This window comes from Peromyscus leucopus, chromosome 2 (genome assembly GCF_004664715.2).
Source record: "Peromyscus leucopus breed LL Stock chromosome 2, UCI_PerLeu_2.1, whole genome shotgun sequence".
Lineage (NCBI taxonomy): Eukaryota > Metazoa > Chordata > Mammalia > Rodentia > Cricetidae > Peromyscus > Peromyscus leucopus.
This window is the reverse complement of record NC_051064.1, coordinates 31,833,616-32,882,603: the sequence shown is the minus strand read 5'-3', so window position 1 is coordinate 32,882,603 and position 1,048,988 is coordinate 31,833,616. Positions and strand designations below refer to the sequence as shown.

The following is a 1,048,988-nucleotide window of genomic DNA, read 5'->3' as shown; positions in this document are numbered from 1 at the left end:
GCTGATACATCTGGAGTAATATACACAGTAGAGTGCTTCATTTATATGCTCAAAACCTTGGGTTTGATCTGCAGTGTCACAAGAAGAAAGAGCAGATGTGTAATACATACATACATACATACATACATACATACATACTTACATACATACATATATATGGAAGATGGTGTAGTGGTTTCAATAGGAATGGCTCCCACAGACTTGTGTGAATACATGGCCCATGGAAACGGACACTGTAAGAAAGTGTGGCCTTGTTGGAATAGGTGTGGCCTTGTTGGAGGAAGTGTGTCATTGTGGAGGTGGACTTTGAGGTGTCATGCATTCAAGTTACGCCTAGTGTGGTTCACAGCCTCCTTAAATTGCCAGCAGATCAATATGTAGAATTCTCAGCTCCTTCTCCAGCACCATGTCTACCTGCATGCCACCATGACAATAATGTACTAAACTCTGAACTGTGACCCAGTCTCAATTAAATGTTTTCCTTTATAAGAGTTGCTTTGGTCATGGTGTCTCCTCACAGCAATAGAATCCCTAACTAAAACAGATGGCTCAGTGTTTAAGAGCATTTATGCTGTTGCCAGCATCCCATGGCAGCTCACAACTTTCTGTAACTACAGTCCCAGTGGATGCAACAACCACTCCTGACTCTGGGGTCACACAGGCATGTACATGGTGAGCAGACATACATGCAGGCAAAACACTCATACACATAAAATTAGATAAATCTAATAAAAGAAAAATCTTAAAGAAAAGAAACACTAAGAATATCTAACACAGTGGACTAAATAGAAATGTTCATGCTCTCTTCAAATGCTTGCTGACTACCACCATTACTGCACGTATGAAACACACACATATCTCTGTCTTCTGACAGACATCATTGGCAGCCCAACATTTGTGGCACAAATTCACTAAAAAGCCACATGTAGCCTTGAAGGCCCCACCCACTCCACCCCCCACCCCACCCCACCCTGGCTCAGAACCAAGCTGCACACAGCAGAGTTTCCACCCGACGTGGGCCAGACTCTCTTTGGCTTCTTCTCTTCTAGTGGGTGGTGGGATCTCTCTGGATCTCCATCTCAGGCTGATACCACATTAAGAAGCTGTCTTAAAAAACCTGCTTAAGCTTCTGCTGTTCTACACAGAGGAGTCAGCCTCACATCTGAATTGTCATTGTCAGCAAATTTTGTTGGTCAGTTAAAATATCTTTTTTTTTTTTTTTTTTTTTTTTTTAGTTTTTTTGAGACAGAGTTTCTCTGTGTAGCTTTGTGCCTTTCATAGCTCTTGCTCTGTAGACCAGGCTGGCCTCAAACTCACAGAGATCCACCTACCTCTGCCTCTGCCTCCCGAGTGCTGGGATTAAAGGTGTGTACCACCACCACCTGGCCAGTTAAGATATTAAAGGGAGAAATTAGTTAAAAGAGAAAATTTTCCCATATTAGAAAAATGGGACACATTTTTACAATGGAGGGAATTTGGTCTCTGTTTGATAACACACCCGGCAGTCTGAAAATGGAACAATTAAATGAGAGGATAACTAATGCTGATGGGATTTACATAATGTCAATTATGAATATTATTTGTTTGGTCATTTTTGTTTTAGCATTAAATAGGTTGGTAAATTTGAGTGCTAAGATAAAAATTTTAGAAAAACTTGTTAGAACAAATCATAGAGAAACTCAGACCCAAACAGAAGAATTTAAAGGTGAACCTATCTTAGCAATGAACTATACGGTTACAGAGAAACAGCCTAAGGTTTTCAAAGAGCCAACATTACTCTATCTGGTAACCTTATAGGAACTGCCAATTACTCAAGGCTGTGTATGAGTGAAATGGACTCCTGTAGAAATGTTACATTTGAGGAGATTTAAAGAAGCTATAGACTCCTATGGCATGCATTCTCCATTTGTAAAGCGGATATCAAACTCATAGTCACCTTATAATAAAATTATACCTCAAGACTGGAAATATTTCATTACAGCTGTCCTAGATGCTAGTCCACAGTTACAATGGAGAACCTGGTAGAAAGAGGAGACTAAGACTATAGAACAATGATGTAGGTCTAGAGGTGTGGAAATTTCCCAAGATCAACTTCTTGGAGTAGGCAATTATGCTGATATACAAAGACAATCTTTATATGATGACCACACCCTAATTCTATGCCACATGGCAGCCATGAATGCTTGGGACAGAATTGAAGAAGTAGGAAGGAAAATTGAGTCATTTACAAAAGTTATACAGGGCCCAAAAGAAACCTTCATGGAATTCTTACAAAGGCTGTCTTCAGCAGTAAATAGAATGATACCAAATTCAGAAGCTAGACGGATAATAATTGAATATCTGGCTTTTGAAAATGATAATGCAGCATTCAAAAGGATAATTAGACCATTAAAGGCAAGATCAGCACCCTTGGAAGAATGGATCTGAGAGACAATTAATATTAAATCTCATGACATGGTGATACTTGGACAGGAGAGGTGATTTCCAGAGGTTTGAAGAAAAATAATATTGTCAGATGCTTTAATTGCAGTAAACAAGGTCACCGAAAAAGGAATGTAAAATAGGGAATTCCTAGAAACAATGTTTCTTCAAGGAACAATGGCAACAGAATGCCACTCCTTCTGGATGATGCAGAAGGTGTACTAAAGGCAAACATTGGACTAACGAATGTAGATGAACAAGGGACAGGCAAGGTAATCCTTTGTCTTTACTGTCAGGAAACTCCCTGAGGGGACTCTCACAGGTCCCCATAGCAAACTCAAGTTCAGTCCTTTCTTGCATTGTAGAAGAAACCCCTTCCCAGAGCAATTAAATAACCAAATGCCTATTGAAAAAGCACACTGCTTAGGGTGATAGAAGAGCTGTAGTAGAAAGAACAAAAAATTCAGGAGAAGCCATAAAGTAAATATTTGCAAACTTCTATAAATGAACAAAACCAAAATTAAAATTACAAATAAATGACATTCTCATTGAGGGTCTTATAGACACAGGTGCAGACATAATAATAATTGCACCAGAATCTTGGCATCCAAATTGCCCTTTTAAGTGATAAATGTTCAGCTTTTAGGGATTGGAACATCTCAAGTGAAACAGAGTGCAAGATGGGTTGAATATATACGGCCAGAAGAACAGAGAGGAAAATTAAAACCATATGTGGCTAATATATGCTATGAATTTATGGGGCCCATGATCTATTACAATAATGAAATACCCAGAATAACAAATTCCTCCAACCTCAGAAACAAACATAAACTAACATATGGTTCTGAGAAAAATATTAGAAGGTGTTATAAAGAACAGTCACTAACCATTCATATTGTACAAGGACAGGGCACAACAGTTGCTGATCTTTCAAAGACACCAACAACTCTACCTTTAAAATGGTTAACAGACAAGCCCTATTGGCTCAGCAATGGTCTTTAACAACAGAGAAACTGTGGGCTTTAGAAGAGATGGTACAAGAGCAGTTAAATGTTCAGTATTTTGAAGAATCAACCAGCCCTTGGAATTCTCCTGTATTTGTTATTAAAAAGAAATCTGGTAATGGAGAATGGTAACAGACCTAAGAGCAATTAACAAGGTAATTCAGCCAATGGGCTCTCTACAATCTGGAATTCCTTTGCTATTCTGTTACCTAAAGGATGGCCTCTAATAGTTATCAATTTAAAAAGACTGTTTCTTCTCAATACCCTTACAAGAAAATACAGAAAAATTTGCCTCATGGTGCCTACTTATAATAATTCTCAGCCAGTTAAGAGATATCAATGGAGAGTTCTCCTACAGAGAATGTTAAATAGCCTAACTCTGTAGTCGGAAAGTTTTCTCTGGTCCCACCAGGCCCCCGCAGTCCCATGGCCCACTTATAAAATAATCACTCAGAAGCTTATGTTAATTATAACTGCTTGGCCATTAGCTCAGGCTTATTACTGACTCACTCTTACACTTAAATTAACCTATAATTCTTATCTATGTTTTAGCCACTTGGCTTGGTACTTTTTCTCAGTTCTGCCTTGACATCTTGCTCCCTCTGTGTCTGGTTGGTGACTTCTGACTCAGCCTTCCTTTTCTCCTCGTCTGCTTGCCCTGCATATATTTCCTGCCTGGCTACTGGCCAATCAGTGTTTCATTTATCATTAAATCAGAGCAACACATATTCACAGCATACAGAACAACATCTCACAGCACAACTCTGTGCCAATATTTTGTACAACAGCCATTGGAAGTAATACATAAACAATTTCCTAAATCTATTTTAACATGGTTGATAATTTTACTAGCTGATTCAAATGCAGATACCTTAGAAAGAATGTTCAAAGAAGTAAAGAAAATTTCTCCTTGTTGGAGATTACAAATTGCTCCTGAAAAGATACAAAGAGGAGATTCTATTAATTATTTAGGGTATAAAATAGATCTACAAAAACTTAAACCCCACGATGTGCAAATTAGGAGAGATTAATTATGGACTCTTAATGACTTTCAAAGATTATTCAGAGACATTTCTTACCTGTGGACTGCTGTTGGGATAAAAAATAATGAACTGAGTAATTATTTCAAAACTTTAGAGGATGACAAGGACTTAAATAGCCTAAGAGAATTATCAGCTGAAGATGAGAGAGATATGTCTGGACTGCAGGGGTGGGGAGTGTGAACAGGACCTGAGAAATTTGTTTGAAATGTTGTATCAACTGGGCATGCAGGACCCATAGGGAGGTGACCACTGAACTTTGAAAGGCAAGATGGCCTTTCAGGTTGCTGCTTTGGAGAAGAAACTGCCAGACATTCTAACAGGACACAGGGAAAAGCAACTAAAAACCTCAGGGCCTATAGACTGAGGATAGATGCCCAATGTTGCAGAGGAACTTTGGGCAACTATCCAGGCAGCTCTCTCTGCCATTCTAGATTTTTGGAAGTTGCTTACAATGCACTTCCTATTTACTTAGGTAATATTATATCTTTCTGGGGTCTTTGATGTAGTTGAAGACTAAATAGTTATAAATTATAATTCCCCTTGGTTATGATAAAAGATAAATTTGATATGAAACTTTGGACTCAAATATAGGATCAATGATAGAACATTTTCTTTAATTTTGCCAAATACAAATAAACTAGATATTATAACTGTAATTCTTGCTTGATAACTGTTCTATTATATGTAATTGTACTATGTTAAAGTTAAAACTTGCCTTTTTTATTAGATAGAAAAAAGGGAAGTGCTAGGCGATATCTTTCTGTACACTGTGATAATGTGTTGCTATGATTAGTTAATAAAGAAGCTTCCCTGGCCTATGGCAAGTCAGGTTATAGCCAGGCAGGAAAGCCAATGGAGAGACACGAAGAAGAAAGGCAGAGGCAGGAGAGACACCAGCCTGCCACCCAAGGAACAAGTGCCAGCAGACCAGTAAGCCACAGAACACATGGCAAAACATAGATAAATAGAAATGAGTTAATTTAAGATATAAAAGCTAGCTAGCAAGAGGCCTGCCATGGACCATACAGTTTGCAAATAATATTAAGCTCTGAGGGATTATTTTATAAGCAGCTGTGGGACCTCGGGGCAGGCTGGACTGGAGAAACCTTCTGACCACCAATCATGACTTCTCAAGATGAAGAGCAATAAGTAAATACAACTTTCTATATTCATCACACCAACACGGAAACTTTCTGTGAGTTTTTTAATTTGGGGTGATATAAAGTACTATTTCTTGTCTAATTGTGGGTTAGCTTACTTGCATCACTAAGTATTAAATGACAGCTTTTGCTGCTTAAAAAGTATTTTTGCTATAGCTGTTCATCTCTCCTTACCTCCATTTCCTGGCAACCACTGATTAGTTTTTATTATCTCCACAACTTTCATCTTTTCCAAAAGGCTGTATAGTTAGAATCATTGATAATGTGGAGTTTTCCAGATTGACCTTCCATTTAGAAATATGAATGGAGATTGCTTCATCTTTGTTTCACAACTTTGCCTCTAATTTCTCTATATTTCTAAGTATTACCAAATGTGTATATTATCACAGTTTATCTATTATCTACTTAAGGACACTTGCCTTTTTCCAACATTTGGACATTTATGAATAAAGCTACTTGCTATGGCTTGAAATGAGGTATCCCCCACAAAAGTTCATATATTGAGGCTTAGCTCTTAATGCCATGTTCAGAATTTGGGCTTTGGGGGGATTGACTGTAAGATCTGTGACCTAATCAATAGATCAGAAGATCAGTAGATCAATGGATTCATAAGATGATGTTACTAGGAAGTGAAGGAAACTAGGATGTGGTGCCCATTTGGAAGAAGTGGGTCACAGGGCATGACTTTGGAGGATTCCCTTGTTCCTGGCCCTTTCATCATGTTCTGATGCTTCCTGGATGCATGAGATGAGCAGCTTTCTTCCATCAATCCCTCTCCAAGATGTTTCTGCCTTGCATAGACCTGAAATCAATGGAACTCAATGAAATCAATGACCAGGAACTCCAAAACTATGAGCTACAATGTATTTCCCTCATTTGTTTGTTGATTTGTCACTGAGATTAAAGACCTGAGCCACCATGCCCACTCTAAATCCTTCCTTAATTGAGTTGTCTTTATCAACTAAAGCATTGACATAAACATTCAATATGGCTTTTTGAATGGTTGTAAGCTTTCAACTGAGTTGTTAAGTAACACGGAATAAGACAGATGGATCACACAGTAAGGATGTTTTTTTTTTTAAAAAAAAAGACCTAAATTATTGAAAAATGGCTGAGCCATTTTGGCAACTTGCTTCAGCAATGAATGGGTGTTCTAGATTTTGAGGTAATTAGTGTTCTTGTTTCTTGCAATGTGAGTAGATGGGTAGGGTTTTCTTGCTGTTTAAAGTGCTGTCCCAGGGTGGCATATGACACTGAGCTTCTGTCCATAAGAAGTTACCATGTTACCATCTAAGTGCCTTCCTTGGTAATAAGTCTTTTTAAGGCCTTTGCCATTTTTTTAATTGGGATATTTGTTTTCTTAATGTTGAACTTTTAAAAGTTTCTTTTGTAATTTAGGTCATCCCATTACCAGTATGTGTTTTGTAAAGATTATTTTCTCTAATTTTTGTTTGAGTTCTTTTTTCCTACAATACCATTCATAGAGAGAAAATTTAAATTCTAACAAAATTCAATTATATTTTTCTTTTTTAGGCAATGCTGCACAACTGTGCAGAGCTCACTGAGTTTTAGGAAACTGTATCATGTATAATGACCACTGGCCATATTTATCTTTTTTCTACTAGATATTTCCATTTCCATACTTCCCAAATAATACATATAAAAGTGCTAAGTAGCTCATTAGGGCAAAAAATTGGAAACTAGTACGAACATGGTAAGAAGCCCAAGACAGTATTTCACACAAGATACTAACCTAGATTTTAGTAGGGTATGTGCCTAGCACCCACAAGGCCCAAAGTTCAATCTCCAGATCCACAACACACACATACACATACACAGGCAATGCACGCACACACACACACACAAACACTACAGACACAAATGATGGAAAGATTGAGAAAGTAAACAGTAATTAAATAACATTCATAGATTAAATTCCAACTGGTAAAGCTTAATTTTGGTAAATAGAAAAGAAAATCCAGAAACGTGTATTTAAAAGTTACACGTAAAACAAATCTGGGAAGACTGAAAGAGGGAAGGCTCATGACCGTCTCTAAGGCAGCTCAGAGGACCAGAGTCACATGGCCATGCCAAGTCATGCTGTGAACACGAGACAGAAGGAATGCTACTGCCCACAAATCACTTTACTCTTGCTAAAGCAGGCCAGTTTTCTTGGGCTCCTTTCAATTTTGCTTAAGTCAGTCATAATTACATGAATATCCCTCATTATCTAATCTATCCCACTTCTGAGATGGGATTACAACTTTTGATGCCATTTTATTCAAGCCTCTTAGGTTTCATTATTTAGAGAGTGAATGTTTTGATAGGATGAATTTATTCCTTCCTTCTTTGGAAGGGGCATGAGAATGTGAAAGTTCTCTGAGTTCATTCTCCAACTCTACTTTTATATAATACCCTTAAATCAACTCAGATTGCTGCCTGTCCTATTTAAAACTTTCACAGACAGATCCATATCTTGCCAAGGAAATGATATACAGTCCTATCTGTAAGTGACTTCTCATTTCTAACCAAAAAAAAATTAAAATAAAGCATAATTTTGAAGAATTTTTTTTTCTAAGTAGCACTATATAACTTGACTTGGGGCCTTTAATGTTAGTTGCATAAAAACAATCAGCATTTGGTTGTGGAATTTCCATGGAGGGCCAGTTGCTGTAGAGTGTTTTATGTTAGCACTAGTATTTTATGTGACATAAACATCACTAGACACTGTACACATGGGAGTGAAGCATCATTACAATAATAAACCATTTGTTTTTATTTCCATGATCTCCTTTAACATTGCTCACCAGTTGCTACCTAACTTGAAGAAAAGTTTTTTAAAGTACTTGGGAAGTTATAGCAGGTATGGCTTCTATAAAAGCTTTTTTGATTGCTGGCTGACTTTTACAAATTTCTAGTATTCATATGCAAGTTGTGTAAAATAGATGACCTTAGCAGTTCTTATTGAGTATGCACATTTAATCTATACTTAACTTGAATATTTTTTTCATTTTTACTGTATTTAACCCCTATAACTATGAATGTCTTCCTTTATTTTTCCTTTTGTATTTTTATTATATTTAATTTCTCAAAATAAATCAAATTCATTAAGATTAAACCTTTTTCTCTAAGTTATATACAGCAAATTTAGTTATCTGTCATACTTTCTAACTACTTGTCATTGATGTACATAGTTGGTTTTTAAGAGAATTTTAAAAGGTTATAGCTTTTTAGAGTGAATGTCTCTTTTTTGTGTACACTTTTTTCATTTTCTATTACATAGCAAGACATTTAGTAAAGTTGACTTTCTAACATGTTGGCTTGCCCTTAATTCTCCTTTTAAGCAACAGTTTTGTTTTGTTTTTTTTAAGTTTCAATAAGATGAAGTTGCACTATATAGGGCAGTAGCAGAACACTTGCTTAGCATGTTTAAGGCCCAAGGTTGGTTCCCAGACTGGAAAAAAATAGGTCAACAAAATTGAATCTAATCATTCCTACTCAACCACACAAGTCATTTACTTAAAATCAAAGTGTTTGTAAAACAGAGTTAAGGGAACTATGACAGATTGGAAGTCACATCACCTGAGGCTCTTAACTGGGTTGAAATTTCAATTTCTAAAGATAGTGAAAGAAGAAATTAACAATTGGTATCCAAAGGGAGTATATGAAATTCAATGTAATAAATTTTATGAACGTGTATAACATAAATTTTTAGTACTATGGAAAAGAATGTTTCTAAACTGAATCTTGAGGGGAAATCCTATCCAAGTTTCAGAGTCAGTAAGTTTTGAGTGTTGGGATGTCACCACCTGCTGGAGGATCAGAACCAGGAGGTTTTCATTTTAGAAATCCTCAATAATAGCAAGCTTATTAACACAAGGCACCCTTTGATCCGCACTCTTTCAAGGTGTTGTTGTCCTCACTGCTTTCTGTCTGTACATAAGAAAACAGACACACAAAGATTAAGCAGGGCCTGATTAATCCCCCAAATCATAATACTAATTATGCATATCCATGTCATATCTGACTGAATTCATATAAGACTCTTCTGTCCCCCGGTTCTTCATGTCAGGACCTTTGTGTGTCAGTGTGCCCCTCAAGCATGTGGATACCACGTCAGATGTCAATGCCCAGTTTAACAATGGATATGGGTTTGCATCACAACACTATGGTGACAGTTTTTCCTGCTTCTCTCAGTTTCTCATTTATCTTGGGATAATTAAGAGCTAAATTTCTAGTGAATTTTCATGTTATCTCCTAAGGTTACCATTGGCTGAATCATTTAGTAAGAGCAGTCTATATTTCTCATCATCTCCCTCTTATTTTCTTACCCATAATGAAAGAAACAACCAAGATAAAAACATTTTCAACTATGACCGACAATTTAAAAACTGGTGGAGATGATGTAAGAGCAAATGCCTTTGTAAGCTCTGAGATGATAAATTGGTGCTAAAGTTTGCTAGTAAATCGAAAGCATCTCTCACAAAGATATACCACATAGCCTTTGACACAGCAATTCTACTTTGAGGATTTGTTCTACCCATTTTTTCATACATATTCAATGTAGTACTATTTGCAATAGCATAATAAACATCTATGGAAACAATGTGTTACTAATAGTCAGGTAAAATAAATTGTAGGAAAATTATGCAACAACACAGTAAAGAATGCTATGCAGCCTTTATTTGATTGTTTTACTTTACTTTTTATTTTGCTTTTCTTTGTGATAGAGGACTGGAGAATTGAGCCTCAAGGTGTTGTGAATGCTATGAAAATATTCTAACACTGAGTTACAACTATAGTAATCAATATAATTTTTAATATATGATGTTACATATGAAACAATGTATAAAATGGCTCCATATAATCTCCAACTGAGACTTTTGAAAAATGCTCGATCTCATTCTTCATTGGTACCATTTGATTTCTAAAAAAAACAACTTAATTTGCAATAGTATGTAATTTTTTAATTTTGGATTGGTTTAGTTTTTGGTTTTTCAGGGCAGAGTTTCCTGTGTAGCTAGCCCTAGCTGTCCTGAAACTCACTTCTGTATACCAGGCTGGCTTTGAATGCACAGAGATCTACTGCCTCTTCCTCCCAAGTGCTGGGATTAAAGCTGTGCACTATCACTGCCTGGCTAAATACATAGTTTTTTTAATTAAATTCTTTATAACTAAAACAACATTACCTATCAAAAAGACTATTTTTTCATTATCTTTTCCTTTTCTCTCATTGACAATATAAATTAAATTTTCTTTGATGATGCAAATAAACTCTAATATAATTAAGCATTTTTATATCAAGCATGTCATAATGTAACAGTTCCTCATACTGTCACCTCTCTGAACATGATAGTCTGGTGCTGCTGGAGCAGGGTGTAGGAACTGAACAAAGTCCTAAGTGAATGTGGTCTGTTAAAGTGTGTATGACCATGTCAAGAATCCCAGCACCTCAGACCTATGTATGCTGGCTACTTTTATGCCAACTTGACTAAAGCTAGAGTCATCAGAGAGGAAGAAGACTCAATTGAGTAAATACCTTTATAAGGGCAGACTGTAGGCAAACCTGTAGAGCATTTTCTTAATTAATGGTTGATATGGAAGGGCCCTGCCTATTATAGTAGGAGCCACAGCTGGGCTGGTGGTCAAAGGTTCTATAAGAAAGCAGGCTGAGCAAGCCATGTGGTGATAGCCTTACTGATGTATAGCAGAACCTCTCCACTGTCTCTGTATCAGTTCCTGCCTCCAGGTCCCTGCCGTGTTTGAGTTTCTATCTTGACTTCCTTCAATGATAAACAGTGATATGGAAGTGTAATAAATCCCTTCCTCCACAACTTGCCTTGGTCATGGTGTTTCATCAAAGCAATTTTGGGAAGTATAGTTGATTTTAGGGGGCCAAGAATAGAAGAACAAAAATGCATACCTCAATTCACAGCCGCCTTAGAATACCTGTACAGAAAAGGCTGCCTGAAAGGAACACAAACCAAAGCATGATGGTTTAAAGTTCTGCAGAATCTCACAACACAGGCAGATATACATCAGAAAAGTCTTGCTTCAGTGGCTAGGCCTTGGAATAAGCTAAGAGTATGTGATGTGAAACATGTGGTGTTCACTGATGTTTTCAGAAGCAGGCTGGAAAGCAGTGACTGAACAGGAATGTAAGGTGCTACTCACCTCACAAGGGTGAATCCCACATGCTGAGCAAACACTTCAGAAACAAGAAGAGCACGGTGCTGCACAGAAGCAGGAGGGGACTCCTGAGTGACAAAACACCATGCAGAGGAGAAATTACTACAGGGTCCATCTCACATCACAAGCTGGTCCTCAAGTGTGCATCTGGAGCTAATTCACTGTTGATTGACAAGTGCTCTATCAGGCATTTTTAAGGACCCATGTCAGCTTCAGCATTTTAACTGTTTTGTTGTAAAACCAGAGTTACAATGTAGAGTTATTCCTTGACCTCCCAGGCCCATTTCTTCTCTTTTTCCTGAGTTCAAAAGTTCAAGATTTTTAAATACATACAACTTCTTGCATAGCACAAGGCTCAATGTATTCACGTGGCCACTTGTCCTCTGGAAAGAATTCCTGACACCTCAGAAACGTTCATCTTTGTTCAGGTGTGGTCACTGGGGGGAACTCTCAAGACTGTCTTTGAAAGCCATTTTTTTAATTCTTGTTCCAGCTACTTGGACACATTTTGAATTTTAAAATCCACTGACTCAAGTTGTTGACAAATGGCATTCAGATGATGTAGTGGTTTAGATGAGATCGTCCCCCATAAGCTCCGATGTCTAAATAGTTTTGGTCCCCAGCTGCTGGGGCTGTTTGGATGGGTTTGTGATTTATGGCCTTTTGGAGAGAGTATGTAACTGAGAGCAAGCTTTGAGGAGCCAAAAGCCTCATGCCATTCCCAGTGCGCTCTCTCTCTCTCTCTCTCTCTCTCTCTCTCTCTCTCTCTCTCTCTCTCCATCCTGCTTGGACTTTGAGATGTAAACTCTCATCAGTTCCTACTGCTGCAGGCCTGCCATGTGGGACTCCTTCCCCTGAAACTATAAGCCCAAATAAATTCTTTCTTCCCAAGTTGCTTTTGATTTTCATCTTCCAGGTAAGAGTCTGTGACTGAGGGCAGTCAGGAACTCAAGTTGGGAACCTGGGGTCAGAAACTGAAGCAGGGAACATGGAGGAATGCTATTTTTTGGCTTGCTCATCTTGCTTGCTTAGACTGAATTCTTATAACCCTCATGACTACCTGCTCAGATGTGGCACTACTCACGGTGAGCTGGGCCCTCCCACATCAATAATTAATCAAGAAAATACCTTTACAGCCTATGGCCAATCTGATGAAAGTATTTTCTCAGTTGAGGTTCCTCTTCCCAGATAACTCTAGCTTGTTTGTGTCAAGTTGAAAAAACCTAACCCAGACAGGTACTATTAAGAAAGTTCTGCTGCAGTCCAGTCAGTTTCTATACTACGTCACTCCCTGCAGCAACTTTCCAGTGACTAGGCCAGTGCCTCTGGACCACTCAAGGCAGCTGCTAGCAAGCCTCATCAGCACCTCTGAACTTCCCTGTTAGCTGGAGGGCTATGGATCTATCCTCTTCAGTAACACTTGGGGAAGTGGGGAAAGGGTAATCTCCCTCAGGCTTAGGAAGCAGCTGCTCTCTGTATCTGCCATTTGGAATCCTTTTAAACCTTGGTAGTATTAATTCTCTGATATATGTTAATTCCATCTTCTGAATTTTTTCCAATCATATGTGAATTGCATGTTATAATCCTAGAATTTGGAAGGTAGATGCAAAAAGACTAAATTCTTGCCTGTAATCCTTAAAATATGTGTATATCGATTGTTTTAAGTATGTATAAACATTATATAGACATTTATTTATAAGACTAATAGAAGATATTCTTTAGAACAATTTACTGAAATAAAGAACAAATAATAATTTTCCTATTTATCTTAAGTGTTTGATGGACTTGGTATTTAAGTATCCTTAAAGTAAAGAACTCAAAAGATTTTTCCAGAGATAAACTATTTATTAACCCCTGATCTCCCTAGAGAACATCTCACAGTAGTTGATGTTTGAAAATTGATTCTCAATAGTGCCAACACTGTGTCTGGCACTTCCCAAACCATCCACTTACCATTGACTCTAAGACCTCAGGTAAAAGGCACACACCTACCACTTGCTTGTTTGAGGCCCTCACTCTTGGGGGTTGTGCCTGGTGAAGGCAGTCTTCAGAAGCTTTGCTGATGGCTAGAGAAGATGTGCTGTTCAGTTTTACTTGTTTGTTTTGTTTTTGTTTTTGTTAACTTAACTCAAGCTAGAGTCATCTGAGAAGAGGGAACCACAATTCAAAAAATATTTCCATAAAATTGGTCTGTAGGTATAGCAGGTTTTTTCTTTTGGGTCACCAACCAGCTCCCAAGTCAGGGCACAGAGACTTATTATTACTTATGAATGCTCAACCTTAGCTTAGGCTCATTTCTTGATAGGTCTTATAACTTAACCTGTTTCTCTTCATCTATGTTTGCCTCAGGGCTTTTTACCTTTCTTTCATTCTGTACATCCTACTCCATCTAGCCAGCTGGTGGCTGCCTGGATGGCTGGCCCCAGATGTCTCTCTCTCTCTCTCTCTCTCTCTCTCTCTCTCTCTCTCTCTCTCTCATTCTCTCTTCTTTTCTTAAGCCAAGATGCCTCCTCCTATTTATTCTCCCTGTCTGCCAGCTCTGCTTATCCCTCTACTGCCTAGCTATTGGCCATTCAGCTTTTTATTAGACCAATTAGATGCCTTAGGCAGGCAAGGTAAAACAAATGCAACACATGTTTACACAATTAAACAAATTTAGCACAGACAAATGTAACACATCTTTATATCATTAACAAAGGCAGCAGAAACAAACGTAACATTCCTTCACATAGTTAAAGTAATATTCCTCAGCATAAACAAATATAACACATCTTTGCCTAGTTAAAATAATATTCTACAGCATGTAGGCAAGCCTGTGGAGCATTTTTAAATTAGTGATTGAGTGAGAGGGGCCCATCCCACTGCAGGTGGTGCCATCCCTGGGCAGTTGCTTTTGTAGTATAAGAAAGCAAGCTGACCAAGGCAGTAAGCAGCACTCATCTATGGCCTCTGCTTCAGTTCCTTCCTCAAGATTCCTGCCTTGAGTTCCTACCCTGACTTCTTTCAAAAATGAACTATGATGTGGAAGTGTAAGCAAAATTCTTCATCCCTGTCTTACTTAGGGTTTCTATTGCTGTAAAAAGACAACATGACTATAGCAACCTTATAAAGGAAACATTTAATTGAGGTGGCAACTTACACTTTAAGAGGTTCAGTCAATTATCATCATGGTGGGGAACATGGCAGCTGGCAGGCATATGTGGTGCTGGAGCAGCTGAGAGTCCTACATCTTGTAGGCAACAGGAAGTTAACTGAGACACTGGGCAGTATCTTAAGCATAGGGAACCTCAAAGCCCACCCCCACAATGACACACTTCCTCCACCAAGACCATTTCCACTCCAACAAAGCCATACTTAGTGACACTCCCTGTGAGATTATGGGGGGTAATTTCAAACTACCACATTCCACTCCCTGACCCTAAAAGCTTATAATAATATCATAATGCAAAATGCATTTAGTCCAACTTCAAAAGTTCCCATAGTCTATCACAGTATCAACAATGATTTAAAGTCCAAAGTTCAGTCTTTTCTGAGATTCATGCAATTTCTTAACTGTAATCCCCCGTGAAATCCAAATAAAAAAACAGGTCACATATTTCCAACATATATTGGCACAGGATATACATTTCTATCCCAAAATGTAGGGATGGGAGAATAGTGAGGTAATACTGGATCAACAATGTTTAAAAGTTCAAAGTCTCTTCTGAGATTAACTCAATCTCTTAACTGTAATCCTCTGTAAAATCAAAATAAAAAAGCAGATCACATACTTGCACCATATAATGGCACAGTATACATTTTACCAAAAAGCAGGAAAGGGAGCACCTTTGGAAGATTGGAATAGAGACACAGTAAATGTTGAGACTCATGACCGTGACAATATGTGGGTAGGAGAAGCAATTTCAAAAGGTTTGAGGAATGTTAGATGTTTTGGATGTGGAAAGCAAGGACATTTGAAAAGGGACTGTAAACAGGTCATTCCTAGAAACAATGTTTCTTCAAGGAACAATGGCAACAGAATACCCCTTCCTTCTGGAGTATGCAGAAGGTATGGTAAGGGAAAACACTGGACCAAGGAATGTAGATCAACAAGGGACAGGCAAGGTAATCCTTTGCCTCAGTCTTCAGGAAACTCCTAGAGGGGCCTCATGCAGGCCCCCACAGTAAATCCAGTTCAAACCTTTCCTGCAGTTGTAGAGGAAACCCCTACTCAGAGCAATTAAATAACCAAATGCCTGTTGGAATAAATCATGCTGGTCAGGATGATGAAACAGACAGAATAGAAATTTCAGGAGATAACATTAAGAAAAATTTTTGGCAAACTTCTATTAATGAACAAAGACCAAAATTAACAATAAAAATAAATGGTGCTTTGTTATCTGGTCTGGTAGACACAGGTGCGGACATTACCATAATTGCACCAAACATAAGAGGCATCCAACTTGGCCTCTTCAGGAGGTAAACGTTCAACTGTTAGAAATTGGACATTATCTCAGGTGAAACAGAGTGCAAGATGGCTTGAATGTATAGGTCCAAAGGACAGAGAGGAAAATTAAAACCATATGTGGCTAACATAGCTATGAGCCTGTGGAGTACAGACTTGTTGCAACACTGGAATACTCAGATTAACATCCCTCCAATCTCAGAAACAAATCATAAACTAGCACATGTTACTGAAAGAAATATTAGAAGATATTTTCTAATGAGTGGTCACCAGCCATCCATATTATACAAGAACAGGGCACAACAACTGATGATCTTCCAAAGACACAACAGCTCTACCTTTAAAATGGTTAACAGACAAGCCTGTATGTGTCGAGCAATGGCCTTCAACAACAGAGAAACTCCAGCTTTAGAAGAGCTGGTAGAAGAACAGTTAAATGCTCAGCATATGGAAAAATCAACCAGCCCTTGGAATTCTCTTGTATTTGTTATTTAAAAAAAAACTGGTAAATGGAGAATGGTAACAGACCTTAGAGCAATTAACAAAGTAATTCAGGCAATGGGCTCTCTACAATCTAGGATGCCTAGGTCTACTCTGTTACAAAAAGGATGGCCTCTCATAGTTATTGATTTAAAAGACTGTTTCTTTCAATACCCTTACAAGAAAAAGACAGAGAAAGATTTGCTTTCACAGTGCCTACTTACAATAATTCTCAACCAGTTAAAAGATTTCAATGGAGGGTCCTCCAACAGGGAATGTTGAATAGCCCAAGTATGAGCTAATATTTTGTACAACCACCATTGGAAGTGATATGTAAAAAATTTCCTAAATCTATAATTTATCATTATATGGTATTTTACTAGCTGACTCAAAGGCAGATACTTTAGAAAGAATGTTTGAAGAAGTAAAGAAAATTTTGCCTTGATAGTGATTACAAACTGCTCCTGAAAAGATACAGAGAGGAGATTCTATTCATCATTTAGGATATAAAATAGAGCTACAAAAAAATTACACCCCAAAGGGTGCAAATTAGGACAGATAGACTACAGACTCTTAATGACTTTCAAAGATTATTTGGAGATATTTCTCATCTATGAACTATTGTTGGGGTAAAAAATGATGAACTCACTAATTTGTTCAAAACTGTAGAAGGTGACAAGGACTTAAATAGTCCAAGAGAATTATCACCCAAAGCTGAGAAGGAATTGGCCTTGGTAGAAAATAAAGTACATGAAGGGAACGTGGATCATATTGATCCAAAGCTGGACTGCATTTTGGTTATTTTACCTTCTAGGCATTCTCCTACTGGAATATTAATGCAGAGGGAAGATATTATTATGGAATGGATATTTTTACCAAATAAACCACTTATGTGGAAAAAATCTCTGACTTGATTTGGAAAGGAAAATTGAGACTTCGTCAATTAGCAGGAATAGACCCAGCATAAATTGTCATACCTTTAACTAAGGAGGACATTGCAAAATTATGGACAGAAAGTGAACCTTGGCAAAGTGCTTGCAGTAATTTTTTGGGAGAAATTAACAGCAAATATCCCAAAAGCGATAGAATTGATCTTATAAAGAGAACTGATTGGATCTTGCCTCGACTTGTACGGGAAAAACCCTTATCTGGAGTTTGTACATTTTATACAGATGCCAACAAACAAGGAAAGGCAGGTTACAAATCAGAAAATTTAAGTAAAGTGGTTCAAAGTCTGTATAATTCAGTTCAAAATCAGAATTGTATGCCATTTTGTTGGTACTAATGGATTTTTCAGAACCTCTCAACATAGTAACTGACTCTCAGTATGCTGAAAGAGTGGTATTACATATTGAGACTGCAGAATTTATCCCTGATGCTTCAGAATTAACTTCACTGTTTATTCAATTACAAGATACAATCAGGAAAAGGAGTCATCATTTATATATAACTCACATCTGATCCCATACTGGTCTGCCAGGCCCTCTAGCACAAGGCAATGATGAGATTGATAAAGTATTGATAGGAAATGTGCAGGAGGCCCCAGAATTTCATAAAAACCTCATGTTAATAGTAAAGGTTTAAAAAAGGATTTTTCAATAACCTGACAACAAGCCAAGAAAATAGTAAAGAAATGTCCTACTTGTTCCTTCTACAATCAAACGCTATTACCAGCAGGATGTAACCCAAAGGGTACTCAGAGGAATGAAATCTGGCAGATGGACATGTTTCACTTTGCAGAATTTGGAAAATTGAAATATATACACCATACCATTGATACTTATTCAGGATTTCAATGGGCAACTGCTTTGAGTTCTGAAAAACTGATTCTGTAATCACTCACTTGCTAGAAGTTATGGCCATCATGGGTATACCTGCACAAATCAAAACTGACAACGCTCCATCATATGTCTCTGTTAAAATGAAACAGTTGTTTGCTTATTATAGTATAAAGCATATTACAGGTATACCACATAATCCTATTGGTCAAGCAGTTATAGAAAGATCAAACTGAACCCTAAAGTATATGCTAAATTAACAGAAAGGGGTAACAAAAACTCACAGAAAAGTACTGCATAATGCTCTTCTATCTTTGAATTTTCTCAATGCCAATGAGAAAGGAACAACAACTGCAGAGAGACATTGGATATTAGAAAAAAATACAGAATTAAATCAGCCTATATACTTTAAGGATGTGCTGACCTCAGAATGGAAACCAGGGTGTGTATTGCGTTGGGGATGAGGTTTTGCTTTTGTTTCTACAGGAGAAGATAAACTGTGGGTACCATCAAAATTGATAAAGGTTCGATTTGAACAAGAGAGACCTCTTAATTAGAGGAGGTGATAGTTCATCAACCAGCATGAACATCCAATTTAAACTAACTCGTACCAGTAACACATGCCTTTTCATTTAATCAGATAATAACTTGCCAAAAAGGAACATCCCCAAAATTAGTCTTGGGGAAAGGTTTTTGTTTTTGTCTTTTAGGAGAGTGAAGGTTAAGGAATCTGAAGAACACTGGACAAATGAGACAAGTGAAGAAAAGAGATAAATCATGTATCCCAGGAAACAGAGTGAAATGGTGTATGGATATATATTATCTAAAAAATTTTATGTCTTCCTAAATGTTTTTCTGCTTTTCTCTAAAGATTTAACACTATTGGTCTTCTAATAGTCCCAGTTCAATTAAAATTTAAAGCTAACTTTGGAGTTGGAGAATGGCTCTCTCCTTCTTTAAACTCAAGCATGATGTTAAAAGGAAAATGCAAACTCCCTGTATCATGCCAGAATAAAAGAGCCATCTTCTGCTATGGTACAGGATAAAAGCAAAATTAATTAAGGGACTATTCTATTACTAATCTCAACTCTTTTGATTCTATTCTGATTCTTTAAACTTTTCTTAAAGTATAAATTTTATATCAAAATTTACAAGATTAATATATACATATACATTTTAAACTTTGTTAAGATATGAATGGTCATATAGAGTACTAACTAATTCTAGAAAATAGGCTTCAATTAGCTGCATATAGATATCTTTGTGTTCGAGTCACTTATCAGTTTTCTGCAGGAAATCACGGCCAGGCCTAACATCAACTGAAGTCTCCAGAAAGAAGATGGGGCCCCACAACAACAACAATTCCATGTGGACAATAATAATATCACTAAGCTGACAAATGTCATCTACAGACCCCCTTTGAACTACAAGGTGCTTAGAGCAATTTTGAGATGACTAGCTGAAATGATCCAATCTCAAAGACTACTTGAATAAGGACTTGAGCTAAACCCTGAACTTTGGCATAATACACAGACTGGATAATGAAGGATATAGTTACCTTTCCTAAAATTTGACAATTAACCTAAAATTTTTCTTTCAGGGTAAAGATAATTTCGCCCATACCCAGCAGGAAGCAATTTTAAGTATACGACACCCACATTCCCAAAGAAGTGGTGTGGGGTGGATGTTTTTTTGGTCTTTTTAATGGGTTTTGGGTCTGGGATAATTTTCATTCTTTAGGGGGGTTGGTTAGAAGTTGTTGTCAAGAGTTAGGAAAAAGTCTCAGCAAAGGAGGTTAGATTTTAGGTTCTTGTTAAAAAGAAAGAAAGAAAGAAAGAAAGAAAGAAAGAAAGAAAGAAAGAAAGAAAGAAAGAAAGAAAGAAAGAAAGAGAGAAAGGAAGGAAGGAAGGAAGGAAGGAAGGAAGGAAGGAAGGAAGGAAGAAAGAAAGAAGAAAAGAAAAAGACAATTACTAGTTTTAAATACTTTACATTGGATTGGATTGTTTTATATTGTATACAAATTTGAAATTGATATTGTTAGAAAATGCAATATGTATATTTCTAATTGTATTTATACCATTCATTTAACAATGTAATGCAATTTTCTGATCCCTGAATGATATTATTACCAATTATTAGGATATAAAGAAATGAAAGTTAGTAGTTAGACATTAGAATAGAACTTGTAGTCATATTAGATATGTTTTACAAATTGAGCAGATATATATTTTATACAGGTCATCTTCAAAACCTTCAGAGTTCTACAGAATATGGCATTTAAAATGTTTTAATAACAGAAAATTTTTCTTTTTTGAGACATGTCGGCTCCTGGCAGTACCCATCTACTTCGGAGAAAATATTGGCATTGAAGAAACTGCATATGTAGTCAACTTTCATTGTGGCAAAAGTTAGCCACTGTACTACAAAGTATCCTTGAATCAACAGGACAAAATGGATAGACAGAACACAAAACAAAGGACTACAGATTCTTGCCAAAAAAAAAAAAAAAAAAAAAAGGTGGCAAGGTGGCTATGGCTTTATCAAAAGGCATCTTCTGAGGCCAGGACAATATGACACCATCCCTGAAGTGGTCTTCAGAATCCAGAAAAGGTACAGTGCCCTTTTCTTCTAAGGCACCTGAACAGGCTATGGGCCGATGACCTCTGTTGTGCAATGGAACAGCAGCTGAAAGGCTCACGCCTCACAATAGTAGACTGGCATTTAATGTGGATGTGGAGAAGAAGGGGATGCTGAGATGAAGCCATATATACACAGCCAAGAAGAATGGACAGCTGAGTTCAAAAACTGTCAACAATTTCCAGAATTTAAAATTCTGAATTATGACAGGACACTAGTGGAATTAAGGTGTTTCTGGTACATTGACTGCTCTCACCCAATGTGAGGTTGAACTGTTGACCTTGTGTACATCCTACTTCACAAATGAGTCTGACTGATACGCTAAGCCTATAAGCTGAAGATGATGCCCCAACACTGTAGAGAAACTGCAGGTAACTGTCCAGGCAGCTGGCTGTTTCTGTCAACTCACAAACTTTTTGGAAGTTGCTTGCATGCATTTCCTGTTTCTATTTTTGTTAGCTAATATTATATCCTTCTTGGGTCTCTGAAGGAGTTGAAGATTAGTTAGTTATAGTTGAAGATTAGTTAGTTATAGTTGAAAATTAATTAGGATAGAAAGTGAATTAGATACATCTTGGATTTACCAAAATAGAATAGATAATGTAATTATTTTCTCTGAATTTGTCCAATACAAATGGACTAGACATTGTTTAGGTATTTATTACTTGTATATATTGTATATAGTTATTGTACTTTTGTATATAGTTTTTCTTATGTTGATTATAACCTTTTGCTTTTTTTATTAAAAAAGAAAAGGGGAAATGTGTTGGTATTCTAATTGTACTGAAATGTGATTTTGATTGTATGTTAATAAATAAAATTGCCTGGGGGTCAGAGCTATTAGAGCCATAGCAAGAGTGTGGCAGTGGTGCCACATGCCTTTAATCCCAGCACTTGGTAGAAGCGTTAGGTAGATCTCTGTGTGTTCAGGGATACAGCCAGCATTGGTGACATATGCCTTTAAGACCTGGGGGGCTGTACATACAGACAGTGACGAGGCAGTCATGTGTTTGGGTTTACAACCAATGAGAAGGCAGAACAAAAATACTATGAAAAGACGTACACACAGGAAGTAGCTCTCTTTTGGGAAGCTAGGAGCTTGCAGGAGGAAGGGTGAGATTTTTGCTCTGAGCTCTGACCTCTTGGCTTTCTCTTTTTCATTGGTTCTGTGTTTCTTATTTAATTAGACGGTTGGTTTCATCTACAAATATTTTTTAAACATATTTGTCAAAACATTGAAGATAGTAAAAATATTTCATTAAGATATACTTTTTATTGTGTCAATGAGTTGAAGACTTTTCTTCCCTTTCTCTTCTATCAGGTTCAGTGTATCTGGTTTTATATTGAGGTCTTTGTTTAATTTGTGTGTCTTTGATTCTTGTGCCTACTTTTGGGGACTCTTTTTGTTTATTTTGAGTTGCCTTGTCCAATCTTGATGTGATGCATTTGTCTTGTTTTTTATATTTTATTTTGTAATATTTGGTGAAGAAGAAGAGGAGGAGGCAGAGGTTGGAGGAGAGGAGGGGGCAGGGGAGGGGAAAGAAAAAGGAGGAGTGGTGGAAAAAGAAGTGTGAGAGAAACTGCAGTACAAGAATGGCTTATTACTTTATCCCTTCGTCCTAGGTAAACACTTCAGACCCAAGTTCTATGTCATTTATTCTTCTGAAAAATCAACCATGAGTTGATACTGTCTTTGGATGTTTCAAAGAATGCACAGTATAAGGTGGAAATCAGGAATGTGTTGGAAGAAAGGGATACAGGCAAGTCTTTTGTGTTCTCCAAATAGAAGTACCCATGTCAGAACTGGGGGGTGGGGGCTGTGCCATGCTTCATAGTTTCGTTCTGTGTTATTTGTAGCTCAGTGCATTCCTAAGTCAAATTTACAGATCTTACCCTCAATAGGTAAGAGGCCAAAAATCTGTAAGGGCTTGGGATTCTGGAAAACTCCCACTTCATGTTAGAGATAAGAATAATAGAATATGATTTTAATGAGTCTGTCTTGCATTGCCCACAGATAACCAGATTCACACTTTATATCATTTTAGTATATTAAATGACATTTAAATTATGAGTCTGTTAAAAAAACAAAGTTTCCCATTGAAGAATGCAGGTATCATATGAAATGTTTTTCTGATAACTTGACCTTTTTGAAATTAAAATTCTTACAGTTCAAAAAATTTTCTGTAGATATAAAATATATAAGCTATATGCTAAATATTTAATATACTAAAGAGAATTTCTTTTAAACTGTATAAACAAATGTTTTTAAATTTGATATGTATATATTATTATATAGTTACACAAAATTTTCTATAGATTATATTAGTGACTTATGACATGGATAAAAGAATTAAAATTTTAAGTATCCATTAATGTTCCACTTTATTACTGTTAAGTTGTGCCAGAATGGTTATAGGGTTATAGGGTTGAGGGTAGAACAAAAAATTACACTCACTATTATCCTTAAGAAAAGAAAAAGGGGAATGGATAGGTATAGGATATTAAGGTAGATTATTGTATATACTAGTAAACTAATTTAGCAAAATATCAGCTTTAGATAATTTGCATTGCTGTGGATTCTTGTATATTTTATATTCCTATTTAAGAAAATTTGTATATTGATACAAATACAAAACTATATTTCTTGTATTGTACATATATTTCCACTCCTATTTGAAATAAATTCATACAAATGTAAAATCATATTTGTCATAATGTGGGTATGTTCTACCTCTGTTTATGATATTTTGATTATTGATACATATTGTCATATTGCATGTTTCTACCTCTCTTTAAGATGTTTTATGTATTTTCACAATTTTGAGGACATTTTCCTTTTATTGTACATTTGCTTACAGACTCTTTACCTTGTTTATATGAAGGCTTAGTCCTTAGGTTATTTAGGTAGATAAGACTTAGAGATTTAAAGTCACCCATCAAGCTTGTCATCTCTATAATTATGTTAGTTAGGTTGTCCAGATTTACAGATACATAGTACAGATGGACAGGTAATCTTCAAACACTTAATAGAACTACAGAATATGACATTTAAATAACTTAGAATTCTGTTAATGTGAGACATGATTTCTCCTGGCAGCACCGATCTGATCCTGAGAGAATGGTGGCTTTTAAGACACTCCATTTGGATGTTTGTCTTCTTCCTGGCATAATGGTCTGTTGGCCAAAGAGCTGCCCTTACCTCAACTGCTGACAGTATGAATGCTGTCCTTTCTGGACTAGTGGGACACAAGGAAAAGTAACTACTGAACTCTGCCTAGACAGGGTAAGATTATCTTTCAAAATTTCTGCTTCTAAAAATGGTTTGTCAGACATTCTAGACCTGTAGCCAAATTGGATGCCCCTATGGTGCTGAGAAACTTTAAGTGACTGTCCAGGCTGCCAGCTGTCTCTGTCTATTCTTGAAAGACTTCCAAAAGTTGCTTGTGTGCATTTCACATTTTCATATTCCTTCTGAGGTCTTTGATGAGGTTTAATACTAATAATTACAGTTACAATCTTCTCATAACTTAATTAAAACATGCTAAGTACTAGATTCAGATTTTTCAGGATAGGACAGTTTTGGGAATAATCTCTCTAACATACCATTTATCTATGTTCTGGGCATCTCTATATTTCAGTATGTGTCTCTTGTTTTATGTTGTTCTTCTTAGTTGTATTTCCATTTTGCTTAGGTCATTAAATGTTATTTCTCCTGGGCAATACTTAATAATCATCCTATTATATATAGTTTTATGCTAGGTAAGAACTTACCTATTTAGAAAAAAGGGAGAGATATAGTTGGTGGTTGTTTGAGCCATGTTCTGAATTACTGTCCTTAGTGAGGTAGCAGGTAACTGTTATTCCTGCCTATGACCTTGAGGTACATGCCCCTGGGGCATGGCCACTGGGAGACCCTTAAGCCTTGGGATGCATGTACCTGCTCTCATTTCACTACTTTTTAGTTTGGAAGCTGAGATCTTGGACCAGGTAGATCAGCATGGGTCATAGCTCAACTTTCCTAAACTCTACAATAAATCTTCTGTGATTTTTAGTTAACTCCCAAATAAATTCCTTTGCTCATTAAATAGACTCTGGGGATTAATTCCATTATATAAGAACCAAATTAAGTTGTTCCAGAATATTCACTTTTAAGTTAACATACATGTGACTAGAAGAAGAAATTTGTGTCGCATATGGAGTTTTCACAGATTTTGTGAAGATATTTCATTTCTAATATTCAGACACCAAACCATATATCAACTATAAATTGTAAACTCACGGTTTGGCTTTATTTCTACATGTAATCTTAAGTCTACATTTCTAAATTTTTGGAAATGGTAAGTCCCAGACACAACATTCCTGTGTAAGGTACCAATTCTGTTACTTCTTCTGGAATTTTGTATAAGAATAGTTTCCATAGATTCATATATTTAAATGCTTGGTCTCCATTTGTTGAAAATTTTAGGAAAAGGTTAGGAGGTATATCCTTGTTGGAGTATGCGTACCTTGTTGAAGTATGTGTGGGAGTAGTTTGTGCCCTTGTTTGAGTATGTATACTTTGTTGAAAGAGTCTTGGGGGTGGACTTTGGTGTTTCAAAAGCACATATCATGCCCAGTCTCTCTTTCTCTGTCTGTCTCTCTTTCTCTCTTCATGGAAATTGTGGATCAGACATGAGGACTCAGCTCCTTATCTGTCTGTCACCGTGTTGCCAACCATGAAGATAATGGACACATAACCCCCTGAAATTGTAAGCAGTAAGAAAGCCCTCAATTAAATGCTGTCTTCTGTGAGTTGTATGGTCATAGTGTTTTTTCACAGCAACAGAACAGTAACTAAGGCAAAAGTTGGTACCAAGGATTATGGTATTACTGTAACAGACCTGACCATGCTGTTGTTTGATGTGTTATGGATGACTTTGGACTAAAAAAAGATTGAATACTTTAAGTAGAGCTTAATGAGTGATAATAGTAGGATCATGGAAGACAGTAGTATTGAAGGTGATTTGGAGTATGGAGGCCTGGCTCAAGAGGTTTCAGGGTGGAAAGAATATTTAGTACCTATAATAGAGAACATTCTTATGATATCTTGGCAAAGAATGTGACTGTTTTCTGCCTTAGTTTAAATTAAAAACTTTGAATTAATATTGTCAGGAGAAGAGATTTCAAGATAGTTCAGTATCTCAAGTGTTTATTAGTGATCGCTCTCATGCAGCTCTACAATGAAAAAGAAAAAAAAAGGCAATAAGAAATACAAAATGTAGCATTTGAGGGAAAAAAAGAGTACCGGGAACTGTAATTTCAGAGCCATATCCTGATTTCTATGATAGAAAATGTTTAAAGAAAGGCCTGAATCAAAATGGAATACAGAGAACAGTACTCTCAGACTAAGACCCACTTAGTTAATTTCCCAACTTGTGAAAAGGAATTAATGTAAATCATAAGCACTATAATTCAAGGAGAAGGGAGCAGGTTCCATAGTAATCAGGCAGATGAAATTGGCAGCTTTGGCTACAAAGTTTGAATTTAGAGTCAAGAAAGGTAGCAAAAAAGGGTTGCAGAATCTTCCTCTGATATTAAATAAGGGCACTGGTACCAGACTTGTAACAAAGGAGTTGTTTCATTGAAGCCAATGGAGGACACTGAAGTTGTTAAGGTGAAGCATGGATTTTGTTGGAGACCCTAAGATGTTGGCAATTCCAGAGCTGTGGGATATATGTCAAGTAGAGCTGTTAACAAGTTATAGAACCAGCCCAAGGAATAGAATTGTGTTTTAGTCAGGATATGAAGAGCTATCTAATAAGCCCTTTAGAAGAAGATATAGAATTATGAAATTTGGCACATATCCTTGTTGCTTTTGGTATTGCTTTGGTATAGTATTTCCTCACTATTCTCTACTCTGGCCTTTTGGTATAGTAACATATATTGTGTACCATTGTATGTTGGAAACATAGCTACTTTCCCCCAAATTCTCCTCTTTAATAAGTTAAAGCTCCCAAGGTCTTCTTCACTCTCACATATGTCTTTCTTCTTACTGTTATGTGGGGCATTTACCTACCAACCCCACAGTTTTTCAGAGTGTTCTTGAATACAAGCAGCAGAAAATATTAGCTAGAAGGATTTAGATTGTGGAGATAATCAGATAGAAAATAAAGGACAGCCTCGAGAGGGCCTGGAACCTATTCCAATGGGCCCTGATTGTCTCTGCCCTAAGGCATTTATAGAAATGCCAAGGGGTGGAGCGAAAGATCTCCCCCCACCAGAGCCAAGTGCACACCATTTCAGATACTTGCACTCAGGCCCATGATCCTAATCATCCTCTCTATGAGGACCTACTGGTTAAAGCCACACAGAACCAGAAAATGGGCTCCTACAGGTCCCCCTTTCTTTATATATATATATATACTCATCATTAGGAGTCACAGCAATATCCATAGCTGTTACACCTCCCAGTATGGGAGTAGAGGATGATAAAGATGGCATTTTCTTTTTTGGATTAGGTCCAAGGTTACTGCAATAGTCCTAGCTCCATCAAGCTCTTTCTAAACCAAAAACTTAATGTCATTGCAAACTTAAAGAATCCCTTAGCTTCATCATTACCATTAACAGGTTAACATAAATATTGTTTATACATAGTCACCATTCTCCCAATCTTACAGCTCAAAGCAAACTCTTAAAACAACCACTTGAATTAACATAAATGGTGCTATACATAGTTAACAATTTTCTCAGTCATACAGCTTTAACTCTTAATATAATTATTTGAATGTTCTTGCTAACAGAACATAGGAAAAACTTCTGATGTTTACACAAACTTAAATATTTCCTTAAGTTCAAACCAGGATGCATTAGTATCAATAAGTTAACATAATTTCTGCAAACATACATTCAACCTAAATTCACTCATAATTCTTCCTTTTCTTTATAATTTTTAAACAAAATCTCAAGCCTAGTTAGAAAACCCAAACTTTTGTTTAAACAGTTCCATTTGTGACACAAAACTAGTTCCATAAGTAATTCTATTTTTACATGAACTGTTTCTTAAAACAATTCCATTTTTAACACAGAACAATTCACGAATTACCAGCATATTCACACAATTAAGCATAGATTCAAACTCAACATTTACACTTTTTTACAAATTAACATATAACATGTATTTATATATTTCTTATTTACTTATATCCTTAAGGAAACTCTATAAGGCAACTCTATAAGACTACCTTAGCAAATATACTTCTTATATTCATTATATATTCTTATTTAAACTTACATTTACAACTAGCATCTTTACTTCTTACAAGCTTATTACTACATGTCTTAAGACTATCAGATACTTCTTACAAGCTTATATTCTTATATTTTATAGATATATTTTACCAACTTATATAGGGCTACCAATAGCATATATCTAACTTAACAAACACCTAAAAAATTAACACATAGAGATTTAACATTTTCTAACAAGACAGAATAATTTTCTACTTCTTACTCTTAATTATTATCACTATCTCTATTAAAAATTATCTTAACTAGACAGGAAGTACACAAATCTAAAGTTTGGAGCTTATAGACAGCTTTGATATTCTAAAAGATCTTGATAAATTGGAACAAGAGTAATTCTTTAATGGATTTCTCTTAACTCTGGGACTTAGTGACTTCTGTTTGCTAAACAGTACTTTATGTATTTCAGATCTTTTATAACAACTCTATTAAGAGCTACATCAGTTTACAAAAAATCCAAAAGAGAAGAAAAGAGATGAGAACAAAAACCTTGCAAGGAATATTCTGTTTCTGAATTGCTTAGCTAGTCATTCCATAACAGTCAATTTCCCAACAGGAGAAGATAGTTGTCTAAATTGGAGTTGGGTTCCAGACCTGCAGCTTTCAGCAGGTCTGAAAATATTGCTGAAACATATTCACAATTGTCTCAAACTCCTCAGCAGTCTGGAAGCCTCTTTATACTCCTACTATACTCAGACTGCAAGATGGAACCTGAATATCAAGAATATTGATTTAGTTGCTTTTTACATTCATACTCTGATATAATTTCCCCCTTGTTAATTTTTTAAAGCTGTATTTGCCATGAATTTAACATTCCTTAACAATAGTGATGTTTCTGATATATTTTTATTAGACCAATATTTTTACCATAACTGCTACTATTCAAAGGAGTCAAGAACATAGATGTTCTTTCATGAAATGTATCCTTTATTAGATTACTGAGAAAGCATTTTTTATCATTTCACTTCATTAGCTTCAACCCTGATGTTATTGTTAGCAGCTATGATATTTAGCATTGATTTTTTACAAGGAATTTTCAGGTGAAGCCACTATCTTTTAAGACAGATTTTATGAAGTTTATTCCCATCTATAAAGCAGTCATTTCTTTTTGAATGCCTGTTTTCTTGTCCCCTTAGATTTGCAAAGCAATCATTAAGCAGGTTGTTTGTTCAAAAGGCAAAAAACTTAATATCCCATAAATTTTTAAAACAGTGTACAGTGTATAAACTGCTTTCCCTTGTTTTATTTAAAGTGACTTTTTGACAAATGGTTTCTAGTTAGAAGCTGTCCTTTTACCCAAATTCATCACTTCAGGATGAGAGTGAAATTCCTGTTGAACTACTATAGTTCCTAGCTTTTTTTTTTTTTTTTTTTTTGCACAGCTATTAGGGAAAATAAGGTATTTTACCAATGGTGCCCCAAACCTCCAAGCTCCTAGTTCCATATCCTTTCAATTTTTTATTGGAAGTGACATTAAACAAACCCTAGATGATTTTTCTCCTTTTTCTTTTAAAAGCGGTATTTTAAGTTTAATATGAATGTCTTTTTGAGCTGAAAAGTTCTTCCAGGCACTGTCTCCAACGTTAGCAGAAAAACTACCTTTCCCCGAATGCATTTCTCTTATATCAGTAGTTGCAAGCTAGCTTTACAGATTCCATTTCCCATAGTTCTTTTTGGGTCTTAGAGTTAACTGGTTCTCTTTTACAGGGCTTACTTTCAAAGTTCTTGCTTTTGCAAAGGGAGATTTTAACCAAGCATTTCGAGTTTTCAATTACAGGACATCTGGAGATTTCTGTTCTCAGAGCTGGCATCTCTCTTTTATGGGACACAAGGTGTCTCTCCTTTATGGGACACACCAATCCTGGATCAGAATCACACCTGCCTCATTAGCATGCATTGAGGAAGGCATTTCTGATGGCAACTTTCCTCAGGGCTTGTGTTCGCCTTAGCCAGTCAGTGAAGAACAAAAGCATTTACAACAGAGCTTTTCCATAGCTCCTTCAGAGAGATTTTCTCCCACTGATCTTATTCTCATTTTGCTTTTTCCATTCCCCTCAGATGCAGAGCCTCAGATATCTCAAGATGCAAGCTCTGTTCCTCTGCTAGCTGTCTTCGGAGATAGGGGCTTTTTCTTCCCAAATCTGCCTCAAATTCTAGCAGCTTTTTCAGGTCATGCATTTTCTGGGGAGGAATCTGTCCCTTCTCCGTTTCTTCAGAGAGTCTTTCTCCCAGACAGTTCCCAGTTTGTTCTCAGTTTATCCCCTCTGTCCCAGAAACAGTCTCAGCCATTAAAGTGGCAGCTTTTCCTACTAGTGAAGGTAGGGGCTTTTTGTTTGTTTCTGTTTTTGAGTCTGTGAGGTTTGTCTTCATAAATCAAGCTTTTGCTTTTCTAACAAGGGAGGTTTTTGCCATCTGTAAACTCCCATTAGGACAGGTGTTTTGCCTTATCAGGCCTTTCACCTCACCCAGTTCCTCAGTAGGTTGTGTTTGTTTGTGCACTCAAGACAGAGCTTATGCCAGAGGCAATCACCCCTTAGGGCTACACTCCCTCATCTCACCAGGAGTCAGGTGAAACAAAGCTTTTCTCAAAAAGATGCTTTCTGATAGAAAAGAAAGCTTTTCTCCTGAATAGTTCTCCATGCTGGGCTCTTTCCCTAGACAGCATTCTGACTCAACTGTGCAACTGCTTCAGACACAGTTCAGCTTTACTGTTTTCTCAGAAATGTCCTTTCTCTTACAGGAAAGCTTTTCTCTGATATTTTTGCACCTGTGGACACTGCATAGTCCCACCTAACAACCCAGGACATGCCAGAAATCAGACAACTGTGCCGTTCCCATCAGGTTTAACTTTGTTCATTGGTAGCTTTTCCTCTGGGTCCTGCACCTTCCTGCCTCAGCTGTGCACTGCAGGAGTTCACAACTGCGGGAAACCTAGTATCCCTGAGATGCACTCAAACTCATAGGTACTGGTTGGTTGTTGGTCAGAAGCAAGGATACAATGCTAACAGTTTGCATCACTTCAGGGGATCTTTGCTTTAGGGCAATTAGGAACACCTTTTCACTGATGCTCACTCAGAAACAAAACCCTTGATGCCTCAGCTCAGCTGCAGCTAAAAAGCTTGGCTTTTTTCTTTTCCCACATAAACAGTTTTCTGCCCTATTGGGCTCTTTATGGCTCTTCACCCTTACTCTCCCAAGTGTTTCCCTCAGGGGACTTTGACCCACTATCTTTTACTAGCTTGAAGAGACAAAGCTTAGAGGTTTTTAGGAACACAATCCCTGCCTTCTGCATTGCAGGGAGGATATTTAAAGCTTGAAAGACAGAACTTAGAGAGGTTTTGCTGTCTTAAGAAGTTTGTTGTGTTCCCTTTGAGCTAATTACAGGTGGTCCCCATAATAATATCTTCAAGTGATTCTAATTTCTGTCCTACTGAGAGAGAATTCTGAAAGGCTTAAGTTTTGCAAGAGAGCTTTTTGTTATAGAAAGATTACGGCCTTTTAGAAAGATTTTTCCCCAAGATTTTTTTAAGAACAGCTTTTTAGTTTAAGAGAAAGATTATTTTTTCCCAAGAGAGAAAGACCAACTTTCCCCAAATCTTCTCAGCTTTAAACTTTTTGACTTCTTACACCCCCATTTTTGCCTCATGGAGAAATCACTTTCTCCTTCCACTTAGACTTAGGATTTCAGCTGTCCCTATGCCAAAAGCTTCCATATAAAATTTTTTTTTCTGCCTGATAAGCTCAAAGAAGAGTTTTTTTACTACACATAAAGCTCAAAGAAATATTTTTTCTTCATTTTGTGTTCATAGCCCCCAAAGTTAGAAAACTGAAGTTTTTCTGTCTAGTTGCCTTAATTTTTCTACACAATCTTACACTTCTAAGGTTTTTCTATACTATATTACTACACTATACCTTATACTTATTTTCCCAGATAGAAATTGAGAAAGAGATAGAAGATGGAAAATTTGATAGAAGAGATTTTTGTGCTGCAGCATCAGCATTCTTGCAGTCTGTTTTTTCCTTTACTATCAAGGATAAATCCTCTGCCCCTTAATATTCATATTCCACAACAACACCAGACATGTCCCTTTCTTTTTCCACTGGAAGAGTCTGACTCAATATTATTACTATTTTTTTTTTAATCTTTCATCCCCATTGCTTTGTCTTTAGTCCCTGTTTATTTGTCATTAGTCCTTTTTTTTTGTTCCTATTCATTTTTCTTTAGTCCCTGTTCATGGTGCCATTCTGCGGCGCATTTACCCACCAACCCCAAAGTTCCTCAGAGTGTTTTTGAGTGCGAGCAGCAGGAAATATTAGATAGAAGGATTTAGATTGTGGAGATAATCAGATAGAAAATAAAGGACAGCCTCGAGAGGGCCTGGAATCTATTCCAATGGGCCTTGATTGTCTCTGCCCTAAGGCATTTATAGAAATGCCAAGGGGTAGAGCAAAAGACCTCCCCTCCAGCACAGCCAAGTGCAGACCATCTCAGACACCTGCACTCAGGCCCATTGTCCTAATCATCCTCTCTATGAGCACCTGCTGGGTAAAGCCACAAGGAACCTGAAAACAGGCTCCCACACTGCTGTGTGTGAATTCTTTTCAAAAAGCTCTCAGGATATGGAAGTTAAGAAGATGCCACAGCAAGATCATTACAGCACTGTCCCCTGCCTCTTTGATATAGTTTACAGAGTGAATCAATAGTCACTATATTGTGGTAGTGATGTTTTGACAGTTAAGCTTTTCTTTGATGAGCTTCAGAAATATTTAATTCTGATGTTTCTTGGTGAGAAGCAAACAAGATTCTGCATAGGTCTTCCCTCCATTGCTTTGAAAAGTGCCTTGTGTGAAGTTTCTCCTAATGTGTGCAGTAAAATGGTAAGTAAATAGAATACTGCTAAGGAATACACTATACATAATGGAGAAAAAAGAAAATTACACTTTACCTGAGGCTAATAAGGATGGAAATTCAGGAAAAAAAATTCAAAAAGTCTTGAAAGTGTACTCTAGTGCTTTATTAAATGGCAAATGTGTTTATAACTTTAAACACCAAGGCAGTGGTAGAAATTGTGACTGGGGCTTAAAACTGTTGAGTTCTCAGGGTCTGAGTATGGTCTATCTGGGGGCATTTGAAGGGGGATGGGAGTTATTATTTTCAGGTCATCAGAAGATAACAATAACTCAAACTCTCAGAATTGGGGCTATCCACCGTTCAGCATCATCTTCAGATTAAAGATGTCATAGTAATTTTGATTTTAAAAAAAACTCAACAAATGGGTTAGAAAAATGGCTCAGTGGTTAAAAGCACTGACTGCTCTTCCAGAGGTCCTGAGTTCAGTTCCCAGCAACCACATGGTGGCTCACATACACCTTTTTGAGATCCGGTGCCATCTTTCTGGCCTGCAGGGACATATGCAAGCAGAACACTGTATACATAATAAATTAATAAATAAATAAATAAATAAATGCATAAATAAACCGTAAATTTAAGAAAATCTCAGCAAATGATACAGTTACCATTCAGGCACAATACTTTAAACATTCACAGCAGGAATAAGAATATTACAAAAAGACCCACCCACCCTCTGAGACTGCAACTCTTCCCCGAGACAGAGCCTGTCAGCACCCAACTGGACTAAGAGGTGAGTCTTTGTCCTCATACCAGAAGACCCTATCCCCTAGACTTTGGGCCCAAGGCACAACCCTGCACCCATATGCCTGCACCCATTGCAGCTCTGGTTTTAGGCCAGTTGGCAGGCAGACTTCCTGTACACAGGTCAGAGTACCACCATCCTCCATCAGACACGGTAACCCAAGCCCCACCTCCCCCAAAACTCACCCACCCTCTGACACTGCAACTGTTCCCTAAGACAGAGCCTGCCAGCACCCATCTGGACTAAGAGGTCAGCTGGCAGGCAGACCTTCTGCAGACAGGTCAGACTTCCACCATCTACCACATGCTAAGACTGCAGCTACTCCCTGAGACAGAGCCTATTAGTGCCAGTTGGACTAAAGCTGCTCCCTAGGACAAAAAGTCCATCACCATCAACTAGACCAAGAGCTCCCACTGGATCAAGAGTATCAATCAGACCAAGAGAAGCTCCCTCAGACATAGACACCTCTTGTACCAAGTGGAGAAAGAGATGGGTAGACGCCAGGGCAAAAATACAGTCACAACATAAAAACCAATATGGCACCATCAGAACCTACATCAGCAAGACCTGAACATCCCAACACAGAAGAAACAGAAGATATATATCATAAAAATGACTTTAAGAAGATACTAGAGATCTTAAAAGAGGAAATGAAAAATTCCCTTAAAGAAATCGAGGAAAAGTCAAACAAAAAATGGGAAGAAATCAGTAAATCCCTTGAAAACCAAGAGAAAGTAATTAAACAAGTGAGGGAAACAGTTCAATTTTCAAAACTGAAATGCAGTCAATAAAGGAGACATAAACTGAAGTAATGCTGGAAGTGGAAAATCTGAGTAAACGAACAGGAACTTCAGATGCAAGTATAACCAACAGAATGCAAGAGATGGAAGACAGGATATCAGGTGTTGAAGATACAGTAGAAGAAATGGATTCATCAGTCAAAGAAAACACTAAAGCCAACAAAGTCATGACCTAAAATATCCAGGAAATTTGGGACACCATGAAAAGATCAAACCTACAAATAATAGGGATAGAGGAAGGAGAAGAATACCAAATCAAAGGCACAGAAAAAATATTCAACAAAATCATAGAAGAAAACTTTCCCAACCTAAAGAAGGAAATGCCTATAAAAATACAAGGTTACAGAACACCAAATAGACTGGATCCCCAAAAAAAGTCCCCTCGCCATATAGTAATCAAACCACTAAAAATACAGAATAAAGAAAAAGAAAAAAATATTAAGAGCTGCAAAGGAAAAAGGCCAAGTAACATATAAAGGCAGGCCCATAAGAATAACTCCTGACTTCTCAATGGAGACTCTAAAAGCCAGAAGGTCCTGGACAGACGCTATGTAGATACTAAGAGACCATGGATGCCAACCCAGACTATTATACCCAGCAAAACTCTCAATCAACATAGATGGAGTAAACAAAATATTCTACAATAAAACCAGATTTAAACAATATCTCTCCACAAATCCAGCCCTACAGAAAGCACTTGAATGAAAATTCCAACCTAAGGAAGTTAGATACACCCATGGAAACACAGGCAATAGATAGTCCCATACCAACAAATACCAAAGAAGGGAAACATACAACACTACCACCAAAAAATACCAGGAATTAACAATAACTGGTCATTAATATCCATCAATATCAATGGTCTCAGTTTGCCTATAAAAAGACACAGGCTAACAGAATGGATATGAAAACAAGATCTATCCATTTGCAGCATACAAGAAACACACCTCAACTTTGACAGACACCACCTCAAAATAAAAGGCTTGGAAAAGACTTGCCAATCAAATGGATTTAAGAAGCAAGCTGGTGTAGCTATCCTAATATCTAATAAAATAGACTTCAAACTGAAATCAATTGAAAGAGATTGTGAAGGATACTACATATTTATGACAGGGAAAATTCAACAAGATGAAGTTTCAATTCTGAATATTTATGCCCCAAATACAAGGGAACTGACATTTGTAAAAGAAACATTACTAAAGCTTAAATCGCACATCAAAGCCCATACACTAGTTGTGGGAGACTTCAACACCTCACTCTCACCAATAGACAGGTCTGCCAGAGAGAAACTTGTAGATGTAACCAACTGTCTTATTAAATAAGAAACACAGAACCAATGCAAAGAAGAAAGCCAAGAAATCAGAGATCAGAGCCTTACCCTGCAGCTAGCCTCTTAATCCAAGAGACCTCTCCTAAAGAGACCTACTTCCTGTGTGCTTGTCTTTACATAGTCTTTCTGTTCTGCCTTCTCATTGGTTGTAAACCCAAACACATGAATGCCTTGTCACTACCTGTCTATAGTGACTTCCAGGTCTTCTATGGTTGGGATTGAGATTAAAGGCATGTGTCTCCAATGCTGGCTGCATCCTTGAACACACAGAGATCTACCTATCTCTGTCTACCAAGTGCTGCGATTAAAGGCGTGCGCTCCTGCTGCTGCTGCCGCTGCTGCCGCCGCCACCGCCACCGCCACCACCACGCTCTTGCTATGGCTCTAATAGCTCTGACCCCCGGGCAAATTTATTTATTAACATACAATTAAAATCACATTTCAGTACAAATAAAATATCACCATATTTCCCCTTTTCTATTTTAATAAAAAGAAAAAGGTTATAACTTACAAAAGAAAAACTATATACAAAAGTACAATAACTATATACAATATATACAAGTAATAAATAGCTAAACAATGTCTAGTCCATTTGTATTTGACAAATTCAGAGAAAATAATTACATTATCTATTTGGCAAGTCCAAAATGCATCTAATTCACTTTCTGTCTTAATTAATTTCCAACTATAACTAACTAACCTTCAACTATAACTAATTAATCTTCAACTCCCTCAGAGACCCAAGAAGGAAATAATACTAGCTAACAAAAATAAAAACAGGAAGTGCATGTAAGCAACTTCCAAAAAATTTGTGAATTGACAGAAACAGCCAGCTACCTGGACAGTCACCTGATGTTTCTCCACAGTGCTGGGCATCATCTTCAGCTTATAGGCTTAGCATATCTGACAGGCTCATTTGTGAAGTAGGATATACACAAGGTCAACAGTTCAACCTCACATTGGGTGAGAGCAGTTCCATGTACCAGAAACACGTGAATTCCACTAGTGTCATGTCATGATCAGGATTTTAAATTCTGGAAATTGTTGATTTTTTTTAAATCAGCTGTCCATTCTTCTTGGCTGTTTATATATGACTTCATTTCAGCATCCTGTTCTTCTCCACATCCCTCTATCAAATGCCAGTCTACTATTGAGAGGCGTGAGCTTAGTTACTCTTCAAGAATAACAGTATCAGCTGCTATTCCATTGCACATCAGAAGCCATCGGCCAACTGCCTGTTCAGCTGCCTTCTAAGAAAAGGACACTGTACCTTTTCCGAATTGCAAAGGCCACTTCAGGGATGGTGCCATATTGTCCTGGCCTCAGATGATGCCTTTTGATAAAGCCACTTGTTTGGCAAGAATCAGTAGTCCTTTGTTTCATGTCCTGTCTGTCCTGTTTGTCAGCAGTTGATTCGAGGATACTTTGTTGTCCAGTGGCTAACTTTTGCTACAGTGAAAGTTAACTCCATATGCAGTTTCTTCAATGCCCATATTTTCTCTGAAGTAGATTGGTACTGCCAGGAGCCAACATGTGTCAAAAAAGAAAAATTTCTAAGTTATTAAAACATTTTAAATGCCATATTCTATAGATTTCTGAAGGGTTTGAAGATGACCTGTCTAAAATATATATGCTCAATTTTTAAAATATAGCAAATATGACTACAAGTTCTTTTGTAATGTCTAACTACTAACTTTCATTTCCTTATATCCAAATAGTTGGTAATAATAACATTCAAGGATCAGAAAATTGCATTGTTAAATGAACAGTATAAGTACAATTAGAAATATACATATAGCATTTTCTAACAATATCAATTTCAATATATATGATTTGTATACAATATAAAACATTCCAAACCAATGTAAAGTATTTAAAACTAGTAATTGTCTTTTTCTTCTTTTCTTTTCTTTTCTTTTCTTTTCTTTTCTTTTCTTTTCCTTTCTTTTTTTAAAACAAGAACCTAAAATCTAATCTCCTTTGCTTTTGTTTCTACAGGAGAAGATTAGCTGTGGGTACCATCAAAATTGATAAAAGTTTGATTTGAACAAGGGAAACCTCTTAATTAGAGGAGGTGATAGTTCATCAACCATCATGAACATCCAATTTAAACTAACTTATGCCAGTAACACATGCCTTTTCATTTAATCAGATAATAACTTGCCACAAAGGAACATACCCAAAATTAGTCTTGGGGAAAGAATTTTGTCATTTTCTTTTAGGAGAATGAAGGTTAAGGAATCTGAAGAACAAAAGACAAATGAGACAACTGAAGAAATAGGACAAATCATCTATCCCAGGAAACAGAGTTAAACAATGTATGGGTATATATTATCTAAAAAATTTTATGTCTTCCTGAATGTTAATAGAGCATTATGCAGTCTATTTCTGGGGGTTTTTTGTTACCCCTTTCTGTTTATTTAGCATATACTTTAGGGTTCTGTTTCACCTTTCTATAACTGCTTGACCTGTAGAACTATGTGGTATGCCTGTAATATGCTTTATATTGTAATAAGCAAAAAACTGTTTCATTTTAACAGAGACATATGATGGAGCATTGTAAGTTTTGATTTGTGCAAGTATACCCATGATGGCCATAACTTCTAGCAAATGAGTGGTTATAAAATCAGCTTTTTCAGAACTCAAAGCAGTTGCCCATTGAAATCCTGAATAAGGATCAATGGTATGGTGTATATATTTCAATTTTCCAAATTCTGCCATGTAAAACACATCCATCTGACAGATTCCATTCCTTTGAGTACCCTTTGGGTTACATCCTGCTGGTAATAGCGTTTGATTGTAGAAGGAACAAGTGGGACATTTCTTTACTATTTCTTTTGCTTGTTGACAGGTTATGGAAAAATCCTTTTTTAAAACTTTACTATTAACATGATGTTTTTTATGAAATTCTGATGCCTCCTACACATTTTCTATCAATAACTTATCAATCTCATCATTGCCTTGTGCTAGAGGGCCTGGCAGACCAGTATGGGATCAGATGTGAGTTATATATAAAAGATGACTCCTTTTCCTGATTGTATGTTGTAATTGAATAAACAGTGAAGTTAATTCTGAAGCATCAGGGATAAATTCTGCAGTCTCAATATGTAATACCACTCTTTCAGCATACTGAGAGTCAGTTACTATGTTGAGAGGTTCTGAAAAATCCATTAGTACCAACAAAATGGCATACAATTCTGATTTTGAACTGAATTATACGGACTTTGAACCACTTTACTTAAATTTTCTGATTTGTAACCTGCCTTTCCTTGTTTGTCGGCATCTGTATAAAATGTACAAACTCCAGATAAGGGTTTTTCCCGTACAATTCAAGGCAAGATCCAATCAGTTCTCTTTATAAGATCAATTCTATTGCTTTTGGGATATTTGCTGTTAATTTCTCCCAAAAAATTACTGCAAGCACTTTGCCAAGGTTCACTTTCTGTCCATAATTTTGCAATGTCCTCCTTAGTTAAAGGTATGACAATTTATGCTGGGTCTATTCCTGCTAATTGACGAAGTCTCAATTTTCCTTTCCAAATCAAGTCAGAGATTTTTTTCCACATAAGTTTTTAACTTTTTATTTGGTTTATTTGGTAAAAATATCCATTCCAATATAATATCTTCCCTCTGCATTAATATTTCAGTAGGAAAACGCCTAGAAGGTAAAATAACCAAAATGCAATCCAACTTTGGATCAATATGATCCATGTGCCCTTCATGTACTTTATTTTCTACCAAGGCCAATTCCTTCTCAGCTTTGGGTGATAATTCTCTTGGACTATTTAAGTCCTTGTCACCTTCTACAGTTTTGAACAAATTAGTGAGTTCATCATTTTTTACCCCAACAATAGTTCATAGATGAGAAATATCTCCAAATAATCTTTGAAAGTCATTAAGAGTCTGTAGTCTATCTGTCCTAATTTGTACCTTTTGGGGTCTAATTTTTTGTAGCTCTATTTTATATCCTAAGTGATGAATAGAATCTCCTCTCTGTATTTTTTCAGGAGCAGTTTGTAATCCCTATCAAGGCAAAATTTTCTTTACTTCTTCAAACATTCTTTCTAAAGTATCTGCATTTGAGTCAGCTAGTGAAATATTGTCCATAAAATGATAAATTATAGATTTAGGAAATTTTTTACACATCACTTCTAATGGCTGTTGTACAAAATATTGACACAGAGTTGAGCTATTCAACATTCCCTGTTGGAGGACCCTCCATTAAAATCTTTTAACTGGTTGAGAATTATTGTAAGTAGGCACTGTGAAAGCAAATCTTTCTCTGTCTTTTTCTTGTAAGGGTATTGAAAAGAAACAGTCTTTTAAATCAATTACTATGAGAAGCCATCCTTTTTGTAACAGAGTAGGCAAAGGAATTCCAGATTATAGAGAGCCCATTGGCTGAATTACTTTGTTAATTGCTCTAAGGTCTGTTACCATTCTCCATTTACCAGATTTCTTTTTAATAACAAACACAGGAGAATTCCAAGGACTGGTTGATTCTTCAATATGCTGAGCATTTAACTGTTCTTCTACGAGCTCTTCTAAAGCCTGGAGTTTCTCTGTTGCTAAAGGCTATTGCTGGACCCATACAGGCTTGTCTGTTAACCATTTTAAAGGTATAGCTATGGAAGATCATCAGTTGTTGTGCCTTGTTCTTGTATAATATCGATGGCTGGTGACCACTCAGAATAATGCCTTCTAATATTTCTCTCAGAAACATGTGCTAGTTTATGATTTGTTTCTGAGATTGGAGCGATGTTAATCTGAGTATTCCAGTGTTGCAACAAGTCTCAACCCCACAGGTTCATGGCTATGTTAACCACATATGGTTTTAATTTTCCTCTCTGTCTTTCTGGACCTATACATTCCAGCCATCTTGCACTCTGTTTCACCTGAGATTATGTCTTAATTCCTAACAGTTGAAGGTTTACCTCCAGAAGAGGCCAAGTTGGATGCCAAAATTCTGGTGCAATTATGTTAACATCCACATCTGTGTCTAGCAGACCAGACAACACAACACCATTTATTTTTATCGTTAATTTTGGTCTTTGTTCATTAATAGAAGTTTGCCAAAAATTTTTCTTTATGTTTTCTCCTGAATTTTCTATTCTCTCTATTTCATCATCCTGACCAGCATGATTTATTCCAATAGACATTTAGTTATTTAATTGCTCTGAGCAGGGGTTTCCTCTATGGCTGCAGGAAAGGTTTGAACTGGATTTGCTATGGGGCCTGCATGTGGACCCTCTGGGTGTTTCCCAAAGACTGAGGCAAAGGATTACCCTGTCTATCCGTTGTTGATCTACATTTGTTTGTCCAGTGTTTTCCCTTACCACACTTTCTGCATATTCCAGAAGGAAGGGCATTCTGTTGCCATTGTTCCTTGAAGAAACATTGTTTCTAGGAATGACCTGTTTACATTCCCTTTTCAAATGTCCTTGCTTTCCACATCCAAAACATCTAACATTCCTCAAACCTTTTGAAATTGCTTCTCTTACCCACATATCATCATGCTCATGAGCCTACACATTAAAACCGTTTCTCTAATCCAATCTTCCAAAGGTGCAGATCTTGCCTTTAATGGCCTGATTATCCTTTTGCATGCTGCATTTGCATTCTCAGAGGACAAAGATTCAATTATTATCTTACTAGCTTCTGAATCTGGGACCATTCTCTTTACTGCTGAAGCCAGTCTTTGTTAAAAAAAAAAATCTGTGAAAGATCCTTTTGGGACTTGCATAACCTTTGTAAATGACTCAGTTTTTTTCCCCTGGTTCCTCACCTCTGTCCCATGCATTCAAGGCTGCTGTTTGATATAAAATTAGGATTTAGACATCATATAAACATTTTGTTTGTACTGAAGCATATTGGCCTTCTCCAATAAGCTGATCCTGGAAGACTTGTATTCCTTTATCCCTCCATTGTTTTTCTGTTTTTAGCTTCATCCTTAAACCAAGTTAGTCACTCAATCCTTTGACTGGGTTCAAGAACAGCTTGTGCCAGCTCCCGCCATTGCTGTGCTACAATCCTATTTTATGTTGACCAAGAGTTTAACATTTGCTTTACATATGTGAAATGCATGCCATAAGATATTATTGCCTCCTTAAACCTTCATAAATCTAAAATTTCAATTGGAGCCCAAATATTTTGTGTAGTCATTTGATTATGCAACTGCTGTATGATTCTGAATAAGTTAATGGTGACTGTGTGAAAACAGGGTTTCTTTCTGTAACCTTATGATCCAAACTTGAAACAACTTCACTGTTAATTTCTTCTGTCTGAATTTTTACAGGTTTAACAAGTTTTTCTAAAGCTGTCATCCTGGCACTTAAATCAACTATCTTTTTAAATAGTAAAATGAGGATAAGTATAGTCATAAACTGCATAGTTCCATCAACATTAATCTACTCGTATAGTTGTTCCATTGTCAGACTGCCTAAAATTTCAAAAAAAGCCCAATTTTCTTCCAATGTACACATAAAACCCATTTTTTTTAATGTGGAAAAAATTTCTCTTTTAAATAGTATACTTTAAAATATCTGATATGTTAAGTGACTTACCAAGTCTACATAGAACAGTAGAAATCCAAGGGAATTTCAAAACAGCCACCTAGTGTCTGAGGTGTGAATTGAGAGAAAGAGAGAGAGAGAGAATGCAAGAATGCATGGCCAGCTAAAGCTTAAATCCAGCCACGTGTTCCCTCTTGAACAGGCTTAAGGAAGCCTGAACTTGGCTCTGGCTTCCTTAAGCTCTGACAATGTGCATTGGCTTTACAGGCAGAGGCCTTGTTCGGCAGGGCAGGCCTGAGTTGTTTGTAGCACTGGTTTTAAGCAAGTAGCTCAAGGTTAGTCCGGCCTGAGGCCAAGCTGACCTGGACCCAGGCTAGCGAGCCAGGCGCCCAGACGGGAAACCGGACCTGCTGCTAAGCCAAGTTAAGCGGTTTTTAATGGATTCTTGTCACATTGGGCACCAAATGTAGATGTAACCAACTGTCTTATTAAATAAGAAACACAGAACCAATGCAAAGAAGAAAGCCAAGAGATCAGACCTAAGAGCCATACCCTATGGCCAGCCTCTTAAGCCAAGGGACCTCTCTGAAAGAGACCTACTTCCAGTGTGTTTGTCTTTATATAGTCTTTCTCTTCTGCCTTCTCATTGGTTGTAAACCCAAACACATGACTGCCTTGTCACTGCCTGTCTGTAGAGATTTCCAGGTCTTCTATGGTTGGGATTGAGATTAAAGGCATGTGTCTCCAATGCTGGCTATATCCTTGAACACACAGAGATCTACCTAGCTCTGTTTACCATGTGCTGGGATTAAAGGCATGCACCACCACTGCCATGCTCTTGCTATGGCTCTAATAGCTCTAACCCCCGGGCAACTTTATTTATTAACATACAATAAAAATCACATTTCAGTACAAATAAAATACCACCATAGAAACTTAACAGAGAAATAAGGGAACACAGACATTATGACTCAAATAGACATAATAGATATCTACAGAATATTCCACCCTAACCCATAAGAATATACCTTCTTTTCAGCACCCCATAGAACCATCTCCAAAATCAACCACATGCTTGGTCACAAAGCAAATATCAACAGATACAAAAAAAAAAATTGAAATAACCTGTGTCTATCAGACCACCATGATTTAAAGTTAGACTTCAACAGCAACAAAAATTACAGAGAGCCTACAATCTCATGGAAACTGAATAATGTCCAACTGAATCACCAATGGGTCAAAGAAGAAATAAAGAAATAAATTAAAGATTTCCTAGAATTCCATGGAAACAAGTGCACAACATACCCATACTTATGGGACAGCATGAAAGTAGTGCTAAGAGGAAAATGCATAGCTCTACATGCCCACATAAAGAAGTTGGAGAAATCTCACACTAATGACTTAATAGCACACCTGAAAGTCCTAGAACAAGAAGAAGCAACCTCACTCATGAGAAAGTGACACCAGGAAATAATCAAATTGATGGCTGAAATAAAGAAAATAGAAACAAAGAAAAAAATACAAAAAAATCAATGAAACAAAGAGTTGGTTCTTTGAGAAAATCAACAAGATAGATAAGCCCTGATCCAAATTAACTAAAGAGCAGAGAGAGAGCATTCAAATTAACAAAATCAGAAATCAAAAGGGGACATAACAACAGACAATGAGGAAATTCAGAGAACCATCAGTTCATACTTCAATAATGTCTACTCCACAAAACTGGAATATCTAAAAGAAATGGATGAATTTCTGGATAGGTACCCCAGACTAATGTTAAATCAAGATCAGATAAAATATTTAAATAGGCCAATAACCACTAAGGATGTAGAAATGATCATTTAAAAATCTCCCAACACCACCACCAACAACAAAAAAATCCCAGGACCAGATGGTTTCAGTGCAGAATTCTACCAGATTTTCAAAGAAGAGCTAATACCAATACTCTTCAAATTGTCCCACACCATAGAAACTGAAGGAACACTACCAAATTCTTTTTATGAGGCTACAGTTACTCTGATACCCAAACCACACAAAGATGCAACAAAGAAAGAGAATTACAGACCAATATCCCTCGTGAACATTGATGCAAAAATACTCAATAAAATACTGGCTAACCAAATTCAGGAACACATCAAAAAAATTATCCACCATGACTAAGTAGGCTTCATCCCAGGGATGCAAGAATGGTTCAACGTATGAAAATCTGTCAATGTAATAAACCATATAAACAAACAGAAAGAAAAAAAAAACACATGATCATCTCATTGGATGCTGAAAAAGCCTTTGACAAAATCCAACACCCCTTCATGATATAGAAGATAGAGAGATCAGGAATATAAGGGACATACCTAAACATAATAAAGGCAATTTACAGCAAGCCGATAGCCAATATCAAATTAAATGGAGAGAAACTCAAAACAATTCCACTAAAATCAGGAACAAGACAGGGCTTGTTCAATACTTATTCAATATAGTACTTGAAGTTCTCACTAGAGCAATAAGACAACAAAAGGAAATCAAGGGTATACAAATTAGGATATGATACTATACATAAGTGACCCAAAAAATTCTACATGAGAACTCCTACAGCTGATAAACTCCATTAGTAAGGTGGCAGGATACAAGATTAACTCAAAAAAATCAGCAGACCCCTATATACAAAGGAAAAAGGGCCAGAGAAAGAAATCAGTGAAACATCACCATTTACAATAGCCACAAATAATATAAAATACCATGGGGTAACTCTAACTAAGCAAGTGAAAGACCTGTATGATAAGAACTTTAAGTCTCTGAAGAAAGAAATTGAAGAAGGTATAAGAAAATGAAAAGATCTCCCATGCTGATCTCCCATGTTGGTAGGTAGAATCAACATAGTAAAAATGGCAATCTTACCTAAAGCAATCTACAGATTCAATGCAATCCCCATCAAAATACCAACACAATTCTTTATAGACTCAGAAAGAACAATACTTAGTTTATATGGAAAAACAAAAAACCTAGGATAGCTAAAAAGAATCCTGAATAATAAAGCAACCTCTGGAGGCATCATGATCCCTGACCTCAAGCTCTACTATAGAGCTATGGTAATAAAAACAGCTTGGTACTGGCATAAAAACCACCATGTGGACCAATGGAATTGAACAGAAGACCCTGACATTAACCCACACACCTCTGAACATATGATTTTTGACAAAGAAGCCAAAAGGGTACAGTGGAAAAAAGAAAGCATCTTCAACAAATGGTGCTGGCATAACTGGATGTCAACATGCAGAAGATTGCAAATAGATCCATATCTGTCACCATGCACAAAACTCAAGCCCAAGTGGATGAAAGACCTCAACATAAATCCAGTTACACTGAACTTGATAGAAGAGAAAGTTGTTGGTGGAGAGTTTCTCTCCAGGTTCCACCACGCCCAGCAGTCCCACAATCCACGTATAAAATAATCACTCAGACACTTATATTACTTATAAACTGTATGGTCATGGCAGGCTTCTTGCTAACTGTTCTTATAGCTTAAATTAATCCATTTCCATAAATCTATACCTTGCCACGTGGCTTGTGGCTTACCGGTGTCTTCACATGTGACTTGTCATGGTGGCAGCTGGCAGTTTCTCTGCCTCAGCCTTCTGCTTCCCAGAACTCTCCTCTCTCCTTGTCCCACCTACTTCCTGCCTGGCCACTGGCCAATCGGTGTTTTATTTATTGACCAATCAGAGCAATTTGACATACAGACCATCCCACAGCAGAAAGTAGGAAGTAGTCTGGAACAAATTGGCACAGGAGACCACTTCCTAAATATAACACCAGTAGCACAGACACTGAGAGTGACAATTAATAAATGGGACCTCCTAAAACTGAGAAGCTTTTTAGAGCAAAGGACATGGTCAATAAGACCAAATGACAGCCCACAGAATGGGAAAAGTTCTTCCCCAACCCCACATCTGACAGAGGGAATGGGAAAAGTTCTTCCCCAACCCCACATCTGACAGAGGGCTGATCTCCAAAATGTATAAAGAACTCAAAAAGCTAGACATCAAAATATTAATCAATCCAATTAAAAAATGGGCTACAGAGCTTAACAGAGAATTCTCAACAGAAGAATCTCAAATGGCTGAAAGGCATTTAAGGGAACTGCTCAACATCCTTAGATATCAATGCAAATCAAAACAACTCTGAGTTATCATCTTACACCTGTCAGAATGGCTAAGATCAAAAACACTGAAGACAGCGTATGTTGGAGAGGATGTGGAACAAGGGGAACACTCCTCCACTGTTGGTGGGAATGCAAACTTATACAGTTACTCTGGAAATCAGTATGGTAGTTTCTCAGAAACTTGGGAATAAGTCTCCCTCAAGAACCAGTTATACCACTCTTGGGCATATACCCAAGGAATGCTCAATGTTACCACAAGGACACAGGCTCAACTATGTTCATATCAGCATTAGTTGTAATAGCATACATAATTTAATACTACTGAACAGTAAAAATTTAATACTACTCAACAGTAAAAAACAATGATATTGTGAAATTTGCAAGCAAAGGGATGGAGCTAGAAAATATCATCTTGAGTGAGGTAACCCACACTCAGAAGGACAAACATAGTATGTACTCATTCAAATTGGATACAATTCCAGAGAGGGTAGCTAACAGGAAAAGACCCTAGGAGGGACACATGGATGACCCTGTGAAGGAGAAATGGATGAGATCTGCATGAGTGGACTGGGTGTCTGGGGGTAGCAGAGGGCAAGGAGTGGGGGATGAGAACATAGGGAAATGTGAGGGTCAAGCAAGAACAGGGACAGAGTGGGAGGGCAAGGAGGAAGATATCATGATAAATGAGGAATGGGATTAGGAAGAGGCAGGGTGCTGGGGAGGCTGTTAGGAATCCACAAGGTTGACCCCACCTTGGTCTGCTGGCAGTGGTCCAGCAGGTGTCTGGACTGGTCTACTCTGGTGACCAGCCTAGCAAATAACCTAGCTGTCATCATAGAGCCTTTGTCCAGTGAATGATGGAGGTAGATACAGAGATCCACGGCCAGGTACCAGGCGGAGCTCCAGGAATCCAACTGATGAGAGAGAGGAGAGATACTGCAGGCAAGGGACACCAAAATTATGAATCGAGGACATGCAGAGATTACCAGCCACACTAGTGGAAGCCCATGAACTGTGGATTGGTGACTGTGGAGCCCCCATGGGACTGGACTAGGCCCTATGGATATGGAAGATGGTTGTTTGGCTTGAACTGTTTGGGGGGCACCCAACAGGGGGACTGAGATCTGTCCCTGCTTTGTGGGTAGGCATCTGGAACCCGGTGCCTGTGGTGTGACACCTTGCAGAGCCTTGGTGCAGTGGGAAGGGGCTTGGACTTGCCTAGGCTCAGTGTGTTGAGCTCTGCTGACTCCCCATGGGAAACCTCAATTTGGGGAATGTGGAGATGTGGGGTGGCTTGAGAAAGAGAGCTTGGAGGTAGGAGGAGGGAGGAGGGAGGAGGGGGATCTGTGGATAGTATGTAAAGTGAGTAGAATATTTCTCAATAGAGAAAAATGGGGATAAAAGAAAATAAAAAATATTAGAAAAAGACACTGTGGCCTTGCTATTATGTATCTGACTATTAAAACAATGGTCCAAATGAAATGTAATTTTCCATGCTAAAAAGCAGGAAAAGAATAATGCTGTTGCTAGCCAGAGGAGAAATAAATTTCATACAATTCTGATAATTTGTAAGATTACCTTGCTGGAGATACTGGAACATAAACAATTGTTCTAGTATGATTTTCTGTTGCTATAATTAAATACAGACCCAAAACAACACTAGAAGAAAAGGGCTTATTTCAGCTTAAAGGTTATTGTTTATTGTTGAAAAGAATGCAAGTTGGATCCTAGAGACAGGGATTAAAGCAAAGGTCATGGAGGAGCACTTCATACTGGCTTATTCTCTGTGGCTTGCTCAGTTTCTTTTCTTCCACATTCCAGAACCACCTGCCAAGAGGTGGCACTGCCAATAGTGGGTTCACCTTCCCAGATCAAACATTAAGAAATTGTTCCCAAAGACATTCCCAGATGCCACTCTGATGAAGATTATTTCTCAGTTGAGTTTTCCTCATCCCAGACTACTCTAGTTGTATTAAGTTGACAAAAGTAACCAGATCAACAATGGTGTGTCAATAATTTGCACAGCCATACTTTGACCAGGAAAACTTAGTTTTACATAATTTCTTTCTCTTTATATTCAAACCTCTGATCATGACCTTGAAGGTTTTGTGTGTATGTATGGTGTGTGTGTGTGTGTGTGTGTGTGTGTGTTTGTGTGTTTCTCTTTGTGCATATGTGCATGTATATGTGTAAGTAGAGGGGGGATTTTACTGGATCTCTTTTTTCTTCTTCCCAATGTTACAATGTAGGTAGAGTTTTTCTGCCTTGTCCACAGTCAGGACAAATCTTTGTCTCCCACCAGTCCCACAGCCGCTCAGACCCAACCAAGTAAACAGAGACTTATATTGCTTCAAACTGTATAGCCATGGCAGGCTTCTTACTAACTGTTCCTATAGCTTAAATTAATCCATTTCTACAAATCTATACCTTGCCACATGGCTCATGGCTTACTTGCTTTTTCACATGGTGCTTGTCCTGGCAGGCGGCTGGCAGTGACTCTTTCTGCCTTCCTGTTCTTTTATTTCTCCTCTCTGTTAGTCCCACCTATACTTTCTGCCTAGCCACGGCCAATCAGATTTTATTTATTGACCAATCAGAGCAACACATTTGCCATACAGACCATCCCCCAGCACAGCCAAGTGCAGACCATCTCAGACACCTGCACTCAGGCCCATGGTCCTAATCATCCTCTATGCAGACCTGCTGGGTAAAGCCACAAGGAACCCGAACACAGGCTCCCACAGGACAAACAGAACATCCCACAGCATTACAACATCAAATACATCTGTTTTCTCTGTTTTAATTTCTTTTCTTTTAGTAGAAATATTGAGGACAGCTGACTGAACCTAAGTGTTGGGTCTTCTATTGTCCAAGCTTTGACCCTTCAACTCTGAAAACTCTTTTCCACTTTGGTTATTTTCCTTGACTAGTAAGTTTCCAAAAGATTCACTAAATAAATGTTGAATGAAATAATGAAAGAATCAAAGAAATGCTTAGCATACATTGGTTTTGCAGAGAAGAAAAATTTGCAGAGACATGAATCTCTCTCTGTGTAGCAGATGGCTCATTCAACAAATTAAGTTTGGCTCTGACAAAGTCACCAAATATTTCAGATAATACAAAACATCACAAAAATATTTTGCTTTGAACGTATAAATCTCGACACCCATCCGCCCAAGACCCTAGCCACTTCCTGAGACTTAGAGACCAGCCCCTAGCTATCATTCAGCCATGAACTCCCATCTGGACCAGATGTGAGTGCCTGGTCATACCCCAGCAGGCCTGCCCCTAGGTCCCATCCCTGGGCACCAGCCATTTTGGGGAAGACCTGCTCAACATGGCCCCAGGTTCTGGCCATCTGGCGGGACCCCCCCCAGGTTCCCCTTCACCAAGACCCCCTGGCACACCCTGAAATCTACACACCCTGCCCCCACAACCATCCACACGAGTCCCCCAGCACTTCCTGGGACTTAGAGACTAGCCCCCAGCTCCCATGCAGCCCTGAACTCCCATCCGACCAGAGGTGAGTACCTGGAGTCAAACTCAGGGGGGCCTGCCTCTAGGTCCCATCCCTGGGCACTAGCCATTCAGGAGAAAACCTGCCCAACTTGGCCCCAGGCTCTGGCCATCAGGCGGGATCTCGCCCCCCCCCAAGGTTTCCTATCTCCAAGACCCCAGCAGTCCCTGCAATCTACACACCCTGCCTCTACACCCATCCTCCCGAGACCCCAGCCACTTCCTGGGACTCAGAGACCAGCCCCCAATTCCCATCCGGCCCGGAGCTTTCATGTGGACAAGAGAGAGACATCCTGAATCTGTCAGGTCTGTCTGGATCAAGAGCACTGATAAGACTAAGAACCAATCCGTGAGGAGATGGGCATTTGTCAAGGAAGAAGTACATACAACAAAATAAAGAGCAATACAGCACCACTAGAACCTAGCCACCCTCCAACAGTTAGACCTGAATATCACAAAATGAAAGAAGAAGAAGAAGAAGAAGAAGAAGAAGAAGAAGAAGAAGAAGAAGAAAGCAACCTTAAGATTAACATCATGAAGATGCTAGAGGTTTATAAAGAAGAAACCAAATATGAAATTGAAGAAAAGACAAACAAAAAATGGGAAGAACACTATAAAAATCTAGATGAAAAGACAAATAAAGCAGAAGAAAACAATAAATCCCTGAAAGAAAGTCATGAAAAAGCAATAAAACAGATGAGGGAAACAGTTCAAGACCTGAAAAGGGAAATAGAAAAAATGAAGAAGACACAAACAGAGGGAATGCTGGAAATAGAAAATCTAAGTAAATGAACAGGAACTTCAGATGCAAGTATACCCAACAGAATGCAAGAGATAGAAGAGAGGATCGCTGGCATTGAAGATACGGTAGAAGAAATAGATTCATCAGTCAAATAAAACACTAAAGCCAACAAAGTCATGACCCAAAATGTCAAAGAAATTTGGGACACCATGAAAAGACCATACCTACAAATAATGGGGATAGAGGAAGGAAAAGAATGCCACCTCAAAGGCACGGAAAATATATTCAACAAAATCATAGAAGAAAACTTTCCCAACCTAAAGAAGGAAATGCCTATGAAGATACAAGAAGCCTATAGAACACCAAACAGACTAGACCCCCAAGAAAGTCCCCTTGCCCCATAATAATTAAATAAATAAATGTAAAGAATAAAGAAAGAATATTAAGAGCAGCAAAGGAAAAAGACCAAGTGACTTATAAAGACAAACCCATCAGAATAGGAACTGATTTCTCAATGGAGACTTTGAAAGCCATAAAGACCTGGACAGATGTAGTGCAGACACTAAGAGACCATGGATGCCAGCCTAGACTAATATATCCAGCAAAACTCAATCATCATAGATGGAGTGAATAAGACATTCCAAGACAAAGCCAGATTTAAACAATACTTATCCACAAACCCAGCCCTACAGAAAGTACTAGAAGGAAAATTCTAACCTAAGGAAGTCAGATACACCCTTGAAAACACAGGCAATAGATAACACCATAGCAATAAACCCCCAAAAAGAGAAGCACACACACACTACCACCAAAAAAAAAAAAAAAAAAAAAAAAAAAAACAGGAATGAACAATCATCATTAATATCCCTTAATACCAATGGACTTAATTCACCTATAAAAACACACAGCCTAACAGAATGGATATGAAAGCAGGCCCTATCTTTCTGCTGCATACAAGAAACACACCTCAAAATGAAAGATAGACACTACCTAAGAATAAAAGGCTGGGAAAAGACTTTCCAATCAAATGGTCTGAAGATGCAAGCGGGTGTAGCCATCCTAATATCCAGCAAAATAGACTTCAAACTAAAATAAATCAAAAGAGATCAAGAAGGGCATTACATACTCATCACAGGAAAGATCCACCAAGATGAAGTTTCCATTCTGAAGATTTATGCGCCAAACTCAAGCACACCCACATATGTAAAAGAAACATTTTACATACCCACATATGTAAAATCTTAAACCACATACAAAACCCCACACATTAATAGTGGGAGATCTCAACACCCCACTTTCACCACTGGACAGATCTCCCTAATCAAAACTAAACAAAGAAATAAAGGACATAGCTGATGTTATGACTCAAATGGACTTAATTGATATCTATAGAACATTCCATCCTAATAAAAGAGAATATACCTTCTTCTCAGAACCCCATGGAACTTTCTCTAAAATTGACCACATACTTGGCCACAAAGCAAATCTCAACAGATACAAAAAATTGGAATAACCTCCTGTGTTCTATCAGACCACCATGGTTTAAAGTTAGAGTTCAACAACAACAAAAACTACAGAAAACCTACAATCTCATGGAAACTGAATAATGCTCAATTGAATCACCAATGGGTTAAGGAAGAAATAAAGAAAAAAATTAAAGATTTCCTAGAGATCAAAGAAAATGAAGACACCACATACCCAAACTTATGGGACACTATGAAAGCAGTACTAAGAGGGAAACTCATATCACTAAATGTCCACATAAAGAAGTTGGAGAAATCTCACACTAGTGACTTAACAGCACACCTGAAAGCTCTAGAACAAGAAGAAGCAAAGTCTCCCAGGAAGAATAGATGCCAAGAAATTATCAAATTGAGAGCTGAAATCAATAAAATAGAAACAAATAGAACAATACAAAAAATTAATGAAACAAAAGGTTGGTTCTTTGAGAAAATCAACAAGGTTGACAAGCCCTTATCCAGACAAACCAAAAGACAGAGAGCATCTAAATCAACAAAATCAGAAATAAAAAGGGGGACATAACAACAGACAATGAGGAAATCCAGAGAACCATCAGGTCATACTTCAAAAACTTCTACTCCATAAAACTGGAATATCTAAAAGAAATGGATAATTTTTTGGATAGGTACCACATACCTAAGTTAAATCAAGACCAGATAAACTATTTAAATAGTCCAATAACCTCTAAGGAAATTGAATCAGTCATTAAAAGTCTCCCAACAACAACAACAACAAAAATCTCAGGACCTGATGGTTTCAGCGCAGAATTCTACCAGATATTCAAAGAAGAATTGTTACTAATAGTCTTTAAATTGTTCCACACAATAGAAACAGAAGGAACATTACTAAACTCCTTCTATGAGGCTACAATTACCCTGATTCCTAAACCAAACAAAGATGCAACAAAGAAAGAGAACTACAGACCGATGACCCTCATGAATATTGATGCAAAAATACTCAATAAAATACTGGCAAACAGACACTAAGAACACATCTAAACAATTATCCACCATGATCAAGTAGGCATCATCCCAGGGATGCAAGGATGAAAGTCTGCCAGTGTAATACGCCATATAAACAAACTCAAAGGGAAAAAAAAAACATGATCATCTCACTAGATGCAGAAAAGGCATTTGACAAAATCCAGCACCCCTTCATGATAAAGATCTTGGAGAGATCAGGAATTCAGGGAACATACCTAAACATAATAAAGGTAATTTACAGCTAGCCAACAGCCAACATTAATTAAATGGAGAGAAATCAAAGCAATTCCAATAAAATCAGGAAAAAGGCAAAGCTGTCCGCTCTCCCCATACTTATTCAATATAGTACTTGAAGTTCTAGCCAGAGCAATAAGACAACATAAGGAGATAAAAGGGATACAAATTGTAAAGGAAGAAGTCAAGATTTCCCTATTTGCGGATGACATGATAGTATACATGAGTGAACCCCAAAATTAAACCAAGGCTCCCCATTAGTCACTGAACTCTTAAAACTGGTATTGTAACATTATCACAATGTTTTGCGCCAATTTTATAAACTTTACAGTGCAATATGTGTTCCTTTTCCGAGGCAAACCAAAGGTATATTTCTCAAGGTTCTGCTGCTATCAGCAGCGTTGATGGAGGATTTTTTATACATTTGTAATAGATAGAAATAAACCAGAAAAAAATAAGAAAAAAAAAGTGGTGGAGGAAAAGGCGAACACTGCAAGAATACTCAAAAGGGCTGAGAGTTGCAAATGCCAAGAATGGCTTTGCATAGTAAATGGAATAGAACAGCTCTGAACTATAGCTTACTTTTCCTGGTTTGGTCTGACAGAATGATTGAATGCTTTTGTACAAAAATCAGAGCCTTAAAAACAAGGATTTGGTGAGATTGTAAAATGGTGTGCCACTTTGGCAAAACAGTTTGGTGGTTGGTCAAAATGCAAAACATTGTTACTCTGTTACTCAACAATTCTACCCTTAGGAATATATCCTCAAACTACTGAAAATGTGCACCTATGAAACATGTACATGAAGGTTTACAGCAGTGTGTTGCTAATAGTAAAAAAGCTAAAACAACTCAAATAGCTATCAAATACTGGAAAGAAATAAAATGTGGCTTATTCATACAATAGAATATTATTAAGACATAAAAATGAATGAGAAACTGACAGAATAAATGACTTTGGTGAACCTTCATAATTTCATTTGTAGATCTTTCCATTTCTAATTTATAAATACATTTGGGGTTATAAATTATAAATGTACTGCCTCCTGTCAACATTGTATACTTCTATTTGATGATTTCTGTGTCAAACATTATATAGAAATGTTTCCAAGTATTTTCTGTATTAACTGTGAATGAATAGAACAAAATAAATTGCCTGTGATGGAAAAAAAAATTAAACCAAGGAACTAATAGAACTTATAGACACCTTCAGCAACATAGCAGGATACACGATCAACTCAAAAAAATCAATAGCCCTCCTATATACAATTGACAAACAGGCTGAGTAGGAAATCAGAGATACATCACCCTTTACAATAGCCACAAATGATATAAAATACCTTTGGATAACTATAAGCAGGTGAAGGACCTACATGACAAGAACTTTAAGTCCCTGAAAAAAGAAATTGAAGAAGATGTCAGAAAATGGAAAGATCTCCCATGCTCATGGATAGGCAGGATTAAAATAGTAAAAATGGCAATCTTGCCAAAAAGCAATCTACTGAGAGAAACAATCAAATCAATGAGACCTCTTGAAACTGAGAAGCTTTTGAAGAGAAAAAGACATGGTCAACAAGACAAAGCGACAGCCTACAGTATGGGTAAAGGTCTTCGCCAACCTCACATCTGACAGCGGGCTGAACTCCAAAATATATAAAGAACTCAAGAAATTAGACATCAAAATGCCCAACAGTGCAATTAAGAAATGGGCTATAGAACTAAACAGAATTCTCAACAGAGAAAGCTCAATGGCTGAAAGACATTTAAGGAATTGCTCAACATCCTTAATCCTCAGGGAAATGCAAATCAAAACAACTCTGAGATACCACCTTACACCCCTCAGAATGGCTAAGATCAAATACACTGAAGACAGCTTGTAGCTAGAGTTTTCCTGTATTGCCCACAGTCAGGACAAATCTTTGTCACACACCAGTCCCACAGCCGCTCAGACCCAACCAAGTAAATACTGAGACTTATATTGCTTACAAACTGTCTGGCCATGGCAGGGTTCTTGCTAACTGTTCTTATAGCTTAAATTAATCCATTCCCATAAATCTATACCTTGCCACGTGGCTGGTGGCTTACTGGCATCTTCACATGCTGCTTGTCCTGGCGGTGGCTAGCAGTGACTCCTTCTGCCTTCCTGTTCTTTCTTTTCTCCTCTCTGTTAGTCCTGCCTATACTTCCTGCCTAGCCACTGGCCAATCAGTATTTTATTTATTGACCAATCAGAGCAACACATTTGCCATACAGAACATCCCACAGGAACAGCTTATGCTGGAGAAGATGTGGAACAAGTGGTACTCTCCTCCACTGTTGGTAGGAATGCAAGCTTGTACAGCCACTTTGGGAATCAATATGGTGCTTTCTTAGAAAATTGGGAATCAATCTCCCCCAAGACCCAGCTATACCACTCTTGGGCATATGCCCAAGGAATGCTCAATCATACCACAATGGCACATGCTCAGCTATGTTCATATCAGCATTGTTTGCAATAGTCAGAACCTGGAAACAACCGAGATGCCCTTCAACTGAAGAATGGATAAATAAAATGTGGTACATATACACAATGGAGTACTACTTAGCAGAGAAAAACAATGACATTATGAGGTTTGCAGGCAAATGGATGGATCTTGAAAAAATCATCCTGAGTGAGGTAACCCAGACTCAGAAAGACAAACATGGTATGTACTCACTCATAGGAGGATACTAGATGTAAAACAAAGATGACTAGACTGTTACTCACAACTCCAGGGAGGCTATTTAGAAAACAGGACCCTATGAAAGACACAGGGATCACCCAATTACAGAGAAATGGATGAGATTTACATGAGCAACCTGGACGTGAGTGGGGGTAATGAAAGGCAAGGTTCGAGGGAAAGAGAGCTTACGGGAGCGAGAGGTCCCAGATGTATCAAGAACAGAGAAGGAGAACAAGGAATAAGAGACCATGATAAATGAAGAACACATGGGAATAGGAAGAAGCAAAGTGTTAGGCCCACAGAAATCCACAAAGATACCTCCACAATAGACTACTGGCAAAGGTTGAGAGACAGTCGGGACTGACCTACTCTGGGATAGGATGGCCAAGCACCCTAACTGTTGTGCCAGAAATCTCATCCAGTGACTGATGGAAGCGGATGCAGATATCTATGGCCAGGCCCCAGGTGGAGCTCCAGGAGTCCAATTGGTGAGAAAGAGGAGGGATTGTATGAGCAAAAATTGTTGAGACCATGGTTGGAAAAAGCACAGGGACAAATAGCCAAACTAATGGAAACACATGAACTATGAACCAATAGCTGAGGAGCCCCCAAGTGGATCAGCCCCCGGGATAAGTGAGATAGTTGATCAGCTTGTACTGTTTGGAAGGCACCCAGGCAGTGGTACCAGGACCTGTCCTTAGTGCCTGAGCTGGCTGTTTGTAACCTGGGGCTTATGCAGGGACACTTTGCTCAGCCTGGGAGGAGGGGACTGGACCTGCCAGGACTGAATCTACCAGGTTGAGCTGAATCCCCAGGGGAGTCGTTGCCTTGGAGGAGATGGGAATGGGGGGGTGGGCTGGGCGAAAGGGTGGGCAGGAGGGGCAAGGACAGAGGAATCCGTGCCTGATATGTAAAATTAAATTAAATTATTAAATAATTTTTTTAAAGAAAGTATAAATCTCTATTTATAATAAAGTCTATGTTACATATGAAAGGGGGGCACATTTTTTTTATGTTTTCCAAACTCTCATAGGGTTTTAATCAGAAGAGGTACCTGTTCAAAAGGAAGATTACCAAAGAATGAGTCAATTTTAGTGACAGTTGCATGTGAGATACAAATGTATTTCCCTCTAACAAGTAATTTCCTCTCAAAGGAAGTCTGTCTTAGGTAGGATTATAACAAAGAGCAATCTATCTTAGAGTGACAGACAGAGGAAAAAAAGATGTTAGTCTCAGAGGGAATGTGCTGGAGTCCACTTTGTGTTCAACTGGCTATTGTGGCCTACCCTCCAAAACTTTCCATGGTGGGGGTATTTATCTCTTATGTAAGAAGGAATAGGGACAGATTTGAAAGGCCTTTTGTCACTATGAGACTCTGTTCAACTATCTTTTATTTAAGAGTGCTTAATTATTTTATTTATATTTTATTTTTGTTGTATTGAGGACAGAACCCATGGCCTTTCACATGCTAAGCATATACTTTTGTACTGAGATCCAGTCACAGTCCTACATTTTAGGGAAAGATACTTTGTTTTCATCATATATTTTTATAATTTGCCCTATAGAAAAAGAACTGGAAAAGGAACAGAGGGAAGAGAAAATAAGAAAAAAGGGAGGAGTAAAATATGAAGTCTAAGTAAAAACTGGTGAAAGAAAACCAAGAGTCTGGAGTAAACTTCACTTATTGCAAATGACAAACAAACATGGCAAATATTTATGCAGCCTGCTTATTGCAGCTTTAGGAATTAAGGAGTACAGAAGTATAAACATTTACTCAAGGAGACATAAAGGCTCTGTGTTAAAAATATTCTCCATTAAAATGTAAAAATTTTATATCTGTTGATTTGTAAAACTACAATATCTAAGTCTTACATGCCAAAACAAGTATTATTCTACATTGAAGTATATATCTGATCTTCAAGTGTGAGATTCTGAAGTGTAAGAAACTGCTTCCAGAGGGATAAAACTATTTCTGCATATTATGAGGGGTTTCTTTCAATGCTCTAATTGAAATTTCTTAAGTGCTAAACAAGCAGTGTTTCTGAGATTTACTAGGGACAGCATGGGGTCTCTGGGCCTTTAGGTAGCAGCATTTGTGATTTAATTGAGAAACTAGAAAGCTCTCAGCTGTGGGAATAGATTATAGGAATTGTTAGTGAATATAAGGAGTGTTACAGCCTGCTGCTTTCAAACAAGGAAGGAGATGGATGAATAAATTAGAGAAAAGAAGTCGATTCAGTAAAAATTAGTCCTGAAGCATATAGAAACTTTTTCTGATTCAAGTGTTTACTGTGGGTAGTGGTGTTACTGTGAAGCATGGAAATATGAAGGGCTTCTGTGGGACACAATGAATCATCATCAAACAATGGATATAAGATCTCTATCTTGAGCAGAACTCTTTTCTCCAGAGTGTTGTCCCCTTTACTTCTTTGGGAATGTCAACTAGGACCTAGGACATTGACTTCTGGGAGGGTATACACATTATATTTTCAGGAAAGTTTATTATTTTAAATGTCAATTCATATGACCTGAGGCAAAAAGAAGGTATTACCAAGAAGTATCAGTTTAAAATATAGAATTATGTGTTAAGGAAGGCAAAAGATGCTTATTCTCCCACCTTGCTACAGAGAGACAACAAATACATGCACACCCTTCAGAAAACTTCATTGAATATCTCTTATGAGTAATTGATGAGTCTGTGTCTGTACTTGAAATTCAAAGACCCTTAGATTCCAGCTGTCCTTCCATCATTCTTTAGTGAGCCCAATACACAAACAATAAATATTTTCCAGGTGGGTTTGATGAATCAGGATCTAGAGCTATTTTTGCCTGGTTATTTTATTAAATGTTTGGAAGAGCTAGCCAATTCAGAGACAGGTTGGAAAACATAGTGCCAATGTCTACATCAGACTTCAGGCCTAGTAGACCAAAATGCCTGAACCTGTTTTTTTGTTTGTTTTTCTGGAATTCTCATACAGTAATGTTAATGTGTTTCCCTATTTTCTTTTAAAAATGCCAACAAAGGTAAAGGAATGATAACTGATTAGGGAACATGTTATATGATCATGTATTTGGATTCATGCCCTCCACACATTTTATTAAATTTCTGTGCAGATAAAAATAAAAAAAAAAAGCAAGAGAAAGTAAGTATTCTCAAGTAGGTCATTGCTAAAGGATTTTTGGTGGGTCATGGAGATGACTTAGTAGGTAAAGGTGCCTGTCACCAAGACTGACAACCTGATTTCAATCCTTGGGATCCACATGGTAGAAGAAAAAGTGACTCCCATATGTTGTTGTTTGACCTCCGCACATGCTCCATGATGAATATGCCATCACACATGTGCACTGGCACATAGAATAAATAGATAAAATGTAACAAAAAATGCTTGAATGCTTTATGAGAAAGGTGGCATTTGAAGTCATTTGAAGTGTAAATATCCTAAAAACACTAAGTCTCATTCAGTTAATCCCAGATGGGCTTATGTTTGTGTCAGTAGTAAATTGGGGAGTTGGCTATGTAATAGCTTTCTTGGATAACTGGTTGGGAAAACAGAACATTACTCCTTATCATGACTCATCTTCTAGAAGGTTTTGTGCAAAGAGTTCTTTGGGAGAGTGAAACTGTTCAATGCCATTGATGCCCAGTCTTAGCACTACATCATCATTCTTGCTATATTGTAATAATAAAAGCAAATCCCAAAGCTACTCTGAGTCAAAAGGTAAAGAAGAAATAGAGCGGGGCTGGAGAGATGGCTCAGAGGTTAAGAGCACTGGCTGCTCTTGCAGAGGTCCTGAGTTCAATTCCCAGCAACCACATGGTGGCTCACAACCATCTGTAATGAAATCTGGTGCCCTCTTCTGGTGTGTAGTCATATATGTGGGCAGAACAGTGTATACATAATACATAAATAAATCTTTTTTTTTTTTAAAAAAAAAGAAGAAATAGGGCACAACTCTATGGAAAATGCAAAGATTCATTGCAGAATGCACACAAAGTCTATCATTAATTAATTTTTTAAAAAATTTTAATCACTCCACTAGATACCCAGATAGCCATGGTATACATAGAGAAGGGAACAGATAAGTAGTTTGTTTCACACATCTGTGTATCTTACTAGTAGACTTTGTCATGATGTGACACAATGACAAGTACAAACAGAATATATGTTGGGTCTCTTCAGAGAATTACTGCTTTCCATCTGTAGAGGCAGACAGGGTTGAGAATCAGCATTTATACAGGATGATATTTATACCATATGCAACAATTTTGAAATGTATCACAAATTTATATTTTTATATGTAGTACTCCACATACTAATTCCAATACTTCTAAAGAGATAAAAAAAAAACATTTAACTATGTCCTATCCCCTTTTGAAGGAGAGTGTATGTTCTATGATACTGTATGTTAGATTAATGTAGATTAAAATAAAAATAAGGATTCACAGTAATGAGATTGCCTTGTCTCGAAAGACATTTTGTGCTTTGAACAAAGTTGAGACTTTTAAAGACTATGGGGATTTAAAAGGTTAGATTGAATATATTTTTCATTAAAAAATCATGATAGGCCCATGAGAGCAGGAGTGGATACTGTAACTTGAATAGGAAATATTCATATAGGCCCCCTATAGGCCCGATGTATGAACATTTGGTCCTCAGCTGGAGGCACTGTTTCTGAAGGTTGAGAAATATTCAGGAGGTGAAACATCATTGGAGGAAGTGGGTCACTGGAGGTGGGAGTTTCTGTTCATTTTTTATTTCTTGAGTGTGGATGCAAAATGACCAGCCAGCTTCCCACTAAGCACCAAGCCTTACCTGCCTGCAGCCATTGTCGGCAATGACATGATAGAGACTATTTTCTTGGGACTATAAGCAAAAATATTTCACTTATCCATTGTTTCTTTTCTTATATCACAGTAATAGAAATGTAAGATACTGGGTGAATGAGGATAAGCATTGACATGGCTCATTGGTTGTGGGCATTAACCAGGTTAGTATGGAACGTTAATTAGATACAAACAATGGACATTATAGTACTTTTGCAATAAGGTAACCCAAAAAGTGTGGTATCAGATATCTCTTGTTTGTTTGCAAGCTTGGTAAACATTCAAATCAAATATTGAGGTGTCAAATACATAGCCTCCATATATTTGTAGCTCAAAAGCTTGGTCTGCTCCTTTATGTTGTTGTTTTGTTTTTCTTCTTTACAGATCAAGTTGTTAATGTATTTAAAAGCAATTTGAAAATGGGCCCTGGTAGTGTATATCTGTTATCTGTTTTGAATGCTGTTACCTCAGTATTCATGAAGTGGTCACAGGAGGATCAAAAGTTCAGAGTCATCCTTGGCTACATAGTGGTTTGTGATTTGAAAGCTAGCCTAGTATATGTGTGGCTACACCTCAGAAAACAAAACAATACAAAAGCAATGGAGTGGGAGCAAATGAGATAACTTTAGCCAGCAATGCAGACAAGTAAAAGTAGAGGTATAAGAAGCAATCCTGGACAAAACGATGTTGAGAGGCTGTGTCAATATATTTTCAGCATGACAGACAGAGGGAAACATTCTTGTGTGTGAAAAGAATCATCTCAGTAAAGACTGCTTCAGAGAGGAGGGAGTGACTGACATACAATCCAAGAGACCAGCTCCCAATCCATTCCAGGGTAGCAAAAAGAAGGACTCAGAGTAGTGAGGGTTTAGGAAAAAAATCTTATCTGAGTACTAGACCTTTTCTACCTGAGGGGGAAAATAAAGGAACACAAATGCTTCCTAATAGTAACTTTCTCTGTACTTATTCTTGAAAAAAATCTCTGAAAAATCTTTCTTCACAGCTTCCTAGTTAGCTCTTCATCTCTTCTCATTCTGTACTTATCAGCTTCTCTAATTCTCCTTCACTGCCTCCATCTCTCTCTCTCTGCACCTTTCCTCTGCTCTCTCTCTTTGTACCTCTGCTGCACTGCTCTCCTTTGCTGCTCCTCCTCAGGTCCTCTCTCTACATCACTCCTGCTCTACTCCCCAGCCCAAATCTGGACAATTACAAGTTACATTTTCAGAGCCCTACCCATTCTCAAAACACAGGATAAGTCACGTAGTTTCTCTTAGGCTAGTAATGTCACATTGACCCATGCACATAACTCTAAGTTGTTGAAGGGTTCCAGACATTAAACAACTGACTGAACCTTGAGCAGTTAAGATATGTGCAGAAAGGGAGCTACTGCAAGGACTATATCTTGATGTAAACAGTCTGACCTTGATTTACCAATAAATAACACCCAGGAATTAGTCTTAGTGTATTCTCTGTAGGGGTAGCTTAGTCTGTTTTGCACTTGATCTAAGGTCTTTTCAAAATGTGTGAAAGTCTATCTTTAAGACTGAGGATACTGTTACTTCCCTGTGTCAGTAAAGAATGTTCTGGTAATATTTCTGTACATCAGAATTATACAGCTTATACAGAAATCCACAACTAAATGTGTGCCCAGAGATGTAAAACATACTATCAAAGGGCGGTGGGAAGGACTCTACAGCTGTTCTTATTAGGGAGGCATAGCAGTGGCAACTGAGAAAGTTAGAGACAGAAAACAATCAGTTTTCAAAGCCAGTGACCGCACGGTTTTGCCAGGTGGGGCTCCCCATCAGGTGGGTCGACTCATCAAACACTAGTTGTCACCTGCTGCAGATTCCCATGGCCCTCTGCCATAGAGCTTAAAAGAAGGTTGTAATCAAGAAGGCTGCAGTGTACAGGATAGACAGAATAAGAGTGTAGCTAGAGTTTTCCTGCCTTGCCCACAGTCAGGACAAATCTTTGTCACTCGCCAGTCCCATAGCCGCTCAGACCCAACCAAGTAAACACAGAGACTTATATTGCTTACTAACTGTATGGTCATGTCAGGCTTCTTGCTAACTGTTCTTATAGATTAAATTAATCCATTTCCATAAATCTATATCTAGCCACATGGCTTGTGGCTTACTGGCATCTTCACATGCTGCTTGTCATGGTGGCAGCTGGCAGTGTCTCCCTTCCCCTCAGCCTTCTACTTTTCAGAATTCTCCTCTCTCCTTGTCCCACCTATACTTCCTGCCTGGCCACTGGCCAATCAGTGTTTTATTTATACAGAACGATATCCACAGCATAAGAGATAGTTTTTGAGACAGTGAACTCATTAGGGTCCTTGACAGAGAGGCCAGATTAGAATAGTCTAAGGAGGAAATGGTGTTGTGAGGAAAAATAAATAATACAAGACAGACTTTAGAAACCTTTTTCCAAGTTGTTTATTCCCCTTTGGAATAAATCACTGGAAATTACCTGGAAGCATATACCTAAATATACATGTGATATTCATTTATTTTTGTTTATATATATCTGCACACACATTCCATATGCATGCATTGACACACACATGTATACATGTACATGCACACTTTCAGACACACAAGAACATTTTTTTAAAGAAAGGAACTTTTAATAACAAATGATTGCTTATTAATACCACTTAATAGATATTTACTTTAGCTTGGTAAAATTGATAGTGTATACTTTTTTTGTCAATCATTGATAATTCATTGTTAATGAGCTATAAATGTATTTCCACATTTCTAAAATCAGTTATGTGTATGTCATTTATATCCATTTGTGCTTGGGGCTAAGGAATCAATATATGCATGGAGGCAAAGTTCCTGACAGAGATGTGTGGAGAAATGCAGCTATGCAGCAATTTCATCCACTATAAAACCTTACATCTTGGAGAAAAACTTCTCAGGGCACAGTGTTCTCTAGAGAAGGAAACATTCTATACTGCAAGAAAGATATTAATGATACAAGGTGTTCCAGTTTGGAGGTGACAGTCCTTCCTTTGAGGAGACACAAATAGTAAATAACTCAATGGCTTCAAGAAGTCCTGGAACTGACAAAATACAGTTGACCTCTCATTCTGCAAGACTATATAACAAGAAGGAATATTGAGAGACACTTTCAGATAAAATTCTCAGTCTACAAGACTCTCAGACAAGACAAGCTTCCTGGAAAAGTCAGATCATCTCAGTTGCCTAGAAGCAGCAGGGAATTCGCTGAGCTGCCTGGAAGAGGCTCAGACTAACAGATGTGCCTGGAAAACATCCTCTTCAACCTGATAAGATACTTACAAGTTAGGCAGTACATTCTGTTTTCAGCTTTTGTGAGTTGTTACTCATGGTGGATTCAGTCTTTGGTGATACAACTGTTTGTTTGTTAATCATTTCTGTTACTGTAAGTAACTCTTCATCCATATTCCTTTAATTAAACCCAATAAAGCTAATTGGTTTATCAGTTGGGACTTGGGTATTATTTATACTTTGGTCTGTTCTCAGTTCCTTGTTTGGGGTGAAGTAAACATTTGTTTATGTCTGCCCAGGAAGAGTGCTACATGTGCTAACTCTATGAAGTGGGTTTGGTTATTTCCATTTTAGAATAAAACACACAGCTGACAAAACTGATCAATCAGTAAAGTGCCCATCACAGAAGAATAAGGACCTGAAGTCTTAAGAGTCAGCACTTAAGTCAGAATTACTTAAGAGAAAACATAGATGTAAAGTAATATGCAATGGAATTTCATGGATTTTAATGGCAGCTATTGTCGCATGACTAATTTTCTTAGATTTACTGAACTCTACTTGTCACTTGCCCAACTTTACACACAAACAACATTAAGAAAATTAGACTGACTTTTCTACCTCAGTCAAGGAGAAGTCTTTGCCTTTATCTGAGACCAGCTGTGCTCACTGGTCCAAGTACAGAAGTCCTTAATGCTTACCTGGTGATTGTTCAATAAAGAGTATCTGAACTGATTAAAGGTAAAAAAAAAAAAAAAAAAAAAAAAAAAAACCCATGGCCAGTGCCTACATGGTAAAGAAGCAAAGAATATACCACATATCAACACTTTGTTACAAAACTCTCAGAAGAACACTTTAAAATAAATGTTTCATTTGAGAAATAATTACCTCTAGGTATTTTTAGTTGTATTTGATACTCTGGAACAAACAGAGTAGAATTAAAATGAAGTTTTTCAAACTGTAAATTGAACATGTTGCCAAAGTTGATGTTCCTGCAGCTTCAACTCTTAATATGAAGTGAACCCAGATATGGTGACACTCACTGCCAGGCATTGAGCAATATAGACCTAAGAAAGTTTAAAAATTCTGAAGCACAGAAATGGAGCCACACTGGGTTTCCTAGTCTTACAGTCCCATGCCAGCAGCAGCATAGAGACTTGCCTCCTGATAGCTGCCTGTGAGATGGAGTAGGTTGCCAGTCACCATGAGCTAAGCGACATGGCTGTGGATTCCCACCACAATACACAGAGGTGTCTCCAAGCTGCACATTGTGTTGTGTTGTGGATTTAACCTTTGCTAGTACAGACAGAAAAAAATAGGAAAGAAAGAAAAGGTTTTGGGGCTACACACTGCTGGATGGAAACAGACCCACCGCTTCACAGAGTCATCGATGAGCATGGTTCCCCCAGAGCTGAAGGTAAACTTAGTTCTGCCATGTTGGAAAGAAGAGGTAGGCAGAGCCAGCAGCCAAAGCTGCCATTTCAATCTGCTAATACTGAAGTTTAAAGCAATGGATTCACAATAAAACAGATTCAGATGAAATAAACCTCTAAATGGTTTAAAATATGTGTAAAAATATATGTTGGCTTCAAAGAGAGAGGAAAGGAAATATAGACAGCTATATAAAGAAATAGAAAAATATTAAAAAATAAAGTTTTTAAAGATAAAGTAAAAGTAATATAAAAAATAAGTCACATGAAGATGGCAATCACATAGAAAGTCTGGATTATATTGTCTTTGTTATTTTTAACTACAGAGAAACATTTGATTGTAAAGGCTGCTCAGTTAAACCAATATATATATACATACATATATATATATATATATATATATATGTGTGTGTGTGTGTGATATATATATGTATATGTATATATATATATACATATATATATATATATGTTGTATCTTGACTTCAAAATTTGGATCTAAGGATATGTTGCTTTGGAAAAGAGGCTCTCCTTTTGTTTCCATAGGAAGCAAGAGGCTATGGATTTGTTTCAGGTTAAGATGGATCAGATTTGATCAAGCCAGACCTCCTGAAACTTAACAGATGGTACCTATCAACAAAGGTTATAGCCAGTCTTCCCAGGACTTGAACATTATCTAGAATTTTCTCAAAATCCCCATAAGACTACCAGCACCTACAATCAGCAGGAAGTAGCCTAGAAAACTCTGACCACATTCCCAAAAACTGGACTATGGATATTTGTCTTTGTTTAGAAATTGGTTACAAATTGTTATTGGACATAGTCAATATCTTTCTAAAGAAAAAAGGAGAATAGGATATAGATATGATAGGATGAAAGGGTAGATTATTGAATCTACTTTTAAAGAGCAACAACTTGTGTAAATGTTTTTAAATTGCCATAGATTTTAGTTTATTACAAATTTAAAGTTAATTTTGATATATTGTAAGTATATTTCTACTTTTTTAAGGTATTATGTTTATGTAACTCATTTAAAATGGTAATGAATAATTAAGAAATACAGATTAATAATTAATCTTCTATGATAGTCAAACTTATTGTCATGTTACATTTTCTAGGTATACATAGACATAATTCAATTAGGTAGGTAATCTTCAAACACTTCAATGACTTACAGAATATGGCATTTAAAATGTTTTAAACCTTAGACTTTTCTGGACAGAGAGACACCTCTGCTCCTGCCAGCACCAATTTATTTCAAAGAGAAAGATGGGCATCAGAGATACCCCATAAGGAGTTTATCTTCTTCTTGGCAAAAATAGCTATTTGGGCAAGAAACTGCTCTTGCCTGGACTGCTGATAATACGTTGTATAAACTGGACAAGCTGGACCCATAGGAAGATGACCACTGAACTTTGTAAGACACAATGGTACTTCAAGTTCCTACTTCACAGAAGAGACTGCCAGAAATTCTACAGGATACAGGAAATAGAAACTAAGAGACTCTAGGCCTATAGGCTGAGGAAGGATGCTCCAATGTTGCAGAGGAACTTTGGGTGACTGACCAGACAGCCAGTTGTCTCTGTCATTCTAGATTTTTTAAAGTTGCTTAGAATACATTTTCTGTTTGTTTAGGTAATATTATAATCTTCTGCGGTCTTTGATGTAGATGAAGACTAGATAGCTATAATTATAATTTTCCTTGGTTATGATATATTAGATATTAAACTTTAAACCCACAAATATAGGATAGATGATAGAATATTTTCTTTAATTTTCCCAAATATTATATATATTATAGACTAGATATTATAATAGTAATTCTTGCTTGATAACTGTCTTGTTATATGTAATTTTACTATATTAAAGTTAAAACCTTCCTTTTTATTAGACAGATAATGCAAAATTCTGTGGCATAATGCCTTTGTACACTGGTTTAATAAAACACTGATTGGCCATTAGCAGAGAGGAAGTATAGGCAGGATAAGCACATGAGGAGAATTCTAAGAGGAGGGGTGGAGTCAGGAGTCACCAGCCAGACACAGAGGAAGCAAGATGTGAAGGCAGAACTGAGGAAAGGTACCATGTGGCTAAACATAAATATTAATTAAGGGTTACAGGGTTACATTAAGTGTAAGAGCTAGTCAAAAATAAGCCTGAGCCAATGGCCAAGCAATTATAATTAATATAAGCCTCTGTGTGATTATTTGGGTCTGAGCAGCTGCAGACAGGGCAGGACACAGAAAAACTTCCAACTACAATATGCTTGCAAGTGTTTGTTGATACAATTAATGTCTCTAAATTCCCTGTACTTGTAATCAACTATAGAAACAGCATGATAAGGACAAGTCAGAGATGATACTCTATTTTGTGGAAATATGCAAAGTATAAGAAGGGATTTTTTTGTTTTGGTTTTGTCCTTTTACAAACATTTGTAGCTCCATATGACCATAAAATAAAAACATCAGAAAAGTTCACCCTTTCATCCTTGTAACCAAGATGAATAAATGGTTGCTAGTGTTAGAAAACCTGTGCAGATATTAGCAAAGATTACAGTACTGTGTTCCATTTAACTCTCAGTTTGTACTGCTAAATACTCCCTGATATCAATTTCACAATGGTTCTAAAATGTGCCAAACTATTCTGTTTCCAAGATCATGGCCATGTGAAGAGTGTGCTGGGTGAGGCTGTGTTTAAGGTCAGTTAACTGAGGATTGACTAGTTGAGGGTTGTAGTCACTGTTCCTCACAGACTTCTCTACTGACTTACCATCTATATTTTATATATACACACATAAATGTGTGTGTATACATATACATATATATAGTATAGAAGGTAAGTTTCTTTTGTTTTACACACACACACACACACACACACACACACACACACACACACACGACCAATTAACAAACGAAAGTAACTTTTAAGAATAAAAATGGTCAGCCACAGTAGCCAGTCAGCAGGTAAGAGTCCTGCTGGCCGGCCACTCCACTACTGCCACCACCCATTGGATCCTGTAACCTACAAGACCAATTATGCCACCCAACCCAACCAAAGCCAGCATCCTCCCCTTGACCAACCATCCCCTGAAAAATCAGCAGCCCCTAGAGGCACATCAATCAGAAGCTGTATGGCTTTAGCTGTTGGCTCCCATTCAGCACTCTGGATCCCATAGGAAACACAGCTAGGGCCAGTTGCCACCCATGTACTCTGTAACCTAGAAGACCCACTCTGCTGCCCAAACCCATTGAACCCATCATCCTTCCCATGGCCAACCATACTCCATAAAATCATCAGCTCTTAGAAGGAAAAGCACTACAAGCACCAATTAGAAGAAGAACAGCCTCCCTGTAAGCAGCCCTCTCCATCAACATCAGCAGATCCTATAGGCACAAGCACCATGAATATCAGTTGGAAGAACTGGCACAGGAAACAGCTATACTAGTTGGAAGAACAGACTCCATAGGCATGGAAACAACCCATACCAGTTGGAGGAACAGACCCCATAGGCACAAGTAAGGACCACACTGGCAAGAAGAAATGGATGATACACTTTATCTAAGCATCCAAACTCCAAGAGACCTCACCTGAGACAATCTTACTTGACTTGACAAGCAGCCAATCACCAGAACCCTTGGCCATTCAGGTGAAAAGACAACAAAGGAAACAGACAATACAGGAACAGAAGACCCATCCCACAAAGACATCATAAGAATCAGTACCTGTTTCTATACTTATCCCAAACCCAGATGGGTAAATGGCAGTGTAAGAATACATTCAATAACATAAAGAGCAATATGGCACCACCAGAACCTCATTCTACAACAACAAGACCTGAACGTCTCATTGCAGTCGAATCATTAAAAATAAAAGACCTTAAAAATAACTTTATGAAGATGATAGAGGCCCTTAAAGAAGAAACAAAAAATTCCCTTAAACAAATCGAGGAAAACACACACAGAAAAAAATGGAAGAAATTATTAAATCCCTTAAAGAAAGCCCCCCCCCAAAAAAAAAATTCAAACAGATAAAGAAAATAGTTCAAGACTTGAAGATTGAAATCAAGGAAATAAAGAAATCAGAAACCCAGGAAATTCTGGAAATAGAAAATCTGGGTAAATGAACAAGAATGCAGATGCAAGTATAACCAATAGAATGCAAGAGATGGAAGGCCGAATCTTAGGCATAAAAGATACAATAGAGGAATTTGATTCATCAGTCAAAGAACACATTAAATCCAACAAACTATTAAGGCAAAATATCCAGGAAACCTGGGAAACCATGAAAAGCCAAAACATAAGTATAATAGCGAGAGAAGAAGAGTACAAGCTCAATGGCACAGAAAATTCATGCAACAAAAATATAGAATAAAACTACCTCAACCTAAAGAAGGACATGCCTATAAAGACATAAGAAGCTTATAGTATAACAAATAGACTGAATTCCAAAAAAAATGTCCCTTTGCTAAATAATAATCAAAACACTAAACCTACAGAATAAAGAAAGAGATGCAAATGAAAAATACCAAGCAACATGCAAAGGCAGATGTATGAAAATAACATCTGACTTCCCAATGGAGACTCTGAAAGCCAAAACATCCTGGACAGACATTCTGTAGAAACTCAGAGACCACAAAGGCCAGCCCAGACTACTATACCCAACAAATCTTTCAATCACCATAGACAAAGAAAACAAGATATTCCACAACAAAGCCACATTTAAACAATACCTATCCATAAACCCAACCCTACAAAAAGTACTGGAAAGAAAACTCCAACACAAGGAAGTTAGCTGCACCCACAAAACACAGGCAACAAATAATCTCTCACCAGCATACTCCAAAGAAGGGAAACACACACATACTACCACCACTGCCACAGGCTGCAGTTGAAATATGAAGCAGAAATTCAGCTGTTTATGATAAGCTAATACCTGGAAGAAACTAAGAGTCTTCCAGAGGAATAAGCCAAATCTCAGGGAGTATTTGGTGTTATTCAGCTTTTAATATATCAGCTGTTTCCTGCTATGAATTTCTCTCATGCTCTCATAATTTCCAAGAACTTATAATGGTGTGCATGAATCATCTCTTGGGCATACATATTAGATTCTTGAATAAAAGCACATAGGCAAGGTCCAGGCCCTCAGTTCCTTCTTTAGCATTTGAATTGGACGTCTGCCTTCTGCAATTCCCCTTTAGCAAGCATCCAAGGACAAGCTTAATAGGTGGCCAGATCACCTGTCAAGCACCTGAGGCCCCTGAATTAGCAAACACTTTTATGTAGACACCTCCTGGCCCTAAGCTAGAGCTAGGTGCATAGCTTTGCTTTTTATGCAAATCAAGCCCAGATCTCCCTTCCTCTCACACCCCTAGAGCAACTTCTTAGAACAAAAAAGTTTTCTTCATACCAGGTACTTCAAGCTGTGTGGCAAGCTACCTAGCTATTGAGTACTCCCCGCCGCCCCCTGCCCTGCCAGAAACAGTGGCATAGTAAAATAAGGCAGTGACTTATAGACTTCTTTACCTAACCACCTGTAAGATTGTAATTTGAGCACATTATGATAAGACTCATAACATTTCACCTAACCACTTATAAGAATATATTTTATGCACATAAATTCCCTTTCTGTTTTATTCCAGGCCTTATCTGACTCCACCACTATTCACTCCCCTTTGGGGTTGCAAATGAAGTTGACCATGGTGGCTCTGGTGGGGACCTTTAAAGTTTTTTTTATTGAATTTTAAACATAAAAGTGTTGCTGTTTTGGTGAGATATAGACTGGTTCCCTGAGAGGATGGGGCAGAATTATGGTGGCAGAGGAATAAAACACATGAACGAAACAGTACGATGTATGTAGATTGATTCTCCGTCTTAAGGATTAGACTTATCAGCTGGTTGTAGATTCTTCTTGGACCCTGGGAGAGAGCTTTTAAGGGGCTGGACCCTAAATTAGCTCTTGTTACACCACCACCACCACCAAAACAAACAAACAAAAAGCATGAATTAATAATCACTAGTCGTTAATATCTCTTAATATCAATGGACTCAATTCACCTATAAAAAAACACAAGCTAAAAGAATGGTTACAAATGTTGTGCCCAGATCGTGACCCCCAGAGACACCAACCACCAAAGATGAGCATGCCGGAATGCAAAAGCAGGGTTTAATTCTGGATATCCAAAAGCAATACAAGCCTAGGCAGGGACTTTGTCCAATACATCCAACACAGTGGAGGCTGGAGGAAGTGCCCACCTGTCTGCAAGCTCAGTTTTTAAAGGGAAAAGTCACAAGGTTACATCATTTAGGGGTGCTAGTACAGGTACAATTCTGATTGACTCACTTCTAGGGACTTCTAGAAATTACTTCTAAGGGAGTGGTTGCCCACCACCATTTCTCATTGGCTGCCCTCAGGTGGGGGCATTTCTGTGGTCAGTTACCCTGGAAACCAGGGAGAGGACATTCCATAGTCTGGCAGGCATTACCTCGTGACTATCTTGTGACTCTGTACTTTTACACTTCCTGGTTTCTGGAATCTGAACTGACTGGTTTCAGTAACTAATGGCCTATTCCTAAAAGGAGAAATCTTAGGCCTTAGTTTTTGGGTGAAAGCATTTTGGTCTTATTTCTAAGATGGCTCATTTTGGTCTCACATTTCCCCCTTCTCATGTGCCTAATGAAACCCAATCATGGGTTTTGGACAGTTAGCTCCTAACTATCCCTCTCTAATAATGGCCATGTATAGTTAGCCATCTTGTCTCTATGCCAGGGAGTTTCATTTTGACTCAGCATTTCAACCTTTTCTGAACAGGGAACATGGGTGATGTATTCTCTTCTGGAACTGCTTCAAGCTGGCATTGGGGCGCCACTGTCAGGGGCCCACAGAAGGCTGAAAAGCTAGTCAAAGACTGGGCAAGGGGGCATTTGTCAGAAGCATGTAGCTGCCTGACCCCATAAGGACAGGGAAGATCCATGTTAGCTGGGCTGGTCCACGTCAGCTTTTAGCAAGTCTGGAGCTCACAGTCGTCTGGAGCAGTGGAGTCAGCAACTGAAACCTGGAGGTGACTGCCAGCCAAATGGAAATCTGTTGAGACAAATTTAAACTAGGAACAGAAGTTAAAATTTATGAACTTATTTGGAACCCTTAGGTCCATACCCTTAGTAATGGGAAAAGCAGTAGTTCCGAGACCAGGAAAGAGGAAAAATACCATCTTTAGGAATACTTATCTGGGGTCCTTTTGACCTCTGTGAAGTGGGTCTAGATTTTTATAGCTCTTTTGATCCTTTGAGGCCTACTTACAAAATGACATAAAAGTTTTAGATACATTAGTATTACCAATCTGTACTGAAATCCATATTGTAGACAAAGCAGGTAATGGGTATCTTGTAAAACAGCAGAAGTGGACTCATACCTTTGAGTCCCAACAAGTTACATTTAAATATGACATCTAAAACAAATCCAAAATATTGAGCTTGTGACTGAACAGTAAGTAGTCATTGCTCTACCATCTCATCAGGACTCCTAAATGTTAAGCTCTGAACCATAGAACATGAGAGTAATCTGAAACTTATCTCATTTTAGACTCATATCTGAACCTTTATGACTTAAACTTTTATATCTTAGAACATTTTCCTAAAAGTGAGCTAACAAGAAAGCAATAGCCTTGCATGAGGATCTGGTTGATGCTGCCATGCTGACAAAGTTAGAGCTAGCCTGGCCATCAGTACTGTCAGAGATCTGAGAAGGATAAACTATATCTGAGTGCAGACCAAGAAGCTTCCAATCCCATAAATTACAGGGACCAATCCCTACCCAGGTCTCCATAGCGTTGGAGGCACCAGTCAGAACAGCATAAATCTTCTTCTGCTATCAGGTCCATAAGGCAGAGTATTTTTTTTCTGTGGAATAGGGACATGGAAGACTGACCTTGATCAGGCAAAAGGGTGCAATCAATTCCAGTGTCCTACTGCTCATCCACAGTCTGGGCTGGGTCTTGGTGGCAGGCGTTTCACTGGGGCATCTTGCCCTGTGGTCAGCATTGTCATATTTCAGGCAGAGACGTTGTGGTGCCTCGTATGTAATCTTCTTTGGAGACCTTGGGTCACTGCTAGAATCTGGAAGCCTGTCTGATATAGTAAGCTTTTAGATCAACATTTAAATGCCATATTCTGCAGATCTCTGAAGTATGAGGGCTGTCCAGATATATCTGAATAGACAAACTTTGTTTCTAATTACTTGTTTCAAGCTCACCCCTAAAAACATATGCAAGAGACTGAGTAAATGAGTAAACTTACATCAGTACTTACCCTGACTACAATTAAAAAACTTGATTACTTATGACTGACTATTTATGTTTTCTAACAGTCTACAAAAGTAGCCTAAAAACAATGCTTTTAAGTTGAAGCTCTTCTAGCATCAAATACAGGTTCAGTAAAGAAACCAAAACAAAATATCATTATACAACATTCTTAAGCCTGAACCTACCTTGGGTAAGAAGAAACATTTTTTTAAGCCATTGGTTTTTAACTATAAAAACTGTTCTTAAAAGACTGAGATCTCTCAAATGTCTTCCACCACTGCAACTAGACTCTTTTTGGAACTCTAGTCTTGCCATACATTTGCAAACCTCAGCTGTTTCCTATGATTCCTTTATGTTGCAAAGTTTGGCTGCCAGAGCAAGGTATATTCCTGTGTATAAAAGCATTGATGTGCAGCTTTAATATTAATCAAATGCCTTATTTATTAAACATATGTTGTCATCTATTTAAATTCTCTAGAAACTTGCTGTTGAACACTTGGTAAAGACATAAGTATTAGGTGTTAACCCGAGTAGATCTTTATAACTTTAGTAAAAGATGGCTGCCAGCCACATGGCTGCCTATGAGGTCACCAGCCAAGATGGAGGGAGCCACGTGGTTGCTGTTTAAAGCTCATTTTTCTAAACAATAATTACTTGCACACGTACACACAGTTGGATCCAAGTTACACACATACATACATACATACATACAGTTAAAGCTTGCTTTCATTTTTAAGTCACATACCTGTATACATACACACATAAGCAGTTTGCAGAATCATTAGCATTTTTAAGATGAAAACAAATAAGAATTAACTTTCAAATTCAGTATTTGCAGGTATAAGAAACCATAACAAACAGTTTACATCACATCCCCTCTGACCTTCTATAACCTTCCATGTACCCTCAGTCCGTTCCTTTGATCCCTCACACATTTACTCTAGACAAATTTTACTTTTTTCTTTTCCTTTAAAACAGAAACTCTTACCAAAGTCTTTCTTGTGATTTCCCTCGGTACTCTAGAATATATTGTAAAGTTACAATATTTTAAACAAGAACAGAAATACATGCACATACCATAACAAGAATAACTCAATTTGCATCAGCACTGTACCACAGACAAACTGTTGGTGACATTCCATTCTTGGAGCCAGACCTTGATTAGGTTTTAGCCCCAGGATAGGTCTTGGGAGCCCCACCCAACAGCATGGAAGAGAACGGGGAAGGCATGCACCATGGAGACAAAAGATTGCTGTTAACCTCAGACCCTCAAGTACATGAGAATGGCAGACTGAAAGTGACTCCATGCCCTGGCTGGGCCCACAGACCTGTAGACCACTCCTCACCTGTGACCCTGGAGGGGCAGTTAGTTCTCCACCAGCCCCCACACTGAGCTCCTTGAGGCTCCTGCTGGCTCCCGCCAGCTCTGCCCCATGTCCACACAGGAGCCCCGCCAGAACCTGCCGGCCATATCTGGGCCCCACAGTGCTCACAGCCCACTCTAGCACAAAGCCATGCCTAGTTCCCATGTAGCCAAGCCTCTACTCCACAGCTTTGTGAGCGAGGCTGGGACACTGAACCCGCTGCATCTAGGCCCCGTGATGCTCACAGGCCGCCTAGCCCTCTCAGCAGCACCCTGGGTCCCCAAAGTAGCAGCTGTGCAGCCGCTGCCTGCCGGACTCATTGCAAGCTTTCTGCTGCCTGCTGCCTGTGCTCTGGTCAGAGAGAGCAAGGAAGCAATGTTAGGTTAGTCTGTGCCAGTTCAACCACCGAAGGGGTCTCCATCCCTTTGGCTGGCAATCCGGCCCACAAGTCCCAATGCATACACAAGCTCAGGCATAAAACACTCACACATGTGGCCACAGTTCTCACACATTTATACATTTATGAAGGTATAACAAATAACACTGACGAACAAGATAGGCAGACAAAAAGAAAGAACAAGGGCCCTACAGATGGTCCAGGCAGACGAGAGTCCAGAGAGGGAGCCTCGATAATGCCAAAGACCTACGGATGGGACAGGGACAATTCAACAGAGTCTCTGGATCCCCAGACGGACCCCTCACAGGTGTCCAAACAGATGGACCCCTCACGGGCATCCTAACAGATGGACCCCTCTCGGGCGTCCTATGACGGGGGGACCTGTGAGGACCCCCGCGTCCTGATGAGGGGTTGGAACATCTTCCAACTCCTCCAGGGTCACCTTACAGGCGTGTCCACCAAGGTGAGCCTGTCAGATTCAACCGCCAGCTTCGGATAAGAAAATGAAAGTAAAAGGAAAACAAAGACAAGAAAATGAGAAAATGGAGCACTCTTACCGATCGGTGCAGATGGACCTCCGGAGCTCTTAGGGGTCCTGGCGGGGGTCTCTGGGGATCCCGGATGAGCTCCCAAATGTTGTGCCCAGATTGTGACCCCCAGAGAGACCACCAAAGACGAGCATGCCAGAATGCAAAAGCAGGGTTTAATTCTGGATATCCAAAAGCAATACAAGCCTAGGCAGGGACTTTGTCCAATACATCCAACACAGTGGAGGCTGGAGGAAGTGCCCACCTGTCTGCAAGCTCAGTTTTTAAAGGGAAAAGTCACAAGATTACATCATTTAGGGGTGCTAGTACAGGTGCAATTCTGATTGGCTCGCTTCTAGGGACTTCTAGAAATTACTTCTAAGGGAGTGGTTGCCCACCACCATTTCTCATTGGCTGCCCTCAGGTGGGGGCATTTCTGTGGTCAATTACCCTGGAAACCAGGGAGAGGACATTCCATAGTCTGGCAGGCATTACCTCGTGACTATCTTGTGACTCTGTACTTTTACACTTCCTGGTTTCTGGAATCTGAACTGACTGGTTTCAGTAACTAATGGCCTATTCCTAAAAGGAGAAATCTTAGGCCTTAGTTTTTGGGTGAAAGCATTTTGGTCTTATTTCTAAGATTGCTCATTTTGGTCTCACAACAAAAATAGGACCAATCCTTCTGCTACATACAAGAAACACACCTCAACTTCAAGGACAGACATTGCCTCAGAATAAAGGTTTGGGAAAACATTTTCTAATGAAATGGACCTAAGAAATAAGCTGGGGTAACTATCCTAACATCTAACAAAATAGACTTCAAACGAAAATTAATCAAAAGACATTGAGAAAGACATTTCATATTCATCATGAGGAAAATTCATTAAAATGAAGTCTCAATTCTGAATATTTACACCTCAAATACAAGGGCAACCACATTGTAAAAGAAACATTACTAAAACTTAAATCACACATCAAACCCCACACACTAATAGTGGGAGATTTCAATACCTCACTTCTCAATACCTTCTTCTCAGCACCTCAGGTAACCTTCTCTAAAATTGATGACATTCTAAGTCACAAAGCAAACTTCAACAGATACAAAAAAATTGGAATATTCCCTTGTATCTTATCAGATCGCCATGGCTTAAAGTTGGAATTCAACAACAACACAAATTACAGAAAGCCTACAAACTCATGGAAACTGAATAAGGCTCAAATGAATCACCACTGGGACAAGGGAGAAATAAAGAAAGAAATGAAAGACTTTCTAGAATTCAATGAAAATGAATGCACTACATACCCAAAGTTATTGAACACTATGAAAGCAGTGCTGAGAGTAAAGTTCATAGCACTAAGTGCCTATATCAAGAATTTGGAGAAATCCCTTATTAGCGATTTAACAGCATACCAGAAAGCTTTAGACCAAAAAGTAGCAAACCCATTCAGGAGGAGTAGATGAATGCAAATAATCAAACTGAGTGCTGAGACCAATAAAACAGAAACAAAGAGGACAATAGGAAGAAGCAATTGTAGACAGATTTCTAAACAGTCTTATTAAATAAGAAACACAGAGCCAAATACAGAGGCAATAGCCAAAGAGATCAGAGAACTAGAGAAGAGTCACGACTACCTTATTTTACCACCTCACCACAGTCGCTTGCCCAGAGAGAGTTTCTTCCCATTTAACTTGTGTTTTTAGTCCCTTCCTGTTCTGCCTTCTCATTGGCTCTAAGTCCAACCACATGACTTCCTCATCGCTGCTTGTGTATACAGACCCCCAGGTATCTACGGTTGGTACTGGGATTAAAGTCTCATGTCACCATACTTGGCTGTGTCCTTGACCACACCGAGACTCTGCCTGCTATGTGATTGGATTAAGGGTGTGTGTTATGGCTATGTGTCCTCTGATCTTCAGGCAAACTTTATTTATTAACATACAAATAAAATCACATTTCAGCACAATTAAAATATACCACAGTCAATGAAACAAAGATTTGTTTTTTGTTTTTTTTTTTTTTGAGAAAATAAACAAGAAAGACAAACTCTTTTTCAAACTAACCAAAAAGCAGAGAGAGAATATCCAGATTAACAAAATCAGAAATGGGAAGGAGGACATGACTAAAGACACTGAGAAAACCCAGAATAGCCAGGCAGTGGTGGTGGTACACGCCTTTAATCCCAGCACTCAGTAGGCAGAGCCAGGTGGATCTCTGTGAGTTCGAGGACAGCCTGGGCTACCAAGTGAGTTCCAGGAAAAGGTGCAAAGCTACACAGAGAAACCCTGTCTCAGAAAAGAAAAGAAAAAGAAAAAAAAACCCAAAATCCAGAATATCACTAGGTCATACTTCAAAAATTTGGATAGTATGAAAGAAATGGATTATTTTGTGGATAGACATCACTTAGAAAAAATAAATCAAAACCAGATAAACAATTTAAATAGCCCTATAACCCTTAAGAAAATAGAAGCAGTTATTAAAAGTCTCCCAACCCCAAAAAGTCCAGGGCCAGATGGTTTCAGGTGAGAATTCTACCAAAATTTTAAAGAAGAGCTAATACCAATACTCCTCAAATTGTTACACACAATAGAAACAGAAGGAACATTGCCAAACTCTTTTTATGAGGCTACAGTTACCCTAATAACCAAACCACACAAAGATGCAAAAAAGAAAGAGAATTACAGACCAATCTCCCTCATGAACATTGATGCAAAAATACTAAATAAAATATCCAACAACAGAATTCAAGAACACATCAAAAACAAACAAACAAACAAACAAACAAAAATCCATGATTGAGTAGGCTTTATCACAGAGATGTAGGGGTGGTTCAACATATGAAAATCTGTCAAAGTAATCCACAATATTAATAAACTGAAAGAAAAAAAAAACACATGATCATCTCTTTAGATGTTGAAAAAGCCTTTGAAAAAAATCCAACACCTCTTCATGATAAAGGTCTTGAAGAGAGCAGAGATACAAAGAACATACCTAAAAATAATAAAAGCAAGCCAACAGCAAACATTAAATTAAACAGAGAGAAATTGAAAGTGATTCCACTAAAATCAGGAACAAAACAAGGGCTCTCCACTCTCTCCATATCTATTTAATATAGTACTCAAATTTCTACCTAGAGCAATAAGACAACAAGGAGATCAAGGGGACACAAATTGGAAAAGAATAAGTCAACATTTTTCTATTTGTAGATGATATGATAGTATACATAAGTGACACCAGAAATTCTATCAGGGAGCTCCTACAGCTGATAAACACCTTATATTGTGACAGGATACAAAATTAACTTAAAAAGAATCAGTAGCCCTCCTATATACAAATTATAAACAGGCTGTGAAAGAAATCAGAGAAACAACACCCTGTACAATAGCCACAAATAATATTACATATGTTGGGGTAACTCTAACCAAACAAATGAAAGATGTTCTTTTGGAACCTATTCCCTATGGTGGGATGCCTTGTTCAGCCTTGATGCAGTGGGGAGGAACTTAGTCCTGCCTCAATTTGATATGACAAGCTTTGTTGACTCTCATGGGAGGATTTACCCTTTGTGAAGAGTGAATGGGGTAGAGGAGGCTATAAAGGAGTTTGGGAGGAACAGGACTAAGGAGGGAGGGGGAAACTGTGGTTTGTATGTAAAATAAATTTTAAACAAATTAATAAACAGAAGAAAAGAAGTAATTCCAAGACATAAAAGTAAGAAAAAAATAATAAAAATGATTGAAATTTTCTTTTTACAAATCTTATTCAACAGCAATTTTTTTAAAACTAGTTTTTCAATTCGCCTCAGCCTGTCTGTCCCTGTTTTATTATACTTTACATTCATTTGTAGCATTATATGATCCACTGCATTTGCTCTTCACCATCTTCATTCTACAATGCTTTGCACAGGTTAATGAGGAAAAACGTGCAACAGTTTTTCTTCTTCAAGAAAAGACATCAAAACTACTATAATCTGTTAGTTATGACAGCTTAAATTAATCAACCATTTCTTTTTACTTGGTGGCAGGGTTGAGAGAGAAGCTCTGTCTTAGCATTAATCTGTGCTCTACAAAGGGAAATCTGTCCCTGTGGTTGGATAATGAAGTGCATATGCTTTCAATTAGTGGCATCTCTGAGCTTTACGTATAGGTTTTTATTTGCTGCACTAATTTCCTGTGATGATTTATGTCTCTATATGTACAAAAAACAATTGAAACAATAACTTGAATCAGTTGAAATAACCATGTAACAGAGCAAAGGCAAGAAACAGCCTTTAAACAAGCTATTTTTATTCTCTGACAAAGATAGGGTACCTTCTGAAAAGTATTTGGGCAAACGTATTTGTTTACATGGATACAAGAAACTCTTGTTTACATTGGTGGTAGGAAGGGGGAGGGAGTAATTTACCATAATCCTTTCCCCAGAAACCGGAAAATAAAACAGTTCTTTAAAATTAGCTCCCAAACTATGTCTTTGTACATCATCAGCTTTGTCCTTTGGACTCCTGAGTTGTAAAGTGCCCCAGAGTTAGGTTCAGACCTGGAGTAAGTGAGTGCGGGCCTGGTCCCTAGCGCTTTTCCTGCGAGTGTATTTCTCTATACAGTGTCCTGAAATGAGGGAGGCACTTGCGTGGGCCTCGCGCAGCAGGAGCTGTGAAGAGCAGCAAGCAGGGAATGGTCACAAGCCAGGGAAAGCAGACCAGCGTTTGAGGAATAGTGTGCTCTGGACGTTTCCTCTCCGGTAGCCTACTAGTCCTTTTCTGTGCAGCCACCTCCCGTCCTCATCGTGCAGCCCGGGGAACCCCGCAAAATGCCTCCTGGTACCGAGCCCGCACTATTGCCTTCGAAGTGCTCCTGCGCTCTGCAGGCATCGTCCCTAGGACGGAACAAACTCCGGATACAGAAGTCTACGCTGCACAAGTTCTTTGGCTGGAGCTGGGAGAGGCCCAGGATCGAATCAGAGGGCCAAGGTCACTCAGAGCGCTGCAGGGGGGCGGTTTTAAGCAGCTGGCCCCATTTTCCATGCTGTGTATTTCAATTACCCAGTCTCGCTCTATTCGTGGCGGCACCACTTGCCAAGTGTGAGTGGAGAAGCCCTCAGAGGCCTCCTATAGAGCCACCAACGCAAACCGTGTCCAGCTCCACAGGAAGCTTCTCTGGTGGAGTGGGGTCTGCGCTGCACAGCCAGGAGTCGGAGTGCGGAGTTTAGAGGCCTGGGAGTCTCGGCCCTGTGCCTAGGTCTTGCCGGAGTCTTTTCCGGATGGCCTAGCAGCCCCGCTTACCTAATCCACTACCCTCTGTCTGTCTTTTGTTCTGCGAGACGCCCCCGGGAGCCCAGGCAATGGGCTGTGGGAGGGTCCATGCTAGAACGCAATCTCCTTGGCCTAGCCGCCAGCGCACACTTCTGCGGCCTTGGCTAGCTCTCCACCGCGCTACAGCTTCTCGGAAACAAAGGTATCCCATGTCTCTCCCTGTCCCTTCCATCTGTTTCCGCATTCTCTGTCTCGAAATTCCACTTAGGGCTGCAAAATACGAATATGTCTTCGCCCCGGCTGGGAAGCAAGATTTGCTGGGCTCTACCAAATAGCCCTTCTCATAATTAAAGACCCACGAGGTTTCCAAAGCACCTCTACAGTTTCCACAGTGCTCAGACCCCTCCTCCTCTCTTTTCTCTCTCCTCCTCTTCCCCCCCTCTCCTGTCTCCTCCCCCCCCCCAATCCTGTGCGCGCCTGTGCGCGCCCTTGTTCGTACGTTATTTTTCATTTCTACCATTAGGAACCCCACTCAGAGACACTGCGAACTCAGAAGAGGCTAGGGCCTTATTTCCCACGGATTCCCGTCTCTCCGGAAACACTGACAGCGTATACAATGAAGGATATTATACTGGAGAGACCAATAATCCCCACGAAATGAGAAATGGAGGAAAAACGGCAAAGGTGGGAGTCCTGGAAGAGGCCTTAACAGGGAAATAGGATCTGCGGCCGGCTACAGGGTCCTAGTCCCCTCGCTTCAGCACCGGAGGGGGATGGACAGCGTTTCCCAACAGGGCGGCAGCCTTGGGGACCTAGCTGTGCTGCTGTTGGCCGCCTCTACTGCTGTTCTTGAGGCCACTGTCATGAACAAGAGCTCTTGGCAGCTAAAAGGCGATGCCGCCGGTTCCCTTTGATGGATGAAAATCAGCCCTCTTCATTCTTCTGTCATTAATAGAAACCCGGCCTCACGGACTTAAACTCTGGGCAGCAACTTCAGAAATAATTTTATGTGCGGGACTGGAAGGAATGCAGGCGAAAGAGTGGAGTTGAATTTCTCAGAAACACCAAGGAACCATGAGCGTTGCAGTAGGAGTTGAAATACTCAAAGGCCCACAGTTCTTTAATTAACAACTTCCCTGACTGGATTGCAGCTGTTGTGGAGATAGCTTTTTGAGAGGTTGGAGATACTAAACCCCAATATTAGAGAAGCTGAAAAGACTTCAATTCCTCTGTTCAGCAGGTATGTGATAATAGTATTATGTTCATGTTTCAGCACACACTAATGACTCTGAAAGATTTAAAAGAAAACATACAATCATTATATGTTGAGGATTAAGGAAAATGAGTACTTCTGGTGGTTTAAAAATGATTATTCTTACATTAGTATCTTAGAAAAAAAGCTCTTCCTTGTAAATTGGTCTGGAATTTTGCTTTTCTAAACAATATGTAGGTGATTTACATTAGCGTAGCAAACTTTTACTTGGACATTTTCTTACTGCTTAACTAATACCTCTGGGGATCTGTTCATGTCTTACTTATTACTTATTATTTTCTTTAAAACTAATGTGTGCTGGTGTTTGGTGATCATGTACATTCAGTTAAAAGTGATTCTGGTTGTGTTATATTGCATCTGAAACTGAAAAAGTTGGAAATGGCACAATCACCTCTTCTAATATTTTAGATGGTGATAACTTGCTGAAATATTTACAGTCACAAAATATGTATACATCTATATTCTATTCCTTTTATATTCAGGGTCACCAAGTGTAGCCAGAATTGTAGACTTATCAACAGAAACCTCAAGCCTCCTCTGTCAACCTTGACTCTCTAGAAAGAAGGAAATGAGTAGCTTCCTTGTGTCTCTTTAAGAGAGTGACATTTTCCACACCCTTCTGACTGATTACTTCTAAAAAAACACTTTTCTTTGAAATCAAGTAAGTGATAGACACTAATCAGTTCTGAACAAACTATTTATTTTAAGATGATATTTTTTTCTTGATACTTCTATCTAGACTCTTCCTCTAAAGCTTTAAAATTACAGCTTTCACAATGACCTTGATAAGCATTGTGCTTTAATGGAAAGGTTTTCAGTGTAAAAGCAGTCACACAAATGTATAGTCCATGTATAGCATTTCAGAAAGAGCTCACCGAATTCCACTGAGCATATTCTGCTCAGTAAAGACCTTTGACTTACCGGAAGGATTCTCATAGTTGTGATGGTATATGCTTAACCAAGTCTGTGGAATGAGTTTGTCTCTTATAAAAACTGCAGGAATTTGGAAGTTTTTATTTCTTTTAACTTTTTAACCATGTATAGCTGAAAATAAAATACCTTTACATCAGAATCACACTAACTCTCACTTTCTCAATTTGAACACCTAATCCTCTGAGAAAGGGTGGTACTTGTTGGTGGACTAATGACTGCTATTTTATATTGACTAAGATTAAAAATTCTACTCCGATGAATTGTCATTTCTTAATTATACCCACCTCTCACCAAAAAGTTGCTTGCATCACAGACAGAAAGCAGAAACTCCTTGGGGGCAGAGTTGCCCCAGATAGGTCAGAAATGATTATCCGAGGACTAGAAGGCTGCATTAATTGATGTAGATTTCTCCAATGTACCCATTACAGAATTGTTTTCTTATTCTAGTCCAAGAAATGTTGAAGCAGATTGCTACATGGAAAATGTATTCACATTTTTGGAGAGTTGCAACATGTGACTAGACTATTATTTTGGTTACTAATTTATTAATGTAAATGGACTCCCCAAGTTAGTGGAACATAAAATAAAATATGGGAATGTGTTCTGGAATGAAGCCTGTGTGTCTTATGACTGCAGTTCCTTTCTTGGTGGTGGAGGGGGCATGTGGAACAGAAACTGAATAAAGTAAAAGTTACCTTTGCCTAATCTTTTTGCAGATTTGGTCACTGAAGTAAATAATTCTGATTCACCACTCCAATATTAAGAAAGTGTATTGAAGCTCTTACCAGTTGATGTCTCTTGAGAAATGTAACATTGAGATACAATTTTTCTAAGTCTATTTAGTAGCTGTTTAAAGGCTAATCTCTAATCACAAATAAATGAATAAGTGTATAAACAAATAAGTGAACCAATAAGGAGTAAGAGGGTTACTGAAAATCAGCCTTCATTTTGATTCCACTCACCTCTGAAAAGAAATTAACAGTTTACTGGAAAAAGTGTCTCCAATGCATGCAAGCAGTCCCTGCCTCGGTGGATGTTTTCTTTTATATTGGAAAAAAATGTCCAGGTTTTACAAGTATCAATGCAATTAGTATCTTAATTCTAGAGATGAGTTGAGTCCTGGAATCTGTTCTACTGTTTTCTTCTTTTTGTCTAGAGATGGAATGATAGCAGGTTGGGAAGGAATTCTGACTCAAATCTTTACATTATAAAGTATCATAAAAACAGGACATGTAAGCCAGGCAGTGGTGGCGCACGCCTTTAATCCCAGCACTCGGGAGGCAGAGCCAGGTGGATCTCTGTAAATTCGAGGCTAGCCTAGTCTACAGAGCGAGATCCAGGATAGGCACCAAAACTACACAGAGAAACCCTGTCTCGAAAAAACCAACCAACCAACCAAACAAACAAACAAAAAAACCAACCAAACAAAAAAACAGGACATGGATGCTTGATTGATAAATCAGACCTCTAATTGAAGCATTGTGGAGGCTGAAGCAGGAGAATTGTGGAAAGTTTGATACCCCTATGGATATACAGTGAGCTGCAAGTTAAGTTGGGCAAAATATTGAGATTCTGTTCCAAAAAATCTGAAACCCAAACACAAACACTAAACTTTTGTGTAGACTACCTAAATGTTAATTAACTCTCTAAAAGTAATTAGCATTAATTGTAGATCCCTTAAATTTGAATGTTCAGAGTTTATCTTTGAAGTTGTTCATTTACTTGACTTTTAATAAATTAAAAATATTTAAAATATGAGATTATTTTCAGATTTAATGAGATCCTTTGATAGTTGATATTATTTTACTATTTAAAAGCTATATTTATAGACAATGAATCTACTCACTGCAGTCTGACACATAAACAAAAGTCACTAATGAAGAAAATAATATTGTTAGCCAGAAATAGATCATTGTACCTCTCCCAGTACCTATACAGTGAGCAAGAGCAGAACACTCAGACAGATAGCACGTTTACTTAGTATTTTCTTCCTCTGTAGCTAAATGTGCTAAATATGGTATGCTGCAATGTCAAACATGCTATATATTATGTTGAAGAAAGCAAGTGCAGTTTGGCTGTAAAATCACCAGACTTCCTGAAATGGTGATGTGAACTGTAGGACAGGTCACTCAAATTACTGATGCTTGATCTTCTTCCTCCAAGTGGGGAAACTTTTACCAGCCAATAAGAGGTAGATCCTTTCATATAGCTACACCTATATTTCTTAAATGTTAGTTAACCAAATAAATGTTATGTATTTTATGGAAAATAGGAAGTGTGAGTATGGTGTTCTGTGAGTCACTTGGGAAACTCAGTACTGTATTTGTTAGGTCTTATGAGGAATTTCCAACAGCATTCTAACTCATGGAAAAGTTTCCTAAAAATTGTTGCATGTCAAGGATGCAGGTAAAAATTCTCTTGGTGAAAATATAAAAATTTCCTGATAATAGTGCTGTTTTCTCACCTCTGTTCTTGATATAAAAATTTCAAAATGGGCAGAATTTTATTTAAAATTATTTATCATTCAATATTAGAGCCATGTTTAATACCAGTTTGTCAAATTTAGGCCATGATGTTACTTTACTCTAACAACTTTCATTTTGACTTTTGAAAAAAAATTATTAACCGTTTTTGTGTCATGATTTTGTTTTCTATGAAGGATTAATATTCATCACTAATAGTGTGGACACACACTCAGGAAACTATATAGTCTTTGAAACTATTTAAAAACTCCTGAAGAAAGTGTTTAGTTTGATTATTGTCAATGGGGATGGAGTGAAATACAGACTCTGTGGCGCTGATTGTTGTGACTAAATGACAGGTATTGTGTCTTCATGTGGTCTGAAGCTTAGATTATGTTCACGTCTCTTCAGGAACTCTAAATTTTCATTGAATGTCACAATTTGATTTTGTCACATGGAATTTTCTATAATGTCATACATTAATATTATATTTGTATAGAATTTTAGGCTATCACTAAAATATGCTGGTAGTATGTTAAAGAAATAAAATTGTTTTTTGACACAATAGTCATTTTTAATATGTTTTATAGTCAAAATATTTGATGAATGGACCAGAGCATAAAAAATTTGTAATTATTTGGGTGTAGAATTTTTTATTGTGAGAACTGACTTGTTTCTTCTATAAAAGAGAAAGAATGGATGTTAAAGATTTGAGGAAAAGAATACAAAGATAATTTCTTTTGCCTGAGGACTTTGTCTTTTATCATTGTGAAGCTTGCTCAGAATTGTAAGTATTCAACAAATTAGAGATCATGATGTTTTTTAGTGATTTGACCTTCAACTTGCCAGCACAGCTAGAGTACTGAAATTTATTAAACAGTAAAATCTGTGTTGAATAATTGATTAAATATTTGATAATTATTTATCTAATTTACTGTACATACATTCTTACATTTAAAATAAAAAGTTGTAATGTAATTATAGGTTTTTATTATATAATTATTATACTTAGCAAATATATTATCATTCATTCAGAATTTTAGCTAAGGTTTTCCTTTTTTCTTAAAGATTATTTATTTATTTGTTTATTATGTATACAATGTTCTGTCTGCATGTGTGCCTGTAGGGCAGAAGAGGGCACCAGATCTCATTATAGATGGTTGTGAGCCACCATATGGTTGCTAGGAATTGAACTCAGGACCACTGGAAGAGCAGCCATTGCTCTTAACCTCTGAGCCATCTCTCCAGCCCCAGGTTTTCCTTTTTTCAAGGAATGAAAACTTGATTAATTGTTCACAATAAATGAATAAGAGGGCAATCTTTTAGAAAATTTACTGTATGTAATAATGTATCAAAAAGGTATAAAACTTGTAAAATGATTAAACAAATAAAAGAGGACAATACTTTTTATCCTCAAAAATATGTGATAAGGAATAAGTATCTAATATGAAGAAAATTTAATTATATAGGTGGGAAAATAGCTTTGCATGATGAAGATGAAAACTATGTCAGGTACATACAAGATCTGAGTCCCAACATGCTTTTCTTCCATTCATGATTATGTGGTGGTCTTGGTCTAAATTAGTTTATTTACTAGCTCATATATTTTTTTGATTATGTAATAACCTACTGTGCCCATAAGAAAATTATGTGAACATCTATAGTTTTATGTGAAGTCACAACTCTTCTTTGTGTTCTAGTATGCCCATGCTGGGCAGAACACAGGCTTAGGACTCATTGGTCCACCCATTGCTATGCTACACTGTGGAAAACTTGATTCTGGTGTAAAGATAGCACTTACACCTGCTCAACAGTCCTGTCTTTATTTTAAAGCAATGTTTACCTTCATGGCAAATGTGCTCCTTCTTGTTTCTTCCTCTCTCCCAGATTTTTCTTCTTTTACACCTCTTTGCCTTATACTCAGTCAACATCACTTTTGTTTAAAATTCATTTCTCTATTTTTGTTTTTGTTTTCTAACTATCTAAGCCAGGGCACTCGCATCCCAAGACTTAAGTGAGGAAGGCTCTTCTACCACACTGACTAAGAGGACCAGGTGATCTTTGACTGACTACCATGGTGCGCTTTTCAGGGAAAGAAAATATGAGATCTGAAAGAATTTTTCATTAAAATCCTGTTGATGACTCTAACAAGATTTCCAAGTTACTTATTTTCACTTATGATACTCAGCAAAAGCAACTTCATTTTTTTCCTTGCCATCAGAAGGTTTTCTGATTGTAGTGAATAGTTAAAGATGAAATCATCAGTGTGGCCTTCATTACATGAATCTTTTTGCTTCATTATTAAGCAACAACAATCAGAGGCACACAAATGAAAAACAAACAGTATGCATAAAATAATTTGTCTTGAGTATATTTTTGTCCTATGTTATTTTTGTTCAACATCAATTTAAAATAATATTACCTAATTTATGATATGTGAGACCTGCTGTGGGTTAGCCAGAATATTTATCCTTAGACTTCCCGGTCACTTTTAAATTTTGAAGTTAAACCCTAAGAACAGATTGGTACCTTTGCCTACATTTAACACCAAGGGTTAACACATAGATTGAATTTACAGTCAATGTAAGTCAGCTCATGTTATTGTGTTGCTGGAGGGCTTCTCTCCAGGTTCCCCAAGCCCCGCAGTCCCACAGTCCATGTATAAAATAATCACTCAGACGCTTATATCACTTATAAACTGTATGGCCATGGCAGGCTTCTTGCTAACTGTTCTTTTATCTTAAATTAACCCATTTTTATAAATCTATACCTTGCCACGTGGCTGGTGGATTACCGGCATCTTTACATGCTGCTTCTCCTGGTAGTGGCTGCAGTGTCTCTCCCCTCAGCCTTCCGCTTCCCAGAATTCTCCTCTCTCCTTGTCCCACCTACTTCCTGCCTGGCAACCTACTTCCTGCCTGGTCACTGGCCATCAGTGTTTTATTTATATAGAGTGATATCCACAGCATTATTGTAATTTAGTAATTATAAAATGTGGGGGCTGTTTTTTTCTCTCTCAGTACATAATTTTCACCAATTAAGGATCATTTTCATTACTTATAAAATGAAATTCTTGTACTGTCCACCTAATTAGTTTATTTTTAATTTGTATATTGCATTTTCATTCTAAGAGAATAAATTTCTGGTCAGTGGTTTGGAGTGAATGCATTTTCTTGAAATGTGAACACTTTATAGAATACAAAAATATAATCTAGGAAAGTTAACATTGTCTTTTGTTTCCATCTGCCAAATTATTTCACAGTATTTAGCACAATGTTAGTGACTTCTAGAGTCTTAGGGTGTAGCTTTTAAAGCAGGACTGTGAAGCTGACTTTCTTCACTAGTTTCAAATAGTATGAATTTGAGTACAGGTAAATTGTTCAAACACATAAGTCAATATTTTATAGTCTAAGGATGATTTTTCATGCTTTTCCACTTTCTACTTTTGGTATAGGAAGAATTCTCTCTTCCCTTACTACATTAGTCACTTTTAAAACTATTTATATTATTTTAATTTTGTGTATATGTTTGTGGGGGTGTTGTATATACATGGGAATGCAAACACTTATGAAGGTCAAAGCCATTAGATTCTTTTGGAATAGGAGTTACAGATGACCGAGCCACACTTTGTGGTTGATAGGAAACAAACTTAGATCCTTTGCAAGATAGTGCTCTTGACTGCTGCACCATCTCTCCAGATCACATGCTTCCCCTTTTCAGATTATGGTGATATTTTTTTTTAATGAATGAATACACTGACCAATATTATTGTAACTGTATTTTATTGAGTTTATATTTTATTGATGAAGATGCTAGAGATATTGAGATGTACAAATATCTTGAGAGGATCATATGCTATCCTGATTTTAACAGCATGATTAGATGTTGAAAGTCATAATTTAAGAGCTTCATTCAGTCATGGGGGGCCAAGAATAGTTCTGCTGCAGAGTCCAGGTCTGAGATGAGTACAACTGCATCTCATGGGGTGAAATTCAGAAGACTGTCAATCAAAACTGGATGAGTAGATGCCATCAGGTCACAAAAGAGAATCAAGAGTTAGAACCACCTGATACTGTGTATGCTTTGTACCTACTAGGTCAATGCTAACACTCTGTCCTTTTAAAAAATACTCTTCAGAAAGATTTTAAAAATTGGCAGAGATGGAAGTTGCATTTCATCAGAAAGGGAAAACCAAGACTTCCAGTACAGTTATCTGACTGGAGATATGGCTGGAGTTGTGAGACTAGGTAAGCTATTTGAGAGAATGAAAGAAAAACATGTGGATACATACATACATACACACACACACACACACATAATATACTGAATCATACATATGCAGAAGGGAATTTATTTGTTTAATCTGAGTTGTTATGTGTTCATTTTTAGGTAATCATGGAGAGAACAATAAAAATAAGTTTGCTTTAGTCATTTCAGTACTGACTTTACTAGTAGCATTCAACATGTTATTGACTTGAGAGGTTGAAAGAAATCTAGAAAAGTGATGTGTCTCATTTTCTTATTACACCTTTCCATTGTATATGCTATTATTTTTCTTTGTTTTTGATGTGAAAAATTCTGAATATACAGAATGAGCTCCAAGAGAGCTACATATTAATTTTATTTCCTACATTTTTGCTTGTTTACTTTAAAATTTTTATCACTCATTTTATTTATTATTTGTGTGGGTGAGGGGAGATGCACAAATCCATAAATGTGTGCATGCATTAATGGACACATGACACATGCTTCATTGGAGGTTAAGGAACAACTTAACATGCGGCAAGGGATTTTCTCCTGTCATTGGTGATCCCAGGGATTGAAATTTGATCATCAGGTATAGAAGTAAGCATATTTGCCCTGTGACTTAGAAGACCAAGAGAGGCTAATTTCATAGGGAATCCTAGGGTAGTTCAGGCAAAATGTTAATTTCTGTTTGTCTGATGCTTAGCTTCTTTTCTTGAACTACTTATATTCTCCATGTAACTGTCTGGCTTTATCAGGAGTATTACTTCAGGAGTAAGTTATCTATTTTTCTGGAGGCCAATTAAGTTTTATAAATTAACAATGTACCATTTAGCAAATTACCTTTCAAGCACACCAAAAGACTTCCTAGTAACCTAAAGAAGTTAATATACCACCAAACAGTGAGCAGTTTATTCCTTGTTTGCTGAGTGATCAGACAGCTGAATGCATTAATGGTATCTGTTGCAAAATATCACTGTGGAGCAATATATCATTGCCTAAGATGTGTAGACAATGAAGGTCCAGATCAATGTGAAAGGGGTGAGAGAGGTGGTATGAGATGCTGTTACTTATATTTGTCAGATCAACAGCCAGCCAGGTCACAGTGGCATCCCTACAGGTCACCTGTACGCACTAAGTATACAGGTAGAAACAGAAAAGTCAACAATATGTGGTCTCAAAGAATTATTTGGTTGTAGATTTACATTCAAGTGTTCCTTTTGAAATAATCAGCACTCTATAATGTAGTGGCAACTGGCCTCATTTGTGAAATTGAATAATTTATTCATTATGAATTAAAAATAATTACATGTAGATGACTTTACTAAATATAATCCTTTTGGGTATAACCTTTTTTTCTATAAAATTATTTAAAAATATAATGAGTCAGGTTTACCTTTTATTATTTACTACTGTTTTCTGTTGATATTTCTATTCTGCAAGAAAAATCTGGAAATTGAACTAAAAAAATAATTTTCAGTTATTTTACCTTTTAACTATAGTTCTTATTTTTTAAATGAACATAGTATCAGATACCTGACAAATTTTAAAACATTGTCAGAATTACAGAGCAGTGCTGAAAAAACCTAATTGTTTTATGACACAGGAGTTTCTCTTATACTCAAGGCCTCTTTCCAACAATGAAATTTCTTTGGAATCTTCTACTTTCACTTTGATTTGAAACTCCTTTGGGAGAGGATAAGGGTAAATAAAGTATAATAATAGAGTAAGAAATTAATTGATCTCTAGAAACAATATACATTAATTTTTCATGCTTGTGAAGCTTTGAACAGGGTATTTTTCATGCTACAAAATTAACAGAATTGCAAATCATATACTTTCCTTCTTTGGTATGGTGCCCCAGAGCATTTGAACAGGAGCTTCAGTTTAGTATGCTCAGCTAAGCCAATTGCTATCCATCTACATGTAGAACAATACTGCATTTTAAGAGGCTGAGCCTTAGGAACATCAAGGCACTCAGATAAATAAAATAAGCAAAAGTATTAGAGTATATCAAACTTATTCCTGTTGAATATGTACCTTGAACATTTGAACCATGGAAACTATACAGAAATTTAAAAAAAAGTTGGCACATGATGGATTACTTAGCATTTCTTTTTTTTAAATAATAAAATCTTCCTGGCTGGCAATGAAGGATTTGTGATCTGTATAGCAGTATTTAGAACAAGGTAATCTTTGTATTTAAGAAATGATTATGAGATGGAGCTGCAGGTTTTAATGGCTTTTCATAAAACATGTTATAAAATGCATTAGCAATAAATGTATGATAAATAAATGATGAGAACCAAGACACTATATAACATCATTAAACATACATATTGGTTTGTTAAATAACATGTGTTCCTATCCTGTAATATTAGTGAATTTGAACATTATTTTCAAGAAAATTTCAAAGCAAATAAATTTTGGCGATTAAGATTAATACAGAGTTGAAATCTGTTAAAAAAGCAGTAGAGTTTAAGATATATAACTGATAAAGGTTTGAAGCATTCAAATTTAAATATGTAGAATTGTAAAATAATTTTCATATGTAATACACCAAAATATGATACTTAAGCAGCTTTTGATTAATTAGTATTCCATTGAGAAAAATGGATATACTGCATAGGAGAAAGTAACTTACAAATAAATTCTATTCAACAATTGTCTTGTTTAGTTTATAACTCATGTTTTCAACATCAAGTGGCCAGAATACTAATGAGATGGCAAGAGCAACTTGTCATTCATGGACTTCTTTTTGTTTGTTATTTGTAGGTCACTGAGTAAAAACTAAGGTTAATCACCAATTTCAAGAAGATTAGAGTGTAATGAAGCATAGCAAAGTCAAAATGTTATTACCAAACTAGAAATGTGTTTATTGATTGTTATATCCAGTTGAATGTCAGAAAATATTCATTATTTGTTATGATTTTAAAGTTTTATTTGTGCCTGAGTTTAAACAGAACCAGTATTTTGTAATTATATTTGAAGAAAGGTGAGAGAAAGTTACCTATGGACATGTGATTTTAACTCTATCATAGGAAAGGGAAATGAGTGAAAGAGCTGGAGGAGAAGCAGTGCAGGGTTTAGTTTGTACTAAGCGAGACATACAAATATTGAATTTAGACAATTTCTGTGCTTTATGTTTTTAATTTGATATCATTATGAACTTTAAGGAAAATGTAGAGATAGTTTCTTGTGTGACCTCATCTGTCATACGCTGATGGAACATATTACAGAACTACAGTTTGGAGTTAAACGTAGGAAACAACATTTGTGCAATAAAATAGAATATAGCCTTACTTTTAGTTTCACCATTGTTCACTTGGACTCATTTGCATCTGTGCATATGTATTTCTGTATAATTTACTCCACATGGAGTTCTGTAGAACCACCTTCATAACCAAGAAACTCAGTGCTTTACCAACACAGTTTTCTCTTTGTACTATGGCTCAGTCTATACTTTTATGTTCTCTGTCTCTGTAATTTTGTTACTTTAAGATGAGTATATTAATGGGATATCTTTGTATTTAACATTACATATTTAATGTAGCATTGTCTTTGAGGCACAGGAATTTGCATAAGTAAGTAGTTTGTAATTTAGTAATGTAGAATCTTCCAATGTAGGGATTTGCTAGTTAGTTTGCCTGTTTACTAGTTGAAGGACATTTGCATTGCTTTTAGTTTGAGGTTAATACCTGTAAAGGTGTTAAAGACATTCATGTATGATAATGTATTATATAGTAGTATAACTAAATGTCCTTTTTCTCTTTCTAATAAAACTAAAAGCTTTTTCTTTTTTTCTGTATTTCTAACTGATATCCACAATTTAAAAAAATTTAGCAATGTATGTTAATTTTATTGCTGAGAACCCCTAGTTTATATTAGACCAGATGCCTTGCTAATTTTTTTAAGATAAACTATCTCAGTTAAGCAAGGACACATAACTGAGCTGTTTGGCTAGGTCATAAATACAAAAAAGTTTAATTATTGGTAGCTGGCAAATGATTACTTTCATGCACCCAATCCTGACTTCAATTTGTGAAAATATTCTGACTATAGTCAGGGCTACAAAAGATAATTTGACTCTGTAGCCCCAAATGAGGGCTGCAGGTTTCCTTGAATAGTCAGGAGTTACACATAGGGTAGGAAGTACACTTTAAGTTTTAGGTGTTGTGGTCATAATATCATGGAAAGTGCTTGCTGAGCTGATACTAAAGAAAATATGGTAAATTATTGAGCCTCAACCAATGACTCTGCAACACCTTTAGCACTCATCAGGCATCTCAGATAAGATTACCTCTCAAAATAGATAATATATATTGCATGAGCTTCTTTGGGATGTCTCTGTTTTTAGTCATATCTTTTCCATTGGAATGTGGTATTTTTATGACATTTGTTTTACCTGAGAGATTCTGTTTAAGTGTTTAAGCAGTACAGGGAAAGGGGAAAAAAGAGCAATAAGAGAGAACTACATAAGAGAACAGCATGATGTCTTTCCCTCAGATTGAGTCAAGCAGAGTCTAAGCATACACTTAAGAAAGAGGAATTCAGATTGCTGCTACTCTGCTGACTGACTTTCTTAGCTACTGCTGCTACTCTGCTGACTGACTTTCTTAGCTACTGGTTTCTAGACCAGGGAATTTTAGGCATAGAAACTTGGGACACAGTAGAAACAGATATTAAGAACTGGTATACAGAAAAAGGAAGAAATAACATGCCTCTTGCAGCATTTTCTATTTGGAGTGTGCTTAGATAGACACTGGCAAGTGAAAAAGAGACCCTTGCTCCCTCCCCTAATGGGGAAACTCTATTGTTATTTCAGTTGGTATCAAAGAAAGACTCAGCAAAATATTACAAGCCTATTTGGTTTTCCCTGCTTTGCCTAACTTTAAATTACTTCACAGGAACCCCTGAGAATGTAAAAAAGGGTACATGGAATTTGCTGCCCATGTAAACAGGCCCTTCAACAGGGTGATTCACTGGAAAAGGAAACAAAGGAGTTAACTTGCCAAATGCTTGTAGCTTGGATTACAGCTTGAAATTGCTTCCGGCTGCTCAATTTGAAACTAACAAAGCAAGTCTTACTGACACTGGCTGCACATTGGCTGCACATTAGCCGGGCCTCATAAACTAAATTGGAAATTCAAAAGATCATCTCCCACTCTCACTTTAATCCCAGCACTCAGGATAATTCTACTTTTTATTTCTCCAGCTGTTTCTTCCTTTTCTGCTCTGAGTACTTGTGTCCCCCCCCCTTTCTTAACTCTCCATGGTTAGTGTCACTATGGAGCTCTTTGTTTTGTTTACAATATTAGGCACTTTTCAGGAAGCTTCCTTTAGCCCCACATTGGGCCCTCATCACTTTCTTCTGTGATTTGGGAATTGCTATCTAACAAGTCTTTTAGTCCATCTGGAGATGTTCCATATTAAAAATTTTGTTATCAAAAACCCTATCCTCTGCTTTCTCATAATTCCTCTCAGTTTCCTCCTTAAACTCCCTTATCTCCCCCTAAAGACAGACTGCACTCTCCAATTCTCATCAAACCCTGAAAATCTTTCCCCTCTCACACTTGGAATAACTATTCTGGTTTCTTTAGTGCACTTATTTTCATTCATGGTGCACTATAAAAGAATTAATAAATTGCCAGTCTCCAACATTATTTATGACTAAAAGCTTTCATCTCAATACTAAAGAAACTTCAATTAAAGATCATTATTTTTAAGACTGAAACTAACAGGGATGAAACATAAGATCCTAATATTACAAACCTACTAACTCAAACTGTGAACTGTTAAAGTCAAGTTTACTTAAATTGTAACTATTAAAGATAATTAAGGAATACAAATTAATGATTAATCATTTTATAAATGATAAGATTCTCTAATGTGTTCAAAACTATATTTGTAATTATCAATTGCAAAATGTTTGCCCCCTAACATTTGAAATGTTTAAAATTCTCACAATATGTAATGATACATCATATGGGAGAGACCTTGGAAATTTGGAGGCGAGGTGCCTCACAGTGGGTGAGAGACAAATATCATGCAGGCAGGACATAGTGAATAGGTTTTTTTTTTTTTTTTTGCTTGTTTGTTTGTTTTTTGGTAGGGGAAAGAAAGAGAGAAGAGGGAAGAAGAGGAGTAGGGAAGAGAGGGGGTGAGGGTTCACATCTCAGGAATGAAGAGAGAGGTGGGGAGGGGGAGTTTCTTTTTTTAACTGGGAATTTACATCAGGATGCTGGGCAGGTGTCCAAGGGGCTGGTCAGAATACTAACATTCCTCCATTTTGATTACTATAAAATGGTGAGTTATGGATAGCAAATGAAGGGGAATGAGGGCACTGAATTCTTGAGACTGCTTCATGCTGACAAGGGGCAAAGTGGTGAGGAAGGAAGTTGGGAGTCAGGGTCACATGTGGCAGGAGAGCTCAGGCATGAGGGTCTCAAGTATCTTTTCCTTGAGGGAGCTGAAAAGATGAACATCAGGCTGCATCACTGATGTTCCAGGAGATTGGGGGAATGGCACACCAAATCAGGAATACAGAAGCCATGGCATCTGCTGTTTCTTTGGAGGTCAGGCAGGAGGAGTGAAATTGTAAAGCATGCTCAGAAAAATGGATGGTGTCACAAATAGGCTCTGGAGATGGTTAGTTTTCATCAGACCAGAGTTCTTGATATAGTAGTATAACTTTCCCCAGGAACCCGCAGGTATCTGTATGACATCTGGAACAATTTTAGCAGAAGGCTTATGGCTTTGGGTTAATAGGTGTTAACATTTCCTGGCTTTAGTCCAATGAAACATATCTCTAAACCTATAACCAGAGGTAATTTACTGAACAGAAGTGGTTGATTGGTGAAGGAGGAGGGAAACATCATCTTAAAAACATCTTAAACATCATCAGAGTGAACAGAAGTGAGACAGCTTTCCTGTCTTCATGTAAATAAACAGTAAAGCTGTTTCTTTTTATCTAATTCACCAGAAGCTACCAAGATAAGTATTAACTCCAAGAGAATGAGGCCTATAAATTTTACATGGAGAACTGAGAAAGCAGCTGAAGCAAAGCCTGGTTGTCAAATGGCATCAGAGATCTGAGAAGGATAAATCTTACCTGAGTTAGCAATTGAGAGTGATAGACACTTAACCTTCTGTCTATCCAGACAGACATCCCAGGGTCCTCCATGGTCATTGAAGGCAGAGATCTCAAGGCAACAACATCAGTCTTCGTCTGCCAGGCCTCAGAAGATATGATGGTTATGGGGTAGGAACTTGTGGAAAGGACCAACCTGTTTTGTCTGGCAATGGTTTACCAGAGTCCTGTTGTCCATGGTCTAAAGAAGGCCCTGGCAACAGTCAAGGTTCTTCTGTGCTAAGCCATTTTCTTTGGAGGAAATAAAGGTGCTGCTAGGAGCCAGCATGTCTTTCTATCATGAAAAGCTTTTTAATTAAACATTTTAAATGCCATATTCTGCGGATCCCTGAAGCATTTGAGGGCTGTCCAGTTATATCTGAATAGACAAACTTTGTTTCTATTAAAATTAATCTGAAATTTTAAAATATTAACATATAGAAGTGAAAAACAATTTGAATCATTTAAATAATCTATTTGAAAACTAATATGAAGCATTTAAATCTCTCAAATGTCTTCCTGTAATATAAAAAATAAAGTACGTTGCATTTTAAAATGATTTAAATTCTCTCAAGCATTAGTGCTGCTACACTAGCCTAGCACAGGAGTGTGATGCCTCCACTCATACCTGAGTCAGGAAGTGATTTCCCATTGCCCTTATTAAAGATGGCAATGAGCCCATATGGCCTGTCTGCCTTTGAGCTTATTTAAGATGGTGCCTGGCCACATGATTGCCCATATCAAATATGGCAACAGAGCCATATGGCCTATCCATTTTGACCTTAGTAAAGATGGCATCCACCTGACCACATGTGAAAAAGCAGGCTTGTTAAAGGTGGGAGGGAGCAGATCTGCCACAGGTGGAGGCAAGTAAATAGGTACCTTTTGGCAGGCCCTGCTAAGATATGCCACCAAGCAGGCATGCCACATGCAGCCCAGCTAGTGAAAAAGGTTTGATGGAAGAAAGGGAAAGAATGAAAGATCAAGTCAAAGTGGAGGCAGGCCCTAATCACTCACAGAACTCATACTTGTCCTGAAAATTCATGGTTCCCATGGATGAAAGGGGGAAAAGGAATCCCTACAACCTTTAGCCAGGTGGGCATCCCCAGGGCTAGAGGGGGGTGCAGAATGAGGACTAAGGCATTGAAGGGAGTCATAACCACACACAATGGATTTCAGCTTCCTGTGACTAAGCAGGAGTCTCAGCACCTACTACTAGGATTTTTGAGGAGCCAAGAACAAAAACTACCCTATGAGAGGTGTCTCATCCATGGGAAAAGGTCAAGGATCCTGTTTTGAAAGCTGGAAGGGCCTAAAGGAGTTGCGGGCAGCTCTGGAGAGGGAACAGCCCAGTTGGAACTTACTCAGTTGCTGCTGGTGGGTAGGGTGGTGAGAGTGGTGAGCCACAGCTTCTTGAGGGTTGGCTGGGTCCAGGATTCCAGCATTCAAGAAGCTGCAAGGAGGGCCTATCTGAGTCATGTACCTCCAATGTAATGATATGGTGCGTGGGAGGGACTTTGGTGGGTTTGGAGGCAAGGTGCCCCACAGCAGGTGAGAGACAGATGCCACATATGCAGGGCTCAGAGAATAGTTTTATTTTGGTAGGGGGAAGAAACAGGGGAGAGGGAAAGAGAGAATGGGAAGTAAGAGGGGACAAGGATGCACACCTCTTGGGAATGGAGAGAGAAAGTGGGGGCAGGGGGATTTTTCTTTTTAAAAGAGGACTTTACATTAGGATGCTGGGCCGGACTCCTAGGGGCAGGACAGTGTACTAGCACAATAAACAAAACTGTGCTGTGTCTTACTTGCTCTCAGGGATCTGTTTAAACTACACACATTTTGAGGTCAATCACTTTCCTTTGTCCGGTGAAAGTCAGGGTCAGTCCCCCAAGTTGCTTCTTTTCAGAGAAATCTGAGACCTAGACCTAACAGCCAAAGGCCTATACTGCTATTTAAGACAACTAAGGTCTACAGTCACTGCCCCCAATAAAACTATGGTTAAATGACCAACACCCTTCCTGAGGCTTCAGCTGCCTTCTCAGCTTTTCTCATTAAGTAAAATTCAGGCTACTGGCCTCACTTCCTAAGGCTAATGCCAGATCTGAAAACAATGTGCCTTGCTACCAGAATCCAAATAAAAAAAATAAGCTCACTAAATAGGTTTCAAAGTAATTTTTTACTACTCCTTTATTTAAAGGAAGTCACTCTACAATGGCTGCTCTCAGTAAATCTATCACCTATATCTCCTGATAAATTAAATAGAAAGAAGGTTTTGAGATGTAGAGCTTACCTAAGGATATAAAAGCTTAAGATATGAGGATCTAAGAATGTTTTAGGGTCCAAGAAAGTTACTTAATGTGTATAAATTCTAATTATTAAGGTCTGAGGATGAAAAAGCTTAAATGGTAATAAAAAATGATTTGAGGTGTATACCATAATGAAATGTTTCAGATTTCTTTATCTTGTTATGCTACTATTATATAAAGACTCCAAAAGTCCATAGTCTTAAACATTGATCAATGAAATTCTGATAAACTTTAATCTAGCTCTGACAGAATACCATTATTATCATAGACACAAATTCAGGATTTTAATTTCCCTTTGGTTGTTTTTTAACAACCAAAACATAAATAAGCAGATAACATTAAGCAGATAAAGACATCTGCTTAATATATATACACCCAATTTTTTAGATAAAAGAAAGAATGTTAATGCTTTTAACTAAAATCAGTTTTAGGTCCCCAAGCTTTTATTATGACTACAAAATACAAATCTACTGTCTCTTATACAAAATGAATTTTAATACAGACTACAAGCAATAGTAATGCTAACAAATCTGGAATTTTTACTTTTTACAGGGTTTCTCTGCGTAGTTTTTGCGCTTTTCCTGGAGCTCACTTGGTAGCCCAGGCTGGCCTCGAACTCACAGCGATTCACCTGGCTTTGCCTCCCGAGTGCTGGGATTAAAGGCGTGCGCCACCACCACACGGCGAATTTTTACTTTTTAAAGAAGGTTCTTTAAGTTTCAGGAGATCAACTTGGATCCACCAATGTTCACAGGTCAAAATGGACTACAGATAAGTATTATCAATCAGCAAGCAAGTTGTTTCCCCACTTGCCTATTGATTCAGAGTGTGGGACCTTCTTCCTCTCTCCCTGGTTGTGGGATACCTCTCTCCCATCTGGCAGAACTGTGGACCAGGAAATTCCAAATGTACACCTAAGAGAAAAATTTCCCCTTTAAAATTTCTTAACTTCATTTTCTGCCCATTAAGATAATTTTTTTTTCCAGCAGATTTCTAATCATTTAAGAGTTACAGACCACCCTGCTGCTATTGCCATCTTCTCAGCCATGTATTGCTGCAGCCCACTTCCCTGAGTCCTCAAGCTCCACCATGCAGCACACAATCCAGGGGTCCCCACTGCACTCCCCTCACCTCCTGGCATCTTCTGCTCCAAATGCTGCATGCATGTCCCTGGTCCCAGATGGTCCTACAAAGCCTGAACAACAAGTGAAACAGTCTGCTCTCTCTGGACTTAGTCAACATTCCAGCCTTTTGGGTCTCCAGCTACACCCCAATGTCAGCAGGAAATAACCATGGATGATTTCAACACCCCTTATCACTTACTCCATCCTCTACGTTGAACTCTCCAGCCCAGGGAATAGACAGCCTTTAAAAAATTTCTATTACTAATTGTATAAATTCTGCCCATGATCCTGATATGTATATTATATCAGTTTACATATGTGCCTTTGACACCCAAATGGCTCACAAATATTTGCACATAAAACCTTAGAAAGCTTAAAGAAAAATGATTCTAAACACACAAAAGAACAGAGTCAAGCATGATTTCTTGGTAGTAGCAGTTTTTTTTGGTTGGGCTCTGTTTGCTAGTGGTGAGCAGGGGCATGGCTCCTTTAAGACTTGGATGCCTGAACCATGCTAGCAGCATTGACAGCTCTTTTGGGAGGTCCTGCTACCAAATGCTTAAAAGGAGTTTATAAGTAGTGCATGGTATATTACTAGGTAGCAGCATGGACCCGGAAACTCCCCAGATTGGGGCAGTAAATGTGGCTCCTGTCAGTACTTCTGTCATAAAGTTAAGCTCTCCCAGACCAAGGAGCTGGGTGGAGCCAGCAATCAAAGCCTCCGCTTAGAAGTTTAGAGACTCATGTGGTCAGAAAAAGATAGCGATATGCAGTAGAGACAGATTAAGACAAAAAGAAAAAAGAAAAAAAAAGAACCTCTGAACAGTTTACAGTGTGTTTAAATACATACATAGGATTGGGAGAGTAAGTTACCCACTATATCTCCCCCTTTTGTCTAAATGTCTAAATAAGAAAGATCTAACCTAACAAAACTATATACAATAGGAATGATTATCAATTATTGTCTAAGAGAAATAAAGGGTAATGACCTAAGCAAAATGGAATTTTAATCAACAAGAACAAAATCAAATAAGAGATGCATACTAAAATTTAGAGATGTCCAGAACATAGGTAAATGGCATGTTACAGAGATTATTCCAAAAACTGTCCTATCCTGAAGAATGTGAATCTAGTAATTAGTATGTTCTAGTGAAGATATGAGAAGATTGTAACTGTAACTATTTGTCTTCAACTTTATCAAAGACCTGAGAAAGAATATAATAAATACCTGAAGAAATGGGAGAAGTACACAAGCAACTTTCAGAAATCTTGCAAGAATAGACAGAGACAGCTGGCAGCCTGGACAGTCACGTAAAGTTTCTCAGCACCATTGGGGCATCCAATTTGGCTACAGGCCTAGAATATCTGACAGACCACTTTCAGAAGCAGGAATTTTGAAAGACCATCTTACCCTGTCTAGGCAGAATTCAGTAGTTACTTTTCTTTGTGTCCTACTCATCCAGAAAGGACAGCATTCATACCATCAACAGTTGAGGCAAGGGTAGTTTTTTGCCCAGCAGACCATTTTGCAATAAAAAGAAGACAAACTTAGAAGCCCAGAATTCTCTCAGGATCAGATTGGTGCTGCCAGGAGCAATCATGTCTCACATCAACAGAATTCTAAGTTATTAAAAAATATAAATGCCATATTCTGTAGGTCTATAAAGTGTTTGAAAACTACCTATCCATGTGACCTATGTTTCTGTAAATCTGGACCTAACTAACATAGCTTTAGAAATGATAAGCATGGGTGACTACAAATCTATAAGTCTTATCTACCTAAATAACCTAAAGACTAAGGCTTCATATAAACAAGGTAAACAGTTTGTGAACATGTGCAGTAAAATGATAATGATCTCAAAATAGTGACAATGCACAAAATAGCCTAAACAGAGGTAAGAATATATAGATCAATATAACAACAATCCTAAATATGTATCACTATACAAAATATCCTAAACAGAGGTAGAACATACATACAGTATGACAAATAAAATTTTACATTCATATCAAGATACAAATCATCTTAAATAAGAAAGTAAAAATAGGGCCTGCAGTAGTAGCACACGCCTTTAATCCCAGCACTTGGGAGGCAGAGGCGGGCGGATCTCTGTGAGTTCGAGGCCAGCCTGGTCTACAAAGTGAGTTCCAGGGAAGGCGCAAAGCTACACAGAGAAACCGTCTTGAAAAACAAAAAAACAAAAACAAAACAAAACAAAAAGAATGTAAAAATAGTTCACAATTGTATCAATATACAAGAATCTATAGCAGTGCAAATTATCTAAGGCTGACATTTTACTAAATTAGTTTATTAGTATATACAATAATCTACTTTATTATCATATACCTATCCATTCCCCCTATTCCTTTCTTAAGGAGAATACTGAGTCTAATTGTGATTGTTCCACCCCCAACCCTATAACCATTATCCATAACTCAGAGAATAATGAAAGCTTTGGGAGAGAGGGTATTGTTTTCTTAAAACTGTTTCCTGCTGTCTAGTGGGCAATGCTATCTCTGTGGGTCTTGTAGGAAAGCTCAAATAGTTAGGTCTCAATTATCTGGCACCCTATAATGGGCCAAACATTGCTAGCAAACCACAGAGTCTGTTTAAAGGGCAAAGAAATTTATTAGAGAAGGAAAACTCATGTTACAGAACTGAGGAATTATTGCAGGGTCCTGGAAGGCTGGGCCACAGTACCATGCTGTTCTTTTGCTTGGTCTATCTCCAGCATCCAAAACCAAGAGGGAGCCAAGAGAGCACTGCACACATGCATCCCAGGTCTTTGGGGTCCTGAGCAGCCATGCCCCAGGAGCATGTACTTCATGGTCATAGGCAGGCATAAGAGGTATCTGCTACCTCATTAGGGGCAGTACTTCAAGGTCATAGCTAGAACAGCTATGCACTACATATAAAGCAAATGTGTCTTTGAAAGGATTAGATGAGTAAAATAGGGAGATTTCTCTTATAGCCCTTGAAAAGACAGAAGATCAGAACTGAGGTTTCCAGGAACATGTTGATATGCAGCTCAGGCCTATCTTTCTTTTTGCTCCTGTGACTATGTATTCCTCAAGACATAAGACAATTTTCCCCAAATTCTGGTACCTGAAAGAAGCTGAGATACACAACAGTGAAATACCTGGCATGATTGTTTCAAGTCTTATTCTTATTGCTATCTAGTCTTCATTTTCCCTGTTGTACTAATAAGTATGGCTGTGCCTTTTCTGCTTTCTAATTGCTACTATATTGTTTGTTATTTAACTGGGCAAACAGAACAACAGCCTTTGATATTTGCAATTCAGTGGAATTAATTGATGGTATAAAAGTGGTCCAATGCAAATCAATAAATGTTGAAACAACAGTATGTTCATAAATACTAAAAGGAATCATTACATAAAGGTATCACATAGACTTAGTTAACACTAGTTAACTCTTCAAAATGCAAGGAACCAGGGATCATTGCAAGCCAAGATTTAAGAACCTTAGCAGAAATAGGGATCATTATCAGGGTGAAAAAAATTTTCTCAGGTAACTGTATACATATTAGAAGTAAAATTAAACATTGATGTAGACCAAACACTATTTTTCTGTTTTCCACAAGGCTTATCTATTTCCTTGAAAATGCAGAACCATTATAACCAGGTTTTGTGGCATAAACTTGCAATTATAGCATTCAAGAGACCGAGGCAGAAGAATCACAAGTTTGTGGCTATTCTAAGCTACATAGGAGGATCCTGTCTGTAAAGAATCATTACAGCAGTTGTAATTTTAAAGAATTATAGAAATATCATTGGTATATATGATAATTAAACAAAAAATTCCTAACTTACTCATATAAACCGATAAAAATATCCTAAGAGAGTTTTAAAATAACAATAATATTCTTATAAATTTGGTAATATTTGTGACTTTTTTGAACATGCTCTATTTCCTATAACTTGCTTTGATAAAAAATGTAAAAATTTCCCCTTAGTCATTCCATATTTATACACAAATTCCTTTTTCTTTTCAATTCTAACTTTTGCTTTATAATCTTATATATACTTATTTGTAGACTAATATGTTTTATTAGTTTGGAAATGTAGTGTAATCATAGTGCAAGTATGAAACTGAGAAATGTTTAAACATGTTAATTATATCTTTACCATGGGGAAATTAAAATGGTTTTCAGTAAGTGTAGCATGAATCTTAAAGAATCTTATTAATAAAATCAAACCTAAAGCCAGGTATTGGGGTGAATGCTGGAAGATCAGAGGAGCAGAACAAGCCACAGCCACCTAGCCTCTCCAGTTCCTCAGCTGTTCCTGTTTCCTCAGACTGAAAGCTTCTGAGCCCTCATCTAAATGGATTTCAGCTGAACTGCTGCTTCAAAGCCTAAAAGCTTAACCACTAAAAGCTTCTAGTTCCTGGTCTTCATGCCTTGTATACCTTTCTGTTTTCTGCCATCACTCCCTGGGATTAAAGGCTCACTTTCTGGGGTTAAAGGTGTGTGTCACCATGCCTGTCTGTTTCCAATGTGGCCTTGAACTCACAGAGATCCAGATGGATTTCTGCCTCTGGAATGCTAGGATTAAAGGCATGAGTGCCACCATTTTCTGGCCTCTATATCTAGTGGCTGTTCTGTTCTCTGACCCCAGATAAGTTTATTAGGGTAAAGCAGCATTAATTTACACACACATATACAAACACACACACACACACACACACACACACACACACATACAAATTCAACACAACCACAGAGAATAGTGAGTCTCATGTTCAGTTTTCACCATTGCCATTGCCTCATCCTACTGTGGATTTATTGAAATGAATACACTGATATTAATGCATATTTTTTATGGAAGTTAAGAATGTATGAAAATTCCTCAGTTTTTAACTGTTGTGTTTTCTGTCCTAAAATCCTGTCTACAATGACTTATTAAAAATACTTTTTAGAGACTTTGAAAATGTATCTGATTTTCATGGTTCTTTATAAATGTCAGGTCTCCTGAAGGCCACCTCTTTTGGAATTTGTATGATGCCATTCCTGTGATTACACTGGGACTAAGTGGTATTTGTTCACACCCTATTACAGGTACTCATAGTCAATATGGCAATGTGGGTGCCAACTCTGTTCACCCAAATGCAGTACTATTTGTCAGCTTTCTCCACAGTAAGGTCTTTTTGTTACCTGTCCTTCCACTGGGTGGATTTACAAGAAATGAACTAGAGTAATGTAGAGTCTCTTTCTGAAAATGGAATGTTTGTATTTCCAGTTCATGAAAGATTTGAATTTTATTTACATTTGTTTATTTATTTTCCAATTGTATCAGAATTTCTCATGAATATTCTAATTTTTAATGTTTAAGTTACAATAGTATTTCATTTTAGTATTCAGTAAGTTTTATTTAAAAATGTTTAGCACTGCATTCCTAGCCTAGCTAGCTTTTGTCATACATCTCTTGGATTGTCCCAGCCTAGCGAATTCTGCAAATTTCACCCCCCAGTGCTCTGTCCATATACCTAGACTTAACCTAGGTTGCACACCTCACACAGCAACCCAGATTGGTGAGTGACACCGACTTGTGTCCTATCTCTATACTCCTAGCCTTAGCTGAGGATCTCTAGTTCATTCTGGTGAGTGTCCAATATCTCAGCTATCTCTGTGGCCTAACTCAGGTTATGCAGCTTGTAAAACAGGCCATGTAGACTTAGCCAGGGATCACATTTAGAGACTACAATTCTGTTAGAATCACCCCTATCCCTTCAATAAAACAATTAACATTAAGTATCTGAAGGATTGATCTACCAAGTCTTCATGTATGATCTGAAGTTAACTATGCTTAAGCAACAGCAAAATAGTACAGAATACAGAACTTCCATTTAAAAGATTCAAGTGCACAATCTTATATATAAGAACTTCAATCACTAAAAGACATCTTCTGACATACCCAGGTTACACTGCAAAACAGTTTGCCTCTCTCTAAAAATCCCACTAGTCCTAGAAAGGTTTTCTAGTGATAATTATACCTACATGTACCCACAGAACAGAATTAAAAACAAACATTATAAGGATTTAAAATCCAAGAAGATTAAAGAAGATACAAACAAATATCTCAATGAATAAAAAAAGAACAGGAATAAACTCTTGGGTAAAGCCCCTGGAAATGTAAATATGTTGCTGAGTGAAATGATAAAGACAATTTAGGGTTTGAAAACTGAATGTAGTAAAGATACAGATATACTGAAGAAAACTCATGCTGAAATGAAGATGGAATTGAAAAATTCAGAAACCTAAATAGAAATTTCACAGGAAAGCCTTACAAGTATCTGGTAGAATATCTGTACTTAAAGGAGAAGTAGAGAATTTAAAGTATGCAATCAAAGATAGATGATAGATTTTTTAAAAATATCTACATGAATTCAGATGCAGAAACACCACTAAAAGACCATGCGTTCAAGGTATAGGTACAGAGTATAGAGAAGAACCTTGTCAATGGCATAGACCAATGCTGAGACTGAATCACAGAGACCATCTTTCTCAATTTAAGAATGGGTCCATATATAAGAAGCACACAGCAAAACAATCTCATGGGACTGGTAAAGAAACTCTTCATTATTGCTGAAGCACTAAATATACTGTGCATAGAATAGGTTCTGTAAGTACAAAAAGAAACACAATTTACATATAAAGGAAAAATACCAGAAACAAAACTGGTTTCTCAATGGAAATTTCAAAGTCAGAGCAGTGCACCCCAATTCTAAAAGCAGATGAGCACCAGGCTCAACATAATAAAGACTGTATATGACAGATTTACAGCTCGCATCATAATAAATGGAGAATATCTCAAAGCAATCTCACTAAAATCAAGGAGACAGGACTATCCACTACCCCTTTCTTTTCAAATATACTGAAACCCTATCTTAATCACTGAGATAAGAAAAGAAAATTAAAGATATACAAATAGAATAAGAAGTCAAAGTATTCCTTTTGTAGATTATATGATTTCACACATAAAAAAATCTCAAAATTTCCATTGAAAAACTAAAAAATCATCAATAATTCCAGAAAAGTGACAAGGTGTAGTTGGGTTTTTCTTTGGGCTGCTGGCTCATTAAAAAATGACATGGAGATTTATTATTATGAAACCTTGGCATATAGATCAGGCTTGTTGCACTCACTTTTATAATTTAAATTAACAAATATATATTAATCTACAATTTGCCTCAAAAGTTTGTACCTCTCTTTTCATTTTGTTTCCTCTCAATGTCCTCTGGCATCTCTTCCAACTAGAATAATCTACTCATCCTCTCTCTCTGCTTGGAAGTCCCACCTAACCTGTTCTTGCTTGGCCATTCAGCTCTTTATTAAACTATAGAACAAATTGTTGGAAGGTGTTGTTATTAAAACAAACCTGGAGCCAGGTATTGGGGTGAATACTGGAAGATAAGAGAAAATGAACAAGTCACAGCCACCTCACCTTGCCAGTTCCTCAGCTGATCCTGTTTCCTCAGACTGGAAGCCTCTGTGTCCTCATCCAGAATGAATCTCAACTGAACTGCTGCTAAAAGCCTAAAAGCTTAACCAGACTCTTGTTCCTAGTTTTCCTGCCTTATATACCATTCTGCTTTCTGCCATCACTTCCTGGGATTAAAGGCTCACTTCCTGGGATTAAAGGCATGAGTCACCATGCCTGGCTGTTTACAGTGTGGCTTTAAACTCACAGAGATCCAGATGGATCTCTGCCTCCCAAGTGAAAGGATTAAAGGTGTGTGTGCCACCATTTTCTGGCCTCTATATCTAGTGGCTGTTCTGTTCTCTGACCCCAGATAAGTATATTAAGGTGCACAATATTTTGGGGAACACGATATCACCACATTAAACCAATCAGAAGGCACTTAGAAAAGATACACCTTCACAGTGTACAAAAAGATTAATCCACATTTTCTTCTTTTTGTCTAAATAAAAGGGAAAGGTTTTAACTTTAACACAGTAAAACTATATACAAAGAGAACAATTGTCAGAAAAGAATTATAGTTACAACGTATAGTCCATTTGCATTTGGCAAAGTTAGAGAAAACACTCTTATTTCTTCTTATTTATTTATCCTATCTTAGTTAGTCCAAAGTTTTATACTTAAATAATTTTTATCAGAGCTTTTATTATTAAACTAAAAATATCTTTTTAGACCTTAAAACATTTTCTTAGTTAAAAAATATGCCTAGCAACCTTATACATGTTACATCTTTTGGTAAGTTTCTTTTCTGAAATTGGTAACAAAGAAAACTGTAACTATAACTATCTTACCTTTAACTCCATTAGAGACACAAAAATGATAAAATGTTACATGAGTAAACTGGCAGTACAGAGCAAACAACTTCCACAACTAAGAAGTGACAGAGACAGTTGGCTGCCTCATCTTTCACTTCAAAGTTCCTCTGCAACTTTGGGTTATCCATCTTTGGCCTACAGCCCTAAAATATCTTGCAGATTTTTCTGTCAATCAGGAATTTTGAAGGACTGTCCTACCTTTTCTTGGCAAAGTTTTGCAGTTTTCTTTTGTGTTCTACTTGTCCAATTTAGACAATATTCTGTCAGTAGGTGAGGTAATGGCAGTTTCTTTGCCCACTGGCCAACCTTGCTGAAAATGAAAGTAAACTCTGTATAGAGGTTCTTTGATGACCATCATCCTCTTTTGAAGTAAATTTGTGTTGCCAGCAGCAGATATGTCTTACTGTGATGAAAAACCTTATGTTATTAAAATATTTTAAGTGCCATATTCTCTAGCTCTTGAAGTGCTTGGAGACTATTTATCTATTTAAAATATACCTCTGTTTGGCCTTGAAGACATACCTAACATGACTATAAGTTTGATTGGTATAGGTGACTACTAACCTGCCTTCGTTATCCTGAATAGCTTTCAAGAACCAAAACTTCACATTTTTTAAATGAACTGCATAAGTACAATGCTTTAAAAAGAGTAGAAACACATACACAGTATAACAAAAATAGCCTTAAATTAGTATCAATAAAGAAAAAATCCATACCAATGTAAAATACTTGAAATTAGTATTCGTTCAAAGTATAGTCAAGAATCCAACCTTTTATCCCATCACTTTTATATTATAACCTCCTTTTCCCTTTAGAAAGAGATCCCTGAATCTAATCTTTGTTTAGCTTTCTTCCTGACCACGACCAACAACAACTTGTAACCAACCTACTCAAATGACAAACATCCATAACCAACTCAATGACCAAAACCCACCCACCCCACCTCTTGGAAATGTGAATATCTTGTTTTCTAGACTGATTCCTGTCATCTTGGGGTAATGGAATCTTTAGAGGACACTGAGAAAATTGGGATAATGGTCAAGACCTCAGAGAAATAGCAGTATCATTTGTTGTCCAGTCTCTGTGTAATTGGAAACTGCAGAGCTTATCTGAAATCCTAGAGAGGGTAGTCCGTGAGGGTAGACCATCTCTGATATCAGCTTTGAAGATGTTCTGGATACAGAATTTTGAGGAAACTACAACAGAGACATTCCGGGGGCTGGATCACCTGGGCTACTTGTCTTTATTGGTATCTGGTCCTTTTTTTTTTCTGAAAATACACAAACATTTAAGGGTAACATATACATATACATACATACATACATACATACATACATACACACATCATATATATTCCATGTAAGTATGGAATGTGTAGTCTGTACAAGTCAGTTAAAGATTTTTTTTTGTTTGTTTGTTTGTTTTATATTTGAACAGGCAAAAGGCATCTTTTAACTTTATAAGTTTGTTTGGACTGTGTAACAAAATTGTAATACAAATCTCTATCAATGTCATATGAAAAGATGGCATGCAATAATAAGTCATGAGGAGTTTGTAGCCAACAAGATATGTCTTATCCAGTCTCTGAGTTGCTCTCATGTCAAAGGATCACTGTCATGAAGTTTATCATTTGTTCCTTTTTAACATCTTTCCAGCCAAGGTTTTCAGGTTTACCTCCATCAAATCTAATCTTGATTAACTTTGAAGGAAACTATAGCTTTTCACTTCCTGTGTAAACAAAAGCACCACCTCTTCTCTAATGCAATACATTTTTGACTTCTACTTTGTTTAATTTTATTTTTTAAAAAGATTTATTTACTTATTTATTATGTATACAGTGTTCTGTCGGCATGTATGACTGCAGGCCAGAAGAGGGCACCAGATCTTGTTACAGATGGTTGTGAGCCACCATGTGGTTGCTGGGAATTGAGCTCAGTACCTCTGGAAGAGCAGTCAGTGCTCTTAACTTTTAAGCCATCTCTCCAGCCCCCATTGACTTCCATTTTAAAGTTAAGGCATTCCTAAAGTATCTATGCTGGTTTCCTCCAGAAGTCCTTCTTACACTCTCCTGTCTCTCAGCAGCTGTCATTTCCTCATCAGCAGCAATCAAAAAATTTAAAGTCAATAAGTCAGCATACAGGATCCTGACTCCCTGTGTATTTCAACCTTTCTGTGGCTTATTGTTTTATATTATTTTATTTTCTCTTCAAAGACTTTATTTTATTATTTTAAACTGTTTTTTTAATTACTGTCTATACCCAATTTCTTTATCATCTAAGCACATTTTAAAACATAATATATTTGTTCAGAAGTTTTCTCAGTCTGAACCTAAGCATCTGAAGCATTCTCTAGTGCATGAGAAAACCTTAAACTGCTACACAGCTGTTGCATGGCTCTGGAAGCTTGCTTCCATCCCTTTCTGTTGTCTGAGGGCTTAGCCTCATGTTGATGTCACCAAGAGGGATTCACATTTAACACCCCAGCTCTGGGAATTTGCTGAGTCTGAGGTGCAGGTGTTTTTACCTAGTGTGCCAACTGCTCAAGTGCTCCACTGCCCAGCAGGGCTTTTTAAAAGAGCCAAGCCTCTGTACACTTTGAATAGTGGAGATTATTTACATGCCCCATGTTGGGTGCCATACAAACAGGTTTTTTTTGGGGGGGTGGGGCTACCAGCTCACAAAAAATAACATGGATACTTATTAATTATGAAAGTTTACCCTATAACTTAGGCTTGTTCTACTAGCTCTTATTAAATTAACCCATTTATATCAATATACATTTTGCCTCATAGATTTTTATCTTTCTTCCATCTTGCACCTCTGTTTCCTCTCTGTGTCCTCTGTTGTCTCTCTCACCTAGATTCATCTAATTTCTTCTCTCTTTCTCTGTGCAGAATTCCTGTCTAACCACTTCCTGCCTAGCTATTGGCTATTCAGCTCTTTATTAAACCAATCAGAAGGTACCTTTGCAAAGACACATCTTCACACTGTACAAAAAGATTGTTCCACTACAGCAAGATTTTGTAATTTGATATAAAATCAGTTTTTTAAAAAATCAATAACCTTGTTATCTGCCCATAAGAAACATGCTGAAAAGGAGATTATAGAAAAATTGCCATTCATAGTAGTCTCAAAATGTCTTTAAAAGGAGGTCAAATTGTGGTGGTATTGTGTTCCCCAAAATATTGTGCACCCTAATAAACTTATCTGAGGTCAGAGACAGAACAGCTCTAGATACAAAGGCTAGAAAATGGTGGCACTTACACCTTTAATCTTAGCACTTCAGAGGTAGAAATCCCTCTGGATCTCTTTGATTTCAAGGCCACATTGGAAACGGCCAGACATGGTGACTCACACCTTTAGTCCCAGAAAGGGAGCCTTTAATCCCAGGGAGTGGTGGTAGAAAGCAGAAAGGTATATAAGGTGTGAGGACCAGAAACTAGAAGCATATGACTGGTTAAGCTTTCAGACTTCTAGCAGCACAGTTCAGCTGAGAGCCATTCAGATATGAGGACACAGAGGCTTCCAGTCTGAGGAAACAAGACCAGATGAGAAGTTGGCCAGGTGAGGTTAGCTGTGGCTTGTTCTGTCTCTCTGATCTTCCAGTGTCACCCCAGTACTTGGCTCTGGGTTTGTTTTATTAATAAAACTCTAAGATTCCTGCTACATAAAATACTTAATTTTAAATTCGGAGGAGAAAGAGATTTAAGAAGGCAATAGCAGATGGGATGACCTCCCATACTCATGGATTAGCAAAGTTAAAAATGTGAAAATAACCATTATACTAATAGTAATTTACAAATTCAGGATAATCTCAAGCCAGATCCCTATAGGGTCTTCACAGAAATACAAAAACAAACAAACAAAAAACTAAAACCCATAGGAAGGCACCAAATACCCAATATAACCAATGCAATCCTGAACAAAAGAACAGTATTGGAAGGATCATTATGCCAGATTTCAAGATGTATTACAGATCCATAGTAATAAAGACTGACACAAAAACAGGCATGTAGATCAACTGTAGAAATCAAAAGTTCCAAACATGATTCTGTGCATTTCCAGCCATTTATATTTGATAGACATGCCCAAAGTATGCAGTCTAGGAAAAGCAGCATTTTCAATAAAAGGATCTGGAAAACTTGATGTGCATAGGTAAAAGATAAAAATTAGGACAGGGTATATAACCCTATTAAAACATCAACCACACATGGATCAGAGACCTAAAAATGATACTTAAAACACTAAACCTGCTAGAATAAAACATAGACAGTGCCTTAAAACATACAGCTGCAAGAATAAATTTTCTGAGTAGTACTTCATTCATATAGGAATTAAAGCCAACAATTGACAAATGGGACCTCATGAAATAAAAAGGGCTTTTGTACAGTGATCAAACAATCAGTTCAGTGAAGAGGAAGCCAGGAGAGTGGAACTGAATCTTAGCCAGTTAGGAATCCAATAGAGGATTGAGATCCAGAATATATAAAGAACTTAAAATACAAAAAAAAAAAAAAAAAAAAAAAAATCAAGAAGTTTTTGATTTTAGAGGGAGTGAGGCAAGTGGTTCCAGTTCTTAGGATTTCTTAGCGTAAGGATTTCTGTTTATAAGCTTGATGACATAAAATCAATTCTAATAATTCATATGGTTGTAGAAGAGAACAGACTCTTGCATATCGCTCACTAACCTCCACACCACACAGGTGTCATGGCACTCATTCACTTATACACAGTCACACACACACACACACACACACACACACACACACACACTGGATTACTATTGTTAAAATTTTTTAAATAAACGATATATGTCTACATTGGGAAATGAACTTTCTCATGCCTTTGTATAGTCCACTTGCATTTTCCACATTAATTTTAGTTCAATGAATATATTTCAGCAGTCACCTAAATTTAGATGCTTAAATTTTATGATCAAACCTACTTATTACTTTTCTGAAGGCCTAACATTTAAAATAAAAAAAAATAGTAAAATTATGTTGAGGCAAATAAATCAGTTATGATAATATCTAGAATTATAGAATATTATCTGCTGGTATCATCACGTGGGTATATACATAGTACTTTTAAAGATATATTTGTATGGGTGTGGGTATGTGCATAAGAGTTCTGGGATTACTCTGGAGTTAGAGATGTTTGTTTCCAGGTCCTGGTTATTATGAGTAAAGCAACTGTAACACAGTTGAGAAACTGTCCTTGTAGTAAGATGGTGTGTCTTTTGGGTATATGCCCAGAGATGGTATATCTGGGTCTTGAGGCAGATCCACTCCCAATTTTCAGAGAAACTACTTGAAACTCAACAAGGCAGACAAACTCTTATCCAAGCTAAGTGGAAAACAGAGAAAGAATATCCAAATTAACAAAATCAGAAAAGAAAAGAGAGACATAACAACAGCCACTGAAAAATTCCAAAGAATCATTAGGTTATATTTTCAAAACCTGTACTCCAAATATTAAAGAAATCTAAAAGAAATAGATGATTTTATTGATAGATAACACTTACCAAAGTTAAATCAAGATTAGAAAAACAATTTAAATAGACCTCTAACTCTTAAGGAAATAGAAATAGTCATTAAAATTCTCCCAAATAAAAAAGCCCAGGGCCAGAAATTTTCAGCACAGAATTCTACTAAACTTTTAAATTATTCTACAAAATATAAACAGAAGGAACATTGCTGGATTTATTCTATGAGGCCACAGTCATTCTGATACCCAAACCACATAAAGATTCAAGAAAGAAAGAGGATTGCGGACCAATTTCTCTGATGAACATCGATGGAAAAATATTCAAGAAAATACCTGCAAACAAAATTCAAAAACATAGTCACCATAATCAAGTAGGCCTCATCCCAGAGATACAGGGATAGTTCAATGTACAAAGGTCTGTCAATGTTATGCACAATATAAACAAAGTGAAAAAAATGCTCATCCCCTTGAATGTTATAAAGCCTTTGACAAAATCCAACACCCCTTCATGATAAAAGTATTGGAGAGAACACACTCAACTCTGAAAAGGTCATTTGCAACAAGCCTATAGCCAAAATCAAGTAAATGGAGAGAAAATCAAAACAATTCCACTAAAATCATAAACAAGACAAGGCTTTACACTCTTTCCATATCTATTCAATGTAGTAATTGAAGTTCTAGCTGTAGCAATAAGACAACTGAGGGAGATCAAGGGGATACAAATTGTAATGGAAGAAGTCAAAGTAGTTGTAGATGACACACAGTATACATAAGTGGTTTCCAAAATTTTACTAGCGAACATCTACAGTTGATAAACACCTTCAGAAAAATGCCTAGATAATAAGATTAACACACACAAAAAGTCAGTAACCCTCCTATATACAAATGCAAAATGGGATTAGAAAGAAGTCAGGGAAATAATACCCTTCACAATAGCCACAAATAATATAAAAATATCTTGGGGAAATTAACCAAGCAAATGAAAGACTTGTGTGACAAAAACTTCTAGTCTTGGAAGAAAGAAATGAAAGAAGATATCAGATGGAAATATCTCCCATGCTCGTGGATCAGTAGGACTTACTAACATGATAAAATTGGGCATCTTGCAAGAAACAATCTATAGATTCAATGCAACCCCCAAAAAAATTCTAATACACTTCTTTTGAGAAAATGAAAGAAAAATATTCAGCCTCATATGGAAAAACAAAAAAGCCCAGGATAGCTAAAATAATCCTGTACAATAAGTGAATTTCTGGGCTGTCACCATCTCTGATTTCAAGCTGTACTACAGAGCTAATAGTAATAAAAAAAAAAACATGGCATTGGCATAAAAATAGACAGATTGATTAATGGAATCCAATCAAAGACCTAGATGTAAATCCACATAGTTGTGGACTCCCAATTTTGGTAAAGGAGCCAGAAATATACGTTGGGAAAAGAAAACATCTTCAACAAATGGTGGCTGTCTGACTGGATGTCAACATGTAGAAAAAATGCAAATTGATCCATATCTATCACCTTCCACAAAGTTCAAGTCCAGATACATTCTACCTGATAGAAGAGAAGATGTGGAATAGCCTTGATTGCATTGGCACAGGAGACAACTTATTTAACACTACACCTATTTTTCAGATGCTAAGATCAACAATTAAAATATGGGAACCTATAAAACTGAAAAACTTCTGTAAGTCAAAGGACACAGTTAATAGGACATAATGACAGCCTACAGAATGGGAAATGACTTCCACACACTCTACATCTGACATAGGCTAATATCCAAAATATATTATGAACTACACATCAATATGTATAAACTAGACATCAACAAGCCAAATAATACAATTACAAATGGGGTACAGATCTAAACAGAATTTTCAAAAGAAAAATTCCCAATGGCCAAGAAAAGCTTAAAAAGTGTTCGACATCCTTAGCCATCATGGAAATGCAAATCAAAATGACTTCCATCTTTCATCTTTGAGAATGGCTGAGATAAAAAAAAAAAAAAAACAAAACAACAACAACAAAAAAAAAAAACACAAGTGAAGCTCAAGCTGGAGATGATGTGGAGCAAAGGGAACATTGCTCCATTTCTGGCAGGAGTGCAAACTTATACAGCCACCACTTTGTAGATCAGAATGGCACTATATGCTTAACTGCTGAACCATTTCTTCAGTTCCATATATAGGTAATATTTTAAAAGTGATCTTTTAGAATATCATCGCCAAGCTTATTCTATCAGTTACTATATCTTACATGTGCCTTCTGTCATTAGTTTAATTTGAACCTGAAGGCAGATTTTTCAAGCTTCCTCATTCCATTAGACATTTCATAGTAAAATATTTGTTCACATTTCACATCTCTCAGTAAAAAGGAACAGTGAAGGGCAATACATTACTTGGCTTGATGGAGCTTTCTGTGAATAAAGGACTGAGTTTAGAATTATACCTAAAGGATATATTAAGTTAGCTAGAATTTTTGACAAGTTAAGGGAAGGAGTAATCAGGGAAAATACCTGTGACAATTTTAGCATGTATTCTCAAGTTTCTAATCAGGATTATAACTTCATTTGTAATTTTTATAAAGTTCTACCATTGCAATCTAAATTTCATGGCTGAAATGGGTAGATCAGTGGAGAGGCCCCAGATTCAGTTCCCTGCATTCTATCATTCAGAGCAGCAACTGCTCAGCAGAATACCTGCTGCCATTTCCCTCTCCCCTGCTTGCATCTGCAGTGGATCACACAGATGTTCCCTTCTAAAACATTCCTCCTCAAATTCATTGCTTTATCTCAGCCCCCAACTCCATCATACAATCTGGAACTGCAAGGGCACTCTGACCAAAAAAGGAAGTAAGGTAGTTGCAGATCTTCACTGTTATTTATTATGCATCATTGTTTACCACGCAAGAGAAACACGAGGTACAATGAAACACGTAAGAGTTTATTAAGAAAAAGGAACAGAGGAAAAAGGTACATAGACCTATGGAAATTTTCAGTGTGGATAGGGGGTGGAGGAACAGGTAGAACCTGCTTTTATTGGTCCCCCCCAGCATGCACATAAGTGCCAATGAAGTTATGCCATGCATGCACAAAGGTTACATGGCCATGCTGCAAGAAAATTATGAGAATACATGGCACATGCATTAGGTAGGATGTAAGACTCTGGGATGACAAAGCATCTTGCCTGATTGCTGGACAATGCATGCATAGCCATGTGGCCAGGGAGTGGCTAGGAATTCTAACATTCACATCCCTGTCCATTCCTCCAAATTCACCCCCAAGTCTCATCCCCAGTTCTGTAGCAAACTTTGTACTGTGGCCTCTCCTCATGTTCTGCCACTATTTCCAGGGAACTAACAGGTTTTGGTGTAATACCCTGCTTTTCTCCTCCATACATACCTCTTCAGACACCCACAGCCCAAGCCCATTTCTTTCTTCATTATTGATTCTTTGTGGATTTCACATCATGCACCCCATCTCATTCATCTGGTCTTCCCCTCATTTCCACCCTTTGCCATTGCAACCTCCCTACCAAAACAAAATTTAGAAGTACCACTCCCCCCCACTCAAAAAAACAAAACAAAACAAAACAAAAGTAAAACAAACCAATAAATACATTAAAAAAAAATCTTGGCATAGAAGCTGTAGTGTGACACAGTGAGTCACACAGTATAACCCTTGAGTCCACACATCTTTACTTGTAAGTGTTCACTGCAATGAGTCAAATTGGTCATTTTCAAGGCCTCTTCCTTTGGCCACACCCTTGATACTGGGCTTTCCCCTGGACTCCTTTCGGATATCCTATTGTTGACTTCTGTCATGGAGATCCTGCAGCTTTGGATCTACAGGTCCAGCCCTTTCACGTGATACAGCAGTTCATATATGAGGTGGATGTTGGGGTAGGCTACCTTGTAGTCCTGGTTCTGGGCCTGGTGCATAGCTCGTTCGGTCATCCTGCCAGGTTTCCCTGATCAGCACCAGGCATGCTTTCCAGCACTGCCTTGGCTAGTTCACCCAATGTAGCCGACAGCAAGGAGCAGGGCCAGTTCTCCTGTTCTCACACCCTCGGGTCCAGCTCACCTGCAGTCACATCACCAAGGCCAGCTCTACTGTTTTGCCCAAGCCAGGTGCAGGGCCCACTCCCTGGATTACTGCACATGGTGAGGGGCAGGGTCAGCTCATCCATTCTGATATTCCTGAGGCTCCCTCAGATGGCCATGGGTAGGGGCAGGCCATATTTCCCTTACCCTTGACATTCCAGGGCATACCAGGAAGTGGGCAGGGGCAGCTCTCCTGTTCTCATGTATACAGGCCTGGCTTACCTGGTCCCCCACCAACAGGGTCAGCTCTAATGTAAGATTCTGTTCCTGCTATCCCATGTGCTGCAGCTAGTGAGGGGTAAGGCTGTTCTACTCTTGTGGCGGTAGTGCCAGCTTTCTCACCTGCTGAAGGTAGCAAGGACTGAGGGGAGGGAGGGCATTCCCTGCAGGCTCAGGGAAGATATGCAGGATGGCATGACATTCCACAGCCTTGATCAAAGGATGGGCTTAATGGTTCAGTTGGAGTGGACTGGTTTGGAGTCCCAAATACCCTTCCTGAGACATTTGCAGTGGAAAGGAGCAAATCAATTCCAGATATCACAGGGTACATTTATGTTAGATGCAGAGAAGGGCATAAAAGAAAGCATTTGCAAGCAGCTTCTGTTCTCTCTGTCTCCCTGTCTCTCTCCATGTCTCTGCCTCTGTTTCTGTCTCTCTCTCTCACACACACATGCACACACACACACTCTCTCACACACTGTCTCTCTGTGTCTCTCTCTCACACACACACTCTCACACACACACTGTCTCTCTCTCTCTGTCTCTCACACACACTGTCTCTCTGTCTTTCTCACACACACTGTCTCTCTGTCTCTCTCTCACACACACTGTCTCTGTCTCTCTCACACACACTGTCTCTGTCTCTCTCTCACACACACTGTCTCTCTGTCTCTCTGTCACACACACACACTGTCTCTCTGTCCCTCACTCTCTCTCTCTCTCTCTCTCTCTCTCTCTCTCTCTCTCTCTCTCTCTCTCACACACACACACACACACTCTCTCTCTCACACATACACACACACACTCTCTCTCTCTCACACACACACACTGTCTCTCTGTCTCTCTTTCTCTCACACACACTCTCTCTCACACACACATACTCTCTCTCTCTCACACACACACACTGTCTCTCTGTCTCTCTTTCTCTCACACACACACTCTCTCTCACACACACATACTCTCTCTCTCACACACACACACTGTCTCTCTCTTTCTCTGTCTCTGTCTCTGTCTCTCTCTCTCTCTCTCTCTCTCACACACACACACACACACACACACACACACACATACACACACACACACCTGCCATAGTTGTGTGGGTAAAAGAGTCAGGAAAGTGTAAGTGGATGGATAAATTGCCTAATTTCATGTTAGGAAACATCATTTTTCCCCAACCTTCAATTCTTCCCTATTTGGTACACACAACTCAAGACACATACCAACAGAGCAGCACACCTTGAACACCTTCCTGGAGCTTGAGTGACTCCTGGGAGAAAAATGAGTTAGAACTGAAGCTAAGGAATGCCCAATTCTTAGGTTCTTATCACAGCAGAGATGATTTGGGTTCTATTTTAGTTTCATATTTTAATATTTATTTATTCTTTAAAACATTTTAATTATTTGCATTGTGTGGAAGTGTATGGGTACATACTAACACAGTATATTTGGATGTCAGACAACTGGCCAGAGTTTTTTTTCTGTTTCTATCTTGTGAGTGCCAAGCAATAAACTCAGGTAGGCAGGCTTGATACTCACTGTATGGTCTTGCTGGTCCTCAGTGTTTATTTTAATGTTTCCATTTCATGATCTTGTTTTCACTCTTGGTTTGGAAAGACAAGAATTGTATTTTTTGTTTGTTTGTTTTGTTTTTTATTAAGAACATTTTTTTTCATTCATTTTATACACCGATCAAAGATCCCCCTCTTCCCTTCTCCTGTCCCCCCCCACCAGCTTACCTCCCAACCCATACCCACTTACCCCCACAAGAAGACAAGGCCTCCCATGAGGAAGCACATTCACTAGAGGCAAGTCAAAGACCTTCCCTCTGTCTCAAGGCTGCATGAGGTGTTCCATCATAGGTGGTGGGCTCCAAAAGCCCCCTCATGCACCAGGGATAGATTCTGATTCTACCACCAGGGGTCCCCCAAGCAGATCAAGCTACACAATTGTCTCCCCATATGCAGAGGGCCTAGTCCAGTCCCATGCAGGCTCCCCTGCCATTGATCCAACTTTCATGAGTTCCCACTAGTTTGGTTTGTCATTGTTTATTATTTGTTCCACTATACTGCACAACTGTTTATTGTTTATTATTTGTTCCACTATAAAAATCTATTTTATTGCTATAACCTTGATACATTGTCTGTGTTTATTTTTTTCTGACATACAAATTCACTTATTGTTTTTTTTTAGCATATATTAATTCATTATAATGTATGGACTTTGCTTAAGTTCCAAGGGGTAATTTCATCAGATGTAATTTCTGGATGTAGTCAGTCTACCTTTGCCAAGTTAGGGCAGATATGCTTAGTTCATCCCTTTCTGTGGAATATCCTTCATTTGAAGTGAGAATTGATAGGTATTAATTATCACTGGTAGCAAGAATAGATTTCCTAAATTTTCCATTCAGCAGAAAGAATCATTCTGTTGGCATTTTCCTGAAAGCTTCTAAGCAGATACTATAAAAATCCTTTATGACATTTTCCTATTAGTCTCTATGGTGGTTGGAAAGAAAATGTCCCCCATAGGCTGATAAAGAGTGGCACTATCACGAGATAAGGCATTGTTGGATGAAGTGTTTCTCTGGGATGGGCTTTGAGGTCTCACATGCTAAAGCCAGACCCAATGTGGCATTTTCCTGATTCCTGCTCTCTGGATATAGAAATCTCAGGTCCTTCTCCAATATCATGTAAGCCTGCATGCTAACATGCTTCCCACCATCATGGTCATAGACTAAACCTCTGAAACTGCAAGCCAGCCCCAATTAAATGTTATTTGTTATGGTTTGTTTGCTTTTTAGTAAGTTCCCATCATCATCTTGTCTCTTCACATCAATAGAAACTCTTTGTAAGACAGCCTCTGTAGTTTACAAAGCAATGATTAAATTCTGTTTTTCACAGTCACTTCTCTGTCATTATGTATGTGGGAGGGCATTTTTTTTTTTGCCTTTGGCTTTGCGCCACATGTGTCCTATAGCACACACCAAAGTCATCCAACTAATGGCCAAATTTCTTGATATTTTCTATCACTGGGAGAACATTCTTTATTTTTTATGTAAAGAAATAGCATGATACCTGTTCCATGTGTATTTTCTTTTTCTATCTGTAGCATTTTCTTTGGGAGCAAAAAATATCTTTGGCAGAAATAAATGGCTGATGTCCCTTCATTTTTACCTTATTTCTGTCTAAATCATATCTCACATATTCTCTTGACACTGAAGATTTGGGATTTATTATTAATATTGGTGACATTGACCAAAACATCATATGCTAACTTCTAGAATGTCAACACTATATTGTACCTAATTATCACAGAATAGAGGTTTTAACACCACCTTGTAACTCTTTTCTTTTGTAATTATTGTGTAACTTGACAATACAAGTAAAACACACACACACACACACACACACACACACACACACACACACACACATCCCAACCAAACAACCAAAACTAAAACTTCCCACCAGGAAATAAACATAATTGGTGAAATTACAAAAAATTTTAGTAACCAATTTTTCAAATGAAAATAATTTTAGTAGATAAATAATAAGAAATATAAAGCAAACTTTATGTTATTCATGTCTTATGAAAAATTATAAAGTAAAGCATTCAAGTTACTCCAACAGAAACCCTCTGTATATGACAAAACATATTTTGTGTGCTCTAATGCAAGTTGATGGACCAAGCAACAGTGAATCTAGATCTGGGAGAACAATGTATTATGTTTTCACATGAGACAAATTCCTACCACAAGAGAGCATCTTTATTCCTATAATTTATAAGAATTTCATTCTTAATTGACATTTATTGTGGGCAATGTAGTGTCAAGGCAGTTGAGCAAATCCAGGGTGCATGGGAAAGTGGAGAGCCTTGACTGCCAAGTGAAGGTGTTGGACAACTCTGTAGTAATGGCGTGTGGGAGAACATATATAGGATTCCAAATATCAGTTGGAATATCATTCTTCAAGTGAATGGAATCAGAATGAGAGACAAAATATGTGATAATTTGTCCATCCTGGTAACTAATGGAGTAGAGGCTTGGGTGGATGCTACTTAACTCAAAGTCATTATTATTTTTACTTTTCTCTGTAATGAGATGAACAATTTTTTTTACAAGATGTCCACTTTTTAATTTTCTCATTTTAATTATTTTTAAGTCTATATAACTCTTTGAGAAAAATTAATTAATTCATAGGAATTCTGGGATTGTTCAACCACAGGTTCCAGCAATTACAGTATGGGGATTTGAAGAACTTAGATACATTTTAAAACCAAATTTGTTTTAAATCATTTGGTTTTCCAAATTGCTTCTGCTGCATATGGTGCTAAGGCCTTTTATAAAGAAAGGAAGGCACTGTACTATAGAGACAGAGATGATACAGTGGTGTGGATTCAAGCTTTCCAAAACTGGAAAGTAACTTTTTATTCTGCATTTCTCCTTTATATCCACTCTCCTCATGCTGCCACTGAACTATCTGCTAAGTCATGTTTTACTATTTATTATAATCAAATTGTTATTACATTCACTGATTCTTGAGAACACTTGCAACAATTCTGGGAAGATTAGAGGATAGGAGTGGGTGGCATAATGCACCTTCTTATCTATATAATGTCAGACTACAAAAGAGTTCATGTTTTTAACAACTCCAGTAATCACAGCTCCATATCTCACTTTCTTGAAAATTTTCCCAGTGACTGTTTGTTGAGGAACAGAGTCTGTGTGGCCATTAGGCAATTGTGAGCACCAAGAAAGAATTTTAACCATGGTTTACATCAGTGGATTCTGTTGTAAAGTTTGGCATGTGGGATCCCTTAAAAAAAATTCACTTTCTGTTTCTCTCTTATGCTTTATTAAATATCTAAACCTTGTTTACTGTGTGTGATCTGAGCATTGATTCCCTCTCAGGACACATAAAGTTGTATGAGATGATTGTTTCTGTCCTTGGGCATATCAAATAACTATTATCAAATTGTCTATGTTATTAGAAACACAAACATTCACATTATTAATTTCCAAATGTACACAGTTCTTCCATTTCTCTAAAGAACATCTTCTGCCCCCGATTCTGCAGCTCATGAGCACTGAGAAGAGCTCATGCTTAGATGCTAGTGGCTCCTTCCTCCAACCTTGAACAACTGGCAGCTATGGTTAGAGTGGTGCCAAGGACAAGCAGATTTGATTTAAAGGAACAGCAGACCTGGGGAACCAGCAGCACTGTGAATGCAGGGAGGATTCCGCTTCTAGCTTGCTATAGAAGGAAACTGTGCTTTAGAGGAAAGAAAACTCCCTGCTTCATTTAGATGAGTCTCAAATCCACAAAAAACATCACCAATATACCATAAAGAATTCAAATAATGCAAGCAAGTTCTTAAAATGTACAAAAAGTACATTGGAAATATGAATGTTCTTTCAATGACTTAGCATTTATCATATCACTTGAATCAAAACTTTGGTAAATCAGAGGTACCAAAGGAACATTTATAGAAAATAAAAATGCAAGCACTATAATAATTCTGTCCCTATTTGATAAAGTATACAAGATTGCATATTATAGTTGCTTTAGCATCTACATTGGCTCTCAGTTTTTATTTGAAATATGAAAAGAATCTTGACATGTATACTGTTATCTGTAGCACCACTTAGAAGGACCTGACTTTCCGAGAGCCTGCTTGGCTGCTTCCAGTCTGGATTCACTAATTTTATCTTCCAGTTCAAGTTTTTATACTTACACTCATATGTCTGAAGTTCTCCAACCTTACTGAATGTGTGCTGAAAGTTCCAAATTGTCCTGCTTTTCTAATCTACAAGCACAACTCTATTACCAAGAAAAACAACTGTGGGTTGAGAATATCAATTACTAAAATTCATATATTTATTTTGTAAGGAGTGGAAGTCAGCAAATTACTACCTCCAAATTCTCAGTGAGTGGACGGTAATCTTTCCAAACAGGGCTGATATATTTTACTCACATCTTTGATCTTCTTAAGAATTTTGCAAAGTGGATAATAAAAATACATTAACTATACAGTAATTTGAAGAAATAATGTACCCAGATTAATATATTTAACAAGGAGTAAAATAATCCTCAGGTCTTTTGAGGTCAAATGCTATTATCTATTTCAACAATGATGACATGGGAAGTTAAAGGGCACAGCCCTACTGTGTCAGTTCAGCTCACTCAGCTTTGTGACCTTGTGGTTACCATTCAGTTGCAGAATGAACATTTTGAACCAAATTTTTAATTATTAGCAGCCATATGATTAAATAATTCTACTTAAAATTATGTTTCAGAAAATTGCAAATATATTATTAGAATGTTATGCTCAAAGTGTCTCACAATATATTTTGTAGACAATAGGTAAATATGTATTCATAAGTATTATGTGCATGAAAGTGATCTTAGGTCATGTGACTTTGGGAAATTTGGGGTAAAGAATGTAAGACCTGTCTCTCAATAAGATAACACATTCAGTAGGAAGATTCTGATATAAACATGTCATGTGTAGAGTAAATCTACAAAACGAGCAAGAGAACTAAACATGTGCAGGCATGCTTAGTGATGTACATCCAGGAATGATGGATCAGAAGAGGCACACTGGGAAAATCCACCTATGTCAGAATAGTCACTTGTGGTTTTCAGCTGACAAAGTCTCTTCCCTAACTAATTTTTAACGAAGTGTATTTAATGTTATGCTTGATGAAACACAATTTTTACCATATCTTCCTCATCCTCAGCCCTTTCAAATGTCCAGAATGTCAAGCAATATTCTAGAGAGATTTTTCATTAATCTTTATTTTCAATAGTATTTTCTGTGCACATTACTTTCAGGGAGTCTTCAAAAATGTGGCCATTTTTATAGTTTAAGTAGATTTGTTCTGACCAACCCTGTGGTTACAAAGAACTATGTAGAATGTAAATGCTCATTTGTTGTTACATAATTCGAACAGTTTCTGTCTTTCTGAAAAATTATTCAGTGGAAATTTTGTTACAGTACCTATATTTCTGCATTTCCTTATTTGAATGTGTTTGTTTATTGTTGATTAATTTCATGGAATATAGTTTTGTTTATTTTTCAACTAACTGCTTTTTAATAATCCATTCCTTCCTCATCAGTTATTTGTTCTTTGTATTTTTATTTTAAAATGTGGAAGGAAGGGAGTATGATAAAGAAAATCTACTAGCCTCTTTGACAGCTATTGATTTTTAAGATGAACATTCTAATTTGCTATAGAACAATTATTCAAATAGATATAACCTGCAATCACAGGCAACTTTAAATACATTTTCTATAATTTTTAATCAAGTATGACTTTCCTCAAAGGCACAGTGTGCAAATATTTACATAAAAATGTAGAGAGAAATAGGGGGAAAGTGGTTTTCGCTTTTGCTTTTAAAGGGAATTTTTGTATAAACTATTCTAACTGAGCCACTTTCATGAAGAGAGACAGATGGATGGCAAGGTGTACTGTCTGTGAATATGTGTTTACTTGTATTTCCCAGATATACATAAAGCACAGTTTATGACCGTTAAGGAGAATGAATAAGTCTTTTTTTCTTTCTGTGAAACATACATCCTATCATATAAAGTTGGATAGGTTGGATTAACCAGAAATAATCAGAGAGTTAGAATGCAGGTGATCCATGAGTATAGAGTAGGATGCAGAGAATTTATAAATATAAGGCAAAAAAGAAGTAACAAATTTGCTCAGGAAATCCTTATTTGAGGAAATGGATAAAAATTGTGATATAATTGACAGAACAAAGCATACATGTGAGGATTAGGGGAGGAATTAAGGAAGTATAGCACAGGTAATAAGCTGGTAGACAGTCTTCGGGTCAGAAGTACAGAAGAGACAATCAGGGCCATGATCATGTAGGGAACTGAAAGCCCAGAAAAGGAGCTTAACTTCAAGTCTGTGTATAAAAACCAAGCTACGATTGGGTGTTAAGATTAGTTGTATTCTACCATTTACTTTTATTTTTTTTTCCTTGCACATGTTTCCATTGAGTTTATAAAAATTAATTTTCAAAGTAATCCTACAAAGTGATGAGATTTTTGATAGGATTTTATAGACTTGTGTGCACATGTACATATTGTATTTGTTTTTTTCCCTCTTCCTCTGTCCTCCCCCACTTCTTTTCTTGGTTAATTTACTCATCCCATTCATTTCTCCTTTCCGTTTTATGTTACATGTGTTCATTATCCTCTCTTTTTCTCACTCCCCTTTGTCTCTTCCTCCTGCTCATTCTCTCCTCTCTGTTTTCATGCCTCTAAATTAGCACTCACATGTATACATAAATTTAAATGTGAATGTTACATAAGAGAAAGAATTATAATACTTGTGTTTCTGAATCTAGCTTGTTTTGTTTGACATAATGACCTCTAGTTCATGACTTTTCCAACAAATGGCATGATTTAATCCTTCTTTATGGCTGAAAACAATTCCATTGTATTCACCTAATTTTCATTACTGCATGCAAAAGGATCTTTGTAGAGAAAAGAAGGCTACTGATAGTGGTTGGGGCATATTGTGACCAGAGGATAGAACTTGCAGTTCACACTTCTTGCTGGCAAAGAAAAATGGACATATTTGTGTGTTTCATTTATTAATTTAATGATGAAATATGTAAAGATACACACCAATTTACTTTACCTACCGAAAAAGAAAAAAGAAACACTAGATCAATCTGACAGAGAAGGTAGAATAGAACTAAACAGATTAGATAGGCATGTGTTCTGGAAAGCATAGGTAAATATGAGCTTTAAAAAATCTTCAATAACGTATGTTAGACTAAAAAATACATAAATTGGGCATACATATACAAAACACTTGTGAAGACTTGCAATAAATCTTTAGAAATAGAAATATTCCTTAGAAATATGACATTGGGAAAAAATGCAAGGTTGACATCATGGCAGGAGCTTGTGGCAAAATTAATCTCCTTGTGATGAGAATAATAATGAGAAGAAGGAAGAAGACACTGCAAACAGAATAATCTGAAAACTTACTTATGGGGATTTTTCCTTTTGGTACATGGATATTTTTACACCCAAATACCATCCACAACACATGGATATAATGAAGCCAGGCTTCTAAGACTGAGGCCAATAGGATAATGGTAACATTTCCTCTTTCCAGACTGAATAATGTGTAGGTTAAATGAGAAAGTTTGGTTTGTTGTTTGCCTTTTTTGTTTTCTTCAAAAAGAAGCATTTGACAAGAAACCATCACAAGAAGACACTCTACAATTAAGAGGTTGGTCTGCTAGTGTGGGCACTGATGAGTACATAGGTCAAATGTCATTTTTATTTCACTAAAGAATAAAAATAAAGAGATACTCTTAAGTTCAGTATTTCTCTTTGAACTCTCTGCTCTTTCTGCTGGCAAACATTTCTGTTGGCACACAGCTCTTAGACCTGCATTCTCTCCTGTGTTGGGTATTCACATGTCACCTGTGTGACGCTATTGAGCCTCTACTGTCTGCAGATGTTCAGATTAGTATGTCTCTCATAGTACAGAAGGTTGGGTCATCTGTTCAGTGATAGGCTTGTCTGTGTTTTTTTTTTTTCCACATTAGTCTTCCTTGTTAGACAGCAGTCACTGAGGGCAGATATTTACATCTTAAAAACCCGGAAGATTGTCTAGGAAGAATGGCTGACACCATGTCACACCTCTGTCCCACTCAGATTGTTGTAAGTTTTAATACTTACTTTCATTATTCCTTCCCAATGTCTACTGTATTATAAGTTCAAGAACAAGATAAGAAATTTTTCATATGTACTATTAAAAGATAAAGTTAGAAGATGAAAAATACTCATAAGCTTTTGAGGAATGACAGTGATGACAGTTATGCTTTGCACCTAGAAGGTCCTAAATTTGCTTCCTAGCCAAGCTGCTTACTAGCATTTGGACCTGAATTCATTTAGAGCTCAATTTTTGTGTCTCCACTATGGAAAGTGATTGCTGATAGACTGCATCTTTGAGAGGTCCACCATACTGTTTGCATTAATGAAAGTAAGATGCATCCTTATCAGCTCAGTAACTACCACTGTATATATGCTGCTCTTTCCTTCATAGCATGTCTGCTTTCATTAAAGCAAGGGGAGAAAGGCTGGATAAACACTTAAACAGGTCAGCATATGTACAAGACCTTTTTTCTCCACAGCACATTGGCAGCTCCTTGGAATACTAGATACATTTTCTTTCCAAAAAATATGTATCTTCAAAATTGCACACACTTTTGGTTGTTTTATTTTCTCTTGGCCTGGGTCTTTTTCAAATTTTGTCCCTATACTTCACCTTTGAACTTTCTGGCTCTTTCTTCTGTGCCCATTTACTACTTTTCATCATACCTATTGCTTCAGATTCCCTCATTCTCTTGCTATTGGGGGACTAAGCATGTAACTTTTTTGATACTTCAACTTGACATGAGCTGAAGTCATCTGAGAGGAGGGAACCTCAATTAAGAAAATCCTTCCATAAAATCGTCTTGTAGGCAGGCTTGTAAGGCATTTTCTTAATTTCAGATTGATCGTGGAAGGCCTAGATCATTGTGAGTGGTGCCACTCTTATGCCAGTGATTCATTATATAATAAAGCAGGCTGATCTAGCCACAATAAGAAAGCCTGTAAGCAATCCTGCTCCATTCTGCTTTGGCTTTGACCTCTAAATTCCACCCCTGTTTGAGTTCCTGTCCTAACTTCCTTTGTTAATTAACAGCAATATGGCAGTTTAAGCCAAATAAACCCTTTCCTCCTAAAGTTGCTTTTAGTATTTCATTATAGCAATATAAACTCTTACTAAGACATACAATGTAAAGCAAATTTCATACTCAGGATTCTTAGGAAATATAAAATTTCTAAATATCATTATAGTGAAATAATAGTACCAAAAAATGAAATTCTACCTTTAAAGTATCTATATGGTTGTTATAATTGGTGTGTTTATTGCTGGGTTGTAGGAAGTATTTGCATTTTTACTACAGATCACTGTTAATAAATAATAAATTGCCATTATAATCATCAGAGGAAATAAAAGTTTCAGAAATAGTCCTTGAAAAATGTATTCCTTTAAAACACCTTGGTTCAATTAAAATACATTTCTTATAAAAATTAGACATGCAGATCGGTATGAAATAATTTATAGCAGCAAAGGCATATCTGTACTCAGAGTTATGTAATGAATATTTAGTGGTTTTAATTCTAACAAGTGTGAGTAAATTAAAACATCAAGTCCTTAATGCTTTTCAGCTGCTCAGCATTTGGCATTTGAATACTTCATTTTGAGGATTCAAAATATTTTATAGATTAAAATGAGTCAACTTTTTAGTATATATTTTTTAAATAGTTGCTTATTGCTAAGCCCCATTCTAAGTTTTATAAATATAAAAATACAAATTAAAACCTGGTTGTTATATAATATTAATGTTATTACTATATGCATGTAAATATTTTCTATTGAAAAATATTATGTACACATATTCACAATTATTGTTTGTGATTGTACATATAAAATTCTGTGTATGTTACCCCAGCCTCTATTTGCCTTCAGACCTTTGATAGCAAGTTTTAAATAATAATCAAATGTATATTCATCTGGAAACACCGTGCATGCAAGTTTCTCATAATTATTTAGATTCTGTTAGAATACTTCAGTCATTGTTAAATAGAAAGAAAGTAAAATACAATGGCATTGGCATGGTTTAATTTAACTGAGTTGGAATGATTTTAATTTAAAAGAAACCATTAAACACTATGTACCATTTGGTGCCATTTTGAAGACTGATATGGCTCACCAAAGGTGCTTCATAGGTGTAGATCCCTCTTCTTAGCTAGATAATGGGTCCAGAAAAGGATTTATGCTATGCTGTTTCATGGGCTATAAAGCCTTCAATAACTCCACAGCTCTGCCATCACTCTGAGGCCTGGCTACTGTCTGTGATGAATAATTTTCCTTTGTGGGAATTCAACTATAATTTGCAAGGAAAACATTTAAAGAAGAGAATCTGATTAATCTTTATAAAGAGAGGGTTAATTACACATCAAGTAAATTTCAGATGATCTCAATAAAATAAAATATTTGTATTATTTTAAAAGTGAAATAACCACACTACAAAATTATATTTATGGCGTGACTCCATATAGATGATACTACTTATTTTGTGTTTAGTTTTAAATATTGGACTCAGTCTTTAATAAATTGAGAATGAATTTTGATAAACTTAAAGATTCCTTTAAAATCCTGTTTTGGTTTTCTAATACTTCTAAAAGAGCCTTATTTACTTTTTGTACTAGAAATTTATCAGATATATGAACATAGTTAGTTTGAGGCTTTTATATGTTTGTAGGAAAGCAGCATAGAAAAAAGATGGAGTTACACACAATCCTTTCTTTGTCTGCTTCTGAAGAAAACAGCACACGTTGCTCTACAGAACACCACATCTCTATGTTTTATCTTATTCATCCAACTGTTTGTCACAGTTACATGAGGTATGACTGTGGTCTCATGGCCATGGTAGGGTTTAACTTTGGGGCACATGCAGTCTACTGCTTTGCTAGTTCTTTTCTAGTTTTTTTCTACTCTCTGTTTCTTCATGTTTCCAGTTTCCTTTGGGGGACATTTTATCTTCTAGATGGTAGATTGAAAAGCTAACTGTAACTAATGTCTAAAATCATGTACAAGGAAAACTAAGGCTGTGAGTAAAAATCATCCTTGCTTTCATTGTTTCTGCACAGTATTTTTCTTTTGGAGAGGAGGGAGATTAGATATGAATTATTTGCAATAATACCAAAGAAAGACTTAGATTGAAAGTCTCTGTAATGCCTCAGGTCTCAATGCATAGTCTTTATTATTCAGTTAATATAGTGGTCAGTTCCCTTATTTCAATAACCATGGAGACATTCCAACAGAAGTAAACTGAATAATGGATACTTTGTAACAGGGACACTTTCTCATTTTAGATAGAGAACAACGTGAAATTCCCACCTAACTTGTTTTATTAATTGAGTGGCAAATTTCTCATAAAACTCTATTAACAGTATTTGGCTGAAGGCATGTCACCAAAGTTTATTTGACTCTCTAGTCTTAACCTCTTTAGTGTCTACAGCTCCACGAAATCTTGCATACTATTAGAGTACATTTTTTGAAACCTTACTTTCTTATTTCCAAAATGGAAATTGTCACAATAGCAATTTTGATTGAGTTGTAACTAATGAGCTTTTCCTCTGATGCCCAGGATTAGATTTCCAAGAAAATTAAATGCCATAATAATGAATACAGAATGAAAATTGAAAAGGCACAGATAGATAGCTGGCGTAAATTCAACCCTGTATGAAAGTGGATGCAATCAGTGCTTTGTTCTGTTAACACAAACATTAATATAAAAATCATTACTTATAACTGAAGAAAAGAGAATTTTATCCTTACACTTAAAAGTTGAGTAGTTAACATCACAAAATATTTAATATATGTTATATAATAGGATAACATAATGAAAGAACACACTCAGAAATAGCCTTTTTTGACAAAATAAATCAACTATTTCCAATTGCCACAAGAAGGAGCACTGGTCTCCAATTCCCACTGACTTATCTCTCACAACAGGGGTCACATGTTCATGAGATTAGTTTCTAAACATTCTTACAGACAGCTCCCTATTTGACATTTTTCCTCTGAATATAATATTTGTGCCCATAAATCTGCATCAGTCTGTTACAAAAGTATGTATTTTGTCATAAAAATCTTACAAAATTCACTAAAGTTGTTCATTTAATAACAAGGACTTAATCCAAAAATTACATTTTTAATGTATTTAGGATCATTTACAGTCACTGAAGTGAATTTTAATTTGAGGTCTGGGAACATCCTGCTACTTTATGTTCTAAAATGCATCAAGAAGTTTCTAAACAACAGGTGTATTGATAGATATCTAGAAATATTTTTCTAGAATTACTGTTATGTAGGTATCTGTATCATTTGTACTACTGATCCCATTTCAGCGAAGAAATCTTTGTGTGATTATATATAGGTGTATTTATGTGTGTATGTGTATGTAAAATATGTATATAAATTAACCATTTGCTGATGAATAAACCAGTATGATTTTATTTTAAACAATCCTTTGTGTATATATAATTTTATTGTTTATTTAAAGTAAAAAAACCTAATATGATATGTATGTTTTTATTATTATACAATGACACATTTTAGCAGAATATTTGGTGCTTTGAGATACAGGTTATCTTCAACATTTTTCAGAATTGACTGAGATCTCTTTTTATAATCACCTATCCTAACAATGCCACTTCACACGAATATGTTGTAGGAAATGGTGGAAGCATATTCAGAGAAATTTCAGACATTATTTGAACTGGACATGGTATTATATGTCCTTAACCTGGGGTTAGGGCACAGAGACAGGCAGATTTCTGAGAGTTTGAGGCCAGTCTGATATGCCTGGTATGAGTAAATTATACATTGTGTATTTTTCAAAAGATCACAAGATATCAAAAATATTCATATTTTATGATTTTATATATCAATTAAAAGTAAATATAAATTTTGTAAATTTGAATAAGATCCCAAAAATTGAGCAGATCAGCTATGCTTAGGTTAATTATGCCACATGCATTCTATTGGATAAATTAAATCAGTATTGTCAGGTGAGGTTTAGGTCTATAATTCCAGAACTTATGACTTACCTTGTCAAAATTATGATTTTTAAAGACCAGACTGCATTATAATGAAGTCATATTTAAAAAAAAAATCTCTTATTTTTTTGGTTGTGAGCCTAGCCTTTAATGGCTGAGCCATCTCTCCAGCCCAGAAATCCACAAAGATACCCCCACAAAAGACTGCTGGCAATGGTCGAGAGACAGCCGGGACTGACCTACTCTGGTGATGGGATGGCCAAACACCCTAATAGTTGTGCCAGAATCCCCATTCAAGGACTGAGGAATCTGGATGCAGACATCCACGGCTAGGCCCCTGGTGGAGCGCTGGGAGTCTAATTAGCAAGAAAGAGGAGAGTTTATTAGAATGAGAATTGTTGAAACCAAGGTTGGATAAAGCACAGGGACAAATAGCCAAACGAATGGAAACACATGAACTATGAACCAAAGGCTGAGGGGCCCCCAAGTGGATCAGGCCCTCTGAATAGGTGAGACAGTTGATTGGCTCAATCTGTTTCCGAGGCATCTAGGCAGTGGTACCAGGTCCTGGGCTCGTTGCATGAGTTAGCTGTTTGAAACCTGGGACTTATGCATGGACGCTTGGCTCAGTCTGGGAGGAGGGGACTGGACCTGCCTGGACTGAGTCTACCAGGTTGATCTCAGTCTTTGGGGGAGGCCTCGATCTGGAGGAGGTGGGGATAGGGGGTGGGCTGTGGGGAAGGGGAGGGGGGCAGGAAGTGGGAGAACAAGGGAATCTGTGGCTGTTATGTAGAACTGAATAGTATTGTAAAATAAAATAAAATAAAAAATTAAAAAAAGGAAAAAAATCTCCCGCCGGGCGTGGTGGTGCACGCCTTTAATCCCAGCACTCGGGAGGCAGAGCCAGGCGGATCTCTGTGAGTTCGAGGCCAGCCTGGGCTACCAAGTGAGCTCCAGGAAAGGCGCAAAGCTACACAGAGAAACCCTGTCTTGAAAAAACCAAAAAAAAAAAAAAAAGAAAGAAAGAAAAAAAGAGAAAAAAAATCTCTACTGAAAGGTTTTCATCAGAAATATGGAAGTGGGTATATAGCACATACTAAAATATCCTACAATAAATGGTATCCAATTAGATTAAAAATAGAGAAAAAATATTTTGTCTTGAATATTGAAATAAAGATTCAAAATTTGTCCAGAATTGAAAAATGAATTAAGTAATTCCACTTGCCTTTAGCTTATAATGGGAAATCAGAAGTGGGTTAGGCTTAGGGAGACATAAACAATTATAACGAACATTGAACTTGAATCACATGCTGGTGTTGATGAAGAGATAGAGTTACACTGAAGTGATATATTTGACCCAGAAGAAGTTGAGTCATATCTATGCAGAGCAACTATATAGTTAGAAAATAAGATAGTGGAGTATATGATGAAAAAGCATGGGATGTATAAAATTTAGAATGTGTAAAGTCATGAGACTAAGAATGTTAGGACAATGAGTTCCAAATGGCACAATAAAATAATCATATAGGGGAAATAATGAAATAAACAATCAAAATAAATAAGAATATGAAATCACTGTAAATTATCCTAAATGGCATAAATCCAATGAAGAAAGATTTCAGAACTATGGCAGATCTTGACAACAAAATTGGGAGTCTACATTTGGGTTACAAACAACTACTCCACCAACTCACTATGGTATAACAAATGCTTTATCTTCCCTAGTGCAGCCAGGAATACAGAAATCACTTTCTAACTAGTTCCAAGTTGAGGCCACATATTCTTTTTTGGAGAATCAAACAAACAACATTTCTCATCTTCTGTAGCTCTTTTAGGTAGCATCTCCATTCCAGTAAAAAAAAAAAAAAAAAAAAAAAAAAAACTTCAGGGCTGGGCCTCACTTCTTCTATTCACCCATACAAGATGTGGGCTAGAAACTGCATGTATTGCTGGCCTCAAATACTGGGACACTGATTTCCTTATTCCCAGTGTATTAGTGGTTCAATGTTAGGAGAGGATAAGGTGAACACTTTTTGCAAAAACCCATAAGGCAGTGCAGAACAGGTACATATCAAAAAGTGACTAGTGTCTCCACCTACATTCTGGTCCAGTGGCATAAGGGATTTCCCAGGAAAACATGAAACCTTAAGATAGCAACCCATCAGATACTTTTAAAGAAAAACAATTTCACAGAACAAGAGAAACTTATGTTCTAAACTATTATTGAAAAGTATGAAGACACTAGTTGTAAGCAATTAAGTGGAGATTGGGAGATGTACAAGGACAGAAAGCTAGATCTTATGTCACTTAAAATGAAAAGAACTAAAGACTCAGAAGTGTAGCTGAAGTTATCCAGTTCCTGCCCTGCTCCCATGGCCCTCAGACCCAAGTAAACACACAGAGACTTACGTCATTTACAAACTGTATGGCCTAAAGGCTCAGGCTTCTTGCTAGCTGTTCTTATATCTTAAATTAACCAATTTCTATTAATCTATAAGTTACCATGTGGCTCATGGCTTACCAGTATCTTTACATGTTGCTTCTCATCATGGTGGCTGGCAGCATCTCCTTGCCTCAGCCTTCCACTTCCCAGCATTCCCCTCCCTCTTTGTCCTGCCTGTACTTCCTGCCTGGGTACTGGCCAATCAGCATTTTATTTATCAATCAATCATCCACAGCATTCCCCCCCCTTTTTTTTTCAAAAATGAAGGTTTTAACTTTAACATAGTAAAATTACATATAACAAAACAATTATGAAGCAAGAATTACAGTTACAATATTTATAATATCTAGTCTATTTGTATTTGGCAAAATTAAAGAAGATATCCTATATATCCTATACTTGTGAGTCTAAGGTTTTATATCTAACTTATCTTTTATTAGATAAGTTAAATTATAGGAAATTATAACTATCTGGTCTTCAACTACATCAAAGACCTTAGAGACTGAGAAATGGGAGAAGGACACAAGCAACTTTTGGGAATCTTGGGAGAGTAGACAGAGACAGCTGGCATCCTGGACAGTGATCCAAAGTTCTTTTTGTTTGTTTGTTTGTTTGTTTGTTTGTTTGTTTTTTTTTTTTTTTTTTTTTTTTTTGGTTTTCAAGCTATGTAGCTTTGCACCTTTCCTGGATCTCGTTCTGTAGACCAGGCTGGCCTCGAACTCACAAAGATCCACCTGCTTCTGCCTCCCAAGTGCTGGGACTAAAGGCATGTGCCACCACCGCCCAGCCAAAGTTCTTTTGTAAAGTTGGGACATCTGTCTTCAGCCCATAGGCCTAGAGTCTCTCAGTCACTTTTCCCTCTGTCCTGTAGAATGTCTGGCAGTTTTCTCTGCATAGCAGGAAACTGAAGGACCATTTTGCCAAGCAAAGTTCAGTGGTCACCTTCCTATGAGTCCTGCATATCCAGTCGATACATTTTTTTTTCAAGCAGCTCAGGCAAGTGCTGGACTTGTTTTTTGCCCAAATAGCTATTTTTGCCAAGAAGAAGATAAGCTCCATATATGTCTTCAATGTGCATCCTCCTCTCTGAAATAAATCAGTGCTGCCAGGAGCAGACATGTCTCACTGTCCAGAAAGTCTGAATTTTTAAAACATTTTAAATGCCATATTCTGTAGGTCTTTGAAGTGTTTGAAGAGTACCTATCTGTATGAAATATATCTATCTATACCTAGAAAACTAAACACAGAAGGACCTGCCTGGGTCATAACAATGTGGAAATATTTCCTAAAAATTTACTGCTGCTGATTTGTTCAAGGTAAGCATATGAAAATGTCACAATGAAATAAATTTATTTGTATAATTAATATATACCAAAAAAAATTATGCCTTTTCAAATTTAATTGGAACAAATGATGGAGCATTTGGTGCCTAGGGAATTTTTTTCTTTCTTTTTTTGCACATTAGAGTGATCAATCAAAGATGAAATGCTTTCTTTCATTAACTGCTTTGGTCATGGTGTTTTATCACAGCCATAGAAAAGTAAATAATAAGCCGGGCTATTGATGTATCCAACTGTCTTATTAAATAAGAAACACAGAAACAATGTAAAAGAGAAAGCCGAGAGGTCAGAGCTCAGAGCTAAAATCTCACCCTTCCTCCTGCTGTCCCAACTTCGCGAAAAAGAGACCTACTTCCTGTCGGTTCGTTTTTTTATAGTATGTTGTTCTGCCTTCTCATTGGTTGTAAACCCAAACACATGACTGCCTTGTCACTGTCTGAATGTACAGCCCCCTAGGTCTTAAAGGCATATGTCTCCAATGCTGACTATATCCCTGAACACACAGAGATCTTATGGGATTAAAGGCGTGTGCCACCACCGCCACACTCTTGCTATGGCTCTAATAGCTCTGACCCCCGGACAACTTTATTTATTAACATACAATCAAAATAATAATTCAGTACAATTAGATTACCACCACACCGGGCGGTGGTGGTGCATGCCTTTAATCCCAGCACTCAGGAGGCAGAGGCAGGCGGATCTTTGTGAGTTCGAGGCCAGCCTGGGCTACCAAGTGAGTTCCAGGAAAGGCGCAAAGCTACACAGAGAAACCCTGTCTCGAAAAACCAAAAAAAAAAAAAAAAAAAAAAAGTAAATAACAAATAAGTCAGAAGTTGGCATCAGAAGTAGGGTTTAATTTACAGTTTACAGTTTCAATGATGACAGAACACAGTCATTGAAGAAGAGATGAAAGCTCATAACTTGTTCTCCAAGTTGGAGGCAAGGAATGTATAATTGAGAATGATACAATTCTTTTGAAACTTCAAAACTCACCCTCAGTAATACATATCTCCCAACAAGGTGACATTTCCTAATGATTTCCAAAGAGTTTTACCAATTTGTAACCAAGTACTCAAATATTCAAACATGAGTTTATGAAAGCCCTTCTTATTCAAACCACCAAATGGGATCTACATTTTTCAAATGGCAAGGGGTGTTGTAGGAGTCATTTTATACTGTAGAGGCTAGTAACCTAGCCTCTTTGTTGTGTTTTTTCATCTTTGATGCCATGAATACCATTCCATAGCATGGTCACTTTTCAGATCTTCTTAACAAGAAAGTACCAAGGGGATGAAAAGAAAGAAAGACACATGGGTAAAGATGTAGCTCTCTCCAAATTGTTGAATGAAGCCCATTGGAACTTCAAGTAGAGAAGTGCTCTCCAAAATAGAGGGAGTCATTAGTATAAACAGGTATGGAAGGGTATAACCAAGTCACTGTCAGTAAAAGTGGTGGCCTGGAAATGTAGGTTCCTTAGTTTTCTCCACAGATAAGACTGGCCTGCAAGGACATAATTAAAAGAGACATCAGAATTATAGCCACTGCTGGACGGTGGTGATGCACATCTTTAATCCCAGCACTATGAGTTCAAGACCAGCCTGGTCCACAGAGTAAGAACCAGGACAGGCACCAAAAAGACACAGAGAAACCCTGTCTTAAACCCCCGCCCCCCCCAAAAAAAAACCAGAAAACCAAAAACCAAAACAAAAAAAAGAAAGAAAGATAAAAGAAAAGAAAAGAAAAAGAAATATAGCCACTGTGTTATGCATTGTTTATTTTATATCAGCTTAACACAGGCTAGAGTCATTTGTGAAGAGAGAGCTTAATTGAGAAAATGCCCTCAACACATTGGCTTATATACAAGCCTATGGTATATTTTGTCTTTTTTATATAATTTTTGAGATTATGATTTCATTACAATATTTCTCCCTTTCCTTTCTTCCTGTTATACCTTCTATATACCCCTCTGAACTCTCATTGAAATTAATGGCCTGACTTTTTATCAATTTTTATTGCTTGCATATATATATACCTAAATATAACCTGTTGAATCCATACAGTGTCACATGTGTGTGTGTGTTTTCAGGTCTGATCATTTGGCACTGGACAACAAATAGGTGTTCTTTTTCCTAGTGAAGGTCATCTCTCCCATTCCTAGCTTTTCTCAGTTGCCTATAGTTCTTTGTGTCAGACTGCAGCTTCATGGGCTATTCTTTGTCCAATTTGGTGTGTTTATTGTTGTTATCCTTGGTACATTTTCTTGATTGGAGATTGATGTCAGTGTAACCATCCCACAAAGGGAGTGATACCATCTCTGGGTAAGTGTTCCTGAATTATAAAAGAAAGCAGGCTGAGCAAACCATTGAGAACATGTCAATAAACAGCACTCTTCCATGGTAGGTCTCTGTTTCAGTTATTGACTCCATGTTCCTGCTTTGGTTCCTACCCTGACTTCTCTCAGTGAAAGAACTGTCACCTGAGAGTCGAAAGCTGAAATAAATCCTTTCCTCCCCAAGTTGCTTTATGGTCATGGTGCTTTACCATAGCAACGTAAACCCTAACTAAGGCATTTCTTAATCCAAAGCCTCATATCTTTTCCTCTGCCATTTGATTTGGAATCTGCGGATCAGGTCACTCAACCACGGGAAATCAGTTAAAACTATTAGTGTCTTCCCCAAAATCTCTTATTCTAAATGTGGTTAGCTGTAAATAAGTGAGTTTATTTTCCCTTAAATATCCTGACAGTCCAGACACAAGGAACAAATTGGCCATGAGTTGAGATACATTGTTTTCATTGCCACTTTCCTCAATGTTCAAATCCAGGGTATCAGGCAGGTATCCAAGGTATCAATTCAAGTTGCATTTCTATCTCTGCAGGTTCCAGGGGCACTGTGAGAACTATAGCTGTCCTTTTCTTCTTAATCACTGTAGTGATTGTCTATTTGAGACAAGGATTAGGTCTTTTATATTCTAGGGGAAAGAGGTTTTGAGACAGCATCCCTTTGGACCCAAGTTGACAGAGCCTTTTTGTGAGAAAATTGTTGCAAAGTTATAGAGTATTAGACTCAGTGGACCAAAAGTGAAAGTCAGAATTTGTTTGGGTCCTTCAGCCATTTATATATAATTAATTTTTCTTAGTTTTCTGACAAGCAGTCAAACTTCCTATCCTTTTTCTATTAACTGAGAGCTTGTCTCCTGACAATAGTCTAAGAACTGACAAAGCTGTAATATTTTTTTTCCTTATTTCTATGGTTCCTCAACCTCTCTTTCAGTGTGCTAATATATAACTACCACTCTCTTTCCCTAGATTCTGCTTGGCCCCATGGTTTTCACCAGAAGAATAGAAATATGAGAAACACTCCCTTACCTTTATTTAAGGACTTTTTTTGGGTGCATTCCCTTACCTAAGAACCAAACTTTATGCCCTTTCTTCTGGAAACCTCCTGAACAGTCAAAGAACTTAGGAAGCTGTGAAGTTTTATTTTTCTTCCATAGCTCCACAAAATATCCTCCAAATAACAAACATAACCCAATGCATAGGAACATTCTCTTCTTACTTTTACCTGCTTATTGCTGGGATGTCCACATGCTTGACCAATGCAAGTACTGTGTAATCAGCATCCTTGTTCAGGCAAGGATGCAAGCTTCACAGCTTTGGAATTGACCTGAATGTGGACTTGATCTGACTCAGGTGATGAGGAATGAAATATGACAGATACAAGCAACATAAAGCTGGTGTAGGGTGGGCCATGTGCTCAAATATACCAACAGTACCTCTGAAACACAGTGTATTTTCAGTGTCCAGTCTCTGTACAATAGCCATCTCATGCTATAATTGGTAGTTTCTGAATGTACTGTACTGGTTTTATCTATACATTAACTGTCAACATTCCTACTCAGATCATGGGAAGGCCTTGCCATCCTCATGGGTCTAATGCATTGGTATCCTTGATGTGACCACACTAATGTGAACAACAAACATTAACTCAGGACTTCATCCACACCAATTTTGGAAAATCAGAGGTTTTCAACATTCAGAGGAAATGCAGAAGTCAGCTCCCAATGGGTATTGAGCTGAGATTCTTTCAGAATTGATGAAATGTTCTTTGATCAAAGAATGCCATTCTTGACTACTCTATAATAAATTGCAGCATTTTAATTAGTGGTAATTGGGGTGCATGTGTGATTCTATTTTCTCATTTGCTTTGTTTTATGTAGATAGGGTCTTACCATATACTAGAGACTGGCCTTAAGTGATCAATCCTCCTGCTACTGTATCCTGAGTCTTGATGTATACACATCACACCTGGATCATTCTGTAAATTCTATTTGATTACAGCTGCAAAGAAATAAAGACGCTGAAAGGAGAATTCCCCTATTTTTTTCCCTTCTTTTCCTTCCATGCCTCTGCCTTATGTGCATTATTAGAGAACTACAGAAACACGGGAACACAATTTGAACACCCCCATAATTCCTACTCTAAGAATCCAGGAAAACAAATGATCAGAAATAATACTTTATTATGAAACAGAGTGTAAGAAATGAGGAAGCACAAGCATGACCCAGCACTGGATTTGAATGAGCTAGCCTAAAATAATGACTTTTAGTGGTTTTACATTTTAGAGCTTAATTTACATTTTAAGATTTGATGTATTTTTAAATTTATTTTATATCCGTACAGGTTGTGAGAGCACACAATGGCGCTGGATGCTAGATGAGGGTGTTGGATACCCTGGAACTGGAGTTACAGATGATTGTGAGCACTGTATGAATTCTGAGACTTGAACCCATGTCCTGTGGAAAATCAGCCACTGATGTTATATACTATGCCCTTTGATGTACTCTTGATTAAGAAAAATTTCTTGGATCAAATAGAGACTGAAAACTACTATTTTATTATATAGGATTGTCAATGAGGATTTGCAGAATACTTAACTTGAAGCCTGTTAAATTTTAGATTACTGGCCTCTTGCTAAGAAAATGATAGTCAAGAAGAAAGATCACAAAATTCAAGATATTTAGGCTGAGGAGCAAGTTTAAAGGGATACTTTGCAAGACTTTGTCCCAAAATACAAATAAAACATAGAGCACTTGTCTAACAAGTGTGGGACCCCTACTCTGAAGAACTGCAAAAGTATTGAGATTATTTGAGTCTGTTAACACTTAAGTAAATCTTAGGAAAAGACAGGAACTCACTCCACATGCCTGCACTGAGAAATGGTAATGTCAGGAGAAGCTTAAATTGGTTTCATGGAAGTACTTACTATCATAAGAAAAGTGGAATTCTAAGCATAAATTTTCTCTTGATTTCATTAGTTTTATTTTTTAAGCCCTGGGGGGATAAATATGGGTTTCATTGAGTCATAAGCCCCCTGAGAAAAGTTAAATTTTGTTTACTTCTACAGCCACTAATTTACATACACAATCCAAGGTTTAATTGTAAAACATATATTCTTAATGAATAAAACTCTCACAGAAATAGTTCATCCTGATTTATGTAAATGAAGCTGGTGATGTTTACATTATGGTTTTTTGCATTTACTCAATTTCCTGATCAGCTCTCAAACTACACACTGAGCTATTGAAAATGCAAAAATGTGCATGTGTAATATGTACATGTTAAAAATTCTGGATTCTTAAAAGAACTTTTCATTGCATGTATGCATATATGTATATATACATATACATATACACACACATATACACATATGTATATTGAAAATGAAGTGGGGTTTCTGCAAAAGTGCCCATGTATAATATTTATGTGTTAGGAATCTCTGTATTTCAGAAAAAACACTAGTCATTTGCATGTATGTGTGTGTGTGTGTGTGTGTGTGTGTGTGTGTTCACTTAAACTCCATAGCTGTAGCTTTTAACGAGACCAAAGAACATGAAGTGAGGAGCTTTTTTTGTTACTTTGAAGGTAAGAATGCTGATTTCTCCTTGGCTTTTGTTGAGGTGAGTGAATATGACTATAGGATAGAAAGATGGCTACAGGTAAGCCCCTGGTCCTATGAGAACCTGTGCATTTTCATACATAATGAGAAAATCTAAGGAAATTTACTTGTCTCCAATTGTCCTTTCTTCTATTAACATGCTAGATGTAAGGGCCCATTGACCATTCTGAAGCTTTCTGGGACTTACTACCTGTTTTTAGTGTTATCCAATAATCAACAGTTCTTTATGTGTGTGCCCATTTATTTGCATGCCTATTTGAATTATATAATATAAAACTACACTTTGTATACTTTCTCTTAGCATAATTAAGACACATTCAAAGTGTTTTTAGTTCATGAACAGACACCATGACCACAGCAACTTATAAAGAAAAACATTTAATTGGGGCTGGCTTACAGTTCAGAGGTTTGGTTCAATATCATGACAGAAAGCATGGTAGCATGCAGTCAGACATGGTGCTAGAGCAGGAGCTGAGTGTTCTACATCTTGATCCATAGGCAACAGAAAGAGAATCTTGAACAGTGTCCTGATTTGAGCATCTGAGACTTCAAACTTGTCCCCAGTGACAGACCTCTTCCAACAAAGCCTTATTCAAACAAGGCAACACCTCTCAATAGTTCCAGTCCTTATGGGCCTATGGAGCCAATTTTATTCAAATTATCACAAAAAGGTACTTTTAAATTGTCTGATTGTTATGCGTAAAATTCCTTTTCTTTCTAAGGAATATTATAAGGAAATATGTATTGAGTTGGGACAAGTCAGTGAAGTAAGCTACCTTCATCACTGAAAGAACTGTTAAGTTTTATCAGATGTGGATATTGTGGCACATTTTCTTCTTTTCTGAACCTAGGGAAGCTAGATTGTAGTTCAAGTTTTCCCATGTCCTGCCTGGACTGAAGTCAGAACAAATCTCTCATCCACAGTCCTGCAGTATTTTATAAAAATAATCACTCAGAAGCTTATATTAGTTATAACTGCTTGACCATTAGTTCAGGCTTAGTATTGACTGGCTCTTACATTTAAAGTCAGCCCATTTCTGTTAATCTATATGTTATCATGTTTTCCATGGCTTTACCTGTATTTACAGCCATTACATGCTGTTCCCTGGATGGCAGGCTGGCATCTCCTGACTCAGCCGTCCTCTTTCCAGAATTCTTTTTGTCTGTTTATTCCACCTATCTTTCCTGCCTTTCTACTGGTCAAACATCATTTTATTAAAAGAGTGTACAAAAGAATTATCCCATAAGATGAAAATGGCAATGTTTTATGATGAAAAAGACATTAATGTAAGACAAGGAATGGATGATCAGGGATCTGAAATGTTGGGTGTTAAAAATGATGGCTATATTTTCTTAAGTATATCACAAATATTAAAATTAAATATGTGATTATAAACTTGATGACTTTATGATTGTATAATTAAGAGGATGTTAAGTGCTACAAAGTACTATGATTTGCTATTAGCACTAAGATAATTCAATCTGATCTTTGTTTTAAGATGGATTAACCGAGAGATTCATAAAGGTCAATAAAATGAAAGAAATTAACACAATGAAAGAAGAAAAAAATGAATGGAAAGAAATGTAAAAAAGTTCTTCACTGAATGATGTCTATAATGCTCATGAGTTCTCCTTCAAAATAATTGGGAGCTAAAAAGGGGGGTGAAATCAGTACCTGTAAGCCCTTTGCTAGGTTTGGAACATCTGATGTTCGTATCATGTTTACATGACTTTTTAAAAATAAAAACTGGAAATAGGGTTATTTGACGAAAATAAGAATAACTGACATGGAAATAGAAAGTTGACTAATGTGGACCAAAAAGAGTTCTGACATAGTCTTGGATAGCTGACTGAGGACAATAGAGAAGGCTGGCACATGGTGGTGGGCTAACTAGAGACCTAGGTGCATTTAGAAACCCTGAGGTAATAGTATCACCAATTTGTGCTGTTGTTTGTTTCTTTTGTAGTGAAATAAGCATGATAATTTATTTTTTAACTATATGTAATTGTAAATACTCTTGAAACATGGATTTGTAAAGGGTTTTATGAAGTTTACATACTTGTAGATCAAAGAAGATTCAGAAATAAATGCATTTTCCAAGTACATTCCTACTTTCCCTTCTATCAGGTTCAGAGTAACTGGATTTGTGTTGAGATCTTTGATCCACTTGGACTTAAGTTTAGTGCACAGTGACAGATATGGATCTATTTGCAGCCTTCTACACATTGACATCCAGTTTTGCCAGCACCATTTGTTGAAGATGTTTTCTTTTTTCCATTGTACACTTTTGGCTTCTTTGTCAAAAATTATATGTTCATAAGTGTGCAGATTAATATCAGGGCTTTCAATTTGTTTCCATTGGTCGATGGAATTGACCAATGATTCCACATGTCAGTTTTTATGCCAGTACCAAGCTGTTTTTAGTACTGTAGCTCTATAGTAGAGCTTGAGGTCAGGGATCATGATGCCTCCAGAAGTTGTTTTATTGTACAGGATTCTTTTGGCTATCCTGGGTTTTTTGTTTTTCCATATGAAGTTGAGTATTATTCTTTCCAGGTCTGTGAAGAATTGTGTTGGTATTTTGATGCGGATTGCATTGAATCTGTAGATTGCTTTTGGTAAGATTGCCATTTTTACTATGTCGGTCCTGCCTATCCATGAGTATGAGAGATCTTTCCATTTTCTGACATCTTCAATTTCTTTTTTCAGGGACTTACAGTTCTTGTCATATAGGTCCTTCACTTGCTTAGTTAGATTTACCCCAAGGTATTTTATATCATTTGTGGCTATTGTAAGGGGTGATGTTTCTCTGATTTCCTTCTCAGCCTGTTTGTCAATTGTATATAGGAGGTCTACTGATTCTTTTATTTGATCTTGTATCCTGCTATTTGCTGAAGGTGTTTACAAGCTGTATCAGTTCCTTGGTTGAATCTTTGGGGTCACTCATGTATACTATCATGTCATCTGCAAATAGGGAAAGTTTGACTTCTTCCTTTCCAATTTGTATCCCCTTAATCTCCTTATGTTGTCTTATTGACCTGGTTAGAACTTCAAGTACTATATTGAATAAGTATGGGGAGAGCAGACAACCTTGTCTTGTTCCTGATTTTAGTGGAATTGCTTTTAGTTTCTCTACATTTAATTTGATGTTGGCTCTTGGCTTGCTGTAAATTGCCTTTATTATGTTTAGGTATGTTCCCTGTATTCTTGATTACTCCAAGACTTTTATCATGAAGGGGTGTTGAATTTTGTATATAGGAGGTCTATTGATTTTTTTGAGTTGATCTTGTATCCTGCTGTTTCAGTTCCTTGGTTGAATTTTTGGAGTCACTCATGAATACACTCATGTCATCTATAAATAGCAAAAATGTGCCTTCTTCCTTTCCAAATTATATCCCCTTAATGTCCTTATGTTGTCTTATTGCTCTGGCTAGAACTTCAAGTACTATATTGAATAAGTGTGGGGAGAGTGGACAGCCTTGCCTTGTTCCTGATTTTAGTGGAATCGCTTTGAGTTTCTCTCCTGATCGCTCCAAGACCTTTATCATGAAGAGGTATTGGATTTTGTCAAATGCCTTTTCAGCATCTAGTGAGATGACGTGTTGTTTTTTTTCTTTCTTTCAGTTTGCTTATATGTTGTATTACATTGACAGACTTTTATATGTTGAATCACACTTGCATCCCTGGGATGAAGCCTACTTGATCATGGTGGATAATTGTTTTGATGTGTTCTTGGAGTCTGTTTGCCAGTATCTTAATGAGTATTTTTGGGTCAATGTTCATGAGGGAGATTGGTCTGTAGTTCTCTTTCTTTGTTGCATCTTTGTTTGGTTTAGGAACCAGGGTAATTGTAGCTTTATAGAAGGAGTTTGGTAATGTTCCTTCTGTTTCTATTGTGTGGAACAATTTAAAGAGTATTTGTATCAACTCTTCTTTGAAGATCTGGTAGAATTCTGTGCTGAAACCATCCAGTCCTGGGCTTTTTTTGGTTGGGAGACTTTTAATGGCTGATTCTAATTCCTTAGGGGTATTGGACAATTTAAGTAGTTTATCTGGTCTTGATTTAACTTAGGTATATGGTACCTATCCAGGAAATTATCCATTTCCTTTACATATTCCAGTTTTGTGGAATAGATATTTTTGAAGTATGACCTGATAATTCTCTGGATTTCCTCAATGTCTGTTGTTATGTACCCCTCTTCATTTCTGATTTTGTTAATTTGGATGCACTCTCTCTCTGTCTTTTGGTTAGTTTGGATAAGGGTTTGTGTATCTTGTTGATTTTCTCAAAGAACCAACACTTTTTTTCATTAGTTTTTTTTGTATTATTCTCTTTGTTTCTATTTTATTGATTTCAGTTCTTAATTTGATTATTCCTGGTGTCTATTCTTCCTGGGTGAGTTTGCTTCTTCTTGTTCTAGAGCTTTCAGGTGTGCTGTTAAGTCACTAGTGTGAGATTTCTCCAATTGTGGGCATTTATTGCTATGAATTTCCCTCTTAGCACTGTTTTCAAAGTGTCCCATAAGTTTTATTCAGTTTCTATGAGATTGTAGGCTTCCTGCAGTTTTTGTTGTTGAAATATAAATTTAAGACATTGTGATCTGATAGAATGCAGGAGGTTTTTCCAATTGTTTTGTATCTGTTGAGATTTGCTTTGTGGTCAAGTATGTGGTCGATTTTAGAGAAGGTTCCATGGGGTCCTGAGAAGAAGGTATATTCTTTTTTGTTAGGATGGAATGCTCTGTAGATATCGATTAAGTCCATTTGAGTCATAACATCAGTTAAGTCCTTTATTTCTATGTTAAGTTTCAATTTGACAGATCTGTCCAGTGGTGAGAGTGGGGTGTTGAAGTCTCCCACTATTAACATGTGGGGTTTTATATGTGATTTAAGCTTTAGTATTGTTTTTTTTTACATATGTGGGTACCCTTGTGTTTGGGGCATGAATGTTCAGAATTGAAACTTCATCTTGGTGGATTTTTCCTGTGTTGAGTATGTAATGCCCTTCTTGATCTCTTTTGATTGATTTCAGTTTGAAATCTATTTTGCTGGATGGCTACACCCGCTTGCTTCTTAAGATCATTTGATTGGAAAGTCTTTTCCCACCCTATTATTCTTAGGTAGTGTCTATCTTTGAATTTGAGGTGTGTTTCTTGTATGCAGCAAAAATATGGGGCCTGCTTTCATATCCATTCTGTAAGCCTGTGTCTTTTTATAGGTGAATTAAGTCCATTGATATTAGGGGATATTAATGACCAGTGATTGTTCATTCCTGTGGGTTTTTTTTTTTTTTTTTTGGTGGTAGTGTGTGTGTACTTCTCTTCTTTTGGGTTTACTGCTGTAGTGTTATCTGCTACCTGTGTTTTTGAGGGTGTATCTGACTTTCTTAGGTTGGAATTTTTTTCTTGCTTTTTCTGTAGGGCTGGGTTTGTAGATAAATATTGTTTAAATCTGGCTTTGTCTTGGAATGGCTTGTACACTCCATCTATGATGATTGAATGTTTTGCTGGGTGTATTAGTCTAGGCTGACATACATGGTCTCTTAGTGTCTGCATTACATCTGTCCAGGTCCTTCTGGCTTTCAAAGTCTCCATTGAGAAATCAGGTGTTATTCTGATGGGTTTGCCTTTATAAGTCACTTGACTTTTTCCTTTGCTGCTCTTAATATCCTTAATTCTGTACATTTAGTTGTTTAATTATTATGTGGTCAGGGGACTTTTTTGAGGTCTAGTCTGTTTGGTGTTCTATAGGCTTCTTGTATCTTCATATATCTTCATAGGCATTTCCTTCTTTAAGTTGGGAAAGTTTTCTTCTATGATTTTGTTGAATATATTTTCTGTGCATTTGAGTTGGTATTCTTCTCCTTCCTCTATCCCTATTGCTCATAGGTTTGGTCTTTTCGTGGTGTCCCAAATTTCCAGGACATTTTGGGTCATGACTTTGTTGGCTTTAGTGTTTTCTTTGACTGATGAATTTTTTTCTTCTACTGTATCTTCAATGCCAGAGATCCTCTCTTCCATCTCTTGCAATCTGTTGGTTATACTTGCATCTGTATTTCCTGTTCGTTTACTTAGATTTTCTATTTCCAGCATTCCCTCTGTTTGTGTCTTCTTCATTTTTTCTATTTCCTTTTTCAGGTCTTGGACTGTTTTGCTCATCTGTTTCATTGCTTTTTCATGGTTTTCTTTCAGGGATTTATTGTTTTCTTCTGCTTTATTTGTCTTTTCTTCTAGTTTTTTTGTGCTGTTCTTCCCATTTTTTGTTTGTCTGTCCCTCAATTTCATTTTTGATTTCTTCTTTATATGCCTCTATCATCTTCATGATGTTATTCTTAAGGTTGCTTTCTTCTGCTTCTCTCATTTTGTGACGTTAAGGTCTTTATGTTGGGGGAGGGTTAGGTCCTAGTGTTGCTGTATTGCTCTTTATTTTGTTGTATGTACTTCTGCCCATCTCCTTATGGATTCGTTCTTATTCTTATAAGTGCTCTTGGTCCAGACAAAGATAACAGATTTGGTGTTTCAGGAAGCCTCTCTGGTCCAGATGTGCACTGGGGGCTGGTCTCCAATTCTCAGGAAGTGTGTGTGTGTGTATATATGCATGTGGGGGGCAGGGCATGTAGACTACAGGGTCTGCTGGGGGTCCTAGAGAAGTGGAACGCTCCCAGGGGCCCCACCCAATAGCCAGAAACTGTGGCCAAGTTAGGCAGATCTTCCTCGGAACAGCTGGTGCCCAGTGATGGGACCTAGGGGCAGGCCTGTCTGGGTATGACCCCAGGCACTCACCTCTGGTCCAGATGAGCACTGGGGACTGGTCTTTAATTCTCAGGAAGTGGGGGGAGGGGTCTCAGGTGGATGGGTGTGGGGGCATGGAGTGTAAACTGCAGGGTCTGCCAGGGGGATCTTGGAAAAGGTGAACCTTCCCAGGGGCCCAGCCAATGGCCAGAAACTGGGGCCAAGTTGGGCAGGTCTTCCCTGGAATGGCTGGTGCCCAGGGATGGACCCATGATCATTTTCAACAGCAACGTTGATGATGGGGCCAAAAAGATAATGGGGCCACACAATGATGATTCCATCAGGATGATGATAATACCAGTAAACTGAGAAATACCTCCCAAAGATCAGGTTTGGACTACAAACTGCCCAGGATAATTTTGAGACAGCTAGCAGAGATGATTCAGCCTCACAGACTACTCAAGAAAGGACTTGAGACAAGCCCTACATTTTTCCATTATGCACTGGACAACAAATGATACAGCTAACTCTCCCAGTACTTAGCAATTAACCTCAATTTTTCTTTTCTGCCTCTCCAGCCACACCATGACATACCATTCTCTTCTTATAGTGTATTAACTTTTTTCTTTTCCTTTTTGAGACAGGGTTTCTCTGTGTAGCTTTGCACCTTTCCTGGAACTTGCTTTGTAGACCAGGCTGGCCTCAGACTCACAGAGATCTGCCTACCTCTGCCTCCTGAGTGCTGAGATTAAAGGTGTGTGCCACCACTGCCCGCCCGTATTTTCTTCATTGCACTTAACATTATTTTGTACAGTAGCAATACTAAATATTTTCGTTAATTTTATCTGTAAGTCCCCCATTCAACAATGGGCTGTGTCTTATCCCATTAATCACCCATTAAGAAAAAATGACTTACAGCAGGATCGCTATGAAGGAATTTTCTCAAATAAGGCTCATTTTTTTTCCTCTGGTTACTCTAGTTTTTGTCAGATTAACATAAAACTAGCTATCAATGCTAGCAAATAGTTGTACCTTTGTTTTTGAAACAATGACAAAAATACATTTTTGTCCACATGCATTTGAAGTAAATTCATTTATATATATTTTTTAATCTTTGGTGGCCAAATCTATAAATACATTGTTTATAAAGCCCACTGTGTTTTGTTCTCAGTTGTATCCCAAGACCCATTCTATAGCTTGAATAAACATAATGAACTGATGTCTGGAAGCTATGGAAAAACTGTTGGTGGGTTGCATGAGGTTATACAGATGTACCAAAGTGATATATGACAAAAAGTGTTTTTAAAAGGTCTAACTTCAGCTCTTTTCTTCCTCCTCTGAACTTAGAACCGCAGTGACAGTTCTGTTAAGCATAAGTAGTCATTCTCTACCCTTCTCCTTTGTTTCTCCTGACTTCCTAACTATTTTGAGATCTGAACTATATAGGCTAAGTTTCTTTGTATGTTATGGCTATGGATTTACTTATATTTTACTTGCATTTTTAGGAGTAGTAATTTCTTTCCAAGATAATTTATATTAAAAATTTTTGATCATTAAATAGTCCTAGAGAGAAATTGCTACTCCTAAAAATGTAAGTAAAATATAAATAATTGTTGAATATAAATTATTTTGGTTTATAATTACAATATTGCCTATAAATTGGATAGAATTTGGGATGGTTTTTATAATAAGCATATAATACAACTTGATAATTCCATTCCTTGATTATATATCCAAGAAAATATATCCATATAAGAACTTTACAAAATCTTATAGAAATATATATTAACAGCTTAAGTCATAATAGTCATTGCAACTAATAAATGCCCATCAACATGCACAGCATAAGCAGATATAGTATGTAGTATATTTATCAAATGAGATATTATAAAGCCAAGAAAATGCAAGAAGTTGACATGCTACAGTACTTATAAACCTTAACATCAATATACTGAGTGGAAGAAGCAAATCATCAAGGAATACATGCCATAAAGTACATTTTTATTTAGTGCTAAGAATAGGCAAATCCAAGGATATTAGGTATGGATTTATGTTTTTGCTGTGCTGGAAAAATGGGAATATGGGATGGGACTGTGTACTGTTTGTGGATTATTATTGCTTTTGGGAGATGAAAATTTTCTTGGATTAAGTTGTAGTGATAGTTACATAATGTTGTGAATTTAATGGTATTTTAATTATAACTCTGACATTCAAAAAGATAGTTATGTTGTATTTCTGTTGTGGTGGTTTGAAAGAAAATGGCCCCCAAAGGGAGTGGTATGATTAGGAAGTATAGCTTTGTTGGAATAAGTATGATATTGTTGGAGGAAGTCAGTCACTGTGGAGGTGGGTCTTGAGGTCTCATATATGCTCAAGCCATGCCCAGTGTGCAGCTGTTGCCTGCACAAGATATAGGACTCTCAGCTTCTTCTCTAGTACCATTTCTTCCTGCACACCAGCATGTCCTGCCCTGATAATGGACTAAACCTCTGAAACTGTAGGCCACCCCAATGAAATGTTTGCCTTTACAAAAGTTGTCATGGTCTTGGTGTCTCTTCAGAGCAATGAAAACTCTAACCCAAGACATATATTTAAATGACAAGAAAATCACTGTTTGTTGTTATTTAAAATATAAATGAAAAATTTTAAATATAAATGAAAAATTTTAAATATAAATGAAAAATGAAAACACTGTACTTTATTCCAAGCAGATTTGTGGATCTTTTGGGAATTATATTTCAGAGTACCTCACAGAATCTACTCAATACTGATTTTTAATTAATTGCCCAAAACAAACATGTGCATTTTAGTTCAAGCATAAATTTTAAACTCGAGCATTAAATATAACTCAAACATTGATGTAACTACAAAAATATTTAATTTCACTTTAGTCAAGTTTTGTTGATCACATTTAATTTTTTGAAAGACAAGTTTATAGTATGAAATTAACATTTTCCCTAAAAAAGTCTCTGGAGAGAAAAATTCTATTTTGCTACATTAATTGATAGATCACTTTTTTTTTGCCAAGAGGAGTTGTCTCTGTACATATTTAAAGATTGTGCAAATTAATTTAGAGGGAATAAAGATGATTTTGTCATTTTCTTTCTGAAAAATGCCCAAATGAGAGCTGCTTGCTCATTTGGCATTAACATTTTTCCAAGTGTTTGATTTTTGCTGGAACCTGGCCAGGATCCAGAACCCAGGGAGTAGGTGTATGTTGGAGGGGTGACTTTCATTATGGTTAGCCTACAGTTATTGTTCCATCTCAGATGTTTTGCCAAGGAACCAAAATAAAATTTGGACTTTTGTTTTTATTTTGATCTTGGAGATTTGTACAATGATGGAGAGAACCTGGGTAAGCCTTGGGTACACCATGGTCAGGAAGAAGAGCTGATGTGTCATCATGGGCATGTTGCTCCATTGATGGATATACAATGAAGCTATTGGTACATATTTTTAAGGTCTAAATGGCAAAATGTAACAGAAGCCTGATCATCTATAGTACTGGGGGGTACAAAGACTTAGATTCTGTCTGTTCTTCTTCAGGGGCTTCTTACTTTTACTAGACTAATGAAGGAAGCCAAAGGGATCATGTTACAGTTTATTAAAAGCAAAATCAGTGTACTACCCTGACAAGACAGGACAAAGCTGCTACACCGTGGTAGCTGTCACTGTCTGCCACTGCTGGTCCAGTGGCTATGCCACCACCACTGCTGGTGCTGCTGGCTTATGTCAGAAGGGTTTAGGGAACCTAAAGCAAGCTGCCAGCCATGCATGCTTGTAGTGTGTGGCTGTTGGCATCATGCTTTCCTACAATCCACATTTTCTGTATTATGAGTTTCCTGTATCATGAGTTAACCCCACAATAAATTCTTTTAATCATTAAGCTATTTTCAAGGGTTATTAGCAATTTAAACTCATTATCTGGCACCCAACATGGGGCTTGAGCCCACTGTACTGAGATTAAGAGTCTCATGCTCTACTGACTGAGCTAGCTGGGCTTTTTTTTGGCAGCTTCTTCCAGTCCTTCTTCCTCAAAGCTGACAAGAAAGGGACAACTGTGGAGAGATATTGGACCACAGAAAAAACTTCTGAGCTACACCAACTGATTTACTTTAAAGATGTATTTTCCTTGGAATGGAAACCAGGATACATCCTATTTTGGGGAAGGTTTTGCTTTTGTTTCTACAGGAGAAAAAAAAAAGCTGTGGATACAAACAAAATTAATAAAATTTTGACTCAAACAAGAGAAACCCCTTGATGAAAAGTAAAAGCTCATCCACCAATATGACTATAGCTAGAAGTTTTCCTGTGTCCCACTTGGCCCACAGTCAGGACAGTCTTTCTCACCTGCTGGTCCCATAGTTACTTTGACCCAAGTAAACACACAAAGTTTTTGTTTTTGTTGTTGTTGTTGTTTGATTGTTTGTTTGTTTGTTTTAATGAACTGTATGGCCATTAGCTCAAGCTTATTACTAACTAGCTCTACACTTAAATTAGCCCATACTTCTTATTTATGTTTAGCCACATGGCTTGGTAACTTTTCTCAGTTCTGCCTACACATCTTGCTTCCTCTGTGTCCTCACTCAGCCTTCATTTTCCCAGAATTCTTCTTGTCTGCTTATCTTACCTATGATTCCTTCCTGGCTACTGGCCAATCAGCATTTTATTTATCAACCAATCAGAGCAAAACACTCACAGCATACAAAATAACATTCCACACCACTTCCCCTTTTTCTGTCTAATCAAAAAGGAAGGTATTAACTTTAATATAGTAAAATTACATATAATAGAAGAGATATCAAGCAAGAATTACAGTTAAAATATCTAATCTATTTTTATTTGACAAAATTAAAGAAAATATCGTATCTGTCTTATATTTGTGAGTAAAAAGATTCATATCTAATTTAACTTTTATTATAATCAAGGAAAATTATAACTATCTAGTCTTCAACTACATCAAAGACCCCAGAAGGGTATAATATTACCTAAGTAAACAGGAAGAGCATTGTAAACAACTTCCAAAAATCTAGAATAACAGAGACAGATGTCTGCTTGGACAGTCATCCAATGTTCCTCTACAACATTGGGGCATCCATCTTTAGCCCACAGGCCTAGAGTCTCTCAATAGCTTCTTTCTGTGTCCTGTAGAATGTCTTTTAGTATCTGCTGTGAAGTAGGAATCTGAAGGATTATTTTACCTTGTAAAACTAAGTGGTCATCTTCCTATGAATTCTGCATGTTCAATCAATATAACATTTTGTCAAGCAGTTCAGGCAAGAAAAGTTTCTTGCCTAAATGCCTATTTTTGACAAGAAGATAAAGTCCATATGGAGTGTCTCTGATGCCCATCTTTCTCTCTAAAGCAAATTGGTGCTGCCAGGAACAGAAGTGTCTCATTGTCCAGAAAAGTATAAGTTTTTGTAACATTTTAAAGGTCATATTCTGTAGGTCTTTAAAGTGCTTGAAGATTATCTAACTAATTGAATCATATCTATGTATATCTAGAAAACTTAACATGACTGTAAGTCTATCCTAGAAGACTATTTATTAATCTGTATTTGTTAATTATCCATTACAATTCAAATGAGTTACAGAAACATAATACCTTAAGCAAGAGTAGAAATATGCATACAGTATAACAAAATTAACTTTAAATTTGTATCAATAAACTAAAATCTATACTAATGTAAAAAAATTTTTAAAGTTGCTCATTAAAAGTAGGTTCAATAATCCACCCTTTTATGCTATTATATCTATATCCCTATTTCTTCTTTAGAAAGAGCTTGCATTTATAATCAACCCCCTTTAAATAAAAATAAATATTTATAAACAATATTTTGGGAATTTGGTCATAGCTTCTCATACTACTTCCTGCTGAATGGGGGCACAGGCAATCTTATGGGGATCCTGAGAAAATCAAGAATTATGGTCAAGTCCTGACTGAAATAGTCTGCGATGCTGTATTCTTTGATCCAGTTGCCTTGAAGCTGTTCTGGATGTTGGATCATCTGGGCCATGGTGTTATTGCAGACTTTGAAGGGGGTCTTGGCTGGTCAAACCATATTATCCTGGAAGTGATCCATAGGTTCTCATTTTCTGTGGAAACAAAAGCAGAACCTCTTTTCCAAAGCAACATATCCTTAGACATAAATTTTGAAATTGAGATATCTTTAAAATACACATATTGATTAAACTCAGAAGCTTTCACAATCAAATTTCTCTCTTCAGTTAAAAATCCCAAAGGCAATATAATCCAGACTCTGTGATTTCCATCTTTGTGTGACTTATTTTTAATATTACTTTTATTATCTCTTTAGAGACTTTATTTTTAAAACTATTTCTATATTTAAATGTTTATCTTACTTTTTCTTTTTCTTTCAAGTCTACATACTTTTTTTTTTACACACATTGTAAACTGTTTAAAGTCTTAAGTACCTTTTCCCCAGTTCTGCCTTCAAATCTTGCTTCTTGTGTGTCTGGCTGGTGACTCTTCACTCAGCCTTGCTCTTCCCAGAATTATCTTTGTCTGCTTATCCCACCTATACTTCCTTCCTGGCTACTGAAGAATCAGCATTTTATTTATCAACCAATCAGAGCAACACATTCACAGCATATAGAACAACATTCCACAGCATGTGACATCTCTACAAATTGTAAAAGAAATTTAACAAATAAGGGTTGGGGCAGGGTTCTGTTCTTACTTTTATAGGATAATAGAAATATTATCTTCCAGAAATCATAAGGCCTTGGATACAAAATATATACAGCAGAAGAAAAGAACCTATTGTTACTAATATAGTCTACAGGGTAATATCTCACTGCCCAATATCAGCATTTCTTAACTCTAGAATAGTCATGGTCCTGACTCAATTGTAAATCAAGCTGGCTTTGGAGTTGGAATGTGACTCTCTCCTTTTCTAAACCCAAGCATGTTGCTCTAAACCCAAATCCTGGCGGTGGCCAAAAAAAGGGGAAGTGCTGTGGATATTGCTCTATATAAATAATACACTGATGGCCAGTGACCAGGCAGGAAGTAGGTGGGACAAGGAGAGAGGAGAATTCTGGGAAGTGGAAGGCTGAGGGGAGAGACACTGCAGCCACCACCAGGACAAGCAGCATGTAAAGACTCTGGTAAGCCACCAGCCACGTGGCAAGGTATAGATTTATAGAAATGGGTTAATTTAAGATAAAAGAACAGTTAGCAAGAAGCCTGCCACGGCCATACAGTTTATAAGTGATATAAGCGCCTGAGTGATTATTTTATAAGTGGACTGCGGGACTGCAGGGCTTGGGTAACCTGGAGAGAAGCTCTCCAGCAACACCAAAACATGTTGCTGAAAGAGAAATTAGGAGATTCTGTCTCATATCAGAAGATCCAACTGGCGCGAGACAGAAGAAAGTCAATAATTTAGGGACCATTGTCATCTAGGTTCTATTTCTTTCTGTCGTTTTTATGCTCCAAATACAAAAGTACCCACATTCATAAAAGAAACACTACTAAAGTTTAAAACACACATCAAACCCCACACATTAGTAGTGGGAGATTTTTAACACATCAATCTCAGCAAAAGACAGATATACTAGACTGAAACTTAACAAAGAAATAAAGGACCTAACAGATGTTATGACTCAAATGGACTTAATAGATATCTACAGAACATTCCATCCTAACACAAAAGAATATACCTTCTTCTCAGCACCCCATGGAACCTTCTCAAAAATTGACCACATACTTGGACACAAAACAAACCTCAACAGATACAAAAAAATTGGAATAACCTCCTGTATCTTATCAGACCACCATGCCTTAAAGTTAGACCTCAACAACAAAAATTATAGAAAACCCACAAACTCATGGAAACTGAATAATGCCCACCTGAAACATCAATGGGTCAAGGAAGAAATAAAGAAAGAAATTAAAGATTTCCTAGAATTCAATGAAAATGAAAGTACAACATACCCAAACTTATGGGACACTATGAAAGCAGTGCTAAGAGGAAAATTCATAGCTCTAAATGCACACATAAAGAAGATGGAGCAATTCCATACCAATGAATTAACAGCACAACTGAAAGCTCTAGAACAAAATGAAACAAACTCACCCAGGAGAAATAGACGCCAGGAAATAATCAAATTGAGGGCTGCAATCAACAAAATAGAAAACAGGAGAACAATAAAAGAAATCAATTAAACAAAGAGTTGGTTCTTTGAAAAAATCAACAAGATAGACAAACCCCTAGGCAAATTAACCAAAAGGCAAAGAAAGAGCACCCAAATTAACAAAATCAGAAATGAAAAGGGTGACATAACAACAGACAACGAGGAAATCCAGAGAATCATCAGATCACACTTCAAAAACCTGTACTCCACAAAAATTGAAAACCAGGAAGAAATGGACAATTTTCTGGATAAATAGAAAACCCTATACATACCAAAATTAAATCAAGAACAGATAAACCATTTAAATAGACCAATAACCCCTAAAGAAATAGAAACAGACATTAAAAGTCTCCCAACCAAAAAAAGCCGAGGACTAGATGGTTTCAGTGCAGAATTCTACCAGACTCTCAAAGAAGAACTAATACCAATACTCTTAAAAGTGTTCCACACAATAGAAACAGACGGAACACTACCAAACTCTTTATATGAGGCTACAATTACCCTGATACCCAAACCACACAAAGATGCAACAAAGAGAGAGAACTACAGACCAATCTCCCTCATGAACATTGATGCAAAAATACTCAACCAAATATTGGCAAACCGAATCCAAGAATAAATCAAAACAATCATCCATCACGACCAAGTAGGATTCATCCCAGGGATGTAAGGATGGTTCAACATATGAAAATCAGTCAATGTAGTACACCATATAAACAAACTGAAAGAAAAAAACCACATGATCATCTCCTTAGATGCTGAAAAAGCCTTTGACAAAATCCAAAATCCAATACCCCTTCATGATAAAGGTCTTAGAAAGATCAGGAATACAAGGAACATTTCTAAACACAATAAAAGCAATTTAAAGCAAGCCAACAGGAAACATCAAATTAAATGGAGAGATACTCAAAGCCATACCACTAAATTCAGGAACAAGACAAGGCTGTCCACTTTCCCCATATTTATTCAATATAGTACTAGAAGTTCTAGCTAGAGCAATAAGACAACAAAAGGAGATCAAACAGATACAAATGGGCAGTAAGAAGTCAAACTTTCACTATTTGCAGATGATATGATAGTATAAATAAGTGACCCCAAAAACTCTACCAGGGAACTCCTACAGCTGATAAACTCTTTCAGTAAAGTGGCAGGATATAAGATCAACTCAAAAAAAATCAGTAGCCCTCCTATACACAAATGATAAAAGGGCTGAGAAAGAAGTCAGAGAAACATCACCCTTTAAATAGCCACAAATAATAAAAAATACCTTGGGATAACACTAACTAAACAAGTAAAGGATCTTTTTGATAAGAACTTTAAATCTCTAAAGAAAGAAATTGAAGAAGATATCAGAAAATGGAAGGATCTCCCATGCTCATGGATAGGTAGGATTAACATAGTAAAAATGGCAATCTTACCAAAAGCAATCTACAGATTCAATGCAATCCCCAATAAAATCCCAACACAATTCTTCACAGACTTGGAAAGAATAATACTCAACTTCATATGGAAAAACAAAAGACCCAGGATAGGTAAAAGAATCCTATATGATAAAGCAACTTTTGGAGGCATCACCATCCCTGACCTCAAACTCTACTATAGAGCTATAGTAATAAAAACAGGTTGGTACTGGTATAAAAATCGACATATGGACCAATGGAATCGAATTGAAGACCCTGACATTAATCCATGCACATATGAACACCTGGTTTTTGACAAAGGAGCCAAAACTATACAAAGGAAAAAAGAAAGTATCTTCAACAAATGGTGCTGGCATAACTGGATATCAATGTGTAGAAGGCTGCAAATAGATCCATATCTGTCACCATGCACAAAACTCAAGTCCAAGTGGAACAAAGACCTGAACATAAATCCAGTTACACTAAACTTAATAGAAAAGAAAGTAGGAAGCACTCCTGAATGCATTGGCACTGGAGACCATTTCCAAAATAAAACACCAACAGCACAGACCTTGAGCACAACAATTAATAAATGGGACCTCTCAAAATTGAGAAGCTTTGGCAGGGCAAAAGACATAGTCAAGAAGACAAAAAGACAGCCAACAGAATGGGAAAAGACCTTCACCAAGCCCACATCTGACAGAGGATTAATCTCCACAGTAACTCAAGAAACTAGACATCAAAATACTGAACAGTCCAATTAAAAAATGGGCTAAAGAGCTAAACAGAGAATTCACAAAACAAGAACTACAAATGGTTGAAAGGTATTTATAGAAATGCTCAACATACTTAATCATCAGAGAAATGCAAATCAAAACGACTCTGAGATACCTCCTTACATCTGTCATAATGGCTACGATCAAAAATACCAATGACAGCCAATGTTGGAGAGGATGTGGAGCAAAGGGAACACTCCTCCACTGTTGGTGGGAATGTAAACTTGTACAACCACTGTGGAAATCAGTATGGCGGTTTCTCAGAAAATTAGGAATTGAACTACCTCAAGACCCAGCCATCCCACTCTTGGGCATATACCCAAGGAATGCTGATTCATACCATAAAGATACATGCTCAGCTATGTTCATAGCAGCACTATTTGTAATAGCCAGAACCTGGAAACAACCTAGATGCCCATCAACAGAAGAATGGATGGAAAAAATGTGGTACATATACACAATGGAGTACTACTCAGCAGAGAAAAACAATGAAAGCATGAAATTTGCAGGCAAATGGATGGAACTAGAAAAAATCATCCTGAGTGAGGTAACCCAAACCCAGAAAGACAGTTATGGTATGTACTCACTCATAAGTGGATTCTAGATATAAAATAAAGAACAATCAGACCACAACCCATAGAACCATAGAGGCTATATATATAGTATGAAGGTCCCTAGGATGACTGTGGCTTATAATAAATTTTGGTTCTACTCAATTATTGAAAAAAAAAATAGCCAAATGAATGGAAACACATGAACTATGAACCAAAGGCTGAGGGGCCCCCAGCTGGATCAGGCCCTCTGAATAGGTGAGACAGTTGAATGGCTTGATCAGTTTGGGAGGCAACTAGGCACTGGGACCAAGTCCTGTGCTCATTGCATGAGTTGGCTGTTTGAAACCTGGAGCTTATGCAGGGACACTTGCCTCAGTCTGAGAGGAAGGGACTGGACTTGCCTGGACTGAGTCTACCAGGTTGATTGCAGTCCTCGGGGGAGGTTTTGCCCTGGAGGAGGTGGGAATGAGGGGTCGCCTGGGGGTAAGGGGAGGGTGTGGGAGGGGGGAGAATAGGCGAACCCATGGCTGATATGTAGAACTGAATGGTATTGTAAAATAAATAAATAAATAAATAAATAAATAAATATATAAATAAATAAATAAAAATGAAAAAAAAGAATAATGAATCAAATATTCACACACCATGGAAGAGGAAAACAGAGAACTGTATTTTTTTAGATAAAATGAATTTGATCTTTCGGCTCCCAAAGATGTGGGAAAAAAATAAACTTTTGAGAAATATACTTGAGTGTATGGTATCTTTTCTTTCTTTCTTTTTTTTATTTTAAATTTATTATTTTTTTTATTTTACAACACAATTCAGTTCCACATAATAGCCACAGATTCCCCTGTTCTCCCCCTCTCACCACCCTACCCCTCCCCCCAGCCCACCCCCCATTCCCACCTCCTCCAGATCAAGGTCTCCCCGGAGGACCGGGATCGACCTGATAGACTCAGTCCAGGCAGGTCCAGTCCCCCACTCCTGAACCAAGCCAAGCGTCCCTGCATAAGTCCCAGGATTCAAATAGCCAACTCATGCAAAGAGCCCAGGCCCCGGCACCACCGCACAGCTGCCTCCCAAACAGATCAAGCCAGATGACTGTCTCACCCATTTAGAGGGCCTGATCCAGTTGGGGGCCCCTCAGCCTTTGGTTCATAGTTCATGTGCTTCCATTCATTTGGTTATTTGTCCCTGTGCTTTATCCAACCTTGGCTTCAGCAATACTCGCTCATATAAACCCTCCTCTTTCTCACTAATTAGACTCCCAGTGCTCCACCAGGGGCCCAGCCGTGGATGTCGGCATCCAGATTCCTCAGTCCTTGGATGGGGTTTATGGCACAACTATTAGGGTGTTTGGCCATCCCATCACCAGAGTAGGTCAGTTCCTGCTGTCTCTCGACCATTGCCAGCAGTCTTTTGCGGGGGTATCATTGTGGATCTCTGTGTGCCTCCCTAGCTCTCTGCTTCCCCCCCTTCTCATATGGTCTTCATTTACCATGGTCTCCTATTCCTTGTTCTCCCTCTCTTTTCTTGATCCAGCTAGGATCTCCCACTCTCTTTCCCTCGACCCTCGCCCTTCATTGCTCCCACTCATGACCAGGCTGTTCATGTAGATCTCATCCATTTCTCTGTGTCTTTTTTGGGGTCCCGTTTTCCAGGTAGCCTCACTGGTGATGTGAGTAGCAGTCCAGTCATCCTTGTTCCACATCTAGCATATTCCTATGAGTGAGTACATACCATATTTGTCTTTCTGAATCTGGGTTACCTCACTCAGGATGATTTTTTCTAGATCCATCCATTTGCCTGCAAACCGCATGATGTCATTGTTTTTTTCTGCTGAGTAGTATTCCATTGTGTATATGTGCCACAATTTATTTATCCATTCTTCAGTTGAAGGGCATCTAGTTTGTTTCCAGGTTTTGGCTATTACAAACAATGCTGATATGAACATAGCTGAGCAAGTGCTCTTGTGGTATGATTGAGCATTTCTTGGGTATATGCCCAAGAGTGGTATAGCTGGATCTTGGGGGAGATTGATTCCCAATTTTCTAAGAAAGTGCCATATTGATTTCCAAAGTGGTTGTACAAGCTTGCATTCCCACCAGCAGTGGAGGAGAGTTCCCCTAGTTCCACATCCTCTCCAGCATAAAGTGTCTTCATTGTTTTTGATCTTAGCCACTCTGACAGGCGTAAGGTGGTATCTCAGAGTTGTTTTGATTTGCATTTCCCTGATGATTAGGGATGTTGAGCAATTCCTTAAATGTCTTTCAGCCATTTGAGTTTCCTCTGTTGAGAATTCTCTGTTTAGTTCTAAAGCCCATTTCTCAATTGGACTGTTGGTCATTTTGATGTCTAATTTCTTGAGTTCCTTATATATTCTGGATATCAGTCCTCTGTCACATGTGGGGTTGGTGAAGATCTTTTCCCATTCTGTAGGCTGTTGCTTTGCCTTGTTGACCGTATCCTTTGCTCTACAAAAGCTTCTCAGTTTCAAGAGTTCCCATTGATTGATTGTTTGTCTCAGTGTCTGCGCTACTGCTGTTATATTTAGGAAGTGATCTCCTATGCCAATGAGTTCAAGTCTACTTCCTACTTTCTCTTCTAGCAGGTTCAGAGTAGCTGGATTTATGTTGAGGTCTTTGATCCACTTGGACTTAAGTTTTGTGCACGGTGACAGATATGGATCTACTTGCAGCCTTCTACACGTTGATATCCAGTTATGCCAACACCATTTGTTGAAGATGCTTTCTTTTTTCCATTGTACACTTTTGGATTCTTTGTCAAAAATTATATGTCCATAGGTGTGTGGGTTAATGTCAGGGTCTTCAATTCGATTCCATTGGTCCACATGTCGGTTTTTATGCCAATACCAAGCTGTTTTTTATTACTGTAGCTCTATAGTAGAGCTTGAAGTCAGGGATTGTGATGCCTCCAGAAGTTGTTTTATTGTACAGGTTTATTTTAGCTATCCTGGTTTTTTTGTTGTTGTTGTTTTTCCATATGAAGTTGAGTATTATTCTTTCCAGGTCTGTGAAGAATTGTGTTGGTATTTTGATGGGGATTGCATTGTATCTGTAAATTGCTTTTGGTAAGATTGCCATTTTTACTATGTTGGTCCTGCCTATCCATGTGCATGAGAGATCTTTCCATTTTCTGACATCTTCAATTTCTTTTTTCAGGGACTTAAAGTTCTTGTCATATAGGTCCTTCACTTGCTTAGTTAGATTTACCCCAAGGTATTTTATGTCATTTGTGGCTATTGTAAAGGGTGATGTATCTCTAATTGCCTTCTCAGCTTCTTTGTCCATTGTATATAGGAGGGCTACTGATTTTTTTGAGTTGATCTTGTATCCTGCTATGTTCCTGAAGGTGTTTATAAGCTTTATAAATTCCTGGGTTGAATCTTTAGGGTCACTCAAGTATACTATCATGTCATCTGCAATAGGGAAAGCTTGACTTCTTCCTTTCCAATTTGTATCCCCTTAATCTCCTTATGTTGTCTTATTGCTCTGGCTAGAACTTCAAGTACTATATTGAATAAGTATGGGGAGAGTGGACAGCCTTGCCTCATTTCTGATTTTAGTGGAATTGCTTTGAGTTTCTCTCCATTTAATTTTATGTTGGCTGTTGGCTTGCTATATATTGCCTTTATTATGTTTAGGTATGTTCCCTGTATTCCTGATCGCTCCAAGACTTTTATCATGAAGGGGTGTTGGATTTTGTCAAATGCCTTTTCTGCATCTAGTGAGATGATCATGTGTTTTTTTTTCTTTGAGTTTGTTTATATGGTGTATTACATTGATGGACTTTCGTATGTTGAACCACCCTTTCATCCCTGGGATGAAGCCTACTTGATCATGGTGGATAATTGTTCTGATGTGTTCTTGGAGTCTGTTTGCCAGTATTTTATTGAGTATTTTTGCATCAATGTTCATGAGGGAGATGGGTCTGTAGTTCTCTTTCTTTGTTGCATCCTTGTTTGGTTTAGGAATCAGGGTAATTGTAGCCTCATAGAAGGAGTTTGGTATAGTCCCTTCTGTTTCTATTATGTGGAACAATTTAGAGAGTATTGGTATTAACTCTTCTTCGAAGATCTGGTAAAATTCTGCGCTGAAACCATCTGATCCTGGGCTTTTTTTTTTTTTTTTTTTTTGGTTGGGAGACTTTTAATGACTGCTTCTATTTCCTTAGGGGTTATTGAACTATTTAAATAGTTTATCTGGTCTTGATTTAACTTAGGTATGTGGTACCTATCCAGAAAAGTGTCCATTTCTTTTAGGTTTTCCAGTTTTGTGGAGTAGAGGTTTTTGAAATATGACCTTATAATTCTCTGGATTTCCTCAATGTCTGTTGTTATGTCCCCCTCTTCATTTCTGATTTTGTTGATTTGGATTCTGTCTCTGTGTCTTTTGGTTAGTTTGGATAAGGGCTTGTCTATCTTGTTCATTTTCTCAAAGAACCAACTCTTTGTTTCATTAATTTTTTGTATTATTCTCTTAGTTTCTAATTTATTAATTTCACCTCTCACTTTAATAATTTCCTGCCGTCTATTCTTCCTGGGAGACTTTGCTTCTTCTTGTTCTAGAGCTTTCAGGTGTGCTGTTAAGTCACTAGTGTGGGATTTCTCCAACTTCTTTATGTGGGCATTTAGTGCTATGAATTTCCCTCTTAACACTGCTTTCATAGTGTCCCATAAGTTTGGGTATGTGGTATCTTCATTTTCATTGGTCTCTAGGAAGTCTTTAATTTCTTTCCTTATTTCTTCCTTAACCCATTGGTGATTCAGTTGAGCATTATTCAGTTTCCATGAGATTGTAGGTTTTCTGTTGTTTTTGTTGTTGTTGAAATCTAACTTTAAACCATGGTGGTCTGATAGAACACAGGAGGTTATTCTAATTGTTTTGTATCTGTTGAGATTTGCTTTGTGGCCAAGTATGTGGTCGATTTTAGAGAAAGTTCCATGGGGTGCTGAGAAGAAGGTATATTCTTTCTTGTTAGGATGGAATGTTCGGTAGATATCTATTAGGTCCAATTGGGTCATGACATCAGTTAAGTCCTTTATTTCTCTGTTAAGTTTCGATTTGGGAGATCTGTCCAGTGGTAAAAGTGGGGTGTTGAGATCTCCCACTATTAATGTGTGGGGTATTATATGTGGTTTAAGCTTTAGTAATGTTTCTTTTACATATGTGGGTGCCCTTGTGTTGGGGGTATAAATGTTCAGAATTGAAACTTCATCTTGGTGGATCTTTCCTGTGATGAATATGTAATGTCCTTCTTGATCTCTTTTGATTGATTTTAGTTTGAAGTCTATTTTGTTGGATATCAGGATGGCTACCCCTGCTTGTTTCTTAAGACCATTTGATTGGAAAGTCTTTTCCCAGCCTTTTATTCTTAGGTAGTGTCTGTCTTTGAATTTGAGATGTGTTTCTTGTATGCAGCAGAAAGAAGGGTCCTGCTTTCGTATCCATTCTGTAAGTCTATGTCTTTTTATAGGTGAATTATATCCGTTGATATTAAGGGATATTAATGACCAGTGATTCTTCATCCCTGTTATTTTTGGTGGTAGTGTGTGTGTACTCTCTTCTTTGTGGTTTACTGTTGTGGCTTTATCTATTGCCTGTGTTTTCAGGTGTGTATCTGACTTCCCTTGGTTGGAATTTTCCTTCTAGTGCTTTCTGTAGGGCTGGGTTTGTGGATAGGTATTGTTTAAATCTGGCTTTGTCTTCGAATGTCTTGTTCCTTCCGTCTATGATGATTGAAAGTTTTGCTGGGTATATTAGTCTGGGCTGACATCCATGGTCTCTTAGTGTTTGCATTACATCTGTCCAGGTCCTTCTGGCTTTCAAAGTCTCCATTGAGAAATCAGGTGTTATTCTGATGGGTTTACCTTTATAGGTCACTTGGCCTTTTTCCTTGGCTGCTCTTAATATTCTTTCTTTATTCTGTACATTTAGTTGTTTAATTATTATGTGTCGAGGGGACTTTTTTGGGGGTCTAGTCTGTTTGGTGTTCTATAGGCTTCTTGTATCTTCATGGGCATTTCCTTCTTTAAGTTGGGAAAGTTTTCTTCTATAATTTTGTTGAATATATTTTCTGTGCCTTTGAGTTAGTATTCTTTACCTTCTTCTATCCCTATAATTCGTAGGTTTGGTCTTTTCATGGTGTCCCAAATTTCTTGGACATTTTGGTTCATGACTTTGTTGGCTTTAGTGTTTTCTTTGACTGATGAATCTATTTCTTCTGCTGTATCTTCAACACCAGAAATCCTCTCTTCCATCTCTTGCATTCTGTTGGTTATACTTGCATCTGAAGTTCCAGATCTTTTACTCAGGTTTTCTATTTCTAGCATTCCCTCTGTTTGCGTCTTCTTTATTTTTTCAATTTCCTTTTTTCACGTCTTGGACTGTTTCCTTTGTTTGTTTCATTGCTTTTTCATGATTTTCTTTCAGTACTTCATTGTTTTCTTCCAGTACTTTATTGTTTTCTTGTAGGACTTTGTTGCTTTCTTCCAGGATTTTATTGTTTTCTTGCAGGGCTTTATTGTTTTCTTCTAATTTGTTTGCCCTTTCCTCTAGCTGTTTACTGCGTTCTTCCAATTTTCTTGTCTTTTGCTCTACACAAGCCTCTACCTTCTTCATGATGTTACTCATAAGGCTACTTTCTTCTGCTTCTTCCAATCTTTTATGTTCAGTACTAGATGTTGGAGTTCGGCTAGGTTCTGGTGATGCTGTATTGCTCTTCATTTTGTTGTATGTACTTCTGCCTTGACATCTGCCCATCTCCTTGTGGTTCCTTCTTGGTCTTATCAGTGTACTTGTTTCAGAAAGAGCTGACAGATTCAGGAAGTCTCTCTCTCTTGTCCAAAAGGGAGTTCTCTTGTCCAAATGGGAACTCAGGAGCAGGATGGAAGCTCTTATCTGGACCGGAAGTCTCTGGTCCAGAAGGGAAGTCAGGAGCAGGATGGGAGTTGGGGGCCGGTCTCTAAGTCTCAGGAGGTGGCTGCGGTCTCAGGCAGATGGTCATGGTGGTCGGGTGTGGAGATTACAGGGGCTGCTGGCGGGCTTGGAGAAGGGGATCCCTCCCGGTGGGGCTAGAAGGGGACCTGCCCGGTGGCCAGAACCTGGGCCCAAGTTGGGCAGGTCTTCTCGGAGTGGCTGGTGCCCAGGGGTGGGGTCCTTGTTGGGCCCAGCTACTTTGGGAAGTTGGGGGCTGGTCTCTAAGTCTCAGGAAGTGGCTGGGGTCTTGGGCAGGTAGGCGTGGGGGCAGGGCACAGAGATTGCAGGGGCTGTGGGGGCGGGGAACTTGGAAAAGGGGATTCCTCCCAGTGGGGCTAGAAGAGGACCTGTCCGTTGGCCAGAACCTGGGCCTAAGTTGGGCAGGTCTTCCCGGAGTGGCTGCTGCCCAGGGATGGGGTCCGGGTTGGGCCCAGATACTCACCTCTGGTCCAGAAGGGAAGTTGGGGGCATGATGGGAGCTGGGGGCCGTTCTCTAAGTCTCAGGAAGTGGCTGGGGGTCTCGGGCAGATGGGCGTGGGGGCAGGGCGCAGAGATTGCAGGGACTGCGGGGGGGGGGGGGGGCTCTGGTCCAAAAGGGAAGTAGGGGGCAGGATCGAGTGCATGATATCTTAATCTTTTTGTTAATATCAGACTATTTAAAATAAAATGGATTGGTATTATAAAAAAAATCTAAAACTTTCCATCTTGATATTAAAATGTTCAAGTTTTCCACAGTAATATCTCTGGAGTCTCTAGAAGCAAGATGGGGCCCCACAACAATGATTCTACCCAGTCCAGAATGATGCCATTCTCATGAACATTGCTCAATAATCAACCTTGCACTGAAACTCTTCAGGACAGTTCCACAATGAGATGGTCCATCATACTATACTTCTAGCCAGAACCTCAGACAACCTTACCCATTACTCTGAGACAGGCTGCAGAATCTAGAGCAAGTCCAACTGAGACCTTACTATCTGAACACTCTTACAGGACCCCACAGAAATACCATTGCCCCCTAAACAGCAAAAAAACAATTCCATGAAAATGATGGCCTTTCTCCTAAAAGTTTCATGTTTCTCAGGATTATGGATGATGCAAAGGTGGAAAAATATTAAACTCAGTATTCTTCTTAAGAAAAGAAAAAAGTGAATATATAGGTATAGGATATGAAGGTAGATTATTATATATATTAGTAAACTAATTTAGAAAAATATCAGCTTTATATAATTTGTACTGTTATGGATTCTCATATATTCATACAAATGTAATGTATTTAAGATAATTTATATATTGATACAAATACAGAATTATATTTGTTGTACTGTACATATATTTCTAATTCTATTTAAAATATTTTGTATATTAATACAAATGTAAAATTATATTTATCATACTGTATGTACATTCTACCTTTGTTTAGGATATTTTATATATTGATACATATTTAGGATTGTTGTCATATTGCACTATATATTCCTACCTCCTACCTCTGTTTAAGCTATTTTGTGTATTGTCACAATTTTGAGGTTTGTCCTTTTATTGTACATCTGTTCACAGATGGTTTACCTGGTTTACATAAAGTTTCCATCCTTAGGGTTTTTAGGTAGATAAGACTAACAGATTTATAGTGATCTATGTTTTTCATTTCTATAGTTATGTTAGTTAGCTTGTTGATATTTACAGATATATAGGTCAGATGGACAGATAATTTTCAAAGACTTCATAGACCTATAGAATATGATATTATAACAACTCAGAATTTTGTTGACATGAGACATGATTGCTCCTTTCAGCACTGATTTGATCCCGAGAGAATGTTGGGCTGCTAAGGCATTTCTGTTTGGAAGTTTATCTTCTTCTTGGCTCAAAATGTCCTACTGGGAAGTACCCTTGCCTCAATTGATGACAGTATAAATGCTGTCTTTTCTGCATGAGTAGAACACAAAGAAAAGTGACTAGTGATCTCTGCCAAGACAGGATAAGATAGTCTTCCACAATTCCTGTTTCTAAAAATGGTCTGTCAGATACTCTAGACCTGTAGCCAATTTGAATGTATCAACAATGCTGAGAAACTTTAGGTGACTGTCCAGATTGCCAGCTGTCTCTGTTTAATCTTGAAAGATTTCCAAAAGTTACTTGTATGCATCTCCTATTTTCTTAGGTATTATTATATTCTTTCTTAGGTCTTTGATGGAATTGAAAACTAATGGTTACAGTTACAATCTTCTCATACATCAGCTAGGTATATATTTTATTCAGATTCTTCAAGAGAGGACACCTTTTGCAATAATCTTGGTAACATGCCATTTACCTATGTTCTAGACTTCTCTGGATTTTAGTATGCATCACTTGTTTGATGTTGCTTTTGTTGGTTGAAGTTCCATTTGGTTATGTCATTACCCTCTATTTCTCCTTGATAAACATTCCTATTGTATGTAGTCTTGTGTTAGGTTAGAACTTCTTTAATTAGACAAAAAGGGGAGATGTGGTGGGTAGCAGTTTTTGCCATGCCCTGATGGCATGCCCCTAGCAAAGTAGCAGTTAGCAATTAGGTACCTGCCGCTGGGGTGTAGCAACTTGGGAATTCAAAGGTCAGAGATGCACATATGTGCTGTTCTCTCTTCCTCATGGATGTTGGATGCTGAAATGGACCGGGGAAGAGGTCTTAGGTTAACAGCATTGCTACATGTCACACTTTTCCAGGATCCTACTGCAATCCCTATTTCTTTTATTGTGAGTTTTCCATATCATGAGTTAACTCTTCAATAAATTCCATTAATAATTAATCTATTTCCATGGATTGGTTGTAATTTAATTGCATAACAAGCTCTCATGTCTTGCAGCCAGTTTGTTCACCTTCCATGAACACAGGCATCTTGAAGCCCCAACTTTTATTTGGGCTATGTACCCACCAATTAAAACTCCACCCTTTAGATCAGCTGCTCCTTTCAATTGGCTAGTGGATTGATGACATGACAGAATTCCCATAACATTTCCCCCTTTTAGTCCAATTAAGAAGGAAGGTTCTAATCATAACATCATAAAACTATATACAATAAGGACTGTTATCAAGTATTGTGCAGAAGAAAGAAAGGTAATAACCTAAACAAAAATGAAACTACATACAACAAAACAATTATTAATTAAGAAATACATTCTAAGTATCAAGACAATAAGGAGTTGATGAATTGATAGAGATTGCTCTTAATAGCTGTCCTCTCCTGAAGAATCCAAAGTTTTGTGCCTAATATATCTTTAGCTAAGTTTTGGGAGGACCTGAAAAGGAAAATAATATCACCTGATTAAGCAGGAACTGCAAGGAATCAAATTACAAAAAATGTAAGAAATGGCAGAAGCAGCTGGATTCCTCTGCAATGTAGAGACATCCATCTTTGGCCAACAGGCCTAGTATATTTGACAGACTTTATTGTGAAACAGGGAATTTTGAAGGACTGTCTTACTTTATCTTGGCAAATTTCAACATTTGCCCTTTTGCCTTCTGCTTGTCCAGATTTGACAGTGTACTTACTATCAGCAGTTGAAGCAAGAACAGTTTCTTCTCCTATATGCCAGTTTGTGTCACAAAGATAGCAAACTTCATATAGAATGTCTTCAGTGCCCATCAACCTCTTTAGAATTAGATTTGTCCTTCCAGAAGCAGACTCATCTCATGTCAAAAAACAAATTCTAAGTTATTGAAACATTTTAATGCCAAATTCTGTAGGCCTTTCAAGTGTTTGAAGATTACCTATACATTGAAACATATCTCTGTATACCTAGAAAATGTAACTAATGTGACTATAAGTTTGATAATTATGGCTGACTGATAACCTGTATATCTTTATTATTTCATATTGCTTTTAAGGACTAATATTTCACATTACATAAATATACAGTAATTATACATAATATACATAAATATAAAAGATATGAGCTGTAAGGTAATAGCTTAAGCAAAATTAGAAACAGATGTACAGTATAAGGACCATAACCTCTAGTTTCTAACACTATTCAAAAATATCTTAAATGAGAGTAGAAACATATATATAGTAACTAAATAGCCTAAATTTGTATCAACATACAAACATATCTTAAAGAGAAATAGGAACTATATATATATATATATATATATATATATATATATATATATATAACAAAAATAGCCCCGAATTTGTGTCAGTGTACAAAACTCTTAAACAGAATAGAAACATATATACAGTATAACAAAATAACCTTGAATTTGTATCAATATACAAGAATTTATATCTGATAGTTAAAACTGATAATTGCGTTTTTAGTTTGTGAGTAGACTTAATAATCTATCTTTTCATCCTGTTATATCTATCCACCTTTCTTCTATTCCAAACAAGATGCCTGAGTCTTATCTCCTTTGTTCAGCCCCTTACCTTATAACAACTTATAACCAAACCTCTTTCATGATGACAATTATCCATAACCCTATGGTTAAAAAAACCTCCACCTCATCATTTGGGAAAGTAAGCATCATGTTCTTAGAATTACTTTCTGCTCTTTGGGGGCAACGGCAATGGTTAAATCTCAGGAGAACAAGATGCATCATTTGTTGCTAGCCTTTGAGTAATGGGAAAGTGTAGAGCTTGCCTGGAGTTCTGCCTGGAGTGGTGCATAAGGGTAGACCATCTGAGCTAGACAACTTGGAATTGTCCTGAGAAGTTTGTAGTCCGCAGATGATCTTTGGGTGATGATTATTGGCTTAATGGCATTACTAGGATTCAGGTAGAATTGTCATTGTGGGGTCCCATCATCTTTTTGGACAGGGATCACTGTTAAGAAAGTTTATTGTTCACTGTAGAAAACTTAAACATCAATATCAAAACAGAATGTTTAAATTTTGAGACATTACTATACATAAAGATAAGTTTTAAAGAGTCAAAATATTAAGGAGTAAGAGATTTGTGACAATAATCCCTAGATTTACGCTTTCTTCTGTCACATACCAGGTGACTTTTGTCATATGATACAGAAACTCTAAATTTCATTTTAAAAACATGCTTGGGTTTAGAGAAGGAGAGAGTCCACTCCAACTCCAAAGCTAGCTTCAGTTTTTAATTGAGTTGGGACTATAAATATGTTTAATGTAAACAAGCTTTTACTCTGTTGAAAGTATATCATACCACTAAGCTAGATTATTGCTTTTCTTGGAAAAATTTTTCTGAATAGTTCTTTCAATGCTTATTTGACCAAAAGTCTTTGAACCCTTCCAGATAGATGTTTTTATTTTCCTAGAAAGAGAAAAACATAATGCTGCCCCAACCCTAAATTGGTGAGTTTTTCCTTTTGACATGTTGAATCACCCCATTGGTTGATGAACTATCATCTCTCCTCATCAATATGTCTCTCACATTTGAATAGAATCTTTATTAATTTTTTTTATTTTATAAATTTAATTTAATTTTACATATCAGCCACAGATTCCTTTGTTCTCCCCCCTCCTGGCCCCCCTCCCACTTTCCCCCCAGTCCAACCCCCATTCCCATCTCCTCCAGGGCAAAGACTCCCCTGAGGATTGAGTTTAACCTGGTAGATTCAGAATCTTTATTAATTTTGATGGTACTGTACCTTTTCTTCTCCTATGGAAACAAAAGCTTTCTCCAACATAACTCATATCCTGATTTTTTATTCTGAGATCAACACATTTTTAAAGTATACAGACTGATTTAATTCAGTATTTTTCTACTGTCCAATGTCTCTCTGCAACTGTAATTCTTTTATCATTAGCATTTATGATTTTTAATGTTAATAAAGAATTATGTGATCTATCTCTGAGGGTCTTTATTATGCCCTTTTGATTTTATGCATTTCATCTAAAGTGTGATTACATCTTTCTACAACCCCTTGTTCTGTAGGATGTGTGGTATATTTGTAATGTGCTTTATATTGTAATATGAAAAGAACTGTTTCCTTTTACTTGAAACATATGCTGGAGCATTGTCAGTCTTAATTTGTACATGTATTCTCATGATGGCAAGGATTTCTAATCGATGTGTAGTAACAGAATCAGCCTTTTCAGAACTCAAAGCAGTTGCCCACTGGAATCCTGAATATGTATCTATGGTGTGGTGTACATATTATAATTTACCAAATTCTGTAAAATGAAAAAAGCATCCATTTTCCAACTTCCATTTCTTTAGCACCCTTTGAGTTACCTCCAGCAGGTACTTGAGTTTGGTTATACAAAGAACAAGTTGGACACTTTTTTTATAATTTCCTTGGCTATGGTCAAGTGACTGAACAAACCTTTTTCAAACCCTAATTATTGACATATTGACATGGTGTTTTTTTAATGAAATTCTGAGGCCTCCAACACAATTACTACTAATAACTGATAAATTTCATCATTACTTTCTGCCAGAGCGTCTGACAGATCCATATGGGATATTAACTATTTTCTGTAACTGTATAAATAATGAAGTTGATCCTGAATCATGAAGAATAAGTTTGGTGATTTCATTGTGTAAGAGAACTCTTTCTGAATAATGATAGTAGGTAACTATATTAAGACATTTTAAAAAATCCAATAATACCATGAGAATAACATATAATTCTGACTTTTGAATGAGAATAGCATATAATTCTGACTTTTAAACATAATCATAAGGGCTTTGAGCCACTTTTCTTAATTTTCCTGATTTATAACCTGACTTTCCTGATTTATTTGCATCAGTATAGAATATAGGGGCTTCAGATATTGATGTTCCCCATACAGTGTGAGGAAGAACACATTTTTTTTCATGAATTAAAGTCTTTTGCTTTTGAGATATTTGTTGTTAATATCTCCCCAAAATTACTTCAAGCTTCTTGTCAATGTTCATTTCCCAACCATAAAGACAAAATTTTAGCATTGGTAAAAGGTACTACAACTTTTGAGTCCATTCTTCTCAACTGATGAAGCCTTAGTTTTCCTTTTAGAATCAACTCAGATATCTTTTCTACCCAAGTCTTTAATTTTTTACTCTGTTTGTGTGGTTAAAATATTCATTCTAAGATAACATCTTCCCTCTGCATTTAAATGCATGTAAGGGAATGCATTTTGAACAAATGCTACTGGCTAGACTTTGCTGCACATACCAACAAAACTCAACTCCAAAATGAATCAAAGACCTTGACATAAAATCAGATACCCTCAACCTAATGGAAAAGAAAATTGGGAATAGCCTTGAATTTATTGGCATAGTAGAAGACTTTTCTGAACAGAAATCTGTTAGCATAGGCACTAAGAACAACAATTAATAAATGGGATCTCATGAAACTGAAATGATTTTGCATAGCAAAGAACACCATCATTTGGACAAAGTGGTAGCCTATAGCATGGTAAAAGATTTTTTGCCAACTTTTCTGATAGAGGACATTCAAAATATAATGAGAAATCAAAAAGTAGTATATCAAGAAAACAGGTAGCACAATTAAAAAAAAACAGCACATAATAGAGGAAAGCAAAATGGATAAGAAACCCTTAATGAAATGTTCAAAATTTTTAGCCATCATGGAAATGCAAATCAAAATCACTTTGAGATTTTTTTTTATTTTACCTGTCAGAATGGCTAAGATCAAGAAAATGAGTGCTAGCAATGTCCTGGAATAAGTGAAACTACCCACTATTGCTGGTGGGAGGAAACACTTGTATAGCCACTAGGGAAATAAGTGTGGCAATTCCTCAGGAAGATGGGTTGTCATCTACCCTAAGATCCAGTTATACTAATCTAGGTCATATACCCAAAAGATCCTTCATCCCACCACAAAGACATTTGATCAACTATGATTATTGCTGCTCTATTCATAATATCCAGAAATTGGAAAATTTCTAGATATCCTCCAGTGGAAGAACGAATAAGGAAAATGCAGTACATTTATACAATGGAGTGCTACTTAGCCTTTAAAAAGAAATGGCATCATGAATTTTGCAGATAATGAATGCAAAGAAAAAAATCACCCTTAATTAGGTATCCAGACCCAGAAAGAGAAATATGGTATGCATTCACTTATATGTGTGCATTAAATATTACACTTACACGAGACCGTTCAGCAATAAATGAAGTCAGTACAGGAACTCAAACAGGACAGAACCCAGGAGGTAGGAGCTGATGCAGAACGTGGAGGCATGTTCTTAAAAGCTAGCTCCTTGTAGCTTGCTCAGCCTGCTTTATTATATAACAAGGATGACCAGCCTGGTGATGGCAATGGACTGAGCCTTCTCCCAACCATCTCTAATTAAGAAAATGCCCTAGGGTTTACCTTCAGCCCAATTTTAGGGAGGCTTTTCTTAATTGAGGTTCCCTCCTCTCAAATGATTTTAGCTTTTGTCAACTTGACACCAAACCATCTAGCACAGCAACTGAAGTTGTTAATTCAAACTACCTATACTCAACCAAAAAGGGGTTGGGGACTAGGAATATGACTCAATGGTTAAGAGCACTTTTGCTTTTAGAGCAGACTCAGGTTTTGTTCCCCAGAACCCACTTGGTAAGTCCCAATCATCTGTACCTCCAGTTCCAGAGAATACAAAGTTTCTTCTGGCCTTCATAGGTACTATACACACACAGCACATGGGCACACATGCAAACAAAAAACTCATAGACATAAATTAAAAATAAATCAATCTTTAAAAAATAATAGGCATTGCGGGTATCCTCTACATGGAAATGAGGCTTTACTACACTAGTGCTCTCTCCCTTTCCTGTGGGTGGGCAAGGTAGACAAACCAAAGAAGCTGGACAGGAAGAGCTTTCAAAAATCTGCAGTTATATTTGCATAAAGGTTACTGTTTCAGATGGGCTAATTGTGGTCACCATCTCATGTTATTACAATGGCACTGAGTGTAATGAAACTGTTTTTTAAACTCACTGCAGTGGCAGCCTCTGCTTAAAAATGTATACATTTTATTATCATTAAGTTCTGGATAGGGCCAATAGTCCCCCAAACAGTTTTGGTTGAAAATTCAGTATGTTACTCACTGTTAGGACCCCAGTCAGAAGGATTGGGTTTGGTCAGGATGAAAGGGATCAAAGCTATGTGTCTGTAACTTCACTGAGATTTTTGCATGAAGGAGCATGGAAGGCTAGGCAAGTAGGGTCTGGGCCCACTTCTTTAGTCATGTCTATGGGCACTGAGCAGAAGGGCATTCACTGGAGTCTGGTATTGGGGCCTGGAAAATTAGAGTAGTTGAGTGACATTTCAGAGTATAAGTCCAGGAAGCAGGCAGTTGGTGGTAGAGCAATTGCTTTGTAAATGAGAAGTGGTGCAGATTGAAGTCCCTGTCCTGCCAGTAACTCCCAAATACTAAGCAGCTGCTTCCAAAATAATAACTTGGAGGCTTTATATTACTTATGAATGCTGGGCTTATAGCTCAGGCTCATTACTGACTACCTCTTACACTTAAATTAACCCCTAATTCTTATGTATGTTTAGTCACATGGCTTAGTACATCTTCTCAGTTTGTCATTCTCATCTTACTTCCTCTGCATCTGGATGGTGACTCCTGACTCTGCCCTTCCTCTTCCTAGCATTCTTAGTTTGGTTGCCCCACATACACTTCCTTCCCTTCTACTGGCCAATTAGCATTTTATTAAACCAATTTGGGTGACAAAACTTTACAGTATACAAGAGGATTATTTCACAGCAAAGGGGTATCTCATGAATGGGTTGTTTTTCATAGGTGAACCATGGGAGGAGCTGGGCAGTCATTTAAGCATTATTGAAAAGCCTCTGGCACCCTAGTATTCAACAGACACACTCAAACAATGTGTACCCAAGAAATTTACTCAGTAAGTGAATGCAAAATACATAAATGAATTTGGTTCATTACTCACTACATTATATTAAACATTATAAATGTTTAATCCTGGAAAAGAGGAATATCAATATTCTTTAGCAGAGCGATCAAGTATTCATTAAGTATTTAAATTGCAACTTTCAGTAAAAAGATTTTCCTTCTGTGAAGAAAACAGCAAATAGCAATTTGCAATTTGATTTCTCAGAACAGATTCTTTTTTTTTTTTAAAGGGCAAAGGGATTTATTAAGGAAGGAAAATTTACAAGATAGAACAGAGGAAGTGTCGCATGGTTCTGGAAAGATGAGGTACGGTCCCATACTGTTCTTTTGCCTGAGATTGTCCCAGCATCCACATCCCAAGAGGGAGCAAAGAGAGCAGTCTATGTGCATGTGTCAGAACAAATTCTTTAAAAACATCTTACTCATTTCTTTTTCAGTTTGTAAATTTTTGTTGTAGTAAATGTACAACTTTCAGAATATAATAAATAAGTGAATAGTTACAAATTTTGTGAAAATAATTCTCAAGAAAAGTCAAGTAAATGTAATTTCTTGTAGTAGTGCTTGTACTGAATTCTATAAAATATTCCAGGTGTTTGATATATGTTTCTGGAGAAATATGAGGAGAAAAGTGGACAGATTCATGACATCAAGAATTTTATGCATACACATGCTAGTTAGGACAGACATTGTATCTAAAAATGTTTCCTTGAATGGTGAGGGAGGAAGGGTATACCTTTTTTGGTTAGAATGAAAACATCAATGAGGTAATGGATGTTATAGTCAGATCATCCTCATGTCTGAAAATGCTTTGTGGATACTCTTCAGTTACTAAACTAATTCCAAAAGTCTTACCATCTCTGCATATGCCCCACCCCAATATAATTTAAACAAAATTACTCTGCATGAATGAACAATGAATGATGCTTTCAGAAAAAAAATGGGATATTAAAACTTCACTCTATGGCATGGGATACTGTCCTATGTGTTTTGGTCATGGAGCTTCCACAGATCTCCAAAATAAGATAGGCTATTGCCATTACCATTGATTACCCACTGCAACTACATGATTTGAACATTACTGAAGATAGCACACATTTTGGCTTCATGTTACAGAAAAATAGGTCTTAAACCCATTGGGAAACTTCTTCTTCTCTGGGTTCCACAGTGCTAAAGGTGCTGTGAGAAAAAAAAAAAAAAGATTTCAATGGTCATATTAAGTGCTTCAAACTATATGTAGGAGAAATATGCCATCTAGTGTAGTAATGGCCTGACTATTATGAACATAACCACTTTCTGATTGATTATGAAGCTAGCTCCACAGGAAAAATAGTATGTCTGATACTTTAATCCTGGTCAAAGACCTATATTTAGGGAGGTCATAGGCCCCAATTTATAAGTTTTTATTGTTATTTTCTTAAATAACCATATCAAAATATCAAGATAAATTATCAGAAGTGCTTCTAAACATTTACATTTATACCCATGCACATGATTTGCTCTTAGCCTTATTCAGAAAAGTTTTAGAGATTTTTTTTTAGCTATTTTTTTTTCTGATAATGGACAAGTTGAAGAATAGGTGTGTAACTTGTCAGAATTTTGAGAAAAAGGAGGTGGAATGCTTAGCCTTGAATAAAACATTCTTACTGTTACCTTCTCCACAAAGGCATGAGGAGTTGAAGAGGAAGAAGAGACAGCAAGAATGTTTACATAGAGGCTGGAGAGTAAGTTTGAAATTCTGTCTTCTGGGTATGACATTACTGTTTAACAAGCTCACAGTAGCTGTGATTACCTGCATAATACTGAAAAAAGATAAAAAATAATCAGAATTCCAGCATAGATGTGGGAACTATTTTTTAGGCCCCACCATGCTAGATGTAAAGCAAAAGATAACCAGACTACAACCCACAGCTAATGAGAAGCTAGCTAGCAAGGAGGACCATAAGAGGGATGCATGGATTGCCCTGCGAAGGAGAATTAGTTGAGATCTCCACAAGCAAACTGAGGGTGAGGGGGGCAATGGAGGGTAGGGGATGGGGGGGATAAGAACATAAGGGAACAGGATGTTTGAGCTGGAACTAGGACAGAGTGGGAGAGCAAGGAAGGAGACACCATGATAGAGGGAGACATCATGGGGATAGGGAAAAACAGGATGCTAGGGAATTTCCCAGGAATCTACAAGGATAACCCCACACTAGAGTACTAGCAATAGTAGAAAGGGAGGCTGAACTGTCCTACGCTGGTAATCAGATTGGTGAATACCCTAACTGTCACCATAAAGCCTTCATCCAATAACTGATGGAAACAGATGCAGAGATCCACAGCCAAGCACCAAGCCAAGCTCTAGAAGTCCAGTCAAAGGGAGAGAGAACAGGGATTTATGAGCAAAGGGCATCAAGATCATGATGGGAGAACATACAGAAACAACCAAACCAACCTAGTGGGAACGTACGAACTGTGGACCAATATCTGTGGAGCACCCATGGGCCTGGACAAGACCCTCTGTGTAGGTGAGACAGTAGTTTAACTTGAACTGTTTAAGGGACCCCTGGCAGTGGGATCAGGATTCATCCCTGGCACATGAGTGGGCTTTTTAGAGTCCATTGCCTTTGGTGGGACACATTACACAGCATTGGTGCAGGGGGTGGGGCTTGGACCTGCCTCAGTTGAATGTACCAGGCTCTACTGACTTCCCATGGGTGGCATTGCATTGGAGGAAGTGGGAATAGGGGGTGAGTTTGGGTTAAGTCTGGGAGGTGGGTGGAGGGAGGAGAGGGAGTTCTGTGGTTGGAATGTAAAATTAATAGAAAATTTCTTAATAATTAAAAAATAAAATCTATTGGAAAATTGATAACTGTTGAAGAAGGAAGAATCAGTCTTTTTTGAGTGTGTTCCAAGTGGCCATTTTCCATTGTTCCTGAATACTTTTTCTCTTAGCATCCTTCTCTTTTCTTTCATATCATATGTATTCTACTATAATATAACCGTATTTTTCAGTTAAGTTATGGCATAGTATTCTTCCCTAGAGTTTCCTATTCACCTTACCTTTGAATTGCCTCTCCTCCCCTAACCTGGTTTTCCCATATATTTGTACCTCTTCTTATTTACAGCTTTCCATCCTCTACCTTTTTATTTTCATTTTACCTATGATTATGTGATACCAAAAAGAGAGGGTGTAGCTAGAGTTTTCCTGCCTGGCCCACAGTCAGGACAAATCTCTGTCACCCACCAGTCCCACAGCGGCTCAGACCCAACCAAGTAAACACAGAGACTAATATTGTTTATAAACTGTATGGCCGTGACAGGCTTTTTGCTGGCTGTTCTTATATCTTAAATTAATCCATTTTTTTAAATCTATACCTTGCCATATGGCTGGGGGCTTGCTAGCGTCTTTACATGTTGCTTGTCATGGAGGTGGCTGGCAGTGACTCCTTCTGCCTTCCTGTTCTCTAAATTCTCCTCACTGTTAGTCCCGCCTATACTTTCTGCCTGGCCACTGGCCAATCAGTGTTTTATTTATTGACCAATCAGAGCACACATTTGACATTCAGGCCATCCCACAGCAAGAGGGTGGCAAGACTCACTTGTTATAATAACTTATAAAATCATACATACTAGATTCCTTTTAGTAAACTTTAATTTAACTGAGTGAAAAATACCTTCTTCTTATGAATTATACACTCTTATTACTCTTCCTTATGTTTCCCTTCCAAAGCCAGCACTGCATGTTACCTAACAAAGCAAGTTATATTTACTGAAATGTAATATTTCACAAATTTTTCTTTATAATATTATTAAATATTGTACAAATAATGGAAAAATCCAAACAGAAGTATTTTATGAGTATTTTAAAATATAAAAGCAGATTTATCCTTGACCTTCCTGGACATAAAACAGAAAACAATTTCACATTAAAGAAGGCATATTCATGTATTTCATCATTTTATTGTAATTTATTTTATCATCTATCTTAATCCTAATTCATATAAACTTCTAACTCTTAGGTATATTTTTTCAGTACTCTTTTGCTGTGCCATCGCCTATGTCTGTCAAGTTACTAATTTACTCAGAAATTAAATTTCTATTATCAAAATTGGTAGAAAGTAAAATATTTAGTTCGGTGCAATATTTAGTTCTGAGCAAGAAGTGAGTTTTACATTACTAATTATAATCACTCATATATTATATATTAACGCAGAGAACTATTAAATAAGGGTCTGTGAAGAAAGTAAGTGAGAAAATCCATGCCAGCATTAAGTCGTACAGCAAGATAAAGCTATCCTGATAGTTTTGAAGCTTTTAACAACAATTGAACCTTTTTAATAGTTTGGAAAACACTGTATCTTTGTAAATTATATCTGTTAAAAATATGCCAATTTTAGCATGGTTAAAGCAGTAAGTTCTTATTGGTGTTGTAGGAAGCAGCTTCCTAAGTGATATATGGCCCTCATTCCTGTTCATAGGTTCCATGTTGTGCTGGAAAAAGAGCATGTCACTGGCTACACTGTAGTCACTAACTCCATTTCACACATTGATAAAATGGTTGAATAGTGCTTATGTAAGTGAGCCTGCTGGCAGCCTGGATTCCTCCCCAGAACTCTGTATTTAGGTTCATGGCCCAGATTTTCTTAAAGTTTAGGCTGTTATATTTAGAGTAGAATACAAACAAGTTTCAGAATATAAATTGCCTAAAACTGAACTTATGTACTAAACTGTACCAAACATAGATAGGTGTTTATTCTCATATTTTACTTGATCCCTTCATTTCGTTTTCAGTTAACTTTAATTTTATTATGGGCTACTTAATTTAGAAGTTACACTACATTTTTCTATGTCTAATTTCTATATTTTGATAATGAATATTTTGTCAAGTGATTTTGTCTTATGTGTAGGATTTTTTTTTTTTTGGTTTTTCGAGACAGGGGTTCTCTGTGTAGCTTTGCGCCTTTCCTGGAACTCACTTGGTAGCCCAGGCTGGCCTTGAACTCACAGAGATCCGCCTGGCTCTGCCTCCCGAGTGCTGGGATTAAAGGCGTGCACCACCACCGCCCGGCATGTGTAGGATTTTTAAAGATGGTAAGTACAAAGGATTGTATTATTGATTTTCTGTCTCTTTCCTCTGGGGAGAAATTTTCTATTTTATTCTATAGTATATTAAACTACTTGTTATGTGTATGTACAAAAGAACCTGATGCATTTCCTTCTCTAATTGCACAATGATTGTCTGTCTCCTAAAACTTCACAACACATGTGGAGTTTGTGCCAGAGCTGACACTGGAACCCCTGAAACTGGAGATGGTTAAAAGATTAATGGGAATACCAGGAAATGAACTCAAGTCCTCTGGAAGAGCAGACGGTGCTTGCTCTTAACAGCTTATCCTTATTTCTAGCTCCTTCTCTCTCTGCTCAAAATTTATACCTGTCCTACTTTTTAAATTTCTCCCTTTATATCATTTATATACTGATTTTCCTCCATCTAATGATCCTGTTCTGCACCATGAATCCAGGCTTTTAAAGTATGACTTTGTGCATCTCTGAATTGCCTCAGTTTCTATTGACATGTCTCCTTTCCACCTCTAAGTTTATAAATTTGAGTCCTGTTTTTCCTCCAGGTTTTTCACTAAAGTTTTGTGAATCATGGTGACTTCTAAAAGAATCAGATCTTAACTTTATATCTTGTTTTTTGTTGTTGTTCTTGCTATTTATATTTCATTAATTTCATAACTGAATTTAATTACTTCCTTCTATCTACTCTTTTTGGATATTTCTTGTTCTTGTTTTTCTAAGGCTTTCAAGTGTAACACTGAATTATTAATATAAGATCTCTTCAGTTTTCTGGTGTAGGCATTTAGAGCTACTGCCATTCTTCTTAATACTGCCTTCATGATATCCTGGATATTTATGCATTTTGTGTATTCATTTTAATCCAATTTTAGTAAGTTTTTATCCCTGTCTTAATTTCTACCTTCACTCAGTTTTAGTTCAGACATGATTTTGTGTATTTTCTGCTGTTTATATTGTTGATATCTAGCTTCATTTCATTGTGATCAACAAGTCTCAACAAAAAATGGAAAATTGATTGTCTTAATTATACATTCAAAACACACAAAAATGGCACAAGAGAGTATGTTTTTGTAGTGGAAGGAACCAATAAAAGTCATTTTTGTAGTAAAGTCTAAGCTGATGCAGTACTATGTACTATCTATGCTTTTACCTGAACTCAGGGTTTTGTTTGCGTATTTCTCTAGCCATGATTTCTTCATTTCTTCTTCAGTTAGTAAGAAGGTATAGGCACTAGTCATATCCAGATACATCCTATATGTTTGTACTGGCTTCAATAGTGCCAAAGTTTTTGTCTACCTAGAATCTCCAAATTTTGCCCTATTCACATGGAAAGTTTACAGACAGATGTAGCTAGGCTGTAATGTTGTCTTATTGACCATGCCCTTTGCCTTATAAAAGCTTCTCAATTCCAGGAGGTCCCATTTATTAAGTATTGCTCTCAGTGTCTGTGCTACTGATGTTATATTTAAGAAGTGGTCTCCTGTGTTAATGTGTTCAAGACTACTTCCTATTTTTGCTTCTACCAAGTTCAGTGTAACTGGATTTATGTTGAGGTCTTTGATCCACTTGCACTTGAATTTTGTGCATGGTGACAGATATGGGTTTATTTGCAATCTTCTACATGTTGATTTCCAATTATGACAGCACCATTTGTTGAAGATGCTTTTTTTATACAGTTTCAGCATCTTTGTCAAAAATTAGGTGTTCATTAATTTATGGATTAATATCAGGGTCTTCAGTTCGATTCAATTTGTCCATATGTCAGTTCTTATGCTTGTACCAAGCTATTTTTATTTCTATAGTAGAGATTGAGGTCATAGATGGTGAAGCCTCCAGAGGTTACTTTATTATATAGGATTCTTTTAGCTGTCATGGAGTTTTTCATTTTCCATATGAAGCTGAATATTGTTCTTTCCAGGGATGTGAATAATTATGTTTGGATTTTAATGGGGATACCATTGAATCTGTAGATTGCTTTAGGTAAGATTGCCATTTTTACTATGTTAATCCTACCTATCCATGAGCAAAGGAGATCTTTCCATTTTCTGATATCTGTAGATGTAACCAACCATCTTATTATAAGAAACACAGAACCAATGTAAAAGTGAAAGCCAAGAGATCAGAGCTCAGAGCTAAACAATCTTACCCTTCCTCCTGTGGTGCTCCTACCTCTCCGAAAGACAGCTACTTCCTGTGTGTTTGTCTTTAATATAGTCTTTCTGTTCTGCCTTCTCATTGGTTGTAAACCCAAACACATGACTGCCTCGTCACTGCCTGTAAGTACAGCCCTCCATGTCTTAAAGGCATATGTCTCCAATGCTGGCTGTATCCCTGAACACACAGAGATCTACCTAGCTCTGTCTACCAAGTGCTGGGATTAAAGGCATGTGCCACCACCACCACCACCACCACCACACTCTTGCTATGGCTCTAATAGCTCTGACCCCGGGCAACTTTATTTATTAACATACAATTAAAATCACATTTCAGTACAAATAAAATACCACCATATTTCCCCTTCTCTATTTTAATAAAAAGAAAAAAAAGGTTATAACTAACATAAGAAAAACTATATACAAAAGCACAATAACTATATACAATATATACAAGTAATAAATACTTAATGTCTAGTCCATTTGTATTTGACAAGAGAAAATAATTCCATTATCTATCCTATTTTGGTAAGTCCAAAATGTATCTAATTCACTTTCTATCCTAATTAATCTTCAACTATAACTAACTAATCATCACTCCCTCAGAGACCCAAGAAGGAAATAATATTAACTAACAAAAATAAAAACAGGAAGTGCATGCAAGCAACTTCCAAAAAATCTGTGAATTGACAGAAACAGCCAGCTGCCTGGACAGTCACCTGATGTTTCTCAGCAGTGTTGGGGCATCATCTTCAGCCTATAGGCTTAGCTTATCCGAGAGGCTCAATTGTGAAGTAGGACATACACAAGGTCAACAGTTCAACCTCACATTGGGTGAGAGCAGTCCATGTACCAGAAACACCTGAATTCCACTAGTGTTATATCATGATTCAGGATTTTAAATTCTGGAAATTGTTGATGATTTTTGAATTCAGCTGTCCATTCTTCTTGGCTGTGTATATATGGCTTCATCTCAGCATTCCTTTCTTCTCCACATCCCTCTGTTAAATGCCAGTCTACTATTGAGAGGCGTGAGCTTTTAGCTGCTGTTCCATTACACAACAGAAGCCATTAGCCCACTGTCTATTAAGCAGCCTTCGAGAAAAAGGGCAGGCACTGTACCTTTTCCGAATTGTGAAGGCCAACTCAGGGATGGTGCCATATTGTCCTGGCCTCAGAAGGTGCCTTTTGATAAAGCCATATCCACACTTGTTTTGGCAAGAATCAGTAGTCCTGTGTTTAGTGTTCTGTCTGTTCATTCTGTCCTGTTGATTCGAGGATACTTTGTTGTCCAGTGGCTAACTTTTGCCAGAATGAAAGTTAACTCCATATGCAGTTTCTTCAAAGCCCATATTTTCTCTGAAGTAGATTGGTACTGCCAGGAGACAATATGTCTCAAAAAAAAATTCTAAGTTATTAAAACATTTTAAATGCCATATTCTATAGATCTCTGAAGGGTTTGAAGATGACCTATCTAAAATATATCTGCTCAATTTTTAAAACATATCTAATATTACTACAAGTTCTATTGTAATGAATGTCTAACTACTAACTTCCATTTCTTTATATCCTAATAGTTGGTAATAATAACATTCAAGGATCAGAAAAATGCATTACATTGTAAAAGAATGGTATAAATACAATTGGAAATATACATATAGCATTTTCTAACAATATCAATTTCAAATTTGTATACAATATAAAACAATCCAATCCAATGTAAAGTATTTAAGACTAGTAATTGTCTTTTTCTCTTCTTTTCTTTCTTTCTTCTTTTTTTTAAACAAGAACCTTAAATCTAATCTCCTTTGCTTAGCCTTTTTCCTAACCCTTGACAACAAACCTTTAACCAACCCCCCCCCTAATCAATGAAAATTATCCCAGACCCAAAACCCATTAAAAAGACCAAAAAACCACCCGCCTCACACCACATCCATGGGAATGTGGGCATCGAATTCTTAAAATTGCTTCCTGCTGGGTATGGGCAAAGTTATCTTTATCCTGAAAGAAAAAATTTAGGTTAATTGTCAAATTCTAGGAAAGGTAACTATATCCTTCATTATCCAGTCTGTGTGTAATGCCCAAGTTCAGGGTTTATCTCAAGTTCTTATTCAAGTAGTCTTTGAGACACGATCATCTCAGCTAGTCATCTCAAAATTGCTCTGAGCGACTTGTAGTTCAAAGTTGGTCTGTAGATGATGTTTGTTAGCTTAATATTATTATTGTCCATGTGGAATTGTTGTTTTTGTGGGGCTCCATCTTCTTTCTGGAGACTTCAGTTGATTTTAGGCCTGGCTGTGATTTCCTGCAGAAAACTGATAAGAGACTTGAACACAAAGACATATATATGCAGCTAATTGAAGCCTTTTTTCTAGAATTAGTTAGTACTCTATATGACCATTCATAACTTAACAAAGTTTAAAATGTATATATATATATATATATATATATATATATATATATATATATATATATTAATCTTGTAAATTTTGATATAAAATTCATACTTTAAGAAAAGTTTAAAGAATCAGAATAGAATCAAAGAGTTGAGATTATTAATAGACTAGTCTCTTAATTAACTTGGCTTTTGTCCTGTCCCATAGCAGAAGATGGCTCTTTTATTCTGGCATTATACAGGGAGTTTGCATTTTCCTTTTAACAACATACTTGAGTTTAAAGAAGGAGAGAGCAATTCTCCAACTAAAAGTCAGCTTTAAATTTTAACTGAACTGGGACTATTAGAAGACCAATAGTGTTAAATCTTTAGAGAAAAGCAGAAACAAACATTTAGGAAGACATAATTTTTTTTTAGATAATATATACCCATACATCGTTTAACTCTGTTTCCTGGGATAGATGATTTGTCCCATTTCTTCAGTTTTCTCATTTGTCTTGTGTTCTTCAGATTCCTTAACCTTTATTCTCCTAAAAGACAAAAACAAAAACCTTTCCCCAAGACTAATTTTGGGGATGTTCCTTTTTGGCAAGTTATTATCTGATTAAATGAAAAGACATGTGTTACTGGTACAAGTTAGTTTAAATTGGATGTTCATGCTAGTTGATGAACTGTCACCTCCTCTAATTAAGAGGTCTCTTTTGTTCAAATTGAACCTTTATCAATTTTGATGGTACCCACAGCTTGGCTTCTCCTGTAGAAACAAAAGCAAAACCTCATCCCCAACGTAATACATACCCTGGTTTCCATTCTGAGGTCAGCACATCCTTAAAGTACATAGGCTGATTTAATTCTGTAGTTTTTTCTAATATCCAATGTCTCTCTGCAGCTGTTGTTCCTTTCTCATTGGCATTGAGAAAATTCAAAGTTCATAGAGAATTATGCAGTCTATTTGTGGGGGTTTTTGTTATCCCTTTCTGTTTATTTAGCATATCCTTTAGGGTTCTGTTTGATGTTTCTATAACTGCTTGACCTGTAGGATTATGTGGTATACCTGTAATATGCTTTATATTATAATAAGCAAAAAAAAAAACTGTTTCATTTTAACAGAGACATATGATGGAGCATTGTCAGTTTCGATTTGTGCAGGTATACTCATGATGGCCATAACTTCTAGCAAATGAGTGATTACAGAATCAGCTTTTTCAGAACTTAAAGCAGTTGCCCATTGAAATCCTGAATAACTGTCAATGGTGTGGTGTACATATTTCAATTTTCCAAATTGAAACACGTCCATCTGCCAGATTTCATTCCTCTGAGTACCCTTTAGGTTACATCCTGCTGGTAATGGCATTTGATTGTAGAAGGAACAAGTAGGACATTTCTTTACTATTTCTTTGGCTTGTTGCCAGGTTATGGAAAAATCCTTTTTAAAATCTTTACTATTGACATGATGGTTTTTTTTTTATGAAATTCTGAGGCCTCCAGCACATTTCCTATCAATAATTTATCAATTTCATCATTACCTTGTGCTAGAGGGCCTGGCAGAGCAGTATGGGATCGAATGTGAGTTATATATAAAGGATGACTCCTTTTCCTGATTGTATCTTGTAATTGAATAATTAGTAAAATTAATTCTGAAGCATCAGGGATAAATTGTGCAGTCTCAATATGTAATACCACTCTTTCAGCATACTGAGAGTCAGTTACTATGTTGAGAGGTTCTGAAAAATCCATTAATACCAACAGAATAGCATACAATTCTGATTTTTAAACAGAATTATATGGACTTTGAACCACTTTACTAAAATTTTCTGATTTGTAACCTGCCTTTCCTTGTTTGTTGGCATCTGTATAAAATGTAAGAACTCCAGATATGGGTTTTTCCTGTACAGTTCGAGGCAAGATCCAATCAGCTCTCTTTATAAGATCAATTCTATCGCTTTTGGGATATTTGCTGTTAATTTCTCCCAAAAAATTACTGCAAGCTCTTTGCCAAGGTTCCCTTTCTGCCCATAATTTTGCAATGTCCTCCTTAGTTAAAGGTACGACAATTTCTGCTTGGTCTATTCTTGCTAAATGACGAAGTCTCAATTTTCCTTTCCAAATCAAGTCAGAGATTGTTTTCACATAAGTTTTTAATTTTTATTTGGTTTATTTGGTAAAAATATCCATTCCTATATAATATCTTCCCTCTGCATTAATATTCCAGTAGGGGAATGCCTAGAAAGTAAAATAACCAAAATGCAATCTAGTTTGGATCAATACGATCCACGTGCCCTTCATGCACTTTCTTTTCTACCAAGGCCTTCAGGTGATAATTCTACCAAGCTTCAGGTGATAATTCTCTTGGACTATTTAAGTCCTTGCTACCTTCTAAGGTTTTGAACAAATTATTCAGTTCATCATTTTTTACCCCTACAATAGTTCATAGATGAGAAATGTCTCCAAATAATCTTTGAAAGTCATTAAGAATCTGTAGTCTATCTGTCCTAATTTGCACCTTTTGGGGTCTAATTTTTTGTATTTCTATTTTACATCCTAAATGATGAATAGAATCTCCTCTTTGTATCTTTTCAGGAGCCATTTGTAATCCCCAGCAAGGCAAAATTTTCTTTACTTCTTCACATTCAGTGTGAAGAAGGAAAGTCAGCTAATAAAATATCATCCATATAATGACAAATTATAGATTTAGAAAACTTTTTATGTATCACTTCCAATGGCTGCTGTACAAAATATTGGCACAGAGCTGGGCTATTCAACATTCCCTGTTGGAGGACCCTCCATTGAAATCTTTTAACCGGTTGAGAATTATTATAAGTAGGCACTGTGAAAGCAAATCTTTCTCTGTCTTTTTCTTGTAAGGGTATTGAAAAGAAACAGTCTATTAAATCGATAACTATGAGAGGCCATCCTTTTTGTAACAGAGTAGTCAAAGGCATCCCAGATTGTAGAGAGCCCATTGGCTGAATTACTTTGTTAATTGCTCTAAGGTCTGTTACCATTCTCCATTTACCAGTTTTCTTTTTAATAACAAATACAGGAGAATTCCAAGGGCTGATTGATTCTTCAATATGATGAGCATTTAACTGTTCTTCTACCAGCTCTTCTAAAGCCTGGAGTTTCTCTGTTGTTAAAGGCCATTATTGAACCCATACAGGCTTGTCTGTTAACCATTTTAAAGGTAGAACTGTTGGTGTCTTTGGAAGATCGTCAGTTGTGCCCTATTCTTGTATACTATGGATGGCTGGTGACCACTTGTTAGAACAATATCTTCTAATATTTCTCTCAGAAATATGTGCTAGCTTATGATTTGTTTCTGAGATTGGAGGGATGTTAATCTGAGTATTCCATTGTTGCAACAAGTCTCTACCCCACAGGTTCATAGCTATGTTAGCCACATATGGTTTTAATTTTCCTCTCTGTCCTTCTGGACCTATACATTCGAGCCATCTTGAACCCTTTTTCACCTGAGATAATGTCCCAATTCCTAACAGTTGAATGTCTACCTGCTGAAGAGGCCAAGTTGGATGCCAAAATTCTGGTGCAGTTATGGTAACGTCCGCACCTGTGTCTACCAGACCAGACAACAAAACACCATTCATTTTTATCGTTAATTTTGGTCTTTGTTCATTAATAGAAGTTTGCCAAAAAATTTTCTTTATGTTTTCTCCTGAATTTTCTATTCTCTCTGTTTCATCATCCTGACCAGCATGATTTATTCCAATAGGCATTTGGTTATGTAATTGCTGTGAGCATGGGTTTCCTCTATGGCTGCAGGAAAGGTTTGAACTGGATTTGCTATGGGGGCCTGCATTTGGACCCTCCGGGAGTTTCCTAAAGTCTGAGGCAAAGGATTACGCTGTCTGTCCTTTGTTGATCTACATTCGTTTGTCCAGTGTTTTCCCTTATCACACCTTCTGCATACTCCAGAAGGAAGTGGCATTCTGTTGCCATTGTTCCTTGAAGAAACCTTGTTTCTAGGAATGACCTGTTTACAGTCCCTTTTCAAATGTCCTTGCTTTCCACATCCGAAACATTTAACACTCCTCAAACCTTTTGAAATTACTTCTCCTACCCATGTATCATCATGCTCATGAGCCTCAACATTAACTGTGTCTCTAATCTAATCTTCCAAAGGTGTAGATCTTGCCTTAATGGCCTGATTATTCTTTTGTATGCTGCATTCGCATTCTCGAAGGCCAAAGTTTCAATTATTACCTTACTAGCTTCTAAATCCGAGACCATTCTCTTTACTGCTGAAAAATGTGTAAAAATTTGTAAAAAATCTGTAAAAGATTCCTTTGGGCCTTGCATAACCTTTATAAATGATTCAGATTTTTTCTTGGTTCCTCAACTCTGTCCCATGCATTCAAGGCTGCTGTTCGACATAAAATTAGGGTTTGGACATCATATAAACATTGTGTTTGTACTGAAGCATATTGGCCTTCTCCAATAAGCTGATCCTGGCAAACTTGTATTCCTTTATCCATCCATTGTTTTTCTATGTTTTTAGCTTCATCCTTGAACCAAATTAGAAATTGAAGCCTCTGGCTGGGTTCAAGAACAGCTTGTGCAAGATCCCGCCAGTCCTGTCGTACAATCCTATTATATGTTGATCAAGAGTTTAACATTTGCTTTACATATGGGGAATGCATGCCATAAGATACCATTGCCTCCTTAAACCTTCATAAATCCAACATTTCAATTGGTGCCCAAATATTTTATGTAATCATTTGATCAGGCAACTGCTGTGTGGTTACAGGATACATTAAGGGTGACTGTGTAAAAACAGGCTTTCTTTCTGTAGCCTTATGATCCAAACTTGAAACAACTTCACTGTTAATTTCTTCTGTCTGAATTTTTACAGGTTTAACAAATTTTTCTAAAGGTGTCATCCTGGCACTTAATTTGACTATCTTTTTAAATAGTAAAATGAGGAGAAGCATAGTAATAAACTGCATAATTTGATCAATATTTAATCTTCCCATATAGTTGTTCCATTGTCAGACTGCCTACAATTTCAAACAAAACCCCTTCTTCCAATGTACACATAAAACCCATTTTTTTTAATGTGGACAAAAATTCTCTTTTAAATAGTATACTTTAAAATATCTGATATGTTGTGACTTATCAAATCTGCATAGAACAGTAGAAATCCAAGGGAATTTCAAAACAGCCACCTAGTGTCCAAAGTGTGAATCCAGAGAGAGAGAGAGAGAACGCAAGAAAGCGTAGCTGTCTAAAGCTTAAATCCAGCCCCATGTTCCGTCTTGAGTGGAGTCAAGGCTTGGCTCTGGCTTCCTTAAGCTCTGACCACGTGTATTGGCTTTACAGGTAGGTGCTCTGTTTGGCAGGCCTGGCCTGAATTGTTTGCAGCACCAGCTTTAAGCAAGTAGCTCATAGTTAGTCCGGCCTGAGGCCAAGTCGACCTGAGCCCAGGCTAGGGAGTCGAGTGCCTGGGCTAGGGAGCTGACCGCCTGGGCTAGGGAGCCAACCGCCCTTGCGGGAAACCAGACCTGCGGCCATGCCAAGCAGTTTTTAATGGATTCTTGTCACGTTGGGTGCCAGATGTAGATGTAACCAACTGTCTTATTAAATAAGAAACACAGAACCAATGTAAAAGAGAAAGCCAAGAGATCAGAGCTCAGAGCTAAACAATCTTACCCTTCCTCCTGTGGTGCTCCTACGTCTCCAAAAGACAGCTACTTCCTGTGTGTTTTTCTTTAATATAGTCTTTCTGTTTTGCCTTCTCATTGGTTATAAACCCAAACACATGACTGCCTTGTCACTCCCTGTAAGTACAGCCCTCCGGATCTTAAAGGCATATGTCTCCAATGCTGGCTGTATCCCTGAACACACAGAGATCTACCTAGCTCTGTCTACCAAGCACTGGGATTAAAGGCGTGTGCCACCACCACCACCACCACCACCACCACCACCACCACCACCACTACCACCACACTCTTGCTATGGCTCTAATAGCTCTGACCCCCGGGCAACTTTATTTATTAACATACAATTAAAATCACATTTCAGTAGAAATAAAATACCACCATAGAGATCTTCTTAAATTTCTTTCTTCAGAGACTTACATTCTTGTCATATAAGTCTTTTACTTGATTAGTTTGAGTTATGCCAAGGTATTTTATATTATTTGTGGCTATCATAAAGGGTGATGTTTCCCTGATTTCTTTCTCAGCATGTTTATCATTTGTATATTGCAGGGCTACTGATTTTTTTTTTTTGAGTTTATCTTGTATCCTCCCATATAACTGAAGGTGTTTATCAGCTGAAAGAGGTCCCTAATAATATTTTTAGGGTCACCGATGTATACTATCATATTGTCTTCAAATACTGTATGTTTGATTTTTTCCTTTCCAATTTGAATCTGCATGATCTTTTTTTGGTGTTTTATTGTTCTTGCTAGAACTTCAAGTACTATATTGAATAAATATGGGGAGATTGGACAGCCTTGTCTTCTTTCTCATTTTAGTGGAATTACTTTGAATTTCTCTCCATTTAATTTGATGTTGGCTGTCAGCTTGGAATAAATTGTCTTTGTTATCTTTAAGTATATTCCTTGTATTGATGATCTCTTAGAGACCTTTATCATGAAGGAATGTTGGAATTTATCAAATGAATTTTCAGCATCTAGTGAGATGATTGTGTGGCCTTTTTTCCTTCAGTCTGTTTATATGGTGTATTACATTGAAAGACTTTCATATGTTAAGCCATGTTTGCACCTCTGGGATGAAGGCTACTTGGTCATGGTGGATAATCTTTTGGATGTAGTCTTGGATTCAGTTTGCCAATATTTTATTTAGTATATTTGCATCAGTGTTTATAAGGCAGATTTGTCTGTAATTCTTCTTGTTTGTTGCATCTTTGTGTGGTTTGGGTATCAGGATAACTGTAGCCAACAGTTTGGTAATATTCCTTCTGTTTCTAATGTGTGGAACAATTTGAAGGGTATTGGGATTTGCTCTTCTTTGAAATCCCGGGTGAATTCAGCATTGAAACCATCTGGTTCTGAGCTTTGTTTGGTTGGGAAACTTTTAATGACCATTTCTATTTCCTTAGGGGTTATTGGTCTATTTAAATAGTTTATCTGGTCTTGATTTAGCTTTGGTATGTAGTACCTATCCAGGAAATTGTTCATTTCTTTTAGATTCTACAGTTTTGTGGAATAGATGTTTTTGAAGTATGACTTGATGATTCTCTGGATTTTCTTAGTCTCTGTTATACCTCCCTTTTAATTTCTGATTTTGTTAAATTGAATGTTCTCTCTCTGCCTTTTGACTAGCTTGGATAAGAACTTTTATATCTTTTTGATTTTCTCAAAGAAACAACTCTTCATTTCAATGATTTTTTGTATTGTTCTCTTTGTATCTATTTTATTGATTTCAGCTCTTAATTTGATTATTTCTTGGCATGTATTCCTCCTGAGTTAGTTTGCTTTTTTTGTTCTAGAGCTTTCATGTGTGATGTTAAGTTGCTACAGTGCTATGAATTTTCCTCTTAGCACTGCTTTCATAGTGTCCCATTAGTTTGCTTGTGTTGTACATTCATTTAATTGAATTCTAGGAAATCTTTAATTTCTTTCTTTATTCATTCTGAGACCCATTAATAATTCAGTTGAGCATTATTCAGTTTCCAAGAGTTTGTAGGGTTTTTTTAATTTGTGTTGTTGTTGAATTCTAACTTTAAAGCATGTTGTTCTGATAAAATATAGGAGGTTATTTCTATTTTTTTGTATCTGTTGAGATTTGCTTTATGACTGAGTATGTGGTCGATTTTAGAGAAGGTTCCATGGGGTGCTGAGAAGAAGGAATATTGTTTTTTTTTTGTTAGGGTGGAATATTTTGTAGATATCTATTATTTCCATTTGAGTCATAATATCTGTCATTTTCCTTATTTCTCTGTTAATTTTCTGTCTGGCAGACCTGTCCTTTGGTGAGAATGGGTTGATGAATTATCCCACTACTAGTGTGTTGGATTTGATGTATGATTTAAGCTTTAGTAATGTTTCTTTTACATATACAGATGCCCTTGCATTTGAGCATAAATGTTCAGAATTGAGACTTCATCTTGGTGGATTTTCCCTGTAATAAATATGTAATGTCCTTCCCAATCTCTCTTGATTGATTATGGCTTGAAGTCTATTTTGTTATATATTAAGATAGCTACACCAGCTTTCTTCGTGAGTCCATTTGATTGGAAAGTCTTTAACCAGTCTTTTACTCTGAGGTAGTGTCTGTCTTTAAAGTTTAGGTATGTTTCTTGTACTCAGCAGAAGGATAGATGCTGTTCTTGTATCCATTCGGTCATCCTATGTCATTTTATGGATAAATTGAATCAATTGACATTAAGGGATATTAATGACCAATGATTGTTAATTCCTCTTATGTTTGGGTGGTAGTGTGTGTTTCCCTTATTTGGCATTTGTTGGTGTGGGATTATCTATTGTTTGTGTTTTCATGTATGCATCTAAATTCCTTATGTTGGATTTTTCTTTGTAGTGCTTTCTGTTGGCTTGATTTTTTTGATAGGTATTCTTTAAATCTAGTTTTATCATGGAACATTTTCTTTTCTTTTTCCTTTTTTTTTTTACTCTGACTATGGTGATTGAAAGTTTTGCTGGGTATAATAGTCTGGGTTGGCATCCATTGTCTCTTAGTGTCTGCATAACATCTGTCCATGAACTTATGGTTTTAAGTGTCTCCATTGGGAAGTCAGATGTTATGTTGATGGGTCTGCCTTTATATGTTACTTGGCCTTTTTCCTTTGATTGCTTTTTCTTGATTTTCTTTAAGGGATTAATTGATTTCTTCCAATTTTTTGTTTGTCTTTTTTCTTGATTTCTTTAAGGGAATTTTTCATTTTCTTTAAAGACCTCTATCATCTTCTTAAGGTCATTTTTAAGGTCGTTTCCTTCTGCCACTTATGCATTGGGGTATTCAGGTCTTGCTGATGTAGAACAATTAAGTTCTGGTGGTGCCATATTACTCTTTATGTTCTTGAATGTATTATTGCACCAACATCTACCCATCTCTTCCTCCAATTGGTGCAAATGGTATCTTTGTCTGCTGGAGCCATTTTTGGTCCAATCCACACTCTTGGTCCAATAGGGGTTCTTGTTCCAATGGGAGCCTTTGGTCCAAACAAAGCTCTTGGCCCAGTTAGAGCTAGCACTCTAGCCGAGTCTGTGTTTCAAGAAGGAACTGCAATCTCAGAGGATGAGTGGGTTTGAGAGGTGGATTGGGGCTTTTAGGCTATAGGGTCCTCTTGATCCACTTGGAGCTAGTGGAGTCTGTGTCTCAGGGAACAGCTGTGTTCTCAGAGTATGGATGGGTTTGGGGGTTAGGGGTTGGCTTGTATGTTACAGGGTTTGACAAGGGAGGTGGTAGTCAGGCCTGCCTGCAGGAGTCCTGCCTGCTGGCCTGCAACTGGGATGGGGCTATGGGTGAAATAGTGGGAACTTTAAAGTGACTGTTTAGAGGTGAGGCATTAGTAATGATCTTCAAGGTGGGATACCCATCACTGAATTTTGTGGGATTTTAAGAAAAATAACGCCATATCAACACATACATTTTCAAATTCCTTGTCTCCTGCCATCTGAGGGCATGATGTCTGAGAACTTTGGCATCTAAAAGGTCATCATGAAATACAGCCCTTTGACAGGCTTTGGGAAATACAGTGCCTGCACCTTGCGCAGCTTTGGTACACTGTGAAGGGGCTTGGACCTGCATAGGGTCAGTATGCCAGACTCTGTTGACTCCCCATGGTAGACCTTGATTTGGGGGATGTAGGGATGTAGGGTGGCTTTGGGGAGAGGACTGATGGTGGGAGAAGGGTGGAGGTGGAATCTGTGGGTGGTATGTAGAGTGAGTAGTAATTATCTTAATAAAGAAAAATTAAAAAAATGAAAAAATAAAATAAAATAAAGAAAGAAAAAGAAATACAACCCTTTGAAATTAGATGTTAAAAGCCAGGTAGATTATAATTAGCAATGAAATAAATGACTTTAATGGAATATAATTTTCTTTCATGGTAAGCCACCAGTTTGTGGTCTTTGTGACAATAGACAAACATAGTTCTATATACTACTTCTCAAAAATAGAAAATTAAATTAATAATTTCCCTATTCTCTACTCTCCTAAATTATCCAATCACTTAACTAATCAATGTTACATGTTCTATGTTGTGGGAATTCATTTTGTTCAGCCAATGGCATTGGAGTAGAAAGCTTTAGGGCATGGTCTTGCCTGCATATGTGGTTACTTAAGAGCAGAGGGATGGGCTTGTGTACTTTGTTGGGTGGACAGAGCAGGATGGTTGGTTCCCATCACCCCTGGCCAAAATGGAGGACAACAACAGCTACAAAAATGGCAGCATCTACTTACTTTTTATGTATCAGTGAATGTATTTTCTCCATTTTTTACTTTAATAAATTCTTGAGATCCATGGGTTCTCATAACAGTTCTGCTTTGATATAAATGTAAAATAAGATAAATTTACAAAAACAGTTGATATGGCTCCCATAACTTTCCCTCTGTTTTGTTAATAGTTATAACTTAGAAATTCGGGTGTGAATTAACTCTATCAAATAGTCAATACATCTCATTATTCTTCTTTTCATTTTGGTAAGTCTAACTATATATGTCATTATATTGATATTTCCAAGAAAGAACTTTAATTTATCTTCTATTTTTTCTTTTCTTTTCTTTTTTCTATTTTTTTTACTGTTTTAGTTTTTTGTTTGTTTGTTTGTTTGTTTGTTTTTTTGCCAGTTCAGTGCCTGTTATACTCTTCTTCTGATTACTTGTTCCAAGAGCTTAGACCACGGGTTCGCTATGTTTTCCCTTTCGGAATTTAAACATTTAGGTACTATAAATTCCTATCCCAGCATTTCTTTGGCTGTGCCTCACAACTTTTATGCTAATGTTAGTTTTTCTTCAATGTAACCTCTGAATTATTTGAATTACATGTTTAATTTCTAAGTGTTTAAAGATTTTCTTTTTATCTTTCTGCTCTGAGTTTTTTTATTTTGAATCCAGCTTTATCATATAGCATACTGCCTTATATTGAAACACTTCTAAATTTATGATTTCTTAATTTTTAAATGTTGTTTATTTTGGTATATCATTCACAAGCCTTCAAAATGTCCATATTATGAGGGGGGTGGTAGATTCTACTACTCACATTGATCACATTCTGTGACTTGATGAGTTTGAGGAAAAGCTATGTGATTGTCTCCAAACATGGATATAATGAAAGTCTGTCTATCAGGCTAATTCTTAATATTCTTCAAAGCTTGTGCTTGATGCACACACAGAGAGAATGTCATCTGTTTCCTCTTTATGAAACTGTCATTGGCGATTATTTCTATCTGTTTGTATCATGGTTACCTCTGCTCTATTTTAATTCTGGCTTTGATGACATGTCTTTTGTAGAAAGCTCATAGTTTAGTAACTTTGTTGTTATCTTTAGTCATATAACCTAAATTTGGTTTAGTTTTTGGAGATGTAGTTTCATGTAATCCCAACTAGCTTCAAATTCACTATGTAGCTGGGATGAACTTGAACTAAACCTCTAACTTTCCCTTGTATTATTAAAATTAGAAAGTTTTTTTGTTATTGTTACTTCTTTAATTAGTTCCTTAAATGTCATGCATGGAAAAGATAAGAAGAAAGAAGGGAAATTATATTGTCAGCAACAATGGTGGAAATTTATTATATTCTTCCATTGCAGATGCCATAAACCAACAAAAACGTATAGTGAAATGTTTTCTTCTGCCCATTTAACAGACAGCATAGAAATCTCCAGTGGTCAGATACACCTCCTATTGTACCTGGACTCTGCAAAATATTACCACTAATTTTCTTTCCAATCCAAATAAATTCAGAAACTAGTTCTCACACATCTTGCCAGAACACTTAAACAACATGCTCACTATCATTCATTTGTCCAACTCCATTATAGACTAGCTTTTCTTCATTTTCTATGCCGTCTGCAGTAAATTGTTCTCAGAAAAGTTACAATCATCATCCTTGGAGTGTTTTCTGTGTCTGTCTAATCCCTGGAAGAGAAGTTACAGTGGGAGGGGAGAGATCATTGCTTAGGCATCTCCAGTTCACCACTCTTTGGGAATGCAATGCTATTGAAAATGGGGGGCATCTCTGAAGACACAGTATGTGTACATGTTTGTCATTATATGTACACAGGTTATACTAAAGCCTCTTTTCTTTAATCAAACTGGATTTTTGCCATGAGTTTAGAATTACCATGTTTTTTTTCTTCTCATGATGTGATATCATCTTTTATTTTTGTCTTAAATTGTGTTCTAACCATAGATTTTTGTTCACTAGCAGACAGATTATTAAGAGATCACACACTTATATAACACAAATTACAAAATAAACAAATTAAGTTAACTTTCAACTTTGGGTCACATGTATCTTTGTAAAGATGAGTGACACAAGTTCATAAGTTACTGGACACATAGAGTTTCTTCATTCTGCTCCCCTCAAAATAATCTTCACATATATCATTAAGGGATCAGATTCCACTTTAAAGTAAGTGCATATAATAATTAGCTATAATAACCATCATGTTTATTTTCTAAGTTTAGAAAATTACCAGCATTCTGTATATTTTCACAAATATAATTTAATTTAATTAGTTGACTAGTTGACAGCTTTTTAAAAAATTACTTTTGTAAAGGTGTGATTTTACTATAGAATATTTTTGAAGTACTTCCAGAATATCCTCTTGCTAGCCCTGTGTCTCACCCTTGGTTTCCTCTGTCTCCACCTCCCATTCCTTCACCTTCTCTCTCATTTTCTTCATCATTTCTTTTTCTCTGGAGATGTTTTGCTATGTAGATCTGGCTTTCCTTGAATTCACCATCCCTCTTCCTTTCCATCTCAACCCCAGGTGCTATAATTGAAGGTGTGTATTCAAAGGCCTTGCTCACTAATCTTCATCCACACAATGTTACAATCAAATAGAGAGCCTTGTACAAATGAGGCAACTATCCTATGACTGAGCCACAACCTCAGTCTCTAAAACTACTTTCAGTTTGTCAAGGAAGGAAAATAGGAACTAAATTTAAAATTGCCTTAGTATAATTAGTTAAAACCTGGGAGAACTTCTATGAGGGACTGCAGAATCTTGCTCTTTGAAAGAAGGCATATGACATGATGTACTCTGCATTTCCCTGCAAACAGTTTTGAGGAGATCCTAAAATATGTACAGGCCTCATATCCTGGGCAACACTATGAATGTGGCCAGAGACTGAATACTTTCTCTGTGCACTGTTCTGACAGTTAGAGCTATTGTTTTGCATAAGATAGTCACAGAAGTTAACTGAAACCTTGCTGTTGACTTTCACAATCTCATAGCTAAACAGTCATAGGAGAAGACACTAAGTGTGAGGATGAAGTCCAGGTGTGAAAAGCAGCTGCTGTATAAGTATGACTCTACCACCTGACAATGAATTCTGAATTCACAGCTAATTGGATACCCTCTTAACATAACAAATATTACAGTAGTGCTTTATGCTTATCTCAAGCCCACTAGACAAGACTGTCCTCTGAATATTTGATTTGGGTTAGTCACAGTGCTGGTCTCTCAACTAGCCTGATTATGACCTTTCAGGTTTCACAGAAGTCATGTGGAACCTGGTATAAGCATCCAAGTGCTCTTGGCAGATGAGAATATATGTTGACTTTGTAGCCTGAGTGCCATGGTTTCTTGGATTAGAAAAAGCTGTTAGATTTAAAGAAAATTTTTGCTATGAATTAAAATTGGCACACAGACAGGGGGGTCTAGTCTATTTGGTGTTCTATAGGCTTCTTGTATCTTCATAGGCATTTCCTTCTTTAAGTTGGGAAAGTTTTCTTCTATGATTTTGTTGAATATATTTTCTGTGCCTTTGAGTTGGTATTCTTCTCCTTCTTCTGTCCCTATTATTCATAGGTTTGGTCTTTTCATGGTGTCCCAAATTTCTTGGACATTTTGGTTCATGACTTTGTTGGCTTTAGTGTTTTCTTTGACTGATGAATCTATTTCTTCTGCTGTATCTTCAACACCAAAGATCCTCTCTTCCATCTCTTGCATTTTGTTGGTTATACTTGCATCTGAAGTTCTTGATCATTTACTCAGATTTTCTATTTCCAGCATTCCCTCTGTTTTTGTCTTCATTTTTTCTATTTCCCTTTTCAGGTCTTAGACTGTTTCTTTTATTTGTTTCATTGCTTTTTCATGATTTTCTTCCAGGAATTTATTGTTTTCTTCCAGGACTTTATTGTTTTCTTCTAATTTGTTTGCCCTTTCCTCTAGTTGTTTATAATGTTCTTCCAATTTTTTTTGTCTTTTTCTCTACAGAAGCCTCTACCTTCTTCATGATGTTATTCATAAGGCTGTTTTCTTCTGCTTCTTCCAATTTTTGATGTTCAGGTGTAGATGTTGGATGCAGGCTAGGTTCTGATGATGCTGTATTGCTCTTCATTTTGTTGTATATACTTCTGCCTTGATGTCTGCCCATCTCCTTGTGGTTTGTTCTTGGTCTTATCAGCACACTTGGTTCAGACAGAGCTGACAGATTCAGGAAGCTTCTCTCTCTTGTCCAGATGGGAGCTCTCTTGTCCAAATGGGAACTCCAGGGCAGGATGGGAGCTCTTGTCCAGACAGGAAGTCCAGGGCAGGATGGGCACTCTTGTCCAGAAAGGAAGTCTGGTGCAGGATGGGAGCTCTTGTCCAGAAGGGAAGTCTGGGGCAGGATGGGAGCCCTCTCTGGTTCAGAAGGGAAGTCCAGGGCAGGATGGGAGCTGGGGGCCAGTCTCTAAGTCTCAGGAAGTGGCTGGGGTCTTGGGCTGATGAGCATAGGGGCAGGGGTTGGAGATTGCAGGGTCTGCTGGGGGTCTTGGAGAAGGGGATCCTTCCAAGTGGTGCTAGAAAGGAACCAGCCCAGTGGCCAGAACCTGGGGCCAAGTTGGGCAGGTCTTCCCCAGAGTGGCTGGTGCCCAGGGATCACTTGTTTATTTTTTAATTATCTGTAATTTTCATTAATTAATAAAGTAGTCAATATATTCCTTATAAATCACACCAACTTCTGTCATTGTAGTCTCTTCTATACTTCAACAGAGAATACTTTTCTAATTTGTTTGCTTGAGTTTTATTTTAATTAGCTATGTTTTTGACATATGTTTTCTTTATACACACACACACACACACACACACACACACACACACACACACACTTTTGCTTGTACAAAGTGTGTGCAGGTACCAACAAAGACCAGACAAAGGTAATAGATCTCCTGTTGCTCAAGATTCAAGTGTTCACTGGCCAAACAACATGAGTACCAAGAACCTAATGAAAACCAAATTCTGGTACTGTGCTAGAGCAATAACTGCTATCATTTGATGTTCCATCTCTACAGCTCTGATGGTATATCTTTTGTACTGATGTGGACAGTGTACGTGTAACCAAAATGTCGAAATTAAATTCTTTAAAGAGACACTTGTGTTTCTCAATCTACTATCAGACCATTGAAACAATAGTCACGGGCTAAATTACAGGTTTCAAAGTCACAGTTCACAAAGCATCAATCTTGATTTTCTTTACAAATGAAAGGATAAAAGGTGAGTGTAGAGACTGGATGTGGCCTTCTCCTTTGCTGATAGCTTACAAAGTAAGGTCTTGGCATGCCAGTGAGGATGGACGCAAGTGGCAAGCACAGTGACTGTTAGGAGCCTCACAAAGAGCAGAGGAATGTGCAAAAATCTCTGAAAGAGCACCAATGCCTTCTGTGACAGCGACAGGTTCCCTAGCTGTCAGTATTGATATCCTAACCTTACCACATACAAGCAGTGCTTTACACCTTTGCTTGAGATGGCAACATGACAACAGGCTGCGATCCTTCACTTCAAACATTAAAGAATGTATTACTCCATGTATTTGTTTTCTGCAGAATGGTATTTGTTAAAAAGAAAAATTGTCATAAAAATTCCTAAAGTATATGTGTGTGTGTGTGTGTGTGTGCATGTGTGTGTGTATTTATATTATATACATTAGTAATAAGTCATTATCTTTCTTATTAATTAGCATAGGTTAGTATTACCATACAAGTTTTGATTTGATAAACATTAATTAAACTGTTGTAAACTTACAAAATAGAAATTATAATACTAGAGTGTTGTGTAGCTTACACAGAGATCCATGTGCTTCATCCAGGAAACATGTATTTTGAGTTCTACTACAAGACAAAAATCCATGATTTTTTAAATAAAACATGGCACACAATAAAGCGGAAAATTTGGCCTGCCTGATAGCTCACTTGACACTAAGTCTAATGAGCTAAGAAATGAAAACTATCTCCTGAAAGCTGTTTTCTGACCTCAAAATATTTCTTCTAAGCTTCCCTAGGAAAGTCCTGAACATACTACCCCTCCTGCTTTAAGGGAGATATCCTTATTTACTTGGAGGTCTTCCTTACTCCTTGGAGGTTGTGACGCACATAAAGATTCCAGAGATCTCTTTATGAGGCCCTGAAATATTTTTGAAACATCTGTTGCTGTACTGACTCAGGGACAAGATAATCAAAACAAATAAACTTGAAAAGGTCAATAAGATTTGGTGAGGTAGAGGAATTGGCAACTAATCAGATTAAAAGTCTCTTCCCACTATATACTCAGGGGATTATGTGGCAGTAATATGCCTCTAGATTCTTAATATTTGAGTTATGGGGTAGATGGATATAAGTGATTATAAAAGATAACTGTTTATTAATTGTAACATGAATCTTAAAAGGTCTTATAATAAAAACCAAGAGCCAGAATGGGGTAAAAGCTGAAAGATCAGAGAGGCAGAAAAGCCAACCACTAGCTTACCTCTATGAAATCCTCAGTCTCAAGAGAGCAAGTTACTGTTTCCACATGCCTTATACACCTTTCTGTGTCCTGTCATATTATTTCCTGGAATTAAAGGCATGTGTCACCACTGCCTGGATGTGTTTCTTTCATGTAGCCTGGTATGGCAATGAATTCACAGAGATCCAGATGGATCTCTGCCTCCTGAGTGATAGGAGCATGTGCCACCACTGTGTCTAATTTAATGCCTGGCTCTGTCATCTGATCCTCAGGAGCTTTATTAGGGGTACACAATGTATCACCACCTTTCCCTTTTTCTGTCTAAAATAATACAAGAAGGTCAAATCTAATATAAGAAAAACTATATATAGTAAGTATATACAGACAAAAAATATATCAACAATGACTAGTTCATTTACATTTGACAAATTCAGAGAAAATAGTCCATTATCTAGCCTATCTTTGTGAATCCAAAGGGTTAGATCTAATTCACCTTTTATCCTAATTTTTATTACCAACCCCAAACTATCTGTTCATTTATTTCAAACTTACACACTTTGCACCTCTTTAGTGAGTTTCTTTCCTGAATTTGTTAACAAGGAAAACTATAACTATAACTTTCTAATCTTCAACTCCTTCAGAGACCCAAGTAAGAAATAATAATAACTGAGTAAGCAAAAAAAGTCATTTCCAAAAAAAATTGAGAAATGGCAGCAACACTTGGCTTCCTGGAGAGTTACCCAAGGTTTCTCTGCAGCATTGGGGAATCCATGTTCAGCATAGAGGCCTAGCATACCTGACAGACTTTTCTGTGAAGCAGGATTGTCTGAAGGGCTGTCCTACTTGGTCTTGGCAATACATAACATTCCTTTCTTTTGTGTCCTGCTTGTTCATTTTTGACAGCATACTCTCAGCAGTCAATGTGAGGGCACTTTCTTGCCCAGTGGCTAACTGTTGCCACAAAGAAAGTAAACTCCATAAGGAGTTTCTTCAATGCCCATCATCTTTTCTGAAGTAGATTGGTACTGCCAAGAGCAGACACGTCTTATAGTCTTAAAAAAAACAGAATCCATGTTTTTAAAACATCTTAAATACTGTATTCTGTAGATCTCTGAAGTGTTTGAAGATGACCTGTATATCTAAAACATATTTCTGTTTGACCTTGAAAACATGCCTAACATGACTACAAGTTTGATTGTAATAGGTGACTATTAGCTTGCATTTCTTTATATCTTAATTAGTTGATAATAACTTTCAAGGACTAGCAATTTGCATTATATTGTGAAATGAGCTGTATGGGTACAATACCTTGAACAAGATTAGAAATATATGTACAGTATTTTATAACAGAAATCAATCTCAAATTTATATCAATATACATAATTTGTATACAATATACAAAAATCCAATCCAATATAAAATATTTAAAACTAGTAGTTGCTTTTTAAAAGTAGACTCAATTATCTGTGTTTTTATCTTATCATATCTGTAGTCTCTCTTTTTTTTCTTTTCAGAATAAATTCAATAATCTACTCTTTATCCATCATTTCTATTTTTAGAGTAGATTCAATAATCTACCATTTATCTTATATGTATAACCTCATTTTTCTGTTCAGAATAGATTCAATAATCAGCATTTTATCTTATATCTATATCATCTTTTTTTTTTCTTTTTTTTCAAAGAAGAACTCTAAATCTACTCTTCTTTGTTTAGCCTTTTTCCTAACCATTAACAATTGCCAACTTTTAACCAACCATCCTAAACAATGACAATTATCCATATTGAATGAGCAAAAGACTTCTTGGGAATGTGGGTGTTGTGTTCTTAAAATTACTTCCTGCTTTCTGGGGGCCAAGGCATCATGAGGGTATCTGGAAAGAAAAATGTGAATTAATTTCAAGTCATGGGAGAGTTAGCTGTATCATTTTTTCCAGTCTCTGAATAATGGGAAATTGCAGGGCGTGTCTTAAGTCCTTGCTCAAGTAGTCTGTGAGGCTGGATCATCTCAGGTAGCTATCTCAAAATTTTTTTGAGTAGCTTGTAGTCAAAAGCTGATTATTGGGTGGTGTTTGTCAGCTTATTGGTATTATCATTGTCCTGATGGAATTGTCATTGTGGGGCCTGTTAGGCATGGTCATGTTTCCCTGCAAAAATTTGACATAGACTCAAACCCAAAATCATGTGCAGGAAGCTCGATGAATCCTTTTTTCTAGAATTAGTTAGTAGTCTATATAATCATTAACATCATGAAAAAGGTAAATCATGAATTTTGATATAAAATTCATGCCTTGAGAAAAGTTTTAAAGAGTCAAAATAAAACCAAAGAACTATGAGATTAATGGCAGTTGAATATTCCCTTAATTTTGGTTTTTCTTCTGTCCCATATCAGGTAGCTCTTCTGACATGATACAGAGATTTTGCATTTTCTTTTAACAAGCATCCTTGAATTCAGAGAAGGAGAGAACCATGCTTCAACTCCAAAGCCAGCTTTAATTTTTTGATTGAACTAAGGCTATATACAGATCATTCATAATAGGTGTCTGTAGAGAACAGCAGAAACAAATATTTAGGAAGGCTTATGAAATTTTATCCTGTTAGATATGTGATATAGCAATAGGCCAATTTATCCTTTTTGTTGGGACATTTTTTTTCTGGATGATTAATCCTTTTTCTTCAGATGTCTCATTTGTCCAGTGTTCTTCAGATTCCTTCACTTTGATTCTCCTGAAAGATAAAAACAAAAACCCTAGAGGGAGAAGGCCCTGCTTATGTGACCTTATCCAAGTACTTTGAGCGTATATAACTGAGGAGGTTCATACACACCATTCTAGAGCAATTATGGCACAAAAAATTCATAGCAAGAAACTCCTGAATATTAAAGCTTAATAAAATCATTGATAAATAGCTGCCTCTTGAAGGAGTCCTTGTTCAATCAAGGTATAACTTATTATATACAGCTGGATTCCCCTATTTCACATTCTTGTGGCCTGTGACACAAAGTTACTGTCAAGGGGCTTTTTTGTGAATTTATGCCACAATTACTGGGCACCAGATGTAACATGAATATTAGATGTAACATGAATAAAATCTCAGAGGTAGATATTAGGGTGAAAGCTGAAAGATAAGAGAAGCAGAAAAGCAGCAACTAGTTTAATCTATGAAATCCTCAGCCTAAAGAGAGTGAGTTTCTGTTTTCTCATACCTCATATAACTTTTTGTGTCCTGCCATATTACTTCTTGGGATTAAAGGCATATATCACCACTGGCTGGCTCTGTTTCTCTCATGTAACCCTGTGTGGCCTTGAACTCACAGAGACCCAGATGGATCTCTGCCTCCAAGTATTAGTATGAAAAGTGCCTGACCTCTATGTCTAATCTAGTGTCTAGCTCTGTCCTCTGATCCCCAGGTAAGCTTTATTGATGTGCACAATATATCACCCCAAATTAATGATGATTAAACTTGAGGGAAAATGATTGTAAAAGGTAACTGTGTTCTGCTATTTTTTTTTTACCATTAATGACTATCCCTGCCTAATGAATAATGTAAAAATAAGGAAATACTTTCACTGCTAGTTAGTCAGTCTGCGAGATTCTCCCCACTACCATGTCCTCGCCTACTTCTTCCTTTGCCTACTCCTTGCCTCCTCTCTGGAGCCTCTCACTCACTTAGGCTTGCCCTGGCACTTGGCCTACAGTTTCAGAGGTTTAGTCTACTATCATCATAGTGAGAAGCATGGCAGCATGCAGGCAGATGCGATTTCAGAAAAGGAGCTGAGAGTTTTACATCTTGATCCACAGACAGCAGAATGAGTGTGTTATACTTGACATAGCTTGAGCATATATGAAAACCCACTTCCATAGTGACAGTCCCCTTACAACAAGGCCATACCTCCTTATAGTGCCACTCTCTATGAGACAAGCATTAAAAACCATAAGTAAATTGGAGTCATGTCTATTCAAACCATCACACATGCTCAGAATGAATTCATGAAGATTCTATTCAGGCAGAGGCTCTCAACATCTGCCAAGTCTAAGGAACAGAAACCATTTACCACAACTCTAGTTAATTTGCTCATCCTCTGGATGCTTCCCTGAGCACTGCCACCCCTATCTAACACTGAATAGTCCTTTTTAAAAGTCAATTTGAAAACTTGAGAAAGGACAAAGGAGGAAAAAGTCTGCACATCTCCCCAATTAGGGAAAGAAATGACTGTAAGATTAAATCAAATTCAGTGTTAATTTATTCAATTTCTTAAGTTTGAAATGAGTCTATCCATAAGCCTAAATAACCATATAATTTTAAAGCAAACAATAAGATAATTAATGAGACTGTCAAGAAGTAATAGCAATGCAATGATTTATATAGATATATTTTAGGAATAATTGATAATCTTCAATAATAAATGTGTATTGTAGACCATACTTTTAATCCCAGCTCTCATGAGGCAGAGGCCTGAAGATCTCTAAGAATTCCAGGCTCCCCCGGTCTAGATAGTGAATTCCAAACCCGCCAAGACTATCAAGTAAAAACCAGTCTTAAAAATAAAACCAAACAACAAACAAGCGAAAAAAAAAAAAAAGCAGTCATTACTTGTTTAGAGAGCATATAACAAAATTATATTGATATTCTCTAATGATAGACTGAGCTAACAAATACAACTTAGATACTAGACCCTGTGAGTTTTGCTGTTCTTTTGAGTACAGCCCTCGATGACCTCACACAGAATCACCCCATGATTCAGGGACTGTGGCAAGCAGTCTAGAACCTGTATGTCTTAATAGTTCTGAAATATACCAAATGCACTCCTAGCTAAGAAACATAGATTTATAAAAAGGTCTAGAATTAGAGTTTTGAGTTTTCTTCCATTGTAACAATAACTCTATCTTTATATTGATGATTTTTAAAATACAATTAACAAATTATTTCATCATGTTAAAACATTTGATATTATAAAGACATAAATGATTGTTGAATTTTCAAGATCATCTGTATATTAAAACTTAATAACTGGCTTTATGGCTATAAAAGACATTCATAATTGGTCAGTGGATTAAACAAGAGTATGCTTGTAAAAGAAAATGTTTTCCAAAACAGATAGTATTATACTGCTTCACTGACAAATTGTAGAAAATTACAAAGACACTAGATAGTCAGACAGACAGATAATAGAAAAGGGTAGAGAAATAGAGGATAAGATCTAGATTTCTGAAACAGTTCCTATAGATGGAGATCAAAGGTTCAGAAGTGTTGAACATGAGAAGGCATTGAAGTCATCTAGCCAAACCTCTTACCTAGGCTGAGACTTCTTTTCATTTTGAAGCTGTTTGTTTATTATGACTAGGGCAAAGAAAATGAAAATGAACACAGTGCACATTGTAATGATCAAATTAGGTAAATGACATACTTCACACAGTGGGCCATGCAATAGGATAAATAATGAGGAGGTTCCCACCTCAAAAATACCTTCTGTAACTAAGTTCCTTTGCTATATGATTTTGTCAGGACTAAAGAGATAAAGGTTTTATACAGTATAATAGAGATAGCCATATTGGCAAGGTTCTGACTCTAGTCTTGGTACCAATTGTTTGCCTGATGTTGTCCCCATGGGCATCCAGGCTGGCATGGCTTTGACTTCAGTCCTGGTAGGAATCATTTGCATGATGTGGGACAGCTCAACACATTTCTGAAATATGAGAAATTATGGAAAGCTTCACTCAAAGACCAAAGTATCCATGCTGTGGGTGCCACAGGATATTTGTTGCAGTCGCATTAACTTACCACTCCAGGGAAAAATAAATCAGCATCCTGGGGTTCAAAGAACTGCATATATGAATGCTGAAATTTATGCAATGTGTATTTTCATTAAATGGTTTCTTTCATGTGTTTGGCCTTTAATATATAAAAATGTAAAAAAAAATTAAAAAATACATAAAAATGAAAACAAAAAACCCTTTTTTCCCTTACAGGCCTTGGATAAAACAATCCACTCCATTTGAAGCTTAAGTTAACTGAAGTAGAGAATTCCTCTTGTGTTCTAAATGTGTTGTGATTCTACAATCATCTTGGTCTGTTTTCAGATTCTCATGACTACTTCAATATTTTACATAGCTGTCTGGTATTTGTATGAAAATCACCTGATAGTTTCCCAAGGGCAATAGGCATCCCAGAGATACATTTTTTTTCTATTTAACTCCTACATATTCATTAAATAACTAGTCCTCTTTCTTGAAAAAAATGTTCCATAGGCATGATCAAACTCATGACAGAGCAAATATCAAAGATCACTTAAACTTATGACTAAAGTAAATTTTCATGAAACAAATTCAAATAAACTGTCTTCTTTATCCATATGGCCTAGTTCCATACCACAGCCACCAGTCCACAGTTCATGGGCTTCCACTAGTGTGGCCAGTCATCTCTGTACGTTCTCCCATCATGATCTCAAAGTCCCTCGCCTTCAGGGACGTCCCTCTCTCATCAATTGGATTCCCAGAGCTCAGCTTGGTACCTGGCTGTGGATCTCAGTATCTGCCTCCATCAGTCACTGGATAAAGGCTTTATGATAACAGCTGGCTCTAACTGTTTGGGGGGCACCCAGGCAGGGGGATCGGGATCTGTCCCTGGTCTATGGGTAGGCTTCTGGAATCTGGTGCCTGTGGTGTAACACCTTGCATAGCCTTGGTGCAGTGAGAAGGGGCTTGGACCTGCCTATGCTCAGTGTGCTGGGCTTTGCTGACTCCCCATGGGAGACCTCGATTTGGGGGATGTGGGGATGTGGGGTGGCTTGGGACAGAGGGCTGGGGCATGGGAGGTCTGTGGATAGCATGTGGAGTGAGTAGAATATTTCTTAATAAAGATAAAAAAGATGCAAGATGATAAGAAAACAAAAACAAAAACAAACTCAAGTTCCAGGAAACAAAACAAAACAAATTCAAATAAATAGTTAACATTAAGACAATCCATATACACAAGTATCAAAAGTCAGAATCACAAGATTTCTTTCGTTTGAGTTTGGGTTTTTATGTAAGCAGTTGGAATGCCTTTTCATTTTCACAAATGATATTTTTTCAAGTGCATGTTGTTTTGAATTTTGTTTTATATATGATTTTGTTGATGTGTTTATTTCCTGTTTAGTTTATGTAAAATAAGTTTCTTTACTAATCAGAGTGTTATCTTTATATCATAATTTTCATAACAATTTACCCTTGCTAACTTGTGTGTGTGTGTATGTGCGTGTGTGTGCGTGTGTGTGTGTGTGTGTGTGTGTGTGTGTGTGTGTGTGTGTGAGCATGCATGTGTGTTTAGCTAGACTTGATTCTTTGTTCCAAAGAAACTTGGAGTTTCATTTATTTTAGAATAAGGAATTTGTATGTAATTTACTAAACCACAGTTTTTCTTCATTATAAAATTTATAGGCATTTCTTAGACTTTCGCATACTGCTAAAAGCAGTTCACAATAAATTCCTAAATCTAATATTTTTAGTTAGAATGCCAAATAATGGATTTCACTATGACACTCTCTCACATATTCATTGTTGGATTTTGCTCATGTTTACAGTTTTCCTTCTTTCCTCCAATTACTACTGAACTTGTATACTATACATATGTATAGTCAAAATCATGAGAATAATTTCTATTACTTTCTAAGTGACTATATACCTCTACACTATATGAATAGCTTCTGGTTTCAGTCAGCAAGATGGGTTCTCACGTACAGCACAGGCTGGACCCCAGCTCTCCATCTTCTTGCCTCTGAAATGCTGGTGTTGTAGATGTGTTTAATTGCTTTTCTTGGCTTTCTTTAAGGGATTTATTGATTTATTCCCATTTTTGATTTGTCTTTCCCTCAATTTTTTATGGGAATTTTTCATTTCCTTTTTAAAGGCTTCTATCATCTTCTTAAAGTCACTATAAGGTCTATTTCTTCTGTGTTGGGATGTTCAGGTCTTGCTGATGTAGAACATTAGGTTCTGATAGTGCCATATTTGTCTTTATGTTGTTTACTATATTTTTGCACTGATGTCTACCCATCTCTTTCTCCACTTGGTGCAATAGTATATGTGTCTGAGGGAGCCTCTCTTGGTCATATTGATACAATTGGTCCAATGGGAGCTCTTGGTCTAATTGGTGCTGAAGGACTATATGTCTCAGGGAGCAGCTCTTACTCCAACTGGCCCTGGCGGGCTCTGTCTCATGGGGAAGCTGCAGTCTTGGTGGGTGGGTGGGTTGTGGGAGAGATGGGGTTTGTGCATTATAGGGTTTGGTGGGGCTTGGTGGTAGTCTGACCTGTAGTTTGAGATTTCTCTAGTCTTGCTGTGCCACAGCCTCTCAGACCCAAGAAACACCCAGAGATATATATTACTTACAAACTGTATAGCCATGGGAGGCTTCTTGCTATCTTGTTTTTATATCTTAAATTAACCCATGTCTATAAATCAAAACCTTGCCATGTGGCTCGTGGCTTACTGCATTTTACATCTTCTCATGGCGGCGGCTGGCAGCATCCTGACTAAGCCTTCCACTTTGCAGAATTCTCCTCTCTCCTTAGCTCACCTGTACTATACTTCCTGCCTGGCTACTGGCCAATCAATGTTTTATTTATCAATCAATCACAGCAACACATTCACAGCATACAGATATTCACAGCACCGACCTGTCTGCAGGAGACTTGCCTGTTGGCCTGAAACTGGGACTGCAATGGGTAGTGGTGTGGTGGCACAGGGTTGTGCCCCTGGGCTAAAAGCCTAGAGGCTGGGGTATTGAGCTCTGAGGACAAAGACTCACCTCTTATTCCAATCATCACTGGCAGGCTCTGTCTCAGGGAGAGTTGCCGTCTCCTCAAATTCTTAATAAGCTGTGGACCCTGTGAACTGTAATAGTGCCATGTGTGGCAAGATATTCCCATGAGTGCAATAATGCAATGGATATTAAATGGTAATTAACTGCCTTCTAATGAGATTTAAGACCTGTTCCACATGTACACCATTGTAAATATAGTTAAGGACCTGTGGTGGAGGAGCTCACAGTCTCCATGGGTGACCCTACTGGTATTGTTTTGCTAAATGGATATAATAATAAACTGGTCCCTAAATTTGTATATCTATACCTGTATATAGTACATCTTACTTTATCAGAAAAATTTATTTGAGCAGGGGATAGTAATTAAGACAAAAGCTCACAGCTGTTAAAAGTGTACAGAATAAATGACTAAGCAGTGCTCAGAAACAAATAGAACATCAATGTAAAACTCCTTCAGCAAGACTCCTGGACCATTGTGAAGAAAGAAGTAGAAAAAGTGTCAAATCTAGAGGGCAAGAAGAACCAGAATGAAGCAGTGTCTTCTGAAATAAACTGGAACTTGACACTCAGAAAATCACAGCAACCATTATTGTCTGTATAACATTTGTAAAGAATGAAGCCAGTCAACATTCTGGCACAGAGAGGGAAGGATTTCATGTGCTCCTACCCCTCACTAAGTGCTGTGGTCAGCTGATGGCTTCTTGAGAAGGGAGATTCAGATTTCTTTAATGATGGGTCCTGGTAGATGGACCAAACTCGAGGATAGCCTTACACTAAAAATAAATATGGATAGTATAATTGGAGTCAATTAGTTTTCTAAAATGAACATTAAGCTGGGGGGGTAGGGAAACAGGAGAATATTGGGGGGAGGAATTAAGGAGAGGAAGTAGGGAATGAGTATGATCAAAATACATTGTATTAAATTCTTAAAGAATTATAAAAATATTTTTAAGTGGAGTCAAGGATTGTTATTTCATATTTTATGGAACAGATTTGTAAAATTATTATTTGTAATGCTTTATTAAATTCAAAAGTAAAAAATTTGTTTTAGAGATTTTGTCAAGGATAAATATAAATTTTTATTTCAATTTATTAATGATACTATTAATGACCCTAAAACTTTGATTCAGTTTTTACAATTTATACTTTTAAAAAAACTATCCATCTATTTTCACTTATCCAGTTTATGAGCATTAATTTTTGTTTTTCCATTATTATATTATTTATCAGCTCTGTATTCATTGTAATCAACACTGCTTCATTTCTGATTTTGGTCATTTGCGACATTTCTTAATTCTTTTCAGCTTTGTTAATAGTTAAGTTTTTTACTCTGTAATTAATTCTTTTGATTTATTTCATTGTTTTCCTGCTTGCAGTTGCATCTGTTTCCCATTTTGTCCTTGTTATTTCATGTGTTATATTTGATTTTTCATTGTCTTTGTTTATTTTTTATTTCTAACCTTTATGTTTGGAACTTAAACTATTAATTTGAGACCTTCATTCTAATTTAATCAGTATTGTAGCTGGAAGTTTTCCTGTGCCCCACCTAGCTGGTGGTCAGGACAAGTCTTTCCCACTGGAGTCCCTCAAGTAAACACACAGAGGCTTGTATTAATTATAACTGCTTGGCCACTAGTTCAGGCTTATTACTGACTATCTCTTACACTTAAATGAATCCATAATTCTTATCTATGTTTAGTTACATGGCTTGGTACCTTTTCTCAGTTCTGCCTTGTCATCTTGCTCCCTCTGTGTCTGGCTGGCCAATCCCAACTTAGCCCTTCCTCTTCCCAGAACTCTCATCATCCACTTGCCCCACCTATAGTTCCTGACTGACTACTAGTCAATCAGTATTTTATTTATCAACCAATGAGAGCAACACCTTCCCAGCATACAGAATGACATTCCACAGCACTTGCCCTTTTCTGTCTAACCAAAAAGGAAGGTTTTAACTTTAACATAGTAAAATTACATATAACAAAAGAGTTATCAAGCAAAAATTAGTTACAATACATAGTCTATTTGTATTTGACAAAATTAAAGACAATATTCTACCGTCTATCCTATTTTGTGAGTCTAAAGTTTCATATCTAATTTATATGTTATCAAAACCAAGAAAAATTATAGCTAGCTAGTCTTCAACTATATTACCTAAGTAAACTATATATTACCTAAGTAAACAGGAAATGTATTGTAAGCACTTCCAAAGTTCTGAAAATGACATAGATAGCTGCCTGCCTGGACAGTCATCCAAAGATTCTCTGCAATGTTGGGGCATCCATCTTCAGCCTATAGGCTTAGAGTCTCTTAGTCACTTCTCTCTGTATCCTATAGAATATCTGGCAGTCTCCTCTGTGAACCAGAAACCTGAAGAACCATCTTGCCTTGAAAAGTTCAGTGGTCACCTTCCTCTGGGTCCTTCATGTCCCTGTTGATAAAACATTTTGTCAAGCATTCCAGGCAAAAACAGTTTCTTGTCCAAATGGCTAACCTTTTCCATGAAGATGATAAAATTTATATGGGGTATCTTTGGTGCCCATCATCTTCCTTGATGTAATTGGTGCTGCCTGGAGCAGTAGTGTCTCATTGTCCAGAAAAGTATAAATTTTTAAAATATTTTGAATGCCATATCCTGTAGGTCTTTAAAGTGTTTGAAGATTACCTACCTAATTGAATTCTCTCTCTCTCCATATATATATATATATATATGTATATATATATATATATACATATATATATATATATATAAAACTTAACATGACTATAAGTTTGACTGTCATAGAAGACTAATTATTAATCTGTATTTCTTAATTATTCATTTTAATTTAAATAAATTACATAAATATAATACTTTAAATAAGAGTAGAAACATATATAAAGTATAACAAAATAATTTTAAATTTGTATCAATAAACTAAAATTCATAGCAATTTTTTAAATTATTTTTAAACAACTTATTGCTCATGAAAAGTAGCTTCAATATTCTACCCTTTCATCCTATCATATCTATATTCTATATTTCTATATCATATCCCCCTTTCTTCTTTTAGAAGACTATTGACTATGGCCAATAACAATGTGTAACCAATCTCTAACACAAACAAATATTCATAATCCATGTTTTGGGAATGTGGGTACAGTGTTCTAGGCTATTTCCTGCTGATAGGGGGTGCTGGTAGACTTATGGGGATTCTGAGAAAATTAATAATTATGGTCAAGTCCTGAGTGGAATAATCTGTGATGCTGTATTCTCTGAGCCAGTTGCCTTGGAAATGTTCTAGATGTTGGATCATCTGGGCTATGGTGTCATCGAATACCTTTCAGGGGTCTTGGCTGGTCAAACCGTATTAGACTGGAAGCAATCCACAGGTTCTTATCTTCTGTGGAAACAAAAGCAGAACCTACTTTCCAAAGCAACATAACTTTAGATCCAAGTTTCGAAGTCAAGATACTTTTAAAATATACATAATGGTTTAACTGAGTAGCTTTTTAAAACAAATATCTTTCTGCAGTTAAAAATCCCAAAGACAATATAATCCAGGCTCTGCATGTGATTTCCCCCCTTACATGGCTTATTTTTATATCATTTTTAATTTCTCTTTAAAGACATTACTTCTTTACATTTTCTATTTCATTCTTTTTCCTTTCTCTTCCAAGCCTATGTATGTTTTTATACATATTGTAAACCATTTAGAAGTTTATTTCATCTGAATCTGTTTTATTGTGAATATATTGCTTTAAATTGCAGTATTACTAGGATTGAAATGGCAGCTTTGGCTGCTGGCTCCACCCACCTCAGCTATCCAATGTGGCAGAACTACATTTACCACCAGGTCTGGGGGAACGATGCTCATTGTTGACTCTGTGAAGCAGTGGGTCTGTGCTCCCATCCAGCAGTGTGTAGCCCAAAAAACTTTTTTTTCTTTCCTTTTTTTTTCTGTCTGTAATAGCAAAGGCTAAATCCACCACACACCACAATGTGTGGTTTGGAGTTACCCCTGTGTACTGCAGCAGGAATTCACCATGCTGCAGGTCAAGCCCATGTGCCATGAACCTACCATACTGTAGCTCAAGTTGGTATGCCACAGTGTCTCTGTACCTTGGCATCTCTATATCTTGACCCACATGAGACATGAAGTAGAAAGCTATTTTTGGGTCCATTATTGCATGTTTAGAAACTCTTTTTACACTCTTTTAGACCTTACAGAAATTCAAGCGCCCCAGTTTGGTACTTCCTTTTGAATAGAAAGGAAAGGGAAAATGATGGGTAATGTCGTTCTGTATGCTGTGAATATGTGTTGCTCTGATTGGCTGATAAATAAAGCTGTTTGGCCAATGCTGAGGCACAATAGGCTTAGGTGGGAAATTCTAACTAGAGAGGAGGAAGGAGAAAGGCAGAACAGAGGAGCCACTGTCAGCCACTGCCATGAGAAGCAAGATGTAAAGATACCGGTAAACCAGGAGCTATGTGGCAAAGTATAGATTTATAGAAATGGGTTAATTTAAGATGTAAGAGCTAGCTAATGAAAAGCTTGAGCCATTAAACCATGCAGTTTGTAATTAATATAAGCCTCTGTTATGTTCATTTGGGTCTGAGCAGCTGCGGGACCATGGAGCTGCGGGAGCCAGGCTGAACCCAAGAAAACTTCAGCTACACAATATATTTTACTTCAGTTTTGCATTAATTTTTATTTGTATATATATATATATATATATATATATACTGTTCTTTTTCATTTATATGTTTTCAGTGTTTTTTTTCTGTCAGAGACTTTTGACTTACGTTTTATGGTTTTGGCTATATATTTTATTAGTGAAACTATCATGTTCTTTTATTAAGTTGTTGTAAATGTAATTATATTCTGTTGAAATGACATTCTAAAATGTCATTATGCATATTGTAGTATTGCACATTCTCTGTTTTGTGCTAATGATTTATTATTTGTTACCTATTTTATTTTTATTTTATATTATGAAAATGATGTTAGACAGAAAGAAAATGTAAGCTGTTTTTTTATTCAAGTTCAATATGGACAAACCAGTAACACATTTGGCTCAGTAACTGCTATTAAACTTACCTTTACTGGTGCTCAACAATGTTTTGCAAAGGAGATGAGGGCATTGAAGATAAAGAGCATGGGAGCTGGACATTTCCATTTGACATTAACCACTATAGAACAATTACTAAAGCTGAGTCTCTTTGAAGTTGTCAAGAAACACAGCATGAATCTGGCCCATCCAATTGTCATTTGGTATTTGCAGCAAATTGGATTTGGGGAAATGCTCAGTAAGTTGGTTCTTCTTGAGCCGAGTGAAAACTAAACAAACAAAAATAATCTTAATTTTTAACTGTTTCCTTCTTTTATTCTGCTTAGAAAAACCAAATCATCTTTATATCAGTTTGTAATGCATGATGCAAAGTTTCTTGTATGTTTATGATGAGTAGATGGACCAAAAGGAGGCTACCAAGTACTTCCCAGAGCCAAACTTCCACCAAAAGCAAGTCTATGATCACTGATTGCTAGTCTGCTCTTATCCAAATTTATTAGAGCTTTCTTATTCCCAGTCAAAATTCCACATCTCAGAAGTTTCTCAGAAAAATTGAGGAGATATTCTGAAAACTTCAAGACTCATAGCCACAAAATGGTCAGTTAAATGGCCCCAATTTTTCTCTACAATGTATGTTATACAACCCATACTTCAGAAACTGAACAAATGGTGACTTGAAGTTTTGTTTCATCTATCACATTCACTGGACCTTTTGCCCAGTAACAAACTCTTCTTCAAGCATCTTGAAAACTTTTCAGAAGCAAAATGTTTCACAACCAGGGCATTACAGATGATAATTTTCTAGAGTCTCTATCCTAAAATTGGATTTTCACACTTCAAGAGGGCACTTATGTATTGTCAATAGAGGAATTTATTGAATGTACGATTTTTATTTTGATTGAAGAAGTTGATTGGAGCATTTCCTTGTATTGTTTTATTAAATAAGACTCAGGAGTCAGATATTGTGTAGATAAATCCAAAGAGCAATGGAGAAAGGATCACCTGACCCTTTGTCTCCATGCTTCTCCAATCAAATCAAAAAGAGTCATGAATACATCTAAGCCCTCCCTACTACTTCCTGTATCTCTCCAGTAATCTCTGGGTCTTCCTGGGTTCTCCAAAACTTTTATGGCTAATTCCAGTTACCTAGTTCTAGCTCTGGCCTATATGACTTTACTCAGCATGCTCAATCTGTAAAGCATGAGACTCTTAATCTCAGGATCATGGTTTATATCCCAAGTTGGATGCCAGATGTAGCATGCATCTTAATTAGTCTTAATAAAAACCTGGAGCCAGATATCAGAGTAAATGCTGAAAGATCAAAGAGACAAAGAAAGAAGCCATAGCTACCTCTCACCTTGTCAAATCCTCAGTCAGAAAAGACTTAGCTCTTTTCTCCTCCTTCTTATATCCCTTCTCTCTACCCAGACATATCACTTCCTGTCTCAACCTCCCTAGTGCTGGGATTAAAGGTGTTTGTCACCACTGCCCAGGCTCTATGGCTAACTAGAGGCTGGCTTTGCCCTCTGCTCTTCAGGTAAACTTAATTTATTAGAGCATAGACAGAATATCACCATAGCTAGTCAATAACTCCACCCCCTTATTCAAAATTAAACTTTATTGTCAGTCTTTGAGTGTCAGTGCAAACAAATATCCCACAACATTCCCCTTTTTTTGTTAAGAAAAGGGAAAGGTTTTAACTCTAAAAGAGTAAAACTATATACAATGAGAAAAATGATCGGATAGTGTCTAAATAAAAAGGAAAGGTTTTAACTTTAACAAAGTAAAACTATATACAATAAAAACAATTCACATAAAAATTACACTCACAATGTCCAGTCAATTTATATTTAGCAAATTTGGAGAAAATATTCTATTATCTATCATATCTTGATGAGTCCAAAGTTTTGTATCTAATTCAATTTCTATTGTAATTTGTATTACCAACCTAAGAACATCTTTTTTTAGGCTTCTGGTTGCCTGGAAAGTCACCCAAGTTTCCTTGGTAATGTTGGGCATTCATCTTTGTCCTATAGGCCTAGAATATCTGACATGCTTTTCTGTGAAGTAGGAATTTTGAAGGACTGCCCAAGCCTGTCTTGGCAGTCTCAGCGTGTCAATGTGAACAAATATCCTACAGCATATGGATATGACCTTAATTATATTGATTTTAATTTCTTTGCCTGAAACAACAGTTTCTTTTGCTTAAAACTAATAAAAAAGAAAGAAAGAAAAAACTTCAGGCCATGTTAAACAAAGTAATGAGATCAATTTACATGATTGTGTTGTCTTCCTCTACCTATTGTCTATTCTCCAAGAAGCACTGAGGTATAACATGATGGTTGTGGATTCACCATAGTCTAAATTCAGTGACTCAAAATCTGTGATCTTAGACATTCAACTTTACCAGCAAAATTAGGAGTATCCACATGTTAGAGTGTGGACACAGTAGACAACCTTGGGATATGGACACATAAAAGCAGTAAATGATTATACTGAAGGTCTTTCAAGCATTCAGAATACTCATTGTAGCAAGGATACACACTTCATATGATTATATTAGGAGAAAAAATAGAATATTCAACAAAAGAAGAGGAGAGTAATTTATTTTTATTTTTTTTTTTTATTTTTTTTTTATTTATTTTTTTTTTTTTTTTTGGTTTTTCGAGACAGGGTTTCTCTGTGTAGCTTTGCGCCTTTCCTGGAGCTCACTTGGTAGCCCAGGCTGGCCTCGAACTCACAGAGATCCGCCTGGCTCTGCCTCCCAAGTGCTGGGATTAAAGGGGTGCGCCACCACCGCCCGGCCGAGGAGAGTAATTTATATGATTCAAGTGATAAATGTAATCAGCCTCAGGAGATGCGTGCAGGATTGAGATTGCTGGTCCACTTCTGTTACGGGTGATAACTTTCTCTGAGAGGGCAATACAGAGTTCATTGATGTCTCCTCTTCTTATTCTACATTATGAAGAAATTCCTTTCTACTTAGCCAGCTGATTTCTTTCTATATTTAAGATAGAAGTCATACCTGGCACTGTTAAGGAGACCAAGAACTAGTGGCTAGACATGTCATAAGTCCTCCTGGAGGACCTAATAATATTACTCTGCTAAATAATTTTTATATTAAAATAACTCTTAATGATTTACTGCTATAGATATATAGCATTAGTGCATTTCTTAATCTTGAACAGAGAAGCTCTAGGAAGGAGTTCAGTAGATGGTGATTAACACAGAGACCTCAACTGATGAAGTCAAGGTAACAAAAGCCTGTTGAGTACTCAGCACTAAATGGAGAATCTGTCTCATACCCATCCTCCTCAAGATTCAGCTATCTTAAAGGAAAAGGACGTGAGAAAAAGGTAAGAACCAGAGGAAATAAATGATTTCAGTGACACGGCATTTTGTAAATACAAAAGTAAATGTGCACATATGAGTTACTGTGGTTATGGTACAATCCAGACAAAAAATCTAGCATAGTTTTGGGAAGGGATGCAATTGTGAAGTCTCACCCGTAGCTGAGGATCTACTGGCTCTCTTAAGCTACTAGGAAAGGCACATTCAGTTTTCATTAATGGTGTGACCTCTGGTATATTGATCACCAGGTAGACAGGCCTTACTCCCAAGAGTAGTTGGCCAATACAAATTGAACTTGATGGGTTTAAAAGAAATATGGTTCAGTTGTTTAGTGCCCTTGCTATTATTCCAGGGGACATGAATTAACATGGCAGCTCAACTTCAATCCCAGGGGATCCAACTTTCTTTTGTCATCTGCAGGCACCAGACATGCACCTGGTATGCTGACATACATGCAGGCAAAGCACCCATGAAACATAAAACATTTAACATAGAAAGAGGGGGGAAAAACCTCAAACAAAAAGCTTCCAGGACAGCTATGGCTACACAAAGAAACCCTTTATCAACCAAAAGAACAAATTAAAACCAAATGAATCCAAGCAAAACAAAACCCAAAAAAGCATAAAGTTGAATGGGTAGGAACAAGGTAGTAGAGCAGTGGATCTCAGAGTAGATGGCAGAGAGAAAGTGAACAGAAACCATAAAAAGTGTTTTGAAAGTTAACAATATTTTCAATAAAAACACAATGACAACTGTAACAATAAGAGGTTTAAGTTTCTTTACATTACTCTACATTTGTGTTTATTTCCATGACTATAGTAATTGAAAGATGCTTAAATTTTCAAATGATTGAAGATCATTAAGCAAAAATCTGTTTTTTAATAGTCTAGCTCACTGTGATAAGAATGTAGAAGATGTGTGACCTTCCATGTCTAAAAGATTTGGAATTTTAGCAGAAATTTTCAAATTACATGATTTTTGTATATCTGAATGGGTGACTTTCTGTGGTTAAACCTGTCTAACTAAGTACCTATCTACTCCTGAATTCTAGCACTTGCTAATCTATTGGAAAACCCCAAGCAGAAGTAAAAAGCAGAAAAAAATTATGAATTCATGTAGAAAGATTCACTGGAAAAAATAGGAAATTGGAATTTGTTTATAGTGTGCCTGCATGTAGTGAATGGCACCAAGCAGCAGCAGTGTTCATGCCATTTATTTGCATGTCTAGTTTTTAATTTAGAGTCACTTTTGTCAGCTATGTGCACTTTGTACACTTGTCATTTTCCTTCAGATAAGCCTTCTCCAGAAAAATTCTCAGGGCCACTATACTTTGCAATCAATATTGTTCCTTTCTTTCTTTCATTTTGTTTCTGTTACGTTTCAGTGCTAGTCATTTGAAAAATGTTTCACTGAATTAAAAGCATTCCTAGTTTACATATACATGATCTTCACCAGTTTGTTTCAAAATCCAAATTAATAGCATTGCTTTAAAAATACAACTATTATTTTACACACTATTTAATTTCCAATTGCCTCTGAACCTAATTTAACTTTAAATTTACCTTTAGGCCATTAAGTAAATGAGATTAGAGGGAAGAGAATTGAAGTTCTAAGTCTCTCTATTTTGATGCAGAATCTTATTTCAAATAGTCTTGTTTACTTAGCTCAGTGTGAATGCAACCATTTTCTGAAACTACACTCCCAGCCCTTAAATTTTATTAAACCTTTTTAATCTCTTTAACAATTTGAAGTTTGCCTTCATTTGACTCTTTCTTAAAAGACATTTGCTTTTAAATCTTGACTCAGGTGCTGTAAAGTTTCCTCAGGTCCAATCTGCACATGACTAACTTTCTCTTTCTCTCAGAGCTCAAGAATTTGCACCTTGAGTTTATTGCATGTGTCACCATGCAATCTTGTACAGGTTCACTAACAATGTAGTGATTGATGACCTTAATCTGCACAATACTCAGAGTCCTCATATACCATTAACACTCAAAAACACCAGCCCATGGGGTTGCACAAGACAAGGTCTTAATCTCAAGTTAATGCTTGAAGGTTAGCTGGAATCACTCTAGAAATTGTTATCTTCTTCCCACATTTTATGGCTATGCACAACTAAATATTCCTGTCATAAAACAAAAGCCAATTTACATAGAAAACTATGTGGAACTAAATCTTGGGGTTTTGTGTGACTAAAAATTTAAAATGTTGAAAATGAAATTAAAGGATTCAAAGAAAAATAAAATGCTCAGTCATATCCCCAGATACATTGTCTGCTTGAGAGTATTTCTGTATACCAGTCACAGGATTGATACAATTTGCACTATGGTCTTCATGGGTCCAATGAATAGCATAGAGAGAGGTTCCATCTCATTCTTTTGTAATGGCCTAGCAGCAGCTGATGTCTGTTGCATCACTTCCGCCCTCCTCCATCACAGGTTCTCTTGACACTTGACTTGCAGCTTTTTCTCTTTAACAGGTACTGGAAGCCCAGACCACAGCAGTCACAGTCTTAAGCAGGACATTCCTTGCAAGTATGTCTTAGGAGTTTAGCACAGAGCAGTTCGGAGGACTTGGCTGTGGTTGTCAATCTAGTGTCCAGATGCTCAGAACCTACATCTTTCAGACAGAACAGTTTCTGGTCTCTTGCTTCTTAATTATGTTTTTCCAGAAGCACAGACACTTCTTAACATGCTCTATACTACTTCATCATTTTTGATAGCTACACTCTGTCCTAGAAATGTCTGATCATTTTAAAGTAGGTTCTCTGTAGTGTCTATAGAAACTGAAAGTGTAATAAGCCATGATTAGCAGCTTAGAAGTGAGTACTCTGCTCCTGAAAGGCTGGCTTTTGCTAATGGTCATTGGCCCCTTCCCTCACTCCTGCTTGCCTTTCCTGAATATATCCATAACATTCTGTTAGTTAATAAATGATATTTAAATTTATTCATTTTACAAAACCTTTGCTATTTTCCATGTTAAAAAAATCATAGTTATTGATAAAATAGAAATTAGAGCACATATCTTATTTACCTATAGTATACAATTTAATTTTTTCTTCCAATTGTTACCATGGCATATATCCATGTTTTCCTTGAAGCATCAATTTTTAAGAGGAAATCTTTGATGGAATATATAGGGAATGTTTGGAAAATAGGTTCCAATAAAAGAAACAAAGGTCTGCCTACCTTTAGAGCAGGCAATAGCCTCAATACTGCAGGGAATGACTTATAGTAGCTCAGAAGAGCCAACCCTGACACAGCATCCTCAATGAGTTCTCAGACTAATGGAACCACATTGTTATTAAAATTGAGGATCACAACCCAAGTCTTCAGTTATATCTGACCACTTATCCTCATTAAGTTGGTTAAAAAAAAAAAAGAGCCAAATTAATAGTGGAAAGAAGATAAAGATTTACATAATGTGGTCATGTTGAACAAAGAGATCCAACAAATGCCTCAAGTTCATTATGTAGTCCTAAAGTGAGATCAAATTTTGAATACAGGACTTTGTATGTATATACAGTTCCAGTCAAAGTTCAATCATACCCACCATTGATTCATTGCTATCCTGGCTTAAGTGTCTTTTAGAAGGTGATATGACAAGTTATTAAAACTGTTTGAAATCTGCTTCTGGAAGAAGCCTAGCAAATAACCTAGCTGTCATCATAGAGCCTTTGTCCAGTGACTAATACAAGCAGATACAGAGATCCATGGCCAGGCCCCAGGCTGAGCTCCAGGAATCCAACAGATGAGAGAGAGGAGAGATACTGCAGGCGAGGGACATCGAGATCATAATGGGAGGACGTGTAGAGATTGCCAGCCACACTAGTGGAATCCCATGAACTGTGGACTGGTGGTTGTGAAGGCCCCATGGGACTGGACTAGGCCCTCTAGATACAGAAGATTGTTGTTTGGCTCGAACTCTTTTGGGGGCACCCAGGCAGGGGGATCAGGATCTGTCCCTGGTCTATGGGCAGGCTTCTGGAATCCGGTGCCTGTGGTGTGACCCATTGTGCAGCCTTGGTGCAGTGGAAAGGGGCTTGGACCTGCCTAGGCTCAGTGTGCTGGGCTCTGCTGACTCCCCATGGGAGACCTCGATTTGGGGGATGTGGGGATGTGGGATGGCTTGGGAAAGAGGGCTATAGGGTGGGAGGAGGGAGAAGGGGGATCTGTGGATGGTATATGGAGTGAGTAGAAAATTTCTTAATAAAGAAAAATGAAAAAAGATTACCCATTGTAGTGATCAATTCACAAAATTTAGTGATTTTTGCATTGCTTTACAAAAGCATTCTTTAAATTAGATTTGAGATGAGTTCGATCATCTTCAATTTTACCTATGCCTATTCTGAGAGAGTCTGTACTCACAATGTCAAGCCTTTGATAAATGTCTAAGAATCTTCTCCTAGCTAAACACTGCAGTTGTTATTTGTTCTGTGTGAGTATGTATGTATGTTGTGTATGTGAATGCGTGTGTGTGTGTATGTGGTACTGTATGTATTTTTTACTTAAAATTTTATAAATTTAGCTCTTGTCTTTATTCTTATGATTTTTAAATTGATTATAATTTGTTTGTGTTGATTCTGAATATTATACATTTGCAACTCTCTCTCTCTCTCTCTCTCTCTCTGTGTGTGTGTGTGTGTGTGTGTGTGTGTGTGTGTGAGTGTGTGTGTGTGATTACTGAAGGACAAAATTTTTCATGAAATTGTCATGACACATTTGGCAAAACACATCTGAAAATGATGGAAAGAACATTGTTGAAGTCAATTCTGATTACAGATTTTCAGTTATAGAAGAGGCCACAGTCTCCACTTCTGACAGCAACAGCAAGCTTAAAGAATGGGGATATGCCTTCCATATTTATTCTCCTCAATATTGCTTTCAGGTGTTACTTCTTTGAATTCACATATAAGTTTTTAATCCACAGTGTCAATGTCTGTGGTGAGCACCTGTTGGGTTTCGGGTAGAAACTACATTGTTCTAAAGGGGCAGTTGCTGAGGAATGGACTGAGCAATACTTCATGAGCAGAAGAACATTTTATATTCATTTCAGTTTCCCTTAATTTGTCTCAGCAGTGTTTTGTGTATTTTAGTGTACACATAGCACATTTAATTTCCTGGTATTTTGTAATTTTGTCGCTATGATGAAAGATTGTTCTTCTATCCTTCTTCTTTAATACTCATCTCTGTTATTTGCAAAGTCAATTCACATTTATGGTGCTCTATGAAACTAAGACCTTACTAACAACATTTACCGTAGTTTTATTGTGAATTCCATGGCATTTCCTGTATTCTTATGTTACGCTAGCAAGTTAATAGTCATGAAATGTCCTATTTTTTCTTAATCTTAAATACTCATTTGATATGGATGAAACTGTTTCTGGTCTCTCACCTCTGTAACACTTTCCATCCTTTTGTGCTTGATCCTTAATCTGTTTATGTTCATTGATATAAACTGTATTTCTCCTTGGTGATGTCTAATCACATCTTGCTTTCCTGGTGGCAGCATCCAGTCTGTGAACAGGATCACCGATCCACTCAAACTTAATGTTGCTTTTAACATGTTTAAGTCTACAATTTGCTCCTTATTTTACAAAACCAAAACCTTATTTTTTCCCTAGTACCTCTGTTTCTCAATTTCTGCCTCATTTTCTACTAAGTCAGCACTTTCAGTGTGTCATTTTAATTTCTCTGCTTATAACTTGCATATGTTATTTTGACTTGTTTTGTTTAATGTCTGTGGAGAACTGACAAACATTTCTATAAAGAGAATGACAGTACAGAGGTTAAACATTGGAGTATCTGCTCATTTTTCCACTGATCAACGCTATGGCTGTGGTAGGAACAGGTCTCTAAAGAAGATAAGAGCAAGCCCTGCTACCTCTTACTGGTAAAATTTTCAAACAGGTTGCAGATCAGCTTGTTTTAAGAACCATGTCTTTCTCAAATAAGGAATTACTGCTGAATCATAACGGCTTAATTTGGGTTACATATACAAGCAATGCTTTGATGTGGCTGTTTTTTCTTCCACCTTATTTGGGGTAATACTGACATATGTGTTATATCTATATAATGTAAACTCCAAAATATGGGATTATAAGTATTGGCTTATACAACATTATGTATTTTAAACAAGTTAATGAAAATATAATACTGCACTTAATTTACATCAAAGAGCAAGTGTATTCTGTTTAACTTTCAACCTATGGTTTGTTTTAGAATTTTTATATTTACTATTAGCAACTTTTTTTTGCTTCTTAGACTTTGTTAGTTCTCTTGATTATAAAATTCTTCACTTGTGACTCTTTTCTCCTGCTAATTTAGGAGCACACTATTTTTAGTCTTATTGCAGATATCAAACATCAATCATTTTGTATATAATTACTGATCTATTTTTGCTGAGGCCTCTATCTCTCTTTCACATTTCAGAAACTCTACTATTGTGTGTGTGTGTTTGCATAATGTCTTCGTTTTAATTTTATTTAACCTATTGGGTTTTTCTATCTACAGCCAAAACATTATGGTGGGATTTTACAAATTTTCATCTTTTCACCTTTCCTGCCCTCTACGTATTCCCTCTCTCCTTAGCTGTTTCATGGTATTACAGTGCTTTATATTTTTCACATGTTGTGGAGCTCTGTTGGATTTTGCTTAAACTTTTTCCTGTTTCTGAGATTTATTTAGTGCTATTTTTGAAGTTTAGTGATGCAAATTTATGCTAACATCCCCTAAATTTAATTTATTTTCCCCATTATTTTCATCTGATTCTTTTAAACAAAATGTATAACTTTTGAGACTGCTGGATGAATCATTGTGATTTGCCACCTTTTAATTCCTTAGATGTGTCTTGTGTCTTTTATTCTCTTTGAAATAGGCCTTGCTCTCTTTGCCTTTTGAATTCCACATCTGTTGAGAGAGACAGTATTTGTGAATTTTATTTTTGTGAAGATCAATCATCCTTTCTTGTCTGCTTCTACAGTTTGGGATAAGGAACATTTTAATGAATAAATTCTGAATTCTGACTTCCTCTCTGAAGGTTGTCTCATTTATTGACTTGTCTAAAATATTACAAAGCATCTTTCTTTCTTCCTTCCTTCCTTTCTTCCTTCGTTTCTTTCTTTCTTTCTTTCTTTCTTTCTTTCTTTCTTTCTTTCTTCTCTTCCTTTCTCTTCCTTTCTCTCTCTCTCCTTGTTTGTCTTTCTCTCTCTTTCTTGTTTATTATTTTATATTATGTGTACATATATTATGTTTTGTTTGCATGTATATATGAGCAACACATTTTTTCAATACCCTTAGAGGTCATAAGAGGCCATTGGATCCCCTGGGATTGGATTTACAGATGGTTGTGAGCCACCATATCTATGCTGAGGTTCACCCCAGGTCCTCTGGAAGAGCAGAGTGACCAGTGCTCTTAACACTTGAGTGTAGCTTGAGTTTTTCTGCCTTGCCCACAGTCAGGACAAATCTCTGCCACCCGCCAGTCCCACAGCCGCTCAGACCCAACCAAGTAAACACAGAGACTTATATTGCTTACAAACTGTATGGCCGTGGCAGGCTTCTTGTTAACTGTTCTTATATCTTAAAGTAACGCATTTCTACAAATCTATACCTCGCCACGTGGCTGGTGGCTTATCAGCATCTTCACATGCTGCTGGTCATGGCGGCGGCTGCAGCCAGTCCTTCTGCCTTCCTGTCCTTTTATTTCTCCTCTCTGTTAGTCCCGCCTATCCTTCCTGCCTAGCCACAGCCGATCAGGTTTTATTTATTGATCAATCAGAACAACTTGACATACAGACCATCCCCCAGCACAGCCAAGTGCAGACCATCTCAAACACCTGCACTCAGGCCCATGGTCCTAATCATCCTCTATACGGACCTGCTGGGTACCGCCACAAAGAACCCAAGAAGGGCTCCCACAGGACATACAGATCATCCCACAGCACTTCCCCTTTTCTTTTTTTTAAAAATGAAGGTTTTAACTTTTACACATCTTTAAAGCCAGCTTGGTATATTTGGGAATTTGGGCGTAGCTTCTCTTACTACTTCCTGCTGGAGGGGGGCGCTGTATCTTATGGGAACACAAAGAATATTTAAGGATCATGGAGTAGTCCGTGAGGCTGTATCGTCTGAGCCAGTTGCCTTGAAACAATTCTGGATGTTGAATCATCTGGGCCATGGTGTCATCAGAGACCTTTCAGGTGGTCTTGGCTGGTCAAACCTGATGTATCTTAATCTGGAACAAATCCACAGCCTCTGGCTTTCTGTAGAAACAAAAGCAGAGTCTCCTTTCCAAAGCAAAACATCCTTTGAGAGAGACAATTAGGAAGCTGTTTTTAGCTCCATTTTAGAATCTTTTTACTCAGGTTTTAAGTGGAAACTCTTGCCCTCTCGTTGGGCGCCATTTGTAGCTTGAGTTTTTCTGCCTTGCCCACAGTCAGGACAAATCTCTGCCACCCGCCAGTCCCACAGCCGCTCAGACCCAACCAAGTAAACACAGAGACTTATATTGCTTACAAACTGTATGGCCGTGGCAGGCTTCTTGTTAACTGTTCTTATATCTTAAAGTAACGCATTTCTACAAATCTATACCTCGCCACGTGGCTGGTGGCTTATCGGCGTCTTCACATGCTGCTGGTCATGGCGGCGGCTGCAGCCAGTCCTTCTGCCTTCCTGTCCTTTTATTTCTCCTCTCTGTTAGTCCCGCCTATCCTTCCTGCCTAGCCACAGCTGATCAGTTTTATTTATTGATCAATCAGAACAACTTGACATACAGACCATCCCCCAGCACAGCCAAGTGCAGACCATCTCAAACACCTGCACTCAGGCCCATGGTCCTAATCATCCTCTATACGGACCTGCTGGGTACCGCCACAAAGAACCCAAGAAGGGCTCCCACAGGACATACAGATCATCCCACAGCACTTGAGGTTTTGCTTCAGTCTCACACAGACTTTCTTTATTATGATGGGAGTCTTATTGTTTGTCTAATCTGTCCAGGATTTTTGGAGAGGTTATAAATGCCAGTCCACAGTTTGCCCCTTAATGTCTTCTCTACACATGCAGTCAGGCTTCCTTTATCAGGGAACTTTGGATGTGTAGGCACTAATAGTTTCTGGTACGTAAATAAATCAAGGATACGTAGATTGCATAGCAGGTCCACTCAGGTAGCTTGTTTCTCTTAAATCTACACTGCTTCTGAAGTCAGCTGTTGCCTCACTAGGAGCTCCACTGCCAGTTGAATGAATATACATTCTCAAATCTGCTGAGATAACATCTTCTGTGACAGTGTTTAGAACCTAGGGTGACCAGCTCTCATTAGGTAGGGAATTTTGATTTCTCTGGCCTCTGTGAGCATGCATGCCCAACTGGGACAGAGCGCACAATAGAATAGGGGCTGTTCTCAGCTAAAGTCCAGAAAGCTACACAAAGTGGAACATTCTTTACTGCGTGATGACTGACCAACTCCAGACTCAGTATGCTGACTGTTAGTCCAGTTTTGTCACATAGTTTTGAGGAAAAGATTTGTTAAACTCCTCATGCCTTATGTCAGAACAAAATTTTAATATGAATGCTTATGTATATATAAAAAAAGACATTTAGATATCTTTCCAAATCCACTGCTTAACAACAGAAGGTAACTTTGTATCCACAAACCTATCAGTGATAGCTACAAGAAACAACCAAAGCCTCTTAATGAAAACAAAACAAACAAAATAGGTTTGTAATGAGGAGGAAAGGAAATTGGACATTTGTGCAATAGTCAGATATTAAGTTTGTGAATTTTACATAAATCAACAAGATACTTTGTAGCATTATGTTTATCAGAAATGTTATATATGTGTGCAAGCTATGACATACAAAGTGTTAACTTTGGCATTCATATTATTGACATGATAACATTCAGTTCTAGCCTGTGCATATCTGTGTCAGGATATATTAGTATTTGACAAATTCAGAGAAAATAATTCCATTATCTACCCTGTTTTGGTAAGTCCAAAATGTACCTGCTTTACTTTCTATCCTAACTTATATTACTAACAGAACTATCTTATAATGTCTTTCAAATTTATACATTTATACCTCTTTAGTGAGTTTCTTTTCTGAAATTCTTAACAAGGAAAACTATAACTATCTAATCTTCAACTATAACTATAACTATCTAATCTTCAACTATAACTATAACTATCTAATCTTCAACTCCCTCAGAGACCTGAGAAGGAAATAATATTACCTAAAATAATAAAAACATGAAGTGCATGCAAGTGGCTTCCAAAATAGTTGTGAGTTGACAGAAACAGCCAGCTGCCCAGACAGTCACCTGAGGTTTCTCGTCAGTGTTGGGACATCATCTTCAGCCTATGGGCTTAGTGTATCTGACAGACTCATTTGTGAAGTAGGATATACACAAGGCCAACAGTTTGACCTCACATTTGGTGAGAGTATTTCATGTACCAGAAATATCTGAATTCCACTACTCTCCTGTCATAATTCAGGATTTTAAATTCTGAAACTTATTGATTTTTTTTTTTAAATTCAGCTTTCCATTCTTCTTGGCTTGTGTGTGGTTTCATCTCAGCATCCCTTTCTCTCCGCATCCCATTCTTCTTGGCTTGTGGGTGGCTTCATCTCTTTTATTGAATGCCAATCTACCATTGAGAGGTTAGACTCCATCAGCTTAGTTACTCTTTCAAGAATAACTGTTTCAGCTGCTGTTCCACTGCACATCAGAAGCCAACAGTCCACTGTCAGTTCAGCTGCCTTTGAAGAAAAGGGCTCTATACCTTTTCTGGATTGCAAAGGCCACTTCAGGAATGATGCCATATTGTCCTGGCCTCAGAAGATGCCTGTTGTTAAAGCCACAACTACACTTGTCTTGGCAATAATCAGTAGTCCTTTGTTTCATGTCCTATCTGTCCATTTTGTCCTGTTTGTCAGCAGTTGATTTGAGGATACTTTGTTGTCCAGTGGCTAATGTTTGCCACAATGAAAGTTAACTCTATATGCAGTTTCTTCAATGCCCATATTTTCTCTGAAGTAGACTGGTACTGCTAGGAGCTGACATGTCTCATAGTCATAAAAAAACATTTTAAATGCCATATTTTGTAGATCTCTGAAGGGTTTGAAGATGACATATCTAAAATATATCTGCTCAATTTTGAAAACATACCTAATATGACTACAAGTTTGATTGTAATGTCTAACTATTAAATTTCATTTCTTTATATCCTAATAGTTGTTAATAATAACATTCAAGGATTAGCAAATTGCATTACATTGTTAAATGAACTGTGTAAATACAAAATCTTGAACAAGATTAGAGATATATGTATACCATTTTCTAACAATATCAATTACAATATATATAATTTGTATACAATATACAAATATTCAATCCAATGTAAAGTATTTAAAACTAGTAATTCTCTTTAAAAGTAGATTCAACAATCTACCTTTTATCTATATTGTATACCTTCTCTTTATTTTTCCAAGTAGATCCAATAATCTACCCTCTATTCTATCATTTCTATATATCTTTCTTTTTAAACAACAACCTTAAATCTAATCTCCTTGCTTAGTTCTTTTCCTAACTCTTAACAACACTTATAGCCAACCCTTCTAAACAATGAAAATTATCCCAGACCTAAAATCCATTAAAAGACCAAAAACCACACCACCTTTTTGGGAATGTGGGCATTGTGTTATTAAAATTGCTTCCTGCTGGATATGGGCAAAGGTATCCTTATTCTGAAAAGAAAAAAATTTGGTTTAATTGTCAAATTCTAGGAAAGGTAACTATATCCCTTTTTGTCCAGTCTATGCACGATGCCAAAGTTCAGGGCTTATCTCAAGTCCTTGTTCAAGTAGTCTGTGAAACTGGATCATCTCAGCTAGCCTTCTCAAAATTTCTCTGAGCACCTTGTAGTACAAAGCTTATTTGTAGATGATATTTGTCAGCTTAGTGGTGTTATTATTGTCCACATGGAACTTTTGTTATTGTGGTGTCCCATCTTCTTCCTGGAGACTTCAAATTTGATGATAGGCCTGGCCATGATTTCCTGCAGAAAACTGATAGAGACTTGAACACAAAGACATGTATAGGCAGCTAATTGAAGCCTTTTTTCTAGAATTAGTTAGTACTCTATATGACCATTAATATTGTAACAAAGTTTAATACATATATATATGTATATTAATCTTCTAAATTTTGATATAAATTCATACTCTAAGAAAAGTTTAAAGTATCAGAATAAAATCAAAGAATTGAGATAACTTTTTTTGTTGTTGTTCTCTGTTTTTTCTCCTGTCCCATATCAAAAGATGGCTCTTTCTTCTGGCATGATACAGGGAGTTTGATTTTTCTTTTAACAACATGCTTGGGATTAAAGAAGGAGAGAGCCATTCTCCAACTTCAAAACCAGCTTTAATTTTTAATTGAACTTGGACTACAAGAAGAGGATTAGCATTAAATGTCTTTAGAGAAGAGCAGAAACAAACATTTAGGAAGACATGAAATTTTATAGATGATATACTAATAGGCCAATTTACTCTTTTTCTTGGGATATTTTTTCTAGATGATTTGTCCTTTTTCTTCAGTTGTCTCATTTGTTCAGTGTTCTTCAGATTCCTTAGCCTTCATTCTCTTAAAAGACAAAAACAAAAACCTTTCCCCAAGACTAACTTTGGAGAGGTTCCCTTTTGGCAAGCTATATCTGATAAATTGAAAAGGCATGCATTAATGGTATAAGTTAGTTTAAATTGGATCATCATGCTGGTTGATGAACTATTACCTGTTCTAATTAAGAGGTCTCTCTTGTTCAAAGCGAAACTTTATCAATTTTGATGGTACCCAGAGCTTATCTTCTCCTGTGGAAACAAAAGCAAAACCTCGTCCCCAATGTAACACATATCCTGGTTTCCATTCTGAGGTCAGCACACCCTTAAGGTATATAGGCTGATTTAATTCAGTAGTTTTTTTTCTAGTATCCAATGGCTCTCTGTAGCTGCTGTTCCTTTCTCATTAGTATTGAGAATATTCAAAGTTAATAGAGCATTATGCAGTCTGTTTCTGGGGTTTTTTGTTACCCCTTTCTGTTTATTTAGCATATCCTTTAGAGTTCTGTTTGAACTTTCTAAGCTGCTTGGCCTGTAGGATTATGTGGTATACTGGTAATATGCTTTATATTCCTCAAGATATATCAGTCACTAAGAATATAGAACTCTTTTCCTTCTCCTCTCTTCACTTGGTCACACTTTCTCATTACTCAAGTCAAAAGCTGTGCAATATCAGATTAATCTAAGATATGAATCTTCACCTGTGGAAGTTACTACACAAATTTCTTGTTTGGTATTTGCTACAGAAATCAATATAACAGGGATTTGTGAGATAGTTTGGGTATTAAGATCACTGGCTGCTCTTCCAGAGGACCCAGGTTTGAATCTCAGCATCGACATTTCAGCTCACAACCTTCTCTAATGCCAGTCCCAGAGTGTTCTATGCCCTCTATACTACTCAGCCTCTATAAACTGGTAGTACACAGACATATATAAGGGGAAATACTCATACACATAAAGATAAAAATAAGAATTCTCCAATGTAGAGAATTTATAATTTCAATGCCAATTTTTCATGACCAAACAACTCTCCCAAATTTTGTGAGTCAAATGACAAACATCACAAAGACACAAATGCAGACTAACACCCTGAATGAAACATTTGTAGGTCAAATTTAGGACAAATTGCTAAATAGTCTTATTAATGAAAACCTGGAGTGAGATATTGGGGTTAAAACCAAGAGATCAGAAAAGCAGAAAGAGGCCAGCCACCTTCTTACCACGTGGTGGAGATCCTCAGCCAAAGAGAGTCTACATCCTGTATATCCATACTTATATGCTTTTCTGATTTGCATCTCACTTCCTATCTCTGCCCAGCTACATCACTTCTTATCTGTCTGTACAGACTTCCAGACTTTTGTGGTTAGCTAGTGTTGGAATTTAAGGCATGTGCCACTATGCCTGGCTCTGTTCTCAGTGTGGCCTTGAACTCAGAGATCTGGATGAATCTCTGCCTCCTGAATGCTAAGATTAAAAGTGTGTGCTACCATTGCCTGATATCTATGTTTAATATGGTGGCTGGCTTTTTCCTCTGATCATCAGATAAGCTTTATTGGGGTGCACAAATACAATATTACAAAAAACATTGGTAGTTGCAGTTGACTTGATATAAGTAAGTATCAAAGAGTTAATGGAAAAATTCCAAGCAGTTTGGCCAAACCAGAACTCCAGTGTCTATCCTACACTCAAACGTCAGTGTGGAAATAGTTGTAAGGTAGGGGACCATTGGGAAGCTGTGGGTGTAGATTTCAATAAAAAGGACAAGGCATTTAACTCAAACATTGGGAACAATTAAGAGGCAAGGTTATATTCAGGAGAGCTGCATAAGAACAATAATATATATTGTTGTTGCCCCTCCTCTGTGCACAAGGCTGGGCAAAGTGTCCTACCATTGGCACTAGGCTCCAAAAAACTGGTTCATGCACCAGGGATGAGTACTGATCCCACTGCCACTGGGCCCCATAAACAGTTCAAGCTAAACAACTGTCTCTCCTATCCAGAGGGCCTAGTCTAGTATATGGGGACTACTCAGCTATTGGACCACAGTTCAAGCAATTCCACTAGTTTGGCTGGTCGTCTCTGTACATTTTCCCATCATGATCTCTATGTCCCTTGCTCATAGAATCGCTCCTCTCTCTGGTCATTTGGACTACTGGGGCTCGGCCTGGCACCCAGCCTTGGAACTCTGCATCTGCTTCCATCAGTCACTGGCTGAGGGCTCTATGATGACAGTTAGGGCATTCAGCCACCTAATGACCACAGTAGGCCAGTTCATGTACCCTCTCTACTATTGCCAGTAGTCTAAGGTAGAGTAATTCTTGTAGATTCTTGGGAACTTTCCTAGCACTCTATTTCTCCCTATTCCCATGATATCTTCATTTATCATGGTATCTCTTTCCTTGCTCTCCCACACTGTCTCTGTTCCAACTTGAACCTCCCTTTTCCCTCTGTTCTCATTCCCCATCCCTTGCCCTCAATTACCTCCCCCACTCCCAGTTTGCTCATGGAGATCTCATCTATTTCTCTTTCACTGGGCTATTTATGTGTTTCTCTTAGGGTCCTCCCTGCTAGGTAGCTTCCATAGAGCTGTGGGTTGCAGTATGGTTATTCTTTACTTTGCATCTAATATCCACTTATGAGTGAGTACACACTATGTTCATCCTTCTGAGTCTGGGTAACCACACTCAGGATGATATTTTCTAGTTCCATCCATTTGCCTGCAAATTTTATGATATCATTGTTTTTCTCTCCAGAGTAGTACTCCACTGTGTTTATGCAGCACATTTTCTTAATGCATTTGTCAGTTGAGAGGCATCTAGGTGGTTTCAAGGTTCTGGCTATTATGAATAATGCTGCTATGAACATGGATGAGCAAGTGTTGTTAAGGTATGATTGAGCATTCCTTGGGTATATGCCCAAGAGTGATATAGCTGGGTCTTAACGAAGATTGATTTCCAATTTTCTGAAAAACTGTCAAACTGATTAGCAATGTGGCTCTACAAGTTTGCACTCCCACCAACAGTAAAGGAATGTTCCCCTGGCTCCACATACTCTCCAACTTAAGCTGTCTTCAGTGTTTTTGATCTTAGCCATTCTGACAGATGTAAGATGGTATCTCAGAGTCATTTTGATTTGCATTTCCCTGATGACTAAGGATGTTGAGCAATTCCTTAAATCTTTCAACTATTTGAGATTCTTCTGTTGAGAATTCCCTGTAATTCTGTTAAGCTCTGTAACCCATATTTATTTTGGATTGTTAGGTATTTTGATGTCTAATTTTTTGAGTTCTTTGTATGTTTTGGAGATCATCCCTCTGTCAGATGTGGGATTGGTCAATTTATTTTATTCACTCTGTCCTTTGCCCTACCAAAGCTTCTCAGTTTTCAGAGGTCCTATTTATTAATTGTTGCTCTCAGTGTCTGTGCTATTGGTGTTATATTTAGGAAGTGATCTCCTATGCCAATGCATTTAGACTACTTCCTACCTTCTCTTCTATCAGGTTCAGAGTAACTGGATTTATGTTGAGGTCTTTGATCCACTAGGACTTGAGTTTTGTGCATGGCAACAGATACAGATCTATTTGCAGCCCTCTACATGTTGACATCCAGTTATGCTAGCACTATTTGTTGAAGATGCTTTCTTTTTTCCATTGTAAAGTTTTGACTTCTTTCTCAAAAATCAGTTGCTTATGTTTAATCAGTGTGTTGATTAATGTCAGGGTCTTCAATTCAATTCCATATGTCTACCTGTTGGTTTTTATACCAGTACCAAGTTGTTTTTATTACTATAGCTCTACAGAAGAGCTTGAGGTCAGGGATCGTGATGCCTTCAGAAGTTGCTTTATTATACAGGATTCTTTTAGCTATTCTGGGTTTTTTGTTTTTCCATGTGAAGTTGAGTATTTTTCTTTCCAAGTATGTGAATAATTGTGTTGGGATTTTGATGGGTACTGCATTGAATCTCTAGATTGCTTTTGGTAAGATTGCCATTTTACTATGTTAATCCTACCTATCCATGAGCATGAAGGATCTTTCAGTTTTCTGATGTATTTTTCAACTTCTTTTTTTCCGAAACTTAAAGTTGTTATTATACAGGTCCTTCACTTGCTATTGACTAACTATTAGAGTTACCCCAATGTATTTTATATATTTGTGGCTATACTAAATGGTGATGCTTCTCTAATTTCTTTCTCAGCCCTTTTATCATTTGTACATAGGAGAGCTACTGATTCTTTTTTTGGAAATATTCTTGTATCCTGCAATATTACTGAAAGAGTTCATCATGTAGGATTTCCCTGGTAGAATTTTTGGAGTCACTTATGTACACTATCATATCATCTGCAAATGGTTTGACTTCTTCCTTTCCAATTTCTATCCCTTTGATTTTCTTTTGTTGTCTTATTGCTCTAGCTAGAACTTCATGTACTGTATTGAATAAGTATGGGAAGAATGGACAGCCTTGTGTTTTTGCTAATATTAGTAGAATCCCTTTGAGGTTCTCTCCATTTAATTTGATGTTGACTGTTGGCTCGCTGTAAAATGCCTTTATTATGTTTAGGTATGTTACTTGTATCCCTGATCTCTCTAGGACCTTTATCATGAAGGGGTGTTGGATATTGTTAAAGGCTTTTTCAGCATCTAGATTATGTGATTTGCTTATATGATGTATTACATTGACAGATTTTCATATGTGGAACCATACTTGCATCACTGGGATGAAGCCTACTAGGTCATTGAGGATAAGTTTTTGAGGTGCTCGTGGATTTGTTTTCCCAATAGTTTATTGAATAGTTTTGCAACCATGTTCATGAGTGAAATTGATCTGTAATTCTCTTTCTTTTTTGCATCTTTGTGTGATTTGGGTATCAGGGTAATTGTAGCCTCATAAAAAGAAGTTGTTAATGTTCCTTCTGTTTCTTTGGTGTAGAACAATTTGAAGAGTATTAGTTTTAGCTCTTCTTTAAAAATCTGGTAGAATTCTGCACTGAAACTTCCTGATCCTGGGACTTTTTTGCTTGGGAGACTTTTAATGACTATTTCTATTTCCTTAGTGTTTTTTTGGTCTATTTAAATAGTTTATCTGGTCTTGACTTAACTTTGGTATGTGGTACCTATACAGAAAATTGTCCATTTCTTTTAGATTTTCCAATTTTGTGCTGTACAGTTTTTTTGAAGTATGATCTGACGATTCTCTGGATTTCCTCATAGTCTGTTCTTATGTTACCTTTTTACTTCTGATTTTGTTAATTTGGATGCTCTCTCTCTCTGCCTTTTGGTTAATTTGGAGAAGGGCATGTCTAACTTGTTGATTTTTTCAATAACCAACTCTTTGTTCTATTGATTCTTTGTATTGTTCTCTTTGTTTCTATTTCATTGATTTTAGCCCTTAATTTGATTAATTCTAGGTGTCTATTCCTCCTGGGAGGGTTTGTTTCATTTTGTTCTAGAGCTTTCATGTGTGCTGTTAAGTTGCTAGGATGAGATCTCTTCATCGTCTTTGTGTAGGAATTTAGTACTATGAATTCTCTTATTAGCATTGCTTTCATAGTGTCCCATAAGTTTGGGTATGTTGTACTTTCATTTTTATTGATTTTTAGATAATCTTTAATTTCTTTCTTTATTTCTTTCTTGACCCACTGGTGTTTGATTTGGGCATTATTCAGTTTCTATGAGATTGTAGGCTTTTTAAAATTGTTGTTATTGAACTCTAACTTCAAGCCATGGTGGTCTGATAAAATACAGGATGTTATTCCAATTTTTTTGTATCTGTTGAAATTTGCTTTGTGACTGATTATGTGATCCCATGGGGTACTGAGAAGAAGGTATATTATTTTGTGTTAGGGTGGAATATTCTGTAGATATTTATTAAGTCCATATGAGTCATAATTTCTGCTAGGTCCCTTATTTCTCTGTTAAGTTTCAGTATGGTAGATCTGTCCTTAAGTGAGAGTAGGGTATTGAAATATCCCACTACTAGTGTGTGGGGTTTGATGTACAATTTAAGCTTTAGTAAAGTTTTCTTTGTGTCCCCATAAGATACAGTACCCCTCTCCAGCAGGAAGCAGTAAGGAAAGCTACACCCAAATTCCCAAATATACCAAGCTGGCTTTGGAGATGGAATTGGCTCACTCCTTCTCTAAACCCAGGCATATTGCTAAAAGAAAAGGTTAAGAGATTCTTGTGTCCTAAATCAGAACAGCCCTCTGGTGTGGGACAGAAAAAAACCAATATTTTTATTTAAATCAGGTTGATTATAAATGTGATCTCTTTCTAAAGAAGAAAAGGGGATATGATACAGATATGATAGAATGAAAGAGTAGATCAATGAACCTACTTTTAAAGAGCAACTTGTTTAAAATGTTTTACATTGCTATGGATTTTAGTTTATTGATACAAGTTTAAACTTAACTTTATACTGTTTATATATTTCCATTCTCATTTAAGGTATTATGTTTGTATAGCTCATTTAAAATTGTAATGGATAATGAAGAAATAGATTAATAATTAGTCTTCTATGATAGTCAAACTTGTAGCCATGTTATTTAAGTTTTGTAGGTATATGTAGATATATTTCAGATAGATAAGTAATCTTCAAACACTTCAAAGACATACAGAATATGGCATTTAAAATGTTTTAAAAAATTTGGACTTTCTGGACAATGAGACATGTCTGCTCCTGGCAGCACCGATTTACTTCAGAGAGGAGGATGGGCATCAAAGACACTCTATATGGAGTTTATCTTCACCTTGGCAAAAATAGCCATTTGAACAAGAAACTGTTCTTGCCTGGACTACTTGATCGACTACACATGCAGGACCCATAGGAATGTGACCACTGAACTTTGCTTGGCAAAATGGTCCTTCTGGTTCCTGCTTCACAGAGGAAACAGCCAGACATCCTACAGGACACAGAGAGAAGTAACTGAAAGACTCTAGACCTGTGGGCTGAAGACAGATGCCACAACTGTACAAAAGAACTTTGGATGACTGTCCAGGTTGCCAGCTGTCTCTATCTACTCTTGCAAGACTCACGAAAGTTGCTTGTGTCCTGCTCCCATTTCTCAGGTAATAGTATATCCTTCTGAGTTCTTTGATGTAGTTGAAGACTAGATAGTTACAATTTTCCTTAGTTATAATAAAAGATAAGTTAGATATGAAACCTTAGTCTCATAAATATAGGATAGATAGGATATCTTCTTTAATTTTGCCAAATACAAATAGACTGGATATTATAAATAGACTAGATATTGTAACTGTAATTCTTGCTTGACAATTGTTTTGTTATATGTAATTCATGTGAAAGTTAAAACTTTCCTTTTTGAAAAAAAAAAAAAGAAGAAAAGGGGAAGTGCTGTGGATATCGCTCTATATAAATAAAATGCTGATTGGCCAGTAGCCATGCAGGAACTATAGGCAGGACAAGCAGAGAAGAGAATTCTGGGAACAGGAAGGCTGAATCAGAGAGATGCTATTAGCCACCACCATGAGAAAATGTTAAGATACTGGTAAGCCACGAGCCACAAGGCAACTTATAAATTAATAGAAACAGGTTGACTTAAGATATAAGAACAGTTAGCAAGAATCCTGCCACGTCCATATAATTTGTAAGTAATATAAGTCTCTGTGTGTTTACTTGGTTGGGTCTGAGCAGCTATGGGATTGGCAGGTGAGAGACATTTGTCCTGACCTTGGGCCAGGCAGGAAAACTCTAGCTACACAGTGACATAGTGTGAACTTATACTCAGATAATGTGATCTATATATTATTGGTGTGAACATGCTATACTTTAAGCATTAGTTCAGGAATTATATGAATTAAGAAAGTTTTAACAAGAATATGTGCATTTCTTTATTCCTCAGTAAAATTGGACTTTGGAGCATCTGTGGAATAAAAATTTGATTTCTTTCAAAGTACAATGATGTTGTTTATAAACAATGTTATTTACACACAAGATGTTCATACATGATGTTATTTATACACAACACTGTCTAAACTACAATGATGTTCTTCTCAGGGGAGAGTGGTGTGCCACACACCTGTAGAATGAATGCCATCATTTGGAAGTTATGGAAGGTTTTCAGGGTTGTTGACATCCTATGCTGAGTTTAATAATCTAGGAAATGAACTCACAAAATAAAGGAGACTCAAATAAAATCTGCATTTCTCTCAAGGTAGAAGTCTAGATTCCTTGTTAACTTTAGCTGAAATTTATTTAGGAACAGCTAAACCTCCATACATGTTCTTCCATTAGCTGTATTATCTACTACACAAGGATATTTTCTACAGCTGGCATTTAAGAAAATTTTAGTTCAATAATTTCTAAATAGAATTCACTTATCCTTTTTCATTTTAGTAAATGTTTTATCTGAAACACACAGACACACAGTCATACACATACACACATGCATATACACATACACAAACATACACCCACATACACAAGACCTGATGTTCTCAGTTCGGTAAGTAATTGGTTTAAAAGACAGTCTTTAAAAGAGAAATGATCCCAAAATAAGAAGGTGATTTTCATCACACAATTGTAATCATATACTTAATCTTTTTCAATAATCTTTTTTTGAGTATGCCTAAATCATTTTTAAACATAAATCTTCTTATTTTAATTTAATTTAAATTTTAATTTAAATTTCTCTATTTTTTCCTTTTCTTGCAGACATGGTGTATGTCCTAAGGAATAGAGTTATAGTTTGAGGTTGGATTTATGTAAAAAACATAGATTATTATAAAGCATTCTGAATACTCTTTTGTGTGTGTGTGTTTTACTTAGTTTGATAACATCTGTGCTTGACATTGCATTGTGTCTTTTACTTTGTAATAAATATACTAATTAAAAATAAATTTCTCTCTATACCATTGTTAATAATTTTGGTGGTTTTGAATGTTGCATATATGGTAACTATAACAAGTTTTATAAGCATATAAAAGATTTAGCAACAAGTACAATATGCTAATTCTTTCCATTGAGTGAAAGTTTTATGATACACACTGGTAGAGTGAAAGGGTATCACTAACAGAAATCCTATAGGAATCCAACATATCCTTCAATAAAATTAAGACCACTTTAGAACTTTAAAATTTTCCCAATTAAAAGGATTTTAATTTAATTAAAATTAAATTACTCAATAACATTTAAAATTCAATTTATCTAAAATTTAAATTAATTTTATTAAATTATTCTTAATATATTCAGTTCCTTAACATCTTAAGGAGTGTTGTAATTTAAGTGTCCTTAACACTTAAGAGTGTTGTAAGCTTCCAAAACAAAATACATCTTGATTAAACTAAAAGTTACCTCTCCTTCATCTCTATTAGTATTATAGATAGGATCTTAGTGTCATGGAGAATTAGATGAAGACATAGCAATTGATTCATTTTGAAGCAGGGATATTAAAAGTTGGGCTTTTATAAGGTAAATTTATATAAATTATTTTAGTTTTCTTCATAAATTTTATCATTGATGCATAAATCACCTTGAAGATTATTTTGAAGTTTAAATAACATAAACTAAGGTCCATATTGTTTTTTCAATTTTAATTTTATTTTAAAGGAATAGAGGATCAGTTTCAAGCCTTTGCACATATTATACAAGTAGGTTACCCTAAGATACTTTCCCAGTCAAATAAAAGATTAATCTTTTGCATTAAAAATAACATGACAATAATGAAAAGGAAGTTGACTGGCTATTTCCATTGTATAATAGACAAAACAAGGAATCAAAAAGTTTACCTATCTCCATTAATTTTTTAATTATATAATTTGATTTAATTTTACATATCAGCCACGGATTCCCCTGTCCTCCCTCCTCCTGCCTCCCTCCCCAGCCCTCTCCCCAGCCCACCGCCCATTCCCATCTCCTCCAGAGCAAGGACTCCCCTGGGGATTCAGATCAGCCTGGTAGATTCAGTCCAGGGAGGTCCAGTCCCCTCCTCCCAGGCTGAGCAAAGTGTCCCTGCATAGGCCCCAGGTTCCAAACAGCCAGCTCATGCACTAAGGACAGGTCCTGGTCCCACTGCCTGGGTGCCTCCCAAACAGTTCAAGCTCGTCAGTTGTCTCACTTATCCAGAGGGCCTGATCCAGTTGGGGGCTCCTCGGCTATTTGTTCATAGCTCATGTGTTTCCATTAGTTTGGCTATTTGTCCCTGTGCTTTTTCCAATCGCAGTATCAAAAATTCTTGCTCATACAATCCCTCCTCTTTCTCGCTGACTGGATTCCTGGAGCTCCACTTGGGGACTGGCCGTGAATCTCCGCATCCACTTCCAGCAGTCATTGGATGAGATTTCTAGCATGACAGTTAGGGTGTTTGGTCATCCTATCACCACAGTAGGTTAGTTCGGGCTTTCTCTCGACCATTGCCAGTAGTCTATTGTGGAGGTATCTTTGTGGATTTCTGGGGACCTCTCTAGCACTTTGCTTTTTCCTATTCTCATGGGGTCTTCTTTTATCATGGTCTCTTTTTCCTTGTTCTCCTTCTTTGTTCTTGATCCAGCTGAGATCTCCCACTCCCCAAAGCTCTCTTTCCCTCGACCCTTACCCTTCATTACCTCCACTCAAGTCCAGTTTGCTCATGTAGATCTGAGTCATTTCTCTGTCATTGGGCAATCTCTGTGTCTTTCTCAGTGTCCTCTTTTCTAGGTGGCCTCCCTGGAGTTGTGAGTAGCAATCAGTCTAGTCATCTTTGTTTTACATCTAGTATCCTACTGTGAGTGAGTACATACCATGTTTGTCTTTCTGAGTCTGGGTTACCTCACTCAGGATGATTTTTTCTGGTTCCAGCCATGCAAACCTCATGATGTCATTGTTTTTCTCTGCTGAATAGTATTCCATTGTGTATATGTACCACATTTTATTTATCCATTCTTCAGTTGAAGGGCATCTAGGTTGTTTTCATGTTCTGGCTATTATAAACAATGTTGCTATGAACATAGCTGAGCATGTGCCCTTGTGGTATGATTGAGCATTCATTGGGTATATAGCCAAGAGTGATATAGCTAGGTCTTGGGGGAGACTGATTCCCAATTTTCTAAGAAAGCACCATAATGATTTTCAAAGTGATTGTACAAGCTTGCATTTCCACAAAGAGTGGAGGAGAGTTCTCCTTGCTCCACATCCTCTCCAGCATAAGATGTCTTCAGTGCTTTTGATCTTAGCCATTCTGATGGGTGTAAGGTCATTTTGATTTCCATTTCCCTGATGATTAGGGATGTTGAGCAATTCCTTAAATGTCTTTCAGCCATTTGAGCTTTCTCTGTTGAGAATACTCTGTTTAGCTCTATAGCCCATTTCTTAATTGGACTGTTGGGCATTTTGATGTCTAATTTCTTGAGCTCTTTATATATTCTGGATGTCAGCCCTCTGTCAGATGTGGGTTTGGTGAAGATCTTTTCCCATTCTGTAGGCTGTCACTTTGTCTTGTTGACCGTATCCTTTGCTCTACAAAAGCTTCTCAGTTTCAAGAGGTCCCATTGATTGACTGTAGGTCCATATTTTTAAAAGAAAATTGTAACTCAAATTTCCTAAAGGTCTTATAATAATTAACCTGATACCAGCTATTGGGTTAAATGTTGAAAGATCAGAGAGACAATGGAACAAGCCACTGCCATGCCTCTAGAAATCCTCAGCCTCAAAAGGTTTCAGTTCCTGTTTCCCCACACTTTATATACCTTTTTCTGTTAGCCATATCACTTCCTTCTTAGAGCTATGATTAAAGGCATATGTGCTTCCCAAGCAAAGGCATGGGATCTCAAGTGTTGGGATTAAAGGTTTGTGATTACCAAGTATTGGGATTAGAGGTGTGTGCTACCACTGCCTGGCTCATTTACTCTCCTTGTTTGAGTCAGTCTCCTGTAGTCCAGAAAGGCTTTGAATGTCTAAAGATGCAGATGGATCTCTGCCTTCTGAGTGCTAAGATTACAGGCATGTGCCACTACTGCCTGACATCTATGTTTAATCCAGTGTCTCTGATCTTCAGGAAGATTTTATTAGAGTATACAAATATCATCACAGAAAATATCACTAGAATCTAAACAAGCTGAATAAGAATATATAAATGTCAACATGACTCTAGTAAATTCCCTTAAAAACATTGGTTCCCTTGTATTTCCAATAAGTATTTTCCAAAGTCAGAATTCAAAAGTGCATCATTGCTCATGATATCAATAACATCATAAATAATTAAGATATTAACATTCAGTCTTAGCCACAGGTGAGCTTGCAGATTTGACAAACATCACCTAGGCCATGGCTTACACAAATATCTAGGTATCACCTCTGTTATAATTAGAGTAGCTATTGCTGTGATCAAACACCATGACCAAGAACAATTTGTTGGGGAATGGTTGATTTTATCTTGTAAATAATCTTGTAATTCATCATCCAGGTCAGTCAGGATAGAAACTCAGGCCTGGAGCCTAGAAGTAGGAACAGATACAGAGGCCATGGAAGAGTGCTGTTAAATGACTTGTTCTCCCAAACAGTTCAAGCTAATCAACTGTTTGGGAGGCCCCCAGGCAGTGGAGCTGGACCTGTCCTTGGGGCATGGGCTGGCTTTTGGGAGCCTGAGGCCTATGCTGGGGCACTTTGCTCAGCCTTGGTGTAGGGAGGAGGGGACTGGACCTGCCTGGCTGAGTCTACCAGGCTGGGCTGACTTCCCAGGGGAGACCTTGCCTTGGAGGAGGTGGGAATGGCAGGTGAACTGGGCGGGGCAGGGGGGGGGTTGGAAAAGGGAGGATGGGGAATTCGTGGCTTATATGTGAAATTAAGTTAATTATAAAATAAAAAAAATGACTTGTTCTTCCTGGCTTTTCAAGTCTGCATTACTAATCCAGGTGCCACATTGCCAAAGTGAGCTGGACCTTCCCACATTAATTTGCAAGAAAATGCACCATAGTTTTGCTCACAGACAAATCTGGTAGCAGTATTTACTCAATTGAAATTCCCCTTTTTCCCAATGACTCTGGCTTGTATCAAGTTGACATGAATGTAACCAGCAAGACCATTTTTTCACTAAGCACAACTCTTTTCAAGATGAATTGAAGCAGAATGGAGCATTAAAAAATTAGAAAAGAGCAAGAGTAAACAAACATATAGGTCACTGTCATTTATTGAATTTGACATGCTGAACAAAAATCATGTTTTCTTCAGCAGAATAAAGAGATTTAATAAAATAGAACTCAGGTATTCTGTCATTTTATAGGGCAGGTCAAAGGATGATCTTGGAAAAATGATATGCATTTAACATCGCTGACATTAAGTTCACATGTTATTTAGGATTGGATTGTATGTTGTATAAAGAAAAACAGTAAGACAAAAGAATGTATAAAGATTTTCAATGATATAAAATGACAAGTTTTTTTTTACAAAAAAAAAATCAAATTTAAGCTAAGATTGCTACCAAATAAATCATAGCAATGATTTTGTAGTTCCTTTCTTCTCGCAAAATAGTATGTGATGTATTCTATTTCAAGAGTTAGTTGGAGACCTGTGTGCCTGTACCATAGTTCATTATTTATGTGGCAAAGGCTTGTGACAGAGCAGAATAATCCACTTTTCTTCAGTGTTTCTGTATCCAACATTGTTCAGGAAATTATTACTTGAAGACTGAAAGAGACTTTATCTGATCAGCACCCTAGGACTTACCAAAGATTATAAATTACAGTATTGGATTACTTTTTGCAAACATGTGTTGTCCAGAAGAGAGTAAAGTAGAGTGGAAGGATAATCAACTTACAAAAGATAATTTGGAATGGTAAAACTGTCTGATTTGTAGATTCAGCTGTGACAGTCCAGCTGTTGATATCAGACACTCCCTAACCATTGTGTGTTGGGTAGCCCATATTTCTTCCCTAAAAATTGAAGAGAATCTGTTTGTGGTAACTCAGAGAAGTCAGGAGGAAGCCCTCCCACTTCAAATTCAGCTATCATTCTTTCCAAAAGGTTCAACAGTGTCAATGACTTCCGCATAAGCAGGTAAGCATTTTTATCTACAATTACAAATGGACAGCCATATCTAGTCAATGAGGATTTCTAAGCAGACACAATATTCATTTACCAGTTTCTGAACATTTCCCAAACCAGAAAAAAGGGAATCAGAAATAATGGCTCAGTGAAGAATATAAAGAATATAAAGCATGAAGGAACTGAATAGTGATCACTACTGAGGGTGGTTGTACTGGTGATCAGTTCAGTGTGGGAAGCCTCAAAGCATATTCTGCATTGTTTAAAGAATGCTCTTACATGAATTCACTGGGGTAATTTCTACACTTAAGGAATAAAATCTCCAGTGTAGTTACTTAAATATAAAAATTTTGAACTATCTCACACTCAGAATGTCAGGAATCATACCGCTGCCATCAATGACCAACATTATTCTCCAAGACTTGCTGTTTTCTTGTCTATTGAATTAAATTAGCATTTTGAAACAGGGTCACATGTTTTCCAAAAGTACAAGGTGGCTTTGAACTCTGTGTAGCTAAGGTAACTTTTGGACTCTAGAATGCCGAGATATCAGAAGTAGCCATCATTCCCAGGCAAACAAGAGCTTCCTCCTTGATGCAGAAAAATTATTTAATGCCCACACATATGGTTTCAGCTACACTTATAGATAATTGTCAGGTAATCTCAGATAAAGTCCTTTTCAAGTTTTAGTCTTTTATTATTTGGGTTCTTTGAACCCTCCTGCAGGCACACAAACCTAGTAGAGTGGCATTTAGGCTACTAAAACCTCCCTCACTACTGAGTAATGAGGCTTCCTGTCATTTAAACGTGGGATCTATAAACCATTTTTGGTTGTAATTGTCAAGTTCCAAAGAAACCTGGGATAAGTCTCACTCAGGACCTGTGACTCCTCCCAGCACTTCTTACCCTGTTACTTACCATAAACCTCTCCAACCTAGGTTATAAGCTTTACATCCCTTTTTCCAGCTTCTAATCCTATGTAACTGCCATTTAGACTACATGATCTCTTGGTTCTGCTCTTGGCTCCACTCCTACAACTCTCTTTATCCATTTGCCTTCTCTCTTCTCCTCCTCCTCCTCCTCCTCCTCCTTCCTCTTCTTCTCTCTCTCCCCCCCTCTCTCTCTCCCTCTTTCTCTCTCTTCTCTTCATCTCTCACTCTCACTTCTCCTTTCCTCTCAAGGCCCAGTACAGTCTTCTGGCCAGATTCGGTCTGGACCCTTCCACATGCATCTGACTGTTCTCTCCCGCATATCTACAATGAAAATCTTCTCTTCAACCATGCTTAGAAACAATTATGTCCTCAGCTTCACTTATCTGGTGGCAAAACCACTGGGTGGCATCTACAAGCTTCCTTCCAAGGGACTCAGCTTCTCAGAACCAAGATCCTTATTTGATTTTCTTAAAGTATGTCTGGGTCATTTATTTCTTCTGGCTTCTACCAACCACACATTTGACTTCTGATTATCTATAATTATATATTATGTCCACCTTGTCAGTTAGACACTTCTTCCTTCCACCTTCTCAAACCATCTGTTCCTGTTTCTCCTTGCCTACTCAGTTGTGTCCTCTCTCAGGCTTCTGGACTCTCCTATGCCCTCCAGGGCCCCACCACCTGGGCAAATCTCTGCTAAGACACTTGACTCCCTTCTCCTCCCTTTCATCTCAGCTTCTTCCTGTAGCTTCCTTGCCTTGCTCTAGGAGCCGCTGTCCCACAGCTTCTCTATTCTGTCATGACCTCTGTAGTAATTGAATCCTCCCTCTAGTGGGTTTCCTATTTGTGACTCTTGTCCCTCATGGCTACAATGTTCTTTGTCACTCAAATCTATCTGGGAGGTTATTGGAACCTCCCCTCTCATGGAGTTTGTTTTGTGACCCTTTCTCTTTTATTCCTCAGACTCAGAGACTTTATTAAAACCTCTATCTTATTGCAAATTGCTTGGCCTCAGTATAGCTCAATCAATGGCCATAAATTAGCATACTTGATTTTCAAATTCCCTCATGTGGTAACAACCTCTGCCACTAAACCAACAAACAAATTATCTCCAAGATCTTTTAGCTCCAAGATTTCTCTGCACTCTGTTCTCAAGAAATCTTTTAAGACTATTGAATAAAATGCTTTTTATCTCAGTAATTGTAAATTCATTGGGTATGGTTAAAGAATTTGTAAAATCTATAACAAAAATTAGCTTAAAACTTGTAACAAAAGGATGAAAATTAGCTATGTAATTCAACTCTTATTTAGAAAAATAGATCTACTATCGGGGACTAAGGGGGTCCAGCCCCTCGATAGTCCCCTCCCAGGGTCCGGGAAGAATCTACAACCAGCTGATAATTACTCTTTGATGAGAAGAAATGAATCTATATCCATGAAACTCCTTAGTTCATACCCTTTATTATTCTGTGATAATTCTCTCTCTACACAGCTTCTATTCTGCTCTCATGTTTAGCTCCTTCCTTGCCTGATTTCTCTATATTTGTCTGCTGTCCCCTCTAGGTTCTATCTTAATTCCTTCATCTAGTTCTGTCCCTTCTAGGTTCTCATCTATCTAGTTCTTTCCCCTATCAGCTCCTCTCCCGTCTCCTCCCTCATCTGGCTCTTCCTCATCTTCCATCTCGTTCCTCTTGTCCTCTCTTCTAGCCCTTCAATCTAGTTCTTCCCCATCTCAGTTTGTTCCTCTCAAGTTCTTACCCATCTAGTTCTTTCATTCTCTTTTCTCTTCTCTGTCCTCTTGTGCCCTGGGAGTCCTGGTATATATACACTTAACAAGCAGTATTCCCTTAGCAGTTCAAAACCAGGCTTCCAGGGGCAAATGGAGGAGTTATAAGAATCACATAGGGAGGCAATAACCATAAATTATCATTTGCAACCCTAAAAGGAAGTGACCAATGGGGAAATGAATTGACTAAAGGCTAAATTCAGGTAATATCTAAGAAGAGGGCTCTTATGTGTTCAACTATAATCTTAAACATGATTGGCATTTCCCTGATGATTAGGGATGTTGAACAATTCCTTAAATGTCTTTCAGCCATTTGAGTTTCCTCTGTTGAGAATTCTCTGTTTAGTTCTATAGCCCATTTCTTAATTGGACTTTTGGTCTTTTTGATGTCTAATTTCTTGAGTTCCTTATATATTCTGGATATCAGTCCTCTGCAAATCAAAACAACTCTGAGATACCACTTTATGCCTGTCAGAATGGCTAAGATCAAAAACACTGAGGACACTTTATGCTGGAGAGGATGTGGAACTCAGGGAACTCTCCTCCACTACTGGTGGGAATGCAAGCTTGTACAACCACTTTGAAAATCAATATGGCGCTTTCTTAGAAAATTGGGAATCAATCTCCCCCAAGATCCAGCTATACCACTCTTGGGCATATACCCAAGAAATGCTCAATCATACCACAAGAGCACTTGCTCAGCTATGTTTATATCAGCATTGTTTGTAATAGCCAAAACCTGGAAACAACCTAGATGCCCTTCAACTGAAGAATGGATAAATAAATTGTGGCACATGTACACAATGGAATACTACTCAGTAGAGAAAAACAATGACATCATGCGGTTTGCAGGCAAATGGATGGATCTAGAAAAAATCATCCTGAGTGAGGTAACCCAGACTCAGAAAGACAAATATGGTGTGTACTCACTCATAGGAGGATACTAGATGTGGAACAAGGATGACTGGACTGCTACTCACATCACCAGTGAGGCTACCTGGAAAACAGGACCCCAAGAAAGACACGGGGATCACCCAATGATGGAGAAATGGATGAGATCTACATGAACAGCCTGGACATGAGTGGGAGCAATAAACGGAGAGGGTCGAGGGAAAGAGAGTGGGAGATCCTAGCTGGATCAAGAACAGAGAGCGAGAACAAGGAATAGGAGACCATGGTAAATGAAGACCACATGAGAAAAGGAAGAAACAAAGTGCCAAAGAGGCCCACAGAAATCCACAAAGATACCCCCACAAAAGACTGCTGGCATTGGCTGAGAGATAGCCGGAACTGACCTACTCTGGTGATGGGATGGCCAAACACCCTAATAGTTGTGCCAGAAACCCCATCAAGGACTGAGGAATCTGGATGCAGACATCCATAGCTAGGCCCCTGGGTGGAGCTCTGGGAGTCTAATTAGTGAGAAAGAGGAGGGTTTATATGAGCGAGAATTGTTGAAACCAAGGTTGGATAAAGCACAGGGACAAATAGCCAAAAGAATGGAAACACATGAACTATGAACCAAAGGCTGAGGGGCCCCCAAGTGGATCAGGCCCTCTGAATAGGTGAGACAATTGATTGACTTGATCTGTTTGGGAGGCATCTAGGCAGTGGTACCAGGTCCTGGACTTGCTGCATGAGATAGCTGTTTGAAACCTGGGACTTATACAGGGATGCTTGGCTCAATCTGGGAGGAGGGGACTGGACCTGCCTGGACTGAGTCTATCAGGTCGATCTCAGTCCTCAGGGGTGGCCTTGATCTGGAGGTGGTGGGAATGGGGGGTGTGCTGGGGGAAGGGGAGGGGACCAGGAAGGGGGAGAACAAGGGAATCTGTGGCTGTTATGTAGAACTGAATAGTATTGTAAAAATAAAATAAAAAAAAAAAGAAAAAAAAAAAGAAGTAACATTACAGAAACTGAAAAAAAAAGTGATTGGTAGAAAGTGTTAAGAATCTGTAAGTTTCTAGGTCAATGGGAGAAAATAAAACTGTATTCTTTTTTTCCTGTGGCTCCTATCTGTCCAAGCTATCTGCCATTTTTCTGCAGGGTGGGGAAAGGTATGCTCAGTCGCTTGGCAACCTGTGTACAGCTAGATGCCTCTGGTGATAGTTAAAGAGAGATCTGGAACTAGAGGTAAGGTTTGGGAAAGGAGGAAGTAAGGCTTAATTGGCACATCTGCCAGGCCTTCTCAAACAGGTAGCCTGGATGCTTAAGTCTGTTCTTAGAGAGTACAGAGGTATCTCTGATAAAGTACTTTCCTCCATCTGGGACCTGGACCTGGCCGGATGCTGCTAATGATAATTACAAGGAGGCTTGAACTGGAGTTCTGGCTGAGCGTAGTTGTTAGCGCAGAAGGTTATCTAAATATTCCTAGAAGTGGTTAGGTAAGGAGTTAGTGGTCCATAAAGTTAGTAAGGCTGTAAGAAAGGAGGGTCCAAGCTGAATTGTGTAAAGCTATTACTTAACGTCCACCTGACCTAGGTGGTGTCTCCTTGTGGAATTTACCTTACATCAGGAGACTTGCATGTGGACTGTTATTACTGCTAGTCCTTGAAGTAGCCAAGGGAGATATCTGATTCCAGAGAAAGCCTTTCCTAAGGCAGTTCTCCAAATACCTGGAATGCGTATGTCCAGAGAGTGATCAGTCCACGCTGTTAGCCCTTCTTAGGGAAAAGTCAATTTGGAAAGCTATGAAGGCACACATGATTTTCATAACAGAATACAGCTGGTATATAACAAGCCAAGTAACACCAAAAGCTCCTTGGGATTTGGCTTCCTCTGCAGGAATTCCCTGATTACTCCAGGTAGTGACTTTGCCATAACTGTTGTGCCCAGATCATAACCCCCAGAGAGACCACCAAGGACAAGCATACCAGAATGCAAAAGCAAGGTTTATCTGCTACAAGTCATGACAGTGAACTCAACTCAAGCCATCTCAAGTGAGGCAGAGAAGAGTTACTCTTTCTTGGGGAAGTTAGTTTTTATAGACAAAACCCATAAAATTCCTTAGAGGGGAGGGGGTTAGTATGGGTCCATCCTTGATTGGTCCAGTTTTTCCCAGGCCTGGACCTTACTTATTCTAGCTTATCTGTTTGCCCTGTCAGGAGTTTTACAACTCCTCTCCGGGTCTGGTCATGTTATCTCCGGAGAGGGGCATCTAGTGGTTAATTGGTTACCATCAGACATCCTGACTCTGTTCTTTTGTTCCTGGGGCTGGCGCCATCATTTCTGGGGACTTGAAACTGGCCTGGGTCTATCTATATTGAGATATCTTTGTCTAAGGCCCCCTTTTTGAGACAATAGAGTGAGGGTCTTGTTGTGCCTAGATCACAATCTCAAAGCTGCCACTGGAGACTTTAGGTACAGAATGCAAAAGTAAGGTGTTTTCTAAGTTTACAAGCCTCCAGGGAGGCTCTTCCAAATCTCTCACAGCAGGGAGGTTGGAAGGACCGCTCCCCTTTCTTTGTGAGGCTAGTTCTTAAAGGCACAGACCATATAATTTATTTTAACCTGCCTCCCTTTTTAGTCTTTTGGTCGAATATCCTGACTGTGTTTTCCAAAGTCCCTGTAGCAGATACAGCCACCTGGGGAAAAGGGGTCTAAGTTCTTATCTACACTTAGGAATCCTGGTTTAAGCTTCTCTTTGTCTGTAGGGGATAGAGTGGGGGGTTTTACTGAGATATCACAATAACCAGCTGAGTTCTTATGATATTCCCGTGGCCCACAGCAAACTACTTACTGTTTATGTAACTTGAATTCAACTCTATTTAGAAAAATAGTTGTTTTTAAAATAGCAAACATGTGGCTTGCATCCATCTTGCCCAAAGATCTCATCAGAATGGAGGCAACCATGTGGCTGGCAACTATCTTTAGTAAGGTTAGAGAGCACTGTAACTTCACCGCCATCTTGAGTAAGATGATCACATGGTATAAACCAACTAAGGCAATAATCATAAAATTTCTTAGTCCTACTGAGCCTACTGAGTCCTATTGAGTCCTACTGAGTCCTTCTGAGCCTATTGAGTGAATTTATCACTGCAGCTCCTTTTAGACTAAGGAGACAGCAGCAGGTCTCAAATATTTTGAATTTTTATATGATGGAAAATTTGATAACTTCCTAACTTTATAAATGTCTGCTCAGATTAACAAAAACTGACTTAAAGGTTTATATCTAACTACTTTTTTTTCTTTGCTAACTTCTAATGTCAGGCTTCTGGAGAATTTCAGGTTATCAAAACATATATTTGAATAAGACATATTTCACGAATAAGTTTTATATTTCTAAAGGCATACTCAGCTTAATAGTAACTGACTTTCAGATATATGTCTCGCCTTTTTGTGTTTTCTAATTTTGTTAAGCTTTAGGTACTGGGATAAACTGAATCACAGAAGAGAAGAACAAAAACAACAACAATGAAAAAGCCCCTGATTTTCCACAATGGAATCCTCTGAAAGGATCAAAAAGTAAGATTTTCAGTCTCTATGTGAACTGTATTTATGGTCATATAAAGTTCTGTGTCTCTATTCATTACTTAAAATTGATTTTAATGCTAAAGGATCTTCAACTAAATCTTCAATGCAAATTTTAAGGCTCAAATGAAACAAATATTCAATTGTAAAATCATAATTTTGTAGAAGGTACTAACTCTCTGTAAATAATGACAAGCTTTATCTAGCCTCCTGCTGCTTCAAAGGTTAAGCCTAAAGAAAGTAATTTTGTAGCCATAGGCTTTTCTTTGTCCCACCCCATCCCAAGACTGCTTGTAAATAATCACTCATATGCTTAATATTAATTACAAACTGTTTGGCCTATTGCTCAGGCATTACTATTAACCCATTTTTATTAATCTATATATTGCCACATGGTTGTGGCATTACTAGACTGCTGGCATCTTGTTCTTTGGGCAGCTGGATGATGTCTGCCCTGCCTCTACCCTTCTTCTCCCTGTATCTCTGCTTGGATTTCATGCCTGGCTCTTATCCTGCCTTTTCATAGGACAAAGCAGCTTTATTCATTAACCAATGGAAGCAACATATATGCACAGCATACAAAAAGACATCCCACATCATAACTTAAGTAAAATTTGTTTGGAATAAGGATCTTCGGAGATCTGCTGAATATGGTATTTAAAATATTGAAAACAAAAGCTCCCTATGATAGACATTCCAGCTATTTCTTTAAATAAATGTTTTTATTTCATAATTAATTTAATTTTACATATCAGCAACAGATTCCCCTGTCCTCCCTCCTCCCATCCCCAGTTCTTCTCCCCCATTCCTACCTCCTCCAAGGCAAGGTCTTCCCTAGGGACTCAGCCTAGCCTGATAGATTGAGTTGAGGGAGGTCTAGTCCCTTCCTCCCTGCACCAAGGCTGAGCAAAGTGACTCAGCATAGACCCTAGGTTTCAAAAAGCCAGCTCATGCACCAAGGACAGATGGGGTATCTCACTTATCCAGAGGGCCTGGTCCAGTTCCATGGGGGCTCCTCAGCTATTGGTTCACAGTTCATGTGTTTCCACTGGTTTGGCTATTTGTCCCTGTGCTTTTTCCAATCATGGTCTTGATATCTCTTGCTCATATAATCCCTCCTCTTTCTTGCTGGTTGGACTCCTGGAGCTCCACCTGGGGTTTGGCCATGTATCTCTGCATCTGCTTCCATCAGTCACTGGATGAGAATCCTATCATGACAGGGTGTTTGGCCATCCAATCACCAGACTAGATCAGCTCAGGCATGCTCTTGACCACTATAGTGGTCTATAGTGGTGGTATCTTTGTGGATTTCTGGGGACCCCTCTAATGGGGACCCCTCTAGCACTCTGCTTCTTCCTATTCCCATGGGGTCTTCATTTATCATGGTATCTCTTTCCTTGTTCTCCCACTCTGTTCTTGATCCAGCTGGGACCTTCTGTTCCCCTAAGCTCTCTTTCCCCATATCATTGCCCTCCATTACCCCCCCTCAGTTTGCTCATGTAGATCTCATCCATTTCTCTGTCACTGGGTGATCCCTGTGTCTTTCTTAGGGTCCTCTTTACTAGGTACCCTCCCTGGAGTTGTGAGTTGCAGTCTGGTTATCCTTTGCTTTACATTTAGTATCCATATGCATGAATACATACCATGTGTTCTCAACATCCTTAATCACCAGGGAAATGCAAATCAAAACAACTCTGAGATACCATGTTACACCCATCAGAATGTCTGAGATCAAAAACACTGAAGACTGCTTATGCTGGAGAGGATGTGGAGCAAGGGGAACATTTCTATGCTGTTGGTGGGAATGCAAACTTGTACAGCCACTTTGGAAATCAATATGGCACTTTCTCAGAAAATTGGAATCAACTTCCCTTAAGACCCAGCTATACCACTCTTGGGCATATACCCAACGAATGCTCAATCATACCATAAGGACACATGCTCAACTATGTACATAGAAGCATTATTTGTAATAGTCAGAACCTAGAAACAACCTAGATGCCCTTCAGCTGAAGAATGGATAAATAAAATGTGGTACGTATACATAATGGAGTACTACTCAGCAGAGCAAAACAATGACATCATGAGGTTTGCATGACTGGAACTAGAAAATATCATCCTGAGTGAGGTAACACAGACTCAGAAAGACATTCCAGCTATTAACAGTGACACTAAAGTCTCCAAGAAAGTTAATGGGCCATGCATAACTCTAACTGTATTGTAGTTTCATTAACCACTGGGGGGAAAAAAAACTGCCCCATGTCTTGCCCACTGCCAGGCCCCCAGAAAAAAAAATGGGTACTTCTGTGTTGACTGCCATAATCTGCCTGGCCAAGGAGAGTCAATTCCCCAAGTTATCCTCCACAGAAAAATCTCTAAGAACTTCTGGGTTGGGTTAGCCAAAGACCTACACTGTCCTGTATAGCAGCTGAATATGTAATGTTATCTTGTGTGACATCAAAGACATACCACCACTATCCCTGATAAAGTCATTAAGACCACTGGATCCTAGAGTATTTGTCCAGTTTACAATAAGTCTTTGTCATTTTAGTTGATACCAAAGCCATTTGAATTATACTTCCTGCTATAATTTATCCTTCCCATATCTCTGACAATATTTTCTGCTAACTAGCTTTATGATAAGAGCAGCAAAAAAAAAAAAGTCCTCCAGCAAGGCTGCAGCTGCCAAGTTAACTCATTTTATATATAAAATCAGGAATCACAGTTTACTTTCCTGGTAGACTCTGAAAGAGATAAACTCACAGAAGAGTTTGCAGTATAACTTTTTACAACTCTTTTATTTGAAGGTACTTACTTTACAATGAAGGTTTTCAGTAATAAATCACTTGTTCTTCATGGTAAATGATTGGAAAGAAAACAAATGAAGTTTATGAAACTTCTGACTGTCTAAGGAAGTACTTTAAGGTATATAAATACAAGTTGTAAAGGAAGTGATTTAAGGTTTGTGAAAACTGAAAAATGTTTCAAAATTTTCCCTCTCTGTGCTATTGTTAGATTAATACTTCAAAATTCAAAGTTTTAATATTAATCAGCAAAGTTCTGCTAAGTTATAAATATGATAAGCTAATCCTAATAATGTACTGACTCCTATTATAGTTTACAAGCTCAACATTTTGAATTTCCTATATTGTCTTCTAAGTATAGACTTAAATGCTTCTCATTGTCCTAAAGACATCTCTGTCCAATCTATATATCCAGTCCTCTAGACAGAGAAAAAGAGCATTAATGCTTTTAACCCAGAATAAATTTTTGTGTCTCCAAGCTTTTATTATGACCCAAAGGTTTGAATATACTGCTTTTTCTTCAATGTGAATTTCAGTACAAATTAAAGACAATGGTAATGCCAAAATATGTAAAATCTTTATTTCTTTTGTGAACTTTACAAAAATCCTGTAACCTTCAGGGAGTTATGAGACTTGGATACACCTGGAATATGTCAAAATGACTCAAGATACTTACTCCTCTCAACCAACAGTATTAACCTAATCCAATACTGCCTGTCTCTGATGGTGGGCTCCTGCTTTTCCTGATCTTGAACCTCCTTCCCTCCCCCACCTACCAGAACCATGGGTCTAAATATTTCATGTGTACACAAGAAAAATTATACTCTAAGCAACTTAACTATATATCTTCTCTCCCTAGTCTTCATCTTTTCTAGCTGAATTCCAATCAATTGAAGACTGCAAACTACCCCAAATAAGCCTGCCCTGGGGGCTTTTGATGGGATTTCTGACCAGCCTAAAGCTCTGTATCCCAGTCTGCAACAAAGCAGCTAGCCCAAGATGATCCTTCAGAACCTGTGAAGTGAACAAAACATGTGTCCCCGAGTCTGCACTTCTCTCTTACTTTGACCAATATTTTAACCTTCTTGGCCCCAGTTAGAGTAGGAAATCATTACAAAACATATTATGTCACCTTTTATTATAAAAAGACTGGAATATCAGGTCCCAAGAAACAAAAAAACATATTTAATAATTATTCAAACCAATTTTCCTTGAAGATTTAGTTTACATTACTCAAAAATGAAGTCTTAAAAGTGTAAGTTTGGCCACTGTGCAGAGTTCCTTAACATCTAAAAAAAAACAGGGCTTTTATCTGAAATTTCAGATAGACAATATCAAGCTTTTAAGAGAAGTATTTGTCTCAAACAAATATTTTTGTTTATATAGAATTCAAACATAACTGGTCAGGTAAACTATCATCTATCTATCTATCTGTCTGTCTGTCTGTCTGTCTATCTAGCTATCATCTATCATCTATCATCTATCTATCTATCTATCTATCTATCATCTATCTATCTTCATCATCATCATCTGTCACCTTCATCATTTATCATCCATCTGTGTAACACATTGGGTCCAGTTACTATTGCTCTTATTTACATGTGTTCAGTACTGACCACTGAGGATTGGAATCTCATCCTTGACAAATAAAATAATCAAATCAATAAGCAAAAACTCACTCTTTCAGTAGCCAATGACTGTCTGTAACTCTTCATCTAGGAGTGAAAGCTTGGTTAAATTTTTATTTATTCATGTTGCCATGTCCAGCTGGTATAGTGTTTGCAGGTCTAAACAGTCAGTCATGTTGCTGAGAGTTCAAAGGAACAATATCCCTGTCCTTCCCAGGAGATACTACATCACAGAATTTATTATGTTTTTAAGCCTACTACAACTTTCCTAGCTCCTTTTCCACAATTGTCCCAAGCCATAGATATAAAGGGATAGTCCTGGCTATCCTATTTGGGGATGGACAACTAACAGTCTTTTATTTCCTACATTTTGTCCAACTATTGACCCAATAACTTAGTCTGCTATAAAAAGAAGTCTTCTGGTGAGATGAGAAAGTGGCAGATATCCTTGAGTATAAGGATAAGTATTTAGAGGGTATTTGGAATCTATATAATTTAGTAATAGTGGCACTTCTACCTCAGAGCTAGTTGTGGAAGAAGAAAAGCAGCTCTGTTAACTTGTCCTCTGTTCTCCACACTCCCCCACACACATATTTAACAAAAGTGAATTTTATAGGTTATGATCTTATTTCACAATAACAGTGAAAGACATTAGACCATTCCAAGCAAAAAACTTGAGAAATTAAAAACTATAAGTGAAATAAAGACTGGACAGAGAAGAAACAATATGGTCAGATAAAAGAAGTAAAAATGGAAAGCTAAAAAATATAAGGAACAAACGAAGTTATGAAAAAAAGTAAGTGCACATAGAAGGGAAAGTTTTTCAAAAGAAAATCAGATATAAGGGGTACTATAGTAATAAGTTTGAAAAGAAAAAATATTACAAGAAAATTATATTTATCAAAATATATTCATCTTAGAATCTCTTTTACTGCAACAAAACACCATGTTAAAAAAACACTTTGAAAGGAAAGAGTTTATTTGACTTAAACTTCCAAATCATAGTCCATCATTAGGGGAAGTCAGAACAGGAACTCAAGCAGGGCTGGAACCTTGAGACAGCAACTAATGCAGAGTCCATGGAGGGGGCTGCTTACTGGCTTGCTTTTCCTGGATTGCTCAGCCTTCTGTCTTATAGAACCCAGGACCATCAGCTCAGGAAAGGTACTACCCACAATGGGCTGGCTCCTTCCCATTGATCAGTAATTGACAAAATGGCTTACAACTGGATCTCATGGAGGCATTTCCATAACTGAGGCTCTTATCTCTCTGATGACTCTAGCTTTTGTCAAGTTAACACACAAAACCAGCCAGTACAACTGACCTCTGAAAACTTGACATAAAAACACATCACTATTAAGCTACAAGGATTTCTGTGAAGGGATACCATGACCATGGCAACTCTTATAACTGGAGAACATTTCATTGGAGTGGCTAACATTTTTAGATGTTTAGTTCATTATCATCATGATGAGACATGGTGGCATGCAGGCAGACATGGTTCTGGAGAAGTAGCCAAGTGACCTACATATTGATTTGCATAAAACAGGACATGGCCTGAGGCACTTGGTGTGGATTGAACATATATGAGACCTCAAAGCATGCCTCTACACTCTTTCTTCAACAATGACACACCCACTCCAATTAGGTCACACCTCCTAATAATGCATTTCCCTTTGGAAACCATTTTCTTTCAAACTGCCTCATTCTACTACCTGCCCCACAAAAACTTGCAACCACATCATAATGCAAAAATGGATTCAATCCAACTTCAAAAGTCACAATAGTCTATCACAGTTCCAATGATGTTTAAAAGTTGAAAATCCCTTCTGAGATGTATGCAATCTTTTAATCATAATCTGCTGTAAAATCAAAATTTAAAAGTAGATCACATACTTCCAACATATAATGGCATAGGATATACTTTACCATTCTAAAGTATAAGAAAGGGAGCAGATGGAGTAATTACTTGTGCAAAGCAAGTCTGAAAACCAGCTGGGAAAACTCCAAACTCTGCATCTCCATGTGTGATGTCAAAATGCTCTTCAGATCTCCAGCTCCTTTCAGCTTTGTTGACTGTAACATATTTCTCTCTCTTGGGCTGGTTCTATTCTCTGTTAGCAGCTTTCCTTGGCAGGTATTCCAGAGCTCTAGCATCTCCAACATCTTTTGGTCTCCAAGGCAATCCAGGCTTGAACTTTCCGGCTTGTCCAGTCTTCAATTCAGGGCACCCCTGAAACACACCTGGCTTCAGCAGCTTTTCTTAGTCACAGAGTACAATTTCATAACTCCTTCTTTCTATCTGTAACTCTGAAGTCAGAACCAAGGGGCTGAAGCTGCCAAATTCTGCTTCTTACTGGGGCTGCAACAAGGCCCTTGATTCAATTTTATCTTTATCAACTTTCTGTTTTCCCCAGTTTTATTCACTGCCTAAGCTAGATCTGTAGACTAGAGTGGTCATGAACTCAAAGATCTTTCAGTTACATCATGACAAGCTTTCTGTTTTTGATAATTACCTTCATTGCCTTAGTTTTGCTTTTCTGGAACTTGCTCTGTAGACCAGGCTAGCCTCACACTCTGCCTCAAAGGTCTCAAAGATCTCAAAGGCTGGCTTCAAAGATCTGCCAGCCTCTGCCTTCTCAGTGTTGGGATAAAAGAGTTCACCACCATACCTGACTCTAAGCTTTTCTTAAATTCCTTAAATTGGAAGCTTAGCTGGGTAGGATCATATCCAACTTCAAAAGTCACAATAGTCTATCACAATTCCAATGATGTTTAAAAGTTGAAAATCCCTTCTGAGATGTATGCAATCTTTTAATCATAATCTGCTGTAAAATCAAAATTTAAAAGTAGATCACATACTTCCAACATATAATGGCATAGGATATGCTTTACCATTCTAAAGTATGAGAACTCACCATTCCCTTTATTCCATTTCTTAATCTCTTTAATCTCCTTGAACACAGGAATTAGCTCCATTCCACTTTCTGGTGCTCATTTTCTTCACAAAATTTAAAGTCACACCTCCTAATAATGAACTCCCTATGGGCACCATGTTCTTTCAAACCATCACAATACCTAAGGGAAGAAATTGCTTAGGAAGAAGAAATGAAGTAGCTGGGTTAAGATAGCCAGTGAGAGGGCAGAACAGCAAGGCAATAAAGGCATGGGTAGACAGGAAGTAACTCCCATTAGAAGTTGCAAAGTTGGTGAGGCAAGGTTGGCTGGTGGCTTTCCCTATTTCCCTGATCTAAGGCTTTCACCCCTATACTTGGCTCTGTGTTTTTTATTTAATAAGACCATTTAGAAATTTGTCTACCTTTGCTGTGAGATTCAGTCTTTTAGAAGTGACAGAGAAGAACCTATGAACATGACTGCCTCAATAAGATCTGAAAAACACAAACAGTATATATGCTAATCTATTCATTTCTTTCCTCATTCTCTTCCTTTTACATTTTAAAATTTTTATTAAAATTTTTCATATGATATATTTTGATAATAGTCTTTCCTCTCACCAAAATCCTCATATATTTTCCCCAGTCAACTTATTGCTCTCCAAAAAAACCCATAGAACAAAAATTGAAAAATTACAATTGCATTTATATATATATATATATATATATATATATATATATATATATATACATATATATTTATATTTACTTAAAGAAAACTGATTTTCACTTTCCCAGTAGATATCAATTAACAAATAGTGTCTTGATCATAGGTAGGTCTTTATGTTCATTTCCCCTTCTCAGTGCTGGGAATTTTGTCTAGTTTGAGCCTATACAAGCCTTTTGTTCAGTCTCTATAATTTTCTATGTGTATCAGTATGTCTGAAAGATGATGTTTCCTGGCTCTTGCAATCTTCTCACCTCTTCTGCATAAATGACTAAGTCTTCAAGGGAGAACTTTATAATAACATTCCTTTTTTAACACCAAGTGCCCCAAAGTTTCTCAACTCCCTGCAAAATCTTCTATTCTATATCTCTGTGGCAATTCCCAGTTACTGTCACAAGAAGCTCCTTTGATGAGTAGTGAGTGATGCAATGAGTATAGCAATATGTTGTGTGATATTTTCATTGTGTTCTGACAAACAAAGCTTGGTTGAAGTCAGAGGGTGGAGTTAGTCACTAGCTAACCATAGAGGTTTGGAGGATTATAAAGAGAGGGACAATAAGTGGTAAAACGAGGCTGAGACAGGATCTTGGCCTTTTTGGATAGAGGAATGAAACAAATAGGAAATCACTGATGACTGTTTTCCTGCTTCTCTGATATTTCATAGTTTTACTCTGATATTTGACTCCTGGTTTTTAATTGATAAGATTAATTAAATTTACACACCAGCAATATATTAGTAGGAGTCATTTTATTGCTGTATTCTCTTGGAAGAATAATGGTAGTAGGTTTTCCCCTGGGCCCATGATCTATCTAGTGTTCAGTTCATTACACATCATGGAGTGGGCCTGGAATCCAATCAGGAAGTACTTGGCTCCTCCCATTACACTTCTACCAGTTTTACACTAGTGTATTTTTCAGACAGGACTCTGTTGTATGCCATAAGGCTTGTAACTGGCTAATATTGATGATTGTCTTCCTTCTCTGGTAATTTGCAAAAAATCCTTCAGAATCATGACACTAGTGAATAGGGTAAAGCTTCTAATTAGGCACCAGTTCAATTTCTCCATGTTTGACAATGTAAGTAAATTTTGTCTTCAGTAAAAGGGAGATGATTGTAGACAGTAATCAAAAGTTTTTGTGATAGTCTGTGCCATTTGGAGGAATCAATGAAACCACTTTGGTCAATGACTCAATGAGATATGACTCATTCCTGACACTGAATATTTTACTTAGAGGCATATGTTATCTTGTTGAGACTTTACCATTATAAAGTGATTCCATTTAAATTCTTTTCATATATGTATATATTTTAGGACATGTCTCCAGTAGTAGGTTTCCATGTGGATTTTCAATAGTCCTTTAAAGCTGGTTGTCCCATTCTATATTCTCTCTTTTACTGGCCCTCTCATTTCCTGACCCCTCTTAATCCTCCTCTAGGTTCCTCTTTATCTATCTTTTCTGAACACTGTGCTATATTTCCCCTTCTTTGTAAGATCCCATCCTCTTCTATAGTTCTTGACTAGTTCCTGACCAAACCTCTGAAGTTATTTGTGTTGGAACACACATAACGAAAACTTAAAAGCTAATATCCACACATAAGAGATACGTCACTCAGGATGATGATTTCTACCTGCAAATTTCATAGCTTCATTTTTCTTACTAGCTGAATTATATTCTATTGTGTAAGTATATCACATTTTTATTATCCACTCAATAATATCAAGACCATTTCTAATTTTTTGCCTGTTATGAATATAGCACTGATGATTAGAAATACATTGGTAATAGACATTCTAAGCACAGTATTCCTAAAGTCAGTAGCTAATACACTAAATGTTAAAAAACACTTCAATGATGCTATCAAAATTAGTTTAATTTCAGGCAGGAATTCTCAAAGATACTAGACACAAGGAGTATTCTGTTTCACTGATAACAGAGCCAAAACTGAGGCAGAGAGAAAAGTGAATGCCTGAAGTGAGCACTGAACACAACAGCTAAGAAGGAAGTGGCAGTCACTTCTCATTAAAACTTTTAGTCTTGCCCAAGTCAGGGAAGGAACAGACTGTTTTACTGGATTGATGGAGTCAGGTCCAGTAATTTTTCATTAGTCATCAGAATTTTTGTTTTTAAGAAATGCTGTGAATTAAGGGAATTTTTTTTTTATTTTTGAAAGTCATGGAATAGTGTCTGTTCATCCTTGGAAAGTGCATAACACTACCCTTACCTAAATTGTTTCCATCCTTGTGATAAAAGGAACAGGATATTGAAGAACATGTTTCATGTGTTGTTGATAAGACAAGGACTTTATTATATTTTTTTCTGCAACAGTTTTTTTTTAATCAGACCATTTAACTGTCTCTTTTGCCCATGTCTACTTTATATGAAGTATGGGAAAACAGTATGGATGACAACTAATGACAGTAACTCCTGAGTAACAAAAACAATACCACATTGAGGAAAAAGAACTGTTACTTTCTTCCATATAATTTTATACTTAGAAAAACAAAGGCTCAATCATAATTGTATTTGGTGATTTGTTAAAGTTTCTGTGAAGAACATAAATAATTAAAATCATTAACTTATACAAAGAGCAAGAAATAAAGTTAACTGGGACAAGGGGATGGTTTATCAGCTAAATGTGCTTGCCATTGCAAGCCTGACTATTAGAGTTCAATCTCTGAAACCTGGGGTAGAAAGAGAAAACCTATAGAATCTATACTTGTTCATGTAAAAACACAGTAATAATAATAATTAGAAATAAATTCAAAAGACTAAATGTGTTTATTTTTTCATAGGGAACAGTGAAAAATACATGGCATATATCCTTTTATTCTTCAAAATGACAATTATAAATTATTTAAAAAGCAAAGAAATTCTAGTATTTCAGAAAACACATAGCCCAAAGGAAATTGTGTTAAGTGAAATAAACCAGATACAGAGAGTATTTTATAACCTCACTTATGCTTGGAATCTTGAAAAGTTTCATAAAAGCAGTAGTTATCAGGATCCAGGATATAGAGAAGTGAAATGTTGGAGTTAATGTAGGGCAAGAGACAGATGTGTTACTTTTGTTAATATATTAACAAGGTGAATAATTTATAGGTTGAGTACATAAAATCTTTATAAATTTAATATTTCAAAATCAAACAGGTCAGCAAAGATAAAAATTAACAAAAGAATGATTTTTTGAAAATGTACCCTGACAATATTTGAGGTCTAGGTTTGAGATTTTGCATTTGAAGTGAAATCTGTCATATTATAGTCTGATTTTTTTTTCCCTGCAAAATTGGCATAGTCAGCTATGGGAACTGGAAAAATGTGATTGAGTTGCCCTGAGTGCATGGTTTTCCAGTGATGCAGTGTACAGACTCTTTGAGTCTTGTACAAAAGACTGGAGGAAAACCAGAAGTACAGAAGTGAATTGTAGCTTTATTAAAAGTAAGAAAACAGAGAGGCTTACACAAGGGAAGGACCAGCAAGCATATGTATGTATATCTATGACTTCTTATCCAGTTTATTTTTTATGGATCTATACAGAAGAAGAAACAAATCCTGGGACCAAGGATGGATGAATCCTTACTTCTTCCATAACTTTGGGTCATCTATATATCACATAATCTTAAGCATGTACACTCCTCATGATGCATAACTCTGAGACAGCAAAAAGAGGCTTCCTCAGAAAATTCATTTCAAGGACACATTGGCCTTAAATGCAAAGCTATACCAGTGGGAACTGAATTTCCCCCGTCTTTCTACCTGGGTGTGTCTGAACACTAGGTATAGACAAGAGAGGAAATGCTTGGTGTTGCTCTGGGGCAGAGGCAGGGGGAGGTGGGGAGAGAAGAACTCTAGAGAAGAGGCCTCATTTTGCTGTTTCTGTATCACAATGATCCACAATTTACTAAGAATTGAGGAAAAATGAAATCTGAGAGATAAGAAACATATAAGGATTTTGAATTTGCACCCTATGTAGGTACAGCGGATGCATCTGAAGTGTATGCTGTTTAAAATTTTTTTATTTTAAATTTTAGTCTGTGTTTTACTCTTATTGTGGAGTGTTAGGGTAATAGCATGCCAGGCTTTATTTTCACCTCAATCCCCCTTAGCATTTAACCAGAGGATTAATGTGACTGTTGCTCCTATCCCTATACAGATGCCAAAGTCATGTCTTAATATATCCAGAGCTCTAAGCAGCTCACTTTGGAAATTTACATTAGACTCTACTTGAGCACGCATTAGTAGAATCTCTCACAAAATTATAAAAAGCAGAATGATATTTTACTAACGTAAGTTATAAGCACTATCATATTTCATTTACAGAACACAGAAGCTTCTATACACTTGCTATTTCTTTTTCTACCTTAAGTCATTTTTTTAGTGGAAAGCAGATCAAGGAAGTCTGTGAAGAACATTGTAGTTTGTAACTTTATCATGAACGTCCATGTTATAAACCATCTTGTAGCAGTGGAGTCAGCACATTCTCATTCCATTCTAAATTTTCCTTCCTCAGCTGAATAAAAAATACTGCTTGTCAATGTTTCACAAAAGCACACCAATGTGCAAATGTCTCTTTGGACACTGTTTCTAGAACAGGAACACATCAATTAATTTGCTGTGATATAAAAACTTCTTACATTTACAATGGGTGTAATTATTTATTACCATTTCAGAGCTCACCATTGTATTACAGCATATAAAATAAACAGGCTAAAAGATGTTTTGATGTCATTGTTTGATCAAATGTATTTGATTCCCAAATTTGTAGGACATTCTAGCAAAGAAAGGTGGCTAACAGCACAACAAGCAGGGTTGTTTGCCATGTAAACTTACTTAACTGTGTTTGATCCCCAGAACCCATGTAAAGGTGAAAGGAGAATACCTACTCCAAAATGTTTTCCTATGTCCTTCACTTTTTTATATATATATTTTTATTTTATTTTATAATTTAATTTAATTTTACATATCAGCCACGGATTCCCTTGTTCTCTCCCTTCCCAACTCCCCCCCCAGCTTCCCCCTCGCACCCCTCGCCTCCCCCCAGCCAACGCCCCCCCATTCCCATCTCCTCCAGGGCAAAGAGTCCCCTGAGGATTGAGTTCAACCTGGTAGATTCAGTCCAGGCAGGTCCAGTCCCCTCCTCCCAGGCTGAATCAAGTGTCCCTGCATAATCCCCAGGTTCCAAACAGCCAACTCATGCACTGAGTACAGGTATGTCCTCCACTTGTACTGTGGCATACACACACACACACACACATACACACACACACACACACACACACACACACACACACACACACTCAGCAATTTTTAATCCAAAGAAGAATATTCCCCTCAGACTGACTTATTAAGTGATTATTTGGTTATTTTCACGATGTGTTTTACAAAGAGCACATAATGTAAACATTTAGCTGACAAAGAAAGTAATATCTTAAGACAAACCAAGTGGAAGCAAGTCATACCTTTAGGTCTTACAACTCTCAGAAAAGCCCTTGGCCTTGCAGTTCTATCTAAAACTTAAAATTTATTTGCTTTAAAATAATTTTTCCAAATACTTGAATTAACTAATACCATGCAATCCATTGTCATTGCATTTCTAGTGAAGACTTACATTGCTCTTTTGGGTCATCAAAGGCCTCTCCCTGCTAACCTATAACCATAAGTATTGTCAACAATGGAACTTTCTGGAAGGAAGAAGAAGGCAACATTTCCCTTATTTTTTAATTTTAATTTTAAATTGCCTGTGCGTGTGTGTGCATGTGTGCATGCACATGTGTATGTGTGTATGTGCCTGTGCCAATGTATGTACATATGCATGTACAATTACCGACAGAGTCTAGAAGGTGATATCAGAACCCTTTTAGCTGGAGTTACAGATGTTTGTGAAACATCTGATATGGCTGCTGAGATATGAACTTTGGTCCTCCTCACTAAGCAACAAGCACTCTTAAACATTGAGTTATTTCTTCAGCTCCCTTAGTTTCTGTTTTCATTTAACACGTGAAATCAGGTTATAGTTTGATTTCTTCCCACCTATCTCATGTGTTTATACATGCAGCTGGCAAAGCTTTGTTAGGACAAATGCATTGTAGGAGCTGTGGACCACCAAAGGTCCACTGCTTTTAAGATATTTCAGAGGTCTGCTGTAGTTTCAGGTTTTAATCCAAAGAAAATAGCTGCTTGATTCTCTAGTTTGCAAAGCTATGCTGTCAGACTTATTTGGGGGTGAGGACACGCATGTGCTGAAGGATCCTCATTTCTAATTCCCAATTATGTAAAACAGAAAAAAAGTGAAGCAACAAAAAAACTAAAATCACCCAGCCATCCATTTACTAGTCAAGTGTAAAACTGACTGCAAACAGAAATAAGATTCTAGTCTCTGGCCAATTGGGAATTGCTGACTTGCCCAAGCACTGGTGCTACCTGCACCCTGAGAGTCCAACAACAGTGGCTTGAGCCTAAACCAAGACTTGTGGCTTCATGACTGGAAAGGCAGTCTAGCTCCAAGAAGTAAGTTTGCTCTATTTCCTCGACATTTCAAAATCACATTTACTTCTAATAAACTGCAACAGAAACAAAATAAAAAAAAGAGACAAACAAAAATATAAAAACCAAAACTTAGGGAATTGATGGTAACCTGAATTATGAGGAATTTACTGTCAGGTAATCTTCTCAGGCAGGGAATGTTCCACATAGCATAGGCACATTGAGCATATACACTATCACCTTGAGAGAGATACTATTATTATCTCTATATTGTGCATAAAATAAGTTCAGCTATTTATACAAGGCCATGCAGCAAATAGATATGGCATGAGCTACTTAAAGTGTCTATTCTTCCTCTATTCCACACAGCTGCCTAGACACATAGGATGCATGGACAATAACCACTAGGATTTGAAAGCAAAAACAAGTTCGTTAAAAAGATAGTTTTTCAAATGGCAAAATAAGTCAGTTTTATACTAAATAATCATATATGGTTTAATACTACAGCTGTACTCATTTAAGAGAAATAAAAAAAGAGGACACAGAGGGAGAGCCATGCACTCTAGAACCCCTCTATATTCAATTCAAATACAGTCTCCTGTATTGTACTTGAGAGTTGAGTTCTACCTCCTGCTGTCTCAGAAAGAGTCCACATAGACTGGCTCACAAAAACTAATGAATGAGATTTCCTCAGACTGCTTGAAGTGGAGGGCTGTATACAACGAGGCTTCAAAAACAGTGATAATGGAAAGAAAAACCTACTAAAAGTCATTTTGCATTCATTTTTTCTATTTTTTTTCCTCTGAGATGTCCTTTTCTCTCTCTTACTGCCTTCTCAATGTAGAAAGATATAGCAACTGAAAAATATCCAACCTTACAATTGCTTCACTGCCACTACAGAAACAGGGTGGATCTCTTTTACAAGCAGAAAATTGGGAACATTTTTAAAGGATCTCAGACTGACAACTGAAGGTAGACTCTCAGATTAATCAAATGTTCTCCTAGGTCACACTGTGGGCAAAGAAGTTTCAGAGATGTGGTTGGCTCTCAGAAGCCTTGTACAGGAGTTGGATGTAATTGAATAGAGAGAAGCCAGGAAAGTCTGTCCTCTAAACTAGCATAGGTAAAATAATGCAACAGCCAAGAGCCTGGATTAAAGAGCTACTGAAATAGTAACTGAAATTCCCACCAAGCTAAAGACTCAGTGACAGTGTCAAGTTCCTGACCATCTCCTACTTCGGAGCTTCTTCACTAAACAAGGCAACCAAGAAAAAAGCAGTGACTAAAGCTTGTAGGTGAGTTAATAAGTTCCACAGACTTATGATGAGGAAGCTGCTCGAGGAATAGAGAAGTTAAACAACCCTCTGCAGGGTTCATATTTGATAATTGATCAGCTAAAATGGCATCTGTTCAAATATATAAATCCTTGAATAACATGAACTTGAGTAATCTTGAAAATACAATGCTCAGAGGGACTACATATTGCATGGCTCTGTGAGCAGGACTTAAGCTTGCCGAGATGCTTTCACCAGCCATCTAACCTATGCTGAATACCTACCTTGCAAAACAGAGAACATAAAAGGAGGCATTCAAAGCCATTATTTTGGTTACTGTAAATAAAAATGAATGGATACTTGTAAAGGTTTGAGTAGTACCTGGCCCTTAGTAAACTCTCAAGAATTAGGGTATGTTCATCAGGGCTTCTTCCCACCACTGACCCCACCTTTTACACTGACATCACATAGACAGCAATAAAGGCACAGATGCTCTGGGATGTCCTGTATGCTGTGAATATATGGTGCTATGATTGTTTGATAAATAAAACGTTGATTGGCCAGTATCCAGGAGGAAGGATATTGTAGGCAGGACAAGGGGAGAGGAGAATGCTGGATGGAAGAAGGCTGAGTCAAGAGATGCTGCCAGCCGCTACACTGAGTAACAAGCTGTAAGTTACCAGTAAGCCATGAGCCGTGTGGCAAGGTATAGATTAATAGAAAGGGGATGAGTTTAAGTGTAAGAGCTAGACAATGGTAGGCCTGATCTAATGGCTGAGCAGTTTAATTAATATGAGCTTCTGAGTGATTATTTTATAAGCAGTTGTGGGGTCTGTGGGGCTGGACAGGACTTGAGAAAACTCCAGCTAAACACAAAGGGAGACATAGTTCTATATTGTCACCCTCAGCAGTCTTAGCCTTACTCTTCTAAAGACCTTGACTCAGACCAATCTAGGATGCATGGCATTATGTCATTTTTTGGCTAACAATGGGTTTTATTAAAATGAGAAAGATATTCAGGAGAAAAATTAAAGGACACAACAGTACTTGGCTGTGGGCTATTCAAATAATTTTATAGTCTATTAAGACATTTTAAACATATATTTCAAACACAAAGGTTTAGAGAAAGACAGGTGTTTGGGGGAAAGAATAAGACATACGTGTGAATATGGCTTTCCAAGGGTGGTTTACAAATAATTGATACATAGCATTTGCTATATATAGTACTTTGTTATCTCTCAAGTTATATCCCAAAAGATTGCCAAGAAACCACTTTAATCTCTGCCTCTATCTCTGTCTCTCTTTCTCCTTCTCATAAAAGAGATTATAGGATGGTCCTGAAGATACACTGAGTGTGATTACAATCTGATAAGGCAAAACAAGGAGGCACCAGGGTTGCACCAGAGGTTTCTGGTGACATTCCGAGAGAATTTTAGGTTGAACGTTGGAAAGGGAGAAAGGCATTAAGCAAATGTGAGTTGTGTGCAAGAATTAGTGTTTCTCAACTCATGAGGGGCTTCAATTTGATTTCTGAGTGAAGATCCTCCCAAGTTCTTGTCATTTTCCCTGTCTCTTTCCTATGCCAACCATTACAAGTACTTCTACCACAAAAAATACTGTCCACAACTATTTGCTCTGCTCTAAATGATTCTCGGATCATTAGTCCTAACATTGGTACCATCACTACTGCCAGCACTACTGTCACTTCCATGTCCAACACCACTGATATCAGCAGCGCCACCATCACACTGATATGACGGCTTTTCCAACCAGCATTACCATCACACTGCTATGATAGCCTCTTCTTCCAGCATCACCACCACACTGCTTATGGCAGCCTGTCTTCCAAACTCACCACTGCATTTCTATGACAGCCTCTTCCTTCATTACTGCTAAATACTTCCTGACACTGTCTTCCATTGCAACTGCTTCTCTTACTCTATTTCCCTCATATCTACAATATTTCTGCTATGACCATCTCTCTTAATATAATGAGGGGCTTCCCTCGTTCTAATGAGGGTTTCATTTCTACATTCTGATTTTGTTTTTATCCCTGGAATTTCATGAAGTCTAAGAGTACATGTCAGTTTTGGACCTATTTCACAATGATAAAAAACAGTGAGAGATATGCTAAGTACACAGATTGCAATAATGATCACCAACTGTGTCTCTGGGCAGCTTTTGGTTTCATATGGATATATTGCAGGGCAATTTGACCTTTAGAAACACTGAGTTGTACCCTCATTCCTCACTACCTCCCTTCCTGGTTTTGTTTCATGAACATATCAGTCTCTAAATATTAAAACGACACTAACATTTTAGCTTACTATAATCCAATGATAGTAGATATCCTCTGACCTTATTGCATCTAGAATATATAAAAATTTTCCAATACTATTTTTTCATTTGAATATAATCCTAGTGTATGAGAAAAATATATGACTGAAAAGATCTTGGGGAAGAAAGGGTTTGTTTGGCTTGTATGTTATACTGCATCATGAGTATTAGAATTAAAATTTTATTGTGATGGATACTTCAACCTTCATTTTAACTTCAATGTACTATTTTTTGTGACCTTAAGAAGATTATAAGCTCCTAGTCTTAGTTTTAAATCTATGAGACAAAACACTTCAACTTGGTGTTCTTTAAAGCTCATTGCATTCTCTCCTAGTACTATATACAAAGCACAAAATATAATTAAGTAAATCATTCTTTTCTCCTAAATTTTTTCAGATAAAACTTGATAAAATTTTCACCAGTGAACTGAACAACTGAATGTTCTTTTCTGAATATTTATTAAACATCAACATGTATGTCTACAGTATAAACTGGCTTCTATTTAAATATAAATATATATGAGTATGCCAAATTAGCCTTATTTAAACAACTTAGGTGAAGAACAGTTTGCTTCAACTCACAGTTTCAGAGAGAATTCAATCTAATATGTAAGATTCCCTTCAAACCTGACATGATGCAGGAGCCAGTCTGTGGTGAAGTTTTCTAACATCATGGTGGAACAGGAATCAGAGTTCAGAGAAAGGAAAATGGGCTGAGTATAACTTTTGAATGCTGGACTCTAATGGACTACTTCCTGAAGCAATGTTTTACCTATTAAGGCTCCACAACTCCATTCCCCTAGCACACCTGAGCACTGTGTTAGAGGAAGAAACACTCAGAACAAGGTTTTTGTGTTGCATTTAATATCCAACTTATAACAGAGGCCTGCCAACATTTTTCTATTGTGTATAAATGTTAATATAAGTCATTGCTCAATAATTAAAAGTCATAGCCTCTTAAACATTTATCCAGAAATATTTGGAAATATCAGCATATCTCTTTAATTTTTTTTGCTCTGTTGCAATACTGTATTAAAAAAGAAAACAACATGAGGTTTGTAGCAACTTTGTTCAAGTGACTCTCTAAGGATAATTTTTCTGAAAGTGCCCTCACTTCCTGCCATGTGTCACATTTTGGTTAATCTCAGAGTACTGCAGGGTTGTCATTATTATTTTTGTGTCTCTCATAGTGATCTGGGATACTATTGTAATTCTTTTGAGGTATTGTGAATATGCCCAATGAAGATGTCCATAAATTTAATAAATAGTTGTGTTCTCCTCTATAAATATGCTATTCCCCTGAAATGTAGAAATTAATAACTCCATGTTAAGCCTCTATATTTTAAGAAAGAGAGTCACACATCTTTTACTTTAAAATAAAAGCTTGGAATGAGGTAGGTATATTAGGGAAGAGGAGCAGCACTCATAGTTCAAATGCTAGGCTCTTCAGACTAAACCAGTGTGACTCCAAATGGAACACACTTGAAGAGATTTATCAGTGCTCTACTATTTGATAGCACATTATCTGAAAGCAAATGGATGCCTTATCTCTGTTAGGAGACTTTCAGTGATCTAGGTAGAACCTCAAAGAAGCTACTACATTTCATTAGATTAAAACTTAATCCAAAGAAAAATCCTCACTCAGTTCTGTGAATCTGAAAGTCAGGAAAAACTTCATGTCAAATGACTGAATCCAACAAAGGCTGGATCTATGAGATTTAAAGAAGAAGATATTCCTATAACTTAAATTGACAAGTGAGTTAGTTAGAGGAGGCTGATAAAGAAGCTACAGAAGATCTAGGTAAGAGAACTGATGTGTGTGGCTGCACTAAAAATCATCTTTTCTTTAGTTATGAGATAGCCTTATATTGAAAGAATGATTTTAATCTCTGGAGGTGAAATGTTTACAATTGACTGCAAATCATCAAAGACAGGCTAGGTCTTATTAGGGGTAATGCAACTGGTGGCTCTGAGTTGAATCTCATGCTTACTTTACACTGAAGAAATTCTACAGTTTTTAAGAATTGGGAAATATATTAATGGTTGTGCTTTATAAATAGAACAATAAGCCCAAATGGCAGCATGTCAGTTTGTACCATGGTTTACTAAAAATTTTAAGTCTTCACTGACATGTGCATTGTTCAGGGAATGATTTATAAATGTTACTGCTCATTGACAATGCATCTCACTGCCCATGGTCTCCAATGGATATGCATTGTAAGATGAATTCTGCCTTCATGCATGTAGACACAAGATTCATTTTATCCCATGGGTCAGTGAATTCTTTTTCCACTCAAGTTTTATTTAAGGTACACTTTATAAAGTATTGTTACTGAAATAGACTAAGGAAGAGCTCACTGTCCTAGACAGCACTGGGAATGTCCATGATTCGTGGATGAAGTTAATATAATCACATTTGCAGGAGGTTAGAAAGTGATTCCTACTCACATGAGTGACATGGATTCCATGATTTAGGTGGAGAAAATAACTTCGCAAGCAGTTGAATAACAAAAAACGAAAATTAAGAGGATTATTAAAACAGTATAACAAAATTTCAAAACATGTGGAATTGACTCTCATGGTTGAACACAGGAATTCATCTCTGAGGTGGTCTCTCATGATTGAAGATGCTTTGAACATTGGTGAAAAGGATCTAGAAAATTATATAATCTCAACATATAGTGGCAAATTTTCAGATAATTAATTCTAAACTGGAAAGATATTGTACTGTGGGTAAAATCCTATGAAAACATATTACTGAGAAATCATTTCTATAAGAAAATTCCATTGTGGTTTCTTTTAAGAAATTGTTATAACCACCTGTACTGATTATTTTTTTTTGGTCATCCAAACTGGAGTCATGTGGGAAGAGGGAACTGTACTGAGTAATTGTCTCCATTGGATTGATCTGTGGGACATTTTCTTAATTAGTAATTGATGTTAAAGGGGCCAGTGTACAGTGGGCATTGACACCATTATGCCTGTAGGCCTAGACTGTTTAAGAAAAGTAGCTAAGCAATCCAGTAAGCAATGATCCTCCATAATCTCTGATTCAGTTCCTGCTTCTAGGCTGCTGACATGAATTTCTACCTTGTCTTCTATAAAAAAGTAGAGTGTAACTTGTAGCCAAATGGACCCTTTCCTGCCCTACAGTGGTTTCAGTTACTGTTTTATTAAAACAGTAGAAAAGTAACAAGAGCAGAAGTTGTTCTTGTTGCTGTAAACGACTTAACAATGTGACTTTTAAGCCTTGGACAGTTTTGTGGGAGGAAGGTGGAGAATTCTGGAGTGATCACCTGGAAAACTTTTGACATTTCAGTATTCTGAATTTATAAATACCTGGGGAAATGGAAGATAATGCTGAGAGTAATCCAGAGCATGGATGCAAGACTTTTGAAGCTACAGAGGCAAGCAAAGACACTATTTGTGCTCAAGGAAGTGAAATTTTGGCTTTAGCAGGAAAATTGGTGCTGGTTCACTGGAGCAAAAGAATCATATGTGGTTAATAAGCTAACATCATCATTGAGCTTAAATGTTCAGGAAAATATTTCCTCAGGATCAGTACACAGAATTGTGGGAGGGCATGTTGGAGCAGAATCTCTTACCTGGAGGCGGATAAAGGGGTAAGATAAAAAGGATCTACCAGAAGCCAATTCATCCCAAACCTGAACACCTCTCACTAGCCTCTACATCTTTAAAGATTCATAATTTCTCAATAGCATATGGCCTAGAAATCAGAACATTAATGCGAGCCTTTGGAAAAAATTCAAGATAGGAAAATATGACTAAGTAAATGTTGGTGATAGTAATCATTACCATAAAAGCACCCAACAGTTACTGGTATTCATTAAACATTTGTGTGTGTGTGTGTGTGTGTGTGTGTGTGTGTGTGTGTGTGTCTGTTATGTGTTCACATTGGTGCATAGTGGTATATGTCCATAAGTGCATGTGTGGATGCCAAAGGCTGAAACTGGATATCTTTCTCCATTTCCCTCTGCCTCATTTTAAGACAGGGTCTATCACATTATATCCATCAATTGGATACACAGACTAATTGTGAGCCCCCTCCTCAAGCTAGAATTACAGATACATGCTACTATATTCATGAGTTTTACATGATTTCTGGAAATCTGAACTTATATCCTAGTGCTTGTCCATTACTTTATTTATTGATCTATCATTCATTCTAACTACATTTTTCTTATATTATGTCATTAAGACTGACCAGAAATATTATTAAAATTGCAATTTATTAGGTATGCCATCAGGCTACCATGATGAAAAGTATAATTAGATGGCTTACAAACAATGCACATTAATTTTTGTGCTTCTGGAGACTGAAAAATCCAAGAACTAACTTAAGGTGCCATCAGATTTAAGGAGCCAATACTTCATCACTAGTATCTACTTACTGCCTCTTCATGCCGTAAAAGGGACAATGTTTAGGACATTGGCTCAATCTGAAACAGCAATGTGCTGAACTCAATTTCTTTCTTTCTTTTTTCTTTTTTTATTAGGAGATTTTCATTCATTTAATATACCAGACACAGATCACCCACTGTCATCCTTCCTCCTGCTCCCTACCCCAGACTTTCCCCCCAAACAATCCCCATCCCCTCCTCCAAAAAGGTAAGACCTCCCATGGGGAGTCAACAAAGCCAGTTATACTCTGTTGAGGGAGGTCCAAGTCCCTCCTTGCTGCACCATGGCTGTGCAAGATGTCCTACTATACTCCAAAAACCCAGTACATGCACCAGGGATAGAACCTGATCCCACTGCCAGGGGCCCTTTAAACAGGCCAAGCTACACAAGTGTCTCACTGATGCAGAGGGCCTAGTCCAGTTTTATGCAGGCTCCATAGCTGTTGATCTAAAGTTCATGAGTTCTTAATGGCTTGGTTCAGTTGTCTCTGTTAGATTTCCCCATCATGATTTTGATGCCCCTTGCTCACAGAATTCCTCTTCCTTCTCTTTGACTGAATTCCTGGAACTTGGCCTGATGCTTATCTGTGGATCACTGGATCTACTTCCATCAGTTACTAGATGAAGGCTATATGATGACAGGATATTCACTAATCTGATTATCAGGACAGGCCAGCTTAGGTACCCTCTCCACTATCAGTAGTAGTGTCTTTCTAGCACCACATTTCTCCCTATCCCCATGACGTCTCCCTCTATCAAGGTATCTCTTTCAATGCTCTCCCATTCTGTAACTATTCCAGCTCAACTATCCCATTCCTTATGATCTCCCACACACACACCCTACCCTCTACTCCCCCATCCTCAGTTTACTCAGGAGATCTCATCTATTTCCTCTTCCCAGGGAAGTCCATGCTTCCCTCTTGGGTCCTGCTTGTTAGCTAGCTTCTCTGGAGCTGTGGGTTATAGTCTGGTTATTCTTTGCTTTACATATAGTATCCACTTATGAGTGAATATATACCATGTTTATCTTTCTGAGTCTGGGTCACCTCATGACTTTTTTCTAGTTCCATCCATTTGCCTGCAAATTTTATGAGAAGCTTCTGTAAGGTAAAGGACACAGTAAATAAGACAAAATGGCAACCTACAGAATGGGAAAAGAGCTTCACTAACCCCACATCTGACAGAGGGCTGATCACCAAAATATAAAGAACTCAAGATGTTAGACAGTAAAATACCAAACAATCCAATTAAAATGGGCTACAGAGTTCAACAGAATTCTCAACAGAAGAATCTCAAATGGCTGAAAGACATTTAAGGAACTGCTCATCATCCTTAGCCATCAGGGAAATGCAAATCAAAACGACTATGAGATGCCATCTTGCACCTGTCAGAATGGCTAAGATCAAAAAATTGATGACAGCTTATGTTGGAGTGGATATGGAGCAAGGGGAACACCCCTACCTTGTTGGTGGGAGTGCAAACTTGTACAGCCATTTTGGAAATCAGTATGGCAGTTTCTCAGAAAATTGGAAATCAATCTTCCTCAAGAGCCAATGATACCACCCTTGGGCATACACCTCAATCATACCACAAGGACACATGGTCAAGTATGTTCATAGCAGCATTATTCATAATAGCCAGAATCTGGAAACAATCTAGATGCCCCTCAACCAAACAATGGATAAAGAAAATGTGGTACATATACAAAATGGAGTACTATTCAGCAATTAAAAATCAATTACCTTTCAAATGGCCCAGCTTCTATTGTCACTGCCTTTGGGGTAGGATTTAAGCATATGCATTTTAGAAACATAATTATTCAGAGAACTGCAACAATTTTACGCCCCCTGTTCTAACTTAAAGGCTATCTTTCTTACTATCTGACTATCTGACATCTTGTTTTATTTATGTTTTAGTGTGCTTAGGTACAGAAGGTTAAGAATAATATGTTCAAAGTATGGTACAATTCTTTATGAATATGATTGCTCAGAAGATGTGTGTGTGTGTGTGTGTGTGTGTGTGTGTGTGTGTGTGTGTCAAAGAGTTACCAACATGGCATTGATAAAGAAGAAAGCATCATGGTGAGAGTCAATTTTGGCTTGCCACATAACCTTTGCTACCATACTTTAAGAATTCTTGTGTGAATTAATGATAATATGTTCTATGTAAGCTGGCTTTGGTTAATACACCAGGGCACAACTGTACAAACACTATAGAAGAAAGAAGACTATCAATAACAGTAAAGGTTGGAATCTCCAAGGCAGTTCATCTATCTATATTACTAAGAAAAAATGATCTTAAGGTTGGGAAGGGCAAAGTGAGTAAATATTGATGACTAAGAAGCAATGTTTTTAGACTCACCCTGACCACATTGATTATCTGCAACAAACTATAATTTTATGAGGTGGTTTACAACAGGAATTGGAATACAAGAATGGAAGTAAAATAGAAGTTTTTTCTGCAATAATTCATTAAAATGTACATATTTTTAAAATAGTAGCAACTAATAAAATAATAGTAATTGTATTGGGATTTTATTTTTTAAAATTTGATATTGATGCAAAAAGGATGGGAATTAATAAGAGAGGATAATCATGGCATCTATTATGATATCTGTGTGTCACCTATACTCTCCCTCTCTATCCCCCCTCTCTCCCTTTAGAAGTCTCTTTTCCATCTATTCTGTACCCCATCTATCTATGTTTCACCTATATCTCTTTAATAGATAGCATTATTGATGGTAAGCAAGGGATTATTGTAGAAAAGGGTATATTATTGACATTATTAAAGTTTTAGAATAAATAACAGAAGTATCATGCTACATATAAAGTTGAGTGAAAACTAAAATATTCTTGGACTAGCAGGGCTGGAAAATATATAAATGCATGGTAAATGCAAAAGTCAGGCCCTCCAAGATGAGAGGAACTGCCAAAGATGATGTGTTTTTTAATTGATCACTCTATTTTGCATCATGAATGTGTGTTATGCCTCTGCATCAAGAAGATACTTTAAATATATAAATAGAACAATGAAGTTAGAAGATGTTGACACAAAAATACCAGAGTATGTGATACATCTTGATTTATCATATGACAAGTGTTTATAAGAGAATGAGAAAAATCCTGAGAAATATGAAAGGATACAAAATGGGAACAGAGGCTCAATCCCACTTCTCAGATCTATTCAACTGAAGCAATTTGTAAATCTTTTTAAGTTTTTTATTTTGTTTCCTCTTGCAGTACAGGTTAGAGGCAATTCATGAACTACTCATAGAAGTGTGTTCCTTCCTCAATCTTCCTAGAGCTTTAAGTGTATACCACTGTACCTGGCTTTGGCAATAATTTTAAATTTATTTATTTTATTACTTTCACTTTTTTTTTTTTTTTTTTTGCTTTTAGAGACAGGGTTTCTCTTCTTAGTTTTGGTGCCTGTCCTGATCTTGCTCTGTAGACAAGGCAGGCCTTGAATTCACAGCAATTTGACTATCTCTGTCTCCCAAGTGCTGGGATTAAAGTTGTGCGCCACCACTACCCCATCCTCTCTCCCAAGTGCAGAGGTCTGCTATTGTGGCCCACGACTAGACAGGGCAGCTTTCCCAGGGCAGTGAATGGTGAGACTGGCTTAGTATAGCCCTCTGATTTTATCTTGCATGATTCCAAAGGTCTATTGAGGTGACACTAGCCATAGACATCAACACAGACCCCAGCTACAGCTGGCCTGTGGACCTGGACATGGCGTGGCCCTGGGTACGTTGGTACGTTGAAAATAGTTCTAGCAGCCATGTCATCAGCAGACATCACCAAGGCCTCAGGTTGCAGCCCCAAGCCTGGGCCTCTGCATGACCATTGGTGGCAATGCAGGACAAAGACCTTAGGTCAGACCCCCAGCCATGGTAGCACCGTGGACCCCAACATGGTCTTTAGCAGCAGCTGGATCTGGATGTCACCACTGTCCCCAGTGGCAGCATGGCCCTGGGACACTAACTTTACCCTTGATCTTGGGTATCTGCCTGACCTTCAATGGCAGCAGGAACATTGGACATTAGCACAGACCCTGGCTACAGTGGGGCCACAAATTTTGTTTCTTTTTGTATATTTAATTTTTGCTTTTGAGCTGCAGAATTACATTTGGTTTTAAGCTTAAGAGTCTTACAACATATGAGTTAAATATTCTTTTTTAATGTAGTTTGAGGGATTTAAAAAACTGAACTATTCCTCTACCAGTAATGTATAGAACCTCAAATTTGCCAACATTATGCTTTATGTACATTATCTTTATGATTTAGTGCACTACATTTTGCTTTTCTGAGAGTCTTGCCTTAAGATTCTAGTTCAAAACTATCTATACTCTGAAATCTATCTTCAGATTGGACAATTTAAAGCTAGATTTTCTTCTGTTTTGCTATAAATCATTGGAATAGAAATTCATTCTGACATTTCCTACTTCTAACACAATGCCTGCTGCTGGATCAATCATATTCTACATTAAAGTAGCTATGTAAAATGTAACAATAATAAGAAGTATTTTAGTTTATTAATTTATCTGTTCCTAGCACCTATATATAGTATTTCGTACTTCATAATTGTATTAGTCAGGGTTCTATAGAGTTAAAGAAATTCTGTAATGACTCACAGGGTGCAGTCCAACAATGGCTAGGTTGTGATTGGAAAGTCTAATAATCTAGTAGTTGCTCAGTCCCATGAGACTGGGGTGTCCCATCTGGTCTGTATATGCTGGAATCTCAAAGCTGTAGGCTCCAAAAGATATGCTGGCAAGGGGAAGGCAAACAGGCTTCCAACAGAAGGTGTGGCCCCCATTAAAGGTGTGCTTTCCAGCCTCAAGATCCAGAACCAGTGTGCCCTCCACTTCTGGATTATAGTTCATTCCAGATATAGTGAAGCTGACAACCAATAGCCCTTACAATAATCACCATCATCATGTTACATGAATACAATTTTTAATGATTTCTATTTTATTACATAAAGTAGAAACATTTAGTTTGATAGATATAACTCATCTTCTTAAAAATTTGAGTGAAAATTTTCAAACTTACAACATGTTAAAAATAAAGCTTAGTTCCTTGACTAAGTGAATAGTGGCATTTGGTTACTGAGCAAAAGTATTTTAGGGGAAAAACTTCCACAGTCCTCATTTAATTTTCTTATTAGTATTAGTATAACTTCAGTATTGGAGAAATTATTTTTGCCACTCCACGTAGTTAAAAGGATATTTATTTAATGATGTAACTCACAAATTAATTGAAAGGTAGTTCGCAGGGTCTGGGGAAGGTGTATTGCAGTCCAGCGGTATTCTCCGGATCTCTGCACAGTCCAACTTCACCGTTCAGCGTCCAGGCACAGAGAGAGCACACAGAGAGAGAGCTGGACCATCCAGCTCTCGGGTCTCCAGGCGCCTCCCCTGGCCCTGCCTCATAGGCATGACAGTTGCCAGAGTCTCAATGGGGCTTGGAACTTCCAGATCCAAGCTGGAATGGCTACCCACTACATCTGCCCCTTTTTGTTTAAATAAGAAGGTTCTAAACTAGTACAAGACTATATACAAAGGAATGGTTATCAAATATTGTCCAGAAATAATGAGGGATAATGACCTAGATAAGATATAACTACAACCAATACAAACAATATCAAGCAAGAAACACATACTAAAATCCAGAGAAGTATAGAGCATAGGTAAATGGCATGTTATAAAGATCATTCAAAGGTGTCCTATCCTAAAGAAACTGAATCTAATACTTAATATGTTCTATCTAAGATATTATATATACTAAGTTGTAACTATAACTGATAGTCTTCAATCCCATCAAAGACCTGAGAAGGAACATAATGGTACCTGAGAAATGGTAGATGGATGCAAGCAACTTTTGGGAATCTTGCAAGAGTAGACCAAGACAGCTGGCAGCCTGGACAGTCACCTAATGTTTCTCAGCATTGTTGGTGCATTCAAATTGGCTACAGGCCTAGAGTATCTGACAGACCATTTTCAGAAGCAGGATTTCTGAAAGACCATCTTACCCTGTCTTGGCAGAGTACAGTGGTCATTTTCCTTGTGTCCTGCTTGTCCAAAAAGGACAGCATTGCATTTGTACTGTCAGCCATCAAGGCAAGGGCAGTTCTTTGCCCAGTAGGCCATTTTGTGCCAAAAAGACAAACTTCCAAATGAAAATGTCTTAGAAGCCCAACATTCTCTCGGGATCAATTGGTGCAGCCAGGAGCAATTGTGTCTCATGTCAACAGAATTCTAAGTTATTTAAATGCCATATTCTCTAGGTCTATGAAGTGTTTGAAGATTACCTGTCCATCTAACCTATGTATTTGTAAATCTGGAGAACCTAACTAATGTAACTATAGAGATGACAGGCATAGGCAACTATAAATCTGTAGGTCTTATCTACCGGAATAACCTAAGGACTAAGGCTTCACGTAAACAAGGCAAACAGTCTATATGCAAATGTATGGTGAAGAACAATGACTTCAAAATTGTGACAATACACAAGACATTAACAACAGAGGTAGGAATATATAGTGTGATATGCAATATGAAAGTAATCTTAAATATATATCAATATACTGAATTTCCTAAACAGAAGTAGAACATATATAAAGTATGACAGATATAAATTTACATTTGCATCAATATAAAAATATTTCAAATAAGAGTAGAAATATATGTACATTATAACAAATATAGTTCTGTATTTGTATCAATATACAAATTATCTTAAACAGGAGTATAAAAATAGTCTACATTTGTATCAACATATAAGAATCTATAACAGTACAAATTATAGTGCAAATTATCTAAGGTTGCTATTTACTAAATTTGTTTACTAGTATATACAATGATTTACCATCATATCTTATACCTATCCGTTCCATTTCTTCTCCCCCCCCCTTTTTTTTTACAATACTGAGTCTAATATTTTCTTCTACCCCCAACCCTATAACTGTCATCCATAACCCTGAGAATTATGAAACCTAAGGGAGAAGGGGCGTCATTTTCTTAGAATTGCTTCCTGCCGTTTAGGGGGTGATGTTATCTCTGTTGGGTACTATGAGAAAGCTCAGATAGTTAAATCTCAGTTAGATTAACTGTAGGTTCTGCAGCAAGTTTTAGAGTAATGGGTAAGATTGTCTGAAATTCTGGCAAGAAGTGTAGTATGGTGATGATTACTATGGCATCATTCTGGATTGGGTAGAGTTGTTGTTGTTGGGGCCCCATCTTCCTTCTGGAGATTTCCAAGATTGCTATTGGAAAAACTTATTTGTTATCAAAAATGGGAGGTTTGGATGTAAAGAGGACATAGCATGTAAGAAAGGATTCTGAGAAATCAAGAGTAAGCATGGAGAGAATTAGAATTTAGAAGACAATGGTCCCTTTTTATTGGTTTCCTTCTGTCTCACACCAGAGGGCTCTTCTGATACGGGACTGAAGAATCTCACAAACTTTTCTTTTAGCGATATGCTTGGGTTTAGAGAAGGAGTGAGCCAATTCCATCTCCAAAGCCAGCTTGGCTTATAATTGAATTGGAACCACAACTTTTCTAGATTGATAGAGAGATAGATGTTAGACAGTGAGATTTTACCATGTGTAGATTGGTACCAATAGATTCTTCCTTTCTGCTGTAAACACCCGGATATCCAAGGCCTTATGAGTTTTGGAAGATGGGTATTTCCATTATCCTGGAAAGACAAAAACAGAACCCTACCCCACCCTTGATTGTTAAATTTTTCTTACAACTTGTAGAGATGTCACATTGGTGGATGATCTTTTACTTCTCTTCATCAAGGGTTTTTCCCTGTTCGAATTGAATTTTTATTAATTTTGTTGGTATCCATAGCTTTTCTTCTCCTGCAGAAACAAAGGCAAAACCCCTTCCCCAATGTAGAACATATCCAGATTTCCATTCTGAGGTCAGCACATCCTTGAAATAAACTGGTTGGTTTAGCTCAGGAGTTTTGTCTGTCGTCCAGTGTCTCTCCGCAGCTGTTGTTCCTTTCTCATTAGCATTGAGAAAATTCAAGGTTAATAAAGCACTATGCAGTCTATTTCTAGGAGTCATTGTTACCTGTTGCTTTTTATTTAGCATATCCTTTAAAGTTCGATTGGATCTCTTTATGACTGCTTGGCCTGCGGGATTGTGTGGTATACCTGTAACATGCTTTATATTGTAATAAGCAAAGAACTGTCTCATTTTATTGAAGACATATGCTGGGGCACTGTCTGTCTTAATTTGTACAGGTATTCCCATGATGGCCATAACTTCTAATAGGTGTGTAATCACAGAATCAGCCTTTTCAGAACTCATAGGAGTTGCCCATTGAAATCCTGAATAGGTGTCAATGGTATGATGTACATACTTTAATCTTCCAAATTCTGCAAAATGAAACACATCCTTCTGCCAAATTTCATTTCTTTGTAAAACTTTCGGATTGCTCCCTGCAGGTAATGGAGTTTGGTCATAGATGGAACAAGTAGGACATTTTTTCACAATATCCTTAGCCTGTTGCCAAGTGATGGAAAAATCCTTCTTCAAACCTTTGCTATTTACATGGTATTTCTTATGACATTCTGAGGCTTCTAGCACATTACCTATTAGTAACTGATCAATCTCATCATTACCTTGTGCTAAAGGTCCTGGCAGACCTGGATGGGATCTGATATGTGTTATATATATAGAATGTTCCCTTTTTCTGATGATTTCCTGCAATTGTATGAATAATGAAGTTAATTCTGTATTATCAGGAATAAATTCAGCAGTTTCAATATGTAAAACGACTCTCTGCATATTGAGAGTCAGTGACTATACTGAGGGGTCCTGTGAAGTCCATCAGTACCATAATAATGGCATACAGTTCTGTACAGAGCTATATGGACTTTGTCCCACTTTACTTAAGTCTCCTGATGATTTATATCCTGCTTTCCCTGATTTATTTGCATCAGTATAGAATGTGAAGACTCCAGAAATTGGCTTTTGTTGTACAATGTGAGGAAGGACCCATTCAGTCTTCTTTATGAATTCTATTATCTTGCTTTTGGGATAGTGGTTATTAATCTCTCCCAAAAAGTTACTGCAGGCTCTCTGCCAGTATTCATTATCTTTCCATAGTAATGAAATTTCCTCATTAGTTAAAGGTACTACAATTTCTGCTGGGTCCATTCCTGTCAACTGACAAAGTTTTAATTTGCCCTTTTGAATCAAATCAGAGATCTTTTCTATATGTCTTTAATTTCTTATTTGTTTTACGTGGTAGGAATATCCATTCCAATATAATATCTTCCCTCTGCATCAAAATACCTGTTGGGGAATGTCTGGAGGGGAACATGACAAGAATGCATTTAAGTTCTGGATCCACATGTGCTTCTCGAATTGTCTTTTCTACTAGAGCCAATTCCTTCTCAGCTTTGGTTGATAATTCTCTTGGACTATTTAATTCTTTGTCCCCTTTTAGAGTAATAGCCAAATTTTGTAGTCCATCTTTGGGTATTCCCTAGATACCCAGTAAGTTGGAAATGCTTCCTAATAACTTTTGAAAATCATTAAGAGTCTTCAATCTATCTCTTCTTAGTTGTACCTTTTGGGGTCTATATTTTTGTAGCTCTATCTTATATCTTAAGTAATTAATAGAATCTCCTCTTTGTATTTTTTCAGGAGCAATTTGCAGTCCCCAGTGAGGCAAAACTTTTTTTTTACTTCTTCAAACATGCTTTCTAATGTATCTAACTTTGGATCAGCTAATAGGATATCATCCATCATCCATATAGTGATAAATTATGGATTGTGGAAACTTTACATGAATTATCTCTAATGGTTTCTGCACAAAGTATTGACATAAAATAGGGCTGTTTAACATTTCCTGGGGGAGGACCTTCCATTGATATCTCTTAACTGGCTGAGAATTATTATAATTAGGTACTGTGAAGGCAAATTTTTCTCTATCGTTTTCCTGTAAGGGTATGGTAAAGAAACAGTCTTTTAAGTCAATAACTATTATAGGCCATTCTTTGGGTAGCAGAGAGGTCAAGGGCATCCCAGTCTGTAGGGAGCCCATTGGCTGAATTACTTTATTAATAGCTCTCAGATCTGTCAGCATTCTCCAATTACCAGATTTTTTTTAATGACAAATACAGGAGAATTCCAAGGGCTAGTAGATTCTTCAATGTGTTGACCATTTAACTGCTCTTGAACCAGCTGTTCTAAAGCTTGTAGCTTCTCTTTTGTCAAAGGCCATTGTCCAACCCAGACAGGTTTATTAGTTAGCCATTTTAAAGGTAAGGCAGTTGGTACTTCTGAGAGTTCAACAACAGTCGTGCTCTGTTTGTGAACAGCCTGAATGGTTGGTGACTGATTTTTATAGCATGTTATGATATTATTCCTAGAAACATGCATTGGTCTGTATTCCTTTTCTGAAAGTGTAGGAATTTTAATCTGGGTATTCCACTGTTGTAACAGATCTCAGCCCCAAAGATTTACTGCTACATTTGCTACATATGGCTTCAGCCTTCCTATCTGTCCTTCTGGCCCTATGCATTCAACCCATCTCGAACTCTGTTTTATCTGAGATAGGGTGCCAATCTACCTCTTGAAGAGGCCAATTCAGATGCCATGATTTTGGTGTAATTATAGACACATCTGCACCTGTGTCTACCAGGCCCTCCAGAACCAGGTCATTAATTCGAATTCTAAGATTTGGTCTTTGTTCATTTATGGAAGTCTGCCAAAATATTTGTTTTATAGTGTTCTTTGCAAACTGTGATCCATCTATCAAAGCTGTTTTATCATCCATTGCAGTATCGGTTTTTACATTAGGCATTGGTTTATTCAGTTGTCCTGGAGAGGAATTTCTTCCACAGTGGCTGGGAATGTTCATACTACGTTTGGTTTGGGGCCCTGCGAGAGGCCCCCTGAGGCATTTTCTGCCAGTAAAGGGTTGCCTTGTATATCTATTTTTGATCTGCACTCACTGGTCCAATGTCGGCCTTTGCCACATCTTCTACATAATCCAGGAGGTGGTTGGGGTCTCCTGTTTAGGCTACTCCTAGAAGGAGTATTACTTCCAGGAGTACCCCATGTACAGTTTTTACTTATATGACCTGGTGTACCACATTTAAAACATTTGGTACTATGGGGCCTTCTTTTACCTCTGGGATTTGTCTCTCCTATCCAAGCCTCATTACTGTAGTTAAGAGACTGAACACCATTAGTATATTGAATCCATTCTTTCAAAGGAGCTGATCTGATCTTTAATGGTGTAAGTATTCTTTTGCATTCTGCATTAGCATTGTCGAATGCCAAGGACGCAGTTAATACTTTTCTTAATTCTTTGTCTAACACAGCTCTTGTTATAGCTGTGTTCAGTCTTTGTAAAAAATCAGTGAAGGGTTTGTGCGGTCCCTGAAATATCTTTGTGCATACCTCAGTTGGTTTTCCAGGTTCTGGAATTTTTTCCCAAGCATTTAGAGCTGCTGTATGGCATAGGGATATTGTATGCTCATCATAAGTGGCTTGTACATTCCTGTCAGTGAAAGATCACTCACGAAGTATTTGATCTTGTGAGATCACAAAACCTCTAATTTTACCTTGTTGTTCTAAATTTTTTGCCTCTTCTCTCAACCAGTTTTTCCACTGTAACTGCTGGCTATATTCTAGAACAGCTGGAATTAACTGATGCCAGTCATCTGGAATGATTCTATGTGAGGTAGACTACGAATTTAACATCTGTCTTACATATGTGGAGTGCATCCCATACGTAACTACTGCTTACTTTATATTTTTAAAGTCCCTTGTTGAAATTGGTTGTAATGTATATGTCATATATGGCTCGGGGTGTGTGTCATCTGCTGGCTTCTCATGGATGATAACAGGATAAGCCATTGTATGAGAGCCATTTGGAGATGTTACAACCTCTATGGTCTTGACCTTCTGCTTATTAGTTCCCTTGTCATGTGTACTGAGAGTTTCTTCTAGGGCTTGCAAACAAGCACCTAGGGTCTGTTCTAGGGAGTGAACCTCCTCTCTTGCAAGGGACTCCAGATTTCTCATGGAATCATAGAAATTTTTATGTTCCTCAAAAACACATGATTCCATGGACCTTATCCTATCAATTAACGATAATCTTTCTTCCTTATATACTGTCTGAGTAGCCACAACTTCACTCTAGAGAGTTAGTGTTCTATCCGTTAAATATTCATATTTATTATCAGTAAAATCAATTTTGGGTACAAGCCTGTTTCGTAAATCCTGATTAGCAGATTCTAGAGAAAGAATCTTTTTCTGTAAGTCTACATTGCTATCTTTGAAAGCCTGTAAATCCTGGTTAGCAGATTCCAGAGAGAGAATCTTTTTCTGTAAGCCTTCTTTGCTATCTTTAAAGGAGATTCCAGAAGGAGATTCTTTTTCTGTAAGCTTTCATTGCTATCTTTTAAAGCCTGTATCAGTCCCAATAATCTTTGTTCTTAAACCAGTGTTTGAACACTGCGTGAATTATTATGATGAATGCCAAAATGGTATAGCCCAGATATGCCTTAGGAATGTCGTATATTTCCAGGAAGATGTCATTCATTATACAGGCAAAAAGGTTTTTAAATTCTTGTGAGGTAATGTTGTCGGCCATATTACACGAATTACTCAAAATTTGTTAGTCAATTTTAAGGTGTAAAATTATCAAGTACTTTTACTTGAAACAATATGCTTACCTTTAGTGGGTTTTGCGGCATGTAGTAGCACTTTTCAGCCAGCAGGTGGCGTTGGTACAGCTCCCAAACAGGGCCTGCTGGCGATCTTGGCTGGAGTCAGAGATGGCAGAAATGACGGAGATGGAGGAAATGGGAGCTAGCACTCCCCTGCCTCTTTCGCTGGTCTGGGGCTAAGCTAGGGAATTGAGATCGGACTAGCTGCTCCCTTTTTCCAGAATGGAACCTTTTAGGTGTTCCCTGGTTATATGGAACTTTGCAGGCGGGTTTAGGTACCCGCCAGCTAGGGAGGAGAGGGCGGGATCCACCCAGGCCTTTGGAGTTTGCCCCACATGAGCACTAGATATTGGAGAAATTATTTTGGCCACTCCACATAGTTAAAAGGATATTTATTTAATGGCGTAACTCACAAATTAATTGAAAGGTAGGTCGCAGGGTCTGGGGAAGGTGTATGGCAGTCCAGCTGTGTTCTCCAGAGTTCTCCACAGTCCACCTTCACTGTTCAGCGTCCCGGCACAGAGAGAGTGCTGGCCCATCCAGCTCTCAGGTCTCCAGGTGCCTCCCCTGGCCCTGCCTTGTATGTGTGACAGTTGCCAGAGTCTCAATGGGGCTTGGAACTTCCAGATCCAAGCTGGAATGGCTACCCACTACACTTTAGTATGTGACAAACATCATCTCTAGATTTTAAGGTTTATGTTGCTACTCCAGTGTTACTTAATTAATTTTAAGGAAAAGTGTTGTAATTGTTCATCTTCTCCCCTTGAAACTGGAATGCTCAGTAGAAAAAATATAATACAACTTAATGCAACTGTATTTTAGCAATGTAACAGTTAATTTTGTGAGTAATTTCCAGTGCAGAGGCCAGTACCCAGCTGTGTGTCATGAAGTGTATCTACCAGCATATTCATATTACATTGGAACTGGCCCAGTCCCATTTTCTTTCTTTGTTCCTTTTTTTTTTTTTTTTTTTTGGTTTTTGGTTTTTTGAGACAGGGTTTTTCTGTGCCTGTCCTGGGTCTTGCTCTATAGACCATGCCATGCTGGCCTCGAACTCACAGAGATCTACATGGCTCTGCCTCATGAGTGCTGGGATTAAAGGTGTGTACCACTGCCACCCCAAAAAAAAGTACCCATTTGGGAAGCTGTTGAAGTAAAATTATAGATGGAAATCACTTATCAGGAGCATGTGAAAGTGATTTAGGAAAAGACATGACATTTTTTGGGTACACAACTCTTTGGTACACAGGATTTTGAGAATTAATTTTAGTGTAGCTTAAACAAGTACAGTCTTAAGTAAAAATTCCATTAAGGGTACTTTTTGCCTTGTTTATTATAAGACATAAACTTGAGGGATGATCTCATATAGTGGGAAAATATAGAGGTAGTCTCTGCTGCTGTTCAGCAATAACTACCAAAACAAAATCTTGTGTTCTCCTTAACAAGAGGTTACTGAAGTTCCCAGCAAAAATGTACTTCAATGGACTTATATCAATCATATGAAAAAGTTGGCCAGAAATGTTATCAATTGGACACAGTCTCACCTGCTGGTCTCCACACCCAGGCAGGAACATGAACTCAGGGCATTTTGACACACTGAATGAAAGTTCCACATCTGATGTAATTAAATAACACACCTCTTGGTGTACTGTGCAAGGCACACTTTTAACATTTGCAGTGATTTCTAATTTCCTGAGAAAACATCCATTTTAAACTATACTTTTAAAAGATGCATCATATGTATAGAGTACAAAGGAATGTCAAGGTGAAATACCAATTGAGGAGAAACTACATAAATAAGGAAAATAATTTCAGAAAAGAATAAAAATAGAGCTAAATGTTAGTGATAGGAAATAGGTCAGCTTTGCATAGGCTAGGATACTCAGTGTGACACCCCTGAGGTATTTGAAGTGATGTATGAGTGGTGAGGTTGAAGCAGTTATGCTTGTATTTTCAAGAAAGAATATTTTATGCATCAGGGAGCACTAAGTTAAAAAGTTGAAATAGGAATGTATAAAGTTATTTAGAAAAAAAGAACCAGAGAGAAGTAGTTTCTGCAGAGTTCAGGTGTTTGTGGTTGTTTAGATAAAGCAGAAATTTTTCACTATATATTCAATATGAAGACACCGGAGGAATTGAATTAGAGAGCATCCTAACCTGACTTACATTTTGATTATTGGTAATTGTATCATTATTCATTCAGTGGGATGAACTGCAGTGAGCAATAATGGACCAGGGAGCTCATTAGAGAAGTATTTTCAGAAATCCAAAAAAAGAAATGATGGTGGGCATCATTGTGATGGAAAAACTTAAGTACTCTCCACTTCTCCCAAAACCAGCAGATCAGAAGAAATGCACTGTAGCTAAGAGTGGTTCAAAAGTACATTTTACTTTGGGGGCTGAGCAGTGTGGGAGGGTTGTAGTTCTGTTTACCAACACACACACACACACACACACACACACACACACACACACACACACACACACACACATATTCTTTCATTTTATATGTTTAACCCATTTACCTGGCTAGCTACCCTATGAAGAGCAAAACAGAGTTTTTTCTATTATAAAGGAAAAGGGGACATGTGGTATTTGCATGGCGGTTTATGATTAACAGTCCTAATAATCTTGAAGAGGTCTCATTACTGTGGTAAACACTATGGCCAAAACAATTTGGAAATAAAAGAATTGATTTCATCTTATGGTTTATAGTCCATCATGAAGTGGGGCTGATGAGAAAGCTCAGCCTTTAAAGGCTAGAGCCCACAACCATCATGAAGGGAAGTCTATTGGTGAAATTATTAAGGCCACTCCACATAGTTAAAAGGGAGGTTTATTTTGTGGTGTAACTTACAAGTGAAGGGATAGTTTACAGGGTCTGGAAAAGGTGTGGCACAGTCCGGCGGTGTTCTCTGGAGAACTCTGTTCAGTCTACCTCCAGCGTCCAGGGACCAGGAACCAAGAGGGCTGGCCCATATGGATCTCAGGTCTTTAGGGTCCTCCCTTGGCTCCACCTTGTTGGCGTGACAGTTACCTAAGCTTCAATGGGGGTTAGAACTTTCAGATCAAAGCTGAAATGGCGACCCACCCACTACAGAAGTCAGTGCAAGAACACAAGGCAGAAAACTGGAGGCAGGAACTGAAGCAGAGGCCATTGAGAAGTCCTACTTATTGGCTTTTCCTCTTGGCCTATTCAACCTCCTTTCTTGTATAATTCAGAACCGTCTGCCAAGGGTTGGCAGCAGCCACATTTGGCTGGACCCTTCCATATCAATCACTAATTAAGCAAATGGCTGACACACTTGCCCACAGGGCAATCTTATGGAAGGGAAGCTCTTTGAGTTTCCCTCTTCCCAGATACCTTGTAGCTTGTGTCAAGTAGACATAAAATTAACCTGTACATGCACATAAGAACTATAGGCAACTCTCACAGAAATTTTTGACATAGATAAATATGAAATCTAGACATACATCTCACTTGAAATTATTGACCTTTGTTCTGTTTGTTTGCTATTTTATTTTGGAGAAAAAACCTGATAGCATTTTTAATATGCTAAAAAATTACTTCTACAGTAGTTCATTCATGGTTATTTATTATGCAAATAAATTAAACACAAAGCTAGTAAATACTTTTAAATCTTATTGAGGTCAAAGTTGAGCAAGAATGTGATAAATAATGTTGGAGCCCATTTGCACATTTACTGAAATTGAATATATAGGGGTGCAGCCTGAATACCTGTACTACATTAAAGTCATGAGATAAAGTGCAGTTTTAGAATTATATATAGAAGACAGTGCAATGCCACTCCAGATGAGTGTATGAAAAGAAAAGAAAAGAAAAATTAAAATATTCTTTATTTTAATTTTTGTTTATTGAAAATAGATTCTTTTCTCATACATAATATCTTTATTACAGTTTCCCCTCCGTGTATACCTCTCCTAGCCTCTTCTCTTCCCTTCCAGAATAACTCCTTTTCTGTCTCTCATTAAAAAAAACAGGTTTCTGGTAGATAACAAAGATGACAAAATAAAATATAATAAAAGAAAAGAAACACCATTGCACCAAAGGTACAGGAGGAAAACCAACAAAAGGAAAACAGCCCAAGACAAGGAACTAGAATCAGAAACCTGTTTGCTCAGAAACTCAGGATTCTCTTCAAAATACTGAACTGAAAGCAATATTACATATACAGAGGACTTGCTAATAACCCAGGCTGGCTCTGTGCTTGCTGCTTTAGTCTCTGTGAGTTCATATGAAGTTTTCTCCATCGATTTAGAAGACCTTGTTCTCCTGGTGTCTGCCAACTCCTCTAGATCTTATACTAGTTTCATCTCTTCTTCTTCTTCAAGAGTTCCTGATGGGCAGTGGTGGCAAACGCCTTTAATCTCAGGAGGCAGAGCCAGGTGGATCTCTGTGAGTTTCAGGCCAGCCTTGTCTCCAAAGCGAGTTCCAGGAAAGGCGTAAAGCTACACAGAGAAACCCTGTCTCAAAAAACCAAAAAAAAAAAAAAAAAAAAAAAGAGTTCCCTGAACTCTAACTCTAAGTTGCGGCACTTTATGGAGACCATTTAGAATTGTGTGTTTCAATATCTCTCTCTCTCTCTCTCTCTCTCTCTCTCTCTCTCTCTCTCTCTCTCTCTGTGTGTGTGTGTGTGTGTGTGTGTGTGTGTGTGTGTAATGTCTGGCAGTGGGTTTCTGTATATGATCCTATCTGCTGCATGAGGAAGGCATTCTGATGATGGCTAAATAAGGTACCAATCTATGAGTATAACAGAATATCATTAGGAGTCATTTTATTTATTTATTTATTTATTTATTTATTTATTTATTTATTTATTTATTTTCAGATTAGAAGTTTTTGTTTTTACCTTAAGTCTCTGGGCTATCTATTCTGATTCTTGATCGCCTGATTTCAGGTATGAGTTTTGTCTTGTGAAGAGGAAAATAGAATAGCCTAGGGGTGGGTAAAGGCATGAATGGGAGGATCAGGTGAGGATGGGGGAAGATAGGGTTGATGGAGGGCATGTGGGGAGATACAGAATTGATGGGCATTTGAAGGATGGTATTGAAACCCAGGTAAGTGGAAACTACCTAAAATATAAGAAGGAGATGCTAATGAAATCTTCTAATAGTGTGGGGTGACAGAGCCCCACCTGGACATCTCATCTTGTGTCATAAAACAAGTACTCCAGTACCAGGATTAGTTTGCATTTGTGGTGAAAATTTGTTTGTGATCTAACAAATAAAGCTTGCCTGAAGATCAGAATATGGAGCTAAGCCACTAGTTAGCCATAGAGGCTAGGCACTAGGTGCACACACTTTTAGTCTTAGCACTTCAGAAGAGGAAGCAGGAAGATCAGGAGTTCACAAGATTAATCCAGTTTAAAAGAGAAAAAGAGCCAGGCAGTGATATGGCTGAATGGAGAGTGGAATAAAAGATGGGAGGAGACAGGCTGAGTAGTTGACGAGGTAAAAGGTAGTAGCTGTTGCTTCTTCAGCTTCTCTGATCCCTCAGCATTTACCCCAATATCTTTTATTAAGAACAATTAGGATTTGTGCTACAATTGAGTTGTTGGCCAATGGGGTTCAATGGAAATACCCAAACAACCCAGGCTATTGCTAAGATAATGGGTTGCTCTCTGCAAACTGACTAAAGGCATCATTGCCAAGGACAACTGCTGTGGTTACATCTACAGCTGTGGGATGTCTTTCCTGTATGCTATGAATATGTGTGCTCCTATTGGATAATGAATAAAGCTATTTTGGTCTATGGCAAGAAAGCTGACAGCCAGGTAGGTAATCCAAGCAGATATACAGAGGGAAGAAGGTCAGAAGGGGAGAAACACCAATCTGTTATCCAAGGAGCAACATGTAATGGGACACAAGTAAAGCCATGGAATACATAGATTAATAGTAATGGATTGATTTAAGTTTTACAAGTTAGCTAGCAAGAAGTAAGAAGCCATAGCCATATAGTTGTAGTTAATAGTAAGCCTCTGAGTGATTGTTTTATAAACAGCAACAGGATGACAGGGCTGGGTGGGACTCGGGAAACTTCCAGCTACAAACAATAGTTACTCTACTCACTGAACATGGAAAAGTAGAGCTGGTGGCTACATAGAGCCTTCACTCTTTGGTTCTAGTGCCTTTGGTGTAGGAAAGTGTAACACAAATCTCAAAAGGTCTTGTAATAAAGAGCCAGATATTGGGGTGAAAGCTGAAATATCAGAGAAGAAGAATAGCCAGCCACTAGCTACCTCTACAAAATCCTCAGCCTCAAGAGAGTGAGTTCCTGTTTACTCATACTTTATATACTTTTCTGTGTCCTGCCATATTACTTCCTGGGATTAGAGGTGTGTATCACCACTACCTGGTTCTTTTTCTTTAATGTAGCCCAGTGTGGCATTGAACTCACAGAGATCCAGACAGATCTCTGTCTCTCAAGTGATAAAATTAAAGGTGTTGCCACTACTGCTTGACCTCTATAACTAATTAGTGGCTGGCCCTGTCCTCTGATCCCCAGGTAAGGTTTTTTTGGAGTACACATTATGTCACTACAGGAGGGTACTCTGTAGACTTCCAAAAGAGAAATGTAAGCACCAACCTAGTCATAAAACCTTTGACCTACAATATGTCCTGCCTGCAAAATATGCTAGGGCAATGATGCCACAGAAATATGGAAGTGACCAGACAATGTATGATTTGACTTCAAATACTATTTTCATTTGTCCATTTTAATTTAGAGAAAGAAAGGAAACGTAATTACTTGTTCAAAAATGATAAACCTCTATTGTTATTTGTATTTCTATATATTTTAAAAGTTGCAAAGAGGTTTTATTACTTAAATAATTTGAATGTATAAATTTAATTTACAATCAATATACAGAAAAATATACTAGTAATAAAAGTATCTTAAATTAACCCATTTCTATTGATCTATAAGTTGCCATGTGTATTGTGGCTTACCGGTGCATTACATATTACTTCTCATGGCAGTGGCTCCTGACACCACCTTCCACCTCCCAGAATTCTCCTCTCTCTTTGTCCTGCCTATATTTCCTGCCTGGTTACTGGCCAATTGGCACTTTATTTATTAACCAATCATAGCAACACATTTACTGCATACAGATATCCACAGTGACACACAGATGGAGAATCCCTATATTAGAGTTTAAAAGTCAGTTGTTCCTCCTATTCAAAAACACTATCAGACATTTTACAGCTTTATGGCTGAAGATGACACTGTGCAGAATGTCTAGTGACTAATAAACATAGAAAATTAGACATGATTACTGCATTCTCCTTTCTCTGTTCTCTATTATTATATTAGATCCATTACTATGTTAAATCATTTGTTTTTTTCTTTTTTCAGAGCATTTGTCTATTTAAATACTTTTCTCATTAAACTGTACTTTGCTGTAATTGTTTTCTATGGCTTTGTTGCTATCTTACATTCCATTTTGCTTGTTCAGTGTTTTCAGAAACATTAGTTTCTGCATTTTCTAGCTTTATGGGAATTGTGTGCTGTAGTCATTTTATTTCTGCTCTCTCCCAGCTGCGGGGTTATGGCAGATATCAGCATTCTTCAGATTTCTGGAAAAGTTTTTCATGAATCATCACAGTTTCAAGCTCCTAAATTTTATTCTACTATTTTATGTCCTTTAAAATTTCTTACTGTGTATCATTGGCATTTTGAACAATGATTAAAAGAACTATCGTACCATATTTAACTACAAAGCACTTAAACTGCTTAACAAACATAAAGTTTTGAGGAAATGGTAGCCAACCTAGCCACACTTGGGGGTTTGACCCCATTTGCATTGTACTTCTAGGACTTCTTCACGGACATTTGCTCCATCCCCCCTCATGTAATCCTGCTCATTGGACTTTCCCATGGCTTCTAAGACATACAAGGAGAAATCATAGCTCAAAACTTATTTATCCTGACCTGAGATACTGCTATTCAAGTAGGCTTCTTCATTCACTGAAAAATGTTTCCAATGACCTAAAATCAGAAATTTCCCAATCAGGACAAATCAGCTGGGAGCAATTTTAATGCAGAACAAGAACAATAATAATACAGACAACTAAGTGTTTGTCATTAATGAAGCACAGTATGTTGAATGACATATTTGTGGCTTTTTAATAACAAAAAGGCATGATCCTCTGTAAGACACTTAAATTTTTGCTGTAGTTTGCTCTAAGTCATTATAGAACATTCATTAATCTTTAAGCTTATGAGAACTGTTTCTAGATAATACTTATCTGGAGCCTTATGGAATTTAATGCATTTTTTACATATAAACATAGTTTCAGCAAATTGACTTCCAATAATATGTAAAATTTTTATGTAAAAGAAGTGACATAAAAATATCTTATCTAATGGAAAGCACAAATCTTTTGTTCACTTCTGAAACAGTGTTTCAAAGAGAAAAATATGAAAAAATTACCTCCTTTCCAGATGAAAATTTTTCTGATTTCCTTAAGAATCATAAAGATTACTCAGGATTAGCCCAACTTAAACAATTAGAGATTCTAATACAATTTTTTATGACACTTGAATTTTACATTGAAGACTAGAGTTCTACTTAGACTTTATATCTTATGGTATGTGGAATGTGAGTAAAATAGCATATCATTTTTATTCATAAAAAATGAAAGGTATGGTTGGTGATTTCTTTAATAACAGAATGACTGTCATATCTTCCTGACAAACAATACATGCAGTTCAGCACTGTTTCTAAGATATCTTATGTGTTGAAGTTAGCCTCACAAGTATATGTGACTTTACTTTCTTGACACTTATTGGGTTCCTATAGAAGTACAGACTAGACGAAGTGTTTCAGAAATATAGACTGAAAATGGGACATTCTGAGTTTCTGGTATAACTTTAAAAAACAAGTAGGTAGAAACTTAAATAAAGGAAAGAATGTTGGAGTTGAAGGCAAATAGGTCAGGTGGACACACCAAAACTGAAAAAAACAAAACAAAACAAAACAAAAACAAAAACAAACAAACAAACAAAAAAACTCCTGATGTTGACAGAGTTAATTTCTCTTAAGAACAGTAATGACCTCAGAAAATTAAAAACAGGAAAAGGTTATGAAGTTGAAAATTACAGTGATGTCTCATTGGGCTAATGCAATAGTGATGGTGTACCTACAACAAGAAAAAAGACACATGGTCACATTTATGAGGTTGTAAAAGTTTGTTGGTTAAAAAGACAACTTCAACACCAGGGTATAGACAGAATCAGGGTTTCTGTATTCAGCACCATATGATCCATATTTCCATTATGATGAAAATCTAAGCAATGTATAAGAAAATAGATTGAATTGTTACCAATTTCATATGAAGATTTAATAAATATGTAAATTTTAGAAGGTATAAGCACCAAAGTATTGTGGTTCTGTTGCTTAAATTATATTAGGCAAGAGATTTTATACCTCTAGCCCAAGGAAGAGATTTTAATGAAATTGATGACTTACTGTGTCAGTTGATAAGAAAAAAGCTCTGAAAGATATTCATAGCATGGAAGATGGACATAAGACAGTATTATTTATAGAGACTATATATGTGGAAGGGTGTGGGTTTGGGTTGGAGAACATTAACATATCTTTTTCTCATTGATTCTGAGAGCTTTCTCAAAAGGTCTGCCTAGAAACAGATTACATGACTATCTGGAATTGAGAAAATACTCTAGCCTAGAGATATTAGCCAGTGATAGATTGATAAATGATGAGGCAATACAGACTATTTATCTGAGGACTTGTAGAATAATAGATGAATTCTCAGTAAAGAGATATAGAAAGATGAGGAAAAAATGACTCAAAAAATTCTCAGTAGCAGCAATATTTAAATGATAGAGGCCAAGATCCAAATGAGAACATTGGAGATTTGTCTTTTCCAAAACCCAGTTCAGTCTCTCCATTATGCATTTGTAGAATGTATCATCTAAGATAGGTATTGCAAATCTTCATCTGCCTGGAAGAAGAGTCTTGGCAAACAAAATAAGAAGAAGTGAATGTAAGGGGAAAAGGAAGGGAAGAGAAGGAAGAAGATCAGGAAGAAGAAAAATTTACCTGAGTGGTTATTCTGAATTATGGAAGCAATATGCAGGTGGGGACAACTTAGATATTTAGGATATTTTAGGTCAGAGAGTCAGTAACTGTAGTTCTTAATGGGAAAGCTCAGTGAAGAACCTAATGGGGTGGAAAATGAGGCTTTCCTGAAATTACCCCTACTCATACTAGTTATTCAAAGCCACCGGTTCACTAGTAGAAATTTACCCCTGTCACTGGTCTTCTCTAAAGCGAGGTGAGGTAGCTGTGGCTTGTTCTGGTTCTCTGACCTTTCAGCATTAACCCAAATACTTGACTCCGGGTTTGTTTTATTAATAAGAATTCTTTAAGATTCATGCTACATCTGGCGCCCAACATTTGTGATACGAATTCATGAAAAAGCTACTTGTCTGTGGCCTTGTGGGCCCCAGCTCAGGCCTGAGCTATACTCGGCTGGTTGTGGTGGCACATGCTGGCAGGATTTACTGAAGAAGGCAGAGACAGGAGGATCCTGAGTTTGAGGCCGGCCTAGGAGGCTTGGGAGAAGCTTTGGCCTGGACCTAATCGCAAATAGTGGTGGGACCATGGAGGCAGTGACTGCTACTCTGAGTTGCTGGCTTCTTCTCATCATGTTGGTGACTGCGATGATGCTGCTACCTGGGACAAAGGGTTTACTGCTGTTTGTTCAGAGAAGAATTGCCAGGGCCATCATATTACAAGAAAGCATTGGCAAAGGTCAGTTTGGAAAAGGTTGGCAAGACAAATGGTGGGGAGAAATTGCTGTGAAGATTTTCTCTTCTAGGGAAGAACATCCATGGTTCCAAGAGACAAACATTTATCAGACTGTGCTTGGTCCAAACCACAGAGGAGGAAAAAAAAAAAAAAAAAAAAAAAAACCTCTAGGGAACCATGACCATGCCTAATAGCAACTTTGAAATCTTCAAAAACATGACAGAATTCCATAATGTTGATTCCACATGGACTATGATAAAGCCATTAAGCTGATTAACACCACAGAAAGATAGACTTTGCACTACAAACTGCTCAGGACAGTTTCGAGATGGCTAGCTGAGATGATCCAGCCTGACAGACTACTCGAACAAGGATTTGAAACAAGCCCTGCAATTTCTCAATATGCAGAGACTGAACAAATGATACAAGACTTGACAATTAACCCAAAAAAATTCTTTTCTAGATTCCCTAAAGATATCTTCACGCCTAGAAAGCAAAAAGAAAAAGAAAATATAGATATGAGATAGATCATGGAATCTACTCTGAGAAAAAAGATAAAGAAATAATAGGATAAATAGGTAGATCACAGAATCTACACTGACATGAAAAAGGAGACGATATAAAAATGACAAAAGGTAGACTACTGAATCTATTATGAAAAGAAAAAAGAGAGAATATGGATATGATAAGATAAAAAGAGAGATAATGGCATCTACTTTTAAAAAGGAACTACTTGTTTTAAGTAAGATAAGTAATGAAAATTTTTTGGTCTGAGTCTATCAGATGTTACTGGACTGGAAATTGTAAATATATATATATATATATATATATATATATATATATATATATATATATATATATAATGGAGTTTTTATCTAAATCTGTCAAATGTTAATGTTAATGGACTAGACATTGTTAATGTAATCTTGACTGTATATTGTATATACTTATTGGATATAATTTTTCTTGTATTAGTTGTGGGAGCCCATTCTCGGGTTCCTCATGGCTTTACCCAGCAGGTCTGAATAGAGGATGATCAGGACCACTGGCCTGAGTGTAGGTGTCTGAGATTGTCTGCACTTGGCTGTGCTGGGGGAGGAGGTCTTTTGCTCCACCCCTTGGTGTCTCTATAAAAACCCTGGGCCAGAGACAGTCGGGGCCCACTGGAATAGGTTCCAGGCCCTCTCGAGGCTATCCTTTATTTTCTATCTGTTTATCTGCGTGATATTCTCTGCAATAAATCCTTCTATCTAATATTTCCTGCTGATTGCACTCAAGAAAACTCTGGGAAGCTGTGGGGGTGGTGGGTAAACGCCCCACAGAATGGCACCCGAACAGGGACTAAAGAAAAAAGAAAAAAAAAGACTAAAGAAAAAAAGGGGAACAAAAAAAGGGGAGACTAAAGACAAATGAACAGGGACTAAAGATAAAGTAATAGGGAATAAAGATAAAGGAAAATAATAGTTTTATCACAGAGTTTTTGGTGAAAGTGCTGTCAGCCCTGCCAGTGGAAAGACATGCCCGTGTTATGAAAAAAATATATTTTATATATATTTTTGGGAGGCAGGGGTTTTATCCTCGAGAGAAAAGGAAAGCAGACTGGAAGGATGTCCGATGCTGCAGCAAAATTCTCTTCTATCAAAATTTTCTATCTTCTATCCCCTTCTCAATTTCTATCTGTGAAAAATAAGATAAGGTATAGGGTAGTAATATAGTTTAGAAAAAACTTAGAAGTGTAAGATTGTGTAGGAAAAAGTAAGGCAACTAGACAGAAAAACTCTTCAATTTCCTAACCTTGGGGACTATGAAAGCAAACTGGGGGAAAAAATCTATCTTTGGGCTTTCCAGGTAGTAAAAAAGCTCCTCTTTGAGCTTATGGGGAAGAAAAACTTTCCTATGGAAGCTTTTGTCCTGGGGACAGCTGAAATGCTAAATTCAAGCAGCAGGAGAAAGTGTTTTCTCCCTGAGGCAAAAATGGGGGTGTAAGAAGTCAAAGTTTAAAGTTGAAGTTTTGGGAAAAGTTGGTCTTTCTTTCTCCTGGGGGGAAAAAAATCTTTCTCTTAAACTGTAAAACTTTTCTTGGAAAATTTGGGAAAAAATCTCTCTAAAAAGCCTTAATCTTTCTCAAAAGCTCTTAAAAACAAACTAAAGCCTTTCAGAACTCTCTCAGAAGGGCAAAAATTATAATCACCTGAAGATGTTAGTATGGGGCCCACCTGTGATTAGCTCTAAGGGAAAACAAAACTCTTAAGACAACAGCAAAACCTCTCTAAGTTCTCTTTCAAGCTTTAAAAATCATCCTTGCAATGCAGGAGGCAAGGACAAGTTTCTAAAAACCCCTTCTAAGCTCTGTCTCTTCAAGCTAGTAAAAGACAGTGGGCCAGAGTACCCTGAGGGAAATACTTGGGGAGAGTGTGGGTGAAGAGCTACAGAGAGCCCAAAAGGGCAGGAAACTACCTGAGAAAGGCAAAAAAGTCAAGCTTCACAGCCGAGCTGAGGCCATCATCTCTGAGTTGGAGTGCATTTTGGGGATACTGGGGTTCCTGCAGTTGTAAACTTCCTGGAGCACAGAGCTGAGGCAGAAAGGTACAGGACACAGGGGAAAATTGCTAATGAACAAACAAAACTAAACCAGTGGGAACAGCACAGTTGTCCACTTTCCTACAAGTCCCAGGTTGATAGGTCCACAGCTGCAAAAAGAAATCTGAAAAAAGCTTTCCTATCAGAGAAAGGACCTTACTGGGAAAACAGTAAAGCTGAACTGTGTCTGAAGCAGTCATGCTGCTGTCTGGGGAAAGAGCCCAGCCAGGGCAAAACAGAACTGTCCAGGAGTAAAGCTTTCTTTTCTGCCAGAGAAAGCACCTCTTTGAGAAAAGCTTTGTTTCAACTGACTCCCGATGAGATGAGGGAGTGTAGCCCTGAGGGGTGATTGCCTCTGGCATAAGCTCTGTCCTTGAGCACCCAGACAAGCAAACACAACCGACTGGGGGACTGGGCCAGGTGAAGGCCTGATGAGGCAAAGCACCTGTTCTAATGGGAGTTTAGAAATGGCAAAAACCTCCCTTGTTAAATTTTTCAGTCTGTACGCAAACCACACAGACCCCCAAAACAGAAACGAACAAAAAGCCCCTACCTTCTGTAGCAGGGAAAGCCACCGCTCTAGTGTCGGAAACCGTTTCTGTGGTAGAGGGGATAAATTGAGACCAAACTGGGAACTTTCTGGAAGAAAGACTCTGAAGAAACAGAAGGGACAGATACCTCCCCAGAAAATGCACGACCTGACAAAGCTGCTAGAATTTGAGGCAGATTCACGGGGAGAAAAAAAGCCCCTACCTCCAAAGGCAGCTAGCAGAGGTACAGAGTGGCAGACAGATACATGAAGCTCTGCATCTGGGGGGGAAGGAACAAGCAAAATGAGAATAAGATCGGTGGAAGAAAATCTCTGTTGCAAATGATCTTGTTTTTCACTGACTGGCTAAAACAAACACAAGCCCCGAGGAAAGTTGCTATCAGAAATGCTGGCCTCCATGCCAGCTAAGGAGGCAGGTGCAGTTCTGATTTAGGGGCCAGTGTCTGATGAAGGAGAGACACCTGTTGAAGCCAACTGAGGAGAGAATAGAAACCTCCCAATGTCCCATAGCTGAAAATGTAAGATGCTTGTTCAAATCTCCCATTGCAAAGGCAAGAGACTTTGTTCAAACCTCCCAGGCAAGTCTAGTAAAAGAGAACCAGTTCACTCTCAGACCTGAAAAGAAATATGGAAATCATATAAGGGACTGATATAAGGGACTGATATTATGGACTGATATAAGGGAAATGCATTCTGGGAAAGGTAGTTTTTCCGCTCAAGATGGCGACATTGCCCTGAAACACTTTGTCAGCTCTAAAATTAAAACACAGCTTTTAAAAGAATAAGGAGAAAAATCGTCTAAGGGTTTAAGTGTCAGTTCCAATGAAAAATTGAAAGGATACAGAACTAGGTGCTTCGCGGTTTGGGGCTCCGTTGGAAAAATGCCTTATTTACCCTAATAGCTGTGCAAAATTTTTACGGTAGTGGGAAGACAAAAAACTACCTTTAAGAGCAAACAAGCCACTTTAAAATCCATAAAACAAGGGAAAGCAGTTTATACACTGAACCTTGTCTTAGATATGAAGAAACTTACGTTGAAATTAAAGTTCTTTGCCTTATTGAACAAACTACCTACAATGAGTAATTCCTTTGCAAATCAGGCATTCAAAAAAGAAATGACTGCTTTATAGATAAGAAACAAACTTCAGAAAATCTAGCTGTCTTACAAAAGAGTTGCTTTACCTGAAAGTTCCCTATAAGAAATCAATGCTAAATATCACCGCTGCTAATAACATCAGGAGTTAAAGCTAATGAAGTGAAAATTCTAAATCCTGAAACTCAAGTGAAATGGAAAGATCCCTGCTCAGGATTATGGAAGAGTCCCAATCCTGTGTTAATTTGGGGTTGAGGACATGTTTGTGTTTTTTCACAAGAGGAGAATGAAGCCCAGTGGTTACCGGAGCATTTGGTAAGGAGAGTGGAACTAAGGAAGGTCAGCTCCAATGAGGTTCCTATAAAGGAACCAGAATGAAAATGGTTCGATTAGTATTTGAGATTTTGTCACTGGTTTAATGCAAACAGTGAGGAAATGAGTTCTGAGCTGTGCTTTACTAGCTCCTTTAGAAAAATACCTTATATCACCTAATAGCTATGCAGTATTGGCGAAGAGCTTTACAGCAGCTAAATACGGTAATTTCACCCTCAGAGTGAAGTTCTTTCTGTAGAACAAACCAAAAGTGCTGCTGTAATAGAAACGTTTGTCTGAATTGAGGCATTTAGGGGAACTATTATGAATTTGGGTGAAGGGACAGGCTCTAGTTAAAAATTGTCTACTGCTGACAGTGCATCACTGCCAGTCCGGAACGGCTGAGAGAACCGGCAACTTTGGAGTGTGGCTTCATCCCGAGAATGTTACAGTCCCCTAGCAACAAATATCACAACTCTATAATGACAACACTCACTAAATCCCAGTGCTTTATAACAAAGCTGACTATAAACTCTAAACTTTAGAAATGATGTACGTACTTCCTGTCTTGTTAAGAGAATCTTTCTAATAGAGATGGTGATACTAATTAAGAGTAAGAAGTAGAAAGACGAAAATAAGATATGTGAGTTTGTAAAAATTCTGTCTTGTTAGATCTGTGTTAAGAAATCTTTAGGTGTTTGCTAAGTTAGATATATGCTAATCGTAGCCTATATAAGTTTGTAAAATAGATCTATAGAATTCCTTTAAGAATATAAGCTTGCAAGAAGTAGCTAAGGCAGTCTTAAGACATGTAGTAATAAGTTTGTAAGAAGTAAAGATACTAGTTGTGTATATGAAGTAATAAGAAATATATTTGCTAAAGTAGTTCTATAGTTTCCTTAAAGTATAAATAAGTAGATGTTAATATGTTATATGTGAGTTTGTAAAAATGTGTAAATGTTGAGTGAGTTTATGCTTAAGCACATGTTATGTGACTTTGTAAAAAAGTGTAAATGTTAAGTGTGAATCTATTCTTAATGTATATGGTGAAAGAACCCGAGACACAGAAGGTTAGTGTCCCAGTAGACTGCAAAGTAGGCTGTCTGAATGGTTTCAAAAGCTCCAGAGGACACTAAGAAACTAAAAATGGCAGACGCCAGAACCAGCACAACAAGGCATTCGCAGCTGAGATCTGTGGAAAATCGACACAACACAGAAAAACCTGAGCTAACATCAAAAATGGTGCGGTTTAGAATACTACTGTACCTAAAAATGTCTCTGGCTTGAGAATAAAAGTTCAGAGACGCTTGTTTGAACAAAAATTATTAACTGCAAAAAGTTTTGGTTGAAAAACATCTCTTCATATTTCGAAGTGAAAGCCTGATATCAGAATTTTTCTTGTTTGAACTTTTTGAACTTAAAAGTGAGATAAAATTACAAAAAGATTTTGGTTATGGATTTTTCATATTTGGAAGGCTAGTACCAGAATTTATCATTTGAATTTTAAGACTTAAATGAAATAAACAATAGAGATTTCATTGCAATGGGACAGTTTTGAGTAATGACCTAGGAACGGTTTTCTGGAATTGGGTTAAAAATGGAACTGTTTAAATGAAGAAATGTATTTCTACTTAGAATCAAGATGCAATTTTGTATATGCATATATGCTTTATTAACTGGTGATTTATGAATTGTTTTGTGGAACTGTTTATGTAAAAATGGAATTACTTATGGAACTGGTTTTGTGTTACAAATGGAACTGTTTAAACAGAAAAGTTTGGGTTTTCTAACTAGGCTTGAGATTTTTGCTTAAAATTATAAAGAAAAGGGAAAAAGTCTATTTAATTTAAATTGTTGTTTGAGTGGATTAATGTCATGTTTTATTAGTAAGAAATGCAAATGGGGTATACTAAGAGACTACTTTTAAAGTATGTAAAGAGTTTTATTAAGAAACTGCTTTTGAGCCGGGCGGTGGTGGCGCACGCCTTTAATCCCAGCACTCGGGAGGCAGAGGCAGGCGGATCTCTGTGAGTTCGAGGCCAGCCTGGACTACCAAGTGAGTCCCAGGAAAGGCGCAAAGCTACACAGAGAAACCCTGTCTCGAAAAACCAAAAAAAAAAAAACAAACAAACAAAAAAAAAAAAAACAAACAAGAAACTGCTTTTGGATGTTTTGCTAAAAGTTTTCAAAGTGTTAATGGCTAGATTAAAAATATTGCTTTTCAATATGAGTTTGTAGGAATTGTATAAGTTTGGGTTCCTCTAACTAGGTTTGAGTTTTTGTTTAAAAATTATAAAGAAAAGGAGGAGCTATGAGATTGAATTATGTTCGCAAAAACCTATTGATATTAATGCACCCTGGTTTTGTGGAGTTGAGGAAATGTTTAAGTTTGATGTGAATACATCAAAGTTTTTCCTATGTTCTGTTAACAAGAAAATTCAAATGACTGAGTTAAAGTTGTAAGATGGAGAAAATTGTTAACTATATATAGCACCATATATGATAATTCAAATGGTTCTGTTAAGAGTTTGCTTTGAGTTGTAAGACTGAGAGAATTGTGACTATGTATAGCAATATTTATGTTAACCTTTTAATGGTAATGATGAAGCTAAGGGATTCTTTAAGTTTGTAGTTGCCTTAAGAGTTTTTGGTTTAGAAAGGGCTTGAGGCAGCTAAGACTACTGTGGTCACCTTAGACCTAATTCAAAAGAGAAATGCCATCTATATCATCCTCTACTCCCATACTGGGAGGTGTAACAGTTATGGAGATTGCTGTAAGCCATTAATAGTTATTTTTTTTTATATATTAAGAAGGGGGGACCTGTGGGAGCCCGTTCTGGGGTTCCTCGTGGCTTTACCCATCAGGTCCGAATAGAGGATGATCAGGACCATGGGCCTGAGTGCAGGTGTCTGAGATGGTCTGCACTTGACTGTGCTGGGGGAGGAAGTCTTTTGCTCCACACCTTGGCGTCTCTATAAAAACCCTGGGCCAGAGACAGTCGGGGCCCATTGGAATAGGTTCTAGGCCCTCTCGAGGCTATCCTTTATTTTCTATCTGTTTATCTGCATGATATTCTCTGCAATAAATCCTTCTATCTAATATTTCCTGCTGATTGCACTCAAGAAAACTCTGGGAAGCTGTGAGGGTGGTGGGTAAACACCCCACAATTAGTTATAAGCTTTTTTAAAATTTTAGACAAAAAGGGGGAAATGTGGTGGTATTGTGTTCCCTAAAATATTGTGTACCCTAATAAAATTATCTGGGTTCAGAGACAGAACAGTCACTAGATACAAAGGCTAGAAAATGGTGGCACTCACACCTTTAATCCTAGCACTCCAGAGGTAGAAATCCCTCTGGATCTCTATGAGTTCAAGGTCACATTGGAAACGACCAGGCATAGTGACACAGGCCTTTAATCCCAGAAAGCGAGCCTTTAATCCCAGGGAGTTATGGTAAAAAGCAGAAAAATATATAAGGCGTGAGAACCAGAAACTAGAAACATTTGGTTGGTTAAGCATTTGGCTGGTTAAGCTTTCAGGCTTCTAGCAGCAGTTCAGCTGAGAGCCACTCAGATATGAGGACACAGAGACTTCCTTCCAGTCTGAGGAGACAAGACCAGCTGAGAAGTTGGCCAGGTGAGGTTAGCTATGGCTTATTCTGCTTCTCTGACCTTCCAGCATTCACCCCAATAACTGGCCTCAGCTTTGATTTTATTAATAAGTCTCTTTAAGATTCATGCTACATATGTTCAGTCTCTATTGTGTCTGGAAACCTAGGATGGAAACGACCATTGAACCCCCATTTGTGAAATTAATTCCTTGCAATATGATCAGATAAGTCAGGCCATTCCAGAATGTTTCAGCATATTCTGCCACCTTCCTTGCTTCCCCGGGAGAAGTTATAACTGCTACTCTCCCTTTTTTGCTAGATTTTGACAGCTCAAAAATAGTATCTTTCTCACATACTCCACTGTCAGGAATAGACATATTCTTCAAAAATTTGTGATGACTGATTCAAGAGGATGAGTAAAGGAAATATGACTGGGCTACTTTAGGTTCTTTCAACTCAGTCTCCATGTGAAATGAGGAGCAAGCTTATTCCAGATTCAACTGCAATATTTCTTATGACTCAGACCTCCTCCTTAGTATTCTGAAATTCCCTTCCTTGTGTCTCAGTTCTTGTTAGGTCAGATCAAGAATAACACTTTTTTCCTCAATGCAACCTTGTATGACCCCTCTGCTTGTATCACAGATTCATTTTGGACAGTAGACCCATAGTTTCTAGTTTTGCCTTCTAACGAGTATATGCCTAGTTATAAATTAGAGATTCTGGTTTCCAGGTCTTCTCTCTGTGTTTCTTCTTTTACTTACCAGGATTGCTAAGAATTTTTCTAAAACATGAATCTTAGTTTCTTGGAGATAATTGAGTATACACGTTTGTTTTTAGGTCTCCTTGTGTGTGCTAATTTTTTTTTTAATTTATTGTCTTTTTCCTCTTTTCCCTGTTTTCATGTTTTTGTTGACTTCAGAGGCTTTAATTTAGTCTTACAGATTTCTTACTGTATGTGATCACCAGCTTGCTGACTATCCTTAAATATCATCAAAAGAAAAAAAAAATTAACAGAAGGTTACTTTGTGAATATCAGCCTAATATCTAACACACTCAGATATTTTACATAGTTAATCCAAGGATATGTACCTTTGAAAAGAATGCCATTGCTTAGTTACATTTCCATTGACCCAACTTCTTTGTCTAAAGTAAACGTTTTCCTCAGCAAAAGGGCCATGTCTTCAAGTTTTTGAATGTAACCAAGGGCAATAACAATATCCTACAATATTTGGTGATTTCCTTGGATTTCCCTGATCAATAAATCAAATGTGGATATCCCATGTCAGAGATAAAGTTTTTGATCTTTGGGAAACACAGGGAGCTAGGTCTCTTAGTATCTGAATGTAATATGAAAACTGTAAGTGGAGAAAATCCATTAGTATTCTTACCTAAATGAAAAGCTTATGAACCATGACAAGGACTGAGCTGGTAAAATATTTCATATGATAGAATAGGTGCTTTTATCTTGGGGATAAACAAGAGCTAGCTAGTGGGATTTAAGACTCATTCACTCAACAGGAGGAAATTCATGCCTGATGTTATAAACCTACTCAACTACTCATGGCTAAGAAAAGCACAGACCCTAGAGAAGGGTCTACTGCCAGTTTCCTAAACAAATATAATTTCTAACTTTATTATATGTACTTATTTCATACTAACAGATAAGAACAGCTCTCATCCCTCTCCAAAGAAGCATCTTTTTACAACAGATGGAGCTGGTTATGGAAACCCACATTATATCAAATGCAAAAAAAAAAAATTGTGACTATGGGATCTACAAACCCAGTTAAAAGATCTACAGTGCCACCTCTACCCCTTAGGATGAGAGAAAATTAAACAAGAAATAGCTGAAAGGTTCTAAGAACCACAGGAACAAGATATTTGCTAGTAGGTAGTGTCTTCTTGATCTCAACAACATTGTTGCCTAAGCAAAAATCTATATAAGGACAATAACAGCTGACATAACCACATGGCTTGTGGAAATTGTGGCAGTTCCTATTCCTACATTAATAATTCCAGAAAGGATTAGTTTTTTCCAGGGAAAGGCTCCTAGATAGGTCATCTTATTCTTAGTGGTCAGACTTAAACTCAAGTACATGAACACAACAACAAATGGGCTCAGTAGATTCTGTGTGTAATTAAAGAAAAAAAAGTCAAAGGAAAGGACAAAGGAAGATCTGGAGGTGAGAGAACAATGAAAATGATCTAAATACAGTACTTGTATGAAACTCTCAAGAAAAATGAAAAATGTAAATAAAACAGAACTTTACACATGGAGATATCTGCTTCAGTGTCAAGATGTTAAACAGATGCCTGTCTATCATACATCCTGAATTGTAGTGATATTTTATTTCTGCTCTAACAAATAAAACTTGCCTGGAGATCAGAGGAAAAAGCCAGTCACTATATTAAACATAGAGGCCAAGCAGTGGTAGCATATGCCTTTAATCCTAGCATTCAGGAGGCAGAGATTCATCTGGCTCTCTGTGAGTTCAAGGCCACACTGGGAACAGAGCTAGGCATGGTGGCACATGCCTTTAATCCCAGCACTAGCTAACCATGGAAGTCTTTATGTCTATATAGACAGACAGGAAGTGATAGAGATGAGTGGAAAGAGGAAGTAATGGAGCTGGGCAGAAAGAGGAAGATGGCAGGGCACAGAAAGTTATATAAGGCATAAGTACACAGAAATTAGCTCTTTTGAGTTGGGAATTTTCTAGCAGTAAGAACTTGTAGCCAGCTTGTTGTATCCCTCTGATTATTTAACTTTCACCCAAATATCTGACTCCAGGTTTTTTATTAATAAGACTGTTTAGCAATTCATATTACATCTGGTGACCCAATGTTTGAGACAAGAATTCATGAAAAAGCCTCTTGTCTGGGGCTCATGCCCTAGCAGAACACAGCTAGAGTCTATACCTCATGTGGGCTGCAGTTTCTTTGGCTTCTTTTCTCTTGGTGGGTTGTGGATTTTCTTTGGATCCCCATTTCAGAATGCTACCACACTAAGTAGCTGCCTTGAAACTCCCTCAGTCTTCTACTGTACTATGCAGTCAGCATACTTGGTGAATCAATTAAGATATCTCAAAGGAAGAAATTAGTTAAAAGAGAACATTTTTCCACATTAAAAAATGACAAAATTTTTTGCAATGGAGGGAATTTGGTCTCAATTTGATAACACATTAGGCAGTCTGAAAATGGAACAATGAAATGAGAGGATAATTAATGTTGTCGGGATTTGCGTAACATCAATTATGAAAATTATTTGTTTGATTAGTTTTGTTTTATCATTAAAAAGGTTGGTTAATTTGAGTACCAAGATAAAAGTTGAGAAAAACTTGTTAAAACAAATCGTATTGAAATTCAGACCAAGACACATGAATTTAAAGGTGACTTGAATTATACAGTTACAGAGAATCAGCCTAAAGTTTTCAAACAGCCAACCTTAACCTATCTGGTAACCTTACAGGAACTGTCAAATGCTCAAGGCTGTGTATGAGCTAACTGGATGCCTCTGGAAATGATAGATTTGAGTAGATTTAAAGATGCTATAGTCTCCTATGGCATGCATTCTCCATTTGTAAAACTGATGTTAAACATGTGGTCAACTTGTAATAGAACTATTCCTCAAGACCGAAAAGATTTGGTTACAGCAGTTTTAGAAGCTGAAACCCAGTTACAATGGAAGAATTGGTGGAAAGAGGAGGACAAGATTATAGAACAATATAGGGCAAGGGATATGGAAATTTCTCAAGATCAACTTCTTGGAGAAAGTGATTATGCTGATATACAAAGACAATCTTTATATGATGGCCACATCTTAATTCTATTTCACATGGCAGCCTTAAATGTTTTAGACAGAATTGAAGGGGTAGGAAAGAAAATTGAGTCATTTACAAAAGAAACCTCCATGGATTTCTTACAAAGGCTGTCTTCAGTAGTAAATAGAATGATACCAAATTCAGAAGTTGGACAAATAATAATTGAATCTCCAGCTTTTGAAAATGCTAACACACAATGCAAAAGAGTAATTAGACCATTAAAGACAAGATCAGCATCCTTGGAGGAACAGATACAAGAAGTATTTTATATTGAATCTCACGACCTTGATAATATTTGGATAGGAGAGGTGATTTCCATAGTTTTGAAGAAGATAAAATAATAATGTCAGATGCTTTAATTGTGGTAAACAAGGTTACCCAAAAAGGGACTGTAAACAGGGCATTCCTAGAAACAAAGTTTTTTTTTTAAAGGAATGATGGCAACAGAACACCCCTGACTTCTGAATTATACAGAAGGTATGGTAAAAGCAAACATTGGATTAATGAATGTAGACCAACAAGGGACATGCAAGGTTTCCCAATGTCAAAGGCAAAGAATCCTTTGACATTGGGAAACTCCCTGAGAGGCCTCTTGCAGGTCCCCATGGAAAATTTCATTCAGTACTTTCCTACCATCATAGAAGAAACCCCTTCCCAGAGCAACAAAATAACCAAATGCGTATTGTAAAAAGCCATACTATATCAGAGAGAGCAACAAATTCAGGAGAAACCATGAAGCAAATTTTTGGGCAAACTTCTATAAATGAACAAGACCAAGATTAAAAATACAGATAAATGACGTTCTCACTGAAGGTCTTGTAGATACAGATGCAGACATAACAATAATTGCACCAGAATCTTGGCATTCAAGTTGGCTTCTTCAGGAGGTAAAAGTTCAGCTGTTAAGGATCAGAACATTATCTCAAGTGAAACAGAGCAAAAAATGGGTTGAATGCATAGGGCCAAGGATAGAGAGGAAAATTAAAATCATATGTGGCTAATATAGCTATGAATTTATGTGGCCATGATTTATTACAACAATGGAATACCCAGATAAACATTACTCAAATGTCAGAAACAAACCATAAACTAACATATATTTCTGAGAAAAAAATATTGGTAGGTACTATAAAGAACAGTCACTGACCATCCAGACTGTATAAGAAAAGGGCACAACAGCTGCTGATCTTTCAAAGACATCAATAGCTCTGCTTTTAAAATGGTTAACAGACAAGCTTGTCTGGGTTCAGCAATGGCCTTTAAAAACAGAGAAACACAGGCCTTTAAACAGCTGGGACAAGAGCAGTTAAATGCTCAGCATATTGAAGAATCAACCAGCCCTTGAAATTCCCCTACATTTAGTATTAAAAAGGAATCTGCTAAATGGAGAATGATAACAGATCTAACAGCAATTAATGAGATAATTCAGCCAATGGGCTCTCTACAATCTGGAATTCCCTTGCCTACTCTGTTATCTAAATGATGGCCTCTTATAGGTATCAATTTAAAAGACTTTTTCTTCTCAATACACTTACAAGAAAAAGAAACAGAAAAATTTACCTTCACAGTACACACTTATAATAGTTCCCAACCAGTTAAGAGATGTCGATGGAAGATTCTCACACAGGGAATGATAAATATCCCAACTCTGTAACAATATTTTGTACAACAACCATTGGAAGTAATACATAAATAATTTCCTAAATCTATAGTTTATCATTACATGGATGATATTTTACTAGCTGATTAAAAGGCAGATAACTTAGAAAGAATGTTTGAAGAAATAAAGAAAAATTTGCCTTGTGGGGGATTACAAATTGCTCCTGATCAGATAAAAGATGAAATTCTATTAACTATTTAGGATATAAAATAGGTCTACAAGAAATTAGACCCCAAAAGGTGCAAATAAGGAAAGATTAATTACAGTCTCTTAATGACTTTCAAAGATTATTCAGAGACATTTCCTATCTATGGACTGCTGATTGGGTAAGAAATGATAAACTGAGTAATTTGTTCAAAACTTTAGAGGGTGACAAGGACTTAAATAGTTCAAGAGAATTATCAGTTGAAGCAGAGAGAATTGGCTTTGGTGGAAAAGAAAATACAGGATGCACATGTGGATCTAAAGCTTGATTGCATTCTAGTTATTTCACCCTCTAAGCATTCTTTTACAGAAATTTTAATGCAGAGGAAAGATATTATTTTGGAATGGATATATCTAACAAATAAACAGACCAAAATATTAAACAATTATGTGGAAAATATCTCTGAGCTGATTTTAAAAGAAAAAATGAGCTATATCAATTAACAGAAATAGACCCAGCAGAAATTGTAGTATTTTTAACTAATGAAATTGGCAAATTAAGGGTAGAAAGTGAACCTTGGCAAAGAGCTTGCAGTAATTTGGGGGGGGGGGGATTACCAACAAATATTGCAAAAGCAATAGAATTAAACTTATAAAGAGAGATAACTGAATTCTGCCTCACATTTTATGGGAAACACTAAGATTTGGAGACCCTGAATTTTATACAGATGCAAACAAACAAAAAAGTCTGGTTGCAAATCAGAAAACTTAAGTAAAGTGGTTCAAAGTCCTTATAATTCTGTCCTAAAAATTGAAATTATATGCCATTCTGATGGTATTAATAGATTTTTGGAACTCTTCAACATAGTTACTGACTTTCAGTATGCTGAAAGAGTAGTGTTTCATATTGAAACCGCAGAATTTATACCTGATTTGTCAGAATTAACTTTGTTATTTATTCAGTTACAAGATATAACCAGGAATAGAAATCACCCCTTATATATAGCTCATATCTGATCTCATACAGGTCTGCCAAGCCCTCTAGCACAAGGTAATATTGATAGGATATGTACTGGATTCCTCACAATTTCATAAAAGACATCATGTCAATAGTAAGGGTTTAAAAAAGGATTTTTCCATAACCTGGCAACAAGCCAAAGAAATTATAAGAAAATGTCCTACTTGTTCTTTTTACAATCAAACTCCACTACCAGCAGGTTGTAACCCAAAGGGTACTCAGAGGAATGAAATCTGTCAGATGGACATGTTTCATTTTGTAGAATTTGGAGAATTGAAATATGTACACCACACCATTGATTCAGGATTTCAATGGGCAACTGCTCTGAGTTCTGAAAAGACTGATTCTGTAATCACACATTTGCTAGAAATCTTGGCCATTGTGGGTATACCTGTTCAAATTAAAACTGACAATGCTCCAGCATATATCTGTGGTGAAATAAAACATTTTTTTTGCTTATTACAATATAAAGCATATCACAAGTATATCACACAATCCTACATTCCTAGCAGTCATAGATAGATCAAATCAAAATTGAACAGATATGCTAAATAATCAGAAAGGGGTAACAAAGACCTGCAGAAATAGATTACATAATGCTCTATTAACTTTGAATTTTCTCAATGCTAATGAGAAAGAACAATAACTGCATAGAGACATTGGAAAATAGGAAAAAAAAAAGAATTAAACCAGCCTATATACATTTAAGGATGTGCTGACCTCAGAATGGAAACCAGGATATGTATTATATTGGGGATGATGTTTTGTTTTTGTTTCTACAGGAGAAGAAAAGCTATGGATACCATCAAAATTGATAAAGGTTTTATTTGAACAAGAAAGACCTCTTAATTACAAGAGGTGATTGTTCATCAACCAGCATGACCATTCAATTTAAATTAACTTATACCACTAACAAATGCTTTTTATTTGGTCAGATATAACTTGTCAAAAGGGAACCTTCCCAAAGTTAGGGTTGGGGAAGGGTTTTCGTTTTTTGTCTTTCAGGACAAAGAAGGCTAAAGTATCTGAAGAACCCTGGACAAATGAGACATCTGAGGAAAATGGACAAATCATCTAGAAGGAATGTCCCAAGAAAAAGAGTTAGTTGGCCTATTGGTATATCACATAACTAACAGTATAAAATTTCATAAATCTTTTTAAATGTTTGTTTCTGCTGTTCTCTACAGATATATAATGCAAATGGTCTTTATATAGTTCCAGTTCAATTGAAAATTAAAGCTGGCTTTGAAGTTGGAGCATGGCTCTCTCCTCTCTAAACCTAAGCATGCTTGTTAAAAGAAAATGTATGGGACAGAAGAAAAATCAAAATTAAGGGAATATTCTATTGCCACTAATCTCATAATTATTTTTTTAATTTTAACTCTTTAAAACTTTTTTTTGTGTGTGTGTTTTTCGAGACAGGGTTTCTCTGTGTAGCTTTGCGCCTTTCCTGGAACTCACTTGGTAGTCCAGGCTGGCCTCGAACTCACAGAGATCCGCCTGCCTCTGCCTCCCGAGTGCTGGGATTAAAGACCTGTGCCACCACCGCCCAGCTAAAACTTTTTTTAAGATATGAATTTTAAATCAAAATTTAAAATATATACTAAAACTTTTGTCATGATATTAATGGTCATGCAGAGTACTAACTAATCCTATAAAAAAGGCTTTGTCTAGTTTCCTGTACATGATTTTGGGTCTGAGTTTCTCAGTCTTCTGCATGGAACCATGACCACATCTAATAGCAACTTTGAAGTCTCCAAAAAGATGATGGGGCCCCACAATGGCAATTCCTTCAGGAAGATGCTGATACCACTGAGCTGACAAACACCACCCAAAAATCAGCTTTGGACTACAGACTGCTCAGGACAATTTCAAGATGGCTAGCTGAGATGATTGACCATCACAGACTACTTAAGCAAAAACTTGAAATAAGTCCTACATTTTTGCAGGACTGGACAACAACTGATACGGCTACTTCTCCCAGGACTTGACAGTTAACCCAAAAATTTTGCTTTTCAGGATCCTCTAAAGATGCATTTACCCTCAGACAGTAGGATGTAATTTTAAAAACATGACACCCATATTTCCAAGAGGTGGGGAGGGTGGTTTTAGGTCACTAAATGGGTTATGAATAATTGTCATTGTTTAGGGTGTTTTTTTTTTAAAGTTGTTAATTGTTAATGGTCAGGAAAAAAAGCTGAACATAGCTTTATGGTTCTTTTTGAAAAAAAGAAAAAAGAAGATAGAGATAAGAGGTAGATTATCGAATCTACTTTGGAAAAATATAAAGAGATATAGAAATAATAGGACAAAAGGATGGATTATTAAATGCACTCTGAAAAGATAAAAAGGGAATTTATAGATTTGATAAGAAAAAAGGTACAATACTGAATCTACTGTTTGTTTTTTTGTTTGTTTGGATGATTTTTTTTTTAGGCTACAGTCAAAAGATTTCCTGTGTCCCACCTGGCCCTCAGTTGGGATAAATCTCTCACCCACAGCCCCACAGCCTTTTATAAAATAATCACTCAGAAGCTTATATTAATTATAACTGCTTGACCCTTAGCTCAGGCTTATCACTGAGTAGCTCTTACCCTTAATTTAACCTATAATTCTTATCTATGTTCAGCCACATGGCTTGGTACCTTTTCTCAGTTCTGCCTTGTCATATTGCTTCCTCCATATCTGGCTGGCTAATTCTGATTCAGCCTTCCTGTTTCCAAAATTCTTCTCATCTGCTTGACCCACCTATACTTTTTGCCTGGCTACTGGCCAATCAGCATTTTATTAACCAATCAGAGCAACACACATTCACGGTATTCAAAACACCATAGCACCTCCCCTTTTCTGTCTAATCAAAAAGGAAGGTTTTATCTTTAACATCATAAAATTACATATAATAGAACTTTCATCTATAATAATTACAGTTGCAATATGTAGTCTATTTGTATTTGGCAAAGTTAGAGACAATATTTATCACCTATCCTATATTTGTGAGTCTAAAATTTCATACATAGCACAATATACCACAGCAAATGGCAACTACTAGTTTTAAATATTTTATATTGGATTGGCTTTTTGTATATTGCATACAAATTATATATATTGATACAAATATGAGATTGATTTTGTTAGAAAATGCTGTATACATATTTCTAATCTTGTTCAAGGTATTATACCCATACAGTTCATTTAACAATGTAATTCAATTTGCTATTCCTTGAAAGTTATTTTTACCAACTAATTAGGATATAAAGAAATGAAACCTAGTAGTTAGACATTATAATCAAACTTGTAGTTATACTAGATACGTTCTCAAGGTCAAGCAGAGATATATTTTAGATAGGTCATTTTCAAGCACTTCAGAGATCTGCAGAAAATGGCATTTAAGATGTTTTAATAACATAGAATTTTTTATTATTTTTTGCTTATGACTATGAGACATGTCTGCTCCTGGCAGCACCAATATACTTCAGAGAAGATGATGATCATTGAAGAAATTCCTTATGGAGTTTACTTTCTTCATGGCAAAAGTTAGCCACTGGGCAAATAAGTGCCCTTGTCTCAATTGTTGACAGTATGCTGCCCAAAAGGATAAGCAGAAAATAAAGGAAAGAACTGCTGATCCTTGCCAAGACAAGGTAGGAAGACTTTAGAAAATCCTGCTTCACAGATGGGTCTGTTAGATATACTAAGCCTACAGGCCGAAGATGAATGCATAAGGTCAGTGTTACAGAGAAATCTTGGGTGACTGTCCAGGCAGCCAGCTGTCTCTGTCATTCCTTACTTTTTTTTTTTTTTTTTTTTTTTGGAAGTCACTTGTTTACATTTCCTGTCTAACTAGGTAATATTATTTCTGAGGGAGTTGAAGATTAGATAGGTATAGTTATCATTTTCCTTATTAACAAATTCAGAAGCAACTCACTAAAGAGGTATAAAGTGTATAAGTTTGAAAGACATCAAAAGTTTTTGGTTGGTAATACAAGTTAGGATAGAAAGTGAGTTAGGTGCCTTTTGGACTCACCAAATAGGATAGATAATGGATCATTTTTACTGAATTTTTCAAATGCAAATGGACTTGACATTGTTGATGTATTTATTGCCTGTATATGTTGTATCTAGTTATACTTATTGTATATAGTTTTTCTTATATTAGTTACTTTTTTATTTTAGACAAAAAAGGAAGAAATGTGATATTTTATTTGTGCTCTAGCAAATAAAGCTTGTCTGGGGATCAGTGGAAAAAGCCAGCCAGTATTTTAAACATAGAGGTCAGGCAGTGGTAACACACATCTTTAAACCTAGCATTCAGGAGGCAGAGATTCATCAGGTTCTCTGTGAGTTCAAGGCCACACTGGAAACAGAGCCAGGCACAATGGCACATGCCTTTAATCTCAGCACTAGTTAACCATGGAGGTCTGGAGGTCTATACAAACAGACAGGAAGTGATAGAGTTAAGCAGAAAGAGGAAATGATGTAGCTGGGTGGAGAGAGGAAGTAAGATATCAGAGTACAAAAAGGTATATAAGGCATGAACATACAGGAAGTAGCTCTCTTGGGCTGGGATTTTCTATCAGTAAGAACTTGTGGCTGGTTTGTTCTATTTCTCTGATCTTTCAGCTTTCACCCCAATATCTGGCTTCAGTTTTTTATTTTTTTTAATAAGACCGTTTATCAATTCATGTTACACTGAATGGCAATCCACACTGGTAGGTGTCTGTCAGCATAAAGACATTTCTAGACATTAAGACACTTAAAACTGTGTTGTATTTGAACTGAACCACAATGATCACACATTAGTCACTAGGTGATATTTGGCAGTAATTTTCTTTATGGTATATCACATAACACATTATATGCCAGAAACTATTATATAATAGAAAAGGCCATTCAAAATACATAAACTGTTCATCTTTCATTCCTTGGCAGTATTAAAAGAATGACCATGTGACATTAGGGATATAATTCAATCTTCTGAGCTTTTACTCCAGCATTCTGACCAAACACTGAGTCTTCTTGCCTTCATGGGTTTTTAATTTGCCTAGGCCTCATTCATGTGTGCCAAGGATTAAGAAAGTAATGATTTTACCACCTACCAAAACTACACTCACTTTTAGCCAGGAAAAAAAAAAAAACAATCATTTCTGTATTTTTAATTATCTCTTAAACTCTGTTCAATAATAATATTTAGCAAAAACAAAAGAAAAAACCTGTTAAGTGTTGTGCTGAGGAGTTTTACAGTGCCAGCGTTTATGAAAAAGGAGGCAATTAGCTTAATATTGCTGATTCCATTAAGAGAAGTCAGTCTCACTTAAACATGAATGTATGTGCCCAGTCATGAACTTCTCTTCACAAGTTCCTACCAAACAGTACAAATCTCACAGCAACAGGAAGAAGGCCACAGTGATCGATGTGTAGCTGCTCAGGATACTCTTTTAAATACTTAGGAGTGCTTTTGCATTGACAGGTTGCACAAAAAAGCCCTTAGCTCAGGGGTGGTTTCCATCTGTAGCTTAGGAGCCCAGAATCAGCTTGGAAATGGCTGCAGTTTTGCATGATCCATTTTATTCTCCTTTGTTGGTCACTTAAAATTTATGGGTTTCAGAATGTAAAAGCAGCTCAGAATTGGAAAATCTCAGCATTTTCTGAAGAAACCAAGATGTACAATAATATGTTTTTGTTTTATTTTGTAACTAATAGGGCTTTGCAAGTTGAAATTCAAACAAAATTGTAATTCAGCAGCATCCTGTTATACAGAATTAGCTCTTTTTCAAATTCAGCAAAGGGAAAAGAATTAGAATTTTTTGCATGCTATTTATAGATCAAATTTGTAAAATACAACTTTTTTTCTTGTCATGTTCTTTAAGTCACACTTAAAGAACCACATAGTATTCACATGCAGCAGTCCTATTGTCTCAGGTATTATTTTAACTCTGAAAAATTAAAGGCAGCTTTTAATTTACTTATCAATTATAATTTACAAAGTGCTTAAAATTATTCTAGATATTATAAATAATGAAGGAATCTGAATTTAAGTCATAATTTGTTGTTATGTGGTTAACTTTTGTACTTCATTTCTCAGTATTAAAATGTAAAAATCTTAAATTTTCTAAAATTTATCATAAATTTAAACAAGTAAAATCATTTGTTAATGTATTTGCTAAAATATTCCCAACTTCCTCCAAATTCAATACATCTTTAGGAAGAGATTGTTCTAAAACACATAATCACCATTTATTGCTTCTCTGATAAATGCTCAGAAGTAACTACTTTCCACAGCTAAGTGTAAACAAGAACACCAAACTGTATTTAGTGTTAAGATCAAGCCACTCCAACATGGTGTGGGCCCTTGCAAAGGTTACTGAAACCTTAGCAAGTTGCTTCATTCCCATAGCCTTCCACGAGAGGTGTTGGGCAGCAGCCTCTTTTTTTATCACTTTTAAATATTACATTAGATTTTCGTTACAGTTGAAAAAAATGTTAATTTGAGGTCATAGTTCTGAAGTTTTCAGGATGTGATTCATTGACCTCATTGTTTTGGGGTTTGTAATGAAATGGTACAACAAGAAGAAATTTGTGGCAGAAGCTGCTGCCCCACACCTCTCGTGGAAGGCTATGGGAATGAAGCAATGTGCTAAGATCTCAGTAACCTTTGCCCGCAGTTTGCCATCTGATAAATCTTTTGGCTGCTTGGAGTTTAAGCAATCAAAACTAAAGTTGCATCATTTCTGAGTGAAAACATGTTTATCATCTGTGTGGGATAAACGCACAGGAGTGTACTGGGGAGGTCTTTTGTTTTGTTTTGGTTTGGTTTTTCGAGACAGGGTTTCTCTGTGTAGCTTTGAGCCTTTCCTGGAACTCGTTTTGTAGACCAGGCTGGCCTCGAACTCACAGAGATCCTCCTGTCTCTGCCTCCTGAGTGCTAGGACTAAAGGCGTGCACCACCACTGCCCGGCTCTGGGGAGGACTTATTCTAAGAATATTTTAATTTTCGAAGTCACTGTTTAAACAGTTGCCTGAGTGTCTATAACATTTACATTTCAGCCATATGGAGTGTACAAGCAACAGCCATTTTCATGAGAGTGCAGTGATTTTTCATTGTGATGCAATGTATTGTGTGATTATAGGATTCTTTATATGTTGTTGATACAAGTCCTTTTTAGGAGAGAGGACAGATAAATATTCATTCCCTCACAGAGTGTTAGTTGTTCATTCCTTTTATGAGGTTTTTGACAGAGGGAAACTAGTTATCAGTCTTTCATTTTATGGATTATACCTTTAATAAAAGCTGATAGCTGTCTTTTTACTTACAGATGTACAAAATAAAATGAACATATGAATTGTTTGAAAGGGCTTTCTCCCTTGAATTATATTAGCCCTTTTATCAAAATTACTTGGATATGTGTCTACAGATTTATTTAGTATTCTATTTCTTTCATCTATATTTTATATTTATACCTATTAAGTACTTCCTTGATTACTGACTTACAGTATATAGCATATACCATATAAGTAGAATATATTATACTATACTTTATCATATATCATTCAAATAAATATTACCACTTATAAAATAAGCAATTCTTTTTTTACTCTCCTTAAAAATTTTTTTCTCACTGTATGTCTTTTTAAAGATATTTATTTATTCTATATGTGATGTGTGTATATTCATAATATTCAGGATTTATTTTTTCTTTTGACACTGGGTCTTATATAGCTTAGGATGGCACCCAAATGCCGATTCTCCTGCCTCTACCATCCAAGTGTTAGGAATAGAGGCATATTCAACTACATCTGAATAATGGGTTGCTAAGCTTTAGATGTAGGCTTTCCTGCATGGAAAGCAGGAAGTCTGCTATGTAAGCTATGCCCCGCAACAGATGCTCTTTTATAAATAATTTTATTTCTATTTTATTGTTGTATATTATCTATAATTATATAAATATCATTTTTAGTTTGTTATTATTAGATTTCTAGTTTGTGGATAAATTTTTATCCTGTCTATCAAATTTTGTCAAATTATTTTCCAGTGTCTACTGATATAATGACCTTTTGCCTATTTATAGCTGGACAATGTTAACTGATACTCTGTTTTTCTTTTAATCATTTATTACAGCCATCATGCCAGACATGTTATCTCAAAGTGTTTTTTAATTTAAATATCTCTCCAACAAATATATTAGATTGATTTTCTTTTTTCCCTATTAATAAAAATAGATTCTTTTCTTATACAATATATCCTGATGATAATCGCCCCCACCCCCGGTACTCTTCCCAGTTCTTCCTCAAGTCCTAGTGTATCTGTATTCACTCCCCTTCTGTCTTTCATTAGAAAGGAACAGCCATCTAAGAGGTAACAACAAAACATAATAAACCAAAATAAAATATAATGAGCTATAACAAAAGCCAGGACATCAATGTTTAACAGCACGAATCAACAGAAGGAAAAGAGTGCAAGAGAAGGCGTAAGAATCAGAGACCAAGTTGTTTGCACGTTTAGGAGTCCCATAAAAATAGTATAGTGAAAGTTATAATATAATATATATTCAGAGGAACTAGTGCATACCTGTGTAGACCTCATGTTTGCTGCTTCAGTCTATGCAAATTCATAGGAACTTTGCTCAGCTGATTTAGAGGACCTTGTTCTCCTGGTGTCTGCTACCCTCTTTTGCTCTTCCACTCTTTTACCTGCTCTTCCACATAGTTTCCTAAACTCTGAGAGCTGGGATTTGATGGAGACATTTCATTTAGAGCAGTGTATTCCAAGGTCTCTCTCTCTCACTGTATAATGTCAGTCTGTATTTGTTCCCTATACTGCAAGAGGAAGGCTCTCTAATGAAGGCTGAATATGGCAGTCATCTATGAGTATTGCATAATATCATTAGGAGTCATTTTATTATTACTTTTTTTAGACCAGTAGTATTTGTTTTTACCATAGTTCTCTGGGCTACCTGATTTGTGGGTCTTGGTCACCCAAGCAGTGTCCATTGTGGGTCCCATCTCTTAGAAGGGGACTTATGTTAAATCAATTATTGGTTGATTATTCCCATAATCTTTGTACAACCATTACCTTAGCATATTATGCAGGCAGGACATAGTGTAGATTAAAAATTTTATGGCTGAGTTTTGTTTTTATGTTTCTTTTTTGGTAGCCTTTGAAGTACCTTCCCTTACCAAAGACACTAGAATGTAGGGGTATAGGTTTTAATTAGGCATAAGCTCATCCTCTCCATGTGCAGTGAGTATGTGTGTTATCTTCAGTAATGGGGTGTAGCTAAAAATTTTCCTGTGTCCTAGCAAGTGGTCAAGACAAATCTCTCCCATTCCTGCATTCCTGTCCCCTAAAAAAAAAAAAAAAAAAAAAAAAAAAAAAAAAAAAAAAAAAAAAAAAAAAAAAAAAAAAACCACAGAGGCTTTTATAATTATAATTACAAGTAATTATAATTACTTGGCCATTAGCTCAGGCTTACACTTAAATTAATGCATAATTCTTATCTATGTCTAGCCACATAGCTTGGTAACTTTTCTCAGTTCTGCCTTCACATCTTGCTTCCTCTGTGTCTGGCTTGCAACTCCTGACTCAGCCTTCCTCTTCCCAGAATTCTCATCTGTTTGTCCCGCCTATACTTCCTGTCTTGCTACTGGCCAATCATCATTTTATTAAACCAGTGTACAAAATGTTATTCCACAACATTTCCCCTTTTCTGTTTAATTAAAAGGGAAGTTTTAACTTTAACATAGTAAAGTTATATATAACAAAACTGTTATCAAGCAAGAATTAAAGTTACAATATCTAGTCTATTTGTATTTTGCAAAATTAAATATTTTATCATCTATCCTATCCAAGTCTAAAGCTTCATATCTAATTTATCTTTTATCATAACCAAGGAAAATTATAATTATAACAATTTATTCTTCAACTATATTAAAGACCCCAGAAGGATATAATATTACCTAAGTAAACAGGAAGAGAATTGTAAGTAGCTGAAACAGTTATTCTTGAAGGAGTAGCTAGGTTGATGGAGTCTAACCTCTCAATGGTAGACTAGCATTTAATAAAGGAGATGAGGCTACCCACAAGCTGAGAAGAATGGGAAGCTGAATTCCAAAAACACCAGCAATTTCAAGAATTTAAAATCCTGAATTTGAACAGGACTTTGGCTGAATTTAAGTTTATCTGATATGTGGAATACTCACACCAAATGTGAGGTCAAGCTGTAGGCCTTGTGTACGTCCTACTTCACAAATGAGTCTGTCAGGTACGTTAAGCCTGTAGGCTGAAGATGATGCTCCAATGTGCAGAGAAACCTTGGGTGACTGTCCAGGCAGCTGGCTGTTTCTGTTAACTCACATTTTTTTTGGAAGTCACTTGTTTGCACTTCCTGTTTTACTAGGTAATATTATTTCCTTCTCGGGTCTCTGAGGGACTTGAAGTTTACATAGCTATAGTTACAGTTTTCATTGTTAAGAAATTCAGAAAAGAAACTCACTAAGAGGTGTTAAGTGTATAAGTTTGACAGACATCATAAGATAGTTTTCTATTGGTAATATAAGTTAGGATAGAAAGTGAATTAGGTACATTTTAAACTCACCAAAATAGAATACATAATGGAATATTTTTTTTAATTTGTCAAATGCAAATGGACTATACGTTGTTGATGTATTTATTGCTTGTATATATTGTATATAGTTATTGTACATATTGTATATAGTTTTTCTTATATTAGTTATAACTTTTATTTTTTTATTAGACAAAAAAGGATAAATCTGGTGATATTTTACTTGTGTTGAAATGTGGTGATATTTTATTTGTGCTTTAATCAATAAAGCTTGCCTGGATATTAGAGGAAAAAGGCCAGCCATTATAAGTAAACAAAGAAGTCAGGTAGTGGTATCCCACACCCTTAATCCTATCACTTAGCAGGCAGGATCTCTGTGTGTTCAAGGTCACACTGGAAACAGAGCCAGATGTAGTAGCACACACCTTAATTCCAATACTAGCAAACCATGGAGGCCTGGAGGTCTGTACAGACAGACAGAAAGTGACAGAGCTGTGTAGGAAGAGGAAGTGATGTAGCTGGACAGAGAGTAAATCAGGTGGCAGAGCAGCAAGGCATATAGACGGGGTAGACAGGAAGTAACTCGCCTTTGGAAGCTACAGCTTTGGTGAGGTAATGTTGCCTTTTGTCTTTCCCTATTTCCCTGGTCTTTCTAAGTTTTTCACCCCTACATTTGGCTCCATGTTTTTTTATTTAATAAAACCGTTTAGAAATTCATCTAAAATGGGGACTTACTGTTAGTTTGTGGAAAGCAATCTATTCTCTTAGAAACAGCCTGGATAGTTTGGGGATTTCTGTGTGCCCTTTTGTTCAACAACTCAATTGATTTTCAAGTATAAAACTAACCTTGCCTGCCAGAGTTGTTACAATCAGTGAGTCACATAATTCTCTTTATACATTGTTAGACTAGATTTAAAATTTACTTATGAGGACTTTTTTAACTGAGACAGATACTGTTTCCATTCTCTCCCCTCCTTCCCTCTCTCTTTCTCCTTCTCTCTCTCTCCTACTCATTCCCTCCCTCCCTTCCCTCCTTCCTCCCTCCCTCCCCCTCTGCCTCCCTCTCTCCCTTCCTCCCTTTCCTGTGTGTGTGTGTGTGTGTGTGTGTGTGTGTGTGTGTGTGTGTGTGTGTGTGTGTGTGCTGAAGCAGTGGGGGGATCTGTTCTGGTGTGAAGGTAACACTGCCATTTTGAATTCTGTTAAGCTTATTGTCATGCAATTTATTTAGGTTATCTAAAGTACTCCCCTTAACTATTTGTCAAAGTTTCACAGTAAAATCACCTAGGCTTAATATCACATTCCAAAAATCTTAAACTTATAAATTTAAATGACTTCTTGGGTGTTGAAGTACTTAGCTTTCCCATATATTGTTAGCTAAGTTTGACAGTTGTTTAGAATAAAATATTTTTATTTTTATTTTTATTTTTTATTTTTTTGTTTTTTGAGACATGTAGTGCTTTTTTTGAGACATGTAGTTCCTCCATGTAGTGGTGCCTGTCCTGTATCTCATTCTGTAGACCAGGCTAGCCTCAAACTCACAGAGATCTGCCTGGCTCTACCTCCTGAGTGCTTCCATAGACTATATTATGTCATTCTTAGCTTTTGTATTGGAAACACCAGTAGTCTGCTAAGTTAATATCTAATTAATAATACTTATCAATAATAATTAATAATTCTAAGAGGCTTTATCTCTTATTCACAAAATATTAGTTCCAACACAGAGATGTGCAAGGAATGATTGTTCTAGAGTGCAAGAACTAGCCCAAGATAAGATAATTAGCCTTTGGACCGTCAACATTTGAAATTCACCATAGTATTGAAATTCTAATCAGCCATTCTCTGAAGACAGCTTCTTTATAGAGGTCTACATTCACAGGTATACACAACTCCTTTTCAGGAGTTTTTGTTCACATACCTATTTGGCAGGCCATCACATTTTGTGCACACTGGAGCCTTATATTATTTAATTTTTGACAAATAATAAGTGACTCCTACATGTACAAAATGTGATAAAGGCCCCGTCCTATCTAGGAATGCCCATTCTTAGCATCTGATGTAGATGAGGCTGAGTAGTGATCAGAGAAAATATGTTCATATGAGAAAAATAGCTAGTAAAGTTTATTAAGAAAGAAAGTCCTGGATCATAAAAAACTATTAGCTATCATGATATGTATATAATTTCTTTCTTTGCGCTCTTTGCATCTGATACAACATTTACATGGGATATAGAGTACTATATCTAAACTTAAATAATCAGTTTGTCTTAATGAAGTGAAAATTACAAATGATACAAACATTGAAAATAATCAAAATTTGAATATTATAACAAGAATGCAGTCTTTAATGTCATTTATTTTTCATTGATGAAAACCATCTGATTTTTATCCTTTGAAGAAAATTCTGCAACTAAATTTCAACTTTAGTTGTCATAGTTTACAATATTATGCATTATTTGTATACCTAAGAGACCAAATATTATAAACATATTTAAAATGCTAAAATTAAATTATTTTGGAAATGGTTATTTTAAAGGTAAATATGGTTGTAAGTAATATAAAAGTTATGAAATTTTTATAGATTAATTCAATACCCTGAAATTCAATGTTTGAATTTCTACAATATTTTCTTAATTATTGATTTTTTCTTTGATTCTCTTTCCTAAATATACATTTAAAACACATAACTAAATGTTTTCCCATTGTACCCAGCTTTTGCTTTTTAAATAGTCATTGCCTTAAGTATATAAACCAATTTCTGTTTAGAGAGAGATGCCTGCTTAGAATATTTCTATTAGATCATGTAATTTTTTAACTTGTTTAATTTTAGCATTATTATTGTTGCTACAAATTTTAGAAAACAATTTTAATGAGATCATTTTATTGACTCATCATATTTTTGCTGTGCAATTTGACTACTTCTCATGTGATAATTTTATGTTACTTTTTATTATTTTAGTAAATTTTATAAACAAAAATATCATATTTGGTTATGTAGAAAATATTATAGGTTTGACAAAAGAAATGCTATTATATAATCTATGGTATGGTTTTTGTTTTGGCAAATACCTGTGGCACACTAATTTTATGAAGAAAACATGTTACTCTTTTCATGCTTTGGAGGTTGAATATCACTTAATTTTAGGGAAGATCATGTCATGCTGTTCCATTATGCCAATAGCATGTATAAAGAATGAGCAAACAAATATCCAATTGAAATCTAAAGACTGAAGTCCTGGCAGAGTGCTTGGCTCTCCTTAACCTGTTGGCATGACACTCTTCTTTCACAGCATGAGACAAGACATTTCCACTTCTGTTTATTCTTATAAGTGATTCCACAAATCTAAATATTTTATGAATAATGTTTATAAGGCTAATGCTGTTACTATGTCTTCCCTTTCAGATTTCTTTAGTCAGTCATACATTTTATGGTTCTGGACTGGAGTCATTGCCCATTTGGTTCAATATTCTGAACAAATAGCAGGCTAGATATTTATCACTTCTCTGTTGCTGTGTAACAAATAAAATTAACACTACTATTAAGACTACACAGATTTTTCACATTACAGTTCCCAGGAGTCATACAGTTGGGAGCTAATTGGTTAGTTTGGATTTAATAACTCAAGCAGTGATAGTCATAGTTAGCTTTATATTTGCAGAGCTTCTTGCAAATTCCCATGAGTAGCTGTTAGCAAGATTATTTTCTCAATAGATCCGTTCTATAGACTACATTTACTTGCCAAATAGGCTGCAGTATAATGCCAATCCACTTCTCCATGTGAGCTGCATGTGACAAAGTATATAAATGGAAGAGATAGGAAAGATACCACAGGTTGAAGAAGTGTTGTTTTGTTGCTAAATCTATAAAGTACCATGCCATTGTGATTTATTCTACTTGATATTCTGTTTTAGCTCATTGATGCTGCTAACACTACCAAGTCATACAGACCATGTAATTCATAGTGAATAAAAGTTTACTTAAAATTCCATGTAAGACCATGTGAGGGCACTTTGTTGCCCAGGAGCTAACATTTGCCACAATGAAAGTTAACTCCATATGCAGTTTTCTTCAATGCCCATATCTTCTCTGAAGTAGATTCATGCTACAAGAAGCAGACATGTCTCATAGTCATAAAAAGAAAAAAATCTAAGTTATTAAAACATTTTAAATGCCATATTCTATAGGTCTCTGAAGTGTTTGAAGATGACCTCTCTATCTAAAATATATCTCTGCTTAACCTTGAAAACATATCTAGTATGACTACAAGTTCAACTGTAATGTCTAACTACTAACTTTCATTTCTTTATATCCTAATAGTTGGTAATAATAACATTCAAGGATTAGCAAATTGCATTACATTGTTAAATGAACTATATAAGTACAATATCCTGAATAAGATTAGAAATATACAAACAGCATTTTCTAACAATATCAATATATATAATATGTATACAATAGATCACCTCAGTTCTGAGGGGGAGGGACTTGATGGAGCCATCTCATTTAGGACTGTGTATTCCAAAGTCTCTCTGTCTCTGCATTACCAGTTCACCCATAAAATCTATTCTAGTCTGTTTTCCCCTCCCAGAGAGATCCATGTGTCCCTCCTAGTCATTTCCCTTTAACCTGACTTCTCTGAGTACTCTAAATTATAATTTTCTTATCATTTATTTCATGGCTATAAACAACATATAAGTGAATACATAGCAATATTTATCTTTCTGGGTATGGGTTATTTCACTCAGAATGATTTTTTTCTAGTACTGTCCATTTGCCTGCATTTTTCATGATGACATTTTTTAAGAGCTGAGTAATACTCCATTGTGTAAATGTATCATATTTTCTTTGTCCATTCTTCTGTTGTGGAATATATAGATTGTTTCTAGTTTCTGGCTATTATGAAAAGAGCAGCAATGAACATAATTGAGCAAGTGTGCTTTGCTAGGATAAATCACCCTTTGGGTGTATGTCCAAGAGTTATATAGCTGGATTTTGAGATCAATTTCCAACTTTCTGAGGAATCACCATATTGATTTCCAAAGTAGCTGTACAAGTTTCCATTCCCATCATCAATGGAGGAGTGCCCCCCTTGTTCTATATATTCACAAGCATGAGACATCACTTGTGTTGTTGGACTTATTTATTCTAACAGGTGTAAGATAAAATGTCTAAATAGTTTTCATTTGCATCTCCGTGATGGTTAAATTTGTTAAATGTTTTTTAAAATGTTCCTCAGCCTCTTGAGTTTCTTCTAATGAAAATTCTCTGTTTAAATCTGTACCCCGGTTTTCATTGGATTGTTTTTTGTTTTGATATGAAGTTTCTTGAGATGTTTGTGTGTTTTGAATATTATTCCCCTGTCAGATGTGGAGCTGGGGGTGAGACTGGGAGGACTGGGAATGAAGGAACAAAAGGAGTAGTGAATATCCACAGTCAACCTATCTGTTTATCTGGCAGGATTAGTCTAAGGTTTAATAGGACTACATGCTGAAATTTCAGTGTAGGTTAAAGCAAGGAGTGGGGAAGGAAGGACAGAAGGGGAGGTCATTGGATTCCTCAGGAGTTGGAAGTAAGGTAGAACGAAAGGCTGCAGCATATGTTGTGTTACAGAGCTGGAGGTGAAACTGAGGGGTGTGTGTGGAGGAAGAGAGTGGAAGAAGGAGATCTGTGGTCAGTCTACCCAGTTCCCTGGCAGGAGTCAAAGATAAGTTTTCATAATGTAACTAACAGGATGGAAGTAGACCGTTTAAATGAGCACACATTGGAAACACATCTATCATTGAATCAAGAAGCTAGTATCTGCTTGACAAAAGACAGCAGTCCCCTGTAACTCTTGACAAAGATGCATTAGTGAGGTTAGTGCCTGGAGTTGTGAGCTAGATTCTAATGAGATCATTTTAAATAAAAGCTACCAAAAGCACAGAAAGCCTGTGGTATCCTAGATATCCAATAGTAATAAACTTAGACAAAGTATGTTAATAGTCTTTGTTTACTTAACCAAATTTAAGTTGCTTGTTAAAGATTTAAGTTATTATAGAAGGTACCTTGAAATGTTTTTTTCCTTAATAAAACACACATTTAGTTTTTGTTGTTGTTGACCACATCAGCAAAAATATGGAGTGCTTCAAGAATGCGTATGTCATTCTTGCACAAGGGCCATGTTAATTTTCTGTTTCAGTCTAGTTTTTGTATATATGCTGCCAAAACAGGCACTCATTCATCACTTTTTAAAACTGAATTTCTTGCAGGGTATATATTTTCCTATGGGGTATGTTGAGCTATGAGAGCAAAAAAACTGCAAGAGTGAATCAACAGACTTCTGTCCCATGGGAAGAGTCCTTTGCTTAGAAGGATGCAGAATTCCCAGTGTCCTAAACAATAATTATTTGTTATCCCAGAGTCATTGCGTTAGAGGAAGGAGCTACAAATAATTCTTTACTCAGGGTCTCATTAGGCTATACTTTATGTATCACTACATTGTCACCTGGAGCTTGGGATCTTTCTCCAAGCTTATTTAAATTGCCAATTAAATATAGTTCTTTACTTTGTTCCTATGTGATGAAAAAGGTTTCTCTGAACCACCAGTCTCCAGCTTTTAGAATTCATGGGTATGTGGTCCTGTCTAGAACATCTGCTTATCCTCCAAGTCTGCAAAAGAGCATGTTTCATCCTTCTATTGGGAAGATTATTATCCAACTATCCATTATTGTGACCTATAAAAGGGTAGTTGCAAAATTAAATATGATTCAGACATTACCATGCTGTTTAAAATAATGTGTATTGCTAGACCTTCACATGAATCTGTTTGATAGTCCATATAAGAATGTATCTGACATCTTACAAATGTTTGTGCAAGCCATAGAAGCCGTTTCCATGCCACAAAAATAACAATCCAAACTGATGCTGAGTTCTATTGTGATATAGCCATCTCATATAACTATCATTTTATAAAGTATTAATTAGACTTCCATAAAACTATAATTGAGTTTAGGAAAGACAAAAAGTACGAATAGGAATATTAAAAATTAAGTGGCAAAAGCAGAAACACAGTTTTATCATCTGAAATGAGTAAGCTGTTGCCAATCCTTGAATTGCATTGCTTTGTGGTATCAACCCCTGTCCATAAGACTGAGTTAATACCTAAGTGTCATAGAAACAAAAATCAGAAATGGTTGGCAGTAAGTCAGTAAACCATTCCTCATAATGAACCTTTTAAAATATTACTGTTAATTTGAACTTGAACTTGGATAATCATTCTCAAGGTAGGCTGGCAGTTTAGATCCAAGGGCCTGTTACTGGAGAAGGAAAGTGTGAGCATGTTACAATATATTCACTTGTATTTTATTGAAAGGTAATTTCCCAAAATTATGTTCTATAGAGCTTAATCTTACAAAATTTTTTCATAGTTAAGGATACTATTGCTGTGGTGAAACACTGTGACCAAAAACAAGTTGGCGTAGAAAGGGTTCATTTGCCTTACACTTCCACATCACTGTTCATCACTGAAGGAAGTCAGGACAGGAACTCAAACAAGGGCAGGAATCTAAAGGCAGGAGCTGATTCAGAGGCCTTGGAGGGGTGCTGATAATTGGCTTGCCCAGCTCCCTTTCTTACATCACAGTACCACTAGCCTAGGGATTCTACCTGCTATGATGGACTGGCTCTCTCCCATCAATCACTAATTAAGAAAATTCCTTATAGCCTAATCTTATGGAGACATTTTCTTGATGGAGTTTCCTCCCTTTTAGATGATTATTGCTTGTGTCAAGTTAACATAATACTATCCAATATGCACTGAGATATTGAATATATACATATGATCACTGGGACTTGGAGTATGATTATGTGTACATCAATATGTATGCTAACCTCTGGGAAATGCCAGTATGTTCAATGCATAGATTTTTTGCTTCTACTTTGAATGCTCTTGAAGACTTCTTTATATTTATTTTATTTTTCTATTTCAGCTTCTAATCTGCTCTCCAGGATGTTGAGATTGCCTAAGAATTAACCCTGCAAAGGAAAAATACCACTATAGCTAAATTCAAGTAAGAAATCACTTGGCAATAAAATATCAGTAGTGAATTTGAATTAGTGAAAAGAATTACTATTTTCTATATCTCTGTAAAATGGTTATCACCTTGGATATCATACTTTTTGAAAGGTCATTTGCTGTTTTGGAAAAATTGGTGTTTTTTACCCTTGTTCTGGTGTGGGAAAAACAGCAGCATTATGAACATTCCCAGATTTTAATCATAATGCACAGCTGGATGGATCCTTTGAGAGAATGATATCGCTTATATTTTGTTCTTCCTACACATCATTCAGGGGAAGAGAAATATCTGCTAGTTCTATAGATGTGCATGTGTGTATGTAGCAGAGTTTCTCAACCTGTGAGTTGTAACCATTGTAAAACACATTTCCAATGGTCTTAGGAACTGAGACAGTGATCAGTAGCAAAATTATAGTTATGAAGTAACAATGGAAGTAATTTTATGGCTGGGGATCACCACAACATGAGGAACTGTACTAAAGGGTCAATGAATTAGGAAGTTGAGAAACGCTGGTATGTAGTATGTGTATGTACTATATATTTGTATTGAGTTTATATGCACAGTGCAAGACTGGGGTGTGTGTGTGTGTGTGTGTGTGTGTGTGTGTGTGTGTGTGTGTGTGTGTGCAAGTACCTGTTTTTGTAGAAGACAATAGTCAATGCTGGCTGTCTTCCTTAGTTTTTTCCACCTATATTTTTTATATGGGGTGTCTTTCTGAATCTGGAGATCACACATTTAGCTAAGTATACTTGACAGTCAGACAAGGAAAATCCACTATCTCTACCTCTCTAGTACTAAGATTACAGACACACACTATCATGTCCAGATTTCTTTTAACATGCACTGACAGGGGCTAACTCAGGTCCTTATGCGAATACAGAAAGCTCTTTACTGACTCGGGCAATTTGCTTTAAATTCAGCTAAACTCAGGATGTAATTAGATGCCTCAACCATGACATATATTGGAGTCCCATTTAGGAATGAGTTGAACTGTATTGAATAAGAGACATAAGTAGTGTCTTCTGGAAAGATATGGAAACCATTCTCAACATGTTCCATATCAAGGAAAATTATTTAGAATGAAAGATTCTAGTAGATGTTGATTGAAGACCAATGTGGTCGATGACCTTATGCCAGGACAAATGTCACACTGTTGAAGGACCACATGCTATTTGTTAGAACAGGTAGAACCTTAGGTCTAAAGTCAAACTAACCATTATGTTTATTTTCTTAATAAATCATGGAATACTCGAATTTTTACCTTGTGGACTATAAAGAACTGCTGTGTTGTATTAATGACAATTAATGCCCCATGTTATATTTCAAGATGGGGTAATAGTTAAAAGTGTGTTGTGTGTGTGAAGGTACATGATACTTCTTTAGGTATACAATTGGAATAATGTCTGAGTGTACGTCTTCATGTTATGGAAACCAGAGAAGCTTAGAAGATCATGCTTCAGGTATTTTATGAGTTCAGTGCCCAGCCTGGGCTTCCTCAGGTGATAGTCAAATTCAGAAGTGCATGAGATTAAAAGCTACCAGGCTTCAATCTGCTTTGCTTAGCATCCTGAAATACAGAGCTTGAAAGATACCAAGTATCTGTTGGATATGGAAGAGGTACTGGGGCATGAAATAGACTAGATTTTTATAACACTTCTTTAAAAAGGGTAGACGTTTTCCCTAATATATCATAATCTACATTTTTATTTACTATAATACTAGTTACCTAAAATTCATTGTATTTGAAATAATGCATTGTATATTCCAGAAATAAACAATAGGAGAATTTAAAAGGCATGACTTTCTGAGTGCAGTGTTGATATGTTTCCTTTCCTATGCCACTCATTTTGCTACTAAAGTGTTGCTAGCCTCAATGAAGAAGTTAAAAAAGCAAATTTTTGTTTTAATCTTCTGTGGGAGATGTAGAGATTTTGTTTCTTAGTCATTTGATAAACTGTCATTTGATGAGTTGCTACAATTTCCTATTCATTTGTGTCTACTTAATATCTCGACCATAAAAATAAGTTTATATTCTTTATTAGTAGTATTGCACGGTATATTTTAAAAATTGATTTTACCTAAATCATCAAGCTTATGAGATATTTTCAATGCATGTTCCCTGGTTATCCTTTGATCTAATGGAGTAATAAGCCTGCTTTATATTTAATATTAGATATTTCTTCTCTTTATCATTAAGTAGCCTGCCCACAGTGTCAATATGCTGGCTAGTTTTAGAGTCATTTTTGAAGAGGGAGCTCCATTTGAGAAAATGTTCCCACAACATTGGCTTGTGCGCAGGCCTCTGGTGCAATTTCTTATTTAGTAACTGAGGGAGTTCCCAGCCAAATATGGGTGCTGCTACTCCTGTGCAGGTGATGCCCAGGTATAAGAAAATAAACTGAGAAAGTCAATAAGCAGCAACTCCTCCATAGTATTTGCATTACTTCCTGCCTCTGTTTGGGTTCCCATCCTATTTGAGTTCTTGCCCTAACTTCCCTCAGTGATAGTCTGTGATGTGGAACTATAAAAATCCTTTGCCTCAAAGCTACTTTTGGCCATGATGTTTTATTACAACAGTAGAAGCTCTAAGACAATTATCAAATTGTTCATTTTTTTAAATGCATGTTGTTTATTTTATTTTATCTCTCATTTTCCTGTTTTCTACTCTACTGATTTTTCTCCAGCTTTTGTAACCACTTTTCTTAAGTGACTTGTCTTTCTGTTTTCCTTATGTGTATCTTTTTTTTTCTTACACGTGTTTTTTTGTTTTTCTTATGTGGCTTGTCTTTCTGTAATTTTCTCAGATGCACATTAGTCACCATTTTATGCCATTCTTTTCTAATCATTACATTTTAATGCTATCATTTTCCATTTAACAACTGCATTTCATTATCTTTATATTAAATACAGATAAGTTTCTTTTTTGCTACATATATTATTTTATAGTGTCTAGATGGAAAGGACAAAGGGAATTATTTGCCAAACACAGGAAAACGCATCATCTTTCTGTTACACAGATATTCCAATGTAATCTGAAGGCATGCTTTTAGTGTTTCCAAAATATGTGAAGAAAATTCTTTTTTTCCATGAGATGGTCTACTTCTGTGCATGTTCCACAGAAACTAGAATAGAGTGGATGCACTTTGCACTAGTACCATCCATATCAATGGCATTCTCCTTGTGTCAGACTTGTGGATTTCTAGTTGTGGAAAGAGGGTACAATTGTGAAAAGCAGTTTGTCTATTTGGATTTTTGAAGCTTTATAAATTTTCATATCACATATTTAATTTTGAAGAGCAAGGATGTTATTCAATAATTGGCCTTCAGAGAAGCCCTGCTTCTTTCTAATAATTTGATTTTTTAATGAGTGTTTGAATTTATTATATCCATGGCAGATTTCCTTTGATTCATAGCAATGAGGGCATTATTTAAACTTCTAATGATATCCTACCACATTACTTTATGTAAAGTGATATTTTTCATAATTTATCATTGAGTTTTTGTTTAACTACTTGAGTTTGATCTTCTCCATGTTTTTTGTTTACTTGAAATTTTTAGATCATACATAAAATGATCATTGACTGTCTTCAGTCATGTACATTGTCCTTATGGCAATTTGCTATCCATTGCTTTTGGGTCCTTTATTACTTTTTCTGACTTTTCAGGTTTTGGACACATGTTTTAAATGATTCATTTTTTCCCCTCTTCCCTAGTATACCAACAATATCATTTGTTTATAAAAGCTTAATGGATATGCTAGAGTTCCTAATTTATACTTGGAATAATTTCACAGGATGAAATACCATTGACTTGCAGATTTTGTATTGTACAGCAGTGTTGCCCTCCTCATACATGGCCCTCAAAGTCCATATTATTCATTTTACTTTTTTTTTTTTTGAGACAGGGTTTCTTTGTATAGCTTTGATGCCAGTCCTGGATCTCCCTTTGTAGACCAGGCTGGCCTCAAACTCACAGCGATCCGCCTGGCTCCATCTCCCGAGGGCTGGGATTAAAGATGTGAGCTACCATCACCAGGACATTTTACTTCTTTATATACTATTGTCTCTCACTGAATTGCTATTTTTTTTTTTTGACCTGGAATTACACTGGAATAGTTCAAGGGGTACCTAGTAAATGTAGTCCATCTCCATGCTTTGTTGGCTCTTTTTTTTCCTTATCTTGTTATTTTGCACACCTGATTCTCTTATCATACACTGTACAAAACAGATATGCCACACCCAATTTAGTCTCTCTTTTTCTGATTTGATTTTTGTACCCTTGCTTTTTAGCACTATGTTTGACTTTCACATTTGAAGTAAAAATTTTCTCTTTATAAACACACAAATTTACATTTTTTTCTTTAAAAAAATACATATTCCAGATGCCCATATTCATACACAGTTATGTGTGATAAACAAAACAAAACATAAATCCTTAATTTGTTCTTAATGACAAGGGCCTCCTGACAACTGTTTTCAAAACTTTCCCTTTGTTCAGCTTTTGGGATTTTAAACACTGTTTCAGTGTGAATTTCATTTTATCCTACTCTGTGTCTGCTGTGCATGTAACTGCAGCTCTGTGTATCAGTAACTGTGAACAGCTCCCAGATATTTGGCTCCGTTTTTTTTTTTTTATTTATTAAAAATCACTTGTTCTCTCAATAAGCGGTCATTGAAATATTTATTTGCAGGGTTTGGATTTGTCATGTCTTTTGATCACATCTTATATTTTTAGCTGTAAGCTTAGCCTTTAACAGATGGGCCAATATCTCTGGCACAATTTTTTTGTTTATTTTTTAAAGTTTGACTCTGTGTATCAAGTGCCCATCTGTACTCCCATGCTTTCCAGCTTCTCTCGAATAGTTGGGCCTTTGGTCTACCCAGTGTCTCCTCTAGTTGGGTTTACCTTACTTGTTCTCTATATCTGCCCATCTCTCCAATTTAAAGAGGCAAAAGCACTGACATCTCCTTTCTGAGATGGTCCAACAAGTCACTTATTCTAATGTGCTTCATTATTCTTGTAAGAATGGAAATGATTTCTAAACTTTATGCATGTCATAGCTAAGTAAAGAAGCTGTGATATTTCAATTATTTATTTACTTAGTAATATTTCATATAAATGCCTCCCAGACAAAGCATTAAGTGCTAATGTAATAAATTTATTTGTTTATATTATTTTTTATTTTAAACTTTTTGTCTTTTTAAAGTTTTAGTTACTTTTTAATTTTTCTTTTATTTTTGAGATTATATCCTTTCTTCCTTCTCTTTCTTCCATCCAAACAATCTCATATACCCTTCTTTGATCTCTTTCAAACACATAATCTATTTTTCATTAAATGTTGTTACATATATATGTACGCACACACACACACACACACACACACACACACACACACACACATACATGTAACCTTCTCAATATAAATAATGTCACTTGCATGTTTGTTTTCAGGAATGACCATTTGCTATTGGATAATCAATTGGTATCTTCTTCCCTGGGGAAGAATATCCTCCTGCCCTCAGCATTCTGTAGTAGCCTTTAGTTCTTTGTGTAGGGTTGAGGCCTCCTGAGCTTTACCTCTCCACATTAGCTTCTCTATTGATTTCTTCCTCATTAAGCTCATGTTTAGACAGTCATGCTGGTGAGACTTTATGAGCATAACTTCTGACATTACTGGCAGACAATCTCACAGCTTCTCTTTGCTCCTCTGGCTCTTGCAATATTTCTTCCCACTCTTCTTCAGTGTTCCCTGAGTTTAAGGGATGGGAGACTTTTGGAGATGTACTCTGTGGAACTGTGCTTCAGGCATCTGCATATTGACTGGTTGTGGTTCCCTGTAGTTGTAGTATTGAATGGTTGTGGTTCCCTCCATCTGTTTCTAAAGGATATTTCTTTGATGAGAATTACAATGATCTTTGGGTATAAGGACACATACTTATAATGTAATTAGGGATTATGCTGCTTAAGTAAAATGTCAGTTGGATTCTCCTCCAAGATCTATGACTTACCTAGCCTTACAAAGTTTGCTAGATTTCTAGGCCCAGACATCTTGTTGAATGTGTAGTAAGTCTAACTAGAGAGATATTGGTTCCTGCAAACATCACTAGTGCACCCATAGGACTATTTTGCCATGCTGGTCAATATTGTGGTTCATTGGCATCATAGCTGGGTAGGATATTGGTTGCCTCCCTCATTTGGAAGCTTGATTGTTTCCTTCTGGTATCATGAAGCTAATGCTCATGGAGGAAGCACTCAGGTCAGTTCCTGATCAGGTCCGCTGGGACCTGTACCATGTGCATGGTGTCTGCTGAACTAAAGAATTACCTTCAACATCTTGCAGGCAATCATGGAAAATAGCAGTAGGTTGTGTATGGTTTTGAAGTTTCTTGGACAGCTATGATAAATGTTACAAAAAAGGGATTCTTATGATTGATTTGGAATTTCTATTAGGTGGTCTTCAGTTATTGGAGGAAACACTGTCAGCCCAGTTGAGAATAGTTCATTTAAACTATATATGTATATTTATACATAGACTTGTGTGTTTTATAAGGGTTTTTTTTGTAGGTAAATAGTTGATAGTATGATTCCTTTCACCTTTCCAGATAGCCTTACCATTATTTTGTTTGTGCCATTTCCTCTGGATTAGAGGATGTAGAGAAAAATTGCTGGGCCCATACAGATTTGTGAAAAAAGATTGTAGTTGTTTGGGTTCTATCCAGGGACCAATACACAGGCAGAGAGGCTCTTCTAGGCCCCATCACCTCTGGTTGTGGTTTTCTGTAGTGCTCTCCATCTGTTATAATAGAAGTAAGGCTGATACTTACCTGTGGATATAATAAGGACAAATATTTGGAATGCAATTAAAGGTTATGGTCACTTAGTAAAGTGGTATTTGTAGGTTCTGTACCAAGATCTTTGACTTCACTATTCTTGAGTCGCTGGCTTGAGTGCCTAGGTTTCCAGTACCAAACATGATTTATCTCTTGTCTAGAAAATTTTCAGTCTAATTATAGAGCTATTAGGGAAAGCCCTGGAGGCCTTGTCCCTTCAAAAACTAGAGTCAAATCAGCATGGCTGAGAGTGGGAAAAATAGTCTTCTCTTGGGAAGAACACATCAATTTGTTAATCAGTACCAAATGAATTCAATGGTTAGTCCTGAAAACAATCCCATAACAATCAACTTATAAGGTTATACTTGCATATTTTGAAATATACAAACATGCATACACATACAAACACACACATATATATCATATGCATATTATTATATACATACACATATGCATAAAACACATATGAAATATATTATATATATATATGTTTTTTGGAATACATATGCACATGCAAACACACAACATATGTATATCAAAAATAATTAAAATAGAGACCATGAATTCAAAAGAGCAAAAAGACATATTGGAGAGTTTAGCCAGAAGTGGAAGAAAAGGGGAAAATGATGAAACTATATTATAGTCTCAAAAAGAAAATAAATAATTTTATAAAAGGAAAGCAGAACATTGTAGCACTTAAATATCATTCTTATACTATATCCCTTCATGAATATACCACCTGTAATTGGGCATATATTTAGAGTTGATACTGGTTTATAATATCCTGATGTTGAAGCGCTACTAAACCTGACATGCAAGATAAAAGTAAGAAGGATCAGTGAGGTTACTAATGTAGAAGAAAAATTGAAGATTATTTTACAAAACAATGTAAAAATATTACCTATGCAGACTAACCATTGAAAATTCAGTAATTGGTTGAAACAGAGGTCTCATTATTTGAAAATGATGACAAGTAGAGCCCCCTCTTCTGAGACTTAGAAACCATTGCTGGACAAACCTTCAAGAGAAATCATAGAAAGAGATTATTATCCTAAGGAAATGGGAATGGACCATGTAGGGAATATGAATTGATGTAAAAATTGCTGTAAGATTCTAGACTAACTGCAAAGCTAATTTCACTGATCAATTTCAAGTAGGCTATTCTTATTTGTAGTGAAAACACATTGGCAACATTCACTGACTATTATTAATAGAAACATTAAGAATTTAGTTTTATAGGATACTGAGACTTCATGCTCTTTCAAGATCATGATTCATATATATATTACTTTAAGATCAGTGTCTGGTTTTTGGCTGAGCAATGGCTAGGGGACCTGTCATCTAATGATTCCTTAGATACTTAGATAGATTTTTTGGTTTGGCTTCCTGGAATGATGTTCCTCTTTCGTTTCTTTCTTTGTTAAGGATTTTTCCATAATTGTAAAGAGACAGACACAATTTCAGATAATCCATGGTAATATATTTGGTATCTTTTTCATTATTTTATTTTATTTTAGCTCTCTTTGGCATTTAACTTGATTGAAACATATCACTTTTAGTCACATTTTTTCCTCATATGGACCTGGTGTCTTTCAAGGAAGACTGTATATTTTGTCAATGACCATCTATTGGGTTATTAATTTTTGGGTTTTTTGCATGGCTGATTATTTTAAGACATCTTATGTAATGCAAGATAGCTTTAAACTAGGTAACTGGAAGATGATCTTGGACTTCTGACATTCATCCTCTACATCTAGAATACTTGGATTACAGTCCTGTACCTAGCTCTATCAAATACACCACATCTTCAGTTTATTGATTAGTTTTTTTTTTTTTAATTTTTTTAGGAATAAAAAGTAAAGTCAATATATTCATACTTTTAAGACTTGCAAAAGACTAAGGGGTAAAGTGGCCAACATCTAATTTATATGTTCTCTTTAAATTACTAAGTCAAGACTGCTTTACAGATGTCCTCAAGTAATGAGTATTAGAACAAGGGATTAAAACTGTTTTAAGTCTAAGGTTTTATAATTTCATGTTTTTTGAAAACTCAGAAAATGCATGAGTGTGTATACACACACATATATGTACATACACGCACATACATAAATATATAAATGAATGAATCATAATATTGGAATTTATAGATTAAGAAACAAGCTTTACTGTGGTGATATTTTACTTGTGCACCCCAATAAAGCTTATCTGGGGAATCAAAGGAAAAAGCCAGTTATATTAAACATAGAGGTCTGGTAGTGGTAGCCCACGCCTTTAATCCTAGCATTCAGGAGGCAGAGGTACATCTGGATCTCTGTGAGTTCAAGGCCACACTGGAAACAGAGCCAGACATGGTGGTACATGCCTTTAATCTCAGCACTAGTTAATCATAGAGGTCTTGAGGTCTGGACAGACATACATGTCTGGCTCTGTTTCCAGCTAGGTGGAAAGAGGAAGGAATGTGGCTGGGTGGAGAGAGGAAGTAAGATGGCAAGATACAGAAAGGTATATAGGCATGAATACACAGGAGGTAGCTCTCTTAGGCTGAGGATTCCCTAGAAGTAAATCCTGGCTGGCTTGTTCTCTGATCTTTCAGTTTTCACCCTAATATTTGGTCCCAGGTTTTTTATTAATAAGACCGTTTAGCAATTCATCTTACACTTTAGTTTCCTAAAAGTCTGTTGAACAAGCCACAGAGGGTTTGTGAAAGGAGAATATATTAACTCTGACTAAAAATGAAAACCTGTGGATAATCTTAGTTTTTCTTACATGTTTCTAATTCAGTTGTATGTCAGCATAGCATTGGATTAGTTTCCATTGAAGGATCAATGTATCAGAGGTTGATCAGAACACCGAAGTCCCTGCTCACACTGATGAGGAGATAATTTAATATTGAGTATGGGGAAATCAACTCAAGGATAAGTGCGGGAAAATGTTTTAAATGTACTGATAACAAACAATAATAAAAAATAAAAAATAAATAAATATACTATTGCCAAAGACAAATTGTAATTTAAATCAGTGATTCAATTTAGGAGATATTTTAATTTCATGTAAGTAATACCACATCTTGCTATATTTATATATTTAAATATTATGAATTAAAGTATGACTAGTATATTTCTATGTTCTGTGACTTGCTTCATATTACTGAGAAAAAATAACAACAAATTTTTAATAAATCACATTACCCTGAGAAATAGAGTTTAAAAGGGAAACCATTATATTTTTAATCACTAAGAGGCCCAAAGGCTAAGTTATTATATGCTATATGTCTGAGTCAAATTTGAAAATACCACTTTCTGACATTTGTTATACACCCATAGTTTTGTCTATCTTGTTCTTACATGTATCCTCACAAGGATCCATGGGGGGAGGCACTCATCTAGTCCACATAATAAAAAGAAGTTAATTATAGATTTAATAGAAAACAGTGAAAGTACACAGGGATGATGTTGGTTTATTATTTAATCACAGGATCTAGTATAGACACATGATACCCAAAGTTTACACTGTGCAAAACTCTGGTTGCCTCAAATGGAAATGCACTCACCCTGAAAGCTCTAGGAATCCAGAAATTAAGACAATTGCCTGCTAGTCTTCTGATGAAGAGAGACAGGGAAGTTCTTAAGCTGTTCTGATATCCATCCCTGAAATGTGACTACATAACTGAACTGAAAGAAGAATTAAGAGTTGTGAGGATAAGCAAAGAAACAAGACTGCAGAAGAATTCCTCTTGAGCTTTGTAGAAAGAGTGCTGCTAGCCCAGTTGCTTAGCGTTTTTTTCTATTGTTGCTACTAACTGCTGCTCTGTGTGTGACATCAACTATCATAAACTTCAAACAACCTAAGACCATGAAATGCAAGTTTTTATGTGTTCAAACACAGAAGCATTATTTCAGCAGGAGACAATTCTTCATGAAGTTTGGGCATATTGCTGTTGTCATTTTTCCTAATTTCATTAAAAAATCAGTCTTCAAATATGAATGTCCTTTTATTAAATGAGAACAGTGTTTTTCATTGGTTAATGTAAATGGTACACTTAACTACATCCTTGAGAAATATAAAAATTGTAAGACAGTTGTAGCACACTACAGGAGTATGGATCTGAAAGGATAGGTAGGGTTGGGATTTTTACGTTCCCTATGAACATCCTTCATTGATTCTAGGTTCAAATGGGCCATTCCCATTCAACTATATTACAGCTCAGTACAGAAAAATAATCACATTGTAATAGTCACTCACATTTATATAATATTAATAAATATGGACAATGGCTATTATATGGCACATGTTGCAGAGACACAAATAATCTACTTTGTGGAGGAGACATTATCCAGAGGGAGATACAGTGACTCCAAGGGTGAAGAAGTAGTCAAATTGAAGGTTAATAAGATTATCTGTGGCTTTCTACTTCAAAGGGTTTCTCCAGGAAAACAGTGAGAGAAACTCTGGGTCCTCACTGAGTAATAAGTTATTATAAGAACTTCACAAAACAAACTCTAAAAGCCAATTTTTCTTAAGGAAATAACAAATTATAAAGTGAAGTAAGTTTCTGATGAGTAGTACAGGGAAAGATTTGTAGATATTCACTGCATGTGGAAGCCAGAAGGGACCAGCTTTATCTAAGTTTCTATGTGTATGCTGGCTATCCAGTAGCCTTTAGAGAACAATATACTCTTCCACTTTTCCCAAAAGAGACAAGGCTAGAATTTACTACATTTCTTTTGCTTATTTGTATCAAGAATATAAGAAACAGATTCGAGGAATCTATCACTAAAGCTAGAAAAACCCCATGGATAAGGTTTCATCACACATGATACACAACTGCAGTCAAAGGCGATTAGAACACTTAGCATCATTAGAAACTTTATGAAGAGACAATATCAACAAAGAAGGAGCAAAGACTCCTGGTAGACTAGTATGAGAAAGAAAGATAATAACAGAAAAGCAGCAAACTCATATTGCTAAAAGACGAAGGATAACCCAATGACTTTGTAGTGATCAGCCATTGAAGTTGAATTCACCAAGGGAAAATAACTTTCTTTTTGACTGAGAATCATATTCAGAGCCTTGCACATGTTGAGTAGTTAACTACTACAAGACTAGGATATATAACCTGCTATGTTAACTCTACTCTTACCTCAATACCTCCTAATTTTACATTCATGAAATCAGAAAGACAAGAACTACAAAGAGAAACAAATGTGTTTATTCATCTTTGGATTTTTTTTAGGTTCTTATCCTCAAAACTGATAAAACATATATGGAAATTTTGATTCATAAAAACTTCAGGAAAAAAGATGAAGGTCATATAGATGTTTCTGCTCTTAAACCTATGCATTTTTCTCTGTATGTGCTAATTTTGAAGGAATCCAACATCTTAAAGGAATGTAAGAGATTAGGTATTTGGAAGTAAGGCTTGCCAAGCACTAGGATCTTGAAATGTCACATATCAGAGTAACAACAAAGCTGGTATGGGCAGGTCCCCAAGGAAATAATACCCAGCCACAAAATGGTCTCTAAAGTCAAAATTAGTTTAAATGTTCCAGTATGCTGCTGGCCACAGATGTATAGACAGAAGCAAGCATGAATTGAGTAGAGAGTAAGGAGCACTGTAGATGTATCCAACCATCTAATTAAATAAGAAACACAGAACCAATGTAAAGAAGAAAGCCAAGAGGTCAGAGCTAAGAGCTAAAACCTTACCCTTCCTCCTGCGGTGGCCCTACCAGAGCTACTTCCTGTGTTAAAGTCTTTATATAGAGTTTCTGTTCTGCCTTCTCATTAGTTGTAAACCCAACCACATGACTGCCTCGTCATGGCCTGTCTGTATAGACCTCCAGGTCTTCTATGGTTGGTATTGAGGCATGTGTATCCAATGCTGGCTGTATCCCTGAACACACAGAGACTTACCTAGCTCTGCCTACCAAGTGCTGGGATTACAAGCATACACTACCACCGCCCTGCTTTCCTATGGCTTGCTAATAGCTCTGACCCCCGGGCAATTTTATTTATTACATACAAATAACATTTTAATATAAATAAAATATCACCATAGAGCACCATATAAGATTTTAAATTAAGTCTGTGGCATTCTTTTCTACTGTAATTTTCACTTCTCATAAAATAAGAGCAAGTAAACATCAATATGAAATGAAGAAAATAATAAATTTTCTATAGACTAGACCACCAAAAACAAACAACTCTGAAAAACTGTAGCATGCAGAAAGACCAAATATTGTCACTTCTCTGTTGTGTGAAAAGAAGCATCTTAAGGGGTGAGTGAAATTTGGTTCATACTTTGTGAAGATATCATCCATCACTGCAGGGAAGGAATGGCAGCAGGAAGATGGGTTAACTGTTCAAAATGCTGCCATAGTCAAGAAACAAAGTGATGCATACTAAAGCTCAACTTGCTTTCTCCTTTTTAAAAAGTCTGGGATTAAGATCACTGAATATTGCCCCAACTTTCATGCTGGTTATCCCTAATTCAATTGATCTAATTTTGAAAATACTTCAAAAACATGGCAAGAGACTTGCCTCTATTGATTCTAGAACCTGCCAAATTGACAGTCTTAATAGTCAAAGTAGACTTTTCATCACAACAAGCTCTCAGCTCTTGTCCACATAGGCTTATGGATATTTCATAATGTAAAATATATTTGATCTATCTGTAAAGGACCTCAGAGTCTGTAACAAGTCCAAGACTGATCAAAAGTGAAAATTCTAAGTTTCTTTTTAAATTTAGGACAATATCTTAAAGTGTGAGGTAGAAAATAAAAATCAAGTTACATAGTTCCAATATACAATGGCACTTCCAAAAGAGAAGAATGGGGTACCAGAAAGCAATGATTAAACCAAGGCAAAATCAAGTTCAACAAGACTAACAGGAAAACCTGCAGCTCCCTGCACGTATCTGGACTTGTGATGGAATCAGTTGTGATCCAAAGTCTTGAAAAGACTCTCCCTTCCAAGTCTGCTACCTGCAGCACACATAATCTGTCTCCTAGGCTGGCAGCACTTCATGTTAGGAGCTTTCATTCCTGGACCTCTAATGGTATTACAGACAGTATGGAATTTCTATTTCAACTTACACTTCACCTTATCAGCTTTATGTAATGACTCCTTGGATCTTCCTTCCACAGACTCCAACATTGTCATCTATTTCCTGCCTTCAGTATATTTCTTAAACCTTGGCATAAGCCTCTATTAAAAACCCCATTCTTACATTTTTCATGCCTATAAAACCAGAATGACATAACAATCCTTCCATGTTCTGCTGCCAGGTTGAGATGCAGCTTGACTCCCTTAGAGCACAGTTGCTGTGATGGCTTCTTTCCATAGAAGCAATTGTTTGGGAGACCTCTGCATGTCATTCTTATTTCAGCAACTCTCCTGTGAAATGAGTTTCCATTCCAATAAGCTAGGAGTTTCAGTAAGTACAATCTTGTACTCAGGGTACCACACCATAATGTCTTGTTTTGTTATCTGTGTTCTGCCAAACTTTAAACCTGCTCATATTCCATTCCTAACCAAATATCACATTTTTTGCATCATTTTGCTCTTTTACTATAGCATTTCATGACCTCAAAGCCATCTTTCCTTTAAATTTCTTCCAATGAAGAAACTAGTTCATTACTTTAAAAATTAGCATTTTGCAAATTCTCGGTAAGGGGGCAGAATAATACAACTTCAATGTAACTCAAGCACCCATCCTTTCATTTCTCTATAGGATCCCTCTTCTACTCAGAAATTCCATGAATCAGGACTTTAATATTTGTAGTTCTTCTGGCCTTCCAAACCCCAATAGAATGGACCATTTATCTCTCTTTACAGGACTGAAGGACTTATCTTTCCAAACTTCCATACACTTCCACAGTCCTCTCAAAAGTCAATTCCAAAGACATAGATACCAAAGGGACTGTTTTATCACAGTAACTCATCTTACTGCCAATTCCTATATGAATTACTTTTCTTATGGTTGTGTCCAAATAGCTGACAAAAGCAACTCAGGAGAGAAATGAGTTCTTTCAGCTTATAGTTTGAATCAATATAGTTGTCCATCATGGAGGGAAAGGCAACATGACAGAAAGATGAGAAAGAGTAATGAGTGTTCATGATTAGCAGCACCCTTTTCTCTCAGTAATCTGGAACACTAGCCAATGGAATGATACAGTCTGCTGATCCTTCAATCTTGTTTGATTGTTTGTTTGTTTTTCTCTCCTTTTATCTTTTATTTCTGGGTTTCCCTAAAAGTTCTTACAATCCGTACTTGCTTGGGAAAAAGGTTTTTATTACAGATATGAGAGAGAAAATACCTGTAAGCTTTTGGGAAATCCAAAGAGGTCACATCTACCTACCTCTCTGGGACAGAGAGGAAAGGGGCAGACTGGAAAGTGCCAGAGTTGTCTTTTTCAGGAACAGAAAGAAAAATTGGAGCAGAGAAAAAAATGGGTTATAAAGAAAAAAAGAAAACAAAAAAAAGGTAGCTGCAGGGTATGTGTGTGTGCGTGCGTGCGTGCGTGCGTGTGTGCGTGCGTGCGTGCGTGCGTGTGTGTGTGTGTGTGTGTGTGCGTGTGTGTGGTGGGGTGCAGGGAAATCCTGTGAACTGAGACAGGATGGAAATTTAGGATAGAGGACTTTGATATTACCTGTCAAAGAGGACTGGGGGAACCTGAAGTTTAGAATTTGCTTTTGTATGCACTTTAGGTACTTATCAATAGAGAGTCAGATGCCCCATTTGCCAGATAAATGAGAAGTGGCTCTTCCTGGCAGCCAGAAACCTGTGAAACAGGTTCCTGAAGAATGATGAAAGGAAGTGCTAGAAATTCTTCTGTTTATCATGACAGAATTCATGCTGAGCTGAGTTGGGCTGTCATCTTGAACACAGTGCACCTGTACCTTGGGGTGCTTTGGATTTTAGTTTAAACATAACAGTCTGAATCTTTGAAAATTCATGTTGACAGGAGGAAAAAAGCTTGAGAATCACGTGATTAATGTTTATAGCAGCCTGGGTTGATGTCTGTTCTTGGGCCTGCAAAAGAAATGTATTCCTTCTTTCGGTGATACACAATGAAAGCTAAAAGGCATTACATTGGGTGAATTGCATTTCCCAGTATCAGACAAAGTTCTAGAAAAGTTAATGCCTTTTAGAAGTCTCATTTAGAAAGATCATTAGACATTCTACAACATTTATTTACCATTTTGAACATACTTCAAAATGATACCTTCTTATTTCTCTTGTTACTGAAACAATGGTGAGAATTTATTGTTGTTGTTGTTGTTGTTATCATTATAATATCAAAACACAGGAGAGGTTTTGGCAGTAGAACCTATTGAGCCACACAGACCTGTCTGGGTTATGTACTCTTGCTACTAGAAGTCCATAAGTGGTCCTGAGCTGATTAAGCCAGGAGTTTATTAAACACACACACACACACACACACACACACACACACACACACACACATTCAGTATTTCCTGTAGTTGGGGTAGCTATTTGCAGGTATAGCAAAATATTAACATAATAATGGGGCATAGCAAACAGACATGGTGTCTGTGTTTGATGGGGAGCAGAATGCCTTGTTGTGGCAGTAGGAGAACAAAGCCATGTGGTTATAGAAGCTGAACAATGCAGGATAGCAAAGAACTTGTTCCTGTAAGTACCATACATGCCTGAGGGGCAAGCTGACATCAGATTTAGGCTTCGGTAGAGTCAGAATTTAGCAAATATGATTTTCTTTCCTCAATCCTACTTTCTGTAAACAGACTTTGCCTAGGGATTGAGTATTCTACAAATTTTACAGTGTTTTATTTCCATATTACATACTAAATGGTATCAAGAATATTGATACCAACTCTCACATGTCACCCTACTCTAAATCTTACTGGTACTTATTGGTGTTATGGAAACAAAATGTATACAAATTATTTTAACAAGTTTATTTGTATCCACTAATACATTAATTAGCATATTTCAATATTATTGATGATCATGGAAGTCACCCAGTCAGGATTTACACTAATAATCCAATTTACCCTATAAAGTTCTCTTTTCTCTGGACATTGCTCACTGTAACAATTCCAAAGCACAGAAAGTCACTTGGTCATTTCTAGGATGTAGCTCCTTGAAGTTGAAAATACTTTTGTTTTACTGGTCTGTATTTTCTTCTTTCTTTTTGCTTTAACCTTGCAGTGTACTTTAGCTTTCAAAAAACCTAATAGAAGGAGTTGTGCTTAATTAAAATGGAAATCTCTTCCAAAATCCTGAGTTTGAATTTGTTGTGAACCATTAACAATGGCTCTTAGATAAACAAATATATGCATATTGATTCATGCTTAAATAATTTAGGCTGTTATAGGTCACTTATTTGTCAAATACTGTGGCCCCTTTTAGTTTTCTATGGATTATAAGAGTGTTCTCAGAAATAAGTAATGAATGGCCCCCAAATCAAAAAGTCTCATGCATGAAGTGAAAATGATTCTGTGGGGAAAGGAAAAGAAAAAAATCTAGATGAGAAAAAGGTATAATTTTTTTAACCTATAAATTATATCAAGTAATAAATTTATGTTTGTAGGGGAAAAAAAGAGCAGATAGCTGTTTTCCTTAATCACCATGTCTTTAATGTTTTTCATCTAAAGCTGATTTGAAAAAAAAAATCTTTACTACTGGTAAGGACAGTTTAAAATTAGTTACTGCCATTTTCTGTTATACTATGTACAGGAAATATGTGTTGCCTTGTGGAAGTCCTCCTAAGGATCACTGCTGTCACTGAACCAAAGTCAAATAGAGACCCCAGGCACCTATACAGTTTAATGAAAGCTGGAGTTCAGATATTCCCTCAGAAATGGTTCTTTTTTTTTTTTTTTTTTTTTTTTGGTTTTTCAAGACAGGATTTCTCTGTGTAGTTTTGATGCCTGTCCTGGCTCTCGCTCTGTAGACCAGGCTGGCCTCCAACTCACAGAGATCTGCCTGGCTTTGCCTCTCCAGTGCTAGGATTAAAGTCATGTGCCACCACTGCCCAGCCAGAAATGGTTCTTATACAGCCAATCAGTATGTGTTTCCTGACACCTTACAGGCTTCATCGATTGACAGAAGAGCACCTTGATGACTTAAAGTGGGAGTACAATCATAAAATGATTTACTTATAAAATACTGAGTTTTCATAAAATAGTGAGCGAGTAAAGGAGGCCAAACAAAAGTACAAAATAAAAGATGTAGTATATAGCACTGAAGGAGCCCTTTAAAAGTTCTGATGTGTCCATTATGCTTCTTGCTACTAAAGATAAATGAAAAAAAAATAAGTAGGTTAAGAAATTTTGTAAATAGCAACTTAATAAAATTTACCCCAATAATTTTTTCCTGGAGCTGAGACCAAGCTTGTTAGGCAAGAACTCTAATGCTGAGCTAAATCTCCAACCCCAATAAGGTTTTATAAACTGCTATCAACAACAAACATTTATTTTCTTTTGATTTTGGAGGCTGACCAAGAGTTATTTCCTAATGGTTTCTTTGAGCTTGAAGATTGCTCCTTCCTGTCTTCATAATATCTTCCTATTGTACCTCTCAGTTTCCTGAACTTCTCTTCTTCTAAAGATACTTGTTCTCCTATGGATTATATTACATCCACAAGACCTTGTTTTAACTTAATTCCTGATTAACTTAATCCCTGCCATTGAAGGTGAGCACTTCCACAGGTGAATTTTAGAGGAAAAGAACTGAGCTTTTAATATTCAAATTGCATATTACATAAATTCTATGTTTTGTTTTTTGACTGTTTTTTGGTTTATTGTTGTTTTTGCTTGTATGTTTTGGGTTTTTTTAGACTGAAATTTATTATGTAGAATAGGCTTGCCTCCAACTCACAGAGATCTATCTACCTGCCAGCCTGCAGAGTGCTAGGATCAAAGGTGTGCACCACCATACCTGACTTATAAGTCCTAATACATAGAAAGTATTATTGAGATATTATGACCACAACAATGATAAATTCATGTGAATTTATGGAACCATATCTTCCATATTCTTAATAATATCTACTCTCTCTTTCAACCTCAAACACATGAAATAATGATTGAAAAATAATAGTGTAAATTTATTAATTCCTAAATCTAAGAAAGTTATAGTCCAACAGGAATATCTTAATCCTAAATGGCTTACTCTGGGGTGTATGGTGTGTTAGTTTATACTCTATAGATATAAGAAAAGTGCCTGGGATTCTTCTTGACACTTCAGGAAGGCAACGTTCGGAGAGAGGCAGAAACAAATGGGATAAAAGTTTGTAGAAAGAGATGGAGGAATTGACTCAAGTTCTCATATAGGCAACTAAGCCTTACATCTACTTTATCTCAAAACCACCAGTCAGGAGTATTGAAAAGAAGCTATGCCGCTTTATAAGTTTAAAGGCTGCTAACAAATGTAGGCAAGGGAGGAAAGTCAGCCTTTATTTCTATCCTTGCTGTAACATACTGACTAAGAACCACCCACATAATATCCTTTGTTAAAATACACATTTTTATGTTAATTTCCACTCAAAGCTTTCTCCTAGAACATTACTGAATTTATACATTACCGGGAATCTGAGCTTCATGTTTCAGCCAATTGGATTGATAAAATGAGCCAGTGTCATAATCTGTTTCCCCCTTACCTTGTAAGTATGAATCAATCTGAATGTGAGGTGGCAGCTATGCTGGTCAAGGCCATGTGGTACCTTTCTGAGGAGAGTCTTCAGAGCTCTACAAGGACTGCCCTTTGTTATCAGCAGGGAGATTTAACCAACCACCAGACCAGAACCCCGAAATATGTAGGACTGTCCAATAAAGAAAGAGCTAAAGCAGTCTCTGCCTTCAAAACAGTTTTAACACTTGCAAGTATTATTGAAGACTACCAATTTAGCTTAGTGATAGGGCCCCTATAGAGCATATGGCTTACTCTAAATTTAATTCTTAACGTGATAATGTATAAAAAAAAATAACAAGTAACAACTGTGTTCTCTAAGAGTGTATGTCTGTAGATGGGCATACAATACTAGCTTTGATAAACACAGAAGCAAAGGATGAGATTTCTGCTGCCAACTTCCATCTCAAGTTTCCAAAGATGCCAGCACTCCTAATTACTGAAAAACATTCTGTCATTGATCATTTTACTGTTTGCCTTGAGATATTTTTATACTTTAGTAAAGAACAAAAAAGCTTTTATTTAAAAAGAAAAATTTGATCTAAATTGAATAGTGTGCCACTGAAAGTTCTTGTGGCTGTTAAAATAAGAAGTCATTTCCTGGCAGGTGTTACAGATATAATCCGAGTCACCACTCTTTCCAAATCAGTTTACTGCTTTATGTAGCAGTTTAAAAGGAGAAAACATCACTCCCAATGAGTACTTTTATAGAGAAATAACATTTCTGGAGTTTAACTACTGTCATTGCTATAGATTTTCTTTAATTCCTAAATCTAGCATTTGTATAACTGCTTAAATGGCAATTTAGGAGAAATTTACAAACAAAAGTCCTGTGTAGAGAAGGAAGTTCCAAAGTCAAGGATGTGTTTGGACAGAAGGTTTCCCAGTTAGAAGCTAATTCTTTCCCAGGGAATTTGAGTCTTTTTTTTTTTTTTTTTTTTTTTTTTTTTTTTTTTTTTTTTTTTTTTTTTTTTTTTTTTGGTTTTTTGAGACAGAGTTTCTCTGTGTAGCTTTGTGCCTTTCCTGGAACTCGATTTCTCGATTTGTAGACCAGGCTGGCCTCAAACTCACAGGGATCTGCCTGCCTCTGCCTCCCAAGTGCTGAGATTAAAGCTGTGCACCACCACCACTTGGTGTGGGACATTGATTCTTAATGGCTGATAAAGCTGGGGTGGAAATATACTGCATCTGTGGTGGTTTTAAAGGATGAGTATCTCAGGTCCTAGATTGAGACATTTCACACCCAAAGATACTGAAAACTCAACTTGTTTTGTAGCAGTCTTGTATTCTTCAACTTACTTGAAGGAAAAAGACTAGGAATGGAAAGCAGAAGCTGCCACTTAACTGTGAAGCCCACAACATTTCTTCCAAGTACTTTACATTGTATTTCAGGAAATAAGACATTGCACTTCTATAGTAGCAACTTTAGAAGATTCTCCAATGATTCTCAGAGGATTCTTATGTGCCCTCTTATCTAATCACACAATTTGGAGTTGACTGTTTATTAGCTAGATTTAAGCTTCCTAAGAACATAGTCTTCCCAGCCACCCTGACTTTATTAGTACTAGTACTGAGCTGCAGCACATCTACATGGTCTTAACTTTGTATACAAAAATGGTTTGTTAAAGTGAAAACAAACACAAGGTATCAAATTTGTTGTCTTGGAAGAAACAATGAAAAAAGGATAAGACAGACTTTCTACACAAAAGGTTAGAAAAAATACACAGAAGGGGCTGAATGTTATTAGCACCCAGGGCAATTGACCCCTTATCAACTTGACCCACAAACATACCATAATTCAACTGTAGCCTTTACTTTCTTGTTTGTCCTCAAGATCTCATATTAATAATGATATTGCAATATCAAATATAGATATTGCAATATCAAATATAAACAACTCTAATAGTTCTACAATCTTTAAATTTTTCAAAACTTTAAAAGTATGAATGTTCAAACTGTGGACTTCTGTAATATCAAAAACAAGTTAAAAACTTTCTTACTTCAAGAGGGAAGATCCAAGACACAGTTACGATCAAATCAAAGTAAATTAAAATTCAATAGTATAAAAAGTTTAGTGCTTGATATTTGTGATTCATTATCTTCTAGGCTCCAAAGGGCTTTGGCAGCTCCACTATTCTGACTCTGCCATCCACATCACACACAAGCTTAAACCAGATATACTCTATAGCTGTTGCTGTCTTTGGTGGCCAGTCCATGCTAATGGTATATCATATATATATATATATATATATATATATATATATATATATATGTATATCCACTGTAACCAATGGCCTCTCTCTTTCTCCTCAGAGACTACAGCCCTTATACACAGTATCATGCCTTGACTGTTTTCCAGTGCCCCTTTGTGTCTTCACAACCAGCACTACCTAGGTGGTTCCTACATATTATGAAGTTCATCTTCCAGCATGAGATACAGCTTTGGTGTGATGACTCCAAGGAAATACTTTCAGACACTTTCCCCTCAATGATACTGGTCCCTTCATAATTACTGCAAGTTCTTAGATCCAGTTAACCAGTATCAGTCATTCCAGAACAGCAAAATTTTCACTTTAATGATACTGGTCTCTTATAGCTGAATCTTTAGTTTCTGCTGGCCAGTCACCATTGACTCTTAATACAAAATATCACACAAATGGCCCTTGTAGTGAGTCTTTGTAGTGCTCTGAAACTCCACAAGCTACACCTCCATTTTCTGCATATCTCTCAACATCATCTTCTAAGGTTTTACTGAATAGCCTATTGGGCTCTGAGCACTCAATGGCTTTTCCAGCCCAAAGTTCCAATGTCACCACAGTTCTTCCCCCCAAAAAACATGGGCAGATCTGTCATAGCAATCACCCCTGATTCTGATTTGAATTCTATCTTAGTTTGATTTCTATTCATGTAACAAAGACCATGGCTAATGAAACAGGTGGAAGAAAGTGTTTATTTAGCTTACATATCCCTGGGCACAGTACACCCAGGGAGGCTAAGTCAGGAACTCAAAGCAGGAATCTGGAGGCAAAGACCTGAAGCAGAGGCCATGTAGGAATCATATTTCCTGGCTTGCTTCCCATACCTTTCTCAGTATGATTTCTTATATAGTTCAGAACCTCCTTCCCAGGATGAATACCACTCACAGTGATCTGGACCTTCCCATATCTATCATTTATCCAAAAAAAAAAAAAATGCCATACAGAGTTCCTTACAGGCAAAATGATGGAGACACTTTCTCAACTGAGGTTCCTATTTCTAGATAATTCATCTTGTGCCAAGTTAATAAGAACAAAAATTTAATAAAGATAGTAAATAATATACTCCCTGTATCAACTGTTTGAGATGTTCTAAGTCATATTTTCACATATAATTGAAATTAATGAACTTACTAGAGTTATGGAGCATTTTTAAAATAAGCAAGTAAGTATGGTTCAGGCCAGTGAATATTATAAAAATATGAAGATTATAGTTATTTCAGAGCCACATGTAACACAAATTGCTAAATGGTTCTATTAATAAAATACACAGAGCCAGATATTGGGGTGAAAACTGAAAGATCAGAGAAACAGAACAAGCCACAGGGAACCTCGCCTCGCCAACTCCTCAGCTGATCCTGCCTCCACAAATCCTCAGACTGAAAGCCTCTGAGTCCTCACCCCTGAGGGTCTCATTTGAACTACAGCTTAGTTTCTGTCTCCTCATGCATTATATACCATTCTCCACCCAGCCATGTCACTTCCTGAGATTAAAGGTGTGTATGCTTCCTGAGCAAAGGTGTGAGATCTCAAGTGCTGGGATTAACGGTGTGGGCCACCACTGCCTGACTCTGTCCCAGTGTAGCCCTAACCACAGCGATCCAGATGGATCTCTGCATCCTGAGTGATAGGATTAAAGGTGTGTGCCACCACTGTCTGGCCTCTAGATCTAATCTAATGGTTGGCTCTGTCCTCTGATCCCCAGATAAGTTTATTAGGGCACACAATATATTGGGGTACACAAGATATCACCACTACCACATGAGTTGGGATAGCTCTTAGTGATTCAGTAAGAAGACAAAAGACCCTGGACCCTTTCAGGAGTTAAGGAGAGTTCATTATTGTAGTGCTCAAAGGGGAATGTTCTGTTTTTTTCCTTTATGATTTTGTTCATATTCAATAGCTGTTTGTGGAGTTGAACAACAATAAATTCCTAAATGGTCTCAAAATAGAAAAGTTTACATAACCAGAGTAAAAATAAGCAGATTTGTGAAATAGACAGCAAGAATTGAAAGAGACCTACTGAGGAAATGAGCTGAAGGAAAGGGTGAGGAATGTCTGTTTTTACTAAATTTATCTTGACTGCTTACATGAAGTCTTGTCACCCTTATCCATAGGAAACATATTTAAAGAGTCTCTCTCAATGATTACACACACACACACACACACACACACACACACACACACACACACACACACAAGTTTAATTTATAGGTTAATTACATTGAGATAAATAACAATTCCTCATAAAATAATACTCTTATTATGGGAATACTTGATTTCTGAAATTTTCCGCTTAACATTTTGAACTGAAATCAGCTGTGAGTAACTGAAATCATAGAAAAAGAATCATGTGTAGTGGGTAGCCATTCCAGCTTGGATCTGGAAGTTCCAACCCCCATTGAGACTCTGGCAACTGTCACACCTACGAGGCGGGGCCAGGGGAGGCGCCGGGGGACCCGAGAGCTGGATGGGCTAGCGCTCTCTCTGTGCGCTCTCTTGGTGCCGGAACGCTGAACGGTGGAGGTTGACTGTGCAGAGCTCCGGAGAACACCGCTGGATTGCGTTACACCTTCCCCAGACCCTGCGACCTACCCATTACTTAATTTGTGAGTTACGCCATTAAATAAATATCCTTTTAACTACGTGGAGTGGCCAAAATAATTTCTCCAATAATCATGGATAAAGGGAGATGAATGAACCACAGAATAAATGAGGATTGCAGCCATTCACAGCTTAGTCCTTCCCTTAGGCTACCAGTGAGTACTACAGAGAATGTGTGGCACATGAGCACATTGCACTGTATTGTCACAGCAGAGAGAGCAAAATTTTCTAATTAACAGGCAATGATGGTCAATCTCCTTAAAGGTCTCTTTCGAGTTCCAATGAACCTCAGTCTTAATGCTGTCCCTCGGCTCAACAGGTTTACATGTATCTGGACACTTCCAAGTTATAGATATTCCCAAATTTCAAGACATCATTCTTCTTTAAAATATAAACACCTAAAGAAACATCTACTCTAGTTTTGTGATGTTTGGGGTGGGAGATGTGATGACCTTTGACAATTTGACTATTTGTCTCCTGTATTAATGAGAGAATTTTATTACTCTCTTTGCTCAGAGAATAACCTGGACAAACCAAATGGCTGCACATGCTGCTCTTATGTGAGAGGAAGATGTGTATAGAAGGAGTGAAGTTAAGGGCTTTCTGTTTTTCGTTTTTGTTTTTTGTTTGTTGTTTTAAAATTTTCTTTTCTTTTTTTATTCCTGTGTGCCTGTATGAGTATTTATTTTGTGCTGACACCTGCAGGAGCAAAAAGAGAGGGCAAACTTCTTGGAGCTAGAGTTACAGGCAGGTGTGAGCTCTGCACATGGGTGTTGGAAACAAACTCAGGACTTTTGTACTCTTAATCACCAGCCACCACTCCTCCTCTCAGGTTTCCTCTCTTTATATAGAAAAGCTTATGTGTCAGAAATAAGGTATTTCTGAATAAGCTCTGAAGAAATCAGGGACATTTATTGTCACATAAAGCCTTCACTGTTTGGTTGATACTTTTACATCTTTTTAAAAAATTATATGAAAAATCTATTACTTTTTTGAGAATTTTAAATAATTTATTTTTATCATATCTGCCCAACTCCAACTCCTCTCAGTCCATTTTACTCCTTATCCACCCTACATTTTGTCTTTAAAATTGTATACCTGTTAAGTCAAATTTGTGCTGTCCATCTATCCTCAGATGTATGACCTTTCACTAAAGTGTGGTCAACTAATCAGGAGCTACACTGTTAAAGGGAACTGACTCCCTCTCTAGCAGCTATCAATGGAGAATAACTCCTTGGTTAAGGATGGAACTAAGTGCCCTTCTCCCCTCTCCATTTTGTGATTTGGTCTCATTGAATTTTCACAGGTCTTGTGTATGCTGTCACAACTGTTGTGAATTAATATATGCAGCTGACCTACTGCATCTGAAAAAGGAGTTCTCTTGTAGTCCTAGCAATAGTGCTAATCAAAAGAGTTGATAGAATTTTGTTTTAGAATATAAAAATTTCCAGCTGCATTTAAAACATATATTTTTAAGTAAAATATCACATTTCTTAAACTTGGGCACTGGAAAACTTCCTTCATATTAACTTTTCCTCCTCGTTATAGTTGTTTTTATTCTTGTTTTAGAAGAAACAGAAAAGATGTTTACATTGAGCATGTGGCACAAACTAGGACTTGGCAGGCATTTAGACTCTTAGGAAGTTTGGTAAAGAGGTAAAGATCCTTCAGAGGCTAGCCTAGCATCATATCAGTGTCAGAGAAAAATATGTGACCCATTTAAAAGTTTCTGATAGACACATTTAAAAATTAAAGACATAGGTGAAATTAATTTTAATAGTGCTTTAATTTTACTTAGTAGATCCAAAATATAACTTTAGTTTATATAAGCTTTACAAGCATCAAAAATGCTCCAGAATTTTGACTTGCTTTTTTTTTAAGTAATGTTATCTTTTCTGTCATTTACATAACTTATCATATTTTTATTTAATTATTTGAGGAGTGGTTTATAGTTAATAACAATAGGTATTGGAAGTCTGCTAAGGAAGTGCTAAACCCATAAATTATCAGGGACATTGTCTATTAGCTTTTTAGTTATTCTTACCCCTTTGTGGGCTATTCTTTTATTTTGGGTCCTATTTTAATTTTTGTTTTTAGAAATTTACACTTCTTTTGAGACTGAGCATTACTGTACAGCATGTACTAGTCATGATCTCTTTGTTCTCAATTCTTCCTCTTCTCTCAGCCTCCTAAGTGCTTGTGTATTTTTCACATATTTACTTATATAACACATTGGCACCATTATATTATACTGTCTCTCAATTTGCTGTTTTTGATTTTTTTATTATGGGTCTTGACTTTTTATTGAATCACATATACTAATTACATAGTTAGTTTTTCTGTAAACATGACTCCTTTACTCTTTTTGTTAATTTTATTTTATTTTTTCTTTTCACTCATGGCTATGTATTGATTTCTTGTGTGTTGTCCTAATCTTAAATGGTCTTATTAATACAAAACTCTGAGCCACATATTGGTGTAAAAGCTGAAAGTTCAGAGAAGCAGAGCAAGCCACAGCCAACCTCACTTTGCCAACTTCTCAGCCGATCCTGAAAGCCTCTGAGTACTAACCTGAAAGTCCTCAGCCAAAAAGAGCATTTAGTTCCTGTCTTCTTATGCCTTATATACTTTCCTTCACCCTACCATATTATTTCCCGGGATTAAATGCAGGCATGTGTGCATCCCAAGCAAAAGCATAAGATCTCACTTGATGAGGTTAAAGGTGTGTGCCACCACTGTCTGGCTCTGCTTCCCTTCTAGACTGAGTCAAACTCATGTAGTCCAGGGGGGCCTTGAACTCACAGAGATCCAGATGGATCTCTGTCTCCTGAGTGCTAGGATTAAAGTCATGTGCCACTACTGCCTGACCTCTATGTCCAATCTAGTGGCTAGCTCTGTCTTCTGATTCTCAGGCAAGTTTTATTAGGGTACATAATATATCACCACATTTCCTCTTTTTTTGTCTAAAATAATAAAGGAAGATTATAACTAATATAAGAAAAACTATATACAATAAATACAGTAAGTACCTACAATATATAGAGTCAAGAATTTCATTAACAATGCCCAGTCCATTAACATTTGAGAGATTCACAGAAAATACTCCATTTATTTATCCTATTTTGGTGAGTCCAAAATATTGTACTTAGTTCACTTTCTCTCCTAATTTGTATTACCAACTGAAAACTATCTTTTGATGTCTTTCAAACTTATACATTTTACACCTCTTTAGTGAGTTTCTTTTCTGAATTTGTTAACAAGAAAACTATAACTATCTAGTCTTCAACTCTGTCAGAGGCCCAAGAAGGAAATACTATTAACTGAGTAAGCAAAAAGTGTAAGCAAATGACTTCCAAAAATTGTCAGAAATGACAGAAACAACTGGCTATCAGAACAGTTACCCAAGGTGTTTAGGGCTAGCAAGTGGGTAGGGAATGAGGGGTCTGGGATCTCAAAATTTCTTCATACTGACTTTAGGGTTTTCAGGCATCTGGCCACATCCTATTTCACTTGGCTGTCTAGGCTCTTTGGAAATGGCATTACTTGGACCTGGAAAGATGCTGTTCTGGGTGAATCCAAGTTAACTCCGTGGAGCTCACAAGAATTTTGAGTTTATACAACCTCTGGAGGCATCACAATCCCTGACTTCAAGCTCTACTATAGAGCTACAGTAATAAAAACAGCTTGGTATTGGCATAAAAACCGACATGTGGACCAATGGAATCTAATCGAAGACCCTGACATTAACCCACACACCTATGAACATATATTTTTTGACAAAGAAGCCAAAAGGGTACAATGGAAAAAAGAAAGAATCCTCAACAAATGGTGCTGGCATAACTGGATATCAATGTGTAGAAGGCTGCAAATAGATCTCTATCTGTCACTGTGCACAAAACTTAAGTCCAAGTGGATCAAGGACCTCAACATAAATCCAGCTACTCTGAACCTGCTAGAAGAGAAAGTAGGAAGTAGACTTGAACGCATTGGCATAGGAGATCACTTCCTAAATATAACACTAGTAGCACAGACACTGAGAGAAACAATCAATCAATGGGACCTCTTGAAACTGAGAAGCTTTTGTAGAGCAAAGGATATCGTCAACAAGGCAAAGCGACAGCCTACAGAATGGGAAAAGATCTTCACCAACCCCACTTCTGACAGAGGACTGATATCCAGAATATATAAGGAACTCAAGAAATTAGACATCAAAACGACCAACAGTCCAATTGAGAAATGAGCTTTAGAACTAAACAGAGAATTCTCAACAGAGGAAACTCAAATGGCTGAAAGACATTTAAGGAATTACTCAACATCCCTAATCATCAGGAAAATGCAAATCAAAGCAACTCTGAGATACCACCTTACATCTGTCAGAATGGCTAAGATCAAAAACACTGAGGACACTTTATGCTGGAGAGGTTGTGGAACTAGGGGAACTCTCCTCCACTGCTGGTGGGAATGCAAGCTTGTACAACCACTTTGGAAATCAATATGGCACTTTCTTAGAAAATTGGGAATCAATCTCCCCAAAGATCCAGCTATACCACTCTTGGGCATATACCCAAGAAATGCTCAATCATACCACAAGAGCACTTGCTCAGCTATGTTCATATCAGCATTGTTTGTAATAGCCAAAACCTGGAAACAAACTAGATGCCCTTCAACTGAAGAATGGATAAATAAATTGTGGCACATATACACAATGGAATACTACTCAGCAGAGAAAAACAATGACATCAAGAGGTTTGCAGGCAAATGGATGGATCTAGAAAAAATCATCCTGAGTGAGGTAACCCAGACTCAGAAAGACAAATATGGTATGTACTCACTCATAGGAATATGCTAGATGTGGAACAAGGATGACTGGACTGCTACTCACATCACCAGTGAGGCTACCTGGAAAACAGGACCCCCAGAAAGACACAGAGAAATGGATGAGATCTACATGAACAGCCTGGACATGAGTGGGAGCAATGAAGGGCAAGGGTCTAGGGAAAGAGAGTGGGAGATCCTAGCTGGATCAAGAAAAGAGAGGGAGAACAAGGAATAGGAAACCATGGTAAATGAAGACTACATGAGAAAAGGAAGAAACAAAGAGCTAAAGAGGCCCACAGAAATCCACAAAGATACCCCCACAAAAGACTGCTGGCAATGGTCCAGAGACAGCCGGGACTGACCTACTCTGGTGATGGGATGGCTAAACACCCTAATAGTTGTGCCAGAAACCCCATCCAAGGACTGAGGAATCTGGATGCAGACATCCACGGCTAGGCCCCTGGTGGAGTGCTGGGACTCTAATTAGTGAGAAAGAGGAGGGTTTTTATGAGGGAGAATTATTGAAACCAAGGTTGGATAAAGCACAGGAACAAATAACCAAACGAATGGAAACACATGAACTATGAACCAAAGGCTGAGGGGCCCCCAACTGGATCAGGCCTTTTGAATAGGTGAGACAGCTGATTGCCTTGATCTGTTTGGGAGGCATCTAGGCAGTGGTACCAGGTCCTGGGCTCGTTGCATGAGTTAGCTGTTTGAAACCTGGGACTTATGCAGGGACGCTTGGCTCAATCTGGGAGGAGGGGACTGGACCTGCCTGGACTGAGTCTATCAAGTCAATCCCAGTCCTCGGGGGAGACCTTGATCTGGAGAAGGTGGGAATGGGGGGTGGGCTCGGGGGAAGGGGAGGGGACAGGAAGGGAGAGAACAAGGGAATCTGTGGCTGTTATACAGAACTAAATAGTATTGTAAAATAAAATTTAAAAAAAGAATTTTGAGTTTATAGAAAGAGATAAGTTTTTTATATAGCAAATAGCAAACAAAGAGAATTTAAAATCTTGAGATTGTGGCTATGATATTATAGTGGTAAAGTTTAGTGTTTCATATTCTTCTAGAGGTATATTAATAGCTTATCAGAATTCTATCAGTTAGTGTTAAAGTTATAGACAGCTTGAGAGAGAGGAATCTGGAATATTCTTTTTTTTTGTTGTTTTTTTCTTTTTCGAGACAGGGTTTCTCTGTGTAGCTTTGCGCCTCTCCTGGGACTCACTTGGTAGTCCAGGCTGGCCTCTAACTCACAGAGATCCACCTGGCTCTGCCTCCCAAGTGCTGGGATTAAAGGCGTGTGCCACCACCGCCCGGCTGGAATATTCTTTAGTCACTCCTTATTATCAACTAAGCTTCCCTATCTCTACCTAAACAAACATTAAAGCACCTGTTCCTTTTCCATCATCATGGTATCACCTTAACACTCAGGAGACAAAAGTGGTTGATTGCTGAGGGCAGTCAATAATAAAGAGTTGTATTGGAATCTGTTCTGTGAGTCTCCTTTTTGAGTCTGAGGTTGTGGATGTGTCTGAGGTGTCATTGTTTCTTACCATTCAGGAATGTTTGATAGTATTTGTTCCTCCAGTTCTGTGTCTAATGTAGTAGTCCTGTAATAGCTATTGGTTTAATTAGAAAATTTGAATATGTCATTGGACATATATAGAGAAGAAATTGATGGAATAGGTTGTTATTAGTAGAGATAGGAGAACATGGCGGGGAGTAGCTTATGGGGTTCCCAATCCATTGAATTATGTAGAGTTGAATATGGTTTTGGGGTGAAGCCTCATCTACAGGCCTAGAATACCTGACACACCATTTTCACAAGCAGGAATTTTGAAAGACCATCTTACCCTGTCTGGGCAGAGGTCAGTAGTCACTTTTTCTTGTGCCCTGCTTGTCCAGAAAGGATAGCACTCATACTGTCAGCAGTCAAGGCAAAGACAGTTCTTTGCCCAGTAGGGCATTATGCACCAAGAAGAAGATAAACTTCCATATGGATTGTCTTAGAAGACCAAAATTCTCTCAGGATCAGATCAGTGCTGCCAGGAGCTGCCAGGAGAAGACTGTCTCACATCAACAGTATTCTAAGTTATTTAAATGCCGTATTCTCCAGGTCTATGATGCATCTGAAGTTTACCTATCTGTCTGACCTATGTATCAGTTGATATGGACAACCTAAATAACATAACTATAGAAATGACAAGAAAGGGTGACTATAAATCTGTAAGTCTTATCTACCTAAATAACCTAATGACTTAGGTTTCACAAAACCAAGGTAAACAGTAGTTAAAAAATATACTGTAAGATGACATTGACCACAAATTTGTGACAATACACAAAATGTCTCAGAGGTAGAAATGTATAGTACAATATGCAATATGACAACAATTCTAAGTATGTATTAATATCTTAAACAGAGGCAGAACATACATATAGTATAACAAATATAATATTACGTTTGTATCAATGTACAAGATATTTCAAATAAGTAGGAATATATGTATAATACAACAAATGAAGTTTTGTATTTGTATCAATATACAAATTATCTTAAATGGGAGTATAATAATAGTTTACATTTGTATCAATATACAACAATCCATAATTGTGCAAATTATCTAAAGCTGATATTTTACCAAGTTAGTTTACAAGTATACACAATAATCTACCTTAATATCCTATGACTATTCATTCTCCTTTCTCTTTTCTTAAGGAGAATGATGAGCCTGCTTTTTATTGTTCCACCTCCAACTTTATAACCATTATCCATAACCTGAAAAAAATTGAAACCTTTGGGAGAGGGATATTGCTTTCTTTCTTTCTTTTTTTTTTTGGTTTTTCAAGACAGGGTTTTTCTGTGTAGCTTTGCGCCTTTCCTGGAACTCGCTTTGGAGACCAGGCTGGCCTCGAACTCATGGAGATCCACCTTCCTCTGCCTCCGGAGTGCTGGGATTAAAGGCGTGTGCCACTATCACCCAGCTGGGATATTGCTTTCTTAGAATTGCTTCATGCTGTTTAGCGGGGTGATGGTATCTCTGTTGGATCCTGTAAGAAAGCTCAGATACTTAGATCTCAATAGGGTTGGATATGGGTAGATTTTACAGCCAGTCTCATAGTAATGGGTAAGGTTGTCTGAGATTCTGGCTAGAAGTGTAGTATGATGAACCATCTTATCTTGGAACTGTCCTGGAGAGTTTTCAGTCCAAAGTTGATCATCAAATAATGTTCATAGGTACCATGGCATCATTTTGAACTCAGGAGAGTAATTGCTGTGGGGCCCCATCTTCCTTCTGGAGACTTCTATTGGAGTCTCTAATACAATCTCTAGTCTGGAGATTGCTATTGGAAACACTTTTTTTTTTACTGGGGAAAATTTGAACATTATTAATATCAAAATGGAAAGTTTGGATTTATTCTGGACAGAGAAAGGATCCTCCAAAAGCAAGGACAAGCACAGACAGAAATAGAATATTGATGACAATGGTCCCTTTTTTTATTCATTTTCTTCTGTTCCATACCAGGCAAGGCAGCTCTTCTGATATGAGACAGAATCTCTTTTTTTTTTCTTTTAGCAATATGCTTGGCTTTAGAGAAGGAGAGAGTGACATTCCAACTCCAAAGCTAGCTATATCTACAATTGAATTGGGACTATGACTTTTCTAGGGTAAAAGAGATATACATGTTAGGCAGTGAATATTACCCTGTGTAGATTGGTACCAATAGGTTCTTTTATTCTGCTGTAAACATCTGGATATCCAAGGCCTTATAATTTGTAGAAGATGGGTATTTCTATTATCCTATAAATCCAAAAATAGAACCCTGGCCTAACCTTTGTTTGTTGAGATTTTCTTACAACGTGTATAGTTGTCACATTGGTGGATGAGCTATTACTTCTTCTCCTCAAGAGGTTTCTTCTGTTAAAATTGAATTTTTATTAATTTTGTTGGTATCCATAGTTTTTCTTCTCCTGAAGAAACAAAAGCAAAACCCCTTCCCCAACATAGGACATATTCTGGTTTCCATTCCAAAATCAACACATTTTTTAAGTAAATTGTTTTGTTTAGCTCAGAAGTATTTTTTTTCTGTTGTCTGTCCAATATCTCTCTGCAGCTGTTGTCCTTTTCTCATCAGCATTGAAAAAATTCAAAGTTTCTAGGGGTTATTGTTACCTCTGTCTGTTCATTCAGCATATTTTTTAAAGTTCAACTACATTTTCTATAACTATTTGGCCTGTGGGATTGTGTGGTATACCTGTAATATGCTTTATATTATAATACACAAAAAATTGTCTCATTTTATTTGAGACATATGCTGGACCATTGTCACTCTTAATGGGTACTCCCATAATGGCCATAACTTCTAATAGATTTGTAATCACAAAGTCAGCCTTTTCAGAACTCATAGAAATTGCCCATTGAAATCCTGAATAGGTGTCAATGGTATGGTATACACATTTTAATCATCCAAATTCTATGAAATGAAACACATTCATACGTCAAATTTTTTTCTCTGTATATCTTTGGGATTCCGTCTTTCAGGTAATGGAGTTTGGTTATAGAAGGAACAAGTAGAACATTTTTTTACAATTACCTTGGTTTGTTGCCAAATGATGGAGAAATTCTTCTTCAAACTCTTATTATTTACATGGTGTTTCTTATGAAATTCTGAGGATTCTAGCAAATTACCTATTAATAACTGATCAATCTCATCATTACCTTGTGCTAGAGCACCTGGCAGACCCATATAGGATCTGATGTGGTATATATATCTTTTATATGTGATATATATGGATATATATCTCCCTATTTCTGATTATTTTCCATAATTGTATAAATAATGAAGTTAATTCTGTATTATCAGGAATAAATTTATCAGTTTCAATATGTAAAACAACTCTCTCTGCATTTTGAGAGTCAGTGAATACATTGAGTCCATTAGCATCATAAGAATGGCATACAGTTCTACATTTTATACAGAAATGTAGGGCCTTTGAACCACTTTACTTAAGTCTCCTGATTTATATACTGCCTTTCCTGAATATTTGCATCAGTATAGAGTATGGAGACTCCAGAAAGTGTTTTTTACCATACAATTTGAGGAAGGAACGATTCGGTTCCCTTTATGAATTCTATTCTCTTGCTTTTAGGATAACAATTGTTAATCTCTCCCAAAAAAATTATTGCATGCTCTTTGTCATTATTCATTATCTTCCATAAAAAGGAAATCTACTCATTAGTTAAGGGCACTACAATTTCTGCTGAGTCCATTCCTGTCAGCTGATGAAGTTTTAATTTTCCTTTTAGAATCAAATCAGAGATCTTTTCCACATCTGTTTTTAATTTCTTACTCGATTTATGTGGTAGAAATATCCATTCTAGTATAATAACTTCCCTCTGCATCAAAATTCTAGTGGGGGATTTTTTAGTAGGGAATATGACTAGAATGGAGTTAAGTTCTGAGTTTACATGACCACATATGCTTTTCATATTTTCTTTTCTACTAGAGCCAACTCCTTCTGAGATCCAGCTGATAATCCTTTTTGTCTGTTTTAGTCCAAATTTACTAACTCATCTTAAGGTGTTCCAATAATAGCAGTCAAGTGATCAATGTTCTCCTTGATGGCACTTCAGACATGGCCTAGGTGGCCCATGGGGATTAGGGCAATCCCATACCCAATGACCTTCCTGACCACATTTGAAGCAGAGACACAGTGGTCCTCAAGCCCCAGGGTTTGTCACCAAGTTACACCAAGTGAGCCCTGGTAATCACCAAGGCCAGTTGGATGGCCCTGGCCAGCATTTGATATTTTTGTTTATGAGCTTTCTCATCCCTCCCATGGTACACCTTAAAGGCCAGTGCTAAGACTTCTGCCTGTGGGGTTAGGGGACCTCTCGCCAGATGCTTAAGCTTGTCACTAATTTTGGGGAAGCTTTGGAAAAAGATATAGGTATAAGAAATTGTCTACCCTCTGGGTTTTTAGGGTCTAGAATAGTATACTGTAGGAGGGCTTTTGTAAGACCTTTTGGGAACTGACATTGATTTTCCTATTTGTCCTGAATGATTTCTTGGAGTTTTTCATAGTTAAGTGGCTTGTGGGCAGCCTTATGGAGACCTACCAGGAGGCAGGCTATAAACTGGTCTCTAGCTAGAGCAACCCCTGGGGTATTATAGTCCCATTGGAGGTTCTTGTCAGGGACCACCTTGGCCCCAGGGTGGATGTGTGCATTAGTTTGATGAATTTCATATGATTGTACTCTAGCCTTTTTGCTAAGCTTTACTGCACCCTCAGAAAGTAGGTTGTTAGCTAGAATCATATATACATCATGAAAGGAGAGACTGTAGATTGGGTAACGTATTGGAATTCTTTTATGAAAGAGGTAGAGTTAGATGTATAAGAATTCAGTTTCTTTTGTATTTGAAAGAGTTCTGCTAGTGAGTCGGCAACACATACCTCAACCAGTCCATCCACTCTGGCTACCTCTCACAAAGAACTGTGGCCAGGTTGGTTTGGGTAGAATGGAGTCCCCTAGTGGCATGAGAATGGTTAACAGGAGGGGTGAAATTGAGTACTAGAGTTGGACAGTTGGAAAGGCTCATTACTAGAGAGGAGGAATGGGCTAGAGGAGCTGAAGGAGCAATTTTATGTTGAAGTGGAATGGTGGGGGTTTGTTAGCAAGGTCTAGGGTAGTTTAGGCTTCTTATAGTTCAGACTGCATAGCTAGGAGGATATGAGAGGGTGATTAGGAAGCACAGAGAGAGGGTTTGGAGGTGAGGTAAAAGAAAGCTTGAACATAAAGCGACTCATTCCATCTATCCATCCGCTGGCAGAAGTTGGAAAGGTCCCTAAAATATTGAGGTCTAATTTGCTACTAAGTGGCCATTTTGACTGATTATCTAAGTGGTATTTGGGCCACGTCTGAAGACACAGGCAGATGAGTTTAGAAGCCTTTAAATATCCATTAAGCATAGAGGTTTGAGGTTTTCTAAAAACATTCCAGAGATGGAGGGCTTATATTGCTGGTAGGTGAGTGAGGCAGGGAAAAAAAAAGAGAGATCCAATGGCTTAAGTAAAGATCCATTGAGAAGGCAAAAGCTGCCTAGTGAATTGTCACAAAAATGTCAGGGACTGAGGAGCTCTGAGCCCAAAGGACATGTGGGTCTGATAGAAAAGTTGTCTGCTACCAGATGGAGCTGTGGTAGGGCTAAGAGGCAAGAAACCACAGTCAAGAAACAAGGTGTCACTCATGGGGAATGGCCAGAGGTGATTGTTGGCAAAAAAGGACCAGCTGTAGTCCTAAAGGCAGTGGTTGGGGTTTTCCCTATTTCCAAGGACACCAGTGGGGCACCAGATAGTCAGAGGTTGTTCCCATGGGTTCAGGGAAGCATTTACAGTGGCCAGGAGAAGGAAATTCAACAATCATAGTAAACGGTGTTGTGTGGAGGACCCAGTGTTCGATTCGTTGTACAGTTGGCTGTTGTACTGAATCAGATCCAGGGTCCCAGCATGCCTCAGTGTACTGTGAGGGCATTTTGAGACTCAGAACCAATGTTGTAGCTGGCAGTGGAGAGAATGGACCGCAAAATACAACGAAACCCACATTAGAAGTTTATTATGAGGGTGTGAAAAGAGAAAGAATTGGTTGAGACTGCTTCAGAAAGGGAGGTTGTATGGAAAGAGTGGGAGGATCAGCAGAGCTTGTTTTTAAAGGTGCCTTAGAGCATGTGTACAGAGATTTACGCAGTCATGCAGTGCATGCGCATAGATTATGTGGTAATGTATGGCTGGAAGACCCTGGGCTGATTAAGTATTTGCCTGAATACTGATAGCACATGTACAGCTGTAGGACTCTGGGTGTTGTCTAGGCATTTTGTCTGAATACTGACAGTGCATGTATGGTTGTAGGGCCCTAGGGCTGGCTAGATGATGCCAGAAATGCTAACAATATCATCAAAGGAAATAAGTATAATTTGTAACCATATTTATTAATGAGTATATTCAAAAAACAACATGAAATTAAAAGATAGGGCAAAATTATTCTGAGATTTATAGAAATATAAATAATAGATGTAATGCAAATTTTGTGTAATATTATTTTTCCTAAGTATGCAAAATATATAGTTAAGTATTTCAAAGAATTTACAAATCTAGAATGTATGAGTTTTATTTTTCTAAAATGTATTTTTCTTTTGTTAAATATACAAAAAAAATACTGTAAGTTACTGCTTCATGTTCCCAGGTGCTTTGAATACATATCAAATGGAGCAATTTCAAAATTAAAATATGTTTTTCTCATAAAAAGCACTTTTATTTTTGATAGTATAGTTTTCACCTATATTTTTCCTTTATAAAGGAGGCTTTAAAAAATAACCAAGCTGCCTTTCTCTAACACTGCTGCATGAACGGAGATACAATGAGTGACACTGTAATTATTCCAAAGAAATATGTTGTGGTTTTGTTTTGAAAGCTCCCCTGGGCTCTGTCTGTCCCATAGTATTATAAATTCTTCTCAATGAATGAGATAATCCTTTGGATTAACTATAATTATTTTACATAATGAAACTGACTTTCTTTGCAAAACATTGATTGTCAACAATATGAAATGACAATAAAGGGAAAATATACTAGATAAATACAAAGAGAAAGAGAAGGGCTCATACACTTGATATCTGACAAGATTTAAGATTGTACTTGTATTTAATATGATTTAAACAGTTCTTTTGTAGTGCTTTCAGTGATGTGTATTTTTCACCTGGGCCAAAGTCTGTCAAAGAGTTCAACTACTTTCTTTTATAAGTGGCCCTTTTAGCAATATTGGCAGTAATATATAGAAGACACTGTTGACAGTCACCACATCTTCTTACCCACTGTCCCCTCCATCCCTGCTTCCTTATGTCAGGCTTTTTCTCTAGCAATTGCAAGAAGTCCTCACGGGTACATGACACTCAGTTCTTATAAGCTCATTGCAATTGTTCATGACTTTTGTACTTCAATGGCGCTTGCATAGATCATATTTTACATAGTATCAAAAATGCATTACTCCCTTTTCTTTTGACACAAAGAACAGAAATTGGAAAGTAATACATGAGGGCATTTCAAATTTCTTTCTCATATAATTGACTTCAATTCTTCCTCATGCAATAAATGGGGTTTTGAACTTCCTTTGTCTAAAATCTAGTATTTTCACAAGAATATGCCATGATTGTAGATGTAACCAACCATCTTATTAAATAAGAAACACAGAGCCAATGTAAAAGAGAAAGCCAAGAGATCAGAGCTCAGAGCTAAAATCTCACCCTTGCTCCTACAGTGGTCTTAGCTTCCCGAAAAAGAGCTATTTCCCTGTGTGTAAGTGGTTTCATAGTCATTCTGCCTTCTCATTGGTTGTAAACCCAAACATGTGACTGCCTCGTCACTGTCTGTATGTACAGCCCCCCAGGTCTTAAAGGCATATGTCTCCAATGCTGGCTGTATCCCTGAACACACAGAGATCTATGGGGTTAAAGGCATGCGCCACCACCGCCACACTCTGTCTATGGCTCTAATAGTTCTGACCCCCGGGCAACTTTATTTATTAACATACAATCAAAATCACATTTCAGTACAATTAGAATACCATCACACATGATGTTGGTCACTTGGATTTCTTTGGCTGAGTTTGATATGTATAATTTTTTCCAGTTAATTTTAGGTTTACTCTTTTTGTTGTTTTTTTGGTTTTGAGACAAGATTTTTCTGTGTGACCATAGTTGTCTTGGAACTTTCCCTATAGGTAAGGCTGGCTTCAAACTTAGAGATAACACCTACCTCTGCCTCCTGAGTGCTGGGATTAAAGACAGGTGCTACCATGCCTGTCTACCTGGATATCTTGATCTCAGTGTGTTTATATGTGTACTGTGTATATTGTATATTGTGTGCTTTTCTCCACTACCACTCTTATATCCTGTGGAAAAGTATGAGTAAAGACAATTTTGCATGTTTGATATTTGTTATGTTCTTTCTCATATCTCTTAACAGTTATAAAAGAGTTGAAGTATAATATGCACATCAAACTGTAGATAGTGCACAGATCAATGAGATGAACATTCCAAAATAGGCAATATCTATCTATCTATCCATTATTATTTTTTATAAGTGTATGTATGTGTGGTATATGTTTATTGAATGAAGACACATGAAATGTTATATAGGTTGTGATGATATATTGTGTATTTTGTGATATATTGGAGTCAGAAGACATCCTTCAGAAGTTGGTTCTCTCTACTGTGGAATACAGAGATTAAGCTGTTACCAGGCTTGTGAGCTAAGTAGATTTACCCAGTAATTCATCCCTCTGCAAAGTGTGTACTACCTGGAGAAACCATATATTGCAATCCCATTACTAATGTCACTGAAAGGTAGCCACTTCAAAATTATAACTCCTTCTATTTATTGCACACCATAGCAGTATTTTCCAGTATATTTTTCTTTACTCACCTTATTTAGGCAGAACCATCTTCTTAAAACCACCATGTAGATGAATTTCTAAACGGTCTTATAAAAAAGAAACACAGAGCCAAATATAGGGGTGAAAGCCATCGAGATCAGAGAAATAGGAATAGCCACCAAGTGACCTTAGATCACCATGCCTCCATAGCTTCCCAAGAGAAACAGCTTCTTCCTGTCTAACCTGCACCTTCATTGCCTTGCTGTTCTGCCTTGTCATTGGTTCTTAGCCCAGCCACCTCACTTCCTTGTCATTGCCTGTCTATACAGACCTCCAGGTCTCTATCATTGGTACTGGGATTAAAGGTGTGTATCACAATACTTGGCAGTGTCCTTGAACACACAGGGACTCTGCTTGCCATGTAATCAGATTAAGGGTATGTGCTACCACCACCTGACTTTTGTTTATGGCTGACTATCTATGTCCTCTGATCTCCAGGCAAACTTTATTTATTAACATACAAATAAAATATCACCACATTTCAGCACAAATAAAGTATCACCATATCACCACATTGCATTTACTCAATAGTTTTTATTCAAATATATTATCTTCTTGAGTGAAGATTCCATTATTTAACTGTTTCTTGCACTGATAATTGAGAATAGAGCTCTTTGAGGTTCTTGAATAGGACCTTTCTGAACTACTAATATGCATGACTTACTCTTGGTTACTGAATGAATGTGCTATAGGTGGTAATTGGATTAAAATATTTAAGGCTATGGATATGTATAGGTTTAGCTACCTATACTTTTCCAAAGCCTTGAATCAAACAATATACATTCAGTTATTATTCAGCATGTTCATTATACCATTTTTGTTTCACTGCTACTGAGTATATGGAGTATTGAATAATTGTTTTTTAATTTATATTTTAAATTTTGCTTCCTGAAGGGTCATATGATCAGCTGCTTCAGACTGTAGCTAAAGCAAATTTTCCATTCTGAGTGATTCTCACCTCTCAAACTATGAAGTAAAAATGAACCATCCCTTCTTTTATTTGCTTTTACTCTGGTATTTTTGTTATAGCAACAACAACAAAACAAAAAAGGAATTAATGCCATCTCTTCCTTCTCCTTTCTGTTTAGATTTATAACATTTTAAGATTCATGTCTTGTTCTTGAAACCATTCCTGTTAACTTAATGGCATTTTCCTCTTTATTTTATGTTGGCTCTTTGTCATGCATTGTGCAGTGCCTTATGAAGCAGAAACTTCAATCCTTTCATAAGCATCCACATTTCAGCATACTGTTCTGCTCTTATAGTTGGACTTTATATGCTATTAGATTATTTTATTATTGTTGACTTTCTACCCTCATATTCTGTGCAAATATGTTTTCAAAAGTAGATAATTACACAAAGGGTGATATTTGTTTTTAATGGAGTGCATCTATTCATAAGCCATACCTTAGTCCTTTATAAATAGAAAACAATTGTTTTAATCTATGCATCAAATTTTTTGATCAATTTCATAGTAAGGGAAATGTGTATTTTTCCACTGTTTGCATACATGGTTATCTGTAAAGAGCTAGTACTAAAGAGCAATAAAAGTATCTTTTTCTAAAAATGATGTATGGCATCACCATGAGCCATCTCCAGTGGTGGATGGGTCCTGCAAAGGATATACAGAGTTGGCAGGGTAGGAAGTGAGCCACGCCATGGTAGTCAGGAGAATCTTGCAGCCTGACTGACTAGCAGCCAGAGTACTTCTTTATTTATACAGAATTTAGTTAGCAGGGGTACATTCATGATGTTCCAAGACATAGATCATATCATTTTTGGTTTTGTATATGTGTTTCCCTTCCTTTTGCTCATCTTTTAGTCATCATTAATAAACTATGACAGAACAGAGTTATCATTTCCAATCATTTACGCTCAAGTTTTGGCATCATTAATAAACAGAGTTATTATTCTTACTCTTAAACCCCATAAACCAATTTTTGAGAATCTAGAGGCACATGACAGCCTATGCTCAGGCTGGTTGCTTTGGTTGCTTCAAGGACACTAAACCAAAACAAAATCTTCAACCACCCTGGGCATTTTTCCATGACTCAAGCAATGTATTATTAGAGTTCTTAGTGGCCAGAGTGCCCAGGGAAAATCCTCAGGCTAAAGCTGCTGCAGTTATTATTCAAATTCTGACATAATACAATCAATGTTCTCATTTATATCCTTATAGAATTTGTCTATATGTCTAATCCTGGCATTCTGTTGTTCCTTGGTCATATGAAATTATAGTGGCTCTACATGAGCTAACTTGTAAGAGAGGGAAGTCTTAACACCTCATACTTTTATCATCTTTCCACTCCATACTTTGCTCATCAATTTGTCTCTATGTAGGGCAGAGTTGTATGCCATGTAATTGAATGTACAGTGGGAAGAGGCTTGTAATCTGAACTTCGGACAATTCCTCTAGCCCACCGAATCTTGTTGACCTTTTAAATTTTATTTGTTTTGAATATCTTGTTCCTGTGTAAGTAGAGGATGTTTCAAGAATGTGTCATAGCCTCATAAAGGAACCTCTGGCTTCTTCTTTATGTGTCACAACCTCCAAGTCATAAGGAAGACCTTCAAGTAGATAAGGATATCTCCCTCAAAGTGTGTGTGTGTGGGGGGGGATAGTATGTTCAGGACTTTCCAGCGTATGCTTAGAAGCAACATTCCTGGGAGAAGGCATAAATAATTCATAAGGAATTTTCCATCAACCCAATATCCCCAAATTGTACAAATATTAAAAGTACCTCTAGTATGTAACACGTAGAGATGAAACCTAAAGGTGGCATGGCAGCCATCATGCAGCTCAGCTTTGCTGGATCTTTGTCAAACAGCTGTGCTGGCTTTATGACTTCTGCCATTCCATTCAGATATGGCTGTGCCATGGCATTATTTGCCCTTTACTGAGCTTGATCAAGCTCAAGTTCAGGAGATGAAGAAAACCAAGTGCTTTTGGTTGTTGCCATATACTTGGAAGTTTCATAGTTTTAAGCTTCATTTGCCCCTTCTGTGTCCCTGTCTGCATTACAGCAGATAGTATATAATGATGAAATGGGAGAGCATATGCATTCTTAACTCATTTTTTAAAGGTTATAAATATTGAATGGGACATGCCTCATTTTCTTTAGTGAAAAAAAAAACTGTTCTGTAAAACTATACTTGTTCCAACATGAGAAACTTGGGAGGGCTTTAACTTTTATGCCCATGTAGGACATGGCAGAGCTACTGCCGGGGAGCAGAGGAATTTGAAGTTACCTCTACAGAGTGATATTTGGGCTTCAAGAATTTTGACATATGTACTGCACTCATTTATTCATTAATTCATTTAGGAAAATTGTGTTTGAGGATTTGGGGGAATATAAAAAAGCTACCCAGTTGATAGGGGACAATTAGAGCTAGAACAATTATTCTTCATCATCTCATAACACTGAGCATTTATTCTCAAGAAAGGCTTACATTGGCTCATAAAAGATTATCTTGGAATTTAAAGCAATTATAAGCTTAACACATTTAACAAAATATCTTCTCTAAAGCTTTAGAAGATAAGAGGCAAGGAAATTTAATAGTTCTTATCATATATAGTAAAACTTAAAAAAATCAATACCTTGCATGCATGAATTTATTGCCTATAAACTTTGTTTTATGTTCAAAACCCAAGAATTTGACGGGTTTTTACAAACAGTAATCTAGAATGGATAATTTAAAAAATATTTGTCTTATGTTATTGAAAAATGAAAAATCTGTGTAGCATGTGTGCAAGAAAACAGGGCATTCATTCGATGGGCTTCAGTGGAGCTCGATGGTGAATTTGCAGTTCACAGTGAAGGCCAATGAAAGTCAACCTCCAGGCATTCACACAGTGAAGGACTTAACTTGTTCATCATTTACTATATTGGCTGAACAATTAGGATTACAGGAGAAAAAAAAGACATTAATATAAAATACATGTTTCATGCATAAAATGAATGTGTACAGTATGTGTGTATGTGTAATAGATCTATGAATGTGTGGTGCATAGTGTCTGTGTTTGGGTGTGTTTTGTGACTGTGTGTGGGTATATGTGCTCACACAAATGCACAGTTGAGTCATGGGTCATGATAGATAAATAAGTCTTACAAATAATCAGTTACAACTCTCAGTTGTTACCTCTGACCTTTAGACAAAAGAACATGATCCTAATTACTGAAGGCTCAGAGCTAAGAATGCTCTAACTTGTGGTTCCTCATTTGCATGCCTGTGGTGATATTGTATTCCCCAAAATATTGTTCACCCTTATAAACTTATCTGGGGTCAGAGAACAGAACAGCCACTAGATATAGAGGCCAGAAAATGGTAGCACACACACCTTTAATCCTAGCATTCCAGGGGCAGAGATCTGCTTGGAGTTCAAGGCCACATTGGAAACAGCCAGCCATGGCAACAAGAGCCTTTAATCCCAGGAACTAATGGCAGGAAGCAGAAAAGTATTTAAGGCATGAGGACAAGGATCTAGAGCCTGGTTAAGCTTTTAGGCTTTTGAGCAGTAGTTCAGCTGAGATCCATTTTGAATGAGGACTCAGAGGCTTCCAGTCTGAGGAAACACGATCAGCTGAGGAACTGTCAAGGCTTGTTCTGCTTCTCTGATCTTCAGGCATTCACCCCAATATCTGGCTTCAGGTTTGATTTATTAATAAGACCTTTTAAGATTTGTGCTACACAGGCCAGTGTTACAGCTCTGCAGAGAAACGTATCCTGACTGCTCAGGAAGTCAGGCTGTACCTGGAGCTGTTTGCACAGCTCTAGAGCCACAATAGGACAGCTCAGCTCTGGAGGGTAAGATATTCTGACTGTTAGGGAAAATACCTAGAGCTTCAATAGGATGGCTCTAGAGGCTGAAACTGCAGTAGACAATTCAGCTCTGGAGGGAAAATTATTCTGACTGTTTGGGAAGTCCCGTGATACATGAAGCTGGGATGAAGTGGGGGATGGTCTCCCTGCAGGTTATAGTAATCCTGCTCCTGTCTTGGAGAGAGCCATTATAGCTGAGCTTTGCTCTGCCTTCCCCCCTTAAGGAGCTTCCCCACAGAGCTCTGCTACTTCTTCTCTCTGACCCAAGATGTTGCCTCTTCAGCTTCACTCTGCTCAATGGCAGACACTGCAGAAATGTAGCAATTTCCTCTCCAGCTCCGTGAAAAGTTGATACTTTTTTCTGCTCTCCTTGCTCTGTCCCTAAGGGAGGTCTCAGCAAGGCTCTTCTGTTCTATTCTTCTCCACCTTGCTCTCAGTCCCCCTAAGGGAACATTTCAGCAAGTTTTTCTCTGCTCAGTCCCCTAAGGTAAATCTCTGCAAGGTTCTTATGTTCTACACTGGGAAATGAACATCTTCAGCAAAGCATCTTCTGAGAAAGAGATTTATTTGGGAAGGAGGAATCCAGGAGAGGACGCCTCTTCCAGGGTGGGAAAGAACAGCCAACAACTGAACAGGTAGAGGGGTTTATATAGGGCTTCTTAGGGGCAGAGTTTGTCTAGGGAGAAGATTTTCTGCTCAGGGAATGGTTAGTTTTTCCTGCTCAGGAATTGGTTAGTTTTGTAGGTCAGAGCCTAACTGTATTTCTTTCACTGGCTTTTTTTAGCTGTTCTTTGGGCTCTAATTCTAATGCCAGGGCATATGTCTTTCAGTGACTCTGATTCTAGTGACAAAGTGTGTCTCTTTGGCAATGGTTTCAGAGTCACAGCATGTTTTTCCAGTGCTGGGTTAAGGGATAAAGTGTTTCTTTCACTTCTTCAGGTCTCAGATCCAGAGTGTGTTTTTTTTTTTTTTTTTTTTTTTTTTTTTTTTTTTTTTTTTTTTTTTTTTTACTAGCTCTGGTTTCAGGGCCAGGGTGGGCTTTCTTTGGCTAGCAACTTATCCCTTCATCATTCTGTTAAAGAATGCTTCTTTTCTAAAAGAACTTTTCATGAATTTACTATCACAACATCTCAATTTTATTAATTCACAGTCATCTATATTTGGTGAAAGCCAATGTATTTCTCTGACTTTGTAAGTGTATAGTTACATTTTATGCACTCTGTGTTCTCACTCACTGACTCCCCTGACACTGGCTTAGCCTTGCCTGACTAATTAGATACCAAAAGCCAACTTTTATTATCAGGGGCTGGCGGAGTCCAAGAGGTAAGCCACTTTAGCAAAGGTTATGATCCATTGTGGACAGCAGCATGTGTGCTGATTAGCCTTCCAAATTCTTGTTTTTATGTGGAGTCAAGTGTGAGACAATGTGTGCTTGTGTATAGCTGTTTGAATGAAAGTGAATTTAATCTTTTATTAACAGGGAGCTTTCAAGTAGTAATAGTGTGTAGGGTTCTTGACTAGAATTACAAATAATCTTTCCTGCTTAAATGTCATGTTTTAAAATGCATCTTTTTATATGTATAGTGAAAGTGAGAAATATTAATGGTTATTATCCAGGTGCCCTTCATAACCTAAAAATACACTCCATGGTCCAAAATTGCTATTCATGCAATTGAACCTATTCTCCTTGCAGAACTCTAAATGGAATTTATAAGGAAAACATTTTTATGAGTAAGCAAGAATTGAACATTGTTCACCTTAAGATTATTGCTTAAACTACGCTGTAGCACATGTGCTGAAATACACTTACATCTTTTGAATTACCCAAGAGTAATGTGTTCAATTAAGCAAGTTGCCAAGGTAACTAAATCCACACTTTAAACTTTATTTCTTTTGTTCAGTTATTTGACACTGTGCATCCTCTGTACTTTTGAGATCACCATGGAATTTGTGTTATCTTCACTAATAGAGAAAGCTGGAAATATTTTGTCTATAAAAATAGTGCTTTTGGAGCATATCGTATAATGAACCTGTCCTAACTGTATGGTAAGGTACACACTGTTTAATCCATGCAGCATCTCAGTCTGTCTCCAGTGTTCATATCCTGAAAATGTGCTCGTTTATTTCAATATCAATTGCAAAGTTATTATGATGTATACAATCTGTAATCTTAGTGTTATTGTGAAAATATTAAATGAACACAAATTCTATCTCCAGAATATATTTAATGATTATTTCAGAATAATTTAAGAAGATTACTTAATTAATTTTTCTGAAAAAATCTTAACAGATTTTTAGTATTATTTTCTAATAATCTGTATTAAATTATTTTTATTGTTTTTTGAACTCTAAAAACTTGCAATTCTAAACTAAATTTAGGACTCTAAAATATGATATCTGCTTATATGATCTAAAAATTGTTGATGCCTTAACATTTTTTTTTTTGCTCATAACAGACTTCACAAGTAAGGTGAATAAGAAAGTGATACAGAAATTAAATCAAGAATAGAGGGGCAGTGGTGGCATACACCTTTAATCCCAGTGCTCTGGAGGCAGAGGCAGGCAGAGCTCTGTGAGTATGAAGCCAGCCTGGTCTACAGAGTGAGTTCCAGGACAGGCTCCAAAGCTACACAGAGAAACTCTGTCTCAAACAACAACAACAACAAAAGACTAGAACCTGGCCTTGGCTGCCACTGTAGAACCAGAAAGGACCGTCTAGTTGCTTCCCAAGAGTTTGAGTTCAGAAGTATGGTGATTTATACCTGCAATATATATAAAAATAGAAAACATAGTTTAACATATGACCATAAGTTGTCACTAGCCAAAAGAGAAATATATTTGTGTTATATGGAACTTCTCCATTCTTAACAGTACATTCTGGATTGCTTTTTAAAATAGAACAAAAAGAAGAAAAAGGAACATACAATTTCTTCTATAAGTCTTTCACTAAATATATAAAAACTATAAAGACTTTAAAATATAGCTATCTTACCACAAAACAATGTCATCAATATCAATTTCAGATTTATGCATTTTAAATTTCAACTGTCATGTGTACTAATAAGATATCTAATTTGACACATAGAGCAATAAAAGGAGCAGAAATATTATACAAGCCAAAGAATCCTGACATCTGCTAAGAGATAGTATCTTTGATATATGACAAGAAGTTGTGCTCATGAAATCTTAACAGTGCATTATTCCATGAAGATTGACATGATGATGACACTAGTTGACATCCCAACATGGATGGGGGAAATCTCACAATGTCCAAGCTCTAATTAAAGATCTACAGGCAATTAATGGCTGCTAAGAGAAAGAGAATGATACTTATCTTGGATGAGGCCCTGATAGGTGTCCCTAATCACATATACACATGAACAGCATTAAAAGAACTCAGTATAGCCAGGCAGTGGTGGCACACGCCTTTAATTGCAGCACTCAAGTGGCAGAGGCAGGCAAGTCTGTGAGTTTTAAGCCAGCCTGGTCTACAAAGTGAGTTCCAGGAAAGACACAAAGCTACACAGAAAACCCTGTCTCAAAAAACCAAAAAAAAAAAAAAAGAAGAAGAACTCAGTATATGTTAACAATAATAGTTAAAGAAGAGGTCATCAAGTTGAGAAACAGTGGAAACAGTGGGAGAATAGGGGAAACTGGGAGGGAGAGTGTGGGGGTGAAATGAGGTATATACAATATTCATAAATGAAATTCTCTAAAAAGTAACATACATATTTGAAAAGACCCAGAGCTTCACAATAACAAATAATGGTACACATAATAGTGTATATAATGCCTTTTATGTAGCTATAAAGAAGAATTAAATTATCACATTCGCAAGATATGAATATAGCTTTATATATTTATGTTCAATATGAGTGCAACTCAGAAAGACAAATATCATATGTTTTCTGTCATATGTGGAATCTAGATATAATTTTATATATGTATGCCATGGAAACAAAAAGGTGACTGTAAGAAGACAGGAAGAGTTCCAAAGAGTAGAGATTGTGGAACTCAATGACAATGGACTATTTATGCCATAGAAACATGAATAATTATTTGGTACAGGTAAGGAACTAGAAAACCAGGAGGAGTAGAGAATGGGGGGAGGCAGTGAGGGTGGACAAATGGTAACATAGTATAACTATGAAAATATTATAGTGACACAAATTTCTTTCTATGCCTTCCAAAAGAATAATTGAAAAGGGTAGGGATAAAGGAATAGAGATTAAGAATAGGAATAGGATTAATAGAGTCGTTTTCTTGTATAAAAACAAGACTATTTGATTGTACTGGTTAGTGTGTCATCTTATACAAACTGAAATCACCTAAGAGAAGAGACCTCAGTTGAAGTATTGCCTCCACCAGATTAGTTTGTGTGAATTCCTATAGGACATAAAAATATTATTAAGGATTAATGTGAGATGACCCGGCCCACTTTGGGTGATATGACCTCTGGCAAGATGGTTCTGGTTGTATAAGAAAGCAAGCCAGTAATAGTATTACTCCATGGTCTGTGCTTTAGTTCCTGCTTTTGGTTTGCTCAATGATGGATTTTTATCTAGGAGTATAAGATGAAAGACTTTCACAGTCAAGAACCTTGTGGAGGCAGGCCTGCTCACATAGACCTGTGATCCCAGCTGTTTGAGGCAGGAAGATAATTAGTTCATGGATTGCCTTGGTGACAGAATGAATTTAAGTCCAACCTGGCAATTTTAGTCAAACCTTGTCCCAAACACAGAAAGCATTAGGAATGTACTTCAGAATTAGAATACTTGCCTAGCATATATAAGGTCCTGGGTTTAATACTGACACACACACACACACACACACACACACACACACAAAAAAAAAAAAAAAGAAAGAAAGAAAGAAAGAAAGAAAGAAAGAAAGAAAGAAAGAAAAAACCATGCACTCAACAAAGACAAGACCATATGTTAGCACATAGAATTACAATCCTCACAAACTAGAATGCCTAAACAACAGGGTAAAAGTACATTCAATAACAACCAGTACAGTATTACTTCACTAGAGCCCAAGAACTCTGTTACATCAGGCCCTGGATATTCCAACATAATTAAAACACAATTAAAAGACCTTAAAGCAGCCTTTATGCATCAGGCTAATGGGATGGAAAGGGCATTTCAAGCATATCAACCTAAGAAGCAAGCTTATGTGGTCGTGTTAATATCTGGCAAAACAGACTTTAAACCAAAACTAATAAAAATATAGAAGTAAGAATACTACATATTCATCAAAGGAAAGAAAAGCCAAGAGAACATTATAATTCTAAAGATCTATGCCCCAAATAAAGGCAGCCAAGTTTGTAATGGAAACACTTTAACATCTTTAACTACATATTGCCTCACACACTGATAGTGAGAGACTTCAATACCCCACTGTTGCCAAAAGAAAGCTCATTCAGAGAAAAACTGAACAGAGAAATGCTAGAGCTAACAAAGAATAGGAATCAAATGATCCTAATAGATATTTACAGACCATTTTACCCAACACAAAATAATATACTTTCTTCCTTACTGCCTCATGACATTTTTTTCAAAATTGGCCACATACCTAACACAAAGCAAGTATCAACAGATACAAGAAAATTGAAATAATATCATGTAACCTATCTGACCAACACAGATAAAAGCTGGTTATTAACAACAACAGAAATCTCACAAACTCTTGGGAACAGAAGAACTCTCTACTGGATGAAAAATGGGCCAAGAGAGAAATCAAAGGTTTTTTAGAATTGAATGAAAATGGTATTCATTTGTTGCATATACATTTGTTGTGTATGCATGTTGTGTATACAACATTCTCAAACTTACGGGACAAAATGGAGGCTGTTCTAAGAGGAAGTTCATAGTGCTAATTCCTGACATTAAAGAAAAAAAATGACTGATTTTATATTAGTGACTTAATAGCACACCTGAAAGCTCTAGGAAAAAAATAGAAGAAATCACTTCAAAAGGAGTAGAAGGAAAGATATAAACTCAGGGCTGCAAGCAATTAAATACAAACTAACAAAGCAATACAAAGAGACAATTAAAAAAAATAGTTGCTTCTTTGAGAAAAAAAAATTGTCAAGCCCTTAGCCAAATTAACCAAAACACAAAGGGAAAAGATGCTCACTGACAAAATTAGAGTACAAAAGGGGGGACTAATAACAGATACTAAGAAAATACAAATAATTATAAGGTCCAACTTTAACAGCCAGTACTACACCAAATAGTAATATCTAAGATAAATGGACAATCTCCTTGATAGGTAGCACTTTCCAAACTTAAGTCAACAGCAGATAAGCAATTTTAACAGGCCTGTATTGTTGCTGTTCTGGCTCTACTGACCCGGGTATCCTGGAGACAGGTGGTAAAAAGATGCAGAGCTAACAAGGCAGTCTCTAGGAGTTTTGCAAGCAGTCTTGTTTATTAAACAAAGGGCTGAGATATTTATGTGTGGGCTGTTTGGCAGGCTTTTGCTTCCAGTTATTATGGCATTTCTTGATTTGGCCCTGCATCTTATGTAGGCAGTTATCATCCTGAGAGTCCATTTTCAGGCTCCTCTGGGTCAAGGCACTAGCATGCATGTCACAGCATTTTAGTCTTTGAGGCTTAGTGCATTCATCTGGCATGTAGCCCTTATCTGTTTCATTTCACCCTTTTAAAATATTTTCAGACAAACAGTGGGAATTGGTATCCTTGGCTCCAATCTTCTTGTTTCCTCCTCAGGGGTCCCCCAACATGGTGGCTGTGTCTGTCTTAGGTGGGTCTACCCAATGGACTCTTATCTGTCTTTGACTAAGAGCCCTCAGAGGGTGGCACACCTGGAGTCTGCGATTGGTGTGCTGGACATATGATCCGTGTTGGATGCTAAAATTATGATCGTCCTATCAAACCTTTCCATATTTCTCAGGGCCATATCCCATGCCATTCTCTTTTGCATCAACAGCATTTAATTCTTTCTAAAAAATACAAGCTAACAAAACTTTAGCAATATCATCATACAGCATTCTAGTATTATAGTTAACCCCCTGGTTCCCTTGGTTGAATTCTTTGCTATCTCATATTTATGATCTGGACTTCAATTGCTGCATTCTTTTTCTAAATAAAAGTCATGGCTCTATTAAAGAGACATGGCCCAAATGCTAGAGCCAGAACTATGATAAGTGGTTGAAGCATTGTGGAAATTAGCATGGTCAGCCAGGGTGATGAATATAACAAGGACTCAAACCAACCCTGGTTCGCCTCTCTTTCTTTTTTTCTCTTGTTGAGTCCCTCTCTTACTTTTGCAATGGAATCTTTTACTATGCCAGCCAGAGTGATCTACATAGAAGCAGCATGCCTCCCCTAGGGCTGCACATAACCCCCCTTGTTGAAGGTGCACTAAATCCAACCCCTGCCTATTTTGTAAAACCATTTCCACAAGGGAGGAAAAGGATTCCTGAAGGTGGAAGATAGAACTCTCCAATCTTTCTATATCAATGCCAATAGCATCTCTTAGTTGGGTGTAGTGTAGGTTGGTTTTTAGTAATCAGTGAGGCTGCTCCTGTCCCAACTCTAGCCAGGCTGGATCCCAGCAAGATAGTGAGTAAAAGTGCTGTTAATGGTTCTCTTTCTACCCTGCTCCTTGAGAGCATGCTCCATCTAGTGAGAAATTCCTTATCCTAGTGACAGAGGAGTCTAGCCATACTAGCATGCAGAACCCTTTTTTGTTGAGCACTGTGGTGTGAGCACAAGGTGTCAATCATGTAGAATAGACCCACCAGGTACCATTGTGGGGAATAAGGTATTGTGAGCTATTGGACAGTGTGTAGGTCTGGTTGCAAATGTTTAGAATAGCAGAGGGAACATTACCTCACAAAGGCCTTTACCCAATACTTGCTGGAGCATGAGAGATGTTTCACAATTCCAGTGAAAAGAGTTTGCATCAGTACTACTTGGAAAGGAGCCCAGTGTTGCTATGCCCTCGTAATATAGTGGGCCCCTATTATAACAGAGCCAGTAAGAGGTGGTTATATTAGGCCTAGGGGAGCTTAAGACTCTATAGGCTCTCTCTACCAAAGCTACCCAAGGGTCAGTGTTAGGGGCTTCTGTGGAGATGCTCTCCAGGTTTGAGATTTCAGGGGTTGCTATGGTACAATGACAAGTGTCTCCACCTGTTATGTGGAAGACAATGATAGAATTCTTGCCTGATGTGGTTAAGGATGTGGTAGTAGTGCTTGGAGGGTGAGAGGTTGTTTGGTGGGAGGGCAAGGAAGGTGTTAGGTCTAATTGCTATTCTTATAGGCTCTTGGAGGTGTCTTATGGTAAACAATAGCTCAGGATTATACCCTGGGTAGTATAATCACAATTCCCACATTTTGCCTGCCAACCAGTTTTGCCTTTTCCCTATATCTGTGAATTTGATGACTAGTTGATTGCATCTTCCCTTTTGAGTGAGCAAAAGTTCCTTGTCATAGCAGGGGCCACAGTCCACTCAGTTCCTCCCCAACATGCAGGTGCCAGTACCCAGTGTTATCATATTTCCCACATATTGTACAGTAATGAGGTCCCTTTAATGGGGACATTCAAGCTATCCAGCCTGTAGACTCGCATCCTCACCCCTTGTAGAAATAGTCACTTAGATCACTGTGTTGTATCATTTTTCTTCAGTTTGTGTGTGCCCTGGACGTATATAGAACCCAAGACCTCTGGTTTTACTTCAACCCTTGGGGGGGGATTACAACTATACCCTGGGAATGGCTCCTGATTGGAGGGGTCTGAAACTTCTCCTACCAAGTCACATAGGTCTACACAGAGATCAGCGAACTAAGTTTCTCCAGGATGATTTAAAGAATTGGTTCTATTTGCTATGTCCCTTGTTTCTCTGTTGATGATGAGTCATGTCTGGTTGATTGGGGTATGGGGATTGCCCAAGGTTGTACCCATGACTGCATGAATTATGCCAAGAATATAGATGGTGAAGTGTCTTCCTGGTCCAGTCTATTCTCCTGGTCTGTGGCAGGTCTGATGTCTCAGGTACATACGCATATTGATTTGGTCTGATCCTGTGGAAAGACACAAGTGTAACCTCACCCACGTGTCAACAGGGGGATGGGTAGCTGCCATATATTGGTGAGGGAGTCCCTCCATCTTACTAGAGGGAGCAGGGTCTCCCTGGGGAGGGATTCCCAGTGCTTGTATGCCAGGCTAGGGCCTCCATCATCAAATGCCAAGAAGTTCTTTTGAAAAATGATCTCCACTAAGGCCAAATGTGGGTCTCTTTCAGATTTCAAGGGTAATTTAGATTGCTCCTCTTTAATTAAGCAGCTTGCTCTTTCCACAATTGCTTGGCCTTGTGGGTTATAGGGAATCCCCATCATGTGCTCAATCCCCCAATCATGCAGAAATTGCTTGAATGATTGGGAGGTATATGCATAGCTATTGTCTGTTTTAAGTGCCCAGGGCACTTCCATTACCATCATGACTGTTTTGTGAGCTTTGATGGCCTGCGATGTCTTTTCTCCCATTTGATCTATTGTATAAACAAAGGTGAAGCAGGTGTCAACAATCACATCCATGTACCTAAGACTGCAAAAAGGGAAAATAGTGAGTAATATCTGTTTGCCATAGCAATTAGGTACTAGGCCTCTGGAATTTACTCCCATTTTATTCAGGGGCCCCAAAGGCTTAGGGGACACAAGTTCATGATAGGTGCTTACAGCTTGATAGGGGCAAGTCAAGAAGAAGTTTGTGGAGGTTATGAGGTGAAAGATGGAATTGTTGGTGTAAACACTTGGCCTGCTCCAGTGCTGGCAGTTACACTGGCATGATCATTTTATCTACATGGTGGTTGCCGGTGGCCAGCATTGCTGGCAATCCCAAGTGTGACTGAATATGGGATACATACCAGGGGTGCTTTTTATTTTCTAATAGACCTTGAATTTACTTCATTGTGACAGAGATGGGGTCTCTGAGGGTCTTTAGTTTGGTGAAAGGTAACAGCTTACATACTTGGGTCACATAATGACTATCAGAAAAAAATAAGTATGGGATTTAGTGGACTTAGCACTTATAACTTAAGTATTGCTAAAAGTTCTCCTAGCTGCAATGAACCTTGGTTAGATTGGTTATTTCTTTAGCATTAGGCATGGTTATTATTAAGCCAAAATTAGTCTTATTGACATCTGTAAAGGCTATTGCTGCTTGAGGAAGAGGAAAATTCAAGGGATTAAAGTTAAATTGAGGAGTAGGAAGGCTGACAAATGTTCATCTTGGTGAAAGTGGTTATCCAAGGTCCCTGGAAAACCTGTCATCATTTTTTGGAAGGGGAGAGAATCTTCCTGTAAAGACTGGGTATTTTGGAGGGAGAAGAGAAGGACAATTTTATCTGGCTCATGGCCCATTACTCTTCTAACAGTTGTTCATGCCTTGATGCCTATTTCAAAATCAATGTCAAATTCTGAGGTGATTTGATGTAATTCAGAATGGAATAGGTGTATATAAATTAGAGGGCCTAATTACCATGATGTCCCCAGGATGCTATCCCTGGTCCAGAGGATGAGTGCTAACAGAGGAGCATCAGGATCATGCCACCCCAGAGAGGCATTATAGACAAGTTCACCAGCCTTTATTTTTTTTTTAGAAGAACCTTAATTTCTTTTGTTAATGTTATGGTCCCAGAGGGAGAGGAGTGTCTCTTCAGAGGGGAGAACAATTTTCTCATCTCCTTATTGGGAATTGGGAGAAATTGCTTGAGCCAACTGACAGTGCTACAAAATTCCAGAAGGTCTGTAAGGGAGTAGGACTTCTGTAAGCTTATAAAAGTATTAAGGGGTTGAACTGTTTGGCTTATCTGATAATTCAAAAAAGTAAAAGGAAGTAGCCAGTGTATCTCTTCCAGCGCCACTCTAAAGTGGAGAGCTTTTTAAAAGCTGGGGCAGCAAGCCCTGAATTTTCTCCCTGTCTGAATGAGCCAGCATGATATCATCCATATAATGGATCATCAATATTTCCTTGGGGATTCTCTTTAAAGCCTGATTAACATATAGCTGACAGATAACTAGACTATTCCTCATGATTTGTGGTAATACCTTCCAATGATAATGGGAGGTAGGTCTCTGAACATTAGGTTCACAGACAGTAAATGCAAACTGTTCTCTGTCCCCTGGGTCCAGTGGCATGGAGAAAAAACATCTATTACAAGAATATGCCACCCTGGTGGAATAACACCTGGGTGCAGTAGTGCTGCCTGAGAGGAGCCTATCTTTTCCATTTGTGCATTGATTTGTAGCAGGTGAATTTTTTCTGACTTTTTCTTAATTACAAAAATGGAGTGTTAAATCTACTGTGGTAAGGTTCAATATGGCCCAATCAATGACAAATGTTCTTCAACTAACTTTCTCAATGCTGATTAGTTTATGTTCTGTAACAGGCCACGGGTCTAACCATACAGAATTTTCTGATATCCATTTTAATGGTATAGGCTCCAGGATGTTTATGTCTGCATGGAGCACAGTGGAGTGAGGACTAGAAACTTTTCCTGATTGGCCTATTGCATCATGTGTTACTATATCCTCATAAAAGGCTTTGTCATCTGTAGTAAGCACCATTCCCATATCCTCCAATAGACCATACTCTCAGAATGTACAGAGTGCATCAGCTATGATGGGGCAGAATCGACCTTCATTACCATCTAGGTCCTTCCAATGAACTGGCTGGCCTATGGTTTTAGAGGGCTTAATGCCACCCATCACAGTGATGGTAGGGCCATCCTTAAGTTTCCAGTGAGGAAATGCCTGGGCATTATTAGTAGATATGACAGTTGTATCTGCACCAGTGTCTACCAGACATTTATGGGTCTACCATCCAGATAGATGGTCATCATGGGAGAATGGAGAAATATTGGAAGGGTCCAAAATACTCTGAAATTGGAGGGATACATTCTTAGTTTCTGGAATGAGGAGCACCCCTCCTCAAATTTAAAGGCATCTGGGGAGAGCTTCTACAATCATATGCTGAATGAAATCTTCTGACATTTAGGGCATTTGGTCTTGGCTTGAGCCTTAGGGCAGTCTTAAGGAAAGTGGGCTAACAGAACACAGCCTCAACAAGAACAGTCAGGTGGGTTGGAAGAAGATGACCCACTGTTGGTTAAGCGGAGGTGCTCGTGGCTGGCCACTGCCCATGGTGGCCATGCTGACGGAGGAGAGTGCTGGATGTATCGGTATCGGTGACAGAAGAGTCATGAGCCATGGTTACATTTCTGGAGCTTTATTGGGAGAGAAAGGGAGAGAGAGAGAGAGAGAGAGAGAGAGAGAGAGAGAGAGAGAGAGAGAGACTGCATGGAGGGGGAGAATACAGAAGGAGAGAGTGCAGAAAGAGAGAACACAGAAAGAGCATGCCCACTTTTTAGGCTGGGATGCCATCGCAGGCTGGTGACATAATTAAGGACATAATTCTTACATCCCAAACTTTCACTTACTATAAAAATAAAAAAAAAAACAGGTAGATGGGAAGAGGGACATCATTTCTCTCAAAAGCTGCTTCCAGCTGACCATTGGATGTTGGTTGGCTCTTGGAGGAATGGGGAAGTGGAGTATTCCGAGGTAGACAGGCGGCATTGTGGGATACTGTCTGCCATCCGTTTGCTCTGAGATATGTATCCCTCTTGGCTGTGGCTGGGAATCTTCTGTCTGTCAAGATGCTGGTGACATAGAAAAAAGCTTAGAGAGAAAAGAATCATTATTATTTTATGTTGATAGATCTGGCCTGTCCAGATGGATTTTGAAACATGTTAAGTTTTATCAGAGACAGATTATTTTAAAGCAACTGTTTCCTTTACTAGTTTGGCATCCAGAACACAGGTGATCAATTGTTAAAAGCATCTCACAGTACTAGATGATTACATTAAAGTCTTTTTTGTAGCACCCACACACTTTTGGGTCTGTGGGTGTAATTACCTTTTAGCTGTTATAGTTTTTTACTTGATGATCTTTGGACTCCAGTTCTGTGGTGGTCCTGTATCATTGGCTGAACAGTGAGTTAGAACAGGGAACTGGGAAGAGAAAAGCTTGTGGTGCATGAGAATTTATTTTTTTGGAATTGTGGACAAGGCAAAGATCAGGGCCATGTCTGTATATACATGAGAAACACAGGCAGTAGATCTGGAGTGAGACAATGAGCTCTTATCTTAGCTGGAAATCCTTTTTCATTAAGTAACTCTGAAAGTGCAATTAAATCTGGTGAGGTGGGTAAGGCTGTCCTCTGTACCCAATGATAGAGAAAGGAGAGGTGCCATCCCAAAACTCCCAGGACCAAGTCAGTGGTTCTGATGTCCAGAAGGAAAGAAATGGATTGCTTCTTTGCTGCGTTCTGGGTTTCTGGCCATGTCTGTAGCCAAGCCTACGTCTGCTGGAGGTCTTAGCTTGATGTACCCATGCATCTTGGAGCCTGGGGGCAGTCAGCTGACTGGTTATCTTTATAGGCAGAACTTTCAACAAGACTGTTGATGGCCTGGAAGGGCATTCCCTAGCCCATGGCCTCTTTTTCACTTAAAACAGGGACCCAACAGCTTTTGGGAGTCAGCAAGTGCCAGGACTTGGAAATTTTGTTTTCAGGCTTATATCTCTTTCCTGGAACACCTTAAATACCACAGATGACTCTTTTGCCTATGGGGTCAGGAGCCTTGTTCTCCAGATGGTTAAGTTTTAGTCGGGGAGGTCTGGGGAACAAGAGACAGATTTTATTCTGTGTTTTGAATTTTTTTCCTGATGATTGGTGGCTTAAGGACAGGTTTGGAAGATCTGTCAGGAGACAGACTATAAATTGGTTCTTTTGGAAGACTTGTCTGAGGCTAATTTTTGGCTTAGGAGCCATCCTGACTATTGTAAACTTATTTGTATGGATCTTAGCCACTTCTAGATCCATTTGTTTCTCCCAAGGCAGTTTGAGAATGAGTGGGTGGAGTTAAGGTGAGTTAGGATGAGAGTCCATAGAAGCCACCCAAATCCACCCATTTGAGCCCACCTACTGCTGACAGAAGTCAGACAGAAAAAGTTGCATGTGGCAGAGGCAGAAATGGAGAGGGAGAAGGGTTCAGAGCTTTAGCAGAAAGCTTGGGGATAAAGTAAGTCTTTTATTTGCCCATTCACTGGCAGAAGTTCCCACAAAGCTGTTATGTGACCAGATTTACCCGTACCTGCCCCCATCTGCCAATGTAAGTGGTAAATGTATCTGTCCCTTTGTCCCATGGCTGTAGCTGAGAGAAAAATAAAAAATTAAAATAACAAACCGGAATCAGACTCCAATCTTGGGTGTCCTCAAGAGTGAAGAGAGATCTATGAATCAGCTCAAGTTACCCATCCTCTTCGTCAAGGGATGGTAAGGGCTGCAGCTGTGCTGTAGTTGGTCCACGGTGGACCCGAGACAGCATTTACTCCCTAGTCAGGAGCAAAAATGTGCCTGCCATTGCCAGTACAGCCTGAGGACAACCCCCAGGGTGTCCATCACAGAGAATATAGATCAGACTACAGCTGCGAGAATGGCGAACTCACTCTCTGTGGAGAAGTATCATGGCAGTAGCAGTAGTGGTAGCTGTGTGTGGGTCTAGCAGAGGTGAGGGGCGCGTGCACTTGCGGTCTCACTGGATGAGGGAGGAGGAAGCAAGTGGCAGTGGTCACAGCAGGTCCTCAGTGGTCTATCTGAGTCATGGCATCAGATGTTGGTTAAGTGGCGGTGCTTGTGGCTGCATGCTGACAGAGGAGAGTACTGGATGTATCGGTGATGGAAGAGTCATAAGCCATGGTTACCTTTCTTGAGCTTTATTGGGAGAGAAAGGGAGGGAGGGTGGGAGAGACAGAGAGAGAGAGAGAGAGAGAGAGAGAGAGAGAGAGAGAGAGAGAATGCAGAGGGGGAGAATACAGGAGGAAAGAGTACAGAAAGAGAGAACACAGAGAGAGCACACCTGCTTTTTAGGCTGGGACGCCATCATTGCAGGCTAGTGACATAATTAATGACATAATCCTTACACTCACAATTACTATCTTTGGAAGCTAATACTGAATTTTGAGAGGCAGTGAGGGCTGCCATGGGCCCTGCCTAAAGGTCAAAATCATGAGTAGTAATCACCCTTTTATGGATTTCTTCATTAAGCACTGCTGCTACTGTATTTTGGTTAGGGGCATTAAGCCCTTCCCATGTTAATTATTTCATGAGCATATCCCTGGTTGGGTCAGGATCCACCCATTTCTCCACTGTGTAGTTGTAACCAACCATCTTATTAAATAAGAAACACAGAACCAATGCAAAGAAGAAAGCCAAGAGATCAGAGCTAAAAGCCTTACCTGTCTGCTGCAGCTAACCTCTTCAGCCAAGAGACCTCTCCAAAAGAGACCTAATTCCTGTCTGTTTGTCTTTATATAGACTTTCTGTTCTGCCTTCTCATTGGTTGTAAACCCAATAGTGTTGAGATAAAAGGCATGTGTCTCTAATGCTGGCTGTATCCTTGACCACACAGAGATATACCTAACTCTGCCTACCAAGTGCTGGGATTAAAGGCGTGTGCCACAAACACCCAGCTTTTGCTATGACTCTAATAGCTCTGACCCCCGGGCAACTTTATTTATTAACATACAATTAAAATCACATTTCAGTACAAATAAAATATCACCATACCACTGCCTCATTGACTTGGGCTAAGGATTCAGTAAACAATTCCCTGGGCTGCTGGATAAGATTACAAAAATATGCAACCAAATCTTGAGGGGTGCAGGATTTCAAGATTTTACAAGCAAGTTCAGAGAATGGCTGAAAATAGGCATGCAGACCAATTTGGGCTTGAGTTATAAAACTAACATATTGGTCCCTGTTGGTCAGCTTGTCTAGAGAAATAGCAATATTATATTGAATATTTAGGCATGCCTGCCCACCAATTAAGAAAAATGGCTGGCTTAAGTACTATTTTCATCAAGTGATATCAGTCATAGTAGATTTGTAAATGCATTGCCCATTGTCACAAGACTTGTTCAAAATGTGATGAGTCAGAACCTGATTCTTTAGTGGCTTTATGAATCAAGGACATGTCCATAAAAGGGGTATGCACTCGGGGCTGGTTGGCCCCATTAGGTCCCACATTGATTGGAAAGGCAAAAGGTCAGTAGTGTGATATTTAATTGTTGGGGCTTGCATAATAGGCTCAGGTACTAAGGCAGAATTTAGTCATAATAGGAGAGGTTGAGGGAAAAGCTTTAATTACTGAGGGGGCTTTGCCTTAAGGGAGTCACAGTGAGACTCTTCAGGGTAATAAGATGAAGGGAGTTCTGCTCAAGGATAGAGAATTCTCTCTGTTGGAGGTGGGGCTAGAGGGGATTGTATAGGAGGTTTCCTTGGCAGGTTGTCCTCATCCTCTGAAGCTGGCTCTACATATGGAGATGGGAAATCAAGTGAGAGGGAATTCATTTTCTGTGTCTTATAGTGGTAATTAAAAGCTCTAAGAACATCATCCATGGTACCTGATTTTATACAGGTGATAATGTCCAGAAGTATGGGTATAAACACTGCATGAAGGGGCTTCCCTTCTTGAACCTCCCTTTTCCTGGTCAAAAAAGAACTCTCATCCATAATGAGGTCTCCCAGATGTTCTCAGGAGAGATCCAGGGAGCTATAGCAGAGGTTTTGGCCTCAAAACTGACCAGGGGAGGGGGTTTGATGCAGATATCTCCAGTCTGTAAAAGACCTTTAAGTGCTAATAACTGAGACTACTTTGTGGAAGAAGGGAAGTTAATCATTATCTGTGAATGGGGTTAAGGTAAAAGTGTGCTCTCCTGGGAGTGCTCAGGTGCACTAGGGGTTTAGTGCTTGTGGAGGCTGACAGCAGGAGTAGAAATCTGTGGTAGCCCAGGATCCACATGCTCTCTTTCTCTCTCTCTCCTGATCACTGCCACAGCTGGGGAATGCTTGGAGACCAACTGAGAGGGAGCACACGGGTCTTGGGCTGCCCCATCTCTCCTCCAGGTGGCACTGAAGTCACTGACATAACAGGGTAATGAGGCTGGGGTGGGGGAAGGGGCACAGCATGTGTCTGCAGACTTTGTACTGAGTAGGTGTGGGGGTGGAGGCTCCATGCAGGACCACTGCCACCCAAGACTCAAACAGCAGGGAAGTGAGCTTGGCCCAGGATGGGCACCCACCAGTGTTCGAGCACAGGGGCTACAGTCAGCCAGTCATGCTGTACACTGAGCTGCACTGCATGGAAACCCTGAACAGCAGCAGGGACTACAGGTCCTTTAAAAACCTAAAAGGCAAGGCAAGACAGTAGGGACTGTGGGCAGCTGTAGGGGTGCAGGCAGGGGAGATAGGAGAAGACAAATAGACAATTGAACAGCAAAACTAATGAGAACTGGTGTCCCATGAGAGGAAGGTTCCCACATCCTGGGGTGGGAGCAAGGGATTCCTGTGGATAAATAACCAGAAGCCTCACTGTGAGTTTACTAGACTGGCCACTACCATATCAGCTTTTAACTGGTAGTCATGTAACCAGATTGAAGAATAGACTAGTAGACTAAATGCCTTCAATCACACCTGCAAGACTGTTGGGGTCCTCCCAGCAGACAGAGATCCCTTTAGTTTCTCCCAGAGAGCAGCCCTGGGCAAGATACTACAGTTAGTTCAGAGTCATGGAAGGTCCCTCACAAGGTCTCAGGCTGGGAATGAGAGGAAAGGCTTGTGTGTGGTACCAAGTATAAGTGCTTTGTGAGGGTCTTCCATGGTTCATTAGTCTGCTACTGCTTGCCCACACAGTGTCTCCAAAGAGAAAAGACCATAGGGGGAGTCAGTTCTTGATACCCTTTCCTTAAGGGCAAACCCTTATATGGAAATGCTGAGACAAATAAAAAGTAAACAAGATGTGCCCTAAGGACAAACAAGGGGAAAGGAATGAAGAGAGAGAGAGAGAGAGAGAGAGAGAGAGAGAGAGAGAGAGAGCCCAATACTCACCAATTGAGGGGAAAAATAGAGACCATGAAACAGGGTCAAATCACTGAAAACAGCCAAAGGGGGTGAGTCAGATCACTGGAGTGAGTTTGAGGTGTGGGCATCAGAACTGCCAGCAAAAGAGAAAGAAAAATGCCTAAAAGAGAAAGTTAAGGAGGACTCAGAGAGCGAGACACAGGAAAAGGTCAATACATACATTGGGCAACACAAATGTTGCTGTTCTCTCTGGGTACCCTGGGACACAGAATCAATGACACAGACTCTGGGAGGTTTGCAAGCATTCTCAAACTATTAAAAAAAGGACTGAGGTATTTATGTGTGGGTTGTTTGGCGGGCTTTTCATTCCAGTTATTATGGCATTCCTTGATTTGGCCCTGGGTCTAATGTCAGCAGTTGCCATCTTGGGGGTCCATTTTCAGGCTCCACTGGGTCAAATCACTACTATGCATGTCACTGCTTTTTTTTTTTTTTTTTTTTTTTTTACTTGAGGCTCAGCCCATTCATCTGGTGTGTGGACCCTCTCTGCCTCACTATATTGGGTATATTGGCAGTAGTTAGAAATCTCACAATCAAAAAAAAAAAAGCCCAGGGCCAGATAGCTTTAGCATAGAAATCTGCCAGATTTTCAAAGAAGAGTAATGCCAGTACTTATGAAATTATTGCATAATATAGTAACAGAAGGAACATCTGGTAAATTCTTTTTATGAAGTCTTAGTTACCCTGACACACAAAATGCATAAAGATGCAATGAATAGAATTACTGACTGATTTCCTTTATGAACATGTAAAAATATTTAAAAAAAAATACTTGCAAATCAAATCTAAGAATACACAAAAAAATATCATCAACATGATTTAGTAAGCTTATCCCAGAGATGCAAGAATAACTATTCAGCATGCATAAGCCAATAAATGTAATTAAAAAAAACCAAAAAAAAAGTACCTACATTATTACATCTTTAGATGCAGAGAAAGCTTTAGACAAAATCCAACACCCTTCATGAGAAGAGTTCTCTAGAGCCCCACCCATTGCAGGCTCAGCTGCAGGCCAGCAGTCAAGACCCCTGAAGGCAGGCATGGTCAACACCACCCCCATTGGACCCTGTAACCTATAAGCCCCACTATGTCCCACAAACCCATCCATTCCCCTAACCCATAGCTGCTCCCTGAGACACAGACTCCACAAGCTCCTATTGGAAAAAGAGGTGAATCACCATTCTCCCAGCTGGTCTCTCTAGACCCTAGACCTTTGGCCCAGGAGCAAACACATGCTCCCATACTCCCAACCATTGCAACCCCTATTTCAGGCCAGCAGGCAAGGCCCCTGCAAGCAGACCTGACCACCACCATTACCCCATCAGATCCTGTAATCTACAAGACCCACTCCATCCCCTAGATACACCCATGTCCCAAGACAGCAGCTGCTCCCTGAGACACAGACTCTGCCAGCTTCAGTTGGACTAAGAGTTAGGATTGAACCAAGAGCTCCCTGAGACACAAACACTGTCAGCACTTCCTATATTTTAATGAATGTAAATGTACAAGATACCCAAACTTATGGGAAACTCTGAAAGCAGTATCAAGAGGAAAGTGCATGGCTATAAATGCCTACATAAAATGGTTGGAGAAATCTCACACTGGTGACTTAACAGCACACCTGAAAGCTCTAGAAGAAAAAGAATCTAACTCATCCAAGAGAAGTGGATGCCAAGAAATAATCAAGTTGAGGGTTGAAATAAAAAAATAGAAACAATGAGGATAGTACAAAAAAACAATGAGACAAGAGTTGATTCTTTAAGAAAATCAACAAGAGCTGGGCGGTGGTGGCACACGCCTTTCATCCCAGCACTCAGGAGGCAGAGCCAGGCGGATCTCTGTGAGTTCGAGGCCAGCCTGGGCTACCAAGTGAGTTCCAGGAAAGGTGCAAAGCTACACAGAGAAACCCTGTCTCAAAAAACAAACAAAAAAAAAAGAAAGAAAATCAACAAGATAGAGAAATCCATATCCAAATTAACTAAAAGTCAGAGAAAGAAAAATCCAAATTAGCAAAATTAGAAATAAAAAGGTAGACATAACAACAGACAATGGAAAAATCCAGAGAATCAACAGGTCATACTTCAAAAACCTTGCTCCATAAAATTGGAAAATCTAAAATAAATGGATGATTTTATAGATAGGCATACCACATACCCAAATTAAATCAAGACCAGATAAACAATTTAACTAAACCTATAACACCCAAGAAAATAAAAGCACTCTTTAAAATTCTTCCAACATGTAGCTGGAGTTTTCCTATGTCCTGGCCAGCTGGCACTCAAGACAAATCTGTCTCACTCACATCCCTCAAGTAAATACACAAAGGCTTATATATAAATGCTCCACCATTAGCTCAGGCTTATTACTGATTAATAAAAACAGCTTGGTACTGGCATAAAAACTGACATGTGGACCAGTGGAAATGAATTGAAGACCCTGATGTTCATTCATACACCTATGAACATCTGATTTTTGACAAAGAAGCCAAAAATAAACAATGGAAAAAGAAAGCATCTTCAGGGTTGGGGATTTAGCTCAGTGATAGGATGCTTGCCTAGCAAGTGCAAGGCCCTGGGTTCAGTCCTCAGCTCCGAGGTTAAAAACAAAAAAAGAAAGCATCTTCAACAAATGGTTCTGGCATAACTGGATGTCAACATGTATAAGACTCCAAATAGATCCATATCTATCAGCATGCACAAAACTCAAGTCCTAGTGAATCAAAGACCTCAACATAAATCCAGCTACAGAGAACCTGGTAGAAGAGAAAGTTGGAAGGAGCATAGAACACATTGGCACAGCAGACCACTTTCAACATATAAGACCAGTAGCACAGACCCTGAGAACAGCAATTAATTAATGGGACCTCCTAAAGCTGAGAAGCTTCTATAAGTCAAAGGGCACAGTAAATAAGACAAAATGACAACCTACAGAGGAAGAACTTTACCAACCCCACATCTGACAGAGGGCTGATACCTAAAACAAATAAAAAGCTCAAGAAGCTAGACATCAAAATACCAAACAATGCAATTAAAAAATGGACTACAAATCTAAATAGAGAATTCACAACAGAAGAATCTCAAATGGCCGAAAGACATTTAAGGAATTGCTCAACTTCCTTAGTCATCAGAGAAATGTAAATCAAAATTACCTGAGATACCACCTTACAACTGTAAGAATGGCTAAGATCAAAAACACTGATGACAGCTTATGTTGGAGGGGATGTGGGGCAAGGGCAATACTCTTCCACTCTTGGTGGGAGTGCAAACTTGTACAGCCACTTTGGAAATTAGTATGGTGACTTGTCAGAAAATTGGGAATCAATCTACCTCAAGACCCAATGATACCACTCTTGGGTATATACCCAAAGAATATTCAATCATACCACAAGGAAACTTGCTCAACTATGTTCATAGCAACATTATTCATATCAGCCAGAAAGTGGAAACAACCTAGATGGCCCTCAACAGAAGAATGGATAAAGAAAATGTGGTACATACACACAATAGATTATTACTCAGCTGTAAAAACCGATGGCATCATGAAAATTTCAGGTGAATGGACTAAACTAGAAAATGTCATCCTGAGTGAGGTAATCCAGGCTCAGAAAGACAAACATGTGTGTACTCACTCATAAGGGGATACTAAATGTAAAGCAAAGGATAATCAGACTACAACCTACAGCTCCATAAAAGCTAGGAAACAAGGGGGACCCTAAGAGGATATGTGGATTGCCTTGGAAAGGGAAAACTGATGAGATCTTAATGAGTAAACTGGAGATGGAGGGGATAGGGGAAGGAATGGGGGATGATAACATGTGGGAATTATATGGTCAAGCTGGTGGAGAGAAGAAGCTGGAGAGTAATGAAAGGGATATCTTGATAGATGGAGATATGGCATAAAGGGTGCTAGGGAAATTCCCAGGAACCCACAAGGACTCCCCCAGATTAGACTACTAATAATAGTAGAAAGGGTGTCTGAACTGGCCAGATTGGTGAATACCCTAATTGTCATCATAGAACCTTCATCTAGTAACAGATGGGAACAGATGCAGATATCCACAAGCAAGCAACAGGCCAAGATCCAGTAGTCCAATCAAAGAAAGGGAAGAGGGTTTATATGAGCAATGGGGGGCGGGTTCAAGGTCATAGTGGGGAAATATACAGAGACATCTGATCCAAGCTTGTAGAAACTCATGAACTTTAGACTGTCTACTGTGGAACCTGCATGGGACTGGACTAGACCCTCTGCATATGGGACACAGTTGTATAGCTTGGTCTGTTTGTGGGGCCCCTGGCAGTGGGAACAGGATCTATCCCTGGTGCATGAACTGACTTTATGGAGCCTGTTGCCTATGATAGGATTCCTTATGCAACCTTGATTCAGAGAGTAGGGTCTTGGCCGTTTATTAAGTGAAAATACCAGGCTTTCCTGACTCCCCATGAGAGGCCTTACCCTTTTGGAGGAGCGGATTTGGGGTGGGATGGGGGAAGGCTGCAGAGGGAGGAGAAGGTGTGATGAGAGGGGGACTTGTATTTGGTCTATAAAATGAATAAACTGTTTTAATAAAAAAATTTAAAAAGTTCTCTAAAATGAAGAGGTTTTGGAGCTACATGCTGCTAGATAGAGGCATAGACCAACTGCTTTCCACAGTCTAGTGGTGAGCATGGCTCCCCCAGAGCTTGTGGTAAACATACCTCCAACATATTGGCAAGCTGAGGTGGGTGGAGTTAGCAGTCAAGGCTGTCACTTCAGTACTAGCTACTGCAGTGTAAAGCAATAGGTTCACAATAAGACAGATTCACATGAAATAAACACTAAGCAGTTTACCATGTGTGTAAAAATGTACATAGGCTTGGAAGAGAGAGGAAAAGGAATATAGACAGTTATATAAAGAAATAGAAAGTTTTAAAAAATAAAGTCTTGAAGGAGACAGTTAAAGTAATATAAAAAAAGAAGCCATGTAAAGATAGATATTACACAGGGGATCTGGATTGTGTTGTCTTTGGGATTTTTAACTGCAGAAAGACATTTGTGTCAAAGCTGCTGAGTTAAACCAATATGTATATTTTAAAGGTATCTTGACTTCAAAATTTGGATAAAAGTATATGTTGCTTTGGAAAGGAGACTCTGCTTTGTTTCCACAGGAAGTAAGAATCTATGGATTTGTTCTAGGTTAAGATGAATCAGATTTGCTCAATCCTGAACTTTAACAGAGGGTACATATCAACAAAGATTATAACCAGTCTTCCCAGGACTTGAACATTATCTCAAATATTCTCAGGATCCCCATAAGACTACCAGCACACCCTATCAGCAGGAATGCCCACATTCCCAAAACATAGATTAGAGATATTTGTCTTTGTTAGAGATTGGTTAGAAAATTGTTATTGGTCAAAGTCAATATCTTTCTAAAAGAAAAAAAAGGGGATATAGATATGATAGGATAAAGAGTAACAATCTGTGTAAAATGTTTTACATTGCTATGGATTTTAGCTTATGATACAAATTTAAAGTTAATTTTGTTATACTATATGTATATTTCTACTCTGGTTTAAGGTATTTTGGTTGTACAGCTCATTTGAAATTGTAATGTATAATTAAAAATACAGATTAATAATCAGTCATCCATGATAATCAAACTTATAGTCATGTTAGTTAAGATTTTAGGTATACATAGATATATTTAAATTAGATAGGTAATCTTCAAACACTTCAAAGACCAACAGATTATAGCATTTAAAATGTTTCAAAAACTTAGACTTTCCGGACAATGAGACATGTCTACTCCTAGAAGCACCAATTTATTTCAAAGTGGAAGATGGGCATCAAAAACATTCTGTATGCAGTTTATCTTCTTTTTGGCAAAAATAGCCATTTTGGGCAAAAAATTGTTCTTGCCTGGACCACTTGACAAGATGTTATATAAAGTAGACATATAGGACCCATAGAAAAATGACCACTGAGCTTTGCAAGATGAGATGGTTCTTCAGGTTCCTGCTTCTCAGAAGAAACTGCCAGACATTCAACAGGACACAGAGAAAAGTGACTGAAGAGACTCTAGGCCTATGGGCTGAAGATGGATGCCCCAACGTTACAGACGTATATTGCATTGTCTAGGCAGTCAGCTGTCTCTGTCATTCTAGATTTTTGGAAGTTGCTTACAATGTTCTTCCTGTTTACTTGAGTAATATTATATCTTTCTAGGGTCTTTGATGAAGGTGAAGACTAGATAATTATAATTATAATTTTCCTTGGTTATAATAAAAGATAAATTAGATATGAAAATTTAGAATCACAAAAATATGATAGATAAAATATTATCTTTAATTTTTTCCAAATACAAATAGACTAGATATTGTAACTTTTGGTCTTGCTTGATAACTGTTTTTGTTATATGTAATTTTACTATGTTGATGTTAAATACTTCCTTTTGAAAGGAAAGAAAAGGGTAAATTATGGGTGATGTCATTCTGTATGCTGTGAATATGTGTTGCTCTGATTGGTTGATGAATAAAGCTGTTTGGCCAATGATGAGTCAGAATAAGGTTAAATGAAACATTCCAACTAGAGAGAGAGGAAGGAGAAAGACAGAACTGAGAGACTCTGCTAGCCACCATCAGGAGAAGCAAGATATAAAAGTACTGGCAAGCCACAGCCATGTGGCTAAGTATAGATTTATAGAAATGGGTTAATTTATGATGTAAGTAATAGCTAGAAAAAATCCTGCCATGGCCATTGTTTAAAAATAATATAAGCTTCTGTGTGTTTATCTGGGTCTCATTGATTGCAGAACCAGGCAGGATACAGGAATTTTTATAAATGGCTCTAGGACCTTGGTGATGGGCGAGCACAAGAAAACTTTCAACTCTAATATCTAAACACTAAAAGCAGTTTATAGTAAGCCCACAGACAATATCATTTTAAATGAAAAGAAACTCAGAGCAATTTCACTAAAATCAATAACAAGACAAAACTGTACATTCTTTCTATATGTATTCACTATAGTACTTGAAGTCAATAAGACAACTGTAGGAGATAAATGGATACAAGTTGAAAAATAAGAACTCAAAATATCTTTATTTGCAAATGATATGATAGCATACATAAGCGACGCTAAAAATTCCACTGGGAAATCTCTATATCTGATAAACACTTTTGGTGAAGTAGCTGATGCAAAATGAACTCACAAAAATAAATAGTCCTCCTATAAACAAATAATAAATAATCTGAGAAAGAAATCAAGGAAACAACACTTTTCATAATAGCCTTTAACAATACAGATTATCATGGGGGTAACTTCAACCAAGTAAATATAAGACATGTATGATTAAAACTTCAAGAGACTAAAGAAAAAATGTAGAAGATATCAGAAGTTTGAAAGTTCCCACACTCAGCATCAGTAACAGTAAAAGAATAAACATGGATATGCTACCAAAAGTTATCTACAAATTCAAAGAAATCAGCATAAAAATTCTGATACAGTTCTTCACAGATCTTGAAATGACAACTCTCAGCTTCACATGGAAACACACACACACATGCAGCAAAAATCCAGAATAGGTAAAACAATCCTAAACAAAAGAATAAGTGCTTGAGTTATCACTATTCCATTTTTAAAGTTGTGCTACAATGATATATTAATAAAAACACCACAGTATTGGTACATAAACAGACATGTCCAGCAGAATTGAACTGAAAACCCAGACATAAGTCCAGATGCTTATGAATATCTTGTTTTTGAAAAAGAAGCCAGAAATGCACACTAGAAAAAAGACATCTTCAATGAATTGTGATACTTAAACTGCATGTAGAAGAATGCAAATGGGTCCAGACTTTTCAACCTGCACAAAACTCAAGTCCAAATGGACCTCAACATAAAACCAGATACATTGAACCTAAAAGAAGAGAAAGGGCTTTGAATGTAATGACACAGAAGATTTTCTGAACAGAACTCTGCAAGCTCATGCACTAAGATCAACCATTAATAAATGATACCCTATGAAACTGAAAAGCATCTGTAAAACAATGGACACTATCATTAAGACAAAGCAGTAGCCTACAAAATGAGAAATGTTTTTTAGCAATTCCATATCCAATAGATATAAAGAACTAAACAAACTAGATAACAAGTAAACAAATAACCCAGTTTGTAAATAGAGCACAGAACTAAACAGAATTATCAAAGGAGGGGCCTCAAATGGCTAAGAAATACTTAAACATCCTTAGCTATCAGTGAACTGTATATAAAACATACTTGGATATTTGATCTTATACCTGCCAGAATGCTTAAGATTAAAAGGACAACTAACAGCTATTGCTGAGTAGGATATAAAGTAAGAGGAACAGCCATGCATTGCTGGTGGGAGGGCAAACTCCTCCCCCAACTATGGAAATAAGTGTGGTTGTTTCTCAGGAAGATGGGATTTGATCTACCTCAATATCCAGCTATAGTGCTCTTAAGACTATATATACACAAAGGATGCTTCATTCTACCTCAGAGAACTTGCTCAACTATGTTCATTGCTGTTCTCTTCATAATAGACAGAAACTGACAACAATGTAGATGTCACTAAACTTACGAGTGGATAAAGAAAATGTGATATATAGATGTAACCAACCATCTTATTAAAATAAGAAACACAGAACCAATGTAAAAGAGAAAGCTGAGAGGTCAGAGCACTGCAGGAGGTAAGATTTTTAGCTCTGAGCTCTGACCTCTCAGCTTTTTCTTTTACACTGGTTCTGTGTTTCTTATTTTAATAAGACAGTTGGTTACATCTACATCGATATACTTAGACAATTGAATATTACTCAAGCATTAAAAAAATGACATGAAAATTTCAGGCTAATGAATGGAATTAGAAAAAAATCATTCAGGGTGAGGTAACCCAAACCCAAAGATAAATATCATATGTATTCATTTGCATGGGGATATTAGCTGCCAATTCAGTGATAACCAAGTGACAATCCATAGAACCAAAGAGGGTAGGTATAGAATAAGGGACTGGAGGTACAGATATATCTTCAAAAACAGAAATTAAAATGACAGAATGGGTGTAAGGAGAAGCAGGAATAGGGGGATCAAATTGGGGGGAGGTCATGTTTAGGAAAGAAATAGAGAGAGAGACAGCTAAAATTAATGGCCCTTTGAGGGGTAGTATGAAAATCTAATATAGTAGAAATGTATATATATATATATATATACATGTATATATACATGTATATATATATATATATACACATTTATATATGAAGGTAATCTAAATGAAACTGCCAAATAATGGAGGAAATAAAATCCCAACTGACCATCTCTTGTCACCAAACAAGACTTCTGGTACCAGAATTGGGTTGCATCTAACTGAAATGTTGGCCAAATGGCCCCATGGGAATCCCCAAGCAACACATGCTATTGGCAAGACAATAGTTGTTCTCCAGGAACTTTCGGTAATGTCCCATTGCTAAAGACAACAATGTCTACATTGAACATGGAGATATCTGTAGCACAAATCTTAAAAGGTCTTATTAATAAAAACAAATCTGGAGCCAGGTACTGGGGTGAACGCTGAAAGATCAGAGAAAAAGAACAGGCCACAGCTAACCTCATCTCGCCAATTCCTCAGCTGATCTGGTTTTCTCAAACTGGAAGTGTCTGTGTCCTTATCTGAATGGATCTGAGCTGTACAGCTGCTCAAAAGCCTAAAAGCTTAACCAGGGCTCTAGTCCCTGGTTTTCACAACTTATATACCTTTCTGCTTCTTGCCATCACTTCCTGGGATTAAAGGCATGTGTCACCATGCCTGGCTGTTTGCAGTGTGGCTTTGAACTCAGAGATCCAGACAGATCTCTGCCTCCAGAATGCTAGGATTAAAGGTATGTGTGTCAATGTTTTCTGGCCTCTATATCTATCTAGTGGCTGTTCTGTTCTCTGATCCCAGATATGTTTATTATGGTGCACAATATATTGGGGAACACAATATCACCACATTCCCTTTTTGTCTAAAATTAAAAAAAAACTTATAACTAATACAAGAAAAAATATATCCAATAAGTATATACAATATATACAGTCAAGAATTACATTAATAATGTCTAGTCCATTAATATTTGACAGATTCAGAAAAAACTCCATTATATATATTAACAATGTCCAGTCTATTAACATTTGACCAATTCAGACAAAAAAATTTTCATTACTTACCCTATTTAAAACATGAAGTTCCTTTTTATCTTCCCTTTTTTTTCAGAGTTGATTCAATGATCTGCCCTTTTCTACATCCTCTTTTTTCTTTTTCTTCTTTTTTTAAATGAGAACCCTGTATCGAATCTCCTTTGTTTAGCTTTTGTTTTTTACCATTAACAATTAACACCTTGTAACCAAACTTCATAAACCATAACAATTATCCATAAGCCACTGAATGACCAACCCCCACCCCCAATCTCTTGGGAATATGGGCATCATTTTCTTAAAATTACTTCCTGCTTTCTGGGGGTGAAGACATCTTTAGGGAATCCTGAAAAGAAAATTTTTGTGTTATTGTCAAATCTTGGGAGAGGTAACTGTATCATTTGTTGTGCAGTCTCTGCATAATAAGAAAATGTAGGGCTTGTCTCAAGTCCTTGCTTGAGTTGTCTGTGAATCTGGATCATCTCAGCTAGCCATCTTGAAATTGTCCTGAGCAGTTTCTAGTCCAAAGCCGATCTTTCTGTGGTGTTAATTAGCTTAATGGTTTTACCATAGTCCATGTGGAATCATTGTTGTGGGCTCCTGTAATTCTCTTGAAGATTTCAAAGTTGCTGTTAGGCATGTTCATGTCTCCCTACAGAATTTTTTTCCTTTGTGCCACCTCTGTGGTTTGGAGTAATCACAGTCTGATAAATGTGTGTCTCTCAGAGCCATGAACATTCTTCCCTAGAAGACAATATCTTCACAGCTAGTTCTCCCCACCATTTGTCTTGCCAAACTTTTCCAAACTGACCTTTGTCAGTGCTTCCTTGTAACACAATGGGCCTGGCAATTCTTCTCTGAACCAGCAGTAGTAAACCCTTCATCACAGGTAGCAGCATCACCGCAGTCACCAACATGATGAGAAGGAGCCAGCAACTCAGAGCAGCAGATGCTGCTTCCATTGTTCCACAGGCACCGTTTTTGGCTCAGCCCAGGCTGAAGCTTCACCTTAGCAAGCCTTCTAGGCCAGATTCAAACTTGGGATCCTCCTTCCTCTGCCTCCTTCAGTAAATCCTACCAGCGTGTGCCACCACAACTGGCTGAAGGTAGCTTGGGTCTGAGCTGGGGCCTGCAAGGCTACAGGCAAGTGGCTTTTTTGTGAATTCATACCACAAACATTGGGTGCCAGATGTAGCACAAATCTTAAAGGGTCTTGTTAATAAAAACAAACCCAGAGCCAGGTGTTGGGGTGAAAGTTGAAATATCAGAGAAACAGAACAGGCCACAGCTAACCTCACCACACCAATTCCTCAACTGATATCAAGTTGGTGCCTATATAGATCTTAACCTCTATGTTTCAGCATCTTAAGTATAGGAAGGTACAATGCACACTATCAAAAAAGAAATGTAAACACCTAGCCAGTCTCAAAATCTTCATCTACAATGGTGTCCTTACTCCAAGTTATGCTAGGGCTATTGTGGCACAGAGCTTGTGGGAACAAGCAGCAATAACTGGTTATACTTAAGGCCCACTCCATGAAATCAAACCCATACTTAACATTGTTTGGATGATCAAGGACTAGAGACTAGATAGTTCAGGGACTTAAGGCACTACCAAGTAATATTTGTGTAAAAAATGAAAAAAGCTACTGACTAAATGATTCCTAGTGATATTCTCCTATACGCACAGATTAGTGCTTTGTTCTCCTATGATTAGAGGTGCAACCTTCTGCAGCAGATGGATAGAAATATAGAGACCCATATCCAGACATGATGCAGAGAGTGAGAGATATTGGAACACTCAGCTATAAATCTGATGTCTCCAACAAATCCCTACCCTCAGAGCTCAGGGAACTCCACAGAAAAAGAAGTGAAGAGATTGTATGAGCCAGAATTGAAGGAGGATATCAAGAAAATAAGACCCTCTACATCACTATTTCTCAACCTTCCTAATGCTTCAAAACTTTAATACATTCCTCAGGTTGTAGTGACCCCCAACCATAAAATTACTTTTGTTGCTACTTCATCACTGTAATTTTTCTGCTTTTGTGAATCCTATTTTGTGAATCTGTGTTTTCCAATGGTTTTAGGTGATCTTTTGAAAGGGTCATTCAAATCCCCAAAGGGGCCTTGGCCCACAGGTTAAGGACCACTGCTCTAAGTCACCACATGCAAAACTTACCAAGACTGACAGCAGGCACAGAGCCTGCATGGGTCTGCACCAGGTCTTCTGAGTATATATTAGAGCTTCCAGTTTAGTATTTTTATGAGATTCCTGAGTGTGAAAATGAGTGGGTCTCTGATTCTTGTGACTTCTCTTGTGATCTTTCCTTCTATTGTTTTGTCCAACTTGGAAATGATTGTGATATATATATCATATATATATATATAAACATACGAACATATATAAATGGATGAGATAATGAAATCTTAGCCACTAGGGAAAGTTTAATGAATGAACTATAATTTATACCTGCTGGGAGAGAGAAAAGCAATTTTCATCAATATAATTATACAGGGATATCAACCACGCTAAGACAGGCCTCATCATCAGGATCAACATACACCAAACATGTCCCTTTTTTTTGTTTGTTTGTTTGTTTTGTTTTTTTGTGTGTGTATGTATGTGTGTATGTGTTTGTGTGTGTGTGTTTGTGCTCCTGTGTGTGCTCTTATTTGGTCACTCAAAGTTTGGTGTCTTGTTTTGTTTGTTTATTTCTTATTTTTTGGTGTGGTTTTATTTTGTTTTTTCTTGGTTTGGGGGTTTTGTTTTTATATTTGGCTTTTTTTTTTTGAGAAAGAACTTGAAGTTGGACGATTAGGGAATAAAAAGTATTTAGATTTGTATAGAGAAGAAGAATATGATCAAACTATATTTAAACTTTTTAAACTTAAAGATTGTTTTAAATAATATAAAAAGCAAGATATGATAAAACAGTAAAGTCAAATAGGTAGAGATACTGTTTAAATGTATGACATTGTTATGAAATAACATGTCTTAAGTTGCATATGCTTAAGTTATATTCAGTATAAGAAACTAAATATGAGGTTTGGTGTATATTATTGCTTAATATCTTCATGTCTGTATCAATCATCAATTATTAGTAGTAAAGGATTAATTTTAACATCTCATTTTTATTTATGTATTATGGTGTTCATGTTTGTTTTTGTGCACTTGCACTTCTTTATATGTATGTCTGTAGGCTAGAGGTCAATGCCAGGTTATTTTCTCAATTACTCTCTATCTTATTTTTTAAGACATGGTCCCAATCTGAAATTAGAGCTTACTGATTTGGCTGGACTGGCTTGCTAGTGCATGCTAGAGATCTACTTTGCCTTTTTCTTCACATGTGTATAATGTATTGAACTATTGAACTCAGGTCTGTGTGCTTCTCCTTCTGTTTTTTATAAGTAATACCAGTTTTCTTACTTTTGTAGAAAGGAAAACCTTTTTTTCATAAGGCTGCCTTTTAATGGCTAATGATTTGTTGTTGTGTAAGTGCATGGCAACAAGTCATCTTATGTACTTCAGTAAAAGTAAAATTAGGTTGACAATCCAGAAAACATATTCTGTATTGTTTATAAGTTCCACAAAATATTTAGTTTTTTTACTGGAAATGGCCAGTTTCAATTATGTGGGAGCCAAGCAATCAATGACAGTGAAGGCACAGTTTTCTGCACTTACTTAATCAAGTGTTCCTTGATGTCATATAACACACTGTGACACAGGAAGAAGGGCTTTATTATTTCAAAGACAGTACATTTTGAGTAGCAGAGAACTTTCTATTTGAAAATTATACATTTTCCCTAAAGTGTTCTCTGTGTAATTATTATGCTAAGCTGGACACTGTCTTGTTTTATTGTATAGAGATCCTTTCTTTTGTTGTTGTTGTTGTTTTTTTTTTCAATGCTTACCTTTCTTAGGGTCAACATATATTGTAAACAGAATGCTAAAAGTTTAAAATCATTATATCCACTTAAATCTATCTTCATCACTTAGCTATATAGTCATCTCTATGTGAAAATATTTGTTGGAAATTTTTATTTTCAATTATATTATCATTATGCAAATGGTGAATAACTTTCTTTATTGCCTCATACTGTTTCTGAATAAAAATTTAAGTTTCTGAGAGAATTATTCATGCATATAGCATTTCAATTACAAAGAGTAAGATTAATTAGCTTTTCATTCAAGAGATAAGCAGATGAAAGGCAATATTTATTTACATTTTTGAAGTTCTCCCTCTCAAAACCTGAGATTCCAAAACAAATGATACAACTGAGAAAAGAAGGTAATAACATGCCCAATTAGGATTGGAATTTTCTCCATTATACTGCATTATTGGGAGTTGTTCATACTTTAACAAAAGTTGAGGTGAATATTTTTAATGTCTTCTTTTTCCTATTGTTTTGTTGTTTATAGCTGGATATCAATGCTGTTTTCTCACAGCAGTACTTTGGTTTCTTGTGCTATTTTCTGTATTGACCTCCATGCTGCCTATGAATAACTCACTCTTTCTTTCTTTACAGACCACATCCTTCACAGTACCACAGCACATGGATTTCAGAACTACGTGTGAGGAGGTAGGCCAAAGATTTTCTGCTTGTTACAGATTGTAACCAGGAAACAACTGGCTGGACTTTATGAACATGAAACACCACTTTTCCTAGAGAAGGAATGAAGGGCTCATTTCCACCAAAGTACATTTTATTCCTTAAAGGTAGAAAACCAAGGTCAAGGCTGGGCAGTGGTGGCGCACACCTTTAATCCCAGCACTCGGGAGGCAGAGCCAGGCGAATCTCTGTGAGTTCGAGGCCAGCCTGGGCTACCAAGTGAGTTCCAGAAAAGGTGCAAATCTACACAGAGAAACCCTGTCTTGAAAAACCAAAAAAAAAAAAAAAACAAAAAACAAAAAAAAAAAAGAAAACCAAGGCCAAAGCTGGGAGGTGGTGGCACATGCCTTTTTTACCTTTAATCTCAGCAATTGGGAGGCAGAGGCAGGCAGATCTCTGTGAGTTCCAGGTCAGGCTGGTCTACATCTCAAGTTCCAGGAGAGGCAAGGCTATGCAGAAAATAACATGTTTCAAAAAATAAAAACCACAACCCCAAAAAAGAAAGAAAGAAAGGAAGGAAGGAAGAAAGGAAGGAAGGAAGGAAGGAAGGAAGGAAGGAAGGAAGGAAGGGAGAGCGAGGAGAGAGGGAGAGAGAGGGGGAAAGAAAGAAAGAAAGAAAGAAAGAAAGAAAGAAAGAAAGAAAGAAAGAAAGAAAGAAAGAAAGAAAGAAAGAAAGAAAGAAAGAAAGGAAGGAAGGAAGGAAGGAAGAAAGAAAGGAAGGAAGGCAAAAAAGAAAGAAAGAAGGAAGGAAGGAAAGAAAGGAAGGAAGGAAGGAAGGAAGGAAGGAAGGAAGGAAGGAAGGAAGGAAGAAAGATAAAGAGAACCAAGATCACTTGAGAGGCCTTTAATCTTAGAGCATGGCAGCATGACTGAACTGTTCTTTTCTATAAGCTATGCATTACATGATGGCACAGAAGGAAGATATTAAAAGGTTCTGTTGGCACATAAACAATTCTAACTTAAAAAGTATTTGTGCTTCTATCATTACTAATACTTTGAGATTTTGTGGTCTTAATCCTACGTAAGCTTTTTATGCAATTAGAATTCTGTGCAGCACTGCCCTTAAACTTGGTATGAGTTAAAATGATGCATATTCTTTTCAGGGTATGAGAGTTCTATCAAGTGTGTACTTCTATAATGCATGGACTTGGGCCTTAAGGAATATAATGCTGTATCTTAGTATAAAAGACTGTCTCTTTTTTCTTTCTATGATTCAGTAAAGCACTATTATTTTATAAAAATTCTCAGGAAAAAAATACAAATATTCATAGATAAAATATTTTGCATTTATCTAAAATTTTAAGTATTTTATTTTACAAAGAGAGCCCCACTGAAAACAAGAACAATTACAACTCAGTATCCATGTTAGTGCTAAAAACAAACAGAAAGTAAAATTCTTTACCTCTTATTTACTTTAGATTTGAAATGGAATGCATTGTAATCTCTTGCATGAGACTGTGGAAAGCAATTCCTTATTGTCCTACAAAGGAATTGTAAATGTGCCTGGTTGATAAAGTTCTGACAGATGGCTAAAAGTAAAATATACATGAGGTTTTTCTGAAAATGATAAATTGTTTTTATTATGAAATCTTTGTGTTTTGTTTTATTTTCAAAAATGAAAATAGGATGATAGATTATAAATATATTTGCCCTCTGACATTTCCAATTAAATATAGACATTTGCCTAAAATGCTTTACAAACAAGTTTAATTTGAGTCAGAGAAAACTCTAAGGTCAAAGTGTATGGTTTATTCAAGTTTTCAACTCAATAACTCCATGTCATAAATTTTACTTATTGAAGTAGTATTGAAAAAGATATATATCACATTCTATGATTTTCTTATTTTAGTTTTTAAATTGAAAATAGATTCTATTCTTATCATATCTCCTGATTACAGTTTATCCTTCCTTGATTCCTCTCAGTACTTCCCGACATCCCCTCTTCTCTAATCCAATCACTTTTTGTCTATCATTAGGAATGAATAGATTTCTAAGAGATAACAACCAAACATGACAAAATAAAATATGCGATAAACCAAAAACCATTACACTGAGGCCTGACCAAGCAACTCAATAGAAGGAACATAATCCCAAGAACAGTCAAAAGAATCAGAGACCTACTTGCTCACATACTCAGAACTCTCATAAAAATACAAAGCTAAAATACATAGGAAGAGGACTAGGTGCAGACCCACATAAGGCCTGTGATTGCTGCTTCAGTCCCTGTGAGTTCACCTTACACTTGCTCAGTTGATTTAAAAGGCCTGTTTTTCTAATGTTGTCCTCCACCTTTGACTCTTTCAGTGTATCTAATCTCTTCCATAAGGTTCCCTAAACTCAGGGGGGAGGGATTCAAAGGAGACACATTTAGGACGGTGTGTTCCAAGTACATTTCTGTCTCTGTCTCTGTCTAATGTCCAACTGTGAGTCTTTGCTTCTGTTCCTGTCTGCTAAAGAGGAAACTTCTCTGACGATATCTGAATAAGGCACTAATTTGTGATTATAGCAGAATATTATTAGATGTTAATGATTTTTTTTTTTTAAATCAAGTAGTGTTCTGATCTATACCAGGTTGCTGAGCTCTCTAGTCTCTGGTTCCTGGTTTCTCAAACACTGTTTGTGTGTGTTCCATCCTGTGGTGTGGTCCCTATGTCAAATCAGACATTAGTTGGCTACTCCTTTAACTTCTGGACCACCATTGCTGTAGCATAACTTGCAGGCAAAACACAACCTGTTGGTGTTTATGTTTCTCCTTTGGTAGGCTGCAGAGTACCTTCCCATAATAAAGATGTTCAATTTTTCCAATTACAATGACTTTGTGAGTCTGTTGTCCTCAGCAGAATGCCACCCATTGTAGCTAGAGTTTTCCTGCCTTGCCCATAGTCAGGACAAATCTTTGTCACCCGCCAGTCCCACAGCCGCTCAGACCCAACCAAGTAAACACAGAGACTTATATTGCATACAAACTGTATGGCCGTGGCAGGCTTCTTGCTCACTGTTCTTATAACTTAAATTAATCCATTTCCATACATCTATACCTTGCCACGTAGCTGGTGGCTTACCGGCATCTTCACATGTTGCTGGTCATGGCAGCAGCTGGCAGTGTCTCTCTGCCTCAGCCTTCTGCTTCCCAGAATTCTCCTCTCTCCTTGTCCCACCTACTTCCTGCCTGGCCACCTACTTCCTGCCTGGCCACTGACCAATCAGTGTTTTATTTATTGACCAATCAGAACAATTTGACATATAGACCATCCCACAGCAACCCGTTGTCTTGGCAACAATGATTGCTGTCTGAGGATTTCCATGAGACACCCTTAGCCAAAAACTCAATTGAATGCAATGCAGTACATAAGAAGGCCAGTTGAGACTCTGTCTCACTCATTATTAGGAGACATCATTAGACTAGCTTTTAAATATTTTAGAAACTTTCAACTCCACTACATTTCATACCATCTTTCAAGTGCCCCTCATTTCCAACCTCCCTTTCTACATTCTTTCATTCAATCCCATCTTTCTCACATTCCCCATCTTATCATTTCCATCTTGTCTCTGAACCATCCACCCATAAAAACTATTTTCCCCTCACATAGAGACCATGAATCCCTCCATAGTCTCTTTCTCTATACTAAACCTTTCTGGGTCTATATATTATAGATTGGTTATTTACTTAATGTTTAATATCCATATATATTAAATTTATGTTTATAGCTCAAGCTTACCTCACTCAGGATATTTTTTTTTTTACTAGTTCCATCCATTTACCTGAAAATTTCAGGATGTTCCTCTGACCCTATTTTAAAAAGCTGAGTAATAATACTTTTCATAAATGGACCATATTTTCTTTATCCATTCATCTCTTGAGGAATATCTATATTTTAACAATTCCTGACTATTATGAATAAATCAGAAATGAACATGATTTAGCAAGTATCTCTGAGATAGGATGAAGCATCCTTTGGGTGAGCATCTAAGAGTGGTACAAGTGTATCTTAAGGGAGATCAATTCAAAAATTTCTGAAGAACAACTATATTGATTTCCATACTGTCTGTATAAGTTTGCACTCTGACCAGCAATGGATAAGTGGGTTTTTTTGTTCCACTTCTTGACATTTTGACAGGTACAAGATAGACTCTTAATGTAGTTTTAATTTACATTCCCATGATGGGTAAGGTAATGGATGTTGAGCATTTCTTTAAGTATTTCACAACCATTTGAATTTCCTGTTTTGAGACTTCTCTGTTAACATCTATACACCATTTATTGTATTATTTGATGTTTTAATATCTAAATTCATGAATTCTTTATATATTTTAGATAATAGACCTCTATCAGAGGTAGTACTAGTAACAACATTCTCCCATTCTATAGGCTATTGATTTGTCCTAAGTATAGTGTCCTTTGCCTTACACAAGCTTTTCAGTTTCATGAGGTCCCATTTATTAATTGTTGATCTTGGTGCCTGAGCTTGCAGAGTTCTGTTCAGAAAGCTTTCCCCTGTGTCAATACATACAAAGCTATTCCTAACATCCTCTTCTATTATTTTCAATGTATCTGTTTTTATGTTGAGGCCCATTTGGAGTTGAGGTTTGTACAGGGTAATAAGTCTGGATCTATTTGTGTTCTTCCACATGCAGACATGCAGTTGAGCAGCACCATTTGTTGAAAATGCTCTTTTTTTGCAGAGTGTATTTCTGGTTTCTTTATAAAAAAAATTAGATGTTCATAGGTATCTAGACTTATATCTGTGCCTTCAGCTAAATTTCACTGGACACCATGTCTACTTTTGTACTAGTGCTATGGTGTTTTACTTTTTTTTTTCTAGACAGGGTTTCTCTGTGTAGGTTCGCACCTTTCCTGGATCTCACTCTGTAGACTAGGCTGGCCTTGAACTCACAAAGATCCGTGTGGCTCTGCCTCCCAAGTGCTGGGATTAAAGGTGTGTGCCACCACTGCCCGGCTGTTTTTCTTACCATAGCTTTGTAGTACAACTTTTAAAAAATTGGGTGATGATAACTCAGGCTGTTGTTTGTGATAGTTTTAGTTATCCTGGCATTTTTTGTGTTTCCATATGAATCTGAGAATTGTCATTTCAAGATTGTTATGAACTGTATTAGAAATTTGATGCTGATTACCTTGAATCTGAAGATTGCCTTTAGTAGGATGGCTGTCTTTGCTATATTAATACTATAGATTACCGAGCATGAGAAATCTTTTTATTAATCTTTTTCAAATTCTTTATTCAAATTCTTGAAGATTTTGCCATGCACATACCTCACTTGATTGGTCAAGGTTACCTCAAAATATTACATATTATTTGAGGCTATTGTGAAAGTGTTATTCCTCTGATTTCTTTCTTGGACTGTTTGTCATGTTTATATAAAGGGGTGGGGGGATCTACTGTTATTTTGTGAGTTGAAAGTGTTTAAATGTTGTAATAGTTCCCTAGTGAAGTTTTTAGAATCACTTATGTGAACAATCATATCATGTACAAAAATATGTTGATGTCTTTCTTTACAAATTATATTCCCATTGTCTCTTTCAGTTTTCTTATTGTTCTTGCTAAGACTTCAAATACTTCATTGGAGAAGTGTAGAGAGTAGAAACCAAGCCTCATTCCTGACTTTAGTGGAGTTGCTTTGAGTTTTTCTCCATTTAATTACATGTTGGCTATGGGCTTGTCTTTATTATGTTTATGTATATCCCACATATCCTTAATCTCTCCAGAACTTTTATCATGATGAGGTATTGAATTTTTACAGAGACCTTTTTATCCTTTATAAACAATCATATGGTTTTTCCTTTTAGTTTATTTATATAATGGATACATTGACTGATTTTTGTGTATTGATCTATCCCTGAATTTTTGGGATGAAATCTACTTGATCATGGTAGATGTTCTGCTGGGATGTCTTTCTTTATGCTGTGAATGTGTTGCTCTGATTGATTGATAAATAAAATACTGATTGGCCAGTAGCCCAGCAGGAAATATAGTATAGGCACGATAAGCAGGGAGGAGAAATCTGGGAAGGGGAAGGCTAAGTCAGGAGACACTGCCAGCTGCCGTGGCCACGAGAAGTAAGATATAAAGTACTGGTAAGCCACAAGCCATGTGGGAACTTATAGATGAATAGAAATTGGTTAATTTAAGATAAAAGAACTAGATGGCAAGAAACCTGCCACAACCATACAGTTCATAAGTAATATAAGTCTCTGTGTGTTTACTTGGGGGACACACGTGGGAGAGATCTGTCCAGACTGCCAGTAGGCAGGGACACACACACACACACACACACACACACACACACACACACACACACAAAAAAAAAAAAAAAAAAAAAAACTTTCAGTTACAATGTTCTATTTGATGTGTTCTGAGATTTGGTTTGCAATTATTTTATTGAGTATTTTTGCATATATTTTCACAAGGGAAACTATCTGTAATACTCTTTCTTTTTGGGGCCTTTCTATGGTATGTGATGAGGGTAACTGTGGCTTCATAAAATGAATTGTGTAATTTCTCTTCTGTTTTTATGTTGTAGAATAAATTTAGAAGTATTAATGTTAACTGTTCTTTGAAAGTCTGGTAGAATTTTATACTTAAACCAACTTATCTTAGGCTTTTATGGTTTGGAAACATGTAATGAGTGTTTTTAAAATTGGGGTAATGGGTTCCTTTAAATTGCTTAAATGAACTTGATTTAACTTGGTAAGTGCTATTTATCAAAAAACATATCCGTTTCTTTTAGGTTTTCCAATTTGGTGAATGTAGGTTTTTAAAGTATGCCCTACAGAGCCTCTGTATTCACTTGGTATCAATTGCTCTGTCCCCCATTTTGTTACTGATTTTGTTAATTTGGATATTCTCTCTCTGCATTTTAGTTTATTTTCATAAGGATATGTCTATCTTGTTTATTTTGTCAAAGAACTGGGGTATTCATACTTTCTTCTAACTTCTGTAGATAACAAGAACTCAAGTAATTCATAGATATACATGTATGAAGAACATTAATACACATAAATAAATAAAATTTAAAAAACACTGTTAAATGAACGTGAGTTCTCTTGCTTGTAATAAAACTGAAGAAACCTGATCAGTTTCCATTTAAAAACACTTTATGTAACTAATGCTTATTTCTCTTTTTTTCTTTTTGAGATTATGTTTTAGTTATGATATTTATCTTTTCTTTCCTCCCTTGAACCCTTCCTATAGGACCCTCCCCACTCTCTTTTACATTCATGACATCTTTTTGCACTAATTATTACTGCATATGCATATACATTCCTAAATATAACTGCAAAATTGCTTTAATGTTATTTGTATGTATGTTTTCATGGCTGACTTTTGACATTGGAAAATAAGTTGGTCTGATCTTTTCTGGGGAAGGCCACCTCTCCTGTTTCCAGCTTTATTCAGTCAACTGTATAGGATTGAAGCCTCCTAAGATTTTCTCCATGAAGTTTGGCATGTTTGTTGTTATCCTTGTTCGGTTAATGTTTTGATAGTTGTGGTGCTGGGACATTATGGGTATAGTTCTTCTGTTGCTAGGAGACACAGTTGCAATCTCACAGTGAAGTCCATGATCTTTTGGCTCTTACACAGTACTGATGCTTCCACAGTGTTCCCCATACCTTAGGTGTGAGAATGTTTTTTAGACTTATCAGTTTGGATTGGGCTTTAAAACTCTACATTTTGATGGTTGTGGTTTTCTGTACTGGTTTCCATCTGATGCAAAGGGAAGTTAACTTGATGAATGGTGACAACTACACTCATCTATAACTATAAGGACAAATGTTTATAGAGTGTTGCTAGGGATTATTGCTAATTTATTAATCTAGTGGTTAATTACTTCTCCTCCAAATAATCATGCCTTTGCTAACACTGAGTAGACAACTAGGTTTGCAGTCACAGACATGGACACTCTACCTCTTTTGAGTATATCTTAAGTCCAATTAAAGAGCTATTAGTTACCACCAAGGTATGTGTGTTACTACTATCCCCTTAGGGATATCATTCATAGACATCACTGAACAAGAATGACACACTTCTCATTGATAACTGTCAATGAAAATCAACTCAATTACTCAAAAAAGGCACAGAACAACAGATTAGTTTAGAAAATATGTTCCATAAAATGGAAACCATGCCTGACACTGTTCTGGTAGAACAAAACCTGAGGGTGGATCAGGCATGGGCCTAGGGGAAAACTAGATACTATCATTCTGCCAAGGAACATAGCAATAAATTTATTCCTAATGACAACCACTATACCTCTAGATCAGTGCCTCTTTCAGCTATTATCTGACAAGCTTCCTCTTGTAGTATATAGGAACTAACTCAGAGACCTACAACTGGACAATGTACAGAGTATAATACATTGGAACATTCAGTGTTAAATGGTATGTGAATCATCAAACCCTTCCCTCAGAGCTCATATATATATATATATATATATATATATATATATATATATATATATACTTTATATGTATTTTAAGTAAGCCTATAAAATGTTTCCCTATTGTTTTTCAAACATCCTTTGTGTTATATATCTCATTGTCTTTCCCTTTCCCCTGTGTAAACCTTTCTCCCCCTTCCCCAGTTAAAAGTCCCTCTTCCCATTTTCCCCATTATCCCTTCATACCATCTGTCTGCTATCATCCCCATCTCTAAAAATCCATATCACCATGGTCCCTTTTTACTATCCTAGCTTCTTAGGTTATTTCAGATTATATATTCACAGATTTAGATCTGTGATTCACAAATGAAAGACAACATGAGCCAATTTTCTTGGGGGTGTAGGTTACTTCACTCAGTATAATACATTCAATTCCATCATTTTTAGCAATAAAAAATATTTCATTTTTCTTGACACTGAATATTCTATGTTGTATATGTAATATATCTTCTTTACACATTCATGAGCTGAAAGGCATTTAGGTTGTTACAATTTTCTCTCCACTATGAATAAACGAGCAATAGACATGGCTATAGAATTATGTGTGAGATACAATATCATTTGGGGGGTATATACCCAGGAGTTTCATTGCTGGATCTTACAATAGACCTATTTTAAATCACAGTGATTAGCATAATGGTTCAACCAAGGAAGCAGAGCAACCAGAAGTCCACAGCTCTAAAGCCTGCGAACACAACACTGATTAGCTTAGCAAGATATCCCCAATGGTGTAATAATAGACTGCTTATTTTATAAATAATCATAAGCAGCATAATTGGATTCAAATCTAGCTTGATGAAAGGGAATTATTACTAATTCATTACTCATGACTGGAGACATTATAAGTGCTAAGTGTCTACTAAAGCAATTTTCCTAAACTAAAGTAGTTTCTAACTATATTTTAAATACTTCTTATTCCCTAAAATAAATGTATCTTTCACTCCACATCAAAAAAAGGAAGAAAGAAAGAAAAAAAGGAAAGAAAGAAAAGAGAAAATGTAGCCTTGAACTCTCAAGAATATGGTTCCCTCAGCACGGTCAGCATAAAATGACAAAACTGGTTGCCATGTCAACTCTCTTAGTCAGGATTTCTTTTGTTTCAATAAAAAACCATAACCAAAAAGTAAGTTGGGAGAAAGTGTTTATTTTCCTTATATTTCCACATTGTCATCCATCATTGAAGGAAGTCAGGACAGGAAATCAAACAGGATAGAAAATAGGAGGCAGAAGGTGATGCAGAGGCCATGAAGGGTACTGTTTACTGGCTTGCTCCCCATGGCTTTCTGAGCTTGCTTTGTTTTAGAAACCAGGACCACCACTTGTAAATGAAACCACCCAGAATGGACTGATACCTTCCCCATCAATCAGTAATTAAGAAAATGCCTTACAGCCAGATCTTATGAGGGCATTTTCTCAATTGAGATTTCATCCTTTCAGATAAGTCTAGTTTGTATGTCAAGTTGAGATAAGACAAGCCAGCACATCAACACATCATCACATTTTGGAATAATTCCATATTATTATGGGTGAGCTCACATATTAGTTTGCACAATCCTAAATGTTTAGACCTGGACACATGTATTATGAGTAAGGCTATTTAAATGCATTAGTTTTTACATGCAAAAGAGAGAATGCATTTCAGAAGAAGCAGTTTCAAGAAACCGATGTATGGTAGGGGTGGGAGTAACTTAGATACAGTGCTTATTTATGAAGTTGTCAAAAAACATGAAATTTTTAAAATAAATAAATTTAGCTGTGTGTTATAGTACACATTTTTAATCTCACCACTGAGGAGTCAGTGGCAGGTAAATGGATGTCTTAATTTAAGGCCGACCTGGTATACATGGTGGGTTCCTGGACATCCATGGCTGCACAGGGAAACCTTGTTTTAAAAAACAAATAAACAAAAGTTATATAAAAAAACATACTGCTTAACCTGTCATATCCTTATGATCCTAAAACCCTTGCCATATTCATCACACCAGGACCTGAAAGCCTGTTATCCTCTGTCCTCATCCTGTGGTCACTTGCTGGACCACACAGGCTCAGTATCTTGAATATCTTCTGTTATAATCTTCTTGTATCACATGAACTGTGCATTTAAACCTTCCATAACTTCTTGAACGTGTCTTCTATTCAGAATGACATAGCTCCTGTCTTTATGATACTTTCAATCAGCTATTATCTTCTGTCTTATTTACATATGCATATTAAAAATAAGTATGAATATGCTAATGAATTATTGTCTAATTTATGTCTTGTCTTATTAATGTTACTCAATATTTTCAAAAATAAATGTGTGTAAATTTAAATGCCTTGCCATACTTTGTGGCTAAATTCTCATGGTTCAATATTGGTACACTATAATCACTTCTAAATATGTTCTAGTTTGTGATTTGCCCCAAACACTTATCTGTTGATGTGTGAGTTGTGATCCATTCAAAAGTTCCATGATTTTTTTCAATTTCATACTTTCAGAGGTTAAAGTTTATTCAAGATCTGTGTTTTCTTTTATGCAGCTATGTAATAATTAAGGAAATTTTTGTACATTTCTTGAATCAGTGCTTACAATGTTCCACTGGAAATGACAATCACTCCTGGAAGATCTGAGTTCCTCATACTTTACCTGGCTTCTCCTTTAACTTTCACGTGAAATAGAAAACCCATTCTCTCATCTTTAAGTTGAAATGTGACTGTGATAATCAATTATTTTCTTACACAAGTGGAAATATTGGCATATAATACACATACATAAAAATATCACCAGATTCAGTCAATTTTGATCATTTGGTTTTGATTAGTAATTTTATATCCAAATCTCTCCATTTTCTCTAGAGTTTTTCACATTAACTGGCCAAGATCAAATTGTAAACATGAGAGGATTTTCCATATGAAAGTTTTGAAAAAAACTGTCTCATATGAAGTGAAAAATAATGAGGTGTTGAAGTATTTGTATGCTCTAGATCTGCTTATTTGAATAAGATTGTATGACAAATTAGTAGTCATGATTTAGTTAGGAGCTGATATGAGTGTTACTACTAGAAAGGAAGAAAGAAATCAAGGAAGTTTCCATTTTTCAAAAAAAATGGCAGAATTCTTATACAGTAGCAACAGAATAATTCTTTGTGACAAAAGATTTTAAGAAGTGTTCCTCAGCACATGAGACAGTAAAAATGGCCATCCTACCCAAAGCAATCTAGAGGTTCAATGAAATATATATCAAAATACCAGCATAAATCTAGTAAATTTGAAAGGACAAGCTTAAACTTCATATGAAAACACAAAAATCCAGGAGAGATAAAACATTGCTGAATAATAAAAGAAGCTGGATGTATCATGCCCAATCTCAAATTGTACTATAGAGGCACAGTAATAAAAGAAGCATGCACTGGCATAAAAATCAGACATGTTAATAAATAGAAATGAACTAGAGACACAGAGAAAAGTCTACATGCATATAGACACCTCGTTGATGAGAGAGAAGCCAAAAATACACACTGGAAAACAGACAGCATCTTTAACAATTGGTGCTGGCCAAATTTGATTACTACATAGAAGAATCCAAATAGATCTACATTTATGACATTGCAAAAAACTCAACTCCAATGTACCAAGGAACTCAACATATTAGATACACTGAATCTAATAGAAGAGTACCTGTGCAATAGTCTTGAACTCATTGGCACAGGGAAAGACTTTCTGAACAAGATACTGACAGGAAGGTCACTAAGAACAAGTAGTGGAACCTCCTAAAACTGAAAACAAACTATATGGTAGAGGATATCATTATTTGGACAAAGCAGGAAACTACAGAATGGGAAATGATCTTTACCAATTACATAGATAAAGATAGTTAATTTCTAAAATATATAAATAACAACAACAACAAAAACTGAACATAAAGAAAACACATAACCCAATTAAATAATGGAATATAGAACTAAATAGATAGATCTCAAAAGATGTAACACAAATGACTGAGAAACAAAAAAAGTGTTCAATGTCCTTAGTTTTCAGGAAGTGCAAATCAAAACTACTGTGATTTTTGTCATATATTAGTCAGAATGGCCAAGATCAATAAAACAAATGACAGCTAATGTGACAAGGATATGGGGAAAAGGTAATACTTACTCTAAGCTTGTGAGAATGCAAACTTGTATAGCCACTTTGGAGATTAGTGAGGCAGTTCCTCAGGAAGTAAGAAATAGATCTACCTCAAGATCCAGTTATCCTACTCTTGGACAAGTGCCACCAAACTATAAAACTTACTTGCTCATCTATATTAATTGCTGTTCTATTCATAATAGGAAGAATTTGGTAATAGCCTGGATGTCCATCAACAGATGAATGGGGAATGAGGTTGTGGTACATTTACACAGTGGAATAATATTCAGCTATTAAAAAGGAAATCATGATGTTTGTTGATAAATTTATGGAGCTAATAAGAAATTTATCCTCAGTAAGTTAACCCAGACCCCAAAAGACAATTATTTTATGCATTCACTTATATGTAGATGGTAGCTTTTAACCATTGGTATATATATCCAACAAGGTTAGGTATAGGTATATAGCAAGAGACTAGCAAAAAAGAGAATATCTCTCAAGTAATGGGAGGGAGAATCTATAGTTATAGAGAGATTGGAAGAGGGAATAAGAGCATAAGTAATAAATGAGGAAGGAGAGAAAGAGAGTGTAAGAGAAGGAGTATGAGGAGAGACAACTAACTCTGAGACATTTGTAAAGTCATACAGAAACCTATGAGCTTCTTAAATTTAAGGTTCTTTAAATATATGCATGTCTGAAAAAAGTATAAATGGAGTCAGAAAATAATTGCAGAGACAATTCTCCAACTAGGCATCTTTCATTTACAAGTTAAATATACAGTGTCAGGATTGGTTTACAGAGTTATTGGCTATAGGGGTCCAATGGATATCTCTAACAACTTAGGCAATTAGTTCCTCTCCATTAACTGAAGGTAAGACCCTATTTCTAAAGAGGATACTTATATATCTTATTGAATATAGTGGAGAGATATTGAGCTGGTGCTTAATTAGAGCCTTCATCCATTCTGACTAGTATTCCTTGAACTAGAAGGTAATTTGCACATTACCACAGGAGAAAACTAGCCATCACTCTACCTACATACTTTTCAATCTATGAAAATGACCTGCCTGCATGATAAAGTGGTACAAATTTTGCAGGTGTAACTATGCACTCTCTGATTGGATTTAAAGCCCACTCCAGAAGATGAAACCCATGCCCAACACTGCTTTGGTTGTCAAGAAACTCAGACTAGTTGTCCCTTGGGCCTAGGGGAAACTAAATACTGTTGTTCTGCTGAAGGAACATAGCAATACAATGATTCCTAATGATATTCTACTATACCTATAGATCAATGCCTCCCTCAACCATTATCAGAGAAGATTTATCTTGTAACAGATGGGAACTAATACAGAGACCCAGGACTAGACAAGGTACAGAGAATGAGAAAGTTTAAGACACTCAGTCCTGAATGGATTTCTTCATCAAACTTCTCTTCTCAAGGATCAAGGATCTATGTGGAAAGGGAACTGGAAAGATTGTAAGAGTAAGAGCAGATAGATGACTTCAAGGAAAGAGTGACTTCCAGACATAAGGGGACTAATGAACATATGACTTCACAGAAACTTTGTAAAGGTCTTGTACAGATTTATCCTAATGGTGTCCCAGAGCTGAGAGGGGAAAGAGGACCTTAGCTCCCATTCCTAATAAGGTATCTCCAATTTACAACTACTTGCAAAAAAAAATCATTTTCTCTAATGATGTCTGAATGGACATATAAATCACACTTTGGGGTTAGGCCAATGCCCAATAGTAATGGTCAACACAAAACAAACTGAGTATCACTTCTGTAGATTTTACTTGTTTTCTTTTTTAATCTCATATTGATTTATTTGGGCTTTAAAAATCTTACTGGTACTTTGTGCATTATGGTTTCATAGTCTATATGTTTATGTTTTGTTTGTGTGTGTTTGTATGTCTATATCTCTGTGTGCATGTTTCTTTTTTATTCTCTTTTTTCTGGCATTATTTCTAAAGAGACAGAGAAAGAAGGTATAGAGGTGTGGAGTTGAACAGCTCGGGAAGTGGGAAAGATCTGGGAAGAAAAATGTAACCAGAATATACTCTATGATAAAAAAAATTATTTTCAATAATAATAATATGGTTCAATTTTGCAGAATACTGATCTCCACTCAAAGGAGAAACAAGAGGTTTGTGAACCCCTGGCAAACAAAAATCAATTCCATATCAAATATATATATATATAATCTGAGGGGTTTCTGGCAGTCTGCTTTGGGGTTGCTTTGTGAAACTTTGCTGAAGACTTGGTTCTGACATATAACAGGAAAATTTTGCACTACATATATTATCATATCACAAGAAGCCAATGCACACTGACTGAAAATTTTATCTCATATTCCAGGTACTGTATGTTATGAACTGTTATGCTTTTACTGCACATACAAAGTTATCTTTGATAAGCTTTTTTTTTTTTTCCACCCTGATAAACCTCTCTGCTGACATAGCAATCCAAATCAGAACAAATTAGAAAAAGCACTGATTTAATGGGTAAAGTGTTCCTGGGTGATTCTCTGGCTTCACAGAGAGGAAACGGGGACGAGAGATTGGAAAACCACGTTTCTGTTTTCTGAGATGCAGTTTATAACTCCTTTGGGAGTGGTCTTGTGCCTCTCTGGGAGAGGAGCTGTGTTTAGAGGGTTTTGAAGGGGTGGGTTCAAGGAAAGAGATGGGGGAGGAAATTTGAGGTAGATCTTCTACCAGAACATTCAGACTCTTTGGCTATATGGATGCCAGGGTGCCAGGGGTTGAGGTGGAGATCCCACTCAAACAATCTGTTCCTAAAAAAACACAAAGCTTTAATTTTAGGAAACAAGGTGCTTTAATATTTTATGCTGCCATTTGCTGTGGATACCACTCTATATAAATAAAACACTGATGGCCAGTGACCAGGCAGGAAGTATAGGCGAGACAAAGAGAGAGGAGAATTGGGGAAACAGGAAGAAGGAGGAGAGACACTGCAGCCACCACCAGGACAAGCAGCATGTGAAGACGCTGGTAAGCCACCAGCCACATGGCAAGGTATAGATTTATAGAAATGGGTTAATTTAAGATAAAAGAACAGTTAACAAGAAGCCTGCCATGGCCATACAGTTTATAAGTGATATAAGCGTCTGAGTGATTATTTTATAAGTGGATTGTGGGACTGCGGGGCTTGGGGAACCTGGAGAGAAGCTCTCCAGCAACAAATGGTGCCCAACGGCTCGAGTTTCCACCTTAAACCTGAGAATATTTAATAACCAATTCTAAACAGAGCCAAAACCAGGTTCCTGCTTCTTGTCTCATATGAGCAGCTAGACGCTGCAAAATGCAGGTTTGAACACTGGCGGGTTCCTGGCGTGTGTGTTTGACCGGCAGTATGGCGGGAATGAGGGGCCTGCCAGAGGCACATTATGCTGTGTAGTAGAATTAGTCTTTACTAGTATTTTTTTAAAAAAAAGGTTTCTGGGCTACACGCTGCTTTGATAAAAGCTTAGACCCACTATTTCTGAGACTTGATGACTCCCAGAGCTGGCGGAAAACGTACCACTGCCATGTTGGGAAGCTGAAGTGGGTGGAGCCAGCAGCCTCAGCGCTGTTTCAGGCTTAGAAGGATGCAGTTTAAAGCAATAGGCTCACAAAAAGACTGATTCAGGTAACATCGTTTACAATGTGTGTAAAATATACGTATGCTTGAAAGAGACAAAAAAATTAATGTAAAAAGCCACATAAAGATGAATATTACACAGACAATCTGGATTGTGTTGTCTTTGGGATTTTTAACTGCAAAAAAACATTTGATCAAAAAAGATGTTGAATTAAACCAATATGTATATTTTAAAGGTAACTTGACTTCAAAATTTGGATTTAAGGATATGTTGCTTTGGAAAAGAGGTTCTGCTTTTGTTTCCACAGAAAGCCAGAGGCTATGGATTTGTTCCATATTAAGATACATCAGGTTTGACCAGCCAAGACCCCCTGAAAGATATCCGATGACACCATGGCCCAGATGATCCAACATCCAGAACGGTTTCAAGGCAACTGGCTCCCACAATACAGCCTCAAGGACTACCCCATAGGCCTAAAATTTTCTTTTGCGTCCCCATAAGATACAGCGCCCTACTCCAGCAGGAAGTAGTAAGAGAGGCTACGCCCAAATTCCCAAATATACCAAGCTGGCTTTAGAGGTGGAATTGGCTCATTCCCCCTCTAAACCCAGACATATTGCTTAAAAAAAAAAATGGTTAAGAGATTCTTGTGTCCCAAATCAGAAGAGCCCTCTGGTGTGGGACAGAAAAAAACCAATATTTTTATTTAAAACAGGTTGATTATAAATGTGATCTCTTTCTAAAAAAGAAAAAGGGGGTATGATTAGATATATAGGAGGATATGGAGATGATAAGATAAAAGGGTAGATTAATAAACCTACTTTTAAAGAAAAACTTGTTTAAAATGTTTTACATTGGTATAGATTTTAGTTTATGTTTAAAATGTTTTACATTGGTATAAATTTTAGTTTATTGATACAAACTTGAAGTTAATTTTGTTATACTGTATATATATATTTCTATTCTTGTTTGAGGTATTATGTTTATGTAACTCATTTAAAATTGTAATGGATAATTAAAAATAGATTAATAATTATTCATCTATGATAATCATATTTGTAGCCATGTTAGTTAAGTCTTCTAGGTATACATAGATATATTTCAGATAGATAGGTAATCTTCAAACACTTCATAGATCTAGAGAATATGGCATTTAAATAACTTAAAATTCTGTTGACGTGAGACACAATTGCTCCTGGCTGCACCAATTGATCCCGAGAGAATGTTGGGCTTCTAAGACATTTCCATTTGGAAGTTTGTCTTTTTGGCACAAAATGGCCTACTGGGCAAAGAACTGCCCTTGCCTCGATGGCTGACAGCACAAATGCAATGCTGTCCTTTCTGGACAAGCGGGACACAAGGAAAGCGACCACTGTACTCTGCCAAGACAGGGTAAGATGGTCTTTCAGAAATCCTGCTTCTGAAAGTGGTCTGTCAGATACTCTAGGCCTGTAGCCAATTTGAATACACCAACAATGCTGAGAAACATTAGGTGACTGTCCAGGCTGCCAGCTGTCTTGGTCTACTCTTGCAAGATTCCCGAAAGTTGCTTGCATCCATCTACCATTTCTCAGGTACCATTATGTTCCTTCTCAGGTCTTTGATGTGGTTAAAGACTAGAAAGTTGTAATTTCCTTAGTTATGATAAAAGATAAGTTAGATATAAAACTTTAAACTCACAAATATAAGATAGATAGGACATCTTCTTTAATATTGTAACTGTAATTCTTGCTCAATAATTGTTTTATTATATGTAAAGTTAAAACCTTCCTTTTAAAAAAAAAAGAAAAGGGAAGTGCTGTGGATACCACTCTATATAAATAAAACACTGATGGCCAGTGACCAGGCAGGAAGTATAGGCGAGACAAAGAGAGAGGAGAATTGGGGAAACAGGAAGAAGGAGGAGAGACACTGCAGCCACCACCAGGACAAGCAGCATGTGAAGATGCTGGTAAGCCACCAGCCACGTGGCAAGGTATAGATTTATAGAAATGGGTTAATTTAAGATAAAAGAACAGTTAACAAGAAGTCTGCCATGGCCATACAGTTTATAAGTGATATAAGCGTCTGAGTGATTATTTTATAAGTGGATTGTGGGACTGTGGGGCTTGGGGAACCTGGAGAGAAGCTCTCCAGCAACAACCATTCTTTAGTTTATAAATATAAAATTAATAAACATTTGAATTTTGTATGTTAGGATAGTTAATTTTAAAAATTACTATCTGAATTACTGGATTCAATTAAAAAAATATGGAGTGAATTTCAACCTGGGATTAGGACAAAATCTGTAACAGTTTTGAAATGTCTATAAATATTCTTCTGTCATTGGTTGTTATGAAATATGAACAAACTCCAAAAAACTTTGAAGGTGCTCTGTATCCTGAATAACAAATATCTGGCTAAAATTTAATTGTTTGTGTGAAAATAAACACATCCATGTGATTACCATGCCCCACACAAAAGAGTAATACTGGAAGGACCAATATTAAATGCTAAATGTATTTGTATAAACACTATAGGATTGTCTAGGGATACAGACCAGACAATGTCCATGTATACTCTTATTCCTAGATGAAGCTTGGCAATATTTATTTAAGTACATACTCTCCTTAAATATGATGAATATACACACTTGTGTATTAATCCATCAAGCCAAGTATGACTCAGAAATTATTAAAGAAAATGATCATTCTTTGAAGTAGTCTTTGTTCCTGTTGACTTCTTGATTCATGATAAGATTAGGAAGAACAAATTTAGAAGTCCTCAGTCTGTTCACACAATTCCCAAAAATGCGTCAAGCAAAAACATGAACTTGCAATAAAAATATTCTAATTTATAATATCTAATTTATAATTATAATATAATATATAATAATATAATTTATAATATCTAAATATTTATGTTAATTCTTGTAGTTTGCAAACCAACCCTCATTTTCATCTTTTTATACATATAAAGTTGTTTGTTGACTTGTTTGTGTATGTGTGGTATATGTGCTCACAACTAGAGGTGATAACATAGTGAAAATCTAAGAAATCCCTAAGCATGTATTTTCAGTTTTGAATTTTATGCCAGAGACAGAAAGTGGCTTAATGTTCACTGAAGCAAGGATGAGTCACAGAGACCAGATTTTCAGGATTTTTCTTTCTTATTCTTCTTTTGGAGTAATCATAGTTCCTTGAAACTGATAATACATGTGGTGCACTGTCCACAAACATTAAAAGGTTGAATTCCATGCAATGTAAAATTGGGTCTCAATGTACCTATTCCTTTCATATTTTAAGTATTAATATTTTCTTTTTTGTTTGTTTCTGTGGCTTTACTTTACTTTTTATTTAAATAACATTTTTTCATTTATTTTAAAGACCTCAGGTTCCCCTCCACCCTCTCCTGTCCATCCTCCCCACTTCCAATCTACTCCCCTCCCCTTCCACTCGTCCTCCATCTCCTTTCATAAAGAGGCAGACCTCAAATGGGCTTGAACAAAGCATGTCACATCATGTTGAGTCAGGGCTATTGGTGAAATTATTTTGGCCACTCCACGTATTTAAAAGGATATTTATTTAATGGCGTAACTCACAAATTAAGTGAAAGGTAGGTCGCAGGGTCTGGGGAAGGTGTATTGCAATCCAGTGGTGTTCTCTGGAGCTCTGCACAATCCACCTTCACCGTTCAGCGAAAAGGCACAGACAGCGCACCCAGAGAGCGCTCACCCATCCAGCTCTCGGGTCTCCAGGCGCCTCCCCTCGCCCCGCTTCGTAGGCGTGACAGTTGCCAGAGTCTCAATGGGGGTTGGAACTTCCAGATCCAAGCTGGAATGGCTACCCACTACACAGAGCCAAAGTTCTACCCTGGCATCAAGGCCAGGCAAGGTAATCCAACATGGGGAACAGATTCCAAAAGCCAGTTAAGCTCCAGGGACAGGTCCTGATCTCACTGATAGGAGCCTTATAAACAGTCCAAGCCACACAACTGTCACACGTATGCAGAGGTCCTAGGTAGGTCTCATGAAGGCTCCCTTAGCGTTGGTCAAGAGTTCATAAGCCCCCACAAGCTCAGATCAGCTGTCTCTTGACTCCCCTGGCTCCTACAATCCTTCCTCTCTTTATTCAGCAAGATGCCCAGAGCGCAGCCCAGTGCTTGGCTATGGATCTCTGCATCTGCTTTTATCAGTTACTGCATATAGTAATTCTGGTGACAATTAAGATAATCACCAATCTGATTACAGTAGTTTCAATAGATGACAAGTTCAGGCACCCTCTAAATTATTGCTAGGAGTCTTTTTTTTTTTTCCTGAGACAGGGGTTCTGTGTTGTTTTGGTGCCTGTCCTGGATCTTGCTCTATAGACCAGGCTGGCCTTGAACTCACAGAGATCTGTCTGGCTCTGCCTCCCGAGTGCTGGGATTAAAGTGTGTGCCACCAACACCTGGCTTGCTAGGAGTCTTAACCGGGGTTATCCTTGTGGAATCCTGGGGCTTTTCATGGCACAAGGGTTCTCCCTCACCCCAAAATGGCTACCCCTATCAAGAAGTCTCTTTCTTTACTTTCCTTCTCTGTCCCATCCTCAAAATTCCTCCCATACCCAGCCCACCCAACCTGCTCCTTCAAGTTCCCATACCTCTATCCTCCCTCCTCTGCCCCTAGTTTACTCAGGGGATCTCTTCTATTTCCCCTTCCCAAAGAACTCCAAATATCCTTCTTATGACCTAGGCTCTCTGGAACTGTGAATTATAGCTGGATTATTCTATAGTTTATTCCTAATATCCACTTAAGAGTGAGTACATGCCATGCTTGTTTTCTGTGTCTGAGTTAACTCACTCAGAGTGATATTTTTCTTGATCCATTTATTTGCATGAAATTTTTATGAGGTCATTTTTTTTTTTTACAGCTGAGTAACACTCCATTTTGTGAATATACATTTTCCTTATCCATTTTTTTTTGGGGGGGGGTTGAGGGACATCTAGGTTTCCATGTCTGACTATTGAGAATAATGCTGTTATGAACATAGTTGAGGTGTCCTTGTGGTATGTTTTAGCATCATTTTGGTATAGCTGGGTCCTGAGGGGGATTGATTTCCAATTTTCTGAGAAATGACCATACTGGTTTCCAAAGTAGCTCTGCAACTTTGCTTTCTACTAGCATCCTTACTCCACATCCTCTCCAGCATAGGCCTTCATTAGTGTTTCTAATCTTAGCCATTCTGGCAGGTGTAAGATGGTATCTCAGTTGTTTTGCTTTGCATTTCCCTGATGGCTAAGGATGTTGAACAATTCCTAAAATGTCTTCTGTTTTGAGATTCTTTTGTTGAAAATTTTCTGTTTAGATTTGTACCTGATTTTTAATTGGATGATTTAGTATTATGATGTCTAGTTTCTTACATTTTTTATATATTTTGAACATCTGCCCTCTGTCAGATGTGGGGTTGGTGAAGATATTTTCCCATTATGTAGGCTTCCATTTTGTCTTATTTACTGTTTTCTTTACCTTATAGAAGCTTTTCAGTTTCAGGAGGTCTCAATTATTAATTGTCAGTCTCAATGTCTGTGCTACTGGTGTTATATTCAGGAAGTAGTCACCTGTGCCAATGAGTTCAAGTGTATTTCCCCCTTTCTCTTCTATCAGGCTCAGTGTAATTGGACTTATATTGAGGTCTTTGATCCAGTTGAGGTCTTGAGTTTTGTACAGGGCAATAGATTTGGAACTATGTGCATTCTTCTATGTGATGACATCCAGTTATGCCAGCACTGTTTAGTGAAGATTCTTTCTTTTTTCCCATTGTGTAATTTTGGCTTCTTTGTCAAGAAACAGGTATTCAAGGACATGTGGATTTATGTCAGGGTTTTTAATTTGGTTCTTGAACCACATATCTGTGTTTATGTCCAAATCAAACTGTATTACTATAGTTCTATAGTAGAACTTGAAGTGTGGGATGATGATATCTCTAGGTGTTCCTTTATTGTACAAGATTGTTTTAACTATCCTGTTTTTTTTTCTTTTCCATATTAAGTTGAGTATTGTTCTTCTGAGATCTGTGAAGAATTGTATTGGGATTTTGGTGGAGATTACACTGAATTTGTAGATTGTTTTTTAGTAAAACTGCAGTTTTTACTATGTTAATCCTACCAATCAAGGAGAAAGGGAGATCTTCCTATTTTCTAATATATTGCTCAATTTCTTTCCTTACAGACTGAAATTTCTTGTCATACAGTTTTTTTTTTCACTTGTTTGGTTAGAGTTACCACAAGATATTTTCTATTATTTGTGGTACTGTAAAATGGTGATGTTTCTCTGATTTTTTTCTCAGCCTGTTTATTATTTGTATATAGGAAGGCTACTGATTTTTCTGAGTTAATCGTGTATCCTGCCACATTACAGAGGGTGTTTGTCAGCTGTAGGAGTTCCCTGGTAGAATTATTAGGGTCACTGACGCATAATTATGATATCATCTGCAAATAGCAAAAATTTGACTTATTTCTTTCAAATTTGTATCCCCTTGATCTCCTTTTGTTGTCTTATTGCTCTAGCTAGAACAACTTGTAGTACTATATTGAATAGATAGGGAGAAAGTGGACAGCCTTGTCTTATTCCTAATTTTAATGGAATCATTTAGAGTTTCTTTTCACTTACTTTGATGCCAGCTGTTGGCTTGCTGTATATTTCCTTTATTATGTTTCAGTATGTTGCTTGTATACCTGATCTCTCCAAAACTTTTACCATGAAGGGATGATGGGTTTTGTCAAAGGCTCTTCAGCATATAATGAAGTGATCGTGTGTTTTTTATTTCAATTTGTTTATATGGTGAATTAAAATGACAGATTTTTCTTTTATTGAACCATCCCTCCATCTCTGAGATGAAACCTACTTGGTTATGTTGTATGATTCTTTTTCAATGTGTTCTTGGATTGAGTTGGTATTTTATTGAGTATTTTTGCATCAATATTTATGAGGGAGATTGGTTGTAATTCTCTTTCTTTGTTGTACCTTTTTGTGGTTTAGGTATTAGGGTAACTATAGCCTCATAGAAAGAATTTGATAATGTTCCTTCTGTTTCTATTGTGTGGAACAATTTGAGTACTGTTGGTATTAGCTCTTCTGTGAAATCCTGTACTGAAACCATCTAACCCTTGGCTTTTTTTTTTTTTTTTTTTTTTTTTTTTTTTTTTTTGGTTAGGAAAGTTTTAATAACTGCTTCTATTTCATTAGTTGTCATAGATCTATTTAAGTTGTTTATCTGGTCTTGAATTAATTTTGGTATGTGGTACCTAAGAAGAAAATTATTCATTTCTCTTAGATTTCCTAATTTTGTGGAATACAGGTTTTTTCAAGTATGACCTGATGATTGTCTGCATTTCCTCAGTGTCTGTTGTTACATCTCACTTTTCATTTCTGATTTTGTTAATTTGGATATTCTCTCTCTGCTTTTGGTTAGTTTGAATAAGTGTTTGTCTGTCTTGTTGATTTTTTTCAAAGAATCAACTTTTTGTTTCATTGTTTGCATTGTTCTCTTTGTTTCTGTTTTGTTGATTTCAGCACTGAGTTTGATTACTTCTTGCCATCTATTCTACCTGGGTGAGGTATTTTTCTTCTTGTTATAGATCTTACAGGTGTGTTGTTAAGTCACTAGCGTGACATTTCTCCAAATTCTTTTCTTAGACACTTAGTACTATGAACTTTCCTCTTAGCACTGTTTTCATAGTGTCACATAAGTTTGGGTATGTTGTGCTTTCATTTTCATTGAATTCTAGGAAGTCTTTAAATTCTTTGTTTCTTCCTTGACCCACTGGTAATTCTGTTGAGAGATGGTTACTTCCCATGAATTTGTAAGCTTTCTGTAGTTAGTGTTGTTGTTAAATTCTAATGTTGTCCCATGGTGATCTAATAAGATACACAGGGTTATTCTGATTTTTTTGTATCTGTTGAGATTTGCTTTGTGACTGAGTATGTGGTATGTTTTAGAGAAGGTTCCATGAGGTGCTGAGAAGAAGGTATATTCTTTTGTGTTTGGGTGAAATATTTTGTAAATACCTGTTAAGTTCATTTGAGTCATAAAATCTGTTAGTTCCCTTACTTCCCTGTTAAGTTTTTGTCTGGCTGACATGTCCATTGGTGAGAGTAGGGTCTGAAAGTCTTCCTTTATTAATGTGTAGAGTATGATGTATGATTTTTGGGGGAGGGTGTTTTTTTGTATTGAGAAATATTTTATTCATTTTCTATACCAACCCTCTCATCTCTCCTCCTGCTCTCCCCAAGATTCCCATCTTGCTCACCCTCCATCTCCTCCTCCAAAAAGGCAAGATGTCCCATGGGGAGTTAGCAAAGCCTGGTACATTCAGTTCAGCCAGGTCTAAGCCCCTTCCCTTCCATCAAGGCTGTGCATTACCATAAGTAATGAGCTCCAAAAAGCCAGTTCATGCACCAGAGATAGATCCTATTCCCACTTCCAGGGGCCCCTTCAGCCAACCAAACTATACAACTGTTTCATTTATGCAGAGGGCCTACCTAGACCAGTCCCATGGAGGCTCCACCATTGTTGGTCTAAAGTTCATGAGTTCCCACTAGATTGGTTCAGTTGTATCTGTTAAATTTCCCTGTCCATGATCTTGATTCCCCTTGCTCATATAATCCCTCTTCTCTTCAACTGGACTTCTGAAGATCAATCAGCCTGGTTCTTGGGTGCAGATCTTTGCATCTGTTTCCATAAGTTACTGGATGAAGGCTCTATAATGACAGGATATTCACCAATCTGATTATTGAAGTAGGCCAGGTTAGTTGCTAGTAGTCTAAACTGGGATCATCCTTGTGAATTCCTGGTAACTTCCCTAGCACCATGGTTTTTCCTATCCCCATCATGTCTCCCTATATCAAGATATCTCTTTCATTGCTCTCCCACTCTGTCCCTGTTTCAGTTCAACCATCCCATCCTCTTATGTTCTGATCTCTCACGACCTACTCTCTATTGCCCCCCTCACTCCCAGTTTACTCATGGAGATCTCATATATTTCCCCTTCCCAGGGTGATTCATATTTCCCTCATAGGGTCCTCCTTGTTACCTAGCTTCCTTGGAGCTGTGTTTTTAGTGCTGTTATCCTTTGCTGTACATCTAGTAGCCTCTTATGAGTGAGTACATACCATGTTTGTCTTTCTGAATCTGGGTTACCTTACTCAGGATGATGTTTTCTATTTCCATCCATTTGCCTGCAAATTTCATGAGGTCATTGTTTTTTTACCGCTGAGTAGTACACCATTGTGTTTATGTACCACATTTTATTTATCCTTTCTTCAGTTGAGGGGCATCTAGGTTGTTTCCAGGTTCTTGCTATTATGAATAATGCTGCTATGAACATAGTTGAGCATGTATTCTTGTGGTATGATTGAGGTATATGCCCAAGAGTGGTACCACTGGGGTCTTGAGGAAGATTTATTTCCAATTTTCTGAGAAACTGCCATATTGATTTCCAAAATGGCTGTACAAGTTCGCACTCCCACCAACAGGGGAGGAGTATTCCACTTGTTCCACATCTGCTCCAACATAAGCTGTCTTCAGTGTTTTTGATCTTAGCTATTCTGACAGGTATAAGATGGTATCTCAGAGTTGTTTTGATTTGCATTTCCCTGAGGACTAAGGATATTGAGAGATTCCTAAATGTCTTTTGGCTATTTGAGAATTCTCTGTTTAGCTCTGTAGCCCACTTTTTAATTGGATTGTTTGGTATTTTAATGTCATGTTTCTTGAGTTCTTTATATATTTTGGATATCAGCCCTTTGACAGATGTGGGGTTAGTGAAGATCTTTTTCCATTCTGTAGGCTGTCATTTTGTCTTATTTTCCATGCCCTTTGCCTCACAAAGGCTTCTCAGATTCAGGAGGTCCCATTTATTAATTGTTACTCTCAGTGTTCTGGTATTGGTGTTATAAATAAGAAGTGGTCTCCTGTGCCAATATATTCAAGGCTAATTCCTGCCTTCTTATCTATCAGGTTCAGTGAAACTATGATGTTTGATTTAAGATATAGTACTGTTTCTTTTACAACTTGGGTGCCCTTGTATCTTGAAAATTATTATGGTCCAGCCTTAACAATCTTCTTCCCAGGGGTCCAGAAGAGAATTTATGAATGGCACAAATTATTATAAAAAAGAATCTAAGCTCTTTTGTCCATCTACTTTATTCTTCTGGGATAAAATTCTATCTACATAGTTTTGGTTCTATTCCCATGCCTATCTCCTTTCTTGCCTGATTCTTCTCTACCTTTATCTGCTCTCCCCTCTAAGTTCTATCTTCATTCTCTCATCTTAATTCTGCTACATCTTGGTCTTTCTCATCTCATTTTACCAATCTCATTCTTCTCCATCTGGCTTTTCCTCATGTTTCATCTCATTCTTCTTTTTCTCCATCTAGTACTCTAGTCAAAATCCCCTCTTAGCTTCTGAGGTTTACAGTTATATACCCATGCAATAGTAGTCCTCTAGCTAAAGCAAGATCACCAGGCTTGAATTCTTACAGGGTCATAAAGGCATACAAAAATTTTCCTCAGGCAGTGACCATCAGGCTTTCTTTTACAAACCCAAAGGGAAAGTGGTAAAGTAGGAGGCCAGCTAAGAGATTAAAATCAACTAATATATCAGAAATACTGAATTTATGTGCTTAAACTACATTTTTAGGTGGTTAGATAAATGTTAGGAGTCTATAATGTTAGTGTGAATACCAGTAAGACTGTATAAGAAAGGAGGTTCTGAGATGAATTTATCTTAATTCAGGAGATCATTTGGCCTTAGATGCTTGATAGCTATTTCAGATAAAATGTGCACTGTTAGTAGTTCTTGGAAGCATACATAGCATATTAGAAAATCATTACAGGAATCAGCTAATATACATACAAAAGCTAAACTATCACCAAGAATTCTTAAGCCATGGCTTGACCTACAGAAAAATCCTTGGCTTTTTTAAGTGATAGCTTTTGTGATAGTAGCTGAATTTCATTACATTTTCCTGTGGCTTGCAGCACTTGTATTTGGGGCATAAATGTTCAGAACTGAGGCTTAATATGTAGACGATCAGCCCCCATGCTTATTTACCAGAGTAACTTTTGAGAAATGAAGAATAAAAGACTTAATTAGAAATACAGAGGGGAGAGAACACAGGATAGACTCAGGTGGGCCTGAATCCTTATCCACAGGCCCAGAACTTTATTCCAAAGATCTATTTATAACAATGCCAAGGGGTGGAGCAAAAGACCTCCCTTTGGTAGTTACAGTCACCTGGTACCCAGGCCCATGGTCCAATCAACCTCTTATGTACTCCTGCTGGGTACAGCCACTAGGAAACCTAGTGGGCTACAACAGGTCACTCTTCTTTTTATTTAAAAAAAAAAGAAAAAACCTTGATGCAACTGCATCAAACTTAATATAATAATTCTAGTATAAACAGAACAATACAAAATTATAATTCTTACAAACCTACTCTCAACATACAAACTTACATTCAACAACAATTTCTTAATAGAACTATACAAAACATAACATTATTTCACTCATGTAACACAAAGTATTTTTTAAACGAAATACTGAGGAATATTAACTATCCCTTTTCTTTATATTTTAAATCTCAAGCCTAGTTAGAAAAACCTAAATTTCTCTATAAGCAGTTCCATTTTTCCATGAACAGTTTATAAGTAATCACCATTGATAGAGTCTATATGCATAAGCAAATTAAAACTTGTCCCATTATAATGAAATCATAACTGTCCATTTCATTTCTTAAGTTCAAAAGTTCAAAAAGCCTTCTGGTACCATTCCTAAAAGTTCCTCTGAGCATTTGTAGTCAGGGCCTGGCTTGTCAGCTGCCCTTAAGTCTGTGTATAGCTGTCAGAGTCGTTAATGACTCTGAAGCAAACAGTTTCAAATACATTAAGTCCCAAAACTTTTCAGTTCAAGCAAGTCTCTTTGAAACTTTTGCTTTCAGCTACCGCTGCACTTTGCAGTCCGTAGCCTTCAGGAACTGTTCTAAAGGCTAGAGAGCTTTACCTCATAGCCACATGGGCTCAAGGCTACTTCAACTGCCATAAACTGAGACTTTAGCCTTCCCAAAGCAACCCTGGCTTTGGAAGGAAAACCCATCTCCTGCACTGTTGACAGGCCAAGCGCTCAGGTAACTGGGTCCCAGAATCCTCCATACACTGTCCTGTTGTATGACGAATGTAGCCTCAGGGCAACTCCATGATTGCAGTCACATCCTGCTGCTGGGATCTCGGGCTGCAGTTAGTCTCAGCAGTTTCCACAGCGTCTCAAGCTGGCTGTTCAGCCTAGAGTACAGTTCTCACCTCCACAGCTTCCTGCTGTCTCAGCTACTTATCTGGCACTGACATCATTGTGCTCTCGCCTCCAAAAGCAGTCTGGACTCTGCCATCTCTGCTGTTCACCACAGCTCTGCTCGGTGTGGTGTTCATCTTTCCCGAGGCAACACAAACTGCTGGGCTTTCTCCGCCATTTGCCTTTTTCATGGTGTAACATCTCAAAAGGTTGCACAACCTTACTGTTCACCTTTCCCGCAGCGCAGCATCTCTACAGGGCTTTCCAAATGCTGCTTTCTGTTAGCCTCTCTCATAGTTTATCTTCACAGCCTGCGGACCCTGGCAGCTAGTGCTGGCTCTTTCGCTGGCTCTTGGTGTCTGCTGTTTGAGAAGCTATGATGCTTTATGGGTTTTAGCAGTGGACATTACTTTCTGCTGCTACTTTTTGAAGTTATCAGTTTCTGGAGCTGCTTTTTGCTATTATTGGTGGTTTCTGGAACTGCCAAGTCTGCTATGGATATTGTGTTTCCAGGTTGGGAAAACCTACTCTTCATATCCTTAGACCTAAAGCCTACATATTTTAAACCTACATTTTTTAAAAACTAAATCCATGACCTATTTAAACCTATATTCTCTAGGACTACTTTATCTATAGGTCTACTTTATAAACCTTACCTAAGTCTTACTTACATTCTATAGGACTACTACATGTCTAAGGAGAGATTTCTTAACTATTATCACTTTACATATAACAGGACTAACTTAACATTAAAACAACATCTATAAGAAATTTCTTAACACCTAGACTTCTTATACTACCTTAGCAAATATATTTCTTATCTTATTTAAATCTACATTTATATAGATCTATTTAAATACCTAAAGATTTTTTAATACCTAGAGGATATTTAGAAAAGATAGCTAACATGGCCATTTATTACACAAATCATTTAGCCAGCCTTGGTATTATTCTAAAAGTTTTTGAGAGTTTGAAACAAGATTTGTCAATGGCTCTTTCAATGCTGGGATTTAATGAATACTGTCACTATGGAGTTGTAACATTTGTTGCTAGGGGTCTGTAACATTTTCAGAAAAGTTACACCCCAAAGTTGCCTTCCATGCCACTGAATTTTCTCAGCCATTCAGGCATAGATGCACTCAGCAGCAAACAGTTCCTAATTAGAGGCTGTCCCTTTACCCAAATTTATAAAAGCTTCCCTGTGCCATAATTCAGACAAATGTTTCTGTTACAGCAGGATTTTCAGTTTGTTTTACTGAAAGCTTTGCTTCAGGCCGAGGCTTAAATTATTGTTTTGAACTACCATAAAATTCTTAGCGAAAATTCTATGTGCAGCTATTAGACCATATAAGGCACTGTTTCAAACCTGCATTGATACTATATTTCCCAGAAAGCATTTTGGATATGCTAGCAAACTTACCGGTTCCCTTTACAGGGTTTTGGTTTTTTGTTGTTTTCTGTTTTTGCTTTGTTTTTTTTAACAGATTTTTCTTTCTTGAGCTTGCTTTAGGTTGCCTATGCCACTGTTTAACAGGTATACATCTCTAGTTAGATCTTTTTTTCTGACCCATTTCCTGAGCAGTTCTGTGTCCATTTGTCTCAGCGCTCTGACTGAGGCTTATTGCTTAATGCAAAACCCTTAGGGCTTCACTCTGGGTCAGTGAGGCAACCTGAATGCATTTTCTTTCCCAGAAAGGTCTTTTCTCTGATTGAAAAGAAAACTTTAATCTTGGACAGCTCCCTGTGCTCTCCTGCAGGCTCCTTCCACAGCTAGTGTCCCTGACATGCAGCATAGCCACAGCCAGGAGGCTGGGCCTCAATGCTTTACCTAGCAGCCTGTCTCTGCAGATGGATTTCTAACTGCTTTTTCTCCTGGATTGAAAAGACAGAGCTTCGGAGAGAGATTTTTGGTAACTCAAATCCTGCCTCCTTCATTGAAGGGAGGATATTTCTGGCTTGAAAGAAGGACAGAACTTAGAGAGGTTTTGCTGTTCTAAGAGGTTTGTCACAGGTGATATCCCATACTAATTCTCTCCAGGTAATTCTTGTTTTTGTCTTTAACAGAAAGAAAACAGAGAAAAGGTTCTGAAAGGTTTTTTAGAGATAGATTAAGTTTTTCCCAAAAGAGAGAAAGTTTACCAAGCTTTCACAAAACTTCTGTTCTTTACACTTTTTGGCTTCATGGCCTGGAGGAAACTAATTCCGAGGGTAAGGTGTTGCACTGCTGATGGAGCAGAGGATTTTTGTTTCCATCTGTACCCGCTGAAAGGGAAATTTCTTTCCTCCACTACTTTTTTAGCATTTTAGCTGTCCCCAGGACAAAAGCTTCCATAGGAACCTTTTTTAAACATGATAAGCTCAAAGAAGAGCTTTTATCTCCACATAAAGCTCAAAGAGGGTAGATTCTTCCCAGTTTGTGTTCATAGCCCCATTTCTGTCTAATTGTTTATCTCTGTGCTAAATGTTCTTCCTAAAATTTCTACTTTACCCTAAGCTTTTTCTTTTCTATATTCCTACTAACTCTAAATTTCTTCCTGCACTATATTACCCATTCTACCTTCCTTATTTTTTATAGACAGAAGAGAGAGGGAGATAGAGAGTTGAGCCATCTCTCCAGCCCCTGAGAGTTATATTAGGTAGAGAGAAATTTATAGAGAGAAATCTAACACTGCAGCCTCACAGTGTTTCACTGCCTACCTATATACACAAGAATAAAATACCATTGCCTTCATTTTCAATCCCTTATCAGCATGCCTGTACTCACAACACCTTCTATACTCCTTTCACCAAGCCCAATGGTGACTTTTTTGTTTTTATCTTTCTTTGTCCTGTTTCGGCACCATCTATAGAACACCAGCCCCCACATTTATTTACCCCAATAACTCTTGAGAATGAGGGATAAGAGACTGAATTAGAAATACAGAGGGGAGAGAAAACACAGGATAGACTCAAGTGGGCCTGAATCCTTATCCACTGGCCCAGAACTTTATTCCAAAGGTCTATTTATAACAATGCTAAGGGGTGGAGCAAAAGACCTCCCCCTTACTAGTACAGTCACCTGGTACCCAGGTCCATGGTCCAATCAACCTGCCATGCAGTCCTGCTGGGTACAGCCACTAGGAAACCTAGTGGGCTACATTAATATTGATGGATTTTTCCTGTGATTAATATAAAATATCCATCTTCTCTTCTGATTAACTTTAGTTTGAGGTTGATTTTGTTAGGTATTAGAATAGCTATACCAGTTTGCTTCTTTTGTTTGTGTGGTTGGAAAATCTTTTTCTAACCCTTTACCTCGTGGTTATGCCTGTCTTTGAAGTTCAGGTGTGTTTCTTGTATGCAGCAGAAGGATTGATCCTGCTTTTTTTGTTTGTTTGGTTGGTTTTTTTTTTGTTTTTGTTTTTGTTTTTTTGAGACAGGGTTTCTCTGTATAGCTTTGCACGTCTCCTGGAACTCGCTTTGGAGACCAGGCTGGCCTCAGACTCACAGAGATCTGTCTGCCTCTGCCTCCGGAGTGCTGGGATTAAAGGCATGCACCACTACTGCCCGGCTGATCCTGCTTTTCTAATCATTATGTTAGCCTTTGTCTTTTCATTGGTAAATTGAATCCATTGATATTTAGAGACATTAATGACCAGTGGTTGTAAAACTGTTATTTTTGTGGTTTTGGTGGTGGTTGTGGTAGTATGTGTGTGTTTTCCTTCTTTGGGTTTTGCTGGTCTGAGATTATCTATTCCATGTGTTTTTATGGGTACAGCTAAATTCCTTTGGTTAAAGTATTCCTACTAGTATTTTCTATGTGGCTGGATTTGTGGGTAGATTTGTTTAAGTCTGGTTTTGTTATGGAATATCTTTTTTTTTCCATCTATGGTGACTCAAAGTTTTGCTAGGTATAGCAGTATAGCCTATCATCTGTGGTCTCTTATTTTCTTCAAATTGTCTGTCTTAGACCTTCTGTATTTTAGAATATCTGTTGAGAAATTGGATGTAATTTCAATAGGTCTGCTTTTATATGCTACTTGACCTTTTTCCTTTGAATCTCTTAATATTCTTTCTTTATTCTGTATGCTTGGTGTTTTGAGTACTGTGTGGCAAGGGAACATTTTTTGGTCCAATCTATTTGGTGTTCTATAAGCTTCTTGTACCTTCATAGGCATATCCTTCTTTAGTCTGGGAAAGGTTTCTTCTAATTTTATTGAATATATTTTCTGTGCTTTTGAGCTGTAATTCTTCTCCTATGTCTATGCCTATTATTCTTAGGTTTAATCTTCTCATGGTGTCCCAGATTTCCTGGATGGTTTGTATTAAGACCTTTTTGGATTTAACACTTTCTTTGGGCAATGAATCTCTTCTATCATATCTTCAGTGTCTGAGATTCTTTCATCTCTTGTATTCTGTTAGTGATGCTTGCATCTGTAGTTCCTGTTCGTTTACTCAACTTCTTCATTTCCAGAATTCCCTTGGCATGTGTTTTCCTCATTGCCTCTATGTAGCAGAATCCTTGCTATTGTTCCCTTTGGGGGGGGGGGGCAAGTAGGCGCAGAGTCAAACCACACAGACTCCAGGAGAATGTCAAAACAACAAGCTCAGTTTATTCAGGAAGAGGCAAGCCTTATATACCCTCCACCCCACCCTTGGGCGAGGTCTGATGAATATACATCTGTTAGTGTGACATGGCTGTCTCTCATTGGTCCGGGTCATCTCCAGATCATGTTTCAGCTGCTGTTGCTAATACCATCAGGCAGACCCAGGCTGGCTCTCAGAAAGTATCTTTTTTACTTGTTTGGGCCATCTGACCCTCAAGCCTGTTAGGGATAAGTCATCTCACACCTCTATTTCAATGTTCAAGTCTTGAGCTATTTGCTTTATCTGTTTTTCTCTTTTCTTTCTTTTTTTTTGGGGGGGAGGGGGTGGTGATGGTGGCAAGGCTTTCTTTAAGGGATTTATTGATTTCTTTCAGTTTTTTTTATTGTCTTTTCCTCAATATCTTTAAGGGAACTCTTCATTTCCTCTATGAGGGCCCCTATCATCTTCATAAAGTTATTTTTAAGGTCATTTTCTTCCGTGTCATCTGAAATGGGATGTTTAACTCTTGCTGTTGTAGAACCACTAGGTTCTGGTGGTACCATATTGCCCTTTAGGCTGTTGCATGTATTCTTATACTGTCCTTTATGCATCTAGGTAAAGGGATAGCTATAGACACAGGTGTTGATTCTTGTGATGTCTTTGTTAAATGGTTCCTTTGTTACTTTATTATCTCTTCTTTTGTTTTCTTTTGGCTTGAATGGCTAAGGGTTCTGGTGGTTGGCTGGTCCACAGGTACACAGTGCTGTCTCAGCTGCAGTCTGTGGGGTTTGGGTCCTTAAGTGCAGCAGATCCGTATCCTACAGTTATTCTGGCTTGGGTAGGTTTATTTGTGCCTTTGGAGTCTATTCTTCCTACTGGTGTGGTTCCTCCAGGTTTAAGTAGTATTTTGCCTATAGGGGCTGAGGGTGATGTGGTAAAATGTTGAACAAGAGGTGGATGATGGGGTCAGTGGGTTTGGGTGACAGAGTGGGTTGTGTAACACAAATCTTAAAAGGTTTTATTAATAGAAAACCTGGAGCTAGATATTGGGGTGAAAGATCAGAGAAACAGAACAAGCTACAGCCAACTTTACCTCACCAACTCCTCAGCTGATGCTGTTTCCATGATTCCTCAGACTGAAAGCTTCTGAGTCCTCATCCCTGAAGGTCTCAGTTGAACTGCTGCTTAGTTCCTGTCTCCTCATGCCTTATATACCATTCTCCACCCAACTATGACACTTTCTGGCATTAAAGGTGTGTGTCCTTCCCAAGCAAAGACATGAGATCTCAAGTTGTGGGACTAAAGGTATGTGCCACCACTGCCTGTCTCCATTTTCAATGTGGCCTTGAACTCACAGAGAGCCAGATGGATCTCTACTTCCCAAATGATAGGATTAAGGGTATGTGTCACCACTATCTGGCTTCTCTGTCTAATCTAGTGGCTGTCTCTGTTCTCTGATCCCCACATAAGTTTATTAGGACACAATGTATTTGGTGGTACATAATATATTACCACATGGTTGGAATAGCTCTGGAGTCCAGTGGGTGTTGACAGTGTTGATGCGTCTTACCTGCAGGTCTCTCACCTGTTGGCTAGCTGCTGGGCACTGTGCCAGAGCACCAGAGATCCACCAGAGTTAAGGACATCCAGCTGCCTTTCTGGGATGGGAAGGGCATAAATGGGAGGGAAAGGGCATAAGATATCTCCTGGGGCTTGGTACCTGGAGATTGGGGCAGTTTAGCTAGGGTACCAGTCACTCACCTGTTCTTCCAACTGGAATTGATGGTGCTTATATACGGGCTGCTGATGTTGTAAAGGATGCTTGGTCAGTGGGGAAATATTGGGGCTAATGGGTTTGGGTAGCAGAGTGGGTCATAAAAGTTACTGAATCCAGTGGGTATATGGGGCCGTGGTGCAGCTTACCTACATATTTATCACCTGTTGGCCCAATTATTATTTTCATCATTTCTCTGTGTAATGCAGCACCTTTGATTCAGTCTTTCCATCTATGTCTCAGGGTGGTCTCTCTGTCATGGTCTCCATTATCTAAAATTTCATATTCCTTGAAGAGGTTATCTATTATTTAACATGTCTGTAAAATTATGTGTGAGTCACTGAAATCATTTCCCATAGCTTTCAAGTGTTACCTATCATATTTTGCTGTGATTAGTTCTGAGAACTACAACCCATGAATTGAACATTTTCTCTTTCTTGCTCTTTTTTTATCTAAAGACAAAGACAGGGGTTTGCTTGCTTCAAGATGGTAATCAGGAACCCTTTAAAGTCCGGCTGCACCTTGCCAGAGACCTGCTGATGCTACAGGAGCAAGATGTGCTTTGTGTGTCTGGTGAGCCTTTCTATTCTGGGGTAAGTATCTCTTCCATTGGCATTTTCTGTTTGTGTTTTTTGATGATGAAAAATGCTTCTTAAAAAAACATTGAACATATTTTCTTTTATTTTGTAACTAGTCAATGGTTTTGTTGGTAATTTGTGTTCACACTACTCAGTATGCTATTTCCCTGTCTGAGGACACTAAATATGCAATAGCACACTAGAGAGCCTTCTCACTTTGTCTACTGAGTTCTTGCTCTCCTATTGTCAGGGAATGCTATCTACATTTTATGATTATGTGAGAGTACAGGGCTGGTTTTCAATTATGAATCCCAATGCTTTCTGCCCTGGTCTTATTATGAAAACACCACTTTCAGGATTGATGTTGACTATGATGGTAGAAATCATCTTCCAGTGTCCTTGAAGAGAGAGACTCAAGGTAGTGCTCGTTGAATTCAATGTGATTTTTTTCCCCCTGAGACTGTGTCTGAATGAGTCTGCAGACATTCAGGATAGAATTATGCAAGAGCAACTTGGGCACTCACTGTTCTAAAAGATGTGTGATTCTTTGTTGAATCTAACCTCAGGAAAAGCAAAAAACCATAAATTGTTTTATAAAACCAATTGGTATACTCCTTAGTACCACATCACGCAATGAAAGATATCTTTAGCTGACATTCTATTTAATTTGATAAAATATTAATCATAAATCAATCATTGTGTTGCACTACTAAAGACACCATTAAAACATCACCCAAATTATGTACTCTCAGCGAGAAAATATAGAAAAACTTTGCAGCTACCGAGCATGGAGATTTAATCTATATTTTCCTGATAAAATTCCCTTGCAGTTTCTGTAGGTGGTGAACACTGCTAACTTGGTGTCTTTGTATCTTTTCTTATTAATACCCTTCAAGAGTCACACAATGTCTGACTTAGTAGTACTTTGCTAGCTTAACTTAAGTGACATTTTGCAGACTGTTAACTATTCTTTTGTCACAGACCATTAATATTGTCCTTCATTCAGATTCAAGCCCAAAATCACATTCAGGAAGATAGATGAAGTCTATTTCTAGAATTAGTACTCTATATGACCATTAATATTATTACATAAAGAATAATATATATATATATATGTGTGTGTGTGTGTGTGTGTGTGTGTGTGTGTGTAAGAATTTCTTTTCCAAGTTAAAACAGCATCCCATAGTGAGCATATATACCATTCTGCTTATCTATGAACCAAAAGGTGAGCTTTCAGATTGCTTCTTCCTTTTCATTCACATTAAAAATGCTCCAAAAAGCCTACTCATGCACCAGGAATGGATCCTGATCCCACTGCCAGGAGACCCCTTAAACATTTCAACCTAAACAACTGTCTTGCCTATCCAGAGGGCCTATTCCAGTCCCATGGGGACTGCACAGCAATTGGTCCACAGTTCATGAGTTTCCACTAGTTTTTCCTGGTCATCTCTGTATGTTTCCTCATCATGATCTTGATGTCCCTTTCTCATAGAATTCCTCCTCCCTCTAAGTGATTGGACTCCTGAAGCTTGGCCTGGTGCCCAGCTGTACATCTTTGTATCTGCTTCTGTCATTAACTGGATGAAGGCTCTATGATGACAGTTAGGGTATTCACTAATCTGGCCAGTTCAGGAACACTCTCAACTATTGCTAATAGTCTAAGATGGGGTCATCCTTGTGGATTCCTGGAAACTTCCCTAACACCCTATTTCTCCCTATTCCCATGATGTCTCCATTTATCATGGTATCTCTTTCCTTTCTCTCCTACTCTGTCCCTGTTCCAGCTTGAACCTCCCATTCCCTTACATTCACATCCCCCATCCCTTACTCTCCACTGTCCCCCTTACCCCCAGTTTAGTCATGTAGATCTCATCCATTCTCCTTTGGAGGGCAATCTATCTATCCCTCTTAGGGTCCTCTTTGTGAGCTAGCTTCTCTGGAGCTGTAGGTAGTAGTCTGGCTATTCTTTTCTTTACATCTAGTATTCACTTATGAGTGAGCACACACCATGTTTGTCCTTTTGAGTCTGGGTTACCTCACTCAGTATGATATTTTCTAGTTCCATCCATTTGCCTGCAAATTTCATGGTGCCATTGTTTTTTTCTGCTGAGTAGTACTCCTTTGTGTATATGTACCACATTTGCTTTATCCATTCTTCAGCTGAGGAGCATCTAGGTTGTTTCTATGTTTTGGCTATTGTGAAAAATGTTGCTATGAATATAGTTGAGAATGTGTCCTTGTGGTATGATTCAGCATTCCTTGGGCATATGCTCAAGAGTGGTATAGTTGAATTTTGAAGTAGATTGAATCAAATTTTCTGAGAAACTTCCATACTGATTTCCAATGTGGCTGTACAAGTTTGCACTCCCTCCTCTGCATCCTTTTCAACATAAGCTTTTGTCATTGTTTTTGATTCATAGTCATTCTGAGAGGTGTAATATGGTATCTCAGCGTCAATCTGATTTGCATTTTCCTGGTGACTAAGTATGTTGAGAAATTCCTTAAATGTCCTTTAGCCATTTGAGATTCTTTTGTTGAGAATTCTCTTTTTAGATCTGTAGCCCTTTTTAAAAAGAGGATTATTGGGTATTTTGATGTCCAGTTTCTTGAATTCTTTATATATTTTGGAAATCAGCCCTTTGTCAGATGTAGGGTGGGTGAAGATTTTTTTCCATTCTGTAGGCTTTTGTTTTGTCTTATTGACCATGTCTTTGCCCTACAAAAGCTTCTCAGTTTCAGGAGGTCCCATTTATTAATTGTTGATATCAGTGTCTCTGCTACTGGTGTTATGTTTAGTAAGTGGTCTCCTGTGCCAATGCGTTCAAGACTATGCCCTACCTTCTCTTTTATCAAATTGAGTGTAACTGAATTTATGTTGAGGTCTTTGATCTACTAGGACATGAATTTTGTGCAAGGTGACAGATAAGAATCTATTTGCAATCTTTTACATATTGACATCAGTTATGCCAGCACTATTATACAGTTTTTTTTTCATTGTACAGTTTTCGCTTCTTTGTCAACAATCAGTTGTTCATAGGTGTATTGATTAATGTCAGGGTCTTCAATTAATTTCCATTGGTCCACATGTCAGATTTTTATGCCAGTATCAAAAGCTGTTTTTTATTACTGTAGCTCTATAGTAGATTTTTATGTCAGGGATGGTGATGCCTCTAGAGGTTGCTTTATTGTACATGATTGTTTTATCTATCCTGTGTTTTTTGTTTTTCCATATGAAGCTGAGTATTGTCGTTTCCACATCTCTGAAGAATTGTATTGGGATTTTGATGGCGATTGTATTAAATCTGTAGGTTGCTTTTGGTAAGATTGCTATTTTTACTCTGTTAATCCTACCTATTCATGAGCATGGGAATCTTTCCACTTTCTGATACCTTCCTCGATTTCTTTCTTCAGAGATTTAAAGTTCTTGTCATAGAGGTCTTTCACTTGTTTAGTTAGAATTACCACGTGGTATTTTATATTATTTGTGACTATTATAAAGGATGATCTTTCTATGATATCTTTCCCACCCCATTTATCATTGTATATAGGAGGAATACTGATTTTTTTTTTTTAGTTAATCTTGTATCCTACCACATTACTGAGGAAAATTATCAGGTGTAGGAGTTTCCTGGTAGAATTTTTGGGGTCACTTATGCACACTATCATATTGTCTGCAAATAGTGAAAGTCTGACTTCTTCCTTTCCAATTTGTATCCCTTTGATCTCCTTTTGTTGTCTTATTGCTCTAGCTAAAACTTCAAGTAATATATTGCATAAATATTGGCAGAGTGGACAGCCTTGCCTTGTTCCTGATTTTAGTGGAATTCCTTTGAGTTTTTCTCTATTTAATTTGGTGTTGGCTGTCGGCTTGCTGTAAATGACCTTTATTATATTTAGGTATGTTCCTTTTATTCCTGATCTCTTCAGGACCTATAACATGAAGGAGTGTTGGATTTTTCTGCATCTAATCAGATAATCATGGGTTTTTTTCATTCATTTTATTTATATGGTGGATTACATTGACAGATTTTTGTATGTTAAACCATCCTTGCATTCCTGGGATGAAGCCTACTTGGTAATGATAGATAATTGTTTTGATGTGTTCTTGGATTCAATTTTGCAATATTTTATTGAGTATTTTTGCATCAATGTTCATGAGGGAGATTCATCTTGTAATTATCTTTCTTTGTTGCATCTATGTGTGGTTTGTGTATCAGGGTAACTGCAGCATCATAAAAGAGTTTGGTAATGTTCCTTCTGTTTCTACTGTGTGGAATAATTTAAAGAGCATTGGTATCATTAGGTCTTCTTGAAAACCTGGCAGAATTCTGTCCTGAAACCATCTGGTCCTAAGCTTTTTTTTGTTGGAAGGTATTTAATGACTATTTCTATTTTTTTTTAGGGATTATTGGTCTATTTTAATTGTTCATCTGGTCTTGATTTAACTTTGGTATGTGGTATCTATCCAAAAAATTGTCCATTTCTTTTAGATTTTCCAACTTTGTGAAGTACAGATTTTTGAAGTATTTCCTCATTTTCTGTTGTTATGTCTTCCTTATCATTTCTGATTTTGTTAATGTGGATGCTCTCTCTCTCTCTCTCTCTCTCTCTCTCTCTCTCTCTGCCTTTTGATTAATTTGGATAAGGTCTTGTCTATCTTGTTGATTATCTCAAAGATCCAACTTTTTGTTTCATTGATTATTTGTATTGTTCTCTTTTTTCTATGTTGTTTTTTTGTTTGTTTGTTTTCATCCCTCAATTTGATTATTTCCTGTCATCTATTCCTCCTGGGTGACTTTGCTTCTTTTTATCTATAGGTTTCAGGTATGCTGTTAAGTTGCTAGTGTGAGATTTCACCATCTTCTTTATGTGGACATTTAGTGCTATGAATTTTCCTCTTAGCACTGCTTTTATAGTGTCCCACAAGTTTGGGTATATTGTATATTTGTTTTCATTGAATTCTAGGAAATCTTTGATTTCATTTCTTTTTTTATTTTTTTCTTGAACCATTGATGATTCAGTTGGGCATTATTCAGTTTCCATGAGATTGTAGGCTTTCTGTAATTTTTGTTGTTCTTGAAATCTAACTTTAAGGCCTAGTGGTCCAACAAAATATAAGAGGTTATTCCATTTTTTTTTTTTTTGTATCTCTTGAGATTTGCTTTGTGACCAAGCATGTGGTTGATTTTAGAGAAGGTTCCATGAGGTACTGACAAGAAGATATATTCTTTTGTGTTAGGGTGGAGTGTTCTGTAGATATCTGCTAAGTTCATTTGAATCATAATGTCTGTTAGTTCCCTCTTTTGTGTTAGAGTGGAGTGTTCTGTAGATATCTGCTAAGTTCATTTGAGTCATAATGTCTGTTAGTTCCCTTATTTCTTTGTTAAGGTTCTGTCTAACAGATCTGTCCATTGGTGAGAGTAGGGTGTTGAAGTCTCCCACTACTAATGTGTGGGGCTTGATGTGCAATTTAAGCTTCAGTGATGTTTCCTTTACAAATGTGTGTGTCCTTGTATTTCTGGCATAAATGTGACTTCATCTTGTTGGATTTTTCCTGTGATATATGTATAATATCCTTCCTGATCTCTTTCGATTGATTATAGTTTGAAGTCTATTTTATTAACTATTAGGATAACTACACCAGCTTGATTCTTATGTCCACTTGATTGGAAAGTCTTTTCCATCATTTTATTCTGAGGTGGTGTCTATCTTTGAAACAAAGTAACACTTTGAGGTGTGTTTCTTATATGCAACAGAAAGATGAATTCCATTTTTATAACCACTCTGTTAGCCTGTATCTTTTTATAGGTCAATTGAATCCATTGATATTAATGGATATTAATGACCAGTGATTGTTAACTCATTTTATTTTTTGGTGATCGTGTTATATTTTTCAATTCTTTGGTATTTGTTAGTGTGGGATTATCTATTGCCTGTGTTTTCATGGGTATGTCTAACTTCCTTAGTTTGAATTTTTCCTTCTAGTGCTTTTTGTAGGGCTGGATTTGTGGATAGGTATTGTTTAAACCTGGTTTTATCATGGCATTTTTGCTTACTCCATCTATGGTGAGCGAAAGTTTTGCTGGATAAAATAGTCTAGGTTGCCATCCATGGTCTCTTAGTGTCTCCATTACATATGTGTAGGACCTTCAGGCTTTCAGAGTCTCCATTAAGAAGTCAGGTGTTATTCTGATGATCCTACCTTTATATGTTTCTTGTTTTTTTTTTTTTTCCTTTCCAGCTCTTAATAGTTTTCTTTATTTTTTAAGTTTAGTGGTTTGATAATTATGTGGCAAGGGGACTTTATTTTTTGGATCCAGTCTATTTGGTGTTCTATAAGCTTCCTGTACTTCCATAGGCATTTCCTTCTTTAGGTTGGGAAAGTTTTCTTCTATGATTTGCTGAATACATATTCTGTGCCTTTGAGCTGAGATTCTTCTCCTTCTTCTATCCCTATTATTATTAGGTGGGTCTTTTCATGGTGTCCCAGTTTTCCTGGATATTTTATGTTATGAATTTGTTGGCTTTAGTGTTTTCTTTAACTGATGAATCTATTCCTCTATTATTATCTTCAGTTGCAGAGATTCCCTCTTCCATTTCTTATGTTCTGTTGGTTATGTTGGTATTTGATATTCATTTACTCAGATTTTTCATTTCCATCATTCCCTTACTTTGTGTCTTCTTTATTGTTTCTATTTCAGTCTTTTAATCTTGACCTGTTTACTTGCTTTTACTTTGTTTCCTTGGCTTTTGTAGCTGGAGTTTTCTTGGTCCTGGGCCATGATCAGGACAAGGCTCTCTCACCCCCCAGTCCCACAGCTGCTCAAGCCCAACCAAATAAACACACAGAGATTTATTTTCCTTATAAACTGTGTGGCCATGGCAGGCTTCTAGCTAGCTGTTCTTATATCTTCAATTACCCATTTTTATTTTTATTTATCTAAAAGTTGCCACGTGGCTCATGGCTTACCAGTATCTTAATATTTTCTCATAGTGGTGGCTAACAGCCTTCCACTTCCCAGAATTTTCTTCTCTCCTTGTCCCACCTATACTTCCTGCCTGGCTACTGACCAATTGGTGTTTTATTTATTAACCAGTCAGAGCAGCACATTTAACATATAGAACATCCCACAGCAGGCTTTTTTATGGGCTTTATTGATTTCTTTCAATTTTTTTCATGATTTCTTTAAGGGCATTTTTCATTTCCTCTTTAAAAGCCTTTATCATCTTCTTAAAGTCATTTTAAGGTCAATTCCTTCTGCTTCTTCTGTGTTGGGGTGTTCAGGTCTTGCTGATGTAGACCCACTAGATTCTTTTGGTGCTATATTGGTGTTTATGTTGTTGACTATATTTTTGCACTGATATCTACCCATCTCTTCCTTCACTTGGTGCAAGCAGTGTCTGTGTCTGAAAAAGCCTCTCTTTGTCTGGTCCATACTCTTGATCCAATGAATGGGAGCTCTTGGTCCAATGGGAGCTCTTGGTCCAATTGGTTCTGATGTACTCTATGTGTCAGCGAACAGCTGCAGTCTCAGAGGTTGAATGGGTTTGGGGGGCGGGTGAAGCTTGTAGTTTATAGAGTCCTGTGGGGGATAATGGTAGCCCAGTCTGCCTGCTATCCTGAAACTGGGAGTGCAATGGGTGGTGGTGTAGGGGTACAGGATTGTGCCCCTGGGCCCACAGCCTAGAGGCTTCGGTATATGTTTATAAGAACAAAGACTCACCGCTTAGTCCAATTGGTGCTGGCAGCATTTAACCTTTCAAAGTAGTTTTTGTGTATTGTCATAGTATATTGTATGCTCCCTCTACAATAAGTTCAATATGCACCTTATTGGATCAGTTTGAGAGTAAGGGGATAAGACAATGAAACTGTCAATCTTTTGAAAGCAATAAATATCAACAAGACTATTGCAAGCATAATTTTGGTTCTGTTTGCTCTATTAGTGACATGGTTAAGAGAGTTTCAAGAGAAAGGTGGGTAGGAGGTGGTGGATGTTCCTTAGCCCATAAGTCACTTGAGTGTGATATTGTGACCTTCCATGTAGAGAATGGGAGCAAGACAAGGAATTTCTGAAGTCAAATGGAAGCATCATCAACAGACATTTTGCTACTTTGGAGAAAATTGGAAGGCCTGATTCTGCTAAAATTCCAGATTAAAACACAATATCACTGTCTTCCTACATTCTTTAAGTCAGGATGCATCTGTCATTATGTCCAGGAATCTCCCCCATTGGCTAAAGCTGCTTGTAGTATGAAATATGGGGCATGTTCAAGTCAGATTGAGAGCAAGCTCTTGGAAAAATGGACATGAGTAGCAAGAAGATGGTTCTGTGCTGGAGATGTTGATGGACAGGACAATATTTCCATATTAGAGCCAGAGTTGGTAAAGTGAACTCCACAGTAGGCATTGGAAGATAAATAGTTGGACCTGATTCCATGTGAAAGGATTCCCCAAAGAGATGTGGCAGAGAAGTGACCATGGGAAGAATGCTAATGAAGCAAAGTATCTATATTTGTCATTCAAGTATGAGCACAATAGATGGTTCCTAGGCATCCATGCTAAGTAGTTTTCTTTGTTCCCTTTTCTAAAATCATTGATGAATTCTATGCTTCTGCTCAGTTCAGAAATTCAGAATTAAAATTTCATGTGTATAAATATATATTTCTCAAAGACATGACTTTGGAGGGTTAAGGAGTTCCAGAAAAGCCTTGCAGCAACATGGGAGTTCAACACTGGGGTTAGAAACACTATGGCCTTCTGAATTTACTAGTATACTATAATTCATCAAGTTTGGGATATGCATCATAATGCATTTATAATGGAGATGGCTTCCACATAAATCTGCCTCAGACAGACACTTATCATCACTCAGCACTTTTTACTTAGGCACCTGAAAGTGAACTATTTTTCACTTTGGAAAACCTTGACAGATATGCAAAGTGGAGTATAAGGAAGACACTTTGCATATTTAACATACCTGAAATTTTTATTAAAGTGTTGTGCAAAAAGCCCTTATAGCATATTATGGAGAAGAGTGTGAACACATTTTCACTAGAGACAGCTAAAGAGATAGAATTGGACAATATCACACTTTTTATTCTACTTCTGCAAGTAAAAAAAATGAATTTTTCTAATGTTTTTATTTGCTACTACAAATACTTCTTTTGACGTATTTATAGATTATAAGATCAAACTTTTGGCATTGTGTTCATATCTCATACAACTTGGTCAATGTATCATGGTTTGAAAACAATAAGAAAAAGTAGAAATGACATTTCAAGATCTTTTGGAACAGACACCAGAATGACAAACTGATATGAATTAAGTGTGGCAATTGTCAAGTGAGCATTTTAAAGTGTTGGTTAACATAAAACAGTCTGCTGTCATCCCTTGCTGCTAAAAAAAATGAATCATCTGACAACTGATGTCCTTTTGAACGATTTATCACCCTACTTCATAACTGACTGTCCTGGCAATATTATCAATTTCATTGTGCCTTGGGAAAGCATTAAGTTTAATCTCTGTACTTTTAAGTATTTTGTGGTGTTGCACATTTTTAATCTCAGCATTCAAGAGGCAGAGGCAGGGAGATTTCAGAGTTTGAGGCCAGCTTAGTTGACAGAGTGAGTTCCAGGACAACCAGAGCTACACAAAGAAACCCTGTCCTAAACAAAACTATAGAATAAAAGAAGGACAGTGGAGAGAAAGATCAATGCAGAATGACTATATTTCACCAAGTCCACATTTACATCTATTTCAAAGATGCTACTAGTAAACTGTAAGAAAAACTTGGAGATTAAATTTCAAGAATGGTAGAATAACTCAATAAACTTTGAGTGTCACATAATAATTTCCCCAAAATTGATGTGTTCATTCCTCAAAGGAGGAGAGAATCACCTAAGTGTCAGGAGCTAAGGAAATATGAGGATAAAGAAGCTTAGACTGGCACAGGGTGCTCAAGGTTACACAGGCATTAAATAATTACTAAGGATAGGAGGTTTTTAGTGGAATTGTCTGTGTGTTGGCTTCATGGAGCTTCAGGGATACAAATGTTATGACCAGTCTTGCTGGTGTGAAATTTGCAATGATGTATTTGCCTCTGGGTCATTCATATTTCTATATGTAAATGATCAGCTTTATACATGTAAATAACCCCAATATCATCTAGACTCGGGTAGAGCCATTTATTTTCTTTGTTGATTATGCCTATTAAGTGTTAGCTACTGCACAATGCAGTGTAGCTCTACTTCTTCTTAGCCTTGAGTTAGGTTTATTGATACAGATTGTCATCAGAGCTTATCTAACAATAAGTCTCTGTGTCTTGATGTAGAACTGGTTGGGGGCCCAAAAGAAAGCCTGAAATGGCATCAGGATAATTAATAGCTACACTCTGAAGGGCTAGATGAGGAATAATCTCATGATTAATGTTCTACCCATCATCAGGGGCATAATGAGACTTATTAAAACAGTAGAGCCTTCTATGGTTTTTCTTATGGGAGAAGGCATGCACTTAGTAATGTGTACTAACAGAATTGTGATTTTCTCAAGGTCACACTACAAAAACACACACTTTTTAATGTGGAGTTCAGGCTTATTCCTGTATGAATGTGACAGTGTTATGCTTTAGGGTTTTTGTTTTGTTTTATATTTAAAACTCATCACAGCACCCTCCACTGCAACATATTAGCCTGTAGGCATGGACAATGCACACATTGTATATATTTTGTTCATTAACAAAATATATCATATACTAATTATTACATTTATATTAAGAACTTGGTACTTTCTTCTTTTCTTTTTTCTCCACTTCCATATTCTTTTTTTAAAATCACACAATATCTACTTTACTCTGCAAAGTCACAATGGTTGGTTATACTTTATAATATGACAAAATAAAATATAAGATAAAAATAAAACAGTCACATTAAATTGGACAAGAAAAAAAACAGCATAGGGAAGGAGCTCAAGAGAGAAATCATAAGAGTCACAGAAACATTTGTTTACACATACAGGAATCCCATGAAAATAATAAACTCAAAATGATAATATATACACAGAAGAACTGGTACAAATTTTGTACAAGCCCTGAACATGCTGGTTCCTTTCCTGTGAGTTCATATGTGCTATGATTATGTTGATTTATATTGTGTCTTAGGGTTCCTACTGCTGTGAAGAAACACCATGACCATGGCAACTCTTCTATGGAAAATATTTAATTGGGGTGACTTGCTTACAGTTTCAGAGGTTCAGTCCGTTATTATCATGGCAGGGAGCATGGCAGCATGCAGGCAGACATGGTATTGGCTATATCTTGATCAGAAGGCAACAGGAAGTGGACTGATTGAAGCTTGAGCAAAAGGGACCTGAAAGCCCACCCCCACAGTGACACACTTCCTCCAACAAGGCCACACCTACTTCAACAAGTTCTAATAGTGCCACTATTATGGGGATTATGGGGATATAGGGTTATGGGGACAAATTACATTTAAACTACTGCATTCCATTCTCTGGCACTCATAATTTTATAAAAATATCATAATGCAAAATTAATTTAGTACAAATTCAAAAGTCCCCATATTCTATAACAGTCCCAAATTTATTTAAAATTCTAAACTTTAAAGTCTCTTTGGAGATTCATGCAATCTCTTAACTGTAATCACCTATAAAAATCAAAATCAGGTAACATAATTCCAAAAAATAATGGAACAAGATATATATTACCATTCCAAAATGTAAGGAAGGGAGCATAGTGAGAAAATACTGGATCAAAGCAAGCTAACAACCAGCTGGGAAAACTCCATTTCCCTGTCTAACATAAAAATATTCTTCAGATTTCCTACTCTTTTTAGTTTTGTTGACTGCAAAAAAAAAAAAAAATCAAAAACTAAAACAAAAAAAAAAAATATCATTTCTCTTGGATTAGTTGTACTACCTGATAGCAGATCTCCTCAGCAGGTATTCCCATGACTCTGGCATCTATAACATCTTGGGTTCTCCAAGGCAAACCAGCCTTCAACTTCACAGTTTCATGCAAGGGCCTCTCTAGTAGGCCTCCATTCAGGAACATCCAGGACACATGCCTAGCCTCAGCAGTTTTCCTTAGGCATAGAGGCAAATTACATAACCTGTTTCTTCTATTCTTAACTCCAAAGCCAGACCCACATAGTCAAAACTGCCACATTCTGCTGGTTGCTGGGGCTAAAACATGGCCCCCTTATTTGATTATATCTTCACCAACTTTCTCTTTTTGATTGTTACCTTTGCTGCCTAAGCTTGGCTGACCTTGAACTTGCTCTGTAGTCCAGGCTGGTCTCAAAATAAAAAATCTACCAGCCTCTGCAATCCCAATGCTGGGATTAAAATCATGCACTAGCACACCTGCCTCTAAATTTAGCTGGGTAGGATCTTCCTGCCTTACTCCCAACCCCCACAAATGCTGGGATTAAAAATATGTGCCATCACCACCTTGCCTAAACTTTTCTTTAATTCTTTTTCACAACTTGAAAACTTAGCTGGGTGGGATCTTGCCCTGATGTCACCACTAATTTTATTCCATTTCTAAATCTGTTTAATCTACATGAATACAATGTTTTTCTCTGTTCCACTTTCTGTTGCTCTTCTTCTCTTCAAACATTTTCCTTGCTCAGATTGTTCCTTTTCATTACAAATCTTTATCAGTTACCACTAATAACCACACAACAGAGTATACTAGGCAGTTTTGAGATTTCCTCTGCCAACAGAATTAATCCAAACTTCTTCACTTTAGCCTCATGCAGACTCTTTAAACAAAGGCAAAAACCAGCCCCATTTTCGACCAAATTATCATAAGACCAATCTCTAGACTACATACCAACATTCTTCTCCTTTGAAACCTGTTGATCCCCACAATTCAAATAATTCCTAGCACCATTGCCTTCCTTGCTCCTATTATTATGGCCCATGAAGCAGTGATTAAAACATTGAATTGCTTTTCTAATCCAAAGTACCAAAGTCCATGTTATTCTAAAAATATATTTTCTGGCCTATCAAAGAAATACCCAAGTCCCTGGTAACAATTTCTGCCCTAGTTAGGGATTCTATTGCTCTGAAGAGACACCATGACCATAGCAACTCACATGAGGAAAACCATTTAATTGGGGTGGCTCACTTCCAGTTTCAGAGAATCAATCCATTATTATTATAGCAGGGAGCATGGCAGCATGGAGGCTGACATAGTGCTGGCTACACCTTGATCAGAAAGCAACAGGAAGTGGACTTTTACACTGAGTGACCTCAAAGCCTGTCCCCACAGTGACACACTTCTCCCAACAAGGCCATACCTCCTAATAGTGGCACACCTTTTGGAATTATGGGGGAACAATTACATTCAAACTACCACAGAATGCCTTATTCTCCTGGTGTCCTCCATCCTTTCTGGATATGATTTTCTTTCTTCCTCCTTTTCTAGGAGTTCCCTGAATTCTGAGAGTAGGAATTTGATGGAGACATCCCATTTAGGGCTGAGTCTTCCAAGGTCTCTTTATCTCAGTGTAGTATCTGGCTGTGGGTCTCTGTATTTGGTCTTATCTATAGCAGAAGAAAGCTTCTCTGGTGATAGCTGAACAAGGAATTGATCTATGAGTATTATGGAATGCCATTTGGAGTCATTTTTTCACTACTTCTTTGTAGCTGGAGTTTTCTTCAGTCCTGCCTGGCCCAGGGTCAAGATAAATCTCTCTTACCCACCAGTCCCACAGCTGCTCAGACCCAACCAAGTAAACACACAGAGATTTATATTACTTATAAACTATGTGGCAATGGCAGGCTTCTTGCTAATTGTTCTTATATCTTAAATCAACCCATTTCTATTAATCTATAAATTGCCACATGGCTCATGGCTTACGGGTATCTTAACATCTTCTCATGGCGGCAACTGGCAGCTTCTCCCTGCCTCAGCCTTCCACTTCCCAGAATTCTCCTCTCTCCCTGTCTCGCCTATACTTCCTGCCTGGTTACTGGCCAATCAGTATTTTATTTATTAACCAATCAGAGCAACACATTTAACATACAGATCATCCCACATCACTTCTTTTTGTTTTTTTTAGACCAACATTATTTGGTTTTCTATGTAGGTCCCCAGGCTGTGTAAACTCTGGTTCCTGGTCATTGCTGCAGTGTCTAGTATTGGTCTCATATCATGTAGTGGTCATGAACTCAAATGAGCTATCGGTTGGTTACTCCTACAGGCTTTGTGCTCTTATTGCCTTAGCACATCTTGCAGGCAGGACAGCATTATAGATCAAAGGATTAAGGCTAGTTTGGTGTTTGTTTCTTTTTTAGTAGCTTGCAGACTATCTTGATGTAACAAAGATTCTAGAACACATGACTGAAGGCTCTGTGTAGTCACAAGGTCAACTTCTACATATTCAATGTGTTGTATAAGTGTTGTCTTTGGCAATGAGGCCATGCTGTCATTAGTAGACAGCAACCAATTGTCTTGGCTCCAAATGTGGTTATTTAAGGATTACCATTTGTAGCCTGATACCAGTCCTAGAAGCTTCATTTTATCATAGCAGATCACAAGTTGGGACTCCATCTCCCTCATTATTTGGCCATTTCTTATTTAAATCACCTTCATTATATATATATATATATATGTGTGTGTGTGTGTGTGTGTGTGTGTGTGTGTGTGTGTGTGTGTGTGTTTCTACTCTATTAGGTTTCCATACAAGCCATCAAATTACCTTTAATTTTAGTTCTCTCCCTCTCTATTCCTTCTCTCAAACTCCTCTTTGTCCTCCTCAACTTGATCCTCCAGTTCCATCTCACTCATCTACTCATATCTATTCCATTTCCCTTTCCTAACAAGATCATTCTGTCCCCCTAGTTCCTTACTCTGCACCTACACTCTGAGAAATTATAAATTGTAATTTGATTATTATTGAAATAAAAGCTAATATCTTCATATAAATGAATACATGCCATAATTGACTTCTTGAGTCTGGGATATCTCACTCAGGATGATTTCTTACCTGCAAATTTCATGATATCATTTTTAAAACAACTAAGTAATATTCAAATGTGAAAATTTACAGAATTTTCTTTATCATTTATTTTGTGGAGGGACATTTAGATTGTTTCCAATTTATCTATTGTTAATAATGTTGCAGTGGATATAGTTGAGCAAGTAAATGTCTCTATAGTAAAGTATCCTTTGGGTGTATGCCCAAGAGTGGTACACCTGAATCTTGAGGCAGATTGATTCCTACCTTCCTGAAGAACTGTGACATGGATTTCCATAATGGCTGTACATGTTTGTACTCACACTAGCAATTGTTGAGTGTTCTACTTACTCTGCATCCTTGCCAGTATATGTTGTGACTTGTTTTGTGGATCTTAGCCATTTTCACAGGTGTAAGATGAAGTGTCAAAGTAGATTTGATTTGTACTTTCCTGATAGCTTTGAATGGTAAACATTTCCTAAAGTGACTCTCAGCCATTAGTTTCCTCTTTTGAAAATTTCTGTTTATATCTGTAACTCATTTTTAGATTCATTAATTTTTTATGCCATCTAGTTTATGGATTTCTTTACATACATTTGGATACAAGCAATCTATCAGATATTTAATTGGTAAAAATCTTTTTTCAATTCTGTAGCCTCCACTTTGTCCAAATGACAGTGTTCTTTGATATGGAGAAGCTTCTCTGTTTTATGAGATATCATTTGTAATTGTTGATCTTAGTGCTTGTGCTAATAGTGTTCTGTCCATAATGTCTTTTCCTGTGCCAATGAGTTTAAGGCTATTTCCAACTTTATCTTCTATCAGTTTCAGTGTGCCTAGTTCTGGGTTGAGATCTTTGATCCATTTGGACTTGACTTTTATTCAGGGTGTTAAGCATGAATTGAGTTTGTTTAATAACATTTGTTGAAGATACTGTCTTTGTTTCTGCTGTGAATTTCTGGACTCTATCAAAAATGTGGTGTCTACAATTGTGAAGATTAATTTTTAGGTACTCAGATTCCATTGATCAATGTGTCTGTTTTTGTGACAATACCATCTTACTTGTATTATGATAGAATTGGAGTACAGCTTGAAATCTAGGATGTGCTGCCTATAGCAGTTCTTTTATAATTGAAGATTGCTTAAGCTATCATGGGGATTTTGTATGTCTGTACAAAGCTGAAGATTGTGTTTTCAAGATCTGTAAAGAATTGAGGTATTGGAGGATGGACATTTCTGTTAGGTTAATCTTACTGATACATGATAATGGAAGATCTTTCCATCTTCTTGTATCATCTAGTTCTTTCGTCAATGACTTGGAGTTTTTATGATATAAGTTTTCAATTGCTTGCTTACTTCAAGATATTTTATATTATCTGAGGGTATTGTGAAGGGTATTTTTTCCTGATTCTTTTTCAACCCATTTGCCATTTGTATATTGAGTTTTACTGATTTTTTTAGTTAATTTTGTATTAAACTAAATTTCTAAAAGTGTTTATGAGCTATAGGAGATTGCTGGTGGAAATTTTAGGGTCACTTCTCTATACTGTTATATCATGTGCAAATAAAGATACTTTGACTATTTCCCGTCCAATTTGTATCCCTTTGATCTCCTTTCCTTGTCTTATTATTTTACCTAAGACTTCAATAACCATATTGAATAGGTATGGAGAGAGGGGGCAACCTTGTCTTTTATCTGATTTAATGGATTTGCTTTGAGTTTTTCTCTATTTAAATTGATGCTATCTGTGGCTTTCTGTAAACTGCCTTTAGTGTGTTGAGTATGTCCCTTGAATCCCTAATCTCTTCAGGACACTGACTATGATGAGGTGTTGGATTCTGACAAAGGAGTTTTCTGCATCTAATGAGTTGATCATGCTGTTTTTGTCTTTCAGTTTATTTATGTTGGATTACAGTTTTTTGTATATGTATGTTAAACCATCTATACATTTATGGAATTATAGTAAATCTTTCTTTGGACCACTAGCTTCCAAATAATGACAAGGAGTCTTATTCTTAAATATGAAAGCTTAGTTTTAGCTTGTGCTTGTTCCCTGGTAGCTTTTATAACTTAAATTAACTCATTTATATTAATCTACATTCTGCCACATGGCTCATTATCTCTCCTCAGTACAATATGTCCCAATTTCTCTGCAGCTGGAGGGTGAATACCTGCCTCTCAGATTCTTCTCACAAGTTCTTGTCTCTTCCCAAAAGTCCCATGAATTCTCTCCTGCCTAGATATTAACCATTCAGCTCTTTATAAAACAAATCAGAAGGTGCCTTGGTAGAGACATATCTTCACAGTATACAAAAGATTATCCCACAACATGGGATGAAGCCTACTTGATCATGGTAGATGAATTTTTAATGTGTTGTTTGGTTGATTTCTTTCACAAGTTTTTTTTAGTGCTTTTGCCTCCATTTTTACAAGGAATTTTTTTTTAAAAAAATTCTCTTCCATTTGGGAATCCTTATGGTGTTTCTGTATCAGAGTAAGTGGGTCCCTAACATATGAAATGGAAAATGTTTATTATCTTTCTATTTTCTGGAATTATTTGAGGAGTATTTGCATTAACTTTTATTTGAAAGCATAGTAGTAGTCTGTGCAAAAAAACATCTCGTCTGGGCTTTTTTTTTTTTTTTTTTTTTTAGAAAGACTTCTTATGACAGTGTCCTTTTTACTGTGGGTGATTGGTCCATTTAAATTGCTTAACTGCTCTTAATTTAATCTTGGTAAGTGGTATCTACTAATGAAATTATCCATTTTTTGAGATTTTTATAATTTACAACACAGGTTTTAAAGTATGTCCCTATGATTCACTGGATTTCTTCTAGGTCTGTTGTATGTCCCATTTTCATTTCTAATTGTGTTAATTTTATTTTTTTCTCTCTGCCTTTTCATTACTTTGGATAAGATTTTGTCAATCTCACTGATTTTCTGACAAAATTCTTTCTTTCATTCTTTGATTCTTTGTATTTTTTAATTTGTTTTTACTCATTGATTTCAACTGTGATTTTTAATACTTCTTACTGTCGACTCCTAATATGTGGGTACTTTTTGTTCTAGAGTCTTTAGGTGTCTTGTGAATTTGATAATATATGATAGATTCATTTTTTTTAAATTTTGTAATCCCTTTGTGCTGCAAACTTGCCTCTTAGAATAGCCTTCATCTTGCCCCACAAGTTTGGATACATTTCATATTAATTTTCATTCAGTTTTAGAAAATCTTTAATTTCTGTCTTGATCCATTTTTGATTTAGTAGGTAGGTTTTGGTTTCCATAAGATTGTAAACTTTCTGCTGTTGTTTATATCTAGCTTTAATCTGTGGTGACCAGATAGACTGCAGGATGCTATTTAAGTTTTCTTGCATCTCATGAAAATCTGTTGTTTTGGACCCTGGTATGTGGCCAATTTTGGAGAAAATTTCATGAGATGGTGAGAAAAAAGCATATTCTTTGGTGTTTGGTAAAATTATCTATAAATATCTGTTAGGTCCATTTGTTTATAATGTCAGCTAACACCCACATTTCTCTGTTTAGTTGTATTTCGATAACCTGTCTATTGGTAAGAGTGAATTATTGACATCTCCAATTATCAGTGTGTATGAGGATCAATATGTGATATAAGCTGTAGTAGTGTTCTTTGTTATTTTTTTTTTGCTATTTAAACAAACTTCGCTGCCCTTGTGTTTGGAATATAGATTTTGAGAATTACAATGTCTTCTCTGTAGACTTTTTTCCCTTTGGTAAACATATAGTATCCTTTCTTATATCTTCTAATTAGGTTTGAAGTCTGTTTTGTCAGATATTGAAATAGTTACATCCGCTTGTTACTTAGGTCTGTTTATTCGAATATATTTTTCTAACTCCTTACCATGAGGTGATAATTATCCGTGGTGCTATGGTATGTTTTTTTATGCAAAAGACGGATGAATTCTGTAGTGTGTGTTTATTATTGGGAAATAGATACCATTGATGGTAATAGATATCGCTGAGTAATGATTGTTGATTTCTGTTATTTTCTTTTTGCATCTAACCCCAGCACCTTCTCTCAGCCAACGCATGTTGGATACCTTACTCCCAAAATGAAATGAAATGTGAAACAGTATCCTTAGTGCCTATAACCTCAGCTGATATATCTTGGGACCAAAGATTACATACACTATGGAAGAGTGGTGATCAATTTGGCTATACCATCATCAAATGTCCCCAAACTAATGAGAACAGTTAACCTGAGAGAACCTTAAGTAAAAAATCTAACATCATTTCTAATATTAGGGGTTGAAGAGAAGGTTAGGGAGCTTTCATTGCCTTCCTGTTCTGTTTTCTCCTTGGCTCTAAGCCCAGCCACATGACTTTCTCATCACTGCCTCTCTATACTGACCTCCAGGTCTCTATAGTTGGTACTGGGATTAAAGGATCATGTCTCAATGCTTGGCTGTGTCCTTGACCACACAGAGAGAGACTCTGCCTGCATAAGCTACCACTGCCTGACTTCTGTTTATGCCTTGTTGACCTCTGATCTGCAGGCAAACTTTATTAACATACAAATAAAATGTCACATTTCAGCACAAATAAAGTATCACCACATATTTTCATGCATCTTTTTACTCTAAGGTGGTATTCATTTCTAAAACTAAGAAACAGTTTTTGTAGAAAACAGAAATAGCTTTTGTTTCTGGATTCATGAAGCTAGCCTCAGTCTTTTTATTATAGTGAAGCCGTTAATAATTAGAGTTACTAATTAAAATTTTATCTTGATTATAGTAATTTTTGTTTGTTTGTTTGCTGTTTATGGTCTTATTATACTCTGTATCTCAATGATTATTGGTTCATTTGTTTTATTTCTACAGCCTTTCGACTGTGCTTACAACTTTACTCATTCTGAAGTACTGCTTCCTTTATTCTATTTGGGGCTGTTGTGGTTCACTGGAATTCATTAAGTCACTTTGTTTTATCGAATTTTCCTTTCTTCTTCAACTGAGTCAGGTATTTTTGCTGAACATAGTAGTCTAGGTGGCCAGTCATATTATTTTGAACACATTACTCCTGGCCCTTCTGGCTTTTGACTGCCTTTAATATTGAAGCTGTTATTATGTTTGATTTTTCTTCATATGTGACTTTTTTTTTTCTTAAGGCTTTCCTTGTTCTGCATATTGAGTGTTTTAACTAAGACAAGAGGTTCTGACTTAGTATAAAATGCTAGGTCAAAAAGATTTTCTGAGGAAGAAAATCCCAAAGGAATGATGCAGCCTACTTGATCAGATATGATATCAAGCAGAAATATGTTCAAAATACATTACTCTTACTGATGGGAATTTTGTTAAATTATCTGGGAAGGTGAGTTAAATACTTTACTTCTTTGGGAATGAATGTTATTATTTCCTTTGAACCAGAGCTCAGTTCTCAATGATATTATTCATTTAAAAATAGCACTAATTCACTATAATTTATCAAAACTACAAAACTTATACTCTAAAAACAAAATTAAAAAAACTTTGAGTTAAAAATTGCAGCAGAGGATCAGAAATTTGCTACTCCTATGAATTAAAAGTATAAATATTGTTTATAAAGCAATGTTCTTTAGTTTACATACATTTTAAACCATATTAAAATCCCAATTTCTTTGGAAAAAATAGACAAGCTAATTGTACCATTTGTAATTAAATGCATGAGTCTTAGAATAACTAAACTGATCTTAAAAATGAATAAAAAGAGTAGGAGGATTTATAGTTTTTGCTTTAAACCTTGCTGTGAATAGACATTAGCCCTGACAGTGCTGGTTTTCTGGTCAGTTTAGATATGGAAAGGATGTTGAGTCATGCAATAAACTCCCACTGGCAGTCAGTTTCTTTTCACCAAGAACACCAAGACAAATAGAGAAATAACCATTTGGTCCTCAAATGATGTTAGGACAACTGTACAGACACTTATAATTTAATAAGCTTGAACGCCTACTCACACTACATTGAAAATTTTATTTAAATTTGTAGTCAGGAGTTTTTCTGTGTCCTGCCTGTTCTGTAGCCACTCAAACCCAAGTAAACACACAGAGGCTTATATTAATTAAAACTGCTCAGTCATTACCTCAGGCCTACTACTGGCTAGCTCTTACATTTAAAATCAGCCCATTTCTGTTAACCTACATGTTGCCACATGCTTCATGGCTTTACCTGTATGCCATTACATGCTGTTCCCTGGATGGGGGCTGGTGTCTCCCAACTCAGCCTTCCTCTTCCTAGAATTCTCCTTGTTTGCTTATATCTCACCTATACTCCCTTCCTGTCTACTGGCCAATCAGAATTTGATTAAAATAGTGTGCAAAAGCATTATTCCACAGCATTTCCCTTTTTCTGTTTAATTAAAAAGGAAAGTTTTAACTTTAACATAGTAAAATTACAAGTAATAAACAGTTATTTGGCAAGAATTACCATAACAATATAATCTATTTGTATTTGGCAAATTTAAAGAAAATATTTTATTTATCCTATGTTTGTGAGACCAAGGTTTCATATCTACTTTTTCTCTTATCATAATCAAAGAAAACCATAATTATAACTATTTAGTCTTCAACTACATCAAAGACCCCAGAGGATATAATATTACCCAAAAAAACAGGAAATGCATTGTAAGCAACTTCCAAAATTGTAGAAATGATAGACAGCTGCCTTCCTGAACAGTTACCCAAAGCTCTTCTGCAATGTTGGGGCATCTATCTTCAGTCCATAGGCCTAGACTTTTTCAGTTCCTTCTTCCTGTGTCCTGTAGAATATTTGACAGTCTTCTTTGGGAAGTAGGAACATGAAGGACCATCTCACCTTGCATAGTTCAGTGGTTACCTTCCTATGGGTCCTGCATATCAAGTCAATATGAAATTTTATCAAACAGTCCAGGCAAGAACAGTTTCTTGCTCAAATGTCTATTTTTGCCAAGAAGAAGACAAACTCCATATGGAGTGTCTTAGATGCTCATCTTTCTCTTTGAAGTAAATTAGTGCTGCCAGGAGCAGATGGATCTCATTGTCCAAAAGCTCTAAGCTTTTAAAACATTTTATATGACATATTCTGTATGTCTCTGAAGTGTTTGAAGATTCTCTACCTAATTGAATTATATCTCTCTATATAAACCTAGAAAACTTAACATGACTATAAGTTTGACTATCATAGAAGACTATTAATCTTTATTTCTTCATTATCCATTACAATTTAAATGAGGTGCACTAAACAAGAGTAGAAATATACATACAGTATAACAAAATTAAATGTGTATCAATAAACTAAAATCTATGCCAATGTAAAACATTTTAAACAAGTTGCTCTTTAAAAATAGGTTCAACAATCTGCCCTTTTATCCTATCATAGCTTTATCCTATATTTCCATATCATATCTATCCCCCTTTCTACTTTTAGACAGATATTGACTATGACCAACAACAATTTGTAACCAACAAACTAAACAAAAACATATATTCATAATCCATTTTTGTATAAATGTGGGTATAGTGTTCTAGGCTACTTTCTGCTGATAGTGGGTGCTGGTAGTCTTATGGGGATCCTGAGATATTTCTAGATAATGGTCAAGTCCTGGGAAGACTGGCTATAATCTTTGTTGATAGGTACCATCTGTTAAGGTTTAGAAGATCTGACTTGATCAAATCTGATCCATCTTAATGTGGAATAAATCCATAGTCTTGCTTCCTGTGGAAACAAAAACAGACCCTCCTTTCCAAAGCAACATATCCTTAGTCCAAATTTCGAAGTCAAGATAGCTATAAAACATACATATTGGCTTAACTCATCAGACTTTACAATCAAATGTATTTTTGAAGAATATACCTTGTTCTGAGCAACCCAAGGAACCATCTCTAAAATCGAATACATACTCGGTCACAAAGCAAACCTCAACAGATATTAAAAAAAAAAAAAATTGGAATAACCTCCTATATTCTATCAGACCACCATGGCTTAAAGTTAGATTTCAATAACAAAAAAAAAACTACAGAAAGCCTACAATCTCATAGAAAATGAATAATGATCAACTGAATCACCAATGGGTCAAGGATGAAATAAAGAAAGAAATTAAAGACTTCCTAGAGATCAATGAAAACCAATATAAAAAACACAAACTTATGGGACACTATGAAAGCAGTGCTAAGAGGGAAATTCATAGCACTAAATGCCCACATAAAGAAGTTGGAGAAATCTCACACTAGTGACTTAACAGCACACCTGAAAGGTCTAGAACAAGAAGAAGCAAAGCTGGAGGAATAGATGCCAGGACATAATCAAATTGTGAGCTGAAATCGATAAAATAGAAACAAAGAGAACAATACAAAAATCAATGAAACGGAGTTGGTTCTTTGAGAAGATCAACAAAATAGACAAGCCCTTATCCAGACTAACCAAAAGGAAGAGAGAGAACATCCAAATTAGCAAAATCAGAAATGAAAAGGGAGATGTAACAACTGACAATGAAGAAATCTAGAGAATCATCAGGTCGTACTTCAAAGAGCTGTACTCCAGAAAATTGGAAAATCTAAAAGAAATGGACAATTTTCTGGATAAGTACCACATACCTAAGTCAAATAAAGAACAGATAAACTATTTAATAACCCCTAAGGAAATAGAAACAGCCATTAAAAGACTCCCAACCAAATAATTTGCAGGACCAGATCATTTCAATGCAGAATTCTACCAGATCTTCAAAGAAGAGTTAATACCAAGATTCTTTAAATTGTTCCAAACAATAGAAACAGAAGGAATGTTACCAAACTCCTTCTATGAGGCTACAGTTACTCTGATTCCCAAGCCAAACAAAGAAGCAACAAGGAAAGAGAGCTACAAATCAGTCTCCCTTATGAACATTGATGCAAAAATACTCAATAAAATATTGGCAAGCAAAATTCAAGATACATCAAAACAACTATCCACCATGATCAAGTAGGACTCATCCCAGCGATGCAAGTTTGGTTCAACATATGAAAGTCTGTCAATGTAATACACCATGTAACAAACTGAAAGGGAAAAAAAATATGATCATTTCATTAGATGCTGAAAAGACCTGTGAAAAAATTCAACACCTATTCATGATAAAGATCCTGGAGAGATAAGGAATACAGGGAACATACCTAAACATAATAAAGGCAATTTACAGGAAACCAACAGCCAACACCAAAGTAAATGGAGAGAAACTCAAAATGATTCCACTAAAATCAGGACAAAGACAAAGCTTACCAAACTGTGTCAGTATGTATTCCATATAGTACTTGAAGGTCTAGCTAGAGCAATAAGACAACAAAAGGAGATCAAGTGGATACAAATTGGAAAGGAAGAAGTCAAACTTTCACTATTTGCAGATGACATGATCGCATACATAAGTGACCCCCAAAATTCGACCAATAAAATCTTACAGCAGATAAAAACCTTCAGTAATGTAGCAGAATAAAAGATTAACTCCAAAAAATCAGTAGCCCTCCTATATACAATTGACAAATGGGCTGAGAAAGAAATCAGAAAAACATCACCCTTTACAATAGCCACAAATTATGTAAAATACCATGGGGTAACTCTAACTTGGCAAGCGAAGGACCTGTATGACAGGAACTTTAAGTATACCTGAAGAAAAAAATGAAGAAGATATCAGAAAATGGAAAGATCTCCCACGATCATGGATTGGTAGGAATAACATAATAAAAACGGCAATCTTGCCAAAAGTAATCTACAGATTCAATACAATCCCCATCAAAATACCAACACAATTGTTTACAGACCTGGAAAGAACAATACTCAACTTCAAATGAAAAAACAAAAAACCCAGAATAGCCAAAAGAATCCTGTACAATAAAACAACACCTGGAGGCATCACGATCCCTGATTTCAAACTCTACTATAGAGCTACAGTAATAAAAACAGCTTGGTTTTTTACTGGCATAAAAATCAACATGTAGACCAATGGAATCAAACTGAAGACCCTGATATTAATCTGCATATATCTGAACACCTAATTTTTGAAAAAGAAGCCAAAACTGTACAATGGAAAAAAGAAAGCATCTTCAAGAAATGGTGCTGGCATAACTGGATGTCAACATGTAGAAGATTGCAAATAGTTCCATATCTGTCACTGTGTACAAAACTTAAGTACAAGTGGATCAAAGATCTCAATATAAATTCAGTTAATCTGAATCCAATAGAAGAGAAAGTAGGAAGTAGTCTTGAACGCATTGGCACTGGAGGTTACTTCCTAAATATAACACCAGTAGCACAGACACTGAGAGAAACAATCAATCCATGGGACCTCCTGAAACTGAGAAGCTTTTGCAGGGCAAAAGTCATGGTCAATAAGACAAAACAGCCTACAGAATGGGAAAAGATCTTCACCAACCCCACATCTGACAAAGGACTGATATTCAGAGTATATAAAGAACTCAATAAATTTGTCATCAAAATACCAACAGTCCAAATTTAAAAAAAAAAAAATGGCTATAGAGCTAAACAGAAAATTCTCAACAGAAGAAGCTCAAATGGCTGAAAGACACTTAAGGAAATGATCGGCATCCCTAATCATCAGGGAAATGAATATCAAATCAACTCTGAGATATCATCTTACACCTGTCAGAATGGCTAAGATCAAAAACACTGAAGACAGCCTGTGTTGGAGAGGATGTAGAGCAAGCAGAACACTCTTCCCCTGCTGGTGGGAATACAAACTGATATAGCCATGTTTTTCTTTCTGAGTCTGGGTTACCTCACTCAGGATGATGTTTTCTAGTTCTATAATTTTGCCTGCAAACCTCATGATGTCATTGTTTTTCTCTACTAAGTAGTACTCCATTGAGTATATGTACCACATTTTATTTATCCATTCTTCAGTTGAAGGGCATCTAGGTTGTTTCCAGGTTCTGGCTATCACAAACAACACTGATATGAACATAGTTGAGAATGTGACCTTGTGATATGATTGAGCATTCCTTGGGTATATGCCTAAGAGTGGTATAGATGGGTCTTGAGGGAGACTGATTACCAATTTTCTAAGAAAGTGCCATATTGATTTCCAAAGTGACTGTACAAGCTTACATTCCAACCAACAGTGAAGGAGAGTTCCCCTAGTTCCACATCCTCTCCAGCATAAGCTGTCTTCAGTGTTTTTGATCTTAGCCATTCTGATGGGTGTAAGGTGGTATCTCAGAGTTGCTTTGATTTGCATTTCCCTGATGATTAGGGATGTTGAGCAATTCCTTAAATGTCTTTCAGCCATTTGAGCTTCTTCTGTTGAGAATTCTCTGTTTAGCTCTATAGCCCATTTCTTAATTGGACTGTTGGGCATTTTGATATCTAATTTCTTGAGTTCTTTATACATTCTGGATATCAACCCTCTGTCAGATGTGGGGTTGGTGAAGATCTTTTCCCATTCTGTAGGCTGTTACTTTGTCTTGTTGTCCATGTCCTTTGCTCTACAAAAGCTTCTCAGTTTCAAGAGGTCCCATTGATTGCTTCTCTCAGTGTCTGTGCTACTGGTGTTATATTTATGAAATTATCTCCTATGCCAGTGTGTTCAAGACTACTTCTTACTTTCTCTTCTATCAGGTTCAGAGTAACTGGATTTATGTTGAGGTCTTTGATCCACTTGGACTTAAGTTTTGTGCACAGTGACAGATATGGATCTATTTGTAATCTTCTACAAGTTGACATCCAGTTATTCCAGCACCATTTGTTGAAGATGCTTTCTTTTTTCCATTGTACAGTTTTAGCTTCTTTGTCAAAAATTATATGTTCATAGGTGTGCAGATTAATGTCAGGGTCTTCAGTTCAATTCCATTGGTTCACATGTCGGTTTTTATGCTCGTACCAAGCTTTTCCAGTTTTGTGGAGTAGAGGTTTTTGAAGTATGACCTGATGATTCTCTGGATTTCCTCAATGTCTGTTGTTATGTCCCCCTTTTCATTTCTGATTTTGTTAATTTGGATGCTCCCTCTCTGCCTTTTGGTTAGTTTGGATAAGGGCTTGTCTATCTTGTTGATTTTCTCAAAGAACCTACTCTTTGTTTCATTAATTTTTTGTATTGTTCTCTTTGTTTCTATTTTATTGATTTCACCTCTCACTTTGATTATGTCCTGGCATCTATTCCTCCAGCTTTGCTTCTTCTTGTTCTAGACCTTTCAGGTGTGCTGTTAAGTCACTAGTGTGAGATTTCTCCAACTTCTTTATGTGGGCATTTAGTGCTATGAATTTCCCTCTTAGCACTGCTTTCATAGTGTCCCATGAATTTGGGTATTTAGTATATTCATTTTCATTGATCTCTAGGAAGTCTTTAATTTCTTTCTTATTTCTTCCTTAACCCATTGGTGGGTGATTCAGCTGAGTTTATTCAGTTTCCATGAGATTGTAGGCTTTCTGTAGTTTTTTTTGTTGTTGAAATCTAACTTTAAGCCATGGTGTTCTGATAGAATGCAGGAGGTTATTCCATTTGTTTTGTATCTGTTGAGATTTGCTTTTTGGCCAAGTATGTGGTCGATTTGAGAAAAGTTTCCAAGGGGTGCTGATTTGTTATGACGGAATGTTCTGTAGTTGTCAATTAAGTCCATTTGAGTCACAACATCAGTTAACTCCTTTATTTCTTTGTTAAGTTTCGATTTGGCATATCAGACCAGTGGTGAAAGTGTGGTGTTGAAGTCTCCCACTATTGATGTGTGGGGTTTTATATGAGATTTAAACTTTAGTAATGTTTCTTTTACATATGTGGGTACCCTTGTGTTTGGGGCATATATGTTCAGAATTGAAACTTCATCGTGTTGGATCTTTCCTGTGATGCGTATGTAAGGCCCTTCTTGATCTCTTTTGATTGAGTTTAGTTTGAAGTCTATTTTGCTGGATATTAGGATGGCTACACCTGCTTGCTTCTGAAGACCATTTGATTGGAAAGTCTTTTCCCAGCCTTTTATTCTTAGTTAGTGTCTATCTTTGAATTTGAGATGTGTTTCTTGTATGCAGCAGAAATATGAGCCCTGCTTTTGTATCCATTCTGTTAGCCTGTGTCTTTTTATAGGTGAATTAAGTCCACTGATATTAAGGGATGTTAATGACCAGTGATTGTTCATTCCTGTTATTTTTGGTGGTAGTGTGTGTGTACTTCTCTTCTTTGGGGTTTACTGCTGTGGGGTTATCTGTTGCCTGCATTTTCGAGAGTGTATTTGACTTCCTTAGGTTGGAACTTTCCTTCTAGTGCTTTCTGTAGGGCTGCATTTGTGAATAAGTATTGTTTAAATCTGGCTTTGTCTTGAAATGTCTTATTCATTCGTCTATGATGATTGAAAGTTTTGATGGGTATATTAGTCAAGGCTGGCATCCATGGTCTCTTAGTGTCTGAATTACATTATTTGCCTTTATAAGTCACTTGGCCTTTTTCCTTTGCTGCTCTTAATATTCTTTCTTTATTCTGTACATTTAGTTGTTTAATTATTATGTGGTGAGGGGACTTTTTTGGGGGGTCTAGTCTGTTTAGTGTCCTATACGCTTCTTGTATCTTCATAAGCATTTTCTTCTTTAAGTTGGGAACGTTTTCTTCTATGATCTTGTTGAATATATTTTCTGTGCATTTGAGTTGGTATTCTTCTCCTTCCTCTATCCCTATTATTCATAGGTTTGGTCTTTTCATGGTGTCCCATATTTTTGGACATTTTGGGTCATGTCTTTGTTGGGTTTAGTGTTTTCTTTGACTGATAAATCTATTTCTTCTACCATATCTTCAACGCCAGAGACCCACTCTTCCATCTCTTGCATTCTGTTGGTTATACTTGCATCTGTAGTTCCTGTTCATTTACTTATATTTTCTATTTCCAGCATTTCCTCTCTTTGTGTCTTCTTCATTTTTTCTATTTCCCCTTTCATGTCTTGGACTGTTTCCCTCATCTGTTTCTTTGCTTTTTCATGGTTTCCTTTCAGGGATTTATTGTTTTCTTCTGCTTTATTTGTCTTTTCCTCTAGTTTTTTTTTTTTTTTAATAGTGGCCTTCTCATTTTTATTTGTCTTTTCCTCAATTTCATTTTTGACTTCTTCTTTAAAAGTCTCTAGCATCTTCATGATGTTATTCTTAAGGTTGCTTTCTTCTGCTTCTTCCATTTTGTGATGTTCAGGTCTTGCTGATGGAGGAGGGCTAGGTTTTGGCGCTGCTGTATTGCTCTTTATTTTGTTGTATGTACTTCTGCCTTGATGTCTGCCCATCTCCTCATGGATTTGTTCTTGTTCTTATCAGCATTCTTGGTCCAGGCAGACCTCTGGCCTGGATGGGAGCTCTGGGCCGGATGGGAGCTTGGGGCTGATCCCTGGGTCTCAGGAAGAGGAGGGGGTCTTGGGTGGATGGGTGTGGGGCAGGGCATGTAGATAGCAGAGTCTGTCGGTGGGGTCTAGGAGGAGGGGTGCCTTCCCACTGGGGCCAGTGCAATGGCCAGAACCTGAGGCTAAGTTGGGCAGGTCTTCCCTGGAATGGCTGGTGCCCATGGATGGGACATAGGAACAGGCTTTTCTGGGTGACCCCTGACACTCACCTTTTGTCCAGATGGAAGCTGGGGGCTTGTCTCCAATTTTCAGGAAGTGGGGTCTTGGAGAAGGGGAACCTTCCTGGGGGCTCCACCTGTTGGCCAGAAACTGGGGCCTACTTAGAAGAGTCTTCCAAGGAATGGTTGATGCCCAGGGATGGGACATAGGGGCAGGCCTCCCTGGATATGACCCCAGGCATTCACCTTTGGTCTAGATGAGAGCTCTGGTCCAGATCTAAAGATTTTTTTTTTAATTTTCTATTTTTTAATATACCTGTCTATATTCCTTTCCTCTCTCTTCCAAGCCTACATATACTCACTGCATATTTTTATACTCACTGTAAACAATTTAAAGTCTTATTCCACTAAATCTGCCTTATTGTGAATCTATTGCTTTAAATTGCAGCATTACTAGGCCTGAAATGGCAGCTTTGGCTGCTTGCTAATGCCCACCTCAGTTTTCCAACATGGTTGTGGAACATTTTTACTGCCAGCTCTGTCGCTGGGAGCAGTGTGTACCACCAATTCTCAGAAGCAATAGGTCTATGCTTCCATTAAAGCAGCATGTAGCACAAAAACCATATTTTTTCTGTCTGTACTAGCAAAGGCTAAATCCACCATGCACCACACTGTGGGGCTTGGAGACACCTCTGTGTACTGTGGGGAGAATCCATAGCCCTGCCATTTAGGTCATGGTGTCTGGTGTTCAGCTCCATCTCATAGGCAGCTGTCAGGAGATAAGTTAAATGCTGGAATGATGCTTTTTTGTACACTGGCTTAATAAAATGCTAATTGGCCAGTAGCCAGGCAGGAAGTATAGGCAGGATAAGCAGGCAAGGAGAATTCTGGGAAGAGGAAGGCTGAGTCAGGAGACACCAGCCCATCCAGGGAAAAGCATGTAATGGCAGACAGGTAAAGCTATGTAACACATGGCAACATACAGATAAACAGAAATTAGATTATTTTAAATGTAAGAGTTAGTCAGTAATAGGCCTGAACTAATGGCCAAGCAATTATAATTAATATAAGCCTCTGTGTATTTACTTGGTCCTGAGCTGCAGCAGACCAGGTGGGACATAGTAAAACATTCAGCTACATAAATTAAGTAAAATGTATATGTAACAAATAAAGATTATACAACTCTAGACAAAAATCTTAGCCAAAAAAGTTAAACTGTCCATCATCAAAATTAATGAGTTTTTTTCTTCCAAGTACACTGTAAATAAAATTAAAAGATGAGACACAAAGTGAATAAATACTGTTACTCCACCATGTGACTAGTATCCAGAAAACACAAGGACTTATTACAACTGAGTAATACAACTGTCAACCAAAAATTGGTCAAAGAATTTTAGTGGACATTTTGCAATAGAAGCTATATCGGTAGCTAGTTAGTAAGTGAGAAGATGTGATCCTAGAAACACATCATCTGAAGCCATGGGGCATGCTGCCTTATCCCATTGCAACAGCTTCAATTAAAACAATAGACAATGGCAAGGACAAAGAGAATGCACTGAAGCTGGAATCTTTAGATACTATGAAGGGAAGGCTAGAGCCTCACTGCCTTCGGAAGCATTTTGATTTCTCAAACATACACCTTGGTAGGTAGCAAAAAGAAATGAGTGAACATGTCTATACACAATTTCATACAAACATTCATAGCATAACATTCATAAGAACCAAAGAGGAGAAACAACTCAAGTGCAGGTCCTCCCTGGAAGAATGGATATGTAAGTGATGGCCTAACTGTAGTAGACAGGGGATTTTATATGGAACAATAAAAGTAGGTTCTCAGTATTAACTCTTCTTCAGAAAAAGTCTGCTTAAATCCTTCTGATAATATGCTGCATGGACTGTGTCTGACCCTTATCTTACTGAAAAGATTTTCCTTCCCCAGCTAGGTTCAGTGTGACATGTCTTCAAACAGAAAGGAGCAATCATCTGAGTCTTACATGAGTTAAATTACATATAGCCTAAGAAAAAATGTTCCTTAAATATGCTGGCCTCATAACTAGTGGATCATCATTATTACAACTATAACCCCATAAGAGGTCTTTTTCCTCTCTCTGTTGCAACCTGAATCCACTGCAGCCTTTCCCACAACCTCTGTCTAGCATTTCCACCCATTGGGAAAGACTCTTAAAACTAATGTCTAAGATCTGACTGTAAATATGTCTCATCTGTTTGTCTTATTACTGGACCATAAGGTTTTTTGATGTACTGTATCACATGCATGCAATAGATGATTATTGATAAGGAATGAAGCATTGATGCATTGATACATAATCAATAGTAAAAAGAACTACCTCCTGTGTTATTTCATTTCTGTGAAGGCACAGTATGCAGTTTTAGAGAAACAGAAATCAGATGATAGTGTGCTGATTTACAGAATGGAGATGGTATATTTTGGAAAAATCAGTATCCTAAGTGATATAATGTCCAGTGCTGGGAGATACACAGAAGTAGGAACATGGACATTTAAAGTAATTATATAATTTTCTCACATTGCTTTTTAAGTTTGAACCCCTTCTTTAACTTCCTAAGCAGTATTGTAAACACAGAGTTGTTGTCTCTGTACTCCAATGTTTTGTGGCCTTTACAAATGCATAGAGTTATGAATCCACTACTGTGGCCTCAAAGCCGCAGAGGAACAATCTCTTTGTCCTAAACAGTTACTGTGCTTCACCTGTTTAGATTAATTTTTCTCAGCAACCCTGTAGGTTTGTCTCTTATAAAAGTCAAATGAATGGAAACAAAGTATGCTATCCATTCAACTTGGCTTTATTCACTCACCAGCATGCATATGAGGTCCCATATTGTGTTTTGAAACTACCTTTAAAAAGCAGTACATGAGCTGGCTTTTGGAAGCCCACTGCCGATTGTGGGACACATTGCATAACCTTGATGCATGGGACAGGGCTTGGACCTGCCTCCTTTGAATGTACTACACTCTGCTGACTCCCTATGGGAGGCCATACCTTGCTGGAGGAGGGAAATGGGGGTGGGGGTGGGGGACAAAGGCTGGAGGGGCAGAAGGAGGAAAGAAAGGGGGAATCTATGGTGGGTATGTAAAAATGAATAAAAATTCCTTAATAAAAAATAGGCCATGAATTTGAGATGAGAGGGTTTAGAAGGAGGAAAGTGAAGGGTGAAATATTGTAATTATAATCTAAAAAAATTTAAAGTGAAGTAAAAGAAGAAATTTGATGTATACAGCAAAGCAGAGAGGGAGGCATGGGAATGTGTTGTATTCTTCCTATTCCTCAACTTGTTTATCTTTTGCAAGAGTGAGAAATTGTCTTGTTGTTGAAGGACCTACACTGAGCTCCCATTCCATATTTGCTATCAGCTTCTCAGCGCTCATCTTCTTAAGTGTTGAATATGATTTCACTGTTTAGCAGTCTCCTCCAACTCATCAAAAGCTTTACCTCTTGCAGATTTGGCAGTAATAAATGTAACAGCCACAACTATAACAAATTTTTTTTTGTAAATTCATTTTCAAAATGAATGGGAAATTATCTAAAACTCTAGTTCTAGGCTTCATATGCAAAGATAAGATTTACCTTATTGTTTGTTGGTTTGTTTTCCTTTTCTTTTTTTCAGTTGTTACACTATCATTGGTGGAAAAATATTTAGCTAATCTCTTATCTAATTTTATTCAATTAACACATGAATAGTTAAGTTTGGTTTTGGCCCTGTGCTAACTATTGAAATAAGAACTCTGAACAAGCTAGTTTCAGTTATTAGTAACCTGTACAGCAGAACTTATCAAGAACAGTGTCAGTGAATCACTGTAAGTACTTTGAGAGCTAAAAGCAAATAAAATAGATGTTTGAAAAGCTGAAGTTAACACAGGGCTTTATTCTTTCCCAAGTTTGTCCATTCTTCCTTAGTTGTCAAAAGAGCTATAACAGATTGTTTCTGTGTTTGAAAAAATGTGTTAGGTTTATTTTTAACACAAATTCAGCATTATTTTCTAAAGAATAATCTTTAGAATTAATTATTGCCTTTACTTTATAACATCCTCAAAATATTAAATCCATAGCAAGAATTTTTGTACCTAGGATATATGATGCCTACTTAATTTTTGGCAGGATATGGAGCTTTCAAGGTCAGATTTTCAATTTTGGTTAAACTTTCTGTTCTTTGTAAGGAACAGGAGGACTTCAAACTCATATGTGTTATACACACATTTATATACATATATATAATATATACATATATATGTGTGTGTGCGCGCATGCGTGTGTGTGTGTGTGTGTGTGTGTGTGTGTGTGTGTGTGTGTGTGTGTGTGTGTAGGTGCACCAGAATATATTTTGTGTTGTATAAATGAAGAAATCAACACTATACTGATTTTTAAATTATAAAAATTTGCCACATCATTTGGGACACTGGGGATGTAACTAAACATGCTTTCACCTGAGTTCTGTGTGTTCTCTAGTTTGTGAGCTGGGCACAGGAAGTAGAGGTAGAAAGAGGGACAGGGTTAATAATTTGGAATATTAATATCGGCAATATGCCCAACTTGAAGATATTTCTCTATGTTTCCTGTCTGCTGCCTAGAGTAACCAAATTAGATTTACTTTTTAGAATACAGGTAATTTACTTGTCCTCTTTCTCCTTTTACCTTTCTTAATAGTAACACACAGACAGCCTAGAGAATAGGCAGCGGGAGTGTGTGTATGTGTGTGTGTGTGTGTGTGTGTGTGTGTGTGTGTGTGTGTGCACATGTTCACATGTACTGATGTAGGTGTTCATGCATGGGTGTGTGTGCATTGGGTGTTGGGTGTGGATATGTGTGTATGTGTATATGTTGATATTTTTAAAAAATATTAGAATAAATGTTGTTGGGGAGTCTGCAGCCTCTTTCTGTTACCTCTCACAACTCTTCTCCTGGTTAGCAGTTTGCATGTAATTTAGAGTTTATTCTAAATATTCACCAATAAAGAAGGGAAGTGAAACTTGAAGAAGAGAATACATGCCACTTCATAAACTTTTAACTCTCCTGCTAAGCTCTGTGTTAGTATCAAATAAACAAATATGACAGACCAAATGGCCCTGTGCCTATGGATCAAATCTAGAAAACGAAGGTTATGCATTTACTGGTTTAAATGTATTTTCTTGATGGAAAATTTAATTTTAATATAGCTAATAACTATTGTCTGACATTTTAAACTGCTGATTTTTTTTTCTAATTATTTGGGGGAAATCAAGTACTTAATCTTTACTGAAAAAGAATTAAGCAAGTTATTCCCAATTTCAAAATGTTCTGTTTGTTTCATGGATTGTATTGTAACAGCAATTTGACTGCCTGCCTTATATGAACAAATAACACTAATTACTGATTGTTATATTTGTGCTCCAGAAGTATAAATGCTTGAATGTAAGGTGTAAAAGATACTAGTTTGGTATTTACTGGCAACTATAAGATTTCCTATGCACAATATTATGTGTTTTAATATTCATCAGGTTCTTATCTCTATCAGTTCATTTGTAGATATTAAACTAAAAACAAAATTGCTTTAGGGTTTTACCCACAAGCTGTTCTCACATTGGGAAATAGTGGCTCACAGGGCTTAAATAACTTGCCAAACATGAAATCATGGCTACTATAGCCACTGATGCATTCTCCAACTTCATTACCATCATCATTTTCAATGATTCTCTACTATCCAATGAATATTTAAATTAGAAATAATCAAAGATTAATTAATCTTAATAGACTGATTTTGAGCTATTAAAGAAAAGGGCATTTCAAATAAAAATGTAGTTTATTTTAATTTCATTTTGTGAATAAATAATGATATGTTCATTTTAATTTGTTATTGTACAGGCATTTCCAAGGTAAATTTTAAGACAGCGTGTTTTAATCATTTTGGACTTTGGACTCAACAATAGGCAAGGACTACAGCAATAGGCTTATTAATATTAAAGAGTTAATGATATTATTAACTAATGATATTAGTAAAATAAATAGTGTTTTATATTTCAAGTTCATATACCTATGATACACCTGTAAAATTTGCATAAATAATATTTAAATGTTTGAAACCATAAGCAGAATATATATAATGCAGAAATTGTTTCCTTAAAAGATAAAAAACTGATTTTTCTGATTGAAAATTTCAGAATATGTCCAGATGTGCTCAATATGCTCATACCAAGGTCTCTAAATTGGTAGTTTTATAGCTGAGTCCCTGCTTACACCATAGGGTACTAGTGGTGTACATTAGTAATCCCACTATTATTATTATTATGTAAGTTCTTTTTCCCAAACTAAAGATATGAATACAAATTCCTCATCATGTAGCTCTAAGGCCTGACATGGCCTTCTGAAGTTCTGAACTATGGAGTCCTTGCAGCTTAGCTCTTAAATTGCCAATCTATGACTTGGTGCTGCAGACAAGGCCCCAGAAGGGCAATACTTATCACTGGCAGTTAGATACTGTTAGGCTACCCAAGAATGTGCAAGATGAAAATAAGAGTATAAAAAATTCTAAAATTGTTCTCAAAATATCATTGAAAGAATATTTCAGAGATTATTAATTTAGTAGCATTTATTTGGGCAAATAAATTATTAGCCTTGGATTTAAAACTATAAAACATTCCATTAATTGCAAATTTGAAGTTTCTTTGGCTGTTCAATATTTTTCTCTAAATTTTAAACAGCAATTGAAAAAAACTACAGGGAAAATGTATTTAGTGTAAAGAAACATCACTTTTAAATCTCTTATCTTTCAGGAAAGAACGGTGACGATCAGAAGGCAGACAGTAGGAGGATTTGGATTAAGCATAAAGGTAGCCATCTTTCCAGTCCATCTTTGCAAAGGCTGAGCTAAAGCCTAAACCTTTGTGTACATTAAAATGTTGGTAACTCATAACACACAAGAATGGCTCTGTAATGATTAGAGTAGTTTGTGACCTGGGATGTTCTTATAGAAATGACTATCATTACCTTCTTATTTAGATTTAACAAGAAAGGACTGGGGACCTTGCCTAATGTTAAGTAGAACTTGGCAGCTTTATTTATGAAGCTTCCCATGAATATGAACTATGCTGATTGCAAGAACCTTTCCTTTCTCCTCTAGTAGCATGAAAAATTGATGGGTAGAATGGAAACAAGTTTCTATGGAGGAGAAATGGGAACAAATGAAGATGGACTGTATTCTATATTTATCATTTATCTTGATTTCCACTTGTTAAAGAGATTTCTAAATTTAATATATTAATTCAAAGTTTTGAACATGATATTAAAGAGCTTTTTAATATGTACAGTATTTTCAGTGTTCACTCGTAAAACTGTATCACTCATGCAGTTTATCATCATTGAAATGATTGATAAAAAAGAGTGAATTAGTTTGTATGTGAATACTGAAGACTTAACCCAACTCTATTAATTCTTTTATCAATCTGACTTTCAGAATTATTAAATGAAGTATGTTAATCACATTTCCTCAGTTAGTATTTACTTACTTAGCATGTTGTCTTTGGTGAATATTTAAAGACATTTAACCTAGTTCCTGCTATCTATGTTAGGAAAGGAGGATCTTGAAATTATGATTATCACCTTTTGTCAACTTTGTCAAAATGAATTGATACAATGACAGTGTGTGTAGGACCAGGAATCTCAATATTCAAAATATTTGTGTTAAAATATACTTTATGTGTATTTGTCATCAATTCAGGCAAGGGACACATACAGAACAGATTATAGGAAATGAAATTAAGCCAAAGAAACATATATTTTTTTCCTTGTTTTCTTCAGTTAAATAGTCAATGTTGACACACTGGAGTCATAGTCAGATCTGCTAAAAGGAAGTTAATGTATTAACAAAGAATAGCAGAAAGAAAATTCTGTGTTAGACAACTGTGAAGACATTGCCAGTAGAGTCAATATTAGGCAGGTTTTAGCATGTAGCCTTTGTAGTCATAAGTTTTCTCAGGTCCTGCCTAGCCCTGAGGTCAGGACAAATCTCTCCCTCCTGCATTTTGAAGTCACTTCATCCCAGGTAAACACATAGAGGATTATATTATATACAAATTGTATGGCCTATGGGTCAGACTTCTTGCTAGCAAGCTCTTGTATCTTAAATTAACTAATTTCTATTAATATATGTTTTGTAACATATTCCATGGCATTACCAGTCTGCTGGCATCTTTCTTCTCCTTTGGTGGTGGCTGGCATCTATCATGCCTCTGCCTTTCTTCTTCATGTCTCTCTCCTTAGATTTCCTGCCTGCTTCTAATCTCCCTTGCTTTATTTATCAACCTATCAACCAATCAGAGCAACACATATTCACAGCATATAGAAAGACATCTCAGAAAGACATTTATGTAGTATAAATAATCTTAAAGTACCACCATCCTTAAAAATCTTTAAAAGTTCAGTCTTACCAGTTGGTGGTGGCACATGCCTTTAATCCCAGTACTTGGGAGGCAGAGCCAGATGGAACTCTGTGAGTTCAAGGCCAGCCTGGTCTACAGAGTGAGATCCAGGACAGGTACCAAAACTACACTGAGACCCTGTCTTGAAAAACAACAACAACAATAAAAAATTTCAGTCTCCTTAAGGCATCCAAAGTATATTCAACGTTCAAAAGTATAGTCAGAAGGTTTCTCTGGTTCCACCTGGCCCAGTGTGGTCCAGACAAATCTCTCTCATCTGTAGTCCCACAGCTGCTTATAAAATAATCAACGAGAGGCTTAATATTAATTAAAACTCAGTCATTGACTCAGGCTTATTACTGACTAGCTCTTACACTTAAATTAACCCATAATTCTTATATATGTTTAGCCAGATGGCTTGGTACCTTTCCTCAGTTCTTCCTTGATCTTTCTTCCTCTGTGTCTGGCTGGCAACTCCTGATTCTGCCCCTCCTTTTCCCAGAATTCTCTTAGTCTGCTTGCCTCACCTATACTTCCCGCCTTGCTACTGGCCAATCAGCATTTTATTAAACCAGTATGCAAGAGCATTATCCCATAGCAAGTTTTTTTGATTCAACACATGGATCCTGAGTTTTAGCTGCAAAAAAACTTATTTACATTAGTGGAAGGGTACCAGCATGTCTATTTGGGTCACTATCTCAAACTACCAAACATGCAAGTGAAATCCAGCTGCCCCTGACCTAGCAGCTGATGAGAGAAGTGCCTCACTGAAGTGTCCACTCTGGTGTTCTGACATGTAGTGTACAGATGACCCCCTAACCTCATTGTTGTGGTCTCTACTGTGCACTCTATTCAAATTATCCACAGGGCCTCCCTTCCATAGTCTCCAGATCATACTGCTTGCAGATGACCTTTCAGGTATACCTGCTATAGTCTCCACTCTGCAGTGTGTGGTCTCCATTGTGCACTGAATGTTCAAGTGTCCATTCAACTCATCATTTTGCAGTCCATGTCCAAAATTCAATAGCCAACAATGCCAACAATACTCTATTGTCAGTTTTTTTCAATACTTTATCAACACACCTTAGACAGGATTGACACTTTAGACATACAGGTTGAGTAGTGAGTCCTGAGTTTAGACCATAATAGTCTATGATACTTCCTCTCTTTTCATTTGGTGGAGATTGGGTACATAGAGAAATATTATGAAATAAGTTGATTAGTGGCTAAAGTCAACTTAAGCAAGATTATACTTTTTCTTTCTCATTTCCCCCTTCCTGGCAGTAAAAAAAAAAAAAAAATAAGTAAAAATTTAAAAAATAAAAAGTGATTTTCTATCTCATATCTAATTCTACTCAGCGTTACAAATGAATGTTCATTAGTAAACATGTTCTGAAATGCTGTATTTATGCTGATGGATAGATTAGGGAGTTATTTATTCTAAACCCAAAGCAGCACCAGAGGTTTTAAATGCCCCCTTTAACTCCTTTTCTACAAAGAACTTCACTTGTTTAGATATGTACTTGGTTTTTCAACTACCATGTCCAAACTCCTTACACTGTTGTGATGAAACAGTATTCTTCTGGCAGTTATTGTAGGAATTTATTTTATTTTCTTTTATCAAAATTTTGATTCCTTGTTGTACTTTCCTCCTTTCATGTTTGAGTCAGTAACCAAGGACTGCTGTTGGATTCTTGGCTGACAATTGACTTGCCTATGCTTTCACATGGGAGTCTGATACTAATTAGGAAATAAAGATGGTTCTGTTCCCATCATGTTTAGACCCCTTTTATTTATCCATCTATTCAAGTAAAGGGTCTGTCTGTTTATTTAGCATTCAGAATGAATTAAGAGTGCCTGTTTGGAAGAATAGAATAAATTAATGAGAGAATTGAAATGTATAAATATCTAATGCACGTAATCCTAAATAACAAATGTCAAGATGGCTTGCTTTCCTATAACGGATTTTGAAGATAATGCCCCTACTGATGTTACTTATTTTATTTGAGAAATAAAAATTTTATTGTTAAATTTTACTAATTATTAATCATCCTTACAAGTCTTAATTACTTAGCCAAGCTTCATGGAAATGATACTTACTTAAAAGAAATTCTACAGATTTATTTTAATTCTGCCTTGTACTCATGAAATGTACTATTTATACCTTGCAATTTATTTATTTATTTATTTTTAATATTTTGGCTAATATCTGACTTAAAAATATGATATATGACTGTCTCTTTCTAGGGAGGTGCAGAACATAGCATTCCAGTTGTCATTTCCAAAATCTCCAAGGAACAAAGAGGTAATATGCTTAGCTAACTCTTTAGTGGCCAGTGCTCTGTAATCCCATGTTCATTGATTGCTATGTGAATGGCTCCCCTGGATCTCCAGTCTCATATATAGAGAGATTAAATTGGATTCTTCACTTCCTCTTTCTTCTCCTACAGGACAAAAATAGAAAAGTGATTGATGAAAATAGTTCAAATGATCATATATGAACAGCTTCTGAACCATTGGTTAAAGACACAAAAATTAAGTCACATTTTATGGACAAATCCACATGTAATCACTTTTCTCAGTTTTACTCACTTCCTGTGAGACTTTATCCAAAAACTATCAGGAATATACAAAGCAAGTGTTTATTGAATATTATCGGGAAAACAAGGTAGTATTTCCCATAAAGCATGGAACTGAAAGACTGAAAGCTTAATTCTCAGATATTTGCATAGAGATATCATACTATAAATGCATAAAGAAAACTGGTAACACATTAAGAAGAGTGATCAACTTTTAATGAATGTGCATATATACATAAACATGTAAACATCATACACACACACCCATATAAGTCTTTGATAACTGTTAATAACATGCTTTGCTTTGATCACATTCATATTCATTTTTCCAACTTTTCCCAGATCCAACTATTCATCCCCAAAGTGTATCACCTGAAGAGTCAACCATGCTACAGTGGAAAACCACACATCCAAGAATATTTGGTCAGCACAAATTGGCTTGTTGAAAAAGAGAAAAGCTAAATGTTGGGAGGGGACTGACCGTATTTTAAGGGCTATAAAGACATACGGTGCTAGAACCAAGAAGAAATGTCTACCTATTTCAGCAATTGGAAATAGCTAAACCATATTATTGAGTTTACATGCTTTGTGGGTTTTATAAATGCTAGCCATATAAAACACTTATAATGTGTTTACAGTTTTATCCTTAGTTAAAATAGAAAGCTTTACTTACTTGACAAATGTCAAGGTGTATTCAATTCTTCTTATTCACAGCGGAGCTGTCAGGACTGCTATTCATCGGAGATGCAATTCTACAGGTATACATCTAATTATTGTTTTTGTGGATGCAAACAAAAGCCAATTTGCAATACACTATGTGAAACTGAGGATTTCCTTTCATTTCAGATAAATGGAATTAATGTGAGGAAATGCAGACATGAAGAAGTGGTGAGTTGACTTTTTTATGATGCTATCATTTCTCAGATTCAAGTTAATTATGAAGGTACAAAATTATGCAGCATGCTACTGTACTGCAAAGGCCTTCCAATCAATTTTGACCCGTAGAAATACAGTTAAAAGTACTGTCATGGCAAAATAATTCTCAAAGTGAAATATATATCTAAAATTTTCAAATGCTTGAGAGTTTATGACAAAAGAATTGATTTCTGTAAATTTTTAAATAACACTAGGGACAAAAGGAAATGCACAATAAGTGTGTATGAGTGTGAGTGAGTGAGTGTGTGTGTGTGTACATGAGTGTAAAAAAAGGAGAAGGGAGCAATGAAGGAGAGAATTTGCTAAAATTTTCATCGTGGCATTTTCTTGAATGTTTTTACACATGTGGAGGAGCAGATACAAATATTCTAAGTTAATAAACCTGGGACATAAAAGCTGAGCTTCATGAACCACTATAAATAGTTAAAAAACAGATGTTTTCTAATCCACACTTTAATAGAAAGGTTAAAGAGTCTCTATTACAGATAATGAAATGGCACTGTAAAACTGAATGAAAGTGTTAGACATTTGGGGAAATATTGGTCACAACTGAATAAATAGCATGGAGAGCTCACCGAATTTTGTACTAGTTCCTACAGGAAGAGATAAAGACAAACTATATTTAACATGTGCTTAAGGATAAAAAGAAGTTATTTTGATGCATTTATACATTTAAAATATTAGCAGAGGAGCTCCAAATATCTGTGTTAAACTTCCATTTCCCAAATAGTACTTTTGCAGAAAGCTGGGCATCATGCTGGTGGTTACCAATGACTTTGTCATCACAAAAGCATATTCAGGTCATGCTTTTGCCACTCTGTGTTGAAAATCCCATACAACTCTCTGATTTTCTATGAATCTGTGCAAAGCAAGGTGATATTTTAGAGGACAATTTGCAGCAGATGAAAGATTAGCACAGTGCCTGTTCTGCAAACCCCAAGTTACCTTTAAGTACAGGCACAGAAACAAAGGAACCTTATCTTCAGTCTTAGAGCTCATTATCCAGAAAGAAAAAAGCAAAGTGCATCCTCTTTTCAAAACACATGCTGCTACTTGGAGTTATACTTACAATTCGTTATTCAGAGGCAGGCAGCTTGCTCAGATCAACTGTGCTAGAGCTTTCACTAAACAGATAACCACAGCATGGAAGATTAATGCTAATAGCCTTACTTAGGATGATGTGTATTCTTAGTTTAATAAAGTTATTAAACATTGTATTGTTAATTATACATAGTTACTCATACTAAACATATTTTTGAAGAAGCTTAATCCTATTGGCCTTAAAACATACTTACCAATTTTTTGTTTTATTTTATTTTTATTATTATTATTATTATTATTATTATTATTATTATTATTATTATGTGTTTGTTTTTTTTGGACAGGGTGTCTATATATAAACATGGCTGTCCTGAAACTCATCATGTAGACTGATGGCCTTGACTCACAAAGATCTGCTGGGATCAATGGCATAAGCCACAACATCCAGCTGCCCTGATGTTTTTATTTAACTCTAGTCTTTGACTTTTCAAAAGCAATTAGATATTTTCCCTTCACTGTTTTAATTCATATGTGAAAGAATTTCTACTTCAGAGGAACTGACGTGTTAATAACATGCTGAAGAACAAATACATATGGCCTGAGATTCACAAAAGCTCAAAGAATATAAGTAATTATGAAGTAGCATGTTCATATGAACAGTTCTTATGAAGTTCAAGGTTTTAAAATAAATTGAATGGATATAACAACATGATGGTTTGAAAGAGCCTTTCTTTAGTCCCTGGCACCATTAGAAATGATTGATTCAGGCTCTTTTGAGGATCAGTTTTATTTTGTGGAAGTTTCTTGTGGCAGAGCTGCTTCTGTGTTGGAATTGCAGGTTAAGGTCCTTCCATATAAATGGATCACATGCTGTCCACTGGGATCATTCACTAGGAATTCCTTAGCTGAATACAATAAATTATCTCAATAAATCACCTGCATCTATGTTTTTCATGCTACCAGTTTAGACTTAAATAAATCAAATCTGGACTTCACACATTGCCCAGGACCTGTTCTGTACTTGAAGCCTTAGAATAAGATTGATGAAGAACTACAGGTTCTTCACTAAAATGTAGAGCCAGTGTGTAGTGCCACCTAGAGCAATGGGAGATGGTATGGACACTGGGCCCTAACTCCTAGTAGCAGCTGTGTACAAATCTTGTCTAGACTACTTTCTTATGATGTAGATTCAATTTAATGAATTAACCATATCTGTGCCTCTGTCATTCATCAGCAACAAGGAGCTGATGATTATTGCCATGAGACTCAAATGATATAACACATGATTCTCCTAGCCCATATTAGCACAAAGAAAACAAAGTTTTCCACATTCTGGTTCTACACACATACACATTCTCTCTCTCTCTCTCTCTCTCTCTCTCTCTCTCTCTCTCTCTCTCTCTCTCCTCTCCTCTCCTCTCCCTCTCCCTCTCCCTCTCCCTCTCTCCACACACGCACGCACACACATGCACGCACATGTAAATATGTGTATACTGTTTCAACTGATTACAGTCAGGAATCAGTATGAACATTCATGAGAAGAATGACATGGCCTTTTGAAGAATAAGAATGCCCTTTTCATCTTCCTAGGTTTTCTTTTGTGTTTGATATTCCACTTCCTTCATGTCTCCAGGGATTCACCTAACTGGACTAGCAAGGGAATGAAGAAACGGCAAACACAGATAGAGCTAGAGAAACTGGGATTGGGTGGACTGGGCTTTCTGGCAAAGAAGCTGCAGCACCCTGGAAGCTCAGTGTATTTATTGTCTACAGTTGAAAAGGAAGAAAATGGTATACACATCTGAACAAAGAAGTGGTGTTTACTATTATACAGCTAAGCAAGGAGGAAGATTTAGTTAATATCCCTAGGAGCAGTCTCTGTGGGGGAGCAGACTTCAGACAATAAACATCTGGGGAGAGAAAGCTATGGTAGACATTTTCAGCACTCACAGCCAAGATTCACACTCAAAGCTAAGAAAGCCTTTTCTGGTGGTCATTTGAACCAAATCTAGGGAGAACTTGGCACTCTCATGAGGTTGAGGAATTGGCGTTTTTGACATGTTTGTGGCCATTTCAACAGCACATTTTAACTCATGACTTCACTTGCTCTATTTACTTATGTGAAGATGATTTACCACCTTTAAGTTTTACCTCATAATATCAAAAGTCTCTATTGATGCAGGTTTTTCTTCAAAAAGAACTGCATCTATTGTCTTTGCAATGTTAAAATTTATGCCACTGGGTCAGAAATTGTGGAGCACATATTTATTCTAAGTACTTGGGAAGCAGAGGCACATGGATCTCTTTGAGTTCAAGGCCAGTGTGCTCTATGTAGCAATTTTCATGTCAGCTTAGAATTGAAATTGTAATTGTCTCAAGCAGCAACATAAAGAAAAAGGGAAAACAAACAAACAAAACAAAACAAAAACAAGAACAAAGAAAAGAACCCCAAATTGGTCTTCCCTACCTGTCAATGAACTGGAACCACATTGGATTGATTGTCTCCTTTACACCTAGCTTTCCACATACCTCTTTTCTTAGTAAAATCACATATCAGAACTTCATTGTGTGGCACTATGTGGATCATACTGTCACTAAGTACTGTGTGATTCTGTTCTGAGAACAACTCAATGTAACTCAAGCCTTGTGGGTATATGGGCAATTTTTGTTTTGTTTTATAGAATTTAATAACTATGAAAGCATGCAAAGCATTGGAGAAAATAATTATGAAGAGCCATTATGAAAATAGTGTTAACTTACAGTAATCTTCATAAAGTAAGAGTGGATGACCTTTATGCTTGTTAGTTATAAATAGGAAATACACCAAAAAACTTAATATATACCAAGTATGCACTAGGAATCAATATCAGCAAAGACCCGTTGATTAAAGGGGTCCTAATTTTATTTTACTATTATATTTTATTATTTATTATTATTATGTTTAATATTTATTTTAGTTTGTGTACATATAGAGTTTTGCCTGCATATATTTCTCTGTACTACTTACGTGGTTGGTGCTGGTAGAAGCTAAAATAGAGTATCAGATTCCATGGAACTGGAGCTACATACAGTTTGGGGCTTCCATGTTGTTACTGGAAATGAAACTGTGTTCTTTGGAAGAGCAACCTATGCTCTTAATGACTGAGCCATGTCTCCACCCCCAAGTGTCCTGATTTTAAAAAGAGAAGATAGTACCATACCTGAGACTTCCATACAATAAGACTTTTAAAATTTGTCAATCATCATCATTCAAAGCCAAATGAATATATAAGTAAATTTTTCCAGAAGTTTAATTGTAGATAAGGATTTCTGTCTTAAAGTTTATGAATCTAAAGATGTGGCTTCATTTTCCCCCATGATCCTTTCCTCAAGAAATTATTCCATAATTTGAAATGCAGATAATTTTATCTTAAAACTAAATTTGTGATATTGGATGAAATTCTTTTAAAAAAAAAAAACATGATCCTGCCCCAGACTTCCCTTCTGGACCAGAGAGAGAGTTGGACAAGAGAACTCCCTTTTGGATGAGAGAGAGAGACTTCCTGAATCTGTCAGCTCTTTCTGAAACAAGTACACTGATAAGACCAAGAAGGAACCAAGAGGAGATGGGCAGACGTCAAGGCAGAAGTACTTACAACAAAATGAAGACCAATACAGCATCACCAGAACCTAGCCCCCCTCCAACATCTAGACCTGAACACCAAAAATTGGAAGAAGCAGAAGAAAGTAGCCTTATGAGTAACTTCATGAAGAAGGTAGAGGCTTGTGTAGAGGAAAAGACAAGAAAATTGGAAGAACGCTGTAAACAACTAGTGGAAAGGGCAAAAAAATTAGAAGAAAACAATAAAGCCCTCCAAGAAAACAATAAAGCCCTCCAAGAAAACAATAAATTCCTGGAAGAAAACAATAAAGTCCTGCAAGAAAACAATAAAGCACTGAAAGAAAATCATGAAAAAGTAATGAAACAAACAAAGGAAACAGTCCAAGAACTGAAAAGGGAAATTGAAAAAATAAAGAAGACACAAACAGAGGGAATGCTGGAAATAGAAAACCTGAGTAAAAGATCGGGAACTTCAGATGCAAGTAAAACCAACAGAATGCAAGAGATGGAAGAGAGGATTTCTGGCATTGAAGACACAGTAGAAGAAATAGTTTCATCAGTCGAAGGAAACAATAAAGCCAACAAAGTCATGAACCAAAATGTCCAAGAAATTTGGGACACCATGAAAAGACCAAACCTACGAATTATAGGGATAGAAGAAGGTGAAGAATACCAACTCAAAGGCACAGAAAATATATTCAACAAAATTATAGAAGAAAACTTTCCCAACTTAAAGAAGGAAATGCCTATGAAGATACAAGAAGCCTATAGAACACCAAACAGACTAAACCCCCCAAAAAAGTCCCCTCGACACATAATAATTAAACAACTAAATGTACAGAATAAAGAAAGAATATTAAGAGCAGCCAAGGAAAAAGGCCAAGTGACCTATAAAGGTAAACCCATCAGAATAACACCCGACTTCTCAATGGAGACTTTGAAAGCCAGAAGGACCTAGACAGATGTAATGCAGACACTAAGAGACCATGGATGTCAGCCCAGACTAATATACCCAGCAAAACTTTCAATCATCATAGACGGAAGGAACAAGACATTCGAAGACAAAGCCAGATTTAAACAATACCTATCCACAAACCCAGCCCTACAGAAAGCACTAGAAGGAAAACTCCAACCGAGGGAAGTCAGATACACACTCGAAAACACAGGCAATAGATAAAGCCACAACAGTAAACCCCAAAGAAGAGAAGTACACACACACTACCACCAAAAATAACAGGGATGAAGAATCACTGGTCATTAATATCCCTTAATATCAACGGACTTAATTCACCTATAAAAAGACATAGACTTACAGAATGGATACGAAAGCAGGACCCATCTTTCTGCTGCATACAAGAAGCACATCTCAAATTCAAAGACAGACACTACCTAAGAATAAAAGGCTAGGAAAAGACTTTTCAATCAAATGGTCTTAAGAAACAAGCAGGGGTAGCCATCCTGATTTCCAGCAAAATAGACTTCAAACTAAAATCAATCAAAAGAGATCAAGAAGGACATTACATCCTCGTCACAGGAAAGATCGACCAAGATGAAGTTTCAATTCTGAACATATATGCCCCAAACACAAGGGTACCCACATATGTAAAAGAAACATTACTAAAGCTTAAACCACATATAAAACACCACACATTAATAGTGGGAGATCTCAACACCCCACTTTCACCACTGGACAGATCTCCCAAATCGAAACTTAACAGAGAAATAAAGGACTTAACTGATGTCATGACCCAATTGGACCTAATAGATATCTACAGAACATTCCATCCTAACAAGAAAGAATATACTTTCTTCTCAGCACCCCATGGAACTTTCTCTAAAATCGACCACATACTTGGCCACAAAGCAAATCTCAACAGATACAAAACAATCAGAATAACCTCCTGTGTTCTATCAGACCACCATGGTTTAAAGCTAGATTTCAACAACAACAAATACTACAGAAAACCTACAATCTCATGGAAACTGAATAATGCTCAACTGAATCACCAATGGGTTAAGGAAGAAATAAAGAAAGAAATTAAAGACTGCCTAGAGATCAATGAAAATGAAGACACCACATACCCAAACTTATGGGACACTATGAAAGCAGTGTTAAGAGGGAAATTCATAGCACTAAATGCCCACATAAAGAAGTTGGAGAAATCCCACACTAGTGAATTAACAGCACATCTGAAAGCTCTAGATCAAGAAGAAGCAAAGTCTCCCAGGAAGAATAGACGCCAGGAAATTATCAAAGTGAGAGGTGAAATTAATAAATTAGAAACTAAGAGAATAATACAAAAAATTAATGAAACAAAGAGTTGGTTCTTTGAGAAAATCAACAAGATAGACAAGTCCTTATCCAAACCAACCAAAAGACAGAGAGAGAGAATCCAAATCAACAAAATCAGAAATGAAAAGGGGGACATAACAGCAGACATTGAGGAAATCCAGAGAATTATAAGGTCATATTTCAAAAGCCTCTGCTCCACAAAACTGGAAAACCTAAAAGAAATGGACATTTTTCTGGATAGATACCACATACCTAAGTTAAATCAAGATCAGATAAACTATTTAAATAGTCCAATAACCCCTAAGGAAATAGAAACAGTCATTAAAGGTCTCCCAACCAAAAAAAGCCCAGGACCAGATGGTTTCAGTGCAGAATTCTACCAGATCTTCAAAGAAGAGTTAATACCAATACTCTCTAAATTGTTCCCCATAATAGAAACAGAAGGAACATTACCAAACTCCTTCTATGAGGCTACAATTACCCTGATTCCTAAATCAAACAAGGATGCAACAAAGAAAGAGAACTACAGACCGATCTCCCTCATGAACATTGATGCAAAAATACTCAATAAAATACTGGCAAACAGACTCCAAGAACACATCAGAACAATTATCCACCATGATCAAGTAGGCTTCATCCCAGGGATGCAAGGGTGGTTCAACATACGAAAGTCCATCAATGTAATACACCATATAAACAAACTCAAAGAAAAAAAACACATGATCATCTCACTAGATTCAGAAAAGGCATTTGACAAAATCCAACACCCCTTCATGATAAAAGTCTTGGAGCGATCAGGAATACAGGGAACATTCCTAAACATAATAAAGGCAATATATAGCAAACCAACAGCCAACATCAAATTAAATGGAGAGAAACTCAAAGCAATTCCGCTAAAATCAGGAACGAGGCAAGGCTGTCCACTCTCCCCATACTTATTCAATATAGTACTTGAAGTTCTAGCCAGAGCAATAAGACAACATAAGGAGATTAAGGGTATTCAAATTGGAAAGGAAGAAGTCAAGCTTTCCCTATTTGCAGACGACATGATAGTATACTTGAGTGACCCCAAAGATTCCACCCAGGAATTTGTAAAGCTTATAAACACCTTCAGCAACATAGCAGGATACAAGATCAACTCAAAAAAATCAGTAGCCCTCCTATATACAATGGACAAAGAAGCTGAGAAGGCAATTAGAGATACATCACCCTTTACAATAGCCAAAAATGACATAAAATACCTTGGGGTAACACTAACCAAGCAAGTGAAGGACCTATATGACAAGAACTTTAAGTCCCTGAAAAAAGAAATTGAAGAAGATCTCAGAAAATGGAAAGATCTCCCATGCTCATGGATAGGCAGGGTTAACATAGTAAAAATGGCAATCTTACCAAAAGCAATTTACAGATTCAATGCAATCCCCATCAAAATACCAACACAATTCTTCACAGACCTGGAAAGAACAATACTCAACTTCATATGGAAAAACAAAAAACCCAGGATAGCTAAAAGAAACCTGTACAATAAAACAACTTCTGGAGGCATCATAACCCCTGACTTCAAGCTCTACTATAGAGCTACAGTAATAAAAACAGCCTGGTATTGGCATAAAAACCGACATGTGGACCAATGGAATCGAATTGAAGACCCTGACATTAACCCACACACCTATGGACATATAATTTTTGACAAAGAAGCCAAAAGTGTACAATGGAAAAAAGAAAGCATCTTCAACAAATGGTGCTGGCATAACTGGATATCAACGTGTAGAAGGCTGCACATAGATCCATATCTGTCACCATGCACAAAACTTAAGTCCAAGTGGATCAAAGACCTCAACATAAATCGAGCTACTCTAAACCTGCTAGAAGAGAAAGTAAGAAGTAGTCTTGAACGCATTGGCATAGGAGATCACTTCCTAAATATAACACCAGTAGCTCAGACACTGAGACAAACAATCAATCAATGGGAACTCTTGAAACTGAGAAGCTTTTGTAGAGCAAAGGATACGGTCAACAAGGCAAAGCGACACCCTACAGAATGGGAAAAGATCTTCACCAACCCCACATCTGACAGAGGACTGATATCCAGAATATATAAGGAACTCAAGAAATTAGACATCAAAAGGACCAACAGTCCAATTGAGAAATGGGCTTTAGAACTAAACAGAGAATTCTCAACAGAGGAAACTCAAATGGCTGAAAGACATTTAAGGAATTGCTCAACTTCCCTAATCATCAGGGAAATGCAAATCAAGACAACTCTGAGATACCACCTTATGCCTGTCAGAGTGGCTAAGATCAAAAACACTGAAGACACTTTATGCTGGAGAGGATGTGGAACTAGGGGAACTCTCCTCCACTGCTGGTGGGAATGCAAGCTTGTACAACTACTTTGGAAATCAATATGGCGCTTTCTTAGAAAATTGGGAATCAATCTCCCCCAAGATCTAGCTATACCACTCCTGGGCATATACCCAAGAAATGCTCAATCATACCACAAGGGCACTTGCTCAGCTATGTTCATATCAGCATTGTTTGTAATAGCCAAAACCTGGAAACAACCTAGATGCCCTTCAACTGAAGAATGGATAAATAAATTGTGGCACATATACACAATGGAATACTACTCAGCAGAGAAAAACAATGACATCATGAGGTTTGCAGGCAAATGGATGGATCTAGAAAAAATCATCTTGAGTGAGGTAACCCAGACTCAGAAAGACAAATATGGTATGTACTCACTCATAGGAAGATGTTAGATATGGAACAAGGATGACTGGACTGCTATTCACATCACCAGTGAGGCTACCTGGAAAACGGGACCCCAAAAAAAGACACGGAGAAATGGATGAGATCTACATGAAAAGCCTGGTCATGAGTAGGAACAATGAAGGGCGAGGGTTGAGGGAAAGAGAGCGGGAGATCCTAGCTGGATCAAGAAAAGAGAGGGAGAACAAGGAATATGAGACCATGGTGAATGAAGACCACATGAGAAGGTGAGAAGGGGAGGAAGCAGAGAGCTAGGGAGGCCCACGGAGATCCACAAAGATACCCCTGCAAAAGACTGCTGGCAATGGTCGCGAGACGGCAGGAACTGACCTACTCTGTTGATGGGATGGCCAGACACCCAGATAGTGGTGCCATAAGCCCCATCCAAGGACTGAGGAATCTGAATGCAGACATCCACGGCTGGGCCCCTGGTGGAGCACTGGGAGTGTAATTAGTGAGAAAGAAGAGGGTTTATATGATCGAGAATTGTTGAAGCCAAGATTGGATAAAGCACTGGGACAAATAACCAAATGAATGGAAGCACAGGATCTATGAACCAAAGGATGAGGGGCCCCCAACTGGATCAGGCCCTCTGAATGCGTGAGACAGTCATTTGGCTTGATCTGTTTGGGAGGCAGCTGTGCATTGGTGCCGGGTCCTGGGCTCGTTGCATGAGTTGGCTGTTTGAATCCTGGGACTTATGCAGGGACACTTGGCTCGGTCTGGGAGGAGGGGAATGGACCTGCCTGGACTGAGTCTACCAGGTCGACCCCGGTCCTCGGGGGAGACCTTGATCTGGAGGAGGTGGGAATGGGGGGTGGGCTGGGGGAGGGGTGGGCGAGAGGGGGAGTACAGGGGAGTCTGTGGCTATTATGTTGAACTGAATGGTGTTGTAAAATAATAATAAAAAAAGGAATTGAAAAAAAAACACAATTCTTGTGAGAACTAAATGAGAAGCTAAAATTTTATCTTTAAATTGACACATTTTTACAGGGGAAATAAATATTTTAAAAACTAATATAAAATGCAAATTACTGAAATTTTAGCTTTCTTAATTGAAGCTTTACATAATTTAAAATTTCACATGGAGAAAAAAAAAAAGAATGTTTCTTTCCAGTTCATGTTAAGCCAGAAAACAATATTTCAGCACTTACATGAAACACTTTAGAACCCAATGCTTCTTTATGTTGAGCGGGTACAAGGACTGTACAGCAGCAAAACCATACTTAAGGTATGACCTGAACATACAGGTCACTTTAGGCAGCAGTAAATGAGGAGAAGATCATCCAGCTTCACATCCTGCTTAGCTGCTAACATGATTCACAATTGGAAATTAAATTTGAGCAGTAGTTGATTAATATCTTCATGAGAATTTGAACTACCGTGGTCACTTTCATATTGAATTAAATCCTATCAAGGGAAATCATCTATAAAATTATTAAATTTTAATACTTTCAATTAGTTTGTGAAATGTTAATTGCCATGACTAAAAGGTCAGAACTGATACCCATGCTATCTAAAATTACAAAAATCAAAATATATAAGATTTTTGCAATATTTGTTACTTAGACTTGGTACCTATAGGAATTTTCTTCTTTGAATTTGTGTCTGTCACTAATTATATTGTGAATTTCTCACGTAACATATTAATGGCTGAATCTTTTCTTGGCTGCTGATTTTCATTAAATTCTTATTTGCAGTCCTATTTTTTGAGCAAAGATGAACAATATACCTCAAAGTCTCAACTTTCAATTTCTGTAACAGGGCAAATCCAAGCCTGGAAAACTGTTGTGTGGGTGGAAAATTTCAATTTCTTGTATTGCATTAATTTTATTCTTTGACAATTTTATATATACCCACACTCTTTCCATTCTCCCACTGCTATTGAAGCCTTCTCCCTTTTCTTCCTCCACCAAGTTACCATCCACATGATACAAGTTATCTCCTCTAATAGTGTAGATAAATACAACAAGGAAAACAACTTGTGAAGGAAAGGTTTTATTTGACAACACTTACAATCAAAGTGAGAATTACTGGTAGGAATTCAAGGCACAAACTGAAGCAGAGACCATGGAGGAGTACTGCTTCCTGTCCTGTTTCCCCTGGTTTGTTCAGTTTAATTTCTTTCTCTTTTTTTTGTTTGTTTATTTGAGACAGAGTTTCTCTATGTAGCTTTGCACCTTTCCTGAAACTCACTTGGTAGACCAGGCTGGCCTCAAACTCACAGAGATCCACCTGCCTCTGCGTCCCAAATGATGAGACTAAAGGTGTGGGCCACCACCTCCTGTTCAACTTAATTTCATATACAAATTGGAATCACCTCCCCACAGTGGGCTGAGTTCTTCAACCTGAATTATGCATCAAGAAACTGTCCCCACAAACATGCTTCCAGGACAGTCTGATGGAGGAAATTTCTTGATTAGTTTTCCATCTTCTCAGATGACTCAGGTTGTGTTAAGTTGACAAAACTAATCAGAATATATGTTAAAATAAATTGAAGTTGTTTTGTTTTTTACTTTATACTCCACAGAATTTGACCAGAGCCATCAGTGTAGGTATGGGTGTGAAGCTGTCCACTAAAGTCTGAGTAACACACATGTGGCTACATCAATGACATGATTTCTTTGCTTCCACCAGTTGACATTCCTGGGTGAGGGGCTACCCATGAGACACTCTCCCATCTATGACTGAATGTTTCCTGTGTTATGTAGTCTTATGTAGGCCCTATACAGATTACCATAGATGTTGAATGACAAGTGCCTCAGGCCAAAAGACAGTGTTTCAAGGCCAAATATACAATTATTCTGCTTTTAATTTCATTCCACATCCTCTTTTGCAATGTTTCCTTAGACTAAGGGATAGTGATATGGATGGATAACCATGTATTGCTGAGCACTGAAAATTCACTTGTTCTCAGCATATTAACTAGCTAGGAGTTCCTATATTAACCACCATGTGTTACAAGCTTCTCTGATCAAGGCTGAGAACATTGTTATTCTGTGGTTGTAAACATAAACATTTATGGGACATTTTTACAGTATGTTCATTTAGCAAAATAAATTTCTAGGTATATTCACACCTAGCACCTATAACCCCCTGCATCTTTGACCAGGTAAACAGCAATTGGAATAAACTACAGAGCAGGGCTTAGAAACAACAAAAACCACAGGGTTACTTCTATGACAGTTGTGTCATTGAGCCAGGAAGCACATCTTGATTTGCAAGTTGGTATTATAGTATGAAAACTATAAAGCTAGCAAAGACCATTGCTGACTTTTCTACCTAGCTGCCTGTGCACCCAGCCCCCCTTCTATGAAGTCTAGCCAGCAGAAAGGAAGATTTTCAATTCATTTCCAGAATATTTTCATTGAATTATGCAACCAATATTTGTAGTGTCTTCAGCAACAGATTCTTAAAACATTGCTCTAGGCAGCAAACAATAAAATTGGGTGGAACCTAAATAATTTTTTGAGATGCATGTGGATATTGGTCCTTCTTGACTAAGTACTCCTACAGGGGTGTCTCACACCTTACAACACATTTTTTATTTAATAATCCATAGCTTTTGGGATCAGCATTATCAATTCATAATATATCCTATTACTGCATCAAGTCATTTTTAAATGACTTATAAAGTAGTAGATTCCTGTGTGACTTGCTCAAACATTCTTAGCTTTGTTCATTCAAACTCTTGGACTCCAACTTTTCTTCCAATGTCCACACCCATTCCTTTTTAAAATTTGCATCTCAAATTTTCACTTTCTCTGTTTTCATAGCACATATGTTCTACCATTCCTACTCCCTTTAAACTCTCTATCCTCCTCTTGACAGGCTTTTTTCGCCCCCCCCCCCCAAGTATTTACAGATATTCTAGTTTAAATATACGAAACTGAAAATTCAAATCTATATCTCATTTATAATAAACATTATGTCATATATGAATTTCCAGATCTGGGTAGCTTTGTTCAAGGTAATTTTTAGTTCCATATATTTTCCTGAAATGTTCATAATTTCTATTTCTTTACAACTAAAAATTTCTATTTTATACATATGCTATGTTTTTATTTTTTAATTTTTTAAAAATTTATTTTATATAACAACTACAGTTTCTCCTCACTCCTCTCCTCCTATCCCCCACCACTTCACTTCTACACTCTCCTCATCCCCTCCTCCTCCATCTTCATCAGAAAGGGGCAGGCCTGCCATGGTCTTTAACGAGGCAGGACCAAGCCTTGCTTAAATGCTAGGCAAGATAATCCAAGATAGGAAATAGGTTTCCAATATCCAACTAAGTACCAGGGGCAGGTCCTGAACTCACTGGTAGGAGCTTTACAAAGAGATCAAGCTATACAACTGTCACACACATGGAGTGGGTCTAGGTCAGTGAACTTTAAGTCATTAAAGAAATAAATTAAAGAAGATATCAGAAAATGGAAAGATGTCCCATGCTCATGGATAGGTAGGATTAACATAGTAAAAATGACAATCTTAACCAAAGCAATCTACAGATTCAGTGCAATCCTCATCAAAATCCCAACACAATTCTTCACAGATATGGTAAGAGCAATACTCAACTTCATATGGAAAAACAAAAAGCCCAGGATGCCTAAAACATTCCTGTACAATAAAGGAACTTCCAGAGGTATCACCATTCCAGACTTCAAGTTCTACTCTAGAGCTATAGTAATAAAAGCAGCTTGGTATTGACATAATAAGAGACTTGTGGATCAATGGAATCAAATCAAAGACCCTGATATAAATCCATACACATGATTTTGACAAAGAAGCCAAAATTATACAATGGAAAAAAGAAAGCATCTTCAACAAATGGTACTGGCATAACTGGATGCTGACATGCATAAGAATGGAAATAGATCCATATCTATCACCATGTTCAAAACTCAAATCTAAAGGATCAAAGATCTCAACGTAAATCCAGTAACATTGAACCTGATAGAAGAGAAAGTGGGAAGTAGCCTTGAGTTCATTGGCACAGGAGATTACATCCTATATATAACACTGGTAGCACAGACACTGAGATTGACAATTAATAAATGGGGTCTCCTGAAACTGAAAAGCTTCTGAAGGCAAAGGACATAACAAATAAGATGAAATGGCAGCTTGGAGAATGGGAAAAATTTCTTCACCAACCCCACATCTGACAGACAGCTGATCTCCAAAATATATAAAGAACTCAAAAAACTAGACTTATGGTATGTTTTTAATATCTACCCATCTATTGATAGACATTTAGGATGACTTCATTTCTTTGCTACTATGAAAAGATCAGCAATGAATATGTATGTGCTACTGTCTCTCTAGGAACATATTGAGCTTTTGGGGCACATAGCCTGGAATGGTATAGTCCTGACATATGGTAGTTCTATTTCTAGCCTTTTGAGGAACTTTCACACTGTTTTTCCAGGTGGCTGCACAAGTTTACATGCATCAACATGTATAAGATTTTCACAACTTATCTCTTTGTGTTCATAAATTGTACTGAGCTGACAAGAGTAAATAACGATTGTAATGAGGAATCTATTCTACATTAAGATAACAATGCTTCACATGAAAGGTATACTATACAATAATCATGAAAAGGAAGAAATAAGACTGATCATTATCAATTATAATTGTAGTTATATTTCTATTTCTCTTTCTACCTCTTCCTCCTTCTTTGACATTCATCTTCATTTTTGTTTTCTTCTGTTTTCTTTTTGGGTATCCACAATCTTTGTAGGACAATGTTTAAATGTCTAAAACCAAGAGCACTAGAGAAACAGAAGCAAAATTGAATAAAAACACTCTAGGGAAACACCTTTAACACAACAGCATTCAATTAACAATGTATTATGTTGTAGAATATTATTTTAAGTTGTGCTAGTTTTGTTTATGTTGCATTTGTTTAACTCTGTGAAGCTGTGTTACTTTGCCTTTCTAAAACATCTGATGGTCTAATAAAGAACTGAATAGCCAATAGCAAGGCTGGAGAATGGATAGGTGGGGCTGGCAGGCAGAGAGAATATATAGAAGAAGAAAAGAGGCTGAAGAGATAAAAGAAGAGCCAGAGAAGGAGAAGATATCAGGAGCCAGCCATCCAGCTATACAGCAAGCTATGGAGTAAGAGTAAGATTTAGAGAAGAGAATGGGAAAAGCCCAGAGGCAAATGGTAGACAGGATAATTTAAGTTTAGAAAGGTGGCTAGAAACAAGCAAAGACAAGGCCAGGTCATTTATAAGTAAGAATTTGTCTCCATGCGGTTTATTTGGGATCTGATTATATGCTCCCAAACAGAGCCAAAAGAGAAAAAAGCAACCAACAACAGTATTGCTACCTGTAAACAGTGTTTTTCAGAACTCTTTGTTTGCTCCCATGCTGTTCAATTAATATTTATTGTAGAATATATTTAGTCATAATGTCAGAACAGGCAGCAATGTGCTCAAAGTCATCAGTGACTAAGAGAATTAATCATAAGGCCCTGAAAAGTAGTTACAAGCACTTGTACTCATTCAGAAACATGTTTTCTCATTTTATTATTTCCTTGAAAAATTCTTGTAATATATTTTCATCACATGTACTTCCACTCCAACTCCTTCAAGAGGCTATCCTTCTCTACCCAGTATACTTTGTTTCCAATCCTTTCCTTTTTAAAATCCATTAAGGAGAATTTGTGCTGCCCATATACATTTGAATATGTAACCTTCTAAGGGAACATATTGGATCTACCAAGGGGTAAATTGTCAAAGAAAATTGACGCTCCTTTCCCAGTGTGCTAATGGCAATAGCTCTATGGGATTTCATGCCTACTGCTTATCTACATGTTCAAATTCTCTCTGGCTTGAAACTGTAAAAATTTATGTTAGCTGTTATAACCACTATGAGTTTATGTGTACAGCAAACACTTTCCTTATGGTGATGTACACCTCTGGATTTTCCAATATTTATACTCCCTCTTCTACAATGATTTCTAAACATTTGGAGACAATGTGATAGATGTTTGGTGAAGACCATTACATAGTGTCTAATTTTCTCCACTTTGACCAACTGTGGGTCTATATGTTAATTAACAGTTGAACGTCTATGAATGACTGAACATATGACTAAGAAGAAAAATAAAGTAACAGTTTTATCTGTTCTCAATAGGAAGGGCCCTAAAGGTAGGAGTTCTCTAAATGGAATTTGTATTCGATTTTTTATTGGGCACTTTCACATTATTTCTGTTTAGATAACCATGCCCATGCTTTTTGCTCTTTCCCCTCTCAATGTTTTCTTGTAACAAGAAGCTTCCTTCTCAGAGTTCTTCCTTTTGTTTTCCCATCTACCTATATATTTCAGTCCCTTTAACTCTCCTTATTAAGTTTGATTGCTAACATCCATATCACAACTTCCTGTAACAGCAGCTCTAGAGAATCCAAACTTTGTAGACTTTGAAGAAACTTTTATTCAATGTACATATCTACTGGAAGATGCATTTATATACACACGATTGAAATTATAAAAAATAAATATTATTTTATAAAGAAAATATATATCAGAATATATATCAGATGGGGTAATATGCTTAGTTTTCACTCTCAATTGTAACTCATGAGAATAAAAACCATGAATCCTTGAGATTGTATGAACTTCATCACAAAGCTTAGCTACCACAGAGCCTTATGGAACTTCATCTAACTCTGGGCTCTACTGGAAGATTTGTTATAGGCTTCTGAAATTGTAGGCTCTGAAATAATTTTGTGATACTTCATGGATTGAAGGTAATTTGGCAGGATTCTAACCAAAATTTCCAGGATCAGAGATAAGGAAAAATAAAAGGAAACAAAACCTGCTATTAGAAATCCCTGTATCTCCGGTCCCCCACATAAAAATTGGCATGCTGATAGCTTTAATGAATAATGGTTTGCATGGTATTTCCTTCATTATTTTCTTTTCTTTTTAAATGACATATGGGATCCTAAAGTATTTTCTGAGGAAATGTGCTAGAAATATGTTCACTGAGCCTGGCAGCAATGGTGCATGCCTTTAATCCCAGTATTTGGGAGGCAGAGCCTGGCAGATCTCTTGTGAGTTTGAGGCCAGCCTGGTCTATAGACCAAGATCCAGGACAGGAACCAAAAAACTACATGGAGAAATCCTGTCTCTAAAAACAAACAAACAAAAAAAAAAGCAAACAAAAAGAAATATGTTCATTGAGTTTATCTGCCATCCCAGCCATGAGCACACCTTGTCATACTCTGTTGGATAGAATAAAGCACAGCAAGAAGTTTTTCTAATCCCTTCAAAATTAGTTATCAAAACATAAATTCATGGACTTGTTACAAAACACAATTTTAAGAACTCAGTGAAAATTTGGAAGTAATGAAATGTTTTAATATCTTGTCTTTCCTAAAAAAGATTAATTAATATGACATATAATTTCTAAGTTAAAAGTTAGTGAATAATGAGAGATGGTGTTGAGCAAAAGTTTCTGGTAAATTTGTATGAACACAGTGGTTATTGAGTAGGGACTTTTATTGAACCAGTGGGCAAATTCTATATCCAGCAATCAATCCCAAGGCCAATCACAGGGGGTTTGAGATAGCAGGCTAGTTAAAAGGTAGAGTTGGAGGACAAAAAATGCATATGTGTTTAAATGGAAAAAAGGCAGAGTTGAAGAGGGGTAGTAAATGGGAGGATATGGAACACAATTCAATATCTGAGTCACAATCAAGGGAATGAGGGACTTGTCTACTCTGCATGCAGAACACACATGCTGCCCTGTCTCTCAGAAGAGCAGTCAAGATTGTTTTAACCTTTCCTTTTTCATTTTATTAAGGGATGACATTAGAAGATTATTTTTTTTTTTGAGAAAAACTAATCTCATGAAATAACACCAAAACAGTGCATTGAACTTTCCAGCTCAATTTGATTTCCCACTAAAAATATGACTCTGGAGTTCATCTGCACATAAACTCTGTATCCTGCACCCTACCTGTTGATCTTTGATTCAGTGCCTTACTCTTAAATACTCCAATGGTCATTCATATTTGAAGAAAATTACACACATCAAATGCAGTGTATGAAGCAGGTAGAAAAAGAGAGAGAGAAAATGGTTAAATGGCAAAACAATTTTATAAATAAAATGGCACTACAATTTTATATATAAAAGGACTATAGGGAGAAACTGGAAAAGCATCTGGATTTTAAATTTGACAGCAATGTTGAAAACAGCAGAGAATAATGCTATATAAATAAGACAAGAATCCCCAAATGGGATAAATAACCACATTAAACAAGCTGCTTAAAATAAGTTGAATGTGAGCATTAACCAATGTTCATATCAGATCAACAAAATTAAAGAAGATGCATAATCCGAATTTTCCCAGTGGTCTGCCCTAAGAAGATCTCTCCTAGAGTCCCAGGGAAGATGGTATGGCTGGTGATGAGGTAATCTGAGGGAAAAGAATCTAAGTACAATGGGCCTTTTGTCTGTCTGCTTTATTTCTCTAAGACAAAATTCTATCGACATAGCTTCAGTTCTGTTCTGATACTCAGTTCTTCTCTGTCACTTCATTTTCTGTCCTCTCATAGCCCTAGTAATAACTAAGCTCTTAGGCTCTCAACCTCATCCTCATCCTATGCTCCCCCATCCTCCATCTTTCCTTCCTCTCTCCTCCTCTCTTGACCTGCCTCAAATCCACCTACAATCCATAAAACCTTATCCTTGCTGCTTTCTCCTCTGGCTGAGCCATTCTCTATAAAACTCTGCCTTGTTACTCCCTCCTCCAGCTACGCGAATCTAACTCAACCAGGATTTCTTCTCTAGTCTTTACAGCACCTAGCTATGCAAGAAACTCTTTTGTCCTGAGTTAATAACTCTGCAATGCAACTAGGCCTGAAGGAAAGGGATGGTCTGATCTTCATTTGCACAAGAAACAAAGCTATACATACATACATACATACATACATACATACATACATACATACATACATGTAGAGCAGTAAATCTGAGAAACTTATACTTTTTGCCTTTAAGGCCTAGCAATATATGAGTACACAAGAAATTCATAGTAGAAGACAGCTGATATATTAAAAGCTGAATAACACAAAATATTCCCTGATACATTTCTTCCCTCTAGAAAGATTCCTTGACCTTTCTAGGTATAGCTTTATTTTATACAGATGAATCTCTATAATATATTCTTGTGGCTTGCAACAATGCAAGAAGTAAAAGAAGGAGCCATTATCAAGGACTAATGCAAGGAAAGTCCTTGAGCTTGGAGTGCATGTTTTCAAATACAAGTGATAACTGATACAAGCAAAATAAAACAAAAGCAAAATAAAACAAATCTTTACTGTATCTCAGAATTTCTTTGGAGACACAGCATGACGTGGCTTTACTTTCTCTTTCTATTCACAGAAAGAACAAAACATATTTTGCTCGCAAATCTCTTTTGGTAATTGTGTCGACTTCCCATTTATTTTGAAGAGTTTGTTTGTGTGTGTGTTGTCTACAATTCAGATTTACACTTTGTAAATGTATTTATTTATCCCATCTATGGCCTGTATCTCAGTTTTCTTCATACCATCCTCTGAAGATTAATGATTTTTATTGTCATGACAAGTTTTGATTATTTTGTTGTTTGGCTATGAATGTTTACTAATATGTTTTATGCTAAAGGATTTAATAGTTTTAATTTTACCCTTTCATTTGTGGTCAATTTTGAGTCAGAGTTTGTATATATAGTGTTAGCTACAGTCAGTTGGGTAGGCAGTATCCAGAGCCCACACTGGGATTCAAAAGTTGATTATTTTCCAATAAATTTACTTGAGAATTTTGTTGAAAACAAAATGCTCATCTCTGTCAATGGACCTCATGTGGGTAGAACCTGTGTAGGCCCTTTGAATGCTGCCACAGTATCTGTGAGTTGATATGTGTCTCTGGAAGACATTCTTTCCTTAATATCATCCATTCCTTCTGGTTCTTGCTATTATTCTCCCTCCTTTTTCATACAGTTCCATGAGGCCTGAAGGGATGGATTTGATAAAGACATCTCATTTAGGACTGGGTGTTCCAAAGTCTCTTGTTATGCACATAATCCAGTTTTGGTCTCTGTATTATTTACCATTGGTAATTTCTGAGTGAGACATTTATCTGAGTATGACAGAATATAATTAGGAATAATTTTATTGCCAAGTAATATAGGTAGGACAATAGTATTAGTTTTTCCCTAGGTCCATAGCATATCTAGTTTCAGGTTCTGCTACCTGAGCAAGGGTTCCATCTCATGGAATGAACATTAAATTCATTCAGATACTAACTGGTTACTCTAATAATGTTTGTGCCACTATTGCATCAGATGATCATGCAGGCAGGTCACCATTGTAGAGTAAGTTTGTAGCAGGGTTGGTGGTTGGCTCTCTTCTGGTAGAATTTGAGTACCTTCCAGTACCATGAAGACTAGTCAATAAGAGTAAAGACTCTACTGAGGTACCAGCTTAATATCTCTATGTTCCATGAGATATGTAAGCATTGTATTCAGCAATAGGGCCTTACCATAAAAACTTGGCAATAGTCTGAGTACTTTGTGGGATTCTAATGGGCCATTTGGCTAAAAACTTAATTAGATATAATCCATTTCTTGCCACTAGAGGTTTTACTTGAAGGCAAGAGATGTCTACATGTGGCCTTGTCTCCCCAGTTACTTGGTGATTCCATTTAGATTTCATCCATATATGTATATGTTAAGAGAGTTCTAGTTAATAGATTTCTCTATGACCTCTCAAATGACCGTAGCATTAGCTGTCCCTCCAAATATGGCCTTCCTTACTACCTTCTCCCCTCTCCACTTCCCTGTGGTTTTGTTGTTGTTGTTGTTGTTGTTTTTAGTTTTTGTTGTTGTTGTTTTTTTGAGACAGGGTTTCTTTGTGTAGTTTTGGTGCCTGTCCTGGATCTCACTCTATAGACCAGGCTGGCCTCTATCTCACAGAGATCTGCCTGCCTCTGCCTCCCAAGTGCTGGGATTGAAGTCATGTGCTACCACTGCCTGGCTCCCTTCCCTGTTTAATCCTCTGGTTTTAATCTACCCCAAATCCTTTTAACTGTATGTTCTATTACCCCTTCCTTGGGATATCTTCCCTACTAGTTACTTGTACTGTATCTAATTTCTGTGGTTATTCAGATAATAGAATGCTTACTGAAGCCTTAAAATCCAACATCCATATCCACATTTAAGCTAATGCATACCATTATTTTTTCTTTTGGATCTAGGTTACCTCACTCAAAATTAATTTTTTTCTGACTCTATTAATCTTCCTTCAAATTTCATAATTTGTGTTTTTTCCCCAGTAAAATATTCTATTCTGTAAATATATCCCATTTTCCCAACTCATTTATATATTGATGGGACATCTAAGCTGTTTCCTATTTCTTTCTATCATGAATAAAGCAACAACAAACATGGTAGAGCAAATGTCTCTGTAGTAGGCTGGAGAGTCTTTTAGAAACATGCCAAGAGTACTGTAGACATAGAAAATAATTTATTCTGCTAACACTTCCATATCACAGTACATCCTTGCAAGAAGTTTATTCCGGAACTCAAAGATGACAGTAAACCAGATACAGAAACTGAAGTAGAAGCTATGGAGGAATATTGCTTTGGGACATGCTCCTCATGATTTATTTAGCTTGCTTTATTATATCACTCATCAGCTCATAGGTAGCCCTGTCCACAGTTTACTACTGTAGCTAAAGGTTTTCCAGTATCCTGCCTGGCCTACAGTCAGGACAAATCTCTCACCCACAGTCCCTCAGCCTTTATAAAACAATCACACAGAGGCTTAAAGTTATTTATAACTGCTCAGCCATTAGCTCAGGCATATTACTGATTAACTCTTACACTTAAATTAACCCATAATTCTTACCTATGCTTAGTCATGTGGCTCTTACCTTTTTTTTTTTTTTAGTTCTGCCTTGCCATCTAGCTTATTCTGTGTCTGGCTGGTGACTCCTGACTCTGCTTTACCTCTTCCCAGCATTCTCCTCTTCTGCTGGCCCTATCTTCCTGCTTGGCTACTGGCCAATCAACATTTTATTAAACCAGTGAACAAGGACATGCATCATCCCAAAGCATTTCCTGTTTTCTGTCTAAACAAAAGGAAACTTTTAACTCTAACATAGTAATATTACATATAACAAAACAGTTATCAACCAAGGATCACAGTTACAATATCTAGTCTATTTGTACTTTGCAAATTCAAAGAACATATTCTATCTACCTTATATTTGTGAGTCTAAAGTTTCATATCTATCTTTTATCATAACTAAGGAAAATTATAATTTTAACTGTCTAGTCTTTAACTACATCAAAGACCCCAGAAAGATATAATATTACTCAAGTAAACAAGAAGAACATTGTAAGCAACTTCTAAAAATCTTGAATGACAGAGGCAGCTGGTTGTCTGGACAGTTGCTCAAAGTACCTCTGTAACATTGGGGTATCCATCTTCAGCCCATAGGTCTAGAGTCTCTCAGTTACTTCTCTCTGTGTCCTGTAGAATGTCTGCCAGTTGTTTTTTTTTTTTTTCTGTGAAGCAGGAACCTGAAGAACCATCTTGCCTTGCAAAGTTCAGTAATCACCTTCCTATGGGTTCTGCATGTCCAATTTATACAACACTTTGTCAAGCAGCCCCGGGAAGAACAGTTTCTTGCCCAAATGCTTAACCTTTGCCATGAAGAAGATAAACTTCATATGGAGTGTCTTTGGTGGCCATCATTTTCCTTGAAGTAATTGGTGCTGCCAGGAACAGATGTATCTCGTTGTCCAGAAAAGTCTAAGTTTGTAAAACATTTTAAATGCCATATTCTGTAGGACTTTGAAGTATTTGAACATTACCTACATAATTGAATCATATGTATGTATACCTAGAAAAGTTAACTAACATGACTATAAGTTTGACTATCATAGAAGACTAATTATTAATCTCTATTTCTTAATTATCCATTAAATTTCAACGGAGCTGCACAAACATAATACCTTAAACAAGAGTAGAAATATACATACAGTACAACAAAATTAACTTTAAATTTGTATCAATAAACTAAAATCTATAGCAATTTAAAACAAGTTGCTCTTTAAAAGTAGATTCAATAATCTATCCTTTCATTTTATCATATCTATATTATATCCCCCTTTTTTGTTTTAGAAAGATATTGACTATGACTAATAATAATTTGTAAACAATCTCTAACAAAGACAAATATCTATAATCCATTTTTTGTGGAATGTGGGCCTAGTGTTGTAGACTACTTCCTGCTGATTGAGGGCACTGTATTCTTATGGGCATCCTGAGAGAATTAAGAATTATGGTCACATCATGACTGGAATAGTCTGTGGTGCTGTATTCTCTGAGCCAATTGCCTTGAAGCTGTTCTGGATATTGGAGCATCTGGAGATCTCTCAGGGTGTCTTCCTTTATCTAACCATATTAACCAAGAAGCAATCCATAGGTTCTCATCTTCTGTAAAAACAAAAGCAGAACTTGGTTTCTAAAGCAACATGTCCTTAAGCATGAATTTCGAAATCAAGATATCTTTAAAATATACATATTGATTAAACTCAGCAGCTTTTACAATCAAATATCTCTCTGCAGCTAAAAATCCCAAAGACAGTATATTCCAGACTCTCTGTGTGATTTCCATCTTTATGTGGCCTGTTTTTTTATATTACTTTTACTTTCTCTTTAAAGACTATTTTTCAAAACTTTCTATTTCTTTATAAAGCTGTTTATATTCCTTTTCCTCTCTCTTCCTAGCCTTTGTACATTTTTATACACACCGTAAACTGTGTATGGTTTATACCATCTGAATCTGGCTTATTGTAAATCTATTGCTTTAAAGTGCAGTGGCTAGTATTGAAACCACAGCCTTGGCTGCTGACTCCACCCATTTCAGCTTCCCAACATGCCAGGGGTAATTCACCACTTGCTCTGGGAGCCATGCTCTCCACTGATTCTGGGAGGCATTTGGTCCATGCCTCCATCCAGCAGTGTATAGCCCAGAAACCTTTTTATTTTTTCTGTACTAGCAAAAGCTAAATTTACCATGCAGTATACTATTCAGCTTGGAGATCCCTCTGTGAATTGTAGTGGGAATCTGCCATGCTGCAAGTCAAGCCCACATGAGGCTGCAAACCTGCCATACTGTAACTCATGGCTTTCCCGAGAGACACAATTAGAAAGCTTTTAGTTCCATTTTATAATCTTTTTGTTTAAGCTTTCTCAGGTTCTAGGTTGAAACTCTTGTCCCACATTGGGCAGCCAAATGTAGCAGGAAGTTTTCTCTGGTCCTGCCAGGTCCCTGCAGTCCTATAGCCTTTATAAAATAATCACACAGAGGTTTAATGTTATTTATAACTGCTTAGCCATTAGCTCAGGCTTATTACTGATTAGCTCTTACACTTAAATTAACCCATAATTCTTATCTATGTTTAGCCATGTGGATTGGTACCTTTTCTTCTGTGTCTGACTGGCAACTGCTGATTCTGCTCTTCCTCTTCCCAGCATTCTCCTCTTCTCCTGGCCTTGCCTATACTTCCTGCCTGGCTACTGGCCAATCATCATTTTATTAAAACAGTGTACAAGGGGATTATCCCACAGCATACTACCCTACTATATCAATAATCAATGAATAAAATTCATCAGGGGCTTACATATAGGCCACTCTGATAGGGGCAGTTTTCTCTGTTGTGGTTCCCTCATCCAAAAATGACTCAAAATTATATCATATAAATTAGCCAGCATATCATATAAACATTAAATTACTTTTAGATCTTGTAAAATGGATTCTTTGATTTTTGATGGATACTTCAAAGATTGGTCCATTTGGGAACAACAAAAGAAATAACACTGATTCCTTTAGTGCAGGAATGAGCAGGTTAATCAATGGACCTGTCTGTTTTGTGCCAGCACAGCTGTTACCTATAGAGAGTCCTGTGCATATTTTGAAATATGTTTTCTACCTTCAAAGTTTAATTGTTTCTAGTAAATAAGGAAGCAATTAATTTTTACATATAAAATGTAAACTATCCTTGAATTTTTGTTTATTTTCCTTCTATAGATTATTTTCGGATTTCTGCAATATCAGCCTTTACATATTCATTTTGTAGTCAGTGCAACAGCAAAGTTTTCAAATAATTTGAATAGATGTTAAGAAAAATTTATGTCCTTCCATTCATCCTGATATTTGCTGCAATGTTTCTCTTTTTTGCCATTAAAAATGAGCAAAACACTATATCATTAGTTCACATAATGCTTTCATCTTTGGTATATGGGAGAGTCTTTTAGATGTCCTTTCTTCACTGATTGATACTACTTTTAATTTTTTTGGGGGGTTGATGTATCAGGCTACATTAATTGAATTTTAACTATTGAATTTTCCTTACTATCATAATTGATATACGCTGGGGTATAGGATTCCCTTTATTCATTGTTGAGTGTGATTTGCAAGTATTTTATAGAAAAGCATGCTAGCTGCATTTTTCAGGAATATTTTTCTTAATCTTTTAGAACACATTCTTAAGTTATTTTGAATGTATAATTAGTATACAATAGAGTGAGTATAAATTCATTTCCTATTCTTGTGTTTTCCAGATAAAACAGTGGAACATTTGCATAAGTCCTACATAAATTCTGTTTAACTCACTAGAGAAATGTACAGAATTTAACATTTTCTTATTTTAGTTTTGCTACTTATTGGTTCAATTACTTCACTTCAAAGACCATTTTTGGATAATTTATTTCACTTGGTGTTAGTTTTGCAAATGGATTCCATTGTACACATTCTCAAGACTGTAGACAGTGAGTTGTTCATAGTGTGCCTTTATTAATATTTCAATGTTTTAGAGAAGCAGTTCCAATAATTTGCCCCATTTCTCAGTCAGTTTTCAGGAATACTACTAGTTTATTGATTTTTCAAAGCAACATTTATTTTTATTGGTTTTCCTTTTTTGATTTTAGAGCAATATTTAGATACAATTTAATTTTTCCATTAATTTACATTTCTTTGGTGAAGTATAAGACAAATACAAAAAAAAACCCTCTAAATCCTTATCTTAATACATTGTTGAAAAGTAACAGACTTTATTTATTTTTCCATACAAATGTGCTTATTTTCCAATCTGTCACACCTCTTAAAACTTTAGTTATGTAAAAGAAAATGGTAACCACTGGAAAGGGAAATACCACCTCCTCCTGAGTGAGCCAAATTCACACCTTAGATCAGTAATAGCGTAGGCTCTACTAACATCTTTCTGAGTCTTGCAGTGCCCTTAAGCTTTGATAAAACAGGAAAACACTGAGCTCAATTGAGTGTACAATGCAAAGTTATATGATATACAGATAGTTTTGTCAGTATTATGCAAACAGCCTGGCTTTGAAAGTTGTGCTCTGAATAGAGTTTGAGGGTGACACACAATAGACAAAGAACACTAAATTATTACCATTCTAGGGAAGAAAATCTGGCTAACCACATGAAGCTCAACTATGTACTCAACATTAAGTATAGCTTTTCAAAGAACAACACTATTCTAAATTTTGCATTCATCATTTGGATAATTTTTATTATATACACACACACATACACACACACACATACACACACACAAACACATACACACACACACACACACACACACACACACACACACACATACACACACACACACACAAGAACAGAGCCCAGAGTCTTCTACAAGGCAAGCACAGGCTCTGTGCTTAAGTTCCCTTTCTCAGCCCTGACTGAGTTCCTTAATATCTAGAATTCTCTGCAGTACATCATCTAAAATAAAATGTTATTCTTAGGCAATTGAATACAAATTTTACAGAAGTAATTTTTGCTGAGTTGTAACATTTTTATTTAAGCTTTTAATTTTGAAATCACTATATATTCTAATGTAATTAAACACTAAACCAAAAGGTGGATGCATCTTTAACTGACTTCCCAAGGATAATATTTACAGGAATGAGTTGCCTCACTCTCCTTTGGGGAACTGTTAACATCTTTTCTGTTTCTCAAGTTTTTTCACTTTACTCATTTTAAGGATAAGGATATATATATATATATATATATATATATATATATATATATGGACTAATAAATATTGTTATGTGAAAACAGAAGTAAATTTCTTGAGCATGTGAAAGTGTGCACATAAATGTTCATGACAGCTTTATCCATAATATCTTAACATTGTAAATAACATCAAAAATTATTCAATGATTAAATTTGGAAATCATTGTTTTAGTTTGTTTTTCTGTTGTTGTGATAAAACATTGACCAAAAGTAACTTAGAAAGGACAGGATTTAGTTCATCTTACACTTCACACCTCACAGGAAAAAAAGTTTGGGAACCTAAGCAGGAACTTGGGAGCCAAGAACTGAAGCAGAGAACATAAAAGAAGCTTGCTTGCCAGCTTGCACTCAGGTTCATCTTTGGCTTCCTTTCTCACATATTGTAACACCACTTGCCTAAGGGTGGCATGGCATACATGAATCAACACTAACACAACACACAGGCCAATCTGATGGAAGCAATTCTTTATGCAGGTTTCCTATTCCCAGATAACTCTCATTTGTTTTTAGTTGACAAAAGCAAAGAAGTACACCAGTCATTATATATTTTTTTTCCAAGACAGGGTTTCTCCGGGTAGTTTTGGTGCCTGCCCTGGATCTCGCTCTGTAGACCAGGCAGACCTTGAACTCAAATAGATACACTTGGCTCTGCTTCCCAAGTGCTGGGATTAAAGGTATGCACCACCACCACTGCCCAACCCAATCATTACAACTTTACATGTACTAACGTTGGAGACTTCATGGAAATTAAAATGTATTTCCCAGGGATCTTGACCTCAAAAATATTTTTGAGCAAGAAAGTTTCCATAATTATTTAGTATTCTATAAATAAGTAGCAAATCATTTGAGAGCAGTTATATAATTAAATTAACAAATAAATTTTAACAAATTTGCAGTATGTATATGTGTTCACATGTATAGTTTATAATTTTTGATTATGCATTACATTTATCCCACAGCATCATGTGGGAAGCTAATATATCAAATTCATAACTGAAGATGAACATATTAATAATATTTAAATTTTCCCATTTGTTTTATTTTAATACCTGGAAAAGACACAGCAGTTTTTTGTTTTGTTTTGTTTTTTTTTTAGAAAATTTCTATTTTGTTTATCTTCATTTCAGGACATGCTGAGGAAGTAGGATGAATCAGCAACTAAATAAAATGTAAATTTAGTCATTTATATTTTTCTTAGTCACAGTACTACTTTTTTGCAGATACAGCCATAAAATATCTTTCAAAATAACAAATTTACTAAGAAAATGCAAAAGTCTGAGTTTTTAAGTTTTTCTCTCAATTTTAGATTTGTGTCTCTATGTATTTTGTGTTTGCATATGTCCAGGAGACATGTTTATGCATGTACAAACATTAGCTTGTGTGTGTAGGTGGAAGCTCAAGTATGACATTATAGGTGTTTCTTTTTTTTTATTAAGAAATTTTCTACTCACCTTACATACCACATACAGATCCCACCTCCTTCCTCCTCCCACTCCCCAGCCTTCCCTCCCAAGTCACCCCCCATCCCCACATCCTTCAAATCAAGGTCTCTCATGGGGAGTCAGAAGAGCCCAAAACACAAGGAGCTGAGGCAGGTCCAAGCTCCTACCTGACACACCAAGGTTGCGCAAGGTGCCACACCCAACCCCACATCTGACAGAGGGCTGATCTCCACAATATATAAATAACTCAAAAACATAGACTTCAAAATACTGAACAATCCAATTAAAAAATGGGCTACAGAGCTTAACAGAGAATTCTCAACAGAAGAATCTCAAATGTCTGAAAGACATTTAAGGAATTGCTCAACATCCTTAGTCATCAGGAAAATGCAAATCAAAACAACTGTGAGATAGCATCTTGCACCTATCAGAATGGATAAGATCAAAAACACTGAAGACAGCTTATGCTGGAGAGGATGTGGATCAAGCAGAAAACTCCTCCACTGTTGGTGGGAATGCAAACTTGTACAGCCACTTTGGAAATCAGTATGGTGGTTTTTCAGAAAATTGGGAATCAGTCTTCCTCAAGACCCAGCTATACCACTCTTGGTCGTATAGATGTTTCTAAACTGATCCTCATTGTATTCTTTGATATAGAATCTCTGAATTGAACCTACCTACCCAGCTTGCTCCTTGACAGCTTGCCATATCCACCTAACATCCACATGGGTGGCATCTAAGCTTTATTCCTCATTATTGCTTCTGCAATAAGTACACTATACTATTACAGTAAGTTCTTTATAGAAACCACAACATCTCCTCAACTGGACAGCTAAGGTTTTTTTTTTTTTTTTTTTTTTTTGGTTCTATGACAATACTGTGCTTATCTGCACTAAACTATATTTAAATATTAAAATTATCAATGGGCAGTAGAAATGTGTTGAGTGTTCTAAGGCTGGATAGAATCTCATAATTGGTATTTACTTTCTACTAAATAAACTAGCATAACTTCTAATTTTCTATTATTAAATGTATATAGTAATAATATTTAAAATTTAATGATGATGAGTTGCTTAGAAATTAAATATAATATGAACAGCACATAAGGAGCAGTGTATTGAAATTGCCACTATAAAGATGGGACATTAGTACACAATAAAATAGTAAGACAGCCTGTCATGAATAGTAAGACAAACAGAGAATGAAAGAAATGTCTGTCTCTATTATAAATAAGGATTAACATGTTATATCAATTTCATTTTTACAAAATTTATCAGAAAGTAAAGTCAAAGACTTGAGTGTAATTGATGGATCTGATTAAAACTTGAATTTTTCTCAAATTCACTCAAACCTGGTGTCCATGGGTTGTTTAAAGAAACTTCAAGACTATTGTTTTCTTTATGTCCCCTTGAAAACTGTACGTTTGTTCCATAAAAATTATAACATAAAAGCAATCTAAATACTTTTCTAAACAAAATTTTGTCTTAATACTGATTTCAAAAGTAACAATCAGAGTCTCAAAAAAAAGGAGAAATGTCTGTAATTGTGCACATTTTACTCACAGGCAATCCATGACATACATGACATTATGTTCTTCATAATGATTTCTAAAGAAAAATACTGGACCTAGAAGGACTTTGTGAACCTGAAGTACAGAGATTTATTTTAACTTAAAATAGATTATTTGTACAATAGTTTCTGATCATGGTTTCTTCTCCCACAACTAACTCCAGATCCTCTCCTCTTCCCCACTCAACTAAATCCACACCCCTACTTTCTCTTACTCCTTATAATACAAACAGATTTCTAAAGTATAATAAAACAATTAAAATAAGAGAAAATAACAGCAAAAATGTCAGAACAGGAAAAAACAAAGAGAAAATAAAAGGCTAAATAAAAAAATAAAGCTAAATAAAAAACCCCATAAACATCCAGATGCTAAGACATATTTTCACAGACATAAAATCAAAATTTGTAAACATAATATGATGAACAAAAGATCTCCAAGGTTAAAATAAAAATTCCCAGACAAAAGATTATGAGACAGAAAATCCAATAAATGACAATGATTCCATTTTTTGTGGACCCTCTACTGCGGAGCATGGGACCTACCTTGAAATATGGTTTGTATACCCCAGTAAGACTCCAGTCTGGTGATAGGATGGCCAAACACCCTAATTGTCGTGCTAGAAACCCCATCCAATGACTGAGGGAACCGGATGCAGAGATCCACCGCCAGGCCCTGAGTGGAGTTCCGAGAATCCAATTGGTGAGAAAGAGGAGGGTTTATATGAGTGAGAATTGTTGAGATCAAGGTTGGATAAAGCACAGGGACAAATAGCCAAATGAATGGAAACACATGAACTATGAACCAATGGCTGAGGGGCCCCCAACTGGATCAGGCCCTCTGAATAGGTGAGACAGTTGATTGGCTTGATCTGTTTGGGAGGCAGTGGGACGGGGTCCTGTGCTCAGTGCATGAGTTGGCTGTTTGAAACCTGGGGCTTATGCAAGGACGCTTAGCTCAGCCTGGGAGGAGGGGACTGGACCTGCCTGGACTGAGTCTACCAGGTTCATCTCAATCCTTGGGGGAGGCTTTGCCCTGGAGGAGATGGGAATGGGGGGTGGGCTAGGGGAAAGGCCGGGGGGAGGGGGAGCAGGAGTGGGGAGAACAAGGGAATCTGTGGCTGATATGTAGAATTAAATTATATTATAAAATAAATAAATAAATAAATAAATAAATAAATAAATAAATAAATAAATAAATAAATAAATAAAAGACTCCAATGGAGAAAAATAATTTTTCATTTGTGAAAGGTTGTCAACTCTGGATAGCTACTGGGATAAGAACAAAGCTATGTCCACTTGCCCTCTTGACATTGAGGTGCTGTCTTAGAAACTTGTAGGCAATGTGCATTCTGTCAAAATCTCTGAGTTTACATGTGCATCATTCCTGTTGTGTCAAAAAGACCTAGTTTCCTTCGAGTCTTCTATCTCTGCTGGCCCTTACAATCTTTTTACCTCTTTAGTGGAATTCTCTCAGATCTTAAGGAGGGATTTGGTGAAAGTATTTAGGACTGGCTGATCCAATGTTTCTCATTCTCTGCAGATTGTCCAGTTTTGGTTATCTGCATTTACTTGCTTCTACTGCATGAGAAAAAAGAGCAGAGATTTTTATTCTCTCTCTCTCTGTCTCTCTTTGTCTCTCTCTGTCTCTCTATCTCTCTCTCATAGCAGCCAAGAACTCATCCTTTCTAACAATGCTTTTATGATTTCCTTGCTCATAAAGAATACTATACATTCTTCATATGGGATTTAACAACTCCCAGTTTCACAACTCATGTGAAATTATTCTCTCTAACTTACTCTGCCCCAGTCTCTTCCAAATTTTGGTGTGTGTGTGTGTGTGTGTGTGTGGAAAAAAATACATTTCTAGAGGTCAGCAGTTCACTGGTTTTTCCCATGCCAATCTCAGAGGCCTGAGTGACTTCACTTTTTCTTCTGCCTACAATAGTCTCTAAAGGTTACTCACATTATCATGAAAGCCGTAGATTTAAACTTTTCTTAATCAGAAAGATTCTGTAAGAATTTGGTCTCATGTATCTCGACTTTCCCCCATGGTACATAGAAATCAAATATAATTTTGGATGCCAAATCACATAAATATTCCTATAGAAAAACTAATTCAATATAATTGAGCAATGATCCTTCTACCTTCCCCAGGAAACTAACAAAACATTTAATGATATGTACATGACCCCTCAGTTACCTTAGCTTCATGATAGGTAGAATGTAAGCCAATGGAATAGTTTCAACCATAAGGACTTGTAGTCCTATGATATTAAGTCAACAGTGTCAATCTCATGTTACATGCCAAAATTAAAGTCAAATCAAGAATTCAGAGAAACGGTAATAATCTTAGTGCTCTCACTGTTGCCATCCCTCAGTGAGCCACAATTTTGACATATTCACTCCACTTTTGTAGAGACACTCTTGTTCCTAGCAGAAAAATGATTGCTCTAATTCTGCGAGCTAATAACTTCTCTAAGTCAATTTTAGAAAATTTGTCCTTGTATAAAAATTTATGACCAAGTTAAGGAAAGGAAAACAACATTGTAATAACTGTAAAGATAAGAATTTCCTCTTAAATTATGAATAAGACAAAGAAACATCATTATATGACTTATATACAATACAATAAAGATAATCTGATGAGAACAATCAAGCAAAGAAAGAAAGAAAAAAAGGAAGGAAAGAGAAAAGAAAGATGTTAAGAAAAATGAAAGATCTGTTGATATGCAAGAAATGAATCAATAGATAAATAAATAAATAAAATCAATAGCCCTTACAGATTATAAAAATCTGCTTGTAAAAAGCCCACAATATACCAACCCTAATACTTTAAACCCATATTCCAAAAATGTTTTAAGTAATAGACAAATTCTATAAAATTTTGTGATAACAAAGACAAATCTAGTTTATGTAGTAATAAAAAAAAAAAAAAAAAAAAAAAAACCTCTGGAATGATACTAGAAAGTGAGTTGATTGATAGTACATCAATAATTAAAAACATAAATAAACTTCATGTAGAAAAGGAAAAAGATTCACACATAGAAAATACCATAACATCATTGTAAGAAATAAAAAAAATGCACAAATAAGTGGAAACGCATTTAATATCCATAGACTGGGAGACTATCTTTGTTACGATGTGAATACTACACAAGAGTTTCTACAGATATGATACAATATCAGTAAAAATAACAATAGTTACTTATGAAAACAGGCAAACCCATTCAAAATATCTATGAAGTCTCAAAAAACTATATTTCTAAAACAATCTTAAACAGAATAAAATTGGAAATGTCATACATTCTAATTTCATTATTCATTACAAATCTTATAAAAAAAACAGTACTACTAATGTTGCAATGTAGAGATTGTTGGTATGAATGCATAGGCAGTTTGAAAAATGCAGAACTAAAAATTCATGATTTTCAGTAAATGTTCTAAGACAGTTAAATTCTGAAAAGCTGTTTCAGCAAATAAGGTTGCAAACTGAGTATTCATATGAAAAAGAATTATATTGGCCTCCCCCGTGAATTAAATTTTTAAGTGGACTAAAATGAGTGGTTTATAGTAATCATTTCTGTAATAAAATAGTGTCTAGAAACACCTGAGGGGAGGGGAGATTTATTTTAATTTGCAGACTAAGGATAATATAAATATACTATTATATGAAATTTTCAGAACATAAAGGTATTTAAATAAAAAAATGGGTACAGTCCATCACAGTTGGGAAGACATGGCGGCAGATATTGTGAAGCAACTAGATATACTGTGTCCATATTCTGAAAGCAGAAGAACAGGGAGTAACCTCAAGGACTATGCTCTCCCAAGCCCCCCAAACTCACCCTCCATTACTCACTTTCCCCACTCAGGCTTCAGTTGCTGGGGGCTTCACAATCTTCCAAATAGAGATCAGATGGGAACTGAGTTTTCAAACACATGGGTGGTGGGGGACTTTTTACATTCAAACTATAACAAAGACTTAACATAGTTGTTGTGATAGAAGTGTAGAGAGTTGGAATGAAACATAATAATTAACATATTATTATTGGCCAGTAGCCAGCAGGAAGTATATGTGTGGCCAGAAGACAAGGAGAAAGCTGGGAAGAGGAAGGCTGACTCAGGAGATGCCAGCCCATCATCCAGGGAGCAGCATGTAATGTCACACAGGTAAAGCCACGGAACATGTGGCAACATATAGATGAACAAAAATGTTAAGTGTAAGAGCTAGTCGAAATCCTGAGCTAATGGCTCAGCAGTTTTAATTAATATAAGCTTCTGAGTGATTATTTTATAAAAGGCTGCGGGACTATGGGTGAGAGATTTGTTCTGACCTGGCCAGCAGGCCAGGAAACAAAAACTTCCAGCTACAGTGGAGCTCTTCCTCACCTGAACTCAACTCATGAACACAGCATGTGAAAGAAAAGATACCAGATAGTAAGAAAGATAGATTCTATATAAACACACTAAAAGGGGATATGTCCCTAAATGCCTAGTGCTTTTAGAGTCTCTTTCCCTCAGCCTACTAGCTCATTCTAATTCTGTCTAGATTCCTATTTCTAACCATAAGTACCTGGTACATAACTTGGCACTTAGACACTTAACAGCTGACCCTGCTAATAAGATATATACAGTAATAAACTCCTAGAAGGAAACATAGGAACAATTTCTAATATGACACCAAGAAGTAAGATGAGAAGTAAACAATAGGTAAACTGTACTGTGCTCAAATTAAAGTTTCTGTTATTAAGACAATCAAGGATATGAGGAAGAAGAGTATAAAATGAGATAAATATTTTCAAATTATATATATGAAAAGTAGCTAACATAGAAAGCATATGAGAAATCTTATATAATTTTACAAAAAAACACCAAATTCAAATAAAAATAAAACATGTAAAAATCTAAAGGGGTGTTTCTCCAAAGCAATTTACATACAATAAACAACATGAAAAATACTAATTATCAAGAAAATTATAATCCAAACTATAAGAGATTGAACTCAGCTGTTAGAAAATGAAGGTGAAAAAATAAATTAATCTCTTAAAAATAAAGGGTGTGGAGAAATTGAAATTCTGGGCACTACTATGGGAAATGAAGAGAGTATACCTCTGACAAAAGAACTGTGGAGTACCTCAAAAAAAAAAATCAAAGATAGAATTACTCCATTATCCACTAATTTGTATACACCCAAATAACTGACAGAAAGATTGATATTTCATTAGCTTACTCTTTTCAGTTGGCATAGTTATCTTTCTCATAATAAAAGAAGATATAAAAACAGTGAATATGAAGTACCTATATTTTCTCCAAGCATCTTACCGGTAGCAAACATACAATTTTCACAAATCTGTTAAATTTATATGATTATTACCACCATCTCAAAGATTTTGAGGATATGAAATCAGTTTCTTTCAGGGCTTTGCAGCTGATAAATTATGGAAAGACAATTGAGAGTAGTGGGACTGGATGCTGAGTGAACACTTAAGAAGGCGATCCTAACCAGAGCAATAAAACTGGCGAAGATTTTAAGGTTATAATCTTCGTTGCAATGATGCAGCAGAAATTAATGTTCTTGACTTTCTGGTTGTTCTTGGAGAATGAAATGGCACTTGGCAGTGAGGATTCCTTGTGGTTGTCCAGCTTTCTTCCTGGAATGAGTCTTCTTTAATGACAAGAAGTATTGTTAACTGCTTGAAATCTGCTGGGCTCAGAAAATGCTTTGTTTTTTTTTTTTTGTTTTTTTTTTTTTTTTCAGTGTGTGCTTTCTGCTTGTTTCCCTCCTGTGTAGAAATTTCTGGCTTTGTTCTGATTTCCATTTTCAGTTTACTCAGAATTCTTAGTACCCATCTATTGCATAAAATTGGTTATAAGACATAATGTTTGCTTTACTTTGTGATAATACTCTTTATAGACCATATCACTATCTTCTGAGTACCTATCTGATTTAGTGTTCCTGGGCTTGGAGTACATTCTCCTCTGATGTCCTTATCAGGTGTGGTCATTCCTAAGGTTTCCAATCTGTTTATGACCTCATAATACCCTTGAAATTTTTCTAAGACATCTGACAAAATTTTCCAATTTGATATGCCCTAATTGACACCTATTGATTAGAATCTGACAATTAAAGTTGTCTATGTGTATTTCAACTTTTCCTGGGTTCTTAATGATTACTGTTCTATTTCTCTTTTTAGCAGTCCAGTAAATGTTTATTAGGACAAAAAATTGGATGCAGAAAGTCTAAAAATTAAATACATCATTATGGTGACACTTATATGATAGGAAAGTATTGCCAAAATGAGGACAGAACAACTCTAGCTAGAATATATTAAATACACTGAATTATAATACATTAAGTATCAGTTTTTTATAAGACTGTATCTTAAAAATTTTAATACAACATATTTCAGCAGTGATTGCATATCCAACTTGGTCCACACAGATTAATCATTTTAATTTTGGAACTTTCAATATAGCAGGTTTCAGCAAGTGTTTGCATATTCAACTTTGTCCATATAGAAAAATTAATCTAATTTTGGAGATTAAACTTAATTTTTTAAAAATTTGACCTTATTTATATACTGTGAAGCATTTCACACAGATAGGAATGTAATATAGGTCCTGATCCATGATTAGAGGAGAATAGTTTCCATTGCAACAGATGAGTACACCTTTAATTAATTTGTTCGATATACCTCAAAAATAAACAACTGGAGATTGGAGAGATCAGCAAGCAAATGCACAAGCTGCTCTTTAGAGAATCCTGGTTCAATTTCCAAAACCCACATGGTAGCTCATAAGCATCTATAACCTCTAGTTCAAAGGTATCCGATGCTCTCTTCTGTCATCTGAGGACAACAGGAATGAAGACATATGCTGTGGGATGTTAATGTATGTCCTGTGGGAGCCCTTCTTGGGTTCCTTGTGGCGTTACCCAGCAGGTCCGTATAGAGGATGATTAGGACCATGGGCCTGAGTGCAGGTGTTTGAGATGGTCTGCACTTGGCTGTGCTGGGGGATGGTCTGTATGTCAAGTTGTTCTGATTGGTCAATAAATAAAACCTGATTGGCTGTGGCTAGGCAGGAAGGATAGGCGGGACTAACAGAGAGGAGAAATAAAAGGACAGGAAGGCAGAAGGACTGGCTGCAGCCGCCGCCATGACCAGCAGCATGTGAAGACGCCGATAAGCCACCAGCCACGTGGCGAGGTATAGATTTGTAGAAATGCGTTACTTTAAGATATAAGAATAGTTAACAAGAAGCCTGCCACGGCCATACAGTTTGTAAGCAATATAAGTCTCTGTGTTTACTTGGTTGTGTCTGAGCGGCTGTGGGACTGGCGGGTGACAGAGATTTGTCCTGACTGTGGGCAAGGCAGAAAAACTCAAGCTACAGACATATGTACAGACAAGACACCTACACCTATAAAATAAAAAATAAATATATAGACAAGGGGGGGGCGAGAGGGGGAGAACAGGGGAATCTGTGGCTATTATGTTGAACTGAATGGTGTTGTAAAATTATATATATATATATATATATATATATATATATATATATATATATATATATAAAAAAACATTGGAATATCCAAGGCTGTGTATGACAAACAAGCAGATATCTCAGATCTCCAAGGGACAAACTAGAGAAAGCTGGATGGCAGATACTAGAAGTGGTTGATGATTTAAAGTATGTATTCTAATACAAAGGCAAAAGAGGAAACCATGTAAATCAAATGAGGAGAAGCAGAGTCCTTCAAGGAGGGATTGATACAGTGTGGAATACTCCCATTCCTAGTAAGAGCCAGTGATAAGAAAGAGAATCTGAGAGTATTGGTACTTTGTGTTAGTGGCAGATATCTTAAAATAATTTTTAAAGACAAGGAGAAGGGAAAAACATTGTGCATATTAGCAGTGGAGGAGTGAACAACCCCCTCCTCTTGACACTCAACCAGAAGAGAAAGAAGTTTTAAATCATCACAGAAATGGCAAGTTTTAAAAGATACTTACAGTTCCAGACATTATAAAAGCCAGTGTTTGTGGACCCAGGGCAAGTATTGGAAAGTGTATTGAAATCTTAGCATCAGAATACTTCTAAATACTGGGAAGCACTTTGCCTCAGAAGTATTCAATATCAGCAATATAGAGACCTATAGATAAAGAACTAAGGACACTGATAATACTACATGAGAACATACACACAGATTATCTATTACATGCCCAACATCAAGAAGGCAAACATAGGGTTCAGATTTAGAGTGCAAATTTTGAGGCACCACCCAGAGGGATAACCAGCATATGTCACCTAGCTCATAAAGGAACACCCATCTAAAGAATATATAACCAAACCTAGACCTCACAAAGTACCACCCATAATGACAGCAACATTTGAAACCTGATTTGTGAAACACTGCCTGATGGTGTGAGCAGAAACTATGTCCTAGAGATGTGTCAGGCACCTGGATATACAGGAAGGAATGCTGAGAAAGTTGAAGTTACAACTCGCAGTCAAGTAGGACTGAATTTTGACTCTATGCTCCATTCACTTTTCTCCCCTTCAAATTTATTCCTCCTTTGTTTAATGAATATCACCTTTTCCCCATCTGTTCCCTTGCTCTATAACCATTTCCTTTTGTCCTTTTCTTTCTCTATTATTTCCTTTTATAGTTTTTTCCCCTTATAAAGGCTTTTGCAAAGTAAGTAGGATGTCCTGATTGGCAGGACTTAGATGTGTCAACTCATGAGACCTGGGGTTCTTTTAAATGATCTGATCATATTTCATAATTTTGCTCTGTTCTTTCTGCCATGAATTGACAGGTAATACAGACAAAGACTAGAGAAATATCTCAATTCAATGACATCATAGATCTAATGGACCAATCAGACATTTATCAAACATAGAGTCTATGTCACAACAGCCTAAGGAAATTTATTTCCTCTGAAACAAATTATGTATTAGGACATGAAGCAATCTTAACAAATATAGGAATACTACCATATTATATTCTATTTTCTATCTGAAGCATACAATATAAGTACAAACTGACACAAGAGAAGTAGAAAAGCATACAGAGTCATGTGGAAGTTAAAAAAAAAAAGTGCACTCTTGAATAATGATGTATTAGTCAGGATTTTCTAGATAAACAGGAATCAGGAACTGATAGAATGAATATATACATATATATATAATTAGATTAGTTTACATGCAGTGGTTCAAATATTCCAACAGTAGTTATCTCCAAAGGAAAAGTCCAAAAATTCAGTATTTTTTTCAGTTCATGAAGTCTTTACTATATGCTTAAGATGGTCTTCAGCGTATGCTAAAATCCCAAAGTAGACTCTAACACCAATGAAGGAATGAACTTGCTGGAGAGAATGACAGCAAAAAGGCAAAAAATGATCAATCACTTCCTTCTTCTATAGCATTTATATAGGCTGTCATCAGAAATCATGACCCTTACATACAGTGGACTTTCCAACCTCTAAAGATCTGGATTTAGGATGGTTTATCATATCTGAAATGATTCAATCAAGAAAAATATCCCCCATTCATTACCAGCCCCTTGATTTTGAGTTAATTCTGGATGAAGTCAGGTTTAATAACCAGTATGGATTAATAAGTAACTGAGGAGAACAAAAGGTTATATAATCATCCTAGAATTTTAGAGAATGATTGCATATCATGTAAAAACTTTCGGGTACAGTGAAACCATTTTTAAAATATAAGTTAGTAAGTATAACTAACATCGTTAAAAAATAAAAGCAATATCAAATCTTAGTTTGGATCCTATTCCTGTAATAAATACTGTGATCAAAAGCATTTCAAAAGGGAAATATTTTATTTGGCTCACATATCCTGGGTCATAACAGATTGAAGAAAGCCAATTAGAAACTCCAACAGTGCAGAAACAGTGACAGTAAATGAAACAGATACCATGGAGTGACACTGGTTTGCTTTCTCAGTCTGCTTTTTCATACCTCCCTTGACACCTACCCCAATGTCATGTCACCTCCAATGTGTTGTGGAGTTTCTATCAGAGAAGACTAACTGGATATGGGATCAAGCCAATAGGAAGTCTTCATCAGTCAGTTGGCAATTACTACATTGGTTATTTGGGGATCTCAGTGTAGCACTAAACCTTAGGATGAGCTTTTAAGCACACACAAAAAATGTTGTGGATTGACATAGTTTAATTCCAAGATCAGTTAACAAGAAGCAGAACTACAAAAGTTAAAAAAAAAAAAAAGCAAGGTTAGTACATTTAGTACTTTTCCAGAAATATGGACTTTGATGAATTTGGTCTTTGTTTTAGTTTTGGCAGATGGTACTGTTAATGTGCTGTATTTTACAGCTTGAATGGATTTTACATCATGGATTCAGTTTTGCTAAGGGCTTGGGCACTGTTAGAAAGGGACTGGGTCCTTCTGTGTCAGTCGTTAGTCAAGAAATGCAATACAGATTTGCCTATAGGCAATATAATAGAGATACTTTGCTGTGGAATAATGCACATGAGACCAAAATATCCACATAAAACCTAACAAAGCAGAAAAAAGGAGTCTAGACATACAAGAAAAAAGTCAAGCACAGCTTCTTGGTAGCTGTTTTTTTCTTCCATGAGTGCTGTTTTCTGGCAGTTCTTTAAGAGACATCTTCCTGGCTTGGTTCTAGAGACAAAAATGGGTGGCTATTTTCAGAGGTTCTGATGACAAGCACCTATGAGGTGTTTATGAGCAGTCAGTGGTACATTACTCGATGGTAATGTGAACCCAGAAACTACCAACGGTTGAGGCAGTAAATATGACTCCTAGAGCTGGCAGTAAACATGCCTCCAACATGAGACTAGGCTCTCAAGGAATCAAGGAGGAGGAACCAGCACCAGCAATGTGATCTAAGTTATATAGCATTTTTTTTTTTTTTTTTGCTCATGCAGGCAGAAAAGTTTACAAATGCAGAATAAGGACAGATTCAGAAAAAAAAAAAGAACCTCTGAATAAGTCACAGTGTGTTTAAAAAATAAGCATAGGTTTGGGAGGGACAAAAAAGAATATATATAGTCTTAGATTAAAACTATAGTTTTAAAATAAGTCCTTAAAAAGGAATAGAGTAATAAAAAGATATAAGTCATATAAAGATGTAAAATACACAGAGAGCATGGATACTGTAATGTTATTGTGTTGTCTTTAATTTTTGCCTGCTAATGAACAAATGATGACTGCTAAGAGACATTTGATTATGAAATATGCTTGATTAAACCAACTTATATATTTTAAAAATATCTTAACTTCAAAATTTAAATCAAAAGATATGTTAATTTGTTAAAGAGGTTCTGCTTTTATTTCAAAGGGAAGTGAGAGGCCATAGAGTCATTCTGAGTTAGGAAAAATCAGTTTTGATTGAGGAAGACCCCATGAAAAATCTCTGAAGGAAATGGATGGCTCACATGATCCAACATTTCAGAGGGACTCTGTTGTAGTTTCCTCTGAGTTTTGCATCCAGAACAGCTTCAAGGTGGCTGGCTGATATGATCCAGCATTACAGAATACTCCAGTCATCACTTGACCATAATCTTAAATTTTCTTGGGGTCCCCCTAAAGTTACCAGTACCCCCAATCAACAGGAAGTAAGTAGTCTAGATGACTATACCCACATTACCAAAAATTATTTTATAAATATTTGTCATCATTTAGGGCGTTGGTTACAAGTTGTTATGGATAATGATCAGGAAAACAAGCTAAACAAAGGAGATTAGAATAGGGGATTGTATTTTGAAAAGAAAATGGGAGGACATAGAAATAATAATATAAAAGGGTAAATTATTGGATCTACTTTTATCTAAAAGAAAAACAACTACTAATATTACATATTTTGCACAGGTATTGATTTTGATGTATTAATAAAATTTAAAGTTAATTTTGTTATACTGTATGTATATTTCTACTCTTATTTAGGATATCATGTTAATGCAGCTCTTTTAGAAATATAGTATATAACTAAGAAATACAGATTAATAGTCATCTATAATAGCAAACTTATAATCATGTAAGTTATATTTTCATTATACAGAGATATATTTTAGATAGGCAATCTTCAAACACTTCAAAGAATTATAGAATATGGCATTTAAAATGTTTTAAGATCTTAGACTTTTCTCAACAGAGAAACACATCTGCCCCTGGAAACACCAATTACTTCAAAAAGGATGAAGGGCATAGAAGAAACTCCATATGGAGTTTGTTTTATTTATGACAAAAGCTAGTTCTGTGGTCAAAGAAACTGCCCTTCTTTCAATTGCTGACAGTTACTGTCCAAACTGTACCATCAGGATGCAAGAAAGGCAATTGCCAAATGTTGACAAGACAAGGTAGTAAAGTCCTTCAAAATTCCTTGCTTCACAGGTCATATATACTAGGCTTGTAGGTAAGATTTTGGATGCCACAATATTACAGAGGAACTTTGGTTAACTGTCCAGGCAGCCTGGTGTCCCTGTCATTAGGTATCATTTCATCCTTTTGGAGTCTTGATGGAGTTGAAGACTAATAGTAATAACTATAGCTTTCCTCAGTTATAATAGTAGGAAATTAGATGCAAAGCTTTAGACTCAAAATTAGATAATTGAATACTTTCTCTAATTTGCCAAATGCAAATGGATTAGATATTGTTACTGTAATTCTTACTTACTGTTTTTTGTAATATACAGTTTTACTATATTAAAACTAAAACCTTTTTTTCATAAGACAAAAAGGGGAAAATGTTATAGAACAGTACTTTTCTACACTATGCATATGTATTACTCTCATTGTTTAATAAAAAGGCTGACTGGCTGGTAGCTAAGTAGGAAGATAGGTGGGAAAGCCAAACTGACAATAATGGGAAGAAGCGAGTAGAGTCAGGAAAGAGGCTGGCCAGTTGCCAAGCAAGCAGAATGTGTAAATAAAAAAAAATTATTAAGTAGAAATATGGGTTAATTTAAGTATAAGAGTTAACTAGTAGCAAGCCTGAGCTATCTGTGAGAATTTACAGTTCATATTCAGCCTCCAAGTCAGTTTTGGGGATTGTGCAGTCAGGACATTTCTTGTCCTGACTGCACAATCAGGACAATATTTTCTCAGCTGCAGTCCTTCTACCTAGATGAATCTTGCTGGTGTCAATTTGACAAAAACAACCAACCAACAGGATAAAAAACAAATAACTATTCCTCATATCTTATAGAACTTAATGATGTATGTTAAGGCCAGGAAAGAAAACAAAATAAAAAAAATCCAATCCAAAATAATTAGATAAAAAGTAATAATTGATATAGGTATAATATTAATGAATAAATAAACACAAAGTAAAGGATCAATTAACCCATTTAGTTCTTCATAAACATAAACAAGATTGACAAGGATTTAGCAAGAGGACAAGAGAGAAGATGTAAACTTTCAAAGAATTACAGATGAAAATGAAACAAGGTGTCAATAAAATTCAGAAAATAAATATGACATACCTTAAAAACATATAGTAATTTAGAAAGCATAACTATGTAGATAAATGTCTAGATGTATATAACTTGCATAGATTAAGTCAGCATGATGTAAGTGATTTAGACAGATCTGTAATAATCAATGGGATTAACACTTAAAAATTCTCCCAAATATAAATAACTTGCAAGCCTAGACCTGATCCCCTTTGAAATATGTCAATCTTTTAAAGAAATGATATCAATGCATCTATCGTATTCCATAAAACATAAAAGGAAGGAACATCACCAAAACTTTTAGAAAGCTAATGTTATCTTTATGTAAATACAGAATAAGATATTCTAGTAAAAGAAATTATGGACTAGTGTCCCTGATGAACTAGGATGCTAAAACTCTAAAATGTTTACAAATGAAATTAAAGACCAAGTAAAAAATATCATGATGAAATTGGCTTCATTCCAGAATTACAAGGATGTCTCAATATGTCAAATTAAATCAAACAATTCACATGATTGTGAATTAGAGGCTCATTTCAATGTATGCAGGAAAGAATTTTTGGTCAAATCCAACACCCCTTCATTGATAAAAGCCATGGAAACAATAAGAATATAATGAATGGGTATCATCACAGTAAAAACTATGTGTGACAAGCCTGTTGCCAATATTAACTGAGTCTGAGAAATATCAAAGCATTTCTACTAAAATTAGGAATAAAACAAGACTGTATACTCCTTCAATTCTTTTTTTTTAATGTGTGTGTGATTCTAAATCATTTAATCATCAGTAACACATTTTAGGAATTTGATCATATATAATCATGGGAGTTCTTGAACAATTTATGTGTAGTTGTAGTTATGTACCTATGTATTTAAACAAACACATGCACATATGTAAATATGTTGTACATGTATTTTTTATATTTCATATATTTTTTCTTTTGTTTCTTTTTTTCATTTTATATACTAACCACAGATCCAGCTCTCTTCTCACCTCCTATCCTCCAGCCTCCCTCAACCCATTCCCCATTCCCTCCTCCAACATGTTAAGGCTTCCCATGGGGAGTCAGCAGAACCTGGTACATTCAGTTGGGGCAGATCCAAGCCCCTCCCCATGTATCAGGGCAGTGAAAGGTATCCCACTGTAGATAGTGGGCTCCAAAAAGCCAGGTCATATACCAGGGATTGATCCTAGTACTACAATCAGGGGGCCCCTTAAGCAGATCAAGCTACACAACTGTCTCCCTTTGCAGGGGATCAAGTCCAGTCCCATGGAGACTCCACAAGCTGTTGGTCTAAATTTCATGAGTTCCCACTAGTTCGCTTTGCTTGTCTTTGTAAGTTTCCCCATCATAATCTTTCTGCACCTTGCTCATAGAAGCCTTCTTCTCTCTCTTCAACTGGACTTCTGGAGTTCAGCCTGGTGCTTGGCTGAGGATCTCTGCATCTGCTTCCATCAGTTACTGGATGAAGGCCCTATGATGACAGTTAGGGTATTCATCTATATGATTACTGCGGTAAGCCAGTTCAGGCAGCCTCTCCACTATTTCTAGTAGTCTAAACTGTGGTCACCCTTGTGGATTGCTGGGAACTTCCCTATCACCCAGTTTCTAGCTTTCGCAATGATGTCTCTATCATGGTATCTCTTTCCTTGCCCACCCACTCTGTCCCTTTTCTATCTCAACCATCCCATTCCCTTATGTTCTCATCCAACATCCCATACCCTCTATTGCCCACCCCCACCTCTGGTTTACTCATCTCTTTACCCTTTCCTGGGTCATCCATGTGTTCCTCTCAGGGTCCTCTTTGCTAGCTAGCTTCTCTGGAGCTGTGGGTTGTAGTATTCTTATCCTTTGGTTTTACACCTGGTATCCACTTATGAGTGAATACATACCATGCTTGTCCTTCTGAGTCTGGATTACCTCACTCAGGATGATATTTTCTAGTTCCATCCATTTCCCTGCAAATTTCATGTCATTTTTTTTTTTACTGCTGAGTAATACTCCACTGTGTATATATACATCATTTTCTTTATCTATTCTTCAGATTAGTGTCATCTGGGTTGTTTCCAAGGTCTGGCTATTACAAATAATGCTGCTATGAACATAGTTGAGCATGTGACCTTGTGGTATGATTGAGCAGTCCAAGAGTGTTATAGCTGGGCCTTGAGGTAGAATGATTTCCAGTTTTCTGAGAAAACACAATATTGATTTCCAAAGTGGCTGTACAAATTTTCACTCCCATCAGCAGTGGAGGGGTGTTCCCCTTGTTCTGCATCCTCTCTAACATAACATGTCTTCAGTGTTTTTTATCTTAGCCATTCTCAGGAGTGTAACATGGTATCTCAGTCTTTTTGATTTGCATTTCACTAATGACTAAGGATGTTGAGTAATTCCTTAAATGTCTTTCAGCCATTTGAGTTTCTTCTGTTGAGAATTCTCTGTAGATTTTTAGCTCATTTTTAATTGGATTGTTTGGTATTTTAATGTCTAGTTTATGGATTTCTTTATATATTGTGGAGATCAACCCTCTGTCAGATGTGGGCTTGGTTAGGATCTCTTCTCATTCTTTAGGCTGTCATTTTGTCTTATTTACTGTGTCCGTTGACTTACAGGAGCTTCTCAGTTTCTGAAGGTCCCATTTATTAACTTTTTCTCTCAGTGTCTCTTTTACTGTTGTTATATTTAGGAAATGGTCTCCTGTGCCAATGCATTCAAGGCTACTTTCTACTTCCTCTTCTATTAGGTTCAGTGTAACTTGATTTATACTGAGGTCTTTGATCCACTTTGAATTGAGTTTTGTGCATGTCAATAGATATGGATGTATTTTCAATCTTCTACATGTTGAAATCCAGTTTTGCCAGCACCATTGAAGATGCTTTCTATTTTCCATTGCACAGTTTTGGCTTCTTTGTCAAAAATCAGGTGTACATAGGTGTGTAGGTTAATATCAGGGTCTTAAATTTTATTCCATTGTTCCACATGTTGGTTTTATGCCAACACCAAGCTGTTTTTATTACTGTAACTCTATAGTAGAACTTGAGGTCAGGGATAGTAATGCCTCCAGAAGTTACTTTATAGTACTGGATTGTTTTAGGTATTATGGGGTTTTTGTTTTTTCATATTTAATTGAGTATTTTTTTCTTTCCAGGGCTGTGAAGAATTGTGTTGATATTTTGATGGCAATTGCATTGAATCTTTAAATTGCTTTAGATAAGATTGCCATTTTTACTATGTTAATCCTACCTATCCATGAGCATGGGAGATCTTTCCACTTTCTGATATCTTCTTCAATTATTTTCTTCAGAGGCTTAAAGTTCTTGTCATACATTTTGTAATTTGATTAGAGTTTCCTCACTGTATTTTATGTTGATTGTAGCCACTGTAAAGGGTGATGCTTCTCTGATTTCTTTCTCAGCCAGTTTATCATTTGTATATAGGAGAGCTACTGATTTGTTGTGTTAGTCTTATACCATGCCACATTACTGAAGGTGTTTATCAGCTTTAGGAGTTCCCTGGGAGAATTTTGTGGTCACTTATACATACTATCATATTGCTTGCAAAGAGCAAGAGTTTGACTTCTTCCTTTCCAATTTGTATCCCCTTGATCTTATTACCTTATTGCTCTACCTAGGCCTCCAAGTACTATATTGAATAGATATGGGGAGAGTGGACAGCCTTGTCTTATTTCTGATTTTAGTGGAATTGCTTTGAGTTTCTCTCCATTTAATTTGATCTTCATTGCTGGCTTGCTGCAAATTGCCCTTATTATGTTTAAATATGTTTTTTGTATTCCTTATCTCTTGAAGAACTTTATTATGAAGTGGTGTTGGATTTTGTCAAAAGCTTTTTAAGCATCTAATGAGATAATTTTGTGGGTGTTTTTCTTTCAGTTTGTTTATATGGTATATTACATTAACAGATTTTTATATGTTAAACCATCCTTGCATCATTGTGATGAAGTGTACTTGGTCATGGTGGATAATTTTTTTGATGTGCTCTTCGTTTGCCAGTATTTTACTGAATATTTTTACATCAATGTTCATGAGGGAGATTGGTCTGTAATTCTCTTTCTTTGTTGCATCTTTGTGTGATTTTGGTATCTAGGTAAATGTAGCCTCATAAAAGCATTTGCTAATGTTCCTTTTGTTTTTACTGTGTGAAATTATTTGATGAATATTGGCATTAGTTCTTCTCTGAAACTCTGGTAGAATTCTGTACTTAAAGCATCTGGTCTTGGAATTTTTTTTGATTGGGAGAATTTTAATGACTATTTTTGTTTCCTTAGGAATTAAGATCTATTTAAATTGTTTATCTAGTCTTGATTTAATTTTGGTATGTGGTACCTATCCAGAAAATGGTCCATTTCTTTTAGATTTGCCAATTTTGTGGAGTATAGGTTTTTGAAGTATGACCTAATGATTCTCTGGATTTCTTCATTGTCTTTTTTATGTCTACCTTTTCATTTCTGATTTTGTTAATTTGGAAATTATCTTTGCCTTTTTGTTAGTTTGCATAAGGCCTTGTCAATCTTGTTGATTTTTACAAAGAACCAAGTCTTTCTTTCATTGATTCTTTGTATTATTCTCTTTGTTTCTATTTTATTGATTTCAGCCCTCGATTTGATTATTTCTTGTCATCTATTCCTCCTAGGTGAGTATACTTCTTTTTGTTCTAGAGCTTTAAGGTGTATACTGCTATTGTGAGATTTCTCCAACTTCTGTATGTGGGCATTTAGTACTATGAATTTTCCTCTTGGTACTGCCTTTCTATTGTCCCATAAGTTTGGGCATATTGTAAATTCATTTTTAATGAATTCTAGAAAATCTTTAATTTCTTTCTTTATTCCTTCCTTGGTCCATTGGTGATTCATTTTGGTATTATTCGGTTTCCATGAAATTGTAGGCTTTCTGGAATTTTTGCTGCTATTGAAACCAAACTTTAAACCATGGTAGTCTGATAAAATACAGGAAGTTATTCCAATTTTTTTGTCTGATGAGATTTGCTTTGTTACTGAATTATATGTGGTCAGTTTTAGAGAAGGTTTCATGGGGTGCTGAGAAGATATATTCTTTTGCAATAGGGTAGAATGTTCTGTAGGTACCTTTAGATCCATTTGAGTCATAACATCTGTTAGTTCCCTTATTTTTCTGTTAATTTTCTGTCTGGCAGACCTGTCCTTTGGTGAGAGTGGGGTGTTGAAAGTTCCCACTAATAGTTTGTTGGTTTTGATGTGTTATTTAAGCTTTATTTTTTTTTTACATATGTGGGTGCCCTTGTATTTGTTGCATAAATTTTCAGAATTGAGACTTCATCATGATGGACTTTTCCTGTGTTGAATGTGTAATGTCCTTCCCAGTCTCTTTTGAAAATTTTCAATTTGAAGTCTATTTTGTTAGATATTGGGACATCTGCCCCAGCTTGCTTCTTAAGTCCATTTGATTGGAAAGTCTTTTCCCAGTCTTTTACTCTGAGGTAATGTCTGTCTTTGATATTGAGGTGTGTTTCTTGTATGCAGCAAAAGGATAGATTCTATTTTTGTATCCATTCTGCTAGCTTGTGTCTTTTTATAGGTCAAATGAGTCCATTGATATTTAGGATTATTAATGACCAGTGATTGTTAATTCCTGTTATCTTGTAGTGGTAATATGTGTGTTTCCCCCTTCTTTAGAACTTGGTGCTGTGGGGTTATTGATTGCCTGTGTATTCATGGGTACATCTAACTTCCTTGCATTGGATTTTTTTCTTCTACTTCTTCTGTAGGGCTGGATTTGTGGATAGGAATTGTTTAAATCTGATATTGTCTTGGACTGTCTTGTGCACTCCATCTATGGTGATTGAAAATTTTGCTGGGTATAATAGTCTTGCCTGGTGTCTGTGGTCTCTTAGTGTCTGCCTTATATAGATCCAGGACCTTCTTGCTTTCAGAGTCTCCATTCAGAATTCAGGTGTTATTCTGATGGGTCTAACTTTATAAGTCACTTGGCCTTTGGCCTTTGCTGCTTTTAATATTCTTTATGCTGTATGTTTAGTAGTTTAATCATTACATGGCAAGGAGACTTTTTTCGGGGATCTAGTCTGTTTGGTTTCCTACATAAGCTTCTTGTATCTTCATAGATATTTCCTTCTTTAAGTTGGGAAATTTTTCTTCTATGATCTTGTTGAATATATGCCTTTGAATTTGTATTCTTCTCTTTCTTCTATCCCTATTATTCTTAGGTTTGTCCTTTTCATGGTGTCCCAGATTTCCTCGACATATTTTGTTATGACTGTTTTGACTTTAGTGTTTTCTTTGACTGATGAATTTATTTTCTCTATTTTATCTTCCACACCAAAGATTCTCTCATCCATCTCTTGTATTCTGCTGGTTATGCTTACATCTGTAGTTCCTGTTTATTTTCAGATTTTCTATTTCCAGCGTTCCCTTGGTTTGTGTCTTCTTCATTGTTTCTATTTTAATTTTCAGGTCTTCAACTGTTTCCTTTACTCTTTTAACTGCTTTTTCTTAGTTTTCCTGACTTCCTTTAAGGGATTTATTGATTTCCTCAAATTTTGTTTGTTTTTTCCTCAATTTCTTTAAGGGGATATTTTACTTCCTCTTTAAAGACCTCTGCCATCTTTGAAAATTTATTTTTAAGTTCACTTTATTCTTCTACATTGTGATGTTCATGTCTCACTGATGTAGAACCACTAGTTTCTGGTGGTGCCATATTGCTTTTTATGGTGTTGTATTTACTTTTGCACTGGTGTCTACCCATCTTTTCCTCCAATAGTTGCAAGAGGTGTCTATATCTGCGGGAGCTGCTCTTGGTCCAATATGTGCTTGCTGTGTCTGTGTCTCAAGGGGCCACTTTTGTTCCAATCATAGCTCTTGGTCTAATCATATCTGGTAGATTTTGTGTGTCAGAAAGCCACTGAGTTCACAGGGGGATGGAGTGGTTTGGGGTAGGGAGTGGGTCTTGTAGATTGTAGGGTTGGGTGGGGTTGTTAGTAGGAAAGCCTGCACATAGGAGTCTCCCCTGTTAGCATGCAATTGGGGCAGCAGTGTCTGGGGCTGTGGGCACACAGGTTGTGCCCCGGATACTAGGTCCTAGAGGTAGAACAATCTGGATGGGAGGAGAGTCACTCATATCTTGGTTCATTCAAAGCTGGAAGATTCTATATCTCAGGGAGCTACTGGGGTCTCAGGGGATGGATGGGCTTGGGATATGGAGTAGGTAGTATAGATTGCATGGTTGAATAGGAGTGTTTGTGGGGAAGCTTGCCAACAGGAGTTTTTTCTGGTGGCCAGAAACTGGAGCAGTGATGGATGTGAAATCCAGAGCACCAGATTCTTAATATAATTTGAAATATTTGCTAGGCCAATAGTAAAAAAATAAGGAAGAAAGTAATAAAGATTAGAAATGAAGAGTACAAAATGCCTTTGTTTGTGGAAGATATGATTATACGTGTAAAAACGCTTGACTGTTAGCAGAAAACTCCTAGATCTCATAAATAATTTTAGCAAAATTTCCATGCACAAAATTAGCATAGCAAAATTACTATGCTGTGGGAGAAGTTCAGAGCATCTTTTACCTTTCCTTCAAAAAGCAGTGTTAAAGAGAAGGCATATTTTGTTGCTCTTAATGTTTTTTTTTCAATGCAATCTTTCTTGTGATTTCTTCTAAAACTGTTAGTTTCATCAAGGAACAGACTACACTGGCTATAGATATTTCAGCACTGCATGCGGCAGGTTCTGTATGTTTTTATCCAGTCCTTGGTTCAGGAGGTTGAGGTAGGAATGTCTCTGCAGAGTCATAGTGATTTCCTAGCTCAGTGATCAGACAAGTTATTGTGAAAGCAATATGTCAGTTTGTCTTTCTCCACCAATCTCATCCCTCACATAAACTTTTCCTTGTACAGTAGGTGTTTGTGTAGATGCTGCTGTACTAGGTTACTCTGAAGACAAGAGTGATAATAAATAAAAATGGAAAGTGGCCACCTGTCTCTCTCATTATTACAAACAACCATAACTCATACCATTCAAACCTTCAAAAGAGAAGAAATCATATGGAGAACAAGAGAATCTTTTAAGCTATTCAGACACAGAGAACAGAGACACCACGGTCCCCAGACAACTGCTGTCCTCTTCTTTGAAGCTACTTTTTAGACTGTAAAGTGGTTTTATTTGAAAATTTTATCACCAAGCTCACACACTGTTGATGAATATTCATTCTTCCATGATATATGTATCTCCTTATTTCTTTTTTGTTTATTTATTTTTAATATTATATTTTAATTAAAATGTTTCACTCTTTCCTTTTCTCCTTCTGAATCCTTCTAAATACTCTTGTCTGCTACCCTTAAAATTCATGGACTGCTGTGGAATGTTCTATATGCTGCAACTGTGTTGTTCTGATTGGTTGATAAATTAAAAAAAATGATTGGCCAGTAGCCAGACAGGAAGTATAGGGCGGATAAACAGACAAGGAGAATTCTGGGAAGAAGAAGGCTGAGTAAGGAGATGCCATCCTGCCATCCAGGGAGCAGCATGTAATAGCCACAGGTAAAGCCACAAAATATGTAGCAACATATAGATTAACAGAAATGGGCTGAGTTTAAATGTAAGAGCTAGTCAGTGTCAGGCCTGAGCTAATGGCTAAGCAGTTTCAATTAATATAAGCTTCTGAGTGATTATTTTATAAGTGGCTGCAGGGTCCATGGGGCTGGGCAGGACTGGAGAAAACTTCAGCTACAAATGGCACACAATGGCTCAAGTTTGTGTGTAAAACCTGAGAATACTTAATAACCGATTCTAAAAAGAGCCAAAATCAGGTTTGTGCTTTATGTCTCATGTGAGCAGCAAGATGCTTCAACACGCGGGCTTGAGCTACTCTGGCAGATTCCTGGTGTGCAGCCTTGACTTGTAGCAGTGCAGGAATGAGGCATCTCCAAGCCACACATTACTCTTCATGGTGGATTTAGCCTTTACTGATACAGACAAAAAACAAACCAAACAAACAAAACCAGGTTTCTGGGCTACAGGCTGCTTTGATAGGGGCATAAAACCAAAGAGTCCAGAGGTGAGAATAGTTCCTCCAAAACTGGCAGTAAATGTAGTTCTGCCATGTTGGGAAGTTGAGGTGGGTGGAGAATGCTACAGTTTAAAGCAAAGATTCACAACAAGATAGATTCAGATGAGTAAAACCCTAAACAGTTTACAGTGTGTATTAAAATGTATGTAGGCTTAGAAGAGAGAAGAAAATAAGTATACACAGTTATATAAAGAAATAGTTTTAAAAAATAAAGTCTTTAAAGAGAAAGTATAAGTAATATAAAAAACAAGCCACATAAAGATGAATATTACACAGAGAATCTGAATTGTGTTGTCTTTGATATTTTTAACTGCAGAAAGACATTTGATTGTAAAGACTGCTCAGGTAAACAAATATGTATATTTTAACGGTATCTTGACTTCAAAATTTGGATCTAAGGGTATGTTGCTTTGGAGAGGAGGCTCTGCTTTTGTTTCCATAGGAAGCAAGAAGCTATGGATTTGTTCCAGATTAAGATACATCAGGTTTGACCAGCCAAGACCCCCTGGAAGGTCTCTTATGACACCATGGCCCAGATGATCCAACATCCAGAACAGTTTCAAGACAACTGGCTCAGAGAATACAGCCTCACAGACTACTTCAGTCAGGACGTGACTATAATCTTAAAATTTTATTTGTGTCCCCATGAGAATATGATGCCCTTTATTAGCAGGAAGTTGCCTAGAAAACTACGCACACATTCCCAAAAAATGGATTATGGATGTTTGTCTTTGTTTAGGTTGTTGGTTACAAATTGTTATTGGTCATAGTTAATATCTTTCTTGAAGAAAGAAGAGGATACAATATGGAAATATAGGATATATTTACAATAGGATAATAGGATGGATTGTTGAACCTACTTTTAATGAGCAACTTGTTTAAAATGTTTTACATTGGTATAGATTTTAGTTTCTTAAAACAAATTTAAAGTTTATTTTATGATAATATATATACTCTTGTTTAAAGTGTTATGTTTATGTAACTCATTTAAAGTATAAAAGATAATTAAGAAATACAGATTCATAATTAGTCTTCTATGATAGTCAAACTTATAGTCATGTTAAGTTTTCTAGTTATACATAGATATTATTTAATTAGTTATGTAATCTTCAAACACTTCAAAGACCTCAAGAATATGGCATTAATAAAACATTAAAATGTTTTAAAAATTTAGATTTTCTGGACAGTGAGACATGACTGATCCTGGCAGGACCTATTTATTTCAGAGAGAAAGCTGGGCATTGAAGACACTCCATATGGAGTATATCTTCTTGGCAAAAATAGTCATTTGGGCAAGAAACTGTTCTTGCCTGGACTGATTGACAAAATGTTGTATTGACTGGACATGCAGGACCCATGAAAAATGATCACTGAATTTGCCGAAATAAGGCAAAAATAGTCCTTCAGTTTTCTGCTTCATGGAAGAAACTGCCAGACATTCTAAAGGACACCGGAAGAAGTGACCGAGAGACTGTAGGCCTTTAGGCTAAAGATGGATGCTCCAATGCTGCAGATGAACTTTGGGTGACTGTCCAGGTAACCAGCTGTCTCTGTCATTCCCAGAGTTTTGGAAGTTGCTTACAATGCTCTTCCTGTTTACTTAGGTAACATTATATCCTTCTGAGTTCTTTGGTGTAGTTGAAGACTAGTTATAATTTTCCTTAGTTATGATAAAAAATAAGTTATATATGAAAACTTAGACTCACAAATATAAGATAATTATATAGAATATTTTCTATGAATTTGCTAAATATAAATAGACTAGATATTGTAACTATAATTCTTGCTTGATAACTGTTTTATTATATGTAATTTTATTATGTTAAAGTTAAACCCTTCCTTTTTGATAAGACAGAAAAGGAGAGGTCCTGTGGGATGTTCAGTATGCTGTGAATGTATTGCTCTGATTGGTTGATAAATAAAAAACTGATTGGCCAGTAGCCAGGCAGGAAGTATAGGTGGCATAAACAGAGAAGGAGAAGTATGGAAAGAAGAAGGCTGAGTCAGGAGATGCCAGCCTACCATCCAGTGAGCAGCATTTAATAGCACACAGGTAAAGCCACAGAATACATGACAACATATAGATTAACAGAAATTGGCTGAGTTTAAGTGTAAGAGAAAGTCAGTGGTAGGCCTGAGCTAATGGCTGAGCAGTTTTTATTAATATAAACCTCTGTATGTTTACTTGGGAATGAATGACTGTGGGATTTCAGGGCCACTATGTAGGAACACAGAAAAACTTTCTGTTACAGTGGCCTCTTTTTTTTATCATTTATTATTGCATGCACAAATACACATAAATAATATAGGTCTATACATACATACATGTATAGATGCAAAAAATAATAAACAATATAACATAACATATATATTCCTAAACATTACCTGTGTCATCCATGTAATATAAATCATATGTGCATTTTCATGGCTGACCATTGTGATATTCCCCAGGGAAGACAGCCTCTCCCACTCCCAGCTTTACCAAGTTGCTTATACTACTTTGTGTGGGAATGTAGACTCATAGGATTTTCATCATGTAGTTTTTGTCATGTTGTTTGGTATCATCCTTCTTTAACTTCTCTTTGAGTTTTACATGTTGGTGAGACTTTATAGGTATAGCTTCATTATATGAGGAAACAAGTTACCTGTTACTATGGTGAAGGAGCACAAGAAATAGATTTAAGATGACCGTGGTAAAATGCATTGGAAGAGGTTAAACACTAAATATTGGTGGCAATTTTTTTCTTTTTGACATTTTTGTACAAGCATGTCAATGTTCTATGTTTTTATTTGTATTCCCCCCTCACTTCTTTCCTCTGTTCTCCCTCTGCTTTTCTGTGGCACACATTCCTTTACCCTCTGGTTTATCCTTCTTACCTTCCCATATGAGTGCACTTTCTGTTCTCTGCCTCTTTGCACATTTTTACCTAAAGAAACACTTGTACACACACACACACACACACACACACACACACACACTCGTAACTAGAGTTTTTCTGGTCCTGCCTGGCCCGCAGTCAGGACAAATCTCTCTCACCTACCACAGCCACTCAGACCCAACCAAGTAAATGCACAGAGACTTATGTTACTTATAAATTGTATGGCCATGGCAGGCTTATAGCTAGCTGTTCTTGTATCTTAAATTAACCCATTTCTATTAATCTATAAGTTGCCATGTGGCTTGTGGCTTACTGGTATCTTAACATCTTCTCATGGTAGTGGCTGGCAGCATCTCTCTGACTTCCCAGAATTCTCCTCTCTCCTTATCCCACCTATATATCCTGCCTGGCCACTGGGCAATCAGTGTTTTATTTACTAATCCATCAGAGTAACACACTTAACATACAGAACATACCAAAGTGCACACAGAGAGAGAGAGAGAGAGAGAGAGAGACTCACACAAATCTTTCCTCTAACCCCAAATCTAGATGCTCACAAATGAGAGAAACCATTTGGTATTTCTCTTCTATATATGGCTCATTTCATTTAACAATATGTCTAGTTCAATTTGTTTTACTGAAAATGCCATAATTTCATTTTTCTTTAGGCCTGAATATAGCTCCATCATGTGTGTGTGCCTTTTCTTAACACTGTACTATTGATGTTATTGCTGCCTATTTAAAGATTCTGTGGATGTAGATAATGATGCAGTTGCTTGGGAGAGTCCCCAGATGGGACTGAGCTCTGAACATGAATTCTACAGTGGAACACGTTATAGGTCCTGAAGGATTCCTGGACTTGGATGACTAGAAACCAGTTGAAAGGGAGGCCCCTTCAAGATGATCCCGATAAAGAAGTATATTTTCAGTAGTAGAGTAGACTGGATAGAAGAGCTGAGATGACAGGATAGGTGATAATGATAATGCCATAACACAGGCCTGCCTAGTAATTTCTGTTAAATATGATACGAAATGACTTTCAAATACTTATTAAGTATTCAAAAATCCAATAAGATCTATGCATCTTATACAGTTTAATAATTATCTTAACAGTGTTTACAATGACTATACATCTGAAATTTCATGTGCATGATTAAGTATTTCTGAATATGAGAAAAAGTTGCAGAGTGACAGAATTAATAACACTTCATATGCTTGAAAGTGCAAATCAGACTAGCTTCTCCATTTCAGTAAAATCACTGAATTTGAGGCATGCTTGTTCTGAGGTGTTTGGAATTTCAGTACTTTCACAGATACTACTGTTTCCCACAGCCAGAATAAAGGTTCCCTGTGCAGAATGAATTTGCAGACATTGCTGCCATAGCTCCACTTCACTGTGCCCTCACCACACATGGTATCTTGGTATTATAGTCTTTATACTGTGCTCAGAATACCAGAATAACAGAATTTTAAATAGCATCTATATGACTGATATAGTATACCAAAATGACAATATAGTAAAATGAAGGCAGACTAAACAGTTCTGAAATGTTTACTTCCTAGTTATAGGTTGTACAAAAAAACTATAGTAACATGCATAGACAAATATTGAGCATTCATATTCTGTAGATGCAGATCTAATGTGGGTGTGATAGTGTTTGACATTGTTTAAATTTTAAGATTTTAATATGATTGAGATAATTTTATACAGAATTCATAAAAATAAAGAAAATGTTGATTTCTCTTTTCTAAGAACTTACTTAAATCAATTACATAAATCACAAATTATTCATTTATTAAGCTATGGTTTTATTGGAATGATTTGCATGAAAATATGTGTGCAACTATCATGTGATTAAATAAAATGTTATCATTTGTGTGAGACCTTACATTTTCCATGTTTTATAACATGTGAAAATAGCAGAGATATCACTTATTTGCCTGCTATGTAGTTATCTCTTTTATAAGAAATGTGTAGGAAAGCTGGGCATAGTAGTATAAACCTAAAATCCACCAATCCACCAAGCTGAGGTAGAAGGATTTTGAGTTTCTCGTTAAGCCTATGCTACACAGCAAGACATTGATTCTCTTAAAAAAAATGACCCAAAATAATCTACACTCCTTTCAGCCCATAAAAGGGTAAATTTCTCTGTTTTCAGTAGTGATGTGATAGTATAGAGCTTAGTGGAAATGAATTTTCTTTTTCAATGCTTGCATTTGTGAGTATATTTTCCAACACTGAAAAAAAAATTAGGAACAATCAATAAAAGGAATTAAAGACCTAATAAACATTTTACTAAATTTAGTATGATAAGATATAATTTTCTGATGTGTGACCTATGGGGACTCTGTAGATATTGACAGAAAAATTTCTTGGAACTTCATTTTGGAACTGCAGGATCTCAGAGACTTTTGTCTTCTTTCATCATGCTCTGCCCACTAAACAATGGGTATTTTCCAACACTGATTAACCACAAAGTAACCGTAACTAGCTCTGATTCCCATGCTGAGGGACTTTGGTTTGAGTGTTAAACATGTGAGATTTACTTCTCAAAGGACTTGCTTATATATTCCTTTGTTCATCAGTATATGAAGAGGAGGCTTAATGGAGTTTCAGAGTTGTTAAAAGAGAAGCACAGTCCTATACCTCTCTAGGCACTGCTCTTTCTGATATTTCACACAGTGTTTGAATGTGAAACACACTAAAAGAATTTGAATTTTTTAAAAGTCTACAAACACTGATCTATAGAGAAAATATACATGGATATGTAATTTATACAAAGGCAGCATTAACCATACAGAAAGAAATACTTACCTGTGGGGCGTTTACCCACCACCCCCACAGCTTCCCAGAGTTTTCTTGAGTGCGATCAGCAGGAAATATTAGATAGAAGGATTTATAGCAGAGCATCTTGCGGAGATAAACAGATAGAAAATAAAGGATAGCCTTGAGAGGGCCTGGAACCTATTCCAATGGGCCCCGACTGTCTCTGGTCCAGGGTTTTTATAGAGACGCCAAGGGGTGGAGCAAAAGACCTCCTCCCCCAGCACAGCCAAGTGCAGGCCATCTCAGACACCTGCACTCAGGCCCATGGTCCTGATCATCTTCTATTCGGACCTGCTGGGTAAAGCCACGAGGAACCCCAGAACGGGCTCCCACAGGTCCCCCCTTCTTAATATATAAAAAAATGACTATTAATGGCTTACAGCAATCTCCATAGCTGTTATACCTCCCAGTATGGGAGTAGAGGATGATATAGATGGCATTTCTCTTTTGAATTAGGTCCAAGGTGACCACAGCAGTCTTAGGTGCCTCAAGCCCTTTCTAAACCAAAACTCTCAAGGCAACTACAAACTTAAAGAATCCCTTAGCTTCATCATTACCATTAACAGGTTAACATAAATATTGTTATACATAGTCGCAATTCTCTCAATCTTACAACTCAAAGCAAACTCTTAACAGAACCATTTGAATTAGCATATATGGTGCTATATATAGTTAACAATTTTCTCCGTCTTACAACTTTAACTCAGTCATTTGAATTTTCTTGTTAACAGAACATAGGAAAAACTTTGATGTATTCACGTCAAACTTAAATATTTCCTTAACTCCACAAAACCATGGTGCACTAATATCAATAGGTTAAACATAATTTCTGCAAACATAATTCAACCTCATAACTCCTCCTTTTCTTTATAATTTTTAAACAAAAACTCAAACCTAGTTAGAGGAACCCAAACTTATACAATTCCTACAAACCCATACTGAAAAGCAATATTTTCAATCTAACCATTAACACTTTGAAAACTTTTAGCAAAACATCCAAAAGCAGTTTCTTAATAAAACTCTTTACACACTTTAAAAGTAGTCTCTTAGTATACCCCATTTGCATTTCTTACTAGCAAAACATGACATTCATCCACTCAAACAACAATTAAAATTAAATAGACTAAGGAATATTAACTCTCCCTTTTCTTTATAATTTTAAGCAAAACCTCAAGCCTAGTTAGAAAACCCAAACTTTTCTGTTTAAACAGTTCCATTTGTAACACAAAACCAGTTCCATAAGTAATTCCATTTTTACATAAACAGTTCCACAAAACAATTCATAAATCACCAGTTAATAAAGCATATATGCATACACAAAACTGCATCTTGAGTCAAGGTAGAAACAATTTCTTCATTTAAACAGTTCCATTTTTAACTTAATTCCAGAAAACCGTTCCTAAGTCATTACTATAAGTGAGCTCAAAATTGTCCCATTGCAATGAAATCTCTATTGTTCTTTTCATTTAAGTCTTAAAATTCAAATGATAAATTCTGGTACTAGCCTTCCAAATATGAGAAATCCATAACCAAAATCTTTCTGTAATATTATCTCATTTTAAGTTCAAAAAGTTCAAACAAGAAAAATTCTGATATCAGGCTTTCACTTCCAAATATGAAGAGACGTTTTTCAACCAAAACTTTTTGCAGTTAATTTTTGTTCAAACAAGTGTCTCTGAACTTTTATCCTCAAGCCAGAGACCTTTTTAGGTACAGTAGTATTCTAAACCGCACCGTTTTTGATGTTAGCTCAGGTTTTTCTGTGCTGCGTTGATATTCCACGGATCTCAGCTGCGGATGCCTTGTGCTGGTTCTGGCGTCCGCCATTCTTAGCTTCTTAGCGGCTTCTGGAGCTTTTGAAACCATTCAGACTGCCTACCTTGCAGTCTACTAGGACACTATCTCCTGTGTCTCAGGTGTTTTCACCATATACATTAATAGACTCACACTTAACATTTACACTTTACAAACTCACATAACATGTGCTTAAGCATAAACTCACTCAACATTACACATTTTTACAAACTCACATATTAACATCTACTTATTTATACTTTAAGGAAACTATAGAATTATTTCAGCAAATATATTTCTTATTAAATCTTATATACTTATATTCATTCCATCTTATTTCTTATTTAAACTTACATTTACAACTAGCAACTTACAAGCTTATTGTATTACTACATGTCTTAAGACTACCTTAGATACTTCTTGCAAGCTTATATATTCTTAAAGGAACTCTATAGATCTATTTTACAAACTTATATAGGCTACCATTAGCGTATATCTAACTTAGCAAACACCTAAAGATTTCTTAACTCAGATCTAACAAGACAGAATTTTTACAAACTCACATATCTTATATTCGTCTTTCTACTTCTTACTCTTAATTATCATCACCATCTCTATCAGAAAGATTCTCTTAACTAGACAGGAAGTACGTACATCATTTCTAAAGTTTACAGTTTATAGTTAGCTTTGTTATAAAGCACTGGGATTTAGTGAGTGTTGTCATTATAGAGTTGTGATACTTGTTGCTAGGGGATTGTAACATTCTCAGGATGAAGCCACACTCCAAAGTTGCCAGTTCTCTCAGCTGTTCCGGACCGGCAGAGATGTACTGTCAGCGGTAGACAGTTTTTAACTAGAGGCTGTCCCTTCACCCAAATTCATAATAGCTCCCCTAAGAACTTCAATTCAAACAAACGTTTCTAGCAGTACTTTTGGTTTGTTCTACTGAAAAACTTTACGCTGAGGGTGAAATTATCATATTTAGCTGCTGTAAAGCTCTTCGCCAATACTGCACAGCTATTAGGTGATATAAGGTATTTTTCTAAAGAAGCTAGTAAAGCCAAAAGTGGCACAGCTCTGAACTCTTATTTCCTCACTGTTTGCATTAAACCAGTGACAAAACCTCAGAAGCACTTTCATTCTGGTTCCTTTATAGGAACGTCATTGGAGCTGACTTTTCTTAGTTCCACACTCCTTACCAAACGCTCCGGTAACCACCGAGCTTCATTATCCTCTTGTGAAAAAACACAAACATGTCCTCGACCCCATATTAAAACAGAATGGGGACCCTTCCATAATCCCGAGCAGGGATCTTTCCATTTCACTTGAGTTTCAGGATTTAGTATTTTCATTTCATTAGCTTTAACTCCTGATGTTATTAGCAGCGGTGATATTTAGCATTGATTTCTTATAAGGAACCTTCAGGTAAAGCAACTCTTTTGTAAGACAGCTAGATTTTCTGAAGTTTGTTTCCCATCTATAAAGCAGTCATTTCTTTTTTGAATGCCTGTTTCCTTGTCTCCTTATTAGATTTGCAAAGGAATTACTCATTGCAGGCAATTTGTTCAAAAGGCAAAAGCTTTTTTTAATTTCAACATAAGTTTCTTCATATCTAAGACAACGTTCAGTGTATAAACTGTTTTCCCTTGTTTTAAGGCTTTTAAAGTGGCTTATTTGCTCTTATAGGTAGCTTTTTGTCATCCAACTACCGTAAAAACTTTTCACAGCTATTAGGGTAAATAAGGCATTTTACCAATGGAGCCCCAAACCGTGAAGCACCTAGTTTCGTATCCTTTCACTTTTTCATTGGAACTGACACTTAAACTCTTAGATGATTTTCCTCCTTATTCTTTTAAAAGCTGTATTTTAAGTTTACCATGAATGTATTTTCGAGCTGACAAAAGTGTTTCAGGGCAATTCCGCCATCTTTAGCAGAAAAACTACCTTTCCCAGAATGCATTTTCCTTATATCAGTCCATAATAATATTAGTCCCATATCAGTCCCTTATATCATTTCCCATATTTCTTTTTGGGTCTGAGAGTCAACTGGTTCTCTTTTATCAGACTTGCTTACAAATTCTTGCCCGGGAGGTTTGAACAAAGTTTTTTGCTTTTACAACAGGAGATTTGAACAAGCATTTTACATTTTCAGCTATGGCACATTGGGAGGTTTCTATTCTCTCCTCAGCTGGCTTCAACAGGTGTCTCTCCTTCATTTGACACTGGCCCTGGATCAGAACCACACCTGCCTTGTTAGCGCGCATTGAGGCCGGCATTTCTGATAGCAACTTTCCTCGGGGCTTGTGTTTGTTTTAGCCAGTCAGTGAAAAACAAGATCATGTACAACAGCTTTTCCATAGCTCTTTCAGAGAGATTTTCTCCCACTGATTTATCTCATTTTGCTTGTTCCTCCCCCCCTCCCCCAGGTGCAGAGCTTCAGGTATCTGAGGCTCTGTTCCTCTGCTAGCTGCTTTTGGAGGTAGTGGCTTTTTCTCTCCTCCTGAATCTGCTTTTCTGATATTGAGATAAGTTTGGAAACTGGCATCTATTAAGAAAATTATCCATTTCTTTTCAATTTTCCAATTTGGTACTGTACAAGTTTTTAATGAATGTCCTCATGTTTTCTAGATTTCCTCAGTGTCATCATGTAGCCCTCTTCATTTCTGATTTTGTTCATTTGGATATTCTCTCTGCCTTTTAATTAATTTGTTTAAGGGTTTGTCTATCTTATTTAATTTCTCAAATCAGTCCTTGTTGGACTGATTCTTTGTATTGTTTAGTTGTTGTTGTTGTTGTTTCTATTTTATTGACTTCAGGCATACGTTTAATTATCTCTTACCATTTACTCATTAGGGGATGATTTCTTCTTTTTGTTGTAGAGCTTTCAGATGTGCTCATAAGTAACTGCTGTGAGATGTCTCCAGTTTTATTATATAGAAACTTAGTGTTATAAACAAGTCTATTAGAACTGCTTTCATTGTATCCCATAAGTTTAGGTATGTATATTCATTTTCATTCAATTATAGATTGTATTTAATTTCTTAATTTCTTTCTCTACCCTTTTTTGATACAGGGTATATCTGGCTAGTCCTGGCTCTCTTGAAATCACTATGTATACCAGACTGGCTTCAATCTCAGAGATCCTTGTGTCTCTGCCTTGTAAGTGCTGGAATTAAAGGTGTATGTACCATCAACCAGAGTCTTGACACATTTTTTTCATCAGTAGACAGGTGTTCAGTTTCCACCAATTTGTAGGCTTTCCATTGTTTCTACTGTTGCTGAGATCCATCTTTAATCATTGGTGGTATGGAAGGGTTCAAGGATTTATTTCAAATTTCTCGTATCTGTTTAAACTTGCATTGTTTTCAAGAATGTGATCAATTTCGGAGAAAGTTCCATAAGATTCTAAGAAGAAGATACATTCTTTTCTGTTTAGGTCAAATGTTCTGTAAATATCTGTAAGAACTATTGAATTATTAAGGTCTGTTAGCTCCCACATTTCCTAGTTTAATTTTTTCTAGACGACCTGTCTGTTGGTAACAGTGTGGTATTGAAATCTCCCACTATTCATGTATTAGGGTCAGTACATGAGTGGTTTCAACTATAGTGGTGTTTCTGCTGAAAAAAACAACAACAACTTGTGTAGCTAGAGTTTTCCTGCCTTGCCCACAATCAGGACAAATTTTTGTCACCTGCCAGTCCCACAGCCACTCAGACCCAACTAAGTAAACACAGAGACTTATATTGCTTACAAACTGTATGGTTGTGGCAGGCTTCTTGCTAACTGTTCTTATAGCTTAAATTAATCCATTTCCATAAATCTATACCTTGCCACGTGGCTCGTGGCTTACCGGCATCTTTACATGCTGCTTATCATGACAGTGGCTGGCAGTGTCTTTCCACCTTCCTGTTCTTTCTTTTCTCTTCTCTGTTAGTCCTGCCTATACTTCCTGCCTAGCCACTGGCCAGTCAATGTTTTATTTATTGACCAATCAGGGTAATTTGACATACAGACCATCCCACAGCAAACTTGGTTATCTTTGTGTTTGGAACATAAATGCTAAGAATTTAAATGTAATCTTGGTGGATTATTTCTTTGATGAGTGTGTAGTATCTTTCCTTATCTCTTCTGATTAATTTTGGTTTGAAGTCTATCTTGTCAGATACTAAAACGGCTACACTAGCCTATTTTTTTAGGTCCATTTGTATAGAACATGTTTTTCCAGCCTTTTACCCTGGGGTAATGTCTATCTTTGTTGTTGAAATGTGTTTCTCATATGCAGTAAAAGCATGGATCCTCTTTTTTTCATCTATTTTGTTAGTTTATGTCTTTTTATTGGGGAATTGAGAACATTGATACTGAGATATATCAGAGACCATTGATTGCTGTTATTTTGATGTTATTGGTAGTGATGGTGATTTCTGAGGTGGTGATAGGGTGTGTGTTTGTGTGTGTGTGTGTGTGTGTGTTTCTTTTCCTTTAATTTTTTTGTTCTGGCATTATTTATTTTCTGGGTTTTTATTGGTTTTGCTAATCTCTTTAGGTTGTAGTTTTCCTTCTAGTATCCTCTGTAGGTCTGCATTTGTAGTTAAATATTTCTTTAATTTTATTTTATCATGGAATATCTTATTTTCTTTACCTATGGTGCTGATTATAATATTCTGGGCTTGCATCGGTGGTCTCTTATTAGAGTCTGTAGCAATCTGTTTAGACCCTTCTGGATTTTAGAATCACTTTTGAGAGTACAACTAGGAAAACCTTATTTTATGATTTTGTTGAAAATATTATCTGGGGTCATCCTTGTGGATTCCTGAGAGCCTCCTCAGCACCCTGCCTCTTCCTATTCCCATGATGCCCTTATCTATCATGGTATCTCCCTCTCTGCCCTTCCACTCTGTCCCTGTTCCAGCTCGACCCCTCCCATTCTCATCCCCCACTCCTTGCCCTCCACCACTCCCACACACCCAGTCCGCTAATGTAGATCTCATCCACTTCTCCTTCACTGGGTCATCCTGGTGTCCCTCCTAGGGTCTTTCCCTTTTAGATAGTCTCTCTAGAGCTGTGAGTTGCAGTCTGACCATCCCTTCCCTCACATCTAGTATCTACTTATGAGTGAGACCCCCTTGGACTGTTGGCAGTGGTCCAGAGGGTACCTGCACTGGTCTACTCTGGTGACCAGTCTAGCGAATACCCTGTCATCACAGAGCATTTGTCCAGTGACTGAGGGAGGCAGATGCAGAGATCCATGGCTAGGCACCAGGCTGAATTCCGGGAATCCAATCAATGAGAGAGAGGAGGAATTCTGCAGGCGTGGGACATCGAGATCATGACGGGAAGCCATGCCGAGATGACTGGCCACACTAGTGGTAGCCCATGAACTGTAGATTAGTGTCTGTGGAGCCCCAATGGGACTGGACTAGGCCCCTCTGCATATGGAATATGGTTGTTTGTCTCGAACTGTCTGGAGGGCACCCAGATAGGAGGATTGAGATCTGTCCCTGGTGCATAGGCAGGCATTTGGGAATCCAGTGCCTGTGGTGTGATGCCTGGCGCAGCCTTGGTGCAGTGGGAAGGGGCTTGGACCTGCCTAGGCTCAGTGTGCCCTGCTCTGCTGATTCCCCATGGGAGTCTTTGATTTGGGGGATGTGGGGTGGCTTGGGAAGGAGGACTAGGTGGTGGGATGAGGGAGGAGGTGGGATTTGTGGGTGGTATGTAGATTGAGTAGAAAATTTCTTAATAAAGAAAAATGGAAAAAAAAAGAAAATACTATCTTGGCCTCCTTACTCTGTTTCAATTATTCATAGATTTGATCTTTTCATAGTGTCCCAAAATTCATGGATATTTTGTGTCAGGAAATTTTTAGATTTCCTGATTTTAATTTAGATTTAACTTAAATTTAGATTTTAATTTAGATAAATTTTTTAGATGTTAGGTAGAGTGATATAGTCATTACTTCTATAATATAGTCAATGCCTGAGATTTACTCTTCCATCGTTTATTCTTTTGGTGGATCTTGCCTTTTTAGTTTCTATTGAATTTCAGATTTTTCATTTCCATTATTAACTCCAGTTTCTGCTTTTGTTGTTATTGTTTGTTTACTTGTTTGTTTTTTTTATCAATTCTGTTACTTCTACTTTTTCCTTTAGATATTGAATAGTATTCATTTCCTTGCATTGCTTCTGTTTTTCTTTTTTTCTTTAATAGATTTGTTCATTTCTTCATTGTTGTGTTTTCCTGAGTTTCTTCAATGGATTTGTTCATTTTCTCTTTAACAGCCTATATGGTCTTCATACAGTCAGATTTTTGTTACTGTTTGCTTTTGTTTTTTGTTTTGTTTCTCCAATTTAACTTTTTATTGATTCTTTGTGGATTTTTATATCATGCATCTCTATCCCACTCATCTCCCCATCCCTTCACATCTTCCCTCTGTCATTTCAACCTCCCCCAATATAAAACAAAATAAAATTTAACAGAAAAATTTAAAGAAAAAGGAAAGAAAAATCTCATCATGGAAGCTGTAATATCACAAAAAGAGTCACACAATATACCCTTTAGTACATCTTTATGTGCAAGTGTTCATTGCAATTAGTTATTGATGTCCTTCAAGGCACTTGGTTTCTGCTACATTATTGATAATAGATCCTCACAGGAACTCCTCTGAGGTATGCTGCTATTGTCCTGTGCCTTGGAGATCCTCCAGCTTTGCTTCTGCAGGACCAGCCCCTTCATGTACTCCAGGATATTATTGGGGTGAATATTGGGATGGACCATCTCATAGCCCTGCTTCTGGGCCTGAGTAATTGCTGTGTTAGTCAGCCTAGCAGCTCTCCTTTATCTTTATCACCAGGGTGAGTTCACCATCACCTCTGCAGCTAACTGAGCTTTTGTAGTAAGCAGCAAGTTGCAGGCCATTTTGCCTGCTGTCACACCCTCAGAGCAGGATCACTCATACCTACCATACCACAGCCTGCTCTACTGTGTTACCAAGGCAAGTTACAGGAGTCACTCTACTGAGTGTTGTAGCTGGTGAGAGGCAGGGCAAGCATTCTCGCTCTTGTGACCTCAGGGCTAGCCCTCCCAATCTTCTACAACAGACAGTCTTCAAGGGCGAATGAGGCTTCTGTCCTTCACCCACACCACCATATGGCAGATGAGGGAGTGGAGTCCCCTAATGTCTTCAGGGTTGTCTCACCTGTTCCCCTGCCAACAGGATCAGCTCTACTGTGTTGCCCAGGTGAGGTGCAGTGCCCTCTCTCTGGAGTGCTGCACCTGTTTAGAGGCAAGGTCAGCCCTCATGCCTGACTCATGTAGTGATTCACAAACAGGAGGAGGGCATCTTTTTCTCACCCTTACCACCCGATGGCAGACGAGTGGTGTGGGGCCAGCTCTCCCTCTCATGACCTCAGAGGAGGCTCACCTGTGCCCTAACCAGTAGGGTCAGTTCTGCTGTACTGCCCAGGCAAGATGCTGGGCCTGCTCTCCTGAGTTCTGCAGCCAGTGATGTGCCAGGCCAGCTCTCCAGTTCTCGTGACCTCAAAGGCAGATCCCCCACCTAGAGACACCTAGAACCATAAATATATGTGATCATAGAAGAACCTGTTCGTGGTACATTATAGATGATATGCCAAATGTACAAAAAAAAAAAAAAACAATAAGTGTAAGAAAAAATGTTACATAACTTGCTAAGGCAAATGTATCAAAATAAAAGAAACTTTTCAACCAAAGCCCAATTAACCAGAAAAGCATGGAATTATATATTTCAAGAACTAAAGTGAAAAATAGCCAACCAAGACTGCTATACCCATGAGTTTTATCTAATTTATGAAAAGTTCATACAATTTATCAACAAATATGAGCTAAAGCAATATAGGATAATCAAGCCTGCATTACAGTATATAATTAAATAATCATAAATATAAAGAAAAAAGAAAGATTGTCTATATTACACTGGGTGGAAATAATAATTCTTAGGTGGAATAGATAAAAAAGGAAACTAAAAAAAATCCATTCATTATTTCCATCAAGTAAAAAAGAAGCTGACCCCTGATCGATATAAGAGGGGAGAAAACAATATTCCAAGTAACAAAAATATTGCTAATATTATAAAAATTAGTAGACATAACTTGATCATAATTTTAAATGTTAATGTTTTTAACTCTCTAATTAGCAGACACAAAGTTGAAAGTTGGATTAAAAAAAAAAAAACCTTGACTTTTTCCACATATAAATTGGATTCACATTTCAAAGGCAAAGCTACATACAGATTGAAGTCAAAAGAGAAGTTAATTTTCCAAACAAGAGGAAATAAAAAACACTCTGAAATAACTCTTTTAATAACTGATAATATAGACTTTAAACTAAATTAGTCACAATGGAAAAAGGTCAGTATATGCTAATGAGTGGAGAATGCATTAAGGTAAAAGAAGTATGTATATTCCAATTATGAGATATGAAATTGGGGCTCCAATTCCACAAAACTACAACCAATAGATATAAAAAATGAGGGGATAAAGCACTGATACATCAACACTGTAAAATTCCATCCATAGGTATGTCACCTATATTTAAAAATAAATGAATTTTATGAAGTTCATGTTATAGAAAAATCCTTTTTTAAACCTTTACTATTGACATGATGTTTTTTATGAAATTCTGAGGCCTCCAGCACATTTCCTACCAATAATTTATCATTCTCATCATTACCTTGTGCAAGAGGACCTGGCAGACAAGTATGGGATCGAATGTGAGTTATATATAAAGGATGACTCCTTTTCCTGATTGTATCTTGTAACTGAATAAACAGTAAAGTTAATTCTGAAGCATCAGGAATAAATTCTGCAGTCTCAATATGTAATACCACTCTTTCAGCATACTGAGAGTCAGTTACTATGTTGAGAGGTTCTGAAAAATCCATTAATACCAACAGAATAGCATACAATTCTGATTTTTGAACTGAATTATAAGGACTTTGAACCACTTAAATTTTCTGATTTGTAACCTGCCTTTCCTTGTTTGTTTGCATCTGTATAAAATGTATGAACTCCAGATATGGGTTTTTCCTGTACAGTTCGAGGCAAGATCCAATCAGCTCTCTTTATAAGATCAATTCTATCGCTTTTGGGATATTTGCTGTTAATTTCTCCAAAAAAGTTACTGCAAGTTCTACAATAGAACTTGTCGTCATATTAGGTATGTTTTCAAGATTGAGCAGATATATTTTAGATAGACAGATCATCTTCAAACCCTTCAGAGATCTACAGAATATGGCATTTAAATGTTTTAATAACTTAGAAGATTTTTCTTTTTGTTATGACTATGAGACATGTCAGCTCCTGGCAGTACCAATATACTTCAAAGAAAATATGGGCATTGAAGAAACTGCATATGGAGTTACCTTTCATGGTGGCAAAAGTTAGCCACTGGACAACAAAGTATCTTCAAATTGACTGCTGACAAATAGGACAAAGTGGACAGACAGGACATGAAACAAAGGACTACTGATTCTTGCCAAGACAAGTGTGGATGTGACTTTATTAAAAGGCATCTTCTGAGGCCAGGACAATATGGCACCATCCCTGAAGTGGCCTTTGCAATCCGGAAAAGGTACAGTACCCTTTTCTTTGAAGGCAACTGAATAAGCAGTGGGCCGATGGCTTCTGATGTGCAATTGAACAGCAGCTGAAACAGTTATTCTTGAAGATAAACTAAGCTCACACTTCTCAATAGTAGACTGGCATTTAAAAGAGGGATGTGGAGAAGAACGAGATGCCAAGATGAAGCCACACATACACACAGTCAAGAAGAATGGACAGCTGAATTAAAAAAAAATCAATAATTTCCAGAATTCAAAATCCTGGATCAGGTCATGACACTAGTGGAATTCAGGTGTTTCTGGTACATGGACTGCTCTCACCAAATGTGAGGTCGAACTGTTAACCTTGTGTACGTCCTAGTTCACAAATGAGTCTGAATGAGTCTGTCAGATATACTAAGCCTATTGGCTGAAGATGATGCCCCAACACTGCGGTGAAACCTCAGGTGACAGTCCAGGTAGCTGGCTGTTTCTGTCAACACACATTTTTTTTTTTTTTGGAAGCTGCTTGCATACACTTCCTATTTTTATTTTTTTATTAGGTAATATTATTTTCCTTCTTGGGTCTCTGAGGGAACTGGAGATTAGTTAGTTATAGTTATAGTTTTCCTTGTTAAGAATTTCAGAAAAGAAACTCACTAAAGAGGACTAAGTGTATAAATTTGAAAGACGTTATAAGACAGTTCTGTAAGTAATATAAGTTAAGATAGAAAGTGAATCAGGTACATTTTGAACTTACCAAAATAGGATAGATAGTGGAATTATTTTCTCTGAATTTGTCAAATGCAAATGGACTAGACATTGTTTAGGTATTTATTGCTTGTATATATGGTATATAGTTATTGTACTTTTGTATATAATTGTTCTTATATTAGGTATAACTTTTTTTCTTTTATTAAAATAGAAAAGGGGAAATATGGTGATATTTTATTTGTACTGAAATGTGATTTTATTTGTATGTTAATAAATAAAGTTGCCTGGGGGTCAGAGCTAATAGCAAACCATAGCAGAACTGGGCAGTGGTGGCTCACACCTTTAATCCCAGCACTTGGGAGGCAGAGCTAGGCAGATCTCTGTGTGTTCAAGGATGCAGCCAGCATGGAGACACACGCTTTTAATCTCAATACCAACCATAGAAGACCTGGAGGTCTGTGTAGATGGGCAGTGACGAGGCGGTCATGTGGTTGGGTTTACAATCAGTGAGAAGGCAGAACAGAAAGTTAATAAAAAGACAGACACATAGGAAGTAGGTCTCCTTGCTGAGGGGAAGGATGACAGCAGCAGCTAAGGGTAGGAAAGGTGGCTTTAGTCTCAGCTCTCAGCAGCTGCTCTGACCTCTTGGGCTTTTAACTCTGCAATTGGCTCTGTGCTTCTTATTTAATAAGACTGTTCATCTACATTTTACATTAGACATTGGGTTATTTACTTGTCCTTGAGAGGAATTTTCTCCACAGCAGCAGGAAAAGTTTGGATCATGTTAAATTTGGGGGCCTGAAAGAGGCCCCCTGAGGCACTTACCACCAGTAAAGGGTTGCCTCATATATCTATTATTGATCTGCACTCATTGGTCCAATGTCAGCCTTTGCCACATCTTCTACATAATCCAGAAGTTTGGGATCTCCTGTTTGGGTTATTTCTAGAAGGAGTATTACTTCTAGGAGTACCCTGTGTACAGGTTTTGTTTATATGACCTGGTATACCACTCTTAAAGCATTTTGTACCCTGGGGCCTTCTTCCACCTCTGGAAATTACCTCTCCTATCCAAGCCTCATTAATATGGTTAAGAGACCCAAGATCTTTAATACTGAATCCATTCTTCCAATGGAGCTGATCTGACCTTTAATGACATAAGTATTCTTTTGCATTATGTATTAGCATTGTCAAATGCCAAGTGCTCAGTTAATACTTGTCTTAACTCTTTATCTGACACAACTTTCATTATAGTCATGATCAGCCTTTGTAAAAAAAAAAAATCAGTGAAAGGTTCTGGAGGTCCCTGGAATATCTTTGTGTACATCTCAGTTGGTTTTCCTGGTTCTAGAATTTTCCCCAAGCATTTAGAGCTTCTGTATAGCATAGAGATAGTGTATGCTCTTCATAAATGGCTTGTACATTTCTATCAATGAAATGTCCCTTACCAAGAATTTGATCTTGGGAGATCTTAAAACCTCTTATCTCATGCTATTGTTTCAGGTTCTTAGCCTCCTCTCTCAACCAGTTTTCCCATTGCAACTGCTGGCTATATTCCATAGTAGCTGAAATTAACCGATTCCAGTCATATGGTATGATTCTATTTGAGGTAGACCATGAACTTAACATCTGTCTTACATATGTTGAGTGTATGTCATAAGTGACTACCACTTTCTTTATATTTTTAAATATCTTTCATCAGAATAGGCTGTAATCTATAGTCCACATATGTCTCAGGATGTCTATTATCTGCTGGCCTCTCATGGATGATGACAGGATATGCCATTGTATGAGAGTCATCTGGAGATGTCACAACCTGTATTGTCTTGCCTTTCTGCTTATTAGGTCCCTTGTCATCTTTACTGAGAGTTTCTTCCAGGGCTTGCAAATGAGCACCTAGGGTCTGTTCCAGAGAATGAACTTCCTTTGTGGTAAGAGATTCAAGAGATTTCATGGAATCATGCAACATTTTATGTTCTTCTGAGACCCATGATTCCATAGACACTATTTTATCAGTTAATGATAATCTTTCTTCATTATAAAGTGTCTGAGTAGCAACAACTTCATCATGGATAGTGATTGTTCTATCCATTAAGTATTCATATTTAGTATGAATAAAATCAAATCTGTTTGTACATTTATTATTAATGGACTGATGTTCTTATAGTAAGTTAGCAGATTCCAAACTAAGGAGCCTGCTATGTAAGTTTTCATTACTATCTTGTAACTCCTGGTTAGCAGATTTCAGAGAAAGAATATTTTTATGTGAGACTTCATCGCTACCTTGCAAAGCCTGCATCAGTCACAATAATAACTCATCTTTGTTATTATTATTAAACCAGGTTTTAATGCTATGTGAATTATTATGGTAGATGCCAAAATGGTGCATACCAAATATGTCTCAGGAAGGTCATATATTTCCTGTAAAATCTCATTCATCATATAAGCATAAAAGTTCTTAAATCCTTGTGAAGTAATATTTTCTGTCATGTTTTGAGAAATATTCAAAATTTGTAAAGAAAATTTTGTTTATTTGTTAATCAGTTTTAAAGTGTAAAATTATCAAGTACTCTTATGTCTAATGAAATACTGACTTCCTTGTATTACTGTACTTGTTATGGTTTTTGGGTATAGTAGAGCTATTCACATCATTGCAACAAAATATCTGACAAAAATGACTTCAGGAAACTAATTTAGTCTTACAACCTCAGGGTTTATTTTCATCGTGGAAAGGGAGGAGGTGTGCCTGTTCCCACTGAATTCGCCCACTCTCAATAAGCAGAGAATAAATACTCATTCTCATTCCTTTTTATTCAGTGCTAAATGATAGATTGTGGAATGGAACTGTCTATATTTAAGGTTGGTCTTCTCCTTCAATTGCCCTAATCTAGATAACCTCTAACACACATGCTCAGAGGTTTATCTCCATGATGACTCTAAGTAACAACAAGTTCATAATGAAGTTGACAATCATATTTCTACTATTTTTCAAATTGATACTTAACATACAGTATCCTCTCAGGGACTCTGACACTGATGCACATGGATATTTCTTTGGAAACATGGGATAAGGTTCTATGACATCTCAGAGTGTCTTGCATTTTATGTCTAAAAATCTAATACCACTTGAATGATGTAGCCAAGTTCTAATGCTAAGTCAGGATGGAGCCTGGTTCATTGGATCGCATTTTAGTTAATTTCTGACTGTCTACCATGAGAAAATATTTCCTGGTAATTTGCCTTTGAGAAGCTAAAACTCCTTCAGTAGTGTTCTCAAATTAACCTCGCTTCTGTCAAATCAATTTGCATTTTTACAAGATTAAGTCTGATATGGGATCTTGTCCTCCAGACACTATTTCTTAGCATTGTTGAAGTGTTATCCATTTTTCTTTAACAGTGTTAATCTCTTTAAAGATCACAGCTGTTTTCACAAAAAAAAAAAAATGTGAAAAAAAGTACTTTTCCTTTTTCTATTTGGTAAGGAAAGTACCTTTCCTCACCGAATAGCACACATTTTTCAAATCTCTATCAACTCCTTTTGCTTTCTCTCACTGTAGAATTAAATGAGAATGATGAGTATCAATCATGACATAGCTTGAATGCTACCCTATGCCAAATAAACTAGCCCTTTACTTTTAAATTCAACATCACATAAGTTCTTAAGATTTAAAAAGAAATATAGACAGGTTGGTCAGGGTTGGGATTATATCTTTCTGGGTTATTGGCTTCATATTCAAGGAAATTAAATAAACTCAGAGACTGAAAAGAAAAAAAATATCAAGAAAAAATTTCTTTCAGAGCAAAGATATAAAACAAAGGAGCAGCAGGTCACAGTAATGAATGTACCCAGAGGGCTTTCATTATGGTTTAGTGCTTCTTTTTATGGGGCTCAGAAGGAAGAATTGGATTGCTTAGGGATGTAGTGAAAGTGGTTCTTTGTTTTGATAGTTAGATCAGGTCACACAATCATTTTGCAGTACACATATTCCTTGCCATGTTGCATCTGATTTTAATCATATCAATGTCAAATAAGCATAAGGTAGTGAATAGAGAATTCACTCTAAAAGTTTCATAAATAACACCATTTTGTTATATTTTCATATTAACAAAACAATTCAAAAAGAACAGGACCAGCTACTTGATAACAGGATATAGCCAGAAGTTTTCTCCAGTCCTACTCAGCCCCATGGTCTCACAGCCTCTTATAAAATAATCACTCAGAGGCTTAATATTAATTATCAACTGTATGGCCCATGACAAGAGTCTTGCTAGCTAGCTCTTATATCTTAAATTAACCCATTTTTATTAATCTATGTTTTGCTGCATGTTCTGTGGCTTGTTCCTTGGACAGCATGCTGGTGTCTCTCTCCGCTCTCCTTTATTCTCCTTTCTCTCCAGTTGGAATGCCTAACCTTATTCTGCCTCACCATTAGCCAAAGAGCTTTATTTATCAACCAATCAGAGCAACACATTTTCACAGCATGTAGAAAGACATGCCACAACATTTCCCCTTTTCTGTCTAATAAAAAAAAGGTTTTAACTTTAACATAGTAATATTATATATAATAAACAGTTATAAAGCAAGAATTATAGTTACAATGTCTAGTCCATTCATATTTGGCAAAATTAAAGAAAATATTCTGGCTTATACAGTATGGCCAGCGACATTAGCTAGTGCTCGCTCAACTCTCTCTAACGGGAAAGTAGCAGACTACAAGAGACTGAACTGTATCTTCCTCTATTTCCAACAGATTCACATTCAACTTTCACTCACAAAAATAGCCAAGAAAATTTTATTAGTTCTTAAAAAAAAAGTTAATATAAAATTATAGCAAAAAAAAAAAAAAAGGAACCTGAACTTTAGTAAAACAGCTGGAACAATCTGCAGCAGCATCAGGAGTGATGGGAGAGAGATTTAATTTACTTGATTTTCTATGGTTGTTGGTTGTTCCCTAGTCTCACAATGATGGAAGCTGTACATTTTTTTGAAAGGACCAAGAAACTGTTGGAGGTCTGGTTCTCCAGGCAGTAGTCTGATGCAAGCCAGGGATCTGGGGATCTTTGTACCATCCCAAGATCTGAGTGGGATGTCCTTTTCAAGAATGTGCAGTGCTCAATCATAAGTGTGACAAAGACTGATAAGCAGGAAGCTTATGTACTCAGTGAGAGTAGCATGTTTGTCTCCAAGAGACGGTTCATTTTGAAGACATGTGGTACAACCCTCTTATTGAAAGCACTGGTTCCTCTATTGAAGCCTGCTTGGGATTACAGTGGGTTTGACTCAATTCAAAGCTTCTTCCCATAAGAATTTAATGAAACCTTCTCACCAAGGGGACCCACACCTGAATTTCCAGGAAGAAATTGAGTTTCTTAATGCAATTTTCCCAAAATGAGCAGCATATTATATGGGACATGTTGCTAGAGTTTTCCTGCCTTGCCCACAGTCAGGACAAATCTCTGTCACCCGCCAGTCCCACAGCCGCTCAGACCCAACCAAGTAAACACAGAGACTTATATTGCTTACAAACTGTATGGCCGTGGCAGGCTTCTTGCTAACTGTTCTTATAGCTTAAATTAATCCATTTCCATAAATCTATATCTTAAAGTAGTCCATTTCTACAAATCTATACCTCGCCACGTGGCTGGTGGCTTATCGGCGTCTTCACATGCTGCTGGTCATGGTGGCGGCTGCAGTGTCTCTGGTCATGGCGGCGACTGCAGCCAGTCCTTCTGCCTTCCTGTCCTTTTATTTCTCCTCTCTGTTAGTCCCGCCTATCCTTCCTGCCTAGCCACAGCCGATCAGGTTTTATTTATTGACCAATCAGAACAACTTGACATACAGACCATCCCCCAGCACAGCCAAGTGCAGACCATCTCAAACACCTGCACTCAGGCCCATGGTCCTAATCATCCTCTATACGGACCTGCTGGGTAACGCCACAAGGAACCTGAGAATGGGCTCCCACAGGACATACAGAACATCCCCCAACAGGGACATATGAATTCTGACTTGTATACTTTGGATTTCCCAGAGAGCTGAGTAATCAATCAGCCAGATCAAACCCTGGAAATTCTGATGAGTCAGCTCAACCCATCAGTTATGGACCAGTTAGGTCTGCATGAAAGATGGTGTTACTACAAAGGATGTCACTCATGAGAGTGGAATTCTTGACCTGATACCAGGTTCTGTCATTGATGCCACACTGTTCAATCCTTGTGGCTACTCAATGAATGGGATGAAATCGGATGGAACATATTGGACTATTCACGTCATTCCAGAACCAGAATTCCCTTATGTTAGCTTTGAAAAAAACTTTGAAAAAAACTACTATGATGACCTGATCAGTCAGGTTGTGGAAGTCTTCAAGTCAGGAAAATTTGTGTCCACCTTGTTTGCTAATCAGAATTGTAAATGTCGCACAGTACTTTCTTGCCCCCAGAAAATTGAAGGTTTTAAATGTCTTGATTGCCAGAGTGCTATGTTCAATGATTACAATTTTGTTTTTACCAGTTTTGCTAAGAAACAGCAATAACAGCAGAGTTGATTAAGAATAATGAAGAAGAAAAAATGTGAAAAGAGAAGACACACAGGAGGTGGTGGCTGCTTTCTAGATGTTGACAGTGGGGGCTCTGTTCTCCATGACCACCACCTTGTAGTTGCAGAAAGCCCTAAGTGTATTGATAGTGTGATCATTTTGATGTGTATGCATTATTATATCAAGGAGTTAGATATCTTGCATGAATGCTCTCCTCTGTGTTTAGGTGTTCTATGCCACTCTTGCTGTGATATTGAAGTACATGTAGAAAAGAACTTTGACGGTATGAATTATTATGACACTTGTGAAAATGATTCAATTTGGTTTATGCACATTGTAATATTTCTGCAGGTATTGTCCAAAATCCTCCACAGACAAGGTTTTTGTCCTCATTAGATTGCTAGCTTCTGAGACTGTTCTATTAATTTGCTGCCAGAGTCTTTACATCCAGTTATCTCCACTTTCTAAAGCATATTCTCCACTAATGTTATTCAAGACCAATTTTTACTTCATACAGGTGTTTTATGCAATGGCAATTAAGTTTTTCTTCCATAAGTTGAGTCCTTATAAGAAAATGCTGATTCCAGTTACTCTTTTGTGTTCTATTGTTTTTATAGTTGTTCCTGCTTTTATAGTCTGGTGATTGATTTCTTCTCTCACCACGGTGTCTTTTCCTCTTCCCTCAATTGTATATATATATATATATATATATATATATATATATATATATATATATATATATAAATCTTATATCCCATGTGGGAATTTGAGATGGACCCTGGCTTAATTTTTTATGACATAAGAATGTGGCCTCCTTATTGGCATGAACTGTGGAAGATAAATGACAAAACAATGTATTAAATGAAAAGAGTTGAGTCTCCAGGGTTGGTTAGCAGAGAGAACTCATAAAAAAAAAAAGCCTTGATGGAACTGGTTGGCTGTGCAGTGCACTTTTAGCTTTAATGGAGTACCTGCCATGCCTTCACTAACTTATTAATTAGTGATTGGAGGAAGTCCACTGAGTCAAGGCAGACACTTAATCCTAAACATTCTGACCTTGGAATGTGCAGTCAACTTTTAACCTATGGCCACCAATTTCTACTAAAAGAAAATTTGATTCAAAGGAGAATCTGTGGCATTTCCATTTGTGACTTAGAAGGTGTATATTTTTTTGTGCTGCATGTGAGTTGTTCCGACTTCACCTGTTCCTATGTGGTCTTCCTTCACCATGGTGTTCACATGATCAAATGAAAAGCTTTCCAGAGTGAGGACTATCCAGGTTACTCAGCCAGGTAGTAAATGTATGAATACACAAAACAACTCAATATTCTGAAATATTTAATGGGACTAGAAATATAGGCTTTCAATGTTAGTGGCATTTGCAGATGTTGTGGGATTTAAACAGCTGGGAGAAGAGCAAAATGGACTAAATTTCCTATTTATTGCCTTCTTACTATTTTCTTGGTAGTTTCTGGACTGATGCAGTGACGTTCTGTTTCTTCCGTATTTATAAGGAAACACTTTTTTAGCATTTCTAAACATAGAATCTACTTGGGTTGAAATCAAGTGGTTGGAACACTGTCTGGATTGTTACTTTAAGCACGCTGTTGATTGAATGTTCATTGGGGAAGCCTCAAATCAGCTTTATCAGTCTGACTCTGTAATGACCACAGCACCTAATGTTTGAACTGCTATTTCGAGGACCAGTGCTTATTTAAGCTGGTTTTTGTAACCCATGAGAATTTGTTGATTTGAGGTCTGATTCACTCATCTTACAGAATTACAAATTCTAATGTTGAAATTTGCAGAGGTTTATGTGGGAAAAGCCTAGAAAACCAATAGTAGATTAAATAGTGATCCTAGTGTGATTGCAAGATGGGAAGTTTGGGTGCCATAATTTCTTTTCATTGGTGTTGGGCTTTTAATCATCTGAAATTTATTTCTGTACCTCAATGTAAGCTTCAATAAAGGTTTGCTTAATTGTCTAGTTAAAAAAAAGAAAATATTCTATCATCTATCCTATTTTTGAGTAAAAAATTTTATATCTAATTTATCTTTCATCATAACTAAGGAAAATTATAACTATTTAGCCTTCAACTACATCAAAGACTCCAGAAGGACTTAATATTACCTGAGAAAACAGGAAGTGTATTGCAAGCAACTTCCATAATTCTAGAAATTACAGAGAAATTTGGCTACCTGAACAGTCATTCAAAGTTCCTCTGCAATGTTGGGAAATCCACGTTCAACCTGTAGGCCTAGTCTCTCAGTCACTTCTCCTTGTGTCCTGTGGAATGTCTGGCAGTCTCTTCTGCAAAGCAGGAACCTGAAGAACTATCTTACCTAGTTTTGGCAAAATCCTATGTACAACATCCTGTCAAGCAATTGAGGCAAGGGCCCTTTTTTGCCCAGTGGCTATCTTTTGCCACAAAGAAAGCAAACTCCATAATGAATTGAGGCCAAACATAATCGAAAGTTTTCTCCAGTCCTGCCTGGCCCTGTGGTCACAAAGCAACTTATAAAATAACTACTCAGAGGCTTTATATTATTTACAAACTGTATGGTCTATGGCAGGCCTCCTGCTAGACAGCTCTCATGTCTTAAATTAACCCATTTCTACTAATCTATATTTTGCCATGTGTTCAGTGGCTTTACTGTTCTGCTGGCCTCTTGTTCTTTGTGCAGCAGGCTGATATCCTTCTCTCCTCTCCTCTGTTCTCCTCTCTTTTCAGTTGGAACATACCATCTAAACTTATTCTGCTTTATCACTGGCCAAACAGCTTTATTTATCAACCAATCAGAGCATCACATATTCACAGCATACAGAAAGACATCCCACAGCACCAGGATACATATAGAATAAGTTGAACAGAGAGTTTAAAGATCATTAAGGGAAAGAAAAATTTATCATCAGAGTTCAGAGGCTTTATCTTTGTAGCTCAATGCAAATGAGTGACCAGCATATGTTTGTGTATTGCTTGAAGAAGGTGCATATTCATAGTAGATGGAGGTAAAATAGCCTCTCATGTCCTCTCTTAAAAGAAGAGGTCGTGTGGCTAACCAAACCAAGTATAGTCTAAGACTACTAAATTGTTTTCTGTGCTTACTTAAACAAGATTCTTTGCTAGAAGAGGATTCCTGGATGTCAGATGACTATCAGATGAATATCCCTTTGAACAGTTCATAATAGAGTTCTTAATCTACTCTGGATCTTCAAGGATCCATTTTATTTTTATTTTTTTTCTTCCAAATTTTCACCAGAATGTCTCCTTAAGCTCAATTTATATCATGGAAAGACATTTCTACTACAAATTGCTGAAAAACAGAGAGTCTAAAGCCCTAAATTTACAAAGCCTTAACAGAAACACTGTCAGATTTATTTTAGCAACAGTTCAATTTCTTAGTACCAACTTTTGTATGTGTTACTTTTCTCATAGTTGTGACAAAATGTCTGATCAAAGCATTAGGATAAAGGATGTATTTAGGCACATAGCTTCAGAGTCCAATATATCATGGCAGGGGCAATATGGCAGCAGGAGGTCATAAATCACATTGCTTTCACAGTTATGAAACAGAAAGTAACTGATACTTATACTAGGTTCATGTTCTTCTTTTACTCAGTGTGAGACCCTAAACCATTGAGTGACACTACCCATAGTTAGGTTGGCCCATTCACATCAATTGACTGTATCAAGATAATCTGTTACTGACATTTCCAGAGATCTGTTTACATGGTGATCTAAAATACAAGTTGAGAGTAGGGATGCAGGATTGTTCAAAATATCTAATAAATAAAAGTAATACAACTCATAAATAGATCTAGGAGCAGAAATCATAAAATCATCTCAAGAAGTGCACAAAAGACCTATAACAGAGTTCAACATTTCTTCATAATTAAAGGAATTCCAAATAGAGGGACATTACCTCAACATAATGAAGGCTGTATTATATTTGATAAGTCTATATCAAACTGTGGTTTATTGCTTTTTATTCTTTGCTCTTTGGGGGCCCACCACCTAGCTACCAAATAAACACAGAGAGAGTTACTATTACTTATAGAATGCCCAGCCATAACTTGGCTTGTTTTTAGCCAGTATTTCTTAAATTATTCTGCCTAACTTTTTCCTTTGGGCCTTTACTTTTCTCCAACATATGTCTATCTTTCTTAATCTGTAGCTGGCTGGCTGCCTGCATGGCTGACCACTGCTGGCCTCTCTCTTTCTCCTTTTCTCCCTTTTCCTTCTTTTCTAGATTTCTCCTATTTAGTCTCTCTGCCTGCCAGCCCAGCCTATTTCTCTCTCCTGCCTAGCTATTAGCTGTTCATCCCTTTAATAGACCAATCAGGTGTTTTAGACATGCAAAACAACACAGATTCACAGATTTAAGCAAATGCAACCTAAAAGAATGCAACATATCTTTGCATCATTAAACAAATATTCTACAGCATAAAGGAATGTAACACATTCTTAGCTAATATTCCACAACATCCAGCATTTTACTAGATGGCTAAAAATCTAAGATTTTCCACAAAAAAAAAAAAAAAAAAAAAAAACAAGGAATAAAAAAGAGTGTTCATTAGTGCAATGTTTATTCAAAGTATTACTTTAAGTTTTTACTGGAAAATTCGAAGAAGAAATTGAGCTTAAAGACAAGTCTATTAAAAAAGAAGAAGTCAACACATCCCTATTTCCAGGCCACCTGTTTTTATGCTTCAGTGCTCCAAGAGTCCAACTAAAAACTTGATATCTGATAAACATTTTCAGAAAGATAGCAAGCTGTAAAATCAACTTGAAATGTCAATATCATTAATCTGTCCCAATAAAAAACTTTTCCAAGGTAAAAATGAAAACCACACACAACAATGTAGACAAATGGAAATAAAATATAGACTTAAAAATGAACATACACTTCTACTGTGACATTACAGAAAAGAAAGCATATTTAGCAAATCATTCCAGAAAAACTGGACTTTCACAATTGAAAGCTGAAAATATAATGTTATATCAAATTAGTTTAATGTGGATGAAATGCTATATAATATAGGACCCAAAACTCTGAAACTACCAGCAGGAAAACACACTCTACAGCAGGCCCCATGTTCAGAAATTGTTGGACAACACAAACTGACCTCAGTGGTAATTTTTTGGAGTATTTGTCTCATTTTCCTTTGTTTTGACATTTTTTTTCTTATTTTATTGGTGTTTTCCTGTTTGTTTTGTTTTCCGTTTTGTGCTTGTTTCTTGTTTTATTTTGTTTTATCTTTATGTTGGCTTGTTGTTTGGAGGGTGAAAGAACATAAAGTTGGGTGGGTAGTGAGGTGGGAAAGATCTGGGAGGAGCTGGGGGAGGGGCAAAACATTATTAAGTTAGATTGTATAAAAAATTTAATACAACAATAGATTAAAATTAAAAGTGATGCAGTTATATCACACCTAACACAAAGGAATCTAAGTAAGCATTCCATAAAGATACTTACATTTCTATTTTTACTCTATCACTTTTCACAGTGATCAAGAAATAACAACATGCTAGATGCCCATCAACAAATGAATAAGGAAATTGTGGTACATACACACAATAGAATTTTATTATTCTTCTGTACAGAAGAAGGAAAAATATTCCTTTCAAAAAATAGATGGCATTATCTTTCATGTATGGAATACGTGTATTTATAGCGAGATCACATGAAAGTTTAAAAGGTGTTTTATTATATCTTCTTTAATATTCTCTGAAACATACATTTAATAACACATACTCATGTAATGCATGAGAGCAGAAGAAGCTAGCTTGGGGAAGACAAGGCAGTGGGAAGTAAAAGGGGTGAGGGAGGAGGTTGGTCTGAGGGTGATTACAAATGAGCAGTCTCAAGTCATATATACTTATTAATATGTAATGGGACACATTATTTTGTGTGATTAATGAAAACTAATCATATATGTCAAATGCTTGACAGTGTGATTACATGCTGATATCCATTTCTGTCAGTCAGATATGAGAATTCTTCCTTTCCCTTCCTAAACAGCCTTAGCAACACCTGGCACTGCTTATCTTTAGAAACTGTAAAAAAATTATAGTAGTATTTGCCTTTTCCTAATAGTAGTCACATTGTACACATTTCATGAATTAGTGTTGATATATGTTCTTAGGAATATATCTGATTGATTATTTTGATCACATTTTGCTGAACTACTTGTTTCATCACTGAATTTTGATTTGAGATACTTTCAAGTTCTTTATTTTTATGACTTACAATGTCTTTATGTCTATGTCTGAATATATTCCATATATATAAAACAATATCATTATTTCAGTCTTCCTAGTAACTCTTTAAGAAATTAATGTTCACTAATTAGCCATACCCTCCTGCTCCTATAGTGTATATCCTATAATTTTTGAATTTTTATGTGAAGAATTATCAAAATCAATTTGACAATTTCTTTAGAAAAGGTTTTTGGGTCTCCATTACAACATATTTCAATCTATAGGTCAGATAGTGATATAAATCAAATCTTAACAATATTGAGTAACACATACTTAAATATATTAAAAATACTAGTAATAATATTCTGAATATTTAAGTGCATAGTACTTTCATAACTTCTGTCGGATTAGTGCATGAATGCTTCATATTGCTATTGCTTTTATATATGGTTTTATTTATAAAATCAGTATTTTTTGTTGTCACCTCACAGAAATGTGTTGAATGTGCACTGATCCCATATCATTCATTAAGCTGATGACCTGTGACTATTATTTTTAATTCTAACACACTTCCTACTGTTTAAAAAAATCATCATGCAATCTGTAACTGAAGATAATTCCATTTCTCCCTTTTAAATTTGCATTCCTATTTTTAGGTCATTGTATTGCTCTGATTTAGCACCTCCAATTAAAATTTTGACTAGAATAATTATCAATGATATACATCATTTTATAAGCATGGAGAATTCTGGTTCTGTCTTTCTTCAGATAGGATGATGCTCTTCACAGCTTTTCAAAGCTTTACATGTATGTATTCCAGGAACTTTGCTTCTGCTGTTATTCAGTGTCTATTATAGATGTGTATTCAATTTTGTCAACAGTTTTATATTTGGGGTAAACTTAATTTTTTCAATATGATTCATTATACAGATTTATTTTATAATGTTAAATAACGTTGTATTCTTAGATTAAACTCCATCTAACCAAGATGTAGTATCTTTACATATTTTGGCATTTTGTTTATGTAAAGATATGTAAGAATGTTCACATATGCCTCTGAACTTCTTTCTCCTGGTGATTCACTGTTCTCCTCTACTCTAGAAAATATACTACATATGTTATTATACTTTTCTGTTCTGTGAATTTTGTTTTAATGATTTTAGAATTTGATGTTTCTTTTCTGAGTGTTTATGACATTTCAACTAAATAAATGCAACTGTAAATTCTTACCAGATATTTTAAAGTTCATTTTATGGTCTTTGTCAAAATTTCTAAAAGTTGGTTTACCTTGCCATGAGCTGGTTGTTAAGTTCTCTTCCAAGCTGTCATTATTTTTTTTTTTTTACTTAAAATTATTTTTATTTCATCTTCACCAACTTTTTAAAAATTATGTTAGGTCATTGTTAATAAAGATTCTATGTTAGTTTCCTATGCTTTTTTAAATAGAAATTCACTTTTTTTTTTTTTTTTTTTTTGGTTTTTCGAGACAGGGTTTCTCTGTGTAGCTTTGCGCCTTTCCTGGAGCTCACTTGGTAGCCCAGGTTGGCCTCGAACTCACAGAGATCCGCCTGGCTCTGCCTCCCGAGTGCTGGGATTAAAGGCGTGCACCACCAACACCCGGCAGAAATTCACTTTTAAATCACAGTTCTGGCTATTGATCCTTTTAGACTATGTAGTGAAGGGTTTATTTGCGACATTCATTTTTTTTCCCACTGGAAATCCCACTGTTCTCTGTTTGCTTAGCCTGAAGAGATAAAAGAGCTTTCTAAATTAGCCTTCTTTTTTCAGTAACTATTAAAGAAATGTTCTAGTTGGAGATTTATAGCCAGTCAGGCCTTTTTTTGGGGGAGGGTTGGGGGGAAGCAAGTTGACAGGAATAGTGGACCTTGCTTACCATCCTAGGCTTTTGCTTCAGGGTAGGATTTCTACAGTGTCAGGATGAGAACCCCTAACCTCTGTTCTGGTTGCACAGTCTCTCTGTTTGGGAAAGAGGACTTACAGTACAACTGGAAATTCCCAACAGGAAGGAGATTGTCTGCATACCCATGAGTAATGCATGTTTTTGTGTTTCTTTAACTATTTCTTCATTAAAAATACTTTTTGTCTTTATTATGAACTTTTTATGTATTTTACATACAAACCACAGATCCCATTCTCTTCCCTCCTCCTGCTTTCCCCAGACTCCTCCCTCCAAACTACCCCCCCCATTCCCTCTTCCAAAAAGGTAATGCCTCCCATGGGGAGTCAGCAATGCCTGGTACATTCAGTTGAGGCAGGTCAAAGACTCTTCTCATGTACCAAGGCTGTGCAATGTGTCCCACCATAAGTAATGGGCTCCCAAAAGCCAGATCATGCACCAGGGATGGATCCTGATCCTACAGCCAGAGGCCCCTTAATCAGACCAAGATACACAAATATCTCACTTTACAGAGGGTCTAGTCCAGTCCTATGCAGGCTCTAAATCTTTTGGCCTAAATTTCGTGAGTTCCCACTAGCTTGATTAAATTGTCTCTATAGGTTTCCCCTATCATGATCTTGAGGCCCCTTGCTCATAGAATCCCTCTTCCTTCAGTTCAACTAGACTTCTGGAGTTCGGCATGGTGCTTGGCTGTGGATCTCTACATCTGCTTCGATTCTATTAGTTACTCTATGATGACAGGGTATTCATCAATCTTGTTACCAGGGTAAGCCAATTCAGGCACCCTTTCCACTCTTGCTAGTAGTCTAAGCTGGGGTCATCCTTGTGGATTCCTGGAAACTTCCCTAGCACTAGATTTCTCCCTATCCCAATAATGTCTCCCTCCATCAAGTTTTCTCTTTCATTGTTCTCCCACTCCATCCCTGTTCCAGCTCAACCATCTCATTCCCTTACATTCTAATCACCATCCCTTACCCTCTGTTGCTCCCCATCACCACTAGTTTATTCAGGAATTCTCATCTATTTCCCCTTCCCAAGGTGATCCATGTATTCTTCTTAGGGTCCTTCTTGTTAGCTAGCTTCTCTGGAGCTGTGGGTTGTACTCTAGTTATCCTTTGCTTTACATCTAATACCCACTTATTAGAGTGGGTGCATATCCTGTTTGTCTTCCTAAGTTCTGGGTTCCCTTACTCAGAATATTTTCTAGTTCCGTCCATTTTCCTGTAAATTTCATGATGTCATTGTTTTTTACTGTTGAGTAGTACTCTAATGTGTATATGTACCACATTTTCTTTATCCTTTCTTTGGTTTAAGGGCATCTAGATTGTTTCCAGGTTCCAAGTAATGCTACTATGAGTAGTTGAGCAAGTGTCCTTGTGGTATGATTAAACATTTCTTGGGTCTTGAGGCAGGTTGATGCCCACTTTTCTGAGAAGCTACCATACTGATTTCCAAAGTGTCTGTACAATTCTGAAACTGAGACTTTGTATCAAAGGACAGTGTAAATAACACAAAATGACAGCCTACAGCATGAAAAAATATCTTTACCAACCCCATATCTGACAGAGAGCTGATCTCCAAAATATATAAAGAACTCAAGAAATTAGACATCAAAATACTAACAATCCAATTTTTAAAGGGCTACAGATCTAAACAGAGAATTTTCAACAGAAGAATCTTAAATGGCTAAAAGAGATTTAAGGAAGTGCTCAGCATCCTTAGTCATTAAAGATTCTTAATTCTTCCTGTGGTTTACCTCAAAGTTTATAATCATGCCCACATTTGTGTGATTTGTGAAAACTACATTGAGATTACAAATTTCTTACTCAACCTTCCTTTCATTCCTTTCTTACACTGATTTTTCTATTGTCTGTTTTCTATTTTGCTTTGAGTTTTAGGAAATCGGGACCATTTTTGCAGATAAAACGACCTACTTATTCTATAATTTCAAATATTGAGAATTACTGATGATACCAAACTCCTTTATTTTCTCAGATTTTCAGAGAAAAGAAAAGATTTAATAAAGTTTTGAAGAAGGTTTTTTATAAATTCATGAAGCTTTAAAATTATTCTTTGGTCCATACCTGCAAGATTAGTTTCCTTTTATCGTCAAAGATTATTGAATTTTACAGTACAAAAGACATCCCCATTAAGCAGTAATTAAACTAACAGATACAGTGGCTACAAGATTACTTAACATATATCATTCTGTAGACTTTGCAATCTCATCTCTAACACTGCCTAAGATAAACACCTCAGGAGGTGTTCCATGAATGTTACTGGGAGGTTCAAATTGCCGTGTTTAAGACAGCAGCAAAAGGCATGAGCATGAGAAGCAGTGGATATAAGACAGCACTCTTGAGGAAGTTATCCTTTTATCTCTCACAAAGTGTTCTGATATCAAGAGAAAATCAAGAGGTGGGAAGACAATCAATAATGCCTAGAGCTGATAACCATAAGAAAATGTACAACTAATGATGGGTACATTATTTTAATCTTTTTCTGTTTCCAGGTTCAGGTTCTTCGGAATGCTGGGGAGGAAGTGACCCTGACAGTGTCATTTCTAAAAAGAGCACCTGCTTTCCTCAAACTCCCACTGAATGAAGACTGTTCATGTAAGCATCTGTAAAGTGCAAAGAATAATTGCAACATTGCATTTGTTCTCTGTCTCCCATTTATTTTCAACCAGTAGTTGGCATTTTTTTCTTATAGTACAGTGTGTTATCTTGCTACATGTACATTGCATACAGTCACCAAATCATATGGTATTAGCTTCTCAAAAATTTGTTTTCTTTTATGTCCAAGATATTCAAACTTTTTCTTTCTAGTGGTTATGAAATCTTCCATTTAACTAATTTTCACCCTCTCTGCTATCATCTCACTCTACCCATCATCTCACCATACACCATGTGCTTTTTAACCACTTTATTTCTTTAGAATAAACATCTTTTCAGATCATTTTTCCATTATTTAAAACAATTTTGTTTCTCTTGATATTTCTTTCTTTCTCTCCCTCTCTCCCCCTCGTATGTGTGTGTGTGTGTGTGTGTGTGTGTGTGTGTGTGTGTGTGTGTGTTGTTAATATATGATGAAACTTAATTTTTTGCCTTAGGATAAGATATTCTTTGTATCTAAAAATGAATAAAAATTCCATCATATTTGACCTTTCATCAACTAATGGACATTTCTTTGGTTGCATTAGTTTGCTATTGTCAACAAGACTGTTCTTATGAAAGCATCACTTTGAGAGCATGCTTTCTATTATTGGGGATGTGCATACAGAAGTGGGATTTCTGGTTATGTGTTCTGTGTGTTACATTTTGAATACTAACTACTGAAGCTTCCACGGGGACACTGCTATTTCACATGTTCACCATCATCATCAACATTTCCTAAGTCTTTGAGTCATCTTCAATGTTTTTGCTGTTTTTTAAATGATTATACAGTGATATTATAGTATAGGTTTTAACTTCCCTATCATTAGTGATGATCAACATCTTTACACACATTTTTTCCCATTTGTATCTCATTTTACATAGATGTCATTTATATGCTGAGAAATTTTCTGGCTTGAACTTGTGCATGTTTTGTGCATGTTGTGACAAGTTCAGGAAGTCATACGTGACTTTGCAATGTTGAGTTTGAATATTATAACTTTTTTGAAATTATCTTCCACCTATGGCTCTTACAGTCTTTCTCCGTCCTCTTCTGCATATATCCAGAAATCTGGAAGAGAATTTGATATAGAAATTACATTTAAGAGTGAATATTCTGATGCTGGGTGGTGGTGATGCACACCTTTAATCCCAGCACTTGGGAAGCAGAGCCAGGCAGATCTCTGTGAGTTCGAGGTCAGCTTGGTCTACAGAGAGAGACCCAGGACAGGCAGCAAAACAACCCAAATGAACCCTGTCACAAAAACAAACAAACAAAAAAAGAGTGAGCATTCTGATGTCTTATAATTTCTGTATAGTGACCAGTTGTGGGCTTCAATGTTAGTTGTTATCTATTGCAAGAAGCTTCTGTGATAAGGACTGAGAGATGTACTAATTTTGGGGTATAACCATAATTAATTAAGAGTCTGCTATTTCCACTCATAAGAATTCTGTATGTGTGTGCGTGTGCGTGTGCGTGTGAGTGCGTGTGCGTGTGCGTGTGCATGTGCGTGTGTGTGTGTGTTCAGGGTAAGGGATATAATGCACTTACATTCCAACAAGCATCAAAACTTGAGGATGCTGTCTTTTCTCTAGTGTGCATTTTTGGCCACAGTATCTCAAATCATGCAAAATTACATTTCTGTCTTTAATTATGTTGCATTGATCAACATGTCTGTTTTTACAGAAGTACCATTCAGTCTTCATTATAAATCTGTATTATAACTTAAAATCTGGAATGGGGATACCTAAAATAGTTATTTAAATATTCAGGATAATTTGAGCTTTCCTGGGTCTTTGGTGTTTCCATATAAATTTTGATTAATATTTTAAATTATGTAAAAAGTGAATGGGAATTTTTAAGAAATTGCATTGAATTTTAAGTTTGCTTTTGGTGAAATGATTATTTTCAAAATATTAATCCTATGAATACTTTAGAATAGGGAGTCTTTCCAGCTTTTCATATCTTCTTCATCTTTTCTTAATCAATATTAAAATTTTTTATTTTATGAAAGACATGTCTTTCACTTTGTTTTATCCCAATAAATGTCATTTTTTATTTGAGGTTATTTCTAAATTATACCATTTCCTATTTCTTTCTTGGTATATTTGTTCTTTGTATATAGAATAGCTTTTGATATTTTTATCCCTTTAGTTTGCTAAATGCACTTTAACAGTTATAGAAGTTTAATGGTGGGGCATTTAGGGTCTTCTACGTATAAATTCATATTGTGTTCAAGTAATGATATGTTATTTCTTCATTTCTGTTTGTATCTCTTTGATCTCCTTCATTTGTGTAATTATTTTACCTAAGTTTTCACACACTGTTAAACAGAAAAAAAAAAAAAAGGTGGGTTTGTAAGACAAATTGCAAAATGGTCTTACTAATACAAAAAACCTGGAGCCAGATATTGAGGTGAAAACTGAGAGACCAGAAAAGCGGAAAGAAGCCAGCCACATTCTTACTGCTAGGAAATCCCCAGGCAAAGAGAGAGATACTTTCTGTATACTCACACCGACATACCAACATACCTTTCTCTGCCCTTCCATCTTACTTCCTCTTCCCATCCAGCTACATCACTTTCTTCTTTCCACCTAGATCTATCACTCCTGTCTTTCTGTACAGAATTCCAGACTTCTTGCTAACTGGCACTGAAATTAAAGATTCATGCCACCCTGCCTGGCTCTTTTCCCAATGTAGCCTTGAACTCACATAGATCCAAATGAATCTCTGCCTCCTAGATGCTAGGATTAAGAGTGTGTGCTACCACTGCCTGACCTCTATGTTTACTACAGTGGCTGACTTTTTCCTCTGATAGTCTTTATTGGGTGCACAAATAAAATATCACCACATTTCCCCTTTTTGGTCTAAAATACAAAAGTTATAACTAATATAAGAAAAACTACACACAATAAGTACAATATAAAATATATACAGGCAATAAATCAACAATGTCTAGCCCATTTGCATTTGACAGATCCAATGAAAATATTCCATTATCTATCCTATTTTGGTGAGTCCAAAATGTACTTAATTCACTTTCTATCCTAACTTGTATTACCAACCAAAAACTACCTTTGATATCTTTCAAACTTATACACTTTACACCTCTTTGGTGAGTTTCTTTTCTGAAATTGTTGACAAGGAAAATTATAACTATCTTCAACTCCCTCAGAAACCCAAGAAGGAAATAATATTGCCTAGTTAAACAGGAAGTGCAAACAAACAACTTCCAAAAAATGTGAGTTATTACAGAAACAGCTAGCTACCTGGAGAGTTATCTGAGGTTTCTCTGCAAAGTTGGGGCATCCATGTTTGGTCTAGAGGCCTAGCATATATGAAAGACTCATCTGTGATGCAGGATTTTCTAAAGAGCTTTCCTACCTTGTCTTGGCAATCATCAGAAGTCCTTTTATTTATGTCCTAATCATTCATTTGGACAGCATACTGTCAGCAGTTGAGGCAAGGGCCTGTTCTTGCCCAATGGCTAACTTTTGCCCCAATGAAAGTAAACTCCATGTGGAGTTTCTTCATGCCCATCATCTCCTCTTAAATAGTTTTGTACTGCCAGAAGCAGATATGTCTCATAGTCATAAAAAGAAGAAAAAAATCTGTTATTAAAACATCTTAAATGCCATATTCTGCAGATCTCTGAAGTGTTTGAAGATGACCTGTCTATCTAAAATATATTTCTGCTTGACTTTGAAAACATACCTAATATGACTACAAGTTTGATTGTCATAACTTCTAACCTGCATTTCTTTATATCCTAATTCATTGGTAATAATAAATTTTAAGGACTAGCAATTTATATTACATTATTAAATGGACTGTATAGGTACAATACATTGAACATGATTAGAAATATATGTACAGTATTTTCTAACAAAATCAATCTCATATTTGTATCAATATACAAAATTTGTATACAATATATAAAAATCCAATCCAATGTAGAATATTTAAAACTAGCAGTTGCCTTCTAAAAGTAGATTCAATAATCTACCTTTTTATCTTATATCTATCTAAATCAATCTCAAATTTTAGCAATATACATGATTTATATACAATATAAAAATCTAATCCAATGTAAAGTATTTATAATTAACAGTCACCTTTAAAAGCAGCTTCAATAATCTACCTTTTTATCTCATCAAATCCATATTTTCCCTTATTTTCTTTTCAGAGTAGATTCAATAATCTATCTCTTATCTATATACTCTATTTTTTTCAAACAAGAACTCTGAAATTAATTTCCTTTGTTTCACTTTTTTCTTGACCATTAACAATTAACAAATTATAACCAGTCATCCTAAGCAGTGACAATTATTCATAACCCATTGAATGACCAAAAACCACCCACCTCACTTCCTGGGAATGTGGGTGTCATGTTCTTAAAATTAGTTCCTGCTTCCTGGGGGCCAAAATAATCTTTAGGGGATCCTCAAAAAAAATTTAGTTAATTGTCAAGTCCTGGTGGAGGTAGCTGTATCATGTGTTGTCTATTCTCTACATAATGGAAAAATGCAGGACTTATCTCAAGTCCTAGCTTGAGTCGTCTGTGAGGTTGGATAATCTCAGCTAGCTATTTCAAAATTGACCTGAGCAGTTTGCTGTGGTTGATATATTGTGCACCCCAATAAACTTATCTGGGGGTCAGAACAGAACAGCCATAAGATTAAACATAGAGGTTAGGCAGTGGTAGCACAAGCCTTTAATCCTAGCTTTCCAGAGGAAGAGATCCATCTGGATCTCTGTGAGTTCAAAGCCACACTGGAAACAGCCAGGCATGGTGACTCATACCTTTAATCCCAGAAAGGTATATAAGGCATGAGGACCAGGAACTAGAGCTGGTTAAGCCTTTAGGCTTTTGAGCAGCAGTTCAGCTGAGATTCATTTGAATGAGGCATCAAAGGCTTTCAGTCTGAGGAAAAAGGATCAGCTGAGGAATTGAAAAGGTGAGGTGGCTGTGGCTTGTTCTGCTTCTCTGATCGTCCAGCACTGACCCCGGTACCTGGCTCCAGGTTTGTTTTTATTAATAAGACCCTTTAAGATTCATAGTGCAGTTTGCAGTCTAAAGTTGATCTTTGGGTGGTGTTTGTCAGCTTAGTTGTATTATCATCATTGTGGAGCCCCATCATCTTTTTGGAGACTTCAAAGTCACTATTAGGCACAGACATGATTCACTATAGAAAACTGAAAGAGACTCAAACATGAAAACATGTACAGGCTGCTAGTGAAGCCTTTTTTCTAGAATTAGTTAGTACTCTACATGACCATTAATATGGCAAAAGTTTAATATATATAAATATATATAATATAGAATATAATATAAGTTCAAATGTATATATATATGTATATACAATAATCTTATAAATTTTGATATAAAATTCATACCTTAAGAAAAGTTTTAAAGAATCAAAATAAAATCAAGGAATTATGAGATTAGTGCAATAGAATAATTCCTTAATTTTTTTATGTCCCATATCAAATGGTTTTTACAGAGATTTTGCATTTTCTTTTAACAAGCATGCTTGGGTTTAGAGAAGGAGAGAACCATCCTCCAACTCCAAAGCCAGCTTTAATTTTTAATTGAATTGGGACTACAAGAAGACCATTTGTGTTAAGTGTCTGTTGAGAACAGCAGAAACAAACATTTAAGAAGACTTATGAAATTTTATATATACCAATGGGCCATTTACTCTTTTTCTTGGGACATTTGCGGGGGGGTGATTTGTTCTTTTTCTTCAGATGTCTCATTTGTTCAGTGTTCTTCAGATTCCTTAGCCTTCATTCTCTTGAAAGACAAGAACAAAAACCCTTCCCTACCCTATCTTTGGGGAGATTCCCTTTTGGCAAGTTATATCTAATTACATGATAAGCATTTGTTAGAGTTATAAGTTAGTTTAAATTGGATGGTCATGCTGGTTGATCATCACCTCTTCTAACTAAGAGGTCTCTTGTACAAATTGAACCTTTATCAATTGCGAGGTTATCCATAGCTTTTATTCTCATGTAGAAACAAAAGCAAACTTCATCCCCAACATAATACATATCCTTGTTTCTATTCTGAAGTCAGTATATCCTTAAAGTATATAGGCTGATTTAATTCTGTAGTTTTTGTCTCTCTTCAGCTGTTGTTCCTTTCTCATTAGCATTGAGAAAATTTAAGTTAATAGAGCAGGTTAGGAAAAATCCATTAATACCACCAGAATAGCATATAATTCCAATTTTTGAACAGAAATATAAGGATTTTGAACCACTTTACTTAGATTTGTAACCTGCCTGGCCTTCTTTGTTTGTGTCTGTATGAAATGTAGGGACTACAGATCTTGGTGTTTCCCATACAATGTGAAGCAGGTTCCATTTAACTACTTTCATAAGTTGAATTCCGATGCTTTTGAGATATTAATTTTTAATCTCTCCCAAAAAATTACTGCAAGCTCTCAGCCAAGGTTCACTTTCTAACTACAACTTGTCAATTTCTGCTGAGTTTATTTCTGCTAATTAACAAAGTCTCTATGTTCCTTTTAAAATCAACTCAGATTTTTTCCCAATAGGTTTTTATTTTTTTTACTCTGTTTATTTTGTAGAAATATCTATTCTAATATAATATCTCATTTCATCATTTCTTACCCCAACAGCAGTCCATAGATAGGGAATATCTTCTAATAATCTTTGAAAGTCATTAAGAGTATGTAATTGATCTCTCCTAATTTGTACCTTTTAGGGTCTAATATTTTGTAGACATATTTTATATCCTAAAAAATTAATAGAATCTCTTCTTTGTATGTTTTCAGGAGCAATTTGTAATTCTCAACAAGTCAAATTTTTCTTTACTTCTTCCAACATTCTTTCTAAAATATCTGCATTTGAATCAGTTGGTAAAATATCACCCATATAATGATTAATTTTAGATTTAGGAAATTGCTTACATATTACTTCCAACAACTGTCATACAAAATATTGGCATAGGGTGGCTATTTAACATCTCCTGTGGGAGAACCCTCCATTTTGTACTCTGTTTCACTTGAGATAATGTTCCAGTTGCTGACAACTGAACATTTATCTCTACAAGAGGCCAATTTGTATTCCAAGATTCCAGTGCAATTATTGTTATGCATGTACATGTGTCTATAAGACCTTCAATGAGAATGTCATTTATTCATATTTATTTTTGATTTTTTTTATTTATATAAATTTGCCCAAAAATTTGCTTTATGTTTTCTCCTGAATTTTTTTTTCTCTCTGCTATAGCTGCTCTATCACCAAAAGCAATCTAGTTTTTCACAACAGGCATTTGGTTATTTAATTACTATGGGAAGGGTTTTCTCCTATGATGGCAAGAAAGGACTGAACTGAATTTACCACAGAGGTCTGTGAGAGGTCCCTTAGGGAGTCTCCCAATGGCAAAGGCAAAGGATTACTTTGTTCCTTGTTTATCTACATTTGTTAGTCAAATATTCTGCATAATCCAGAAGGGAGGGGCATTCTGTTAGCATTGTTCCTTGAAGAAACATTGTTTCTGGAATGCCCTGTTTGCAGTCCCTTTTTAAGTTACTTTGTTTATCATGATTAAAGCATCTGACATTACTTTTTTTTTCTTCAAACCTCTGGAAATCACTTCTCCTATCCAAGTATCATCATGGCCATGGGATTCAATATTAATTGTATCTCAGATCCATCCCTCCATGGATTCTGATCTTGCATTTAATGGCCTAATTACCCTTTTACATGCTGCATTAGTAATTTCAAAAGCCAGTGATTCATTTATTATCTGCCTGGCTGTAGCGATAATGCCCATGCTACCACCATCCGTTCACCATGTCTGAGCAAGGGGCTGTGGATCAAAAAACAGAGACAAAAGACAGCTGGTCACTCGCCTCAGCAGAATGCCAAATGCCGTTTATTGAAACAGGGAGGAAACCTTAAATACAGGCTTACAGCACAATGGGAGAACCCCAGAGGGCAGAAGTTTGCTACTGATGTTACAGTCTAACATCTAAGCTGTTAATGTCCAATATGCAGGATACACAAACAAGGAACTTCCCTTAAGCATTCAGGAGGGTGGAAACCAGCAGGAATTAGCATAGGGAGGACATCTGGTCAAGGTAAGCAAGCAGGCAACAGCTTACTCAATATGGGACTAGGCCAGGGCCCTATACTTGGCTTCTAAATTTCCTATCATTTTGCTGATGAAGACAGCCTCTGTAAGAAATCCATGAAGGCTTCTTTTGGGTCCTCTATAATTTTTGTAAATGACTCATTTTTTTTTCTATTGCTTCAATTCACTCCCAAGCACTCAGGGCTGCCATTTACCATAAAAGTAGGGTGTGGCCACCATATAAATACTATCTTTGTTTATCAGCATAATCACCGTCTCCAAGAAGTTGATTTTGGGAAATTTCTATACCTCTAGCCTTACATCATTGTTCTATAGTCTTAGCCTCATCTTTCTACTAGGTTTTCTATTGTAACTGTGGACCAGACTCTAGGACAGATGTAATCAAATTTTTGCAGTCCTAAGGGATAATTCTATTACAAGTTGAACACAAGTTTAATATCTGCTTTACAAATGGAGAATGCATACCATATGAGAATATAGCTTCTTTAAATCTCCTCAAATGTAACATTTCCTCTAGAGTCCAGTTAACTCATACACAGCCTTGAGCATCTGGCAGCTTTTATAAGTTTATTGAATAGATTAATGTTGGTTGTTTGAAAATCTTAGGCTGTTTCTTTGTAACTGTATAATTCAATGCTCAGATAGGTTCATCTTTAAATTCTTCTGTCTGGGTCTGAATATCTCTATGATCTGTTTTAACAGGTTTTTCTAAAACTTTTACTTTGGCACTCAAGTTTATCAACCTTTTTAATGATAAAACAAAAATGACCAAACAAATCATATTAATAATTGATGTTATGTAAATCCCATCAATATTAATTTTTTTTTTTTTTTTTTTTTTGGTTTTTCGAGACAGGGTTTCTCTGTGTAGCTTTGCGCCTTTCCTGGAACTCACTTTGGAGACCAGGCTGGCCTCGAACTCACAGAGATCCGCCTGGCTCTGCCTCCCGAGTGCTGGGATTAAAGGCGTGCGCCACCACCGCCCGGCCAATATTAATTATTATCTTATTTAATTGTTCCGTTTTCATACTGCCTAATGTTTTATCAAACAAAGAACAAATTTCCTCCATTATAAAATTGTTTCCCATTTTTTAATGTAGGGAACATTTCTCTTTTAACTAATTTCTCCCATTAAGATAGCTTAATTGACACACCAAGTCTGCTGACTGAGAAGAACAGTAAAAGCCCAAGGGAGTTTCAAGGCAGCTATCTAGTGTGGCAGCAGTCAGAGATGGGGATCCAGAGACAGCCCACAACCCACAAGGAGAAAAGAAGCCAAAAAGACTCCAGCCCAGTGAAGTGGGCAGTTTGGCCATGTACAACTCAGGCCGGAGCCCAGGCAAGGAGATGTTTCAAGAATTTGTGCCACAAACTTTGAGTCACCGGATGTAAGATGAATTGCTAAATGTTCTTAGTAATAAAAAAAAAAAAAAAAAAAAAAAAAAAAAAAAAAAAAAAAAAAAAAAAAAAAAAAAACCAGAGCCAGATATTGGGGTGAAAACTGAGAGACCAGAGAATCAGAAAGAACCCAGCCATGTTCTTACCACTAGGAAATCCTAAGCCAAATGGAGAGCTACTTCCTTTATACTCACACCATATATTCCTTTCTGTATCCTACATCTTACTTCCTCTCTCTGCCCAGCTACAACACTTCCTCTTTCTGCCCAGCTCTATCACTTCCTGCCTGTCTTTGCAGACCTCTATGGTTAACTAGAACTGAAATTAAAGGTGTGTGCCATCACACCTGGCTCTGTTCCCAGTGTGGTCTTGAACTCAGAGTTCCAGAATAATATCTGCCTCCAAAATGCTAGGATTTAGGTTGTGTGCTACCACTGACCTCTATTTTTAATATAGTGGCTGGCTTTTTCATCTGATTCTCAGATAAGCTTTATTGGGGTGCAAAAATAAAATATCACCACATGGATATCCTGATTTTTTTTTTCCTGATTTTGCCAAAAAAATGCTTTGAGTTTTTCTGTTTAGAATAATACTGCCTGTGTTCACTGTAAATTGTCTTTATTATGCTGAGGCTTATCTCTTGTATTCCTATCTCCCTAGGATCTTTATCCTGATGGATATGAAATTTTGTGAAAAATCTATTCTACATTTTTGTTTTTGTTTGAGTTTTTTTTTTTTTTTTTTTTTTTTTTTTTTTGGTTTTTCAAGACAGGGTTTCTCTGTGTAGCTTTGAGTCTTTCCTGGAACTCAGTTTGTAGCCCAGGCTGGCCTTGAACTCACAGAGATCCACCTGGCTCTGCTTCCCAATGCTGGGATTAAAGGCATGCACTACCACTACCTGGCTCTTTTCTACATTTAACGAGATGATCATGTGGTTTCTTTGCTTGAGAATCTATGTGGAGCCTTACATTTGTTAAGTTATGTATATTGAACCATCCAGCATCTCTGGGATGAGGCCAAGTTGATCATAATGGATACTATTTTTTGATGTGTTCTTGAATTCAATTTGGAAGTACTTTGTTGGGAATTCTTTTTTTTTTCTTTTGATATTTATTCTTTTTTATTTTATTTTTATTTTACAATACCATTCAGTTCTACATGTCAGCCATGGATTTCCTTGTTCTCCCCCTTCTGCCCCCCCTTCCCCCCAGCCTACTCCCATTCCCACCTTCTCCAGGGCAAAGCCTCCCCCGAGGACTAAGAGCAACCTGGTAGACTCAGTCCAGGCAGGTCCAATCCCCTCCTCCCAGATTGAGCCAAGCATCCCTGCATAAGCCCCAGGGTTCAAACAGCCAACTCATATAATGAGCACAGGACCAGATACCTCTGCCTGGATGCCTCCCAAACAGATCAAGCCAATCAACTGTCTCACCTATTCAGAGGGCCTGATCCAGTTGGGGGCTCCTCAGCCTTTGGTTCATAGTTCATGTGTTTCCATTCATTTGGCTATTTGTCCCTGTGCTTTATCCAACCTTGGTTTCAACAATTCTCGATTATATAAACCCTCCTCTTTCTCACTAATTAGACTCCCAGAGCTCCACCCGGGGCCTTAGCTGTGGATCTCTGCATCCAGATTCCTCAGTCATTGGATGGGGTTTCTAGCACGACTATTAGGGTGTTTGGCCATCCCATCACCAGAGTAGGTCAGTTCCGGCTGTCTCTCGACCATTGCCAGCAGTCTATTGTGGGTGTATCTTTGTGGATTTCTGTGGGCCTCTCTAGCACTTTGTTTCTTCCTTTTCTCATGTAGTCTTCATTTACCATGGTCTCCTCTTCCTTGTTCTCCCTCTCTGTTCTTGATTCAGCCGGGATCTCCCACTCTGACAGGCTCCCTTTCCCTCAACCCTCACCCTTCATTACTCCCACTCATGTCCAGGTTGTTCATGTAGATCTTAGCCATTTCTCCATCATTGGGCGTTCCCCGTGTCTTTCTTGGGGCCCTGTTTTCCAGGTAGCCTCCCTGGTGATGTGAATAGCAATCCAGTCATCCTTGTTCCACATCTAGTATCCTCCTATGAGTGAGTACATACCATATTTATTTCTGAGTCTGGGTTACCTCACTCAGGATGATTTTTTTCTAGATCCATCCATTTGCCTGCAAACCTCTTGATGTCATTGTTTTTCTCTGCTGAGTAGTATCCCATTGTGTATATGTGCCACAATTTATTTATCCATTCTTCAGTTGAAGGGCATCTAGGTTGTTTCCAGGTTTTGGCTATTACAAACAATGCTGATATGAACATAGCTGAGCAAGTGCTCTTGTGGTATGATTGAGCATTTCTTGGGTATATGCCCAAGAGTGGTATAGCTGGATCTTGGGGGAAATTGATTCCTAATTTTCTAAGAAAGTGCCATATTGATTTCCAAAGTGGTTTTACAAGCTTGCATTCCCACCAGCAGTGGAGAAGAGTTCCCCTAGTTCCACATCCTCTCCAGCATAAGGTGTCTTCAGTGTTTTTTATCTTAGCCATTCTGACAGGCGTAAGGTGGTATCTCAGAGCTGTTTTGATATGCATTTCCCTGATAATTAGGGATGTTGAGCAATTCCTTAAATGTCTTTCAGCCATTTGAGTTTCCTCTGTTGAGAATTCTCTGTTTAGCTCTATAGCCCATTTCTTAATTGGACTGTTGGTATGGTGTTGGCATAACTGGATATCAACATGTAGAAGGCTGCATATAGATCCATATCTGTCACCGTGCACAAAACTTAAGTCCAAGTGGATCAAGGACCTCAATTCTGAACCTGCTAGAAGAGAAAGTAGGAAGTAGTCTTGAACACATTGGCATAGAAGATCACTTTCTAAATATAACACCAGTAGCAAAGACACTGAGAGAAACAATCATTCAATGGGACCTCTTGAAACTGAGAAGCTTTTGTAGAGCAAAGGATACGGTCAACAAAGCAAAGCGACAGCCTACAGAATGAGAAAAGGTCTTCACCAACGACACATCTGACAGAGTACTGATATCCAGAATATATAAGGAACTCAAGAAATTAAAACATCAAAACGACTAAAAGTCCAATTAAGAAATGGGATGTTGGGAATTCTTACATCCAGGATTATTAGGTTTCTTGGTCTACAATTATCTTTTATTTTTAGGTTTTTCTGACTTTGGTATCAGGGTAATACTGGTTTTGTAAAAAGAATTGTGAAATATATTCTTACTTTTTATGGAATGATTTTTGGAGTATTGGTATTAGTTGTTTGAAGATCTGGTAGAATTCTGAGCTGAATTTATCTGACACTGGCTTGTTTAATTATGACTTTTTAAATTGCTGACAATATCCCATTAGTGTTATGCATCTATTTAAAATATTTTCCCATCTTAATTTAACATTGGTAGATTGTATATGTCCATAAATTTATCAATTTCCTTTTAATTTTTCATTATGATGTGTGTTAGTACCATTATTTCTGTTTAGTTTCTATCTGAACAACCTGTACATTGATGAGACTGAGGTGGTGAAGCCTTCTACTATTAATGTGTGAGATTCCATGTGTGGTTTTAATAATGTTCCTTTTACAAATCTGAATGCCTTGGCACTTTGGAAATAGATATTCAGAATTGAGACTTCATACTGTTAGATTTTCCTTTAATGAGTTTGAAATATCCTTCTTTGTCTCTTCTAATTAATTTTTGTTTAAATTCTATTTTGTTAGATATTAGGATAGTTAAATCCACTTGCTTGTTAATTCCATTTGATTGGAAAATCTTTTTCCAACCTTTTGCTCTGAGGTAATGTCTGTTTTTAATATTGAGGTGTGCTCCTTGTATGCAGCAGAAGGGTAGATCCTGTTTTCATTTCCATTCTGCTGGATTGTTGCTTTTTATTTGCTAACCAAGTCTACTGATATTGAGACTTATTAATGACCATGGATTGTTTATTCCTGTTATTATGTTGTTGGTTGTGGTGGTAGTGTGTGTGTGTGTGTGTGTGTGTGTGTGTGTGTGTGTGTGTGTGTGCATGCATGTTTCCCTTCTTTGGATTTCTGGTGTGAGACTATCTATTGCCTGTGTTTTCATGAATGTATTTAATTACCATAGATTGGAACTATATTTTTAGTAACTAGAAATCTAGGGATGGATTTTTGGTTAGACATAGTTTAAATTATATTTTGTCAAGAAATTTCTTGTAAGGTGTTCTGGCTATAGTAGTCTGGGCTAGCATCCATGGTCTCTTAGAGTCTGCAGCAAGTCCGTCCAGGCCATTTTGGCTTTTATGGACTTTGCTGACAAGTTAGTTGTAACTCTTATAGGTCTGCCATTAGATGTTACTTGGCCTTTTTCCCTTGCAGCTTGTAATATTCTTTCTTTGTTCTGTATTTTTGTGTTTTGATTTTTATGTGATATGGGGGCTTTCTTTTCTGATCAAACTATTTGGTGTTCTCTAAGCTTCTTCTACATTTATAGGCATGTTTGCTTAGGGGAATTTCCTTCTATGGCTTTGTTAAATATATTTTCTGGGTTTTTTACTGTGCATTCTTTATTTTTTCAAATTATTCTCAGTTTTGTTTTATTTCATGTGTCCCAGATTTCCTGGATGTTTTGTGTTAGAAGTCCTTTAGATTTTACATTTTTTTGATAAATGAATCTATTTCTTTTATTGTATCTTCAACACCTTAGAGTTTCTCCTCCATTTCTTGAATTCTTTGGTGATGTTTTTGTTTATAGTTCCTATTCACTTCTCCAGATATTCTATTTCCTGAATTCCCTCAATTTGTCTTTCCTTTATTGATTTTATTTAGATTTTCATGTCTTGAATAATTTTCTTCAGGTGTTTGTATGCTTGTATGATTTTTCTTGGCTTTCTTGTCATTCTTTAAGGGATTTGCTGACTTCTTCCAATTATGTGGCTTTCTTTTCCTAGGATGATTTAAGGAAGTTTTACTTCTCCTCTTTGAGGACCTCTATCATCATCATAAATTTGGTTTTAAGATTATTTTCTTTTAGTTCAACTGTTGGAATATTCAGTGTTTGTTGTACTGAGATAGCTGTGTTCTGGTTGTAACTTATTGCTCTGGGTGTTGTTGTTTGTGTTCTTTCACATATGTTTAGACATCTGAATTTGGAATGATCATAAATCTAGTTGCCAATTTTTCAAAATTATTCTTTTTTGGATGAGTGTTTTTTTTTTCCTTTGTTTCCTTTTTTCCTTTGTTTCTTCTCTTGTTTATTGGATTCCTAAGCTTGCTGTTAAGATAGATGTCTGATGGCTTAGGTGGCCTCTGATCTACCAGGGAGTTCTTCCCCATATTTGGGTCTGATATTCTGGCTATGAATGTGCATGGCCTCTGATTTGGCCAGAGAGTTGTCTGGGATTCAGATGCAGTTCTGGCTTCTGGTGTGGTAGGAGGCTTCTGCCTGTTTTTCAGGGATTTGGCCTGGTCTCTAAGATTCAGGATGCTGGTGTGACCTCTGGGGATCAGGGTTCTTTCCTGGCCTTGGATGGAGTAGAAGCCTTCTGCCAAAGGTGTGGGTCACGACATAGTGATGAGGAGAGGAAGGGCAATTGGAGTTATGCTGGGCAAGTGCTGGTGGTTTGGGGAGCAGTCTTTTCTGGGATTCGGGATACTGGCCTAGCCTCTGGTGGAAAAAGAGGCTTCTGCCAGAGGTGTGGGTCATAATATGGTTCCAATTATCTATTGTGAACACCGATGTTAGATTCAATTTTATATAATGAAATTCACTCTTGTGTACCACAATTTTCTTAATTCTTTAATAAAAATTAAATTTAGAATGGAATGTCAGTATTCTTTTGTATTACTTAGTCTCTAGAATAAATGCATTATTCTTTGTAGTTATTTTTTATAAAATTAGCTAGATTCTTTTCATGCTACTTCTCAATTAAGTGAAGATATTAATTTATTAATATTAACTTACAATAACATCCTTTCAGTTTTTGCTTTAGTATCTATTAGCCTTCTTGACACTGCTAATTTTACTTTCTCCTCTTTTCTACATAGTTCTTGCCATAAAATTAACTGCTATATAGCTTTTGTTTTACTTGTAATTATTTAATGCTTGTTTAATTTAAATTTCTATTCCACTAAATTTTTCTGATATAAGTATATATCATTGAAATTATAGCTGGATTCTTTTGTGTATTTATTTATAATTTTATTTTTTTCTCTATGATATTTTAAAATACAGTCACAGAAGTTGATATTTTGTGTTTTCAATAAGTAAGTATCATTTGATGCTATCACATTAAAACATGTAAACATATTCAAGTTAAAATGGATATATTTCAAAATAATGACATTAAAATAATGTTATAAAAATAAAAAATATATTTAAAATTTACACAAAATAGAAAAATAAAGTATAAATTTTAAGAGAAATTATTGTTTAATCTTGTTTTATATATATGTATGTATATACATACATAAGCTTGCATGTAAGCGCACCATGAGCTTTTAATGCTCAGGGAGATCATAAAATGTCATATTCCCTGGAATTAGAGGTACAGCTGTCTCTGAACTGCCATGCTGGTGCTGCAAATTGAACCCAGGACTTCTGCAAAAGTAGCATGTGCTCTTAACCACTGAGTCATCACTCTAGCCCCTTAACTAAAAAAAATTTGCATTTGGAGAGTGGACAAATATAATCCAGGCAAATGACTTCTTAGCTGCAGGAAATCTGTAGCATTTTGAGTAATAAAAAAAAAGTCTTGAATGTATCATGTTAGGAAGTAAAACCTTCCTAAGAAATGTGGTGCTTAAACTCAACTGTGACTTTTCAAAAAATAATTGGTTGGTCAAATACATTAGAAACTCCAAAGTAATAATGTCTGGTCACAGTGAAGAATCAGAAGTCAGGAAACATGTAATTTCTATACAATGACATCTTTGAAAATTGTGTACCTTTAGTACATTATTCAATGATTTAAATTGATTAGAATGATTGATTGATTAAATTAATTATTAAATTTAAAATATGTGTTACTATATTTTTTATAAAATTTGAATGCATATTTTTGTTTTGTAATGTCACAAAATTAAAGAGATTTGGTAAGGATTTTTGAATACATACTAAGAGCACATATGAAACTAGTTTTACTGATAGAATTAGTCCATACTTTGAAACAAAGCATAAAATAAAACTTTACAGATTAACAAAACAATATAATATTAAAAATCTGGTTAGAGGGATCAGAGAAATGGCTCAGCATTTAATAACCCTGGCTGCTCTTGAGAGGACACAGATTTTATTTCTAACACACTGCTATGGCTTACAACCTTCTCTAACTCCATTTCTAGAAGATCTTGTACTATCTTCTGGCTTCTCTTGGAATGAAGAATGGGAAAAAACAGAATACAATATTTTTAAGAAAGTCTGATGTTTCTGAAATTCAAAATATTCTCTCTCTCTCTCTCTCTCTCTCTCTCTCTCTCTCTCTCTCTCTCTCTCTTTACCAAGACTTATATTATTGCCAAGCTCTGGCTTTGGTGTAAATCAAATTTCTTTGTGTTTTATTTTTCAATTTTCATATTATTTTTTCTTTCATTTTTCTTTATTAAGAAATTTTCTACTAACTCCACATACATCTCTCCTCCTCCCACTCCCTAGTCCCCTTTCCCAAGCCACCTCACTTCCCCACATCCCCCCAATTGAGGTTTCCCATGGAGAGTCAGCAAAACCCAGCACACTGAGCCTAGGCAGGTCCAATCCCCTTCCCACTGTAATAAGGCTGTGCAAGGTGTCACACCACAGGCACCAGGTTCCAGAAGCCTATCCATAGACCAGGGACAGATCCTAATCCCCCTGCCTCCCAAACAGTTCAAGCCAAACAACTGTCTTCCGTATCGAGAGGGCCTAGTCCAGTCCCATGGGGGCTCCACAGCCACCAGTCCACAATTCATGGGCTTCCTCTAGTGTGGCTGCTCATCTCTGCACATCCTCCCATCATGATCTCAATGTCCCTCACCTGAAGTATCTCTCCTCTCTCTCATCAATTGGATTCCCAGAGCTCAGCCGGGTGCCTGGTGGTGGATCTGAAGAATCCATTTTAAAAAATGGGCAACAGAGCTTAACAGAGAATTCTTAACAGAAGAATCTCAAGTGGCTGAAAGGCATTTAAGGAATTGCTCAACATCTTCAGTCATCAGGGAAATGCAAATCAAAACAACTCTGAGATACCATCTTTCACCTGTTAGAATGACTAAGATCAAAAACACCGAAGACAGCTTATGTTGGAGAGGATGTGAACCAAGGCGAACACTCCTCCACTGTTGGTGGGAATGCAAGCTTATACAACCACTCTGGAAATCAGTATGGTGGTTTCTCAGAAAATTGGGAATATGTCTTCCTCAAGACCCAGTTATACCACTCTTGGGTATATACCCAAGGAATGCTCAATCTTACCACAAGAACACATGCTGAGCTATGTTCATATCAGCATTATTCATAATAGCAAGAAACTGGAAACAACCTAGATGCCCCTGAACTGAAGAACGGATAAAGAAAATGTGGCACATATACACAATGGGATACTACTCAGCACTAAAAAAAAAAACAATGATATCATGAAATTTGCAGGCAAATGGATGGAACTACAAAATATCATCTTGAGTGAGGTAACCCAGACTCATAAGGACAAATAAAGTATGTACTCACTCATAAGTGGATAGTAAATATGAGGGAAGGGATGGCCAGACTGCAACCCACAACTCCAGAAAGGCTAGCTAACAGGGAAAGACCCTAGGAAGGACACATGAATGACCCTGTGAATGGATGAGAAGTGGATGAGATCTACATGAGTGGACTGGGTGTGGGGGTGTGGCAGAGGGCGAGGAGTGGGGGATGAGAACATAGGGAAATGGGAGGGTCAATTTTCATATTATTATTGAAAATAATATGAACTAGACAAAGTCATTCTAGAACAGCATAACATTATATTATGCTTTTGTCTCCTGCAGGTGCTCCAAGTGACCAAAGCAGTGGTACCTCTTCTCCTCTTTGTGACAGTGGCTTGCACCTCAACTACCATCCAAACAACACAGTAAGACAGCTGGACACAGTTGAGACTTATTAATAAGGATGATCTAAAAACAGAATATACCTGTTCTGGTGATTTGCTAGTACTATTGCTGAGTCTAATTTTTCTGGTAAAAATGAACTCCTCAGTGAGTTCACTATTATTTAAGTGATAAGTCAGAAGGAAAAACAAGCAGAGAGTTATTTTATGTGATATTCATCCCTTTTTCCAGGCATGCATTCTTAAATCCTGTATAAGTGTTGGAGACTTTGGACTAGGACACTCAGAGGAATAACATCATTTTAGGGCATTGCATGCAACATAGAGCTTCATGAACTATATGATTTAACATGATTTTTTACTTTTATTTTGATACCAGCTAGCCAAATATAACCATAATTTGTCATTTTTTGTAATCTTTATGCATATCATGGAATTACTACAAGGAAAGAAAAATCTAGCATATACATTATGATAAGGAACAATGAACTACATTTATAATCAAAAAAATATGCATTTAATACATTAGCTTTAATGAATTAAATTGAATTTTTAGTGTTTATTTTCCACATTTGTTTCTGAGTAAATTAGTTATTTTTATTAAATATTTTTGATATTTCTTATTTTAGCATTAAAAAAAACATTCTAAAGAAAAAAACTGTTCTCTCTGGTTTCAAGTAGACTTAAGTATGAACTGGCAAAATTGACATGTAATACATATTTATTTTTCTGATCTCTAAAAAAGCACTAATCATTCAATATTAGAAATAATGATCTAATTATGAATTTTATTTCAAAAGACTACCTTTAAACATTTGCAAGTCCAAGCAACTTTTGATGTTTCTCATTATATTGCCATTATTCTATAGCTAGATGACATAGGTTTTTCAGGTTTATTATCAAATTTATTTATTCATTTATTTTGTAATTAGGAACATTTTTTAACTTATAGCATGAAAGAAGTTTTTTCAATTTTTTATTAATATATATTATTTGTAAACAGTAAGGAGTCTCTCATTACAATGTTTCCATATATGTATATGGCATTCCATGATTACATACACCCTTCTGTCACCTTTTATTATCCTCTTCTCCATCACTTTTTATTATTCCATATCCCTAACTGCTTCCCTTTTATCTTCCTACCTTTCCCACCCTAGATTCTATATATGAGAGAAAACACTCTTACATATCTGCATGACACTGACTTATTTCACTTAACAAGATAGGCTGTCTTGTTAAGTGAAATAAGTTAATAAGCCTAAAATAGTTCTATCTATTTTCTTACAAAGAGTATAATTCCTCTACCCCATCTCCTTTATGGCTGAGTAAAATTCCATTGTGTATATTTAACACACATTCTTTATCCATTACTTCTTAATTTCTTTTTAAATTCTTTTCTCATATTACATCACAACTCCATTTTCCCCTCTGTCCCCTCCACACAGGGCCATGCACCCTGCATCCCCTCAGACAGGAGCAGGACTCCCAGAGATGTCAACCAAAGAAGGCATAACAAACTACAATATGACCAGGAACATATCATCACATCAAAGCTGAATGAGAAAACCCACTATGAGGAAAAGGGTCCCAAAAGCAGGCACAAGATTCAGAGACAGTTCCTGCTCCCATTGTTAGGAACCCCAAAGGAACACAAAGCTACACTGATAATACATAAATGCAGAAGACCTAGATCAGACCCCTACAGGCTCCGTGATTTCTGAAAGTCACCATGGGTTACAGTCAGTTGATTCTGTGGGCCATGTTCTTGTGGTGTTCTGTAGATGAATTTCTAAATGGTCTAATTAAATAAAAACACAGAGCCAAATATAGGGATGAAAGCCTTAGAGAGATCAGAGAAATAGGGAGATGCTGCCAGCTGCCTTACTTCACCCACTCTGTAGCTTCTAAATGTGAGCTACTTCCTATCTACCCACACCTTTCTATGCCTTGCTTTTCTGTCCTCTTATTGGCTCTTAGCCCAGCTACCTCACTTCCTTGTGACTGACTCTCTGTACAGACCTCCAAGTCTCTATGGTTGGTACTGAAATTAAAGGCATGTGTCACCACCCTTGGCTCTCTTCCCTACTATGGCCTTGAACACACAGAGACCCTGCCTGATACGTGATGGATAAATTGCATGTGCTGCCTAACATTGCTTACTTAAAATAGATGTCCTTCCCCCCACCCCGCCTGATCTCCAGTCAAGCTTTATTTATCAAAGCACAACTAACATATAACCACATTTCATCACAAAATAAAATATCATCACAGTGTTCCTAACCACCCTTGTTCATGCAGAATTTTTTTCTTTAAAAACTTTATTACTCATTTTACAGACTAACCACAGATCCCCCTCTCATCCCTCCTCTCACTCTCCCCCAGCCTCCCCCTTCCCCAAAATACACCCTGTTCCTTCTTCCAAAAGGATAAGGCCTCCCATGGGGAGTCAGCAAAGCCTGATACATTCAGTTGAGGCAGGACCAAGGGCCTCCTTTCTGCATCAAATGTAGTCAAGGCATCCCACCATGAGTAATGGACTCCAGAAAGCCAATTCATGCACCAGGGATAGATCCTAATCCCACTGCCAGGGGCCCCTCAAACAGACCAAGCTACTCAACTGTCTCCTGTATGCAGAGGGTCTAATCTGGCCCCATACAAGTTCCACAGCTGTCAGTCTAAATGTTGTGAGGAACATTTATAAGAGCAATGGCTATTGGTGGAAACATAAGTCTCTTATCAGTCCAACAACTTCTGGATATAGTTCATTAAAATTCCATTAAATTTTACTTACAGCAGAAATAACTGTTTTATAATAGATAAAACCAAAACACTGATCTGATGATACCAAGATCTGAAAACTATGATGTTCAAGTGATCAAAATAGTTAAACACACAAAGAAACAGTGATATAATCCTTGTTACAAATGATTGTGTTTGTGTGTATGTTTGTGGGTATGTGTGTGGAGGTGTGGGTGTGTATGTCTGACTGTCTGTGTTGCTTAGTTGAATCAAGGGCATCATGCATGTTAGGCAAGTGATGTTCCACTGAGCTTCCCTTGCCCCATTACACACACACACACAAACACACACACACACACACACACACACACACACACACACACACACTTTTTTTGCTGAACATCCTTTCCTTGATGCCCATTATCCTCATTTACTGTGCTTGTGCTGTTGCTGTGTACAACTGTGTCTTTTCATTGCTGACAGCTCCATTCAAGTGTTTGCCTGAGATTCACAGGCCCTGAACTTCAGTCCATGTATTCTGTGTGATTTGGTAGGAGCAACAAGAAAGGCCTCCTCTGGATAACCACCAGAAGAGATGGAACAAATATTTGCCAGTTAGTCAGTTATCCTGTGCATTCTCCAATCTTTCAGGTTTCCTTTGAGATCCTCATTAGTTATGTTCATAAGACAGAAAAAGTATCCCATGTTCTTAATCTAGATTTTGTCTAAAGTCTGTTACTTCCTCTGTAGTAATGGCAAGTAGAGAAATCATGATTAAAGGTTTAAGGAAAGGAATCATTATGGTTTCTTTTCTACTCATTGCCTTGCTTTATAATAAAATTACAATGGCATTCTATAGAAACCTACCATTTGGGCATAGCAATTACTACTAATTTTGCAGCCTCACTGTTTTTAGCATAGATAGTTGTATAGAGTTTGAATACCATATACCACATACATTCTATGCTGATATAGGTTCATTCACATTGTATTATTATTCTTATCATTCATATTGGAATATATTATTACATTGCTGGATATATTTTACTGTAATGAAAGCTTATAATGGTTATGTAAAGAAGAATAATCAACATGAAAATTTAAATAAAGCACATTTATAATGAGAAAGTTCTTGTCTATTTCCATTAAATGAAGTCTTGCTGAACTCTATAGAGGCATTTTATGGGGTATTATAGGGAATAGTTAATTATGGTTTCTGAGCTCAAGAATTTTAATCAAGTTTGATGTAAAGAATGAAAGAACTAGAGAGCTGTGAAGACTCTGAACATGGATATAGTTGAGATCTGAAAGCTGTAAGATTACTACCAAATGTGGCTTTGCTCCTCTTGAGGACATCTATTGATTCTGCTGACTGGCCTGAGTGCAGCTGGCTCAACTCAATTTCCCTTCCATGCTGTGGATAAGCTTCAATACAGTAGAGGAGACTAGGAATTCTCTCTACTCTCAAATTTACAGTTATTATAACTTTGTTTAAAAACAAAGAGATTATATGGAACTGCATTTTGAAGATCTATGTACTATTTTTAAAACAAATTTTGAGTAACTGGATATTGTTTTGCTGAAATATCCTTATGAAAACTCTTTAAAATCCAAGAGAAATCAAGCCTTAAATATGAAATTTAGGTTACTATTTTGTAATGTCTGTTCCTTCATGAACAAAAATGTCACCAATTTCAAGGACACAGATATCTCTTGTTTTACTGAAGCAGAGTTACCTGAGCCAAAACCCAATGCTTAATTTCCCTCCTAGAGGCAAAATGAAGAAATTTGTTTTGAGTAAATAACACTTACTCAGAGAGTCAGATAACACAACTTGAAAATATTTTCCTCATCCTTATACCCAGAGTCAGTTTTCTATGCCTACTTATTCTAAAATATATCTGGACTGGCATTTTGTTCCACATTCAGTTATATTTTGTCAATTTGGTTGTTTTTCAACACCATTATGTAATTCATTTTAAGTGTTGGAGTGAATTCTATTGTAAGCAATTAATATGTAAACACTGTCTGTTAGATGCACCTGGTTAATATATGAAGAAAACAAAATTCTTGATATTGTGAAGTATATTTCTGGAAAATGTGCTTCTCAAAACCTTTTAGTTATTGTTTTAGGCTACTATATAAGTGACCATAAATATGTGACAACTGTTAGTAAAAGAAGCCCTAAACTATATATCTTCATGATTAAAATAAATAAGAATTATCTTTATTGATATTAAATATTCAACTGAAAATATGATCTACAGTAACATATACATCAGGCTGGATCTTTCTTAAAGATGAATTTGGGTAGGTTTCATGATTTTTACACAGAAGTATAAAATAGGAAAATTATCTTTCCATATTAAATTGTGAAAGTATTAAATTACAATGATAACATATTTTCAGATGTATGACTCCTAACAATGTTATGAAAGTATTATACCAACTTAACAAGAATGATTGGGGTACAGCCCCTTATAGCCCTTTCTCAGGGTCCATGGCAGAATCTAACAACCAGCTGAGGATTTAATCTTAGGGGTATTGAATGAATCTATGTACACTGAGCTCTTTCAGTCCATTCGCTTTATTCTTCTAAATCAATTATCTCTACACAGCCTCTTTTCTGCTCTCATACTTATCTCCTCTCTTGCCTGATGCTCTGCATCTTTTTTCTGCTGTTCTCCCTTTTTTGCATCTTAGTTCTCTTTCTCAAGTTTCTGGAGTTTCCAGTTTATAAACTCATGCAATCAGCAATTTTTTGGCCAAAGCAAGGTCACAAGACTTGAATTCTTTCAGGGTTATAAAAGCAGATAAGTGTTTATACCAGGCAGGGACTGTCAGGCTTTTTTTTTTTCCCCTTGACTTTGGCATTTTTTTTAATTTATTTTTTTATTATTTTATTTTATTTTACAATGCCATTCAGTTCTACATATCAGCCACGGGTTCCCATATTCTCCCCACTCCCACACCTTCCCCTTACCCCCAGACTACCCAGCATTCCCACCTCCTCCAGGGCAAATATTACCCCCAAGGACTGCGATCAACCTGGTAGACTCAGTCCAGGCAGGTCCAGTCCCTTTCTCCCAGACTGAGCCAAGTGTCCCTGCATAAGCTCCAGTTTTCAAACAGCCAACTCATGCAATGAGCACAGGACTTGGTCCCACTGCCTGGATGCCTCCCAAACTGATCAAGCCAATCAACTGTCTCACCTATTCAGAGGGCCTGATCCAGCTGGGGGCCCCTCAGCCTTTGGTTCATAGTTCATGTGTTTCCATTCATTTGGCTATTTTTTTTCAATAATTGAGTAAAACCAAAATTTATTATAAGCCACAGTCGTCCTAGGGACCTCCATGCTATATATATAGCCTCCATGGTTCTATGGGTTGTGGTCTGATTGTTCTTTATTTTATATCTAGAATCCACTTAAGAGTGAATACATACCATGACTGTCTTTCTGGGTTTGGGTTACCTCACTCAGGATGATTTTTTCTAGTTCCATCCATTTGCCTGCAAATTTCATGCTTTCATTGTTTTTCTCTGCTAAGTAGTATTCCAAGGAGCGGGTGACTTCTAAAACCCTCAGTGAACTCTTACAGGGAAAGGGTCAAATGGGAAGGAGAGGAACTTTGAATAAATTAAAGAAATCCAACAAGGGAAAAAGAGGAATCTGTATGCAATACTGCATTCCTAAGTGTGATAAGGTTAGATAATAAGCTTATTAGTAAACCAAGGTGAAAGTAAAAGGAGTTAAGAATTTGTTAGTTCAAGGTTAGCTTGGAGCAGCACTTTCCTATCTGCTGACAGGAGAAGTGTTCTGGGTTGCTAGGCAACCTGTATCACAGTATGTAACATTTGGTTCTTAAAAGCATTTTTACTCCAAGTAAATACCAACCTGGTGCAAGCAGTAAATCTCTTAAACTAGGGTCTTGTGTTAATAAACAGGAATTAAGGATTTAAGAATAGTGAGGTTATCTTCTCTTATCTGTAGGTGCAATGAGCAAATGCTTATCTATCTGCAGTCTAAATGCTTATCTATCTACAGTCTGTCCTTGGATGTTTGAGAAGTATCTCAGATAAAATACTTTTGTCCAGAGATGGCCCTGGACAGAAGTTGGTTAATAAAGATAATTACAGAAAGAAAGATTCTAAGTCTGCTAGAAAGAGGAACAAAGGCCTGAAAAAAAAAAAAAAAAAGGAGTCTTGACTGTGTGACTGTAGTCGACACAGCTGGGGAATGTTATCCAAATACCAAAATTGTAAAGGGGACATTCTGCCCAGTAAATGGTCAACAACACTGTTAGAAGTTCTTGAGGAAAGAATCAAATGGGAAAGCTTCACTAGCACACAAGAATTTGCTGCAGGAAACAACTAATACATTCAAAAGCAAATGTTACCAAGACTTGAGTTTTTGGCTTCCCTCTGGAAGAGCTCTTGGCTCTTTCAGGTATAGATTTACCAGTGTCAGCTGCATTCCTACCTCATATTTCTGTAGCTCGCAGCAACAAATTATGGCTATTATTGTCCTCAATTTTTGCATTGCCTCAATCATTTAATATTATTTCATATATTCTTATTTATTCATAGAAAATGATAACCAAAAGGAGTAATTCATATTTGCAGAATATTGGAAATCACTGTTAAATAATCTACCAAAATATGTGAACAGAATATAAATGACCAACAAAAAAATCAAATTATTCTTTTTTATTATTTATATTTTTATTTAAGAAAGTTTTTAAATTAATTTTACATATCAACCACAGATCCCCTGGCATCCCTCCTCTCACTTCCCCAGTCATACCCCCCTTGCCCACCCCACATGCCCTCCTGCAAAAGGGTAAAGCCTCCCATTGTGAGTCAGCAAATCCTAGTAATTCAGTTGAGGCAGGTCCAACCCCCACCCGACCTCAACCCGCATCAAGACTGGACAAGGTATCCCACGATATGGAAGGGACTCCAAAAAGCCACCTCATGCACCAAGGATAGATCCTGATCATTGTGCCAGGGACCCCTAAAACAGGCCAAGCTACACAATGGTCTCCCATATGCAGAGGGCATAGACTGGTCCCATGCAGGTTCCACTGTTGGTCTAAAGTTTGTGAATTCCTAAGAGCTTGTTTCAGTTGTCTCTGTAGATTTCTCCATCATGATCTTTACCTGTCTTCTCATATAACACCTTTTTCCTCCCTTCGACTGGACTCCTGGAGCTTGTCCTGGTGCTTGTTGTGGATCTCTGCATCTGCTCCCATGAGTTACTGGATGAAGGCTCTATGATAACAGTTAGGGTATTCACCTATCTGATTACTGGAGCAAGCCTGTTCAGGTACCCTTACTGCTATTACTGGTAGTCTAATCTGGGGTTTTCTTTGTGGATTCCTAGAAATTTTCCTAAAAATAAATTTCTCCTAAACCCAATAATGTCTCCCACTATCAAGATATCTTTCATCATTCTCGCAATCTGCCCTCCCCCAGCTCAACCATATTGTTCCCTCACTCTCACCCTATGTCCCCTAACCTTTATTGCCCTATTGCCCCCTGCATCCCCAGTTTACTCATGGAGATCTCATCTATTTCCTTTTCCTAATGTGACCCATGCATCCCTCTTAGAGATCTTCTTTTAACTAGCTTCTTTGAAGCTGTGGGTTATAATCTCATTTTCTTTGCTTTCCATCTAGTATACACATGTGAGTACCTACAATGTTTATCTTTCTGAGTCTGGGTTACTTCACTCAGGATGATATTTTCTAGCTCCATCTATTTTCCTGCAAATTTCATAATGTCAGTTTTTATTATTTTTTCACAGATGAGTAATACTGTACTATGTACCACATTTTTTGCTATCCATTCTTTGGTTGAGGGACATCTAGGTTATTTTCAGGTTCTGGCTATTACAAATAATGCTCCTATGAACATAGTTGAGCAAGTGTCCTTGTGGTATGATTGAGCATGCCTTTAGTATATGCCCAAAAGTGTTATTGGGTATTGAGGTAGATTGATTCCCAATTTTCTGAGAAGTTGCCATACTGATTTCCAAAGTTGCTGTCCAAGTTAACACTCCACCAACAGTGGAGGAGTTTTACCCTTGCTCCACATCTTCTCCAACATAAGCTGTCACCATTGTTTTTTATCTTAGTCATTCTGACAGGTGTAAGGTCTCAGAGTTGTCTTTATTAGCATTTTCCTGATGACTAAGAACATAGAGCAATTTTCTTAAATGTCTTTTGGCTATTTGAGATTTTTCTGTTGAGAATTCCCTGTTTATATATATAGCCCATTTTTAATTGGATTGTTTGATATTCTGATGTCTAGGTCTTTTCATTCTTTATATATTTTGGAGGTCAGCCCTCTGTCAGATGTGGCATTGGTAAAGATGTTTTCCCTTTCTGTAGGATGTCATTTTGTCATATTTTCTGTGTTCTTTGCCTTACAGAAGCTTCTCAGTTTCAGAATGTCCCATTTATTAATTGTTGCTCTCAGTGTCTGTGATGCTAGTGTTATATTCTTTAAGTGGTCTCCTTGCCAATGTGTTCAAGGCTACTTCCTACTTTCTCTTCTATCAGGTTCATTGTAGCTGGACTTATGTTGAGGTTTTTGATCCATTTGGATTTTAGTTATATGCATTGTAAAAAATATGAATCTATTTGTAATCTTCTACATATTGACATCCAGTTATGTCAGCACCATTTGTTGAAGATGCTACATTTTTTCGATGGTACAGTTTTGGGTCCTTTGTCAAAAATCTGGTATTTTTGGTACGTAGATTAATGTCAGGGTCTTCAATTCAAATCTATTGGTCCACATAATCAGCTTTTATGTCAATACCAAGGTGTTCTTATTACTATAGTTCTACAGTAGAGCTTGAAGTTAGGGATGGTGACACCTCCAAAATTTGCTTTATTGTAAAGGATAGTTTTAGTTATCCTGGGTTTTTTGTTTTTCCATATGAAGTTGAGAGTTGTTCTTTCAAGGTCTGTGAAGACTTGCAGTGGGATTTTGATGGGGATTGCATTGACTCTGTAGTTGATTTTGGTAAGATTGCCATTTTCATAATATTTTCATTTCAAAATATTTCATCAATGAGCATGGAAACATTGTCTGATATCTTCTTCAATTTCTTTCTTCAAGGACTTAAAATTTCTTGTCATATAAGTCTTTTAGTTGCTTGGTTAGAGTTACTCCAAGTTATTTTATATAATTTGTGGATATTGTAAAGAATGATATTTCTCTAATTTCTTTCTCAGCTAATTTATCATTTGTATATAGGAAGTCTACTGATTTTGTTGACTTAATCTTGTATCCTGCCACATGACTAAAGGTGATTATCACTTGTAAGCAATCCCTGGTAGAATTTTTGGGGTCACTTATGTATACAATCATATTGTCTGCAAATAGTGAAAGTTTTACTTCTTCCATTCCAATTTATATCCCTTTGATCTCCTTTTGGTGTCTCATTGCTCTAGCTAGAACTTTGAATATTGAATAGATATGGGGATAGGGGACAGCCTTGCCTTATTCCTCATTTTAGTGGAATCACTTTGAGTTTCTATCTATTTAATTTGATATTAGCTGTTGATTTGCTGTAAATTGCCTTTATTATGTTCAGGTAAGTTCCTTGTATTCCTGCTTTCTCTGAGACCTTTATCATGAAAGGTTGTTGAATATTGTAAAAGAAATTTAAAGCATATAATGAGATGATCATGTTTTTTTCCTTCAGTTTGTTTATATAGTGGATTACATTGACAGATTTTCATATGTTGAACCATCTTGCATCTCTGGGATGAAGCCTACTTGATCATAATGGATAAATTTTTTGATGTTCTGTTAAATTCTGTTTGCCAGTATTTTGTTGAGTATTTTTGCGTCAATGTTCATTAGGGAAATTGGTCTGTAATTCTCTTTCTTTGTTGCATCTTTGTGTGGTTTGGGTTTTATCTTTTCTCTAAATTATTCTTTTTAATGTTTAACCTCTGCTTATAAGTGTTAGATATGTTGTGATAGATGTGTTTACAAATCAAAGAAACGTTAGTTGGAAGAAATCAATGATCTCTGCCTGTTATTGAATGGGTGACTTGGCAAATGAATTTTTTTTTAAGATTTATTTTATTATGTATACAGTGTATGCCAGCAGGTCAGAAGAAGGTGTCAGATCTCATTACAGATGGTAGTGAGCCACCATGTGGTTGCTGGGAATTGAACTCAGGACCTCTGGAAGAGCAGCAAGTGCTCTTAACCACTGAGCCCCGGCAAATGAATTTCTTATGAATGTCTATCTATAAAGAATCCTTTTCTGATATGGAATTGACTACCATAAAACATAAAGAATCATCCCCATTCATTAACATTGCATCCTTGACATCTGATAGGAGGGCAGTAGATAGACAGACATAATTAATTGACAAGATTTGTTTATTTGCCCAGACTATGTTTTAAAGTATGGCTACTACACCATAGTCCTCCTTATGATCAAAGGATGCATTGTTGCTGCTTAACAGTCTTTTGTATTTACTCAGTAACATGAGCATATCTTTATCTTAAAAAAAAGATTTACAAAGCATTTAGTAAATCAGAGAAAATAGTATAGGTGGTAACTATAATCAGCATTAACAATATTATTGTGAAGCTATAGAAATTTTATTCCTATAAGCCTCATGCTTAGAAATAGTTTTGCTAATTACTGGTGTTTATTTTTTTTAGTTAAAATATAATTACAAATTATTTTCTCTTTCTTTTACTCACTCCAATCCTTTCCATTTCAACCATTTCTCCCTCTCAAATTCATGGCTTCTTTTTCTATGTGTATGTGAGAGACAGAGGGGGAGACACACACACACACACACAGAGAGAGAGAGAGAGAGAGAGAGAGAGAGAGAGAGAGAGAGAGAGAGAGAGAGAGAGAGAGAAAGGTGCATAAATGTATACATTCAGCCTCCTGAGTATGTTTAAGGCTACTTGTTATGTATATGATTTCAGATCTGACCACTTGATACTAGTAAATCAACCAAATAACTTATCACTGAAAAGATTGTTTCCTACTTTCAGCATTCCTTAGTTATGTCTAGTTCTTTTTCTATAATTGGGAACCTTAAGATATTCCTTTCTGACATTAGCATATCTGTTGCTACTGTCATTGTTCATGTCTTGACTAGGTAGCCATATTGCCAAGGTTTCATAAGTGAAGGCTCTATATCATTTCTAGAAGACACCATTTGCTTCCACATTCTTTTGTTGCTGCAATCTTACCCCGTCTTCCTAGATGGACTCTGAGCCATAGGCAGAAGAGTTGTAATATAGACTATTTCGCTGGAACTGTACACACCATAACTATTTTGTGTCTGTATTTTGGGCAGTTGTTGTCTATAATGATTTTTGTTGCAAAAAGATTCTTTGAAAAGGGATGAGAGCTACACTTACCTATGAGTATAAGGAGAAACATTTAGAATGCAGCTAAGAATTAAGCTCATTTAATGAGGTGGCAAAAATATAGCCCCAAGTTGTTGTCTAGATTTCAACCTCTTGTTGAAGCATGATTTCCTTCTTGTTAAGTGGATCTTAAATTCTATTAGGCAACTTATGGTTACAACTAAGATGAGTTCAACAATTGTACCCTTAGGGATAGCTTGCCATGCTGCTCATTATTGTGGTTAAACAGTGTCATAGCTGTGTAGGAATAACTACTGGTTGCTTTCCTTCCTCAAAAACTTGCATAGAATTTCTGGTACCATAAAATATAGAACTCAGAGAGGAAGTTTTCTGATCAGATACAGTTCCTGTCCGCTGCATCCTATATCAAAGGTGAACAGTGTCTTCAGCAAGTAGAACTTACCTCTAGAAGGAAAATAGGGCAAAACAACTGTCTACATTATTTTAGAAGTCACTTGGAACATCCATAGCAACAATTCAAATTGAGGCTTCTCATGCCTGATGTTGAGATTTTTGTCAGATGATCTATGACAATTGTGAAAAGCATGTAACATTGGGTTACACACACACACATACACACACACACACACACACACACACACACACACACACATATATATGTATATATAATTATATATAATATATAATTATATATTATATATAATTATTAATTTTTAGAGTAGACTGCAATGTAATCTATTGGTTGTTTTAAGTAAATGTATAATTTCAGTTAGGATTTTGGAGATAGTAATAGTAGCATGAAACTTGGTGGTGGGCTTTATTTTAAGTATTTTCCTAATTATTTCTTATAACATGCTTATCCATTGTTAATATTCTTGCTACCGTTTTGTAAAGAGGACCAATGAGACATTTTAAATAACATGACCCTATATCAAGGGAAATGGAGTATGTATTTGCTAAATTTTGGATTCTGACCAGGAGGAGTGTAGTTCTCTTTGGAATGTAACCCCTGAATCCATTGTTGCATTTTATTTAACTGACACTTTAACACATGTTGAAAATTTGTGGTATACATCATGTGATCATATCATGATAACATATATCAACTAAATAAAGAACTGTCCCCATGTCATGTACTGATTACCCCTAACATCCCATCCCCTATAGGCACCTGATAATTAACAACCCATGAACGGGTTCTCATAAAAGAATGTGTGTCCTAAATGTGGGGAACCTCATAAGTCACTAATATGGGTACCTCTGTGTTACTTGATACTCTAACTTCCCTGGTATTGTAAACAGCTCTATGGACTTAGTATCTTCTGAATAGTATTATTTCTCCTTAACCGACTGAAATAAATTAATAATTGAAGGTAATCTTAGCACTATTGAGTCATCAGAGTTTCAAGTTTACAGTAAAATAAAACTTTCTGCATTCTAATACTCATTTTATAGACAGGCTACAAAGTCAACAATTCTTTAATCAAACTTAACTGAACATACAACCAGTATTGGCTCCTGATGTTAACAGAGAATAACACTTCCAGTGTATCTCGAATGAGATATCAAATAAAAAAAAATCTTTTTTTTTCAAATATATTTTTCTTCAACATATTAGGGAAAATACCAATGCTAATGTGGAAGTTTGAGGCTTGTGAGGCCTCCACCCCAGATACAGAACTACAGGCAACTAAAGAATGCTAAGAGCAAGAGAAAGTGTCTTTTGGGGAAAAAAATCACATCTATTCGTTATCCAATAAGAAACAGTTACCCCCTAAAAACATGCATTCTAGAAACTGAACTGGATTATGAACTAGAAATATGAATTGAGCAGATTGCATTTATGTATTTAGGAATGTACACACACACACACACAAAGCAATAATGAAAAAAGGGATATGAATTTGAAACACAAGGGAGTTTGAACAAAAAATATACACAGAGAACAGACTTTCTGAACATGTTGCTTTTCTCAGGATACCCTTTCCTGCTCATCGTGGCCCACATCTCCAGGACTGCGGTGGGAGAAGAGGTGGTGTGACCTCAGGCTCATTCCCCTACTGCATGCCCGCTTCTCCCAGTACCTGCCTGGAACTGACCTGACTCGGTGAGTCTGTTTGTAGGTTTTAAACTCTAATTGAAAATGGTCAACGCTTAAACTTTAAGCATAATGTGCCATGACATTTTTATTTTAACATGTTTTTGAGAGTTCAAAAGGAATACTCTCTCAATATACAACATGATAAATATGGAGCCAAAGCCAGTGGAAGCCCCGATTCTTTCATCAATAATTGCGGTGGATCTGATGTGTGTAACACTATAATTTTATTGGGCTTTATATTTTTTTCTAAAGTTAATTTTAATACATTGTTTTATTTTCAAAGTATTTGTATAGTTTATACATTTACCTATTTGAGTGGTGCTAGGAATCTAACAGAGGACCTCGAGTAAAACCCCAGACCTTTGTAGGTAGCTTATCATCTACAATTCTCACATTATTAGTTTTATGAATAAGTATATGAGTTTACTTTTCATCTTTTTATAATGCTCAATATTGATAGGGATGTGGAATGAATTGTTTTTCAAAAGCAGATTTGGGGCTTTGTTGATCCCTTCTTTCCATAGAATTTAAATCAAAAGTTTCTGCCTTTTTTCTTGATTATTTTTGTTTGTTTGTTGAGTTCCTTGGTCTGATGTTTTGCCTAAGGCTTTTTTCTTTTCTTTTTTCTTTTTTTCCTTTCTTTTTCTTGAGATATATGTCTCAGGGACTGAGGAACCTCTCTGGAAAGATGGGCATTTTTGTCTGTTTCCACCAAAGTTTTTTAATCAATTCAGACACACACAGCTGACAACTGCTCAGGAGGTCAGACTCCAAATCATCCTGTGGTTGATTGATACCTATTTGTGGCCTTGAGCTCTGAGATGTTACTTATGTAGCCTATGGCATTCCAGTGTGGGAGATATTCTCAAGACCCTTCTAGGGATGGATAAAATAAGGAAACCAAAGGGAACTACCATTAATCTCACTTTTTCTTGAGAAGTTATATACATTTACAACAATGAATTCTTTGGACTTTCCTTGTCTATTCAATATTTTGTAAAATAGATATCAGATTCTCAAGACATATGACTGCTATTGTAAGTCTGTTTATTTAAATATATGGCTTGTAATATATCTGATTTTTCTTCTTTTGTCATTGAACCCTAAACTTTCTGCTTTAAGAGTTCTGATATTTATATTAAGACCTGTTTTTTAAAAAGTAGTCATGTGCTTCATTTGCTTATATTATTATTTTTTTAAGACAGGGTTTCTCTGTGTAGCTTTGCGTCTTTCCTGGAACTTACTTGGTAGCCCAGGCTAGCCACGAACTCACAGCGATACACCTGGCTCTGCCTTCTGAGTGCTAGGTTTAAAGGCATGCTAGGCAAAGCTATCCTACATAAATATTTATATATTTTTCTATCAATAATTTCTATCAAAAAAATTTTTTGTCCAGTCCAAATAACTCTGTAACTTTATTTTCATTGTGCCTTAGCACAAAGAGTTTTAACTACTGAGTTAATTATACTTTTTTAACATTGTAGGCACAATTAATTACAAACAAAGCTTTATTCATAATAGATTTCTACAGCAATTCATATACAAGAGCTAACTTACCATTCTTATTACTTATTCTCTTAGTAAAGGCTAATTGAAAACCTCCTTCCATGGAGCTCACAGGCTATACTTCAGAAATGATAAGTTCATTTTCTCTGTGAGAAGGAAAAACAAGGAAGTGCATACAATGGCACATAATAGTCTGTCGGGGTGTCTATAAACCCAAGATATTATTTTGTGGGATATATATATATATATATTTCATAATTATATTATATACTTTGTAAATGATAAAAATTATAATTTGTAGAATTATATATTGTATAAATATATATAAATTGATATTAAATAGTAATTTAAGTCATGTCATGCTTCAGACTTAATTGCAAATCAAGTCGTTTCCCTGTCATTTATGGTTGTGTTGATGTGAACAGACACATTATAGTGTTATTTTTGTCAGAGATAGGAAAATATGCTTTATTAGATGCTAAAGATCCTGATTTAGAAGTATCTTCATTAAACTCTGAAGCATGTCAGAATATCACATACCATGGCCAAGGGTATTCCAATAGGAAGAACAGGCTGTGAGAACATTTGATTGTCTTTCCCCTGTTCAGTTCCTATTGTCATTATGTGGAAAATATACACATGTATCACCATGTGTATTTGAAAATGTAGCATTAGTTTCTTTGGAGGCATAGGTAAAATATTTCCCAGAATTTCACAACTGTCCAGGTAAGTGATATTTCTCCCAGGTCTGTGTTTATCTCTGTCTTCTGAATCTTCAGCATATTTTATTGAGTTTTAATAAACCAGAACTATATCACTTTATTATTATACAGGAATATCATTCATTCTATTCTATTTAAACTCTGAAAGTTAGGAATATTGAATGAAATTTATCAATATTCCTTTTATTTCAAGTACATCAAATTTTTATTTTCTTGCATGAATTCACAACTTGATCTCCCTTTCCATTATCTTAGCCACAAACTCCTGAGGAGCTCTCTCCCTGGAAATCTCTGGCCACACAGACTAGAGAATCAGATGAATGATCTTTACTCCTTCCCATCCTTCAGTTCCAATTCCCTATCTGACCAACAGCTTTGCTACAGGCCACCTGATATTGCTTCTCCTTCTTCTCTGTCCCAATTCCCAGAAGACCACATACACATTCTCCTACAGCCTTCTTTTCTCATCCTATCCCTTTGTCTCAGTCACCAATACCTGAGGCACTCTCTCCCTGGAAACCCAATGGCCACCTCAGCCAGGGTATCAGACAGACAATCTGCACTCTACTTTTTGTTCTCCAAATGTAATTCCCCATTGTCATCCCCTTCCCTCTAGCAGATGACCTTCATGGGCCTGCCTTTATTCTCTTCCTCCATTCCAATGGGGAATCCACAGATTCTCTTGTCACAACCCAGCATTTCTCCCTCCGGTGGATCCTCTCATTCCCAAACTTTCTGGCTCTATTCCATTCCTTCATGTCATCTTCTGATACATAGAAATACTTTTTACACTGGACCCCAAGTGGCCACACTTGGCAGTGACACAGAAGCACTTCCTACTAGGTGATGCAAAATCACCACAGTCTCCTAACATCCAGAAAGGGCAACAAAAACCAAGGAAAACCATCAAAGAAAGATAAGACCAGATATCAACACCTAGAATTACAATCATCACAAACCCATGGTCTTAGACACCAGCATAAACACAAAGTCAATAACAGTCAGCACAAAGTGTCTCTACTAGAGTCCAACAGAGCTCACAGATTAGGTTCCAAGAAATAAAATATAGCTGAAGCACAAGATAAGTACTTTAAAATAGCTATTATAAATGAAATCTAACATCTTTCAGACAATATGAATATATCTATCAGTGAAATTTATGGAAAAAAAAAAAACAACCAATGAAAAGAAGTGAAGAAAACTGTTCAAGAAGTGAAAGTAGAAATGTGGAAAGCAGAAGGTAGAAACTAAAGAAAACCTACACTTAGGTATAACTGGAAATGAAAAATTTAAGAATTTGAACTGAGCCGGGCGGTGGTGGCGCACGCCTTTAATCCCAGCACTCGGGAGGCAGAGCCAGGCGGATCTCTGTGAGTTCGAGGCCAGCCTGGGCTACCAAGTGAGTCCCAGGAAAGGCGCAAAGCTACACAGAGAAACCCTGTCTCGAAAAACCAAAAAAAAAAAAAAAAAAAAAAGAATTTGAACTGAAAAATCAGAGGCAGAACTTACCAATAGAGAAAAGAGATGGAAAAGAGAATCTTAGGCATTGAAGACAATATAGAAGAAATGGACACCTCAGTCAAAGAAAATGTTAATTCTAGAAACAATCTAGGCACAACGAATTAAGTAAAACTGAAAAATATGAAAAGACCAAATTCTCAAATAATAGGAACAAAAAAAATGATGCACCAAGATAAAAAAGAAACCCAGGACAAAGGCACAGAAACACTTTTAACAAAATCATAAAATAATATTTACCCAACCTTTAGAGGGAGGTTCCTATCAAATTTCAAGGATTATATAGAATACCAAATAGACTGGAACAAGAAAAGAAATTCCCCATGATACATAATAACTAAAATTATAAACACACAGAACAAAGAAAGAGTATTAAAAACTGTTAAGAAAAAAAGAAAATAATAACCTATAAAGGCAGGCATATTAGGATAACACTTGATTATTCAATGGAGTCTCTAAAAGACAGAACGGCAAGGGCAGATGTTTTACAAACTCTAATCTACCACAGTATTGTGGGACTGCTACCAGAGATGACCACTCAGACACAGTCAAAGAGCTAATTGGGTGTTTGGGACTCAAGTGCAGCCCATTCCTTTCCCAGGATTCATATTTAAACATGGAAATCACATCCTAAACATCCTTCCTGCACCTGCAAGATAAGTAAATAGTTATAGAAGCCAAAATATGCAATTAGCAAAAATAATGAGGTAAGGGTGATGATGACTGCTAAGAGCTCAGATCTTTGTGTTTTGTTTTGTTTTTATTTTCCCAGAATTTCATTTCTTCATTTCCTCCTCCTTATATTTCCCCCTTGCATTTTAGTAAGCAACACAAAGTTTATCCAAGTTACAAAAATGAAGTTGCCACATTCAACTTTCAGCGCTTGTCACAATAGATGCAGTCTAAGAATACTACACATAGCAAAAATTTTAATGCCAATAGATGGAGAGAGATAGTCCACCAAGATCTACAAGCCCAGCTCTACAGAAGATACTAGAAGGAGGAAAATTGAAGAGGTTAAAAACACTCAGGAAAAAATAAATAAGTCATCTCAGATTAGTAAGTCAAAATGGGGAGGGGACACAATCTACCACAGAGAAATAATGGCAATAATGAGTACTGCGCATTGATAACTATGAAAATCAGTAGTCTAAATGCCCCCAGTAAAAAGACCAATAGATTAGATATGAAAACAGGAACAATACAAACAAAGATAGATATCATCTTAGAGTGAAAGTATAGAAAATATATTCCAAGCATATGGAATTAAGAAACAAGATGATGTGATTATTATAATAGATCACAAAAAAAGAAAAGACTTCAAATAAAACCTAATCAGAGCGGTTGGGGAAGGAAATTAAATATTCATCAAAGAAAAAAAATCCACCAAGAGAACATTCAAATTGCAAATATCTACACTCCAAACACAAGGGCAACTAGCTACACAACAAGATTATTATAGTTAAAATCAAATAATGGCCATCACACACTGAAAGACTTTAACATATCATTCTTTCCAACAGACAGATCATCCAGACAAACAAACAAACAAACTAAAAACCTCAGTAGAAATTCTATAATTGACATTATAAACCAAATGGACCTAAAATATATTTATGTAACATTTACCCAAACACAAAAGAATAAATTTTCTCAGCATCTCATGCAACTTTCTTCAAAAATTAATCACATACTTGGACACAAATCAAGTCTCATTATATTCAAGAAAATGAAATTACCATGCATTATATCTGACCACCACAAAGTAAAACTGAATGTCAATAATACCAAATACAATAGAAATAGTTCTATGAACTCATAGAAACTAAATAACTCTCTACTGAATGAAAAGTGGGTCATGAAAGAAATAAAAAAGAAATTAAAGAAATCACAACCAAAAAGATTAGACAGTAAAAAATGATCAAACTCAGTGCTGAAAACAATAAAATAGAAACAGACAAAACAATACAAATAATCAGTTAAACAAAGAATTTGTTCTTTGAAAAAACAAACAACAAAAAAGATTATCAAAAAGCTTAGCCAAATTAACTAAAACCCCAAGAGAAAAGATCCACATTGACAAAATTAGCGATGAAAAGGGGAGGTAATAACAGATACTGAGGAAACCCAAATAATCACAAGGACATACTTTAAAAACTTGTACTCCACAAAAGTTGGAATATCTAAGAGAAATGGATAAATTTCTCATTATTTACAATTTACCAAAATTAAATCAAGATTAGAAAAGCAATTTAAACAGACCTATATCCACTAGTGAAATAGAAGCAATAATTAAATTCTTTCAGTCAAAAATGACCAGGGCATAGTGGATTCAATATTGAATTCTACCAGACTTTTAAAGAAGAATTAACATCAATAGTCTTCAAGTTACTTCACAAAATACAAACCAAAGGGATATGCTCAATTCTTTCAATGAGGTCCGTAGCTAGACCATATAAATAAACAACAAAAGGAATTTCAGAGCAGTTTTCCTTATGAAGATAGTATTAAAAGTTCTCAATAAAGTAGTGGCAAATTGAACTTAAGAACACATCCAAAAGATTACCAACTATGATCAAGTAGTCTTCATCCCAGAGATGCAGAGATGGGTAGATATACATAAACTGATAAATGTAATGCACCATACAAAGAGACTCAAAGACAAAACCACATTATCATCTTACTGGATGTAGAAAAGGCTGTTGACAAAATCAAACACCCATTTATGATAAAAAGTCCTGGAGAGAATAAAATACAAGGTACATACACCTCTAAGTAATAAAGATGATTTACTGGAAGCCCATAGCCAACATCAGCTTAAATGGAAAGAAAAATAATATTTTCACAGAAATAAAAAACAAGGTTTTCCATTGTCTCCAAACCGTATAATACTTCAAGTCTAGGTGAGTAAAATAAAACAACTTGTGGGGATTAAGGGGATATAGATTGGAAAGAAAGAAGTCAAATTATCTTTGTTTGTAGATGATATACTACTATATATGAGTTACCCAAAAAGTACATCAGGAAACTCCTACAGCTGAAAAACACATTCAGTAAAGACTTTGGATGCAAAATTTCCACATTAAAAAACATTAGTCTTCTATAAGAAATAATAAATGGACTGATAAAGAAAACAAGGATACAATATCTTTCAAAATAGACTCAAAAACAAAAAACAAAAACAAACAAACAAAAAAAAAAAAACCTCTAGCCAAGCAAGTGAGGGATTTGTATAATATCAACTTTAAGAAATTTACAAAAAAAAAAATTGAAGAAGATACCACAAAATTGATAAAGGTCCCATGCTCAAGAATCAGAAGAATTAACATAGTGTAAATGTCTATCCTACCAAAACCCATCTACAGATTCAATGTAATCCCCATCAAAACTCCAACACAATTTTTTCACGTAAGTTGAAAGAACAGTTTACAGCTTCATGTGGATTACACACACACACACACACACACACACACACACACACACCATAATAGCTAAAGCAACCCTGAATAATAATTAATAGCAATAATAATAATAATAATAATTTAGAAGGTATCACGATCTCTAATTTCAAGTTTTAAGGCAGAACCAGAGTAATAAAAACAGCATGGGTGTTGGAGAAATGCAGTCAAGTCAAGTCACTGCAATTGAATCAAACATTCAGACATGAATCCACTTATTGACAGCTTGTTTTAGATAAAGAACCCAAAAATACACACTGGCACACAGGAAGCATTTTTAAGAAAAGTGCATATCAAACTGGATGGCTGAATATAGAAGAATACAAATTGATGCATATATATTACCCTGCACAAAACTCAACTCCAAATGAATCAATGATTTCAACATAAGGCCAGATACAAGGAATTTTATACAAGTTAAAGTGAGGAATAGTTTTGAATTCTTTGAACAGGGAAAAATTTATGAGCACAACACTGATAGCACAGACATTAAGAATAATAATCAATAAGTAGTACCTTGTGAAACTGAAAAGGTTCTGTATGGCAAAGAAAACAATTAAAGCAGGGTAAAAAAGGGGAACCATTTTTGTTAGCATCTATACTTTTGACAGAGGACTAATATCACAAACACCTGAAGAACTCAAAAAAATAAATCAAAGGAAGTCAAATAACCCAATTTAATATGAGGTACAAGTCTAAACAGAAATCTCAAAAGAGTAAATTCAAATGGCACAAAAGCCCCTAAAGACATGCTCAACATTGTTAGTCATCATGGAAATGCAAATCAAAACTACTTGATATTTCCTCTTACATTGTCAGAATTGTAGCTTGATCCAACAGGCTCCCCACAAGTCACGCTGTCCCGCAGACTCTCAGACCTAAGTGAACACACAGAGACTTAATATTAATTAAAACAGCTTGGCTATTAGCTCAGGCCTACCACTGGCTAGCTCCTACACTTAAACTCTGCCCATTTCTGTTAATCTATATGTTGCAAGTGTTCTGTGGCTTTACCTGTGTGCCATTTCATGCTGCTCCCTGGATGGTGGGCTAGTGTCTGCAGACTCAGCCTTCCTCTTCCCAGAATTCTCCTTGTCTGCTTATCCTGCCTATACTTCCTGCCTGACTACTGGCCAATCAGTATTTTATTTATCAACCAATCAGAGCAACATAGATTCACAGTATACAGAATATCCCATAGCACCTCCCCTCTTCTGTCTAATCAAAAAGGAAGGTTTTAGCTTTAACATAGTAAAATTACATATAATAGAACAGTTATCAATTAAGAATTACAGTTAGAATATCTGGTCTATTTGTATTTGCAAAATTAAAGAAGATAGCCTATCTATCCTGTATTTGTGAGGCTAAGGTTTCCTATCTTATATTTTATCATAACCAAGGAAAACCATAATTATCTAGACTTCAGCTACATGAAAGACCTCAGAAGGATATAATATTACATAAGTAAACAGGAAGTGCATTGTAAGCAACTTTCAAAAATCTAGAATAACAGAGACAACTGCCTACCTGCTTAGTCAGCAAAGCATGAGACTCTTAATCTCAGGGTCGTAGCTTTGAGCCCCACATTGGGAGCCATTTGTAGCCAGAAAGTTTCTCCCAGTTCTGCCAAGCCCCACTTATAAAATAATCATTCAGAAACTTATATTAATTAAAACTGCTCAGCCATTAGCTCAGGCCTACCACTGACTAGCTCTTGCATTTAAATTCAGCCCATTTCTGTTAATCTGTATGTCACCACATGTTCTGTGGCTTTACCTGTGTGCTGTTACATGCTGCTCCCTAGACAGTGGGCTGGCATCTCCCCGCTCAGCCTTCTTGTTCCCAGAATTCTCCTTGTCTGTTTATCCTACCTATACTTCCTGCCTGGCTACTTCCCAACCAACTTTTTATTTATCAACCAATCAGAGCAACATAGATTCACAGCATGCAGAGCACCATCACCCATCTCAGAATGATCAAGATAAATAAAATAAGTGACAGCTTATAATGGTGAGGATGTGGAGTAAAGGAAATACTCACCAATTGCTTGTGGAAGTGCCAACTTGTATAGCCACTAGGAAATGCATTATCAAGGTTCCTCAGAAAGCTGGGAATAGATCTGCCTCAAGATCTAGCTCTATCAATATTGGTCATATACCCATTGTTGCTTTATCCTTCCACAGAGACATTTGCTCAACCACATTCATTGCTTCTACAGAACAGCAATAGTATAATAGCCAAAATAAATTCCAATATAAATTATAAACAGACTAGATGTCCATTAATGGATGGATTGATAGATGAAAAAAGGGTGGACATTTATATAATGGAATACTATTCATCTGTTAAAAAAATAATTCATTAAGTTTACATGTAAATAAATGGAAATAGAAAAAAATCATTTTGAGTGAAGTTTCCCAGATATCAAAAGACTAATATGGCTTATATTCATTTATATGAGGATGTTAGCTATTAATACTTTGATAAGCAGTCTACAATCCATGTATCCATAGGGTATACAGTAAGGAATGTATAGAGTAAGGAATTAGTGGTGAAGGGAGGATCTCCCTTGGAAAGAAAATAGAACAGATAGTTATGGATGGATGAGAGGGACTAGAATGGGATCATATGGGGAGAGGGTGAGAAGAGGAATTAGTAGAGTGAATAAGGTATGGGAATACTGAAACTAAGGGCAATTTGACAGACCCTATGAAAACCTATTATAATATAAACCTCCTAATATGTAAACATATATAAACAAAATCTAGATGGAGTTGCTATATAATGGGGAGACAAAGCCCCATTTGAAAAAAAATCTCTTGTCACAAAATGAAGCCTTCAGTTGTGGAGATGGGTTATATTTAGTTTAGTTGTTGATCAAAGGGGTTCTTGGGAGTGCTTGAATCACAAAGGCTTTTGCCAAGGCTATTGGTTGTTTCCCCCGCAAACTGATGGTAAGGCCCCAATACTAGAAAGAGCACCAATACAACTCATTGAACATGGAGAAGACTAGGCTTTAGCCCTGTTGACTAGTAAGCATAGTACTGGAAGATATTCTGCAGGCTACCAAATGAGAAAAGTAAACCAGAACCCCGATACAAACACTTTGATCTATGAAGGTGACCTGCCTCCAAGATGCACAAGTTCAATAGTGGCACAATTCTTGTAGGAGTAATGGCAACCGACATCTGACTGGATTTAGGACCCATTCCATGAGATGAAATCCATCCCTGACACTGGTTGTGCAGCCAAGAACCTAAGACTAGATAGGCCAAGGACCTCAGGAAAAACAAGTACTACTCTTCTGCTAAAGCAACGTAGCAACAAAATTACACCTAATGATATTCTGCTATACTCATAAATGAGTGCCTTGCTCAGCTGTCATCAGAAAAGCTTATTCTTGAAGTACATGGTAACAAATACTAAGACCCACAGATAGATAATGAGCAGAGATTGAAAGTCCTTGGAAGACTCAGTACTATATGGGATGTCTCCATCAAATGCTTATGCTCAGGGCTCAGAGAAACTTCTGAAAGTAGAGGCAGAAAGATCTTAGAGGCAGAAAGGATGGAGAACACCGAAGAACCAAGTCCTTCTAAACACAGCAAGACTGACACACATATGAACTTACAGAGATTGTGGCAACATGTGCAGTACCTGTACAACTCTGGGCCCGGTAAGCACCTAACACTGAGAGAGAAAGTGGAAACAACCACCAATGTGTAACCTAGAAGCTATCTCCAACTGCTAACACTTACAAATGAAAATTTTGATTTCTCCAGTGTAGTCTCACAAAGCATACAAACCACTTTAAGCCCAGCCCCGTGCCCAGTGAAAGATGGCCAAAACAAAATGTATTTGATGAAAATTTTTAAGGTTCATTTTCTTATAATGCATTGTCAGGGCCTGTTAAAAATATATGTGTTTTTATTGCTTATTTTTGTTCTTTTCTTTTTGTTTGTTTTGTCTTATTCTGGCTTGTTCTTTTATTATCTATCTATCTGTCTATCATCTATCTATAATCTATCTATCTATTTTATATCCTGACTGTAGTTTTCCCTCTCTCCTTCCCTCCTCATCTCCCATTTCCTTCCCCCATCTCCCCTTTGACCCCCATCCACTCCTACTTTATTTCTGTACAGAAAGGGGCAGGCCTCCCATGGGTATCTGCAAAGCATGGCATATCAAGTTGCAGTAAGACTAAGCACCTTCCCTTATATTAAGGCTGTGCAAGGCAATCCAGTATGAAGAATAGGTGACAGTCAAAGCATTAGGGACAGCCCTTGCTCCCTTTCTTAGGAGTCTAACAAGTAGACCAAGATACATAACTGTCACTTATATGTAGAGGGCCTAGGTCAGTCCCTTGCAGACTCCCTGGTTGTTGGTTTGAACTCTGAGTTTCTATGAGACAGGTTAGTTGTTTCTTTGGGTTTTGTTGTGATGTGCTTGTCCCCTCTGACTCCTACAATCCTTGTTCCCTCTCTTCAGCAGATTCACTAAGTTCGGCCTAATGTTTGACTGTGGGTCTCTGCATCTGTTTCCATCAGTTACTAGATGAAGGCTCTCTGATGACAATAGGACAAAGGAGATAGCTAATTCAGGCTATGGATCCACTATTCCTAAAAGTTTTAGGGAGGGTTGTGGGAGTTTCCCTTGCATCATGTTTCTAACTGATCTTGAAATGTCCCCCCTTTTCCAGTCATCTCTTTCAGTTATCTCCCCCATGCATTCACCCCCCAACCCAATCCCTCAAGTTTGCATCCCCATCCACCCTGTGCTTTTATTTTTTATTTTATTTTTAGTTTTAGATCCCTGTTTTTATTCAAATAAAAGAACGAATGTGGATTTGGTGGCTGGGGAGGTGTGGAGGATCTGGGAGGAATTGGAGGAGGGGAAACTATAATCAAAATATATGAAAAAGGGTATATTTTCAACACACAAACAAACAAAAACAATGCACACCCCTTTATATTGAGGAAAAGACATATGAGCCTGGATGAAGTTTCTATCAGACCAATAGACAAGGTAGTGTCTGTGATAAGAGTGTTCATCATATAAGAGCACCTTATATGATGAGCCTCTGATAATGAAGCCAAGAGTGAAGCTAGTTTATGATGGGCATTGTATTCATGGCCTCTTTTAAGCATATAGATGCTATGTATACTTTTGACTAAAAATAAATAAATAAATAAATAAATAAATAAATAAATAAATAAATAAATAAATAAATAAATGAATAAACTGAAAAACAAAACTGGTAAGATACTATGATACCTTACAATTTGCTTTCAAACAAGGTAGGTCATTTGTCTCAGTAGAATGCCTATTGCCACTTATTGAAGGAGGGAAGAGGCCTTAAACACAGACTTACAGCACAGTGGGAGAAAGCAGAGGACAGAAGTTCACTACAGATGTTTTACATTCTTGCTTCCTAGCTGTTTACACCAAATGCAGGATATACAAACAAGGAACCTCCTGTAAGATGTTTTAAGAGGAAGGAAATCGTCAGGGGATTAGCATAGGGAGGACATCTGACCAAGGTCAGTAAGCAAGGCAATAGCTACTCAAGGAATGGGGATCAGAGCCCAACAATGAGACCTGGCAAGAGTGGGGAATCTCCCAAAAAAGGGATCATGCAACCAAGAGTGGATGGATTTCTTCAACAGCAGTTAAAGTGGAAGGTTATTTAGTCTTATCTCATAGTTCTATGAAAGCCAATGCTTTACTATCTTAAGTGAATTTGAAATCACCAGGTATTACTGGAAACTGACTACCTTGGGTCAAGTGCCAATGGTCATTGGATATTAGGCTACAAATGTTTGTTTAAGACATAGGAAAACTTTGGGTCTGGGTCCAAGAATTCAGAGTCTGATTACCAAATGGGGAATTTCTATATTTTGGTTTTGGTTTTGGTTTGTACAGACTAGGCTCTGTGTACCCCTACAGTTGATTTCTTGAACTCACAGACCCACAGACATTAACTGTCTCTAGGAATACACATAATTCCTTCAGTAAACTCTAATCCAGTTCAGCACATCTCCTTACTTGGGAATACTGGTCTATTGAAGGTTTACATTTGTTTTTTTTTTTTCTTAAATTTGAGACATACTTAATAAAAATATCTCAATAAATTGTATTTTTCTAATTGTGAAACAGAAGATGCCTTTAAGTACTTGGTTATCAGGAGAAAATGAAACAAAGAAAAAGAAAAAAATGAATAATCTTTGCAGGTGTATATTCCAGTAAATTTTAAGCTAAGATAAAAGAATTCTGGTTAAAAAATTCCACAATACACATTTCTGAAGTTCACAAATTTTATGAAAAGAATCAGATAAAGATGAAATGTGATGTATTTCTTGACTATGTAGTAAACACTCAATATGACAAACTTGGAAAGCAACAGTATTTACTTAGAATGGATTAGAGATAGGCAAGACTCAGAAACAGAAAGAGAGATTTTCTTGGAAGACCTGTTGTGAGAAGAATGACTTCCCAATAAGAGAATAAACAACTCCAGAAAGATTCATCCTCCACAAGTGGAAGGATAAAGAAGTGAATAAGACGAATATGAAAAATGGATTCCCCAGGCATCAATTGTATTGAAAGAAATTATTACTCTTTTTTTCTTGTTTTTTTTTATTATTATTATTATTTCTGTGTAGTTTTGGGGCTTGTCATGTATCTAGCTCTGTAGACCAGATTGGCCTTGAACTCACAGAGATCCACCTGGTTCTGCCCCTCGAATGCTGGGATTAAAGGCATGGGCCCCTACTGCCCAGAGAGAAATTTTTACTTTTACAAAGGAATATTGGACCATTTGGAAGGAAGAACAGAAGATAATAGGAGGATTAAGAATCACATAATTATCATGTGAAGCAGAAGCCAGGTATAGGACAAGGATAAGAGTTTTACTTCTATAGTTACAGGTTGAAGATTATAAAAATTGTGCTGGGGCTGGGAGGTGGTGGCGTACGCCTTTAATCCCAGCACTCAGGAGGCAGAGCCAGGAGGATCTCTGTGAGTTCGAGGCCGGCCTGCTCTACAGAGTGAGATCCAGGTCAGGCACCAAAACTACATAGAGAAACCCTGTCTCGAAAAGAAAAAAACAACTGTGCTTGGAATAAGGGCAACAGAGGTGACATTTTTGTTCCTTCAAGGATGTCATAACTAAATAAAAAGAAACACTGTAGGAGCTACACTGACACAAACACACAGAATATGTGTCACAGTCAAAAACCAGAGGAGCTGCACATAAAAGCAAAGCTTTTACAATCATAGGAACTAAACACAGCATCATGGAAGAAGCTTCATGTTAGTAAAATTTTATGATGTATAGCTCTGATATTACTAGGAGACACATTCTCACAGCAAAGTCCCTGATCCTCTGGCTCTTAACATTTTCCACTTCCTCCTCATCAATGATCCCTGAGCCTACATGGTGGAGTGTTTTGTAGATGTATTCATTGAGACTGGACTCCAAAACTCTGCATTTGATTGATTGTGCTTTTCTGTGGTGGTCTTTGTTGGTCACAAAGAGACGTTTCCTGGATGAGGAAACTTATCTGGTGGTATAAGAATAAATGTTTATAGATTATTGTTAGGGATTGTGCTGATGTAGTAAATTAGTTTTACATTTTACTACATCAACACAATCCTCCAATAACCATGGCTTTACTAGTATTGAGAAGTTAGCAGAATTTCCAATATGCCAAACATGACCAATATATATAGGCTGAACAAGGATGTCACAAATTTACATGCAAATTGGGCCTAAATATAAACCCAAAACTCTGAAAGTGCTAGAAGGAAGCATAATATACAAAATAAAGGTCTATGAAAGGACTTCCTTAAAAGGACTCCATATTCACAGGAATTAAGAAAAACAATTTATAGTTGTAACATCGTGAAACTAGAAAGCTTTAACACAGCAAAATAAACAATCAGTGAGTTAAAGAGCAAGTCCACAGAATGGGAGAGCTTTACCAACTATTCATCTTATAGAGGCTTAATATCCAGAATGTACAAATAACTACAACAACAAAGAGTCAAAACCTGCAACAACAGAAACAACTCATTTGAGAAATGAGTCTGGGATCTGAATTGAAAGTTCTCAATTAAAAAAAATAATAATAATCACTAAAAATATACTAAAAATATAATCATCATTACTTAGCAACTAGAGAAATTCAAATCAAAACAACATTGATATTTCATCTTATCCCAACCAGAATGGTAAAGATCAATGGAAAAAATGATCACAAATGTTCAGGGGATGTTGGAGATAGGAGAAACTCATTCACTGTTAGTGGGATTGCAAACTTTTATACCTATTGTGGAAGCTACTGTAGAGAATTCTCAAGAAGCTAAAATTTCACCTACCTTATGACCCTGATACATAACTCTTTGGCACATGCCCAAAAGACTAGATATTCTATTCCACAGATACCTTTCAGCTATGTTCATTCACAATAACTAGGAAATGAAAAAACAAAAACAAAAACAAAAAAAAAAACAACCAAATATCCTACAAATAGTAACTGGAAAAATGTGGTTCATATATGTTATGAATTATTATTCAGCATTAAAAAAATAAAATCAAAAACATTGCAGGTAAAAGATGGAACCAAAAAGGATCATAATGAGTCAAGCAACCCAGACTCAGAAAGAGAAATGTAGCATTTTCTCCCTTATTCAAGGCTCATAGCTTCAAATCTTTACTTGTGAGTACATAGCCTGTAGTAAATACACAAACCACAAAAGTAAGATGGGACAATTGCTAATTTAGAGGAGTTGAGTAACAATAGAAAATGGAATAGCAGGAAATAAGCAATCTGATAAAAGGAGCTGTGGAGTGGGGTTTTCCTTAGGAATGAGGAAGGAGAATACAGAAGAAATTATGAAGGTGGTAAAGTGAACAGCAGAATCCAAGTGCTGTTCCAAGGGGAAACGTGGGGGAGGGGGAGTCCAGTGTATTTTCTAGGCATCTTTGTCAAATATTATGTTGCTGAAGTGATATGTATTCATGTTTGCTTCTTTGATTTTGTCCCATTGGTCTACCTTTTTGTTTCCTGCCAATGCCATATTATTTTTATTACTATGGTTCTGTAATATATCTTAAGATTCAGAATGGTAACCCCTCTAGCATTGTGTTATTGTTTTGTTTTTATTTGTTTATTTTGTTCAGTTTTGCTCAGGATTATTTTAGGTAAGTTTTTTTTTTTTTTCTTTATGTGAGGAATGATATGGGACTGCTAGGCCATGGAGGCACATGCCTTTGATTGCAGCATTTGGGAAGCAAAGACAGGTGAATCTCTGACTTTGAGGAAGCCTGGTCTGCAGAGCAAGTTCCTGGACAGCCGGGGCTACACAGAGAAACCCTGTCTCAAAAATAAATAAACAGGCCAGGTGTAGTGGCACACACCTTTAATCCCAGCACTCCGGAGGCAGAGCCAGGCAAATCTCTGTGAGTTGGAGGCCATCTTGGAGTGAGACCAGGATAGGGGCCAACACTACACAGAGAAACCCTATCTCAAAAAACAAAAAAAATAAAAATAAAAACAAACAAACACACACAAAAAAAGGATGAGATACAGATATTGTTTTGAATTGTATTGAATCTGAAAATAGTATTTGAGAGAGTGATAATTTTTCAAAGTTAATTTTCCAATGCACAACCATGGGATGTCTTCTCATTTTCTTGTGTCTTTATCTCTTTTATTAGAGGTTTAAAGTTTTTATTGTAGAGGTCCTTCATTTCCTTGTTTAGGCTTATTTCTAGATATTTAATTTTCTTTGAGGTTATAATTAATGAGAGTGTGTCCATGATCTCCTTCTCAGTGTGTTTGTTGTTGAAGTATCAAACACTATTGATTTGTGCAAGATTATTCTACATTCTACCAAATTGCTAAATTTGTTTATAGTTTCTAGCAGAAGTTTGTTGACTTTTAATATTATAGTATCGTATTATCTGTATGTAGGGATAGTTTGATTTTTCTTTCCCTATTTGAATATTTTTTATTTCCGTATCTTGCCCTATTGCTGAATCTAATATTTCCACCTTTGGGGGTTTTGTTTTTTGTTTGTTTGTTTGCTTTTGCTTTTCAAGATAGGCTTTCTCTGAGCAACTTTGACCTTTTCTGGAACTCACCCTATAGCCCAAGCTGACCTTGAACTCATAGAGATCTGCCTGCCTCTGCCTCCTGAGTGCTGAAATTAAATGCATGCACCACCACCACCCAGCTGCATCTAATATTTCCTACATACTGTTGAAATAGAGTGAGGATAGTGGATACCTCTATTTTGTTCCTAATTTTAGTTCAATTGCTTCAAGCTTTTCTCTGTTTGTGATGATATTGGCTATAGGTTTCTTATATATAGTTTTTATTATGTTAAGGCATATTCCATCTAACCCTACATTGTCTAAAACTTTTTATCATGTTGGAATTATGTCAAAGTCTTTTACTGCATTTAATGAGATGAGCATGTAAATTTTGTCTTTAAGTCCACTTATGTGTTTTATTTATTTATTTACACGTGTATACCTGCATTTCAGGGATAGATCCAACTTGTTCATGATGTATATCTTTTGGACAGATGTCTGTACTCAGTTTGCAATTATTTTATTCCATATTTTTTTTAGGTTCTTTAGAGATATTAGCTTATAGTTTTCTGTGTGTGTGTGTGTGTGTGTGTGTGTGTGTGTGTGTGTGTGTGTCTTTACCTGATTTGGGTGTTAGAAAGATTGTGGCTTCATAGAAAGAATGCTCCTTGTGTTTCTATTTTTAAAATATCATAAGAAAGACTGAATATAACTCTTCTCTAAAGGTTTGATAGAATTTTGCTGTGAAGCCATCTGGCTCTGGACTTTTCTTAGCTGGAAAGATTTTATTACTATGTCAAAACCTCATTTGTTATGCATATGTGTAAGTTGCTGGGTTCTTTTCCATTTAACTTTGGTGGTTTGTTTAAATCTAGAAAAAATTCATTTCTTTGATTTTTGATCTTCATGGAGTATATGTTTGTAAAACATTACCCTTTAATACTGGGACTTTCTTTGATATATATTGTAATGTTTTTCTCTTTATTTCTGACTCTTTTCATTTGAATCCTCTCTTTGTTTTGGTTAGTTGGGCAAACTATTTACCAATTTTGTTTATCTTCTCAAAAAGCAGCTGTTAGAGATATTGATTCTTTGTATTGTTTTCTTTGTTTCTATTTTGTTTATTTCAGCTCTGAGTTCTATTATTTCTTACTATTGTCTGTTTGGGGGTTTATCTTGTTCTTGCTTTTCTAAGTATGATTATTCTAGATGGACTATTGAGGAAATTGATGAAGCAAGGTATGATTAGTAGAGATAGGAGAAAATGGAGAGGGGTCAGAAAGGAAAGTATATGGGGTTTCCAGTCCAGTAAGGTTGACTATAGTTGTGTTCAGGTTTCTGTGTATGAAGAAAGATTATCTTGAAGTGAGGTAGTTAAGGGTTTGAGGTGGGATAAGTGAAGCCAATTAGGAAGACCCTCAAGCTTAGCAGCTGTGAGGGGTTACATGAATTACAATGAAGAGGCCTTGCAATTTAGGGGAAAGGGGTGAGGGGCATTGGTGTGGAGGAGGGAGAAGACCCTGATCCCCTATGTTGACTGGTGGTGGACAAGGTTTGGCACATGGCTGGGGTAAGTAGTAGTCAGTAAAGTTTCATAGAAGAGACTAGATATGACAGAGTAGGGGAGTGATCAGATAATCATGGAGAGGTCAGGGTTTGGATGGGAGACGGGGGTTAGAATTGGCCTCCCATATATAAGTTCGAATGGGCTATTGAAAGAGGTCACTTGGGAAGAGCAAGGAGTCTGAAAAGAACTAGAGGCAGGAACTTTACCCAGTCCAGGTTAAGTTCATGTGACATTTTAATAAGAAAGTGTCTTAAAGAGCAATTAGTTTGTTCTGTCTTTCCTGAGGACTGAGGGTGATATGGGATATGAAAATGTAAAAGGATACTGAGAGCTTTAGATAGGGTTTGGAACATCTAGGAAGTGAATGCAAGACCATTGTCTGACTGGAGGGAGGCAGAAATTCCAAATCAGGGGATAATATACCTAAGAAGGAGGTCAGAGACTGTCTGAGCCCTTTTGTTATTAGTGGGAATGCCTCCACCAAGTCTGAGAATGTATCCAATAGAACCAGGAGACACTTAACCTGTCCGACTGTTGGCATTTGGGTAAAGTCAAGTTGCCAGTTAGTCCCCAGGATGGAGCCCATGGCCTGGTAGGTAGAAAAGGGGGGACTATGATATTTGAAATTAGGGTCTGACATCTGAGAAATTTTCAGGAGGCAGTAATAGTTCCTAGGAAATGCAAGTTCTCAGGGGTCAGCTAGATGTGAAACTTGGCAAAATGAGACAGAACCTGGATATTAGAATGAAAGAGCTGCTGTATATAGGACAGAGTTTGTCAGTGTCATGGGGTGACTGTGGGGAAGTGGGTTATAGTGTATGTTTTCCATGTGGTAGGTGAGATGAGTCTGGTCCTTGGAGGGCTGCTGCTCTAGCTGCTTTATCAGCTTGTTTTTTCCCCCTTAGATATGACAGAGTAGTCCATCTGATGGACTAGAAGTTAATAATTCCTATGGCTTTGAGGACATGGGAGGCTTTCAGCATGGCCATAATTAGACCTGAATTGGTTATAGATCCTCCTTTTGCTGTAAGGAGCCCACACCCTTTCCAGATGGCAGCGTGGGACAAGAGGATATGAACAGCATATTTAGAGTCTGTGTAAATGCTTCATTTTGCCAAATGGAAGGCACAAGTGAGAGCTATCATTCAATATTTTAGTTAGTAATGTGGGCAGGGAGTGCCTGTGCTTCAACCACCCCAGTATCTAATAGTATGGCATAACGTGCTTTGTGGGTACCATCATGTAAAAAGCAGCTACATCTGTGTACCTGTTACAGGTGGCCTAAGGAAATGTGCCCTCCTCTATGTGTGAATGATGGGGCTGTAGTTCTTCTAGGGTTTCAATGCAAGAATGAAATGAGGAGTGGTCAATATTTGGTCACTGGAGCTTTCAGATATTGATTGGAAAGTATGTGTGGCATCTTCTATTAGAGCCTTCTGGAGAGAAAGAACCCAGGAAGGAGGTAGTTTGTAAACATTTATAAGGTAAGAGATGGAACAGGTTATGGGTTGACAAGAGAGTGGTGGTTTCCTTGATTGTTGAATGAGGACCACAGCATCTGCTAAAGCACACATGAAGGGTACACATCCCTGGGTGGTAAGGTCTAGTTTTTGGTTTTTTGGGTTTTTTTTTTTTTGACAGATATGCTACAGGTACAGCTGGTGGCCTAGGATACCAACTGGCATATCCCTCTTTTTCTGTTACATAGATGGAGAAATGGCATGTAAGGTCTGGGAAATAAAGGGCTGGAGCCTGGAGGAGAGTCTGTTGGAGCTTCTGAAAGGACTTAATAATGGGATTGATGAGGGGTTCATGTTGGGGGCCAAGGGCTGCCTCATATAAAAGCCAAGCAAGGAGGGAGAAGGAAGGGATCCAGAGATATAAAAAGCCAGCTATTCCTAGGAATGATAAACTCTCTACTTTATTATAAGGGACTGCAAGAGACCAGATTGGGTGCTTTCTATCCAAAGTAATGGCTTTGTGAGTTGGAGTAATGTTTAGTCCCAAGTAGGTGACCTGAGCAGTGGACAGTTGGACCTTGGAAGGTGAGACTCTATAGCCCCAGATGGACAAGAAATTTAGAAGAGCAGAGGTGTTAGTCTGGCTAATTTGTAGGGATAGACTACAAAGGAGAATGTCATCCACATATTTCATGAGTTTAGATTTGGGGAGAGATAAAGAGAATAGGTCAGAAGTTAAGGCTGGGCCAAATAAATGTGGGCTGTCCCTGAACCCCTGGGGTAGGACAGTCCAAGTGAACTGTGTGGAGAGATGAGTGTCAGGGTTAGTCCAGGTGAAAGCAAAGATAGTTTGAGACTGAGTGCTGAGAGGGATAGAGAAGAATGTATCCTTGAAATCCAGAACTGAGAAATGGGAGGTTCCTGAAGAGATAGTAGAGAGGAATATATAAGGGTTAGGCACCATAGAATAGAGGGGGAACACTGCAGAATTAATAAGCTGGAGGTCTTAAATCAGGCAGTAGGTGTCATAAGTTTTCTTAACTGCAAGTATAGTAATATCAAAAGGAAAAGATGTAGGGATAAAGTAGTTTTCTTCTTAGAAGATTAGAGATGGTAGGTTTAAGTCCCCTAAGGCTCTGGAGTGAGAGTGGGTACTGAGCTTGGGTAATATGCTGGATAGGGTCCTGTAATTGAATGACAATGGGGGAATGGTGTCTACTAACAGAGGGGTTCTGCGTATCCTAGACTTGGGGGTCCACCTAGGAAGCTGGCAGAGGAAATGGCATGTTGGAGCTGGTAGGGTGAGTGGCTAAGAGGAGAAGGAGAGGGGCTGCTGGTGAGTCAAGGGTCAGATGAATGAGTGGAGCAAAAGAAATAGAAGATCCCATTTTGTCTAAAAGATCTCTTTCACTAAGGGTACAGGACAAGTTGGCACAATCACAAATGAATGAGTGAGAAGAATATCCCTGAAAATGCAATTGAGTGGTAGGGTCTGATGAGGTAGGTAAGACTGTCTATAAAAGTACTGGTAAGCCATAAGCCATGTGGCAAAGTATAGATTTACAGAAATGGGTTAATTTAAGACATGAGAACTAGATACCAAGAAGCCTGACATGGCCATAGTTTAAAAATAATATAAGCCTTTGTATGTTTATTTGGGTCTGAGTAGCTGGGAGACCAGTGGGTGAGAGAGATTTGTCCTGACCACAGGCCAAGTGGAACACAAGAAAGCTTTCAGCTATAGCTGTCCCCTACCCCACCAATAGGGAGACAAGGTGAGGTTGGTCCCTAAAACTCCCTCAGGACCAAGTAGATGGCTCCAGGGTCTAAGAGAAAGGAGATGGGCTGCTCTGATACCCTAGTGACTACCCAAGGCTCCATGTCAAAGATGACAGTGGCTGGGTCAAGCAAGAAAAACCCAGGCCCCCTCAGTCTTCCATGGCCAGGCCTAGAAGATTGGCTGGAGGACTGGTCTGTGTTTGATATTCCCATGCTACAAAGTGCGCAGGGACAGTCAACTGAACAATGACCCTCCAAGGACCTGATGGTCCTTGAGGCCCATGGGGCAAGGGAGCCCAGGCAATCACCAAGTCCAATTGGATGGCCTAGGCCAACATTTTGTATTTTTGTTTATGGGTTTTCTCATCTCTCCCATAGTATACCTTAAAGGCCAGTACTAAGACTTCTTCCTGAGGGGTTAATGGCCCTCTCTTCAGATGTTTATGCTTGACCCTAATGTTGGGGAAGCTCTTAGAAAAGAAATAGGTCATAAGGAGTTGTCTGCCCTCTGTGTTTTCAGGGTCTAGATTAGTATACAGTAATAGGACCTTTGTGAGTCTTTCAAGAAACTGAGATGGATTTTCCTGTCTGTCCTGAACAATTCCCTGCTGTTTCCCATTATCAACTGGCTAAAGGGCAGTCTTACAGAGACCCACCAGTAAGCAAGTTATAAACTGGTCTCTAGCTAGAGCAGCCCCTGGGGTATTATGATCCCATTAGGGGCCATGTTTGGGGACCACCTTGGTACCGGGTAGATGTGCTGCATTGGTTTGATGAATTTCATCAGCAAGGTCCCAAACTTACCTGCTTACCTGTACTCCTCAGGAAGTAGGTTGTTATAGTTATATATATATATATATATATATATATATATATATATATATATATAATGAAAGATGAGACTATAAGATTAAGTAATATATTGGAATTTGTTGTGGGATGTCTTTCTGTATGCTGTAAATATGTGCTTCTCTGATTGGTTGATAAATAAAGGTTATTGGCCAATGGTGAGGCAGAATAAGTTTAGGCAGGATATTTGAACTGAAGAGACAGGAGAAGAAAGGAGAAAGAGAAGAAAGGCCACCCCACTGTTGAAGTGCTGTGGGATGGTCTGTATGTCAAATTGCTCTGATTGGTCAATAAATAAAACACTGATTGGTCAGTGGCCAGGCAGGAAGTATAGGTGGGACTAACAGAGAGGAGAATTGAGAGAACAGGAAGGGAAAGGGAGTCACTGCCAGCCATCGCCATGACAAGCAGCATGTGAAGATGCCGGTAAGCCACAAGCCACATGGCAAGGTATAGATTTATGGAAATGGATCAATTTAAGATATAAGAACAGTTAGTAAGAAGCCTGCCACGACCATACAGTTTGTAAGCAATATAAGTCTCTGTGTTTACTTGGTTGGGTCTGAGCGGCTGTGGGACTGGCAGGTGACAAAGATTTGTCCTGACTGTGGGCAAGGCAGGAAAACTCTAGCTACACTGAAGGAGCTACAAGATACCAGCAGACTGGTAACACCATGGCCACATGGCAACATATAGATTAACAGAAATGGGTTGAACTAAGTTATAAGACCTAGCTAGCAAGAACCCATAGACCATACAGTTTGTAAATGATATAAGCCTCTGTGTGCTTACTTGGGACCAAGTGGTTGTGAGATGTGGGTGGGAGAGATTTGTCTTGACTGTAGGGTTGGGCAGGACCAGAGAAACTTCCAGCTACAGGAATTCTTTTATAAAAGAGGTAGAGTTATGCACATAAGAACCCAGTTTCTTTTCTATTTGAGGGAGTTCTGCTAGTGAGAAAAAGATATATACCTTAACCAGTCCATCCTCTCCAGCTACCTCTCAAAATTGGAGAATTGTATATTTGGGTGGGGTGGGATGCCATAGTTACATGAGAATGGGTAACAATGACTGGAGTGGGCCATTACTGAATAGGAGGAAGGGACAGTTGTATTGGAATGGTGGGGTTCATTATCAGGGTTTGAAATGGTGGGGGTTTGTTATCAGGGTCTAGAGTAGTAGTAGAGGGTTCTTCTAGTTCTGATTCCATAGCTTGGAGGGTGTGAGCTGGTGAACAGGAAGCACAGAGAGAAGTTTTGGAGCTGAGGTAAAAGAAAGCTTAAGCATAAGGCAACTCTTTCCATCTACCCATCCACTGGCAGAAATTGGAAAGTCCCATCAGGGTCTAACCTGCCATTAATTGGCCATTTTTACCAGTTATCTAAGTGATATTTGGGCCATTTCTGGATGCAAAGGCAGAGCAGTTTAGAAGCCTTAAATAGGGGATTAAATGTAGAGGTTTGAGGTTTTCTAAAAGACACCCCAAAGGAGATACTGGGCTTATATTACTGGTAGGCTTATTTCCCATGAGTGAGGCAAAAAAAAAAACAAAAGCAAAACAACAATAGCAAACAAAAAAAGATTCAATGGCTTATACTTTCTAGCATCTCAGAAATTGAGGACCAATAGACAATGCACAAGCTACCCATTGAGTCCTCACACAAAGGGCAAGGGCAAAGGTACCAAGCCTGAGGGACACATAGGTCTGATGTATACTAGGGACATCATAGGTCCCATAGATGAGAAGCAAGGCCTCAATCATGAGTAATGGCCAAAGGTGATTGCTGGTGAATGTGACCGACCATTACTCTGAAGGCAGTGGCTGGGATTTCCTCCCTCTTCCAAGAACATCTTGGAATCTTGGTCTTCCAAGAAAATGACCAACGGTCATTTCCATAGGTCCACAGAAGTATTTACACTTACTGGAGAGGGGAGACTCACCAATTGTAGTAGCTGGTGTTGTGTGGAGGGGTTTGTAGATAAACTGTGTCCAGGGTCCCTGGCACATCTCAGACTGCTGACAAATAGGGGGAAGTGCCAGAAGGGCTGCTGTGTCTTGTAGCACCAACGTTGTTAAAAACAGCAGATGAAAGCAGATAGAAGTGCCATGAGACAGGGCTCACATGAAGGGTTTATTAAGAGGAGAGTCAAGAGCTGAGGAGAGAAGAGAAGAGAAGGGAGAGAGTGTGAGGGATTGGAAATGAGAGATGCAAAGACCTGCCTGCCTGACTCAGAGGAGTGGTGGGAAAGAGAGAGAGGAACAAGTAGAGCTTGCCTTTAAAGGGGGTCCTAGAGCATGCATATAGAGGTTTACTCATCTACACAGTGCATGTGCATAGATTAAGTGACTGCAACTGTATGACCCCTGTGCATTGGCTAGACATTTGTATGAAATGTTAACACTATCTACCTATCTATCATCTATCTATCTATCTATCTATCTATCTATCTATCTATCTATCTATCTTTTGTTTGTTTGTTTTTCAAGACAGGGTTTCTCTGTGTAGCTTTGCGCCATTCCTGGAGCTCACTCTGTAGCCCAGGCTGGCCTCAAACTCACAGAGATCTGCTTGCCTCTGCCTCCCAAGTGCTGGGATTAAAGATGGACACCGCCACCACCATCTGGCCTATCTACCTATCTTTTTTATTTGCACTTTGCAGTTACCACAAAGATTGTAAGTACAGACATGATATATTAGTCAAATACTGAAGTATTAGTATGGCTATTCCTGACATAGGGATGAGGTAGACATGTATGGAATAATTTGCAAGCTCTTACAGATAAGGCCTTATTGTAACAGACCCAGCAACCAGTCTTTCTCAAAAGATGCCATGTTTTTGAGGCCCCACATATTTGGTTTTGGAGTTAATATTTCTGTGTAAGATTTATGTTTTCTCTTGCCTTCCCCACAATAGCTGTTCCACTGTTTAGTTAAAAAAAAGAGGAATTTTGGTTCTGTTGTTTCTTATTATCAATTTTAATCATGGAGTTATTGAACTGAATCCATTCAAGTGTCCTAATTCAACTGTGTACCTTAGATTTCCCTAGTCACATTACTTTCCCTAATAATAGGCCTATCCAAGCTGCATATCTATCCATGATAATCAGACAAATACTTACCATGGATCCTAGCCAACTTTTCATTGCCAGGAAGGTCCACAGAGCTCTTCTCAATTTTCACTGCCTGTTCTATATCCAGGTTCCTGGATTCCTGCTCATACAAAGGGTAATCAAGACACAATAGTTTTGTATATTTTAGCCTCTGAAATTTTTGTTTCTAATTTACAAAAATCATTATCTCACTTCTCTTATCCAACCCTCATGGACACAGTAAGCAAACTTATGACATACAAGCAATTATGAATCAAAAGAATAATAATTAACTTCAATTAGAAATGTATGTTTATTTATATGCATTATACAGATTATAAAAACTGTTTTGCTTTAATATTCAGGTCTGATGTATAAAAGATGAGTCTCTCAGATTTATTCTATCAGGGACTATAAAGTTTATAATCTTACATAAATTTCAGAATTGATGAACTAAAAATATCTAGCTGTTGTACTCTTATTACTGTTGTGCCCAGATTGCAACCCCCAGAGAGACCACCAAAGATGAGCATGCCAGAATGCAAAAGCAAGGTTTAATTCTGGATATCCAAAAGTAATACAAGCCTAGGCAGGGACTTTGTCCAGCAGATCCAACCCAATGGAGGCTGAAGGAAGTGCCTGCCTCTCTGCAAGCTCAGTTTTTAAAGGCAAAAAACACAAGGTTACATCATTTAGGGGTGCTAGTATGGGTACAATTCTGATTGGCTTGCTTCTAGGGACTTTCTAGAAATCATGGCTTAATCTTACTTCTAAGGGGGTGATTGCCCACCACCATTTCTCACTGGCTGCCCTTAGGTAGGGACATTTTTATGGTCAGTTACCCTGGAAACTAGGGTTGGAACATTCTTTGGTCAAACAGTTACCTAGGGAACCAGAGAGGGGACATTCCATAGTCCAGCAGTCATTACCTCATGACTACCTTGGGACTGTACTTTTACACTTCCTAGTTTCTAGAATCTGGACTGACTGGTTTCAGTAATTCATGGCCTATTACAGTAACTCATGGCCTGTACCTAAAAGGAGAAATCTTAGGCCTTAGTTTTAGGGTAAAAGCATTTTGGTCTTATTTCTAAGATGCCTCATTTTGGTCTCACAATTACAGCTTATGAAGAAATGGTCACAACAATCACAGAGTGGAAAAATATGCATCGCTATGCTCAAATTTGTCCTCATTTTCTGTAGATTGTTGTGCTTCTGTCTGGATATTTAAAAAATATTTATTCATGCATATGAGTGTTTAGCCTACATGAATGTCTGTGTAACATACTTGGTTACTTTGGAAGTCAAAAGAGGATGTCTACCCCCCAAAGACTGTGGGGTACAGATAGTTGTGAGCCTCCATGAGGGTGTTGAGAATAGAATCTAGGTTTTCTGTCAGTGTCTGGTCCAGAAGGGAAGTCAGGGAGAACAAGGAATGGGAGACCATGGTAAATGAAGACCACATGAGAAGAGGAAGAGACAGAGTGCTGGAGAGGCCCACAGAAATCCACAAAGATACCCCCACAAAAGACTGCTGGCAATGGTCGAGAGACAGCTGGGACTGACCTACTCTGGTGATGGGATGGCCAAACACCCTAATAGTTGTGCCAGAAACCCCATCCAAGGACTGAGGAAGCTGGGTGCAGACATCCACGGCTGGGCCCCGGGTGGAGCACTGGGAGTCTAATTAGTGAGAAAGAGGAGGGTTTATATGAGCGAGAATTGTTGAAACCAAGGTTGGATAAAGCACAGGAACAAATAGCCAAACGAATGGAAACACATGGACTATGAACTAAAGGCTGAGGAGCCCCCAACTGGATCAGGCCCTCTGAATAGGTGAGACAGTTGATTTGCTTGATCTGTTTGGGAGGCATCTAGGCAGTGGTACCAGGTCCTGGGCTCATTGCATGAGTTAGCTGTTTGAAACCTGGGACTTATGCAGGGACGCTTGGCTCAATGTGGGAGGAGGGGACTGGACCTGCCTGGACTGAGTCTATCAGGTCAGGTCGATCTCAGTCCTCGGGGAAGGCCTTGATCTGGAGGAGGTAAAGATGGGGGGTGGGCTGTCAGGAAGGGGAGGAGGGCAGGAGGGGAGAGAACAAGGGAATCTGTGGCTGTTATGTAGAACTGAATAGTATTGTAAAATAAAATTAAATTAAAAGTGTCAAAAAAAAAGAATCTAGGTTTTCTGAAATAGGAGTCTCTGTTTTTAATTGCTGAGCCATCTCTCCAGACTTATGTCTGAATATTGTAAATGCCTTACTTATTGATGAGCATTAGAATTAAAGTTTGGGTCTAGAGAGATGGCTCAGCCATGAAAGGCTAGGCTCACAACCAAAAATTAAGCTGAATGTACTGGTGAGTTTTTAATATACTTTTTTTCATGGAGTATATTTTTACTATAAGAAGTTTAAAATCACTTTATTACTAATAAATATCTACTTTTCAATGATAATAAGTAATGCAAGTTTGAGCACTTTTCTGTCTTCAGTATAGAAACATCAAGTATGAGAACTAGTTTTTACAAATATTTGAAAATTTTAATGCAGAGTGCTTGGATAGCGAAGCTGCCATCCAGTGTTCCATTTAGAGACTGGAACTAGTCTAGAGAGAAAATAAATGGACAGAGGCCTACACATGACCTTGAGCCATATGTGTGCTCCTTGGGTTTTCCTTTTTTTCAGTAAATGAATAATATATAACTTCCTCAAATGCCCAGTTGTGAAACTGATGGAGCTAGGAAATGTGTATATTTGGAGATAGTATGTGATTGTGTGGTCCTATTTGGATTGTTCAACTGTGGAAGTAGTTGTCTATCACTCTATTACTGGTGGATTTAAATAAGACTTGCAAATTTTCTAATGTGCCCCCACATTATACAACAGACTAATTTTCATGGCCAGGGCCTTTGGTGGCTCCCATTCCTGCTGTAGTTTCATGTATTCATGTCCATTAAACCTTTATCTAAACAACATTCAAGAAATTAACATGTTTACCATGTAATATTTAATATTTGTTTGTGTTTGCAGTCTTTACACTGTAAGGCAGAATATGTAATAGCACTTATCAAAAGATCAGAGAAAGAATCACAGACTGGGCGTATTTGGCTAAGGGGGAAAAATGCCCCTGAGTAGCAGCTGTTCAATACCACATGCTTTCTTTTATATTTCAAAGGTTGCCCACATTTACCTTAATTTAAGAACATTTTCTAATTATTTGGAATTATGTAATATTGTGATCATTTTTTGCTTCATTTTAAAGCAGATATAGATATATAGATAAAGAAGGTAATCAAATTTGATTTGATATGGAAGCTGTTTGTCATATGGTATGAAAGAAGATCTCTTCTACAAGTACTGGACTGAGCTGTAAACAGCTAAGTAACATGCTGTTTGGTTTCTTCTGTTCTGATGCAACTGTAGGCCAAACGCTTTCCAAGTTGTTGCTGTGGATGGAGTCTGCAGTGGAATTATTCAATGCCTTTCTGCTGAAGACTGCATGGATTGGCTCCAAGCAATAGCAGCTAACATTTCAAACCTCACAAAGCACAATGTAAGTACTGATACCAGGAATGACTATATAGCCAAAGTCTCTCAGCAGCATTCATAGGTTTATTTGGTAGCATTTAACTTTGCTTCATCTGCTTAATGCCATGACAAGAATGAGCCATCTGAAAGCTTCTGAAACACAAGAGAAAAATCACCTCGACATTAGCACCCAGACATGAGTGACATGTATGAGAAAATGCTCACAGTTCTCCTTTGCTCAAAGACATAAAAGCAACTGCTTTAAACAAACATTAAGCAGATCTTGTCATGGAAGTGGTATGTTTTAAGAGCATCCTAGGAAAATAGGCTACTGAATTTCAAGGAAATGTTATTGATTTGTCTTCAGTGACTTCAGGACTGCAGCTGAAAATGTATGAATGAGGAGGTTCAGGAGAAAGGTGTTAATATGGAGACTGAATGCTTCCCATGGAACCCTGCAGGAACAATGCTAGTGAGTGGATGCCATATGGGATGCAAGAACTTGTGCAGCACAGCCAGGTCTCGGTCATTAGAAAGTGCTTCTCTCCTAACTTATCTTTCAAATATCCTTTCTTCTCCCTCAATTTCTGTGTGTTTTTGTGGTCACCATATCTTTGTTATCATTACATGGAAATAATTTATCCTTTTTTGGTATTAATTTCAGAAATGTAGCCCAACAAATTTTGAAAATCACAAACTAGGGAGAAATAAAGAGCTTAATCTATAAAATTCTTTCTGGACAAACAGGAGGACCTGAGCTTGATCCCCAAATCTCCAAATTCTGATGTGAAGAAGTATAGTGCCCTAACTTTTTAATCAGCACTAGAAAGCCAGAAACAGTCAAATCACTGACACTCACTAGAATTTACTGGCCAAGAAGCCTAGGCAACTTATCACTCTTTAGACAAGTTGATACTCTGGAAAGAAAGATATTACTGATGAGTAACTGATGGAGATCACCTTTAGCAGGTTGGGTTGAAGGGAGTTCTGGTTACAAAGAAGATGTGTGGAATCAGCAAAGGGAAGAAGATGGGCACAATCTGAGGGGGAATCAGGATGGCTGCCAATGTATTTAAAAAAGGATACACCTTTTATACTCTATAGTTGCACATAGGATTCAATGGGTGAGAAGGTGCATGTGAGCTAGGATGTGGCTAGAAGTCAGGGGCTGAAGAATTTAGCATTGACCTTGACAAGTTTAAGGCAGCAGTCATATGTTAATAGAAGGACCAAAATTCCTCTGCTGGAGAGATAGGAGTGTCTCCCTTTTAAGCAAGCAGGAACTTTCCTCAAGCCCCTCTTATCCAAATGCCTGACCTTGGGCAAAAGACTTCTGGGGACCAAGCACTCCAATACAATTCAAGAGTAATTTTCATTCTTCAAGGGTCATGATGCATAATTTGTGCTAACCTGTTCCCTAATTGTGTCTTAGTCTTACTATATGAACCTGTTCCCCTCATGTGCTCCCCAAAGTGAAGGTCCTGATAGTCTATTCTTTTCCTATTGTAACCACACCATTCTGATTTCTCTATACTTATTAACTGAACTCTTGCCCTTAATGGACTCAGGTTCTGTACCTGGATTGTAGGTGTTTTATTCTTGGGATCAGGTCTAACTTTTCTGTTCTTGGAGAAATTAGGAAAGCACAATGATTTTCTGGGTCTACAGTGGCAGGATTTTTTTTCCAAAGAATTATTTTGTTTAAAGAGGCTATTGATTTATACATTTTCATACAAAGCTCACACAAAATTCCCAAAGGAAAACCATAAGGGAACTCTCATAATACATACTGAGAATCATTAAATATGAAAATTAAAATTAAATGTGCTGGAGAAGTATGGCTTGAAATGTTGGAAATTAGCCAAATAGCAATGGTCATCATGAAGTCCATGGCCAAGTAACATTGAGATTGCTCTCTGTCATCTATAAACATGCATGCACACTTGTAAATGAACACACAGGCATGGACACAGACACACATACACATTAGTATAACTTTGCTAAATGTGATAGTATTATAGATCATATCACTCTTGAAAAATAAAACATACTTGTAGTCACTCATTCCTTTGCCTCTGTTCCTTTCTATACCCACAGTTGTTTCATAACATACTGGAATATTTGTGATATCCTCAGTGATACTCAGCAGTTTGAATTTAGCAATTAGACAAAATAGCAACTCTTACCCATTGACGAAGTCACAACTCTTTCTTAAAACAAATGCCCATGTTATCTAGAGTAACAGCACACATTTTGCTTTGGACAACAGGAAGTCAGCTGAGACACTGGGCAGTAGCCTGACCATAGGAAACCTTAAAGCCTGCCCCAACAGTGACACATTTTCTCTAACAAGGCCATAACCACTCCAACAAAGCCACACTCCCTTTGAGACTCTGGGGGCCAGTTACATTTAATCTACCATAATCATAAAACTTTCAAGAAAGTAGTAGGAGACAACATCAGTACTCAAATATCAGGAATTTTCTTTATACCCATAATGGATTTGCCAAGAAAGAAATCACCAAAAATAGATTTACTCATGACAGTCTTAAAAACAGAAAGAAGTACCTGGGGATAGCTCAGGAGAAGAAAGACTTCTCAGGCTCTAGGGAAACACTGAAGATGGCTGTGGAATGTGGAAAAGAACCCCAACGAGAGAGAGGGGGGGGAGGGAGAGGGGGAGAAAGGAAGGAAGGAAATGAGAACAAAAGCTGATGAAAATGTAGAGAAAGAGTAGTTTTTCTTAAGATTTATTTATTTATTATGTATACAGTATTCTGCCCGCATTTGTCCCTGCAGATCTCATTACAGATGGTTGTGAGCCACCTTGTGGTTGCTGGGAATTGAACTCAGGACCTCTGGAAGAGCAGTCGGTGATCTTAACCACTGAGCCATCTCTCCAGCCCCTGAAAGAGTAGTTTTTAATCACTGATGAGTAAGTCACAAACTGGTACTGTCACTATAGAAATCAAAATGAATGAAAATCTTATAGTTTAGTTTCTCAGTAAACTAAAATTATAATTACCCCATGACTTGGGTATATTCTACCCCTCAGAATATACCTGCATAAAAAATAAGAATATGTGTCTGCATACTACAGAAAAACATGTACACCATATTAATTGTTGCAGTATTCACAGTAGCTAGTATATGGAACCACCCTAATTCCAAGTAAAATTTACCCAACAGCAGATGAAGAGATAAAGACAATATATTCATAGTGGAGTTGTACTCAGCCATAAAAAAGAATGAAATGTCATAAGCAGCATAAACATTAGTCAATACTTCTGCATACTCAATAGAAATCTTAGTCTTGTAGTTTTATCTATTTATATTCATTTTTCCTTGGGAACTTTTTCTCTGAATTAACAGTTACTCAGATATGTAGAGGAAAATACTACATGTTGTTATCTCATTCCTTCCCATAAACCATCACTAACTGCTCCCTACCCCTATTTACAGGCCATTCTGTACATTTTTTGTCGTTTTCACTGTCTCTAAACACAGAAGCTCTTCAGAATATGAGTATGAGTCATATACTTAAGTTTTCTTATTACCATCAAATAAAATATTTAATAATTTTCTTTTATTTATTGAGAATTTCATATATGATCCCTGCATTTTTATTTCTCTCTCCTCTTTTCTACTCCTCTGAAGTCCACCCCCACACTTCTCAATGAGGTGCCACTTGGTAATTATTATTTTACATATATACACATAAATGTATAAATACACCTTGTTGAATCCATTTATCATTAAATGCATTAAGGTTCAACACTTGAGATTGGATAACTTATCAGGGAGAGAATACTGATTCATTCTCTGTATGCAGTTTTGAATTGCCTGTAGCTCTTCAGTAGGTGTGAAACCTTTTGAGACTCACACACTTTCTAACATATTTTCTGAGTCTGTGACACCCTTATAACATTAAATAGCAGAAACTCCCAAAGACATAGTTAAACTTTAAACTTTATTCACTACTATTCATTATTATGAAAATGTGACCCTAAATAAATCTTGATAAAAAGCTAAACTATGTATCCTATATTTAAACTAATGTTTGAATAGGAAACCTTGGTTCTACCAATGGTTACACAAGATGTGACACTCAATAAGACAAGCTGACCACTAAACACTTCACCTGAAGTCCAGCTTTTAAGATAGAAATAAAGTTGTCCTTGCTTTCCTTACTAGGATATAATAATATTCAGATAAGGTACTTAATGTATGTGACAACTACCATAGTTCACAAGATACTGCTTTTAAATGTCTACAAAGTGAGGTCCAGAAGAGCCAAGGCTACACAGAGAAACCCTGTCTCAAAAAATAAAAAAAAAAGGTCAGCGATTTTTTTTACATATGGCATCTTGAGGAGAATATTACATGACAACAAATTGGAATATATTTATTAGCATATCCAATAAACCTTCACAGATAATAAAAATATATTTCTTTCATTATTTAGTTTCTTACTATATATTGAAACCTTTCTCAAAGTCTAGGTTGGAAAGAAGAAACTGTAGTAGTGTCTAGTAGTGAAATTTCAGAGACAATAGTCAAGAAAGTGAGCAGGAATAGCAGCAGGAAAAGTTGAAATCATGCTCATTTGAGATCTGATAAAAGTGATACCTTGACTACATGGATGTCTATTAAAATCTGTAATTCATGTTTTTGCATGAGGAAGCATCACACAGATCTTAACTGATGGGCATTCTCTGGAATTACTGGATCCATGGCTAACAGGGACTTAAAATCTTCACAAACAAATCATTTTGAGAATATTTGCTAAACAACTAGAATTGGAAGAGACATGGTAATATATGTTCTCTGGAAGTGTTCCTCAAAACAAACAGGTATTTGGATAGTCCACATAATGAAAATACCATATGAATTTTAGTCAACCATAGTACATTACCATTGATTCACAATTGTGCTCACTAGTCTATAGTAAACAAATACATGGTGTTCTAGAAATAAAGAAAACTATTTGTGGGGTATGTGGGAACTCTTTCTGTCATGTGTGTATTTTTTCTATAAAAATAATAATGTCTAAGATAAAATTTCATTTAAGTATATGTGTGCATTAATTAATGTATTAATATAATTTGACATCATTGTTGGCTTTCTGACTTTTTAGAACATATATTCATGCTTTATCTAGGGACCTACTGCATGAATTTGATGACTACTAACTAGGATACAATATTGAGCAAAAATCTTCCCCTGTGGTGTGTTGCTGGAGGGCTTCTCTCCAGGTTCCCCAAGCCCCGCAGTCCCACAATCCACTTATAAAATAATCACTCAGACGCTTATATCACTTATAAACTGTATGGCCGTGGCAGGCTTCTTGCTAACTGCTCTTTTATCTTAAATTAACCCATTTCTATAAATCTATACCTTGCCACGTGGCTGGTGGCTTACCAGAGTCTCTACATGCTGCTTGTCGTGGTGGTGGCTGCAGTCTCTCCCCTCCTTCTTCCTGTTTCCCCAATTCTCCTCTCTCTTTGTCCCTCCTATACTTCCTGCCTGGTCACTGGCCATCAGTGTTTTATTTACATAGAGTGATATCCACAGCAGTGGTGTAAGAAGTCAACTGAAGAAGAGAGATGTGAATCAAATAAGTACATAAATGTGGTTGCAATTTCTGTTTCATGGAGTGAAGCATTATGAGAGGCTGTGTGTAGGTACTTCAGGATGTTACAAAAGATCCAATGATAACTGAAATTTGAGAGTGAATGACAGATGATCAGTGAGCAAGAGTGGAACAAGATCAGTAAGAATATGTATCTAAGCAGAAGGGACAAATAGTGGGTCCCCCAGTCACAAAAATAAATATCAGTAAATACAGATATTTTGACTGATATTGGCTGAAATAAATGTGTTTACATGCTTACAAGTGAGTGCTTCAAAAAATACTTTTCTTAAGGATGCATCATTATTTAAATTACATATTCTTACTAGATTTATGGCATTAAATATTTCTTCATGAGATAATAGCAGTCATAATCTTTATTTACTTGGTATCCTTGTTTAATAAAACAAGATAATTCAGGAAGAGTAGCATAAATTTTAAAGGTTTTAGTATTCAAAAGTTAGACAAATTTGATTGAATAGAATCTTATGAGCAAGAACCTAGCAGATCTGGATTCAAAGCAGATCTTTGAAGTTATTAATAGCAAGTCACTAATTTCTGGGTTTTGAGTGTGGTAGCGCATTGTGAAAGTATTGCTTGCATTCTAAGAGACTGGAAATTTTGCTGTACCTCACAGCCAGAGTCAATAACACACCTTTAGGTTACCCATGACTATGACTGCTATCCCACTGTGTACTCAGCCTGTTTGTTTAAACTGCCTTTAGGAGAACAATGTAGTAATCAAACTTAATTGTCTTACACTTCCCATGCAATCAGCTTTTATAGTCTAAGAGGTAGTATTAAGTAATATACTCTTCCATGCTCCAACCCAGACAGCAATAAGTGGATGTGTGCATGATAATATAGTCATTTGCTGAAAGTGACAAATAGGTTGAAAAGCAACTTTATATAATAAATATGCATCATAAATGATAGAAATAACAGTTGTCTATTATTTGTTAACATTTTCTTGTTTGTTATCTGGGTCAGTTGGAATTAGTAACTTAATCACTTGTAAAACTCTATTAGAGAGAGATTTTTGTAAAGGAGATTCCTTCACCCTGTGATGCTTTCTGTGCCATCCAATACATACAGAGTGAGACACCTTTATTAGGTTCAGAAACAGACATCACCCATGGAGCACCCAGACTCAACACAGATTATAGAGAGGAGAGAAGGAGAGGCAAAGGCAGATGTAGGAAGAAAGAAGTATAGAATTTAAAGCTGGGGCTGCCCTAGGTAAAATTACTCCAAGGGAAAGTACTTATGACTTATTTTCCTTAATGCAACACTGGTGGATTTGAGGTACTCTAAGGTTATTACTAATTCGTTTAAACCAATGAATGTGAGGAAAGTTATTGTTATTAATAGAATATAAAACATTAGGAACATGTCATATTTTAGAAAAACACTATAATTTGATATTGATGTATCCAACTCTTATTAAATAAGAAACACAGAAACAATGCAAAAGAGAAAGCCGAGAGGTCAGAGCTCAGAGCCAAAATCTCACCCTTCAGCCTGCGGTGTCCCAGCCTCCCGAATCAGAGCCCTATTTCCTGTCTGTTCATCTATTTAAAGAGACAGAACAAGCCACAGCTATCTCACCTCACCAGTTCCTCAGCTGGTCCTGTTTCCTCAGACTGGAAGCTTCTGTGTCCTCATCCCAATAGCTCTCAGCTGAACTGTGTTGCTCCAAAGCCTGAAAGCTTAACCAATCAAATGCTTCTAGTTTCTGGTCCTCACGCCTTATATATCTTTTTGCTTTCTATCACCACTCCCTGGGATTAAAGGCTGGTTTTCTGGGATTAAAGGAGTGTGTCACCACCATGCTTGGCTATTTCCAATGTGGCCTTGAACTCACAGAGATCCAGAGGGATTTCTATCTCTGGAATGCTAGGATTAAAGGCGTGTGCCACCACCGCCACACTCTTGCTATGGCTCTAATAGCTCTGACCCCCAGGCAACTTTATTTATTAACATACAATCAAAATCACATTTCAGTATAATTAGATTACCACCACATTTCCCCTTTTCTATTTTAATAAAAAGAAAAAAAAGCAAAAGGTTATGACTAACAAAAGAAAAACTATATACAAAAGTACAATAACTATATACAATATATACAAATAATAAATACCTAAACAGGCATTGGACAAATTAGAGAAAATAATTCCATTATCTATCCTATTTTGGTAAATCCAAGATGTATCTAATGCACTTTCTATCCTAATTAATTTTCAACTATAAGTAACTAATCTTCAACCATAACTAACTAATCTTCAACTCCCTCAGAGACCCAAGAAGGAAATAATATTAGCTAACAAAAATAAAAAACAGGAAGTGCATGCAAGCAACTTCCAAAAAATTTGTGAGTTGACAGAAACAGCCAGCTGCCTGGGCAGTCACCTGAGGTTTCTCCGCAGTGTTGGGGCATCATCTTCAGCCTATAGGCTTAGTGTATCTGACAGACTCATTTGTGAAGTAGGATGTACACAAGGTCAACAGTTCAATCTCATATTGGGTGAGAGCAGTCCATGTACCAGAAACACCTGAATTCCACTAGTGTCCTGTCATGATTCAGGATTTTAAATTCTGGAAATTGTTGACAGTTTTTAAATTCAGCTGTCCATTCTTCTTGACTGTGTATATATGGCTTCATCTCAGCATCCCCTTCTTCTCCACATCCCTTTATTAAATGCCAGTCTACTTTTGAGAGGCATGAGCTTTCAGCTGCTGTTCCATTGTACAACAGAATCCATCGGCCCTCTGCCTGTTAAGCTGCCTTCGAAGAAAAGGGCACCGTACCTTTTCTGGATGCAAAGGCCACTTCAGGGATGGGGCCATATTGTCCTGGCCTCAGAAGATGCCTTTTGATAAAGCCATAACCACACTTGTTTTGACAAGAATCAGTAGTCCCTTGTTTCGTGATCTGTCTGTCCATTTTGTCCTGTTGATTCGAGGATACTTTGTTGTCCAGTGGCTAACTTTTGCCACAAGGAAAGTTGACTCCATATGCAGTTTCTTCAATGCCCATATTTTCTCTGAAGTAGATTAGTACTGCCAGGAGCTGACATGTATCAAAAAAGAAAAATTTTCTAAGTTATTAAAACATTTTAAATGTCATATTCTATAGATCTCTGAAGGGTTTGAAGATGACCTGTCTAAAACATCTCTGCTCAATTTTTAAAACATATCTAATATGACTACAAGTTCTATTGTAATGTCTAACTACTAACTTTCATTTCTTTATATCCTAGTAGTTGGTAATAATAACATTCAAGGATCAGAAATTTGTATTACATTGTTAAATGAATGGTATAAATACAATTAGAAATATACATATAGCATTTTCTAATATCTAGCAGAGAGGAGAAATAAAAGGACAGAGAGGCAGAAAAACTCAAGCTACAATTGTATAAAATACTAGTTGCTTATATTGTCTTTACTATATGAAATATGGTTGTGCACATATATATGTAAACTTAAAAACATACATATACAGTGAATAAACAATATGATCTGTATTTAAAATGAGTAAAATCTTATGTATTGACTGAGAAGACCTTTTTATCTTTCTTCTTGACAAAGATTCTGGATTACAGTGGCTGCTTACTGTCTCAGTGGTTCTGGAATGCCTTGAAGAACTTGTCTTGCATTGACATGTGCTATTTATTTCCACTATCTTTATAGTGTTGTTTGTATATATTGTATAGGTTTATATAGTATACTTTAAACTATGTCAATTTTATAGTATACTTTTGAGATTGTACCTTATAATACATCTTATTATCTCATCTTTGCTCCTTTGTGGTCATGCCATAGCTGGACTGCAATAAGTCAAAGCAACACTTCAGTGTTCAGGGTACAAGGAAAATGGATGAATACAGCTGAACTTATCTGCCTTCACTTCTTTAAGGGAAAGTAATGTTTCCCAGAAACTCACATTACATTCCTCAGAATACAATTCCATGGTAATCCATGGAGGTTTAGGAAAGGAGCTAGTATCCATTCCATGCTAGCACCTATGGTGGAATAAATAAATTGAATAATGTTTCTGATTAGTGATTGAAAAGTGATTCAATAACTACCACCTTCTTTAATACAGAAAAAAAGTCATTGCTAAGGTAAGTCATGGATAATATAAGCCTTCAGATGGATGGGCAGATCACTTTAGGAATCACAAATACAGGCTGGAAAAATAAAACATTATTCTCCATAAAGATATTGGTTGGGGAAAGCTAATATAAAGGTAAATAGATGGCCTTTTGTTGAAGCAACAGCCTTGTAGGTGAACTTAAAAATTTGGCAGAAACCAGAAATCAGGTTTCCTTAAAGATGAACTGAGGACTATGATCAGAGGGTACAGAATGAGGTTCTTCCTTTTTGTATTCATGAACACATTGTATCTTTAGATATGCCTTATAGCTAATGTGTTATTTTCTGTGGGTGTCAGACATGTAGGTGTCAGCTAAAAAACTGGCTTATGTCAAGTAAAATCAAGTAACTGAGTAGTCACTTAGGTGAGAACAAAAGCAAGAGTGAGTGAGGTGGTACATTGTATGCAAAGAATGGCAGTCATGTTTTTATTCTTTATTTTTTCAAATTTGTCAGGAGGTGCTTTAATAAATTAGACCAACATGTCTCATGTAAGCCAACACCAGAATTTAAAGTTTTGCTGTTTTTAAGCAAGTTTTTATACTGGAAATTGACAGTCTATGGAAGATTGGACACTTGATCAGGCCTAACATCTCTTTGCCTTTCTTTCTGGTCAGTCAGTCTAATTGCATATAGCTCATCAGTCTCAAAATGATAAGCACAGCACAGGGGCCTCCCTCTATACACTGGTCTCAGCAATCTCCTAATACCTGGGGCTCCACTTAAACATGAGTCACACTGTGGTCATAATGGCAGGAATAGAATTCCCCACTCAATAGCATATAGAGAAAGTGACCCTCATATGAATTTCATATGATGACAGGCATAGCACTGAAGAGAAACAATATATGCTGATTAGAGAGACAAAAAATCACATTGAACTTATGAGAAAGATTGATATGAGATTCTGTATGATGTAAATATGTGTTGATAATATAGCAGTTTGGCCAATGATGCAGCAGAATAAGGTTAACCAGTACAATCAAACTGAAAATGGAGATGAAGGAGGGCAGAGTCAGGGCAGAAGTCAGTCAGCCACCGAAGGAACAAGGTTCCAGGGAACCAGTAAGCCACAGGGTTCACGGCAATACATACATTAATAGAAAGAGGTTAATTTAGATGTAAGAGCTAGCTAGTAATAAATCTGAGTCATTAGCCAAGCATTTATAGTTAATATAAGCCTGTGTGGTAATTTGGAAAGTGCTAGGTATAATTGGGCATAAGTTAAGAAAGTTCCACCTTCCTTTACAAAAGATCTTTTAGATTTGCCGGTTATTTGCCTGCATGCATTTCACATATCCTTTGTTCTAAAATGGCATTAGTAAAGCTAAGGACATATGAGTAGGGAGTAAATGTGCTCATTCCCAAGTTATCATGCAAAAGTCACCATTCTTCTTTTATTTAGTGTGCTACTTCATAGTTCAAAAAAGTTCTGGTTATTTTCCTCACCTAAGACTGAGAGTTATTTTTTTTTAATATTTTTAATTGAAATTCAATAACATCAATCTCCCTTCCTTTTCCTCCCTCTATCTCCTCTCAGTTATCCTCCCTCAAACTCCACCTGTGGCCTCCACTCTCCACTTGTTAGCCTCTTTTTCTCTGATTTAGTTTGTTACACAGACACACATACTCAGATATATAAACACATGTATAAATAGAAGCTGCTGAGTCCATTTGTTGTCTGTGTGTGGGATTTCAAGACTGATTGCTATGTAGGAGAAACTAATTCTCCTTATACCAGCAGCCAATAGTTCCTTTAGTTGTTTTTTCATCTAGGGGTGAAACCCCATGAAATTTTCTCCATTCCATTTTAACATGTCTGGTCTGGTCTTGTTTATGCAGTCATTTCTAGGAGAGGCTGTTTCACAAGAAGACTTTCTGATATTTTGGCTTTTATCATCTTTCTTTTTCCTCTTTCATTATGTTTTGTATGTCATAGATGCAGGAGCTGTGATGTAGATGTATCCTTTGGGCCAAACTTATTAATCTCTGTGTTGTATCCAATTGTGGTTTAATCCAATGGTCCCCATTTGCTGTAAAGAGATGCTTCTTTGATGAAGAGTGTTAGTTACATCTGTGGGTATAAAAACAAAATATAGACTGTATTGAGAAATTATGATGATCTAGAAAAGTAGTGATAATAGATCCTCTCCTAAGATCTATGACCTCACTAGCCCCAGAAGGGTGGCTAAATTTCTAATACCAGGCTTAATTTCCTTTTTGTTAAGTGAGCTGTGAATCCAATTAGTTGTTTGCTATAGACAAGTCAGTTTCACTTCTAGTTCCTTTATACATGTCTTGTCATGCAGATCATTATTATGGTTCATAGGTGGTGCAGCTGGGTAGGCTTGCTTAATTGCTTCCATCCTTGTCACCTTGCATGATATTTTCTGGAACAATGAATGCTACATCATAAAGAAAAAGCTTTCATGTTAGACTCAGCTTATTCATTGTAGTCATGTGTCTAATGTGTATGGCATCTTCAGCAATAGAGACCCTTCAACTCCTGAGAGGCAACCAAATGGTACCTGGATAATTTATATTGTTTTGGGAATCACTTGTACTATCCTGATGAACTCTTCAAAAAGAGGTTTCTTTTTGCTGGTACTCAAGTTTTTGTTAGTCTATGGTTCTTGTGGGGAATATTATCAATCTAGGAGGTTTAATTGTTTTTAAGATATGTGTGTGTGGTATATAATTTTAGGTAATTACAAAATAATATGATTCCTTGGAGCCTTAAACTGCCCTGATGTCATTTGTCCTTCCTCCTTATGTATTGACCTGACTCCCTTTTCCCCAGTTGAAATGCTGTTATTCTGTTTCCCACTTCATTTTCACCAAATATGTAACTTCTTATGACATTATCTAGTACCCATTGTGACAGCACTATGCTTAGGTACCATATACATTAGGGCAGCTTCTCTGTTCTTCTATAGGTGCTTGGTACTTTTATCCTAAGATTTAAGATTATTTCTTACATGTTTGGAAACTATACAAAATAACCTTCAGCATAACTGTCTATTATCCATTGTGACAGCACTATGCTTAGGTACCATATACATTAGGGCAGCTTCTCAGTTCTTCTATAGGTGCTTGGTACTTTTATCCTAAGATTTAAGATTATTTATTACATGTTTGGAAACTATACAAAATAACCTTCAACATAACTGTCTATTATCCCTGCATATCTTCATTCTTGATGTTTGTGAAAGCAGTAAAGATGAGTACTCTAAAGGTGAATTCTTAACAGGTTGTTTGGAAGGTTACAGCGTACTTTTAGGCTATTAATCAAACTCTTGTGCTTCAGTGTGAGTCTGAATGCGTATGTGTGAGTATGTGCATGGGTGTTTGTGGGAGTGAGTGTGTAAGTGTGTATGAGAAAGATTTTGTAAGTGATTGTGTATGAGTATATGAGTATAGAAGCATAGGTGAATGTTTTATGAGTTTGTATGAGTGGGTATATGTGAGTATATGTAAGTGTGAATATGTATATGAGTGTCGTGAGTATGTATTTGTATATTATGAATGTATATTGATGAGAATGTGTATATGTGTATGTATAGTAATCATGAAGGTGATAATTAAAACAGATACTACTAAAATTTTCCCAAACCAAGAAAAATAAGACATATGAAAGTTCAAATATCATATTAATCCATGTACATATGTTTATTGTTATATCTTACATGTGTAAAAGAAGCCTTTGTACTTTTATGTAGACCTGGATGTTTTCATGTCTTTTTACCATAAGAAATCACTGGAAGAACACTGAGCTCAACTATGGACTCTTAAAGTAAAAAACTAAAAGCAACAACAACAAAATCAAATCATTTTCTGTTCTTTTCTTTACTTGGGAAAAAGCAGAGGGTTAGCAGAAGCAATAGCATGGAGAGCATATCAGAAAGCTCTGATGCAATTCATGTCCAGGTAAATTTGTGTCTGGAGTAATATTTTCTCTATGTCCTAACAAGTCTTACTCTGTACCATAGAAGTTGATTTCTGCACCAGAAAAACTCTACAGAGAACCACGGTTGCAGAGGACAACTAACTGTGGCCCCAATTCCAATTGGTAAATCTACAATACAGCATCTGCTTGTAAGTCTCAGGCTACATCTTGAAAAAGTAGATAGAAGGATTTGTAAGAGCCAGAAGGAGAGGAAGTTTTCCATGAGATTGTGCTCCTTCCTATGATATAAAAGCTACACTCATAAAATCTTAACAACATTGCTTCCTAAACAAGACCCAAATAATGATACCAATTAATATTAATGTAATCTTACAGAACCCCAAGTCTAGATGTACTACAGACAATTAATGACTATTGAGAGAGAGAATTAGTCTTCCCAAGAAATGAACCTCCTTAAATCATATGCATACAAACAGTGCTAAAGACACTCAATATGTTTGTTGTTGCTGCTGCTGAGTGTTTCTGTATGTGTTTAACAATGTGTTTAATAATAATAATAAAAAGAAGATCATGACTCATGAGGTAGATGAAATGAGATAAAGGAAGGGGAAGTGATGCTACTACATTTTCATTAAAGAAATATTGGCCATACATGCTTGTGAAATTTGAAACAATCTTTATCTTCAATGATCATCTTAGTAATGTTCATAAATAAATACTCCTTATAGATCAGGTCCATCTTATCCACCTAAATACCATGCCGATCCATTCATCAAGCTCATTTTTTTGTGAATTTTTACAAAGTTTGAAAATGCAAAGGTGAGTGAATTAGAATCCATTCAACAATTTCTTTCTTTGGAACCTCTGTGCACGCAGCATTTAATATAGCTGTGGTCTATTGTGCTTTCACTGTGGGAAGCTGCAGTATGGTTACCTTTACCTCTGTGGATTAATAGCTTTATCCATTTGGTATGTTATCAGCAACATCATGTCTTTCCACTACTTTTCATTTTCCTGTAGGATCTCAATTATATGTATTCTGAAAGAATTTGCTAGTTTGGGTGTTTATATTTAAAGCTTGAATTAATTTTTATCTGTTTTTTGCATATAAAAGGGATGATCCAAATTAATTCTCCAGTTTTCGATATACATGAATGAACTCAGAAACTTCCTGAGGACATATGCTTCATAGATTTTAGGAGGTGTGCTAGACAATTTTCCATTCATCTGCATGCCCAGTTTATATCCAGTGGCTTTGATAATGTTTTGTAGTGAAGTTGAAATCAGTGCCTGGGATTCTGGAAATGTAAAATGAAAAGCAATTTCACCTATAATATCAGCAATAATTAAAGGATACCTTATCAAAAAGAAAAAAAAACAATAAAATGAAAGCTGCCAAACATCACTGGAAGAACTCAAAGAGGATGTAAATAAATTCTCTTTTCATATTACTTGTGTGGTTGTGGTCATTTTAGAGTCCATGTAAATTCAAGGACACTTTCTTTTTTGTTGTTTTTCAGTGGAGAGGAACACAGCCAGGCTTTGCTCTAGGACTTGTTAAATCCAGCCTGAGATTTTCTCTATTTTTTCCAAAAGAAAAAAAAAGTATATAATAAAATTTCATTGAATTAATATAATTATTGTTAAGATACTGATCCTGAAATAGGAAGTAATAAAAGTCAACTACTAAAAAATGCTGTCATATTTCTTTACATTTTCATTAACTTGTTTTGATGACATTGAATAGCTGTGTTTTATGTTTTTTTATGTTTTATGATACTAAGTACTTTATTTTCATTTATGATATTATAGTGGAATCATTTTTAAGTAACCTTTCCAGATTGTCTTAGTCCCTATTATAGTGGAGTTTCAATCTTTCACTATTGAGGATGATGTTTTATTATAATTTTAATATTTATCAGTTTATTGGTTATAATGGTCCTTTTTCTCACTATTCTTTTGGGTGCATTTATCATAACTAGATGTTAAATCTGAACAAATATATTTTTATGTTTCAATTGGGTTAAAATATATGTGCTCTGTGGGTGTTCATGTGTATATGTGTGCATTTCGCAAGCATGTGGTGTGTGTGTGTGTGTGTGTGTGTGTGTGTGTTGTGTGTATGTGTGTGTGTGTGTGTTTGGGTCTAGGTTTATGTGAGTAATGTTTCCAGGCCCTGGGGTGGAGCAACCTGCCTGTGTTCAGCAAGTGCTCTATACCACTGCTTCCTGAATTGTTGTGCCTATATACATGGCCAATACTCATTTACAAATAAAGTTTCTCAGAATATTTTCCAGACGTAAATAATCCAATTATGAAACTTTATAGTGTACTATTAAGGACAAAAAGCTCTACATAAAATATTAGTCCATTTCTATAATTGTTTCTAAAAAGAAAATAATTCAAGGTATAGTTTTACTAATGTTCAATGAGGTTTCTGGTATGTGATGTTTAGCAGTCAGATCTGTCTGCATATCTAACTTGCAATCATTGTGGGGAAAGAAACTGTAAGTTTGGGAGTGTGTAGCAGATGCCATAGTGTGTGAGGTGAGGCTAGTGGGTTCAGGCTAACGTTATAACAATAGAGTAAGAACAGAGTTTCTTTGTAAATGTTCTCAAAACTTCCTCAAAATATATTCATTTTTAAAATTTTCTTTCAGTTTTACATTTTAAGTGACAAATACTAGGAGGTCAATGTGTACTGTTGGAGGAGATTTTGATAATTTTTATAACTTTGTGCCTAAAGTTATCTTATTGCATATTTCATGTTTATTGGATAATTAAAGGGAGTTTAAAAAGTAAGAAAAAAGCACATATAAAGTGTATAAATTATACTACAAATAATCTATAGTTTAATATAAATGTATACCATATAAACCTGATATTGAAATTTCTCCATAAATCTGTTGGGGAATTATGGATTTAATTAGTATGTATACTGTTGCATATGTTTGTCATCTTTGATCATCTAATATCCTTTGCTTTTTCAAGGGTGTGTCCATGCATTACTTGAGAGGAGATGTCTCTGGGGATTTTATATTTTTATGATATAACTCATTAAACTTTTTAAAGTAAAAATTACTCTGTTTTAAATGCTGACTGAAAATACATATATTATACTATATTCCTATGTTGTCTTGAATATTAAAGTAAATTGGCTGTTCTATGATTTCATAGTATATTGAAAACCTACCTTCCTCAGATTCATTACTTATAAATAAAAAAATTACTAATAATTTTTTTAAAATTTTTATATATGAAAACATGACTTCCAATTAAATGTTTTATGTGTATTAATTTTAGAATGCTGAGGTACTTTTTTGGTATAGCATAACCCACTCTAGGACATATTTTTAAGACAGGTTCTAAATTGGCTTGGCTGCTCTGGAACTCATTGTACAAAATAGGCTAACCTTTACCTCACAGAGATCAATCTACCTCTGCCTCATGAATGCTGGAATTAAAGGTGTACACCACCACACTGGATCATATAAAATCACTTTTATAATTAGATCATCAGAAATATTCAGGGAAAGTTTTTATCATTTTAATTCTCATTGATTTGTTGATTAATTTATCATTGCAGATCAAAAAAATCAACAGAAATTTCCCTGTAAACCAGCAGGTAAGATCAAGTAATACTTGAAACATTAACTCATACTTCTTTTTCAATGTGTCTTTTATAGAAGATAATCTTGGTGCCATCTGATTCTTATATAAAAATAATTAGTACTATAAGCCATCTTCAGGGAAAATTAATTCATGACATTAATTTAATATATCTGCTTCACTGAATACATTCAAAGTAGGTTTTAAAGGTATGTAATTCAAGACAAAAACCACTTTTGCAAAAATATTTATATTGATTTGTGTACAATTCTGAAGAACTAGATCTAGTAGTTCTATAGGATAACTTTAGTATACCTTAGGTCAAAAATTATTTAATGCATTTTGCCTGTATATGTTCTGGTGCATGTAGTACATTTAGAGACAAGAAGTGGGTGTCATGGCCCTAGAACAGGATTTTAAGATCTGTATTAGTGCCATATGGTTGCTGGGAACTGAATCCTGCTCCTTTGGAAGAGCAACTGCTCTAACTTCTCTCCTGTCTAGTATATCTTAATTTTTAAAGACATCCTTTAAATTGATCTCAGTACCTAATACATTGACAGACTTCCAGACAAGTTTAAATTAATGAATAGAATGAAAATAGTATCAGATTAATCCAAAAGGATAATAAACTCATTGTTCTTAATATCAACTTCAATTTATAGCCATCCTTCACATTCTAAGCATGCATCACTCTTTATAGGTTAAAAGGTTTTAATTATATTTTATTTGCAAAATTTGCAGTCAGTTTTCTGATATGCAACATTTTTATAAAAAGATAATTAGTTTCTAAGTTTATTTTGAATATTAAGTATTAAATCTATATCTTTAATAAATACCCTTATTATCATGAGAATTGCTAAATTCTTTTATTCTATAAGAATTTTTAAAATTTTTTTGGGGGGTTTTTTCAAGACAGGGTTTCTCTGCTTAGTTTTGTGCCTTTCCTGGAGCTCACTTGGTAGCCCAGGCTGGCCTCGAACTCACAGCGATCCACCTGGCTCTGCCTCCCGAGTGCTGGGATTAAAGGCGTGCGCCACCACCGCCCGGCTTAAAATTTTTTTTACATACTAACCACAGATCACCCTCTTATCCTCCCTCCCCATCCTCCCTAGCCTTCCCCACAACCTGCACCCCATGCCCTCCAAAAGTGTAAAGCCTCCCATGGGCAAATCCTGCTACATTCAGTTAAGCAGGACCAAGCCCCCACCCCACATTCTCACATCAAGAGTCCCACCATAGGTAATGGGCTCCAAAAAGCCAGCTCATGTACCAGTGATAGATCCTGATCCCACTTCCAGGGGCCTCTCAAACAAACCAAGCTACTCAACTGTCTTCCACTTGCAGAGGGCCTAGTCCAGTCCCATTCAGTCTCCACAGCTATATGTCTAAAGTTCGTGAGTGCCCATGAGCTTGGTTAAGTTGTCTCTGTAGATTTCCTCATCATGATCTTGACCACCCTTGTTCATAAAATCCCTCCTCCCTCTCTTCAACTGGATTCCCAGAGCTTGGCCTAGTATTTAGCTGTGGATCTTTGCATCTGATTCTATCAGTTTGTATGAAGGCTCTAGGATGACAATTAGGGTAATCTGCAACCTGATTACCCAGGTAGGACAGGTCAGGCACCCTCTCCACTATTGCTAGTAGTCTAAGCTGGGGTCATCCTTGTGGATTACTGGGAATTTTCCTAGCACCAGATTTCTCCCTAACCCCATAATGTCTCTCTCTATCAAGATATCTCTTTCACTGCTTTCCCACTTCATCTCTTCCCCCAGTTCGAGTATTCTGTTTCCCCATGTTCTCATCCCCCATCCTCTCCCCTATGTTGCCGCTCCTCATCCTTCATTTACTCCAGAGATCTCATCTATTTCCCCTTCCCAGCATGATCCATGTGTCCCTCTTTAGGTCCCCCTTGTTAGCTAGTTTTTCTAGAGCTGTGGGTTATGGTCTTGTTATCTTTTGCTTTACATCTAGTATCCACTTATGAGTGAGTATATAATTATGTTTGTCTTTCTGAATCTGGGTTACCTCACTCAGGATGATATTTTCTAGTTCCATTCTTTTTCCTGCAAATTTCATGATGTCATTGTACATCTAAGTAATACTCCATTGTACATATGTGCCACATTTTCTTTATCCATTCTTTGGTTGAAGGACATCTAGGTTATTTCCAGGTTCTGTCTATTATGAATGATGCTGCTATGAACATAGTTGAGCAAGTGTCCTTGTGGTATTATTAAGCATCCCTTGTATGTATGCCCAAGAGTGGTATCATTGGGTCTTGAGGTAGATTGATTCCTAATTTTCTGAGAAGTCGCCATAGTGATTTCCAAAGTGGCTGTACAAGTTTGCACTCCCACCAACAGTGAAGGAGTGTTGCCCTTGCTCCACATCCTCTCCAACATCAGTTGTCATTAGTATGTTTTTGATCTTAGCCATTCTGACAGGTATAAGATGGTAACTCAGTGTTGTTTTGATTTGCATTTTCCTGATGACTAAGGATGTTGTGCAATATAATTGCTAAATTCTTAAACATAACTTGTTCTATGAACAACAGAATTTTTTTTTAGTATAGACTATGCTATTAGTGATGGTTCTGGCCAAGACTAGCTCATTAGCTGTTTGTAAAGACAATAGTATGAAATAGCTCATGTTTTGGAATATTCTGTGTGTCCACAAAGATCTGACACACATCATACACTCTTGCTAACACTAAAAGGGCAACTGGGGAATCCTAAGAAAGGGAGAATTGTTCTTTCCCAGAAAGAGCCCCTTCAAGTGCTTATCCAATACAAAGTGATCAGTCCTGAGATCATATACATAATACATACAGGTAACATTATAGCAACTGAGAAGACTATAGGTCTGCATTTAGAAATATATATATATATATATGCATGTATGTGTGTATATATGTGTATATATCCATATATGTATATGTGTATAGATAATAATAAAAAGAATATGAATTTGAGAAAGTTCAAGTGCATACATGGGAAGAGTTTGAGAGAGAAAAAAGAAAGGGGAAGCATAATTACATTATAATTTCAAAAATTATATATATATATATATATATATATATATATATATATATATATATAATAAATGAAGTACCTGAGAATCATGGCACAGGCTTTTAATCCCAACATTGACATTGGGGAAATGTATATTGGTAGTTCTCTGGGACTCATTGTCCTATAAGCTTATTTTATGATATGAGCCTCAAACCAATGGATACCTTGCTTCAAAATCTAGACAAGTGGCTTTACTAAAAGAACACCTAAGGTTGAATGGTGTCATTTACATGCAGCTGCACACATGCTCATATATAAAAGCACTTATAGGATAAGCAACAAAACTGTTTGATGCTATATACATACTATTCTAATATGCATTCATCAGCGGTAGCCATACATGTGAATTAGTGTGTGTACTGATTCATTTTCCTGTAGTCATGTGTCCGCATAGGGTATAGAAAGAGATTTACTTAGCTCATAGTTTTAAGACAAGGCATCCCATTGACTCAGCCTATGTGGAGGGTATGCTTCTTTACATGATATGGTGATAGATGATGTCACTTCAGGAACAGGATTATGAGTGAGAAATAGATCAGCCTTGCTTTTCTATAATAGCTCTGTCAGAAGAACTAATTAGTACCCAAGGAGAACTACGTCGATTGATTGCCTTTGAGGAAGTGGTCTCCAATGACTTAATTACTTTCCATAGGTTCCAAATCTCAAAGAATTCTCTGACCTCTCAATAAGCTTTTTGCATTAAGACTGGGGGACATACGTGTACCTATTTAATTCAAGGTAAAATTCACATGGTTTTTCTAGTATTTGATATTACTGATAATAATACTGATGTTTCATTTCAAACCTCAGCATCTCAAAACTTTATTCTCAAAGAAGATATTCTAATCTATTTTCCAAGATTCTGAAAAAAACAAATGAGAGCTAACAGATTTTCTCCTTATTATACTTCATTGTATGAAGGAATGATTTCAGAAAAAAAAAAAACCCACTGGTTTGTTCTCCCACCTTTATCATTATGTAGATAGGAATGGTACCTCTAAATTTTGACAATGTGGAAGTAAAACTTGGTACCCACTCCAAAGGATTTGTGGTTTCATTCTCAGGCAAATGTGAGCAGCTATGACAAAAACATGGACTGAGAGTCCCTGAATGCTTTGTAATGTCATAAATCAATTCACTTGCCAAATACATTACTGAACATTTGGAATGCAGGTTACAGGAAAGCCAGGAAGTCTCTGGTACAAATCTCAGACAATATTGATGACTTTCTTAGCTTCTGACTTGATGGAAACTCCTGGTTTGATTAATTAATTAAATTCACAGGTTTAACCTGATAGTCATAAGCTATATTAGATATAGATCTGAGTAACAAATGTCTAGGAAGAAAATTAAAGATAGTTGGAGATAATTTGACGGTGAATGAACAATATTCCAACTCTCTACAGTCATGACAGTCTAATAATGTCACCCTTCAGAATCTGTAGCACAGACTTAGAGTTTTCAGTAAATTGCAGATCTCAAAAAGAAAGCCTAAAGAAGAGAGGGAATTGCTGTGTAATAAAATGGGAGCCACTTGAGGAACTGAGATAAATGCATGACATCCCACGTGCATTTAGTGTTCACAATGAATTTCTGTCTTAGCCTTGAACATGGTGAATTGTTTTCATCTCAGTGTTTTCATAAGTTGATATTCCTGTGAAATTTTCAAGCTTAGATTCAATGTAAGTCTTTGTTGCATATGTGTGTGTGTGTGTGTGTGTGTGTGTGTGTGTGTGTGTGTGTGTGTGTGTGCTCTTAAAATGTCTTTTTGGGAGAAATGTAATTAAAATGCTGCCTCCTATTCCTGAGTTTCCACCTACTAGTAAATAAAATGAGAAAAAATAACTAACTCAAGATAGTTCACGATTACAAAGTCAAATTTGCTTGTAATTTCATTCTACACAATTTTTATACCCATCAAAGGAGCTCAAAAAAGAAGAAAAAAATATAAAAAAGCCAGAGCCCTTAGAGAGAAAGTAGCTGTTTCTCAGCAGAGACTGCTGAAGGGCTCTCCATTACCAAAGGGTTTTCAGGATTCGTCTCTAACCCAGAGCTTTGAAGCAAAATTTATAAGCCACATAAGAAATAAACCATGCCATCTAGAGCAAAAGATAAATCCATAAGCTAAATTATTTAACATGGACAGGACTTGGCATCAAAATGTGCATTTACAGATGATACAAATAGAATATCAAAACTTGAATAATAATGATAATAAAAAACTACAGACCATTATCTAATTGCATACCCTCAATTGTTGTTACTGCCTGGAATGACTTTGTGTGCCTTTTGGGCTCAAGCTGTGTTACCTTGCCATAACTTGGTTTAACTGGGTACATCCACCCATCTGTCTCTTTAGATTGTTCAGGTTCATTTAGGAAGAGAACATCCTGACATTCAACTCCCATGAATAATGGGGAAGAAGGCAGATGTGTGGCTAAATTCAGCAGTGGTGCACAGAGTATAAGATGAGTCATGAAGCTACCCCAGTGCTTCAGAAGGGAATGTGCATATAGTCTAGTAATCACATGAAAATATTCTTATTTGACTATTCATAAGCACTTTGACACACATTCATAGCTGGGAGGCAGCAGACTAGAAAGGAAGGTTGCCAACTTTGAATAGATGAGAGATCAACAATTAAAGGGCACCACAAAAATTTATTTTTGGTACTGCCAGGAAAACAGAAAGGAGTGAGCACTTTGAATTGTTGGCTTTGCTGTTAGAAGCAAACCTGTTTTTTAAAATTTCAGTCAAAAATGATTAGAATCAACTTGTCATGAATGTTGAATCCATGGAGGTATGCAAGTTTAGGGAACATCTATTGAAAGCAACCATTAACACTGAGAGAACAGAAAGCCCTGTAGTGCTGTGGTTTAATCTAGTACAACCTGCTCTTTCTATGATACATAAATCATTGTATTTCCTCCCAGGTACTGTGTGCATCAGCCTTTCATCCTGTTCCTGCACAGTGGTTTTTGGTCTATGACTGCGCTAATATTCACATATGTGAACACTTGATAGTGAGCATTTGCTCTTCTGCAAATCCAAATAATTCTGCCTAAGCTTTCTCTGACATGACATTTGCTTTTTATTCTTTTTGAGTAATGGAAGGAGTGGCTGGATAGATCATATCAGAAACACATGTTTAGTGTTTCATAAGTTATAAAACTATTTTGCAAAGTGTTTAACTTTGACTATCTACATCAGCAATATAACGATAACCCTGTGGTACAGACAGCTTTTAGCATTTTAGCCACTCTAACACAGTGTGTTCTCTGCAAATTTGCTTTTCCCTGATGAGTAATAATGTTCACCACTCAGTTATGTGCTTATTTAACATCTGTATCTCATTTTCTCTAAGATCTCCAGTCAACATGTTATTGAAAATCAGGAGTTCCTAATTTTATGAGAGGTCTGACTCTCTCTTTTTTTTCTTTTTGTTTTTTTTTTTTTTGTTGTTTTTTGTTTTTTGTTTTTTTTTTTTTTTGAGACATGGTTTCTCTGTGTAGTTTTGTTGCCTGTCTTGGATCTTGCTCTGTAGACCAGACTGGCCTCGAACTCACAGAGATCCACCTGGCTCTGCCTCCTGAGTGCTGGGATTAAAGGCGTGCACCCCCACTGCCTGGCTAGGTCTGATTTTCAAATGTGTTGGCATACTATAAGCAATATGTTTGATGAATCTTTGTCTATCCAAGGATATAAATTTTCAATAATAGTATTTTCTAGTTGTTTTATAACATGATTTTCAAAACATTTTACATATGATGTCTTGAGATAGAACTTTTCATTAATTCATTTTTTTCATTTAAAATGATTTTCCTAAAATTTACTTTCTATTTTCTGACATTTTTGTATAATTACATTATTTCTCCCTTCCTTTTCATCCTTCTAAAACCTTTCTCATATTCCTCATTGTTATTCTTCACATTTGTGGCCTCTTTTATCATTAATTGTTGGCATATATATTGCATATATATTACTAAATATCTAAGTACAACCTACTCAGAATGACTAATGTTGCTTGTATATTTATTTTCAGTGTTACAATTTGATATTGGATAACCAACTGCTAGGCTATTTCCTGGAAAGAGTATTTCTTCTGAGCTCAATATTCCTTTGTTACCTTTATAAAGACACATTTTTTCAGATTGTTCCTAGAAATGATGCCAATTTTGTAAATCAGTGTTTTCAAATTTCACATTTAGGTCTCTAATCCTTCTTGATTAGCATCCATGTTGCTGGAAAGTACTTTTTCCATGCTACTGGAGGAGAAATGTAATCATCCCTGCCCAACAATTACAAATACTATGGCCAATAACAGTGACCTACATGCAAGATATACTGGTGCAACAGTGGAATAAGTATTCTGGGAGTAAATGACCATTCCATTTTTATTGGTTTTATAGAATACTCCATGAGATACACATGACACTGCAAAAATGGCCAACAACCTGAGACTAGATGGATCATATGCTTAGAAGAAAATCAATTACTATTATTCAGGTAAAGGAACAGCAAAAAATGACTCAATGATACACACTCCTATATATAAATTGGTCACTTCATCAGTCAACCATCAGAGAAACTTCTTATTGCAGTTTATCATAATTAATGGTAAAACATACAATACAAGCATATTGTATGAAAAAAAATTAAAATATTTCAAGGAGTTTAAAGAAGACACAACAGAGAAATGAAATTAAGGAGAATGAATTTAATATAATAAACATGTGAGTAGTGACCAAAGAAGCACAAACATAAAGGTGATGAAAATGATGAAGAAAATTCAGGGCTTAAAACAGAATTCAATAAAGATCGAAACATTAAAGAATGTTCATGCTGCAATGAAGATGGAGTTGAAGAACCCATGAAGAATGAATTAAGCAGAAGGAAACAGAATATCAGTACTCAAAGATAAAACAGAGGAACTAGATTAAGTAAACAAAGAATATGAAAAAGATATTTAAAACACAAAAAAGAAACACACAGAGAATGTGAGACACAATTAATCTTTTATCTTTTATATTACTTTGAAGAGACCCCATGACCAAGGCAAGTCATAAGTATAAGTTTATCAGGGATCACATTTTCAGAGGGTTAGAGTCATGGCAGAAAGAATGGCAACAGCAGGAATGATTCTACAACAGTAGCTGAGATCTTATATCCATGATCCACAAAGCACAAGGCAGGGAATAAAAGGGAGAGAGAAAACTGTGGTGTTGAGGGCCCTTTGAAACCCCAAAGACTGCCCCTAGAAACACATAGGATTTTGGCTAGAGTTGAGGTTCTGTGGTAATTAACTGTAGTTATATATTTTATGCTAAGAAAACTTCATAGATATGTTTTTTCCAGCAATATTTCATTTGTTTCTTGCCCAAATTGTTTGAGTATTTTTTTTGGTGGTGTTAATCAGCTAATGGCTTTACCATAGTCCTTGTGGAATCATGGTTGTGGAGTCCTGTTGTCTTTTTGAAGATTTCAAAGTCACTGTTAGGCGTGGTCATGGTTCACTGCAGACTTTTTTTTTTTTTTGGTGCCTCCTCTGTGGTTTAGAGCAATCACAGTATGATAAATGTCTGTCTCTTAGAACCATGAATGTTCTTCCTTAGAAGAGAAACTCTTCACAGCAATTTCTCCCCACCATTTGTCTTGCCAAACTTTTCCAAACTGACCTTTGCTGATGCTTTCTTGTAACATGATGGTCCTGGCAATTCTTCTCTGAACCAGCAGCAGTAAACCCTTTGTCCTAGGTAGCAGCATCACCGCAGTCACCAACACGATGAGAAGGAGCTGGCAATGTGGAGCAGTAGTCACTGCTTCCATGGTCCCTCCACTGTTTGTGGCTCAGTCCGGGCCAAAGCTTCTCCCAAGCCTCCTAGGCTGGCCTCAAACTCGGGATCCTCTTGCCTCTGTCTCCTTCAGCAAATCCTGCCAGCATGCACCACCACAAACGGCTGAGTGTAGCTTGGGCCTGAGCTGGGGCTCATAAGGTCACAGGCAGACAGCTTTTTCATGGATTTGTAACATGAACGTTGTGCGCCAGATGTAGCATGAATCTTAAAGGTTCTTCTGAACTGGAAGATCAGAGAACAAGCCACAGCTAGCCTCACCTGGTCAACTTCTCAGCTGGCCTTGTTTCCTCAGACTGGAAGCTTCTGTGTCCTCATCCCAATGGCTCTCAGCTGAACTGCTGCTCGAAAGCCTGAAGCTTAACCAGTCAAATGATTAACCAGTCAAATGCTTAACCAGCCACATGCTTAACCAACCAAAATGCTTCTAGTTTCTGGTCCTCACACCTTATATCTCTTTCTGCTTTCTACCATCACTCCCTAGGATTAAAGGCTTGCTTTCTGGTATTAAAGTCATGAGTCACCATGTATGGCTGTTTCCAATGTGGCCTTGAACTCACAGAGATCCCAGGTGGATTTCTGCCTCTGGAATGCTAGGATTAAAGGTGTGTGCTATCACTGCCTAACTAGTGGCTTTTCTGTTCTCTGACCCCAGATAAGTTTATTAAGGTACACAATATTTTGGGAAACACAATACCACCACATTGAACTTCATCAGAATTAAATTACAAAAAAAATGTGGGCTTAAAACAAAACAATTTATTTCTTTGCAGACTACAAAGAAATTGTGAAGAAACATTTGACCATCTTATAGTCTGGAAGTTCTGGGGAAAAAAAAAATCTTTCAGTGATATATAACATTTCAATTTGCAAACCACAGTTTGTGTCCTTTACTACACCACAACAATTCAGAATTTTCATGAGCCATACTTCTTCAGGCATGTTTAAAATGATCATATACATGTGGGATTTCCAAATGTTTTTCTGTTCTTTCTTTATTTTCCCCATTTTAAATGTTTCCACTTTGGTGAACAGTAGGATTTCTGACTTTTATCTCTGTATCTGGCAGCTCTAAAGAAACATTTTATCATCTCACACATCAAGAACTTCTGTTTATTGTCTCATTCACTCTGCTCATGTATTAATTCTGTTCATCTTCGGTGGGATAAGCAAAATAGCACTGGAGGGCATTTTGAGTCAGAGTAAGAAGAAACTTGGCAGAATTCAATGTTTGAAATCTTCAGGGGGAATGAAGTCAGAATCAGTGTAAAGTTATCACAGTGAGACTATTATCAGAGACACACTGTGACATTCTGTTCAGTGAGGTAACATTGGTATAAGATTTTGCTATAAGATTTCAGTCTTGAAAAAGACTGTTTGTTTTGCAGTGTAACCTCCTTGCTCCTTAATATCACCATATTTTGTAACTGACAGTATTCAGTTTAAACATTGTGTAATTATAGCTAATCTCTTTGTGAGTTGACTCTTCTCTTAGCAAAAGTTATTGATTGAAGTCATGTTCCTGGCATTAGCTTTACAAAGGACAGCCAACCAATGGTATCTGAGTGCCAACTAAGTTGTCTACTGAGGGCCAACTAAGGAATTCAAGAAAGTGTGAAGACACTAATAGAAACAAGGTTGTCCCTATGTCATGTGTTCTTGGTTTGTTCCATTTAAAGAATCTTCAGTTCTGCCCCCCCCCCAAAAAAAAAACAAAATTCCTTGAGTATTTAGATTACATTAGGAAGAAAAAATGTATTTTTTAACCATTATTCACAATTTATTTGTTAGGCAACAAATGAGAACTAGAGTCTCATTTGATATCTTACTGTAATTCCCATGTATTTTCCTCTCAGCACCATGAGTCTCTTTATTAACCACTGTTCACTGAAAAAAAAAAAAAAAGCCTATTTGACCAAGGCTGAAAGAATCTCTGTCTAAGGTTATAAACAAATATTTAGGAGTGAATTTGACAACATGATCATTTATCAAGATAAGAGTATGTTATCCTTATGGCCTGTGACCTCTCCAGCCAGGGATCAAATCCACAGAACCAAGCATGAATTTTATCTGGATGCAATAGAGCAAGGTTAGTTACCCTTGTGGTCCCCATGCCACTATTTTACCAGTTGGTACATCTTGTCAGACAGTATAGTATGCAGGGTCCAGAATGAGTAAATACACTGATAACTTTCACAAGCCCACATTGACTACATATATACTCCCAGGAATATGAAAGCTATTCAGCATGGAGAAAATATCTAGCCTGATTCTTTTCATCCTGCCTTTATTTGGTAGATTTTCTTTTTATTACTCTCAGTGTATAGGTGTCTTTATGAGTGAGATGCTGTCTTAATTGACTTTCTATTGCTTCAGTAAAGAACATGATCAAAAGCAACTTGAATTGTATTATATTTGGAATGTAAGCAAAAGGATACATTTTTGTGTTACAGCCAAGGGTAGTCAGGACAAGAACTCAGGAGGGAACTGAAGACTGGACTGTAAAGGGATACTGCACAAGGACATTCTCCCCTGGGTTTGCTCAGCTTACTTTTTCATACAACCCAGGACTACCACTTGTAGTAGGATGATTGCTCCTTCAGTCATCAATCAAGAAAATGCCCCCGTAGACTTGCCGACAGGACAATTCGACAAAGTTATTTTCTCAATTCAGGGTTTCTTTTTCCATCTAACTCTAGATTATATTGAGTTAACAAAAAACTAACCAACATAAATTAATACTTGAAGATAACAGATATTATTTTTGTAGAATTTTAGTTCAACCAGATAGTATGCATCTTTATTGATGAGATAAGGCCATTTTCCATTGAGATGATGATGATCATCATCATCATTATTAATATTATTTTATTATTATTATTATTACTATTTTTTTTTTGCTTTTACAGACAGGGTTTCTCCATATAACAGATCTGGCTGTCCTGGAACTTGCTCTGTAGATCAGGATGGCCTTGAACTCACAGAGATCTGCCTGCCTCTGCCTCTACCTCCTGAGGTCTAGGATTAAAGGCATGTGCCACCACTGCCTAGCTACCTTTGAGATTATTGAGTGATGCCTTCTAATTCCTGTAATTTTGTGGGCTGTTTCTCTAACTGGTTTGATCATTTGTTTTCACATTCCTCCTTCTTAGTAGAGAGGCTTTGCTGTCGTGTTGGATTTCTTCTTGTCTCTCATTTTTATAATACTCTACACTTGAAGTTTATTGATTGAGACACTTCCTTCCTTTTCTCCATACAGAATTCCCTTTAGAATTCAGTGCTGGGCTAGAGGTTCTGAAGTATCTTAATTAATGCTTGTCTTAAAAACAAAACAAAACAAAACTTTGTTTCTCCATTTATTTTAAAAGAGAGCTTTTCTGGATAAAGCAATCTTCGTTGGCATATCAACGTTTAACTAAATCATTGTGTGCTTTTTTTCACTGCTAGAGTTGATAATGAAAAAAATATTATTGTGGTGTTTTTGCTTATGTAAGTAGTTGGTGTTTTTTTCCTTTACAGATGAAGGAACCTGCTGTGGATATCATTCTATATAAATAAAACACTGATGGCCAGTGATCAGGCAGGAAGTAGGTTGCCAGGCAGGAAGTAGGTGGGACAAGGAGAGAGGAGAATATTGGGAAGCGGAAGGCTGAGGAGAGAGACACTGCAGCCACCGCCATGAGAAGCAGCATATGAAGACGCTGGTAAGCCACCAGCCACGTGGCAAGGTATAGATTTATAAAAATGGGTTAATTTAAGATAAAAGAACAGTTAGCAGGAAGCCTGCCACGGCCATACAGTTTATAAGTGATATAAGCGTCTGAGTGATTATTTTATAAGTGGATTGTGGGACTGCGGGGCTTGGGGAACCTGGAGAGAAGCCCTCCAGCTACAGGAACCCTTTCCACTCTGAACAAAATTATTTAATAAACAAAATAATTACAGAACTAATTCTCAGGGACTATAAAAATTAAAACATTTCTAGAGGAAGTAAATGAGAACATTCTTGTGGTTGATCTATTGTACACCCCAATAAACTTATCTGGGGGTCAGAGAACAGAACAGCCACTGTATTAAACATATAGATTAGGCAATGGTAGCACACGCCATTAGGCCCAGCACTTGAGATCATATGTCTTGCTTGGGAAAGACAATTGCCTTTAATCCCAGGAAGTGATGGCAGGAGGTAGAAAGGTATATAAGGTGAGAGGACGAGGAATTAGAAGCTTTTTTAAGCTTTTAGGCTTTTGGCAGCAGTTCAGCTGAGATCCATTCAGATGAGGACTCAGAGGCTTCCAGTTTGAGGAAACAAGATCAGCTGAGAAGGTATTGAGGTGAGGTGGCTGTTGCTTGTTCTGCTTCTCTGATCTTTCAGCATTTACCCCAATACCTGGCTCTAGGTTTGTTTTTATTAATAAGACCTTTTAAGATTCGTGCTACACATTCTTTATCTCCTGCATCAAGGGTGCTGTGGCTTTATATGAGAAAATTCAAAGGCCAGAGAGTTGTTTTTTCTTCACAGAGTACAAAGAGTCACAAAGAGTTTGAATATGTGAGTAATGTTTTCCTACTCTTGTATTATTTACCTATTTATTTATTTGATTATTTATGTATTTAGAGACAGATTCCCATATAGTTCAAATCAGCCTGGAATCATTTTCTTGACGAGGATGACCTTGAACATTTTTCCCCTTTTGCCTCCACCTCATGAGTGATGATATTATAGTCATGCACTAGCATGCTTGGTTTGTGGTCATTATTTTCTTAAATATCAGTTCTTCTTAAGCACCACTGGTGGTCTTGTTGGTATCACCTTTGTATGCTGGCCTAAGCAATATTTTTCCCATACTATGGAATAGTTTATAACATTTCATTGAGCTCATGAATTAACAATACCAACTCTAAATGCTCTAACCAAATGAATTTCCAGAGAATAGTTATATAGACAAATTAGTAAAGAACACAAAACTCACAGCAGAATGTATTTATGATTTTAAGAACTGGGAGCCTAGGACAAATGTTGATTTCTTCTTCGTTTATTATTTATTTAAATATGGTTTAGTTATTTAAAGTGTGTGATACATCCCCCATTGATTCCTGGAGGGAAACACAAGTGATTAATGACAGAGCCGCACATAGTAAAAAATGTTTGGCTACCAGGTATAGACGAATTTCTAAACAGTCTTATTAAATAAGAAACACAAAGCCAAATACAGGGGTGCAAGCTGTAGAGATCAGAGCAATCACTGCCAACTAACCTTAGCTCACCACATCGCTATAGCTTCCCAAGAGAACCTCTTCCTGTCTAACCTGCACCTTTACTGCCTTGCTGTTCTGCCTTCTCATTGGCTCTTAACCCAGTCACTTCACTTCCTCATCACTGTCCATCTATACAGACCTCCAGGTCTCTATGGTTGGTACTGGGATTAAAGGCATGTGTCGCCATGCTTGGCTGTGTCCTTGACCACACAGAGACTCTGCCTGCCATGTCATCAGATTAAGGGCTACCACTGCCTGACTTCTGTTTATGGTTCACTATGACCTCTGATCTCCAGGCAAACTTTATTTATTAACACACAAATAAAATATTACATTTCAGCACAAATAAAATATCACCACAAGGACCCATGCTCTCTTTTGTGATTTAATGGGTTAACTTCACACTCCACAGTGCTGCTGCTATAGAGGTATGTGAGATGCAGGATTTCCTTTCCAGTTCCTCATGATGTAGGCACTAATACAATGCTAGTATTTTCTGTATTTTAATAGTCTAGCTCTTAGCAGTATCTGAAGTATGAAAAGCATAACTCAGACTGTATAACTAATATGTTAATTAATCTGTCCCAGGAAATACTTTCAAATGAAGTCCTGGAAAACAGAACCATAGTGCTGTTTAGAAATTTTAGTTTCAATAGCAGTTAATTTCATTAGCATGGTATATGCTGTTAACTGAAGGACAGAGATAAAAACCCACAAACATGTCTTAAACTATATTTATATGTATGGTTATACTTGAAGAGTAAAGGTGAGTGGAGATTTGGGAATTGGCAGAATGTGTAATGCAATAACAATCATGCTAAAGGTTTTATTGTTATCACCTTTTATCAACTTAAAATATATCATAAACTATTTCCTTGCAGGAAAAAAATGAGAGTACTAAGTCAAACATAGCTGTGAGGTAAATACTTTAACACCACAAAACATAAATAAATTCAGACCTTGTAATCTGCAGAAGGCTTTTATGCTCAAAGAGAATATATGTGCATGTGACCAGGGAGGGCTAAGTTGTTAGTTCCATAAATGCAGAATGAAGTTGTGGTACATATGCCACTAAGAATGGCACAGAAAAGGAGCAGTAGAGCACATCCGAGCCAGATCAGCATTGAACTGTGGTATATGAAATATGAAAGAAAAGCAGGCTTAGTTATAAATTATGCTGGAAAAATGAAGAAAGGGGCAAGTAAGAGTTAAAAACTTAGCAGGAGGGGAAAGGTGGAGAACCTGTGCTTTGTCCTGGGTTTGGTGGTTCTTTATCACAAGTAGCATGGAAACTAGACAGGCTAATTCTAAAGTAAAGAAAATGAAAATATGCTACATAAAAGAGACACTACAGGCTCACCAATAGAGAAATATGCCATCATTGTACAGGGAAGGGTGTTGATCCATGTTTCAATGAAGGAAGCAGCATGATGTCTGTGAAACAAAGACTTTAGAATGTATGTATCAATTCACTGTAGAGTAAAGAAAGCCCACATCTGTGTCACAGCTGGTTCTGAGTGAAGATTTTACTCTTTTCTTACCAGTTCTCAGCCAGAACATTGACCATTCTTTGCGTAACACCTGTTCATTCTAATTTCCCTGCCTATACCTCTCTGTGCTTCTGCTTATCAAATGGAGTATAGCTATTCACATGTCTCCACTGTTAAAATAAGAAGTACAGCAGTTTGACAGTTTTTCCTGCTGGTGTCATTTCTCAGTTCATCCCCACAAAATTTATTGTCATATCTTTTTTTTTTTTTTTTTTTTTTTTGGTTTTTCGAGACAGGGTTTCTCTGTGTAGCTTTGCACCTTTCCTGGAACTCACAGGAAACCAGGCTGGCCTTGAACTCACAGAGATCCACCTGCCTCTGCCTCCCGAGTGCTGGGATTAAAGGCATGCACCACCACTGCCCGGCTTATTGTCATATCTTAATCCCTGCTGTATGAAATGACAAGAAATTTAAGAGGTATAGTGATCTATTCCTGTGAACAGGCACTATCTGGTTTGCATTGGCTACTGAGAGAGAAAGTTGTTGAAGGGGGAGGCCACCACTTGTGTTTTACCTATTTCCATGTCTGAGAACACATGTATATATATATATATATGTGTGTGTGTGTATGTATGTATATATATGTGTGTATATATATATATATATATATATATATATATATATATATATGCTGTGGATATCATTTTATATAAATAAAACACTGATGGCCAGTGACCAGACAGGAAGTATAGGCAGGACAAGGAAAGAGGAGAATTGGGGAAACAGGAAGAAGGAGGGAGAGAGACTGCAGCCACCGCCAGGATAAGTAGCATGTAAAGATGCCGGTAAGCCACCAGCCAAGTGGCAAGGTATAGATTTATAAAAATGGGTTAATTTAAGATAAAAGAACAGTTAGCAAGAAGCCTGCCATGGCCATACAGTTTATAAGTATTATAAGCATCTGAGTGATTATTTTATATGTGGATTGTGTGACTGTGGGGCTTGGTGGAAGCTGGAGAGAAGCCCTCCAGCAACATATATATGTGAAAGCAGCAAGAAAAAGACCCCTATACATATATATCAGAATATATATATGTGTGTGTGTATATATAGAATAATATATATATATACATATATATATATGTATATATATATATATATATATATTATTCTAGGTCCTGTACTAACTAGTCTCAGGTTCTTGGTCACCCAATCACTGTTGGGTATGGGTTCCATCTCACAGAGTGGGGCCAATTCAAATAAGATATTAATTAATTATTCCCATGAACTTTGCTCCATCATTGCCCTGGTGTATCTTGCAGTCAAAACATCATTGTAGATAAAAGGAGTGTGACTGGGTTAGCTTTTAAGTTTCTCTTTTATTAGCCTTCAGAGAACTTCACTGTACCAAAAGACTCTATGCAGGATGAAGACTCTATGCTTGACTTCCCCATGTTCATTGAGCTGTATAGCTGTTGTCTTCAACAATGGAGCAATGCTATCTGTTTGTAGAGAGTAATCTACTGTCTTGGCAACAACTGGGGTTGTTTGACATTTTCATGGGATACCTTTGGCCAACAACTCAATTAGATTAAACTCAATCCAAGCAGAGGAAGCCTTATTTGATGACAAAATATGGTCTGCTAGGACTCTTTCTCCCTCATTATTTGGCAATTTCATTTAAATCACCTTCATATATATGTATATTTTAGCAAACTTCTACTTATTTTATTAGGTTTTCATGCTACCCCTCAAATGGCCTTTAATTTTAGCTATCTTTCCCTGAATTCCCTCCCTTGACAACATCTCCCCTTCACTCCTTATTTGATAATCCCAATTGAGCTGTCCCATTCATCCATAACCATCTCTATTCTATTTCCTTTCATAGGAAAACCTATCTGACCCCCTAAGTCTCTTACACTATACTTAACCTCTGTGGTTCTATGCATTATAACTTGTTTAACATTGACTTCAGAAGTAATATTCACATATAAGTGAATATATACCATATTTATCTTTCTGGGTCTGGGATACCTCCCTTGGGATATTTTTTCTCATTCCATCCAGTTGCCTACAAATTTCATGATGTAATATTTTAATGGCTGAATAACACTCCATTGTATAAATGTACCATATTTTCTTCATCCATTCTTCTATTGAGAAACATTTAGGGGTTTTTCCCCAATTATGAGCTATTATGAATAAAGCAGCAATGATGGTTGAACAAATGTCTTTGTGGTAACTCAAAGCATCTTTTGGATATATGTCCAAAAGTGGTATACCCAGATTTTGAGATAGATCAAATCCCTTATTTTTGAGGAACAACCACACTGACTTATATAGTGGCTGTAAGTTTGTACTCACACTAGTACATGAGTGTTACTCTTACTCCACATCTTTGCCAGGATGAGCTGTCATTTGTTTCATTGATCTTATCCATTCTGAGAGGTATAAGTTGAAATTTCAGTGCAGTTTTGAATTGCATTTCCCTGATGGCTAATGATATTAAACAATTTTTTCAGTTTATTTACTATTTCAGTTTCCTCTACTGAGAATTCTGTTATATTCTGTGTCACATTTTTAATTGGGGTATTTTTTAGTTCTTTATAAATGTTGGATATTATCCCTGCATCAGATGTTTAGTTGATAAAAATCTTTTCCAATTTTTTAGACTAGACTTTGTTCAAGTGACTGTGTCCTTTGCCATGCAGATTTTTGGTTTCATTAGAACTCAATTATAAATTGTTGACCTTAGTGCTTTGCTAACAGTTTTCTGTTTAAAAGGTCTTTTCCTACATCAATGGGTTCTCGACTGGTCCCCATTTTCTCTTCTATCAGGTTCTGTGTATCTGACTGTATGTTGATGTCTCTGCTATATTTGGAGTTGAGTTCTCTACAGGGTGATAGATATAAATATGTTTGTATTATTCAACATGCAGTCTCTAGTTTGACTAGCAATCATTTGTTGAAGATGCTGTCTCTTTTTCACTGAGTATTTCTGGCTTGCTTATCAAACATCAGATGTCCATAGTGTACGGATTTATGCTTGAATCTTCGAGCCAAATCCATTGATCGATGTGTTTGTTTTTGTGCCACTATTATAGTATTTTTATTACTGTACCTTTTAGTACAATTTGAAATCAAGGATAGTGATAACTGCCACGGGTCATTTATTATTCAGGACTGGTTTAGCTATATGAATTTGTTTGTTTGTTTTGTTTTACTATAAAGCTGAAAATTGTTTTTTCAAGATCTTTGAAGAATTGCATTGGAATTTTGATGGAATTACCTTACATCTATAGATTGCTTTTGGTAAGATGAACATTTTGCTGTATCAATTCTACTGACCTTGTGAGATCTTTACGTCTGCTGAAACGTTCTTCAAATTTTTGTTCAATGTCTTCAAGTTGTTAACATATAAGTTTTTTTACTTGCTTGGTTAGCATTACCCCAAGATATTTTATATTATTTGAGGCTATTGTGAAAGGTGGTATTTCTCTGATTTCTTTCTCAGTCTTTTTATCATTTGTATGTAGTATAGCTACTGATTTTTATGGGTTAATTTTGTATCCAGCTATTTTTTAAAGTATTTATGAGCTGTAGGAGCTCCCTGTGAAAGTTTTAGGGTAATTTTTATATAGTATCATATCATTTCCAAATGAAAATACTTCAAGTTCTTTCTTTCATGTTGTATCTGTTTTATCACCATCAGTTAGTTGCCTTATTGCTCTAGATGAGACTTCAAGTACTATCTATACTAGATATGAAGAGAATAGACAACCTTGTCTTATTTGTGACATTAGTGGAATTAATTGTTTTGAGTTTCTCTCCATTTAAGTTGATGTTGACCATCATCTTGTGGTAAACTGTTCTTAATATATTGAGGATTGCCCCTTGTATTCCTAATTACTCCTGGACTTATCATGAAAAGGTGTTGGGTTTTGTCATTTTCCTTTTCTGCATGTAATGAGATTGTCATTGTACTTTTGTCCTTAAATTGCTTTCTATGATGGATTTCATTAACATACAATTTCTGTATTTTAAATCATCCCTGCATCTCTGTTATAAAGCCTAATTGATAAGAGTGGATAATTTTTTGTTGTGTTCTTGGACTTTGTTTTCAGATTGTTTATAGAGAATTTTCCCATCTATGTTCATAATTCTCTTTCTTTGTTGGGTTTTTATGTGGTTTGTGTTTCAGGGTAAGTGTGGATTCCTAAAATGAGTTGGGTAATGTTCCTTCTGTTTGTCTTTTGTGAAATAATTTGAAGAGTATTTGACAATAACTCTTCTTTGAAAGGCTGGTAGAATTCTGCACTAAAAGCATCTGATCCTTGGCTTTTTTTGGTTTGGAAACTTCTAATCGTGGCTTCTATTTCAACATGGAATAAAGTCTGTTTAAATTGCTTATCTGATGTTGATTTAACTTTGGTAAGTAGTATGCATCAAGAAAATGATCCATTTCTTTTAGATTTTCAAATGTGGTTGAGTACAAATTTTAAAGTATGTCCTTATGATTCTCTGGATTTCTTCAGTGTCTATTATTATATTCCCATTTTCATTTCTAACTTTTTAATTTAGATATTGTTTATCTTTTAATCAGCTTGCATAAGGGTTTGTCAGTTTTATTGGTTTTCTCAAAGAACAAACTCTGCTTCAGTGATTCTTTGGAACTTTTGTTGTTTTTTTTTTTATATTTTATCTATTTCAGTCCTGATTTTTTTTTTTTTTTAAATTTCTTGCCATCTACTACTATTAAGTGTGATTTCTTCTTTTTTGTTTTAGGGCTTTTAGGAGTTCTGTTAAGTATGAATCCTATTTTTTAATCCTTTCTGTTACTCTTTGTTTTTTGTTTTGCTTTGGTTTTGGTGGGGAATTTAGACCACTGATGTTGAAAAATATTAAATGAGCAATGTTTATTGATTTCTATTATATTGTTGTTTTTGTTGTTGTTGTTTTTGAGATGGTGTGTGATTATATGTGTGAACATGCTTTCATGATTCCCCTCTTTTGATATGTTGGTCTGGGATTATTCATTTCCTGTGTTTTCATGGGTGTGGTTAACTTCTTTAGGTTGGAGTTTTCCTTCTAGTATATTTTGTAAGGGTAGATTTGTACATAGATATTGCTTAAATTAGATTTTATCACAGAATGTCTTATGTTCTCCCACTATTGTAATTAAAAGTTTTCCTGGCATCTGTGATCTCTTAGAGTCTGTATAATATGTCCAGGCCCTTTAGTGGCAAAGTACAGGTCCAGCAGGGGTCAGGTTCCAAAGAGGAGATGTGGAGTTTGCAACTGAAGGAGACTGATATGATGTGAGAGTGATCAGGAAGGCTGCTGCTTCATTGAAAAGAGTTTACACATTTATACACAATTATATATATATATATATATATATGTATGTATAATTGCACTTATGATTAAATGAGAGTGGGAGAAATAGGGTTTGTGAGCTGGAGTGGAGCTTGTAAACAGGAACTGAGGGAGCCTGACAAGTTAAAAGGCACAAAAGTTGAGTGTTAATAGAAGGACCACAAGTTCCTCTTGCCAAAGATAGGGAAATTAACTCCATTTGTATCAAGCAGGTACTTTCTTTGAACCCCTAAAGAAATGGCTTTTGTTTAAATGGTTGACCTTAGGAAAAAGGACTTTCTTGAGGCACTAGACACTCCATTAGAGAATATTGCAATTTTTGTATGATTTAGTTTATCCAAATAGATAAAGCATAAAGTGAACAAAAATGAAGCTAGACAAATTTTACGGTGGACCTTAGTAGACCTTAGAGATTTATACATTTTGATTATCAAATAAAACTTATTTATCAAGCATATGTTACTTACATAAATTTTCAGGCAGCTTGGTGATAACTTGTGTGGGAGTAGGTAGAGTTATCATGCTATATGGTTTCATGGTGGGTAGATTTTTTTTACAAAGAAGTTTTTTAAAGAGGCTGCCATTGTATACATCCTCATCCTCCACTGAAGTTGACACAAAATTTCCCAAAGGAAAAGGTATAAGAGAATTCCCATAACATATAGTGAGAATCATTAGAAATGAAAGTGAAAGAGTACTGGAGAATTGTGATCCACGATGTTGAAATGCTGGAACATTTTCAGTCGGCAATGGTCTCCATATAGTCCATGCCACTTCTGGCTTCCAGAGTCTCCATTGAAAAGTCAGGTGTTATTTAATACATCTATTTTGGTATGTTATATGGTATTTTTCCCTTGCAGCTTTTAATGTTCTTTCTTTGTTCACTACATTTAGCTTTTGATTATAATGTACCAAGGGGACTAGCTCTTCTGGTCCAGTCATTTGGGTGTTGTGTATGCTTCCTATACCTTGACAGACATCTCCTCTAGTTTAGGATAACTTTCTTCTGACTTTTTAAAAAATATTTTCTGTGCTTTTGACCTGGGTTTTCTTGTCTTCCTCCATTCTTATTAATTCTGAGATCTGCTGTTTTCACAGTGTCCCAGATTTACTAAGTGTTTTGTGCTAGGAGTATTTTAGATTTAACATTTTCTCTTTTTTATTTAAAATTTTTAATTCATTTTGCATACCAACCACTGATCCCCCTCTTATCCCTCCTCCCTCTCTCCCCAGCCTCCCCTCCCACTCACCTCTCTTCTCCTCCTCCACAAGGATAATGCCTCCCATGGGGAGTCAGCCAAGCCTGAAACTTTCATCTGAGGCAGGACCAAGTCCCTCCTCACTGCATCAAGGGTGAGCAAGGCATCCCACCATAGGTAATGGTTTCTAAAAAGCTAGCTCATGCACCAGGGATAGATCCTGATCCCATTGCCAGGGGCCCATCAAATGAACTAAGCTACACAACTGTCTCCCATTTGCAGAGGATCTAGTCTGGTTCCATGCAGGCTTCACAGATGTTGGTCTAAAGTTTCTGAGTTACCACGAGCTTGTTTCAGTTTTCTCTATAGATTTCCCATCATGATCTTGACCCACCCCTGTAGCTAGAGTTTTCCTGCCTTGTCCATAGTCAGGACAAATCTTTGTCACCCGCCAGTCCTACAGCCACTCAGACCCAACCAAGTAAACACAGAGACTTATATTGGTTACAAACTGTATGGCCATGGCAGGCTTCTTGTTAACTGTTCTTATAGCTTAAATTAATCCATTTCCATAAACCTATACCTTGTCACGTGGCTGGTAGCTTACCGGCGTCTTCACATGCTGCTGGTCATTGCAGCAGCTGGCAGTGTCTCTCTGCCTCAGCCTTCCGCTTCCCAGAATTCTCCTCTCTCCTTGTCCCACCTACTTCCTGCCTGGCCACTGGCCAATCAGTGCTTTATTTATTGACCAGTCAGAACAGACCATCCCACAGCACACCCCCCTTGCTCATATAATCCTTCTTCCCTGTCTTCGACTGGATTCCTGGAGTTTGGCTGTGGATCTCTGCATCTGCTTCCATCAGTTAATGTATGAAGGCTCTAGGGTGACAGGGTATTCTGCAATGTGATTACTGGGGTAGGTCATTTCAGGCACCCTCTCTACTATTGCTAATAGTCTAATTTGGGTTTATCCTTGTGGATTCCTGGGAATTTCCCTAGCACCAGTTAACATTTTCTTTGACAGAAGTATCCATTTATTCTATTGTGTCTTTAATGCCTGAGAGTCTTCCACCTCTTGTATTCTGTTGTTGAGTCTTGCCCTGTAGTTGCTGTTTGAGTTCCTAAAGTTTTCATTTTCAGATTTCTCTCAGTTTTTGTTTTCTTTATTTTTTTCTGCTTTCAGGTCTTCAACTCCTTTATTTATTTTCGCTGTTTTTGTTTTCATAGATTCCTTTATGGAATCTATTTAGATCCTCTTTCAGAGCCTCTATCATATTTATAAAGGCTATTTTAAGGTCTTATGCATCACAATGCTCAAGGCTTGGTTTGGTAGATTTTTGGGGGTCTAGTGAAGATGTGTTGTCTTGACTGTTATTGGATGTATTTTTACTGGCATCTAGGCATCTGGGTTTGGAAAGATATAATTCTACATGAGTGGGTTGAGTTGGTTGTTGAGTGGGTATTTTGTTTCTTGATTTCTGTTTCCTCTCTGGTTCTTGGGAAACTATGGTGGTTGTGTTGCCTGGTAGGAAATTCTTCTGGGATCCTGCTAGTTGTGTTCACTGGGGATTCCAACACTGGAGGTTGGTTTGGGTGAGCTGAAGCAGAAGTGAAAGCTGCAGTTAGCCCACCTGCTTTCCTGGCTGAAGTCACCCTCTCTGTCTTTTATAACCACACAAAGACTAAATTAGAAGTTGGATACCCAATGCTCAGGGAACCTATCATATAAAGGAACATACTCTATGTACTGAACACAATATGCTAATTGTCATATTTTGTGATGCATAAAGTTTCTTGGTTGTGAATCTAGAATACTGTACTTGTATCCACAAATGTGCAGGAGGCTAATTTTTTCACTTGGTAATTCTTTGATTCATCCTGGCTTATGAGGTAGTAAGACTGTGCTGGGCATGAAGAATTGGTCTTTTAGATAAAAGAAAGTTGATAGTCTAGATAAGTAATCTGACCTGAGAGAAATCAATAGGCAACAGCAACAAAATAAATGATCAAATTTGTTGAATAGCTAGTCCATAAACTTCTTTATTTCCTGCCAATAAGTAAATTCATAGGACATAGAACAGCAAAAATTAGATCTAATGATAACCCCAGGGAAGGGTTTGGGGTTTCTCACTCCTTCTCAAATGGTTCTAACTCTTCTACCAATGCATCATTCAGAAATAACTCATTTTGTCATGGACTTGGCAGAAAGTTGTGACCTTACAAATCATTGTTGCAACTATGCTCCTGCACTGAACTTTTAAATCCTGGGAATTCAGAGACACTGAATAACAATAGGAAGTATGTGAACTCAATTCAATTAATGTGGGAGTCAAGAATAGGATAGATAAATGGTGGTACTATAAATAATTAATTACAAGAGCCAAGCTCCAAAATGCAGCAAAATATACCTTGTTCATAGCACACAGTGAGATTTCCATCCTGTGTGATCACTAATCATTTCTCTGTCTTTTCTATAGACCCACATTACCAAGAGAAAATGTTACTGGATGAGAATCTATGTCCTCAAGAGGTTTAATATAAAATTACCCAAACATAATTGAGACTGTGGATAGGTATAGGTCTGATTATTTTGTTCTTTCTGGTGCAAGTTTCCATGCTTTCGTTCAACTTGTCCATTTTGGGAGAAAGAGTGCCTAAAAAAACACTAGGACACATTTTCAGGGAAGGGGTAGGATCTAAGTGCGGAAATATGTTAAGGTAAATTCATACACTTCTGTTCATATGTTCATGTCTGAGTATATTTTAGCAATTAATGCAGTATATGTCTTTCTTTTTTAAATAAAGGTTAGAATGAATGGTGTCAGTTGAGAGTGATCACATCTAGAGAAGAGTCGAGACATTTTTAATCTACCTCCTGATGGCCTTATTGCACAATGACTGGTCTCTGAACTGGTAACTTTACTGATTGTCACCTCTGATAAAGGGAGTTGCAAATAACTACAGGCATCCTTTGAGGATTTAGACTGCTATTTGCCTCAACCATCCACTAGTTAACATTCCCTTTGAAAGTGGCTTCTTTACCTCCTGTTAGCAAGCTTATGCAACTAGACTTATGACTCTAACATAGTAGTTCTATTTCAGAACAGAACAGCTCAGACTCCACAGCTAGGAAGGTGAAAAGGATATAGGAATCCTTTGATTCCTTGAACTGGAATTGGGTTAATTAAGAATACCATTGTCTAGCTCTATCTATAATTCATAATTGTGAGAAATAGTGATAGATGACATTTTGAGGAAAACAAACATCCTCTATTCTGCTAGCCAACTCAAAATTACCCAATTGAATGGAGCCTAGTATTCATGGACAGAGTCCAACTACATGAATTGGCTCACTGATGGTTTGGCCAAGATAATCTCAAAGTGCTCATTGGGCTCCTCAGTTAATCAGCTGTTATATCTTATTTTCACTTTGGAGCTTTTGAAATAAGCTTTTTATATCTGCTGTGTTGTGTTATTGAAAAAAAATTTTTTTTTTTTTTTTTTGGTTTTTCAAGACAGGGTTCTCTGTGGAGCTTTGCGCCTTTCCTGGAACTCACTTGGTAATCCAGGCTGGCCTCAAACTCACAGAGATCTGCCTGGCTCTGCCTCCTGAGTGCTGGGATTAAAGGTGTGCATTTTTCAATTGAATTTCCTATTGAACAGTTGCAGATTTGCATCAGACTTAAATATTATAAAGAATATGTGTATTGTTTATATATTTTCCCCCCAGTGATATAATTTTTCAAACCAGACTGTGATTTATTTTACAAGGATATAGATACCAAGGCCATTCATTCCTAGTGTTTTGATTTCTTGAGTTTTATTCTAGGCTTATTTATAATTCTGGTGAATGTGATAATGTACATACACACGAATTATTAACAAAATTTTAGAATACATGTATTAACAAAATTTTAGAATACATGTAGGTCTGGTTGAGAATCTGTAAAGTACATAGTCCTTATCTCTGCTTTCCCTGGGCTACCTCATGCTACATCCTAACTTAAGAACACCAATGTTTTCCACTTTGAAAGTCCAGCTTGATAATTTTTTTATTTTTATATTTATTTTTATTATTTTTTTATTTTATTTTATTTTACAACACCATTCAATTCTACATAACAGCCATGGGTTCCCCTATTCTCCCCACTCCCACCCCTTCCCCTTACCCCTAGCCTACCCCACATTCCCACCTCATCCAGGGAAAATCCTCCCCCGAGGACTGAGATCAACCTGCTAGACTCAGTCCGGGCAGGTCCAGTCCCTTTCTCCCAGACTGTGCCAAGTGTCCCTGCATAAGCTCCAGGTTTCAAACAGCCAACTCATGCAATGAGCACAGGACTTGGTCCCACTGCCTACTTGAGAAGTCTGGTGTTATTCTGATGGGTTTGCCTTTGTACGTTACTTGGTCTTTTTCCTTTGTGGCTCTTAATATTTTTTCTTTGTTCTGTGTGTTTTGATTATGTGGCAAGGGGTCTTTGTTTTGGATCCAGCCTATTCAGTGTTCTGTATCTTCTTGTATCTTCATGGGTATTTCTTTCCTTAGGTTAAGAAAGTTTTCTTCTATGATTTTGTTGAATATATTTTCTGTGCCTTTGAGTTGGTATTCTTCTCCTTCTTCTATCCCTATTATTCTTAGGTTTGGTCTTTTCATGGTGTCCCAAATTTCTTAGACATTTTGTGTTAAGACTTTTTTGTTTTTAGTGTTTTCTTTGACTGATGAATCTATTTTCTCTATTGTGTCTTCAGTGTCAGAGATTCTCTGTTCCATTTCTTGCAATCGGTTGGTTATGCTTGTATCTGTAGTTCCTGTTCATTTATTCAGGATTTCTATTTCCAGCATTCCCTCAGCATGTGTTTACTTTATTGTCTCAAATTCATTTTTCAGATCTTGGAATGATCCTTTCATCTGTTTAATTGCTTTTTCTTGGCTGTCTTTGATTTCTTCCCATTTTTTGTTCGTTTTTTTTCTTCCATTTCTTTAATGGGAGTTTTTTTTTATGTACTCTTTAGTGGAGTTTTTCACTTCCTCTTTAAGGGAAGTTTTTATTTCCTCTTTAATGGAGTTTTTCATTTCCGCTTTAAGGGAAGTTTTTATTTCCTCTTTAATGGAGTTTTTCATTTCCTCTTTAAGGGAAGTTTTTATTTCCTCTTTAAGGGACTGTTTTATTTCTTCTTTAAGGGCCTCTATCATCTTCTTAAAGTCATTTTTAGGATTGATTTCTTCTGTTTCTTCTGTCTTGGTATGTTCAGGTCTTGCAGGTGTAGAATCACTAGGTTCTGATGTTGCCACATAGGTCTTAATGATGTTGCCTGTATTTTTGCACTGGCACTCATCTCTTTCTCTGCTCGGTGAGGATGGTGTCTGCGTCTGAGAGTGCCTCTCTTGTTCTAATTTTTAGTCTTGGTTTACTAGGAGATCTTGGTTAAATTGGTGCTATTGGGCTGTTTCTTCAGGAGCAGCTGATTTCAGTCGGTGAAGTATATACTTATGATTCTGGTAATCTGGTTTGGTGGCTGGGCAGCACCTTCTTTTGTGTTCCCAGGTCACGTTTTGTTCATTCGTCAACTCCTCAGCTGATCTTGTTTCTTCAGACTTCAAACTGTAGGGATCTGAATCCTCTTCGGGATGGATTTAGTAGTCTCACCAACACCTCCAAGTTGTTGGGTTTCGCAGGATCAGCAGCTGAGCCCTGGGTTGGCCTCAGACAGAGTGTTCAGATTCATTCTGGTTCCGTCCCACGGAGATAGCTTCTTCCCCAGATGTTGGGGTTAGAGGCCTCCCTCTGCCTGTCGCCGCTGCCGGGCCTGTCTGTCTCTGCAGGCCACCGCCGGGCCTGTATGTCTCTGCCGGCTGCCGCTGTGGGCCTACCTGCCTCTGCTTGTTGCCCCTGCCATGCCTGTCTACCTCTGTGGGCTGCCACCACCGGCTAATTTTTAAATTTTTATCTTAGTATAGTGGTAATCCATGCAACTCCTGAAAGTGGTTATCATAGTCTCTTTTTTTATAGTATGACCTACCATGTCCTAAACTCCAAACCCTTATGGAGCATATCCTGCCCATTTTTAAAATACATTCACCCTTCCAAATCAAATGTCTTTTCAGCATTTTATGTCATATGACATCAGCTCAAAATTTAGGCTCTTCTAAACCTTATCATTTCAAAGTCCAGAATATCATCATTTGGGTCACATAAAGCTTGTCCAGATGACCCTTCACCATGTGGCATAAGAAACACATATAAGTCCTGCCCATCTCTGGACCAAAAATCCTGAAACAAAGATTATCTCTTTGTCTTCCTCAGAACTACAGATGGAACATTGGAGAATATCCTACATCCACAGACCATTTACACACAGTGGAAACAGCAAAGGGAAAATCTTCACTTTTCTCTGTAATGCTTACATCCAGCAACTACTGGTTTTCTTTAGTTATATTTCAAGATCTGGTCAGAGTTTTGAATCACTTTTATTTTATTTTCAATAATTGCACCATGTATTTGAAGCTAAGAAAACTTATGAGAATGTTTGTACTTGCCAATAGATTTAGAATAAGCCTACTTTTCTTCTGCATTATTTCCATCCCACTTAAAACTTAAGCTCATATTTTCCCTACTGAATCAACTTACTTTTATTATTAAATTTATTTATTTTATTTGTATGAGTGTTTTGTTTGTGTGTGTGTGTGTGTGTGTGTGTGTGTGTGTGTGTGTGTGTGTTGTGTGAGCCCTTGAACTGGAGTTATGGATAGCTATGTGCTACTATGTGGGTTCTGGGAATCAAACTCAGATTCTCTGCAAGAAAAATCACTCTTAATAAATCTCTCTAGTCCATGAAGCAACATTTTTTTAATTACTTAGGGATCCCACCTTGTTTAGGACCAATTATTCCCTTAGGCTGAATACATTTCTTGGTTGTTTATAAACTATCATCTTTCTTTTTTGGCTGACTCTTGACATGGATGAAAGACAATAACTTTCAGAATCCTATGTACTTTCTAGTTTTGTAGAAAAGGTCTTTGGGGCATATCTTTAAAGTCTTAAAAGGATTGCATGTGATAATACACTTTTACTGAACTCTTTTTAGCAAATGATAGTCTAATTTTACACCCAGGCTTCTCTACGCCCAATTTCAGTAGCTATCCAGCTTCTCAAATACTATTTTCTCTACAGAAGTTGATCAAACTAAAAGTATTTCACATAGATGAAGGTCTTTTCCCTCTTCTTTCCTCTTACATTTCACTATTTTCAGCAAGAAGACACATGAACACACTTACAGCCTGTAAGAACACCCTTTGCCTAAAACATAGGAGGCACATAACTAAGAAAAATTATATCACTAACAGCCACTTGATAACAAGCACCTACCTTCTTCCAGTTTCCAAAATGTTCTCAAGTCTTTTGGACCATGATAAGTTATTTGAAATCCAAAATTCTGTTAACAGTATAAGTTGATTAAAATTTTTTCTAAGTGGATGCACAATGCTCTTCAAAATGTCTTCTAGTATCCACTGTCTTGCTAGTCCCCAATTGCTGCCACAGTTTAGGAATTTGTAAATAGCATCATAATTCTAAATATGTATTTTCTTTTAACACAACTGTGGAACATTTCAACAACGCAGTGAAAGTTCATTTCCTATATCAAAGTCACTGTCCCTGAGAAACCTAGGCTTAGTATCTCACAAGGTTTCAAGATTTGAGCCAGATGAATCACTCACATACAGGATGGAGTCCTCTTCAAGTACTCATTTCAGATTGGGGAAGAGAGACTGGGCTTTCTGAGGCTGCTGCCAAGTGACAAAATGCAACACTTTCCACAAGAGGCAGTTTTCGTCATGGCCTGTCAAACTGTGACCCTACTATTTCTAAGTTCCATAAAATGGTTTTCCTGATTAGTCTCTCCTAGTATTGTGTTCCTTTAAGTTAAGTCAGATGATTAGAGACTGTATATTCAGTATTGATTTTTGCCATTTTTGTTAAAAAGTTATATAATCGTGAACTGGAAGCTACCAAATAGTGGGTTACTACTCATGTTCCTGATGACTGAGTTGTAAAAGGGTGTCAGCTATTGAATATCATGTTGGAATATTTCAGCTATTGATTTTTCTCGAGTTATTGATCTTTTCTAACATAATTCTAAAGGAATTTGCTAGAAGTTCACTATTCTAGCTTAGTCCATTTGGGATATTATATCAAACTACCATATACCAGGTGGCCAGTAAATAGTAAATTTTTATTTGTATATATGTACCAAGACAGAGTCTCTTTATAGAGCCCTTGGTGTTCTGGAACTCACTATGTTGAGAATGGTGGCACTGATCTCACAGATATCCACTTGCCTTTACCTCCTGAGTACTAGAATTAAAGGCATGTGCCAACATGCCTGGCCTCATTTCTATATTTCTAAGGAATGAAAAATGTCCAATAATGAGGCACCAATAGATTTTTGTGTCTGGTGAGGATCTGATTATTGGTCCACAATTGTCAATCTTACTACTTTAACGATGAAGAGCATAAGGGAGTTCTATGACGTAGTCCATGAAGCCTCTACCTTTATGACATTATCATCTTACAAATGCCCTTGGAAATGCTCTCACATTGGACAATAGGATTTAAAATATGGGTTTGAAGAATACAGGAAGTGGTGTATATAAGGCTAGTTCTTTGAAGAGTTTGTGATCATATATAGAGAGAACACATGCAGGAATCAATCATCCCATTCCCTACATACTATACTACAGAGTTAGTATCTGGATTATTGTATACGTCCAGCAAAGAGGGAGCATAACAAGCTTTGGTAGAAGGAATATACACTTACTGTCTTTTTAGATAAGTAATGCATTGACAAATAATACATTTTTGTTACTAAAGTATACCACTGTAGTAATTATACTTCTTTAAGAGAATAAAGGATAAATTGCATTGATTTAGGAAAATGCCAGTAATAGGTTTATTTCTAGGATTTGTGATCTTTCTAGCCACAGTTTTATAGTACTATATATTATGTAATAATATATTATCTGTATATATTGTATATAAGATACACTCCTACAAATTATAATATATATATATATATATATATCAATGCACATGTTATACTATATTTATAGGTTATGTTTATAGAATCATACATGAATTTCCTTTTACTGAATAGGTCTTAAGTCCTGTTCAGCTTATGGTACCTCAAGATAATATTACCGCTGTTGCACTAGTGAGGTTATCTTATCAGACAAGTCATCATTGCTGTTTTTTTGTTTTGTAACTAGGTAGGACTATCAGTTGATTTTCTCCCTTGGCAGTTCACAAAGCATCATCCTCAAGGAGGGGCTCCCAGGTCAGTTCCAGGTCAATTCCTCCAAGTCCGGTGTCTAGTGCATGGGGTATATTCAGCAATGGAGTATTTTTCACCTCCTGGTTTCAAAGGTAAATTAAGTACCCTACAGTGTTTTAGGAAAATTTAAAATTCCCTTGACCAGGAATTCTTGGGGAGGTTTTCCATGCCTGGAAATGAAGGAAGCACAGTCATACAAAGTGGTAAAATGTCATAAATGCCTGTGGAATATGAAACCATACTTTTACCTAAAGATGAAATTTTCTGGCTTCTTACCTCAGTAGCCTAATTCCTGAAATTTTGCTTTTAATGAATGAATTGCTAATAATTTACTGATGACTAACATTCCAAATAATATGCACACATCCTAATTCTCATTACATAATAAATGTTACCATAAATGTAAAAAGGCACTTTTCACATATATTGTTAACATGGATGTTAGAGATGGGGATATTAGATGCATCTAATTTAGTCATGTGAGTTATGAAAGGCTGAACATCTTATCAGACTAAGACAAAGGGAAAGAGGGACTGGAAGGAGGACCCACATAACATGAGGATGAAGTGTATGCTGCTGTGATCAGTCAAGCATGAAGCACAGAGGCAAAAAGGGATATCCAGAGCAACAATGACAAAAAGGTGGAAACTCAAGGGGGCAGATGTAGGACACCAAAAGGCAAGGTAGCATGGTGATATTTTACCTTACATCCTGTGAGATTTAAGTGTGTCATTTAAAAATTACTTAACAGGGTGGTAGTTTTTCTTTTCTTTCCTCAGAGCCATAACACAAAACTCTACATATTTGGTATCTGTGAGTAAGCTTCCATTATAAGTTAATGGAATTGACAACTCTATAAATTAGTGTAGATTCAATATATCATACAACAATGGGGATTTCTTTCTGCTATATTTCTTGAGGAGTAGAGTACCAATAATTTTATCAGAATACTAGATACTCAAAGATGGCAAAGTAAAAAAAAAAATTGCTTAATGATTGTCTTACCAAAAACTGTCTTTTAAAATACTAATATGTTCTGATGAGCACGAAAACCAGTTCCTTCTGTGAACATTTGTCTCCAGCAGAAGAAAATAGCACTTGTCACCTTGACACTTTTATTTCACCAAGGATTTGTTGAAAATTAAAGTTAAGAGTTTACAGTGGAACTTGTTAAAACAATGGCAAGTTTCTTTTTTTCCATCAGCAGGCAATGTCATATTATTTTGAATACATGAACACATAAATGTCAGTGTAAGTGTGGACTATCCTGATTTAACTGAAGTTGGAAAAAAAAGAATTTTGCACTTAAAGTTTCTTACATGTTTTACATGTTAACATGTTTGCTTGGGTTTTTTTTTTTCTTCTGTGTAGCCCTGGTTGTCCTGAAACTCTTTCTCTAGACCAGGCAGACCTCAAAGATCTACCTGCCTCTGCCAGTCAGTGCTGGAATTAAAGGCATACACCACTACGCCCAGCTCATATTACCATTTTTAAAACTTTTAAAATATTCAATTATTGAAGTTCATGTAACATTGTAAGAACTCATGCTAACTGCAACCTGAGAAGCATTCATGGAGTAAGTCACTGCCACTATTATAGAACATGTTTGTTTTCAGATGTTCTGTAATGTGCTCATGTAATATGCACAGTACTCTAAAGTTTTTTATATGTAGCTGTTATTGTTTTTCTCTGAACTTGTGTGATAGCCATCACAGCAATAGTGCTGTGATGAGATCTAAGTAATAGCACTTAGCTAGGTCTCTCCATGTAAGTCTCATTTATTAAAAATTGTATTACCACTTTCAACAGAATTCTAATCATTCGTATAATGCTACAGGATTTTAAAAATTCTTTTTGGAGAGCCATCATACTTCCACTGTAGAAACACACATTGCAAAATATGTATTGATGCATTCAAGAAATGTTTCTACTAATTTTGCAGCCCATAAACTGAGAAACTAAAATCTGAAACAATAAAACAGTAATGCCATTTATTGCACTATGGCAATGTAACATTTGTGCATTCTCAGCAAGTCATTCTAATAAGAGTCTCCTTCTTTATGGATATTTACTGGCAATGGCTTTACCATCTATAACTACCACTTGGTAAATGAAGCAGCATATAAGACTGTTTATTTACTTTTTTTCAAAACTATGACTGTTGTCACTTAAAATCCATCTTCTTCATAAAATGTTTTGGGTGTTTAATATACTTGAATCCCATCACCAAAAATTAATTGACAAACTGCTTGAGAAATTCATGAACTATGTCAAAAAGAAAATTCAGATCTCTAGATTAATTTACTTAATGGAAACTTATTGTTTAAGAACTGCTGAAGATAGAGGCAGGTAGATGCTTTATGTCTCATACATTTAACCATGAGGAAGGATGAACTTCTTTGTTCTGCTTATATTTTTAGATGCTTTCCTTCTCTGAAAAACTCCAGTTCTAAACATAGAGTCCATAAAGATGACTATTCATAAAGACAAGGCCAGTAATCTGAAAATCCTCTTTTCTGCAGTTCTGAAAGCTATAGTTTTTCCCTTTCTGCACTAACTGACTCCTTGATCTCCAATGGAAAACTGTTTGATCCCATAGAGCTACCACATAGTACCTAATTTTCTGACATTTCCCTCACTGGACATGGAGATGGGTTGAAATTCTTGTATATTTTTTGTATATGCTGTACACACACACACACACACACACACACACACACACACACACACACATATACTCACACACACTGCGGATGGCCAGTTAAGACTACATAGGCACTATTGCTAGGAGTTTTATCTGGGGTCTTCCTTGTAGTTTTGTGGAAATTTCCCTTGCATTTGGTTTCTACCTGATCCTGAAAAGCTCCCCTTTATAGTCATCTCTTTCAGTACTCTATCCCCCCACCCCCTAACTGCTCCCTCCAGTTCCCATCCCTACCTGCTCCCTTTCCCCGTCCACCCATCAGAGATCTTCAATTTTCCCTTGTGAGGAAGAACCATACATGCCCTCTTGGGTCCTCTTTGTTATCTAGTCTCTCTGGGTATGTGGTTTGTATCATGGTTACCTTTACTTTATAGTTAATATTCACTTGTGAGTAAGTACATACCATGTTTGTCTTTCTGGGTCTTGGTTACCTCACTCATGATGATTTTCTGTAGTTTTATCGATTTGCCTTCAAGTTTCCTGATGTTATTGTTTTTAACAATTGAGTAATATTCCATCGTTTAAATGTACCACATTTTCTTTATGCATTCTTCGGTTGAGGGGCATCTAGGTTAGTTCCAGGTTCTGACTATCACAAATAAAGCTGCTGTGAACATAGATGAGCAAGTGTCCTTATGGTACAATTGAGCATACATTGAATATATGCCCAAGACTGGCATAGGTGGATCTTGAGGTAGATTGATACCTAATTTTCTGAGAAACCACCATATTTATTTCCAAGTGGCTGTTCAAGTTTTCACTCAACCAGCAATGGAGGAGTGATTCCCTTCCTCTACATCCTTTCCAACATAAGCTATCATTTGTGTTTTGATCTTATGCATTCTGACAGGTATAAGATAGAATCTCAGTCATCTTGATTGGTATTTCCCTAATGGCTAAGGATGATAAACAATTCCTTAAGTGTTGCTCTGCCATTTGAGATTCTTCTGTTTACAATTTTCTGTTTAGGTCTGTACCCCATTTTTTCATTGGATTATTTCATTTTTGGATGTCTAGTTTCTTGAGTTCTTTCTATATTTTGGAGATTAACTCTCTGTCAAATGTGGGCTTGGTGAAGATCTTTTCCCATTCTGTAGTCTGCCATTTTGTCTTACTGGCAGTGACCTTTGCCTTATTTCCAGTTCCAAGAGGCCCTATTTATTTTCAGTCTTAGTGTCTGTGTTATTGACATTTTGTTCAGGAAGTTGTCTCCTATGCCAGTGAGTTCAAGACTATTCCTCACTTTCTCTTCTGTCTGGTTCAGTGTAACTAGATTTATGTTGAGGTCTTTCATCCACACTTGGATTTGAGTTTTGTGCAGGATGATAGATCTGGTTCTATTTGCATTCTTCTACAATGGCACTATCCAGTTATATCAGAAATATTTTATGAATATGCTTTCTTTTCTCCATTGTATATTTCTGGCTTCTTTATCAAAAGTAGGTGTCCATAGCTGTGTGGATTTATGTCTGTGTCTTCCATTCCATTCCATTGATCAATGTATCCATATTTATGCCAATACCATGCTGGTTTTATTACTATTGCTCTTATCAGGGATGATGGTACCTCTAGCAATTGTTTTATTGTACAAGATATCCTTGGTTTTTTCTTTTTCCATATGAAGTTGAGTAATGAGGTGGTATTGTGTTCCCCAAAATATTGTGCACCCTAATAAACTTATCTGAGTTCAGAGACAGAACAGCCACAATAGTAAACATAGAGGATAGGCAGTGGTAGCACACGCCTTTAATCCTAGCATTCCAGAGGCAGAAATCCAAGTGTTCAAGGATACAGCCAAGCATGGTGACTCACGCCTTTAATTCCAGAAAGAGAGCCTTTAATCCCAGGGAGTGAGGCAGAGAGCAGAAAGATATATAAGGCGTGAGGACCAGAAACTAGAAGCATTTGGCTTGGTTAAGCTTTTAGCTGGTTAAGCTTCAGGCTTCGAGCAGCAGTTCAGCTGAGAGCCTTTGGGATGAGGACACAGAAGCTTCCAGTCTGAGGAAACAAGACCAGCTGAGGATCCGGCGAGGTGAGGTAGTTGTGGCTAGTTCTGCTTCTCTGACCTTCCAGCATTCATCCCAATAACTGGCCACAGGTTTGATTTTATTAATAAGACTCTTTAAGATTCATGCTACAGAGTATTATTTTTCTAAGGTCTGTAAATAATTGTGTTGGAATTTTGATGGTGATTGCATTGAAAGTGTAGATTGCTTTTGGTAAAATGGCTATTTTTACTCTTATTAATCCTATATGATTCATGAGCAAGGGAGATCTTTCCATCTTCTGATATCGTCTTCAATTTCTTACTTCAAAAACTTAAACTTCTTCTCATATAGGTCTTTCACTTGCTTGGTTAAAGTTATCCTAAAATATTATTTATTGTTTTTCCCTATTGTGAAAGGATGTTGTTTCCCTGGTTTCTTCCTCAGTCCTTTTAATATTTGTATTTATGAAGGATATTGCTTTTTTTTTGTCTGTTATTCTTATATGCAGCCACTTTGCTACAGGTGATTATCAGCTGTAGGAGTTCCAAGGTAGAATTCTTGGGGTCATTTATGTGTACTATCATGTCATCTTCAAATAGTGATAATTTGACTTCTCCTTTTCCAATTTGTATATCCTTGATCTCCTTTAGTTGTATTTTTTTCTCCATTAAGAATTCAAATATGATATTGAATAGATATGGAGAGAATGGACAGCCTTGTCATGTTCCTAATTTTAGAGGAATTTCTTTAAATCTCTCTTCATTTAATTTGCTGTTAGCTATTGGCTTGCTGTATATTTATTTTATTATAATTAGGTATACTCCTTTCATCCTTGATGTCTCCAAAACTTTTATCATGAAGGGGTGTTAGTTTTTGTCAAGGAATCTATCAACATCTAAAGAAATAATCATGTTTTTTTTTCAGTTTATTTATACAGTGTATTACATTGATAATTTGTTCATGTTGAACCATCCCTACATCTCTGGGATGAATTCCACTTGATCATGGTGGATGATCTTTTTGATGTGTTCCTTTTTTTTTTTTTTTTATTAAGAGATTTTCTATTCTATTCAAGGCTGTACAAAGTGTCTCGCCATAGGCACCAGGCTCCAAAAAGGCAGCTCATGCACCAGGGACAGGTTCTAGTCTCACTGCCTGCCCCCCTCCCCAACAGTTCAAGCCAAACAACTGTCTCGCTTATTCAGATGGCCTAGTTCAGTACCACAGGGGATCCTCAGCTATTGGTCCACAGTTCATGTGTCTCCACTAGTTTGGCTAGTTGTCTCTGTACTCTATCCAATCATGGTCTCGGTATCGCTTGCTCATAGAATCCCTCCTCTGTCTCTTCGATTGGACTCCTGGAGCTCTGCCTGAGACCCACCTGAGGATCTCTGCAACTGCTTCCATCAGTCACTGGATGGGAGTTCTATGATGACAGTTAGGTTATTTAGCCATCCAATCACCAGAGTAGGTCAGCTCAGGCACCCACTCGACCATTGCCAGTATTCTATAGTGGAATCATCTTGGTAGATTCCTGGGGACCCCCCTCATACTCTGCTTTTCCCTATTCCCATGGTGCCTTCATTTATCTTGGTATCACTTTCCTTGTTCTCCCACTCTGTTCCTGATCCAGTTTGGACCTCCCACTCCCCTAAGTTCTCATTCCCCAGTCCCTTGCCCTCTATTACTGCCCTTCACCCCCAGCTTGCTCATGTAGATCTCATCCATTTCTCCATTGCTGGGCAATCTCTGTGTCTTTTCTAGGGTTCTGGCATTCTGTTTGCTAGTACTTTATGGAGTATTTTTGCATCAGTGTTCATTGCTGTGGGATGGTCTGTATGTCAAATCTGTTGCTCTGATTGGTCAATAAATAAAACACTGATTGGCCAGTGGCTAGGCAGGAGGAAGTATAGGTGGAGCAAGGAGGAGAAGAATTCTGGGAAGTGGAAGGCTGAGGAGAGAAACTGCCAGCCACCACCATGACAAGCCACATGTGAAGACACCAGTAAGCCACAAGCCACGTGGCAAGATATAGATTTATGGAAATGGATTAATTTAAGCTATAAGAACAGTTAGCAAGAAGCCTGCCATGGCCATAAAGTTTGTAAGCAATATAAGTCTCTGTGTTTACTTGGTTGGGTCTGAGTGGCTGTGGGACTGGCAGGTGACAGAGATTTGTCCTAACTGTGGGCAAGACAGAAAAACTCTAGCTACAGTTCATGAGAGAGATTGGTATGTAATTTTCTTTCTTTGTTAAGTCAGTTTGGTTTGAGTCTAAAAAGAATTTGGTAATGGTCTCTCTGTTTCTATTTTGTGGGATATTTCAGGAGTACTGATATTAGCTCTTCATTGAAATTCTGGTAGATTTCTGTGCTGAAATCATCTGGCCCTGGGCTTTTCTTGTTTGGGAGACTGTTTCTATTTCTTTAAGGATTATAGGTCTGTTTAAATTGTTTATCTGATGTTGGCTTAATTTGTGTAAGTGATATCTATTGAAAAAAAATGTCCATTGCTTTTAGATTTTTCGAATTTTGTGGAGTACAGATTTTTGAAGTATGACCTAATCATTCTCTGAATTTCCTCAGTGTCTATTGTTATCTACCCCTTTTCATTTCTGATTTTGTTAATTTGGATTCTCTCTCTCTCTCTCTCTCTCTCTCTCTCTCTCTCTCTCTCTCTCTGGCTTTTGCTGTTAAGTTGTTAGTATGAAATTTCTACAAACTCTTTATGAATGCACTTAGAGCTCTGAACTTTCCTTTTAGCACTGCTTTCAATGTATCCCATAAGTTTGAGTATGTTTGCATTCATTTTTATTGAATTATAGGAAGTCTCTAATTTCTTTCTTTATTACTTCTTTGATGCAGTGATAATTCTGTTGAGAGTTTTTCCATTTTCCTGAGTTTGTTCACTTTCTGAGGTTTGTGTTGGTGTTTAATGTGAATTCTAATCCATGCTGATCTGATATATACAGGGAGTTACTGTATTTTTTTATTGTTAAGACTTTATTTGTGACCAAGTATGTGATCAATTTTGGAGAAGGTTCCAGGAGGTGATGAGAAGATATAGTGTTTTATGTTTCAGTGAAATGTTCTGAATATATATGTTATGTCCATTTGAGCCCTAACATCTGCTAGTCCCTTTATTTCTCTGCTTAGTTTCTGGTAGATGACCTTACCCTTGGTGAGTGTGGGGTGTTGAAGTTTCCTACTATTAATGTGTGGTGTTTTGTATATGATTTAAGCTTTATTCGTGTTTCTTTTACAAATGTGAATGCCTTTGTATTTAGGGTATAGATGTTCAGAATCAAAACCCCATCTTGGTGGATTTGTCCTTTGATGAATATAAAATGTTCATCTCCATCTCTTTTGATTAATTTTGGTGTAAAGCCTATTTTATTAGACATTAAGATACCTAAACCAGCTTGTTTCAGTCCATTTTTGTGGAAAATCTTTTTCCAACCCTTTACTCTGAGGTAATGCCAATTATTTCATGTTGAGATGTGTTTCTTGTATGCTACAGAGGGGGTGATCCTGGTTTTGTATACATTCTGTTAGCCTGTGTCTTTTCATTGATTAATTGAGTTCATTGATAATGAGAAATATTACTGACTACTGATTAATTCCTATAATTTGTTGGTGGTGGTGGTATTAGTGGTGGTGGTGTATGTGTGAGTGTGTGAGTGTGTGTTTGTGTGTGTGTGTGTGTGTGTGTCCTATGGTGATATTTTATTTGTACTGAAATGTAATTTTAATTTTATGTTAATAAAGTTGCCCTGGGATCAGAGCTATTAGAGCCATAGCAAGAGCATGGTGGTTAGAAGAGCTAGGTAGATTTCTGTGTGTTCAGGGATACAGCCAGTATTGGAGACGTACGCCTTTAAGACCTGGAGGGCGGTACTTACAGGCAGTGATGAGGCAGTCATGTGGTTGTGTTTACAACCAATGAGAAGGCAGAACAGAAAGACTATTTAAACACAGACAAACAGGAAGTAGCTCTCTCTCGGGGAAGTTAGGAGCACTGCAGGAGGTAAGATTTTATCTCTGAGCTCTGACCTCTCAGCTTTCTCTTTTACATTGGCTCTGTGTTTCTTATTTTAATAAGACGATTGGTTACATCTACATCTGGTGCCCAACGTGACAAGAATCCATTAAAAACTGCTTGGGGCCGGCTCTCTAGTCGGAGCAGCCGGCTCCCTAGCCCCGGCCCAGGTCTGCTTGGCTTCAGGCCGGACTGAGAGCTGCTTGCTTAAAGCTAGTGCTCCAAACAACTCAGGCCTGCCCTGCTAGACAGGGCCCCTGCTTGTAAAGCCAAGCCTTGACTCGGCTCAAGAGGGAACAAGTGGCTGGATTTAAGCTTTAGCCAGCTACGCTTTCACTTTCACTTTCGCTTTTGCTTTCTCTCTTGCTTTCTCTTTGTCTCTCTGTTTCTGTCTCTCTCTCTCTCTGGATTCACACCTAGGACACTAGGTGGCTCTTTTGAAATTCGCTCGGATTTCTACTGTTCTACACAGATTTGGTAAGTCATAAAGGAAACTATTTAAAAGACAAATTTTTTCCACATTTAAAAAAATGGGTTTTCTGTGTACATTGGAAGAAAATTGGGTTTTGTTTGAAATTTTAGGCAGTCTAACAATGGAACAATAATATGAAAAGATTAGTATTATGGGAATTATGCAGTTTATCACCATGCTTATTCTCATTTTACTATTTAAAAAGATAGTCGATTTAAGTGCCAGGATAACAGCTTTAGAAAAACCTGTTAAACCTGTAAAAATTCAGACAGAAGAAATTAACAGTGAAGTTGGTTCAAGTTTGGATCATAAGGTTACATAAAGAAAGCCTGTTTTCACACAGTCACCCTTAATTTATCCTGTAACCGTACAGCAGATGCCTGATCAAATGACTACACAAAATATTTGGGCTCCAATTGAACTGATGGATTTTAAAAGGTTTAAGGAGGCAATAGTATCTTATGGCATGCATTCCCCATATGTAAAGCAAATGTTAAACTCTTGGTCAACATATAATAGGATTATACCACAGGACTGGCGGGACCTTGCACAAGCTGTTCTGGAACCCAGCCAGAGACTTCAATTTCTAACGTGGTTTAAGGAGGAAGCTAGAAATGTAGAAAAACAATGGAGGGATAAAGGAATACAAGTTTGTCAGGATCAGCTTATTGGAGAAGGCCAATATGCTTCAATACAAACACAATGTTTATATGATGTTCAAACCCTAATTTTATGTCGAATGGCAGCCTTGAATGCATGGGACAGAGTTGAGGAACCAGGAAAAAAAAACCTGAGTCATTCACAAATGTTATGCAAGGCCCAAAAGAATCTTTCACAGATTTTTTTAGAAAGACTGGCTTCAGCAGTACACAGAATGGTCTCAGAATCAGAAGCTAGTAAGGCAATAATTGAAGCTTTGGCATTTGAGAATGTGAATGCAGCATGCAAAAGAATAATCAGGCCATTAAAGGCAAGATCTGCACCTTTGGAAGATTGGATTAGAGAAATAATTAATGTTGAGGCTGATGAGCATCATGATACGTGGGTAGGAGAAGTAATTTCAAAAGGTTTGAGGAGTGTTAGATGTTTTGGGTGTGGAAAGCAAGGACATTTTAAAAGGGACTGTAAACAGGTCATTCCTAGAAGCAATGTTTCTTCAAGGAACAATGGCAACAGAATGCCCCTTCCTTCTGGAGTATGCAGAAGGTGTGGTAAGGGAAAACACTGGACCAATGAATGTAGATCGACAAAGGACAGACAGGGTAATCCTTTGCCTCAGTTTTTGGGAAACTCCTAGAGGGGCCTCATGCAGGCCCCCATAGCAAAACCAGTTCAAACCTTTCCTGCAGCTGTAGAGGAAATCCCTGCTCTGAGCGATTAAATAACCAAATGACTATTAGAATAAATCATGCTGGTCAGGATGATGAAACAGAGAGAATAGAAAATTCAGGAGAAAACATAAAGAAAATTTTTTGGCAAACTTCTATTAATGAACAAAGACCAAAATTAACGATAAAAATAAATGGTGTTTTGTTGTCTGGTCTGGTAGACACAGGTGCGGACATTACCATAATTGCACCAGAATTTTGGCATCCAGCTTGGCCTCTTCAGGAGGTAAACGTTCAACTGTTAGGAATTGGGACAGTATCTCAGGTGAAACAGAGTGCAAGATGGCTGGAATGTATAGGTCCACAAGGACAGAGAGGAAAATTAAAACCATATGTGGCTAACATAGCTATGAACCTGTGGGGTCGAGACTTGTTGCAACAATGGAATACTCAGATTAAAATCCCTCCAATCTCAGAAACAAATCATAAACTAGCACATGTTTCTGAGAGAAATATTAGAAGGCATTATTTTGAGTGGTCACCAGCCATCCATATTATACAAGAACAGGGCACAACAACTGATAATCTTCCAAAAATACCAACAGCTCTACCTTTAAAATGGTTAACAGACAAGCCTGTATGGGTTCAGCAATGGCCTTTAACAACAGAGAAACTCCAGGCTTTAGAAGAGCTTGTAGAAGAACAGCTAAATGCTCAGCATATTGAACAGTCAACCAGCCCTTGGAATTCTCCTGTATTTGTTATTAAAAAGAAATCTGGTAAATGGAGAATGGTAAGAGACCTTAGAGCAATTAACAAAGTAATTCAGCCGATGGGCTCTCTACAATCTGGAATTCCTTTGCCTACTCTGTTACCAAAAGGATGGCCTCTCATAGTTATTGATTTAAAAGACTGTTTCTTTTCAATACCCTTACAAGAAAAAGACAGAGAAAGATTTGCTTTCACAGTGCCTACTTATAATAATTCTCAACCGGTTAAAAGATTTCAATGGAGGGTCCTCCCACAGGGAATGTTAAATAGCCCAACTCTGTGCCAATATTTTGTACAACAGCCATTGGAAGTGATACGTAAAAAATTTCCTAAATCTATAATTTATCATTATATGGATGATATTTTATTAGCTGACTCAAATGCAGATACTTTAGAAAGAATGTTTGAAGAAGTAAAGAAAATTTTGCCTTGCTGGGGATTACAAATTGCTCCTAAAAAGATACAAAGAGGAGATTCTATTAATTATTTAGGATATAAAATAGAGCTACAAAAAATTAGACCCCAAAAGGTGCAAATTAGGAGAGATAGACTACAGATTCTTAATGACTTTCAAAGATTATTTGGAGATATTTCTCATCTACGAACTATTGTTGGGGTAAAAAATGATGAACTGACTAATTTGTTCAAAACCTTAGAAGGTGACAAGGACTTAAATAGTCTAAGAGAATTATCACCTGAAGCTGAGAAAGAATTGGCCTTGGTAGAAAAGAAAGTACATGAAGGGCACGTGGATCATATTGATCCAAAGCTGGATTGCATTTTGGTTATTTTACCTTCTAGGCATTCTCCTACTGGAATATTAATGCAGAGGGAAGATATTATATTGGAATGGATATTTTTACCAAATAAACCAAATAAAAAATTAAAAACTTATGGGGAAAAAATCTCTGACTTGATTTGGAAAGGAAAATTGAGACTTCGTCAATTAGCAGGAATAGACCCAGCAGAAATTGTCGTACTTTTAACTAAGGAGGATATTGAAAAATTATGGACAGAAAGTGAACCTTGGCAAAGAGCTTGCAGTAATTTTTTGGGAGAAATTAACAGCAAATATCCCAAAAGCAACAGAATTGATTTTATAAAGAGAGCTGATTGGATCTTGCCTCGAATTGTACAGCAAAAACCCATATCTGGAGTTCTTACATTTAATACAGATGCCAACAAACAAGGAAAGGCAGGTTACAAATCAGAAAATTTAAGTAAAGTGGTTCAAAGTCCTTATAATTCAGTGCAAAAATCAGAATTGTATGCTATTCTGTTGGTATTAATGGATTTTTCAGAACCTCTCAACATAGGAACTGACTCTCAGTATGCTGAAAGAGTGGCATTACATATTGAGACTGCAGAATTTATCCCTGATGCTTCAGAATTAACTTCACTATTTATTCAATTACAAGATACAATCAGGAAAAGGAGTCATCCTTTATATATAACTCACATCCGATCTCATACTTGTCTGCCAGGCCCTTTAGCACAAGGCAATGATGAGATTGATAAATTATTGATAGGAAATGTGCTGGAGGCCTCAGAATTTCATAAAAAACATCATGTCAATAGTAAAGGATTAAAAAAGGATTTTTTCCATAACCTGGCAACAAGCCAAAGAAATAGTAAAGAAATGTCCTACTTGTTCCTTCTATAATCAAACGCCATTACCAGCAGGATGTAACCCAAAGGGTACTCAGAGGAATAAAATCTGGCAGATGGACGTGTTTCACTTTGCAGAATTTGGAAAATTGAAATATGTACACCACACCATTGATACTTATTCAGGATTTCAATGGGCAACTGCTTTGAGTTCTGAAAAAGCTGATTCTGTAATCACTCATTTGCTAGAAGTCATGGCCATCATGGGTATACCTGCACAAATCAAAACTGACAATGCTCCATCATATGTCTCTGTTAAAATGAAACAGTTTTTTGATTATTACAAAATAAAGCATATTACAGGTATACCACATAATCCTACAGGTCAAGCAGTTATAGAAAGATCAAACAGAACTCTAAAGGATATGCTAAATAAACAGAAAGGAGTAACAAAACCCCCCAGAAATAGATTGTACAATGCTCTATTAACTTTGAATTTTCTGAATGCCAATGAGAAAGGAACAACAGCTGCAGAGAGACATTGGATAATAGAAAAAACTACAGAATTAAATCAGCCTATATACTTTAAGGATGTACTGACCTCAGAATGGAAACCAGGGTATGTATTATGTTGGGGACGAGGTTTTGCTTTTGTTTCTACAGGAGAAGATAAGCTGTGGGTACCATCAAAATTGATAAAGGTTCGATTTGAACAAGAAAAACCTCTTAATTAGAGGAGATGATAGTTCATCAACCAGCATGAACATCCAATTTAAACTAACTTGTACCAGTAACACATGTCTTTTCATTTAATCAGATAATAACTTGCCAAAAAGGAACATCCCCAAAATTAGTCTTGGGGAAAGGTTTTGTTTTTGTCTTTTAGGAGGATGAAGGTTAAGGAATCTGAAGAACACAAGACAAATGAGACAACTGAAGAAAAGGGACAAATCATCTATCCAAGTAAACAGAGTGAAACGGCGTATGGGTATATATTATCTAAAAAATTTTAGGTCTTCTTAAATGTTTGTTTCTGATTTTCTCTAAAGATTTAACACTATTGGTCTTCTAATAGTCCCAGTTCAATTAAAATTTAAAGCTGACTTTGGAGTTGGAGAATGGCTCTCTCCTTCTTTAAACTCAAGCATGTTGTTAAAATGAAAATACAAACTCCCTGTATCATGCCAGAATAAAAGAGCCATTTTCTGCTGTGGGACAGGACAAAAGCCAAATTAATTAAGGGACTATTCTATTACTAATCTCAACTCTTTGATTCTATTCTGATTCTTTAAACTTTTCTTAAAGTATAAATTTTATATCAAAATTTACAAGATTAATATATACATATACATTTTAAACTTTGCTAAGATATGAATGGTCATATAGAGTACTAACTAATTCTAGAAAAAAAGGCTTCAATTAGCTGCATATATATGTCTTTGTGTTCGAGTCACTTATCAGTTATCTGCAGGAAATCACGGCCAGGCCTAACATCAACTGAAGTCTCCGGGAAGAAGATGGGGCCCCACAACAACAACAATTCCACGTGAACAATAATAATATCACTGAACTGACAAACATCATCTACAGATCAGCTTTGAACTACAAGGTGCTCAGAGCAATTTTGAGATGACTACCTGAGATGATCCAGTCTCAAAGACTACTTGAATAAGGACTTGAGATAAACCCTGAACACTGACTTTATACACAGACTGGATAATAATGAAGGATATAGTTACCTTTCCTAGAATTTGACAATTAACCTAAATTTTTCTTTCAGGATAAAGATAACTTTGCCCATACCCAGCAGGAAGCAATTTTAAGCATATGACGCTCACATTCCCAAAGAAGTGGTGTGGGGTGGGTGGGTTTTTTTTGGTCTTTTTAATGGGTTTTGGATCTGTGATAATTTTCATTATTTAGGTGGGTAGGTTACAAGTTGTTGTCAAGGGTTAGGAAAAGGTTCTTGTTTAAAAAAAAAAAAAGAAAGAAAAGAAAAGAAAAAGACAATTACTAGTTTTGAATACATTATTACCAACTATTAGGATATAAAGAAATGAAAGTAGTTAGACATTACAATAGAAATTGTAGTCATATTAGATATGTTTTAAAAATTGAGCAGATATATTTTAGACAGGTCATCTTCAACCCCTTCAGAGATCTACCGAATATGGCATTTAAAATGTTTTAATAACTTAGAAATTTTTCTTTTTTGAGACATGTCGGCTCCTGGCAGTACCAATCTACTTCAGAGAAAATATGGGCATTGAAGAAACTGCATATGGAGTTAATTTTCATTGTGGCAAAAGTTAGCCACTGGACAACAAAGTATCCTCGAATCAACAGGACAAAATGGACAGACAGAACATGAAACAAAGGACTACCGATTCCTGCCAAAACAAGTGTGGTTATGGCTTTATCAGAAGGCATCTTCTGAGTCCAGGACAATATGGCACCATCCCTGAAGTGGCCTTCACAATCCGGTAAAGGTACAGTGCCCTTTTCTTCGAAGGCAGCTGAACAGGCAGAGGGCCAATGGCTTCTGTTGTGCAATGGAACAGCAACTGAAAGCTCACCACGCCTCTCAATAGTAGACTGGCATTTAATAGAGGGATGTGGAGAAGAAGGGGATGCTGAGATGAAGCCATATATACACAGCCAAGAAGAATGGACAGCTGAATTCAAAAACCATCAACAATTTCCAGAATTTAAAATCCTAAATCATGACATGACACTAGTGGAATTCAGGTGTTTCTGGTACATGGACTGCTCTCACCCAATGTGAGGTTGAACTGTTGACCTTGTGTACAACCTACTTCACAAATGAGTCTGTCAGATACAATAAGCCTATAGGCTGAAGATGATGCCCAACACTGCGGAGAAACCTCAGGTGACTGTCCAGGCAGCTGGCTGTTTTTGTCAACTCACAACATTTTTGGAAGTTGCTTTTGTGCACTTCCTGTTTTTATTTTTGTTAGCTAATATTATTTCCTTCTTGGGTCTCTGAGGGAGTTGAAGATTAGTTAGTTATAGTTGAAGATTAATTAGGATAGAAAGTGAATTAGATACATTTTGGACTTACTAAAATAGGATAGATAAGGGAATTATTTTCTCTGATTTGTCAAATACAAATGGACTAGACATCGTTTAAGTATTTGTTACTTGTATATATTGTATATAGTTATTGCACTTTTGTATATAGTTTTTCTTTTGTTAGTTATAACCTTTTGCCTTTTTTCTTTTTATTAAAATAGAAAAGGGGAAATATGGTGATATTTTATTTGTACTGAAATGTAATTTTAATTTTATGTTAATAAAGTTGCCCTGGGGTCAGAGCTATTAGAGCCATAGCATGAGCGTGGTGATTAGAAGAGCTAGGTAGATTTCTGTGTGTTCAGGGATACAGCCAGTATTGGAGACATATGCCTTTAAGACCTGGAGGGCGGTACTTACAGGCAGTGATGAGGCAGTCATGTGGTTGGGTTTACAACCAATGAGAAGGCAGAACAGAAAGACTATTTAATCACAGACAAACAGGAAGTAGCTCTCTCTCGGGGAAGTTAGGAGCACTGCAGGAGGTAAGATTTTATTTCTGAGCTCTGACCTCTCGGCTTTCTCTTTTACATTGGCTCTGTGTTTCTTATTTTAATAAGATGATTGGTTACATCTACAGTGTCCCTTCTTTAGGTTTTGCTCATATGAGTTATCTATTGCCTATATTTTCATGAGTGTAGTTACCTTCCTTGTTTGAGAGTTTTCCTTCTAATACTCTCTGTAGAGCTGGTGTTATGAATAGATAATAATTAAATTGACTTTGTCATGAAATGTCTTGTTTTCTCCACCTGTGATGATTGAATGGTTTACTAGATATAGTAGTCTATGATGGCATCCATGGTCTCTTAGAGTCTACAAGTGGTCTGTCCAGGTTCTGGCTTTTATAATCACCACTGAGAAGTCAGGAATAATTTGGATACATCTGGCTTTATGTTATCTGGCCTTTTTCCTTTGCAGTTTTTAGTAATATTCTTTATTCTGTATTTTTAGGGTTTTGATTATTATGTGGTAAGGATCCAGTCTATTTTGTGTTCTATAATCTTGCTGTACTTTTTTAGGTGTATCCTTCTTTAGGTGGCAAAAACTTTCTTCTATGGCTTTGTTGAATATATTTCCTGGGCCTTTGAGCAGGCATTCTTATTTTCCTAATCATATAATTCTTAGGTTTGATACTTTTATAGTGTCCTGGATTTCCTGGATATTTTGTGTTAGGAATTGTTTAGATTTAACATTTTCTTTCACCAATGAATCTATTTTTTCTCTCTTATCTGCAATACCAGAGACCCTCTTTTCTATCTCAAGTACTCTGTTGTTTTTGCTTGCAGTTAGTTTTCTATTTCCATAAGTCCCTCAGTTAATGTTTTCTTTATTACATGTGTTTCCATTCTCAGGTTTTGAATGGTTTCATTTGCTTGTTTTTTTTTTTCTTGTTTTTCTTCAAGAGATTTATTGATTTCCTCCAATTTTTTTGGTTGTCTTTTCCTCCATTTCTTTTGGGGAATTTTTTTTATTTCCACTTTAAGGACCTCTATCATCTTCATAGTCCACACGCTCATATATGAACTCACGAACATACACATACACACATATACACTTGCACAGCTAAAAATATTTAGACTGTGACTCCATTTCCTGAGGGTCCAGCCCTTTTATGGAAACACCAGGCAAGCCTGCACAAAAGTATGTGCCACCATACTATACAGACAGATTCACAAACAAGACAAATAAAAAAAAAAGAAAGTGGGGGTCCCAGCATTTACCTGCTGAAGGGATAGAACACACACAATGTAGAGGAGCCTACTCACCAAACTACACGGCTCAAGGGAGTGCTCAACTAGCACCACATATGAGTAAAGGGAGACAAACAATGTTCAAGCGTCCAGTGTCCTAGGTTTTGGCACTAGATGTGGCAGGGTTCTATGCTGTTGTTCCATTTGGAAGAGGGGGCCAAGTAGCCACAGAGTCAACAACACAGACTCTGGGGGAATGTTGAAACAACAAGCTTTGTTTATTTTGGAAGAGGCAAGCCTTATATACACTCTACCCTACCCTGGGGAAAAGATTTGATGAATATGCATCTGTTAGTGTGACATGGCTGCCTCTCATTGGTCCAAGTCATCCCCAGTTCATGTCTCAGCTGCTGCTTCTAAGGCCCTTAGGGAAACCCAGGTTGACTCTCAGAAAGTATCTCTTTTACTGATTTGAGCAGGCTGGCCTCAAGCCTGTTAGGGATGAGTCATCCCACACTCCATGACAATTATTATCACAGTTTTTTTTCAGTAGTTTCTCCTGAGCAACATCAGCATGATTTGAGTTTTCCTTTCTTATTTGTTTTCTCTCTTCCACACTGCTTCTCATATCTACTTTTCCAGTACCTTGAATTTTTTCCTTGATCATATGTTTGTAGTTTCATGATTTTGAAATGATGAATCAAGATTCTACATGACAAGAGTTGGTTGTTCTCTTAAAATCTAGTAGTCTCACCCCTCACTAAGGAAATACCTCTTTGAAACAGAAAGAGACCAATACAGAAAATCACAACCAATTGTAATGCAGAGTTGTGGTGCATAGTCTCAATGGATACACCTACAAAACACTGCAGCACCCAATGTTCATGGAACACTATAGAAGAGGGGGCAGAAATATTGTAAGAGCCAGAGGATCAGGGAGTTTGCTGTGAGGTTGTGTCTGCTAGTAATATCAGAAGTTTTATCTGCAAAGTTCTGTCAACATGACTGCCCAAACATGAGTTGAACAATAAACATGCGAAACTCAATGGGGAACTTCTATTAGGTCTAAATCCAATATAGAATAAAGCTAGGAGCAGTAGAGTTTGTTCTCCCAAGGAAAGAGTACACCAACTGGTTTTCAAATGCCAAATGGCCAGTCCTGATAATGTACATACAAGTAACATTATATGGATTCATCAGGTTTTATAGAGGAATATATAAGTATGTACAAATATATAAATATTTTCAATAACAAATGATCAAAAGATAATCCAAAAATTTGAAGAACGGAAACAGGTATACATGATGTTTTGTAGAGAGTGAAAAAAGAAGGGAGAAACATTGTAATACATTCTTAAAATGAAACACACACACACACACAAAGCAAAAAGTATTCAGAATTGTTGATAACATTTATCAACAAACTGATAAACTTTTTATCAGTTTAATTTTTTGAGAATTTTATTCATGAGTAAGCATTTATACCAATTCCTCCTATCCATATCCCCCTCCTGCTTCCCCTGTGTCTGCACAACTCCCCCTCAAATTCACAACCTCTTCTTTGAATGTTATTTTTACATGTATAACCATTGAGTGTTCTTCCTATGTATACTTGGTTATACATTTCTCATAGTGTTAGAATGTATAAAATAGAATTACTGGTTTTCCCTCCAATGTTGTTTATCTGAAAATCTTCACAATTTTAGAGTAGTACCTTTCATTCTTTTAAAGTAACAAAATACTTATGTCTATTCAAGTTAACTTTTTGTTTCTTACCACATGTTAAAATGTCATTTTCAAAATGTACCTTGAGTCCAACTACTTCCTATCCTCTTAGTTGATATAAATTTCCTTCAGCCTCCATCTTTTTATTTAGACTCAATATAAAAAGATTATTCTATTACTATTTTGTTTTAGGAACTGCTTTACTTTATGAATAGCAATGTACTTTACTTATTAAATACACTATAATAGAATTACTTGATATACCTATAAACGGAAGAATAAAAGGATAAAATCTAGGTTAAAATATCACCTTTCACAGAATAATTTCCTTTTAAATAAGATTTTCTTACTAAGTTGACAAACAAATATCAAAAAACCCTCAGGTATTTGCCCCATAGTGATTTCTCCCAGTGTCCAGGGAAAGATGCTTACAAGACTCTGAGCATCTAATCTGAGAGAGATTAAATAAATCTTTGTATATCGTGTTCTTTCAGTCTATTCATTTTATTTTTCTAAGCCAGTTCTCCTTCTTAGCTACTCTCTTGCCTGACTCCTTACACTTCTAACAGGAGACTCCTTGCAATCCCAAGAAAAGTTTCAATTCCCTCAATGTCCTAGCACATTCCTAGAATAGATGATAAGAAACAGAGCCATTACCATGGTAACACAAGGTTCTAAGGTCTCAGGAACAGAGGGAGGGGGCTCAGTGCTCAGTGCAATAAACTCTGAGACATAGCTTTTTATCAGCAGATTTGGCAAGCAGAATTGGCAGACTTTTCTTAGAGTGTTTTGTGTTAGTATCCTTGGTGAGACACCTGCAACTCTGACCTTGTGCATAACTATAAATAACATACAAAGGCCTTTAGCCTAGTTTGAACTTGCTCTGATGTAAAAATGAACTAAAAGCATGTAGTTTGTATTAGACTGAGGAGAAATTACTATTTTCTTAACATAGAACTAACACATTTGAGCAAAAGGAACAAAGCAGACTTTGAGTATCTACAGTCTCATGGGACAATGGATCTAGCTATGAAGCATACCCTGCTATATTTTCAATATATCAAATTTATACAGCTAAATGAAAAGTCATCTTTCTGACCACTCACAGATATATATGTCCATAAGGTTGAGATGTAATCATGAAATTACATATATACGTTTTATGAGAATTCATGGTAATGGGGAGATCACAGCTGTAATTACATGAGAAGTTAGCAACAAGAAACAGCCAATTCATTCAAAAAGCAATAATTACAATATGCCATGCATGACGACTTAATCCTCCAGCAGAACCCTTGGTTCTGTTAGGTTGATCTTTTGAACACTAGTTGTCACCTGCTGCATACTCCCAGTGCCTTTTGCTACCAGCGACTCTCATATGACAAATGTATCCAGTGACTAATCATGTCTCATTGCTATTTCACAATGGACAATGGAATTGAAGAGAAAACCTAATTGTCAAAGAGAAATAGATACAGTTCTTGGTATGTCAGTACATAGAAAGTTGAATTCACAAGCATACCATGGGGAAGGAAAAACAAACAATGAAGGAGTTAAAACTAGAAAAAAATAGCTTTGTATCCATTTTCATGACTCATGATTCTTTTTGTCTGATTTGTTCTTTCTCATCACCAAGTATTACCCTCCTTATCTATTTCCTAAACATCTATACTTTACTCATACTTATACCTGTGTACACCTATGTAAACATCTATTATAGATTAGGTTTTTGTATATGAGGAGAAAGTTTTTAATTTTTAAGTTCAGATTATTGTCTTAATTAGGGTTTCTATTGCTATGAAGAGATACAATGACCATGAAACTTTTATCATGGAAAACTTTTAATTGGGGCTGTCTTACAGTTTCAGAGATTTAGTCCATTATTGTCGTGGCAAGAAGCATGGCAACATGCAGTCAGACATGTTGCTGGAGAAGGAACTGATAGTTCTACTTCTTGATCCATATGCAACAGGAAGTGAACTATCACACTGGGTGTGGCTTGAGCATGTATGAGACCTCAAAGCCTGCCTCCACAGTGACACACTTCCTCCATCAAGTCCATGCCTACTCCAACAAAGCCACATCTCCTCATAGTGCCACTTCCTTTCGGCCAAGCATTTAAACACATGAGTATATGGAGCCATTGTTATTCAAACACTGCAGTCATCTTACTTAATATTAATCTCTCCAGATGAATAAATTTTCCTGTAAATATCATGAGTTCATTTTTAATTTATAATTCAATAATATTACATATATATGCACAATATCTTCTTTTGATGGACATGTAGTCTACTTTCATTTCTTTTCTGTCCTAGATACAGCAGCAATAAACATGGATATATAGGTTTGTCTGTGGTAAGATATGCAGTTCTTTGAATATATGACCAGGAATGGTATTGGAGGGTTATGATAAAGTTCTACTTTTAAATTTTAGGTACTGCCACACTGATTTACATAATGGATGTATTAATTTTCATTACCATCAGCAGTGAATACAGGTTCTTCTTTCCCCAAAATATAAGATTTCTTGATGATAGAGGTCTTAATTATTTTCCTTTGACTGTGATAATGCACCATAATCAAGGCACCTTACAGAAGATAGAGATTATTTACAATAGTGTCTTACTTAAGGTTTCAAAAAGCATGTTGGGGAGGAAGAGTTAATTAGCTTGTACTTTGATATCACTGTTCATCATCAAAGGAAGTTGGGACAAGAATTCAAACAGGGCAGGAACCTGGAAGCATGAGTTTATACAGAAGCCATGGAGTAGTGCTGCTTACTGGCTTGCTTCTCCTGGCTTCCTCAGCCTGCATTCTTATAGAACCCAGGACCACCAGCCCAGAGATGCCCTTACCGCATCATGTACTGGACCCTTGTCCTTTGATCACTAATTAAGAAAATACCTTATAGTTGAATCTTTTTTTTTGGGGGGGGGGGAATGTTTGAGACAGGATTTCTGTGTGTAGTTTTGGTGCCTGTCCTGGATCTTGCTCTGTTGACCAGGCTGGCCTCAAATTCACAGAGATCCACCTTGTTCTGCCTCCTGAGTGCTGGGATTAAAGGCGTGCACCGCCATCTCCCAGCTTTACAGTTGGATCTTGAGGGGACATTTTCTTAACTGAGGATCCTTCCTCTATAATGACTCCAGATTCTGTCAAGTTGACATAAAAAACAGACAATAAATGTGGCTTAGAATTTCACAGTATGGTCGGGCGGTGGTGGCGCACGCCTTTAATCCTAGCACTCGGGAGGCAGAGCCAGGCGGATCTCTGTGAGTTCGAGGCCAGCCTGGGCTACCAAGTGAGCTCCAGGAAAGGCGCAAAGCTACACAGAGAAACCCTGTCTCGGAAAACCAAAAAAAAAAAAAAAAAAAAAAAAAAAAGAATTTCACAGTATGAATCCATTGCCATTATGTTGGGAAGCATGGGAGCAGGCTGGCAGTGATAACAGTAGCTAAGAGCTTAAATCTTGATCTGAAAACATAATACAGAGAAACAGTTATAACTGGGAATTGTATGAGCTTTTAGGACACTTTTCCCCAATGACACACCCTCTCCTAAAAGGCCACTTTTTCCAACCTTTTCCAAACAGTCCCACTGAATGGGGACAAAGCATTCCAATGTATAATCCCATGTCACCTATTCTCATCCAAACTACATTGTGACTTGGGTGAGGTGGTTTTTTAAATAAGTTTTAATGACTAGAGAGATTGATTAGTTTTTAAAGCAGATATTGGCCATTTGCATTTCTTCTTTTGAGAGCTCTCTATTCATTACATTAGCCAACTTGTGATTTGTCAGGTTGTATTCCTCTGATGTCTTATTTTTCCATTTCCTTGTAATATCTGGAGATTAGTCCCCTGTGTGAAATACAGTTGGTAAAGTTTTTCTCTCATTCTATTGGTTATCGTTGTTCTGCTGGTAGATACTTTTTTCTGAGCAGAAAAAAATTAATTGTATGTTTCCCCACCTATTAGTTCATTTGGCTAGTTCCTGCACTGTTTAAGTTCTTACCTGAGTAGATTCTAATGTCTGTAAGAATATTCCTCGTGTTTTCCTATAACATTTTCAGTGTCACAAGCTTCAAATTGTGGTGTTTGGTTAACTTTCAAGTTGATTTGATGCAAGATGAAAGGAACAAATCTAGTTCTTTCTCATGCAGGTGCATGTCAAGCTTTGCCAGTACCACTTGTTGAATATTAGCTCGGCATAGCTTTGTTGGCTTCTTTGGGTATCCTCTATTGAGCACCATTGGTTTTAAATAAGTATCAGGAACTAGACAATGATGTCTAATCTCCCTTCTCTTGTTTAAATATAGGATGAGAAGAACATTCTTAATGGACAATTTTGCTTTTTTTGTTTGTTTGTTTGTTTTCCTCCTCAGTAGTGGGATCTTACTGAACTAAAAATAAAATTCTTTGCTTTTCAAATCTTCTAAGTCCACATTTTATATTTATCTAGTTATCAACTACTCTCCAGTGAAAATCATTTTTTTTTGCTAGTGAAAATGGTCTCACTGTGCCTCATGCAGTATCTTGCATTGTCTTTTCTTATATTCTTCTTATTGCTTTGACTATCTGCTGTGGATATCATTCTATATAAATAAAACACTGATGGCCAGTGACCAGACAGGAAGTATAGGCAGGACAAGGAGAGAGGAGAATTGGGGAAACAGGAAGAAGGAGGAGAGACACTGCAGCCACCGCCAGGACAAGCAGCATGTAAAGATGCCAGTAAGCCACCAGCCATGTGGCAAGGTATAGATTTATAGAAATGGGTTAATTTAAGATATAAGAACAGTTAGCAAGAAGCCTGGCATGTCCATACAGTTTATAAGTATCATAAGCATCTGAGTGATTATTTTATATGTGGATTGTGAGACTGTGGGGCTTGGTGGAAGCTGGAGAGAAGCCCTCCAGAAACAACTATCCTTCCAAGTGTCTGTATGACTAACTCCCTCAGTGTTTCAAGCTTGTATTTAAACAGCCTTTTTCTGAGACCACATGACAATCAAAACTATGTTATACATCCCTTCCCAACACTCATTTCTTCACTTCCATAATTCATCTACTTTCTTGTTATTGGTTTAACACTTTCCTCAACATAGCATGTATTATTTTTTCATTCTTACTCTTCTAAATCAGAGACATGGGTGTGTATCAGCATATTTTCACTGCCATATTGGTACATAAGCATTTGTTGCTTATGACAGAGGCTTGTGAAAATTATTTTTGTTCATCTGAAAATTTTAGTCATGAATGCAGAAGAAATATACTTAATGATATCTGATATTTCTCTTGGCCAAAAGGTAAAAATAACTTGGATTTTGATCCTCAATCATGAGACTAGAGACTTGAAATGTTTTGTCAATAACATTCTATGTAGGACAATTTTTTTAGGTAACACTGTGCATGTACCCAGAAAATATGCACCCAATTTTCTGTCGTCATGCCCTGCTTTGTTGACAAGTCTTCAATTTTTGCCTAGACACAGGTGTTCCTCCTTTCTTTCACTATTGCAACTGTCCAAATTGCCCTGGTCTTACACCAAACTACTTAATTTCAGTGCCTTAAAAGAAGCCTTTATAGTTAGGCTTTTACTGTGACAGATCAGGGTAATTGCCATGGCTCCCATTTTAGGGGCTTTGTGTTAAAGCAGTAATTGCTGCTCAGCAGGGGTTTTTAGGGAGCAGCTGGCAGGAGGGAAATGAGGTTTCCACAGCTGATAGAAGAATAACAATAGGCTCATTGGCAAATTAACAATCAATCTTATTCTTTTCTACCTAAAGTGAAGATATTCTTTCTGAGCACAAGCACAGATAGTATGTTTTGCTAATCTTGCCACTTTGTTCCCATTGACAGTTCTCTGTGAAATTCATTTTGTTAAGATGGTTTTTATAGAAATACTAATACAGCAAAAGTCTTGTAAATATTCTAGATAAATAAAAAGGTCAATAAAGCATTACTCAAACCATGACCAACTAATAATGGGTTTAATGAAAGTAGAAGTTTCCTGGAAGGGACTGTAGAGGGATATTAGATTTTTTTTTCTAGTTTTTTGAGACAGGGTAGTAGTTTTGGTGCCTGTCCTGGATCTCACTCTGTAGAACAGGCTGGCCTTTAACTCACAGAGATTCACCTGGCTCTGCCTCCTGAGTGCTGGGATTAAAGTCACGTGACACCACCCCCAGCTGATATTTAATTTCTATAATAATAAAAGAAAGCAGGCTTCAGAATAGTAGGGTGAACTTGAATGTCACTGACCATCAAAGGCTGGGTTATACGTATGCTGGATTTTTAGCTGGAGCTAATAGTCACCCAACATGCTACCACTGGGTGATAACAATGGACAGACAACACAATCTACATCAATATTAGTAATAAGACCCTTAGTTAAACTTCAATGCTTTCAGACCATTTCCTATTAAAGAGGGAACAACAGTAAATGTAGACAAAAGGCACTAGGGAAGTGAAAGGTGACCAGAAAGCCATACTGTGTCACCATCATGGGTTTTTCTCTGCCAGAACCCTAGAAACAATACCAGAAGCAGCCTTCAAGACTTATGCTAGAGACATCATTCTCTGCACAAGGCTAAGCAATCCGATATGCAAAGAGGACTCCATTCTTGGGGAGACATTTCTTCTTTCTGCTGACTAAGATTGAAGATAAGATGTGATGTTTTAGTGGAGAGGAGCTTCTAGGAGAAAAGGTGTAGCCAAACCAAGACTTCTCAGCACATAATTTGAGCAGTATTGTCCATTGCTGTGTAGATGTATATTAGATAATCTCAGCCTAGAAAATATCTACCTAAGACAGATTCTGATTATAAGATTTTAGCTTCAGTGAGAGGCTGTGCACATCTATAACAAGGAACAGAAAAAAATTAATATAAAATGTTTCAGATAACTTGGTAGTTTTTATTTACAAAGTGACTGTTATAATCACTTAATTCTGTGTCTTTCTCTTGCCTATATATGTAAAATAATATAAAAACCCAAAGTGTTAAGTTTGTAATTTTCATAAATTTGTTATCTGATATCTATTTTAATCTTTTATAGTTTCTAATTAACAACTATGAGTCTTATCATGGTATATGTACATTGTAAATGTGTATAATTACTTATCCAATTTTTTGAGCATAGTGATTTTAAGGCATCCTTAAGAATCTCTCTCCTATGTGGTTGAGCTTCCCTGTTTTCCCTCTGTCAGCTCTTGGTTTTCAAAATTATACTTTTGTCTAATTATATGGCTAATAAACATTGATTAAAGAATATTAATTATATAAAATATGTAAAAATAATTTGAGATGTTAAATGGTGTTATCTTACCATGGAAAGAATTTATTTTTATTCATAACAAAATCAAATTGTGTAATATTACTTTGAGCCCAGTCAACTAAGTCTAAGGACCTTCACATTGGCATAATCTGTATGAAACATAGCCTGTTACTCACTGTTTTTTTCTTCCATATAGACTCTGCCTGTTTTTGTTTTGTTTTACTTTGCCTTTCCTTTAGGGCCTCTGTCATCCAACATGTGTTTTTTATGATCTTGAAACTGCAGGGATCCTCATTCCAGAAGTAACAAACTAAATATGAAAAGAGGAGAGGGACAGTGAATTGACTCACCTTTGAGATCTCTTGCATTTGTTAGATTTTCTTTGTTTGTTGCCTTGGTGACCTTCTTATGCTGTCAAAATGCAATACCTTTTGTTGAAAATGCCCTGCTTGTTTAGCTTTCATTTTCTAGATATAGAATTAATCTACAGTAAAGTAGTTTACTACTTTCTTTCTATTTAGAAATATTCTGGGTATCCAAACTGCAACTTTATTGCTGTCTGTTTCATGTCCCAGAACACTTTCAATATGTTTTGTTTTTCTGCTGAGATACAAGTATTTTTGTTGTTGTTGTTAATAGCTAGCTACCAGTTGTAGTAATTATAACATAATCAGGTGACCTTTTATCATGATTTAGGGTTAGCGATCATTCCAAGCTGTAAACACTATCACCATTATTTGAAGGGATTAAAAATATGTTTAAAATATTTTAAAATAGTGAGAGTTGACCTATGACAGTTTCTTTGTAATTCAGTAGGTCTGGGACAGACTGTTAGAATCTGTACATCATAGTTTCAAGACATAATACAGGGCAATGATCACATAGTCAAAGGAAGGTGAGATAAGGCAGAATGATGTGCCATATGTATGTCTTCAGCTTGTCTAAGAAGGCACATGGATTTGGAGGCCTGTTTCTATTTAAAAATTGAGTTTGATAATCATTAATAATTTTTCTTCTAGGATTTACTATTTTCTTGCATTTACTTCAATTGTTAATTATATTAAGTATGCCTTTACAGACTGTATTCAGTCTGCTTTGTCAAATGCTTTAAGTGTTTCCCCAAATCTAGAAATAAATATAAAAATGCAGTCAATACAAAATCTAATTCTAATCAAAAGTTTTACAAATATTGTTACAAATATTGACAATTGCCTCTAAAGTTTGTACGGAAAGGCAAAAAGCTCAAACTACCCAACAACATGTTGAATAAGAACAAAGTTGGAAAATAAGACCATGTTGCATCAGGGAGACTAAGACATCTAGATCAGTGGAGAATGCTAGAAGGTTCAGAGCCACAAGAAAGTACTGCACTGGGAGTTTGTAGAAACATAGCTAGAGGAAGTGAGTTACTGAGGGGAGAGAGGCTTGAGTTTTATGCTCAGGTTGTCTTTCTGTCCTGTCTTTGATTCATTCCTCACTGGTATGTAAGCAACAGTCTCATAGGTTTGCACTAGGCCTTCCCAATGGTTTGTACTCTCAAATGACAAGCCCAAATATATCATTCCCTTAATTTGCTTCTTGGTCAGAACAACGAGAATGGAAACCAATACAGCAAGCATCTGTTTGGTAGATGTCCATAGTAGGGCAAAGACTCATTTGTGAAAGAACTATTTCTACTCAATTTTGCTGTGATCCTACAGTTTTGGCAAATAATGAAGATTTCAAGCATGAAACACTAAAATTGAGAGTGTAGCAGAATGGTAGTATGTTTGTGTGGTATATGTGGTGCACTGGGCTTAATTCCCAGCACTAGGAGAAAAAGAAAGAAAGAAAATAAAATAGAGGGAAGAGGAGAGTGTGAGATAAAAGAAATGAAAGAGAGAAAGAGAAGGAATGTAATAAAGTAAAATAAAACAGGAAAATGTGATAAATAACCAGAACAAACATTAAGAAATAACTCAATCAATTTTGGGTAATATACGTGCCACACATTTCAAACTGTTGTGTAATAAAAATTTTCCCTGAGCAGAAACAACACAAATGTCTAGTCAACTCATGACAGACCAAAGTAAGGATATCACCTGTGGTGATTTGAATAAGAATGTCCCCCATAGGCTCATATATTTGAATGCTTAGTCATTGACTAATGGATTAGAGAAGGATTAGGTGGCATGGCCTTGGTGGGGTATGTGTGGCCTTGTTGGAGGAAGTGTAGCCCTGTGAGGTGTGTTTTGAGGTTTCAAAAGTCCAAGCCAGGACAAGTATCTCTTACTCTTCCTGCTACCTTTGCGTCCAGATGTAGAACTCTCAGCTACTTCTCCAGCACCATGTCTGCCTGCATACTACATGCTCCCTGCCATGATGATAATAGAATGAGCCTCTAAAACTGTAAGCCAGCCCTAATTAAATGTTTTCCTTTACAAGAGATGTTGTGGTTATGATGGCTCTTCATAAGAGTTTGTAAGTAATATAAGCCTTTGTGTGTTTACTTGGGTCTGAGCAGCTGTGGGACCAGGTGGGACAGGAGAAACTTTCCAACTACATTTGGTGCTCACCATTGGGCATTGACCCATATAGACCTAAGAAAGCTTAAAGATTCTGAATACACAGAAATGGAGCCACACCAGGATTCCTAGTCTTGCAGTTTTATGCCAGTAGCAACATACAGACTCATCTCCCAATAGCTGCGTGTCAGATGGAGCTTGCCACCAGGTGCCATAAGCTAAGCAGCATGGCAGATTCCCAACACAGAACACGGTGACATCTCCAAGCTACACTGCATACTGTGGTGTGGATTTTGGATTTAGCTTTTGCTAGTACAAAAAAAAAAAAAAAAAAAAAAAAAAAAAAAAAAAAAAAAAAAAAAAAAGGTTTCTGAACTATATGCTACTGAATTGAGGCATAGGCCCACTACTTCCCAAAGTCGGTAGCAAATATGGCTCCCAGAGCTGGTAGTGAATTACCTCTGCCATGTTGGGAAACTGAAGAGGGTGGAGTTAGCAGCCAAGGTCCTAGTCACACAGTTTATTACTTTAAAATTTCTCCCATTAAGAAAAGGATTATAGATTCATAATAAGACAGATTCAGGTAGAATAAAACTCTAAAAGGTTTACAATGTGTGTAAAAATGTACATAGTCTTGGAAGAGAGAGGAAAAGGAGTGTATGTGGTTATATGAAGAAATAAATAGTTTTAAAAATAAAGTCCTTAAAGAGACAGTGATAATAATATGAAAGTTAAGCCATGTAAAGATGGAAATCACACAGAGAGTCTGGATTGTTTTGGCTTTGTGAATTTTAATTGGAGAGAAACATTTGATTGTAAAGGCTGCTGAGTTAAACCAATATCTATATTTTAGACCTACCTTGACTTCAAAATTTCTGTCTAAGGATATGATGCTTTGGAAAAGAGGTTCTGCTTTTGTTTCCACAGAAGATGAGAACCTGTGCATTGATTCTAGGCTAATATGGTTTGATCAGCGAAGGCCCCCTGAAAGATCTCAGATGACACCATGGCCCAGATGATCCAATGTGGTGATATTGTATTTTCCAAAATATTGTGCACCCTAGTAAATTTATCTGGGGTCAGAGAACAGAACAGCCACTAGATACAGAGGCAAGAAAATGGTGACACTCAGGCATTTAATCCTAGCCTTCTGGAGGCATAGATCTTTGTGAGTTCAAAGCCATACTGGAAACAGCCAGGCATGTGACTGATGCCTTTAATCCCAGAGAGTGATGGAAAAAAACAGAAAGGTATATAAGACCATAAACTAGAAGCTTTTGATTTGGTTAAGCTTTTAGGCTTTTAGCAGCAGTTCAGTTGAGATTCATTTTGAATGAGGACCCAGAGGCTTCCAGTCTGAGAAAACAGGATCAACTGAGGAATTGGCAAGATGAGGTGGCTGTGGCTTATTCTGCTTCTCTGATCTTCCAGCATTTACCCCAATAACTGGCCTTGGGTTTGTTTTTATTAATAAGACTCTTTAAGATTCATGCTACAATCCAACATCCAAAAACAGCTTCAAGGCAACTGGCTCAGACAATGCAGGGTCATAGACTACTCCAGTCAGGACTTGGGTATAATTCTTAATTTTCTCAGGATCCCCATAAAATTGTCAGCACCCTCAACCAGCAGAAAGTTGTATGAGAAGCTATGCCCAAATTCCCAAAATATTGTTTATAAATGTTTATTTTTATTTTAAAGGAGTTGATTATAAATGCAATCTCTTTCTAAAAAAGATAAGGGGATAAATATAGGTATGATAGAATAAAAGGGGAGATTATTGAACCTACTTTTAAAGAGAAACAACTTGTTTAAAATGTTTTACATTGCTATAGATTTTAGCTTATTATAAATTTAAAGTTAATTTTGTTATATGATATATATTTCTACTCTCATATAAGGTATTGTGTTTATGTAACTCATTTAAATTGTAATGGATAATTAAGAAATACAGATTTATAATTAGTTCTTTGTGATAGTCAAACTTATAGTCATGTTTGTTAAATTTTCTAGGCCTACATAGATATATTTCAATTAGGTAGGTAATCTTCAAACATTTCAAAGACCTACAAAATATGGCATTTAAAATATTTTAAAAACTTAGACTTTCTGGGCAGTGAGATATGACTGCTCCTGGCAGCACTAATTTACTTCAAAGAGAAAGATGGGCATCAAAGATACTCCATATGTAGTTTATCTTCTTCTTGGCAAAAATAGCCATTTAGTCAAGAACTTCTCTTGCCTGGACCCATAGGAAGGTGAGCACTGACCTTTGCAAGGCAAAATGCTTCTTCACATTCCTGCTTCACAGAGGAGATCGCCAAATAATTTATAGGACACAGGGAAAAGTGACTAAAAACTCTAGGCCTTGCCGGGCGATGGTGGTGCACGCCTTTAATCCCAGCACTCGGGAGGAAGAGGCAGGCGGATCTCTGTGAGTTCGAGGCCAGCCTGGTCTACCAAGTGAGTTCCAGGAAAGGCGCAAAGCTACACAGAGAAACCCTGTCTCGAAAAAACAAACAAACAAACAAAAACTCTAGGCCTCTTGGCTAAAGATGGATGCCCCAATGTTGCAGAAAAAATTTGGATGAATGCCCAGACAGGCAGCTGTCTCTGTCATTCTAGATTTTTGGAAGTTGCTTAAAATGCTCTTCCTGTTTACCTAGGGAATATTATATCCTTCTCGAATTTTTGATGCAGTTGAAGACTAGATAGTTATAATTATAATTTTCTATGGTTATGATAAAAGATAAATTAGATGTGAGACTTTAGACTCATAAATACAGGATAGATGATAAAATATTTTCTTTAATTTTTGCCAAATACAAATAGACTAGAAACTGTAACTAATTCTTGTTTGATAACTGTTCTACTTTATGTAATTTTACTATGTTAAAGTTAAATTTTTCAAACTGTAACTGAAATTCTTGTTTGATAACTGTTCTATTTTATGTAATTTTACTATGTTAAAGTTACATTTTTCCTTTTTGATTAAACAGAAAAGTGGAAGTTCTGTGGGATGTCTTTCTATACACTGTGAATATGTGTTTCTCTGATTAGTTGGTAAATAAAGCCATTTGGCTTATGGCAAGTCAAGTTATAGCTAGATGGGAAATTGAAGAGAGACACAGAAAGAAGAAAGGCAGAGGGGAGGGAGGTGCCAGCACCATCAGGAGAAGCAAGATGTGAAAGTATTGGTAAGCCACAACCACAACCATGTGGCAACTTGGAGATTAATAAAAATGGGTTAAGTTATAAGAGCTAGCTATCAAGAAGTCGGAGCCATTAGGCTATACAGTTTGTAACTAATATAAATCTCTCTGTGTTTACTTGGGTCTGAGTGGCTGCAGGACTGGGAAAGACCAGAGAAAACTTCCGACTATACTTTAGTTTTGTTTTTAGTAAAAATGAAAGAATTTTTAAGTGTCGAGAGATTATGTGGCCCAAAATGCAGGATTACAGTGTGCTAAAGTAGTTTCCTCCATGATTGAAATATTCCACCCTGCAGGGAAAGTCTTTAAGACAGTTGGTAAACAATTTCATGAAGGCCCTGAAATTGACTACTTTCTCTACAACCAGCAGTAATTAGTAAAGACTGCTGAGTCACCCTCAGAAGAAACAAGCTACAAACAAAAAACAAATACCAGACAAGCAACCAGGAAAGAAGCAGAGGCAAGCCAAGACATTTGAAAGAGGTGCACACTAGCTGAGTCACATGTAAAAGTCACTGTCAACGCATTGAGCTGTCTAATGGTTGTGCAGAGTGCTCTATATTCTCAGACTTGGTAAGCTGTCATCTGTGCTGGGGTGGGCTTTCAGTGACACAGGTGCCTTGGAGTAATTTTTGTAATTTTGTTCCTTTAAGTAACCTTATATTTCTATAAGTAACACCAATAATATTCACAATTCACAAATGAGCAAATTGAACTCTGGTGGTATATGTTCATTGGTCTATTATAGGTTCCCTACATGGGATGAGTAGATGTGTGTTGTGTCTTCTTAGGTAATATATTTTCAGACAACATAATTGGCATCTGAACAGGGACACAATGGAATCAAAGATGAATTTGGGAAGAATGCATGCATGGTCCTGGCTCTGGGTATCAAAGCATTCAACTGAAGCTTGACAGCCTGGTGGGCAAGCATTCATGCAGGGAATTCTGTTACAGCCAACATTTCCTGTATGATGTATATTGGTGTACTTTTTTTGTTAGAGCAGCAGTTGGGGGTTCTTGCTATGGCTGGTAAGGCTTGAAACTAAGTCTGAGACATCAGCATTAGAATTGGTTATGGGAAGAATTCTAGTATGGCAGTCTTAGTCTGGGTGGTATGGAGTGGCATGCCTGCTTGATGATTGGGGCCTACCATGGGAATACAGAGATGCCTTGGAAACATTTAAATATTTAGAGGAAATTTTGCAGCATTTGAGATTAGTGCACAAGGGTTGAGTTTTCAGCAAGCTGCAGCAGAGTTTGCCTGACTTCTATTGTGTGTAGGTAGAAATGTATCTGAGTCTGAGATGGTGTTAAGTAGGAACTTGTTTGTGTAAAACACACATTTTAACAAGAAGGGAAGATTTTGCTATCATCCTCTGTGTTCATCTGTGATTCATCTAGTAAATTAGATAAGGACTTGAGCAGTTGAAACCCCAAAGTTTACCCCAAGTGACACACTTCTTTCAACAAGGATACACCTACTTCAACAAAGTCATATATCCTAATTCTTTCAAATAGGGCCATCACCTATGAGCCTATAGGTACCACTTTCATTCAAACTACCACAGAGTGTCATTAAACATTGGAAAATAGTAAAACTACTGGTAGTCCCATAAAATAGTCTGATATTTTTCATGCTATTTTGACATGTGAGGCCTTTTCCTGATTACAGCCTTGACAAATGGATGCCCTAATGGAACACATATATTAAGCAACCTCTCCTCTAAGAATTTGGTAGGTACACTTAATAGGGCCTACTTCTAACAGCTAGGGATGCAAATATGCCTTTGTGAGTGGACACTACTACAAGCCTCTTATAAGCATTTCTGTGCAAAAAGAAACAGGTGAAACCATTAATGGTCTCACTCAACTAAATGTCATGCACGGGTGTCCACAAAGAATCAATAGTAGGGGCTGGAGAGATGGCTCAGAGGTTAAGAGTACTGGCTATTCTTCCAGAGGTCCTGAGTTCAATTCCCAGCAACCACATGGTGGCTCACAACCATCTGTAATGAGATCTGGCACCCTCTTCTGGCCTGAAGGGATATATGCAAGCAGAAGCAGAACACTGTATACATAATAAATAAATAAATCTTAAAAAAAAAAAAAGAATCAATAGTAACAGAGGTAGCCATTTCTACAACACTGATATACAGAATTGTACTGAAGACAACTAGGTACAGTATTATTTATGACCCTACAGTGTCTGGGTTAATTAAAAAAAAAAAAATGGGTTGCTAAATCAACAGCTAAAGAGTTTAAATACAAAAGGTATTCTACATGGGTAGACAGAAAATGCTCATAGGCCACAAGGTTATTGAATTAAAACCCCAGTGCTAGTGATGGGCTATCTTCTATGAATTATTGGGCAGAGAATCACCTTAAACCCCTGAAATTATAAAGTCTATTATAATATAAGTTAATTGGTGGTGTGTCAAAACTAGATGATAAGGCCCTATTGCTGTAGGTTTGCTTTGACTACAGAGCATGGAGAAATTAAGCTGAGACTGAACTTGAAATTCCCAACTTGTTTGTTGGCTTTCATAGCACCAGACGGGCCATGATGTTAAAGAGTTACAAGGCAGGATGTGCCTGCTAGTGCAGTAGTGCCACAGTTATCATGTGTATGATTAACAACCTTCCAATTTGATTTAAGGCCTGCTCCACTAGAGGAAGTTCCCATCTAGTACTGTAAACAAGGACAAAATCTATGGCTGAGGAAAGTCTCAAAAATGACCAGAAGCAACTCCTATTAGTTTACTCAAATTATGTGAAATGTCTTTCAAAATGCCTTCTAAACATTTGTGTTTGCATTCATAGACTATTGCTATCTGTTTTAACTCATTGCCATTAGTAAACATTCTGAGAACAAGTGACAGTTACTGTGGCATGGTGGACTAATTATAAGCCATAGGTGGACATCTATAGTCACCAAAGCTCAGAGATCATTATGGCAAAAGATCATAAATAATGTAAGAACTTGAGGGATGAGTGCAGTAGAGTACTGTGTAGCAGTTTGTTCTGTGATTGAAACATTCTGTCATGCAGGAAAGCTCCTTATGACAGAAAGGAAATAATTCAAAATAACTCCAATAAGTCCTTGAAACTGACCACACTTAGTAGACGTTCCCTGCCCAAGACTATGTGAATCATAAAGACTGCTGTAAGTCATTCTCAAAAAAGCCAAGCTGCAATGAATATTCTTAGACAAACCAAACTGCAAACAAGACTCTAAAGCCTAACCAGTTACTTAGAATAAGCTGAAATCAACTGAGCATGGAAAAAAGATACAGGCTAGCTGAACCACCTAGAAAGAACACTCTCTACTTATTAATCTTTCTGAAAGCTACACAGTATACACCAGGATTCCAGCTTTTTGAGCCCCTACACATGCTATGGTGGCTTTGGTTACACAGTTACTTAGAATTAGTTTTGATTTTGTGAATAACACTTATCTATATGCTTACGAATAACTCCAATAAAACACATTGGTTCACCAGATTGGATTTGGGTGGTATCTATATCTTGGTTTTTCATGGGCTCCTTATCTAGGATGACTAGACATGTTTGTTGTATCTCTTTATGAAAATTTTTGTCATATGACATGCAACAAGCCAAAACATATGTGCCTGTATTACTCTCCATATCTTTACTTGACTCAAAATAATTTCACCCAGTATTGACACTCCTGACTTGATATTTTACAGTGTCAATACTTTAGCAAATCATTGAGGTCTGGAAACATAGTTGCTGGGGATGCTGTAAATGTGTTTCTCTGATTGATTGATAAATAAAATGCTGATTGGCCAGTAGCCAGGTGGGAAGCATAGGATAGATGGGACAAGCAGAGAAGAGAATTCTGAGAAGTGGAAGGCTGAGTCAGGAGATGCTGCCAGCTGCCACCACCATGAGAAGCAAGATGTGAAGGCAGAACTGGAAAAAAGTTACCAAGCCATGTGGCTAAACATAAATAAGAATCATAGGTTAATTTAAGTGTAAAATCTAGATAGCAAGAAGCCTGGGCCATTAGGCCAAACAGTCTAAATAATATAAGCATCTGTGTGTTTATTTGGATCTGGCCAGGCAAGATTGGAGAAAACTCCAGCTACAAATGGCACCCAATGGCTCGAGTTTCCACCTAAAACCTGAGAATGCTTAATAAGCAATTCAGAATGGAACCAAAAACAGATCCCTACTTTATGTCTCATGCTGGCAGCTAGACAATGCAACATGCAGGCTTGAGCTACTCTATGGCTGGTTCACAGCATGTGGGCTTGACCTGCCTGAAACATGGCAGATTCCAAGCCATGCAGTATGCTGTGGGTGGATATAGCTTTATCTAGTTAAAAGAAAAGAAAGAAAAGAAGGTTTCTGGGCTGCTTTGATGGAAGCATAGACCCACCGCTTCCCAAAGTTGGTGGGAGCCTGGTTCCCAGAGCTGGCAGTAAATGCAGTTCTGACATGTTGGGAAACTGAGGTGAGCAGGAATGCTGCAGTTTAAAGCAATAGATTCACAATAAGACATTCAGATGGGATAAACCTCTAAACAGTTTACAATGTGTGCAAATGTACATAAGTTTGAAAGAGAGACAAAAAGAAATATATACAGTTACATAAAGAAATAGTTTTAAAAAATAAAGTCTTTAAAGAGAAAGTAAAAGTAATATAAAAAATAAGCCACATAAAGATGGATATCACACAGAGAATCTGGATTGTGTTGCCTTTGGGATTTTTAACTGCAGAAAGACATTTGATTGTAAAGACTGTTCAGGTAAACAAATATGTATATTTTAAAAGTACCTTGACTTCACAGTTTGGATCTAAGGATATGTTGCTTTGGAAAGAAGGCTCTGCTTTTGTTTCCACAGAAAGCAAGAGGGTACAAATTTGTTCCAGATTAAGATACATCAAGTTTTACCAGCTAAGACCCTCTGAAAGGCCTCCAATGACACTATGGCCCAGACGATCCAACAACCAGAATGTTTCAAAGCCATTGACTTAGACAATATAGCCTCATGGGCTACCCCATAATCTTAAATTTTTCTTTTTAACCCCATAAGAATACAGCACCCTCATCCAGCAGGAAGTAGTATGAGAAGCTATGCCCAACTTCCCAAATATACTAGCTGACTTTGGAGATGGAATTGGCTCACTCCTTCTCTAAACTCAACCACATTACTTAAAAAAAAAAAAAAAGTTGAGAGATTTTTCTGTCCCATATCAGAAGAGCCCTCGGTGTGGGACAGAGCAAAACCAATATTTTTATTTAAAGCAGGTTGATTATAAATGCAATTTCTTTCTAGAGAAGGGGATAGTGTAGATGTGTTAGGATAAAAGGGTAGATTAATGAATCTACTTTTAAAGAGCAACAACTTGTTTAAAAATGTTTTATATTGCTATGAATTTTAGTTTATTGATACAAGTTTAAATTTAATTTTGTTATACTGTATATATATTTCTACTCTCATTTTAGGTATTATATTTATGTAACTCATTTAGATTGTAATGGATAATTTAAAAATACAGATTAATAATTAGTCTTCTATGATAGTCAAACTTATGATATGTTTTCTAGGTATACATAGATATACTTCAATTAGGTAGATAATCTCCAAACACTTCAAAGACTTACAGAATATGGCATTTAAAATGTTTTAAAAATTTAGAATTCCTGGACAGTGAGCCATGTCTGCTCCTGGCACCATTGATTTACTTCAGAGAGGAGGATGAGCATCGAAGACACTCCATATGGAGTTTATCTTCTTCTTGGCAAAAATAGCCATTTGGGCAAGAAACTGTTCTTGCCTGGACTGCTTGATCAACTGGACATGCAGGACTCATAGGCAGGTGACCACTGAACTTTGCTTGGCAAAATGGTCCTTCAGGTTCCTGCTTCACAGAGGAAAATGCCAGACATTCTACAAGACACAGAAAGAAGTGACTGAGAGACTCTAGGCCAGTGGGCTGAAGACAGATGCCCCAACTTTACAGTGGAACCTTGGCTGTCCAGGCTGCCAGCTGTCTCTGTCTACTCTTGCAAGACTCCTGAAAGTTGCTTGCCTCCTTCTCTCATTTCTCAGGTAATATTATATCCTTCTGAGGTCTTTGATGTAGTTGAAGACTAGATAGTTATAATTTCCTTAGTTATGACAAAAGATAAGTTAGATATGAAACCTTAGACTCATAAATATAGAATAGATAAGCTATCTTCTTTAATTTTGCCAAATACAAATAGACTAGATATTATAAATAGACTAGGTATTATAACTGTAATTCTTGCCTGATAATTGTTTTATTATATGTAATTTTACTATGTTAAAGTTAAAAACTTCCCTTTTGAAAAAAGGAAAAAAAGGGTTATTGCTGGGGATGCTGTGAACGTGTTGCTCTGATTGATTGATAATTAAAATGCTAATTGGCCAGTAGCCAGACAGGAAGTATAGGAGAGAATTGTGGAAAGTGGAAGACTGAGTCAGGAGATGCAGCCAGCTGCCACTGCCATGAGAAGCAAGATGTGAAGGCAGAACTGGAAAAAGGTACCAAGCCATGTGGCTAAACATAAATAAGAATCATAGGTTAATTTAAGTGTAAGATCTAGATAGCAAGAAGCCTGAGCCATTAGGCCAAACAGTTTAAATAATATAAATGTCTATGTGTTTATTTGGATCTGAGTGGCTATGAGCTGGGCAGGACTGGAGAAAACTCCAGCTACACATAGTACATGTAAAAGTCTGTCTTAAGACCTTCATATTCATGATGAAAGGACCACAGTGTGTTTTCAGTTTTATCTTGTTATATTTTTTGCCAATACAGGGAAGTCATAAACAGAGAAGTTGTGAAATTGATAAAAATTTAAAACCCTGAAAGATAATTCAATTTAGAAATATTTTAATTATTCTTTTCTCATACAATATATCCTGACTGAAGCCACCCATTCCTCAAATTCTCCAATTTCCTCTCTCCTCTAGATCCACTGCACCTCCATTTTCCTTAAGAAAACAGCAGGTTTCCTGGTGATATCAATCAAACATGGAATAAAAAGATACAACAAGACTAGACACAAACCCTCATATCAAGGCTCAATAAAGCAACACAGGAGGAGAAAACAGGTCCTGAGAAGAGGCAAAAGAACCAGATACATCCCTTTCCCCACTGTTAAAAGTCCCACAAACACCTAAAGCTAAACAACCACAGCATGTATGCAGATGTGCTAGTGCAGACCAGTATAGGCTCTGTAATAGCCACTTCAATCTCTGTGAGCTCCTGTACACCTTACTTAGTTCATTCTGTGGACCATGTTCTCCTGGTGTCCACAAACCCTCTCACTCCTACAATACTTCCTCCCTCTATTCTTCAGGAATCTCAGAATTGTGCCTAATGTTTGGCCATGAATGTGTGCTTCTGCTCCCATCAGCTGCCAGAGGAAGTCTCTCTGATGACAATTGGTCTAGGCACTGATCTATGAGTATAACAGAATATCATTAGAAATCATTTCATTATTGTGAGAGATTTGTTTGTATTGTCATGCCAAGACTGACAATAAAGTTAAACCTTGAATCAGAGGGTAGAGTCCACATTCAGCTGGCCAGAATAAACTACATAATTTTGGTGGACTCATATTAGAATAGAGAGACACAGGAAGGAATGGGGGGTGTTAGACAAATTTGCATGCCTTTTTGATCTAGGATATTGGAGATATATGGTCAGCTGATCATACTTAATATGTTCTACCTAAGATATTATATATACTAAATTGTAACTATAACTGCTAGTCTTCAATCCCATCAAAAGACTGAGAAAGAACATAATGGTACCTGAGAAATGGTAGATGGATGCAAGCAACTTTTGGGAATCTTGCAAGAGTAGACCAAGACAGCTGGCAGCCTGGACAGTCACCTAATGTTTCTCAGCATTGTTGGTGCATTCAGATTGGCTACAGGCCTAGAGTATCTGACAGACCATTTTCAGAAGCAGGAATTCTGAAAGACCATCTTACCCTGTCTTGGCAGAATACAGTGGTCACTTTCCTTGTGTCCTGTTTGTCCAGAAAGGACAGCATTGCATTTGTACTGTCAGTCATCAAGGCAAGAGCAGTTATTTCTTTGCCAGTTGGCAATTTTGTGCAAAGAAGACAAACTTCCAAATGGAAATGTCTGAGAAGCCCAACATTCTCTTGGGATCAAATTGGTGCAGCCAGGAGCAATTGTGTCTCACGTCAACTGAATTTTAAGTTATTTAAATGCCATATTCTCTAGGTCTATGAAGTATTTGAAGATTACCTGTCCATCTCATCTATGTATCTGTAAATCTGGATAACCTAACTAACATAACCATAGAGATGACAGGCATAGGTGACTATAAATCTATAAGTCTTATCTACTGAAATAACCTAAGGACTAAGGCTTCACATAAACGAGGTAAACAGTCTATAAGCAAATTTATGGTGAAGAATGATGACTTCAAAATTGTGACAATACACAAGATATTTATGACAGAGGTAGGAATATATAGTACGATTTGTAAATTTGTAAATTATCTGAAACAGGAATATAAAAATAGTTTACATTTATATCAACATATAAGAATCCATAACAGTACAAATTACAGTGCAAATTATCTAAGGTTGCTATTTTACTAAATTTGTTTACTAGTATATACAATGATCTACCATCATATATTATACCTATGCATTCCATTTCTTCTCCCCCCCTCCTTTTTTTAGAATACTGAGTCTAATATTTTCTACCACCCCCAACCCTGTAACCATCATCCATAACCCTAAGAATTATGAAACCTAAGGGAGAAGGGGTGTCGTTTTCTTAGAATTGCTTCCTGCCATTTAGGGGGTGATGTTATCTCTGTTGGGTACTGTGAGAAAGCTCAAATAGTTAAATCTCAGTTAGACTAACTGTAGGTTCTGCAGCAAGTTTTAGAGTAATGGGTAAGATTGCCTGAAATTCTGGCAAGAAGTGTAATATGATGATGATTACCAAGGCATCATTCTGGATTGGGTAGAGTTGTTTTTGTTGGGGCCCCATCTTCCTTCTAGAGACTTCCGAGATTGCTATTGGAAAAACTTATTTGTTATCAAAAATGGGAGGTTTGGATTTAAAGAGGACATAGCATGTAAGAAAGGATTCTGAGAAATCAAGAGTAAGCATGGAGAGAATTAGAATTTAGAAGACAATGGTCCCTTTTTATTGGTTTCCTTCTGTCTCACACCAGAGGGCTCTTCTGATACGGGACTGAAGAATCTCTCAAACTTTTCTTTTAGCAATATGCTTGAGTTTAGAGAAGGAGAGAGCCAATTCCATCTCCAAAGCCAGCTTGGCTTATAATTGAATTGGAACCACAACTTTTCTAGATTGATAGAGAGATAGATTTTAGACAGTGAGATTTTACCATGTGTAGATTGGTACCAATAGATTGTTTCTTTCTGCTGTAAACATCTGCATATCCAAGGCCTTATGATTTTTGGAAGATGGGTATTTCCATTATCCTGGAAAGACAAAAACAGAACCCTACTCCACCCTTTGATTGTTAAATTTTTCTTACAACTTGTAGAGATGTCACATTGGTGGATGATCTTTTACTTCTCTTCAATCAAGGGGTTTTTCCTGTTTGAATCAATTTTTTATTAATTTTGTTGGTATCCATAGCTTTTCTTCTCCTGCAGAAACAAAGGCAAAACCCCTTCCCCAATGTAGAACATATCAAGATTTCCATTCCGAGGTCAGCACATCCTTGAAATAAACTGGTTGGTTTAGCCCAGCAGTTTTGTCTGTCGTCCAATGTCTCTCCATAGCTGTTGTTCCTTTCTCATCAGCATTGAGAAAATTCAAGGTTAATAAAGCACTATGCAGTCTATTTCTAGTAGTCATTGTTACCTGTTGCTGTTTATTTAGCATATCCTTAAAGTTCAATTAGATATTTCTATGACTGCTTGGCCGGTGGGATTGTGTGGTATACCTGTAACATGCTTTATATTGTAATAAGCAAAGATTTGTCTCATTTTATTGGAGACATATGCTGGGGCATTGTCTGTCTTAATTTGTACAGGTATTCCCATGATGGCCATAACTTCTAATAGGTGTGTAATCAGCCTTTTCAGAACTCATAGGATTTGCCCATTGAAATCCTGAATAGGTGTCAACAGTATGATGTACATACTTTAATCTTCCAAATTCTGCAAAATGAAACACATCCATCTGTCAAATTTCATTTCTTTGTATACCTTTTGGATTGCTCCCTGCAGGTAATGGAGTTTGGTTATAGATGGTACAAGTAGGACATTTTTTCACAATATCCTTAGCCTGTTGCCAAGTGATGGAGAAATCCTTCTTCAAACCTTTGCTATTTACATGGTATTTCTTATGACATTCTGAGGCTTCTATCACATTACCTATTAGGAACTGATCAGTCTCATTATTACCTTGTGCTAGAGGTACTGGCAGACCTGGATGGGATCTGATATGTGTTATATATATGGGATGTTCCCTTTTTCTGATGATTTCCTGCAATTGTATGAATAATGAAGTTAATTCTGTATTATCAGGAATAAATTCTGCAGTTTCAATATGTAAAACAACTCTCTCTGCATATTGAGAGTCAGTGACTATATTGAGGGGTACTGTGAAGTCCATCAGTACCATAAGAATGGCATAGAGTTCTGCCTTTTGTACAGAATTGTATGGACTTTGTACCACTTTACTTAAGTCTCCTAATTTATATCCTGCTTTCCCTGATTTATTTGCATCAGTATAGAATGTGAGGACTCCAGAAATTGGCTTTTGTCATACAATGTGAGGAAGGACGTATTCAGTCTTCTTTATGAATTCTATTCTCTTGCTTTTGAGATAGTGGTTGTTAATCTCTCCCATAAAGTTACTGCAGGCTCTCTACCAGTATTCATTGTCTTTCCATAGTGATGAAATTTCCTCATTAGTTAAAGGTACTACAATTTCTGCTCGGTCCATTCCTGTCAACTGGCAAAGTCTTAATTTACCCTTTTGAATCAAATCAGAGATCTTTTCTATATGTCTTTAATTTCTTATTTGGTTTACATGGTAGGCATATCCATTCCAATATAATATTTTCCCTCTGCATCAAAATACCTGTTGGGGAATGTCTGGAGGGGAATATGACAAGAATGTGTTTAAGTTCTGGATCCACATGATCCACAAGTGCTTCTTGAATTGTCTTTTCTACTAGAACCAATTCCTTCTCAGCTTCGGCTGATAATTCTCTTGTACTATTTAATTCTTTGTCCCCTTCTAGAGTATTAGCCAAATTTTGTAGTCCATCTTTGGGTATTCCCATGATACCCAGTAAGTTGGAAATGCTTCCTAATAACTTTTGAAAATCATTAAGTCTTCAATCTATCTCTCCTTAGTTGTACCTTTTGGGGTCTAATTTTTGTAGCTCTATCTTCTATCCTAAGTAATTAATAGAATTTCCTCTTTGTATTTTTTTCAGGAGCAATTTGCAGTCCCCAGCGAGGCAAAACTTTTTTTTACTTCTTCAAACATGCTTTCTAATGTAGCTAACTTTGGATCAGCTAATAGGATATCATCCATAGAGTGATAAATTATAGATTGTGGATACTTTACACGAATTATCTCTAATGGTTTCTGCACAAAGTATTGGCACAAAGTAGGGCTGTTTAACATTCTCTGTAGGAGGACCTTCCATTGATATCTCTTAACTGGCTGAGAATTATTATAATTAGGTACTGTGAAGGCAAATTTTTCTCTATCATTTTCTTGTAAGGGTATGGTAAAGAAACAGTCTTTTAAATCAATAACTAGTATAGGCCATTCTTTGGGTAGCATAGAGGACAAGGGCATCCCAGTCTGTAGGGAGCCCATTGGCTGAATTACTTTATTATTAGCTCTCACATCTGTCAGCATTCTTCAATTACCAGAATTTTTTAAATAACCAATACAGGAGAATTCCAAGAGCTGGTAGATTCTTCAATGTGTTGAGCATTTAACTGCTCTTGAACCAGCTGTTCTAAAGCTTGTAGCTTCTCTTTTGTCAAAGGCCATTGTCCAACCCAGACAGGTTTATTAGTTAGCCATTTTAAAGGTAAGGCAGTTGGTACTTCTGAGAGTTCAACAACAGTCATGCTCTGTTTGTGAACAGCCTGAATGTTTGATGACTGATTTTTATAGCATGCCATGATGTTATTCCTAGAAAAATGCATTGGTCTGTATTCCTTTTCTGAAAGTGGAGGAAATTTAATCTGGGTATTCCACTGTTGTAACAGATCTCAGCCCCAAAGATTTACTGCTACATTTGCTACAAATGGTTTCAGCCTTCCTCTCTCTCCTCCTGGCCCTATGCATTTAACCCATCTCGAACACTGTTTTATCTGAGATAGGGTGCCAAAACCTAAAAGTTGGACATCTACCTCTTGAAGAGGCCAATTCGGATGCCATGATTTTGGTGTAATTATAGTCACATCTACACCTATGTCTACCAGGCCCTCCAGAACCAGGTCATTAATTCGAATTCTAAGCTTTGGTCTTTTTTCATTTATGGAAGTCTGCCAAAATATTTGTTTTATAGTGTTCTTTGTAAACTGTGACCCATCTATCAAAGCTGTTTTATCATCCATTGCAGTATCGGTTTTTACATTAGGCATTGGTTTATTCACTTGTCCTGGAGAGGAATTTCTTCCACAGTGGCTGGGAATGTTCATACTACGTTTGATTTGGGGGCCTGCAAGAGGCCCCCTGAGGCGTTTCCCACCAGTAAAGGGTTGTCTTGTATATCTATTTTTGATCTGCACTCACTGGTCCAATGTCGGCCTTTCCCACACCTTCTACATAATCCAGGAGGTGGTTGGGGTCTCCTGTTTAGGCTATTCCTAGAAGTAGTATTACTTCTAGGAGTACCCCATGTACAGTTTTTACTTATATGACCTGGCCTACCACATTTAAAACATTTGGTACTATGGGGCCTTCTTTCACCTCTGGGATTTGTCTCTCCTATCCAAGCCTCATTACTGCAATTAAGAGACTGAACACCATTAGCATATTGAATCCATTCTTCCAAAGGAGCTGATCTGATCTTTAATGGTGTAAGTATTTTTTTGCATTTTGCATTAGCATTGTTGAATGCCAAGGACTCAGTTAATACTTTTCTTATTTCTTTATCTGACATAGCTCTTGTTATAGCTGTGTTCATTCTTTGTAAAAAAAAATCAGTGAAGGGTTTGTGCAGTCCCTGAAATATCTTTGTGCATACCTCAGTTGGTTTTCCAGGTTCTGGAATTTTTTCCCAAGCATTTAGAGCTGCTGTATGGCATAGGGATATTGTATGCTCATCATAAGTGGCTTGTACATTCCCGTCAGTGAAACATCCCTCAACAATTATTTTATCTTGGGAGATCACAAAACCTCTGATTTTACCTTGTTGTTCTAAATTTTTTGCCTCTTCTCTCAACCAACTTTTTCACTGTTACTGCTGGCTATATTCTAGAACAGCTGAAATTAACTGATGCCAGTCATCTGAAATGATTCTATGTGAGGTAGACCACGAATTTAACATCTGTTTTATGTATGTGGAGTGTATCCCATACGTAACTACTGCTTCCTTTATATTTTTAAAGTCCCTTGTTGAAATTGGTTGTAATGTATATGTCATATATGGCTCGGGGTGTATGTCATCTGCTGGCTTCTCATTGATGATAACAGGATAAGCTATTGTATGAGAGCCATTTGGAGATGTTACAACCTCTATGGTCTTGATCTTCTGCTTATTAGTTCCCTTTTCATGTTTACTGAGAGTTTCTTCTAGGGCTTGCAAACGAACACTTAGGGTTTGCTCTAGGGAGTGAACCTCCTCTCTTGCAAGGGACTCCAGATTTCTCATGGAATCATAGACATTTTTATTTTCCTCAGAAACACATGATTCCATGGACCTTATCTTATCAATTAATGATAATCTTTCTTCCTTATGTAGTGTCTGAGTAGCTATAACTTCACTCTGGAGAGTTCGTGTTCTATCCATTAGATATTTATATTTATTATCAATAAAATCAATTTTGGGTACAAGTCTGTTTTGTAAATCCTGATTAGCAGATTCTAGAGAAAGAATCTTTTTCTGTAAGCCTTCATTGCTATCTTTTAAAGCCTGTATACTCATCTTTGTTCTTAAACCAGTGTTTGAATACTGTGTGAATTATTATGATGAATGCCAAAATGGTACAGGCCAGATATGCCTTAGGAATGTCATATATTTCCAGGAAGATGTCATTCATCATACAGGCAAAAAGGTTTTTAAATTTTTGTGAGGTAATGTTGTCGGCCATATTACAAGAATTACTCAAAATTTGTTAGTCAATTTTAAGGTGTAAAATTATCAAGTACCTTTACTTGAAACAATATGCTTACCTTTCGTGGTTTTGGGGTGTGTAGTAGCACTTTTCAGCCAGCAGGTGGCATTGGTACAGCCCCTAAAACAGGGCCTGCTGGCAATCTTGGCTGGAGTAGGACATAGCGGAAACTGGAGCCAGTATGCAAGGAGCAGGCCAGGGAGTAGGGAAGTGCCTCTTTCACTGGTCTCAGGGCTAAGCTAGGGAACTGAGACCAGACTAGCTGCTCCCTTTTTCAGGAATGGAACCGTGTAGGCGTTCCCTGGTTATATCGAACTTTGCAGGCGGGGTTAGGTACCTGCCAGCCAGGGAGAAATGGGTATATGGAGTTAACTTTCATTGTGGCAAAAGTTAGCCACTGGACAACAAAGTATCCTCGAATCAACAAGACAAAATGGACAGACAGAACATGAAACAAAGGACTACTGATTCTTGCCAAAACAAGTGTGGTTATGGCTTTATCAAAAGACATCTTCTGAGGCCAGGACAATATGCACCATCCCTGACGTGGCCTTCGCAATCCGGAAAAGGTATGGTGCCCTTTTCTTTGAAGACAGCTGAACAGGCAGTGGGCTGATGGCTTCTGTTGTGCAATGGAACAGCAACTGAAAGCTCACGCCTCTCAATAGGAGACTGGCATTTAATAGAGGGATGTGGAAAAAAAGGGGATACTGAGATGAAGCCGTATATACACAGCCAAGAAGAATGGACAGCTAAATTCAAAAACCGTCAACAATTTCCAGAATTTAAAATCCTAAATCATGACATGACACTAGTGGAATTCAGGTGTTTCTGGTACATGGACTACTCTCACCCAATGTGAGGTTGAACTGTTGACCTTGTGTACAACCTACTTCACAAATGAGTCTGTCAGATACGATAAGCCTATAGGCTAAAGATGATGCCCCAACACTGTAGAGAAACCTCAGGTGACTGTCCAGGCAGCTGGCTGTTTCTGTCAACTCACAAAATTTTTGGAAGTTGCTTGCGTGCACTTCCTGTTTTTATTTTTGTTAGCTAATATTATTTCCTTCTTGGGTCTCTGAGGGAGTTAAAGATTAATTAGTTATAGTTGAAGATTAATTAGGATAAAAAGTGAATTAGATACATTTTAGACTTACCAAAATAGGATAGATAAGGAAATTATTTTCTCTGATTTGTCAAATACAAATGGACTAGACATCATTTAGGTATTTGTTACTTGTATGTATTGTATATAGTTATTGTACTTTTGTATAAAGTTTTTCTTTTGTTAGTTATAACCTTTTGCCTTTTGCTTTTTATTAAAATAGAAAAGGGGTAATATGGTGATATTTTATTTGTACTGAAATGTGATTTTAATTGTATGTTAATAAATAAAGTTGCCCTGGGGTCAGAGCTATTAGAGCCATAGCAAGAGCATGGTGGTTAGAAGAGCTAGGTAGATTTCTGTGTGTTCAGGGATACAGCCAGTATTGGAGACATATGCCTTTAAGACCTGGAGGGCAGTACTTACAGGCAATGACGAGGCAGTCATGTGTTTGGGTTCATAACCAATGAAAAGGCAGAACAGAAAGACTATTTAAAGACAGACAAACAGGAATTAGCTCTCTCGGGGAAGCTAGGAGCACTGCAGGAGGTAAGATTTTATCTCTGAGCTCTGACCTCTCAGCTTTCTCTTTTACATTGGCTCTGTGTTTCTTATTTTAATAAGATGATTGGTTACATCTACAAGCAGGAGCCACCCAGGGCTTTGGAATTTGCCCCAAGTGAGTGCCAGATATTGGTGAAATTATTAAGGCCACTCCACTTAGTTAAAAGGAAGATTTATTTAGTGGGTAACTTACAAAAAGGGAAAGGTAGGTGGCAGAGTCTGGGAAAGGTGTATCACAGTCCAGTGGTGTTCTCTGCAGCTCTGCTCAGTCCACCTTCACTGTTCAGTGTCCCAGAACAGAGAAAGTGCTCACCCATCCAGATCTTGGGTCTCCAGGCACCTCCCCTGGCCCTACCTTGTAGGCGTGACAGTTGCCAGAGTCTCAATGGGGGTTGGAACTTCCAGATCCAAGCTGGAATGGCTACCTACTATAGTAATTCATGTTTTACCCTTAAAAAGTAATGTCATATCATTTCCAATCATGAAAAATTGATAAGATATAATCCCTAGAGAGACCTACAAATGAAATTAAAAAAAATATTCACACACAGACAGAAGAGTTTAGACCGGAACCTACCAGAACATTGCATTATGAAATTGAAGATGAGCAGCCCAAAGTTATGAGAAAACCAATGGCTGGGCAGAGAATGTAGGTGGTACACAGTCAGGCTGAAGGTACCTGTAGCTGCTTGTATGTAGCTGGGGGCTGTTGGTCACAGCACAATGAGCCACCTGAAAAAAAAAGGCACATGGGGACATGTAGGAGAAGTCCATGTGGTAGGAAGTGAAGACATAAGGACTACCTGAATGACAGTGCCAGCAAGAAATTTGGGGCACAACTGCCTTTGGTATTTGGGTAAGAAGGAAGATGGCAGATGGAGACTGCTGTAGAGAGACTCCAAAGGAAAACCCCAGACTCATGTAGAGGGCCTGGAGGGGAAAGAGGGAAAGCTGGCCATATAGTGTCTGCAATAGCACTAGGAACTCTGCATACATGCTGTCGCTGTTTAGCTTTATGTGTTTGTGAGACTCCTAACAGTGGGAAAAGTGATGTTGGGGCCTGCAAGAAGGGATGATAATTTATCCTTTTAGCATAAAAGAATGACCATCAGATGATAGGCAAACCCAAGGCTATGCAGAAGTTAAATGGGATCCTGTAGAAAAGTTATATTTGAAGAGATTTTAAAAAGCAGTCGTTTTATATGGAATACTTTAACCTATTATGAAGCAGATGTTAAATTCACAGGTAACTTGGATTAGAATTATTTCACAAGACCAGAAAGATGTAGCTACAGCAATATTGAAATTGGTCCTCAGTTGCAATAGAAAACATGAAGGAGAAAGTAAGCTAGAGTCATAGAACAAAGAAGTATGGCTACAGGTATTGAATTTTACCAAGATCAGATTCTTGGTGAAGGCCAGTACGCTGATTTGCAAAGAGTCTAGATTTGATGGTAACACGTTGGTGCTATGTTATATAGCAGTTATGAATGATTGGAACAGGGTTGAAGAATAAGGAAAAAGGACTGAGTCATGCACTAAAATTATACAAGTCTCAAAAGAAGTCTTCACTGATTTATTATAAAGATTGACTTTCACTGTAAATATAATGGCATCAGGTCAAGAAGTTAAAGAAATATTAATTGAATCTTTGACTTTTGAAAATGCTAATTCAGAATGCAAAAGGGTGATTAGGGCTTTAAACACAAGAGTAGTACACATAGTTGAATGGAGGTGAAATACAGCTGCAATTGGATCTTATCTTTATGATGATACTTTGATAGGAAAAGTGATTTCTAAAAATTAAAAAAAAAGATTGCATGGTTTAATTGTATTAAACAAGGTCATTTGAAAATGGATTGTAGGCAACGCATTCCTAGAAACAATATTTTTTTTCTAGAGATAATCCAAACAGAAGGCCTCAACCTTCTGGAATACATATAAGGTGTGGCAAAAGCCAGCATTATGCTAATGAATGCAGACAAACAATGGAGAGGCAACATAACTCTTTCCCATGAGAAAACACCTTAGGGGACCTCTTGCAGACCCCAACATCAAGTTTGATTCAACCATTCTATGTCAACATTGGGGAAACTCATCCAAAGTGCAATTAAAAGACTTAATGTCTGTTCTTAAAAAAACATAATGCTGTAGATGAGAGGACATTTCTAATAGCTAAAACAAATTTTCAGGAAAGACCATAAAATAAATATTTTGCCAAACTTCTATAAATGATCAGAAACCAGAGCTAAAAATATGAATAAATGACATTGTAATTAGAGGTCTACTAGACACAGGTGCAAATGCCCCAATAACTTAACCTAAAACTTGGCATCTAAATTGACCTCTTCAGAAGGTAAATATTCAGTTCTAGGAATTGGAACTTTATGTATATGGCCAGAAGGACATGGAGGGAAATTAATGCCATATGTGGCTGACACAGAAATAAATTTATGGTGATGTAATTTGTTACAATTGAAAAAAAAAACAGATTAACATTCCTCTAATCTCATTTCATTGACTTTTTTTCCTCAGTCATATTTGGATCTACCTTAGCTTTCTTACCACTCAACTTCCAGTTCCTGGACATCTAGGCAGTATCAAAAATGGGCTCTTCCTTTGGCCTCAAATTAGACCAGTCATTGGTCACTCACACAAGCTCAAGCCACCAAATATCAACACATTTTTCAGGCAATATAGGTGTGGGTCATAGGTTTTGTGGCTGGGGTGGTATCTTAGTCACACCACTAGGAGCCTTGCCTGGTTACAGATGTCCACTTCAGGCTCCAGATCCTCAATCACTAGGAGTCCTCATTATTGTCACTCTCAAAAATCTCAGGAAGTTTCTACTGCTCTATGTTTCCACATTTTCCCCTAATGTACCCCATTCCATTTGTCTCTCTGCTATGGAAGATATTTCTGTATACTGTGAATGTGTGCTGCTTTGATTGGTTAATAAAGAAGCTGCTCTGGGTAGCTCAAGTTTTTCTGCCTTGCCCACAGTCAGGACAAATCTCTGTCACCCGCCAGTCCCACAGCCGCTCAGACCCAACCAAGTAAACACAGAGACTTATATTGCTTACAAACTGTATGGCCGTGGCAGGCTTCTTGTTAACTATTCTTATATCTTAAAGTAACGCATTTCTACAAATCTATACCTCGCCACGTGGCTGGTGGCTTATCGGCGTCTTCACATGCTGCTGGTCATGGCAGCGGCTGCAGTGTCTCTGGTCATGGCGGCGGCTGCAGCCAGTCCTTCTGCCTTCCTGTCCTTTTATTTCTCCTCTCTGTTAGTCCCGCCTATCCTTCCTGCCTAGCCACAGCCGATCAGGTTTTATTTATTGACCAATCAGAACAACTTGACATACAGACCATCAGCACAGCCAAGTGCAGACCATCTCAAACACCTGCACTCAGGCCCATGGTCCTAATCATCCTCTATACGGACCTGCTGGGTAATGCCACAAGGAACCCAAGAAGGGCTCCCACAGGACATACATTAACATCCCACAGCAGCTCTGCCCTATGTCAAGTCAGGTTATAGCCATGCAAGAAATTCAAGAGAGTGACAGGAAGACGAAAGGAGACATAGAAGGTACACAACCCATCCCACCAAAGGAGCAACATGTAATGGGATGCAGTTAAAGCCACACATGATGATACATAGATTAGTACTTATGGGCTAAGTTATAAGAGCTAGCTAGCTATAAGCCTGCCATAGGCCACACAGTTTGTAAGTAATATTAAGCTTCTGAATGATTATTTTATAAGCAGCTGTGTGACCCCAGGGGCAGGCAGGACCAGAGAAAACTTTCAACTATATTTGGCACCTAGATGTGGTAGCAAGAATTTTCACTCAAAACCTGAGAAAGCTTTAAAAAAAAAAGATTCTGAAATGGAGCTTAAACCAGCTTCCCAGTTCAGTCTTTCAGGCAAGGTGTGAGGTACAGTATGGTGGGTTCATGGTATGTGGACTTGACCTACAGCATGGCAGATTCCTGCCATGGTACATAGAGGTGTCTCCAAGCTATGCAGCACACTGCACAGTGGATTTGGTGTTTGCTACTACAAACAAAATAAAAGGTTTCTGGACTACACACTCCTTGATAGAGGCGTAGACCCACCACCTCCCCATGCCTCTCAGCACAGAGCACAGCTCCGAAGCTGTCGATGATTTACTTCCACCTTGTTGGGAAGCTGAGGTGGGTGGAGCCAGTACTCAAGGCTGCCATTTCTTTCCTAGCCATGCTGAAGTTAAAAATAATAGATTCACAAAAAAGACAGATTCAGATGGAATAAACCTCCGAATGGTCTACATTATGTGGAAAACATGCATGAAGGCTTGGAAGATAGAGGAAAAGGAAGATAGATAGTTATATAAAGAAATAGTCTAAAAAAATAAAGTCTTTAAAGAGACAGTAAAAGTAATATAAAAAGTAAGCCACATAAAAATGGAAATCACACAATGAGTCTGGATTATATTATCTTTGGGATTTTTAACTACAGAAAGACATTTGATTTTAAAGGCTACTAAGTTAACACAATATAAATATTTTAAAGGTATCTTGACTTCAAAATTTGTGTCTAAGGATATGTTGCTTTGGAAAAGAGGTTCTGCTTTTGTTTCCACAAAAGATGAGAACCTGCGGATTGCTTCCACAACCAAGACCCTTGAAAGATCTGTACAACCTCACAGACTACCACAGCAAAGATTTAACTATAATTCTTAATTTTCTCAGGATTCCCATAAGATTGCCAGAGCCTCCAACCAGCAGGATGTAGTATGAGAAGCTATGCCCAAATTCCCAAAATAGTGTTTATAAATATTTATTTTTATTTCAAGGGGATTGATTATAAGTATAATTTCTTTCTAAAGAAGAAAAGGAATTATAGATATGATAGGAAAAATGGTAGATTATTAAATCTACTTTGAGAGAGCAACAAGTTGTTTGCAATTATTTACATTGCTATGGATTTTGGTTTATTGAAACAAATTTAAGGTTAATTTTGTTATACTGTATACATATTTCCACTCTTGTTAAGCTATTATGTTTATGCAACTCATTTACATTGTAATGTATAATTAAGAAATACAGATTAATAATTAGTTATATATGATAAATCCAACTTATAGTCATATTAGTTAAGTTTTCTAGGTATTCATAGATATATTTCAATTAGGTAGTTAATTTTCAAACGCTTACAGAAAGAAGCATTTCAAATATTTAAAAACTTAGACTTTCTGGACAATGAGACATGTCTACTTCTGGCAGCACCAATTTATTTCAAAGAAGATGATGGGCATTAAAGAAACTACATACAGAGTTTGCTTTCCTTATAGCAAAAGTTAGCGATTTGGGCAAGAAATTGTTCTTGCCTGGACTGATTGACAAAATGTTTTATAGACTGGACATGCAGGACCCATGGAAAAAGTACCATTACATTTTGCCAAATCAAGGTGAGATGATCCTTCAGGGTCCCGCTTCTCACAGGAGACTGTCAGATATTCTACAGGACACAGAGAGGAGTGATTTAAAAGTTCTAGGCCTGTAGGCCAAATATAGATGCCCCAATGCTGCAGAGGAACTTTGGGTGACTGTCCAAACAGCCAGATGTCTGTCATTTTTAGAATTTCTTTAATTTTTGGCAAATAAAAAAGAAACTGTAATTCTTTCTTGATAACTGTTCTATTATATGTAATTTTACTGTATTAAAGTTAAAACCTTCCTTTTTGATTAGACAGAAAAGAGGAAGTGCTATGGCATGTCTTTCTGTACACACACACACACACACACACAGAGAAAGCATATGCATGAAACGTGTATGCAGTTAAATAATTAAAAAAAAAACATTCCGTTCTGTGTCAACACCCTTCTTTTACAGATAGTGCATTTCTTCTTTTTTCTATTATTATTATTATTAACACATTTTCTATACATTTTACATACCTACCACAGATTCCCCTCTCCTCCTTCCTAGGTAATGCATTTCAAACCTCCAAGGTGTTTTCTATCCATTTCAGTCTTCCCTAGTCACATCTAGATTATTGTCTTCTTGAAGCTGTTACACTGATAATCTGTTGATTAATGGTCTTGCTTTTTAATACTCCTATTTTTCTTTAGTAATAATGCATTTAAAATCACTGTAGTTCACATTTATTAATTAATGCATATGTATTCCCATAAGGCTAGCTTTTTCAAATAACATGTTTCATGAAATCATGCTGTTCTATGGAACTATTATATACTCACCCACAGAATATCTACTGGTAGATGTATGGTTTCTTAGTAGTTTCACACATTCATAAGTATCCAGGACTAATTAGAAAGCTGCTAAAATTCTCTTGTGTCCAACTTTTAGATCCCTATGAGAATAAATTGATACCAGATCTAAAAGCCTTAAACTTTCTCTTCTAAGCACTTTATGTTATTATAATAAATACCTCGCCAAAATTTTACGCTTGCTGTTTGTAGCTACTATGGGAAGGTATACAGAGGATACTCATATCTCTAAATAGCATTTCTTCTGTGCCTTTGTGGGTGCCTATTTTTCTAGGCTCTGAAAATTCAGACTGTCTCATGACCACTTCATTAATATCACTGTTTGCTTTCCTACTTTTCTGCTTTTAGATGTTAACATTTTAAGTTCCTATCATTAAATCTTTGAGAATTTTTTTTTGTTTTCTAGCAGTGTTTAGGTACTCAACAGTATAATTTATTATAATTAACAATTGCATTCCAAGAAATATAAATCAAATTATGTATCAACTAAAATTGTTTAGTCTTAATATTTTCTATATGCAAATTCATATTATCAATAAAATGATGATTTTTATTTTCTTTCTAAACCAAATATCTAAATTTCTATGAGCATCAATGTAATATTTGCAAAAATTCATCAGAAATTGCATTGTATTTTTAATACTAATATCTTTTTTTTTTTTTTTTTTTTGGTTTTTCGAGACAGGGTTTCTCTGTGTAGCTTTGTGCCTTTCCTGGAACTCACTTGGTAGCCCAGGCTGGCCTCGAACTCACAAAGATGTGCCTGCCTCTGCCTCCCGAGTGCTGGGATTAAAGGCGTGCGCCACCACCGCCCAGCTTAATACTAATATCTTTATGTGAAATAAAAGTTCCTTCTATTCTACAGGTTAAAGTGCTTTTCATGAATATGTGCTGAATACTAGCAGATTTTAATTGCATGTTTTGAGAACATCAAACAATTTTAATCTTTACCATCTTAAAATTGTGAAAACATTAATGTCTTTACCTATCTAGGCATCATTGGTCTGATGAATGAATTTACACCTATATGTAAAGGATGGTTTTTGTGGTTTTTTTCTTTTAGTCCCTATGTGTAGTAGATTCTGTTCATTGATTTACATAGGCTGATCCAGCTCTATATTTCTGGAATAAAACCAATTTGATCATGGGGAATAATATTTTTGATATATTCTTGATGAATTTATTTTTGAAATATTTTATTGAAAATTTTTTTGCACCCAAGTTTAAGAAAGCTCTTAGTCTTTAATTTTCTTTTTTATTGGCTCTTTGTATGGTTTTGATGTTAAGGTAACAATGACTTTGTGAAAAGAATTAAACATTTCTTAAATTTCTAGTTTTAAGAATAATTTAAAGAGCAATGATAGTTCTTTCAAGGTCCAGTAGGATTCTGTACTGAATTCAACATGCTCTAAGATTTTTTCATTTGGAAGAATTTTAATTGCTACTTCTATTTCACTAGAGATTATGGGTCTGAAGAATTATTTTATTTTAATATAATTTTGGTAGTTGTATACATCAATAAATTCAAACAGTGCTTTTAGGTATTCCAGTTTGGTGAAATAAAGATTTTTACAGTATGTCCTCATAACTATGGATTTTCCAGTCTCTGTTATAATGTCTCCCTTTTATCCATAATGTTATCAATTTATATGTTTTCTTTCAAACTTATGTTAATTCAACTTTGGTTTGTCAATGTTTGGGATTTTCTTTAAAAATTTTTTTCAAAAAACAAACTCTTAGATTGGTTATTTGTATTAGTTTTTTTTTGTTTCTATTTCCTTAATTTCAGTCCTGAATAAGACTATTTCTACAAATCTACTCTTTTTTTAATATTGGTTTTCCATTGTTAAGGCTCTCAAGTGTGTTATTGAGTTATTAAATTAGATATTTCCAGTTATTTTATGTAGACACTTAGTGTTATAAGTTTGCCTATTGAAAATACTATCTTGCTAAGATCAATATACAGAATTAACCCAGTTCCCATGTTATTTGCAAAAAATCTTCACAAAAATTGAAAAAAATTAATCTTCAACTTTATATTGAAATACACACAAAAAAAAACATACAAAGGAGGATAGTTAAAAGAATTGTGAATAAATAAAAACCTGCTAGAAAGTTCACCTCCTAGAGTTCACATTTTATTACAGACCTACTGTAATAAAAACCATATTATAGGAAACTAATGCACATATGAAACTATGGAAACTCTGGCAACAAACAAAAGACTTTCACAGATTCAATCCAGTTGAAATCCTAGCCAGGAAAAGAGAAGTGGATGCAAATCCCAACAATAACCACAAAACAATTTGCAACTGATACCTGCTAGGAATGAAAAATCATTTTCTCAAATATTGTGTCTCTCTCTAGTTGAGGTCTCATGCCCAGCAGCAGTTGACTAACACAAAGTAAACTCCACATTATTTTTTCTTTATTGACTTTTTGTTTTATTTTGGCATCTTTTAAGTTTTATTGTCCTATTTATTTAAGAGACAGAAACACAAAGAACATAAAGTTGAATGGGTAGAAGTATCTGGGAGGAGTTGGGTTAGTTAAGTTTTCTGGGTACATAAATATATTTCAATTAGGCAGGTAATCTTCAAACACTTCAAAGATCTACAGACTATGGCATTTAAAATGCTTTTAAAGGACTGGACCTGCCTCCACTGAGTCTACCAGACTGGGCTGACTCCCGAGGGGAGACCTTGCCTTGGAGGAGGTGGGAATGGGGGGTGGATTGGGGGAAGGCCTGGGGGGAAGGAGGTTGGTCGGGAGAATTCATGGCTGGTATGAGATATTAAGTTAATTATAAAATAAAAATATTTAAATAAAAACTTAGACTCTTCTGGACAATAAGACATAGCTACTCCTGACAGCACTAATTAATTCAAGGAGAATGATGGGCATTGACTAAACTCATTATAGAGTTTGCTTTCTTTGTGGCAAAAGTTAGCCACTGGGCAAAAAAAAAAAAAAGAAAATGCCATTGCATTGAGAGATTGACAATATATTATATAAACTGAACATACAGGACCCATAGCAAAGTGACTACAGAACTTTGTAAGGCAAGATGGTCCTTCAGGTTCCTGCTTTGCAGAAGAAACTACCAGACATCCTACAAAACACAGAGAAAAGTGACTGAGAGACTCTATGCCTATAGACTGAAGAAAGTTGCCCCAATGTTGCAGAGGATCTTTGGGTAACAGTCCAGGCAGCCAGCTGTGTCTGTCATTCTAGATTTTTGGATGTTGCTTACAATGCTTTCTGTTTACTTATGCAATATTATATCCTTCTGGTATCTTTGATATATTTGAAGCCTAAATAGTTATAATTATAATTTTCCTTGGTTATGATGAAAGGCAAATTAGATATGAAACTTTAGACTTACAAATATCAGATAGAGAGAACCTTTTCTTATTTTTTCCAAATACAAATAGACTAGATAACTGTAATTCTTGCATGATAGCTGTTTTGTTATATGTAATTTTACTGTGTTAAAGTTAAAATATTTCTTTTTGTTTAGACAGAAAAGGTTAAATGCTGTGGGATAATGTTTTTGTACACTGATTTAATAGAACACTCATTGGCCAGTAGCCAGGCAGGAAGTATAGATGGGGTGAGAGACTAAAAGAATGCTGGGAAGAGAAAGAGCTGAGTCAGGAGTTGCCAGCCAGACACAGAGGAAGCAAGATGACAAAGCAGAACTGAGAAAAAGTACCAAGTCACATGGCTAAACATAATTAAGAATTATGGGTTAATTCAAGTGTAAGTGAATGTCAGTAATAAGACTGAATGAGCTATGGCTGAGCAGTTATAAATATTAAGCCTCTGTGTGATAATTTTATGAAAGACTGCGAGAGTGTGGGTGAGAGATTTGTGCTGACATAGGAAATCTTCCAACTACATTGAGGAGTAACATACATGATCAAAATATATTGCATGAACTATTTTTAAATAAAAAATAAATTTTAAAAAGTGTGATTCAGTGCAAATATTCATCTTATAATAATATAAGCTAAGTTTCTCGAGTCATAATGACCTTGTAAAATGATCTGAAGATTTCTCACTTCTTTTCTATTCTCTGAAAGATTTTGCAAGTATGTAGTTCATTTTTCAAAGTATTGGCAGAAATTAAAGACATATTTAACACATCCTCAGTTTTTTTCCAGTTTTAAATTATAGATCGAATGAGCTTAATAATTATAGGATTATTCCTTTTTTGGAAATTTCCCTTCTCTTTCTAATATTAATCAAGTAATCACTGTAGTCCATTTAAAATTAAAAATTAATTTTCTAAACATTGCATTTTGCACTCTTTTAGTGTGCTTGTGACATTTTTAGGATGAAGATATCTTTGCTCTTAACACCAATATCAAGAGTATTTGCTTCTAAACAATGTTTTTCTTTTTCAAAATATTTATTACAAACTTTTACTATTTAAGTAACATCTATGTCTGTTTTTATTACCTTATTATCTTCTAAAAAAATATATATATCACAAATAATAGATTTTCAGACTAATCAAAAGCACATGTATACAATGCTAAATCCTAAGAACAATATTGGTTGAATTTCTTAGATTTAATTTGAAATACTTAATTATCCTACTTTCCAATTTCATTTGTGATTTATCTTTCATCTATTACATTATGTTGCTTAGTTTTAAGATAAGTGACCAGGGGAAGCCTTTCTATTTCCTTGTGAGTGAGAATTTCTACTTAGAGCACAACAGGATCACTTGAGTGAGGAAATTATTTGAGGCTTGTCTATTATCCAAATACAGAAATTTACCTATTATATATGAATGTACCCATTTCTTGTAGTTTAGATTAAAAGTGAAGTCAACTTGCTCTTTTGTGTTAAATGCTCAATGTTTTATATATAAGAAATTACTTACAGTTTACTAACACGTATTTCTCAATGGGTGTGGAGTCTTATTTGTTAATTGGAAGATTGAGACAAAGAAGAGAATTTCCTTTGGGACTTCTATTTTATACCATTGAAAAGAGTTTTATAAGAAACATGAAGCCTGGCCATTACCATGCTGTACTGCAACTGTGAACCTACAGTTTCACAGAATTATTCTTTCTACTTCTAGAAGTGTTGTTTGTTCTGTATGAACTTCTAATATAAGCAATGATGTGACAGTTTCATTTTGGACTGCATTTGTAGGGTATTATTGTTCCAGTTGCTCTTGTTAGTATACTTTCTGTACACCACATTGTAGATGTACTCAAAAAATAAGACAAAAGTTTGCCCTTTTGTTTTGTTTATTTTTGCTCATTCAATGCACTGTGAAAGTGCTTATCAGAGTCAACAGCGTAACTGGCAGCTTGGGCTAAGTACATTGTACCTCTTTGATATGCACTTTCCACTTCCCCACTACTTGTTTCTCTCTGTCTCTCTGTCTCTGTCTCTCTCTCTGTCTCTCTCTCTGTCTCTCTCTCTGTCTCTCTCTCTCTCTCTCTCTCTTCTCTCTCTCTCTCTCTGTCTCCGTCTCTCTCTCTCTCTCTGTCTCCGTCTCTCTCTCTCTCTCTCTCTCTCTCTCTCTCTCTCTCTCTCTCTCTCTCTCTCTCTCTCCTCCTCTCTCTCTTCTTTAGGGTTGACTAGAATTGCTGAATATTTGAGCTATTTTCTTCTGTTCATTTTGGTGAATTGTGCTTTTCACTTCACTGATTAGAGAGTAAAAATTCCTGAGGTGTTTCAAGAATATGTTCTAATGGAAGCAATACTGCCACAGAGGTATGTGGTACTTGAAATTTTTTTTCCTATTTGCTCTGTCATAAGTGTAAAGAAGATATGCTCTGGAAGCTAAATGTTATGTAATAGTAACAAATTAATGCAGAAGCATATATTAGAAGCCAGTTGCCTTCTATTAAAGCTAATATAAATGTAAATATTGCTGCCAATCATCTTGCTAATTTTTTTGAGAATTTTCTCAGAAACACAGAGTTTCATTTAGTTACAATGACTTTATTTTCTGACATTAAATTATATATATTCTCAATTATTTTATTTTCTATTGTAGGAACTATTATAGGCATGACTACAATTTAAATAATATCCATAAATTTTTCTCATAAACTATAGTGTCTCATTTACTTACAACAACCTTATTATCTGATTTTAAATTGTATATATTTTCAATTATTTTATTTTCTATTGTAGGAAATATTACAGGCATAACTGAAATACAAATAATACCCATGCAGCTATAAAAATGTAAGACTGCTTAGTGTGCATTTTGACAAACATGTATTCTTCATAGAGCAGCTCTGTAGTGCTTTCAGAGTTTGTACTTGTGCTGAATGCTACTGATGTCATTTTTCAGTAAATCATAGAACTGGATTACCATCATCAAAACTGCTGTCTTCATTTTGATGTAGTAATGCTGCAATTAGTAGCAAAACCACAGTAATTGGACCCTTTAACACTCCGTGTTCTCTTCAGTTTGTTTTGTTCCTTCCTCTGGGAATACTTCTATTGTTTCTTGGGTTTGTCTCCCCTCCTTTTTCTGTGTATTTCTGGCTTTTCTGGGGGTGATGTGCCACTCCAGGACCGTGTAATGTAAAAACCCAAGTTTCTTCTTAAGTAATACTTCATCCATATATAGAACTGTGGCCTTCTGATCTTTTTCATTCCATATATTGAAGCTTATGAAATGTAATATTCTATCTTGTTTCCATTTAGAAGTCAATTTTTAATATAACTTTTGTTCCTTCTAACATAATATTTTTGGTTTAATAAAGCTCATAGCTCACTCTTATTTTTCCTCAGACAGGGTTTCTCTGAATAGCTTTTGGAGCCTGTCCTGGAACTCACTTTGTAGATCAGGCTCGCCTAAAACACATAGAAATTCACCTGCCTCTGTCTCCAGAGTGCTGGGATTAAAGGCATTTGCCACCACTGCCTGGTCTATAGCTCACTCTAAAAGGGCTTGCCTCGCATGTATTTTGCCCTAGTTTCCATCTTCAGTGCTACAAAAAAAGCAACAACTTTTTCAGTATTTTTGGCAAGTTTTATATTTTTGTATTATCTCTAGTTTTCTGAAGAGTTATGATAATACATGTTTATCCAATTATAGTTCTGAGTGTTTTGATCCCTTTTCATATGTTTGAGAACATATGTCCCTTTCATGTATGAACAATTCTGTGTATCCTATTTGCTTTTCTCCTGTCACTTGTCATCAAACCACTATTTTCTTACACCTTTTATTTTTTAACCCACTTTCATTTCTCTAATCATCACTCTAGAATGACTTTATTAAATCAACTTCTAAAACGTTAGGTTCTACTACCGTTTTTGTTCTCATTTATAAATATAACTTTGAGACACTTAAAAATGTCTTTACCTATGTTTGTGATGTCATAGGAAAATTGTTCTGAATGTGTATGCAAATGGTGGTGCTATCATGAAAAGGTTTCCATCAGAACTACCATGTAGGATCACCTCAATCTGTTTCCAGATTGACTTTTTCTGCCTCTTCTCTCTAACTTATGCCTGGACCCAGTACACTCATGACTCAGATGCCTTTTAACCCAGCACTGATGCTAAAGGAGATGTTTTACTCTCTACTTTTGAGGATAAATGAAGATACCCAGACTCTGCCCTGATGTTTTATGTGAAAAATAACTACTCTATGGCCAAAGAAAACTCATGTTTTGATTCATATGTAACTGTCCATAAGACTAGGTATTCCCTGTTCATATCTAATATTTTGTTAAAAACCTGGTACCTTAAGTTCAGTCACATTTTCCAGACTTCTAGAACAACTAGGCTTGGTGACTTTGCTGAATTGCTTAATATAAAAATATCAAACATCGAACTTGACCATACCCTTCTTTTACTATAACTGAATTAGAGTCACATAACTAAACTAGTATGCATGTGTATATGCCTTAGTTAGGGTTTCTCTTGATGGGATAAAATACATGATCAAAAGCAGTTTAAAGATAAAAGGGTTTATTTTCACTTTAAGTTTCATATCACATCCTATCATTAAAGGATGTCACGGCAGCAGTTCAAAGCAGGAACCTGAAGGCAGAACCCCAGAATAGTGCTGTTTACTGGCTTGTTCCCCATAGCTTGCTAAGTCACTTTTTTTATACAGGACTATCTGCCCAGAGGTAGCATCACCCACTGTGGGCTGGGCACTTCCACATCAATCATTAATCAACAAAGTGCCTCAAAGTCAATCTGGTATGGGCATTTTCTCAATTGCAGTTACAAATTCTCAAATGACTATAGTTCATGTCAAGTTGACAAAACACTAATCAGAAAAATCAACCCTTTCTCAATTTGACAGAAACACATTACTGTTAACACATAATCTTTACTTTCTTGTTCATTGCTGAGATCTCATATTAATATTAATACCTCAATATGACATTCCAAACTAAAAGTTCCACAATCTTTAAAAATTTAAACACATTAAAACCTCTTTAAAATATCTAAAGTCCCTTTTAAAGTTTAAAGCCTGTCTGAAATATATAAATCCTCTAAAATTATATCCACGCTTCTTTAAAATTCTAAAATTTCAAAGTCTCCCTAAAATACCAAAGTCTTTTTGTTCTTATGGAATAAAAACTAAATGCAGAGCTTCTTATTACAAGAGGCATCAATCAGGCCATGGTCACACCCAAATCAAAGCAAAACTAAGATTCAAAGGTGTAAAAATGTCAATGCTTGGCCACTTCTCCAACCTTGCTCTCTGCAGCACACAGCTTGTCTCACTGGGTGGCTTCATTCCACAGCTTCTATTGTCCTTTGCAGTGATCCAGTGGTACTGACATTTCTCAAGTGCTATGTTCTCCCCTGCAAGTGAATTGCACCATCATCCACAGCTTCTCTTCAAGGATTCTGACCCTACTATGTGGTGCCAAGCCTTAACTTCTTTCTATAATCTGGGGGTTCTAGTTCAACTTTGGCTGCACCTTCACTAATGTCCTTTTCTGGCCTGTCAGATGACAAGCCTCCATTGTTCACCATGGCTCCTTTAAGCTTTCAAAACTAGTACTACCTGGAAAAGTCTTACCCATTACCAAGTTTAGCTGTCAGAATTGGGTAAAACTTTAGCCTCCTCTCGGTAATCCTCTATGCTGATCCCGAGGAAGAACTTTTCTGAAAATTTTGCCTTATCGATGCTGGACTCTTGATAATCACAGCTAAGTCTTCAGCTTCAGCTGACCAAAACCAGAGTTTAATCGAAATTGCTGAACAACCTATATTCTTTAAGGAACTTACCAACTTCTCTCTGAAACTTACAAGCCAGGACTCAATTACCTGACTGTTTTCAAGTTTAACTTTTTAGTTACTAGAAGTCACAAAGCTCTAAACCTTCATTGGCTTTTCTAGCCCAAAGTTCCAAAGTTCTTCTTTGATCCTATTTAAACATATTCAGGTTTGTCATAGCAATGCCACATAATTCTCCTACCAGTTTCACTCTTCGTTAGAATTCCTATTGCAAAAGTCTGCTGGCAATGGTCGAGAGACGGCAGGAACTGACCTACTCTGGTGATGGGATGGCCAGACACCCTGATAGTTGTGCCATAAACCCCATCCAAGGACTGAGGAATCTGGATGCAGACATCCACGGCTGGGCCCCTGGTGGAGCACTGGGAGTCTAATTAGTGAGAAAGAAGAGGGTTTATATGAGTGAGAATTGTTGAAGCCAAGCTTGGATAAAGCACAGGGACAAATAACCAAATGAATGGAAGCACATGAACTATGAACCAAAGGCTGAGGGGCCCCCAACTGGATCAGGCCCCCTGAATGGGTGAGACAGTCATTTGGCTTGATCTGTTTGGGAGGCAGCTGTGTGTTGGTGCCGGGTTCTGGGCTCGTTGCATGAGTTGGTTGTTTGAATCCTGGGACTTATGCAGGGACGCTTGGCTCGGTCAGGGAGGGGGGGGACTGGACCTGCCTGGACTGAGTCTACCAGGTCGATCCCGATCCTCCGGGGAGACCTTGATCTGGAGGAGGTGGGAATGGGGGGTGGGCTGGGGGGAGGGGGAGGGGAGGCGAGAGGGCGAGAACAGGAGAATCTGTGGCTATTATGTTGAACTGAATGGTGTTGTAAAATAAAAAAAAAATTAAAAAAAAAAAAAAAGAATTCCTATTGCTGTGATAAAACACCATGACCAAAAGCAACGTGGGGAGAGATTTATTTCAGCTGGCAACTCTCAGGTCACACTTTATAACTGAGAAATATCAAGGCAGGAACTCAGTGCATCAGGAGGCAACAACTGACACAAAATCTAAGCAGGAACACTGCTTACTGATTAGCTCTTCCTGGCTTGTTCAGCTTGTTTTCTTATATCACCTAGGAACATCTGCCACATGGTGGCACCATGCATTCTGGCCTAGACCCTTCCACACAATCATTAAGAAAATACTCTACAGGTTACCCTCAGGCCAATATGCTGCTGCATTTTCACAATTGAAGATCCTTCTACCTGAATAGTTGTTGCTTGTTTCAAGATGGCAAAAACTAAGCAGGGAAAAATATATAATTTAACTATGTATATACTTATACACAGACATATATATATATATATATATATATATATATATATATATATGTGTGTGTGTGTGTGTCCATAAATATATACATCATTTAAAGATTTTATGACAAAAGTAACTTTATTATTTTCAATTTTTTATATCATTCTATTAATTATAATTGATCATATAAAAATAAATTCAAATAACAAATTGTGCTTAAATCTTATCATGATTTCATTAACCATTTAAAAGTCTGTGAAGAGTTCAATTACAGTATGAATTTCAAAACATACATTAATACTCTAAGAGAGAGTATAAAAATCACAATTCCTAAAGTTATTAAATCTGAGACTTTATAGCCACATGGGAGGTATTATATAAACTAAGATAATGCACAATCCAGTTCATTTTAGACAGTAAAAATAATGCAATGGGAAGTAGATGTCACCTGTGTGTAAGTGGAAAATGTTGTGGAGGTTCTTGTATTGTTACTCTTAAACTGTTACCTTGGTACACTGCATACAAACCACATTAAACCCGGGTGTGGGTTTAAAGAGCTCATCCTCTTCAATGAGCTCTGTCTCATTTGGTATTAGAAATTAAGTTGGCATGACAGCTGAGCTGAGAGTTCTCCTACTCTCCATTCCATCTTGGGAGGGTGTAATGATCACTAAGTCCAGCTGCACTTTGTTGTGTGTTTCATATTTTATTAGTCATAGCAGGTATTATAGCAAACAATGAAGTTCAGGAATCAGTCTCTGAAAAATCATTAAAGCAAAAAGTAAAACTTGTGATGTAAGAGGTACGTTGTAAGAAGTAAGAAGTTCCAATATGGAATTAGTTAAATTTCTGTGGAAGAATCAAAATTTGAAACTATAATATTTAACACATTTGTTTACGTTTGAGTCTCATAGCAATTAAATGGTGGAGCATGAGTATCAATGCATAGCATATGACTTTCCTGTAGAAACTGATCTCTCTCAGTCAACAAGACCCAGAACTATTATCAGTCACTGCAACTTGATACATGAAAAATGAATCTAAAAATTCTTTTAACCTTTTAAAAAATGATGGTATATCCTTTACCACCTGAGGCCAGTGCTCAGAACAAGAATGTTATCCATCCTACCTTGTGATGACAGAGGATATAGTGCTTCATTATAGTGGATAGATAGCAGAAAGAGGCATTCATTTCTCACTTACATGTTTTGTATTATGAGCATATTCAGTTATAATAAGTATAACTAATTGGAAAGACAAGAGTTCAGTTAATAGTTTGTTATAAATAAAAAAATTTAAGAGCAGAAAGAAAGAGGGAGTGAGTGGGAAAGAAGCTCATGCCAGCTGGCATGAGGCAACACTTTGCAATGCCATAGTAACAAACAATTTTGAGTAGTTCATTTCTACAACTCATGGGAACACTGGATTAATGGGTTTTGGCATTAATCAATTAGATAATTTTACATGAAATTATAACAGCACAAGATACACAAATAGACTATGATATGTAAATTATACTTTGGCAGTTCACAACACTTACTTTCCTTGCAGATAGTCTACATGGGCTGGTGTGAAGCACGGGAGCAGGAAATCCTCCAGGACCGTGTGTACACACCTGTCTTTCTTGCCTTGAGGGGCTCATGTCTTTACAGGTTCCCATCACCTCCAGTAAGTGTTTGCAACCAAATATTTGAGGTCTTGGATGTGCTGATAGCAAACTGGCATCACCTGAGTGATATTTATTACTACATTTTGAAAATGAGGTTTAGGACATTTAAGAAACAGTTAATGGCTGTTTAAAGTATTTTGTTAAATGTAAAGCCTTGAAGAAAATAGATGTTTTTGCTTAAGAACTTGACAAATGGATAAAATCATATCATTGTTAAAAAATCCATGTAGTAATTTAATAAATATTCAGACAATTCTGTCAGGGTATTGAATTAATTTGGTGAAAAAACAAATGATGAAAGGTAGGGTAAGAGATTTAAAATTTTATTATATATTGATGAATGTTCTATTCATTTTGGATTTGTGGATCATTTGAGAATACTTAGTCTATATTTACAGTGTTACATTACCAGTGTTAACTGTTCGACTTACGTTAAATTTTAACATTAATATTCCTTACCATAAAAATTATGCAAATAGATCAATTACTAAAGATAAAAAGGTTTATTTTGTCTAACAGTGTCAGAAGATTCAATCATTGACCACGTGTCCCTGTTTTCATTGCTTAGAGCAGCATTGTGCAATATGGTTGGAATACAAACCAGTGGAAGATACTTACCTTTTGGCAACCAGGATTTAGAGAGAACAAAAGGAGTTGGGTTGGGTTGTATTTGGCTTCCAAATACTCTATGGAATTTCATGTTCCTGTTGAGTTAAACTTCCTTGAATTATAGTCTACCTCCTAAATATTCTGTCATGTTCAAAAATATGATAGACCAAGGATAACTATTCAATACATGAGTCTTTGGGGATATTCATGTTCAGCTACAGCATTAAGCTATCACTTACAAATCAACATATGGCCTTCCATAAGATGCAGTTCTTCTGGAAATTTAACCATGTTATGTTTGTGATATATTATATTGTATATTTTATGTAAACTAAATGTGTCTGCATATCTGCTTTCTTGAAAGCCTTTCTTTGGAAACATGTAACTTACAGAGACGTAACACCCAATAAATATTTATTGACTATCAATATAAAGTGCCATGCTGCTCAATGACAGACTTAATAATATCAAGTATCTGGGACTTCTTAAGTCTGAATCATTATTTTGTTTAGTGTTTATGCCTACACAAAATTCATAATACCAGAAAAATTAATGTTTATATTTCTTGCTATATTCCTACTCTGAATAATTTCTTCTGCTTGGAGAAATGAAATATTTCAGAATAAGTAAGAAAGCTAATTTCACAGTGGTATTGAAATCTTCCCAATATCTTAATAATTTTGGAATATTTTTTAAATATCAATAACTTATTTTTAAATTATTGAAATCATATTGCTATCTTATGTCATTCTCCGCATCTTACTAAGGGAAAATGCATATTGGTACTTGCATACCTAATATTTGCATTCAGAGAACTCACAAATAATTTTAAACATGAAACAGTTTTCTAAAATGGAAATTGTTTCTGATAGCATAAATTTTTTTCTGAAAAGAGGGTGATAAATGGTGATAAATTTTAAATAAACCAAAATGTTATAGAGGAACTTTATATGAACTCCATCATAAATCACGAGAGTAAAGAAGCACATCTCTGAAAGTGTCATTGTTCAAATGAAACTGAGGGGAGCAGAACTATGTTACTAGAACAGATGAACTGTTACTTCTTGTCTTTTGAAGGTGACCACCTGGGATTGGACACGAGCAGAGAAAACTTTCTCCATATGTGAGATCATGTGCAAGGTTCTCAAGGTATGCATTATAAGGACAGGAGTTTCAAATTATGTGTTCTACAGAGTTGATATCTGAGCTCAAGAACAGGTCATGGATACAAAGAACTGATAAATAAAAAAGAATTAAAGGAGGGAAACCGGGAAGTACAAAAATACACTGGCACCCAGAAAAAAATCTTTGAAATTTAAAAACATGAAATCAAATATAGAAAATACTTACTTAGCTTGTCTTGGAATGTGACAGTCACTGTATATCATAGATCAGTTAATTTCTATGTGACACACAGAACTGTCATAGCATCAAGTAATCAGTAATTCTGAAAACAATTGAAATGACATATGCAGTCTACAGTAAGAATTAAAGTGGGTTATTTGGAAGAACCATCAATGTTTCTTTTTAAAACTTTTATAGTGCAGGTTAAATGTCTACAACATGATGCTATGGGAAACATTACATATATTGATAATACACACACACACAAACACACACACATACATGTGTATATATATATATGGTACTAATATAAAGAAAACTTGCATTTTCTTCATTTCACATGTTAATTGTTTTCAAATAAAGAGAAGTATTTTCAAGTTTAACAATAGTAATCTTGAAAAGTTTACATTCTTTTTCAGTAACTATATCAGATGTGTTAGCTCACACCTTTAGTCCCAGCACACTTAGAGACAGAGGCAAGTAAGCCTCTGTTAATTTGAAGCCAGTTTTATCTACATAGCAAGTTATAGGTCAGCCAGGGATATTTAGTGAGACCCTATTTTAAAAACAGGATTCTTCAAATAATGTATAGATCTTTTTAAGCTTTATTGACCCTATTGAGCTATAACAAACCTTAAGGCAGTTCCTAATCTCTTAAGTGTGCTCTGGTGCCACTTCTTCTGTCCCTTCCTCCTTGTCCTTCTCTGTCTCCAGTGTGGGGCACCATTGAGATTTCCTTGTGAAATTTGAGCTTACTTTACTCAACAAGACTGCATTAGGGAATGGCTTGACTACATGTATGGTTACCAGGTATTTGGAATGGTCTGCACTTGGTTGTGCTAGGGGGACGATTTTTGCCCTGTCCCTTGGCATTCCTGAAAAAAAAAAAAAAAAAAAAAAAAAAAAAAAACCAAAAAAAAAAAAAACCTTTTCTTAGAGACAGAAGGGACCAGTGGATATTGATACAGTTTCCTCCAAGAGGCTGTGCTGTGTTTCTGTCTGTCTTCTCCACACTGTTTCTATCTAAATATTTCTTATCCCTCTCTCCTCGAGAGTACCCTGGGAAAAAGTGGGAGCAGGCCTCCTACAGATGGCACCAGAATTAGGGACACGACTAGGGACCTGGTGAAAGGAGAGTAAGGGGTGTTGTGGGGGCAGTGCCTGGTGATGAATTAAAAATAAAGGCAATGGTATTCTATTTTTAGGAGTAAAATTGTATATACGTAAAGTAAAGTGACTGAAAGAAAAGACAATGTGAGAAGTTAGGTTGCAGTGAGTATGTCTGTCTAAGTTTCTTTATCTTTCTCTCTCTTAATTTTTATCTATTAAAATTAAGTAAAAATATAGGGTTAGGTATAGGAATATTGGGTAAGAAGAAACTTAAGAGTAGAATTTCCCCAGTGCTGAAATGGGGCAGGAAAACAGTAAGCCGATCTTCAAAGATTCATTTGTAGAAACCTTAAAAACTACAGGGTTTAAGGTGGGACCACAACAAGTATGGAGATTTTTGGAGTTCATAGAGGAACTGTGTCCTTGGTTCTCTGACTATGGGAATCTGAACGCAGACTCCTGGAGGAGAATCAGAGCAGAAATGGAAAAATAAAATACTGTGAGGGAAACAAGTCAGAAAAGATTCCTGGGGAAGCTTTCTGCCTGTGGACATTAATTTGAAACAACTTAGATCCAAGCACTGAGATGCAGGGGAAATTTTTCCCTGAGGTTGATAAGGGTGAGACAAAATCATCCACTCCAGTGCCACTAGATAAAAATGCTTGTTAATCACATTGTACAACAAGGGTCAGTTTCCTCTTGCCCATGAAGTCCAGTTTTGCCAGGCATTTAGCCACAAACCTCATAGTTCCCCAGAGTTTTCTTGAGTTTGAGCAGCAGGTAATATTAGATAGAAGGATTTAGATTATGAAGATAAACAGATAGAAAATAAAAGATAGCCTTGAGAGGGCCTGGAACCTATTCCAACTGGCCCTGACTAGCTCTGCCCCAGAGTATTTATAGAGCCCCCAAGGGGTGGAGCAAAAGACCTCCTCCCCAGCACAGCCAAGTGCAGACCATCTCAGACACCTGCACTTAGGCCCATGGTCCTAATCATTCTCTCTATGCAGATCTGCTGAGTAAAGCCACAAGGAACCTGAAAACAGGCTCCCACAGGTCCTCCTTTCTTAATATATGAAAAATAACTCATTATTAATGGCTTACAGCAATCTCCATAGCTGTTATACTTCCCAGTATGGGAGTAGAGGGTAATAAAGATGGCATTTCTCTTTTTGGTTAGGCCCAAGGTGACTACAGCAGTCTTAGCTGCATCAAGCCTTCTTTAAACCAAAACCTTAATGCAATTGCAAACTTAAATAATGGCATATTTCATCATTACCAGTAACAGGTTAACATAAATATTACTATACATAGTTACAATTCTCTCAATCTTATATCTCAAAGCAAACTCTTAACAGAACCATTTGAATTAACACAAATGATGCTACATATAGTTAACAATTTTCTCAATCTTACAACTTTAACTCTTAATAGAATCATTAGAATTTTCTTGCTAACAGAACATAGGAAAAACTTCTAATGTATACACATCAAACTTAAATATTTCCTTAATGCCACAAAACTAGGGTGTATTAATATCAATAGGTTAAACATAATTTCTGCAAAAATATATTCAACCTTAATTCACTCATAACTCCTCCTTTTCTTTATAATTTTTTAAACAAAATCTTGAACCTAGTTAGAAAAAAAACCAAACTTATACAATTCCTACAAACCCATGTTGAAAAGCAATATTTTCAATCTAACCATCAACACTTTGAAAACGTTTAGCAAAACATCCAAAAAGCAGTTTCTTAATAAAACTCTTTACACTTTAAAGTAATGTTAGTATACCCATTTGCATTTCTTACTAACAAAACATAACATTAATCCACTCAAATAATTTTTTAAATTAAACTAAGGAATATTACTTCTCCCTTTTATTTATAATTTTTTAAGCAAAATCTCAAGCCTAGTTAGAAAATTCAAACTTTTCATTTAAACAGTTCCATTTGTAACACAAAACCAGTTCCATAATTAATTCCATTTTTACATAAACAGTACCATAAAACAGTTCATGAATCACGTGTTAATAAAGCATATATGCATACACAAAACTGCATCTTGAGTCTAGGTAAAAACAATACATTTCTTCATTAAAATAGTTCCATTTTTTAACACAAATAATTCCAGGAAACAGTTCCTAGGTCATCACTTATAAGTAAATTCAAAATTGTCCCATTGCACTGAAATCACTTTTGTTCATTTCATTCTTAAGTCCCAAAATTCAAACAATAAATTCTGGTATGAGCCTTCCAAATATGAAGAAATCCATAACAAAAATCTCCTTGCATTTTTCTCATTTTTCAAAGTTCAAGAAGTTCAAAAGAAGTAAATTCTGGCATCAGACTTATACTTCCAAATATGAAGAGACATTTTGCAACCAAAACTTTTTGCAGTTAACAATTTTAGTTCAAACAAGCATCTCTGCAACTTTCATTCTCATGGACAGAGACCTTTATAGTTACAGTAATATTTTAAACTGCACCGTTTTTGCTGTTAGCTCAGGGTTCTCTGTGTTGTATTGAGTTCCCATGGATCTCAGCTGCGGATGCTTTGTGCTCGTTTTGGTGTCCACCATTAGCTTTATAGTGGCTTCTGGAGCTTTTGAAACCACTAAGACTGCCTGCTTTGCAGTCTACTATGACACTTTCTTCTGTGTCTTAGGTTTCTTCACCAGATACATTAAGAATAGACTAACACTTAACATTTACACCTTTATACAAACTCACATAATATATCTCCCAAAGCATTTAGATTCACATTCAACATTTACTTTTTTTTTTTTTTTTTTTTTTTTTTTTTTTTGGTTTTTCGAGACAGGGTTTCTCTGTGTAGCTTTGCGCCTTTTCCTGGAACTCACTTGGTAGCCCAGGCTGGCCTCGAACTCACAGAGATCCGCCTGGCTCTGCCTCCCGAGTGTTGGGATTAAAGGCGTGCGTCGCCGCCACCCGGCTAACATTTACATTTTTTTTACAAACTCACATATAGCATTAACATCTACTTATTTATACTCCTTAAGGAAACTATAGAACTACTTTAGCAAATATATTTATTTACTTCTTATAGTCATCTTATAATTCTTATATTCATTCTTTTTTATTTAAACTTACATTTACAAGTAGCATCTTTACTTATTACAAGCTTATTACTACATGTCTTAAGACTACCTTAGATACATCTTGCAAGCTTATATTCTTAAAGAAACTATAGATCTATTTTATGCTTACATAGGGCTACCATTAGCATATATCTAACTTAGCAAACACCTAAAGATTTCTTAACACTTAGATTTAACTTTTTTTTCTTTTTCCTTTTTCTTTTCTTTTCTTTCTTTCTTTTTTTGTTGGTTTTTCAAGACAGGGTTTCTCTGTGTAGCTTTGCACTTTTCCTGGGACTCACTTGGTAGTCCAGGCTGGCCTCGAACTCACAGAGACCCATCCACCTGGCTCTGTCTCCTGAGTGCTGGGATTAAAGGCATGTGCACTTCTGCCCAGCTCCGATTTAACATTTTCTAATACGACAGAATAATTTTCTACTTCTTACTCTTAATTATTATCAATATCTCTTAGAAAAGAAGTACACAAATCATTTCTAAAGTTCAGAGCTTACAGACAGCTTTGACATTCTAAAAATTCTTGATAGATTGAAACAAGAGTGTAATTCTTTAATAGCTTTCTCAACTCTGGGATTTAGTGAGTGTTGTTAAACAGTATTTTATGCCTTTCAGGTCTTTTATAACAACTCTATAAGAGCTATATCAGTTTACAGCAAACCCAAAAAGAAAGAAAAGTGAAAAGAAAAACCTTGTAAGGAATGTTCTGTTTCTGAATTGCTTAGCTAGTCATTTCATAACAATCAATTTCCAAACAGGAGAAGATTGTTGTCTAAATTGGAGTCGGGTTCCAGATCTGCAGCTTTCAGCAGGTCTGAAGACATTGCTGAAACTTAGTTACAATTGTCTCAAACTCCTCAGCAGTCTGGAAGATTCTTTACACTCCTACTATTCCCAGACTGCAAGATGGAACCTTAATATCAGGAGCATTGTTTTAGCTGCTTTTTATACTCATCACCAAACTGATACAGTTTTCCCCATTCTTAATTTTTTAAAGCTGTATTTGCCATGAGTTCTTTAACAATGATGTTTGAAAGATTTTTATTAGCCCAATATTTTCACTAAAACTTTTATTATTCAAAGGAGTCAAGAACATAGATGTTCTTTCATGCAACATATCCTTCATTAGCTTACTCCAAGGAAAAGCATATTCATGATTTCGTATTTTCACTTCATTAGCTTTAACCCTTGATGTTATTGTTAGCAGCTGTGATATTTAGCATTGATTTTGTATAAAGAACTTTCAAGTGAAGCAACTATTTTTAAGACAGATTTTTCTGGTTTGTTCCCTCTATAAAGCAGTCATTTCTTTTTGAATGCCTGTTTCCTTGTCTCCTTATTAGATTTGCAAAGGAATTACTCCTTGCAGGCTGTTTGTTCAAAAGGCAAAGAACTTCTTTATATTCCCATAAGTTTCTTCATATCTAAAACAATGTTCAGTTTATGGACTGCTTTCTTAAGGATTTTAAAGTGGCTTGCTTGCTCTTAAAAGTAGCTTTTTGTCAACTACCGAAAAAATTTGCACAGCTATTAGGGTAAATAAGGTATTTTCTGCAAAGTTGCCAAAAAAAAAAAAAAAAAAAAGACAAATCTCTGAGTTCCGTATCCTTCCAATTTTTCATTGGAACTAACATTCCAGAAACTCTAGATGACTCTCCTCCTTCTTATTCTTTTAAAAGCTGTATTTTAAGTTTACTATGAAAGAATTTTTGAGCTGACAAAAGTCTTTCAGGGCAGTTTCACCATCTTATGCAGAAAAACTACCATTCCGAGAATGCATTTCTCTTATATCAGTTCTTTGTTGCAAGCTAGTTTTCGGACTTCATTTCCCATAGTTCTTTCCGGGTCTGAAAATCAAGTTCTAGCTCTTTGACCTGTCTCGCTTTCCTATTGAAAAGTCAAGTTTCTGCTTTCAGCACAGGGAATTTGAACCAAGCGTTTTATGTTTTCAATTATGGGACATTGGGAGATTTCTGCTCTCTGAGCTGGCCTCAACAGGTGTCTCTCCTTCACCTGACACTGGCCCCTGGATCAGAACCGCACCTGCCTCCTTACCAGGTATTGAGGCTGGCATTTCTGATAGCAATTTTCCTAGGGGCTTGCGTTTGCCTTAGCCAATATGAAAAACAAAAACATTTACAACAGAGCTTTTCCATAGCTCCTTCAAAGAGATTTTCTCCCACTGATCTTATTTTCATTTTGCTTGTTCCTTCCCACTCCCACCCCCCACGCCACCCCCAGATGCAGAGCTTCAGATATCTCAAGCTGCTCTGTTTCTCTGCTAGCTGCCTTTGGAGGTAGCCCCCCCCCCAAAAAAAAAAATCTGCCTCAAATTCTAGCAGCTTTCCTTAGATCTTGCATTTTCTGGGGAGGAATATGTCCCTTCTCTACTTCTTCAGAGAATCTTTCTCCCTGACAGTTCCCAGTTTGGTCTCAGTTTATTCCCTCTGCCCCAGAGACAGTTTCCCAATGTCACAGTGGCAGCTTTTCTGCTTCTGAAGGTAGGGGCTTTAGTCCTGTCTCTGTTTTCAGGGTCTGTGTGGTTTGCATACAGATTGAAAATCAAGCTTCTGCTTTTCTAACAGGGGAGGTTTTTGCCATCTCTAAACTCCCATTAGGACAGGTGTTTTGCCTCCCCCAGTGGGTTGCCTTTGTTTGTCCTGCATTCAAGGACAAGCTCTGTCCTTGAGTGCCAGAGGCAATCACCTCTTAGGGTTACACTCCCTCATCTCACCAGGAGTCAGTTGAAACAAAGCTTTTCTCATAAAGATACTTTCTCTGATAGAAAAGAAAGCTTTACTCCAGCTGCCCTAGCTGGACTCTTTCCCCAGACAGCGTTCTGATTCAGCTGGGCAACTGCAGAGGCAATTTGGCTTTACTGCTTTCCCAGAAAGATCCTTTCTCTGATAGGAAAGCTTTTCTCTGATTTCTTTTTGCAGCTGTGGACACTGCATAGTCCCACCTAACAACCCAGGACTTGCAGAAAAGCAGACAACTGTGCCATTCCCACTGGCTTTAGCTTTGTTTGTTCATTAGTTTTTTTTCTCCCTGGGTATTGCTTTTTCAGCTGTGCACTCCAGGAAGTTCAAAACTGAAGGAACACTAGTGTCCCTGAGATGCACTCAAACTTGGAGGTACTGGCTAGTTGCTTCTCAGTTGTCGGTTAGAATCCAGGATACAATGCTTAACAAAGTTTGCATTGCTTCAGGGGATCTTTGAGTTAGAATGATTAGGAGCACCTTTTCTCTCAGAAACAAAACCTTTGATGCCTCAGCTCAGCTGCAACTGTAAAGCTTGACTTTTTGCATTTCTCAGGTAAACAGTTTCCAGCCCTATTAGGCTCTTTATGGCTCTTCACCCACACTCTCCCAAGCGTTACCCTCAGGGTACTCTGACCCACTGTCTTTTACTAGTTTGAAGAGACAGAGCTTAGAAGAGGTTTTTAGGAACTCCATCCCTGCCTCCTACATTTTACAGGGAGGATTTTTAAGGCTTGAAAGACAGAACTTAGAGAGGTTTTGTAAGAGGTTTGTTGTTTTTCCCTTAGAGCTAATCACAGGTGATTCCCATACTAATATCTTCAGGTGATTCTAATTTTTGTTTTTCTGAGAGAAAGTTAAAAGCTTTAGTTTTTAAGTTTTTTAAGAGAGCTTTTGAGAAAGATTAAGGCTTTTTAGATAGATTCCCCCCCAAAAAAAATTTTTCAAGAAAAGTGTTTTAGTTTAAGAGAAAGATTTTTCTCTCCAAGAGAGAAAGACCAACTTTCCCAAAAACTTCTGACCTTTAAACTTTTTGGCTTCTTACACCCGCATTTTTGCAACAGGGAGAAATCACTTTCTCCTGCCGCTTGGACTTAGCATTTCAGCTTCCATGGCTGAAAGCTTCCATAGGAAACTTTTTTCTGCCCAATAAGCTCAAGGAAGAGCTTTTTTACTACCTGTAAAGCTCAAGGAACGATTTTTTTCTTCCCAATTTGCATTCATACCCCCCAAAGTTAGAAAATTGAAGAGTTTTTCTGTCTTTCTTTGCCTTACTTATCTTGAATAAATTTTTCTATATGATCTTAATACTTTAAGTTTTTAAGTAATATACTGCAGTATATTACTACCACTATACTTTATACTTATTTTTCACAGATAGAAATTAAGGGATAGAAGATAGAAATTTTTTTTGCACTGCAGCATTGGACATCCTTCCACTCTGTTTTTTTCCTTTTCTCTTGAGGATAAAAAACCCTGCCCTTATTATTAATATTCATATTTCATATTCCATTACAACACCAAACATGTTCCTTTCTTTTTCCACTGGCAGGACACAACTCAGCACTTTCACCAAGAACTCTATAATAAAACTTATTTTCCGATGTCTTTAGTCCCTATTACTTTGTCTTTAGTCCATTTTTTTTCCTCTTTTTTCTTTAGTTCCTGTTCATGGCACCATTCTTCAGGGCATTTACCCACCAACCCTACAGTTTCCCAGAGTTTTCTTGAATGCGGGCAACAGGAAATATTAGATAGAATGATTTAGATTGTGAAGACAAACAGATAGAAAATAAAGGATAGCCTCAAGAGGACCTGGAACCTATTCCAACTGGCCCTGACTGTCTCTGCCCCAGGGTATTTATAGAGCCACCAAGGGGTGGAGCAAAAGACCTCCTCCCCTACCCCTGGAACAGCCAAGTGCAGACCATCTCAGACACCTTCACTTAGGCCCATGGTCCTAATCATTCTCTCTATGCAGATCTACTGAGTAAAACCATGAGGAACCTGAAAATAGGCTCCCACACAGTTTGGAGAACAGAAGTGTTGGGTTGAGACAAGAAAGGAACTGAAGGACTTTAAAAGTTTAGTAATTTCTCTTACTCAAATACTAGAAACTCTTCAAGACTCTTCCTCTCAGAAGGGTACTCATCTTTCTTTAAGAGCAAAATTGTACTCACCTGGAGGGAACATCTATGAGAATGGGAATCTATCATAACTGCCTTAGCACAAAAATCCCCTAGAGTATTGCAACCCCTCACTGTTAGTGCTGCATCTCCTCTTCAAGTCAGCATTCAGAAAGTGGCTATCAGGGGAAAAGAAGAGCAGGGTCTAAGTCCCTAGCAGTAGCTGCACTGACAGGATGAGAAAAGATGAGGCTGCATTTAGCCACACAAATGAGGCAGAGGCTGTGTTTGGTCATACAAATAAGGCAAAAACGGGGATGCAAGCCTCTACCCGCAGAACAGAAGCAGTTAGTAGAGGACTGAGCCACAGCTGAGGCAACAGGAACTCTGCATCTGGGGAGAGAAGACAAGCAGGGACAAAGGAGATCTGTCAGGAGGAAATCTCTCTGAAAAAGCTCTTGTTTCAAGTACTCTCATTTTTTTCACTGACCTGGTGAGGGTGTGGGGACACCAGAGAGGTTTTTGCTGATCAGTGTGCACATGCAAGCGCAATGGTGAGACATGCTCCAGGAACAATGCCAGGTGGAGAGTTTGATTAGAGAGGTACACCTGTCAAACAGTAATGCAGGTGTCCTAATGCAAGCTCATGGAAGATGAAAACCTTCTGTGGTGAAAGAGCAAAAGCTGGATCTTGGTCTTCAGTACTAATGCAGACTGTGTAAATGGAACCAGGAGTGCAGTGGCTACAACTGGCCACATCTGGGTTTTCTTCTGGGCCCCAAAGGGCTGCTTGGGAACCATAGCTCATAAAAGCAGGGCAGCATAGGCAGACAAGATAGGTGGAAGTCACAGACAGACTTGGACAAAAGCTTCCAAATGATCCAAGAAATTGAGCAACAAGACACTCAGAAAAATATCATGGGAATGCATGTTTCAATTCCTTTTAAACAGCGTAAGGCATTAAAAATGGCTTGCTGCCATTACAGGCACAGCCCTAAATGCAGCTATTTCCTAAGCACTGTTAGAAAGCTTAGCTTATCTCCCAGGAATGGGAAATAGGTGAACAAAGATTTCTTGTTAGGAGGCAATTAAAATGCTAATGTCACTTGTTAAACCACTTTGAGACCTTTCAGAAAGCAAGGGGAAGTGGTCCAAATACCAGGAAGTTGCTTTGGGTAAAGAAAAAACTTAAGGAAGAATAAAGAACCTGGATTGTGCTTGAGATTCAAGAAGGAACATTGGCCTAATAGAAATGTGTTAAAGACAAGGCATCACTGAAAGCACTCATAGTAGTCCTAAGATGCACCTTCAAAAATTAAGAAGGGGGAATTGTACCCCCAGTCATCAAATGAAGCTTGATGGCTGCCTGAGCATTTGGTATGATGTGTGGAACAGAGGAATGTCAGTTCTGATACTGTTGTGCCCAGATCACGATCCCCAGAGAGACCACCAAGGACGAGCAAGCTGGAATGCAAAATCAAGGTTTAATTTCGGGATATCCAAATGCAATACAAGCCTAGGTAGGGACTTTGACCAACAGATCCAATGCAGTGGAGGCTGGAGGAAGTGCCCACCTATCTGCAAGCTCAGTTTTTAAAGGCAAAAATCACAAGGTTACATCATTTAGGGGTACTAGTACAGGTACAATTCTGATTGGCTTGTGTCTAGGAATTCCAGAAATCACAATTCAATTTTCCTTCTAAGGAGGTAGTTGCCCACCACCATTTCTCATTGGCTGCCCCCAGATGGGGGCATCTGGTAATTACACAGTCACTATGGAAACTAGGGTTGGGACATTCTGTTGTCAAGCAGTTGCCTAGGGGGCCAGGGAGAGGACATTCCATAGTCTAGCAGTCATTACCTCCTGACTACCTTGTGACTCTGTACTTTTACACTTCCTGGTTTCTGGAATCTGAACTGACTGGTTTCAGTAACTTCTGGCCTGTTCCAGTAACTTATGGCAGTCTTAGGCCTTAGTTTTGAGGTGAAAGCATTTTGGTCTTATTTTGGTTCCACATTTCTTCCTTCTCATGGTCCTAAGGAGGCTCAATCTTGGGCCTCAAGTAGCAAGCACATAAGATTCTTCTCCTAACTCCTCTGATGCTGTATAAGGTTCAGTGAGGCTAACAGGTGTATAGCCATGTTGTACCATGAGTTGAATTGTCCCCAACCTTTGTTTCATGAGCTGTACTAACATGTTTATAATACAAGGCCCGAATATCAACAGCAATATCAAAAGAATAAGGGGACCAAGGATACTAGAAATTAAGGTAGTGAACCAGGGAGATTTAGAATACCAAGGCCTCAAACTATCACTGGTTGGCCTCTCATTCCCTCTTTCGTTGGGTTATGCCCTCTCGGACCGTGGCTACTGAGTCCTTTATTACTCTTGAGGGGTCTATATAGAAGCAACATTCCACACCTAAAGCAGCACATAGTCCTTTTTCTTTCAAGAATATTAAGCCTAGTCCTCTTCTATTCTGTAAGACAACTTCCACGAGGGAGGTCAGGGACTCTTGGAAGTGAGTTATCTGAAATTCTAGTTTTTCTATGTCCTCATCTCTAGACTCATGTAAACTAGACTAGTGTTGTTGTTGTAGGACCAAGGCGGCAGCCCCTGTTCCTAGTCCAGCAATACTGGTCCCTAACAGTATGCTTAATATGTGGGCAATTAAGGGCTCTCTTTTTGACCTGTGGAGGCTTACTGGTCCGGCAACAATTTCTAGCTCTTCCTTGGAATAGTATAGCAACTGTGGCAGAAGCCGGATCATTATACAAAAGCCCTTAGTTCTATTGAGGACCAGAACATGTGCACAGGGTGTTAGTCCTGTGGAACATGCTCACCAAGTGTTATCAGGAGGCTGCAGGTAAACGTCCTGATCAGGGAAGGGTCTGGTATTATTACAATGGGCCTGGTACTTGGTTGGCCCTGTACTTGCTGGATAGTTAGTGAGGCCTTAGCCTGCCATCAGCATTCCTGTGGTTTGCTAGTCATTGTATAATTGCCCTCCACTGCAGTGCCCTCGTAAAAGGGGGGTCATGCATCGTAACAAAGCCAACATGAAACAGTTAATTCAGGCTTGGAAGCATTCAAAAGCAAGAAAGATTTCTGGAGCAGGTTCTATAGGGGACTCTCTTCTGATGGAATAGGAGGGGAAGGGAGGGGAGAGGAGCTGTTCTGCAGGTTTCTTAGGTGCAACAGTTAGACCTTTGGCAGAAATCAGGGCAGGTTTGGTTGGACTTGGTGTTACTGTAGGGTTCAGTACTCGGTTGGGTCCCACTGCTACTGTTTCCACTGGTGTGAAGGTATGCTTTATGGTAAAGGTTAGCTGGCCTGACCCTGGGTGTAAATGCAGCCCCCATGTCTTTCCAGTGGTCCAATATGCCTGCTTACCGGCCTCTGTAAACCAAATGATTAAGGGAGTTGCAGCGCCCACCACGTCTAGCCCCAGCATAAGCAGAAAAGCGTTATATATCATATCAATTTCCACAGCGCTGATTTCCACACCACCCAATCCCTGGAATGGACATATCTCCTACCGGCTGTACCATGATAAAGTCTCCTTTTGTCAGGGTGGGGTCCCAGCTTATTGATCCAGTTGACTCACATCCCCAACTACCACAGAAAGTGTAGTCTTCTCCTCCGCATTTCTGATGCCGTTCTTTGGTCATAGAGTGGCCAGGACAAACATAAAATTGCAGTTGCCTTGCTTTGGCGCATCCTCCAGGTGTGTCACATCCTACAGCAAACGCTGTGAGCTCCTTGCCATTTGGGAGTATGTCAGGTTCGTTTCCAGAAGGTCCCCACACAACCCCCCCCCCAGATCACAAAGGTCTGTATATAGATTGGGGAACCAGGTGTATCGTGGAGCCACCTGTTAGGGTTGGACCCTCCAGAGATGATGATCCAGGTTTGGTTCCAAGGTGTGTGGGGATTATCAGGTTGGCCAGTCTCCATGGTGGCACCAGGCAGAAGTAGGAGAATCAGGTAGAGGTTGATCATTTTTCCTGGCACGGCAAAACTTGAGCCTCAGTGGATTAGAGGGATGTTGAGTAGCTTCCCACGCCTTGCCCTGGTACTCCTCAGGGAGTCAAGGGGTCAGCCAATCGCATGTGAGTAATGGACCCAGGCTGTGACTCCGTCCACCTTCAGGGCTGTCGGGGTGGTCAGGATCACCATGTAAGGTCCTTTCCACCTGGGCTCCAGTGACTTGCGCTGGTGCCTTTGGATCAGGACCCAGTCTCCTAGTCTGAACCTGTGGGGAGTAGGAGGAGAAGCGGCCTGGTAAATAGCCTGGAGCTTGGGCCATACTTCTTTACGGGCCTGGCAGAGTCCCCAAAGTGCATCCAGGAGGTCCTGGTCCTCCAACTGTGCCACTAAATCAGTGTGAAGACTAGGTATGATGGGAGGTGGGTACCCATATATGATTTCAAAGGGTGTTAATCCCAGTTGGAAAGGGGAATTCCAATCCTGAAAAAGGGCAAAGGGAAGGAGGGTCACCCAGTCACCGCCAGTCTCCAAGGCCAATTTAGTTAGGGTCTCTCTTAGTGTCCTGTTCATCCTTTCTGCTTACCCTGAGCTTTGGGGTCTATAAGCAGTGTAATTTCCAATCTGTCCCCAATGCGGTGGCTACTCCCTGACTTACCTGGGAAATGCAGGCTGGACCATTATCTGATACTATCATAACTGGAAAGCCAAACGGGCAGAATTTCTTTCAGTATCTTCTTAGCCACCACATTTGCAGTTTTGTGTTTAGTGGGGTATGTTTCAGTCCATTCTGAAAAGTTATCTATAAAGACTAATAGATATTTATAGCCAAACTTTCCTGTCTTGATTTCAGTGAAGTCCACTTCCCAGTATGTACCTGGATGGGTGCCCCGGAGGCGACTCCCTGGGTTGGCAGGGTGTGGGTTGGTGTTAGTCAGGCAGCAAGCATGACAACTAGCCACAATGTCCTCTATAATCTGGTTTCCCTCTTTAATTTTTACTGCAGAGTGTCTGAGGAGATCTTACATTTTCCCGATTCCCAGGTGGGATGCCCGATGTATTTTTCGGAGCATTGTTTGTCCCAGTTCTTGAGGCAGAATGATCTTATTGTCAGCGGTCCGCCACCATCCCTCTACCAGGTGTGTCATGGGTAGAGATCTCACCCATGCCTCATCTTTATCCATGTAGCAGGGTAAAGGGGGAAGGTCACGGGCCCCAGGGTCCACAAGCACAGGAGCTATAGTGGCTGTCATGGCCAGCTCTCTGGTCAGCCAAATTATTTCTTCATTGAATCGGCCTTTCTCCTTTCTGGTGCCCCGGGCAGTGGATGATTGGTAGTTTCTTGGGGGCCCAGAGGGCCTTTAGTAGCTCTAGGATTTCTTGTTTATTTTTAATAGTCTTTCCTTCTGCAGTTAACAGCCCCCTCTCCAAGTATACAACCCCATGGATATGTGCAGTGGCAAATGCATACCTGCTGTCAGTGTAAATATTCAGCTTCTTGTCCTTCCTGAGTTGGAGGGCATTTGTTCAGGCTATTGATTCAGCCTTTTGTGCCGAAGTCCCTGGCAACAGTGCAGTGGCCCACACTACGGTTTCACTGGTAGTCACTGCTGCCCCCGCATACCTTTGTCCATCACTCATGTAGCTGCTCCCATCCGTGAACCAGTTTTCCTCTGCATCTGGTAGTGGGACATCTGGCAGGTCTGGGTGTATGCAGTATGCTCGAGCCAGGATCTCAGCACAGTCATGAAGTGGAGCCTCCAGGTCGGGATCAGGCAGTAGGATGGCTGGGTTCAAAGCTATTGGGACTTGATACATCAATCTGGCTGGGTTAAGAAGGAGGGCCTGGTAGTGAGTGAGCCTTGCATTACTGATCCATCGATTTGGGAGCTGTTTAAGGATTCCCTCCAGGGCATGCAGGGTTGCAATAGTTAGTCTCTGACCAAGAGTCAGTTTGTCTGCATCTTTAACTAGCAGAGCTACGGCTGCAATTATTTTTAGGCATGGAGGCCATCCCTCAGCCACTGGGTCCAAACTCTTTGACAGATATGCCACCAGTCTTTTCCAGGGTCCCAAGGTCTGGGTGAGGACCCCTTTGGCAATGCCCCTACTCTCATCCACATAAAGGTGGAAGGGTTTGTTGATGTCCAGTAGGCCAAGGGCTGGGGCCTCCAGCAGTTTCCATTTCAGTTCCTCAAATGCTCATTGTTCCCTCTCTGTCCAGACAAAATCTGTTGTTTTTTAGTGACCTCATATAGGGGCTTAGCCAGTTCAGCAAATCTGGGAACCCAGAGACAGCAGAATCCCTCTGTCTTCCTCTGCATCTGGTAGTGGGACATCTACGCAGAGGAGACAGAAACTCTCTCACCTGTCTCAGTGTTGTAGGAGTGGGTATTTTCAAGATCATCTCCTTCCTGGCGTCCAACAGCCACCTTTGACCCTCCTTAAGGACATACCCCAGATACCCGACCTGCCTCTTACAAATTTGGGCCTTTTTGGCTGAGGCTTGGTACCCTAGGAGTCCTAGGGTCAGCAACAAGTTCTCAGTCCCTTTATGGCAGGCTCCTGTGTCAACTGCAGCTATCAACAAGTCATCTACATATTGTAACAAGCTGATGTCTGGATTTTGGGTGTGATACTCACCCAGATCTTCATGAAGAGCCTCATCAAATATGGTTGGAGAATTTTTGAACCCTTGAGGGAGTCTAGTCCATGTCAGCTGCCCGCTGATCCCGATCTCAGGGTTGTGCCACTCAAAGGCAAAATATGGTTGGCTCTTGGGGGCTAAAGGGAGGCTGAAAAAGGCATCCTTCAAGTCCAGAACAGAGTACCACTGCCAGTCTGGAGGTAGCGAGCTCAGCAGGGTATATGGGTTAGGCAAAGTGGGGTGAATATCCACCACTCTCTTGTTCACTTCCCTTAAGTCCTGGACTGGCCTGTAGTCCCCTGTGTGGGGTTTCTTGACTGGCAACAAAGGAGTATTCCATGCAGTCTGAATTGGTCGCAGGACTCCCAAACTCAGAAGCCTCCTTATATGAGGTATTATTCCCTTTTTTGCTTCTAGGGACATGGGGTACTGGCAGACTTTGACTGGGTCAGCATCTGATTTGATCTCTACATAGACCAGAGGCCTATACTTCACTAGTCCCATTCCCCCAGTTTCAGCCCAAGCTAGGGGAAATTTTTGGAGCCAAGCCTGAATTTCTTGCCCGGGAGCCTCACGATCTAGGTGGAGCCTGTATTCCTTGGCTAGATCAGTTGTCAGGAATACTTGTATCAGCCTCCCTTTTTGGTCCATTAGCCAAGCTCCCTTGCCACGGACTGGCCCACCGGGAGTACCATGACCGTAGGAGAATCAGGGCTTGGGTAGTCAGGAAGACAAGGATTCGGCGACTGACAGACAGACAACAAACACACTCAAAAGTGGTTTGAATCTGCTGCAACTTTACTTCTGCAATCAATAGTTTATATACAGAAAAGAAAACTATCAAGTCATACAGGGAACAACAAGAGCTTGGCAATAATTCAATTACATCATCTTTAAAAAAAATCAAGCACATAGTTACTAATCGGCGCTAGATATATCCCTTCATTCACAAGAACTTTATGACCCAAAGAGCAGTCTGTGTTTTTTAAACTTAGTACAGTTCCTAGACTTGTGTAGGCTTCTTGTAGCTGTGTCCTTCATCTTTATCTCAGCCACTCACTAGTTTATTATTTATTTTTACTTTTTTGGTTCTCATGACCCATTTAGCCAATTTGGATGCTGCAGATCCTCCTTAAGTCTTTCTTTAGTTCTTTACCACATATCTCTTTTAATATAAAATCCTTTTACCTGCTGGAATATGGACATTTGTACTTTTATACCTGTAAGGGGAAGGGGTTCTGCTGTAGTCCTTAAGTTTTCTATGCTGAACTTCCTCAACAGAGGGGCCCACCATCTGCCTCCTATGAGATAATGTTTTCTGCCATAAATCATTTTAGTTGGGATTCCTAGTGGGTGAGTGTTCATTCCCTAGAAGTGCCTGAACTATTATACTTTCTATTATCTAACGGCTTGAGGCTTGAGGTCTTTAAGGAATAGTTCATTCTGTTATATCTAAATAAGGTCCATGTCCAGCTTCCCCTTTCCTCCACAGTTCACAACCCAAGCATTCATTAATTTTGGCTGTGTTTTATAGATTAATTAGAACATTATCAGAAAAGCAGTTATACAGAACCCATAGCCCAGAGAGCTCATGATCTGTGAAGCACGTCTCCTTCGAGAAGAAGGCATAACACGGGCACTCTGCCAGGGACCTCCAGGGAGCTTAGTCCCGTGGGACACGTATCTCCCGTCCGCTATTATTGACATAATTGTTCATGTCACACGGACGACACTGGAGTTGGTGTGGCATTCCCTCATCTGAGAAATGAATTTGAGCTCTCATTTTAGACAGATCTCTCCCAAGCAAGGGATATGGGCATTCTGGTATCACCAGGAAGGAATGGGTTACTTTCCCCGTGCCTAAGTCCACCGTTCTTTGAGTAGTCCATGAATACGGCTTAGTTCCTGTGGCTCCCTGTACCCAGGTTCATTTTGAGGACAGGGGTCCAGCAGGGGCCAGGAGAACCGCACTCTCAGCTCCTGTGTCTACCATAAATTGGATTGGATTCCCCTCCACCTTTAGGGTTCACCTGGGCTCAGGAAGGGGTGCTGAGCCCCATCCCCCCTAGTCACTTTCTTCTCCCAGAGTGGTTGCTAGGGTAGTCCAAAGGGACATGGGGTCCTTTTTCTTCTCGGGGCAATTCCTGACCCAGTGTCCTTCTTCTTTGCAATACACACATTGGTTTCTTCCTACCTTGAGTTTTGGCTTGGGTTGGGGTGTTCTGGCTTCTCAGGGAATTCCTGTCTCAGTTGTCAGCAGGACTCTCTCCAATTGTGCCTGCTGTTGTTCTAATAGTTTAGTTAGATTCCTTTCCTGCCTCTTATCTTGTCTATCCTTTCTTTGTTGTCTTTGTTTCTCTTTCCTTTCTTTCTTCTGGTGTGAATCCAGAGAGAGAGAGAGAGAGAGAGAGAGAGCAAGAAAGCGTAGCCACAGGGACAAGTTCCGGCTAAAAGCTTAAATCCAGCCACGTGTTGCACTTGAGCCAAGTCAAGCCTTGGCTCTGGCTTCCTTAAGCTCTGACCACATGTGTTGGCTTTACAGGCAGGGGCCCTGTTCAGCAGGGCAGACCTGAGTTGTTTGTAGTACCAGCTTTGAGCAAGTGGCTCCAGCTGCATGCAACTGCTTGGGGCTACAGTCAGTCTGGCCTGAGACCAAGCTGACCTGGGCCTGAGATAGGGAGCGGGGCGACTCAGGCCAGAAACTGGACCTGCCACCAAGCCAAGCCAAGCAGTTTTTAATGGATTCTTGTCACATTGGGCGCCAAATGTAGATGGAACCAACCGTCTTATTAAATAAGAAACACAGAACCAATGCAAAGAAGAAAGCCAAGAGATCAGAGCTAAGAGCCTTACCCATCTGCTGCAGCTATCCTCTTCAGCCAAGAGAGACCTACTTCCTGTGTGTTTGTCTTTATATAGACTTTCTGTTCTGCCTTCTCATTGGTTGTAAACCCAACCACATGACCGCCTCGGTCACTGCCTGTCTGTACAGACCTCCAGGTCTTCTATAGTTGGTATTGAGATTAAAGGCATGTGTCTCCAATGCTGGCTGTATCCTTAAACACACAGAGATCTACCTAGCTCTGCCTACCAAATGCTGGGATTAAAGGCGTGCACCACCACCGCCCAGCTTTCACTATGGCTCTAATAGCTCTGACCCCTGGTCAACTTTATTTATTAACATACAAATAAAATCACAATTCAGTACAAATAAAATATCACCGTATTAACCCAAGCAAGCATTTCTCAGGGTTTGAGTATGGTAACTGCAGGATTCAGTCTTCATTCCTCATTAGGAATTTAATATGCAGATGATGAGCAATCCTTTTGTTCAGTATTCAGACTAATTGTCACTCACCTTCACAATACAACTGAAATCAAAATACTGTCTCAGCCTTTCTCCAAATCTAATTACTCCCTGGCTAACATTACGGTTTTGATTTGCCATAAACCAATGCTATGACTTTTCCCCTCCTGATTAAGGGCAGATGCCAGGTTTTATTTGGAAAAAATGCCATCAAAGAGCATTGCTTTTTGAAAACTTCATATTTTAATCTGAGTAAAATGGTATGGTAGTAACATTGAAATTGCTACTAATGTAGTACTAATGTAGTATTATAGAATGTGAAACAATTAAAGACTTTAAAATAACCAATGACTGATTTTCCACAATAATTTTCTGGTTTGTGAGTGTTTAAATCAAAAATACCAGAAGGTATGTTTGGGTAAAGGAGAATGTTAGAAAATGGGTTTTGTTACCAAATCAATCTCAAGGATCTGCTCCTTAGAAAGACAATTATTTGAAATCATCTGTGCAATTTAAACTCATCCAGATCTATTGGAAATTTGTCTTTAATCTTTTTAGAATTAATTCTTTTGGAACTTCAGTTAACAGAAATCTTGTACTTTACAAATTCAATATCATATATGCTCATTAAATCACCTGATCTTTAAACCCTAGAATATTTTTAAGTTAAATTTCAGTTTTAATATTAAGGAATATTAAACCTGTCTTCTCTTTCTGAAGATATTATCCATTACAAAATGAAAACAAGTATATAAAACTATTGAAACATCACTAAAATTTACTTAGAATATCTTATTAAAATGGCATATTACAGTTTGTATGCTGTGTCTTTGCTCTATTTTTTATCACATTGACAGTACCTTTTAATACATATTTATGGTATTTCTTTCTGCTTTGAATTTTAAAATGACATCAGATTATATGGTTTTTATTTTATTGATATTCATCAAAATTAATCTTACTGCTGTTAATATTACTCTCTCTATTCCCTGCCTCTTAGCGTTTATGAATTTTCAAAAATGGAATAGCTGTTCTACTGCACATAAAAATGCTAAGGGAGGAAGAAAATTACAGACCACAGCTACATCAGGGCCTCATGCCACTGTTGTACAGGAGAAATGCTGATTTTCCATTTGCTTTGTTATCTTTATCAGCTGTAATGCTTATATTGTTTTATAAGAATAAATATTTTCTTTAGAAAAAGTACATGAATTTGAATTACAAAGTTCTATTAATGAAGTAGCTCATGTTGGCTTGTTTTTTCCTTTCTTTTGGATTCAGGAAAATTTAAAGTTATACTTACATAGGCAAAATGGGGTCCTGATTAAGCTTCAAAGAATCAAAAATATTTCCAATTGACACACTATTTTTTTTTCTAAATAAGAATTAGCAACATTTAAATTCTATCTCAGGGAATATATCCACCTAGTTTGTTCTTCTCAAAACTTAGAAATCACTTTATATTTTTTTATGCCTCAGTCTTCAGAAGAGCAGGATTCCAAAACTTCTCTTTACTACCATTAAAGAAACTGTATATAGCATTCTGATTTGTATGTCTCTCTCTCTCTCTCTCTCTCTCTCTCTCTCTGTGTGTGTGTGTGTGTGTGTGTGTGTGTGTGTGTGTTTGCCTGTGTCTATCTGTTTGCATCTCTCTCTCTCTCTCTCTCTCTCTCTCTCTCTCTCTCTCTCTCTCTGTATCTTTTTGTGTTACATACAAATGAGTGAAAGTGTTCTGTGATAGCGAATACAATACTTTCAAAACACATTTTACTAAAACATTGAATAATATTAAATTTACACAGCCTTTATAAATTTGGAATGCCGTTCTGCTTGTTAAGTAATAGGTGTCTTACTAAACGGCAAAAGATACAGAAAATATATAACAATAAATCTGGCAATTTTAAAAGTGTCATATAATATAAGTAATATATTTGAAAAAAATTATCAACTTTTGCAAATAAATTAAAGTTTTTTTGTGGAGCAGAGGCATACTATGGGCAGTTATGGTGGTTTGAATGAGGTCATTCCCCATAGGCTAACATATTTGACTGCTTGGCTACCAGTTGGTGGACAGTTGGGAAGGATTATGAGGTGTGTCTTTGTTGTAGAAGATATGTCACTAAAGTGGACTTTAGGGTTCCAAAGAGCCCATGCCTCGCCAGTCTCTTTCTCTCTGCCTGTGGAATAGGATGTACAGATCTCAGGTATTGTTTCAGCAGCATGCCTGTCTGCTTCCCACCATGATGATCAAAGCTTAACTCTCTAAAACTGTAAGCATTCCTCCAATTAAATGCTTTATTTTATAAAAGTTGACTCAGTCATCATGTCTCTTCACAACAATATTACTGTAAAACTGAAGTTAGTATCAGAAGTGTGTTATTTCTGTGACAAGCCTGACCATTCTGTTCTTTGAAGCAGATATTAAACACTTTGAGACTTTGAATTAGAAAAGTATTTCAAAAGAATTATTTAAATGGGAATTACTGAACCATTCTAGTAGGAGCATGGAAGATAATAGTGCTAAACATAGTGTGTATTGTTGGGGCCTAACTGGAGAGGTTTCAGAGGGCAAGATTGTCAACAAATGGCTTTAAAAATCACTTCTGACATAGAGACTATGTGCTATTTTGCCAATGCATGAGGCTACTTTCTTCCCTTGTCCAAAAAATTCTCCCTGAGGCTAAATTGAAAAGTGTTGTCACAGGAGATTTCAAGAAAGCTTTGTAGTGACTGGGTTATGTGTTTGCTAGTGATCACTTTCACTACAATGAAAAGAAGCAAGTAGATCAAGGAAAAATCTGCCTGAGGCTGAAATGACAAGCTATAGACTTAGGCATAGGACATTTCCAAATAGCATAGCATTGACTGTATTGTATGGATGTTAATGGCTAGTCATATAATTATGTATAATGGAAAAGAGGAAGTTGAGCAAGCAAAAATGAAAAAAATGTACAGTTGGAGGAAAATATCAGGACCAAAGTAAAGAAAAACCTGATGCTAAATGTAATATAGGGAGTGATGACCTCAGGACAGGATCCCATACAGTTAAACTGCCAATTTGTGAAAAGGAACTGAAGAAAAGCTTAGGGCCTTAATGGTGGTACACAGCTTTAAATCCAGCACTGAGGAGGCAGAGTCTTGCAGATTTCAGAGTTCAAACCCAGCCTGAACTTCAGAAAAAGTTCCAGACAGCCAAGTTTAGGCAGTGAACGAAAGAAAATAGTGGAACATATCAAGGCAACTTCACGTCATAGTAAAAAGGGATGTTTATTATGGAGTAACTTACAGCCAGTAAAGGGGTTGGTTCTTTTTTCAACAAATTGGAAATATTACAGACATCCTTAACTGGTCAAAATGCAGATAATATGTGACCATGGTGTAACTAGGCCAAATTCACACATGTATAATCTACACCCCAGAAGCAGATATAAGAGTATATGAGCTAGAGAACCAGTATGTCTGCAGCAAGATTTTGTTTTCTAGACTTAACAGTGCAAAACTACCTGAGAAAACTCAGTAAAGTCTGCATAATGACACCAGTCTTCATGCCGATTTGGACTAGTGAAATTTCACAAGACCCTATCACAAAATGAAAACCTATAGAAACAATGGTTGTGAGAAGGAAAAGGATATTCAATGCCAATTAACTGTTCTAAATATGTGTATGCTAGAGCAACACTAAATGCACTCACTTTTCTTTTTTTGTGTGTGTGTGTGTGTGTGTGTGTGTGTGTGTGTGTGTGTATGGACCACTGAGTTTTAAAAAGGTTGTTAGGAAATTGAAGGATCGTCATGTTAGAATATATGTAAACACAGTCAGTACTCATGTATAGAATTCTCAAAAAATATCAAGAAGCTTGAATTAAAAATAAATATTTGAGATAGATGTTTCCCTTAACTTAATCACTAGCCAATGTGTAGATTTACTGAAATGCCCTTGTAATGGGTTCAAGCTTTGACCTGGAATAACTACCTCTAGTGAGGCTTCTGGTAACTGCCACACATACCTATGATGCACCTCTGGGCAGGTCTGAGACAGGAACCCTTAAGACCTGAAATCTGGATGTGCTGGCTCTCTTGGTTCATGGTGATCCTGGATGCTGGATGGCAGATTGGTCAGAGTTCTCCAGAGAACCCTGCTGAAATTCACCTCACATCTCCCAGATCCTGTAACCAACTGGAAACAGAAAGCTTGTGAAAGTGTACTTAAATGATATCATATTTCCTTTTCGATAAGCAGCACAAGTTGGCAGCTTCAGCCACATGGTTCTGGCTTTAGAGTCAAATATATCAGAAAGGCATTATGGAGTTTTCCTATAGGACTGAAGAAAGCCACTGCAGCCAGGCATATGTCTGGGGTGACCCTGAATGAAACCCTAGAGAGGTCATTGCATGAAATTGTTTGGATGTATGTTATCATATATCAGATACTTTTATATGTAAACATATTTTTATATTTTATATTTATAATATATTATCATATATAAATTACATGATATATATAACATGTAAGTATCATAAAGTTAGAATGAATATATATTATATGTTACATATGGTCTATATCATGTATTTTATGTAATTATTGCATAAATATACATTTCTACAATATATACATTTATTAATTATATTTACATACATATATATTAATCTTATAAAAATCATGATTCCCTATTTTTCCAAATATCATTAATGTTACTTATCTTTTCTATCTCCCTGTCCCTGAACATCCCATTGCTTTTGCTTATTTTCCCTTTCTGTTCATGTCTGTCCTACCATCCATCCCCTCTATAATGATCGTTCTTCCCCAGCTGTTATCTGATCTTTCTACTTTCCTGATTTCTGTGATCACTTTAGTTTATGAACTTAGTTCAAAGGAATCAGAGCTAAGATCCATGTGTAAGAGAGAATTAATGGCATATGTCTTTAAGTGTAAGGTTTTTCATCATTTAATATAATATTTTCCAGTTTCATCCCTTGTGGTAATATATTGTGTGCCCCAATAAAGCTTTCCTGGAGCTCAGATGACAAAACCAGAAACTATATTAAACATAGAGGTCAGGCAGTGGTAGCACACACCTTTAATCCTATTATTCAGGAGGCAGAGATCCACCTGGTTCTCTGTGAGTTCAAGGCCACACTGGGCTACATGAGAGAAACAGAACCAGGAAGTGGTGACACATGCCTTTAATGCCAACACTTGAGATCTCATGCCTTTGCTTAGGAAGCATACATGCCTTTAATTCCATGAAGTAATATGGCAGGACACAGAAAGGTATATAAGTTGTCAGAAAACAGGAACTCTCTTTTGAGGCTGAGGATTTCATAGAGGTAAGAACATGGTTGACTTGTTCTGTTTGCCTGATCTTTCAACCCACACCCCAATACCTGGCTTTGGGTTTTCTATTAATAAGACCTTTTAAGATTCATGATACACCTGGCCCCCAGGCCCCTGGCTCAGTCCTGAGCTGCACAAGGCCAGAGTCTCCACCCCATGTGGGCCTGAATCTCTTTGGTTTCTTCTCTTCTGGTGGCTCTCCCTGGATCCCCATTTTGGGCTGCTACCACACTAGGTAGCTGCCCTAACTGAATTTATGTTGAGGTACTTAATCCACTTGGACTTAAGTTTTGTGCACAGTGACAGATATAGATCTATTTGCAGTCTTCTACATGTTGACATCCAGTTATGCCAGCACCATTTGTTGAAGATGCTTTCATTTTTCCATTATACAGGTTTGGCTTCTTTGTCTAAAATCATATGTTCATAGGTGTGCGGATTTATGTCATGGTCTTCCGTTCAATTCTGTTGGTCCACATGTCAGTTTTTATGTCAGTACCAAGCAGTTTTTATTATGTAGCTCTATAGTCGAATGTGAAGTCAGGGATTGTGATGCCTCCAGAGGTTTTTTTATTATACAGGATTCTTTTGACTATCCTGTTTTTTTGTTTGTTTGTTTGTTTTTTGTTTTTTTTTGTTTTGGTTTTTTTTTTTTTGTTTTCCATATGAAGTTGAATATTGTTCTTTCCAGGACTGTGAAGAATTGTGTTGGTATTTTGATGGGTATTGCATTGAATCTGTAGATTGCTTTTGGTAAGATTGACATTTTTACTATGTTAATCCTACCTATCCATGAGCATGGGAGATCTTCCATTTTCTGACATATTCTTCAATTTTTTTCTTCAGGGACTTAAAGTTCTTTTCATACAGGTCCTTTGATTACTTAGTTAGAGTTACCCCAAAGTATTTTATATCATTTGTGGCTATTGTAAAGGGTGATCTATCTCTGATTTCTTTCTCAGCCCATTTGTCATTTGTATATAGGAAGGGTACTGATTTTTTTTTTGAGTTAACCTTGTATCCTGATACATTACTGAAGGTGTTTATAAGCTGTATGAGTTCCTTGGTTGAATTTTTGGAGTCACTTATGTATACTGTTATGTCATCTGCAAATAGTGAAAGCTTGACTTCTTTCTTTCCCATTTGTATCCCCTTTTGTTGTCTTATTACTCTGGCTAGAACTTCAAGTACTATATTGAATAAGTATGGGGAAAGTGGACAGCCTTTTCTTGTTCCTCTTTTTAGTGGAATCACTATGAGTTTCTCTCCATTTACTTTGATGTTGGCTGTTGGCTTGCTGTAAATTGCCTTTATTAGGTTTAGGTATGTTCCCTTTATTCCTGAGCTCTCCAAGACTTTTATCATGAAAGGTGTCAAATGCCTTTTCAGTATCTAGTGAGATGATCATGTGTTTTTTTTTTCTTTGAGTTTTTTTTATATGGTGTATTATATTGACAGACTTTCATATGTTGAACCATGCTTGCATCTCTGGGATGAAGCCTACTTGATCATGGTGGATAATTGTTTTGATGTGTTCTTGGAGTCTGTCAATATTTTATTGAGTATTTTTGCATCAATGCTCATGAGGGAGATTGGTCTGTAGTTCTCTTTCTTTGTTGCTTCTTTGGGAATCAGGGTAATTGTAGCCTCATAGAAGGAAAACAGAAGGTAATATTCCTTCTGTCTCCATTGTGTGGAACAATTTAAAGAGTATTGGTATTATCTCTTTTTTGAAGATCTGATGGAATTCTGCATTGAAACCATCTGGTCCTGGGCTTTTTTTGGTTGGGAGACTTTTAATGACTGTTTCTATTTCCTTAGGGGTTATTGGTCTATTTAAATAGTTTATCTCATCTTGATTTAACTTAGGTTTGGAGTACCTATTCAGCAAATTATCCATTCATTTTAGATTTTTCCAGTTTTGTGGAGTAGAGTTTTTTTTTTTTTTTTAATTATGACCTGATGATTCTCTGGATTTCCTCATTGTTAGTTTTTATGTCTCCCTTTTCCTTTCTGATCTTGCTAATTTGGATGCTCTCTTGTAGCTAGAGAACTTCTCTCCAGGTCCCACCAAAGCCTGGCAGTCTGACAGCCCACTTATAAAATAAACACACAGACGCTTATATTATTTACAAACTGTATGGCTGTGGCAGGCTTCTTGCTAACTGTTCTTACATCTTAAATTAACCCATTTCTATAAATCTATACCCTGCCACATGGCTTATGGCTTACCAGTATCTTTACATGCTGCTTGTTGTGGTGTCAGCTGGCAGTGTCTCCTTCACTCTGCCTTCTACTTCACAGAATTCTCCTCTCCTTGTCTTGCCTACTTTCTGCCTGCCCACTGGAAATCAGTGCTTTATTTATACAGAACTATATCCACAACATTCTCTCTCTGCCTTTTGGTTATTTTAGATAAGGGCTTGTCTATCTTGTTGATTTTCTCAGAGAGCCAACTCTTTGTTTCATTGATTCTTTGTATTGTTCTCTTCATTTCTATTTCATTGATTTCAGCTCTCAATTTGATTATTTTCTGGCATCTATTCTTCCTGTGTGAGTTTGCTTTTTCTTGTTATAGAGCTTTCAGACATGCTGTTAAGTCACTAGTGTGAGATTTCTCCAACTTCTTTATGGGAGCATTTAGTGTTATGAATTTTCCTATTAGCACTGCTCTCATAGTGTCCCATAAGTTTGGGTATGTGGTATAATCATTTTCATTGATCTCTAGGAAATCTGTAACTTCTTTATTTCTTCCTTGACCCATTGGTGATTCAGTTGAGCATTATTCAGTTTCCATGATATTATAGACTTTCTGTAATTTTTGTTGTTTAAATCTTACTTTAAACCTTGGTGATCTGATAGAACACAGGAGGTTATTCCATTTTTTTTGTATCTGTTGAGATTTGCTTTGTGGATGAGTATGTGGTCAATTTTAGAGAAGGTTCCATGAGGTGCTGAGAAGAAGGTATATTCTTTTTATTAAGATGGAATGTTCTGTAGATATCTATAAGTCCATTTGAGTCATAACATAAGTTAAGTTCCTTATTTCTTTGTTGTTTCAATTTGGCAGATCTGTGCAGTGGTGAGAGTGGGGTGTTGATATCTCCCAGTATTAATATGTGGAGTTTTATATGTGATTTAAGCTCAAGTAATGTTTCTTTTACATATGTGAGTGCCTTTGTGTTTGGGGCATAAATGTTCAGAATTGAAACTTCATCTTGTTGGATCTTTCCTGTGATGAGTATATGTCCTTCTTGATCTCTTTTGACGGATTTTAGTTTGAAGTCTATTTTGCTAGATATTAGGATGGCTACACAAGCTTGCTTAAGACCATTTGATTGGAAAGACCTTTCCCAGTCTTTTATCCTGAGGTAGTGTCTATCTTTGAAATTGAGATGTGTTTCTTGTATGCAGCAGAAAGATTTCATATGCATTCTGTTAACCCATGTCTTTTTATAGGTGAATTAAGTCCATTGATATTAAGGGATATTAATAACCAGTGATTGTTCATTCCTGTTATCTTTTGGTGGTAGTGTGTGTGTACTTCTCTTCTTTGGGGTTTACTGCTGTGGGGTTATCTATTGCCTGTGTTTTCATGGGTGTATTTGACTTCCTTAGGTTGGAATTTTCCTTATACTGCTTTCTGTAGGGCTGTATTTGTGGATAGGTATTGTTTAAATACCTTGGAATGTGTTGTTCACTCCATCTATCATGATTGAAAGTTATGCTGGGTATATTTGTCTAGGCTGGCATCCATGGTCTCTTAGTGTCTGCATTATATCTGTCCAGCTCCTTCTGGCATTCAAAGTTTCCATTGAGAAAATGGGTGTTATTCTGATGGGTTTGCCTTTATAAGTCACATTTTCCTTTGCTGCTCTTAATATTCTTTCTTTATTTAGTTTTATTATTATGTGATGAGGAGACTTTTTGGGGGGTCTAGTCTGTTTAGTATTCAATAGGCTTCTTGTACCTTCATAGGTATTTCCTTCTTTCAGGTGGAAAAGTTTTCTTCTATGATCTTGTTGAATATATTTTCTGTTCCTTTGAGTTGGTATTCTTCTCCTACCTCTATCCCTATTATTCTTAGTTTTGGTCTTTTCATGGTGTCCCAGAATTCTTGGACATTTTGTATTATGACTTTTTTGGCTTTGGTATTTTCTTTGACCTACAAATCTATTTCCTCTATTGTATCCTCTACATCAGAGGTTCTCTCTTCCATCTCTTGTATTCTGTTGGTTATGCTTGCATCTGTGTTTCTTGTTTGTTTACTCAGATTTTCTATTTCCAGAATTCCCTCTGTTTGTGTCTTCTTCGTTGTTTCTATTTCCCTTTTCAGGGCTTGAAATTTTTTCCTGCCCTGTTTAATTGCTTTTTCATGATTTTCTTTAAGGAATTTAATGTTTTCTTCAAATTTTTTTATTTGTCTTTTCCTCAATTTCTTTATATATTTCCTCCAATTTTTTGGTTTGTTTTTTTCTCAATTTCTTTACTGTTTTCTTCTACTTTTTTCTTTGTCTTTTCCTCAATTTCATTTTTTATTGAAAGGACTCTAGCATTTTCATGATGTTATTCTTAAGGTCACTTTCTTCTGCTTCTTCTACCTTGCGATGTTCAGGTCTTGCTGTTGGAGGAGAGCTAGGTTCTGGTGATGCTGTATTGCTCTTTATGTTGTTGTATGCACTTCTGCCTTGATGTCTGCCCATCTCCTCCTCTAATGGGTGTAAGAGGTGCCTGTGTCTGAGCAAGTTGCTGTTGGTCCACCCTATGCTTGTAGTGTCTGTGTCTCAGGGATCCCCTCTGGGTACAATCTTAGCACTTGGTCTAATTGGAGCAGGCAGATTCTGTGTCTCAGGGAGCTTCTTTTGGGTCAACCCAAGCTAGTTGATTCTGTGATTCTCTGATCCACTCTTGGTCTTATCAGGGCTCTTGGGCCAGTCAGAACTGACAGATTCTGAGTTTAAGGAAGCCTCTCTTGGTCCAACGAGAGGTGGCAGATTCTACTTCTCAGAAAGCCACTCTTGTTCTAATGATGGCAGGCAGATTTCCCTATACCCTGTATCTTTGTCTAATGATGGATCTTTGTCCAATGAGAACCCTACCTAAACCCGATGAGAGCTGGGGGTTGGTTTCCAAACCTCAAGAAGTGACTGGGGTCTAGGGTGGATGGGTATGGTGTCAGGGAATGTAGATTGCAGGGTCCACTGGGATGTCTTGGTGAGGGAGGGGCCTTTCCACAGGACCCCTGCCTGTTGGTGGGCAACTGGGGCTGAGTTGGGCAGGTATTCCTGGGGGAACAGCTGGGGCCCAGGAATGGGTCCTAGAGGTAGGGTTTACTAGCTATGAACAGAGTCACTCACCACTAGATCCAATGAGAGCTGGGGCTGGAAGAATCTTTTATGCCTGGTAGTTTTTCTAACTTTGCATCTAAATGCTGAGTGATTTCTTACTCAATAAATGATGAAGAAAATACAGTAGTGGCAAATGGCAAATAAATGAGGTCACATACAAAAGGCTGAAATTTAGTAAAATAATAAAAAATTATCCTTGTGGTGACCATTTCTTCACTTATCCTTCTAAGTTTTATGAATAACATCAGCTTGAAGAGAAGCAAATTCTATGACTAGGGAATGACAAGTGGAGGTGGGAAGAACCACATTGGCACATGCAGAAACTGCCATCAGAACAATTTGATGAGTTCTCAATGCTTTTTCTTCTTTAATCTTACACATTTTAAGGAAAAAAGAAAATTTATGGCTGGTGATATGTATATGCTCAAAATTTATTTAAAATCTATGAAGGTAAAACATAACATTATAAAACTTTAGAAAAATATAATTATTTACATTTAAAAATAGTTGTTCCTTTCTCTCTTACGTAGTCAAAGATTCATCATATGGCCATTGTCTATAGAAAATGTGGCAGTGACTTAAAGTGAATACTTCAGCCAGAGAAGTCACACATTAGACAGAATGTTAGTGCTCATAATATAGTTACTTATTTTTATTACAATCACCATTATTAAGTTGTACTTTCCAATGATCAAAACATGACATTCTAATAAAATACAGAGCAATGTGTCTCCAGAACCAATTACAGAAAGAGAAATTCACAGATATGCTTTATTGCATACAAAACTTGATAGTAGTGATATCTGATAATAAAGAACTATTATGCATCAAAAACTATTAAAAGTATAAATAATTTTAAGTAGTTAGGAACACAACATTATATGTATGCACCTTCATAATGACTGTAGGTGTTCAAAGAGAAGAAGTGGTACAGAGAGAAAGATGGAAATTCAATGAGATGATGCATGGCATTTACTGAATGAAGGTCATCAGTGTTGAGGCAAAGCTAGGCTTTGAGTGCTATGGCAGTATCATTTAGCTTGTAAGAAGAGATCAACAGCTATCTGCCTTTCTACAGCTCTTTCCTTCTTGCTCTCATCTGTACCTCTCTCTGCAACAGCAGTTTTACTATTCTTCATCACATTTCTCTTGTTTTCCAGCCATAGCTCAGGATTCTTGGCATAATGCTAGCATCTTCTTAGCTTGTGATGCAGTGACAGCTGCATCTGCCTTTACTCTTGATGATACTATAGACTCTTCTTCAGACAAAACTTCCTCCTCTCTTATATTCTCTGTTAACATTTCCTTGACTATTAATTCACAGCACTCTTATATATATATATATGCTATTTTCACCTGTATACCTAATGCTTAGATGCCAACAGAAGTATACAGTGTGAGATATTTTACAAATGATAATAGCAATTATTCAGAATTACTGAAATGATGTTTGCTACCTTGACTAGAGAAACATTGTTCTTAAGGTGCTTAACACTCAGCAACAAATGTTGCTACAGTTGGTTTGAAAAGAGTAAGGTACTTAGGTTTCATCAAGAGACTATAAGATGTATCAGTAAAAGTCTCTTTAGGATTCTGTCCGCATTATGAGATTGTAAAGATTTCCTGGATAACAGTGCCAAAGCTGACCATTTTAAATTACAAAGGAATTGGATGTTGGGTCTAGAAAGATAGCTGAGAAGGTAAAATGCTTACTGCACAAACATGAGAGCAATGTTCAAGCAAGGATGGTAACACCCAGGCAATATTATTTATGGTACCCTAGCAATGAAGGGGCAAAGACAGAGGATCCCTGGACTTGCTGGCCCTCCAGTTAAACCTAATGAGTGAGTTTCAAGCCAATAGTAGATTTTGTCTCACAAAATAAAACAACAAAACACAAAAACTCCACAGAAAAAGAAAATTGAGGTTGGCAGCTGGATGACATCACCGGTGGTTGTAAATATTTTATTACATAAGGTCAGAGTTGAACCCATGCTCACACAAGCACCAGCAACTCCTCCCCCACACATACCAAAAAGAAGTTAAGACCAAAGTAATAAATAAAGATTGACAAATACTTAAAACTGAAATGTCTAGTTTCATTTTTGTGCCAAGGCTATTAATTTTAAAATGTTAAAGTAGAAGATAAAATACTGGCAACACAGAAGATACAAAAATTTTTTTTGAAAAGGTCAAGTTCAAAATCAGTGCCTGAACAGTGACCTCATCTCCTATCCTGTGAGTTCTTGGTACCTCTATATATTTCTGTGGGGTTCTGGATGCCCCAATCCTCCCCTGCTTTGGGCTTCTGCCAAATCTATCCCCTTTCTGGAAGAACAATCTTGCACTTTGTGTTAAATATTAATCTCATTTTCAACTACTGTTAAGTTCATGTTTTTTTTTACTTACAAATCCATACAGATGTACCACACACTAGGGTTCTGTAGATGAATTTCTAAACATTCTTATTATATAAAAAAAGGTAGAGCCAGATATAGGGGTGAAAACATGAGAGATCAGGGAAATAGGGAAAGCCACAGCTAAACTCACCTCACCAACTCCACAGCTTTCAAAGGTGAGATACTTCCTGTCTACCCATACCTATATGCCTTGCTGTTCTGCCTTCTGATTTGCTCTCTCTGTCCAGCTACATCACTTCCTCTTCCTGCCCAGCTCTGTCACTTCTTGTCTGTCTTTACAGACCTCCAGACCTCCATGACTAACTAGATTTAGAATTTCAGGCATGTACCACCATACCTGGCTCTGTTTCCAGTATGACCTTGAATTCACAGAGATCCAGACAGATTCCTGCCTGCCAAGTGATAGGATTAAAGGTGTGTGCTAACACGGCATGACTTGTGTTGTGGCTGGCTTTTTTCTCTGATCTCCAGGCAAGTTTTATTTAATTAAAGAACAAATAAAATATCACCACATTTCAGCACAAATAAAATATCACCATACCTTTTAAGATGGTGTCCCTCGTGACCACACCCAAAACCATTGCCTGACCTCTACTTAGTGGCTGGTTTTTTTCTCTGATCTCCAGGCAAGTTTTATTGGGAGACACAGTATATTGGGGGAAATAATACATCACCATATTTTTTCCTTTTTTTTTTGTCTAATACTAAATAAAAATGTTATAACTAAGATAAGAAAAAACTATACACAATAAGTACAATAACTATATATAATATGTACAAGCAATAAATACATCAATAATGTCTAGTCCATTTGAATTTGACAAATTCAGTGAAAATATTCCATTATCTATCATATTTTGATAAGTCCAAAATGTACCTAATTCACTTTCTATCCTAACTATTTTATGATGTTTTTCAATTTTATACACTTTACACCTCTTTAGTGAGTTTCTTTTCTGAATTTCTTAACAAGGAAAACTATAACTGCAACTTTCTAATCTTTAACTCCCTCAGAGACCAGAGAAGGAAATATTACCTAGAAAACAGGAAGTGCAAACAAGTGACTTCCAAAAAAAATGTAAGTTATGAGAGAAACAGCCAGCTGCCTGAACAGTCACCTGAGGTTTCTCTGTAACATTGGGGGCATCATCTTCAGCCTACAGGCTTAGCATATGTGATAGACTCATTTGTAAAACAGGTTATACACAAGGCCTACAGCTCTACCACACATTCAATGCAAGTATTCCATGTACCAGATAAACTTGAATTCTGCCAGTGTCATGTCATGATTCAGGATTTTAAATTCTGGAAGTTGCTGGTATTTTTGGAATTCAGCTTCCCATTCTTCTCAGCTTGTGGGTGGCTTCATCTCCTTTATTAAATGCCAGTCTATCATTGAGAGGCCAGACTTTGTCAGCATTGTTACTCCTCCAAGAATAACTGTTCCAGCTACTGTTGTATTGCACACCAGGAGCCGTCAGTTCACTGCCTGCTCAGCTGCCTTCAAAGGAAGAGGCACTGTACCTTTTCTAGATTGTAAAGTTACTTCAGTGACAATATGGCGTCATATTGTCCTGTCCTCAAAGGATGACTGTTTCCAAAGCTGCAATCACACTTGTCTTGGCAAGGATCGGCAGTCCCTTTTGTGTGTGTGTGTGTGTGTGTGTGTGTGTGTGTGTGTCCTGCTTGTCCATTTTGGACAGCATATTGTCAGCAGTCGGTGCAAGGGCATTTTCTTGCCCAGTGGCTGACTTTTGCCACAATGAAAGTTAACTTCATATGCAGTTTCTTCAATGCCCATATCTTTTTTGAAGTAGATTGTTGCTGCCAGAAGCAGACTTGTCTCAGAGTCATAAAAAAAGAAAGAAAGAAAGAAAGAAAGAAAACTATGTTATTAAAACATCTTAAATGCCATATTCTATAGATTTCTGAAGAGTTGGAAGATGACCTTTCATTCTGAAATATATCTCTGCTTGACCTTGAAAACATACCTATTATGACAACAAGTTCAATTGTAATGGCTAAGTACTAATTCATTTCTTTATATCCTAAGAGTTAGTAATAATAACTTTCAAGGATTAACAAATTGCATTACATTGTGAAATGAACTGCATATTTACAATATCCTGAACAAGATTAGAAATATATGTACAGAATTTTCTAACAAAATCAATCTGAAAATTGTCTCTCTCTATATATAATTGTATACAATATAAAAAAAACAATGTAAAATACCTAAAGCTAGTAGTTGTCTTTTAAGAGTAGATTCAATAATCTACTGTTTTATCTATATCATATCTATAGCCTTTCTTTTTTTTCAGAATAGATTCAGTCATCTACCCTTTATTCTATCATGTCCATATCCTTTTTCCAGAGTAGATTCAATAATCTACCTCTTATCTATATCCTCTTTTTTCCTTTTCTTTTTTATAAACAGGAACCTTAAATCTAATCTCCTTTGTAATCATTAATATCATGACAAACCATAACATATACATATATTATGTTAACCTTATAAATTTTGTTATAAAATTTATACCTTAAGAAAAGATTAAGGAATCAAAATAGAACCAAAGAATTATCAGATTAGTGGCAATAGAATACTCTCTAAATTTTGGTTTTCTTTTCTTCTATATCAGATGGATCTTCTGACATGATACAAAGATTTTGCATTTTCTTTTTTACAAACATGCTTGGGTTTAGAGAAGGAGAGAGCCATTCTCTAATTCCAAATCCAGCTTTACTTTTTAAATGAACTAGTACTACATAAAGACCACTTGTGTTAAGTGTCTGCAGAGAAGAGCAGAAACAAACATTTAGGAAGACTTACAAAATTTTATATGTGATATACCAGTAGGCCAATTTAATCTTTTTCCTGGAACACTTTTTTATGGATGATTTGTCACTTTTCTTCAGATGTCCTGTTTGTCCAGTGTTCTTCAGATTCCTTAGCCTTTTTCTTCTGAAAGACAAAAACAAAAACCCTTCCACAACCCTCATTTTGGGGTTTCCCTTATTGCAGGTTATATTTGATTAAATGAAAATAATTTGTTAGTGGTATAAGTTACTTTAAATTGGATGGCCATGCTGGTGGATGAACTATCACCTCTTCTAATTAAGGGGTCTTTCTTGTTTAAATTAAACCTTTATCAATTTTGATGGTATCCATAGCTTATTTTCTCCTGTAGAAAAAAAAAAAAAAACTTGACCCTAATGAAACATATATCCTGGTTTCCATTCTCAGGTCACAACATCCTTAAAGTACATAGGCTGATTTAATTCTATAGTTTTTTTTTTCTATTATTCAATGTCTCTGCACAACTGTTCTTCCTTTCTGAGTAGCATTGAGAAAATTCAAAGATAATAGCGCATTACATGATCTAATTCTGGGGGTTTTTGTTACCCCTCTCTGTTTATTTAGCATATCCTTTAGAGTTCTGTTTGATCTTTCTATAACTGCTTGGCCTGTAGGATTATGTGGTATACTTGTAATATGCTTTATATTATAATAAGCAAAAACTGTTTCATATTACCAGAGACATATGCTGGAGCATTGTAAGTTTTAATTTGTGCAGGTATACCAATGATGGCCATAACTTCTAGCACATGTGTGATTACAGAATCAGCTTTTTCAGAACTCAAAGCAATTGTTCATTTAAATCCTGAATAAGTGTCAATGGTATGGTGTACATATTTCAGTTTTCCAAATTCTGCAAAGTGAAACACTTTCATCTGCCAAACTTCATTTCTTTGGGTACCCTTTGGGTTATATCCTTCTGGTAGTGGAGTCAATTGTAAAAAGAACAAGTAGGATATTTGCTTATAATATCCTTGACTTGTTGCCAGGTTGTGGGAAAATCCTTTTTTAAACCCTTACCATTGACGTGATTTTTTTTTTTTTTTATGAAATTCTGAGGCATCCAGCACATTTACTATTAATAGTTTATCAATCTCTTCATTACCTTGTACTAGAGGGCCTGGCAGACCCATATCGGATCAGATGTGAGTTATGTATAAGGGATGCTTCCTATTACTGATTATATCTTGTAACTAAATAAATAACAAAGCTAATTCTGACTCATCAGGGATAAATTCTGAAGTCTCAATATATAAAACCACTCATTCAGCATACTAAAAGTCAGTAACTATGTTGAGAGGTTCTGAAAAATCCATCAATACCAACAGAATAGCATACAATTCTTATTTTTGAACCAAATTATAAGGACTTTGAACCACTTTACTTCAATTTTCTGATTTGTAACCTGCCTTTCTGTATTTGTTTACATCTGTATAAAATGTATGGGCTCCAGATATGGGTGTTTCCCTTATAACGTAATTTAGAATCCAATCAACTCCTTCTATAAGTTGAATTCTATCACTTTTGGGATATTTGCTGTTAATATCTCCAAAAAAATTACTGAAAGATCTTTACCATGGTTCACTTTCTGCCCATAATTTCTCAATGTCATCCTTAATTAAAGGTACTACAATTTATGCTGGGTCTATTCCTGCTAATTGATGAGTCAATTTTCCTTTTAAAATCAATTCAAAGATCTTTTACACATAAGTTTTTAATTTTTTTACTCTATAATATAATGGTATAAATAATGGTATAATATAATGGTATAAATAATGGTAGAAATATCCATTCTAATATAATATCTTCCCTTTGCATTAAAATTCATGTAAGTATTTATTTATGTGATATGTTTCTCAGTGTCATGGTGACATTTTAAAAGCAAAAAAAGAATTCTTAGGGCATAAAATAATCAAAGTATAATTAAGCTTTGGATTCCCATTTTGCACATGTCCTTCTTGTACTTTCTTTTCTACCAAGGCCAACTTTCTCTCAGTTTTAGCTGATAATTCTCTTGTACTATTTAAATTTTTGTCACCTTCTAAGGTTTTGAACAAATTACTTAGTTCATCATTTTTTACCCCAACAGTTCAAAGATGGATAATGTCTCCAAATAATCTTTGAGAGTCATTAAGTGTATATAATTGATCGATCTCTCCTAATTTGCACCTTTTGGGGTCTAAATTTTTGTAGACCTATTTTATATCCTAAATAATTAATAGAATCTCCTCTTTGTATCTTTTCAAGAGCAATTAGTAATCCCCAACAAGGCAAATTTTTCTTTACTTATTCAACCATTCTTTCTAAGGTATCTTCATTTGAATCAGCTAGTAAACTATCGTCCATGTAATGATACATTATAGATTTAGGAAACTTTTTACACGTTATTTCCAATGGCTGTCATACAAAATATTGGCACAGGGGTGGGCTATTCAACATTCCCTGTGGGGGAACCCTCCATTGATATCTCATAACTAGCTGAGAATTATTATAACTAGGTACTGTGAAGGCAAATCATTTTCTGTCTTTTTCTTGTGAAGATACTGAGAAGAAACAGTCTTTTAAATTGATAAGTATAAGAGACCATCCTTTAGATAACATATTAGACAAAGGAATTCCAGATTGTAGGAGCCCATTGGCAGAATTACTTTGTTAATTTCTCTAAGGTCTGTTACCATTGTCCATTTACCAGATTTATTTTTAATAACAAACATAGAAGAATCCCAAGGGCTGGTTGATTCTTCAATATACTGAGCATTTAACTGCTCTTGTACCAGCTCTTCTAAATCCTACAGTTTCTCTGTTGTTAAAGGCAATTGCTGAACCCATACAGGCTGGTCTATTAACCATTTTAAAGGTAGAGCTGTTGGTGTCTTTGAAAGATTATCAGTTGTTGTGCCTTGTACAATCTGGATGGCCAGTGACTGCTCTTTATAATATCTCCTAATATTTCTCTCAGAAACATGTGTTAGTTTATGATTTGTTTCTGAGTTTGGAGGGATGTTATTATGAGTATTCCATTGTTGTAATAGATCATGTCCCAATAAATTCATAGCTATATTAGACACATATGGCTTTAATTTTCCTCTCTGTCCTTCTGACCCTATCCATTCGAGCCATCTTGTACTTTGTTTCACTTGAAATAATGTTCCAGTCACTAACAGCTGACCATTTACCTCCTGAAGATGCCAATTTGGATGCCAAAATTCTGATGCAATTATTGTGATGTCAGCATCAGTGTCTAAAAGAAATTCCAAGAGAATGTCATTTATTCAATTTTTTATTTTGGTCTTTGATCATTATGTTGATATTTTATTTGTACTGAAATGTGATTTTATTTGTATGTTAATAAATAAAGTTGCCTGGGGGTCAGAGCTAATAACAAACCATAGCAGAAGCCAGGTGGTGGTGGCACACACCTTTAATTCAGATCACACGACAGACAGATTTTTGTGTGTTCAAAGATACAGCCAGCATGGAGACACACTCCTTTAGTCTCAATACCAACCATAGAAGACCTGGAGGTCTGTATAGACAGGCAGTGATGAGGAGGTCATGTGGTTGGGTTTACAACCAATGAGAAGACAGAACAGAAAGTCAATAAAAGGACACAGGAAGTAGATCTCTTGCTGAAGGGAAGGACAGCAGCAGCAGGAAGGGTAAGAAAGATGGTTTTAAGTCTCAGCTCTCAGCTACTGCTCTGACCTCTTGGGCTTCTAACTCTGTATTTGGCTCTGTGTTTCTTATTCAATAAGACGGTTACATCTACAGATCATTTATAGAAGTTTGCCAAAATTTTACTGTATGATTTCTTCTGATTTTCCTGTTCTCTCTGCTATAGCTGTTCTATCACCTTAAGGAGTCTGGTCTATTCCAATAGTCATTTGGTTAATTGCTGAGAGGGGTTTCTTCTATGATAGCAGGAAGGGACTGAACTTAATTTGCCATGGGGGACTGTGAGAGGTCCCTCAGGGAGTTTCCTGATGTCAGAGGCAAATGATTACCTTGTCTGTCCCTTGTTGATCCACATCCATTGGTCCAGTGGTTACCTTTACCACACCTTCTGCATAATCCTGAAGGAAGGGGCATTCTGTTGCCATTGTTCCTTGAATAAACATTGTTTCTAGGAATGCTGGTTACAGTACCTTTTCAGAAGACCTTGTTTACCACAATTAAACTATCTGACATTAGTATTTTTCCTCAAAGCTCTTGATATAACCTGTCCTATCCACATCTCATCATGGTCACGATACTCAATATTAATTGTGTCCCTGATCCAATCCTGCAAGGGTGCTGATCTTTCCTTTAGCATCCTGATTACCCTCTTACATGCTGTGTTTGCATTCTCAAAAGTCAAAGGTTCAATTATTATCTATCTTGGTTCTGAATTTGGTATCATTCTATTTATTGCTGAACATAGCCTTTGTAAGAAATCTATAAAGGATTCTTTGGGGCTTTGTACAACTTTTGTAAATGACTCAATTTTTTTTTCTTGCTTCCTCAGTTCTGTTCCATGCATTCAGGGCTGCCATATGGCATAGAATTAGGGTTTAGTCACCATATAAACATTTTCTTTGTATATCAGTGTAATCACCTTCTCCAAGAAGCTGATCCTGGGGAATTTCCACACCTCCAGTCCTACATCATTGTTCTACATTTTTAGCCTCCTCTTTCCTCCGTGTTCTCCATTGTAACGGTGGTCTCGCCTCTAGCACAGCTGTAATTAATTCATTCCAGTCCTGAGGGATAATTCTATTAGAAGTTGACTCTGAGTCTATCATCTGCTTTACAATTGGAGAATGCATTCCATGTGATACTATATCTTCTTTAAATCTCCTTAAATCTAACATTTCCACTGGAGTCCGGTTAGTTCATATATATCCTTGAGCATTTGACACTTTCTGTAAGGTTACTGGGTAGATTAATGTCTGCTGCCTGATAATCTGAGGCTGTTTTTCTGTAACTGTATAATTCAATCCTGAGATAACGTCACATTTAAATTCTTCTGTCTGCGTCTTATAATTCATTTTAACAGGTTTTTCTAAAGTCAGTCCTGAGATAGGTTCACCTTTAATTCTCCTGTCTGGGTCTGAATTTCTACTTAATTCATTTAACAAATTTTTCTAAAGCTTTTATCTTGGCACTCAAATTGACCAATATTTTGAATGCTAAAGTAAAAATGATCAAACAAATAATATTTGTAATTGATGTTATATACATCTCATCAGCATTAAATATCCTCTCATTTAACTGTTTCATTTTCAGACTGCCTAATGTGTTATCAAACAGAGACCAAATTCCTTCCATTGTAAAAATATTTCCCACTTTTTTAATGTCAGAAAAAAATTTCTTTTAGCTAATTTTTCCCTTTGATATATCTTAATTGACTTACCAAGTCTGTCAACTGTGTAGAACAGTAGAAGTCTGAGGGAATTTCAAAGCTAGTGTGGTAGCAGTCTGAGGTGGGAATCCAGAGCTAGCCCACCACCCACTAGGAGAGAAAAAAAACAAAGAGATCTGGCCATATGCAGCTCCAGCTTGAGTCATGGGGCCTGTAAGGCCACAAGTGTCTTTTTAGTGAATTCTTGCCATGTTGGAGTGCCAATTGTAGATGAATTTCTAAATGGACTTATTAAATAAAAAACATGGAGCCAGACATAGGAGTGATAACCTGAGAGATCCAGGAAATATGCGAAGGCCACAGCTAACTTCAGATCACCAGAGTTATGTACTTGCACTCATAATAATTTGTACCATCGTCTTTATTGCTTTTTTATTTAACATCTGTCATTGAGACACTCTTTGGATATAATATTTGCTCCAAATCACCAAAAGCAGCTTGTCATCTATTTATCTTTGGGGTGAGCTCACATTGTATCATTAGTATTTTCCCTTTAGATAAATCCTATGTCATCTTCTTAGCTCTCTAAATTCTTCTGGCAGCAAGTGTCAGAATTAACTCTACAATACTGGAAGTAACTGCCTTTATTATTCCAGTACATACTGTCAAATTAGGATGCAAGGAACTTAAGACATTCTTTTCAGAATCATTGCCAAAGCCAAGGATTCAATGCCTTTTCACTGCTGAGTGACAGTACATTGGCATTCATTCCTCCATCAGACTAGATACCAACATCATTATAAAGATTATTCCATTTCAGTGTCCAGACAGCTTTGGAAGGAAGTCAGGGTTTGTGTGTCAGGATATTTTGCAATCACAGAGTAGTATTGTGTGTTGAGAACTTTGTTTATTCCTTTGTTAGTAAGAACTGAAACTAGAGTCCCTTCTGGTAGATGATCATCAGTAGTTGCAAAAGGAAATTGTGTGAGGTGTGGAATTTGAAATTTGTTTGTAGTGACCATTCTGAATTAGATAAATGATACTATAGAATTCCGCATGTGTTATGGAATCAACACATTATATCCAGCAGCATTGGTATTGCATTTGCTTTACTGAATATGTATGCCAGCCTGTGTAACTCCAGGTTTTCATCAGGACAGTGACTTGCTGGATCGGCGGAAACATTGCTTTACTATGCAGTCTGAATGTGGGGAGGATCTATACTTCTCTGTGGAGTTAGAAAGTGACCTTGCCCAATGGGAACGAGCCTTCCAAACAGCCACCTTCTTAGAAGTGGAGCGGATACAGGTAAGAGCGTGTGGAGTGCAGTGTGTATGTGTGGTACCTGGGAAATATAACCACTCACTGAAGTTTGCAAAGTACATGTGCACAGTTCTTTGAGGTTTCCCTCCATCTCAAATGCATCCAACATTTGGCTGTCTTTGAAAACAGTGAATAGGCATATCTGAATAATCATTGAAGTTTTTCTCATAATTTTACCTTAGTAGGCTACTTCCTATTAAATATTTCTATAATTTGAATCTTATATAGAAAATACTCTAGCTGTAGTTATTTATGAGATTGTTTCCACTTCTGTAGACTTGGCCACATAGCTTCTAGATGCCTCCCCTTCATCTGTGCCTTTCATAACAATTCATTGTATGTGAGGCTTTCTTCAAGGGTTACTTATTAGTGAAATTATTAAGGCCACTCCACGTAGTTAAAAGGGAGGTTTATTTTGTGGAGTAACCTACAAGTGAAAGAATAGTTTAAAGAGTCTGGGAAAGGTGTGGCACAGTCCAGTGGTGTTCTCTGGAGAACTCTGCTCAGTCTACCTCCAGCGTCCAGGGTCCAGGAACCAAGAGAGCCCATGCATCTGGATCTCAGGTCTTCAGCGTCCTCTCTCAGCCCCACCTTGTAGGCCTGACCATTACTGAAGCCTCAGTGGGGGTTGGAACTTCCAGGTCAAAGCTGGAATGGTTACCCACTACAGTTACTTGATCTGTGGGCAGCCTCATTATTTCTAAGGCTGCCTAACAGACCCTCTCCATAGCAACTCTCCCTTCTTCCACTGTAACAAAAATACCACTTTATTTCACTGTTTTCTTCAGATGGCTCACATCATAACATTGAAAAAGTTTGTCATAGGTTGCTTATTTTATTCTTCTATGAGTTGAAGTCTAGCACATTTTGTGAATCACAAGTGTCTAGTCGGTATTTACTGAACTACATATATTTCTCCAGTATGAAAACATATCTAGATCAAACTTCATAAATCTTTTAACCTCTCATGGGAACCTGAAATGAGACACCTCACAGAATTGGTTTTCTGTTTAACCTGGAGCAAGACATAGCAAAATTCAAAGTTGACTAGGTTCTTGCCCCTTGCTATAAATTCATAGATCTAGAACCAACACACATGGACACTTATTTTTAAACTCGTATGATGACAGAAATGAAACGAACATATCTGGATTCTGTTTAACATTTGGGTTGTCTCATATTTCATAATTTATCTTTCTTAACTACACTAGAAATCTGTAAAAAGTTGAAAGTTGAAAAATTTAGATTTTTTTACTTTCATATTTGACATTGTGAATATACTGACAAAATATACTAACAAAAATATTGTTTCATTTTTATCGAGTGACTATCTCAGTTTCATTAAAGTTGGTAAAAAAATAAAGATATGAACCTAGCAGTATATACCTATAATCCCAACAATTGGGAGGTGAAGGCAGGTAAAAAAAAAAAATTGAATGTCATCTTCAACTACATCCAATTTGAATCCAATCTGTGTTACATGAGACCCTGTAGTAACATAGCTAAATACAATAAATAGGAAAACATGACCTAATAAAAAAATAGGCATAAAAGGAGAAAACTAATAACTTGATTAAAGCTATTGAAGAAGTCATGAAGTCATGCATAAAAATGTTTTTATTTTGAAATAGATTTGAATTAAAAGGACTACATAGTAATGCTTTCTATCTTAAATTATATTTACTTGCTTATTTATATTTTGTTTTAAACCTGTAATAAACTTATTATAAATACTAGCATATTTAGTAAAAAGGATGATCCATAAAAACACACATATTGAGAACATTCCATTTTATCATTTTAATTTAAAATTAGACTTTAGAAAATGTAGTGGATATTGAAACATAAAAGTCACAACTTACGTAAATAAAATGTTACATTTCCTAACTTAAAACAAATAATATAAAGTAAACTATATTTAGCCTAATTTTACTGGCTTTATAATTTTACCAGGGTCAGTGAATTTTGGCAGTAAAGGACACATTTGTTCCATAACTATATGCTAATCCAATTCAACAATTACCTCTTTTAATATGATACTTTAGAGAGTGTATTAACTTCAAAAAGTTGTTATACTTACTTAAAATTACTTTGGATTAATTCCATATATGTCTTTACCTGGTGATAGAAATTTATGTCTAGAAGGTCTTTAAAATATTTATTCTATGTATATTTTACCTATAGATGCTCTATAATACATAATTATGCAAAAAACCTTGTCAAGTGATTCATGTTTGAGCTTCCATAAAAGAATAATTTTTATCACTTTTTCATATAAAAATAACATTTCATTACATACATGTAGTAATTAAACAATAAACAAGCATTTTTAATTTAAATATATCAAATCCACTCATTATATTTTTTGACATTTTAAGTTATACAGTAAAATTTTAGTGGATCTCAACTTAATATCATTTATTTGTTTCCATTTAATGACTATTGAGAAAATGTAATTTAATTTGGAATGTTGAACTTTATGAGAAAATTCTAATGCACTCTAACAAATGCAATTTCACCTGGAATCTTTCTTCTAATGATGGTACGAAGAAATAGCAAACAATTACACTTAAAAAAAGTAAACACTGTAGTTTTCAATATTCCTTAATGTTGATAATAGTTTTAATAAATTACTAATGACTGAATCCATCTATCTAATATGTCCATGTATTAAGGAAATACAATAATATCCAAGCACATACTTTTAGACCCATTTAGTATGTCTCCTAATCTGCAATTTAAACTCCAAATAAACATTTATTGTAGTTATAAGTTTTTAATGCAAATTAGGTTTTAATCAATGTATGAGTATTTGTGATAGGCAATATATTTTAAATAAACACTATACAAATATAGTATAAGCATTAGTATTTGAAAAATGCTGAAAGAAATAGCTCCCCCTTATGTTAATTATGATTATAGTCCATCTAATATAGCAATTTTGCTTGGAATGAAATTTAAGTAAAACTAGAAAACTAGATATAAAAATGCTTCATGTTGTATATGAGGCCCAAGTTATTTCTTTTTTGATTTATGTCCCTTTTATATTTTAGTATCAATATTTTAGTATCCCGAAATATTTACAAGTAAATTTATAATGCTGAGAATCAAACATAGGGTCATATTTATGTTAGGAATGTATTATACCACTGAACCTCACTCAGGCAGATATTAAGTATTACATACATAGGGAGAAGATGTTATCTTCCCCTTGATAGTGAGGTTATATCAATCACATGGAAACTAACATTAATCTCTACTTTTTCAGTGCAAGACCTATGCATGTGTGCTAGAGAGTCACCTAATGGGCCTCACTATTGACTTCAGCACAGGCTTCATCTGCTATGATGCAGCAACAAAGGTAATATGTTCCAAGAGGCAGGAGAAATAGGTTGGCAATATTATCAATCAAAAGTGAATAAAAAGCCCTTGAATTTATTGAAGAATGCAAAATAATTATATGTTGGATGTAAGATCTTCATTTTCATTCATGGAAGATAAATTACATTTTAATGTATTTCTCCCAAATAAAATTTGAATTTTCATAGTTAATATACTTAAGTAAATATATATCATTCTGTCCTTATATGCATAGAAATATAGAAAGATATTATTGATAGGTTATATATAGGTAGAAGTAATATCTATATGTGAATATATGATAGATAGATGGTAGGTAACAGATGGATAAAAGATACGTGATAGAAAGATGTATAATAGATCCTTTCTGAAAAATATAGCTTCATAATTATGAGAACATTTTCTTCCTTTATAAATGACTTTTAAGAGTTCCTACATGACTTTTCTGAATTAAATCTAGATGATGAATGTAAGGACAACATGTTTTTGATTTTTATAGTTGATGTCTCAGAAATAGGTACAGAATGGTTCAATTTGGGTGTTTGGAAATTCTAGCAAGTGTCTGTTATAAACACATGACTTAACCTGAATGCTGTATATTGTGATAGCTTTCACATTTCACAAAACATTCATGCCCACTGGATGAGGAATGTTTTTTTTTTTTTTTTTGAAACAGGGTTTCTCTGTGCAGCTTTGCGCCTTTCCTGGTACTCACTTGGTAGCCCAGGCTGGCCTTGAACTCACAGAGATCCGCCTGACTCTGCCTCCCAAGTGCTGGGATTAAAGGCGTGCGCCACCACTGCCCGATGAGGAATGTACTTTTCTTAGCAATAAAAGCCATAAGAATTATCAATTTTGGTGATTATGGGGTAACATGTGATAAAGCTAAAGTATTCCACATTTTATTATCAGTTGGAAGTGATCTTCCAACTCTTCTGGTTCCCATCTCCTAGCTCATGATACAGCATCTGCATTGGGCTTCAATTTGCATGAAGGTGTCTTACCACCCTCTATTTTATCAAAAAATTGTCTAGCATGGTTTAAATTGAAACATTGATTCCCACTAGTTTTAGGGATTAATGAATAATCTGTTATTAATCTTCTCTCAAATTAATGTGTGTACAAGGTTTGCAAAAGAAAATCTATAAAAATAAGGCAGTGGCACATATGAATGATGAAAGTAGATTGTAGATGGTTTAGGAATGAAGCCAATTGAGTAGTGTGCTGAGCTGATCACATGAGCAGGACACCAAACATATGCATAGAGAAATTACGATGGTTTGATATCTATCACCTGTGATAGTCATTTAGTAAGTCCCTACTACCTAAGGATTGCTAGTGATAGCTTGGTTTTCACAGTAAAACCCATTACACACTAGAAGAACAATATTCTGTCACTTAATTTGTGGTCTCTGTGTGACACTTAAAGGATACTCAGTAATTAAGATTCCTAGATGTAGCTAGCCTTCTGATATTTGTAGTTCTATGTAGGCACCAGTTCTACTTCTCAATATTCAATGAGTTGTGTGGGTATTGTCTTTAGCAATGGGGCCTTGCAGTCAGTTTGTGAAGAGCAACCTATTTTCTTGGCAATAGCCTAAGTTGTTTAGTGATTTCTGTGTGGCCTCTTTGGCCAACAACTTAATTGGGTGTAACACAATCCCAGTACTAGAAGCTTTGTTTGGTGACAAGAAATGGACAGCTGGGGCTTCTAAACTTGTTGTTTAGAAACTTCATGAGGATGCTTTCATGCATTTTAGGAAGTTTCCCTAATGCTCCACTAATGGCCCTCAGTTTTAGCTCTCTCTATTCACATTCTCTCTGTCAACCCCATCTGCCCTCCCACACTTTACGTGATCCTTCCATTTATGTACCACTTCTAGTCCCAGTTCTCTCATAAAATTTATTGCATTTTTCCCTCCCAGAGAGATGTACATCTCCTGACCTCATTCCTTTCCTGTATGTCTAACTTCTTTGTGTCTACAGATTGTAACTTTGTTATTATTTATTTAATGGCTAATATTTGTGTGTAAATGGATACCATATTTATCTTTCTGGGTCTGGGTTACCTTCTAAAGATGATGTTACCTAATTCCATTCATTTGCCCACAAATTTCATGATGTCGTGTTTTTAGAGAGCTGAGTAATACTCTATTGTGTAAATGTACTCCATTTTCTTCATCCGTTCTTCTATTGGGGGATATCTAGGGTGTTTACAATTTCTGGCTATAGTTAATAGAGCAACAATAAAAATGATTGAGCAAGTGTCCTTCTTGTGGTATAATGACACATCCTTTGGGTATTTGCCCAAGAGTAATGTAGCTGGATCTTTGAAGTAGATTGATTCCCATCCTTCTGAGGAACTGCCATACTGATTTCCTTAGTGGCTGTACAAGTTTGCATTCCCACCAGCAATGTAGGAGTGTTTTCCTTGATCCACAGTGGATTATTTTTCAACTAAAGTGCACTGAACAAACAATATTGATTACATATTCTTAATACACACACACTCACTTTGGATAGAAACAAATATTTTCTCAATCTTGGTTATTTACTCTTAGGCGTACCCTTGAAACTTTTACTGAACTTGTTTTCTCAGGACCAATATGAGATAATCATGAGTAGAGATATTTTTACCATAAACATTTTTCATTTTGCTTGGAATGGAATAGTCTTATCTCAGTGAAGAATTTCTTTAAGTTATGTCTTTGAGAAACATGGGAGTCACCTGATATATATGTAAAAGAACAGATTGACTATTAAAAGATAGGCTTTGAAGAATACCTTTAAATTTATATATTAATATTGGAACATATTACTAAATAAGATTAACTTTCATATATTAATTATGTAATTTCTTGACTTGAATGCAGACATTAACTTTGTTGATTTATGTTTCCCTTTCTGTCTCCCTTTAGGCTGTACTATGGAGGTATAAATTTTCTCAACTTAAAGGCTCCTCAGATGATGGCAAAAGCAAAATCAAATTTTTGTTTCAGAATCCAGATACTAAACAAATTGAAGCAAAGGTAAACACAAGAAACCCATTGAATTTCCAATTACATCATTGTCTTGAAGATGCAATGAGGAGAAGGTTTAGGACCAATAAGTACAAATATTCTTTGTCTACCTTGAAATATTGCTCTGACCCTAGAGTACTTTTACTTTAATTCTCTAGTGACAGATTTTCACAAAAAGGCATCACTCCAGAAAAATTATATTTGACTGCTTAGTTTTACTCTGGTATGAACTAAAATTATGTGAGACTAAAACCATATGCTAAGACCTGAAGGAGCCATATGGCTATTTTTGAATAAAAAAATACTTTAAAAAAAACTAGCTGCTTCATAGTAATCTATCAAACCTTAAATGTAAATATAAATTCTCAAAGAAAATGTTTTTAAGCAAATACTGAATAATTGCTAAGTAATTATGTTTTAAACGTTTTTTGTTTTTTTATTTATGTTTTAAAGAAGATTAATTAGTCAATGACTTTTTACATTTCTTTATATAAGTCATAGTAATGTGAAATATGATAGCTATGTTGTTAGTTCAATAGAAAGTTTAAACAATTTTATATATATAATTATTTATGATTGCAAAAAATCAAAATTTAACTTATTTCCTTTACCATATAATGAAATTGACAGTAAGATTGTTTGAGTTAAAATAAATCATAAAAATATTATTTCTCTTAGGAAGAAATTAAAAATTTAATCCTGTGACGTGGAAATCCAATGTATTTTTTCTTCTATGAAGTCAAATTACCTCAATTTATTTCTGAAATCATTTCCCTAAGTTCAGGATGAGTCTTAGACTGAATTTCAAAGCCTTCCCAAGCATAGCTCTGTGTGATGTTCTATGCAGTTGCTTACTACACTATTCTACTTTCTGACCAGAAGCATTCCTTTTAACAAGGTGATAGCCCTGCTTTGTCTTGTATGTCTGCCTATGCCCTTTTTCTACCTTTTCTTTCTTATGTCTGCATCCTGCTTGAGAAATCTCTCCTACATTTATATCTGTCTTTGCTGAAGTAGAAACGGTGGTCCTAGCTTTCATGTGCTTATTCCTTCTCTTTCATATTTCTAATACATGGGTGTAACCATATTCTCACCTTGCCTTTGTATCCCATCAGGTTAGAAAAGTATCCTTTTCACTGCCTTTTCATGTAGTTTGCAGTTTCTGACTTTCATTCTGATGTGGTATCCTACCTCCACAGCCCTTGCCTTTGTTATTTGCCCTCTCTTTTCTCCTTAGCTATCAATGAAGCATCATAGTGCTGGCACTTATACTGCTCTTTATGATGATTTTTGGTGTTGCTATAGGTACATACTAATATAAACTTATTTATGATAACTCTGGATGGCTTTCTTAAGTTTTCAAAACACAGCACACATTCTAATATGTGTAATCTTGCAACAGCAGTGCAGTATTTGATTGTTAGAGATAATCTCAAAAAATATACACAACAAACAAGGAATTTCAAAAAAGGGAGTCACAGTGAGACACATTCAACTTTCAGGGACAGAGGAACAGCAGTGACAAATTCCCCAGGCATTTTCTGTGTATTACATGTTGCAAAAATACATTCTTGAGAACCATAAGTAAAAATGAATGCACACCAGACAGTAGAATAATTCTGTCACTGCAGAGAACTCTGATGCAGCATTTGTTCTTCACTAGCAATGTTCCCAATCTACTCCTCCCACATAGATCTAGTGAAAGGCAATTGACTTGTTTCCCTACACCAAAACCATATTATTAATCCCTCTTGCTAACTGCAACATAGTAGCTTTGAGGATCCTCTCACCACTCTGCTGCCTAGTCTTACTCATATTCTTACAATACTCTGTTCCCTTCTACTTTTATATTACTTTATATCCAATGTATGGGCAACCTTATTTACAACTGCTGCCTTTCTGTAGTAAGCAGCATTTCACTCTATGTTTAAATGCTGCTCTATCATGTGCACACACATTTCTTTATCTATGAATTGGTTGATGGACATTTACATTTATTCAAGTCAACTGACTTGATGTCTTACTTCATTGCATGTGATACTTTGCTCTAGATGGCTTTGGTGGAGTCACTGGGATTTCTTTTCTTATAAGATCATTTTGTCAGCAAACAACAAAAAATTCATTTCTTCCTGCACTATCTGGATATCTTCATGTCTTTGTTTTAAATAAATGTTTTTGGCAGGAAGTGACACCTGAGTATAAAATGATATGGTAGACATAGACATTGCTGCCTTAGTAATGGTCTTCATGCTTTCCACTGACCCCATTGACCAGAGTGTTAGTTGCTACCTTGTCACCTCTTTTTTTCCATTTTGTTGAGGTATATATTCCTTTAGTAATAGATTGAGACAGCTTATTATGAATGAATGTTTACTTTTGCCATTTTTCCTATTCCAAATCACATATGATTGTAAGGTTTTGTTTCTTACTGTGTAAAATGAAATATCCCTACATTTCAACTTAATCAAGGTGAATGATTTTTTCTCATGTTATTGAATTATTTGTAAACATGGAAGAAACATGTTTGGTTGGAGACACTGATCAATTGACTTTTATGTCATTGTATTAAAAGCTATGAATACTGTTTAACACTTTGTTTGTGAGAAATTTAAGAAATATTTAAGGGAATTTGTTTGGGCCTACAAGGACATGAGTGAACTTTGTTTCTTTGTTTTGTTTTGAGTTGTGTGAAATACATCACCATGGAAAAGTTCACTAGATTTTTTTTCTAAAAGCACAAGCTCATGCACCCTCATTTCATTACTTAAAAACATAACAAATTTCCCCCATGTTTTCCAAGCCTCATTAAGCTTATCAGGACCTTTTTGACAAGTCCTCAAAAACTTAATTGGGTTCCATGGAGTGGAATCCCTTGTAATTTATTAAATTTCTGTTTTCTTTTTAAACATATTGGAATCAAGATTGTGGTCATATTACCTGAAAATTTAATTTACAGAAAAACAGTACACTGACATAATCATATACTATCAGCACTCACAAAGACAGATAAGTCTATGGTGAATATAAGGGTATATATAGAATGAAGAACTTGTTACTGGCCCCATATGCATCACTCTCTGTGTCAATAACATGTCACAACTGTCATGTAAGTAGTGGTACAGGACTATAACCTTCTGTATTAGATTCCATACTTCTACTTTTCCTAGGAATATGTTCTCAATAGTTGTCTGCATATTTGAGTACTCTAGCACATCATTGAAGCAATCTGCACACATGAAACCTCTCATCCACGATTTCATGTTCTATGATTTTATTAACCTATAGGAAATAGTATTATAAAAAGCAATAGATTTCAGGAAAAAAATTCATGGATTTTAAATTGTGTACTAGCTGAGGTAAATGAGAAACTGGGGCCTGCCTTTCTTATACCATGAATCATCATTTATAAAGGGAGTACCCATACTAAATATTCTAATCAGCCATTGGCTGTTTCTTGAGTATTTCAAAAGGTACAGCACTTTTAATGAATTATTATCATTAAATATTTTAAATGTATAAATATATTATAAATACATTTAAATATATATATATAAATAAAACATTTTATTTTAGCAAATTTGGAGGGAAGAAATTAGAAAAAGCATAAGTATACATGTATGTCCTTTGATGAAAAAGCAAAAATTAATGAATGTGATTTCTATATGGAAAACATTGCTCCTAGACCATAATGTAGTTTTAAATTCTACAATTTTTGAAGTATAAAGGAAGGTCAAGACCTTAAATTACAGTACCATCCATTTGCACACAAAAACCAAAAGAGTGTAAATGAGTATCCACAGGGTATAGAGTAATAAGCCCATTTCTTTTCACCTCTGATGAATGTAGACCCATGGGTTTATATTTGACAATCCATGTGCTCAGAGAAAGAAGTCAGCCTCCTTTCCAATACAGAAGTCCCAAATAACAGGATTCTTCTTTTTTTGATTAAGAATTCATAAAGAGGGGCTAGAAAGATTGCTCCTGTAGTTAAGTGTACTCACTGCTCCTCTAGATGACCCAAGTTTCATGCTCAGCAGGCACATGATGGCTCACAATCATCTGCAAGCCCAATTTCATGAGATTGGACACCCTCTTCAGACATCTCCAGCACCACGCATACATAAGGTAGAGACACATACACACAGACAAAATTCCCTTATACATAAGAATAAGTAAGGAATTCTTAATGCTAAGAAACTTTTATTTATGAGTCACTCTATTCTAAAATATTACATTAATTCTTTTTATGTATTAACTCACAATATTTCCTTCTGAAAATCCAGTAAGTCCCCTGAAGCTCACAGTAAATTCATGAAGGCAAAGATGGGAACTACAGTACTCATCTGTCTGCCCTACTCTCTGTTTCTTTGACATATAACCACCCAAAAATACTGGGCCTTCCTCACCCTGGTCAATTGTAACTATAAACAAAATACTGTGAGTCACAATCAGCACAGAGCACACTGTATACTGTTTCCTATCCTTTGGATCATTGGTCTTCATGTTTGCTGCCATCTACAGCAAGCGCTAACACTAAAGATGTGGTGGTGTTCCATGTCTCTTCTATTAATTCTGTTTTTGTAAACTTACTACTTTAATTTATAAACTTAACTTTAACATATATATGTATGAATATATATGAGAAAAACAGTACTTGCTTAATTCAGACTGATTTGTGATTTTTTTCAAGCATGTATTGAGAGATCTTACAATATCTTACAAACAAGACTAATCTACTGTGCTCTGATTATTTAGACAACTATTCTTCTCATTAATTTATATTTTCAGTTTCTAACTGCATACCTGCTTTATTTAGAGAAGGAAAAGTCTCTTGAAATTTTAAAATATAGTTTCCTAAGTAGGGATGCACAATAGATGCAAACTGAATATACATTTATAGAAAAACATACATAGCTCCTTCTGAACAACAATATTCTGAAATCACTGGAAGAACGGGTAATTATAACATATTTCCAGATAATTTTCTCAGAGTCATTGAGGTATGAGTCTGGTCTAGATATTCACTACTAGCTCTTCTTTTTGGTACGTGGTCATTCGTTTAATAGTTCTAATGGTCAGTTTCAAGGATAAATGAGAACAGATAGCTCTGAAAGGTCATGAGAACCAAATGCATAAAACACTGTGCAACTCCAGGCAAGTTACAGGTTTCTATATCCTGAAACAAAAGGTTTAACAGAACCACGCAGATACAGCAGAAAAAGGGGAACTTCATTAGAAAAAGATGCACTTCCAAGGTAGTAAACAGACCAGAGTAAAGAAATAGCCTTAGCATCTGTGACCCCACTGTACAAAGTGTGGGGGCTCTTGTGTCACACAGTATGGGTTTTGGGCTCATTGAATACCATGGACTTTCTCAGGTTTTCTCTGTTACATGGTTTTCTAAGTATAACTTAATTCATTGCATATCTCATTAGTATCTTAAAACTGTACTGAGTGGTGTACATATTAGCATTATGATGAGCCTTTAGGTCACCTCCAGACACTCAGTACCCCTGTGCCAGAGCTCTTATCCAGATGTGCTCATCCTTGGCTTTAAGCCAGACATGCTCAGCCTTGGCTGGCGTTATCCAGACTTCTATTTTATTTTATTTTATTTTATTTTATTTTATTTCATTTTATTTTATTTTACAATACTATTCAGTTCTACATAACAGCCACAGATTTCCTTGTTCTCCCCCTTCCTGTCCCCCTCCCCTTCGCCCCAGCTCACCCCCCATTCCCACCACCTCCAGATCAAGGCCACCCCCGAGGACTGAGATCGACCTGATAGACTCAGTTCAGGCAGGTCCAGTCCCCTCCTCCCAGACTGAGCCAAGAGTCCCTGTATAAGTCCCAGGTTTCAAACAACTATCTCATGCAGCGAGCCCAGGACCTGGTACCACTGCCTAGATGCCTCCCAAACAGATCAAGCCAATTAACTGTCTCACCTATTCAGAGGGCCTGATCCAGTTGGGGGCCCCTCAGCCTTTGGTTCATAGTTCATGTGTTTCCATTTGTTTGGCTATTTGTCCCTGTGCTTTATCCAACCTTGGTTTCAACAATTCTCGCTCATATAAACCCTCCTCTTTCTCACTAATTAGACTCCCAGTGCTCCACCCGGGGCCCAGCCGTGGATGTCTGCACCCAGATTCCTCAGTCCTTGGATGGGGTTTCTGGCACAACTATTAGGGTGTTTGGCCATCCCATCACCAGAGTAGGTCAGTCCCGGCTGTCTCTCGGCCATTGCCAGCAGTCTTTTGTGGGGTTATCTTTGTGGATTTCTGTGGGCCTCTTTGGCACTTTGTTTCTTCCTTTTCTCATGTGGTCTTCATTTACCATGGTCTCCTATTCCTTGTTCTTGCTCTCTGTTCTTGATCCAGCTGGGATCTCCCGCTCTCTTTCCCTCGACCCTCGCCATTCATTGCTCCCACTCATGTCCAGGCTGTTCATGTAGATCTCATCCATTTCTCCATCATTGGGTGATCCCCGTGTCTTTCTTGGGGTCCTGTTTTCCAGGTAGCCTCACTGGTGATGTGAGTAGCAGTCCAGTCATCCTTGTTCCACCTCTAGTATCCTCCTATGAGTGAATACATACCATATTTGTCTTTCTGAGTCTGGGTAACCTCACTCAGGATGATTTTTTTTCTAGATCCATCCATTTGCCTGCAAACCTCATGATGTCATTGTTCTTTTTTCCTTTTTGCCAACTACTTTTCTAGTGTGCTAATTTTGTGCATGGCTGGCTTGACTTCACACACTCCGACCCTATTCTCCTGCCTTAAAACTAAGCTCCAGAAAAAAAAAAAGTACCAAATATTTGGGATTGACAGTTTCTTCATGTCAAAATAATTTTAAACATTTCTAACTCCCTGAAGTATTCCAGGGTGGACCAAAATGCACCTAGCCACTACTGCAGAAGATACTACTCTATGTATGTTAATTCCTCCTAATGACTTCCAGTATGGGCTTCTGGTGTGAGAAAGAATGTGATAAAATGATGGATAAGAAGTACTTTCTGGCTCAGGCTAGGAAGCCTAATAACATGGGATTTAAACCTAGCTCTGACAGTGTGAGAACTAGGTAAACAATTTGTGTCTAGTTGCTATGATGAAGGCCAAGAGCTGGGAGAACACCTCCTTTCCTGAAGACACATACTTCATTTCTGTTCTTATTCCATTTAAATCACATAGTTAATTTCAGGATTTTGGAAAAATTCACCTGAGTATTATGACCTAAAAGGAAGGAAAGAAATGTTAAATGGTGGAGTCTGGTGTCCCACTATCTCAAACGTCTGCCAATACCAGTCACAAAAGTTAGTGGCTCCATGGTTACTTTCATATCTTCTCTGTTCTCAGAGATCACATAAAATATGCAATCCTGTGTCTTCAGTCCCTAATCTCACTCATTTCTCACAATAGCTCCACATTTCCTAGTATGGGACAATCCTAATTTTCTGAGGAATCTTTATATTGATTTCCAAAGTGGCTGTACAAGGTTACATTCCCATCATCAATGGAGGAATGTTCTCTTTGCTCCATATCCTCTCTAGAATCACCTATCATTAAGTTATTGATCATAACTCCTCTGACATTTACAAAATGGAATCTCAAAGTAATTTTGATTTGCATTTACATGGCAGCTAAGAATGTTGAACATTTCTCTAAATGTTTCTCAGCCATTTAAGATTCTTCTGTTGAGAATTCTCTTGATCTGTACCCCAAATTTTTATTGAATTGAATTTTCAATATATAGCTCCTGAGTTCTCTATATATTACAAATATTAGTTCTCTTTCAGATGTTGAGTTGGTAAAAACCTTTTCCCATTGTGTAGGCTGCCTCTTTATCTAATTGATGGTGTTCCTTGCCTTCCAGTTTTTCATTTCACGAGGTCCCGTTAATTACTTATTGATCTTAGTGCCTATGTTATCAGTGATATTCAGTGTCCTATTCAGAAAGTTGTCTCCTGCGTCAATGCTTTCAATGCTATTCCACACTTTCTCTTCTATCCATTCCAGTGTATCTGGTTTATGTTGAGGTCTTTCACCCATTTGGACTTGGGTTTTGTGCAGAGTGATGAATATTGATCTATTCCCACTCTTCAACTTATAGACATCCAGTTTCCAGTTTGAGCAGCACTATTTGTTGAAGATACTTTCTTTTTTCCAGTGTGTATTAATGGCTTCTTTATCAAATGTGAGGTATGCACATGTATTTGGGTTTGTGTCTGGGTATTCAATTCAATCCCATTGATCAATGTGTCTGCTTTTATGCAAATAATATGCAATTCTTATTACTATATCACTGTATGTAGTAGAGCTTAAAATTTTTTATGGTGATACCTACAGCACTTATTTTATTGTTGAGGATTATTTTGGTTATCCTGGGGTTTTTTTTTTCCATACAAAGTTGAAAATAGTCCTTTCAAAATCTGTATAGAATTGTGTTAGAATTTTGATGGTGATTGTCCTAAATATGTAGACTGCTTTTGATACGATGGTCATTTTAACTATGTTAAAAATCCTTCTGATCCATGAGCATGGAAAGTCTTTACATCTTATGATATCTTCTTCAATTTCTTTCCTCAAAGACTTGTTTTATCATACAAATCTTTCACTTGCTTGTTTGGAGTTACCCCCAAGACATATATATGATTAGAGCTATGATGAAAGTTTTTGTTTCCCTGATTTCTTCCTCAGTCCATGTGTCATTTGTATATAACAGGGCTACCGATTTTCTTTTTTTAGTTCATTCATATCCAACCACTTCTCAGTTGTAAGATTTTGCTGATGGAATTTTTAGGATCTTTTATTTATACTATCATATCATCTGCAAATAAGATACATTGATTTCTTCCTTTTCAATTTTTATCTCCTTGATTTATATCAGTTGCCTTATTGCTCTAGCTAAAACTTCGAGGTACTATATGGAATAGATATGGAAAAAGAGGACAATGTTGACTTGTTTAGGATTTTAGTGAAATTGTTTGAGTTTCTATTCATTTAATTTGATGTTGGCTATAGACTTGCTGTAAAATGCCTTTATTATATGTAGGAATGTCCATTGTTTCCCTAATCTCTCTAGGACTTTTATCATGAAGGCATGTTGGGTTCTGCCGAAGGCCTATTCTGTAATTAATGATATAATCAAGTGGTTTTTTTCTTTCATTTCTTTCATTTATTATTTAATGAATTAAATAATTAAATGAATTAAATAATTTAATGAATTTTTTCTTTCATTTAATATTTAATGAATGACCAAATACTTAAATTTTGAAAGTAGGTTTTACTTAGTAAGGTTCATGGAGAAAAAAATGTCAAGAAAGCTATGTTATAAGAGAACAACATAAAAAGCCCATGGATATTTGGAAATGGAAGTCTCAGAAGCATGATAAATGGGTAGGGGGGAAAGACTATCCTCTATGAATTCATACAAGTATGAACAAGGAAGCTCTAGGAATTGCCATGGCTGCAAGAGCTGATCATGGATGCAGAAGACTGAGGAGGTGATATTGAGTTAACGCCAAACCAGGATCCATCAGTCTTCTACAATCTCTTCGAAGTATCTGTTTCTTCCTATAATCCACTACAAACCCCAAATTGGTAAAATAAAATTGTAAGGTCTTAATCAACATCACTCAAATTATTTGAAAAATAAGTAACAAGGTGAAAAGAATAATTAAAAACTTTGATCTTACTTTAAATGCCTCAATATTTAGGTAATTGGAGAGTTTGACAAACAAGTTATAATCTAAAACTTAATAGAAGTAATTTTGAGAAACATTGCTTTAATATTTGTGTTCAATGACATTCAAAATTATCTAAATTAATTATGCAAGACACAAACAAACTTATAAATATATATAAATATAGAAAATATATAAATATATTATAAAAATATATAATATAGTATGTTATTAATATATTATGTATTAATATAATATATCCTTTTATGTATAATATATACTATTTAATATATAATATATTATATATGTGTGTATGTTTCTTGCTGAGTTCATTTAGATGAATTATAATTGATTCCATTAATAATAATACTATAATATATAAATATATTTAATATATACTATTATACAAAATAAGAGTCAATGAGGCCATAGATTTAAGAGGCATGGATGTAATGGGGTAGATGGTATGGAGAGAGTTGGGGGAGAGGACATGTTAGGCATTGCACAGAGGAGAAAAAAGGGAAGAAGAAATGATATAACAATATTTTAATTAAATTTTTAATTTAAATAAAGTAAACCTTAGATAATTATGACAGAATTTAAAAAAAGACTTCCTTGGTGGAAATGTTTTGGGTAATTAAAATAATGAAGTGAGTGTTTTTTTACTAGTATCAGAAATGTCACTATACTAATCTGACTATGAACTATTAAAGGATTAAAGACAACTGTTGAGACACTAGATGAACGCTATTATGTTCCTATTGCAAAGCCCAAGAAAATACACTATGCCTGTTAATTTTCTTTAGCAGTTCTCTGATGTATTATAATCTGTTCTAATAGGTTGAATATCACTGTATAATTTGCAAATATCAAGGACAGAATGTAAATTAGTTATAGTTCTTCATCCTTCATCAGAAATATGTATTTAAATAACAAAGAATATGCATCATAAACAAAAGCCTTTAAGAGTCAGTCTCAAAGACTTTCTCTCAGGGTAAAAGGAGACACTTCATAAGCAGAGGAACTATTATCTGAGGGATGAATCTGCTCTCACCGTGTTCTTTCTATCTGTGTCTCTTTATTGTTCTAAAAAATCCCACCTTTACAGTGAGGGTGGTGTCTGCTTATAAACATTTACAACTGTAATTCTTTGAACAATGCAATTCAAGACTTGAATTTCTCAGGGTCACCAAGGCAGGTAAGATTCACACACAAAGCAATAAATGTCAGCTTTAATTTACAGCACAAAATGGGAATTGGTTAGTGAAGGCTCCTTGATGAGGTCAACTAGAGGTTAAATCAGCAAGGGAATCTAAGAGGAGAATTTGTGTGCTTAAAATACATTCCTAAGTGTGGCTAAGTAATAAGCTAAAGGTTTATAATCAGTAAAAGTTATAAATAAGATTAAAAAAACCTGTCTTTTTCTCCAGGAACCACTTCCTAGTGGGCAGGGTTAGCATTCTGGATAACTAGACAACTTGTGTAAATAGTGGTGCAGTTTTCACCAGTGTTGGCTCGCTTAAAAGAAAGTCTCAGATCTTAAAGATTACACCTAGTGCTTAAGGATGTAGAACAAAGAGAGAATTTAAGCTTAATTTGCACAAGAAATATAACCTGGCACCTTCCAGCTGCTATGGCTGAATCAGCATAGGTCTTCAGCAGGTCTGTGGAAAAGTTGACTTTCCTTTGGGAAAGAGCAAGAAGCTGATTACCTTTCTCATTATTTTCTCAAGGTAAATTCAAGCAATAAATTTCAAAGCTAAATCTTGTGTCAATAAACCCAAGTGGTAGTAAGTACAAGAAGTTAAGAAACTTTTAGTGCAAGGTTAGTTTAGTTCATCACTACTCTTATCTATAGGTGAGGTAAAAACCAGGGCACGCTTGTCCTCTATCTGTCTAAGTGTCTATGAATCAACATTTTCAGACACGTAGTAACTGTGTGTCCTTGGTGTGTCTGGAAATGTCTCAGGTGAGACACTTTGGCCCAGACACTTAACACTGACCAAATGCCTGCCAATAAAGGTAACCGCAGGAAGGCAGATCTCTACATTTACATTGGAGAAAGAAACAAATTCCTTGTTGTGGGAAGCAGATTTTTTGACTATGTGACTCTTTGCACACATAGTTAGGGAATGTTATCAATATAGCCCAAATGCATAGAGGAAATTGTACCCAATAGATCATTAAAGACTTTTAAATCATGGGAAATGAACTGCAAATTGTAACAGATGGGAATAAGCTATGACTTCTGCAGCAAGAATTCATTCAAAAGGCAATAACTCCAACTCACTTTGCATGATGGTTCAGTCCTTTACCAGGACCCTTTGTTCTGATAAGTTGACCTTTATCAATGATGGCTGAATCCCTACTGTATAACCCTGCAGTTCCCAGCACATCATTAATTTCAGTGTTTTACTACATGTAAGTTATCATCATTGTTGGCCGGGCAGTGGTGGTGCACGCCTTTAATCCCAACACTCGGGAGGCAGAGCCAGGCGGATCTCTGTGAGTTCGAGGCCAGCTTGGGCTACCAAGTGAGTCCCAGGAAAGGCGCAAAGCTACACAGAGAAACCCTGTCTTGAAAAACCAAAAAAAAAAAAAAAAAAGTTATCATCATTGCAATGATAAATAATCTGCATATCAAGTTTATTAAGCATATAAATCTATTAATCAGGTGTTGTGCCCAGATCGTAACCCCCAGAGAGACCACCAAGGATGAGCATACCAGAATGCAAAAGCAAGGTTTACTTCTGCTGCAAGTCATGACAGGGAACTCATCTCAAGCCATCTCAAGTGAGGCAGGGAAGAGTTACACTTTCTTGGGGAAGTTAGTTTTTATAGGCAAAACCCATAAAATTTCTTAGAGGGGAGGGGGTTAGTACGGGTCCATCATTGATTGGTACAGTTTTTCCCGGGCCTGGACTTTATCTTATTCTAGCTTATCTGTTTGCCCTGTCAGGAGTTTTACATCTCATCTCCAGGGTCTGGTCATGTTATCTCCGGAGAGGGGCATCTCGTGGTTAATTAGTTACCATCAGACATCCTGACTTTGTTCTTTTGAGTTCCTGGGGCTGGCCCCATCATTTCTGGGCACTTGAAACTGGCCTGGGTCTATCTATATTGAGATATCTTTGTCTAAGGCCCCCTTTTTGAGACAATAGAGTGAGGGTCTTGTTGTGCCTAGATCGAGTCCCTAAAGCCGCCACTGGAGACTTTAGGTACAGAATGCAAAAGTAAGGTGTATTCTAAGTTTACAAGCCTCCAGGGAGGCTCTTCCAAATCTCTCACTCACAACAGGGAGGTTTCTTTGTGAGGCCAGTTCTTAAAGGCACAGACCATATAATTTATTTTAACCTGCCTCCCTTTTTTTAGTCTTTTGTCGAATATCCTGACTCTGTGTTTTCCAAAGGTCCTGTAGCAGATACAGCCACCTGGGGAAAAGGGGTCTAAGTTCTTATCTACACTTAGGAATCCTGGTTTAAGCTTCTCTTTGTCTGTAGGGGATAGAGTGGGGGGTTTTACTGAGATATCACATCAGACTTTAATCTTCTTAGCATTATAATGTCGATGAGAGTACTGTAATTTTATACATTATATATTCTTGATTCCAGATGTTTGTTACACATAAAAATGGCCACTTCTTGACAATATTGTGAAAAAATTAATTTTCCCCTCATTTATTTATTTCTCTTTTCCTTTCAGGAGTTGGAATTTTCAAATTTATTTTCTGTTCTTCACTGTATTCATTCATTTTTTGCTGCCAAAGTAGCTTGTTTGGACCCTCTATTTTTAGGTAATAAGGCTGCTGCTTCTACTGCTGCCAGCTCTGCTTCTACAAGCAAAGCAAAGCATGTGGCTTAACATGCTGAGTTCTACCGTAGAGTCCTCAGGGTCACTCCTCACTTCCACCCTGGGGATACCACACTTTCACCAAGTCAACAGTGAATGAAGTAAGACTACAACCCCAGCAGAAGAAGGTCAGGAAGATTCTGCAGCATATCTTACCCTGTAAGGCATCTGCAAACAATGCTGGATAGGCAGAGCAGCCTATTCTTTCTCCTCTGATCTTTATCAGGACATAGATGACCATATGTATGGTTACAAATGTTTGGTGTAGAGTATGTAAATAACATAAAGTTGTAAGCTACCTATAAATAAAAATGCCAGTTAAATGGTTATTTCTCTATTTTAGATTATTTTGTATGACAAATGCATAGTGGGCCAAAATCATGAACCAATGCCATATCATTGTATTAAGAGTGTAAAGAAGTTTAAAAAAAAAAGTGAAAGCAAGGCAAGTAGCGTGCAAAAAAAAATAATGAAGTTAAGACATCAAAAACAGAAGTACCTTAACTTATCCATATGAGTTACTCCCTGTGTTCCCATCCTATGGTTCCACATGAGCACTCCAGTTCTGTTTACCTGATTTTAAATATTATGCAGAATAAACAAAGACAATTACATTGGCCTGTGATAACACACTAGGAAATTAAACATTTTTTCTTGGGTGAATGTTACAAAAATATTTTATATTAGCAAATGGTACTAGTCATGAATGACCAAAATACTCATGACTCTCCTGTTCTTCATTTAAATACATTTATTCTTATTTTTTGCCTAATGAGATTTATGAACAAACTAAACTTTCATAAATTTAAGTGAACCAAAACTCTTGCAAAGAAAATCATATCAACAAATCCTATGTAAGAAATAAGACTTTGCAATCCTTTTCTATTTAATCAAGAATTGAAAAGTTGCTGAAAAGTAGCCACAGACCTTTTGAGAGCTGGTGATGTTATTATTTGAGTATATTTGTGAGTAAATTAAGTGAGATTTAAAAACAAAATTCAAAATATATGCCATAGAATGCCATGGAGAGTGATCAAGTAGTTTCAAATGATTAGGCCACTGTAGTTAGCTTGTGTTAGCATTAGAAAAGTGAAAGGACAGAAATTTGCAGTGTGGAGGTATATAATCTCAGCTTAGAATCTGATCTTGGTAGTCATACAAAGCAGGAAGCATTCTCTGGTCCTCATCTAAGGCTCTCTAGGTGTCTTTTTTTAAACAACTGGCTACTTATTGAAAGGTAAATAAAAAGTATATTTTTACTTGTACACATTACAATTGAACATTTTTCTATCCCTTTTTAAATGACCAAGTTTCTAATAGGCAGTTCAATATTGTTTCCTTAAATATAAGAAAATCCCACATAAGACTTGAGAAGAAAACAAAAGTATTTGTATAGAGGAACATATGTCCATGAAAGTAAAGTCAACAAGTAGTAAGCAATTTTCATAATCATTAGAAATATTGATTAATTTTGCATCAGGTCAAGTGAAATCTCATAATAAGATCTGAAAAATGTAAGGTTAGGTCTTAGATGACTTTCCAGAGGAATGGAAAAATTAATAATAAATGTTTACAAATTCAGTCTTTATAATAAATTTCAATGCTTACTATATCCACCAAACATAAAAGCTATTGTAAAATTTGAATATCACCAAAATCTGTGTTCTGACTTTCTACCATAAAGTCGAAAGAGTAAAGACTGACAAACCTTACTATCTCTTCTGAAACCTCTGCTATTGAGCATGGAGCAGCCACAGGTTGGATGACCTGTTCTGTAGTGCATGTGAAATGTGTCTGTCATCTAAAAGTAAAATAAATTAGAAATAGCCTGGGATTTAAAACCATACAGAGGTCTTCTGTAGTCATTTAACATATTTTAGGGGACTGGAGAGATGACTTAGTGGTTAAGGGCTATTATTGCTCTTTCAGAACTTGGGTTTGGTTCCAGCACCCATACCGTGACTCACAACCATCTGTAACTGAAACTCCAAGGGTTTTGATGCCTTCTTTTGAAGTCAGTAGCTAAACATGCGTGTGTTACATAGACATACATACACCACATTTTTAAAAAAGTAGATTTTACAAAGTTCATTTAAACATGCAAAAATGTCCTTTTTGTTGTTACATCAAATATTCTACCAGTGCTCACATTGAAGAAAACAGCAAATGTACGAGATGAAATCTCTGAGTACAGACACATAAATGTATAGAGACAAGTATAAAATGCTGAGATTAATTATAATGAAAGAAAATGTTTCACATACATATATAGCATAATTTGAATTCAGCAATAAAGTGTTGCTTGAATTAAAACATATTGAAACAACCTTAGTATTGTTACTTTTTATAACATTGATTAAAATAGCACCATGCTGAAATTGTTGTTTAACACGATTAGTGGCCCAAGCAGCAATTAGGAAAATTCTGTTCTGATTTTCATCAGTTTAACAGGTAGTGTTTTATGCTTTCTTTATACTGTTATTAAGCATTGTTATTTGCTGTTGTGGCTTGGACTACTTGAATGAGAAAGTCTGGAAATTAATCAAAACACAGATTTCAGTTTCACAGCAACTTAGGTTCAGATATAGAATTTTTTTTTCAAAAACCCGTTTGTGTATTAAACACATATGAGAATGCTTAATGATGTGTTAATCCTCTAGTGCCTTGATGGATGTGTACTCATATATATGTATTTGAGGAGAAATTAAAGGGCATATTAAAGTGTACAAGCTTAAAGAGAAATGTAGTTATTGTGAGTTAGAAACAGGAGTTTAAAATCATTTGAAAACTGCTAAGATAAGAAGGTCTTTTATGTGATAAAAATAACAAATCAACTGAACTGAAATACATTAAAGCAGGGGCATTTGAATTTCTTATAGTGCAACTTCAAAAACACCTTAATTGATGGTTTAAGTACAATAAATCCCCAATACTTCCCATCTAATCTTATTTTTAAAGAGTGGGATGAGCTAATAATTTCTCACCCATATTTCAGGCATGAACTGACTTGTTTTAAAGCCACTGATCATAAAACTCACCCAGAAAGAAGAAAGACAATTAATGCCAAGTCAATATTGGCAGACAGAGAAAACATTTCCATATAGACAGTGTGGTTTTCTTCTGGACACATTAGCTGATGAATCCACATATCCCTTATTTATGGTGACAAAGATTGTTCATAGTATTGTCCATGTAGAATGCTGACATGATTGAAGCTTGGTTTATCACTGAAGAAAACTGATTCTTAGCAATCACTTTACTTCACTGTTTCAAACCAGAAGTGTGGAGAAGTGTTCCCAATCTAAAGACAAGCTTATACTTAACTCTGCAAGGTAAGTGTCCATGTTCCAACTTAATGATAAACATTTCACTCCTGTAGGTATTGCTCATGAGCTTAAGGACTCTCTTGATGAGTATCTCTACAATCATTGATGATATTTTGTTCTGACTCCTTAATACTTAAATTCATGTCACTTTATATTATAGCTTACCCTTAATGATAAATAAAATATTATAAATGTTATATATTTTATACATATTACAATGTAGTGACATAGAAAGAAAAAATGTAAATATCTTTATTTCCTATTTAAATGTTTGGTGTATATTTCTAAAATGTAAATTCAGATCTGTGACAACTTGCCACTCTCTCTTTGAGTTCATCAATGAATTATTGCAAAAATAAAGCAAACAGAAAAACCTTTTTTAATGAAGCATAATAAAAAATAAAAATAGAAGCTTTTACTACTTCCAATTTTGTATCATTTTTTCTGGCTTTGATCTGTAAGTTTCAAAGAAATTTAATCTATAATCCTGACAGAATGAAGTTGAATGTGAAAGGGAAAATCTGATCTCTCTACTAGAAGTACAAACCAGAAACACAATCTGTTCTGGCTCATTAATATTCATAAACATTTGGTGTCTGACCTCTGAAAGACAGCAGAGACATAAGGAAGGTGCTGTTTGTGAAATTACTTAACCAACCAAAAAGTTGCAGCTTTTGAAAGCATGACAACTTTGATATCTATATAGTGGTCCATTAAGAACAGCATCTATATTGAGAATCTAGGCCAAAGACATCATTATCTTATCACTAATAATTGAGGAGCAATTACTGAGGTATAATGTGCCTTTCCTTAAAGCCATAATTGTTATTCATGTGATCACAGCATCATAAGAGCATGCTCACAAGAATCTCTTCCAAACAATCCCAATGGTCATATTGTCCTTGTTACTAAATGAACTCTAAAACCTTTACAGCTTGTTGCTGTTGTTCCATCTTTTTCAGTTTAAAAACCAGGAAGAAATTTAGATATCCATAAAAAAATAGTAAATACCCATCATGTATAATTCCAATAACTGAAGTGAATACAAAGAAAAAGAAGTAGTAAGTCTTAATACCACTAAAATAAACAGAATCCATTTTAGATGAATGTTGCTCAATCCATCATTGTCCAAACAGAAGTAAATGAAGAATTTTAAGTTGATATACAAACAAGTGCATCAAGTATCTTTATAAAAACAATTGGGTTGGTGTAGTAATTTATCAGTGCAGTGCTGATCTAGCATGAATAATGTCATTGGTTCTCTCCCTAGTGCAGCAAATATTAATTGTAATTAATATAACAACAAAATACTCCAGGATTTTAAGAAATGCAATGGGAAACAGTTATTCAGAGAAAATATATGAATAAAATTAACATAATATATATGCTATCTTTTAAAAGTATTTTATTAATCTTTAAGGATTGCTTACACTATATTTTTATCATATTCAGCCTCTCTTTTCAACTCCTCCATGATCCACTGCCACCTCTCAACGAAGTCATCATTTTTGGGGGAAGGGGCCAGAGTGACAATCTCCTGGAGCATGATTGACCTACAAGGATTCTACCCTTAAAGAAAACTGATTCTATCTGTCCCATCATCTGTTAATTGTAAATAGCTCCTCAGATAGGGGTAAAGTTGTACATGGTGTCACAGTCCTTGTGAGTTCATATGTGCTACCATCCTGTTGTGTTAGGTAAAGGGTTTCTTTGTAGTTATCTACCACCTGTGGCTCTTATAAACTGTCATGCCTGGGACTTGAGAAACAAGCATATGATATAGATGTTCAATTTGTTTCTAATAGCTTTTATCTTGATTAACAACTATAATATATTTGCTTCTTGGAATTTATGCTTTTCCAAAGAGAAGGAGATATAAACAAAGGTGGAGGTATACATGTATTTGAAAGAGGCAAATGTTATAAAGAACTTTAATTAAAGCTTTTGTTTCAAAATAAGTTGAGTTTTGATAAATGAATATGGCTCTGTAACATCACCAAGATTATTATTTAAAACAATCTCTCCCTCCCCCACCACACACACATTGCTATGTTTATACACATGGACTACTGGACCAGGATTTTACCTGGATTCTTGGAATCAAAATTCACTAAGCTATCTCCTGAGCCATAGTTTTGCATTTTCAAATATGTAGGGAGAAAGAGGGCACTTCTAAAACATGGCAGCTTTCTTAGTGAGAATGCATCTGAGTTCCTTTCATGGTGTCCATCAGTCTGTGTGATTTCATCATGGGAAAATTTCTTTCATATGTGGAAGCTCTAGACCTTGTGCCTTCTCACCGGAGATGAGGGTTCCTTGGTTCTAATTTTTGAGGAAAACATAAAATGTCACTCTATGCACAGACTTATTTGTGGAAATAAATTTTCAATTTACTTTATTAAGTCCCTGGACTACTATTGTTATTCCCTAAGCTAGATATATTTTTAATTAGTTGCCAAAGTAGCCTCCACTTTCATACAGGCTTCAAAACAGTGAATTGCTGTTCCAGATCTCAGTACCACTTGGCATTGCCACTCTTGATGATATTAAGAAAGGTTAATATTATATTTCCCTAAACTGAATATATTTTCATATGCTAATTTGACACAATTGTTTTTAGTTTGATTTTCCTTTCTAATAAAGTCTTTTTTCAAATTCTTCAGCATCGAGTAACTTTTATATAATAATATTGGTTTTATTTAGCTTTTAGAATAATTTGTATTTTATGTGTGTGGGTGTTTTACCTGTTATCATATTCATGCTGTTCCTGTGGAAGCCTAAAGAACATGTTGGATCCTCCAGATCTGGAGTTACAGACAGTTGATAGACACCATTTGGGTGCGGAGTACTTAACTTAGGTACACGGGAAGAGCAACCAGAGCTCTTAACCACTGAGGCATCTCTCCAGCTCTTAATCACAGTGGATTTTAGTTATAAAGGTTGTGTTGATACATATTAATTCGCCATAGTGTTTGGGTTCATAAACACATTTTCATGAAAGCAAATCATGTATTTGGACCACATTATCTTCTTTCCTCATCATTCTTATTCAAATATTTCCATCCATTACCCAAGAATATCTCACTTTAAGTGCCATGCCATATGTAATATTTATACCCTAAATTAATTTACAAATTTACTAATATAGTTAATATGACATGACAATGGAAGTGATATGTATTACATATGTACATATGTGCTTATGATATACACACACATACAATTTTTATGTATCATAAAAATATAGAATTCAAAAAGTGAGAATATGCAATGTTTGTCCTTCCTACTCTGATGTATTTTATTTAATATGATTATCTCCAATTGCCTCCATCTTCTTGACAACAGCACATTTTCCTTCTACTTTATGGCTGAATACAGGCAAGGACTTTCTGTAAAGGGTTGAAGTTGCTAAGATATAAAACTAATCATTGTGAATGGATCACAGGAAGGTAAACAGCTTCTGTTTAGTAAAACAGTTAAGGAAAAGTCCAGTCTGCAGAACAGGAGGCTATCTATCTCCTGCCTGCACATGGGAAGATGACTCATATCTATCAGCAGATATATCAGTTTCTTCTTGAGTATGGAAAAAATTATAATCATAATGGGAATCCTTCACCATATAGATGTCAGCCAAACTCTGCAACCCTTAGTCTTGTGTCAGGGACAAGGATAGAATCTCTAGTTAGTGGAAAAATGCAGACCCCCATAAGACAAGGAACTAGGTTATTTTACAGTCAGCATGTTGAGTCAGAGCCCTTGACCCTTTCACCCTGTAAACATCCTGTTATCTTGACCCACCTTATGCAGATGACAGCTTCTTGCTCCTCCCACCCTGCAGGAACTATATAAACCCTCCTAGAGAAAAATAAAGTTGCACCTTGATCAGAATCTTGACTTGGTGTATTTCCTTTGTATCTCCTGTCCCTACATTCCCTCCTTAGGGTGGTCGAGTACCCATTGTAGCCTTGTAGGCCCAATGGTTCTCTTGGAAATATTGAATAGGTATTCAGAATTTGGTAAAGTACATTTAATAATTTTTTCCTTTCTTGTTTGATTTTGGTATAAAACACAATTTAGGTCTTATAAATTATTTTTAAATAGAGATCACAGTTTTTTTTATATTCATCTCAAGAAGTCTTGATATTCAAGGCTTTAGCTTCAGAAATAGGTTTATCAAATATATGAAATTAGTTTATATATTTATCTGAAAACAAAACAGGACAACTTCAATATGCATAAACTAATTATTGTGATCTACTGTTTTAATAATGTTTGTTAAAATTTATTCTTGGGCTAATAATGTAGCTCAGTGGCAAAGAACTTGCCTAGCCTATGCATAGAAGCCAATTCAGTGTTCAATTTCCAACACTGAAGAAAGAAACAAACCAACAAAATTTTCTGTGTAATGATGGTTCATTCATTAAGAGGACATGCTCTTGCAGATGACCTGAGTTCAATTCCTAGCATCCCATCAGGCATCTCACAAATACCTGGAATGCATGTTTTATAGGCACCTGATACCTTTTTCTGGCTCCAATGGGTACACATATACATAAAAACTAAAACAACAAAAATCAAGCAAACAAATGAAACAACAATTTCATCCTGGTACAGAAACTTGTGTAATATAAATATTCCTGAGACTAAGGCCAGAAAACCAATATTTTGAGATAATCTTAGACAAGAAAGGGAGATATGTGGTGAACATAACTAGATGATGTTGCTGAGTCCCCAGGTTTGATTCCCAGCACCCATACAGTGGCACAAAATTGTAATTATGGTTTCAGTGGATCTGACATTTGCTTGCTTTTGCACCTCTGCAGGCACTTCACACATGTCAATACAGGCAAAACACATACACATAAAATAAAGTAATAAAAATATTTTAAAAGCCACTAATAAAACAAACCAGTAGTAGTTTAAAAGAAAATGGCCCACAAAGGGAGTGGCACTATTGGGGATGTGTGGCCTTGATAGAGAAAGAATGCTATTGTGGGCATGTGCTTTGAAGGGTACTTTGCTCAAACTATGCTCAGTGGGACACACTTGCTTCTACTATCTGCAGATCAAGATGTGAAATTCTCAGCTCTTTCTTCAGCACCATATCTGCCTGTATGCTGCTGTTAAGATAATGAATTAAACCCCTGAATGTAAGTCATTCCCAGTTAAATGTTTTTCTTTACAAGAGGTGCAATGGTAATCACGTCTCTTCATAGCAATAGAAATTGGAAGACACTATCTTGTATCAAAGTGCCTTTGTGAATTTGATTATTTCTCAGATAAAATGCTTTTCCATTGATATAAGACATTTATCATTTCCTAAATAATACAACCTTTTAATGAAAGTTTGGCATTTAAAGTTAATCATTTCATGGTAATCTTGAGTTTTAATAGTTTAAATTTTTGTATTTCTCTAAATTCCATTATAAGCTTTAGAAAAACTTGTCAAATTTACAGTACCTCAACTTAAATAATAATTACACAGATGTATAGAGAAGAAATGTTTGTGAAAGTATAAGTTGTCATAGAAAATAAGTATTTTCAAATCCATATATATATATTTATGTCTAAGAAAAAATGACTGGTATTTTCTGTGGAAACCATTGACTTAACTTAACTTCAACTTTCTTAGTGAAGGATTCGTTGTAGATGAAATGATGAGAAACTGAGTCTCAATTAGAAGAAAACTAATCAGTTAAAGTCAATAAGAAGGTAATATTACAAATAACTTAAAGATCAGTCCAATTTCATTTGAGAACAGTGCAGGAAACAAAGGGTTGCCTTAATTATACAAAATCATTCAACTTGGTGATACAAGTCAAAGAGTGATAATTGAAATTACACAGTTACAAAGCCCTTGACAAATATCAGAGACTGGGACAATAGTTTCAGCACAGTAAGATCCAGAAGCCTCAAACCAGTATTTGCTTTACCATTTACCATAGTTTCATAACAAGGATTTGAAGCATGTCATTTCATTTCCTTAATTCTGAAAGAGTTTGATTATAATTCTTTATCATGGATTTTTGTGGTTTTATCCTGTTTGGGGAGTTTTCAGAATCTTAAAACTTCAGACCTGTGTGCATTTTATAAAGCTTTAATAGGCCAGAGTGCCCAATTAAAAACTGGGGTCCAGATCTAAACAGAATTCTCAATAAAGGAATCTCAAATGGCTGAGAAATGAAGAAATATTCAACATCCTTATTTATCAAAGAAATACAAATCAAAACTATGTTGAGATTCCACCTTTCACTCATCAGAATGACTAAGATCAATAACAAAAGTGAGTTAATATTGGTGAATATGGGGAGCAAGGGGAGCACTCCTCCACTGCTTGTGGGAGTACAAACTTATACAACTACTATACAAGTCAATATGGAAGTTCCTCAGAAATCTGTGTATCCATCTACCTCAAGACTCAGATATATTACTCTTGGGCATATTGCCATCCTATCATAAAGACACTTGCTCAACTCTGTTCATAGTGGCTTTATTCATAATAGCCAGAAACAAACAAACAAAAAAACCCCACATCTTTCTCAATCGAAGAATAAGTAAAGAAAATGTGCATTTATACAATGGAGTATTTCTCAGCAGTTAAATAATGACATTGTAAAATTAGCAGGCAAATGGGTAGAACTAGAAAAAAAACATCTTGTGTGAGGTAACCAGGATCAAGAAAGACAAACATGGTATGTATTCACTCATAAGTGAATATTAGCTGTTAAATAATTGATAACCATGATCCAATCCACAGACAAAGAGAGGCTAAGTAACAAGAAGGGCTCAAAGAGGGACTGTTGGGAGGGACACTAGACAGGGAGGTTCTGACATCTCATAATTTTATCATGTTTCCACTCCATACTTTGCTCATTAGTATGTCTCAATATAGGGCAGATTTGTATGCCATGTAATTGTCTGAATATATAGTGGAAAGAGGCTTATAATCTGAACTTTGGCCAACTTCACTAGCCTACCAGGTCTTGTTGACCTTTTTGAGTTTACTTTGTTTTTAATATCTTGTTCCTATGTAAGTACAGGTGCAGATGTTTCAAGAATGTCTCATAGCCTCATGAAGCCTCTGGCTTCTTTATTGTCAAAACCTTAAACACATAAGGAAAACCTTCAAGTAGATAAGGATATCTCCCTAAAAGTGAGGGGAATAGTATGTTCAGGACTGTCCTGGGGAAGCTTAGAAGAAACATTCCTGGGAGAAGACACAAATGATTCATAAGGAATTTTCCATCAATCTAATATCCTCAAATTGTAAAAATATTAAAAGTCCCTCAAGTATGCAACAGGTGGGAATGAAAACCAAAGGTGGCATGGTAGCCATCATACAGCTCTGCTTTGCTGGATCTTTGTCAAGCAGCTGTGCTGGCTTTATGACATTGTATTGTTCAGTATTTCAGATGAAATGTGCAGTAGCAACTCCTGGGAATCTATTTAGATTACAACCCTAAAAACATTGTCCTGTGTGAAATAAACCAGGACAAATCTCTGTGGTGTAGCATTCCAGCTACCTGAAGTTACTAGAACTGGTAACTGAAGATAGAGGACAAACATTGATGGTGTTCCAAGCTAGGGCACAGGCTACTGAGTATAGCCAAATGAGTAACAGATTTTGCCCTGAATCTTTGTAACTGTTTCAGAACTAGAAAAAAAGTGTTGATTGCTATTGTAAATACATGAGATATATCTAGCTTGTTTTTGGAAGGTCATTAGGTCATTGTGGGTTCTGTAGATTTCACCTCTATCATTTACATCATTTTTTGAAGAAGAGTTCTTGGTGAGTTAGACTAATGTGGAGGTTTGAAAGAAAATAGCCCCCAAAGCAAGTGGCACTACTAGGAGGTGTGGCCTTCTTGGAGGAAATATGTTACAATGGGAACAGACTTAGAAATCTCCTTTACTCAAACTTCCCTCAGTGTGACTTTCAGTCACTTTTCTTTTGCTTGCAAGAGGTAGCACTCTCAGCTCCGGGAACACAACCATATTCCAAATCATGATGATAATGGACTGAACCTCTGAAATTGTAATTGAGACACCCCAATTGAATGCTTTACTTTATAAGATTTGTAGTGATCATGGTGTCTTTTCACAGCAATAAAAACCCAAACTAAGACAACTAATTATCAGACAACAGTTTTAGAATATAATCACAAGGCTGTCAATGCTTTTATGAATGGAATATTAATCTTAGATAAGTAGAACTGAGAAAGAAGAATGCTGGCAGGGAATATGACAGTAGAGTCAGTTTATTTTGATGAGATACCTTCTTGTTCCTAAAGATACTACCATGGAGTATACAAGAAATCAGATTTGTGGATGTCATCACTGAGCTTTCCAAGTCAATCAGGGTTGGCAACATTGTTTACTGAGAATTATTTGACTGGCTCTTTTACTTCTCTTATTTATTGAATAAAATTTTCTAACTCAACAGGAGATGAGTTGAGGCCATTCATTTTACTCTAAGTTTTGTTATGAAATCTGGTTGCTGTAGCTAGCCTCTTACTGCTTCCATATTTTCATTTTGCAGAAAGTATTTGGCCAGTTAAGTATGATGAACATTCCTTTAGGTACATATTGCTTAAGTTAACTGGTGAGGCCCTTGGGAGTACACAGCAGGTGACAACTAGTGCTGGACAAGTTGACCCCCCAGATGCAGGAATCCCTGTTGGGGGGCCCCACTTGGAAAAGCTATGGAGTTATTGAATATAAATGACTGGTTGTTTTTTGTTCATAACTTTCTGGAATGTCACTGCTATGCTGTGGGGAAATTCCACAGCCCTTCAGTGGTGTGTTTTACACTTATTGGGCACACCTAGAGCTGTGGGTGTTCAGGAGGATTATTTAAGCTATATAATTTTGATGTATAGAAATAATACTGGGATATTTTACATTACTCAGACTGACAGGATTCTCAGTCACAAAGACAGCCATTTAAACAGAAAGCTAACTTTAGACTTCAGAGCAGATTCACAGCAGGCTGTTTGTCCCTAGAGACAAATACATGAGTTCATTTTTTTCAGGTGTTGTTTTCCTTATTCAAGGTCAGAGCTTGGAGCAATTTAAGACATAACGTTCTCAGTAGCTGACTTTTTGAATATAGTCCTAGCCTCACTTGATGCTACAGGCTCAAGTTTCATCGAACTGTTGACTTACTGTCTGGGAACCCTCACAAACTTAGAGCTACATGCATGGGTCAATGTAACATTACTAGCCTAAGAGAAACTTCCTGACTTTTCTTGTGTTATGAGAATGGGTAGGTCTCTGAAAATGTAACTTATAATTGTCATATTTTGGCTGTGAGAAGCAGAAGTGATGTAGAGAGAGGGGCTGAGGAAGAGCAGCCAAGGTGAGCAAGGCAGTGGCAGTGCAGAGAGGGAGAGTGGAGGACAGGTGTGGAGAGATAAATATGGAGACAGTGAAAGTAAATTAGAGAAGCTGCCAGGTAGAGAATGAGAAAGAATGAGAGCTAATTAGGAAGCTGTGAAGAGAGATTTTCAGAGAGTTTTTTCAAGATGAAGTAAAGAGAAAGTTACCATCAGAACGCATCTGTGTTCCTTTATTTTTCCCTTCAGATAGAATATGAGGTCTAGCCCTCAGATAAGAATTTTTCTTAAACCCTCACTACTCTGATATCTTCATTTTGCTACCCTGGAACAGATTGGAAGCTGGTCTCTCAGTCTGTCATAGTTAACATAGTATGGAGTATTTTGTGATGTTATTTCCAACTGTAGTTTGCTTTTGAAAAAAATCTCAGACTAAATAGATTATAGATAATTTAGTTACTAAAAGTTTTAGAAAAGCTACAATATAAGACAAATATTACCAAACCTAAGAGATTAAGGAGGATGTCACAGAAGAATATGAACATTTACTGCCTTATTTTATGGCTGGTGTTTTGTGGCTAAGGGTAGCATGGAAGAGAATTCTCCTTGGTAAACATTGGAGAAATGAAGCATTTGTGTCAAGGAAAGGAATAAAATCATGAACAAAAAACATACTTTGGGTTATTGGTCTTAAAAAATAATCTAAAATAACACTGAGAAATGCCGGGATCAAGTGATGCTCATGTATAGTTGTGTGTACGTATATATATATATATATATATATATATATATATATATATATATATATATATATGCCTTCAAATATAGATGTTAGATAATGAAGCTAATAAATTAAACAATTATTGTGATAACAAAGGTAGTGAAGGTATGAGTATATGACAAGGCTACAACTGTCTCCAAATGTTGAAAAATTCTCCTTTTCTTAAGTAGTTAGGCATTAGTGTGCTGGAGCTTGAGGATAGTATTTCTCATCATATTCAACTTGGAGTCTTACTTCCTTGATCCCAATGACTTTAGAAAAAGAAGTATAATTGTTCCTGTCCCTTCAAGATAAGTTACTAGGTGAAAAAGAGGAGATAAAATGTCTTTGCTAAAACCCATCAAGAAAAATTCCTCCTCCTCATTAAAATAATGAAATCTACCAAGACCTTCTTATGTTCCCAAAATATTATGTTTTGTTGCATTCATCTTTACAAGTGTATATACCTGACTAAGAGACCATCCCTCATCTACCTGAAAATATGCTAAGGAGACAGACAGAAGGATTTTTCATTTAGTGAGATGGTATACATCCCAGGGGGAACTCCTTCAAAACAGCTGCTTGTATATCTTCACTGCTAAGCCTATTCACTTTTCTGACTTCTAATTCAAAAAGCATAACTTGTCCCTGACCTCTTTCTCAACTTTGAGTACCAGCTAAAAACTGAAGCATACTTTGCTTGACACAATGGGATTGCTTACTCTTCCCCTAAAGCATTCTCTCCCACTTTCTATAGCTATTTCTTGACCTCCCCTACTAAGTAATATATATATATATGTATATACATATATATGTGTATATATACATACACACACACACACTTCCTTTCTTCCTCTTCCCATTAACCCATTACTGACAGCTTTCAAGATGAAGAGTTTGTCTTGCATATTGTTTGTCCTTCAAATTCTAATAAAATTTTCCTTGGGTTTTCCCTTAAGAATGCCTTCAAATTCTTTTATCAACCAGACTAACAATTCACAAAAGGAAATAGTTGAGAAAATGTGGTGACTCAGATTGGATATTAAATATTTTCTTCTGGGAAGAGAAGTGACAATATTCTATGATTAGGGAATTTTATGTAAGGCAGACGTATGATTAAAAAGAGAATTTACTCTTTTGAGGCAGGCAAGCATAAGAAATAGCTTAGCCTAAATAGAAAGTCTCATTCAAATTCCTCCCCTCAGAGGTCAGGGAGCCCTGGGGAAGGGAAGACTGAAAGTATAAGAGTCAGAAGGGATTGAGGACACCACAACAAAGCCCTCTAAGTAAACATGAGCAAAGCTCATATGAACTCACAAATACACATGCACAGAAGAGGCACAGGTCTGCCCCCACATATTCTATGCTTATATTATGGCTTCCAATTTAGTGTTTTACTGAATGGGTTTCTAATTCTTGTCCCTACTCTTGTGCTCCTTTCTTCAATTGGTTTGTTTTTTTCTAACTTTGATTTGATAATTTTTCTTTTATCTTATTATATTTTATATTGCTACTTTTAAAAAGTGAATGAATAAATGAAAACCTAGCCCCTAGTATAAAGGTCAACAAGTGAGCTGTCATTTATACCTGCTGAAAGAAGGAAAAATCAGTTTTCTCCAAAGAAGTGATACTGGTATGTCAATCACTCCAGGGCAGGCTTCATGTTATGGAGTAGTTGACCAACATATGATGGACTCGACAATTTTTGTTTGTGCTTTTATTTGGCTACTGTTTGTGGTTGGTTGGTTTTGGGGGGGTTCTAAGTTTGGGAGATTTTGTTGATGCATTTGGGGTTTTGTTTGGTTTTTCTTAGAATTAATTTAAAGATGTGTAGGCAGGCATTTAGAGAGAATGTGGAAGGACTTGTGGAGAGGGAGCCTGAACTGAACTGGCTTACCCCAGTGACCAGATCAGTGAATGCCCTAACTTTCACCACAGAGCTTTTGTCCAGTGACTGATGGAAGCAGATGTAGAGAACCACAAGCAAACATCAGGCAGAGCTCCAGGAGTCCAGTAAAAGAGTGAAGGCGGGTTCTATGAGCACATGTCAAGATAAAAGCTTGAGAAAAACCTGTTAAAATGTATTATAGAGAAATTCAGACCCATACATAATTTAAAGGTTAAATTATCTCAGGATTGAATTATATGGTTACAGTAAGACAGGCTGTTTTCAAACAACCAAACTTAATCTACCTGGTAACCATACAGGAACTGCCAAATATTCCTGTACAAGCTAGCTGGACTCCAGTGGAAATGTTAGATTTAAGGAGATTTAAAGAAGTTATAGTATCATATGGAGTGCATTCTCCATTTTAAAATCAGATGTTAAACCCATCATCAACTTGTAATAGAATTATCTGTCAGAACTGGAAAGAATTGGTAACAGCTGTCCTATAGGCCAGTCCACAGTTACAGTGGAGAACTTGGTTTAAAGAGGAGGTTAAAATGATAGAACAACAATATAGAACTAGAGGTATGGAATTTTCCCAGGATCAGCTTCTTGGAGAGGGCAATTATACTGATATAAAAAGACAATGTTTATATGATAACCAAACTCTAATTCTATGCTGCATAGCAGCCATGAATGTGTGGAACAGAATTGAAGAAGCAGGAAAACAAATTGAGTCATTTACAAAAGTTATACAAGGCCCCATGTTGGGTGCCAATTGTAGACAAATTTCTAAATAGTCTTATGAAATAAATATAAAACATGGAGCCAAATATAGGAGTGAAAGCCTTAGAAAGCTCAGGGAAATAGGACAAGCCACCAGCCAACCATACCTCACCAACTCTGCAGCTTCCAAATGCAAGTTACTTCCTGTCTACTCACGTCTATATTCCTGCTGTTCTGCCATTTGATTTGCTCTCCCCTTTCAGCTACATCACTTCCTCTTCCTACATAGCTCTGTCACTTCTTGTCTGTCTACACAGACCTCCAGAAATCCATGGTTAACTAGTTTTGGAATTTAAGGCCACACCTGCCTCTGTTTCCAGTGTGGTCTTGAACGCACAAAGATCCTGCCTGCCATGTGATAGGATTAAAGGCATGTGCTAACACTGCATGAATTCTGTGTTGTGGCTGGCTTTTTCCTCTGATCTCCAGGCAAACTTTATTTATTAAAGCACAAATAAAATATCACCACACACATTTCTTTGGACTATGCACTATTATGCAGAGTGAGAAAGTAATATAAGGTAGATCTTGGCAATATTGTTCTTTAACACTTAAGTGGCATAATACACACTGAGTGCTGTGAAAAAAAATTAGCCAAATGATGAAAACTTAAATATAACACAATCTGCAGCTGGAACTATTTTGTAGGAATCAAGTAGAACAGTTGGAACTGACTTACTTAGAGAATCTTGTAAAGAAGTCAGCCATGTAAGACATAGAGTAAATAACACTTTCTACCTACCATTTCCTTCCACTGTTGTGGTTATTGCACTCCTCCAGAAGGAAATGCCTGGCTCGTCAGACACAATTAGTACCCATATTCCTTTTCAGCCATGGAACCTCAGCAATACAAAGAATAGCTTGAAATTCTGAGGACCTCCCAAACATCAATGGTCAACTACTACACATTAATTAGCCATACCTGAATCTGTCTTCATTTTAATATTCCCTTACCTCAATAAGGACTTCCAGAAACCCAAATTGTCTGCTTTCATGACACAGCAGTACCTGCCTCCTGTTTACTCCAGAAGTAGGTATAACTTTTCCTTGATACGGTCCTGAATCTCTAAGGAAATAAAACTTTCTAGTAATACTAACACATCTGCATTGTTGATGCTAGCTCAAAGGATCTGACTTTCTCTCTCATTTTCATTTTCCTCATCTGGAAGATTCCAGGATTTACAGTTGGATACTTTACTCACTTCAAATTTTAATAAAATAGTCTTGAAGCTTCCTTAGCAGTCTGTTTTTCTGAAAGCAATGTCCTAAATGTCAAAATTCCATTCTTATTCTAATCACTAAAGAATAAAGATGAGCTAGGCAGTGGTTACATGTGTCTTTAATCCCAGCACTAGGGAGGCAGACCCAGGCAGATCACTGTGAGTTCAAGACCAGCCTGGTCTACTGAGTAAGATCCAGGACAGGCACCAAAACTAGACAGAGAAACCCTGTCTCAAAAACAAACAAAAAAGAATATAGATGAAATTTAAAAGGATATCAATGAGATTAACAATGGAAACTTAATTACCAAACACTTGGTATTCAATATAATACAGTGATCTAAAGTACTTAGAGGCTCATTATTTAGATAACTGGAAAAAATGTAAGCAATAAAAAAAGTGATCCTTATTTTAAAAGTTAGTATTTCCTACTCTTTTTTTAATTTAGAAAATTTTTCTTTTCATTTTACACACCAATCAAAAATCCTTCTCTTCCCTCCTCACATTTCCCACTCCTCCCAACAAGAAGGAAAGGCCTCCCATAGGGAGTCACATCCAGTAGAGGCAAGTCCAAGCACCTCCCCCTGCCTCAAGGCTGTACAAGGTGTCCCATCATAGGTAGTAGGCTCCCAAATGCCCACTCATTGCACCAGAGATGGATTCTTATCCTACTGCCAGGGGGGACCCAACCAGATCATGCTACACAACAGTTTCACTGCAGAGGGCCTAGCCCAGTTCCATTCAGGCTCCACAGCTGTTGATCCAGCTTTCACAAGTTCCCATTAGTTTGGTTTGATCATTTCTGCAGGTTTTCCATCATGACCTTGTTGCACTTGCTCATAGAATCCCTCTGATCCCTCTTCTCTCTCTTTGACTGGACTCCTGGAGCTCTACCTGAAGTTTGGCTGTGGATCTCTGCATCTACAACCATCAATCACTAAAGAGGAACTCTGTGATAACAGTTAGGGTATTCACCAATCTGGTTACTGGGGTAAGCCAGTTCAGTTCAGGGATCTTCTCCACTATTTCTAGTAGTCCAAACTGGGGTCATCCATGAGGATTCCCTGGAACTTCCTGAGCACCCAGTTTCTCTCTATCTCCATGATGACTCCCTCTATAATGGTTTCTCTTTCATTGCTTTTCCACTCCATCACTGTTCAAGCTTGATCATTCCATTTCCTTATGTTCTCATACCCTATCCCCCTACCCTCTATTGCCCTACATTCATCCCCAGTTTACTCATGGAGTATTTTTCCGTCCCAGGGCAATCCATGCATCCATCTTTGGGTCTTCCTTGTTAGCTAGCTTCTCTGGAGTTGTGGGTTGTCCTCTGGTTATCCTTTGCTTTCCATCTATTATCCACTTAAAGTGAGTATATACCATGTTTGTCCTTCTGAGTCTGGGTTACCTCACTCACAATGATATTTTCTAGTTCCATTTATTTGCCTGCAAATTTTGTGATGCCATTGTTTTTCTCTGCTGAGTAGTACTATATTGTGTATATGTACCACATTTTCTGAATCCATTCTTCAGTTGAGGGGCATCTAGGTTGTTTCCAGGTTCTGCATATTATGAATAATGCTGCTATGAGCATAGTTGAGCATGTGTCCTTGTGGTATGATTGAGCATTCATTGGACATATACTCAAGAGTGGTATAGCTCAGTCTTGAGGAAGATTGATTCGCAATTTTCTGAGAAACCACCATTCTGATTTCCAAAGTGGCTATACAAGTTTGCATTCCCATCAACAGTGGAGGAGTGTTCACCTTGCTTCACATCCTCTCCAACATAAACTGTCTGCAGTGCTTTTGATCTTAGCCATTTTGACAGGTTTAAGATGATATCTCAGAGTCATTTTGATTTGCATTTCCCTGATGATTGAGGGTGTTGAGCAATTCCTTAAATGTCTTTCATTGATTTGAGTTTCTTCCTTTGAGAATTTAGCTCTGTAGACCATTTTTAATTGAATTGTTTGTTATTTTGATGTCTAGTATCTTGAATTCTTTATATATTTTGGAGATCAACCCTGTGTCAGATGTGGGGTAGGTGAAGATTTTTCCACATTCTGTAGGGTGTCATTTTGTCTTATTTACTATGTCCTTTACCTTACAGAAGCTTCTCAGTTTCAGGAGGTTGATGGGGCAATATCTTTCCATATGCTGTGAAAATATGTTGCTCTGATTGGTTGGTAAATAAAGCCGTTTGGCCTATGGCAAGGCCACTTAGAGGGAGGCAGGAAATGCAAAGAGAGAGACAGGAAGAGGGCGAGAGAGATGCCAGCCACTGCCCAAGGAGCAACATGTAATGGGACATAGGTAAAGCCATGGAACAATACATAGATTGATAGCTATGGGCTGATATGAGAGAGAAGAGCTACCTGGTCAATCATGGTCATACTTTAGAAATAATATAAGCCTGTGTGTGTTTATTTGGGATTGTGGGACCACAGGAACCAGGCAGGACCAGGAAATCTTCAACTACAGGAGGTCCCATTTATTAATTGTTGCTCTCAGTGTCTGAACTACTGGTGTTATATTTAGAAAGTAGTCTCTCCTGTGCCAGTGCATTCAAAATTTGCACTCTTACCAGAAGCAATATACAGATTCAATTCAATCCCCATGAAAATCCAAAACAATTCTTCACAGACCTGGGAAGAACAATACTCAACTTCATTTGGACAAACAGAAAACCCAGGATAGCTAAAAGAATCCTGCACAATAAAGACACCTCTGGAGGCATCATTATTCCTGACTTACACACACACACACCAGCTTGGTATTGGCTTAAAAACTGACATGTGGTCCAATGGAATTGAATTGAAGACCCTGACATCAACCCACATACCTATGAACACCTGATTTTTGACAAAGAAACCAAAACTGTACAATGGAAAATTGAAAGCATCTTCAATAAATGGTGCTGGCATAACTGAATATCAATATGTAGAAGATTGCAAATAGATTTATATCTATTGCCATGCATAAAACTCAAGTCCAAGTAGATCAAAGACCTCAATATAAAAACAGCTACACTGAACCTGATAGAAGAGAAAGTATTTCCTACTCTTAACATCACTTTATAATACTCATATTTATAGATCAGCCATTATCTTTAAGTTTTTAAGCATTATTCTACAGAGTTACTTATTTAATGCTGTAAGACCTACAAACATGAGGTTTTCATACTTGATCATTGACAAGAGAAGAGCTGTATAAATTAACATTTGAGAGGGGTATTTAAAACATCTCCAAATATTTGCAGAAGGAACTACATAATATTTTGGCAGATCTACAATATATAAACTGGAATCAAAGGAAAGCCAGGACACCTGTGACCCAGGTAAAGCTTTAACATAAGCTGTTTTCTAGTAGAAGACATATTTTAGCTCACATAAATGCTGGCATAATTCTCCTTCTACCACAATAGTATACTAATAGGACCTTCCATGGGTTCTAAGATGCCTTCCATATTGGGAAGGGAAATTGTTTCCCTCAGCTCCTCATTTCAAATGATAATGTGGTCTATACACACTGTCCAGACACACTCAGAAATGCTTAAACATGTATTTGAGTGTCTCATGGTCCAACCAAGATCACATAATTAAGCACCATTTCATATCATAGAAATGCTGTGACAGTTAAAGTGTTTAATATTGGTGAATCATAAAAAGTTAGATGAATTAAGGTGTGTAGGATTACTCAGCAAGTAAGGACACTTACAGAAAGTCTAACACATTCAATCCTCAGGACTAGCATGTTCAAAGAATATAACCAATTCTCACAAGCTGTCTCCTGACCTCCATATATTAGAGTCTCAAAGAACCAGCTTCAAGACTGCACTCAGGGTTTGCAAAAAATACACGGTGTTGGCAGAAACTATGCTTTTCTTTTTTTTTTTTTTTTTTCGGGTTTTCGAGACAGAGTTTCTCTGTGTAGCTTTGCGCCTTTCCTGAAACTATGCTTTTCTATTGGAGAGGTGTAGGAAAAAGATACATTCATATTTATTCTGTAGGGTTTCTCCATTTTCTTGTGTTGGTTTCTTTCGTTGCTCTCTATCTCAAGTCTCTTTTTTGCTTATGTATGTATATATATATATATACATACATAATATTATTATATTATATTATTAATATGATATAATATAATAATTAATATAATATTAATATATTATATTATGTATGTATATATACACAATATTATTATGTTATGTATATATATATACATAATCAAATATGTATATTCATATATCCCAAAAACTTCTTCAGGCAAATGCAGAATCACACAAACATCACATTCCAATTAAGTAAAATGAGTTATGTAAATGAGTTATGTAAATATTTTGAGCTAACTCCCTGCAATTAGAGGGTAGTTGGTGAGTGCTTAGTTTCCAGGCAAGGAGAACATAAATCCTCTGAAATAAGCTGTTTGTCTTTTAGTATCAGCTCAAGTCTGTACTCTTCAAGATACAACCCACCAGAAAGATGAATATTCTGATTAAGGATAAACCAAGATGCAGGGTGTTCAGCTTACTGCCTTTTGAATAAATTGGCTTTTTCTTGCTGTAGATTTCTTGTGGAGCCATAGCTCTTCCCCTACTATTACAACTTTGGGATTTAACCCAAAGCCTTATCAGGATACTAATCATTTTGGCGATATAATTATTTCTGTGCTAGTATATTGCATAACTTCCCCCAGCATTGTGTGTTTCTGGTGAGAAAGCAATTCACACAATCAAAGCCTTTGTTCTCACAATCAGATTTTTATCCCATTCCCCAATATAAACTTAGAAGTCAGCTCTCGCCGGGCGGTGATGGCACACGCCTTTAATCCCAGCACTCGGGAGGCAGAGCAGGTGGATCTCTGTGAGTTCAAGGCCAGCCTGGGCTACCAAGTGAGCTCCAGGAAAGGCGCAAAGCTACACAGAGAAACCCTGTCTCGAAAAACCAAAAAAAAAAAAAAAAAAAGTCAGCTCTCCTGCATTTGTCTTTATGGCAGACAGGTGATCAGAATTGATTATAGAACTTTTAGTTTATTATCTAGTGATACTCAGGAATGTAGGGTAGCATACGAATTCCCCTCTTCTCTTATTAGATTTCCCTAATGTTTGAATCTCCCGCTCTTTTAATTGACCTTGACCTCTTTTCCCTTTAAAAGTTCATGGAGTCTTTTACTTGTCATTCACACTTTGAGCCATAAGAAAGCTGACTGTTACTGCTTGTGGAAAGCTCTTATCTGTTTTATTACTCTAGAAAAAAATCAAGCCTTTTACCTTACTGTAGGCAGAGAGTTGCTGATTGTAAGTGTATATAAGCTGAAAACTTCGAAGAATGGCAAGAAACATAAAGAGATATGCTAAGAAGAAGACATGTGTGAGTTGATTCATTTGTCCTCAGATATCTTAGGTTTCCCTCACTTGCTGTAACTTCTTGATCTGAAACCTGAAGTGGTCTAAGAATCTGGAACCCAAAGTATATCATAACTAGTCAGAATATATTTTTAACAAATTCAAGTCAGGAATGGGTACAAGGATTAAATCATTTGCCAGCTCGCAATAATTGGGCTTGTTTGCATTTATGACCTAGCCAATTAGCTCACTGTGTCATTGTGAACTAGACTGCTATTTCTGGGACTGTATATCTAAAAATCTGTTACTAAGGCATCTGGTCTTATTTTAAAGTTACTTTAAAGCCTTAAATCAGCTGTCTAGAGTTAGAGAGATACAGCAGTTTTCTTATGTCCGTCTGAGTTGTGAAATAAAATAGCTCTCAGGGACTTATATTTCTGACTTGTTATAGTATTTTTTGTATTCATATTTATTTATGAGAACTCTAGTTATCACTATAGGTATCAAGTGGACTTAATGATGAGTCATCTTTTAGACAGTTAACAGAATAAATGCCCACAAGATTGAGATGTAATCATGACATTACTTGTACACAATACATGAGATTACATATTACAGTACAGGGAGTTAGGAGATTTAACAACTGTTTTTGCACATGTGAAATTAGACAGAAGTAAACAATATTCAGAGTCTGTGACCACATATGACTTGCTTGCAATGAGGTTCCTCCATCAGATAATTTTTCATATGGTGGGTTGACACCTGAACAAAAATTGCCATTTGCTATATTTATGCCATGACTTGTGGCATCTACACATAGCCTATGGCAGGTGCATGCACATGTTCATTTGTACACACACACACACACACACACACACACACATGCATAATATATATAGTGCATGTGTGTGTATGTATATATGTGCAAATATATGTTAATTCATGTTTTATGAAGACTCAAGAGTTCACCAATGCCCATTAAGGAGAGTCTGCTAGTGTTCATTAGACTAAGTGGTGAGTCTTTGTTCTCCTAGCCAATCTCCCCAGCCTCTAGGCTTTTGGCCCAGGGGCATAACCCCATGCACCCAAACCACTACCCATTGCAGCCCCAGTTTCAGGCCAGCAGGCAGGTCTCCTGCAGGTAGACTAGACTATGACCATCCCTCACCAGACCCTGTAACCTACAAGCACCACCAACCCCCAAACCCACCTACCCTCCAAGAACCCAGCTGCTTCCTAAGACACAGAGTCCATGAGCATCTATTGGACTAAAAGCTCCAATTGGATCAAGAGCTCTGATTAGACCAAGAGCTCACATGGGACCAAGAGCTCTGATTGGACCAAGAGAGGCTCCCTCATACCCAGAATCACTTGTACCGAGTAGAGGAAGAAATGGGTGATGCCAGTACAAAAATATAGTCAACAACATAAAGAACAATATGGCACCACCAGAACCTAGTGGTTCTACATCAGCAAGATCTGAACACCCCAATGCAGAAGAAGCAGAAGAAATTGACCTTGAAATGACTTTTAGAAGATGATAGAGTCCTTTAAGGAGGAAATGAAAAATTCTCTTAAAGAAATCAAAGAAAAGACGAACAAAAATGGGAAGAAATCAGTAAATCCCTAAAAGGAAACCAAGAAAAAGCAATCAAAGAGGGAAAGGAAATTGTTTAATATTTGAAAACTGAAATAAAGAAAATAAAGATACAAAATGAGGGAATGCTGGAAATGAAAAATCTGAGCAAATGAACAAGAACTACAGATGCAAGCATAACCAACAGAATGCAAGAGAAGGAAGAGAGAATCTCTGGTGTTGAAGATATGATAGAGGAAATAGATTCCTCAGTCAAAGAATATGTTAAAGCAAAAAAATTAATAACACAAAATGTCCAGGAAATCTGTGACACCATGAAAAGACCAAACCTAAGACTAATGGAGAAAGAAGAAGGTGAATACCAGCTCAAAAGCACAGAAAATATACTCAACAAACTCATAGAGAGAACTTTCTCAACCTAAAGAAGGAAATGCCTATGAAGATACAAGAAACTTACAGAACACCAAATAGACTGGAACCCCCCCCCCAAAAAAAAAGAAGTCCCCCAACATGTAATAATCAAACCACTGAACATACTGAAGTTTCTGTATGGCAAAGCACATGGTAAATAAGATAAAATGACAGCCCATCGAATGGGAAAAGATATGCTCCAACCCCACATTAGACAAAGAGTTGATCACCAAAATATATAAAGAATTCAAGAAATTAGACATCAAAATACCAAACAATCCAATTAAAAAATGGGCTACAGAGCTACACAGAAAATGATCAACAGAAGAATCTCAGATGGCCGAAAGACATCTAAGGAATTGTTCAACGTCCTTAGTCTTTAGGGAAATACAAATCAAAACAACTCTGAGATACCATTTTACACCTGTCAGAATGACTATGACCAAAAACACTGATAACAACTTTTCTTGGGGATGATGTGGAGCAAGGTGAACACTCCTCCATTGTTGGTGGAAGTACAAACTTGTATAGCCACTTTGGAAGTCAGTATGGCAATTTCCCAGAAAATTGGGAATCAATCTTTCTCAAGACTGAGCTATACCACTCTTGGTCATATGCCCAATGAATGCTCAATCATACCACAAAGGACACATGCTCAACTATGTTCATAGCAGCATTATTCATAATATCCAGAACCTGGAAACAACCTAGATGCCCCTCAACTGAAAAATGAATAAAGAAATTGTGGTACAAATACACAATGGAGTTCTTCTCAGCAGAGAAAAACAATGACATCATGAAATTTGCAGGCAAATAGATTGACCTAGAAAATTGACCTAGTTACCACCTGAATGAGGTAACTAAGACTTGGACAAACATGGTATGTATTCACTCATTAATGGATACTAGGTAAAAAGCAAAGGATAACCAGAGTACAACACACAGCTCCAGAGAAAGCTAGCTAACGAGAAAGACCCAAAGAGGCACACATGGATTGTCCTGGAAAGGGGAAATAGATGAGATCTCCATGAGTAAACTGGGGGTGAGGGGTGGCAATGGAGGGTATGGAATGGGATTTTAGAACATAAGGTTATAGGATTGTAAAGCTGGATCAGGGATGGAGTAGGAGAGCAATGAAAGAGAAACCATGATAGAAGGAGACATTGTGGGGATAGGGAGAAACAGGGAATTAGGAAAGTTCCCAGGAATCCACAAGGATGACTCCACCTTAGACTACTAGTAATAGTGGAGATGGTGCCTGAACTAGCCTACCCCAGTAATCGAGTTGGGGAATACCCTAACTGTTATTATAGAGACGTCATCTAGTAACTGATGGAAACAGATACAGAGATCCACAGCCAAGCACCAGGCTGAGCTGCAGGAGTCCAATCAAAGAGAGTGAAGAGGGATCCTTTGAACAAGAAGCATCAAGGTCATGATGGGGAAATGTACAGAGAGAGCCAAACCAAACAAATGGGAACTCATGAACTGTGGACCAATAACTGGTGGAGCCTCCATGGGACTGGAATAGACACTCCATACAGGCAAGACAGTTGTGTAGTTTGATCTACTTAAGGGGACCCCTCATAATGGGGTCAGGATCCATCCCTGGTGTGTAAGTGGGTTTTTTAGAGCCCAGTGCCTATGGTGAGGAACCATACACAAGAATGATCAAACTGATTTTTATAATTGACATTACATATATCCCATCTAAGTTAATTCTTTCATTAAATTGTTCCTTTTTCAAACCATCTAGTGTATTAACAAACAGAGACCAAACTTCTATTGTAATAGTGTTTCCAATTTTTTAATGTGGGAAAAACTCTCTCTGTGAATTTATTTTTAAACTAATACCTGTAGATGTAACCAATCGTCTTATTAAATAAGAAACACAGAAACAATGTAAAAGAGAAAGCCAAGAGGTCAGAGCTCAGAGCTAAAATCTCACCCTTCCTCCTCTGTGTCCCAGCTTCTCAAAAGAGAGAGCTATTTCCTGTGTGTAAGTCGATTTTCCAGTCATTCTGCCTTCTCATTGGTTGTAAACCCAAACACGTGACTGCCTCATCACTTTCTGAATGTACAGCCCCCTATGTCTTAAAGGCATATGTCTCCAATGCTGGCTGTATCCCTGAACACACAGAGATCTATGGGATTAAAGGCATGTGCCACCACTGCCACACTCTGTCTATGGCTCTAATAGCTCTGACCCCCGGGCAACTTTATTTATTAACATACAATCAAAATCACATTTCAGTACAATTAGAATACCACCACAAATACCCCCTTTAAGAAATTTCAATTGACTCACCAAATCTACTGACAATGATAATTCAGATGACCTTGTGGCAGCAGCCCAAGAAGGGGTTCTAGAGACAGCCACAACCCACCAAGAGATGAAAGAAGCAAATTGATTAGCTGTTTGCATGGGGAAATGTGAGAAAGCAGCTAACTCCTGTGACTTTTGGAACTCAAAATCCTATGGAGTTTGCTGTGGGGAGGCTACAACAACAAAAAAATTAGCTGCCAGGGTAGGGATTCCAGCCCAGTTTGGGTGGAGACTCAGACTGTGTGCAGCTCCAGCCTGAGCTGGTGGCTGACTGCAAAGCCACAGGAAGGAGGGATTTTTATGAATTTGTGCCCCAAAAGTTGCATACCAGGTGTTGCTTGAATCCTAAATGAACTTCTAGTAAAAAAAAAAAAAAAAAAAAAAAAAAAAAAAAAAACCTGGAGCCACTAATTAGGGTGAAAGCTGAAAGATCAGAGAAGCAGAGCAAGACACAGCCACCACTTGTTACTTCAGCAATTCACCAGCCTGAAAGAGCCCACGTTCCTTTCTCCTCCCACCTAGCAGTCCTTTCTCTGCCTGGCCATATCAATTCCTGTCTCAACCTTCCTATTGCTGGGATAATAGGTGTGTGATCCCAAGTGCTGGAATTAAAGGTGTGTGCCACCACTGCATGGTTCTATTTCTCTTTTATACTGGATTAACCTCGTGTAGCCAAATGTGGCTTGAACTCACAGAAGTCCAGACAGATCTCTGCCTCTGCCTCTGGAGTGCTATGATTAAAAGTCTGTGTCAACACTGCCTGACCCCTATGGCTAACTCTGTACCTAGCTCTATCCTCTGATTGTCAGGCAAGCTTTATTTTCTAGATTATAAACAACATATCACCACTCATATGTAGTGAAGAGAACATTGAAAGGAGATAAAATCAAACATCAACAAAATGAAGGCAATCTAAATTATTGGCCTAAAGATATAATCTATTCTTTACTTTGCAACTAATATTCACTTATGAGTGAGAACATGCCATGATTGTCTTTCTGGTCTGGGTACCTCACTCAGGATGATTTTTTTCTAGTTCCACATATTAGCATACACATTTTATGACATTTTTTTGCCACTGCATAATAATCCATTGTGTAAATATGTCTAATTTTCTCCATCCATTCTTCAGTTGAGGGGCATCTAGGTTGTTTCCAGGTTCTGGCTATTATGAATAATGCTGGTATGAACATAGTTGAACAATTGTTCTTGTGGTATGACTGAGCATTCCTTGAGGTAGGTTGATTTCCAATTTTCTGAGATACCACCATATTGATTTCCAGAGTAGCTGTAGAATATTGCATTCCCACCAGCAGTGGAGCAATGTTCTCCTTTCTCTACAGCCTCTCCAACATTAGCTGTCATCAGTGTTTTTGATCTTAGCCATTCTGAAAGGTGTAAGATAGTATCTCTGAGTCATTTTGATTTGTATTTCCCTGATGGCTAAAGATTTTGAACACTTCTTTAAATGTCTCTTGGCTATTTGACATTCTTCTATTGAGAATTCTCTGTTAACACCTGCACACCATTTTTTAATGAAACTATTTTATATTTTAATGTCTACTTTCTTGGGTTCTTTATATATTTTGCAGATCAGAATTTTGTCAGATATGGAGTTGATAAAGATTTTTTCCCATTCTGTAGGCTGCCATTTTGGAAGCCAGGTAAAGAGAAGGACCCTAAGTGATACATACATGGATTGCCCCAGGAAGGGGAAAGGGTTAAGATCTCCTAGGTAAACTGGAAAAAGGAACTGGAGGGAATGGGATGGGTGGTCATAACATGGGGGTTCGACGTGGCCAAGTTGGAGGAGAGATGGAGAGGGAAAGCAATGAAAAGAATTATCTTAACAGAGTGAACCATTATGGTAGTAGGGAGAAATCTGGAGCTAGGGAAATCACCAGGAACTCACAAGGAGGTCCTCAAATAGGACTCATAGGTATGGTGGATAGGGTACTTGAACTAGTATTCATCTGTACACAGATTGGTGTCCATCCTAATTACCATCATAGAACCTACATCCAGTGATTGATGGAAGCAATTGTAGAGACCCACAGGCAAGCACTTAGCCAAGCTTCTGGCAGTCAGATGAAGAGAGGCCGAAGGGACTACAGAAGCAAGAGGGGTCAGGATCATGATGGGAAAAAATTTAGAGATAGATGACCTAAGCTAGTGGGTGTTCATGGACACTGGACTGACTGCTGGGGAGCCTGCATGGGACCATACTAGGCCCTCTGAATATGGGTGACAATTATGTGGCTTGATGTGTTTGTGGGTCTCCTGGAAATTGGACTAGAATTTTATCTCATGACACAACTGGCTTTTTAGAGTCCATTCCCTATGAAGTGATGCCTTACTCATCTGTGATGCAGAGGGAAGGGGCTTAGTCTGGCCCCAACTTGGTATGCCGGCCTCTGTTAACTGCCTAAGGGAGGCTTTACTGGCAATGAGGGGATAGAGGTGGGGTTGGGGGAGGAGGCAGAGCAGGAGGGAAGTGAGGGGGAACAACATTGGTAAGTAACATGAAAGATTTTTTTTTTTAATAAAAATAATTTTAAAAATACAATCTAAAAGTAAGGATAGAGATTGGGCAATGGAAACTCTCATTCATTACTCAGGGGCAGAGTCCTATTTAGTTTGTCAGTTTCTCAGTTTTAAGAATTATACCTTTTGGTATTTATACACTTGAAGTAAAAAATTATTTCAAGTAAAAAGATTCATGAAAATGATTTTGTATTATAAACAGTTATCATAAATGATAGAATAAAATCACCATTAATAAAATGAATGTTTTATATCAGCACAATGTTATGTTATTTATTAATTAAAAAGAAGTGAGCTACCAAACCACACAGTATCATAGACATTCTTTAAATGCCCAGCATAATCGCAAGGGGCAAGTGTGAAATGCTGTATTAGGAGGACACTAGCTATGGCAGAGGCAGGAAAAGGGCTGGCAGTTCTCAGCAGTTCAAAACAAGGGTGTGGTGTTGAAAAGATGGAGACAGAGGTGAATAAGGACATCAAGATTGTACAATTTTCAGGATACCTCATGATGGATATAACCACAATTTTATGAATGGGTATAAACAGGCACAAGTCACACTTCTCACACATAACTTGCTCTTCTAGAAAATTTTCTGTGCTCATTTGATTTACTTACTAAAGTTTTGCCTTTTCTAAACACCGATCATGCTAATAATCATTCAGAAAGATCAGATCTTGTGATCTGTTATTTGAAATCTTCTAGAAATTTTCTACATCATTTGCTGTAAATTTAATCAGACACAGAAAAATTATATGACCTGGTTCTTAATTTCATTTTCTCACTGAGTTCTCTTTAATGAGCATACCCTAGCCCAGTAAATAGTTAGAGAAGCTTTAAGTATACCATGGGTTGTTTCACATTAGGCCTTCATGCCTCATCCCCCAACCCTACATCACATCTTCTGATCATTATACCTGTACTGAATCTGCTAATATTTTCCTTCTGTCTTAATACCTTCATGAGATCTTTCTGTTTCCCTAAAAAAAACTATACAAAAGTCATCCAAGAGCTGACTGATATACATTCAATTGGTTATATATTGGTACCTATTTGTATACTGGTGCTACTCATTTTCATTAACATATCTTCTACATAAGAACAATGCATGTTATTTCACAGTAATTTAGTAATTTACCATATGATCATAATATATTGAGAGCAAAATGTTAGATTGAGAATATAAAAGTAAAATTTGAATGCTCTCATCCCACTTTGTCAAATGTATTTGTTTTCTCTTACCTAACATATTTTAAAATTTGTACAATATGGTATTTTTGTGACATAAAACTTAAGAAAAGAATGAAAATAATTTCTTCATTTCAAATATCACTCAACTGCAAATCAATTCTAAATAAAAAACTACAAAGGAATTCTCAGCAACATTTACACATCATGTATGATGCTTGAAAATGTTGGTGTCAGGCAATTCATCAAATCTTATCAATGAAAGCAACTATTCATTGAGACAGTAGCATCTCAAGCAAGTGTGAACTGGCTTTGAAAATGCTTTGTTCGAACAAAGTTAGATTTTACAGTACTGTACTCAAATTTGTCAGCCCTGAAAGAAAACAAATATGATTGTAACTGGCAACAAAGTATGCTAGATAATTATTGTTTACCAAGGTGATGATAAAATCTAAAGTTTATAGATAAGATTTTTTTTTTTTTTTTTTTTTTTTTTTTTTGGTTTTTTGAGACTGGGATTCTCTGTGTAGTTTTGGTGCCTGTCCTGGATCTCACTCTGTAGACCAGGTTGGCCTTGAACTCACAGAGATCCAGCTGGCTCTGCCTCCTGAGTGCTGGCATTAAAGGACTGCTCCACCAACACCTGGCCAATAAGAAACATCTTTAAAGTTCATTTAAGACACAAGTTTTATCAGAGTATTAATTTTGTAAATTTCATTCATTTCCATGGGTATTGATACTGTGCTGAAGTACATCTTCATGAAACATCTGAGCAGAGACCCATGCACTCAAAGATTCTTTGGGAAAAAAAAAACAGAAAAACTGCATTTTACACATACCCTGAATACAGGGGCTCCAGATAACTGTTCCTCTGAAGAAAGGAGTATGTGCTAGGGAGACAAGGTACCTGAACAAAATGCATCTTTCATACATGGCTTATTACAAAAATTAGCATACAGTTTTCATTACTCAGAATTAATATTTCACCCAAATAGTATATATAACTCTAAAATTTGGTATCTAAAATCTAATGTGATGCTAGCAATTAGATGAAAAGTTAAAATAATTACTACTTAATTCTGTGAACATCAATTGTTCTGATATATCTGAAAAAATATTATTATTTCATCTTTATCTCAGTGATTTAAGTTCAACTTCTGGTTTGTGAAGCAGATACTTTAATATTTCTTCTTGTTTAGTAGCATTATGTAATAATAACTACTAATTTTGAATTAATATTTTTGACTTTACTCATGTTTCATTTCCAGAATTCATATTCAGTGAAATATATAAAGTCCTTAAATATTTTGTTAGCATAAAGAGTCTTACTTTAGGCAACAGGCTGCAGGCTTGTCTTTATATTAGAGCAGGCACCAGTGTTTTCATTTTTTGATGTTATTTTTGTGGTTGTTTGTTTTGTTTTGGGTTTTTTTTCTGTGCTTAGTGTCTCTGCAAGGAGACATGAGAGGGTCCTGAGAGAGCTGGGAAAACAAAAGGTTCAACATATCTGATGCACCAGCATCTGATATAAATTATCTATGATAATTTAAAAATTAGAGCCCATATCTCCACTGCTCTGGAGCAGTTCCCAGCAGCAGGCCAACTGGTGAGAGATCTGTGGGCAGAATGCACCACCACTCCCAACACCCACTGGACTTTGAAGCCTCTACAACAAACTCTGCCACTCAAACCTACTGACCCCATCATCCTCCACATGGCCAACCATTTACCATATTATCAGCAGCCCCCTATAGGTACAATACCACTTCCACCAGTTGGAATAACAGCAGCCCCTATACAAGCAACAACTACTCCAGTTGGAAGAACAGCAGCCCCTATAGATACAAGAACCACCTACACAAGTTAGAACAACAGTGGACACTATATGCACAAAGGCCATCCACACATGCTGGACAAACATCAACCCTTATAGGCAGCAGCACCACATACACCAGTTGGAGGAAAAATCTCCATTGACATGGGCATAACACACACCAGTCAGAAAAACAGACTCCATAGGCACAAATAATGCCCATACAATCTAGACGAACTGGAGCATACACTGCATTGAAAGTCCCCAAACCCCTACAAACCTCAGTTGAGACAACCTTACTAGACCTGAGGACCAGCCAACTACCAGAATCCTTGGTCATTCAAGCCACAAGACCATAAAGGAAACAGACAATAAAGTAACAAAAACCCATTCAACAAAGAAATTACAGGGAACAACAACGGTACATAAACTTATCTCAAACCTAAATGGGGAAATGGCAGTGTAGGAATACACGCAATGACATAAAGGGCAAAATGGTACCAGCAGAATCCAGTGGTCTTACAGAAGAAAGAACTTAACATACCAAAACAGATGAAGCCAAAGAAAATGACCTTAAAAATAACGTTATGAAAATGATAGAGACCCTTCAATAGGAAATGAAAAATTCCTTTAAAGAAATCAAGGAAAAGACAAACAAAAAATTGAAAGAAATCATTAAATTCCTTTAAAAAACAAGAAATCCAAGAAAAAAGAATCAAACTGGTGAAGGAAACAGTTCAAGACTTGAAAACTGAAATAGAGGCAATAAATAAAACAAGATCTGAGTGAATTCTGGAAATGTTAAATCTGGGTAAATGAACTGTGTAGATGTAACCAACCATCTTATTAAAATAAGAAAAAAAAAACCAATGTAAAAGAGAAAGCCGAGAGGTCAGAGCTCAGAGGTAAAATCTTACCTCCTGCAGTGCTCCTAGCTTCCCCAAAAGAGAGCTACTTCCTGTATGTCTGTCTTTAAATAGTCTTTCTGTTCTGCCTTCTCATTGGTTGTAAACCCAAACACATGACTGCCTCATCACTTCCTGTAAGTACCGCCCTCCAGGTCTTAAAGGTGTGTGTCTCCAATGCTGGCTGTATCCCTGAACACACAGAAATCTACCTAGCTCTTCTACCAAGAGCTGGGATTAAAGGCGTGCGCTGCTGCTGCCGCCATAGCCACTGCCACCTCCGCAGTCGCCACCACCACCACACTCTTGCTATGTCTCTAATAGCACTGACCCCCAGGCAACTTTATTTATTAACATACAATGAAAATCACATTTCAGTACAAATAAAATACCACCACATTTCCCCTTTTCTATTTTAATAAAAAGAAAAAAGGCAAAAGGTTATAACTAACAAAAAATATATACAAAAGTACAATAACTATATACAATATATACAAGTAACAAATACCTAAATGATTTCTAGTCCATTTGTATTTGACAAATAAGAGAAAATAATTCCCTTATCTATCCTATTTTAGTAAGTCCAAAATGTATCTAATTTACTTTCTATCCTAATTAATCTTCAACTATAACTAACTAATCTTCAACTCCCTCAGAGATCCAAGAAGGAAATAATATTAGCTAACAAAAATAAAAACAGGAAGTGCATGCAAACAACTTCCAAAAATTTTATGAGTTGACAAAAACAGCCAGCTGCCTGGACAGTCACCTGAGGTTTCTCTGCAGTATTGGGGCATCATCTTCAGCCTATAGGCTTAGCATATCTGGCAGACTCATTTGTGAAGTAGGATGTACACAAGATCAACAGTTCAACTTCACATTGGATGAGAGCAGTCCATGTACCAGAAACACCTAAATTCCACTAGTGTCATGTCATGATTCAGGATTTTAAATTCTGGAAATTATTGACGGTTCTTGAATTCAACTGTCCATTCTTCTTGGTTGTGTATATATGGCTTCATCTCAGCATCCCCTTCTTCTCCACATCCTTCTATTAAATGCCAGTCTACTATTGAGAGGCATGAACTTTAAGCTGCTGATCCATTGCACAACAGAAGCCATTGGCCCACTGCTGGTTCAGCTGCCTTCAAAGAAAAGGGCACTGCACCTTTTCCAGATTGTGGAGGCCACTTCAGGGATGGTGCCATATTGTCCTAGCTTCAGAAGATGCCTTTTGGTAAAGCCATAACCACACTTGTTTTGTGTTCTGTCTGTCCATTTTGTCCTGTTGATTCGAGGATACTTTGTTGTCCAGTGGCTAACTTTTGCCACAATGAAAGTTAACTCCATATGCAGTTTCTTCAATGCCCATATTTTCTCTGAAGTAGATTGGTACTGCCAGGAGCCAACATGTCTCAAAAAAGAAAAATTTCTAAGTTATTAAAACATTTTAAATGCCATATTCTGTAGATCTCTGAAGGGTTTGAAGATGACCTGTCTAAAATATATCTGCTCAATTTTTAAAATATATCTAATATGACTGCAATTTCTATGGTAATGTCTAACTACTAACTTTCATGTCTTTATATCCTAATAGGTGGTAATAAGGTAAAGTATTTAAAACTAGTAATTGTCTTTTTCTTTTCTTTTCTTTTCTTTTATTTTAAACAAGAACCTTAAATCTAATCTCCTTTGTTAGCCTTTTTCCTAACCCTTGACAACAACTTGTAACCAACCCCCCTAAACAATGAAAATTATCCCAGACCCAAAACCCATTAGAAGAACAAAAAACCACCCGCCCCACACCACCTCTTTGGGAATGTGGGTGTCGTATTCTTAAAATTGCTTCCTGCTGGGTATGGGCGAAGTTTTCTTTACCCTGAAAGAAAAATTTTAGGTTAATTGTCAAATTCTAGGAAAGGTAACTATATCCTTCATTATCCAGTCTGTGTATAATGCCAAATTTCAGGGTATATCTCAAGTCCTTATTCAAGTAGTCTTTGAGACATGATCATCTCAGCTAGTCATCTCAAAATTTTCTGAGCACCTTGCAGTTCAAAACTGATCTGTAAATGATGTTTGTCAGCTTAGTGATATTATTATTGTCCACATGGAATTGTTGTTGTTGTGGGGCCCCATCTTCTTTCTGGAGACTTCAGTTGATGTTATGCCTGGCCATGATTTCCTACAGAAAATTGATAAAAGACTCAAAGACACAAAGACATATATATGCAGCTAATTGAAGCCTTTTTTCTAGAATTAGTTAGTACTCTATATGACCATTCATATCTTAACAAAGTTTAAAATGTTTATATATCTATATATCTATTAATCTTGTAAAATTTGATATAAAATTTATACTTTAAGAAAAGTTTAAAGAAACAGAATAGAATCAAAGAGTTGAGATTAGTAATAGAAGAGTCCCTTAATTAAATTGGCTTTTGTCCTGTCCCATAGCAGAAGATGGCTCTTTTATTCTGGCATGATACAGAGATTTTGCATTTTCCTTTTAACAACATGCTTGAGTTTAAAAAAAGAGAGAGCCATTCTCCAACTCCAAAGTCAACTTTAAATTTTAATTGAACTGGGACTATTAGAGGACCAATAGTGTTAAATCTTTAGAGAAAAGCAGAAACAATCGTTTAGGAAGACATAAAATTTTTTAGATAATATATACCCATACACCGTTTCACTCTGTTTCCTGGGATAGATGATTTGTCCCTTTTCTTCGGTTGTCTCATTTGTCTTGTGTTCTTCAGATTCCTTAACCTTCATTCTCCTAAAAGACAAAAACAAAAACCTTTCCCCAAGACTAATTTTCGGGATGTTCCTTTTTGGCAAGTTATTATCTGGTTAAATGAAAAGGCATGTGTTACTGGTACAAGTTAGTTTAAAATGGATGTTCATGCTGGTTGATGAACTATCACCTCCTCTAATTAAGAGGTTTCTCTTGTTCAAATCGAACCTTTATCAATATTGATGGTATAGATTTAGGAAATTTTTTACGTATCACTTCCAATGGCTGTTGTACAAAATATTGGCACAGAGTTGGGCTATTCAACTTTCCCTGTGGGAGGACCCTCCATTGAAATCTTTTAACCAGTTGAGAATTATTATAAGTAGGGACCATGAAAGCAAATCTTTCTCTGTCTTTTTCTTGTAAGAGTATAGAAAAGAATCAGTCTTTTAAATTAATAACTATGAGAGGCCATCCTTTTGGTAAAAGAGTAGGCAAAAGAATTCCAGATTGTAGAGAGCCCATTGGCTGAATTACTTTCTTAATCGCTCTAAGGTCTGTTACCATTCTCCATTTACCAGATTTCTTTTTAATAACAAATATAGGAGAATTTCAAGGGCTGGTTGATTGTTCAATATGCTGAGCATTTAACTGTTCTTCTACCAGCTCTTCTAAAGCCTAGAGTTTCTCCGTTGTTAAAGGCCATTGATGAACCCATACAGGCTTTTCTGTTAACCATTTTAAAGGTAGAGCTGTTGGTGTCTTTGGAAGGTCATCAGTAGTTGTGCCCTGTTCTTGTATAATATGGATGGCTGGTGACCACTCAAAATAATGCCTTCTAATATTTCTCTCAGAAACATGTGCTAGTTTATGATTTGTTTCTGAGATTGGAGGGATTTTAATCTGAGTATTCCATTGTTGCAACAAGTCTCGACCCCACAGGTTCATAGCTATGTTAGCCACAAATGGTTTAATTCTCCCCTCTGTCCTTCTGGACCTATACATTCGAGCCATCTTGCACTCTGTTTCACCTGAGATAATGTCCCAATCCCTAACAGTTGAACATTTACCTCCTGAAGAGGCCAAGTTGGATGCCAAAATTCTGGTGCAATTATGGTAACGTCCGCACCTGTTTCTACCAGAACAGACAACAAAACACCATTTATTTTTATCGTTAATTTTGGTCTTTGTTCATTAATAGAAGTTTGCCAAAAAAATTTCTTCATGTTTTCCCTTGAATTTTCTATTCTCTCTGTTTCATCATCCTGACCAGCATGATTTATTCCAATAAGCATTTGGTTATTTAATCGCTCTGAGCAGTGATTTCTTCTACAACTGCAGGAAAGTTTTGAACTGGATATGCTATGGGGGGCCTGCATGAGGCCCCTCTAGGAGTTTCTCAAAAACTGAGGCAAAGGATTACCCTGTCTGTCCTTTGTTGATCTACATTCATTGGTCCAGTGTTTTCCCTTACCACACCTTCTGCATACTCCAGAAGGAAGGCACATTCTGTTGCCATTGTTCCTTGAAGAAACATTGTTTCTAGGAATGACCTGTTTACAGTCCCTTTTCAAATGTCCTTGCTTTCCACATCCAAAACATCTAACACTCCTCAAACCTTTTGAAATTGCTTCTCCTACCCACATATCATCATACTCATGAGCCTCAACATTAATTGTATCTCTAATCCAATCTTCCAATGGTGCAGATCTTGTCTTTAATGACCTGATTATTCTTTTGCATGCTGCATTCGCATTCTCAAAGGCCAAAGATTCAATTATTGCCTTACTAGCTTCTGAATCCAAAACCATTCTCTTTACTGCTGAAGCCAGTCTTTGTAAAAAATCTGTGAAAGATTCTTTTGGGCCTTTCATAACCTTTGTAAATGACTCAGTTTTTTTTTCCTGATTCCTCAGCTCTGTCTCATGCATTCAAGGCTGCCGTTCAACATAAAATTATGGTTTGGACATCATATAAACATTGTGTTTGTACCAAAGCATATTGGCCTTCTCCAATAAGCTGATCCTGGCAAACTTGTATTCCTTTATCCTTCCATTGTTTTTCTATGTTTTTAGATTCATCCTTAAACCAAGTTAAAAATAGCAGCCTCTGGCTGGGTTCAAGAACAGCTTATGCCAGCTCCTGCCAGTCCTGTGGTACAATCCTATTATATATTGATCAAGAGTTTAACATTTGCTTTCCATATGGGGAATGCATGCCATAAGATACTATTGCCTCCTTAAACCTTTTTAAATCCAACATTTCAATTGGAGCCCAAATATTTTGTGTAATCATTTGATCAGGCAACTGCTGTACGGTTACAGGATAAATTAAGGGTGACTTTGTGAAATCAGTCTTTCTTTCTGTAACCTTATGATCCAAACTTGAAACAACTTCACTGTTAATTTCTTCTGTGTGAATTTTTACAGGTTTAACAAGTTTTTCTAAAGCTGTCATACTAGCACTTAAATCGACTATCTTTTTAAATAGTAAAATGAGGATAAGCATAGTTATAAACTGCATAATTCCAATAATACTAATATCATATAATTGTTCCATTGTCAGACTGCCTAAAATTTCAAACAAAACCCATTCTTCCAATGTACACATAAAACCCATTTTTTTAATGTGTAAAAAAATTCTCTTTTAAATATTTTCCTTTGAAATATCTGATATGTTGTGACTTACCAAATCTGTGTAGAACAGTAGAAATCTGAGGGAATTTCAAAACAGCTACCTAGTGTCCTAGTTGTGAATCCAGAGAGAGAGAGAGAGACAGAGAGAGAGAAAGAGAGAGAGACAGAGACAGAGACAGAGACAGACGGGGCGAGAGAGAGAGCAAAATCGAAAGCAAAAGCGTAGCCAGTTAAAGCTTAAATCCAGCTACTTGTTCCCTCTTGAGGCGAGTCAAGACTTGGCTTTACATGCAGGGGCCCTGTTTGGCAGGGCAGGCCTGAGTTGTTTTTAGCACCGGCTTAAAGCAAGCAGTTCTCGGTTAGTCCGGTCAGAGGCCAAGCAGACCTGGGCCAGGGCTAGGGAGCCAACTGCTCGGGCTTGGGGGCAGGTTGCTTGGACTAGGGAGCCAGCCCCAAGTGGTTTTTAATGGATTCATTTCACATTTAGTGGCAGATGTAGATGTAACCAACTGTCTTATTAAATAAGAAACACAGAACCAATGTAAAAGAGAAAGCCGAGAAGTCAGAGCTCAGAGGTAAAATCTTACCTCCCGCAGTGCTCCTAGCTTCCCCAAAAGAGAGCTACTTCCTGTATGTCTGTCTTTAAATAGTCTTTCTGTTTTGCCTTCTCATTTGTTGTAAACCTAAACACATGACTGCCTCGTCACTGCCTGTAAGTAACACCCTCCAGGTCTTAAAGGCGTGTGTCTCCAATGCTGGCTAAATCCCTGAACACACAGAAATCTACCTAGCTCTTCTACCAAGTGCTGGGATTAAAGGTGTGCACCACCACCACCACGCTCTTGCTATGGCTCTAATAGCTCTGACCCCCGGGCAACTTTATTTATTAACATACAATGAAAATCACATTTCAGTACAAATAAAATACCACCATAAAACTGGGTTTACAGATGCAAGCATCACCATCAGAATACCAGAGAAAGAAGAGAGAATCTCAGGTGTTGAAGAAATGATAGAGGAAATAGATGTTACAATGTTACATCCTGAAAATCCTTAAAACCCAAACATTCAGAAAATCTGGGACACCATAATAAGATCAAATATAAGAATAATAGAGATAGAAGAAAGAGAAGAATTCTAGCTCACAGGAACAGAAATATATTCAATAAAATTACAGAAAAAAAAATTCTACCCTAAAGAAAGACATGTCTATAAAAGTACAGGAAGCTTACAGAACACCAAATAGATTGGAAAAAGGTCCCCTTGCCACATAATAATCAAAACACTAAATAAACAGAATAAAGAAAGACTATTAAGAGTGGTAAAAAACAAAGGACAAATAACATATAAAGGCAGACCTATCACAATTACACCTGAATTCAAAATGGAGACTCTCAAAGCCAGAGGGTACTGGACAGATGTTTTGCAGATACTAAGAGACCATGGATGCCATCCCAGGCTACTAATACCAGCAAAATTTTCAATCACCATAGATGAATAAAATGAGGTAGTCAATAACAATTCCAACCTTACAGAAAGTACTAGGAGGAAAACTCCAACCCAAGGAATTTAGCTGTACCTATGAAAACACAGGCAATAGATAATCCCACATTAGCAAAACCCAAAGAAGGGAAACACACATACTATCACATCTACAACCAAAACCAAAAAATAACAGAAAGTAACAATCACTGATTATCAATATTTCTTAATATCAGTGGAATAAATTTGCCTATACAAAGACACAGGCTGACAGAATGGATACAAAAATAGGATCCTTCATTCTGCTGCATATAAAAATCACACCTCAACTTCAAATACAGACATTACCCCACAGTAAAGGGTTGGGGAAATGTTAGGTCCAATCAAATGGACCTAAGAAGCAAGCTGGTTAAGCTATCCAAGTATCTAACTGTAGCTGAAGATTTTCCTGTAGCTGCCTGGTCTGCAGCTGCTCAGACCCAAATAAATACATAGAGGCTTATGATATTTACAAACTATATTGCCTAATGACTCAGGCTTCTTGCTATCTAGCTCTTACATCTTAAATTAACCCATTTCTATAAATCTGTGCTTTGCTACATGGCTTGTGGCTTGCCAGTATTTACATCTTGCTTCTTATGGTGGTAGCAAGCAGGATCTCCCAGCTCTGCCTTTCTCCTTCCTCTCTCTCTATTTGAAGTGTCCTGCCTAACCTTATTCTGCCAAACAGATTTATTTATCAACCAGTCAGAGCAATACATATTCCCAGCATACAGAATGATATCACCCATCATTTCCCCATTTCTTTCTATTCAAAAGGAAGGTTTTAATTTCAACATAATAAAATTACAAGCAAGAATTTTAGGTATAATACCTAGTCTATTTGTACTTGACAAAATTAAAGAAGATATCCTATCTATCCTATATTTGTGAACATAAGGTTTCCTATTTACCTTATCTCTTATCTTAACCAAGGAAAACCATAATTATAACTATCTAGTTTTCAACTACATCAAAGATATAATATTACCTAAGTAAACAGGAAGAGTATTGTAAGCAACTTCCAAAAATCTAGAATGACAGAGACAGCGGGCTGCTTGGACAGTCACTGAAAGTTCCTCTGTAACATTGGGGCATCCATCTTCAGCCTATAGGCATATAGTTTTTCAATCACTTTTCTTGTGTCCTGTAGAATGTCTGGCAGTTTCTTCTGTGAAGCAGGAGCATGAAGGACCATTTTGCCTTACAAAAATCAGTGGTCACCTTCCTATTGGTCCTGCATGTCCAGTTTACACAATATATTATCAACAGTCCAGACAAGAGCAGTTTCTTGTCCAAACTGCTATTCTTGCCAAGAAGAATATAAATTCCATATAGAGTGTTTTGGACACACATCCTCCTTTCTGAAGTAAATCAGTGCTGCCAGGAGCAGACATGTCTTATTGTTCAGAAAGAGTAAGTTTTAAAAACATTTTAAATGTCATATTCTATAGGTCTTTGAATTGTTTGAAGATTACGTATCTATCTGAAATATATCTTTGTATACCTAAAAAACAACTAATATGATTGTTTGGTTATCATAGATGATTAACTATTAATCTATATTTCTTAATTATCCATTACAATTTAAGTGAGTTACATAAACATAATACCTTAAACAAGAGTAGAAATATATATACAGTATAACAAAATTAACTTTCAATATGTAATAAGCTAAAATGTATAGCAATGTAAAACATTTTAAACAAGTTGTTAGTCTTTAAAAGTAGATTCAATAGTCTTGCCTTTTATCCTATCATATCTATATCCCATTTTCATCTTTAGAAAGAGATTACATTTAAAATCAACCACCTTTAAATAACAATGAACATTTATAAACAATATTTTGGGAATTTGGGCATAGCTTCTCGTACTACCTCCTGCTGATAGGGGGCACTGGTAATCTATCCTGAGAAAATTAAGAATTGTGGTCAAGCCTAACTGGAGCAGTCTGTATCACTGTATTCTCTGAGCCAGTTGCCTTGAAGCTGTTTTTAGATGTTGGATCATCTGAGCCTCTCAGGGAGTCTTCCTTGATCAAACTGTATTAGCCTGGAAGCAATGCACAGGTTCTCATCTTCTGTGGAAACAAAAGCAGAACCTCTTTTTAAAAGCAACATATCAGAAAGAAAGAAAGAAAGAAAGAAAGAAAGAAAGAAAGAAAGAAAGAAAGAAAGAAAGACAGAAAGACAGAAAGAGAGAGAGTGCTGGGAGAGATGATGGTGGGCCTAGCCTAACTCAGGCTCTGGGGCCTGGCAGCAGAGACAAGCAGAGGCAGGTAGGCCTGCAGCAGTGGCCTGTAGAGGTAGACAGGCCCGGCGGCAGCTGAGAGGGACATTCAGGCCCAGCTGCAGCCGGCAGAGACATATAGGCACAGCGGCAGCCCACAGAGGTAGACGGGACCAGCGGCGATGGCCGGCAGGGACATACAGGCACTGCTGAAGCCAGCAGAGACATAAAGGCCCGGCGGCAGCTGGCAGAGACATATAAACATGGCAGCGGCCCACAGAGGCAGACAGACCCAGTGGCAGCTGACAGGGACATACAGGCCAGGCAGACCACAGAGGTAGACAGGCCCAGCGACGCAGACAAGCAGACACAGCATGGAACAGAGACACCTCTAACCCCAACACCTGGGGAAGAAGCTATCTCCATGGGTCGGAACCAGAACGGATCTGAACACTCCCTCTGAGGACAACCCAGGGCCCAGCTGCTGATCCTGTGAAACCCAACAACTGGGAGGTGTTGGTGAGACTACCCCACTCAGCTGAAACCCATCTGGGAGAGGATTCAGATGCCTACAGTTGGAAGTCTGAAGAAACAAGATCAGCTGAGGAGTTGACTAATGAACAAAACGTGACATGGGAACACAGAAGAAGGCACTGCCCAGCCACCAAACCAGATCACCAGAATCATAAGCATATACTTCACTGACTGAGATCAGCTGCCCCTGAAGAAATAGCCCAATAGCACCAATTTAATCAAGAACTCCTACTGAACCAAGACTAAAAATTAGAACAAGAGAGGCACTCTCAGACACAGACACCACCTGCACCAAGCAGAGGAAGAGATGAGTAGATGCCAGTGCAAAAATACAGGCAACAACATAAAGACCTATATGGCAACATCAGAACTTAGTGACTCTACACCTGCAAGACCTGAACATACCAAGACAGAAGAAATAGAAGAAATCAACCCTAAAAACGACTTTAAGAAGATGATAGAGGCCCTTAAAGAAGAAATAAAACATTCCCTCAAAGAGGAAATAAAAACTTCCCTTAAAGAGGAAATGAAAAACTCCCTTAAAGAGGAAATAAAAATTTCCCTTAAAGACGAAATGAAAAACTCCATTAAAGAAGAAATAAAAAACTCCCTAAAAGAAATGGAAGAAAAAACGAACAAAAAATGGGAAGAAATAAAAGAAAGCCAAGAAAAAGCAATTAAACAGATGAAAGAAACATTCCAAGATCTGAAAAATGAATTTGAGACATTAAAGAAAACACATACTGAGGGAATGCTGGAAATAGAAATCCTGACTAAACGAACAGGAGCTACAGATACAAGCATAACCAACCGATTGCAAGAGATGGAACAGAGAATCTCTGACACTGAAGAAACAATAGAGAAAATAGATTCGTCAGTGAAGGAAAACATAAAGACAAAAAAGTCGTAACACAAAACGTCCAGGAAATTTGGGACACCATGAAAAGACCAAACCTAAGAATAATAGGGATAGAAGAAGGAGAAGAATACCAATTCAAAGGCACAGAAAATATATTCAACAAAATCATAGAAGAAAACTTTCTTAACCTAAGAAAGAAATACCTATGAAGATACAAGAAGCTTACAGAACACTGAATAGGCTGGATCAAAAAAAAAGTCCTCTCACCACATAATAATCAAAACACTAAACACACAGAACAAAGAAAAAATATTAAGAGCCGCAAAGGAAAAAGACCAAGTACATATAATGGCAAACCCATCAGAATAACACCAGACTTCTCAAAAGAGACTATGAAAGCTAGAAGATCATGGACAAATATTATGCAGACACTAAGAAACCAAGGATGCCAACCCAGACTATACCCAGCAAAACTCTCAATTACCATAGGCAGAGTAAACAAAATATTCCAGGGTAAAACTAGATTTAATCAATACCTGTCCACAAACCCAGCCCTACAGAAAGCACTAGAAGGGAAAATCCAGCCCAAAGAAGCTAAACACGTCCATGAAAAATCAAGCAATAGATAATCCCACACCAACATACACCACAGAAGGACAACACAACACAACCACAAAAAATAACAGGAATTAACAATCACTGTTCATTAATATCTATCAATATCAACAGTCTCGACTCACCTATAGAAAGACACAGGCTAATAGAATGGATAAGAAAACAGGACCCATCCATCTGCTGCATACAAGAAACACAACTTAACTTCAAAGACAGACACTACCTCCAAGTAAAGGGCTGGGAAAAGGCTTTCCAAGCAAATGGAACTAAGAAACAAGCTGGTGTAGCTATCCTAATATCTAATAAAATAGACTTCAAACTAAAATCAATCAAAAGAGATCAGGATGGACATTACATATTTATCACGGAAAAAATCCACCAAGATGAAGTCTCGATTCTAAACGTTTATGCTCCAAATACAAAAGCACCCACATTCATAAAAGAAACACTACTAAAGTTTAAAACGCACATCAAACCCCACACATTAGTAGTGGGAGATTTTAACACACCACTCTCACCAAAAGACAGATCTGCCAGACTGAAATTTAACAAAGAAATAAAGGACCTAACAGATGTTATGACTCAAATGGACCTAATAGATATCTACAGAATATTCCATCCTAACACAAAAGAATATACCTTCTTCTCAGCACCCCATGGAACCTTCTCAAAAATTGACCACATGCTTGGACATAAAACAAATCTCAACAGATACAAAAAAAATTGGAATAACCTCCTGTATCTTATCAGACCACTATGCCTTAAAGTCAGACATCAACAACAACAAAAATTATAGAAAACCCACAAACTCATGGAAACTGAATAATGTCCACCTGAAACATCAATGGGTCAAGGAAGAAAGAAAGAAAGAAATTAAAGATTTCCTAGAATTCAATGAAAATGAAAGTACAACATACCCAAACTTATGGGACACTATGAAAGCAGTGCTAAGAGGAAAATTCATAGCTCTAAATGCACACATAAAGAAGATGGAGCAATCTCATACAAAGGAATTAACAGCACAACTGAAAGCTCTAGAACAAAAAGAAACAAACTCACCCAGGAGAAATTGACGCCAGGAAATAATCAAATTGAGGGCCGAAATCAACAAAATAGAAAACAAGAGAACAATACAAAAAAATCAATGAAACAAAGTTGGTTCTTTGAAAAAATCAACAAGATAGACAAACCCCTAGCCAAATTAACCAAAAGGCAAAGAGAGAGAACCCAAATTAACAAAATCATAAATGAAAAGGGAGTCATAACAACAGACAACGAGGAAATCCAGAGAATCATCAGATCATACTTCAAAAACCTGTACTCCACAAAAATGGAAAACCAGGAAGAAATGGACAATTTTCTGGATAAATACCACATACCAAAATTAAATCAAGACCAAATAAAACATTTAAATAGACCAATAACCCCTAAAGAAATAGAAACAGTCAGCAAAAGTCTCCCAACCAAAAACAGCCCAGGACCAGATGGTTTCAGTGCAGAATTCTACCAGACATTCAAAGAAGAACTAATACCAATACTCTTCAAAGTGTTCCACACAATACAAACAGAAGGAACACTACCAAACTCTTTTTATGAGGCTACAATTACCCTGATACTCAAACCACACAAAGATGCAGCAAAGAAAGAGAACTACAGACCAATCTCCCTCATGAACATTGATGCAAAAATACTCAACAAAATATTGGCAAACCGAATCCAAGAATACATCAAAACAATCATCCATCACGACCAAGTAGGATTCATCCCAGGGATGTAAGGATGGTTCAACATACGAAAATCAGTCAATGTAATACATCATATAAACAAACTGAAAGAAAAACACCACATGATCATCTCCTTAGATGCTGAAAAAGCCTTTGACAAAATCCAATACCCCTTCATGATAAAGGTCTTAGAAAGATCAGGAATACAAGGAACATTTCTAAACATAATAAAAGCAATGTATAGCAAGCCAACAGCAAACATCAAATTAAATGGAGAGAAACTCAAAGCGATACTACTAAATTCAGGAACAAGACAAGACTGTCCACTCTCCCCATATTTATTCAATATAGTACTAGAAGTTCTAGCTAGAGCAATAAGACAACAAAAGGAGATCAAAGGGATACAAATTGGCAAGGAAGAAGTCAAACTTTCACTATTTGCAGATGATATGATAGTATACATAAGTGACCCCAAAAACTCTACCAGGCAACTCCTACAGCTGATAAACTCCTTCAGTAAAGTGTCAGGATACAAGATCAACTCAAAAAAATCAGTAGCCCTCCTATACACAAATGATAAAAGGGCTGAGAAAGAAGTCAGAGAAACATCACCCTTTACAATAGCCACAAATAATATAAAATACCTTGGGATGACACTAAGTAAACAAGTGAAGGACCTTTTTGATAAGAACTTTAAATCTCTAAAGAAAGAAATTGAAGAAGATATCAGAAAATGGAAGGATCTCCCATGCTCATGGATAGGTAGCATTAACATAGTAAAACTGTCAATCTTACCAAAAGCAATCTACAGATTCAATGCAATCCCCATCAAAAAGAATCCAATACAATAAACCAACCCTTGGAGGCATCACCATCCCTGACCTCAAACTCTACTATAGAGCTATAGTAATAAAAACAGGTTGGTACTGGTGTAAAAACCGACATATGGACCAATGGAATCGAATTGAAGACCCTGACATTAATCCATGCACATATGAACACCTGGTTTTTGACAAAGGAGCCAAAACTATACAATGGAAAAAAGAAAGTATCTTCAATAAATGGTGCTGGCGTAACTGGATGTCAATATGTAAAAGATTACAAATAGATCGATATCTGTCACCATGCACAAAACTCAAGTCCAAGTGGATCAAAGACCTAAACATTAATCCAGTTTAGTGTAACTGGAAATAGAAAAGAAAATAGGAAGCATTCTTGAACACATTGGCACCGGAGACCATTTCCTAAATAAAACACCAACAGCACAGACCCTGAGACAACAATTAATAAATGGGACCTCTCGAAACTGAGAAGCTTTTGCAGGGCAAAAGACACAGTCAATAAGACAAAAAGACAGACAACAGAATGGGAAAAGATCTTCACCAACCCCACATCTGACAGAGGATTGATCTCCACAATATATAAAGAACTCAAGAAACTAGACATCAAAGTACTGAACAATCCAATTAAAAAATGAGCCAAAGAGCTAAACAGAATTCACAAAACAAGAACTACAAATGGCTGAAAGACATTTGAAGAAATGCTCAACATCCTTAGTCAGCAGAGAAATGCAAATCAAAACGACTCTGAGATACCACCTTACACCTGTCAGAATGGCTATGATCAAAAACACCAATGACAACCAATGTTGGAGAGGATGTGGAGCAAAGGGAACACTCCTCCACTGTTGGTGGGAATGTAAACTTGTACAACCACTGTGGAAATCAGTATGGCAGTTCCTCAGAAAATTAGGAATCGAACTACCTCAAGACCCAGCCATCCCACTCTTGGGCATATACCCAAGGAATGCTGATTCATACCATAAAGATACATGCTCAGCTATGTTCATAGCAGCACTATTTGTAATAGCCAGAACCTGGAAACAACCTAGATACCCATCAACAGAAGAATGGATGAAAAAAATGTGGTACATATACACAATGGAGTACTACTCAGCAGAGAAAAACAATGAAAGCATGATATTTGCAGGCAAATGGATGGAACTAGAAAAAAATCATCCTGAGTGAGGTAACCCAAACCCAGAAAGACAGTCATGGTATGTACTCACTCATAGGTGGATTCTAGATATAAAATAAAGAACAATCAGACCACAACCGATAGAACCATAGAGGCTATATATATAGCATGGAGGTCCCTAGGACAACTGTGGCTTATAATAAATTTCAGTTTTACTCAATTATTGAAAAACAATAGCCAAATGAATGGAAATACATGAACTATGAACCAAAGGCTGAGGGGCCCCCAGCTGGATCAGGCCCTCTGAATAGGTGAGACAGTTGATTGACTTGATCAGTTTGGGAAGCAACTAGGCAGTGGGACCAAGTCCTGTGCTCATCGCATGGTTGGCTGTTTGAAACCTGGAGCTTATGGAGGGACACTTGGCTGAGTCTGGGAGGAAGGGACTGGACCTGCCTGGACTGAGTCTACCAGGTTGATCACAGTCCTCGGGGGAGGACTTGTCCTGGAGGTGGTGGAAATGGGGTGGTAGGCTGGGGGTAAGTGGAGGGTATGGGAGGGGGAGAATAGGGAAACACATGGCTGATATGTAGAACTGAATGGTATTGTAAAATAAAATATATATATATATATATATAAAAGAGAGAGAGAAAGCCAAGAGGTCAGAGGTCAGAGCTCAGAGCTAAAACCTTACTCTTCCTCCTGCAGTGCTCCTACTTTCATGAAAGAGACCTACTTCCTGTGTGTATGTCTTTACATAGTCTTTCTGTTCTGCCTTCTCATTGATTGTAAACCCAAACACGTGAATGCCTTTTTACTGCCTGTAAGTACCACCCTCCAGGTCTTAAATGCATGTGTCTCCAATGTTGGCTGTATCCCTGAACACAGAGAGAACTACCTAGCTCTTCTACCAAGTGCTGGGATAAAAGGCAGGCATCACCACTGCCACATTCTTGCTATGGCTCTAATAGCTCTGAACCCTGGGGCAACTTATTTATTAACATACAATTGAAATCACATTTCAGTACAAATAAAATACCACCACATTTCCCCTTTTCTATTTTAATAAAAAGAAAAAAAGCAAAAGTTATAAATAACAAAAGAAAAACTATATACAAAAGTAGAATAACTATATACAATATATACAAGTAATAAATACATAAACAATATTTAGTCTATTTGTATTTGACAAATCAGAGAAAATAATCCCATTATCTATCGTATTTTGGTAAGTCCAAAAATGTATCTAATTCACTTTCTATCCTAGTTAATCTTCAACAATAACTAGCTAACCATCAACTATAACTAATCTTCAGCTCCCTCAGAGACCCAAGAAGGAAATAATATTAGCTAACAAAAATAAAAACAGGAAGTGCATGCAAGCAAATTTCAAAAAATTTTTGAGTTAACAGAAACAGCCAGCTGCCTGGACAGACACCTGAGGTTTCTCCGCAGTGTTGGGGCATCATCTTCAGCCTATAGGCTTAGTGTATCTGACAGACTCATTTGTGAAATAGGATGTACACAAGGTCAACAGTTCAACCTCACATTGGGTGAGAGCAGTCCATGTACCAGAAACACCTGAATTCCACTAGTGTCATGTCATGATTCAGGATTTTAAATTCTGGAAATTGTTGATGGTTTTTGAATTCAGCTGTCCATTCTTCTTGGCTGTGTATATATGGCTTCATCTCAGCATCCCCTTCTTCTCCACATCCCTCTATTAAATGCCAGTCTACTATTGAGAGGTGTGAGCTATCAGCTGCTGTTACATTGCACACCAGAATCCATCGGCCCACTGCCGGTTCAGCTGCCTTCAAAGAAAAGGGCACTGTACCTTTTCTGGGTTGCGAAGGCAACATCAGAGATGGTACCATATTGTCCTGGCCTCAGAAGATGCCTTTTGATAAAGCCATAACCACACTTGTTTTGGCAAGACTCAGCAGTCCTTTGTTTCATGTTCTGTCTGTCCATTTTGTCCTGTTGATTCGAGGATACTTTGTTGTCCAGTGGCTAACTTTTGCCACAATGAAAATTGACTCCATATGCAGTTTCTTCAATGCCCATATTTTCTCTGAAGTAGATTGGTACTGCCAGGAGCCGACATGTCTCAAAAAAGAAAAATTTTCTAAGTTATTAAAGCATTTAAAATGCCATATTCTGTAGATCTCTGAAGGGTTTGAAGATGACCTGTCTAAAATATATCTGCTCAATTTTTAAAACATATCTAATATGACTACAAGTTCTATTGTAATGTCTAACTATGAACTTTCATTTCTTTATATCCTAATAGTTGGTAAAAATAACATTCAAGGATCAGAAAATTGCATTACATTGTTAAATGAATGGTATAAATACAATTAGAAATATACATATAGCATTTTCTAAATATCAATTTCAAATTTGTATACAATATAAAACAATCCAATCCAATGTAAAGTATTTAAAACTAGTAATTGTCTTTTTCTTTTCTTTCTTTTCTTTTCTTTTTTTTAAAAACAAGAACCTTAAATCTAATCTCCTTTGTTAGCCTTTTTCCTAACCCTTGACAACAACTTGTAAGCAACCCCCTGTAGCTAGAATTTTCCTGCCTTGCCCACAGTCAGGACAAATCTTTGTCACCCGCCAATCCCACAGCCGCTCAGACCCAACGAAGTAAACACAGAGACTTATATTGCATACAAACTGTATGGCCGTGGCAGACTTCTTGCTAATTGTTCTTATAGCTTAAATTAGTCCATTTCCATACATCTATACCTTGCCACGTGGCTGGTGGCTTACCGGCGGCTTCACATGCTGCTGGTCATGGCGGCGGCTGCAGTGTCTCTCTGCTTCAGCCTTCTGCTTTCCAGCATTCTCCTCTCTCCTTGTCTCACCTACTTCCTGCCTGGCCACTGGCCAACCAGTGTTTTATTTATTGACCAATCACAGCAATTTGACATATAGACCGTCCACAGCAACCCCCCTAAACAACGAAAATTATCCCAGACCCAAAACCCATTAAAAAGACGAAAATACCATCCACCCCGCACCACCTCTTTGGGAATGTGGGTGTCATAATCTTAAAATTGCCTCCTGCTGGGTATGGGCGAAGTTATCTTTATCCTGAAAGAAAATTTTAGGTTAGTTGTCAAATTCTAGGAAAGGTAACTATATCCTTCATTATCCAGTCTGTGTATAATGCCAAATTTCAGGGTATATCTCAAGTTCTTATTCAAGTAGTCTTTGAGACTGGATCATTTCAGATAGTCATCTCAAAATTGCTCTGAGCAGCTTGTAGTTCAAAGCTGATCTGTACATGATGTTTGTCAGCTTAATGATATTATTATTGTCCACGTGGAATTGTTGTTGGTGGGCCCCATCTTCTTCCTGGAGACTTCAGTTGATGTTAGGCCTGGCCGTGATTTCCTGCAGAAAACTGATAAAAGACTAGAACACAAAGAAATATATATGCAGCTAGTTGAAGCCTTTTTTTCTAGAATTAGTTAGTACTCTATATGACCATTCATATCTTAACAAAGATTAAAATGTATATATATATATACATATATATATATATAAATCTTGTAAACTTTGATATGAAATTCATACTTTAAGAAAAGTTTAAAGAATCAGAATAGACTCAAAGAGTTGAGATTAGTAATGAATAGTCCCTTAATTAAATTGGCTTTTGTCCTGTCCCATAGCAGAAGATGGCTCTTTTCTTCTGGCTTGATACAGGGAGTTTGCATTTTCCTTTTAACAACATGCTTGAGATTAAAGAAGGAAAGAGCCATTCTCCAACTCCAAAGGCAGCTTTAAATTTTACTTGAACTGGGAACATTATAAGAACAATAGTGTTAAATCTTTAGAGAAAAGCAGAAACAAACATTTAGGAAGACATAAAATTTTTTAGATAATATATACCCATACACTGTTTCACTCTGTTTCCTGGGATAGATGATTTGTCCTTTTTCTTCAGTTGTTTCATTTGTCCAGTGTTCTTCAGATTCCTCAACCTCCATTCTCCTAAAAGACAAAAACAAAAACCTTTCCCCAAGACTAATTTTCGGGATGTTCCTTTTTGGCAAGTTATTATCTGATTAAATGTAAAGGCATGTGTTACTGGTACAAGTTAGTTTAAATTGGATGTTCATGCTGGTTGATGAACTATCACCTCCTCTAATTAAGAGGTTTCTCTTATTCATATTGAACCTTTACCAATTTTGATGGTACCCACAGCTTATCTTCTCCTGTAGAAACAAAAGCAAAACCTCGTCCCCAACGTAATACATACCCTGGTTTCCATTCTGAGATTAGCACATCCTTAAAGTATATAGGCTGATTTAACTCTGTTTTTTCTTTTTCAATTATCCAATGTCTCTCTGCAGCTGTTGTTCCTTTCTCATTGGCATTCAGAAAATTCAAAGTTAATAGAGCATTATGCAGTCTATGTCTATTTCTCGGGGGGGGGGGGGTTGTTACCACTTTCTGTTTATTTAGCATATCCTTTAGAGTTCTGTTTGATCTTTCTATAACTGCTTGACCTGTAGGATTATGTGGTATGCCTGTAATATGCTTTATATTATAATAAGCAAAAAACTGTTTCATTTTAACAGAGACATATGATGGAGCATTGTCAGTTTTGATTTGTGCAGGTGTACTCATGATGGCCATAACTTCTAGCAAATGAGGGATTACAGAATCAGCTTTTTCAGAACTTAAAGCAGTTAACCATTGAAATCCTGAGTAAGTGTCCATGGTGTTGTATACATATTTAAATTTTCCAAATTCTGCAAAGTGAAACATGTCCATCTGCCAGATTTCATTCCTCTGAGTACCCTTTGGGTTACATCCTGCTGGTAATGGCGTTTGATTCTAGAAGGAACAAGTAGGACATTTCTTTACTATTTCGTTGGCTTGTTGCCAGGTTATGGAAAAATCCTTTTTTAAACATTTACTATTGACATGAAGTTTTTTATGAAATTCTGAGGCCTCCAGCACATTTCCTATCAATAATTTATCAGTCTCATCATTGCCTTGTGATAGAGGGCCTGGCAGACCAGTATGGGATTGGGTGTGAGTTTTATATATAAGGGATGACTCCTTTTCCTCATTGTATCTTGTAATTGAATAAATGGTGAAGTTAATTCTGAAGCATCAGGGATAAGTTCTGCAGTCTCAATATGTAATACTATTGAGTATCTTTCAGCATACTGAGAGTCAGTTCCTATGTTGAGAGGTTCTGAAAAATCCATTAATACCAACAGAATAGCATACAATTCTGATTTTTGAACTGAATTATAAGGACTTTGAACTACTTTACTTAAATTTTCTGATTTGTAACCTGCCTTTCCTTGTTTGTTGGCATCTGTATAAAATGTACAAACTCCAGATATGGGTTTTTCCCATATAATTTGAGGCAAGATTTAATCAGCTCTCTTTATAAGATCAATTCTATTGCTTTTGGGGTATTTGCTGTTAATTTCTCCCAAAAAATTACTGCAAGCTCTTTGCCAAGGTTCACTTTCTGTCCATAATTTTTCAATGTCCTCCTTAGTTAAAGGTATGATAATTTCTGCTGTGTCTATCCCTGCTAATTGATGAAGTCTCAATTTTCCTTTTATGATCAAGTCAGAGATTTTTTCCACATAAGATTTTATTTTTTTTAGTTGGTTTATTTGGTAAAAATATCCATTCCAATATAATATCTTCCTTCTGCATTAATATTCCAGTAGGAGAACGCCTAGAAGGTAAAATAACCAAAATGCAATCCAGCTTTGGATCAATATGATCCACGTGTCCTTCATGTACTTTCTTTTCTACCAAGGCCAATAACTTCTCAGCTCCAGGTGATAATTCTCTTGGACTATTTAAGTCATTGTCACCTTCTAAGGTTTTGCACAAATTATTCAGTTCATCATTTTTTACCCCAACAATAGTTTGTAGATGAGAAATATCTCCAAATAACCTTTGAAAGTCATTAAGAGTCTGTAGTCTATCTCTCCTAATTTGCACCTTTTGGGGTCTAATTTTTTGTAGCTCTATTTTATATCCTAAATAATTAAGAGAATTTCCTTTTTGTACTTTTTCAGGAGCAATTTGTAATCCCCAGCAAGGCAAAATTTTCTTTACTTCTTCAAACATTCTTTCTAAAGTATCTGCATTTGAGTCAGCTAGTAAAATATCATCCATATAATGATAAATTATAGATTTAGGAATTTTTTTCATATCACTTCCAATGGCTGTTGTACAAAATAATGGCACAGAGTTGGGCTATTCATCATTCCCTGTGGGAGGATTCTCCATTGAAATCTTTTAACCAGTTGAGAATTATTATAAGTAGGCACTGTGAAAGCAAATCTTCCTCTGTCTTTTTCTTGTAAGGGTATTGAAAAGAAACAGTCTTTTAAATTAATAACTATGAGAGGCCATCCTTTTGGTAACAGAGTATGCAATGGAATTCCAGATTGTAGAGAGCTCATTGGCTGAATTATCTTGTTTATTGCTCTAAGGTCTATTACCATTCTCCACTTACCAGATTTCTTTTTAATAACAAATACAGGAGAATTCCAAGGGCTGGTTAATTCTTCAATATGCTGAGAATTTAACTGCTCTTTTACCAGCTCTTCTAAAGCCTGGAGTTTCTCTGTTGTTAAGGGCCATTATTGAACCCATACAGGCTTGTCTGTTAACCATTTTAAAGGTAGAGCTGTTGGTGTCTTTGGAAGATCATCAGTAGTTGTGCCCTGTTCTTGTATAATATGGATGGCTGGTGACCATTCATTAAAATAATCTTCTAATATTTCTCTCAGAAACATGTGCTAGTTTATGATTTGTTTCTGAGATTGGAGGGATGTTAATCTGAGTATTCCATTGTTGCAACAAGTCGACCCCACAGGTTCATAGTTATGTTAGCCACATATGGTTGTAATTTTCCTCTCTGTCCTTCTGGACCTATACATTTGAACCATCTTGCACTCTGTTTCACTTTAGATAATGTCCCAATTCCTAACAGTTGAACATTTACCTCCTGAAGAGGCCAAGTTGGATGCCAAAATTCTGGTGCAATTATGGTAACGTCCACACCTGTTTCTACCAGACCAGACAACAAAACACCATTTATTTTTATCGTTAATTTTGGTCTTTGTTCATTAATAGAAGTTTGCCAAAAAATTTTCTTTATGTTTTCTCCTGAATTTTCTATTCTCTCTGTTTCATCATCCTGACCAGCATGATTTATTCCAGTAGGCATTTGGTTATTTAATTGCTCTGAGCAGTGGTTTCCTTTACAACTACAGGAAAGGTTTGAACTGGATTTGCTATGGGGTCCTGCCTGAAGCCCCTCTGCGACTTTCCCAAAGACTGATGCAAAGGATTACCCTGTCTGTCCTTTGTTGATCTCCATTTATTGGTCCAGTGTTTTCCCTTACCATACCTTCTGCATATTCCAGAAGGAAGGGGCATTCTGTTGCCATTGTTCCTTGAAGAAACATTGTTTCTAGGAATGATCTGTTTACAGTCCCTTTTCAAATGTCCTTGCTTTCCACATCCAAAACATCTAACATTCCTCAAACCTTTTGAAATTGCTTCTCCTACCCACATAGCATCATGCTCATGAGCCTCAACATTAATCGTGTCTCCAATCCAATCTTCCAAAGGTGCAGATCTTTGCCTTTAATGTCCTGATTATTCTTTTGCATGCTGCATTCGCATTCTCAAAGGCCAAAAATTCAATTATTATCTTACTAGCTTCTGAATCCGAGACCATTCTATTTACTGCTGAAGCCAGTCTTTGTAGAAAATCTGTGAAAGATTCTTTTGGGTCTTGTATAACCTTTGTAAATGACTCAGTTTTTTTTTTTTTTTTCCTGTTTCCTCAACTCTGTCCCATACATTCAAAACTGCCGTTCGACATAAAATTAGGGTTTGGACATCATATAAACATTGTGTTTGTACTGAAGCATATTGGCCTTCTCCAATAAGCTCATCCTGGCAAACTTGTATTCCTTTATCCATACATTGTCTTTCTATGTTTTTAGCTTCATCGTTGAACCAAGTTAAAAACTGAAGCCTCTGGCTGAGTTCAAGAACAACTTGTGCCAGCTCCCGCCAGTCCTGTGGTACAATCCTATTATATGTTGACCAAGTGTTTAACATTTGCTTTACATATGGGGAATGCATGCCACAAGATACTATTGCCTCCTTAAACCTTTTTAAATCCAACATTTCAATTGGAGCCCAAATATTTTGTGTAGTCATTTGATCAGGCAACTGCTGTACAGTTACAGGATAAATTAAGGGTGACTGTGTGAAAACTGGCTTTCTTTCTGTAACCTTATGATCCAAACTTGAAACAACTTAGCTGTTAATTTCTTCTTTCTGAATTTTTACAGGTTTAACAAGTTTTTCTAAAACTGTTATCCTGGCACTTAAATTGACTATCTTTTTAAAGAGTAAAATGAGGATAAGCATAGTTATAAACTGCATAATTCCAAAAATACTAATCTTCTCATATAGTTGTTCCATTGTCAGACTGCCTAAAATTTCAAATAAAACCCAATTTTCTTCCAATATACACATAAAACCCATTTTTTTTAATGTGGAAAAATTTCTCTTTTAAATAGTTTCTTTTAAAATATCTGATATGTTATGACTTACCAAATCTGCATAGAACAGTAGAAATCCAAGGGAATTTCAAAACAGCCACCTTGTGTCTTAGGTGTGAATCCAGGGGGGGAGAGAGAGAGAGAGAGAGAGAGAGAGAGAGAGAGAGAGAGAGAAAGAGAACATAGCCAGCTAAAGCTTAAATCCAGCCATGTTTTCCCTCTTGAGCCAAGTCAAGGCTTGGCTCTGGCTTCCTTAAGCCTCGACCACATGCCTTGGCTTTACAGGCAGGGGCCCTGTTTGGCGGGGCAGGCCTGAGTTGTTTGTAGCACCAGCTTTAAGCAAGCAGCTCATGGTTAGTCTGGTCCTCGGCCCAGACTAGGGAGCCAACCACCCGGGCTAGGGAGCCAGCTGCCCTTGCTGGAATCCAGACCTGCCGCCAAGCCAAGGGGTTTTTAATGGATTCTTGTCACGTTGGGCACCAGATGTAGATGTAACCAACTGTCTTATTAAATAAGAAACACAGAACCAATGTAAAAGAGAAAGCCAAGAGGTCAGAGCTCAGAGCTAAAATCTTATCATTCCTCCTGTGGTGCTCCTACTTCTCCAAAAGAGACCAACTTCCTGTGTGTATGTCTTTACATAGTCTTTCTGTTCTGCCTTCTCATTGACTGTAAACCCAAACACGTGACTGCCTCATCATTGCCTGTATGTACAGCCCTCCAAGTCTTAAAGGCATGTGTCTCCAATGCAGGCTGTATCCCTGAACACACAGAGATCTACCTAGCTCTGGCATCTACCAAGTTCTGGGATTAAAGGCATATGACACCACTGCCACGCTCTTGCTATGGCTCTAATAGCTCTGACCCCCGGGCAACATTATTTATTAACATACAATTGAAATCACATTTCAATACAAATAAAATACCACCATTGGAGACAAAACCAAAATGAAGAATGCCAGCCATATGCCGGCCCATGGAAACAACACATGTCATCTATACAAATCAAATTCAAATACAAATCAACCAAAGGGATCCAAACCCATCAAAGGACTTTCTGCAGGTACTTACTAATTTGGGGCTCATGAAAAAGGATATCCAAATGGCCAAAAGGCCCATTTACAAAAGGGTATCCAAAGGAAAGTAAACATAGAAAATACAAAAGTAAACACAGACACACACAAAAGTAGAAACAGACACAGAAAACATACCAGCCAGCTTCAGCCTCTACTGGCAGTGGTCCCAGTGGGCTAGGGGGATCTGGAACAAGCCCACAAACGTTATGCCCTGATTGTGGGGACCCCAAAAAGACAACCACACAGACTGAATACTATAGATGAATTTCTAAATGGTCTTATTAAAAACAGGGAGCCAGATATATGGGGTAAAACCTGAGAGAGATAAGAGAAATAGGAACAGTCACAAGCTAACCTTACCTCAGACAGATCTCTGCCTGCTAAGTGACAGGATAAAAGGCATGTGCTACTGTTGCCTGACTTCTTGGTTTATTTGTAATGGCTTGGTTTTTCCTCTGATTTCCAGGCAAGTTTTATTTATTAAATCACAAATAAAATATCACTACAGAATCCCCTAGTAAAAGCAAAGAGCTTTTATTATTTTCAAGCTCTGGGGCTTGATCTCTGTCCTGTGTAATGGAGAGAGCAGAAATCCCTGAGCTCAGGTAGGGTGGTTTTTCTGTTTGTTTGTTTGTTTGTTTTTTGGTTTTGTTTTTTTTTGGGGGGGGGGGCGTTTTATCATAGCAGAGGTTGTGGTGTAGGAATTTCCAGGGTTCAGGACCCTGATTGGTTGGCATTTGTCTAGGAGCATATGTAAACAAAAATAGTGAAAACCAGCTTGTTATTACCCATAAACAATAGCCTCCAGCATTTCCTGAACTATCTGTCCTTGAGCAGGAAGCTTGTAGATAATAGGCACTTTATGGTTATGGATCGCTTACTCTTTAATAGTAATTAAAAAACTTAAAATTTAACTTTGGCTCTTGGAGTTATATTCAAGATACCTCAACAGTATTTTACATGTATGAGAATGCTTAAAGTCTGTAACCACAGATCTAGATAAACAATATATTTCATGTTCTGTTAATGAGAGTTTAAATATATACAAAATATCTAAGACCCTTTCCACCAGGATTCAGGTCCCAAAGTGGATGTATGGAGCCAGCTGGTAGTGGGGAGGAGACTGACATGATCTGAGGGTGAATCAGGAAGGATGCCAGAATGTTTATTGAAAAAAGAATACACTTTTTATACACTGTAGTTGCACATAGGATTAAATGGGGGAGGGAGGCCTGTGAGGTGGGATGTGGTTTGAAATCAGGGTTTGACAAGCTAACCTTGACATGTTAATAGGCACCAATCATATGTTAGTGAAAGGACCACAAGTTCCTCTTACCAGAGATAAGAATTTGTCATTCTTTCTAGTAAGCAGAAACTTCCTTCAAGCCCCTTAGGGAATGGGAGAGTTTATCTAAATGCCTGAGCTTGGGAAAAGGACTTTCTTGGGGGATCAGACATTCCATTATAGAATATTGTAGTTTCCTGTGTGGCTTAGTTTATACAAATATCTAAGCTTAAAGAGAGCTTAGAAAAGCTAGAAACAAGGCTAGAAAAAATATTGCTATGAACCTGAATAGACAATAGGAATTTATAAATCTTGATTATCAAATATGACTTATTTATGAAACACCATGTTACTTATCTAAATATTTTAGCAGCTTGTTGTTAACTTGTATGGAAGTAGGTAGTTATCACAATACATGGTTCCACAGTGGTGGGAATTTTTTCCAAAGAATTATTTTGTTTAAAGATGCTGTCATTGTAAATATTTTTATCATTTGAAGCATGCACAGAATTTCCCAAAGGTAAAGGAATAATAGTGAGAATCATTAAAAATGAAAGTGAAAGGATGCTGGAGAACTGTGATCCAAAAAGTCAAAATGTTGGAACTTTGTCAAGCACCAATGGTCATCATTCAGTATGTGCCATACAACCACTTGACAGAAAAATAGTTGACAGTATTTGATAGATGTGTGCATACATCAAGAACCAGTAACTGTATTATACACATAAACACATGAGTATATTTATTCATTGCACTGTTTCTTCTATTACTTTGCTTCATAATAATGTTAATCCCACTGGTTAAGAATAGGACCACTACCACAATTTAAAGCCAAATTTGTAGAAAGCTTTAGTTAAATACTGGACAGGTTGATGGAAATTCTAGCCAAGCCCATCTGGTTCCCCAGAAAACAATGGCCCCATGTCACAGTTTGCAGCAACTTAAGTTTTTTCCATCAGGTCCAAACAGGGGCAAGCATACATACTAACTTACCTCCAGCCAACAACCAGTCAGGAGCAAGCATGCCTCCTGACTCTGAACTTGCCACTCACATGTGATCAAGCACATCCAGTGCAGATGGATCAAACAAATTTGTTTAGGTGAATAAAAACACTTGGCTTGTTATCCTCTATAAACAATAGCCTCCATCATTTTAGAAACTATCTCTCCTTGGACAAGATGCTTGCAGATCAAAGACATTTTTGTTTCATGGGTCTCCTAGGCATAGTAATTAAAACTTAAAATACAACTTTGGCTCTCACAATAAATATGCACATTTTGAAGGAAATATGTGAAGGAAATATGTAGTTGTGTGTATATCCATTCACCTGAGAAATAATTTAAAAGCTTTAAAACGTAATAACAAGTATCTATAACACATTGAGTTTTATTGTGCCATTAAGAGTCCTTCATAATTTAGCAATTATTCTAGATTTTTACTTTCACGTTCACAAGTGGAAATTCTTAATAAGAAGAAATATCCTGATTTATTTTGGGGTATGCTCTCTTACCACCATTTTGCACTTAATATATTCTCAGAAACAGCACATGATTAGTTTATGAGACAAGTTTACATTTCACTACTCCAAATACAAGAGAAAGAATATAATTAAGTCAAATGATATTTTCCATAAAATTCAAAGGATAATAAGGAAAATCTTATTTCTGAATTTCTTGTGTTTTCTGGCATTCTGATTTTTAAATTCACCTAGTTTTTTAATGTGGCTGACATTCCAGCAGCATAAATTTTTGCCCACCACTTTTCTTAACTTAGGTCTATTCCCTATCCATACCAATTATGCATCAGAATATGCTAAAGATGACCTGAGAACCAGCATAGCAGGCCTACTATCTGTTCTGTGGCATTGAAATAAAAGCATGGATAGCTTAAAGTAGCATTCATCTGAAGAGTCTAATTCAGTGGTTATGAGCACCCTATTTTTACTGTATTCAATTATTTTGCTTGACAGATATTGTACTTCCTATTGTAAAGGTGTGTTGAAACTCAATACTGCTTCCCACAGGTCCACTGTCCCAGGCTTTTAATAGCTCAGGTGATCATTAGCAATGTTTGCCTTTGAAATAATTTTAATTGTTTAAAATTTTGGTATAATACTCAATAAACTCACAGTCATAGACAATGTTTATGTACACTGGATAAGTAAAAATACCATAGGACTTATTCGATTCCAAAAATCACCCTTTTGGGATTATCTGGAGCCAAATTTTCAATATACTGAGTGATGTCCATATTGCCAATAAGTAATATTGTATCTAGTAAGATAACATTTTACTTTTACATTGATTAATATATTTTCAAACTATTTTGTGAAAATTATTGGCATATTATGCAACCACTAAAACAACGTGAGGGAGTATTAAATAATTTTAGCTCACTAATGAATTAAGAGTGTATCAGAAGCTTTTTGCAGTCAATTTTACATTTATTTCACAATAAGTTTTTCATAGTATATAATCATGTATAGTTCAATATCAATAATCTACTCTTTATAAAACTCAATTGCTATACTTTTGGCATTCAATTTGATCTTTCTTCCTGTTGACAGTGATGTGTTGTCTTTTGACATTCTTGAGGAAAAAGGGAAATGAGACACCTGATACAGATTATACTATTTTTTAAAAAACTCTGAAATACTCATGTATCTGCCAAATAACCATTTCTTAATAAATGGAGGGATAGGCAAAAGCCAGAAAAAAAATGATTTAAATTGTACATGGTATTGATTCCAGACCAGTTAATTATTACTGATCCTAATATCTCAAATTATTTCTTTACCAAATTTTATAATGATTTTGCTGTATAGAAACCTATGTAATTATGATAATTGCCAACATTTTTGTGAAGAGGAATCCCACTTGAAAGCCATTCTGGTATGTAGCCTATCTTACCCAATCTAGAAGCTCACCATTCCTACTTGAAGGCAAACTTGCACTTAGGAATGGTTAGATAACATGCTGTTGACAAATATAATTGTAAAATGGGAAGAAGTATTCTCAATAGTAAAATGAACAGGAAGCTTTAGTCAACAATATTTCATGGTATCCACAGTTGTATTAAAACATCAACACACTAAACTCATGAGAGGAAGAATAAGAGTATGTCAGAGAAATTGAACTTGTAATTGGATGAACACCAATATAGTATATCTACATTTTTATTTCTAAGACAGTAGAATTAAGGTTACTGACAAATGAAAAATTCCAAATAGACAACTTTTGACCAAGCTGGTTACTTGATTTATAATTTGTGCTTTTTTCAATAACTCTTCCATTCTATATTACTTTTCAGTTTTCCTTTAACCAAGTTTTATTAATTAATTTGACTGTTTATTGTGTTTATTATTATATGTGTATCACACATATCTGGCGAGCATTCTGTCACTTAGTTATATCCCCAGCACTTCTTTACTTTATTTCAGACAGGCTCTCACTAAAATATCAAGTAGGCCTCAAATTTGTAATTTTATCTCAGTCTTCTGAGTACATCACCTCCTCATTACCCTCTGAAAGAAATATAGTGACAGCCTTATTGCCATAGCTTCAGTTGTAGAAAAATGTGTTAAGCTGAGTACGGGTCTACAATATTTTTTTCTCTGGGCCTCAACTGTTTGTCTACAAAATTTACCCTGAGTTTAAAATCTGGTTATCACAGTATCAAAAGATTAGCCTCTGTCTCATAGAACTTTCTTCAGGTGGAAATGGCCATTATCTGTGCTATCCACTGTAGTAGCAGCATTTGTTATTGAATACTTGAAATGTAATTATTATAACAGAAGAACTAAAATATTAAGATCATTTAAATGGTTTAAATTTGTAAAACTATCCATAGCTATTGGTTACCATATTGGAAACTAAAGCCTACAAATATTAAAATAGAGACCAACCTAAGCCTCACCATGAGTTTGGTGTTCAGTTCCTATTTTTAATGTAGCCATCTGTAAGCTCATGCTTTCCATGAAATTTGTGTGCTCCTTAAATTTAAGTTCCTGATTCACCTACATGTTCAAAAGCCTATGTAGAACTTCTAGGGAAGTTGTTTTAACTTCTATGACTGGTATTTAAGATTCTTCATAACTTACACCATCCTTATCCTGTGAAGGTCCTCTGTATATGCAGCTATTTTATTTTCTTCTTATACTGTTGAATTGTGTATTTATATGTATATAGGACATGCATGTGGACACAAACCAAAAGAAAACTTCATGTGTCACTCTCCAAAACACTATCATTCAATTATTTCAAAATGTGGTCTTCATTTGTAGACAGTTCATCAATTAGGCTATAGTCCCTGGCCAGTGAAGATCCCAGGCATATTCCTGTCTGCTCCATCCTAGAGCAGGGATTTTGGTGTGTGCCAGAATAACTAGCTTTTAATGTTGGTGCTGAAGACCAAATTCTGGTCATAAGCTTAAAAGGCAAAAACTTTACTTACTTAGCTATCTCCTCAGTCCTTCAGTAATCTCTCTTATGAAATGGTCTACTTGCTATTCACTGAATTGTTGGTTTTCTATTCCATTTACTCTAATATTTATTTCCTAATATTTGCTAAAAATATCATTAAATAAAAATCAAAAGCATTACTCATTTTAATATTAAATTCTCAACGCATGAAACATATGTTTTTCTACATATTTAAATTCATTAAGTTATATATTGTTGTTTCCAGAATTAATATTTTCAGATCTTCTTTTAAATTTATAAAAGCTTATTTCTTTAAAATTTATATTTATTGTAAGTGTATATATGTGTGTGATTTACATTTTGTGTGTGTGTGTGTGTGTGTGTGTGTGTGTGTACTCATGAATGCATGATTGTGGTAGTTAGAACACAATTTAAATTTTTCTTCCATCATGTGAATTTCATGGATTGAACTCAGGTGGACAGGATTGTCTGCAAGTGTCTTTTCTTGCTAGCCTGATGCTGTACAAATAGAATTATATTCTTAACTCCTTTTCATTTTTTAATCTTAGTTATAGGAATATGATTGTTAAACATTGCCTTTCTCAGTCCTACAACCATGCTGAGCTAACTGTTTTTAGTAATTGTCAGTGTTTTTCTTCAGTTTTTTTCTGTGAACATGTATTTTCAAATAAGGAAGTTTTACATAGTGATGAAATTAAATTCTATTACTTGCCTTACTGTCTGGGAAAGAAATCAGCACATACTTTAAGTGTTGACAAAGGTATTGTCTGTTTTACTTCTGAACTTAACAGAAAGCATTCATTACTACATGGTTAAGTAATGCCAGCCTGCATTTTGTGTAGATCATTTTTGAAGGTAAGGGATTCTTTCAATTCTCTTTTGAAGAGTTCTTTTTTTAAAAAAATCACAAATCAGTATTAGGTTTTTGCCAAGTGCTATTTCAGTGTATATTTAGATAATTTATTTATCCTTTATACTGTAATGTATATGTTGATGCATTCTTCAGCCCAATATTTTATTTTGGATCATTAACTCTTTGTTTGGTTTTGACATTAGCATTATATTAGCCTCACAGTGAACTTTTCTTTGATAGTATGCCTTATATTTTTGACTAGGTCTCGATATATAGTCTAGATTGGCCTGGAATTTACTATATAGTCTAATGTAGTTTTGAACTTGCAGTAACCCTCCTGCCTTAGTTTCCTCTGTGTTGTGTTTATAGTCTTGAGAATTTTACAGCATGCACTCTAGCCACAGTCTTTGAACAATTTTTATAAATAATCATTTTAAAATATTCTTGAATATTCATCTGAATCCATTAATAAAGCTATCTGATCCTGGGTTTTCCCATATGGAAAGTTTTGTTTAATTATTAATTCAATATCTTTACTTGCTGTTCTTCTCCTCAGACTTGAGTTTGTGTGAATGGTATAGATGTCTTGTAATTGCCTATTTCATCTCTTTAAGGATATATGGTTATTCAGTTATCCATTAGTCCCTTATATTCTCTGTAATGTTAGTAAGGTTGTGACAATTATTCTTCTTCCTGTGTTGTTAGCTTGGTCTTCTCTCATGATTAGTGTAACTGGTGTATCAATTATATTATCTTTCTGAATCACCATTTCCTGCTTATTTTCTCCATTGTCTTCTACTTAGTTTTATCAAGTTTTCATATCTCTTTCTATTTTCATAAATCAGAAAGTCAGATTTTTAGATTTAAATTATTTTTGATTCTTGGAACAGCCACTGTGTGCTCTTGGTTTTGTACAGTTTTGAAATGTTCTGTTTTTAATTTTTATCTCAGTATTTTTCTTGTGATATTCTCCATGTTTATTGTTTATTCACTAATATGCACTTATAATTGTGCCTTTTAAATACTTCAAATATTCTATCATTGGTATTTAACTTCTACCTCAAGAAAATATGCCAATAAAAAGTTCAATCCAGCCGGGCGGTGGTGGCGCACGCCTTTAATCCCAGCACTTGGGAGGTAGAGGCAGGCGGATCTCTGTGAGTTCGAGGCCAGCCTGGGCTACCAAGTGAGTTTCAGGAAAGGTGCAAAGCTACACAGAGAAACCCTGTCTCGAAAAACCAAAAAAAAAAAAAGTTCAATCCAGAAAAAAATTAATTTCAATATAGTATGACCATGGATCTTATTTGTTATATGAGACACAGCAAAAAATGCTCTAAGAGGAAGTTTATAACAAGAAAGCATGTATCAAAAGGAGGTAGAAAATTAGCAGATGTATATTATACAAGAAGTTAGTAATATAAACAAGGACAAATTAAGTATGAAGTATATAAGATAGAAATATTAAAGATCAGAGTAGAAATAAATAAAATAAAGACTAGAAAAATAGACTGGGTAAATTAAACTGAGTAGCTTGCTTGTAAAACCACAAATAAAATCATGCTTTACATAAACACATACACACAAACTCACACTTACACACACACACATTTATTGTACTGGGGTAACCTTACACTAGCTAATTTTTTCTTCAGAAGTTGTAGATTGCAAAGTGTGTGAAGCCTCCTTTATGATGTTGTTCAGTGGAATCACAAAGACATCCAAACAACAATGGTAGTACCATTAAAGTCCCTAGATCCAAATAGTTTTAAGTACTGAAACATTCCACTCTATTTCAGTAATTGATATTACTGCTTGTGGTATTCAAATAACATGACCATAATGAAGGAATTTTTGTTTTATTTTTTAAGTTGGTTGCCTGCACAAGATTTGAAGGTGTAAACGTTTTGTAGATGGTGTCCTGAAAATATAATTATCTTTGAAACTAATGTGGCTATCCTGTCATGTGGAATACTACCTGAGGCTCAGAGTCAGCATGACTTCTTATTTAAAGGTCAGCACAGGATTTGAAGGCCGAGCTCCTCCATTTCCAGCTGCCATGGACAATCTTGATGCCAGCATGCGGTGATGTCTCCTTCAATTTCCTAGCTATTACTGCAAAGTCACAGAGCTTCAAACTCTGCTTCAGCAAACTTCCTCTTCTCAAAATTCTGTACTATCCCTGAATCCGTAAGCATACACACACACACACACACACACACACACACACACACACACACACATTTTAAGCAACAACAAAATATATGTCTTATTGCTTGAGATTAATTGTGTGAACAAACAAAAACACTTACTGTTTGTGAAAGATGGCGTTCCCTCATCTTTCAACCCATCTTCTTCTCTCTGTCTACACAGGACTCGAGCAAAGAATCCTTTATCTGTAGCCAAGAAAGTTTGTGATTATTCTCTAAACACATGAAAAAATGTATTCTTTGTCTAATTAATGAATTATAACATGCCTATAATAAAAGAAAATCTTAGAGTACTAAAATACTGTATTCTGGCCATTGACATTTAGAGATAGAAAGGGTTAAATCAGTAGATATATGTTTGCTAAAATTTCTTTTCATGATTGCAGGAAACCTACTGACACTATAAAATTTTTTAAAGGAAAATAATTAGTACCATTTCTATAGTCTGCTTTATCTAGTATCTATTTATTACAAGTTATTGCATTAATTTATGCAGTTATGAGGTGCTTTAGAGACAAATGAATAAGGCAATAAGAGGGAAATTTTAAAGGATTCATAAATGTCAGCATTTGCAGAAATGAGAAAGCACTTAAATATAAGTGAACTGTGCGAACAGTAGACAGCATGTCAGAATACTCACTCACAGCAGTTTGGAAGAAACAGTATTCCATCCAGACTGGACAAACATCTTTAACTTCTCAAACTATCCTCAGCCATGGTGCAGAAACTAAAGAAATATATTCAAAATTCATTCTCAAATGTTCTGTCTTCATTTTTAATAATCCCACTAGTTTTGAGACAGGCTCATGTAAAACTCACTAGGCTGCCAGGCAGTCCACAAATGCATTGCAATCATTCTGCTTCAAATACCATATATTAGGATTACATGCATGAGTTCTCATACCTCCTTACTTGAAATAAAGAGAAAGAAATAATCCTAATGCTGCAAAAGCTAACACAATGATCTCCATGCAAAATCTAAATGAGTGAAGTCTACAATGCCTAGATAATTAAATGTAGATTGTTTTAATGGAATGATTAATTCATCATATCTTGTTAAAAGACTAGAGTGGAGGCTGATTTTAAAGAAACATTGCATATAGCTTGCCCTAACAGTTCAATCAAATGATCAAACAGCAGGGGTCAAACAGTAAAGAAAGAGAATTCGCATTCACCTTGTGGCAATAACAATTTGAATGGGAAAACTCCAAGATCCTCAGTGACTTCAGCATCCAGTTCTAAGTCCTCAGCAGGCTTTAAGATGCCTAGCTAAAAGGTTAAAGCTCTCACAACCTTATGTTCTCTGAGGATTTAAAAGGCCAGCTGAGAGAAGTCCTTTGTACAGCAAGTCTTCATGTCATATTTGAGACACTGTCACTGGCAGGTCTGGGAGTTCCAGGTCGATACTTTCTGAGGCAGGAATGAATTTCTCTACTTGCATTTACACAGTTTCCTCTGGAAGAGCAGCTCAAAAGAGCTTCCTGCCTCAGGCAGAAGTATCAGATGCAGATGCCTGAAGCCCATCTTCAGAAAGCCATACACCAGGACAGTAGCCTCGGGCACAGGGGGTGGCAAATCCAAATCTGTTAACCATTTTCTTCCTGGATGAACTCATTATCTTCTGTCTCTCAGCACAGAATGAGGAAATTTATGGGTTGTTAGCTGAGTCATGGTTATATTTGTCAAAAAAAGAAAGAAAGAAAGAGAAAGCAAGCTAGAAAGAAAGAAAGAAAGAAAGAAAGAAAGAAAGAAAGAAAGAAAGAAAGAAAGAAAGAAAGAAAGAAAGAAAAAGAAAGAGTGGGAGGGAGGGAGGGAAGGAGGGGAGGAAGGAAGGAAGGAAGGAAGGAAGGAAGGAAGGAAGGAAGGAAGGAAGGAAGGAAAGGAAGGAAGAAAAATGAAAGAAATGTGACCTATAAGGGAAAAGTTGTCAAGAAGTTACTTTTAGATTTATGCCTAAATTGGAGCTAGGGTCCACATATAAGAAAGAACATGTGACATTTGTCTCTCTGAGTCTGGTTTACATCCATTTACTTGAGATTTTCATTTTTCTTTATAACTGAACATTATTCCATTGTGTATACAGAACACATTTTCATTATCCATTCATCAGCTGAAGGACATTTAGGTTGTTTTCATACCACAGCTATTACAAATACAGCAACAATGAACATGACTGAGCAAGTATCTGTGGAGTAGGATATTGAGTCCTTTGACTGTATGCCAAGGACTGGTAGATCTAGGTCAGATGATAGATTTATAATTAGCTTTCTGAGAATTTTTCACAGTAATTTCCATAGTGGCTATACCAGTTTGCAATCCCACTAACAGTAAATCAGAATTGCACTTCCATCATATACTCTCCATCATTTGTTGTTGATGTACTGTTGATATTTGCTGTTCTAACTGAGATAAGATATGATAAAATATCCAAGCAGTTTTAATTTGAATTTTTGTGATTGCTAAGACATATTAAACATTTTAAAAGATAATTCTTAGAAACCTTTGTTTTCTTCTCTTTGTTTAAATCCTTTGCTCATACTTTAATTAAGTGGTTTATTTCTTAATTGTTTTGATTCTTTGTTATTTGTTATTGTACTTATTTGAATATTCAAGATATTAATTAGTCTTATATTAGGTAAATATCTGGCAAATATTTTCTCTGTGTTTGTGGGTTTCTGTTAGATCCTAGTGATTCCCCAAATGTCTGTGCTACTGCAATGTTGTAAGTAATGTACTAGACTCAGCTCAGGCTGGACTCTGACTGGGTAAATAGAAGGATTGATAAACAAAAGCTAAAATCAGCATTTTTCAGCAACCTTGTAAAGCCCGTTTCTACTTGTTAAGAAAAGTCATTACTTCTGTTATTTACCCCTACAGCCTACTATATCCACCAATGGGGCATCTACTTCCCTATTAACTTAAACATGCCTCCCTGTGTTAGCTCCCAGACTGTGATGGCTTGCACTCTTCTTCCTGCAGGTATATTCTATCCTTAAAGTGGCAAGGGCAGTTCTCTGCCCAATAAGCCATTTTTTGCCAAGAAGAAGACAAACTCCATATGGAGTGTCTTCAGTGCCCAACAGTGTCTTGGGAGTAGATAGATGCTGCCAAGAGAAATCATGTCTCCCATCAACAGAATTATAAGTTATTAAAACATTTAAATGCCATATTCTCCAGGTCTATGAATTGTTTGAAGATCACCTATCCATCTGACATGTATTTCTGTATATCTAGGAAACTTAACAAACATGACTATAAGTATGACAAGCATGGGTGACTATTAACCTATTATCAACATAAATAGCCTAAGGACTATTTTATAATAGCTTCACATTATAAAAACAATCTGTAAACAGATGTATAGTATAAGGACAATGACCTCAAAATTGTGACAACACACAAAAATATCTTAATTAGAGGTAGAAATGTATATTGCAATATGACAATATACTTAATATGTATCAACATACAAAATATCCTAAACAGAGGTAGAACATATATATAGTATGACAAATATAATTTTACATTTGTATCAATATACAAAATATGAGTTGGAACATATGTACAATATGAAAAAATATAGTTTTGTATTTGTATCAATATACAAATTATCTTAAAAAAGAATAGAAAAATAATTTTACATTTGTATCAATATACAAGAATCCATAGCAATGCAAATTATCTAAAGCTGATAGCTACTGATTTAGTTTACAAGTAGATACAAAAATTTCCCTTATTATCCTCTCTTATCTATTTCCCTTTTTTCTTTTCAAAAAGATAATCCTGAGTCTAAAATTTACTGTTCCACCCCCAACCCTACTACAACTTATAACCAACCCATGTCAGAAGACAATTATCCATAACCTGAGAAAAGAAAAACTTTTGGGAGAGAGGGGTGTAATTTTCTTAGAATTGCTTCCTGCTGTCTAGGGGTTGAGGGTATCTCTGTGAAATCCTGTAAGAAAACTAAAACAATGGTTAAGTCTCATAAGGATTTACATAACATTTGTAGCCAGTCTTAGAGTAATGGGTAAAGCTTATTTGAAATTCTGGATAGAGGTGCAAAATGATGGATTATCTTAGTTAGCCACCTTGGAACTGTCCTGAACAGTTTGTAGTCCAGAGCTGATCTTATTTAGAGTAGTGTTTATCATTTCAATGGCATCATTATGAACCAGGTAGAATCATTTTTGTGAGTCATCTATCTTTCTTCTGGAGACTTTATACATTACTGTTTGGAAAATTTATTGTTCACCATGGAAAACTTAAAAATTATTAATATCAAAATGGAAAGTCTAAATTTTAGAATAGCACTATATCCAAAGAAAAGTTTCAAAGAGCCAAGAATAAGAATGAGGAGAGATAAAATTAGATAGGATTTTGACAACAATATTCCTAGATTTTAAGTTTTTTTTCTGTCCCACACCAGGTGGCTCTTATGATATGAGACAGAAACTCTTTTTCTTTTAAAAAAATGTTTTGTTTTGTTTTGTTTTTAACAACATGCTTGTATTTAAAGAAGGAGAGAGCCATGTTCCAACTCCAAGGTCAGCTTTGATTATAATTGAGTTAGGACTACAACTTTTCTAAAAACTTAGGTAGTGAAAATTTACTCTGCAGAGAATAGGTCTGATTTTTCTTTGCTTGTAAATTATTTTCTGGATAGCCTTCCTGTTGCTTGAGAGCTTCTCTCCAGGTTCCACCAAGCCCTACAGTCCCACAATCCACATATAAAATAATCACTCAGACACTTATATTACTTATAAGCTGTATGGACGTGGCAGGCTTCATGCTAACTGTTTTTATATCTTAAATTAACCCATTTCTATAAATCTATAACTTGCCACGTGGCTGGTGGCTTACCGGCATCTTTACATGCTGCTTGTCCTGGTGGTGGCTGCAGTCTCTCTCCCTCCTTCTTCCTGTTTCCCCAATTCTCTTCTCTCCTTGTCCCGCCTATACTTTCTGTCTGGTCACTGGCCATCAGTGTTTTATTTATATAGAATGATATCCACAGCACTTCCCCTTTTATTCTTTTTTTAAAAAGGAAGGTTTTAACTTTAACATGGTAAAATTACATATAACAAAACAATTATCAAGCATGAATTACAGTTACAATATTAAAGAAGATGTCCTATCTATCTTATATTTGTGAGTTTAAGGTTTTATATCTAACTTATCTTTTATCATAACTGAGGAAATTACAACTATCTAGTCTTCAATCACATCAAAGACCTGAGAAGGAACATAATGGTACCTGAGAAATGGTAGATGGATACAAGCAACTTTCAGGAATCTTGCAAGAGTAGAGGGTTAGGGTTAGGGTTGCTGTGGATATTGTTCTATATAAATAAAACACTGATGGCCAGTGACCAGGCAGGAAGTATAGGTGGGACAAGGAGGAGAATTGGGGAAACAGGAAGAAGGAGGGAGAGAGACTGCAGCCACTGCCAGGATAAGCAGCATGTAAAGATGCCGGTAAGCCACCAGTCACGTGGCAAGATATAGATTTATAGAAATGGGTTAATTTAAGATATAAGAACAGTTAGCAAGAAGCCTGCCACGGCCATACAGTTTATAAGTAATATAAGTGTCTGAGTGATTATTTTATATGTGGATTGTGGGACTGTGGGGCTTGGTGGAACCTGGAGAGAAGCTCTCAAGCAACACCTCCCCTTCTGCTTTAGACATCTAGATGTCCAAAGTCTTTGGTCTCTTGAAGATGGGTATTTCTATTTTCCTGTAAAGACAAAAACAGAGCCCTGCCCTGACCCTTGTTTGGTGAGCTTTTCTTACAATTTATAGAATTGTCACATCAGTGCATGAGCCATCATTTCTCCTTATCAAGAGCTTTCACCTGTTTGAATCAAATCTTTACTAATTTTGATGGTATACATTGCTTTTCTTCTCCTGTGGAAACAAAAGCAAAACCACTTCCCTAACATAGCACATATCCTGGTTTCCATTCTGAGGTCAACACTTCTTTAAAGTACACAGGTTGATTTAACACAGGAGTTTTTTTTTTTTTTTTTCCATTCTCAAATGTCTCTCTACAGCTATTATTCCTTTCTCATCAGCATTAAGAAATCTCAAGAATAATAAAGCATTATGTAATCTGTCTTTGGTTGTTTTGATTCCACCTTTCCATTTATTAAGCCATTTTTTTTTAATTGTGATTGGAACTTTCTACAACTTGTAGGATAGTGTAGTATACTTCTAATATACTTTATACTACAAAATGCAAAAAAAAAAAAAGATTCATTTTACTGAAGATATATGCTAGAGCATTATCAGTCTTAATTTGTACAGGCATACCCCTTATGGCCTTGACTTCTAATAAGTGTGTAATTACAGAATCAGTCTTTTCAGAAATCAAAGCAGTTGCCCATTGTAATCCTGAAAACATATCTATTGCATGGTGTACATATTTCAATTTTACAAATTCTGCAAAATGAAACACATTCATATGCCAAATTTCATTTCTCTATTTACCTTTAGAGTTATTTTGTGCATGTAATAAAGTTTGGTTATAGAAGGAATAAGTAGGACATTTTTTTCACTATTTCCTGGGTTTGTTGCCAAGTGATGGAAAAATCCTTTTTCAAATCTTTGCTAATGACATGATTTTTTTAATGAAATTCTGAGGCCTCTAGCTCACTTTCTATTAATAATTGGTCAATTGATCAATTTCATCATTATGTTGTGCTAGAAGACCTGGCAGACCTGTATGGAATAATATATATAAAACACCGCGATTTCTGACTATTTTTTACAATTATATAAATAGTGACATTAATTCTGTTGTATCAGGACAAAATTCAGCAGTTTCAATATATAAAACAAGTCTTTCTGAATATTGAGAGTCAGTAACTATATTGAGAAGTTCTGTAAGGTCCTTTAGTACCATAAGAATGGTATACAATTCTGAGTTTTATACAGAACTCCAAGGGCTTTGAACCACCTCACTTAAATCTCCTGATTTATATCCTGCCTTTTCTGATTAGTTTGCATCTGTATAGAATGTAGGAAGTCCAGAAAATGGTTGTTTCCTGTACAATGTGAGGAATAACTCAACTGGTATTTTTTTATAAATTTGATTATCTTGCTTTTGGAATAACATTCCTAATCTCTCAAAAAAACTACTGCAAGCTCTTTGCTATTATTCATTATCTTTCCATAAAGAGGAAATTGCCTCATTAGTTAAAGGTACTATAATTTCTGCTGGGTTCATTCCTATCATTTGACAAAGCCTTAACTTTCCTTTTAAAATCAAATCAGATTTTTTTTACATGATTTTAATTTCTTATTCTGTTTATGTGGTAGAAATATCCATTCTAATATAATATCTTCCCCCTGCAAAAAATTCCTGTGGGAATTGCCTGGACAGTAATATAACCAGAATGCAGTTAAGCTCTGGATTCACATGATCCATATATGCCTCTCATATTTTCTTTTCCAAGAGCCAATTCCATCTCAGTTTCACCTGATAATTCTCTCTGATTATTTAAGCCCTTGTCTCCTTCCAGATTACAGGGCAAATTTATCCGTTCATCACTCTTTACCCCAATCATGGGCTTAGATTGGAAATATCACCAAGCAATCTTTGAAAGTCATTAAGAGTCCACAACTGATCTTTCCTGAATTGTACCTTTTGGGGTCTAAACTTTGTAGACCTATTTTATATTTCAAATACTTAATAGAATCTCCCCTTGTATTGTTTTCAGGAGAAATTGGTAATCCCAAGCAAGGCAAAACTTTATTTACTTCTTCAAACATTTTTTCTAAAGTATCTACATTTCAATCAGCTAATAAAAATATCATCCACATAATGATAAATTATATATTGTGGAAAATGTACGTGAATTATTTTCAAAGGTTTTTACACAAAATATTGGCACAAGTTGCACCTTCCACTGATATCTCTTAACTGGCTGAGAATTATTAGAAGTGGGTACCATGAAGGGAAATTTTACTCTATTGTTTTCTTGTAGAGGTATAGTGAAGAAACAGTCTTTTAAGTCAGTAAGTATAATAGGCCATTCTTTAGGTAACAGAGAAGGCAAATGCATCCCAGGCTGTAGAAAGCCCATTGGCTGAATTACTTTATTTACGGCTCTCAGATCTGTCAGCATTCTCCATTGTCCAGATTTCTTTTTAATAACAAATACAGGAGATTTCCAGGGGTTGATTGATTCTTCAATATTTTGAGTATTTAGTTGCTTCTGGACGAGCTGTTCTAAGGAATATAGTTTTACTGATTTCATAGGCCACTTCCGCATCCAGATAGGTCTGACAGTTTGCCATTTTAAGAACAGAGTCTTTATTACCTCTGAGAGTTCAACAGCTGTTGTGCCCTGTTTTGGTACAGCCTGGATAGTCAGTGACTGGTTTTTATAGTGTCTTACAATATTCTTCCCAGAAACATGAACTGGTTTATGGTCCATTTCTGAGATTGGAGGAATAATAATCTGAGTATTCCATTGCTGCAACAGATCATTACCACATATACTAACAGCTTCATTAGCCATGTATGGCCTCAGATATCCTTTCTGTCCTTCTCATCCTATGCATCCAACCCATCTCATGCTTTCTTTTCCTGAGATAGGGTTCCAATCCCTAGGAACTGAATATCTACCTCCTGAAGAGGCCAATTCAGATTCTCTGTCTCTTGTCTCTATTTTTTAATCTGCAGCCCTTCACTCGGACATGGTGAATGGGTATCAGTAGCGCTGGCATTACCACAAAAAATGGAGGTTCCCACCGAGATCTGAGAAAGAAGGAACAAGCTGACAGACACTCTTGGAAGGCCGGCCGGCATTTTAAAGAAAAAAGGAAAAGGTAAGAGTGAATTGAAATGGGTGCAGCTAGCTCACAGTCAGTTAATTAGACTGTTGAAGCAGGAAGGCACCAAAGTTAAGTAAGGGCAAGACAGCTAAAGATTTTAAATAAAAAAAGGAAGAATTTTTTTTATTCAATAGAGAAGAGGGAAGGAAAGGAAATTTCCCATTAGAAAAGGGAGAAAAAATTTTAATCAAGAAAAAAGAATTTTCCTGGTAAAAAGGGGAAAAATTTTTTGAAACTAGGCCTAAAGATTGGGGCCCTGTAGAGGAAAAATGAAAGAAAGAGAGAAGCCTCTTCCCAGTAGTAATGGAGGATGTAAAGACTTTTTCCAGTTGTAGAGTTTTCAGGATAACTGAAAACTCTTGAGTTTTTTCTTCCTGCCAGTGCAAAGCAGCAGCATCTGAATTACAAAGAATCGACAGGTAGGCCTCATTGCTGCTGGCTGCACTGCAAGCGAGCCCAGAGCTTAAAGTTTTGCTGTTTGCTTAATTTTGGTTTAAATGTTTTTTTTTATTTTTCCCTCAGAGTGGGAATAATTCAATATTTAGGATCCCTTCATGGGAAATGTTTTTCTGCTTTTCCCTTATGGTGGGAATAACACGTTATTAGGTAGTCCCTTCATGGGAGTAGAAAGTTTAAACGTGAGTTTATGTGTGCAGACCTGCGCACAGCAGCGGTGGTGGACAAAGGTGTGCACGAGATAGCCCAGTGGGAGGCAGAGCTGCGATGGAGCGAGGATGGAACGTGTCCCTGGCAGGCACAGGCAATAGACCCCAAGCAGTGGGCGGAGCAAAGCTAAGCTGCAGCCTCAGCTCACACCAAGCGAGCAGAGGCCAGGAAGGGACAGGCGTTAAAAGTTTAAACCGGGCCTAACTTCTGGTGAAAAAATGGTTTCGGTCAGGACATTGAATGCTAAGTCAATGCTGTTTGAATAAAGGATGTTCTGTTCTTTTGATTGTCTTGATAAATGTTTGGATGACTGTTTGGATTTTCATGGTAGATAAACTAAAGGAAGAGAATTCATAATTTTGAACTATATATTAGGTATGCTCTTGTCTGTTGATCATTACTGAAAATTTGGCTCTGCAATTTAAGTTGCTTTCTAGAAATTCTTGGTTTAATTCTATAAAAATATAACACCTGAAATGAATTGGGTTATTAGCTTATTAAATAATGTTGCTAAGATAAACCCATAAATGATAATCTCTTACTGATAAAGAGGTTACAAAATTATTTTTCCAGTAAATAAAATACAGGTAAATTGGTCCACATTGTTAATAACTGGTTATTTGCATTAATGTGTTACTTGAAATCTATAAAAAAGAATCTTCTTTTTAAGATTTTATAAAAATACTCAAGAGTATTACCTAAAGTTTACCTTTTCAAATCCTATAGAGATTGTATTTATTGCTTTTATAATTGGCATATGTAAAAAGGACCATAGAAACAGAAGCTGGTGATAGAATTGCTCAATTATTATTGCTTTCATATTTTAAATTCAAAATGGCACTGATATATAGAACTGGAGGCTTTAGAAGTACAGGGAAAAAGGTGTTTTGACAAACGGTTATCAGTGATAAACAGCCTAAATTAAAAATAAAATTATGTGGGATTGAAATTGGAAGATTATTGGATTCTGGTGCTGGATATATCTATAATTTCACAAGAATCCTGAGATCCCAATTGGCCCCTTAAAAATTCTACCTCTAACCTACAAGGTATCAGCACAGCTCAGATGCCATTACAGAACAGGCTACTTTTAAATTGGAAAGATGAGGAAGGTCATGCAGGAACTTTTCAACCATTTGTGCTACCTGACATTCCAGTGAACTTGTGGGGAAGGGATATTTTAGATGGTATGGGAGCTGTACTTACTACACAGCCTGTACAACAGATGCTGAAGTGTCAGGGCTACTGCCCAGGCAAAGGCTTGGGGAAAATGTTGCAAGGAGACCCGCTCCCTGCGGCAGACAAAAACTGTGTCACTAGAGGTCCTGGAAATACTAGAGGACTAGGGTCTTTTCCATAGGGGTCACTGCACAGCAGCCTTCAATAATACAACTGATAAAAATCACTTGGAAAAGTGATGACCCTGTATGGGTGGAGCAGTGGCCCCTTGCTAAGGAAAAATTGGAGGCTGCATATGCATTAGTTAAGGAACAGTTAGATGCTGGACATATCATTCCTTCCACTTCACCTTGGAACTCACCTATATTTGTTATTAAAAAGAAGTCAGGAAAATGGAGGCTATTACAGGATCTTAGTGCTATACATAAAACCATGCTTCTCATGGGAGCAACACAGCCTGGCTTGCCTGCCCCTGTGGCAATTCCTAAACATTTGCATTTAGTTGTGGTTGACTTGAGGGATTGTTTCTTCACCATTCCTTTGCATCCCGAGGACAGTCCTCACTTTGATTTCAGTGTTCCTTCAGAAAATCTTAAGGAACCTTATCAGAGATATCAGTGGGTGGTGTTGCCTCCAGGAATGGCCAATAGCCCTACTATATGTCAAATTTAGGTGTCTTTGGCCCTAGCTCCAGTTCGAAAAGCCTTTCCAGATGTTTATATAATTCACTACATGGATGATACATTAATATATTTAATGGCTGCTAAAGATAAAAAACTTGTTTTTGATGCCTTTTCTAAATTACAAGAGGTTCTTAGCCTGGCTAATTTATAGATAGCCCCAGAAAATGTACAGATGTCTTTTCCCTATCATTATTTAGGTCATGAATATTTTATTTTTCCCATTCACCTACTGGAGTGTTTTGACAAACTGGTCCTATTCTGTGAGTACATTCCCCAGCTTCTCCAGCAAAAATCATCACTCCTTATCCACAGGCTGTTGCTCAGATTATATTTAAGGGAATCAAGATCAATGTTCAAACTTTTGGTAAGGAGCCAGATATTGTGGTGACCCCATACACCCAGTCTCAACTAGCATGGTTGCAAGCTAATGATAATGATTGTACCATATTGACATGCTCCATGCAGGGTCAGTTTGATACTCACTACCCCTCCAATGATGTCTGTAAATTTTTTAAATTGCATCCTGTTATATTTCCCAAGATAGTACAGATGACTCCTATTCCTCAGGCCCATGTGGTATTTACTGATGGCACTTCACATGGTTTTGCTGTGGTGGTTTCTGGTAACAGAGTAAAGAGAATAAAAGTCCAGGGCACTTCTGCCCAGATGGCAGAGGTACAGGTGCTGTTGCTTGCTTTACAGATGTTTTCTGATGAGAGTGTAAATATTTATACTGATAGTCAATATGTGGCACATGCCATTATGCCTTTGGAGACAACAGCCTACAAACCATCCATTTCTCCCATTCATGAATATTTATTGCAAGTGCAAGGACTTATATGGTCCCGCTCACATAACCTTTATGTGGGCCATATTAGAGCTCATACTCAATTGCCTGGACCTCTAAGTGAAGGTAATCAGAGGGCTGATGCCATTACTCATATGGCTGTCACATTAATTTGTTCTGCCTTTGAAAAGGCTATTCAGTTACATCAACGTTATCATCTTAATGCTGGATCTCTTCGTCATCACACAGGCATAACCCGGGAACAAGCCATCCAGATAGTTAAATCATGTCCTATTTGTGTGGAATTTTTACCTGTTCCTCATTTGGCAGTTAATCCCCGAGGACTTTTACCTAATCATGTGTGGCAGATAGACGTCACACACGTGCCTTCCTTTGGAAAATTACAATATGTCCATGTGTCTAATGATACATATTCTTCTCTAATTTTTGCTTCTGCCCATTCAGGGGAAAAGGTTAAGGATGTAAAGAATCATTGTCTTCATGCTTTTGCTTACATGGGAGTGCTGAACTGCATAAAGACTGATAATGGTCCCGCCTACAGCAGTACGGGATATTCAAAATTCTGCCAAGACTTTTCTATTGTTAATAAGACTGGTATTCCTTATAATCCTCAAGGACAGGCTATAGTAGAACGCTGTCATCGTACCTTAAAAACATATATTGCTAAAGTAAAAAGGGGGGAGCTAGGGGCTCATCTCTCCTCTCCACATTCTATTCTTTCCCTTGTTTTATATATTTTAAATTTTTTATGGGTGGATTCTGCTGGAGTATCTGCTGCAGATAAGCACTGGAGGGCTCCTGTTGCAAATCATCCTCTGGTGCGATAAAAAGATCTTTCTACTGGCACTTGGAGGGGACCCAATCCGGTGTTGGTGTGGGCCTGGGGATCTGTTTGTGTCTTTCTGCAGGACAATGAAGTTCCTCTTTGGGTTCCTGAATGCTGTGTGGGCCCTGTGGCTGCCACTGAATCACAACATGGCAGAGACCTATTGGGTCTTTGTAAAAAACTCTCCCCTTCTGATGCCAATGGGGATTGAGAGCCCAATATGGCCAGCCTTGGCAAACATTATTGTAAGCCTAGGAACTGTAGCCATATGGTTGGATTTTTCAGAAGGTAATGTATGGTAACTTTTTTCAAAAATGTTGAGAATGTATCACACCTTGAAAATTAAGGATAACTCTGAAGGTCAATGAACTTTATTTGCTAACAATACCATGCCAGCTAAGCCTTTTTCGCATTTTGCAGCCCTCCTCAAGCTGGTGTAGTACCTACTTTTCAGGAATGGCTTTGTGCAACATTTATTTGCCTCCTGAAATTCATCTAGCCTTTTTGAAGATACCTTAAAATATGTGAGCCTGAATGTAGCCATTATTGAGACCATTAGTTCTGCTCCTTGTTTGCTGTTTTTTGTTTTTGTTTTTGTTTTTGTTTTTGTTTTTTGTTCTTTATGGTTTTCAGTTGTTCTTTTGCAGACCTGCCAGCCTAAGTAGTGCTAGGATCAAGAAAAATGGGCCTTGGTGGTTCATGTTCCTGGCACCGTGTCCATGCCAGTGGACCATGGCAGTTAGACACAGATGATGCTCACATGCTCCAGAAGAGACTCTGACATCGCTGTTGCCATTGTTGCTGTTATAGCAGTGGTGGCCACTGATGCTATTCCTTCTGGGATTGCTATTTCATAGTTGGTTACTACAGCTAGCACAATGGAGACCCCTGGAAGCAAAAGTAGCAACCAGTTAGTTAATCTTTCATCTTATTGGGCATGATAAATTTAATTCCACTATTATACATTAAAATTGGCTTTGAAAGTTGAAAAAAGTTATTAAAACTCAAGTTCCATTTGCTTATGGAATACCACCTTACAAGGACTCCAATTTGCAGTAAGGCTCTTTTAAGAAGGGATAGGTTCAATTGCCTTTAGCCTCCTGCCACTTTGAGATCTTTGGCAGCAGTTACTCTACAGCTCACGTGGTTGAGTCTGTATAATAATGAGTATTCAGAGACAGGTAATGCTTGGGGGCGGCCATCAACCTAAGACAGAGCACTTGTGTGGCCTGGGAAGGTGTCTCTATGACGGGTAAGGTGACCTGCTGACATCCCATGCAACCTAAGTCAGAAGCTCATTTTTTTTAATAAAAAGGGGAGACCTGTGGGCCCCGGCCCCTGACTGTGAGTGGCTGCCACCTTGCTTGCCGACCTTGACCAGATGTCCTCCCTATTCAGATTCCCTGCCGGTTTCCTTCTCACCTGAGAGATCACCAGAGGTTCTTTGTTCCTGTATCCTGCATTTGGTGTAAACAACTTAGATACAAGTATGTAGAACATTCGGTAGCAGGTAGCAAACTTCTGCCCTCTGGGGATTCTCCATTGTGTTGTAAGCCTGTATTTAAGGTTTCCTCCCTCTATCAATAAACGGCATTTGGCATTTGGCATTCGGCATTCAGCCATGGCGAATGACTCGCTGTCTCTTGTCTCTATTTTTTAATCCACAGCCCTTCGCTCAGACATGGTGAACGGGTATCGGTAACGCGGGAGTTACCGCAACAGATAAACAAGGGGGAAAAAAGGTAATCCTGTGCCTTGGTCCTCAGGAAACTCCCAGAGGGTTCTCAGACAGGCCCCCACAGCAAATTCAGCTCAGACCTTTCCTGCCATCACAGAAGAAACCCCTACTCAGAGCAATTAAATAAGCCAATGCCTATTGGAACAAACCAGGCTGCTCAGGGTGATAAAGCAGCTGAGACAGGGAGAATAGAAAATTCATGAGAAAGCATAAAGCAAATTTTTTGGCAAACTTCTATGAATAAACAAAAACCAAAATTAATAATAAGTAAGAATAACTGATATTTTGTTGTCTGGTCTAGTAGACACAGGTGCTGAGTGACCATAATTGCACCAGAATTTTAGCATCCAACTTGGCCTCTTCAGGAGGTAAACGTTTAGCTGTTAGGGACTAGAACATTATCTAAAGTGAAACAGAGTGCAAGATGGCTCGAATGTATAGGTCCAGAAGGACAGAGAGGAAAGTTAAAACCATATATGGCTAACATCAATATGAATTTAAGGGTTTGAGATCTGTTACAACAATGGAATACTCAGATTAACTCAGATCCCTCTGACCTCAGAAACAAATCATAAACTGGCACATGTTTCTCAGAGAAATATTAGAGGGTATTATTCTAACGAGTGATCACCAGTCATCCAGATTGAACAAGAACAGGGCAAAACAACTGATGATCTTCCAAAGACACCAACAGTTCTAACTTTAAAATGGTTAACAGACAAACCTATATGGGTTCAGCAATGGCCTTTAACAACAGAGAAACTGCAGGCTATAGAAGAGCTGATATAAGAGCAGTTAAAGGCTCAGCATATTGAAGAATCAACCAGTCCTTGCAATTCTCCTGTATTTGTTATTAAAAAGAAATCTGGTAAATGGAGAATGGTAACAGATCTTAGAGAAATTAACAAAGTAATTCAACCAATTGGCTATAATCTGGAATTCCTTTGCCTGTTCTATTACCTAAAGAATGGCCTCTCATAGTTATCAATTTAAAAGACTGTTTCTTTTCAATACCCTTACAAGAAAAAGACAGAGAAAGATTTGCCTTCACTGTGCCTACTTATAATAATTCTCAACTGATTAAGAGATATCAATGGAAGATCTTCCCACAGGGAATGTTGAATAGCCCAACCCTGTGCCAATATTTTGTACAACAGCCATTGGATGTTATACCTAAAAATGTTCTAAATCTGTAATTTATCATTATATGGGTGATATTTTATTACCTGACTCAAATGCAGATACTTTAAAAAGAATGTTTTAAGAAGTAAAGAAAAATTTTTCCTTGCTGGGGTGTAGTGGGTAGGCATTTCAGTTTTGATCTGAAAGTTCCAATCCCCATTGAGGCTTTGGTAACTGTCATGCCTACAAGGCAGGGCCGAGAGAGGACCCTGAAGACCCGAGATCTGGACACGCCAGCTCCTCACCAATACTGGGGATTACAAATTGCTCCTGAAAAGATACAAAGAGAAGATTCTATTAATTATTTAGGATATAAAATAAGTCTACAAAAAATTGACCTTAAAAGGTGCAAATTAGGAGAGATCATTTATAGACTCTTAATGACTTTTAAAGACTACTTGGAGACATTTCTCATCTGCGAACTCTTGTTGGGGTAAAAAATGATAAACTGAGTAATTTGGTCTCAAACTTAGAAGGTGAAAAGGACTTAAATACTCCAAGAGAATTATCACCTGAACCTGAGAAAAAATTGGCCTTGGTAAAAAAGAAAAAGAAAGTACAGGAAGGATAAGTGAATGGTGTCGATCCAAAGCTGGATTGTGTTTTGGTTATTTTACCCTCTAGGCATTCTCCTACAGGAATTATAATGCAGAGGGAAGATATTATATTGGAATGGATATTTTTACCAAATAAACAGAGTAAAAAATTAAAAACTTCTTTGGAAAAAAAAAATCTCTTAATTGATTTGGAAAAGAAATTTGAGACTTCGTCAATTAGCAGGGATAGACCCAGCAAAAATTGTCATACCTTTAACTAAGGAGGACATTGAAAAATTATGGGCAGGAAGTGAACCTTGGCAAACAGCTTGCATTAATTTTTTGGGAGAGATTAACAGCAAATATCCCAAAAGCAATAGAATTGATCTTATGAAGAGATCTGATTGGGTCTTGCCTCGACGTGTGTGGGAAACACCCATATCTGGAGTTTGTACATTTTATACAGATGATTACAAACAAGGAAAGGAAGGTTACAAATCAGAAAATTTAAGTAAAGTGGTTCAAAATCCTTATAATTCAATTTTAAAATCAAAACTATATGCTATTCTGTTTGTATTAATGGATTTTTCAGAACCTCTCAACATAGTAACTGACTCTCAGTATTCTGAAAGAGTGGTATTACATATTGAGACTGCAGAATTTATCCCTAATGAGTCAGAATTAACTTTACTATTTATTCACTTACAAAATATAATCAGGAATAGGAAGTATCCTTTATATATAACTCATATCTGACCCCATACAGGTCTGCCAGGCACTCTAGCACAAGATAATGATGAGATTGATAAATTATTGAAAGGAAATGTGCTGGAGGCCTCAGAATTTCATAAAAACATGTCAAGAGTAAAGGTTTAAAAAAGGATTTTTCCATATCCTGGCAACAAGCTAGGGGAAATGTAAGGAAATGTCCTAATTGTTCCTTTTACAATCAGACTCCATTACCATGGATGTAACCCAAAGGGTACTCAGAGGAATGAAATCTGGCAGATAGATGTGTTTCACTTTGAGGAATTTGGATAATTGAAATATGTACACTTACTATTGATACTTATTCAGGATTTCAATGAGCAACTGCTTTGAGTTCTGTAAAAGCTAATTCTGTAATCACTCATTTGCTAGAAATTATGGCCATCATGAGTATACCTGCACAAATCAAACTGACAATATTCCATCATATGTCTCTGTTAAAATGAAACAGCTTTTTTTGTTTTGTTTTGTTTTTTTGTTTGTTTGTTTGTTTTTTTGCTTATTACAATATAAAGCATATTACAGGTATACCACATAATCCTACAGGCCAAGTAATTATAAAAAGATCAAACAGGATATGCTAAATAAACCTAAAGGGGTAATAAAAACTCCAGAAATAGATTTCATTATGCTCTATTAAATTGGAATTTTCTCAATGCTAATGAGAAAGGAACAACAGCTACAGAAAAACATTGATTAATAGAAAAAAACTACCAAATTAAATCAGCCTATATACTTTAAGGATGTGCTGACTTCAGAATGGAAACCAGGATACGTGTTACATTGGGGACAAGATTTTGCTTTTTTTCCTACAGAAGAAGATAAGCTGTGAATACCATCAAAATTGATAAAGGTTCAATTTGAAAAAGAGAGACCTCTTAATTAGAAGAGGTGATAATTCATCAACGAGCATGACCATGCAATTTAAACTAACTTTTACCATTAACACATGCCTTTTCATTTAATCTGATATAACTTGCCAAAAGGGAACCTCTCCAAAGTTAGTCTTGGGGAAAGTTTTTTTGTTTTTGTCTTTTAGGAGAATGAAGGCTAAGGAATCTGAAGAATACTGGACAAATGAGACAACTGAAGAAAAAGAACGAATCATCTAGAAAAAAAATGTCCAAAGAAAAAGAGTAGAATGGCCTATTAGTATATCATCAATAAAATTTCATAAGTCTTCCTAAAGTTTGCTTCTGCTCTTCTCTAAAAACATTTAATACAAATGGTCTTCTTGTAGTCCCAAATCAATTAAAAATTAAAGCTTTCTTTGTAGTTGGAGAATGGCTCTCTCCTTTTAATACAAGCATGTTGTTAAAAGGAAAATGCAAACTCCCTGTATTGTGGTGGTATTGTGTTCTCCAAAATATTGTGTACTCTAATAAATTTATCTGGGGTCAGAGAACAGACAGCCACTAGATACAAAGGCTAGAAAATGGTGGCACTCACACCTTTAATCCTAGCATTCCAGAGATAGAAATCCCTCTGGATCTCTGTGAGTTCAAGGCCACATTGGAAATAGCCAAGCATGGTGACACACGCCCTTAATCCCAGAAAGCCAGTGGTGGTGGCGCACGCCGGTTGGATTTGCTGAAGGAGACAGAGGCAGGAGAATCCCGAGTTTGAGGCCAGCCTAGGAGGCTTGGGAGAAGCTTTGGCCCGGACTGAGCCACAAACAGTGGTGGGACCATGGAAGCAGTGGCTACTGTTCCACGTTGCCAGCTCCTTCTCATCATGTTGGTGACTGCAGTGATGCTGCTACCTGGGATGAAGGGTTTACTGCTGCTGGTTCAGAGAAGAATTGCCAGGACCATCGTGTTACAAGAAAGCATCAGCAAAGGTCAGTTTGGAAAAGTTTGGCAAGACAAATGGCGGGGAGAAATTGTTGTGAAGATTTTCTGTTCTAGGGAAGAATGTTCATGGTTCCGAGAGCGAGACATTTATCAGACTATGATTGCTCCAAACCACAGAGGAGGCAAAAAAAAAAAAAAGTCTGCAGGAAACCATGACCACGCCTAACAGTGACTTTGAAATCTTCAAAAAGATGACAGGATCCTACAAAGATGATTCCACATGGACTATGATAAAGCCATTAAGCCGATTAACACCATGGAAAAATCGACTTTGGACTACAAACTGGTCAGGACAATTTCGAGAGGATAGTTGAGATGATCCAGCCTGACAGACTACTCGAACAAGGACTTGAAACAAGCCCTGAACTTTCCTATTATGCAGAGACTGGACAAACGATTCAGGACTTGATGATTAACCCCAAAATTTTCTTTTCAAGATTCACTAAAGATATCTTCACCCCTAGAAAGCAAAAAGAAAAAGAGAATATAGATGTGAGATAGATCATCGAATCTACTCTGAGAAAAAAGATAAAGAAATAATAGGATAAATAGGTAGATCACTGAATCTACACTGAAGAAAAAGGGGAAGATATAAAAATGACAAAGGGTAGACTAATGAATCTATTATGAAAAGAAAAAAGAGAAAATATGGATATGATAAGATAAAAAGGGAGATTATGGAATCTACTTTTAAAAAGGAACTACTTGTTTTAAATAAGATAAGTAATGAAAATTTTTTGGTCTGAGTTTATCAGATGTTACTGGACTGGACATTGTTAATATATATAATGGAGTTTTTATCTGAATCTGTCAAATGTTAATGGACTAGACATCATTAATGTAATTTTTGGCTGTATATATTGTATATACTTATTGGATAGTTTTTTCTTGTATTAGTTATAAGCTTTTTTTAATTTTAGACAAAAAGAGAGGAGATGTGGTGGTATTGTGTTCTCCAAAATATTGTGTACTCTAATAAATTTTATCTGGGGTCAGAGAACAGACAGCCACTAGATACAGAGGCTAGAAAATGGTGGCACTCACACCTTTAATCCTAGCATTCCAGAGATAGAAATCCCTCTGGATCTCTGTGAGTTCAAGGCCACATTGGAAATAGCCAAGCATGGTGACACACCTTTAATCCCAGAAAGCCAGCCTTTAATTCCAGGGAGTGGTGGTACAAAGCAAAAAGATATATATATATAAGGCATGAGGACCAGAAACTAGAGGCATTTGGCTGGTTAAGCATGTAGCTGGTTAAGCTTCAGGCTTTTGAGCAGTAGTTCAGCTGAGACCCATTCTGGATGAGGACTCAGAGGCTTCCAGTCTGAGGAAACAAGACCAGCTGAGGATCCGGCGAGGTGAGATAGCTGTGGCTTATTTTGTCTCTCTGACCTTCCATTATTCACCCCAATAACTGGCCTCGGGTTTGATTTTTTTAATAAGAACTTTTAAGATTCATGCTACACTGTATCATGCCAGAAGAAAGAGCCATATTCTGATATGGGAAAGAAAAAAATTAAGGGATTATTCTATTACTACTAATCTCAATTCTTTGATTCTATTCTGATTCTTTAAACTTTAATTAAAGTAGGAATTTTATATCAAAATTTACAAGATTAATATATATATATATGTATACACATACATATATATATTAAACTTTGTTAAGATATTAATGGTCATATAGAGTACTAACTAATTGTAGGGAAAAAGATTCAATTGGCTGCCTATAGATGTCTTTGTGTTTGAGTATCTATCAGTTTTCTGCAGGAAATCACAACCAGGCCTAACATCAAATTTGAAGTCTCCAAGAAGAAGATGGGGCCCCACAAAAACAACAATTGCATGTGGACAATAATAATACCACTAAGCTGACAAACATCATCTACAGATCAGCTTTGAACTACAAACTGCTCAGAACAATTTCGAGCTGGCTAGCTAAGATGATCCTGTTCCACAGACTACTTGATTAAGGACTTAAGATAAGCCCTGAACTTTGGCATTATGCTGAGACTGGACAACAAAGGATATAGCTACTATTCATAGAATTTGACAATTAACCCCAAAATTTTTCTTTTCAGAATAAAGATGCCTTTGCCCATAACCAGCAGTAAGCAATTTCAAGAACATGACACCCACATTCCCAAAGAGGTGGTGTGGGGCAGGTGGTTTTTGGTCTTTTAATGGGTTTGGGACTGGGATAATTATCATTGTTTAGGAGGGTTGGTTACAAGTTGTTGTTAAGGGTTGGAAAAAAGACTTAGCAAAGTATATTAGATTTAAGGTGCTTGTTTAAAAAAAGATATATAGAATTGATAGAATAGAGGGTAGCTTATTGAATCTACTCTGAAAGTAAAGAGAGGATATAGATATGATATAGATAAAAAGATAGATTATTGAATCTACATTTAAAAGACAATTACTAGTTTTAAATACTTTACATTGGATTGGATTTTTCTATATTGTATACAAATTATATATATATATATACATATATATATTGAGATTGATATTGTTAGAAAATGCTATACATATATTTCTAATCTTGTTCAAGATATTGTACTTACACTGTTCATTTAACAATGTAATGCAATTTTCTGATCCTTGAAATTTATTATTACCAACTTTTAGGATTTAAAGAAAAAAAGTTAGTAGTTAGACATTGCAATCGAACTTGTATTCCTATTATGTATGTTTTCAAGATTGAGCTGATGTATTTTAGATAGACAGGTAATCTTCAAACCCTTCAAAGATCTACAGGATATGGCATTTAAAATGTTTTACTAACTTATAAATTTTAGGGTTTTTTTATGTCTATGAGACATGTTGGCTCTTGGCAGCACCAATCTACTTCAGAGAAAATATGGGCATTGAAGAAACTACATATGGAGTTAACTTTCATTGTGGCAAAAGTTAGCCACTGGACAACAAAGTATCCTTGAATCAACTGCTGACAAACAGGACAAAATGGACAGACAGGACACAAAACAAAGGACTACCAACTCTTTCCAAGACAAGTGTGGTTCTGGCTTTAACAACAGGTATCTTCTGAAGCCAGGACAATATGGCACCATCCCTGAAGTGGCCTTTGCAATCCAGAAAAGGTACAGTGCCCCTTTCTTCAAAGCCAGCTGAACAGGCAGTAGACTGATGAATTCTGATGTGCAGTGGAACAGTAGCTGAAACAGTTATTCTTGAAAAAATAACCAAGCTGACAGAGTCTAACCTCTCAGTGGTAGACTGGCATTTAATAAAAGAGATGAAGCCACCCACAAGTTGAGAAGAATGCGATGTGGAGAAGAATTGGATACTGAGATGAAGCCACCCACAATTCAAGAAAAATGGTCAGCTGAATTCCAAAAACACCAACAATTTCTATAATTTAAAATCCTGAATCATGACAGGACACTAGTGGAATTCAGGTGTCTCTGGTACATGGACTAATTTCACCAAATGTGAGTTTGAACTGTAGGCCTGCGTACATCCCACTTCACAAATGAGTCTGTCGGATATGCTAAGGCTATAGGCTGAAGATGATGCCCCAATGTTGCGGAGAAACTTCAGGTGACTGTCCAGGCAGCTGGTTGTTTCTGTCAACTCACAATTTTTGGAAGCCACTTTCATGCACTTCCTGTTTTATTAGGTAATATTATTTGTAGGGCCCTGGCACTCCCATTTTGAGTAAGCTGCTGCCTGCTTGCCGACCTTGACCAGATGTCCTCCCTATGCTGATTCCCTGCTGGTTTCCTTCCTCCTGAATGGTCACTGCAAGTTCTTTGTTTGTGTATCCTGCATTTGGTGTAAACAGTTTAGATGCAAGAATGTAGAACATTGGGTTGTAAACTCCTGCCCTCTGGGGATCCTCCATTGTGCTGTAAGCCTGTATTTAAGGTTTCCTCCCTCCTTCAATAAATGGCATTTGGCATTCTGCTGGGGCGAATGACCAGCTGTTTCTTTTTTTCTTTTTTTTTTTATCAACCACTGATTCCCTTGTTCTTCCCCCCTCCCCCTCTGCCTTCCCCCCAAACCACTCCCCATTCCCATCTCCTCCAGGGCAAAGACTCCCCTGAGGATTGAGTTCAACCTGATAGATTCAGTCCAGGCAGGTCCAGTCCCCTCCTCCCAGGCCAAGCCAAGTGTTCCTGGATTCAAACAGCCAACTCATGCACTGAGCACAGGACCCAGCCCCACTGCCTGGATGCCTCCCAAACAGATCAAGCTAATCAACTGTCTCACCTATTCAGAGGGCCTGATCCAGTTGGGGGCTCCTCAGCCATTGGTTCATAGTTCATGTGTTTCCATTCATTTGGCTATTTGTCCCAGTACTTTATCCAACCTTGGTCTCAACAATTCTCACTCATACAAACCCTCTTCTTTCTCGCCAATTGGACTCTTGGAGCTCCACCTGGGGCCTGGCTGTGGATCTCTGCATCTGGTTCCCTCAGTCATTGGATGGGGTTTCTAGCATGACAATTAGGGTGTTTGGCCATCCTATCACCAGAGTAGGTCAGTTCCGGCTGTCTCTCAACCATTGCCAGTAGTCTATTGTGGGGGTATCTGTTTCTTGTCTCTATTTTTTAATATACAGCCCCTCGCTCAGACATGGTGAGCAGGTAGTGGTAGTAGTGGTAGTGCGGGCACTACCACAATTATTTCCTTCTTGGGTTTCTGACAGAGTTGAAGATTAGATAGTTACAGTTATAGTTAGTTGAAGATTAGATAGTTATAGTTTTCCTTGTTAAGGATTTCAGAAAAGAAACTCACTAAAGACGTGTAAGTGTATAAATTTGAAAGACATTATAAAATAGTATTCTGTAAGTAATATAAGTTAGGATAGAAAGTGAATCAGGTACATTTTGGACTTATCAAAATAGGATAGATAATGAATATTTTCTCTGAGTTTGTCAAATGCATCAAAAAGACATTGCTTATGTATTTATTGCTTGTATATATTGTATATAGTTATTGTATTTATTGTATATAGTTTTTCTTATATTAGTTATATCTTTTTTCTTTTTATTAGAGTATAAGGGGGAAATATGGTGATATTTTATTTGTGCTGAAATGTGATTTCATTTTTATGTTAGTAAATAAAGTTGCCTGGGGATCAGATCTAAAAGCAAGCCATTTAGCAGAAGTCTGGCAGTGGTGTCACATGCCCTTGATCTGATCACATGGCAGGCAGAGTCTCTATGTGTTCAAGGACACAGCCAAGAGGTTACCCTAACCTTTAATGCCAGTATGAACCATAGAGAGTTGGAGGTCTGTATACACAGGCACTGACGATGAAATCATGTGGTTGGGTTTAGAGCCAATGAGAAGGTAGAATGGAAAGGCAATAAAAAGGTCACAAAGGAGAAGGTCTCTCTCTCAGGGGAAGGACAGCAGCGAGTGTTAAGCTAAAGGCTATTTGCTGTGCTCTGATCTCTTGGGCTTTTAACTCTTCATTTGGTTCTGTGTTTCTTATTTAATAAGACTGTTTAGAATTTCATCTACAGTTTACTACAATTAAAACATTTGACACTTTGATATCTCTTTATGCCTTTGGAAATCACCTCTCCTATCCATGCCTTATCACTATACTTAAGAGACTCAATATTGATTGTGGGTTGGATCCATTCTTCTATGTGTGCTAATCTGACCACTGAAGGTGTAATTATCTTTTTGCACTCTAAATTAGCATTTTCAAAAGCCAAAGATTGGATTGGTACTCGTTTAACTTCCTGATGTAATACTGCTGTTTACAGCTCTAGTCAATCTATGCAAAAAGTCAGTAAAGAGTTCTTTGAGCCATGTATGACCTTAGTATATAACTCAGCTGTTTTTTCCTGGTTCTGGAACCTTATTCCGTGAATTTAAGGTTGCCATACAGCATATGGACAAGGTATGCTCATCAAAGGTTGCTTGTTTATTTATATCTCAAAACCTTTAATCTTACCCTGCTGTTCAAGGGCCTTAGCTTTTTCTCTAACTACCTGGGACATATTCATGTTTAGCTATATTTACTATTACCCTGGCAATTCATATAACATCTTTTAAAAAAATGGTTTCCTAACAGTGCCAAGAATGAGAGAGTTATTGAAATGATGCTGACTTTGCAAAGTGGTAATGAGAAATCAGTCCAAAAGGTTCATTCCATTAAAAACTGATGACTATAATCTAATACTGTTAAAATTAATTGATTCCAGTTGTTTGAAATTATTTTATTTCTTGAGGACTATATATTTAACATCTGTCTCACATATGGTGAATGCATACCGTAGGTAGCTATTGCTTCCTTAATGTCTTCTAAATCTCTTATATGTATAGACTCCCATTCACAAACTGCATATCCTTCAGGATAATTGACATTTGCTGGCTTTTCACAAACAGTAACAGCAAGTGAATTCACAACTTTAGACAAGTCATCTCTAACTCTGTAAGGTACTGGATAGGATAATTCCCTTTTAACCTTTTTCATTTGTGCCTTAATATTCGTTTTTATCAATTTTAACAACATCTACTGTAGCAGGGTCCTTGCTGTTGTTCTCTTTGGGGGCAGGGGCCAAGTAGGCACAGAGTCAAATCACACAGCCTCCAGGAGAATGTCGAAACAACAAGCTCAGTTTATTCAGGAAGAGGCAAGCCTTATATACCCTGCACCACACCGTTGGGGGAGGTCTGATGAATATGCATCTGCTGGTGTGACATGGCTGTCTCTCATTGATCCAGGTCATCTCCAGATCATATTTCAGCTGCTGTTGCTAAGACCTTCAGGCAGACCCAGGCTGGCTCTCAGAAAGTATCTTTTTTACTTGTTTGGGCCTTCTGGCCCTCAAGCCAGTTAGGGATGAGTTATCCCACAATCCACTAAGGCTTGAAATCGATTTAACACTGCTTTTTGTAGGGTCTAAACCTCCTGAAGAGTAAATTATTCCAACAATTTCATTAGATCAATCACTTCCTTTTTATCATCACATATGATTCTAAAGATTTCATTTTATCCATCAGTGCTATTTTGTCATCCTTAGAGATTATCTGTATGGCACGCAAATTGCCTTCCAAACACATGGTTCTATCAGCAAATTTTTCATTTCCATGTTCCATGGAATGAATTTTATCTGGCAATTTATCATTATCATTTTTAATGGAATGAACATTTTGGGCTGATTTCTCATTACCACTTTGCAAAGTCCGCATCATTTCAATAACTTTCTCATTCTTGGTACTGTTATGAAACCATTTTTAAATGATATGAATTGCCAGGGTAACAGTAAATATAGCTAAACATGAATATGTCCCAGGTAGTTTGTCTATCTCACCTAAAATTCCATCCATAGCAGAAATCAAAAGATTTTTAAATTCCTGAATGGTCATATTATTTGCCATTGATATGGAAGAAGTTTATACACTGTAAAAAAATTTATTTATAAAGTATGAAGTTATCAAGTAATTTTCAGGAGATCATCCTTGGTGTCCTATGTGTCCTCAGCTCTTAATTAATTAGGGAGATATGGGTGGATGTTTTGCCTGGTGATTTTTGGATGTACTGATGGTGTTTGGCTAGCAGATGCCACAGGTGTAGAGTCAAAGCAGGTCTTGGAATGCTGCTCTGATTTGGCACTCTAACTTGGTGAGGTTGGCTAAACTATGAGTTCTGAGCAAAAGTTAAACAATATACTGAACAGATTTGGTTAGAGAGAGAGAGAGAGACTGAGAGGGGAGAGACAGCTAAGAGCTGAATGGATGAGTCTTCTGGGAACGATGCCACATGCAGGAGCTGGGAGCTCCAGCAAGGCTGATCTGAGGCTGGAAGCATGGAGCTAACTTTATTGAATCCAGTGCTCAACCCACCTACTGTGCATGTTTCTGGCAGCAGCTGCAGGTCCCAGAGAACATGCAAAGGGAAAATAGTTGGTGGGGAGTGCACCACTCAGCAGGCAGCCAGATGTGACTTTCAAAACCCTGGGTTTTGGAATTGCAGGTAGAAAACTCCTGCTAGGAGTGGGCTAGGTAGAATGTACACATGGACTGGCTTTAGAATACATGCACACAAGGTACTGGAAGCTCGGGAGCTCTTAGATGCCTAGGACGGGATGCCTACAGGCAGCTTCGAGAAGAGTGGAATTGTGCTTCACCATTGATGAAGTGCTGGCACAAGTAGGGCTGGTTGTGCACAAAATGGTGGTAGTGGCGGCTGGGGCCAGGCAAAATATGCTTGGACCAGGGCAGGATCTGCTGGGAGCTCAGCTGGATTCACAGCTAAATGCACTGAGTGTTCAAGACTCTGGGACTAGTCTAAAGGTGCCTGCTGTGAGTTATTTCTGCCTGCTGATTGAGGTATGAAGCAACTCAGCAACTGTGGAAAATAGGCACCACAAGCTGCTATGAGTGGGGTGGAGTGGATCCAAGCTGGGCTTCACTTGAGCAGACATGTGGGCTGGGGCAGATAGTGGCACACAGCACAACTGTGTGCGTGCCTAGGGAGAACAGGGACACCCAACTGTCTGCTAGGAAGCCTTTCACATCCAAGAGAGGGCTCCAGATCTCCTCCCCCTTTCCTTTTAAGAGGTCATGTAGTCAGACAAGAATCATCTATCAACCAAGATAGCCCAAAGTCATGGGTGTAGTTAATCCCCACTACACCACAAAGATATCACTACTAAGTTCTGCTCCCAGCTTGGGAATGGAGTCTGGTTCCTTTGCCTCAGAACGTATTAGCCTCTGTGTGCTGACCATTGAGAAACACTTTGCTGGGAAGTTTCTTTCCGGGGACAGGGAGCTATTTCTGAAGTATACTGAGGTTAGGTTATTTCCTTCTAATTGTATTGTGTTTTCATAAGTTGGAGTATTTGCTGTGTTGTATATCCTTGAGGCTCCTTTCCTCTTGGCCCAGTACAGAGCAGAATGGTCTTAGCTGCAACATTTAACTTTTCTCAGTTCTTTTTCTGGACAAAATGCATAGTTTTTATGTTTTTTTTACCCACTTATCACTATTGTTTGACTGTAGAACTAGATAAGAGTAGTAAATAATAACCCTGTCACAGCCTGAATGCTATCCTTCTGTGGTAGTTTAGATGAGAATGACCCTCATAGACTCATGTGTTTTCATACTTGGTCCTCAGTTGGCAGAATCATTTGAGAAGAATTAGGATGTATAGTCCTATTGAAGAGGTGTGTCACAGGGGTTGGACTTGAAGCATTAAGAACCATAGGCCATGCCCATTTTACTTTCTACCTACTGCTTGTGGTTAGAGATATGAGTTCTCAGTTGTTACACTTTCGATAATAGACGATGGTTTTGTGTGCCAACTTGACTTAAGCTACCATCATCAGAGGAAGGAATCTCAGTTGATAAAATGCCTCAATGAGATCCCAGCTATAAGACATTTTCTCATTTAGTGATCAATGTGGGAGGGACCAGCCCATGGTGAGTGGTGCCATCCCTGGGCTGCTAGTCCTGGGTTCTATAAAAAGATGGGCTGAGCAAGCCAGGGGAAGCAAGTTATTAAGCAGCTCTCTTCCATGGCTTCAGCATCAAGTCCAGCCTTGAGGATCCTACATTGTTTGAGTTCCTGCCCTGACTTCACTCAGAGATGAATGCAGAAATGTAAGCCAAATAAACTCTTTCCTCCCTAACCTGTTTTTTTTTTTTTTTTTTGGTCATGTGTTTTTGTCACATCAATAAAAGCCCTAACTAAGACAAGTTGGTAGCAGGTGTGGAGTATTGTTGTGACAGACCTGGCCATGTTTGTAGAAGGATTGTGGAAGGGTTTTGGAACTTTGGGCTAGGGTTCTGCTTATCTGGGGCTGAAGAATCAGGTATTATTAACAAGATACCAAAACTACTACAGCAAAACTTTATTTTGCTGGGATACTTGATGCTGGTTTGCTGGAGCTAAGAAATTAGTGGTGATTGAGAACAGACCAGCATCACTGAAGGAAACACTTCAAGGAAATGTTTACTGAGAGCAAAGAAAAGCTACATTATAGAGGCAACAAGGTTGTATCTCATGCTGGTAGTTGGAGATGGTAATGTATAAGACTTACTGAAGTGATACTGGTTATGAAGGCATGAAGGGGTCATGGAAAGCAGCTGAGGCTTGACACTATGAAAAGCCAGGAGAGGCCTCTGGTGAAGGTGAAGCCTCAATAGCAGTTAAAGGCTCAGGATTGAAGGGGTCATGAAAAGAATTTGTGGCCTGGCATAATGAAGAAAGCCTATGAGAGGCTATTGGTGAAAGTGCAGCCCTGTTGCAACAGAAGACTGCAGTATTTTTGCATATGCCAGTGCCATGGGGTAACCACCCAGAAGAGCAGCAGCACTGGAGTGGAGCCTAGAAGACAAGCTGTGTGTGATAGAGAGGGCAGAGCCAGATAAATAACTCAAGCCCTTTGGAGGAACAGAACATTGTGAGTGAATCCCAGATAACTGGATATTACTTTATTTATACTGTTGGAGTTTGATTTTGCTTGGTTCAGACTGTGATGGTACCCTGGTTCTTCCCTCTTGAAGATATTTAATTTTGATTTTTAAGGGAACACACAGGTGAAAGCCTTGAACTGTTAAAAAAAGATTGGATATTTTAAAGAGATTGAAATTCTAAAGTGTTTGAATTTGTGGACGGTGGGACTTTTAAAATTATTTATGATTTTAATGTGAGATGAATAGTAAAGGAAGGGATGTGGCTTAATAATGATGTGTTTGTGTTTCAAGTTAACAGTTGTACTGGCTATTTTTAGGTGTCAACTTGACACAAACTATAGTCAACAGAGGAAGGAGCCTCAGTTAAGGATATGCCTTCATGGGATCCTGCTGTATGGCATTTTCTCACTTAGTGTTCAACGAGGAGGGCTCAGCCCATTATGGGTGCTGCCATCCCCGGTCTGCTGGTCCTGGGTTCTATAAGAAGTTGGGCTGAGCAAGCCATGGGAAGCAAGCCATTAAGCAGCACCCCTCCGTGGCTTCTGCATCAGGTCCTGCCTCCAGAATCCTGTCCTGGTTAAGTTCCTATGCAGATTTCCTTCAGTGATGAATAGTAATGCAGATGTATAAACCAAATAAACCCTTTTCTCCCCAATCTGCTGTTTGGTCATGGTGTTTTTGTCATAGTAATAGAAACCCTAAGACACATGGCCTTCACTCCACCATCATAGTCACTAACCCACTGAAATTGAAAACCAAATGAAATGCTTCTTTTTTTAAACTTTTTATTATTTCTTTGTGGATTTCATATCATAAACCCTGATCTTATTCGTCTCCCCATCACTTTGTATCCACCTCGGCCATTGCAACCTCCCACCAAAAATAAAATGAAAGAAAAATTAAAAGCAAAAAAATCTCATTGTAGAAGCTGTAGATTGTTATAGTGAGTCAAACAGTTTGCCCTTTAGTCCACACTTCTTTATTGGCAAGTGTTCAATACATTGAGTCCTAGGTCTGGTTCGAAGCCTCTAGCTTCTGCTACATATACTGGGCCCTCAGTGGAACTCTGTTTTAATATCCTGTTTTTGCCCCATGTTATGAAGATCCTAAGGTGGAGGGCATTTAAGCACCAACCCCACTTTCCCCCAGAATTTTCCTGAGTTCAAGCAGCAGGAGATATTAGATAGAAGGATTTAGCCGGGCGGTGGTGGCCCACGCCTTTAATCCCAGCACTCAGGAGGCAGAGGCAGGCAGATCTCTGTGAGTTCGAGGCCAGCCTGGACTACCAAGTGAGTTCCAGGAAAAGGCACAAAGCTACACAGAGAAACCCTGTCTCGAAAAAAAAAAGAAAAAAAAAAAAAAGAGAGAGATAGAAGGATTTAGATTGTGGAGATAAGCAGAAAATAAAGAATAGCCCTGAGAGTGCCTGGAACCTATTCCAATGAGTCCCAAGTGTCTCTGCCCTAAAGAATTTATATAAATGCCAAGAGGGTAGAGCAAAAGACAACCCCACCAGACCATCTCAGACACCTGCACTCAGGCCTGTGGTCCAATCATCCTCTCTATGAGGAACTGCAGAGTAAAGCCACAGGGAACCTAAAAACAGGCTCCCACGGGTATATATATATATATATATATATATATATATATATATATACCCTCATTATTATCTCCATAGCTGTCACACCTCCCAGTATGGGAGTAGAGGATGATAAAGATGGCATTTAATTGGTGAAATTATTAAGGCCACTCCATGTAGTTAAAAGGGAGGTTTATTTCGTGGGGTAACTTACAAATGAAGGGATAGATTACAGGGATCTGGAAAAGGTATAGCACAGTCCAGCGGTGTTCTCTGGAGAACTCTGCTCAGTCTACCTCCAGCGTCCAGTGTCCAGGAACCAAGACAGCCGGCACATCCAGATCTCGGGTCTTTAGGGTCCTCTCTTGGCCCTGCCTGGTAGGCATCACAGTTACCAAAGCCTCAGTGGGGGGTTGGAACTTCCAGATCAAAGCTGGAATGGCTACCCACTACAACATTTCTCTTTTGGATTAGGTCTAAGGTGACTACAGCAGTCTTAGCTGTCTTAAGCCCTTTCTAACCCAAAAACTCTTAATGTAATTGCAAATTTAAAGAATCCCCTTGTTTCCTCATTACCATCAACAGGTTAACATAAATATTGCTATACATAGTCACAGTTCTCCCAGTCTTAAAACGCAAAGCAAACTCTTAACAGAACCATTTGAATTAACATAAATGGTGCTATACATAGTTAACAATTTTCTCAGTCATACAGCTTTAACTCTTAAAAGAATCATTTGAATTTTCTTGCTAATCGAACATAGGAAAAACTTCTGATGTTTACATAAACTTAAATGTTTCCTTAACTCCACAAAACCAGGGTGCATTAATATCAATAGGTTAAATAATTTCTGCAAATATACATTCAACCTTAATTCACTCATAATTCTTCCTTTTATTTATAATTTTTTAAAACAAAATCTCAAACCTAGTTAGAAGAACCCAAAGTTACACAATTTCTATAAACCCATATTGAAAAGCAACATTCTCAATCTAGCCATTAACACTTTGAAAACTTTTAGCAAAACATCCAAAAGCAGTTTCATAATAAAACTTTTTACACTTTAAAGTAATCTCTTAGTATATCCATTTGCATTTCTTACTAACAAAAAATGTGACATTAATCCACTCAAACAAAAGAAAATATTTTTTAACTAAATAGACTAAGGAATATTAACTCTCCCTTTTCTTTATAATTTTTAAAACAAAATCTCAAGCCTAGTTAGAAAACCCAAACTTTTCCATTTAAACAGTACCATTTGAAAGACAAAACCAGTTCCATAAGTAATTCCATTTTTACATAACTAGTTCCATAAAAACAGTTCCATTTTTAACACAAAACAGTTCATAAATCACAAGTTAATAAAGCATATATGCATACACAAAACTACATCTTGAATCTAGGTAGAAAAAATAAATTCCTTCATTTAAACAGTTCTATTTTTAACACAAATAATTCCAGAAAACAGTTTGAGGTCATTAATATAAGTAAACTCAAAATTGTCTCATTGCAATGAAATCACCATTGTTCAGTTCATTTCCTACATCTCAACATTCAAATAATAAATTCTGGTACGAGCCTTCCAAATATGAAGAAATCCATAACAAAAATCTTTTTTTAGTTTTATATCTTTTTTTTAGTTCAAAAAGTTCAAAAAAGTAAAATCTGGTATCAGACTTTTACTTCCAAATATGAAGATATGTTTGACAACCAGAACTTTTTGCAGTTAACAATTTTAGTTCAAACAAGCATCTCTGCAACTTTCACTCTCAAGCTAGAGAGACCTTCTTAGTTACAGTAACATTTTAAACCGCATCATTTTTTTTTTTATGTTAGCTCAGATTTTTCTGTGTTACATTGATTTTCCATGCATCTCAGCTGTGGATGCCTTGTGCTGGTTCTGGTGTCTGTCATTTTTAGCATTTAAAGTGGCTTCTGGAGCTTTTGAAAACCGCTCAGACTGCCTTCTTTGCAGTCTACTATCACACTATCTTCTGTGTCTCAGGTTTTTTCACCATATACATTAAGACTAGACTAACACTTAACATTTACACTTTTTTAGAAACTCATGTAGCATATCTTGCAAAGCATTTAGACTCACATTCAACATTTACACTTTTTTACAAACTCTCATAAAACATTAACATGTATTTATTTATTTATTTACACCTTAAGGAAACTATAAAACTACTTTAGCAAATATATTTCTTATTTATTTCTTATATTCATTCTATCTATTCTCATTTAAACTTATTTACTTCTAGCATCTTTACTTCTTACAAGCTTATTACTACATGTCTTAAGACTACCTTAGGTACTTCTTGCAAACTTATATCCTTAAAGAAATTCTATAGATCTATTTTACAAACTGATATAGGGCTACAATTAGCATATATATATAACTTAGCAAACACCTAAAGATTTCTTAATTATTATCACTATCTATTAGAAAGATTCTCTTAACTAGACAGGAAGTATGCAAATCATTTCTAAAGTTCAGAGCTTACAGACAGCTTTGATATTCTGAAAGTTCTTGATAGATTGAAATGAGTGTAATTCTCTAATAGCTCTCTCTTAGCTCTGGGACTTAGTGACTTCTGTTGCTATGCATTTCAGATGTTTTATAACAATTCTATTAAGAGCTATGTCAGTTTACAGCAAAATCAAAAGAAAGAAAAGAACCTTAAAAGGAATATTCTGTTTTTGAATTGCGTAGCAGTCATTCTGTAACAGTCAATTTCCCAACAGGAGAAGATAGTGCTCTAAATTGGAGTCAGGTTCCAGAACTGCAGCTTTCAGCAGGTATGAAAACATTGCTGAAACATCTTCACAATTGTCTCAAACTCTTCAGCAGTCTGGAAGACTCTTTATACTCCTACTATCCCCAGACTGCAGGTTGGAACCTTAACATCAAAAAAAAAAAAAATGATTTAGCTGCTTTGATACAATTTTCCCCCTTCTTAATTTTTTTAAAGTTGTATTTGCCATGAGTTCTTTAACAATGCTGATGTTTCTGATAGACTTTCATTAGCCCAATATTTTCATCAAAACTGCTACTATTAAAAAGAGTCAAGAACATAGATGTTCTTTTCATGAAACATGTCTTTCATTAGCTTACTTTGAGAAAAGACATTCTTACTATTTCACTTCATTAGCTTTAACCCTGATGTTATTGTTAGCAGTTGTGATATGTAGCATTAATTTTTTATAAGGAACTTTCAGGTGAAGCAACTCTATTTCATAAGACAGCTAGATTTTCTGAAGTTTGTTCCCATCTATAAAGCAGTCATTTCTTTTTGAATGTCTGTTTCCTTATCCCTTTATTAAATTTGCAAAGTAATCATTCATTGCAGGCTGTTTGTTCAAAAGGTGAAGAACTTTATTTTCCCATAAGTGTCTTCATATCTAAAGCAATGTTCAGTGTATAAACTGCTTTCCCTTGTTGTAAGGATTTTAAAGTGTCTTGTTTGCTCTTATAGATAGCTTTTTGTCTGATCTGAGTTCAAGAGGTAAGATTAAGCTTTCTAGCATTGCTTTGAGAAGAAACTTCATTCTGAGCTGAAAAAAACAAAACAAACCAGTTTTTAGACAGTATCGCCATCTTTAGCTGAAAAACATTTCCCAGAATACATTTCTCTTCATCAGCTCACTGTTACAAGCTAGCTTATGGACTCCATTTCCCATAGTTCTTTTAGGGTCCAAAAGTCAACTTCTGGTTCTGTTTTTTAAAAAGTTTTTGCTTTTGCCATGGGAGATTTGAACCAAGTGTTTTATTTTTTTTCAATTGCAGGACATTGGGAAATTTCTGTTCTGAGCTGGCTTCAACAGGTGTCTCTCTTTCATTTGACACTGGTCCTGGATCAGAACCACAACTGCCTCCTTAGAGTACATTGAGATGGGCATACCTTTTACCAACTTTCCTCTGCCTTGTGTTTGCCTTAGCCAGTCAGTGAAAAACAAAAGCATTTACAACAGAGCTTTTCATAGCTCCTTCAGAGAGATTTTCTCCCCTAAATCTTTATCTCATTTTGTTTGTTCCCCCCCAACCCCCCAACCCCACCAGATGCAGAGCTTCAGATATTCCAGGCTCTATTCCTCTGCTATCTGCCTTTGGAGGTAGGGGCTTTCTCCCCACCCCTCCCCCCACCCCGAATCTGCCTCAAATTCTAGCAGCTTTTTCAGGTTATGCATTTTCTGGGCAGGAATCTGTCCCTTCTCCATTTCTTCAGAGAATCTTTCTCCCAGACAGTTCCCAGTTTGATCTCAGTTTCTCCTCTCTGACCCAGAAATACAGTGGCAGCTTTCCCTGCTGCTACTGAAAGTAGGGGCTTTTTGTCTGTTTGTTTTTGGGGTCTATGATGTTTTGTGTTCATAAATTAAGCTTCTGCTTTTTTTAATGAGAGGTTTTTGTTCCCCCAAGCTCACATTTAGGACAGGTGTTTTGCCTCATCAGGCCTTCACCTGACCCAGTCCCCTAGTGGATTTCATTTGTTTGTCTGCCTGCTCAAGGACAGAGCTTATTCCAGAGGCAATCACCCCTCAGGGCTACACTCCCTAGTCTCATCGGGAGTCAGTTGAAACAAAGCTTTTCTCAAGGATGCTTTCTCTGATAGAGAGGAAGTTTTCTCCAGGGTAGTTCTCCCAGACAGCTTCTGACTCAGCAGACTGCCTGCAGATGCAGTTCAGCTTTCCTGCTTTCCCAGGAAGGTCCCTTCTCTGACTGGAAAGGTCTTCTCTGGTCTTTTTGCAGCTGTGGACATTGTGTTGTCTCACCTAACAACCCAGGACTTGCAGAAGAGTGGACAACTAACTGTGCTGTTCCTGCTGGCTTAGCTTTGTTCATTAGGAGTTTTCCCCTGGGTCCTGCACCTTGCTGCTTCAGCTGTGCACTCCAGGAAGTTTACAACTGCAGGAATCCTAGTATCCCTGAGATGCATTCCACTCAGGGATGCTGGCCAGTCACCTCTGGGTTGTTGGTCAGAAGAGAGGATACAATGCTAACAGAGTTTGCATCATTTCAGGGGATCTTTGGGTTAGAGCAATTAGGAACACCCTTTCATAGACACTCACTCAGAAACAAAACCCTTGATGCTGTAACTGAAAGCTTAGCCTTTTTGCTTTTCCCAGGTAAACAGTTTCCTGCCCCTTTGGGCTCTTTGGGGATCTTTACTTGCACTCTCCCAAGCTTTTCCCTCAGAGGATTTTGACCTACTATCTTTTACTAGCTTGAAGAGACAGAGCTTAGAAGAGAGGCTTTTAGGAACTCCATCCCTGCTTCCAGTATTGCAGGGAGGATTTTTAAAGCTTGAAAGATAGACCTTAGAGAGGTTTTGCTGTCTTAGGAGGTTTGTTGTTTTCCCTTAGAGGTAGTCACAGGTGATTCCTATATTAATATCTTCAGGTAATTCTAATTTTTGTTTTTCTGAGAGAAAGTTAAAAGCTTTAGTTTTTTAAGTTTATTTTTTTTAAAGCTTTTAGTTAGAGAAAGATTGAGGCTTTTAAGAGAGGTTTCCCCCAAAAATTTTCCAAGAAAAGCTTTTTAGTTTAAGAGAAAGATTTTTTTTTTTCCAAAAAAGAAAGACCAACTTTTCCCAAAATTTCTGAACTTTAAACTTTTTGGCTTCCTACACCCCCATTTTTGCCTCAGGGAGAAACTGTTGGACCCCAAAGTTTAGGGTCTCAAGTGGGCACCCCAAGAACCAGTCTTGCTGATGCAACAGCATGAGGATCTTATTGAAGCATCTGTACAGATGGGCAAACTCTTGTCCTGAGAGCAAGAGTTGCATCTTACTGCAGCTACATAGGTGCTTATAAAGGAAAAACCCACAAAACCCACAAGATTCCAATTTCTGCATAATGTCATTTCGATTGATTTATGTCTAGAAGCTAATTTCATAAAATCATTGTCTGGTTACAGAGTGATCACAGAGGGGGGATACAGTTATGTCAGTGTGCACATTTTTCTTGAAACCTCAAGGGGGGTATCAGGGCAGGAGTGGAGTTTACATACAGGTCACGGTGGTCCTTCCTGGTTTCCCAGTCACAGTTGAGCACATCTCTTAATAGAAATCTTTTTACATTGTTACATTGTGGCAGGGGTGGTTGAACAATGGCTGAGTCAGCTTGCCCTTGGAACTAGATTTTTAGTTTTTCATTTTCTGGGGCCTGGCGGGGGTGGGGTGGGGTGGGGTGGGTGGGTGTAAGGCTAAAGGGTTAGGGTCTTTCAAAATCACTTTCTCCTGTCTCTTGGACTTAGTATTTTACCTGTCCCTAGGCCAAAAGCTTCCATAGGAAACTTTTTTTCTGCTGGATAAGCTCAAAGAAGAGCTTTTTTACTACCTATAAAGCTCAAAGAAAGATTTTTTTCCCCAGTTTGCATTCATAGCCCCCAAAGTTAGAGGATTAAAGAGTTTTTCTGTCCAGTTGCCTTACTTATCTTAATTTTTTTTTCTACACAATCTTACACTTCTAAGTTTTTCCTACACTGTTACTACACTGTACCTTATACTTATTTTTCACAGATAGAAATTGAGAAAGGGATAGAAGATAGAAAATTTTGACAGAAGAAAACTTTGTGCTGCAGGATGAAACATCCTTCCAGTCTGTTTTTCCTTTTCTCTTAAAGATAAAACCCCCTGCTCCTTATTAATATATATATTCCATAACACCAGACATGTCCCTTTCCCCTGGCAGGGACTCTTTAGCCAAAAACTCTCTAATAAGACTATTATTTTCCTTTGTCTTTAGTCCCTATTACTTTGTCTTTAGTCCCTGTTCATTTGTCTTTAGTCCTCCCCCCTTTTTTCTTCTTTTTCTTTCTTTCTTCTTTTTTTTTCTTTAGTCCCTGTTCATGGTGCCATTCTGCGATGTTTACCCACCAACTCCACAGCTCCCCAGAGTTTTCTTCAGTGCAAGCAGCAGGAAATATTAGATAGAAGGATTTAGATTGTGGAGATAAACAGATAGAAAATAAAGGATAGCCTTGATAGGGCCTGGAACCTATTCCAATGAGCCCTGGCTGTCTCTGCCCTAAGGCATTTATAGAAATGCTAAAAGGGTAGAGCAAAAGACCTCCTTCCCCAGCACAGCCAAGTGCAGACCATGTCAGACACCTGAACTCAGGCCTGTGGCCCAATCATCCTCTCTATGAGGAACTGCTGAGTAAAGCAACAAGGAACCTGAAAACAGGCTCCCACACTAAGGATTTGGATCTGCAATACCAGCTCCTTCACATGCTCCAGAAGTTCATTGATGGGGTAGATGTTGTTGTGAGCCAAACCATAGGCCTGGTCCTGGGTCTGGGTAGTTGCTGGGGTGGTCAGTATGTTAGCTGTCCCTCATCTTCACCTCCATGGCAAGCTCTCCAGCACTGCCTGGCTAGCTTATCCAGTGCTACAGCAGAAAGTTGTGGGGCCAGGTCTCCTGCCATCATGCATCAGGGTCAACTCACCTGCACCCACGCCACTATGGCTGGTTCTGCTCTAACGCCTAGGCAAGGTACAGGACCTACTCTCCCAAGTGCTGCTGCCTGTGAGAGACAGGACCAGCTCTCTTACTTACAAAAGGAGGCTAGAGATGGAGGGGGTAGGCCATCATTCCCTTTCCCATGCCACTGCATGGCAGATGAAGGTGGAACCAGCTCTCACACTCTAGGTCTGGCTTACATTCATGCCATGCCAACACAGTCAGCTCTACTTTGCTGCCCAGGCAAGATTCAGGGCCCATTCTCCTGAGTGCTGCAACCAATGAGGGGCAAAGCCAGCTCTCCTGTTCATTACTCTGAGACCAGCTTTCCTACCTGTCACAGGTGAGAGGGAAGAGGAGCAAGAGACAAGGAGGGCATCTCTCTACCCATATCACTACTTTACAGATGAGTAGTGGTACCAGCTTACCCATACACTTGTCAAAATGGTAAGCTCTACTGCGCTGCCCAGTTGAGGTGCAGGGACTATTCTCCAAGTGCTGCAGCTGGCAAGAGGCAAGGCAAGCTCTCCCACCTGCCACAGGTGGCAAGGAGGTCATCTCTCTCTTCTCTACACCACCACATGTCAATGAGGAGTAGAGCCAGCTCTGATTTTATTTTTTAAAAGTTGTTGTTGCTTGATTTTTCTCTTTTGGGGACCCACCACCCAGCTCCCAAATAATTCACAGAGACAGTATTATTCTTAATTATAAATGCCTGGCCCTAGCTTGTCTTGTTTCTTGCCAGCTATTCTTAACTAATTATCCCATCTACCTTTTGCCTCTGGGCTTTTACCTTTCTCTTACTTCTGTATATCTTACTTTCACTCTTATTCAATGGCTGGCTGTGTGGCTGGGTGGCTGGCCTCTAGTGTCCTCCACTCCTTGTTCTCTTGTGCTGTCTCCTCTCTTTTTTCCTCCTATATTTCTCCTTCTATTTATTCTCTCTACCTGACAGCCACACTTATCCTTTCTCATGCCTCATTACTGGCTGTTCACTCTTTATTAGACAATCAGGTGTTTTAGGCAGGCAAAGTAGCACAGCTTCATGGAGTCTAACAAATGCAACATAAAAGGGTGCAGTACATCTTTGCATCATTAAAAAAAATGTTCCAAAGCATAAACCAATGTAACACATCTTAACATAATATTCTACAGCATTTCTCCCACTTTGTCTAAGCAAAAACAAAGGTTTTATCTTTAACATAGTAAAACTATATACAGCAAAAATAGTTATCAGGTAAGAATTACCTGTCCATTTACAATAGTCTGTTCATTTGTAATTAGCATATTCAGAGAAAATAATGAATTACCTATCCTATCTTAGTGAATCCAAAGTTTTACACATAATTAACTTTCTATCATAACTAAGGAAAACTGCAACTACAACTATCTATTCTTCCACTCCACTAAAGACCCAAAGGGATGTAATGTTATCTAATAAGAGAAACATTTGGCTGCCTGGACAGTCACCCAAAGTTCTTCTGCAGTGTTGGGGCATCTGTCTTCAGCCTACAGGCCTAGAGTATCTAGCAGACTTTTCAGTGAAGCAGGAAATTTGAAGGACTGCCTGGCCTTGTATTGGCAAAGTTTGTCAGTCACTTTCCTCTGTGTCCTGCAGAATATCCGGCAGTTTCTTCTGTGAAGCAGGAACCCTAAAGAACCATCATCTCACTTTGTTTTGGCAAAGTTCAGAAGTCACTTTCCTGTGGCTCCAGCATTTCCAGTCCTCATAGCATGTTGTCAACAGTCAAAGGCAAAATCAGTTTCTTTGCCCAGTGGCTGACCTTGCAACAGTGGAAGCAAACTCCATAAGAACTTTCTTCAACACCCATCATCTCTGAAGAAAATTGGTTCTTCCAGGAGCAGTTGTTTCTGATTGTCATGAAAATGCTAAGTTAATGAGGCATTTTAAATGCCATATTCTGTAGATTTTAAAGTGCTTGAAGACCACTTATCTGTCCAAATATATCTCTATATAATCGTGAAAACGTACCTAACATATCTACAAATTTGATTGCTATAAATAACTGCTAACCTATGTTTCTTGATTATCCTATATAGTTTATAATAATAGCCTTCAAACACTAGAATTTTATCTTATATTTTTAAATGAACTGCATAGGTATAATGCCTTAAACAAGAGTAGAAACATAAATACAGTGTAATGAAAATAACTTTAAATTTGCACCAATATGCTATATTCCCCTAAGTGATAACAAACATCCATAATCCACCAAATAACCAAAAATCACCCACACTCCCCAACTCTTGGGAATTTGGGCATAGTTTTCTCCATATTCCTTCCTGCTGACTGTGTGTAAAGCATCTTTAGGGTTCCAGAGAGAAAATTTGAGATGATGGCTAGGTCCTGGAAAGACCAGCTATATAACCTTTGTTGATAGATATCACTTGTCAAGTTTCAGTAGGTATCCCTTGATCCAACCAGACCCATAGTAACCTGAAACGATTACACAGCCTCTTGTTTCCTGTGGAAACAAAAGCAAAACCTCTCTGCCAAAATAACACATTTTTAAATTTCTTTTATAAAGTTAAGGCAGTCCTAAAGTACCTAGGCTGGTTTATTTCATCAGTCCCTCTTTCAATTCTATGTCTCTTAGCAGCTGGTGTTTGGTTATGAACATTCAAAAAATTCAAAACAATGTAAAAAACATACAGGATCCAGACTCCTTGTGTATTTCCCATCTTTACATGGATTTTTTTCTTTTATATTACTCTTATTCTTTAAAGACTTTATTTTTTTAACTGTTTCTTGCTGGCACTGTGTATGACCCATTTTCTTTTCTTTCTTAAGCTTATGTACATTTTAAAATACACTACAACCTGTTTGAGGTTTTTCTATCTAGACCTCCTTTACTTTGTATCTTTTAGCCTTTTATACCCACATGAGCAAACTTTAGACTGTTAAGCTACAACCGGATCCCCTATGCATGGCTCTCAGCTGGCTCTGCCTGGTTCTGGGCTAGTGAAAGTGAAGTCTAAAGCTCAAGGCCTTGCTGGAGGTGTGTGGCCAAGAACTACATTCAACCTCTAGCACTCTAGAATGCTGATGCTTGCACTGTGGCAGGCGTTTTTACTTAGTTTTTTGTTTCGACTTAATGTACTGGCTGCTCAATGGCTTACCAGCAGGCAGAAACTGTTAAAGGAGCTGTATTCTGTTTTTTCCCCTCAATTTTCTCAGGCTTTATGAAAATATAAGCCTCACATTGGTATGCCACATTGCTCAGCTCTCTAAGGGCCCATGTTGGAATACTAAAATGTTGTTGGTTGTTTTTCTACTCTTTTGGGTGGTCTGCCACCCGGCTCCCAAATAATTACTTAATGGAGATTTATTTTTACTTATAAATGTACAGCCTTAGCTTGTCTTTTTTTCTTGCCAGATATTCTTACTAATTATCCTATCTACCTTTTGCCTCTGGGCTTTTACCTTTCTCTTACTTCTGTATATCTTACTTTCACTCTTACTCAACAGCTGGCTGTGTGGCTGGGTGGCTGGCCTCTAGTGTCCTCCTCTCCTTGTCCTCTTGTGCTGTCTCCTCTCTTTTTTCCTCCTATATTTCTCCTTCTATTCATTTTCTCTACCTGACAGCCACAGTTATCCTTTCTTGTGCCTCATTATTGGTTGATCAGCTCTTTATTTGACCATCAGGTGTTTTAGACAAGCAAAGTAACACAGCTTCTTCTTGGAGTTAAACAAATGTAACATAAAAGAATGCAACATATCTTTGCATCATTAAACAAATGTTCCACAGCATAAATAAATGTAACACGTCTTAAAATAATATTCTACAACAAGTTGCCTTGGTTTGAGTATTTTATTATACCAATAGAAAGTAACTAAATACATCTGCCTTGAAATGTCACCTTACAAACACATTAATTAATTACTTTTAAATGGAGTTGTTGGGATATGAGCAAAATGGAGCTGAATTGTTTGCCAGAATATTATGTAAATGATTCCCAGCACAGTTTTTGGTAAAGTTCCTGTTGCCTCTGAAACTTTGATGAGCTATTCTTTACACACTGAATTTCTTTCAGCCCTCTACACTTTCAAACTTAAATTAGAATACCCTATGAACGCCTGCTTACACCCATTCTTGACTCCATCCCATTCTTATCATGCCATATACTTTCTACCAGTCTCTTTCCAAGAGTCATGTCTTTTGGTTTTGTTACATGGCCAATTTAATTTTAGTAGAGCTGTTATAGTCTTTGGATTGGGATTATCCATCATTCACAACTGAAGTCAAAAGTTCTCCCTCTCTCTGAGTCTATCACTAAAAATAGTTCAGTAGTAAAGGATGGGATCTCTGAATCCTTTATCAAGCCATGACTGGAAGTAGAGATGGCATATTTTTTATTAGACTCAGTGATAATACCTGCAGTTGCAGTGATTTTGTGATTATAATAGTTGTCTTTTCTCAAATAGTTCAGAACCCTTCTCCTTATTTTCCGGCTTTTAACTGTATTGATCCCCATTTCTAAAATTTTCCCAGATCATAAAAGGGATACTATATATGTCCCTTTTTAGGGATGGCACTCAACTGTCACTAATTCTTAGTATATTATGCAGTGACAAATCCCTGGATCACTGCACTTCACTAGAAAGAGGTTTCTCTGATTAAGGCTGAAAATGACCATTGGTCTTTGTGCATATTCATAAATATTTTGAGGACAGTTTGTCGCCAATTTAGCTAAAATCAAACCAACCAAACAAGCAAAAAAAAAGTATTAAATTTTACACTGTGGCCTATGAACTCTGCCACCATATTTTTGATGGGATTTTTAGTATTAGTCATGAGTTACCTCTTGTGGAATGGGGGCTCAAATCCAATCAAAGAGTTGCTGATTACTCCCTCAACTGTGATGCTAATATTGTACAAATGAACACATCCTATATGGCAGGTTGATATCATACTTTTGAGGATTCATCAACAGATAGGACCACTGATGTCTTTTCTCCTCAAGAAACCTGTAAAATACCTTCTGGGAATAGGAAAACTAGCTGACAGTGAGGAGGCATCAAAATAAGTTTATTTAATTTGTCTGTATCATGAAGTCAAGGTTCCTATTTTCACCAGTTGTGTCTTATTATCTCTTCTGATGAGAAATAATGAGTAATAAAAAGCACCTACATTGATTGAGGGACCCCTGGAACCTCAAACCATTAGGAACCAACACCTCCAACAACAAAGAAGTATTTCATACACTGCACTGGGTTTTGTTATTTAAAAAACTGGGAACAGCTTTTTTCACCTATGCAGGGTTATCTTACTTCAAATTTTAAAAATTGATTTTTTAGATTGTTTTGTAAGATATTAGGTGTTCATATGACTTTTCATACCTACTTTGTTTCAGTTGACACACCCATGTTTTCTCATTACCTCTATTCCACTGTCCATTCTCTGATTGAACCTGACCATACCTAAGTTCTCCTTCTCTGCTTTCATATTTCCTACTATTTATCACTTTCCTTAAGAAATCTCCTTTCAATAGCCTCTTTCTAATTTCTGGCTTCTTACAGAAACTTCAGATTGAATACAAAAAATTAGAGTTTTGAAACAAACTATGACTTACATGTAATGGAGAACATGTGGCATTCAATTTTTTATGAGCCTGGATTATCTCCCTCTACAATTTTTCCAGTCCATTCCTTTACTCAAAGATTTTTATAGATAGATAAAAAATCTCATTTTATATATGTAGCATATATGTCCATTCATTAATTGATAGATATCCAGGATATTTCCACTTCCTAGTCACTGAAATTAGCTAGTGGACAGCATTACAATGAATATGAATGAGCAAGTATCTCTGTAATAGAATATAAAGACATTTGTGTATAAGCCTTGGAGTGGAATAGCTAGGTCATGTATGTGGTAGACTCTTCCTAGATTTATGATGACTTTTATATTGATTTCACGGTGGCTGTATATGTAATCAGAAATTTCTTTCTTACTTGCCAGTTCCCAAATAACCACTCAGAGGCTTAATATTAATTATTAATGTTTGGCCAATGGCTCATGCTTTTACTAGTTAGCTCTTACATTTAAAGTAACCCACTTCTAATAATGTAAATATTGCCACCTGGCTGTGGCATTACCAGTCTGCTAGCATGCTGCTTCTTTTGTGGCTGGATGGCATCTGCCAGATTCCACCTTCTTCTCCTGTAGATCTGTGCTTGGATTTTCTGCATGGCTTATCTTGCCTTGCCATAGGCCAATTTATTTATCAACCAATGTGAGCAATACATATTCACAGTGTGCAGAAAAACATCCCACATCATGTGTCATTTCTTTCCATACCTATATGTTTAGTATGTTGCTTCTGTTCTATTCTAGCAGTTTCAGAGTTTGAGAGGTTTGCATTGAGGCCTTTCATCCATGTACTTTTGAGTCCTGTCCATTTGGATAATAGTTATGTTAGAAGTAATTTTGCTCATTTATTTTATAAAGTTTATTTACAATATAGATAATATTCCTCATAACAGAAGCTTACTCTGTTTCCTTTCATTTTTATCTATAATACTGATGTAAACATTTTTCATGTTTGAAATATCAGTGAAGCATCTTACATGAAGCTGAAAGTTCAGGATATAGGTTACATTAAGATGCAGCTCTCAAACTCCTTGACTCTATCTCTCAATCTGTACATTCTGTGACAACCAATAGTCTTTACATAATTTTTTCTTAACCATGTGACAGCAATGAACTTTAAATACACACAGTTAAATATAATTTTGAATGGGTCCTAATTCTTCTGAATTCAACCTGAGTTTCCAATGTGTGCTATTCATATACTGAACTTACCTTATTCCTACACTATATTTTATTTGAAACAAAAACTCATAATGAGCATAGATAGCACCAGTCCTGGGATATCTATAGTAATCATTTTTCCACTGAGTATACATTAGCTTCCTAATTAAGCTGATTTTTAAAGAAAAAAATAGCAGAAAATTCTAACAATGTTCCATTTATTGGTCACCTCTACCCAAATTCAGACCTCAAAACTTGGCCAATCACCAGAGACATGCATTTTATTCTACACTGTAATTTGCCTGAAATTCAGTTTGTAAAGAGAGCTGTCTATTGTCTACTATTATCCCAAGGTAAAACTGCCTATCTAGCCTCTGCCTCATGTCACCCAGCTCCATGTATGATGTGGCTCTTCAAATGAGAGGCACAAGAAAGATATGAACATGTTTTTGAGAAAAGGGACTATATTTTTCTGTCTTCTCAGAGTGTCTTACAGCCTGGCTAAAACCCTTTGCTTTTCTCTAGTAGGGGAAATTAGAAAATGGTAGAGTCAAAGGAAACCTTTATTTTCTTTGGTATACCTGCCTGTCAAAGAGAATCTTTGATCTGTGCAAGCCTTTGCCAGAAGAGAAACCTCATGTGCAGCAGATATTTCACCCTTTTCTCAAAATATTAAGTATAATATTATTCATCAAAATTCTGTTAACAATGTGTTGTGATTTTTAATACTTCATGGATTTTTAATGCTTTGTGATTATTTGGAATAAATAAAATCACTAAGGAAAAAATTATGCTGTGTGACTGTACACAAGCTAAAGTATGCAAAGCAAAAATGCAAAAAAAACAAGCAAAAGCCATGAGAAACACACAGATGTTTACATGTACTTTGATCTTGAGCATGGTGTGCTTGGGCACACTAAAGAATTCAAGGCTGAGGGTCTACATATATTTGAAAAATATTAGAAATATTTATCATGTTGCAATGTAACTTTTGAAAACTAAAAACAACATTGAAAATATATTTGAGGATATAACTCAGTGGTAGAGTACTTGTTTTATGTGAGCGAGGCCATACCTTTGATTTCCAGTAGTCAAAACACATATGTAGAGAAGGATATTAGTAAATACTTTAAAGAATAATATATATAGCAAAACTATTCCATGTACTTGAACTATAAGTTCATGAATAATGATAACTGGATTTCCAAATTGCTCTTAGATGTGACATGCAGTTTAAATCCTCATGTAAATATGACAGTTTCAGGTTAAATGAAAATATTGTTCTGGTATTTTGATAGCTATATATGTTTAATGAACCAAACATTAGTAACTATGTGGCATCCAAATAAGTACATTATAAATACACCAAAAATCTAGAAGAGTGATCACATACTCTATCTATTCTTAACTTCAGCAAAGTGACAAAATAAAAGATGAGTATTGTTAGAAGCCTGAGCCTTGTAGGTTTTTTATGATTATCACTTGCATTTGTCATTGCTCTGTCTCTAAGAAACACAGCAGCTTGATTTAAGGTTTAGGTATGTTTCACATAGTTGGATTTTGAAAGCCAATCAAATATCAAGTTCTGGAATGTGTTGTTTTATTTTTGAAAACTTAAAGTAACTATAAATTATTTTAGATTTGAAAAAGGTCACATTGCACGCAGCTTAGGATATAGTAAATACTGCCCTTTAAAACAATTTACTAAAAATCATTTGGGATCTTGAAAAAGGATCAATAATTCATTTAAAAATCAAGTTTAGAGTGCGGAAGGAGCAACAAAGGTGGAGAACCCCGCCCCTGCCAAGGTGGACACGAAGTGGAAGAAGGCCGCGGAAAGGGATAAATCATCATACAAAAAAGTACAAACAAAAGGGAAGAGGGGAGCAAAGGGCAAACAGGCTGAGGTGGCTGAGCAGCAAACTACAGATGTGCCTGCAGAAAATGGAGAGGCTGAGAACCAGAGTCCAGCCTCTGAAGTCGAAGAGAAAGAAGCCAAATCTGACTAACCATCCATCGTGTCTGTCAGTGTCCCCTCCTCCCTTCTTGTACAATCCAGAGGAATATTTTTATCAACTATTTTGTAAATGCGAGTTTTTTAGTAGCTCTAGAAACATTTTTAAAAGGTGGGAGGAAGTACCACCTCATCCCATTTTTTAAGTGTAAATGATTTTTAAGAGGTTAAATCACTTGCTGGTTGTTTATTTTTTGGTACAACCAGAAAATAGCAGGATACTGAATTAGGAGATGCTGTGACTCTCTTGGTGGTCACCCTAATATTCCATAGTTTTATATCCTACAACACAAGGCATACTAAATGGTAATTTGGAGTCTTGGTCGTGCATTTGTGTCTGGAATATTTTCAGTTATTTCTGGTCTCGTGTTTCTAGTAGAACTGTAGAACCTAAAAACCCACTCCTTAGTCCTTGCCCTGTCAGAACTGTCTCTGGTCATGGCAGTCCATTTTCCTAACCATTGTGATAAGGTACTGTGAAAGATTGAAATTTTGAATATATACTGTATGTGGCATAAAATTGTGAGTCAGTGGAATTAAGGATTGTGAGCATGTGATTGTAATCTGAGGTCTTAGGGAAAATTTACCAAGCTTAGGATGGAACATCACTGGAATAAGTTCAAAGAGAAACAACACATGGCTCTTTTGGGTACATGAACACAATGTATGACTCTTAGAATTTGGGCCCATGTTTTAAGAATTGAAATATCTGTGTACTCAACCAATAAAGTCTCAGTTGTGAAAGAGTAAAAAAAAAAATAAATAAAATCAAGTTTAGAAAAAAAATTAAAAATCAGAAGGAAATATTTCACCCAACTCTAAAAAATTTTACCAAATGCTAAAAACATGAAGTTTTTATTCATTAACAACACTCAAACCATGGGAATACTTAAATTAAAACCTATACAGCATTTTAAGCAATAACTCCATAGTCAGAATATTTGCCTAGTTTTAAAATATATTTTGTGAGTGGAAATTAGTAGCGCTAACTCCCTGAGAGTATATTTTGGGAGAACATTATCTAAAATGTTTAGGATAAATTGTTTTCCTTTTATAGTTTTAAATATACATTTTATAATTGGATTTTCATTGTTTGGGTTTTTTTTTAATGTATGGGCATGTCTTGCCTGCACATATATCTGTGCAGCATGTGAAAATAGGTCATCAAATTCTCTAGAACTGGAGTTATAGATGGTTTTTTGCTATCAAGTGGATGCTGGTAACTAATCCTGGGTTCTCTGGAAGAGCATTCTGTGATCTTAAACACAGATCTTTAGCCCCCTTAAATTTTTGAAGTTAAAATATAATCAAATCACTTTCCCTTTACTTTTGCTCCCTCCAAATCTTCCCATGTACACCACCCTCACAAATTCATGGCCTCTATTTGTTGTAACATATATAGTATATGTATATGTATATGAAAATATATGTGAATTCATAAACATATAAATATATCCTGTTAAGTCTATATAATGTTACTTGTATGTTTAAGATTTCAGGACTGATTGCTGGTAGTGAATAGTCAATTTGTGTCTCCGGGGAAGAATATTTTTCTCACTCTCAAAATCACTTAGTTGCCTGTAGTCCTTTGTCTAGGGCTAAGGGCCAATGAGATTTCCACATCCCATGTTACCATGTCTGTTGGTATGAAACTTCTTCAGGTATTGTTGGTCAGACTTCATGAGTGTAGCTTCTCTGTCATTTCTAGGAGAAGCGAAAGATAAAGACCATTAATTACATTGTTTAATTGATGAGTGGTGAGGCCTATGCTTATCTTCTTTTGATATAAAGATAACAATTTAGAATGTAGTTGGGAATTATGCTGGTTTAGTGAAGTGGCCATTTGGGGTTCTCCTCTGAAATCAAGTTTCTTTTGGTCTGTTCTCTACTCCCTATCTATCCATGGTCCAATTTTACATTTCTGGGTTTCTGTAGTTTATCCAAGTTATATGTGTGTGTGTGTATGTGTATATATATAATGACTTGCAGCTAGGAACAACAGATGACAACATGCAATGTTTGGGATTCAAGATTCTTTAAGAAAAACAGCCCACAACTGCACCAAACCTCATATGTGCTCACACATTGATGTGTTATGTGCAAGAAAATTTTCAAATACTAAGAGAACATTATCTAATTTACTTAAAACTCCATTCTAACTGTAAATACACCTGTTGTCATAAAATTTTATTTGATATATTAAAACATAATACTTGAACTATAAGAATCCCATAGCAATACCTCTTATAAAAGTAAAAATAATTAAATTTTTATAATAAATTCAGATTGCTTCTGAATTTCAGACTTGGTTATATTTAAGGGTTGTTATCTCACAAATGACTATATGGAAAAGTCATATACCAGGGTCTAAAGCCTCCCACACTGAACTTGAAATTTGTTGTCTACACCAGCTGGACAAAGGTACTGGTGAGATGTCTCAGTGGATAAAGATATTTGCCACCAAGATGGATGACCTAAATTCTGCCCCTGAGACCCATATGTTAGAAGAAAAGAGCCAATACCTATAAGTAGTCATCTAACTTCTACATATATGTCATGTACCCACCCCAAGCCCATCCATACATGAATACACAAAATAAATAAAAATGTAATTTTGAAAATATTGAATGTATAGGTAAATTTACACAATAAGCCTTTTTAGGGGTGTAGTAAGAGAAAAGCAGAAGCCACACTGAGCTCTGCCACAAGAAATCAAGAAATGCCAAAGGGTATGGCTTAAACTTTATCCTTCCAAAATCTCTACTCTCCACAATTGAGTCTTTTTACTAGCTATGTCATTTTTGTCAATATGACACAAACCTAGATATTCCTATGAAGAATTGTCTCAATATATTGGGTGGTGGATGTGTCTGTGAGTCATTTTCTCTATTGCTCTGGGATACAGGAGGACCTACCCCATTATGGTGTTACCATTCCTGAGAAAGTAGGGCTGATCTATACAGGAAAAAAAGCTGAGTAACCCAGGAAAAGTAAGCTAGTAAGCAGTGTTCTTTCTGCTTCAAACTCCTGTCTTGATGTCTCTCAATGATGAACTATAACTTACAAGACAAATAAACCCTCTCTACTCAAAGTTACTTTTGTAAGTGTTTTATCTCAGAAATAGAAAGAAACCCAGACCATTTTAGAAATTCATTATGATACTGGAGCAGAGCAACATAACTTACATGACAAAATATCTTTTGGAGCTGTGAAAGATGACGATGTCTTTGGATAGGACAAGCATAGAAATGTAGAAATAGCATTTTGATACTTTTCTTAGCACAGGAGTCAGACTACAAAATGGTTATCATTTAAGTAATGTAAATTAACACTTAGGCAAGGTCCATGGGGTAAGAATATTGAAGTTGGATGAGTAGGCAGCAAAGACTACTCAGACCTTAAATGTCAAGTAAAGTAGTTGAATAGTTTCTACACAAGTTACTATAGTCACTACAGTAGCAATACAAAGGACAAACTGGTAAGATTTAGGACTGAAACCAGAGAAATCAGCAAGGAAACCATCACACTACTAAGTAAAAGATAGACTGAGAATTCAGAAGCTACTTGGCCAGTAGAAGTGTTGAAAATGAGAAAAGTTCTGAGAGTGATCTATTAATCCATTTTATACAAAGTATATGAATGATGTAATATTTTTTCTAAAGAATAAATTTCCAAATAATAGCCACATGTGGAGAAATCAAATATTTAATTGTAGACATTTTCAGGAATTATGACAATAAAATAGTTTTCAAAATAAAGAATCTTAGTCGAACAATACTGAGTGACTTTCAAAACCATTATAATCTCTTGGCTGTGGTTGGGTTATATTGTACCCAAATTGCAAATAATAATACTACATCTCCTATTATCCCAGATGGTATTTAGAAATAAATAGCCACAAATGTAATTTAGGTAAAGTGAGGTAAATAGGGTGGCTGCTTATCCAAATACAATTGATGCCCTTATAAGAAGAGATGGGATGCTGATACACATGGAAGGAAGACCTTCCTTTTATAGTTTTAAATATACATTTTATAATTGGATTTTTAAAGGAAGACCATGAACAGACATATAAAATGTGCAAGCCATAACCTGCAGGACCAAGCTGGTCATAGCAAGACCTCAGACTCACAGATAAAGATGGTGAGAAAATAAATTTCTGCCATGCTTTGCCATATATTATATCAGTTTTAGCAAGTTAATGCAAGCACCATTAGGGCTAAGCTCATACTTTCAAATTAATTTTTTGTTCCTCATATTGTACCTATAGATCATTATCTGTTTCTCCTTAGAGAGTGTTCCTCCAAATTTTTCTGATCATCATAATTTTGAACACTGGCAATTAGTGGCAAAAATATTCATTTCCAAGACAACTTTTGAGTTCAAAATAGACTAAACTGGATTTTTCAAGAACCATAAAAGTGGTGATTTATGTAATATAGTTATTAAAGTCTTGTTGTTTTAGAGATTGTCAGGTAGACCAAAGGGAAATGAAAAGGTTGAATAATCCTGGGTTTCTGTTCTTAAATTTCTTCAATCTGATAGCAGAGTGAATGTATTTGAAAATAATGACTATAAAAGTTTAATTTTGTGTGTCATAAGAGCACATATATCATACGTAATGATGTTGAATTCAAGGAAATAGAACTTTAGGAAAATGAGATATGAGTTGTGTTTCTATAGAACAAGCCACTTAAATTGTACACGAATGTGGTTTGAAAATGAAATTCTGTCCCTCCACCTGATTTGTGACCTGAATACTTGATCTCAGCAACATTTCAGGGAGAGAGTTAGAAGCTTTATGAGTCATAGCTTATCTGGAGAAAGTAGGTCATGGAGACAGGGCATTTGAAACGTATTGTTCATTGCTACATCTTCTCTTGCTCTCTGCAGCTGGGTCAACATGATATGAACTACACTGCTTGGCTACCCTACCCCAGCTACTGGTCATGGTAAACTAATAACTTTAAAGTAAATAACCAAAGTAATTTCTCCTTAAGTTTTCTTTTGTCAGAAATGTTGGGTTCAATAACAAGAAAAGAAAAAATTAATTCAATTGCTACTTGAATTAATGGTAATTCAGACATGGCTATGCTTGTTGCATAAGAGAGGAACTTTCAGAACTGGAAAAACATGACTGAAGCTAGGAAAGGAGGTAAACAGTGGATATTTCATTTTGAACAATACATAAATTATTCATTCCCAAGATATTTGGAAATTAGATAAAAAGATGATAAGAAAAAATCATGCTTTTTAAAAAGTACTTCTCAGAGAAAGAAAAGGTGAGTATCTGGGTGGTAAGGAAGATGGATGGATCTGTAAGGAGGTGGGGAAGGGGAAACTGTAATGTATAGTATGGATGAAAATCTGCTTTTAATTTTAAAAACTAGTCTTCAGTTTTCTCTGGGGATGAGCCTCCTGATAGGGTATTCAATCTTAAATGGTCACCTCTAAACACATGTACATGCAAGCAACACTAAATGAAATGAATATTAATCTAATTACATGTACTGGCTATTTGTCACTATGGCAAAGCCTGAGATAATGAACATAAACACAAATATATTCATGTTAGTTCATGATTTTATATGGTTCAGTCTATGGTGAGCTCTGTTGCTTTGGGTCTTATATTGGCAGAATATTAGGACAAAAGTGCAGGGCAGTGAGAATTCACTTATAACAACCATGAAGCAAAACAGAAAAAGAGACAATGTCCAACTATCCCTTTCTACTGCAGACTACCACTGATCTAATAGTGCCTGATGTACCATGTATTTAACACATGAGTGTATGGGGACATTTAAGACATAAAGTATAACATCACAATTTACTAAAAAAATCACAAGTCCAGGTGAATTGTTTTCTGGCATATTTTACAGAGTTTTTGTAAGTACAAAACACTAAGTGATCTGTTTTGTTTCTGAGACTCATTCACTTTTGTCACCAAAAAGGTTTGCTACATTCCTGTGACTTGTTTTGACATATTGTTTTGTTCCAAATGCTCAGTAGCAACTCTCTCAATTGAGTTGTCCTCTGTGTCCCTCCTGGTGACTGTTCAGAAGAAACATACCTCTCTGCTTATGATGTCCTTTTAATTTTGTAAATTATCCTCGCCACTGGTAGATGAATAGAGTTAAAATTGGTCACAACTAAAGAAGTTTTAAATTCTTCTGAGATAAAAATTATATTTCTAATAAGGATACTCTTTTGACAAAACTTTGTAAAAAGAGAAAAAAACAGCTGAGTATAAAGGGCATGAAACATGATTGGAAAATAAATCAATCCATCTCAGTGACAAACACTACAATGTGTGCTTATTACTGAAGCACAAATTGATAAAACTGGTCTAAGTCAAAGCTTAATCTAGGTTATACTTTTAGATATAATACAAGAGTTACAAAGTTATTTTCCCACTGATAAATTTGTTAATATTCAAGTGTCTGTAGCTGCACTAAAAACTGTAATGAGAAAACTAAGAGGTTTGTATGAATCCACTAATACTGCCAAAAATCTTCTGTATGCTAAATTCACAAGAGAGACTGGAAAAGAAGGCAATATTGTAAGTGTCTAAATTTGAGTGTTTAACCAAAAGCATGTATGACTACATTGGAAAGTTTCCCATACTTGTTCAGAGTGCTAACAAACTGTCTACAAAATTTATGAGACTTTGGCCTGTTCATCTACACAGATATAACTACAAAATGCCACTGCTTGTGTAGGACAAAACTTGACCTTCCCGTGTGTCAAAACAGTGAAGACAATTCTCTTTAGAGAAAATGATGAGTCAAAAATAAACTGGGGACTCCAGTTTTAGCTCTAATTTTAACAAGCTTGTCAGTCATTACTCCTTACACCCATAAAAACTGCATAAACTGAAAATCAACAGCTTTTCTTGGAAAAATTGGGTCATAGTACCAACCACACTGCTAAAATATGAGAAGACAGTTGCATAAAAAAGCCACAGTAGTTAAAAATCTGCTAATTTGGAGTACATTTATTAAGAATTAGAACCATATAGGTTGATGGGAGCACTGTCATGGTCAATTTTATGTGTCAACTTGTGAGAAGATTATTTAAAAAAATGAATAATTTAGACTGGACAAAACAATGATATTTGTAATGTCAACAGGCCTTGCCTAATCAGTTGGAGTGAAATATATTAGTAATAATAATAATAATAATAATAATAATAATAATAATAATCGACTTCTGGAACAAGAAGGAATTCTATTCTAGACAGTTTTAGGGTCCTGTGAGATTCCCTTGGGTGAGGGGGGAAGTAGGCACAGAGTCAATGACACAGACCCTGGGAGTCAGGTTGAAAACAACCTCAGTTTATTCAGCAACAGCAAACCTTAAATATCCTTCACACCACCCTAGGGGAAGGTCTGATAAATATGCATCTGCTGATGTGATGTGGTTGCCTCTCATTGGTCTAGGTCAACTCAGATCATGGCTTAGCTGCTGTTGCCAAGGCCCTTATACAGAGCCAGGTTGGCTCTCAAGAAGTATCTTATGTGCATACTCTCAATACTAGTTTGGGCCTGCTGCCCCCCAGGCCTGTTAGGGCTTAGTCATTCCACATATCCACCTCTTTTTATTATTTTATGGTACATGCTCAGTAGGAGCTAGGGTGCATTGCCCTAAACTTTTTGAACCCACCTCAGGAGAGCTCAGCATAATGAATTGTGCCTGTCTTTGGTTGGTCTGCAAAACAAGCTCTTAACTGTCACTGACTTCTAACCCTCAAAGAACGTCAATCCTGGAGAGCTGTCCAGGTGGTGAGCTTTAGGCAGTAGCCTTCTGTATCTCAATAAGCCATGTGTGCATTACCTCTCTAGGAGGACTTTGTTCTGGGTATCAGAGAGCCAATAAACCCTGTAGGGTTGCCTTTGTGGCTGCCCTCTGTTGGTGAACCTGTTATAGAAGACATTTGAACAGGAGAAGGATTAAAGGAATCATTCCACCATACAAGGTATATGTGAGGATCTGGGTGGGATCAAAGTTTCATTTAATATTGTCCAAACATTAGTAAAAAAAAACCATTCTCCAAGGAAATGGGTAGGACCTTAGTCATATTTAGTAATTAAGGAACTTCTCTGACCAGGATCCCTTTATTGCACCAATTGAAGTCTTTCTGATGGTGCATTAGCAACGTTGTAGGAGGGTGAGGCAAATTGCTTGCTATCTAGGGTTGCATGCCAATAATGACATGACCCTTACTAATGCTGCAGTAGCAGGGCAAATAACAATATAAAGGATTAAAATAGCATACATTACCCCCTCTGAAGCTTCTTTTTTGGCCAAAGTCTCTTGGTCCATTGCCAGACACACATCTCTGGAGGGTATACATATCGGCATTGTTGCATTTTAGGGAAAATGCAAGCATACCCTCACCCATGGGTTAATAGCAGAGCAGGGGGTTGTCATTGAAAGGTGCCGGGGTCCCTCCAATGCACCAGGGTCAATGGTGTCTCTCGAGACAGGTAAACCCAATGTTTATAAGCAGAGCTTGATCCTTTGTCATAGAGATGGAGAAAATTAATATGAAATAGAACCCCCACCAGGGCCTGTTTGGGATCTCTCTTGGATTCTGAGGAAATCATTTTTGTCAAGTGCTCTTTGAGGGTTCTATTAGTTCTCTCTACAATGGCCTGCCCCTGTGCATTGTATGGAATTTCTATGGTATGGGACATTTTTCATGAACTCACAAATTCATTAAACTGCTGTGACAAATAAACAGTGCCATTGTCTTAATGGCCCCAGACAATCCCATGGCTAGCATTGCTGACTTGAGTGCCTTGATAATATTAGCAGCCTTTTCTCCAGGCAAGGTCAGGGCATACACAAAGCCAGAGCAGGTATCTACTATTACATGCACATATCTTAATGTGTCAAAGGGTACATAATGAGTAACAACCATTTGCCATATAGCACTGAGCAATGAGCTGTGGGGATTTACCCCTGCTCTTTGGAGGCACCCTAAAGGGGCAAGTAGTATACAAGTAGTTGCGTGCCCTAGATATATGTTTACATTGAAAAATTAGCAATTCAGGGAGCAATTTTTGCAGGCTATGTGGTGGGAACAAATGAAATTGCTGGTATAGTGCTCTAGCTTGTTTTAATAAATTTACAACCACTGTTAAAGTGACGGTATCAGTTATCACATTCCCCTTGGCCAAAATTCCTAGTAGTTTGAAAACTGACCAAATATGTGATAAATACCAGGGCTTAATTATTCGATTCAATATATCTTATACTAAGAGCATTGATTGGCTATTGGATTTAGAGCATCTTTAACCCTTGAGAATGCCAACACTCTTGTTGCTTGTAGGGCATATTGACCATTAGAAAAGATGTTAACATGCTCGTTTTAAAACTCCACTAGAGCCGGGCGTTGGTGGCGCACGCCTTTAATCCCAGCACTCGGGAGGCAGAGCCAGGCGGATCTCTGTGAGTTCGAGGCCAGCCTGGGCTACCAAGTGAGCTCCAGGAAAGGTGCAAAGCTACACAGAGAAACCCTGTCTCGAAAAACCAAAAAAAAAAAAAAAAAAAAAAAAAAACTCCACTAGGATTTTGAAAAGTACCAGTAATTCTCCAAGCTATACAGAGATGGAATTTGGAATAGCATATGTTTTGTCTTCTTCTTCCTTTCACTGAATCAATATTCCATATTTAGTCTTGTTGGCATCTGAGAAGTGTATGATTGCATGGGGAATGGACTTAGGCGATGATATCTGAGGGAATGGGTATCTCTATTGTGAGCATTGGAAGCTCTGCTAGTACTCAATATTTTGGAAAATGGTTGTCAATTGTTCTGGTAAACTCAGTAACCATCTCTTAACAGGAAATGGAATCTGACAAGAGAGCCAGTGTGTTTTTTAAGGAAAATGAGAAGGTTCTTTTCCATAAGTTCTTTGAGGTAGCATTCATGCCTTTAGTTCCATTTTAAATGTCTGATGTAGCATGAATCTTAAAAGGTCTTATTAATAAAACCAAACCTGGAGCCAGGTATTGTGGTGAATCCTGAAAGATCAGAGAAGCAGAACAAGCCACAGCTACCTCACCTCGCCAGTTCCTCAGCTGATTCTGTTTCCTCAGACTGGAAACCTCTGAGTCCTCAATATCTTAATGGATCTCAGCTGAACTACTGCTAGAAGCCTAAAAGCTTAACCAGCCAAATGCTTCTAGTTTCTGGTCTTCACACCTTATATACCTTTCTACTTTCTACCATTACTCCCTGGGATTAAAGGCTCACTTTCTGAGACTAAAGGCGTGTTCACCATGCTTGGCTGTATCCTCAAACACACAGAGATCCAGGTAGATCTCTGCCTCTAGAAAGCTAGGATTAAAGGTGTGTGCTACCACTGCCTAACCTCTATGTTTAATATTGTGGCTGTTCTGTCTCTGACCTTAGATAAGTTTATTAGCATGCACAATATTTCGGGGAACACAATACCACCACAGTCTGATCAAACTTAGAGGTAACTTTATGTAAGTGTGCTTAATTAATTTGCATCAATGGACCAGCCTGCCAGAGTGCCCTTGGGAATCCTCCAGATGTCCATACAATTATAGTCAAAAAGGCAACTCAGGCTCATGTTGCTGCAGGTTGGTGAAGGATAGTATAGTAAGAGCCTTTTCTGGAACATCTTTTACCCCAGTAGTGAGCTTGACATTCTATGAGGGGCATGTAGAGCCCACTAAAAGTGGGAACAGTTTCTTCATTTAATATTCTGGAATTTGTAGGAAGGGTTTAAGCCAATTTGTTGTCCCACATAATTGTTGTAGTACCAAAGGGAGTATTTGTCTTTTATATCTAACTTGAAGACAATGAGTGAATATCCTTAGCAATAATAAAGCCCAAGAATGAAAAAGAAGGTACTATTTAGATCTCATCTGGTGCCATAATTAACTTTAAGGAAGTCAAGTCTTATATCATTGATTTAACAATTTGTTGTAAATAAGCAAAATCAGGGTGTTCCAATAGCAACTCATCCATATAATGTACTAGCACAACATCCTTATAAATGTTAACTAGAGCCTGAGCAACATATAATTGACATACTGAGAGGCTGTTTTTCATTCCCTGTGGGAGAACTACCCAATGATATCTCTTTGTGGGCTTATGCGTGTTTGGCTCCCAGACTGTAAAAGCAAAGTGACCCCTATCTTGTTGAGCTAGGGGAATTTGGAAAAAAACAGTCCTTGATATCTAACATTGTGATATAAAGGGAAGGAGGAATTTCCAATTGATTGGAATAGGATCTGGTTGTTTAGTAGTGCTGGACTTTGGGGACCAGTGGCCATTAGAATTGGGGGTGCTGCTCCAGGTCTCAGCCTCTAAGGCCCATTTTTTTTTCATGGACAACAATATCATCAAAGAAGGCACTATCATCTGTTGTAAGGACAGTCCCCATGTCCACTAAGATATCCCTGCCCCACAAGTTTCTAGGTACAGAAGAGATCATAGGGTAAATGACTCCGCATTTGCCGTCAAGGTCCTTCCAATGGACCAGGCAGGTGGTTATCTTGAGAGACTTTTTTTTTTTTTTTTGGTTTTTCGAGACAGGGTTTCTCTTCGTAGCTTTGCACCTTTCCTGGAGCTCACTTGGTAGCCCAGGCTGGACTCGAACTCACAGAGATCCGCCTGGCTCTGCCTCCCGAGTGCTGGGATTAAAGGCCTGCGCCACCACCGCCCAGCAATCTTGGGAATCTTATTGACCCCCAACTCTGCTAATTGGGGGACCAGGTTTAAATTTCCACTGTGGGAAGTGGAGTGCTTCTGCCTCAGTTAAAATGGTGGCATCTGCTCCAGTATCCACCAATCCTTTAACAGGCTGCCCATCGAGGAAGATGACCATCATAGGAGAATGAAGGAAGATGGGCAGCATCAAAAAGATCGTTGGGTATGCAGAGCCTCCTGTTACTTGTGGGGCTGAGGAGATCCTCATCTGGAGCTTAAGGGAACCTTGGCCTCTTCCAATTGGGAGTGGCAGTACTTGGCCCAATGGAACCCTTTATCACATTTTGGGCATCTATTCTTAGACTTTATTAAATTTTGAGCAACTAGTCTTACACTGTGGGCAGTCCCTCCTAAGATGACTGGGTCTGCCACATCCCCAGCATGTTCTATCAGTGGGTGAAGCTTGAGTCTCTTCCCTATTTTGTTGATCAACAAAGAGGGTATCAAGGGAGACTGTGATAGCATCAATTGGGCCACTGTTGGGATCAAGATCTCTAGTAGCTATTACCCATCTATGAATATCTTCATTGTGGATGGCAGCTACTGCATTGTGAGTGGGGGAATTAAACCCTTCCCATGTCAATTATTCAATCAGCATCTCCTGAGTAGGGCTAGGATCCACCCTCCACTCTAGAACTTCATTAACCCTCTTGAGGAAGTCAGTAAACAACTTTCCTGGCTGCTGGATGAGGTTGTGAAAGTATATAGATGGCACAGATGGGTTGTGAGGAGTTCAAGACTTTAGTGCCCTGAAGACCAATTCTGAGACCTGTTAAAAATAAGCATGTTGTCCAATTTGGGCTTGTATGACAAGGTTACAGAGTAGGGAGATAACCCATGTTGGAAGAAGGTGTGAGAGACAACAGAGAAAGTAAAAGTGTGTGTTGGACCCAAGAGTCTTTGAACAAGGGTCAATTGTTGGGAGTTAAACCTCCATTTCTCTCCCCCCTCTACATTTAGTCCTCCCATTCATGTGCTTCCATACACATCCATAAGTATATCTTCTATTTTGCCTTTCTAGGGAGATCCATTCCTAGCACTTGCCCCTTACTCTAAAATTAACTTCTATGGTTATATGGATTATGACATTCTTATTGAACTTAACAGCTAACATCCACATATACATGTAGACATACCATATTTGTTTTTCTGGGTCTGGGATACCTCACTCAGAGTCTTTTTTTTCTAATTGCATCTATTTACCTACAAATTCCATGATTTCATTTTTTAACATTTGAGTAATATTTCACTGGGTAAATGTACCACATTTTGTCTAACTATTTATCTGCTCATGGACATCTTGGCTGTTTCCAAATTCTGACTATTATTAATAGAGCAGCAATAGATACAATTGAGCAAGTCTCTCTGTAATAAGATGTATAGTTCTTTGGGTATATGCCCAAGAGTGGTATAGATAGACATTGAAATATATATATATTTCTTGCTTCCTAAGTAACTGCTATACTTTTTTCCATGGTGACTATGCAAGTTTGCAATCACACCAACAATAGATGAGTGTTCCCCTCACTCCATGTCATCACTTCCACAAATTGTTATTTGTTGTGCTGAACTTGGCCATTCTGACTGGTGTAAGGTAAGCTATCAAAGTATTTTTGGTTTGTGTTTCCATGATGACTAAAGATGTTGAACATGTCTTTAGGTGATTCTCAGCCACCTATGCTTCATCTATTCAGTACTGTCTTTTTAATTCTGCACCCCATTTTTAAAAATTTGGTTACATGTTTTCATGATGTCCTGTTTTATGAGTTCTTTATATATTTTTGGATATTAATCCCTCTATCAGATTGTAGTTGGTGAAAATCTTTTTCTATTCTGAAGGCTACCCCTTTGTCTCAATGATAGTATCCTTTACCATAAGAAGCTTTTCAGTTTCATGAAGTCTCCTTTATTAATTGCTGCTCTTAATGCCTGGGCTAATGTTACTCTGTTCAGAAAGTTTTTCTGGTGCCAATGAGTTCAAAACTATTCTCCTTTTCTTTTTTGTCAGATTCAGTGTATATGGCATTATGGCTTTGTAGCATGAATCCTAAAGAGTCTTATTAATAAAATCAAACCCAGAGCCAAGTATTGGGGTGAACTGGAAGATCAGAGAGACAGAACAAGCCACAGCTACCTCACCTTGCCAGATCCTCTGCTGGTCTTGTTTCCTCAGACTGGAGGCCTCTGAGTCCTCATCTAGAATGGGTCTCAGCTGAATTGCTGCTCAAAAGCCTGAATGCTTAACCAGCCAAAACGCTTCTAGTTTCTGGTCCTCATGCCTTATATACCTTTCTGCTTTCTACCACCACTCCCTGTGATTAAAGGCTTGCTTTCTGGGATTAAAGGCATGATGAGTCACCATGCCTGGCTGTATCCTTGAACACATGGATTTCTACCTCTAAAATGCTAGGATTAAAGTCATGCACTACCACTGCCTATCCTCTATGTTTAATATTGTGGCTGTTCTGTTTCTGACCCCAGATAAGTTTATTAGGGTGCACAATATTTCAGGAAACACAATACCACCTCATGGCTTTGATATATTTTGAGTTGAGTTTCACGCAAGGTAATAGGTATATACCTATTTAGATTCATCTATGTGTGGTCATACAGATTGACTAGCAAGATTTGGTAAAAATGCTGGGTTTTTTTTTTCCAGTGTGCATTTCTGATTGCTTTATTAAAAATCATGTGTTCAGAGGTATGTGGACTTACGTATGGGTATCAGTCCAATCCAATTGATCAAAGTGTCTATTTTGTGTTCTTATACCATGCTCTTTTTATTACTATAGTTCTATAGGAGAGTTGTAAATGGGCTATGGCAACACCTAGAGCAATTATGTTATCATTAAAGAGTATTTTATCTTGGGTCTTTTGTGTTTCCATGTGAATCTGAAAACTGTCTTTTCAAGTTCTATGATAAATTGTATTGAATTTTTGATGAACATTGCATTGAACCTGTAGATTGCTTTCAGTAGGATGGCCCTTTCTACTATATTAATCAAACCAATCCATGATCATAGGAGATCTTTCTATCTTCTGACCATCTTTAATTTGTGTCTTCTATGTCTTAAAGTTTTTATTATACAAATCTTTAACTTGCTTGGTTAGAGTTACCCTCAAGACAGTTTTTATATTTTGAGGCTATAATTAAAGGTATTATTTCCCTGGTTCCTTTCTTGGCCCATTTGTTATTTTTATATGAGAAGGCCACTTATTTTTGTGTATTAATTTTGAACCCTCTTACTTCACTGAAAGTGTTTATCAGCATTAGGAGTTTCCTGGTAGAATCTCCCAGGTCAGTTATGTATACAATCATGTCATCTGCAAATAAAGATATTTTGACTTCTTCCTTTCCTATTTGTATACTCTTGATCTCCTTCATTTATCTTAATTGCTGTAACTAAGACTATAAATACTAAAATGAGTAGGTATGGAGAGGCTGGACAACTTTGTTTTGTTCCTGACTTTACTGAAAATGCTTGGAGTTTCTCTCCATTTAGGTTGCTGTTGACTGTTGGCTTCATGTAGGTATCCTTTATTATGGTGAGATATGTTCCTTGCATTCCTAAACTCTCCAGGACTTTTATCATGAAGGGGAGTTATATTTTGTCACACCTTTTCTGTATCTAATGAAATGATCATGTGGGTTTTGTCTTCAGTATGGTTATATGGTGGATTACATTTATTGATTTGCATGTGTGAAACCATTGCTTCATCTGGGATCAAACTTACTTGATCATGATGAATAATCTTTTTTATGTATTCTTGGATTCCATTTAGGAGTATTTTATTGAAAAAATTCGCATCTATGTTCATAGGGGACACTGTCCTATAATATTCTTGTTTTTTGTGTGTCTTAATGTGCTTTATGTATCATTGTAATACACCCTCATAAAAATAATTGGTTATATTCTTTTTGTTTGTATTTTGTGGAGTAATTTGAGGAGAACTGCCATTGATTCTTCTTTGAATGTCTGGTAGAATTCTGCACTAAAATCATTTAGTGAGATTTTTAATTACTGTTTCTATTTCACTAGGTGTTATAAGTCTGATTAAATTTCTTATATGATCTTGATTTTTGATTGATCTTGATTTTATCTTAGTACATGGTATATATCAATTCAATTTTCCATTTCCTTTAGATTTTCCAATTTGATGATGATTAGATTTTAAAGTAAGTCCATAAGATTCTCTGGATTTCCTTGGTGTCTATTATGTTTACCCTTCTAATCTTTAATTTTGTTAATTTGATCTTTCTCTACTGTTTAGTTTATTTGATAATTTTATTGATTTTCTAAAAAAAGAAACTGTTTCATTGATTCTTTGTGCTGGTTTTTGTTGGTTTTATACCTGAGGACCTGAATTTGATTATTTTTTTTCCACCTACTATTTTGTATGTTATTTCTTCATTTTGTTGTACGGCTTTCAGATATGCTTTTAAGTTACTCATTTAAGATCTCTCCAAGTTTTTTATGCAGGTATTTAGTGCCATGAACTTGTCTTTTATCATCTTATCACCTTTGTCATGTCCCATTGGTTTGAGTATGTTGTTTATTAAATTTGAAAATGTCTTTAACTTTTTCTTAATTTCTGCCTTGATCCAGTTTTCATTAATTAATGAGTTATTCAGTTTTCATAAGGTTGTAAGCTTTCTGTTGCTTCTGTTGTTGGTATCTAGCTTTGTCCCATGGTGGTCAGATAGTATACAGGATGCAATTTCCACTTTCTTGTATCTATTGAGACTTGCTTTGTGTCCAAGTATGTGATGAGTTTTGAAAAAAGTTCCATGATGTGCTGAAAAGAAGGTACATTCTTTTGTGTTTGAGTAATATGTTCTGACAGTATTTGTTAAGTTCATTTGGTTTATAAAATCAGATAGCTTGAGCATTTCTTTATTTACTTTTGTCTGAATGACCTGCCTATCAGTGAGAGTAGTGTACAGGAGTCATTCACTATCATAGTGTGAAGATCAATATGTGATTTAAGGTGTAGAAATGTTTCTTTTATGAACTTGTTTGCCCTTCTGTTTGGTGCATAGATGTTTAGAATTTCACTACCCCTTGGTGGATTTTTCCTTTGATGAGTATATAGGGCTCCTTATCTCTTCTGATTAGTTGCAGTTTAAAGATGAATTTGTTCAGATATTAAAATGGCCACTACCATCTTGCTTTGGGGGCCTATTTGCTTAGAAGATCTTTTTCCAACCTTTTATATTGCAGTGATGTCTATGTATTAAGGTATGTTTTATGTTTGCAGAAGAAAGTTGATTCTGGTTTTTAATTCACTATATTTGTATCAATGAACAGTGTTCGTTAATTCCATTTTATTTTGGTGTGGTGGTTTGAGTTTTTCTACCTTCTTTTGATTTTCTGGTCTTATATTATTTATGCTTTATGTTTATTTGGGTGTGGCTAACCTCTATGGGTTGGAGTTTTCCTTTTAGTGCCTTCTGTGGAGCTAGATTTGTAGATAAATATTGCTTTTATTTGCTTTTTACCATGTAATGTCTGTTTTATTCGTGAGAAATTTTGATGGGTATAGTAGTCTGGGATGACATCTGTGTCCACTTTGTAGATGATCTATCCAGGTTCTCCTGGCTCTTATATCTTCCGCTGAAAAAAATCAGGTGTTATTCACATAGTTCTGCCTTTATAAGTTACTATATTTTCTCTTGAAACTTTAATATTCTTTCTTTTTTCTGTATGTTTAGTGTTTTGCATATTTAACCATGTTCCAGCTCTTGTAATTGACAAGCTAGGGATTTTACATAAGTTTGCTCTGTTTTGAGGTACAGATTCTCATTATAGATCTGGACAAGCCAATGAGCAGTAACATACTATATCCTGAATATTATTCCATCTTGAAATTTCCTACACCAAACATTTTAATTTACTTCTCCAGCAAAAATCCACATCCCAAGGGTGGTACAACTTTCCCAAACAATACCAATGGAGTGGTCAGTAGTACAAACACATGAGCCCATGGAGTACAGTTGGCATCCAAATTTAGACAAAAGAGAAGAAAATGAAAATTTTATAATGCCCAGGGGCTGGCCATGCCTGAAAATGGCCATTTACCTTCATTACCTATTCATCTCTTCTCAGCCTAGGCATATTTGCAACAAAGAGCTGTCCAAGAAATGTTCTAAGCTTATTTCTGCTTGTCTCTTCTGTTATTTAATCTAGTTGCTTTGGAAATCCAGTCAACTGATGTTATAACTTCTTAACACATTCAAATAACTGGGCACCTGCTACCTAACATTCAGTTTTGCCTGAACCTATAATCTCTTTCCACATATGTGGCCTGGCCACATCTCACACAAGCCTTTGAGCTCCATACTTGAGAATATTTTCCATACTTGGTCAGACAGTCAGACCCTTTAAACAAACTAATAGGTCTAGCACTAATTTTTCTTGATCCAATACAAGAAAGCAGATTTTTTTAAAATATACAAGCTATGCATCTGATATTGTTGCAATGCCACAATAAAATTAACCCAGATAATAGGAAATTCATAATGGATCTCTCTCCTGTGGTTGCAGCTGCCTCATCTGTGTTAAAACCCATGTCTACTGGCATGAGCATGCATGGCTGGAGTCTGATTCTGTCCTCTTTCCCTGTGACCCCAGTGTGCATGCAGACTACTGTAGCTGTAAAGAAAAAAGCACTATTCTTTTTATTAAAATGAAGTGTGATTTAATTGCAATTTTGATCTTTCTGAACTTAAAGTAAGAAAATCTGGTGGCACTGGGAGACGAGGTTCCTACACACCTGGGCATTTGGAATGTCCATTTTAGGATTGAGTTAGAAATTCTGAAACATTATCTTTCAATGAGTCACCAATCATAGGACTTGATAACAAGACAGTGGCTATTTGTCATTTTCATGTCAAAGTGCACATGAGAATTTCAGACTGTCTCCAGTCCCTCTGCTTCTACCACAAACCAGGCCTGTATCCCAGTAGAAACCTTCTTCACATTCTCCATTTGAAAAAAGTGGTTTGTTCCACATTAAAAGATATGCCAAGAGAAATGCTAAAGTGAATAGAGAACTGCTGCAGGAAGAAACAACCAGTAGAAATGGCAGACTATGGAATATAGCCTGGAATAAAAAGATGTTCTTACTGAGCTCTCTTGAGGTGATTTGGACTCTTTTTACCTAACATTTTGATGAAGAACAGAGACATGCAGTTGATAACTTTTTTCTAAAGTGAACAGAATTTGGAAGAAGATTATAGAAGATGATAAAGGAACATTCTGATCTACAGTAGAAAAAATGCAGAGTTCTTGAAAACAATAAGTTGTTGTCACTACAGGCTTCAACCTGAATTATTCTATGGGAAGACCTGCAGTAACTTCTGTTCAAAAGTCATCTGCCCAGGATTCTCCCAAAATAGATACACCAAGTTTTCCAGTGAGCAAGAACAGAAAAACCAGTGAGCATGATCACAAAGGCTCTACTTACAGTTGGTGTAGTGAATTCCACTAGACACTGAACAACAAAGAAATCCTCAAATCCTGTATTTGCTGTAATTTCCTTGCAAAGCATGCCCATTTAGAGGACACAAATGGGAAAACTGTGAATTTGAGTATTGTAAAAGTGATATGTGATTATCATAACACCAAAGACTGTGGGAATTGCAAACTCCTAGAAGTCACCTGCAAAACGGCCCTTTTTTGAAACTAAAATGAACAAAATTAATTTATAAAGACTGTGGCCTTTTATTAAAACAATTGTAGGCCGGGCGGTGGTGGCGCACGCCTTTAATCCCAGCACTCGGGAGGCAGAGCCAGGCGGATCTCTGTGAGTTCGAGTCCAGCCTGGGCTACCAAGTGAGCTCCAGGAAAGGCGCAAAGCTACACAGAGAAACCCTGTCTCGAAAAACAAAAAAAAACAAAAAACAAAAAAAAAAAAAATTGTAGATAATCTTGAAGTCTACTTTTAAAAATTTTTGGTGTTAACTTAAGAAAGTAAAAATAGTTGTATGACACTTACAATTTTTGTTATCAGAGGTTCTTTACCCTCAGTCAATTGAGGGGGAATATAACCTCTTAAAATAACTACAACTTAACCTTTAAAGAAAAACTAAAACTGTCCATTCAAATGAAAGATGCTGATATTTTAAGAAAAGGAGAAAACGATATCTATTTGTGGTTAGAAGGTAAAATAAAATTGATTGCATTTTTTTATTCCTCCACCTACCCACATTTCTTATTTCTTTCTGTTTTTCTTAAATGATTTTATTAATTGGATGTTATGATAAGCGTAGGCCATGTAATTATGCTTCAGTCTTAAAAATAGATGTAGTTCACAGCATCTGAGACATGTTTTATTAAATTTGTATTGAACTGATATCAACTTAAAGAGTCTATTTGTTCAAATGTTAATCTTTGTCACCATGAGACTATTTTTCAGTGTTTCCTAAAGAAGTATCCTTGATAAAGTCTTGTTTTCTTTATTTCAAAAATCTGTTTTAATGTTTTTATATCTGTAAATGTTTACATTTATATGTGCCAAAATAAATAGGCATATAAATTAATTTTTGTTTTGTTTCAAATACAATTGTTACAAGCTTAAGAAAAAGGAAATTATAATGGCACAGAAAAAAAAAACAGAAGAATTAAATAAGCAAGACTCTCTAGTTGATCTCCTTAGAGAAATGGGTTAATTCATAATGTCAGAGGATGTAGCTCAAAGGTAGCCCATTTGTAAAGCATGCCTTAGATCTCAGAATCAATCTATAGAACCACGAGGAATTTAAAAAAAAAAAAAAAAGGATAGTGGAGCTGAGAAAGGGCAACTAATACAGATTAGCGTGTTTTTAAAATCTGCAAAGACTAGATAATCATCAATATCCAGATCAATTTAGATTGATAAGCTGCTAATGTATTCTATCTGTGTGTTTACATACACAAAGTAAATTCTTGGAATCAGAGTGTACTACCAGGGCTGTATCTTAATATACAAACAAATCAATGTCTCTAGCCCATCCCTGAAAACTCCTTCTAGTTCCATGAAGTCTCTTCCCTATGACAAGGTGAAAAGGAAACAGTTTCTAAAACTGGAGCATCTCAGAGTCCTAGTTAACCTACACACTATAAATTTAAGTTCATCTTTGAAATTATATTTATCCTTGGGTTCAGATTTGGGAACGGATCTCAATTGTGAGGAGCCCCGGGCAAAAGAAGGGCATTGACATGCAGTATACTGACTGTGACTATAGCTACAGTGAGCCTAGATTTACTTAGGGTGTGAATGCTAGTGGGGCTTCTTCAGTAGCTCATTAGGCATCTGCATTAGGACTAGGCATGCTCACATGCAAAGGGGCAGATAAGGTATGGAGTTCACAAAGTGTTCTGGAGTACAATACACTTTAGTGCTTAAGACAGTCTGGAGTGGTAGATGATCATATTGCTCTGAACAATTAAAAAAATTGTCTAGACAACTAGTAAGTGCAACATCCTATGATGGCAGACCCTGGGTTCCCATGCTACTGGATTGGTCTCTAGTCACAAGTTGTTTCACAATATGAAGAAGTATGCATACCTCACATTTGCATTAATGCCTAAGGAGCAAATCATTTGTTCCCAGGCCTTGAAAGAAACCACATTTCCATTCCTGAATAAAGCATCTCTATTGACATTTCTAATACAAGCGAATTCCTCTTATTGATTAATTCTCAATTTTTAGAGAAAATCAAGGTAGGAACTAGAACAATTGGGAAAATATCAAGTGAAAAAAAGTACAAAGGAGTATATGGATTCTGTTATTACCAACAATTTTATTAGAATTATTAGTTCATGGAAAATTTCATAGAATATATTTTAATGATATTCATCTCTGCTCTACACTCTTGACAAATTCACCCCATTTCTTTCCCAACCAATTTGGTGTACACTTTTTCCCCCACATGAAGTAGAGTTGGTGTTACCCATTACTCCTGGAGATATGCCTTTCCTCTGGAACATGAGCAATTCTTACCCTTAAAGAAAACTGACCTTCAATCTTTCAGAAGCTGTCATATAGCTCTGGTAGGGGTGGGACTTTGTGCCAACTTACCTTTTCCATGCTGGAATTTGGTTTAGTTTAAGTTAACAGGTTTTGCATGCTTTCTCAACTACCCCTGAATTCCTACATGCATCATCTCTGATGTACCCCCCCCATAAGCAAATAAATAGATAAACCTGTCTTTTTGCATTCATCCACTGTGTCTGGTTCTTACAATCATTCTGTCCCCTCTTCTGCAGTGATACCTGAGCCTTGGTATGAGGTATTGTTCCATTTAGGGCTCAACATTTCAGTCATTTAGTATCTGCACCTGGACCAGTGGTAGATCTCTCTGTTCACTGACATTGACTGCAAAAAGAAGCTTCTATAATGAGAGTTAAAAACAACTTTTTAGAAAATGGGAAACATAGAGGAATATGTTTAAGAAACTTCTTTGACTGTATCTTAAAAAATGGATATAAAAAGAATACAGAGTACCTATCCAAAAAAAAAAAATGCACATTCTACATAAATGAGACACACACTCACACTCAGAATCTTCCAGCCTGATTGATGAAGAAGAACTCCACAAACCTCATCCACCAAGATCCAGATGTGTTAGAGATGTGACCTTAGATAGAAAGGGTGGAGTTTTCAGTGTCTTTGTGGTATTTGCTCCCCAAAGCTTTCCATTCTCTGATTCAACTCCTGTTCATAATGAAGCTGCCTTTCTATGTGGTTGTTATTTTGATATTGTTCTATAACTTTGAAGAATGTTGGATATTTTTCTTAATTTTAGTTATTTCAATAAGAAAATGTTACTTGGGGAAGAAAACAAATCCTCTTTCTGAGAGCTGTGATAGTTATTTGAATTTCTACTCCAAAATTGCTGAAATCCTGAGAGAACTCTGTTTTTGCCAAAAGCATCAAGTTCCTATCATCCTTGCCAATGATGAATTTATCTTAATGCCTATTTGTGCAGAAGATAAAGTGCTGAAAATCTGATCTTCATGGATTTTTTAAATCAACAAATATTCATTATCCCTTAGGAATCTGGAATGTACAAAGCAATGTAATTATCACTTGGGTGATCATTTGAAGAAGCTATAAGTAGAATTAGGAGTTCCAGTCAAATGTCAGATGAGACACTAGCCCAGCATTTTCATCTGATTCATGTAGTTTATCTAAATAAGAAAGATGAGATGAAACATAGGGTATTCTATGCAATGTGTATTTGGCATTATTTTAGACCTCATAGTCTGTCTTTTATAATGAAGTGTTCATTTCACTTTATTCAGTGAAAGAACAATTACAAATTAAATACTGCATATTATACAGAAGCCATGTGGGAAAATGGCTTACTGTATTGTGTATTTACAGATACAACTGAATTAAGAATAAGGACTCTATATGTGACAGGAGTTTTGTTGCTGAATGTTTCTGTGGTCCTGCCCAGCCCCACGGACCCTGCAGCTGCTTACAAAATAATCACTCAGAAGCTTATATTAATTAAAACTGCTCAGTCACTAGTTCAAGCCTACCACTGACTAGCTGTTACATTTAAACTCAGCACATTTCTGTTAATATATATGTTGCCACATGTTCTGTGGCTTTACCTGTGTGTCATTACATGCTGTTCCCTGGACGGTGGGCTGGTGTCTCCTGACTCAACCTTCCTCTTCCCAGAATTCTCCTTGTCTGTTCATCCCACCTATACTTCCTGCTTCACAACTGGCCAATCAGCTTTTTATTTATCAACTAATCAGAGCAAAACATTCTCAGCATACAGAACATCCCACAGCACCTCTCCTTTTCTGTCTAATCAAAAAGGAAGGGTTTAACTTTAACATAGTAAAATTACATATAACAAAACAGTTATTAAGAAAGAATTACAGTTACATTATCCAGTCTATTTATATTTGGCAATTTCAAAGGAAATATTCTATTTATCCTTTATTTGTGAGTCTAAGTTTTTATATATAACTTATATTTTATCATAACTAAGGAAAATTGTAACTGTCTAGTCTTCAACTACATCAAAGACCTCAGAAGGATATAATATTACCTAAGTAAACAGGTAGAGCATTGTAAGCAACTTCCAAAACTCTGGAAATGACAGAGACAACTGGCTGCCTGGGTAGTCATCCAAAGTTCCTCTGCAGTGTTGGGGCATCCATCTTCAGCCCACAGACCTAATCTCTCAGTCATTTTTCTCTGTGTCCTGTAGAATGTCTGGCAATTTCTTCTGTGAAGGAGGAACCTGAAGGACCATCTCACCTTGCAAAGTTCAGTGGTCACCTTCCTATGGGTCCTGCATGTCCAGTGGATACATTTTTTCAAGCAGTCCAAGCAAGAACAGTTTCTTACCCAAATGGCTATTTTTGCCAAGAAAAAGATAAATTCCATATGGAGTGTATTTGATGCCCATCTTTCTCTTTGAATTAAATGGTTGCTGCCAGGAACAGACATATCTTTCTGTCCAGAAAAGTCTAAGTTTTTTAAAAATTTCAAATGCCATATTCTGTAAGTATTTGAAGTGTTTGAAGATTACCTACCTAGCTGAATTATATCTATGTATACCTAGAAAACTTAACATGACTATAAGTTTGACTATAATAGACTAGTTATTAATCTGTATTTCTTAATTATCCACTACAATTTCAAATAAGCTGCACAAACATAATACGTTAAACAAGAGTAAAAATATATATACAGTATAACAAAATTAACTTTAAATTTGTATCAATAAACTAAAATCTATACCAATGTAGAACATTTTAAACAAGTTGGTGTTCTTTAGAAGTAGATTCAATAATCTATCCTTTCATCCTATCATACCTATATCCTATATTTCTATATCAGTGTTTGGTAAGAAACCAGATGCAAAATAGCTGAGGTACTTTAGATGATAAAATGAAATCAAAAGTCTTAGATTGAATTGATGTCATGCTTTTTAGCACTCAACTAAAAGTTGAAAAAATCCAAAGGCAAATAACTACTTTGAGAAATAGAAATACAAGTTCTATCTGTATACAACTAAAATGTGTTTCTAAAATTGTGTTTATAGATTTGATTTACTTAACAATACATTTGTGTCTCAAGTTTCCAAGTTCTTTCCATATTTTATTAAAATGAATCCCTAAAAAGCCATTATGACTTCAAAGTTGTTCTGTTTGAATGTGCCTTTGATAGTTTAATAGAAAAATTACCTTCCCAGATCTCTTATGAGCTTTAAAACAATTTCCAAACCAGATATTGTCCTGGTTTGATCTCTGTTGCTGTAATAAAACACCAAGACCCAAAGAAACTTGGGAAGGAAAGGACTTATTTGGCTTACAGATTACAGTCTGTCATAGCAGGATAGGAATTCAACTAAAGGAAACAACCTGATGATGAGAACTGAAGCAAAGACGGTAGAGAATTGATACTTGCTGGCTTTCTTTTCATGGCTTGCTCAGACGGCTTTCTTATAAAACCAAGAATCATGGAATTATTATGTAATTCAGAGACTTCATTTCTAGTTATTTAGTTTTAAAGACATTAAAATTTGGGATGAAACAAAGATCTCTACCACCATGATCATGTTGCACGATTCACTGTAGCCAAGACAAGGAAAGAACTTGAATGGCAATGCTACATTGTATGCTTACAGGTATAAGAAAGGAAAATCCATTTTAGGTAGTACATACTAGTGGACTAACCAGCAGAAGTGTTTTCTGGCTGTAATAGCAGGTTGTAGTTAATCATTTCATACAAACTGTTGTGTGAGCTGAAAACACACTGAAGCAAACTGGGAAGAAACCCACTTAGATAGGAAGCTAAGGGAAGTTCTGGTATACTGTGAAGTGCATTCTTTGAAGATGGAAAGAGGTCTTTTGGGTTTTTTGTTCGTTTGATTGTTTTTTTTTTTTTTTAAGTCTGAAGGAGTCGGTTTAAGGAAATTGCAAAACAGACATTGTTACTGAGTCATCTTTCTTTATCTTGTTCTCTAGTCTGGGCAGAGGAAAACAAAAGAACATCCCATGTGTTCTCAGCCATCATTCTGAGTTTATTTCATCTGTTAAAAGACAAAGTAATAGGATTCAGTTTCAATCAATTCACTAAGGTGAAACTATGTATGACCGGCTTCCATTTGGTTTCTATTCTCTGTAGATAAGCAGGGAATGGCTCCCTTGATAGAGCATGATATTTTCCTTTGAAAATGGCTTTCTTCATCTCTTTCTCTTTGTACTGAACTGAAATCGTTGAACTATTTTTCTTCCTGGTACCCAATTAAAATTTCTCCAGAATTTGTAATTTTTTTAATTTAATTTATTTGCGCACTATAGTTTATTGGTATATAAAATCAATCAGAGTGAAAATCATAATTGAAAGAGCTTTGTTTTTGTTCTTAACTAGTGCCCAGAGTGTTTTCCAGTCATTTATAACGATGGGTTTCTTTGAGCAAGGTCAGATGTTGAAGGGTCCAGGAATATACAAATATAAAATTATAAGCTTAAGAGATAAAAACTGACAATCATCAGCTCTAAAGGTTAATTGCTAACAATGGCTGTCTGATTTATAGCCAGATCCTCTATCAACAGCCAGGGGTTAACTTTTAACCCCCTTGCCCCTTATAGACAACAACTACCTGGACCAAAGTTAACTTTTAATAGTTTTTCTACGTGACTTCTAACATGCGTCCCATACTGATGGCCCTACGTGAATCCTAGCATGTACCCCATGCCTGATACTCTAAAAGGGGGCCAGTAACCACCTCCATTGCCACAACCCCAGAATTCCAACACTGGCTGTGGTCTCAGCTAGCTAATAAGCTTTTGTGCTCTGCAGTGTTTTATTTTAATTTTTATTTTTCTGAAATAAAGTTTGCTTCTGGTTTAATAGACTTTGGTGGTCTATCCTTCATTATTGCATGACATTGGGCCCAACAATGTATATTTTATATGATGTGGAGGTAAAATCAAGTTAAGAAGTTTATCACAAGACAAAACAAAACAAAACAGAGTTAAAGACAAAGAAGAAGAGTGTTATAAGGATCGCTACTTTTGTAAAATGGCCCACAAGAGGCCTTGGTGGTTTTGAGCCAAGGAGCCCCATGGCAATGAAAGAGACATGCCATATACATGGTGGACAATGGGGCATGGCAGACAGTTACTCACACCATGCAGACATGGCCTCTGGATGGAAAGATTTATTGGGGGAAAGGAGAAGGGAAGGGAAGGAAGAAGAGAAAGAGAAAAGGGAAGAAGGGAAGAGAGGACATGCACACTACCTCATGGCAAGAGAAAAGGGAAGGAAGGAAGAAGAGAAGGGGAAGGGTGTTTTCTTAAAGGGACTTTATGCATTATGACATGGTTAGGGTGCTGGGTGGGTCTCCAAGGGGCGGGTCTGAATACAAACATTCCCAAACATTTATATTCTTATGGAAAGCATGAAACATCACATTGTTGTAATAAAATATAAGATTTATCACATCAAAATCATTATTACTCATAAAAGGGAATTTGAAAAGTAAGTTCAATCTATGAACAAATAGAATAGAATGAGAATAAAGAGAAGCAGAATTCCAGGTAATGACCACATGGAGAAAACACAGAGCAAATTTCATCTCAAGTGGTTTAAACATACTAGATAAGGGAATGTGAGCTTTCTGTTCTAAATAATTCCTGGCATAACTACTCACAAGAAAACAATCCACAAAGCATGCAAGGCAAATCTGCACAAAATTAAATCATCTACAGAGTGTAAAATTACAAGACAAAACAATGTTATCATTACCTTCTTTCACAAACTGATAGATTATAATTTGAACTCAAAGTTCCAAGGTTTGTGTTTGACTAAATAATCTATAAGATTTGCATAAAATTAAATCAAATCTTCACCAGAGTACCAAGGCTGTACACAAGGTGAATTTCAAGGACACCACCCAGATTTTAGAGTTTAGATGAGAATAGAAGTTAAATTAAGAAGAAAACAAGTAAAATGAATCATTTGTAGTGAGACCAAGACAGGAAATGTGGACTGTCATCTGTGCTTCACATATATGGACAGGACAAAGAGATATAGATCCCTTTAAGAACTAGTTACAAAATGAGTGAAGGGCTAGAGAAATGTCCCAATAATTAAGAGTACTTGGCTTCTTCTTCAGATGATCTAGGTCAAATTCAGCAGCTCTACTGCCTATAATACCTGCTTCAAGAGATATGACACCTTCATTTGACCTCTGAAGATACACACATTCATGTACATACATGTGCATATAGACATGTACACATAAAATAAATCTTGAAAATAAAAATGCAAAAGAAATTCAAAATTGAAGAACAAAATGAATGTTTTCTTTCTTTCTCTCTCTCTCTTTCTCTCTCTCTCTCTCTCTCTCTCTCTCTCTCTCTCTCTCTCTCTCTCTCTCTCTCTCTCTCTGGTTTCTCTGTGTAGTTTTGGTGCCTGTCCTGGATGTAGCTTTATAGAACAGGCTGGCCTCGAACTCATAGAGATCCACCTGGCTCTACCTCCAGAGTACTGGGATTAAACGTGTGTGCCACCACTGCCCAGCAAAGAACATTCTTTTATTATTATTGTTGTTGTTGTTGTTGTTGTTTTAATTTGCATTGGTGTTTTTGCCATGGGTGTCTGGTTCCCTGAAACTGGCATTACAGACAGTTGTGAGCTGCCATTTGGGTACTGGGAATTGAACCCAGGTCCTCTGGAAGAGCAATCAGTGCTCTTAACCTCTGAACCATCTCTCCAGCCCTGAAGTGAATGCTTTCAATACTTATATTATTTAAAGATAGCTTTAACTGGGTCTTTATTTCCTGCTCCCACTTTCTACTTACTACACAAGTTATTCCAGGAATACCATAAATAAGCTTTGCATCCTAAGCCTTGAATTAAGACTAGTTGCTTTCTAATCTTGACTCCTGATATAATTTCAGAATGTGTACAATCTTCATTCTTTTTTTTTTTTTTTTTTTTTTTTTTTTGGTTTTTCGAGACAGGGTTTCTCTGTTAGCTTTGCGCCTTTCCTGGGACTCACTTGGTAGTCCAGGCTGGCCTCGAACTCACAGAGATCCACCTGGCTCTGCCTCCCGAGTGCTGGGATTAAAGGCGTGCGCCACCACCGCCCGGCTTTCATTCTTTTATTTAGAGTCACTCGTGCATAATTATTGAACTCATAATTTCAGTTATCCAGCCTTGGCATTCTTCCAACACAGTTCTCCTGTCTTTGTTCTGTGATTCCCACCATACAGCTCTTTCAGATAAGGAGTTGCTGAAACTCTGTGGAATATTAGATTTCCTTTCCTCTGTATGGGCCATCTGGAGATTCAAATTAGATATAATTGTACCTTATTTTAATTCATCACTTTGATTCCTGAACTTTATATCATAATATAAGAATTTTTGTTAAAAGAATTTATATTATCATCTTTAACAGAATGTTTAGAATAGAATGAGCACTCCAATAGCATTTTCCACTGTTTTACTATTGCAGCAAATTCTATTATCATTTTCTGTTTTTTTTTTTAGCACTAAAATAGCACTACTCTATTATTTATGCTTATAAAATGTTACCCACTGTATTAGTGTGTATATGTTTACATATATTTCTGTGTATATATGTTAACACAATAATCTCATTAAATGTATACATTATGCAAGCATTCTCATTAGTTTAAATTGTTGACTTGACATAGCCTAGAGTTATCTGAAAAGAAAGCCTTGATTGAGGAATGCTGATATTAGACTGGTTTATGGGCATGTCTGTGGACATCCTTATCTTTACTATTACATGATGTAGGAGGCACCATCCCACTTTAGGAAGCATCAGTCCAAGCACCAGTGATTATGGGCTATATGAGAATACTAGCTAAACATGAGCATTTCTCAATGGTTTCTGCCATTGAGTTTCTGCCTGAGTTCCTCTCCTGATTTCTGTCAATGATGAACTGTAACCTAGAAATGTGACACTAATTCTTTCCCCTAATTTGCTTCTGATTATAGCAATGGAAAGAAAATTAGAACAAGTAAAAAAAGTGAGACTTGGTGAAATTTCCAAGACTTAAAGAGTCTCATTTTCAGCCGGGCGGTGGTGGCGCACGCCTTTAATCCCAGCACTCGGGAGGCAGAGGCAGGCGGATCTCTGTGAGTTCGAGGCCAGCCTGGGCTACCAAGTGAGTTCCAGGAAAGGCGCAAAGCTACACAAGAGAAACCCTGTCTCGAAAAACCAAAAAAAAAAAAAAAAAAGAGTCTCATTTTCACAAAGACATTGACACATCATCTCCTAGATCTTAGATCCTGAAAAATGATATCTTGCCACAACTTCACTACTGTAATCAAGGAAATGGAGCCCAGAATTGCATTTTGGATTTTATTGGAAAGAGTCATGAAAGACAATGGTACAGTACATGATATCCTTGGAGAATCTATCTTGTATATAGAGATGTGGATTATAATTTCTGTAATTAAACACATGTATATAATGGTGCTTATTCCCATGGAAGAAAAGCTATGCTGGCATACCAGTGTACAAGGTACCATTTCATTTTCATAAAACTCTAAGTTGGTGAGAAGAAGAAACTTTGTGAAAAAGTAACAACATTACGCTGGTGTGAAAATTTTACAAAGGGGTTTCTAAAAAGTTTCCAAAGAATAAGATTAACATTTCTCAACAATTGTTTCTGTCTTTGGAATTTCCTTAACATCAATTACTGCTCTATAGCCCAAGTTCTTCTAAAACTATAACCTCAGTTCCTCAGTCTCCCAAATTCTGGGAATGTTAGAAATTGCCACCATGCTGACTGACATTTCTCAATTTTAAAAGTGTTAAAAGGTCATAAATTAAGCTTTGTTCACAATGAAATACTCATAAATCAAAATTAGTTTAACTGAATAAACTATATTACCTTTCTAACAATCAAAATATTATTTCACATTTTCAAATAAATTTGAGAGGAATCAATTAACACAATGTGATTTAAGAAAAACCCACTACCAAGTATGCCCTGCATGTGTAGCTCCAGAGTAAAGTACAACACAACTGTCATAGCATACACATGTGTGTTCATCTTCATTCTGCTTATGTTAAATATAAATAAGGCAACTGTACTATTTTTAGAAAAGCCTAAGTTGAAAATATGAACCAGATCTATATTCAGCAATGAAAGAAATAAGATATTCCAGAAATACCCTCATCTATATACCCAGAAGTAAGTTTCCATCTTGCTTCTACTTTAGTCAAGTTGACAATGACGATTCATTACCATATATGGGGATCCATCCATCCTCCCTTCCTCCCTTCCTCCCTTCCTCCCTTCCTCCCTTCCTCCCTTCCTCCCTTCCTCCCTTCCTCCCTTCCTCTCTTCCTCCCTTCCTCCCTTTCTTGTTTCTTTCTTATTTCCATCCTCTTCTTTTTTTTTGGTTTGAGACAGAGTCTCACTGTAGCCCTGGGTAGCCCAGAACTCCCAGAGATCCCTGAGGTCTACCCACCTCTGCCTCCTTGAGTGCTGGGGTTAAAGGTGCCACCACACTCAGCTTCTCTCTCTCACACTCTCAAATTTTGGAGAGCCTTAAACGTTAGTATGGTTAGAAGCATTAGTTGGCTTTATTTAGTTAATACTTTGGAGGTAAACAGCACCATCCCATTGCTGGGATCCCTGACTGAATGAAGAGAAAAAGCATTGAGCCCAATTTAACTGAGTTCCATTGTCTATTTTTTTTCCTATATTTTGTATATTTTAATTTTACCCATGCAAAGCACAATGTTTTTTTTGTTTGTTTGTTTGGTTGGTTGGTTGGTTGGTTTTTCGAAACAGGATTTCTCTGTGTAGTTTTAGTTCCTGTTCTGGATCTCACTTTGTAGACAAGGCTGGCCTTGAACTCAAAGAAATCTTCCTGGCTCTGCCTCCCGAGTGCTGGTATTAAAGGAGTGCACAATGTTTCTATTGTGTAGTTCAAAAAATTAGCTCTTGAAGTGTGTGTTAACTGCCCATAATTTTTATCCCCTTTTGCTGTGAATGAACCTAAAACTCCTCTAAAATTAAATTAATATTTTAGTTTTGGAGTAGAGGAGAGAGAACTCAGAAAGTGTTTGTCTTAAAAGCTTGAGAACCTTAGTTCATTCTCCAGTACCAACATAAAAGGAAACAGATCCCACAGCTTGCTGGCCAGTCAGCCTAGCCTACTGTGTCTGAAGAATCACAACTACTGCCTGCTTTTATTAGTCAGATTTTGTTGATTCACAGATGAGTCCTTTGCTTATATGCTTCTTACAATGTCTTCTCTGCAAAATGGAACAGATTAGTAGTTGCAGCAGAAGCTAAACCATATGTTCATAGGGAAATCACAAGCTTGTAAGGCAGTGATAAGAAAGGGACAGATGAAGTTTGCACAATGTTTAATGTCTAGGGACAGGTTAACTCTTAGTATAGCTCCAATTGGAGTGGTGGGCCCGGGTTACATTTTCTTTCCATAGATAGATGGGTTGGAGGTATGTCCAAGCCTGATTGAGATTGTTGATTCCATCAGCTGAGAATAAGAACACTACCACATTTTTAAGCTATATTTGAAGCAAGTTTTACTAAATACTGGACAGAACAGTGGAAACTAGGTCCATATCTGAAATTCCCAGAGAATGGCCACAAATTACATCAGTCTGGTACTTATAAAGGCAAAACTTTCAAGGCTATATACTTTCTGCCTTCATCCAATCAGGAGCAAACATACATGATGATATACTTCCTGCATACATATTTCTCACCTATGTTTTTATTTATCAAATACATCCTGTACAGTTGGGGCAACCAATCTGCACAACCAAACAGAAATGAAAACATGTAGTTTGTTATCTTACATAAACAACAGGCCCCAGCATTCCCAGAAGTTATCTGTCCTTGGGCATGAGGGGCTTGTAGGTTAGAGGCATTTTTGTTTCTTAAATCTCTTACATAAAGTAGTTAAACTTAAAACTTAATATTTGCTCACACAAGATGTCATCACCACATGTTAATGCATTAAGCATTAACAGTTTGTTTTTGTGGCTTAGTTTAAAATATTATTTCAAATATAAGAGCAAGTGATTATTATCTTTTTATCAGAAGAAAAATTAATAAAACTCAGTAAGTTCTATTTTCACTGATATTCTTTGGCATACCTGTTAATTCAATGCTTATCATCCATATGATTCTGAAAGAATTAGCAGAACACCCTTAAGTATCAGCATATGTATATACAGTCACTCACATAAAATGTGTTATGTTCCATATAAAATCAAGATAGCTATCAAAGGTAATAGTGATAGAGCTTTCTTTCCACTGTTAATGCTTTTGTCTTAGTTATGGTTCTGCTGTCCATGTGACATTAACTTATGCCTCTCTCTCTTAGTTACTTTTCTATAACTGTGAGGAGATACCATGACCAAGACAACTTATAAAAGGGAGCATTTAACTAGGGCCTTGCTTACAATTTAGCTTCCAGTCTATAAGTCTGTGGTGAACATTCAAACCACTACACCCTCCCTTGTTATAATTGAAGACCTAACCCCTGGTATAAAAGTATTTATTTACTTGTTTGTTACCTAGCTTCAATGCCTAAAACATGGAGATAGGTAAAAGATTATTTTTTATGTTTACTGAAAAGTAATGAAGTATTCTCTCATTTCAAATATATACTTATGGCAGTGTTGTAGTGTGATGTCATAACTTCTGTAATTTAATATATATTAACCTTAATAAATGACAGATAGCATTTATTCTCAGAACTTTTAAGGTCACTGAAAATGTCAGATAGCATTCAATTTTGCAAATATTCTGTATGAACAAAAGAAAAGAATGTCCTAGAAGGCTATCATAGGCAGTAAACAAGACTGGATACACTGATCTGAATGTGTATACTAGGACTTAAACCTGTTTATCTCAAATGAAGACATCATGTGAATAGGGAGAAACAGAGTGCTAAGGAAGTACCCAGGAATCCACAAGGATGACCTACTGACAATAGTCATGAGGGTTCCTGAACTGGCCTACTCTGGTGATCAGATGGCTGAATCATCATAGAGCCCTCAGCCAGTGACTGATGGAGGCAGATGCAGAGATCCATGGCCTGGTGCCAGGCCAAGCTCCAGGAGTCCAATAGATGAGAGAGAGGAGGGATTCTATGAGCAAGGGATATCGAGATTATGATGGGAAAATGTACAGAAATGACCAGCCACACTAATGGAAATGCATGAACTGTGGACCAATAGATGAGGATCCCCCATGGTACTAGACTAAGTCCCCTGGATAGGTGAGACGGTCATTTAGCTTGAACTGTTGAGGGGGCCCCCAGGCAGTGGGATCGGGATCCCTGGTGCATGAGCCAGCTTTTTGGAGCCTAGTACCTTTGGTGGTACACTTTGAACAACCTTGGTGCAGGGAGGAAGGCCCTGGACTGCCTCAACTGAGTGTGCCAGGCTCCACTGACTCCCCATGAGAGACCTTGCCTTGGAGGAGGTGGGAATGTGGGATGGGTTGGAGGGAAAGGCTGGGGGATGAAAGGAAGTAGGAGAGGGAAATCTGTGCTTGGTATGTAAAATGAATAGAAAATCTTTTAATAGTAAAGAAATGAAAAACAAACAAACAAAAAAAGAGTGCATTGAGAAAAGGAAAAATGATGTGTTTTGGAAGAATATGAACATACACAGTAAATTGTTGAATGGTCCATCATTTTAAAAATAAATAAATAAAACTGTTTATCTTTAAACCAGATTGTCAAATTCCTCAACCCTAAAGTATGTAACTACCTTTTCCCCATAAGTTGGGAACATACAGAGAATCTTTCTGTCTATTCTTACAGAGAAACTCCAGCTGACACAACTCCCCAAAAAACATGTGATTAGTCCTTTGACCCATGGAGAGATAACCAAGAGTGCTTCTCTGAAATTTCCTAGTATATCCTATGAAGGCCTAGACTTAACTTTACAGGCTCAGGAATATTCCATGATAACTCAAACAGACACAGAGCAGTATCCTGCAGACATCCTGTTTATACAGGAAAGGAAGCTTATGGCCCTTGGAGATATCTAGATAATCCTGCTGAGCAGTCCAGATAATTCTATTCAGCAGATTGTGGTTTCGCGCCCAAAGTGTAAAACAATAGTTTCAAAAAAATCACCTTGCACCTTCTACCCAATCCCAAGTTGCCAATTCCTGGCTTGTGGTTTTTCCCTATAAAAATCCTGTACAGCTGGGCTCATGGCCATGGCCACATTTCCTTCCATTTGCCATGTGGCAGCCCACGTTGAACCTGAATAAAAGGACCTTTATATGGTTGCATTAGAAACTGGCTCCTTGGTGGTCTCTTGGGGTTTCACGAAATGGGTACAACAATCCAAAGTACTTATTGTAAATAAATTGTCTTTATGAGATTGTGGAAGATGGATGTTGGAAGAATGTAAACTGGTGATGTAATTTCTTTACTGTTGCATGGCTATTCAAAAACTAAGAGGCCCAAAACTTGGCAACAAGAGAGTTGGCGAGTCTTACTCTGGCTTTGAACCAGATGTGCTGCAAGAGACTTTGCCTTGGACAGTGGTGCTGTCTAGTGCTGACTAAGAGCTAGAATCTGTGTGACAATCCAACCTTTCATAATTACTACAGGGAGTATGCCTATAAAGTTTGAAGCACAGCCTAAATTAGTTTTAATGAAATTTGTTTAACGCTTTCCTCACCAAACTTTCCATTTATAAATTAACATTAATTTATTAATATTTAATTCCTTCTGTTGCACATTGTCAAATATTAGTAGTGTATCTTAATAAAGTTTTGTAAATTATCTTTTGCAATCTAGGTTGGGTTAATGCATTCATGGATGCAACCAATGACTAAATAAACCTGGGAAAATGGCTTGGATGCATTGTTTTTCTGGATGTGTTAGTTTGCTAGAGTGGCTGTAACTAATGACCATAGACTGGGTATAGCTTAAATGAAGAGACAGATTTTTTTTTCTTCCACTTCTGATAGTTAGAACTCCCAGACAGAAACCGTTTCTGATGAAACCCCATTTCCCAGATCATAGTTATATACCTCATCCTGTTTCCTAATGTGGTCCACCTGTGTTTATGAATCTAGTTTAGCATTTTTTTTCTTCTCCTGTTTTTTTTTTAATTTTATTTATTTTATTTTACATAACCATTCAGTTCTACATATCAGCCACGGGTTCCCCTATTCTCCGCCCTCCCACCCCCTCTCCTTACCCCCAGCACACTCCCCATTCCCACCTCCTCCAGGGCAAATCCTCCCCCGAGGACTGAGATGGAACTGGTAGACTCAGTCCAGGGAGGTCCAGTCCCTTCCTCCCAGACTGAGCCAAGTATCCCTGCATAAGCTCCAGGTTTCAAGCAGCCAACTCATGCAATGAGCACAACATTTGGACTCAATGCCAAGTTGCCTCCCAAACTGATCAAGCCAATCAACTGTCTCACCTATTCAGAGAGCCTGATCCAGCTGGGGGCCCCTCAGCCTTTGGTTCATAGTTCATGTGTTTCCATTCATTTGGCTATTTTTTTCAATAATTGAGTAAAACCGAAATTTATTATAAGCCACAGTCGTCCTAGGGACCTCCATGCTATATATATAGCCTCCATGGTTCTATGGGTTATGGTCTGATTGTTCCTTATTTTATATCTAGAATCCACCTATGAGTGAGTACATACCATAACTGTCTTTCTGGGTTTGGGTTACCTCACTCAGGATGATTTTTTCTAGTTCCATCCATTTGCCTGCAAATTTCATGCTTTCATTGTTTTTCTCTGCTGAGTAGTACTCCATTGTGTATATGTACCACATTTTTTTCATCCATTCTTCCGTTGACGGGCATGTAAGTTGTTTCCAGGTTCTGGCTATTACAAATAGTGCTGCTATGAACATAGCTGAGCATGTATCTTTATGGTATGAATCAGCATTCCTTGGGTATATGCCCAAGAGTGGGATGGCTGGGTCTTGAGGTAGTTCAATTCCTAATTTTCTGAGGAACCGCCATACTGATTTCCACAGTGGTTGTACAAGTTTACATTCCCACAAACAGTGGAGGAGTGTTCCCTTTGCTCCACATCCTCTCCAACATTGGTGTCATTGGTGTTTTTGATCATAGCCATTCTGACAGGTGTAAGGTGGTATCTCAGAGTCGTATTGATTTGCATTTCTCTGATGATTAAGGATGTTGAGCATTTCTTTAAATGTCTTTCAGCCATTTGTGATTCTTGTTTTGTGAATTCTCTGTTTAGCTCTTTAGCCCATTTTTAATTGGACTGTTCAGTATTTTAATGTCTAGTTTCTTGAGTTCTTTATATACTGTGGAGATCAATCCTCTGTCAGATGTGGGGTTGGTGAAGATCTTTTCCCATTCTATTGGCTGTCTTTTTGTCTTATTGACTGTGTCTTTTGCTCTGCAAAAGCTTCTCAGTTTCGAGAGGTCCCATTTATTAATTGTTGTACTCAAGGTCTGTGCTGTTGGTGTTTTATTTAAGAAATGGTCTCCGGTGCCAATGCGTTCAAGAGTGCTTCCTACTTTCTTTTCTATTAAGTTTACTGTAACTGGATTTATGTTCAGGTCTTTGATCCACTTGGACTTGAGTGTTGTGCATGGTGACAGATATGGATCTATTTGTAATCTTTTACATATTGAGATCCAGTTATGCCAGCACCCTTTGTTGAAGATAATTTCTTTTTTCCATTGTATAGTTTTGGCTCCTTTGTCAAAAACCAGGTGTTCATATGTGCATGGATTAATGTCAGGTTCTTCATTTTGATTCCATTGGTCCATATGTCGGTTTTTATATCAGTACCAGGCTGTTTTTATTACTATAGCTCTATAGTAGAGTTTGAGGTCAGAGATGGTGATGCCTTCAAAGGTTGCTTTATCGTATAGGATTCTTTTAGCTATCCTGGGTCTTTTGTTTTTCCATATGAAGTTGAGTATTTTTCTTTCCAAGTCTGTGAAGAATTGTGTTGGGATTTTGATGGGGATTGCATTGAATTTGTAGATTGCTTTTGGTAAGACTGCCATTTTTACTATGTAAATCCTACCCATCCACAAGCATGGGAGATCCTTCCATTTTCTGATATCTTCTTCAATTTCTTTCTTTAGAGATTTAAAGTTCTTGTCAAAAAGGACCTTCACTTGTTTAGTTAGTGTTATCCCAAGGTATTTTATATTATTTGTGGCTATTGTAAAGGGTGATGTTTCTCTGACTTCTTTCTCAGCCCTTTTATCATTTGTGTATAGGAGGGCTACTGATTTTTTTGAGTTGATCTTGTATCCTGACACTTTACTAAAGGAGTTTATCAGCTGTAGGAGTTCCCTGGTAGAGTTTTTGGGGTCACTTATTTATACTATCATATCATCTGCAAATAGTGAAAGTTTGACTTCTTCCTTGCCAATTTGTATCCCTTTGATCTCCTTTTGTTGTCTTATTGCTCTAGCTAGAACTTCTAGTACTATATTGAATAAATATGGGGAGAGTGGACAACCTTGTCTTGTTCCTGGATTTAGTGGTATCACTTTGAGTTTCTCTCCATTTAATTTGATGTTTGCTGTTGGCTTGCTATAAATTGCTTTTATTATGCTTAGAAATGTTCCTTGTATTCCTGATCTTTCTAAGACTTTATCAGGAAGGGGTGTTGGATTTTGTCAAAGGCTTTTTCAGCATCTAAAGAGATGATCATGTGTTTTTTTTTTTCAGTTTGTTTATATGGTGTATTACATTGACTGATTTTCATATGTTGAACCATCCTTGCATCCTTGGGATGAATCCTACTTGGTTGTAATGTATAATTGTTTTGATTGTTTGGATTCGGTTTGCCAAGATTTTGTTGAGTATTTTTGCATCAATGTTCATGAGGGAGATTGATCTGTAGTTCTCTCTCTTTGTTGCATCTTTGTGTGGTTTGGATATCAGGGTAATTGTAGCCTCATAAAAAGAGTTTGGTAGTGTTCCTTCTGTTTCTGTTGTGTGGAACACTTTGAAGAGTATTGGTATTAGTTCTTCTTTGAAAGTCTAGTAGAATTCTGCACTGAAAACATCTCGTCCTGGGGTTTTTTTGGTTGGGAGACTTTTGATGACTTTCTATTTCTTTAGGGGTTATTGGTCTATTTAAATGGTTTATCAGGTCTTGATTTAATTTTGGCATGTGGTATTTATTCAGAAAATTGTCCATTTCTTCCTGGTTTTCCATTTTGTGTTTTTGAAGTATGATCTGATGATTCTCTGGATTTCCTCGTTGTCTGTTGTTATGACTCCCTTTTCATTTATGATTTTGTTAATTTGGGTGCTCTCTCTTTGCCTTTTGCTTAACTTGGCTAGGGGTTTGTCTATCTTGTTGATTTTTTCAAAGAACCAACTCTTTGTTTCATTGATTTTTTTGTATTGTTCTCTTGTTTTCTATTTCGTTGATTTCAGCCCTCAATTTGATTACTTTCTGGCATCTATTTCTCCTGGGTGAGTTTGTTTCCTTTTGTTCTAGAGCTTTCAGTGGTACTGTTAATTCATTGGTATGGGATTGCTCCATCTTCTTTATGTGTGCATTTAAAGCTATGAATTTTCCTCATAGTACTGCTTTCATAGTGTCCCATAAGTTTGGGTATGTTGTACTTTCATTTTCATTGAATTCTAGGAAATCTTTAATTTCTTTCTTTATTTCTTCCTTGACCCATTGATGTATCAGGTGGACATTATTCAGTTTCCATGAGTTTGTGGGTTTTCTATAATTTTTGTTGTTGTTGAGGTCTAGCTTTAAGGCATGGTGGTCTGATAAGATACAGGAGGTTATTCCAATTTTTTGTACCTCTTGAGATTTGTTTTGTGTCCAAGCATGTGGTCAATTTTTGAGAACGTTCCATGGGGTGCTGAGAAGAAAGTATATTCTTTTGTGTTAGGATGGAATGTTCTGTAGATATCTATTAAGTCCATTTGAGTCATAACATCTGTTAGGTCCTTTATTTCTTTGTTAAGTTTCAGTCTGGTAGATCTGTCTTTTGGTGAGAGTGGTGTGTTAAAATCTCCCACTACTAATGTGTGGGGTTTGGTGTGCGTTTTAAACTTTAGTAGTGTTTCTTTTATGAATGTCGGTGCTTTTGTTTTTGGAGCATAAATGTTTAGAATCAAGATTTCGTCTTGGTGAATTTTTCCCATGATAAATATGTAATGTCCATCCTGATCTCTTTTGATTGATTTTAGTTTGAAGTCTATTTTATTGGATATTAGGATAGCTACACCAGGTTGTTTCTTAGTTCCATTTGCTTGGAAAGCCTTTTCCCAGCCCCTTACTCGGAGGTAGTGTCTGTCTTTGAAGTTAAGGTGTGTTTCTTGTATGCAGCAGATGGATGGGTCCTGTTTTCTTATCCATTCTGTTAGTTAGCCTGTGTCTTTTTATAGGAGAGTTGAGACCATTGATATTGATGGATATTATTGACCAGTGATTGTTAATTCCTGTTATTTTTTGTGGTTGTGTTGTATTGTCCTTCTTTGGTGTATGTTGGTGTGGAATTATCTATTGCTTGATTTTTCATGGATGTGTTTAACTTCTTTGGGTTGGATTTTCCCTTCTAGTGCTTTCTGTAGGGCTGGGTTTGTGGACAGGTATTGATTAAATCTGGTTTTATCCTGGAATATTTTGTTTACTCTGCCTATGGTGATTGAGAGTTTTGCTGGGTATAATAGTCTGGGTTGGCATCCGTGGTCTCTTAGTGTCTGCATGAGATTTGTCCATGATCTTCTAGCTTTCATAGTCTCTTTTGAGAAGTCTGGTGTTATTCTGATGGGTTTGCCTTTATATGTTACTTGGTCTTTTTCCTTTGTGGCTCTTAATATTTTTTCTTTGATCTGTGTGTTTAGTGTTTTGATTATCATGTGGCAAGGGGATTTTTTTTTTTTTTGGATCCAGCCTACTCCGTGTTCTGTAAGCTTCTTGTATCTTCATAGGTATTCCTTTCTTTAGGTTAGGAAAGTTTTTTTTGTTTTTTTTTTTTCCAGTGTTTTTGAAAAGCAGTTTTTTTCTTTAATTCCTTTTTTTTATTATTATTATTTTACAACACCATTCAGTTCAACATAATAGCCACAGATTCCCCTGTTCTCCCCCTCTCGCCCACCCCTCCCCCCAGCCCACCCCCCATTCCCACCTCCTCCAGATCAAGGTCTCCCCCGAGGACCGGGGTCGACCTGGTAGACTCAGTCCAGGCAGGTCCATTCCCCTCCTCCCAGACTGAGCCAAGTGTCCCTGCATAAGTCCCAGGATTCAAACAGCCAACTCATGCAACGAGCCCAGGACCCGGCACCAATGCACAGCTGCCTCCCAAACAGATCAAGCCAAATGACTGTCTCACGCATTCAGAGGGCCTGATCCAGTTGGGGGCCCCCAGCCTTTGGTTCATAGATCCTGTGCTTCCATTCATTTGGTTATTTGTCCCAGTGCTTTATCCAATCTTGGCTTCAACAATTCTCGCTCATATAAACCCTCTTCTTTCTCACTAATTACACTCCCAGTGCTCCACCAGGGGCCCAGCTGTGGATGTCTGCATTCAGATTCCTCAGTCCTTGGATGGGGCTTATGGCACCACTATCTGGGTGTCTGGCCATCCCATCACCAGAGTAGGTCAGTTCCTGCCGTCTCGCGACCATTGCCAGCAGTCTTTTGCAGGGGTATCTTTGTGGATCTCCGTGGGCCTCCCTAGCTCTCTGCTTCCTCCCCTTCTCACCTTCTCATGTGGTCTTCATTCACCATGGTCTCCTATTCCTTGTTCTCCCTCTCTTTTCTTGATCCAGCTAGGATCTCCCTCTGTCTTTCCCTGGACCGTCGCCCTTCATTGTTCCTACTCATGACCAGGCTGTTCATGTAGATCTCATCCATTTCTCCGTGTCTTTTTTTGGGGTCCCGTTTTCCAGGTAGCCTCACTGGTGATGTGAATAGCAGTCCAGTCGTCCTTGTTCCACATCTAGCATCTTCCTATGAGTGAGTACATACCATATTTGTCTTTCTGAGTCTGGGTTACCTCACTCAAGATGATTTTTTCTAGATCCATCCATTTGCCTGCAAACCTCATGATGTCATTGTTTTTCTCTGCTGAGTAGTATTCCATTGTGTATATGTGCCACAATTTATTTATCCATTCTTCAGTTGAAGGGCATCTAGGTTGTTTCCAGGTTTTGGCTATTACAAACAATGCTGATATGAACATAGCTGAGCAAGTGCCCTTGTGGTATGATTGAGCATTTCTTGGGTATATGCCCAGGAGTGGTATAGCTGGATCTTGGGGAGATTGATTCCCAATTTTCTAAGAAAGCGCCATATTGATTTCCAAAGTAGTTGTACAAGCTTGCATTCCCACCAGCAGTGGAGGAGAGTTCCCCTAGTTCCACATCCTCTCCAGCATAAAGTGTCTTCAGTGTTTTTGATCTTAGCCACTCTGACAGGCATAAGGTGGTATCTCAGAGTTGTCTTGATTTGCATTTCCCTGATGATTAGGGAAGTTGAGCAATTCCTTAAATGTCTTTCAGCCATTTGGGTTTCCTCTGTTGAGAATTCTCTGTTTAGTTCTAAAGCCCATTTCTCAATTGGACTGTTGGTCCTTTTGATGTCTAATTTCTTGAGTTCCTTATATATTCTGGATATCAGTCCTCTGTCAGATGTGGGGTTGGTGAAGATCTTTTCCCATTCTGTAGGGTGTCGCTTTGCCTTGTTGACCGTATCCTTTGTTCTACAAAAGCTTCTCAGTTTCAAGAGTTCCCATTGATTGATTGTTTGTCTCAGTGTCTGCGCTACTGGTGTTATATTTAGGAAGTGATCTCCTATGCCAATGCATTCAAGACTACTTCTTACTTTCTCTTCTAGCAGGTTTAGAGTAGCTCGATTTATGGTGAGGTCTTTGATCCACTTGGACTTAAGTTTTGTGCATGGTGACAGATATGGATCTATGTGCAGCCTTCTACACGTTGATATCCAGTTATGCCAGCATCATTTGTTGAAGATGCTTTCTTTTTTCCATTGTACACTTTTGGCTTCTTTGTCAAAATTTATATGTCCATAGGTGTGTGGGTTAATGTCAGGGTCTTCAATTCGATTCCATTGGTCCACATGTAGGGTTTTATGCCAATACCAGGCTGTTTTTATTACTGTAGCTCTATAGTAGAGCTTGAAGTCAGGGATTGTGATGCCTCCAGAAGTTGTTTTATTGTACAGGTTTCTTTTAGCTATCCTGGGTTTTTTGTTTTTCCATATGAAGTTGAGTATTGTTCTTTCCAGGTCTGTGAAGAATTGTGTTGGTATTTTGATGGGGATTGCATTGAATCTGTAAATTGCTTTTGGTAAGATTGCCATTTTTACTATGTTAACCCTGCCTATCCATGAGCATGGGAGATCTTTCCATTTTCTGACATCTTCTTCAATTTCTTTTTTCAGGGACTTAAAGTTCTTGTCATATAGGTCCTTCACTTGCTTGGTTAGTGTTACCCCAAGGTATTTTATGTCATTTTTGGCTATTGTAAAGGGTGATGTATCTCTAATTGCCTTCTCAGCTTCTTTGTCCATTGTATATAGGAGGGCTACTGATTTTTTGAGTTGATCTTGTATCCTGCTATGTTGCTGAAGGTGTTTATAAGCTTTATCAATTCCTGGGTGGAATCTTTGGGGTCACTCAAGTATACTATCATGTCATCTGCAAATAGGGAAAGCTTGACTTCTTCCTTTCCAATTTGAATCCCCTTAATCTCCTTATGTTGTCTTATTGCTCTGGCTAGAACTTCAAGTACTATATTGAATAAGTATGGGGAGAGTGGACAGCCTTGTCTCGTTCCTGATTTTAGTGGAATTGCTTTGAGTTTCTCTCCATTTAATTTGATGTTGGCTGTTGGTTTGCTATATATTGCCTTTATTATGTTTAGGTATGTTCCCCATATTCCTGATCGCTCCAAGACTTTTATCATGAAGGGGTGTTGGATTTTGTCAAATGCCTTTTCTGCATCTAGTGAGATGATCATGTGGTTTTTTTTCTTTGAGTTTGTTTATATGGTGTTTTACATTGATGAACTTTCGTATGTTGAACCACCCTTGCATCCCTGGGATGAAGCCTACTTGATCATGGTGGATAATTGTTCTGATGTGTTCTTGGAGTCTGTTTGCCAGTATTTTATTGAGTATTTTTGCATCAATGTTCATGAGGGAGATCGGTCTGTAGTTCTCTTTCTTTGTTGCATCCTTGTTTGGTTTAGGAATCAGGGTAATTGTAGCCTCATAGAAGGAGTTTGGTAATGTTCCTTCTGTTTCTATTATGTGGAACAATTTAGAGAGTATTGGTATTAACTCTTCTTTGAAGATCTGGTAGAATTCTGGGCTGAAACCATCTGGTCCAGGGCTTTTTTTGGTTGGGAGAACTTTAATGACTGTTTCTATTTCCTTAGGGTTATTGGACTATTTAAATAGTTTATCTGGTCTTGATTTAACTTAGGTATGTGGTATCTACCCAGAAAAATGTCCATTTCTTTTAGATTTTCCAGTTTTTTCAAGTAGAGTTTTTTGAAATATGACCTTATAATTCTCTGGATTTCCTCAATGTCTGTTGTTATGTCCCCCTTTTCATTTCTGATTTTGTTGATTTGGATTCTCTCTCTCTGTCTTTTGGTTAGTTTGGATAAGGGCTTGTCTATCTTGTTGATTTTCTCAAAGAACCAACTCTTTGTTTCATTAATTTTTTTGTATTATTCTCTTAGTTTCTAATTTATTAATTTCACCTCTCACTTTGATAATTTCCTGGCGTCTATTCTTCCTGGGAGACTATGCTTCTTCTTGTTCTAGAGCTTTCAGATGTGCTGTTAATTCACTAGTGTGGGATTTCTCCAACTTCTTTATGTGGGCATTTAGTGCTATGAATTTCCCTCTTAACACTGCTTTCATAGTGTCCCATAAGTTTGGGTATGTGGCGTCTTCATTTTCATTGATCTCTAGGAAGTCTTTAATTTCTTTCTTTATTTCTTCCTTAACCCATTGGTGATTCAGTTCAGCATTATTCAGTTTCCATGAGATTGTAGGTTTTCTGTAGTTTTTGTTGTTGAAATCTAGCTTTAAACCATGGTGGTCTGATAGAACACAGGAGGTTATTCTGATTGTTTTGTATCTGTTGAGATTTGCTTTGTGGCCAAGTATGTGGTCGATTTTAGAGAAAGTTCCATGGGGTGCTGAGAAGAAAGTATATTCTTTCTTGTTAGGATGGAATGTTCTGTAGATATCTATTAGGTCCAATTGGGTCATGACATCAGTTAAGTCCTTTATTTCTCTGTTAAGTTTCGATTTGGGAGATCTGTCTAGTGGTGAAAGTGGGGTGTTGAGATCTCCCACTATTAATGTGTGGGGTTTTATATGTGGTTTAAGCTTTAGTAATGTTTCTTTTACATATGTGGGTGCCCTTGTGTTTGTGGCGTATATGTTCAGAATTGAAACTTCATCTTGGTCGATCTTTCCTGTGACGAGGATGTAATGTCCTTCTTGATCTCTTTTGATTGATTTTAGTTTGAAGTCTCTTTTGTTGGATATCAGGATGGCTACCCCTGCTTGTTTCTTAAGACCATTTGATTGGAAAGTCTTTTCCCAGCCTTTTATTCTTAGGTAGTGTCTGTCTTTGAATTTGAGATGTGTTTCTTGTATGCAGCAGAAAGACGGGTCCTGCTTTCGTATCCATTCTGTAAGTCTATGTCTTTTTATAGGTGAATTAAGTCCATTGATATTAAGGGATATTAATGACCAGTGATTCTTCATTCCTGTTATTTTTGGTGGTAGTGTGTGTACTTCTCTTCATTGGGGTTTACTGTTGTGGCTTTATCTATTGCCTGTGTTTTCAAGTGTGTATCTGACTTCCCTCGGTTGGAATTTTCCTTCTAGTGCTTTCTGTAAGGCTGGGTTTGTGGATAGGTATTGTTTAAATCTGGCTTTGTCTTCGAATGTCTTGTTCCTTCCGTCTATGATGATTGAAAGTTTTGCTGGGTATATTAGTCTGGGCTGACATCCATGGTCTCTTAGTGTTTGCATTACATCTGTCCAGGTCCTTCTGGCTTTCAAAGTCTCCATTGAGAAATTGGGTGTTATTCTGATGGGTTTACCTTTATAGGTCACTTGGACTTTTTCCTTGGCTGCTCTTAATATTCTTTCTTTATTCTGTACATTTAGTTGTTTAATTATTATGTGTCGAGGGGACTTTTTTTGGGGGTCTAGTCTGTTTGGTGTTCTATAGGCTTCTTGTATCTTCATAGGCATTTCCTTCTTTAAGTTGGGAAAGTTTTCTTCTATAATTTTGTTGAATATATTTTCTGTGCCTTTGAGTTGGTATTCTTCACCTTTTTCTATCCCTATAATTCGTAGGTTTGGTCTTTTCATGGTGTCCCAAATTTCTTGGACATTTTGGTTCATGACTTTGTTGGCTTTAGTGTTTCCTTCGACTGATGTAACTATTTCTTCTACAGTATCATCAATGCCAGAAATCCTCTCTTCCATCTCTTGCATTCTGTTGGTTATACTTGCATCTGAAGTTCCCGATCTTTTACTCAGGTTTTCTATTTCCAGCATTCCCTCTGTTTGTGTCTTCTTTATTTTTTCAATTTCCCTTTTCAGTTCTTGGACTGTTTCCTTTGTTTGTTTCATTGCTTTTTCATGATTTTCTTTCAGTGCTTTATTGTTTTCTTCCAGGACTTTATTGTTTTCTTGCAGGACTTTATTGTTTTCTTCCAGGACTTTATTGTTTTCTTGCAGGGCTTTATTGTTTTCTTCTAATTTGTTTGCCCTTTCCTCTAGTTGTTTACAGCATTCTTCCAATTTTCTTGTCTTTTCCTCTACTCAAGCCTCTACCTTCTTCATAAGGCTACTTTCTTCTGCTTCTTCCAATTTTTGGTGTTCAGGTCTAGATGTTGGAAGCGGGCTAGGTTCTGGTGATGCTGCATTGCTCTTCATTTTGTTGTATGTACTTCTGCCTTGACATCTGCCCATCTCCTTGTGGTTCCTTCTTGGTCTTATCAGTGTACTTGTTTCAGAAAGAGCTGACAGATTCAGGAAGACTCTCTCTCTTGTCCAAAAGGGAGTTCTCTTGTCCAACTCTCTGGTCAAGAAGGGAAGTCGAGGGCAGGATGGGAGCTGGGGGCCGGTCTCTAAGTCTCAGGAAGTGGCTGGGGTCTCGGGCAGATGGGCGTGGGGGAAGGGCGCAGAGATTGCAGGGGCTGCCGGGGGGCTTGGAAACGGGGATCCCTCCTGGTGGGGCTAGAAGGGGAGCTGCCCGGTGGCCAGAACCTGGTGCCAAGTTGGGCAGGTCTTCCCGGAGTGGCTAGTGCCCAGGGATGGGGTCCGGGTTGGAGCTGGATACTCACCTCTTGTCCAGAAGGGAAGTCGGGGGCTGATAATGATAACTCTTAACATGGATTTGGGGACTTCTTTTGGTATTCTAGTTGTTTCCAGAGCTATATTTTACTTATGATTCAGTTCTTACAAAATTTATTTCCAGCAGAGTATTCTTTTTTTTCTTGTTGAAGAATATACTGAATTTTCTATTAAGAGTTCTGAGGTTTTTAAGGCAGGCAGGCTGAGTGTAGTGGTGTATACTTGTATTTCCAGCACTTGGGATCTTCAGGCAAGAGGATCAGGAGTCGAAGACCAGTTTCAGCTACATAGCAAACTTGAGGCCAGTCTGGGCTATGTGAGACACTATGCCAACACAAAAAGCAAACCAAATAAAAACAACAAATAAAAAGCATCAAAATAAGACAAAGTTGTCTATACTTTGCCTGGACTAATCTTCCATTTCAGAGGCATCTCCAAACCCTAATTCTCATATGATTCTAGGAGATTGTGTCCATTTATCACTGAAAACAAAGCTGTTTTAGAACAAATTACCAGTTATAAAGTGGGAAAGAGAAAAAGATAATACTGTATTCAGACTACAGATAAAGACACACAATCTGTATTTATGAGCATAAATTATTACTGGCACACATCTGTGTAATGAAGACATTGTGTCTTTCCATTAACAAACCAGAAAACACTATGCACCCTACAGACAGACCAAGTCCATGAGCACAGAAAGCCCATGGCCACCACCCACCCGTGGCCTCAGGGTCTAGATACCTGTAAGACACTGTAACGAGTACCACAGCAAGGCATTGTGTTGGCTGCCTGCAGTGTCTCCTGTAGCTCCTGTCTTTATGGTTGATGCAGTCATGGTGTATCATGGTTCATGGAGAATGCTTAACTCCAATGCTCAAAAGGACCAGAAACATCAACCAGCATGCTTCTAAGCCATCAGGAAACACACGGTAGCAGAGTCCTGACAAGTGTGCACTGACAAGTGTGCACAAAGTACCTGTCCTTCATCTCCATGCCTCTCCCAGGCTCATAAGCCTTGCAGAAACTTGTTTTCACCTTTTGTAGAAGACCAAAAACTCACAGAACTTAATTTTGTGCCAAATACTCTTATTCCAGTTCTAGGATCACAAGAATCCAATGTTCAGTTAAATGTGTGTAAAGTAATTGTCCCATGCTGTGGAATGTCCGTCTGTATGCTCTGAATATGTGTTGTTCCCATTGTTGAATAATAAGCTGCTTTGATGTATGGCAAGGCAGCTTAGAAGCAGGTGGTAAATCCAAGAAGAGAGAGAGGAAAGAGACAGGTGGGAAGAAGAGCTGCCAGCTCACTGCCCAAGGAGCAACACGATGCCAGCAGACAGCCACATGGCAACATATAGACTAATAGAAATGGTTTGATTTAAGATGAAAGAGATAGCTATCAAGAAGCCTGAGCCATAGGCCATACAGTTTGTAATTAATATAAGCATCTGTGTTTACTTGGGACTGATTAGCTGTGACACTGGGAGGACACAGGAAAACTTCTGACTACAGTCCCACATTAGAATCTTAACAGATTATTCAAATAATTATTAAACAAGTTGTCTTGCACAATATTGCAGATGCTCTGTCTCTCTCTTGATCATTTCTTGCCATTCACACTTGTCATTTCTTGATCCTGCATGAGCTCTATGATGTAGGCACACTCCTTCGTGGATGATAAATAAGAGAAAGAATTCGACTCCATTAGGCATAACTGTCAGCCAAAGTCTTGCAGACATGCTACCTATCATTTAGCTAGGCTTTACCTAACAACAGCTTTCAGTAACCTTATGCCAGAATATTTCCTTCCAAGCAGAAAATTCACTTTAGTGGTTTATAAATGTCCTGAATATGTCATTCCCTCTGTACTCAATTTAAGAATCTGGACAAATTAGATTTTAAGATTAATAAAATGTGTTGACTTAGTACAAGAGCAGAGCACTCCTAAGTGCATGAAGGCTGATGCTTGAGGCATGAAACTAAGGTGCAAATATGTATGCTATTTTAAAACATGAGTTTAAAATACAGTACAAGATATGGTACATGCCTGTGATCCCTGCACTCAGGAATACTGAAGCAGTATGATCTTGCATTAAAGGCCAGCCTGCCCTGGGCTATATAGCAAGATCCTGTCACATACACACACACAGGAAAAAACATTTTCAAGTCATTTTATATAATTACAGGAGTGATAACTGTATTTCTAATTCTGAAACAAAATGCCTGAGAAAATCAAACTATACAAAGACAAGATTGCAGGATGTGGTGGCAAAAGCCTATCAACATTACATGAGGCAGAGGCAAGCAGATCTCTAGAAGTTCAAGGCCAGTCAAAGTTACATAGATAGATCTTGTCTTAAAAAATTAAATATTTTTTTCAAAGAAGGCACTGTTGACTTTGGCTTTTGGTTTCAGAGGTTCAGTCTGTGGTTTTATGGTACCCACTTTCAGCCTATGATGGCATAGTACATCATGGCTTGAACATATGGCAGAGGAGTTTGTGGTGGCAGCAACCTACTTCTTCCTACTAAGTTCCACCCACTAAAGTCTCCACCATCTACTGACAGTTCCATCAGTGGTGATCAGCCCTCAACATGTGGACCTGGAGGGGATATTTAATATTCAAACTATAGCAATAATATAGATAAAGCTTCCTGGGTAAAGTGTCAGGGGAGTTTCTTAAATGAGTATTGAAGGAACTCTAGCTAGCCCAAGCACGGCAAACATGGCTCTGGCAGGCCTTGCCCTTCTCCCTCATTCCCTCTGCCTTGCTATAAACCATTAGCTTGCATTCCTAAAGCTATCCACTAAGGTCTGTTCTCTTATTTGGCCACTTCCTCCTCCTGAGGCTGACTACCAAGGTCCAGCTAACGAAGAATTGAAGTACAGAAATCAAAAGCCCCCTTTGGCTCACCTAATTAACATGCCCAATTAAAATTAAACACCTCATCCCAACACAGGGTTTCCCCTTTCACCTTAATAAACCCCCATCTGCCTCTGGGTCACATCTACCTCCTCTCTATGCAGAGGCAACAGACAAATGCCCCTTCTCCCTCTCCCTTGTTCCCTTCACTTTCTCCCTTATCCTCTATCTCATGTCTTTGGCTCTTAGTCTATGCCATTTGACCCTCTGGAGAAAATAAATCTCTTGTGCTGAGAACTTGATTTTGGGGGTCTTGAGCCAATACTGGTCCTACAAGTATAGTTTAGTTGGAATTGACCTGGAATTTGACTTCAATTTCTTTTGCTAATAGATGAGTTCCTAAGTGAGCAATTGGTGCTCAGAACTGTCTGGCTCAGAACTGCACACCTCCAACACCAAGAAGTAAAGTGCTTTACTATAAACTCTGTAAAGTATGCACAGCCAGTAACTCCTGGAAATTGCAGAAAATCTTTTTAGGTTTCCAGTAACAACACTTAATGCCTTTTCTAATAGAAAGTGAAGTGCTTGTCCTGAGGCAGTGAACTGAAAATGGAAGTTGAATAACTTACCCTGGCAATGTGTTGTTCTTAGCTTCCTAGAGTGTTCAAAACAAGCTATTAAATCTATATGGAGTCAGTATCCAAAAACACAACACAGGATATTTTGGACTGCCCACATATTACACTAAGACACGCAGAAATAGCCCTAGTATCCTAGAAATGAGATAAGTACAAGAAAAACTAACAAAAATCTCCTAGAGAAATGTGATACATATCCGGATTTCAGTGAAAATAGTCTATGAGGCAGGAAGAAATTGCATAGGTTGTAAGAATTCCTAGTCAAATTGGTTTGATTAGCAGAGAATCCTGTCTGTAAAATAACTTGTTTTAGGGAGGCTACAAACAGTGTCTTGGGAAGGCAGAGGTAACATAGAATAGAAACTTTGTAACTGAACAGTGTGCAAGTTATGCACCTTAGGTAATTTAGACATTAGATTATTTTTATTTTTTTTTTAATTTAGTTAAGAGTATTGTGTGTGTGCCACTTATCTGTATGTGCACCTTGTACATGCAGGAGCCTATGGAAGCCAAAAGAAGGCAGCAGATTTTGAGTAACTGGAGTCGTGGGCAGTTGATGGGCTGTCCAACAGGAGTGCTGGGAAACAAACCTCAGTTCCCTGCAAGAACAGCAAGAGCTCCTTAGTCTGACCATCTCCAGCCTGAGGCTGGATACTTTAGATCTCAAAGTAGTGACATGGCACTCCATCTCTCCTGGAAGATAGATGAATTGTGTTTAAATATTTTCTTTCTTTTGATACATTAATTTGGAAAACATGTAAAATAGCAGTCACTTGTTAATAAAATCAATGATGATATAATACAAGTGCTTAGAACTCTCTACTCAACAGCTCTTGGCTTAATAAACTGTGAGGCCCTGTGAGACCAAATCTTTTTTTCTATTTTCTTCTTTTCCAAGACAGGGTTTCTCTGTATATCCCTGGCTGTCCTAGAACTCACTCTGTAGAACAGGCTGGCCTCAAGTGAATTGTGTTGAAATAATTATTTCTTTTAATACATTAGTTTGGAAAACATGTAAATTAATAATCCTGTAATTTCTGCCATCACTTCAGCATTTATTAATTTGTGGAAATTTCATGTGAAACTACACAAGAACCAAACTGCACATGTTACCAATCAAAATGTAATTGTGTCTTCTTGAGAAATCATACGTTTTATTGTTTCTATAAATTCATAACCAGATCAGGATAATACATTCAGACTATAATCCATTTGTACATCACATATGCTTGGTTCACAACTGTTCTAAAGACTTTATAAAAGCCATTGTAGTAGTAAAATAACCCAGGGGCCTTCCAACTGTGGGAAACATTAAGTAGAAAACAGGATAGGTAGGCAGTGTGGTTGATGTGCCCATCTTAACAGCACCCTCCATCTTTTTATATATTGGAGTCCCTCCTAATTGCATCAATATTATATGAGAACAAATTGCATCTAATAATAAAAGATAAAGGCACATTCAATAAACAGTATCTAAAACAACAGAAAAGATAAAATGATTTATTTAGTCCCTCTGTAGCAGGAAGGCTTATATTACAATTAAAAATTAAATAGCATTTATCTTTTCTTATTGAAATAATGTGTTTCCACAGTGCAGTGTAGAGATGATCACAAAACCACAAAGGATCAACCTAAGCACTTTTTAAACATTGATTGCTATACCCTCCTAAGGAGGTTGAATGTAAATGTCCCCCATACACTCATAGGAAGTGGTACTATTAGAAGGTGTGGAATTGTTGAAGGAAGTGTATCCCTGTGGGGGTGGGCATTGGGGTCTCCCATGTACAAGTTATGCCCAGTGTGGACACAGCCTCATTCTGCTGCCTATGGATAAAGATGTAAAACCCTCAGCTCCTTCTCCAGCACCATGTCTACCTGCATGCCAACATACCCTGCCATGATAATAATGGACTAAACCTCTGAAACTGTAAGTCACCCCAATTAAATGTTTTCCTTTATAAGAGTTGCTGTGGCCATGCTGTCTCTTCACAGCAATAGAACCCTTAACCAAGACACTTCCTCTCAGGCAAACTGTGCCAAATGAAAACTATCTGGAGCATTGGTGAAGCTGAACATTTTAGATGGGGCCAGCTGCTTCTAGCACTGTGCTTCATGCTTCCTTCAAATACAGTATCTACTGGCTAGTAATATAATGCTAGTCATTAATAGCAACTGAAGGACTTGATTAACATATAACCAGCATAGCTCATTCCAGAGTGGTTGAGAACATATGTGTCAAAGCACAACTCAAAGGAAGAAACGAGGATGATACTATTATTTGACTAATAGAGTATTAATAATAAATGTGTGAAAATTGGCTAATGGTTTTAAAGATTGCTAATAATTTTAAGGACCAGGAAATTTCACTCTTCTGGAGTCAAGGATGGAATGAATTATTCTCATCCAGAATGTGAAGTAAAGAAGGGAGGCAAAGCAAACTCTCCAAGGTTCTTTATGAGCAGTGGTGGCACAATGCAGAGCCCACCAGCTCACGGTCCTACCCTCTATGAACAGGTTTTAGAGTTCAGAATCAGTCATTCCACCCCAGGCAATAAATGAAGAAAGCAGGAACAAAAACATCATAGACAACAAAGAAAACCTTAGAGTGGGACTCCTTTCCTGGTGCTCCCCCCATCCTACAGTGACAGAAGTGTTCTTCATGAGGAGTTCATACAGCTGTCTCGGTAGCATTTGCCCCTTCTTCTGTTGTTCCTCATAGCTGTTCATAGCTATTCTTGAAACTAAGTATACTGCACTCAGGGATGAGTTAGCCTCCTTGGAAGAGATCTCCTTCTCATTATTGATCACAACAAAGAGTGTCCCAGGCTGTGGTCCTGAGGGTGAAGGTCTCTGTGTCTTGTGCTTCTCCCAAGTCAAGGGGACTCCAATATCCTCCTCCTTTGGATACAGAACTGAGGCTCCTACTTCTGTCTGAGATACACACACCACTATCATGTTTCCTCTTTCCTTCTCTTTTTATTCTGTTTCTCTGGAAATGGTGTCATATGCCTGTCATTTTTAGGGTGGCCACATTTAACACAAACCTATGTTCTCATGCTATACAGCAAACTCCAGGAACCTAATAGTCACAGGGCAGTATTATGAGAATTACTCAGGCTTTCTCCTTCCTACTGGACTCAGTATTTGTCTTCATATCATTCATATGGTAATGCCTTAGCTCAAAGATTTGTGTGAAAGGAATCTTCTTACTTTTGAGAACTCTGGAGCTCCGAGCTCCTACAGGTGTGCACAGAGAAGCCAGAGGGGCTTTGGGTTTCTCCTTCACCCTACACCCATCCCCCATGAGAAAGAAAAATGAAGTCCCAAGTGGCTGAATGGATGTCTCAGGATCCTGAAAGATACAATCTAGACATGGGGAAAATTACCATTTATAATTATAAAACTATTGAAAACAATTATGTCTGTGACCAAGTAAATCAGAAGTGTTCATGCATCATGTAGCCAAGTCAGAAGGATTTCCTGCTTTCTATAGCCACAGATGCTTCCTGAGACACAATGTGAGTGTGACCAAAGCAATAGCAGAGCAGGAAACTATGACAACAGAATGTGTATAGTGTTCTGAGTACCCACCTGAGAACACCTCATGTGTGCTCCTAACCTGCCTCGTGTGAACTTACAGTAAGAAAAATACCTTAGAAGAGTCATACTAAACACTACTATTCTGATGCTTTATAACAAAATGCCTTTTAGGAATGAAAGACACTTGTCATACTTTGTAACCTTCTAAGTTACATTTATTTATACCAGACTTTACATTTGAACTTTCCATGGCCAAGCATTTTCACCTCCTGGCTTTATTAGTTACAGTAAGATTGTTAGGAATGCCAGAAGCTAACATTTAAGGAGTCACTGGCAAGTGGCAAGCATTATTTTAAGGACAATGACATGAAAAGACTGAAGTTGTAGGGTGTGTTGGCCAAAGACATAACTAAAATGTGGTAACAGGGGGTCTGAAGAGATGATTCAGGATTTAAGAACACTTAGGGAGAACCTGGGCTTAATTCCCAGTACTAGTATCAAGTGGGCCACAACTACCTCTAATTTCTGCTCCAAGACATTCAATACTCTCTACTGGCCTCTGAGTACATCAGTGCATGGCTTTTCACCCACACAAGCACATGCATATACATGATGAGGAAAGAATAATCTCTTTTTTTAAGTTGTGAAAGAGAAGCCAGCACAGCAGTGTGGCTTTGAGTTCCAGGACGCTACCTGCTGATCTCTGCTCAGATTCCTGAATCTGAAATACATTTCATATCTGTCAAGATTCTCCATCCACCACAGTGAGGCACCAGCATGTCATGCTGTTGTGTAACAAAACTTTTCCTAGGGAGACACAACACACAGGTCTACTCAACCCTGATAGGAGGTCCATGACAAACCAAAGCACAGATACCACCAAAGTCTGACTTGATGAGCCAATGGGTTTTATTGGAGTTCCATAGAGGAAAATACTTAAGGGGCTATTTGCAGAAACAAAGAACTCAAAGACAGTTGCATCATGAATGCCTACTGAAGGGGTTAAACTCTCCCATTTCTACATCTGAATTTATGTTTTAGTTTTCTGAGAAGGGCAAACAGGTGTCTCTCCCAAAAAGGGCTAAGGGAGAGAACATGAGCAAGGTCTGAATTCAGCCCCACAGTGTCTCTAGTTCAAATCCTACAGCCCCCCTTCTGGGTCACATCTGGACTTGCCCAAACTTGTGCAAATATGCTCAAAGATAAAACCTCAGCCAACTAAAAATATACTAATGTAACTGATGCTTAATTAACTAATTACATCTGAGATAACCTCCCTGAAACTCCCCTTAGCTGTATTTAAAAAAAACCTACATGTTCCTCTCAGGGTCGTTGCCTTTTTAGACAGGTGAAAGACAACACATACATGCTGGTATAATAAAGGCTCTTTGCTCTTACATACTATTTGAGTCTGGGGTGTTCCTTAGCATACATTTGGTGCATTGGCCAGGAACACTGAGGATCCCCCAACTCATTAGTGAAGTATTCTAGGAGAACACATTTTCTTCTCCACTTATGGGTGAGTCTGGGTGTGTTTTGTGTCTTTGTTTTGTCTTTGTTCTAGTTTGGTGACTGGACAAAGGGAAAAAAAAAAAAACTGGTGCTAGTCTGGTAACCAGACACAAACTGAAGACCTACTAAGGAAGGGCAGATGTGTCATTAATTTCCTGATGATTGTGGAATCTGAGGATGCTCAGAATTCCTTACTGGTGTAAATGGAAGGTTCCCATCTATTGGAGTTAGGAAACTCCAATCTGGTTATGGTAGCCAGTGACAGGAAGATTCCCATCACCTGGGTGGATTCTAAGCATGAAAGGGCCACCATCTGCATCTTTTCAGTTTCGTTTTGAAACACCAGTTGGTTTGTTTCTATGTATATCTTTATGTTCTGTTCATCCTCTTTTATGTTCTTGAAAAATAGTATCATGGGGCAGGCAATGAGCTCCACTCCACTGGATCTAGTCCTCAAATGCCAAGCAGGGAGTCTGGGGTTAATTGATCAGAAAGCTAAAGATCTTTTGCAGGAACACTGACTGCCAGGCACTCTGTGCCCAACAGCTGCTGCAGGGCCTGCCCCCCTCCCTTCCTCAGCCGAATTCTTCACTGTTGACATAGTTTACAGCCTTGGGATAACACCTCCCTCCACCAAAGTCCTTGCCATTGACTACTTTCCCACCTTAACCCTTTCCTGTCCTGACACTAAGAAACTTATACTTTAAGATGTCTTGGCTGTAGAATATATATATATATAATATTTGGGGAAAATATAATTTTGTTTCCACAGGGGAAAAAATACATGGTTTCCTTCCAAATTAATAAAGATCAGACTTGACTGGGGAAGAACTACTAAGGATCTTGGCTACAGACATGAGGGAGGAAGGCAGGAAAGACCACAAGACAGGTGGTGTGTTCTGATCCCTCTGCAGGGAACAGCTCTGAGACTGAATGACAAATGTTACTACTAGTTTTCTCAGGACTTGGCCATTATCTCAAATTTTCTGAAGATAGATGGTTTTCAGTCATTCAGATTCTGTACATGTAAATAGTTGTCATCATTTAGGGGAGTTGGTTTAAATTTCTTTTTGTTATACTATATATATTTTTACAATTGTCTAAGGTATCATAACTATACCATATTCTAGACTATTGAAAAAAAACCACAAGAAGGACATTGGTAAACAATTTCATATTGTCTGGAAATCGAGAGAAAAGGCAGGAGACTGGAATAGTAAAATAAAAAGAAGGAAAAGAGGAATTTGTCTAAAATAAAAATATCCAGCTGAACCAGAGGAGTAGAGATAAGAAAAGTCTGACCTGCCTGGGCTCGTTGCATGAGTTGGCTGTTTGAATCCTGGGACTTATGCAGGGACACTTGGCTCGGTCTGGGAGGGGGGAATGGACCTGCCTGGACTGAGTCTACCAGGTCGATCCCGGTCCTCGGGGGAGACCCTGATCTGGAGGAGGTGGGAATGGGGGGTGGCCTGGGGGGGGGGGGGGCGAGAGGGGGAGAACAGGGGAATCTGTGGCTATTATGTTGAACTGAATGGTGTTGTAAAATAATAATAATAATAATAAAAAAAAAAGAAAAGTCTGACCTGAAATTATGTAGATAATCGTAGAAGACCAGAGAGGATAGAAACTGTATTTGCTTTGGGTTCTCATACCTGAAGGTACTGTATTTAAAAAGAAACAATAAAATATTAGAAATTTGATCATATTAGGTTAATTCTGGTTGATTTTCTTCATTTAAAAAAAGCTGGTAATTCTTCACTACAAAATGTTTATATTAAAAATGATGCCATGCTCTTTAAAGGAAAAAGAAGGACTGAGGTCCTAAGTCAGACTTATTTAAAAATATAATATATAATTAAAATTTAAAATATAATATATAATTAAAAATACAGGTTAATAATTAGTCATCATGCCATAGCCCTCCAGGTTACAGGGTTCTGTATGACTGGCCTTCTATAAAATGACAGAATTAAAGCTCTTAGCTATTTAGAGTTTTATAAAATAGTTCAAATCTGTTTCTTAAAAACTATCAACATATCTATAGTCTATAAATAAAAAATGCAGTCTAACTGCTCTCATAATGTCTAAGGATATACTTATGTCTATGGACATATAATACTTATAAGGTAAAAGCAAAACAGGGCCTGAGAGGCCCTTTTAACTATTATATCTACAGGGTAACAAGATGGCCTGGTTGTTGTTACCAAACTTAGATATATTTTCAAGGTTAAGCCTATGTTTGTTTAGCTCAGATATATTTAGTAGACAATGGTCTTCAAACTTGTCAAAGATCTGATGAATATGACATTTAAATTATTTAATAAAAAGCTTACTATAACACAGAGACTCCCAGCTCCTAGCAATGACTCCCAAATTCTCAAAAAAAAAAAAAAAAAAAAAAAAATATGGAACAATACAACAACTACCCAGATTGTGGATAACACTGACCACTGGGCAAGATGCTCCAATGCAACACCTTCTGCCAAGACCCAGCCCAAACTGTGGACAAGCAGGACACTGACAAAATAAGATCAGTCTTCCCAGGTTCCTCCTCCACAGGAAAAACTCTCACCTCATGGATCTGGCAGCCAAAGACTGATGCTGTCCTGATACCTCTGTCTCCAACATTATGGAGACCACAGGAGCCTGGGATGGCTATCTAGATAATGGACTAGTCTCTGTCATTTTTAATAGATTCAGAAGCTGCTTGGTCTGCACTTCTGCTTACTCGGGTATAATTTATCCTTCTCAGATCTCTGATGATATTGACAGTTAGGCTAACTATAACTTTGTCAGCTTAGCAGCATCAGACAACAGGATTCTTCCACAAGGCTGTAGCCAACTTGTTATCTCATTTTATATATAAAGAGTAGGCCTTGCTTTTTCTAAAGCTACTTGGTCTCCTACAAAAAAATAAACAGGTTTCAGATGTAGCTTTCCACCAAAGGAACATGATTTAAAATGATTGTTCTCAATAATAACTGCTTATGTCTCTGGTAAATGATTAGATAAAAAAATAAAAGTCCATACAATTTTTGAGTATCTAAAAAGATATTCTAAATATAAAAGTTTAAATAAGTCATAAATGTTTAAATAAATAATTTATGGGTCTGAAAAAATAATATAAGATATAAAGTTCATATAAGGTCTGAAATAAAAAATTTTAAATATATAATACAGGTTATAAAAGTCTGAGGACAGGAGAATCTATATAAATTCTAAGAGTATGAGATATATAAAAGTCTGAGGATATAAGAGCTTAAATAAATTCTGAGGCTAGGTCTCAAAAAATAATTTAAGATGTAAATATAAATTGCAAAAATATAAATGAATGATTTAAGATATAAAAAATATTTCAGATTTCTTTCCCCTTCTATGGTATTATTATACTAGGATTACAAAAATTCAAATTTTACCATTAATAAATTTCTGATAAGCTGACAGAGAAATGACTACTTGCTGTTTAAGTCACAAGCTCAAGATTTTAGATTTCTTTTGTTTATCTTCTAAATTTAGACTTAAAGATGCTTCTCATCAAGCCAAGGACATTTCTGTCCAGTCTATACTTGGTCCTTTGGACAGAAGAAAAATGTACATTTTAAACCGGATCTATAGTTTTTGCTAGGTCTCAAATGTATGAGTCTACTCCTGCTGTTTTATTGATACCTGTTACTTCTTTTTCTACACTATGTATTTCAATACAGATTGATAATACTAATGTATCTAAAACTTTTATGTCTCTTTTGGAAAATAAAAATTCAAATAAACTTCAGAGAATTGAGAGAGAAATAAAACCTGGATTCTCTTCTAACAGGTCAAAAGATCTTCAGATAAATATAGCCTAAGTTTCCCTACCTATCTATTCCTGAGAATTCTCTCTCTCTCTCTCTCTCTCTCTCTCTCTCTCTCTCTCTCTCTCTCTCTCTCTCTCTCGATCATTGGACTCCTCCCCCTCCTCAATTACTAAGACTATGGGTCTAAAAGTTAAAAATAAGTTCATAAATTTTAACTTCTATTACTAGTGTATATTTGTCTCAACAGTTGACTTGACTGACAGACACATCCAAGCATCAATTGATGACTAAGACCTGTTCCAAATGACTGCAAGCCCTGAACTTGCTGAAAGCTGATATGGACCAATCCAGCCATCTAAATGCTGTCTCTTCAGCTGGTCAATGAACCAGATGCTTCTAAATTACCTCCTTGCTTTTGACTAACATTCAAGCCTTCCAGGGCCCTGACAACAATGTCCTAGTTTTAGCAGGAAATAATTACAAAAGAGAATACCTCACCTCTTGTCCTCCAACAAAATAAAATGTTAGATCAAAAGGGAACTTCTTGTCATAGGGGACCTGAGATAAAATAAATAACTGGTTCCCATTCTCATTTCCAGGTTCCTTCTAGATAGAAACTCTGTCAATCATCAGGGCCTTTGGCCCTTCTGCTTCAGATAATTGCTGTTGGCTCTTAGGTCAATTGATGCCTTAACTAAATAATTCTCATCTGGATACCATTAAACTGATGATCCTAAAATCCCAATATCAGCCCCCTGTACCCTCAGCCAGCGGGGTCTTCAACGGGGACCTAAAAGGAGGGCTGACGAATGAAAGGGACAAGAGACACAAAGAATAAGAGCAAGACAGGACATCTGATCAAGCTCCAAAGTTTTATTTTACTCTCAAGACATATGTAGGTAGGCAAAGGGGGTAAAGAGCAGGAAGGGACTTAATTATGGGGGTTGCAAGCAGGAAGGGACTTAATTATGGGCTGTTCGGCCAGCAGGAAATGTTACTCTGAAGGTTATCTATCTACCCTTGTCTAACTGCCTAATTGCTTAACTGCAGCTCATTCACTTGATATCTGAGAAGAGGTTCTGGTATCTGTGGGAAGAGGTTTCTGGTGCTATGGAGACTTAAGCAAGGCCTAGATCTAAGAAAAGAGGAGAGGAACCCAAATATGGCAGTATGTGTGTCAAGGGTTACTTAGGCTAATGGCTCCTATCATCTCCTCCCTTTTAATTATTTATGAAAGTCCAAGGTGGCAGTACAAATTCGCACGGTGGCAATGGGCATTAACTAAGGAGGGGGAACATTGCCCTGATCCTCCTGGTTTATTATAGGTGTCTTTTGCTGGATGTATTTACATCCTTAGATATCAACCCCTATGCAATCAGGGATATTCCTCGGGGGACTCAGAGGCAGAAAGCTTGGTCCTCCCCCTGCAGTGCTATTGGCCTCACACCTTCCTTGGTACCCAAGCTCTTCCCAAGTGGGGCAAGCTTGCATGTTTCTGGGTTTTCATGCAGTTCCCGAAGGACAATCATCGCCCAAAGGCTCTGCGTGGCCTTGATTGGCAAGATCAAGCTGATGATAATGGACCTGTATAGGTTTAGATGCCAGGAAGTCTATTTGTTTTTTGATGAATCGGGTTAGCCTGCCAATTACAAAAGGACCCAAAGTTACGAATAACAAGATGCTGACTAATGGTCCTATGAGAGGAATCAAAAGGGAGAACATGGATGATCTCCACCAGTCATCTGCTGTGGCAGAGAATAGCTGCTTATGTAGCTCTAGGCTAAGTTTATGTAGCTTATTTATCTGGGTTTCTACCACTCCAGACTCATTAATATAATAACAACATTCTTCCCTCAGAAAAAGGCATGTCCCACCCTTTTCTGCTGTCAGCAGGTCCAAGGCCTGTCAGTTTTGTAGGGCAACCTGTGTGAGAGAGGTTAGTTGCTTCTGGAGGGAGGACAAGGATGCTGCAGAAGCCTCAATTGCTACCTGAAGTTGTTGGGATAGGTGAGCCACTGTTAAGAGGGAGTGACCCAGGGCTCCTCCCACCAGGCCTTCAGAGACCAGGGAGGTGGCCAGGGAAATTCTGGCCACAAGGGGCAAGAAAACAGCTCTTTTTGGCTTGGGCCAGTCCATTCTCTCCCAATTACCTCTCCCTTAGCAGGAGAAATGGCATCATGAATTTTGCAGTAAGAATAGGGGCATCCTACGCTTTGCTCCTTCCAATAAATTTTGCAATTGTGGGCAGTCTGACCCCACCTCCAGAGAAGAAAAAGAAAATTTGTAAGTGGGAGATATAAACTGTAGTCAGGTTGTATTCTTCCCAGTCCTTCTTGGCTTGTGGGCGTTGGCAAATGTTGATCTCGCACCACCACCACCACCGCCGGTGTGATCTCCTGAAGCTTATAAGAACCTTCTTAATAGACAAAATCTTAGACATGTTAGCAATATAACAGTGGTGAACTTTATCAGAGCAAAATTATGAATCCTTGGAGCCTCAACAAAACATCAGGATAGCCAGAGAATGAAATCTGAAATGTGTCATTTATATATCTCTCAAGTCTTTTGACAAAAATTAATAAAATACATTTAGAACAGAATTATTAGCTCTAATCATATTTCTGTAAGTTTTGATATCATTGATGAACAGTTCTTCAAGAGGGTCTGGAATTGTATCAATTTATTCATATTCAAGGCTCAATATTTAAGAATCTAAAGGTAAGTATCAGCCTGTATTTAGACTGGCAGTTTTAGAGTGCCTTTGTCCTGCAGCTGCCAATATATGGTGTGACCAGGCAATCCAGGATTCATAAAGGTGGGTCAATGTCCTGTGAAGACATGTATCCTCCTCCTGATGTTATGGAAACATCAGGACCTTTTTAAATATCAGTGAGGAGATCATAGAGGCTTAGGTGTAACTTCTTGACTTGGCCTGGTGGTGATGAGGAATACCTGTAGTGGGGGATATGAAAAATTAAGCACCAATTCATAAGAGCTCTTGAAGTATATGTAAGGCTGTTGTCTATATATGAGCTCAAGGCATTCCTAAAATTAAAAAGCAGTGAAAGATATTGTATATTATTTTTTATTTCATAACCATAAATCATAAGGACGTAAACCCATGGGTGAGCTTCCATAGGGAATTTGTAATTGTTGGACAGACATAAGAAAATGTGTCAGTATATCCTGTAGAGTTATTTGCCATTCTATAGACTCATAAGTTTTATAGTTTGATATAAATATATCATCTGTACAATAAATATATTGTAAGATATATGTATATACATATATACATACATATAGGTTGGGGGGCTGTGAGGATGCTATAATTGACAGTTAGTTCTGATAGTTAATCTGTATATATAAAAGGAGAAACTCTGCTCAATGAATGAGTCCTGGATAAACAGAACTTCTATTTCCTGCTCTGTATGTTAGATTTGGCCTCCATCATGGCAGGCTGAGTAGGGAAGCTAAAAGTGAAATGCTGACAACCTTTAGAGTGAAAAGGTATGGCAAAGAAGCAATCTTGTAAAATTTACAACAATGGTTGAGGACCTCTTTTTTTCCCCCCCTGGAGCTGAGGACCGAACCCAAGGCCTTGTGCTTGCTAGGCAAGCGCTCTACCACTGAGCTAAATCCCCAACCAAAATTAATAACAATTGTTATCTTGATTTCTAGGGATGACATGAGAGATGGCAAGCCAGGCTTTAATAAATTTTATTTAATTTCTTAAAATGTTGTAACAGTGTATAAGCCTGATTTTTCTAAATAAAAAAGATATTGGGGTGATTTAAGGGCTGGTGGGAGGCCCTTTCCAGCCTGGGCGGCCAGCTCACTATTCTGAGCGGCCCACCAGCTTCCTAGTCCTGGCTCAGGTCTGCTTGGCTTCAGGCCAGACTAACCTTGATCTGCTTGCTTAAAGCCGGTGCTACAAACAACTCAGGCCTGCCCTCCCAAACAGGGCCCCACCTGTAAAGCCAACATACCTGGTTGGAGCTTACGGAAGCCAGAGCCAAGCCTTGACTCGGCTCAAGAGGGAACACGTGGCAGGATTTAAGCTTTAGCAGGCTATGCTTTTTTGCGTGCTCTCTCTCTCCCTCTCTCTCTCTCTCTCTCTTTCTCTCTCTCTCTGGATTTACACCTCGGACACTAGGTGGCTGTTTTGAAATTTCCTCGGATTTCTACTGTTCTATGCAGATTTGGTAAGTCATAACATATCAGATAATTTAAAGGAAACTGTTTAAAAGAGATTTTTTTTCCACATTAAAAAAAATGGGTTTTATGTGTACATTGGAAGAAAATCAGGTTTTGGTTGAAATTTTAGGCAGTCTGACAATGGAACAACTATATGAGAAGATTAGTATTGTTGGAATTATGCAGTTTATCACTATGCTAATCCTCATTTTAAATTTAAAAAGACAGTCAATTTAAGTGCCAGGATGACAGCTTTAGAAAAACTTGTTAAACCTGTAAAAATTCAGATAGAAGAAATTAACAGTGAAGTTGTTTCAAGTTTGGATCATAAGGTTACAGAAAGAAAGCCTGTTTTCACACAGTCACCCTTAATTTATCCTGTAACCGTATAGCAGATGCCTGATCAAATGGCTACACAAAATATTTGGGCTCCAATTGAAATGTTGGATTTAAAAAGGTTTAAGGAGGCAAAATGTAAAGCAAATGTTAAACTCTTGGTCAACATATAATAGGATTGTACCACAGGACTGGCAGGAGCTGGCACAAGCTGTTCTTGAAACCAGCCAGAGGCTGCAATATTTAACTTGGTTTAAGGATGAAGATAAAAACATAGAAAAACAATGGAGGGATAAAGGAATACAAGTTTGCCAGGATCAGCTTATTGGAGAAGACCAATACGCTTCAGTACAAACACAATGTTTATATGATATCCAAACCCTATTTTTATGTCGAACGGCAGCCTTGAATGCATGGAACAGAGTTGAGGAACCAGGAAAAAAAAAATCTGAGTCATTTACAAAGGTTATGCAAGACCCAAAAGAATCTTTTACAGATTTTTTACAAAGACTGGCTTCAGCAGTAAGAGAATGGTCTCAGATTCAGAAGCTAGTAAGGCAATAATTGAATCTTTGGCCTTTGAGAATGTGAAGGCAGCATGCAAAAGAATAATCAGGCCATTAAAGGCAAGATCTGCACCTTTGGAAGATTGGATTAGAGACACAGTTAATGTTGCAGCTGATAAGCATGATGATATGTGGGTAGGAGAAGCAATTTCAAAAGGTTTGAGGAATGTTAGATGTTTTGGATGTGGAAAGCAAGGACATTTGAAAAGGGACTGTAAACAGGTCATTCTTAGAAACAATGTTTCTTCAAGGAACAATGGCAACAGAATGCCCCTTCCTTCTGGAGTATGCAGAAGGTGTGGTAAGGGAAAACACTGGACCAACGAATGTAGATCAACAAAGAACAGACAGGGTAATCCTTTGCCTCAGTCTTCGGGAAACTCCCAGAGGGGCCTCATGCAGGCCCCCATAGCAAGTCCAGTTCAAACCTTTCCTGCAGCCATAGAGGAAATCCCTGCTCTGAGTGATTAAATAACCAAATGCCTACTGGAATAAATCATGCTGGTCAGGATGATGAAACAGAGAGAATAGAAAATTCAGGAGAAAACATAAAGAAAAATTTTTGGCAAACTTCTATCAATGAACAAAGACCAAAATTAACGATAAAAATAAATGGTGTTTTGTTGTCTGGTCTGGTAGACACAGGTGCGGATGTTACCATAATTGCACCAGAATTTTGGCATCCAACTTGGCCTCTTCAGGAGGTAAACATTCAATTGTTAGGAATTGGAACATTATCTCAGGTGAAACAGAGTGCAAGATGGCTCGAATGTATAGGTCCAGAAGGACAGAGAGGAGAATTAAAACCATTTGTGGCTAACATAGCTATGAACCTGTGGAGTCGAGCATTGTTGCAACAATGGAATACTCAGATTAACATCCCTCCAATCTCAGAAACAAACCATGAACTAGCACATGTTTCTGAGAGAAATATTAGAAGATATTGTTCTAATGAGTGGTCACCATCCATCCATATTATACAAGAACAGGACACAACAACTGATGATCTTCCAAAGACACCAAACAGCTCTACCTTTAAAATGGTTAACAGACAAGCCTGTATGGGTCCAACAATGGCCTTTAACAACAGAGAAACTCCAAGGTTTAGAAGAGCTGGTAGAAGAACAGTTAAATGCTCAGCATATTGAAGAAACAACCAGCCCTTGGAATTCTCCTGTATTTGTTATTAAAAAGAAATCTGGTAAATGGAGAATGGTAACAGACCTTAGAGCAATTAACAAAGTAATTCAGCCAATGGGCTCTCTACAATCTGGGATGCCTTTGCCTACTCTGTTACCAAAAGGATGGCCTCTCATAGTTATTGATTTAAAAGACTGTTTCTTTTCAATACCCTTACAAGAAAAAGACAGAGAAAGATTTGCTTTCACAGTGCCTACTTATAATAATTCTCAACCAGTTAAAAGATTTCAATGGAGGGTCCTCCCACAGGGAATGTTGAATAGCCCAACTCTGTGCCAATATTTTGTACAACAGCCATTGGAAGTGATACGTAAAAAATTTCCTAAATCTATAATTTATCATTATATGGACGATATTTTACTAGCTGACTCAAATGCAGATACTTTAGAAAGAATGTTTGAAGAAGTAAAGAAAATTTTGCCTTGCTGGGGATTACTAATTGCTCCTGAAAAAATACAAAGAGGAGATTCTCTTAATTATTTAGGATATCAAATAGAGCTACAAAAAATTAGACCCCAAAAGGTGCAAATTAGGAGAGATAGACTACAGAGTCTTAATGACTTTCAAAGATTATTTGGAGATATTTCTCATCTACGAACTATTGTTGGGGTAAAAAATGATGAACTGACTAATTTGTTCAAAACCTTAGAAGATGACAAGGACTTAAATAGTCCAAGAGAATTATCACCTGAAGCTGAGAAAGAATTGGCCTTGGTAGAAAAGAAAGTGCATGAAGGACACGTGGATCATATTGATCTAAAGCTGGATTGCATTTTGGTGATTTTACCTTCTAGGCATTCTCCTACTGGAATATTAATGCAGAGGGAAGATATTATATTGGAATGGATATTTTTACCAAATAAAAAATTAAAAACTTATGTGGAAAAAATCTCTGACTTGATTTACAAAGGAAAATTGAGACTTCGTCAATTAGCAGGCATAGACCCAGCAGAAATTGTCATACCTTTAACTAAGGAGGACATTGAAAAATTATGGACAGAAAGTAAACCTTGGCAAAGAGCTTGCAGTAATTTTTTGGGAGAAATTATCAGCAAATATCCCAAAAGCGATAGAATTGATCTTATAAAGAGAGCTGATTGGGTCTTGCCTCGAATTGTACGGCAAAATCCCATATCTGGATTTCGTACATTTTATACAGATGCCAACAAAGAAGGAAAGGCAGGTTACAAATCAGAAAATTTAAGTAAAATGGTTCAAAGTCCATATAATTCAGTTCAAAAATCAGAATTGAATGCTATTCTGTTGGTACTAATGGATTTTTTAGAACCTCTCAACATAGTAACTGACTCTCAGTATGCTGAAAGAGTGTTGTTACATATTGAGACTACAGAATTTATCCCTGATGCTTCAGAATTAACTTCACTATTTATTCAATTACAAGATACAATCTGGAAAAGGAATCATCCTTTATATATAACTCACATTTGATCCCACACTGGTCTGCCAGGCCCCCTAGCACAAGGCAATGATGAGATTGATAAATTATTGATAGGAAATGTGCTGGAGGCCTCAGAATTTCTTAAAAAACATCATGTCAATAGGAAAGGTTTAAAAAAGGAGGTTTAAAAAAGGATTTATCCATAACCTGGCAACAAGCCAAAGAAATAGTAAAGTAGTGTGCTACTTGTGCCTTCTACAGTCAAACGCCATTACCAGCAGGATGTAACCCAAAGGGTACTCAGAAGAATGAAATCTGGCAGATGGACGTGTTTCACTTTGCAGAATTTGGAAAATTGAAATATGTACACCACACCATTGATACTTATTCAGGATTTCAATGGGCAACTGCTTTGAGTTTTGAAAAAGCTGATTCTGTAATCACTCATTTGCTAGAAGTTATGGCCATCATGGGTATACCTGCACAAATCAAAACTGACAATGCTCCATCATATGTCTCTGTTAAAATGAAAATTCCAGTTTTTTGCTTATTACAATATAAAGCATATTACAGGCATACCACATAATCCTACAGGTCAAGCAGTTATAGAAAGATCAAACAGAATTCTACAGGATATGCTAAATAAACAGAAAGGGGTAACAAAACCCCCAAAAATAGACTGCATAATGCTCTTCTAACTTTGAATTTTCTCAATGCCAATGAGAAAGGAGGAACAGCTGCAGAGAGACATTGGATAATAGAAAAAAACTACAGAATTAAATCAGCCTATATACTTTAAGGATGTGCTGACCTCAGAATGGAAACCAGGGTATGTATTACATTGGGGACGAGGTTTTGCTTTTGTTTCTACAGGAGAAGATAAGCTGTGGGTACCATCAAAACTGATAAAGGTTCGATTTGAACAAGAAAAACCTCTTAATTAGAGGAGGTGATAGTTCATCAACCAGCATGAACATCCATTTTAAACTAACTTGTATCAATAACACATGCCTTTTCATTTAATCAGATAATAACTTGCCAAAAAGGAACATCCCCAAAACTAGTCTTGGGGAAAGGTTTTTGTTTTTGTCTTTTAGGAGAATGAAGGTTAAGGAATCTGAAGAACACAAGACAAATGAGACAACTGAAGAAAAGGAACAAATCGTCTATCCCAGGATACAGAGTGAAACGGTGTATGGGTATATATTATCTAAAAAATTTTATGTCTTCCTAAATGTTTGTTTCTTCTTTTCTCTAAAGATTTAACACTATTGGTCTTCTAATAGTCCCAGTTCAATTAAAATTTAAAGCTGACTTTGGAGTTTGAGAATGGCTCTTTCCTTCTTTAAACTCAAGCATGTTGTTAAAAGGAAAATGCAAACTCCCTGTATCATGCCTGAATAAAAGAGCCATCTTCTGCTATGGGACAAGACAAAAGCCAAATTAATTAAGGGACTATTCTATTACTAATCTCAACTCTTTGATTCTATTCTGATTCTTAAACTTTTCTTAAAGTATGAATTTTGTATCAAAATTTACAAGATTAACATATATAGATATATAGATATATATACATTTTAAACTTTGTTAAGATATGAATGGTCATATAGAGTACTAACTAATTCTAGAAAAAAAGGCTTCAATTAACTGCATATATATGTCTTTGTGTTGAAGTCTCTTATCAGTTTTCTGCAGGAAATCACGGCCAGGCCTAAATCAACTGAAGTCTCCAGAAAGAAGATGGGGCCCCACAACAACAACAATTCCACATGGACAATAATAATATCATTAAGCTGACAAACATCATCCACAGCTCAGCTTTGAACTACAAGGTGCTCAGAGCAATTTTGAGATGAATAGTTGCGATGATTCAGTCTCAAAGACTACTTGAATAAGGACTTGAGATAAACCCTGAACTTTGGCATTATACACAGACTGGATAATGAAGGATATAGTTACCTTTCCTAGAATTTGACAATTAATCTAAAATTTTTCTTTCAGGGTAAAGAAAACTTTGCCCATACCCAGCAGGAAGCAATTTTAAGAATACAACGCCCACATTCCCAAAGAGGTGATGTGGGGCAGGTGGTTTTTTTGTTTTTAATGGGCTTTGGGTCTGGGATAATTTTCAATGTTTAGGGGGGTTGGTTACAACTTGTTGTCAAGGGTTAGAAAAACGGCTAAGCAAAGGAGATTTCGTTGTTTTCTATTTCGTTGAAATTAGCCCTCAATTTGATTATTTCCTGGCATCTATTTCGCCTGGGTGAGTTTGTTTCTTTTTGTTCTAGAGCTTTCAGTTGTGCTGTTAATTCATTGGTATGGGATTGCTCCATCTTCTTTATGTGTGCATTTAGAGCTATGAATTTTCCTCATAGCACTGCTTTCATAGTGTCCCATAAGTTTGGGTATGTTGTACTTTCATTTTCATTGAATTCTAGGAAATCTTTAATTTCTTTCTTTATTTCTTCCTTGACCCATTGATGTATCAGGTGGACATTATTCAGTTTCCATGAGTTTGTGGGTTTTCTATAATTTTTGTTGTTGTTGAGGTCTAGCTTTAAGGCATGGTGGTCTGATAAGATACAGGAGGTTATTCCAATTTTTTTGTATCTCTTGAGATTTGTTTTGTGTCCAAGCATGTGGTCAATTTTTGAGAAGGTTCCATGGGGTGCTGTGAAGAAGGCATATTCTTTTGTGTTAGGATGGAATGTTCTGTAGATATCTATTAAGTCCATTTGATTTATAACATCTATTAGGTCCTTTATTTTTTGTTAAGTTTCAATCTGGTAGATCTGTCTTTTGGTGAGAGTGGTGTGTTAAAATCTCCCACTACTAATGTGTGGGGTTTGGTGTGCGTTTTAAACTTTAGTAGTGTTTCTTTTATGAATGTGGGTGCTTTTGTGTTTGGAGCATAAATGTTTAGAATCGAGATTTCATCTTGGTGGATTTTTCCCGTGATAAATATGTAATGTCCATCCTGATCTCTTTTGATTGATTTTAATTTGAAGTCTATTTTATTAGATATAAGATAGCTACACCAGCTTGTTTCTTAGGTCCATATGATTGGAAAGCCTTTTCCCAGCCCTTTACTCGGAGGTAGTTTCTGTCTTTGATGTTAAGGTGTGTTTCTTCTATGCAACAGATGGATGGGTCCTGTTTTCTTATCCATTCTGTTAGCCTGTGTCTTTTTATAGGTGAGTTGAGATTATTGATATTGATGGATATTAATGACCAGTGATTGTTAATTCCTGTTATTTTTTGTGGTTGTGTTGTGTTGTCCTTCTTTGGTGTATGTTGGTGTGTGATTATCTATTGCTTGATTTTTCATGAATGTGTTTAGATTCTTTGGGTTGGATTTTTCCCTTCTAGTGCTTTCTGTAGGGCTGGGTTTGTGGACAGTTATTGAGTAAATCTGGTTTTGTCCTGGAATATTTTGTTTACTCAGCCTATGGTAATTGAGCGTTTTGCTGGGTATAATAGTCTGGGTTGGCATCTGTGGTCTCTTAGTGTCTGCATGAGATTTGTCCATGATCTTCTAGCTTTCATAGTCTCTATTGAGAAGTCTGGTGTTATTCTGATGAGTTTGCCTTTATATGTTACTTGGTCTTTTTCCTTTGCGACTCTTAATATTTTTTCTTTGTTCTGTGTGTTTAGTGTTTTGATTATTATGTGGCGAGGGTAATTTTTTTTTTTGATCCAGCCTATTCCATGTTCTGTAAGCTTCTTGTATCTTCATAGGTATTTCTTTCTTTAGGTTAGGAAAGTTTTCTCCTATGATTTTGTTGAATATATTTTCTATGCCTTTGAGCTGGTATTCTTCTCCTTCTTCTATCCCTATTATTCTTAGGTTTGGTCTTTTCATGGTGTCCCAAATTTCCTGCACGTTTTGTGTTACAACTTTTTTGTCTTTAGTGTTTTCTTTGACTGACAAATCTATTTTCTCTATTGTGTCTTCAGTGTCAGAGATTCTCTGTTCCATCTCTTGCAATTGGTTGGTTATGCTTGTTTCTGTAGCTCCTGTTTTTTAGTCAGGATTTCTATTTCCAGCCTCCCCTCAGCATGTGTTTTCTTTATTGTCTCAAATTCATTTTTCAGATCTTGGAATGTTTCTTTCATCTGTTTAATTGCTTTTTCTTGGCTTTCTTTGATTTCTTCCCATTTTTTGTTCATTTTTTCTTCCATTTCTTTAAGGGAGTTTTTTATTTCCTCTTTAATGGAGTTTTTCATTTCCTCTTTAAGGGAATTTTTTATTTCCTCTTTAAGGGACTGTTTTATTTCTTCTTTAAGGGCCTCTATCATCTTCTTAAAGTCATTTTTAGGGTTGATTTCTTCTGTCTTGGTATGTTCAGGTCTTGCAGGTGTAGAATCACTAGGTTCTGATGTTGCCATATAGGTCTTTATGTTGTTGCTTGTATTTTTGCACTGGCGTCTACTCATCTCTTCCTCTGCTTGGTGCAGGTGGTGTCTGTGTCTGAGAGTGCCTCTCTTGTTCTAATTTTTAGTATTGGTTCAGTAGGAGTTCTTAGTTAAATTGGTGCTATTGGGCTGTTTCTTCAGGGGCAGCTGATCTCAGTCGGTGAGGTATATACTTATGATTCTGGTGATCTGGTTTGGTGGCTGGGCAGCGCCTTCTTCTGTATTCCCAGGTCATGTTTTGTTCATTTGTCAACTCCTCAGCTGATCTTGTTTCTTCAGACTTCAAACTGTAGGGATCTGAATCCTCTCCCGGATGGATTTCAGTTGAGTGGGGTAGTCTCACCAACACCTCCGAGTTGTTGTGTTTCGCAGGATCAGCAGCTGGTCCCTGGGTTGGCGTCAGATGGAATGTTCAGCTTCGTTCTGGTTCCGTCCCACGGAGATAGCTTCTTTGCTGGGTGTTGCGGTTAGAGTCATCTCTGTTCCAAGCTTTTGATTAAGAATTTGTTTTCACTAGTTCTTCAGTGGGTAATAGCTCTGTTTCTGGTCTTTATTTCGACTGTGTTTTGGCCACCACCTGCTGTGCCTGCCTGCCTCCACTCTGGGCCTGCCTGCCTCTGCCGGGCCAGTCTACTTCTGCTGTCCGCCACTGCCGCCACCGCTGGCACTGCTGCCGGCGGCCTCCCTGCCTCTGCTTGTTGCAGTTACCATGCCTGTCTACTTCTGGGGGCTGCCGCTGGGCCTGCCAGAGGCTGGGTCTGTATCGATTTTCAATTTTTATTACAATTTTTGACTAACTTATCAAGTATGAAATTTAAATGTACTTTTTATTTGCATGTCCCTGATGTGTGTGTGTGTGTGTGTGTGTGTGTGTGTATATATATATATATATATATATATATATATATATATATATGTATATATATATACATATATATATGTATATATATATTCATTTAAAAACGTGTTTTTTTCAATCACTTGCTCATTTTTTGATTATATTATTTCATTTCTCTTTATTGATTGCTTCATTTTAGTTTTTTATATGTTTAGGAATTAATCCCTGGTCACATGAATTGTTGACAAAATTTTTTCGTTTGTTTTTAAATTCTGTAAACTGCTTTTGAACTCTGGTAATTGTTAGGCATTTAATTCAAAGACGTATCCTTTGTATAGAAAGCTTGCATTGTCTTCTAAATAGGGCATAACTGATGGGAAAGGTTAAGGAGAGGGATGGAAAAATGACTTGTTTGGCTGTGGAAAAACTTATCCAGATGAAAAACATTGCAACTTATTCAGGAAGGAAATGAGGTTCTTTTAGCTGTTCCAGTAGTGCCTTGTTTTTTAATCTAAGCCTTTGAGGTTAGTTTCATTTTTGAAATGGGGCTTTCTATAACTTTGTGATAATGTGCTCAGCTCCCTGGCTGGGAGTCATGTCTTAGCAGAGGAAAATAAGTGGCACTGAAGGAAAGGGCCCAGGACACAGCTGAGCTTTGTCCAAATTCTAACCCACACTATGGTTGGTTGCCCTCTCTTAGGGAGTGAGGGAACTTAAAGCTGAGCCACCTTCTTTTAATTCATTTGCCTCTGTAGTAAGTCAGAGAAACTAACTTCTACAGCAAACTATACCACCATCAGGACCATCAATAAGTCAGGGGTCACTGATTTAGGTGGGCATGTATGCCCCAAGAGGGCTGGAATGGAAGAGCAGGCAGAGCAGGTAAGTGCTGATGGGTGGTACATGAACTGGAAAGGCTAGCAGCTAATGGTCCTACTCTGCCTGGTAGTCATCTTTCCAGAAATGATTCTAGGAGAATAGTGCATTTGGAAAGTCAGTGGTACCAGGCCCTGAGCAGTGAGAGAGAAAAGCTATTGGTCCCTCTCTAGCTGGGAAGCTAGCACACCCCAAAGGAGTTATGCATCAGGACTACTCTGCTATTTGAAAAAGAAAAAAAAAAGAAATGAAACAATTTTGCTTTGCATTTGTGTAGTAAGAAGGGATGATAGATGTCCTGGCTTGATGACTGTGATGTAGATGGTTAAATTAACTAATAATAGAGGAGGGCAAAAATTGAAGAACAGAGACTTTGTAAATTTCCCCTGAGCATCCTGCTGGGGAGGATAAAGACTCAGAAATATGAAAAATTCAAGAGAGAAGTATGAGCAACAGATTCAGCTGTGGAAGTTACTGGGGGAAAGAGTGTGCATTAATTAAGTCAAAAGAAAAAGTGAGAGTTCCCAGAGGGAGCTTCTTCAATAAGAAAAAGATTGTGTAGGATAGATCTCTGGAAAGGCTCACTGTCAAGGGAACATCAAGACAGAAGAAGTACTGATATGGACAGCTGTGGAGGTGATATCCTCGGTAAATCCAAACCTGCCTCCTGCAGCTGTGCAGCATAAGGTCATGGGGGAAAGAGAAAGCAGGTGCAAAAACGGGTTCAATAGCTAAAAAGTGAGAGAAGTGTTAGAAAAGTGGACTCTCCATTTCAAAATGGAGAAGGATGATAAACTCTGGCAGAAGCGAATGTAGCAAAATGCAGTTTTACCTCAGAGAACTCAAATGAGGAAAGTGTTTCTGAGGACCATTGACCTATGGTGACTGTGGGGCATGTACACAGATGCTGAGATAAGAAGATACACCCCTCTCCTAAATCTCTGGGGAACATGAAACAAGGGGGACTGAGAAGCCAATGCCAAAGATAAGTGTCAAACAGCCACGATATATTTTTATGTTGATGTGGTGCTGGGCAAACCCAAGGCTCTCTAAGACTCTGTGATTTAGATCAAGGGTTGCTGTACAGTGAAACAATTCAACTGGACTCAGCCCTACTAGAGCCCTTCCATCCTGGCTACCAGCCCTGCCAGAGAAGACTGTTATATAATGGGCTGTATTTTGGTCCTATGGAAAGCTGTAAGGATGTTGAGAATTAATGTTTGAAATGTTTTACATCAGCTGAATGCAGCTAAGTGAGAATTCTAATTCAGGCTGATGAGACTCTGTGATTCTAGCACAGTGTTGTGGCCCAGAAGGCTTGAGTTTTAAACTTTCCAAAGCTACTATAATAAGGATTTGGTTTGTATCCACCTTAGGGTTGACTCATTAAGAATCTCATGTTGGGGGTTGGAGAGATTGGCTCAGCAGTTAAGAGCACACGTACTCCACTGTTCTTGTAGAGGAATCAAGTTCAGTTCTTGGCATCCAAGTCAGGTGCCTCACAATAGCATATAACTCCAGCTACAGGGCATCTGTTGCCTTTTACCTCTATGGGCACTCATGTACACAGACCCACACATACCAATAATTAAAACTAAAATAACTGAAAACACCTTCCCAATTTTAAATCATTTATTTTCTTTTTTGCCTTATTTTTAAAAATTACATTGTGTGTATGTATGTTTGTTCTTATGTATATGGATGCACATGTGTGTACAGATATTGGCCAACAGGATCTATCTTCCTTGCCTTTTGAGACAGGTTCTCTAACTGATTTGAGATTACATTATTCATATACGCTGTCAGTGAACCATAGGGATCTACCTGTCTCCACTTTATTAAGACTAGAATTACAAGCATGTGCCACCATGCCAATTTTTTATGTAGGTGTTGGGGACTAACTTGGGTCCTATTGTTTGCAAAGCAGGCACCTTCCGACTGAACTATCTCCTCAGTACCTGATCATATTTTTCTTACAATACTTGTGTCTTTGAACACACACACACACACACACACACACACACACACACACACACACAGTGAGGGAAGGAGAGAGAGAGAGGGAGAGGGAGGGAGGGAGAGAGAGAGAGAGAGAGAGAGAGAGAGAGAGAGAGAGAGAGAGTGAAATTACATTAAAAGAATATTTTGCAATCTATTGTTGAGTCCTGATTAACTGATTGTCTATATTATCATGCTAAGAAGAAACATATACAAAGGGGTCATTTTGTTGAAGTGGTCTTTGGCTCTCTCTCACCATGGCTCCAGCTGAGGTTTGGAAGGGTCTCATTCTCATAGTGTAAATGTTCTCTCTGGGAGGTATGGATGACATTCTCCTGGCTGCCTTGGCCAGTCTTTACCACACAGTTGTGAATAAGATCCTGATACCATAGGATGAATCACAGTGAAAGTGCACACCCACATGTGTTGTGTAGCACTTTCCTCTCAGACAAGTCAAGTTGCAAAGATGACTCAGGCCAGAGCAGCTGCCTGGAAAACAGAGACCAGCTAAGCTACCTGGAAGAGGTTTAGACCAACTTGGTGACTTGGAAGGGAAATTTTCAAGCCTGTTGAGCTGCCTGTAGGCTGTGCAAGTGTGTTCTAGGCTCCCATTGTTTTATGAGCTCTCACCCATGCTTGGACAGTGTAGGGTCTGAGAAAATGCTGAAGGAAGACCTCAGACCCCTAGACTCAAATAGTATGTAAGTGCAAAGATCATTTATTATACCAGCATGCATGTGGAGTCTTTCACCTCTCCAAAATGGCAACGACCCTGAGAGGAACATGTAGGCTCTTTTTAAACACAGCTAAGGGGAGTTTCAGGGACAGTGAGGTTATCTCAAATGTAATTGATTAATCAAACATCAGCTACATTAGTATATTGAGTGATTATTTTATACGTGGATTGTGGGACTGCAGGGCTTGGGGAACCTGGAGAGAAGCCCTCCAGCAACAAATGGCACCCAACATGTTGGCAAGAGTTTCCACCTAAAACCTGAGAAAAAAGATTCTAAAACAGAGCTAAAAACAGTTCCTAATTGTCTCTCTCAAATGAGTGGCAGCTGCCGGTTTGAGCTACTGGTGGGCTCCTAGTGTGCGAGCTCGACCTGCAGTATGGAGGGAATGAGGCCTCTGCAAGTGGCACATTAAGCTGCATGGTGGATTTAGCCTTTGCTAGTACAAAACAAAAAAAGAGGTTTCTGGGCTACATGCTGCATTGGTAGAAGCATAGACCCACTATTTCTGAGAATTAATGGCTCCCAGAGCTGGCGGAAAATGTACCACCGCCGTGTTGGGAAGCTGAAGTGGACGGAGTCAGCAGACTTAAAAGGCTGCAGTTTAAAGCAATAGGCTCAAGGTAATATAAAAAATAAGCCATGTAAAGATGGCTACCACACAGAGAATCTAGATTATGTTCTCTTTGATATTCGTAACTGAAGAAAAACATTTGATTGCAAAAGCTGTTAAGTTATGCCAAAATGTGTATTTTAAAGGTACCTTGACTTCAAAATTTGGCTATAAGGATATGTTGCTTTGGTAAAGAGGCTCTGCTTTTGTTTCTACAGAAAGCCAGAGCCTATGGATTTGTTCCAGATTAAGATACATCAGGTTTGACCAGCCAAGACCACCTGAAGGTCTCCGATGACACCATGGCCCAGATGATCCAACATCCAGAATCGTTTCAAGGCAACTGGCTCAGACGATACAGCCTCATGGACTACTCCATGATCCTAAAATTGTCTTTGTGTCCCCATAAGATACAGTGCCCCCTCCAGCAGGAAGTAGTAAGAGAAACTACGCCCAAATTCCCAAATATACCAAGCTGGCTTTGGAGATGTGTAAAAGTTAAAGCCTTCCTTTTTAAAAAAAGAAAAGGGGAAGTGCTGTGGGATGGTCTGTATGTCAAATTGCTCTGATTGGTCAATAAATAAAACACTGATTGGCCAGTGGCCAGGCAGGAAGTAGGTGGGACAAGGAGAGAGGAGAATTCTGGGAAGCGGAAGGCTGAGGCAGGGAGACACTGCCAGCCGCTGCCGCCATAACCAGCAGCATGTGAAGCCGCCGGTAAGCCACCAGCCACATGACAAGGTATTCATTTATGGAAATGGATTAATTTAAGCTATAAAAACAGTTAGCAAGAAGCCTGCCATGGCCATACAGTTTGTAAGCAATATAAGTCTCTGTGTTTACTTGGTTGGGTCTGAGCGGCTGTGGGACTGGCGGGTGACAAAGATTTGTCCTGACTGTGGGCAAGGCCAGAAAACTCTAGCAACAGTATATATTTATTTATTTTATTTATTTATTGGTTTTTTTTTTTTTTTTTTTTTTTTTTTTTTTTTTTTTTGAGACAGGGTTTCTCTGTGTAGTTTTGGTGCCTGTCCTGGATCTCGCTCTGTAGATCAGACTCGTCTTGAACTCACAGAGATGTGCCTGGCTCTGCCTCTCAAGGTGTGTGTCACCACCACCCGGCATTAGTATATTTTCAATTGTCTGAGGTTTTATCTTTGGGCATATTTGTACAGACTTTGGCAAGTCCACATATGACCCAGAAGGAGGGCTATAGGACTTGTCCTTGAGACATTATGGGGCTCACTGCAGGCCTTGTTTGTGTTCTCTCTTTTGGCCCTTTATTGGGAGAGACACCTCTTTGCCCCTCTTAGAAAACTGAAACACTAATCCAGTTGTAAAAGTGGGCAAGTTTAACTCCTTCATTCTTCCCTTGAATTTGGCTTATCTTGAATCCTTGAGATGGGTCTGGTCCGGAGTGATGGGAGCCATAAGCCTAAGCGACCCTTGACACACATGCTGCCATATTTAGGCTTCTTTCCTCTTTTCTTAGATCTAGGCCTTGCTTAAGTCTCCATAGCACCAAAAACCTCTTCCCACAGATACCAGAACCTCTTCTCAGATATCAAGTGAATGAGCTGCAGTTAAGCAATTAGGCAGTTAGACAAGGGTAGATAGATAACCTTCAGAGCAACATTTCCTGCTGACCAAACAGCCCATAATTAAGTCCCTTCCTTCTTGCAACCCCCATTACTAAGTCCCTTTCTGCTTGTAACCCCCATAATTAAGTCCCTTCCTGCTCTCGGCCCCCTTTGCCTACCTACATATGCCTTGAGAGAAAAATAAAATTTTGGAGCTTGATCAGATGTCCTGTCTTGCTCTCATTCTTTGTGTCTCTTATCCCTTTCAATCGCCGGCCCTCCCTTTAGGTCCTCATTGAAGACCCTGCTGGCCAGGGCACCTGGAGCCCAATGTGGGGCTGAAGCTGCGAAGGGCTTGGGGAACATCTTACCCAGGCAAGCTGGCTGACATTGGACTGCTGTGGCACATGGTCATTAGTGAAGGTCCGGAGAGGAGATCGCCTTGGGATCACTCACCCTACGAGACAGATCTGAGGAGAGACATTTGGTGTCGAGGCAAGGTGAGTGAGTCTCCATGGGACAAACATTTAGTAAATAGGACCTGTTTATTTTAGGTTTGAAAGAATCTCTCAAGATGCAAGGAACTAGGGTAAAGAAAAAGGATCTTAAAATTTTTTTTGACTATATTGTGGACATTTTCCTTGGTTTCCTCAAGAGGAAACAATAGATGAAAAAGATGGAAACAAATAGGAGATTGTTTAAGAGATTACTATCAAACTTTTGGCCCTGAGAAGGTGCCTGTCAAGCCTTTTCTTATTGGAACTTGATAAATGATATCCTAAAAGTTTATAAAAACAACAACAAGAAAAAAAAATAAGGAAAGATTTAGGAGACCCCTAAAAGCGGCCAACCTTATAAAGCGGCAGAAAGTCTAACCCCTCCCTTTAGGGAAAAACCTGCCGTTACTTCATTCAGGGTCTTACAAGGAGGTAACACAATATTATCACACTACAAGACCTCCTGAGATCGTAAACCAGAACTAATAAAGTTCACTATGTTCTCCATAGTAGTAGCAGCGTCCTGCTACCACTAGTCTTTTTTGCTAAAACTATTGGAATCTAAGGGCTAACTTGAGCCCTAAATTTGCCCTGCAGCTAACTAGGAGCTCTGCTCCAGCAGCCTTCATTTTTTTTTTTTTTTTTTTTTTTTTTTTTTTTTTTTTTGGTTTTTCCGAGACAGGGTTTCTCTGTGTAGCTTTGCGCCTTTCCTGGAGCTCACTTGGTAGCCCAGGCTGGCCTCGAACTCACAGAGATCCGCCTGCCTCTGCCTCCCGAGTGCTGGGATTAAAGGCGTGCGCCACCAACGCCCGGCGCAGCCTTCATTTAAATTAATACAAGCCTCACACAGCCAGTGCCGATTTAAAAACTAATGGCAACTCCCAGCTCTCCTAAAAAAGTGTCCTATTCTCTCTTTCCTCTTTTTGGGTTGACTTTTAAGTTCTTGGTAATTTACAAAAATCTTGGCCAAGTACAAAAACTTCAGTTAACCCACTGCAAACAAACAAACAAACAAACAAACCAAACCAACTAGGTCCTGGTTAGGGGATGCCCTACTACGACCTGTGTGGACTCATCAGACCCCCGAAGACGTTTGGGGGTTGGAATTCCAAACATCTGCCTTCTTCTCTCTGAACCTAACTATCTGCTATCTGTATCTCAGCTCACTTCCACTCTTCTCCTCACCTTGCCATTCCCGGTGGCTGTCTGGCTTGATACAGACTGGACAAACTGGCTGCAGCTGCTACAACAACAACAAATCCTCCTCTGTTTTAGTTTTTTACTGTGCTTATTTCATGATACACCTTAAAGGATTTATTGAATTTTTACTCTCCTTATATACTATATTTTTGAATAAGAGTTCCTGTTTCTATATTAAAATAACTTCAGTACAAACTTAATATTTTTTAGGCTAAACCTGACAGGCATAAAACCTAAGTTCTAAGTTTACAAAGACAACTAACTTATAAGTTGTTAAATAAGTTTACTTTATTTAAAGATAATTAAGAAGTAAAACTTATTGACTGATTGGCCAACCTAAACTGTAAACTGTTGAGGATAAATTGTACTTAAGCTGTAAGTTATTAGAGATAATTATTAGGATACAAATTAAAGCTTGATTGTTTTATGATCAAATTCTCTAATGTATACAAAATCATATTTATATACATTCTAAGTATGCTAAATTTCATATAATCAATTCATTACTTAGCCCCCTAGCATTTAAAATGTTTAAGCTTTGGACAAAACTGCCATACCCCTTATTGCCAGGGTTTTGTCCAAACTATGCTTTGAGATCATTTAGATTATATCTCCATTTACATTTACATTTACATTATTTAAAAGATAATTTGCCTTGCTATCCAAATTCATAGAAAAGATAGCTCGCCAAACAGATTTCAAAACAATCTTTGACTGCTCCTTTGTTTAAAGGAATTCACCACATTGACTGCTCTCAGTAATCTATCACCTAGATGTAGATGTAACCAACTGTCTTATTAACTAAGAAACACAAAACCAATGTAAAAGAGAAAGCCGAGAGGTCAGAGCTCAGAGCTAAAATCTCACCCTTCCTCCTGCAGTGGTCCTAGCTCTCCGAAAGAGACCTATTTCCTGTGTGTACATCTTTTCATAGTCTTTTATTCTGCCTTCTCGTTGGTTGTAAACCCAAACACGTGACTGCCTCATCACTGTCTGTATGTACAGCCCCCCAGGTCTTAAAGGCATATGTCTCCAATGTTGGCTGTATCCTTGAACACACAGAGATCTACCTAGCTCTTCTACCAAGTGCTGGGATTAAAGGCGTGTGCCACCACTGCCACACTCTTGCTATGGCTCTAATAGCTCTGACCCACAGGCAACTTTATTTATTAACATACAATCAAAATCACATTTCAGTACAATTAGAATACCACCACAAACATATAACCCAGATGCACCACTTCTCAGTACATACCAGAGAGATATTTGCATATCCCATGCTTATTGTGGCACTATGCACAGTAGCCAAGAAGCCAGCTAAATGGCTGTTGACAGATGAACAAATAACAAAATGTGATCTATCTCTCCCTGCACATATATATATATGTATGTGTATATATATACATATATATGTATATATGTGTGTGTGTATGAAATTTCAATATAAATCACAACTTTCTCCATATATTGCATTATATATATATATATATATATCTTGATATATTAAATTTCTATATACATAACATTTCAATACATATGTGTATGTGTATATGTGTATATATATGTGTGTGTGTGTGTATATATATATATATATATCACATTAGAGAGAGAGTCATTCATGCACAAGCACAAACAATAATTATTATTTCCAGGAAAAACATTGGAAATAGATGGAATAATCATGTCAAGTGAAATAAGTCAAGCTAAAACAAATATCATGTTCTATTTCATATGTGGAACCCAGATTTAAAAAACATTAAAAAGACATGAAAATAGAAGGGGGATATTTGAGAAGAGAAAAGAGACAAGTGGTGGGAGGAGAGGTAAGAGAAGGTGATTGGGATTTTATTGCTGACTAAGGCAACTTATAGAAGGGTTTATTTGAGGCTTATGGTTCCAAAGGGATAAGAGTCCATCACTGTCACAGCAGGGAAGTGTAGCAGCAGGTAGGAATAGCAACTGGGTCTAGAAGTTGAGTCCTAAGAGCTCACAATTCCAACCATAAACATGAAGCAGAGAAAATGAACTGAGGATAGTGGAGGCATACCTCCAAAGCTTCCTGGAATGCCATTTCCAGCTGAGGATCAAGTATTCAAATACTCTAGAATATGGGAAACATTTTATTCAAAACACCACAGAGAATAAATATTAACAAAGCACATTATAGACATGTATGAAAATTTCAAAAGAAAATCATTATTTTGTATAATTAATGGATGTTGATTTTAAAAGGAGAGTGAGAAAAAACAGAAAAAATGATTAAATGTTTAGGATTTCATAGTGAATTTTTTCCGGTTCTAAAGACAGAACTCATGTTCTCATGTATGGTGGGCTAGTTCCCTGCTTTGGTACTAAACTCCTAGCTCAACGTAAGTCTTATTTAGAATATATGTGTTTTACCTCTTATTGTTTCTTGAGACAGGGCTTTACTCTGTAGTCTGAGCTGGCCTAGAACTCCTATGTCAACCAAGCTGGCCTCAAACTCATAGCAATCCTCCAGCATTTTCTTCTTAAGTGCCAGGATTATAGGCATGATCCACCATGCCCAGCTCTTACTATAAATAACACACATGTGAAAAATTAGGTTTTTTCTAAATGATAGCACCCTGTTCCAAAATTATTAGCTTTGAACATATAATGACACCTTTATAGGTAGGATCAAACTAAAATTTAGGGATTAAGTTCTGTGTTTAAGACACTGACCAATCAAAGTCACTAAATGTAAGGAGGTTTCTTATTAATGGTTGATGAAATATTTTCTGTATTTATGAAAAAAATTGAAAAATGATTGAAAAGACAGAGAAATTATAATAATGCGATTAAATGTATTTACTAAATTTTTCATCATTTCTAGAACTAAAACATTATTTATATTGTTCCCATGTCATGATAAAATAAATGTGTATTTTAATGTGGCTTAACACAAACTATTGAAGATTGTTTTTCTCATCCTTAGTTCTTTTTTGTTAAATATGTGTATTTTTATGTGTATATATGTGTTTATGTGCATATGTTTTATGGATGCCCACAGAGGCCAGAGGAAAATGTTAGGTCCTCTGGAGCTAGAGTTAAAGGGAGTTGTAAACTGTCTAATGTGAATGATGGAAACTTGTAGTGGTTTGAATGTAATTGGCCCCATAAGCTTATAGGGAGTAACACTATTAGGAGAAGTGACCTTGGTGGAGTAGAGATGGCCTTGTTGGAGGAAGTGTGTCATTATGGGCATGGGCTTTGAGGTCTCATATATGCCTAGTGTCTCAGACCATTTACTGTTGCCTGTGGGTCAAGATGTAAGAATCTCACTCAGCTTCTTCTCCAGAACCATGTCTGCCTGCACACCACCATGTTGCACCATGATGATAATGGATTAAAACTCTGAAAATACAAGCCACCCTAATTTATTGTTTTCTATTATAAGAATAAAAACCAGGCTGCGGTGCCTGGCGGGAGGGGGACAGGAACGCTAGGGGAGGGCCGGGCCGCAGGGGGTCGAGGAGGTGGGGCCTGCTGGCGGCGGGGACCCGGCCCCAGCCTGGAGCTGGAGCTAGGAGGGCCGAGGCTCCCAGCCGGCATCGAACCGGCTGGGTCCAGGTTCACACAGAAATCAGCCTCCCGGGCCATGTCGATGTCAAAGCCTGTTTCTTCTGAGCCCCAGCAGAACGCAAGTGGATCAGTGGATGATTGCTCTTGCCTGAGCAAGAGATGGCATAATACCTGGAGTCTGCCTATTGCAAGCCTCTGAGCTTTAGAAGCCAGCTGGATGAAGAGATGTAATAGACGCCTGGGAGGGACACTGAAGTCAGCAGTGGGGGGGGAGGGGCCTGGGCACACCCTTTCCCCCCAGACTCCTCCCTGACAGGGTCCACCCAGCCATGGACTTTGGACCTGGATAAGTGGAGAGAAGCTGTGCTTTGGTGGATCTGGTTCTCAGTTTTGGAAATGGAGTGTTAAGTGGGGCCTTGATGATCTTCAGGAGAGCAACTGAGAGAAGAAAAGCAAGGTACTTGGCATCTTCCTCGTCTCAGCCCAGAAGAATAAACCCTTAGACTTGGGGAAGTGAGCCAGGCAAGCCGAAGGCAGCCTTGAGCCCTCCCCTTGCCTGCCCTCCCCTGTGGGGGCCAGGATGCTGAAGAAGCAGTCTGCAGGGCTTGTGCTTTGGGGTGCTATCATCTTTGTGGGCTGGAGTGCCCTGCTGCTCCTCTTCTTCTGGACACGCCCAGCACCTGGCAGGGCCCCCTCAGACAGTTCTCTTGATGATGACCCTGCCAGCCTCTACCGAGAGGTGATCCGCCTGGCTGAGGACGCCGAGGTGGAGTTGGAGTGGCAGCAGGGACTGTTGCAGCAGATCGGGGAGCATTATGCTTTATTGAGCCAGAGGTGGAAAGTGTCCACTGTGGACCCTCCAGCCTGGCCCCACATGCCTGTGACCCCCTCACCAGCTGTGATCCCTATCCTGGTCATTGCCTGTGACCGCAGCACTGTCCGGCGCTGCTTGGATAAGTTGTTGCACTATCGACCCTCAGCTGAGCATTTCCCCATCATTGTCAGCCAGGACTGTGGGCACGAGGAGACAGCACAGGTCATTGCTTCCTACGGCAGTGCAATCACACACATCCGGCAGCCAGACCTGAGTAACATTGCTGTGCAGCCAGACCACCACAAGTTCCAGGGTTACTACAAGATCGCCAGGCACTACTGCACAACAAGTTCAAGTTCCCAGCAGTTGTGGTAGTGGAGGATGATCTGGAGGTGGCACCAGACTTCTTTGAGTACTTCCAGGCTACCTACCCACTGCTGAGAACAGACCCCTTTGGTGTGTGTCTGCTTGGAATGACAACGGCAAGGAGCAGATGGTGGACTCAAGCAAACCAGAGCTGCTCTATCGAACAGACTTTTTTCCTGGCCTTGGCTGGCTACTGTTGGCTGAGCTGTGGGCAGAACTGGAGCCCAAGAGGCCCAAGGCATTCTGGGACGACTGGATGTGCAGACCTGAGCAGCGGAAGGGGCGGGCCTGTATTCGTCCAGAAATTTCAAGAACGATGACCTTCGGCCGCAAGGGTGTGAGCCATGGGCAGTTCTTTGACCAGCATCTTAAGTTCATCAAGCTGAACCAGCAATTTGTGTCCTTTACCCAGTTGGACTTGTCATACCTGCAGTGGGAGGCCTATGACCGGGATTTCCTTGCCCGAGTCTATGGTGCCCCCCAGCTACAGGTGGAGAAAGTAAGGACCAATGACCGGAAGGAACTGGGGGAGGTGCGGGTACAGTACACTACTAGAGACAGCTTCAAGGCCTTCGCTAAGGCCCTGGGTGTTATGGATGACCTCAAGTCTGGTGTCCCCAGGGCTGGCTACCGGGGCATTGTCACTTTCCAGTTCCGGTGCCGGCGTGTCCACCTGGCACCTCCACAGACCTGGGATGGCTATGATCCTAGCTGGAATTAGCAGCATCTGCCTTTCCCTGCTGGGTCTCCTTGCCATATCATGAGTTGAGACAGGCATGCAGTCCCTGGGCTATACCATCCTGTCAGTGGTTCCCTCTTGGGTCTATAGATCTTCCTTTTTTCTGCTCCCACCCCCCCCCCAGTGGCATTCTAGTGCACAGATCATAAGATGAGGGTTATACTCCCGTTGTCAAGGGAGTCATATCAGGAGAACTATTGTGTGGTGTATTTGGGGGTATTGAACAAGAAACCACTGTGTGGTATGGGGACACTTGGGCTTGTTGGGGCCAGGATGTCCTGAGTTCTCCCGAAGGGCATCTGCAGAGAGCTTGGCAACTCCAGCTCTCTCCACCAGGCCTGTCAGTCCTGAGCTGGCTCCTGTCTGTGAGCCCACCTTATGTACCTACCCTTTCTCCACCTTCCCCCAGTGTGGGGCTGGGCTATGGAAGAAGGAATGGGTTTGTGGCCAAATGAGACTAACCAAAGAGGTTTCACTGTCAGGGTCAGATTGGAGTTGTTGGGGTGCCAGGGGTCCCTGCCTCCTGGCTTCTCTTATTGCTGACTCTCAGTGCTCTTTCCTGTTGCATAGCAGTTTGTGCTTGGGAGATGGGAGTGGAAAAGGAGAGCAGGCCTTCTCCTGGGTTAGAGCCAGCTGTCAAGAAAGGTGTCCGGAGGAAAGCCTGTACTTGGGCACCCCTCTTCTTGCCCATGGCCCCCTCTTTTCTGAAAATCAGTTCCCTCCATGTTGTTTGGGAGGATAAAGTGCCAGCCAGGTGGAAGACAGTGGACTGACTTCTGTGCCTCTTTTCTCCTGAGGTCTGGGATAGAGGCTTCTCCCCGAGGGGTGGCTCTCGGTGGCTGTCTCAGAGCTAAGTACACCAGTAGCTGAGACCAGGACATCTCTGACCCCAAACTAGCTCCTGTCCTGCCTTCCTAAGCATTCCCACATCTTTCCCGGCCAAGATGCAGGTAGCAGGTTGGAGAGAAATTTGTGTGTTTTTGTTTGTTGCCTGATCTTAGTCTCATGGAAGAAAAATGGAATCTACAGAATTATTTTCAAAAATAAAGTAAAGGCTGAATTGTCTGAAAAAAAAAGAATAAAAACCATAACTAAGATAGAAGTTGGTACCTGGGACTGAGGTATTACTATGATAGGCCTGACTATGTTTTTATTTGGAGGAATTGGACTTTGGTACTTTGAGTTAAGAAGGCAGTGGAATGCTTTAAGCACTACTAAATAGGCCATACTAGTATGGAAGACAATGGTGCTGAGAATAATTTGAAATGTGGGGGATTGGATCAGGGAGTTTCAGAGAAGAAAAAATTTTAGTATGTTGCGTAGAGATATTTCTTGTGATATTTTGGTAAAGAAGGCAGCTGCATTTGACCATTATCTGAAGATTCTGCATGAGGCTAAAGTGAAGATATTTGGATTAATTTCATTGGCACTGAAAATCTCAAAACAACCTAGTATAGACTCTGTCCTGAGTCTATACTGAGTCATGCTGAACAATGAATAAATAAATGTGGTACATATACACAATGGAGTACTACTCAGCAGAGAAAAGCAAAGATATGAGGTTTGCAGGCAAATGGATGGAACTAGAAAATATCATCCTGAGTGAGGTAACCCAGACTCAGAAGGACAAACATGTTATGTACTCACTCATAAGTGGATACTAGACATAAAACAAAGGATGACCAGACTGCAACTCACAACTCCAGGGAGGCTACCTAGTAAAGAGGACCCTAAAAAAGACACAGGGATCACCCAGCAACAGAGAAATGGATGAGATCTACATGAGCAAACTGGGGGTAAGGGGGGGTAATGGGGGGCAAGTGTCGGGAGAAAGCAAGCTTAGGGGAGCGGGAGGTCCCAGCTTGATCAGGAACAGAGTGGGAGAACAAGGAAAGAGACACCATGGGAATAGGAAGAAGCAGAGTGCTAGAGAGGTCCCCAGAAATCCACAAAGATACCTCCACTATGGCAATGATCGAGAGAGTGCCTGAGCTGACCTACTCTAGTGATCAGATGGCCGAACACCCTAACTGTCATAATAGAACTCTCATCCAGTGACTGATGGAAGCAGATTCAGAGATACATGGCCAAACCGCAGGTGGAGCTCCAGGAGTCCAATCGGTGAGAGAGAGGAGGGATTATATGAGCAAGAGATATTGAGACCATGATTGGAAAAAGCACAGGGACAAATAGTCAAACTAGTGGAAACACATGAACTGTGAACCAATAGCTGAGGACCTCCCATGAAACTGGACCAGGCCCTCTGGATAAATGAGAAAGTTGATTAGCTTGAACTGTTTAGGAGGCCCCCAGGCAGTGGGACAGGACCTGTCCTTGGTGCATGAGCTGGCTTTTTGGAACCTAGGGCCTATGCTGAGACACTTTGCTCAGCCTTGGTGCAGGGAGAGGGGTGAGGAGTGGACCTGCCTCACTGAATTTACCAGGCTGGGCTGACTCCCCAGGGGAGACCTTGCCTTGGAGGAGGTGGAAATGGAAAGTGGATTGGGAGGGAATGCTGGGGAGTGGGAGGAGGGAGGATGGGAATCTATGGCTGATAAGTAAAATTAAATTAATTATAAAAAATATTTATTAAAAAAAGAAATGGAATAAAAGGAATGATGACATCAGGGCAAGATCCCACTCAGCTAAGTTTCCAGCTTGTAAAAACTAATTAAAGAAAAGCTTAGAACTGAGTATGGTGGTTGTACACCTTTAATCTCAGCACTCAGAAGGCAAAGGCGGGTAGATCTCTGAGTTTGAGGACAGCCTGGTCTACAGAGCTAGTTCAAGGACAGCCAAGCTTAGGCAGTGAAGGTAACCATCAAAAATAGAAAGTTGATAAAGATGTAATTGAACAAGTGAGCCATGTTCCAGCCCCAGAAACCACATAACTTAGAACTTAGCAATTTTGGCTATTTGGATCTGGCTTTAGAGTTAGGGATAGAAGAAAAGTGTTATGGAATTTGACTCTGTGACTAAGGCCTTTGTTGAGGCCAGGCATGTGTCAGGGATGTCCCTGAATAGAGATCTTGAGAAGCCATTGCTAAAGTTGTGAAGGTGAAGCCTGGATTGCCTTGGAGACCCCAAGATGTTAAAGGTGCCAGAGCCATGGGATACCTGCCAAGGAATGCTGCTAACAGGGAGTGGAAACAGCCCAAGAGAAAAAATTGTGTTGTAATCAACAAAGATGAAAGGAGTTGGAGATCTGACGAGCATTTTGACATCAAACATGGAGATGCAGAGTTTGGAGTTTGTCCAGTAGCATTTCCTCATGCTCCCTTCCCTATGTTTTGGAATGAAAATGTATGTTCTATGCCATTATACATGAGAGATTTGTGATCTGCTTTTTCATTTTATAGGGCATTACAGTTAAGAGGTTTCATGAATCTCAGAAGAGACTTTGAACTTTGAACATTAAATAATTGTTGAGACTGTGATAGACTATAGGAATTTTTTAAGTTGGACTAAATGTATTTTTCACTATGGTATTGGTATCGAGACCAGAGAGTAGAATGTGGTAGTTTAAATATAATTGACCCCCATAAATTCACAGGGAATGGCACTATTGAGAAGTGTGGTTTTGTTGGCATTGGTGTGACCATGTTGGAGGAAGTGTGTCACTGTGGAATCAGCCTATGAGGTCTCATATATGCTCAAGCCATGCCCGGTGTTTCAGACCACTTCTTGTTGCCTGTGGGTCAAGATGTAAGAACTCTCGGCTCCTTCCCCAGCACCATGTCTGCCACTATGTCCCATCAACATGAAAATGGACTACACCTCTAAACTGTAAGCTAGCCACCCCAATTAAAAATTTCCTTTATAAGAGTTGCCATGCTGTCTCCATGATGGGTAAGGTGACCTGCTGACGTCCTATGCAACCCAAGTCAGAAGCTCATTTTTTAATAAAAGGGGGACCTGCAGGGCCCTGGCCCCTGTTTTGGGTAACTGTTGCCTTGCTTGCGGACCTTGACCTTGATATCCTCCCAATGCTAATTCCCTTCCAGGTTCCACCCTCCTGAATGCTTAAGGGATGTTCCTTGTCTGTGTATCCTGAATAATGGGCGTTAACAGCTTAGATGCAAAATTGTAAAACATCAGTAGCAAACTTCTGCCCTCCGGGGTCCTCCTATTGTGCTGTAAGCCTGTAATTAAGACCTCCTACCCCCTTCAAGAAATGACATTCGACATTTAAAATTTTATATATATATATATATATATATATATATATATATGTGTGTGTGTGTGTGTGTGTGTGTGTGTGTGTGTGTGTGTAATTGAATGAATACTGCGAATGTAATCTATGAATACCACAAATGTGATTAATATCATGAGTGTAAGTAATGAATATCATGGGTGTAATTTTAAAAATAAATAAATAAATAAATAAATAAAAATTTAAAAAAAAGAATTGCCATGCTCATGATGTCTCTTCACAGAAATAGAAACCCTAACTGGGACAGAATTGATTTCCAGATCTCTACAAGAGTAGCAAGTGTTCTTACTCACCGATTCATCTCTCCAGCCCCCTCAGACTCAGTATGTAATGATTCTGCTCAGACAAGAATATAATCCTATGTCAACAACCTTTAGTGGTCTAGGAGCAGGGAAACAATTTTAACTAGTTTTCCATCTGTGTGCCAGGCTTCACTAAGCCAAGGCTTGGGGCTAATAAGCAACATACAAAGAGGTGTCATTGCACTTGGATATTTTCCCTTTTCAGTATTTTAAAACTTACTTGAAATCTATATTTTGACATCAACATAGTAAGATTATTCACACTGGGCCTAGATATCACAAGACATTGGTCAGATTGTGCTGACTAATCTTTGTAGGATGAACCTCTCGCCTCTACTCAATTACTGTCCTCCATGCTTCCAACCATATCCCATACTCTACACTGCAAGGCCACTGCTTCTACCTTACTCAACTCAATCCATATCCTTTAAATACCAGTCTGGTTCTTGGAGTTATTTAAGTGTACAACTCTTGTGCTGTCAGCATGGTTAGACGACTTCATACTTGTTAAAATGCACTAATTCATTTTGCTTTCAAAATTGCCAGTTGGATGGCTGTTATGAGAACACATGTCTTATAGAGTAGAAAACTGAGAAACCAAGATGTTGGGAATTTCCTCAAGGCAACACCCATGTGGTGTGCCGTGGAACCTGATTCACAGACAGGCATCTAGCTCAAAACCTGGGAACCCTTGCTAAACTCTAATTTTGCACACAGATAAAGGATCCTCCCTGTAAGACCCAGAAGTCCTTTCAGAGTTTTCAGAAGTGTGTGAAATGAATGCAACTCTCTTCTTCAAACACACAAAAAGGCAAGTTTGGGTAGCAGTTGAACCTTAGGTGACATTTTATTGAACTTCATGGTGATTGAGACAAGTGCTCTTTCTCTGAGGTATTGCTGCTCTCTTAAAGAAAACCATTAGTACAAAACCACAAGGGACTGGCAGAAACAGAGCTCTGTTTGCACAGCCATCAATAATGCTGCAAGGAACAGGAATCAATCCTACCCATTTTGATAGTAAGACATACTTTATATTTACATGCATTAAAGTTAGCAAAACACTTTATAACACTGAAAATCTACAGACCATGTATACCATTTTAGGCAACTTGGACTTTTAATTAGCAAGTAATATCCTCCTTTTATGATTACAACTGAAAAGTCTAGTGATTCTACTAAACATTTGTATCTCTAAATTCCAGAGAGAAGGATATTTTGCTTTGACCAAGAGTAAGCTGTAAGCACTGAGGCCAGCTGAAATAAACAGGGCCAGAAGACACCTAACCCAACATGGTCTCTCAGTATTTATTTATTTATTTATTTATTTAATTTTTTATTTGTAGCTTAAAGTTTGCAAATTGTAACAGCAGACTTAACCTTCTAGTTCTTTAATTATCTAACAGACATTTAATTTAAATAACAGTTAAATTATAGAGGGCTAGGCCGGGCGGTGGTGGCGCACGCCTTTAATCCCAGCACTCGGGAGGCAGAGCCAGGCGGATCTCTGTGAGTTCGAGGCCAGCCTGGGTTACCAAGTGAGCTCCAGGAAAGGCGCAAAGCTACACAGAGAAACCCTGTCTCGAAAAATCAAAAAAAAAAAAAAAAAAAAAAAAAATTATAGAGGGCTATTTTTCCTATATTAAAGATGACGAGGTCAATCTGAATTCATTTATTTGGCTCTTGTATTACACTTTATTCTATACCCTTCTAACATCTCCTCCGTGCTGACTAGTCTAACAAGGCTTTTAAGCAACCAGAAGTCTACAAGGCCATTTGTTGGTCTGCTGAGGGCAAACACATCCCATTCCTAGGAGATACAGTTCACATATTGTTAACTGGTACTACATTCTCAAGTTAAATTTATTCTTTCCAAATGGAATAGATGCATGCTGAAATAACTGAGAGGCTTAAGGATTTGGGAACAGAAAATTTAAAGGAATAAATCAAGAAAATATTACAGAAATGTTACTTAGAATGAAAATGAGAGTTTTCTGTGGTAAGTTCTTAAAGGTGCTAGAGAAAACAACTATATCTAGAACAAATATAGTTACATCAAATCACATTTTTGATGCTGACAGAGTCAAATCATGAAGCTATTTTTTGGAGGTGAAAGTCTCTTCCAAGAAGGCAAGGAGAAAGAGAACATCAGCAGCCCTGAATTAGAGGAGTGCCTTGGTGCTGACAGGGAACAATGCTGTACACATAGAAAAGGTCACTAAGTCTGGGTAACTTACAGGGCTGGGTTCTTCTGGGGTACCTGATAAACATGGTTCAATGTCTAATGCAGTGGTTCTCAACCTATGGCTTGTGACATTTTGGGGTGACTGAACACAACCCTCTCAGAGGAGTCTCATATCAGATACCCCACATACCAGATATTTTTATTATGATTCTTAACAGTATCAGAATTACAGTTATGAAGCAGTAACAAAAATAATTTTATGGTTGGAGATCACCACAACATGAAGTATTAAAGGGTCACAGCATGAGGAAGGTTGAGAACCACTAGTCCAGTGCTTGCTGCAGTGGTGCTCATGAATGCAAAGATACCATCAGGGACAAGACAGCACTGGCAAGCACCAGAGGAACAAGAGAAAGCAAGTGGTCCAGTCCAGCACTTTGAGTTTCATTCTTCCATCAAATGCTAGGCAGGAAAGTCATAGCCATGGGTCCATAAGGAAAAGCAACCCTACCAACAGAAGCTCTTATGTTGGCTAGGACTGGGCTGAAACAAGTTTGGGAACAGGGAAGCCACCCTCAGGATAAAGGAACCCTGGGGCCAATGGAGTAGAAGGGAAAGTAGAGTATGGTTCTGTGAACACAGCAGTTCAGCCATCTTCAGGAAGAGAAATGCAAACCAAATTTTCCCAAAGTTGCTTCTGCTATACTTCTGATGCAAGATCCAGCCTCTTAGCCCTTAGCTGTTCTTTTGAAGCTCAATTTATTTTTTATTGAACCCACACAGAAGAGCTTTTCTCCTTTATATGTGGTAACATTACCAAATTCTAAAGAGCAGGTGGTTATAATTAGTTGATCTAGATGCATGTTTCCTCCTTACTACAAACCATGTTGTAAAAAAATGTTTTATTTCTTCTATTCTACTCCAGAAAGCCACACATTTCACCCACTCACATCTGAGTCAAACTGGCAACATGTTTGTTTCTTTCATTATTAATGATCAATAGTTGTCTGTTAAAACACATGAGCTCCATCCTTGCTTGTAGAGGAAAAACCTAACAGCATGTGTGTAAGCCTATGAGCAATGACACTGGCTGACCAGCCTTCAAGCAGTCACCAGTAGGCTACATGGAATCACCAGCATAGTGGTCTCTCTGCAGAAGTGTAAGACAATAGCTGACTCTGAAAAAAATATGACTTATAGTTAAACACTGTTTATTGCAATTTATTTTTAACTTTTAAAAACATGTTTAAAGACTAAAGTTTTCTGTTTATGGCATGTTTAATTATATGTAATATATACATATATAATTTATGGTGTGTTTAATTATATATCTTATACATAAATAATTTTATAAGTTAATATATAATTATATATATAAACACAACATAAATATATATGCAAAGGGAAAAAATGGGATACTGAATTCCATATAAGCAGACTGGAAGACCTACCTAGAGACTGAAGAGCTAATTTTATCAAGTTTTAAACCTTAAGGTTTAAGGCAAATTAAGTACATCCTTTCCTGCAGTGATTTTTTTTCCCCATGCTCTTTATAGTCTATTGTAGGTGAACACTGCCCTCTTTTGGCAAATGTTCATATTGACATGTGTTTTGTTGGGGGTTTTTGTTTGATTTTGGTTTTGTTTGGTTTTTGTTTTGTTTTATTTTGTTTTGTTTTGTCAGCATGACACAAGCTAGGGTCATTTGAGAAGAGGAATCTCGGTTGAGAAAATGCCTCCATCAGATTGCTTGCAGGCAACTCTGTGGGGCATTTTTACGATTTATGATTCACGTGGAAGGGTCCAGCCTATTGTGTGTGGTTCCACCCCTGAGGTGGTCCTGGGTTATATAAGAAAACAGGCTGACAGGACAACCCATTCTCAGGTGCAGGCCACACCAGCCAGAACAGGTAAGCTGCCTACACTCTGACTACCTCCACTCTCTCAGTACCCACCACCACACTATGCTAATTCCCTCCTCATCACTGTGTCACAGCCTCCAACATGGGTGGAGACCTCCTATTCCACCAAAGGCCAAGCCAGCTGCCAAAAGTCCAGGTAGACTGCTTACCAACACACCTCCCCCCACTTTTTTGGTACCCCCCCCCCATTCCCAGTAATTCTTTCCCTCTTTGTTACCTTGTCCCAGCTGCCAAGTTAGGCTGAGACTTCCTGCTCAACTGCCACACCAACTGCCAGAACACCAGTCCCCACCTCAGGCAGAAAATCCCTGCTCAACCACAGGACACACAGTCCAGAAGACCATAAAGGAAACAGAAACCAAAGAACAAAACAACTATCCAACAAAGACAAACTCAGAAATTGACAGTTAGGGCTATATTCACTCAAAACTGAGATGCCTAGACACCAGTGTAAGAATACAATCAAAAAAAGCCAGGGTAATATGTCACCAACAGAGCCCAGTTATCCTACTACAGCAAGCCCTTAATATTCCAACAAGAAAATAACCTTAACATCAACTTTATGAAGATGATAGAGATCCTTAAAGAAAAAGTGAATAAGGGTTGCAGAGATGGCTCATTGGTTAAGAGCACTGGCTGCTCTTCCAGAGGATGTGGGTTCAATTCCAAGCACCCACATGGTAGATTACAGCTGTCTGTCACTCCAGTTCTAGGAGGTCTGACACCCTCATGCAGACGTATATGCAGGCAAAACACAAATGTATGTGAAATAAAATTAGAAAAACAACTTAAAAGAAGTAAGAAATCCCTTAAAGAAACTGTAGAAAAAGACGAACAAAAAATTGAAGGATATGAATAAATCCCATAAAGAAAGCCAAGAAAAAAACAGTGGAAGAAAATGAATAATACAGTTCAAGACCTGAAAATGAAAATAGAAGCAATACAAAAAAAAAAAAAAAACTGGGGGGAATTCTGGAACAGCAAAATCTAGGTAAGCAAACAGGAACTATATAGACAGACAGAATACAAGAGATGGAAGAGAGAATTTCAGGCAATGAAGATACCATAGAAGAAATAGATTGGTCAAAGAAAATGGTAAATCTAAAAAAAAAAATTATTGGCACAAAGCATCCAGGAAATCTGGGACATTATGAAAAGACCAAGCCAAAGAATAATAGGAATAGAAAAAAGAGAAAACTCCCATATCAAAAGTCCAGAAAATATTTTCAACAAGATCATAGAAGAAAATTTTCCTAACCTAAAGAATAGATGCCTATAAAGGTACAAGAAGCATATAGGACACCAAATAGATGAGACTAGAAAAGGAAGTCCCCTCACCACATAATAACCAAAACACTAAACATACAGAATATTTTAAAGAAAAAAAAGAATATTAAAAGCTACAAGGGGAAAACAGCAAATAACACATAGAGGTAGACCTATTAGAACTATACCCTATTTCTCAGTGGAGATTCTAAAAGCCAGAAAGACCCAGGCAGATATCATGAAGACTCTAAGAGACCACAGATATCATTCCAGAATACTATAACCAGCAAAATTTCAATCACCATAGATGGAGAAAACAAAATATTCCATGATAAGTCAAATCCAAATGATATCTATCTACAAATCTAGCCCTACAAAAGATATTAGAAAGAAAACTACAAATGAAAGCATAGGAAATAGATAATCTCACACCACTAAAACCAAAAGAAGGGAAAGATACACACATACACACACACACATGCACACGCACACGCACATGCACACGCGCACATGCACACACACTCTATCACCACCAAAACAAAACAAAATTACCAGAATTAACAATCATTGGTCATTGATATCTCCCAATATGAATGGACTCAATTCTCTAATTAAAAAGACACAGGCTAACAGAATGGATACAAAAACAAGATCTATCCTTCTGCTACAGGCAAGAAATGAATGTCAAAATCAAAGATGGATTATCTCAGAGTAAAGCATTGGAAAAAGATTTTCCAAGCAACTGGACCTAAGGAGCAAACTGGTTTAGACATTCTAATGTCTAAAAAAATAGACTTAAAACCAAAAATAAAGAAAAGGCATGAAAGAAAAAAATCCACCAAGATGATCTTTCAATTCTTAACATCTATGTTTCAAACACAAAGGTACTCATGTTTGTAAAAGAAGCATTTCTAAAGGTTAAATCATATATCAACCCTTATGTATTGATAGTGAGAAACATCAATAACCCACTCTCACCAATAGACAGGTCATCTGGACAAAAACTAAACAGAGATACATTGGAACTAACAAACATTATAAACAAAATGGACCTAACAAGTATCTACAGATTTCACCCAAACACAAAAGAATTTACCTTCTTCTCAGCACTTCACAGAACTTTTTCAAAAACTGACAACATACTCAACCACAAAGCAAGTCACAAGAGATACAATAAAATTGAAATAAACCCCTGTGTCCTATAAAACCATTACAGATTAAAGCTAGATTGCAACAACTGAAACAACAGAAAGCCTACAGTCTTACAGAAACTGAACAACTCTCTCCAAAATGACTACTGGGTGAAGGCAAAATAAAGAAATAAATTAAAGACTTCTTACAATTCAATTAATATGAATTCACAGCATACCCAAGCTTATGGGACACAATTAAAGTAGTGCTAAGAGAAAAGTTCATACCACTAAGTGCCTACATAAAGAAATTGGAAACATCTTATGCTAGCAAATTAACAGCACACTTGAAAGCTCCAGAATAAAAAGAAGCAAACACACCCAAAAAGAGGAGATGGCAGCAAATAAACTGAGGGCTGACATCAATAAAATAGAAGCAAAGAGAACAATACAAAGAATTAATGAGACAGAGTTGGTTCTTTGAGAAAATCAACAATATAGACAAACCCTTATCCAAACTATAGAAAAGATAGAGAAGGAATATCCAAATTAACAAAATCAGAAACAAGGGGGTACATAACAAAAAACAAAAACAAAAACAAAAACAAAAAAAAAAAAAAAAAAAACTGGCACTGAGGGAATCCAAAGAATCATTAGCTCATACTTTAAAGACCTGTACTCCACAAAATTAGAAAATCTAAATGAAATGGATAGTTCTCTAGATATCACTCACCAAAGTTAAATCAGGTCAGATAAACAATTTAAATAGACCTGTAATCCTCAAGAAAGTAGAAGCAGTCATTAAAAGTCTCCCAACCACCCCCCTCCCCCCAAAAAAGCCCAGGGACAGACAGTTTTACCACAGAATTCTACCAAACTTTCAAAGAAGAGCTAATACCAATACTCCTCAAATTATTCCACAAAATAGAAACAGAAGGAACATTTTCAAATTCATTTTATGAGGCCACAGTCACCCTGGTACCCAAATCACACAAAAATTCAACAAAGAAAAATAATTTACAGATGAATTTCCTTCATGAACATATATGCAAAAATACTCAATAAAATAATCACACCAAATCCAAGGATTTATCAAAAAAGAGCATCCACTATGATCAGGTAGGCTTTATCCCAGAGATGCAGGGATGGTTCAAGATATGAAAATCAGTCTATGAAATACAAACAAACTGAAAGAAAAAAGCCACATCTCATCTAATCAGATGCTGCAAAAGCTTTTGACAAAATACAATGCCCTTCATAATAAAAGTCTTGGAGATATTAGGGATAAAGGGACATACCTAGAGCTCACATCAAGTTAAACGGAGAGAAACTCAAAGCAATTCCAATAAAATCAGAAACAAGACAAGGCTGTCCACTCTCTCCATAGCTATTCAATATAGTACTTGAAGTTCTAGCTAGAGCAATAAGACAACTGAAGAACATCAAGGGGATACAAATTGGAAGTCAAAGTATCATTTGCAGATGATATGTATATAATGTATGCAGATAGTATTCATAAGCAATTTCAAAAATTCTACCAGAGAACTCCCACAGCTGATTCCCACAGCTAATAAACAACTTCAGTGAAGTGGCTGTACACAAGATTAACTGAAAAAAAATTAGTCTTTCTATATACAAATGACAAATGAGCTGATAAAGACATCAGGGAAACAACATCCTTCACAATAGCCACAAATAATATAAAATATGTTGTTGTAACTCTAACCAAGCAAGTGAAAGACTTGTATGACAAAAAAATTCAAATCTTTGAAGAAAGAAAATGATATCAGCAGATGGAAAGATTTCCCATGCTCAGAGATTGGTATGATTAACATAGTAAAAAAAAATGCCCATCTTACCAAAAACAATCTACAGATTCAACACAATCCCCCTTAAAATTCTAACACAATTCTTTACAGACTCTAAAAGGACAATACTCAGCTTCATATGGAAAACAGAAAACAAAATAGGTAGTTAAAAGAATCCTGTACAGGGCTGGAGAGGTGGCTCAGCAGTTAAGAGCACCAATTGCTCTTCCAGAGGACCTGAGTTCAATTCCCAGCAACCACATGATGGCCCACAACCATCTATAATGAGATCTGGTGCCCTCTTCTGGCCTATAAGCATATGTGCAGATAAAACACTGTATACATAATAAATAAATGTTTTTTTTTAAAAAAAAAAAAAAAAAAAAAAAGAATCCTGTACAATAAAAAAAAACAAAAACAAAAACAAAACCTATTGGAGGTATCACTATTCTTGATTTCAGCTGGTCCTACAGAGCTATATATAGCGGCAATTAACAAGGCAATTCCACATAGTTTATCTGGTAGTTAAAAGAGGTTTATTTCAGGGTAACTTACAACCAACAAAGGGGTCAGTTATAGGATCCAGGAGAGGTGGGTACAGTCCAGCATGGTTCTCTGGAGAACTCTTACTTGGTCTGCAATCCAGCATCTAGAATCATGAAGAGTCACAAAGCCTTCGACCTACAATTTGTCCTGCTTGCATGATGTGCTAGGGTAATGGTGCCTTAGAACTTGTGGGAGTGGCCAACCAATGCCTGGTCCAACTTGAGGCCACACTATGAGAGGGAGCCTATACCTGACACTACCTGCATGGTCAGGAACAAGAGACTGGACAGTCCAGAGACCCAGGATAGAACCAAACAAACATGTCTAGGGAAAAAAATTCAATGAAATGACTACTGATAATATTTCTCTATACTCATAGATCAGTGCCTAGCTCAATCATCATGAGAGATGCTTCATCCAGCAACTAATGGGAACAAATACAGAAACCCACAGCCAAACATTAGGCAGCACTCAAGGCACCCCACAGAAGAAGGGGAGGAAGAATCATAGGAGCCAGAAGTATTGAGGACACCAGGAGAAAACTGCCCACAGAGTCAACTAAGTGGGGCTCATAGGGGCTCACAGACACTGAAGCAACAATCATGAAGCCTCTATGGGTCTGAGCTATGTCCTCTGCATATATGTTATGGTTGTGTAGCTTGATGTTCTTATGGAAGTCCTAACAGTAGGAATAGGGAGTGTCTCTGACTTTTGCCTGCTGTTGGAACCTTTTTACTTCCTACTGGGTTGCCTTGTTCAGCTTTGATATGAGGGTTTTATGGTGATATTTTATTTGTACTGAAATGTGATTTTATTTGTATGTTAATAAATAAAGTTGCCTAGAGATCAGAGATCAAAGCCAGCCATTAGCAGAGTCAGGCGATGGTAGCACAAGCCCTTAATCCAATCACATGGCAGGCAGAGTCTCTGGGTGGTCAAGGACACAGCCAAGCATAATGACACAAACCTTTAATCTCAGTACCAACCATAGAGACCTGGAGGTCTGTATAGACAGGCAGTGACGAGGAAGTCATGTGGTTGGGTGTAGAGCCAATGAGAAGGCAGAACAGAAAGGCAATAAAAAGACAAGTCAGACAGGAAGAAGCTCTCTCTCTCTGGGGAAGCTACTTCTGGTGGTAAACTAAAGTTAGTCATGGTTATTACTCTGATCTCTTTGGATATATTCTCTGTATTTGGCTCTGTGTTTCTTATTTACTAAGACTGTTTAGAAATTTGTCTACAGGGTTTCTGCCTAGTCTTACTGTAACTTGTTATGCCCTGTTCAGTGGATGTCCCTGGGAGGCCTGCTATTTTCTGAAGGGAAATGAAGGAAGAATGGATCTTGAGGAGAGGGGAAGGGGTGTGTGTGAGAAGAGTAGAGGGAGGGGGAACTGTGTTCACAATGTAGTGTATAAGAGAAGAATAAACAAAATAATTTTTTAAAAAGAAGATTCTCTTCCAGAGCACACTTAGAAACCTTTAGACTGTTTAAGTTCATCTGGGCATGTCAATTTTATCACTAAGTTCATCCCTATCCTTTGTAAATTTGTCAGAGATGCTAAGCATAAGTGACCAGCATCATCATTTTCCTTATTTTCCCAAAACTGTCAAAAGTTTAATATAAAGAGTAAACAAATCTGTTGCTGCCCACATCTGGTAGATCAGTTCACTTATCTCTTTAAGTTTGTAAAATAGTTCACACCATGAGTTTTTAGTGTTTCTGAGCTCCTGGGAGAGGCTTCAGTAACTGTAGAGACTTTGATAATTATAGGTGTTGACAAATTGAAAAGCCTATTCCAGATACTTAAAAGATTCATCTGTATACTTCTCTTGCTCTAGAACCTCTTCTTGTACCAAAATCTGCATTAGTTACTTTCTCTAGAATAGAACTTGTAGAATGAATATATATATATTAGAATGACTTACAGGCTGCAGTCTAGCTAATCCAATGATAGCTGGCTGTGAATAGAAAGTGCAAGAATGCAGTAGTTGCTTAGTCAATGAGGCTGGGTGTCTCAGCTGGTCTTCAATATTTTCTGAAATCCGGAAGGAGTTAGAAAGAGCAAGGCAAGAGCAAGAGGAGGTGGGCTTTTCCAACTCAAATGATCTGTATTTAGGGTGTGTCTTCCCTTCTTGAGATCCAGATTAAAGGCCACAAGATATACTGGTAAATACTGGCACAAATATTACAGGAGTAACCAAATAGTTTCTGAATCAATGTAAGGCTCACTCCATCAGATAAAACCCATACCTGACACTGTTAATGAGGGAAGAACCAGAGACTATAAAGGTCATGGGCCTAGAGGAAAACCTATTACTATTATTCTGGAAAGGAATGTAGTAATACAATGACTACTAATGACATACTACTATACCCATAGATCAGTACCTCATACAGCACACATCAGAGGAGCTTCTTCTTGCAATAGATAGCAATTAACATAGAAATCCACAACTGGACAATGTCCCAAGAGTGTGAGAATTTGGAGCACACAGTCCTAAATGAGATGACTTCATCAAACCCCTCTTCTCAAGTCTCCAGGGTCTATATAAAAGAGGAAGCAGAAAAATTATAAGAGCCAGATGATGGATGATTCCAAGGAAATGGTGTCTTCTGGACACAATAGCGGATGTACATAATGAACTCACCATGACTGTGGCAGTGAGCAGAATACCTGCACATGTTCAAACCAGGCAAATCCCAGCAAAGAGAAGGAGAGGTGGACACAAAGTCTCCTCCCTAACCAAGAAGCTATTTGCAATTATTACCCACTAGCAAAGGGAAATCCATTTTCTCCAATGGAATGTCACTGGTTATATCAACCCCACTCCAGAGCAGGACCCATACCAACACAAAACAAAATCCATGATTTTTGGAGGGATTTTCTGTTTCATTTTTACTTGTTGTTTGGGTCTTATTTGTTCTTTTCTTGATTATTTTGAATTGTGAAGGATTTATTTGATTTTTATTTTGTTTTTCAGAGATAACATTAAGTTCATGGGTAGGAAGGTAGGAGAACTTGGAAGGAGTTAGGGGATGGGAAGGAACATGTTCAAAATATAGTCTATAGAAAAAAATTTAAACTAGATGTTTTAAAACAATATTGTCTAATTATGGTTTCCCTTCCTCCAACTCTTTCCAAATCCTTCTCAATTCACCCTCACTCAAATTCACACTTTTCTTTTTCTCTCTTATTAGAATACAAATTAGCATCTAAAAGATAATAAAATATGGTAAGATAAAAAGAAACAAACTGGAATAGGATGAAGCAAACAAACTACTAGGAGAAAGGAAGGAAGGAAGGAGGGAAGGAGGGAAGGAAGGAAGGAAGGAAGGAAGGAAGGAAGGAAGGAAGGGAGGGAGGGAGGGAGGGAGGGAGGGAGGAAGGAAGGAAGGAAGGAAGGAAAAAATAATGTCCATACAAATCATTAAGAGACAAGCAGCTTTCAAAAGTGCCATTGAATTCATTTTATACTGGTCACCTACTGCTGAGTATGGCCTCTGTCCTTAGGAGTGTTTTGTAAGAGAGGGACCTGGGGCAGAAGGGGACCCAAACCAGGCTTGTGTTCGGTGTCTTGGCGGGCCTGGGGTTCTGATGTGGTCCCCGGGGGCAAGAGGCCCAGGCCCCAACTGGGGGGAGACCTGGCAGGCCTTCTGCCGCCCGAGTGGGAGGAGGATGAGGAGCGCATGTCTTTCCTGTTCTCCGCCTTCAAGAGGAGTCGCGAGGTGAACAGCACCTACTGGGACAGCAAGATGGGCTTCTGGGCGCCATGCTGAGCCATAGACACTGCCAAGGGATAGTGGGCCTGAGTCTGCGGGACTTGCAGAAGGCCTTCCACCGCAAGGGCAGTGTCCCTCTGGGGCTGGCCACGGTGCTGCAGGACCGGCTGTCGAGGCGAGCTGCAGCAAGAATCAGACTTCATGGCCAGTGTGGACAACAGCTGGATCTCCTGGGTGGTTGTTGGAGTCTTCCAGCTGAAGCCCCTCAAGTAGACTCTTTTTAATATGCTGGGGGGTAACAAAGTTCCAGCTGAGGAGGTGCTCGTGACTGTGGAGCTGCTTAAGAAAAAGGCTGAGGAGTTTTGTCGCTTGTACCAGAACTCGCCCCTGTCCTCCCACCCTGGGGTGGCCCTGTCAGAGCTGAGTACTCAGTGTGTCACTCCTGCCCAGACGAGAGGACCTTCTACCCGGTGCTGCGGCAGCTGCAGAAGAAGAGTCACGGTCTTGGAACAGAATGGAGAGAAGATTGTGAAGTTTGCCAGGGGACCACATGCCAAAGTGTCTCCTGTCAACGATGTGGATATTGGGGTCTACCAGCTGATGCAGAGCAAGCAGCTTCTCTCTCGAAAGGTTGAGTCTTTATCCCAAGAATCTGAGAGGTGCAAAGAGGAAGCCTGCCCACCATGCCGAGCTGGAAAGAAGCAGTTGGCACTGAGGTCTCTCAAAGCCAAGCAGAGGACAGAGAAACGCATTGAGGACCCACACGCCAAGCTGGACATTGTTCAAGGCATCCTGGATCGCATCTATGCTTCCCAGAAAGACCAACTGGTTTTTAATGCTTACCAAGCTGGTGTAGGAGCCTTGAAAATCTCCATGAGGGATGTCACAGTGGAGAAGGCAGAGAGCCTTATGGATCAGATCCAGGAACTGTGTGATATGCAGGATGAAGTTTCTCAGACTGGCTGACAGGGTAACCAATGGTTTAGATTTTGCCAGTGAGGAACTGGAAAAGGAGTTGGACATCATCCTTCAGGACACCACGAAAGAACCTTTGGAACTTCTCAACAACCCCTATAAGACACTTTATACCAATAGTGTGCCTAAGCCTAAGATCTTCGATGCTGAACTTAAGGCTGAACTTGAGAAACTGTCCTTATCAGAAGAAGGTTTGCAGGTCCTAAGCAGTAAATCTCCAAAAAGGCAATTGGAGCCGACTTTCTAAAGCTATTGCAGGAATTCAAGGGAAGGACCCTCGTGTAAAAGAGGGACAGCCTTGTGTGTGTACATAGTTATTTAATGAGACCCACTGAGAAGTTGTTAAGGGGTGGAAAGAACCACTCGGATGGATCTGGATGCTGCCACTCCTGACAGGACCGATACAGCTCCTGGAAGTCATGCTGTGAAGGTGTGCTCCCAGCTGCTGTCATGGACCTCCCTTCTCGTCTTTATAGTGCCACAATTTATACAATTCTGTGTTTGACCGTCGTCTCTGATAACCTGCAATTCTCGCCATTGGCTCCGTTAGGTTTGTCTTCACCCACCAGCTTCGTTCCAGCCAGTGAAGGTGAAAGGTTCGCAGCTTTGCCCATCAGAGCCAGCCCTGTCTTCCACTCCTGAGGTTTTGAAAACCAAATTTTGTTATCTGCAATGCCATTTAAACTTTTCCCTGTCCTCTGCTTTGTTGGAATTAAGAATGAGAGTCAAACAAGTTTTACTCAGAGACCTAACAGCTGAATGTCTGGAGAAACCTTGTCCACAAAATGTTTCTCTACATGCTTTGTCAAATTCTCTAGGTGTTCGTGCTCTGAATGGTTCAGGGTCATGGCAGTTGCGAGGATGGCTTGTGTCGTTGGGGGTCATAACCTCTTCCATCCTAGGCAGAAGCAGATCTGCTGATGGGGGTGGGGAAAGGGTTAATCTGTCTTTTGAACCTGAGCAGGAGAAACCCAAGTCAACCCCATGGTGTAAAAGAAGCTAAGTTTTTGCTTTGGCCCCATCATAACTTATGTGTGTTTTCTGGAACAAGCCACATGGTGCCACATTCCCTGTTTCTTGAGCCTGACACTCACTGCAGGCTCCCTATTAGGGTCTGGAAAGCATTTTACCTATATCCAGCACTCAAGGCAGGGGGCCTGAGCCAGGATGTGCAATAGGAGGAGGTGACCCTGACCTGTGTGCTGCCAAGGGCCCTGCTCTGCCCTGCACCTGCCTCCTGCAGGCTCATCTTCTTTCTGTGAAATGCAGGGCAGGCAGGAAAGGGTAGGTCCGAATGCTCAGATGGCAGCATGGAGAGGAAAAATGACAGCCACACTGCCAGTTTGCTGTCCAGGATGATGACTGCCTGGATCTCTTTGCACTGCCCCTCTTGCCTTGAGGTAGCACAGAGCAGAGGGGGAGACTTTGCTTCCAGCCAGGAGCATGAATCACTGTTCAAGGAGTCTCTCCCACTCAGCTTTGGCGGACGAAAATATTGGGGCTGAAGAAAAACAATCACTATTTTTTTTTTTTAAATCTGGTAAATCATTAAAAGAGAAAAACACTAAAAAAAAAAAAAAGGTGTTTTGTATATGCAATGAGACTCCATTTAAGAAAACTAATATTTGCTTTGTGAGTGGTTATCAATTAAAGATAGATTCTGAGTAAGAGATAGGGCCTTGTGTCTACTTCCCCTCTCAATTCTGGGATCCTATCTGGCTTAGACTCATGCAGGGACTGTGCATGTTGCCACAAGGCTCTGTGAGTTCATATGTGCATTTGTCCTGCTGTGTTTGGAAGGCCCTGTCTCTTTGTGTTCTCCATTCCCACTGGCTCACATAGGCTTTCTGCCTCCACTTCCACAAACTTCCCTGAGCCCCAAGTGGAGACAACCTTGATGTAGACAACCCATTTAGGACTGAGTGTGCCAGGTGTTTCACTCTCTGAACATGTCCACCTGTGGGTCTCTATATTTTTCCCATCTACTGTAGGAGGAAACTTCTCTGATGCTGGCTGACCAAGACACTGATCTATGAGTGATACAGAATGTCATTAGGAGTCATTTTATTGCTACATTCCTTTAGCAGAACAGTAGTATTCAGATTTCCCTTAGGTCCATTGATGTTCTAATCTTAGGTCGTTGATTACCCGATCAGTATCAGGTATGGTTTTATCTCATGAACTGGGCCTTAGATCCAACTGGATAATGGTTAGTTACTCCCACAGGCTTTGCACAATTATCAAATGTTGTTTCACACCAAATTCTAGACCAATAGTTTAAAAAAAAATCACCTTGCCACCTATCCCTTCTACCCAATCTCTAAAACCACCAAGGCATGTAATTCTCTGCTTGTGGTTTTTTCCTTTAAAACCCTCCAACCCCTGAGTCCTGGACTGCAGCATTTCCCTCCATCAGCTGCATCAGAGCATAAGTTGGCTGCCCAGGTTCAAACCTGACAATAAAGAGATCCTTGTGTGCTTGCATCAGAATCTGACTTCTTGGTAGTCTTATGACATGGGTACAACATGTGGACTCATGTCTGGGGCTTCCATGTCTGGGACTTCAATTTAATTCCATTTCTTAATGTATCTATTTTTATGCAAAAAGCCTACTGTTTTTTACTATTACAGCTTCTCACAGATCAAGGATGGCTTTATTATGATTATGATTATGATTATTATTCATGATTGTTTTTGTCATCATGGGTTTTTGTTTGTTCAATGTGTGTGTGTGTGTGTGTGTGTGTGTGTGTGTGTGTGTTTCCATATGAAGCTGAAAATTGTTCTGTAGATAAATTTCTTTTTTTCTTTTTTCTTTTTTTTTTGGTTTTTTGAGACAGGGTTTCTCTGTGTAGCTTTGCGCCTTTCCTGGAACTTGCTTTGGAGACCAGACTGGCCTCAAACTTACAGAGATCCGCCTGGCTCTGCCTCCCGAGTGCTGGGATTAAAGGCGTGCGCCACCAATGTCCGGCGTAGATGAATTTCTAAATGGTCTTATTAAATAAAACACATGGAGCCAAATATAGGGGTGAAAGCCTTTGATCAGGGAAATAGAAAAAGCTTCCAGCCAACCTTACCTTACCAACTCTGCAGCTTCCGAATGTGCATTACTTCCTGTCTACCTATGCCTTTATTGCCTTGCTGTTCTGCCCTCTCATTGGCTATTTTAACCCAGTTAACTCACTTCCGCTTCCTACACAGCTCTGTCACTTTCTGTCTGTCTCTACAAACTTCCAGGCCTGGTTGGTATTGGGATTAAAGGCATGTGCCACCACACTTGGCTCTATTCCCTAGTATGGCCTCAAACACACAGAAATCCTGCCTGCTAAGAGATTAAAGGTGTGTGCTGCCTGACCTCTCTGTTTACTTAAAATGGCTGGCCTTTTCCCCCTGATCTCCAGGCAAGCTTTATTTATTAATACCCAAATGAAATATCTCCACATTTCAGCACAAATATAATATCATCACATTGTTCTTTCAATTTTTGTGAAGACTGTTAGAATTTTGATGAGGATAACATTGAATCTGTGGATTGCTTTTGATGGCATGGCCATTTTTATTATATTAGCCCTATGAATCCATGAGCGTGGGAGATCTTTTCATCTTCTGATTTCTTTCTTCATTGTCTTAATGTTTTTTTTACCATAAAGTGTTTCAGGTTTTTTTTTTTTTTTTTGAGGTTATTGTGAAAGGCTTTGCTGATTTCTTCCTCAGCCATTTGTCATTAGTGTGGGTCCCTAGATGTGAGTCCCCCAGCCACCTCTGAATGGCCTTTGCACACTGGAGATCCCTGGATGTGGAGGAACTGGGAAAACATGGTCTTGAGCAGAATTAGGCACAGTTGTAGATGTAACTCTAAACAGTCTTATTAAATAAGAAACACAGAGCCAAATAAAGAGTTAAAAGCCCAAGAGGTCAGGGCACTAGCGAATAGCCTTTAGCTTACCAGCCACTGCCGTCCTTCCCCTGAGAAAAAAGACCTACTTCCTGTGTGTCTGTATTTTTATTGACTTTCTGTTCTGCCTTTTCATTCATTCTAAACCCAACCACATGACTTCTTCATCACTGCCTGTCTATACAGACCTCCAGGTCTCTATGGTTGGTACTTGGATTAAAGACGTGTGTCACCAAGCTGGCTATGTCCTTGAACACACAGACTCTGCTTGCCATGTGATCCAATTAACGGTGTGTGCTACCACTGCCAGACTTCTGCTAAATGGCTTGCTATTAGCTCTGACCTCCCAGGCAACTTTATTTATTAACATATAAATAAAATCACATCTCAGCACAAATAAAATATCACCATATACAGTGGGCAGAAATGACCTGGAGACTGTGTTGGAGAACAGAGACTGTGTTGGAGGACAGTTCCTTGAGCGTGGGCGGTATGATGACGACAAACAACATAACAAAACATAAACAAAAGAATGAAGAAATACACCTAATTTGCATATACAGACTGGATTGCAGGGAGGCAAATGTCAATGACACTCCAAATGAACAAGAGGGGAGTGCAGGAAGGAAATACTGCATGGATAGCAGAAGTCAGATGGCAAACTCCTGGTCACATGACTTCTGAGGAGCCAGTTTTCAGGTGGGGAGAGGGACGCTTAACTGACTTTAACATGATATGGCCTTTGTTTCTATGGTGTTGAGTGGGACTAGGCCTGATTTGGGTTGGGAGCAGTCCTACTCTTGCCACACTGAGAGCATCTGGGGTATGGTCAATGCTCTAGCATCTCTCATCTGAGCTAGGGGCCCACATTTAGTTTATAAAATGGCTACTGATGAGTATTGATTTTGTATCCAGCTGCTTTGCTAAAAGGGTATATCAGCTGTAGAAGTTTTCTGGTAGAATTTTTAAGGTTGTTTATGTATACAATCATATAATCTACAAATAAAGATCCAATTTGTATACACTTGATTTCCTTCAACTTTCTTATTTCCCTAGCTAAGACTTCAAGTACTACATTGGATAGGTATGAAGAGAGTGGACAATGATGTCTTGTTCCTGATTTTAGTGTAAAGGCTTTGGGTTTTTCTCCATTTAGGTGGACGTTGGCTGTGGGCTTACTTTAAATCATCTTTAATATGTTGAAGGGAGATTCTTGTATTCCTAGTCTAAGACTTTTATCATAAAGAGCTGTTGAATTTGCCAAGGGCCTTTTTGCATCTGATGAGATGATCATGTAATCTGGACTTTCACTCTGTTTATGTGGTAAGATCATATTTATTGATTTAAATATGTTGAACCATCCCTACATCTCTGGGATGAAGCCTACTTGATCATGCTGTATGATCTTTTTTATGAGTTTTTAGATTCCATTTGAAAGTATTTTATTGAGAATTTTGCATCTATGTTCATAAGGGATATTAGTCTATAACTTTCTTTGTTGTGTCTATATGATTTAAGTATCACAGTAATTGTGGTCTCATAAGAAGAAATGGGCAATATTCTTTCTGTTAATATTTTTTGGAATAATTTGAAAAATATTCACATTAATTCTTCTTTGAAAGTCTGGTGCAATTCCACAGTAAAACCATCTGGCCCTGGGGCTTTTATAGGTAGAATTTTAATTACTGCTTCTATTTCACTAAGGGTTATAGGTCTGTTTAAAAAGCTTATCTGATCTTGATTTAACTTTGGTGAGTGGTACCTATTGGGAAAATTATTCATTTCTTTTAAATTTTATAATTTGTGGAGTGTACGTTTTTAAAGTATGTCTTTATGATTTTCTGTATTTGCTTGGTGTTTGTTGCTCTGTCCCCCTTTTCATCTCTAAATTTGTTCATTTGGATCTTTTCTCTCTACCTTTTGGGTAATTTGGATAATGGTTTGTCAATCTTATTGATTTTCTCAAAGAACCAATCTTTGTTTCATTGATTCTTTTCTTTTTATATTTGCTTGTTTCTATTTATGGATTTCAGCTCTGAGTTTGGTTACTCCTTTTGGGTGGTTTTTTTTTTTTTTTTTTTTTTTTTTTTGGTTGTTGTTCTAGAGCTTTCAGGTGTTCTGTTAAGTTATTAGAATGAAGTCTCTCCAATTTCTTCATGCAAGCACTTAGTGCTATGAGCTTGCCTTTTAGAACTGCCTTTATAGTTTCCTATAACTTTTGGGTATGTTGTGTTTTCATTTTCATTCAATTCTAAAGGTTTTAAATTTCTTTCCTAATTTCTGTCTTGGCCCATTTTTCATTCAGAGTTGAGTTTGTTCAGTTTCCTTGAGTTTGTAAGCTTTCTGTTGTTGATATCCAGCTTTAATCCATAGTGGCCAGATAGGATGCATGGTGGCATTTTAATTTTTGGCATAAAATTTGCTTTGTGTCCACATATGTGGTCAATTTTGGAGAAATTTTCATGAGCTGCTGAGGAGGTATGATCTTTTGTGTTTAGGTGCAATGTTCTGTAAATATCTATTAGGTTCATGTGGTTTATGATTTCAGTTCCAGAACCTTGCTATTTAGTTTTTATCTGTAGGATTTCTCTATTGTCAAAAGTGGGGTATTGAAACCACCCACGATCACCATGTGAGGGTCAATATGTAATTTCAGTTGTAGTAGTGCTTTGTTTATGAAGTTGGGTACCTTTGTGTTTGGTGCATAGATGTTCAGAATTATAATATCTTTTGGTGAACTATTCCTTTTAATCAGTATGTAGTGTCCTTCCCTATCTCTTCTGATTAGTTTTGTTGTAAAGTCTGTTTTGTCAGATATTAAAGTGGCTTACACCAGCTTATTCCTTAGGTCCATTTGTTTGGAATCTCTATCCTTTTACCCAAAAGTGATATCTATCCTTGATGTTAAGTTTTGTTTCTTGGATGCAGCAGGATGGACCTTGTTTTCATATCCATTCTCTTAATCTGTGTCTTTTTATTTGGGAATTGAGGCAACTGATGTTGAGAGTTATTAGTGAGCAGTGTTTGGTGACTCCTGTTATTTTGTTGTGGTGGTGTAGGTTTTTTCCTCCTTTGATTTTCCAGTCTGAGGTTATTTAGTTCTTATTTTCTTGGGTGTAATTAACATTTTCATATTGAATTTTTCTGCTAGTGCCTTCTCTAGAGCTATATTTCTAAAGAGAACTGCTTAAATTTAGTCTTATTGTAGAATGTCTTTCTCCATCTATTGTGATTAAAAGTTTATCCAGAGCCGGGAGGTGGTGTTACACGCCTTTAACACCAGCATTTGGGAGGCAGAGTCAGGTGGATCTCTGTGAGTTCGAGGCCAGCCTGGGCTACCAAGTGAGTTCATTCCAGGAAAGGCACAAAGCTACACAGAGAAACCCTGTCTCAAAAAAAAAAAATTTATCCAGGCATAGTCCTCTGGGCTGGTATCTGTGATTCTTTAGAGTTTATAGAGCATCCCTTCTGGCTTTCACAGTCTCCACTAAGAATTCAGGTATTGTTCTTATAGGTCTTCCTTTATATGCTACTTGCTCTTTTCCTCTTGCAGCTTTTAGTATTCTTTCTTCTGTATTTTAGAGTTTGGGTTATTATGTGTCATAGCGAGTTCCTTTACTAGTCCAATCTATTTAGTATCCTGTATACTTCTTGTTGAGGTATCTCCTTCTTTAGGTTAGAGAAGTTTTCTTCTATAATTTTGTTGAAAATATTTTCTGTGCCTTTGACCTGGGTGTCCTTCCTCTATTCCTATTATTCATAGTGTTGTGCCCAGATCGTGACCCCCAGAGAGACCACCAAAGACGAGCATGCCGGAATGCAAAAGCAAGGTTTAATTCTGGATATCCAAAAGCAATACAAGCCTAGGCAGGGACTTCGTCCAATACATCCAACGCAGTGGAGGCTGGAGGAAGCGCCCACCTGTCTGCAAGCTCAGTTTTTAAAGGGAAAAGTCACAAGGTTACATCATTTAGGGGTGCTAGTACGGGTACAATTCTGATTGGCTTGTGTCTAGGAATTCCAGAAATCACAATTCAGTTTTCCTTCTAAGGAAGTAGTTGCCCACCACCATTTTTCATTGGCTGCCCCCAGATGGGGGCATCTGGTGATTACCCAGTTACTATGGAAACTAGGGTTGGGACATTCTATGGTCAAGCAGTTGCCTAGGGGGCCAGGGAGAGGACATTCCATAGTCTGGCAGGCATTACCTCGTGACTATCTTGTGACTCTGTACTTTTACACTTCCTGGTTTCTGGAATCTGAACTGACTGGTCTCAGTAACTTCTGGCCTGTTCTCAAAAGGAGAAATCTTAGGCCTTAATTTTAGGGTGAAAGCATTTTGGTCTTATCTAAGATGGCTCATTTTGGTCTCACAATAGATTGGTCTTTTCATAGTATCCTAGATTTCCTGGATGGTTTGTGCACGATTTTTTTTTTTTTTTGATTTAGCATTTTCTTTGGCTGAGGTATCCATTTCTCCTATCTTGTCTTCAATGCCTCTCTTCCATCTATTGGTGAAGCTTGCCTCTGTAGTTCCTGTTCTAGTTCCTACATTTTTCATTTCTAGATTTCTCTTAGTTGGGGCATTATTTAGTAAATCTATTTTCACTTTCATGTCTTGAATTCTTTTATTTTCTTCCACTGTTTTTGAATTTGTTAGTGGATTTGTTCATTTCTTCTTTAAGGTCCTTGAACATATTCATAGTATCTATTTTGAAGTCCTTGTCTGAAAGACCCTAGCCCTTCAGGCTTACATCCCCCAAGCCTCAGAAGAATGAGGAACTAAAAAGCTAGTTCCAACGGCAGACTGACTCAGCCATTACTCAACCACCCTTACTGCAATGTATGGAGATTTCTGTTAAGATATGTTGATCAACTGTGCCTAGGATAACTGCAAGTGCTCCAGGAAAGACCACTGTAACCTTTGTGTAACCTTCACTCCTGCCCTAATACCCCGTCCTGAGATTCTGGGAAAAATGTGCATATGGATGTGATTATACCTACCCTGTGATTAGGCCATGATCTTGTGAAATTAGCCACTAGACATGAACCAATCGAAATGAAATTGCATGGGAATTATAATCTTATGGCTTTGTGAGTTTTTTTTTTTTCCTTTAAAAGTACCTATGCAGCTGCAGTAGGGCATGGCTCTTGCTCTTGGGAGGAGAGGAGCCCGACTGTACATCCGCATCAATAAACCTCTTGCTGTTTGCATCAACTGGACTGGAGTCTGGGTTCTTGGGGCGCCCACCCAAGAAGGTAGTACCCTGGGTCTGGGGTCTATTAGTCTTGTGCTTCAGCTATATTGAATTTCTCAGGGCATTCTGTAATAGGTTTGTTAGGTTCTATTAGAGGCATTATTGTCTTAGCTGTCATTAACTGTGCTTTTGTGCTGTTTTCTGTCTATGCATTCTATGTGTTGATATCTGTTCTTCTCTTTTGGGGTGGATGTTCTGTTCCTTGGTTTCTGTTGTTCTCTCTGGATCTCAGGAACATGTGGTGGCTGTGGGTTGCCTGGGTACCTGACACCTGTGGCCACTGAAGGTCCCAGGGAGAATGTATTTCTAGGTGACACAAAAGAATGGGGATGAGTTAGAAGTGGGTGGAACTAAAAGGCTCCACAAGAAGCAGGTAAGCTAGGTCTGCCACAAAGTTTGGTGGAGTCAAAGAGGAAGGACAGGTCTCCACAAATGGTCTGCTACAGGGCTGGGGATAAAACTGGGGAATTGGAATTTGAGGACAGGAAGAAGATTGAAGATGGACTCCCTGATTCCCAGGCCAGCAGGGCTCCAGGTAGAGACTGCCTTGGGGTACTGGTCCCTGAGACAAATGTGTTAGGGAGGAAGAGCATATACACAAAGAATTTGGATAAGGTCATATCAATGAGGCTTTTTGCCTCCAGGCTCCCTGCTCCTTTTATAGCATTTGAATTGGATATCTGCCTTCTGCAAACATACCCTTTAGCTAACATCCAAAGACAGGGCCAGCTCCAAACAAAGCATCCAAGGACAAGCCATGAACAGAATAGCTGGCCAGACCACCTGCTAGGTCCCTGCAGCCCCTTAATTATGGTAAAATATCCTTTTGAAGATAGCCTGGCTCCTAGGTGCATAGCTTTGCCTCTTATGCAAATCAAGCTCAGAACTCCCCTCCTCTTACAGCCCAAGAGCAAAGCTGTGATGCAAATTGACTAGCTATCAATTTGCTAGTACTCCCCACCACACCCTGTCAGAAAAACTGCAGCATAGGAAAATAGAGGCAGTTTTATTTTAGTGATTTATAGATTTCTTTACCCAACCACCTATAAGATTATAGTTTGAGCACATTTATGATAGACTCGTGTTTTCACCTCACTTATAAGAATATATTTCTAGCACATAAATTTTTTCTATTTATTCCATCCCTTGTCTGATTCAAATTCTATTCACTCCCCCTTTGGGTTGCAAATGAAGTCGACCAGGAAGCTTCTGGTGGGGACCTTGCAAGTCTTGTATTGTAAACATCAGTGTTGCTATTTTGGGGAGATACAAACTGGTTCCTGAGAGGACAGGCAGAATTATGGTGGCAGATGAATAAACCAGTTGGACCAAACAGCTCCATGTATTTAGATTCTTTTCCCATAAATCATTCATGCCATTAGTAGTGTCTCTTCGGGGCCCCTGGGAAGGAAATTAAAAGAGGCTGGACCTCAAAATGTCTGAAAGCTGCTTAGCTGTATTGTCCTGTTTATCTCATCACTGTGACTCCAAGGTCTTCCATAGTCCTCCCACCCCAACTCTGCTTCAGGATGGTTATGGTCATGTCAAGTTCAGCAGACATTGCTTATAGTTTTAGGCCAGCCTGGCCTACATAGCAAGCTCCAGGACAGCCAGGGATACACACAGTAAGACGCTGACTCAAAAACAACAGAATTCTGCTCTTAGTGGTATCCCTCAGAAAAACAGCCAGGAGGCATGCACAACAGAATTTCATGAACTATCTTCATGAAAAAGAACTGTCTTGTAAAATAAATGGTGAACTCTGAACTTAATGATATACAGCATATCTCAGAAAGGTAATGTGTACGGTATGATTCCAGCACATGTGAAGGAAAAATTATATATAAGTATACTAAAAAAAGTACATGGTAAAAGAACACCAGAGGGAAGGCTGTATAAGCAGAGCCATCCCAGAGAAGGAAAAAAACTGAAAGGTCGGTAAAACTTACAGCAGGACAGAACTGATCATACATACATGTACTTACACATACACTGAATTCAATTTCTCATAATTTGCTTACTTTATTTATTTATTTATTCATTTATTCATTTATTTATTTATGAGATGGGCTTTCTCTGTATAGCTTTGGAGCAAGTCCTGGAATTCCCTCTGTAGACCAGGCTGGCCTTGAACTCAGAGAGATTCACCTGCCTCTGCCTCCCGAGTGCTGGGGCCACCACTGCCCGGCCACTTTCTTTCTTTTTTTTTTTTAAAGATTTACTATGTATACAGTGTTCTACCTGTATACCAGGAAAGGGCATCAGATCTCATTATAGATGGTTGTGAGCCACCAAGTAGTTGCTGAGAATTGAACTAGGAACCTCTGGAAGAATAGCCAGTCCTCTTAACCTCTGAGCCATCTCTCCAGCCCTGCTTACACTTTATATTCTAGTATTTTACACTTAACAAAATTCTATAGCTTCAAGGATAGCAAGAGTCAAAGGAAGTTAAATGTCCAAAGATGGATACCCACCCACATTTTTTCAATACATGTGAGTCACTTAGAAGTTACTTTGCAGCAGGCTACATGGCTCAGTGGGTAGGTACTTGCTGCAGATACCTGACAACCTGACTTCAAGCCCAGCATACACACATAATTTTAAATGTCTCCTTTTGCTGAAAAGTCTTGCCTCTTTACTTGGCCCCACAAGCCCCCTTGGAATAGCAGAACAATGAAAGTTTGAGAGGCATCAGTTCCAGAGGGGAGCAATCACTGGTGAGGACAAGTCCACAACTGGAGAAATAATTTAACCTTTAAATGACTTCTTTGGGCCACCTTCCAGGACTGCTCACTTATGCCTACCCATGCTCCTTGTTTGAATTCTTCTCAACCCAAAGCTCATGTTGATATATTAGAGA

The 1,048,988-nt window shown here is 37.1% G+C and overlaps 2 protein-coding genes, 1 non-coding gene and 2 pseudogenes across 13 annotated transcripts; 4 read left to right on the top strand and 1 right to left on the bottom strand.

Annotated features, from left to right (window-relative positions):
* The first annotated feature begins 81,875 nt into the window (after nt 1–81,875).
* On the top strand, nt 81,876–823,022 carry Sntg1 (syntrophin gamma 1). Of its 11 annotated transcripts, XM_028855136.2 has the most exons (23): nt 81,876–83,168; nt 178,575–178,650; nt 180,008–180,065; nt 255,695–255,799; nt 335,188–335,268; nt 412,478–412,531; nt 447,829–447,963; nt 484,207–484,263; nt 488,098–488,155; nt 488,772–488,852; nt 489,144–489,187; nt 489,276–489,317; nt 577,671–577,773; nt 596,318–596,400; nt 610,479–610,609; nt 640,075–640,204; nt 657,463–657,501; nt 755,828–755,944; nt 757,632–757,703; nt 799,407–799,559; nt 802,843–802,935; nt 805,853–805,963; nt 819,339–823,021. In XM_028855136.2, the coding sequence occupies exons 6-23, from the start codon at nt 412,505–412,507 to the stop codon at nt 819,495–819,497; spliced, it is 1,635 nt and encodes a 544-aa protein (XP_028710969.1). In that variant the 5' UTR covers nt 81,876–83,168; nt 178,575–178,650; nt 180,008–180,065; nt 255,695–255,799; nt 335,188–335,268; nt 412,478–412,504; the 3' UTR covers nt 819,498–823,021. The 11 variants fall into 11 exon arrangements, with proteins under 11 accessions (XP_028710969.1, XP_028710977.1, XP_028710981.1 ...); XM_028855144.2 differs by lacking the exons at nt 180,008–180,065; nt 255,695–255,799 and having other exon boundaries at nt 81,877–83,168; XM_028855135.2 differs by lacking the exons at nt 178,575–178,650; nt 180,008–180,065 and having other exon boundaries at nt 81,879–83,168.
* On the bottom strand, nt 333,329–333,433 carry LOC114681585. Its single transcript, XR_003732921.1, has one exon. It is a non-coding gene; the product is annotated as a U6 spliceosomal RNA (small nuclear RNA).
* Nucleotides 565,103–567,049, top strand: LOC114681579 (annotated as a pseudogene).
* A 194,245-nt stretch (nt 823,023–1,017,267) lies between the features above and the next one.
* On the top strand, nt 1,017,268–1,019,731 carry LOC114681582 (alpha-1,3-mannosyl-glycoprotein 2-beta-N-acetylglucosaminyltransferase-like). Its single transcript, XM_028855157.2, is given in 3 exon segments — nt 1,017,268–1,018,143; nt 1,018,146–1,018,256; nt 1,018,259–1,019,731. Coding segments are annotated over 3 exon segments (1,317 nt in total). The 5' UTR covers nt 1,017,268–1,017,572; the 3' UTR covers nt 1,018,894–1,019,731.
* Nucleotides 1,019,732–1,035,782: 16,051 nt separating this feature from the next.
* On the top strand, nt 1,035,783–1,038,496 carry LOC114681580 (annotated as a pseudogene).
* Nucleotides 1,038,497–1,048,988: the final 10,492 nt, after the last annotated feature.

What these genes read in the sequence shown, in the direction of transcription:
- Sntg1 (XM_028855136.2), top strand. Translation starts at nt 412,505, where the DNA reads ATGGATTTCAGAACTACGTGTGAGGAG. An exon ending in GATTTGGATTAAGCATAAAG is followed by an intron (nt 484,264 to 488,097) that starts GTAGCCATCTTT and finishes GTCTCTTTCTAG; the next exon opens with GGAGGTGCAGAACATAGCAT. An exon ending in CTAAACAAATTGAAGCAAAG is followed by an intron (nt 805,964 to 819,338) that starts GTAAACACAAGA and finishes TTTTCCTTTCAG; the next exon opens with GAGTTGGAATTTTCAAATTT.